Source organism: Danio rerio, chromosome 13 (genome assembly GCF_052040795.2).
Source record: "Danio rerio strain M-AB ecotype USA chromosome 13, GRCz13ab, whole genome shotgun sequence".
In the NCBI taxonomy this organism is placed as follows: domain Eukaryota; kingdom Metazoa; phylum Chordata; class Actinopteri; order Cypriniformes; family Danionidae; genus Danio; species Danio rerio.
This window is the reverse complement of record NC_141033.1, coordinates 23197501-24105000: the sequence shown is the minus strand read 5'-3', so window position 1 is coordinate 24105000 and position 907500 is coordinate 23197501. Positions and strand designations below refer to the sequence as shown.

The following is a 907500-nucleotide window of genomic DNA, read 5'->3' as shown; positions in this document are numbered from 1 at the left end:
TCTCTCTCACACACATACCCTCCTGCCTAGGGATTTGAAGATGTGACTGAGGCTGGTTTGTAATCAGATGAAAGACGAGTATAATCCCGAAGCTCCCTCCATCTTTTTTATTGCTGGAGTGGGGATGCTGAAGGAGCGGACGAGGGCCAGGATGGGTGACGTGTGATGGTAAGTGCTGTACGACGGATTCTGCCTTCATAAGGACCTGGACTGACGCTGCACTCTTGGGAGTCTGGGATGACCAGTGTAGAGAGTGGACAGGTAACGACGTGCCAGAGAAGACAGTAAATAGAAGCTTCGCCTGTGATTGAGAAACAAGGTAAGAATGTCTTTTCAAAAAAAGAAAATTGTCTGTGATCATTTTTTGATGTGTGTGTCTTTGGATGGGGTCAGACGCACTGAAGGTAGCTCTCACCTTGTCAGGTATTTTTGGATTAAATAGAAGAAAGACGCACTTTGGCCTTGAGTTAATTAATAATGAGAGGCTGTTGCATCACACTGTCTAAATATACTGAGAAAATAGACTGCTGTTTGTTTTAGAAGGAAAGGCTCTTTCAGTTACTTTACAGCTTTAAGTTTAATTTAGTTTTGCGTAATATTTCTCTGTGATTGTGAAATTTATATCACAATCTCTGTGATTGTGCAATTTATATCACATTTGTTTCATGTATGGCATAGCACTAAGAACAAAATAAACATTATAATGGAACCTTTTTATTGAATGTCAAGGTTCATTTAACAATCTAACATTGTTAATCTAGCTTTTTTACGCACATGTTTCATACTTTGTGATTAATATATTAAATTATGAAAGTTGCTAACACTGTTGCAGCCGAGGCAATTCATTTAATGTCTTAATTTCTTTGACTGTTGGATTTTTTTCTGTCTCTTGATACTGCGGCAAATGAAAACACAAAAATGTAATACATAGTTTCTGTTCACCACTGAAAGTCCAGCCAACTTTAATGACTTTAGTAGTCAATCTAAGGCCATATATACTTGCAAAATAAACAAAGTTTTGCAAATAAAAAATAAAGTATTGAGCAAAAAAAAATAGATAAATAAATTCAAAACTCTAAAAATGACAAAGTAAAAATTTTATTTTAATAAATATTAATTTTGCTAACAAAAAATAATGAGAAATAAAAATGAAATTTGAAAAAAACCTGCAAATAAAAATCAAGCAGAGCAAAAAATAAATACAAACATTTGCAAAAAAAATGTAAATATATATATATATATATATATATATATATATATATATATATATATATATATATATATATATATATATATATATATATACATTTTTTTTACAAATTTCTTTATAGCATTGCCTTTGAAAAAACATCCAGTCAATTGCAATGCTCATTTTGATAAGTTTGCGATGCTGTTTTCACTTTGCACTTCATGTTTTTGCGCGTTTTGGCCCTGATTTGACAAGGGGGCGGAGTCAAAGGAACTGTTCTTCACAGTATCTATGCTGTTGTCTCAAAGAATAGCAACAGCATATTGCAGTACTTAGGGACAGTAGAGTGAGAAATCAAACCCAGTGGAATTAGGACTGTGGTAGACTCACAGACACTTCAACCAGCCTTTCCCCTTCTCAGTATACTGTCAAATAAATGTGTAGATCTGCTGTGAACAGCATTAATCGAGCCCAATCCATTGAAAAGTATTACAGAAGATCTGTTCAAATTGTTCATGCTAGTCAGAGTATTTATATCCAAGAGATGTCTCTTCATCACATCAAGGCTATCAATCTTCAGAACAATCGTGTTGCTAAATATTTATTACTGTCCCTTTGAATTGATTGGTTTGAATGGATCCAAGCTAACTAAAAGTTTGTCTTTGTTTTTTTAAAAAACAAGCCCAAAAACAACAACTTTCAATCAACTTAAAAAATTAATCAACTAAAAATATCTTTTCATCCTCTTCTTTTCCAGCAGATATCTGATGGCAGAGGCTGGACACACCATATCATTCCCACCAGTGGGAACAATCCCCTCAGATCCCCTTGTAACAGCTGACTGCTGTTCATCAGAGTTGAAAGCTGAAGATGTGCTCAGGAATAGCTCCAGTGAAGCCCCAACAGAGCGCCTAAACCATTGCCAGATTGATCAACACAATGCAAGTCCCCACCGCATTGCTGAGACCCATGTATCCGACAGTGTGTGTTTACACCCAATGAGCCATCAGAATAAACATGACTGTAGTGGGTCACTGATGGTGCATAAGGACCTGAATGATCACAGTTTGTTATCAATACAAAGAAGCCACTCTGACAGCTTGCAGATTTTTAAAGATGCCGCAGCGTCTCCTCGCTACTGTGAAATGGGCGCATCGTTTTGCCAAGGACGAGAGAAGGATGTTTGTGCGCAGTCATTTCCTTCTTTAGTGTGTAAACAGGCCATGCCACTTCAACAAAGCAACACGGTGACCACTTCCATCAGAGCTGGAAGCAGCGGGTCGAGCAGCCCAACTCAACCAGCCAAACACAGTTTCATTCAGATCTGTGAAGTCATTCCAGAGTCTACCTGCCCCAAATTTGAAAAGCCCGTTTGTTGTAACTCTCACTTCCACCATGGAGCTGTCAAGGACACGTTTGCTGCGTATTGCCACCCACAACCTATTCCTGCCCCAGCACAACTAATTCCACACTTGGTAGGAATGGATGAGAGCTACAAGGGCCAAGGACAAACAGGCAACCTGCTTGCTCTTCCTCGGCTCATCTCCTCTGTCAGCGAGACTGGGTTGGATGGTAATCGACTCCTCCGCTGCTGCAATATGGACTGCTCTTGGTCTGGTCCATTGCGTCCAGTTGGCGCCCATCAATGGGTGGACGAAAAGACGACGAGTGATGCGAGTACCATGACCTCACAAGAAGACCTGAGAGATGTAGGAGTGCAGGTGGGTCAGGACTCCAAAGAGCTTCCCCAGCACGTCTTCCCAGAAGTGTGTCTAGTCCAGCAGAAGACGTCAAAGAGTCAAAAGTCTCCAGTGAGGGAGGTGAAATGGGATGCTGAGGGAATGACCTGGGAGGTGTATGGAGCCTCGGTTGATCCAGAAGAACTCGGACTTGCGATTCAGAAACATCTGGAGATACAGATCAAAGAGACTAAGGGAATAGCTGCAAAACTTTCAAGGCAAAACACGACAACATCCCAGCACAGCTCAGGATCCATTCAGAAGAGAAAAAAGGGGTTTTTGGGATCCCTACGCCACCCTGCTTGCTGTTCCGGTACCACGGGTGCAGTAGATTAAACCACGTTTCTAGAATAACCCCAATGCAGCACATTTTGCTGATTTTCACTAGCTCATTAGTAGAGACTCCTAAGATGGAGTCACGCAGTGCTGTAATTACAGGCATTACTAGTTTCTAACTTGTAAAAAGTGTTTAAGTCCTTGTAGAACTTATAAATTGGGAGGTGTAACTTGTACTACCTGACCATTGCAGATATACTGAGATGCCACGTATGGCTATCCTATGAACAGATCATTCCAAGCCTGAGGATGTAAACAGCTCAATGTTGTACATCAGACGTCATTTTGAAATTACAGCTAGTCGAGAGATTCGAATTGTGCAGTCTTGGGGTCACTCAAAAAATGTGTTTGGGCATTACTGGGCTAAAGGACCTAATTGAGACATGTAGACATATTCAATAGAAAGATTTATATCCCAAATACTCTCGAGAATTGAATTTGACTGCCAAGCAAGATTCCATATAGGACAGATTCCAAATGCGGGATGTTTTAGAACTTACTTAGCCAACAGCAACAGTCATACATGTCAGAAAAATCTAGTCTTCCTTTCATTTTGAATTCTGCACTTTAAAAGGACAGCTCACCCAAAAATGAAACGTTCCTCATCATTTACTCACACTTACTCAAGTGGTTCTAAACCAGGGGTCTCAAACTCGCGGCCCGCGGGCCATTTGCGGCCCTCAGTGCAATATTTTGTGGCCCGCGCCGACCGCTGTACATTGACAGAATCAGCGGAGCGGGGAGAGAGAGCGCTCCCCGCTCCGCTGATTCTATCCGTACACATCGGTCACCGGCATTCCCCGCCCGCCGTGTAAACAAAGGGGCGGGGATGCCGGTGACGTCACCATGCACCCCGCCCCTTAGTTAGACGCTGTGACGGGCGGGAAGTAGGAGGGAACTCACGCCGGCCAGAACCAAGGTAAGCTGTTCCCGCCCCTGCCTGCCACTTAGCTACCTAGCTACAGCCTGCATCTTATATATATTATAGGTAGATACATTACAGACTGGTACAGACTGATGTGACTGGAGTGGGGTGGGGGTGTTTTATTTATACATATATACGCCTTTTTTTAGGTGAGGGAATGGAAGTTTTGAGTGAGTTCCCCCACTTTTTTCCCAAGGACTTGGCCTTTTTGGGAGCACATATTTGTGTGAGAAGTTATTCTCCACCTTGAACTTCAATAAGTCAAAGTACAGGTCTAGACTTAATGATGATCATCTTCAAGCCATACTGAGGGTCTCAACTGCTTCCGCTCTAAAGCCAAATGTGGTTCAGATTTGTGAGAAGAAGCGCTGTCAAGTCTCTGGCAACAAGGAGTTGGAAAAAGATGCCATGTTCAGAAGAACTGTTCATAATCTTCACTCAATGTTCTATTAATGTTCAGGACACTTAATGTTCAGAAGAAATAATTAAAACTGTTAATAATGACATTTGAGGACTTTTTTGTGTGAAATCCCTTATGCGGCCCAGCCTCACCCAGACTTTGCCTCCTGCGGCCCCCAGGTAAATTGAGTTTGAGACCCCTGTTCTAAACTTTTATGATTTTCTCCTGTGAACACAACTCAAGAAGTTCTGAAGAATAATTGGAAAATTCAGCCATTTACATCCATAGTAGGAAAAATGCCATGGAAGTCAATGGCTGTTTTTTCCTCAACATTCTTCAAAACATCTCAGACAGGTTTGGAACATGTGTAATTCAATGTGTATTTTTATAGCATCTACTTGGATGATGCGACGGCAGCCACAGGACAACAGCGCCAGTGCGCTCACCACACACCAGCTATTGATGGAGTGAGCAGATAGTAATACAGCTAACTCAGTGGATTGGGATGATTAGGAGGCCATGATGGGTGAGGGCCGATGAAAGGAATTTGGCCAGACCCCTACTCTTTCGAAGAAGTGCAGTGGGATTTTTTAATGATCTCAGTTTAACATCTCACTGTCAGTAGAGTGTCCCCTTTACTCATCTGGGGCACTTCACTTTACCTGCTGGCCTCACTAACACCACTTCCAACAGCAACCTAATTTTCCCATGTGTTCTCCCATCGAGATACTGACCAGGCTCAGCCCTGCTTAGCTTCAGTGAGTAACTGGTCTTGGGCTGCAGGGTGATATGGCTGTAATGGATGAGGAGTAAATGATGGCAGAATTTCCATTTTTGCGACTATGTGACAATTCCTTTAATTGCTGTAGACATTTGCATTGTAGATTTAATATTTTAGTAATTTAGTAAAAGATTGTGGGTTATTTTGTAACATATAATTTGTCTTTTTGTTGTTTTCCACGACTAAATAATTATTAATATTATAATACAAGTCGTAACATAAAGCAAAACTTGTTTAATTCTATGAAAGCACTGTGATCTGGGTCAGGGTGAAGAGTAACTGTGGCGCCACCTGCTGGTCAAAGCATGAAAGTAATACAAAGGTGTGATATTTTAGTGCAATTCCAAATATTTTAATATATTTTAAAATGAAATTTCCGTGATGTTCCAGTCTGCATTGTCACATGATGTTTTAGTAATCATTACTGTTTGTTGCTTAAGACAATTGTCTAATTTTAAGTGTTTCATTTTTGTTTACTTTTACAAATGAGCCCATCCTTCCTTAATAAATATTTTATTTTATAAAACTCTTACTGACCCTAAACTTTCTAAATATTATACTAATATAACAGTACTAATAAATATTAGCATATTAGATGTAGCAGGTGAGCTTATTAGTTCTTACAGTTGATTAGACATTACATTTCTGAATGATACAATTTCCAGTCAGATTCACCTTTTAAAAATAATTTATAAAGGGTCTACTGGAGCATGGTGTAACAAGTACGGATTTCTGAAATAGAAGCAGGATTATATTTGGATTTACACATGTTGATACAGAAGTAGAGTCCAGTTTGTTTAGTTATTTGTCAAAAGCTAATCAAATGTTTCACCAGCAGCATTGTTTTTGTCTGTATTCTAATGTAACAATAAAAGCAATATGACAGATAATTGAAAACGTTTATATTTTTTTCTGTTCTATTTTATTCTATTCTGTTCTATTCTATGTTATTCTACTCTGTTATTCTGTCATTATGTTGTTTATTCTATTGTTTTATTTCATTCTATATTATATTCTGTTGATTCTATTCTGTTATATTTTATTATATTCTGTTTATTGTATTCTCTATTATTCTGTTTCGTTTATTCTATTATGTTCTGTTTATTCTATTCTATTTTATTCTGTTCTGTTTATTCTATTCTGTTGTTTATTCTATTGTTCTATTTTATTCTATTCTGTTCTATGTTATTATGTTGTTTATTGAAGTGTGTTTTATTTTATTTTAATCTGTTTATTTTATTTTGTTCTATTTTATTCTAGTCTGCTTACTATATTATATATTAGTCTGTTCTGTTAATTCTATTCTGTTCTATTTCATTCTATTCTGTTTCTTATTCAGTTCTGTTCTATTTTATTCTATTCTGTTCGATTTTAGTCAATTCTGTTCTGTTTTATTTTATTCTATTCCATTCTGTTTATTCTTTTCTGCTTATTCTATTTAATTTTGTTTATTCTTTTCTGTTTACTCTATTCTGTTCTACTTATTCTATTCTATTCTTGACTTCATCAAGCTAAATGCATGCAATCTTTGCTTAAAACAAGTCACTGTGTGTATTTTTACATTTCTAATTTAGTAGACTGAATGTATTATTAGATAGCTTTGGAAAAGACCAAATGGTGCATTTATAGGCTACAATTATTCTGCTATGTTTGTCTCAAAAGATGGATTTAAACTAAGCATAAATTATTCACCTATAGGCGCAGACGATTATCGTTCTAAATTTTAATTGAATGTATTCAAAACTGCATGGTCTTTGGTTTTACCTGGACCATTCCAGACTATTAAACTTCTTCAAGCCTTAACCCTAATTATTTACGCGAGAATAGATACTGTCAATTTATGTCCGTAGATTGATTTAACGTATTATGAAGCCTATTATAATCTAGGCTACGTAAATAAATCCGTTTTGAAAACTGCATTTAGACAATAAAACGATGGAAGCTGTTATTCTAAACACTGCATTTTCCAGACCTGATGATCATACACCTGCCATGTTTTAATTCATCTCCAGCAGCAGCTCACATAGCCTACGAGCTGTGTGCTGCCTTATATAACGCGTGCATTTTATTTGATCTCACACATGATAGTGAGATATCGTGGGATATTCTGTGGACACGGACACAAACGGAGGTAAGTACCTCGATATGGCTGAAGATAAAAGGATTTAAATTAATGAGCATGCAGAATGACGGGTTGTTGCGGAGGTGTAGCATACATTTGATAACACACATACTACAACAAAGACCACGACGCGAGACTTGAAACGCCTTGTTTGTGAACATCAGTCGACGTCGTTAGCATTTGTCCCGTCTGTAAGAATTGATGTAATTTCTTTTAATCAAACATATCGGTCTAAGATATTCTCACAGACTGCCCATGGTTACTGTTTAATTGGTTACATTGTCGTGTTCTTAATACGAAATGAATTATTGATATAGTGACCATTTTAAATGTGACCAGGCGAAAGATGTTGCACAAATCGCATTATTCTGGATATGGATTGTCTTCAGTGATACAGTTTTAGGAAAATATACTCTTCTGATCTCAATATCAGTTATTGTAGACTGTAAATGACCGTATTTCTTGACCCAGTTGGAGAAAAGCCAGATTACCTCGCTTCATTAAACACAACCATATCATATTTAAGACAAAGATATTAAGACCTATTTAATAGGAATATTAGCTCATTATTAGCAACTGACAGTTTATTGTTTTATGATAACCTACTTATATGTAAAAGGATGGAATTATGTTTTAAAAAGCAATACGAACAGGAATAATATACCAAAACTCAAATAAAATTTTAAATGTTAAACAATTATCCCAAATGCTTGGCCATTAGTTCATCCAAAAAATAAAAAATTACTTACCTGCACCCAAGTTAATCAAAGTATAGTTTCTCATACTGAATATAAAAGGGTTTTGAAGAATGTTGTTTACAGTCAGCCATTACCTCTATTGAAAAAAAATGTTAATAAATAGAAAATATGAATTATATCAACTGTTTTATTACCAGCATTTCTTAAAATATCTTGAATTTGAAAGAAATTCAGTAATAAGTGGAGTAAATGACAACAGAATTGATATTTTTGGGCGTTACTTGTGTTCATTCACCCATCCATGGATGTCATTCTTTTTATGTGAGCACATACATACTATAAAACCATCTGAAGTGATTTTGGAAGATTCTATTTTCCTTTGTAAATTCACAATTATTTTTTAACCAGTTAGTATTTTGGAAGCAAAATCAATAAATGAAACTATTTAAAAAAAAAAAAAAAAAAAAAAAAAAACTATATTCATAAATGGCAAGAATATACACACAGAAAACACCCTTAGATACAAAACACACACACACATGCAATATATGTTTAGAAAACTTACAAAATAAAATGTAAAACATGCCCATAACACATTCAATGATAATAGTTTAAATAAATTATATAGATTGCACAAGGAATTCAGTATAGAAATAAATTATATTTTACAATAAAATTACATTGTTATGATAAGGTGAATCAAAGTTAACAGAAACTGTTTTTTTCTTCACTAAAAATGACAAACGTTTTTGACATTGTGATTCATCACTTAAACTATGCATCTGGTTCACAACATCTGACAACCAAATACCCCAAATACTTTTTAGAGATTTCTAACTTTGGCCTTATGGTGTTGTTCTTGACCTTTTTGACACCAAAACCCATAGCATTGACATTTATAAAATGTAAATGTGTTTTAAAAATATTTTTTCAAAGTATACAGATACAAACAGGGGTCACAGTGGTGATTGTTTTGGTAAAATTGAGTTTTAGTGAAGTAAAGTTATTTTTCATTCTTTTCTTAGGGGTAAAAAGAATGATGTAAAATAAAGTTATACTAGTCACAAACAACCCAGTGCCGCCCAGAATGCAGCTACATGTTCCAGCATATATGTAAATATGTGCATTCCACTCAACAACAAAATAAACACAGAAGAAAATTAAGAGTGATAAGTAGTTAAAGGTGCCATAGAACGAATGTATTGACATTCACTGTAAAACCCGTCAACTTTATTAAACAAAATGAGTGTAGTTTACTCAAATTTACTGAATTCTACTCAATTGAAAAGAGTTTTGAACTCAGTGTTGAAGGTAATGAGTTAATTAAATATCTCATTACTCCAACCTAAATGGAGTAAGTTCACAGTATAGATTATTATTTTTTTAACTAAAATGGTGTGTAGCAATTCGTTTCCTTAAATGGTTTGAGTTGCCTTAACTTATTGGGTTTTACAGTACTCAGTTGGTTTGAGTTCTCTTCATTTATTGGGTTTTACTGTGCTCAAACTGCTTTATTTACTCAAATGAATTAAGTTCAGAGTACTCATTAGGATTAGTTTTTGAACTAAAATTTTTTTTGTTGCAATCGGTTTCCTCAAATAGTTTAAGTTACCTTAACTTTTAGGGTTTTACAGTGTACGTTTTAGTTTTAACATAAATAAAACACAGGCAGGAACTAATATCAGCCTCTACATAAATAGTTGAGTTTTTGATGTTTATTGCCATCCATTCCTTTGAGAAAGAAACACAGTAAACACTGAGTGATATGATATGATGCATACATGCATATTTAGCAGTGGATTGTTTCCTAATTACAAACGTATGCAGCAAATTTCATAATAAACATGTTAAACTAATCTTTAAAACTGACTATGTGAATCCTTAAGGTAGCACTGCATACATTTACAATCCATATATCCTGCATTTTGCATTCTGACAAGCTGTAAACATATGAGATTGAAGCATGGTGGCCTCTCACAGAACTGCTAAGGCTTTTTTATACTTTTGTGTCGAGTGATCGGTGTGACCAGTGGCGCAGTAGGTAGTGCTGTCGCCTCACAGCAAGAAGGTCGCTTGGTCGCTGGTTCAAACCTCGGCTCAGTTGCCGTTTCTGTGTGTAGTTTGCATCTTCTCCCCCGTTCGCATGCTCAGGTCTCCCCCACAGTCCAAAGACATGCGGTACAGGTGAATTGGGTAGGCTAAATTGTGTGTGTGTGTGTGTGTATGTTTCCCAGAGATGGGTTGCAACTGGAAGGGCATCCGCTGGGTAAAAACTTGCTGGATAAGTTGGCAGTTCATTCCGCTGTGGTGACCCTGGATTAATAAAGTGACTAAGCCGACAAGAAAATGAATGAATGTACTGTGACATGACGGTATGACCTGTGACGTAAGCCTCGCGTGTAGTTGTGCAAATGCTAGATGGCAGTAGGATTTTATGTTCCTCTGTCTTGAGTAACTTCGCGAGTGTTTTTTGTTGTATTCTGATTGCTACAAGTAGCTAAAACACACTCATTCGGAGGTGGGAACTGGTGGATGTGCAACAACTTTAATCATGAGGTAAACACAAAAAAAATTCCAACTCGACATTTGTAAACAACTCGCTCTATCGGGCTTGCAGCTCTCACCAATGCCCCTGTTCATCAGTCAACCAATTACAGAGCTTGCGCTACATGGTTGCAACGTGTGGTTGGATTTTTTTTTTTGTGAGGTGCGCATCAGCATCGGTGTCAGCCATGGCTATGTGACCGGATGAAGGCTGCACCAGACCATACGCGTGCGGCCCGTGCGCTTGACGCATAAGTTTAAATAAGCCTTTACTCTTCAAGTTAAAAACAGTCTAATTTTCAAAATTAAAGCCTTAGAAGTAGGCATAATGCACGCTTAGATAAACTTAAAAATAAGAGAGAAAATGTAATCTCACTAGGAAACATTAAAGCCAATCTAACACAGCATGCATTTTAATGATCCCGTGTGCACAGTTATTCCAACTGACCTCTTTTTTTTACACTCTCAAGATTTACATAAGTACAAGGAACTCTTATTTTTCAGATATGCCTATTTTCATTCTAAGGAACCTTCAAAACACATTTGAACACAGTGGTTAGAATTAATCCTTATTTAACATTAACATTTAAAGCAGCAGATGGCGGATATGTTCATCTGCTGCGTAAGAACTAATACACTGTAACTATTGTTTTAGTGTGGATTTTGAGCGTTCATCATCATCTCCACACTTTTCTTCCAAACCCAGGGTGATCCAGAATGAACAGGGCAGTCGCCACCTGCTGTATATTTCTCCTGCTATCAGCTTTCCTGTGCGATCAGGTGATGTCCAAGGGTGGCAGAGGAGGTGCCAGGGGTTCAGCACGGGGCACTGCTCGAGGTGGCCGGACGTCCCGCGCAAGAGGCTCCCCCGCTGTACGGGTCGCAGGGGCTGCGGCAGCTGGAGCAGCAGTGGCACTCGGAGCTGGAGGGTGGTACGCATCAGCTCAGCGTCGCCCGGACGACAGCTCAGAACGTGGAGATGACTATTACAGTAACAGAACAAACTGGGAGCTTTACCTCGCCAGGACATCAGGCACAACAGTGCACGACTCCACCATCACCAGACTTTCAGCTCTGCTTTTACCAATAAACTACATGATGCACTTTGCCCCTTGAGGCAAACAGCTTAATAAGCTGCTTATATATGTTACTGTGCAACACCCATGTTTAAAAATGTGTACTTTGTTGCACTCGAAGACAAACGAAAGATTAAAAATCCTCTGTTTAGTTAAGTAGACATTTAAGAAATAGGATCGGAAGGGTTAGACTGCTTAGTTCGCTTCAACAGGAGCATTAGTAACTATAAACCTATAGTCTGCTTGAATTATGCTGGTTACATCTCGTCCTGGATGGCAAAAATACTGTGTTACTGCTGAAGAAGCACCACTGTCTTTGAGATTTACACAAACAAACATTTTATATGAATCTTTGTCTGTTATATTTAAAATATTTTGTTGCTGTAACACATTTAGATGATAAAAAAAAAAAAACACTGTATGTCTTTCTGTACCTGTACTTCCACTGCGGAGGTGTGTAAATGTCCTGTTTATAAATTCCTACTTTAGTCATACTTTGATGTATTAAAACAATTTTGTATTTCTCTAGTAGGGAATTTTGATAACCTGTAAACTAATGTGAATACTGTATGTATTAAGTGTTTAATAAGCTGTGAAATTAAATGTTTTAGTATATATACTGTATATTTAGAGAGAGAGAAACACTATAAATGTTCTGTTTGCCAGCCGTTAGATATATTCAAGATATAATTTTAGAAATAAAAGCAAACACGTGCCAAGTATTCCATATAGTAATATGAATGAGAACTGTGAAAGAAAAAGAGTCAAATGAAGTATTTTTGTGTTGCCAGTTCCAGTTTGGTTGTAATCTTTGTGTGCTCACAAGATATCAAAGCTGTTCAATTGAAACTGAATAATTTATTGTAACTTATGCAGTAATCAAAAAAGAATATATTCAATGCACTTTTTCTAATAACTACACAATAAAAGCAAAGATGTGTCAAAGATACCATGCGCACAACCTTTTAATTAAAACATCAAAAGTATTAAGTGCTTCTCAAGTGTTCAGTCTTGACTGAAGGTCAAGCTTTCAAAGCAATAATAATTACCAATCTGCTATTAAACATTTGATTAGTCGAGCATTACTTTTCCAAGTTCTCCTTTCCGGAACGCTCTGATGAAATCATAGGCTGCTGCACTGTAGTCTGGCAACTGCACCGTGATGTTGCCTAAAGGGTGGATTCATCATTGGTTAAATACATTCCATAAGCTGTGGTTTAACACAGTTTTCCCCCCTATTACGATCTAATATTTTGCATATTACCTGGAAGATTGTAATATATCAGTTTGTATGTAAAATGTCTGCAAAGTTTTAAAGATCAAAGTGTATGAAAAATGTAGAAATACGTAAGTCAGCAATAATTCCAAATTCAGATGTGCTAACAATGACATGCTGTAAATGGTAGACCGATCAAAACAGGTCGGTTCATCTGACTAATCAGATTAGAGGTCAGAGCAGATAACAGAGTAAATCCTTGGGAAGAATTAAAGGAAAATTAAATTGACTAAAACAAAATTTTTCGAAGTTTTTTTTTTACTTTAACCTAAAAAAAGTTAAATTATTATTTGTACATTATAGACTGCTTTATGGATGGTTTATTTTACAGTACTGTGTATTTTATCTTCTATATGCATATGCTGTATAACAGGGCTGTCCAAACTAGGTTCTGGAGGGCCGGTGTCCTGCACAGTTTAGCTACAACTTCATTTACCACACCTGCCTGGAAGTTTCTAGTACACCTAGAAAGAGCTTGATTAGCTGGTTTAGGTGTGTTTAATTGGGGTTGGAATCAAAATTTGCAGGACACCGGCCCTCCAGGACCGAGTTTGGACACCCCTGTTGTATAATATATGTATGTATATTTTATTTATTTTATATAGTACTTTTTCTTTTATTGTTTGCCCATAGTATCAGATAACATTACCCGTGTTGTATCATATACTGTTACAAAGTGCTTAAAACTTAAAAAAATTCTAGAAGTAAAAGTTAAAGGAAATAACATTTTAAAAACATGATCAATCAAAATGATCACGTTGTTTTAGAGCAGTTTTCAGAAGTAAGACTGAAAGAATATCACAAACAGTACTGTATAGACATCACGAGAGCTGTTGATGAGGAGACCATATCAACCAGAATTTGTCAGATTTGTGATGTTTATCATAGGTGAACTTTACCAATGGCAACCACATAGCAATCTGTGATTTCCACATTTTTAAAAAAAATGGAGCTTGTGGTGCAGACCGAAATATTAATAATAACTCTTTACATTAAGGTTCTATCAAATTTTTTGAAAAAGGAGATCCTCCCTTTTCTTATGTAAAATGACGACCTTCTAAAAAAGCATAATGTAGGCACTTTATGAAATTAAAGTTCGCTTTATTTATTAATTATGTGAAATTACTGAAATGAAAACGAAGCGACCAGACTGAATCTACTCACCAACACCAGTGATGGCCTTTACACGTCTGGTCTTGCCAAGTTTCACTGCTATACACTTCAGTACATGTTGAATATCATCACAAGGCTCTTCAAGACTGTACTTCTCTACATAACTACAGGAGAAATTGTCACAATCATTATGGATTTCTGTTCTGTTCGTGAAGCAGTACTATGCCACACAACATCATCAAATAATTATTTACTGCTCACAACTCCATTATACATACCTAAATCTTTCTAGTCTGTTCAATGAAAAAAGCAGAAAATCTGCAATGACATCCTCACCAACTAAATGGTCCAAAACCGTACCTGTTTAAAAAGCACAAACATTGGACCACCTCACAATTAGGATTATTGCAACAAAGACACTAAGGTAGACTTACCACATAAAGCAAGTTTCATTCCCGTCTCTATGTTTTCTATTCTAGGTGGAAGAACTCCAGGTGTGTCCAGTAAATGAATTATGGGTCTCTCACAGACCTAGCAAAACATAAATCAATTTAATGTTATATGACAAAAATAGTGCTGGGTGGTACAATCCAGAAAATAGAAAAAAGGGCTTTATATAATACATAAGCTTAAATATTTAACAAAAGGATTTGATCTTATTTGATTATTTTGTGTACTATTTTAACCTTATAAATATAGTAAACAAAATATGACTTTAAATAAAAAAAAAAAAATTCAAAAATAAATCACAAGTAAAATCTTCTCACAGACACAAAAAATATCCTAAGTAAGTAACAGGAAAATATTACTTAAAGGTGCAGTAGGTGGTCTGCCAAAATGCTTTCCGGTCAGCATATTATCTTTGGACGGCAAGGGGGTGGGGGTAGTGTTTTGCGTTTCACAGATACGTCTTCTGAAATTGCGAATGAGCGAACCGCAACATGAGAGCATATAACCCACTAGGTCAAGTCATTCACCAGTTAGAAATGTAGTAAGTGGTTGGCCGGCGACATGCAGGAATTTCACTTATTACCAAGCTACACTTACATGCTATATCAAAGTGAATATTCAGAGTAGCATGGTAAACAGTATCAGGAGACTGTCATTGTTCTAAAATAAACCAATGTGAATATAAAAAAGCAACTTCTATGTAGTATTTACTGGTGTTTTAAATCTAAATCGATGCTGTAAAAGGACCTTATGAAACTAAAAATAGTCACTACAATCATTCTTAGATTTAAGTGGTTGAACAACATGTCTGTGCATATAACCCTTCATAACACAACACAATCTACATCAGCTTTGGAGGGGGACTAAAATACTTTTAAAACAGAACATTACCTGTCTAATAGAAATACTTCAGCCATGGTGTCGTCCTTCCTCTAGCGTGCAAAAGTAACTTCAATATTGATTCGGGATTTAAAAAAGTTTCAATCCAGCATTTGATTTTACCACGACTGTGACTGTCTCGTATGCATGTGATGGTGCGGTGCGCATGCAGGTGTGCACACGCTAAAACAGAAGCGTGCAGAAGCCCAAATCTACATTTGTTGACAGACAGTTTGGGCTACTTAAAGGAATTATGGGAGATGTCGGCCTGACAATATTTATTGGATGAACATTTTTTTTGTTTAATGCCTTACCAGGATATAAAAATACATTTAAATACATTTAGATCGTTTACTTTAATCAGTACTATTGTACTGTGAAGAGACTTTCAACCAGCACAACTAAAAATTTTATTAAAGACAGTCACCTACTGCACCTTTAAATATAAAATTTTAAATATGTAAACACTTTAAGGAAACAAAAAGATGATTTTTCTCAAATATACAAAAATATAAACAATTATAGTTATTGTATAAATATTGAAACCAAGTGATGAACAATAAGGTATATGCACACAGACTTTTAATTTTTAGCCAGCCAGCCTCAGAGCTTCCGGTGAACTCTATCTATAATAGTCTATCCATTATAAAATTGCCACATTTAAGCTCTGATTTTTTAAAAGAAATTAGTGAACTTCACTGCCTGATAGATATACAATATTAAGTGGGTCTCAGACTAGACAAGAAGCATAACATAAAATTAACAAATTTCCCTGCCATTTCTTTAAAATATGACCTTTTTTTACACCAGTATTTTCAATGGAGTTTCTGTGCTCGCTTGCTGATCCTGATGATAATATTGATTATTACATGCTCTTTGATCTCGTTTTACACTTGAACAACTAAATGAATGCCCTTGGCTTGCATGGTATGGAACTAGTAGAGCTGCACATTGATGGATTTGCTCTTCAGTTTTTGGACTCTCAGTGAATATTAAACCACACTGACCTGAACTGAACTAAATTGAACTTAAACTCTGAAAACTGAACTGACACTGTTTCAATTCACTATAATCTTCTATGCGAAGCTGCTTTGACACGATCTACATTGTATAAACGCAATACAAATAAAGATGAATTGGAATTGAATGTATTATAATTTCATTACAACATCCATGCTGTAAAAGGAACCTAATGAAATTGACAATAGTCACATTAAGCTTTCACCGGAAGTTTATCAATGGCTAAAAACACTAGCTGTGCATATAGCCCATTGCTGAATGTGCGTTGGCCATGCCCACTTATTTACGTTTCACGATATATACAGAATAAATCTTTTATAGTTCTCATTTTATTCCGCAGTAACGATATCTATCATCATACCTCCCAGCCCTAGACAAAAACAACCCAAATTAATCAACAAACTCATTATAATTAATACCTGAATTTTAGTCAGGACAGCCTTTGTAATGCCTGGTTCAGCTCCGACTTTTGAAGCTTTGCCTGATGGTAATAAAAATAATCAATGCTTAGGTCTTCTGTGGGTATAGGAATTATTGTCAGCATATTTCTAAAGCATACATTTAATACCTTTTTTCAAATATGTCCTCCTTAAAGCATTAATCAGTGATGATTTTCCCACATTTGGCACACCAATGACCATCAGGCAGTAACATCTTTCCTGCACATAGATGAAAGAGAAAGTCAGAAAACTTTGTATCCAAATGTACACTACTAAAACAATTCAAACTCACCTCTTCCCTGTGAAAACGTGATGTACTTTCTATCAGCTTCGACACGAGAGGAACAATCTGGAACATCAGACAGCGAATGACAGGATGCTTAAAATGAAAATGTGCCAGGTTCTTCAGTAGAGCTTTGTTTAGAAATAAGTGATGTAATGTCTGACGCCGCTCACCTTTTTTACATTCTCATCATGTTGTCTTAAACAGTCTGTAAATAAAACATTTTTCACACCCTCTCTCTCAAACTGCTTTAGAATACTCTGGGGACGATAAAAAAAAACTGTTAAATTCACTTTCAGCACAGTATAAAAGTACATTTGGTGCTTTCATTTATGAATAAATTTAAGTTCATAATGAAACACATTAGATAATGATGACACCTGCTTTTTCGATATGTCTGCCACATCCATCTTGTTCAGTACAAGTAAGTGTGGCCGGACATCAAGACTCTCCTGAAATGAGGAATTTCTTCCTGAAAAGGGTATGTTGGCCAGTTAAAGAAAAACATTGGGATTTAATCATTTAGAATTGTAAGATTTCTTCCATTAAAAAAGGATATTCTAGCATCGTGGATCTCAATAATGCAGTCAACATTTCTTAGATTGGCTCTCATCTGCTTGAGTCCTAAAAGGAGAAAGTCACAATGGTGAGCTATTTCTGCATGACAAAGTGGAAAGACATGATTAATTATACATATATGGATCCCACTTTCAGCCAAATGTCAAATTTCCAGACATTTACTGAGAAAAAAAGCTGAATTTCCATGGTGTAAAATGAAATGAAAAGCAAGACACTAATGTGCTTTACATAACATTTTCTGTTATATTAATTGCTATTATAAGAGTAACAATGAATAACTAACCTCATATTCTAAATACAGTTAAAAGAAACAAGAGCAGCCAGTCTAAAACATAGTCTCTGCATTGCCAAAGCTCATGTTCATAAGAAAAGCAATAACAAATAAAATGTAAAAAATATGAATTAACTTGACCTTCAAGGTTTGAAATGGACCTTTTAATAGTTCACGATAATCAAAAATTTGGATTAAAAAAAAAGTTTTCCTAAGACTAGAATCAGTGTTGTTGAACAGTTTGACAACTTTGATGAAATGTTGAGAACTACATAATTTTTACGACATGATATATTCAAACACCCACAGATTAAGGTAAAGGTGGCTTTATAATACCACATATGTTCATTTTTGAACAGTGACAACTTCTGACATGGTGGTGCCTACTGCCTATGAATATTCGGTCTAAAATTGCATGCAAGTATGACTTCAAAACAACATTAGCACTATTTATTTGACTGTAAACAATTTTGTACTGTAATAGTCATTGGCTGCTAACATAATTTCCCTATTAAGAATTTGCAAAGAATAATTTAATGAAAATATATTATTAAGGAGAAATCCGAATGTGTGAATATAAAACCAACTTCACCTCTATCACCCACAGGACATACTTTTATTTGACTGGCACAAATAAGATGACGTTGATAAGACTACAGTGTGTCTAATGAATATTGAATGACTGGAATGTTATTGAAATGTCAGTCAGTCAGTCAAATCAATCAAAGTGATTTAGAGGCAGAAAACGAACAAACAAACAATAAAAAACAAAGCATAGCAACTAAAACATTCATATAAAAAGAAAATAAATACATTTACAAGTTTTTATGAATAAAGTTACATAAAAATACGGCAGTGTCTCGCTAGTACAAGGTTATAAAAAATAGATTAATAACTAAAAATTTATAAATCACAGAAAAACACTTATTTTTTGTGAAATTGAGTGTCACGCACCTTTAGCCATATGTCTAGGGAACCAGTGCGTCACATCGCGCTCACCAAAGTCAAACACACTCCTAAACTTTGCAGCATTAAGTAAGGAATGATAAATTCTCATCGTGTGCAGTCGCAATCAGTGTATTTCCAAGATGAACACAACAAACCAAGAATATCGCACAAGTGAACGAGTTGGATTAATTTAAGACACCGTGGTAAACATCACGCTTGCACTGAGGCCACACTTCTTCTGTGTTGTGATTATACAGAGAGAAACGCAATTATCGCCACCTATAGGATTGTACTGTACAGAGTTCATTGATAGCTTACATGAGAACTGCAAGGTGAATGCGAGTCTAGTATCTTATAGTACAATATTGTATAATATTGTATAATATAATATAATATAATATAATATAATATAATATAATATAATATAATATAATATAATATAATATAATATAATATAATATAATATAATATAATATAACTTTGACCTAATATTTTTAAGATTAAGTGTAATATGTCTGAAAGTGATATCATTAATTAACCTACAGCACTGGTCAAAAAATGTAGCTGGGTATAGCCTACTGAAATAGGCTACTGTTTCTGTAATTTCCCCGTCTTCTCTGAAAAAAAAAAAAAAAAAGCTAAAGAATGCATTGTGGCAAGTCAAGAAGTGTAATGTATTTTCAGCTACTCTTTTAGTATAATATGATTCTTTCTTCTGATTTCTGCTATTGCCATAGTTCTCAACCTCAGGTCCCGTAGGGCACATCAGCAAACTTTCAAAGAGCCTCAAAGTAATTTTAAATAATTAAAATCCATTTATTGGATTTTTTCTAAAGAAAATAAAACTGCCATTTGACCATTCAAATCCATTGATAGCCAATCTGTGGCTGCTAGGGCATTGTGGTTGCTTTGTATTCTGGGTGGTTTCTATAGGGAGATTATACTTGGAGGTTTCTATGGCTTAAAAACTAGGTGGTCCTAGATGGTTTCTGTTGTGTTGTAGGTGGTTTATAGTGTGACTTTATGGAGTTTTTACTAGTGGTTTGTTCTCAGTGATTTCAAGGGCTGGTTTTCAATAGGCCTTGAGCTTGAACTTTCAAGGTGCACAAACTTAGGATTGTTTAAAATTATGAAAAACAAAAAACAAAAAAAACTTATAATACATTGTAAGAGCCGTCGCCTATAGGACAGACCCAAAACCTGGACATTTTTTCCCTTCACTTTGTCAATTGGTAAATTTCTTGCCACTGTCACCACTGGCTTGCTTGGTTGGGACTTGTGGAGCTGCGTATAGATGGATTCGCTCTTCAGTTTTTGGACTTTCAGCAGAGAACATTAAACCACACTGAACTGAACTAAACTGAACTTCAACTCTGGACTGATTCAATTTGCATGTTCTTCCCGTGTTTGTGTGGGTTTCCTCCAGATGCTCCAATTTCCCCCACAAGTCCAAAGACATGCGCTAATAGCGCTATAGGTGAATTAGGTAAGCTAAATTGTCCAAAATGTATCTGTGTGAATGTACATGGGTGTTTTTCAGTGATGGAAGGGCATCCACTGCGTAAAAACGTATGCTAGATAAGTTGGCGGTTCATTCCGCTGTGGCGACTCCAGATTAATAAAGGGACTAAACTGAAAATGAAATGAATTAATATATTTTAAAGTTAGATCAAACTGTAAAATGGCCTGTATGTTTGCTTTTTATGGGTAAAACAATCCTTAACCATGAACAATTACAAAAGGTAAAAGGGTTTATTTAAACTTAACCCAAAATATGGGTTAATATAATATTGATATTAGGTATAATCTATTGGATTAGTTTTATTATAGCTTAACATAGGCCTACTGTAACCTATTTTAGAGCGCTTTTGAGAATCATGTATCACAATGTAGCAATAGCGCTCTCACGTGCCAACACGTGGGACTTCAGAAATTGCTATTGTACCAGTTATTAATGGAATTTGCCACATACACGGAATATTTCTCACGTTAAACAATAATTCAAGAATTCTATGTCACCGAAGTAGTTAAATAAAATAATTTGTATTCACTTTGACTAATTTTCATGACCCTGAAGGCATAAGCCGAGTGAGGAAAGTGAGTGAGTGGAATAACTTTGCCTATAATTATCAAATGAATTACTTTTCAAACTTAGGCCTACTTCTTTGAACAAAATTTGATATCCTCCTTAAAACAACAACAACAACAACAACAACAACAACAACAACAACAACAACAACAACAACAACAACAACAACAACAATATAGTGTCCATGAAAATACATTTACATCGCCACTGATCTAAAAACACATTTATTTTTAGATTTCTTTCTTTCTTAATGTGTTAAATTATAGAATGACATTACATATTTGGCTATTAACGTTATAGAACTCTCCACTGAATTTGCATAATTCATTGTAATTTTCACCTATCAAAATTGACCTTTTATCTGCGTCACAAAAACTGGTGCATTGCTGTATAAAAACTGGTACAACTCTTCCTTTCGGGAAACACAAAACCAGAGAGAGGCAGAGAGTCACTCCCTGAACACCACTATTAACTCCACCCTAATTTACATAGGACAGGTGTGAACACAGGTGTGTATCTGAGACTGTTTAGTTATCTAGTGGCTGCCGTGCTGAGCGAACACTGTCCACAAACTTTCCTCGATTTATCTTCACTTCGAAAGCAGTTTACCATAAAAAATGAACATGACAGACTTCCAGCTTCCTTTGACCGAGTATGAGTTCGAGCGTCACTTTGATGAAAGGCTTGCCATTGAATGGATGCAGGACAACTGGTAAGAGCTGTCTATGGTTTAGGTAAATACACCTGCGCCTTTGCCTGCAGATTTGTTGTAAACTCTTTTCTTGGTGTCATCTTCTCTTTCAGGAAAAAGTCGTTTTTGTTTGGCGCTGTGTATGTAGTGCTTGTGTTTGGTGGACAGCACTTCATGAAGGACAGACAAAGACTTGATCTCCGGAAAGTGTTAATGATGTGGTCCCTCAGTTTGGCCATTTTTAGGTGAGTAAAAATGAAGTAAAATATAAATATTATCCCGTTAAATTTTTATATTTTTTTATATATGTTTTATAAAATAAATCTCTACAGGCAAGATTAATACGGTTCACATTGGTGATTGACAAGTATTTTTTAATACAAAGTTTATTTTTTATTTATTTATTTTTTTTGTAGTTTAATCATAATTTAACCATGGTTTTGAGACACCATTTGTAATAAAATAAATGTGCCTGAAAACATGGTTAGGGCTACTTTTTTTTTTTTCAAAGATAAAAGCATGGACATTGTTTGTAAATGATTCTATTCTTGTACACTTACCTCTTCTAGAAAATATTGCTCAAGAGTTCACATGAAAAAAACTGCACATGCTTTTTTTTCCTCAAAGGATTCCTGCGTATATAGGTTCAGTAATTTCAGTTTTATGGTGATGAACACAAAGTCAAAGTTAGTTTTATATTCACACATTCTGACTTTCCTCAATATAATTTCATAACAGTATTATTTGCAAACTCTAATTAGCGAAATCATATTAGCAGCCAATGACTATCAAAGTACAACATTGTTCACAGTCAAATAAAGTGTTAATGTTGTTTTCAAGTCATACTTGCATTCTTATTCCAATCGAATATTCAAAGTAACATGGTAAACAATATAGAGACTTCTAAATGAACGAATGTGCGAATATATAACCAACTTTACCTCTAAGTGATGAACCACTGCCTTTCATTGCTTTTAATAGTGAAATTTATAACTGAACTTAAAAGCAGATTGAGGGAAAAAAATTAAATGGCATTTGGAGGATTCTGCATCTGAACTCATGTTTTTTTTAAATTGTTTTTTACAAAAATTGGTTAGTAATTTAGTATAGTATTATGCTGTTTAACTGTGACTGAATATTATTCTAAAAATGTAGGGATTTCTAGATTTATAAAACAGGTGATCTAAAAATCCAATTGTTGGATTAAAAATTAAATTCAATTAATTATTTGCCTAATATAACTCGCTTGTCTAAGAATTTATTTTTTTGAATTTATTTACCTCTCTTTTAAAGTTGAAACTTGCATTTAATAAAAAACATATTGCTCTGGCACACAACGTCCTCTAAGCAGGCTTTCTGTGACTGTAAAGAGTTTACAGGTTTAGATATAAAAATTCACACTTCCAAAAATTCTTGAATTGGTGCCAAAATTTCTAAATTTATACAATTGTTATTGAATATTACACAATCAAACAAAACAACGGAAGAAAAGCACGTAGTTGTTTACTTTGTTTTTTACAATCTGGTCAACAAATAAAAAGTTATTCCTAAATCTTTATTTGGTAGCAGAATTGTTTAAATGTAAAGCTTTTTTTATTAAAATTTTACAATACATATTCCAAAGTTGCTCGTTGTAGTTCATGCTCCCTATAATTGTAAACAGTTTTCTCCAGTAACTTATTAATGTTTAGTCTTAATGTCTCAAAGTCTTAAATTTGTATTGATAAAACCTGCTGGAATCCTGTCCTAAGGAAACTCGTTTGCCCTGAACTTTCGACCTTTGAGATGAAACCGGACCTCTCTCCCCCTCAATATGAAGGCACAAAAAATTAAAAAAAATAAATTACATTGATTTTAATCTATAGTTGAAAATCCCTATATTGTAGTGAATTTTGGCTGTTGGATATTAAGTTACAAAACATGGTTGTTATAATAGAAAACAATATCTATTGTTTCCTGCACAAGTTCAGTTTGAAACATGAGCATGCCAGCATACATGCCAGTGAGATGTTTGAGAGTTATCAATTCATGTGCTTTAAGTCTTCAGTGTCTATTGTTTAAGGCTGGCTTTGGTTTCTTTTTGGGTTGGGGGAAGGAGTCTTATTCACATCTCCACAGAAGACAGAGATGACAGCAAGCACAAAGTAACTATTTGCATGTTTGTGAAAGGCACAATGCAATATTGTGATTGGATGGGCATCACATGCTCTTTAGATCTCTCACGGCAACTGGACTTTCACCACATAGTGAATGTTTTGGTATTGATTTGTTAAACACAGAAACTGCCTGCAACCATAGCAGTGTTTGTCTGACATGCCTAGCATGCTTCTTTTCTCCCCCCCACCCCACCTCAGAGTTCACTAGAGGCCTGTATTGTTTATGATTTGTTTCCATGGTGTTACTGCCTTGGCAGACAGCATTCATATGCAGTTCATGTTTTTTTCTTTTTCAGTATCATTGGAGCAGTGAGAACTGGGTGCTTCATGTTGTACATTCTCAGCACCAGTGGTTTTAAACAGTCTGTTTGTGATCAGAGCTTCTACTATGGGCCCATAAGCAAGTTCTGGGCTTGTGCTTTTGTGCTGAGCAAAGCTCCAGAACTAGGTAAGCCTTTTTTTTTTTTTTAACCCAAAATGACCATCTTTTGACCTTTCACCTGCCCTCATGTTGTTCTAAACTCACATGACTTAAATTTCTGCTGTAGAGACAAAAGAAGAAATTGAGGAACAATGCAGTTGTTTAGTGTCAGAGTCAGTGGAGTCCACAGCAAAACTTGTCCTTATGAAAAAGATGTTGTAACTTTAAGGCTTGGTTTTACAAAGGAGTTAAGATGGATTATTTACTTAGGCAGCTTTTATTAAATTGACTTTGAGGAACCACTTATGGTGTGCATCTTGAGACAAAACAATAGCACTGGTGCATTTTGAGTTGTCACTGCAAATTATTTTTAGTTAAGACATGCTCACACATGCAGTTTAGTCTAAGGAATAAGCTGTAACTCTGCTATTTAAAGGCAAAATTGTGAAAAATTAGAAATTGTAAATGCCATAATTTTGCATTTCTTAATTCCAGAAATTGCAATTTATTTGTATAAATCTGTTTTTTTTCCTTGTCTTTTATATTTGATTTATTGCAGTTTAAGGTTCCTCTCACCTTCACCAACCTTCTCACAATTGAGTTTACATATTGCAATTATGACTTTTTTTATTTTTCTTCTCGGATGCAAAGGGGAAAGAATTCTGTTTCTTTTAAGAAAAAGATCAAGAGTCATGCTGGGACCCACTGACTTTAATTGTTAGCTAAAAAAACAAAGCAAACAATCAGAAACCATACCAACATTTTTTTTAATTAACTGAATGATGCTAAAGTTATTTGATTCTAACCTTACACAATATATTCTGGTTTTATATAGAATTTCTTACATATTTCCTAACCCTCACTTTGTTTCCCCCCACAGGTGACACCATGTTCATTGTCCTGCGCAAGCAGCGTCTGATCTTCCTGCACTGGTATCATCACATCACTGTGCTGGTGTACTCTTGGTATTCCTACAAAGACCAGGTCGCAGGTGGAGGCTGGTTCATGACCATGAATTACACCGTCCACGCGCTCATGTACAGCTACTACGCGGCCCGTGCTGCAGGACTCCGTGTGCCGAAACCCTGTGCCATCCTCATCACATCCTCTCAGATTGCCCAGATGGCCATGGGCCTGGCAGTAAGTGCACTAGTGTACCGGTGGATGCAGGACGGGGACTGTCCATCTTACCTGGATAACATAGTGTGGGCTTCACTCATGTACCTCAGCTATTTGCTACTCTTCAGTTCTTTCTTTTATCAGTCCTACATGAAGAGTTCCAAACCCGAAAGCATCAAAAGAGAGTAATTTGCAGGCCTTTTTTTGACTGTTATTCTAAGATACATTTATTATTATTATTATTATTATTATTATTATTATTATTATTTATTATAAGGGACTACAATCCTGTCTCTTGTTTTAGACATTGGCAATTTCTGTATGGCTGTTTATCTACATGCTTTCATTTTCTGGTGTTAGTTAAGCAACAAATACAGCTCTTTATAGTTCAGAACTTTTTAAAAAGGTTTTGAACAAAGTCCAAACAATTTTGGTCGGAGTTAATTCCCCCCAGGAGTGTTTGTTCCTGCAGAGAAAGCCAACAATTTTGCAGGGTTGACAGCATGCCATAAATCCATCTGTGACATATGGTTTACATCATAGCATGTGCCAAAATCCTTGTAATCTATGCTTGCGGTCTGAAAACAAGCGAGTGATTTGCTAAGAGTCTTAATGTAAACCAACACGTTTGATTGGGCCACACCTTTTAAATTTCATCTGTTCGGTACATGGTCTCCTGGAGTGTAGGTGTTGATGCGTACTAGTCTTTAACCTCATGATGTCACAGAAACTTGAATTATCTGTGCTGACTGGTTAAACGGGTTAACATTCATTTTAATTGACGAAAATATTTTGACTGGAATTCTCTCTATGGACGACGCCCGATGTCCTTGTTCATTCTGTGCATGTTTCTGTCATGAGTTCACCGCAGCTCTGTTCTAATGAAGTAACAGCATGTTAAACCAGTTGAAGGATTGATTGATTTGAGCTCTTGTTCACTTTTTGGGTAGAGTCGGCATGAAATACTTTCTCTCTGGCTGTGTTGAATTGCTGCTTTACAAATGAGTTAAACCATAGCCGTCCATGTAATGGTGTTTGTTACTTGAATCTCTATTATTAAGCACAGTTTTATTTATGAATTTAACTTGTATATCACACATGGTCACATTTGGGATATCGTTTGTTTTATGGTTGTCTGCGTTTAGCTTTCTACTGAAATTACAATGATGAGGTTGAGCACAATGATCATTCTTAAGGATTGCATTGTATTAGAGCACAAACCTTTGAGAGGATATTCAGTGAAATTTAACAGGGATTCTGACACTTTAAAAATGCTGCTATTGTCTGAGATCTTGTTTCTTTTGTTTATATCAACTGTGAAAATGTATTATATATTTGCATTTAAAGGACATTATGATTGTTTTAAAGAATTTTTTATGGCTTTGCCTTTAAGGATGGCAGCATATTACTTCACTTGTTTACATTTTAGGAACAGCAAAGTTAAATGTCATGGCATTAAGTTACAAAACATTTACTCCTGTATTTTAATTACCAAGAATGTAAAAAAATAAAAATAACATGCCATATGTAAATATCTATTTTTCCAACCGGAAGGTCTATACACCATTTTTAGCCAGTATGATGTAATTATGAATGTGTATTTATTTGTTGTCTATAAATAAAGCTGTTTCTGTAGTTTTGTGTACGTGTCCTTTTACTCGACACTATTTTTTTTTTCTATCAGACAAGATCTCTGAGCATATTTTATGCAATAACACATACGCATGCGTGTTTTAGCTGTGAACAGGAAGTGTGCACATTTCTAGTTGTGTAAATGCCATTTCCTTTGTTGTTCTCACTGTTTAATTAGGCCAGTCGTTTCTCTCCCAGTAGAAAGTATTTTTGCTTAATGGTTCGAGAACTCCCTTCAGAAAGAAATTATTTCTTTATAAAATCTTTTAGTCTCTGCAAGTTTAATATTTAATAACCATTGTGGCAAAGGAACTCTCTTTGTAAAAATATTCTGAGTACATAATTCTTTTTTTTTTTTTTTTTTTTTCTTCCACTAGCGGGCAGGAACTAAATCGCCTTAGACTGACCCTGGTATTTGTCATGACTAACCAGTAAGTAACTTGCCATTTAGGTGACACTCCTCATCGCCCTGCTGGAAACAAAGGTTAAGTGACTTGCTCAAAGGGACAGTATAGCTGTGATAGAGTGAAATCGAGATTGTTTTAACTCTTCAATGCCTGGTTCTTGCTTAGTGCCTTCAAAGTACTGACTTTTATGTGCAGGCACTTAAGCCACTGACTAATTTATTCAATAATAAAAGTTAAAAAAAAAAAAGTTTGGTTTTCTTGAAAACCCAATACACTAAAAATTGAGGATTGAGCCCTATCCAAAGCCCCATCCAGTCACAACTGGATAAAGTTAACTATTGTTTTTTTTCTTTTTTTCTTTTAAAATTTAAGCGAATTAAAAAAAAAAAAACTCATTGTTTTGATTCCGCTCATTTTAAATAATCAGTTTGAACAAACAGCACTTGAGTTCAGTGTCACAACAGTGATGAAGTCAGATATTTGAATGTGAGTGGACTTTGCTGGCTCTTAAATTAAAGGCCCACATTATTTTATAAAATTATAAAACAATCAAAAATATCAAAACTAAATTTTGACTGTCACAATCATAACCTAAAAATGGCAGCGTGATAGTGTTGATGTATTTCATGGAGCATAAATAGAAGACATTTTTATAAGCATTTAATCAAAAACCCTTTGGTTTAATACAACAAAAGAGCAGTGCCGAAATACAACTCATTTCTGTGTTTTAACCAAATAAAATGTTTCATCCCCGCAACTGTATGGAATCAGTGTGCATGTTGACCACATCCTAGTTGTTTTTATGTTTACATCTAAGGTCAAATTTACAGTTGATTTACAGGATTTTTTTCAACACATTTCTAAACAATAGTTTTAATATCTCATCTCTAATAACAGATTTATTTTATCTTTGCCATGATGACAGTAAATAATATTTTACTAGATGTTTTTCAAGACACTTCTACACAACTTAAATTGAAATTTAAAGGTTTAACTAGGTTAATTAACTAGACAGATTACGGTAATTAGGCAAGTTATTGTATAATGATGATTTATCCACAAAAAATAGCTTAAAAGGGCTAATCATTTTCTCCTAAAAATGGTTTTTAAAAAATTAAAAACTGCTTTTATTCTAGCCGACATAAAATGAATAAGATTTTCTCCAGAAGAAAAAACATTATCAGACATACTGTGAAAATTTATTTGCTCTATTAAACATTGTTTGGAAAATATTTAAAAAAGAAAAAAAATCAAAGGGTGGCTGATAATTCTGACTACAACTGTATATATTTATAAACATCTCTTTATTTTACAGTTGAAATGTCAACTAAATATCATTATCCTGAAATGTCTGAATGTAGAACTGTACATGACAAAAATAAAATAAAATAAATAAATATAAATAAACATAGTTTAATTGCTGTTGAAGCTCAAGGCTGACACCTACTGTTTTTGTCAAGTGAACTAAGGTTAATAAGGTGCAAAGACAAAAATATGGAAATTCAAATTATACTATACATAAATAGAAAGGAAATGAAATTTGCACACGGAATATTTGATTAAAATGATAAAACAAATATTCTAAAAGGGGGCTTCATATAAAAAAAAAACTTTCAGAAAACTTTATTCAAAACAATGTGTGAAGAACTTTGTAAATATTTAAAGAAACTAAAATTAAAGACAACTGAAGAATATTTAGAGCCATGGATGTTAAATATTTTCATGGAACAATCAATGGCAGTAAAGCTTTATTTTTACAAGTTTAAAGAACATTTTGTACAATGGACTATTACAGTTTTTCCTCAGTTGCTTGGTTCATTTCTCACAACACTATTTAAATTTGCACAACAGTTAATGCATTTCTCAAAACATTTAGTACAAATTGCAAAACCTAGTTGATAACCTGCAAAAGCATGTCACTTGCTCAAAATGGAAAGCTCATTCCTCAAAAGCAAGTATTCATGTCAATAAAAGTGTCAGTGTCATCAAGATGAACAGTCCTGACAACATTGTTTATGAACAAGAGAGTCAAATGGCTTAGTCATGTTTTCATAATGACAGTTTACTCTGTTAATTTTTTCCAATGCAAAAATGTCAGATTTAGGTGACACTTCCTGAAAATGCTCAAGACAGCACTATATACTATTTGCACAGTCATTTAAACTACAGTAAAGTTAGACATCACTGCATTTCAAGAGTTCACACTTAGCTGATGATTGATTATAAGCAAGTTTGGCATGCTGTCCCGGGAGAGAGCCCTGAGCTCGAAGGTTCTTGAGCCCTGGGCTCCCTCCCGTTTGGAGGAAGAGAGGGTAGCCTCGAGCTCAGGTAGATCTCGACAACTCCCCTTTGATAATAGCTAAAGACTAAGATTGAAAGCTATTAAAAGATATGCTGCATTATTAGATTACCTGTATTGAAATTTAGATTTAACGATTAACTTGTTGTGCATGTTTTTGGAATGTGGGAGGAAACCGGAGAACCCGGGGAAAACCCATGCAAGCACGGGAAGAACATGCAAACTACACACAGAAACGACCACCGGCCTGTTAAGGAACTAGAACTGGTGACGTTCTTGCTGTGAGGCGACAGTGCTAGTCACTGAGCCACCGTGCTGCCCTATGGAGGGAAAGGTAGGAAGGGGTGGAAGGGGGGATTCTTCAAATCGAAGATGACTGTAGTGAAAAAAACCCTGGCTCTTTATAGTGGTTAGGAATGGCCTGATTGGTGGATCAAGCATGCTAATGCAGAACCAGCCGTGTTCAATCATAATCACGTGCTCCTCTCGAAATTAGTTTATGAATAAACTTCACTTAGTGAGGTATCTGAGTGCAAGACACAATGTATGTTTCACATTTTTACTGCATATTCTCTTTGCAATTATAATTTATTTACAGCATTGTGCAAAAGAATAAAAACACCCTTATTTATAACAATCATAAACTCCCTTTGAGTAGAGCTGTGCACAACTGTAAACAATTTTAGTTTTTCTCAGTCGCTTTGGTGGGTTTCTCACAACACCAGTGCATTTCTGCACAACAGTTTATGCATTTCTTAAAACAATTAGTGCAAACTGCAGCTGATAACCTGCATGCAAAAGCGCATTGCATGCTCAAAATGGATAGTTCATTCCTCAAAAGCAAGTATTCATGTCAATCAAAGTGTCAGTATCATCAAAATGAAAAGTCCTGACACCATTGTTTATGAACAAGATAGTCAAATGGCTTAGTCATGTTTTCATTATGACAGTTTACTCTACATTTTTTTCAATGCAAAAAAGTCAGATACTGGTGACACTTCCTAAAAATGTTCAAGACAGCACTATATACTATTTGCACAGCCATTTGAAAACTACAGTAAAGTTGGACATCACTGCATTGAGTGAGTTATCTGAGTACAAGACACTGAATATGTATGTTTCACATTTTTACTCTGCATTTGCTCTTTACAATCCTAATTTATTCACAGCATTGTGCAAAAGAATAAACACACCCTTATTTACAACAAACATAAACTCCCTTTGGGTTGAACTGTGCACAACTGTAAACAATATTGCAGTACATATCGGAACTGAACCTGCAAAATACACAGGTCTGTAAATCATTCATCAAAATGTTCAATTTTAAAGACATTTTTAGGAAAATACAGTTTGAATTTTTTTTATAAAGTTTGCTTGACCGATTTTGACATCAAGTTCAACATTTTTGTATGTAATGACTCAAGTAATGAAATGAGGACTGTACGTTTTATATAGAATGACTATTCAGCATGTACAAGTTTAGTTCATTTTGAATGACATGACATTAGCAGATGATAATGTTATAAATAGCAGAAAGTTGAATGAAAGCAAATGATGCATGTTCGAAAGCATTTGCAATTTGTTGAAAGGAATGAGAAACTGCTACTAGGATGTGCACCAATGACTAATTGTTTTGAGAAATGCATGACTTGTTGTGCAAATGTAAATAGTGTTGTGAGAAATGCACCAAAGCGACTGAGAAAAACTGTAAAGTAGCCTACATTTTGGAACTGAATCTACAACACACACAGGTCTGTAAATCATTCATGAAATAGTTCAGTTTAGACATTTTCAGGAAAAAAGATTTAAAAAATTTGATAAAATTAACTCGACAAATTTTGACTAGTTTAACATTTTTGTATGTAATGACCCGAGTAATAAAATGAGGACTATTAGTTTTATATGGAATGACTGTTCAGCATTCACAAGTTTAGTTCATTTTGACTGACATGACATAAGCAAATGATAATGTTATAAAACAGCAGAGAGTTGTATGAAAGCAACTGATGCATGTTCGAAAGCATTTGCAATTTGTTGAAGGGAATGAGAAACTGCTACTATGATGTGCACAAATTGTTTTGAGAAATGCACTAACTGTTGTGCATATGTAAACAGTGTTGTGAGAAATGCACCAAAGCCACTGAGAAAAACTGATAAATCGTCACCTTGGAATTATAAGGTTCGATCTGCGTTCTGAATGATTTTGAGATATTGAGCTTCCAAGTTTTTGCTTTCTATATAGCAAACAATTTGTGTGTAAATTAGTTTTTTTAAATAAGCATTCTGAATATGTAAACAACTTATAAAAAAGCATCCCATAATGTTAATAAGTTGTCATTTAATAAAAATATGTCAATAACTCAATCTTGACAAAAATGTCAGAGAGAACCTTAATATAATTCTAAGGAAACAAAATATAAAGGTTGCTTATAGACATTGATGGTTCCATTAAGAGCCTTTAGAAGCCAATAAAACTTCAACATTTATCACATTTTATTAATATTTGTTTATTAATTTTTATTAACATTATTAAAATGTACTATGTAAAATGTAAAAAAAAATAAAAGCTGTTTACTAAAAGAGTCGTTCTTTAGGAAATTTTTGTTGTTGTTTTTTTTTACCTTTATTTTTTTGTGTAAAGAACCTTTTGTATAATGGAAATATTTGTGTTAAATGTTCTTCACGGAACCACAGATTCCAGAACTTTGATTTTTAAAACTTGTGGATAGAAAAGCTATGCTTAAGATAATTGTATACAAAACAAATGCATGAAAACTATCTCGAATTTGCACATTTATCTTGAAATAACAAGTTGATTGGATTTGGACTGCAGCAGAACGCAGTATCAGCCAAAAGGGTGTGTTTGATTAATGGGGGGATGTAAAACTCTACTTTTGTTAGTGATTTTGAGATAAACTTTAGTGCAGATTCAATGTAGACTTGCCAAACTATTTCACAAAAACGCCATTTGTAGAAATTGCATTCAAAAACTTTAAAATTATGTGATTAGATTAATCTGGACTGAAATAAACAGCTTTTGACATTTATTTTGAATTTGTTTTATGAATATCTTGTATATGATGACATACTTTATTAATTTTGTGTTTACATAAAACGAAGCATTAAAATGAACTGGTCGATATTTCTATACAGGGTTGAAAGGTCCCTGTGAGGTTGTCGGATGCAGTTTGCTTTAGTTGAACACCACGTCTCAGCAGCTCATCTACATTGACAAGCTTGACAAGCACCTTGACTTTGAAACGACTGTTATCCCCGCTGGATCCTCTGGAGCGACAGCACTCACGCATGCAAACTGTCCTATTAATCATTCCACAAAACGCTCTCCTTGTTTTCTCTGGCTTCCACAAATGTTTCTTTTATGTTCCTTTTGAAAAGAGATCAGATGACACAAAGAGATACCCATTCACAGCCTTTTGTTTAAGCATGTTACTAATGTCTTTGTTAGTTAATATTTTCTGGTGTCTATTGTTTTATTGATCACAATACTTGAATGGAGAGTAAGTGACAAAAAAATATAAATAAATAAAATTGAATAAAAAAATATACAAATAAATAACTTTAATTTATATACAATTTCAAATAATTTAAATTCTTAATTCTTTGGTCAAATAATGTGCCAAAACAAAGTTTCTCTTTTGGTCGGTGTTGATTTTGTAGCCTTTGTTTATAAAACTCTAATATTTTAAATATAATTTTGATATGTTGATATTTATTTTTAAAAATGTCTCACTTTTGCTCTTTGTTAATGAGAATGTCAAAAACAGAAAGCTGAAATCTTTAATATACGTTTGTAAATTACTATATTAAAAGTGTATATATTGCAGTCATTATAAATAAAAGGTAGAAAAAACAATGTGCTTAGTCAGCAAAATAATAAATAAAACATATTTGTATTAATAAGGTCTGCATGAATAATAAACTATATAGAATCTTAAAAATTCATGACTGCTGTTGCTTATTGTTCTTATTCTTATATTTAAGGTGTAATGTATGATGAATTATCTCACATATATAGATAAAACACACAAAAGTAGTGTGGTGTACTTACATATATATATTATACATATACATATAATTTTTTTCCATAGAAAGCATATTCAGTGCACATAATGAAATGAAAGTTACTCATTTAGCATAACTGATCTCTACTGATTTTTTTTGAGATTTTTTGAGATTTACTTTGTATTAGTCTTTTGTAAATTATGGTCAAAATACATGATAACTTGATGTTTTGCTTATAAATCAATAAAATTTAACAGAACACATTGGTAAAATGATTAATAAATGCTCAATTAAATGTTTGCCATTTATATATTCAGTTGAAGTCAGAATTATTAACCCCCCGAATGATGTTTAACAGATTCAGGACATTTTAAAAGTATATCTAAAAGCAGTTTTGAATTTTTTAAAAAACATTTTATGGACAAAATTATTAGCCCCTTTAAGTTTTTTTTTTCTTCGATAATCTACCGAAAAAAAAAAAACATTGTTATACAATAACTTGCCTAATTACCCTAACCTGCCTAGTTAACCTAATTAACCTAGTTAAGCCTTTAAATGTCACTTTAAGCTGTGTAGAAGTTTCTTGAAAAATATCTAGTTAAATATTATTTAGTCATCATAGCAAAGATAAAATAAATCAGTTATTAGAAAGTTATTAAAACTATTATGTTTAGAAATGAACAGAGAAAATCTTCTTTCCGTTAAAGAGAAAATCGGGAAAAAACAGTGGGGGCTAATAATTCAGGGGGGCTAATAATTCTGACTATATATATATATATATATATATATATATATATATATATATATATATATATATATATATATATATATATATATATATATAATTTTTTTATATGGTTTTCAAAGACTGTACCCTGTCTCATTCCTATTTCACCCATCATAAGCTCTTCAAATGGGGGAGGTGGGGTTGAAAGGGGGGTCATGGGAGCAGGACATGAGGGCACAGGTATAAAACACTGCTGAAGGGGTCAGAAATCAAATCCCTGAGGAGCACCAAGAAGACAGACCTTCACTGTCACCTCCAGGATTCCACCAGTGAAGACACAACATGTGGAAAGACAGCACTATTGGTAAACATTACTGAAGATTTCAACTAAATAACTATATGTTTTCACAGTTCATTTGAAAGACGACATATAAGATAATACTATGTTTGGTATTGCATTCATTATAATTATTAATTTATTTTAAATTTGTCATTTTAGATGCTACTGCTAAAACATCTGGAAGTGGAGCTGTATCCAGAAGCGCAAGTCGCAGGAAAAGGACAAGTTTCTCCAAGGAACACGTTGAGCTTCTGCGAGCTACATTTGAAACAGACCCTTACCCTGGAATCAGTCTCAGAGAGAGTCTTTCCCAAACCACAGGACTGCCAGAGTCTCGCATACAGGTGGGCTGTCATGTTTAATGGCATGTTATAAACAGTAAAACTCAATTCACTACAGTTTAAAGGGAAAGTTCACCAATGTATTGAATTCTGTCATCATTGACTCACCCTCAACTTGTTCACGTATGACTTACTTTCTTTAATGAATCTACTTTCTATTAACCAGAATGGAACACATTTTGAAGACTTGATCAAGTACTTTATGCATATATTTTTTCATGCACCCTGCTTTTTTTTAAAGATTGCATAATAAAAGTTGTTGGAGTCCAACATTGTTTAAAATCCAATAATGCATACTTTGCTGGGTTTAAAACAATGTTGGACCCACCAATTTTCATTATGCAATCTTTGAGGAAAGAAAACAGGGTTAGAAATGAACTTTACATTAAAGAATAATATTTGCCCTCAGGAATTAATTTACATTTAATTAAATTAAAATTTAAAATTACCTTATTACTAATAATGAAAATACCTTATTACAAATACCCATATCGGTGCACCCACTTTAATCAGTCATTTAACTACAAAGTGTTATTAATAAAGTATTATTAACAAACAATATAATGCTTCTCAATGGTGGTAAACACAACAACTGCATATGTACTGGTTTATAAATTATCAATTGAAAATTTCTAATCAATTTCAAAGTGCAATACAATGACAAAAACCTTTCTCGATTATTTTTGCTATTACTGCTGATTTTTCATCTCAATCCCTACTGTCACAAAATGTTTATTTTAATTGTGCCCCAATTTATTTTTAATATTGCCCCAATTATTCAAGATATTAAGGCAAAAAGAACCCCTTTTGCCCCAATATCTTGAATAATTGGGGCATTATTATTAATTTAGGTTGGATTGTTCAGATGTATATACAAAAACTACTTTTGCACCTATTTTTCTGAGAGTATATAAAATATATCTTAATGTGAAATTAATGTCTGACCGTGCTTAAATATACATATTAAAATATTAAATACATCAACTTTTTTGAGATTGTAGAACCCCAGTAATATTCATTATATGCTTACAAATACTCATACTGCTTTGAAACAACATTTGAGTCAAAAAATAAATATAAAGTCATATTTTGAGGTGAGCTATCCTTTTAAGATGTTAATAAGCTTATCATATTATTTTGCATCTCTCATGTATTTTGTAAATCACCAAACAGGTGAAGTGATATATAATAATGCCTTACATGAAAACACTGTTTACCATCACTGATAGCACTCTCAATATCTGCCATGACGTAAGCGACTTTGCCTTTATCAGCTGTTTAGTTTAGAGACCGTACAGCCTGTAAACAATAGACATACCAAGCACAGATAACCATCCTGACTAAACGCACAGCTAACTGCATGTCATCTCGCAATGATTAACCTCAATCTTTAACAGGAAAGCTCTTACAGTATCTGCATGCACTAGATGGTTGACTATAATCTATCAACTTCTGAGTCTGCCCCATTTGATTTCCATTCACAATAGGTCTGGTTCCAGAATAGGAGAGCTCGCACGTTGAAATGCAAGGGTGGAAAAAAGCCATTGTGGCAAACCGACTTGCCAGCCTACAACAATATGCAGACTTCACCAATGCAAATACATCGGAAAAACAATGAATCCAGTGGAGCAACTGGAACTTTATGTTCACCACCGCCTGCATATCCAGATCGTATAAAGGAAGAAATGGAAAAAGATGCAGTATGCGGATGTGACACTCCGTCTTCCATGTCAATCAGCGACGATTCTGGCTATTGCACACCTTCATACCATCAAAGCAGAGCCATTCAATCCCATCTGAGCCCTTCTCCTATTTTAAGCCCAGAGCATCAGATGCCCCCTAACTGGGGTGTGAGGTACGGCAGGAGGTCTCCTATGAGCTCCATGTGGAGTCCATATCATCTGGAAGCATATGCCTGCAATCCGGGATTTTTTTACTCGCATTCTGAAAAACACAACACTCTTCAACCCCTGACCCCTGTTACTCCTGACTCGGGCTGCTGGGAGGCCGGTTTGGACAGGACTTCTCCTGTTGACAACCCAGATGTTCCGAGAATGGAAGGCCAGCTGGAAAGCGGGGTCCACCATGGACCGCTGCCTGAGCTTCCAACCTTGTCGCTGCAGGAGATCCTGGGAGAGCTTCAAGGAGACTGGTGGCAGGGTGAAGGACTAAATAACCACTCCACTGAGGATAACCATGTGTATGGCTGAATTTTGAAGGGTTGGATTTATTTATGACTATTTATTATTTACTGTATTTAATGACTAAAATCAATAATGTAATATTTATTTGATTCAAAACAACATGAGAGTTTTCAAATGTTTTCTGACTGATCAAGTGTATTTATTCTAATTAATATTTGGTATTTTTTAAATGTTTTGTTGGGGGTAAAGTGTTAACATGCAGCTGTGTGTATATAGTTTATATAGATTTTAAATAAAGATGCCTTTTCTCCTAATGTTCCTTTAAATGATTTTATACAATTGTTCTGAGTAGGTATATGTTTACTTCATGCATGGATGAGGTCAGTGCTGGAAACATTGATAAGAATCAGTCTGTAGGTTGCGAGGAATTTGTTGCATAACACATTCTGTCATCTACGGGGTGAAATGTACTGTATGTGCATGATACTTTTATTGGGAATGAAACAAAATAACAGAACTATTCCAACCCTTTGTAATTTTGCTTTTAAAAGGTAGTTTATTTCTGTGGTGTGTGAGAGCAACAGTGTTGAGGAAAGTTACTTCTAAAAGCTACTAAAGTTTCTTCCTCTTTTTCTTCTTCTTCTTTTTCTTTTCTTTTCAGATAGAGATTTTTTATAAACATCACACTGCAGAACCTTTATTTACCTTTTGAAAAACACATAAAAACTATTGTTGGATAATGTTATCTTCTGAGAACTTTCTGACCCCAAAGCTATACATGCCATATATACAGATTAATAAAAGTTTAAAGCAATGCAATTGCTACTTTTGTACTTTTTGCTCTTAATAAACAGTAAAATCAGCGTCCATTCAGATAATCCTCTTCTCCTTTTTTTATGTGTTCAAAATAAAGACAATATTTCTATTGCAAAAATGTAAGACTCTGCCATCTTTGTTTCTGTCTGTTCCTGCATTCTCTCGTTGTGCTGGATTCAACATGACTACTTTCATTTTAATGAAAGCAATTTATTTATTTTTTCAACAACAAAACATAATTCACATTATATTTTTAAAAAGTAATTCAAATATTATTGATTAATTTTGAAAAGTAATTTGTTACTTAACTCATTACTGAGAAAAGTAATATTATTACGTAACTTGTGTTGTTTGTGATGCACTACCCCACCACTGGATAGCAATGCTTTTTCTTTAACCTGTACTCCAAGTTTCAGTGACACAAAAACTTCTGAAATTATTCTTGTACCCTCTTAACTATATCATGTAAAATCTACATTAACTTACTGGCAGCAGTTTGCGAGTAACTGACTGTAAATAAATTACTGCAAAATACTGTATTTACATTTACAGTCCCATTTATATAACTGTATATGTATACAGTATTGTATTTTTATATATTTTAGTTCATAATGCAACATTAAAATACAGCATAACTGTCATAGTAAAATTCAGTTCACGTTATAATGTGTAAATTACAGAAATCGTTAACAGTATATGCTGATTTTGGTGCCCAAGAAAAACTATTTATTTGTTAATTTGTTTTTTAAGCAATGGTAAAATGCTTAATATAGTTGCAGAAGCCATGATATTCCTTTCTACAAAAAAAACAAAACATTTTTCATATTAATAACCAAACAATTGGTTTGTTAAACAAAACTGACTAAATAATAATCCCAATGCCAGCTCAATGGCCAAGAGAACCAAACATTTGCACAACTGTTTGTACCTTAATTTTACCAATGCTACAGTATGTGCATCTACTTAACTAATATATATATATTTATAAAACTGCTGGGCGTCACAGTGAGTAGCATAATCGCCTCACAGCAAGAAGGTCGCTGGTTTGAGTCTCGGTTGGGCCAGTTGGCATTTCTGTGTTATGGGAAAAATGAAACCATAGGAAAATTAATGAAAAAAAATGATTGCAGATATAGACAGAGAGAATAACTTGAAATGCAATGTGAAATCTAGTGATCCAGAAAAAGCATACTGTATGCTATGAAAAATGATTATAGGCCAATAAAGGAAGTTCTTGGTTCAAAAGGTTTTATGTATTCAGGTAATTCATGTACACAAACCGATAAATATATGTAAATGTGTGCTTTTTTATCACAAATTAACATAAAGAACTTGATAGGATTATGACTGCAGCTGAATGCTAGTCAGTCTCAGCTGTCAAAATGGGTGTCATTGATTAATGAGGGGTGAAATGGGTCTGTCATCCATAAAATATGTGAGATATTAGTCTCTTTATAGTCTCCTCACAACTTGTAGTCAATACTAACAGTTTTCTAAAATCTAAGTAAAAAAAGCATCTTTTAGCAATCAATGCTCAACAAGTATTTTTCTAATTTCATTCATTCATTCATTTTCTTTTTGGCTTAGTCCCTTTATTAATCTGGGGTCGCCACAGAGGAATGAACCACCAATTTATCATAAAATAATACAAATAAAATATTTGCATATATTCAACCTTGATTTTACGAGGGCCTGTCGTAAATGCCCAAGTTCTCTATACTCTGCCCCCTTGTCAAATCAGTACCAGAAAGTGAAACGTGCAGAAACGTGAAGTGCAAAGTGAAAACAGCATCGCAAACTCAAGGTTGACTTAGAAGCAAATCAAAATGAGCATTGCAATCGACTGAATGTTTTTTTAAGGCAATGCTATTAAAAATTTTCTGCAATTATATATATATTTCTCAATATATTTCTATATATTTTTATTTCTCAAAACATAATTTTTGCTTCGCGATTTCTTGAGATTTGCATTTATTTATTTATTTTTGCTCAATGCTTTATTTTTTATTTGCAAAACTTTCTTTTATTTTGCAAGTATATACACTCTCAGAAAAAAAAGTACAGTGAAGGTACAATTTTGTTCCTAGAGGGAACAAAATATATAATTGTACCTTTAAAGGTCCCATATTGGTCCTTAGGGTACAATTTTGTACTCAAATGGGCTATAAAGGTACAAATGTCCAGATTTAGGTCTGAAAGGTACATTTTTGTACCTTTTATAGCACATTTGGATACAAAATTGTACCGTAAAGGACCAGTTTGGAACCTTTAAAGGTACAATTCCCTATAGGAACAAAATTGCACCCTCAGCTCATGATAAGATCAAGACACTATATAACACTAATTTAAATGCATTAATACTAAACATTAATACTAAAATACATAATTTATAAATATAATAAATAAATAAATTGATTGAATTAAATATTTTTTATAATTAAAATTTTTTCATGTATTTAAATTTAAAAAATTCTCAAAATCGTTAATAATTTAATTTATAATTGAATGTAATTTTAATCATAAAAAACGTAAATACTGGTCTTTGCTTACTGTTTAAGACCCTATAGTATATGGGATGTAGAATAAGAACCATGCAGAGTGACAGCATCTTCATACAGGTGGTGATGTTGCTGTCTCTTTAAGAATTTGGCTTGTTGAGACGTTATAGTAGTGTTTGTTACTGAGGCAGCGGTCGGTAGAGTATGCTGGCTGTTTACACAGAACTTCGCACGCTTTTCAAAGAAAAGTCTATTTTGGAGTCCTCATTTTTCAGGTAAGAATGTATTAAAGTTATATTTTCAGTCTCATTTTTACATGTGAAGCCGCGTGTTCTGTTGATTTTGTCTGACTCTCGGGTCTCGGCTTTCCCCCGCTTTAAGTGCTCCGGGCTGACTGGTGTACGTTGGCCTGCAGGGTGGAGTTTGCTAAGATGTCTGCAGCTTATTAAAGAAGTTAATACAATATGGTATCAAAGTCACCGAGGGACATAACCTTATAGAAGGTGAGTATTATATGCTGTTAGTTTTCTCGGTGTAAAAGCTCCCTTTATCGCCTACGTTACGTATTCTCGCCTTATATCTTACTTAACTGCTTTATTAATAAGTGTTGCCACGGCGGAATATAATCGCAACCCAGATAGCAAAATACACTCGGGCCAGTTGCGGCTAGATTCTCGCCTGCCCGAGTCCGTCTGCTGTATCGTTACTCGGGCCAGATGCGGCGGCAGCAGCGAGCCGACGCTGCCGTAACCGTGCACCGGAATCGGGCCGTGAGTAATGTGCGGTGTGGCCCGGAGCTCGCGCGACTAAAGTCTTCATATACCTTGATATAAAACCTTTTGTTATTAATACTGGAATTTGTAATTATCGATAATGTTTTATAATTTGAGGCCATTTTCTAGCCACGGTTGACCGAGGAAATGTAATTTTAGACGGTTATATACACCGCCATTTCGTGAAGAAAAATCACAATTTTGTCACCGGCAAAGCGACTGGTTATGTAAACGTGGCTAGTTACAAACGTGGCGTGTGTATGCTTGTACATATCTTCGTTTAAGTGTCTAAGTTACATTAATGTTGAGGAGTGTCCACAAACTCTCATGTCCAGAATTGTTGATGCTTTACTATTGTTTAACGTTATACTTATGTTAATGTAGAATTATTAACATACCACGTTGTATAAATCGACGTTTTAAGTTATACTTTGTTCTTTAATGTAATAATTTGTCTTATTTGTTCTGAAACTGGTAACTTACCTTGAGCTATTTTACCTATTTTATTAATATCTCAAAATAAATAAATAGTTATTGCTTTATCTTATTGCTTTCCAGAAGTTTATGAAGTTTCCAATTGTATTTCAGGACAAGATTGAACAACATAATGCAGCCTAACAGCATCAGACCAATGAAGGCATGTCATATGAAAGCATGGCTCAGTTACAAGATGTAAGTATGTCTCATTATCTATACCATGGTTTTAATGGCTTACATACTATTTTAAATTTGTAGGTTTTTACTTACAAACAACAATAAATGTACACCCATGTGTTTAAAATTATTTTCTAGGTATTCATCGAAAGATGAGAGATCAACTGAAGAATTCTAAGGACCTGACTCTAAGGTACTCTTTCTAAACGTTCTCCTCTTGATTAATATTATTAAATTCTAGCTTTAGATGGATTCCTTCATATTTGTTTGTATGCCACATCTTATGTTCCAGGAATTGATTTTACAGCAGCACTTCTCATGTTGCCAGCCTTGTTAAGCGAGACACTTCAACATTTCGTTGTGCTCAGGTGCGTATGTTGTTTTCTGTTTAGTATATGCTGTTATAAATGCATTTTATAATTCTTGATATTCTTTATATTAGGATGACGCAGTGGGTAGTGCTGTCACCTTACAGCAAGAAGGTCGCTGGTTCGAGCCTCGGCTGGGTCAGTTGGCGTTTGTGTGAGGAGTTTGCATATTCTTCCAGTGTTCGTGAAGGTTTCCTCTAAGTGCTCCGGTTTCCCCACAAGTCCAAAGACATGCGCTATAGCTGAATTTGGTAAGCTTATTTGTCTGTAGTGTATAAATGTGTGTGTGAATTAGTGTGTCTGGATGTTTCATAATACTGGGTTGCAGCTAGAAGGGCATCTGCTGCATAAAACATGCTGGATAAGTTGGTGGTTCATTCCACTGTGGCGACCCCAGATTAATAAAGGGACTAAGCCAAAAAGAAATTGAATGAATGAATGAAATTTATATTAGTCTTTTAATCTGTGATACTTTTTTTTTTTAAATCAGTAAATAAATATTAATTATTTTACTTTCTATGCATGTTGATTTTCTCTTCATCAGTGATAGAGTGACTGATATTAAAGTAATTATTGCTTTGTCATTTACAGTGAATCATCTTCACCACATCCAACAGTTCAAGTACAGGAGGAGGCCACCGACTGGACAACTGTGTTAACAAGACGAGTCACGGCAGTCTTCAGAGTTGATGGGATTGCGATTGGCCGGGCTAATGATGTGGACGAATATACATTTTTGACATATCCATCTTATTAGAAGAACACCTTGATGTTTCTGCAGTGGAATGTTTTGAATGAACGGTGGACGATGACAAGCCTCGATCTCCAGTTACCAGAGTGATCAACCTTGTTTTTTGTTTCTCTACATGCTCTTGGGATAATCACAATCATCAAGTTAATCCAGCACACTGCTCTCATTCATGCATAAAGCAAAATTTTAAATAACTTGTGGTCCTAATGACTATCAAAGAACATTTTCCAGTTATGAGTGCTTTCCATGTCATGTTTATCAAAAGCATAAACACATATTGTGTTACAACAAATTACAACTCCTCTTGAGGATGATGAGTAATCTACTGATGTTGAGGAAGAGGCTACTGATGTTTTTGGTTTTCTGCACTGTTGAAGCAATTTATAGAGAAAGTTTGCCTTCATTCTGAAATACAGAGAAAATTTTGATGACAAATTATTTATTATGACTGAGTATTCTGACTAAAGACAAACACTTTGGACTTTATAAAGTGCAGTACTTGATGTAGCCTGTGTAATGTGTTTATAAATCTTAAACAGTATTCTTGTGGTCTTTGTATTAAGGGTAGATTATATACTGTACAGTGAGTGAACAATTTTTATTTGTTATCTAAATTGTTCTTTTTACTGTTTTACATGTCTGCTTTATACTTACTGTGTAATTTTATTTCTTGACACATTCAGTTGTGAGTTGTAATGAAATATTTTCTACATTAATAAATAAAAATGGACATCTGCGAACCGAAATGTTTTATTTATTTATTTGTGCATGCAGTCACCAATGGATCAAAATGCCTGGGTCAGTACCCTGAAAATGCTATATAATATAAAAAGGTACATTTTTGTACCTTCGGTGGGGGTACAAAATTGTCCCTTAAAGGGTACAAATGTAGAAGGTATAATTTTGTACCTTTAAATAGAGGTACAAATTTGTACCCTTAAGGGTACCACCCCAGTGACGGGCCATTTGTACCCTAAAAGGTACAATTTTGTACCTTTTTTTCTGAGAGTGACCCTAGATTGACTTCATCTGCTTTTCATTTGTTTTCAGAAGAAGTTGTATAGGAGATGAACAGTTAAACTGTATAAATCACAGAAGCTTTTTTCTGCTTGCAACACTTTGATCAACCAACAGGTGCCGTTGGTTTAAAGAATGAAAGTTAAAACCCTGGGTTTTGGCCCTACAGGAGTAAACCATATAATCAATAAATACTTGATGTATTTGTATTTTTAGATTGTCCATATACAAATAAGTAAAAAAAATACAAAATAAATAAAAATATAAGTGAATAGCCATGATTTCACAACAGGATTAAGAGCAAAATAAGCTTTTATGGTTCCCTTAGGGTTAACCAAAAGATGTCTTCTCATACATGTTTCCTCTCTCTTTTTCCACCTAGTATGCCTGCCAACAGCATATTCTCTTCCCATAGGTCTTCATGTATCCACTCCCTTTCATAAAAACAGTCTTGTCCTTCTGAGAATAGAAAAGTCTCAGTGCAATAGGCAGGGGGCCAGAGATTTTTTAGACATGTCCCAAAAACATGGTCAACAACTCTGACAAGTAAGTACAAGCTTGTGTGCAGAATAACTGGGAAGATGACAAATTACATGAAATAAATAATAAAAATTGATTAAAAAAATGTACATAGTCACTCTAAAAAGTCTCACTGGTTTTACATATTTTACCTCAACCATCAAACTAAAGAATTCAATTCACTGGATGTAATGAAGACACAGATAAACAACTACAGTGATTGATAACTTGCATAATTAATTGTGTCATGGTGCAATTGATTTAGAGATTTTTTTTTTGATTCACTCATTCAAAATCAAAGATTACTTGTTTTTTATTACTGTAAATATAGTCAAAGCTAAATTAGTTTTTACAACAGACAATTATTAAAGAAAATAATGAATTAAAGAGAATAAATTGGTTAATAAATTGCTGCCATTATTTGAATTTTAAGTAATCGTTTAATCCATAAAAAAGTAACTCTAATTGAATTATGAAGATTTTAAAGATTTTGTAATCTGGTCATGTCTAAGTTGCATTGTTTTTGTTTTAATTGTGAAAACATACTGATCAGTTTTTTTTTCTGCCATTGTTTGTTATTATGTGTATGTATTTTGTGTCACAGTGCTGTTGTTTTCTGCAGCAGGATGTGTCCATTCTTGGGATGTTTGGCTTTTTGTAAACATTTTTCATACGAACAACACTTCAAAAGAAAACTAGAAAAAAAGCAAAAAAAAAAAAAAAGCAAAGCAGGAAGTACCTGCGGTTCTGTTTCTCGTGGATGAGACTCCAGTGAGTCATAATGAAAGCAAACTGTTACTGTGTTTATTGTAACTATGAGGTGAGTGCTATATGGAAAAAAGATAAAGAGTGATAGAAAGAGTGGGGAGGGACAGAAGGAAGAATATCTCTTCCTGTTTATGGCACAGCAGCTGATGTGGCAGGCAGCATTGACCCAAATACATTTAGTTTTTATTTTATTTGTATATATATTTGAAGTCAGAACTATGTTATGATGACAGTAAATAATATTTAACGAGATATTTTTCAAAACACTTCTATACAGCTTAAAGTGACTATACAATACTATTTAAAGGCTTAACTAGGTTAATTAGGTTAAGGCAGGTTAGAGTAATTAGGCAAGTTATTGTATAACGATAATTTGTTCAGTAGACTATCGCTAAAAAAATATAGCATAACAGGGCTAATCATTTTGTTCCTTAAAAGGATGTTTAAAAATTTAAAAAACACTTTTATTCTAGCCCAGGCATGTGCACACATGGGGCTCAACCTGTGCAGTGCACATGCCCTTTTTAGTCTTGGATAGAGATGCCCTTCCAAAATGATCAAAAGTGCCCCGGCTACAGGGGAAAAAAAAACAGCGGGGCTAATAATTCTGACTTCAACTGTATATATATATATGTGGTAAAAAAGAAAAGAAAATTCCCAGTTTCTTAGGATTTATTTTGTTTGAATAAAATAACATGTTTTATTTCATAACCTACACTTCTTTTAAATTTAGAAATAGGATATAGGAGAACAAAAAACCCCAACAAAGATTAATACAAATAAAAAAGTTAATTAAAAAAATTACAACCCCATTAATGTTAATACATATTGTTAAAATTTGAATGACATGAGACCTTTATAGAGTAAAACAAACATTTATATTTGACACTAAATTATAATAAATCCCGTACATTTGTGGTTTGCTAATTCGGAAAACCCCACTGGCAAAGGTCTAGAATTTGTTGCATACATGAGCTCATTTGTAAAAATAATTAATCGAAGAAGGCTTTAAGACCAAGTGGAATGCTCTGTTGGCTGTCGTGATTTCAGCTTATCAGTTTTGGCCAATGCAAACAATTATTTTTCATGAGTCCAATATCTGTTCAAGAAAACATACAATCTGAAGAAAGTAAAGTTATCATCTTTCACTACTGACCTACTGCATTGCTGAAAACATTTTACAAATAACTTATTCTATATCTTGGATCTTAATTGTGAAACAAAAAAGATCAATAAAAAGATTTTTTATAATTTTTGAAAATTTTTAATATTAATCCTATACAATACTAATTATTTACACTAATTTAATACTAATCAGGCTATTTCTATCCATTAATTTTTAATTTAACTTTTTTTTTACAAGAGAAAAATCTATAAAAAATGTGAAGCTATACATTATGTTTATTTTTTTGTTCATTCAAATGGTCAAATTTTAACTGAGGAAAGTTTATTGTGCTGGCCAGACTGTTATTTGCCTAATAAATGAATATTTCTAGTGAAAAAAATGGATTCCATTTTTTTTTCTTATTGACAATCATGTTATAAATTTGTATTTTATTGATTTTTATTTATTTATTTATTTATTATTATTACTATTATTATTATTATTACATTTGTAAGGAAATGTTTTGGTACATCAAAAAGTTTTTCAGTTCTGATAAACATCCAACAATGTATTTAAATAACAGAAAAAAAAGCTTATATTGCTGCCATTATACTGCAGTATTTAAACCTACTAATTAAATAAAAAATGAGGCGAATAACTGCAAAAAGGTCCAATTTTTGCAAAAGAACCTCCTATTTCACATGTCTGGCTACAGGCCTGTGAAACTGATTACATTTGATAGTATTTATTACATTTTCAAGTGGTCCTAAAAAGTAATTGTATTGTAAAAATACCAGAAAATATAAAAATGAAGAAAGACCCTAGTAAATCATTGTGGAGCAGATGTGGTTTTGTTTAGTTGAGTCATTTTTCTTCAGTATGATTAATGCAGAGAAGCAACGGGCGTGTCTTTCTCACACTCACACACAAAGTCCAGCATTCATGTGTGTGGATTGGGTAGTTAGTTTTTTCCAAACTATTACTACCAGGCGGAGGTGTTGTGTGACATAAACAAAGAGGTGAGTCCTTTTTAGATTGTTCATGCAGTTATAATCTACATTTCATGTCACGGACTGAAATGTTTTGTCAAAACTGTACAAACGACGCTCTGCTTTGTGCTTTTAAATTGTAAATACGTTAAAACGACGCGAGTTATCGAGCGTCGCGTTTCACGTACAAGCGCGCTCTCCTCCCACGTCACGTTAAATATATTAACTTACGGCTGTTTTAAACTAGTCATTGATGAAAAACTATATGTATTTGTGTTTTGTGTGTATATATCTAGCAAACAACTGTCGTGACTAGTCGTGAGGTGATAAAGTTTGTTGGCTAGCTGTATTGAGATTGTTAACCTAGCGGTTAGCATTGTTTTGCCGTTTATGGCAGAAACATAATTTATTAACGTATATTATCATAATACTGACTGCAATTTCTGCATTCAATTGGTAAAATCGGTCAAACGTGAAGACTTACTGTTCTGGATGAATGTGAGTTGCTTTTGCAGCTGGTTTTAAAAAGTGAACTGACAACTTTGCTAATCAACTAGCCACTTGGCTAAGTTAACTAGTATAGAGGAAGAAGTGGGGGAAGAGCCATCTTGTCTGTGTATGTACTCGAGTGTCTAATGATTTCTGATTAAAAATTTCCTTATGAGTTCTCTCTGGTGCATTAAAATATTTTCTGGTCACGTTTGACGTGAAAATAGAAAACAAACATGCAAATTTCCGCCCCAGATTAACATAAGAGACTTTCCCGTGATCTGTTTGCAGCTGTTGGTGTTAACGTTGTTTGGCAGGTGATGTAAACAGGAATGTTTCTGATTTCATAACATAACACATTAAACCGGGATGTTTAGCCAGCTGCTTAGTAATTTTGGAAAATCCTGCTATTTTTAAATCCTTGTATCAGACATGTTTACAAATCTCTGAAGCAGTGAGTCCAGTAAATCCTGGTTTCTCCACTATATACTGCAGATTAACAACAGGATAGTTAATATGGAAATGATTTATTAAGTGTTTTATTGATTATTGTTTTTTTAACTCATATGGTTATAGAGATTTTAGGTTATCTATGTATAATATAATCTAGCTTGTAAATTAGTAAGGATTCAACACAACCTCATCGTCTTGCATCAATGAGCGTATTTGCTTAATGTACCTGATAGTAATATGTCTGTAACCTATAACCAGGGCCAGACGGAATCTGCGGACACTTTTTGCTATTTCTGTGGAGAATTTTGGTAAAAATCTGCAGATTTCTGCTGAATTGTTTTGGGAGTATCCAGCGGAGTATCATAACTAAAACCTTAATATATGAAATAAAAAGTAATAAATTACTGAATAAAAACTAAATAACTTTAGATTTACACATTTACTCAAGTAAATATACAGAATTATTAATGGGAATTATTATTAATCTGCAGAAATCTGTGGAATTCTGCGCACACAGTTTCCGTGTGGGCCTACTTATAACACCGCAACACTTTGCTTCAAAATTTTTTAGCACATTTTAGGGAAGGAAATGGGTATAAGTCTTTACTGAAATAATGACAGGAAATTAATGACAGATCTGCCTCTTTTGGCTGAGGTGTTGTATGAGCATTTTGTAATTCAGCATTAGTGAAATAAAGAAGTGCTTATGTGTTGTAATTTTATTGGCGTCATCAGGTCAGCCTTGGTTTTTCTTCCACATTATTTCAACTTTAAGTGTACTTTTTCAGTTACAGTATATGAAGGTAATTTCACATGTTTTGTTATCAGTTTTAATTGTCTTTTCCTTTTGTGCTACAGAAGAAGATGCATTATTACAGATATGAAAATGCAGAGGTCAGCTGTTGCTACAAATACCTCATGTTCAGCTACAACATTATATTTTGGGTAAGTTGAAGATACATGTTTTGTTTTAGTGCAATAAACACACATTATTATTATAATTATTATTATGCTCTTCACAGCAGATCATCTTTAAATGGCCTCCCTTCCAGTTCTGACATAAAGATAACACCCAACACTTTGTCTGCTGGCCTTTTCCACCACTCTTGCTCCAATAACATGATCTCAGACCAGCCTAACATTTCATGTTTATTTGTTTCACTTCACTTCACACTGTTCACAGATGTTTCATACTTTCTGAGTGTGTTTTTTTACTGGGTGGGCTGTTTCACAAAAGTTAACACCCATAGTTATCACTCACTCATCTTTATCAAGAGAAAAGGTCTGCATAATGACGTTGTGTTTCCATATTTGTATCAACAGGAAACAGATTTACGCTGACATGTACTGCAGTAGTTTATGTTGTCCTCTATGGGAGGAGTTAGAGGGTTCTGAGATATCCGCTTTTAACCCATTTTCCTGTTTTCAGTAGTGAACATGGTTTAAGAAATGAAAGTCATTATCTTTGCAATGTGTTAAGATAATTACATGCACTGTGATATGATTTATGAAGTCTTTAGTTTAACACTAAAAGTTTTAAATATACTATGGAAATTTAAGGTTTTCTTGTATCTCTTTTTTACACAACCACCCCTATGGAGTTATTAATAGTAATTGTTTTACTCAGCAAACACAAATTAATTTAATCAAAACTTCCACCAATGACATTTGTAATGCGTCAGGTGTGTTTCAATTTTGTCTTTTTAACCTTTTGTTAACTACAGTGGCCGAGAGAGATTAATGTGCTGCAATTTAAGAAAACACAGCCAATTACAAAAAAAGCCAGCAAATTGAGAAAAGATCTTTCTTATCCTCAATGCAAACACATTTAAAAAAAAAAAAAAAACAAGCTGCTTTTTCACAAACAATTTACAGAAACGCGCTGGATTTTATCGCAATTTTAAATATCACAGAACCCAATGGAAATGTTTTAATGGGTCCCTAAAACATGACAGACCCAGCTATTTAGTTCAATGGTTGTATTGGCTAATGAAATACAAAAGACAAGGAAATCAGGATGTTAAAATAATATGGAACACTTAAAACTCACTTTTTAAAGATCACCTACTACTTCAATGAGCAATAGCAAAGAGCATAGAATCAAGCGGTTTCCGTCACGTTTTTGGGTCCCCCTTGAAATATTTTTGTTGTCTTCTGTTCTTTTTGCAAGTGTTGTGGGAAAATGCAGTGCATTTTTATAAATTGTTTGCGTTGTGAGAAAATGTAATGCGTTTTACTAATTTGTTTGCATTGTGGGAAAATGTGAGGATTTGCAGCACGTTTTGTTAAACGGGTGAAAATCTTTTCGTAATTTGCTGGTGTTTTTTTGTGATTGCATATATTTTCTTAAATTGCAGTATGTTAAGCTCTCCCTACTACGGTAGTTATTAAATAAATGTTACAAAAGACTAAGCAGCATGACTTCAACAAATCAGCATATAAAAGTTATTTCTGGAGTAATATCATCTAAATGTTCAGCTTTGACATCACTGGAATAAATTAAATTGTAATATTTTTGTAAAACAGCTGTAAACCATTTTTGGGAAGTGTCACAATATTATTGTGTTTTTAATTCATACTTGGTTAGTGCAAGACACTTTATTCCAAAATCTTCTAGCTGCTTGGTGTTTTACATTTGAGTCAGAGACATTTAGTCATATTTATGCGTCAGATGTTATAATCAGGCACTTCGTCATTGCTGGTTTTCCTTTTGTCTGAACTTGCTTTACTGTCTCAACATTTCTTAATGTATACTTTTCCTTTTCTGCTTTTCAGCTAGCTGGATCAGCCTTCATTGCAATTGGCTTTTGGGCTTGGAGTGAAAAGGTGAGTCTTGTCTTTTCTGCAATGTACAATGGCATATAATCCTGTCAAGTTCATAAATTTTACTTTTAATTGATATCACCAACGTAACTGGCATAACTCTAATTTGCAGCATCATGCAAAAATTTGGGGACACAGATAATAAAAAAATTATTTTATTTAGTAAGGATCATTCAACTTGTGTATGCATTGTCTGTTTAAGTATCTTTCATTGCAAACAGTCTATACAACAAAGATTTTAAAGTCATTTGAAATTTTACAGAATACTTCTGTTCAAATAAAAGCTCTTCTTTTAAACCTTTATTGAGGAACACTGAAAAACCTTTCACATTCATTCATTCATTTTCTTGTCGGCTTAGTCCCTTTATTACTCCGGGGTCGCCACAGCAGAATAAACCGCCAACTTATCCAGCAAGTTTTTATGCAGCGCATGCCCTTCCAGCCGCAACCTCTCTCTGGGAGACATACACACACACACACACACACACACACTACAGACAATTTAGCTTACCCAATTCACCTGTACTGCATGTCTTTGGGCTATGGGGGAAACTGGAGCACCCGGAGGAAACCTATGCGAAGGCAGGGAGAACATGCAAACTCCACACAGAAACGCCAGCTGAGCCAAGGCTTGAACCAGCGACCTTCTTGCTGTGAGGCGACAGCACTACCTACTGTGCCACTGCTTTGCCCCAACTTTTCACTTAATAATCACAATTAAAAGCTTTTCACAATTAAAAACACCTTGCAGACTCTCAAGAAATCGTACTACCCCAAGTCTGCAATATTGTACATTAAACTGTACATAAAGTGAGTTTAAATAGGTTTTAGTTGTTCAGTAAAAATAAAAAATGTAAATTGCTTATTCCTTGATTTCTCTGCAGGGTGTTTTATCAGATCTGACTCAAGTCACACGTCTGCATGGTTTCGACCCAGTTTGGGGGGTGCTTGTTGTGGGCACAGTCACTTTTATTTTGGGATTTGCTGGGTGTGTTGGAGCACTCAGGGAAAACATCTGCCTCCTTAAGTTTGTAAGTACAACCATTCAACGCTATACAGATTTAATAACCCATGCTGGTCAATTTATGCCATTTCTGTTTGATATTTTGCGTAATTTTATGACATCAAAGATGTATATAAGAAATATATAAGAAATATATATAAGACACATAAGAAATTCAGTTTGCAGTCAAATTTCACTCCTGCTTCTGATTATTTATCTTGCTTTCAGTTCTCTGGAGTCATTGGATTCATATTCTTCCTGGAACTGACTGCTGCAGTTTTGGCGTTCGTGTTCCAGGGCCAAGTTAGGGAGTGGATCAGCGAATTCTTCTTGGCCAATGTGAAGGCCTACAGGGATGACATTGATCTGCAGAATCTGATCGACTCTCTCCAGAAGCTGGTAATTTCTGAGAGACATTTTCATAATATATGCCGATTGACTAAAATGAATGCTTTCTATAAACTTGACATGACAGCTACCACATATAAATCAACTTAATGGTTTCTATAAAAAAAAGCAAGTTTCAGTACTCACCGTCCATGTCTTTTTGCAAATGCTTGATGAATTAATCAATCAATCAATAATAAATTAGCAAAATCTGAATGAAACACAGTGTTGGTTGTGTCTGTGAATGTAAATAGTGAAGAAATCTGGTAAATATGTATCAGTATTCTAGGTCTGTAAAACATGTTGTTTGGAAATGGCAGCAGCTTACTACTGATGCAGCTCTACCAGAATTTCAGGATATTCCCACACGTTCATTTTTGGAAATAACAACAATTTAGGACTGTATAACTGAGGGAGTTCGTAGACACTGTTTACTGACATAGAGAATAACCTTTTTATGTACAAACACAATTACACTATAAAGCAAGTTTCAAATTGTAAAAAATCATAATACTCCTTTTAAAAATATCATTGCCAATGACTGTGCTAAATATACATGCTTTTATTTTAATATGTTTTTTTTTTTTTACAGAATCATTGCTGTGGAGCTAAACACCCAAACGACTGGAATATGAATGTGTATTTTAACTGCTCAAATAAGAATAACCTCAGCAGAGAGAAATGTGGAGTGCCCTTTTCCTGCTGCATCAGCGACCCTGCTGTAAGTTTCTCTCTTCTTTACAGCAGCCCATCACAAAATAAAAAATGATATTTTTTTTTTTAGAATTCTGCACTGCCATAAAAATACATTTAACAGAATCCATTACGCTTTCATGTCGAAAGCTAAGCACGTGGAAGACTCCCTCTGGTAGTGGTGGCCTTATCCTCCCTGCCTGTATAAAAATCGTTCACCCTCAGGTCATTCCCAAACCTGTTTGACTCTGCTTGCAAAATGTATTTTGCAATTGCATTGAACAACCAGCTCATTACCAAGAATTATTTTAATGTGTGTTTTGTGCAGGTTTAGAATAACGAAGTCAACTGACATTTCTTCCACAAGCCACTGAAATTGTTCTCCTAGAAACTTCTTTTGCCACTTTGGTCACTATTCTGACATCTGGCCTGTCCGGATATTTTAAAGTGAACTGTGGCTTTTTTATAATCCTTATTGCATTTTAGGTTTGACTATCAATGTAAATAAAAAAAAAATGCTTATTTAATTTTTATGTTACCAGCATGACATGCTTCTATTTTTTTCCTCCTATTTTCCCTTATTTTTTTGTTGCTGTTTTTATGATAAAATGACTGTGTTTTGACTGCTCAAACAAGAACGAGAGCTATAGCATGAAATGCAGCATAAAGTTTTATTATTTGTTCAAAATTAATTGGAAATTATATCAGTGGAATGACTGAACGGTTTGTACAATAAATATCTTTACAGATAATCAGATGGGTTTCAAGAACTCAAGCATTTAGAAGACAACTGCTCTGCATGCTAATAAACAAATGCTGTTTACAGTTATCATTTTTGGTCAGAACATGCCTTAAAGCTTTGTCTGAAAAGGATTAAATTAATAATTTGAATGAATTAGTATATGATTTGATTATTTTTCTATTGTAATTTAAAATTTCTTACACGCATAACGTTTCTCTACAGGTTACGGTGCTCAACACGCAGTGCGGGTATGATGTTAGAGAAAAAGGCACTTTGGTAAGTGCATTTTCAACAATTCTAATTTTAGTCTGTGCTTTGCCATTGTTGATAAAAATGTTTTGCCTTAGTTCAGTCCTCCTAGAAATGTTAAACTTGCTTCAGAAAGAGGAAAAAACAGTAGTAAAAGGTTCTGAAATTAAAGTCAAGGTCTCTAGCAGCAGCAGTGAACTTTAGAGTTCAAGTGGGAAATACTCTATCAAATGCTCACAAACAAGAACTTGGAGTTCCTCAAGGAAGTATACTCTCTGTCACTCTTCAGCATCAAGATAAGTAGCATTGTGGAAATCATTGGACCAAACATGTTCTGCAGCCTTTATGTGGGTGATCTTTGTATCTGCTACAGAGGGAAAAATATGAGCACAATTGAAAGGCAGCTACAATTATGTATTCATAGAATTAACCAGTGGTCTCTTGAAAATGGTTTAAGGTTCTCTAGAACAAAAACTGTTTGTACACTGTTTTTAAATCCAGCGACCTCTTGATCATGATACAGAACCTTTTATCAACGGAGATCCGATCAAAGTTGTTAAAGAAATCAAGTTTTTAGGTCATCTTTTTAAAAATGACTTTCATCCCTCATATGAAGCTGTTAAAAAACAAGTGCTTGAAAGCTATGAACATAATCAAAGCAAAGCAAAAACTAAATGGGGAGCAGATTTAATTGTACTTTTGCATCTATATCAAGTTCTCATTCGATCCCGTTTGGATTATGGGAGTATAATTTATGGCTCTGCCAGGAACTCGTATAAACAGATCCTCAATACAGTACACCATCAAGGATTACAGCTTGTTTTGGGAGCATTCAGAACATCAGCTCTACAGAGTTTTTACACTGAAGCCAATGAACCTTCACTCCAAAACAGACGGCTAAAGCTCTCATTACAGTATGCTGTTAAATTAAAAGCAAATAAGAACAACCCAGCTTATTCTGCAGTTTTAACCCACAGGTTGTACAGTTATATCAAAGTAAGCCAAAAACCATCAGACCATATGGTGTGCGCATTAATCAACATCTACAAAATTTAAACATAAACCTGGACATATTAAGTCAAATACACTTCAGTGCCCTGCCTCATTGGACTCTAAAGAAGCCCATAATCAATATGGATTTAGGACATCTGAAGAAAGGAGTAACTCATCCCAAATTCCCAGTGTTTTCAGACAACAATATTTGGATATTAGAAGCTAATATTTGGATATTAGATATTAGCCAATATTTGTATATTAGAAGCCAATATTCTCAGCTGTTTTTTTACAAATGGTTCAAATGTGGAAAATGGCGTTGCAGCAGCAGTTTTAACTGGACGACAGCATCAGTCTGCCTAAAGAATGCTCCATATTCACAGCTGAAGCCTGCGCTTTACTTTTAGCATTGGAGTATATAGAAAATGCCCAACAAAAGAAATCTATCAGTTTTACAGACTCTAAATCATGCCTTCAAGTTAGGGAATCTTCTAAGAATGATCATCCTTTGATTGATAATATTTTAACTAAAGTTTACCAATTACAAAATCAGTTATCACATTTTTATCACATTTTTGCTAGGTTCTAGGACATGTCAGGCTTTCAGGAAATGAGCGAGCGGATGCAGCTGCTAAAGATGCTTTGAAGCAAGTAGTGAACAAATGCTAAATTCCTTCATCAGAGATGAAACCTTTTATCAATGTTTACATTTTACACAAGTGTCAAAAGGAATGGGATGCATTAGAAAATAATAAATTACATGAAATCCAGCCTGAAATCTCACACAGAATTTTAAGACATTTTAAGAATGGATTTGATCAAGTAGTTTTTACCAGATGTCATATTGGGCATACAAGAATAACACATGGTTTTTTGCTCCATGGTGAAAACCCTACTCAGTGTTTGTGCTGCAAAACTCCCCTTACTATAAAGCACATTTTATTGGACTGTCCTGCTTTTACTGATTCCAGAAGACTTTTTTATGAAATGAACTCTTTTAAGGACATTTTTAACAAAGTGAAACCAGAAAAGATTTTACAATTTTTATCATGCATCAACACTAAAAATCTTATTTATTTATGTATTCTTTTGTTTGTTGATTTTAAAATTGTTTATTTATTGTTGAAAGGTTCCTGTCATGAAAATAGCTGACATGGCATTAAATAAAAAATACATTACTAGCAGCAGCAGCCATATCTGTATGTTTCACGTATATTCTTGTTCTATTCTTCTCTTCTATTGTAATCTTTCTGTTTTTTTTTGGCATGGCGGTAGGGAAATTGCTGAGAATTTCTACAGGGAATAAAGCTGTTTATTATAATACACTGCAAACACTTGCTGTGGTGTAGATTAAATAAAATGCTTTTTTAATTGCATACATTTATTTACCTTATTTTGTAAAGAAACATTACACACTGTTTTGATTTTTCAGAATGATTGGAGCAGTTCCATTTATATCAAAGGATGCATCGATGCTTTAGAGGACTGGCTTCCCCGTAATCTCTACATTGTGGCTGGAGTCTTCATAGTCATATCATTGCTACAGGTATGTAGTTAAGAAAAATGACAATATAGTGCATTGAAAATCTATTTTACAGCTAGATGTCACCCTTAGCACTGGTATTTTCATAGAGAAACTTAAAGTCTCTTAAAAAGAGCAAGGCTATTATGCAAATGGTAAAGGTTTACCCTCATGCATTCGATTTAAAATGTTATACAGAGGTCAGTTGTGAGGGTTTCAGTGTTTACATAATGACACTTTTGTTTTTGTTTTAGAAAATAAGTAGAAAACCTTCATTTTGATGTGCTAGTATTTTTTTTAATCCGAGCATTCATTACTATTGCTAAAATGGGAAAATATTTACTTTAAGAAAATGTTGCCAAAATGGTTTTGAATTTAAAAAAAAAAGTTGAAACACTGGCAAAAGTATCAAAGTCTATTAACTAGCGATGCATCGATATAGATTTCTTTTGACCAAAATCGATAACCAATAACTCTTAAGATCTGGAGGCCGATAGCTGATGCAGCATAAATTCCTTCCGTTTTTGCATTTTTTGATTCTTTTGAACACATTTAAATGCTTCTTGTCAATCAGACAATGCTTCTATGTTTGTCCTTGCTGTGATTTGGAAGGTTTATGATAAACCGATGCGAGTTTGAGACTTTAACTGCAGGCTGAGCAGAGTCAGATTTGTCCTTGAGAGTCTGGTTTTGATACAACACCTGAGCATTAAGCACAGATGACTTTGGAAAACACAGTGCATAATACAAAAACAGAATGTGGTGGAGGGTTGAGAACCCCTATGCTGGATTTAGTGACTGGCACACCTCTGCCCTGCTGCTGTTAAGGCTCTGACGGCTTACTAGTCATTATGTGTGTGTGGTAATAGCCATCACACGCGCTCATTATAATCATTTATGAATATGCTGATCAAACTTAATACAATTTTACATCAACAACACATGGCTAGCAACGCATTAATAAAAACAAATAATCATATTAGATTACAAACAACCCAACGAGTTGTTTAGCATGTGTGCATCTCTGCTATTATGTTAACACATGTAATATTTTTCCTAAGGGTGATTTAAACCAAAAATACACACTGACACTCTATCAAACATCTACAATGATGAGGAACATAGTTACTTACTGTGTTGTTAATGCACAGCAATACCACACAAAGCAAGGTTGGACTTTGAAGGAATAAACAATGTGAGGAAAGCTTTGTTATACTGCACTGGACGAGTCTGAACAAGTTTGACCTACGCATGTGCGAGGCAGGCAGTTCTATACAATTACGTAACCTATCAGCTTAAAGATATTGCCCTGATTTTGATATTGGATCGATAACAATAACATTAAAAATAGCATTTGTCGGCCAATAACGATATGGCTGCCGATACATCGTGCATCCCTACTATTAACTATGAATTAATAATTTTTGCTTTATTTTCATAGTATTTAAATATTGCTTTAATGGCTTTCAGTTGAGACCTTTTTATCTGTAAGATCTAGAGTCTACTATATTTTTTATGCACACAGCTGAAATTACCAAAAACAACCTTTTTTATTCTTTTTCAAATCAATTCATATTTATTTCTATAGTGCTTTTACAATGTAGATTCAAAGCAATGTAGAGTCAAAGCAGTTTAACATAGACATTCTAGTACATTGAGACTGTGTCAGTCCAGTTTTCAGAGTAGAAGTTCAGTTCATATCAGTGGGATTTAAATTTCACTGCTTTATTCAAAAGACAAAACGGGCTCTAAAGCGCTAAATGATTTGGAATGCATTAAATCATCTGAGTGAAATTGTAGGTCTTGCTGCAGTGAAACTACCATTCTGCATGAGTTTATATGTCTTTATATTTTAATTCTAATCTATTGTCCTGCCTTGTTTTGCTGTTAGATGGTGGGGATCTTCTTGGCAAGGACGCTGATTGGTGACATTGAAAAAGTGAAGTTTAATTATTACTGAGCTCTCATAACTGGAAGCAAGCGAAGGGCAATGTATGGAAAAAGATGCGGACCTCCTCTTACTGTTTCATGCCTCCTTTTGTGGAGGAGTAATTTTTAGGAATATCTGTGGAGAAAAAGACCCTGGACCTTCTTTTTCAGCTTTGTAAAGACCATATTGAATACGCAGCTGCCTATGTTCATTTGGATATTGTCACACATGTGCCTTCTCTCTTCTTCAAGTTTACCTTTAACCCACTTTTTTATTTCATACTTTTTCCACACTTGTTTTGTAAGACAAGTGTTATTTTTGGAACCACTAATAACCAAGCTTTATATACATAATGGCAAGATGTTGGGACCATAAAATGTTAATTGACATGATATTCTAAATCTTAGCATTAGAGGAAGCAGACTAGCCAACCAGGCTGTACTAAAATGTCTTTTTATGACACTTCAAAATAATTTGTGCACTCTTTTTGGGCTACTACATTTAGTACAAAAGCATGTTCAGTACTTTTTTTAGATTAAAACAAAAATAATAATAAACATCTTAAGAAATGACCTCACACATTGGGCATGGATTACATGCATTACATTAAAGTGCAAATCTTTTTTTTTTCTTTTTTAATTTGAGCTTGGTTATTTTTGTAGCTATTCATATTTATGCAGACTTTTGCGTAATTTTCTTCCCCAGAAAAGTGTTAATTCACTCAAAGAAAAAACTTGAGACCTCTGAGAAATTAGTTTATCTTCACAACACAGAAGAATATATATTTTAATCAGATCTGAGAGATCTCTATTCCTCCCACTGGAATTCTATTCAACCATTACTTTCATGCCTGAGACGCATTCACTTTATATGATGAACAGATTTAATTTAAGCCTTTTTCACATATAAGCATTGTTAATCTGTTTACCACATGAAGCAATCAAGTCTCATCCCAGATTTAAAGTATCTTCATATGGGTTGGGGTGAACAGATGTGTGAGAGTAAAACACAGCGGAATTTTAATTTGCCTGAAACGTTTAACCCAAGAACTGAAATTAAAAGTAGAAATGTAAAAGATAAGCAAGTTCTTCAAACAGTTCTTCAAACTGGTAAGTTATTTCTGGCCATCCTGTTCATGATCGTTTAACTGAATGTCGCACTTAATCTTGCTCATTAACTTTGTAGATATTTAGGAGTCATTTTAGTTATTTCTAATGTCAACAATGCATTTCAGATGCCAACACTTACCTCCTATTTCTACTCTTGCTTGGTGACTATGCAAAAAGCATCAGGCTGTGCCTTTTCTCTGACATGAAAGATTTTATAAATGTCCTTACTGTTTGTTAGCTAGATGCACTGTGGAAAAAATATATGTTTATTAAGTTTCTGCGTGTTTTCCACTTATTTACAATTGTGAATTGCATCATGTGACCTTGATCTCAGCTCTGTCGAATTTTGATCTTAAAAGTTTAACAAAGTGCTTTTTACTGTTATTTTAGTAATTTAGAATTTAGAATTTTATTTCTTATCCATTTGTATTGGGATATAACAGAAAATTTACAGGCAGTTTATTACAAGGTTTTTGTATGTGTTTCTTTTTTTTAAATATATTTTTGAATTTTTGTACCAACACAGACAATATATCACTTTAAACTATATTTAAAATGTTAATAAAAGTCACTGTTTCAAACTTTTTACGGTGTTGGAAAAAAGATCAAGGTAATAATGCAATTCAAAAGCATAAATAAATAGGGAAAAAATTCAAACATGAATCACGGAACATGCCTGTAAGCAGATATTTTTTACAGTGTAGAATCAAAACCACAATTAACCTTTTGTTTTTTGGATGTCAATCATATCATGTCTAAGAATATTGACTTTTTGTTGTATTATCAATTAAACATTTAACAGTCATTACAGCACAAACTATTTAAAATGCGTGTTTACATTTTGATAGGCCAAACATGATATGCATGTCTCTTGTCCTTACATTTGTTTTGCCCAAAGACTTTTTTTTTTTCCTGTTTACAGTTTTGTCTTGGTATAAATAAATGACCTCTTATAAATGCTAAAAGAATATGTTAAAAATGAAAAGGAAAAAACACATTAGAAGTTCTTGTATTTAGTGCACTATTTTGTCCCTTTTTGGAGTGTTTGTCTCTGCCATGGTGTAGTGTTTAAGCATGATAGAGAATTTACTAAAATGCAGTATATTTGCCCTGATTTTGCTGCATGAGCCTTTTTCCCATGAAGGGATTTTTTTCATATATAGATGTCATTTGTTGTCAAGTTTGTGTTTGTGTCTTTGTAAATATTTTAATTATTTTCTTTTTTTATACTCGATAATAAAAAAGTTTAACTTTAGATTTCAGTCTGATTACATTTTTTAATCAAATATAATGCTTGATTAATATAATTTTTAGCTTGCTATTCTTAAAATTAGATGTTGGTAGCTACAGCAGAACTTAACCAGCATATGTTTTACACAACGTATGCCCTTCCAGCAGCAACCCACCACTGGGAAACACCCATACACGCTTGCATTCACGCACATACACTACGGCTAATTTAGTGTATTCAGTTCACCTGTACCACATGTCTTTGGCATCTGAAGGAAACCCATGTGAACACGTGGAGAACATGCAAACTCCACACAGAAACGCCAACTGACCTAGCCGGATCAAGATCCCATTCATATTTACATACATTTAATAAATATATTTTACAGTTAACTTTCTTTTAAAGCATCTTATTTAGCATAACAGTATTGGGAGAACTTGTCATTAAAAGCAATGTTTTTATGTACAAGGTTTTTATTAAATCAAAATACAAATAATATTAAACCTCTGTTCATAAGCTCAAATCAACTAAAATAAAAATCAATCATAAGTTGATTTAGTCCACAAGAAGCAGTTTGTAATATCTTAGTTTTGAAAACTGGAAACAGGAGTAATAATTTGGAATTCTTTAATGATTATAAATTTCAAAAAGACACCAAATAAATGGAACACTGCTACTAAGTTTTTTTATTTATTTATTTTTTACTGTCATTTATGGTCTGCTAAATGTAACCTTTCTGAATTAAATAGTTCACCTAGGGGAAAAACTAAGCATTTTATAGAAATATATAAAAACTTGTCATCCACTTCAGAAATTACTTTCCTTTGGATTGAAAATGCCCACATTCATAACGATTTATAACCACTACATTTTTGTTTGTTAAATGTCCTGCTAGTTACAGTTTGTATAAAAAGCATGATCACATTATGATTATGAGTTTAAAGCCTGAACTATAAAACAATTGTTTCATAATTCATAATTTCTCAGAATTGTTAATATTTTAGCTGAATCAATAGAAATGGTAATACCGATCAATTTGTACAAACTAGCAATTTTTAAATTTTTTTTTTTTAAAATAACTTTAATTCTGAAAAAAAGATCATCAAAGTGTACTAAATCTTAAAATGGTAAGAAGCCATTCTGAGAAAAAAGTTTACACTGCGTTAAAATATAGAATTGCTTTAAACAAACTAAATCACAGTTGCCTTTAAACTAAATTTATTTCATTCAAAGCTTCCATATAGCTAGCTTTGAGGGGGGAACAAAGTATTTATTAAAGAGCAAAAAGCATTATGAGTTGGATAATGACTGGACTAATTAAAAGCAGAATCTCTTAGGCTTTATTATGAAAATCATCTGCAACTTTGATCCTTTTTGACTTCAGCTGGGAGGCAAGAAAAAAAAATAAACAGCCTTAACAACATAACAAAAACAAGTCTTTCAAATTAAAACTTTGTTGTGGTTTATGACACCTGAGCTTGACATTCAGGTCAGAGAGGTCCACTTCTTAAGAAAACCTGCGGTGTAGTCCAGTCACCAGAACCTTAGTACTTTTTCGCTGAGTTTTCCAGCTCCTTCAACTATAAAATAAATAAATCTTCTAGTGTTTAGTTGCTGTCTTTTTCTGTTCAAAGTGACTTACAGCACACCAATTACAATTGCCTTTCTCAATGGTGATAAAGCAGAACTAGGATCTTGGAGCTTTGCAGTTTTCATGGTCACCTCTGCATTAGATCGAACAGCCTTGGCAATCAGTCCTGATGAAAAGCACCACTGTGGCCTGTTCTGGCAGGGCAGATAGAGTGGTAACAAGTGGGAAAAAAGGACCATTGTCCTCTCTATTGTGTTTTTGTGCACATATTTTGCAGGGTCAGAGGTGTAGAAGATCTGATTTCTCTCAGTGGAGGTTTCAGAAAGATCTGTTTCCCCTCATGGAAAAAGCTACAGTAAAACAGAAGGATGGACAGAGGAAACTGTCTTTTCCTGTTGTTGGTGAATCGGACCTTCCCCAGTCACAGAAATGTGCTTTCTTTTGGATACTTTGTTTCACACTGAGTTCACACTGCTGCTTTATTACAAGGCTACTTCCTTTTCTGAAGAACAAAACAATTAGCAGTCGCTACTTTTATTGCATTTGACATTAAAGGTGATGTATAGTCTTTTTTTTTTTTTTTTTACTTTTAAAACACACAAATACCATGATATGTTTGCAGTGAATAAGGTACATGTTTCTGCTATAGTGATTTGCACATGCGCACACAGACAGCTGCACTCAACAGAGTAAATGACGTCGATCAGAGTTGGGTGTAACGCTTTCCACAGTAACTTTTTTACCAAATACACGTTTAAGGGAACGCTGTAAGTCACAAATTACATTGTAAATAAATGTAATTTGACTACATTTACTAATGTCAGTGTAATTGTGCTACTTGCATTACATAGATTTTAGAAAACAACATATATATATTTTTTTTAAATAAAATGTCAGTTCATGAGCATTCACTTTTAAATTGCTGGAAATTGCTCTTTATTCCAGTGGAGGCGCGTTGTGTATGAATTTCACTAATTCAACATATGAGTGTTTACAGTTTGTCTCCACAACCTCAGACATAGTGTTTTTCCCACTATGAATGTCAATGGTGACAGGTATCCAGTTTTCTTCTTAATTTGGTTTGGAAAAAGTAAGGATTAAGTAAATGACAAGATAATTTGAAGTTTTGGGGAACTATCTCTTTAAATCTTTTGAATTTGTCAAGCTGCTGTGGTAAACCCATTTTAATATTTTTCAGTGAATAATAAATTGCTAAACTCACATTTTTTGTTGTAGTGTTAATGTGTTATGTTTAAAAAAAAAACATGAAAATATGAAAATACAATTTTAAGCACATTATAAAGTCAAGAAAAAAAAGTCAAGAATACAGCATTTGTAGCTGCAGTTATCAACTGCTAATGCTTATTATTGTAGAGTTAATGCTTAACAAATGCTAATGCTTAGTAAATGATTCATAGTAGTTATTATAAAGTGTTACCGAATTTTCTAATTAAAATCATTTTAAATTCAATGCCTGTTTGCTTCACGAAACAATATTATATACGTGTCCAAATAGTTTCTTTGGGTTTCTTCTGTTAAAGACAAAGGAAGATAGTCTCAAGAAGAAAAAAAAAACCTCAGTCCAACATTTTTCCGAACATCTTGTTTTGTGTTCAACAGTTTTCACTGTAGTGGGTGAAGCGATATCTCTTTAAAGGGATAGTTGATCCAGAAACGAAAATTGTCATCATTTACTCATGTTACTTTTTCAAACCTGAATAACTTTTTATTTTATTTTTTTGAACACAAACACTTGGAACCACTTGAGGGAGAGTAAATAGAGTCAAATGTTATTTTTGATTATCTTTAGTGCACTGCCAATTTGTGATCTGCCACTTTAAACGCTCAGACTCTTAGCAGTAGAATACTTCTGATTGTCTTTCAATGTTTTAACTGTTCAATAACTGGAAAACAATTCTTCTGAATGGGATTCCAACTAAATTGTTCCCATTTTGTTACATTTCAATACAATTTATTTTTAATTATATAAAATTTAGAATTTTTTTAAAACTATATAGTTTTATTTTTGTGCCCACATCAAATTTCATTTACAAAAGTGATTTTATACAGAAACGATATTTAATTCGAATAAAGTCTCTTTTAATGTTTAAATATGGGTATGTTGCATGTTTTGCAGTATGAATAAAATACTGTTCCATTATCTTTCAACAACAGATGTAAACATGAAACAACACATTTATTACCTACACAGTACTTAAAATATACAGGACTATGGAGAAAAATTTAGAACATGTGTCTCGTTTTCTATCGTATATATATATATATATATATATATATATATATATATATATATATATATATATATATATATACACACATATATATATATATATATATATATATATATATATATATATATATATATATATATATATATATATATATATATATATATATATATATATATATATATATATATATTAGGGCTGTAACGATACACCAAACCCACGATTCGGTTCGTATCACGATTTTTGAACCACGATTCGGTTCGTATCACGATTTTTTTTTTTTTTTTTGTGGGGTGGGAAAAAAAAAGATTTTTAAAAAAATTTTTATTAAATAACATTTGAAAAATCTTTATAAACTAAACATCAAAGAACAATATTACCTATGCAAATTATTAACAATATAAATAGCCATATATAAAATAAATAAATAGCCAAAGCTATATCACTTCTGTTTTCTTTGTAACAAAATACTGTTGAAAAACCAAACAGAACTAAACTCCATTGTGTAGATGGTTCAAGCATGTTGAAAATTATTTTTCAATCAAGTTCTCTTACATAGAAAAAGTAAATTAAATGGCTACCAGGGATGCTCATTTCATTAATTTTGCTAACCGACAAACGCTGCTCATTAATCGCTTATTAACGGTTAACTGGTCAGATTACTATTAATTTTATATTAAACAAATTGACGTGTCTATTTTGTGTCTGACACATTAAATATTGTGTTTTAAAATACTGATTTATTTTTATATGTTAGCATATTAATAGCGGAACAGAACAACAGAGCATCTTCACGCACCTGCAGTGTTTAGCACAGAAGAGCAGAATAATCTATAAAATAAATAAAATAAAAAGGACTGCCCTAGATTATTTTCACTTAAATAATTAATTTATATTACAAAACGAAAATACTGACTGATTCTTTTTAATAACCGGCATAGGCTTTTTTTTTCCCCAATCATATGTTTTTTTTTCCTTCCGTCAAATAAAAATCGCAGACTTCCTCAAATTGCCTGCTCCACGGAAAATATGCATTTTTTTAATTGTCCGGCTGTTATTATTATAATCACAAAACCTTTTACATTTTTAATAGAAATCATTATTTTAAAGATTATGTCCTGATATAGCCTATGGTTTCCTCTCTCTCCCTCGCGGTTCAAGTGTGCGCGCTGCGTGATGAAAAGACAACAACAACACGCGCGCATATGTAGACTTTTTGTAAACAGTTTTGTTGTTTAAATATGATATTGCATTATTCTGCGTACATGCTTTATAAGCTGTAAAATAAAAGGTAAAGCCTATTTGTTTCGTTTATTACGCAGATCCAGGTCAACATAAGCGCTGGTTTAGTATCAACAGGTCTGTATCAAACAGCAATATTCTTCTTCCATTTTGCTTCTTTGGCAAATGTGTCTGTAAGCACGGGTTATACGTTATCGTACCGTACATTAAGTATGCCTTGCAGTTAAACAAGGGGCCGAAAACGAGGCGCACCTCACTGCCTTTATGTTGACAAGGAAAAAAGGAGAGGCGCGGTCCTCTTATGAAACGACTGAATCAGCTGGGTATCGATTGTGCAAAAGTGTTGCTGTTTGTGTTGTTACAATTGTAATATTTAATACTATTGTGATATTCAAGATTTGTATATTCATACAGCTCTGGATAACTTAAAACAGCGATTAGACCTTCTGAGCGGCATTAATGCGTCCTGAAGTAAAACGAAACGGCTATAAACTCCAGCAAGATAGAGTGATTATATGCAGAGTCATATACCTTTATCTATAAATAAAGTATAGCTATAGAAACTGTGTTTATCTTAACTGAAAGCTTCGTCGTGTTTTCTGACCTCACGCACCTGTCAGTCAGCACTCTCAAAGGTTCAAACAGAAAGCGCATAGCACGGTTACAGAAAAGTTTGCGCTGTTACCTGACATCTGGTGAACGTCCATCCCTCTCTGCGCAGCCACATTAACAGTGTGAGCAAATCATCGTATATGCGCTGAAATTCCGGCCGCTTTGACAGCATTGGCAATGTTTCTGGCGTTGTCCGTTGTCAAGCAGGGTTAAGTTGGTTTTGTTTTTGATATTTCTGACACATTCAGACGGTCCCTTACTAAGAGCTCCGTGCGAGCTCTCCCGGCTAAATATTGCGAGGGCTTAAACGGAGCAGTGCTCGTATGTCGAACGAAAAAAAGTGTTAATTAGCTCAACTTTTGCAGGCACTCGTGACGTTAGTGGAAAGGTATCACGGGGTGTGTCGCGATTCTCCCTTATCACACCGCGACACAGGATCGTAGATCTGAGTGTCGCGATTTCGATTTTATATTGTGTATCGTTACAGCCCTAATATATATATATATATATATATATATATATATATATATATATATATATATATATATATATATATATATATATATTGCCATTACAATGCTAAAAAACTGAGAAATCAATATTTGATGGAATAACCCTGATTTCCTTTACTATAAATAAAAACATCTGTTATTCTGTCATTTTCTAAAAAGGAAAAAAAAAGCTCTAAATGTCTAGATGTAAAAATGTTATCTGACCTAAAACCAATGTTAACACATTCCTAATAAATGCAGTAAACTTAGAGGAACAGAGTTTTCAAGAAGTCACTATAAAAGAGTGTCTATGCAAGATCATATTTTATTTAATAGTTTCTGCCAATATATATATATATATATTTTATTGGGTGTCCTCTGTAAATCAAGTAATTTTCTTGTGAAACAATAAATGAATGAATGAATGAATAAATAAGCAGACTACATTGTAACATTAAAAAAATCAGCCTACAAAACGTTTTATCTTTTACCTAATTATCTGGTCAATTTAAACAAATTTCTAACACAAACATTTTACTAACAAGCATTAGTACTCTCTGATTCATTTACTACATATTACCCTTAAAAAAAGTTAAAATAAATAAATAAATAAAAAATAAATAATAATAATAATAAAACCAATGGGGCCTGATCATAAGGCACTTTGAATCAGAGGCAGAGGATGGAGTCTTGTTTATTTTGGACTGCGTTCTTTGAAATGCAACGATCACCCTGTTACTTTGAAGCCTTTGAAGTCCTGCATATGAGGAGTCATGGGAGAAGCCCACCGAAGTCTTTTGAGGGTCCAGTCCGCGTGCAGGCCTCAAGCAGCAGCTCTTTCCCTGTAGTCGTGATGATTTCCTCCTGAGAATCGACAGAATCAGAATCCACATTATTAAGGCAGCTGTTCACAGTAGCAACTACAATGGATGTTTTCTGATACACAACTGGCTAAAATCAAGAGAGCATGCTTACTCTAAGGAAAAATGGTGATAAGTAGCACTAGAACCGGTGTGTTGGCTTGAAATCACAGGGGAACCACTTTCAGTGCTATATAGTAGATATTTTAAAAGCGCCATACAACAGCTATTTTTAAAATACATACAGTACTGTTGTCAAATGGTGCTGTGTAGAATAATAACAGGTTTTACATTTTACTCCCTCTCTCGTATGTTTTTTTATGAATGGGGTTGTACTACAATGACAATTTGTCAATGATATTTTGAATCTATTTTATGCCTTTTTAAGCAATGTTGTGAGAGGCCCTAGTTCATAATTAAGCTATCTTCCGCAAAAACAATACATTTTAAGGTCATTTTTTAAACTTTTATTTTATATCTGAATCCTATTATATATCATTCATTCATTTTCTTTTCAGCTTAGTCCCTTTATTTTTCTGCCAACTTATCCAGCATATGTTTTAAGCAGCTGCAACCAATCACTGGGACACATCCATACAGACTCATGCACACATATACACTATGGACAATTTTAGCATATAATTCACCTGTACCACATGTTTTTGGCCTTGTGGGGGAAACCGGAGCACCCGGAGGAAACCCATGCCAACACGGGGAAAACATGCAAACTTCACACAGAAATGCCAACTAACTCAGCCAAGGCTCGAACCAGCGACCTTCTTGCTGTGAGGCGATTGTGCTACCCACTGCGCCACCTTTACATTTATCATAAACTACTATTTATGTAAAAGAACTTGTACACAAATCCTCCCACACATATACATACTATGACGATTTTCAAGTATTTTACGTTTTGTCAGTTTATTGGCTAATTCGTACAAATTCGTACAAGTTCAGTCGTATGAAAATGTGCGATTTTTAAAAAGGAGGCATGGCACACAACCCCACCCCTAATCCTAACCGTCATTGGTTGATGAGCAAATCATACTAAATTGTATGAATAAGATCGTACGAATTAGCCACTAAATCAAAAAGTTCTGAATTGCCGTGAGATTGCGTTGATTTCAGAGACAAGGGTGTAAAATTTTGCTCAGTATTAACTTCTGATAATTCCAAATTAGCTTCTACAAGTTGTCTTCTTTAAACTATCACCAGTGAAAAAAGAAACACTCTTGAAGTATAACACCAGAAATCTACCAGTTAGCTAAGAGTGCATAAGAATTCGTCAGTCGTGGCCTAGATGTTACCTAGACAGACTTGTGATTCAAAGGTTGCAGGTTAGAGTCTTAAGCAAGCACTTGGATGGATTAAATGCCAATAACAAATTGTATGGGATGCATGTCATGATTTCTTTCGTCCTTCACAAACTTATTATTACACGCAAACTTCTGGTCCACTTATAAGTTCACTTATAGTACAAATATATACAAACTATCATTTAATTGTGGACTATAATTGAGTACTAGTTAAAAAAGTAACTTGTTAGGTTTAATTAATTGAATTATGTAAACTCATTGCCCTAAATTAATTAAGTAATCATAACTTCATCACAATAAGTATTATTTATTGATGTAGGAAAAAGTCATACTTATACTGAGAAACATCTAGTTGGGTCATTAAGTCTTCTTGACTTCATATCAAGTATTGTTTACTAATGTAGTAAAAGTATTTCTTGCTCATGTTGAGTCAAATTTCCTTAGGCCAATTAAGTTATGTTAAGTTTACTTAAACCACAGTCTTAGACATTCCTTCATTTGTTTTCTTTTCGGCCCTTATTTATTAGGGGTCACCACAGCGGAATGAACCACCAACTTATTCAGCATATCTTTTACGCCGCGGATGCCCATCCAGTTGCAACCCATCACTGGGAAACAGCCATACACTCTCATTCACATTCATACACTACGAACAGTTTATTTTACTCAATTCACCTATAGCGCATTATATGTTCTACTTTAAAGTAAAGATAATATTTAAAGGGTTACGTTTTTAGGCGGTATATTATGAAAGCAGATTTTTTTTTTTAAACAAGACCAATAACCTTGATTTATTAACTTATCAACATTGTATTCACTAATTCCCCACAAATGATGTTATTACAAGATATTTGCTCACCATATAGTTGCAGCTTGGACATTTTACAAATCATTCATTCATTTTCTTTTCGGCTTAGTCCCTTTATTATTCTGGGGTCACCACAGCAGACTGAACTGCCAACTTATCCAGCATATGTTTTACGAAGCGGATGCCTTTCCAGCTGGAACCCATCACTCTCCACCCTCTTGCAAGTTTTGTTTTGTTTGGAAGTTTTTAGAGACCCTGATGATAGATATAATATAGTTATAATATTGTGACAAAAGTAACATTGTCTTTATTTGGGAAGGTTTGCTTCCAGTTGGCATGCTGGCGTAAGAATTTGAAAGCCTTAAAATGAATGTCATTGACTTTATTTACATGGGCATCAGTAATTGAAATATTTGCCTTAATCTGAATAAGACAATAATATGATTAAGGTGTTTATATGAGTAACCTTTTGTTCCTTTCATGATCCCATTTTACATGTTATAGCTCATAATTTGATTAACATCATTTGGGTGTTTCATTCTTAATTTGTCGACTTTAACTGCAGTTTTACTTTCATTCAGGAACATTTCATTCATGCCAAACGAGATACTGGATGCGAGTATGAACTGCTGGAATTGTGTTGTTTTAATGAAATGTGATATCGAATATAGCCCGACTCAATTAGCCGTGTGTTTATAGAATATCCCGTCGCAAAATCTAGTAAAAATCATGATGACAATAGTTTGAATGCGGTGTTTACATGTCTGTAATGCACTTCAATAATGCAACCGGCAAACTCCACAATCTGATTTCTGTTTAATTAGATTATTACTTTAGTCAGATTAAGGTAATCCAAAAATAGCTGTTTACATGGTAAACTCTCAATCGTATTAACATCTGATTATTAGTGTCCATGCAAACATACACATAGAGCAATTAAACATGGATAACAAGTAGAAAAGTACCTCACCAAGCAACTATGAACTTTGGCAACTATAGTTGCTTACCCCAAAAACTTTCTGGGCTAAGATAACTGTGACGTATAGCACCTTACCATTCCACAAGATCCACTGAAGAATCAATTTGTGTAGATGTATTTGTGTGTGTGTGTGTGCATGTGTCATTCAGTCTGTTTTACATATTCAAATAACGAGTTAAATATGGCCTGGAATAGTAAGGGCAGCCTTGTTTTCAGCGCTGCTGCTGTTTCAAGATAAATCTGAGTTGCTTTTTTACGCAGCCGTTGATTGTCATTGAATTAAGCATGTTTTTCCATCTGAGCTAAACTCGTTGTAATTTTGATATATGTATGTAGACAGGTCCTCTACAGCAGTTTTTTATTTATTTTTACCATATTGCAGAGGCGTGAAGCGGGAACGCTTGTTGACAGTTGTACAACGTCGCCTGCATTTGCATGTAACTAATGTCAGAGATTTCACAGCTTGTGACTCCAACTTTGACAGCGTTCCAGACAGTGAAATACGTATCCATGGTTACACAGGGTATGCTGAAGGGATACGAGGTTTGTGGAGACGCCAAGGCAAGCTCTCAGTTGAAAGATGCTTTAGCGCAGATTACATTACAGTGCTTGACTCGGGAATCATCCGTGACTTCTAATCCATTTCTCAAAGATCATAATTTTAGACATCCAGAGGCTTTAAGACTGACCCAACTTTAATCCTGCACACCGTGATGAATCTAGGCATTGGGGTTTCTCCTCAGTGAAAACATTATTTGGAGAATTTGGAAAACTTATGTCTGAAGCTAAAGGCACTAAATATTTACGCAGAAAACTAAACAAAGTAAAAAGCACTAAACAATTACACAGTTTAATTGAATTGTTCTTTTACAAATGGTATATATTATGGGAAAATGCATATTTAGTCATTGAGAGTCTTGTTCAAAACACAACTTTTCCCATGGCAGGCTTTCCCTGGACAGAGAGCTTTTGCAAGTTTGTTTTATTTTTTGGACATAAATATGAACTTCTTACCATTATTTTTTCTCCGTGCTCAATGAAGAATAGCTGTAGCTGGCTGAGATTTCTAAATGTTTCAGACTGAACTGCTGATGGAATACTGCAGCCAAAAAATTATATAGATAAAAGAAATATTGGATGTTTTATTGAAAGTTTTTTTTTTTTTAACTTATCCAAAAATTTTGAGTGGGTCCAGTTAATAAACAAGTTCATAAGAGCATTGATCAAAATGTTCTCATCATACACACACCTATAATTTTCTTTAGAAGACACGGTTCTGTCAGAATTACTGTTTATTTTCCGCAATTTGAAGGTTTCAAGTTAACCATGGTTGTGTGTTAATAGCATTGTAACAACCTGCTTCCAATGTTATCACTTGATTGAATGAGCGTTATTAGTTTATTAGTGGTTATTAGCTGATAAATATGGGCCAGTAGGGGCCTTCTGCACCTACTAGTAGGCTCAGAAGGGTGTTATCATTTATCCACATGGTTAATCAGCTATACTAATAAAGAAGACTCCAGATCCACATCTGTTTTTACATTACATTACCACAATAAAATTGAGGCAACAGATTACAAGCAATAATATTAATTAAATTCCACAAGTATGAATTGAGTAAAATTGAATTAAATTTAGCTCAAATTAGTGGATCCTGTTCAGCAGTGTGGAGCCACAATACAGAGTAACAACAATCTCATAATAGACAATACGTCATATAATACACAATAAAACATGTACATTTAAACAACTTGATAATCTTAACAAGGACTTTGATAATCTTTTTTTTAAACAGCAGTTTCAAACAACTGTACATTAAACAATATTGTTTAATACACCTAAAGTGTAATTTATGTGATTTACTGCATGAAAGGTATTATTTGCCAGAATAATGCAGATTCATTGAAGCAAAGAGGACACTGCAGTTCATGGGAATACTACCCTCTTATATCTTCCTGTGTTAACCAGACAGTCACTTGTAAAAACAGTATTCATGAGCTGCATCCCAAATCGCATACTTATGCACTATTCTACGCCATTTTGTAGTATAAATAGTGTAAGTAGTGTGTTTACACTGAAAACTAATAATAAAATAATACTAAAAATAATAAGTGCACTTTAATTACCCGGATGATGCACTCATTCAGCTGGTAAAATGAAGTGTGGAATGATGGACACTTCACACACTCCACGACCGCAGGTTTGCCTACGTAGCGGAAGGGACGGAGCTATCGGGCGCACATGTTGGATAACTTTATTTATTTTGGATGGTGAAAGCAAAATTCTCCTACGAGAGTGATTATAGCGCCTCTCGATGGTGAATGCAGCAATACTCACGGCAGGTATTATTTGATAATTTGGTCATTTATTTCACTGATTTGGCGGCGGTCTAACGTCATCAGGGAAACGGTTTGAATTTCCGGTAAGTAAAAAAACATAAGTGTGCCATTTGGGACGACACTACAGCTGCGTCCCAAATGCCACAATATACACTATGCACTCATGCACTGTGTACTTATGCACTTACACACTTAACATGATAGTATATGTATGTAGTGTTGTCCCAAATGGCACACTAATGTTTTTTTACTAAGAATAACTGAACTTTAATAAGAATTACTGAAATATATTTATATATAAAATATATTTCTTTTATTTACATTTACACAAAACTTTAAATCAGAAACTGCCAGGGGTATGAACAATTTTGGACGACTATCATATTCTTAATGGTGAGTTCATGTTTGGAAGAACTGTTCCTTGAAACCTTTTCTGCTCACTTACCTTGTGGAAGTCAATGAGGTCAGCAAGGGTGGCATGACGGTTTTGGTCCACACCCAGAAAGCTGTAGTAGTCTCCAGAAGCATCGATAAGGAAATGCTTGAATCCGCTGGCAGTACGATAAGACAGTGTGTAGCCCCATATCCTTTCACTGACCCGTACCAAGAAAGAGCCCACAGCAGCATTCATAAGCAGGGTCTCTGAGTCCTCCCGAGAGATGATGCCTTTAGGAGAGACATCAGTAAACTGTCAGTGGAGTCAAGAGTTTCCATTTATTACACTGGTAATTATGTGTACACTAATACAAACTCCCAAAAACATTTACACAGTTTTTTTTTCGTCGTTGATATTGACTGAGGCACATCAAAGACTCTGTTTGCCCTTGTACACTTCAGCATACTTTGCAAAAATATTATATTTAATACTTTATAATAAGAGATTAATTTGAATACATTTAGGCCCTTAATCACAATGGGGGAAATAAGTATTTAACACGTCATGCTTTTTCCTGGGAATAATATTTCTAAAGGAGCTGTTGACTTGGAATTGAAGATAAAAAGCCAAATAATACAAGCATAAAAATAAAACAAAACAATAAAATAATCAGAAAAAAAGAGTTATGTGTAACAACAATGGAATAACATTAGAAGATAGCAAATTACTGAAACATATTTAATACTTTATGTAAAATGCTTTTTTGGTGACGACAGCTTAAAGATGACTCTCATATGGAGAATAAATTCACATGAATTGCTTAGGTGTGAGTTTTTCACAGAGTGTAAAAATCTTTATGGTTTTTATTTTATTTTGTATTATCTATTGAATTCAAGTCAGGTGATAGGCCGGACCATTGCTTGATTTTTTTCTCTGAAAGCATTTGAGAGTTTCCTTGACTGTCATTGTCTTGCTGAAATGTTCACTCTGGTTTCATCTTCATCATCCTGATAATGTAGATGTTGGACTGAAGCAGCTAATATACATTGATACTGATGAAGGGCAAAGGGTTGCTGAACTTCTACTGAGAGATTTCAGCTGCTGGCTGGGCTTTCACAGCTTTCCTGCGCATCTCTTTCTTCATGTGTTCAATACTTTTTCCCTGTGTCATTTCATTTTGTCACACATAAAATTAATTGTAAACTAATTAGTTTTGTTTTGTTTGCATATATGGATTTCTTTGGTTGTTACCAACATCCGTGGACAACTGAAAGTCAACAGCAGCTCTGGAAATATTTTTTCTGAGAAAAATGATGACGTGTTCAATACTTATTTCCCCCACTGTACATGTTATGAAAATGTATAATTACTTAACTTTATACTTTTTATGAATATATAAATACTTTTTACTAAATACTTCACAATCAGGTAATTTCAAGATGACTTTGTATACATTAGGATGGACACTTGATGACTTGCCATTAAAATGCATTATAATTTAACTTTGAAACCCATAAAAAATGTTGATGTAATTTTGTCTCTATTATTATATTCTCTATTATATACTGCATTTATTATAATAATAAAAATATATAATTTAATTGCTATTAAAATGTTTATTTCATATGTTTAAATAGATTTGTCTACACATTTATGATGTTGTAATCTAATGCATTTAAAATACATTCACATTTAATCTATTATTGAAAGGGTTAGAATTAAACTTCACATGTTTCCCCAGTACTTGGTTGCGGCCTTTAATCTGATAAAATATGGTATCTAGAAGTGTTTTATAAGTTTGATACAATGAATGAGATTTTATTGGGCATTCTCTGCAATCAAGTTAAAAATGTATACATATAACACTTGTAGATACTATATTTTATCAGATTAAAAGCCGCAACTCAGGACTGGGAAAACATGTGAACTATAATATGGTGACCATACATCCTCTTTTTTCATAGACATGTCTTCATGTTGGGACTAAAAAATTTGTTGGGTCAGGATTTCTAAACCTAATAAAATGTCCGGGATTCGACTTTAATTGCAGGCATTTTTGCGTTACTTTTACTATTACCTTTCTCTTTACATCTTGTTGTCAGTCATGTACATATGAAAACATTAGGCAGTGGGTCTCAATCTGTCATCACCAAGGCAACAACCAAGAGAGAGAGAGAGAGAGAGATCCTCAGCTTTTACCTGACAGCAGGTGGCACATGGCTCCTGAATAGTGATAGTGAAAGTGAAATAGTTGATACTTTTACAATTCTTTTTCAAATTTAAACAGATTTTTACAGATTTTACTTTAAAATATTGAGAAGAAACTGTATCAAATAAAATATGTTAAACTTCAAAAAAAAAAAAAAAAAAAAACGTTTTGCTTGTTATTATTCTATTTTTGAGGCCCAAATATTTTTTGGAAAGGATGATATTACTTTAAGTATTAAAGTTTAGTAAAATAATTTCGTGGTTATGAATGCATTTGTCAAGATTTTAGATTTTAAACTAATGATCTTAAACAATTTAGATGCTTTAACCTCCTAGGACTTGGTGGCCACATGTGTGGACAGCACATTTAAGCTCTTAAGTGGCTATTGAAAATACGTTGAATGTTTTTTGTTTTGTTACAGATATACAGTGTCAACTGTTTTGCAGCATATGAAATGTCCCAAACACTATTTTTAACTGTCCAAAATGGGCAAAAAATGTTGTTTTACTCTCTGATAGTCAAAACATGTTCAAAAAATATGTATGTGTTATTAATGCATTCAAAAACCGTAATGAAAAAGGGTTTTATGCAAATTCAGACCACAATTCCATTTATTTGGACATAATTTTTTTTAAAAGTACATCATACATACCTCATATAGTATACTTAGGTTTTATTCTAATTAGGTTCCAATAAGCCCAAATAGCAAAGAGAAATAAAAAATGCATGTAAAAAAACACTTTGGGGCTTAAAAGGTTAAACAAAATCAATATAGTTTACCTTATTATTATTTTTATACAGGGTAATGACTTTTAAAGAGTGGTTTCAGCGTTGTTTCCATTTTAATCTTGTTATCTCTGTAATAGAGCCATCAGGTGCCAGGTCGAAAGCGGTATAGTATGTTTTTTCCATGTATCTGTACCAGCAGTGTTGATGTAAACCTACACCAGGCTTGTGTATATGTGTCAGTAAGGCTATGAATAAGTGTGTGGGCTCTTATCTATTCAGAATCACATGGCCAACATTCCACTGGAATTTCCGACACTCGCAAGCCTAATAATCTGCTCTCTTGTCATTTAACCAGGACTCACACACTGTAACCCATTCTAACATGACAAAGCTTCAGGACTCACGCCAGTAATTAGCCTAGCAAAGCATCTGAATTATTGAGCACTCCCCTCAATTTCTCTCTACTCTCTGTCCGGGCACAAGTAGATGCAGACACACACACCGCTGCTTTCCATCTGTCAATTGGCCAGTTTCTTGTTTCAAAACAGGGCTGCATTTTCTACACACTCCATTTCCCTCTCCTTGTGGATCAGGGTGACAGTGTGTAGAGGAGGGTAAAAGGGCAGAGCAGAGTTATCTGCTTTAGAGGAGCTAGCATATGCCAGAGTACTAAAACTATTCATGTTTTCCTCCTTCTTACAGGACAGAATTTACCAGAATAATTCTGAAATTAATGTTGACTTTGTTTGGCAAACTATTCATTGCACACAATTTAAGAGGTGGTAATGGATTTTAATGTATCATATCGGATGATCAAAGACACCAGGTCATTCAGAAAACATACCGTGGAACCATGGGGCGATAGCCTTGCCATTTCTTTCATATCCTGCTTGTTTTGGTTTCTGCTCCTCATTGAACCAGAGTATAACCAGCTCTCTGGAACCAGGTCGTGGTGTTTGCAACCATGCAGGGCTATTGGGAAAGAAAAGTGCTTACAGAACTGCGTATTTCTTAATAGAGTGCACAGCCATTTTAAATAAGGTCTCTCAACCTGGTCAAAAGTATCAAGCCTTTTGTTAACATATTGTAGGGATGCCACAATATTGAACCTTTTGGTATAACATCCACGGTTTATTGCGCATTTGTAAATTGTGCACTTTTGGTTTTGATTTAAAATAGCATTTTTCCCATTTCTGTAATTACTCTCTGTAATGACTATGTTCATGTTTGAATATGTTCTTTTTTACCCATCCAAATGCTCAAGCACAGCAGTGAGAGCTGAACAAACCACCATGTACACAAACCCGAAGCAGGGGACAAAACCAACCCTCATTGGAGATAAATGCTCAGGGCTACATTTTTGGGAACTGCAAATTATGTGCCTGGGGCTACGTCTGTTTGCAGTTTTTGTTGTCACAAATACACCAGAGGCCACAGTGTACATTTTTGACAATCTCAAATGTGTCACTTGGGCATGTTTTGTCATACTTGCAATTTGCACGTCCTTCTCAAAAATCCACCAGAAGCTGCTGTGTAAATTTCTGCAAATTTCAACACCCTTCTCAGGTTGCTATCAACCCACCATCCCCTTCCCTAAACCCAACCGATAGCTGTTTCAAAAGCAAACCAAAAGAGAAAAGCTGTCGTGGCCGCATTTCATTTTTTTGTTTATTTTTGTTTTACATGGTTTCTGGAACAGAATGTTCTCCAGACTCAAACCCTGGTCTGCTCTAAATCCCAAGTCCAATGTAATATGAGGCAAGCTACCAAGAAAACTGGTCATGTCAGAAAAGCTGTCCATATGGAGATAACTGGTCAGTGGTAGCATAAAAAGAAACCGAAGTTGTCAGCTGGATCATACCACCCTGTCGTGTTCATTTTGCACACAAAATGCTGCTTAACTTAGCCCCTTGCACATTCCCAAAAATGTAGCCCTTGACACATATTCCTAATGGGCCTGTGTTAAAACAAAACATGTTTATAACCTCAGTCTGCAGAGTGCAGAATGTCCAGTCATTTACAGCATCATACCCTGCTTTTGACAGTGCGCGAGCAGAAGCCCACACAGTACCCCCCTATACGTGTTTAACTCATTTCAGCTTTTGTTATTTAAACATTAAAAGAAGCATGCACTGGAAATGTGAAAAGGGCCCTCATCTGAAGAAGAATTTTATGAATTTTATGATGTGTAAATGAAATCTTGTTTCTGACGGGTAAAACTCAATTTATGTCAAATAATTATGTTAACATGCTAGACAGGTATTTTATCGGTTATGCCTTAGAACCTATTATTACCTATTATTAGATTTATTCAGTAAAAACACTGCACTATATATTTAATATAATAATAATTTTTTTTTTTTGTTTTTTTTTGTTTATTTTGAAATGAAAATAGCAAAATGTTCAATAGGAGTTACATTTTTCGCTGGAGGAAACTGCTGTGCTGATGAAATGAACGAAGAGAAAACCCGACTGCTCCTCCGTGACATTGGGATACAGGTGATAAGGTTATCTAAATCAAAGAACTGCATATAAGCAGATATTATAACAATTTATCAATAAACACACACCTCCTTTTCTCGCTGTCCACTGCTGTGGTTTACTAATCAAATTAAAAACAAAAGACGGGGAGGACCCGAATTCTGCTGCTGTTTACATATTAAATTGAAAGGGGACTGAGGCAAAAATTTTGTGTACAGTTTATGAGCTAATCACAAACGTTTTAGGGGGGCTGAGTAGAAATATAGGGGCCTACAGCTCCCCTAAAATAGGCCTAGCAACGCCCATGTCTATGACTTTCTCAATGTGATGAATCTGTGTATTGTCTTAAAAGTGAAAAGTACTGTTCAATACCTGTAAAACATTTGTAGTATTTTTGCAATATTGTATTCATTTGTGCTTTTGCTTGAAGATATTATTTTCTTTATTTTTTATTTGATTGTGTCCTGTTTTCTTACGAAACATATAATATACGTAACCATACTGAAACAGTTACCATAAAACCATAATATGAATAGAATATATATGAACACCTAAGCATAGTCTAAAAATGTTACATCAGTACATGGCAATGGCCATAATGTGAGCCTCAAACATCATTGTTTGCTTGTTCTCATGGAAAATCTTTGAGTGTAAAACCCTGGTGGAAAACAGGCCAATCAGAAAACAGACTGTTTTTAAACAGATACAGACTGATGCATGGAAGATTTGCACGTACTTTGTCATGTTCTAGCTGCATCATCAGAGGATCAGCTGATATGCACATGGGATCATTGATATGCATGCCCCAGGCTGCTTTTTGAGGTTATAACAAGGATAATATTCCTCCATTATTTAAGTTTATATTAAACATACAATGTATGGGGGACTCTTATTTTGAAAAATGGAGAACTAGCAGTCAAATTCAGCTCCACAAGTTTGTTTTCTATTATCACGATCCAACGACTCCCGCAGCCATAGCTATATAGCCAGTCAGAGGTATGTGTTTAATTGCACCTTTTGTTCATTTTACATTTTGTTACATTTGCTGGATGTTTGTATTGTAAGGTAACAAACACATGTAGACCGCTAAGTATTGTTTTTAATGAACATTTAAGCAGTGTATCTTATCACTCAGCTCTTACAGCAATTTTTCTGAATACACTTTATTAAACGCCATCTGTTTATACAGAGGTTAATATTAATTCATAGCTTTGTTTACATTGACATTTTAGCTATATCTGGTTTAATTATAATTTTATCCCCCACACAAAATAGGTTACTCTGGGGATTTATATTATATATAACTCATTCCCTTAATCTAAGCAAAATAAAACCTTTTCATCAAAATGAAGTTAAAAAGATTTAATTGAAAAGATTTGTATATCTCTAATGTGGTCGAGATCTACTTTAGGTCTTGCATATCTTAAAACAAATTAAGCATTTAAACGCCCTGAGATGTAATAAACTCCTAGTGTCATATGCTGTTATTGCTGTACAGAATGGTTACCTGTCCATTAGTGGTTGTGTCGTTGTTGTTGTACTGTGCCTGCGACTTTGCCTTCGTCTGTATAACGGGGGTTCTGCACGTTGAAGACCGGGTTTGGGTCTGACTTCATTGCTGGAGACTGGACTAGCAGATGGTTCGATGAAAGCACTGTGTCTACGTTGGGATTGTTTCTGGAAGTGGCCACTCAGACCAGCTACATGACCTTTCTCAATGGCTCGTAGTGACTGACGCTTATACTCATCTCTTGCCCAGCAAGCTTTTCTTGTCATCTCCTCATCTGCTGCTTTGCAGCGGCACACTAAAGAGAAAGAAGAAAGATGATTGAATGCAGGAAATGATAAGAGAAATAATGGGATTAGAAAAAAAAACTTTCTTTGTTGGAAAATCCAGCTTGTACTGTATATCTGAGGTTTTTTTTTGGAACAAGGTAGTTGATTCCTTTGCTTCTGAGCACTGTTTTAAATTTTGTATCATTAGCACTTCTCATGTTATGGCCCCAATATTCTAACAGCAAATAAAACTGCTGTTTTTAACTTGAGAAAAAAGTTCTAAATACCTTTGGAGGAGCGTAGTATTACCAAACGTTCTCATAAGGCTTATGATACTGCAGATGGCAATTAAATGAAATATAAATATATTGTATGCTGCATGCTTTCCGCTTAACAGCAAAAATGCATATCATAAATAACATCAGAGAGAAACAACAACAAAAATGATCTGCAGTTTTGTATTGAATACCCTGAGACAGGTGTGTCCAAACTCGGCCCTGAGGGCTGGTGTCCTGCATAGTTTAGCTCCAACTTCCTCCAACACACCTGCCTGGAAGTTTGAAGTATACCTAGAAAGAGCTTGATTAGCTGTTTCAGGTGTGTTTAATTGGGGTTGGAACTAAAATATGCAGGAGTTTGGACACCCCTGCCCTAAGATAAGAGTTAATTTCTTCTGTTTTTACAAGGTCATTAAGCCATCATGAAGAATAGGTGATTTGGTCTGAAATGGAATACCCTTTAATATAGATATTAAAATTGCAAATACCAAAGCCCGTTTTTAAATTTTAGCCTTCAGAACATAACCTTTCTTGACAATAAATCAATGCCATTATGGGGTTTTTAGGGTATTGTTCATTTTTAAGTAAAAAAAAATTGTAATTTAAGCGTAATTTAAAAATCTGTACATTTCTGCCCTGCTTTTGTCCATTTATCAATCTTTCTCCATTAGCAACAACCACCTTCCAACAGCTCCCAAAGGACAAAATCTGCACCACCCCAAATTTTCAATTTACTGGACAATCAGCTAACTATTTCAATTGAATTTACATCAGAATGTGGAAACTACTGTATGGCCAATCTCAACTTATGTTTCATATTGACTTTAAAATCAAGCATTGCATTAGTTCAGGCAGAACTTGTCATCATGACAATCAGCTGTTCATATTGAGTACCAATCAGATTCTGGCATCTAACAGCAGTTAATTTAAATCACACACCATCCCCTACTCATTTCTGAGCTTTTACATTGACTCATAATTAATCATAATTGTTTATGCTTGATTTTGGGTTCTGTTAGCCGATGGGGGGTTGATTTGCTACTGCTCTCCCTGCTCAGTCCATCCACCCGTGCATGGAGGAGTAGGTGGAGTTTGGCATGGAGTTCCATACTAGATCAGGCCCGTAGCCAGAGGGGGTTCAAATAATTCGAAAGACCCATTCCTCACTGACAAAGATCCAGAATTTGTCCCATTTATGAGCTCATTTGTCCTATTTTGACTTCTATGCCATCATAAATTGTGAGAATAACCCATCGAAAAAGTCTGTAAGACTTAAAAGAAACTGACATAAGCGGTCATCTTTCACTAATTACCAACTGTGCTGTAGTTAAATAGCGAAAACATTTTACAAGTGACTTTTTTTTCCAAAAAATTTTTTTGAAAGGAAAAAAAAAGCTTTGAAGCACCAAAAATTTATTTTGAAGGTTATAAAATTTAATTTTAATACTAGGCTATTGCTCTTATCTATGAATTTTGAAATGTACTTTTTACAAAGAGAAGCTAGAAAAATCAGGAGGCTCTACATTATTATTATTATGTTTGTTTTTTTTATTATTTAAGTGGACAAATTCTAACAGGAATGAATGTTGAATGTGCTGGCCTGTTTGTTATTTGCCTAATAAATGACAATTTACCATGCCTTAATAAGCAGTTTTTAATTTAAAGCCTTAACAGATCCATTTTTTCCCCTAATGATATATGTGATAAATTTGTATTTTACAAATAATACATATAAATAAGTTTTAATATTTATTTATTCTAAATCTTAAAGAAATGTTTTTGAAATATTAAACAGTGAGACTATGATGACCGCCTGACAAGCTAATCCAGCTAAAAACAGTGCTTTAAATGTCAGTAAAATGCAGTATTTAAACATCATAAGTTAAATAGAAAATGAGGTGAATAACTGCAAAAAGGTCTACTTTTTGTGAAGAAAAAAAAACCCTTTTCACTAGGCTGGCATTGGGCCTGCTATATGCTTAATATATCTATTTTTATTGGACAAAGGTGTTTGTGACCGAAATATTCTTCAGAAGCACTGCAACAGTAACATGATTTTAACAATATATGGACATGCATGGTTTTGACATTTTGTCTTTATAAAGAATAACAAACAAAACCTTTGTTTGAATCAGTCATGCACAAGATGAGGTTTCATTAACTGGATGGCTTCTTCCCATGTGTCATTGGGTATGTCAGTTTCTAAGTTGTTTACCAGCCAGCACAAGTTATTCCAGAAAGTTTGTGTTGGCAGTCTTGTTGAAACTGCAAATGAACTTTTTGCCCGATTTTCCCAACGAATATGTCACACCAGTACATTTTTCAAGTTCACCTAAAGTATATCTGGATTAAATAAAATAAGTAAGTATATATATTTTTTTACATTTTCACATTTACACAACAGACTGAAGCTCGAAAAGGAAAATAAATTCAAATTTTGTTGAAATGAAGAGACATGCATAATAATAAACAGCAGAAGAGATTTGACAGATGAACATGTAGATGAAGAACAAAAACATCTTCACTCACAATGTTCCTCCCACGCTTTGTCACGTTGTTCACTTTTTTTTTGTTCTTGCTCAAGGGACATATATAGTTCCTTCGCTCTTTTTTCCTCTGCACGACGTATCTCCTCCTCTTCCCTCTGCCTCTCCTCTTCCTCTTGTTTCTGCGTGAAAGAAACAGAAATTTTTTTTTTTTTTTTGCGTATGTGTGTGTGTCAAATCATATGCACCTCAGTCTTTACTTAGCCCCAGTCTGTTGTTCTAACTCTTCCAGCACTAATGAATTAGCACCAGTGGCTCATTAGCTGTGTTGAAATGGAAATCATTGGTTGAATAATTAATCCTCGAGGACACTAACATGTGGCGGCATGGTTGTTTGAGATACTTAAGCTGTGTAATTATTGGCATAAGGTAATTACCATTGAGGCGTTATCTGAAAACAGACACTCCTTGTCTAGACCACTATTGTCTAAAAAACACGAGTGCAGTTGTGGTCATTACAGTTGTAACAGAAAACATTGTTCAGTTTATCTAAAGTACTGGCAGAGAGTTTTTCTTTGAGCTTCCTTACATCGTTTTTAGATATTAAAGCTGTTAGTATAACTGAAGTGTATGTATCTAACTGCTAGGTAACTTTTGAGAGATTCCACTTTTCTTTTCTTGTAGCTCTTTCTAGCTTGTCGAGGCAAAATCTTTTTTAAAGGAGTATTGTAAGAAAACACTTCAAATTTGAATGACTCGGCACTTTCCAGCATGAGGGGTGATATGTGGGCCGTGATAAATGAGCTCTTTAATATTTGACAAGTTTCTTTAGAAGGTCTCATTACCAGGCTGCAGATCATGGGTAACCATCTAGGCCTCTTTGGGAATCTGCAGTGTGAGTATTGGAAAACAGTCTGCCCTGACTCCTCCTACATTTTGCCATTTTCAGTTTCTTCCTTTTTGAAAAGATAATGCCATCAATGCAACTTCTGAATAACTATTTTGTAGTGCTGAAGATGCCTGAAGGATCTAATCTCCTCTTTAAGTTTAATTGACTTTCCCCCTTCACTTTCTTAGAACCAAACCAATTCTCGTTCTTACTAAGATGACATGCTTTTCAGCTTGTTGAATTACTATGCGCCTAGTTTTTAGGCCAGAGGCAAAATTAAAATACATAATGCAGATGTGAAAACACAATGAAATGCTTTTAAAAAATGAATGCTGCTTGAAGATTTTATTATTAGTTGATTATTTTAGTTAAAAATGAACAATGGATAAAATGCTTCAGCAGCAATTATTAATTTTAGTTAATGTTAGTTTCAGCATTTCAGCAGTTAATACATTTTTAATTACAGGGCGTTAACATATTAACAGATTTTTAAATACAATTTTCATTCAATGAATTTCTTACTTTTGTTAAAACACAAAACAAGATATTCTTTTTGTCATTGTCATCCACAGTAGAAACTAAACATATTATGGAAGTCAAAGTCTGTTTTACAACTAACATTCTTTAGTAAGACAGAAACTTAGACTGGTTTGCAACAAATGGAGAATGAATAAATGATTGCTGAATTGTTTATTTTTGGTTGAACTACCCCTTTAATGCACCATTCATTCATTCATTCATTCATTCATTCATTCATTCATTCATTCATTCATTCATTCATTCATTCATTCGTTTACCTTCAGCTTAGTCCCCTTATTAATCAGGGATTGCCACAGCAGAATGAACTGCCAACTTCTCCAGCATATGTTTTACACAGTGGATTCCCTTCCAGCTGCAACCCAGTACTGGGAAACATCCATACACTCGCATTCACACACATACACAACGGACAATTTAGCTTATTCAATTTCACCTATACCGCATGTCTTTGTATTGTAAGGGAAACCGGAGCACCCAGAGGAAACCCATTTGAACAAAGGGGAACATGCAAACTCGACACAGAAATGCCTACTGACCCAGCCGAGGCTTGAACCAGCGACCTTCTTGCTGTGAGACTACACTCTCAGAAATAAAGGTGCGTGAGCTGTCACTGGAGTGGTACCTTTTCAAAAGTTACACATTTGTACCTAAAGGGTCCATATCGGTACCTCAAAAGTATAAATTTGTACCTTAAAAATTGAAGAGGGACACTTTTGTACTTTTAAGGTACTAATATGTATCCTTGAGGTATTAATATGGACTTTTTAGATACAAATTTGTACCTTTTTAAAAGGTACCACCCCACTGACATCTCACATACGTTTATTTCTGAGAGTGTACAGCAATAACCACTAAGCCACTGTGTCGCTCCAGTTTCAACATTTATTAAATTTTTTAAATAGAGAGGATTAATATTAAAGATGTTTTTTGGTAAAATTTTCATTTAACTTTAACTTTTACAAATTTCTTTCTTCTGTTAAACACAAAACAAGATATTCTGAAGAATGTAAAAAAGCAGTCATTGTCATCCACTGTAGAAACCAAACATATAATGCAAGTCAAAGTCTTTTTTAAAGGTTTTTCCCCCTGACATTTTTTAGTAAAAAAAAAAAAAAAAAAACTCAAACTGGTTTGATGATGGCAGAATTGTTTAATTTTTGGGTGAACTACTCCTTTAACACACCATTAACTATTTGAATTTTAACTACACTAAAAAAATAAAAGTAGAAAAGCACAATTTTGTGTCGTTTTAAAACGTAAAATGTGCAATAAACTCAAGATGAAGATAACATTTGTTTCAGCTGTCTGTCAGTTTTGTATTTTAGAAAACACATTGACCTTATTCTAAAATGTGGAAGTGTGCTGGTTTTTGCGATTGTTTTCAAATTTCTGATTCAGCTGCTTGGGAGAAATGACTAGGAATAATAAACACCAAAAAAAAAAAAAAACTGTCAAAATACTTGCTCTACAAACAAGTGTTTACATGACTATACAGACAAAAAAGAACAAATACAGTATAATAAGAAAATATCAGTTTGCAACATTAAGCAGAATAACAAGCTGATTTCAACGTCTGAAAATGAATGGATGTGAATGATACCAGAAGTCTTGACCAAAAAGATTTAGATGGCTGCGCCTGCTAGTTCATGGAGACTAAGGTGAATAAACCTGAGCTCAAATTCTGAACAAATGAAATTAAACAGGTAATGCAGATCTAATTTTTTTTACAGTATCATATCAGAAATATTTATGGAGAAAGACAAGATCAATTCTGGTTGTAAAATATCCAGCCTGATCTCACGAGGAAACAACTATTTGACATTTTGTCAGTTTAGTGGCTAATTCGTAGGAATCCGTACAAGTTCATATGAAAATGTAAAATTTTTAATAAGTGGCTTTGGACCAAACCCCACCCCTAAACCCAACAGTCATTAGGGGGATAAGTGAATTGGGAAACACTTTACAATAACAGTACATGATTAATGATGTATTAATATGTAAACTAGGTATTACTTTATTATGAACTAATGATGAGTTAACGCATGTGCTAATCATGAACTAATTTTCACTACAACATGATTCACAAGAGTTCATGTGTGACTACCTTAGGTACTTAGGCTACCTTAATTACTTATTAGTACATGATTGCTTGTTAATTAATATATTACTTACCACATTAGTCTATGATTATTTAACCACCATGAACTCCTGATATGTTATTGTATAATTATATCATGACATTACTTGAAGGGACACAACATAATTGACCCATTATTAACTACTCCTGAACTCTTTCTGCATGTTCAACCAGTGCGTTTACACCGAATAACAATGGAAAAGTGTTCTGGCAACATCAACATGAACAGACTATTAAGGTAACCGTTATTTACACATGAACTCTTGTGAACCATGTTGTATAGTTAAAATTAGTTCATGATTAGTGCACGCCTTACCTCATCATTAATTCTTAATAAAGTAATGTTTAGTTTGATTTTAATATATCATTATTCATGTACTGTTATTGTTAAGTGTAACTGCAAAGTGTATGTGTGCATGAAGTGTATGAATGAGATCATAAGAGTTTATAAGAATTAGCCACTAGCTGTGAGATAGTGTGGAAATATCATGCATGATGCTTGAAAAGAACCCTTTAAAAATATTTCTGAATAGTAAATTTCGAATAGCTTGTAACATAACGTATTTTTAATCAATTTTAGAGGACTCTGCACTCTAAAAATTTTTGTTATTTATTTAACCTAATGGTTTGGTTAAAAATATTTGGTGCTTTGCTGGGCTATTTTTAACCTTTATTAGGTTGTTTATTAAGACCTCAAAAAGTTAAGTTAAATATTTGGTGCTTTGTTGGGTTATTTTTAACCTTTATTTGGTTATTTATTTTTAATAACTCAATCAGTTGGGTTAAAAATGTGAATTTCAACAGTCAACTGATTTAACTGACACAAAACAGCTGTATTAACATGCGTGCGTGATGTTGTTTTTGCGTTATAAAGTTTGTTTAAGCTCTAACGCAACAATATTGTTATTATTTTTTTAAATTAAATTACCTCTCCGTGTTGTGTTTTTATATCTGTTTCACTATCTAAGACCATCTTTTAGAAGCATTTGGATGTGGTTAAAATGTATTGTACATTGTGGACACTGAGTGAAGCCCGCTGCAGCTGCTGGACAGTCTCTACAGCACACAGAGCTCCGTATTCTGCTAAATCTACACATGGTTTTCTGCTTGAACAGTTTATAACTGTCTGCTCTTTGTTCAGTTTCTTCATTGTTTGTGATTCTTAAATTCAACAAAAGTGTGAATGTAATGAAAATTAAGCATTTTCAATATTTTTAAAAACTGTATGTTATTTAATTACACAGCCATAATAATAAAATTAACTGTAGGACTACTAATAGTAGCAATAGTAATACCAGAATGAAAAAATAACATTTCATCAAAATAACCCAAAGCATTGGGTTAAATATATACCCCCAACGCATTGGATTAAATAACCCATAATTGGGAAGGTGCTATAATGACCTAGTTGGGTCATATGTTATGGTATCTTCAACCCAACTATTTAAACAGAGTGTTGTCACTAACTCTTTTGCTCCAAAACATAAAATCCACTTTTCACAACATCAACCAAATACAGCCCGAGCTCTGTGTAAAACATTTTCAGTTTCATTTAGCCTCCGAGTGGGAAGCAGATAAAACTAACATGATGAACAAAAGCACATACACAGAGATTTTGGGAAACTAGAAAAGCACCCAGCCCTAGTTTTTGTCGTTGATGCAGCAAGTTGCCCTCCTGTTGGTTTCAGATTGAGTATTGATTGCCTGGCTGTTTTCCTCATTGTTCTCTGTCGTTCAAAGGAAGGTGCTGAGAATAGGAGTACAGCGAGTCCCCCTTCACATACAGCTACCGCTCCGCACACTTACCTAAATAATTTACAGAGAGTTTGAAGGAAAACAACACCCTTCAAACGAACGTTAGGCCCCAAAGGTGGACATCATTGCAGGTCTCCTACGAGTAATTGATTGGATTGTTTCTTTTGTGACTTCCACTTCCTAGTTAATCCCCTGACACTCTATAGCAGATGGTTTGGATCTGTATGAAATGCTGGCAGTAATTTTTGTCTGACTAAAGCCAATTAATAGATTCTCATTTTGCAGCACAGTTAGAAGTTTGTTGATCAATCACCTTTAGCTTCTCTTGTATTCGTTCCTCTTCCTGCTTGGCTGCCTTCCTGTCCTCTGCTTCTTCCTTCCACTTGCCTGCAACTAGGCGCGCTTTTTCCTTTGTGATGGCATGTCTGAACTTTTGCTTTATTTCTTCCTCTTTCCTACGCCTAGAAAAAAAGACCAAATATGTGGAATGTTTACAGATTGTAGGAACTTTAACATTGTGCATTTATTTTCTTAGGCGTATTATCCAACATGACTGACAAAATAAACCTTATGCTTCCATGCTTATGCCCAAAGTTTGATTCCCAATTGTCAAATCTTTACAACAAAAGATTACCTGTTCTACGTTAATATATATATATATATATATATATATATATATATATATATATATATATATATATATATATATATATATATATATATATATATATATATATATTTGTAAATAAAATGAGATGCAGATAAAGATCATGGAGTTGGTCCCAGTCCTTACCAGAGCTCCTGGGCTTCTAGTTGAGCCTGTCGCCTGGCTCTTTCCTCCATCAGCTCTTTGACAATCAGCTCGTATGGTTTGTCTCCAGGAGCGTCCCCCATTACCCAGACCCACACCTCACCATCTCTGCCCTGCAGCCACTGGACACTCTTCCTGCTTTCTGGAGACAGACATAAAGGCAGATGTAAAAACCAAACTGGATTAAGTAACTTTACATAAATATCAAATAAAGTAAACGCAAAATTTTATTTATTTCATTTGTGAATAAATGCTTAAATTAGTCTACTATATACTGCGGAATGAACCACCAACTATTCCAGCATATGTTTTACGCAGCAGATGTCTTTTTCTAGCTGCAACCTATACTAAGGCCAATTTAATATATTCAGTTCACCTATATCGCATGTCTTTGGACTGTGGGGGAAACCGGAGCACCCAGAAGAAACCCATACAAACACAGGGAGAACATGCAAACTCCACACAGAAATGTCTGAAATTTAAATGAAGTTAATTTATAAACAATTTTTTTGGGATCACATGCTTATGATTGACCACAGCCGGTCCCGCATTGGCTTATCAAGATCCTCCAATCATATTTTTTAATAAGTCACTATAAATAACCACAGTCTTCATTCTACAACTATCTTTGTCTGGAAGAACAGCCCCTTAGCTCCCCGTCTCCTCCCTTTTCACCTAAATTGGGCAGCATGGCAGCCCAGTGGTTGACATTGTTCCCCTACGGCAGGAACATCGCCAGCTCTGGTCCTTGCCGGGCTGGCTGGCATTTCTGTGCAAGGTTTACAAGTTCTCCCCGTGTCCATACGGATTTCTCTCGGGTTCCCCAGTTTCTTCTCACCGTCCAAAGAAATGCGACATATGTAAACTGAGGGCCTACTCACACTATGCTATCCGAATCGTGCCCAGGCCCGATTCCCGGATCGTTTGAGAAATGTGAGTGCGCTGAATCGGGCTCAGGCACGGTTCACTTGGCAGGCCCTGGCCCAGTTGGAAGAGGTGGGCCTGAGCGCGGTTCAGTTGGCCTCTGCAAGCGAGACGTGACTTTTAGGGGACTGTTTCATATGGATTTATTAATCATTTTTACTGTTTAGTGAAAGCAAACTGCCGTGGATTATTAAAGACGCAAAACTCTCACTGCACTACAGCTACGCACCTTCAGCAGACCTCCTCATTCCTGCAGCACAACGACTTTATGATTGTTTATGAGCGCCAAAAGTGGCGGATCTGTTCGGCGAAATATCTGACTGCGTGTCACTGCATCCCTAAGGACTGTTTGGCGAAATATTTGACTGTATGCCACTGCATATCAAACGACTGAAACGATATAACTAGAGAAATCTCCATTGTGCTGAGTGACAGCGCTTCTCACTGAACAGTGCAGCATCGATGACGTAAGCGTGCCCAGGCCCGTTTGTGGTGTGAGTGCGGGCCATCGGGGGAGACGGGAGGGGGACAAGCGTGCTTTGGCCCGGTTCGAGGCAACTGTACCTTGTGCACCATAGTCTAGCTCCCAGCATCAGTTTTTCTCCTTCTCAAAGTAGTTTACCTTAGAAACTTCAGCGGGGGAGTTTTTGAGATCTAACTGAGCTTAATCTCCTCTCTTGCCCTGCTCAGGGCTCTCTCCCGGGACAGCATGCCAAACAAGCTTATTATAAATCATCAGCTAAGTGTGAAGTTTTGAAAATGATGTAAAAAAAAAAGTAACCAAAAGATTGGGTTTGTCCATATTTGACCCAGCATTGTAGTCTTATTGATGTTGAAGCAACATTATGATTAGGACTTTGTATTATTTGGATAAAATAAGGAGGTACATGAAAGGATTTTTATGCACTTGCTGTGTTTTAATAGCTAATAAGTGAACAGATTATCACCCTTACTGCGGCTTGGAATTCCACTAGAATTGGATTTATGTTTAGATGCAAGTCAGATGTCCAGATATCAGATTGTATGCACAGTATCTGATATTTAAAAAATACATTTGGAAGTGGTTTAAACAAATTCTGATATGTGTCAGATGATGTGAGTAAAAATATCAGATGTGTATTTGTCCCAGCATAAACAACCGTAATCATTAAATGGTCAAATAAATCCCAAGTCGTCCCTTATTAAGTTGCGAATGATCAAATGCTGTTTGTAGGTTCAAATCTCTTCTTAGTTTCAGTGAAGAACAGCTGTTCATAAGCTTATAAAAACTCACTGGTCCTGAACACCCATATTTGAAAAATTTAAAGGAGATTAATCACCATCTGGCCAACTGACAATTGAGGAAATAAATAAATAATATTATATGGTATAATTTATGATAATAAGCAATGAAATAAGCAACAATACATATCTTTTTTTGGTAAAATGACTAAATGGTTGCTATTAGGGGTGTATGATACCTACAGCAACAGTAAAAGAATATAAGTAGACCAAGGAAAGATTGCCTTGCTGGACTCACCATCTCTCTCCTTGACCAGAGGATTTTCCCAACTACCCTCACACGCTGTCCATCGTCGCACTTGCTCCTGACGTATTTTGTAGAAAAGAATCTGCTTCTGCTCCTCATTCAGTTCTGCCAGAAGCTCTGGGTCTACAAACATGTCTCTCAAGATCTGTTGCATCATCCTGGACTGCCAAATTCTGCTCTCAAGGAGAATGGTGGGAGAACTGCCAGAAATATTTACAACAGATTTTCTTCAGTCAAACAAGGTGAAGAGTTAACTGCTATTTCGGCTTTGCCTGAAACAGCCAGCAACATTTTACTTCTAAAAGTAAGTAAGTGATACTTCAACAGCAAATGCCCAGAGACAGTAACACAGTTCCCGCTTTATTTATATTGACTTATATGTTAGGCACTGTTGGTTTTAGAACAGTTTCTTAAGTTGTAGTGGCAAAACATTGTTCAGGTTGTATACAGACTACTGCTCAAAAGTTTGAAAAAAAAAGTTGTTTATCTCTATTGTTGCATAATTTTTACCTGCTAGGGCATGCTTACCTACATTTTTGGCTTTTTTACACTTATATTTAGGCCCACAATAAATATTGTATGTGGTTGTGCAGAAATTTGCAGATTATTTTATTTCATCAATAAATCAGTATATTAACCTATGTAAGTGTGTAAAATATATATTTATGCAGGTTTTATATTAATTTCAGCAATATTATTAAGTAATTTGTGAGTGTTTATGTGATTTATTTAAATTACCATTTGTAAAGTAACATTTTCTGTATTTTAGTAGATATATTATGTGAGACTTCTATTTAGATATATTTAGATGTGCATTGTAAGCCTGAAATAAAAAGTAATTGTTTTTTTATTTCAGGTTTTAAGTTTTTTTTTTTTACTACACTGCAAAAATCATTCCGCATAAATCTGTAGATTTTGTCCAAAATATGCGCAAAAATTTCCACAGATTTTGTGGAATTTCACTCGTGAGTGCCATTTGCACCTGCTGTCATCGCGTAAATCCACCAAGGACGCTGTCGACAGACTGTTTGACTGAATGACTGACTGATGCACACCCCTTCCCTGAACCACATTTTCAGATTTTACTACATTTTCACCCTGTTATTTACTTTATTTTATTACTTTTGCTTATCTTATTTTTTTGGATTCTGTCAGACTCAAACCCATCGTGGTCAAGTACTCTCTGCATCTTAAGTCCACCAATGTACATGGCAAGCTACTGTAACTGAACAAACTGGTAACAGCGGTAAAGCCGTCCATATAGAGGTAAATGGTCAGCTGGTAAGCGTGAAAAGGAACGCCATCATACCGTCCCATAGCATTCATTTTAAAAACAAAATGCAGCCGAATGTACTTCTGCCTACATAATTCACGATCTCCAGAAATGTCTACAGGGGTACATTTTCAGAATGAGCCTATGTTGAAAATAAACACATTCAATAAACCATTTTGGTACTGTTTTTATTTTTTTTGGTTTATTTCCAACATGCAGATTACATTGTTTTAGCACCTGAATACAAAATTATTACAAAAAGTGGCAGTTTGGTCTGATCATATTTTGGTGATAGACAAACATGTTATTTAATTGTTTACATTTTAAAGACATTTTATTTTGGTTACATTATTTTAAAGTATTTAAAAATGGTCACACTTTATTTTAATGTGCAATCCACACTATAAACAAGTCATTAAGACTTTTAGCTCAATAAACTAATTAGCTTCTTATTAATAGTTAGTGATGTGGTAGTTTAGATATTAGGGATGTAAAAAAAGATCATACATTATAAGTGTTAATAAAGAGTTAATATCTTAAAATATAGGTAATAAGCCAGTAGTAAACAGTTTGCATTGTTACTTAAACTCAAGTAAACACTTTTTGAAATGTTTAAAAAATGTTACTGCATTGTGGCTACATTGTGAAATGCTAAAAAAGATGTTGTTTTGCTTTGTAAAAACAAAAACATAAATAAAAGATATAGACAATGATGAGAGCATGTGTGAGCATATAAAAAAAAACTCTACTACTCTAACAAGTATAAATGCATTATTCTCGCTCATAGTTCTGTAAGTGAAGTGAAGATACTGAACAAAATTTGTCTTTCTAGTATGCATGTGACAATTCTTTGTCTGTGCACTCTATCAAACGGATAATAATTAAAAGCCAAAGTGTTTAACCGCGTGTAAACCGATGCATATTTTCTGCTTTATAGAACACATTTTTTTGATTAAACAGTATCTAGAACAGCTTGACCTTCCATAATACTATTTGCAGTTCGTTTACCACCAGTTGTTTGTACTTTTGCTCATTCTTCCCTCGTCATTTTGTTTGCCAGAGTCAGATGTTTTATATTCTGTAAAAAGGCAAGCATCTGAAAGTCTTCATGTCTGTAACGCAGATAAAGCTGGACTTGCTTTCATTAAGGCTGCCAGCTGAGCTGCAGTCAGGGGTCTGTCTCTCAAACTGACTCTGATGTGCTTGTTCTCTTGTTGTTGTGCATCTGGGCCATCCACTTCTTGCTTCGTGGCTAGTTTGGTTTCTTCTTTCATTACAGAAGGGTATGTACTGTAAGAGCCTTCATCTCTCACAACAGATGGATGACTTTCCTAGGAATGCGTTTTTTTTTTTTTTTTTTTTTTACTGACATTTTATATTGACATACAAGAAATATTCTGAACAGTGTGTACTGAACACTATATATTAAACCATAAATATAAGTTGTAAAATAAGGCTGGGTGAATAAATATATACTTTATATTATGATATGAAAATGTGCTCAATAAAAGTTCTATATGATACTTTTTTGTTTAACCACATGGATTTTTTTTTACCAAACAGCAGTGCGAGTTTAGTTGGTTTGTTTATATGTGAGAGGTGTCAAATGGATCATGTGACAAGCTCCAATGAGAAGTGTTTGAATATTGTAAATATTTACCTCAGGCAAGTTTGGTTAATTAGGCAAATCACCTTATAGTCAACATGGTTCTATAGCCAATTGGGACAAATAATATTGACCTTAGTTTTTGGATTTATTAAAATATGTATAAAAATTCTGTTTTTCCAACATTTACTAAAAGAAGACTTAATTCAGTAGAAATCACTTTGGACATATTTGAAAAATAATGCAAATTTCACAGGAGGTCTTTTTCTCTATCTCTGTAATTTTGTATATATTATTATTATTTAAAATGATTAAATCTATTATAACTGTATATTATATGCAGCTAAAGACATTTATAAAAGAAGAAGAATGACTCAAAAATAATAACTTTAAAAAAGCACATTAGTGTATATAAATATATTATATATGGGTACAAATATACTACCTGACAAAAGCTTGGTCATGGATCCCAGTTGTTGGACCAACAAATAATTACTTGACTTCTAATTGACCATTTGGAAAAGTGGCAGAAGGTAGATTTTTCAGATGAATCATCTGTTGAACTGCATCCGGATCATCACGAATACTGCAGAAGTCCCATTTGAACCCAAATATACTCAAGGTTCTCTGAGAAATCAGTCAAGTTTGGTGAAGACAAAATCATGGTTTGGGTTACATTCTGTATAGGGGCGTGTGAGAGGTCTGCAAAGTGGATGGCAACATCAACAGCCTGAGGTATCAAGACATTTGTGCTGCCCATTACATTACAAACCACAGGAGAGGGCAAATTCTTCAGCAGAATAGCACTCATTCTCATACTTCAGTCTCCACATCAAAGATCCAGAAAGCAAAGGAGTTCAAGATGCTCCAGCATTGGCCAGCCCAGTCACCAGACTTGAACATTATTGAGCATGTCTGGGATAAGATGAAGAAGGCTTTGAAGATGAATCCAAAGAATCTTGGACTCTGGGAGTCCTGCAAGAATGCTTTCTGTGCCGTTCCGGATGACTTTATTAATAAGTTATTTGAGTCATTGCAGAGATGTATGGATGCAGTCCTCCATGCTCATAAGAGTCATACACAATATAATTTTTTTTTTCCCACTGCACCATTACTTTATATTCTATACTGTACATTATTTCTGTTAAGTGACAAGACTTTTGTCTAAGCAAAGTCAGACCTTACTGTACTAATAAAATAATTAAAACTAAAGGCATGATCATATTTTATTTTGGTAAAATAAGCGTAATCTAGAGGCCTTTGCCTTTCATATAAGCCACTTCTGATATCAAATGATCAACTAGAAGTCAAATTATTATTTGTTATTTCCTAAAACTTGAATAGGTGACAAGAATTTTGTTATGTAGTGAGTGTCAGTGTGTGTGTGTTTGTTTGTTTGTGTGTGTGTGTAATATATATACAGTTGAAGTCAGAATTATTAGCCCCATGATTATTTTTCCCCAATTTCTGTTTAACAAAAATAATATTTTTTTCATCCATTTCTAAACATAATATTTTACATTACATTATGTTTTAATAACTCATTTCTAATAACTGATTTATTTTATATTTGTTATGATGACAGTAAATAATATTTTACTAGATATTTTTCAAGACACTTAAACATCCAGATTAAAGTGACATTTGAAGGCATAAGTAGGCTAATTAGGTTAACTAGGCAGGTTAGAGTAATTAGGCAAGTTATTGTATAACGATGGTTTGTTCTGTAGACTATCAAAACAAAAATAGCTTAAAGGGGCAGATAATATTGACCTTAAAATGGTTTAAAAAATTAAAAACTGCTTTTATTTTAGTCAAAATAAAACAAATAAGACTTCCTCCAGAAGAAAAATTATTATCAGACATACCGTGAAAATTTCCTGAATCATTTGGGAAAAAATTCAAAGGGGGCTAAAACCTATTTATAACATATACATGTATTTATAACATTTGGTTATTATTAATACATAATGATAAATAAAATACACAAACTTGTGAGCAGTATCTATTTTTAAGATGCTCGTTGCACTGTGTTGTGTTTTATAATCTCTTAGCAGGTGTTTTCTACACAGAAGATCGATCGCTAGCATTCATCAGCACTGTGCAGTCTGTGTTCCTAGGTCAGTTTTTCTACATTATTCATCTCACTGACCTGCTCTGGCTCCTTCAGATCCCTCTGTGTCCTGCCAGCATGGAGCTTCTCTCTGTGTCATTGAAGAGTCCAGCACAGCCAGGTGATTTCTGCTTTATTCAATGTTGCAGTTTTTCTCCCCATCAGGTCCATGGTGAGGATTTGTGTGCCTCCATTGATGTTGTGACCTGACTCTAGTATGAAGGTCACAAGTGTCCCACAGGTGAACAGACAAGGGCTGTTGTCAACCTATAATGCAACTGGATCTCTCTTGCTCGCTTTCTTTTGGTCGCTCACTTCGGCACACAAATAGACACACACACACACACACACACACACACACTCCTATAAAGAGAGAGAGAGAGACAGAGAGAGATACTGCTAATGTAATTAGAAACCTCTCTGTTGTCCTATCTAGGGTTCATCTGGGCCCATTGCTTTCTTCATTAAGTCTGTCCTCTTGTGGTACACTGCTAATGCCTATACAAGAGAGATTTTGTATTATTCTTTAAACCTTTTAAGCTAATTTAATGCTGCTGACAACATTGAGATGATCTGTTTGAAATGAATTATAATTTTTTCATCTTCGTGTTGTTCATTAGGGCGAAGCAGTGGCGCAGTAGGTTGTGCTGTTGCCTCACAGCAAGAAGGTTGCTGGGTCGCTGGTTCGAGCCTCGGCTCAGTTAGCGTTTCTGTGTGGAGTTTGCATGTTCTCCCTACGTTCCCGTTGGTTTCCTCCGGGTGCTACGGTTTCCCCCACAGTCCAAAGACATGTGGTACAGGTGAACTGGGTAGGCTAAACTGTCCTTAGTGTGTGTGTGTGTGGATGTTTCCCAGAGATGGGTTGCGGCTGGAAGGGCATCCGCTGCGTAAAAACTTGCTGGATAAGTTGGCGGTTCATTCCGCTGTGGCGACCCTGGATTAATAAAGGGACTAAGTCGACAAGAAAATAATTGAATGAATGTTGTTCATTTTCTGTAAGCATCATCATCATTAAAAAAAGATTGAACAAAGCACATTTCTTGTGACTGGATTTGCATCAGTGCATCTTATGAAATATCTGAAGGTGTTTTGGTGTATTATAATGAATTTTAGTGTTTTAATGTTCTCAGCTGGGCATCACAAACAACCACATGGTGCATAATTCTCCCTTCATCCTTTATCTTTCTGTGTCAAGGTTATTGTTCCATTTCAAATGAGCCTTGAGTTTTTTTCCTATAGAGCCTTCATGAATGTAATGAAGAGTTGTGTGTGTTTGTGCAGGTTTTACCGCGGTTTCTTTTATTAAATAAAAATCTATATGTTAATTGTATTCAGGTGGATTTGATATAGATTATTCTCTAGAACAGTGGTCCTCAAACTTTTTTACCAAGTACCACCTCAGAAAAAAAATTGTCTCTTCAATTACCACCATACCACCATAATGAGCAGTATTGAAATACAGTAGGGTAGTAAGCCCAGTAAAGCAGCTACAGTTCTGCACAGTTCAAAAATGTGTCAGATTAATTCCTATTATTAAGAATATTTACTATTGTCAGCCACTTGAAACATAAATAGTCTGAACGTTAACACTGTACTCTGCTTATATGTAAAACAAACAAACAAACAAACAAACAAACAAACAAACAAACAAACAAACAAACAAACAAACAAACAAACAAACAAACAAACAAACAAACAAAAAAAGTCAACATTTAAATTAAAATGTGCTTTAGGTAAAAAGAAAAGTGCTGTATATAGTAGCCAATTCATCAACACCTGAAAATGTTGCCTGGACCTCATAAGTATAGGCTATATGTTATATAATAAATATTATTATATGCCATATTCATATATAAATAATTTTTGATAAATTTTGAAATATATATAGCATGTACTTATGACACATTTGATTCCTCCGTGTGCGACTAAAAGGAAGCCCGCGTACTACTAGTGGTAAACATATCTTGAGAACCAGTGCTCTAGAACATTTTTAAGCTTCTCGAGTATAAATGATATATTAAATATTTCTTGCTTTAATTTAATAATTAAATTACATTTATATCAGATTGTTTATGTTCCTCAATGTTTTATTTAATCATTTATCTAAAAAAGTTTGTCACTGTGAGCATATCAAATTTACTGCCTCTTTATTAGGTACATCTTTCTAACTGCTCGTTAACGCAAATTTCTAATCAACCAACCACATGGCAGCAACTAAATGCAATTAGGAATGTAGACAATCTACTGATCTATTTGAGCATTGTGTTAACGCCACAGTCTACCCGAGTATTGATACTGACCATGTCCCTTCCTTTATGACCACAGTGTATCCATTTTCTAATGGCTACTTCCAGCAGAATAATGTGCCATGTCATAAAGCGCAAATCACCTCAGACTGGTTTATTGGACATTACAATGAGTTCACTGTACTCAAATGGCCTCCACCATCACCAGTCTCAATCCAATAGAGCACATTTGGTATCATGGACATGCAGCTAACAAATCTGCAGCAATGTGATGTTATCATGTCAATATGGACTAAAATCTCTAAGGAATATTTCCAATTCCTTATTGAATCTATGTTAAGAAGGATTGAGGCAGTTCTGAAAGTGAAAGAGCACTGAACCTGGCACTAGTAAGGTGTACCTAATAAGGAGGCCGGTGAGTGTATGTCACAATCATAACTTTGCAAGTGTGATAAAATTATATTTTGTCCTCAATTTTCCATTGCCTACTGTATTTAAAAGAGTTAACACAACCCAAAAAATTGACATTTGGTTAACAGAATAAGATATTTCCATATGTGTGCAACTAACCATCTTTTTTATTATACTGAAAAAATACAGCTTAGTTCCAGATTTATAAGTGGTTGCCACAGTAGAATTAACAACTAATTACTCTGGCATAGGTTTTTTGCCTTCCGGCTGCAAACTTTGTTTCATATACTCAAAAATTCTGCTTCCCTGCTTTTCAATTTCCTTCTGATGTTATAAAAATTGACAAATTAAAACAATACTGATACTTTCTGGTGGACAAAGCTAAAATTTGGACTTTCACACAAGTGCTTTCCTCTTCGGAACTTCTTAAAAAGTCAATTTATCTCCCAGCAAGCTTAAGCCCCAGGCATCAAGACAGCTTGTTTTACCTCCTTGCTCAGCTGTAATGACACATGAGATATGGACTAGCAGAATTGAATGTGTGGGTGAGTGTGTTTCACCATCTGTAGGTTTTATGTGTAAGTGAGTGTGTGTGTGTGCGTGTGTGTGTGTGTGTGTGTATTGCCAGATGTGAGTGGACAAAATCGATCAACAGCTTCTATAGCCTTTTGGGCCATTGGTACCAGAAGTTCTCAGCACAAGTGAGACCTTTTGGACTCAGGGATTTATGTTTAAAACTTCTTGTTTCTCCTTCAGAGCTTTCATGAATTCCTTCTTGAAATGTTGAGTGAGCATATAGTTAGCAGAAGTTATGTTGTAATACAATGTTAAAAAGTTATTGCTTATCACAGAGGGAACAGTTATGATTCAATTCAATTCAGCTTTATTTGTATAGCGCTTTTACAATGTAGATTGTGTCAAAGCAGCTTCACATAAATGGTCACAGTAACTGGAGCAGTGTGGTTCAGGTTTTAGTGTTTAAGTTCAGTTCAGTTCAGTTAAGTTCAGTTCAGTTCAGTTTAGCTCAGTTCAGTGTGATTTAATCATTACTGAGAGTTCAAACACTGAAGAGCCAATTCATCGATGCGTAGCTCTACCAATCCTGAACCATGCGAGGCAGTGGCGACAGCGGAGAGGGAAAAAAAACTTCACCTGATGGGAGTGAAGAAAAAAAACCTTGAGAGAACCAGACTCAGTTGGGCACGACCATTTTAATTTCTCCGCTGGCCAAAAGTCTTGTGCAGAGCTTCATTCGCCGTGGTTTAGGCTGGAAGATGGCCTCAGCGAAGACTCGTCTGTCCCTGGAGCGTCGCTGGAATCAGACTCATGTTCTCAACTCCCCATGACCATTAGCGCAGCAGCAGCTCAGGATATGGCCTGGTCCCGGATATGGAATCCTTAGGATCATCACGTCGCTGGTCTTGGATCCAATCAGTGACTCCGCATAATCTGAGGACCTCGGGATGAGTATCCCCAGGTAAAAATAGAGAATAAAGAAAATAATTTAACATCATTGTCCACAAATAATGTTTTTCTAAATTAAAGTTTGGCCTCATGGTGGCTTGTTTAAAGTCAGACCATTAAAGAACATTTCACACTTGTCTCTTGGAAATCCTGTAGAATACAATGTAGAATCAGATGACAACTTTGAAACTTAAGATGTGCTTGCAATTATGTGTGCTGTAGACATCCAGCCTGTGGTTTGTGGGTGCAATGTCTGCCCTTGCAGTAGTTGAAACTAAATTCTTAGAATAATGTCTGTAGAATGTCTGGTTGGGAACCATCTATTACATAATTATATTAATTAGATAATAAGTAGACAGTCTAGACATTCAAATTATTGTTAGTTGAGATATAGTTAAAATGTTATGTTGGAATTACCATTTCTCAGTACACGAGCATGAGTAACAGTATTGTGTTGTCATAACCCATCGATGGGTCAAATATGAATAATATAGTTTTTTTCCAATTAAATTTGAACAGAATAGAATAGAATAAAATGCCTTTTATTGTCACTTTACACATACTGTATACAATGTACATTATATACATGTGCGATGAGAATAAGTGCATCTCACTACTCAGTGCAAACATGTATGTATGTATGTGTGTATATATATATATATACTGCGTATATATATATATATATATATATATATATATATATATATATATATATATATATATATATATATAAGGGATGCAGCTAGGGTTGCAGCTAGAAGGGCATTCGCTGTGTAAAACATATACTGGATAAGTTAGCAGCTTATTCCGCTGTGGTGACCCCAGATTAATAAATAAACTAAGCCGAAAAAAAGAAAATGAATGAATAAACATTCATTCATTCATTTTCTTGTCGGCTTAGTCCCTTTATTCATCCGGGGTCACCACAGTGGAATGAACCGCCAACTTATCCAGCTAGTTTTTACGCAGTGGATGCCCTTCCAGCTGCAACCCATCTCTGGGAAACATCCACACACACACACACTCATACACTACGGACAATTTAACCTACCCAGTTCACCTGTACCGCATGTCTTTAGACTGTGGGGGAAACCGGAGCACCCGGAGGAAACCCACGCGAAGGCAGGGAGAACATGCAAACTCCACACAGAACCGCCAACTGAGCCGAGGTTCGAACCAGCGATCTTCTTCTTGCTGTGAGGCGACAGCACTACCTACTGCGCCACTGCCTTGCCATAATGAATAAACAAGTTTGCCTTATTAAAATTAAACTGTATTTAATTATGTATATATAAATTTTAAATAAAAATCATGGTGGTTACAGGGCCAAAACTATTGAAATGAGATCGGTGGAGAGCAGAAACCAATAATGACCAATGAGAAGTCCTGTCTTTTCAGGGTTTTCGTTTTGTTCTCTGGCAGCTGATCTCCTTATGAGATGTTCTTGGAGATTTGTTTGAGTTAGTCCACCAAAACACAGCAGCCTCTCTCTCTATTTTTGCAGTCAAAGAGGGTCCCATGTGTGTTGTTCATCTAAATTCATGACCCTTTTAATTTTTTCCTTTTTCCTTTTTTTTTAAAGAATGCTCGATTTGCCTCTACACATTTCAGTTGTGTGCTGTATTGCAGACAGGGGGCAGTGTTGAGCTAAATTTCAACTCCCCATTAGAGATTAGTCGGTCGTTCAAAACAACACTAATCAAGAACAAGGCTTCCAAACAGGAAGAACCAATCCGAGCCAAGGCTGTCGCTGCCTGCTTGGCACTGGTCTACCTGTCGGTCACAGTCTGCTGTCAGGCTTTGACTAATGGTGTCTGCCAGTCCCGTATTCACGCTCTCTCATACTCGCTCTGTCTTTCTGGCACTATTCTTTCTCCTTTATGTTGCTTTCTTCCCTCCAGTGACTTGTCACCCATTTCCCCGCACATTTTTATCCACCTCCTCCTGTCTTCCCTCTTTCAGTTTCTGTACTTACTCCTTTCCAGAGCTAATTTATGTAATAACGTCCCTGCTTTTTTTGTAATTAAGGAATTGGAGATGAGTGGGAAAGCTCAATGGTGAAGTGCAGCAGGAATATTTCCTCCCTCAGACAGTCTCATGGACACAATCTCTTCCGTGTTTAGAGATACGCACAGCCCACCTGCGATGCCCACGTTGCCTTGGGCTATGCACAGCAGCACATAAATTAACACAACAATGAGAGTCTTCAGCCAGCGCATCTGTTGCGCACTGGGCAGAGAGATGAAGGCTGTATGGATCAGATACAACAAGTAGAGGGAATTAAAGCACTGGATCAAACACACAGTGAGAGAAGAAGACAGAAATCAATCTGGCTGTTTGAGTCGCTCTTTATTGGTCCAGGCAGACTTGCTGGGGTTATGACAGTTGTCCCTGTTGTGTGATTTTTTTCACTGCTCCACGCTCTTTTCCCACTCTGCATTATAGCTCTATTACAGAAGCTTAAGTGCTAGTGTGAAGTCACGCAGATTGACATTGAGATTTGTGTGAGTGTCAGAGAGATGCATTGCCTTGGGTGGAGAAGTGTTAAAATGACTAAGCAGACACCATATGCACCATAAAATTATATGCATTTGTGAGGGATTTGTGTGTATATATACACACACATTTATGTAATGTTCATAAATACAGCCTCAGACGATCAAGCCAAACAGCATGGGTGCCTGTAATTTGTAAACTCCCTTTCAAAAACCTTCCTCCTGCTGCTTGTGTGCAGGAAGCCACATTTCTGGAGGTTGTTTCTCCTCAATTATGGCAATCTGTGTCTTTGAATTTGCACCCCAGATTTGTGTTTGTTTTATCATATCAGCTCTTTTGTACACACTAAAGATCAATCAGCCTTAAAAGCTTCTTTGAGAAATAAAGTGAAATGTGCAGAGATGAACATTTTCCACTGTTCATGATTTGTGTGGGTGTTTGCATGCAGCACGCACGCACACCTCCAAAATGTACAGCAACAGCACGGCTTAATATAGAATTCATAAACTTCATAAAACACACTGGAGCCCAGAATAGTTTATCCTGCGAACAACATTGAGAACAATTATTAGTGGTAGATGCATGATTTTTTGATTCGTCCGCATTAGGAAAAACATTTTAATGATTATCTGATCCTTACCTATAATTCACTCTGACACTATGATAAAAAGTAACACTGTATACTTATTCTGTATACAATAATTATGCGGTATATTACAATTAACTTGCTAAATAATAATAACGATAACAATAGGAATAATTAAATATTTGCTATTATTCAGTTGTGCAATGCTCTCAAAATACATACTGTTTTTAGTAAAAGATTGAGAATCGTATTGTTTTTATTTGATACTTAAGTACACTCACCGGCCACTTTATTAGGTACACTTTACTAGTACCGGGTTAGACCCCCTTTTCCTTTAGAACTGCCTTATTCCTTCGGGGCATAGATTCAACAAGGTATTGGAAATATTCCTCAGAGATTTTGGTCCATATTGACATGATAGCATCACACAGTTGCTGCAGATTTGTCGGCTGCAATTCCATGATGTGAATCTCCCATTTCACCACATCCCAAAGGTGCTTTATTGGATTGAGATCTAATGACTGTGGAGACCATTTGAGTATATATATATATATATATATATATATATATATATATATATGTATATATATATATATAATTAATTTAGCGGAGGGTTAGTTTTATAGTTCTTGTCAAAGTAATGTTAGGGCTTAAAAAGTTAACATAAAGCCTTAAAACTCAGCTTAACAGTTTTAACAGGGCTTAAAAACCTAGTATGTGATCTAATCCGTGCTCCCTTTGTTTCTTTGAAGACAGACAATTGCATTTGTGCATCGCTATATCCATGACATTTCCTCTTTGAATGGCAATGCAGTACGCTTCAGAGACTTGACACGCTTTCATAATGGTGTGACTGGGCTTGTGTTGATTTTTGTTATTTGAAGTCTCACCAGAGCTGCTCATTCTGCCCCTCCCCTAATGAAACCGCAGAGGTGCCCTAATTCCGAACATAAAATGCTCTGGATGCCATATTACTGGCTTCTATAAACCTTGAGGTGGCATGTAATAAGCAAAGCCTATTGTCTTCTTTCTTGTCATTTGGCTCAATGAACAAAACAGACACTAGGGAGACGACCAAGTCTGCATGTCTCCACAGTACACTCTCTATTCTCTCTGTTTCAAAGGCTGAAAGATAAACAACATTAATATATGAAGCCGGTATTATTATGTATCTGGGGCACAGAGTTAGTATGTTAAGAGTCACATGCATGCCAGTAGTTATCAGAGCCCAGTACATATGGGAGTATGATTAGTATGTAGGATTCTCTGCCTGACAGCTCTTATCTTGACAATCAGGAGTCAGCTCAGCACAATCGTCTCATAGGAAAGTTTTGATTTCTTCCATTGAACATGCATTTAAAGATATAATATACTTATATCTTTGTGTTTTCATGTGGTTATGCTGTGCCACGTTATCACTGCTTTCGACTTGCAAATGATTCAACCAAAGGCATCTCACATAACACCATGCTATCTTTTTTCATGGTTGTTTTAAATGTAAAAACAGGGGTTTAGGACTTTTCCTTATAAAAAATAAATAGTAAACCATTCCTTCTGGGTGTTTATGTAATCCAACATCATAGGTTTGCATAGCTAAAATCATGTATTCATTCATTCATTCTCTTGTCGGCTTAGTCCCTTTATTAATCTGGGGTCGCCACAGCGGAACGAACCGCCAACTTATCCAGCACATTTTATACGCAGTGCTTTTACGAAACATCCACAAACTCATTCATACACACGCTCAAACACTACGGACAATTTTAACCTACCCAATTCACCTGTACCATGTCTTTGGACTGTGGGGGAAACTGGAGCACGCGGAGGAAACCCGCGCGAATGCAGGGAGAACATGCAAACTCTACACAGAAATGCCAACTGAGCCGAGCCAAGGTTCGAACCAGCGACCAAGTGACCTTCTTGCTGTGAGGCGACAGCACTACTTACTGCGCCACTGCGTCGCCCCAACATCATGTTTTTGATTGCCTATTTTTAAAATACTACTACTAAATACAGCACTGTAAATTACTTTGCATAAAAGCATTGGTCGAATCATTCAAATTATGAAGTGTCAATTAAAATGTATATGGTATTTTTTTTTTTTACTTTATTTAGATAGGATAATAATAAGACAGGAAATCATGGGTGAGGAGGAAAGGAAATTAGACTGGGAAAAGACCTCCAACAGGGACCTGAATTTGGGTCGTCTGAAGGCGACTGCACCATATATCAAAGCAGTTGCCCAAAGACTGCAGCTCTGACATTTTGGTGTTTTTATGGTGTTTACTGTATTTAAAAGGGTTTAGTTTTAATTAAAATGTTATCTTTAATTTATTATTTTCACATGAGAACTACAGATGCCATACAATTATGATGCCACATAGAAAATGAATTAAAATGGGACCAGAATGGAACCCTGTGATTCTCTAGTTTTATTTGCCTCATCACTTCAGGCAAATAAATCTGGTGCATCATGAATTGACTCTTGACAACAAGGTAATTTGTGAAATCCCAAATAGGAACAGCAGAATCCTGTAAAGGCACAGCTAAAAGTCAACAAACATAAGACTGATTATGGGCTCAGACCTAAACAAATTCAAGATGGTCATCATTCAGCTTTTGCAGATAGCTTTATGTGATGAGACCATATAACAGGTGAATGGAAAAAGGGCCAGTACAAATGAATATATATATATATATATATATATATATATATATATATATATATATATATATATATATATATATATATATTTATATTTTACAATATAGATTGTGTCAAAGCAGCTTAACATAGATAAAGAAAAGAGCAAAAGCCATAATATTTCAAATTGTGGAACATTCTAGCAATTCACAGAGGCAGGAGAGTAGTGTAGACTGTGTGTAGTACTAGTACATTGAAACTGTTTAGTTTACTATAAATTTCACTGTTGAAGTTTGGTTTGGTTTAAGTTCAGCGCAGTGTAATGCAATTGACACTGCGGAACCATGGAGAGAACCATGTGGTACTCCATGTGGAAATTTTTTCACCACCATAAATTCAGGCACACAAGACTAGAGCACCATGAATTGCTCTCTGTCAGCAAGATAATCTTTTAATCTCATAATGATAAAAAACATTTCATAATAAAAGTCAACATATGAAAAATATGAAACAGATCAAATCTGAGTTCATAGATCAGGTTATGATCAATTTCAGGTGATTATCATTGTACAATATAAAAAATTCCATCATTTTAATTTTTTTTTTTTCCGGTAGCTGGGGTGCCAGACAAAAATGTAAAATAACGGATGTTAAATTACAGAAATGTACTGTAAAATAACTACCATTGTATTACAGAAATTACAGTAAAATTAACGCCGGTTAAATTACAGAAATTTACCATAAAATAACGGACATTAAATTACAGGAATTTACCATAAAATAATGGACGCTAAATTACAGAAATTTAGTGTAAATTAACAGACATTAAATTACACAAATTTTCCATAAAATAATGGAGGTTAAATTACAGCAATTTATCGTAAAATAACAGACTTCAAATTACTGAATTTACCGCAAATAAATGAACATCACATTACAGAAATTAAGTGTTAAATAACGGATGTTGATTACAGAAATTTGTTGTAAAATAACAGACATTAAATTACAGAAATATACTGTAAAAAATGGAGGTTAAATTACAGAAATTTGTCATAAAATAACAGACATTAAACTACAGATATTTACCCTAACTAAATGGACATTAAATTACAAAAAATTACCATAAAATAACGGACGTTAAGTTACAAAAATTTATCATAAAATAACAGAGGTTTAATTACAGAAGTGTATTTATAAGTGTAAAAAACGGTCGTTAAATTACAGAAATTTACCATAAAATAACAGACTTTAAATTACATAATTTACCATAAATAAATGAACATCAAATTACAGACATTAACCGTAAAATAACGGATGTTGATTACAGAAATTTATTGAAAAATAACGGACGTTAAATTACAGAAATGTAATGTAAAAAAACAGAGGTTAAATTACAGAATTTTTTCATAAAATAACGCATATTTAATTTCAGAAATTAACTGTAAATACATGGATTTTAAATGACAGAAATTTACCGTAAAATAACAGTGGTTAAATTACAGAAGTATACCGTAAAATAACTTAGGTTAAATTATGGAAATTTACCATAAAATTGGTAACATTGTTACAGAAATTTACCATAAAATAACGTAGATTGAATTACAGAAATTTACTGTAAAATAGTGGACGTTAAATTACAGAAATTTACCATAAAATAACAGACATTAAATTAGAAATTGATTGTAAAATAATGCCCCATTAAATTACAGAACTTTCCTTAAATAAATTTTTCGGATACATTTCTGTAATTTAATGTCTGTTATTTTACGATAGATTTCTGTAATTTAATGACTGCTATTTTGTCAAAATAACAGATTTTTTTTTTTTTTACATTGTAGTTTAGGACACTATGCAGGTGAAAAAGGGACCAGGACAGACCCCTGAGGTATTTCAGTGTTACACATTGCTATTTATTTGTCAAAATGAACTGTAGCAACGTAATCTGTGACATAGGAGAATGCTGGGAGATTCAATTATAGCAAACTGAGTTAAATCCCAAAATGGAGAGGCAGAATAATAAAATTGTCAGTCAGTGATCATCAACACCAATATAAAATGAATCTAGCTTGGCTTATTCTAAAGGGTTTTCACCTCATATACCACTTTTGACAAGCCTTTGACCATAATCCTCCGGGAGCTTCCTAACCATTAAAAAAGACACTGTGAAAAAAATATGAAATGGAGCTAGAAATGACAGAACAGTGATCCTAATTCCACCCATATTAAACTAAGAGAGGCCCTCCTTCCTCCATTTAAAAAGCTATTATATAACACTGATTTTTATGGATGAATAATTATTTAATATGATGCGGCCCCTGCTCACTTTTTGACTGATATGAACTGGAAGTGTTATCTTCTGAGAAGAGAAGTCAGCAGAGGGAATTGAGGACAGGTCTGCATGATTGCCATTTTAATAGGGTCACCCCCAGGGCCACTGTCCTTTCACATGCACTCACTGCTCATCCTTATTCAGCCTGACTGCAACAGGCACCTTAATATTCTGCTCATAATGGCACTCATTTATTCTGGATCTCACCCGCATGTACATTTTCACTTTGCCATTGATCAGGGCTCACATAGTTACAGTTTTGCAATAAGCACAAGTTGAGTTTATGTAATTTATTATATAACTATAAAGACATACACTTTTTCATTCTTCAAATAAAATCTTCTCATTTGAGTTATTTTTTATTGGATATATATTTTTCATTTTGAAAAATGTACACAGTAAGTTAACTTTGTAAAAGATGAAAAATGTAATGATCTAATGCAGATATTTGGAGAACAATCCAACTTACAATAAAACATATGTTTGTTTCAGCATTTAAAAAAAAAAAGATGTATTAAGAAAAGCCAAGTAAAGTTTTTAAATTAAACTTTAATAATTTATTTTCTTTCTAACATTTAAAATTTCACATGGAAAATTCAGATCCATCCATTCAACAAGAGAATCAACCATCTGACCAAAAAGGACAGAGTTGATTCAGTCAAAGCTGGGGGTTATATCATTGTGACATTGTGGAAAAAGAGGTGATGTTGCAATGCATATTATGAGAAAATAAAAGTGACCCTGGATGGATGTAAACATGGGAGACTTCAAAACAAATTGTAATTGTTTTACTTACATTTTTTTTTTCTTCAACTGAAACTTTTTACACTTTTCACACAAACTATCCTTTTAAAGTAGTACAAGGACAGTTTGACAAGTCAATTTAGTTCAGACTGCATGATTTTCTAAGTAGTCACGTCATAGATGTTTTCACACTGTATGACAGTCTGGGGTAGCTGTCGCTGCTGTGTTTACACTGCAAGATGGATCGGTGACAGGGGGTTTCACACTGCATGATATTACAATAGGAAGAATCGCCACCAACTTTGTCTCGAACAGCAAACTACGTCTCAAATCAAACAAATGCAAGAAGTGGCATGAAAACAACTCAAAGTCACATAGCATTCTTTTTAGTATCTTTTGTTATTAACTAAATAATGGGAAAGAAGCCTTTGGTGGGGTAGAAATTGTACTTGCTCACCTGGGTTTTGAAGGGAATTAGCAATTTCTCTACAACATTTTTGGTTGTGGTATTGCACAGATGACATGTCATATAGACATGGGTTCTCCTGCCAAATATTGAACAGTTTTTCCTTCATTTTTTGTGTCTGAATAGACCCAAAAAAAGCCCTTTTCTCAGCCGAAGCCATGCTTGTTGATATTATGCTCTCTACCTTCGTAACTCCTCCCTGAACTTTTCACTGGCAAGGATAATGCTCTCTTATTGGCTGTAGGTAACTGCCAATGTTATTTTCAGTCAAACACATTTCAAACAGCGTAATTTTCAATCACCGACAGGTACAGATATTTACATGCCAAATATCCCACTGGTGTGAGCGATTCATTGTGAATCATTGATTCACAGATTGTCACTCACGTGATCGAGCAGCTATATTTTGTATAAAAATAATAATGATAATAGTCTCACATTAATAGCTATAAAGTATTTTACTATTGCTTAATTAGTATACATTAATAGATACCAGATAAACAATATTTAAGAATGTTATTTTCATTGTTGAACTTTAAAACTCTGGGTGTGCGACAAGGTGAAAACAGTGATTTTGACATCTAAATGTATAAAATAATATGAAAACATATAATAGAAAGGTAGTAAATAATTTTTAAAGTAGGTTTTATTGTTAGTAAAGAGGAATTTGAACAAAATTATATACGTTTTTGGATATATATGATCAAAGGACATAAAAGTGCCCGTAGTTAAAGAATTACCCTTATATCACCCCAATATGACTGTGGACACACTGTCTACACACAGTTCTGTCCAAACAGCTTCCAAAAGATGATTTTCATCAGTTTATTTGAGGAAAATGTAATAAAGTTTCTATTTTATTTTAAAAGATTATAAAAATTTGCGCTGAACAATATAGTGCAATGTGTGTATCCATATAGACCCATCGCAGGATTGGAGTATTTATTGAAGATTAAAGGGCACCTAAGCAGCACATTGTCAACATTGCTACTAATTATGTGATATTTCTTAAGTACCACATCAGCATATACTGATATGATTTCTGAAGGATCATGTGACACTTGAGGCTGCAGTAACGACCGCAAAAAATGAGCTTTTCCATCAAAGGAATAAATAGCATATCGCTAATGGAAAGTCATAACTCCAGGGCTTTCACTGTGGTGGATTGAGAGCCACAGATCACTTTCTTTGAGGAAGCACTCTCAGTCATCACTAGTATTGACAGCTCAGCAAAACACATGGTATGTGGTCACTTTTTTGCTGCATGCAGCCCACTTAGGTTCAAGAGGCTCCGAGATTGAGAGATGTTGGTTGGACTTTTCGTACCAAAATGAGAGAGGGAACAGATTGAATCCATTTATGGTTTCAAGAGGTCAAGCTAGCAGCATTTTCAATTTTTTTTAGATCTTTGCACAGACTCGCACTGATTTCATGAGCATGGCAGACTGCCAGTGGGTGGACTTCGTTCTGGATGAGATGTCTGGTGTATAATTCAGCCAGTAACTAAAACTGTACGACCGAGACAAGAAATATTAATGTACAAGGCTGGCACCTAACAGGTGGTTGAACTGATTATTGGAAGAGGGTAATGAAGGGGTATATTTCTTCCGACAGTTCTCTCTATGGCTTTCGAGATGTCTATTAGTGGTTGTCTATGTTTCTGTGAAGCAAATGATGAAATCTTAAATGAAGTATGCAGTACACTCTTCAATTACAGGGGTTATTGGCTTGTAACAAAGTTCTAAAGCTTCCCGTGGACATCTGGCAGCGTTCATTAATGTGTTCACGATGAATTCAGTCATTGTAGTGCTTTACATCATGATTGTATTAAATTATTTGATATGGTTTATTGTTTTAATGACTTTTATGGGGTTACACCGAAGTAATGGACTGAGCAAATCTCCATTTTGCTGCACTATAATGTCGGTGGAAAGATAAAAAAAAGCAGTTTGTAAAAAGTAGCTGCATGTGTGGAACTAAATTAGAAAGATTTTATGCATGATTCATATCGATTATTAAGATAAAATATCGACACTAGACGTTATGATGTAGCTCTTGTCTAATAATTACAAGTACATTTGTATTTTTGTTACTTGTGGTTAGACAATGTCTTATCTTTTAAATTTGGCTTATTTAATCAGAAAATTTAAACACACTTTGTTTTCATAATATGAAATGTGGTATGACATTGCTGATGGCCTCAGTTCAAACAAATTTACTACTAGTCACAGCACAAACATCCCACATCACTAAATCAGTGCTTCATTTGTGGAAAGCTTATAGAAAGTATGTGATGCAGTATCACTATATTTTAATTTGCAAAAACATCTGTCCACAAATTGTTATTTTACTACGGAAATAAACTTTAGAAATATTTTTTTTCCCCTATCAATTTATTAGAACTGATTATTGCCTTATTCTGCACGACGTATTTCTGAAACCCTTTTCCTAGCCTTTACCTAAAGTTAACAGAACCTTACTAATTACTATTAATTAGCAGCATTAGTTATTTATTTGAGGTTAAAGTTGTACTTACTGGGTGGTTAATTGTGTGAATTGTTGCACAAACTAAAGTAGACCTTATGTTTTATCCTTATGGACATTGTAAATACAAATTATGCCACAATATTCAGTACTGATAATTAAAAAGAAAATAGGAATAATTTTGTTCAATTTCTCCCCAACAATCTATAAATGTACTAAACCATTTCTTTAAAAACGAGGTCTATAAACAATAATTTTTACAGGTCTATAAACTTAATTGTAATAATATTTAGCAGTCTCATTACATTTGATCAAATTTATTTGCTTTACATGTCTCACTAACTTTATTGTAGCGTATTCCCTTCTTTATCAGATTTCAGCACGGGGGAATGAACTTTACATCCTAAATCCATACACTTATTTTATATGCTCATTGTTTAACTGACTCTTGGGGGTAGTCTGGTCACATGTGGTCACAAACGACAAATGCAGTATTGTAGTTTCAGCTTCTTTATCATGGTCTTTCAGTTGTTTTCTCTAATTTGGAGAGGATCACGTGCTTATGATTGATCATGGGTGGTCCTGCATTAGCTAACACATGATTTACCAATCAGACGATTCCTAAGTTACAATAAATAACCATACCACAGGTTCAAATAATCATATCACTGGTTCAAATCTTTACCAGGTCATTCGACGCTTCTGTGTGGAGTTTACATGTTCTCCCTGTGCTTGTGGGGGTTTCCTCCCACCATCCAAAGACATGTAACATAAGTGAATTAACCGATCCAAACTGGCACCATAGATGTGCTCCTAGTCAGCAGTGTACTGTATCTCTTATTGCATTTTCTTCCATTTTGATGTTGTTTTTTCATTGTGTCTTGCTTAGTCACCACTGTTTGATTAATTTCGTCCATTGGCTCATTTAATAAGTCTATGTTTTGCTTTGTATATATAAAATCTACTTTGTCTTATTTATGAATATAATGTATGAGAACATTCCCAGCACATTCTCGGTAGCTAATAGAACAAAATGCAGTTTTGAGGGTTGAAGAATAAATAGGTGTTTGTCAGACAAAACTCATTTAGTGTAAAAATATCTGCTGCCTTGAGTACATCTTTTTGTTGCTTTTTCAATGGAATGGTTAAAATATGTTTCATCTTCCCTTTGCAGAAATTGATTCATGCGAGGAAGAATTGGAGGAATATCGCAATTTCACCCTTTCAGACAAAAGGTCCCAGCAAGACATACATTTTTTTTTTGCCAAAAAAACTGTTAGTATTTTGTTATGTTTTGTATGGCATCTCAGGCTCGTAGCCAGCCTGGTGAAAGGGGTGGTTCTTTTTCTCAAAAAAAAAAAAAACCTTTTTGCAGTTAAATGCCTCAGTTTCTATTTAACTATCAGATTTAAATACTGCATTTTAGTGACATTTTAAGCAGTACTTATTTTGTCTTTCTGCTAGATTAGCTAGTCAGATGTAACCACACTTTTTGATGTACTAAAAATATTTCAGAAAAATAAGCAATAAAAAAAATTAAAACAATATATATTTTTTTAAATAAAAATTTATTACATCATATATCATTAGGAATAAAAATAGGAATCTGTAAAGGTTTTAAAGTAAAAAAAAAACTGTAGCCTACTATCATTTATTACACAAAAAACAAACTGGCCAGCCTATTCAACTGTCCTCCATTTGTCTGTCCATTTGGCCATTTCAATAAAAAATAATTATTAAAACATAATAATAACAAAATAACGAATTCTTTAGAATTTTTCTTGCTTCTTTGGTAAAAAAAGTACATTTGAAAACTCCTGGATATCAACAATAGGCAAAATATATTGAAATTAATTTAATATGGTTCACTTCTGGTGCTTCATACCTTTTTATTGCTCACTTTTATTTCAACAATAAGGTCCAAAAATTAGAATAAAGGTTAAGTGTAAAATGTTTTCTCTGTTTAAAAAAAACAGTAGTGAAAGAAGACTTCTCTTACATCAGATTATAGTCCCGCCAAAGCAACAGTTGACAGAGGATACTGCTTGGTCTTAAAGCCTTTTTCGATAGATTATTTTCATTATTTATGATGGCATAGCAGTCAAAATAGGACAAATGACAAATTTGGATGCATCCCAGATCACCTTCTGAAGTGGTTTGAGCGGTCAGAGTAATATCCGATCAGAATAAAAAGAATGAAGTGACCAAACAGCCTCAAAAACACAGATGTGACGGGATTAGCGCCTTTTGCTGTAAAGTGACATCTGACGACAGGACTCCGCTTGCCATTAAAGCCTTCGTCGGAGAGTTATTTAAAAAATAATGTCAAAAATAGGGAAAGGGAGGTCATGCACTGGACAAGTCAATAAATATACAGGACGTCTCAGCTAATGCGGCCAGTTCGCTTAGAACTTCATGGATAGGGACAGTTTTATTTCTGTTAGGAGGTAAGTAACTTTTGCCTTACCCTGTTTGGCAGTCTTTTTGAACATATGTTCAATATTTTGCGATAATGGCGCCGCTGCATGCCTTTTCTGCCTTCTTGCTCTTTTCGACTCGTAGCGTTACTCAGTATGGATGTTGCATCAAAGATTCAAAGGTTACCACTCAGTGGGTAATGTTTTAAAATCGCGTCACATTATTGTGGCTTTGAGGCTCCATTGGATTCGAATTACTGGCCAGAGTTGTTTAAAATGACACTTTCTTACAATATAAATACAATATATAAATATATTATATAATGTTAAATTACATAAAATAATTAAAAAGGACAAACTCTGGAACTTTTAGCCGTGGGGAGTGGTTTGTTCGAACCCCCCAAACCCCCCCGGCTATGAATATGTATCTGACTATGTATCTGTTCTTTCTCACATCTGTCTTTCTACTGCTCGCTTTTACCAGATTGTCTATTTAAAATGAAAGAAGCAATTCTGAATAAAGAAATTGTCAGAATGTGCATTCACAGCATCACTTTAAAAAAAGCAAACCAAATTTACCCCAAAAAGCTGCTGGATAAACACACAGGAACAAGAGGGCTTGATAGCTTTTGGAAAAAAAATATTTACACCATTATGGGTGTTTGTATACTCACAACTAAACAGAGAGTGATAACGGCATGCGTATCAGCTCTGACACAAACCTCCTATGGTCACAGAAATGCCTCAGAAAGAGCAGACAAATTCACACAGGCGTATACATCTCGAGGGTAATTGCAGTTTTCCGGTGACTAAACGGATCTTGACTACAATTACAACTCAAATTGCCAGTGCTTCTCCAAGGCACACTTTTGAATTTGATGCAAAAAATGAAACCTCAATCACAGTCCCCCCATAATGGGCTTGACATATGACTCTCTGGCTGGGAACCAAAGGCTTGTGTGGTAATTGTGACCCAGGGTGAAAGACGTTTGTGTAACTGCTGTAAATGGGAGAAATTGCATGGACAACATTGAAAAGGGAATTAATGGTCAATGAGAATGGTAATAAATATGAATAAGGCAGTTTGGTGTCTGTTTTTAAACCAAGCCTTTAAATTTAATCACAGGGATATTTTTTCTATTCAGTCATATTCGGTGTGTTTTATAATTATTACACACATAGTTTTACAGTTTTGTTAATGTAATACAAAATAATATGTTACACCAGAACTTACAGAAGCATAAAACAATAAAACAAGCAAGCAATTTAAATAAGCAATTTAACATTTAAAAATTTAAACTAATTCCGAGTCAAAAGTGAGTGATAGTAGTGCATCAGGAAAGTATTTAAAGCGCTTCACTTTTTCCACATTTTTTTGTCACAGCCTTATTCCAAAATGGATTAAATTTTATTTATTTCCTCAAAATTCTACACACAATACCCCATAATGATAATGTGAAAAAATATTTTTTTAACTTGTTGCAAAAAATTTAAAAACTGAAAATTAACATTTACATCAGTATTTGCTCAACACTTTGTTGATGCATTTTTGGCAGCAATTACAGCCTCAAGTCTTTTTGAATTTGATGCCACAAACTTGGCACACCTGTCTTTGAGAATTTTTGCCCATTGCTCTTTGCAGAACCTCTCAAGCTCTATCAGGTTGGATGAGAAGGGACGATGTACAGCCATTTTCCGATCTCTCGAGAGATATTCAATTGGATTTAGGTCTGGGCTCTGGCTGGGCCACTCAATGACATTTACAGAGTTGTTGCGAAGCCACTCCATTGATATTTTGGCGGTGTGCATAGGGTCATTGTCCTGCTGAAAGATGAACCGTCACCCCAGTCTGAGGTCAAGAGCACTCTAAAGCAGCTTTTCATTTACTACAGGCCTAATTAGTGGATTGCTGCACAGATGGTTGTCCTTCTGTAAGGTTCTCCTCTCTCCACAGAAGAACGCTGGAGCTCAGACAGAGTGACCATCGGGTTATTGATCACCTCCCTGACTATGGCCCTTCTTACCTGATCACTCAGCTTAGATGAAGAATCCTGGTGTTTCCAAATATCTTCCACTTTTGGATGATGGAGGCCACTGTGCTCATTGGAACTTTCAGAGCTGCAGAAATGTTTCTGTAACCTTCCCCAGCCTTGTGCCTCGAGACAGTCCTGTCTCGCAGGTCTACAGACAATTCCTTTGTCTTCATGCTTGGTTTGTGCTATGACATGCACTATCAACCCTGGGACCTTATATAGACAGGTGTACACCTTTTCAAATAATGTCCAATCAACTGAATTTACCACAGATGAACTCCAGTTAAGCTGCTGAAACATTTCAAGAATGATCAGTGAAAACAGCATGTACTATAGAGCTTCTTGGCAAAGACTGTCAATACTTATGAATTTGTGATTTTTCAGTTTTTTTATTTTTAATAAATTTGCAACAATTTCAAAAAATCTGTTTTCACATTGTCATTATTGGGTATTGTGTGTAGAATTTTGAGGAAATAAATGAATTTAATACCTTTTGGAATAAGGCTGTAACATAAAACAATGTGGAAAAAGTGAAGTGCTATGAATACTTTCCGGATGCACTGTCTAACATCATTACATGTTTTGATCTGTTAACTCCAAATTTCCTACAAACAGCTATCGTTAACCAAAAGAATTAGAGAGCTACAGCTATTTATTTATGTTGCTTTTTTATTCTAATTAACTGAAAATGCACTTGCTAAGACCATGCTGATGTGCACAAGGTTGCATGTCTTTAAAAACCGCTAACTAACATGGATTCAAATTTCTTAAATGCGAAGAAAGGGGCAAATCTCAATGTATTCTAATCTGTTTAATACTTCACTCAGAAAGAAACGTAAAAACAGCTTGGGTCAATGTTATACCAAACATTTCTGACGATACATAACCACCACTGAAAAAAAATAATTTTACACAACAGATAAAACGGATGACTCCTCGAATACAACATCAATATCAAACTTTATATGTGACAACCTCATTAAGCATGTTTTCATGTATATAGTAACTGTAACGTTAAGTTAAATGCGGCGCTGCGATCGGTTATAACATGGCATAAATGAACACGCTAACACAGGCAAAACTTACAGTAACTTTTTGTACATATTATAATTTCAATGTCACTATCCCATTACGCACATCTTTGCACTTTGCACATCTTAGAACTGTATAGAAATGTGGCAATGTCGGTTGCGTTTGACCGGAACATGACCCCAACATTAGACACAGCTAAATCTTGTAGTTTTCTTGCTAACTGTTTCATACTTTTTTATTAAAGGCAAACAGTGTATGGGCTGTTTGAGACAAAAGTATGAAATCGTACTTACAGTGATCAGCAGACATTGAAAATGCATGCTCATGCTGTATCCACCAGTGATGTCACTCCAAAGACAAAGAGCCAATCACATTTGCACATTGTTTCTTTGACAACAGACTAAAATAAGCTCTGCTAAGTAAGTTCAATTTAAACATTCCAGTAAAATAAAACATATCATGCAAATAATACAACAAACTAAACAAATTGAGTAAGTGAGTAAAAAATGTGGTACTTATGTTTATTGAATCTAAGTATTTGTTAATTAATACAACTTTAGGGATAACAGAGTAAAGATATTCTAAATCTTAAAGGTGCTCTTTTTTCTTAAAAAGTGAACCCTCATTTTCTATTAATTATGAGGTTTATGAGTGACATTTTAAGTACTATTTTTAGCTAAATTAGTTTGTGGGATGGTCATCATAGCCACACTTTTTGATGTACTGTAAACATTTTCTAAAGATTTAGAATAAAGAAGTAGGAAAACAACACTTTAAAATACTGATTTATCACATTATATATCATTAGAAAAAAAAGAATCTGTTAAGATGTTATCTGTGATGTTTTAAATTAATAACTGTGTCATTTATTAGGCAAATAACAAAATTGGCCAACACATTCCCCTTTCCTCAGTCAGAATTTGGGATGCCAATTTGGCATGTTGTGATTTCACAACGAAAGTCACGTTGTGCCAAATTTGGCGTCCCAAATTCTGTACCGACAGCCAGTACATATTCCGCTTGGTCTAAAAGCCTTTTTTAATAGGTTATTTTCACAATTTATAATGGATAAGCAATCAAAATAGGACAAATGAGCTCCAATACCATGGTTCATAATGACCCAAGCACAAAATGTTTAACCCGTAAAAAAAAAAATAAAATTGTTAACATGTTGTAATGATACACTATGAATCATTTATTAAGCAGTAGCAAATAGTTCATTATTTTGTTCAGCATTGACTCTACATTAACAGACATTAGTAAGCAGTTTATTAATACAGTAATTGCATTATTTACAAAGCAGGGATTTAAGAATTGTTAGTGTTTTTTTTTAAAGATAATTCAGAATGCATATAATAAATGTAAATAATAATAATTGTTATTATTAAACAATTGATAAATGTAAGTAATAATAAAAGTAAATGATTAATAAGCTATTCAAATTAACATTTATATATCTGATTATTCAGGCATATATTAATAGTAATTTTGTATGTTATTAAATGCTTTATTACCTTAACTTCATGCAGTTTTGTCACCTAATCTAAATAGAGGACTATTTATGCTTTATAAATCCCTTATAAATAATAATTAAAGGCTCAGTATCAAATGAACAATACATCTTTGCAATCTTATCTAAAAAATGAATTCCTGTAAAGTTTAAGCATTGTTAAATAACAGGAGTTTCAAAATATAACATAAATAGGATAAAACAACAATATAATATTTCAACAATATATTATGATACAAAATTTTAATGTTATAGTGATGTTTAAACTGCACAGTATTTTTATTTTATTTTTATTATTTATTACAGTTATTTTTGAACAAAAATATCATACATAAAATATTCATTAACAAAAAATACATTTCAACATGGTCGAAAGTGGGATGAAGGACAAGCTTATTATTTTCCCACCCCAATACCACATACATCATTCGTCTATTACTTAAACTTATTTCTACTTTTACTTATCCCTTTTTTTACCTGAAACATTTTATCATTTTGGCATCTTTGACATATTGTATGTTTGATTCCATTTGAACCTTTATATTTTGTAACATAGACCCAAAGGAAAAAAAAACAAAAACATGGTACTGCAAATAGCCATTAATTAAAATTTTATCAAACCTTTCTCATTTTATCCTTTTTCAATCACCTTCATCATTATTTATTTAATTTTTTCCTGTTTAGAATATAACTGAGCCTTTATTACGCATTTATTAACATACAAAGTAATTAACATACAAGTTTGAATATATGCCTGAATAATAAGATATTCATTCATTCATTTTCTTGTCGGCTTAGTCCCTTTATTAATCCGGGGTCGCCACAGCAGAATGAACCGACAACTTATCCAGCAAGTTTTTACGCAGCTGATGCCCTTCCAGCCGCAACCCATCTCTGGGAAAGAATAATAAGATATATGCCTGTACATTTTTTATGGTTTATAAATCATTTACTTACGCATTCTGGATGATCTTTAAAAAGACCAAACATTCTTTGTGAATAATGTTACATAATATAAAATATACATTTTAGTATAAAAAATAAATTATTAAAATACAAACATTAAGCACATTTAAAGCAAATTGTGCTTTTAAGTCAAGAATACAGCATTTATAGCTGTATTAATAAATGGCTTATTCTGTTAATGTAGAGTCAAATAATGATTTTACTATTTGATAATGCTTAATAAATGATTCACAGTGTGTAGTTGTTATAAAGTATTATAAACTATCAAAATATTGTATAGTATCTGAATAATTATTTTTAAAATACAAATATAAAATGCCATACTTAATATAATATTCTTATAATATATACTGTATATAAATTGCATAGCAAACGATTTCCCTATATGGTATAATTCAAAAGTAATCTTGTTGCTCAACTTTTCCCCCAAAAACGTATAATACAGTGCATCTGCTCACCCACCATGAGTTCTTTTATTTGTTAAAAGTAAGAGAACTGATTAATAACCCCCTTCAACACACATTTTGCCTCATTAACTTAACAGTACAGATAAAAGAAATCGCTAACAAAGAAATAACAGGAAACATCCTTGATCCTGTGTTCTCAACACATAAATTGCACCTCACATGAGATATGCATGCAATCACCTTGGAGAAGATGTGGTTGTAGTGGATGGGGCTCTTGTGGCTTTGTGAGAAGAAAAAAATGTACCCTTCGCATCTCAGGCATCACTTATAGCACCATGGCAGATTGCTGAATGCTGCATTTTGCTACGAGCCTAGCTGAATAACACTGTGCTTTGAAACGAACAGACTCATACGTTTGCAGCATTTCTGATTCCGCTGTATGTTTAATTTTTGCTGAAGGTTTTATATAAATGAGTCCTTTTTGTTTGGGTAGACCATTTCAGAAAATTGAATGGATGCTTTGAGGCTCTCAGCCACAATGACTCACGCAATTAGCAGCTGCGATGGATGACGGAAATGGAATCTGTTTAGTCTGAACATCTCCGGCCGCTTGTCTGACTTTAACCATTATTCAAGGTAAAATCGTAGACCAAAAAGGACCGATAATGAAGGCAGTGATTTAAGATTGAAAGGATGTCCTTTAAAAGGTTATCCTTTTCTATTCACATGTCCAGGTCAACAAAAGTCATTGAGATGCGAAATACTTTTCATACATTTCTTGGTATAGATCTAGAGGTCATGCTAGTGGATTCAGTCATTCGGTTTTTTTTTTCCAAATGAGGATGAATGCAAATAAGTCATGAATAGTGTATATCAAGATGCTCATATAACAGCATAGCGATAAAAAAAAAGCTGTATTCAGTGTAACACTATGAAAAAATAAGTTTTCATTTAATAAAATGTGTTATGAAATTATGTGAACTGGGGAAATTCAAGCAATTTTAATGTATTAAACAAGATGAAAAAAATTCTGATAAATACAAGGTGTTCGTGGCTCAGTGGTTAACACTGTCACCTCACACCAAGAAAGTGCTGTTTCGAGCCTCGGCTGGGTCAGTTGGCATTTTGCATGGAGTTTGCATGTTCTCCCTGTGTTTGTGTGGGTTTCATCTGGGTGCTCTGGTTTCCCTCACAGTCCAAAGACGTGCTATGCTGTAGGTGAATTGAATTAGCTAAAATTGGGCATAGTGTATGTGTGCGAATGCGAGAGTATATGGGTGTTTCCCAGTGTTGGGTTGCGGCTGGAAGGGCATTCTTTGCGTAAAACATATTCAGGGACTAAGCCGTCTATATTCATTCATTGATTCATCTTCTTTTCAGCTTATAGTCCCTTTATTAATTTGGGGTCGCCACAGCGGAATAAATTGCCAATTTGTCCAGCAAATGTTTTACGCAGTGGATGCCCTTTCAGCTGCAACCTATCACTGGGAAACACTCATACACTTCCATTCACACAGATACACTATGGACAATTTAGCTAACCCAATTCATCTATAACACGTCTTTGGACTTGTGGGGGAAGCCGGAGCACTCTGAGGAAACCCACGTCAACATGGGGAAAACATGCAAACTCCACACATCAGCGACCTTCTTGCTGTGAGATGACAGCGCTACCCTGTGCCACGGCGCTGCCCCTAAGCCATCTACATTTATAACTAAAGAGCAAACAAGCATGAATACATCAGATGCTCATTGAGCATCATAATTACTAAAAACTGTATTTAAACTTTAACTCTATAGGATAAATAGTGATGTAACAATGTGTCTTGCTTTTTGTCACTTGGATAGCTCAGCTAAAATTTCATTTCCTTAAAAATGCACGTTTCATAGTTAGAGTATAACACTTTAATATTTGGTAACACTTTGGTACAATACATGATATGTATTTAATATATTTACTAACATAAACAATACATTTATTAAAGTATTAAAAAAAGTCCATGTTTACTCATGCATTACCTAATGTTACAAAACAAGTATAAGTTTAAAGAAATGCATTAGTAAATGCTGAACTATGATTATTAATTGCTGTACAAGCATTGTTCATTGTGTTAATTTTAGTAAACACAAATACAATTACTAACAAAAGACTATGTTGGAAACTGGAAGCCATTGACAATAGTTTTTATGTATTGATTGTCTAGATTTAAAATCAACCACTACTGGTGATCAACATTCATCAAAATAAATAAAAATAAAATATGTCATAATAATCTAAGAAAGAAAGAAAAAATAAAAAGAGAATAAAAAGAAAGGAAAAAAAGAAAAGAAAGAAGGTAAGAAAGGATACTCAAAAATCTTTGGAACCATGTGACGTTGAAAAAATGGTGACTAATTTTATTTATTTATATAAAATTTATATCATATGTATATAATGAAAGCTTTAAGTCTTTGTTTTGTGATCAGACCAAAATCTTTTTGTATATAAAAATATAATATATAAATCTAGTCAACAAATACTGACAAAATATGTTGATGTGCAACAGAGCCCTGCAGTGGACCTGCCATTAGTGCAGTTCAGAGAGTTTGGCACCAGAGGTCACTGTTTCACTGCTTTGGCAGGTGTGGGTGAGTTCATGCTACAGCTAGTGGCTATTCATGCTTATTCTAATGATTTTTAAAATTATTATTCTATTCTAGGGGATGTTGTTTTACAATTATTGAATTCTATTCTTTTTTTGCTCATGCAGTGTAACTCATAACTGAGCACACTGTTTTGTTAGGAGATTGCATTTCTTTGCATGTTGTAAAGCAAGACAAAACATTGGTATTGGTGGCATTCGAAAGAATAATGCTACCTCTTTTCCTCTCTTACATGCTCTTTTTCAGTCTGTGTTGTGGTTTAAGTGGCAGGGAATTGTCTGAGATGGCCCTTTGGGTGGTAGTCCTTGGACATGACAGCAAAGGACAGCTCTGTTAAGATGAACTCCTGTAGTACTACCCAACATTTTTTCCCCCACATGGGAAAAATCCATTATTTAAAACATGGAGAAGACTTGTGGGTACATACAAGATATCAGAACACTGGCTGTGTATTTGCTTTTATTTTTATAGCCCTTATTTGACTGTCTCACTCTCATAGTATGAATAGTTTATTCAATCCTTCATGTTTGTGAAATAATATTAAATCAGTAAATTATTGGTGAGATTTTTTTCTGAATCTGAAATTATCATAATTTGGACAAGTAAGGCTGAAACTAAAACATAAATAAAATACCATTTAAACAAATGCAATTGATTCATGTGTACACGTGAAGCAGTACACCCAGAATATATATAAAAGTACATTTGTAAAAGAAAAAAAAAATAGAATTCAAGACACATACACAACACAAAAACTTTCTAAGCAGATGCTTAACCTTGCTTGGTGGGTGTTTAACACAGTCAGCACACTCATTCCCATATGTTAATGTAAAAAAGTACACTACATAGTCAAACATCTGTTCTAATGAATTAATGGCTGTTTAGTTTTCATCCCAGTTGATTAACACATGGGTAAATTGAAGCATATTATCCACAGAAATCACTTTATTTAATCACAGTAAAATCTAGTGCTCTAGAAAGAGATTATTGAAGTAGAATAGTGAGTAAAATGTCTACTAGTTTCACAAATCGGTGACCTTAACCCCAATGAACCCCCTTGGGATGAATTGCAACAATGACTTTGATCCAGAACCCTTTACCCGATGTCTGACCTCAGTGATTCTTTTGTCTGAACAAGTACACATCTCTACAACCCTTTTCACCATCTTCAAGACTTTGATGGCTACAAAGTGAAATTCAGCCCCTAATAATGCTGATGATTTTAGAAATAAATGTTTAACATTTATTCTATATAAAAAAATCTATTTCATCTATTCATCCTTCAGTTCATCCATCCATTTTTTCTTATATCTTTTCATCCATCCATCCATTTATTTTATTTTCAACTTAGTCCTTTTATTAATCTGGGGTCGCCACAGCGGAATGAACCACCAACTTATCCAGCACATTTTTACGCACACATACTATGCATAGTTTAATTATAACTTTTCTATTTGTTAGTTGAGTAAATTATTAGTCAATCAAGTTTCGTTTTAAATCTGTATTACCATGTTTGAGTTTTTTTTTGTCCATCCATCCATCCATCCATCCATCCATCCATCCATCCATCCATCGCTCCCTTATATATTTATATATATTCATCCATAAATTCATCCTGTTCACCCATTTATACATATTTTTATTAATTAAGTTTTATATCTTTTATCCATTATGCATCCATCCATCTTGTATATATTCATATACATTCATCCATAAATCCATCTTGTCTTTATCCATCCATCCATACATATTTTCATTTGTTTAGTTTTATATCTTTTGTCCATCCATCCATCCATCCATCCATCCATCCATCCATCCCTTGTATGTTTGCATACATTCATCCTATACATTTTGTTTTTGCCAATTATCCATTTATAGATATTTTAATCCATCTATCCATCCATCCATCCATCCATCCATCAATCATCCAGTCTCACATCCATCCTGTCATATCTTTTTTCCATCCATTCATACATATTTTCATAAATTCAGTTTAATATCTTTCCATCCATCCATCCATCCATCCATCCATCCATCCATCCATCCATCCATCCATCCATCCATCCATCCATGCATCCATCCATCCATCCATCCATCCATCCATCCATCCATCCATCCATCCCTTGTATGTTTGCATACATTCATCCTATGCATTTTGTTTTTGCTAATTATCCATTTATAGATATTTTCATCCATTCATCCATCCATCCATCCACCAATCATCCAGTCTCACATCCATCCTGTCATATCTTTTTTCCATCCGTTCATACATATTTTCATAAATTCAGTTTAATATCTTTCCATCCATCCATCCATCCATCCATCCATCCATCCATCCATCCATCCATCCATCCATCCATCCATCCATCCATCCATCCATCCATCCATCCATCCATCAACTAGTCCATGGGACTACAAAGAGCAAATATTGCTGCCAAAGAAGCTTTCTGCCAAAGGTTTGTAATGCTAAGGTCACAACAGAGTATATAGAAATATATCTTGCAATTTGCCAGCAAACTTAGTTTACGTATTTGTCACAGATTGATTTACCAGCACTTCTGGTGCATGCTGACACTTCAGCAGTCAAACAATGAATAGTTATTTAACAGTCTTTTGGACAGTCTTAGAGCCAATGACATATGGCAAGTAAAATGGTCCTTCAACCTTACTGCACAACTGCAGAATAATATGAGAACAGTCATATGAACACCAGGTTTACTGGAGGACATTTGGCTCTTGTTCGCAGTGTTCTTCCAACAGCAGTAATGTGCCAGCTGTGACACTGCAGTGGATGCACATTTGCTAGTAGAAGCTGGACAGGAGCGTGACCATATAGAAAGGTATGTTTTTGACCCAAGGCAGAGCTGGCTTTTTTTTTTTTTTTTTACAGTGCTGTACTTTGAACCTGCTGTTTTCAAACCACAGGGAGTTTTAATGGAAAGCCACAAATGTGAGCTCTCTTAAATTCAGAGTTCTTGTTCATAACCTTTGGAGATTTTTGCAACTTGATAATTTCATTGCAGCGGGTTTAGGTGGAGTGAAGTGTTTAATAAAACAGCAACCAATAATAACTTTTAAGATTTCTAATTTCATTTAAAGATATGATTCTATATAGAGCACCTACTTTACCTCTTTTTCAAGATTGAAGATAAGTCTTTTGTGTCTCCAGAATGTTTTATTTTACCTTTCAGAATACTGGAATTTTCTGCTCTAAATGCAGCTGTTTTTGTTGCCTATGCCTTTAATGCCAGTTCTCCCTGCCCACCGTTCCCATGTGCCTCCTTGAGTGTGCCTCAATCTCCGGCTGCGTCACATAAACAGCACAGTGACTGACATGAAGGAAGCAGATCTCACGTAATGTTTGTGAAAAAAAAGAACTTTGTAAATGATTATGTGATGTATTTGTTGTGGAGTTAATTCAACCCTTTCTGCAACAATGAGTCACACACAATGTCATTACAAAGTTCACACGCACACACATATACAGCATGTGCATTTAACTTTGCACTGTTTTTGCAAAGCAAATGTGACAGGATACACGTTAATAATATCCACTGCTGTATGAATATTTTTTTTGTTAATGTACAAAATAAACCTGATTTAATGTCCATGAACCAGGACTGAAGCGTCTTCTTTTATAATTGTACTGACATGTGGCTGTGGTGATAAAGACAGTAAAATGTAATTCATTACAAACATGCATTGTTTTACATTTCACGTTTTAAACATTTCACGTTTTAAACTTGTAAAACTAATTTTTGATCACATTTGATGATGACTGATGATCACAGAGAGCTCAACAGATCTTTTACCACGTGCTTTGTGGATGCCCTGTGTTGTTGATAAGATTATACGTGTTACTACAGAGATATGCTTTTAAGCAGCTATAAATCAATCCGGTGAGTGGGGAAACCACACTAATACATCACAAAAGGGTCGTTTGAGATGGCCAAAATCTGCGCAGAATCGATCACCGGTGATCACCGCAGGATGCATGCCGGTTAGAAATGATGTCACGCTGACGTGCGCCAAAAAACTCTCGCAATCAGGAGGCGGGTACCTCGGATTAAGCAGTCGGCAGCAGTTGCTCTCCAAAGACTGTGTTACCAAAGCATGATGGGAAACGACTGGCTGACAACACAGCTGAATGCTGATTAATGACAGCTTAAGACTGACACATAACACTTTATTCTCTATCTTGTTTAACTAAGGTTTATACCTGGCTTTGTTGAATACCTTTTTTTGTATTTTCGTTGATAAATAAAAAGTCATAAAGAGCATTACATATGGTTATTTATTTAGATTTACACGCAAACAAAAACGAAACACATCTTTGTAAAACATAACGTAACCTATCCAATATAACTAAATGTTACTAACAAATCATTAGGATGTGCATGTGCTGTATTTTCTTTCTCTCTACGTTTAAAGTCCTGTTTGTTGTCATTTTCACATTTTGTATGTTTGTGCGAATTTTGTATTGTAATTTTAATGCAGCGTTATTCCATGAAAGTCAATCCAATTCACACATATATGCATACATACAAAGGTAATCAGACTGTTTTGTCATAATGCCTCATCTTTGTGTGGTTTCATATGAGAAGTGAACGGGATGTAGTAAACAAGACACGCACGCACGCACGCACGCACGCACGCACGCACGCACGCACGCACGCACGCACGCACGCACGCACGCACGCACGCACACACACACACACACACACACACACACACACACACACACACACACACACACACACACACACACACACACACACCTGTATGTGAAGTCAAAAGTCATGTTTAATAGACCAAGAACATTTTCAGTTTTTCCTACAGTCTATTAGTTTTTATTCTGGATAAAGTCTTGGGCTATTTTATTTCAGTCTGGCTGGAGTAAAAGCAGTTTAAATATACCTAATAAGCCTGTCAATGTAATTAACCCCATAAGAATTTCTTTATGTCAAACAAACATTTTTCATGACTTGTCACTCAAAAGCATCTAGCTATAGCTACTTCATTTATAGTGCAGCCAAATTAGGTTTCTTGGAAGTTTTCTTGCTGTATAAGCTGTTTATTTTGTTATTCTTTTAACGTTTATTGAATATACTGAATTATATTTGAAATACACCCTTTTAGTTATTTAGCTGTTCATCTTCTGTAATTCTGACCATCTTTTTGTAAAAACTGTGATATTTCAATTGCATCCACTCCCACATTAAAAAATACTATAGTAATATATACTGTAGTCCTTTTGAACCATATCATAGAATAGCCTATTTAAATTTTATAGTTGCTCTGGTATCACAACAACTATAAACATAACCCAATACTGAATAAAAATGTAAAAAAATGCTATAATATTTACTATAAATCACCATAGTATTTTTTCATAAGGTCATTCGTCCGCGATACAAAACGCGAACGAGATCTCCGCCACTGGTGACCTTTCCAGGTGGCAAAACAGCGAGTTTCGGCAAGTGTCCGACTTCTGATATAATTTTTAAACCCTCCTCTTACTGCAGACGCCTGCTCTCGTTTACAATGCTGTCAAGGCGAGGCGCACCTTAAATGAGCCTATTGTGGTGGGCCTCAAAATGGGAGGGATTTGGATCCTTTTTTAATGTCAGGAAATTAAAAAAAGGGTTATATTGTGTTTCAATCACTCCAATATGACTGTGGACACACTATACCTGCACACAATCCTGTCCAAAAGATGACATTCATCACAGGCAGCCTTTAAGTGGCCACATAAAGTGTTTGGACACTTAAGTCTCATTTGAATTAATTATCAAATAGTGTCATCTGCAAATGATGTTTACCATTTAAAAAAACAAACAAAAAAAAAAAAACGAAGTTACCTCTGACTTTTCTTTTCTGAGATGTAGGATTAATCAAGATGATTTTTTTTAGTGTTTGTGAATTCAGTTCCTCTTAAGTTCATGGTGATTATGAACATGTTCCACTTATGTCTGACAACCAGAAAGATAGTTTTATCTTCATTTTGAACTAGACACTGTAAAAATGGCAATTAAAAAAAATATTGAAAGCGCAAAACTATCCTAAATTAAAGTTCTTGCCTAGATTTAATTGAGGAGGCATACTGTTTTAATGCTAAATTAGGTCTGCAAAAATATAGTTAAAAAAAGACCAAATGAAGCATTTAATTCCAGTTACCCTTCAGAAGTTTTGATGTTCACTGAACTAAAAAACACAATTCCAGCCAGTATTAGAATCTTTTTAAAAGTCAAATTATGGTGAAAGAAACTAGTTGCTTTTTAAAAAATAGTTAAAGCTGCTTGGAGTTTTTTTCATACTTTTTATTTTTATAAGACTTTTTTCCATTTTTAAGAATGTGCTTCTTAAAAATGTTTCTTGATTTGAAAAGATCCTATATAATGCATGCGTATACAGTTGTAATTGTGATTTAAGTTTCCAAATAGCTTTTTGGCCCACTCTAAATTAGTCTGCATGAATGCAACACATTCACTCACACCTACTTTTCATAGTCTTTCTCTTTTCTCGAAAGGGGCAATTGTAAATTGTGCTCCATTCAAATGAATGGAAAAGCAGAGTGAAGAAAGCATTAAGTCGAAGCATGTCTGGAATGTGTATAAATAAGAGATTCACTGCATACGTTCAGAGATTACTCAAATTACCCAAATAAACCTTTCTCACTCCATAGTATTGCTTCTGAATGCTAATCTACAAGGCAACCAGCACTACATCTTTTGATGCAGATAGTTTGAGCATGAATGTTTTACCATTTGAACATGAAACTATTTTGATGTAAAAAAAAAAAAAATAAAAATACAGGTATACAAAAATGTCCACCATTTTCATTAATTAGATATCTGAAAATAATGATTTGTGCTGCCTTGACAGCCATTTCATTATACCAAAGAATAATTCTAGCCTTGGTAAAATAGCAAAGTTTAGAGGACCACCATTTTAGAGAATATCATTCAAATGAAGCAGCAACGTACAATTCATCTTAATTAAGCATGGTTGAATGTTTATGTTAACAGAACGCAAATGTCTGTGATTAAGAGTCTATGCTGGTTTTTGACTGATTGCATATTCTGAGCTATTCGACTCGCACACTTTTCTCATCTTAACTGTCAGTGGTAATTTTACTGATGAACTGAACCATGGTAAAGAATAAAGGGTTGAATCCATCTGACGTGTGACCCTTCAGTTAAAAGTATCAATTTACACAAAACATTCTCCCGGATGATCACAGTACTCAAAAGTAACTCACTTCACTCCACGGAAAGCTAATATGAATATTGTCAGCTTAGTGACAAGCTAAAACGATCTGAATCTGTGCTGTTATTTCCACTTTCCACCATTTCCACTGCATTATTGGAAATTCCTGCTGGGCATGATTTCTGTTTCGACGTTCCTCTCATTGCTTGAGAGCATCATGTGCAATTTTCTGTGTTCTCATATTTCAGTCAGGCTAACAGATTGAAATGATGACAAGGCTTGACAGTATAATTGGGATGACATTGATTATTTTACTTACAACACAGATACAGTGGTTAATAACGTACAGAAAGGAAACTATTACATGTGATTATGACTCTAATGGGACTCAAAGATGGTTGATTTAGCTCACATTGCAATCTCCAACAAGCCTTCCATTTACCTAAAAAACAACAGACACCCTGCTGAAATAATGGGGATTATTTTAGCCAGCGCAACAAACAGGAGATGAAATGAGGAAAGTTAAGCTCTTAGGTTTCCATATTCGATGGATACTTACTTACTTTTCTGGCTATTCATTTGAATTTGCATGCAATTTACTTTATTAATCAGTACATGAATTATATTAATTTGCTGTATTTGTATATTATAAACAGTAATGTGCACAAATACACTCTAAAACATTATGTCAAACAATTTAGGTAATTTTATTTTTTAGTCAATAAAAAAATACAATAAAAATAATGAGTAATCCATTGTTATACATGTCCTTTTGAAACAGAAAGACAAATATTCCCTTTGAAAAACAATAATATTTGTATACTTCTAGACATCTTTTATACTGCACATTTCATTTTCAAGTCAATCATTCATTTATTCGTTCATTTCACTTCAGCTTAGTCCCTTATTTATCAGGGGTCACCACAGTGGAATGAACTGCCAACTATTCCAGCATATGTTTTACACAGTAGATGCCCTTCCAGCCGCAACCCAGTACTGTGAAACACTCATACACTCTTGCATTCACACAGGCACTCATACTCTACAGCCAGTAAGCGAGTTGTAGATTGACGATCGGGGCGGTTAGTTTGTGTAATACATGCTTCAGAGATTTATGTATTTATTTTTAATTGCATCTAGTTTATTAATAAAATGTATTTAAGTTTTTAGCGTTTTGAGGCATATTTAGTGTATTCTGCACTGTTTACCAGTACTGTGGTAGTATCGTAATACTACGGCTCCAAAATACTGGCGGTACCACTGTAGTTTGTAAACGGTAGAATCGTCATTAACGTCTGTCAACAATAGATAATGTTGCATGTGGAAGAGTCAATAAATGCTCAACCGTTTACACACAGAAATGTCAACTGACCCAGCCAGAACTCGAGTCAGCAACCTTTTTCCTGTGAGGCGATAGTGGTAACCACTTAACAACGGTGCTGCCTGACATTGTAGTTATTTCTGTATAAAAAAAACAATGACCCTTTTGAATCTAAAACCTTTTTTTAATTAACAAAATAGTTTTGCAGGGGTACTTCAAACAGACAGCATCAGCATCACAGCTATTAGTAGCACGATAAAGATCATCTTTCAGCAAATGGTAATGTACTGTATTTATTAGTAGAAGGAAAAGTAAAGGCCTGTTAGGGAATTCTTAGCAGTTGTTAGTCATGGCTGAACACACAACTACTATAGGATCATGCTTCATTAAGACAGGGTTGTGAGGTCAATACATCATATTACTTGAGCTTGTAGTCTTCTGTTATCTGGCAAAGAATTAAAGAAGCATGGACGTAGCTAAAAAATGGACAAATGCGATGCACAGAGCGTGAGGAAACTAATTTTAGCATAAGTATAATTTTGAGGGAAGGATATGAATGTTAAATTAAATGGTTGTTCCTTGTTATTCAAAATCTTTCTCCTCTTAAAAGCAAAGCAACAACTATAACGACAAAAAATAATCAATCTTCATGATTTTTTTTTTCTAGGCTTCCATACCAATGTTCACTGTAGACATCACTGGCCCTTTTATATGGTACACATGTTTAACTGCTGATTTTAGTCAATCAAATATGTCTGCAACTAGATGAATTTAAGCAATTAGGTGTGGTGAAGCTTCAAATTGAGCATCAAAATGGGAATAAAAGATACGTGACTTAGAGTGCAGTATAAAAAACAAAGAGCAAACCTATTGCCTTACAGTTATTAGATAAATGTGCATAATTATAAATTTACCAAATTTTTTAATACCAGAGGTCAGAAGAGATTGATCAAACTTGTATATGATGTTAGAAAGGCAATAGTAACTCAAATAATGATTGTTACAATCAATATCTAGAAAAAACATCTCTGAATTCACAACCCATCAAACCTAGAAACAGATGAGCTACAGCAGCAGAAAAGCACCCTAGTAATGACCTGTCAACTAACAACAGCAAACTAAGGCCCAACATAAAAAAAATCTAATAGCAGGGATCAGCTTTTTACAGCATGTCTAGTGTAATGGTAATGTTTTTTTTTGTTTTTTTTTTTTGGGGGGGGGGGGGGGGGTTTACTTCTATGTATATAAGCACTGTGTGAATGCACAGCAGTTTCTTTCTTATTGCAACATGATCAACCAGTTATGATATATATAAATCCCCGCCTACTTGTACAGTATCAATTATCGGTCGCTATAGACTGAGATTTCTCAGGGGGACCAGATGTGAGCTTTTACGACAGTTTGGTGGTCACAAAATGCACTGGAATCTGAGTGAATACTTGCTTCACAGACATGAGAAATATATGTAGCTTGAAATCTGTACTTTTAAATGAACCAAGTGCATTTGAAAATTAAAGTTTTTGGGTTTTGTAATCAGTATGAAAAAAACGCGAGGTACAGTCCATCCTGTCCAACACACATTACATGACAGCAACTACTCAAAAGTTCAAACTTGTAAACAACGAGTCACTGTCATTTCTGGTGGAGATTCGCCATCAAGACCAAGTTGTGGACTACTTCAAAAGACCAGTGTAATCAGATCTTTATTCAGAGGATAATAATGTGTAGAACGGCCATACATTAGGAGTTGTCATGATTTTCCTTTCGAGTGAGCATGCGCTTGGGCAGCCTAAAAAAATGTCAATTTTGTATGATTCTGAGATTTAGAAATTAAACTTAAAAGACAGTTGTTGCTTAGTTTTATTGGTGATTCAAATACGTAATGTAATCATAAGCTTGGATAAGTTTTGGAGAATTTGATGTTTTCCCATTCAGATAGAATGCCCAACTGCTTGAGAGACGTTTCAAAGAAGGCCGCTGGGTGAAATGACTTGCCTTAAAGTGACTTTGGTATAAAATAGAACTGAAATTCTACAATTCATACAGGCTCAATACTAGGCAATAGAAAAATCAAAACAGCCTTGTCTGATGAGACTCAATTTTTGCTGTTAAATTTCGATAGTAATGTCCATGTATCAGGGGTTCATGTTGCCAGTAGAGAACATTTGGGATGTGTTGTAATGGAAGAAGTGCATCATAGATATGCAGCAACTGCAAGATTCTCTCATGTCCATATAGACCAACTTTTTTTGAGAAATGTTTCCAGCTTCTTGTTAAATCTATGCTATGAATAATTAAAGCAGGTCTGAAGGCAAAAGGGAGTTCAACACAGTACTAGCAAGGTGTGCCTAAGAAAGTGGCTGGTACCCATTCAGTTGCAAAGGAATAAACTTTCAAAAGTGAACAAGTTTTACTTTCCTCTCCACAAATATATAATAAAATGTAGCTTTATATCAGCATGTCAAATGCATTCATCTTTTGTGAACACTGTTGGTTAAGATGATAGATTATGAAAGTAGCTGCACGATGACATCGTTTATGAGTGCACATTGAACAGGTTATGCAGTATAGCAGACAAAGTCACTTTTAGTTACTATGACATTTGCTGTTGATTGCTGTAACATGGTCAAAGCAAAATGTTGTCAGACTTACAAATACAGCTGTGTTTTTTTATTTGGTGTTGAAGCAGTTATACATCATCAGCTCTCTAAGGCTCAACGTTGATTAATTTCAGTAAGCTAAATTGAGATAAAAAGCCCAAACTGAAAGAGTGGGACAGTTGTAGAAAGGATGTTTGTGGGAGATAAAAATACCAGAAGATATATTGGGTAAATATGTCCATCGGTTACGAAAACATTTGAAAGGTTTTTAATTTATTATCAGTATGAGATGAGATGCACATCTTTGGGTGCGAGTTAAAAAGCACCCCATTTCATTTTCAATCCATCAGTGTTCAACTCAATCAGCCTTTTCAAAAATTAATCTTCTTCTTGACATGCTTGAGTTGTGGAACACCTGAAATCTCTTTGATGTTAATATTATAACTCAATATGTGAAGTCGTCAGGGTGTCTGCGCCTTCTTTTTGAGACTGAGCACCTTTTAACGGGCTTCATTTAACAGTTTGTTTCATGTTTTAGGGGTTTCAACATTTCCTGGCTCTATCTGATAAAAGTATGTGGCTATTGATGGTTTCCAGTGGAAACTTCCTCAAACCTACTCAAGAGGTCTCTATAAGGTTAATCAAATTTTATTGTGGGATAATTATTTTTTTTTGTGTGTGAAAAATATGAACATTAAGACATTGCTGTTGATGAGAAGCTCTGTTCTGCTTTTACTTTATTTTTTTATGAGAGGAATTTAGATATTAGGACATTTAGTTCTTTAAAGGAAGACTAGAGTTAGCTCACATCAACATACAATTCCAAGGCTATATTGTTTATTTCATGAAAAACAAAACAAAATTGTATTAGAAAGCCTACTTCGGTTAAGTTACTTAGACAATCTCACGAGCCTTCAGGTATTTATAGATTTCACCATATCCCAGTGTAATGACTTGCCATCAATATTTGTTGCAAACCTTTGGGAGCGTGGTGCCCCGATGACTAGAAAGGACTCAATAGACATAACCCCTCTTCATTTTAATCAGCCATTACCTGGCTAATGGGGCAGAGAATTGGACTCAAACATCAGCTTCAGTCTGTCATTAGCATTTCTGCTGTTTGTCTTACTGTTCCCATCTTCCTTCTTGAAACCAGTGTAAGAACATGTGCATTGGAATGATGGGATTGAATAGGTGGTAAATAGTCTTGCATGTTCACCCAGGATACATTTATTTATTCAAAAATGTTTGAGGGTTTTGAGATTTATGAATATTTTTAAATGTACAAAGATTAATTTTCATTAATCAATAATTACATTTGTCTTTTGAGCAAAAATTATTTTGAGTTAAAAATTTTGTAAAAAAGATTTCAATGAAAGTTATTTAGGAAACCAGCACAGGTTGTTTTATTACATTACAGCTAAAACAATAACCTTTTGGAACTGTAAAAGTGCCATAAAATGCACTGATATATGTTCCACATCTACATGGAAAGAGTGTGGCTCAGCTAAGTTAAAATGAAAAGATTTAAATATACTTGGATGGGTTGTGCATATTAATGAGCTCTGTTCTGATGCTCTAGGACAGGGGTGTCCAAACTCAGTCCTGGAGGGCCGGTGTCCTGCAGATTTTAACTCTAATTTGCCTCAACACACCTGCAAGGATGTTTCTAGACAGCCTAGTAAGAGCTTGATTAGCTTGCCCAGGTGTGTCTGATTGGGAACCAGACTTTGCAGGATATCGGCCTCCAGGAAAAGTGTTAAAAGTGTTAAGCTAACTTAATCGATTGGTGTTGGGTCAACATGAATGAGTTATGTGGAACCCTGCAGTTTTTACAGTGTACAATCAAAAAAATTACAAAGAGTTAAAACAACACAATTCTTAATTTTTTTGGGGGGAACAGCTTAATTGATTTATGTTCAATCCACCTAAATTTATATATAAAAAAATAAAGTTAACTCAATTGATTTGTGTTGGAACAACATGAAGCAATTGTATGGAACACAGCATTTATATGTTTAGATAGATAGATAGATGATAGATAGATACAGTAGATAGATAGATAGATAGATAGATAGATAGATAGATAGATAGATAGATGATAGATAGATAGATAGATAGATAGATAGATAGATAGATAGATAGATAGATAGATAGATAGATAGATAGATAGATAGATAGATAGATAGATAGATAGATAGATAGATAGATAGATAGATAGATAGATTTTACTTCCAGTATGTATTATGGATGAAATGTAGGCTAAACTATATTTCTGCCTGACAAAAGACACTCACAGCCACATTTAAAATTGTATTTTGTAGGTTTTACAAAGACAGGAAACTGATATCAAACTACACATAAACAGATTGTCATACTGTAATCACCCTGTCCAATTGGAACTTTGTTTATTGTCAACCCTTCGCTCAATGGGCACTACCAATCCTGTTTTAATATGATTAAAACAATACTCTGATTAAGAGTCTACTGTGCAGAGATGTATAAAGTACTAGAGACCCAGACTTAAGTAAAAGTAAAAGTGCTCTATCAAAAAAGTAAATTGAGTAGAAGTTGAAGTGGAAGAACAGCCGCGGTTAAAGTCTGTATGCGCATAATACGCGGTTATCACAGGTTATCCACACAGTAAAGAAAACTTGCACATCAGGCACGCTCTGGATCCACAAGTATCGTTTTAACAGCCAAGAGGAAAGTAAAAGATACCTCACAAACACGCCAGTGGGTCAAATGTCCAAAATAAAAGAGAGAGGGGGAGAGAGAGAGAGAGAGAGAGAGAGAAAGAGAGAGAGAGAGAGAGAGAGAGAGAGAGAGAGAGAGAGAGGGAGGTAAAGATGGAGTCTTACAGCATTTCTCCGTAGTAGTGAAATAGCGGCTTGTGTGCTGTGCCGCCTTCACTGTAGTAAGAGCGTTATTCACTCGCCCCCTTCGCCATAGTATTCTAATGCAACAACGCGCATGAAGATAAATTACGTCACTACGTAATAACCAGTTATGATCTATTACTGAACCAATGTCAATAATTTTGACACCCCTAGTATTGAGTAACAATGCAGCACATAAAAAAATCTATCTAGGTAAAGTTATTAAAATTGTAATACTTATAATAATCGAAAATATGTACTGAAGTAAAAGTGGTACTAAGTAGGAGAAAAAAACAATACTCCAGACACAACCTTTTAGTACTTAAGTACAGTAGTGAAGTAGTTCTACTTTGTTACTATACAATTCTGCTACTGTTTAAACAGCGATTTGTGATTACCTTAATCTGATAAAAGTCAACATCGAACTAAGCAAAAATGGCATTAAGACATGTGAAGTACGCTGATTTCAGTGGCATTATTGAAGCGCAGAACAGACATATAAACACCTTAATCAAAAAAAACTATTACTGTCTTGTAGGATTTTTGCAGAATTTGGCGACAGGGGATTTCATACACACACAACTGTGTGACACTATTTTCTGCACCTACTGAATAAGTGAAAATCACGAACAACTGCATCGCGAAATGCAGAGATTTTTTTTCTCATATGATGCATGGTACGATTATTCAATCAAATTCCATTGAAACTACATTTTTCCAGAAGTTCATACTCTGATCCAATATCTCATTTGTCACAGGGGCATGCATTAAATGTTCGTGAATGAAAGTGAAAGTGACAAACAGCAGTTAAAGTAGACAAATTAAAAATGAAATGCTCAAAATTACATGAAACTTAGGAGAAAATGTGGATAGTGCGATGACACCGTGATGTTAATCAAATGATGTGCTATAACATATAAAACAGGCGAGGCAGTGGCACAGTAGGTAGTGCTGTTGCCTCACAGCAAGAAGGTTGCTGGTTCGAGCCTCGGCTGAATCAGTTGATGTTTCTGTGTTGAGTTTGCATGTTCTCCCTGCCTTCGCGTGGGATTCCTCCAGGTGCTCCGGTTTCCCCTACAGTCCAAAGACATGTGGTACAGGTGAATTGGGTAGGCTAAATTGTCCGTAGTGTATGAGTGTGTGTGTGAATGCGTGTGTGGATGTTTCCCAGAGATGGGTTGCGACTGGAAGGGCATCCGCTGCGTAAAAAACTTGCTGGATAAGTTGGCGGTTCATTCCGCTGTGGCGTCCCCGGATTAATAAAGGGACTAAGCTGACAAGAAAATAAATGAAGGAATGAACATATAAAACAAGATCATGAAAGGAACATGCAAAAAGCAGCTCATGTAAACATCTTAATCATGTTATTGTCTTATTCAGATGAAGCCAAATAATTTGATTACTGATGTTCATGTAAACGTAGTCAGTGGTTCAAATGTAATCATACAAAGATGACCCCCTCCCCCTGTAAATACGATCTTGTTGCCAGTTGACTCACTGGAGTCACATACAGTAGAACATTTTTGTCTTGGAACCATTGTTTTCTGGAGGATATGAATTTCATCAAAAATATCTTAATTTGTGTTCCGAAGATGAACGAAGGTCTCAGAGGATTGGAATGACATGAGGGTGAGTAATTCACAGCAGAATTTTCATTTTAGTGGACTAATCCTTTTCAAGAGAAACTTTATTTCATGTTAGTTATCATTCAGCACTGACTGAGATAAATGTGTTGTGCATATGTTGATGTGTAAGTGAATAGTCAGTAGTGGCTGTGCTTCTGTAGTGGTGGCCTTTGATAGATTGAATTTGTAGCAGAGATAGGAGCTTCTGGTGCAGCTTGCTCTTTATGGAGAAGTGGCTGACAAGACAATTGTGTAAAGACGGACACTACCATTCATCTGCATTAAGACCTTGGATTAAAAAGTAGCGATTTGTCTTCTCTTCTAGCTCGAAGGATATAAAGGGAAGGAAAACATAGTCTGGAGAAGAATTGATTTTGTAGAATAAATGGAGCTAATGTGCTGTAATATTTATCTCCTCTTGATTAACGAGCCAGTTGGTGGTGGTGAATAAACTTAATTGAATGTTACCCCACACGTCTGCATCCTTGTATACACCCCCCCCCCCTCTCTCTCTCGAAAGCTCTTTATCTTCAGGACACTGCCTCTCTCTCCGTGTGTTTGTAGATGAGGGATGATGGTCCAGTATTACTGGCGCTGACATCATGTCGGAGCTGATGTGCATTTTGAACATCTTCCCACTCACATGAAAAGTGGCTGTAATGAACTGATCTGGCAACCTTTAATCTGATCCCTCTCGCTGGGTTGTACTCTGTACTGAGCCTCTTAATCTCATGCAGTATTCACCAATTGTGGTCCATTTGAACTCATTTCTGTGTATTCAAATCAGGCTTTCTTCATTTTGTCTTGTGATCAACAGCCTTTGATGTCTTGCGTATAAAACAGTGATAACAATGTGAGGAAATAGGAGTAGTGCGCTGAATATTAAAGAGAAAATTTAGCTCATTTCTACAGTTAGTCATGCTTTTTTCATGTTTCAGTGTTTTTTTAGAACTATTTTACAATTTTTTTTGACTATTTAAAACGTTCCACCAGACAAAGGAAAATTAGTTTTTTTAGCCAAAACTGCAAACATTAATTTTCAGTTCAATTTTTAAAAATTTCACAAAAAAATTACACAGTTTTTAAAAAGTAAAAAGTAAACTGCTGTAATGTAAAGAAATACCATAAAGTAGTCTATTCATCAAAACCTGAAATTGTTCCTTGGACCACATAAATATAGGCTATGTCACCATATTCATATATAAACACTTAGATAAATTTTGAAATATATAATGCATGTATATATGACTTATTTGTATATATTTGAAATCTAAACATTAACTTGTATTTTAAATATAAGAATTGGATTCACATACTTTAATTAACAAACGTTAATAAACGTTAGAGTAGGCTTTGTGTGTCAGAAAAGCAAGTGCTTAAACTATACCTGTCAACATTGGGATATAAAAACACGGTATATGGCCCCAACAACCATTAATATGGGGATGAGATCAGCTTTAAAACATAACAAACATTAGAAAATTTAAAATAAAGTAAAAGGTTTAGCCTTTTAAATTGATTGTATCTATTAAAGAGCCCATATTATTCATGAAATAGGGTCATATTTTGGTTGTAAGGGTCTCAAACAACAGTCTAATATGCATGCAAGGTCAAAAAACACTTTCATGGTCTTATAATCTGCATTTATTTTTACCTAATTATCCCAGTGACTCCCGTATGAATCCTCCAGTGATTCATTTGTTCCCAAACCCCTCCTTAGCGCAAAGCTAATCTGCGCTGATTGGACCAATGACAGTCTGCTGCGAATGGTTGACACTAACTGCTTTCAGCCAGAGACAGAGCGAATAGCCTATAGCTAATCAACAATATAGAAGTAGTCAGAGTGTTTACACGCTCGATAGTGTAAGGCGTGGAGTTTAGCTGCCAGTGGATGAATGTAAATACAGACGACTAACTATTTTATTGAGCAAAAACTCTCAAGAACTGGCGAGGAGATCTCATAGCTTGTCACATTCTGCTCTTTTCACAGACACACACACACATTTTGCCCTCGTCCTCGCACACGAGTCCACACACACACACACACACACACACACACACACACACACAGACACAAATACACACACACATATTGCACGCGCACACACACATATATTGCCCTCGTTCTCGTTCTCCTCAGGACGGCAACGCACGCACGCACACAAACGCACACATTACACTACTCCACGGGAACGTAAACAAAGCAGCACGCGTCACGTTTTTAACGTGGCTTTGCACGCGATATGAGAATATAGAGACAGTACACACGGTTTCAAGTAACAAATCACAACTAAATACATTTTTGCAAGCTAGAGTAAACAAGGCAACAACTTTAATCGCACGTACTTACACTTGAGAAATGGAGGAAGAAACCGATGCATGTCCTGACATGTCTTTACTGATCCTTCCATTAACAAACGAAGTATTCTTTGTAGCATGTAGTTTTGAGAAGTTTCCAGTAGTTTCAAACTGCTTAAAGCTGGGCTTATGCTGAGGTTTCATCTTTGGGTAGAGACTCAATAATATCCATCTGCAGTGTGACTTCAATCGACCGGCATGTTTGTGTGTGTGTGTTTGTGTGTGCGTGGGCTTCTGTGTCAGAGGGCGGGGCCGCAGGTTTCGAATCTCCCGGGTCTGCGCGTGCATGCGAATAACTTGGTTTCGTTCGTACGTCATGGCGAAACACCTAATGACTCGGTATCAAGGCGACTCGTCATAAATTACAATAAATCAATCAAATCTGAAAGATTGCCTATAGCGCTTTCTTACACATTGTATAAAGTAATAGTGTACATGTGACACTTTTTTTATCCACACCCAAACACATATTTTAGCCAATCAGAACAGTGTGTAGGTTAATATATTCTCCTTTTTTATACTGTTGTACAGTATAATATATACCATCTGTAAAACACAGAGCATTTTAATACATGTATTAATGTGTTATTAATACATTAAGTTTCATAAACTAAATTCGAGAGAAGCATGTGATATGATTGATCGCGGCTGGTCTCTCATCTGTAATCATTAGTAAGCTAATTGGATTATTCCAAACTCACTATAAATAGCCTGTCTAGCATTACTTTCTTATCTTCTCTCTCCAACTCCCTCCATCTTCCCCTTTTCCACATTTGAGGTCCCGAGAATTACCTAACCTTGTACCCCTTACATGTTCATTGACCAGGCGCGAGCCCTGGACTCAATAATCTCCGAGCTCAGGGTTCTCTCCTGGGACAGCATGCCAAACCTGCTATTATTATCGAGCAATATCTAAGTGTGAATTCTTGAAATGCACAGGTTAATCTTGAAATGCTCAATTAATTGCACAAATTTCTGTTAAAACTACACTAAGCATTAAAACTTGTAACCAAAAATATATTTTTTTACATTGAATTTCCAAATTAAAGTGGATATTTTTTTGATATTTTAATGTATTTCAAACTTATTTATTTATTTATTTATTTATTTATTTATTTATTTATGTATTTATTTGTTTGACATGGACATCACAATTACACTGGACAACCAAATGCATTTGTTTAAGTGTTATAGCAAACTTGCTCATTCTCAACACCTGTCCACGGGAGGCTTGACAAAATTGACAAAATGAAAATATAATAAATACATAAACACAACATTATAATTCTTTACATAAAATTACTGAAGGCAAAAGCAAAGGCGACATTTAAGTTAGCAACAAACAACAAACTAATTGAAACGAAATGTGTCTTACCAAGGTCAAACTTTTTATCTCTTAAAATACATGACAGCATGTCCTCTTTTTCATTGAGTGAAAACTAAAACAATAATATAAAATAAAACAATTATAATAATAATATTAGGGTGGCACGGGGGTGCAGTGGGTAGCGCTGTGTGGGAGTATAAATTTAAATAATGTATATATAAAACTAAAAAGTTGTTTTTAGGGTGTGACAGACCTTAAAATGTCTTGGTTTCCTGAACCCTGACAGTCTCCAAAGTAATGCAAATTATCAGCTTCACAGCATGGCTGTGTCTATTGACTTCTCAAGTCGGTCATCTGGTCATACGGTTTCTGTCAGTTGCTAGGCAGGTTTCTAACACCTATATGGCGGTTATCATGCTGACTCCAATACTGAATTTGCATGCTTTGATTAGCCATCTCCCCTCCTCCTAAGAACACAATATAGACATATCTGTCTTAATTCAGACTTGTGATAAAACTCGCAGGCTGCAGACCTCCAATCGGCTCCTGCAGACACATGGACTTCTTGATGATGCTGTATAACTGGAGATTAACCAACACGTTTCAATAAAGGAATTCTGCTAGATTTTGAGTCTCCTGGACTGGGTTCTCTTCTTCTTCATCATTTTTTTTTTTCAACAGCTGTCACCTCACAACAAGAGGGTCGCTGGTTTGAGCCTTAGCTGGGTCAGTTGGCATTTCTGTGTGGAATTTGCATGTTCTCCCTGTGTTCGTGTGGGTTTCCTCCTGGTGCTCTGGTTTCCCCCACAGTCTATAGGTATAATTAGGTGAATTGAGTAAGCTAAATTGTCCATAGTGTATGTGTGTGAATGAGAGTGTATGGGCATTGGGTTGCAGCTGGAAAGGCATCCGCTGCGTAAAATATATGCTACATAAGTTGGCGGTTCATTCCTCTGTGGCAACCCCTGATTAATTAAGGGACTAAGCCGAAAAGAAAACAAATAAATGAATGATACAAGTTTATTTTCAGCTTTTTACTATAAACCATATATTAAGTTCAGTATCACTGATGCATTTATTTATTTATTTATTTATTTATACCTAAACAAAATAAAAATTATTAAATAATAAATTAGTTAGAAAAAGATTTGGCTACATCAGTCAACTGTTCTTTGCGATAACAAGCAGTGCAAAGAAATTGTATATGCAAAAAACAAACAAACAAACAAACAAACAAACAAACAAAATCATACAAACAAAACAGGGGGTAATAAGTATAACTACTTACTATTTGCGTAAGGATCATTTTAATTGGTAAAATTTAGCAACATATTAATTGTATATCTATAAGATAGTATAGATAATCCCATATCTATAAAAGCCATGACACAATTTAATCTTTTGCAATCCTCCTCAAGGTAATATGATTTTTAAGAATAATACATTTTCATTTTGCTGTGCAATTTTTACTCGCATATAATCTGTATTTTCTTCAGATCAGTTTTCCCCCACTCTCTTCACATGCTCGTTTGATCTTTCAATGTCCTTGAATTGAATGACTTTGAAATTTCAGTGCAGATGGGGCTACAGGTTACACAAGTGCAGAAATAGAAAATTGATCAAAATCAAATATCAAGTTGCAAAGTACAGAATGAGTTCTCTGATTTTAGTAAATACTCCTGTTCAACTGAGACGGAAGGTTTAAGTTCTGAGAGTTTTGGTATATATTTATGTTTTTACCTCAAAAGATCAAGGAAAAACATTGATTCCTTATGACCCCTTCAAGATTTTACAGAACCTAAATTCACATTGATGTCCTAGATGGGCTACAGAAAATAGCTCTTTGATATGACTTTGTTAGAAACACGGTAGTTCTTGAAGTTTTTCTCTGACATAATTAGGCTGAAATTAGTGACACCAGGTGAAATAATCATCTCAGAAATTTGGATCCAGGTTTAAAGTAATTTCCAATTATTTTGCCCCACCAAACGCCTGTTAGCCAACATGAATGGTGCAGTGCACTAACCAAACAGGACGTCTTTATTTACCCTGTTGCTGTGTGGAAAGGGAGAAGGTTATTATGTGAACATCAGCACAGAGAACAGCAGGGTGTATGAGCAACCTCCTTTTCCACCTTCATAATTAGAGGCAGAAAATGAGGCAGTGGAGGCGCTGAGAGGGCACAGACCCCCTACTTGTCACCGCGGGCACTGTGGCTCAGCCATATCATGTAATAATTTAGTTTAAGAGAACTTATAATTAGTCAGCCTTGAAACTGTGGAGGAAGATCACAAACTTGTACTAGATCTGTGAAACGAAAATATGTGGTGATGCATGGTAATGAGGGTTATTGAATTACCGGTTAAAAAAAAATCTACACAAAAGATCCTTTAAGCTTGACCGAACTGTTGCTACTGCTGTAGACACATTTTAAAAACTGGATTATACTGTAGGATATCTGGAATACCCAATTCAGGTTCCAGAAACAGAAATCTGATTCGTTTTCTCTAATAAGAAGACAGAGGAAACAAGACAGATTTACGGCAAGCTACAAAGTTGTTAATTGATGACATATAATTTTATTTAAGGTATGAGCCTGCAGTATTTTTAACTTACTTTAAAAGGAATTATTTAACAACAGAAATCTCATTAATTCTGCAGAGAAATCATCACTAGATAAGAAAGTCAAAATAACACTTTCACCTCAACCTCCCATGGAGCACTGCAAATGACGTATCAGACTCCCTGCAGTCTTCAATTACTTATTTTAATTATATATATGGAATTAAGAGACCACTTAAAAATCTGTTTCCCAGAAGTACATGATTAATTCAGTATAAGGAGCTGTATTTGTGCAACATTTGTCAAACAAATAAAAAACTGGATGTTTTTCAGACATCAGTGAATGTCTTTCAGAAGTCAGTGGACATCTTTTAAACATCAGTGGACATCGTTCAGACATCAGTGCTTTGATATGTATGGTTGCCCTTCGGGGGGAACTCCAGCACTATAAGTGGATTTGATGTTCTAAATCCACATATGGGAGGTTCGGTTCAGAAGCTACTCGTCTGAAAGAGTATTGAACGGGCCAATTAAGAATGAATTGGCAGCGCAAGCCTGCGCAGGTGTGCGGCATATTCAATTCAGTTCAATTCAGCTTTATTTGTATAGCGCTTTTACAATGTAGATTGTGTCAAAGCAGCTTCACATAAATGGTCATAGTAACTGGAACAGTGTGGTTCAGTAACTGGAACAGTGTGGTTCAGGTTTGCAATCATATGCAATCATATGCAATCAACTGAGTATATAAGCACGCCTGGCGCCAGCAGACGCTATCCTTTTCGCTTCAGAGCCTTTTCTGATCGAGCTTATGAGGGTTCCTCCTGCTGATCTACAGCCATTTCGAGAGAACGATTGCATCCCGGTCCAGAGCGAGTCCACGCAGCGGCAGACGGTCGAGCTGGGTATCTCCCTTGCCTGGCGTCCCTTTGGGTCCGGTCCTCCAAGAGCGGTGCGTATTGTTGCAAACTTCCTAAAAGAGCCTTTTCAGGATGGCGCTTGACTGTGCGTTTCTGGTTGCGGGGGTTTCCTGGCTCCGGATGATGGGCACGATCACTGCATTACATGTTTGGGGGTTCAGCATGTTAATGTGGTGCTCGGGGGCGGTTCATGTCGTCACTGTGATGCCATGATCGTTGCGCAGTTGAGATCGCGGTTAGCTTTCGTAAGAGAGCGAGCCACCCCAGTTGCCTCCTGCTCTGCAGCGGGCGCTCGGGCAGATCTGAGGGCTTCAGCGAGAGACAATCCGCCGCCCAAGGGCTCACGGACCTCTCGCTCCTCCAAGCGCTCCATCCAAGCTTCGGGTACTGGGAGTGATCCGTCTAATTAGATGGTAGCTCTCACGCTCGCTGACACCGGAGATCAGATGTCCTCCGCGGCATCGGAGGGTGGGCTTTCATTGTCCGACGATGATCCGGACCCGCTCGCCCCCTCTGGGCAAGCGAGCGCCGTCAAAACGGATCCTGAAGCGGACATGTTGGCCGTGCTTTCTCGGGCTGCTTCGGCCGTCGGGTTGGAGATGGTTCATCCCCCAGCCCCGCGGCCGGACCGACAAGATAGGTGTTGCGTAGAGGATCAGAAGGCGAAGCCTTCGAAGCCTCTCGTCCCCTTCTTCCCGGAAGTGCACAGTAGGCTCACGCAGTCCTGGAGGGCACCTTTCTCTGCCTGCGCTGCGTCCGCCTCCGCCCTCACCACCCTGGATGGTGGAGCTGCCAGGGGGTATGAGGCGATCCCGCAGGTGGAGCGCGCCATTGCGGTCAATCTTTGTCCGCGTGGCGCCCCCGCTTTGCGTGGTCCGCCCCGTCTCCCGTCCAAAGCCTGTAAGTTTTCTGCCTCCCTCGGAGCTAGAGCTTACAAGGCTGCGGGCCAGGCAGCTTCAGCCTTGCATGCGATGGCCACCTACCAGCGCTACCAAGCGAAGGCGCTGGCCGAGCTGCACGAGGGTGGGTCTAACCCAGGCTTGTTACACAAGCTGCGTACGGCGACCGACTATGCTCTCCGGACCACTAATTCCGCCGCCTGCGCACTGGGGAGGACGATGTCCACACTTGTGGTCCAGGAACGCCACCTCTGGCTAAACCTGGCAGATATGCGCGATGTCGACAAAGTTTGCTTTCTTGACGCGCCCATATCCCAGGCTGGCCTGTTCGGCGACACCGTCGGTGAATTCACCCAGGAGTTCAAGGCGGTGAAGGAGCAGTCGGATGCGATGGGCAAAGTCATCTATCGGCGGGGCCGTAAGCCCGCTCCATCCCCGGCCGAGCCATCCACCTCCGCTGCTCCTCGCCGAGGGCGCGTCGAGCACGCCGAAAGCCGGTAGCCCCTCCTGCCCAGGGCGCCGCTAAGTCCGGGAAACGGACCGCGAAGCGTCCCTGAGACAGGCCATCCGGAGAAGAGGAGACTTGCTCTTTCCCCGCTGGAAGACGGGGCCCAAATCCCAACGGTACTTTTCAGTGCCACCAAAGTTTCGATCAAAGAGCATTTTTTCCCTTGCCCGGATGTGACAGCTCAAGCCCCGCCAGTCTGGGACGCGCTGCCTCTCAGCTCGCAGGGCTTGCATGCTCCGCCAGCGGCTTTTGGGCGCTGGGGGGACGGTCTCCCTTCTCCCAGCCCCCTCTCAGGAGTCAGGGTGCGGAGCCAGAGCGAAACGCTCTCCTCCAGCTCTTCTGTGGGACCCTCGCGCTCCCCAGATCAGCACACCCGCTCCTCGCTGCCCCTCCGCGGGTATGTCAACGATTGCTGCGATGACGTCATTAGCGAGGGCTCTGCCTGCCTGGTTAGCGCGGGCCAGCCCCTCGCGGTGGCTCATACGCACGATCAGACTCGGCTACGAACTACAGTTCTCCAAACGGCCTCCCAGGTTCACGGGCGTGTATTTCACCAGGGTCAATCCCCTGTCCGCCCCTGTCTTGCGAGAGGAGATTGCTGCCCTCCTGGCGAAGGGTGCAATCGAGCCGGTACCTCCAGCCGAGATGGAGAGCGGGTTTTACAGCCCGTACTTCATCGTACCCAAAAAGAGCGGTGGGTCACGGCCAATCCTAGATCTGCGCGTTTTGAATCGCTGCCTGCACAAGCTGTCGTTCAGAATGCTTACGCAGAGGCGCATCCTCCGATGCGTTCGTCCTCAGGATTGGTTTGCAGCCATAGACCTGAAGGACGCGTATTTTCATGTCTCCATTCTTCCACGCCACCGTCAGTTTCTGCGGTTTGCGTTCGAGGGTCGAGCATGGCAGTACAAGGTCCTCCCCTTCGGGCTCTCTCTGTCTCCGCGGGTCTTCACCAAACTAGAGGAGGGTGCCCTAGCGCCTCTGCGGCTTGCGGGCATCCGCGTACTCAATTATCTCGACGACTGGCTGATTTAGCCCACTCTCGGGAGCAATTGACTGCGCACAGAGACGAGGTGCTCCGGCATCTCCGCCTACTGGGGTTGCAGGTCAACTGGGAAAAGAGCAAACTCGCCCCGGTGCAGAGGATCTCTTTTCTCGGGATGGAGCTGGACTCGGTCACCATGGTAGCGCGCCTCTCCGGAGAGCACGCTCGCCTGCTGCTGAACTGTCTGAGGGAGCTCGACAGCAAGTTAGTGGTCCCACTGAAATATTTTCAGAGGCTCCTGGGCCATATGGCTTCCGCTGCGGCTGTCACGCCACTCGGATTGCTCCATATGAGACCACTTCAGCACTGGCTTCAAGATCGAGTTCCGAGACGCGCATGGCATGCGGGCACACACCGAGTCTCTGTTACTGCGCTTTGTCGCCGCACCCTCAGCCCCTGGAACGACCCCTCGTTCCTGCAGGCCGGTGTGCCTCTGGGACAGGCGTCCAGTCATGTTGTTGTTTCGGCAGATGCTTCCAGCACAGGCTGGGGAGCCGTGTATCGCGGGCATGCAGCTGCGGGTCTGTGGGTAGGTGCCCAGCTGCATTGGCACATCAATCGCCTAGAGCTGTTGGCAGTGTTCCTTGCTCTCCGCCGTTTTTCTCCGGCGCTGGAGCAGCAACACGTGCTGGTCAGGATGGACAGTACCGCGGCGGCGGCGTATATCAACCGCATGGGGGGTATGCGCTCTCGCCGCATGTCTCAGCTCGCCCGCCGTCTGCTCCTCTGGAGTCACCCGCGGCTGAAGTCGCTGCGCGCCATTCACATCCCAGGTATGCTCAACCGTGCAGCCGATGTGCTCTCACGGCAGCAGATTCAATCTGGAGAATGGAGACTCCCCCCGAGTCTGTCCAGCTGATATGGGCGCGATTCGGGGAGGCCCAGATCGATCTGTTTGCTTCCCCCGAGAACGCTCATTGCCAGTTGTTTTATTCCCTGACCGAGGGCTCTCTCGGCACGGATGCACTGGCCCACAGCTGGCCTCGGGGCACACGCAAGTATGCGTTTCCCCCAGTGAGCCTGATCGCGCAGTTAATGTGCAAGGTCAGGGAGGACGAGGAGCAGGTTTTGTTAGTTGCGCCCCTCTGGCCCAACCGGACCTGGATATCAGAGCTCTCCCTCCTCGCGACGGCCCTCCCTTGGCAGATCCTTTTGAGAGAGGACCTACTTTCTCAGGGACAAGGCACCGTCTGGCACCCTCGTCCCGATCACTGGAACCTCCACGTGTGGTCCATGGACGCGAGGAAGACTTAGGTAACCTGCCGTCCGCAATGGTTGATACCATCACTCAGGCTAGAGCCCCCTCTACGAGGCGCGCCTACGCCCTGAAGTGGAGTCTATTTACTGAGTGGTGTATCTCTCGCAGAGAAGACCCCCGATCTTGCTAGATCAGTGTTGTGCTCTCTTTCCTTCAAGAGAAGCTGGACAGTAGGCTGTCGCCCTCCACTCTCAAGGTTTACGTTGCTGTCATCTCCGCTCACCATGACGCTGTGGCTGGCGGCACTGTGGGAAAGCATAACCTCATCATCCGGTTCCTCAGAGGCGCTAGGCGAATTAATCCAACTCGCCCCCCTCTCACGCCCTCTTGGGATCTCGCCCTCGTTCTCACGAGCCTGCGATTTGATCCCTTCGAGCCACTCGATACAGTATCTTTAAGATTTCTGTCCCTGAAGACAGCTCTGCTAGTCGCGTTGGCCTCCATTAAGAGGGTCGGGGACCTGGAGGCATTTTCGGTCAGTGACTCGTGCCTGGAATTCGGGCCGGGATTTTCTCACGTTATCCTGAGACTTATCCTGAGGGTTATGTGCCCAAAGTTCCTACCACTCCCTTTAGAGATCAGGTAGTAAACCTGCAAGCGCTGCCCCCGGAGGAGGCAGACCCAGCCCTGTCTTTACTTTGTCCAGTTCGCGCTCTGCGCATTTATGTGGACCGTACTCAGAACTTTAGATCTTCTGAGCAGCTCTTTGTCTGTTATGGCGGACGGCAGCAGGGAAGTGCCATGTCTAAACAACGTTTATCCCACTGGATTGTGGAGGCCATTTCATGTGCTTATTTGAGCAGAGGTCAGCCGCGCCCCCCGGGAGTGCATGCGCACTCCACTCGGAGCGTTGCATCCTCTTGGGCGTGTGCGCGTGTCGCTTCTTTAACAGACATTTGTAGAGCTGCGGGCTGGGCGACACCCAACACATTTGCAAGATTTTATAATCTGCGAGTGGAGCCGGTTTCCTCAAGGGTGTTAGGTACCTTTGGTGATTGAGGAAACAACTCGGTAGGTGTTGTAAACGCTTGCGGTGCCTTTTTTCCCTAACACGGAGAGATGTGCACCCTCCTATCTGTCAGTAAGTTCCCCATTCGGTGAGCCCTGAAGATTCCTCCGAGGCCCCCAGCACTGACTCAGCGGAGGAGTCACTTGCTGGCCCATTACGTAGTAGGTCTGCCCGCTGGTCAGCCCGCGTTTTGGGTATAGGTGCCTGCTATGGCCGATCCCCGCTGGTGATCCCCATATGCTTTTTCCGCCACGGTTAAGTTCCCCCCCTGGGCGGACCCGTGCTTTCCCTATCTGCTAACCACCTTCTTATGTGCACTCCCCCTTCTCAGGGTTAGTCCATATGTAATTCCATTTGTTTCCCCCTATTGGGTGCGGATGGTCTCCGCAGCGTCCTCCCTACTGGGATGGCACGCTTCCCAACGTACTGTCGTATATTCCTAGAATTATCTAGACGTTAGCGACTCCCAAAAAGTATACCTATTCCGTAAAACTTCCTTTGAAGTGGGATAAGTTAGGGCCAAGGGCACGTTGGAGGACCACGCCTCTCATGATTTGGGTGCGTCACGCTTGCCTGACCGCTCTCTCATGGGGGGTGTTGGTAAGGTGCAGTCATTATGGCGCTTTCAATGGGCTCCCATACGTGGATTTAGAACATCAAATCCACTTATAGTGCTGGAGTTCCCCCCGAAGGGGAACGTTCGAGGTTACTAAAGTAACCCTTCGTTCCCCGAGGAGGGGAACGGAAGCACTATACTCCGTCGCCATAATGACTGTCCCTTAGCTGTTAAAAGTCTTTTTAGCTTAAAAAGGATAGCGTCTGCTGGCGCCAGGCGTGCTTATATACTCAGTTGATTGCATATGCCACACACCTGCGCAGGCTTGCGCTGCCAATTCATTCTTAATTGGCCCGTTCAATACTCTTTCAGACGAGTAGCTTCTGAACCGAATCTCCCATATGTGGATTTAGAACATCAAATCCACTTATAGTGCTTCCGTTCCCCTCCTCGGGGAACGAAGGGTTACTTTAGTAACCTCGAACGTTCATCTGATGAGAAGGGACCACTATCGTATGTCTATAAAAAAAGCGCTATACAAATAAATAAAGCTGAATTGAATTGAATTGTCTTTCAGATGTCAGTGGGTGTCTTTTGGACATCTTTCGGATTTCAGTGGACTGCTTTTGGATGTCAGTGGACGTCTTTTGGAAGTCTTTTGCACATCTGTGTACCACTTTAGGACGTCATTGGATGTCTTTTGGACATCAGTGGACGACTTGTGGATGTCAGTAGACATTTTTTGGACATCGGCATACATATTTCAAACATCAGAGGACCAATTTAGAATGTCAGAGGACATCTTTCCTGTCCCTTTTCTTCCTTAACACAAAGTGACCTTTTAACTGGGGATTTTTTAAAAATAATAATTGAATATAATAGCTTTGAAGAAGTTGAAACAGATGGAACTAGATCAGGAAAGGTCTCTGAGCTGGGACTTCAACATGGGAAGCTCGAAGCACAGTGTGCTCTGCGTCAACACCCTACCCCACAAGGCTATCCCTGAACCTTTTGAGGTGCTTTCAATTTATGTAAATTGTTTTTGTGTGAGCCTATAAAATGGAACATATTTTATCTGTTTAGTATTTTTTTTACAATACATGACTAATTTTGTTCAAATTAATAAGAGGTGAATTCTTAAACTGTAGATTTTTTAATAACTTCAAAGCAATATGCTAAGCAAGTGTAACTTTACTTTAAATTTGGAAACCGCAGAGCCCATTTAATACTCCAGGATTTTTTTTTTTTTGTAATTTTGAAACCGAAATTGGCTGTGCACATGATCACATCCTGACTGAGGGTCCTATCATACACCCAGCGCAATGTGGCGCAAGGCGCGGCGCAATACTTGTTTGCTAGTTTCAGCTTGGCGCAAGAGTCGTTTTGAGGCGTTGCGCCACGCTCCTTAAATAGCAAATGCATTTGCGCTCATATGTGCACCCATAGGCGTTCTGGTCTATAAAGGAAGGCGTTCTGAGGCGCACTGCTGGCACGTTGCTATTTTGAGAAACTATAATAGATTTTTCATTAGACCAAAACAAACCCGGTCTAAACTCCAGCGCAGAGTTGCGCCTCGCTTACACTGCTTAATAGCCTACACACAAGATGTAGAGCTATACGCAAATATCTTTACATATGAAAAACTCTAAATGTTAAGGATAGGCCTATATATAGAATATAATAAGAATAAATATAAAATATAAATTTAAAGGATTAAAATATTACAAAGCATATTATTTTCTAGCCTACATATGAAAAACGTTCGAAGTTACTAAAGTAACCCTTCGTTCCCCGAGGAGGGGAACGGAAGCACTATAAGTGGATTTGATTTGTAAAATCCACGCATTGGGAGGATTCGGATCAGAAGCCGCTTGTCTGGAGAGTATTGAACGGGCCAATGAATGAAATTAATTGGCAGCGTAAGCTTGCGCAGGTGTGCGACATCTGCAATTATCTCAGCATATAAGCACACCTGAAGCCAGCAGACGCCATCCTTTTAAGCTGAAGAGACTTTCAAACAGCTAAGGGACAGTCATTATGGCGACGGAGTATAGTGCTTCCGTTCCCCTCCTCGGGGAACGAAGGGTTACTTTAGTAACCTCGAACGTTCCCCTTCGGGGGGAACTTCAGCACTATAAGTGGATTTGATTTGTAAAATCCACGCATTGGGAGCCCATTGAAAGCGCCATAATGACTGCACCTTACCAACACCCCCGATGAGGAGATAGTCAAGCAAGCGTGACGCACCCACATCATGGGGGGCGCGGTCCTCCAACGTGTCCCTGGCCCTGATTTATCCTACTTCAACAGAAGTTTTACGGATTTAGATATATTTTTTGGGAAGTCGTGAGCATCTAGATAATTCTAGGAAATACGACAGTACGTTGGGAAGCGTGCAATCCCGATAGGGAGGACGCTGCGGAGGCCATCTGTTACCCAAGGGGGGGATAGATGGCAGAATTTACATATGGACTAGCCCTAAAAAGGGGGAGTACGCATAGCAAAAGAGTGGTTAGCGGAGAGGGAAGACACGGGTCCGCCCAGGGGGGGGGACTTAACCGTGGCGGAATAAGCATATGGGATCGCCTAGTGGGGATCACGCATAGCAGGCACCTATACCCAAAACGCGGGCTGACCAGCGGGCAGACCTACAACGTAGTGGGCCAGCAAGTGACTCCTCCGCTGAGTCAGTGCTGGGGGCCATGGAGGAATCTGCAGGGCTCACCTGACGGGGAACTTTACTGACAGATAAAAAAGGCGCACGTACCTCCGTGTTAGGGAGAATGGCGCAGCAAGCGTGTTTCAACACCCTACCGAGTTGTCTCCTCAATCACCAAAGGGTTACCTAATACCCTTGAGGAAACCGGCTCCACTCGCAGATTGTAAAACCTTGCAAATGTGTTGGGTGTCGCCCAGCCCGCAGCTCTACAGATGTCTGTTAGAGAGGCGCCGCGTGCACGCGCCCAAGAGGATGCAACGCTCCGAGTGGAGTGTGCACGAACTCCCGGGGGACACGGCTGACCTCGACTCGAATAAGCGAGTGAAATGGCATCCACAATCCAGTGGGATAATCTTTGTTTTGATACGGCACTTCCCTGCTGCCGACCGCCATAACAGACAAAGAGCTGCTCAGATGATCTAAAATTCTGAGTACGGTCCACATAAATGCGCAGAGCGCGAACTGGACAAAGTAAAGAAAGGGCTGGGTCTGCCTCCTCCGGGGGCAGCGCTTGCAGGTTCACTACCTGATCTCTAAAGGGGGTGGTAGGAACCTTGGGCACATAACCGGGGCGGGGTCTCAGGATGACGTGAGAGTAATCCGGCCCGAATTCCAGGCACGAGTCACTGACCGAAAATGCCTCCAGGTCCCCGACCCTCTTGATGGAGGCCAACGCAACCAGCAGAGCTGTCTTCAGGGACAGAAATCTTAGAGATACTGATTCGAGTGGCTCAAAGGGATCGGATCGCAGACTCGTGAGAACGAGGGCGAGATCCCAAGAGGGCATGAGAGGGGGGCGAGATGGATTAATTCGCCTAGCACCCCTAAGGAACTGGATGACCAGGTTATGCTTTCCCACGGTGCCGCCAGCTACCGCGCTATGATAAGCGGAGATGGCGGCCACGTAAACCTTGAGAGTGGAGGGCGACAGCCTGCTGTCCAACTTCTCTTGAAGGAAAGAGAGCACAACACTAATCTGGCAATTTCGGGGGTCTTCTCTGCGAGAGACGCACCATTCAGTGAATAGACTCCACTTCAGGGCGTAGGCGCGCCTCGTGGAGGGGGCTCTAGCCTGAGTGATGGTATTAACCACCGCAGTCGGTAGGTTACCTAAGTCTTCCTCGCGTCTAGGGACCACACGTGGAGGTTCCAAAGATCGGGGCGAGGGTGCCAGATGGTGCCCTGTCCCTGAGAGAGTAGGTCCTCTCTCAAAGGGATCCGCCAGGGGAGGGCCGTCGCGAGGAGTGAGAGCTCTGATATCCAGGTCCAGTTGGGCCAAAGGGGCGCAACTAGCAGAACCTGTTCCTCGTCCTCCCTGACCTTGCACAGAAACTGCGAGAGCAGGCTCACTGGGGGAAACGCATACTTGCGCATGCCCCGAGGCCAGCTGTGGGCCAGTGCATCCGTGCCGAGAGAGCCCTCGGTCAGGGAAAAAAACAACTGGCAGTGAGCGTTCTCGGGGGAAGCAAACAGATCGATCTGGGCCTCCCTGAATCGCGCCCATATCAGCTGAACAGACTCGGGGTGGAGTCTCCATTCTCCAGGACGTAACAGCTGTCGTGAGAGCGCATCGGCTGCACGATTGAGCGTGCCTGGGACGTGAATGGCGCGCAGCGATTTCAGCCGCGGGTGACTCCAGAGGAGCAGACGGCGGGCGAGCTGAGACATGCGGCGAGAGCGCATACCCCCCATGCGGTTGATATACGCCGCCGCCGCCGCCATACTGTCCGTCCTGACCAGCACGTGTTGCCGCTCCAGCACCTGTAAAAAGCGGTGGAGAGCGAGGAACACTGCCAACAGCTCTAGGCGATTGATATGCCAATGCAGCTGGGCACCCTTCCAGAGGCCCGCGATACACGGCCCCCCAACCCGTGTTGGAAGCGTCTGTTGAAACAACAACATGGCTGGACGCCTGTCCTAGAGGCACACCGGCCTGTAGGAACGAGGGGTCGTTCCAAGGGCTGAGGGCGCGGCGACACAGCGCAGTAACCGAGACCCGGTGTGTGCCCGCGTGCCATGCGCGTCTGGGGACCCGATCGTGAAGCCAGTGCTGAAGTGGTCTCATATGGAGCAACCCGAGCGGCGTGACGGCGGCTGCGGATGCCATATGCCCCAGCAGCCTCTGAAAGAACTTCAGTGGGACCACTAGTTTGCTGTCGAGCTCCCTCAGACAGTTCAGCAACAGGCGAGCGCGTTCCTCGGAGAGGTGCGCTACCATGGTGATCGAGTCCAGCTCCATCCCGAGAAAAGAAATCCTCTGCACGGGGGCGAGTTTGCTCTTTTCTCGGTTGACCTGAAGCCCCAGTAGGCGGAGATGCCGAAGCACCTTGTCCCTGTGCATAATCAATTGCTCCCGCGAGTGGGCTAAAATCAGCCAGTCGTCGAGATAATTGAGTGTGCGAATGCCCGCGAGCCGAAGGGGCGCTAGGGCACCCTCCGCGAGTTTGGTGAAGACCCGCGGAGACAGAGAGAGCCTGAAGGGGAGGACCTTGTACTGCCACGCTCGACCCTCGAACGCAAACCGCAGAAATTGGCGGTGGCGTGGAAGAATGGAGACATGGAAATACGCGTCCTTCAGGTCTATGGCTGCAAACCAATCCCGAGGACGAACGCATTGGAGAATGCGCCTCTGCGTGAGCATTCTGAACGGCAGCCTGTGCAGACAGCGGTTCAAAACGCGCAGATCTAGGATTGGCCGTGACCCACCGCTCTTTTTGGGTACGATGAAGTATGGGCTGTAAAACCCACTCTCCATCTCGGCTGGAGGAACCGGCTCGATTGCACCCTTCGCCAGGAGGGCAGCAATCTCCTCTCGCAAGACAGGGGCGGACAGGGGGTTGACCCTGGAGAAATACACGCCCGTAAACTTGGGGGGCCGTTTCGCGAACTGAATCGCGTAACCGAGTCTGATTGTGCGTATGAGCCACCGCGAGGGGCTGGCCCACGCTAACCAGGCAGGCAGAGCCCTCGCTAATGGAGTCATCGCTACAATCGCTGACGTACCAGCGGTGGGGCAGCGCGGAGTGGGTGTGCTGATCCGGGAAGCACGAGGGTCCCGCGGAAGAGCTGGAGGAGAGCGATTCGCTCTGGCTCCGCACCCTGACTCCGGAGAGGGGGCTGGAGGGCTGAGGGAAGGGAGACCGTCCCCCCAGCGCTCGTGAGCCACTGGCGAAGCACGTAGAGTCTGCGAGCCGGAAGGCAGCGCGTCCCGGACTGGCAGAACTCGTGCAGTCACATCCGGGGAAGGGAAAAAGTGCTCTTTTACTGATGTTTTGGTGGCACTGAAAAGTACCGTTGTTATCGGGGCCCCGCCCTCCAGCGGGGAAAGAGCAAGTTTCCTCTTCTCCGGATGGCCTGTCTCAGGGACGCTTCGCGGTCCATTTACCGGACTTAACGGCGCCCTGGGCAGGAGGGGCTGCCTGCTTTCGAGGTGAACGCCGCGCCCGCTTGGCCGGAGGCGCAGGCGGGGGCGGGGCAGCACTCGTTGGCGGGCGCCCTCGGCGAGGAACAGCGGAGGTGGATGGCTCGGCGGGCGGAGCGGGCTTACGGCCACGCCGATAGATGACATTGCCCATCGCATCCGACTGCTCTTTCACCGCCTTGAATTCCTGGGTGAATTCACCGACGGTGTCGCCGAACAGGCCAGCCTGGGATATGGGCGAGTCAAGAAAGCGAACTTTGTCAACGTCGCGCATATCGGCCAGGTTTAGCCAGAGGTGGCGTTCCTGAACCACAAGTGTGGACATCGTCCTCCCCAGCGCACACGCGGCGGACTTAGTAGTCCGAAGAGCATAGTCGGTCGCGGTGCGCAGCTCATGTAATAAGCTTGGGTTGGACCCGCCCTCGTGCAGCTCGGCCAGCGCCTGCGCTTGGTAGCGCTGGTAGGTGGCCATCGCGTGCAAAGCAGAAGCAGCCTGGCCCGCAGCCTTATAAGCTCTGGCTCCGAGGGAGGCAGACAACCTACAGGCTTTGGACGGGAGGCGGGGCAAACCCCGCCACGTAGAGGCGCCGCGCGGACAAAGATTGACCGCGATAGCGCGCTCCACTGACGGGATCGCCTCATACCCCCTGGCAGCTCCGCCGTCAAGGGCGGTGAGGGCGGAGGCACACGCAGCACGGGCAGAGAAAGGTGCCCTCCAAGACTGCGTGAGCCTACTGTGCACTTCCGGGAAGAAGGGGACGAGAGGCTTCGAAGGCTTCGCCTTCTGGTCCTCTACGTAGCACCCATCTAGTCGGTCCGGCCGCGGAGCTGGGGGATAAACCATCTCCAACCCCACGGCCGAAGCAGCCCGGGAAAGCACGGCTAACATGTTCGCTTCAGGATCCGATTTGACAGCGCTCACCTGCCCGGAGGGGGCGAGCGGGTCCGGATCTTCGTCGGACAGTGAAAGCCCACCCTCCGATGCCGCGGAGGACATCTGATCTCCGGTGTCAGCGAGTGTGAGAGCTACCATCTGGTTAGACGGATCACTCTCACCACCCGAAGCTTGGATGGAGCGCCGTGAGGAGCGAGAGGTCCGCGAGCCCGTGGGCGGCGGATTATCTCCCGCTGAAACCCTCAGATCTGCCCGAGCGCCCGCTGCTTTTTTAGAACAGGAGGCAACTGGGGTGGCTCGCTCTCTTGCGAAAGTTAGCCGCGATCTTAGCTGTGCAACGGTCATGGCATCGCAATGACGACATGAACCGCCCGCGAGCACCGCATTAACATGCTGGACCCCCAAACATGCAATGCAGTGATCGTGTCCATCATCCGGAGCCAGGAAACCCCCGCATCCAGAAACGCACAGTCGGAGCGCCATCCTGAAAAGGACGTGCTGCACGACTGTGTTGCTCTTTTAGGAAAGTTGCAACTATACGCACCGCTCTGGAGGACCGGACCCAAAGAACCGCAGGCAAGGGAGTAACCCAGCTCGACCGTCTGCCACCGCGAAGACCCACTCTGGACCGGGAGACACACTCGTTCGCTCTGAAGTGCTGATCAGCAAGAGGAACCCTCATCGACTCACTCAGAAAGGATCTGAAGCGAAAAGGATGGCGTCTGCTGGCTTCAGGTGTGCTTATATGCTGAGATAATTGCAGATGTCGCACACCTGCGCAAGCTTACGCTGCCAATTAATTTCATTCATTGGCCCGTTCAATACTCTCCAGACAAGCGGCTTCTGATCCGAATCCTCCCAATGCGTGGATTTTACAAATCAAATCCACTTATAGTGCTGAAGTTCCCCCCGAAGGGGAACCACAGTTTTTTTGCCTTCTTCATCTCGGGAGGCTTTCTCAGTTCATTCATAACTATTTGCTTTTGTATAATGTTATTATTAGCAGTATTATTCATTATATCCATATTTATATTTGTTTTATTAAAAACAAGCTTAGATTTGCCCACCTGCAGGTTTTAGACCATATGGGGCACAGCATGTGTTTTAAGATATAATTTGAACACATTTCGTTATTATTGTTCATTTATTTGTTAGCTGGAAATTAGAACTGAATTTAGAAATAGTTTTAAAACAAATATTTGCGCTTAACAAACAAACTTAATTATTTATAGGCTAATTGATGCGTTTCCCTATCCAAGAGCGAAAGTGAAAGTAGATCGATTATCTCTCATTCTTGCGCGGTAGATGCTCTGTTTAGCTGTTTTCTGTTAAAAACTGTTAACTATTAACTGTTTGCTTGTGAAATGCTCAGTTTTTCCACTTCCACTTACTTTACGTCCTGTAAATAGCAAATGCGCTTATGGCGCGACACAGCTGTCTCTTCAAGGGAATGGGAGATGAGACCTTGATTGGTTTACTCTCAAATCACACCTATAGACCTTTTTCTTGGAACTCTTAATTACCCATTATGCTTTGCGTGTATGCGCAAGGAGAATGCGAAGAACTTCCGGTCGGCTGCTGGTGCTGATAAACAGTCACATTTGGACAGCTTTGAAGCGATAGTTTTAATCTATTTTACCTGCTTTTATCCTCTTTGAACTAATACTGTTGTCCATCAGCACCATCTCCTGGACTGATCATTTAAAGAAATGCGATCTAATAAGATGGAAAACAGCTGCTGTGAGGCATTTTCCCCTCGTTGTCAGACGGCATCTTCTGCAGTTTAAATGAAGCCTCGTCATCGCTAAAGTCAACATTTTCTCTATATTTCAAATATATAACCAGCCCAAACTAATGTAATTCACCAAAATGTTTGAGACACACACGTAGCCTGTACTGTGCCACTGACACACTGATTTAATAACTGTGAAAAAGTGAAAATATAGGCTAGTGTCATTTCGAAATGACAGAAAAACACAAACCGTGGTAAAAACAACACACAAAATAAAACACAAACGGCTCGCGATTAGAATGAACAGCAAATCAGCCAGCAGAGTATCAATAACAGACTTTTATTGGTCATTTTTGTGAATTGCACGACTTTCATACCTGTTAATTTTCATGCCAGTACTCTGGTTTGCTCTCTCTCTGTGTGTGTGTGTGTGCATGTGTGTGTGTGTTAAAGAGCCGCTAAGCTAACAGCTGACAGGCTGGAAACACACACTGTATTTCTGATGGCAGACATGTGAACTAGGAGAACGTTTTTCTGACGTGCTTGAACCACATGTGTGAGATTATAATGGCTTTAACAGACACATTTCTAAGTTGTGTGTCACAAAATCACTCTGTTATCCATTAAAAACGTTAATGAAACCCATTTTCGGAGCACAAATTACCAGTTGTACACGTTGTGAACGGCAGTTTTTTTAGCATTCTACCGGAAGACGCTGGTCGCTATGGCGCCCTCAATGCAGCAGCCATAAAAAAAAGGTCTATAACTCATTAAGAAAATAAACTCAACCCTTTTAGACCATGCTCCACGGCGCAATGCGGATTCTAGTCCTTAAATTTTTTTTAGATTTTTTCAGGAACACTAAACAATTGAGCTTTTATTTAGTTGGAAAACCACAGGCATTTAAGTCAAATACTAAGATTTTGGTGCATGTTCCATTTTCTTAATATTGTGATTCTAATTCATAGCTTTTCCAACACGTATTTTGTAAAGAGCAACAATATCCTGTAAACTGAATCATTCCAAGCAATTACCATGAGATGCTGGCAAAAAAAAAAAAAAGAAAAAAAAAAGATCACTGTTCTGTAAATTAGATAATACATTCAAACATGTTGTAAAGGTTGGTATCAAGCGGCAACCTTCCGCTCTCCCTAGTGAAGCAAAAAAGTGAAAAGTGAAAAGTGAAAGCTCCATATAGAGCAAATTTCTATTGACCCCACTGTTAAATGGCCAACTTTACATCAGAAAAAAAGGTGTTTACAGCCTGTTACAAAGAACGGTTTTGGTTCATATAGCTACTCTTCATGACAACTGTTTTTTTATTACTTATCCGTTTCCTTTATATTAGGTTTTATTAAGTCTGCATAATTAAGGGTGTGGCCACTTAAGTGACAGCTAGGTCTCGCTGATCGCTGTCACTTTACCTCAGCTGATTCCGGCTGATTAGCAACCGAACTCTCCATATAAATTGTATTTTTGTTTTGTTTTATGTGGCTTTACACAGTCAGTTGCCTTTTGGAATTATTTCTTACAATTATCAGATAATATGGCATGCTGTGTGCACTTAATTGCTCACAAACCATTAACATGGCCTCCATTTCCCAGGTGAGTGAAATTTTGTACTTGTATACCTTCTTTATAAATGTATTTGTTTTATTTAAGATAAATTAACATTTTTCTTTAGACCTGCACTTCAGAATCTGACAGATTGATTAGCTGTAGGCTCTAGAATAGTAAACTGAGGCGCTGTCATAATGTTTTATGCCTGGATTTCATCAATAGTCTTGCATTTAGTAACACAGACTATATCTGAAGTATTTGAATGTAATTTGTGTTTTCCTCCTGTAGAAAAACGTCATAAGAACAATGTCTGGTGGCTCAATGTATTACAATAGTGTTTTTAAAAGTCTAAACACTTTATTGATGTAGTATACAACCAAGCACATTTGGTTAAGTATTAAGCATTTCTCCCATAGAAAAGCCTGTCTAAGCAAACTGGTAGCAGTCTGTAGCTCCGCTCACGCTCTGCCTCTATGCCCTTGTTTGGTATCCGCTGGTCAGTGGGATGGGACAAATTCCAACTGTGTTATCACCTCATGTCTAAATCTGTCGGAACCATAAAGCTGTCTTTGAACTCACCAAACAAAATGAAAGATGACTGAAATGACAGGTTCTGCACCTGCGTGGTAGGATCCATAGCAGCCTTTAGTACCATTATCACAGTAATTGTCACTCATCATGGAGGGATTTGCTCTTGAAACACTTTCAGTTCCTTCTTGAATTGAATTGTTTCCTTGGTATATCACTTTACTACGTCACACTCACACTCTGATTCAATGCTGAATAACTAGTCAGGGGTGCGTTTTCCAAACAATGACGTAACTCGTGGCTGAACTATCATAGTACGATGAATCGTTTGGGAAAAGTACTATGTAGTGACGAGTGTTTCCCAAAACACGTAGTTTCTCTGAAGCAGATCCATTGCTTGAACCACGTTAGTTATAACATAAAACGCCCATGTTGATGCTCTAAACTGGGTGGAGTAACTACTTCTTTAGAAAAGAACCCCATCATTTCTTTGTGCAAATTATTTTGTTTTACATGCACACACATTTAAAATAAAATCCAATATTAAGTTTGGTAAAAACATGCACTCGCTTTCCATATTAACTGAAATATATGTAAATGGCACATATGGCTTATGTTTGCTTTACTAATATTATTGAGAAGTTGAACATTACATATTCTGTTCTAAAACATATTACTTACAAAAGCTAACACATATTCTAACATCATATATAAATCATATGAATAAATAAATAATGAGGCTATTCATTATAAAATGAAATGCAATATTTTTATGACACTTTAATAATAATATTGTTGATTATGATGACAATAATAATAATAATAATTATTATTATTATTATGGAGATTTTTTTGTAAAGTCTATTTTTACAAATTGAGACACGTAAACAACTGCAGAAAGTTCTAACCAGCAGGCCCATGTCATATACAGTACAGATACTTAATAAATAACCCACTATAAATTAAAAGAATTACTGTATGCTTGTTTTCATAAGCTTTGGTGACGTAACATAAATTCCGCTTTTAAATAATAAATCAGCTATAGCTTTTGCCATGAGGCTGTTCAAAGTGACATCAATGTTTTCAAAGTGAACTGCAAAGGGAGTACAATTGTAAACTTGAAGATTAATAAAACTGAACTGTTATATTTTGAAAGAAAAATACAACTAAGAGATTACCTTAATGCTTTTTTATTTTTAATAATTTCAACTTTGAATGTTAGAATGTTGTAGATGAATAGGGCATGGGAGGATAAGTGGGAAGAAAACACAGCCAGGAACTATATTTCTAACTACAGCTCCAGAGCTGTAATTGCGAGTGCTCAAGTTTGCGACACAATTTGTGAATATTCATTGAAGCGACGGATTTGGGAAACGACAAATCAACAAACTATGTTTGTGTCGATGGAACTTGCGACCTTAATTTGCAAACGATGGTTTTGGGAAACGCACCCCAGATCGCTGTCTTCAGTCTATGTCCCATACGTATTACAAGCTGAATTGTGGCAACAAGCTTCAATTATATGTCTATAACACACTGGACCAACTAGCTGACAGTTGAAGCTCAATGGCGGACTGATGCCTTGGTGTGTCCCAGCCATAAATCGCATTGCAATTTCTGGTGCTGTTTGGCAATAATTTAATCTAAACACCCTTACTAATTTCCACTTACATTTGACATCTGATGGGTGTGAATTGTAAGGCCTGCACTTTAAAAAAATTACATTTCTTTGGCATCAGGTTCCAAGAACAACTTTTAACATCCATGGAACCTTAGCACTGCACAAATAATTTTTTGTAGAAAAATTTGTTCTTGTTATTTGTTCTTCACAATAAAAAAATAACTGATAACTAAAAGTAGTTTGGGGAACCCTAACTTTTTAGAATTGCTGTGAAAATCTCGTTTTGAAGTGTGAAGTGTTTGTTATAATTACTGTAATTATTCCTTACTTCTGAAATTTTAAAATATATAAATAAATAATATAAAACATTTTTCAACATACTGTATGCAGTTCCAGTATTAAAGAGATAAATCTCTGCCTGTATGTTTTAGTAATCTCATTCAACATTAGCTCTGAATAAAGTTACTGCTCTGTTGGGCTTCCACTACAAATCATGAATACAAAGTAACACAAGCTAAAAGATTACGCCGTGTAACTTCTCGGAGTTGTGACTCGAATGTGAAGATAAAACGTTTGAGGATTCAATAGGTCAGAGTCGTCCCATCATTTGCAGTAAATTTCACGTGCAGCCGCTCCACTACCCTTGGCACTTCTCAGATGGCACTTCATCTCTGATTTCTTTGTCGTAAACGATTGTAAACGAGCCTTTGATCAATGGATATTGTCTGGTGATTGTATTCCAGGAAGGAGTGGTTTTAATAAGAAGTATGCGAAATTAATCAGCCCTCAAAATAAAAGGGAGAAACTGGATTGAGCTCTCGTCTAAAAGCTTTGATGTTTCCCCTTGCGTGTCTCTGTGAGTTCAGTCTGCTCATTATTCCTGTCACTCGCTGTGCATTATGTCTCTCTTTGCTGTTATCCAATGGCTGATCTTGTGATCGAGGAAAAGGAAAATGGAGGAGGCATTTAGGAATTTAGATGAGTTTCACTGTCAGGACATCGGTCAATCGAAGGCTCTGTTCTGTGCCCGATGGGCCTGAAGGATGGCCTTCCTCTGAGCAGTGGGATGCAAGAGATGCAATGAACTTTATAGAGAGCGTAGAGTGTATACATGTATATACGCGCACACATCCAAGGTCAAGTGTGTAGTTGGTGTATGTTGTTTTTTGGGGTATATTAGTGATTTTTGTGTTTTTATTATTTATTGGTTTTAGTTGAGAATGGATATTTGATTTTTTTATGCTTGGGGTATGCTGTCTGATAATATCACGATTGCTGTTTTAAAGATATGCAAGCTAAGTGTGCACTCAGTATAAAAAGAACACATCTTGAGAGTACAAAAGCATTGACTGTGTAAAGAAGCCTATTAAAATATATAGACCCTAATACTTCTTATTTCTAAGTATATAGTTTGATACTGTTTAGAGTGCAAATTACAGACGCCTGGTCTTCATAATGGTTTATACCACTGTTGATACATTATTGTGCCCTGTAGGGAATAAAATGCAAGAAAATATTTGGTCAGTGGTCTGACACGAGCTGATTCTAAACTACCGATAGACACTGTAAGTGTTCAAAAGATACATTTTCTTTTGAAATATGTTTTATCTATACATATAGACTAAAAGTAAGTAAAGTAGGCTCATAGTGTGTTATTTTTTATAGCTCAGGAATAATAATAATAATAATAATAATTTATTTATAACACGCTTTTCTAAAACCCAAAGCACTTACAAGAAAGTAAAAACAACAAAGCACAGTAAAACAATAAAAAATACAGTAAAAAACACAGTAAGAATAAAAGGTATCACAAATTAAAAACTGTCCTAAAAAGATGAGTTTTAAGTAGCTTCTTAAAACAGTCCAAAGATCCAGTACTCCTAATGTTTGTGGGAAGAGCCTTCCACAGTTTGGGGGCACGGAAATCGAACGCCCTACCTCCCATGGTGCTGAGTTAGCAGTGAGGCTGAAACAGCGTAGAACCAGAGGCAGAGCGTAGATAGCGAGAGGCAGAGGATATGGATATCAAGTCACAAATGTAACCTGGAGCAGTACCGACACAGTTAAGACACAGTGAAATCAGTGTCTTAAAATCAATACGGGACTTGATGGGCAGCCAGTGAAGCTGTTGGGAGTACAGGAGTGATGTGAGACTGAGACAATGTATGTGTCAACACACATGCAGCAGAATTTTAGATGTATTGTAAAATATTGAGAGAATTTACAGCTAACCTTCCGAACAGAGAATTCCAAGCGAGACGTGATAAAAGAACGGACAAGTTTTTCAGCGTCAGGCCTTGAGAGGAAAGGACATAAGCGGGCCATGTTTCAAAGATGATAAAAGGCTGTTTTAGTTACATGTTTAAAATGAGGCTTCAGACTAAGCTGGAAGTCCAGGAGAACACCAAGATTACGCACCTGAGGAGATGGTAATAAGACAGACACATAAACCTTTAGCTCAAATTCACTACACTTCTTGAAGTTAGAAGGAGTCCCAACCAATAAAATCTCTGCTTTTGAACTATTTAGTTAAAGATAATTATGTTGCATCCAAGCTTTAATTTCAGTAAAGCAAACGTTAAGCAATGACATTGATGCCGATAAATTAAGAGAAGTTAATACAGAACTGTGTGTCAGCCTGCCATGATATTGGCATAACAGTAGAGAAATGACATGTCATTGAATGGTTTATTGAGGCGTGTTTCACCCAAACTACAGATAAAAAGCAGGCTGGGGATTTGTGGTGGTTCCATCAACCATTTTACAAGTTTTATTTATGGAAAAAATTACAAAGCACTGCAGTGTTTCACGCCCCTTGAGCGTGCAAGCTGTGCACTTCCATTGGAAATAACCTTTAACCGAAATAGAAGATAGTTCAGACTATTATCAGACAAAATTGAAACAATTAATGATTCTTGTGTGGCCTGGTACCAATTGGTCCACAGCCCGGTGGTTAAGGATCACTGCTATAGAGCATACAATCACACTGGTGTGATTAGAATAGGTAAAGTTGACAAATTAAATGCTATAAATCCAACAGCTATGCAATGTCCACTACAGTGCAGACTAACGTGGTAGTGGTCATCACCCAATCTATGATCAGCTAAAATTATAATTATTAAGCTGTGAAAAGTACATGTATATTTGAAAATCTGAGTTTCAGATATTTTAAAATAATTATTTTTGAATATTTGCATAAAATGAGAAAACAAAATAAATATTATACTCTATACGTCATACAGTCTGTGGTGTAACAATGGTCAGATTAAAAACCCATACAGATGGGTCAACTGCAAAATGTAAAACTTTAATGTGAAAGGGTTAGTTTCCTTCTGAATCGGTGCTTGAATGAATCATTCGACTGAGTGAATCACTGTGAATAACTCTTTGCTGCTTACTGGTGGTTTTAGTAGTTCATACTTATCATTTGCAAGCCTAAAACAGCTAAGGTACCAGGACAAAGATACACTAAGCAATTCATTTATTAATATAATCTATAACACTAAACAATGCAAAATGCAACAATGATTGTTGAAATTAAATGAATGATGTTTAATTGTGATTTAGGTTCAATACATCAGTAACATTTAATTCAAGTAAATAACAAGCTGGTTAAGTTATTTAGTTAAAAGTTTAAGGCAATAGTTTAAGAGAAACTTTCTTTCTGACTGCTTTCATGTAGTAACAAGAGTAACCACCAGCTGTTCAGCTTTTTCTTAAGTTGGTGTCACATTTACCACTCTGCAATTCTGGTTATTTTAATAGGATTCCAAGTGTTATGGAGGTTCATGTGAGGGCAAAAAGATCCTGCCACAGATTTCACTCATGTTCAAATTAGTTAATCCTACGTTTTGTGGAATTATATGGTTTCTTCATTTTTCTTGAAAAAATGTATGGTTATTTTCTATCTCAAGAACACTGAAGCAAAGTTCTTTTGTTTTGCCTATAGCAATTCACAGTTGTATTCAAAACTGGCTTACATTGTCTAAGTAGCTGTGAAGAGCTGAAGAATATATAAAGTAAATACTTTCATCCAACCATATACTCAAAATTGCCACTGTAATACGTATAACAAAAACTACAGAAAGCTTCAGGCATTCACTTAGAAGAGAGCACTTCCGTATCTCCTCTGAATACAACTTTAAAGAAGTTTGATGAACATGTCTCGTTTTTATTGCTGTCAAGGTTCCATACATAAATCCTTTGGCTCCCTCAAGGTGAGATGTTGCCCACAGGATATGGAACTCACGGTCAAAATGCGTACAGCCAAATGAAGAGAGACAAAGACCTTTCCAGATGTGCGTCACAACAGTAAGTGTCAGCCTGTGATGATGATGAAAAGCTTTAGTTCAAGCTTCATCCTCAGCATTCAATGTCCTCTTTGAAACATCAAGGCAAATCCTTGTCCTTCATTTTACGTTCCTTCACAAATAGCTGGTTTTATTGTTGAAACTCGAAATTGTACCACTCAATGTTTTCAGTCTTTTCTTCTGGCAAGAACGAGACATAAGCTATGCTTCCATCCAAAGCTGTGAATTGAACTTAGGCACAAATGTTTTATATCATATAAAACATTTGCGAAAAGTACCCTTTCCATCCAGTTAGCCATAAATTGGTGCCAAATAGACAATAGATGACAGAAAAATGCTGCTATAGAAGAAGCCATGGGCCTTTTTTCTCAAAATAAACTTGTTGATTTCATCTTGTGTCCTGTTCAGTAAGACAATTGTGCGAGACGGTTCTGAAGGGTAATTATAGCAAATCATTTTTTTATGACAGACTTTGCAAGTATATTTGAGAATGATTGAAACAACATGAGATGTGTGATGATGAGATCGATCTGCTGGTTAGTAGAATTATAATGTGTTGAGGCTCATTGAAGAATTTATTCAGCCAATGTGTTTTCATCAAAATGTGCATTGTGCAAAATGTGCTTATCAATAAAAAATCAGATTCAATCGAGGACATCATTTTTTGTGTGAAAATTTGTAGAAATTATATGCATCTGCACCTTTTTTATCCTGCTATTTTTTTATTTTTTTTTATTTATTTATTTTTATAATACAATATCCCAGATCTGCACATAAAAAGAATGTAAACATAGAACATATTCTTAATAAAAAACAGTGGCTGGAATTATTTTTTCAAGTGTTTGTCCCAGTGAATTCTAATTTCTGAACTGAATCTGAAAGTCTATGGAAAATTAGAATATCTAATGTTTAGCTTTCTTTTAAATTATAATAAATGAAAATGTGACCAGTTAGCATCTGAGCAAAGTGACATGTCTGATGCAATAAAGTCACATCCATTTTCTCTTATTCATAATAAATGGTTACTACACAGTTTTTACTGTGATGGAAAGTGATGGAAAGAGTAACATCACTTGGCTAAAAATGTAGAGTAAATATCTGTTGTAAATATTACTCGTCTCAAAGTACGAGTAAAAATGTTATTTTACTGTAAAAAGTTAACATGTAATTTGTTGATGTGTGTGTAAACGTAACATTCTGTAGTGCATTTAGTTAATGTTTAGGGTTAATTTCATACAGGTCATCATACAGTACACATCCTTTACCTTCTCATCAGTGACATGCATGTAAACAAGTTATGAGTCAATGTGTGTAAAGTTTGTACAATTTCTGGCACACTTTTTATGCTACCAGTTTGCTGCATTTATAAATTGCCCATATCTTGAGGTAGTTCATTATGATGTGATTTACTTTCCATTTGCAATTTCATTGGACAAGAATCACAGGATTGATTTTTTCTTATCCACATAAAGAGGGAAAAAAAAGAAGCAATGACTGGATATCACAGCACTATACATGTACAGGGGAAAGTGAAAGTACACATTTTTTAAACTACTGTACTTAGTAAATTACAATTCCTGAGAAAAACTGTTTAATTACAGCAATTTGAGTATTTGTAACTTGTTACTTTACACCACTGGTTACTATCATAATAAAAAAAAGATTCACAAAATCTAGCTAACAATAGTTAGTTAGTTAATTTTTCTTTTTAAACTATTATTATTAAGCATTTGTTGAAAATAAATATTTACAGATTACTAGCAAAATTTTTTTTACAATCAACAGATTCAATAGTAGATTATGTATTGCGCTCCTGCATTATTTGATTTTGGTGCATTCATCTTATAAACAGAATAACTCAAAAGATCATGATCCGCAATCATTAAGTACATGCGTTAGATTTCACATTCTTCTGCAATATAAACACAAATGTTTCAGATCAATGCCTTCCTCTAAGTGTAAGAGCTTACGCTTTTCACACATTGAGGGAGGCGTTGAGCTGAAACATTAGTGTTTATATTTCCATACAATGTTAAAAACAAAATATTGCAATCACTCAACGAGTGCGTATCATGACCTTTTGAGTTTTAATTGACAGATAAAATTGACTACCTGTGAAATTACGTTCGAGTCTAGCTATAATTATCAACTTTATGCACTAACTAATTATTACTATATATTTTCATTTAATGGTTCTCTTTCATGGACAAGTGCTTTCTTTGTGTGCAGGTGCTTTTAAATCATAAACAAAAGAGTGAAGTGAGCCACCTTTACTCTCAGGAGAAGTGAATCAATTTCTCATAATTTATGGTATGTTGTTGACTGATGTCAATCTTAAATGTGCATCCATTACAACCTCAGTTAAAGTCTGAATTATTAGCCCACCTGAATTATATTAGCCCCTCTGTTTATTTTTCCCCCAATGTCTGTTTAACGGAGAGAAGATTTTCAACACATTTCTAAACGTAATAGTTTTAATAATTAATTTCTAATAACTGATTTATTTTATCTTTGCCATGTCGACAGTACATAATATTTTACTAGATTTTTTTTTAAAGACACTTCTATACAGCTTAAAGTGACATTTAAATGCTTAACTAGGTTAATTAGGTTAGGCAGACTTTCTCCAGAAAAAAAAACCTTATCAGACATACTGTGAAAATTTCCTTCCTCTCTTAAACATCATTTGGGAAATATGTAAAAAAGAAAAAAAATCAAAAGGGGGCGAATAATTCTGACTTCAACTGTATATTTAAAGTGTGAGCTGACAGGAAAAGTTCACTATCAACCTCATGGTACAAAAAGATCCTGCTGATCTCATAGTACATCATAATACAAGCACTTGTTCAGCATTTTCAGCCCTGGTTTATTACCATCTTAAAAGAAGTGGGAAAATATGCTTATCCAAATGACTTTTGGTCTTCTGGCACCCAAAACATTCGCACTGTGGTTGATTCGTAGTACCAAACGTCCCAAATAAATACCAAGGTTTGACACATAGAAACCATTTCTCAGAAAATATTTGTATATTGAGTTGAACAACATCTTCCCAAAATCTCATGTGAAATATTTCCACATTATTGCATGTCAACAGTCTTTGTATTCTCTGCAGCCGTGATGTACAACACGAATCAGATTAATCCTTGTCTTTCAGTTGTTTTCTCTTGCAGTCACAGTTTGTTTCTGAAATGACTTTCATGCTTGATAAATCACATTATATGAGTAATTGAGACTTTTCCACTGACACACCCTTTGTTTTGTTATTTTATGCTGGTGCATCATAGATTGCATAAATACAAGTTTTTGTTTTGTTTTTGCTCAAGTGTATAAGCTTGCATGCGTTTATGTTTCTAAATCAGGCACTAGCAGTTTGGAATAGCAAAGTCTGTTCAGTATTTGCTTGTACACCTTGTACATGTAGTCAAATACATCATAAATGTTACAACCCTTACTGTATAAGTTGTAATGCAGAACTGTTGCCTCTCTATTGGCTTTTTATTTTGCTCAGTTTTAATGCGGGTTGTGCTTCATCAGTGCTCATCAATGCAAATGATTCTGTGATCTGCACATCAGAGTGGATTTATACATCATTATATGAAAATAATATCACCTGAACAAACAGCACATCTGCTGCTTTGTTCTCACCAAATCAAAACATACGTGTTTAAAATAAACCCTGCTACTGAAATATAGACCCATTTAGTTTTCTGAAGGTTGAGTTTTTCTTGTTGTTGTTAATGTGATTCAACTGGGGATTCCCCAGATGTCATCAATGGTTGCAAATTAGGCTTTTATAGATTTTAAAAAGCATATAGATTCAGTTGGACAAAAAAACACACCATTTTATTCCTTAAAAAAATAAATGTTTGAATTAAATTGTTTAAATATAAGAGTAAACACAATTTAAAGCTATAATTGGTCTAAAGTTATTTTGCGTATGTGCTTTCTGCCTTCTCTTTTGAATGCATCAAAATGACATGACAACAACATTCAAGATTCTTGAAATGTCTACTTTTAAATTATACAATTAAATCAAAAGCAATTAATAACTATTTTTTGCAATTCATATAAATCATTGTGATACAAACACAAGGTACAGTCGTTTTAGCATTCTCAGCACTCACCATATTATATATCATTTGTATGAGTTTACCATTGTAAATCAGGTAAGCTGGAGGGAATTTTGAACATCTGTGCAGTGTGTCAAGTCAAGTCATGTCTTATGTACTTGCTTATGTATAAATTAGGGCTGTCAACATTAAATCATGTGATTAATCTGAAAAGGTTAATGTGTATTTTTTTTTTTTTTTTTTTGGTAGTGGAGGGCACCATATAGGGTGGTTTGCCCAGACAGGGTGCTATACAAGCTAGAACCTCCACTAATTGTCAGCCAGCTGTTCACAACATAGGACTAGATGAGTGCAGTAGCGCATTCCAAAAAAAAAAAAAAAAAAAAACAACTAAATAAATAAAATAATACAACACTTATAATACAAAACTTATTTCATCACTAAAGACTGTTCACCAGTCAGTGTTCAGGACATGTACAGTAACTGTAAAGCTAAAAAATAATTGAGTTGGCAGAAGGCACTTCAACTGCATTTACCGGACAACACTGGACATCAGCAAGTGATGAAAACTACCTTGATTTAACAGCAGCTAATTGATGACAAGTGACATCTGCACTTATTCACTTTAGGAAAGTTAGAGAGCTAGAGAGATCTGTTTTCTTAAACTAGACTGTCATGCATTTTTTTATTTTCACACTGAAAATTTAGAGTTAAATCATATATTTTAAATTATTGCATTGTAAAAAAAAAAAAAATAAAAATGTTGACTCAATTTTTAACCCAAGTACTGCACTTGACTTGATTCAAGTTGTGTCAACTAAAAAAGCTCTGCAGCATGTTGCCTTCCAATTTTAAGTCAATGTTTATTTATTTATTATTATAATTTTTTTTTTACAGTAAATTAATTAGATCAGGGCTTCTCAATCTCAGTCCTGGAGGTCCAGTGTTATACAGATTTTTAGCTCCAAACCCAGTCAGACACACCTAGCTCTTTACTTTCTAGAAACATCCTTGCAGGTGTGTTGAGTAGGCATGGGATGATAAATGTTTTCAAGGTAAAGCAAGGTTTGGAAAAGTCAAGTTTTTAAAACCGCAAAATTTATCTGTTATACTGTTCCTACAACATATGTACAATTTTTTTTTTTTTAGGACAACAGTATCACCAGCAGAAACAATATCCAAAGATGTTGTTTCAAGTTGCAAATAAATCTGTGTTTTTGAAACTAATGAAGACATCAGAAGTCAATGATTCATTTGAATTATTAACCTGACATGTTTACTGCTCCGAAATATTTTAAATGATTCTCAAAATAAAATATATTGTGTTAAAAGGGGAAAAGATTAATGTTTTGTTACCCAGATATTTAAAAAATATATATTTTAGAGCAGTAATCACAGTACTGTGAAACAGTGGTATTTTTATCAAAGGTTATCAAACCATCAGAATCATATTCGGGCCCATGCCTAGTGTCGAGGCAAGTTGTAGCTAAAATCTGCAGGACACAGGACCTCCAGGACTGAGTTGGAGAACCCCTGATGCAGATTAATCCGAGACCATGATTGTAATAAACACATACATTTTTTTTAATCGATTGACTGCCCTAATTCAATTAAAATATACTAATAGCAACACTTTATTTTATTTCCCCCCTTTTGTTAGATATTCCAATTACAGATTTGATATAGCGCCAACTAGCAGGCATTATTATCAGTAGACTGTCTGACATGTACAGTAGCTGCAAAGTTACTTTTGGTCGAGAAAATCTCTCAACCATCCAATTAAATTCTAACCTTATTGTTTTTATTGGGGTAAGATGAGGAAACTAATTTTCCAAATTCTGACAAGAGCTTGTCTCTCACAGAAGCAGGTGATGCCAGCACAGCCATTGTTTGATGAGGCTGAGCTAATGGGGTCTTGTGATGTATAATAAGACAAATGACTGTGCCTCTCACTGACTTATCTCTTCTAATTATAGATAGCCCAATATTAGCTTTAGTTTTAATGTCCTCGTTCCACAGGAGTTGCTCTCCATTAATTAACAACCACTTTGGATGGATACATTATGTCTGCTATGTTGTGGGTACACAGGACCAATGTTTGTTGTGGGTGGATGGTTTCCGAAAGAGCAGTTTTCACTTGTACTGATTTGAGGCCAGGTCTCAAGCCGAGGTTTAGCTCGAACGTTATTAATTACAGTAAATTATCGTGTCATTCGAGTCCCCTTTTCTTTTGGCTTTTTATGATGAAGCTTATTCATTCACCTAGTCAGCGAACAGCAGCCTTGCCTCAATGTCAAATAGCACACAATTCATTATCTAAGAAATGATTTAAAAAACCTGCTTCAAGAAAAAGATTAGATCTAGCCACTTTGGTAATTTCTTGGAAATGACACAGATCTTTTTGTGTGAACTATTAGTGGCAGATGAACTGAAGAAACTCTATTTCTAAAAACCTGCTCAATTGGTCATGATACAGTGGGCACTACAAGAAGCCCTATTGCATTGCACAACACAAAAAGGTTTTTGTGATTTAATTTAGAAATTCTGAATCAAAAATTTGCCTACTACAGTCGTAGACAAAATTATTAGCCCACCTATGAAATTTAAACTCTTTTTTTTTTTAAACATTTCCCAAGTGTTGTTTAACAGAGCAAGATGTTTTTTAACAGTATTTCCCATTTTATTTTCTTCTGGAAAAATCTTATTTTTTTCCATTTGGTTTGGAATATATTAGGGGGTGTAACGGTATTTGTATTCATCCTGATTTGTCACAGTACAACGGTGACAGTTCAGTTCACATACACAGAAGATTGCAATGGCAAAATTCAAAGACTTTCTCAAATACAGACTGACAACAGGATACACTTAAAAATGACAGCATTTTCAAAAGAGTACAATGAATTTTGATGGAATATTTTGAAAGTTTGATTGAGAAGTTGCCTCTCTATACAGGTAAGCTAAAGTTATTATTTTTTTTACTGTTTTAGCCCTGTGCAGAATTGTGGCTTACTCCAAGTTTAATTTGCATGAAGCTCTGCAAGAAGGAATGATTTTAACCGTAAACCTAACTGCTCAATCTTGTTCATTAGCTCCATAAAATGTTAAAACACCTATTTAGTATACAGTAAGGCAAAACAATTTTTATTTATTTGTTTTATTTCGACTAGAATAAAAGCAGTTTTTAGTTTTTAAAAACACAATTTTAAGGACAAAATTATTAGCCATGTTATGTAATAGGTAGGTAATAGTCTACAGAACAAACCATCGTTATACAATAACTTGCCTAATTACCCTAACCTGCCTAATTTATTAACATGGGCTGATAAATCAGGAAGATTATTAATTCTGACTTCAACTATATATATATATATATATATATATATATATATATATATATATATATATATATATATATATATATATATATATATATATATATATGTGTGTTTGTGTGTGTGTGTGTGTGTGTGTGTGTGTGTGTGTGTGTGTGTGTGTGTGTGTGTGTGTTTGTGTGTGTGTGTGTGTATGTTATATGGTAATAACAATACATTCTAGCACATTTCCATCCATAGGATGTTATTGTTTTTACAAAGGTCAAACCCAAACTCCCCTCAAATTTCATTAGTCACAAACTTATTATTAGATTTTTTTGCATTATTTTATTAAAACAATAAATAAAGGAGGGTTTTGTGGGCAAAAAAAAAAAAAGAATGGTTTAGGCAACACCATGCCATATGGGTTAACTGAATGCGAGGGGCATTTTCCAAACTCATTTGAAAAAAAAAATGCTTTGTGTAATTACACTAGTTGACACTTAGTGCAGAAACTATGCTCCATCTTCAATGACTAAGAAACATAGCTTTTATTTTAATTTCTTTAAAAAACATAATTTTTGCGTGCAGATGCTAAACCATTGTGGTGTTTATTATGTTTAGATGCTGAATGTTGACATGGTCGACAGTTTGTTTATATGTGAGATGAAAAACTAAAAGTCATGCTGCGAAATGTGATTTCTAATGCCTAAGCCTGTTTTTCATTTATTTAATTTAGTTTTTTTGGTAACAATTCCTGACCCTAAGCAATCTATGGCTACTTGGTACTTTTTAAACATAAAGTAATGTGTTTCTGATCTATTCCTTGCTATTACTGCTTCAAGGCAAATCTTATGAAGAAGAAACAATTGAAGCATGAAATTAGCTCATGCCATCTACAAGAAAACGTCAATATAGACTCCAAAAATTAAACTGGAGGATTGGTCGGGGTTGACTGAACAAATGGAAGAAGCAAAATAACCCGATTCCGTTTAAGAACAATTTAAAGACCATTGCTAGTGGAGTTAAAGATTGCACACTTGTTTTCTTATCTCAGCTCAAGCATTGGTCTTCAGCAGAGCACAGCTGTGCTCAGACAGCAAAACTGTGACGCTAAGAGGATCTCATATAAGAAAGTTAGCTCTCACAAACTTTAGAAAGGTCTACAAGTCACAATTACAGTATAATCATGTAGCTTTATTGCAATATGTTATCCCTACAACTTGTGTTATATTATAATTTTACTTTTCTTTTTCTTCTAGCAACAAATTGCTGCAGTCATGACAAATAAATATATAAATGGCAACATTTTCCCCCTCTGAAATTATCACATTTTGGTGAATGCTCAGGACCACTTGGCATCACTTTTAGCACACAAAGGGAATCCTTCTGGGAGTTTTCAACAGGCAGATTATTACTCCATTACACAGTATAGTACAGTATAGTACATAGTAAACGCCTGGTTTTAGACCACAATAAATCATTAGTACAGAGTAGGGCCTATACTACTATACAGCCACAGGCTCAATTCATCCAAGGAATAGTAGATACAAGCCCTGCATAGTGGCCAGAGAGATTTTGAGCTATTCTTCTTGTAGAATAGTGGCCAGACCACTATGAGCTGCTGGTAGAGGAAAACGTTTCCTGACTTGCTCCTCCAAAACACTCTAAAATGGCCCAATAATATTTAGATTTTGTGACTGTGGAGGCCATGAGAGATGTTCAACTTCACTTTCATGTTCATCAAAAAACTCTGTACCTGGTCTTGCTCTGTATATTGTTGAATTATCATTCTAATACACAGCAACACCTTTAGGATACAATGTTTGAACCATTGGGTGCACATGGTTCTTCTGAAAGGTTTGGTAGTCCTTGACAGTGATGCACCACAAGTTTAGCAGTCTTGCACCATCACTGATCCACCCCATGCCTTACTCTGGGCATGCAACTGTCTGTGTGGTGCACTTCTCTGGGGCTTCTCTACACCGTAACTATGTCAGATGTGGAAGAGACAGTAAAGGTGGAGTCAGAGAAAAATATCTATGTCACATTGTCCACAGCCAAAGATTTTTGTTTCTGGTGTAGCAGAGGCCAGCTAGTGAAGTGCTGTGCAGGTAAACCTCACTTCTCTGACCTCTAAAGGTGCCCTAGCGACAGAAGCTAGAGGCCATGGTCTTTAGCCTCCTTGTTAGAGCAACCGACTCATATGCGAAAGGCTGCTGTTTTGATACCAGCTTGGAGCGGGTTGGGTGGCGTAGGACCGACAGGGTTACATTGGTGCTGTGACCCGGATGGGAGTGAGATTTTGGGGGGGTGAGTGTAACGGAGGCGGGCTAGTAAGTGCTGTGCAGGTAAACCTCATTCCTATGACCTCTAAAGGTGCTTTAGTGACAGACGCTAGAACCCATGGGCTGTTTCTCAATTCCAAGAACGCAGAGAACGGACTTGCGTTCTTGTGGAGACCGGTCTTGCCAGGTGTCCTCAGAAGAACAAATTCAGGAGACCACGAGAACAGAGAACATGTTCTGTGAGAAATGAGATGCTGTGTTCTTCCTGACGACCGTGATCTTCATGCCATTTTGAATTTTAATTTTTGGTAAATTATTTAAACATTACAGCATTCATACAATTTTACATAGATTTATTGTTTTCCCCTCTTCAATATATATACTATGCATAAAGACTTTACAAATATACATTGCACAATATAAATAAAACCGATTTTAATACGAATTTCAGCAAAGAAACACCCTTAATGTGTTTTTTAATCTGTATAATACTTTAGTCCCTACACTATACTAATGATTTATTGTGGTCTAAAACCAGGTGTTTAATTTTCTTTGTCCAACCCCTACTTATAAATACTGTACTATATTGTACTATACTCTGTAATGAAGTAATAATCTGCCTGTTGAAAACTGATGCCAGAAGGATTCCCTTTGTGTGCTAAAAGTGATGCCAAGTGGTCCTGAGCATTCACCAAAATGTGATAATTTCAGAGAGGGAAAATGTTGCCATTTATATATTTATTTGTCATGACTGCAGCAATTTGTTATGGTAATGTTTATATTCACCGTTTTATTTAGGGAAGCTCCTGAGGTAAATAAGTGATATCTCTGAACTTTATTAATCAATCTAAATAAAATGCTGCACATCCCACCTCCAGTCGCAATTACTTCTGGGACTTCTAGAATGAGAGCGGTGCTCAAGTCTGCATCGTTGCGTTCTAGATATCAAGAATACATCCAGGAAGTTTTACGCGTCCTCCAAACTTGCGGTCTTGAGTATTAGAACTGAACTTTGGCAGCTGATAATGACGTTACACGAGAACACGAGGATGCAAGGCAGCTGAAGAACGCATATTGATAAACAGCCATGGTCTTTAGCCTTCTTATCAGACCATCCGACTTCCATGCAGAAGGTCGCCAGCTCGATCCCAGCTTGGAGCGGGTTGGGTGATGTAGGACCGATGGGGTTACACTGGTACCATTGAAACCAACATTTGGCATTGGCACAAGTGACTAAAGGTTTGGAGGTGAGATGCACATTTATTTTGCAGCAATAGGGCAGCTTTTTTTGTTGTAAAAACCAGGTTAGCATCTAGACGTCCCTTTCAGAAAGCTACTACTAGCATCCACAGTTACTCTAAAGTGTAGAATTGAGTAGTTCTAGTTCAATTCAATTCAATTAAAACTGCTTCAGTTCAGTTTGGTATACTGTTGAAACTCAAGAATTCTGTAGTTTTTAATAGTTGCCACATCTACAGTATGTCTTTGATTTTGTTCTTATTACTTGATTCTTAAGCACATAAATGTGTGAGCAAACCTCTCAGCTTGTGACTGGAATGAATTAGCAGGGGTTAAATCATTCATATTGATGAAGCTATTAGGATCAGCAACAAGACTGTTTAAATGCATTAAAATGAGACATTGTTTGTCTGCAGTGTTAGCAAATAAGAAAACAAAGGGTGCGTTCCAAATTATTTCCTAAAAATCATTTTGTAGTATAAATAGTGTTAGTGCATTCATTTTAAGTGCTCACATAGCAGAAGGGGTGGAACTATTAGGCACTCATGTTGAATTACTTTATTTATTTTGGATTGTGAAAGCAAAATTCTCCAATGAGAATGATTATAGCGCCTCCCTATGGTGAATGCGGTTATACTCATGGCATGTATTATTTAGTAGTTTGGTCATTCATTTCACTAATATGGCAACGTCAAACGGCATCTGGGAAACGATGATTTGATTTGGGACAACACTACATACATACAGTATACTATGGTGTTGAGTGTGTAAATGCATAAGTACATAGTGCATAACTCCAAAGTGTATAGTGTGCCATTTGGGATGCAGCTTTAGTAATAGTGGTTTGCAACACTGAATGTGTGACTCAGCCAGAAAAAAAGTATACTGCAATTACTACTCATTGATTTGGTACTTAATTTGTATTCAAATGACTCAAGACAGTTCTGTAATTGCTTCCCTTTCATTGTTCGGATCAATTCTAATTTTGAACTTTTCAGATGTATATTGAAAAATAAGCATCGATAAACTAGGGCATTTGCCAATTTAACTGGCAAACAAAGTCCTGGAAAATGTACTGTACAAAAAGTATGCTCTGATATATTTCTCCACCTAAAGCATTGATCATTGTGAATCCTTATTTTACAGCATTTTACAAGAGGACTAATTAAAACAATATCTCTACGTCCTGTCATCTACAATATTTCCTATATGTGATATCTATTTTTACAGTCTTTAGTCTCATCAAAAAGTACTGTTGTATAGTTCTTCATTAATATATTAGTTTAATTTGTATTAAATTATTTAAATGTTAGATTATTTACGTTTTACAGTTTAGTCATTTTGCTGTATTTTATTAAATAACTAGAAAAGTAAAGTTCCTAGACAAACTGTCACCGACTCGGTCCCAGTCATTCCCCTCGCTGGCCAGCAGAGGCCGCCATCCTCGGACTTCTAGCATTACATCATCCACATACACTGATTGTGCAAACACCTGAACTGAATCACGGTAATGACCCACGCCACCTATATAAGCCACACTTAAACCACTGTTCATTGCGAAGTCTTGTTTAGCCCTGGCCAGCATTTCTGAGCGTTATTTCCTGCATGATCTCTTGTGCATAACCCCGGACTGTTCCTGACTCGGAGTTGCTTTCTGCCTGCCCACGACCTTTGCTTGTTACACGGATTCTGAACCACGCTGCCTGCCCTCGAGCCACGCCTGCTATAAGGACTCTGAACCACGCTGCCGACCACTGATCTAAGCCTGGTAAATCACTCTGTGTCTGTCAGCCGCCAGCCCTATGACCTTGATTGATTACTGTTGATGTGTGTTCGCACTGTGTTAGCACAGCTCAAGCTCAGGTATTAACTACACATCAGCAACAGTTGTCTTATTTAACCCAACTCCCAGATGAACTGGTGAAATCACTGCAAAACCTGCAAGCTGCTTCCACAGCGCAACTCACCGCCAATTACTCTCCAAGTCAACCCTTTGTTACACAGACCCAGACTGTATCCGGAGCTCGTTTGGCATTCCCCGACAAATTTTCAGGTAACCCAGCTAAGTGCAAAGGCTTTTTACTCCTGTGCAAACTGTTCATCTCTCAACAGCCCCATCTGTTTAAGGATGAAAACAGTAAAATTGCTTTTTTGTGTTCTCTGCTCACGGGAAAAGCATTAGACTGGGCTACTGCAGTTTGGCCTGACAGTGCCCTGATATTTCCCTCATTTAATGACTTTCTCAAACGTTTTTGCACGGCGTTCGATCATCCTGAGGGTGGTCGTAGTGCTGGTGAGGAGCTCTTGTGTGTTCAACAGAGAAGTCAACCTGCAGCCGAATTCGCTCTGCATTTCCGCACACTGGCTGCACAATCTGGCTGGGCTGACGATCTTCTAAAGACCCTATACTTGAAAGCTCTAAACCCCGAACTGCAGAAAGAGATGGCATGTCGTGATGATGGGAAATCGTTGGACCAACTCATTGAACTCTTAATCAGGTTAGACCATTTACTCCGCTCCCGTAAACCCGTGTGTTCTGTCACTCCCAGTCCTGTATCCCCTGAGAGTCCCATTGAACCTATGCAACTGGGCAGAACCCGACTAACCCCCGAGGAACATGAACGAAGATGGAGAAACCATCTGTGCCTGTATTGCGGTCTTTCGGGTCATATGAAAATCCTGTGTCCCAACAAACCTCCGCCCAAGACCCTTCCGGTGAGTGCAACCACCGTATTTACGATTGCCAATGACATTCTGAGTGTACCTGTTTATTTACGATGTGGTGAAATTGAGATCTCGACTCTCGCCATAGTTGACTCAGGAGCCGCTGGCAACTATTAAAGATCACTCGTTTGCCACGACCCACTCTATTCCTCTAACCTCCTGCGAATCTTCCCTAGCCATCACTGCTATAGACGGGCGCCCCCTGGGGGAAGGACACATAAAATTCCGAACTCTGCCAATCTCTCTTCAAACAGGCTCTCTCCATAAAGAAGAACTCTCCTTCTTAGCAATTGACTCTCCTCAACACACAATTATCCTCGGGTTGCCCTGGCTACAACTTCATGACCCCCAAATTTCCTGGAAAACGGGTGAGATCATTAGATGGAGCAATAATTGTTTTAACCATTGCCTGCAGTCTGTCCTCCCTGTCCAGATTAATACCATTTCCAGTACTGAAGACCCCGAATTAAGTCAAATCCCTGAGGTTTATCAAGATCTCATCGAAGCCTTTAACAAACAGAAAGCCACTAAGCTTCCGCCTCATCGGGAGCATGACTGTGCCATTGAGTTACTGCCAGGTACAACGCCTCCTCGTGGCCGGATTTTTCCCCTCTCACAACCTGAGACCGAAGCCATGAATAATTACATCTCGGAGGAACTGGAAAAAGGCTTTATACGACCTTCCACGTCAACCGCCTCAGCTGGGTTTTTCTTCGTCAAAAAGAAGGACGGTAGCCTACGCCCATGCATTGACTACAGAGGACTAAATGATATCACAGTTAAGTTTTGCTATCCTTTACCACTAGTCCCAGCAGCCCTCGAACAACTACGCTCAGCACAGTACTTTACGAAGTTGGACCTCCGCAGTGCTTACAACCTCATTCGTATCCGACAGGGGGACGAATGGAAAACCGGGTTCTCCACCGCTAATGGCCACTATGAATTTTTGGTTATGCCCTTCGGCCTAGCAAACAGTCCTTCAGTGTTCCAGGCTTTCATAAATGAGATATTCAGAGACATGCTCAATCAGTGGGTTATCGTGTACATCGACGACATCCTCATCTACTCCAATTCCCTACCTGAACACAATCAACAGCTCAGAGCCGTCTTAAAATGCCTAATCCAGAACCAGTTGTACGCCAAAGCCTCTAAGTGTGAGTTTCACCAAACATGTATATAATTTCTGGGTTATATCATCAGTCCCGAAGGCGTGGCCATGGATCAGCAGAAGGTAGATTCTGTCACGCAGTGGTCCAAACCTGAAACCATTCGGCAACTACAATGTTTCCTGGGGTTCAAAAACTTCTATAGAAGGTTCATCCGGAACTTCAGTACAGTAGCCGCTCCTCTCACAGCCATGGTAAAGGCCAATAACGCTCGCCTGAAATGGAATCCGGAAGCTATTTGATCATTCAACCAGCTCAAGTCACGCTTCACAACTGCGCCCATCCTACGTCATCCTGACCCCAATCTACCATTCGTGGTCGAAATAGATGCCTCCAACACGGGCATTGGAGCCGTTCTATCCCAGAGGTCCCAAACGACTAACAAACTCCATCCTTGTGCCTTTTACTCTCGCAAACTCAATCCAGCTGAGAGAAACTATGACGTTGGCAACCGGGAACTCTTAGCTATGAAAGCGCCATTGGAGGAGTGGAGACACTGGCTTGAGGGCGCTAAACACCCATTCACCGTCATAACTGACCACAAAAATCTTGAGTACATCCGGTCCTGCAAGAGACTTAACCCAAGGCAGGCAAGGTGGGCTCTATTCTTTACTCGCTTTGACTTCAAGGTCACTTACATTCCCGGTTCGAAAAATGTCAAGGCTGACGCTCTATCTCGCCTCTCTAATGAAGAAGCATTGGCTGATGTCGAGCCAATCCTAATGGACTCCCTAGTCCTAGCACCCATTCAATGGGACATTGAGACTGAAATTCTCCAAGCATCTGAGCAAAACCCTACTCCGCAGGCATGTCCCGAAAACAGAATCTTTGTTTCCCCGTTGCTCTGAGAAAAACTTATTTCTAAAGTTCACAACCACCCCAGTTCCGGTCATCCAGGTAGCACAGCAACCGTCCAACTCATCCAGTCCCGTTATTGGTGGCCATCAATCAATAAAGATGTGATTGAATTCATAAACAACTGCTCTCCCTGTCAAATCGTTCCACATCGCCCCTGGTCACATATAGCTATCGACTTCATCACAGACCTACCTCAATCCCAAGGAAATACCACCATCCTTACCGTTGTTGACCGTTTCTCCAAGTCTTGCCGACTCATTGCCATACCTAAACTGCCTACAGCTTTGGAAACGGCAGAGCTACTTTGCGAATATGTCTTCCGCTACTATGGTCTACCTGAAGACATTGTTTCAGATCGGGGTCCCCAATTTACCTCCCGTTTGTGGTCCGCATTCTTCAAGAACCTGCAGGTTAACATCAGTCTCACTTCAGGCTATCACCCACAATCCAACGGCCAGACTGAATGCCTCAATCAGGAGATTGGTTGATTTCTCCGCACCTATTGTCACTCCAACCATGCTGAATGGAACAAATTCCTCATATAGGCTGAATACGCTCAGAACTCCCTGAGAAAACCATCTACAGGTCTGACTCCCTTCCAGTGTGTACTCGGCTTTCAACCCCCTCTATTCCCTTGGTCTGGCGAACCTTCAGAACTTCCAGCCATTGACACCTGGTTCAAGAAATGTGAGGAGGTATGGAACGCAGCTCACACCCATCTATCGCATGCCATTCGAAGATTTAAAGAACAGGCTGATCGTCACCGTCGTCCTGGTCCCACGTATTCCCCAGGACAGTGGGTGTGGCTATCCACTCGAGATCTGCGCCTGAGACTACCCTGCAAGAAACTCAGCCCTAGGTACATGGGTCCTTTTCAGATAGAGAGACAAATCTCTCCTGTTTCTTTTCGACTGACACTTCCTAATCATTACCGCATTTCTCCTACATTCCATGTCTCCCTGCTCAAGCCTGCTGTTGGTCCAGCCGAGGTGGATAGAGAGGTGGCAGCCGATGAACAGGGTCCCCCACCTATCAAGGTCGACGGAGAAGAGGCTTATCGGATCCATGAGATCCTGAGATCCAGACGCCGGGGCGGACAACTGCAGTTTCTAATCGACTGGGAGGGGTACAGCCCGGAGGAAATATCTTGGATCAACCGTAAGGACATTCTCGACCCAACTCTGTTGAATGAGTTCCACTTGCAACATCCGGAGATGCCAGCCCCTCGCCCCCGTGGAAGACCCCGGCGTCGCGATTCTTCTCACTTCAGGAGCTGTTCGTTGGAGGCGGGCTCTGTCACCGACTCGGTCCCAGTCATTCCCCTCGCTGGCCAGCAGAGGCCGCCATCCCCCGACTTCTAGCATCATCCACATACACTGATTGTGCAAACACCTGAACTGAATCTCGGTAATGACCCACGCCACCTATATAAGCCACACTCAAACCACTGTTGATTGCAAAGTCTTGTTTAGCCCCGGCCAGCATTTCTGAGCGTTATTTCCTGCCTGATCTCTTGTGCATAACCCTGGACTGTACCTGACTCTGAGTTGCTTTCTGCCTGCCCACGACCCTTGCTTGGTACACGGATTCTGAACCACACTGCCTGCCCTCGACCCACGCCTGCTATAAGGACTCTGAACCACGCTGCCTGCCACTGATCTAAGCCTGGTAAATCACTCTGTGTCTGTCAGCCGACAGCCCTACGACCTTGATTGATCACTGTTGATGTGTGTTCGCACTGTTGTGCGTATTGGATGTTTGTGCTTGATTGTGATTAATAAATACTGCAAAATGGATCCCTCCGTGTCAGTCTCCCTGTTACACAAACTATATGGTGGCTTGAGAAAGCTTCGTCTGAAGGCTTGAGGTAGCTTTAAAAATTAAACAATTGAAGTCGTTTCTAAGAAGTTTAAAGCAGTTGGAATAGATAGAGAACTACATATAGGTTTGCATGTTTCTAGTATTGATCGGCATGTTTCTTGCTAGGTAGTTGCTAGGGTGTTCTGAGTGGTTGCTAAGATGTTGCTAGGGTGTTCTGAGTGGTTGAAATAAATAAAATAAATAAATTACCATGGTTCTAGTATGCATAGGTATATACATTAGATGTCGGCTACCCTGTTGTTGTCTATTGGAAGGAATGCGTCAATTGAGCCGCCATTTTGGAACAGGGTAGCGCTCCTTTGAAATGAATGCAGGACCAAGGTACAGTGAAGGACTGTGGCCATGCAAAGCCAGAGATATACACATATACACCTTTATCTATGATTAGGAGTTTTCCTGGATGTTAGTATGCAATTTTATTTATTTATTTATTTTTTTATGAAAATTATAATTTTACATCACTTTTCTACATTGATTGATCAGTGATCGCATTGGCATTCCAGACAAAAAGCTTGTGTTTGTGTGTTTGGAAATGTACTATCCACCCTCCCTGTTTAATTTGATCTAATCCGTGTCCTGAAACACACCTCTTCTGCTTTCACTTCTCATACTGACGGAGGGAGCAATTCGTTTGTGAATGAATCTCTGTTATGAACGACTCCTTCATTAGCTGACAATAATACAAGTTTCTGGCACCGCAGCATCTCGTTGTAATATTTCTTTTGCATTGTTTGCTGATTTTATTTAACAAAACTATAATAAGCTCAGTATTTAGTGCGAGTGGGAGATACTTTGCCTTATGGTGAATGCAGTAAGTGACTGTATTATCATCAATAACGTGACCTGTTTAGCACAAAAGTTCAGAACATACAAAAACGTAAAAAACTTAATCTTACCTATGAAATGTTCTGCCTTTGTGCTTTATTTTCTTTGCTTGTTCGTTACTACACCCGTAGACAGTGCTAAAGTCCCGCATCTTCACGTAATAACACTGTCATGATTAGTGTGTTTGTATGACATTTGTCCTGGGAGCACTGTACCAATGTGGCGGCGCTATTGATGCATGCTCAGGGTCCCTATGCGATATCTAGTGTATATATCTATGTCTAGTACGAATTACCATGTCGCTAGCATATTTAGAATATAAACTAGCATGTTGTTAGCATGAATTTAGTATGAATTAGCATGTTGCTAATATGATTAGGATGTATGTTAGTAAATTGGTATGTTGTAAGTTTATGTCTAATGTAAAATCAAAAGCAGTTTTTTTTTTACAATGGAAGTCTAAGGGACAGATTCTAAGGTGTGGTAAGTGGTTGCTAGGGTGTGGCTAGTAAGTTGAAAGGTAATAAGTGATTGGCAGATTGGTGGTCTGAGTTAAATGAGCTCGATCATAGGTCTGTATGACAGTCTAGCGGAAAGTTATGAGGTCACTTTGGTCCTTTGGCCCTATGTTTAGTCAATATGACTTTTACGAAATTTCCGGTTCAGTTGTTGAAAAACCGTAAACCGGATGAGTTTGATGATAGTTTGGTGGTTGTAGTATGAAAAGTCTAGGAGGGGATGCATATAGAAATTAGTCTCAGAAGAAGACAGAAGAATAATATGTTTATGTAGCATAACTGTATGTTGGCTTTCTTAATTAATTAATATAAGTGTTAAAAATCAAGATATACGATTATAATGAGATAACATGATTAAAATCTAGACATATTAAATCATGATATTTGAAGATATCATTTCTTTTGTATATAAAATATTAAATGGCTTCTCATGTGATTGTTACAGGCAGCTTCTCATACTGAATTAACTGTAAAAATATAAATGTATTGACAACTGCTAACCTAGTCAAAGACCACCAGCTCTTGAACCTCAGCAGCTGTCATGATGAATTGCTTACACAACTGTCCTGCTTGTTTGGTTTTAGGACGGATGAAAGCTGGCAAAGTGCAGCTACTTTTGTGAAGAGGGTGGCAGGAATTGTAGCGGGAATAAAAGCTTAAAGCTCCTTCTGTGAGAATGAATCAAAGCTCAGAGAGTGAGAGTATCCATATCTCTATTACCCTGTCACATGCTCTTTTAGTCTCTCTTTCACTGTCTCTCAGTGGCTCAAAGCTGGTAGCTAAAGTCTGTGCTGTCATCACTTTTTTTTTTTTCTTCTTTTCAACTAGAGTCCTGGAACTGAAAACAAAAAAACAAAAAAAAAAAACAAAAAAAAAAGACTGTCACTTATTTCAAATGTTCAGGTCAAAATTATTTAAATCAGTCAATCAGTTGCCACCTGAAATAAACATCTTATTGTCTTGGATCTTGAAAGTGGAGGTGTCTTGTTGTTATTGATGATTACAAAAAAATTGGCTTGGTTTTTATTAACACATTCTTTAGCTTTATTAGAAATTCTCTTTACACCAAGAAAGAAAGGGTTCTTTTGAAGGGGTCATGAACTGTCTTTTTATCTTGTACGGCTCTCTGAGGTCTATTTTAGAGTTATCAAACTATAGATCAAAGACTTTTTTTTAGAATATGCTATTTTCAGTTATTCTGACCATCATTGGAGCACACAGTTTATATAAGCATTGTTGTCTGTTTGGATTCTACATGGACCTATATTTATCTCTAATTTACCTGTTGCTGCATGAATAAGTGGGCGAAGCTACACAAACAGGCAGTGATGTTGAAGCAGATGTAGATCTTCTTCTGTTAAGGCAGAGTATAGCCACACTATTACATAACAAAGTGTCTGAAACTCTCTTTTTAGCAGGTTGCCCTGAAAATAGTTGAAAAACAGCTTAACAATTCTGAGCTTCTGGTTTTGTAATATAATGAATACAAAAAGACGGAAATAGACTGAACATAAACTCTGAAGCATATTTTGGCCAAAAACGCCCACTTGAAAGGTTTGTTGACTAACATGTCAAGAGACAACTTGAGCCTGGGTAATTAGTTTTCTATTTAAGTTAGTTAGAGAGAAGATTTACTTCAAATTGAACAATTATTAATTATAAAATTATCATTACATCAATTTACTGCAACACAGGCTCATTCTGAAAACGTCGCCCTACATATATACATTTCTGGAGATCGCAAATTATGTAGCCTGGGGAACGTATTGCTGCATTTACTCTTTAAAACAGATGTTATCCAGCAGTATGATGCCGTGTCTTACTGCTCGAGTCTGGAGAAGGGCGGTTCTAGAAGGCAGATAAGACAAAAACAAAAGCCAAAAAATAAAGTAAATAACATAGTGAGAATGGGGTGAAATCTGAAAACGTGGTAAAAATTAATTGGTTGCGAGGGCTTTTCTTTTTCTGGATTGCTTTTAAAAACACTGCGGTTGGGTTTAGGGAAGTGGGTGGTTGAGCCAGTTACTGCTTTTTAAAACATTATCGGTTTGATTTATGGAAGGAGGAGGGTGGGCCAGTTAATCGGTCAGTCAACAGCGGCTTCTGGTAGATTTACACGAGATGAGCTGGCGTGAATGGTACTCACAAGAGAAATTTGAATTTTCAAAAAGCATAAAGCAGATTCGTATAAATCTGCTGTATGCTATGTTTGGTCTCTCCAGAAATGTATATGGGGTACGTACTGAGAATGAGCCTGGATTGATTTAATTGATCAAGTTTACCTTATTGCTCAAGATTTTATATTGATTTAGATTCCTAACTAATCGTGCAAAATTGAAGACTGCAATAATGGCTACTAAAATGATCAGCTTTCAACTACAGCAATAAAACATATTTAAATAGAAAACAGTTATAATAAATTATAAAAATGCTCCATAATATTATGTTTTCTAGTTTTTACATCAAATTGACTTAATTCAAATACATTTAAGCTTTAAATACACAAAAATGTGTTAACTAGGACCTCAAACCTGGGGTCCGTTCTTAGTACGTGGATTACTCAATTAGCTGGATTTGGTTATTGATAATTTGACATGATTCAAGATCATTGCAACAGTTCTGGTTGCTCAAACCAAACAGGTCCAGATTGGGTAATTTCAAGCAAAGGTAATACTGAAAGTGTGTTCCGAATTCTAATATATTCTTACAGTAGTAGTTATATACACTTGGGAAAATAGTAATAGTTTCTAAAATAATAAAAAAATAAGTTTAAAATAAATATAAATAAAACTTATGCAATATGCAATTTAAAATAATAGTAGCCTACAAAGACTGTCATGGAATGGTTCTAAATAAAATGCTAAATATTCTTGACTCATGAAAGTGTAATGCCTATAGCCCACAACAAAGGTGGAAAGTTATTGGGTGTCATATTTAACAAACCGTTTACAACAAATTTTATGTAATTTTTCCCACATGGATAATTAAACATTAATCAGATGATGTCACTACCCTGCTGTGGTGTCAGCCAATCATTGCATTGCTGATCATGATTTCAAGAATTGATAGATTTGTCCTTCACAGCACACGCAGTGATCTCAGATCAGTTCATCCAAACATTTTAATCTGATTCACAAAATTGTTTGAGGAAATAAATTTGCCAGAGATCAGTTATCAAAATAAAAAAAAAATAGGATCTGCAAAATCATCTTAGATCATTTAAGTGTGGTACAGAGAACGGACCTCTGATCTACAGTAACCTGAAAACCTGTGGAAAATGTTATAGTAACTAATAATCATCTAGAATCTTGTAAACAAAACTTGTTTATAGCTATGAGCCAGGGCTGAATCCAGAGAGTAAACATTTTTTGGAATAATGTACAAAATAATACATTGGATGATGTATTAACATGTTTCCAATGTGTTTGTATATTTGTGTAAAGTAAAGATGAAAAGAAAAGAAAACATAACCGTCAAGAAGATGAAGATGAAATCTAAATTATATAGCAGATCCACATAGGGTAATTTCCAGAGAAGGTTATATCCTGTTCCTATTGAAGCAGATAATGCAAGATGTTGGCTTTTTTTTGGACTATGAGGGGAAATCTGTTTGTCTGATAGCTTGAAGAACAGGTCTCATTGCAGCACTCCTGCAGTGCCTAACATTCAGGAACCTGGCGAGAGTGTCGGCACATTATTCACCAGGTGCATAACAGCGCTTAACAAATTGCATATGGCAAATCATAGTACATGCATGTTTGTTATGTTTACAGGCAATTTATCTGTTTAGCCATATGTAGCATATGCATAAATCATTGAACAGCCCTTCGAGCAATAGGATGCTTGAACATAATCATAGCTTAGGATGCTACAAAGCATAGCAGGGAAAAACGTGTATTGATTTGTATGTGTGTGTGCATCAAATGTATTGACACAGGATGAATGGGAAAATGCATAGAGAAGCACTACAGGCCAATGACCAACACGAGCCAAACACCCGCCGCTATTTACATGCAAATTAGTAAAGAGTTGCCATGAATATGTGCTTTTCATTTGTAATAACTGCACACGAGCTTCTGCACACTTCATTAGCAGTGGCTAGCAGCCGTGATTACAGAAACATTTACAGCTTTCTTCTCACTAACTATTTATTGATTTTGTTGTGTCAGAATTGTGCTGTAAGCAAATTTCTAAATTATGTATTGTAGAGTTGTCTATAATCATCTTAGTCACGGTTGATTTTTGAACAGATCCTAGTTTAAAAAATAAATGGGGGAAAAGTTTTCAAAAACAAAACTAAGTGTGCAACTGATAGCTTTGTGAGACATTAGCAACCATGGTAGTGCTGGTACTAACAGATTGGTGAGTTTGAATATGAATTAGTTGCAGACCTACAGTTCAATTCTGTTAAAAAGCCTAGAGCCTATATGTAAAGTGACTATATATTCTAGTGCCTATAAAAAAGCCTATATGTCCTAGTGCACTCTGTATTCTGAATGATGCCCTGCATTGACTTGTTTTTGAACTAAAGAAAATTTTGATACAATTAACAAAGATGTGAATTTCCGATTTAACAGAAAGTTAATTGGTATTTTTCTATCAGGACAATTTACAGTTGTTGTATGGATTCTTTCTATCCTTTTTAAAATATGTTGCATATTTTCTTTATTAATGATAAAAAATTTAAAGGGCTGTTTACAGAGAAATTTTGATGTCTAAAGACTTTTTTGTATAATAATATTTAAAGTGAAATCTTCTAAGGATTTGTTTTTGTATTTTATTGTATTCATTTGTTTTTATATTGTTGCTTAGTTTTTGTTGTATTTTATTATTGTAATAATTATACATAAACCTGAAACTAAGCATTTTCAACTCTGTTTGAACACATAACAAAAAATATTAACTTTCCTCATTCTTTCCTTAAATTAAATTAAATTACTTTACACAATACTTTCTAAAACATTTAGCAGCAACAGCATTTTACAGCTTTTGCATTCAACATTTTGTTCATCATGTTATAATAATAATAATGATGATAATAATAATAATAGTAATAATAATAATAATAATAATAATAATATTCCCAAAGATGGGTTGCGGCTGGAAGGGCATCCGCTGCGTAAAAACTTGCTGGATAAGTTGGCGGTTTATTCCGCTGTGGGGACCCCGGATTAATAAAGGGACTAAGCCGACAAGAAAATGAATGAATGAATGAATGAATAGTAATAATAATAATAATAATAATAATAATAATAATAATAATAATAATAATAATAATAATAATAATAAATAAAAATAAATGCTCAATTCAGTTCATAATTCCATACCTCATTCATTCATTCATTTTCTTTTCGGCTTAGTCCCTTTATTTGAATATATGTATTATTTAATTTCTCCAACCCAGAGCAAATGCATGACTGCCGTCTGTGTGTGATAATCTAGCCAATTGAGTAAGCACACTTTCGTTCTACCCAATCAGAACTTTTCGATCTGCCTCTTATCAGTCACTTAATTGTGTGTAGAACGTGTTTGAAGAAAGGTAAGGTACATTTATTTGTGTTTACTGTTTTCTGTAGAGAAAAATTAGTGTTAAATTTTTGAATATTTAAAAACAAATTTGAATAATTTTTGCAATTTATATCTTTTCAGTTCCTTTTTTACTTAACACTCACTGCATTTAAGCAGTACGAAGCTACTATACAGATTATTAAGCTGAAGCTTGAATACAAAACTAAATCGAAAATGCAATATCTGACAAAAAAAAAAAAAAAAAATATATATATATATATATATATATATATATATATATATATATATATATATATATATATTATTAAATTCGCAATTTGATGTTCCCCTAATTGCACAGCCCTAAAACGCACATATTTGTTATTTAAGGAACTTTAAATTATACAAATGGTTTGAGTTATAGACTTCTATCTTATCTTTCTTTTTTCAGTCATTGCTTTCTGTCTTCACTGTCATACTTTACAAGGGGCTGCCACAACAATATTATTACAGATCCTTTAAAAAAAAAAAGTAATAAGATTGCAAGGACTCAGAATAGGATATATGTGTATAAAGCGCTTTTTCAAAGGGACACAGGTGAGAAATTCTATTGTATATTATTCGCTTGACCTTTTCAGTGTTCAAATTCCTCTTCAAATCGTAACAACTGAACTCATGGTTTCCGAGATCTATTGTGTTTCAGGCCTTAGCTGATCCTGCACTCTTCCATTCAATTTCCTCAGCCTTATGGCTTGTGTATTTTGCAATGGGAACAGACGCCTGTTGGGTGTCATTAAAATGCGGAGCCCTTTGGGATAACAATACTAGTGTGAATCTTGAGGTTAAGCCTCCAGTATATGTAGGAAACAACTTCTGCAAAAATGCATAAGCAGTTATCTGAAGAATAAAAACAATTAATATGATGCTGGTACTTAATTTTATAATACTGCATAGCTTCTATGAGCTGTATAGCGGCACCAGAGAAAGACTAGACAGGACCAGGCCTGGGTCATTTAGGTTTCAGTTTTATGTTTGTTCGACAGTCTTTCGTGAGGAGCTGTCTATTTACTTTTGTTTTGTGTTTACTTGCCATCTCCTTCCCTTAAAGTATGAACTTTTAACCTTGTTACAATATAGTTTCTTTGAATATAATTTTTTTTATATTAATATTCCTTACCTTTTTAATAACAAAAGTGTTGTCAGTTTTACAAGCCTCTGTTGCTAATCACAAAATGTCACTCTAGATCTAGTAATGAAGGAATGCAGTTTCTTTATTGCATTATGCATTGTAATGTTTTAGATAACACAAGAGTATCTTGCTCACAGATGCCTTTATTCAAAGTTATAATGTAGAATGACATAAATCAAAATCAATTAAACAATAGTTCTGCCTGTATTATTTTACAGCAACAAATCAAATCAATAGCTAAAGTTACAAATATATATTTTTATACTCTGGCACAAGCGTATTACGCTAGAGAATGTAAATGATTGACAGAGAATGTGATTTACCTTTATCTCTATATTCCATCTTCAAGTCAGACTCATTACAAAGCAATCTTTTAAATGTTTACTGATGAAATTGATGTATCTTTTGGTGGCATTGGTAGATATTACAGTACATCATGATTTTTCAATCACCACAACAAACCTTTATTCAATACAAAATGATTTTATGAATAATACTGTTGTATAATTTATTGAACAACAATATTTATTTTTTACTCAACCTTTACTTGTTACAAACCTGTTTGTGCTTCTTTTACTGTTTACTGAAAAATGCTGGAAACCTGTAGCAATTGACTTCATAGTAGTAAAAATAACTACCATGGAGGTCAATAATTACAGATTTTAAACATTTTTCAAATGAACTTCTTAGGGGTTTAAAAAAGGAAACTCAAAGATTTAGAACCACGACCCTGCCCACAGTCAAACCTTTTTGCTCTGGAACATAATTATAATTAAATGATTATAACATATACTGTCATTAAATGTAGTGAAGTTTATTCATAAACTAATTTCGAGAGGATCACGTGCTTATGATTTATCACGGCCGGTCTCGCATTTGCTAATCACTATCTTCCAATCATATGAGCCCTAAGCTACAATAAATAGCCACAGTTTTCAGTTCACTTTATCTTCGTTTGGAAGAAACCCCCCTCCTCCCCTATTCTCCTCCTTTACCTCTGATTGGCCAGCACGGCGGCCCAGTGGTTAGCACTGTGAGCCCCACAGCAAGAACACTGCCAGCCCTGGTTCCACAGGACCGGTGGGTGTTTCTGTGAGGAGTTTGTATGTTCTCCCCGTGTCCGCGTGGGTTTTCCCCGGGTTCTCCGGTTTCCTCTCACCATCCAAAGACATTCAACATACATAACAATTAAGCTTTGTCTAATCCCTTGTGTTCCCTTAGCTACCACGGCAGGGGAGTTCTGAGATCCACGGAGCACAGGCTCCCCTCTTGCTCTGCCAACGGGAGGAAGCCCCGGGCTCGAGGAGCCCTTGAGCTCGGGGCTCTCTCCCGGGACAGCATGCCAAACAAGCTTTTATAAATCATCAGCTAAGTGTGAACTCTTAAACTAAAATTAATTATTTTTCATGTATAACTACTATAGAGACAAAAAAATTGAGCCTGCAGTAGATTCCAAAATATGTGTCAAAGGTAAGGCTACTTTCAACGTGGTACAAAAACAATGAATGTGCTGAAACTCTCTGAAACTGTCAAAATGTGATTTGAAATATGCAGTATTCATATAAATAAACCACATATTTGACGTCTAAATTATATACACGCATTACTTTTTAATGGTTTATCTAGTTCAGACGTCTACTTGTTGGTCAGGCTTACTGTTAATGCTATTTGGTGTATGGTTTGTTTGTGATATAAAAGCAAACATATTTTTCCTGAAAGTGAGGCCCTGCTAATCATGTAGAAAGGATCAAACTGTGTATTTATTAAGTAGACAGAATATTTATCTATTTTTTGTTTGTCTTCAGCAGAAATTGAATTTGTTCTAGTTCTGTTGAATCTTTAATGGACACATGCATCTCCCATACAAACACACAAGTCCCTCACTCACAAGAAACATACACGCACACAGAATGTGTATTTTTGTATGTGCTTGCTTTCCTGACAAGCATTACTAATGCTCTCCAAGCATAGAGAATTTATATCTACATGTATAAAATTGCTTTCCAAAGAAATTGACGTTTTATTTTTTGTATTCATGATAAATGTGCATGTACATGCGTGTACCTCTCTGTGTTAGTATTTTGAAAACTAAACCAAAAATGTAAAAGTATACAAGTGCAAAGGGGTGCCGAAGCACCTCAACACGTTTGCTGAGAACTCGAGTCACGTTTTTACAAAATGTTGTTACTAGGTGGAGCCATGGCAGGCAAAAAGCTTGGTATTATTTGATAAACCAAACCCAGACAAATCCCAATGTCGAGACTGCAAAAATCTAATTCTGTTTATTTATTTTTACAATATTTTTATCCTTCACGGAAACAGCTCGTCAAATTTTCACAACAGTATTGCTCAGTCGTCAAACTAATCTTTAACAATGTTGAATTAATTAGAGGCTCTGCTAAATTTTGTTGAGGTGGTTTAATGCTCTTATGGCTTAATGCTCTTGTGAATGTAATTCCATTCAAAAGAAAAGCATAATCCTATGGTTTATTCTTTCATTCCATTAGTTTCTCATCATGAGTATGTGTAAACTTTTAATTAACTTTACCCCAGTAAAGCCTCTGCATGAACAGTGCATTGAAAATGATTTCTGACCCTTTCCAGTCAGTTTTCTCCCTGGTGTCATCCTTCAGAAGTGAAGTATAAGGATGTCGTCTACAAGCTCACATGCAGGTAGTAATGCTCCGTCATGCCGCAGTCCCATCAAGATGGAAATAGCATGCAGATGGGGTCCTCCCATGGCTATAGTGTCATTAATCTAAAGCAACTTGCAACGTTTGGGGATCAATGACTGAGCCGTACCACCATTTCATCAATGTCTCTGCGTTTAGATACTGCAACATTCATAAAGCTCCTGACAGCCTGCCGTGTTTCAAGAAAGAGATAAAATCTCTGTATTGATGGCACTTCTCTGAGTGCTTTATTCTCAGAAATACATGAATGAATAAATGATGGGAAATAAGTCGGAGTGAAATAAGATGACAGTGAAGATCTCTGAGGTAGGTAGGGCTCATCTGTACACTTTCAATGGCACTTCTTTAAGTAAGAAAGTTGAAGCGAATAGGGAAAAATGGTACAAAAGAAGTTAAAATAAAAGATAAACAACTGAAGTTTTTGATGTATGATGGTGAAAGTTTTGCTTATTGATGATGACAAAGTTGTCAAAACAATCCTCATTCTCACAGATCCATGAAAAAAAGACTAAAATACTAAAAGCAATGTATTATGCATGCCATTTTTAGATGAAAACATAGAAAATGTGTCTAATAATTAACAGGGCATTTTAAAAGATGAACATTTAGTTTAAATAAAAGTAAAGAAATTGGTTAAATAAGTAATACTGTATGAAATAACAACAAGAGGAAAAAAGCCATGTTTTTAAACATTTATGTTCATTTCCAAACACAATATCATCATTTTACATGTCCCTAGGTTTACAGCCAAACCTTTGCTTTAACTACCTTGAACAAAACTAAAAATCATTATCAACCCCTTTGTCTCAAAATATAGTTGATTATTTTATTGATGTTAATTTTCTACATAAATCATTACATTAAAGGTAATTATTAGTGCTGTCAAAATTAGCACTTAACGTATGCGAGTTTTCATATGGCAATGTTCTTGCCTCGTGACAATTGGATGAAAAAAATAAGGACTGGTGGAAGAGTGTTGTTTTAATGTAATTTGATACTGCACAGGGGGCGAGGCAGTGGCGCAGTAGGTAGTGCTGTCGCCTCACAGCAATAAGGTCGCTGGGTCACTGGTTCGAACCTCGGCTCAGTTGGCATTTCTGTGTGGAGTTTGCATGTTCTCCCTGCCTTCGTGTGGGTTTTCTCCGGATGCTCCGGTTTCCCCCACAGTCTAAAGACATGCGGTACAGGTGAATTGGGTAGGCTAAATTTTCCGTAGTGTATAAGTGTGTGTGTGAATGTGTGTGTGGATGTTTCGGCTGGAAGGGCATTCGCTGCGTAAAAACTTGCTGGATAAGTTGTCGGTTCATTCTGCTGTGGCGACCCCGGTTTAATAAAGGGACTTAGCTGACAAGAAAATTAATAAATGATACTGCATAGTGAATGGAAAGAATAAACCTATGCATTTCGTGATGTAAGTGTCTGTGGACCTTTAGGATAATCAAAAATCGCTGCACATGATAGACTCTTAATCAGAGTATTGTCTTAATCATATTAAAATCCTATAAGAGTATTGGTGTCCTTGTAAACGTACTGAGTAAAAGTGCCAGATGTCGCAAGCTGTCAAAATATTCAACTTCAAGTTGAAGATTCAAGTCTTCAAGTTGATTCCATGCGCCCTTAAATGTTTCAACAAGTTTGACGTGTTTCCCCCTTACATGCAACTTTTGTAAAGCATGTGCTCCATGTTGCTGTGTCAGAATCATTCCTTGTAAAATACGGTTAGTTTAAGCAAATTTAATGAACAGGATCATGCGTGTCGATGAATGTGAAGGAACACCGCCAACAGTGAAGGTATCCCTCAACGTTGTTTAGATTTAAATGTTAAGAGATTGGGTGACCAAAGTCCCTGAATTAGTCTTTAGTGTGACACAACGCATACCTATGTGTGCCTTTGATGTACCTCTTGATGCTTCTTACGTCCTTGTCCCAGCACCAGTGGCACCGAAATTCATATGCTGATTTGGTCCGGTGCATACTGGTGACATAGGTATGGCACTGGACTTCGGTACCCAACCCTACTTGTGAGAAACTGTTATCACTCTCAGGTTACATCATTTAATGGAAAAGGGCCACATTATCCCCTGATAATGTCAACAGAGTGGTCTATCTCAGCTACTGGCTGAATGTAAAGAAGCACGAAGCAAAATTGTTTCTACTTTATAATCAGTTTTCAACTCTCAGAAATACAACTTTTCAATGAGTACAGTTGCATGTATTCATTACTTTATTATTATATATTTCCAATTTCCATATTTGCAATGCCTGTATTTTGGATTTTTTTGCAGTCTACTTAGAATCCAACGTGGTAAAAAGTTAAGCTTTTTATTGGCATTGATTGTTGATTGAATGACACTTACATGCCAGTGTTTTTATTTCTGTTTTATTTCTGCTTTCAAAACAACAGTTTGAGGATCTTCATAGTTTATTGCAGGTATGTTGTTTACGTAAAGAAATCTGTGTTACAATTTAAACAAAAATATTATAATAAACACTCATATTTTAAATTTAAATATTTTCTTTGTCTTGAGTTTACATTAATTTACATTTTACATTTCAATAGCCAAGTTTCAGTCTTTTAATTGCGATAAATCACAACGACAGCTTTTGAAATTATATATGAACAATTTTTTTTTGCAAAGGCAAGTGGTTTCATTTTACAATACTTTGTTTTGCATACATATGTTTTTTCAATCTCAAAGTTTCGATAGCCACCGACTTCAATTGCAATCTCCAAGAATCACAGTTTTAGGTCAAATAACATCTTTAATATTCGACTAAAGAAAAAAGTCCAATACATTTTGGATGGCCAGATGGAGAGTAAAGTACAAGCAAATTAACAGATAATTTTCATTTTACTGTGAATTATCCATTTAAGGAAAGAGCTGAGGTGATTTTTGTGCCCTCTAGTGGTTTAAAGAAAAAAAAAATCAAACGTGTCTTCATGCCAGTTTACTACTAAAGAGACTTAACTAGCACACTTACGTTCCCTCTGAGCTTGTAACCATTGTCTCTCAGTATGACTTTTTTCAACTCATTATATGATTATCATCTTGGTTTCAGCTCTTTACCTGTCCCATGTTATAAGTGCTGCCACTTTCATCCATGCACTAGCACATCTAACAGAAACATATTTCTCCCTATCAAGAACTATCGATTTCTTTACTGACTTTTTTTTGCTTTAGTATTGATTCAGTGGCTTACCCTGAGGGCCTTTCGATAGCATTTTTATTGTGCCACCTTTGTCAAGAGCATGTTTTATTTAGATAGACTTTTGTACATTACCAACAAATGGCACATTTAAACCCCATTTGCCCTTAAATTACACCATCAAGTTCAAAAAAAAAAAAAAACTTTATTAAGGAGATTCAACTTTAAGAAAAAAAAGAAGTAAAATCGTTCCCTGAGGATTCCTGTTGAAACAAAACTAAAGTTGAGAGTCAGCAATATTTTGTATTGCCTCCTTGTCATGAGAGTTGCGAATATTTAATAAAGAAAAGGACAATTCATAACATTGTACTTGGTTTAAATGCAAATGTATGCTCAAAAGTGTTGATGCTCTGGACAGAAGACTTAATAATAGTCTCAGATCTCCTCAAGACCTTTCTGCTCATATTGCCACTGCTTCTCTTCTCTCAGTTTATTTCCCTTTCCTGTTCAAACCTAAGAATGCAGATGCATTACAAAGAGTTTGTGATTTACAGCAGCCTTCAGCAGCACCTCAGGCTTCACTGCTTATGACATTTCCTTCCACCTGGAGAGATATTACTGTGACATCCAAAACAACAGCGCAGAACTGCATACAAATAGTGGGACATTAAAAAAAAAGTGTGACATTTTAAGATAAAAATAATTACATATTGACAGAGCATATTGAAAATGTATTTTTCAAATTATTAATCTTTTTGACTCTCTGACTGTCACTCAAGCAGGTTGGAATGACTTTTGCCTTCAATCTAAATTTAAACAGAAATTCTAATTTAAATGTAAGTATTGACATTTTTTTGGTAACAACTTGACAGGACGATGCTTGAGGTTTATGTTTTTATAGCAACCTCTGTGTGACTTTACGCCAAACCTCTAATATATGTGTATATACACAAATTTTCAAAATTGATGTTCCATATTTTGACCTAATCGAGAGCTAATGGGTTGATAGATAGGCTTCTTTACTCATAAATTGGGTTAAATCTTGACTCTGAGTGCTGCACAGTTTATGATTTTATGAACTCTGCCTCATAAAGGCAAGGGGAGATGTTATTGAATGAAAAATGAAACAGTTTTATGAAAATGATTTTGAGGGGGCAGCTCGGTTCACAGCGTTATTTATAGTGCTTCGATTGTGGGGCGCAGCCAAAATTTTAGCAGATCAAAAAAGACAGAGTGCGACTGCTGGGTTTTGGAAATAAAAATCCCATTGACTTTCTCCGTAGAGAAATTGATTTTTGCAAATAATGTATAAACCATTCGAGACAGACCTGGCTGGAGCTCCAAGGCTGTTAGGTGGTGATATACTGTAGACTTTTGTAGAGTACACAAGGCATTGTGATTTGATTTTTTTTTTATAATTGTGGATTAATTGTTTATTTGAAGAATAACACTGTCCCCAATATTGCCTCTTTGTCTATTCTCTTTTTTATTTTACATTAATTTACATTAGAGGTCAATTTTTTCTTGACAACTTAAAATGTTTTTTTGTAAGGATTTTGACACACCTTAAAAAAAAAGTGTATGATCTGTCATAAATAAATAGCTTTTTTTCTGACCTTGTAACAGAGATTTGGAATATAAGTACTGCATTCACAGTTTGTGCTTCAGATACATGAGTGATGTCTGATGACTCTCAAATGGATAGTTATCAACAAGAAAACTGCTTTTGCATTCGATAGGAGGTGGATAAGAAAACGAGCGGGATAAGATATACTATTTTTGCTGTCAAAAAGGTCTGAGCCATGCTGTCTTTTTGGCCTGACCACAGTGTGACAAGGAAATGAGAGAGGTTTGTGTTTGCTCTTGTTCTCAGTTGTGCAGAGATAAAAAAAAAAACTGTGGCAAGCACAGCGCAGTTGAAGGAATAGCCACTGAATCGACAGGTTAAATGACACGTGACACTGTAGCTTTATAGTATCAATCACAACAGTTGTGAAAGAACAGTTTGCCTTTTGACTAGTTTAAAGAGTAAATACATAACAAACAACAGTAAAAAATACCCTTGCTTACAGAGTTTTTACATACGAAAGTGGCATTTTATAAAGAGTTCTTCATCTTTAATAAATTAGTTTACTAAATTAGTAATCTTAAATGCATTTTCATTATTGAATATTTGATTTACCCACCCAAAATGTAACATTTCAGCAAACTTAAACTAAAGAGATATTTCACCCATGAACTGAAATTTTTTTGTAACATTTCTGACCTTCAAGGCTGGGCTTTTGGAAAAAAAAAAAATCCAGTTTGATATCGACATCAAACATCATATCATTCGATTTCGATAATTACTGATTTTTTTAACAATACATTCAGGAATATAAGGATTTGTGTTTTTATTTAATCACTTTATTTTTAAATAAAATAAACATAAGTGTTGAAGAGACTCTTAAACATGATTAATAAAATGTTACAAAGTGTGTACAATTCATTCATTAATTCACTTTCTTTTTGGCTTAGTCCCTTTTATTAATCCGGAGTCGCCACAGCAGAATGAACAGGCAACTTATTCAGCAAGTTCTTACGCATTGAATGCCTTTCCAGCCACAACCCATCTCTGGGAAAGAGTGTACAAATGAAAAGCGTAAATACTGAACAATAAAAGCAAACTTTAAGGTGTCAATAATAATGATAACGTACACCTCAATCTCTGTCAACAACACAAATTATCAAAATTATTAATCAAATCTGAGCTTTCAAGTAAACAAACAAATGAACATTTTTTTAATGCATATTGCAACATTTCAAATTGTGAAGTTGAATGACTGTATTACGCCCTATGCTACAAAATCTTTCAGATATGAGAGCTAATGGCTGGGATGCACAAGAAAAGAAACCAAAAAGCCACTCAGGCGACATCCTTAAATACTTTTTTTAAAATTTATTCACAATCTCCTCACTGCTAGCCATCATTTTTGTATGTGTTGTTATTCTGACCTGAAGTGACAAGCGCGTGGATTCCTTGACTGTTGAGGAGCCGATCACACTGAATGCGCTTTTACGTTACAAAAATGCGAGGCGCACCACACTGCCTTTTTTGTTGACAAGAAAAAAGAAGCGTAGTGCACATTTTATGTCGCTAGGCAACGACTGAATCAGCTGCGTATATTTATTGTTTCCTTGGTGCACCGTGATGCAGAGGTGGACAATACGGTATGGGTTTAATAATAATCATAACCAGTTATTATGTACTGAGGTCATTTATCTCATATACGCTATGTTGCCGTAGCTTACTATGGTGAGGGAGGCGAGCACGTGTGTAAAACGCTCTAACTACTTAAAAATGTAGAAAATGTGCACAATTTCCCTGTGTGTGTGTTTGCAGGTTAGTCTTTCACTGACACTTATCAGCCTGATCTCATGAGAAAACAAAAGTATTTTACGTTTTGCCAGTTTACGTTTTGTGAGATCAGTCATACGAAATTGTACGATTTTTAAAAAGAGGCGTGGCACCTAACCCCACCCCTAAACCCAACCGCCACTGGGGGATAAGCAAATCGTACTAAATTGCACAAATTAGATCGTACAAATTCAGACGAATTAGCCACTAAATCAAAAAGTTACGAATTGCCGAGAGATTGTATTGCACTTACAGCAGAAGCCCCTACTTCATTGCAATTGAGAGAATGGAAGTAAACTCCATTTCTCTCTCTCACTGTGGCACATTTGACCTGCTGCCATGACTTTTCCTCTCCTCTTGGCTGTTACAGCGATGCTTCTGGATTCAGACACAGGCGTGTGTCTGCATAGTTTTCTCCACAGTGTCTATCATGGATCAGCTGTGATCGCAGCTGCCGTTTATCAGTATTACTCATCTGTGAAGAGCGCCAGCGTGTAAGAGCGAATAGCAACCCTTTCTGTTGAGCGTGTGACTAATCAAAGAACTTGGTAGACAAGGCTCAGAAAGCGAGCGGGATATTTATATTTGTTTATTTTCTATAAATGCCCATGTTGTTTAAGGGTACAGTTTATATGACTTTTGTATTAAAGGACAAAACTGTGTTACAAATAGTATATAAATTTTAATACAAGAATTGCTGTGCTGAAAAAAAAAAAAAACTGTATGGAAAGCATCGTCAATGCACCGAGATATCAAATTGAACCGAATCGATGGCATGATAATCGTAGCGGAACAGAACTGTTAGACTAGTGTAAATTCACACCTCTACTCTTATTGCAAAAAGCGTTTGGTGTGATCAGCTCCTTTCAATGGACTTTGGCCTCTTCCTTGCTTCTCTCATAATTAGGCATCTCATAATCATCAAGCATTGTTGCAGCTACAATGCAAGTTTACGGAAAAAAGTAAAAAGAGCTACAGTATTTGGGTAAACTGTGTCTGTCTGAGGTAATTAGTCTGCCATTTTTACTGAAATGTGTATTCTGTACAAAGTTTAAAGCAGATTGGTTAGTTCTACTTGCATGAATTGCGGTGCCCTTGCGGCATTCGGAAAAGTTCAGGTGTTTCTAACTAGGTACGACTGGAAAATGCGTGTGGTTCATGTGTGCGCCGCTTGCACAACATGTGCGTGTTGTGCAAGTCGCGAGCCTCCTTTGGAAATGAAAAACTTACTCCCTAATGCCTAGTTCAGACTGCGTGATTTTAGCCCCGATTTTGGCTCGCCGACAGATTTTTGAGAAACCACCGACAAATGCCTGAAATCACAGGCAAATCTCTGCTCGTGCAGGTGAGTGACAATCACACAGTATGAACTATCAAAGACGCGATCTGAGAGAATCGCAGATGAGTCGCCGATGCCTGCGAGATATCTGGCATGCTAAATGATGTGATGGAATGACGGAAATTTTCACAGTATGTCTGATAATATTTTTTCTTCTGGAGAAAGTCTTTTTGTTTTTTCGGCTAGAATAAAAGCAGTTTTAAATTTAAAAAACATTTTTGGGACAAAATTATCAGCCCCTTTAAAGTGATGTGATGCGCGCGATTGTTAAAAAGCACACATGCTCCCGAATACTTGTGCAAAACAACCGTGTGTAGAGGAAGCGCAACTTGTGCGATCGGTTCACTTTGAAATAGAATAGACAAAAATGCTTGTGCACCCATAGTCCTGCTGCTTTCAAGAGCTCAAGATTGAAAAAAATATATATACATACATCCTTTTGTAAGCAGCAGCAGTCACTGCTTTCGTTTTAATTATTCTTTGAACAAATGATTAACAGACCTAATATTAACTGTGTGCACGTGGTCATTCTTTTATTATCACACACAGTATGTTTTTACCTGCTTTCTTTTGCTTACAGTTATTTTTGTTAATATAGTTTAATTATCATCCTTTACAATTACATTGCCTTAACAGGAGATTAACTCCCCATTTATGTTAACTGCTGATCTGGGACCATTAGCCCAGGACAGATAACTGTGCATATTTTAAATACATAAAGAAAAAAAAATTGTTGAATAATAAGTACACGTGCAGGTATATTTTGCTTGTTTTGACAGATTTAAAATTTGTGGCAATGAAATAATTATACATTTTTGGTGTGATCAGAGATAATTTTGGTAAATTCTTAATTTTGAGCCCTAAAAAAGTCATGTGAAATAAAAAACTAATTGCATTGCGAAACAACCCATTTGGTCATGCACACTGAGCAAGCTCATAAACAATACACAAAAAGTTAAATGAATGAGGAGACATGTGGACAACACAACATCTAAATCAAGTAATTTTAGCATGTTAAAGTCACATTTATACATATAAAATATATTTTCTAAACAACAAAAGTGTGGCTAGTGAAAATGGCGAATGGCTAGTAATGTTGGAAATCTATAGCCACAGTGGCTGGTGATCAAAAAAGTTAATGTAAAGCCCTGTACATAATGATGGATAGAAAGTAATTCATCTTTTACAAATCATTAAAATATTGCTGTTTGGGATGCAACAAGCTAAGAGACTGTAGTGACACCATGATTTGGTAAAATATTTGCTGTTTTAATGTTTGATATGGCTTATGAGTTTTGAATTGGTTTTCTCCATTTAAATCAGTAGATGCTTGTAGTTGAACTTAGAAACAGTCTTTTCAATGCCTCAAAAATAACAAGCGAATAGCAGGACTGCTTATAGTCAACTTCATTCATAAATTTTTTTTGGCTCAGTCCCTAATTCTAATTGTGATTTTTTTTAACAGATATTGCGTTGTTGTTTTGATTAGCGATTTAATTTTGTAGTCAAACTTCAGCTCAATAATTTGTATCATAGCTTCTTACTGACTACTTAGTGTTAGTTAAAAAAAAAGAAACTGAAAATATATTAACTTACACATTTATTCAAATTTGTTTTTAAATATTCAGAAATTAACACTCATTTTTTTTTCTTTAGAGAAAACCATAATCACAAATGAAATGACCTTACCTTTCTGTAAACAAGTTAAACTCAAATTAGGGAGATAGTGTAGCTTGTTATACAAACAAAAAATAATAATTATAAAAACACAGAAGATTCAGCAAACTAACATGGCTGATAAGAGCCTTTCTGTAGCTTATGTTGTCTAAAACAAAATAACTATCACAGACGCTACAAAAAATATCATCACGTTACACGTACAAAATGGCTAAAATAGGTGCGAGACAGAAGTGTACATCTCCTATTCTGCATTTAGACAAAGTCCCTTTAAGGCAAGTCATTTTACTTGGCGGCCACCTTTGAAACGCTTCTCGGACAGTATGCTTTGGCATTCTGTTTGAATGGGGAAACATCAAATTCTCCAAAACTACTTTCCAAGCAAACGAATACATTTCATATTACAAATAACCAATACAATTAAACAACAACTGTCTATTTAGGTTCATTTCTAAATGTTCGTGTTACACAAAATCTGCAGAAACTTGCGTCTGGTCCGAACCACTCCTCCGGAGAATTGTCATTCTATATCAATCGCTGATTGGCTTTTGTACTAGAAGGCAGGGCTTCATTTCCCATATTGACAGTTACACTTTTCCCCCATTCAAGTATACAAGTGACATGTCTTGTGTATTTTATAGTCTTTGATTTAGATGAGTTTTTCTTTTTATTCCTCTTTGGTCACTGCATTAAAAAGCACCTTGTCTTTAGCAAGGTATAGTGAGTTATGGCATTAGCTATCTCCTGGGTAGAGTTGCACCAGGCGTTCGTAAGTCCTTTTTTAAACTGGAAGATAAAGTCCACACTAGGGGCTTTGTAACTACTAGCTAGTTTGTAACTAAATTTGTTAACATGTTCTTAAAGCAAACAGTAGTTTGTAGCTCTCTGTAAAGTTAAGCGCATAGTCACACTGAATGACGTAATATCCAATTAGAAGCATTTAAATCGGTGAGCTGCTTTGAAACTCTGCAACTAATCCATCTACATATAAATGACAAATTCTATTTTTATAGTACATTACAGTTAGTCACTTCAGATGACGCACATACCTGCATCGCGAGCCGTGAATGCATGAGAAATACACAAAGTTATCAAAACATTTTACTTTATTTTTTTTTTACATTGAAACCAAAATATTCCCATATTACCAATGTCCTGTTTTTCTTTGATATTAATTTGTCTATTATTGCTTCTGAAGCGGGAGACGCTATCATCCTACTGTACTTCTCTGCACTTTCCTGTTTTTTTTTTTTTTTTTTTGTGGCCGTTCCTCATAGTTCGGTTGCGCAATTCTGATTGGGCAGAAGGAAAGTGTACGCACTCAATTGGCTAGTAGACAGCCCTAGTGCATGTCTTTGGACTTGTGGGGGAAACTAGAGCACTCAAAGTAAAGCCACGCAAACTCATGGGGAACATGCAAACTTCAGACAGAAATGCCAACTGACCCAGCTGAGACTCGAACCAGTGACCTTCATGCTGTGAGGTGACAGCGCTACCCATTGTGGCACTGCACCACCCTACTAAACCAACTTGTGCTACATAATGACCATGTTTCTTTAAAAGCAGCTTTCTTCCAGAATTTGATCTGTCAACATAGTTGGGTATATGGTATGCCCTTGTTTATTTTGTGAAAGTGCTTTGACACAGTCCATCTGTCACGGTTGTGGATCTATCTGCTCTTCTATGATGTGTCTGCGTGGTGCGAATTGTTTATTTGTGTTTGCGGTGTGTGTCTGCGTTTGTCTCTGTGTTTGTGTGAGTCGCGTGGCTGTCGGTGTTGTTGTTGTTTTCATGTTATCAGCTGGGCGGTCACATGATCATGGTCATCGGTCGCCTAGCACCGCTCAGCTGATTATTGCGCTCCAGGTGTAGCGCATTTACTGTGGCTATAAATGTTCAGCGTTCCTGTCTCACCTTGTCAGTTCGTTGTCCTCACTTGTCTCTGTGTCCTTTGTCAGGCTCTCCCCGTTGAGTTCGCTGGTTAGTGTGCTGGTTGAAGTTTCTCCTCCGATGATCTTTTGATTCGCTCTGTTGACGGAGATTGGAGTGCTCCCCGATGAACTTTTGATACGCTCTGTTGACGGAGATTGAGGTTCTTCCTGATGAACTCTTGATTCTCTGTTTACTGTGAATATTTGCTTCTATGACCTTCGACTTCCAGCCACCCAGTCTCTCTGTGTTATCTTTGTGTGCGTTAATAAAACTGTCACTTGCACTTGGGTTCCTTCGTCATCTTTGAGTTGTGACAGAACGAACTGACCACTATGGACCCAGCAAGTACATCGGAAGTTCAGGAGATCCTGTCTCGCAGCATCGCTCGCCTAGACCATCAAGACCAACAGATGAAGGTAACCAGTCAGGCCATTCAAGCGCTTGTTAACCAGGTCTCCGAACTCACCACTCAAGTCCAGCGTCTCAGCACGGGTCTCGCTGCCGGATCCGCTCAGCCACCTCCTCCTGTTAATCCACCAGCCAGCCCAGCTGTTATCGAAACCCGCTCCACCGAACCACGACTACCTCCGCCGCAGAGTTACGCGGGCGAACCCCATTTATGTCGAGCCTTCCTGGCAAAATGTTCGCTATACATCGCTCTCCAGCCCTCGTCTTTTCCCAGCGAGCAGAGCAAAGTAGCCTTTTTGATCAATCTGCTAACAGGTAAAGCGGCATTATGGGGAACAACGGTTTGGGAGAACAAGAATCCCTGTTGTAACACCTTCAAAGCCTTTTCAGAAGAACTTAAAGTGGTGTTTGATCAAGCGGCTTCGGGCAGAGAGGCGTCCAGAAAGCTGGCAGAGCTCCATCAGGGAGATCAGAGCGTTGTGGACTATTCAATTGAGTTTCGTACGCTGGCAGCGGAGTGTGGCTGGAACAGCGAGGCGCAGTGGGACATGTTTTTTCATGGATTAGCGGAGCACATCAAGGACGAGATCTACGCGCTGGAGTTGCCGAAAACACTCGAAGGTCTCATTAATCTGGCTGTTAGAGTGGACAATCGTCTCCAACGCAGACATCTTCACAAGGAGCCCCGTCTTCAGCGCCTGGCTTCGCAGACCTGTTTTCAAGAGGCAACGCCCCCTGAATCGGAGCCCGAACCCATGCAGATGGGAAGGTTTCGTCTTTCTGCTGAGGAGAGACGTCGTCGCCGTTCTGGGGGTTTGTGTATGTACTGTGGAGTTGGGGGTCATTTTGTGGCTTTTTGTCCGGCCAAGAATGATAAGCCATCTATGGGTAAGAGTTTATTGGTGGGTGAAATTATGCCTAAAAAGAACTCTGCTAATATGACTTTCTTACCTATTAAACTGTGTTTTAACTCCACTTCTCACACATGCCACGCCCTCATCGACTCCGGAGCCGAGGGGAATTTTATTGATTCTAAATTAGCGAACAGTCTGAAGATCCCTATTTTTCCTCTTTCCTCTCCAATAGCGGTGCACGCTCTTAGTGGATTGTCTCTTCCGACCATCACACACATTACTGCTCCCATAAGACTCATTACTTCTGGAAATCACACTGAACTCATTACATTTTTTCTCACTGACACCATTGATACTTCTGTTATTTTGGGACATCCGTGGTTAGTCTTACATAAACCTCACATTAATTGGGGTCATAATGCAGTTTTTTCCTGGAGTGAGAGCTGTCATGAATCTTGTTTATTGTCTGCCTGTCCTAATGTTCCTTGTTCTGTGTTTCAGGAGGAGCAGGTGGATCTGTCAAACGTGCCTCGTGAGTACCACGACCTGAAGAGAGTGTTCAGTAAGTCTCGGGCTGCTTCTCTACCTCCTCACCGTCCCTATGACTGTGCTATAGATTTATTGCCAGGTACGTCTCCGCCTAAGGGCAAGTTATATTCGCTGTCTGTTCCAGAGAGGGAGGCTATGGAGAAATATATTTCTGATTCTCTAGCAGCCAAGATCATCCGCCCGTCTTCTTCACCGGCGGGGGCGGGATTTTTTTTTGTGAAAAAGAAGGATGGTTCTCTTCGTCCGTGCATTGACTATCGAGGGCTGAACAGCATCACGGTTAAGAATACGTATCCTTTGCCGTTGATGTCTTCAGCCTTCGAGCGCCTGCAGGGGGCGAACTTTTTCACAAAATTAGATCTCCGCAATGCTTATCATTTGGTTCGCATAAGACCCGGGGATGAGTGGAAGACCGCGTTTAACACCCCTAGAGGGCATTTTGAGTACTGCGTTCTGCCCTTCGGCCTTTCTAACGCTCCGGCGGTTTTCCAGGCACTCGTCAATGATGTGTTGAGAGATATGATAGATCAGTTTATCTATGTCTACCTGGATGACATTCTGATTTTTTCTCACTCTCTCCAGGAACATGTTCAGCACGTCAGGCGAGTGTTGCAGAGGCTGTTAGAGAATGGGCTTTATGTCAAGGCGGAGAAATGCGTGTTTCATGCACAGTCGGTTCAGTTTTTGGGGCATATCGTGTCGGTCGAGGGGATGCGCATGGATCCAGAGAAGATTCAGGCTGTGGTAAATTGGCCAACCCCAGATTCCCGTAAGGCCCTGCAGAGGTTCCTGGGCTTTGCCAATTTTTACCGGCGTTTTATTCGCAATTTCAGCCAGCTCGCCGCACCTCTGACTAATTTGACCTCCTCCAAGACACCGTTCAGGTGGTCTAACGCAGCCGAGGCTGCATTTTCAAAACTGAAGGGTTGCTTCGTTTCAGCCCCGATTCTTATAGCCCCTGATCCTTCTCGGCAGTTTGTGGTGGAGGTCGATGCGTCCGAGGTGGGGGTCGGAGCCATCCTGTCCCAGCGCTCTGCCTTGGACGGCAAGATTCATCCCTGCGCGTATTTCTCACATCGTTTATCTGCTGCAGAAAGAAATTACGACATTGGTAATCGAGAGTTGCTGGCCGTCAAGCTTGCGTTGGAGGAGTGGCGACATTGGTTGGAAGGTTCTGGGGTGCCTTTTATCGTTTGGACCGATCATAAGAATCTTGAGTACATCAAAGCTGCCAAGAGACTAAACTCTAGGCAGGCTCGGTGGGCATTATTTTTCGGACGATTTAATTTTTCAATCTCGTACAGACCTGGTTCTAAGAACATCAAACCTGATGCGTTATCTCGTCTTTTTGATCGCTCGGATCGTACGTCATCTCCAGATCCGGTGCTTCCGCAGAGGGTTTTTGTGGCGAATATTTCTTGGGAGATCGAGTCGCGGGTTCGCACAGCCCTGGATGGGGTAACGCCCCCGATCGGATGCCCGCCGAGTCGATTATTTGTGCCAGAGGATCTTCGGTCCGACGTTATCCGGTGGGGTCATTCCTCCAAGGTAGCCTGTCATCCGGGGGTGAGTCGCACATTATTTGTTATTAAACAAAGATTCTGGTGGCCAGTAATGGCTCGTGATGTGCGCGATTTTGTTTTGGCTTGCTCTGTCTGTGCCGCTTCTAAGACTTCCAATCGCCCACCTGCTGGACTCCTTCAACCGCTGTCAGTACCTTCGAGACCCTGGTCACACATCTCGCTAGATTTTGTTACGGGTCTTCCATCTTCTAACGGCAACACGGTGGTTTTAACCGTGGTGGACAGGTTCTCGAAGGCTGCTCATTTTGTCCCTCTGCCCAAATTACCTTCAGCCAGAGAGACAGCGGTTGCTGTCATTGATCACGTCTTTCGCATTCATGGCCTCCCGACAGACGTGGTTTCTGACAGGGGGCCTCAGTTTGTCTCTAAATTTTGGAGAGAATTCTGTCGTTTATTGGGGGCTACTGTTAGTCTTTCTTCTGGTTTTCATCCCCAGAGTAACGGTCAGACCGAGAGAGCCAATCAGGATCTTGAGCGCACATTGCGATGTTTGGTTTCGCAGAATCCTTCCTCTTGGAGTCAGCAACTTTCGTGGGTGGAGTACGCACATAATTCGTTACCAGTGTCGGCTACGGGCCTCTCTCCGTTTCAGTGTAGTCTAGGTTACCAGCCACCAGTTTTTCCCAGTCTGGAATCCGAAGTCGCGGTCCCCTCCGTTCACGCCTTTGTCCAGAGGTGCCGCCGCACCTGGAACAGGGCCAGACAGACCCTCCTCCAGGTGGGGGAGCGCACTAAGGCTAAAGCCGATCGCCACCGGTCTAAGCCTCCCGTTTACGTTGTCGGTCAAAAAGTGTGGCTTTCATCTAAAAACATTCCTCTCCGCACCGTTTGTAATAAGTTAGCTCCTAAATTTATTGGCCCTTTTACTGTCACTAAAATCATTAATCCTGTGGCAGTCCGCCTCAAATTACCTCCAGCGTACAGGAGAATTCATCCCGTGTTTCATGTATCTAAAATAAAGCCCGTTTTTCATACGGCAATTAATCCGCACACACCAGTTCCCCCCCCGCCGCGCCTCGTAGATGGGGAGACTGCTTATTCGGTTAAGCGCATTCTGGACTCTAGACGGAGGGGACGAGGATTTCAGTACTTGGTGGATTGGGAAGGTTACGGTCCTGAGGAGAGAAGTTGGGTTCCGGCCGGGGACATACTGGATCACTCTCTTATCGATGATTACAATCGCCAGGTAGGCTCGTCTGGGGACGCCAGGAGGCGTCCCTAGGGGAGAGGGTAATGTCACGGTTGTGGATCTATCTGCTCTTCTATGATGTGTCTGCGTGGTGCGAATTGTTTATTTGTGTTTGCGGTGTGTGTCTGCGTTTGTCTCTGTGTTTGTGTGAGTCGCGTGGCTGTCGGTGTTGTTGTTGTTTTCATGTTATCAGCTGGGCGGTCACATGATCATGGTCATCGGTCGCCTAGCACCGCTCAGCTGATTATTGCGCTCCAGGTGTAGCGCATTTACTGTGGCTATAAATGTTCAGCGTTCCTGTCTCACCTTGTCAGTTCGTTGTCCTCACTTGTCTCTGTGTCCTTTGTCAGGCTCTCCCCGTTGAGTTCGCTGGTTAGTGTGCTGGTTGAAGTTTCTCCTCCGATGATCTTTTGATTCGCTCTGTTGACGGAGATTGGAGTGCTCCCCGATGAACTTTTGATACGCTCTGTTGACGGAGATTGAGGTTCTTCCTGATGAACTCTTGATTCTCTGTTTACTGTGAATATTTGCTTCTATGACCTTCGACTTCCAGCCACCCAGTCTCTCTGTGTTATCTTTGTGTGCGTTAATAAAACTGTCACTTGCACTTGGGTTCCTTCGTCATCTTTGAGTTGTGACACCATCCTGTATAAAAGCTCTAAAAAATAAATATGATTTGACTTAACTGCTGCAGATGTAGCTAAATCCACAACATCCATTTTGAGTGTAGGCTATTCATTTTACTGAATATTGTTTTAATTGTACATAATTTAAGTGACCTTTTTTTCTTATGCTCTTTTCTAGCACTCGAGTTTAACTGTCTTTAGATGTTTACTGCAGTATTGAGGTGTTGATTTTATTTCTATAAAACATGTAATTACAACAAGATGTAATTGAAATTGGTGACTTATGACTGGTAATGGAGTCATATTTACTGTAAGGAATCTGTACCTTTACTCAATGTTTTAGTTATTTTTTGTACTCTTTACTAGCTGTTCATTGCTTTTAGTTGTAGGCAACATATAAGGTATCCAACCAGAAAGGACTGTCGGTGTGGCCTGGTAAAAGCTCCTGCTTAGCATCGCTGATCTGATTCCATATTTCTTTACATGTCATTCACATACATATTTAGACTAGGAGCTTTGCCACTTAAATATTACACTGGAAAACACTATAGCCATTTTATCTAAGTGATGACAAGGGTGTCTTTTTTATCAATCCTAAGCCATGTTCATTTTTTAACTTACTGTGTATTAAAAAGATGTTTTTGCTCTCAAACGTTAGTTTTCTACATTTTAAAAGCAGAAAAACTATAGTAATAACTTGATCCACATTTGATCAGTTCCAGAGGTCATCAAAAATGTATTTAACAGGGTGGCTTTCATAAAATATTCAGATCAGAAGGTATTCATATCTCACTGTGTTTTACCAAAACATAACATGTGCTCTTTACATCGTTTTACTAGCTTTAAGAAATCATCAGTCTGCACAAGAACCTGAATATTAATGCTACATTTTTAATCCACAGCCTTGGCAAATAGAGCGGATTGTATTCATAACAGTCTGGAGCTCAAGTGTCCTGTTGTGTAATGACATATATCAAACATGAGAATCTGTAAACAGTCAATCTTCCCAACAGAGAGAGCACTCACAAAGGTAATCATACTCTTTTTATATACGGATATCGCTGTGCACGGGATGGTGCAGAATGCTGATAAAGAAATATACCCAGGCCTTTAGGCTCTCAAAGAGGAAAGTGTTCAAGCCCCTAAAAGACTGATATGGCAGGCAAGTGGTTTTCACATCTATCCCTTTGGAAACACTGTCCGGCAAAGTTTAGCACCAACCAGGTACATATAAACTAGTGTGCTGGAGCTGGTGAGATAAACTCTGCTGCATCTCGACCCTTCAGAACTGAACACCTCATTCAGTAGCTGCACAAAAACCTGACAGGCATTTTCTCTTGTGCATCCAGATCACCTATTGAATATATCCACATTTGCACTAGGGGTGTTTGGAAAATAAGCCTCCTGCACGGGGTGGTGCCATCATTTTAAATCATATTAAGCAACTATTATTTTAAACCTCAGGGGGTCTCCATGTCAAACAGACATGAAATTGAACTTGCATCTGCAATTAATTGTTCATTGCTTTTGGTTGTAGGCAATATATAACGTATCCAACCTGAAGTGACTGTCAGTATGGCCTGGTAAAAGTTCCTGCTAAGCATCGCTAATCTGATTTATCTATCTTTGTGTGTCATTCACATACATATTTGGACTAGAACCTTTGCCACTTAAATATTTTTCTTTTATTCTGATACACTGGAAAACACTATAGCCATTTTAACTAAGTGATGACAAATGTGTCTTATTTATCAAGCCTAAGCTATGTTAATTTTTTACCTTACTGTCCAATGAAAAGATGTTTTGCTCTTTTAAACATTATTTTTCTACATTTTAAAATTAGAAAAACTAGTAGTAAAAACTCCACATTTGATCAGTTCCAGAGTCAAAAATGTATTTGACAGGATGGCTATTATAAAATAATCAGATCAGTAGGTTTCATATCTCAATGTGCTTTACCAAAATATAACATTCACATAACATAAGTTAATCCAATCAATAGTATATTTGTACATCACTTTAAAAACCTGCAGAAGTGATGTACAGATTGGTCTTGAGATCTGAGCAAAAGTGGTCACAAAAGACACATTTGAAAGCATGTTAATACCAAGGTGGAAATGATAATGCATATCAGCTCACCATTTGTGTTCAGATGTAATAGAACTGTATGCTAAATCAGGTGGCAACAGGGCCTCCAATACATCTGCTTCCTTGAACTTTCACCATGTAGCTCAAAAACTGTTTTACACCCATGCGCAAACCTGTAGTCTCCCAATATTAGCACCTCTAAACAAACAGTTTTGGATAATGAAAGTTTATCAGCCCAAATCTACTTTTAACAGAATGATGTGCCTGTATCCCCCTGGAGACTTTCACACCTGTCTGCACCTGCCTGCAGCCTTAACTGAGAAAGGTGGAACAGCCGAAGAACCGAAGGAGAAGCACCAGTGTGCAGCTCCAAATCCTCTCTGAATAAAAATTGGTAGCACTGTGCTATTTCTCAAATTGACAGCTGAAGCAAACAAAACATGTCCACTCCCATCTGGCACGGACTCCCACTGAAAGTGGACAAGAACCACATTTTATTTCTCTGTTAACAAGGTTTGGAATACTAATTTTCTTCTACATAACAGATGGCTTGTGAGGTTTACTTAACATTAGCAGTGTAGAACGCTGTTCAAAAGTTTATCAGAGATTTGCATCAAAGAACTTGATGTTAGTTTGACCTAACTTAATATGAGTTATGTTTAAAATTTGTACACACATAAATAAAGCTTCAAATAGCCTAACAGTTTAGGAACAAGCATGGAATACAGAGTTATATTTCTAATGTTTTTTGAAAACGTTAGCCTACGTTCATTCCTGGAGGCTTTTGATTCACAACATGTTCGTGATGTTTACATTACGCACTTACGGCCGCTTGTAAACAACAGAAATGTAATTTATGCATTTACTCACCGCCTGCGGACCTGACTCATGACCGGCGGGAACAAACAAACAAACAGTCTTTTGCTGACGTTACGCTGTGCGCGCGCGTGCGCTCTTTCGGCAGAAGTGCCCAAAAGTTAACCTTCATGACGTCGCGACCGAAGATCCACAGAGACGAAGCGCACGATGGTCCAACTTTTCGAATTAATTTTTTTTTAATTGTAAGTGGTTAAAGCATCACCCGGTTTAGTTTACCTAGTTAAAAGTCACTGTAGATTTAACCCAAGGAGCTCGGTGAATGTTCATTCTTCTTTGCTTTTAGAAGGTGTTAGTCTGTTGCATAAGAAATGTATCAATAGGTACGTGCGTCAAATTTTTCCATTTAAAAGGAAAATTTATGCTAGAGGAAAGTTTTACTGGAGATCCTTTGTTGATCTCCTGTAAAACACCTGTACTGCATGTCCACAGAAATGCAGTACAGGTGAATTGGGTAAAGCTAAATTGTCCGTAGTGTATGTGTGTGAATGAGTGTATGGGTGTTTCCCAGTGATGGGTTGCAGCTGGAAGGACATCCGCTGGATAAGTTGGTGGTTCATTCCGCTGTGGCGACCCCTGATTATCAAAGGGACTAAGCCAAAAAGAAATTGAATGAATTTTAATTATCAACCCTGTTCCTGGAGTTCTACCTTCCTGCAGATTTCAGTTGCAACCCATGTCAAACACACCTGCCTGTCCAAGCCACTTTCAGGTCCTAATTATTTGATTCATGTGTGGTTAATCATTGTTGGAGCTGAACTTTACTGGAAAGTAGATCTCCAGGAACAGGGTTTAGATGCTGTCAGTATGTCCATATTTTAATTTCTACACATTAAAAAATGTAAAATCATAATGTATGTATACTAATAAGGTCTGTACATACTGGCATATAAGGTATGTATATTCAGCCCTTCAATATGACGCTCTGATTATGCTTATTTTCATGTTTTGGTCCGTTCTAACGTGGCTACAGGAGCCCCGGACTTCAATAAATCTTTTTGTTTTCTGGTCTGACTGGTATTGAGGTTTGCTTTTAAGGAGATATAGACAAACCAAATAACCCTGACATCAAGTCCAAATAGTCAAAAAAGCCTTTGAGTGAGGTGGTGTTGCTATAGTAACCGGTGTGGTCCTCATGGAGGGAGGGTTAGGGCTGCTTGGAAAACTAAACTCTGTGACTGCCATCCAAGCCATGCTCAGTTCACTGGCTCACTGTCTGTTATATGCACTAGTAAACAACACAATTAAACTCTGCCCTGTGTTGCTTAAGTTTAGTTTAGTTTGCATTTCAATACATTAAACCCTTCATCAATATGTTTTATTTATAATTTAGATCTTTTGTTAATAATATTAACAAAATCTCAGCTCTCATTTACAACAAACAAATGCAGCACCCCAGTTAATTTATATGAACATAAAATAGATAGTAAAAAGATAAAGAAAGATACATTGCCATTGCTATTTCACATTTTGGGTACAGAAACAAAAAAAAGATTGTTGAACCATGAGCTCATAGTTCACAGGGGTATAAATTTGAGAAGTTCAAACAGTTCAAACTTGCCAAGTCATTCATCACATTTTTTAAAACCAAAGAACATTGCTGTGATTTGGGGCTCAAGGTTGTTGAGCTTTACAAAATGGGAAGTGGCTTTTAGAAAATAGCAAAAAGAGAGGTGTAATTTCTGCATTGAGAGATATCTACAAAGTTAAAGAGTTGGGTCCTTATGTAAATCATAGACCAGGTGCTAAAAAAGCAGCTTATATAAATGACAATTACACATCAATAAGTATTTTCTTGTCAAAAAGTCTACTTCCGGTTTGGAATCTGTTTCAGATTTTTAAGGATGTCACTGCAGCACCACACATGACATGCTGGAGGATGATTTTAAAGAAGTGTGTTTTTGGTTGTAAAGGTAATTTAACCTTGTTCAGGCATAGCTCATAAACCCTTAAGCAGGTCGCACACCAGAAGCGCCGCTCGGCGCCGCGACACGGCGCGTACATGACAGTTTAAAGTATCGCACACCAGACGCGCACATTCAAATGATATTTAACATGAAACTAATCAGATGGCGCTCTGTGGCGCGGCTGAAAAATGAACTGCGTCCTGAGCCGTCGCCGGGCGCCGCCGACAGCCGCCGACTTGCGGCGCCGGTGTGTGTATCCTGATAGAAACCTATGTTTAGAATTCTAAAATACATGGCGCTGCGTGGCGCTGCGTGGCGCTGCGCGGCGCTGCGCGGCGCGCCGCCGAGCGGCGCTTCTGGTGTGTGACCTGCTTTACACACAAGTTTTAACTCCTATGCAAGCTGATGCCCTGCGCACGTTTTCCAATGTGACTATTATTTAAAATGCATTACTGCAGCAGGTAGATTAGCAGCTGGATTTACAACATGTCAGTTCATCAGCTACTCCTAAAGTACATGGAAGTAACCGGCTATTTACTTTCCAAAACAATGTTTACAGATGATGTGTAAAATGATTATTAATATCATCAATATAATTGATTATCATAGATATCAGCATGTATTTTACAAACCACAAATGTTTTGTTTTGCTGGTAAATATGTGTATTTAAATGTGTAAACAAACATTATTTCAGTGAAAATAGTTATGATATAAAAGTGTCACGGTGCCACAGTGGGTATAGCACAATCTCTTCACAGCAAGAGAATTGCTGGTTCGAGCCCCGGTTGGGTCAGTTGGCATTTGTGTGTGGAGTTTGCATGTTTCCTCCGGGTGCTCCGGTTTCCCCCACAGTCTAAAGGCATGCGCTCTAGGTGAAATGAATAAGCTAAATTGACCGTAGTGTATGTGTGAATGCAAGAGTGTATGGGTATTTCCCAGTGTTGGGTTGCAGCTGTAAAGGCATCTGCTGCGTAAAACATACAGTATGCTGGATAAGTTGGTGGTTCGGCATAGTCCCTCTATTAATCAGGGGTCACCACAGTAAAATCGCTGTGGTGACCCCTGATTAATAGAGGGACTATGCCGAATAAAAAAAATGAATGAATGAATGAATAGTTTTGATATTTTACAAGCAATGTGCTCGTTCTTTTTAAAATTTTCAGTCAGAAAAGCAGATTTTAATTTAGCAGCTGATCGGGAATTGATCCCACCGTTGTGATCAAATGATTAAGATTACAAGGTTTTCCCAATGTTTTATTTACAGCGTTATCACAGGTTGTAGTTGATTGCTAAGTGGAAGCTGTGCTGCTCTTGTGTGCTGCTGATTCAGAAGATCCACTATTCTAAACTCAATGTTAAAATAAGATTTTAAGTTTTTAGTGTATTCAGTTTGTTTTATTAATATCTTAAGCAAAAAAAAAAAAAAAAAAAAAACTGCTTAAACAATAAAGATTTTTTTATTAATTTACATAACAAGGTTGCCAGTATAGCTTGTTGGCTCTGCATAGTATATCTGATATTTATTGTCATCAGAAAGGATTGTGTCTTCACTAACAGTACATTGTAAGTCACTAGTCAAGAATTCTACACAAAGCACACATGTATTTTACATTGTCAAACTTTCTTGCATCTAAATCTTTTAGATAATTTCAATATTTCTCCCAGACTTGCTTCAAATTAGTGACCGTTCATTTGTGGACTGGAGGACCTAAGAAAAAGCACAGAAAAATGAAAAACGTGAAACAGGTTAGAGGTTAGAGTACACCCCAGCAGGGTTAGTTACACTGGGAGAAGAGCTTTGACAGGTAGAATGTGTGAGGTTTGATTGCATTGTTGACTGAGGACCAGCACTTTAAACTCTCAGTGGAGTGTTGCTTAGGGCCTTTAAAAAATGAAAAGAATATTTGCAGCAGTGACTGTATATATAGTGTATATTCTGTGAAGAAGCATGTTTTTTAAAACATTATAAAGGTTTTTAGTAGCTTATTATTTGACTGTCACTTAGCTGTTACAGGCAAGCACTCTTAAATGACACAAGCCCCATATTAGAAATTAAGAATTGTCACACACTCTCATTTTAATGAATATATTGATCTTATTCTTGACGTATTAGTGACCACCGCTTTATGAATCTTTTTGGCTCCAAACTTCTGATTTCATTTACTTCCATAAATTTTTGGACATTAAAAACAGTACATTTTTTATTATATTATTAAATTTTTTATGTTTTGTCATGAACACACTTGTTTGTATAATAATAATTTTGATAATAATAATAATTCCTTTAAAAAAAAAAAAAACATTTATATAGTGCTTTTTGGACACTCAAATCGCTTTACACATTTTTTGGGGGGGCGATCTCCTCATCATAACCAGTGACGGCTGCCATATTATGCCAGACCGCACACCTCACACCAGCTGATTGGTGGAGAGGAGACAGAGTGATGGAGCAAATTATGATATGGGAATAGGTAGGAGGCCATGACGGACAAAGGCCAGTGAGCAAATTTGGCCAAGATGCCGGTGTTCTGTCGATTTCTCCTACCTTGTCAGATTGTCCTACTGTACACCTAATTTAAAAAGTAGGTAGCGCATTTTGATGATACAATGCTACCCTTCAGATTTTGCTACCATTGTAAAATTTTATGTGGATTAGTGTTATATGAAGATGTAATAATCGCCCTAACCTACCTAATCCCTAACCCCAACCTCGGAACTATTCAAATACAGTGTTTGTAGCATAATCTGGTGGGTAGGATAAAATGTCAGGATACTACACTTTTTCGAAGTACATCCTGGGATTTTTAATGACCACAGAGAGTCAAGACCTCGGTTTAACGTCTCATCTGAAAGGAGGCACGCACTCAGCAATATAGAATCCCCTTCACTTAACTGGGGCATTAGGACCCACACAGACCGCAGGTTGAATGCGATCCTTTGAAATAAACAAACAAACAAATTTCTATCCAGTTACAATAGTAAGACAACAGCTGCAAAATGATAGCCATATGTCTGCATACAGTATTATTTAAGTTCTCACACCTTTGCACCTTGTTGGCATAATTCACTGGGCAGCTGATGGAAATCACTGTGGTTCGCAGACTATAGTGTTCGTGTATCATCCACAGATGTCTGCACACCTATGTGGTGACCTGAGATCACAGCAGAGCTCATGGTCTGTCACACCCCATTAAATCAACAACTTACCACTCCATATGCTTTAATAGGGTCTCTGTGCAGCACAAACAGAAGGGAGGACAGGAAACAAGTGAGGTGGTCCTGGTTCACTATGAGGGACCGAGCACATGCGGTGACATTAAAGGACACCTGAAACTACAATTTTCAACCCTATTTTATGCACGATGCATATATTTTTAAATGACTGCACATTTGGAATATGCACAGCTCATTTGAATTCCAGCAATAATTTATTTCCAAAGTGGGAAGGGAACATGTTTTCAATAATTTATGATGCTATTTGCCAGAGCGCAATTTCTTATAGCACTTCTTTAAAAGGGCTCCTGATGTAAGCCTTGCATCACCAAAGATATTTACTAAGGTCACTACTCACAATGATCCCTCTAAATGTCTTTATTATTGTGCTTGTACTTGATTCGCCTCACTTTTAAAGCTTCCAGAAGTTACCTAGGGTTCCTTGCAAAGCCTCCAGTGACTAGCAGCAAGAAAAAAAATGCTCTGCCTGAGGCAGTGAAGGTGCTTTGCCGTTTGTGCTAAGGGGAACGGCGGGTTTGTATTTCTTTCACTCTAACATGAACTCTGGAACCGGTATGGCTTTTGTAGAAGCATGCCTGGATGTCTATTGTGCTTCATATTTAAATATGGAAAGCTCAGAGTGCCCTAAAAATGTCTATACTTCAGGAAGACTAATAAGAAGTGAGTTCTGGCCTTGATGATTTCTGCCTCTCTGCCAACTCATTTCCATTTAAACTAGAGATACAGAACTAGTCATCAAGTCAACTAGACAATATTCTGTTGATAGGTGTGATAAGAAATAGCTACGTTAAAGCCTTCCTGCAATTTATTTTATCACTTAATACTAGAGATGTACTGATCCATTGCCCAGTAATTGGTATTTAAAGATAAATGCAATTTTTCATGCTATCGGCCATTGGGTGATTGTTTTTATTTAAAAAAGCCAATGATTGTATCTTGACAATAAAATGGTAGCCAGAAAACACATTTCTGTGTAAAGATTTTCTTTGAAATGGGTGATGGGGTTTGCTCTGCACTGTTGAAATTTCACAAGTTGCTATATTACTAAAAGTACTGTAGTTAAAATGAATTGCATGGCAGAGGATATGACAAGTTTGCTGATGCTATATCAGTCCATGTTAATAAGACTTTATAACATTCAAAAAAATAAATTATGATTTAATCTTCTGGATGTGATTGAAAACATTCTTTTAGGCATGTGTTTTTTTTTCTTTTCTTTTCATGACTGAAACTTTAAACAAAAAAAAATTCAAAAGGAATTAAATTTTATTTGCATACTCAGAAATAAAGGCACGCAAGCTGTCACTGGGCTGGTATCTTTTCAAAAGGTACACATTTATTCCTAAAAGATCCATATTAATACCTCAAGGGTACATATTAGTACATAGACAGTACAAAAGTGTTCCTCTTAAAAATTAAAGGTATATATTTTTGAGGTTCCTTTATGAATCCTTTAAGTACAAATGTGTACTATTGGCACCACCCCGGTGACAACTCGAGTATACCTTTATTTTTAAGAGTGCATTTCAGTCAATACTAAGAAATTAATTATTAACATCATTAAGCATGTTCACACAGCTAATAAAACAATGACAATATGTCACAATGTCAGTGATTTCAAAGAAGAGCAGATGATTTCTGTCAACACGATTGACTGCAGGTGGCAATGATTCAGAGGTGTTTCATGGATGATTTTATTTAAGTTTTTGACATAAAGTTTTACTTTAATCTCTGCTTTGACATTTTTTTCATGTTGAAAAGTTTAACAAAGTGATCTTTTTACATTATTAGTGGGTTGTAACAAAGTATTATCTGGGTTGATCAAAAAAAAAAAAAAAAAAGGTAAAGAATTGCCAGTTCTGTCATTTGATGGATTTATTTATGTATACTATTTCTCATTCAACATGCCATTCATTCACAAACTACTAAAATGTCACTTTATTTAACTGTCAACAAAAAAAAAAGGCAGCAATCTTCAGGACATTTTTGAATTGACTTAATTTTGAACCCAATTACTTTACTTGACTCGATTTAAGTTGAATAAACTCAAAAATGTCCTAAAGTTTGTTGCCTTAAAATTTTAAGTTGTCAACTTTATTTTTTTTACTACAGTGCAGGACAATGCCAAATGCATTTTGAAAGTTTAAATACACACAAGTGAATCACAAACATGTAACTGCTAACTTATATTTTTAGTAGTATAATTTCTCGTTATATTATCATTCTTACTTTAACCATCAAATGTTCATTAATTTAATGAATTAATTTAATTCCATTAAATTTGGTTTGACTGTTTGATTCATAGACATTTCAAATATATTGTCTTTACAGATAATTGAGTATACAGTTTTTTTAGTAACACTCTACAAAATAACATAATAATAATCATGTACTGTAAACTAATGTATTAATGTATTAACAATCACATTCTTTTATGCTTCATTTAACCATAATGAACTCATGATATGTTAATGTACAATTATGTCATGACTTTACTTGGATCATCATTAACCCATTCTTAACTCATGAACTCCTTATGCATGTTCAACTAGTGCATTTACACCGAATAACAATAGAAAAGTTTTCTGTCAACATCAACATGAACAGTTTACATTGGAGTTCATGAGTAGTTATGGATGAGTTAAAGATGATGTGCCCCTCCAAGTAGTCATTCATTCATTTTCTTGTCGGCTTAGTCCCTTTATTAATCCGGGGTCGCCACAGCAGAATAAACAGCCAACTTATCCAGCAAGTTTTTATGCAGCGTATGCCCTTCCAGTCGCAACCCATCTCTAGGAAACATCCACACATACACTATACGGACAATTTAGCCTACCCAATTCACCTGTACCGCATGTCTTTGGACTGTGGGGGAAACCTGAGAACCCAGAGGAAACCCACGCGAACGCAGGGAGAAATTGCAAACTCAGAAATGCCAACTAAGCCGAGGATCGAACCAGTGACCCAGCGACCTTCTTGCTGTGAGGCGAACGTGCTACCCACTGGGCCACTGCGTTGCCACCCAAGTAGTCACATTTAGCTTAAACTTAAATGTTGAGTAATACATCAATTAACAACTTGTGCTAACAAGTAATTCATGTAGAAAATTTTGAAACACATGAACTCTTGTAACCAGGCCCGGATTGGCTAATCGGGAGAACCGGGAGAATTCCCGGTGGGCCGGTCCGTTTTTTGGCCGCGAGGGCCGGTGTCCCTAGTTCCAGAATCGGTTGCTCTCAGCAGTCACACTTTTTTAAAATAGTTTATTTATTTACTTGACCACAGCCTTCTTATTCATTATTTTACCGCAGCTCTGCTCTTTTTATCTATTTTCTCGTAGCCTCGTGAGCAGGATGCAGGTTAATGATGATATAACTAGATAAGTCACCATGCAACGTACAGCTGTTGTGGTACAGTGGTTAGTATGTTAGACTTTGACGCGGCCAACCTGGGTTCGGTCCTTGTCTGAGTAGTAATTATTATTTTTATTTTTTTTCATTTTTATTGTTAAGACATAATACTGTAAGGGTTGTTGAACATTTGAAATTCTAAAAGTGCTGTTTTCTCAAAAATAGACGTGATAGTGTAATTATAAACTGAATTGGAAATAACCTTATTTTAATATAGTCAGTGGTGAACTGAGGTGGGCCGGTCTGAGGCTTGAAACTCCAGGGCTGAAAAAGAGTCCCACTCCGGCCCTGCTTGTAACTCATGTTGTAGTTAAAGTTAGTTCATGATTAACATGTGCCTTATCTCATCTTTAATTCATAATAATTGTTACCACGACTGGGGTGGAGTGACAGGAGACCACAGGAGGTAAGATCCAATATGCAGTTTATTCAAACGTCAGGCAAGCAATGGTCATCAGGTGCAAACAGGTATATACAGGCAGTCCAGAATCATAAACGTAAAACAGGCTAAAGGTCGAAAGGCAGGCGGCTAAACAGGAAAACAAGGGTACAAGGCTAAGATCGAAACACGGAGAAACAAGACAGGGAAACGCGTTGTAATGTTACTAGGAAAACAAGACTCGGCAAACTGGTGGCGTGAGAGAGTGGCGTGTTTGGGAGCAGTGCATGTATGAAAATGTAGTCCTGGGAAATGCGGAAATGTAGTTTTAAGTTCGTGTGAGAACCAGCGATCCTCTGGGAAGCGATCGCTGGTTGTGACAATAATGCTTAGTTTACATATTAATACACCATTATTCATGTACTGTTATTGCAAAGTTTTTTTTAGTACTGTTTTTTGGAGGTTTGTTGGACTAGTTGAATAGTCAATTACAAAAAAATACAAATCCTCTCCCTGCCCTTACCCTGTGGTATATCCTGTGGTATATGTCAGTTCCTTTGTATAAGTAGCATCCTTTATGTGTATAGCCACTTTGAGATGAATTAATCAATTCCTCCTCATTTGTAAGTCGCTTTGGACAAAAGCTTCTGCTAAATGTACATCTATAGGTGTTACTTATAATTGAATGCCATCTGCTTATTAATGTTCATCTGATGACCACCAGTGCCACTGACCTCTTTTGCAAATAGTAAAGACACATCGACTCGACATAGAAAACAGATTCCTTAGCACATTGTACCATCTGTGAAAGGCCACCCAGAGGATTTCTATACTGTAGATATGATGAAACTTGGCTGTTGTGGGCGGGTCATGCTTGTTCTGTCACTACGATGACAAGTCACATCACAGACAGTAAGAAAGAGAGATTCTGCTGAACTCAGATTCACTTCCACAGGGAGTGAGGTGAGGAGCTTGCTCTTAAATAAAAGATCTCAAGAGGAGAGACAGCTCTGCTTATGAGAAACGACAGGAGAGCAGTTTAGCAACCATGGAAAATGAGAAGACAGTGTGTATGATATATTATTTTGTTAACAATTATTTTAATAAATATTGTTTAGATAGTTGTTCCATAAAGGTTCTTAATATATGTGTGGTTATTAACCCATTTAAGCCCACCGGCAACTAATTACTGAAGTTCATAGTTGCCATTTTACTTTTACAGCATAAGCAGTTTCCTCGATATGCAAGCGATTTTAAATACAATTGCTTGATTTTCTTCCTGTCCACAAGGATTTTAATTTCCTACAAAAATTCCAGGATACATAATGAATAACCCTCCCATATAAATACAATTTTCATGTTACTAAAAATTATTATTTTTTGTTCACAAATATATCAACACAATCATGAAGATCTCTAGATCGGTTTCGGTTCAAGTCTACCTCACATTTTTTTCAGAAAAATGCTTCATGATGGGCGTGGAGCGCTGTGAGCAGAAGGGAGGAGTGGGCGTGGCTGGCAGAGCAGGGAAAAAAAGAGGGGAGTGAACAACTGTTGTCAGTTGGCATTCAAAATGAGACACAAACCATGAGCGGACCCATGATTTTATAGTTTACAAAGCTAAAATACAAAGAAATAAACAGTAAGTAATTTAATGCCCTGCAACATTTGTTATTTGTAATTTTTCAAACACACAACCACAATTTGTTGTATAATTATAAAGATAATCATGTTTATATAAACACTATAAATGAGAAAAACTTATCTCCTCTTGATTCTCTGGGTCAGGCACAGTAAAGCAGTGCAGCAGGTCTTTTGCCATTTCTATTTTAACCATTAGCCCTGCAAGCAATCAGGAGGATTTTAAAAATAGGTGAACACTGCAGTACGGATAAGTGATGTGTCTGAATGGTAACAAACTTAACTGTTAAAACAAAATGTCTGCCTTTCACCAAATCTCGCACAGCTCTCCCAACAAAAATGCCCTCTGTGGATCATAGAAACAAACATAAACGACCCCTGCTGTGTGCGGACCCAGTCTCACCATTAGATCTCACAGCCTTGTCTTCGGAAAGCACATGCTCTAATGGATAATTAAGAAGCAGGGTCTTTTAATAGGATTAGAAAACTCAGCTTTGAATAATAATAAGAAACGGACACATTATCACTCCACTAACAGATTTTTGTTCCCGCCCCAAAAATAATTTTAAACCTGGGAGATAAAATTAGCTGACAAAAGCTCAAAATTATCAAGTTTCTGACAGGTGCTAACATTGTCTTAACTTATGCTCAACATATACTGTTAAATAAAAAAAGTGCTCCAGGCTGTCTTGAACCTTTAATAAAACATCTAAACGTGCCTTTGTCTATTTGATTATTAAATGATAATTTATGCCTGCAGATTGCCAATTACTATATCCTTAGATGCTGATTTATCTAAATTATTAGAATTTATTTTCTCTGTAAATCTCCATATAAGTAGCACTGACCTTCTCGTTCTTGATTTTATAAATTTGGAAAAACATGGTGAAACATTGCTCTTATGTTTTAATTACTCAGCACTGCTGTTAAATCATTTACTTTTACTAGTTTATTCTATTGTATTTTGTGTAATTTTGTCTGTAGATTTTCAAATACAGTACATCTTTAAAGGGCACTTTCTAGGTTACCCATTTTCTACTTTAAATGCATAGAATTGGTATTGAACTTCTATATGTCTCCAATTGTTAATGTAATCAGCTATATTACTTTTCCTGCTAATACAAAAACAACAACAACTACTACTACTACTACTAATACTACTACTACTACTATTAATATTAATAAAGCATTGGTTAATCAATATACCAAAATTGTATAGTATGAAATCAAGCTAAAGGTCTTTACAAGGTAAAAATGCCTTGTCCACATTTGTGCTGAAATCAGTTGATCAGTAAAGCACTCAGCTCTGAAACACTTTAAATGGTGAAAACACTTCATTTTAGAGTAGCCATCTTAATGCCCACTACAGCTGCTCTGGTGTTCAGAGATCAAAAGCTATCAAAAGCAAACCTGCGATCACCACCCGCTGTGCTGCTGAAGCTGAAGGGCTTTAGGAGAACTGCTCCAACAAGACATTTTTCATGATATTATACTACACGATGTCTATATATAACATTTTGTCATCATTTGGACAAGTTTAGCTTGATTCAACTTGTTTTTAAATATAAAAAAGACATAATAACAAAATAATAATAATAATAATAATTTAAAAAAAAAACATTAAGACTCTCTTCTCTCTGGCATCTTAGGTGCTCCATACTTTATATAATTTTTCAATATTTTGTCAATATTTAAAACTTTTCAAATTTAGCGATCCTAAAACATGAAATAATATATTTTATACTCATTATTTCATTATATATATATATATATATATATATATATATATATATATATATATATATATATATATATATATATATATATATATATTTTTTTTTTTTTTTTTTTTTTTAGCAAAAGCACTTAAAACTGACAATAACTGATCTCTTAATTTTGGAGTTTTACTTAAATAGAAAAGTAGACAGTTGTTATAAATTGTAATAATATGGTATTATTATTATTATTACAGCTCTGTAAGCTGGTCATATTACTGAAATTCAACATCAGTTTGATTTCAGTGATATACTTTCACCATCCAGCTGCAGTTTCTATAGTGTTACCACACTGTGAAAATAATCACCATTGTAATGGTTCAGAGACAGTTAGAAAATTACCATCATTTGTCAGCATCAACAGTTAATCGATCTGGAAGCTCACACACACACACACACACACACGCACAAACACGCACGCACGCACGCACACACACACACACACACACACACACACACACACACACACACACACACACACACTCACAAGATTTAAAGAAGAGCTATTCATTTTCTTCAGATCCCATCGTTCCACCAGTAATGCAATTTGGACACTTTAGGATATGTTTTTGATATTAATCTGTCAATTTTAAATGTGGATCAAAGCTGATCCCCTTTCAAAGCAATGACAGGAAGCAATATATATCATTGAGGAATATTCCTCAAGGAAAAGGTTGCTCGCATCACTGCAGATCTTTTTATTGTTTCCTCTTTATCGTTGTATTTTTTAATGATTAATTCAACAGCATTACATTTCTTATCTAATCTTGAATACTGTCAAACATCTGTATCCCGTCTGAAACACTCAAACAAGAAAAGAGTCCATTCCCCAAGCGCACGCTAGCATAAACAGTGAAGAACAAACCATTATCATGATCCTGATTCCCAGCAATTAAACACGGTGTTTGACCACGGGCCTCATTATTCTGTGCTAAACAAGCAGACAGCAATGCGTTGCTGGGCTCATCTGAATAAATTATAGAACAGTACTGGTAAAGATGCCTTTCATCTTTTCTTAATCCCTGTTTTCAAGTCCCTTGGGCAAATGAGGATGTAATGAAAAATGCCACGGGCTGGAAGCAGGTCTCACAAATAGGGAAACGTCTGTGAATGTCTGAGAAAAATTTAAGCATTGACTTTAGGCGTACCCATTTAGACACCAATATTCTCACTTTACCAGGAAAGGCTTCATTTTAAAGTTAGAAAAGCATGGACGAGAACTGCTGCTTAAATATGCTAAACTTGCTAATTTATATAGCACAATGTTAATGTGCTGGCATACATGTTAACACATATTAAAAACATGATTCATACAACATTCATGGTTCCACTATAAAGTCTGTTAGCAACACGATGAATGTATTAGCATGGTGCTACAAAAATGGTAATTCATCTTAGCAAAATGTAAAAATGCTAGTAACAGATTTAAATATGCTAGCAATGCTTATAATATGCTAGCAATATGAAAACATGCAACAGCATGCTAGTAGGATGTTAGCAATGTGGTAAAAACAAAATAACATGGTATAAATGTTTTGAAACTGCATGGTATGGTTTTTCTCAAGTCAGTATCAAAGTTTGTTTTGTACATTTTAAGTTAGTTATTTCAATTTTGAGAATTATGTAGCCAGAATTATGTATGGCTGCATTTTGTCTTTAAAACGAACGCTACGGGGCGATATGACGATAAATCAGGATAAGGCTTTTCTTTTTCTGGATTGCTTTTTAAAATTGTCAGTTGGCTTTAGGGAAGAGGGTGGGCGAACTTTTCAACTTTTCAAAAAGTGGGCAACCTTTCTAAACTGTACTTGTGTACTTAAGAATATACTAAAGAGCCTACTACTTCAGTGGTCTTTACATTTAATATTTTCTTCAACTATTTTTTGTATACTTTTATTGAATGTACATTTAGCACACATAATTTTACATGGTTTTATACCTATGTGTATATAGAAAGCCTATTAACAGACCAAGTTTTCTTAAAGAGCACCTAAGATGAAAACCATGTTTTGGAAGCTGTTTGGACAGAACTGTGTGTAGGTATAGTGTGTCCACTTTCATACTGGAGTGAAATAAAGGCAATAAGTCTCTTTTCTAAATTTCCTGATGTTAAAATAGGATCTAAATCCCTTCCATTGTGGGGCCCACCTCAATGTGACGTAGGAGTGTGGTGTCCCTGTCCACTAAATTGATTGACAGCCACATATTAACATGTCTTCGTAGTAACGCTTATAATCATATCAACAAGCCAGAATGTGCACAAAGCAACTGGGATTAAAAGGTTTGCTGAGCTTTCTGTGATCATTAATCATCATCAAATGTGATCAAGAATGAGTTTTACAAGTTTAAAACTTGTGTAAAAACAGTGAATTACAGCGATTTTATCACCACAGCCGCATGTTAGTACAATTATGAAAGAAGATGCTTAAATCCCGGTTTGTGGACGTTAAATCAGGGTTATTATATACATTAACATAACGGATATCCGTACAGCAGAGGAAATTATTGTGTATGCTTTCACATTTGCCAAGCAAAACCCTTGCGTGCACTGCACTCTCAGAAAAAAAGGTACAAAATTGTACCTTTTAGGGTACAAATGGCCCGTCACTGGGGTGGTACCCTTAAGGGTACAAATTTGTACCTCTATTTAAAGGTACAAAATTGTACCTTCTACATTTGTACCCTTTAAGGGACAATTTTGTACCCTAGACACTGAAGGTACAAAAATGTACCTTTTTATATTATATAGTATTTTCAGGGTACTGACCCAGGCATTTTGATCCTTTGGTGACTGCATGCACAAATAAATAAATAAAATATTTTGGTTCACAGATGTCCATTTTTATTTATTAATGTAGAAATATTTCATTACAACTCACAACTGAATGTGTTAAGAAATAAGATTACTCAGCAAGTATAAAGCAGACATGTAAAACAGTAAAAAGAACAATTTAGATAACAAATAAAAACTAAATAATCTACACTTAATACAAAGACCACAAGAATACTGTTTAAGATTTATAAACACATTACACAGGCTACATCAAGTACTGCACTTTATAAAGTCCAAAGTATTTGTCTTTAGTCAGAATACTCGGTCATAATAAATAATTTGTCATCAACATTTTCTCTCAATTTCAGAATGAAGGCAAACTTTCTCTATAAATTGCTTCAACAGTGCAGAAAACCAAATACATCAGTAGCCTCTTCCTCAACATCAGTAGATTACTCCTCATCATCCTCAAGTGGAGTTGTAATTTGTTGTAACACAATATGTGTTTATGCTTTTGATAAACATGACATGTAAATCATTCATATCTGGAAAATGTTCTTTGATAGTCATTAAGACCACAAGTTATTTAAAAATTTGCTTTATGCATGAATGATAGCAGTGTGCTGGATTAACTTGATGATTGTGATTATCCCAAGAGCATGTAGAGAAACAAAAAACAAGGTTGATCCCTCTGGTAACTGGAGTAGATCGAGGCTTGTCACCGACCACCGTTCATTCAAAACATTCCACTGCAGTAACATCAAGGTGTTCTTCTAATAAGATGGATATGTCAAAAATGTATATTCGTCCACATCATCAGCCCGACCAATCGCAATCCCATCAACTCTGAAGACTGCCGTGACTCGTTTGTTAACAGTTGTCCTGTCGGTGGCCTCCTCCTGTACTTGAACTGTTGGATGTGGTGAAGATGGTTCACTGTAAATGGCAAAGCAATAATTACATTAATATCAGTCACTCTATCACTGATGAAGAGAAAATCAACATGCATAGAAAGTAAAATAATTAATATTCACTGATTAAAAAAAAGTATCACAGATTAAAAGACTAATATAAATTTCATTCATTCATTCAATTTCTTTTCGGCTTAGTCCCTTTATTAATCTGGGGTAGCCAACTTATCCAGCATATGTTTTATGCAGCATATGCCCTTCTAGCTGCAACCCAGTATTACGAAACATCCAGACACACTTATTCACACACACATTTATACACTACAGACAAATAAGCTTACCAAATTTAGCTATAGCGCATGTCTTTGGACTTGTGGGGAAACCGGAGCACTTGGAGGAAACCCTCACGAACACTGGCAGAATTTGTAAACTCCTCACACAAATGCCAACTGACCCAGCCGAGGCTCAAACCAGCAACCTTCTTTCTGTAAGGTGACAGCACTACCCACTGCGTCATCCTAATATAAAGAATATCAAGCATTATAAAATGCATTTATCACAGCATATACTAAACAGAAAACAACATACGCACCGGAGCACAAAGAAATGTTGAAGTGTCGCTTAACAAGGCTGGCAACATGAGAAGTGCTGCTGTAAAATCAATTCCTGGAACATAAGATGTGGCATACAAACAAATATGAAGGAATCCATTCAAAGCTGGAATTTAATAATATTAATCAAGTGGAGAAAGTTTAGAAAGAGTACCTTAGAGTCAGGTCCATAGCATTCTTCAGTTGATCTCTCATCTTTCGATGAAAACCTAGAAAATAATTTTAAACACGTGGGTGTACATTTATTGTTGTTTGTAAGTAAAAACCTACAAATTTAAAATAGTATTTAAGCCATTAAAACCATGGTATTGATAATGAGACATACTTACATCTTGTAACTGAGCCATGCTTTCATATGACATGCCTTCATTGGTCTGATGCCGTTAGGCTGCATTCTGTTGTTCAATCTTGTCCTGAAAGACAATTGGAAACTTCAAAAACTTCTGGAAAGCTATAAGATAAAGCAATAACTATTTACTTATTTTGAGATATTAATAAAATAGGTAAAATAGCTCAAGGTACCAGTTTCAGAACAGATGAGACAAATTATTACATTAAAGAACAAAGTATAACTTAAAACGTCGATTTATACAACATGGTATGTTAATAATTCTACATTAACACAAGTATAACGTTAAACGATAGTAAAAGCACCAACAATTCTGGACATGAGAGTTTGTGGACACTCCTCAACATTAATGTAACTTAGACACTGAAACGAAGATATGTAACTTACGCCACGTTTGTAACTAGCCACGTTTACATATCAGTCGCTTTGTCGGTGACAAAATTGTGATTTTTCTTCACAAAATGGCGGTGTAACTTATATAACCGTCTAAAATGACATTTCAGCGGTCAACCGTGGCTAGAAAATGGCCTCAAAATATAAAATATTATCGATAATTACAAATTTCCAGTATTAATAACAAAAGGTTTTATATCAAGGTATATGAAGACTTTAGTCGCGCGAGCTCCGGGCCACACCGCACATTACTCACGGCCCGATTCCGGTGCACGGATACGGCAGCGTCGGCTCGCTTCTGTCGCCGCAAATGGCCCGAGTGTATTTTGCTATCTGGGTTGCGATTATATTCCGCCATGGCAAATTAATTAATTAATAAAGCAGTAACGTAACGTAAGGCGCGAATACGTAACGTAGGTAGGCGATAAAGGGAACTTTTACACCGAGAAAACTAACAGCATATAGTACTCACCGTCTATAACGTTATGTCCCTCGGTGACTTCGATATCACATTGTATTAACTTCTTTAATAAGCTGCAGACAACTTAGCAAACTTAGCAAACTCCATCCTGCAGGCCAGCCCGGAGCACTTAAAGCGGGGGAAAGCCGAGACCGGAGAGTCAGACAAAATCAACAGAACACAGCTTCACATGTAAAAATGAGACTGAAAATATATCTTTAATACATTCTTACCTGAAAAGTGTGGACTCCAAACTAGACTTTTCTTTGAAAAGCGTGCGAAGTTCTGTGTAAACAGCCAGCATACTCGACGGACCGCCTCAGTAACAAACACTAACGTACTATAACGTCTCAACAAGCCAAATTCTTAAAGAGACAGCAACATCACCACCTGTATGAAGATGCTTCCACATCCCATATACTATAGGGTCTTAAACAGTAAGCAAAGACCAGTATTTACGTTTTTAATGATTAAAATTACATTCAATTATAAATTAAATTATTAACATTTTTGAGAAAAAATGTAATTGAAATACATGAAAAAAAATTTATTATTAAAATATTAAATTCAATCAATTTATTTATTTATTATATTTTTAAATTATGTATTTTAGTATTAATGTTTAGTATTAATACATTTAAATTAGTGTTATAAAGTGTCTTGATCTTATCATGAGCTGAGGGTACAATTTTGTTCCTATAGGGTAACAAAATATATAATTGTACCTTTAAAGGTGCCAAATTGGTCCTTTACGGTACAATTTTGTATCCAAATGTGCTATAAAAGGTACAAAAATGTACCTTTCAAACCTAAATCTGGACATTTGTACCTTTATAGCCCATTTGGGTACAAAATTGTACCCTAAGGACCAATATGGGACCTTTAAAGGTACAATTTTATATTTTGTTCCCTCTAGGAACAAAATTGTACCCTCATTGTACCTTTTTTTCTGAGAGTGTGTGTGTGTGTCATCTATGTGTCTGTGTGTGTTTGCGTGAAGATTGTAAAGACATTGTGTGTGACTCATCATTGCAGAAAGGCTTGAATTAACTCCACAACAAATATATCAAATAATCAATGGTAAAGCTCTTACTGTAGTATTTATCACAAACGTTACATGAAATTTGCTTCCCTCTGTCACTGTGTTGTTTATCTAATGCTGGCAAAAACAGAGGCACTATGACAGGCAGGTGGGAACGGTGAGCGGGGGGTTGGGGGGGGGGGGGGGGGGGGGTTGGGTGGGGGGGGGGGGGTGGACTAGCATTAAAGGGGAACTAGCATTAAAGACGCAGGCCACAAACACAGCTACATTTTGTTCAGAGCAGAAAAAGACACAAAAGACATCTTAAAGCTTGAAAAAGGTGGTAGGTGCCCTTTAAGATCTGACTAATGTAAAGTGCTCCATGTCTTCATATGAAATCCATACGCCCATATGGTTTTGCAAAACTTACTTAAAACACTCAAACATGTTGCTCTGGGAACATTTCAATGCATATTTCAAAATCACAAATCCAGTAGAGGGCACAGTCTATAGTTTTTGCAAATCTAAAATATGCCACTTAAGGTACGATTTATTGCATGCTCATTTTTATAAAATCTTCTATTACAATTTAAACTGGTATTACAATATCATTGCACAAAAACAGTGATTAGTAATAATGATAAGCCTTATACTTGTCACCGACTCGGTCCCAGTCATTCCCCTCGCTGACCAGCAGAGGTCACCATCTCCGGACTTCTAACCATTACGTCATCCATTTCACTCTGATCCCAGCACACCTGTTCTCCATCTCACTAATGACCCTTGTACCAGATATAAGCAGCTCACACACACACTTCATTGCGAAGTCTTGTTTAGCCCCGGCCAGCATTTCTGAGCGTTCTATCCTGCCTGATCTCCCGTTTACCACTTCAGCCCGTTTCTCGACTCTGCTCTGTCTTCTGCCTGCCCTTGACCAAAGCCTGCTTACACGGACTCTGATTCTCGCTGCCTGCCCCTGACTAAAGCCTGTGACACGGACTCTGTATCACGCTGCCTGCCCTTGACACAAGCCTGGTAATCACTCTGCCTCTGTTATCTGCTAATCATCGTTGAGTTGTATGTTGTATGTTCGCACAGCCGTGCGAGGTGTTGATGTTTAAGTGTGACTTAATAAATACTGCAAAATGGATCCCTCCGTGTCAGTCTCCACGTTACAATACTCAAAATAAAAATAATAAAGTCAAAGGCAATAAGTCTCTGAGGTATAGGTGGATTATACTTCACCTCAATACCGAAATACAAATTTAATATTGTATAACAATAATTAGCTTTGCCTTCTCTTCACTGGGATGTTCTTTTTTTATTTTGGATGGCAAGGACAGAGTGTAACATGCATCTTGTGAAATTAAGCACATATTTACTCCGATAAACTCTGATATGCCAATTTTATTAGGCTCTGAAAATTCCTCAAAACAGAACAAAAAGAATGGACTTCTCATCTGTCATAGTTGCAACATTTGCGTCCTCAGAGGATGTTCAATGACCCACTATTTCCATTTAAAAAACATTCTGCAATATTTTATTAGGGCAGAACACAGCTCTGTTTCAGGTCCCCAAAATGTCAATGAACAGCCAAACACATTTTCAGTTTTTAGCTGATTAACACTTCTGAATAATTTTTACTGCAGGTCTTCCTTCATAAATATCTATTTTGAAGATGATTTGGTATGGTCAGCAAGTCAGATATGCTTCAGTTGTCTTAAGGATTATATAAAACTTCAAACCTATTGTGCCAGTGATATCAATTTGCTTCACTCATGCTGTACACCATTAAATTATAACTCAACAAATCTCCATTTGATCAATTTAAGCAATACATTTTCCTATAGGTGGAATAAAAGAGTTTGTGCCGTTTCAACAGGAGTGGGATGTTAACAGTTAGCACACAGATCTGAGCACACAGGGTGAGATGGTTTCTCAAAGATACTGCATAAAATCCTCAAGGTGGAGGGGTAATTTAGAAGTAGAGGGTCAAAGCACCCTGATTTCTCAATTTTGCTGTTCACCGGTGCAATGATATGTACTGAGAATAACATACTGTATCACATGAAGCATTTTATAAAGACAAGAAAAATGTCCTCCTCTGTAAAAGATCCAGTGCTAACCATGACCTCCCTGACCACAGTATACAAAGTCCATCTCTGACTCATTTCAGTGTAGGTGAAAGTGGTTTGAGCTCAGAAACTAGCTGCCTTCATGTGGACCAAAATAATATGCATGCAATCAATTAAGTAGCCTAATTTAAAAAAAAAAAAATCACATGTATTAAGGGCAATTGAAATAAATTGGGCAAAAATTAATTTGGATTGTAATCAAAGTAGTAATTTTGGTGATTTACTGTATGTGATTGCAAATGTGAACTGAAAACTCAAAGTGCATTTTTATTAAGATTGAACAACATGCAGATTAAGCACAAATCAGAGTAAGCGTTAACCACAAAGACTTCTCATACTGTTCATAATCACAGGATATCTTTTTTTACATTTGGGCAGAATAATGTTTCACTCTTGGCATTTAATTAGATTTTTAGAACCACTTTATAAAAGCCTGGGTTATAAAATCCTATAATACTGGAATAGCAAATGTTTAATGTGATTGGTGTGGTGACTGATAGTAATGACCTGTGTTGGGTGTAGAGCATTACAAGTAACAGGAGTTACATAGTAATCAGTGGTGAAGTCCTAAAAAAATGTGATGTACTATTACCAACTCAACCCAAATTTATAAAGTGGGCAAATAAAAAAAAAAAAAAAACGACGAAAGTCAATGTTTCTTTGATTCTTTAGCAACATATATTTATTTTACATATGTTACCTGTAACTACTGACTTCCACAAAAGGAGAAACTAATACTATAGAAGTCAAAGGTTACAGGTTTCCAGTTTTCTTCGAAAAACTTTTCTTACAGCTACTGCGGTTGTCATGGGCTGGGAATGGCAAGTTAAACACAAATGCACCAATTGCAACCAATTAAGATGCAAGTAAAAAAAAAACAAAAACAAACATTTAATGTATTGTTAAAGGGGACACAAACATACATAAATTATTTATTCATTCATTTTCTTGTCGGCTTAGTCCCTTTATTAATCCGGGGTCGCCACAGCGGAATAAACCACAAACTTACCCTGCACGTTTTTACGTCTCTGGAAAACATACATAAATTATAAAAGTTTAATTAGCAAAACGAGTATACAGAGTATAGCGAGGGTATAAGCAATTATTGATCCTCAGAAGTTGTGATACCAAACCGCTCGTGGAAAAAAGTAGGCATACGGAGAATGTGCGTATAGCCTGACTACACCACTGGTAATAATATTACCTTTCTAAGTAACTTGTAAAGTAACACATTACTTTTATAAAATAAGTAATAATATTTGAGTTACTTTTTTTTAATTCGCTTTCAAAAAATTAATTGATTTAAACTTTTAATAGTCTGTATATACGGCATGTATAGCTATGAGGTAAGGAAGTTCTCATATAACATTATCCTAAAATAATAATTTTTGACATATTTTTAAAGATAAATTAAGGTATAGGTTATACAGTGCGTTGGTAATTGCAGAACTTCTCTATTAAAATGTTCTGAAAAAGATCAAGGCTTACCCCGGTAATAAAAAGTACACAGTATAGTGATACACAATACGTAACACATTACTTACTATTAAATGTAACTAAGTAACACAACTAGTTACTCTTTTGGAGAGTAACTCTATATTGTAATGCCTTACTTTGAAAAGGAACTTTCCACAACACTGGTAATGACAGCAATTTTGCTGTTTATATTATAAGTATGAGAATACACTTATTTTTGATTCATATATTTAAAAACCACGGTAGAAGGAAGTAGTTCCTCACTCAAATTGATGTTTTAGACATTCCAGTTTGTTTGTTTTTTTATTGTGGTCTAAATGTCATATCACACAAGTACTTGTGTGGTTTGGCTCATGGCCCATTATATGAGCATGGGTGTCTACAATCAAATCGCAGCCATGCTGATGTAGTAATTCATGATTAATGACCAACTAAACAACCAAATACACTAATTTAAAATATTTACAACTATTCTCACACGCAATCATATTTTAGACTGCAAAGGTTTGCTTGCACAAAGTTTAATAATCATTATTTATACATGAATAACAAGGAAAGTTGTTTATCTCTGGCAAAGTTTGTTTTGGTAAAAAATCTCATTCTCATTCTCAAATGTGTTAGAAGTTATAACCTTTTTTTTTTTTACAATGCTTGAGATAAGTATTACATACAGCTTAGTTAGTTTTTAACACTCATTAACGATATGTGAACTGCTATGAACAAACAGCTCTCTATTTTATCATTAGCTGTCATTTTGTAATTTAAATATGCGAATGAGGGGTGTGTCCAGCATATTATCACCTCTTGCATTTTTCTGTACTTTTTGTTTTCTTAACTTTATGGACTAATGTGTTAAATTATGTATTGCAACCAAAGTTTTTAGCCTAATTTTAATAGAATTCATTTGTGATATTTGTGAAAATCTACATACAGCACTCTGCAGCCTTACTATGAACCACCAAATCATTCTTTTTAATCCTGAAATGGGTAGAAAGATGACACCAGATATCACAAAAAGCATCCATTTTTCCAGGTCAACTATCATTCTACCACTGTGGTGTAGTTTCAGAGGACTCAGAACTTAAACCTACTTTTAGATCAAACCACTTATAAAAAGTCATAACTTCTGGCCATTTCTCATTACTTCTATCTTTCTTTTGCAGATGATATTGCATTTGTTCTCTCTATTTCTCCTTCTGACAACCAGATACTCTTATGAATCACCAAAGGTCTGGCAAGAATTCATGCTTGGATAAACACCCATCATCTGAAGCTGAATTGATCAAAAACTGAGTTGTTGTTCATCCTAGCCAAGAACCACCCATGCCAAGACCTTGTCATTTCAATAGACAACTCAACCACGCAAAAACACACGTACACACACAAAACACACCAGCTCTTGATTCTCAATAGGTTTATACCATCTGTAGAAGCCCTATTACACACAAAGAATTTATGTTTACATTTTGCACAGGAAGAACAACTCTGGAATATCCTAGCCAAAATACATTTTTGCCATCTGTTGATTTTAGGGATTTTAAAGCTGATTCTTAAGTCATTTTGCAAAAAAAAAAAAAAAAAAAAAATGGCCATCTGTTTAAACAATAGATTTTTTTTAAAAATTGGCTTTACATAAAGTACAAAAATATACATTTATGATGCACAGTACATGTTAATTCTAAGGAATGCATGTTTATATGACAAGCAATACCCCAATAGTTTGTTTACAAAGTGGTATTACAATGTGACAGTATCCTGTTATGCTACCATTAAAGCTACCATTGAATGAACATCTGGATATATATGTGCATAGCTGAATAATGAGTTCAGTACATGGAAATGACATACTGTGAGGCCTTAAGGGAGAGCAGTTCTATGAAGCAGGCAGATATGTATGAGCCAGGCGTCTCATCTGTTTAAAGCTCATCAAAATGCATACAGATTATACATTTACTCACCGCCATTCTGAAGAGGTATGAGGTCTGTTTAAATGCATTTTTTTTTAGTTTAACGTGTAGGTTATGGAATTTGCTACACGTTTGTAAAGAGTCACATGTATGTTAAATAAGTATTTAATACATATTTATGCATTGTGTCAAATCACTCAGCTATTGCTGTGATTTCATACTATGTTTCATTTTGTTCTATGGTACTTTTAATAGAGACTCTTAAGTAATTTTATATATATGAGTGAATGAGGACAAAATTGCCATATTTACAATATATAAATAAGACATTGTATATTTACAGTTGAAGTGAGAATTATTAGCCCCCCTTTGATTTTTGTCTTTTGTAAATATTTCCCAAATTATGTTTAACAGAGCAAGGAAATTTTCACAGCATGTCTGATTATATATATATATATATATATATATATATATATATATATATATATATATATATATATTTTTTTTTTTTAGGCTAGAATAAAAGCAGGTTTTAATTTTTCAACACCATTTTAAGGACAAAATTATTAGCCCGTTTAAGCTATATATATTTTTTTATAGTTAGCCTAGTTAAGCCTTTTAATGTCACTTTAAGCTGTATAGAAGTGTCTTGAAAAATATCTAGTCAAATATTATTTAGTGTCATCACGGAAAAGATAAAATAAATCCGTTATATTATGTTCAGAACTGTGTTGACAAAACCTTCTCTCCTTTAAACAGAAAGTGGGGAAAAAATAATCAGGGTTGCTAATATTTCAGGGGGGCTAAAAATTCTGACTTCAATTGTGTAAAAAATAGAATATGAAATAAGACATTTTACTACAGTGCTGTAAATCTACCCTAAATGCCTTAGTGTAAATTCTTCCATTGATCTACCTGATGCACTGACCCACGGAATACACCTTCTGGAATTTTTCTGCTTATAAGTAACTTAGAAGACATCTGTACATGTACTATAATTCCAAATCAGAAATGTTGGGAAAGTATGAAAAATATGAAAAAAAAAAAAAAAAAAAAGAAAGTTGTCATATCCAAATTTCACTTCATTGCAGACAATGTGAACACAATTTCATGTTTTATGTTTTGTCTGGTCAACTTTATTTCATTTGTAATTATACATCCTTTCCTGTCAAGAGCAATTTAGTGCTAGTAATTCAGGCAAATTAGTTGAATAATGATGTGATTTAAAACAGATGATGTCAGTAGGTGATTACATTTATGATTTGGTACAAAAGTAGCATTCAAGAAAGGTAAGATGGGCTTACAGTATGCCAACAAATTGTCACCTTGGAATATAAGGTTCGATCTGCATACTGGATGATTTTGAGATATTGAGAAATCTTAAGTTTTTGCATTCCATAGTAAACAGTATGAGTGTAACATTTGTTTTTTAAATAAAAAGTCTTAAATTGTAAACAAATTATAAAAAACATCACATAATATAAATAAGATGTCATTTAATAAGAAGGTCAATAACTCAATTTAGACAAATGCCAGATAGAACGTTATAATTCTAAGGTGACAAAATACATGAAAAAAAATATTGAAATGCTTAAAATCAACGTTCTTCAAAGAAAGATAGGAAGACACTTGGATATATAACCTTCAACAGTGCATAACATTGTTAAAAGATTCAAGGAATCCAGAAGAATTTCAGGGCCTTAACACCCGGCGCAATTTAGCGCAAGGCGCGACGCAATTGTTGTTTGCTAGTTTCAGTTTGGCGCAAGAGTCGTCTTGACGTTTTGCACCACGCTGTTTAAATAGCAAATGCATTTGCACTCATAAGTGCGCCCATAGGCGTTCTGATCTAAAAAGGTAAATGTATTGAGGCGCATTGCTGGCTCGTTGCTATTTTGAGATACCATAGTAGACTTTTCTCTAGACCAGAACAAAGCTTATTTAAGGTAAAGCGCAGAGTGCGTTAGTTTTGCGCCTCACACACTGCTTAATACACTTAAGATGCAGCAGAACAATACACAAATATCTTTACAAATGAAAAATAATTAAAATCTTGAGGATATATATAGGATATAATAAGAATATATATAGGATAAAAATATGATATATATAAAGGATATTTAGCATTAATATTTATTAGATCCATATTTATATTTGTTTTATTAAAAACAAGCTTAGATTTGCCCACCTGTCAGGTTTTAGACCATATGGGGCACAGCATGTGTATTAGAATGTAACTCAGGTTTTTGAACACACTTCGTTATTATTGTTCATTTATTCGTTTGCTGGAAATTAGAACTGAATTTAGAAATAGTTTTGAAACAAATATTTGCGCTTAACAAACAAAATTAATTGTTTATAGGCTAATTGATGTCTGTGCATACAAGGTTTCCCTATCCACGAGAGCGAAAGTGAAAGTAGATAATGAGGAGGCCTTATCTTTCATTCTCACGCTGTAGATGCTCTGTTTAACTGTTTTCTTGCTAGTGAAACACTCAGTTTTTCCACTTACAAAGTCCGTCATGTAAATAGCAAATGTGCTATGGCAGGACGCAACTGACTCTTAAAGGCAATGGGAGATGAGACTCTGATTGGTTTATTCTCAAAACACACCTATAACTCATTAAGAAAATAAACTCAACCCTTTTAGACAATGCGCCACGGCGCAAAGCAGATTTTTTCGTCCTTATATTACCAAAAGTGGATTCAGACATGCCCTTAATGCGTTAGCATAAAATAAAATAAAGCCCTCAGTGTGTAAAGGACAAAAGCGCAAGCCTAAGCTGAACTACCATGACCCACGATCCATTAGGCGGCAATGCATCAAGAATAGTCATTCATCTATCAGCAATGTCACCACATGTGCTCAGGAAAACTTTGGCAAACCTTTGATCAAGTTACGCAATACATAGTAACATCCACAAATGCCAGTTAAAACTGTTCTTTACCAAAAGCAAGCCCTATGTTAACTGTGTCCAGAAGCGACGTTAACTTCTTTGGGCTCAGAGGCATCTGGAATGGACAGTCACACAGTGGAAACATGTACTGCAACTTAATTTTTGATCAATCCACAAGTTAACTTAATCGATTTGTGTTGGGTCAATATGAATGAATAAGGTGGAAACCTGCATTTTTTAAAAGTGTATGGTCAGATAAATCAGTATTTCAGCTAATTTTGAGAAGAAATGGAGTCTGTGGGTCCCGGACCAAAGAAGAAAAGGATCATCTAAACCAGAGGTGTCCAAACTCGGTCCTGGAGGGCCGGTGTCCTGCATATTTTAGTTCCAACCCCAATTAAACATACCTGAACCAAGCTCTCTCTAGGTATACTAGAAACTTTCAGGGAGGTGCGTTGAAGGGAGTTGGAGCTAAACCATGCAGGACACTGGCACTCCAGGACCAAGTTTAAATATTCCTGATCTAGACTGTTACCAGAAACAAGTTCAAAAGCCAGGGTCTGTCATGGTATTGGGCTGTGTCAGTCCACTTGGCAAAGCTAACTTGCACTTTTGTGATGATACCATTAATGCTGAAAAGTACAAAGAGATTTAAGAGCACAATATGCTGCTTTCTTTTACAGGGACGCCCATGCAAATTTTAACAAGACAATACAAAACCACATTCTGCACAAACTACAAAGTCCTGGCAGTGAAGGAAGAGAATAGAGGTACTTGACTGGCCTGTCTGCAGTCCCGACCTGTATCCAATAGAGAATGTGTGGTCCATTTCGAAGCACAAAATGTGACAACAAAGACCCCATTGTCCAACTTAAGACTTGTTTGCAGGAAGAATGGGACAAAATTACATCGGAATCACTTAATTACTTTGTGTCTTCAGTCTCTAAATGTCTTTTAAGTGTTGCGAAAATCAATGGAAACATTACAAAGTGGTAAATGCTTTACTGTTTCAACTTTTTTTGAAATGTGTTGCAAGAAGTACAATTGAAATACATGTTTATTTTGATAAAATAAATAAATAAATAAATAAATAAATAAATAAATAAATAAATAAATAAATCATAAGGAACACATTAAATAAGGCTTGTTTTATCGTCTGCAGTGAAATACAAGTCAAAGTAAATTTAGAAATCATTACTTTCTTTATTTGCATTTTCCTTACCGTCCCAAGCTTTTCTGATTTGGGCTTGTAATAATTTTGTTTTATTACTGTTTTTATGCAATATATAATATATATTTTTCCAGATATTGTGAACAATGGAACAATTACTCAGGCACAAAACACTGATTGTTCATTTTTAATTGAACATTCATAATTCAGCTTAAAGAGTTGTTAAGCTGGGCTTCAACAATTGATTCTGGGGAAAATAAACAAATAAAAAGAATTAAACTCATATAAAAATAATTATATTTATAAACTGTTTATTGTGTACCTGTGGCTTTTTAATGGATTTTTATAATAGACAGACTAGCTTTTTTTTTCTCCTCAGAGCAATAAACATTATAATAAAAGGGATTTTATCACTACATTGACAATATAATTAAAAACAATACAGATAGATGTGGCTTCAGTGAACACAATTTATATATAATGCTCCTTTTCACTGCAGCTTTAAGCATCAACTGCCCTGCCATTGTCTGAGACTGCTTAGTCTAAAGTATTTAAACGTCTGCTTGTATTAATATTAACTAATATTTTGTGGAAATGTTGCAAGATCTACATGTGGCTAAAACAAAAACTTTAATAATTGCACAACAAAGCTGAAGTCAAAATGATGTCACAGTTTTTAAACTGATTGACCTACAACATGCTTTTCAACCAGAATAAATAGATGCATTAATAAAGGCCCAATACTGCAAATCTCCAAAACAGTGCATAAATAATGCATTGTTATTTCAAAAGAGCTACATATTTCCAAGTAGGCCAGTTTTTTTTTGCTGTCTCTGAAATCATGAAAATAAACAGACATAAAATATATTTTAAAAAGTCCACAAAAACTTTTCAACATTTAAAAGGTTCAGTCATTTCTATTTACAGGTTATTTATTGAATTTATGTTTAAAAAAATAAAAAATTTTTAAGTGTGAACTTCTAAGATTTGCATCATGGATGTGCAGCCGACAAATCTGCATCAACTGTATGATGCTATCATGTCAATCTGGACCACATTCTCTTAAGAATATTTACAGTACCTTGTTGAATCAAAGCCACAAATGATTAAGACAGTTCTAAAGGCAAAATGGTTCCCACCCGTTACTAGTAAAGTGTACATAATAAAGTGGCCGGTGACTGTCTATTGAATATTCTATATTATCTTATTCTACATCTCTAATCGTACTCAATAGCTAAACTTAACTACTACCTTACTAACTATTTATAAGCAGCAACTTAGGAGTTTATTAAACACAATCAAAGTTCATGATTTATTAATAGATATAAACCTTAACATAAAGTGTGACCAGTTTTTCATTCATAAATGCACAGAGGACTGATTTCTCAACATTCACCAATATCATAACCCAGAGTTCATCTATTACTGAGTGAGTTTGTAGTCTTATATTCGATTACTTCCATTACTGATCTGATGCCTCAATGTCTGTGGGCGTTCTTAGGGTGTAAATCCACTTTGCATTCTCTTTTATGAATAACACTGAATCACCACAGCATATATGATGCAAATGAGCCTGCTGATTCATAAACTGTCATATGTAAATATCAGCATGGTTAAATGGTCATAAATCCACTACAGCAGTCCTACAATTTATGGTCAATTGAGTTTGTGTGCTCAATTGCTTCTCTGAAAGTGTTGATAGACAGTTGTTGAGGAGAACTGCAGCAGTGGATTTTTGTTGAAGCAATCTGCCAATCTACAAATAAAAAGTGTGGAATAATAGGCATGTTATTTTTTTTATTTAATTTTTTAAGTCACTTTAGAGTATATTTAACATTTTGTGCAAATCCAAGTTGATTGGAGTAAAGTTGGTGGTGATGGAAGACAGATAACTGATGATGATGGATCACGGTACCGCTCTGTGCATATTGTTTAGAGTAGGTGCTCTTGATTCAAACAAGCACAACATAATATTATGTGTAGATCTTGAGATAATTCTTAATATGACTGATATTGCTATCGGACAGCATGATGTTTGCTAAAGTAAGACATTTGGTTTCCAGTCCAACTGCAATGGTGATGCAGTGTTTTCCGATGTCATCTGACATTGTGGACCGATACTGTGAGTAAAGAACAATCAGGAATATTTTACAGCTTTCGTCTTATTATGCAATATTTTTCTGAAAAAACAAAAAACAAACTGTAATTGCTGTGATGTTGATGTTTATATAATGAGTGGATTAGACAAAAGCTGCTGCGTCAAAGCTGATAATAAGTTAACATCAATATTTATAATCAACTCATCATTTTATATAATTTTACATTTAATTTTCTTAGCCTAAGTTAAGTTACTTAATTTAATTTATCTTTAAATAAAATAATTTCATTTTACGCCACTAACACGAGCAATGCACTTTGTGTCATAAAACTGTGTCAGTCAACGCAAGAGTTAAATAGTTACCATAACACTGCATGATGCATGAACACCTGGCACAGCAAATGGGCTATTACGAATGATGGACTGCCACACTAAAAAACCTTGCTGCTTAATTTTTTTTTTTGTATCAGTCAAGCAAACTAAAATATTAAGTTAAACTTTGTATAACAAAAAAAAATTGCTTAAAAGCTAATTAACTTATTAAAACAAGTTTAAGTAAGCGACACGGTGGCTCAGTGGTTAGCACTGTCCAAAAACATGCTGTACAGGTGAAATGAATAAGATTAAATGGCAGTAGTGTTTGTGTGTGTGTGAATGTGAGATTGTATGGGTGTTTCCCAGTACTGGGTTGCAGCTTGAAGGGCAATCACAGTGTAAAACATATACTGGATAAGTTGGCGGTTCATTACACTGTGGCAACCCGTAATAAATAAGCGGCACTAAGCCGAATGAAAATTAATAAATGAAGTTTACGTATTATAGAAAACACTTGTCATGAAAACTTTTGTGATATCAAGTTTTAGATTAGTCAAATAAAACCCCTAAAAATTGATAGAAGAATCAATACGAATAGAATCATACATGAAAGCCTAAGATTAGACATGTATTTTCAGTCAGCAAAATAAGAATATAGGATGCTTTTTATCAATTTTGTTGGCTAATCAGGTCTTTTTCTGGCAGGAGACTAGGTTGGCCTAGATCGATAGCACATTAAAAACATTTCAGAGTTCGGCACATGTCCATATCCAACTTTCAAAAAATAGAAAGGTCCAGGTCTGTTACAGGCAGCACATTCAGTTCCCACAAGATGATTGTCTAGTCTCCATTATGGATAAAGACTATGCTATACTTACCTGACTCTACATTCCTGGATCTCCATTGTCTTTCCTATGTTCTGCTGTATGTGTGTGGGGTTATATTCTTTCCGATTGCCATCTTCTGCAAAATAGCTCCTGGTAACAAAGACATTAACTACCAGAACCATCATCTTATAAAATGTATACTTAATCAGTTCTGTTATGACTTTTTAACCTGTTAAAAAAAATTTGGTTTTACATAATCCTGTTTCTTCAGTCATCATGCTGCTACAGACACATTTCTTCTGGTGATACTGGTAAAATTTATACATAAGAAAGTTTGATCTAGTTCTTAGCCAAGAGTTTTTTCTTGTCAAATGAGATCCTAAATTAGTCAATTCCAGCAGGATAAAATGCATGAATGTTGTGATAAAACTGACATCTATTGCATGGCAGGAACTGGTTACCCTAATATTAGTATATTAGAAAACAAATTTGATTGTGTTGTCATGTATGCATTGTCAGAACCCAGCTAATGGATAGATGTGCAATACAGCGCTGGATGCTGGACCTGTTCCTAGCATACACCACAGCGTGAATAAATCATGCAAATCAGTCTTATTGTTTTTACTGTTTAGAACTTTATTTCTACTGGCGTGGTTTGTTGTTTTCTTTGAGTTATATGGTGATGACTTGAGTGCATCTCTTTTTTTAATGATGTGTTGTTGACTGTTGTTTTCATTGCTTTTTGCCTGTGAAATGTTAAAGACATTGTGTGCCAAACGGAAATCTTTTTTTCATTATTATATATGTGTTCCGATGATTACTTCTGCAGAGATTCTCATTTTAAAATATTGCTTGGGGTAACATGTTATTTATGTATGGTGTTATTCTGAGAGTAACAAAACTTCATCTCTGTGACTCATTAAGACGAGATACTAACCTCAAAAAACTAGAAGTGCCAAAATGACCAAAATGGTATTTGAATGGATCTAGGCTAAAAGTCCCTAGACACACAACATCTACGTCCATTGGCAAACTATTTATTTATTTATTTATTTATTTATTTATTTATTTGTTTGTTTGTTTGTTTGTTTGTGAAGAAAGACATTAATAATAAAAAGGGTCACAAAATGAATCAAATGTATATAGAACATGCAGTCGTTTTTGTAGAGGGTGTTCATTGCTGAAGTATGCATCATGCTGTTTTTGCACAGATATTGGTTATATCCTTTTAAAGATTTCAATGTGACTCCATGAGCAGATTCCAAAGTCAACAAATTTTACTAAGAGACCTACAATTAAGCCACTACACCTAACAAAATAATGATTCTGTTTTCTCCCTAAAGTCATTTTCAGTCAGAGTTCTCTCTCTCACACTAAAGGGCACAGATTGAACATGCTCCATCAGCCAAAAAGCTGTCCACATTAAAGAAGTCACCACAAAAACTACAGTATGTTGACAGATGCTCAATGATGGTCAGGGCCTTTAAATAACCCGTTTACTTATCCACTGGGTTGCAAAGATAAATTGTCTCATTTGATTTAAAATCATCAAAGACCAACCAGGGCAGAAAGCCAACTGCGGCATCATAGGAGTCTGGGATAAAATGTGAACACACCGCAATGTTTACAGCCAGTGGCTAACTAGCCAATACGTCCTGTGCCTATGTGAGAGGATGGACAGATTCAAGTATTTTTTACTATTTCAGGCTTTTGTGCCTGGCAGGACTTTGAGTTTTGACAACCAAATGTTGCTTTGTGGTGCCCTCTCTAAGGAGCATGAAGTCAGTTGCAAAGACTTTCACCTGAATTGTTCATGGCTAGTAGAATGATTTGTCTAAAACTATGCCAGCAGCTAAATCTTTGGCCATTTTTAAGAAACTGCTGTAGATGCATCTGTTTCGTCAACACTTAATCCTCCATCAATATAAAATGCTATTTATTCTTTATCTCTCTGTTTGCTCTTCATCTGTTCTGTGTGTTTGTGGTTTGTTAACAAGTGATCAAACTTAAACAGGGTCTTAAACTCTTCATTCATTCATTTTCTTGTCGGCTTAGTTCCTTTATTAATCCGGGGTCACCACAGCGGAATGAACCGCCAACTTATCCAGCAAGTTTTTATGCAGCGGATGCCCTTCCAGCCGCAACCCATCTCTGGGAAACATCCACACACACATTCACACACACTCATACACTACGGACAATTTAGCCTACAAAATTTATCTGTACAGCATGTCTTTGGACTGTGGAGGAAACCGGAGCACCTGGAGGAAACCCACGCGAACGCAGGAGAACATGCAAACTCCACACAGAAACACCAACTGAGCCGAGGTTCGAACCAGCGACCCAGCAACTTTCTTGCTGTAAGGCAACAGCACTACCTACTGTGTCACTGCTTTGCTGCCTTAAATTCTTTTTGGTCATTAAAAATCCCAGGATGTCCTTTAAAGAGTATGATGTGTTCTCAAGTCAAACATGCATATGACTCCGCAACTTATCAAGACTTGTCACTTGTCAATTTGTGTATTGTTTCTTTTCTGTTGACTTTAGAAATCCGAAACCCTCTACCTCTTTAATAAATATAAATGTAAAATCAACTGACATGGTATGATTAGGTATGATGCAACAGAACTTACCACAATTACTAGTTGGCAACTCACCCTTTGCAGCTCTAACATGGTTGTCCACTGAAGGGTTGCAGGTTTGCATCTGGTTAGTACCTGGATAAGAGACCACATAGGTAAACTAGGAAGACTGGAAGAGATGCTAGTGAGACCAAAAAGGGGTGCTCATACTGAGGTTTGTATGGGTCCTAATGCCCTAGTATAGTGATGGGGATTCTATACTGCCAGTGAGCTCTGCCACATAGGCCCTGTTTACACTAATAAATTTTAGTTTTAAAACTGCATTTTAGAATGAAAGTGATCCACGTCCACAGTGGAGTTTTGCCTAGTGCTTCTGAAAAGATCTCCATCCACAATATACTGCTGAAAACGCACATCACGTGACCACTCACACTCTGGCACGCGCTCCAGCATATGCAGATGTCTGAGCTGTAAAAAAACTAATTGCATTATTGATTGCCATTATTGATTATTAAAACTTCTATTCAGCAAAAGAGACAGGAAATTTTTCATATTTTTCAATGAAGTAATGAGGCAGTAATGTTAAAGACTCCGTTTTGTCATAAAAATGCATACGGTGAAGACGATGGTCATATAAATAGGTAGCTACACAAACATTTTTGGTGTCTGCTAAGTTGTTAATATCGAAATGTAAATAGGCAGTTCCTTATATTATGTTTTCATTTTATTGTTGAGATAGTAAAACAACGTAGCCGAGTGATGTAAATGACATAATAAAAGTACACCGTTATCTTTGAAGATTTAAATGACATGTTCTTGGGAGTTTGTTTCCATATCAAACTTGCGAAGTCTGAACTTACAAGGAAAGGATGTAAGACTACTTGAGAAAAGGTAGTCTTGCATCCACACTGACTCAGAGCAGCAGCATTTTAAAATGAAAATGGCCTCTTCAGCGTTTTCAAAAAGCATTTTCAGGGAACGAAAACTCCGGGGTAGTAAGGACGGAAGGCGTAACTGTAGAAAAAAAGTATGTGTATTAGTCATTAAAAATCCCAGGGTTTCCTTTGAGTATGGATGCGGCTCCTGGCCAAACATGTCAATGGCCTCGTAAACATCCCTATTTAAGCATGTGACAACCAGCAAGTGCATCTGTGCCTGTTTGAGTAGATGGATGCAAATTAAACTTGCTTAGTCAAAATGTACCGTGGTGTTCCAGGTAATGCTGGTGGTATGAAACTCATAAAAATAAAACAAAACTGGCAGATGCTCATTGATGGTCATGGATCAGTGCCTCTCAATTGTGGTCCACGCGACCTCCTGTTTTTGCACATTTTGCAAGTCTCTCTTATTCAAGACTCCTTCTTTAGATAATTAGAGAGAGCCCAATGAAGAATCTGTTTTCCATTTGGCATGTTTGCTACACAGTGTTCACTGTTCTCTACCCCCTGAAATCCTGCACACATTAAATTGGCTTAAGCTTACTTTGTTTTTAATAACTAAGATTTGCACCACACTGTTTGCAGCTGTAAACGTATTGCAGAAGTGTGAATAGTTATTTACCATAACTATAGTATTTGCATAAAAGTTACATCTCATGCACTTTAGTACGCTTTGAATTGAAAATTTCTTTCGAACTGGAATCTTGGCAGAATATCTCGTGATGTCCACCTCACAGAGCAAGGACCAGAATTGAGAACAGCTGATTTACATGACCAATTAACTTTCCATTTCATATGTTCTGTATGTTCAGTAAAATAATGCTGTTCTGTTATTAAGTTTTGGCTTTTTCATACAGCTTATGACTCCAGGAAGTCAACTGATTGGCAATCATCAATGAACTAGCAGTGCTGAAAGCCAACTGTGGAATTGCATGCATCTGGGCTAAAATGTTAAGCAAAAACACACCACAAAGACCTTGAGTCAATGGCCAACTGGTATAATTGCGCTGCACCTGCATGAGAAGATTGAGGAAGGCTTACAAGTTCATTTAGCCAAAATCTGTTGAAGTGGAAAGAGCCTATAGAGCCAGTTTACTTGTCCAGTGGGTTGCAAGGATAATTTTGTGTAATTTGATTTACAGTCTTCAAAAACAAGAGTCTGCAAAAGCAGATTTTAGCATTTGGTGTATCTGGGCAATGTTGCTTTTGAAAACACTGCAGAAGACTAGAGCTGATTGCTGACTGGCAAGAACATTCTGTGCTTGTGAGAGAACGAGCCCTGATTCAAGATGCTCAAATGGCCAACATTCTGTGAGTGTTTAAGATTTGCATATACGGTCCAGTAATAGTACAGTTAAGTGACACTTTTTCACTCTACTTGTGGTGGTACTAACATATTAGCTTTCCCATGCAGCTTAAAAGCCAACTCTGGCATTGTGTGCATCTGGATGTTGCACTTAAACACATTGCACAGTCAATGGTTGACTGGCATGATTTTTCTGTGCATGAGAGGATGAGAGGATGTATTGTACATCAATTCAATATGTAAATGGGCACACTAGTGCAGACAGACTCCACAACTTGACAGAATTCAGTTCAGCTGAGTGAGGCAGTTTTCTTTTTGGAGAGTTTGGCTTTGCTATACAGCTCATGACTAACATCAGGGGCGGACTTAGTGATTTGGGGGCCTAAGCAATTAATCAAAACTCTCTTTCTCTATAGAGTTTTTTTTTTTTTTACCTCTGTAGATTCATTTTGTTAAAAATAAATTTTAGGTGAAAGCTTTATCTTCTTATTGTAAACAAAAACAATAAATTAACAAATGAAAAAAAAATGTTTACAAACTTTATGCACTGTCAATTAGCCATTTAGACAAATTAGATTTTAATATTTGCATGTGCGGTCTTTAGAATTGCGTACAAAGACAGTATGTCCAGCTATAGTAGGGCTCTAAAATCTGCCAGGACCGAGCACCTGCGCAAACTGATAAAAAATAATCATAACAATCCTAGATTTTTATTTAACACCATCTCTAAATTAGCTAATAATCGGTCATCCTTGGAACAAACTACTCCACCGCAAATTAGTAGTGATGACTTCATGAATTTTTTTCAGTAATAAAATAGAAGGCTTTAGACAAAAAATAGGAGATGCCAGACTTTCTGCACCGGCTTATACTCCAAATCCTGTAAATATTTCATTAAATCATAATAATAACCTACACTGCTTCAAAATCATAGAACATGAAGAGTTAGTAAAAATTATAAATAGCTCTAAACCAGCTACGTGTATGCTGGACTCAATTCCAACAAAATTACTGAAAGAGCTGCTACCTGCTGTAGGAGAACCTCTTCTTAACATTATCAACTCTTCTTTATCTATAGGCCATGTTCCAAACTCTTACAAGCTAGCTGTTATTAAGCCTATTATTAAGAAACCGCAACTAGACACCAACAACTTAGCTAACTATAGGCCTATTTCAAATCTTCAATTTATGTCTAAAATACTAGAAAAAGTTGTTTCCACTCAATTATGCTCTTTCCTGCAGACGAACAATATTTTTGAAGTGTTTCAGTCAGGTTTCAGGGCTCACCACAGTACAGAAACCGCCTTAGTGAAAATAACCAACGATTTACTCTTAGCTGCTGACCGAGGGTGCGTCTCGCTATTAGTTTTACTCGATCTTAGTGCGGCATTTGATACCATAGACCACAATATCCTCATAAATCGCTTAAAGTCTACAGGTGTCCAGGGACAGGCTATACAATGGTTTAAGTCATACTTAACTGACCGCTACCAGTTTGTGAATCTTACTGGACAGCCTTCACAAATCTGCCCAGTAAAGTATGGGGTGCCTCAAGGATCAGTTTTAGGCCCTTTACTGTTTACAATTTATATGCTACCTCTGGGAGACATTATTGGAAGACATGGGATCAGCTTTCACTGCTATGCAGATGATACTCAATTATATATTTCAACTAAACCTGACGAGACGTCTGAACTTTCTAAACTAACTGAGTGTATCAAAGACATCAAAGACTGGATGACCAACAATTTTCTTCTCTTAAACTCCGACAAAACAGAATTATTACCTATTGGGCCTAAATCTTGCACACAGCAGATCTCGCAACTCAATTTACAATTAGAAGGATACAAAGTTAGCTTTAGCTCTACTATAAAAGATTTGGGTGTCATATTTGACAGCAATCTAACTTTTAAAAACCATATATCCCATGTCACTAAAACTGCCTTCTGTCATCTGAGAAATATCGCTAAATTACGAAATATGCTATCCATCTCAGATGCAGAAAAGCTAGTCCATGCTTTTATGACTTCGAGACTGGATTACTGTAATGCTCTATTTGCTGGCTGCCCAGCATCCTCTATTAACAAACTTCAATTAGTACAAAATGCAGCAGCCAGAGTTCTGACCAGGTCTAGAAAATATGATCATATAACCCCAATTTTATCCTCCTTACACTGGCTGCCTGTTAAGTTTCGTATTGAATTTAAAATATTACTTCTCACCTATAAAGCTCTAAATAATCTAGCTCCTGTTTATCTAACCAACCTTCTGTCTCGCTACAAACCAACTCGCTCTTTAAGATCTCAAAATTCAGGGCTTCTGGTAGTACCTAGAATAGCAAAATCAAGTAAAGGAGGTCGAGCCTTCTCTTTCATGGCTCCTACACTCTGGAATAGCCTTCCTGATAACGTCCGAGGCTCAGACACACTCTCCCAGTTCAAAACTAGATTAAAGACCTATCTGTTTAGTAAAGCATACACTCAATGCATCACCTAGCGGGTTCCACACTGGCTTCTACATCTTGCTTATATACACTATGAACAGCAGCTACGCTAATTATTCTCTTTATTCTCTATTTTCACCTCGGGATACTCATCCCGAGGTCCTCAGATTAGGCGGAGTCACTGATTGGATCCAAGACCAGCGACGTGATGATCCCAAGGATTCCATATCCGGGACCAGGCCATATCCTGAGCTGCTGCTGCGCTGATGGTCGTGGGGAGTGGAGAACATGAGTCTGATTCCAGTGACGCTCCAGGGACAGACGAGTCTTCGCTGAGGCCATCTTCCAGCCTAAACCACGACGAATGAAGTTCTGCACTAGACTTTTGGCCAGCGGAGAAATTAAAATGGTCGTGCCCAACTGAGTCTGGTTCTCTCAAGGTTTTTTTTCTTCACTCCCATCAGGTGAAGTTTTTTTTCCCTCTCTGCTGTCGCCACTGCCTCGCATGGTTCAGGATTGGTAGAGCTACGCATCGATGAATTGGCTATTCAGTGTTTGAACTCTCAGTAATGATTAAATCACACTGAACTGAGCTAAACTGAACTGAACTTAAACACTAAAAACTGAACTACACTGTTCCAGTTACTGAACCACACTGTTCCAGTTACTATGACCATTTATGTGAAGCTGCTTTGACACAATCTACATTGTAAAAGCGCTATACAAATAAAGCTGAATTGAATTGAATTTAGAAGGAACGAGTTTTGAAAAGAAGTAATAACATTAAAATCTTAATGGTTATAGACAGATTTTACAACATATGATAGAACATATATAAGAGCTATATGATTAATATAGCATTGCCATTGTTTGGGGCATGGTAAGCGGCTGCTTACCTCGCTTATTGGTTGAGTTCACCCTTGACTAACATAAGACATTCGTTCTTTAATTTTCTCTTCGGCTTAGTCCCTTTATTAATTAGGGGTTGCCACAGCGGAATGAACCGCCAACTTATCCGAATGTTTTACGCAGCTTTTATCATCACTTGTGTGCCTTTGATTACCACTCGGCATGCCAGCATTGTTCTAAAAATTGCCAATTGCTGACGTAGATGCTCAATTTTCTCAAGTGGTCTGTGATTTTCAGACATTTGAATTGGCCTAATGCTGACTGAAATAAAAGATGCATTGATTAAACTCTGATTAGTCCCAGTTTATTCATAACACTTTGACACACATTACTCTCAAATATATTAACAGTTAAAGAAAAAATGCAGCTCCATTCTGTTGGCTAGTCTGCTGTGCAGTTTCTGCAAGTGACAAGTGCATGTTTTGATATTCAGCCAGGATATAAATTCTGAAACACCCACATCAAGGTTATACTCTTGTCAACAAAACCATCCCAATACAGTTTCTTTAGCTGGTACACTAAGGATTTTCCTTGAAGGTAGTCGCTGCTTGACCTTCGTGGCAGCATCATGTTTCAGACTGTAATCACACTCTGCATGGGTATTACCTGAATCTCAGTTTCTTTAGACAGCATGGACTCTCTTGTGGTTCAGTAACACTTCATGGACTGTTCAAGGCTGTTGAAATGGAAACCTGATCACAAGCGCATGTGGATCTGAATACATGCCATTAAACTAGTTTCTGTAGATCATGGGATTGGTGTGTTTTCAACAAGCTGGAGAAACCAAAGCTTATTTCCCCAAGGATAAGCCTATTTTATCTTCAGTATTTTAAGAGATCCTGGAACAGTGAAACTCCTCCAGCTTACACAATTCTAATTTATTCTTCAATCCTCTTGGATCATTCTCTTGTCCCAGGTGATATTCCTTGGGTGGTGGCCTGTAGTGTTGAAAAAAAGTTTGAGTTCTGAAAAACGTGATGAAGGGATGTCCTTTGAGAAACAAGCCTCATGTGTGAATAAAAACACACAACCTGTTACTTTTAACATACTGCTTAATATGCAGATATAAAATAAAGAATAATGCATACACGCTTGCATGTAGAAACACTTTTCCCCTTCAGAAATAATATTAAGTTTGTGATTTAAGATTTAAACAAATTGGTTACCTTTTTATTGTAAAGGTTTTACCAAGCTAGTTAAAACATATTTAACAAAAAAACTAAGGGACTTCCACAAAAACCTTGTATTTTGTGGTAAATACTGTGATCAAAATGAGAGGACACATTGAATTACTGGAATTTTACACTTATACACACTCTTTACACTTTTCTAACCCCACCCCCCAAAATCAGAAGCTGATCTGGGATCAGTTTATCATACAGAACGCGTCTGTCAGTCAGCATACACTGATTCAAAGGTTGCAACGATCGACGCACAGCTTAATGTAAAGAAAGTGAATGCAAATGTTTTTATATTTATTTTAATGTACCTTTAACCGAAAGCTTAATTCTCTTGATCAGCTCTTGCCATTATATCACACTTGAGATCGGCTGTGTTGATGGTACTTTCACTTTTCACAGACAGATTAAACACACAGAGGAAATATGGGAAAATTAAGGCACCATTTACACTAATGCATTTTTGTTTTGAAATGCATAAGTTTTGCTACATTTACACCATCCGTCCACACTACGGCGGATTTTTTGAGCGTCGAAAATGGATCGTTTAGGAAACGCTGAAGAGGCCGTTTTAGTTTGAAAATGCTGCTGCTTCTTGTCAGTGTGGATGGGGGTAAACAAAGACATCACAGAAGTGGGGTTGCAGACATTTGCCAACATCTAATTGACGGCTTTTTCCTCAATATTAAGTAGCCTATACACACAGTTTAGTTTTGCATCTTTTCCTTGTCTGACTTCGCAAGTTTGATATGAAAAACTAACTCCAGAGCACACATCGGTTAAATCTTCAAAGGGAACAGTGTACTTTATACCCTTATTCACATCACCCTGGATGCGTTCTTTCACTATCTTAACAATAAAATGAAAACATGATATATGTAGGAGCCATTTTTTGTGTTGTAGTGATTTATGTTGTCCACTAGGTGTCACTAACTGAAAACTATAACTGAGGTGCCTGTGTAAGCGAGGAAGAGCGTCAGGTATGGGAAAGCACACGGTTTTTGACCGTGCCACAGAGTAATTTGTTTGCTAGCCAGAAAACAGCAGTGTTTAGATATGTGCTGTGTAGACATGGAGTGAATGTTATATTGACATGATAAAGAAGAAAGGAGAAGCAAAGATAGAGGCTTTGTTTAATTCACCTGCACAAATAAAGACATTCTGCTTAAAAACAACTTTAGCATGCATGGACTCTGATTGCACGCGTGAAATACGTGCTCACCCCCATTTCTGGCGATAACAGCAATGGAAGGCTGTTATATTAAGTCAAAAACCTCTGCTTCCAGTGATCTTTGCTGTGGATCTCGCTTGCTGATCCTGTTGGAGTGGCGTTGGACTTCATTGCTGTTCCTGTTGGAGTTGCTGTGGATCTCGTTTGCTGTTCCTGATAGAGTTGCATTGGACTTCGTTTGCTGTTCCTGTTCTAGTTGCGTTGGACTTCGTTCGTTCCTGTTGGATTCGCATTGGATGGTGATTCAACACAGGATTTAAAGGTACATTGTTGCAACAATAACTGAACTTAATGGCCATTTATTATGTGTGCACACAAAACAAGCGTAAATCCAATGCATTGGTTGCCAAAGGGTTGGACAATTTTTTGTACTGTATGGTTGTTCTGAAATTGTGGTAATATGGAGGAACAGTGTTTAAATGAGGAAGAATCTGCTGGGTCAAAACAACAGCTTTATGATGATAGTGAGCCTGAAAGGCAAAAAAGGCCAGTTAAACTTACAGCAAAGGCCTTATTGGAAAAACTGCAATCATTGCAAGCAATTAGGAAAGCAAAGTTGAACAAAGCAGACAAAATAAAAGAAACTATTAAAAGGTTGATGCAAAATAACAGAGAATATGAGAATGAAGTACAAAGTGTATTTGAAAAATTCAAAGGGTTATGTTTGGAGGCTCAAGAAGCACATGAATCTTTGTTGACTTTGTTGCCTGATAATGAAATTGAGAAACATGATATATGGTACAAGGCAAAAATGATTTCAAAAAACGAGTTTATTGAACATGTCAATTTATGGTTGTCCACATCTGACACATGTCAGGAAATAACTGAAGGGATTACTGATGCAAATATTAATGATGAGGTCGTCCCAGAGGACAGTGTTTCAAATGTTTCAAAGGGTGCCACTAACTATAGTAAGCACAGTTCCAGTAGTAGTTCTTCTACTGCATCAGCTCGTGTACAGGCCGAAGCAGAGAGAGCTGCACTTATGGCCCGTGCCGCTGCATTGAAATCTAAACATGCAATTGAAACAAAGCAAGAGGAATTGAGAAAACAGAAAGAACAACTTGAATTGGATGCTGAAATAGCAGCATCTACTGCAAAACTTGCTGTTTTGAGTACTGTTGGCAGCCAAAGCAAATGCTCACGTACTGGTAGTTCTCATTCAAAAGGAAAGGAAGTTACAAAGAGTCAAACGTCAAGGGATGTGATTGGAAATGGAATTTTTGATTCAACAAGAAGAAAAATATTAAATCCTCAAGCTACTGAATATGTACCAACAAGTCAACTATCAGTGGCCACAGTTGGAGCTAAAAACAGCAGTCCATCACAACCAACTGGCACTACCTCTAACTTCCCATCACAATCAGTTCGTGCTACTTCTAACTTCCCATCACAATCAACAACAATGCAGCACATAGGAGGATTGAACACTTATGGCACCAGCACTAATCAACATCAGGACTCAAGTCAGTTTGTACAACATTCCAGTGGCAGTATAGCAACACAAGCTATAAACCCTCTTCCATCTCACGATGAACCTCTTTTTGAGATTTTGAAAAAGCAGGAGGAGCTCACTGCATATCTTGTACATCAAGCTCAACCTCACACACTTCCAAATAGAGAGATTCCAGTCTTCAATGGTGATCCATTTCATTATGTATCCTTTTTGAGAGCATTTGAACATGGTGTTGAGGAAAGAACTCACAATAAAAGGGACTGTTTGTATTTTTTGGAGCAATTTACCACAGGTCAACCTAAAGAACTGGTTCGAAGTTGTCAACATCTTGATCCTGAAATAGGTTATCCATTGGCTAAGAATCTTCTGAAGGAGCAATTTGGTAATGATTTTAAAATTGCTGCTGCATATATGGATAAAGCTTTAGGCTGGCCCTTGTTAAAGGCTGAGGACGCACAAGGGTTATATGCATATTCCTTGTTTTTGCGCTCATGTTGTAACCTTCTTAATGACATCTCTTTTATGCAAGAGCTCAACATGCCAAGTAATATGAGAACCGTTGTAATGAAGTTACCTTTCAAGTTGAGAGAACGTTGGCGAGAAAAGGCCTGTGAGATAATGGATCTGATCCAAGCCAGACCCAATTTCTCACATCTTGTTGATTTCATCGAACGACATGCAAAGATCGTTTCTGATCCTGTGTTTGGATGTATTCAAGACAAACAACAAGTTGCAAGCAAAGCTGGTAAGGTATTCAAGGGAAACAGTTTTGCTACAAATGTTGTTGCCTCAGTTCCAGTTAAAAACTTGCAGCAAGGAACTCGTTTTGTGAGCAAGATTGATGAAAGCAAGACTTGCTTGTTATGTCAAGGCAATCATGTTTTGGAAAGGTGTCATGTTTTAAAGAAGAAGACACAACGAGAAAAGATTGACTTTTTGAAAGGAAAAGGAATTTGTTTCAGCTGTTTGAAATCTAGACATTTAAGCAAAGAATGTGACAATCGTCTTGTCTGTGAAGTCTGCAAGCAAATGCATCCTACAGTTTTGCACATATATCGCAAATTGGCAGCTGGAATTCCACAGGCAAAGGACACTGAAAAGAGGAGCAGCATAGTCTCTACCCAAACTTGTGGCCATACAGGGGCCGGGAATGAAAAATGCTTGCTTTCAATTATTCCAGTACAAGTAAAATCAGTTAAAAGTCAGAAAGTAATTCAGACTTATGCCTTTCTGGACCCTGGGAGCTCAGCCTCATTTTGTTCAGAGCAGCTCATGAATGAGCTTAACATTGGAGGAAAAAAAATTAACATCTATCTTCGTACTATGGGGCAAGAACAGCCTGTGTCTTGTAATGTCATAACTGGTTTAGAGGTATGCGGTATCAACAGTAATAAGTTCTTCTCTCTTCCTGAAGTGTACACACAGAAGAAACTGCCTGTCAATTCGGACAATATTGTAACGCAGGAGGACATTTCCAAATGGCCATATCTGGACAGAGTAACAATTCCTCACATTGAAGCCAATATAGGTTTACTGATTGGAGCTAATGCATCTCAAGTAATGGAACCTTGGGAAATAATAAACAGCTATGGCGATGGGCCATATGCCATTAGAACCCTACTGGGGTGGGTTGTTAATGGACTTTCAGAAGCAAGCAGTAACTGTGAGGATGAAACTGGTACACCCTCTGTTACTGTTAATAGGATTTCTATCAGAAGGCTTGAAGAATTGCTCCAAAATCAGTATAATCACGACTTCAATGAAATTGTTGTCGAGAAAGAGGAGATGTCAAGGGAGGATTTGCAATTTATGGAAATGATGAAGAACTCTGTCAAAATGCTGGATGGTCATTATAGCCTGAGGCTACCATTTCGTAGTGATGATGTTGTACTTCCAAACAACTTAAGTGTTGCCAAACAAAGGTGTAATGGTTTGAGAAAAAGGCTTGAAAGGAATCAACTGTTGCATGAGGAGTATACTCATTTTCTGTCTGATGTTCTGGAGAAAGGATATGCTGAAAAGGTGCCAGAGCATCAATTAGATCGTGATGATGGAAAGGTTTGGTATATTCCTCATCATGGAGTATTACATGCAAAGAAAGGAACATTGAGGGTCGTGTTTGATTGTGGGGCAACGTTTAGAGATACTTCACTCAACAAACAATTGTTGCAAGGTCCCAATCTTACAAATTCACTTTTGGGAGTATTGTTACGATTCAGACAGGAAACCATAGCACTAATGGCTGACATTCAAGCTATGTTTCATCAGGTCAAGGTAGCAGAAGATGATGTGGATTTTCTTCGGTTTTTATGGTGGTCTGATGGAAACTTGAAGCAGGAAGTCACTACATATAGAATGATAGTCCATCTGTTTGGAGCCGCGTCTTCTCCAAGTTGTGCATGTTATGCATTAAGACGAACGGCAGAGGACAATCAAGCACTTTTTCCATCAGAAGTGATCGACACTGTCTTTGATTGTTTCTATGTAGATGACTGCTTGAAAAGCATCTTCTCAGAGCAGGCTGCTATTGCCATGGTGCAGGATCTTATTGCTCTTTGTCAAAAGGGTGGATTTTGTTTGACGAAATGGACTAGTAATAGCCGTAAGGTACTACAATCAGTTCCAGAAGAGTACAGAAGTAAGGACATCCAGTACTTGGATTTAGACCGGGACAAGCTGCCTGTAGAACGAACTTTGGGGCTCCAGTGGTGTGCAGAAGCTGACACGTTTCAATTTAAACTGCAGTTGAAACCCCATCAGTGCACAAGAAGAGGAATTTTGTCTACTGTTAGTTCAGTTTATGATCCTATGGGATTTCTTGCTCCTCTTATGTTGCCCGCCAAGTTGCTTCTACAGGAGATGTGTAGACAGAATCTGGGCTGGGATGAAGAAATACCTCCAGCTCTCAGAAAACAGTGGACTTGTTGGATTTCTAATTTGGATGAAGTGTCAGAGTTTCAAGTAGGCCGATGCTTAAAACCTACAGATTTTGGTGAAATCATGCATGCCTGTTTGCATCATTTTTCAGATGCCTCTGAAAAAGGATATGGTATGGTTACTTATCTTAGGATGATTAACAGTGATGATAAAGTGCATGTAACATTTCTACTTGCTAAGTCCAGAGTGGCTCCCCTTAAAACTCTAACCATTCCTCGCTTGGAGTTAACAGCAGCTGTTCTCTCTGTTAAAGTGGACCAGATGTTGAGAAGGGAATTAAGACTTCAATTGGAGAACTCAGTTTTTTGGACTGACAGTCAAACTGTGCTCAAGTACATCAAAAATGAAGACAAACGCTTCCAAACCTTTGTTGCAAATAGGGTCTCTTACATTAGAGATAGGACATTGCTTCAGCAATGGAGATATGTTGCCACCAAGGAAAATCCGGCAGATGATGCTTCACGTGGAATGCATATCAAGGCATTTATGCACAGTAAGAGATGGATTGCAGGTCCTAGCTTTCTTTGGAGAACAGAAGAGCATCAGTTACACCCCAAAGAGCAAATTGTCGATATGCACGAAGATGATGATCCAGAGATCAAGAAAGATCTTAGAGTGAATGCTGTTATCATGCAAGATATCCAGAATGCCAGTAACTGTCTTATCACACATTTTTCAGACTGGAAAAAACTGAAAGTGGCAGTTGCTTGGATGCTCAAGGTAAAAAAGCTACTGAAACTGATATGTCTCAAAAGAAAGGAATTACTGTTACTGGAAAGGAATTGCAATGCTTCAAAATCAGACATAGATTTACAAATGAAGTCATTCAAGGCAACTTTGGGTGGACAATTTTTGTCATTGGAAGACCTCTTTGAGGCTGAAATAGCCATTGTTCGCTTCAGTCAGCAGCAAGAGTTTCGAGATGAGATTCAACAACTGAAGCATGGTTCTTGTGGGCTCAAAAAGGAGAGCAGCATATACAGATTGGACCCTGTATTGGATGACGAACTCATCAGAGTAGGAGGAAGACTCAGAAAGGCAGCCATGCCTATCGAAGCCAAACATCCCATCATTTTGTCCAAAAATCACCATGTGTCAAATCTTCTACTTCGTCACATTCATGACCAATTGGGTCATTGTGGTAGGAATCATATGTTGTCCAAACTCAGACAAACATATTGGATTATAAACGCTAATGCTGCTGCAAGAAAAGTCATTTCCAAATGTATTGTATGTAGACGTTACAAAGGAAAGACGGGCGAACAAAAGATGTCTGACCTACCTCTTGAACGAATTACACCTGATCTTCCACCTTTCACAAATACTGGTGTGGATTACTTCGGTCCTATCGAAGTTAGAAGAGGACGTAGTACAGTAAAACGATACGGAGTGATTTTTACTTGTATGGCAAGTAGAGCGGTGCACTTGGAAGTAGCCTATTCTTTGGACACAGATGGATGTATAAATGCTCTACGAAGATTTATTTCTCGTAGAGGTCAAGTAGTACACATCAGGTCAGATAATGGGACAAACTTCATTGGTGCCAACAGAGAGTTAAAAGAGGCCATTTCTGCATGGAACGACAAGCAAATTGAAAAGGAGTTACTTCAAGTAGGTGTTCAGTGGAGCTTCAATCCACCGGCTGGATCCCATTATGGAGGTGCATGGGAGCGCATTATTCGGATGGTGAGAAACATTCTTTGCTCTGTACTTCGCCAACAAACACTGGATGACGAATCCTTTCATACCATTCTGTGTGAAGTAGAATCAATCCTAAATGATCGTCCCATTACCAAGGTATCCAGTGATCCCAATGACCTTGAAGCTCTTACTCCAAATCATCTGCTTCTCATGAAAGGCAAGCCTGCTTTACCACCAGGTCTTTTTGAAAGAACAGATCTCTATGTGAAAAGAAGATGGAAACAAGTGCAGTACCTAGCTGATCTTTTTTGGAAAAGATGGATACGGGAGTATCTTCCTCTACTCCAAAAACGTCAAAAATGGACAAAGGAACGTCGAAGTTTTAGTACAGGGGACATTGTACTTTTACTGGATCCTACTGCGCCTCGTGGCTCATGGCCACTTGGTCGAGTATTAGAAACCTTTTCAGATGATAAGGGCCTGGTACGAACTGTAAAGGTTAAAACCAAGAGTAGTATTTTAGAACGACCTGTAAGAAAGCTTTGTCTGTTGCTGGAGGTAAATGACTAATGTGGACTGTTACAGTCTGTGTCATGTGGTGCTTCAATATTTGTTATGGCTCCTTTACGTAATATTTGTAATTGTTATGTTAATTACCATAATCAATTAAGGGGCCGGTGTGTAGGAGCCATTTTTTGTGTTGTAGTGATTTATGTTGTCCACTAGGTGTCACTAACTGAAAACTATAACTGAGGTGCCTGTGTAAGCGAGGAAGAGCGTCAGGTATGGGAAAGCACACGGTTTTTGACCGTGCCACAGAGTAATTTGTTTGCTAGCCAGAAAACAGCAGTGTTTAGATATGTGCTGTGTATACATGGAGTGAATGTTATATTGACATGATAAAGAAGAAAGGAGAAGCAAAGATAGAGGCTTTGTTTAATTCACCTGCACAAATAAAGACATTCTGCTTAAAAACAACTTTAGCATGCATGGACTCTGATTGCACGCGTGAAATACGTGCTCACCCCCATTTCTGGCGATAACAGCAATGGAAGGCTGTTATAATATAAGCAACTGCCTTTCATTTTGATATTAGCAACTTAACAGACAGCAGAAATGTTGAGGCGTCATGTAGCCACATGTTTATATGGCCGTCATCTTCACTGTATGCATATTTATGACAAAACAGAGAATATAACATAACTTCCTCCTTTAATTCTCATTGAAAATACGAAACATACCCTCTCTTTCACTAAATATCGCTTTTAATAATCAATAATGGCCATTATAAAAGTATAATGTGCAACAAGTTTATACAATATAGGAAATAAAGGCAAGCAATCAGTCAATATACAGAATCACTGTCCGCGATTACATTAATTAATAGGTTAACCTAACTTAATTTTGTGCTCTGCCAAACATGTTATCTGAGAACAAGTAATAGATTCAAAAGACCAAAGTCGGGAAATTTGTCATTAAATATAGAAAACAAGATGAATTAAACATCATGTTTAACAAATATAGTGAGATTAGATTCAGCGGTAGATCCTTGCTGAACAGTGCACAGCTCCCATGTGGGTAGATGTGCTCAAAGCAAGCTGCAGTGCATGCCAGAGTGTGTGTGTGTGTGTGTGTGTGTGTGTGGGGTCACGTGATATGGGTTTTCAGTGGCGTGGTGTAGACAGAGTTGTTTAGAAATGCTGGGTGAAATGCCAGTGTGGACGCGGATTGTTTTCATTCTAAAACACTGTTTTAAATTAAAATATTTTAGTGTAAATGGGGCCCAAACGGCAGCAGGCAAAAACTGGAGAGTTGACAAGTGTCAATCTACTTGTTAATGGTGTTATCAATCATCGTCCAGATACAGCAAAATAATCATCTTTATCGTAACATTACCTGTCTTTGCCACGTTTTTCTTCCTCTTCTATAATTTTTTTTGCCTCCCCTGTGCATTAGACAGTTTGGGACATCCCTTAGAAATTTATAGTAAGTATAGGCCCTTGTTTTGAAGGACTTGAGCCCATCTCTGACCAGGATAAGAGTGTCCTGCATGAAAACTGACACCTTTCTCTAATACACACTTTGAGTTCAGTCTTTCCCCTGTTTGACTATGAGCATAATGTTTCCCATTGGACCCAATTAAATTTAATCTGCTTTCATCACTAAAGGATGGAACTGCTATGATAGAAAGAATATTCCCTTTGGCCTTCATCTGGACAATCTGCTGTTGAAGGATTTCAGTCACTTTAGAAAGGCTAACCATCTTGCAAAGTCAGTGAAAGCTGGAACATTTGGCTCCCATGCACTTAAAAAGGATTTGTCAGATAATTGAGAAAATTACCACCAGGTGCAGATTAACACCAATAACTGGCAGGTGTCTTCTCTAATGTTGATCAGAGTTCTTTTTCAAACGAACATGTTTTTATAAGTGCTTCAGTTTATGCATAACCCATAAAATCACCCCTAAATTCAAATAGGACAAAGAAGGGGCTACAAATACAAAAAAAATTGTACGTTGTTCTTTAGTTTAATCCTCACTATATATAGATAACTTGCACATTTTTCATTGTTGTTGTTTTATAACTCACTTTTATTGAATGTTGAGGCAATAAACCAACATTTTGTCTTGTGTTTAGGACTTGCATCAGCTTTATATTGCTTTATGAAATCTTAGATTTTGTGAGCATTAATCACTACCACCGTCAAACTGTGTACTAGTAGGATGTACTTGCCTCCTCTTCCAGATTATGAGCTCATCAATAATGTGCTGAGATGGCATGACAGAGCACTTTCGGTTATATATATATAGGCTACTAAACAAATAGATTCATATATATATATATATATATATATATATATATATATATATATATATATATATAGGCAAATACATTAAATATGACTAAAAATTAAAACAATATCTACAGTAACCATTTACATAGATACTTATTCAAAAATAACTCTATACTGAGTAATGTAATCTGATATTTAGGGACAGAGCACCTATGGTAAGTAGGCCCTGTTGAAATTGCTCTGTTTATTATTCTCTAGAACACAGGTGTCAAACTCAGTTCCAAAAGGGCCGAACTGAACAGTTTAGTTCCAACGCCAATTAAACACAATCAAATCAAACTAATTGAGTCCTTCAGGCTTGTTTGAAACCTACAGGTAAGTGTGTTGAAGCAGGGTTGGAACTAAACTGTGCAGGGCTTTGGCCCTCCAGAAATTGAGTTTGACACCCCTGCTCTAGAACATCAGTCTTATGCCGCAGTCACACTAGTTTGTGCATGTGAAATTCTGTTGCACGGCGCTACAAAAATAGACGGTATTAAACAAGATGATTAGACATAAAAAAAAAAGCTAGAGATTGGTTTCATGCAATCATGTAATGCGATTTCGCAGGTCAGAGTTCACCAAGCTTGAATGTTCTAACAACAGCGAACTGTGAAACCTGTCGCTGGAGCTTGTGTTTCCGGTCTGACACGTTCGTGTGTGTATTAAAGAGCCCCTATTATGGATTTTTTAAAATGACCTTCCATGAAGTGTGTAACAGCTCTAAGTGAAGTGAAATATCCAGCTAAGGCTTAAATCTGATAGTGCAAAGTGTTTAAAACTATTGATCAATTTATAAAAGAGTCCATTCATAATGGATATTATTATGAGATCAGGGGTGTCAAACTCAATTCCTGGAGGGCTGAAGCCCTGCACAGTTTAGTTCCAACCCTGCTCCAACACACCTGTACTGTAGGTTTCAAACAAGCCTGAAGGACTCAATTAGTTTGATCAGGTGTGTTTAATTAGGGTTGAAACTAAACTGTGCAGAGCTGCGGCCCTTTTGGATCTGAGTTTGACACCTGTGCTTTAGATGAATCATCTTGATAAAGAGTCTTTAGCCTTTTCGGCGTGACATCAATACAAAACTTAAGCCCCACCCAATTGCTGTGCGTGCAAACCTGGGAAAATTGAAACCTGCGGCCCCGCCCACAAGCACTTCAGCCTATACTGGTTGAATAAAGTTGTGAAGACACTGTGCAGAACCGAGTTTGGGCACCGATGATCTAGAGCAGGGGTGTCCACACTCGGTCCTGGAGGGCCGGTGTCCTGCAAAATTTGGTTCCAACCCAAATCAGACACACCTGGTTTAGCTAATCAAGCTCTTACTACGCCAGAAGTGCCCAAACTCGCTCATGGAGGGCCAGTGTCCTGCATATTTTAGTTCCAACCCCAATTAAACACACCTGAACCAGCTAATTAAGCTCCTTCTAGGTATAAAAAGGCTGTGTCCGAAATTTGAAGGCTGCATTTGAATTTAAACATACTACTCAGACGTTAGAAAAGTACCTTCTATACAGTATGAGTGTGAAAAGTATCAATGGAATTCGGACGTACTACATCCACCAGTGTCAGTTGCGTTGCTTCACTCCCATTTGTGAATTCTCTCACGAGGGCATCATGAGATAGCGCAGATTGGATGGGAAATTTGCTTGAAGCAGTAGGTCATTCGGATATACTGATTTCAAATTCTATGAATTTGAACATACTACTCGGCTCGCATACTGATTTTAGCCTACTTTATAGTATGGAAGAATGCATTTTCGGACGCAGCGTAAAACTTCCAGGCAAGTGTGATTAAGGAAGTTGGAGCTAAACTATGCAGGACATCTGTCCTCCAGGACCGAGTTTGGACACCCCTGTACTAGGCTTTTTAGAAACATCCTCGCAGGTGTGTTGAAGTAAGCTGAAGATAAATCTACAGGACACCGACCCTCCAGGGCCGAGTTTGAACACCTTTGATCTAGAGTGTGTGGTGGACTGACAAGGTTCTCCAACTGGACGCCAAACAATGTGCAATCTGCCTGTATATTTAGATGTTAAATGACAATTCTCTCCTGAAGACATCTACATGCCAATATTAAGCCACAGTCATAGCGCCACCTGCTGACACAAGGATTTTATATGTATCAGCCTAAATTATTCTTGTCCACTGTTCTCTGTCATCCTAAGGCCCCAGGCGGCGGTAAGCCTGGGTGCCTTATAATGCTGCTTGCAGCTTTATTTCTGGATTTATATTTGCTAAAAAAGCATTAAGTTAACAAAAAACACTCATTCTAATATGATTCAACACTGAAGATTCATCTTTATTGAAAAAATAAAAAAATGAACTAAATTAAAAGAAAACTATTTCAATAGGGAGGGCAATAATGCAGTTTCTCACATACAAGGATGAACAAAATTGTCATTTTTCATTTTTGAAATTGCACATTAAAGTACGTCAAGGGGGCTGTCAAACAGAACCAAGAAATTTCAGTTGTGCTCGTGTTCAACCCTCTTGCACATGTAGTTCCGCATTCTGTCCGAACATATCTTGCAATATATTTCTCTCTTCAGTAATAAATTCGTCAAGTCACATTGTGAAATAATGACAGCATAAAGTACCATACATTGCAATTACTGTGCAAAAACATAATTTAATATACTTAAGCACTAGTGTACAAAATATGGTCCAGCTTAAATGAAACATTTCCCACACCGTTTCAACTGAAAGTGAACATTAACAGGTGAAGAACAATTTCTGTATCTGTTGATATGGCCTGGATGTGATTGAGTCTGCAGTTTTATAGATCACCTAGTAATATGGCATCCCTTTTGTTGCATGTAAAAATAAATGGATAAAACTACATGCATACACAAAGCTTAAAAAAGTGAATAAACATATTGTAACATGCTATGTCACAAAATAAAAAAATAACCCCTTACTTTTAAAGGGGTTGTTGACTCAAAATTAAAACTGAGGCATCATTTACTCTTCTGTTTATTTCTTCTCATGAACGCTGATCTCTTCTGAATAAACATTGACCTCAACCGTAGGAAACAAAACACTTTGAAATTCAGTAGTCAGCAACATTCTTACCAAAATACCATTTCTTCATTTTCCATTAAAACATTTTTGACAACAGCATTTAAAATCGAAATCTCCCATCCAGTAATATTGTCAATATGATCCACGATTACAGACTGGTACGGGTGTTTTGGCATATAGCATTTGATTGACATGCCACCACACTGTGCTTCGCTGATGAGGTCAGTGCTTGTAGCCAGAGGAAGATGTTATAAGATCAAGCGAGAGCCTTATCTGTCTGCCCTTATAGCTACTTTCTGCCTCAGGCTAACCTTTAACTTTGCTTTCTCTTACCAGGAGATATTTTATTTTATTTTGTCCTTGAGTTATGGCTGGCATGGTGGACACAACCTGCGATGGTGGACAAATGCAACATTAAATGCGAAGAGGGATTTGAAAGTAAACTACAGCGGTCAGGTCTTAAATAAATTCTCGTGAATGAACAACAGCCTGTAAGAAAAGTAAATCTAATATAAGGCTGCCATTGAGCATTTCTCATAAGATGGTCAATAAAGATGATCTATAAAACTCAGACCACTCAAGTTGTTTTAGGTCAGTATTTGAATTGAAATCATCAGATTCATGTCAATTACATTTTAGTGGGGCTTTTCTATAAAATGTTCTAGGTTTCATTATTTGTCATGGGTTGATTCTGCAAAACAATACCATCAACATGCACAAATGTGTGAATCGGGGGTCAGAAAAGAAAAGAAAAGAAAAAAAACATTGTAAACAAAGAAACAGTTTCACAAAAGATTCATTGTTAATTTTTCTTTCTTTCCACATTTGGTTGTTAATTCACAGACATATTATGTCCCAATCCAAAGGTAGCATACAGACTGACAGTGACTGCTGCTTCCACCCACTTTCCCAGAAAGCAGCAGACAATCCTATAAGAAAAACAAAAAAACAGAAGCTCCTTGTGTTGGCCGAACCTGCCCTCTAATATCCCATGCAGGAATCTCCTCGGTCCATCCAGAGAGGCGACAACTATCTGTTTGTGCATCTCAGATGGTGTACAGTACAAAGTGTTCTGTTCCGTCAGCTTGTCCCAACCAAAATGAATGAGTGAACGTACCGAGGCACAGAAAACAAAACGCAGATTGCTCCACAAACAGACAGACACACCAAATTCTTCCAATCGATGTCTTGGAGGCAGTGCTTAACTATCAGTTACCTCATGCCTGGATACGATTAGCGTTTAGAAATTTAGTCCAATTGTAATCCACGTTCCACGGTTTTCAAAGGCAGATGGAGCCATATTCCTTGGCAGGGTAGAGGACAGTGACTGGGACGGTGATAGTAAACACAGCTGCTGCAGGTGCAAAACACAAGATTGTGTGTCGGACAAGCTTAGCTTGGCTGGAAATGTGTGAAACGAGTGGAAAAAACTCCTCTTTTTTATATAATTCTTTTTTTTTTTAAACCACTGAGTATTTAGTCTTTAAGGATGTGGAGCTGATACATTACAAAAGAAAGTTTCTCATTCCCATATTCCTTTTTTGTACTTGGTCACCAGTTTGAATTCATATATTTATATCCATTTATATATATTTATGTATATTTTATACAGTTAAAAACACCATGGAGATGACAGACTATTTGGTTTCTTTTTCTAAGTAGAAGTTCTCCTTAAATAAATGCATATAAATAAATTATCTTTTCACATGTTCCAGACTGTCAACTCTCCCCACACTTCTACCAACAGCAGGTCCTCAGAAATTCGATGGTACAGTAGGTTTCAGTGATATCCCAATTTTGGCAGAGCTTTGTGAAGCCCTAAGACACACGGGACGTTTGTGGTTAGTCCTGTCCGCCGCTTCTCATTGGCCGGGCTTTGTAGCATCTTTGTGTGTGTCTCTTGGGCTCACCAACTGAGTCTCCGTTGGCCCAAAAGAGGCCACTCCCCCTTGTCCACCCCCATTTGCTAAAAGGATGCACACAGTCTCTTTGGCCCCCTGAGGGACGGAGCTACTAAGGTCCTCCTGTTTCCTCTGGGCATGTGCCAGCGCTCGAAGCTGCTCCTGAGCCTCGTCCAGTAGCGAAACCACTTCTTCCCGTCTACCAGCCGCTCGGATGGACTGTTGATGGACAGCTGCAGTATTCGCTGTTCCCTCAAGAGGACTAGAGCGACTGCTTCCATCAGTTGGGGCGGTTTGCATACATGAGACCTCATCCTGGTAGGAGTGGACAGAGGGGATGATTGGGATTGAGCAGGGTCGGTATGGAGCAGGAGGACTTTGGCTTGGACCGCCTGACCGGAGACTCCTAGCACACCTGTGGTCTAAGTGGCTGCTCCAAGATTTTGAGGATTGCGTGGCTTGCATATTATAAAATGAATCCTGATGCAGGTCATTACCTGGGCCAGAGATGTTCCTGCGAAGAGAGAGAGAGAAATGGTGAAATATGTATTTTTGAGGGGGTTAAGAACAGGATTGTGTATCGTTTCATGGGATTGTGTTGGTTGGATCTTAAAAAAAGAATGGATATAATTCTGGAAGCTGAATACATTGAGTAATTTGTGTGCCTGAAGCATCAACAAACAGAACTACAAAAATAACAACTGGTTTCAAACCGGTTCATGAACCTTGCCATGTTTGCCAATGGCAAAGTCTTTTTTCAAAGAAAGCCAATTCATTCAGTGACCATATTTGCAGTATAGCTATTCAAAACCATCTCTAATTGAGATCAATCTGCACTCTCAGAGATAAACCTATGAGAGTTGTCCATGTGGAGGTTCCCCTTTTAAAAAAGAACACGTTTGTACTTTTTAGGTACTAAGATGTACCTTTAAGAATGTGGACCCTACCGGGACAAATGTGTACCTTCTGACAAGCTAGTGACAGCTCCCAGTGACAGCACTCCTACCTTTATTTCTAAGAGTGAGCATTACAGTTCTCTAAATTCTAAAGGGAAGGTTTACCCAAAATAATAAGTTACTTTCCCTAAAGCCATCAAAGATATAGATGACGTTTTTCTTCTGAATATTTAAGCTCATACCTGGGTCTTTGGTGATTCATAAAATTCAAATCAACAGCTACATGTGAGCTTCATCAGACCACCATATCCTCGAGTCATGTGTATTAATTATTTTTAACTAAGATTTAAAAAACCCACCAAGGGTCACACAATTTGGATAAAACTCTTCCCTAATATTCTACTGAAGAAAAAAATCTCTTGTTGTTAATTTTTGATGGCTTAAGGGAAAGAAACTTTGGGAAAGTAACAGTGAACAGGTAGGTAGGTAGGTTGATCGCGTGTCCTACAATGACGCCCAGAGACAAAGAGTGTACCTCCATTCTCTGTAATATTTTGGTAGAGAGATAGGATCATCCTGTTCAACCTTGGAGTGAAGAGAGGGATATAGGATTGTGAATGGAAAGCGAGGAAATATAGAGAGAAAGGGAGGGTGAGTTTGAAAGAACGAGAAGAACAGTGGTATAGGGCTGGTCTGCCTGAAAAGATATTTAGGGAGTAGGTGATTGGAAAAGGAGACAAAATGAGGTATAGATCTGCGCGTGACTAAATTTTGAATCCCGCTCCTGCCACCTCCTGCCAGGTTTTAGCCCGAACCCGACTACTTTTGCTTATATTCAGCATTTGTTGTCTCGCTGCCTGACTAGCCCTGTTTTCAACCCGCCGCGCCCATTACCGCCAACGGACGGGGGAGAACGTAACCGAAAACCCAGCTATACAGAGTCCAGACAGCCTATAACAAGCTTTCTGTATAAACACACACACACACACACACACGCAGACAGCAACAAACAAGCTAAACGCAGCATCACGCTGACTCATGCAGACCTCTAAAGCAGACCTCTAAAGTGAGGCATGATTCCGCCGCCGAACCTTTGTTAACAAGTTAGCTCCATAACAATTATGTACTGCATTTCAACATGCATAAAAATAACTCATCATAATGAACATTTATTTGCCTTTATTGCAGAGATTATACTGTAGATTATCTGACATAAAACTTAAAGGAAGTTTTTCAACCCAGGCTCATTCAAAAGTATTTTCAAAAGCACCAATTGACCCTCCCAACCACTTCCCTAAACCCAACTGACAGTTTAAAAAAAGCAATCCAGAAAAAGAAAATACAGATTTTTACCAAGTTTTCAGATTTTTACCACATTCTCAGCCTGTTATTTACTGGTTTACTTTGTTTTTTGGGTCTGTTTTTGTCTCATCCACTTTCTGGAATCTTAAACCCCATCGTTGTGATTAAGTCCTCACTGCATCTCAAGTTCGCAGACGTCCATGGCGAGCTAACTGGACAAACTGGTAACAGAGGAAAAGCCATCCATATGGAGGTAAGTGCGAAAAGGAACAGTGCCATTCTGCCTTGTAGCATTCGTTTTTAAGACAAAATGCAGCCATACATACTTCTGGCTACATAATTCACAATGCCCAGAAATGTAAATAGGACTAAGTTTTTCCGAATGAGCTTATGTTGAAGTTTTTTCTCCCCCTATGTTGATACCCTCACATGTTGATGGAACAAACTAACAAAAACTACTCATTCATGTATCTCAGATTATTAGCTATTCATCATTTGTTCGGCCTGGCTGGTAGCCCAGTGTTTTCTCTGACACATAATCATGCAGTTCAGCTGGGCTTTAGCTGATTTCCTGATTCAAAACTTGCTGTTCCCTATGGCAGTCATTCTTAAGTTAATCTTCTGACAATTTGCATGCAAAATTCTTTTAAAGGGGATGAAAGCACAATTTCCATCCGACCAGACCTTTGGTAAACTAATCTCTCAATTTAGGAGCAATCGGCATTGTTCCCCTGATTCATTATCTTTGTGTAATAATTCATAATCCCTGACAAAGAATGGCTTCTCTCATAGCATCAATATTTAACCAAGCACTGCTTTTTCTGATAACGCCCGAGTCAGAGCTAAGCCTCAATCAAGAGGAGGAAAATTGTCTGATTCTATTTTCTACAAAAACTGAAGATATGACAAAAATGTCGAGTGTTTCAGCAGGCTGTGCATTATCCATCCTAAGATATCAAGACTGAAACAGTTAAAGAGGCATGGATTTAGCCAGAGTTTGAGAGATTTTGCTTAAGATTAGAGAGCATAAATCAGTTTAATTCGATCATTTACTGCAATCCTCAAAGTCAACAACAAAAAGAGAGCTCTCTTCAACAAGGCTAAAAATGTGATTTTAATGAAGCACACTCTCTGCTGAGGATCTCCTGCTGAGCACATCTCTAGTGACCCTCTCTCCATTTCTCCACTAGTCATACAAACTGTATCTAAACCTTTGACTACATGACAAAAGGTCTGATCCACACTGTACCTCGTTCTGGAACAAACTGACTGTGATTTAGTGGTGCGCATTTCTAAATAAATGCAACAAACCATAACAGGAAAATTATCCTTTAGACTATGGAACAAACTAGGTATTGACGATAATGGAAAAATCTAGAGATATTTTTTTATTTTGCGATATGAACACAATTTCACCAGAATATCTATATTTGGAAATAATTGATAAAGTGAGATTGATTGGGATAATTCTGCAGAGAGAGAGTGCATCTCCATAATAAAAGTTAATAAACAGTCTATAAACGTTTTAGAGTCCCCTGACACATTTTCAATGTGGTCTGCTATTTGAGAGTATTTTCATGCATAATAATCTATACGTTACATACAATCAAGAATACACTTTAATATATATTCTCATTGTTTATTTTGTATACATTTAAAAGTGTCTGTATAGTTTTCTCATTTAATTGTCATTCTTCCCAAGGGGTTTGTGGGTGGGTGTGGGTACTTAACATTGGTTCTAGTTTCACTTAGGCTTAAAAAAACAAAAACAAAAATGCAGACATTGTGCTGTTCTCTGTTGTGTTTTCTGTATTTTACCTGTATGTGCAATAATGTGTGTGTATATATACATATAGTTAGGTCCATAAATATTTGGATATCGACACAATTTTAACATTTTTTGATCTAATCACCAACACAATAGATTTGAAATGTAACAAACAAAATGTGCTTAAACAGCAGACTGTTAGCTTTTGGAGTCTGGAGTTTACATCCAAATCAGGTGAACACTGTAGTTTGCATATGGGCCTCCCACTTGTTAAGGGACCAAAAGTAACTGGACAATAATAATAATCATTAAAAAAAACTTTCACTTTTTAATACTTGGTTGCAAATCCTTTGCAGTCAATTACAGCCTGAGGTCTGGAACACATAGACATTTGCTGTACAAATATACACACACAGTTATATACACAGTTATATTAGCCCCCACCTGTTTATTTTTTTCCACAATTTCTGTTTAACGGAGAGCAGATTTTTTTCAACATGTTTATAAACATAATAGTTTTAGTAACTCATTTCTAATAACTAATTTATTTTATCTTTGCGATGATGACACTAAATAATAGTTTACTAGATATTTTTCAAGACACTTCTATACAGCTTAAAGTGACATTTAAAGGCTTAACTGGGTTATTTAGGTTATAGGCAGGTTAGGGAAATTAAGCAAGTTATTGTATAGGAATGGTTTGTTCGGTAGACTATTGGAAAAAATCTAGCTTAAAGGGGCTACTAATTTTGACCTTAAAATGGTTTATTAAAAATCAAAAACTGCTTATATTCCAGCCGAAATAAAACAAATAAGGCTTTCTCCAGAAGAAATATATATATATTATCAGACATACTGTGAAAATTTCCTTGTTGGAAGTTTTACAATTCTGACTTCAACTGTATATTTATTACATTGTAACCCTGATAACAAAGCAAAACATCTGGGTCTATTGCAGATATCTAACATTCTACTGAGTGCCTAGAATAAAACTGAATTTATTCAAAGTTCACTCAGTGGCCATATCTGCAAGGCAGCCATTTCAGGCATGCAAGACCAAGTGTTGGTAGCCAATCCAGCCTGCAATATGAATTTGGACCAATGCTAAGCACGTATTTCTGCTGGTGCATTTAAGTCCTCCTGGGAACTATGTAATTATAATTTCACAGGTCATAATTATGACGCATGTTGAAATATGTTCCCTGCATACAATTCCACTAGATTTTTTTCCCCAACAACCGAATATTATATTGTTCTGTATCATACAATTCTCAACAATAATAATTGTTTGATTTCTAGATGTAACCGTTTAATTGAGAATGACAGTATAAATGGGCTTACTCAAATTCATGAAGGCATTCGTGTGTGTGAAAAAACACCCTATTATTTCTTCCTCAAAACAACAAACAAAGAATACTGCCTTTAGCCGCAGTCAGCCAATCAGATTAAAGTGTGCCAGATTGAAAGAGAGACGGTTTGCAGTCTGCTTACATAAGTGCATCTAACACTCACTCAAGAAAAAATAATTTCCTGCCATTTTAATTGTAAAAGCGTAAGCAAGATGGACCAATCACATTTCAGAGTTAAGAGCTAAAGGAAATGATACTGCTGCAGTGCAAATTATGATTTATAACCTTATTCCATGCAACTGTGCTGTTTTCACCATATCATGTAACAATTTCAGATACATGCATTAAATGAATTAGACTGAAGAGAAAACAGGACAAAGGGTGTCACTATAGCAGAATGTATGTTGATGTCCTCTATAATGAGCAACCTCTTCTGAAAGCAAATACTAAAAACACTTTAAAGAGAAAACACTTGTATTTGATAAACATGCCGCTGATGAGGTCAGGCTTTAGAAAGCCACTTAGAAATGAACCGTGTTGTTGATAGGAGGCAAAGGATGCAATCTTGCTACTCTCAGAATTATTTTCCACATAACAGCAGGACTTGATATGAGCAAGCAATTATAAGTATTGTCAATACACTTAAAGCACGCAACTCAAGAGAATCCAGACAACCCACAGGGGAACTGACCTGTACCGTTCTATCTAAAAGTGCTCATAACAATACCACAATATTAAATCCCTTCCATGCTTAAGTCATTTGAGCAAGATAACGGCAAGCTTTCTGGGATGGAAGGAATGAAACGGCCAAGCATTTTTTTCTGCTGTCATATGCAAAACAGTTCTATCTCTGTCTCTCCCTCCCTGCCTCTTTTTTTCTGTCACTCCTCTCCTGTCTCGCTCCCACTCTCTCCTGTCCCGTTTCCCAGCCAGTCTCTATGGAAACCGAGCTCTTTCCGGCAGAGGAATATTCTTATGCAGGGTGGAAGGCTGGAAATAGGTCAGTATTGAGACCCTGTTGGAGAATTTAAGGCGAGGTGGAGTCTCCCGCACTAAAAAGCCTTCCAGTATTCTAAATGAGCCCCAACTAGGCCAGGGTAGCCTATAGTTTGTGTGCGAGTTGATGACTGGCCCATTCTAGCCAACTCATCCAGGACTGGCCATTGCATTGATATATCACTGGCTGTTTAATTGGCTATGACAGTGTGGTTTTTATTAGCCGTGCTGCTCCTGGAAAAGGCAGCTCTCCCCAGTGTCCTCCTGTCTCAGTGAGTCATGCCTGCATTCAGAACTTCAATAACGGAGCTCAGACAAGCCCGCTTGTTGCTCCTGCACTCAGAGACAAAGCCATACGCTTGCAACTAAAAACCTGGGAGAAATTATAAAATGGTTTTATGGCATGCACACAAAGACATTAAAGTTATACTCTGGGTAATGTATTTTAACACGCTATAAAAGAAACTTTTTCAGTGACATACCACCATTGGTGAATGCTTTGGTCTGATTCATGAACAAATTATTCATATTCTTTTAGATGTGGTTCTACATTTCTATAATCGTCTATTAAACTTTTATGTTTATGAACTTAGTGTGGCACGGTGGCTCAGTGGTTAACACTGTCGCCTTACAGCAAGAAGGTCGCTGGTTCAAGGAAAAGGGTCTTTCTGCGTGCCTTAGGGTCGTAACTTGAAGTACATTAGAGGCATAACTTGAAGTGCCATGCTAAAACTATGTTGTCGACTTAATGGCGCTGTGTATCAGTTATTAACGTCTACACCTACTCTAAACCCAACCATAACAGTTATTAACGTCTACACCTTCCCTAAACCTAAACCCAACCAACATAGTTATTAATGTCTACACCAACCCAAACCCTTAACCCAACCATCATAGTTATTAATGTCTACACCTACCCTTAACCTAAACCCAACCATCATAGTTAATAATGTCTACACCTACCCCAACCCTTAACCCAACCATCATAGTTATTAATGTCTACACCTACCCCAACCCTTAACCCAACCATCATAGTTATTAACGTCTACACCTTCTCTTAACATAAACCCAACCATCATCGCTAATAATGTCTACACCTACCCCAACCCTTAATTCAACCATCATAGTTATTAATGTCTACACCTACCCCAACCCTTAATTCAACCATCATAGTTAAAAATGTCTACAACTACCCCAACCCATAACCCAACCATCAGAGTTATTAACGTCTACACCTACCCTAAACCTAAACACAACCATCAGAATTAATAATGTACAGCCGCACGTTGCAGAGGCTTTCATACTTGACACACTCGCCATTGTACTGTGATTTGCAACCACAAGGGGGGCGACGCCGAGTAGGTTAACTGTCATGACAAAACAGATGAAGAAGTCAGCGAGTTGAGCTGCATTAGTTGCTAAATGGATGAATATAATAATTTATCAAATGACTTGGTTGAGGATAAATTTGGAGAAATCTTATGAAAACATTTGATGAAAATGTTTTTTTGGTAAGTATTTCCGCCATTTGCCAACAACATCTCGTTGGTTCAACATCAAGTTATGCTTCTAACTTACTACAAGCTACGCCTCTTTATCTTAAGCTCCCGTCTTGCAGTCTGCAGACAGACACTTGGGTTCAAGTTCCGACTGGGCCAGTTAGCATTTCTGTGTGGATTTTGTTTCCTCCAGGTGCCACAGGTTAATTGGGTTAACCAAAAATTGGCCATAATGTATGAGTGCTTGTGTGAATGCAAGAGTGTGTGGGTGTTTCCCAGCTAGAAGGGCATCTGCTGCTAAAATATGGGGCAAAGCAGAAGGAAAATGAATGAATTAATGATTTTAAAAGTTTTTTTTTTACTACTAATTTACAAAAAAAATACTGACTCATGGTCAGGCATGTGCAGAAGGGGGAGCTTTGTGTGCTTAAGCACCTGCCCTTTTTCACTTGAAGAAAAAGTGCCCCATCAAAATAAAAAAAATAAAAAAATCCAGTTTATACTCTAAAAACGAATCATTGCATTTCATTTGTTCATGAATCTACACTGATTTAATTGCATGCATGTTTTTAAATTACTTCAAATAACATTTTGATTGCATAACCAAAATCTAGACAAATCTACCTGCCTTTAAAACCAAGTTCAAGTGGGCTAGAGACTTATGTGCCATGCCTGCCAGATGTGAAAGACTGGTTGTCTTTCTAGATTTTAATAAGAGTAAGACTGAAATAATTTTGTTCGGCCTGTCAATCTTTTCTAGAGCAGCAATAGTTAATCTTGAAAATGTATGTTTTTCTATGAAGCCCTGAGTAAAAAAAAAATCTGGGTTTTGTTCTGGATGATGGCTTATGCTTTGACAAACATAAATGCAGTGGATAATTCCTGCTTCAACAGTCAAATCTATTTTATGTAGAAAAAAAAAATGAAAAAAAGAATCCATGCTTTTATTACCACTAGATTGGACTATTGTAACTCATATATACTTTGGGATTAGTTAGAAAACCTTATTCGTTTAAAAGTAAGGATTTTAACAGGTACCAGGAAACATTACCACATTTCTCCAGTTTTACACTCTTTGCACTGGTTGGCTGTGCACTATCGTGTCACTTAAAATTATTCTCTTGGTTTTTAAATCTCTAAATGGCCTGGCACCTTGCTATCTGTCAGTCATCTAACCAGAGATTGTTATGCATCGCTAAGTCGAGGCTGAAATGTAGGGGTGACCATGCCTCCGCAGTAGCTGGTCCTAGGTTGTGAAATGCTCTGCCCTCCTGTATTATATCTGTTTAATTTCTGTCTGTTTTTAAATCTAGGTTGAAAATGTACCTCTTTGATTTATTCATTCAATCATTTTCTTCTCGGCTTAGTCCCTTTATTAATCTCGAGTCGCCACAGTGGAATGAACCGCCAACTTATCCAGCGCATGTTTTACGCAGCGGATGTCTTTCCAGCTGCAACCCATCACTGGGAAACACCCATACACTCTCATTCACACACATACACTACGGACATTTAGCTTACCCAATTCATCTGTACCGCGTGTCTTTGGACTGTGGAGGAAACAGAAGCACCTGGAGGAAACCCACACGAATGCAGGGAGAACATGCAAACTCCACACAGAAACGCCAACTGACTCAGCTGAGGCTCGAACCAGCAACTTTCTTGCTGTAAGGTAACAGCACTACCTACTGCGCCCCCGCGTGGCCCTCTTTGACTTAGTATTTTATCAATGAAATTTGTTCGTTTTAGGTATAATTTTATATTTTTTCTTTGTTGTGATGTGTGTTGTGCAGCACAGTGGTCAACCTCTGGTTGTGTTTAATAGTGTTATATAAATAAAATTGACATTGACATTGACAACATTCTACACACCCTGCACTGTGAAAAAAAAAATGCTGGGTTCTCCACACACAAACTCGATTAAGTTACCTTAATTGTTTTTTTTTTTCTTCAAATTTAAGTGGATTAAAAATACAACAATGTTGTCAGCAAAAAAAAAAAAAAAAAAAAAAAACAACAACAACCCTATCCATCGCATCCAATATCTTACTTTTCATGAGGACCATGCATGAAATGTTCCAGAATGAAAGTGAAAGTGCCAAACTGCAGTTCGACAAATTAATAATTTGGCAAATAATTTGATTACTGATGTCTATGCAAGCACAGTCACTGTCTTTCTCCCCTGCGTCTGTGTGTTTGTTTTGCCTCTGTGAAATCAGAGCATGCCCAAACAGAAACTCCTATTTTTATGCAAAATCTTCCCTCTTTCCCTTCCCCAACACTCCCACCTAAACAGAGCTAGACACACCCACTTTCCTGACTTTTTCCAAACTAGAGGTGTAAAACCACCCTGTTAAGACATGGGGGTTTCGTGGCCCTTTAAAAATTATGTTACTTCAACTAAACAAGCAGCAAAAGTCATTTTTTTAGTGTGTTTGCTCATTTAAAGCTTGCAGTTTGATTACGTTTACTATGATAATAAATATTGTTGGTGGAGGTTATACATTCAGTATCAGGGGAGTGTTAATGCAGGAAACACTGACTTAAGAGGTAAACAAACAATTAAATAAAACTTTAAATAATAAAGAGGATAAAACTGAGATCTAAGATGCAGTAGGTGAAACAGAAGAAATGACAAAGACTAAGTGTAAGAACAGTCTCTGCCTTGGGGGTTTTGTGGCAGAAGCTGTTGTTTAAAACTTCAGATTGGCTCATAAATCAGAGGAGAGAAGGAGCAGACAGAGGACTCCTAAAAGGGGCAGGAAGTCACCTACCAGAACTGACTAGCATGGACACCACCATTACCCAAAAATGCTTTATGCATGCAATTTTCATAGCATTAATGCATCTCATCCCTCAGAGAGTCACAGATTGGAGTTTAATCCACTGGGGCAGGACTGTGAGTGAGCATTAAATAATTAGCGTGAAGTTCATTGACCTGTAGCGAATTAATGTTGTTAACGAACCTTCTCACTGACTCCCTCTCTGAACTGTCTACTTCCTGTAGATGTTGGTAGGCGGGGCCAGAGTCTCTAGATCCACCAATGGCATTCAGGCATCCTCTGGTTATGGGCGGGGTTCTGCGTGAGGCAGGCCGAAGAGCAGAGCGACACCTCTGATCAGGACTATGAGAGAGGGAGCTACTCCTGTGAAACAACATAAAAAATAAAATAAAGATTTTTTTTTAAATATTTATTTTTTTGTTTACTTTTGAGGTAATTTAATACAAATTTTACTAATGCATGTTTACCTTTGTTGATTGTTAATTGCACAACTGCCTAGGCCAGTAGAACATATTAAAATTGAGATAATAATAATAATAATAATAATAATATAAATAATAATAATTTATTTAAATAAATGCATTTGGATAAAAACATATTAAATACATTTTATAACATACAAATTGTGATATTTATTATTACTACTAATACTAACTACAACAGAGATGCCCAAAGTAGGTCCTGTGGGTCAAAGTTGGCCCATTGTAACCTTGGCCTGCCATCCCATCTAATAAGAGAGTAAAAATGATGGAGAGGGTTTGGGCGAATGCCTTTAAAAGAGGTAGTCATTTTTAATTTGACATAACCTTTTTAGTTTGTTTGTTTTATTGCTGAGCTACAAAAAAAACAAAAACAAACAAAAAAATTAAATAAAAAAATGAAATGAATTGTTTTAAATGTTAAATGTTGTAAATTAATCAAAGTTTTTTTTTGATTGTACTGTATATAACAGTATGTTTTGATGTAACTGTATGTAACTACAACTACAACTGATATAAGTAATGTATAATTAAATGTTTATAATAATAATAATAATAATAATAATAATAATAATAATAACAGCAACAACAATAATAAATAAATACATAAATAAATAAATACATTTTACATTTAACATTAAGTTGTTAAAATTTTCAATGAGAGCCTTGACTCTATATATAAATAAATAATGGGACAAAAATTAATGAATGTTCACAAAAAAAAAAAAAAAAACAGAACAGAACAGAACAAAACAGAACATGTTAAAATAAAGACTCTAACAAAAGTATTTATTGTTTTAACATTAAATTAATTAATGTTAATTTCATAATTTTGTTTAATTAATGTTTAACTCATAATAATAATAATAATAATAATAATAATAATAATAATAATAATAATAATAACAACAACAACAACAACAACAACAACAACAACAACAACAATAATAATAATAATAATAATAATAGTTTAGTTGTTAATGTTAGTATATTAACATTAACAAACATGAATAATACATTTATTATAGTATTTATTTTTCTTTGTTTACATGACTTAATTGAAATAAAGTTGTTCATTGTTAGTTATTGTAACTCACAGTGCATTTACTAATGTTAACAAACATGAATTTTACTGTTAATAATGCACAAGTAAATGTCGAACTATGATTAATATGATTAATATATTGCACAAGAATTATTAATTAATACTTCTTGTTAGTTAATACAATAATTAACATTAACTACTGAAACCTTATTGTAAATTGTGACCAACAAACACATAAATAAAATCCTTAAAATTGTACACGATTCAGAACAAAGCAAAGTAGCTCCACTCAGTCCTATTTCTGCACAGATTTTCAAATCCCAGTCCATCGCATTGTTACCTCAAGTAACATCCTCACTTTCTCTCTGTCTCCATCTGCTGTGCTGACTGTTTTACAAAGCAGTGCATGTTCTAGTAAAAACACTGGGAATAAACAACACTCACAAATGCAGCCTTTCGTCTACACACCTGTAGACTACAGAAAAAAAAAATACCGCTAGACATATTTCCTCTATCATTAAAAAATAGAGCACATTACCAATGACTCACCTTGTTCCCAATTAGATGTTTATGTGATACTGCTAAGGCAAACTACAGGGAGATGTTGTACATACGTTTCCACTGAATGGGGCCACATTAACATAGAGATTAATTGACCTATCAGACTGCTGGCAGTAAGAGGCACATATTTGGCTATTTGGTAAAAAATAGCCTGAAGAGGAATTCATACTCTGTTTTAGATGAGTCTCCAGCAGAGCGATAATTCACTGCATATTTAAATCCTTCCTTACCCTCAGTCAAGAGCAATCAGTTCAATTGTGATAATCGTTTGAAGACATGGACAGCAAAGCATAGACTGTTTGCAAACAAATTACAAAGTCTTCACCACTATATAACCTCATATGTGCTGCTGCTGCTGCTGCTACAAACAAAAACAGAGAGTGGAATCAGGGCTTAACGTTTCGATTGAAGAAAAAGCATGAGGATTAAAGAAGGCTGAAAGGATTTGTGTCTCTGCCAGCAAAAGACCACCCTTCACAAAACCACAGCTCTCCTGAGCCACTATTTAAAACAATAGATCGCTCATATCACAATGCATTTGAGTAAATGAGTGAATTTAGAAAAACCTGGTAATCTATTAAATCCTGAAATGACAAATGACCTCCATTTTAATTGATTTCATCTAAGCTGTGGGGAAAAAAAATTGTTTCTGACCAATTATTCTTCAGCAACCATGCTGGCTATTTTATCTGTTTATTTTTTCAGGGATCACAGTTTTGTAATTATTAAAATTAACCCTCATAGCACATTCAAAGTTATTAATTTTGTTAACAGCCACAAATAAAACCATATTACATCTGATTTACAACTGTTTGTTGAAGCGTTTTAAAAAAAACTGGTTTCAGTGTTCATTTATTTTTAATTCAATTTTTATTTTAATGCTTTTCTAGCTGGTTTCCCTTATCCTGCAGTCTCAAGCCTGTACAGATGATCCAGAACTCTGGAGCTTATCTGGTCTTCAATGAGTCCTTGTAACACCTCTCTTTATCTCATTGCATTGGTTACTGGTTGAAGCTCGAATCAAGTTTAGATCACTGATGCTTGCTTACAGAACAGCTACTGGCACTGCACTCTCTTTCCTCCACCTGCTGTTGAAGGTCTACACCCCTCCGGGAGCCTCCAGTTGGGGTGTGAGCACTGCCTTGTTGTGCCATTACAGAGAGGCTATAAGTCACTTTCGAAAACCTTTTAATTCAATGTTCCACACTGGTGGATTCCTAATTGGATTGCTGATATCTTGGTATCATTCAAACAACAACTAAAAACCCATGTCCAATTCACCTGAAACCTAGTGAATAATACCAAAACTACCTGTAGGAGCACTTTCTCGCTTTCCTACTCTAGCACTAAATTCTTTGAGCACAAAAGAGTTATTTTCAATATCTAGTTCTTCTCGTATGTATTGCCTCTTCTTGTTGAATTACTGAACACCTCCTCAATTGTAAGTCGCTTTGGACAAAAGCATCTGCTAAATGCATTTTTGTCACATATTTATGTGCACTATATATTTAAAAGTTTTGAGGCATCTCTATAAATGCACATGAACTTTAATGACATCTCAATCCTAAAGGGATAATTCATGCAACAATTTTAATTGTGCTAATATTGATCATTAATCGTGATTTATTTGTTTATTTGTCCAAATCCAAATGCACTTCTTCAGTTTTGCAGAAAACAAAATGAAGATATTTCAGTAAAGAAACAAATCTATTCACTGCCATACTTAAACATAAAGATTTATAATGTAGGAGTAAATGGATTTTAAGATCAGTTTGATTTTTATTTTGGGTGAACCATCCCTTTAATTTGTGGGGTTTATAGCACCCTTTGAAGCAATAATAGCTTTAACTCTTTAGGGAGGGCTTTCTACAATGTTTAAGATGATTTGGGGGAATTTTTCACCATTCTTCAAGAAGTCCATTAGTGAGGTCAGCTGTGGCCTATCACTTTGCACTTTGGTCAAATTAGACCTGAATATGTAATGAAGTTACATATCATCAGCTTCTATTGGCGCATTTAAGTTATATCCACATGAAAACCACCATAAAAGTCATTATTAAAAGTTGGAAAGTGTAATTTTTCTTTAAGTGATAAATTTTTTTTTTAATCGAAAGTAGATACATCTACATCTTGAGCTGACAAAAGTGACTTGAATAAACCTGACCCCATTATTACAATATTTCAGCTTATTATGTCAGCATATGCCATGACCTGAACGTAACATATGTGCACCCTCAGAAATAAAGGTATGCAGGTGTCACTGGTGTGGTACCTTTTCAAAAGGTACATATTTTGTACTTAACAGGTAAATATTGGTACCTTAAAAATATATATTAGTGCCTAAAAAATCTAAGAAGAACACATTTGTTCTTATTAGGTACTAATGTGTACCCCTGAGGTATTAATATGGACCTTTTAATATGGAAATGTGTACCTTTTAAAAAGGTACCACCCCAGCCACAGCTCACATACCTTTATTTCTGAGAGTGTACTGACATTAAAAGAATAAATTGATATAATGCAACTAATTTGTTAAATAAATGCATTCATCTTGTACTTGAAAAAGTAAAAAAAAAAAATTGAAGCTTTAATAAATTTATGTATTTGCATATACTGTATAATAACACGGTTTATCCTGCCCGATATTCAACCCTAAAACCTAACCAAATGAATAAATTGAATAATCCTAATTGTATCCCAATTCTTTACTATACACCCAAGCATTAAACCTTCCTATACAAGTAGACATGTCTCCATATAACATATAACCTAATATATTTTTATATATTTAATAACTTTAACCTAAATCAACTTGCCCTTAAATCAAACCACCATACTTAATCTCTCTCTAACCAATATTGTGACCTAAACATAACACACAATCACAAACCACAAAAACAAACCTACAATACTTCAAATATACTTAAATACTTAAAATGCTATGACCAGGTCACTTATAATTGTGACACAATGTATCCAGAGAGAATAATATTTTCACACAATATTTTTTTTTCCAAATCATGAAAAAAATTGTGAGAAGTGCATTCTGTGGATTAAACAATTTGTTATCTTTCATTTCCTACAGAACTAAGAACATCTGCTCAAAGTAAATGAACTTAACTTCTTTTCTTCTATGTATTGATTCATGCCAAGGTAGTGTCAACAGTTACTAAAGAGCATTGGTAAATGTGTTCTCTTCTTTCACACTCCACTAAAAATGCAGTATGCTTTAGACTTTGTTCTGACTTGTAAATGTCCACAGTTACTGTAATGTGTTATTTAATAGTTACTTTAACAAAAACAACAATATGAAAATACTTTGCAATGCATATTAATTCTTATTATCAATGCTTATTACCTTGGCTTGACATGAACTTTTCTGATCACAGCCACTCTGGCTAGTAGATTTCCAACATTAGTCATTCCCTATTATCACTAGCCACAATTTTGTTGTTAGGAAAATATATTTTACATGCATACATTTGACTTTGACATGCTAACATTACTTAATTTAAATTGTGTGTTATGTCAACATGCCTCCTCATTCATTTGACTTTTGTGTGTGTTGTGTATGGGCGTGCTATACAAGCATGAGCAAATGGGTTGAGGTTTCATAGTGTTGCATTGCTATTAGCTTTTATTTTACATGACTTTTCAGGGCTTAAGATTAAGGGTTTACCTAATTGATCTCTGACCACACCAAAAATAAAATAAAAATAATTATTTCTTAGTCACAAATTTTAAATATTGTGTCAAACAAGCAAAATAAAGCTGTATACGGGTACTTTTTATTCAACAAAACCTTTATTTAAAAAATTAAGGAGTTAATCTCCTATTGAAGCAATGTTATTATAACAACAATGATAATTAAACCATATTAACAAAAAAACTGTAAAAAAAAGAAAGCATGTGATAATCAAGGATGAATATCAAGGATACATAAAGGATGATCAAGTGCACACAGTTAACGTTAGGCTCACTAGTAATCTGTTCAAAGAATGTTTAAAGCGGAAGCAACTGCTGCTGCTTACAAAAAGACATTTAAAAAAAAAAAATCTAGAGCTGTTGAAAGCAGCAGGACTGTGGGTCCGCGAGCATAGCTTTTTGTCCAGTCTAATTCAAAGAGAACTAATCGCACTAGTTGCATTTCCAGACGTGGTTCCTCCGTGCAAGAAAACGAGAGCACACACTTTAAACAGTCACATGCAACACATTACCTGTGTGCACAAGTGATCATCATCTCATTTGGTATTCACCTGCCTTCTTTTGCTTGTGCGAACACAATTATTTTTGTCAGTCATTCTGCTTTTTTGATTCTAAGATGACATTTGCACACATATTGACCCATCCTTATTGTCGAACCCTGCTTTTAAGAAAACTACATTTTAAAAAGTATTTGCAGCCGGCTAGAGTGGCTAGTGAGGGCTGTCTTAACTGCCACAACTGAAATCCACCAACATTTGGTGGGCTGGCAGGTGTTAATGTCAAGCCCTGCTTATTACATATTTTATGTATTATATAATTTTTATTTTATGTTTGTTATTATTATTTCAAGCCATTGTAAGAAACATTGGAAGTGGGAAAAATCTAATAATCAACTTTTTAATATTATGATATATGATTTTTTAAAATTGTATTATTAATTTACTGTAGTTATTGGTCAAATAACTGCAATCTTTGGGAGTAAAAAAAAAGAGCTGTCCCAAAACTTGTACAATAGCATATGGAATCTATCAAAAAACAAAACATGAAACTACCATATTTTATTAGACCAGAGAACTGACTATAAAAGGCTGTTTGCAGGTAAATTTCATATCACTGATTTACATATAGTCACATTTGAATTTGTATATCTCAATTTAATGCTTTTCTTGCTATAACAGAAATGCATGTAAATGTATGCCATGGAAATTTCAATTGATATCATATTTCTAATGATTCAGTAAAATTTCTCCCCTCAGTGCTTTTTGCAGACTTTGTATTGTATTACTACAATAAACATTGTCAAAATGTCATGCAATTCTATTAAATAAGACTGAAATTGTGAGACACATAAAAAAGACTTTTCATGAATAGACAGTCTTCGGTGTAATGATTGTCACAGCAATTTTTAAATAATATAATTGTCATACCTAAGCTGTTTTCCTGTCATTGAGCCCTGTGGATTGGTAGAGTCAGCATTACTTGGAGCAAAACTGAGCTCTCGAATGGCACCTCCATGTGGTGGCGTGGACCTTGTGGGTTTATAAAACTGTAAAAGACATGAAAAAGGAAGACAGATGTTAAATATCATACTGTTATCTGTGGGTCCTGTCAAAATTTGATTAAAGCATTTTAATTCCCAATTGGACAACTTATCCAGCATTGCAAGCAGAGCTTAGGCTTCTGTACTCTACACTTCTACACTTTGGATTTGACAAAAATGTGTCCAGGTTCCACTGATGTTCAGATAATCCTACAGACCTCGGTGGAACCAGCAGACAAATCCAATTTAAATTTCACACCTTGAAAGACTTTCCCATAAAAACCCATTTCTGCTTCGGGCAGAATGCACACAATGATCTAAATGTCAGAGAGATACTTAATCTCCTCCACGAGTCCACCTTCACTCCACAGAGTCGAGTGGAATAGAAGCGAGCGATGAGAACCGATGGCTGATGGGAGATCAGAGAAGGGCACTAGAGTCACTCTAATTGGATAATATAGCACTTTCAGAACTATGTAAATCTAAGCAATGTCCCAATGGCTTCCTTTTGTGTGGGAACAATACGTGCAGGGCAGAAAGTACCACATTTCTCCTTTTTCTTTCCTCCATTTACATTTATGCTTTTGGCTGATGCTTTTCCTACAGTAGAGTGACTTACACTGAACTCAAAGTACACATTTTATCAGTTTATGGATTCCTTGGGGATCCAATCCTGTGGTTAGAGCCTGTTTGAGCGACAGATGTGTAGAAACTTCATTGCAAATTACTTACAAATGTGCAGCTTATGCGCATAATTTAGTAACTCATTATTTTCTTTTTTGCAAATGATGACTGGGAGCGTCTTTACATTATGATTTGAATGCATCATGTAACATCCCAGCCTACAGGACTTTATTCATCATGATAAAACAGGAGCTTGGAGGAAATGCCTTGTGTTTCTGAAATATTGACACTGCCTTGACAAAGAAATGACATATGCAGTCAGCTTGACATTTTTTAAAACCCTGAAGTTAGCTGACAATACATATGTGAAATGTAGCCCACACACAACGCCACAGGCAATTTTATCATGTTTGAAGTGAGTTGTGCGTTTAAAAACACTTACATAAACCTTATTCTTTTATTTCTCAACAAAAGTTAGTTGGATATAACTTTAGATTTTGGCATACGGTGGAGATCAAAATGAGAGAACAATTGATAAACAACAACAAAAAAGTCATTTTCATCTCTCTAAAAAAGAATTTTAAAGCTGTCTTTATACTACATTAGCAGATCCGTGTAAAAAAAATAACCAAGGGACTTCAACAAAAACCCTTTATATCATGGATATTGTTGTGATCTAAATAAGAGAACAACAATGTTTGTAAAGGGAATAGAAATTGCAGCTAAAACTTTAGACGGTTTCAGTCACCAAAATTGAGTAGGAAATCTACTTGCCACTGCTTTGAATGACAATTGCTGGCTAATTATCTGATGAATGCAGGGAAGGAACCACATGAATCTGAGCATTCATAACATCATAAACATTTGCATTCAATCATATAATAGGCCGATAAACATCCACTAAACCAGGGCTTCTCGAAATCCGGATCTGTTCTGTTCTGGATCTGGAACACAAAGGTATTCAATCTGGACTTGGCTACATTTCGTTTTGCAAGGCCATGCATAAAGAATTCAAATAGTGGATTTTCTTCATTAATAAATGCACAAATCTCGTAAATTAACGATTAATTTTTATATTTCAGTAAAAAAAAAGAGCCGAAATAAAATCAAAGGCAAAATATTAAAAGTTTTCCTGCAAGCCATTGATATTTACGAGGTTTCACGTGATCGAGCGAACTAATCAAAGTTGAATGGACAGATAAGTATGCTTTTATTTTGCCACAAGCCAAAACAAAGTCATTCTGCTTGATTTGTAGTGAGATACTTGGAGTTGTAAAGAGTGGAAATGTGAAACAGTAGTATCCACACAATACAGACCACAAAACTACAATACCTAAAGTTTTCATTACACATCTTTTGTATTTTTCACCTTTTTTTGGCGAGGGGTCTGGATGCAGACCTAGTGCAGTTGCAAGCTGAGCTGCATGCAATGCTTTTTATCGCCCACACCTAACCTTACCCCTCAAAGTGACATTATTAGCTCCATTTAGTGCATTTATTCTTAGCTTTTGTACTTCAAATGAAATAAAAAAGAACTGAAATTACACCATTTTGAAAAAAAATCTGGCCAAAACAAAGTTCTTTTTGAGTTCGTTTTGACAATTAGAAACAGCTCACCAAAGCAAACTTTTTTGTAAGTTCGGTTTGGTCCTTAACACCTTTGATCTAAAGTATTATTGTTCAGTGATGACTAAGCATTTGTGGGTGTGTTCTGGAACTCCACCTTCTTTGACTTTGATTGTTGTTGACAGCAGATAGTTAATGGGATTACCACTGATTAATCTGTATACTGCGCTTCAGTCTTCACAATGTGCAACTTGTGAAATATGCTTAAAATCTGCTATTTTATTACCGCTAGGTTAATTTACATATGACTAAGCAGTGACTTCAAAATTTAGAAGATTATAGTTTGTTCTTTAACTTTGATTTCCACAGTATTGCTGACATTTAAGCAGTTACATTGTTATTGTTTTACGTTAATTTATAGCCTTCTTTCTTTTCACATTAAACTAATTTGCATATGCATATGACTTAGTGAATTGTGAAAATACATGTGCTATTTAAAATACCTCACTAGAGAGGAAAAGTATGCAAAAGCATTGAAGAGAGAGCAATAGAAAGAGAAGAAATAAAACTGTAGCAGAAAGTGATGACTAATGCAGAGGACAAAAGTATGGAATGCGGTGAGCTAAAATGGTTATGATATATTCTGTAGCCATTGTAAGGTTTGAAAAACCTTTGTTTGTCTTTTCCAAACACAAACATATTCTGGCATAAGTAAGATACGTATATACTGATTTACAAAAGCAATGACTCACTACAGCAAATCTTAAAAATCATTTCCTCAAACAGGTTTGAAAAAGCTGTCTGATTCATTCAAGGATAGAAATGGTAATTTCTGAATTTAAGGTCAACCCTTTATCACATTGGTAACTAGTATTAGAAAAACTAGAAGCCTATCATTACTGAAGCAGTCAATTTCTTTTACCTTAGAGATGCACTTTGACCACACTCAAAAGAACCTGTTCAGGCAATCAAAAATGACTTCATCTGAAGTCTTTTGAAAGCTTGTCTTTGAAGATGCATTTTCCTTCTTTACGAACGCACAGCCACCTACATTTCCAGAAAAAACAAGCTTTTAAAAAAACATGCATGAATGCGCTACTTAGCTGTTAAATTAACCAGGTGAATTCAGCCAAAAATGGCTTAATATTTAGAAAAAACAAAAAACAACTCTAACACATTATAATTGTATATACTGCCATTATATACATGAATATTTAAAAACAACTTCGCATAAGCAGTAAATCTACAGAGGCAAAAAATGGTTTCATCAAAAACTTATTGTCACATTACAATTTGTATTTTTTATTGCTTGGATTGACGTATTTCTTTACCAAAATCGGTCCCAATTTTAAGGATTTTTACCCTTAAAATGACAATTTGTTTAAATTATGTAATTGTAGTTTTTAAACAGTAATACAACTAAAATAACTAGCTAAATAAATAAAAAATCAAGAAAAAACAATGAACAAAGTAACAAACTCTTATGCACATTTAATCCTTTAAATTAAATACTTCAACATAATATTACTTGGACTGATTCGTCATTTAGTGTCTAAAACAAAGATGCCCAAAGTAGGCCTGCCAAAGGCAGGAGAAGCTCAAATTCAGTGTGAAACTCCATTGTGCTATAAATGGGATTGTTTATGTTTTTACTGTAATAAGTTCATTATGAAACGTTTAAAATGAAATTGCATTCGTTTGAAGCAGCATTTTCTAATTATTTTTAAATATTACTGAATAAATTTGTAAATTATACATGGCAAAATTAATATATATGGTTTGTAGGGATGCTCCAATTGAGATTTTTGCAGCTGATACCTCGTTCCGATTGCTTGGTATGGTAATCGGCCGATGCTGAGTACTGATTCTAATGCTTAAAGCTTTATAATGTATTAAGAACATATTCCCTCTAACTATGAACCTTAAGAGAAGATCTCACCTTACCTAAGAGAATAAATGAAGGATGCTGCATATAAAATCTTAAACACGTGTCTTATAACCAGCTAGGTGTGAACACGTCATGGGCAGAAGAAGCTTTACAGAAAATAATTCATTCATTCATTTTACTTCAGCTTGGTCCTTTTTTTTAATCAGGGGTCACGACAGCAAATGATTAACTATGGAAAAGAATATAACACAGATATAGAAATTGGTAAGAAAAATGACAAACAATGCAATTTCGTAACACTGCAAATGATGAAAGAAGAATTTAACATATCTTAATCAAGAAAAAAGTTTGGAGCACATATTTAATGGATAAGATGTTAAAATGCACACCTATACATCTAATACTTCTTAACTAAAAGGTAATAGGCCTATAAACTACTGCATAGTACAAGAAGTATTTTTACTGCTCTATTTATTTAACTTAAGAAATGTAATGCTTCGAACATCACTACATGTGCCTCTCACGATCTGTTGTCTTGCTCATTTACTCTCGTCGCCATGATTTCTGGGTACTTTAACTAATGTTTTGGGGATCACAGAGCCGATATGAATATCTGGGAGAGGTCATAAGGTTGGATGAGATCACTCCACTCACAGCAGCAACACTTGATATGCATTGGCTGCACTTGCATCACTCATGTGAGTTGCACCAATAGACTGTATAAATAAGTTGCACCACTTCATGTGTATATATTTTAGCTGTTCTCATGCATCATTTACCTCCTCACATGTTGTGGCTGCTGCAGGCTATTAATAATATACGGTAGCACATGTGCATCTTCTTCTGTTTGTAAACTAATAAACAAACACCTGTTATCAGTTTATGAGATCGACTAGATTGGCAGGTACGGATCGAGTCATCAAATGTGATTATCGGCCGATACCAATCTTCGGCTGATAAATCGAAACATAACTAATGGTTTGGTATATATTCGGCCAACAGTCCTCAATCAAGTTAGATTTTTGGCCTACTTTGGAAAAACCTAGGGCACCCCTGGTCTAAAAGCAGGAAAATAGTGACTTTTTCTTTACAGGCCAAACCTAAAGCAAATAAAGTGCTAAAATATTACAAATTTTACATTTAAAAAAATGACTAATATTTCCTTTCCAATTGACTAAGCCGCTAAGCCACACCCGAAAACCGCCACACACCAATCGTAGCTTAGCAACTGTAGCTATGCACAGGAGGCCTGTCAAGCTTTTGAGCAAGAGAAACAAGCCAAAGCATTGTACATATGGATTGTGCAAATCTGATACCCGGTATCCTAAAAGTTTGGATGGGATGTTGAAATTTTTTCCCGTTCCAAAACATAAAACCCAAGGGGAGACATGCCAGCATGGATCAAGCTGTGTGAGAGGTGCTAAAAGAGCGTGGTTAAGTTAGTTTTGTTTTCGATATTCCTGACACATTCAGTGATAGACAGCAATAACTCAAACACCTCTTATCGTTAAAAAATTTAAACTGTTTCCTACAAGAATACAAAGCAGGTTATGCTTGTCTTTTTCTTTTTTTTCTTACTTGATATTATGAGCACTGCTTTGTTTAAGCCCTTGCAACAGTAGTCATACTAATAGAAATCATATTTCCACCTGTTTCAAGCTATGAATATTTAAAATTGCATATCAACAGAACAAAACTGAGATGCGATCACAAACTGAGCACTTGCGGTCAATATACTTCACCCGCAGCAGTTTTTAGTCATTTATAACCCTCATGTTCATATCAGAGCTACAATTCACCAATGTCAGTCTTTTAGAGATTTTGTCATTGGTGATGGCGTTATACCAGGTTAGTGTCTGCTTTTATATTTGGTGTCTGATTAATATTTGCTGGTAGGGAAAAACTATTTGTTCACTTCTGCTATTTATACTTTGAATTGCATTTAATTTTTTTTCCACTTAACTGCAAATTAGTATAGACTGTATAAAAATCACACAAACATACTGACAGTTATATCTACTGTAAATTGTTATGGGTCAATGATGCTAATACTTGGCACAAATCCATCAATTTCCCCTTTCTGGCCTTATCTTTCTGCGAATGAATTATATAGAAGCAGTGTTCATGTGTGTTTTTCCTCAGTGGTTAGTAAGGCTATATGTCATTGCACAACAATTAGTCTATTGGGCTGTTTGGCTAAAAAAAGAGAAATCACGGTTTAATTTGTTATTATTATATTATTTTTAAATTTCACCTGTCCTGCTGTGTATAAACTAAGTTATTGAATGGTCAGCGGCTAGGCTAACCTAGCTTCAAATTTGATTAAATTATTTTCTAATCGGTTGCCTATTATGTCGTGAATTTATCCCTGTAATGCATACTACAGTCCTTTTCTGTCTGGCTTTCTCGGATATCTCCCCTGTTCGCCAAAAATGAGTAATTATATCCCTGGCAATGTCTGACATCGGGGCCTACATATTGTAATAGACATACCAGGCACGAAAGCTTGACAGGCATAACAACAGTAACTAAGGAAGGCGGGGCTTACCGAAGGGTCAATTGCATTGCCAACAAACATTTTTTGCTTAACTGGCTCTAGGAAAATTATTACAGTTATAATGAGGATATTTTTTTGTCCTATCAATTCTTGTGCTAGCGTAAAATAAATTAGGAATAATGACAAATTCTAAATAAAAATAAATAAAGGATAACATTTCCATAAAACTATATCATTTAATCATAATTTATGTTTTTGCATCAACACAAAATGACAAAGCAAAACAAAACATGTTAATGGGTAATTCACTAAAAGCTCTCGTATTTTTGCACCACACAAGCAACACACTTTTATCAAATTAAGTTCAGCAAACAGATATTGAAATCTAAGAATAGCAAATGCATCACACAAGGCCAGCAAATGTGATGTTTACACCTGGCAAAATTTATTAAGAAAGATAATGATCATATTTGGGGGAAGGAGTGCTGTACAAAAGAACTGAAAATTGAGACTACATAACAAAACAGCACTACTGAAGATTATTTCAAAATTGCATTGCGGAGACCACCTCAGACACTGTAATGGCACATATAAAAGCTGTAAGAGAGAGTTCCTCACAGCATGAGCTAACAGGGTCCAATATATGGGATGTATAGTCAATAATAAACTCATTGGGATTTAACACATGTCTATGTTCAAAGGTTATTGACGCATCTGCTTTCAACAGAGTTGCATGAGGCTGAACACATGCTGCTTTCTGAGAAGCGCTGTCTGGAGGGGGATGCTAGTGTAATAGATATTTTAATTTAGCAATAATGACATGCAAAACCATCACCTAGTTCAGGATTATACAATCTGGATGACGTGTCCCATGCTACATAGTAATTGTTTTAAATGCCATGTCAGTGAGGAGTTATTTAGTAAGTGTGTGACATGTCACAGAGTTCAGAGAGCTCTGAATTATGCTTCTTGCTCATCCTGATGACAGCTGTTTGAAACGAATATTTCACATCCATGATAGTCATTAAATAAGTCATATTTGCTGGGCAAACACCAGCTGATTATCTGTATTAATAATGTTTGTAAGGCTGAACTTTCAGTCAATGGCGTTATATACAAGGTTATGGCTAACTTTAAACATTTAATAATCTTATTAGTTTCACAGACATGGCTACCAGTGGTTTCTGTAATGAATACGGGCCTTCACATCCTATATACACTGCAATTCATATAATTACTCAAAGAAAAAGACTAACAACATCATGTGTCAAAAGCTGGCTTTGGCTTGCGCTTGGACGTCTTGTGACAGTGTCTGAATGCTGTAGCGATTATACATCACATTGAGTTTGAGTGACATACAAATTACCACTGCGTTTGCCATGCAAATAGCCTGTATCGGCTTATCTGTGATGGATCTGCTAGTTGGAGCGATTGAGAAAGGGATGAATATTAACTAAATCTCCACACAGAATGCAGAGAGATGGTCTACATTGTGTAAGACACAGGACTGGCATCTGTGCTGGAAAGACAGAATGATGCAGTAATCACAAACCATCAATGATGGACTAGCATGACTAGCATTATTAGCGAGGCTGTCCTCTGAGACTCACACAGCCTGAATAGCCGTGACAGAGCCTTGTTATAGTGAGCCAAGCGCTGCAAAGTGTCAGCTGCTCTCATTTCTAATCAATTTTTGTCAGACAATTTGAATGCCCTTACTTAAAAACAAACTGTAAAATTAAAGTAAACTGTAACAATTTACCCTGATGACAAAATCTTATGGGATAAGAAAAAAGTGTTATATTGCATGGGAATATATTTATCAATAGCCAAAAAATACACTGTATGAGTTACAATTCTTTCATTCATTCATTTTCTTTTTGGCTTTATTTGTCCCTTTATTATTCTGGGGCCGCCACAGCGGAATGAACCGCCAACTTATCCGGCTTATGTTTTACACAGCGGAAGCCCTTCCAGCCACAACCCAACTATGGAAAACATCTATTCACTCTCATTCACACACATACACTATTGACAATTAAGCTTGTAATATTCACCTATACCACATGTCTTTAGATCGTGGGGGAAACCGGAGCACTAGGAGGAAACTTACGCAAAGACAGGGAGAACATGCAAACTCCACACAGAATTGCCAACTGACCCAGAAGGGCTCAAACCAGCAACCTTCTTGCTGTGAGGCGATCGTGCTACCCACTGCGCCGCCGTGACACCCGAGTTAAAATAATTGATTTATTTTTATGCCAAAAATCATTAGAATATTAGGGGAAGATTATGTTTCATTAAGAGAATTTGTAAATGTCCTACTATAAATATATCAAAAACTTAATTTCAGAATAGTATTGTGAATTGCTAAGAACTTAATATGAACAATTTTCTTGATCAGACAAGATTTCTGAATTTCAGATAATCATCATAAAGAAAAATGATTAATTAATTTTACTTTTTTTCCCAGTATAAACTTTTTTTCCAACAGACACGCTGTTACAGGCACACACATGCTTTCATAGAAATAACCAACATTTTGTGGTTTATTGTGTGTATGCTTGTAAGTGCTCAAATCCATATGCATGCTTGTGTGTTTACATAACCATCTGTGTATTTGACAGTAGACAAAAAAAAAAAAAAGAACATGTAATGTAAAGTGACTCTGACAGCCAATGTTCTGTGCATATGCTTTATGCCTGTACACTCAGAAAAACAAATCTTTGACTGTTGTTGCTAGAATAAGTAAAGCACAAGCTGTAAAGACACTGTTCTTTTTTTGGAAAGGGGGAAAGATCAACTCATTAAAATGTAAAGATAGACACAAAACAGTCATTTTGGTTCCTCCTAAAAATGCACTTTTAAAAATGTTGAATGGGGTAACTGCTGAAACTTCATAGACAGATTCAGTGACCTCCTAAAACATACATTACAATTTAAAAAGGCATCATGGAATTCTTTGGAATAATTTTAGGCATAATTAGTTGAGAACCAATGTTTTAGTCATTCAACTTTAAAATGATTAAAATCAACAAATAAATGTGTAAAAATATGTTAGTGAAATTCCTTGTGTAAAAATACAATACAAACAACACTAAAAATCCATCATGCACATCAAATCAGATGTCTAGAATCAGAAAACTCCTTCCCGATTTTAAACACAATTTTCTTCTCCTTATTGAGTCACACAAAACTTACAATTGAATATTTGTGCAGGTTATAAGCTAAGTTAGCCAGCTAAGCTAATATGATGAATGGATAGCTTACAAACTGACACATTTATTTCACATGAAATATTCAACCATAAAGTAATATTTCAGTATTTTTAATCAATCACTAAATTAACTATCAATGGACTTTATGCACAGGTAGTGTTTTTCAGCCAATGATAAACTTTCAGTGAAAGCTTAATGTGGTTTTTTTCAATTTCAGGTTCCTTTTACAGCATTGATGCTGTAATGTCATTTAAATACGTTCAGTTTAATAGCGTTGAGCATTCATTTATTGGTTTAAGTGAAAAACAAGATGAAAGACCGTGTAAGTGCTATCTGCTTCAGCTGGCGAATGCAGAAACTCCATTGAAAATACTATGGTAAAACAATTTGTCATATTTTAAAGACATTGCTATTTGTCTAGAATGAGACCTACTTCATATCGTATATCTATCAGGCAGTAAAGATCACTTTTTTTTTTTAAACTGACCTTAAACATGGTGGTTTTATAATGGAAAGACACCATTATAAATAGAAAGAAACCCTGGGGCTGGCTGGCTGAAAATTAAAAGTCTGTGTGCATATATCACATTCATGGATATCTCAGGCAACAAAACCAAACAAAAAACAAAAACAAATCTGTGGCTGATGGCAAGATATAACTGCAACCCAGCTCAAGAATATCCATATGCTATCTAAACAGAAATAAACAATAATAGGTATTAAAAAAAAGTCAGAAGTGCCTACTTTCTGGAGCTGCAGGACATGCTGAGGCCTAAGATTGGGTTTACTGGCCAAGCTGGAAGAGTTGAGGTTGTAGTTTTTCAGGCTTCGACTCTCCTTCAAATGTGCCTGGAGCTTTTCCCTCCTTCTCCTGTAGGGGGCAGCATATTTAGATGAGAATACATAATACAATGGGCTACGGGGTTATTTATTTACATAAACAAACACAAGCAGACTCATTCGCATGCGAACACATCACCCATCATCTGTAAGAATATGCTCTGACAGCCAAGACAGCCCATAGTTATTTTCCTGGGAGATAAAATAATTACTGGTGCACTTAAATGTCACTACATCATTGTTTGATTTTTCTTCTGTCAGTGGCTCGCTCATTGTATCATGTGTTTTATTGAAATGGCTGGGCTGTTCTACACACACCCCTTCTTGCTTCAGGAGCTTTGACTTACAGTTTGATGCTTGACTCAACTCATGAGTGAAATATGGATATATACTCAACCACACAGATCAGATCCATCAAAGTTTCACTCCAAGACAGCTATTATTATTCACCTTCCATTTTTATGCTTACAAAAGACAGCATACGCACTCCACGTAAGCTGTTTCTAAAATAAATGCTTTTCATTTTACCACAAAACATCAATTTTCACACCCACATTGTTCAAATAATATCTGAATATTAAAATATCTAAATACTTTTAATAAGTTTTATACTCAAACTAATTAACAACTAAAAAATTTGTAATTAATAAATAACAGGATTCCAAATAATGTATCATTTCAAGTTTTTCAGGGTTCCCACTCACTTTAACCCATAGATATATACACTAGATATCGCATACGGACCCTGAGCATGTGTCACCAGCACCGCCACATTTGTACAGTGCTCCCAGGACAAATGTCCTTCAACTGCACTAGTCAAGACTAAAGCCAATGTGAAGATGCTGGACTTCAGCATTGTGTGAGGGTGTAGTAACGAGCAAACAAAGAAAACAAAGCATAAGGGCAGAACATTTCATAGGTAAGATTTAGTTTTTTACATTTTGTATAATATGAACTTTTGTGCTAAACACTATAGGCTTATGCTAGTTTTGTTGAATGAAATAAGCAAACAATGTAAATAATATATGACAGCAAGATGCTGCAGCGCTAGAAACCTCTTTTATTGTCATCTAAGTGAATGAGTCGTCCATAACCAGGATTCATTCACAAACAAATCACTCCTTGCATTAGAATGAGAAGTGAAAGCAGGAGAGGGGCTGTGTTTCAGGACACGGATTAGATCAAATTTAACAGGGAGGGCGGATAATACATTTTCGTGCACACAAGCATATGCTCTGTCGTCAAAGCTTGTGGTGGTCACTTACCCACCAATGTAAGATATTTATGTAAAATTTTTATTTTCATAATGTAAACAAATATTTGCATACTGTCTAAATACATACTTGTATTTACATATATTATAGATATATGTAAACACGAGTATTTAAATCATTGCTCCGGATGGCCAGTCTGCACTTTGCACCTTGGTCCCATGCTATCCTGTACTAAAAAGGCGGGTCTATTGACGCATTCCTTCAACTATACAACAGCTAATGTATATCTAGTAATGTACAACAGCTAGCAGCATCTAATGTAAATATCTATGACTTTAACCAATGAAATTATTGATGATTTTTGGTGTTCAAAGTGTTTTGGGTGGGAATTAAGGATTTTTGAAAGTATTGTTACTTACAGTTTCTACCAGATAACATTTTAATAGGTTGGAATAACAAGTACAATATCTAAAATCTTATTGGGAAAGTTTTTATGCAATTTCCTGAAAATTGACACCTGCATTTCAGGGGCCTGAAAACTCAAGCTTTTGAAAAAGTGCAAATGATTTCAAAGTGCACTGAGAAAAAAAAAAGAAAAACCATTATTATCTTCATGTAATCTACAAAACAAAATAAATAAACAAATACATTATAATATAATCACAGAAGTACATAAAGTATGCCTTTTGGCATTAGGCAAATAAAAATGTACATATACTAATTGTTATTGCGAATTACTGCACTGTAAAAAAAAATCTGTTTGAGTTAAATTTTTAAGCCTATTGAACTCATATTAAACTGACTTAAAACAGCTTGCGTAACTTCTGAAATTATGTTAGAACATGATTAACTTTAATAAGTTTAATCATTAAGTTTAATAAGTTACAATGAACTAAAAACAGGCTGTCAGGACTAATTAATCATATAATTTTTACAGCATGGTATCATTATGCATACTTGTCACTATTACCAGCAATCAAAGCCTATGGAGATTGCTGGAGAATTACATTGGCCACTACATGAACTACAACAACCAGGATGCTTTGCACCAATCACTCCTGCCACAGCTGACAGTCATTTGGACACACACTCACACACAGCTGCTGTTCATTCCCACTGATTTCAAGGACTATGTATAGAACTCACTCAAATACACATTGCTAAGTCTTATTTTTATTTTTATTTTTTAACCAGAAACTTTAGGAAGTGTTTCCTTGCCTGATTTCAGCCTTATTTAGTGTTTATTGTTTCTAGCCTTATTCTGTGTTTATCCTGTCTGCTACTAGGGGTGGGCAAAGCGTGGCTTCATGAAACACTGAAACAGTTAAAGCAAAAAGTGTCGAAGCTTCGAAACATTACAAAAACCATCTCTATAGTGACACCTATTGGTCATACTTTGTGTATTGCTCTGAAATAGCTTCAGAAAAGAAACAGTTAAGCAAATTAGCCATTAAACCCCACATAGTAGGTTGGAGGTTTCAAGTGATTTAGGGAAGCGGTGAGAGTTTCCTACTAACATGCAAAGATAATGGGTTCGAATCCAGGGAGATAAAGTTATAGGCATGGTTCCAAAATGCTCTGTTCTTGTAACGTGTTTTGTTTTTAACATTGCTCTCACATCCGAATGAAAACTTTGTGAATAAATGTCTTATTTTGGTATTAAAAACGCAACATTATTAAAATACATCAAGTCATAATTTCAGAGTATTTGTACAAGTCGGGATTCAAACTCTGGCCATTTGCAGCACAGTTACTCTGTGCACACACATGGTCCACTGGGCTACATGAGTTTTTGCTCGACTCTGTCAGTCAAACCCAGATTTGCCAGGTCTTGAAACGCTGCTGAAATGACTGTTGCTTTAAATTGCTTTAGTCATACAATCTGGTGTTTCGAAACACCTAAGTCACGTGTCCTGGGTGTTTCAGATCATGCTTCGGTGAAGTGTTTTGTGACACTTGTGCTTCGAGATCTCTCAGGTCGAAACGTCAGTTTCACGTCAGCTATCCCTACCTGCTACCTGTATTCGTCTGATTCTCGAAAGCGCCTTTTGGATTTCCTGCATGTACCTGCTTGCTCTTGTGGTCGACCATTGCCTGAATGACTATTCATGTAAATGAAAAAGCATTTGGATTCTCAACTCAAGTAATTTTATTGTTTGTTTTTTTTTGTGTATACTTGTTAACAGTGCTTATTTTGACAGTGCTATCATCTGTACGCGAAACTTTATTTTACTGAAAATATAGAGGCATCACATTAATACAGATTTATAAGCTAGTCACCTAAGTAGACAGGAAGCGAGGCAGTGCACTAGTTTTTGGTAATTCTTACAAATGTGTTATTACATACAGACAATGGGCAGCTTTGAGGAGTTGAAGAGGACCTATCTAAATCTCCAGCTTATAATGACAGTAAATGTATTTGTCTCAATTAAACACTTGAAACAAGTCTGTAAAAGCTGAATAGCAAAAAAAAAGCACCAGCATTGAAAGCATGCCACGGGCCAAAAATGTTTTAATTCATTCTTGTTGGAAAGGTGGCCAGTAACTGTGGGTGCCTTTATGAGAAAGTAATTATGTCCCCACCTCCAGTCATTATGTTTCAGGGTTTCCATAGCAGTCGCTTTTTCCTCTCACTTGTTATATTGTGCCCTTCTTTCAAAAGATATGCTCTTGGGAACAGCTCACGCTTTGATTAATTCTGAGGTCCACTTACTTGTTCCGGCAGTAGAGAGCCATGCAGAGGGTGCCTAGAAAGCTGATTCCCATGGCAATACATGTGATAGACATCACTTGTCTTTTGTACACCTCCTTACTCTCTGTTGGGACAAAACAAACAAAGGAATTAAACAAGAAGAGACATGAGAAAAACATTCATTGTTACACAATGCAAGATCTTAGCAAATACTGTATCCTCTATTAATATTGGCACCCATAAATTAGAGCAAAGAATACTGTGAAAAAACATCTTTATTGATTAACATTTTAAAATTTTGCTCAACATATTAACACAAACTCTCATTGACAGCAAACTATTTCAAACAGTTTTATCACAAATATATCTTTATTGGCAACCATTATTGGTACCTCTAAAAATTCCTATGAGCAAACTGTTTTAGATTTTGTACCATACATTCCCATTTTTATCTTTAATATTTTAATAAACGTTAGTGAATAGGAAAAAGGATTTTTTTTTCACAGTATTTCCTACCCTATTGCACTTTTTCTCCTAGAAAAAAAGTTTTTATCTCTTATATATATTTTATTGATTGGCTACAGAACAAACCATTGTTGTGCAATGATTTAAATAATTAACCTAACTTGCCTAGTTAACCAAATAAAACCTAATAAACCAAATTAAAGGTGCAGTATGTATGATTGATATCCAGTGGTCGAACTAGGTATTGCTTTCTTGGATCAAAACACACACAAGCGCAGGTTGCCAGATTGAGGACCAACAGGAGTGTGCATGACTATCCAGCCTAAACGCTAATTTAAATCATGTTCTAAATAACACCAATGGCATATAGAAGGAATATCTTCATATTAGAACAAGTTTTTGTCTAAACCCATACCTGGAATTTCTATTTTACAAATGTTTTTCTATTTATTTTTTTTTTTTGCAGCTGAAAACAGAAAACTTGATGACATGATCACCTCAGGTACACCTCATGTGTTTACTTCAGTGAATTGAGCCCTGAACTGTCATTGGGCAGGTTAAAAGAACCAAAACAAATAGAGCCATTCCGGCACATATTCAAAGCAGAATATTTGACATCAGAATTGTTTTAGATAAACAAGAAAGTTCACTTAGCATGTTTCTTTGATATCAGCAAACATATTATGTTATTTTTATGCTTTAGAAGAGTCTGAAACTTATACAGCACATTTAAGCCTTTAAATTGCACTTCAAACTAAACACTACTGTAGGAGCCATACATTGTGTTTTGGCCATTGGCCACAAGGTGCATAGAAGACTATGGGCCCTATCACACACCCGGCACAATGTGGCGCAAGGCACGGCGCAATAGTCTTTTGCTACTTTAAGCTTGGCGCAAGGGTCATTTTGAGGTGTTGCGCCACACTGTTTAAATAGCAAATGCATTTGCGCTCAAATGTGCGCCCATAGGCGTTCTGGTCTAAAAAAGCAGGCGTGTTTTAGCGCGTTGCTATTTTGAAAAACTGTAAATAATCTGTTCTTTAGACCAGAACAAAGTCGGTCTATTGTCTGGCGCAAAGTGCGCCTGGCTTACACACTACACACAAGATGTAGAGCAATACGCAAATATCTTTACATATGAAAAAGATATAATATCTTAAAGATTTATATAATAAGGATATATATATATATATATATATATATATATATATATATATATATATATATATATATATATATATATATATATATATATAGGATATAAATATAAATGATTAAAATATTACAAAACATATTAATTTCTAGCCTACATGAATTTAAAAACCACTGCCTTCATACTTTCTTCATCTCGGGAGGCTTTTTCAGTTCATTCAATTTGCTTTTTATTATTATTGGCAGTATTATTTATTATATCCATATTTTTATTTGTTTTATTAAAAACAAGCTTAGATTTGTCTACCTGTCAGGTTTTAGACCATATGGGGCATAGCAGGTGTATTGGAAATAACTCAGTATTTTGACCACACTTTGTTATTATTAATCATTTATTCGTTTGCTGGAAATTAGAATTGAATTTAGAAATAGTTTTGAAACAAATATTTTTTCTTAACAAATGAAATTAATTATTTATAGGCTAATTGATGTCTGTGCGGTAAGGTTTCCCTATCCACGAGAAAAAAAGCGAAAGTGAACTTACTTTATGTCATGTTAATAGTAACGTGCTTATGGCGTAATGTGCTTATGTGCTTAAAGGGAATGTAAGAAGAGACTCTGATTGGTTTATTCTCAAAACACACCTATAACTCATTAAGAAAATAAACTCAACTTTTTTAGACCATGCGCCATGGCGCAAAGTGGAGCTAGCTCTCTGCAACTCTCACATGGTCGCCCACTGAAGCTAAGCAGGGCTGCGCCCGGTCAGTACCTGGATGGGAGACCACATGGGAAAGCTAGGTTGCTGCCGGAAGTGGTGTTAGTGGGGCCAGCAGGGGGCGCCCAACCTGCGGTCTGTGTGGGTCCTAATGCCCCAGTATAGTGACGGGGACGCTATACTGCTCAGTGAGCGCCGTCTTTCGGATGAGACGTTAAACCGAGGTCCTGACTCTCTGTGGTCATTAAAAATCCCAGGATGTCCTTCGACAAGAGTAGGGGTTTAACCCTGGCATCCTGGCCAAATCTGCCCACTGGCCTCTGTCCATCATGGCCTCCTAACAATCCCCATATTCCAATTGGCTTCATCACTGTCTCCTCTCCACCAATCAGCTGGTGTGTGGTGTGCGGTCTGGCGCAAAATAGCTGCCGTCGCGTCATCCAGGTGGATGCTGCACACTGGTGGTGGATGAGGAGATCCCCCACCATTGTGTAAAGCGCTTTGAGTGCCCAGAAAAGCGCTATATAAATGTAAGGAATTATTATTATTTTCCCGTCCTTAAGTTAGCAAAAATGCGTTCTGACACGCCCTGAAAGCGTTTGCACCCTGCGTTTTGCGCTCTGCGCATGGACCGTCAAAATAGAGCCCTATATAACTGTGGCTTCACTGCATGGAGCAAGATAGTGTTGGTAGGAAGCACACAGTTTTTGACCGTCTCGTACCGTAGCGCAACTTAACTTAAGTCAACAAACAACTTAAGGTAACAGAGAAATGTATATAGATTAAGGAAATGTGCTGAAGTAATTCTGTTCATTGGAAAATAAAGACGTCTTTATTTGCATCTATTTTGCCTACGGACTCTGACTTTACGCGTACAAAACTTGCTTTCTCTACCAACAATAGCGGCAATGGAACACCGCTACAACTATTGTCTTGCAAAATAACAAGTTATTAAGTTATTAAGACTATTATGTTTAAAAATGTAGTAAAAAAATATCCCTCCATCAACCAGCAAATATTTGCTAAATCCTTAAACTGAATATATAAACTGAAAATATTCATTTCTACCATCAGGGTAACAGTTAACATATTCTATATTTGTGTTTATCTGTCTACCTAGCACACTGTCAGGAGGACGGTTTGAGAAAAAAAGATACAATCTGATGTGACCTAAATAAGTATTTTGAGAAAAAAAAGCATATACTTTCGTCCCCAAAACAGACTCAAGCTACTGTTTATTATAATTATTATTTTTGGTTAATTTAAAAAATCAAAAGGTTACATGATCTATATTTACCAAGGATGCCAATATAAGTGGATGCCAATGTACTATACATTATGTAGATGCATATGCAGAGAACACAGCTCATTACATCACAAAATATTTGTGGCTGCGATAGAATCAGACAGAAATAAGAGAATAAAACATGGCTAGTTGATCTAATTGGAGCTTAATTTTCCAAAATGCTAGATTGCAATGCAGCAAAACTCCTCTATGTATAAGGCAGGGAGTCATGAAAGTGACTCATTGGAAAAAGGCAAGTAATAGACACTGTTATTTATTTAATTAATTTCTTTTGAGGGGATGGATGGCACAGGACAAGTGCTAAACCCTAAATGGACACTATTAAGTGTGAAAAATAGCAGCTGTCACTTCTCATATGAAGGAGTAAATCACGCTTGTCTTCACAACTGTTAATAGGCAATCAATCAGATTACACTGAGAAACAACACACTCTGGAGCTGCACAAACTTCAGTGTAATGAATGTGTCGACTACATGAGTGTGATTAAAAATCAGACAGTCATATGAGCTTAAGGTCAGGCTCAAAGCAACGTTAGCAGTCTTTCAGTTGGAAATATTATTTTAAAATGGCCACCCAAAGGAATATTATACTTTCTTAATATGAGGCTTGATAGCATTTTTGGTATGTTCATTTTTTTAAAGGTAACAGATAGGGAAGGGAAAATGTTTAGGGGGGAAATCATTCTGTAAGTGTTATTCAGCAGTGTGTGGTGATTCTTTACTTTAATAATGAATAAAAAAGGGTGAAATTTCTGCAAATAAATTTTTATAATGTACTTTTTAAATGATAGAATAATTTTTTTTGTACACTGTTTTATTATCAATACCATTTCTTTATTAATTTATTAAAATACATTTAAAAGGGAACCTATTTTACCCCATTTACATGAGGTAAGATAAGCCTTGTGTGTCGAATGTATCTGTAAAGTTTCAGCTCAAAATACACATCAGATAATTTATTATAGCCTCTAAAATATACCCATTTTGATGTCTGAGTACAGTGTACAGTAGCCTGTGACTTTAAACGCAAATAAGCTGCTTCTATCTGCCCACTGCTACCACATGTATGTCTGCTTCTCATGCGTTACAGCAGATAAACAACAGTCTGTGATAGAGACAGTCACAGATGAAGTTAAAATACAGCTCATTAGTCAAAAGTACCAAGTAAGTTTATTCCATGTATTTGTGGTGGAGTTTCTTCAAGTCTTTCTGAAATGATGAGTCATACACAAAAGTCATTTGCAGAAATCACAGAGAGTTGGAACACATTTTAATCCTAGTTGAAAAAAATTTCCGTGGACATGTTTATAGAAGTTTTTTTTTATAAAAACATGGCCCCTGCCAATCAATTTGATAAGCGGGGAAAACTGCACTTCATGGGCCTCAAAATCACTGGGATTTGGGTCCAGTTTTAACCTCAGAATTTTGTCTTTATACCACTCCCAATACAATTGTGGACACACTACTTACACACAGTTCTGTTCAACAATATGATTTTCATCATAGGTGCCTGTAAGCTTTTTAATTAGAAAAAAATATTATTGTTATTATTATTATTATTATTATTACTACTACTTTATATTATTATTTAAGTTGTTTTAGTACATCAAGCTTACCTAAATGAAAAATTTGAAATAGTTCTTGGTTCAGAATATTGAAACTGAATAAAATGAAAATATGTGGGTGAGTTTATTTAAAGACAGAGGTTATTATAATTTATTCAATTATTTCAATGAATTTATATATATATATATATATATATATATATATATATATATATATATATATATATATATATATATATTTTTTTTTTTTTTTTTTTTTTAATTATAAAGTATTTTTAGGTGAAAACCGAAGTGGACACTGATAAAGGTGAACATTTCTCATCTGTCATTTCTCATTAAACAGTTTTTATTTAGCTTAATGTTTTAATTAACATACAGTTGCAGTCAGAATTATTAGCCCCCCTGTTTATTTTTTCCCCAATTTCTGTTTAACTAAGAGAAGATTTTTTTTCAACACATTTCTAAACATAATAGCTCATTTCTAATAACTGATTTATTTTATCTTTGCTATGATGACTAAATAATATTTGACTATATATTTTTTCAAGACACTTCCACACAGCTTAAAGTGACATGTAAAGGGTTAACTGGGTTATTTAGGTTAACTAGGCAGATTAGGGCAATTTATTTTATAACAATGGTTTGTTCTGTAGACTTTCGAAAAAAATATAGTTTAAAGGGGCTAATAATTTTGACCCTATTTTTTAATTTTTTTATTTAAACTGCTTTTATTGAAGCCAAATAAAACAAATAAAACTTTCTCCGGAAACCGAAATATTATCAGACATACTGTGAAAATTTCCTTGCTCTGTTAAACATCATTTGATGTCACATAATAATAATAATAATAATAATAATAATATTAAATCAAAGTGGGGCTAATAATTCTTACTTCAACTGTATGTATAGGTATTATTTTTGAGGTTGTACTTTTAGTTCATTCTAGTAAACCAATGCATTGTGGGACCTTCACTTTTTACACCCACCAAATCGATTTCTCATTCATATGGGTTGTCCTTCTCCTCCCCCTTATACCTTCTCTGCTAATATAGATACAAAAGATTATCCAAAGGTTCACAGGTTCATATAAGTTCACTAGCTCACAGAAAAGATCAATAAATTCAAGTGCAAAACCTTGTGAAACTAATCATGCGTCATTTGATTTCTTCTCTTGCTTTCATCATTTATTCATCATCATGCTTCACAAATTGACTTATTACACCCATGCCATTATATGTCTGCCATCACATAATTAAAGTGACTGGAAACTCTGGCATAGAAAAAGCTGAAAAAAGGGCAGAGGAGAGATAAGAGGAGGTGGGAAGTATCAGCACATTCTTCTACACATTACCTCATGCCCTTCTATGTATCATTGATCCTCTCAAACAGAAAAGAGTGACGGCCTGAGAAAGTGGGGTGTTATGTTAATTTCTCTCCTCTTTCATTCAGAGCCTGCTGTTATTACCTGTGCTTTTACATATATACATATTACAAGTTTCTGAACAACCTATTTACACCTAAAATTGTACACTCTGTTACACAGAAAACAACCCATATTTGTAGAGATGTGATATATGGAAATATATTCAAATTACATGATATACAATTTCATGTTTGCAATACACATGTATAAAGTATGTCTCAACATGTAGTAAACAGTAGAAGTCAGATTACATCATATTTGACTTGATATTTTTAAAGACACTTCTATACAGTTTAAAGTGATATTTAAAGGCTTAACTAGGGTAACTAGGCAGGTTAGGGTAACAAGATAAGTTATTGTAAAATGATGGTTTGTTCTGTAAACAATTGCAAAAAAAAAAATGCCTAAAGGGGCTAATAATTTTGACCTTAAAATGGATTTACTAGACTTTCTCCAGAAAAAAAAAAATATTATCAGACATACTGTGTAAATCTCCTTGCTCTGTTAAACATCATTTGGGAAATATGAAAAAATGTATAGATAAAAATTTTAAAGCAGATTATTGCAAAGTAAGCTTAAAATTACTCAATTGCATACATGAACTTTACTTAAAAAAAGAGAGAAATTAAGTACACCTTCCTCTTTTTAGCAAGAACTCTAGCTTATGTAAATACATTTGTAAATACACTTTGTTGAAAGATGATGTCATGTGAGACAAATCAATTGATTTACTTATAATTCATTTATTAGCTAATAGGCAATCATGGTGATATTTTTCTTTCACTGTAGTTTCCATAGGAAAAAATATGGACAAGATCACAAAATATAAGATCTATACTTTCTGTATGCTATCTGCTTAATTAAGAAACCAAGTTGCAGTTCAGTCACTTAATGTATACAGACGTATAATCTGCAAATACTGTTAACTCCTGTGTCAATTGGGGTAATGTTTTAAGAATGCTAATTTGATCATTGATTTGCATGGGCTGTTTACAGTGTTTTGGCACCCTTTTCATGAAAGGAATTATTCAAATCAGCTGGGTGCTGTTTATGTTGTGCAGTTCTCCACTTTCTACAGTATATTATTGAAGATGCACCAGACTACAACTTCTATTCAATTATTCAACTACAGTAATCACACGTCTGGATCATGCCTAATTTTCTCCATAATTTTATGAATTACTGTTGCCATGATTGCAAGAAAATTCTCATAAATGACTCTTCTTAATATAATTCACAAAGTTTACAGAGCAATGTTAATTATGCTAGGCAGAAAAAAGCAGGCATTATATAATAATCCTCATTTGCATTGAAATGCATGTTTGCTCTGAAAAAGAATAATTAGTTCATTTACATTCAAAGATTTACATTTTATGCTTGATTGTGGCATTTTTTTTTTTTGTAATAAGACACCAAGTTTTCCACTAAAATAACCTGATTATTTATTATGTTCTCATTTTTTTTTTGTTGTTGTTATCTTTGTGTGTGTTTTTTTAGTGGTTGTCAGTGTATATATTTGCTGTAAAAAATGCAGTGAGAATGAAATCCTTTATTCACTGTGAAGGTTATGGGAATCTAAAGTAAAATACAGTTATTCCAGGTAGACTCTAAGTGTTCAGAATGTGTGTGTGTGTGTGTGTGTGTGTGTGTGTGTGCATCAGAGGGCTGAACTCTTTGATGTGTCTTTGAAATGCTTGGAGCGCCACTGAAATGTCAGCTCTTTCAATCATTAACCAGTTCAATCATGGTTATCAGTTGAGAGCTGTTACTGGTACAGGCCTAGCACTTCTGGTCCTGCATGCCTGGGCATAGCTTTGTATAAAGTGCACACTTAGGTCACACTACCACGCAAACATGCCCTCAACTTACTCAAACTGTGACTTCTGAAAAATGCTTCTGTTTACTCACAGATCTGACACATCAGAAAACCCCAAAAAACTGGCTAGGCTATATGTAGTGATGTGTAAAGATAAATAGGAAGCCAGCAAACAGATGCTACTGCATTGCCTGTCGCTCAAGAGTGAGATTTCAATGTCAAAAAAGAACTGTCTAGACTGTCAGAGTGAAAGGAGTGAAGTCTGAATGGACTGGGAGGAAATCATACAAACAAATAAATCGTCACTGACTGTATATTTATTTAGAACTATATCTCTAAAAAACATTTTGAAAACAAGGCGCAGTGATTTGCAGCCTATTTGAAATAAATTGTTTCTTTATTTTTAACTATGTGAAATTGGTCTCACTTTACTATAAGGTTTCATTACTAACATAAACTAATTATGAACAATACTAGTATAGCATTTCGTCACCTTGAAATTGTAAGGTTCTATCTGCGTTCTAAATGATTTTGAGATATTGAGCTTCAAAGTTTTTGCATTTCATATATCAATCAACATGTGTGTAACAGTTCTCTTTCATACATTAATGTGAAAGAGACCCTAAATGTACTCTAAATGTAAATTATCAAAATTTTCTTACATTTGCAAATTGGAGTAAAAAAAAAAAAAAAAAAAAAAAAAAACACGGTAAATGCAGATAGAACCTTAAAATTCTGAAAAGTCAGTTTCCAATTATCTAGCTCTAGCTGGCAGATCATTCATTGAAGCATTACTTTTCAAGAAATACAATCAAAAATGTGTAAATTGGTGTTTGAACAACATGTTAAGTAAAATTTGTAAAAGTAAAATGTTTTTTTAATAACATTTATTTCATGTTTTAGGATGAATAGTTTTTCTTGTTCAAATTAAACATACAGAGTTGTGCTAAATATTTTTTCAAGTGCAGATGTTAATGTTATCTAATTAATAAGGTATTATTGATTACATTTTATGCTTTATATGAATTATGGAATTATATTTATTGATTTATATGTCCCATAAATTAAATGAAGTATTTGCCCTTCAGAGCTTAATATTCAATTTAAAGACTTTAAAGAAAACAAACAATGAGCAAATGAGTTTAATAAACACTGAAAAATGTTTTACTTACCAAATATATACAAAATAAAAATATTTGACATTTAATTTATATCTTTTTTAATATCAATTTCTTTTCAAAAGTGTAAAATTTAATATTGCATCTCAGTGTCAAAAAATGCTTCTAAATGCTTCTCAAAGTTGTGTGGTGCAGCAATATTTAGCCGACTCTAATTTTGTGTGATTTGGTCTTTCCTGCTTTCCTGCTATTACTGTTGCATGGTTAAGATGTTTGCATGCCTGTTAACATTAGTTAATGTAATTTAAGTTAAAATTAACTAACAACTGACCCAGCCGAGGCTCGAACAAGCGACCTTCTTGCTGTGAGGCAACAGCGTTACCTACTGCTCCACCGCGTTACCTACAGTATATATATATATATATATATATATATATATATATATATATATATATATATATATATATATATATATATATATATGTATATATATATATATATATACGCACACACACACACACACACACACACACACACACACACACACACACACACACACACACACACACACACACACACACACATGTTTGTGTGCAACAATGTACCAAAATTCAAGCTTGTATAAATTAAGGCTTGGTTTCCTAGGTAAATTATTTTTGTTGCTGATTTTTGAATTTACAAATCAAAATATTTATTATTATATATTATAATTATGTCAAACCTACTCAATCTTCTGGTACCAGTTTGTTGTTAGGTGTAGTACCTTGCGATTTTACAGTTGCCAGAGTTTTTTTTTTTTAAATGACATGATTGTACTCAGAAAAGCACTGCTTTTTAAAACTTTTACAAGAAATCTACTGTATTGTTTACTTAAATATGTTTTTAATAAAGCATAAATTTTTAATTGATGGCCTAATTGCTACAATAACAAACTAAAACTAATCTTAAAATTTCCACTCAGTTTTAATTGCTTCCGGAACGGAAAAAATACTCCCCCTCAAACTGTTACTGGATCCATGTTTTTCTATACTTCTTTAATAGAAAGCAGAGCTTGGTATGTCGTCTTGAAAGGTCTGCTGGAATCACTCTACTCTCTTGCATCAGTGTAGTGCACTCTATGCCACTGCAGCTAAGAGGAAGTGACACTGTCTTCACAGGTATCATTTTGAGCTCTGAGTGTGCACATGGCAACTATCAAACCATCACACAGAAAATAAATGTTAAAACGAAGGCTTAAACAAGCTGTCACGCTGAGTCCTGCAGCTGAGTGAGATAAAGCAGGGCATGAAAGCCCGTCTCAGCCTTCACAATGTTCTTTTCTCAGATGGCAGAATCAAAACACTTAGGACCTGCCTCCAGTGACACACTTCAGGTGGTCTTCTGGTCTTACAGCTTTCATTTGCGTGTGCCCATGACGTCTAAGACTGTAGGAGGCCTCCTTTGACTTTCAGTTATTCCGAATTGGATAGATAAAGAGGTGGATTCACCGATGGAAAGATAAAAACTTACACAGACAGACAGAAAGACAGACAGACAGACAGACAGACAGATATATAGATAGATAGATAGATAGATAGATAGATAGATAGATAGATAGATAGATAGATAGATGATAGATAGATAGATAGATAGATAGATAGATAGATAGATAGATAGATAGATAGATAGATAGATAGATAGATAGATAGATAGATAGATAGATAGATAGATAGATAGATAGATAGATAGATAGATAGATAGAAATTATTAATTAAAGAATGAACAAATGAATGAAAGAATTCAAACAAACTAATGAATAAATAACTCATGACCAAATTAACGAGACAGACAGACAGACACTACTGTCTACCACAGTGACCCCTTGTTTTTATGTGTGTTTATATGTTATATAGCATGTTCTGAAATGTTTACTTTTTTTCTTACATTGTTTATTTAACTTTAAATTATTATGATATGTTGTTTCTATTATTTTATTTTAACATTTTATTGTAATATTATATTTGTCCTCCTGTTTCAAGCTTTTGCAATATAGTGTCATTTACAGTCATGCCAATGAAACAATTTTGAATTGAATTGAAATAAATTGAGGTGGATTCACGGATAGAAAGATATATACACAGACAGACAGACAGACAGACAGACAGACAGACAGACAGACAGACAGACAGACAGACAGACAGACAGACAGACAGACAGACAGACAGACAGACAGACAGACAGACAGACAGACAGACAGACAGACAGATAGATAGATAGATAGATAGATAGATAGATAGATAGATAGATAGATAGATAGATAGATAGATAGATAGATAGATAGACAAATGAATAGATAGACAAATGAATAAATAGACAAAACAAACAATTGAATGAACAAATGAATGGACACTATATAGATATATAAATAGACAGAGAGACAAACAGACAGATTTAACTAATTAGCAAATGAAGAAATAAATGAATGAACAAACTAATGAAAGAACAAACAAATGAATAAAAGAATGAACAAATTAATGGATGATTGAAAGAACAATCAAATGAAAAAAAGTACAACAAATGAATAAAAAAATGAACAAATTAAAAATTAACCAATGACAGATAGACAGACAGATGACAAACTGACCGACTGACAGACATACAGATCTGTCTAGATCAGAGATGCCCAAATTAGGGCCCGCGGGGCAAAGATTGCCCATTGTAACCTTTGATTTGGCCCACCATCGCATTTGGGAGTATTAGGGAGTATGAGTGGGGGATGGGGCGAATGACTATAACACAGGGATCGTCATTTCTAATTTGACGTAATCTTTTTTGTTTTATTGCTGAGCTACAAAAAAGCAAATTAAAATTAAATGTTTCAATTAAATGTTGTAAATTAATCAGAATTTTTAAAAATGTAAATACTGTCACTCGACTAGTGTAATTCTGTTATAAATTAGATTGTTTTGTTTTTATTGTATTAAGTTCATTATAATATATATAACCATGCGGGGTCGGCTCTTTGGAACAAGTCCTCCATTTAGACTTGTCTATATGATAACGACTTTTTTTTACACATTCCGACCAGCCTGTCACCCTCATACACTACAGACAATTTAGCCTACCCAAATCACCTGCAGCATGTCTTTGGACTGTGGGGGAAACCGGAGCACCTGGAGGAAACCCACACGAATGCAGGGAGAACATGCAAACTCCTCACAGAAATGAAAACTGAGCCGAGGTTCGAACCAGCGACCCAGCGACCTTCTTGCTGTGAAGCGACAGCGCTACCTATTGCGCCACTGCTTCACCCATATTTATATTTATAAGCAAGGTTTACCCATGGAAAATTACCCAACCTATTTTTACCTTCAGCACACTAGCCTCAATCAACTTTGGTTTTTGGCCCTTCATAAGAAAAAGTTTTGGCACTCCTGGTCAAGATAGATGATAGACGATAGGTTTTTTTTTTTTCTGCTTTTGTCTGTAGGACTAGGGTTTATGCCTACCATCCAAAGCTTTTTGTTTAGTTTTGTTTTATTGGTGTTGAAAGTAACTGAGATCATTCAGCGTAATGATTGTAATGCAGGCAAAGCCTGTCTGCAACTACTTTAGCTGTGCAGTTTGCAAAAAGCAATTGCACAGTTTTAAATGCTCATCAGCCAATCAGAAACTAGAATTGAACAACCCCATGGTGTAGTCAAATATGTTAGGCTCACCAACAGCTCCAGTTCAGTTATTAACCTGACGAAATGTCAGCTTGTCTGTAAGTGTGCTGACAGAAGTGAGTGCATCTATCTTGCAGAGTTTGCTTGGACAAAGAAAAAAAAAAAAAAACAACAACAACAAAAAATCGAAATCCAGATATCAAAGTAAGTGAAGAGCTGGCTGCTCTCAATCAGGAATCTTCTGGAAGAGGTGTGCTGGTGGTCTCAGCAATGGAAATTGGAAATCAACGTGAACAAAATCCATCTGTCTGTTACCCTCATTCGCCCATCGATTAGTAGTTCTGGGAATCTACTGAGCTCCATAATCAAAATACTGATAGACAATTCTCCCTCTGAGGCACCAAATGGTGATGCGTTAAATTCTTATGAAACTTTACCTAATAATGAGGTAATAAATAAATAAGCAATAAATTATGTGATGACCTTTAGCACAACATTTGGTATATTACCAAGAGAACAAAACTTTAAGTCAACACACATGAGGTTTTAGGTCATGAACAGCCTTTTTTAATTATATTCTGAAACAGGTACGATGACCTTTTATGTGTCAAACATTATTAGTTCATGACCCCTTTAATAGATAAACATGTGTTTTACAGACATCAAGACTTCAACTCTGCCAACAATATGAATTTCCCCTCACTGTCTCCTGCCACTGTCCTCTCAACATTTCAATGCCGTTTCCAAGGAGACTAAAGAGCATTGGGATTCTGCTGTGGAACGCAGACACGTGATTGGTGGAGAGAAAAGAGTAGATTCATAGCAAATGAAAAGCAGTGAACTGACACCTCTGATCTCAAACTTGAGCATTTATAATTTATTCCTAATCTCTGACCTTACGCTAGATGGAGTGCACAGAGTGGTTATTTGATATAGTAATCAAGTCTCTAAACCACAATGCGTTGGTAAACAGCACAGTGACTTGTTCAGGCAACTTCTAGTCTTGTCAAACATGAATGAAGTCTTGAAATTGTACGTCTCTATAAATGCAAACGCATTTTGTGAAGACTCGTGGGTCTCTTCATACAGTTTGTTGTGAGGAGTCAAGAAGGGAAAACAACACTTTAGCCCACATACAGAGCACAGTCAAAAGAGATAACAGGAACGTTCACATTCAAACACATGCAATGAAAAGAGAAGCACGACTGCACAAAAGCAGATACACAGCCGCCTCGGCTCGTATAAACTCTGCAAGCATGATTCATCACTGTGCCAATAAGAAAACACTTTCTTTTCCTTACCCATGAACTCAATGCCCAAGTGATCCACTACTCCAGCGAAGATAGAAGAGGGCAGCGATGAAGCAGGAGGAGGAAAGAGAGAGAATAGGAACATGTAAGTAACACTCATTGTTGTATTCTATTCTCACAGCAAATACAATTATACCTGTGGGTTACTATTTTGAAAAAACTATTTACGTAATAATCTTGAGATAGTCATTTGGGTGTACATCCTGGTCCTAATATTATGTAGAGATACGGATTGGATGAAATGTTCCTTTCATGTAAACATTTCCAAAGCAAGCAAACAAACAAACAAACAAACAAAACTTTCATGTGTAATTGTGAATCATTGGCAGGAGTTAATTCCTAAACTACTCAGAATTAGTTCCAAACAAAGTAGTTTTGTCACATAATTTGCAATCTGACAGAAACAAATGAAAATAAATAAATATATATTACAAAAGCAAAATGACAAGTTTAAATGTAAATATATGTTGACTTTTTATATTGAATTAAAATAAGTTATTATTATTAATATTATTATTAATATTATTATTGTCATTAAGTTTAAATGTAAGTTTAAATCTTGTAAAATTAGTGTGGATAGAATAAATTAGAATAAATGTACTTAGAATAAATAAATGTTAGAGTGAGTGAGCTCTATTTTAACGATCTAGGCACAAAGTCTAAAACACATTGCGCAAAAGCAGGGGGGGGGGGTGTTCGAATCCACTTTTTTGCTATTTTGTAGGATGGAACAATATGGTTTGTGCAGCAACACATGGTCTAACAGGGTTGTGCTTATTCTCTTAATGAGTTTTGGGTGTGTTTTGAGCATAACATGCATTAAACCAATCAGAGTCTCATCTCCCATTACCGTTAAGGGTCAGTTGCATCACACCATAGCACATTTGCTATTTACATGGCAGACTTTGAAAGTGGAAAAACTAAACGCTGCACTAGTAAAAGATCAGTTAAACAAATACTGGAGCACAAGGACACATAATGAGCCTCCTCCATACTGCCTCTTACACTTTACTTTACTTTTACTCTTTACTCCTTTACTTTCGTGGATGAGGAAACGGGGTTGTACACACTCCACTGAAGAGATTCATTAGCCTACATATTTAATTTAATTTGTTAAGTGCAAAGATTTGTTTCAAAAATTATTTCTAAATTCAGCAAACGAAGAAATTAACAATAATAACGATAAGTTATATTCAAACACACGTCCTAGGTTGCGCTGGTTTAAAATAGCAACAAATCGTGCTAAACACATTTTGCACCTTATTGCGCCAGGTGTATGATAGGGCCCAGAGTATGTTAAACACAGAAATCAAATAATACTTTCACAACAACAACAACAGCTGTATAGGCATTTAAAATTATTTCTTGACACATAATAGAATAGTTTTAGCCTAAATAATTAAGCATGTTCATCTTTTTTTAATAAAAAGCAAGACATACACTAAAATGAAATGATGAAAGTTGTAATTATCAGACAAATCTTAGCAGTTAATATCAGTTAATTATCAGTTGTTAGCTGATATTTTAAATACCAATTTCTTCATATTTTTACCTCTGCCTCGGCATATTCCTTAATGTTTCCTGTAAATTAAACCTCAGCAACACATCTTCATTTTTCATTCCAAAAAATTCCCAAGAGCTGAGCAAATGGAAACTTTGCTCCTTCAGGTAAGCTCTGTCACAGATTTAGAGGTGTGTGACATTTATTTTTGCCTCTCTTTAATGCAGTGGAGTAAACAGCATGAAGTCAAAGCACAAGAATGTATCTCCTGTGGATCTGAGAAAGCGTTGACAGCAGTTGGATAAGAAGCGAAGCTCTCACACAATGAAAAATAAAGACATCATTTCTGTTTTCTTTGGTCAGAACTCGTAAGATTTTAGTTCATTTCTTATTTATGGTAACGTCTCTTTCTCCTTCTTCAAATGCCTTCAAATTGGGCTAATTTGACTTTCACGAACAGCTCTGTAAAAGATGTTGCTTCAAGTGTGAAGATTTTAAAACCTCCCACCTGAAACAGAAGTCTGACAGGAAAATGATGGCATAGTTAAATTTGGAAGAGAAAGGCAGTATGTGTGTTGGTGCCCTTGGGAGTCTGTGTTTGGGAATGCCAACAAACTTATCAAATTTCCTTCAGAATCTTCTCAAAAAACTGTCAGCATCCTCAACAGAAATAAACACAAGCTGTAGGCGTGCAACTCTCTATAACACCACATTGTGAGCGGTTCACGGTCAGATGCTCTTCCATCCATAACAAACACAAGGCTTTCTCTTATCCTTGGCTCTGTTCCGAAAATTCTGACCTATCCAGGAAAAGTAAGAGCGAGATATAGCTGGATAGTATAGCGGTGGCTGTGCTTTGATGTCATAATGTGAGCAAAGACAGACTGTGAAGCAGGTGCAGTCTGTGGGGTTTCAAGCCCATTTACTTCCCCTATTCAAACGCACACATGCAGACGGAGCCAAAAACAAGACCTTCTACCTGTCTAGAGCAGCTTGTTTAAAGCTATGAGCCCTTTGGGGACATTTTCTTCTTCTAAAGTGCCCTCAAAAAAAAAAAAAAGAGAGAGAGAGAAAAAAAAAAACAAGGACTCAAGGACCTTAATTGCACACCTTCTGTTACTGGCTACTCTGAATAAATGCCCAACTACTAGCACTGTGCTTTATTGTAAGAGGCTTATACACTCACCAGCCACTTTTCTTTTAGGCTGAACCAAGGTGTACCTTGCTAGAACTGGATTGGACCTTCTTTTGCCTTCAGAATTTCATTATTTCTTGTCCTGAAGTGGCACTGCAAACCTTTCTCAGAGATTTGGTTTATGCTGACATGATGGCCTAAAACAAATCGCTGCAGATTTGACTGCCGAACATCCATGATGTAAATCTACTGCTCTAGCACGTTTCAAAATTGCTCTTTTGGATTGAAATCATGAGACTTTAGAGTTTGTTTGAGTATAGTGAGCTCATTATGTTCAAGAAACCAGCTTGATATGATTTGATCTTTGTGGCATGGAGTGTTATCCTGCTTGAAGTGGTATGGTACAGTATGGGTCAGTACGTTTTTATGTTGTTTTCTACTGTCAAAAAGTACCTAAAAGTGAACCGCATTGTACCACTTTTTGAGTACCTTTTTCCAAAGGATACCATGCACAACAATAGGATACCAAAAGGCGGAGCTAGACCCGCAGCTGAACGCTATTAGTTTACAGACAAATGTCACTATCGCATGCATAAGCGAGGAGAATAAAAACAAAGCAAATGCCATTTTTAAATACACAGCCGAGACATTACATTGTCATGATATATACGTATAATAATGATCCGTGGTTAACCTGAGCTCAAACAAACTTTGATTAACAAGAGGTTATGTTCTGGTGAAAATTAAAGATACAGAAGACACAGAACTCAAATTAGGACTAAATGTATGCTGTGATGGGTGAAGCCGTGGTGAAGTAGGTAGTGCTGTCGCCTCACAGCAAAAAGATTGCTGGGTCGCTGGTTTGAGGCTTGGCTTAGTTGGCGTTTCTGTGTGGAGTGTGCATGTTCTCCCTCTGGGTGCTCCGGTCTCCCCCCCCAGTCCAAAGACATGCGGTACAGGGAAATTGGGTAAGCTAAATTGTCCGTAGTATATGAGTGTGTGTGTGAATGTGTGTGTGGATGTTTCCCAGAGATGGGTTGTGTCTGGAAGGGCATCCGCTGCGTAAAAACCTGCTGGATAAGTTGGCGGTTCATTCCGCTGTGGCGACCCTGGATTAATAAAGGAACTAAGTCGACAAGAAAATGAATGAAGGAATGTATGCTGTAAGTAGTTTATCTGTAATTAGTCACATATCAGAGACTGTAAGGGTCTGTATGTGTATATATATTTTGCATATCTTTATTTATTTTATATAATAGCAGACGTTGTAGTAGTCTATTTTACACTGTCATTGATCTGCAGCTATAATCAAATCATGTTCATAAAAAGGCTAATAATGAACATTTATACACAAGTGTTTACAGTATGTGCATAAAGCATCTGTTTTGTGTGAAGTGACCCAAACAGCTTTACTTTGACAATTCCAGAAGAGAGAATGACATCGATTGAAACTTTCTGTAGCACACCACGCACATCAAAAGGGCACCATTGGCAGTGAAATGCAAGCCTGATACAGGTGACCCGTACCATACAGTACCATACTACATATGAGATAGACATGGTCAGCAACAATATTTAGGCATATTGTGGTATTTAAATGGTAATTAAAGCCCAAAACACATTTTTTAAATTATATGCTCAAGTAAAAATTATTTATTTATTTTTTATTTTATTTTGTATTTGTAGAGTAAATTGTGTTTTGAAAGCAATTTTAAAGCAATGTCATGAGACATGAGGTAAAAGCATAAATTTGAAGTGTGGTAATTGGGATGGATCAGAAAAGGTCAGCAACCTGGGATTCAAAGTCAAAGTCAGCACTGACTAGGGTGACCTGGCGATGGTGTATCCCATGTTTTGCCAATCTACCTTAAAATGAAATAAAATTAAATTAAATTAACATATATACTGGTCAACATATACTGGTCTTTCTGGTCAGTACAATTTTTAAAATAAGCTTATCCTGCTCACAAAGGCTGGATTTTTAAAATCAAAATACAGTAAAAATTGTAAAAATCTAAAATGTTATTGCACTTTAACTAATAACTGTTCAAAAGTAATCATTTAATTAATTAATTTATTACAGCGAATTTAAACATGAATTTTCAGATTCATTACTCCAATCTTCAGAATCACACGATCCTTCAGAAAACACTGTAATATGTATTAATATTATTATTATTATTATTATTATTATTAGGTAATACTTTATTTTGATGGTCCATTTGAGTATTAGTAGACTGTCTGCTTAATATCTGTTGATATTGGTTCTTTAACAGACATTTAACTGACAATAAGAAACTTTGCATACATCTCAACTTACACTAACCCTAACCCAACGCTAACAGTCTACTTATAATTTAATGAGAATTAGTTGGCATGTGGGTGCACTGTAACTTAAATTCATAAAACGGACCCTCAAAATAAAGTGTGACCTATTATTATTATTAATGGTAATAGTAATCAAAGCAATAATGACTGGAGTAATAATTTAATTTGAAACTACATGCAAAAAGTAAAAAATAAATATTTAATAAATAAATATTTAACAATTTAACCATTTTTTACATTTAATAAATGCCGCCTTGATAAACAGAAAAATTTTATTTAAATAATTAAATAAAAAAATAAATAATTATAATAAAAAACTGACCCCAAACTTTCATGTTGATTTTACCATCTCCACAAATGTGTGCTAAAATGTTCTTCGTTTATGTTTATTCATATGTAAGATATTATCATAAAAAATGCTTTGTTGAAACTAATGCTGAGTTCACACTGCACAATTTAAAGATGTCACAAACTAATGTCACAAACAAATGTGTCTGACTTGCAAACTGTGATATTTCAGAATCAAACGCATGGTAGAAATAATAAGAAAATAATACAAGATCACTTATGCAATCAGTGTACTCGTGCAAGACTGAAAATGGTACCCCATTGTGGTAGGCTACAGCTCAGACAAAACATCAAAAAGACAGGAGTACTCCTGCCAAAATTTTTACAAAATTTCCTTCACTTGTTGGGTCCAAAAAGATAGAGGAGCCTTTCTCATTACTTATTCCATGTTCTTGAGATTGTATAAATCCTCCCCGAATTCCCTGCTGCCATATTTATTAACATTCTCATTGGCTTTAGGTCATTGCCAATGAATTTTCAGTCAGAACTCATTTCACAAAGCAGGATTTTAAATCATCAACAGATCCTGATATTTAGCATGAAAAAAAATATTTCACAGGCATCAGCAACACATCAGCGACTCTCTCTGATCACGTATTTGATATTTCATACTGCGTGACTGTCATTCACCAATTTGCCTTTGAGCATTTGTCTCTGATTTTCGCAAAACCTGTGAGCGGGTGAAAATAGAAGCTAAAACTGTGCAGTGTGAACTCGTCATCAGGTGCCAAAAGTGTCCCAAGAAAATCATTTTCACCACCAGTGCCTGAATTGGTTATACAAGGCAGGATGGATCCTTGCTTTCATGCTGTTTATATCAAATCCTAACCCTACCATTCAGATACTCTAGCAGACGATAGATGCTTCTCTGCAGACCTTGGTTTAAAAAAAAAAAGTTGTTATTTGAGTTACTGTTGCCTTTCTATCAGCTCAGTTGGATCATTCTTCTCTGACCTCTAGCATGAACAAGGCATTTTCACCCACAGAACTGCCGCTGCTCAGCCTCAAGCCATCCTTGGTGTATCTGACTTTCTTCTGACAAATGAACAGTCAGAGTACCCTTGAATTTTATACTAACTCTTCCATGCTGTATAGTGATGTGAGATCCCGGCGTTCATTTAGAAGTTTCCAAAAGCACATAAATTTGTTAAACTAACCCGTACACCACCAAGGGGTTACAAAAGCACATTGTTACAAAAACACATTGAATCATGCTTGTTAAGACATGCCTTAACTCCCTGGCGAGTTAGTTTAATGATGGATCTATGCTCCTTTAGAAGCTTCAAAATTAAAGCCACAATCCAAATTTAAAACTAATTTGACTGTGTTTCGTCACAGAGGATGGATTAAGGGTGAATAAATGATAGTGTTATTTTCATTTTTGGGTGAACTATTTTTTAATCTGGTCTACATGCCTAAATATTATGAGTTAGAGATTAAGATTGGCTTATTAGTAAGGGTGTGACATTATGTATTCTTTTCTAACCGTCATGCTACAAGGTTCATAGTTTGGTTCAAGCAAATTCCACCACAAACACAGTCAGTCCAGATGTGCAATCACTGAAGTTACACAGAAAAGACCACAGCAGTGCAACAATTGAGGAGCCATTCACAAAGATCACATCTTTGCTTCGGAAACCAAGAGACGCAGCTCTCAGGCATGGTTTTTGCATGTTGCTGTTGTCATGTCAACTTGCTACCATAAACTGAAGTTCGCAAGACTAATTCTGTCTCCAAGTTCTGGCTGGTAAGCCGGTCTGGAATTGAGAGTAAGGGTGTACTCACACGAGGTAAAGTTGCCTTGAACCATGCCAAAGCATGATTGTTCCCTCTCCTTTCTCCCCCATCGGCCTGCACTCACACTGCATTTTGCTTTCCGGACCAGAGCACGCTTACATCATAGATGATGCGACTGTTCAGTTTAACAGAAAGAAAAGCGCTCTTGTTTACCACATTAGAGATTGCTTTACTTATATCGTTTTAGCCTTTGGAATGCAGTGACACACAGTCAAATATTTTGCAGAACAGATCTAGAACTTTTGACATTCTTAAATAATCATAAAGGTCATCATGCTGCAAGTATTAAAAGGTTTGCTGAAGGTGCAGCTGATGTGCAGCAAGAGTTTGCATCTTTAATTAACTATGACAGTTTGTGTTCATTGAAAAGAAAGAAGGATTAATAAATCTATTTGAAACACTCCCTTAAAAGTGATGTTGCATCTTCAGTTTCAGGCTCAGTCAAGCTTTGCACTCACACTACAGGTGCCAAAGTCCAACCGAACTGTGCTCTGGCACACCTCTTCAAATTGGGCCAGGGCCAGTCAACTGTACTGCACCTGGGATCAATTCAGAGCTTTCACACTTGTAAACGAACCGGGAATGCACAGTTCAGATAGCATAGTGTGAGTGCACCCTATAAGACAAATGATAAGTGCTGCTAAGGATGAAAGTTGATATCATTTTATCTTCAGGCGGCATCTATCTAAAAAAATACAGTTCTGCAGAAGACAGGAGCGTATTACGGCCATGCACGTCCATCAATCAATGCAAATATACTGTAAGACACTGTCTCATCCAGTGAGCATGTAAGTCAGTCTGTAAGTGAGTCTCTTCTCTATGAACAAACATAATATTGAACAGTTGTCCACTGCACCTGGTTTTATGGATGGACACAGTTGTAGCATTTTCATTAAAAGAGATTTCAGTTTTAAAGCTTACTGAATCTTAAATTGAATACAGTTAATGTTTTTGCTTCACAAGAAGCTCTTCAGGTCTCTTCAGTTCTGTTCTGATAGTGACAAAACATTTCTGCCTGTTTAAAGTAAATGGAAAAGTAATCACCAGAAATGTGTAACTTATTCCTGATGTACCGTACAAGTATTGAACCATGACCCAAAAACTGAGGTATGTACCGAACCGTGTAACCCAGGCAAATTCTGATTGCATACCCCTATATACATTTCTGGAGCAAGCAATATACATTCCAGGAGCTAGGCTTTTTGCAGTTTTTGATTTTGCGAATCCGCCTGAGACTGCTGTTTATGCTTTTTCAGACCTCAAATTTCTCTGGCAAATGCAATTTGCATCTTCTCTCCCTGCATAATTTCACCAGGGGCCACTGTCAACTCACTAACTGACCAACCAGCCAACCCCCCCCACCCTCCCCTTTCCCTAAAGTCAACCAATAGTATTTTAAAAAGCAACGACTGACCCGCCAACATCTGTTTTTGGAAGTGTTTTTCACCAACTCACCAACTCAAATCCTGTCTTCACGGTCAACTCCCCTTTGCATCTCAAGTCCACCAACATTCGTGTAAAGCTACTGGACAAACTGGTAACAGCAAGAAAGCTGTCCATGTGGGGGTAAGCGGTCAGCTGGTAAGCGATAAAAGGAGCAACGTCAAACCGCTCTGTAGTGTTCATTTTAAAGAGGAAATGCAGCCATATGTAGCTCTGGCTACATAATTTGCACTCTCCAGCAGCGAACACAGGGGTACATTATCAGAATGAGCTGGTGTTGAAATTGGGATTTCAGTGTACCTTTACACCCTTACTTATTAGACATGTGCATTAACAGTTGAACAGTTGTTCCTAATCAAGTGTTGGCGAGTGTACATTGAAGTTCTGAATTTCTACACTGTTCGGCATCTCAGACTAGATCGGTTTGTGTCCCCGAGACAGGGAGACGGATGGAAAAGGCTACTGATGCTTCTCTTGTCGTCCTTGAGAAAAACACTGGTATTAAATTGCCTCAGCCACAGGTTCAGGGGGAATGTGCCTCTGATTGTACTTACTGTCCCCTGAAGTCGACCTGGGACGATGGCTAGCGATGAAACATTAATCTACTGAATGAGACTGTCTCAGGTATTTATCTGTCCTACCACGGAGAAGTTTAAACACTCTTTCCGGATACTGGCAGTATCTATCTCTATATCAAGGAGAAGTGGGGTGATTGCGTTCACTTTTGTTAAATGTAATTGCACCCAATAGCCTTGAAATGCCTTGTAAATCCTTAGGCTTAGCCCTATACAACATAAGAATAAAGACTAATGCTGCCGGACTAATGCTGTGAATAATGTCAGTTTTTGGGTTGGCACCCATTGTAGTCATTCACAGGTTTGCTAGCTTTACCTTAATCGAAAGAAAATAACAATCTCACACTCTAACACAGAGAGAATAAATAAAACAAATTGGCCACAGATTCAATTTCTTTTTAGTTTACAAATGTAGTTTAAATGGAAAAAGAGGATTCCTTTGACATTTTTAATTATGCAGCTATCTATTATACTGAAATATTTAAACAAAAATAGTACAGAATGTTTTGAATTAATATGAAACAATTTATTTGTATTTATTTTATATTAACAGATGTTTTACATTCTATTTTTGAGCTCCATTGCATTGTATTTTCAGGGTTAACAGAGATGTCTGCAAATAAAAGAGATATGCCTGTAAACAACCTTCTTTTCTTTTTTCTTTCAAAAATTTCCAGCCATATGGTTAATTAATAAATATTGAAAATGCTATTTCAGTATCAGTAAGATACCTTAATTGTTAATTCATTTGTTCATTCATTTGTTCATTCATTCCTTCATGCACTTGCTTGTTGGTTGGTTCTTTGGTTTGTTCGTTGGTTAATTCATTAGTTCGTTCATTCTTTTGTTCGTTCGTTCATTCGTTAGTTCTTTCGTCCGTCTGTCCATAGTCCATCCATCCGTTCATCCACCCAACCATCCGTCCGTCCATCCATTTATCCATATTAGTTATTTTAATATATTTAGTTAAATTAAATTAACATGACAAATCTTACCTTGTCAAATAACAAAAGTAAAATAATTCACTATTGCTTTATTTTATTTAATGTCAGCAAATTATAATAACCCTGATTTGAGCACTGTGACAAATCAGAATTTAGTCAATTATTCATTCATTCATTCATTTTTCTTCGGCTTAGTCTCTATTTCAGAGATCTTAACAGCGAAATGAACCGGCAACTATTCCAACATATGTTTTACGCAGCGGATACCTTTCCAGCCGCAACCCAGTAATGAGAAACACCCATACAGACTCATTCACACTCATACACTACGGAAAATTTAGTTTGTTCAACTCACTTATAGTGCATGACTTTCAACTGTGGGGGAAACCAGAGCACCTGGAGGAAACCCAACAAGGAACTCAATATGGAGATTTTGGTCCATATTGACATGTTAGCATCATGCAGATTTGTCGGCTGCACATCCGTGATGCGAATCTCCCGTTCAACCACATCCTAAAGGTGCTCTATTGTATTGAGTTCTGGTGACTGTGAAGGCCATTTAAGTACATTGAACTCATTGTCATGTTCAAGAAACCAGTCTGAGATGATTCACGCTTTATGACATGGAGTGTTATCTTGCTGGAAGTAGCCATCAGAAGATGGGTACACTGTGGTCATAAAAGGATGGACATGGTCAGCAACAATACCCAGGTAGGCTGTGGCGTTGACAACTGCTCAATTGGCACTAATGGGCCCAAAGTGTGCCAAGAAAATATCCCCCACACCATTACATAACAACCCCCACCAGCCTAAACCATTGATACAAAGCAGGATGGATCCATACTTTCATGTTGTTTACACCAAATTGTTACCGTACCATTCGAATGTTGCAGAAGAAATTAAGACTCATCAGACCAGGCAAGACATTTGCATGCACAGAACTGCTACTCAATGGATATTTTATCTTTTTCTGACTATTCTCTGTAAACCCTTAAGTTTTTCTTGCATGAAAATCCCAGTAGATTGGAAGTTTCAGAAATACTCAGACAAAGTCACTTAAATCACCTTTCTTCCCCATTCTGTTGCTCAATCAATTTAAACTGCAGCAGATTGTTTTGACCAAGTCTACATGTCTAAATGCATTGAGTTGCTGCAAGCAGTTGGACAAGTGTCTTTAATAAAGTGGCCGGTTGAGTGTATGTCCCGTCTTGTGACAAAGTCTCCTGGTTCAGTATTGTCCCGTTTTTAGAGTAATAGTAAATCAATTAATCTACCAAAATGTTTGAATGGATGGTAAAAAAAAAAAAAAAAACATTTAAAAGTGTTTGCATAGTTACTCCATCATACCTTTGCAGGGCAGTATAGAACCAGTATAGAGTTCCAATTAAAATTAAATACATTCAATTTCAGATAGAGAGAGCGTGACCTCCAGTTCCTAGGCCTGCAAAAGCTGATAAGGCGTTTGGTTGTAGGGTCACGACATTGCCAATCAGAAGATGATATCGCTTTATCTCAAGGAGGACACCTTTCAAAATCTTACTTTGTAATGGAGAACTTGACATATCTCATCAAAAAATAAAATCAGCCTTGAAGATGGGGGATGGAGCAGAGATTTCCTGTCCCCATCCTCTTTCTCTTGCTCATCAAGCAGTGACGATGTCCTTCAGAGTTCTTGAACCATGCGTCCTTCGGTGCCCCAATCTCTCCCTCTCTCAAACACACAGACACACACACACAGACACACACACACACTTGCTCACTGAGTCTGAATCGACTACTGTAGAAAGGCGTTTCATTTCTTCCTATTCATTTTTCCTTTATTTTGTCAGTAGACAGACACACCTCCACTGACATCTCCCTGTCAGAAGTAAGATGGATTCCATTTGTCCTGTGGATTCCATTTTGCACGTCCCAGACACATTTCATAAGCTGTCACACAGACCTTAAAGATGAAACTTGAATATGACAATGGAAAAATTATTTACTCCAAATCTTTGCTGTTCAATAGTGTCTCCTCAGCTTTTGCACTGATCATCCTTTCTTTATAGCACTTTATAGTCGGCAAACACAGACAAAGGGTTCTATGAACAGTTTTAGATATAAACAGTTCTTTTATGGCATATAATACTAAAACTTGTATTTTTAATGCTACAATAAAACCAGGAACAGACTGACAGGAAGGAAACATGGCAACAAAGATATTTCAACTAATATTAAGCAAACCACTGCGGTTTAACATTGATGATAATCAGAATTCTTTTGTAACATTAAATCAGCAAATTAATATCAATTATGATTGATTGTTAATTTGCCAAAACATAGAAAAATTACACTAAAACAGAAAACACATATTTTTACCTGTAATTATATTTCACAATAGGGTAACACTTTAGTTTAAGTGACATTTAATACCATTTGGGAACTATTTTATTACTGGCCTATTAATAAGATATTAACTGTTTATTAGCACTTATAAAGTATTATCTTATTTTTTTCTAACCCTACCCAAAAGCTAAAACAAACTAGCACCTTACTAATGACGATTAAGCAGCTAATTAGTGGTCTATTGAGCTGAAAGTTAATGGTTTGTTAATACTCTCAATTTTACATTAAATAACATGTGACTCAAAATAGTACTGCTTTACTGCATTTGTGTTTGTGCTTCTGTATCTAATTAAATAAAAAAAAGTGCAATTGGATAAATAGTAATTATAATTATAATATAAGTGTGTCAAATTGTATGTTAAGTGATCACTGACAAATGCTTAAGACCTATACTTTGTCCGATATATACTCGAATATACACTCACCGGCCACTTTATTAGGTACACCTGTACAACTGCTCGTTAACGCAAATTTCAAATAAACCAATCACATGGCAGCAACTCAATGCATTTAGGCGAGTAGACATGGTCGAGCCGATCTGCTGCAGTTCAAACCGAGCATCAGAATAGGGAGAAAAGGGTGATTTAAGGGACTTTAAAAGTGTCATGGTTGTTGGATTTTTCAGAAACTGCTGATCTACTTGGATTTTCACCCACAAATATCTCTAGGGTTAACAGAAAATAGTCTGAAAAAGAGAAAATATCCAGTGAGCGGCAGTTCTGTGGTTGCAAATGCCTTGCCTGGTCTGATGAGTCTCGATTTTTGCTGCAAAATTTGGATGGTAGGGTCAGAATTTGACATAAACAACATGAAAGCATGGATCTATCCTGCCTTGTATCAACGGTTCAGGCAGGTGGTGGTGGTTTAATGGTGTGGGGGATATTTTCTTGGCACACTTTGGACCCATTAGTACGGATTGAGCAATTGTTAATGCCACAGCCTTGTTGCTGACCATATCCATCCCTTTATGACCACAGTGTATCCATCTTCTGACGGCTACTTCCAGCAGGATAATATAATAATGTCATAAAATGTGAATTATTTTAGACTGGTTTCTTGAAAATGGCAATGAGTTCACTGTTCTCAAATGGCCTCCACAGTCAACAGTGTTCAATTCAATAGTGCATCCTTGCAATGTGGTTGAAAGGGAACATCATGGATGTGCAGCCGACAAATATGTGGGATGCTATCATATCAATATGGACCAAAATTTCTAAATGACATTTCCAGTACCATCTTCAATCTATGCCAGGAAGGGTTGAGACAGTTCTGCAGGCAAAAGTGGTCAAACCCCTTATTAATAAGGTGTACTTAGTAAAGTGGCCTTTTATGTGTGTGTATATATATGTGTGTGTGTATATATATATATACAGTTGAAGTCAGAATTATTAGCCCCCCTGAATTATTAATCTCCCTGTTTATTTTTTCCTCAATTTATCTTTTACAGAGAGAATAGTTTTCATAACTTATTTCTAATAACTGATTTGTATTATCTTTGCCATGATGACAATTAATAATATTTTACTAGATATTTTTCAAGACACTTCTATATAGTTTAAAGTGACTTTTAAAGGCTTAACTAGGTTAATTGGGTTATAGGCAGGTTAGGGTAATTTGGCAAGTTATTGTATAACGATGATTTGTTCTGTAGTCTATCAGAAAAAATATAGCTTAAAGGGGCTAAAAAAAATTGTCCTTAAAATGATGTTTAAAAAATTTAAACCTGCGTTTATTCTGACAGAAATAAAACAAATATACTTTCTCCATAAAAAAAAATATTATCAGACATACTGTGAAAATTTCCTTGCTTTGTATAACATAATTTGGGAAATATTTTAAAAAGAAAAAAAAATAGAGTGGGGTTAATAATTCTGACTTCAACTGTATATATTCATTCATTCATTTTTTTGTCGGCTTAGTCCCTTTATTAATCTGGGGTCGCCACAGCAGAATGAACCAGCAACTTTTCCAGCACGTTTTTACACAGCGGATGCCCTTCCAGCCGGAACCCATCTCTGGGTAACACACTCAAACACACTCATTCACACACAAACTCATACACTAAGGACAATTTAGCCTACTCAATTCACCTGTACCGCATGTCTGGGCTGTGGGGGAAACCGGAGCACCTGGAGAAAACCCACGCGAACGCAGGGAGAACATGCAGATTCCACACACAAACATAGACTGAGCCGAGGCTCGAACCAGCGACACACTGCGCCACTACGTCGACCAACTGTATATGTATATAATATAATTGTTTGAATACATACAAATTGATTGAATACAGACAAATAATTAAAATAAAATGAAATAAATAAAAATGCAGCACTCACATTCAGTTCAGACATGCTGTTAGGCTGTAAAATGCATTTTTCCCTCCTTAATTGCATACAGGTGCTCAAACCAGTCAAGCCTATGAGCTGCCAGTTTTCATCATCTGGCTATTTGAAATCCAACATATGAGTAAATCCATCCTTTAATACAGCAGATCGAAAAAGAAAAGAGAAAAATCTGCATATAAAGTTAAATATGTGAGTGGGCTGTTGTCGCTTTCATTATGCTGAGTATCACCTGTTCAACACAAATGTTCTCTTGCTCATTAAAAGTTTCTGTAAGTGTACTCAAAGAAAACATGCTGAGCAGAAGTTAAATACTAAACATGCTGGACTGAACAGATCAAACAAAGCTTTCACATCACATGGGTCATTTGAGATAGAAAGAACCCAATCTTCCAGTTGGAGCGAACATGTCCATGCTAGTTTGTGTCACACAGAAAAAAAAAAAAAAACATTTCAGATAGAAAAACAGAAACATTTCTCCACACTTTTCTAAACTGTCTGCACTGATATTGATGGCAATTTCAGACATTCACACACAGTGAGTGTACAGTGTGAAGAAGAAAAGATGCAGAGCACAAAAATGATCAATTGTGATCATAGGATGAGAAAGGAAGATTGCTGTGAGAGTGAACTTCTGTGCAGGAATGCAGAATGGTGAATATGACTGCATTTGCTCTGATGTTCTACTGTTATTCGTGTCATTCCCTGGTGAGGCGATGTCGAATTGAAGCTTTCCTCAGCCAGATGGCAGCAAAATCCCTGAGCTCCAGCTAGAAGGTCCTGTCATGCACATTCTGCCCTGTTATGGGTGAAAGAGACGCTTGGTTGGGCCTTTGTGATCTTTGCCATTTCATCACTAAACTTATTTTGACACTTAGCTGAAATTGAATTGGCTAAATATTCTGTTTTCAATAATCATAAAAAGGAGAACCATAATGAATGACAGGCAAAAAACATAAAAGACAGGCTGGATATTAATATCAATTAGTTTAATATTAATACATTTCATAACTTTTCAGCAAGCATGTTAATAGGATGCTGTACAGCAGTGTTTCTCGACCACGTTCCTGGAGGACCACCAGCTCTGCACTTTTTCTCCTTAACCAAACACATTAATATACTGTAACTGATTCAGATCATCAGTTCATTAGCAGAGACTGAAAGACCTGTAATGGGTGTGACAGACAAAGGAGACATACAAAACATGCAGTGTTGGTGGTCCTCCAGGAACGTTGTTGAGAAACACTGCAGTACAGTGTTCAGCATTTGGATCAAAGTGGATTAAAAATGTTTATTAATAATTTCCTATGGCAAGAATAGGTGTTGTTCAATAGTTTTAGGACCTGTGTATCGACGTTGATAAGATCTTTGCCAGATGCTCCACTCTAGGTAAAATGGTCTTCACATCATCTCATGACCAGACAAGGGGCTTTGTCATTGTTGAGCAAATTACTTCCAAACTGTAATACATTACAGATTACTTGTTACTGTTATTTAAAAGTAATCCCTTACCTTACAATATTACTGTCTCTAGTAATATGTAATAGTAATATGTTACATGACTCTTATATTACTTTTAAGTTACATTCACCAAAATAACTACAGAACAAAACAAAACTTGCCATCCAGAGCTCCTTCCCGGGACTCCACACTTGTAAACAATCGCTCCATCTGGTTTGCGCGGCTCGGTCCTGCCCCGACTCGTCAGCGCTACCAAGCCGACTAATCATAGAGCTTGCGCTAAGCGTCGTTGCAATGTGTAGATACATTTTTGAGAGATGTGCGTCAGCGACGCTGACGGCCGCGGCGTAGGGCTATGCGTCAACACGTAGGCTGCGCCATAGCATACGCGTGCACTTGACGCAGAATTATAAATCAGCTTTTAGGTCACAGGCTTTTCTAAGGATGGTTTTGTACCCACTCTCTGGAGCCGAGTTGACCAATGAGAAGTTAACTCCCCCCAGGCACGTTTTATAGTCTGTTCCAAAGCGGGGTGATCTGCATAGGCATTCTTGGTGTAAACTGATGCAGAAATGTTCAAAGCTTCTCAGAATGTTAATAGGTTGCACATGTACTAACATAAAATGTAAACAATCATTCAGTACACCAAAATTAGCTTTGCAGAGACATCAACCATGATGATATTGTTTAGCTGCGGTAGAGTTAAAAATTGATTGCAGAAGTATTAAAACCATAATTTTATTACATGAGCCAGAGACTTGTTGCAAGTTACCTGATTATAAAGAGAATAAAAGTTTACATTAAAAGCATCAGTCCTGAGCAAGGAGCTTATAGAAGATCTCTATGTGAGTCGTAAATACTGTAGTGATCAGCGGTAAAGCCAGCAACTTGTGGAAATTAATTTCCAATATAAACAAATGCTGCAGAGTTACCACTAAACTCTGACCCTTTTCTTAAGCTCATCAGAAAGTGGCAATTGAGACCGTGACCATCTGTCTTTTGTTTATCTGAAAGACAAAGGTGTTAAGAGTCCAGGACTTGCTTCTTGATCCAATCAACTTTTGACATCGTCTCAAACTCAGAGATACACATGGATCAGTAAACTTGCATGTCACAAAAGAGACACAAATGGAAAATTTCACGTCATATACCTGTATATTCAAATGATCATGTATATATTTAATATGCACTGCTTGAAATACTTCACTGTATGAAACTTTGCTTATTAAGGTTTATATATGAATGCTTGGGTAAAGATCAACATTACATAGCGATGTTTAGACTCTATCTATTCCAAATAATGCCTTGGGTAAATTAGATGTGGTTTGGAAAGTGAATTATGCATAGGAAAATATTTAAGACTCTTAAATATTATCATAGTTAACCAGTGGACTATGACTATGCAAATGCAGGCCACATTATGGATGACACCTCCCAGTGACCAACTCACAGGATCATCCAATCACAATGCTGGATTTGAAAGGTGACATCCTTCAATACCGCCTTCCAGAGAAAGTATTAAAGACATTGCCTGGTAAAAAATCTGTTAAGTGTGGGTCCTAAAGAGTGTGTCCTAAAAGGTGGTTGAAGAGTGGTCAAAGTGTGGTTCAGGGTGGTTTGCGGGGTTTTGTCCTAGACATCAGACCTTTTGCTGCGTGTTCCAGCAAGGATTTGGTAATTGGATTCACAGTGCTTTTTCCAAGGCGTCTGAACCATCGCATCAAGGCCACCACCTCCAAAAATCTGCGTGTCCCAGATTTCCAGGAACTCTACCTTCAAAGAAAAGGCATCGGCGTGTTCCCAGCATCGAACCACCACCTCCAGAAATCTCCAATTTCTGCGTGTTGCAGAAGATACCGATTTCTACGCTCAAGGATAAAGACGTCGGCGTGTCCCCGACATCAGACCACCACCTCCAGAAATCTCCAATTTCTGCGTGTTCCAGAAGATACAGATTTCTACGCTCAAGGATAAAGACGTCGGCATGTTCCCGACATCGAACCACCACTTCTAGAAATCTCCAGTCTGCGTGTTCCAGAAACTACAGATTTCTTCCACCCAAAGCTCAAGAGAGCCAAGTCTGCTCGTTTCATGCTTCAAGATCTGCAGGAAGATCCAACTTCTTCCATCCACTGCATCAAAGGCAGAAACGTAAATATTCCACTTTCCAACCCTTTAAATTAGACCTTGGCATAGTGTGTTTCAGTATAAAATATTCTAATTAATTAGATGTTTAAAACTGATATTCTTTAATAACAAAAACTTGCTCAGTTCTTTGTTATTGTAAAATAAGGTTTACCGTACCTTAACTTAATCACCTTCATCACTTGCCTATGCACTTCATTTATTGTACATTTAGTAATTGTAGTTACCCTTGATTACTATTTTGTTAATAAATACACATTTATTACATTTGTGTCTTCCTTGTGTTGATAATACAGAAAAAGGCTCTACAAGTCAAACGATCTCATTATCCTTCAGATTTGGCCAGATAATAAACTCCTCATTTGTATAATTTAACTAACAATATTTTATTGTTAATTATTTTGACAGTGGAAAGCTGTCTGGTGCCCCGTTTAAAAGGAGTTAGTTATCTGTTATATCTACATCATTTGGTCCCCTACGGGAGATTAAAATATCAATATTAATATCAATACCGAAATATTGATTTTAATATTTGATAAATCCAATTATCACTACATATTTGGTGCCCCGTGTGAGGCCTGGCTTAGATTGAAATTGAGCCTTCTGTTTTATCAACACAATGTTTATGCACTAATAAAACTGCAATTGAGGTAACTTTAGCAGGAAACTATTTCAGTCATCAAATTTAGACAGTAACCAGTTGCCAGGTTCCCTTTAAGCCTGACTTGATTGTTGTCCCTGCTCAAATACTTGGTACTATTTATGAATAGGGTGTTTATTAAGTGATAAAAGTTTGTGATTTGCCATTAAGTCCTGAACCAACTTTATTATGGCAGAGATTTTCTTATTTCAAAATCAGTAAATCGTAGTCTTGTAATTCTGAATTATAACTGAATTGCTACTTGCATGTATAACAAAGGTTTGGTTCACCTTTTGAGTCTATTTAAATTCAGAGTTTCTTTGTGAAACCGGTCAGGCAACGTTAACACCTCTGACCATTCAGTGATAAGTGCTAAATTAATCAAGCCCCATTCAGTGTGTGACACCCATTGTCTTAGTTGTAGACTAGCCGGCACTTATGTGTTAAACATTCCACAGTTTACCTTGGTTGGGGGGTGCATTTATTTTATATAGAAAACACAAGTTTATATATTAAATAAATATGGCTGATATAACAGTTGAAGCAATGAGTCAAGCTGTAAAAGCTGCTCCATTTTTAAGCTTCTTTTTAGCCTAGCACAAAATTTACCTGTACAACCAAATCAGGATATTTCCCTCCCCCAAGATCAGAACAAAGTTTTATATTTGAAGTTTGAGGAGCTCAAAAACGAACTGGCTGATTTGCGTAGGGATAATTTGAAGCTAAAAGCTGAGATATGTAGATTGTCTTCAGAGACAAAAAGCCTACATGCTATAACTGAGAGTCAGGAAGAACAGCTTGAAGGTGTGAAAACTGACATGGCCGCTCTGCAAACAGAGCTTGTCCAGACCCAAACTGACTTTTCAGCACAAACAGAGGAGTTAAATTCTCTGAGGTCTAGAGAAACTAGGACCAAAGCTGAAGTAAGATCAGCATTGCGTGACATTTCTGAGCTGAGAGAGAAGCAAGAAATGGACAAGGAAGATTGGATAAGAGAAATGGATTGGATTGTGGACCAGATTAGTGAATTTGAGGGAGCCAGACATTTTTCCCCCAAGCACCCTGAATCCCAAACCGAGCACCCCCGCTCCTTTGATTCAGCAGGTAGGGAACCCCTGTTGTGTAGCTTTGAAAACAGAAAGCGTTATCAGGGTAGTGATAATGTCAGAGCCCGTAGTGGTCTAAGCCCAAGTGCTGACCCATTTAGTAACTATGAAGTTGCATCCAACTCTCATAATACTGTCCTATCTCAACCTAAGTCTCCAAGTATGCCACCTCCCAGCGATCATTTGTCATTACTTAAGGAACTGGCATGTGACATTGAAGTGTTTAATCCTGAAACACCAGGAAACAGCATTGAGCTGTACCTTAAAGATGTCCATTTTGCCTTGTCATACCTCCCTGACATTACTATGTCAGATAAACTTTTCATTTTGAGGACAACAACAACACAAGCTGTCCATAGTTTTATTGACAGGCAGAGTCCAGCAATTTCCAATGATTTCAATGAATTGTGCAAAGCCCTTGCAGCAGAATTTACTCTACATGAAAACCCCTATACCTCTCGTCTGTCAGCTTTTAAAATCAAGCAAGGCCGCCATGAGTCTCCTAGAGAGTACTATGAGCGTTTAAGAGAGATGTATTTTGCTGGTAAAGATTATCCTGATGCGGAGGAAGACCCTTTGTTCAAGCACCTGTTTGTTGCTAACCTTTACCCCACAGTTAGAAAACAGCTCGCACTTTTCAACATTGAAAAGACTTGGGCAAGTGAGTTGAGGCAACTTGCAATACGAGCTTGGGATAGTGGGAAGGTAAATGCAGATAGAAAGAACAAAGAATATGCTTACATTTCTGAACCTGGACAGGACAGAAAGAACAAAAAGTTTCCCGCACATTTGGATGTAGTGTCAGAACCTGACCAAAACAGGATTCCTAGCAAATACAAATTCTTCCCCCAATCAAAGTCCTTTGACAAGAATGCCAAAAAGCCCTCTGCTGGAGAGAAAAGGCAGCATAAGGACAGAAGGGAGAGTAGACAGAAAAGAAAGAGAGATGATCCAGGAAACAACTGGAATATGGGTAATGGAATTAGGCAGTCCAGAGGTTTTGAAAGTAGGCATGATGATGATTTATTATCAAAAATGCATAACATGCTTCAAGAGCACCTCAAAAGCCTTAATTCTGAGGAGCATAGCTCCACAGACAGAGACCAGGTTACCTCTGCTTGACCAGGTCAGGTCACCTTCCTCCCCTCCTAATTCACACCTCAGAGAGTGAATGTCAGCCATAGGGAGGGAGGGGGGGAGTAGCTTAAAACGAACAGGGCCTTCAAAGTCAGCAGACTTTTAATTGCCCCTGTCATCACATTCCTTTAATTCAGGAAAGGAGTCATAATTCTTTGTCTCAGTTGAAATATTCCAATCAGTCTCTAATTGTACATGCAAACTGATATTTTTTCTTCATGCCTTTGACAATCCTCTAGATGGTCAAACCAACAGACAAGACCACTCATAAACTAGTTACTTGGCACCTTATGTAAAATATTGCAAATCACAGCCAATGTTGTAAAAATTGTTGCTAGTTTCAGCCTTGCAATCTTTCCTTATAGGACATCCTTCCAAAGAGAAGAATAGTTTGATTGAACCTGTAGTACCGCTGCAGAAGCAGGCAGAACCTTCACATTTTAAACAGACCTTACCATACCATTAGCAGGGTAATTAAGATAATGAATGTCATATAGAATGTGACTTGACCCATTAGTTAGTCTGTAAAAGAATGCAAATTTTACTTAATGCCAAAGTGAGCTTCGCTCCTGATAAAATGGCAACACATGACATCATGTCATATTTGGTACCAAGTGAACTTGTTTAAGGAATCGGTCAGTCGGGCAAAGAAAGGAACTATGCATAATATGCAGGTGCACTCAGTGTACATCCTTGACAGTGCAACACCAAATTATGTCATTATCAAATTTGGTTTCTTGCTAAAGATGCTTTCGTTTCAGACAAACATTTTTCAGTATTCACTTCTAAAACTCATTGTCATGTAACTGTTAAGCCCCTTGCATAAAATTTCCATTTCCACATAAACTCTTCAAATAGTTCTTAAATTATTTGGAAATTCAGTCATATTACTGCTATGCCAATGGTCAAAAGGGAAAGTTAAGTGGTATGTTTTGTTCCTGTTTTACTTTATTCCATTGTCCAGACCAACGACTTCAGTCCTCGATTCGAACAAGGAGGGGGGATGTAGTGATCAGCGGTAAAGCCAGGAACTTGTGGAAATTAATTTCCAATATAAACAAATGCTGCAGAGTTACCACTAAACTCTGACCCTTTTCTTAAGCTCATCAGAAAGTGGCAATTGAGACCGTGACCATCTGTCTTTTGTTTATCTGAAAGACAAAGGTGTTAAGAGTCCAGGACTTGCTTCTTGATCCAATCAACTTTTGACATCGTCTCAAACTCAGAGATACACATGGATCAGTAAACTTGCATGTCACAAAAGAGACACAAATGGAAAATTTCACGTCATATACCTGTATATTCAAATGATCATGTATATATTTAATATGCACTGCTTGAAATACTTCACTGTATGAAACTTTGCTTATTAAGGTTTATATATGAATGCTTGGGTAAAGATCAACATTACATAGCGATGTTTAGACTCTATCTATTCCAAATAATGCCTTGGGTAAATTAGATGTGGTTTGGAAAGTGAATTATGCATAGGAAAATATTTAAGACTCTTAAATATTATCATAGTTAACCAGTGGACTATGACTATGCAAATGCAGGCCACATTATGGATGACACCTCCCAGTGACCAACTCACAGGATCATCCAATCACAATGCTGGATTTGAAAGGTGACATCCTTCAATACCGCCTTCCAGAGAAAGTATTAAAGACATTGCCTGGTAAAAAATCTGTTAAGTGTGGGTCCTAAAGAGTGTGTCCTAAAAGGTGGTTGAAGAGTGGTCAAAGTGTGGTTCAGGGTGGTTTGCGGGGTTTTGTCCTAGACATCAGACCTTTTGCTGCGTGTTCCAGCAAGGATTTGGTAATTGGATTCACAGTGCTTTTTCCAAGGCGTCTGAACCATCGCATCAAGGCCACCACCTCCAAAAATCTGCGTGTCCCAGATTTCCAGGAACTCTACCTTCAAAGAAAAGGCATCGGCGTGTTCCCAGCATCGAACCACCACCTCCAGAAATCTCCAATTTCTGCGTGTTGCAGAAGATACCGATTTCTACGCTCAAGGATAAAGACGTCGGCGTGTCCCCGACATCAGACCACCACCTCCAGAAATCTCCAATTTCTGCGTGTTCCAGAAGATACAGATTTCTACGCTCAAGGATAAAGACGTCGGCATGTTCCCGACATCGAACCACCACTTCTAGAAATCTCCAGTCTGCGTGTTCCAGAAACTACAGATTTCTTCCACCCAAAGCTCAAGAGAGCCAAGTCTGCTCGTTTCATGCTTCAAGATCTGCAGGAAGATCCAACTTCTTCCATCCACTGCATCAAAGGCAGAAACGTAAATATTCCACTTTCCAACCCTTTAAATTAGACCTTGGCATAGTGTGTTTCAGTATAAAATATTCTAATTAATTAGATGTTTAAAACTGATATTCTTTAATAACAAAAACTTGCTCAGTTCTTTGTTATTGTAAAATAAGGTTTACCGTACCTTAACTTAATCACCTTCATCACTTGCCTATGCACTTCATTTATTGTACATTTAGTAATTGTAGTTACCCTTGATTACTATTTTGTTAATAAATACACATTTATTACATTTGTGTCTTCCTTGTGTTGATAATACAGAAAAAGGCTCTACAAGTCAAACGATCTCATTATCCTTCAGATTTGGCCAGATAATAAACTCCTCATTTGTATAATTTAACTAACAATATTTTATTGTTAATTATTTTGACAGTGGAAAGCTGTCTGGTGCCCCGTTTAAAAGGAGTTAGTTATCTGTTATATCTACATCATTTGGTCCCCTACGGGAGATTAAAATATCAATATTAATATCAATACCGAAATATTGATTTTAATATTTGATAAATCCAATTATCACTACAATACCTTGGGATCGGATTACAACTGACCACCGAGTCTTTTCTGGGTGGGTGAAGCTGATGGTTTGTTATTTGTTGAATAATAATAATAATAATAATGTGTCTGATCTGCCGTATTCATTACATATAAATAAAGTCAAAGTGAATGGGAATTTGTAGCTGCCTTTGTTTAACTTTACAAATTATCAAAGCTGTAGACAGAAAAAAGATAGCCATGATGATATCATTCATAAAGTCAAGAAACTGAATAAGTGCTGAGGTGGCTCACTATTTAGGTTAAATCCCTGTGCATCAAAAGTCATGAATTACAGCTCTGAATCGCTATAAAACACAAAATAACCATTTCTTAAATTTGATTTAAATATGATTTATGCAGTGGTTGTGTCAAAATCTAATCTTATCTTTCAGCAACCCAACTCAATAAGGTTTAATGAGACCCCACTGAGCTCCTGTTCATTGCTACTTCAACGCTAATGCTTTACCTAGAAAATGAGAGGGGACGTTTTCAGCTGAAGAACCTTTAAAACAAAACTAATGCATTTCTGCACTCCTGATCTGCAAAGAAAGATGTAAATGAACCCACCAGAGACCATAAACTCTCTACCCATAGAGAGCCTGAGGCTACAAACGACCAGCTGAACCCCATTTACTTACACCGACAACATCAGAGTCAGAGCTTGGATGAGTTTTCGGATGCATTTGTGCATGTGAGCTTTCACATATGAGTGGGTGGCATCGAGATTGCCATGGCAATAGATTCAGTTCAGATTCACATCTAAAGTAAAGAAAGCCCCAGAGCAGACTCACAGTCATTTGGTTGTTCATCCTCAGAATACTCAATCCAGCCACAATGTTTCAACCCAACATTAATTAGTCGTAGATTTGGAGATAGACTAAAAGCTTAGGAAGCAATGCATAGATTAACATGAGATAAAGAGTTACAGGCGAAATGATTATTCATCAGAGGTGAAGAATACAGTGCATAATACAATGGAAATTCCAGTTTAACAACCACATCAGCATTTCCACTAAGCCAAGATGTGAGGAGAATTACAATGAATTTTCAGAAGAATCTAAATCTTCACCTGGTAATTATAATAAGGTGACTTTTTCATTCAGTAGCTGAAACTGCTGTCCTTATTGTCCTTATTGTATTGTCCTATTGACAATACAAATCAAGCTAAAATTATTACTTATGGCTAGTTATGATACAATGTTAGAGTAGCAATTTATCAGTCAATTCCAACTTCTCAGCTTCAATTTAAATTTCTTAATCATTTCCGATAGCCAGTTATTCTCTATCTACTGACACAGCACTGGTGGGAGACGTGTGTTGCCTTATAGTGTTCCACCAGTGACGCTATACAGTCATATTGCACTGCTACGAGTGTGACATTGTCTATACAACAGTTTGATGGCATAATCATGTATTTAAAAAAGAAAATCAAACACAAAGACTCTAAAAATTTCTACCTCCCTTCCTTAATATCTGCAGCTGACATCAGAACAGCAGAATTGAATGATTCTCTAGTGTAATGTCTAAAATTATGACAAAACAGGTTATTCTGCTCAAACAGGATTATAAGGCTAAACTATTAGTCTAGAGACATGTCCCAGTATTTCTTTGTTACAATCTGGAGATCACAATAATTAACACAGAAAAAAGCCAAAGCAACACAATCACTACCAGATTACTGCTGTGTTTGCGATACGGAAAAACCTTAAACACATGCAAGCATTTCTTCTTTCTTTCTGTTAACTAAACTAGTCTGGAGTAACGAAAACAGGAGACTCATTAGAAACAAAGACAGCCAACCAAAAATTATCTCAGGGTTATGTAATGGGTGGCCAACACAAAATACATTCCTGATATGTCTTATCTCATACTCAATACACTACAATTACTATGGTTTAAATACAGCACTGCAACTTAACAAAACGAGATCGACTTAGAATGTAACTCACCAATTTTATAATGTTTTGATCAGCTGAAGTTTAAAAATACACAAATCTTTTCTCCTCTAAGCGCATATTATGCGGTCTCTGTTGCCATCTTGTGGATGAACAACATCAACTGTCTTTGCTCTGGATGCCGACGTGCTGTATCTCAGAAATTATAAATATTTAAAATAGGCACTATCCTTATGAATAAACTGCGTAATGTACATATTATGACAACATAAAAAGTACATTATGTTGTCATTATGTTGTCCTACAGCTGTAATATTTGTCAAACTGTAATGAGTTTATTGAATTTATATATATATATATATATATATATATATATATATATATATATATATATATATATATATATATATATATATATATATATATATTGTCACCGGCTCGGTCCCAGCTATTCCCTTCACTAACCAGCAGAGGTCATCATCACCGGACTATTGACATTACGTCATCCATCTACACTGATTTCAGACACACCTGACACACATCTCCAATCACATTCCACACACATATAAGCAGCACTCTCACGCTGCTTCAGTGCGAAGTCTTGTTTTGCCCTGCAGACATTTCTGAGCGTTTTCCCTGACTCTGATTTCTTCTTGTAGCCAACCCGGACTGTTTCTTGACCCTGTATTTATATTGCCGCCTGCCCTGAACATTTGCCTGCCTTTGGACTCTGAATCTCTGCTGCCAGCCCTGATCCCAGCCTGTTACCCGATGCCGATTTCTAGTCACCTGTCTGCTACACCGTACTCTTCTGCTGTACACTTGAGTATATACTTCTTCCTATTTTATCTCATTTATACAATAAACGTACTGCACATGGATCCATCTTTGTCTGAGCACTCGTTACATATATATATATATATATATATATATATATATATATATATATATATATATATATATATATATATATATATATATATATATATATATATATATATATATATATATATATATATATAAATTCTTTTTTTACATTAATTTTCTTGCAAATGCTATATTTGGATTCACTGTAGATAATAAATATTATTTAAAGGTTAAACATTTTTTAATTACAGATTTTTGCAACACTGTTGCATAATGCTTTTATTCAGCAATGTTGCATTAAACCCAATTCACATTTTGAAATATTTTTGAAAGTCCAGTCAGGCTCCTGCTCTAAAACAAACAGAACTATCAGCCAATTTGGGGCTGATCATAAACTATTATTACTCTCCAAAGAAAACAGATAATAAAGCCTAATCAAATATCTCTACATCTCATAAAGCTGCTTCCATCCAAATGTTCATGATTTTTCAGCTTGTGCATAACAGCAAGTTCCATACTATTTTTATTCCATTTTGATCCTCAGAAGAATGCAGTAACTGTACACAGTACATACTGTATCAGTTATTTGTGTATGGCAACAGTACACATTCTGTCAGTGTACTGATTTAGCGTTCATAGCATGGCTTTGAGGCTTTTTGGGCATGGAATCATCCCTTATCAAGTCAAGAAAACCTTCTGGTAACTGTTTGTAACTTCACAATTAATTAACAAGTCACATAGACCAAAAATAAAGAAAGAAAAAAACACAGGCTTTTTCTCATGATGGTTGTATTGCCTTGCCATTTTCTTTCTCACAAACAATAATTACAAGTGAAAATATAGGAGGAATGGTCATGCTGGTCTGGCCCAGTGGTCACAGCAGGACAGCGAAAGTGTTTTGCCACCCTGCTTTACAAATCAGAGATTAAACTAAGCTTCCTAAAGGCCAGACACAATGTTCACATAATACCTGCTTCCACTGAGAAGGCCACCAAATCTCACACACTGACTCCAGAAAAAAGAAAAAGAGTGTGAAAAACAGAGAAGGCAGAAAGAGGAAGAGTGTGTTTCATGAAATGGAGGTGTAAAAACTGCTTTTTCACACAATATTTCTGGTGAAATATTTCCCAACCTCTTTAGATCCATGACCCACTTTTTTAGGTTTGAAAATAGGTATGAATACACACATTACAGGATATAATTCATATCAACATACAATATAAGATCTCAAAGACAGCAAATTATGTTGTTGAAAAAAATAGGAAGGATTCTGCCAATTGTATAATTATTGACTCTGTAAATGTAACAAATCATTTGGGCTTGCCTTCATTAGCACTCATCCTGTCTAACGGGACGACTGAGGGTTGTGTGTTGTTTGCAAGCTTGTCAAAGTCCTATGTGATAATTAAAAGCGTATTCATCAAATCTCCGCTGGTCGATCCAACTTGGAACAATATTTGGTCATGAAAATGAAAGAGCTGAAGCCTGCTTCACACAAATAAGTGCTAGCCAAAGGTACAGACAGCTTAAGGCTGTTCAGGCAGTGACATTTATGGATATTCACTTTTTGTTCGAGCTAGTGAGGTAGTGTGATTTGACCTTTGCCTCCCAGGACAACATCACCAAAATGTCTTGGCAATGCAACAATCAAATAAGTGCTTTAAATGCAATTCATTTAATCTTGCTGAAATTTGCCAACCAGAAAATGAGAAAGTGAGGACACTTTCTTTATGCATTTAACACAAATTGAAACTTATTCACAATTAATGTGAATTCATATTGTACAAGACACAAATTAAGAATAAAGGGAATTAGTCGCAAGTAAAAAATCGATTTTCCATCAAGAAGCTTAAAAAAAAATCATGTATGATTTTATTCAGCTTTGGTGCATTAAATAATTAGTTATTTTAAGTAATATTAATAATCATAACAATAATAATAATAATAATAATAATAATAATAATAATAGTAATAATAATAATAATATGTATTGTATTATTATGATTTACTTTTTAATTATTATTAACTTAATATTACTAATTTAAGCATGTGTTCTACCTATTTGGAAAAATGTCCCGCTTCAAAACTTCAAATAAAATACAATGTGGGATGCAACACAAATATATGTTGCCCTCCTGTGGAAACAAGTAGTGATGTCTTCACACAACGAAAATAAAATAAAATAATGAATTATTAATAAACTTTTGAATAAACCAATCAGATTCATATCCTCTTGTAAATGAACCGTGACAGAGAGATCTATATTTTCCCCTCCCACTCCTAACTCACACACACACACACACACACACACACACACACACACACACACACACACACACACACACACACACACACACACACACACACACACACACACACGCACACACACACACGTACACACACACACACATATATATATATATACTGTGTGTGTGTATATATATATATATATATATATATATATATATATATATATATATATATATATATATATATATATATATATATATATATATATAATCCAGATGTAAAAGCCGCTAAACGACACTTCAGCCAAAAATTAGATAATAACATTGAGTGAATGCTTTAGGCACGTACTACAACATCAACAAATAGATTTGCTTCAAATCATCTAAATCTCAGTGTCAGTGCATTCAGAAATTACAGTTTGTTTGCAAAAGCTGCTAAACGCCACCTGCCTTTGACAGGAATTGGCGCTATATTCCGAGAACCAATCAGAAGCGCGAATCGGATCATATGTTTTCAATGTAGCAGCGCGCTGATATGCCAGCTTTTATGAGGAGACATATTTCCCTTTCAATTTCGATTTTAAAAGAGGGAGTTTGATGAACTGGATGAGACTGTGCGACTGTCAGTAAATGGCAGATGAAAATGTCCATTACCTCAAAACTTTGTGCATTATAAAAAAAAGAAAGCACAATGTGCAGTCGGAAGTATAACGTGCACTCATAACGTGTTTTTGTGCAGTGACGCTACTTTGAATGAATCTGATTTACAATAAACGGCAACTGCGTTTCACAAAAGAAAGAGCTACGATGCTGTTCGTTTCTCCCACGTGGATGCTATTGGGATAAACACGCGACCAAGACCTTAAGTATGGTCTGAGAGGCATCCCTTTTTTGCCCAGAAGGCCTACATTGTTTTATTTGCTAATTCAAGCTATTTTTAAAAAATATAAATATAATGCATAAAACTTTACATTATTTGTATTACTTCATATTACCTATAGATCTGATTATATTATATTATATTATATTATATTAAATTATATTATATTATATTATATTATATTATATTATATTATATTATATTATATTATATTATATTATATTATATTATATTATATTATATTATATTATATTAATGGATAATGCACAGGTAATGATGTTTCACAATGTTTATACACTACATTATTTGAATCTACCATGTTTACATTGTTCTACTTAAATTAAATCTAAATCCCAAATATCAAAAATGACAACAGATTGTTAATATTTAATTAAAGTCAATTTTAATGTTATTGATTAAAGCACTTACTTGACATATTTCATTCATTCATTTTCCTTCTGCTTAGTCCCTGGTTTGTCAGGGGGCGGCACAGTGGAATGAACCGCCACTTACTTGACAAATTTATGTATTTTTAATTTCAGGTGGTTTGTGTAATTTGTTTTATGTTTTGTAAAATAATTTATAATTGCATCTTAAGTGATTTTTCAACTAATTACAATGTCTGGTCCCAATAGGTGGATTTAGAGGTTTTCGCAAAAAAAGCACAGGTGGATTTAGCTGGTTTTGAAGCAAGGAAAATCTACGTTGTTAAAAACTAAACTAAACTAAACTAAAGAACTAAATTGACATTTTTGAAAACATTTAAAAAAAATTCATTTACTAGTTAATAACCTTTTCATTATCTATAAAATGAAACTTCTGAACGTAATTATAGGAGCCTGATAGAAAATGCTCATTTAAGAAAAAAGAGGTCTGATGGATGTAGAGGGTTTTGCAACTGAACTCTTCATACATTGAACAACATGAAGTCTTCTTTTAGCACAATTGTGAATAATTTTTTTATCCAATTCAAATGTTGATTACTTTATATAAAATAAATTAAATGAATAATCGCACAGATGAAAAAAAAATCTGTCAACATTTAAATAAGTAATGACGAGAAAGATCTGTTATCTAAAGCCCTTATTCTTGCTTTGTGTACACAAAAGTGTTCTTGTAACTTGATAATATTCCAATTGAATCACTGAAGGCATATGGTCTGTCTTGAGGATGTTTTTTTTCATTTGTTTCAGGACTTAATTTGTTTTCTGAAGATGAATTAAGGTCACATGGAAAAGCATAAGAATGAGTTATTAATAAAATAATTTAAGATTTTAGGTAAACTAAACCTTAAAGCTAAGTGATAACTGAATGCCATTATTACTGGTAAGCATAATCTAAACCAATACCAAATTCAGTATGTACACTAGGGCAGAAAACACCCCTAGCTTTCATGAAGACTGTCATAAGGCCATCTAAAAAAACCTTGTGCTGTGAACAACAGCTCCAACTAATGTTCGAGTTAGAGGCCTAATAAAAAGTTCCCTAAAACAGTTTGTGGAGTCAGTTTGTGGACAGCAATGCCCACCTGCCGATCGACATTAGGGTCTCATGCCAAACAACATTTTATCTGCCTTTCTCTACACACACACACACACACACACACACACACACACACACACACACACACACACACACACACACACTGGATGTGGGTGACTCATCAGTTAAACTGCCTATGGCTACAACCGTTTTCAAGTATCTTTTCTCAAGCATTTGAGACAGTTTCATGACATACCAGTGGATGACACAGAAAGAGAAAAAGCTGTGTCTAAATTGGACAGCTGTATAGGATGAGAACTGGCAGGACCATGGGATCCCGACAGTCATGAATAAACTATAGTGGGTGCAAAACGATCTCAATGGCTCATAGGTCATGTTCAACCAGATCTATACTAAGAATATGAGTGAATAAAAATGATTTGTGTCATGCATACGCTTCAAACTGTATATATGGAATGTAATAGGCCAGGTTTAAAATATATGTCGTCTCAGCCTCAGATGCCCAAGGACCGGCTGAAAGCAGGATGCATAAGGCACACAAAATGGGAAAATACTGAACAATTTTTTCAAGATGGCATTTGACTTGGATTTCTAAAGGGTTGAACATGATTTCTGTGAGAGATGTGTGTCATGATGCTTAAATTGAAGCTGTTGTGATGATAATTCTTCTCATGGAGGGAGACATTGTATTTACAACTGGGACCATGAGCACATCTCGGTATTTAAAATAAAAAAATCCATTTTAAAAAGTATGTGGAAATCACGAGACCTCTTCTAAAAGGCCACTTAAAGATGTCCAAGAGTCTGCTTTAAGGCACTTAGTGGAAACTTGATTATTGGTTGCACAGCAGCCTATTATTGTAGGGTCATTGACTTTTTCATGCCCCTAAATAACCCTGAACAAAGCAAACTGTTCTACTCGCACTAGGCGTTCTGAATCATGCCCAGGCATGTTAAAACCTCAAAATTTAGTTGATTTGATTAGTGTGAATGCTTCAAAGTGTGGCCTGCTTGGAGGGAGGTGGGCTCGGGGTGCAGATCAATTGGGCTCAGATACAGTTTTAATGTGTGATTGCCAACCATGCTGAATTATGGGACACCTAATTATCCTATTTGTATTTTTTGTGTGATACTGTCTTCATAACAGCAGCTTACATTTTATGGATATTGAATGGGTGGATTTTCAATTAATTTCATTAATCCAGGCACATTTAGGTTTATAATTGGTCTGGTTTTCACTTTATTGATAATCATGAATTGTAGTTTGCAAGTAAAGCTGCAAACTCCTCCAACATCAGCTGCCTCTATAATTATCTTCTAATACATGGAATACAGTTAAGTGAAAATCATTGCGCTGCATGAATGATTAATCTATTAGACAGTCTAGGGATTTTATAGAAACCAGTGGGAGAGTTGGGAGAAGAGAATATCAAACTCGGTTTAGTACAAGGTAACAGTGAGTAGTTTGGCAATGCCATACTACAGTAGCTGACCTCTCTTACACTTACTCCCATCCAGGTCACCAAGGGTTGGTTTGCTGTACTCAGCAAATCAGCTGCTAGGGAGCTTCTTGAACTAGAACTTATAGCACAGGAGGTGGACGCACATATAGGACCTCAAAGATTAAAGGCTTTAGGCCAGGGTCTATTCTACCTTTTGAGGCCAGGACAGTGAAGTTCCTCACATACTTCTATTACCCTCAACCTACCCAAATCCTACTCCCATCCAGAACATAGACCCAATGTAACCATCCGGTTCTACTTGTCTTGCTTTCAAGAGGGATTCAAACCGGGAGGTGGATGCACTTGCAAGCAATGCAAACATCACAGGACTCTTGCTAGTACACCTCTTAAACCCAGCTGAGGGAAGTTCACTTGACATGCTTCATTACACCGCAGTCCAGAAGAGATATTAGAAGGAGGGGCAATTGCTCTTGGGCTTAGTACAAGGCAACTTTGGCTTGTGTGAGTACGTCTTCGCTAGCAAGCCTTCGTTACATTTCCCCGTTTTAAACCTTCAATCAAGCTCACAGAACCAATATAACCCATCTGTTTTCAGGGGTATTCCTTTCCACGATGGGAGGTGGAAGTACATACAAGGGTGCCAAAGATCATAGCTTCTCAAATACTAGTGTACTAGTGTGCTTCTCAAATACTAGCAATCCATTTGATTGCAGTACAGAGGGGGTGGCAGAAGGAGGACAATCGCTCTGGAGCTCAGTACAAGGCAACTTTGCCCAGTGTAAGTACATCTTTACTACCAGGCCTCTGTTGCACTGACCACCTCTTTAAATCCAGGTCACAGCACCAGTTTAGCCCCTCTGATTCTACTTGTTGTCAGTGGGATTTTCATCACAGGAGGTGGAAGTACATAGAACATTGCTGCAGTTTCTAATGTCAGTCACTGGTGTGCCTCTTGAGTTCATGGTAGTGAAGTTTACTTGCATAACTCTTACTAGCTTGTCTCCATGTCGGAGAGATGGCTTCTTAGATAGTCCTCAGTCAATAAAAGCTGCTGTTGAGTACAGACTCAATAGTCTGAAGATCTAAAGACCTTTTATAGTCTTAATATAGATTCTTTATAAAAACTTCAACCACAAGCCTGTCTGCAGAAAACTTTAAACTATTAAACACAAGCTGCCCATGTAAGTTGTACTCCTGTGTGAGCAAACAAAGTTTGGAGCAAATATGGTTGTTCACACTTGATGTAACAACGGTACTGTATGTTTCTTACAGAAGTGTTTGAGTGAGGGTATTAGACGCCCTCAGCACCCTCAAATTCAATAGTGTGAGCCATTATGATATCAGTTTTCATCAATCCACTACCATTAAAGCCATACAAGCGCAACGTCTTCTGCTCACGTCAGACACTGCCATGACCTTTATTCTCACTTTGTGGTCAGTATTACCATCAGCTTAAGTAGTAACAAAGAGCCGATTGCCATTACAGCTGCCATTATAAGTAAAATGGCAAAGTTTGTCCAGTACTCTGAGGTGGAAATGATCGTTGGATGTGCTGAGACAGCTGGTGGACAGACTCAGCTGGATAGAACCAATTACTGTCCTTTTCTCCTCCCTTCCCTTCTGTCTTTCCTTTGCTATTCATGTTACATCAGACTTACAAAAGTCTTTTTATGAACCGCCAGACAGACTGTACATGTCAGCACTATCTCAGCTCCCCATTGTTTGTCATTGTAAGGATGATGCTGTGTTCCTCCCAGGGCATTATGGGTAATAACTCTGAAGTGCTCATGGCTTCCGAATAAAGGTGAAGAGAAGAAGCCTACGGGGCTGATTGACAGACTAAGCGATGCTGGGGAGATTGAGAGGCTTAGGAAGTATTATTAAAGGAGAGCCTCATAATGTTTAGACATTAAGGAGGCCAGAGGACTGACAGTGCCTAGCACTGTGAAATGAGAGGAGATACGCCAGCACCGACAGATCTGAAAAGCGGCAGACGTGTGTGAAACCTCCAACAGATGAGATAAGACAAGATGAGAGTGCTAGTTACAAAGCAAAGTTGATATCTTTAACTTTCCATGATAGTGAGTAAAGGAGAAACGGGAATCAATTCGGTGCATCACTCAGCTGTGGATTTAAAGACAGTTCAGAAGTTCAATTCATAATAAAATGACAAAAATCCTTCGAATGCTAAAGAAAGCTTGAAGGTTTTTAGTAATTTTTTTTATTACCAATAATATATCATCACAACTTAATTTATGATTAGTAATATGCATTGCTAATCACATCATTTAAAAAGCCCTTTCACACATACAGACCTTTCCGCAAATTTTTCCAGAAAGGGATCATGTGTGAACAGGACCTTTTTAAAAATACTGGTATAATCATTCCGGCAATTTTAACAATACCGCTAATTTGCCAGAATGCTGCTCCGTGTGAATGCAGAAGGAAAAATGCAGGAAAGAGCATTTTGCATTTATTTGCATTTATATCCATGCTGTTTATGAAAATAAAAGCCTTTGGTACTTTTACAGACACATTTAGCTGCTAGATACAAGTCAGATAAAGTTTCTATGTTCCCTCCTAATGCCAACTGTCGATCGATAAAGTGCTAATGATAAACCGCTGTTTGTTTACCTTCAAGCTCTGCTTCAGTTGCTAGACGCGTGTGCACTTGAAGTGCTCTGGTGAGCGCCAGCACACACACATATTACGTACATTTCGACATGCGAAAGTGTTCCTCCATATTTTTTCATCCAAGTTGTTCACAATACTTATCCGTCCACAGAATTTGTAATGTAGTCAAATGTGTAAATATTTAGCTGTGGTTCGCGCTTCTAGCTTTGGATTTCTCTGGGACAAAGCAGCTGCATGAATGCTAAAGCTTTAAAAAAAAGTGACACCATCAACAAAAGCTCAAACAAAAGACTCCTTAAATTTTTACAAATACAAGTGCAGCCGTTCAGAGCTAATTTCTGGTTAGAATGGATGTGGAAGAATTCCAAAAAAAAAGCATTTTTTTTCCCAGTAAAATAGTTCCAGTTATTTACCAGATATTTACCGATATCGCTGTGTGAAAGGAGCTAAAGATGATTATTATATAATATTATATTATATTATATTATATTATATTATATTATATTATATTATATTATATTATATTATATTATATTATATTATATTATATTATATTATATTATATTACATTATATTATATTACATTTTATTATAGTTGAAAAATGTCCAGCTTTAATATGCATGCATATTTATACAATTGCAATGTAATATAAATAAAGATGCATTTAAACTAGTCCTTCTCATCCAGGCTCTGTGAAGGTGTCCTTTGCAGATGCAAAAAAAGCATTTAAAAACAAGCATTAACATATTGTCATTCACTTTCATCAACAATTCTTGTTATTTATTCATGTACAGTATATAACATAATATAATATAATATAATATAATATAATATAATATAATATAATATAATATAATATAATATAATATAATATAATATAATATAATATAATATAATATAATAATATTGTCTATTCATCTTGCTTGAGAGGAAAATAAAATAATTTAGTCATGGCTTCATTTAATTAGCATTCAGTTCAGAAATTAATCAAGACAAATTTTGATATTTGATCTTGAGTTAAACCCCAAGGTGCTCAAGGTATCCTGCTGCTAATCGTGAGTGGGTGACATTTCCTGATGATTACAGATATATTATATTGGCCTGATTTACATAATCCGCTGCAATGAGAATCACGTATGAACATGATGCCACTGTCTTTGATAACTAATCATTCCTGTGACTTGCCCTTTAAATGAAAAGTTACAAAAGGCCAATAACACTGTCATCTAGACAGAGAGGATGAAATGACGAGAAGCTCTTATACCCTAAATCATTCAAATATAAGAAGCCCAAAGGCTGTGAGGATCCACTCTAATCAGCAAGTCTGACAATTACTTAGCCCTGCTCACCTGCTGCCTCTGGCTGAGCCATCATCACAAAGAGACTGCTAATAACCACAGACTCGCTATTCAGTAAACACACATTGTGACCAGCAGGGAATCTGGCCAAACACACACACACACACACACTCACACTCACACACACACACACACACACACACACACACACACACACACACACACACACACACACACACACACACACACACACGCACACACACGCACACACACGCACACACACACACACACACAAAACAAAGGTACTGCTAGTGTAAAAGCTTTGAAATTAGGAGGATGCTCTCAAAGTAGAAATAACAAACAGATAACAGCGCAAATAAGCAGCGAGTCCCTTCAGGGACACAAGGAATTGAGAGCTAATAGGTCTCTGCCAATCAAAAAGAATAGACATGTACGCACAAAGTGGTGCTTTGTATTATACCCTAAGTGAATAAATCATGTCGTACATGATTGCTATAAATCGGATGCATTGAGTACTCCTGACATTTGCTTCAATTGATGTCAGACGCATGCTTAATTGAGGTATCATAGAAAAATGCAATAAGTAGACCGTCTTCAGTCAGGTAGCTAATAGAAGCTCAATTGGTTAAAATTAGCTTTGCTACATGCATTTTAATCTCAGCCAAGGTACATAAATAAGAAAAATAGCCCCTGTAACCCTGCCTACATGGTAGGTTGCCAAGGAAACCAGCATGCAGGAGAATATGGTGACAATATGCAGTAGAAATCAGCATACAATTCGCATCTTCATTATGAGGCGGGCTGACAAGATATATATCTCACTGTAAATGACCCATCTGAAAGCATTACCGCAGACTGGGGTGAATATTTTACAAGTGTGAACAAGCGGATTTGTACCAGGCTTCAGCTGATGAATTGCAGCAATCGATATGAAATTTATCTTTACGCTTGCGCTTTGCTTTCTAACACCGTAAGGTAAATTGGCTCTAGGGACTGCCACCATTAGTTTGTTGCCCCAATGGTACTGCAATTGCCGCCATGCCCAGCGTCTGTGATAATGAAAGGCAAAACAGACATCCTATGAAATCACATGAACTTTTTGTTCTGAAAAATTTAAGTGATGAAGAGTGGGGTAGAAGTACTAATGTAAGACTTTAATCACATTTTTAAAACGCCTGAATATGCCAATGTACAAAAAAAAAAATACATTAGCATACTGAGTTGAAAGGGAAGGTTAATTTGAGAGCTATTTTCTGTTCCAAGTCATAAGGGTGGCATTTATCAGTGCAGCTCTGAGTACAAATATAATATTCTAGTAAAAAAGTTGCAATTTCAGTCAAATTCACAAACATTTATGAACACTGTAAAAATGCTGGGTTCCACAATATTTCTACATGTTGACCCAACACAAATTGATTAACTTAATTGTTTTTACAAAATTAGATTTATTGAACGTAAAACAATTTAATTGTCCGCCAAAAAAACTTGTTTCAAGTCATTCTAAATAAGTAGTTAGAAACAGCAAGAAAAAGTGAATATAATATGTTTTTGCTGTGTGGTAACTTTATAAAAACGGTGGTAACAGTAAAATGCAACAACACTTTTCCATAATTTTTTGTACTTAATGATTTTCCGTTTATTCATTCATTCATTTTCTTTTCGGCTTAGTTCCTTTATTAATCCGGGGTCGCCACAGCGGAATTAACCGGCAACTTATTCAGCACATGTTTTACGCAGCGGATGCCCATCCAGCCGCAACCCATCTCTGGGAAACATTCACACACACTCATTCATACTCATACACTATAGACAGCCTATTTACCTGTACCACATGTCTTTGGACTGTGGGGGAAACCGGAGCACCCAGAGGAAACCCACGCGAACGCAGGGGGAACATGCAAACTTCACACAAAAACCCCAACTGACCCAAACGAGGCTCGAACCAGCGACCTTCTTGCTGTGAGGTGACAGGACTGCCTACTGCACCACTGCGTCGCCATTTTCCATTTATTTGAAATAAATAAAAAATGGAAACATTAACCTAAATAATATGAAACATTGGTTGACTTTATTTAATGTAGCAAAATAGTAATTTGTACATTTCCCTCAACGATGTAGTCATTTTCACACTTAATTGCCTAGCTGATAAAATATTGGGTTACACTTTACAATAAGGTTCCATAAGTTATGTTAGTTAGTGTGTTTACCAATATTAAGAATGAACATCAGTTGTAGAGCATTTCTTGGCAATATCTTAACATTTACTAATATATCAATGCACTGTGAGTTAACAAAAACTAACAATATGACTATTTTCATTAACTAACATTAACAAACATGAATGTTGTAAAAAATGTATCTTTCATTTATATAGTTGATATATTATTAATATACATTATATAATACACTGTAAAATAAATCAGTACATGTACAGTTTATTTCCAGCAGCTAGGGTGCTGGAAAAAAATACAAAATAAATAACGGCTGTTAATTTACAGAAATTTACTGTAAAATAATGGACATTAAATTATCAATATTTCCCTGAATTAAAATTTTTGGTAAATGTCTATAATTCAACCTCTGTTATTTTACAGTAAATTTATGTAATTTAACGGCCGTTATTTTAAGTTTTTTTTTCTGGCACCCCAGCTGCCAGAAATAAACCTTTAAATTACAAAATTTTTGACAGTGTATATTATTAATATAGGTTTTTTTTATATACTTACAATATGTAACCTTGTTGCAATAAGTGTTATCTAGTATTGTGCATCTGCTTCTGTTTGTTCGGTTTTTGGTTTTCATCTATACACACAAGTGTTTTGAGGTCATAACATAGTATTATACATGGAACCGTGCAGAGACTCTTCATTACTTGATCATTTGTCCAATAATTAAAATTAGGCTGAGAAGGACGGTTATTGGCATCTAGTGTTCTTTTCAGCTAAAAACAGATGCACATTTTATGTTTCAAAACTTTTTTTTTCATCAGTGTGGCTGATCTTGCAGGAATAAGAAAAAAACCTTCTAAAACTGCATATGTGTTTCAAATACGTTGTGTGCTTTTGATTTCAAGTGATTTTTTATATCTTCTCAAATTTACTTGGAATGCAGCAGATGTGGTGTTATGCGCTGCAAATGTTTGGCTCCAGCTGCTTGATCATGGTGTTATCTTAGGAACTTATTGTAATAATTCAGCATATATGTTTTCTTGAACCTGGGTCAGCATCTTTGAATTTATATGACACTGGAGACATAGTGAGATGGTTGTACATGGGTAAAATGCATAAAAAACACACACAAAAGAATAGCATCTAACTTCCACCTTATCACATGCTTTTCTATTAACAAAAACTTGATCCAATCAAGTTTTAAAATCACAGCTTGTCCACCTACAAAAGTAGTTCCACATAAGAAAAAAAAACAAAAGACAACATTCCTGCTGCAATAATACAAAAAAAAAAGTCATCAGGGGTTCTCACAGCAGAATGAACCGCCAACTATTTCAGCAAATGTTTTATGGCTTCCAGCCACAACCGATTACTGGGAAACACCTTTACACCTTGGCATTCACACACACACTCATACACTATGGCTAATTTAGTTCATCCAATTCACCTATAGCGCATGTCTTTGGACCGTAGAGAAAACCGGAAGGAACCAACTTGAATAAGGGTAGAACATGCAAACTCCACACAGAAACATCAACTGGCTAAGCCAGAACTCGAACCAGCGACCACTTAGCCATCATGCAAAATAATAATAATAATAATAATAATAATAATAATAATAATAATAATAATAATAATAATAATAATTATTATTATTATTATTATTATTATTATTATTATTATTATTATTGTAAATCTGCAGGCTCTAGTCTCTTAGGCTATTGTTGCATTACTTTTCATGCATTTCTTTTTTTATTTTACAAACTGAACGCTTTGAATATCTGGCCATAAACCATAGGCCACAAATTTTGAACATGATTTAGAATATTGAATATTTTTAGTCATGGTGACCTATAAAATAAGGTCTTTATGAAGTTTAAGAAGTACATATTTTTCTCCTCTTCAAAATGCAATAGAGTGAACATATTCAATTCTAGTAGTACTTGAGTAAAAGTACTCACAGTACTTCCCACAAGATACTGATGACAGTTCACACTAAAAAATTTTCAGCTCAATAAACTACTAATTTACTGCTGAATACAATTTAGTAAGGTAGTAGTTTAGGTTTACAGTGGGTATTGGGCAGGATAAGGATGTAGAATAAGATTATTGTTAATAAGTACTAATAAACAATGAATATCTTAATAGTAGGCAAGTCATATGCCACTAGTTAATAGTGCAAATTGGTAATTAAACTGATACCTAAATTAAAAAGTGATACCTAATCTTTCTGTTGTGGAAAGCACACAATATATATAAAAAGTCAGTTTTTGTCATTATAATGCAAGTAAAATGGAGCCCACTGACTTTGTCATTGTATGAACAGAAGAAATATGTTCTTCTGCAGTTTTTCACAATAGAAAGAAAGTCATACAGGTCTGTAACGACATAAGGGTGAGTACCTGATAACAGAATCCATTTTTTTTGTACAGTGACTGTTGTAATTGTACCCCTGCAGATAATCAAACAAAGGTTGTATGGATAGTGACACACTGAAAGGAAAAGAGGTTGAGAGATGTGTGATGAAAGCCCTGGCCATCTAACTCAAGGACACAGTGACCCTGGGTGTCCCTCTCCTCAGTGAATGTTGCTTTTAACAGCAGCACAGGAGAGACTTTGGCTGTGTGTGCCTGTCCTGTAAGTGAACCCATTACTGCTATCCTATACTTTAAACACTGAGAGCCTGTCTACTTGTGTTCCTGTGCTGATGAATATCTTGTGAATGTGAACAGGCAAGAGCACCATCTGAACAGGAAGAGATACCGGTGAGATTACGGAAATATAAGAGGTATAAAGCACAGTCCATCATCATGTATTGTATGATATGTTGTGTCTAGAACATAAAATATGTGTGTGACTTTTATTTCACAATGGTCATTTGTCACGCTGCTAAATTCTCCTTCAACGGAGCTATTATTGTCTGAATTGAGTGGTAAGCTCATTATTCACAATTTGCCGTTGTGACATGTCTGAAATTGGTTACTCTGCTGTGCTTAATTTTTATTTTTCATTCGCCCAATAGGTGGCTCCTCGCCTCTGTGCCAAAAATGATAAGAAGGGGCTAAGACTTGGCAGACTTGTGGAGCAGATCTGTGCCAAACTCCTTCAGGGTGCCATTCAGGAGATTACAGCGTTGTTCATTAACCTTCAAGTGAAGTAGGAGGAAGAGACACAGACCAGAGCAAGATGATTTTTACAAACAATGCTATGCAAGCTAATGTATGTCATCACAGTATGTGGTGACTTAATTGGGTACGAATGCCAAAAATCTATGTATTATTCACAAAGAAGACACAATGTTGTTCAGCGAAGTGCTAAATGCTCTAAAACAGAGCTGCGCTGTGAATATTTAAATGAAATCGCCGTCATTCTTTTCAACACAAACACAATTCCTTTGTATGTAAATGAGGTTTATGGAATTGGTTTGCAGCGGCAGATCTGCCACATCCTAGTGCTCCAACTCAGGCATACAAGATGAGGTATTGTCCTATGCTGGTTTTCTGGGCACATATGTACTGTTATTTGACTTTTACGACTTCTTTTGTGAATTGGAAATGAAAAAAAGGAAAGAAATGTAGACAGCGCAGGCAAATAATGTGCATTGAACATGCCTTGGCCACTTGATTCATTCATTGTGATTAAACAAGGTTCTGGAAAGATTCCTCAAAGGTTTTGAACTATATTGATATGATTGCATATTACATTTGATGCAAATTTTTGGGCTGCATTTTTATGGTCTGAATCTCCTGTTCCATCCCAAATGTGAGATCTGGACACTGTAGAGGCCATTAACATTGAGCTCATCTTTGAGATGATTTGAGCTTTATAACGTTATGCATTATCCTGCTGGATAACATGGATGAACATGGTCAGCAACTCAAGGCTATAGCATTCAAATGATAATCAATTGTTGTGATAATAATGGTAGGGCTGAGATTCATAGGTGTGGAGTGAGTCCAGTGCCATGAGTGTTAATGAGCTATGTGTGGTGTTTTAACAGTTGTTACAACGATTACAATTAATATTTAGGGGTAAAAGTGTGACAAAAAAAAATTCCCCTCGCACCATTAAACAACCATCAGCCCAAACTATTTATACAAGGCAGGGTGGATCCAAGATGTACGTTGTTTACACCAAATTCTGACTCAACCATCTGAATGCCGAATGAGAAATTGAGACTTATGTATCAGACTAGGTAAAAAATATACTAGTACATTTGACAGCAAAACGAATGCTACTGGGCAGTATAATGCCATGGAATGCAGTTCATTTTCACAATAATGAAATGCAGAGACATTATCAACAAAATAGGATTATGTTGTGTAGTCTGCACAACTCCAAATAAATACAGTGGTCCCTAGTTATTCACGGGAGTTACATTCTAAAAATAACCTGCAATAGGTGAAATCCCTTAAGTCAGCTTTTATTTTTTTACATGTATTATAGATGTTTTAAGGCTGTAAAACCCCTCACTACAAACTTTATACATTTTTCTCAAACAGACATGAACATTTTCAAACTTTGCTCTCTTGTTTAAAAACTCTCAAAGTTAAAACCTTCATGGAAAATAAGTCCAGTATGATAGAATGAAACTAAAGATTAAAACCTGTTGTCAAGAGCAAACATGCATCTCTGTCAGCAAGATTTATAAAGCTTTTTAGCTTTTGTTGGATAATGTTGGTAGCGTTATGTTCTTTTTACTGCAGTCACTGATCTACAAAGCTAAAGCAGTCTCCATCCCTAAGGGGGTCACACACCCGTTGCGCCACACACATGAGAGTTGGAAATAATGCATATCAGACGTGCACATTCACGTTATTAAAATGAAATTATTCAGGTGGAGCCCTGTGGGGTGACAGAAATATGAACAGTGTCCTGAGTCATAGCTAGACAGCTGCTGACTTGCATTGTGTGTACACTGATATAAACCTATGTTTACCATTCTAAAATGTATGGCAAACCGCGCTATAACGAGAGACCACTGTACCACAAAACAACTTAATTGTGTCTACTATTTAAAAAAAAAAAATTTTTCTTATGTTTGAAACATTAATAGTTGGGTTTATGGGAGAGTGTAGGTAATTGGTTTGTGAGGGGATCTTTACTACAAGCCTCACGTTCTTGTGGAGATGTACAAGAAGGAAGGGCATCTGAAGCATATAAAAAAACTTACCCTTAGCAGCGAATTTCAGATTTGCTAAAATGTAGACAGCGCCCTCTAATGGATTTTTCATTTGAAAAGTGCAATGAGATGTACCCAGAGTAACAAGTATTTCCAATGATGGCGGGCTGCAATTTTCACAGATAGAACAATGAATATTTTCTCATTTTCTGAACATTTTCTGCATATCTGTGTTTGAAATATTCAGACAAGCCTGTCTGGCACAAACAATCATAGACTAATTCACTTAATTTCTTTAATAAACATGTACAAAGCAGATCAATCTGCTATGATAATATATTTTAAAGATATGGATGTTATCCAGTTACTGTGGGCATATGATTGTTGATATATGCAAGTTTAATTTTTGTTTAGTATAAGGATATTTGTTTTGCATTGCAAGCTGGTGGTGGGATTCATGTTACACTATTTACCAGGCGATCACTGGGATTTCTTGAGCGGCTCATTTATAATCCTTCATAAAAATGGCCCTGATAGTTCAGTAAAAGAAGGTCAACAAACAGAACCCCTCATAATCAGGCTCCATTTGTGACTCATCAAGTGGACTTACTCACTGCACACACATGCAACCACTACCTGTGATTAGACAAACACAACACACACACACACACACACACACTAGCACAACATCTGCATGCAAGCAAAGAGTCACTGTCCAATTCAATAAAACTGTATATATTAGTCAGAAAAGAAACGTTCAGGTTCAGTAGAAGTGTGCAGATATACAGCTATTAGCTGAGTGGGTGGGAAAATCTAGAAATCTGTTCCTGTCAGGAAAATATGAAAATGTTATGACACTTTGGTAATGACAAGGTTTCTATGACAACAGTGTCTGTAAGAATGCAAACTGCAAAGCCTTGTTGTTATTGGCAAATAACTGCATAAATGCATTATGGTCCACGGAGGTTAAGCATTCATTTGGTTAGAAGCTGAAAGTTATAGAGCCATTTCTCTCTTATCACATCAGCGACCCTTGTTGACTCATTTCAAAACTATTTCAAAAGTGTTGTGCAATACATACACATGTGGCATTTCCTCTGGACAGAGAAGGGTAAACGTATGCATTTACCTGTAAATAATTTAATAAAGCAAAACGCAAGACCACTTACTTGGGTCTGAGAGGATGGAGTCAGTCTTGGGCAGGAACTGGTCACAGCGAATGCCCTGGAAACCCTCTTTACACCTAGAAAAAGAGAGAGAAAGAGTCACAGTTAGTAAACAGTGATTTAATAGATGCTTTTATCGAAAGCAGTGTAGAGTGTTTCAGGGACAGTCTCCATGAGGTTAAGAGCTCATTCCTGATGGAGATAAAAGCAGCGACCTTAAAAGTGGTGTACCTATTAAAATAGTGACTATTTAGTATTTAACGTTTCTGGAACAAGATCATCAAAAGCTTCTGTCAAAAAAGCACTAAATGTTCATTTAAATACAACAGAATATGAAATGCTAGATGAATGAAATCCATTAAAAAAGAAAAAGAAATGCTGGCCTTGGATTTGAACTGAAATATGTCAGTTGCATTGCTAAAATGAAATAAAATATAGGGATAATGTAAAGGGCAATGGTAGTATAAAATGAAAACATAATAAAAGTCCCATTTTGTTTTACGTGGCTTTAACTACTATGTACAGTTGAAATCAGAATTATTAAACCCCCTTTAATCTATATATTTTTTTCCAATAGTCTACAGAACAAACCATTATCATACAATAACTTGCCTAATTATCCTAACCTGCCTAGTTAACCCAATTAACCTAGATAAGCCTTTAAATGTCACTTTACCCTGTGTAGAAAAATGGCAAAGATAAAACAAATCAGTTATTAGAAATGAGTTATTAAAACTATTATGTTTAGAAATGTGTTCACTCCTTTAAACAGGCATTGGGGAAAACAATAAACGGGGGAGCTAATCATTCAGGGGGGCTAATAATTCTGAATTCAACTGGACTCAATTAGTCTGATAACCTGCCTATTATTAAGATTTGGCTTTTATTACTACTTATAAAGCAAATATTCTGCATTGTCCAATCCTACATTCCCAAATTTACCGTGTACCTAAAATCAACTAAACTAATAACTTCTATTAAGCAGGAATTGAGGAGTTTGAGCTGAAGTCACAGTTAATGGTTTGTTAATAGTGAGAACTGTACCTTAAAATAAAGTGTGACCATACTCATCATTTAAAAATTTCTGCATGTAAAGACATTTTTAAATTAATATCTGTAACTTTATTTATAATTACACTGTTGATCCATGCTTTACACCATACTTAAATTTACTCATGTGACCAAATCTGTTGCTAACCTTCACTGTTTCCTATCTAAATATCATTATGCATATTTTGTAATAAAACAATATGAACACAACTGCATTTATTGTTTGTTTTTTTGTTGTAAGTTCATAGTAATTAGGGCCATATAATAAGAAGTGTGAGTGGGAAAAAAATATATAAATATTATAAATAATTATAAATGAAAAAAAAAAATAAAGACTATATTTATATCATTACTTATTTATTTATTTTGGGTGCTAATTGTTTCTTGTGTTATTGATTGTGCTTAACTTGTCCATAAACCAGAAATGTTCTTTTATTATTCCCGCTAGGTCACCCTACAACTCTAATTATACAATCAACAACCTTAATAACTATTAATAAGCAGCGAATTAATCAAGCCAAGCTCATTCTGGAAACGTAGCCCCGCGGACGTTTCTGGAGACCGTGATTTACGTGACCGGAGGTATGTAAGGCCGCGTTTATTTTTTTCCGAGCGAACGCTGCGGGGTTTGTGGCGCCGCTCCGCCCCTCCTCTTCGCGCTCGCCGGCCGCAACTCGCCTCCGAGTGGAGGGCTTTCCCGATGCAACCAGTTTGTCCGCTTAGCTCACAGCATTGCCTCGGCGGAGAGGAGGAGGAGGAGGAGCCGGCCGCAGGGACGACGACCGGGATCGAGCCCGGGGAACATCGGTTCCGGAAATCAGGTAAGACGAAAAACGGAATCCGAAAAATAAGGGCGAGAACGCGGCGGGATCCGAAAACGCGGTCGAAATCGAAGACGAGGGCTTTTGCTTTTTTTTTTTTTTTTCTGGACGGCTTTTGCGAACCGTCACTCGGGAAGGAGGAGGAGGAAGAGGAGGGCGGCCGAGTCGGCCGATCCGGCGGCTTTTCGCGCGAGAACGGCGCGGGCGCGAACGGCGTGCGCTCCCGAGAGGCTCCCGAGAGGCGCCCGAGACGCAAAAAAGCATGCACAGCGGCCTCTCGCGGATCCGCAAAAACAAAAACCGCTCGAATACGTACCTCCCGGGACGTAAATCGCGGTCCGCAGAAACTTCCGCGGGGCTACGTTTCCACAATGAGCCCGGGTTGAAATTATTAGTTTGAGCTAAACACCATAATTAGTGATTTGTTAATAGTGAGAACTGTACCCTAACATAAAGTGTGGCCATACTTATAATTTTAAAATCCCTACATGTAAATAAATCTGTAATTAATATCTGCAACTAAATTTATAATTAAGAGACTAAGTTGAAAAGAAAATGAATCAATGAATGAAAATGTATAATTAAACTGTTGATTCATGCTTTACACCATCCTAAATCCCCATATGATCAAACATGTCCCCATTTCCCATCTAAATGTGACTGTTAATATTTTGTAATAAAACAACATAAACACGATTGTATTTATTGTTGAGTTTTTTTGTTTTAAGTACTCAGTAATTAAGGCCATATGATAAGAAGTGTAACCAGAAAAAAAAGACATATTACAAATAAAAAAAAAAAAAAACAAGACTATATCTATGATATTATTCATTTATTTTGGTAGCTAATTGTCTCTTGGGTTATTGGTTGTGCTTAACTTGTCCATAAACCTCTAATTATACAATCAACTATCTTAATAACTATTAATAAGCAGCAACTTAGGAGTTTGAGCTTAATGCCATATTGATGGTTTGTTATTAGCGAGAACTGTACCTTAAAATAAAGTGTGACTATACTTATATTTTTGAAATCCCTGCATGTAAATAAATTAGAAATTAATATCTGTAACTAAATTTATGATTACACTATTAATGCATGCTTTACACCATCCTTAAATCTACCCATATGATCAAACATGTCCCTAAAATTGCCCAATTCCCATCTAAATTTTACCGTAAAAAATTTGTAATAAAACAACATGAACACGATTGCATTTATTGTTTTTTGATGTTGTAAGAACATAGTAATTAAGTCAAACAGTAGGGCTGTGCAATTAATCGAAAATCCAGTTTCGATTTCGATTTTGGCTTCTAACGATTATGAAAAACCATTAATCGAGATAAACGATTATTCCATCCCATACCGCCCCCTTTCCAGTTGTACACATTTGTTGCTCTACAAAGCTCAGTTCCACGTGAAAATGACTAAAAGCATGTACTGTAATGTAACTTTTGCAGCATGGGATGCTGCTATCTTCATGCACTGATCATTCATTGATGTACATTCGAATCATTCATATTTTTTGAAAGCGTGAAAGAGCACATGCTCTTGTGTGTGCACGTGCCGCGCTTAGCCTCGGACAGGCTCGAAAACGAGCAGACCACACATCTAACGCCATCTCCTTAATGTGAGTGCTTTAATGGTCAAATACATGCACATTTGTGTCAACACGGTTTTTAGTGAATGTTCAAATTAACCCTCATTTGTGTAATAAACAAACAAGTTGAGAATCAAAACACATGTGAAAGAGAAATTATATTAGAGCCGCACTATTCTTAAAGTTACTGCGCGCAATATTCTGGAAGCTGCCAGCTTTTATCATTAAAGCAACAAGTGGAGAAAATCCCTTAATGCTCTTGACTGAAGGACTTTTGTAGCTAATTTTTTTTTTTTTCTTACAATGAAGATGCTTAAAGCACAGTTTAAACATGACAGATTTAATAACTCATTTCTAATAACTGATTTCTTTTATCTTTGCTATGATGACAGTACATTATATTTTACTAGATTTTTTTTAAGATACTAGTATTCAGCTTAAAGAGACATTCAAAGGCCTAATTAGTGTAATTAGCTAAGTCATTGTAAAACAGTAGTTTCTTCTGCAGACAATCAAACATATTCATTGCTTAAGGGGGCTGATGATATTGAGCTATTAAAATAGGTTTCAAAATATTTAAACCTGCTTTTATTCTGGCCGAAATAAAACAAATAAGACTTTCTCCAGAAGAAAAAAACAGAGGAAATACTGTGAAAAATTCCTCTGGTAAACATCATATGGGAAGTATTTATATATAAAAAAAATTCACAGAAGGGCGAATAATTTTGCCTTCAACTGATAATCGTTTTGAATAATCATGATTACAATTATGACCAAAATAATCGTGATCATGATTTTTCCCATAATTGAGCAGCCCTACCAAACAGTACAATAAAAAGTGTGATCTAAAAAAAAATCGTATAAATAACTCTAAATTTTAACATAAAAAAAAATTAAATAAAGACTATATATTATTTACTCATTTATTTTGGTAGTTAATTGTCTCTTGTGTTATTGATTGTGCTTAACTCGTTCATAAACCAGAAATGTTCCTTTAATATTCCCGCTAGGTCATCCTACAGCTCTAATTAAAGCACATTTTAGGGGCCAGGATGGTCCCTGTGCATCCAATAACCATAAATCTTTTAGACGTGGATAGCCAATCTAAGTGAAAAATGTTCGAGTGTTTTCAGGAATCAGATGGGAAATCCAGACGTGCCGTGTCATGCATCTGTTGCAGATGGCAGTGTAGATTGATTCGGAAATACATGGGCACAGCGAGTTTGCTGATTTTCTACCTCAGCAAAGCCCTGACTGCTCGAATAAGTCCTCTCTGTGTTCACTAAATATGGAAATGAAATGCTTGTCTTTTATATATGAAATATGTATGCCATGTCCCTCCCAGCCAAGCTGTTTGCTCTCTTTCTCTCTCCAGCTCTCTCACTCATGCAAACTGCTCATGTGTTTCTGCCTGTCTCACCGTTCCTCTCTCTCTCCTTCCTGTCATCACTTTATCCTCATTTTTCCCCCACTTCTTGACTTTTCAAAGACACTGGAGGCTAATCCTGCTTTCAGCTGGTTGAGTCAGGAGAGCAATGTGACAAAGAAAAATGTCCCTGGCTCTAAATGGCAGAGTACAAACCGAGCATATGCATATGGCATGAGCACGCGCCTCAACAGATAACGTACGCCTTTGTTGTCTATACGGCACATTTCATCCTTTTACAGAGGATCAAGTGCTCAATTTAATGCTGCATATTTGTTATACTGCGTTTCCCCAAGTTGCCAAGAGAAAAAGACATTTTAAAAAATAAATCCGCACCATTTATACAACATAAATAAATAAACACTCCTGATTTCAAAATGACATTCTTGTAGCAAGGCCTACTCAGGGAACATTTCTTAAAAGAGACATTTAAGTTTCAAGAGCATTTCTGCAATCTCAAGAACATTTTGCCCCTTAAAGAAACTTTTGTGTATTGGAAGGACTAAAGGATCTTCGTGGAACAATTTGTGCCAATAAAGAACCTGTCCAATTGAAACATTTGCCTGGCTCAGCATCTTTCTCAGAGGATATCCGATCAACAAAACATCATTAAAATAATTAAGAAAATATCAATGTGTGAATATTTGTAAAATGTGTTTTGCTGGGCGTCACGGTGGCATAGTGGGTATCACGATCACCTCACAGCAAGGACCTCACTGATTCGAGCCTCAGCTGGGTAAATTTCATTTCTGTGTGAGTTTGCATGTTCTTCCTGTGTTGGCGTGGGTTTGCTCGGGGTGTTCTAGTTTCCCCCATAAATCCAAACACATGCGCTACAGGAGCCAGTCGCACCAGAAGTGCATAAGTTAAAACGTAACCTATAGTTGTAACTTAAAAGGACAGTAAGTTACAACTTACATACTACTAAATATTTTTGTATTGCACCAGTAAACTTAGTTTAAATGTAACACTACGTTCCAACTAAATATTAAGGCAGCCTCCACCATGTATAACGGTAGAAAAGAGACAACTGAGAGATTCGTTTTTACATTGAGGAGCTCGTGATCATAATAAAGAATGATCTCCCTCTACTGTACTCACAGCCTTATTTTCCTCCCAAATCTCACATTTTTTTATTCTGGTTTATAAAACAAGAGTTTAATTTTCTTTCACTAAGTGTTTTGTGTTTATTGTATCCATCAATTAAAATGAGAATTTCTTCACGAATGAGTTTTTCTTCCTGCTATTTTTCTCTTGAATGAGTAGGATGTAAAAAAATCAAGTTTAATGTTTCGATAACTTTGCATGCATTCGTGGCTCACAATGCAGATGTGTGCGACATGTATTTTTAGTGACTGACTGTAATTGAATGTGCTGTAAAAATGTAGAATTTCATTTTCATAGGACAGTTATATATAGTCGCATTAGTTGCAGAATTTTAAAGCAGTTTATTGATTTAAATGCTTTTTATTAGATATCATGTCATTCAATGCGACTATGCGCATGACTTTACAAAGAGCTTACGACCTACTCACTACAATTTGCCCTAAGAACATGTGGTGCAGCCAAAGTGAGAACAAATTTAGTTACAAACTAGCTAGTAGTTACCAAGGCCCCAGAGTGGACTTTACGTTCCAGTTTAAGAAAGAACTTACGAACAGCTAATGTAACACTACCCAGGTGATAAGCTAAATTTTCAGTAGTGTATGTGTGTGAATGAGTCTGTATGAATGTTTCCCAGTGATGGGTTGAACCTGGAAGGGCATCCGTTGTGTAAAACATATGCTGGATAAGTTGGCGGTTCATTCCGCTGTTGCGACCCCAGATTAATAAAGGGACTAAGTCGAAAAAAAAAAGAATGAATGAATGCGTTTTTGCTTATCATTAAATTATTAAAATAAAAGTATAATAATGAAAATAGTGACAACACACACACACACACACACATACACACACACACACACACACACACACACACACGAAATGTCTGTCATGCTGGAGATTCTGCAAAAGATTTGAGATGCATCGCATGGTCAAACATGTCTGTTTAGAAAAACAATGCAACCGGAGTGCAGAAGAAAGAAAAAACGAAAAAAGCATTCTGTCTAACTGTCCTCTTATAACACAGATTCAGGACCTGCCATTGTGACAGCAGCTCATAAGATGCACTCAAACTGTTTTGAATTGAAAATGTCATGTTACAACTAACAGCCATAGCTTGGGGCATTTTTGAGAAGCTACTGGAGTTAAGAGGCAGATTGTGGTTTTGCTTTACACTGTGCTACATTTCAATTTTTGTCTTATATAAACATGAGATTTGACCACTGCGTTTTATGGCTCATGCTTTTTGCACATTACACACGGTTCTAAAAGCATGGTGCTCAATCTTTTTTAAAGAGAAAAAAAGTGTCTTGAAATGTTTCTTTTTTTGCTGTTGTTGCATTCAGTGCAAAAATACATTCTTCATGAATGACCTAAACCAGGGCTGTCTAAACTCAGTCCTGGAGGGTTGGTGTTGGAGTTTAGCTCCAACTTGATCGAACACACCTGTCAGGAAGTTTTTGTATATCTAGTACGAACTTGATCAGCTGGTTTAAGTGTATTTGATTAAGGTTGGAGCTAAACTCTCCAGTACACTGACCATCCAAGACTGAGTTTAGGCACCCCTGACCAAAACAAACAGAAAAAAAGAATTGTTCTGTTTTGCTACATATTTCCAATTGTTTCACATATATTCACAAAGTACATCTTAATTTTCTGGACTTTTGTTCAGATATTAAAAATGAAATGCTTCGTTTTATTTTTGTGTAAACATGAATGCGATTTCTGGAGAACGCACTGCTAGATTCAAAATCAAAAATTAAGAGAATATTGCCAATCAATATTGCCAATTTATAAGTTTCCCCTTATAAATGACAACAATTGTGAATTAAGGTGTTAAAGATATGTTTTAACACACACATAAGCAATTTTTGACCGAAGGACCTCCATTTTAAGAACTATTTTAAAAACAGGCTCATTCTACAACTCCCTTAGAGTTAAACAGTTTAGTTTTTTTTAAATGCGTTTAACCTGTCTCAATGCCTGGTGGGAGCTCTTTTAGCTTAGCTTAGCATATATCATTAAATTGTATTAGACCATTAGCATCTCACTCAAAAATTACCAAATATTTTAGTAACTTTTGTTACATTGTATATTAAGATGAAGTGACATGTTTAGCACAGTCGCCTCACAGCAAGAAGGTTGCAGGTTCAAGTCCTGGCTGGGTCAGTTGGCATTTCTATGTGGAGTTTGCATGTTTATTCTGTGTTTGCGTGGGTTTCATCCGGGTGCTCCGGTTTCCCCCCACAATCCAAAGACATGCAGTATAGGTGAATTAAATAAACTAAATTGGCCAAAGTGTATGTGTGTGAATGTGTGTATGAATGTTTCTCAGTACTGGGTGGAAGGTGAAATGACATCCACCGCGTAAAACATATATGCTGGATAAGCTGGTGGTTCATTCAACTGTGGCGACTCCTGATGAGTGACAAAGCCGAAGGAAAATGAATGTGTATCAAGACAAACAGAAAATGAAAAGTTGATACGGCCCATATGGATAGGAACTATACTGTCATTCATAATATTCATAGGACTAATTAGTGTAATAATCAAGGAACATTGCTGCTGTACCATGGCTACTGCAGGTACAATGATACTACAGAGTTAACTAATTACGAAATCAACTAATTTCCCATGTTTGCACACAGTGAATCTCTTTATTTTTTATTTTTGAGATGCTAATGGTCTAATTTGATTCAATAATCTATGCTAAGCTAAGGTAAATGTGCTTTCACCTGACAGGGTGATCAGCTAAATGGATTCAAAAATGGTAAAGTTCAACTTTTTAAGTCTAGTGGAGTAAAATAAGCCTGTTTTCACATAAAAAGTGGAGTGTTCTTTTAAAGGACTGAATAAAAGACTCATTCACTTATAAAAACAAGCACGTGTTGCCACCTACTGGCATAACAATGTAATCTTCAGGATTAATCCTGCCGACTGGAAAAATCCTCACCACTAATCCATAGACCGCCAGTCTGTAAGAATTTGCAAACACAGGCAAGCGCAGAGATATAAACACTGAAAGTCCCACTTGGCTGATTGCTCAATCTAACTATCTTGTATAATTTACCCCATTTCCCAAGTCTGAAATGAATGGTTTTCAGTCTAACCATCTTTCTTTTTGTCAAGTACAAATTAAGAACTTTTACAAATAATCTGATGCTGTGTTCATGGAACAGACACCCCTTCTATATCATTCTGATTTCCCCCCTTATTACCAGAACAACCACAGAAAACTGATGAAATTGAATAATTTTGAATACATTTGAATAATTGTCTTTTTCCAGTCAAAGCCAGAAATCCTAAGCATACCAGCAGCAACAAATATTCATTGGGCCTCATTGGTGAAACACAGGAAGAGCACATTTCTATGCAAATTGTCTATAAACCCCTCTTTACATACATTTCCGATGTGAACATTTACATTACTGTAATTTTATGAATGATTAAATCATGTTTCCTATATATAGCGACACAGTCATGTAACGTCGGCGCCCTTGTCCAATCTGATGTTAACAATTATCATCCTTCACTCTACAGTGGAAATCTGCATACGACTAATTGAATGTAACTGTCACATGCATCGCTGGTAAAGATTTTACACTAATTGCACACGAGGAGCTATAGAAGGTTGTGAGTCAGTAATCAAATCAGCAGCGCAAACGGACGACTGTGTGCTTTACATAGCGCATAGGTCATGCCTGAAGGGTCTGTGGTCAATTAATCTCTACCCAATTAATGTGTCCACAGCCAAGCGGAGCTGATAAAGATCTGCAAGATAAGAAACCAGTGCAGTACAAATTTACAGAAGGAGGATCATTAAAAGAGAGATCAAGTGCTGTGGCAGCATTGTGCGGAACAGTCATTATGGGCGCAGTATGAGCTGTGGCAATTGGCAAACAGTGGCAATTAAAATGTGGGGAGTGGAAGGAAAAAAGGTGGAGGTGTGGAACTGTGCCCAGGAGACCACATTTGGGCTGCTTGCCTCCTTTTATCATCTCGCTCAGAACAGACATTTTGATTTATGTGGAAAGATGATACATGTTTAACGTGGTAGGAGGTTTCCTGGTGCTCAGCATACGGCCAAAGTCAAGGCCTTTCTTTCAAATAAAAGCTTTTCTTCTCTCTCTTGCACACTGGAGAAGTATGTCAGTTAGATTAACATGAAATAATGTAATGCTTCTCGATTGGAAAATGTGACTGTGACTTTTAATTGACTAAGGCAAAACTCCATGGTGTACTCTAGGGGAGTCAAACATATGGATGCCACCCAAAAAGACATCTAATCTGGCTTGATGGATGGTTGGAACAGATACGTAAAATAATAGGTCCCACTTTATATTAAGTGACCTTACCTACTATGTACTTACATGTAATTAAAAACAATGTACTTAATGTGTTCATAATGTATTGCAGAACACTTCTGGTGCTATTGGGGTGGGGTATGGGTACGGTTAGAGACAGATTGGTGGTATGGGTAGGTTTAAGAATGGGTGTAAAGGATGGTCAACAGTGTAATTACAAATGTAACTGCAGAAATTAAATACAAATGTAATTGCATGCAGGCATTCAATCAAGCATTATACAATGTATAAACATATAAGTACATTGCAACTGATTATTAACTACAGTGCAAGTACATATTAGATAAGGCCACTTAATAAAGTGGGAGAATATGATAAATAAAACAATATTTTAAAAATTAAAGTGCAGTATACAGTATTTTACTTGAGAAGCAACAGACAAAAAAAAAGTAAAGGAGCGAGGAGTGTGGGACAAAATATCTGCTATAAAAAAGTCTGCTTTAAAATTGCAATAGTTGTTTTAATGATGCAAGAATGCAATGAATCTTGAGAGTCCACAAGCATTCAATGGAGGATGAAGTTTAGTAGAATGAGCCTATACTTCATGAAAATGAGGCAAATGTGGCTTTTATGGGTTGTCGGTTCCATATTTATGTGATATTAAGTACTGCTGGTACAATGCAATCAAGAGAGCGTTTTCTCTCAAATTATTAGTGTGATAACAGATGAACTGATTTATACAGCAAAATTTCAAAAACCATTTATTAGGAGACCTACATTTTAAACAATGACTTCAGTTGTTTCTCTTTCCAACCATCAAATTGTTCTTAACAAGTAAATCAGAAAGTTGAGCACTAAAGTGCAAAACTGTAGTGTTTTGCTTATAAATGAACCCATTTTTGAACAAATCATTTAAATTAATACATTTGTAATTAATTCACAATGCCAGTCACCTGCTCAATTACATAATAATCAGGTGTATATCTATTAATCCATCCATCCATCCATCCATCCATCCATCCATCCATCCATCCATCCATCTATTCAATAATCCATCCGTCTGTCCATCCATCCATCCATCGATCTATTCGTTAATCCATCCGTCTGTCCATCCATCCATTCCTCTGTCCGTCCATCAATCCATCCATCTGTCCGTCCATCTGTCCATTCATCCATCCATCCATCCACCCATCCATCCATCCATCCATCCATCCATCCATCCATCCATCCATCCATCCATCCATCCGTCCGTCCGTCCGTCCGTCCGTCCGTCCGTCCGTCCGTCCGTCCGTCTGTCTGTCTGTCCATTCATCCATCCATCCATTCATCCATCCATCAATTAATCCATCCATCCCTCCATCTATTCATTAATCCATCCATCTGTCCATCTATCCATCCATCCATCCCTCCGTCCATCAATCCATTCATCCGTCCGTCCGTCTGTCCATTCATCCATCCATCCATCCATCAATTAATCCATCCATCCATCCATCCATCCATCGATCCATCCGTCCGTCCATCCATCCATCCATCCATCCATCCATCCATCCATCCATCCATCCATCTATTCATCTATCTATCTATCGATCCATCCATCCATTCGTCCATCTATTCAATATTCCATTCGTCTGTCCATCCATTCATCCTCATCCATCCATCCATCCAACCATCCATCCATCCATCCATCCATCCATCCGTCCGTCCGTCCATCAATCCATCCATCCATCCACCCGTCCGTCTGTCTGTCTGTCTGTCTGTCTGTCCTTTCATCCATCCTTCCATTCATCCATCCATCAATTAATCCAACCATTAATCTATCCATCCATCCATCCATCTATTCATTAATCCATCCGTCTGTCCATCCACCCATCCATCCGTCCGTCCATCAATCCGTACATCCGTCCGTCTGTCTGTTCATTCATCCATACATCCATCCATACATCCATCCATCAATTAATCCATCCATCCATCCATCAATTAATCTATCCATCCATCCATCCATCCATCCATCCATCCATCCATCTATTCATCAATCCATCCGTTTGTCCATCCATCCATCCATACATCTTAATTAATAAATTGATTAATATTGATGTGAGTAAGTTGTAAGTAAATTAAGGTTTAACCAAAGCTAATTTGTCCCGTACCATTACATTTTTTTCTGAAAAGAAGCCTTAATATGTTATGGGAACCCCTGTTTGAAATCATTCATTTTTATTTCACAATGAGCGACTATATATAACACACATGTCCTTCTATCACTTCTATGCTCCTCCCAACCCTATAATTTTCTTTGAAAATTTTGCAATGGAATATTCATTAGTCTCTGTGACCTGCAAATGAAAATGTTAATATTTCTCAAGGACCCAGAATGTATTGAATGTTGCCTGGCTTTTAATTAGCACCACCGTCATTAATTAGCAGGAACAAACGGGTGAGGGGGGGAGGGGATGCTGGAAGGAGGTGTAGATCATTCTAACTAAGAGGCAGCTTTACAGGCGCAGATAAATATAAATACCAGTCCTCCAGCTGTCAAGATTCTTACCGAATGTGAGAAGAACATGTGCATTTAACTATATGCACCGCTAATGATCAGGCTTCAGCATGTTTATCACAACCAGAGAACCATGTGAACCCATTTATGGAGTTCATAATTACATAATGAGAAATGTAACAGACAACAGAACAGAAGCAAGATGCATAAATACCAATTAAAGCAACCTGATAGTATATCATGAGAACCTTTAATTAAAAGGTATGAGATCTGGAATATGTTTCCAAGCTACTCATACAGGCATTTTGAGATTGAGGGCATGATACTATGTTTAATCATACCATGTCTATGCTGGCTTTTCAGAATACTGTTTATATACTTTGGAATTGTTAGTCCAAAGAGAGGATGGAATTATAACTTAAGTTAACATGAAGATGTTTTTAATTGCTGCATAACAATCATTCCATAAAACATATATACAAACACTATAATTTAATGAGCAGCAAATCATCAAGTGAACTAAGAATATTGTTGATGTTGTTGTTGCTACTTTAATATTTACACTAGTAGGTGTTGAAAATATATTGTATTTATGAGTGAGTAATTTAAATATGCTATTGCTTATACTCATTCATGACTGAAATAAGTTATTGTCTTGATTCTATGTGTAATTAATATCAACCAATTCCCTCAAAACAGGAACAAATAAAGAAAGATTTATTTATGAAGTGCAATGTTCTCAAACTCAATTCCTGGTGAGCCACAGCTCTGCATAGTTTATCTCCAACCACCTCCAACTCACACTTGTTTAATAGTCTCTAGTAGTTTTGAACGCCTTGATTAGTTGAATCAGCTGTGTTTGATTAGGGTTGGAGCAAAACTGTGCAGAGCTGCGGCTCTCCAGGAATCCAGTTTGAGACCTATGATCTAGTGACTCTCCTTCAACTGTCCAAATCATAAACATTGGGGTCCACATTAGCAATTAATGGGGTCAATGCATATTACTAACATTTGAACATATTATTATGCACTTTTAACTGTTTCTGTGCATTCTGGAACATATCTCTTAAAGTTGTACCCCCCCGTAAACCCAGAAATGCGTGTTTGTGTCTATTTCTGTTTACGCACAGGTGCAGTTAAAGGGCAAACCCTCAGTTCAACTCTGTTTGTAGCTCTGATTCAACTGTGTAATTCCCTCACAAGGGCCAACCAAAACTTCAGTCAGCCAAAAAAAAAATCATCTTAGGTTAATCACCTCTCTGTTTTCTGTGAACATTACACAAACACAGCACAACAAATGGCAAGCTAAAAGTAGAAACTAGTACAAACTGACCAAACTCAAGCCATAATCATAATCGCACAAATAAAAACTTCAGATGCATTTTGGTACAGCAGTGTTTTGAGGTTTAAAGTTTTTAAAATGGAAGTTTTTGAAAACAATTCTTTATCATTGCCATGTAAAAATGCATATGTAAGTAATAAGTAATATGTGCATATGCTTGATAACCGAAGCAACAACAGCATTTATAAATTGACATTGCACATTGTACATTACAAGTTTGTAAATTGTCACAGATCCATGTGAACAAAGAATGTTTTGACAACATAATTGAAACTATTAAAATGTGTAAAGAAAATATATTTTTATTTCTTATTACATCAATGTCCATTAAATATACCCCATAATGCAAGTTACTCAATATGTCACATAAGTCACATAACAATAGTATCACACAATAGCAATCATTTAGATTTTTTCTAAATATCCACCCAAATGTGAACAAACCAGGCTCATTCTGAAAACATATTTCTATATGGCTACATTTAAAGAGAGCACCAAATATATACAAAGTGGTACTTTTTTTGTTTGTTTTAGTTTTATTGTAAATCCACCAGAGGCCGATGTAAATGCTTTTTTTTTCTCAAACTTCTCTTGCGAGTGCCATTCATGCCTGCTCTTCTCACGTAAATCCAACAGAGGCCACAGTGTACGCTTTTTGAGATCTCAAATTTTTCTTGCGTGTGCTGTTCAAACCTGCTGTTCTTGTGTAAATCCACCAGAGGTCGCTGTGAATGCTTTTTGAGATCTCAAACTTCTCTTGTGCGTGCCATTCATGCCTGCTCTTTTCACATAAATCCAACAGGGGCCGCTGTGTAAACTTTTTGAGATCTCAAATTTATTTTGCGATTGCCTTTCGTGCCTGCTCTTCTCACGTAAATCCACCAGAGGCCACTGTGTATGCTTTTTAAGATCTTAAACTTCTATTGCGAGTGTCATTCATGCCTGCTATTCTAACGTAAACTCACCAGAGGCCGCTGTGTATGCTTTTTAAGATCTCAAATTTCTCTTGCAAGTACCACTCATGCCTGCTCTTCTTATGTAAATCCACCAGGGGCCACTGTGTACGCTTTTTGAGATCTCAAACTTCTCTTGTGAGTGCTATTTATGCCTGCTTTTCTCGCGTGAATCTATGAGAGATCATTGTACACTTTTTGAGATCTTAAATTTCTCTAGCGAGTGCCACTTGCACCTGCTGTTTTGATGTAAATCCACCAGAGGCCACTGTGTATACTTTTTGAGATCTCAAATTTCTCTCACAAGTGCCATTCATGCCTGCTCTTCTCATGCAAATCCAGCAGAGGCAGCTGTCGACTGACTGATTGACTGACTGAATAACTGACTGACTGACCGATCATCTAACCCACCCTCCTCTTTCCCGGAATCCAACCAACAGTGTTTTGAAAAAAGCACAGATTGACCTGAAACCCATACTTCATTCTACAAAAGTTACAATCTCCAAAAATGTGTACAGTGGGAAGTTTTCAGAATAAGCTGATGTTGCATGTGACAGTACTCATAGACTACGTACAGCATCAGCAATTTAAGATGTTTTTAAAAACAATCTTTTTTCAAATCTCATAGGATTCTTAAACCTCAAGTCAAATTTAATCGCTTTTCAAGCACTTTCCAGGCGCCTTTTCAAACTTTACAAGGTGACAAATTCCATATTTACATACATATTTATACGTAATAACATTATATAACACTGTACGCTATTTGATATAGTGTTTTATATTAAAGTATTGCAATTTTTGATGTTTGCCCAAAGCCCAACATTGAATTGCTGTTATTTAAATGTAATTTATTTGCATCCTAAATGTGTCATATTTCATCTTATATTCATATTTATTTAAATTGTATGCTTTCTTCAGTCATGAAGTAATAATCTCCATGCTTTTAGTCTTTAACCACTGCTTAATTAAAGACAGACAGATGATGCTATAGGCATAAACACAGAATTTGTTTTATGCAAAAGTAAAAATATTTATTTTCTTTGAATATTAAAATAGTTAATTATTATTACCTATGTCTTAAGATCAATTATTGTGCACAACAAAATTATATTTTCAATTTGTTTCAAGCACTATTCTCTTTTCAAATCTTGAAAACACAAGATTAATTTTCAAGGATTCCCAGCACCCTCACAAACCCTGATTTCAAGCCTTAATTGATCAGTAAATAACTTTTAAAGTGTATGGGAAAAATAAAACAAACCCTTAATTGAAACAGAACACGAGACAGTGTCTAAGGAAGTAAGTGGCTTATGTACCAAACATTTAAAACCACTGAGAGGGCATCGATTCACATTGAAGATTTGACATTTGAGAGAGCCAGCTTCCCAGCCCCTTAAACAAAGCAGAAACTATGGATTTTCCTCCTGTAACCGTCGACCATTTTGCACATGATCATACCTGTGGCCACTTGCACACAAAAAGACGCAGAGTCAATCAATTTCCAGAGGTGTGAAAAGATATTTAAAGTGTCAAGCCATTTTCCAAATTTCTCTCAAACAACAAGATACGGATACTGCAGTAACTTGTTGTGTTTAACTAGCATTATCACAGATCCACACTGCAATGAGCCCAACAGCGCACTAGTGAAGTATCCATTATAGTTAGCACAGAGGCTAGCATTCACCCGCTGTGATCTACTGAATCGAGTGAAGAGAAGTGTGAGAGGGTACAGGTACTCTGAAGAGCTCTCAGAGAGCCATTTTCTCTGTAGTTTAGCACCCCTGGTCAACCTGGCAGTATGCTGGGAAATGCAGACAAGAGAGTAACACTAAGAACATCACTGGTTTCTCTGTCACTGGCCTTTCCCTGTGTGCTTAACATGAATGAGAGAGAAATGAATGGACGTTTTTTAAATTGAAGCTCTGAAAAGTTTAATACACTTTTTGTATTTGACTTTGCGACATCAAATTATAAATATAAGAATATTTACTTACATACCTCCGTTTAAATGACCATAATGGGCTTTTATTAAAACAACCAAGAGCTTATGCTAATACAATATTCGCACTTCAATCTCAGTATAAAATGATTATCCCTGTCCACAATATACAGGCTTTTCTTTCTTTTTCGTCTTTGACCGCATTGGTTCAGAAATAACCTTGTCTCTGAGCTGATCGAATAGCACTTATTAACGCTGCCAAGAGAGGGTCTGATTTCATGTTGGCTGTCTGAAACCTAGTTTCAGACGCTGGCATATGCACTATCCTTCGTTGATGAAAGTTGGAGGATAATAGGAAAAAAGGAAAGTAATTCAAAGCCATTAAATGTGTTCAAGAACTGGTAACATAATTTGGGGAAATGGACCCCTTTTTTCTCCAATCCAGTCTCCTTGGAAATAAATGCCTTTGGTGACATTTCTTCACAAGTATATTGTGCGGTGTCTGACATGTGTCACTAAACTTGCAAAATAAGCGCTACTATAAAAAGTATTTCTCATGTAAAGCAGTACACGTGAAAGTAAACAGTAAACATTTATTTGTTGGAAAACGTCGAGAATAAAATGTGCTAAACACATAATGCTCATAATATCATAATGTCAATAATAATAATAATAATAATAAAATATAATGTACCACTTTCCTAGAGATGGGTTGCGGCTGGAAGGGCATCAGCTGCGTAAAAACGTGCTGGATAAGTTGGCGGTTCATTCCACTGTGGCGACCCCAGATTAATAAAGGGACTAAGCTGACAAGAAAATGAATGAATGAATGAATGAATAATGTACCATTTTTAAAAAAAAATTCTAAAGTAACCATGCCATTTCAGATTTTGTTTACAAGTCTTCACCAGGTGAACTACTCAACAAGTTTCCTACATCACAAAAGTCAAATATACAGAGCTGGTTTTGGGTAAACATCAGCATGTATTATATTACAAATCATGCACTATTCTAAACGTTTTTTAAAAGGATAGTTAAAATATATATATTTACTCACTATTTACTCTCAATTGATTGCAAACCTTAAAGAGCTTTGGTTTTACTTCCTTTTTAAGGTGTTTTACTGCTCCACAGTTCTGGAAGATGGAACTTGTGGAATTGTATGCATTCAAAAAAAAAAGTTCTTTAGTGACACTGATGATCTAGAAAGAACCTTTCAAGAGTTCGCCCTTAGCTGATGATTGATTATGAAGTGTGTTCATAATCAAGGCAGAGAGCCTTGAGCTTGTGAGATCCTCGAGCCCTGGGGAAGGCTCTGGGGAAGGCTCTGGGGAAGGCTCCCTTTTCCTTGCCCTGACAAGGAAAAGGGAGGAGTAGGGGTGAAAGGGTTGTTTCTTTAAGACGAAGATTTCTAAGGTAAGATAATCTTGTTATTCATAGTGATTTAGGAATCAACTGATTGCTGAATTGTGCGTTAGCTAATGAGGACCAGCTGCTATTAATCATAAGCTCGTGCTCCTCTCAAAATTAGTTTATAAACAAACTTCACTTAAAAATTCAATTAATCTTTCTATTGCACAAGAGATTCTGCAAAGAGTAAAAGTGGAAATAAATTGGTTATTCTATGACACCACTGTGAAGAAGAAGAAGAAGAAGAAGAAGAAGAAGAAGAAGAAGAAGAAGAAAAGAAGAAGGAGAGGAAGAAGGAGAAGATGACGAAGTACCACAAGTAAGCATGTTTTTTGAGTTGAGTTTTTTTATTTAGATTTTAGGTAAGCATATTTTTTGAGTTAAGTGCACTCTTTTGTACTTTATGGGGTATGTATGGATAAAATATGCCATCTTGACAATCTCTATTTGTTGTGCATAAATCAAGAACATTTTCTGATATTTTAAGTCTTTTGTTGCACTGTTACTCTTAACTATTGAAAACGTAAAGGGCACCCATGATGAAAATCCTCTTTTTGAAGCTGTTTGGACAGAACTTTGTGTTGGTATTGTGTCCACAGTCATATAGAGGTGATAAAAAGACAATATGCTTCTTTTTTTATTCTTTTTTACACCACAACCTGATGTAGGAATGCAGTTTCCCCACCCACCTAATTGACTGACAGCCATGAATTAACATGTCTCCATAGACAGAACAAGACAAGACAGAATGTGCACAAAGCAACTGGATTTAAAAGATCTGTTGAGCTCTCTGTGATCATCAATCAACATCAAATGTGATCAGGAATGAGTTTTACGAGTTTAAATGTTTTTAAAACAGCATGCTTGTAATGAATTACAGTGATTTTACCGTTTTTATCACCACAGCCACATGTCAGTACAATTATAAAAGAAGACGCTTCAATCCTGGTTTGTGGATGTTAAATCAGGTTTAGTTACAGCAGTGGATATTAATGTGTAGCCTGTTAGCTACAAATGTTTTTGTACTGTAGCAAAGTTAAATGTGCACGCTGCGTGAACTTTGTAACAAAATTGTGTGTGACTCATCAAAAGGCTTGAATAAACTCCACGACAAATACATCAAATAATCTTTGGGAACGTTCTTACTGTAGTATTTCTCACAAATTTTATATGAGCTTCCTTCATGTCTGTCACTGTGCTGTTTATCTGAGACAGTCTGAGACAGTGACACTGTGATAGGCATGTTGGAACGGTGAGAGGGAAGGACTAGCATTAAAGGTACAGGCCACAAAAACAGCTACATAGTATTTAGAGCAGAAAATTCCAATATTCTGAAAGGTATAATACATAATCTGATGGGTGTTTTGAGCTGAAACTTTACAGACACATTTTGGAGACACAAAATAATTCTCTTAAATCTTGAAAAGGGGGTTAAAACAGGTGCCCTTTAAGTTTCCATTAAATGAATTTGAAGTCTTCACTGTGATAAGGTAAAAGGATGTAACGTGGCAAAAGACTGCAGAAGTTGATGTCCTATCAGTGTGTCATAATTATTCCTTGGACTCTGTAGGTTATGACAAGACGCTTTGTTTAATTATTCATGACAGCACACGCTGCTCTGCTTTGACAGATACATCAAACTTTGAGACTGCCTACAGTAACTGAGAGATACACTCATGGATCAAAATTTAGCATTTCATTTTTGCTTTATAAGTGTTTCTGGATATCATATGCTCTTGTTCATAATATATCCAGAACCCTCCACACAAAAGCGATTCTGTCATTTTATCTTAAGCGATCAAATGACTCATATAAATACTTTAAAGCTTTTTAAAGACACAACTGAACATGCTGTACATTTATTTGTGCATTAACCCATCACAGGGTACACTACATGTGTTTGTTTAACCTACAGCAGGGGTGTCCAAACTCGGTCCTGGAGGGCCGGTGTCCAGCATAGTTTAGTTCCAACTTCCTCCAACACACCTGCCTGAAAGTCTATAATGCTGCGTTTACACCAGACGCGGAACGTGCGTCAAGCGTGAGTGATATACATGTTAAGTCAATGCAAACACGTGAATAGACATCCAGCGGCGCGATACGCACAAATGGTGCGGCGCGAATGATGCAAATTGCACGATTGGCACGGGGCGAATTGAGCGTTTTGAGCGTTTGACGCGCTTAACAAGCGTTTCGCGCAAATTTCTCGAGTTCGAAAATCTGGACTTCAGCGTACATTCGCGCCGCGTTAACCAATCAGAAGCTTGCTCTTGTGGGGGCTGATTGTGACGTAGAACCTGTTGTCAGTGTTCTGAGGGAAATCCTCCACCCTTCACCGACAACAGTTCATCAAACTTGGCTAGCCTCAGTCAGAAGCACCGCTGAAAGCCTTCGTCATCCAGGTTAAGTTTTTGGAGGAGTTTATGAGCTCACAGAGCTGGATGCACCTCTGAAAGGATGTAGTGGACTCAGACACGACCCTAAACGTATTGACGCTGTATTTCAGTCTTCATAAAGCACATAAACACTGTTATTTTCTTCATAAAATCCATGTTAGCCATGTAGCTATGAAGCTAGAGTCTTCGGGCATACAGAAGCCCTGCCCATTACGCGAATTCGCGTCTTTTCTGAAGTGAATTTGACACGCGAATGAAGCGAGTGAACTCAAATGTTCAAGCGGCTATTCATGCGCGAATAGCGCGATTTATCCGCGCATTCCGCGTCTGGAGTGAACACAGCATAATACCTAGAAAGAGCTTGATTAGCTGGTTTAGGTGTGTTTACTTGGGGCTCGAACTAAAATATGCAGGACACCGGCCCTTCAGGACCGAGTTTGGACATCAATGACCTACAGTAAGCTTACAAAACCAAATTACAGCTTAAGGTGGTGAATAAGGTCTGTTTTTAACTCTTTATCTTCAATTTCATTGTAAAAACCTTCATACATACAACTAAGATGAACCCATACCTGCCAACACTCCTGTTTTTCTCGAGTCTGTCTCACTTTCCACCACCCCCGGTCTACAGTTAGCACTCCACCTCCCGTGTCCCGGATTTTAAGATGCAATTGTTGGCAGGTATGGATAGACCATTCATCAAAGTTCTCTTGGAAATACTCGATACATGAATTTCGCTCATTACAAAACAGAACTTAAAACCCAAACTCCCACCCCTCCCATCCAACACTAACCAAAGTATTTGTGGAAAGCTCACAAAAAAAAAAATAAATAAATAAATGAATAAATAAAGCATACATAAATAACATTTACAATCACAATATGCAACTGGCTGAAAAAAAAAACATAAATTGAAGGTGTACATGGACAATAAAACCAAAAGAGACTCTACAAAATAATTATAAGATAATTTTAAAATAAATTGAATGAAATAAAATAAATAACAATGAAATAAAATAAATAAATATTAGTATTAGTAGACTGTCTGCTTGATATTTGTTGATATTACTGCTAAACAGACACTTAACTGACTATAGAAAACTTTGCAAGTACATGTTAACTTACATTAACCCTAACCCCAACCTAACAGTCTACTTATAATCTAATGAAAATTAAATGGCATGTAGATGCAATGTAACGTTCGAGGTTACAGAAGTAACCCTTCGTTCCCCGAGGAGGGGAACGGAAGTGCCATGAATGGGAGGATTCGGATCAGAAGCCGCTTATCTGGAGAGTATTGAACGGGCCAATGAATGAAATTAATTGGCAGCGTAAGCTTGCGCAGGTGTGCGACATCTGCAATCATCTCAGCATATAAGCACACCTGAAGCCAGCAGACGCCATCCTTTTAAGCTGAAGAGACTTTCAAACAGCTAAGGGACAGTCATTATGGCGACGGAATATGGCACTTCCGTTCCCCTCCTCGGGGAACGAAGGGTTACTTCTGTAACCTCGAACGTTCCCCTTCGGTTGGGGAACTTCAGTGCCATGAATGGGAGAATATGGAAAGCGCCATAATGACTGCACCTTACCAACACCCCCGATGAGGAGATAGTCAAGCAAGCGTGACGCACCCACATCATGGGGGGCGCGGTCCTCCAACGTGTCCCTGGCCCTAATTTATCCTACTTCAACAGAAGTTTTACGGATTTAGATATATTTTTTGGGAAGTCGTGAGCATCTAGATAATTCTAGGAAATACGACAGTACGTTGGGAAGCGTGCAATCCCGATAGGGAGGACGCTGCGGAGGCCATCCGTTACCCAAGGGGGGGATAGATGGCAGAATTACCTATGGACTAGCCCTAAAAGGGGGAGTACGCATAGCAAAGAGTGGTTAGCGGAGAGGGAAGACACGGGTCCGCCCAGGGGGGGGACTTAACCGTGGCGGAATAAGCATATGGGATCGCCTAGTGGGGATCACGCATAGCAGGCACCTATACCCAAAACGCGGGCTGACCAGCGGGCAGACCTACAACGTAGTGGACCAGCAAGTGACTCCTCCGCTGAGTCAGTGCTGGGGGCCACGGAGGAATCTGCAGGGCTCACCTGACGGGGAACTTTACTGACAGATAAAAAAGGCGCACGTACCTCCGTGTTAGGGAGAATGAGCAGCAAGCGTGTTTCAACACCCTACCGAGTTGTCTCCTCAATCACCAAAGGGTTACCTAATACCCTTGAGGAAACCGGCTCCACTCGCAGATTGTAAAACCTTGCAAATGTGTTGGGTGTCGCCCAGCCCGCAGCTCTACAGATGTCTGTTAGAGAGGCGCCGCGTGCACGCGCCCAAGAGGATGCAACGCTCCGAGTGGAGTGTGCACGTACTCCCGGGGGACACGGCTGACCTCGACTCGAATAAGCGAGTGAAATGGCATCCACAATCCAGTGGGATAATCTTTGTTTCGATACGGCACTTCCCTGCTGCCGACCGCCATAACAGACAAAGAGCTGCTCAGATGATCTAAAATTCTGAGTACGGTCCACATAAATGCGCAGAGCGCGAACTGGACAAAGTAAAGAAAGGGCTGGGTCTGCCTCCTCCGGGGGCAGCGCTTGCAGGTTCACTACCTGATCTCTAAAGGGGGTGGTAGGAACCTTGGGCACATAACCGGGGCGGGGTCTCAGGATAACGTGAGAGTAATCCGGCCCGAATTCCAGGCACGAGTCACTGACCGAAAATGCCTCCAGGTCCCCGACTTTCTTGATGGAGGCCAACGCAACCAGCAGAGCTGTCTTCAGGGACAGAAATCTTAGAGATACTGATTCGAGTGGCTCAAAGGGATCGGATCGCAGACTCGTGAGAACGAGGGCGAGATCCCAAGAGGGCATGAGAGGGGGGCGAGATGGATTAATTCGCCTAGCACCCCTAAGGAACTGGATGACCAGGTTATGCTTTCCCACGGTGCCGCCAGCTACCGCGCTATGATAAGCGGAGATGGCGGCCACGTAAACCTTGAGAGTGGAGGGCGACAGCCTGCTGTCCAACTTCTCTTGAAGGAAAGAGAGCACAACACTAATCTGGCAATTTCGGGGGTCTTCTCTGCGAGAGACGCACCATTCAGTGAATAGACTCCACTTCAGGGCGTAGGCGCGCCTCGTGGAGGGGGCTCTAGCCTGAGTGATGGTATTAACCACCGCAGTCGGTAGGTTACCTAAGTCTTCCTCGCGTCTAGGGACCACACGTGGAGGTTCCAAAGATCGGGGCGAGGGTGCCAGATGGTGCCCTGTCCCTGAGAGAGTAGGTCCTCTCTCAAAGGGATCCGCCAGGGGAGGGCCGTCGCGAGGAGTGAGAGCTCTGATATCCAGGTCCGGTTGGGCCAAAGGGGCGCAACTAGCAGAACCTGTTCCTCGTCCTCCCTGACCTTGCACAGAAACTGCGCGAGCAGGCTCACTGGGGGAAACGCATACTTGCGCATGCCCCGAGGCCAGCTGTGGGCCAGTGCATCCGTGCCGAGAGAGCCCTCGGTCAGGGAAAAAAACAACTGGCAGTGAGCGTTCTCGGGGGAAGCAAACAGATCGATCTGGGCCTCCCCGAATCGCGCCCATATCAGCTGAACAGACTCGGGGTGGAGTCTCCATTCTCCAGGGCGTAACAGCTGTCGTGAGAGCGCATCGGCTGCACGATTGAGCGTGCCTGGGACGTGAATGGCGCGCAGCGATTTCAGCCGCGGGTGACTCCAGAGGAGCAGACGGCGGGCGAGCTGAGACATGCGGCGAGAGCGCATACCCCCCATGCGGTTGATATACGCCGCCGCCGCCGTACTGTCCGTCCTGACCAGCACGTGTTGCTGCTCCAGCACCGGTAAAAAGCGGTGGAGAGCGAGGAACACTGCCAACAGCTCTAGGCGATTGATATGCCAATGCAGCTGGGCACCCTTCCAGAGGCCCGCAGCCGCATGCCCGCGACACACGGCCCCCCAACCCGTGTTGGAAGCGTCTGTTGAAACAACAACATGGCTGGACGCCTGTCCTAGAGGCACACCGGCCTGTAGGAACGAGGGGTCGTTCCAAGGGCTGAGGGCGCGGCGACACAGCGCAGTAACCGAGACCCGGTGTGTGCCCGCGTGCCATGCGCGTCTGGGGACCCGATCGTGAAGCCAGTGCTGAAGTGGTCTCATATGGAGCAACCCGAGCGGCGTGACGGCGGCTGCGGATGCCATATGCCCCAGGAGCCTCTGAAAGAACTTCAGTGGGACCACTAGTTTGCTGTCGAGCTCCCTCAGACAGTTCAGCAACAGGCGAGCGCGTTCCTCGGAGAGGTGCGCTACCATGGTGATCGAGTCCAGCTCCATCCCGAGAAAAGAAATCCTCTGCACGGGGGCGAGTTTGCTCTTTTCTCGGTTGACCTGAAGCCCCAGTAGGCGGAGATGCCGAAGCACCTCGTCCCTGTGCATAATCAATTGCTCCCGCGAGTGGGCTAAAATCAGCCAGTCGTCGAGATAATTGAGTATGCGAATGCCCGCGAGCCGAAGGGGCGCTAGGGCACCCTCCGCGAGTTTGGTGAAGACCCGCGGAGACAGAGAGAGCCCGAAGGGGAGGACCTTGTACTGCCACGCTCGACCCTCGAACGCAAACCGCAGAAATTGGCGGTGGCGTGGAAGAATGGAGACATGGAAATACGCGTCCTTCAGGTCTATGGCTGCAAACCAATCCCGAGGACGAACGCATTGGAGAATGCGCCTCTGCGTGAGCATTCTGAACGGCAGCTTGTGCAGACAGCGGTTCAAAACGCGCAGATCTAGGATTGGCCGTGACCCACCGCTCTTTTTGGGTACGATGAAGTATGGGCTGTAAAACCCACTCTCCATCTCGGCTGGAGGAACCGGCTCGATTGCACCCTTCGCCAGGAGGGCAGCAATCTCCTCTCGCAAGACAGGGGCGGACAGGGGGTTGACCCTGGAGAAATACACGCCCGTAAACTTGGGGGGCCGTTTCGCGAACTGAATCGCGTAACCGAGTCTGATTGTGCGTATGAGCCACCGCGAGGGGCTGGCCCGCGCTAACCAGGCAGGCAGAGCCCTCGCTAATGGAGTCATCGCTACAATCGCTGACGTACCAGCGGTGGGGCAGCGCGGAGTGGGTGTGCTGATCCGGGAAGCACGAGGGTCCCGCGGAAAAGCTGGAGGAGAGCGATTCGCTCTGGCTCCGCACCCTGACTCCGGAGAGGGGGCTGGAGGGCTGAGGGAAGGGAGACCGTCCCCCCAGCGCTCGTGAGCCACTGGCGAAGCACGTAGAGTCTGCGAGCCGGAAGGCAGCGCGTCCCGGACTGGCAGAACTCGTGCAGTCACATCCGGGGAAGGGGAAAAGTGCTCTTTTACTGATGTTTTGGTGGCACTGAAAAGTACCGTTGTAATCGGGGCCCCGCCCTCCAGCGGGGAAAGAGCAAGTTTCCTCTTCTCCGGATGGCCTGTCTCAGGGACGCTTCGCGGTCCGTTTACCGGACTTAACGGCGCCCTGGGCAGGAGGGGCTGCCTGCTTTCGAGGTGAACGCCGCGCCCGCTTGGCCGGAGGCGCAGGCGGGGGCGGGGCAGCACTCGTTGGCGGGCGCCCTCGGCGAGGAACAGCGGAGGTGGATGGCTCGGCGGGCGGAGCGGGCTTACGGCCACGCCGATAGATGACATTGCCCATCGCATCCGACTGCTCTTTCACCGCCTTGAATTCCTAGGTGAATTCACCGACGGTGTCGCCGAACAGGCCAGCCTGGGATATGGGCGAATCAAGAAAGCGAACTTTGTCAACGTCGCGCATATCGGCCAGGTTTAGCCAGAGGTGGCGTTCCTGAACCACAAGTGTGGACATCGTCCTCCCCAGCGCACACGCGGCGGACTTAGTAGTCCGAAGAGCATAGTCGGTCGCGGTGCGCAGCTCATGTAATAAGCTTGGGTTGGACCCGCCCTCGTGCAGCTCGGCCAGCGCCTGCGCTTGGTAGCGCTGGTAGGTGGCCATCGCGTGCAAAGCAGAAGCAGCCTGGCCCGCAGCCTTATAAGCTCTGGCTCCGAGGGAGGCAGACAACCTACAGGCTTTGGACGGGAGGCGGGGCAAACCCCGCCACGTAGAGGCGCCGCGCGGACAAAGATTGACCGCGATAGCGCGCTCCACTGACGGGATCGCCTCATACCCCCTGGCAGCTCCGCCGTCAAGGGCGGTGAGGGCGGAGGCACTCGCCGCACGGGCAGAGAAAGGTGCCCTCCAGGACTGCGTGAGCTTACTGTGCACTTCCGGGAAGAAGGGGACGAGAGGCTTCGAAGGCTTCGCCTTCTGGTCCTCTACGTAGCACCCATCTAGTCGGTCCGGCCGCGGAGCTGGGGGATAAACCATCTCCAACCCCACGGCCGAAGCAGCCCGGGAAAGCACGGCTAACATGTCCGCTTCAGGATCCGATTTGACAGCGCTCACCTGCCCGGAGGGGGCGAGCGGGTCCGGATCTTCGTCAGACAGTGAAAGCCCACCCTCCGATGCCGCGGAGGACATCTGATCTCCGGTGTCAGCGAGTGTGAGAGCTACCATCTGGTTAGACGGATCACTCTCACCACCCGAAGCTTGGATGGAGCGCCGTGAGGAGCGAGAGGTCCGCGAGCCCGTGGGCGGCAGATTAGCTCCCGCTGAAACCCTCAGATCTGCCCGAGCGCCCGCTGCTTTTTTAGAACAGGAGGCAACTGGGGTGGCTCGCTCTCTTGCGAAAGTTAGCCGCGATCTTAGCTGTGCAACGGTCATGGCATCGCAATGACGACATGAACCGCCCGCGAGCACCGCATTAACATGCTGGACCCCCAAACATGCAATGCAGTGATCGTGTCCATCATCCGGAGACAGGAAACCCCCGCATCCAGAAACGCACAGTCGGAGCGCCATCCTGAAAAGGACGTGCTGCACGACTGTGTTGCTCTTTTAGGAAAGTTGCAACTATACGCACCGCTCTGGAGGACCGGACCCAAAGAACCGCAGGCAAGGGAGTAACCCAGCTCGACCGTCTGCCACCGCGAAGACCCACTCTGGACCGGGAGACACACTCGTTCGCTCTGAAGTGCTGATCAGCAAGAGGAACCCTCATCGACTCACTCAGAAAGGATCTGAAGCGAAAAGGATGGCGTCTGCTGGCTTCAGGTGTGCTTATATGCTGAGATGATTGCAGATGTCGCACACCTGCGCAAGCTTACGCTGCCAATTAATTTCATTCATTGGCCCGTTCAATACTCTCCAGATAAGCGGCTTCTGATCCGAATCCTCCCATTCATGGCACTGAAGTTCCCCAACCGAAGGGGAACTTAAATTCAATAAACATGCCATCAAAACAAAGTGTGACTGTATATATATATATATATATATATATATATATATATATATATATATATATATATATATATATATATATATATATATATATATATATATATATATAATGAGGGTAAAAGAAAAAGAAAACTCCCTTAGTCTGATGTGCTGACCAAAAAAAAAAAAAATTTAGTCAGAACAGGTTTGTAGATTTTGGACTATTGAAGCAGACAGTTTTCACAAAATATCACAAAAGTATTATATGATGGGCACAGACTTTTTTAAGCTTCAGACCAAATCTGTCTAGTCAGAGAACATCAAGTGTTGTAACCGATGTAACTGATTTCAAAACAAGTGTTTCAACTTCTCAATTTCAATGTTTTTCCAAATACAATATAGTAGCACTAAATCCAAGGTTAATTGGTAGTAAATTAAAACTTAAAACTTTGTATATTTACTTCAGTGTTTCTCAACCACATTCCTGTAAGACCTCCAACACTGCATGTTTAGAATGTCTTCCTTGTCTGTCTCAGCCATTACAAGTCTTTCAGTCTCTGCTAATGAGCTGATGATTTGAATCAGGTGTGTTTGGTTAAGGAGACATGGAAAATGTGCAGAGCTGCTGGTCCTCCAGGAATGTTGTTGAGAAACACTGCTTTAGTATATTATACCTGTTTTTCTGTACAATATTTTTTGAGTAAATATCAATGTGATTAGATAAAGCTTACAAAGATCGCAAGATGCACTTGAAACAGAATACTAATCAGTAAACGATCAAGAAATATTACTGAACAAAACAAATGACACTTTGACATACCGTAGTCAAACAAATTTGACTTAATCTTGTACATGAAATTTGCTGAGTGCAAAAACTTACATAAAATAAACTACTTTCTTTTTTCATTTACCCGGTATATTTAATTATGACAAAATTGTAAATATGATAACTTCTGTTTTAAAACTATTTATATGTCATTTTTTGTATTTCGACCTTTAAATCCGCCCCATTTCATTTGTATACACAAATGTGTGTCGACTTTCAGACCTCTCTTACACTGTTTTTCAAAAGCCTGGCCTCCTTAAATAATTTACATTCCGGTGTCAGCAAACCTGAAAATAAAAGATAGCTTGACTCGTCTGCCGTTCTCAGGCTCACCTTCGGCTGACCCTCCTCATTTCAAAACACGAGAGGAGACGGACGGAAAGCTAATTCCTCCCTTTCCTTCCTCAAAAGTTAGAAGTTGTCTTCCAGCAGCTCGACTCAAGCTGTGTACGTGCTCGTGTTTATGTTGCCATCAACTTCAAGCCTGTGACAGGTGTTCTTTTAACTTTTAACATGCAATTTTATTCGTCTGCAGGCAGATGTGAGGAGAAGCGAATAAAATGAGATGACTATTGCACAACATAAATCAAAGATCCAACAGTGGAATCCAACAGGGAACATACGGTAGAAGTGAAAACACTCATCTTGCCTTTTTAGCAGCTTTAGCTCAAATCTGCCCTGCCACAGCAACTTACTCTCCATTACAGCAAAAGCGCAAACAGCTAAATGCCATGACACGCTGACTTGAGGTTGTGACATGTTTGCTTTTTATTTAGTAATCATAAAGAAAGAGATTGGTTTAAGTAAGTGCACTAGCAACCTGAAGTATGAAAAGAGCTAGCGGTAGGTAGCACATTCCGTACTACAGTGCTGTGCAATAAGCTTGTGAGATCGATTATGATTTTGTTACTTCGAGCTGTATGACAATAACCATTTATATTGAAGATCAGCAGTTACAAAAAAATAAAAGCACTTGATCTGAGACTGCAGGTGAACAAGGTTACATAAAAATATAAATAAATAATATAAAATCAGATTTTGCAATGCTTTCACCAGTTGATTCACTGTATTGATTTATTTGCATTAATTCTGTTAACTATTGACTTGTTTTTTGTATCTTATTCTTTCAGAAATGTATTTTATATATATATATATATAATTAATTTAGCAAATAATTACAGGAATGGAGCATGCATTGCATTTAAGTTTTTATTTATTTATTTATTTATTTATTTATTTATTTATTTATATTAATTTATCTATATTTTATTTTTTATAATATTAATAATATTTATTTAATTTTAATTTTAAATACACAGCACAAAGTACTTTGCATTTATTAATTACTTTAACAAATAAATACAGCAATGAAGTGCATTGCCTTTATTTATTTATTTTCTTTTTTGGTTATCTATTTATTTATTTTATTTTATTTTAAACACACAGCAAAAATGACTGTGTATTTAATAATTACTTTAACAAATAAATATAGCAATGGAGAGCATTGTATTTATTGCATTTATTTATTTGTTTATTTAATTATTTTAGCTAAAAAAATGTACATTAGATTTTAAAGAACAAAAAAATGCAGATAAACAAAGTTAAATAAATAAATAAATAAAAATAAATAATATAAAATCTGATTTTACAATGCTTTCCCCAGTTGATTAATTTTCCCCAGTATTGATTTAATTTTATTAATTGTTTTAATTATTAGTCTTTTTTTGTATCTTATTCTTTTTAAAATAATTAAATATTAAAATAAAAAAGTCCTTCATGAACTATGCACTAATTTTCATGTCTAGCACTTTTAATTTCTAGCACAAAAAAAAAAAAAATTAAATAAATACAAATTTATTCAAATTTTTGTTTCATTTTTTTATATATATTAGAGTGAAAGGTTTCACAGAGGGTATCTTGTTTTTAATCACTCCAATTTTCAGACAACATTGAAAAAAAGCCAGTAAATACATCAATAAATTGATCAATAAATTGATCAATACATTGATAAATAAATAAATAAATAAATAAATAAATAAATAAATAAATAAATAAATAAATAAATAAATAAATAAATAAATAAAAACTTATTTATCTTTTAAAACTTTTAAAACATAACAATATGAATAACACAAAAAGTTCTCAAAACATCCCCCTGTATTGTATATTTCACATAAAAAATAAAGTCAGTTTAAACTGACACTAGGACGAGTAAATATTCCGTTTTCAATTTTGGGTGATTTATGCCTTTAAGAAAACCCTTAATAATCGCACAATCACTATGGTTTTCCTAAGGGATTTGTTGCACCAGGGCAGTCTTCGCATGCTGAGCTGGCTCATTTTTCAGGACATTACAGGGAATTTATCTGTGCCCAGGGGTGTTATGCGCCAATTTTCCTTGAGGGGGCACCAGTGGCAGTAATGGCTTATTCAATGCCCCAGGAGAGATGGAAGAGAAAAAAAAAGGTAAATAAGACGCAAGAGGCTCTTTACACCAAGAGGGAAACACTGCTCTGTGTATTAAATGACAGTGCTTTCTATATTGCTATTATGCTATATTGTTATACAGTGCTCAGCATAATTGAGTACACCACTTTTTGAAAATAAATATTTGTTTCTATTTCTCAATGAATATAGGCAATGCATTTTAGTGCAAAACAGATTTATTAAACAGATATATTTATTGAAATAATATTTTAGTCACCAAACATATTAAGAAATTGAAAGATAATACAATTAAATTTAAGCAAAACATAGCAAAAAAATAAAAAATAAAATAAATTACAACCTGCAAAAATTCAACTACACTTTTTTTTTTCGCTCCTTTTGATTTTTTTTTTATATGTATTAAATATTTTTCTATCACATGTACATTTGAGTGTACTAGTCTTAGACCATTATCATAAGGTATTTTGTTAGATGAGCTCCAGATTTGCCTTCAGTACTGACTAATCTAATGTATATCCACAAATATAATATTGTATAGCTTCCTATTAAAAATATGAATTTAAAAGAGAGATTTGTGAGGGGTGTACATATGCTGAGCACTGCATACACATATTTATTGTATTATTTTATTTTACATACACAGCAAAAAGTTCTGTGTATATACACTAATTATTTTAACATACCTAATAGTTTTAATAACTCATTACTAATAACTGCTTTATTTTATCTTTTCCATGATGACAGTAAATAATGTGTTACTAGATATTTTTCAAGACATTTCTATACAGCTTAAAGATATACAATAACAGTGGTTTGTTCTGAGGACAGTCAGAAAAAAATTGCTTATAAGCTAATAAATTTGTCCTTAAAATGGTTAATAAAAATTAAAAACGGCTTTTATTCTAGCCGAAATGAAATAAATAAGACTTTCTCCAGAACAAAAAAAATCTAATCAAGTCACATATTAAAACGTTTTTTAAAAACAGCAAGTGAGACAAAAAATAATATCTTGTGTTTATAAAAACATTGTTTTTTTGTTTCTTTCTTGAACAGTGGCTTGCTAACCAAAGCGTGGCTCTGTCTTTCAAAAATAATTACAACTTATTATAATTATAGACAGTAAATGCAGACACTGAAAGCTGAATTATTGACATCTTTTCACTTGATCGAGCTTTTCAACTGATGTTTATTTTGTGCTCTAACTAAAGAGGAATAAATGGTCATGCTCACTCACACTTAACTGCCAACTGAACCAAGACCTATATTTAAGTGTTCTGTCACACCACGCCAAAAGAGCATCAAAACGACATTTATTGTTTGATCTTGCTGGTAAAATGGACACAATCTAAACAACAAGATTTATTTTTAGTTTTATTTATTACCCAAAATAAGCACAATATTGGACACATACCTACTAATCCAAAAGACTGAAAATGCTTTCGTTATATGAAAACAGAAGCTTTACCATCCATGTTTATTTTAGATTTGCTCTTTACTTTTAATGTATAAATCATGCAGAAAAAACAAACAGCCAAGACAGAGGTCAAGTTAAATTCACATGTAACAGAAGGGTCCGACAACAGCATGAGCTCTGAATGAACGCAAGAGAGTGTGATGTTGAGCCTCTCCTTCGCAATCAATGGAAAGTCAATGAAAGGCTGATAAGCAAAGCATTAGAATTCTCTGTTCATCACGCAGAGCATTCTTATCTCTGCTCTTTAACTATCGCTATCCACTGCCATTCTTTATCAGATTAGATTTTTCCATTATTTATTTTTAGGTAAATGTCACGTCTGTCAAGTGGATGTTATCGCCTAGATTTTGCTGAATATGATCGCGGGTGATACTCAAAGTCCATGCAATATAGAGTGATTGTTGTAATCTTAGTTTAAAGTCAATCATATCTTGACAACTGTTGCACAAAGCCGATTTGGGTTTTCACTCAAAGGTTAGAGTTTTTGAATTCAAGAATGTGGGTTGGCTTTGATCATGTTTCATAACTAGATGCCAATTTATACTATTACATGGTAGGTCAAGAGTAGCCTTCTCATAGTCTCCATACTCTTTATCATACCCTAACATTAACCTCTTAAAAATGCAACTACACATTGTAGCAATGCAAAGTGCAAGACCTGTGATTGGCCAGCTTGGTAGCGGTGACAAGTGTGGGTCGATTGTAATTGTTATGCATTAACAGTGTTTATTTCTGCCTTGTGAATACATTTATATTCATTATAGTTATTATAATCATACTTCTTAAAAGGGTCACAAAATACCAAAACACATTTTTTGAGCTCTTGACAGTCATATATGTGTCCCAAGCTGCTATAAACACTATTATGACACATATTTCAATAAAAAAGTGAAAATTGGTCTGTTTTTGCATTATTGTGGCCCTTTAATCTTCAAACTCTGGCAATATTTTCTTGGGTGTCATGTTTGGCTGTTTACTGCTTGTGTCGATTTTAGTGGTATTTAAATACAAACTGGATTAAACCCAGATAAATGTATATCAAGACTTAGAAAACCACTTAACCCGATCTTAAGCAGGTGTGATTTGTTTGGTTTGCCAACCTGTAACATACTCTGTAATCTAGAGTTTGTTCAGCTTGTTTTGTGGAACAGGCTTGAGGTGAAGTTGTTTGATGGATTTGATTTTGAGTCAAACAGTCAAATCAGAATGAGCACAGCAAAGGAAATCTTAAATGAACGAAGGATTATAGGCATGATAAAACAAAATATCGTTTCAATAACTGTAAACAATAATAATAATAATAAGACATTAAATAAATAAAATGATCAATACAAATACAAATTATATTTGATAAAGTTTTACTTATTTTACGATTTATTTATTTTCGCATAAATTATTTAAACCTTCCAGTATACATTGGGTCCTAAATAATTAAACTTGCATAGTTAGATATTTTATCAGTTGTTTTTATACTGAGGTCATTGTTCTTTTAATCTGATTTTTCTTTCTTTTAACAAGATGTCCCAGTCTAAATGTAGGTGCTTTGTATTGCTTGTTAATCTATAAAAGATGATGATTATCGAGTTAAACATTCAGGATACAATTCCATCTGCCAGCGACTCCAAAGCAGCACATAGAAAGTGTTCTTGCGCGAATATGTTACATGATTTTTGTGAAACACGGGAAACAAACATTTGCAACCTTGCACAAACAAATTGCTCTTAAAAAGTTCAGAGATACCTAGCCCAGTTAGATCAGTCGGTTAGTAATATTTTTATCCCCATTTACATTTTAAATTTAGAAATTATTAGATTTTCAGAATCAGATTTCCAGATTTTTAGACTTTAATAGCATTTTACTTGGTAACAAACAGAAACATATACAATAACCACCTACATGGTCATAATATTGCAAGTAATACAACAAGCATTTAGTTTGGGATAGCTTTTGCAGCTGGACATTGCTTTAGAATGCCCTTGATGGGCAAACATTAGCCAGTGGGGAGTGTCTTTTGTCTTTCCAGGTGTGAATTATTCATGACTACTATGCATATGCTGACCCAAAATAGACTTAATTGTAAATCATTGTTGTGTTTTTTATTGTTTTTTATAATTTTTTTATTTTTATTTTGATTGAGAAAGACCAGGTACTCAAAAAATCTTATTCAGGCCTATTCAGTGTGATTTTAGGATCTTATTTCAGCAAAAAAAAAAAAAAAAAATTCTCCATTTTCTCCATTTCCATATTTTTTTTTCTTAAAAGTGCGAGCATGTACATCCAGATTTTCCACATATTACTGTAGCAGTTTTAGCTGAATACAAATAAAAAATTATAAAATACAAGGCCAATACTATGTAAAAAGTTGCTGAAATAAGTAAAAATGTCAGGGCAGGTCAAAACCTCTTAGGGGCCCCAAAATCACCTTAAGGTGAAGGTGAGGGGTTCACAAATGTAACAAAACAATCTGCAATTAGACATAATTGTATATATTCATTATTACTAAAATACTAATATTTAAATGAACATAAACAGATATTCATTGCATTTTGCAATTAATAAAGAGAAACAAAAAAGAAAAAATATACATTAGTAAATGGTCTGCTATAAGATTTATTTAAACTACTTATTCATGTTCCAGTTTTATGTGGTTTGCATAATATAGTAATTTAATATTATGTATAATATTAGCGATTTAGTATAATGTAAAAAAAAAAACAACAACTATTTTTAGCACTCACTGTAATGAAAAACATGGGCATTGCATATTGGAGTCCATCCTGATTGGTTCAAAAGGGCAAAGAAGGAAAAAAAATACGGATTTGCCATGCTTAGCATCCTTTTCAATGATGCGTGCAAATGATATGGTAATGTACTTTGGAGATGAACATTTTCCCTCCTTTTATCTCTTTGTATTGTACTGTAATTATACATGCATACACAAATGCTATACAAGAATAATTATGAGTCAGTGTCTCATGTCAATAGCTCTTAAATGAAGCCTCAGCACATTAAGTCAAACTGTAGGGAGAAATGAGCTCAAAATAGCTTGCATGTTAGAGAACAGCCCTGTGAAAGTATTTTAGTCTGCTAATTACAGCCCAACATGTCTTTGATAATTGGAAAATTTCTAAACATGTTTAATGCAGAAGTAATAGATTCCCATAATACATCAGGATTGAAACATACAGTGAGAAGTAAAAAAATGCTTCCAACATATCATGACAATCAGTACAAATAAGTTAGTACATTTTCAAGCTACTTATTAGTAAAATGGAACTTAGAAAATGTATTGTTATTTACAAATTGATTGTACATAATTTATTTATTTATTTATTTATTTATTTATTTATTTATTTTTTACATATTTATATATTATTTAACGGCCCTATTTTCCAAAAGTACCATATTTATAAAAAAATAGAAATGTAAACTTAAATTTTAAATAAAATAAATATATACTGTTTATTATTATTATTATTATTATTATTATTATTATTAATATTATTAAATAATATTAAATTATACTACTACTACTACTACTACAACTACTACTAATACTACTACTACTAATAATAATGATAATAATAATAATAATCATTATTATTATTATTTTTTTATATTGTTATTAAATAATAAATTATTATTATTATTTGTTTTTTATTAAATTAATTACTTTTTTATAGGTTTTTGCAGTATATCCCCAATGCTTTACAGTTAGGTACATTAATTGTGCTTTCACAGTTTTAAAATGATATAATAATAATATATTTTCAGGCTCCTGCATTTAACCACTAGAGAAGAGGAACAAACTTTCTTAAAAGTCTTGTTCTTGACTCTAGGAAGAGTGAGGAAGCTCATTAAGGTGACAGTGCAAAGCAGAGAAGAGGCTGCAATAATTAGAAGATCAGAAGAAGACACTCTCACAGCTGCTCTCGCCTGCCGCGGGACCCTCTGCACTTTCATATTAATTACAGACACACACAAACATACACACATGTATATACACTCACACACTCCTCGCACAGACATCCAAAGCACCTTGCTAAAATAAGAACTGCAAATTCATGGTCTTCAGGGTTTCAACCGAGAGAAGAAAGAAGAGATGTCCTGAGAGAGAGAGAGTGGGGAGCAAAATGAAAGCAGCCTGTTATGTGAACTGTGCTTCTCAGAAACATCCCACACCAAAGAGGCATCAAGGTATTTTCCAAAACCACAGTCATTCATCCTTGGGTTCATTTACAAACATTTTGTGAAAAAAAATATTTTTTTGTTTGTTACATCAAAGTGTGACTTGTTTGTGACGTGAAATAAGTGCTGTCTTTGAGAATTTGTAGGGTAAAGATTGTTTTTTTTTAATTTAACAGTGCAAACAAGCTAAAGTCAGTTAAGTCTAACTTACTATAACCACGTTTAATGTTCTGTAAGACATATACTGTAATATGTAACTATTCAAATGTGCATATGTAAAATTTTAAATGCATTATTTTTTTGTAATACATCTGGACTCATTGATGAATTTTCAGCAACGTTTACCCAATTCTTCAATGTCCCACCATCCAGAAAACATTGAGTACTGTTTCCACTTAGTATTAAATGGTCTATTTCCACTGAGAGGTACAGTACGGTATGGTATGGGTTGGTACAGGTCACCTTTATCAGGCTTGTGTTTCCACTGCCAAAAGAGTACCAATGGTGGGTGTGGTCCACGACAGAAAGTTTCAGTCAACGCCATTCCCGCTCAAGGAAATGGCAAAGTAAAGCTGTATAGGTCATTCACATATCATATGAGAAGTATTTCACACAAAACAGATGCTTTATACACATAAACACTTGTATATAAATATTCATTATTAACCTTACTATAAACAGGATTTGATTATAACTGCAGGCCAATGACTGCAACGTCTGCAATTATATAAAATAAATAAATAAATGCAACATACTGTATATGAACACATACATACCCTAATAGACTTTAAAATGTAACCAATTACAGAGAAACTACACACAACATACATTTAGTCCTTATTTGAGTTCAAAAACAATATGCAACATAAAGCCCACACTCAGTGCAAACTTTTCATCTGTATCACTCTCACATTTGTCCGGTTATGAAAGAATTTGATGTCAGAAGCACTTCAATGATCATGCGCATGTTATTATTATCAGCTTAAGAAGATTGTTAATTCAAATACATACGCATGACTCACACATGTGAAAAAGAGAAACAGCTTGTGCTTCAGACGGCCTTGTAAACAACTCCCGGGCATAGAGTAGATTCTGTTCTTCTTCTTGGCTTTGTGGCTGTACATCAAGACAGTGAGAAGGTTTGTTAAGCTCGGGTTGACCATGGCTCTTTATTATATGCATAACTTATTACAGTGTAATATCTCGGCTGTGTATTTAAAAACAAATACATAGGCGTTTCCTTTGTTTCATTCTCCTAGCTTGTGCACAAGCTAGTGACATATCTTTGTAAACCAATAGCGTTCAGCTGCACGTCTTGCTCTGCCTTTTGGTACCCTTTTGTTGTGCTTGGTACCCTTCTAAAAGGGTACCCTAAAAGTGGTACAGAAAGCTTTTTTGCTACCCTTTCACAGTTTAAATGGTCATAAAAGTGTACCGAACCGTACCATACTGTACCACAGTGGAAACGGGCCAAAAAGAATACTGCACTGATTTATTTATTTATTTTTTTAAATAGAGTCATTTTACATGTTCTCTAGAGATGAGTTTTGCCCTTATTGAATCAATTCACCTGATCACTGGAGCACTTTTATGCTAACCCAGCATAGAATCAGATTACACCATTAGCATCTCAATTCAAAGTGTTTTGATAATTTTCTGATTTAAATTTTTAAACTTTTGTAGTTACATTACGTACTAAGACCAAAGGAAAATTAAAACTTGATATGTTTTAAGGTTAATACACAGTAACTATAAATATTATCATTGGATAATAATCAAGGAACTTTGAAAATAGTCCCAAGTGCTGTGGGTAACTTGGTAACGGCGCTGCATAATATCACTGCACCAGCTGCAGACAAGGTTGGTAATTTCCTTGATCCACTTGGCCACTCTGATGATTCACTTGTTATCATTTGACAAAAGCACATCTTTATACATTGTGTTAAAATGGCCTATGCTGATTTACATACCAAGAAGCATTTCTTATTACTATCATCAATGCTGAAAACAGCTGTGCTTCTTAATATTTTGTAGAAACTGATGCTTTTTAAAATATAATTCTTTAAGGAATCGAAAGTTAAAAGTGATAGTTCACACACTAATAAAAATTATGTCAATATACACTCTCACTTGACTTTTTCTAAAACATTCAGATTTTTTATCATTGTTGTTTGTTCTTCTTTTTGTTGTTTGTGTTGTTGTGTTGAACACAAAGAAGATATATTGAAGAATGATGGAAACCACTATTCATTGACTTCCATAGTTTTTAATTTGTTTTTGCTACAATGGATGTCAATGGTTACCGGTTTCCAACATTCACCAAATTATTTTCTTTTGTGCTCAGCAGAAAAAATAAAATAAAACTCAAACTAGTTTCAAACAAGTGAAAAGTAAGTAAATAATGACAACATTTTCATGTTTGGCTCAACTATTCATTTACGAGTTTATTTATTTGAAACAAATATTTAGTTCAAACATGATTAAGCCATTCTCAACCACTACAAATTTCCAAGAGAGCCTTAAGAGGCTCAAAAGTTAATGCTGTATATATCTTTTATCAAATACCTGTGAATCACGAGCTACAAAAAAACTTCTTTAATTACAATCCTCTCTTTCATACAGTACGACCATTCATTTTCAGACATTCTACACTGCTTTTATGATATAAATGTAATGCACATATAAATATATTAATTACTTTGAAAATACTCTTAATTTTAAACAGTAGCGCACCCCGGCAAAAACTTAAAAATGCATCACATGATAACACCATTGGTTTTAATCAAGTAAAACATATTTAATTCAACAGAATCACTCTGATTGCACTGGGTTGCACCATCAAAATGAATTTGAGGTTTTATAAAGCAAGCAGAAATACCTCTACTTTTTAAAATATGCAAAACTACTTATTTTTACAGTATATTTACCAGTGTTGGGCTGCAGCTATAGTGATTTTTGCATCTTTCACATCCACCATTGAACTGTGCAACTGTAGGTGTAGCAAACCAACATAACAGATGAATACTGGCTCGGAAAGAAGCACGTGGGAGAATAAAATGCATGTGTGTGTGTTTGTGTGTGTGTGTGAGAGTGTTTATCAGACAAAGGGAAAAGCAGGAATGTGTGGGGATAAAATGCTTGAGTTGCCCGCATATTGCCTGGGTGCTGGTTTTAGCTGGTGCCAATTGAGCCCAGGCTCCATCTGGCCATGTTAGCACAGGCCTCTGAGGGGAAAACTCCACTGATGAGTCCCTGCTCATTCCAACACTGACAGATGCCTATGGCCAGAGTGAGACGGAGAGCCGTAGAGAGAAAACAGAGCATTTCTCATTACCTAACTAGAGCCAGCAACTTACACAATTACTCATGTGCCAGCTCATGGATTGATGGGATGAAGACTCGGGTCTTTCTGACAGAAAAAAAAAAGAAAAAAAAAGAAAATTCTTGGCATAAAAGAGTCTCCCGGTGAAGGGAAAATATCTACCTTTATACTTGATGGCGCACAGAGTCATCCAGCATGACAAGCGTTGGACACAAATGCCCTCCTGAAACATCAAGTGCATCTGGCCGAATGCGCTCTCGCTGAAAGCCTGATTCAGCAGCATCTGCCACGTGTGTCAGGAGAGAGAATTACCTACTACTGCAGTGTTCGAGATGACAACATGAGCAAACCAGTGAGTTTCATAGAGCCCCTGAGGTGGGGGAAAAACAAAGTGCAAATACCCCAAATCAACATTATGCAAAATGATTTAAATGTTGATTTATAGTAAAGCAAGATGATGTGCTTCAAGGCAAGTTGTCAGGTTGTGTGAGTTCATGGGCAGTTTAACAGTCTTTGGTTTCATGAATTAATTACTTTTTGTTCCAGTGTATTATGTTTTGGCTAAGCACAAAGTTACGTTTGTTGAATATTTAGAATTTCCATGTCAACCTAATGAAATTACATAAAAGTGCAGTGCAACCAGACAGATGTAAGTAACCAAATCATTTTGGGGGGCTGCAATAACATTTTCCTAATATCAAAAAAGTGCCAATACTAGCATAAATGTTCATTTGTATTAATTTCTATGTTGAATAAAATAAAATAAAAAGTTTGAATTCCTATAACTAACGTGCAAAATATATTAACAGTAATTTGCTCTATCCTGCCTTAATTTCACAACAGAATTATAAATACTACATTTATATTACTGTGACAGTAAAATGCTGTAGAGTAATACTAATGTAATTTACTGTGAAAAATTACAGTAACTTGTGAAAATCTGGAAATATTTTACAGTGCAGGCTTAAGTTCAGCTAAAGCTGATGTTGTAATATTACAACAGTATGTTTTACATGGTTAAATAATTAACATAAAACATGTCATGACATATTGACATATACACAGGTGATTTCAGAATTATTAGCCCTCCAGAATTATTATCTCTGCTGTGTTTTTCTCTCTTCAATTTTTGTTTAACTGAAAGATTTTTTTTCAATATATTTCTAAACATAATAGTTTGAATAACTAATTTTTTAATAATTTCAAATTTCATCTTTGCCAAGATGACAGTATATCATATTTGATTAGATGTTTTTCAGGATAACAGTATTTAGCTTCAAGTGACAATTAAAGGCTTAACTAGGTAAGTTAGGTAATTAGGGAAGTCATTGTATTACAGTGGTTTGTTCAGTAGACTACTAAAAACAAATATTGCTTGAGAAGGCTAAAAATATTGACCCTAAAATGGTTTTAAAATTTTTAAAATAGTTTTATTCTAGCTGAAGAAATCCCCAAAACAAATAAGACTTTTTTTTCCAGAAGAAAAAAATAATATAGGGAATACTGTGAAAAATTCCTTGCTCTGTTAAACATCATTTGGAAAAAAGAAAATTCATAAGAGGGTGAATAATTCTGACTTCAACTGTATATACACACCTACTGTATATGAAGGACACATTTATTTTAAAAGGGTGAAAGTAAAGACATTTATAGTGTTACAGATTTTCAAGAACAGCTTTTATTATTATTTTTCCTCCAAAATATTTCCAGTTTTTGATGCATTTTAATGTAGATAAATAATAAATAAATTATTTTTGGTTAGCCACATATCTGCTAGATATTAGCATAATATTTGAAGAGTCATGTGAGAATTCGCTTTGCCATCACTTCAATACATTATATTTAAAACAGAAAAGTAATTAAGATATTTCACTCATTCACTATCACAATATTACTATGTTTACAGTTTATTGATCAACTTATGAGAGTTATGTTTTTAATTATAAAAGTATTCAGTGAAATTATTTTAATATAGTGTGTATCCTATAATTGTACCTTTGTTTTTAAGATGTTTAGAAACATTGAAGATTAAAAAAAAAAAAAGAGTTTGGATTCCTAAGGGTGCTTTCACGTTTGAGGTTCGGTTCATTTGGTCCGTTGCAAATGGTATGATAATCAATGATACGTTGCAGTATTTTTTTGCAGTTTTTGGGTTCTTTTCACACCACACTGATTGCTTTGCTCTGAACCAGTTGAAAAGAACCAAAATGCAGTCATGTGACAAAATCTACATCACTCATTGGCCAGATGTTCTTGAACATATTTCCTAAACTGCTTTTCGATTGGTCAGACAAACCAGCAGACACAAAATGTCGCTTTTTGTGGTTGTTTTAGTTCAGATCATGTTCTCACCACAAACACACTACTCTAGGGTTCGTTTGAAAGCCCACAGAGGAGGTCTTGATCCGCCTTTTTGGTCTGCTGTTGGTGTTCACTCGAGTGAGATTGCTATATAAACTTGGGCTACTTGACTAAAACAATAAAATAAAATAAAATAAAATAAAATAAAATAAAATAAAATAAAATAAAATAAAATAAAATAAAATAAAATAAAATAAAGCATCCCATTTTTCCCATCTTTCTGCAATAAAGAACGTGGAGGTCAATGTGGTTTATGGCACTAAATCTGAAAGCAATTACTTAAAATCAAAAACATGGCTCAGGTCTCAGAATAAACTTGTAAACTGGATGCCAGCAAGATGAATCCAACTGTGTGGGGGTTTGCTATCTGGAATTGCTCTGTTTTGTGGTGAAGTGGGCAGATCTGCTGCTGGTGATCCACTCCGTTTGAGTGGGCAGGATTCTCCCGTTCTGCTCAATCCATGCTCATTATCACAGCTCGAAAACAGCCGGCGAACATCTGCTACTGCTAATGCAATCAGCTACATACTGCCCTACACGTATATTTACCACAGCTCGTGTGCTGACATCTGGAATGAGGACATGCACAATGACTGGTAAAAACAGGAGGTGGCAGTTATTTTTCAATTTCCTAAGCAGCGAGAGAGAAAAAAATACCACACTTTGGTGCTATACAGTACATTTATACAGTTACAATATGTCAGTAATAACATGATTACAATAATAGCCTGGTTAAGAATCGACCAAATAAACAGTATCTACCAAATAAATGTTACCTAACGCAAGTTTTTGATGACCTAAATGCACTCAAAGTAAACAAATTGAATACATATTCAAAGTAAACACACTGAACTGAATTTGTCAAAATGCACGCAAACATAAATCACACTATTACTGTTGTTTAGGGTTTTTACTGTATTTTCTAACAGGATACTCATACACAGCTGTAGTCATATAACAAAGGTGATGTACACAAAGGCTAAGAGAAGTTTCCATGTTCAGGTACATTTATTAAATCCAAACAAGAGGAATAACAAGGGGGGAGGAGGTTGGGGGGAATAAGGGAAACAGGGCATTGACAAAAACAGGAACATGAGACAGGAACATCCACCAACAACATCCACAATCATTCAGTGACTGACAACAACTGACTGGAGCTGACAGGCTACAAAATGGCTGACAAGATAACAACATAAAAAGAGGGGCAGAGATATTAACTGCAGCAACTAAATGTAAGAAAACATGGGAATAAATTAGGGGGAGCACACACAGAGCACAGGCGCCCCCAAAATTTTTCTTAGGGGTGGCTGTACCAAATCTTGGTGTGGCGCACGCACGCACACACACGCACGCACACACGCACACACGCACGCGCACACACACACACACACACACACACACACACACACACACACACACACTTTTCATATATACAAACATATTTTCAGTTATTTTCACATACTTTTATTGTACAGCATACAGCATATGCCATGTCTAAAATGAGTAAAGATTAATTAATTAATAAATCAAACGACATTACTATATACACACTCACTATTCAGACTCTAAAATTATTATTTATCCTTATTCATTTTTGAGTCACAATATTACTAATACAGCTTATTCTATTAATGTACTCTTGGGTAAATATTCAATTGTCATTGCTGTCTATTGAAGGTGTGTGCGTGCTGTCAACGAGGATCGGGAGGGGGAGTGAATCAGCTTTGTCAGTGGCACCAATCAATCCACAATAATTTAGTGGCTGCTATTTGTATATTTAATTATTTATTCATTTATATATTGTGAATTTATACAAGTACATTTAAATTAATAATAACAGCAAAACCATATTGAGGTGGCCACAGGGATGGCCAGAGTTTACACAGGGGTGGCCATGGCCACCCTTTGGGGGTTGATTCGCAGGGGATCAACACAGGAAACATTGAGGAAAAACCAAGACCATGTTTACATGCACACTGGTATTTATGTAAACAAAGTATTTCCTACTTCAAAAAACATCATCCATAAAAAAAATTAAGCACTGTCAAGAGCATGCCAAAGCAGCAGGTGGCAATATACTCCAATCTGTAATGTCAAGTTGGCCAATCAGAAGCCTTAAAAATGAAATATTATTGGTTCTAATTGGCTGTCAACATGACACCACAGCAGAATGAAGCGGCTACTATTTCAGCATATGTTTTCCGCAGCGAATGCCCTTCAGGCTGCAACCCAGTACTAGGAAACACCCAAACACACTTATTCACACTCATACACTACGGTCAATTTAGCTTGTTCAATTCACCTATAGTGCATGTCTTTGGATTGTGGGGGAAACCGAAGCACCCAGAGGAAACCCAGGCGAACACGAAGAGAACAAAGTCCACACAGAAATGCCTCCTGACTCAGCCGGAACTCAAACCAGCGACATTCTTGCTGTGAGTGCTAACCACTGAGCCACTGTGCCACCACAACAGAGGCTTTTCTATTTTAAGAATGATACACCCAGACAGCATATGACACCATAACAGAGACAAACTGTATTCTGATGAATTAAATTGTAGAGGTAAGGTTGGATTGCATCAATTGAGCCATTAACACATCTATGTACTTTGAAGTTGCCATAAAAGCCAGGTTAAGATCGTCAATTTTTCCCTTTTAATGATTTACATCTATGTGGAATGGTCCTGAAAAAAAGTAGGGCGGTGCACGATTTTATCTTTTGGAAACCGATTGGATCATTGATAGATGGGTGTTGCTAAAGTGGTGAAATGAAAGAAGACTCCCGAATGAAGCCGATGGATGAAGGCAGAGCAAAAACGAGACACGCCCTGATAGCCCCACCCTAAAAGCATCCCATGTGACCAGAAGTAAAGAAAAGTCAATTGAGGGGCATGGGAATGTTTTGGCATTTTCAAATAATTTTTTACAAAACAATGAATTACACAGATGCTGTATACAAGTGGACCTCAACCTTTTTATCATCACGGACCGGTAAACACTTGACAATTTTATCGCAGACCGGTGAGAAGGTATGGTTCGTAGGTTTCTCGGCGAGTTGACTAAACATTGCTTTCACTCTTATACTATATTTACTTATGGAGAAAATACAAAGCACTGCAGTGTTTAGGTTTTCTTTGTTTGTCTGATATAATTAGTCTTCCGAAATGTTTGTATTCCATTATAGCTGAAGCTGATCGGACACTTCTTGTCACGTGAGTTCACGGTGCGCTCGCGTCATTCATTCAACAATAGGGGGCGTCTGAAAGGTGTGAGCACATCAAACTTGGAAATAATGAACTCTAGGAAAGACGCAATGTCCAAAAGCCATCATTTGCGATCTACAGCAGTTGATCTTGTTGCACAGACATGGTAGAATAACCTGATTTGTTGACAAATGGGTTGCGGATCCATTCCTTAGCAGTTGCAGGGTCCTTCACAGGGCCTTTTCCTCTTAGCAAAAAAACTTTTCAAAGACATTTGTTTCTTATTCTCATTTTGCTGCTTGTGGATTAAATTTTGACACTCAAGTGTAAAGTCAAGATGTAAGCGAGAAAGCACAGTCATTTTTAAAATAAAACATTTTTCAAAATAAAACACCGGCCTGGTGGTTGAGGACCACGGCAGTATACTATTTATAACAAGCACTACTTTAGAAAATATTAAAAATAAGAAGAGCAAATTAAGATTTCATGCTGTCTCTAACATGTGAAACTGGAACATGAAAGGAATATTCCACAAGCAACACAGGTAAACACCTGATACTGAAAAATTACAGGTATATAACTGAATTGCTGATGTCCACATAAGCACACCCACTGTCTATGTGCATTTATAGAGCGTCTGTGTGTGGATAAGAAAGTTTATGGAAAGCAGCTGCAGTATCTGGGACGAGGAGACACTCCCTAGAGCTCTGAGCACCCAGTCTGTTTACCTGCTCTGGATTTGGTATGATTAAAAGAAAGACACATGAGAGAGAAAGAGAGAGAGAGAGAGAGAGAGAGAGAGAGAGAGATTCTGAAGAGCTCTAATAACATGTTCAGCACAATTAATGCTTAAAACAAGAGGAGTCCTAATATGCAGACACATTAATTATACACTTGATATAAACAGAATAGGATATAACGGATCTTAAATTATTCAATGTAAAAGTAAGTGTAAACAAACACTAAAAGCCTCTGGCTCTATAGTCAGTGCTGAAAAACTGATTAGACTCCAAGCTAAACTGAAACTATTCAGTTTAACTTGCATTTGAAATGTGAAGAATACAAACAAGCAACTTTTTTAACAAGCACTTTCGTATATTTTATTACATTTCATTATAAATCATCTGACAGTTTAAGTCCAATAAAATGTCGTAATTTAAAGTTGTTGTTTTTTTAAAGGAAAATATAAGTAATATCGTCTGACTGATTTTATTTCCTGCATTAAAATGTTTATAGATGTGTTTATAGATTCAAGTATACAGCATGCTAATGGTTAGTTCTTGAAATACCCTTTTTTGTGCTATAACATGGTGTTTTGCTATAATATATGTGGCTACACTTGCTTTTTTGAGCTGCTGTTCTGCAATATTTCGCAGATAATATACTTAATACCAACAGCCTATGTATGGAAGCTTGTTTTCGACACAATCACAACTTTTATTTAACTTTTATTTATTTAATTACGTCTAAAACAGTTGTACATTAACCCTATATATTTTTTTGTTTCTTCAGAATTTCTCATTTGCATCTCTCAAATTTAAGTTGCAAACTCTTACATATCAAAATAAACCCAAAAAACACAACCACAAACGTAAGTAAAGTTGTAATTAAGTGATGCAAACTCAAAATTCTAAAAACAAAAGTCTTTCGAGTAGTGAAAGTCTTCTTTGAGAGATAAATTTCATAAATATTAGAAAAGTATTGTGTAGTTATGATTGTTTGTTATTTGTAAATATATTGTAACAAACTATTAAGTGCACATTTACACAACAGATGCATAATTACGCCAATAGGAAGTGACAAATGACTGCATTCATGAGCGAGCGACTGGATCAAACTCAACTGAACTGATTTCAGGAAAACATTGTTTCATAGCCTGGAACACAGCTGATGATAAGGGTGCTACTTCCTCTCAGACATACACTTGTGAACTTTCCTAAGCACTTCCACTAAGAATTCCTGACACCATTTTGAAGAGCTTCACTTTGTCGAGCGCACGATAAAAGTTTACACTTTATTTGACAGACTCTCGACCCTTCGATTTTGACTGAGGGATTGAGTGTGCTTATATCTACACTTCAGTCTGCTTCATATAACACAATGCAATGCAACATGACTGTTACAGCACACAAACATACCTTTTGATCTAGTCTCTTCCTAAAAAAATCACCTGTGCACATACGCTTCTGCATTTGCCATTGTTAAATAGGTTGTCCTGTAAGATGATTCCTTGAATTTAGTTTTTTTTATGTTAAGTGTGTAAACAACTTATTTGGGCTGAATTTAAACTAACAGATTAAGTTTAAAATGACTACATTTAATGTGTTTGTTTAAATTCAACCTATTTAAATAGTTGGCAACAATTTTGCAGAAATAATTTGTGTATTTAAGCATTCTTGCTCTGAAATAATTGATTCTGATTGGTCAGTCATGACATTCTAAGGTATGCTATTCTCAGATAACAACTGCTAGAACTAATAGTACAGGCTTATCGGTGTATTTAAAATCCTCTTGACCTTTAGTCATATTCTTGTGTGTTTATATGTTATCTGCTCCTTACTGTTTGGCATCATCTTGCAACTGAATAATAATACAAGTAGGTTGGAGGCTGCATCTGTCCATTTATTTTTGTAGGGTAATTTCACACCTAGATGTTTGTTTTGGAACCTGCCACATTTGACTCCTTAGCGCGGTTTGTTTTACATATATAAATCCAGCAATCACATTCAAATCTGCATCAAAACTATTGGTCTGAGATCGCTTGAATAAGATGGTCTCGACTTGATTGAAACTAACTCTGGAGCAGATTGATTATAGTTAGAAAGCAATACAATGCAACAAACTAACAAACCATGCAATATCATAGTGTATTATGCTTATGCAATATGCATGGCTATATATGAAGAGAGAATGATGGGTAGGGTGGGATGTCATTCCTAAGGGTTAATAAGCATATCATGTTGAATATGAAAGTGAAAGCATGCTGAACTATTAACAAGAGTTGTTTATCTGTTAGGAAAATTGAGCAAACTGCAGTCTTGGTTTATCTGTTAAGCCTCATTCACATTAGCGACTGTATCTGTCTGTAGCTCTGAGTTGCGATATATTGCAAACGCAGGTCTGAGCAAGGAGAATACAACCATCCTCTGTGCAAGCTGAGAAAAGTTCATTTGCATAAAGTTGAGAGATTCTTAACTTTGTCACTCAACACGCCCACCTGGTCGCCAACAGTTGCTGTCGCTCACGTAGGAGCAGGTCGCCGGAAGTTGCTCACTCTCCGTTGAAACGAATGGTTTTATGCTTCTTTGCTGCTACGAGTTGCTCGTAGTGTAAATGAGGCTTTATATTTCTCTATAATGTAAAGCCTATAATGTATATGTATGAGAAGTCTTACCTCTGATTTATATTTGTTGATGATGTCTATTGGGTTCACCATTTAAAATAAAGTGCAGCTTTTCAGTTATAATATTTTATTGCTCATCTTCATGAATTAAAATAAAGAGGCATGACAACTAAGCAGGACTTTAACCAATGTGAGGAGAGTTTACTCACTCATGACATATTTTAGTTATTTTGGTTTGTTTAGAAACTTAGCCGCATGAAATTGAACCACACCAAGAATAAAGAGCAACATTGTAACAATTTTGATCCCTGTTTCAGAACAAAACAATCAATCTACAGGTGTGAAAGCACCATTAGCAAGCTTTATGGTAAGGTAAAGAGCACAGATCAATAATAGAGTCTTTTTTAGCAGCAAAAAGCTCTGTAATAAGTGGGATAATGTACATCTAGCCGGTTGTTTTTACAGGAAAAAAGCCCTTTAGTCTTTTGCAATATCTGCTAATAAGCAGTGGTGTAAAGTAACAAATTATAAGTACTCAAATTACTGTAATTAAGTAGTTTTACTCAGGAATTGTAATTAACTAAGTAGTTTTAAAGATGTGTACTTTTACTTACTCTTGAGTACATTTTTTGTGCAGTATCGGTACATTTTACTTCTCTACTTTTCTTCAACCTGCAGTCACTACTGTGTTTTTTCCTATGCCGATTAAAAAAATCAGTCCTGTGATTCATGTCTAATCAAATCGCACATATAAAGTAAATCGTATCATAATGAACAACCTTAAGACATGCAGCAAACCAATTGGAAGCACTAAAAGTGTCCAAGAAGATACTTTATAAACAATGACCCAAAATCCACATGGCACTGATGAGAAGATGACCAAATTAATGTTTACTGTGTTTACTGTGGATGTTTACCAAAAGGATGTTTACTGTGATGACCAAAATGGTTTTAAACAATGACTAAATGCACTAGAGAATGTTACGTTTACACACACACAAACTAATTACATGTAAATGCATCAACTTTTTACTGCATAACACTCAATACTCTTGAGTACTTTTAAAATTGCTACTTTTTACTCATACTTTGCAGATACTTTTACTCGCACTACATTTTTTGGTAAGTAATGGGTAAAGGTACTTTTACTTAAGTAGGATTTTTTAGTACTCTTTCCACCACTGCTAAGACACTTGACCTAAATGTCCTCACTCAAATTATCCCTTATTTATGGACAGATTTTTTTAAAATAAATGTATGAAATCAGTGTTTCACAAAATCAAATTGTGTTGTTTATACAAAGACAATGATGGTATACTTTCTAAAAACCAGCAGTTTGGGATCTGTTTACAAATGCTTGAATTTTAAGGCCTCCAAAACATACTTTCTTTAAACTAATGTTCAAAATGCACAAAAATGGGTTTCTGTGACAGTTGAAATTTGTGACAAATAAAAAGGCTCTATGGGTTAAAAAAGCTGTCAAAAACAAAAAACTTCAATATGCTCAGAGATGTGTAATAGTTAAGTCGGCTGTTTAAAACAGTTTGAAACTTTTAGGCAAATAGAAAAAAGAACAAATGAAAACCACAGAGCTTTAAGTTACTACAATATTTTAGGAATACTATTTTAAAGCACTGTACAGATGACATTTGTTTTGCACATTATTGAAAGCCTGTTCCTCAAGAGACTGTCACACACGGCTGGAGCTTCAGACATTGCTAGATACAATACAGAAATTCAGAACCACATGCACCTTCACACAAGTACTGATAAAAGCCCTTCATGCATCATAAATTGGTTTCCTTTGGCGATAACAGCTTTTATCCTTGACTGCTGTTTTTACTGTAATATGAGTGCAGCTGACTGTGCCAACAACATTTACAGAACCAATGATCACCATATATTCTTAAGTCTTTATAAATGCTTCTTAGAAACACCAACACAAATGTACTCTCCATAAAGTGTCTTCTGTGCATATTCACAAGATTTATACAGCACATGAGGTGGCAGGATGCTTAATCTAGATATGTTTTTATGAACATTCCAGTGACCAAACTTTTGATATTCATTTACAAACACAATTGGCAGGAGCGGTGCTATGTTTTCATATGTGCCTCAGTGAGGTAATTCAACAAAAGCCACATAGACGAGAGATAGAACTAAAGTGCATAAAATGAAATGTTTTTTTCGTTTTCATGCTTTGTTACCCATCAATTGCTTCCGATTCGATCCCAAGGTGCTAGATGTGTTTATATGTTCATATCTAAGCCTTTTAAGAGCTTTTGCAAATGTATCAAAGGTAATTTACACTGCATGCCTGGGACTTATTGCCAATAAAGGTATTCCTTTTCAGTGGCTCAGGAAATATTACAGTAGTAAAGACTGTTTTGGAGAAGTGCCAGCGAGTGAAATTAGAGCAGTATTAAAAAGCGGCTTAAAAAACGACGGCTGCCCACTGCCACTAAAAATGTTCCGTGCGATGTTTTAGAATGCAATAAAAACAAAAAGTAGTATTAATAAAAAAGTAGAAATATTAATGTAAAAAATAATGGTTTCCTTCAGCTAAAAATGATAATAACAGTAATATTCAAACAACTTCTACCAATATACATTTATATTGCATACAGAAATCCTGATGAATTTTCTAGAGAAGCACTTCGCAAACCTTAAGCAATAAGGTGTTTACCATTTCACATCAAAAGGACAAAGTCCATCTGCCTCTATATAGTGGACTTCACATTAATACATTTCCAGAAAGTGCTGAATGTGCATATATTAACATGAAGAAAGGCTGCTTCCACCTGAGTTTCTGGAAATCACGCAGGGAATTTTAAAAGGCAGAAGGCAAAAATGAAGGCTGCAACCTTCAAACAAATAAACAAGGTTGAAAGTGAAAAGCACCACATTCTATGGTAATTCAACTGTTTAGTCAAAAGCCTTTTCATTTCAAATAGACTGAGGTGTGCAGACCGAGCAAATAAAAGAGTGCTGACCAATGTTTATTCTCTCTGACTGATACCAAGATGAAACTGCCCTTGGTAGGCATCTGCCCTCACAGCTCTGAACTTCCCGTCAGATTCTTTTGTTGGATTCTTAAGAAGTGACATTCCAAAAAATCCATTACATTTATCTGCCAAGGTTCATTTGCTCATGGTTTCTCCTTGGCCTTCCGTATCCCAAAGGAGATTCTTCCTCACTTGTTCTATGAAATAACCTTCTCTCTAATGATCTAGCATGACCTTAGCCAGGTTTAATTAAATAATAAATGGCCTGATTCCTTTAAGTGGAGGAATCTCTGCGAGTGTCTGTTTCCCATTCGCACTGCAGCTTTCCAGCAGACAGTGACTAACACAACATCTATAAATGTCCTTTATGAGCACAACACTATTGATGTGGGTGGCTGAACTAATGGAGCTACCCGCTTTCTGCAGATAGTAATGGCCGCTGTAGATTTAAAAGCAGCATTTATTGGTATCCGTGTCGAAATATGTTTCAAACAGTTTAATGAAAAATACAGTACAATGAAAGTGTAACAGTGGAATCAAACGGTGGAGTAAAAAGTTTTGACAAATGATGTTGGCACAGCAAGCTGGTGCTCCGTTTAATATTTTATGTGCGTGTGTGTGCGTGTTTGTCTGTTAGCAGTGTGCTGTGAATCTCAGACTGCCCATTTTGCAGCTGAAAGAGATTCAGTTTTTTCCTCTAAGCAGCTCAGAGTCCTATTGCTGCCCCACAGCCGGATTTCCAGGCCTTTTTTCAAATGTAATGGATGACTGGAGGAGGCTTTGGAGCCACATGCTACAGCCAAACACTCAGAAAGGCCATTGAATCCCTACTGAATGTCAGGCCAAGTGTTTTCAGGCTTTAGGGTGTTAGAGCCGCAAGTTGTCTGCTGTTTTCTGCCATTTAAAGCTAATGCTAGTGCTAAATCTGTTACACTATAGTCCAAAACTTGATTTGTTTTGACTTTGATACATTAGCATTCCAAAAGTCAATCATTAAAATGTGGTGTATGTTTTAGTGTAAATATTTAAATGTATTGTTTTTAAATTTAGCTTGAACTATTTTCCACAATGCAATTCCTTTTTGGCAAGTTTTTACTGATTAACAAAAACTTCATCAAAACAAATCAAAAGAAAGAAAAAAAAGAAAGATAAACAAACTACAACAACAACAACAACAACAACAACAACAACAACAACAACAAAAAGATGGTAAATTAAGACAGTAACAAAAAGACAATAAAAAACATAGTGGTTCAGTGCTTAGCACTGTTACCTCACAGCAAGAAGGTTGCTGGTTCAAGTCCCAGCTGGGTCAGTTACCATTTCTGTGTGGAGTTTGCATGTTCTCCCCATGTTCGTGTGGGTTTCCTCCACAGTTCAAAGTCATGCACTATAAGCGAATTGAATAAACTAAATTGACCGTAGTGTATGAGTGTGTGTGAGTGGGTATGTATGGGTGCTTCCCAGTACTAGTTCGCCTTTGGAAGGGCATCTGCTGTGTAAAAAATATCCTGGAATAGATGACGTTATATTCCCTGTGGTGACCTCTGAGACTAAGAGACTAAGATGAAGGAATATGATCTAATGAAATAAACCTTGCATCCAGCATTGCTTTCATCACGGGCATATAATATGTATTTTGAAATACTACAAAAAAGATTGATTGATTGATTGATTGCAGAAGAAAAAAAATCCTTAAAAAATAAACCAATGTTTTTATGTAGTTTATACATAACATATTGACTTACTGTTATTATAACAGTTTTTCTTAGGCGCTTTGGTACATTTCTCAGGTCAGAATAAATATTGGCAAAACATCAAGTGCATTTCTCAAAAGAACTAGCACAAATAGCAAAACACCATAGATTGGCTGCAAAAGCCAGTCTCTTGCTCAAAATCCTAAGTTCATCTTTCATAAATAAATATCTGTGTAAATCAACATGTCAGTGCTATCAGAACGACAAGTCCTTGTGTCATTGTGTACGGATAAGACAGTCAAATCACTTAGTCAAGTGTTCAATATAAGAGTGTACTTTGGAGGGATGTTCTGATGTTAAAGATGGCTAAAGTTTTGATGACAAATATATTATAATTTTTGGCTGCACCTTGGCGCATGTAGTAGTTTGATTGCAAAAGACAAGATTCACATTTAAGCTTTTAGTGTTTGTACTGTAATTTGTTGACAGATCATGTCACTGCAATACAGAAAGGAAAAGACAGCGCTGCATGACTGCATATAACATAGGGCAATCTTCTTTGATATGCACCTGTGTTAGATTCACCTGGAAGCAATTTACCAATTCAAGACAGATTTAGAAAAAAGGTTTTATGGAAATGTATAGAAGAATGCTTGACGACAAAATATTAACTTGTAAAAACTTATCCTATCCAATTCCTAAATGTTGTCAGAGGTGAATTTTTTTTGTTTTGTCATAAATCCCGGTTAGAAAAGTAACAAATAATGACTTGACTTCTAATTGATCATCTGGAACAATGGCGGAAGGTAGATAAAACATCTGTTGAACTGCATCCCAATCATTACAAATACTGCAGAAGACCTAATGCAACCTGCATGGACCCAAGATTCTCACAGAAATCAGTCAAGTTTTGTGAAGGAAAAATCATGGTTTGGGGTTACATTCAGTTCGGGGGAGTGCAAGAGATCTGCAGAGTGGAGGGCATTTGTGCTGGCCATTACATTGCAAACCACAGCAGAATAGCATTTTTTCTCATACTTCAGCCTCCACATCAAAGTCCCTGAAAGCAAAGAAGAGCAGGGTGCTCCAATATTGGCCAGCCCAGTCACCTGACTAGAACATTATTGAGAATGTCTGGGGTAAGATGAAGGAGGAGGCATTGAAAATGGGTCCAAAGGATTTTAATGAACTTAGTGAGTTCTGCAAGAACGTTTTCTTTGCCATTCCAGAAGACTTTATTATTAAGTTATTTGACTCATTGCAGAGATGTATGGATGCAGTCCTCCAAGCTCAAAAGAGTCATACACAATATTCATTCTTTTTCCACGCCACCATTACTTTATATTCTATACTGTACATTTTTTTCTGTTAAGTGACAAGACTTTTGTTTAAGCAAAGTCAGACCTTCTGTCCTAATTAAATATTTTAAATTCAAGGCATTATCATATTTTATTTTGGTAAAATAAGCTTAATCTAGAGGCCTTGCCTTTCATATAAGCCACTTCTTATACCAAATGATCAACTAGAAGTCAAGTTATTAGTTGTTGTTCCTAAAACTTGGATAGGTGACAAGACTTTTGTCAGATAGTGCACAAAGAAATGAGAAACTGCCGTTTTTGATGTACACAAGTGACACAGAGAATGAGAACAGGTAGTTGTGCGTAATTTCAATTCTGATGTGAGAAATGTACAAAATCGACTGAAACGTGTGGGTGCCGGTGTCTCTGTATACATTGTATATTTAATATTCATATACATAAAAAAACAAACAGACAGGCAGGCAGAGAGAGAGAGAAAATATTTTCTAGCATTTACTCTCATTAGCAGCTGATCTAATATGCAAACCAAATGACTTCCATTAGGCCTGGCTTCATTAGTGTGCTGTGCTCCTCTGTACTGCTCACAGGCCACTGGACTACAGGCTCCGCTGGCAGTTTTGTCTTAGCTCTTGCCACCTGGTTACCAAGGAAACAACCTCTGTAGCACATGGCCAGTGTTCTATCGACAAATCAGCCTCAAGAAACGTGTCCACCATCTTGTTGCTGTCCGCTTTATTTGAACAGGAGCTGCTCCAACACCGTTAATGATGTCAGTGGTCGCAGAACTCGGAGGCCACAGATCACTACACAGCCAATAATGTGCTTATCAGCTTCAACTAGTCAATCAGGTGAGATTTGTAGCTGCAAATGAGGACACCATCCTTATTACAGACCAATTCAGTTTAAATGAAGCACATTTAGTGTGCGCGGGATGTCTTTCTCAAAGAAAAGCTATGTTGTTTTAGTAAGCCTTTCTTAGTTTTATTTGTTTACATTAGTTTGACTACATTCAGTCAAAAACAGAGCATTAAATAAACTGAATGTTTATTTCAACATATGCTATAACTTTTTAAGAAACGAAATTATATATTTTAGCCCCACTGCACTACATACTGTCAAGAAATTGAAACAAACAAAGGTTAACACATGACTCTAATTGGTTAATCAGTGTTGTTCCCTGTAGTCACACAACTTTCTGGAATTCTTGTCTTAAACTGGTCAGTCACAGCATTCAGGTGTCTTTTATGAAAAATATCATGCAAAGAGTAGCGCAGAATAGTTGTGTATAGCAGTGCTTTCCACACATAGACTTTACTTACGTGGACCATCCAAGTATATTAACGCCCACTCAAGTATATTAAGTGACTGTTTTTTTTACTATTATTATCATCCTTTTATACTATTTTATATAACCAAACATCCACAATCATAGTAGTGGAGAAAATGTTGTAAAGGTAGTGGAGAGAGTAGTGGAAAATCCTCTCTCGTTTACCTGTTTCTTTCTGTGTGTGCGAGGCCGATCAACACTCCCACAAACAGTCTCAAGTGCTCTGCAGACACACAGAGGAGCTCTTCTTTGCCACTTAAAAATTCAGGGTTTCTTAATCTCCTAAAATGTCCGGGATTCGGCTTTTGCTTTCTAAAGCTGTGATTAATCGCATGCGCTTTTGCAATACCTTTTTACTTTAGCCTACTTTCGCCTGGCTTCTCAGCTGACTGCACTCATAGCCAGAAGAGAGAGTGAAATATTCAATAATTCTTTCTTAAATCTAAACAACTCAAAAAAACTTTGCTATGTACCTGGAGAGGATCTAAACTGGCTGCAAAGTATACCATTAGTAATGGTTAATCAATGTATTTGCCTTATTTAAATAATCTACACTTTAATATTGTAATTATTTATATTTTTAGAGATATTATCTGTTTTAATTCCTTTTTCTGTCATTTATTTCTCATTTTCTGTATATTATATTACTTTGATGATGACATTAGGCTATATTACATACACTCAAAATATTATTATTATTATTATTGCTTGTTCAAACTACTTTTTTAAAATAAGCTGAACCAATACAATTCTTGAGATTTCATGTGGACAACTTTATTTTTATGTACAATCAACAAATTTGTTTTAAGTGTCAAGTTAACTTAATCAATTTGTGATAGCACAACATGAATGAATTGTGTGGAACCCTGCATGTTTTACAGTGTAGGCTATTATATATATATATATATATATATATATATATATATATATATATATATATATATATATATATATATATATATATATATATATATATATATATATATATATATATATATATCTGAAATACTTTGGCATTCAAGTTTTCTTTGAACTTCAAAGACAGAGAAGCAGATTTGACCTGTCAGAGGGTGCATAGCATATGAATAGCATAAAAGTAAGAGAAATAGTGGATTTCTTTTTTTTTTTTATCAGCAGTCTTTTAACCTTAAATGTTTAATTAGAACAGAGTATAACAGTGTCATAATGGATACAATTATTGTTAAAAATTAAATTATGTTTTGTTTGTCGTTTACAGTTGAAATCAGAATTATTAGCCCCCCTTTTATTTATTTTTTCTCTTTTTTAAATATTTCCCAAATGCTATTTAACAGAGCATAAATTGATTCAAATTTTAAAATATAAAAAAAAAAATTATATTTATAATTTTCAATATTTTTTTTCTTCTGGAGAAAGTCTTATTTGTTTTATTTCGGCTAGAATAAAAGCAGTTTTTTTTAAACACCATTTTAAGGACAAAATCTTTAGCCCCTTTAGGCTAATTTTTTTTCTATAGTCTACAGAACAAAAAAACATCGTTATAGAATAACTTGCCTAACAACCCTAACCAGACCAGTTAACCTAAGTAACCTAGTTACTGTAAGCCTAAGTTAAAATTAAGACTTTAAGTTAAAGTTAAATTTAAGACTTTAAGCTCTATAGAAGTGTCTTGAAAAAACATCTGGCAAAATATTGTTTACTGTCATCATGGCAAAGATAAAATAAATTGTTTATTTGAGATGAGTTATTAAAACTATTATGTTTAGTAATGTGTTAGAAACAAATCTTCTCTCCGTGAAACAGAAAACAGGGAAAAAGTTAAACGGGGGCTAATAATTCTGACTTCAACTGAATAGTTAATTAACTATGTATGTGATGTGGGTAAATGGTGTGTTTCAATCCAGCTACCACCGCAAGTATATTTCAAACCTATGGGAAGCACTGGGTTGTATATCAGCACTACTGTGATTAGCAGGCCGAGCTCAATACGCAAATATAGCTGTTCATGGTTGTCAACGTTTTGATCATTCATTGGCTGGAAAAAAAAAAAAACAAAAGAAAAAAAAAAGAAATATGAAAGTGATTTCAATAATATTGCTCCTCTGTGTTGATAACTTTTACTTTCTTCCTTTTATTTAACATTTTTCTTTTTCATCTGTTCAATTAAGGGTTTAATTTAAACATCTACAACAGCGGCGTTCAAACTCGGTGCAGGAGGGCTGGTGTCCAGCAGAGTTTAGCTCTAACCCTAATCTAAAACACCTGAACCAGCTAATCAACCTCTTATGCCTTGGTCACACTAGGGCTGTGTCCGAAATTGCATAATTCCATACTTTATAGTATGCTAAACAGAGTATGTGAGCAGTATATCCGAACTCATAGAACTTGAAAATCAGTATGCAAGAAGTAACCAGATGACCTACTATCTCCAGTAAAATTCTAATGTGTGAATCGAACGTACTATTCTAACGGCAGAGTAGTACATTTAAATTCAAATGCAGTACTTACTAAGTAGAAGGTGATTTTTGGATTTTTAACCAGATCATTAGATATTTAAAAAAGTGAGCAATAGGTCCATGTTTTAAATTTCTCCACATGTTTTGATTTTTGATTGGTCTCACGCAATCACGTGATATGATTTCGCACGTCAGAGTTCACCAAACTTCAACTTCCCAACGAGAGAACTGTGAAACTTGTCACACGAGCTTACGTTTCCGATCTGCCACATTCGCATGCGTATGAATGGAAGTCCATGGGGTGAAAAGTGCAGTGTGACCGCGGCTTAATTTGATATACTACAAACTTCCTGCCACGTGTGTTAAAGCAAGTTGGAGCTAAACTCAGCAGGACACCAGCCTACCAGGATGGACTTTAAACACCACCCATGTACAATAATTACTGATAAATCTTGTCATGAGTATGTGGTAAGAGAATGTTTCAGAAGTTAAAATGTTACTGGACAATGTCGTTTTCCATTGAATTTCATGTGCTTGCTGGATTTGAGCTGGTCAGATAAAATTTGAGCACTGGAAAATACTAAGTTAACATTATGCAATAAACTCATTCTTTATCATCATTACTTCATGTTTCTGCTCTTACCTAGTTTCCTCAGCCAACTGATTGAGACCTGAGCACTGTTTAATTGGTTTTGGGTATTGGATAGCACTGCTGGCTCATTGTCCAGATACCTGGAGAAGCAGACATTATCTGACAGGGTCTGGCATCCGGGCCAGATAACATTTATAGGATGAGGATCTAAAAACAATGCATCATTATTAAAACATTACAGCTATTGTTATTGTGATCATCATTGAGTGTGAACAGGGCTTTAGTCTATACCATTTTGAGCTAAACTTGGAACAAAATGAACACTTTTTTTCTTTAATTTGGCAGAGTCAGATTTGAAAGCTCTCTTATTTACATATAGTATAGTTTGGTGCAATTGGCGCCAATTTGCAGAAAACCCTTGGAAATAGCAAAAACATTATCCGTCTATGGAAGACAGTTTAAGCAGGAATACAAAGTTACATTGCAGGATATAAAGTCAATTTGGAGAAATAAAGCCCCATTGCAAAAAATAAAGGCACCTTTTTTTTGTTTTTACACAGATGGAAATGGATTTCCATACCTGTCAGATTAATCTCAAGTTATCAAGTTCTTAAAAACACAGAATCTGATGAAAGCCTACAGGGTATAACACAACTGCCAATACATGCGTTATGAGATCCACCAGAGATATAACATTATGCATGTAAGAGTTCGAAAACACACACTCTCTAAATCCATCTTAATGCACCACAAATGACATCCACGCATTGAATCATATGTGTTTTGGTGCCGCAGGTCTCTGCAAATGTCCTCTTTGCTGCTTTCAAACACTGCATATGCAAGACGCATAGCATAAGTATCTATTTACATGCAAATGGGCAGCATAGAATCTTCTCTGCTTATCTGTGTGTACAGCTCATTCATGTCAGAGAACTTCACTGTAGCATTTTCTTCTTCTCTGGACAGGAACCTAAACAAAGCATTGCCCCCTGACAAAAAGAAACACATACATATAGAATGGTCTATTACATGCCTTGCTTTGACTAGACGAAGAACAACAACATATTCAGAAAGTAAATATGACAGCAGAGCACGTTCATTTACAGGTTAAGCCCCTCGACAGAAATATGATTCGCAGGTACTTTCTGTCATCATGGCAAGAGCCCCCATATAGGCCAAACAATGAGTCAAAGCAAGTACAATAGAGGACAGTTGTGACTCTCCAGAGAGGAAACACACAATCCTTGTGCTGATTGGGAGAAACAAGGGCTACAAAGTCAATTCTCTGGTCAAGCAAAAGCGCTTGAGGATTTACACTGAAAATCCTCTGATAACTCTGACCTCTCAGGCCACGAGAGGGGTTTTATTTGCATTCGTCTGTGGGGGTTTAGCGCGCCGAGGATTTGTGGTGGTGTGCTGAGAGGCAGCATTGTTGCAGAGGGGGCTGTTAATTACTAGGATTAATTGATGTTTTGATTTACGTGTAAATAGGGGAAGCTGTCAGTACTTGACACCCAGGGAGAGATGGCATGAAAGTGGATTAGCGTTGTAGGAGCACCCAGGCTCTCATTAAGCGTCAGCATTCTAATGTAATGTAATGAGGAGCAGCTTAAGCAGGCTAATGCTCGGGCTAAAATATTAGCTTTTTTATGGCATGCAAAAGTCATTACCTACATCGCTGTTGCCATAGTTACTAGACGACAGGTAACTGTTGCATTATCCGTGTGAGATGTTGTAAAAAATTCAATGTGATGTGTGTGGTGCACAGAGAGGGCACACAAGGCATCTTCAGAAGCAAAATCATAAAAAAGTGAGATACATGGGACACCCCCATGGCATATGCTCTGCAGGTGGCCCCACAACACTGTGCAGGGGCTCCTTCATGGCTTTATGAAGCAATTTGATTATGGTTAAATCTGCCTAGAGCTTTTTGAACAGACTCATCTGAACTGTAAATGTACCATTTGTTCATGCAAATGAAGCACAAATGAATTCACACATATTTGAAAATCACCAGATTAGCAATACTGGAAGAAAATAAGTGTGTATTTCCTCTATATATCTTCAGAAACCATAATGCACTATACAAAGGTTATTATCTACTATCTATTCACTAAAAAGTGAATAAACCTGTTGTAACTTGGAATTGTTCAGTTTAATTCCTTTTTTATAATTATGCATATAATAATTAGTTCATTTGCTTAATCATTTTAAGTTTACTCACATTTTAAAGTGAAGTCAACTAAGCAAGTTTATTTTTAAGTACACTCTCAGATATAAAGGTACAACATCTGTCGCTGTGGCAGTAACTTTTTTTTTTTTTAAAGTACATTTTTGTTACTAAAAGGTCCTTAAAAGTGCATATTAATACCTAAAACATCCAATGTGTACCTCGTACCTTAAAGGTACAAAAGTGTACCCTAATGTTACCAATGTCCACCTGTATGGTACAAAAGTGTCCATTTTGAAAGGTTACCGTCACAGTGACCGTCCACAGAGTACCTTTATTTCTGTGTGTAAGGTAGTGATGTGACATTGTGCACAGACTTCGAGGCATGTACACTGAAGAAACATGATGTCTGCAAATTCGTTGCAAACAACTTGTTTGTGTTTAATTTAAACAAACACACAAAATTAAATAACGTTTAACTTACAGTAATTTGTTTGTTTAAAATTAGCCCAAATAAATTGTTTACAACCACGGAGTCCATGGAATCACCTTTAAAAAAACCTTTTAGTGAAATTTATTCATTTATTTTCTGTCACTTTTCCGGGGCCGGGTCGCAGGGGCAACAGTCTAAGGAGAGAACCCCAGACTTCCCTCTCCCCAGACACTTCCTCCAGCTCCTCCAGGAGGATCCCGAGGATTCCCAGGCCAGCCGAGAGCGTGTCATGGGTCCTCCCAGAGGCCTCCTCCTGCCTGGAACACCTCCCTAGGTAGGCATCCAGGAGGTATCCGAAACAGATGCCTGAGCCACCTCAGCTGACTTCTCTTGATGTGGAGGAGCATCAGCTCTACTCCGAGCTGCTCCCGGGTGTCAGAGCTTCTCATCTTATCTATAAGGGTGCACCCTGCCACCCTTCAATGAAAACTCATTTTAGCCACTTGTATCTGAGATCTTGTCCTTTCGGTCATGACCCAAAGCTCATGACCATAGGTGAGAGTAAGAACGTAGATTGACCGGTAAATCGAGAGCTTTGCCTTTCGGCTCAGCTCCTTCTTTACCACAACAGACCGGTACATCGACCAAATTACTGCTGCACCAATCCACCAGTCAATCTTACATACCATCCTTCCCTCACTTGCGAACAAAACCCTGAGATACTTTAACTCCTCCACCTGGGGTAAGGACTTTCCTCTATCCTGGAGATAGCAAACCACCTTTTTCCGGTGGAGCACCATTCATTTAAGTGTAATATCTGTCAGTAACATCAACATATTATTGCTGTTGAATGACAAACTTGTATGTCCAAGTCTGTTAATTTAAAGTGTAATGAAAATATAGCATGACAGCAAATAAGCATGTGAATGAGTGTATGGAGGTTTCCCAGTGATGGGTTGCAGCTGGAATGCCATCCACTGCGTAAAACATATGCTGAATAAGTAGGCAGTTCATTCTGCTGTGGCAACCCTGGATTGGTGAAGGGACTATGCAGAACAGAAAATGAATGAATGAATGCAACACAGTGCTTTCCCACACTTCAACCAGCAGGCATACACATCGAGCTTTTATTTGGAAAACTTCAAGTAACAAACCTTTTTCTGTTACAAATAAAGTTGAAAAGGTTGAGTGATACAGAAATCTTCATTTCACCATCACTAGTGTAAAGTCAGCAATGTGTGAGTGTATGCTGAATTGGCGCTTCTGAACAATTTCATATTATCAGTGATTTGAAATAATTTTGCTACGTATATACACTAACAGTATACGTATATATGTCAGTATGTCAGTTCCTGCATCAACATAGCTCTCCAGTGCTTGGAAAAATCCACACACTCTCCCATTCCCACACTAGTCAATTTACATTATCCAATTCATTTAAGCTGTTTGTCTTTGGACTGTGCAGGAAACCAGAGCACCCAAAGGAAACCCACACAACATGCAAACTTTACACAGAATAACATCCTGGTTAGCCAATACTCAACTTAGGGACCTTCATGTAGAGATCTGTGCAGGACAAAATTTTGAATCCCGCTCCTGCAAGGTTTTAGCCCGATTCCGACCGCTCATGCTTATATTCAGCATTTGTTGTCCCGCTGCCTGCCCTGCCCCGTTTTCTACCCGCCGTACAGAAACTTATTCCCGTGCCGCAGAAATCTGGTCGGGTCCCGCGGCTCTATGCAGACATCCACCTTCATGTGATGCAAACATGCTAACCACCCTAAAATAACATAAATACGATACTGTAACAGCAATAGCTTACAATATTATTTATAATAACAGTATTTTCTATGTAAATATATTTTAAAAACAAAATTTTCTAAAACACCAATTCAGTCTTTAGTCTTATTGGACAATTTAAAAATTTCCAATGCTTAAAAAAATGCTAGGTTCCACACAATTGATTTGTGTTGGGACAACATGATGGAATTAAGTTACCTTATTAGTTTTTACAAATTTAAGTGCTAGAACATAAAACAATTAAGTTGTCCCAGAGTTAAATTGAACAAACAGTAACATTTTTCTTATATTCAATGCATTGGGTTATATAATTTAACTCAATACATTGGGTTATTTTGATTAAATATTAATTTATCCATTATAGTATTACTATTGCTACTATTACTAATACTAATATCAATTTAATAATCATGGCTGTGTAAATTAATAACATACAGTTTACAAAAATATGCCATCTTTTCATCACATTTTAAAGTAACAGACTTGGACATACAAGTTTGTCATTCATCAGCAATAATATGTAGATGTTACTGACAGATACTACATTTAAATAACCAAAGCTACTCTGCTGTTTACTCTCTGTTTGTTGCTGAAATGTATAAAGATAATGCACAGGAAAAACCACAACAAAGAGAATTCTAGTATTAAGTCGTCATATTTGTCAAAATGAAAACACTTCTCTGTATCAGCTACACTGCTTCCCTGTCTAAACAAGCACTTGTGTTTGACAGCACTACTTATGAACGGGGCCCCGTGATGGTTCCTGGGGGCTCTCAAGATTTGCAGTGAGCCGTTTTGTTTTTATAAAGAAAATATAGAGGCAGAGAACAAAACTATAATCATGTTAGGCCAAGTGATATAGAGATTCTTTTCCTGTCACTTATAACACCTGTGCTGTCAGCTGATTCAAGCAGATGCTGTTTTCAACCTTCTGAAAGGGCCTGTTTTTTTCTTTATTTATTTATGGGAATCCGTTTGTTTCAGGAGAGATGAGAGATGCAGGAGTCCAGTGGATAATGTAGGGGAAACACCTCTGCTTTACGTCTATAACACCTTCAATAAAGCTTTGAGGTATAGTTATGATACATAAACAACAGGAACATCTGCCTTTCACCGCCTGGCTGAGCACTAACAAACTACAAAACAAAGGGATTGTGCCAAGGAAGGAGAGCGTTTGCTAGAAAAGACAATGAAATGTAATCAAGGGCAAAATTGCAGAATGATTCAGTGCTTGTTGTGCTTCCCCGAGTGAACAAAGTAAAGGCTTCAAATCAACCATAAACAATGTTTTCATTGCCTAGCGGATTCATTTAATGATTTGATAAATCCATTTGCATGAAACAATTCCGACAGCTTTCACATGCTCGGATACAGGATGTTTGTTTTGTTCCACGAATAAAATGAAATGTGTCCCCTTAAAAATAAAAATGAATGTGATATGAATTAATTATTAATTGATATAAAAATGAAAATCAATTAATTGCCCTTGCATAAACACTTCATTTTATTGTAAGAACCTAAAATACACCCAAGGAAATAAATAATCGTGGTGGTTTGCCCTTGTTCGTTTTGTACATTTCAATCAATAGCAGCCACCAGCAGACACAAGAGATGTTTTAGTTTTGCTTTTTATTTCACGGACACTGTAAAAAGCCGTGTTAAAAATCAATTCACCAGACAAATAAAGCTGAATTATTCAAACTAAAGAACATTTTTAAATCAGACAAAGAGGAAAGAAAAAAGAGAGAGAGCAGCGCCGGGTGCCATATTGTTTAAGAGCACATGAATATTTAATCAGGACCACCAACTTTGCTGGAGCCGACCTCAATATATTTATTTGATGCATGGCGGCAATAGCAACAGCATTCCCATACTAATTCTTGTGTGTGTTTGCATGTATTTATCTCCCTTTCTGTGCTTGAATTTATAACTTTAGCACAATGCTGACGATAAGCATATAGTCAACATTCAAAATCCATATGCATATTTGGTGGACAAAAGTTTGGAAAAACAAAGCTCTTGGAAAAAGTTTTTTTTATACAGCTATTTTTAAAAATTATAATATACACTCACCGGCCACTTTATTAGGTACACCTGTCTAACTGCTCGTTAATTTCTAATCAGCCAATCACATGTCAGAACCTCAATGCATTAAGACTTATTGATATAGTCAAAATGACCTGCTGCACTTCAGACAGCGAGCATCAGAAAGGGGAAGAAAGGTGATTTAAGTGACTTTAAAGTGATATGGTTGTTGGTGCCTGATGGGCTGGTCCTACTATTTTAGAAACTGCTAATCTACTGGGATTATCATGCACAATCATCTCTAGGGTTTACAGAGAATGGTCAGGAAAAAAGTGTAAATATAAAGTGTAAATGCCTTGTTGATGCAAGAGGTCAAAGGAGAATGGCCAGACTGGTTCGAGCTGATAGAAAGGCAACAGTAACTCAAATAACACTCCTTACAACCAAGGTATGTAGAAGAGCATTTCTGAATGCACAACATGTCCAACCTTGAGGTGGATGGGCTACAGCAGCAGAAGATCACACCAAGTGCCACTCCTGTCAGCTAAAACAGGAAACTGAGGCTACAATTCGCACAGGCTCACCAAAATTGGACACAAGAAGATTGGAAAAACATTGCAATTTTTGAGTTTTGATTTCTGCTGCAACATTCACGTAGTAGGGTCAGAACAACATAAAAAGCATGGATCCATCCTGCCTTGTATCAATGGTTCAGGCTGCTGGTGGTGGTGTAATGGTGTGGGGGATATTTTCTTGGCACACTTTTGGCCCATTAGTAGTAATTGAGTTTAATGTCGACACCACAGCCTACCTGAGTATTGTTGCTGACCATGTCCATCCCTTTATGAGCACAGTTTACCCATCTTCTGATGGCTACTTCTACCAGGATAACATGCCATGTCATAAAGCGCGAATCATCTTAGACTGGTTTCTTGAACATGGCAATGAGTTTACTGTTCTCAAATGGCCTCCACGGTCACCAGATCCCAATCCAATAGGGCACCTTTGGGATGTGGTGGAACAGGAGATTCACATCATGGATGTGCAGAGGACAAATCTGTAGCAACTGTGTGATACTATCATGTCAAAATGGACCAAAATCTCCAAGGAATATTTCTTGTACCTTGATGAATCTATGCCACAGAGGATTAAGGCAGTTCTGAAGGCAAAACAGGGTCCAATCCGTTACTAGTAAGGTGTACCTTATAAAGTGGCCGGTGAGCGTATTTTAAAGTGCCATTTATTCCTGTTATTTCTATCCTCAATTTACAGCAGCTAATAAAATACTTCAGTATAGAGTATCACGTGATTCCTCTGATAAGCTGATTTAGTACTTACTTATCAGTTTTAGCTACTTAATATTTGTTTCTTTAAATTTATTGATTTCTGCACATATGCACATGTACATATTAATTTTCTTTTCAGCTTAGTACCTTTATTAATTTGGGGCCGCCACAGAGGAATGAACTGCCAACTTATCCAGCATATGTTTTACGCAGCGGATGCCCTTCTAGCCGCAACCCAACACTGGGAAACATCCATACACACTCCTTCACACACAAACACTACGGCCAATTTAGTTTATTCAATTCATCTACAGTATACCACATGTCTTTCTGTGGGGGAAACCAAAGCAAACCCATGCAAACACGAGAAAAACATACAAACTTCACACAGAAATGTCAACTGACCCAGTTGGGGCTTGAACCAGCAACCTTCTTGCTGTGAGGGGATCGTGCTACTCACTGCGCCACTGTGACACCTCTTGTGCACACTTTTACACTTAAAATGAATTAAAACTGAATGTTCCATAATAGTTTCAGCTTAAATGTTAACTACATTTTTTCATGTGAAAGCTGCATAATTGTTTTGCAATCAGAGCCAAATTATTGTTTTACTGTTTAAACGTAACCGCAAAGCCAGAAGGCAGAACAGAGATGTGAAAAGCAGCAGCATTCATCCAGATTCATTTCCTGTTTCCTGACGCTACTTCTTCCCAAGATTTTAATTTCCAACAAATATCATCTCAGCAATGATAAAGTGTCAGGGGAGCAAAACAGAAGCTGGCGATCACTCCAGAGAAAAGTGGAAAACGTCCCTAAAATCTGATATTGCGGGAGAGGCTCATATCGAGAAAAAAAATGTGATGCTCTGGCGTCAGCATATCTGCCTGTGATTGGGTGATGAGGGGGGAAACAATAATAGGATTCTCAGGTTTATATCTTGAAGATTTTAAGATTGATGTTAATGGCTGAGCGTGATGCAACTTTATAGCAGGCTGAACTGAGAAAACGACCCATGGAGAAAAGGATAGACAGCAGAACATTTAGAAACAGAGACGGCAGAAAATTTCTATTTTCATTTCTAAATGCCAGTAAAAGAGACGTGTCCGTGAGGCAGAATCATATTAGTGTCATGTGAAGAACTCCTCCACCTTCACTATCTGCTCTTTTCTTCTCTCCCTCGCATTTGTTCTGCATATAAAATCTGTTTATTTCTGGCTTGTAAAGCAAAAGAGCCTGTATCTGTATCGGTGCTTTATGAGGGCCGTATTACTGAAGACTTCATTATTTTTATAGCACAATGTCTCTTTCAACGCTGAATAATTAAAACGATTTTATGCAGTCATATTTGACTCAGCGTGAGACTTTTTTAAATTAAGTATTAAGCTAAATGTCTCATTCATTTTCAGTGGTTGGGTGGAAAGACACATTCGTATTATTAAAGTCTAAAATTTGTAAAAATGAGCCCCATTTGAAGCCATTGTGAAACAGTGAATGTTCACACCTGTGGCTGAGCATTAATTGAAATCGTTTTTTTTTTTCAGACATAAAATATTAACTCATTTAAGCCCACCGGCAACTAAAGTTGCCAAAGTTTATAGTTGCAATTTTAATTTTATAAGTCATTTTCTAGGGCTTCACGGTGGCGCAGTGGGTAGCACTATCGCCTCACAGCAAGAAGGTCACTGGTTCTAGCCCTGGTCAGTTGGCATTTCTGTGTTAAGTTTGCATGTTCTCCCCGTGTTGATGTGGGTTTTCTCCAGGTGCTCCCGTTTCCCCTTACAAGTCCAAAGATGTGGTACAGGTGAATTGGTTGAGCTAAATTGTCTGTAGTGTATGTGTGTGAATGACTGTGAATGGTTTCCCAGTGATGGGTTGCAGCTGAAAAGGCATCTGCTGCGTAAAACATATGCTGGACAAGTTGACAGTTCATTCCGCTGTGATGACCTCTGATAAAGGTACTAAGCTAAAATGAAAATGAATCAATGAAAGTAATGTTCTCCATGTTTAATTTCTTAATGATATGCAAGCAAATAACCACATAAAAATTTCAAAATAGAAAAAAAGGTATTGATTTACATCATGTCATGTGAGGCTTTTAGCTTCCTACTCCTTATTCCAGGATGCAAAATAGAGATAAACAGGCAATTTTCATGTTACTATTTTTTCTTCACAAATGTATATCAACACAATAATGAAGGTCTTCAGATTCATCCAAACAAAACAAATCTGTTAACAGATCTATAGTTTTTTGTATACTTTGTCAAATCAAGTCAAATCATGTGGCAAATAGTTGACGGTGGGCAAATAACTTGCAAGTAAATAAATCATGGGGAATTAGAGAAATATGCAGTAATAAGTTTATAAATCAAGATTATTGGTCTTTTTTAATGTTTTTTGCTTTCATAAGAGCCCAACTGAATATAACGTAAGCCTTACTTTATAACTATAACTAATATCCTTACTTTAAAATAGACTATTTTGATACACAAAGATATACAGCAAAATCCTAAAATTAAAAAGAGTAAAATTAATTTTTCACACTGGGATTTTGCTCTGTATGAAATAAGACATTGACATTTTTAAATATTTGTATTACTTAATAATTTTAATTAATTAATTTAATCTTTGTAATATTTGTCTGTGACTATCTGTGATTATTTATTTTTTTATTAAATTGACAAACTAGTTTGTTGGGGAAATGAGTGTGTGTTTTACGACTTTCAGACACATGCATTATTTGTTTGTGTTTTCATATTTATGAAATTATATGATAGATCATTTTTATGGTGGTTCATATCAAATGGTTTTCTAATTTTAAACATAATAAATATATTCATTAATAAGAATTGATCTGTTGAAAGCAGTTCCTTTGAGTTAGAATGCTAAATGTTCTCCTCCCATTCAAATTTTACATTGAAGGGTTTTTACAACATATTTGCCCACCGGCAATAGTTGCCACATTAAAATACAAAAAAAAAAACCTTGAGAAAATAAATGCATAACATGTTCATATAGGACATAATTAACATGGCTACATGCATGAAACCATAGGCACAAGTGGGTTAAAGTAAAAATAGTTGTGCTGATAATTTATCAGATGAAGCATATTTATTACAAATAAGAAACTATAGAATACAAAAAGCACTCTAATGTAAAAGGACGGAAACCACTGCATTTCTTTCTGTCTGCATTAAGTTTGAAATAGAAACACGAGGTTCACAAGCTGCATCAAAAATAAAAAATGCAAATGTTAAAAGCATAATTGGCTGTAAAATCAGCCTCTGTAGATTTCAGTTGATCACGTCAAGTCCTCCTAGAACATTATGCAGTTCCTCATGGAACATAGCGCTGCTATTTACCACGTCGGATGCTTAGTGAATTAAAATGGAAGATGACACAAAGCAAGTTTCTGTTTTTTATGTTGAACTGAAGAAACTTTGAAATGTTAAAGCATTCTGACAAATTCAATAATGCAGAAGGATATGATGCACTTGGTGAAAGGTCATTCAAGCAGCTACTCACAGCTTGCTAGTGTTGCTACAATACCTCTGTTTTTATTATATGTGACATTTTTTGTTCAGTTTTTGTTCCATTCACTGAAACTCAAGGTTGAGTAGAATAGTGATTTTATCTACTTTTTATTGTTTTTACAATGGCAAGTATTGTATGTATTTGCAGTGTTGAGGAAAACCTCACTGCATATCTTATAAGAACCCCATTCTTCTTGGAACACATTGTGCAAATCTGAGTAGGCTTCATTTGTGTTAGTGGGCCTTCTCTCGGCATGCCTGGAGGAAATAAAAATAATAATAATGATAATAATAATAAAACATAAAATAAAAATATAACATAAAATTAATAAAAATAAATAAAAAATAAAATAAAATAAAATAAAATAAAATAAAATAAAATAAAATAAAATAAAATAAAATAAAATAAAATAAAATAAAATAAAATAAAATAAAATAAAATTAAATTAAATTAAATTAAATAATAGGTATGTCATAGTGTATTTATTTACTGATTCCTTTATTCATATTGCCATTTGATATAATTTGCTATAAATATTTGATGTAACAACTTGATCTTTACAGACAGTACTTCTGTTTTACCACAGCTTTAGTCATATTCAAATTTATGTATTTTATATATATATATATATATATATATATATATATATATATATATATATATATATATATATATATATATATATATTCAATTGTAAGCCTTTAAATAATAATTACAGAAACAGTGGTATACTGACATATCTGCTATGAAACATAAACACATCATAGCTAGATTAAAACTGTGAAAATCTGTAGTACATAATGCTCAGCCTAAGAAACTGTGTAAGATAAAGAACATAACAGTTTTATTTTTAAAGGTGCTTTAATACAGTGAGTAATTGTATGTGTGAAACATTGGGTTCACACTGGTAGTTACTGTAGTCTACTGGATTGTTTGGTCCTGAGTAAAAAATTTACCCTGGTTCATTTAGCATTCATACTGCCATTTTAAAGTTGAACTCAACAACATTAATCATTATGAAATAAATACAGTTAACATTGTTTTGTGTAGTTTATTTTGCTACAGGAATACCGCACTGGATTTAAAGAACAATGTGTTTTCCTAGGTTGAGTGAGCTTGTGATACAGTATGCATGTAATAGTGCATGTTATTATCAACTGAGAACTTGTAAAAAGCAAATAAAACATGAATAAGAGGAAAAACCTCAGGGCAAAACCTTTAAGGACAGCAGTGTACTGAACTGTGAAAGGGCAAAACAGCACCTATATGATGAGATAAAAAGCAAGTATCTTTATTTTTTACTTTTTGTCCTATTTTGTGTCATTTAAATTTCTTCATTAAATTCTGCATTTAGTAGCAATGGTCAAACTTGAAATTAACCCAACTGAGCATTTGCACCAGAGATCATTTTAACTCTTTTAAAAACTAACCTATGAACACACCTTTAGTGGAACTTTAAATGTCAACATACCTAAAACACACATTAGCAAAGCAATTGACTGACTTAAATGTTCACAACTGAGATTCCACCTCTTGGTTAACCTAATTCCCTTTACAATAAACCTACAGAGGAAGTCATGTTGACCATTTTTTTTTTAATTTTGCAATTTAATATCTTAGTTAAAACAAAACACATAACTATAGTATCCTAACTTAACCTATTTGTGCATATTTTATTCTAAAAATGTTATCTTTTTGTAATAACAAAACACAAGAGTTCTGAGATTTTCTACATTAAATGACCATAACTGCATTGTATTTTATAATCTTTTCCGGTGCCTTTGAATATGCACTCCTCTTTTGCCTAGCAACTTTTTGCCAACAAAAACATAACTTTACTTAACCATGTGTACTGTTCAGATTTACTACCCTTTCGTTATGTTCATGGTTATTTTTGCCCCATTGACTTCCATTATAATGGCATTTTTGATTGCAAAGCCATGACTGCATATAATCATGCTTTCTTGATTGTTGGTGGTTTTCCCTGTTGGAAAAAGGTAACAAGTATATGTTTCACTGTATAAACGCACTTACTGTTTACTATGTTCTGAGAGCTGAGCTGCTTATTTTGATTTTCATAGGCATTTCAAGATAAGTGCGCAAAGGTTTCTCTCTCACAGACACACATACACACACTAAAGTCCATATAGAAGGCAGACACTGTGCTTTTTGCACTGCCACTGATGATCAACAAGAACAGTGAAAACCAGCAACAATCAAACATGCAATCAACAAAAATGTCAATATAATGGAAGTCAATGCGGCAAAAACAACCCCGAGCATAACGGGTAGTACATTTTCTCAGAGTTTACTGTTGATTCTTTAAAAATTTTCAAAGCATTTTCCCAAGATATGTGTCAAAATTAGATTTGTCCCCAAAAAGCATTCTATTTGCTGAAACACAGAGAAAGGTGTGGCCAAATTAAGTCTCAAAATCACCCCAGAGTGGATGAAAACATCTCCAACAGTACACTAGGGTTAAGACATGTTCTACAAAACAACCAGTACACATCTTTGTTGGAGATATAGTAAATTGTACACCAATTACAGGCTCAATCACTATCCTTCGGCTTAGTAATATAAGGGGATTTATAAAGGGGTCACCACAGAGCAGGGATCACCAATCTCGTTCCTGGAGGTCCGGTGTCCTGTAGATTTTTAGCTCCAACCCTAATCAAACACACCTGAACAAGCTAATCAATTCCGTACAAGGTGTACTTAAAACATCCTGGCAGGTGTGTTGAGGCAAGTTGGAGCTAAACCCTGCAGGGCACCGGACCTCAAGGAAAGAGATTGGTGACCCCTGCCACAGAGGACGCCACAATCTAGCACTAGGAAACACACATACATGACTCATTTACTATGGCCAATTTTTACACTAATACTTCATGTCTTTGTACTGCGGGGTAGATCCATGGGACCAGATTTCTTCTGACGCGGGAATAACTTTCCAAATAAAGCGCGGGAGTGGTCTGTAACTGGTGTAATTTGAACGGGTGCGGGTCATATGTGTCGCTTCTTGTTGCTGTGTTTATGTTTGTATGTGTGTGAATGAGAGAGAGAGCCTAATGTTGTGCTTCGCTAGCTTGGTGCTGTCTATGTGTGTGTGTGTGTGTGTGTGTGTGTGTGTGTGTGTGTGTGTGTGTGTGTGTGTGTGTGTGTGTGTGTGTGTGTGTGTGTGTGTGTGTGTGTGTGTGTGTGTGTGTGTGTTTATACAAACAGCTTGTTATCGACTGTCTGGAGTCTGTATCATGTAGCTGGGCGGTTTTTGGGTTTGCTCCTCTGTCCAGCTGAGACTTGAAATAGGGGCTTGAACCAGTGACCTTCTTGTTGTGAGGTGCAGTGACTGAACCACCTTGTTACCCTCCTCAAATTTATTGTCTCTATTTTTTTAAGGTAAAGACTTCATAAAATATGATAATGAACTATCAAAGCGTATCAAGCAAATGTCAATAGAAGCTTTGAACTTAAATATGATATGAAAAAAATTATATTTGTTACAATCTTATAAGAACTGCCAGAATGACCGTTATTGCCATTCTAAGGCCCTGTTTACACTAATATGTTTTACCCCGGAGTTTTAGAGCCCTGAAAGTGGAGCGTTTTGAAACTGCTGAGGAGGCCATTTTGGTTTTAAAATGCTGCTGTTCTGTGTCAGTGTGGATGGGGAAAAGGGAGACATCTGAAAACGGAGGTGTGACTGCAAACATTCACTTATGGTGATGCTACATATTTAAATGACCATCATCTTCACTGTATGTATATTTTTAACATAACAGAGCCTATAACATAACTGCCTTTTTTCATTTTCAATAAAAAATACAAAACATACCCTGTTTCTTTTGCTGAATATCAGTTTTAATAATCAATATTGGCCATAATAAAAGTTTAACGTAAAATAAGTTTATACAATATAGGAAATAAATGCAAGCAATCAGTCAGAGATCTTTTCAGAAATGCTAGATTAAACAGCGGTGTAGACGTGGATCATTTTCGTTCTAAAACTGTTTTAAAACTAATAATTATTAATAATAATAATTCTAAAACGTATTATTGTAAACAGAGCAAAATATTAATAGAATTCCGGTAGTTTCAGCTATAAAGTTGAAAGTGAAACGTATATCATACCGAAGTCAGCTCTATTTTCCTGAGTTATTTTGAGCAGGGCAAGGTCAAGAAAATGGTGACAGCTTTTGAGAAGACCAACTGCAAGAATCTGCCAAAATTACAAAAAAAGAGTGTCCAAAAGCAAAATTGTGCCAACCCAATCTTGATGCGTACACAGAGAGACCATGGCAGCAAACTGAGGTCATTTGTTCTCCATTTCCACAGTGTTTGAACAGTGATCTATTACAGCTCTTTGTAGGGGAAACAAACCATCTTACAATACATACAGTACCTTTCATCTGAGACTGATGAATGCATTGTCGTATTCCCAGCTGAGAGAGCTGTTTAAAGTCCACTTGATAAACTCCTTAGATCAATAACATAATAGCTGCAGAAAGAGCCAGGAGCATAAAATATTTATTTTACACCTCTTCACCCTGACAATGCCGCAGCTGTTTGGCTCACATGTGAGGAGAATGACACTACGAGAAAGTTTGTGACATTGACGCTTGCTTTTCTTCTCTTGATTTTAATTGCAAGGACATACAGAAAAGACTTTGACTTCCTTAAGGGGCTCTCAAAGGACTGCTGTTGTGAAATTGATGTGCTCTGCTTGCTTCGACCTGAAGGAAAGACTCCTAGAGACCTTTCAATCCCTTCGAGACTAAAGAAGGGCCTGTCCTGTTTGGTTGTGTAATTAGAATAATAGCCATGTCAAAATAGGAGGGAGTCCTTTCTCACGTGCGTGTAAAAAAACAACAACCTGAGCAGTACCACTAGAAGACAATAGGAGGAGATGTAGAGATGGAGAAGAGAAGAAGAGATGGAAACAGATGAAACGGCAAATGAACAAACAAATCATTAAGACTTAAGTCAAAGATGTTAGATATAATGCTGCACACAAAGCCCTGCATTTAGACATTGTATGTGGGTGAATATAATGTTTGCTTAGCCTTTCACAGACCTACAGAAAACCAAAAGACATTTTTTTTTCGTAAGTGCTTGTCCTGAAAACTTTTGTTTTGAATATCTTGTGTGTTCTTTCTGTAAAAGTGGATGTTTAAATGGAAATTAATAAATGAATGAAGAAATGATTGATTTAATGAATGAATGAATGAATTAATTAATTGATAAATAAATATTGTTTAAAACCTGTTTTTGTTAACTTTTACTTTGCCATATACAGTGCGATGAAAAACATATCCATTAACAGCAGCGGATTAGTAAAAGTAATATCTTAGGTTTATCTTAATCTAAAAAAAAAAAGGAAAACAAAAAATATAAACACAAAATAACATAACACAGTTAAACATTGATAATGTGAAAGTATGTGTTGTTGTTTTATTGTTGTTTATTTATTTATTAAGACTTTAATAGGCTTAAGATAGCAATATATTACTTTTTACCTAAGAATACAAGAATTTAATCTGAAAACTACAGTATTTAAATTTTATATAAAAAATTTGTTTTTGTATACCTTTTAAAATGAGTACATTGCAAACTATGAATTAACAATTTACAGTTGCAAAAAACCCTATAAAACTATTTAATTAGTACAAACATCTCTCTGTGTGGCATATATATATATATATATATATATATATATATATATATATATATATATATATATATATATATATATATATATATATATATATATATATATATAATATTTATATATATATATATATATATATATATATAATATTTATATATATATATAATATTTATATATATATTATTATATTTTATTATATTTATATGAATTTATATTTTATTATATTTGCATGAATAATTTTTGTTCAATAGAAATATAAACCTAAAATTAAAATTACTGTTAAACAAAAAAAATGACATTCCACATGATTTTTCTACATACCATAATATTTAGTTTACTATTTTGTTATCAGTAATGTACCTAAGCAAGTTATGTTTACGGAGATTAGTGCTTTCAATGTCACTTTAGAATATCAAAATAATTTTGTGTTTATAACATGATTTTTTAACTAACTTTGAACTAAAATTGATTTAACTATCTATGTGTCTGTCTGTCTGTCTGTCTGTTTGTTTGTTTGTTTGTTTGTTTGTTTGTTTGTTTGTTTGTTTGCATATTGTAGACTAATACAGAAAATAAATAAATGATAATAACCCTTTTTTAGTCCTCCATTCAAATCAGTAGCATGCTTGATTGTTTAATGTTGACTTGTTTGAAAACTATGGGCCAGACTTACAGAACAGGGCAAATTTGAATTATATCAATATCAAAACAGTACTGATGGATGTCGACACTTATATGGATGATTTTCTGACCACACAGCCATAGCATCTGATTTACATGTTGGCCAATGCATTAATGCAGTGCAAATTAACACAGAGTCAATGCTCATAAGGTGCGAGTAGTCTATTACAGTATGACTAGGCATGGTAAAATTCTTTACCAGAGTAAGGCATGACAAATTTTTTAGTGTGTTAAGAAAATCGCAGATATCCATGATGTCAAAGTTAGCCAACTTAATAAAAGACATGTAGTTGTTTCATAAAAGCAGCTATGGTACACAAATAGTATAGTTCTATTTTATTTAGGCCTATTTATTTATTAACTGCCCTTATAGACAATTTTGAGGGTTGTAAACAAAAACAATGGTCCCAACGTATTTCCTGATTTACATTTTTAACTTCTATAGCTTCGAGAACCTAAAAAGAGCCACATATTGAAAAATGATGGTATGCTAGCTGTTTTAACATTACGTTATGATTTAATCTTCTTGTTGCAGTTCTGAAACAGTTTAATAACAAGCAGGAAATGTCCATGGGCCAATGACATCACCACATTGAAATGGTCTATACCAGCCATACTCATAAAATAGACAAGCTTAATATAAGTGACCACAAAACATTTACAAAAACTTTTACATGCCAAGGAAAAAGTCTGGATAGCACTGATTTCTTACAATACACTATATTTCACTGTATTTACATGAGATAATCCACAAGGTATACATTTTAACAATTATTTTTGACAGTTAGGGCACAAGCAGAACAGATAACATGCTAGTAACTGAGACTGTGCTGCTATTAAGCATTAATGCTGTTAAATAATGATGGTAATTTGAGAATCACAAAAATTTTATTATGTTGAATAATTAATTTATATACTTCCCTCCCATACAATTTGCAAGTAACAAGGACATTCCTAAAATGCATATTCACTAAGGTCAGGCACAAAAAAATTGCTCTATCCACATCTTTTTAGTGCGTTTAGTAAATACCAACAGTACTGTTTTAACACCAAAAAGACACACATGCAAGCTGTTAGTAAATCTGGCCATATGACTATTGCCTTGAGGGAGAAAAAGTTGAGGCACCAGTGAGAGGGGAAAGGAGCAAGAGAAAAACTGTAGCAAAAGTAACTGTAGATACAGATAAAGCTCTCATGAAAGGTGGGCTGGGGTTAGGATTAAATGAATATTAAATTAGCCTTGCATATCGATCGCACGGCTGCAGCTGAAATGGCCACGCTGCATATCAGAGGGATTCAATTACAGTCACATAATCGCCTCTAATTCCCTCCACGCGCTCAGTAAGACAGACAGAAGAGCAACCTGTGCTCTTTCCTTCTCTTTTTCATGTTCTGCCTAAGAATATCTAAAGTAATTTATTCTAGAGCATTTGGATAGGTTTTCCATTTCTAAAATGACCCGAATGACTGAGAAACTTTATTGATTTGCTGGGTCATTCCTGTTATGCTGTAGCTTTAGAACCTGCAACTGTTAAAAGAAGGGCAAAAAAAAAGAATACTTTTGGTGCAAAAACATTTCTGTATAAATTGAAGGATACAGTACTAGGCTCGGGCGAAGCAGTGGCGCAGTGGGTAGCACGTTCGCCTCACAGCAAAAAGGTTGCTGGTTCAATCCTCGGCTCAGTTGGTGTTTCTGTGTGGAGTTTGCATTTTCTCCCTGCATTCATGTGGGTTTCCTCCGGGTGCTCCGGTTTCCCCCACAGTCCAAAGACATGCGGAACAGGTGAATTGGGTAGGCTAAATTGTCCGTAGTGTATGAGCGTGTGTGTGTATGTGTGGATATTTCCCAAAGATGGGTTGCGGTTGGAAGGGCAATCGCTGCGTAAAAACTTGATGGATAAGTTGGCGGTTCATTCCGCTGTGGCGACCCCAGATTAATAAAGGGACTAAGCCGACAAGAAAATGAATGAATGAATGAGTACTAGGCTCTCTGAAATACTCCCTAAACAAACTCAAGTACTTCTGACATCTTAATTTCATTATTTTACCAAATGCCAAGATAATTCATTGGAAGGAAATAAACAGCCTGAGCCAGTTAAAAATTGAGAGTATGTTTACATTACTGTGATATAGTAATAATTTTGCATTTTTAAGCGTTTTTATACACATTATACTGTAGCTGTCAAACCCATCCCTAAACATGTTGTGGAAGACATACCAGGCCAGTAGTTGGCAATATTGTTCCCTAAAGAAACACTACACTCGAGCTCACAAAATGGCTGTTTCTCAATATGCTCAATATTCTCTAATGCTCTTGTGTAACGTCATTCAAACGTTCAATTACAGTATTCAAAACTGCAAGAACAGAGGCCAAGTGAAAGTATGCAGATGTGTTTTGATATCCAGGGTGAATTAAATGAATTAAATACAGTTCCGTCTGGTTCTCAAATCTGATTGGCTGAAAGCCATGTGATATTCTGTAAAAACAGCACTTAAGAAGCTTGTTACAGTTTAACAAATATTGCAGCTGTTGGACAACATAATTTACTTATAGGCTATTTTTATGCAAGGATGTAGCTGTTTAGATTGCAACTATGCAGTTTATTTATAAGGATAGTGCCCATTTTAAAGTATTTATAATTCAGGATATTCAGCGAGTCGGTGGCCATTAGCCTCTTGCTAAGCAAAGCAATAAAACTGCCGCTTGATGTTCTGCCACAAGATGGCGAAAGAAATTGCATAATAAGTCCTTAGAGCAGGGATGTCCACACTCAATCCTGGAGGGCCGGTGTCCTGCAAAATTTGGTTCTAACCCCAATCAGACATATATGGGCTAGCTAATTAAGCTCTTACTAGGCTTAACTAGGTTAGAACTAAAATCTGCAGGACACTGGCCCTCCAGGACCGAGTTTGGACACCCCTGCCTTAGAGGGAGAAAAACTCAATGGAAATTTCAAACAGCTGAACAAATCATTATAGAAAAGGTAAGTGTTCAGGTAAGCATCGATCGCTCTCTTTGGTATTTTTTAGTCCTGTATTTAAGCCATAGTAATCTGTTAGTGTTTGCTTTGCTTTGGCTTTTTCTAAGTTAATTATTGTAATATCCCAATAGTAACAGAAAAATGCTAGGGAATCTCTGATGACTGATGGCGCTTCATGTCGTTCAGTCTTATAATCTTAAAATGTGAGCAAAATCAACAATTTTATCATCATTTTAGACATTAAGCAAGAGAATCATTCAAATATAAGCTCTAAAATGATGTTTGTGAAGTAGCAACGACTTCCGCTGTTCTGACCGTCAGCTGCTGATGTGAATGAATTGTGAAAGAAAGTCAACACAGGCTCATTCTCAAAATGTAATCCTGCGGACGTTTCTGGAGACCGCAAATTATGTAGTCGAAGTTAAGTATGGCTGCATTTAATTTTTTAAGCGAGCACTAAGGGGTGGTATGACAAAATTTTCTTTTGGTGCGTACAGGCTGACGGCTTACCTCCGTGTGGAGGGCTTTCCCGCCGCAAACAGTTTGTCCAGTTAGCTCGTCGTGTACGTCTGCGGGCTTGAGACGCAGAGAGGAGTTAAAGACATTGACGATGACCGGGTTCGAGTCCGGGGAAGAACGGTTCTAGAAATCAGGTAAGACGAAAACAGAATCCAAAATATAAAACGAACGAGTGAAAAACAGCGTAAGAATGTGGTAAAATCCGAAAATGTGGTAAAAATCAGATGAAAAAAATCAGGGCTTTTCATTATCTGCATGGCTTTGTAAACCGTCGGCTGGGTTTAGGAAAGTTAGCGGGCAGGCGGGCGGGTCAATCGGTAAAACTGGTCTGGTTTAGGGAAGGAGGAAGGTGGGTCAGTCGATTGGCCGGTCACCCAGTCAATCATTCAGTCATTTAGTCAGTCGACAGCGATCTCTGGTGGGTTCACGCAAGAACAGCGCGAGAGTGATTGGCAATCGCGAGAGGAATTTGAGATGTGAAAAAGTGCACTCAGCGGCCTCTCAAAAACTGCAAAAATACATACCTCTCGGCACGTATTTCGCAGACTCTAGAAACATCCGCAGGACTACGTTTTCAGAATGAGCCTAGGTTGAAGAAAGTAGCTCCTTGTACAAAAGGGTTGTTTGATTTTCTTTTTTATACACATGATTATGCCATTAAACTGCGGTATAAATGCAATATCACACTCATAGCAGTGTGATGTTGTTGTATATCGCCACTGGTGGGTCAATGCATGTCTGCCACCAGTGCTGAGATACTGACATATTACACTGCTGCTTCTGTGATATTGTTCATATATAGAAGATCAAAAACTGCCAATAAATCAGTAAATGTTGTAATGTTCACTGAAACTAGTGAAGGTCATTTAAGATCACAGCATCTTATGTCTTCACCGGTCTCCACCAGAAAAAGAGTCCATTAAAGTTGGCACAAAATAGACATGCACCCTATGTGTTTTGTAAACTCATCTGTAGTGAAACGTAAATTTTTCTCTAGTGATGCAAGCAGGACTTTTCCAATCACTGTGTACTTTAACCCTGCCCCTTTCTTACAATCCACTACAGGTCTGCATTCAGATCTTCACCATCTAATCAACAACTGCTGGACAGAACCAGTTTCTTACCCTACTTACTTATTTACTGTAATAATACATGTAATGAATGTGCACTGTACATCACAGTAGAAAGAAAAAAATCTGTTAAAAAATTAAAAAAGTTTAAAAGACCAATACGAAAATGCTATTAAAAACATTATAAACAATCTTTACGATTAAAACAATATTTCCAAGCCAAAAAAAAGAAAACAAAAAAAAACAATCAGTTAAAAAAACGAACAAAAACACCATCAGAAACACCAAGTAGTGTATATATTTTAAATGACCTGTATATCTAATGACTGGGTTTTGGGCATATCTAGCACCTAGACTCAAGACAGACAAAATATGGTCTATATTTGAACGTCCTTTCAAAAGAAAATTCCAATAACAACCAATCTTTCTGAATGCCCTTGTCATTCTCATCCAATTTCTTCTTATCATTTATTCATTAGCCATATTTATTTAGGCAGCAAACCCTTACTGGCCGATCAATGGCTTATTTACTGAGACGGGGGATCTGAGGGGCCACGGTTTTATTAAGGGCAATGCAAGTCAAAATTAACTAGACTCTAAAATGAAACCAATAACTGAATGGATTAAGGATGAAGTAATGTGGTAGTCAGCGAGCAATGGCAGAATAGAGCCAACAGGGATGAGAAAGTATTGGATAGTTGTTACAAACAAGTGGTGACGCAGAGGCGCAGTAGGTACTGCTATTGCCTCACAGCAATGAGGTCGCTGGTTAGAGCCTTGGCTGGGTTACATGTTTCTGTGTGGAGTTTTCATGTCCTCCCTGCTTTCGCATGGGTTTCCTTCAGGTGCTCCAGTTTCCCTAAAAGTCCAAAAACACGAGGTACAGGTGAATTAAGTTGGCTAAATTGTAAGTGTAAATGAGTGTGTATGGATGATTCCCAGAGATAGGTTGCAGCTGGGAGGGCATCCACTGCATAAAACGCGTGCTGAATAAGTTGCCAATTCATTCCGTTGTGGCGACCCTGGATTATTAAAGGGTTTAACCCAAAAAGAAAATGAATGAATGACTGAATGAAAGTTACAAACCAAAACAATTTTTCTTTTATGTTTTCCCTTAAAGTCAAGCAGTTTTACGAACTTTCCCAAATTTGACCAGAAAATTCAGGAAAATTATTTTTGCATCTTCATTCTTTGAGTTGCATTACAAGGTTAATTTATGGCCACATAATCACTTTCCACCCTTGAGGCCTTATGTGTCCTATGATAGAGGATAAAAGAAGTCTAATTACTCTCTAACCTTGATTTCCTCTTTCAGTTTTTTTTTTTTTCATCTAGTTCAATGAATGTGTCCTCAAACGTATGTGAACATATGCACAAACACATTTACAGTCACACAAATTAAAGGCTTACATATTATGCAGGTTCACTTACATGCATTTTAAGACAACTGTATACATCAATGCAGTCAAAATAAATTTATGTATGTGAATGAATGTATTGGTGGTAATTTTGAGATAAATATAAACATGTATGAATTCAATTTATTTAATAAGAACTGACTGTATGCTAAAAAATGCAATAAAGGCTATAAACTGAATACATATTAGAAATATGGCAACAATTTGATGTCAATAGATGTAAATAGATGCCAGTTTCAACCCAGGCTCATTCCGATTACATATCCCTATATACATTTCTGAAGAGAGCACAATGCATCCCAGAAGCTATTTATTTTTTTACATTTTTGCTTTCTCAAATCCACCAGAGGCTTCTGTTTACACTTTTTCAGATTTAAAATTTCTCCCACGAGTGCCATTCGTGCCTGCTGTTCTCACGAAAATCTACCAGAGGCTGCGGATTTTACCACTTTCTCACCCTATTATTTACTTGTTATTTTTTTAGCTTTTGTTTTTGTCTTACCCACTATCTGGAACCAATCTTCACAAGACTCGAACCTCGTTGTTGTGATCAACTCCATTCTACTAGTCAAGTATGCCGACATACATATTGAGCTACTGGGCAAAATGTGGTAACAGCGAAACAGCCGTCCATACGGAGGTAACCAATCAGCTGGTAAGCAAGAAAAGGAACGGCGCCAAACCACCCGTAGAGTTTGTTTATTAAGATGAAATGCAGCCATACGTAGCTCTGGCTAGATAATTCATGATCTCTAGGAATGTATAAAGAGCTAGGTTTTCATAATGAGCCTATGTTGGCTACTTTGCAACTAGATGGCGGAAAGACTTAGGGTACTTAGGCAAGTCATTGTATAATGATGGTTTAATTTGTAGACTATTGAAAAAAAATACTTAAAGGGGACAATAATTATGACCTTATTTTTTATTTTTTTTTATTCAAAACTGCTTTTATTCTAGCTAAAATAAAACAAATAAGACTTTCTCTAGAAGAAAAAAATATTGTCAGGCATAGTGTGGAAATTTCCTTGCTCTGTTATACATAATTTGGGAAATATCTAAAAAAAGAACAAAAAATAAATAAATTAAAAGGGGACTAACAATTCTGACTCCAACTCCACAGTATACAGGGCTTAATATGGGCTGGAACACGCCGGATCAGGATCCTCTGAAATCTGATCCGGCACCTCATTTTACCAATCCCCCTCCTCAGCCACCCTCCGCACCGTCCACTGTTCACTTTCTTCTACGAATTCCCAAACCTCTTCACTTTTGTCTCTGTTCACTTTCCCCCTCCCTGGTCCCCACTTTCATATGCGACACCTCTCCATCCTCAGGTAACATGTCTGATCCGTTACCCCGATCTGTTGCGGGACCTCGCAATTCACAAACTAAGCACTGATAGTATAGTATTAAATCGGAGTTTATAACGAGATGATATTGAAATTGTTTTCAAAAACCTGCACTAAACTTGCACTTTGTCACTTCTGGGCAGAAATTAATGTATAAATAAATGGACAAAAAAAAACATATATAATACACAAGGTTCCTACACAATCCCTTAAAAAAGTTCCATCTGTCTCATTACAGAGTTCATTATATTTACAAAAGTTTAATCAAAAAAATATTTTCATCTTGTACTCAATAGTGGAACCAGTAGTAAAGCTAAGACAGCAATTGCCGATCAACCAACTTGAGCTATTGTACTTGAACGATGATTTTAAGAATATCTGAAATAATTTAAAAGACAAGACTTTAGGAGCTTCATCCAGCACATTTGGTTTAAACTAATTGTGGGGGAAATCTCCTGCTTACTGCAGGCAAAGAACCAAACATATCTGAAAAAATATTTAATAATTACACAAGAGAACAATGCTATCAATCATGCTTTTGAGGAACTGTAATCCCTATTTACAGTCTTTGTCAACATTTCATGCTTTTCACTTTATTTAAATGATTAATTTTGATTACATTTTATTGTATCAGGCTTCTCATTCAAATATCACTAAAACGACTCTTTGGATTAAACAAGTGCATTTCATTTGGAAGGAACAGGTAGCTCCAACAACATTTACAGTAGCCATCTTGATTTTTTTGGGTAAATTTTAAATATTTTAAATATATGCATTTTTAACACAATGAACATGTTAAAATTCCATTACTTTGGCTTTTAAAAAAGTTTCTGTTATGCTGCTGTCAATGTGCTGAAGAGTTGAACGTGCTTCGGGGCATGCTGACAAGAATTTAAGTTGCTTTGGGGAAAACAGAACTGGAGGGGTTACATTGCTACCGTGATTTGGATGGAAGTGAAGTTTAGGGGGTGAATGTAACAGAGGCCAGCTAGTATGGAGTTCAGTAAAAAGACCTTACTCACCCGCCCTCAAGAGATGCATTTGCCACTGACACTAGAGACTACCTCTTAAGGGTACTTGTTAGTCTGCCTACCATCCATGCAGGAAAAGTCCGTTTGAATCACGCTCCGATTCATAGCAGAGGGAATAAAACCAAAGAGATTACATTGGTTTTATGTCCCAGATAGGACTGAGGTTAAAGTGGTAACGGCAACCAGCTTGTAAGATAAACATTAATGACTGACACTAAGAGTCTGTGGTCTTTAACTTCCTCCTTTTCTCACCCACATCCCACGCATGTTGATTTAGATCATGCTCAGAAGGGTAAAAGTAGATCTGGAGGGGTTACGGTTGGGCCATAACCTGGATAAGAGTTATTTTGGTGAGGGTGATTGAAACAGATGCTAGCCAGACAAAGCACCAATTAAACCTCACTCATCTGTCCTCAAGAGACCCACTAGTGATTGATGCTATTGTATAAATGTTGTTTTAACACACTTATCTGAGTATTCACCTCACATGCCAAAGCCGTTGTAGGATCAGATAAGTTACATTGGTGCTGTGTCACCAAGTGAGATGAGTGTAACAGAGACCACCTAGTACAAACCATGCAAGTTAACTTCACTTCCCTGGCACTAAAGCCGCCTTTCCACTGCACACGACATTTGGACACGACTGTCGGAATATGCCCCCTTGTGGCAGCCGCACAGTATTTTTACTGTTGTCATGCACCACGGGGGAGAAGCTGATTTCACGGTGTCCGAAACAAAGGAGGGCAAAAGCAAGAGCCTTCATTCTCTGTGCGTTTACATGAATTAATAAATACTAGAAACTCATAGACCGCTAAAATACTGGAGGGAATGTGGAGGCAACATTAAAAATAAATATTTTTATTAGTTTTTTATTTACATTTATGAACAGAAAATGTATTTTTTTAATATAGACTTTTTAAAATTAAAAAAAATAACCAAATAAACTCATATTTCTCATCTCGCACGCACGATCTGCTTGGAAAACACTGGAATACATCATATCCGGTCGGCAGGTCGCATACGGTCTAGTCGCAGGAGTTCAAATATTTTAACGGATCCGCAGCTCAATTCAGATCCGAATTTTCCGCATACAGAGATGATTGGAACTCCACGCAGCTCCCGGACTGCTCTCCATTGGAAATGAATGACTTCCAGTCTGTCGCTTGTCGTTTGTTGTGTGCAGTGGAAAGAAGGCTTAAGACTAATGCTTCAATTTTATGTCCATTTTAATGTGCCTACCATTTCAAAGATGATGATTCACACCTTAATAAGAAGGTATGGCTAAAAGTGGAGTGAGGTTTAGGGTGAGTGAAACTAAGGGCAGCTAGTACAGGTCATGCAAGTAAACATCACCCCGTTAGCATTAAGATATGCACTGGCTTCTGATGACAAAAGCTGCAGTCATTAGTGGCCTTGTTAGTATACCTACCTATTATGCCAAGGACCTCAGTTTGGGTCCTGCTCAGAGCAGGGTAAAAAGATTCAATGTGGTTACACAAGCAATGCAGCCAAAGGGCATGATTTGCCACTTTTTCAATGCTAAAATATATGATAAGACCCACTGTGAGTGATAATGGAGCTAGATAAATCACCAACATTACAATAGAGGGTATGTATTGACGTCGCTTTCCCACCAGAACATTCCCTCTCAGCTGGACTAAGTGTCTAAAGAGCTGCTGCTGAAAGGATTTAATGGGAAGTTGTGGAAATGCGAGAAAACAAACTATCAGCTTAAACTAAGGCTGTTTCTCAATATGCATTCTTCAGCGTTCCAGCGTCCTTGTGTTCTTATGTAATATCATCATCAACTGTCAATGTTCAGTTCCAAAACTCAAGTACGGTTTTTGATATGGAGAATGCATTGATGCAGATGTGAGCGCAAAACTGGCTCGAGAAGTCCCAGAAGTCATTGCGACTGAATAAAGGAGGTGGGAAGCACAGCACTTCATATAAATGTATTATTAAAGTTTGGAGATGTAACTTATTTTGTCTCAGGAGTTTCCATAAATGAAATGGTAAAAGTAAACATTGCCATGAAAATCTTTATGGCATAAACATATTAAACATGTATATTTGCTGAAGTTCATATTAAAATTTGTTTGTATTGTCTCATTCTAGATGCATTTTGTGCGATCTGTTGCCATACTGTACAATCTGTTTATTCAGTGGTGGACCATCACTCACACACAATGTCACAAACAACCAAATAGCTTGTTTAAAAAAAGTTAATACAAGTCATATGAGTAAAAGTCACTTTCCTGGTCTTAAGAGGTGCACTAACAACTGATGATAGAGAGTGCAGGCTATACAATCCTTATGACTTTAAATGTCAATTTTAGTGCCCTCCTGCCATATTATAGATGAACTTGGTTTGCACCATACTACAAAGTGAGATTTATTGGTTTAACAGTTTAACAGACCCCACCCTGTACAAGACATGCAAGTAAACATCGTGTTAAATGATCTCAGGAGACCTACAAGCAGTTGATTTTAAAGGCTGTGAGCTGAAGATGATGTTGCTTCAGTACAAGTAGAACTGATGGAGTTACATTGGTGCCGTGATCTGTATGCGAGTGAGATTTAGTTGGGTGAGGGTAACTGAGGCTAACTAACACAAGCCATGCAAGTTTACCTCCCTCCCCTTACCTAAAGATGTACACTTGTGACTGATGCCAGAGGGATGAATAGATGAATAGAACTGAAGAGATTACAGTGGAGTGACAGTAATTATAGCAAATAATGCTGTTCCGACTCCACTTCTGGTTTCCATTTTCCACTTGCTCAGTGCTAAATGGTAGGAGAAAACCTGCTCTGAGCAATCCTGGAGCTAGAGAAATCACCAACACTTCGACATCTAAAAAAAAACAACAAAAAAAAAAAAAACACACACACTCTTTGCTCTCGGCAAATTGCACAACTCCCCTCTGCACCACTCACAAACCCCATAAACATAGACAAACAAACTGAAACAAACAAAGAATAGTCCCAGTGCTGCTATATTAAATCTCAAACCTTACGGAACAGTGCTTGTCAAATTAAATTAGAAAAATTTAACTAACTTGTTCAATTAACGATAGGAGTCCGCTCTTCCACAAGGGTTTTAGCATGAATAAGAAAACAACACCGTGTCCTAAACAAAAAAACAAAGCACAACAAAGCGACAAGAGTAAAAACTGCTTCAGCCATGCAAATCTGAGATTTTGCTCTAAACATTTATAACTGTGATAAGCAACACAACGTGTTCTCCTTCTGTGGTATTCATCCACACCATTACGATTAGATGTGATCGTTGTGCTGTACAGCATTTTCTCTTTTTATTGTGGACAAACAAATTGCTTGTCACAGAATCTAGTTGGGCACAGTGTAACAGACATGAAGGAAACAGCAAACAAAGTGGAGGAGAAGAGAAAAAGAGCATGGGATATCAAACCCAGAGCTGCAATCTGTGATCTCAGCAAGCTATAACACATTTGCTCTTTAATCAGAGCAAGAGAAGTTGCAGAAAAATAGCCAAAAAAAGATGCATGGAAGCAATCAAAAGAAGCACATCTTCTAGAAAGAATAGGAAAACAATAACGTACTGATGTGTCGCATTCAAACTCTGATTGTAACAATCCATGTTGCCATGACAGTGAGCTGGTCAATTTATCCACAAAATAGTTCCAGAACATGAGTTCTGCAGCAGAGCTATTTTGTTTGTGTTTTCTCATGTTCACATGAAACTGCTTTACCTGTTTTACTGTTCGACATAAAAAGTCTGATTGGCAATAAATGCAGGGAATGAAGGAGCTGCATGTTACCAAAATGGCTTCAGCAGAAAACTTCACCAAACCATTACGCTTCATCTCTACCTTTCATTCACTCTTATTTACACTTTGGGTTCTTTCTCTACTCAGTTTGCCATCAGATCCAAATAGATTAAACTTGCTGTCATTGCCTAAGTGAACTTTGGATCAGTTCTCTGTCCATACAACATGCTCCCCGGTAAAGGTTAGTCCGGCCTTTTGATTATTTCTGCTGATGAATGGTTTGGTCACTGCAGGGCTTTCAGTTCAAATTCTCTTAAACATTGAGATGTGTCACCAGAGACAGATCCTTATCATGTTTAGTGCTGAACTGGCAAGAAAATCCAGCTACAGTGTTAAACCAACTTTCAATAACAGAATGACACATTTTATTAACAAAGAGTTGAAGTAAAATTAAATCAATTCTCTTCTATAGAATAAAAAAGCTTTAATGGACTACATAGAACAAGGTAACATAGCAAGCCAAGTTGACAGGACAGCCCACACTGCAATAAACAAACCATTTCTTCACAAAATCAACTTTTAAATAAATCACAAGCAGGTAGCAAGCTACAGTTTAGTGAGGCTACAGTACCTTACTTTGCCTACACTTTCATCTTGAGTGCAAGGAAGATGAGTTTGCAGACATCATTGTTTAGAAGTTTTAAGTTGTAAAAAAACAAAACAAAAAAAAACTACACCTTAAATTATTAGCCCCTTTAAGTTATATATATATATTTTTTTGATAGTCTACATAACAAACCATCACTATACAATAACTTTACAGTGACCCTTTATTAGGGTCTAATTACCCTAACCTGCCAAGTTAACCTAATTAACCTAATTATGCCTTTAAGTGTTGCTTTAAGCTGTATAGAAGTGTGTTGAAAAATATCTAGTAAAATTTTATGTACTGCCATCATGGCAAAGATAAAATAAATCAGTAAATGAGTTATTAAAACTATTTTGTTAAGAATTTTTTTGAAAAAAATCTTCTCTCCGTTAAACAGAAATTGGTGGAAAAACTAAACAGAGGGGCTAATAATTCAGGGGGGCTAATAATTCTGACTTCAACTGTACACTTCTGGAGAGAGCAAAATACATTCCAGGAGCTAATATTTTGCAGTTTTTGTTTTCGCGGATCCGCTAAAGGCTGCTGTGTACACTTTTTCAGATCTCAAATTTCTCTCGCGGGTGCCATTCGCACCTGCTGTCCTCACATAAATCCATCAGAGCTTGCTGTCGACTGACTGATGGACCGACCGATCCCCCCACCCCCACCCTCCCCCTTAGCTAAACCCAACAAATAGTATTTTAAAAGCACCGATTGACCATTTATTGCTTTCTGTATCGTTCTTCGCCTGACTCGAACCCTGTCGTGGCGGTCAACTCCACCCTGCATCCACCCACGTACGAGTCGAGCTAGTAGACAAACTGGTAACAGGAGAAACCTATCCACATGCAGGTAAGCAGTCAGCTGGTAAGCAAGAAAAGGAACGGCATAATACCACAAACAGCATAATTCACTCATCTCCAGAAACATATATGGGGCTACATTTTCAGAATGAGCCTGTGTTGCTTTCACTATGCAAGTGGTGATCCTAAACATCTGTGGTCTTTTTTGTCTTCTCTTTCCAACGTGCTGAATTATGATGTTAAATCGTGAGTCATTCATATTCATGCGCAAATGAAAATAGTTTTATGCGGGATGCCAGGAATTCATAGAACTAAATAAACACATAAATAAATGAAAAAGAGTAAAAATGCCAACCCACCAAACGAATATTCAAATAATTGAATATTCTGGCCCAGCCCTGTTGTTACGATGTAATATTTGAGAATTAAACAGATTTGTAAATTGGCTTCTCTTGAAAAGGCTGGAACAATCTTCACTTTGGCTTTCAGCAGGAGAAGCTGCTTTTGGAGAGTTTCACTCACTTTAGAACATCCAGTCAGATAGGGGTTTTCAGGATAACTTCAAGTATGACTAAGCAGTGACCTTGGATAGTAAGAAAATGGAGGACGTTCTTTCAATTTGATCTTCACTGATGTACTGTACACCATTTCATTCAGCATGCTGACAGGCACAGATGCAGGAATATAAGCTCATTGTTATTTTATAGCTTGAGCTAATGCTGTTTTTACAGATCTGCCCTCTTTATTATATTAATTCCCCACGGAACAACCTCATGACACATAGTATCAGGCTCCCATAAGTCCCTGGAAAATATGACAAACAATGGTGCATAAATTGGTATATGAGGTCATAATTACATGGTACTGTTTGTACAAGAATTAAATATCCTAAGAGGCACTGAGCAAATTACATGAATCCACACATCTTTCTAAAAGCCTGTGGTATAGTAATTATGCCCACAGACATCTGTTGCGAAATGGGTTTTTATATTAAGCTATAAAGAACGTTATCAACCTCATGTATGTGACTATAAATACCGATTCAGCATGCAGGGCTCAAGAGCCTCACAATGCAACAGACGGGGATACAGAGACAATGGTATATACATACGTATAAACCCTGGCTTTTAAGGCAGTGGTGTTTAGGTACATAAGTTTATAGCTCAGGATGCTGGAATGTCCCTCAAAGATGTTCAGATTTATTAAACTCATTGCAGGTCATTCACTTTACCTCGCACCGAATCGATCTGCCCTTTTACATCTCCATAGGCCTCCATGCTGTACACTAATAGGGAGTAATAAAGTTACTTTGTCACCACAGTAAAACCTTCAGCTTAGCTCTCCAGTGTCCAACAGCTTACGACTACGCAATGAGCACATGCAAACCCCTCTTGACTGCTCCTTACAGTGCCGTTTCAGGACAATAAAGTACTCTGGAAACCTTTAAGAACACACACAGGCTCAAAATGACGGCAAATACACAATAGGAAGAATCACAGATTGTTCTAGAAAGTTTGACTGCCTTTTTTAGTGCAGTACATGAATTTGAATAGCTGCAGCAAACAAACCAGATACATTATTTATTTATCATTATTTATTTAGCAGATTGTATGTGAGTTTGCTTGTTTGTTTGTCTGTATGGTAAAATCGAACCCTGCAGTTATGAAAGTGCAGTTATTTTGCAAAAAATAAATAAATACCATAATAATACAGATAAACATACAATAGTTATACTCATACAATCCATCCCTGCTGCTATTATGTGCAGTCATGGTCTTGCATAACAGAAAGTGAGACCATGGAGGATTTTAACTGCACATTTCGAGCTACAACATGACACTTAACTTGCTCAATGCTCTCTCTCTATTTCTCTAAAGCACCAAAAGGTCATTGGCTACCCAATAATGACTCTCATAAACATTTTACCAAAGCCAGCTGACATTTTGAGATTTTGCATTCAAATGTTTTCATTAATGACATGGCTTTAAAGGGATGGTGAGCACATTAGATTTAGTATGAATTTGTACAATTAAAGCAACAGTTCACCCTAAAAATGGAAATTAACCCATAATCTACTCAACACAAATCTCATAAGAAACACTTAGCACACAGTTTATTTACCACCTAAGATGACAATAAACAAGAAAACTACTTGGCTTGACATTACTATATAACTTTATAGAGTATATTAGGCTAACACAATTTTTTTTGTGCTGTTTCTTAATTCTAAGAGTGCATTTTTAAGCATATTGTGCCATTCCTATTGTCGAACCCTCCTTTTAAGAAAACTACATTTAATTGTGGCTAGTGTGAGTGACTGTCTAACTAGCCACCGCTAAAATCTACTCACCTTGGGCGGGTTGGCAGTTGTTAATGTCAAGCCCTGCTTGTATACATTAGTTGAGTTTGGAAAAAAAATCAAAAATCTGTTACAAAAACCTTTTGTGTGCTTTTAGAAGCTTCAAAATAAAAGTTTTGTTATATCCAACACCATTATACGGTGAGGAAGAAGAAGAATAACATTTGTTGGACTGTGTTATTATACACACTGAGGATGGCTTAAGGGTGAGTAAATTATAGGGTAATTTTCATTTTTGGGTGAATTTTTCCTTTAATAATGTTGATTTGCCAAGTGTCATATGATTAGCATTTTCTCAAGTGGTTTAGAGGTAACCCTTTGTGTCTATTTATTTTAATATATTTTTTAATGTAGGGTAGTGCTCAAGACCAGCCTCAATACCATTTTTCGGAGCTCTTTCTATTTTCTTGTGATATCAGTCACATTTGTACGCAACTCTTGTCTCAGACTAAGACTTAAAGGTCTCAAAATTTTATCTGAAGACCCGTAACTGTGGGGATTTCAGTAAATTGCCAGAAAATTGTCTGATTTATTTGTTAACATCATTACAGTGATTGGATGTCAAACTTCCAACTTCAAATGCAATAAATCATTTATTTTATATTTGATTTATTTTTGTAATGTTATGCTGTAATTGTGAATAAAATCTTTTAAATCAACAATTACTTCAAGTTATTACAGCAAACAAAGTAACTGAATTAGATTTTTTTTATCAAATAACACAGTATTAAGCAATTTTGCAAGAGCAATAGAGCTGTTTCCATGAATATCAGCACAATGTGACATTGATTTAATTAAAACATTCAGCAAATAATACATTCATGTTAAGTGGTTTCCATTTTAGAGACATTGAACAGATGTTTTTGCAAATGAAAATAGATCCAAATTAGTTCACAGTAGAACAAGCAGTGATGTTTAATTACTGAATGAATCAGTTATTTGAAATGAGTCAGTTTCTGATTCAGTCATTTGTTTATTTGTTCATTTGTTGTCATCTACTGGTGGTTGTGGTTTCATTTTAGTTGTCATTTTAGTGTACTGTAAGTTACATGTCTTGCTCATCATGTTAGATTTTAGGTTCTGGTTTGGTTCTGGATAAGTCAACTGAAACAGGTTTCTGCATTTACAATCACAGCAATATCTGTTTTACCTAAGGGGCAAAAATCAAGCTGTGATTATGTGTTTTTCCCATGAGACGTGTTTACTTATAGGCTAAAGTCTAGTTTTCTAAACCTGTATGTTTTTTAATCCTTGTTCTTTGTGTGAAACTAAATTAGGATGCAAAATTCAATCACTTTTATTGATTTTCATTTTATCCAAAAATAACTAAACAAAGACAGTTCTGTAACTATCTTCATTATGGCTACATTAGTTCAATAAGAAGAGATATAGAGTAAGACATTTATAAGAGCATTAATTCCTGAATTATTCTATTCACTATTAATGGGTAAACACTATACTTTAGCTTTTTTATGTACCACACAACACTGTTTTTCTTTCTTTTATAGATTTTTTTTAAATAAATAATGTGCTGCATTTTGTGACCTTATACAGTAAATGGAATTCAGAGCGCTCACTTCACACTAGTTAGATATTTGGTGGTTGATTCAGAAGCGTATGAAGCATGTAACCTCGGTTTAATACACAAGTGGGGAAATTCATTCAACACAGAGAAAGCAGACATAAGCTGTGAGACCGAGATTTCATAGCTGTTCCTCATTCTCTTTTACTAATGTATTTTTAATGGCGGAAACAGATACTGTTGCCACTTGTGACGCATTTTAGCTATTATTCTCTTTTTAAAGGAGAGTGGGTGAGGAAAACAGAGAGGCATAATTAGACGCATTTAGAGTTCTTCAATTCAAGCTGATTCTACCGACTGAGCAAAATAAAACGCATTTCTGCCTTTTCACGTATTTGTCTTCTGATTTGCTCATATTATTTCTTGAGTTCACCTCGAGTAGACGTTCTGCAGCCTTTTGAACCTCTTTTGCAGAACAGAGCATGAATGAAAAGAGTCTTTGGCATAACTGAAAAAGTGATTATACTTAATTAACATCTGCATCACAGTCACGCTCAATTATTGTAGCCCTGTGCATGTCAGGAGAGATGTAGAAAGCGGTGAGATGAAACGAGCCATATTTCGATGTAAGGTGAGGAACTGTGTGTTTGTTTTTCAACCGTGTCTGCAGGCTATCGAGCCACCTCTGTGAGCTCTTCAAATCTCTGTTGATTCTTTTAAATTCCATTATGTCAGTCTGCTTGGCCTGCAGGATTGTGGAAATATGACTTTAAGCCCAGGCTGTCATGCGGGACCAGGTGCAAGGTCACTAGTTTTAGCAACTTTCATTTAAAAAAAAAGAGGTGTGGAATGAAGCCAAATGTTTACCCCACAGTGCTACTGGTCAAAATCATACCGTTTACTCCCCATGCATGGAGGAACCTTAAATGTTTTCATTTTCCATCAGGATATGTTTGAAACCAAAGTATATATATTTTCTAGTGTTTTGTTTGTGTGTGTGTGTGTGTGTGTGTGTGTGTGTGTGTGTGTGTGTGTGTGTGTTTGTGCCCTGCAGACAGTCTCAGAATGCAATAGAAAAATTGAGGGCATGAGCTCTGTTCAAATCAGCTTGATCAATACATTTTCTTAAAGCATAAAGCATTATGAGTCATGTGAAAAGTATTTGGTATGCACTCCATAGACCTAGTGAATGTAAAGAGATATTGAATGGCTCATTGTCTGTGAAGCAGACTAGTCGAAACAGTATAAAAACTGAACTGAAAAAACTAAATGTGATGAAACATAACATGTAACAACAGAACACAGAAATCGTTTCAGGACAAATTAGGAAAACAAATTGATAATGACAAAAAGTACAACAAAAATACTAAATATAAAAGTCTTTATTAGAAAAATTGAAAGCTAAATAAGTGTAACAAAGACAAAATCGAAAATTCAGTTTGTTAATTTAATTAAAACAAGCACCAAAACAAAGCGTAAAATAAATAAATGAAACAAACGATTAACAACAACAAGAATCTCTAAACACAGATTTAAAAACAGAGGCTAAAAAGAAGTTATATACACAATATTTTTATTTTCTTTGTTGCTGTTTTTCTTTTTATTTTAGTACTTTTTTAAATCTATGCTTTGTTTTCTTACTTTTTTGTTACATTGGTGTGTTGTTTTCATGTTTCATGTTTTATTACTTGCACTGCTATGTGTTTTATACTTATTTTGTACTATTTTGCCATTGTTTTACTAAAAATTTTAATTGAAAAAAAAAAATACTTATACAAGTAGATATACTTTATATAGGGAACTTGTGGAGCTGCCCATCAATGGATTTGCTCTTTAGTGTTTGTACTTTCAACAGTGAAAATTAAGGCACACTGAACTAAACTAAGCTGAACTCTGAAAACAGGACTGACAGCTTCAATTTACTAGAACTTCTATATTTAGCTGCTTTGACATAAACTACATTGTAAAATGTCCAAATAAATGAGATGACATTAATAGTACAGTTTGGGGACATTTTCACGTGACCAATAGTCTGCATTTTAAACATTAAAATAGCTTAGAGATGACGCTTGCTGTCATGTCCGCTTCGGACATTAAAAGGCAAATCCTCTACAAAAAAAGGAGAGCCGGCATGAACAAATTGAAGATCAAAATAAGGGATGCTGGGAAACCATATTTGATTTAAAGAGAAGAACAAAAATCAGGGTAAAATACACCAAAAGTGGTGAGTGGAAGAACCATATACACTCAAAAAAACACAATTTTTTAGATTTCATTTGGACAACCTTTTTTTTATGTTCAATCCACATAAATTTGATACAAGTTACAACATGAATGAATTGTGTGGAATCCTGAATTTTTTACAGTGTGTGTAATGTTCTCTCTCTCTCTCTCTCTCTCTCTCTCTCTCTCTCTCTCTCTCTCTCTCTCTCTCAAGACACTGAGGAGTGCTAAACAGCACAAAACAGTAAATCCACTATATCCACTAACAGTAAATCCATATATATATATATATATAACAAGTCTGTAAACTCAAACAAACGTGTATACTTGTATATGTAAGACAAATACGAAACAGAAGCATGTTACTTATGGTCTTTTTTTACCTGTTAAGACAAATGTCTATTAATGAGTTTTTGTTCTTTCAGTCCTTTTAATGGTCATGGCAGCAGTTCAACTGGATTTATAGGGGGGCTTGAATTATATAGCGTTAAAGAACAGATTATTATTAAAAGCATTGAAATTAGCTGAATACAGTTGGTGTTGTGAGGAACAGACTGGTTCTGTGAACCCGACTCATGAATGTGCTTGATGTCCTGTTGTGTTTGTGAATAGAGAGGTTTTGTGGTGTGGTTGGGTGATGGATGCCAAGGCTAGCGGCGTGACATGCTTGCCATTACTCACAAGCGATGAATTCCCGGGTTTGAGTTAAGACAGAAAAGATCCTGGACTACATCAAAAGCTCTTCAGCGTGCAATAAAGCAGATGCCTCTCTAAAACAAAATGAAAAAGTATGACACAATTGCGCCCATGTCCCTATATAAAGATATCAGGCTTCAGTATTGGCGTTTGCCAGCTTCAATTTAGCTGCTGTTTGATCATGGCCTTGACTGCATCTGAAGGGAGTTCGTTTTCAATAATCGCACACACTTACTTCTATTCCAGTTCTCTGAGACGGTAAAAAAATGGTGATTTCAATAAGCAGTAGTGCATCAGTACTGGAGCACTAGACAGGGCTATTGTGTTGTACTCTCGATGAAATCACCAAGTTATTGTGTCGAAAAATATATGCGATTATTGCCATGCGATTTTATTTATGGGGATTGCCTCAAGTCCTCTTTCATTTCCTCTCATGAACTTTTCAGATATGCCAAATTGTCCTGAATATTGAATGCAGTCTGGGTACTCAGCTAGAATTCTCTCAGTCCGATGCTCCATTATTAAGCGCAATAGGCACAGAGAAGTAGAGCTTGCATATCTGCAAAGGCCAATGCTCTTATCAACACTTAGCGTCACGAGGATGAAAGAAATATGATTTATTTGCCTTTTAAGGGCTTCATCCAATTAAAGTAAGGTGGAGCTCGTTCCATTTCATACAAGCTCTCTTTATCCACTTCCTTTGAACGCTTGCACATTTAATAATGCAGCTTGCTTCTGTTATTGTGATGTAATGACATGTTTTGTGGGCTTCATTTAATGACTCAAAGGTCAAGCCCTTTCATTATACTGGACGTCTTTTTATCTACTCAAGTAGGTTCATGACTGAACTATTGTTTGCGGACACATTATGGAAACATGTTATCACACCACACTATTAATTATAAGGCATTATTACATAGCTCTCTAGAATACTTGATTATGATTGTTGATATTAGTATGACAAGCTCATCTTGGTACTACAAAACATCTTGACCATTAGTAAATATATATTTATATGTGACCCTGGACTAAAAGAAAAAAAGTTGTTTAAAAAATGTCCACAGATATATTTTGTCAATAACCAAAGATATACTGTGTGGGTCAAAATGATAGATTTTTCTGTTATTCCAAAATCACAAGAATATATTAAGTGAAAATAATATTGCATGCATATATTTAGAAAGTTTTCTACTGTAATTTCTCAAAAACTATTTTTGTTTATTAATTTGCATTGATAAGAAACTTTAAATGCAATTTTTACAATATTTTATTGGATTTTTATTATTTTATTATTTATCATATTTTTATTTGCATTTGTTTATTTGTGCAAATTCCATGATTCAAATAGATTCATCTCAGTCAAATGTTGTCCTAAATACTGTGAACAGAAGGCTTTTTGATTTAGCTTTCAGATGATTTAAAACATTGATTTGGGGTACAATACCTGGGGTACATAATGGGGTACATATAGAACTGTGAGGCAGGTAAAAGGTCAAAACAGGGACAGGCAGGAGCATGCAGATAAACCAAAAGCATAGTCAAAGAGCATGCGAATGGTCAGGACAGTCAGCAAAACAACATAAAACTATGATCAAAGCAAAGGTAAAAAAAACACAGCAGGCAAGACAAGGAAACACTTCGTAATGCTCACTTACAGCTAACAAGACTCAACAAAGAGTGTATGTGTGTATGAGGTGTCTTTTAAGGAAGTCAGTCCTTACGAGAATCAGCTGTTTGTGTGTAATAAGGGAAATGACAGGAAATGGTTTGTGTGTGTGTGTGTGTGTGAGGTGCATGATGGTAGTTGTAGTTCATTAAAGTGGTATGTTTGTAGTCTCCAGAGATTTGCAAATCCTTGATGGCTCGAGATTGTGACAAGTGATCAATTAAAAAATAAAAAAAAAAGTTATTTTTCTTTCTTTAGCTAAATATTACAGCCCACATCAATGACTTGTTTCTAATTGTTAGTTTTGTAGCAAGCAGCCGTGTAATGCATTTCTTTCTTTCTTTCTTTCTTTCTTTCTTTCTTTCTTTCTTTCTTTCTTTCTTTCTTTCTTTCTTTCTTTCTTTCTTTCTTTCTTTCTTTCATTCTTTCTTTCTGTCTTTCTTTCTTTCCTTCTGTCCTTCGTAACTTGATTATGATTAATAAACTATTATTTATTTATTTTTTATTTATTCATTTATTTTAACCAACACTACCAGGTTTGGTACAGTAAATATTACATCTGAGAGACTGAATGATTGATTTTAAAATAATTGAAGGAAACACACACTATCCACTATCGATGACAATATGACAAATGAAATTAAAACACACACTGACTAAAACCAACAGTGACCTTTTTCTTATAAAAAAGAGGAAAAAAATAACTTGCACTTTTGTAAATAAAATAAATTATTTTCAAATGTTTTTCATTAAAAGTATAAAATAAGCATTATATCCTCTAAATAAAATAACTCTATATCTTTTAAATCATATTTTAAGCAGTGCATTCCTTGCATCTTATGTTAACAAATATTTTAATGTAAATAATAATTTCAATGTAATAAAAAGATATATACCATCTCTCTAGTGCAGCTTCCAATCATCATGTAGTGCAAAGAAAGGCTTAAGAATGGGTTTATCGTCCTACTTGATCGGAGATTGATCTGTCTGTCTGTCTGTCTGTCTGTCTGTCTGTCTGTCTGTCTGTCTGTCTGTCTGTCTGTCTATCTATCTTAAACATTAGTTTATCCATCAGTACATTCTTTATTGTAACGTATAAAATGATTTCATTAAAATTTCTCAAACTTCAATTTCCTATTTTGTAAATTTAAATTATAAATGTAATTCTGCATTATGTTTACTATCTCACTTCAAAGTCAATTTGAAGTCAGGAAGAAGTATTGAAAACATCTCTTAAATACTAATTCAGCTTCTATATAATTAAATTTTTAGAGCAAATGCTGATAGCCAGGCTTTTATCTATTTATTTTTTGAATCCTTTGTATAAAGTTGTCAAAACTTTTACAAAAAGGCTGATAAAAACTGAAGACCTAGAAAAGTATCACTTGAACGCCCCTCCGAGAAAAGTGTCTAAAGAATCTGTGAGTGTGTCTTTTACACTTTTTCTCAACAAGCTAAATAATGGGTTCAGAGTAAAACGAGCAAATAAACAAACATCTCAGGTGCAAGGTACCTTGGCAACAGCTCACTGAATCACTAAGAGATTTTGACATGATGCAGGAGGGTGTTGAGTGGAGAGGCTAACACCTGCATGGGGGAATTTCAAAACTTTTAAACTGTAAACATTTAACGCTTGACAGGTTGAAGCATTACTAAAGCAAAATATCTATAAACCCAGAATACTTAAATGTGTTGCGCTGTCTCCAGGCTATTAAAAAAAGCGTCACTGTTTATATTACTACTGAGAGAAAAAAATATATATCAGAATGCCGAAAGCTGAAGTGCTTTTAAGTAAAGTGGTAGAAAGAATTAGAAAATAAGCATTGTAAAATGCAAGTGTCAGAACTGTGGTAATGTGGTAAACAGCCTAGTGGGATGCAGGAAATTTTGATACCACATTCTCAAAAATATCATAAAACCAGAATAAAATGCAAACATTTGTAATATTGTACGATTGGTTTGGGGTTTGATATCACATTTAAACATATATATGTAAAATTTTAAATATGTAAATGACATTAATTAGTGCTCCTAGAAGAAATTATTTTTCTTTTTTTTCCCCCCAGGTCCCAGATATTTGTTTAATTGATAGATTCTTATTGTCAATATTATTACACTGTAAAACCGCTGTCCCAACACCAGTCGATTAAGTTAGTTTATTTTTTGTTTTATTCAAATTTAAGTGGATTAAATATAAAACTATTAGGTTATCTTAAAAAATGTTGATTCAGCTTATTTTAAATAAGTAGCTTGAACAAGCAGCAAAATAATTAGTTAAGTTTAGGTACATTTAAAAAAAATAAAATCTTTAGGCTAAATACTGGTATCTTGCAAAATAACTAGTAAATACTTTATTAAGTTGTTAAAATATTGTATTAATAAAGTGTTGCAAATCGCTTCCATGTTAAACAGCACTTGGAAAAAATAAAAAAAAAACACTTACAATTTCACAGGAGCTAAAAATGTAGTCTTTAACCATATAAACTCAGTAAAAACTGTGTATAAATGCAAATGCTTTATGAATGTGAAGAGTGGAAAAGACTGTTTTAGTTTAGCATTCGCCTTCTAGACCTAGACAATACTGTTTTAAATAGCTTTTGCTTAGCACTTTGTTTTTTCTAACTTTTTTATAGGAGCAAATGTATTCATAGGCAGAACTGAGTGCCAACACAGCTACAATAAACAGCATAACCTGTAAGCGGGTGAAAACATAATATGATGCACTTTCAGCCTAAGATGTGATAGTTTTATTGATGAACAAAAGCAATGAAATCTGACAGCGGTTTGTAACTTTTTGATTGATTCATTTGTACAGGTATGTATGCATTTGTGTGATCTCATTAGTACATTTTAGTCCGATTTGCTCATGCCCTGATGACAGTTTAGGGGCCACACTTTTTTCTAACATAAACACACAATCCTATGAGAAAAAAAAACAAAAAAAAAACGCTTTTTATTTGCATATTGTTGCTTTATGTAACTATTAGCTGCTATTTTTTATCCTCTGTGGGTTACAAATACAATATGGTAAATCTAATAGCTTAATACAATTTATTTGGCTTTTGGAAATCATCAAGCGACTGCCTGTCATTGTTCCACAACCCCCCTGATGGTCCCGACCCCCACTTTGGGAAACACCAACTGATTTATTAGTCCAGACGGACTGAACTGAGTAGTTTAGAAATTGATAATCCACTGCCAGATTGATGCAATACCACCTCTAGTGTTTGCAGAGAATGATCACAAAATGGAGAAAAAAAAACCCATCTTATTAGCCGCCAGTACATTGCCAATATGACACAGAATAGCAATTGCATCATCAAAGCGACTGGCAGACCAATATGGTGCAGGAACAAGATGAATACACATTTCCAGATAAACTGATAGGATAGGTAGATGCCGAACGCCCTCTAGACTCGAAAAAAAAAAAGTTATGGGGTGGGGGAATCAATATCATTCTTGTGCTCGGAACTATAAATAGACTGATAGATGCAAGCAGAGACAGACATGGTTAACCTTTCGGTGACATACTACTTTAATAGTAATAGCTCAAATGAATACATTCATCACTGGATTTGGCCTGGGGTAAGTCATGCAAAATATTGAAGCCTTGATACATCTGCCATTACCCCTCTACTTCTAACACTTTTTTCTCATGGTTCCAACTTTAGCATTTCTGTGTTTCAGAAGACTGTCTCACACCTCGGTTTTCTAACAGCAAATAACATTTTTTAATGTTTGAAGGAGATTTTTTGGGCAGTCACTGGAAGTCTGCCCAGACTTTTGTAATTATATTTTAATTTGCTCTGGTTTAGTTATTTATAGAAGAAAAAAATCACTATGCTTTTGCATGGTTTTACACAAGCAAACCATAGAATTTGGGGGGAAAGAAGGGTTCATTTGCATTAATTTGCATGCAATTAGCATATCAAACTTCTTGACTTGAAAGCAATGCCTTGCATAGAAACTGTATTTTCTCTAGCCCTCATATACACTAGTGGGTTTGGGTTCATGTTACTTTGTTTGCACATTAGCCGAGAGGTTTCTCATGTTATTTGTGTGTAATATGCCTTCCCATTTCCTCTTATTTTCTCTCTCGGCCTGCCAGTGAAAGCAGACAACAGTTAGACTCCAATGTAACTCTCAAGTTTCAGCAAATGCAAGCGGTGTTATTACAGTAAATGTGTGTGGATGTGAGTCAGGAAGTATAAATGTGTAGTTTAGGGACTCGAAACCTATCCTTAAACTTCTAGACTTTGCTTGTGGAATGGCTTAAGCTTGTCTGGCTGTATTGTGGGTTATTTGTATGATATATTTACAGGGATTAATTGTGCAAACTGGTTGGGTTCAGCGATATTGAAAAAAGTTTACTTTTGGTTTACTTTATTGTAAGTACGAGGGATTTTAAGGATTTTATTGCAAAATTTATGCAGCATGTGAAATTGATCAGACATCATAAGTTTAACATTCAAAAAGGTTTCTGAAGGATTTGCTGGATTTACAAGCTGAATGAAGAAAATGTGGTATTTGGATTCACACCAAAATGAAATCTTAATTTCAAACAAGACTTTGATGTTCACCGAAAAAGAAATGCAGAACAGAGAGAAAAAGACTTGACAGTTTAAAAATATTGCAAAAATAATCTGCAGTGTTGTTTATTGAGATTCTCATATAGTTTTAAATTAAAGTATACTTATATTTTTGATTTTTTATTTTCATTTTTGAATGTTTAGGGATTCAGTTTTTTGTTTTGTTATTTAAAATTGTTATTTATATGGTTTTGATTTGTGTTTTACAAGATTTAAAACTACTAAATGAAAAAAAAAAAATTAGCTAAACTAAATAACTAGAAATAAATTAACTTTACAGCAAAGTTTCTTTGGCCCAGTTCTGGCCCACACAATTAGCTTTTGCTTGGCCCACATGCCGCAGTGGATTACAGTACATGACTGGAGCAAGTCAAACTTCCAGACAAGGGCCAAACATGGATCCAAGCCAACTCTTAGCCAAGTTAATAACCCATAACTGGGCCAGATATGTTGGTGTGTCACGACTGCAATGAAATTGATAGACCTGATTGGTAGACTTTTTTTTTGTAACTCAAAAAATGAATAAAAATGTATTTTAGATGTGGGTCAAGAGAGGCCAAACTTGCATGGCTAACATATATATATATATATATATATTTAACTTCCCAGGTTCTGCTGGTTGCAATTCAGGAATTTTCAATGCCAATATTAAGCCAATTGTAATCATTTGTTTTGGTTGCATTTCGAATTTCCTCAACCACTCCTCCCCTGGTCCCACATATCAATCTTTAACATCTGGGCCAAATACTACATTTTACATGTGGTCCAAAGTCTTGTGTGCTGTCTTAAAGACGCCGCCACCTCTGCCAAACCTGGGCCATGTTTGGCACAAATGCTGCATGTGAGTGCCGAAAGAATGCCTGCTGTGCTAGCTTTATGCCAAATTTGGGCCAGAATTCTTTGCTACCTGGGATAATATTTTTGTTATTTCAAGAAAACAAAAAGTTTTATATTTACTGTAGTTAACTGTATACTGTTAACTGTGCGCACGTATCTCTGTGTGTGTGTGTGTGTATGCAATAGTTGTGTTTTTTTCACACTGTCTCCCACATTATGCACAATTTGCTATTTAATCCATTTAATGTGACACCATTTATTTCTGACAATCAAAAAGGTGCATCCCAAATTACATACGAAGGCAAACCTGCAGGGAATGATGAGACACGCTATTTTATGCATCCAAAACGCACACTCATCAGTGCAGCCTATTCATTTGGTGCATGCTATTTTTAAACACCAACATTTAGTAAATCAAGGCTTTATTATCAGCTTCCTACACACACATTATGAAAGGCCCACCAGATCTGCGTATGTGACTTGCTCTTTGCTGCATGAAAAAAGAAACCGCTTTGAATTGTATCGGTTGCATGCATGTTAATTGGAAACTCCCTGCTATTTATCAGGCAAAGAAAGTTAATACAATTTCACAATTATCTCGTTAAACCATATTAATTAGAAATAACAATGAAATCAACACAAATCAATTGAAACTTCAAGTGGTAAGGTAATTGCATTATGACTGAACTCTTGCCTTGGGCTAGTGAGGGGCTAGATTAACAGAGTGATCCTAATCATAACTTAATCAGGGAGAATTATTCACTAAAGTGGGCTTTAGACAAGAGCTGGTCACGATCAAAGTATCTTAGCGCAGCTCCCGAGCTCTCTGTGAGAGAGTTTGAGTAGTTAGATATGTATAAAACACACTACAATAACACCAAACTTTGGTTTGAAATGGAAAACGTTAGGTTCAGTTTACCATTAAAGCAATTTTCTTATAATTCATAGGTTTCATGTGATGTCACACAGTGGTGCGGCTACCATATTTGCGACCGAACTGTACTACGCTGTCAATCTTCTGTGGAGCTGAAATAGCTGAATGTTATGTTGCTTCAGTAGCTACTTTTTATTACATACTTGTCCTGATGTAATTGATAATAATGTGCTTTTCCAACAGGCTACCTAGTTCCATGATCATGTTTGCGCTGCTTAACTAATGTTAACCCTTTGTGGAGACAGCATAAACTGCACTGCTTGAGCATAATTTTTAATTTTGTTATTGAATTTTTCAGAATGAGTTATATACGCAGCATTGAGTTGAACATAAACAGTATTTTGAGAGAAAATCCTAAAAAAAAAAATAACCTAAAAAAAATTCAGTGTGGTCTAATTCAAAACATTACAATATTGCAGTGTGCACAGTTAAGAATAAATAGATACTTATAATCTATGACTTAGATTTTCCTTTTGATATATGTCCAATCTTTTTTAATAATTATAGTTTCTTTAAACAGGATTATTTCGTCCTTTACCAGAGAGGGTTCTGTCCCGACCCGTTTATTTATAATTAATTGAATCCCCAGTGTCAGTAGAGGATTAAAGACACCTGAATGTTTCAGAAAAGGGGGGCAGAACACCTAACCGCATTAATAGGGAGGCAGTGACCTTCTGTTTATGAAGTATATATTATTTGATATCATTCCAAAAATCAGCAATTAAAGGATACTCCCAAAGACAATGAAAGAACGTGTCGATATTATTATTGCATTTTGGACATTAAGGTGAAACAGTGTTATTTATTTGGGGATACATAAGCTCTAAGTAAAATATTAAATTGCATTTCTTTAAAGCTGTTGCAGACTGAAATATTCAACGGTAGTCTGATAATATTACACATTTATAATTGTGTTAATAATATTAACACATTTTAAATTCTTCCTCTATGTCTTCTGCAATTAAATCAGATTGTCTGCTTTATACATGGAGAAAAGTTTGGATATAAAGTGCTTAACTTCAGTATGCTTAAGAAGGAATCTATTCAAAAAGAAATCAGGGCTATTCAAGGTGAGACTGCCATGTCTAGTATGAACAAAATGTCTTATCTGCAGACAGACCATCTTTTATACTGTTTTTGTTATAATCACAGTTAAACAAATAAAATAGCTCTTTTTTTACATGATATCTTTTTAGCACAACCTAAATGATGGTGTATGCCAGCCTGATCTCACGAGGAAATGTAAGTATTTTACGTTAAGTCAGTTTAGTGGCTAATTCAGTTCAGCTAGTTCAGTCATAAAAAAATGTATGATTTTAAAAAGGAAGCGTGACCCAACCCCACCCCTAACACCAACCATCATTGGGTGATGAGCAAATCGTACTAAATTGTATGAATTAGATCGCACGAATTCATACGAATTAGCTACTAAATCAAAAAGTTACAAATTGGTGTGAGATTGCTTTGAGTATGCTGCTACTTGTAAGTTTTTCACTGTCATAAAAAATTGCAAACGTGCTTAGTTCAATGCTGGATTGTAATCTAATTTGAGTAACAAACCATCACTCACTCATACTGTAGATCACTGTGGTGAACGATCAGTCCAGAAATGGCCTGGGATTTGTTTTCTGTATTTGTTGATGCACTTATGTCTTGCTCTTTAAGGGTGTTTTCTCATTAGCATTTTTGATCTTTGATATTTGATATTTGAACCAGGGTAAGTTTGATTTCAGTGTACAGTACGTTTAGCTAGGTTAAACACTGCGTTCTGAACTCGGGTGCGAACTCTAATCCAGTTCACCTCTGATATGAATCCAATCGAACCAAATAACAAAATTAACAGCCAACTGTACAATAACTTTAATTTTCATAATATTCGTTCGTGTGTGTTTGTGTTTCTGTGTATCCCCTACTTTTGCAACAAGCCGGACTGACCCAGTGCAAACAGTGATAATGTCTGCTTGTCTCCACCAAAAATGACTTCTGCAGACATCGTGTAATGTTGTAAATGTTTTTTTTTTTTTTTTTTTTGTGGCATTTAGAAGCATGTAGCATGTATTTTTAAATTGTTAATAAAAGCAAAATATTCAGTAAAATCAGAATGAGCGTGATAAGTGTACGTCTCCATTTTGTCACTTTGCTTTCGTGGCTTTCACCTAGCAACAGCTGTACACAAAACAGCAGCTTGATGACGCAAGCGTACCGGGGTTCAGAAGAAAAAACAAAAACAAAAAAACTATGTGAACACAAACCAGCTGAGAAGGTGTTAAGGGGAGACAATCGAACTTGAGTTCGGTCTAGGCAATTGAGCCAACCCTGAAGGTACAGGATGTTAACAAGACCTCATATTGACGTTATACCCCAACATACCCCAACGTCATAGGGACGTTGGATTTTGTTTGGAAATGAAAATCAGGTTGACATCAATAGCCAATGTCCAACTTTCAATCAACTAAATATCAAAGTCTAAACATGTTACACTTTGATGTAGTGTGGACGTTACCACTCTGACATCTATTAGACATTGGATTTTGGTCACTTTCCAACACAACCTAAAATCAACCAAATATTAACATAATTTGATGTCATTATTGAATGTCAAAATAACGTTGTCCTTAGACGCTGGCTAGACATTGAACTTTGGTCACTTGACGTCATGACCTGAATCTAATCTAATATTAAAATCATGTTGTGTGCCTGCTGGTAAGTGTGAAAGCACCCTAAGAACATGCTCTTCTTCATGTGGGTCTATGTATCAGAAACACGCAAGCGCCAGGTGAAATCTGCCTTGTTTAAGACACAAATATTGTGGATATCATGTGTTAATTCCTGAGATCTACATTACTTTATGTGATCAGGTAACACTTCATCTTCAACTACATTTTGAATGATAAACACATCCCGATGTGTAGTAGTGATAGCCTTCAGTGTAAATGCCCTGAGAGCTTTGCTGCTGTTTAGAGTTGATTGTGAACAACTTAGATATGTATTTCACCAGTGTTGGAGGTTAGTACTACACTCTGTGGTTCAGCAGATCACCAGAATGTATTTTCTTTAACTACTTTTTTTAGGTGAGTTTTCTGATCACCAGTACGAGGTTGTATGCCCTCAAGTTTCCAGCCACAGCAAACAGTAGAGAAGCTTTAAATTAATGTACAGACAAGGAAGCTGAGACAGACAAGTCGCAAATTTGATGGAACAAAACACAGTTCGAGGTATCATCAAAAAGATCATGACAAGTATTTACTTATTCTTTAGCAAAATATCGACTCATTTTGTCGCATTTAAGTGCGCTGTGGTTGTGTGTGTGACCATATTGGACACAAATACAGACATCCCAAGTTTCTCGGAGGTTGCGGGAGTATCCAGCAAATGCATAGAGACCCGAAAATAGCGCATCTCCTACCTGGTCGTTAAATACGTTGCACACCCCTCTCCACTGCATCCCTCCTAGCTCTTCAGGTACGACGTGCACAACTCACCCCCACCTCTCTTAAGGTACATCACGCGCAAATCACCCCCAACAACTCTTCAGGTATGTCGCGCCAACTCACCCCCAACCGCACTTCAGGTATTTTGCACACAACTCACCCCCACCGCTCTTCAGGTACGTCTGGCGCACACATGCCGCTCACTCAACCCCCTGAGTTTGGACTTTCAGAAGTAAAATTTAAACCACACTGAATTGAACTAAACTGAATCTCAACTCTGAAAACTGGACTGACACAGTTTTAATTTACTAGAACTTCTGTGTTTAGCTGCTTTGACACAATCTACATTTTGAAAGCTCTAAATTAACATGAATTGAATTGAACTGAATATTTGAATGGATTATAAACATTGACAATAATAATCAGACATTGCAACCAGTAAAATAAAATAAAAATGAAGATGTTATTTTTATTGCATTAAAGCACAATCGTTGTAATGCAACTCCTGAATCAATGGTTCTAATGAGTCTGGATTTGGAATTGAGTCAGGAAAGGTCCATAAGTCGAGATCTGAATTCAGGAGACTCGCAGCACAGTTAAGTAGTACACAGAACACTAGGCCTGCATGCTTATGGAACTGCTTTTATGCTCTTTCTAAAAAAAGACCTCATTAAATAACAAACGAGTCGCTAGTCTTTAATTCATCTCTTCAGTTTTGAGCGCAATGCAATTTTGTATGCGACTCATTAAGATGCAGTACATATATGACAAGGCCTTAAGGGTGTGCTGAGATTACTAGTGTGCTTGTGAAATGAGCTGTCAGTGCGGGAGACAAAGTACGCAAAGGTTGAGTATATAATGTTTTTCTCTTATTCTCTACTTTCTCATTCTCCTGTCATCTGCTGTGCCAAACACACACACATGTGCGCGCATACGAAAACTGAATGATTTATCCATTGGCATAAAGTACATTGCACTTCAAATCAGAGCTACAAAAGTCTCTAACATTTATCATGATAAGTGTTCGCTGTTAACTGGCTGTCCTTAAGGAAAATGTAGACCTTGAGAGCAAGGCTTTATAGGACAAGGCTGTGCTCTTGCTGTTTGTATTGTTCCACTAGATACTTCATCAGCACTGCACGAAATAGAGTTTGTAGGGGAAACTGAAATATCTAAACACCACATACGGTACAGAATAAAAGCATCTGCTGATTGCCTGACTGCGGTGAAAGAAATGCATCTCTAGCAGGGAAAATGAAAAATACAGAGAGAAAAAAATCATTTCATTTAGGCTTGACTGTCTCCTCTTCGCAAATCCTCCGCATTTCCATTTGACACTGAAAATTAATCATTTTTTTGTTGTTTTGCTTGAGTGAGGCTCTGGTTTGACATGCGACAAGTTCTTGAAATGAATTATCAAAGAGAATTTACATTCTGATTCAAGTGTGTGTGCACGCGGCCTCCTGCACGAGTGATTGAAATTACAAGTGCCTTCAATTTCCAACTATTTCAACCTTGTTAAGAAGATGCTCACCTGAAAGAGCGAAAAATAAGCCCTCTAAAAACACAAGTGCTCCTCTGCCATCCGAACTGCCTCTTTCACTGCTCGTTTCCTTCCTTTCTATCCTTGCAAAGCACGGATACACTCCTATTTTCCGTAACATCGTCGCTCCAACCCTCCCACTTCTCTCATCATTTTCTCCTTCATACCACTTGCAGACACCTACAGTATGTCCTCACCAAAGATCTTATAATATTCTAGCGCTGCATTTCTTTCCCATACATCCATCCATCTTTTTTTTCCACGTGTTCTTTTCTGAAGGGCTCTTCACTACAGCCCTTCTCTCTACACACATCTCTTTTTCTTACAAAAAAAGTATTTTTGCCATCTCAATTTCTGCTTTGTTAAATGATATGCAGTTTGTGGTCTATTTAATTGTGCATTTAATTTGTAATGCATTTATACACACACATCCCTTGTAGAAAAAATTTAACAATTCTCAATTCCTCTTAAGTTATGACTAGTATTTGAATAAATTGCATTTTTGTAAAATACTGATGACATTTCTTCCTAATTAAAAACAAGTGTTCTCATTTACAGAATTTATTAATGTTTTGTTGCGATTTTTTATATATATATATATATATATATTTTTTTTTTTACCAATACCAATGCCTTGATTTTAGAATAACAGTTACCAAAACTGCCTCCAGTCCAAAAATAAAAATAATATAAAAATAACACACATACATACACACATATATATGCAGCGGCATGTTGGCACAGTAGGTAGCACATTCACCACACAGCAAGACGGTCATTAGTTCAAGCTTCGGCTGGGTCAGTTGGTGTTTCTAAGTAGTTAGTGCTGTCGCCTCACAGCAAGAAGATCGCTGGTTCGAGCCTCGGCTCAATTGCCGTTTTTGTGTGGAGTTTGCATTTTCTCCACGTGTTGGCGTGGGTTTTCTCCGGGTGCTCCAGTTTTACCCCACAGTCCAAAGACATGTGGTACAGGTGAATTGGGTAAGCTAAAATGTCCGTATGTGTGTGAATGAGGATGTATGGATGTTTCCCATGATGGGTTGTAGCTGGAAGGATATCTGCTGCATAATATATATATATATATATATATATATATATATATATATATATATATATATATATATATATATATATATATATATATATATATATATATATATATATTCTGGAGAAAGTCTTATTTGTTTTATTTTGTCTAGAATAAAAGCAGTTTTTTAAAAAGCCATTTTAAGGTCAAAATAATTATCCCCTTTAAGGATTTTTTTTCTATAGTCTACAGAGCAAACCATAAAAATCGGGGAAAAACCATAAACAGAAATCTGTGAAAAAATAAACAGGATGCTAATAAGTTAGGGGGGCTAATAATTCTGACTCCAACTGTATATATAAAGGCAGAAACATTCTCAGACCAATATAGACATATAAACACATTAGCATTTTACTCAATTTCATACCTAATAAATATAATAAATCTAAAGAGACAGGGAACTGACAAGTTGTTATCATATTACAACAACACAATGTAATTTAATACAATGCCCAAAGTAAGTGAATATTAAAATGCCTTAAATAAATAAATAACATCTAGGCTAGTAGAAATGTAGCTTTAGCACTAGTTACCAGAAAAACCAAATGTCATGTCACTCATCACAATCAGTTCCAAGGAATAGCCACGAGACACAAGGAAGAATACCTAATGTCTCGTCACTCAACACAACCAGTTGCAACCAATAGTCACAAGACCCAAGGAATATTTAAGCTGTCCATTCACTTTATTCATTTGGTTGCAGATACTGATGCAGACGTTCACCTACAGTACCATCTTCCCCACTACCACCTGGTTGGCCCTGTCCAGGGGGATATGCTCCGCTCCTGCCTTCGTCCTCGGCAGTCATAGCTGGGTCTAAAAGCTTCCAATTCAAGCTTCGGATGGGGGCTCCATCAAAGAAACCCTATGATTTGTCAAACAATACGTTTGTAAAAACATACTTATCAAATAAATGTAATTTATTTTCATATTTATCTCCCTGGTCTTTCTGGCTGAACTATCCATTTTATGCTATAGGAGCATCGCTTGTTTAAAAAAAAAAAAAACAATCCGTATCCAGTGCTGGAAAAAAACACTGGCATTAAAATGTGGTTTGTAACTAATTCAGATTTATTCCTTTCTCCTATGCACTTCACAGCGGAGCTCTCTAATGCTCTCTTTTCCTCTAATCTGACCTGCCAGTGCGTCATATTGAGTCTCAGGATCTCTCCTCATGGATGAGGTGCTCTGAAGCGGAGTGAAAAAAACTCTTTTTTTCTACCCACAGTTAGAAGTTTTACCCTGGCAGATATCACATCATCACTATCTTACTCCATAACACGGCTGGATGAACATCACATGGAAACCCACTGTTGTGCTTCGTTCAGCATGGGAAGGTCATGTTAGGCTTGATAAGAGGGGCTTTTCTCTGCCTCAGATTTGGCAACTGAAAAATCTTGGCTCATCCACAGTGGCAGCATCTTCAAAGGCAAACCTTACGTGCATCACAGAGTGTCGAATATTCAGTCAAAGGATGAAGAAAAAAGCATTGCAAAACATCTGCTCGGGTTGCAGGGCTGTGAGGTTGATATAATCCTTTCTTTCTAAATGGTCAGTTGAAAGGGTAACTGCAGTCCATCTACTATACAACTCTCGAAGCAACAGCAGTTGTTGTACTACATAAGCAGAAGGCAAAAGGAAAATCTAATCTTTAATATATGAATCAGAGGCATGCCAAGCTACTGGAATCTGTGTCCTTTTGAGCTTTAAGCCTTGAGCACTGACTAAAGCTGGCTTCATACTACACCATATTATTTTCGTATGAAAGTCAGTGTGTCAGATTATGCGATTTCTACTGTATATTCTTGTTTTGACATGGACAAGAAATATTTCAGACTTTACAGTGCTTCCCAACCAATCATAACTTGCCATCTTTAACAATGTGTGTGTCATTGAGAAGGTGAACTATCGACTGATAGAGAACTAAAGAATTATTTCTGTACATAAAAGTATAAAACAATGGTTATCAAAGTGACAAAGAGAAAATCACCCTGGTTTGAGTACACAAAAAGCAGGCTATTCTTCCTTTAATGGCATTGCAAAGCTTCCCAAAACCAGCAAATCAGTTGTTCTTCACTATAAAGACACCAATTGTTGTATACACATCATCACAATCCCCTATGTCAAAAAAATACTTTCAAGTGGAAAAGCCTAACAGTAAAAAAGTCATATTTCCAAATGGTGTTATAATTTAAAGTATTATATAAGTTAACATAAACTGCAATAAAATGATATTTTACAGCTTAATATGTTACATTAACATTTGTTGACTGATTTACGTAGCATCTTTATATTGTTGTATGGTAACCCTTTCACACATACATTTTAAATACTCCCACTGACCCCCCTGTGTGAGTTTTTATCTTGTTATTTAGAATGCATCAAGTTTATCACATAGTATCAAAGCCCAGATGATTTAAGCATACCTTTTTTTTAATGTTGACAATGTTTCTTGTTATAATCATTTATAACAATTCTCGAATATGTGTAAGAACCAGCACAATGCATAACACAACGCAATGGGGTATTTGCATACTGACTTTTAAATTCAGTCTGTCAGCTCCAGGGCTTTTGGTTAATTATCATCTCATACAAAATTGCAGTGTTTATGATCTGATTTCAAAAAAAAAAAAAAAAAAAAAAAAAAACTGCGATCTTCACTGCCTGGCTGAGATATGATATAAAGTGAGTATTAGACCAAACAAGAAAAACTGCATTAAATTATATTTTTCCATGCTATGACTTTGGAATGGAATTTCTGAGATAACCTGCTGCTAATGATGGTGCCTGCGATTAAATGTTTTTTCGTCTCTTTTTACACGTTAACAACCAAATGGATGCTTTAGTCGGGGGGGTTAAGATGGGGCTTTGATGTGGCGGTATGGCGGTTTGAACAGCACCTAAGAAAGACCAAGCATAAACAAAAAGTATGCTACGCTTCTGTTTTTTTAAAACTATTTTTTTCTAATAAAGTTGTCAGGTCACACTTTATTTTGAGGGTGCGTTTGTTGAATTTAAGGTAAATTGCAATTATTAATAACTTTCATAACATTAACAACATCTGTTAAGGGAGCATATCAGTAGATATTAAACAGACAGTCTACTATAACTCAAATGGACCATCAAAATAAAGTGTTACCAGTTGTGATGACAAATTAAGAAAAAAATACAGTATTTTAAAATTAAATAAAATTAATTATATATAAAATATCACATATAAACATATAAAATCTAAAAAATCTTTTTATTTAGATTGTTACATTTTTTTATATTGATTTTCATGGCATTCATGGTGCAGTGACAATGCTTTCCATACAAAGTTTTAGATTTTACTTCACAACACAATAATTCTTTTATTTAAATGTAATTTTAAAAATACATTTATATTTGTATATTACTTGTAATAAAATTTTGTCTTTTACTTCAAACAATCTGATATATGAACTGTACCTTTAATTTTACCTGCTCAGAGAAAACACTTCATTTGAGTAGCAAACACAATTCAAGTACAGAACAACATGAGGATTTATAGCAAATAAACTAATGTATTTTTAGAATAAAATGTATTATCCCGCTTGCTTTTTTGGCGTTGTTGAGCAATTTCTTAAACACCTGTGAGAAAGGGCTACGATTGGCTCAAATGATAAGCGTGGCTCTGGAGTTTTTCACCGATGATTGACGCGGATAGATAGATGGATAGATGGCCACGGTTACAATCTATAATGCGCGGTTATCACAACTAATCCATGATAGACGTGATGGAGAAAACTTGCGCTGTATAGTGTGTATGTGTTTGTGTGTGTGTGACTCCACAAGAATCACTGTAACAGCCGAAAGAGGCTATGTTACCTTATTCAAGGAGGTCACAGGTCCACACACACACAAAATACAGAAAAAGAGAAGCAGAGCAGAGATGAAGTTTAGAGCTTTCATTTTCTTCATTACAGTAAAATAGGCGCTCGTGGGTACTGCTGTAACAGTCATCTACTTTTAAAGTAAAGTTACTTAGATCTTTTTCATTTCTTGTGCTTGCCTTCTAGTCATAGTAGTATTTAAAATAATCGCAGCTTTTCAAATCGTGATTTTGGTTTAAGATCGATTAATCGTGCAGGCCTGCACTGAAGTGGGGAGATCAGAGCTGCTGGACTTACAAAATGTTAATTCATCAACTTCTCCCGAAATGCATGGAAGTAAATGGCTGTTTAACTAGGAGAAGATTACAGTAAACATTCTAGTGAACAGTGTGTATCTGTTGTGAATTAAGCACATCGTCCAGTTATATTTAAGAAATATGATTCATATCTTCTATTTTTAAAAACAAAATTGTCCACATTTCTGTGTGGCTTGCTGCATTTAGCATCATTTTCCCTCTGTCCTCCATCTTTATCAGACCCACTTCTCTGCACCAGTTAAGAACCACTGTATCAGACACATCATTCCCCAGTCTAGTGAAATGGACTACTTGTCAGTGAACTGGACCAGAGACTAAAGAAAATCCTTTTATAATGTCTGGGGAGCGCCAACTCTCACTGTTCCGGATCAATGAATTGCAAATTGGAAGATAGAGACACGAAAATGGCTTCCATCGTTGTGATTTTTCCTCTCATTGATTCTACACTTTCAGCGGCAGGCATTTTGTTTCATATGATGAGTTGTGATGTTTTAACAATAAAATCAGTATCACACGCATACTCAATAATACATCCATTTCTGTTCCTCTCTCTCTCCGCTATCTCTCTGCTTATTCATGAGACAATGTTTGTCTGCATATTTGACAATAAATCTGCTTTGCATGCATTCATAATCCCTCCCCTGACAAAACCCATTGCGAATGCTCCCTATATTTGCATCGTAGCTTCAGGCCAGAAGCTGTAACCACAAAATTCAGATCCAATTTAAAACCTTACAACACCACAGCCTATTGAAATTAATCTCACGATCTCGCTCCTTCCCAACAGTGCTCTCAGACCGGAGGCCTTTAGAAGTACACATGGCCCTTCAGCTGCAGTGATATTGGCAGGGGGTTTCGTGAGGTCTTAACTCATGTTTCAGCCTCATGTGGCGACACACTGACAGGTGGGATTGGCGCAGTGTTGCCGTGGCAAGTAGAGGCTTACCGTCTCAACGCTAACAAGAGTCAAGCTCTTGCACACTACCCAGCAGCGGAGGAGAAATCCGATGCCGACCTCTAGGATAGGATAAGCAAGCGGTGACTTAGCAAGGCTTTGGCAATGCCAGTTGATTCGCTGATCTTCTTTTAGTTCTTCCGTTTCACATCTCCTATTGTTCTTTTACTCTACGTTTCTACTAAACTACTCTACTACGTTTCTACGTTAATACTAAAACTCAACTTTGTCTACAGTGAACACATCATATTCTGTATTTCTGTGTTTCTTATTTCTAAAATGTTATAATGACAGGCATATGCATGCATATATGACACACATGACCCAATTACATTTACATGTGAACTCCTGCTTGTTGTTTACAAACTTCTTGTAATTAAATATGTGTGCTATAAGAGGGTTTTGGCTTTAGAAACACATTGAGATGCCCTGCCTTCTGTCTTTTTTTTTCATTCATTCATTTTCTTGTCGGCTTAGTCCCTTTATTAATCCGGGGTCGCCACAGCGGAATGAACCACCAACTTATCCAGCAAGTTTTTATGCAGCCGATGCCCTTCCAGCCGCAACCCATCTCTGGGAAACATCCACACACACACTCATACACTACGGACAAATCAGCCGACCCAATTCACCTGTTCCGCGTGTCTTTGGACTGTGGGGGAAACCGGAGCACCCGGAGGAAACCCACGCGAACACAGGGAGAACATGCAAACTCCACCCAGAAACACCAACTGAACCAGCGACCCAGCGACCTTCTTTCTGTGAGGCAACAGCACTACCAACTTGAAGAGTTGATATGAATATGTTATTTGAAGATTTTAATTGTAAAAACGGATAACCCAATTCTAGTCATTTTCAGGTGCACTGAAGAGAATAATAAAAAACAAACCCTTTTTTAAGATTTAAAAGGAGTCTTTTGTGTCTCCGGAATGTTTCTGTAAAGTTTCAGCTCAAAACACGCAGCAAATTATTTATTATAGCTTTCAGAATATTGGATTGGATTTCTGCTCTGAACACATTGTAGCTATTTTTTTGCCTGTGATTTTAATGCTAGTTCTTCATGTCCACCATTCCCACATGCCTGTCAGAGTGTGCCTCAATCTCCGTGTCAGACAAACGGCACAATGACAGACATAAAGGAAGCAGATCTCACATTACGTTTGTGAGAAATTCTACATTTAAAACTTTCCCAATGATTATTTGATGTATTTGTCATGGAGTTAATTCAAGCCTTTGATGAGTCACACACAATGCCGTTACAAAGTTCACGCGCACAGACAGCGGACACACACAGCACGCGTTTAACCTTGCACTGCATTGGCACAGCAAATGTGGCAGGCTACATGTTAATATCCACTGCTACATGGATATTGGTTTGGGTTATGTAGAAAATTAACCTGATTTAACAGCCACAAACCAGGATTGAAACGTCTTCTTTTATAATTGCACTGACATGCGGCTGTGGTGATAAAGACGGTAAAATCGCTGTAATTCATTACAAACATGCTGTTTAAAAAAAAAACATTGTAAACTCATTCTTGATCACATTTGATGATGACTGATGATCACAGAGAGACAACAGATCTTTTACAACCAGTTGCTTTGTGCACATTCTGTCTTGTTGATATGATTATACGTGTTATGGTAATATGAAGCTGTCAAACGATTTGATGGGTGGAGAAAGTGCACTCCTATGTCACATAACAGTGGGCCTCTAAATAGGAGGGATTTGGATCCTATTTTTTACATCAGGAAATTAAAAAAAAAAGAGACTTATTGTCTTTATATCACTCCTATATGACTGTGGACACACTACATCTACACACAGTTCTGTCCAAACAGCTTACAAATCATGATTTTAACAATCAGTACCCCTTAAAGAAATGTACTAAAACTATAGTTTTTTTTAATAGTTTTCAGAAATCATGTTTTTACATTCAGAATTAAAGAGTTAAAATCTTCTTCTAAAATGAAATGGCTGTTTTTGCATGTGAACTCTTAATATATTAAGAAACAAAACATTTATATATGTGTCTATATATGTCACTGAAATAAGCTCGGAAAAAAAAGTTATTATATTTACTCTTTATTTAAAGATTTTGCTTATATTTGTTAAATTATTGTATTTCATTATTACTATTACCATTAATATTATTTTAAAAAATAGATTTTATCAGCCAGTTTAGTAACCTGTAGGAAAACAAAGCTACCTTGATTAAAATCTCAAAATTCACCTTAATGGATGTAAAACATGATCAAAATGATTTTGCAATATAATTTTGACTTAAATATTTTAGGGCTTTGCTGAGCATAAACCTCACACAGGCCTGGAAAAGCTGTGTTTTTATGTATTTGAGATCTTAGTAAAGCCCAGGTGAGGAGGCTTCTCTTTCAGAAATTCCAAAAGGTAGTAGAAAGACAAGGTAGTGAATCATAAAGAGACAATTCCCACAGGAAAGGAAACAAAAGCAATAAAAACAATTCTGCCACAGACAGAATGGGTTTATGCTCTTGCTGATGCACTGGGAGGAACCACAAACTGAATCTGATACAGGGAGAGAAGTGGATGAGGCAGCCATCATTACAGGGAAACCAACATTACCCACTGTACAACAGTTAAATAAGAACTATAAAGAAAATACATTACATATTTGCATTTAACTTTACCTTAGACTATTTATTAATGATTGCTAAAAATGATACACATTACCTATATATCCAATTGAGTTTTTTTCTGAGAAAAAAAAAAATCCTACACTACAGTATATAATAGCAGGCATCTAGCTTTCAGCAACTCTCACATGGTTGCCCACTAAAGCTAAGCAGGGCTGTGCTGTAAATGGAAAACCACATGGGAAAGCCAAGTTGCTGCCGGAAGTGGTGTTAGTGAGGCCAGCAGGGGGCACTCAACATGCAGTCTGTGTGGATCCTAATGCTCCAGTATATATATATATATATATATATATATATATATATATATATATATATACTGGAGCATTAGGATCCACACAGACTGCATATATATATATATATATATATATATATATATATATATATATATATATATATATATATATATATATATATATATATATATATATATATATATATATACATATACTGGAGCATTAGGATCCACACAGACTGCATGTTGAGGTATATAAGGACTGCACTATACTGCTCAGTGAGCGACGTCTTTCGGATGAGATGTTGAACAGAGATCCTGACTCCCTGCGGTCATTAAAAATCGCATGATGTCCTTCGAAAAAGAGTAAGGGTTTAACCCTGGCACCCTGGCCAAATTTGCCCACTGGCCTCTGTCCATCATGGCCTCCAAACCATCCCATAAAATAATAGGCTTTATCACTGTCTCCTCTCCACCAATCAGCTGGTGTGTGGTATGGGTATGGTGCAATATGGCTGCTGTCCTGTCATCCAGGTGGATGCTGCACACTGTAGTGGATAAGGAGATTTCCCCCAATGCATAAAGCGCCTTGAGTGTCTAGAAAAGTGCTATATAATTGTTAAGAATTATTATTATTATTATTATTATTATTTTATGCAATTTCTATGTAATTTCAAGACACCAACTTTTATACTCAATAATTTACTGTATACTACAGTAAACTGTACTATACTATACTATTCTATACTGTTGATATATCACAGTTCAGCCTCAAATTAGGTCATTGTCATTTAAAAAAAAAAAAAAACTTTTTTTTGTTTCATTTATCATCAAATTTTTACCATCAACAAACAAACAAACATATAAATAAAAATTTACAAAATATTATTTATTGTTTTCTACATTTTACAATCTAAAGTCTTGGATGCAGATGCTTTTTATTGAACATAAATATATCTGCTAAATAATGAACTATTTCACTCACATTTTTAAAATTTTATTTTTTAAAAAGCTATTTGGAAAATTAAAGTAGATATCTTACTTGCATTCCTATAATATAATATAATATAATATAATATAATATAATATAATATAATCTGACATGAAAAAAAAATGTACCTGACCCATTATTACTTTTTATTAACCTTTAAAATTAGGGGCTGTGTTAAGCTTTTTTAAGGGCACATATGACCAACATTTTGTAAGCGGTTCAGACAGAACTGTAAGTAGGTATCGTGCATCCACAGTTATATTGGGGTGATATAAAAACCATAAGTTTTTTTTTTTATTTCCTGACGTTAAAATAAGATCCAAATTCCTCCCATTCTGAGGCCCACCAGGAGTGCGGTTTCCTCGTCGACTGATTCGATTGACTGATGCATATTAACATGTCTCTCTAGTCCAGTATCTAATCATATCAACAAGACAGGATGTGTGCAAAGCAACTGGGATTAAAAGAGCTGTTGGCTCGCTGTGATCATCAATTACCATCAAATGTGATCAAGAATGAGTTTTAAAAGTTTAACACATTTTTAAAACAGCATTCTTGTATTGAATTACAGCGATTTTAATGACTTTATCACCACAGCCGCATAGTGTCAGTTAATCTATAAAAGAAGACACTTCAATCCCGCTTTGTGGATGTTAAATCAGGTTTAATTTAAACATCAACATAATGGATATCCATACAACAGTGGATATTAATGTGTATCCTGTCACATTTGCCATGCAAAAACAGTGCAAGGTTAAACGCTCACACTGTGTGTGTCCGCTATGTGTATCTCTGTGCATGCATGAACTTTGGAACAACATTGTGTGTGACTCTTCATTGCAACTCCACAACAAATACATCAAATAATCATTGGGAAAGTTTTTACAGTAGTACTTCTCACAAACGTTACGTGAGATCTGCTTCCTTCGTGTCTGTCACTGTGCTGTTTATCTGACGCAACAGCCGGAGACAGAGACACACTGACATGCACGTACTGTAGGAACGTTGGGTGGGGAGAACTAGCATCAAAAGCACAGGCAACAAAAACAGCCACATTCACAGCAGAAAATTCCAATATTCTGAAAGGTAATAAATAATAAGATGGGTGTTTTGAGCTGATACTTTACAGACACATTCTGAAGACACAAAAGAGTTATCTTAAATCTTAAAAATGGGGTAAAATAAGTGCCCTTCAACACTTGAAGTCCTCTATAAGTCTTTCTAATCTGAATTTGTCAACTTGTGTCAAGCTTCTTTAACATCTGCTGAACCACACGGGTGTTTTATGATGCACAACAAAGCCCATTTCATGTAATCACATTGCTGTAAGCCCTAGATCGTCCTGTTCCTGTAGATTGTGTATATAGGTCTATAGACCAGATGAGGCAGCCGAAATAAGTATCCACATGCTCTATGAATCTAGGTCAACACACACAAAGGGATTGTTTTACGTGATGCAGCCCAGGAAACAAGATTCTCTACCTGCCATGCCTCTTTTTCACACATGCACAAACATGGTTATTTTAATCATTTGTTATCCTTGTTGTGAGCAGCATTTACTGGCCGCTATCTTGTCCCTATTTTAACAAGGTTGTGAGTCTTGTTCTTTCTCTCTTCATCCATCTGTCTGCTAAACTCTGGCTAACCCCAAACACTCCTGTTTTGTCTGGCTACGTAGATTAGTTGAATATTTCAAAGACAACTGCTGTGTTTACAGGCCAACATGACCTTCTCTTCACACTGGCCAATGGCACAGTTGATAAATATATTTATACTATACATTTATACTGTTTAAAAGGCAGTAATTCAGGCAAAAGGAGCCCTAAACTAAGTACATGTTCATACTTTTCAGTTGGAAAAAGTTTCTAAAAATTCCTTCACTGGTCTTAATAAATATTCAAATTTTCTGAGCTCATGAATTTGGGGTTTTCATTTGTTGTCATCAAATATATCAAAATTGAAAGAGATTAACACTTGAAATATATCAGTATGTGTGGAATGATTAAATAACAGCTAAAATAACAATGAACAAAGAATGTAAACCTGCATATTTTAAAACAAGGTTATGATGTATTCTGTACAGTGGAGTTTGGTGTTTGATACGCCTTCTGGTGGATCATACAGCACAACATTTTTTTTTTATTCCAAGGAGAGGTTGACAGCTTGCTGCGGCTGACCACAGAACGGAATGAGGTGATCCTCTGAAAAAGTGCACATTTTTCACATTTATGCATGAGGAGGTGCTTCTCGAAATAGCAGATTGAACATATATCAATGTTACAATTCTAAGAAATATATGTGCTGTAATTAAAAAAAAATACATCTAATAACTTTTTGTTGCAATTTTCCCTCTTCATTTACAAATATCCTGATATATTGTGGATGGTTTTTGGTGATATATCGCTGACATCATGATATTATATCGTATCATATTACTGTACCCGAATATCTGACTACTTCTTTCACTTTTATCTTTGCTCTTAATCTTAATGATTTATTCTTGCAGTTTCTTTGATTCACTCGTCTGCAAGATTATTCCAATCAATCTAATTTAATAATTTCATTCCAAATAGAGCTAACCAAGTCTGTCAAAATTGAATTCATATTGCAATATAAATGGCAGCAAAATAAAATATCGCAATGTTAGATTTTTCCAGTATCGTGCAGCCCTACTTCATATCATTTGTTTTGTTCCAAATCTTAATTGTGACATTCTGCATTGTCTTTTGAGGTTTTGCATGCTGTATGCCATAGTAGTCACTAGCCACTTAGAGCTTAGCTTTTAGATCTTTGAACACAACAGTGCCCTTATATTGAAAGCACACAACAAATTAGTGAGCACAAATGAGAGCTTATTGAGAAAATGAGTAGTTGCCCAGTTTAAACATAATGCTTTGTGCTGAAAGAGAGTCAGTAAATATAAAATGCAACACATAAGCATCTAATATAAAATGCATAACGGGTTATAGAAATTTGATTTGTGCTGCAGCTTTGCATATATAATTTAAAAAAAGAAGAAAAAAAAAACAGTTAGACTGTGCTAGACTAAACCAAAAAAGCCAGTCGGATAAAGGAAGACAGGCTTTTTTATTTAGGGTACATATAGGCCATTATTTATTCATACAGTAGTTTTTTAAAAAAGAAAAAAAAAACATCAGCACATACTGATTCAAACACCATTAAATCGGTTAATAATATATTAAATCACTCTTTGGCTGACGCATTCTGTGAATAAAAAAGGATCAAGGACAGTCTGGACCAAACAGCAATGTCTAACATGCTGAACTGCAGGTGGCTCAAAGCTTCAATGCACTTCATATAGGCTTCAAACACATTTTATAGCACAAATCACTGCTTGTCACTTCCGTTTCAGTAATTTCAAAGCTCATTTCATGCATGCAAACTGCCTAAAACATCAGCAAAGAATGGCATTTAGAACAGACTATATTCTGCATGCCTAACTTTACGCAGATGATTAAAATGCCCCGAAAAGCTCTGCCATGCAAATTAATTTAGCAGCTTTATCCTTTCTAAAGAACCCACGTTCTCCAGTGAATCGATCCTTTGAGACCATCACCACCTTGCTTTGAGGAACAGACGGATGCACGCATGTCCTTGGCTTCAAGTCGGGGAAAGGGAAGAGTGTTCTGGGAATTAATCAGAGCCAGAACATTTGAACTAGCTAAGCTTCAGTCAAATAAATGGGCCACCTAAAACAACACCACCAATTACCACTGATTAAAATGAGGACACTTGGCTTCTGCTCCTTCTTGGCTCTTCAGTTTCCAACAAGCGATGTCTCTGTGTTCCATTAGTCAAGTGAGGCAAACGACAGCTCATGCAAAACCTACAGCAGCCAAACCCTCACATCCAGGTCTGTGTTATTTGAAATGGTGCTCACGCTTCGTACAAAAGGTGAACACATCAGTGTCAGAAATTCTCTACCTCCCATTTTGTGAATCTTATTTCAACCTTGTAAAAAAAAAAAGGCCCTTAGAGCCGAAACAAGCCTCTAATGAACTTCTGCAAAGTGCCACTTTTAATTAGCAGAGAAGGGACCTTAGACAGCTCTCAGGCTATGACAAAGCTGTCATCGTTAGCATGACTAAGAGCTTCATGCAACAGCGAGAGTCCCAGAGAGGAGGGCAATGAGACACGAGAGGAGAGAGAGAGAGAGAGAGAGAGAGAGAGAGAGAGAGAGATAAAGAGAAAAAAGGGAGAGAGGAAGATAAAGAGAAAAAAAAATACTGGCAGATTGTTCCAGAAGGATAATTTTCTCAGAAAAAAACAAGACATGGAACTGTCATCGGGTCTGAAAACCGTACAGCCTCCCATCCGTGGTGATTCCATTTATTTTGTCGAGCGAACAGTTTTCCAGCAATGCAGAAACAGGAAATGCGGTCATACCTGCAGTGTTTGTGTGGGCCGCTCAGGGTCTCGATGACAAAGCACTCGCCATCATTCAGGCAGTAGGCCAGATCCTTCTCCTGACACGGCTTGAAGTGCTCCGATTTCAATGGTGGCAGGGTTGGCGATGCTGAAGGAGAAAATAGAAAAGAGGATGAACATTATGCCGTATAATAGACTGAGAATACGAATATGAAATATGAAAGAGAAAACAATCTAGAGGAACTAAACAGTGAACTTGCCATTGTTGAAATTAATAAATATAAATAACACATTGTCGCCTTGAAATTATAAAGTATTAACTATTATATTCTTATTATATAATTACTATATATTATTATTATTATTAGTTTTTGTTGTTGTTTAAATTATGTGCAGTTCAAATTCTCTATGTACATTTTGGAAAATGCATTGTATTAAATTTAGTAAAAAGGAATGCTCATTAGATAATTATGTTTAAAAGGTATGCATAATAGGAGCTCTTGCCACAGATATACTTATGATTATAATGTGACAGGACAATGTGTAATATTATGCTTGTAAAAAGTCACAAATAAGCAAGATATTGCATATTTATCATTCAGTTTTCTCAGTGGATGAGTTGCTTGTGTCACAACCTTTAAAATAGAAAAGCTGAATAGAAAAGTTTGACCAAAAATTTTAAAATACTATCATCAATATTTACTACCAAATAGTTGTTCTTTTTTTTTTTCCATGTACACCCAGTGTCCTAATCACCAGCGATTTAATCCTTGCAGATCCCTGAGAATCATTCACTTTTGCTCAGGACTACAAATCCCGTCATGCTCCACACATTCACACCTGTTCCGGTTTTCTGCTGATTGCTAATACACAGCTGAATCTGTTCAGAATTAATTACTTGGACTTCAAAAGCAGCACAGACACACACACCAGTTGCTGAGTCATATTTATCTGTTTGTGAACATTAAGACGCATTTTCATTGCCTTGCCTTGCCGTATTAGACCCTTGCTTTGTTGTTTTGTTTATTTACGTTGTCTGCTGCCTGCTATTGACCATCTGCCTGTTCCTTCCATTCTATGTTGAATAAATCTATATTTGGATCTGCACCTCTGTTTTCAGCCTCCCCATCACATAACACCCAGCATACTCCTAAAGTTTTTTTAAATATATTTCCAGGTTGTTTTTTTACTCGGGTTACACCATTGAAAGAAAACACTGGAAGAAAAAGACGTACAGTGCATGAGTCTCTCTATACTTTTGGTAGAGTATTTCATCATCATTAAAATCAATAGCCTTCAACACTTCCCTTTCCAATGTACCCTATATTTCCTGACATCTCGTCAGTTGCCAACCAAAAAAAAAAAAAAAAAAAAAAAAACAACATCACATGAACATCAAAGATCACCATCACAAACACCAGAAAATGCAATCCACCTCTAGAAAACAAGCAACCAAAAGTCTCTTTACTGAGTATAGCTTGTTAAAACTGACAGGGAGTGGATTCTGCTTGCTGCTAATCTATGAAGGATGATAGATGAGAACAATGAAGTGATCACTCTCTCTGGCTTCTCAGAATTAATTCAGGAGACTAGTATTTGGGAAAAAAAGACTTCATTGTGATTAATGATGCCAAGTTCACTTTGCTAAACTCAACATAATAAGGCAACCTTGCACTTATTACAGTCTGTGCAAGCTGCAAGTCAGTAAACAGCACTAATAATATGTCTGAGAAACTTTGACTGACGTTCATGTTTTGAACACAGCTGAAATAAAAAATTGCTGAAGAAGAACATCACTTGAGAGGAGATGAACAGCTTGTATATTTAACAAACTAGATTGACCTCAAAGTAAAAGACATGATTAATTACGGCAAAATAACTTTATACATGGGAAATGTGTTATGTACTCTGTTCTAGGTATGAGTTTATTCCATGAATTTCAATTAAGTTCTCAGTTAAACTGCTTAGAGGTAGGCGAAATGATTGACACTTTTACCCTGAAACAGCCTTACAGGTTTCATAATCCTCAAGATCACCACATAACAAATTCATAACTCCAACCTGCAGTAAAACAACCTAAAGCATATCCAACTGTATCCTATGCTCATACAATTGATATATAGTTTCCAAATCTCTGCAATATGTATTATTTATATAACACATTTTTGCTCTACATTATAAAGTATAACTTTATTATTACACAGCTCTATAAATACAATATGAGAATATCCATCTTTTTTCCACATACATAATACAGATACAGTATACTCATGTGAAGTATATATATATATATATATATATATATATATATATATATATATATATATATATATATATATATATATATATATATATATATAGTCAGTTCCATAAACATTGGGACATCGACATAATTATAACATTTTTGGCTGTATACACAAACACAATGGATTTGAAATGAAATGGACGAGCTTTAAGATGTGCTTTAACTGCAGATTGTCAGCTTTAATTTGGTGGTATTTACTTCCAAATCAGGTGAACCGTGTAGGAATTACATCAGTTTGCATATGTGCCTCCCACTTGTTAAGGGACCAATAGAAATGGGACATAATATTCATAAGTAAAACTTTAACTTTTTAATACTGGTAGCAAATTCTTTGCAGTCAATTACAGCCTGAAGTCTGCAACACATAGACATCACCAGATGCTGGATTTCATGCTTGGTGATGCTCTGTCAGGCCTCTATTGCGACTGACTTCGCCTTTTTCCCTTCAGTTTAGTCTTCACCAAGTGAAATGCATGCTCAATTAAATTCAGGTTAGGGGATTGACTTGGCCATTGCATAACATTCCACTTCTTTCCCTTCAAAAATTCTTTGGTTGCTTTTGTGGTATGCTTTATGTCATTTTCCATCTGTACTATAAAGCCATCTATTGAGTTCTGATGCATTGGCTAAATATGAACAGATAATATTGCCCAAAACACTTTGCTCTGCTTTTGTCAGCATTCACATCATCGATAAATACGAGAGGACTAGTTCTATTGGCAGCCATACATGCTCACACCATGACACTACCACCACCATGCTTCACTGCTTAGGATCATGAGCAGTTCCTTTCCTTCTACATACTCTTCTCTTCCCATCACTCTGGTACAAGTTGATCCTGGTCTCATCTATCCATAGGATGTTGTTCTAGAACTGTAAAGGCCTTTTTAGAACTCTAATCCGGCCTTCCTATTTTTAGGCTCACCAATGGTTTCATCTTATAGTTAACCCTCTGTATTCACTCTGGTGTAACTCTTCTCTTGATTCTTGCCTCTGACACACATACATCTCCCTCCTGGAGAGTGTTCTTGATCTGGCCAACTGTTGTGAGGGGTGTTTTCTCCACTAGGGAAAGAATTGTTTGGTCCTTCACCACAGTTGTTTTCTGTGGTCTTCCGGATTTTTTAGTGTTTCTGAGCTCACTGGTGGGTTCTTTCCTTTAAAGAATGTTCTAAACAGCTGTTTTGGCCACGCCTAAGGTTTTTCCTATCTCTCTGATGTTTTTTTTTTTTGTTTGTTTTTTTCAGCCTAAGGATGGATTTCTAGGCTGATAGTGACAGCTCTTTGGATCTCATCTTGAGAGTTGACAGCAACAGATTCCAAATGCAAATAGCATGAAATAACCCCTGGATCTTTTATCTGCTCATCATAACTGGGATAACATGGCAATAACACACAACTGGCCATGGAACAACTGAGAAGCCAGTTGTGCCATTACTTTTGGTTGCTTAACAACTGAGAGGAACAAATGTAAACTAACGTAATTCCTACACCGTTCACCTGATTTGGATGTAAATACCTTCAAGTTAAAACTGATTGTTAAAGCACATTTAGTTCATTTTATTTCAAGTCTATTGTGTTGGTGTAAAGAGCCAAAAATGTTAGTAGTGTGTCAATGTCCCAATATTTATGGACATGACTGTATTTAGGATTAGCCTAATTAAACAAGTTATTGTTTATTTATTGTTATTGGGGCCAATCATTTAAACCTTAAAATGTTTTATTATTATTATTATTATTATTATTATTATAAAAAACTGCTTTAATTCTAGGCAAATAAAACAAATAAGACTTTCTCCAGAAGAATAAATATTATCAGACATACTGTGAAAATTTATTTGCTCTGTTAAACATTATTTGGGTACTATAAAAAAAAAAAAAAAAAAAAAACATGAAATATTGGCTAACAATTCTGACTTTAGCTGTATATACTCTCCAACACACATACTATATTAATATATTAAGCATAAATGTCCCTAAAAAGAAGTGGTGATACAGTATAAACATAGGTTAATAAGTTAGTTGCTACAAAGTTAATATAATTGCAATAATAAATACATACCGTATAATAAAGTGCGTCCACCGATATTAGGGCTTCCAGCAATGCTGCTGTGATACAATGTGCATTTTAAACACAGCATCATACAAATGAAATATAACTGATTCTCTGCAGAGACATTCAAATTACACTTGTATGTGTCAAATTAATCAAGATAATTACAATGTATCATGGCCAATTGCGCAAAATAATTATATACATCAATATTTGGTGAGAAAAGCAGATCACGGCTGCAGAGAAAAAAAAAACATCAAAATAATATCTTCAGTTGCTTATTCTGCCATTTATGTACGGGTCAAGGAGCATGACTAACTACATTTTCATATAAATGCGCTATAATAAATAAATTATTAACTAAGAAAATGAACATTATTTCTGCATGATTCTTTTTGTAGTCACTAATAACGTTGTCCGAGTATCAGCTGTGGGTGGTATCACATTCACACTCATTAATTTCAGAATGTTCAGCCAGGTCTTCTGAGGTTAATTTGGCCTGCTTTCAGACCGCCAGGTGACAGAACGCCCCCAAGGGGGACCTTAGGACCTTAATAAATAAAACTTTAAACGTTTTAAATAAAAACCTCCATTCATTTTACATTAATTGCATTTAGGTGCTTCACCAGACCTTTAGACAAACGCCTGCCAGAATCAATGCAAAACGCTTGTGCTTTGTGTTAAAAGCAAAAAAAAAAAAAAAAAAAGAAGAAGCCAGATCTCTATTAGTCATCCTTCAGAACACTGATGATATCGATAACAGCTTAGTAGCCCATCAGCTTCATTACTGAGACTTTTTCGTTTGGATTTAAATGGCCTGGTTTCCTGCAGGCTGTCAGTTTTCCTGGAGGTGAGATGGAGATTGGAGATCCACTCAGCCCCTGACATCCTCTCTATCTTAGTTTGTCTGGTGGGCCGAGGCAGGTGCGGGGTGTTAAGGGATGGGATTCCCCAGGGCCAAGCACTGATGCCGTCTCTCAGATGTGACATTCCCCCAGAGCGCCCGGCGGCTTGACATACAGTGAAGGTCACAGAGAATCGATTAGCTCACAAGCAGCAATACAGGAGGGACAGGCAGAAGTGTCGACAACACACTCAGAGTGAGCTGATGATGTATGTGTTAGCTTAAAGAGACAGTACAGCCAAATGTGCTCAGCATAAATGAGTACAACCCTCATAGACCTCTCTTTTAAACTCATATTTTCTATAGGATGCTTTAAAACACTATATGCGTTATATATTAGATTAGTCAGTACCAAAAGCCCAAACTGGAACTAATCACACACAAATAAAGATCAAGAATGAGTACACCCAAAGAAATATTTTGGGGTGAAAATAAATATTAAAATTTTTACAAACACGAATAATTAAAAGCCACATTTATAATTTTGTTAGAAGTTTGTAGTTTGTATTTATTTATTTATTTATTTATTGCAATAACCTGTTTGGGTTTAAATGGATTATCTTTATATTCATAAATATTTTAGGTGAACAAATTCATCTACTAAAATTATAACTGTTTAATAAAATAGACTATATTTACTGAGAAATTAATAAAATAAGGGATGTAGTCATTTATTGTTGTATATTTATCTATCTTATATTGTTCCCAGTCTGCATTAATTTATTTTATCTGTAAACACACATAGAAATATTTGTGTTTTGAAGAATCTTGATAACCACAGTACAAAGCAATGACTTTTTTCTGCCTTTGAGATTTTTCTATGTCAATGTATCATTAAGTTATAGATTTCCTTTTTCTTTTGCTTTTTTGTTTTATTTATTTATTTTTTTACATCTAAAGTTGAAAGAATGGGAATCAAAGCTGTTTTGTTAACTAAATGAAGGTTGTTTTAAACAGAATTTCATAAAAACCCAACAATAACAGCAGAAACCAATCAAAAATGTTCAATAATATGTTCAGCATAAAACACTTATCTAACTAAAACTAGGTCTTTATAAAAATGTGACATGCCAACATAAAAAAAGGCTTTTTAGAAAACTTTTATTTATTTTTTAAAAGTAACAGAATTAAAATCTTGATATACCTTGGCATATCCAAATAGTAAGATTTCAGCTACAAAGAGTTAATATAGGCAACAAACACATGTAGACTTCTTCATGTGAGTGTTTAATACATGTTTATGCATAGTGTCTTATTACTAGGCCCACACAGAATCTGTACGCACAGAAATAAGTAGATTTCAGCAGATTTTTAACCCATCGAGTCTATTTATTTGCTTGTGTAAATGTGTGTAACATGATATTTGTTAATCTGTATTTATTCATTTCAGAACTAATTTTGACTAATATGAAAGTGTTCATTTTATTTATTTACAATACAGTTTGTAAAGTAATATTTTATGTCTTTTATTAGATATATTACATTATAGCTTTGCTTACCAAATAAGTGGATCTATATGAATTTGCATTGCATTTTATTATATAAAGGTTTAAATGTAAAAATAAATAATAAATTAAAAATAATTTTGCATAAATCCGCAGATTTTTTTTTTTTTTTTTTTACAAAATTCTCAGCAGAAATAGCAAAAAAATGCCCCCAGATTTTGTCTGGCCCTACATATTCCTCATATCTTACTGTCATTTTTTTAAATTAAAAGGATGCATTAGGGATTCATAGAACAGCTCATTAATATTCATAACCATTCCAAATATGGTCAAAACTGAATTTTTTATTCTGGGGTAATGTGCCAAATGTATAAGTATGCAGAATGAGACCTGGGTCAAGTGCTTCCGATGAACTGTATGCATTTACAACATTGGTGTGTTTAAGGTCTGTTTTCTTCAAAAATCAACGATCTCTACTGCCTTATTGATATATACGATTTAAATTGGTTCTCAGATTACACAATCATCTTTAAATATGAACATTTATTTTGCTCCAGTATTTTCAATGGAATTTCTGCACTCGGCTGCTGATACTTAACTGATTTTATTTTTAATTACATTACAACATCCATGCAGTAGAAAGAACTGTATAAAATTGAAAAAGTCATATTGATCATTCACCGGACGTTTATCGATATGGGAAGAAACATTAGCTGTGCATTTACCCTATTTATTTGGTTATAATAAAACTTATAAACCATATCGGGAAAATTTTTGACACATACTTAAGCCACATACCTACAATGTAGATATCAAAGAGAAAATCAGAGAATGTTCAGTATTTAATCAATGCACATGGGACCTTTAAAAGTTTTAAACAAACAGAATTCTATTAAAGATGTTTACACACAGAGCAAAATCAGCGTGAGGGTCAAATATTTATCGGCTTAATCAACACCATTTAATGCATTTTATCTACAGTAAAGCATTTCAAATTAAGCAAAACATCTAAGATCTTTTGTGCGACCATATTAGTCTTTGAAAAACAGCTCTTCTGTGCAGGCCAAATATCCACAAGCCTGTTTCAGTGTCCAGTTTTTAAAAGCTGAGCCACTAGATCTTCCCGTTCCCTCAAATAATGCATCAAAAGCGCACAACATCAGAGAAGCGGGTCAACAAAATAGCTGCTTATCTATGAATACTCATATCTGGCGAAATGTCAAATCTCTGACAGAGCTTCAGCAATCCGGCTGCGGAAATAGACTGATACAGATCTTTTCTAAAAAAAGATCACAGTTTACAAGCTGAGGCTTCAATAATTTGTTTTATCGTAGATGTGCTGTAGTGAATAGCTAAAGCTCCAATGGTCTTGTCCTCACAGATTTGATTTCTCTCATTACAGAGTCACTTGTTGTTGGCTAGAAATGTCAGGCAATACTGACAATCTCTCTCTGTGGATTGCCATGCTATCTCTCCATTTCTCATCTGAATGCAGAGGTCAATGGCAATTTCCTGTCAGGGAGCGAAGAGCACTTTCCAATGGCGCAGTTCTGCTGGCCACTGGGCACTCGTGGTCTCTCTTTTGGCTGACAGGTTTGGGGTTTTCTTTCTTTGGCCAGTCATTTAAAACGGCCCCCAAGTCCCCCTCTAGCACAATGTTCTGTCTGCAACCGTGCCAAGGTGCAAGTACAGAGCAGGGGCCAGTAGGGAAAAACACATGGAATAAATGACAGGGATGATGGATGTGACCAGAGGAAGAGGCATTCAGCATTCAGCGGAAAACAATACAGAGAGCAATGGAAACTGCAAATCTTTTCTCATAGGAAAGGGGAAACAAAACCATATGAGGTCTCTTTGACAATTTAAGTCTCTTGCAGGCATACATTAGTTACTTTAATAATAATTATAATAATAGTAATGGAGACACGGTGGCTCAATGGCTCAGCACTATCTCCACACAGCAAGAAGGATGCTTGTTCGAGTCTCGGCAGGTTCAGTTGTTCATGTAGGTTTCCTCCGGGTGTACCTGTTTCCCCCACAGTCCAAAGACATGCACTATACAGTAGGTGAATTTAATAAGCTAAATTTGGCTCATATGTGTGTGAATGTGAGTGTATAGATGTTTCCCAGCACCGGGCTGCAGCTGGAAGAGCAACCGCTGTTTAAAACATCTGCTGGATAAGTTTTAAATTCCGCTTTGGCGACCCCTGATGAATAAAGGAACTAATTCGAAGGAAAATGAATGAATGAATGAATGAACAATAGTAATAATAATAATAATAATAATAATAATAATAATAATAATAATAGTAGTAGTAGTAGTAGTAGTAATAATAATAAGAAGAAAAAGAACAAGAAGAAGAAGAAGAAGAAGAAGAAAAAGAAGAAGAAGAAGAAATCTCTAAAATATCAGAATATTTACTGCTACTTTATTAAAATGGTTTTTGTTTGCAATATACCACACCAAAACAGACAATATATCTCTTTAAACTAAAACAAATGTTGATAAAAGTCCCTTTTTCAAACTTGTTAAGGATTAAAGTTGTCGAAAAATCAAGATCCCACAATGTAATTCAAAATCATAAGAAAATGGTAAAACTTGAATAACAAAATATGGAAACCTGCTAATAATCCATAATACAACTATTACTGCTTAATAAAAAAAATACTAAATAAAATAAATCATTATTATTAATATTATTATTATTACTATTATTATTATTATTATTACTATTATTATTATTTTATTTATTTTTGTTGTTGTTGTCCTGAAAGTGCTCTAATATTCACCTTTACGTTCTTACAAAACATTATTATTCACTAATATCCAGATTATGTCCACTAGGGGTTGCTAAAAAGTCTTTATAATATAAGGAAAACTGTAAGAAAGAAAGAAAGAAAGAAAGAAAGAAAGAAAGAAAGAAAGAAAGAAAGAAAGAAAGAAAGAAAGAAAGAAAGAAATGGCTATTTCAGGGCTACTAAATCCCTATTCCCAATATAAAAATAACAATCACAACAACGCTATTATTTGGACAGTAAAGTGATATTAAGAAACCAAGTATGCATAAAGTAAAACTAACTGTATATGGCTTATATGTGATCATTAAAAATGATGACTATCATAATGCAATATCATATTTTTGTAAATGACATCAAATATAAACACCCCACTCCCATGTAGAACCCTCTCCTTCCTGCCAGATCTCTATAAGAACACACAATGTTTTATCTCCTACAATAACAGTGTGAAATGAAATAACAGCCACACCCAGAAGCCTGATCCTCATGACAGTTCTCAGTGTGAAGCAGTCAGTCTCCTTCGTCCCCTCCTCTTATGCAACATCATTTATCTGCACCATAAAAAGGGTCAGCATCTGATCAGGCATAAAGACTGAAGTCAGTGTGCTACATATGTATCTCCATGTGTGCAGGCCTATGGTGAAGCGCACTTCTGCCTGCTTTATATGCCGATCAATGGCAGCCATGCAGTGAAGTAAAGGCGGTCGATGAACGGCATGCAGACGGAGCTGATACACTGAAGGAGACAGAGCTGTGTATACAGAGCACAGTCCACCAGCAGACAGCAGAGAGAGAGACAAAGATGAAAAGAGAGAGGAGGAGGTACTGAACGTGTAATATAATACTGCTGAAAATTACAGATTATGAATGGATGAGTGAGAACAACAATAATAGTAACAATAATAACAATAATAGTAATAATAATAATGATGCTTATTAACAATGTCTATTTATTCCTGCAGTTGTAGTTATGTTTAAATTTTGGAATAAATACTACATGTAACGTCATATTACAATACGACTTTATATATATAATGCACATGTTGAATAATATATAAAGCAGAGTAAGAAAAAAAGATGAAAAACAAAGAATAATAAAAAAAAAAAATAATAATAATAATAATAATAACAACTTTTATTTGCATAATATTGTCACAGATTTAAATATTCTGCTAATTGTTTGAAACCTAAAGCGACTGTCAACAAACGTGATCTGCTGCTCTCAATATGATGCAGAGAAAAAGAACCGCTGATGCTGCTCATTTCGCTGATATTAGTTCCTAATTTAAGTTAATATAAAGTGTAATTCACAAATCAGAATTACAGACAGGGCCTAAATCATAGAAACCAAGGAGAAATAAAGCACATATCGATATCATTTACTCATCCTTTACTTATTTCAAACCTGGTATGAGTTTCATGCTGATAAACACAAAATAATATATTTTGAAAAATGTTGGAATCCTGCAACCATTGACTTCCCTTCCCTAATATATATATATATATATATATATATATATATATATATATATATATATATATATATATATATATATATATATATATATATATATATTTTTTTTTTTTTTTTTTTCTTCTTTTCTATGGACTTTCAGTTTTTATTCCAGAATATCTTCTTTAGTGTGTGTTCAACTGAAGAAAGAATCGCATAAAGGGTTAGAACCACTTGAGTAAATTTTGATTTTTGGGTGAATTATCCCATTACTGTTGACTTTAGAAAACAACAACAACAACAACAACAACAACAACAACAACAACAACAACAACAACAACAACAACAACAATAATAATAATAATAATAATAATAATAATAATAATAATAATAATAATAATAATAAAGTAAGGGAAATATATCAAATAATAATAATAAACCTTCATTTTTATATTTAGCAAGGAACCGTGACCTTACTGAAAATGAAATACAAATTATTTTGCAAAAAAATGTGCAGCTCTTTTTATAATGATTTATAATATATGTTATTCCAACTCTAAATTTAAACTGAATGAGCAGCATTCAAAGTTACTGACAAATCAATGTTAATGAGCCAAACAGCTTTGTTGCCTGGAAACTGCGAACAACCTTGAGTTTATTTAATCTCAGAAAATTCCCATATATTTACAACAATTTACACAGCTAAATTTGGACACTGCAGTCCTGCATTTTTAAATCAAACTATAAACAATTTATCTGCGTAATACTGGTTTTACCACGTTTTGTGTTGAGCCAAATAACAGCCCTATACCCATCATAAAATCACAGTAATGCAAAGCCTTCAGCGGCTCTTTGTTTTACCACCACTCATAAATGCCATTTGTCACACACATTTACACACACACATGCACAAGCACAAGCACACATGTAAAATCAAATATCAGACCTGTTTTTGCCACTTTATAATTCAGACTTTAATCATATTTAAAGTCTCCATGAAATCAAAACTAGCCATATGGTTTTGTCAGACCACAGCTAGTTTTGTGGTGAAAATTGCCCTTCTAACCTTTAATTAAAAATCTGAAAATGCACTTGTTTTTTTTACTTAAATTGTCAGATTATGCATATCTTTTGGATGGAACCACCCCCCTCTAACTGTCATTTTTGACAACAAACATAAATGGCGAGAAGGAGTCAGGTTGTAGTAACTTTCCTCAAATCCTTTTCCCAAACTAATTGAAATGCCTACTTTACCAAATCCATTCAGCTCACAGTAAAACAAAAACAAGCCACGACCACTGTTTTCTCATTTAATATTTCGTTTCTCTAAGAACTGCATCACATTATTAAAAAAATTACGATTGCAGCTTCCGATTCATGGGCACTTTAACATTAACCAGAGCTCAACAATAAGGACTGGCCAATGGCCTGTGGCCAGCGTGAGAGACGCTCGAGACAGTAGACAGGGTCATTACTGGACTGACTGGGTGCTGCCTTGTAACTAAAGTTTAATTTGCCTGCTACTGTGCGACTATTTGTCAATTGTTTGTGTTTAAATGCTAACTTCTGTGTGATGATGTAAACACCATATTGCTTTTCAGTTCCTCTCAATATTGTGAGCACGTTATTTTTTTTACATAACCTGGTAAAAAATGTATACAGTGAAGAGATGGAAACATCAAATTATGAGGCTAACTTCTTGGAAGGCGACATTTACGAGGGGACAACACTACTGTTAGTTTGGCAAGTCAGCCACCTTTTGTTAGTTATTTTCCCTACTGCTCTTTTTGTTTCCATAAAATTTTTAATTTTGCTCATACATTCATTAACATTTTAAAATATTTAAATTCTAAATTCACAGACAATATTTTTGACACATTATTTAAAATATGTAACTAAGAAATACCCATTAACTTTTCTGTTTTTTTTTTTTTTTTTTGGTTGAGTAAGTAAAAATCTGAACCAAAAATCTTTAGCATTAAGCCCTGTTAACATCAGTAAAACAATCATAACATATTAAAAAAAGGTTAAGTTCTTTAATATGTTGCTGTTGTTGTTCTCAATAATATATTTGTCAGAATCAAATCATTTATATTTAAATCAATATATTAGCATACAATTACATACATAAGTATGATTTATTTAATTTTTACAATAATAATAATAATAATAATAATAATAATAATAATAATAATAATAATAATAATAATAATAATAATAATAATAATAAATTAATAATAATAGGGCGACACAGTTTTGCAGTGGGTAGTACAATCACCTCACAGTAAGATGGTCGCTGGTTTAAGCCTCAGCTTGGTCAGTTGGCATTTCTGTGTGGAGTTTGCATGTTCTCCCCATGTTTGCATGGGTTTCCTTTGGGTGCTCCAGTTTCCCACACAAGTCCAAAGACATGTGATACAGGTGAATTGGGTATGCTAAATTTGACCATAGTGTGTGAGTGTGTAAATGAGTGTGTGTGTTTCCCAGTAATGGGTTGTGGCTGGAAGGGCATCCGCTATGTAAAACAAATGCTGGATAAATTGGTGGTTCATTCGGCTGAGGTGACCCCAGATTAATAAAGGGACTATAAGCCGAAAGGAAAATTAATAATTTTTTTTATAAATATATAAATGTATATATTATATAAATATTATTATTATTATTATTATTATTATTATTATTATTTATTTTTTAAAAAGCATGACAAACCAATCAAGAGTGTAAGAGTGATCACGTTTGTGTTGAGATTAATAGCCCCCCTATCTGTCATAAAACCACAGTAATGCAAAGCCTCTAGTGGCTCATTCCTTTAACATCACTCAGAAGTGGCATCTGTCTACACACACACACACACACACACACACACACACAATGGCTGCTGAGCGTCGGGTGTGTGCTGCTGCATTGCAGATGTTTGCAATGGCTGTGAAACTCTCTGCTGTGATGCGTGGATTAAACCCAGTAACATCTCAAATTACACCAGAGGAGAAACTCTTATGTGAGGGGAAATCAGCCTTTGCTAATCTGATCTTTTCAAACACAGAGACTTCTGTTTCTCTTCAACAGCTTCAGCTATCAGCTCTTTGTATACGGACAGTCATGTTTGTCCAGCTGCTGGAGGACAAGAAAACACATCTCTGTGCCTTATGAAAAAAGCCTCTTTTTCCCGCCCTCGTCCAGTCCAAACATAACCCTCTTTTCATACATTCAATCCCCTCTGTCCATTCATCCACCCGTCCTCTGGCTCTGGTCCATTTCTAACAGTGTGTTGTGTCTCGATTAGCATTTGGGGTAAATATCCACCGCTCCAGTTGCATGGCTAAAGAGCATTAGCGCCTTAGCAAACAAACATGGCGGTGAGTGCATAGAGCACTCGTCTATAGGTGCCAGGATGAAAGCAAAGCTGCTGGGACCTCAACCTTTCAAGATTTTCTCTCTCTCCATCTCTCTCTGTGTTCCACTTCCAGCGTTTCTGTCTATTTTATCTGCTGGCTTTGTCACACCTGGCTTTCATCATATAAGCACAGAATTAGACAACCTCTCGTGAGAAAAGATACATTTTTGTTAAGACTAGAATATGAAGCTGAAGGTTAAAATCATTGGAGTTGCTAGATAAAATGTTTTATAAAACTATGCTTTAAGTTTTACACACTTTGAAAAAAAAATTAATTAAAAAGTAGAAATAAGCTAGTTAACGTAAAAAATGTTACAAAATAAGTAAGTGTAAATAGTTATTATAATAGTATATGTCTATCTATCTATCTATCTATCTATCTATCTATCTATCTATCTATCTATCTATCTATCTATCTATCTATCTATCTATCTATCTATCTATCTATCTATCTATCTATCTATCTATCTATCTATCTATCTATCTATCTATCTATCGATAACATTTGCTTTCATTTAACATATAAAGCCAATACTATAGTTCTAAACATTATGCAATTACATAAATATTTTGCTTTATTTTTATTTGTATTTTTATGCATCTAAAAAAATTGTTTTAAACATCCAATATTACATATAGTTTAATTGTTATTGATTCCTGTAATGAATAATTGTCAAAATCAATCATGTAACTTAATGCAATTTTTTTAAACAAAAAGCATGTCTTAAAGAGCACATATTATGGGTTTTTGAAAATTCCCCTCCATGTAGTGTGTAACACAGCTCTAAGTGAAGTGAAGTATCCAGCTAAGGCTTAAATCTGTAAGTGTACAGTGTTTAAAACTGTTGATTCATCTATAAAAGAGTAGACTCATAGTGCTTCAAACGAGTCGCCTTGATACCGATTCATTAGGTGTTTCGCCATGACGTACGAACGAAACCAAGTTATTCACGTGCACGCGCAAACCCGGGAGATTTCAAACCTGAGGCCCCGCCCTCTGACGCAGAAACCCAGACACACACACACACACACACACCCACAAACACACACACACAAACACGCCGGTCGATTGAAGTCACACTGCAGATGGATATATTGAGTCTCTACCTAAAGATGAAACCTCAGCATTATAGCCAAGCAGTTGGAAACTACTGGAAACTTCTGGAAACTACATGCTACAAAGAATACTTCATCAGCGTTTGTTAAATGAAGGATCAGTAAAGAGTAACTTACTGATGGACGTCAGGATGGATTTTTCTTCCTCCATTTCTCAAGTGTAAGTACGTGCGATTAAAGTTGCCTCGTTGACTCTAGCTTGCAAATGTATTTAGTTGTGATTTGTTACTTGTAACCGCGAGTACTGTATCAGGTTAACTGGCTATATTCTCTTATCGCGTGCAAAGTCACGTTAAAAACGCGACGCATGCTGCTTTGTTAACGGAGCTCCGTGGAAGAGGAGTAGTTTGTGTCTGTGTGTGCGTGTGCGTGCGCTGTCGTTCGGAGGTGTGTGTGTTTGTGTGTATGTGTGTGTGTGTGCGTGCGCGTTGTCGTCCGGGGCAGGGTTAAGTGCGTGTGTGTGTGTGTGTGCAATATGTGTGTGTGTCTGTGAAAAGAGCAGAGTGAGAAGCTAGGAGATCTCTTCAACTGTTTTTGGAGTTTTTGCTCAATAAAATAGTTAGTCGTCTGTATTTTCAAGTCCATTATCTGTATTTACATTGACCCACTGGCAGCTAAAATCCACGCCTACACTATCGAGCGTGTATGAACTGTGATTACTTTTATATTGCTGATTAGCTGTTGTGCATTTCACTCTCTGACTGAAGGCAGTCGACCAATCGCAACAGACTGTCATTGGTCCAATCAGCGCAGATTAGCTTCGCGCTAAGGAGGGGTTTGGGAACAAATGAATCACTGGACGATTCATACAGGAGTCGCTGGGATAATTAGGTAAAAATAAATGCAGATTATAAGACCACGAAAGTGTTTTTTGACCTTGCATGCATATTAAACTGTTGTTGGAGACCCTTACAACCAAGATATGACCCTATTTCATGTATAATATGGGCTCTTTAAAGGGTTAATTTAAAAAAATATATATATGTATATATATATATATATATATATATATATATATATATATATATATATATATATATATATATATATATATATATATTATTTCAAACTTTTATGATTTTTTTATTTATTTTGTTAGACAAAATAAAATATCTTGAAGAAAGTTGGATACCTGTAAATACAGACTTCCATAGTATTTGTTTTTCCAAGAAAACTTAAAGGGTACAGGTTTTCAGCTTCCTTAAAAAATACAATTGCTCATTGCTGGTCTGCCCAGGCATTCACTGATACAAAAACTGTAACCAAATCCAAGGAATTCCTTTCAACCACAATTTCAGGACCAGGACAATATTGGGCCCTTGGGCCTTGTGCCCTTATCCTTATCTTAAAGTGCACAATTCATCTCCCTGCTGACAGATGAGCACATCGGCTTTCATTTGGAGAGTGAAGCAAGTGGTGCTCATGACGAATGCTGAGATACTGTTGTGAATCAGTTGTAAGTGAAGAGCAAACCAAACTGTACACCTCTGAAAGGAAATGTCCCATCTCTGGAGTATGATGTGTGCTCTCCAAATGTCACCCAGTGTGCTCTATGCACACAGAGACAGGTGGCAACGCAAATGAGTCGCTTTGTGTGGAAACCGGGAGCTTTTAAAGGGGAAACGCTGCTGCTAATTAAACCACAGATTGCTGGATAAAGTGCATTTTGAGAGCATCAAATTTGTTCTATTATTCAATAATGGGATTTTTCATTGTGCATTACACAAAACTGTTAAAAAATAAACAGTAAATTGCAATGCCAGTTGCAATTCCACCCTCCCCAAAAGGTAATTTTGCTTCTTCAAGTCAGTATAACGCTGCATGTAATTTGTTTGTGCCCTCTGGACAGCATTATTTTTAATGCCCGCTGCATTTTGCAATTAGCATCACCTCTACTTCAGTGCTGATGGTAAAGATATTGCTATTCAAAACTCACCACTGCCGAAAAAGATTTTTGAAGCACTTTTATTTAACTGTAACAGACATTATCACTCCTTGTTTTGGGTCTCACTTCAACTTCAGTTGTAAGTTGTGCCAGTAAACCTGTTTGGTCATTGTTTCCTTTCATTATATTAAATATGCTAATATTTATACTAATAATATATATACCAACTGTGTGTAGGTAGAGTGTGTTCAAAGTATTGGAGTAATATACAGTAAACACAACAAATCTCTTTTTCAAAATTCCCTGAGGTTGAAATAAGATCCGAATCCCAACCATTTTGAAGCCCAATGCAATATGACAAGTTTTCCCCACCCACTGAAGTGATTGACAGGCATGTATTACCATGTCTCTTTAGTAACGTGCATAAACATGTCCACAAAACAGGATTTGCAAAGAAACTGGGTGTAAAATGTCTCTTCTCTCTGTAATCAGCTAAACGAGTTTTACAAGTTTAAATTTAGAACAGTATTTGATTGTAATAAAGCAAAGACAGTAAAATCCCTATGTAATGGCCCGTTTCAACTGAGTGGTACAGAATGGTATGGGTCACCTTTATCAGGCTTGTGTCTCCACTGCTAAAGAGTACCAATGATTGACCTTTTGGCATGGTGTATGACAGGAAGTTGCAGTCGAGGTCATACTTTCTTGCACTTCTTACTATGCTTACATAAATACTTGTGTACAAATAAATGTTTATTAGTAACTTTTTGATTATAGCTGCAGATCAATGATAATGCGAGTCTAAGATTATATAAAATGAAAAAAAAACTTTTTTTCAATTACAAAAAAAAATAAATAAATCAAAATATAAATCAAAACTACTTTTATATATAAACGATAAGGAGCATACACAGCCAGCACAAGCCTCTCATCTTTGGCTTTCATGCCTGTTCATAAAGGCGACGACAAGGTTTGTTTGAGCTGCAATCGACCATGGCTCATTATTACTTGTAGATATTATAATGGTGTAGTGTCTCAGCTGTGTATTTAAAAATGGCACTTCTTTTGTTTTTATTTTCCTGCCATGAGCCAGTGACGTATCTCGATAAACCAATAGTGTTCAGCTGCATGTCTAGCTCCGCCTTTTGGTATCCTCTAGAGTCCTAGAGTGGTATGGTACGGTTTGCTTTTTGGTACCGTTTGATAGTGAAAACAAGCATGAAAGTGTACTGACCCATATCGTAACGTACCACTCAGTGGGCGAGCCATATTTCATAACCGCTGGAATAACCAGTCGCATAGTGTCAGTACAATTATATATTAAGATGCTTCAAACACACAACAGGACTCCCTGGCTGTGGATATTTAATCTGATTTATTTTGTACAGTAGCATAATGGATATAGTAGTGTCTATAGCAGTGTATATATTAACTTGTATCCAAAAATAGTGCAAAGTTAAACGTGTGTGTGTTTGTGTGTGTGTGTGTGTGTGTGTGTGTGTGTGTGTGTGTGTGTGTGTGTGTGTGTGTGTGTGTGTGTGTGTGTGTGTGTGAGTGTGGTGTGTGTGTACTGTAAACTTTGTAATTGCACTTGTGTGTGACTCATCTTTTTTAGAAATGCTTAAATTAAATTGAATAATGGTTGTTGTTATTATCAAGGTTAAATACATACGAATCAGAACTGACTCAGACAATAATCATAACTGGTTGGTTATGTGTTGCCCCGAACACACAGACACACCCGAGAACGTGAGGTCCTATGGCTGAGAGAGACGCTGTTCGCATGAAAACCGCTCCAGTGTTCTCAAATATAGTAATATGTATTTTATTGTTAGTAAAAGTAATGGTGCTGTAATGGGGGAAACAGTAATTCATTTGATTATTAGTTACTGAAAAAAGAATGACTGTTAGTAATGCTTCCCCAGAGATGGGTTGCGGCTGGAAGGGCATCCGCTTCGTAAAAACTTGCTGGATAAGTTGGCGGTTCATTCCGCTGTGGCGACCCCAGATTAATAAATGGACAAAGCCGACAAGAAAATGAATGAATGAATGTTAGTAATGCCATTTATTTATTCCACCGTTATTCCCCCGTCACTGATATTTACATAGAGAACAGATGTTTAAAATAATTAAAAATGCTTTTAAAATTTTCTAAATAAACTTTAATACATTTTTATTTAATATTGAGATTAAATAAAAATAGAGAGTTTGAAACAAAGTGTTGATCTGTGATAAATGACTGCTCTTTGTATTTATTTATATGTAATGTGTCCTTCATAAATAATCATTTGTGGGGGGTTTTGTAGTTGACTGAGTGAATGAATGATAGTTTTAATTGGTCACTTGGTCAAAATTTACACACACACACACACACACACACACACACACACGCACGCACGCACGCACGCACACACGCATGCAGAGACAGACGCAAAGACATGCAAGAATAAATATATTCAATTATGGCAATTATTAATATTTTCTTTTTAATTCCATAAAACCTTTCCCTTTTTCAATTATGAAGTGCTGATTAGCAATCATTCAAAGTTCAAAATCTCCTGCGTGAGTCATGACTTCTCAGAAAGCTGTCAATGCTTCATTTCCAGGCATCTCTCACAAAAAAAAGCCCTCATTACTCTGTACAGACACACTCACGGCTGAGGTGACACTTCACTCGAGCTTGAGACCTATTCCCAAACAGCCACTCAAGAAAAAAACTTCACTTTTATTCTAAATTCTCACTAATATAGCATATTGGATGTGTTTAGTTGTTAGTCACTCTCTCATAACAATTCAAAAATGTGTGCATTCAAGGCGTTTTCAAAATGTTTATTTTAAGATCAATATTTCAGAGCGTTTGATGGTATTTTTTTACACTAGACAAATTGATTTGTTGTGAATCTTCGCACTGGAGAAACACAGGCTTAAAAAAGATATCAAAACATGCCAGTGAAAGAAATCTGTGCATATTTTTGATAAAATCCTCTTACGTCATAGCAGGAATATAAACTGCATATCAACTGTGATTTTTCTCCATCTATATGACTCTCCCAGCTCCCAGCATAAATCACTGCGATTTCAAGGTAGAACCAAATACAGTGGTCTGTCACCATTCATAACAGGCAACACCCTCAAGGAATCTTCCAACACACGTTCACAACGACTTCTTCACCTTCCCCAAAGCATCGTCAGAAATGATAGACGAATCTGTCTGTTCGAGCACAGATCCTTCTAGAGGCTATGAGCTTTGGGTTGAGCTTTTCAAGTCTTTGGCTGAAAATGTGCAGAAATAAAAACATAATCTGGTAACACTTTACAATAAGGTTATATTAGTTAATTTTAGGTTATATTAGTTAATTTTAATTCATTCCTAAACAATTTTGCAGAAATCCGCAGATTTTTACCAAAATTCAGAAATAGCAAAAATAGTCTGCAGATTCCGTCTGACCCTAGTTATAACTAACATGCAAAAGATAAGCCATTTTTTACATTAATTTGCTGTAATCATGATGCAAGCCTTGGTTGCACAATAAAATTCTGAATACGTAAAACTGAATTGTTAAATCCTGTAAAGTGACACTAATGTAATTTTAAAAAATTACACAACATGTTGTGTAATGCTTGCAATTTATTACAGTTCAGATCAGATAATTCTCTCTTAGCATCATCTCATGATAACAGGGAAAGGCACAGCCAATCACAATGCTCATATGTTGATGTTGGTTAATGTTGGCAGTGCAATTTGTTGAATTATTGGAGGAAACATTTCAGTAGTTGGTGGAAATTGGTGGGGACACATCCCCTCTGTCCATGCTAAATCTACGCTGCAAATAAAGTCTCAGGGCGTCTGGTCTGTTTATTTGTTCCCAGAACTGTATATATCAGTTATACTGTATCATTTTAGTCATGAAAACACTGATGTTAAGGTGCATATATTGCCGTTTTTAGTACAACCATTTTGTTTCATTAAATTTAGAATACATTTTAATGTGAAATTTATGAAATTCTACTACAAAATACTTTGACCACATGAAAGCATTCGTACACAGCATTTGTGCACACATTTGTACATAGACATGCTAACTGAATGAGATCTAATGGCTGCCGTAAATGTGTTGGACTGACATGCGAGACATCTGTGATCGTCAGCTGAGGCACATGATGAAATCATCCTAACAAATATGAGAGTTTTATTTCATCACCACCACAGTCCTTCCTGAATTCCCTCATGCTTGTGTTGGCGGTCTTCGCATGTGAGCAACAGCGTGAATTTCTTAATTAAGCTCAAGAGGAAGTTATTACTATTGGGACAAGGGCATCTCTGTACTTTCTACCTCAGCTTCTACGCATGTGATAAGAGGAAGTGAACATGAAAGGATGTGTGTTTTCTGTTAACAAGTTGTGTAAGCACAAAGCCTGGCATTGGTTCTGATGGTAATGTGGGACAAGCATTCTGGGGCTCCTCTGATTAAGGATAGGAAGTGACACTTGCTGTGTTTTACGCTGGATGATGATTTGTGCTGGCAAACTGTAGGACTGTAGGGGAAAATAGCTGTGCAGCGGAAGGAAAACCACTGTTTCCCAGTGCGTAAAAAAGCAGAGCACACCATTCCAGCACAGTTGTGTCTGCATCAAATGACAGTCTATTGGAATGCATTCACGAATGAGTGTTCAGAGAATCAGGAGCAATTCTGTTTTCTCAGAAAGCACACGTTTCTAATATTACGCCCTACTCTGTATTAATTAAAGGTCTTCATCTGGAAAAAAACTTTTAACAACATTTAATCATTCTGGTTTATATTTAACATGCACCAGTGACGTTCCAGATAAAAGTTCAAGATAAATCTATATTCAGTGAAAAATCCAAAGTGCAATGAAAAGGCTAATGTACCAAAAGGAAATCCTGAAACAATAAACTGTAGGCTATGATAAAGAATTCAAAAGGACGTTGTGTAAAAATAAATACAAAGCACAGTAGGACCAATCCTGCACCACTAAAATATTACTGGCTGGTTTACTTCTAAACTAAAAAAATATTCATTGGATTTACTAAATGTTTTTAAAGCACTTGAAACCCCATGAAATTTGGTTCAAGTCTACTTCAGAATAAAAAAATAGGCATCATAATGGGCATGGAGCGCTGCGACCAAAGGGTGGACTGGGCTTGGCCAGCAGAGCAGGGGAGAAAGAGGAGAGCGAACAACTGTTGTCAGTTAGCTCACAAAATGAGACACAAACCATGAGGAGACCCATGATTTTATAGTTTACAAAGTTAAAATGCAAAGAAATAAATAGTAATTTAAGAAAAATACTCATGTTTATATAAACACTATAAATGATGCAGACTTCTCTTCTTAATACCGGGGTCTGAATGCAGACACAGTGGATAGCAGTGCAGCAGGTCTCTTGCCCTTGTCTATTCCAACCATTAGCCATGCTGGTAATCTAGGGGACTATATCGGTGCTGTCTACAGTAGTACTGATATAAGCGATGTGTCTAAACATAAGTGATGTGTCTGGGAACAAACTCAACTGATAAAAGATAAAGTCTGCCTTCTCTAATTCTCGTACAGTTCTCCCGCCAAAATGTTTGCTGCACACAAACAGCTTTGCTGTATCGGCCCTAACAGCATCTTGGAGAAAAACAAGCAACAAAACGTGGATCATGGAAACAAACACATATGACCCTTCATGAATGCCTAAATACTGCGTGCCGTATGGGAAGTTGCGGTCTCACTCAGTCATTGAAGTAGGGTCTGTCTGCGAACTGCAAGACAGGGGCGTAAAATGAAGGTGCCTTAGGTGCGTAACTTGAAGTTATGGAGCCATGTTAAAACTATGTTGTCGGCTAGATGGCGCTGTACATCAGTTATTAACGTCTACACCTACCCCAACCCCAAAAATAACAATTATTATTGTCTACAACTTCCCTAAACCTTAACCCAACCATTATAGTTATTAATGTCTACATCTTTCCTAAACCTAAACCCAACCATCATAGATATTATGGTATACACCTACCCCAACCCTTAATACACCCATCAGTTATTAACACCTACACCTACCCCAACTCTTATCGAGCCATCAGAGTTATTACTGTATACACCTACCCCAACCCTTAATCTAAACATCAGTTATTAACGCCTACCTACCCCATCCCTTAACCCAACCATCATAGTTATTAATGTCTACACCTACCCCAATCCTTAACCCAACCATCAGAATTTTACCATCTACACCTTCCCTTAACCTAAAGCCAACCATAGTCATTAATGTACAGCAGCGAGTTGCAGAGGCTTTCATACTTGACACACTCGCCACAGTACTGTGATTTGCAACCACAGGGGGGTGACGCCGAGTAGGTTAACTGTAGGGTTGGTTATTGTTTGTTTTTTTTGATACAGGTGCTAAATCGATACTTTTAACGGTACCGGTGCCAAAACAGTGCCTGAACTGATACCTTTTAGCCACAAAATGAATCGACAAAAAAAAAAAAAAAAAAAAAAATATATATATATATATATATATATATATATATATATATATATATATATATATATATATATATATATGTATATATATATATATATATATATATATATATATATATATATATATATATATATATATACATAATTGAACTATATAAATAAATATATATATATATATATATATATATATATATATATATATATATATATATATATATATATATATATATATAATAAGTTTAAAGTAAACATCAATTCATATTTTATTTGAATTGCATGAATATATCTCTTTTTATAATTTGTTTATTAGCATAAATGCAAGATTTGCATTATGCTATAAACATTAAATTAGCTTACTACTAATCTGTGGAAAGGCTGTCGTCAAAATCAGGGAGCACCTTTTTTCTGGGTTTAGGGCTTGTGACTACTTTTACATGGACATCAGTGATCTAATGATTTGCCTTAATCTGAATAAGACATTAATATGATTCAGGTGTTTACATGAGCTGCTTTTTGAATGTTACATTCATGATTCCCAGCTACATGTTATAACACATAGATCAGTAACATCGTGTCACCAGCCTATAAATGTTTCCTCCGCAGTTTGTGTCTGTGGTTCTTTAAGATGTTAAAAAAATCACTGCTTACGTGGTAGACTCTTGATCAGAGTATTGTCTTAATCATATTAAAATCAGAGTATTGATGTCCATATAAACGAACTCTGATAATATGCCAGATGATGTCACAAGCTGTCAGAGATGGTCCATTCCTCACCTTTAAAGTGATTCCATGAGCCCTCACATGTTATAAGTTTGACGTGTTTCTGTCTTACACGCTACTTTTGTAAAAAATCTGCTGCATGTTGGTGTGTCAGAATCCTTGATTGTAAAATATAGCCATACTGTAGAATGCTTAGTTTAAACAAGTTAGATGAATGCGATCATGCGTGTTGATGAAGTGAGTTGCTCAGCGCATGCGCTGTTGTGCGTGCTTGTCCTGACATCGCTGACCTCCGTATGCCTCAAAGCTGTTTAGAATTAAACACTTAGAGATAGTGTGACATAATGCTTACTCACGTGTGTCTTTAATGCACCCCTTTATGGTTTATAAGCACGTCACACAGCGGATGCATCGCTCAGAGCCGTGGCACGGAGCGCACATGACAGTTGATAGTATCACACACCAGACATACACATTCGCATGTTATTTAAAATGAAACTATTCAGATGGCGCTCTGTGGCATGGCGGAAATATGAACAGTCATGAGTCGTGGCTGGCCGCTGGACGCCGTGGATAACCGCTGACTTGCGAATTGTAAATGCATGGCACTGCGCGTCCCCGAGCGGTGCTTCCGTTGCGCGACTTGCTTTACGTTCTTGTGCAGCACTGAAATTAGGCACCGAAATTCATGATTTGATCCCGTGCATACCGGTTCCAAAGGTACCGGTGCCATAGTGGCACCAACCCTAGTTAACTGTCATGACAAAACAGATGAAGAAGTCAGCGAGTGGAGCTGCATGAGTTGCTAAATGGATTAATATAATAATTTATCAAATGACTTGGTTGTGGGTAAATTTTGTAGAAATTTAATGAAAACATTTGATGAAAATGTTCTTTGTTAAGAATTTTTACCATCTTGCCAACAACGTCCCATTGGTTCATTGGAATGTCGATAACATCAAGTTATGCTTCTAACTTACTACAAGTTAAACCCTTTCATCTTACATCGTCTTGCAGTCCGCAGACAGATACACTTAAGTCATTGGGTCTTACAGCTTGGCAGGTCTGCCTTGCCTTCAGAAAGCATGTGCTCTCATGAATAATTAAGAAGCAGGGTCTTCTCATAGGATAAGAAAACTCAGCTATGAATAATAATGAGAAACCGACGCGTCATCACTTTACTAGAAGATTCGTGCTACGTCATCGATTTTGATCCTGCACCAAAAATGATTTCAAACCTGGAAGAAGAAATCAGCTGGCAAAAGCTCAAAATTATCCAGTTTTCCCCACAATTAAAGCTGTCAGGTGCAAATGTTGTCTTAACTGATGCTCAACACACACACAAATCTGTAAAAATCTAAAAAAAAAAAAAAAAAGTACTTGAGAGTTTCTTGAACCTTTAAGGTAATTGGTTGCAAATAATTTATATGGGGTGAATTTAAACAAACAAAATACATTTAGTTAACAACTAGTTAAACGTTACTTTAGTTTGTTTAAATCAGCCTATACACATTTTTTTGCAACTTATTAAAAATATCTGTAAATCCAAGTCATTAATATTTTTTTTGTAGTGTAGACGATTCCATTGGTTTACCAATTTAAGCTTAAATTAGGCATGGTGAAGGGGGAATTTTTCTAAAAATAAACATATGTCAACACCTATATGGATACAGCTTCAAAGATATGTTGAAGTATGTTTTTGCTGTTTCATTAAAATGTATAGGCTGAGGCACATATTTCCATTGAGACTGTTGAAATAAAATGTAAAATTTAAAAAATGTTCCACTGCGCTATGGCATGTTTAGGTTTGAGTCTATACATTTTTAATACTTAAAAATATATATATGTTAATGTTTTATAAAGTAAAATAGGTTGCATTAATCATGTTTTGTTTTTAAATCTTTTGGTTTATAGACTTCTTGTAATTAAAATACAAACATACTGCAAATTTGCACATAATATAATATAATGTAAAGTAATATAATATAATATAATATAATATAATATAATATAATATAATATAATATAATATAATATAATATAATATAACATAACATAACAATATAATATAATATAATATAATATAATATAATATAATATAATATAATATAATATAATATAATATAATATAATATAATATTCAAAATGCTTAGCATAATATCCAAAGATTACTGCTGCAATTTCCAAATTGGGCTGAGAATAAGTGATTTTTGTGTGGCCCAGAATGAAAGTCATTAGAGTGACATTTCTAACATGAACACTTATTCTACAGTCAGAGCATAATACAACAAAGAAATGGCACTGCCAGATTCCCACTCACAATATAGGTGTTGTATAGACCCTGTATAATGTTCATTTCTATAAGTGAGTTGAGTACCAAGGCAAAATGAGGTAACAAATTATGTCACAAGTATTAAACAAGAGCCAAGTGTCAAATACCTTTGCCAAACGTTCTCTTTGACTAAATGTGAAAAGCCATTTAACAGCTTCAAACAATCTCTGCTTCATTTCTGATAACAGCAAGATGAAATCATTTTTTTTTTCTTTTTCTTTCAATTAGATTTTCTTTCTACTCTCATTTCTGTGTGAAGAGATTGGGTAAAGGCTGACATCTCTCATGCTTTCTAAGTTTCTCCCTCATGATGAAACCACTAATGCAGTGGCTTCATTACACAGAATTATGCATCTATCAGAAAATGTGATCAAAACATTTGAACAAAACCGAAGATTTTAAGCATATATTGAAGTACTACTAATACTAAGAGCAAATTAAGCATTATTGCAATCAAAACCGACTAGTATTTGAAAAAATAAAAAAATAAAATTAAACCTTAAAGTTCATCATGATTTCCTCAAAGTCATATTGTTTCAAATCATCAAGATATTTGCATCAAGATATTTTCAGAACACAAATGAAGATATTTTTAATCAGATCTGAAACCCCCTCCAGTAAAAGTCAACTTAGCAAGAACAACAAACTATTTTTTCAGCATTCAAATATCATTAAAAAATATCAAGCATGCTTGATTGAAGTGTGAAAACTAGTGAAAATAATTCTTGTCCATCACATCAGCATATTCAAAAAGAACCGATGATGGTTGTTCTTATGTCAAGCATGTTACTGACTAGGTTTACTGATCAATAATAAATGTGAACAAAAGCCAAAATTACATCTGCATTATGGATGCTCAAAGGGATTGCTCAAAGAATGGTTTACACCAATAGTCATATACTGTATATGTCTTTGTAGTCACTCAAAATCCAGATGTAGGAAAGATACAATCAAAATGAACAAAACTGCTTTAAAATGTCAAGATAAGGGGTAAAAATGCAATAACTATTACCCTGCACAGTCAAACTAAACTGTCTGCAATTTAAATGAAATTTGAAAGCAAATAAAACATGTATTTTTAAGGCATCCCATTTAAATCTGTGCATGTTTCCTCATATTTTTTTAATTTGGCATTACAATCAAACACATTTGTTTCTGTAAACCATAGAGACGCATCCCAACCATCTCTTTTTGGTGGTTTTTACGTTTTAAAGAATTGTTATTATTATTATTATTATTGTTGTTGTTGTTGTTGTTGTTGTTGTTGTTGTAGTAGTAGTATATAGTTATAAATAAAGGTTAATGCTTTACTACACTCTAACACATAAAACGTTAAGGTAACACAAACCATTTGAGAAAACTGATATCAACAAATCATTTAAGTTCAAAAACTAATCCCAAGTAATGTGAACTCAATCTATTCGAGTAAACGAAGTAATTTAAGCACAGTAAAATCCAATGAATTAAAAGAACTCAAACCACCTGAGTACTGTAAAACAAAATAAGTAAAGGCAACTCAAATCATTTGAGGAAATTGATTGCACCAAACCATTTGAGTAAAAAACAACAAATCTATATGATTACTGTAACCTTACTCCATTTAAGTTGAAGTAATGAAGCATTTAATTAACTCATTACCTTCAACACTGAGTTTTAAAAACACCATTTTCTAGTTAAAGTAAATCAGTAAATTTTGAGTTAACTACACTCATTTCATTTTATAAAGTTGACTATTGGGTTTTACGGTGTATGTTAAATATTAAATTCATGAATAAAGTGAATTCAATACTATATTTTGAATAAAGTCATTATGCAAAAATACACAGGATCACATAGATTAATACAGGGAGATGACAATATATCAGCGACCTTGACCATTTAAGTCCAAACCAAATACTATATTTATATATATATATATATATATATATATATATATATATATATATATATATATATATATATATATATATATATATATATATATATATATATATATATAAAGATTTCAATGAAATGCAATGATCTCAACTAGAGTCAAAGATCATGAGTGAAAAGTTCCACTGTCAATGCAGGATATGTGCCTGTTTCCACATGAACACAAAGAGTGTTAAATCTGGTAAAATCCAATTACCAGACATGTGGCCATATTGGGATGGACTTGTGCAACAAAACAATGCTAATAATGTCAATTATAACATATTTTGGCTTGGATTTGATACTACATCTTCTACATCCTTATTAATTTCACAGTGACGGGTTACAGATCTACATAGACCTGCCTTAGGTGGGCAATTTCTCCTCCTAGCTACATTTAATATTTGCAACCATGCATATGGGTCATGTACAAAAAATATGGCTGATTTTCTATCATATTACATAAAAATACTTTATATAATTCATAATGATTAATATAAATTGTTTATGTGTACATCAGGAAGGGCACCATTGACCAAGCAGCATTACCATTAAAAGCAGTAGATTAAGGATTCAAGAATTAACACTAGTACTAACGAAAGGGACATTCTGACCATTTTTAAATTGTGTAATTTAATAACTTTGTTCAAATAAAACCCACATCTACAATACCCTATTACTTAAATGTGTGAAAATTGCTTTCTGACATTTTTATTTTATGAAAAATTCAAAACACAAAAGAGTTCTCATTATTTCTGCCATAAATTTCAGTGCCTGCTACTTTTCCTCCTGACTTCAAATATGTATGCCTCTGTTGCCTAGCAACTTCCTGTTAACGTAAGCATTACTTTTTGAAAGCAAAAACTTTACTTCAGATTTGGCAGATATGTAGTGAACAACCTTGCTCTCCTGCTTGTGAAGTGAAATTGTGGTGCGCAGCTTAATGGGTGGTCGTGTAACTCATACACATTTATAGGCTGTATTATAAAAAAATCCCATTTTTAGTGTACTTAATATAAATAATATAACCAAAAAACCTATATGGTAGTATTTTATCTAGCCACAAAAAAAGCTAATATATCACTTTAATAAATCATGAATGATTCGGATTGACCATGATGTCAATCAATATATATATATATATATATATGCAAATTGCGAAATAGGTCCCAGGAGCTACATTTTTTTTCTTCTTTTTTTCAATTTTTGTTTTCGCAAATTCATCAGAGGCTGCTGTGTATGCTTTTTTATATCTTAAATTTCTCTAGCAAGTGCAATTTATGCTTGCTATTCTCACGTAAATACACCAGCGGCCGCTGTCGAATGACTGACTGACTGACTGACTGACTGACTGACTGACTGATCATCCCACCCACCTCCTTCCCTAATCCCAACCAATAGTTTTTTCAAAAGCACTGATAAGGGCAAACTGGTAACAGCGAAAAAGCAGTCCACATAGAGATAAGCGGTGAGTTGGTAGCATAAAATGTATACGAATGTACAATTTTATAATGATCCTGTGTTGAATCAATCAATCAATCAGCAGCAAACATCTTGAATTGAGTACTCCTATCTGTTTGATTTGGAACAAATGTATAATGAGTACATTTTTTATTTATTTATTTATTCATTATTTTTGGGTGAACAATCCCTTTAACAGTGATTAGTAAATAGACTTTAAATGAAAAAAAAAAATTTGGTTTTGCGATGGCTCGCCAGTAACTAATGAATGAATTTTAATTTTAAGGTGACCAAATTGAAACATGAACGGTTCAAGTAAAGAAAAGGGGTGCATCTGCATCAGTTCACTTTATTTGCACTGTCTGCTCACTGTGACAAGGAAGCCTCTGTTTCTGTGCGTCACGCTGGCACAGGCCAGTCACAGAAGAATAAAACAATAAAGGCACACAGGAAGCAGAGACCTGAAACAGGACATGGCTGGCGGGGAATTATGAAGGACAGCTGTGCACCATCACTTCCTGCCAACACGCCTTAAAAAGCATGTTCAGTGAGCCTGAAGTTCTTCTGGAAACAAGCCGCTTGTTGTGCAGTATTTTGCAGTATTTGCAGTTGATTTGAAGGAGGATTTGACAAGGTCTGCCATCACTCAGTAATCAACTTGACTTGTCTCGCTGAAGGGTCAACCTTGATAACTTTTTCACAAAACCTCTGAACTCTATGAAAGAGGGTGCTGTCAAACCACTGCACTCGGTGTCTGGTCTCATTCCCAAATACTGGAGCCATGATGCAAGAAGACTTACAGTATATACAAGGAAAAAGCAACAGTAAATAAGGACTTTTGATTGACTTCAAAAAACTGTTTAAAAAGTTGAGTTGAGAAAGTGAGCTAGGTTAGCTTGTTAGGTTAGGTTAACACCTTGTTAGCTATTATAAATACTCTATATGATGCATACAATGAATAACCCTGCATTTGAAACATTGCAGCCCATCTAATTTATCTGAATTCATACTTCTCGTGAAAAATAAGCTAAGAAGTTATTGGATGCCTCCCTGCTTTCAATGAGATTTAAAAGTGTGCATTTAATAGACACTTTTCTATTCTATCCAATAGACATACTATTCCACGAGGCCACAGGAGAGGATTTGTGAATGGCAGTGAAGCCCAATACCATTGACCACCCAATGCCATTGATCATGTTAAATTGACAGCATGGTGGATGTACAATATCTAAATTTCAATCAAAATATTAAAAACACACTTTATAATTTAGATCAGGGGTCACCAATCTCATTCCTAGAGGTTCGGTGCACTGCAGGGTTTAGCTCCAATGTGCCTCAACACACCTGCCTGGGTGTTTCAAGTATACCTAGTAAGACCCTGATTAGCTTGTTCAGGTGTGTTTGATTATGGTTGGAGCTAAAATCTGCAGGGCATTGGACTTCCAGAAACAAGTTTGGTGATCCCTGTTTTAGATCAAACTTAGTATTTAGTATACAGAACAGGATTTACATAAATACAAAATAAAAATAAATAAATCAATATGAGTAGTTAAACTAAAACTTCAGCACCCATACTATCACTACCACAACACAAATACTATAATACAGTATTTATAATTTTCATTCTTTCATTTTTTAATTTGCTCCCTCCCTCGTTCACTCAATCATCCATTTAAAGATCAAACCAAATATAACACATCTTTGGTTTTTACAATCGCATGCTTGCCCATTAGACACCCACTAAACTTAATTCAGTGAAACAATATTTTTATATACCAAAATATTTTACTCTTTAAGATGAATTTTATGCCATTTTGTTACTGTATGTTATATGTTATATTATATGTTATGTTGTTGTTATGTTATATATGCTGTGCTGTGTTGTGTAGCGTTATGCCATGTTATTTTACGTTACGTTACATTACATGTACAGACATACAGAGGAACTTAATGTTGTGTCTCACATGACAACAATGTTACATAAATACATCATAAATACAAACACAATACTGAACATGCTGTAAGAGCTATTAAAAAAAAAAAACAATGCATAACTAACATATACTATACGATGCTTAAATATACACATAAGAGAGGCTACACAAGTACTTTTACATGAGACTGAACAATGCAGGATACTGTGCATGAAAGGTTTTAAATGATATTATGCAAGAGTTGGTGTGTTATTTTGTGTTGTGTTGTGTTATGTTATGTACAGATGAGCATACTGAATTTTAGTGGACTGAGCTCATTATTAAATACATGTATGTCCTCAAAAAATGATTAAGCAGGTAATTGCATACAAACTTTCTTTGCTGTCACAAACCATTATCTAGGTCACTGATTTGATCTTTAGTAATTAGACCATTAATTAGTCTCAATCTGTAAGTATCTCTCTCTCTCTCTCTCTCTCTCTCTCTCTCCCTCTCTCTCTCTTTGTTTCTTTTTCTTTTTTTTACAACTCTTTAATATCTCTTTGTTCTACACTGAAAAAGTTTGGTCAGGTAAAATGTTTGCCAGTTTTAAAGAATTTCCGAAACAAAGCAACAAATAAAGATAATGTCACAATCACCAGGGATCCAGGCATGTAGATCGATGGGAATCATTCAATTTCACACAGGACTACAAATCTGTTACCATATGGACTACAAATCTTCTTATGCACCACACACTCACACCTGGTCCAGTTTGACGCTGATGGCAAACACACACAGCTGAAGCTGTTTAGAACTATCACATGGTTTTTAAAAGCAGCACACACACACACACACACACACACACACACACACACACACAACACAAGTTGCTGAGTCTTTAACTCCTTTGTGACATTATGCTGCGTTTTCTTCACCTTGCCTTGTTCTGTATGTTTACGTTGCTTGCCACCTGTACTGACCATTCACCTGTTATTTGGCCACTCTTCTTTGCTTCCTTGTACCTGTTTGACCCTGTTGACCGTTGCCTGCCTGACCATTATTATAATAAACCTGCATTTGGATCCTCAACTCCATTGTCAACGCACTCACATGACAGATAAGTTAATCTTGCATTTGCTATTATTAATTTTTTTTTTCTTTTAAGCATCTATAACAACAAGAAATGATGATGATGTATTTTATTATATATCCAAACCAGGACATTTTTATTCTTACTCTCCGGCTCACTAGATTTCTTTTATAACAATAGGGTTGCCTTTCTGGACAATATCAAAGGTCTGCTTATTACTCCTGCTGGCATCCTGTAACATTTGTCATTTTATTAGTTATTATTATTATTATTATTATTATTATTATTATTATTATTATTATTATTATTTTATTGTATTAATATTATTTTCCCCATATGTATCCAGATATTTTCTGATGTCATGTACTTATTTATCTAATGTACTTAATTTGGTATTTATGTATTTATTTATTGTTTTGTTGATTTGAGTTGATGAACAAAGTGTTAGGGTATGTGATAAACAATGGATTCTTTATTACTGCTTACCACTCTCAATTATAATTAAATATATATTTTATTTATTATTTTTATCATACAAAAGACCAATAAAAAGACTTAAATTAAATTAAATATAAAATTAAAATATATATTATATTATATTTAATATAAATATATATTAAATTAAAAATTAAATATATCCACAGCAATAAATGGTATTTTTTATGAATTTTATTCACCATCTTTCCAGCACGGGACAGAAAAAAAAGAAAAGAAAACTCACATTGAGTGTTTGCCTGTGTTGTTTACACAGCTGTTATTGATTTTGTCACATTTGAGATGTCAGAGTGAGTTTGTTCTCTACTTAAAATGATTAGTTATTTTTTTGTTACCCTTGCTGTGTTTCATGCACAAAGTATTGTGTTATACTATTGACTGCTACATCAACAGTTGTTTAAAGAGAGAGTTTTCACTGTTTACTTTAACTACAAATTATACAGATAAAAATCGAAAAAAAAAAAAAAGTAGCCACTACCAAAATATGGCAAGTCGGGGCTTCTTTTGTTTAAAACAAAAAGTAAATCTTGCCTTGAGTTCTTTTTTTTTAATTTTAATTACTTAAATTGATGCACCAATTTTGCATTGTATTGGATTGCATCAGCTTTGCTCTGCTGCTGTTCTTTATCATGGTGCTGGGATGATTTAAGTGCAGAAGATACAGAGAGTTGTATTTCTAAAGGAAGCCCATAGGGAGCAAGAGCGCATGCCTGTCTTTGTACCAACTGGCAGTTCAGGGCTCAGAGAACAAAACAGGGCTAAAGAGAGTGGCGCTGCGGCTAGAATCATAACAAGCAGTCAATAACCATTATAAGCTGATAAGAGTCCCCATGTCCTCTGTGACAGATGTCTTTTTTGAACAGAGAGCCATAGGGAGACACAACAGGAGCAAAGAGCGCTGCAACAAAAACATACCGGGTCCAAGGAGAGCAAGTCTTAACAGACTGCAGTATTGTGCTGTGACTTTGCTGACTGTGGGTCAATGAAAAAACAGATTGAAGTCTTTAAACTATTTAACAAAGTGGGATTCTGCAAAACAGTTCTGCAAATTGTTTTATTTGCTATATTTCTGAGAAATAAAAGGTTGTATTTTAAGTTTAAATATGATAGTAACAGGTAAAGGACAGGCAATAATTGAATCTCTTAATAAAGAAAAAATCTGTTTCTTTAATTATTCAAAGTGATGCAACATACTATTTTCAGTACACTTTTAACTCAAATTCTCACAAAAAATGTAAACAAAATAAACATTACAGAAACAGATGAGGGTTATGTAACTTGTTGCACTTTTGCTGAAAAGTAAGAATTAATGCTTAAGTCTGCAATTATAGACTTTCATAGCAATAATCTGCTTATTTATTTACCAGTGTTTTGTTTCATGCTGCATTTATGTAAAAATGTGACTGTTGACTTCAAGCTGATCATTTGGAAAAGGGGCAGAAGGGATTTTATAGAGGAATTATCTTTTTTTTTGATGAATCATCCCAATCATCACAAATACTGTAGAAGTCCTATTGGACCCAAGATTCTTACAGAAATCAGTCATGTTTAGTGAAGAAAAAATCATGGTTTGGGATCACATTTAGTATATGGGCATGCGGGAGATCTGCAGAGTGGATCGCAACATCAACAGCCTGAGGTATCAAGATATTTGTGCTGCCCATTACATTACAAGCCACAAGAGAGGGCAATTTCTTCAGCAGGATAGTGCTCATTCTCTTATTTCAGCCTCTACAACAAAATTACTAAAAGCAAAGAAGATCAAGGTGGTCCAGGATTGGCCAGCCCAGTCACCAGACATGAATATTATCAAGCATGTCTGGGTTAAGATGAAGGAGGAGGCATTGAAGATGAGTCCAAAGAATCTTGATGCACTCTGGGAGTCTTGCAATAACTTTTTATTTGTCATTCCAGATGACTTATAAAGTTATTTAAGTCATTGCAGGAATCTATGGATGCAGTTGTCCAAACTGATGTAAGTCATACACAATATTAATTATTTTTCCACTGCACCATGACTTTATATTCTATACTGTACATTATTTCTGTTAAGTGACAAGACTTTTGTCTAAGCAAAATCAGAACTTACTGTCCTTATTAATTAAAAATCAAGCCATAATCATATTTTGGTAAAAAAAAAAAAAAAAAAGCATGATTTAGAGGTCTTTGCCCTTCAAAGTAGTTATATCTGTTACCAAATGATCAACTAGAAGCCAAGTTACTATCTGTTGTTCCTAAAACTTGGATGGGCGACATGACTTTTGTCAGATAGTGTATATTTATATATCAAATTAACGTGTGTGTGTGTGTGTATATATATATATATATATATATATATATATATATATATATATATATATATATACTAAAGCTCAAATTAACATTTTGCTCATTACAATTAAAATCAACACTTATTTTCCATCTGTTAAAGCCTCACAGAAAATGTTTCAGCGTTTCACGGCCCTTTCATGGTGTGTAGTCGTCATAACACTTTAACTTCTTTAATTAGCACTGCAGAGCCTTGATTAACACAAGGAAAAAGCAGAAACACACTGACGCAAACAGCTTACATACTAAAACACACGTGAATGGAGACAAATTAAAATGGGATGGCAAAATCAAGAGAGTGACATTGAGAGCCTATAATTATACTTATAATAACTTAATACTGCAGACATCAAACCATGCACAAACAGGAGCCAAGTGAGAAAGAGACAGCCGGATGAAACAAGAAATATAGTTAGAAGAAAACCCAAAAGAAGTCACACACAAAGATTTGCCGCAAATGAGCGCGCAATATACCCTTTAAACCATCTCCTCCCCTGGAGATGCAGGTTATTTATTTTCCCAGCATTCCTATCATCAAATCTCTGTGAGCAAAGCCTGAGAAAAATTACCTCTAAATAATTCCAATGGTCTAGCTCAGAAAGGTTAATGAAGCAATTAAAAGTCTCTTTGGAGAATTAAGAGGAAAGAGAAATCAGAAGTGATCAAACAGAAGTCAGCAGACTCCACCTCCTGTTGGTGAATCGGGCTGCAGGTACACACTTGCGCCTACTGTGAAGATACATGGAATGTTTGCTTCATGGCGGGTTCAGTGACGTCTTAAAATAGGTTTGTCATTTATCTAGTCTAATGCAATTCATCTGACGTCACTTCATAAATTGTGAATGGCATCCAGGTTGCTAAAGGAATCGCTTAAAGGTTACGGCAAAAAACAAAAAAAATCATCTGAAACTGTTCCTGTAAAACAGAGAACACTGAAAATGATGTTACATGTTTGAATCAAAGGCTTTTCGAAAATAAAATGAGAATCACAATTTTGTTTCTCACGATTCTGTAGATGTAAAATAAAGGTTAATATGAGTAGGCTATTATTATTGTTATTCTCAAAGATATGGTAAAATAACAACAACAATATTAGGCCCATGTGTCTACTGTTGGTTAAAATCCTATATTTTGTACAGACTTGAATGGTGAACTTGAACAGACTTTGTTAATTCACAACAAAGTAATGACATCAGAATACAACTATTCATAATTCTGAAGGTGAATTATTATGTTTTAGACATGCAGTAGAAGTCAGAATTATTAGCCCCCTTTGAATTTTTTGTTCTTTTTTAAATATTTCACAAATTATGTTTAACAGAGCAAGGACATTTTCACAATGTGTCAGATAATATTTTTTTTCTTTGGAGAAAGTCTTATTTGATTTATTTTAGCTAGAATAAAAGGAGTTTGTAATAATAAAAAAAATAAGGACAAAATTATTAGCTCCATTAAACTATATATTTTTTGATAGTCTACAAAACAAACCATCATTATACAATAACTTGCCTAATTACCCTAACCTGCCTAGCTAACCTAATTAACCTAGTTATGCCTTTTAATGTCACTTTAAGATGTATATCTAGTAAAATATCTAGTAAAATAGTATGTACTGTCATCATAGCAAAGATAAAATCAATCAGTCATTGGAAAAGAGTTTTAAAAACTACTATGTTTAGAAATGTGTTGAAAAGAATCTCTCCGTTAAACAGAAATTGGAAAACAAAATAAACAGGGGGGCTGATAATTTTGACTGTACTGTATATGCTAGCAGTCTGTCATTGACAAGACTGTTAGATCATTTTATTGATTAATAAAATGAAACATTTGCCATTACCAGATTCCCTCTTGCATTATATAAGCTAGAGTAGTTATACAGACCCAGTAAACATTTATTCTCAACTCATCAAATGCTTGTCGTAATAATAACACTAAAATGCAATAGTTGGGTTCAATTTCACTGCCGAGTGCACTCATGTCATGGCTGTTGTCACGTGGAGAAAGAAAAAAAAAAACTACATGAAAATCATACTTCCTGCGTGGCTCCTTAGAAACGATCGCTCTGTGCAACAAAGTAAACATTATTTACATGTTTATTACCTGTTATTCACAGCCTACATGTATGCAGGTTCTGTACACAAAAGTAAACATCACTGACGTCCTCTCGGTAGTTAACAAACAGTGCTTCAGATCATGTGTGATTTTGCAAACACACACAAACACACTCCTCAAATTTTTGGTAAAGTCCGTCTAGCTTTTTGATTCTGTCCCCATGCGCACTGAACCCAATGCACAATCATCTTCCATCTTCATACCCGCTCCCTGCTATTCACTTCGCACGCGCACCATACCTGCCCTCCCCCCACCCCCAAATATCCCAGATTTGGATTCAGGATTCAGGTATGGCTGAAACTTATAAATACAGTATGTGACATTTTAACGCCATTTGGAGCGGTCCATGTTGTTGAGCAACGTTTATAAAACAATGTAAAGAATGTGCTTCTCTCCTGACCTTAAAATATAATTGGCTGAATCGTAGAAAAGCTGAATTAAGATCGTGTAGGAAGACCTGTAAGATCATGTAAGAAAATCTGTAGGAAAAACGGTATGCAAAACAGTATGACAAGCTGCAAAGTGCCTTTCATGACTTAAAAATCACTGAAATTGATTGTATATTGAACTTTAAAACTCTCGTTGCATGCAAAACACACAAGACACAAATACAGCAGTGCATGATGTAACTGGACTGGATGTCACAGTTGGTGATCAACCCACTGAGAGTTATAATTAATCTCCCTGTATGGGGCAACCAGGTCTTCAACTTCAGAGGAAGGAGAAGAGGAGCATCCTAAAAATATTTGATTCTCACCACACACACACACACACACACACACACACACACACACACACACACACACACACACACACACACACACACACACACACACACACACACACACACACACACACACACACACACACACACACACACACACACACACACACACACACACACACACACACACACACACACACACACACACACACACACTTGTGCAGCTATCTTTATAGGAACTTCCCATTGACTTCAAGATTTCAATACTGTACAGATTGCATATTCTATCACCTGACTTTAACCCTACCCATAAATGCAATACCTGAAGCAAACAATCTGCACTTTTTACATTGTTAAATGCCTCATTCTGCGTTATTTATGAGCTGCTTCCCTCTTGGGGGATAGAAAAAAGTTTACAGGTATTGGTATATTTGTGGGGGATGTCTTTTTTTTTGTCCTCACTACATGATGAATATAAGGTACATGCACACACGTACACACACAAACAATCAGGAATGTGCAAGGCATTTTATCAGTAGAAGATGACAAAAGCATTTAGAACAGTCTGATGCCTGCTGATTGATATTTGTGAGTTAAGGGTGCATGTGATTTGTAAAGCTCAAAATCCACCGTGACATGAAAACAAACACACACAAACAAGCTCTCTAAAACTATTCCATCTTCTTTCTGCACTCACATTGTACAAAAAATTCCCATTATAGCTTGCCTCATTGAGCAAATCTGATCCCCCCCTCTCTGCTTCCATTTGTAAATCCAGTGAAATTACTTGTTGCCCAAAAAAAAGTACACTGTGTGCCTTAAGTATAAACCATCATATTGAAAGTGCAACGATATGCAAGTAAAGCTGACAAACACACAAAAGGATTGAGATCTGCAGAAAATGATGGTGAGGCGGGCCAGTGACTGGGTTTTTATCCAATGAAAAGTGAATCCTATCAAAGATGTTGTTAGAGCAGCTGACTGTATAATTGGTAACCTGGTAACCAACAGTGAATCAGGCAACCATAAGTTCAAAACCACCTCAGACATGAGTAAAAACCTATTTTTTTTGTGCAAATTTAGGTATTTCCTTTACTCGTTTCTCATGTGATACTTTAAAATGTGCATGAACACAGGATGATAGTGTCTTTTTGTGTTCCCTCCTCTTTTTTTGTTTCTTCTGAGGCATACAATAATAATTTTGCAATCTGATATAATATGGTGGACATAACGCTGACATGTTACACATGATCAAATATTAATAAATGGATGATGGCAGTCTACATGCTTATTGACATCAGTGTTTATATATTTTAAATCAGACTATTGGTAAATAAAAATGAATTGAGCTAGGTTGGAGAGTAAACAGAAAATACTTGTTTAGTTTGAGTTCAGGTCACCTGTTTTGTATGAGTCGACTTGTACGATTTCTTGCAGTTTCACCACCCTGACTTCACCCATGAGACTGGGTTGAAAAGACAGCAAAGGTGCTGAGTGAATATGAAAATATTGTTTTGAGTCTTTGTTTTTGCAGGGTCCTCACAGTTTACTGTGAATATATGCATTTGATTTAAGCATCAAAGTCTGCCGGCCCTCACGGCTCTCTGACCCTGCCTTAGAAGTGACCAAACAACACACTCACTCTCTCACACCCTGTCCACATTGCCAAAAAACATTTCACAGACTGTCAAGGTCCATCGAACCACTATCACTACAAGAAAAAAAAAAAAAAATTTTCTTTTTTGCCAATTTCCAAGTAGAACTGTCAAAACATTCCTGAGGATCTAGAATATACATGCATTAGTAAAAATAGTAACAAATGAATGAATGAATAAGTAAATTAAAGAATGAATGAATGAAAAAATAAACAAGTTAATGAATGGATAAACGAAAAAATGAACAAGTTAATGAACGGATGGTCGAACAAATGGATGGATGGATGGATGGATGAATGAATAAACCTCAGTCAGGTTGAAAATAAGCTGAAATATAGTCTTCTGAAAACCAGGATGAATGGATACATACTGTAGATAGATAAATGAACTAATGAACAAACAAACAAACGAATGAGCAAACTAACGAACGGACAAACAAGTGGACAGACCAACGAACAAACAAATGAACAAATTAATAAATTAATAAATAAATGAACAAATAAATGAATAAACAAACGAATGAATGGACAGATGGATGGATGAATAATTTTTTTTTTTCCTTAGGTTGAAAATAAGTTGAAATTAGTTTTCAACTTCTGAAATCCAGGATGAATGGATACATAGGTAAATTAATGAAGGGATGAATAAATAAATGAAAGAACGAACAAACGAACAAACAAACAGACAAACAAACTAATAATCAAAGGAATTAATGAACAAATGAACAAACGAACGAATGTATAAATCAATGAATGAAAGAATGAAGAAACAAACAAATGAACAAACATACGAATAAACGAACAAATAGATGGATGGATGAACAAACAAACAAATTAATGAACAAACAGACGACTAAAGCAGGAATAAGTGAATGAATAAATGAATGAACGAATGAATGAATGAATGAATGAATGAAAAAACCAAATAAATAAACAAATGAATAAATGAACAAAGTAATAAACGAAGGAACAAATAAAGGAATGAAGGAACGACCGAACGAACGAATGAATGGACGGACAGAGGAACAGAAAAACAAATGAATGAACAAATGAATGAATGAATGAATGAATGAATGAACAATTAAATGAAAAAAATGAATGAACAAATTAATAAACAGTTGGATGGATGGATAAACAATTTTTCCTTAGCCAGGTTGAAAATAAGTTGAAATCTAGTTTTCAACATTTGAAAACCAGGATTAATGAATACATAGGTAGATGAATGGATAGATGGATGGATGGATGGATGGATAGATGGATGAATGAATGAATGAATGAATAAATGAATGAATGAATGAATAAATGAATGAATGAATGAATGAATGAATGAATGAATGAATGAATGAATGAATGAATGAATGAATGAACAGATGGATGAACGAAAGGATGAACAAATGAATGAATGCACAAACAAATGAACAAACGAACATATGAACCAGGGGTGGCCAATCCTGTTCCTGGAGAGCCACCTTCCTGCAGATTTTTGTTTCAACCCATATCAAACACACCTGCCTGTAATTATCACGTGGTGTTCAGGTCCTAATTAATTGGTTCAGGTGTGTTTGATATGGGTAGCAACTGAAATCTGCAGGAAGGTGGCTCTCCAGGAACAGGGTTTGCCACCCCTGAGATAAACAAACAAATGAATGAACAAATAAACAGATGGACAAACGAACGAAAGAACGAACAAATAAACAAACAATCTAATGAACGAACAAACAATCGAACGAACAAACAAATGAACAAAATAAAGACAAAAAGAAAATACAATTACAAACATAAATTACTGATATTAATATTTCAATTTAAATAAATGTAACTATATTAAAAATTGGACAATAACAACAACATTAAACGTTGTAGATGTGAAATGAAAAGCAGTTAAGATAGATATACCATAGATAAAATCAATCAATCAATCAATCAATCAATCAAATTCATTTGAATCACTCATTAATAAACCTTGTTTGCTTGCTTACTGAAAAAACAAAATGACTTCAGGAAAATAAAGAAGAAAAAAAAGGGTGAAGCAGCCAGACTCTTCAAGCATCAGGAGCTGATCTGTAAATGAGAGTATCTTCCATCACAGGCATCACTCAGAGAACAGCAACTCCCATCAAGCTCTCTTTAAGCATTATCTCTCCCTCTGTCCTCTCTTTACCTCACACTGCCTCATCCCACTTACACCACACATTATTCTTTCAGCACAGAGAATCCAGCGCACAGATGTCACACACTCACATCTATAATTGGAGTGCTGATTCTTCTCACATCATCTTAGCAATCACTAATTAATGCTGCAGTCACGCTCATCCCTCTCTTTTTTCCACTCTGCAGCAGGAGAGAGAGAGAGAGAGAGAGAGAGAGAGAGAGAGAGAGAGAGACCTTGACACCAGACCTGACATATTGAGGTCAGAGAGTGAAAGAGACTGATGGAAGGCAGGGGGATTTGAGGTCGGAGTCAACTGAGATGGTCTGGAAGGGTATGGTGCTTTTTGGAGAGGAATAAAAGTTGTCTATCCACCTTTTTTACTACTGTATGCCCTTTGATGCTTTAAATGAGTAACATCAGTTAAACAATCAATTAAGCTTTAATAAATAGGGGGTACAATGGCACTGGTTCTCCTCATGGTGTATGCATTGGAAATTCAAATAATGAAAAAGGTGAAACACTGCAAGCAGCAACAACCATTATATTATTTTATTATTATCCGTCTGTCAGCCTAAGATTGTGTTTTTTGTTAGTTTTTTTGCAATCTAAAGGCAATTTGTACATTTTTAGTTAGTGATAAATTTTTTTGGAAATGTACAATTTTATTTGTAAGTTTTAGTGTGATTACTAGAATCTGCTTTTTTCGCAGAGAATTTCGAAAAAATCGGCAGATTTAGTCGTAATGATTTTGGAAATATAACTAATACCTTAACGTATATGAAATAAAATGTAAAACATTTTTAACTTTTATTTAATATTTACTATGTTTCACTTTTTTTTTAATTTTTGACAAATAAAACAGTCATGTTTCTTCAAGTGATCAGGCTTTTTTGTTTATTTGTTTTTTATAGTGTTTAAAATGTAAAAATTCTAACAAAAATACCCATTTAAGTATTTCGTTTGTCATACATTTTCCATTTGTGTCTGCTGTTTTTAATTACCATATAACTTAAATGCTGTTTTCTTAAATTGATTTTTTGTCCTGCATGAAGCCATACAGTACATTTACACTTCAGCAGTACTTACAATATGTATGCCAAACTTTACAGTTTTATACATATCGATATTCTGAAGTATTTTGGGATATGATCATGCACAAATTGCTTGAAAATATGCAACATTTTATTCACCTTTTTCATTTCTGGCAGATAACATCAATCATTCATTCATTCATTCATTCATTCATTCATTCATTCATTCATTCATTCATTCATTCATTCATTCATTCATTCATTCATTCATTCATTCATTTATTCATTTATTTGTTTATTTGTTTATTTGTTTGTTTGTTTGTTTGTTTGTTTGATTGTTTGTGACAATGGTCTCAAACTCAATTCCTGGAGTCCACAGCTCTGCAGATTTTAGCTCCAACCACCTCCAAACCACAACTGCTTAATAGTCTCTAGTATTCCTGAACACCTTGATTAGTTGAATCAGCTGTGTGGGAGCAAATTGTGGATTGGAGCAAAACTGTGCAAAGCAATAATAATAATAATAATAATAATAATAATAACAATTATTATTATTATTATAATAATAATTATTATTATTATTAGTAGTAGTAGTAGTAGTAGTAGTAGTAGTAGTAGTAGTGGTGGTGGTGGTAGTAGTAAAAGTAGTAGTAGCGGTAGTATTATTATTAGTAGTATTGTTGTTGTTGTTGTGAAACTCTATTCATATTCAGTATCTTGCCATTACAATTTGCTTTCAGAAGACAATGTATAACACCTAAAAAAAACAAAAAACAAAACAAAACAAAATGACAGTGTACAGTATTATAGATATATTGTCATGGAATAAATGATCTAAAGGAACAAAACCCAGTGAACTCAGAAAAGCTTTGGCTACAGATATGTTTGTCAAGGCACATTAAAATTCCAAGTGTAATGTTTTTGTTTTTCATGACAGACAAAAATAAAGCACAACATAAAGCCAACATAGCTCTCATTTGTCAATATGTGGAATATTTAAAGCACAAACAGAACTATTTCAAATAACTTTTTTTTTTTTTCAATGGATGGTCTATAAAACAGAAAGCAACCCACAATTTATCAAAAAAAGGTCAATAGCTGCTTTGCAGAGATGTTTTATTTTTTTTCTTTAATCTCCACCACACCTTATGCCTCATCTTAATACCTGCACACAAACACACACACACACATACACACATACAATGATCCCTCCCTTTCTGTTTATTCCACTGGAGAAAATCAATAGCTATACTATTAACTAGGGGCCTCGGGGTTGAAAATCTGCTGTGCTTATGTGGATCTGACAGTAGCAGATTTGCCTTGATTCAATTTGCCGTTGCCTCCTGTGGAGCCGCAGAACAGAGAGGCTCATCTCACGCCGGAGCCATTCATCCATAACCAATGCACGGAGGAAGAATGGAAAACACGCACGTAATGCTCAAAGCCCCTCGCATGCCTGTCCAGCATCAAGACGGTTTGAAAGTGTGGAAAGTGGGTTTCCAAAGCAGCTTTAAGTTCATGAAAGAGAAGAAGCAAACGTGTGAAAACATTGTAAAGAAAGGAGGGCAAAAGCTTAGTTTATCCATGGATGTATTCACTCGGAGAGCTGCTCTGGGGCTAGAAAATACTTTAAAGAAGAGATGAATAATAAATATGGCACTTTCCATTAATAGAGAAGCATTTTATTTACTAAAAAAGGGATTAATCTTACATAGATAGACTACTAATTAAAAGTATTATTATTATTATTATTATTATTATTATTAGTAGTAGTAGTAGTAGTAGTGCACTTTAAAAAAAAATAAGTTGAATCAAATTAATCTTATAAATCTGGGGAAGCTACTTGAAAATGTAGTGAGCTAAGCTATTAGCTACTCTACCTAAAATGTAGCTTAACGACAATAAAAGCTACCCTTTGGGAAATGTAGCAAGCTAAGCTAAAAGCTACTTGGCAAAAGTAGCTTAGCTACATCTAAGCTATTTTTGCAATTTTCATATATAAATCGAACTAACCTAAAACCATGTCAATCGTGTCTTAGTGATCAATAAAACTGTCAATAAAACATATGGGGCGTAATTGTTCAGTTTATTTAATTACTCAAATAATATGTTGTACCAAACAGAAACAAACTATAGTAAATAACAGCAAAAACTCAAAAAAAAAAAAAAAAAATCCAATAAAGCCAAGTGGTAAACATTTAAAAATACTATAGTAATAAATAATAATAGGGAAATACAGAGGAAAAAGCATTATACTCTCTCTCTCTCTCTCTCTCTCTCTCTCTCTCTCTCTCTCTCTCTCTCTCCCTCTCTCTCTCTCTCTCTCTCTCTCTCTCTCTCTCTCTCTCTCTCTCTCTCTCTCTATATATATATATATATATATATATATATATATATATATATATATATATATATATATGTGTGTGTGTGTGTGTGTGTGTGTGTGTGTGTGTGTGTGCTACTTGACAAAAAAAAAAAAAATGCTTCGTTTTTAAAAGCTATTAGATTTATAAAGTAGCAATGCTACCGCCCACAACTGAGAGATATAGTTTGTAGCGACACTAATGCCCAACACTGGAACTTATATTGCGTTAAACTGACAGTGTAGTAGTAGTAGCAATAGACTTCCTATGCAAAGTGTTATATACATATACATACACATAAAAATACAAAAAGCTTCAAATTCAAATAAATTTGAATGTTTTAACTATATTTTTAATACATCACATTGCTGGATTTCAGGATCATAACCCTCAATAAAAAACATTTGTTAAAATCATACAAAATGTTATTTTCATAATCTATACAACAGATTTTCAATCAATCAATCAATTGTAAAATTGTCTAAAATTGTCTAAAATGTCACTCGTTATTCTCAAATTGTGCACAAATTAGTGTTTGTTGTCAAGCTCAACATTTATTTATTTATTTTACATATAGCATTAATGATGGTTATACAAAAGCACAATATCACAAAAATGAGGCTTATAAATCTCATTAAAATCTAGGTAGCAGTGTTGCATGAACCTCATTTAAAATAGATGAGGGAAAATAAGCTAAAAATTAGTTTGACCTCCTGAGCATGACAGTAAGCATTTTCTGTACCATTTTTTAATGTCATGGTGACAGATATTTATGGAATGTGGGATATATAAACCTAAGATATCAGCTTAAAAGATAATGATGAGAGAGTTTAATATCTGAATCTTATCTCCATTAGTCAGTTTGAGTGACTTTAAACCGACCTGCCCTGTTGAAGTCGTACTGCTTCATAATGCATAATCTTTACAATGGCAAGATCTGATGATCGAAATGATCTGTTTCTATGGTGTTTCACACTACGAGTGTTTGTTTGTTTTTGTACATGCAACGCTGCAGTTTATCCTGCTGTGTTTGCACTCTCAGGATTATCGTGTAGTCTTTGGCAGCCATTTTGTTTGTGAGAGTAGCCAACAGAAGATCGGAGGGTTAGCAGAGAAGTACATTATATGCAGAGTCTTATGGACATCTAATGGACATCACATTTTGTCTATCTAAAATGAGACTATTTTAGATATTTGACTTTGCTGTAAACATGCACCAGTGCAATCCACTCTATGCTAATGTAGAAACCGGTAGGATTCACATGTTGGTGTGACTTATTGCATAGCATCAGCAACAATCTCAATCTGTAGTCTTACAGGACAACTGACATACATTAGCATATGAAAAAAATACCTGCATGCTGTATTTCAGACACACTTTCAAGGACAAAAACTATCATTCAATTTGACAACAGCTGCTGATGTTGCATGCTTGGCATATTGAAAGCAATATAACAAAATTTCTACATTTTTTTAGCTGAAAAAAGATTAATAAAACAAAACAAAAACAAACTAACACAAATTTAAACTAAATAAAACCAAGCAATTGTAAATAAAACCAATAATTAAAACATAAAATTCTATATACAAACAAATAATTAAAATAAAATAGGTTTGAAACAATACTAAAACAATTGATTGATCATAAATCGATCAATCAATAAATAAATAATTAAATAAGTAAATAAATAATTAAACGAACGAACGAACGAACGAATGAATGAATTAATTAATTAATTAATGAACCAAACACAAAAACAAACCTACGGTAAAAACCAAACCAGCCAAAACAACCAAACAAAAGCAAATGAAATTCAAACCTACAACAAAAATCTAATTTACACAAAAAATATCCAACAAAACCAAGCTAAAGGGCACCTGTTTTTCCCCTTTTGCAAGACATAAGATAAGCCTTTGGTGTCTCGGGAACGTGTCTATAAATTTCAGCTCAAAATACTCATCAAGTTATTTATATATCTTTTTGCATATGCTCATTTTGGTGTCTGAGTACAGTGTAGCTGTTTTTGTAGCCTGTGGCTTTAAATGCAAATGAACTGCTTCTCCCCACCCACCGTTCCCACGTAAATGTCTGCTTCTCAACAAGTATTACTTCAGATAAACAGCAGTCAGTGATAGAGCTTATTTGTCAAAAATACCAAGTTTATTCCATGTTTTTGTGGAGGAGTTTATTCAAGCCTTTCTGAAATTATGAATCACACAAATGTCATTTGCAGTACACACACACACACGCACACACACACACACACACACACACACACACACACACACACACACACACACGCATATATACACATATACGCATGCTTACTGACACCATGTAGCCGTATACGGCTGTATACACACACACACACACACACACACACACACACACACACACACACACACACACACACACACACACACACATATGGTTGAAAAAAAATAAACAGTCATTTTTGCACTATTCTGATAAATTATTGACTATTCAAACATTTTATATGTGGTATGTGGAATCCAATTGCAATTTGAATATGTTGCCATATATCATGCAATATGTCAGCATTCTAAATGGGGACGTGAAGTGAGAAAAAAAGACAGTAAACCTACATTATGATGGAATGAATAAAACTAGTTCAGTGTATCCACTGTCTATACCGTTCCCTCTATAAACCATAATGAAACCTGTATCATATATTTTAAACAACAGTATTTACAGTTTTTCTTGTTTGCTTTGACCTGGTTAAAGGAACTAGGATCCACTTAATTTTAATTATCACTATCCCAGCAGAGCAGAAGGCAGGTTTTGCAAATGTATCAACCCTTTTTCTTTGGGTTGACACATTTCCCCCAACATTTTTCAAAACAGTTAACACAGATGTCATTCAAGCCGTCCAAACTCCATTGTTTTAGCCTTGGTAACCAAACAGAAACCATCTATTCCTAACCACTAGACATTACCAAGATCAGTATGTATTCACTGAAGCACCGGTTTGACATTCTTTCACACAAATTTTCATTTAGCAATCAGTCTGCAAACATTGAAAACGGTGGAAGGTCTGTGTTGTTCTGTGCCAGCATGGATGGAGAAGGTCAATAGTGGCTACGTCCTATACTCCCAATAGATTTGACTGTAGATTGGTTTGCATGTGTTTTCTCTAATATTTACAGTATTCTATTACTTTTGTGTTTTTTTTTTTGTTTTTTTTTTACAGTATTTTAGTTTTCAGCCACAGTTTGCATTGCACAGTAAGCATTTCTTATTCTGGATCCAATTCTTTGCAAAAAGGTACATTTGAAAGCCCAAATAGAAAGACAACAAACGGCATTGGCAATACACTACAATGTCAAGCAATGGTGCACTGATTCAAATTGAGCTCTGTATTTTGTTTTTTGTTGTCCATTGTGTAATGATTAATTGAAAGACCTAATATACTTGTTTGCAAGTTGTGTTGTTTGAAGGTAAAACTAGCTTTTGTTGCATATTTTAAATGTTTTGACACGGTATGTGCGTTTTGCGAGCAAAATGTGTCATTTTGACCATGACTGCTGCTGTTTAGGCCTGCATGTTAACTGTTTTGAAAATGTGGAGCTTCAGTTGACGGCTGTATCAAAGCAATCAAGAAAAACTGTAATGATTGTTAAAGATTGTTTATTGTAACAATGTGTCTCTTGTGTGCTGGTGATCTAAAGTTGTGTTTCTGTAGTATTATTTGTATGATAAAAGCCTTATATGAACCAATGATCCTGTAAGACTTCTTTAAGGAACTGAATGCATCATGTTGAGTTTTGAACACTGGAGAGACTGTGCTAAAAGTAGTGAATGTTTAAAGTTTTGTGTCAAGAGTTTTGAAAACTGACATCAGTGTTCTGAAATTTATGGCAAAACAATTTAAAAAAACTGTATTAAATAAACATGGCGCCTGTCAATCAATTCAGTGGGCAGGGAAAACTGCACTCCACATCACGTTGCGGTGGGCCTCAAAATCACTGGGATTTGGGTTCTATTTTAACGTCAGGAAATAAAAAAACAGACTTGTTGTGTTTAAATTACTCCAATATGACTGTGGACACACTATACCTTCACACAGTTCTATCCAAACAACTTACAAAAGTTGATTTTCCTTATAAATGTCCTTTAAATTCAAACAAAAACCAAACTAAAAAAACAAATGAAAAAACACTACACATACCAAGCAATATCAAATTAACACTAATGTAAAATCAAACCCATGAAAACTAAAAAAATTTAAAAAAATATACGCTAAATAAAGAAACAAACGCATAAAATGGCAAATAAAATAAAACAAACACCACACCAAACAATACCAAATCAAACAAAAAAGCCACACCAACCAAACGAAAAACAAACAAAAACAAACAAACAAAGCAAATTAAAAACAAAACAACACCAAATCATTAGTTAACAAACAATACCCAGAGAAAACAAAAGCCAATCAAATCATTTTCAAAGAATGTAGCACGTCTCATATGTCGTTTATTTTGAAGAGTGCTACAACTAAAGCTCCACTCAAACTTCTAATTTTCTGCCAAATGTATAAATATGCAAGCGCTGCCTTTTGCTCAATCAAAGAATCTAGGGAGATAAAATGCCAATATGAAGCTCGCTGCATATCAGGAAAGGATGGTAATTGCCAGATACACAGAGCGCTTCTCTTATTGAGAACATGCACATACAAATCAAAACATCAATTAAACATTTTTCTCTCCTCATGGGCGGTCTGCCAATTTATCTGTAGCACAAAGTGAAAATAACACCTCACGAGCAAGAAAAGTATGTGTGTGACAAGGAGGAAAAAGCATCTGCAGGCATGTTGACAGTGTGGTCCTGCATCTAATCATATGCTATAATTAACAGCAATAATAACTGTACAACAACACTCCTCCCAAGAACACCAGGCTACCAACGGTGCTGAAAAAAAAAAATACAATATTGAAAATGAAGTGCAATGTCTCATTGTTCAAATATTTTCATTCCCCCTACAGATTTAATTTGTTGTTAATATGTAAAAATGTGCTTGAAGGATGATTTCTAAAGGAAAAGATCTAAAGGCCAGTTCACACCAAGCATGATAAATATAACCGTTAATATATTTGCATCCATGCTGATGAACAATAACAATTTGTTTCTGCTTTTTATCTCACATTACTTTATTGTAAACAGCAGATGTCCTCAATGTGCTAGGCTTCTAGCAGATCTGACCAGTGAATCCAGCTCATGTAATCTTTCTGATCAAATGTATTAATTTAATCAAATGACATTAGTGCTCACAGTCAGTGTAGTGAAAGAAAAACACAAAGTATTCTACCTAGAATCTCCTAGAAAGGAGACAACACAAAGATGGTAATACTAGCACTGGATACGCAAGGTATGTTTATACATAAATTTCCTAGCTTGCAGAACATTTAGTAACTGGCTTACAGCTCCTTGTATTATTATTATTATCATTATTATTATTATTATTATTATTATTGTTGTTGTTGTTGTTGTTGTTATTCATTCTTTCTGAATAAAATATTTAGAAATATTTTTAGTCATTACTATTTATTAATGATCTAAAAATATATAATATAAATATAACAAACAATATCTTTTAAATAATCTTTAAAAAGAGGGCTTAATATCAGCAGTGAGTCTCTCCATAATGGTGTCTACAACTTTGAATATATTTCAATGGACTCTGACTGGCTGTGAGGAAAAAAAGAGAAAATTGTTCTTAATATGATTCCAACGATATTGTCATTATTTGTGGTTATTTGTGTGTTTTACATTTAAGACAATTTTTAGAACTTATTATTTTTTATTATTTTCTTTTTATGTATTGTGCTGTGTGAACAGGCCTTACAAAAGGCCTTTGTTGCTACACTGTAAACAAATAAAAATGTTCATTGTAATCTAAAAAACAAAACAAAAAAAAACATAAAAAGTTATTAAACTTATGAATTTTGGTCAACTTATGGTTATTTGCCATATATATTAAGGAAACCTGTTGCGGATTTTTACTGTAGCATTTTTCAGTTTTTTGACAGTTGAAATCACGGCCATTATTTACAGTGTACAACAAAAGTTCAAACAATGGTGTGAAGTTGGGATAGAATCCTGGTAGAATTACTGTGGGAGTTTTTAAAGAAACCTGTTTGGAAACAGTAAAAACAATGATAAAACAAGTGGAAAAATAACATTTAACTACTGCAGAATATTTCAATATTTTGAGGAAGAAAAAACAAACACAAAACAATCCAACATGTAAAAGCTCTTGTGTGAAAGTCCTCTGAACAATGTGATTGACACCTTTAGTCATTTTAAACAGATAACAGTTAATGAAGCAGGACTTGTCATAGTGTTGTGCTTAATTCAGCTGAAGAGCAACAGACAATTTATATTTGAGCAAATTCATGCCAGCATGAGTTGTTCAAGAACAGAGTTGAATTCCTCTTGTTCCACTGCTTTGATCTACTTTTCAAAAGGTATTTGCACAAAGTACATGTATTTGATAAAGTAGAGCTTAAATTGTGGTGTTTCAATATATTAATACCGCTTAAAAATAACAGGGCAACAATATATTGTAAAAGGCAATTAATTCCTCTGATGGCAGAGCAACATTTTTAGCTCCACATGATCCTTTAGAAATGTATAATATGATAATTTGGTAAATTTTGCTCAAGTACATTTTTTTTTTAATTCCCAACTTTTACTCTTTTTTTGGAAACCATGACACATATATATATATATATATATATATATATATATATATATATATATATATATATATATATATATATATATATATATATATATATATATATATATATATATTTTTTTTTTTTTTTTTTTTTTTTTTTCTGTTTGATACGCACGCACACGCACGCATGCACGCACGCACGCACACACGCAGGCACACACACACACACACACACACACACACACACACACACACACACACACACACACACTTAATTGTAAAAGTCATAATAACAATTATATAAAAAAAAATGTACAGTGAAATGTTGCCTTGTTTAAACTACCTATTTAAATTGAGCTGAAACGATTCTTTAGATATTTTTGGGACAACTTAATTGTTTTAGGTTCAATCCACTTAATTATTATTAGTTAACTTAATGTTTTTTTTTTCCCTGAATGCTTAAACCCTATAACAGAGATTCTTATAGCACAACTTATAAAACGATGAATTCCAATAGCAAAACCACTCACTATGTTTGCAAATGTCAAAGCACAAACACTACTCTGCACTCAGTTTGCAATTTTATAACACACTCTTTGCAAAATTGTAGGTACAATCCACAGCACAGCACTCTTTTTGTGGAACTGTAAACACAACTCACTGCTTTACACTGAATTTTCAGATGATCAACTTACTCCTAGCAAAACTATACACGTCTGGCTATTATTTGCATTATTATTATTTTGCTAACTGTCTGGCACACTGTCACATGTGAAAACTGTCTTAGATAATTAGTTCACTTTGCAATCAGCCCAAGTTCAGAGACTAGAGCAGACCAGATGTCATTATATGAGACAATGTTAGTTTCCATAGGGCTGCTTTGGTCCGCAAATGGTTTACAGATCACCCACTCTTCACTGTACTCAACCTCCCCCTATATCTTCCATTCTTGAATCCAATGAAAGTCTATGACCGTCATCCCTATCAATGCATAGCCTTTTTACAGCCATGGGAGGAGGCATGTGGGGACATTGACCAGGCATCATGTCAGGCCGGGGTACGACCAGAAGATATTTTCCCCGGTGCCTTGGACTAGAGGTTAAAGATGAAATTTTGAGGCCGGACCCAGAGACAACATGATGTAGTCTGATTTTTTTTTTTTTCTCAGTGAAATTACTATTTTGTGTTTTGACTTTTTTATTTATTTATTTTTTATTTTTTTGAAGTTTGGATCCCTGTATCTTTACAGAACTATGAGAAAGGTATGACCTCAAACTGACATAGCCTAGCTTGTGCTCAGAGAAGGCAAAAGCCAGATGTAGTTTTTATTCATTCCATCAGTGTGTAGTTGGCGCATTGTGTGCTTATTAATGTGATGGCTTGTGTAAAATGTTTGATACAAAAATAACATTTTTACAAAGGTTAGAAAAGTTAAGCAAGGTTTATTAGTTTTTGCAAGAGAAATAAAATGTTTTGCAGATTTGGTGAAGGGTTTTCTTATTGGTGTGTAGAGTTTTGCAAAAATGGCCAATAGTTGCACAAAATGTGCTTAAGCGATCAGAAAAAAAAACTGTAATTGATTTGTGTTGGGACAACATGAATGAATTGCGTGGAACCCTGCATTTTTTTACAGTGTAACACTTACATTATTAATGTCCCTTTGATGACTTTAATGCACCATTGTGAAATAAATATTAAATAAAAAAAAATAATAAAAAAAAATAATAATAATAATCTTGAAAATAATAAGAAGAAGAACAATAATCCAAAGCAATTATATATTTACACGTAACCTTCAAAAATGTCATATGGCTTTGCTTTAACACTGCTAAATAAAATGACACATTTGTAAACAAGGATTTACAGAAGACACCAAGTAAAACTTCATTCAGTGAAACCACTATGCTTCATTAATTATAAATTAGTTTATTATTATTTAGTATTTAACACAACTTAGCAAAATTTACATTTATTTTTGTGTTATTGTAAAGATTTGATTTTAATTTCATATATCATCAACTAATAATTACTGCCAAATAATGTCTTTCAAACATTTAAATTCCGGTCTACATGATTTCCAAAGAATATTCATAAGCCATGGAAGAGTTAGATTGGATGAATGAGTGACATACACACTAGATAAATATCTTCGGTATTTCCTTTTTGCCCTTAAGTATTGAAAGCCTATAAAAATCCAGCCATACAAAAATTGCAAATGACCTTACATACATTAATCCCTCCTGGATTATATTTTAAAATTAATCTGACATTCAAATGAGCAAGTTTCTTTAACATTTACCATTACAATCCCAGTTTGGGACTTGACGATAAAACTTGAATTTAAAAATTCAAGTTCCAAGTGACCTTCAGAGCATTTGCAAACACGTGCACATACTGTATCTTAAACTGAACATATGCTGAAAAAAAGGTTACAATTTAGAAGCTGTCAATCATATGTGTTTATCTAGATGTGTCTACCCAAACGTACAAAAATAGCTGTGCGCACTTCACGTATGAATACAAATGAGCTCAACCGGCACAAACATACGCTGCCTAATTACCTCTTATCATGCAAACCCAGACATGAGGCGCTGTTGAGTGTTTGGGTATTGATATTGAGAAAGTATTTGCATTGTGGTTTTATTTATCTCTGTGATGACTTACGAGAAGATTAAAAACATTTATGGCAGGGAGGAATTTCTTTGGATGTCTTCATGTATGCTAATAACTGTTAATATTTGTTGAGCTATCACTGTACATGCAACGAGAGTAATGTCAGGTATCACTAATTTAATTTGTGACATTTATCATGGAATAAAAACAGAACTGCTTATGAAAATGAATGATATTTCCATCAACAAGATACGCTTGTATTATTCTATGCAGGGTTGTGCAGTATGGCAATATATATCATAATGACAAAATGTTGTGGCGTTACAAAATGCATTGTCTAAGGTAATATTATGGAGATGCAGACAGAAATATGAATAAAAAATTGCAATGTTGAGAGTAAAATATTTACATTTAGCATTTTATTTAGCAATATATATATATATATATATATATATATATATATATATATTTTTTTTTTTATTATTTTTTATTGGACATTAATCATTAATCATTTGTTTTTGTAAGTGTTAACATTTTAATACAAAGTATTTCTATATTTCTTATATTTCTTCTTTTTAATCAAACTGTTGCACTTAAGTTCTAATGAAATTAAGAAATGTGATCACATATGATATATATATATATATATATATATATATATATATATATATATATATATATATATATATATATATATATATATATAAAGTAATGCATAATGTATGAGAAATGTATTCATTCACATGTGATCATATTTCTCAGTTTAATTAGAACTTAAGTGTTTATATATATGAGCAATATCACAAGAGTAGCAAAAAAAAAAAAAAAGCCTCAAAAATACATTATGTTGTCTAACAGCAGCAATATTTGTCAAACTGTAGAGAGTTCTCAGCTTGTCGCTGTATGTAGGAGTAATACACAAGGGTGAAAGTGGAAGAGGCTGGATGAGTGCTGTTATTTACAGAATATCTAACACAATCTCATGGCAATTCGTAACTTTTTCATTTAGTGGCTAATTCCTATGAATTCGTACGATCTAATTCGTACAATTTAGTACGATTTGCTTATCGCCCAATGACGGTTGGGGTTAGGGGTGGGGTCAGGTGCCACGCCTCCTTTTTAAAATCGTACCGTTTCGTACGACTGAACTCGTACGAATTCGTACGAATTAGCCACTAAACTGGCAAAACGTAAAATACTTACGTTTTCTCGTGAGATCAGGCTGGAATATCACACGGCTATCAGCCAAACAGATTCGAGAACCAGACAGAACTGTTGTGTGTGTGTGTGTGTGTGTGTGTGTGTGTGTGTGTGTGTGTGTGTGTGTGTGTGTGTGTGTGTGTGTGTGTGTGTGTGTGTGTGTGTGTGCGTGTGTGTGTGTGTGTTTATATATTTATCCCCGTTTTCTATTTAACAGAGAGAGGATTTTTTTCAACACATTTCTAAACATAATAGTTTTAATGAGGTTAATTAGGTTAGTAATTAGGTAATTAGGGTAATTAGGGTAATTAGGCAAGTTAATGTATAACGATGGTTTGTTCTGTAGACTATCAAGAAAAAAATTAGCCTAAAAGGGCTAATAATTTAGTCCTTAATATGGTGTTTAAAAAATTAAAAACTGATTTCAATCTAGCTGAAGATAAAATACTTCCTTCATAAGAAAAAATATTATCAGACATACTGTGAAAATGTCTTTGCTCTGTTAAACATCATTTGGGAAATATTTAAAAAAGGGAAAAACATTCAAATGGGGACAAATAAATGGGGGGTTAACAAAGCACAAATAATGAATTGACCAAATGCGGAAGTGATAAAAGGTCTGCAGATGGAGGAGAAAGCAGGAAAGGCAAGAGCAGATGGCGACTGGCATAAACACAGTTTGATGTAAGAGAGTGAAACGTGTAGATCCACCTGGACAAACCACTGAATGGATGTGACCTCAGACACACACAGAGCCAATGCTGGCAGGGGAGTCCCGAACAGCTTATATAACGCTATATATTTATAGCCTTTTGTATGGTTTACTATGTTTTAGTTTCAAAGGGCTATAGAAAAGCGAAAGCATTGCAACAGCATAATAATAATAATAATAATAATAATAATAATAATAATAATAATAATAATAAGAAGAAGAAGAAGAAGAAGAAGAAGAAGAAGAAGAAGAAGAAGAAAAAGAAGAAGAAGAAGAAGAAAAGAAGAAGAAGAAGAAGAAGAAAACAAATTGACTTACAACAGATTAATCAATCTTTTACTTTTGTATGACACCATTTATTAACCAAGCATACGTCTTCTTTCGTATTATGTTGCGTGCTTCTTAGAAGGAACTGCTGACAAGAGGGAGCAGAATAGAAATAAATATAGAGCGGGGCCTTGCTTTAGACTTCCGTCTATTAAGAAGTCTAGATATGTCACAAGGAGCTGGATGCTTGTAGAATTTGTGAAATATATTGAAGATGCACTTAAATATTCAGTTCTGGTAAGCAGAGAAGGATTGCAGAAAGAGGAAGTATGTTTGGGTACAACAGCCAATGAATTGAAGAATGACTGATAAGTGACAAAACACCAAAACTCCACCTGTTAATATCAGTTGTGTATATATGCTGAAGTTAGGGAAATGTAGGTTAGTGGCAAACCCCCTGAATGTAATTCTTGTATTGCATTGGGGTAGAATAACCCAGAGCTCTGTCGTCGAATTATTCATTTGTATCTAAAAAATTACTCAAATTCGTGACAATGAAGAAAACTCTCTTCTGACCTTTTTTATTAAACATGCATGTAATTGGCTAGATATTTCAACACTTTCAAGCATCAAACCAATAAAAGTATGATAAAACTTAGATATTCTTTAACCTGCAAATTAAAATGACCAATTTTGAAATATGATTTACTGAAAACACCCGTTGAATTGTTATTCAGTTAAATAATTGTTTATATCTTATTATATATCTAGTCATATTTAGAACAAGAATTGTTTGATGATACATTATTTACATTTATTGCTATAATTGACAAATTTAGTGTAATTTTAAACCTTTATAAGTTGACAGTTTACTGCAAAATACTATGTTTAACCAATTAATAAGAAGTTAGTATTTAGTTATTTAAAATATAACACAATTTTTAGCATAATCAGGGACAGTTTTTTTTCTTCATTTATACATAAATATACATATATATATATATATATATATATATATATATATATATATATATATATATATATATATATATATATATATATATGTATATGTATATATATATATGTATATATATATATATATATATATATATATATATATATATATATATATATATATATATATATATATATATGCTACCCTGAACTACTTATTAATTTCACCCACATTCTGTCATTTCACATCACAAATGTTTTTTTTTTTTTTAGATTTGATATGTATATTAAAAAAATGGCATTTTTATTTTATGGGGCCAAAATATGCCGTCGCATCTTTGACCCAAAAACATATAAGCAAAAAAAACAGCACTATTGTGTAGTAGAGGGATGTCCAAACTCGGTCCTGGAGGGCCAGTGTCCTGCATAGTTTAGCTCCAACTTCCTTCAACCCACCTGCCTGGAAGTTTCTAGTATACCTAAACAGCTTGATTTGCGGGTTCAGGTGTGTTTAATTGGGGTTGGAACTAAAATATGCAGGACACCAGCCCTCCAGGCACACCTGTCAAAACTGGGATGTGAAAATAAGGGATATAACAAACATCACACCCCCCACCTTCAAAAAAATAAATAAATAAAAACCCAAATTACTAAATATGTTGATCTGGAGCTGTTTCATAGTAAATACACAGTTAAATGGTATGTAATATGTTTTATTATTATTATTATTATTATTATTATTATTATTATTATTTACTGTTTAAAAATAAATACTATACGTAAGCAGCAAATACATTAGCAAACAGTTTAGCTTAACAGTTTAAAATTAATAGCTATTATAAAGAAATAGAATCAGGTTATAAAATCTCATTAATCTTTTCTTCACTGTATAACTTTTACACATTTTACACATTCAGATTAAAGAGTAATGGATGAATCTCTTAGATTTTTCGTTTGATTACATTAAATAACAGAGGTGTCACTTTAAAAATGCACATATCTAAAAAGAAAGCTTTTAATTGCTTTCCTAACTTTTTACAATTTTATGCTTGGGAAAAAAAAAAAAAGCCAAGATCGACATCTTTAGATATTATTATTATTAATTATGTGTTAATGTCTGTTTACCCAAAACCCAGACTTTCACTCCGTTTCAAATCGCATGTACAGTATCCATTTTGGAAACAGCTTCTATTTATCATTATGGGGTGCATCAGCTGACAATCATGCACCGCTATATGACTGTTTTGAGGATTGCATAGAAGGTGAGATGGCACCTGTAATGAAAACTAATGGAATCACGCCATTTATATATTATTTTCAAACTGTTTTCATGCCTAAATAAAATGAAAGCACACATAAGATTCATATGTAAGGGCAATGGGTGTCCCCTGGTTGTTCGACGGTATGGGTTGTGTATATTTGTGCCTCCCTTCATAGAAAGTTTGAAAATAAAGGAGAACTATGGAAAAATAACTTTACGGGATGATAGCAGGATAGAATTGTAAAATATGAGGGTTGACAGGTATGCCCAGGATCGAGTTTGGACACCCCTGGGAAAGTATAACATAATAAATTATAATAATATAAAGCTCATAAAACATTTTACCAGTGTTTAATGCAGTTTTTTTCAGTAACCATGAATATGTAGTATGGGTTAAAATCTTAGATTTTTTTTTTTTTTTTATGCCACAACAAAGTAAAATATTAAGTAAGGATCAGATTCCATAAATATATTTTGTAATTTTTTTTTTAATGTAAATATACCAACTTCTATCCATTTAGCAGTATGTATTGCTAAGATTTCTATTTTTAAACTTAGTTTAAACTTAACCTAAAACTATCAAATAAAAGTATATTGATCAAATATTGTCTTATGCTTTTCAATGTAAAACTAATTTATTCAGCTTTCAGATCATGGGTAAAATCTCAAAATAAACAAACAATGAAAACAAAAAAACAAACATAAATAAATAAATAAATAAATAAATAAATAAATAAATAAATAAACAAATGAACAAATAAATAAATGAACAAATAAATAAATGAACAAATAAATAAATTAACACATAAATAAATAAATAAATAAATAAATAAATAAATAAATAAATAAATAAATAAATAAATAAATAATAAAATTTACTTATAACTGGTTTTGTGATTCACAAAATCATTAAGAATTTAGACTGAGAGCTACTTTTTATTGCTTAAAGATAATTACATGATGTCCATGATACACGATATTAAAACTCCCAATGCTATTTGCTAAAATGTATTCCTGCAATAACAAACAGCTTGCCATATAATCAAATAATCCAGAGGTGCATTCATCAACACTTTGCAATGCCTTTGAGCTTTTTACACAGCGTCCCTTCCGTTTTTGTCACTGATCAGCTGCCGAGTAATGAAGTAAACGCATGATTAATGTGAAGGTCATAGTTATGTCAAAATCCAGTTTGCTCAGTCTGGATTAATTGTAGCATCTCAACCTCTCTCCCACACACACGCACTCTCACTCACTCACTCACGCACGCACACAGATGGCATTAACAGCAGTTGGTCAGCGTGCTGAAGCTTGCTCTTCAATAGGCACTATATATAGATAGGACTAGATCTGCTACTGTATATAGAGTTCATGGGTTAGTCCTGTCTATTATAAAAGGCGGACTTATAACTCCTTTTCACTTGTCCCAGTAACACGTTCTATTTTTGTCAGTGTAACACACTTAATTACATGCTAAAATGCGATGTATTAGATAGAGATGAATAAAGAAAAGATACTTGAATGCTAATATAGTAAAACCTGCACCTGCGACGTTCATTAAATGGCAGCTGCGATGACGCAAAAAGTTTCTCGCTAAGCTCAATGTAACACATAATGACCCGGTGAGTCAGAGCAATTTAGCACCGCAACATGGCAAATTGCTAGGATGTTTTGTAAAATTAATTTAGGATAATTGCATTGATAGCAAGGAGGTCAAACTCAAGAACATGTGACCGAGGCCTAAACGCATTAACTGCACGCTAACATGATGAAGCTGAACATATATTAGCTCTAATGCATCCGCACAGAAGCAGGCATGAGTATAGGCATGAGGAGAAGAGTATTCGAAACAAATAAACACTTCTAAATGGCACTTTGGCTAAACATCGCTCTTCCAGGAATTGTCTGATGCATAACTTACAGATGCTTTAATATGGTTTTGCTCTCAGATTCAAATGTCTGACAATGTTGTCATTTGTGCACATCTGCATTCTAATAGAAGCGACACGGAATGCTGAATGTGCTGTTTCGATTGATCTGCATGCGAGACTAGTGTTCTGGGTGGTTATGCATCTTGATTTCTTCGAAAAAGGCAACAGATCCCCAGAGAAGACTTCGATCTGGGGTGTACTGCACACTATAGATGATTTCGATGGACATTCCTGCTGAATAAGCTCTTGTACACCTCTCTAACTCAGCAGGAGCTTTTTCTGAACAATACGACTGCAGCTTGTATATTGTAGGCTGCTTCAGTTGTTGTTGAATGCTTATATGGGTACATTTTAACCTTAAATATGCAGTGTGTGCATAATTACTATGCAAGTTGATATTCGGATCATATTTTTAGGCAGTTTTTCTTTAACTCACATTGAAAAGGTAACAAAAATAACAATAGTAATACATTCATTTATTTATTTTCTTTTCAGCTTAGTCCCTTTACTGTTTGATCAAGCATAATTCATGTTTATACCACGTTACTCATGCACATCACCTCAAAATACAGAGAAAAAATGGCGCTTAAGCACACAGCATAAGGTAAGCGATGACAGCTGTCTGTGCTATCTGGGGCTGCTTATTGATCATAAATGTATTGTTTTTTTTTTACTTCTGCGCCATGGAAACACTGCGATTTATTCGACAACTGTTTGGTTTATAAATGTAATTCAGTAAAAAGAATGTTAGAACCATATGAGCACCGGCAAGAGCTTTTATTCGAGCTATAACTTGTACATGTGTCATGAAAAATATGAAAATGATCCAATATTTAATACCCAGCTCGGGTATCCAAAATACTGTGTATTTAAGTGTAAATAACTTTTGTACAGTAGAATAAAACACAAAAAGATGCATATGTGCATAAAATATAGATTCTACACTTTCAAACAAACCACATAAGGGGGTCTGGGGCAATGCTAGCCCTTTAAATCTTAAATCTAAAGTCGATGATGTCACGGACCCGGTACCAGGTCCGCAGAATTTAACTGGTTAATCAAGGGTTGCCACAGCAGAAAGAACTGCCAACTTATCCAGCATAGGTTTTAATACAGCGGATGCCCTTCCAACTGCAACCCAGCACTGGGAAACACCTATACACTTTCATTCACACACATACACTAAAGATAATTTAGCTTTTTCAATTCACCTACAGCGCATGTCTTTGAACTGTGGTGGAAACTGGAGCACCTGGAGGAAACCAACGCCAACATGAGGAGAACATGCAAACTCTGCACAGAAATGACAACTAAACCAGCTGATCCTCAAACCAGCGACCTTCTTCAAAAATGTAAATAAATCTAGAACAGCACGATACTTGCACTTTCGTGAAGTATACAGGGCGTCAGAATTTTAGTGCCTTTCTTGGAGACTTTGATGAATAAGAAGACAGAGGAATCAACAATTTTTTTTTAACCTTTGGAGGAACAATGTATATTTTCAGAATCTGCCAAAAAGTTTTGAGTGTCTATCTCATACGACACTACCTTACTCTGATACTCTGTTATTGTCAGCTAGCCCCTACATTCAAAAATATATATTGTTGGTGTAATTTCAATTATGACATTTCCACTCATTTGAATTGTGTCATATCTTATTTAACAAGTCTTTCTGTTGAAGATCACTTTTATTGTCAACATATTCTCCTCTTAATGCAATCTCATGCAAAGTACAATATGTTATAGGAACTAAAAAAAATCTACTTACATCAACTACATCATCTAGTTACATCAACACTATACTGTAATAAAAATCTGTAATTTTACGGTTTATTTCCGGCAGCTGGAATGCCGAAAAAAAAAAAAAAGTAAAATAACAGCTGTTACAGAAATTACAGAAGTTTACTGTAAAATAACTGACATTAAATTACAGAATTTTACTTAAATTAAAATTTCTGTATTTCATTTTTTTTACAGTGTATTTGATCATGTTGTCTCAACACAAAATGATTAACATTACAATAATTGTGTTGTTTCAGCTCATTTCAAACTAAACTGAAAACATATGCTGTGTGCAAAATTGTTGCAAACAATGCCTGTGTTCAATTTAAACAAATTCAATGTAGTGATGTTTAATTTAATTTGTTTGTTTAAAATCAGCCCAAATAAATTGCTTACAACCACTTTAGTAAATCCAATGAATCATCTTTGAAAAAAAAAATAAAAAATCAGGGTAGTTTGAACAAGCAGATTTTTTAAAATGCATGATTTATTAAAAATCAAATAAAACTGTCTTAATCTGTTTAATAAACATGTTTAAAGTTATTAAATGAGGATGAGGTTTCTTGTTGTAACATATATTCATCATATATGGTTGATTTTTGTTCTTTTTTAAATATTTCTCAAATCATGTTTAACAGAGCAAGGATATTTTCACAGTATGTCTGGTTATACTTTTCCTTCTGGAGAAAGTCTTATTTGTTTTTTTTTTTGGCTAGAATAAACTTTATAAAAAACATTTTAACATCAAAATTATTAGCCCCTTTGAGCTTTTTTTAAATAGTCTACAAAACAAACCATCGTTATACAATAACTTGCTTAATCACCCTGACCTGCCTAGTTAACCTAATTAACTTAGTTAAGCCTTTAAATGTCACTTTAAGCTGAATAGAAGTGTCTTGAAAAATATCTAATCAAATATTATTTACTGTCATAATGGCAAAGATAAAATAAATCAGCTATCAGAAATTAGTTATAAAAACTATTATGTTTAGAAATGTGTTTAAAAAACTGCTCTCCGTTAAACAGAAATTGGGGGAAAAAAATAAACAGGATGCTAATTATTCTGAATTCAATTGTATATAACAAAATAGCATTTTCTTCAATAGGTTGCAGTTCTGACTGGGAAGTTCCTCAGGGTATATAATTAAAAATAAATTATTATTATTATTATTATTATTATTATTATTATTATTATTATTATTATTATTATATTTTTAGGGTTAAGAAAATATTTTTATTAATTGTGTAATTTTTTTGGTAATTTTTGTTGACTGATTTCTGGTATACTTAATTTCTTACTTTCATAAGGTTAGTACTTCGAGTAAGTGTAACAACAAAGTTTAATAGTTGGCTTTCCAGACCGATCGTTTTGACGAAAGCAGCATTTTGTTTGTTTCTTTCTTTGGTTTCTTTCTTTTCTTTTTTGAGCTTGAGCAGTTGAGCAGACATCAGGCAGTTGGTAAACAAACAGCAGTCGAGTCATTTTAGGTGAAACTGTGATGCCTGACTTAGATAGGTTGTATTTGGATGACATCACTCTAAAGTAAAAGAGACAGCGTCAGGTTTGAGTTGAGTGCTGCGATCGTTTCTGTCGTCTGTGAAAAGCCGCATCCCATTTCCTCTGACTCAGTCTCAAAATGCTCTTCACCGCAAAAAAAAACACTGGTCCTCCTAAAACATGCATCAAAGCATGACAACAGATACAAGCAGGAGCAAACAATCTGACAAAGCCTTTGCTACAGTGTGAGAATGCAAAACACTCTGGATTTGACCAATTGTCTGCAAGAGCACAGCTTTTAAGACGTTTCTAAATAGATCTTGCGTATGCATTATAAATGGCCTGTGTCGTTAGACTTTATGTTCAGAGAAACGTGATGTGAAGTCAAAATGGCTGAGCTGTCCTTGAGAAAAAGGCAGGAGTCATGAGATCATGCATTATTGAAAGGCTATCGCTGGAGCTTTAAGGCTGCTGAAAGCTGGGAGTTTCCAACGCAACATTCACAAACAATCCTGAATTGGTATCTTTGGATCACGTACAGTACATATAAAACACACGTACATTATGTCAAAACAAACTTTTATTTTGGTTGTGATTAATCTTTGCCCGTAGTTAAAAAAATAAAATAAAATAAAACAAAAAATAAATAATATATGAGCAATTCCAGCGTTATGGATGTTGCATTTGAAGTAAAAACTCAAAACATATATTTACATAGAAAGTATATGTTAACAATATATTAAAACTAATTTTTATATTTTGTTTAGAGTTCAAAAAAATATATAAATCTGTAAAAATGTTTTCTATGATAAATGGGCAAAATAAACATGCGTTATGGATGTGACAACAAAAGTTTTTGAATTTGCAGTATACAACATACTTTGTAGAAATTCTGTGAATTAAACTTCACAACCCAAAATAAATAATGCTCATCAAGATGATAAGAGTTGGCTCACTATATAACAAAAAATGCATTTTATTTTATTTGATATTTTTGCATTTAAGAGGGAAAAGCTCCGTTATGGATGTGACATCTCTCCGTTATGGATGTGAAAGATGTGAAATTGCCACTTGTGTGATTTTGGTAAATCAAATACAATAATTTGAAAACACTGATAAAGACATTTTTGAGTATTTTGAGTTTAAACAGTTTTCTCTATTATGGTGAAAAATTTCTTTCATGTAATGGTTGAAATTTGCATGGAATTGCTCATACCACACACACACATACATAAAGTATGTGTATGTATGTATGTATTTATTTATTTATTTATTTATTTTTTGCTAATCTTTAATTGTTAAACAAATTTTACTTTTATACTATTTAAGACCACTAAAAGAAACCTGCCAGTGGAATTATGTTATTCATTTGTTAATGCAGCTTCAATCAGAATCAATCAATGCTTCCAAGAGTCAATAAACAGGCAAACAGCTCTCATCAAGCACTTAAAAATAAAATTAAAAATCACTAATCTTACTGTGGACACATCTCTGGACTAGGACTTTTCATGTCCAGAGAATGAAAGAAAAGAGACTAAAATAGCTGTAAACATAAAAAAGCACCTACAGTTCCATGAAGAGGCTTTAACATCAGTAGAACCGTTTCATTCCACTAATGCCTAGTTCACACTAGAGGATTTTAAGCCTGATTTGAGCCGGATTTGGAAGTTAACGAGCTCGCCGACAGATCGGGCTGTGATCGGGAAGAAATCTGCGGGTGCTCGGCGCTCGCCGCTCTTTATGTGTGAACAACTGAGCAACGCATCAACGAGGCTCGCTGACGCGTCGCCGACACCTCGCAGACGGAAATCCAACATTCAGCATGCTAAATATTCCAGAGCAGTCGGCCGACTCAACCCCACGTGTGGTCAGATGTAGTGACGAGCTACAGCCAATGAGAGAGCATATCAGCATGAGCTGAATGGCTGTGTGTTCAGGAGCTCAGCAGAAACATCTGTGATTGGTCAGAATGGGCATCAGTACACTCGCTCCATTCTGCGTTAGCACAGACATGAGAGTAGGCTATATTAACAGTGGAACTAGAATTCTGTAACTATTAGAATTACCATACTGCTCATTCTGATCGTTCTCATATGAAACGCCATATTGTCACAACATATTTATATTCAAAGCTATTATTGAGATATTAAAATTAAGCTTTGAATGTCTGGCATCATATGTAATGACACCATTACCCTAAGAATATAATATTTTTTTGGTAATACAGCCTATAAATATGTAGTTAAGATACTAAAACACTTAAAGGCTTGGCTTTCATTTTCACTTTCAAACAGGAGCTATTTAACAGCACAGAATATGCAGTTTTGAAAGATATCTGAAGTAAATTGATGTTTTTGCCATCAGAAAGTTTTGTTTATGTTGGCAGGAAGTTGAAAGGCAAGAAAATGCACACATATTTAAAGTCACAGTGAAAAGTATTAGACATGCATGCAGTCATTTTAACCAATATGGTAATTTAAGGCAGAAATGCTCAGTTCTTTACTGTTTTGTAATAAAAAAAATAACAATGTCAGAAAGAAATACACTGATAGTTAGAAAACGGCAGGGTGTTATAAATATGTTAGTTTTATTTCAAAGTGTTATAAAATTACAAAAATTAAAAACTCTCTGTATATCTGTCCAATTAAACCTTGCAGATGAGTGATTAATGCGCTCATAAATCAGCTGATTTGACGATGTTTTTAAATGCTTTCTCCAAAGCTTGAAACGCTGTCATTGATGTAATCAGCACACAAGCAGCCAATAGTGTTCAGCTTTTTCTGACGACTCCTCCCTCAAATTTTCATTGGCTGTGGTTTGGTAGCTTGAATGAGCTGATGGGGAATGAGTTGTTGTCAGATCATGTAGTGTGTGACCCCCCTCTTGTGGATCGTTCACGGAGTGTTGCGTAGTGTGAACACCACAGAGATCAAAAGACACAAAGTCAAGTCATGTAGTGTGAACAGCACAGCGATCTGCTGATGTTTAAAATCCTGTAGTGTGAACTAGGCTTAAAGGTTCTCTACAGTGGGGAAAAGGGTTTTTTATGGGCCATTTTCATGACTAGGTTTTCAGCCACAAACATAAAAGTTTTTATACATTTTGCCTCTTCATTCACACAACAACTGCATTTTAGGAACTGAAATGCATAAATGTGAATATGTGTTACAAAGTGAAAGTCACTGCTGTTGTCAAGGAAATGAGAGTCTGAAAATGATGATATCATCCACATGTAGATTAAAGGTAAGTGCAATCAAACATACACAAAAATTGCAGAGTACGTGGCAGTGTTTTTGTCATAAAGTGAAATTAAGACTTTACTTCACATTACATCCAACACATCTTACATCATCGTCACTTCCCCTACGGTTTACAAACAAGGTGATAGTGCCAAATACTGGCCTGGCATACAGTGCTCAGCAATATTGAGTACAGCCCATTTTGAAAATGAATATTTTTATCCATTTGTTGGCAAATATAAGCAATGTACATTGGTGCATTTTAACAAAACAGATTTATTTAACAGATATATTTATTAAAATAATATTTTAATCACAAAACATATTTAGAAACTGAAAGATAATACAATTAATCTTTTTTAAATATGTATTTATTATTTTTCTATAACATTTTTATTTGAGTGTACTAGTTTTTAGACCATCATCGTAAGTTATTTTGTTAGATAAGCTCCAGATTTGGTTTCAGTACTGACTAATCTACTGTATATTCACAAATACAATATTGAATATGTTGTTTTCAATCTGTCACGTTAGTGATCAAGAACAGGAACAAAAACGGGAACAAAAAGGGTGTGGATCCAAGTGCAGATTTAATATAGTATAGTGCAGTAACAGTGACAAAAAATAACAAAACAAACAAACCAGGAACTCAAACAGACTAAACTAAAACTAGACTAGGATAAGATGCAAAACTGGATACAAGATGACAAGATACAAGACTGGATTCAGGAAACACATACCACAAGGATGACAAGATAGACAAACAACGCAGTCACAAACAGAGGTGGAATGGCTGAATATATAGTCCAGGTAATCAACGGAGATTGGAGACAGCTGTGGTTTAAATCAGTGTAGATGACAGACCGGGTGTGTGCACGAAAGAATGTATGGAAATGTAGTCTTTTTGGGCGCTGTAGTTTCACTCAGTGTCCATTGAACTATAGCGCCCTCATGTGGTCACTGACAGTCATGACACAATCATGTGGTTCTGGTGATGCAATTCAGATGGGGGGCAGGAAGTAAAAAACTGAATGGGAGACATTGAGAAAAATCAGTATTTTTTGCGATTTATACCATATTTCAAAGGCAATATCAATAGAAAATAACCAATAAGTCGGGCCTAGTATCATGAAGAGGGCCGAGTTTTCTGCTGAACTAAAATATATTTGCCTCTCATGAAGGTTGTAGATACTGTATAAGCTATTAAGTAACAGGAAAAAGTCCTATAGTAAATATTAGTGTTTGGAAGCATACTATAGACAATTGAATTAAACTGTCATAGTAATCATATTTTTGCTGTGATTATGTTTGTTTATTCCGCCAAAACGCCAGTAATGACTTGGATTATTGCAAAACAAGACAGGGATTTCATTGTGGGGTACAATATTTATATTCTCTTGGATTTTGTATAAGTGTGGTGGTGTTTGTATCTGTTTTTTATTAGCACATGTAAAACACATTCACATATAATACATAGTTATTAGTGCTGTCAACCGAATCATCACAATAAAAAAAAAACTTGTGCACATGGATGTATTTAATAAATGTTTATAATACTCCACCTTTTCTTCAGTTTTTAAGCCAGTTTCTTAAACTTCTCCCTCTTTTTAAGCAAACACTTTTGGAAGTTTATAAAAGCTATAAGGCATTTCTTATTTTGACCGATTTAAACAATTATAAACAACATAAAACCTAAACATTTTTATGTTCTGATAGCGACTCCTATGTAGAAGTCTCACGCGTCATCAATACCGTCATGGGACAACAACCTATAGCTTCCTGTTAAAAATATAAATTTAAAAGATTTGAAAAACGTACATATGCTGAGCACTGTACTCAATTGTTTCAGCTGGCGACCCCTAAAATAACTCCAGTGACTCGCGACCCCCACTATGCCTGGAGGTGGTTATAAGCATACAAATATTGCACACAATGGTGCACACACACCAATAGAAACTGTATAAACATAAGCATATTGTCAACAGTCCTACAATCATATCTTTTTTTAAATCATTTTTCATTTGTTTAATTTAATATTAACCTCAATTAACGAGAATGGTGAGTACAATGTTTATATCACAAGACTTGGAGCCACTTGGAGATCATCCTCCTTGTTCAGTCGTGGCCTTATTTTTTAATGTAAGTGAGTGCCATAAAGGTGTCAAAGTTTAATATTATACCGCAAAATCAAACTAACAATGTTACTTTGATGTTAATCTATCATCATAAGCCCAAGGATCACAAACCCCCACTTTGAGAACCACAGATGTTAATGTGAAGGAAAACACTTGTCAATTTTTTTTACATCATGTAATGTTCATTTGGGGAACAAAAAGTTTGTTCTAATCCATCACTGTAAAAGTGATGTTTAGATCCATGCTTCTCTCCAATATTTCTGCCTAAATTTTTAAACCCAACACAAAAATGTTCTTCTGCAATAGCATAGCATCCTGACACTTTTATTTTTAAAAGCGATGTTTAGAACGATGATACTCCTCCATTTTTTCATTAAAGAAAGTACTAGACAGATCCGACACATGGGCCCGCTAGCACATGCATACCTTTAACACTTATTCAGTACATCCCTACTGAGATCTTTAATGCATCACCTGACAGCTTCTCATCCCCCCATGTTTTAATCAGCAAAGAACCCTGCTCCATTACCGCCAGCTGATAGGCAGTCCAGGTAATTGCCTGAAAAAAGAAGCCATTCCGGCCGACTGAAAAGAGAGAGAGAGCGAGGGCTGAAAATGGCTTAAGTGTGGCTGTTTTTCCAGAACAAAGCCAGGCTGAGTGGCTTGTTAAATGCAAAGTCTGGCCTCTTCGACGGGGCCCCTGTAGATCTGTGTAGGAGAACTGGGACAGGGCTTGGAAAATATAACAGCGGAGCAAGGACAATATGAAGCTTTCCTCAATGGGCTGAGCATCTACTAAGAGCTTGAGCACTAAATGCGGATCAATGCACTGTAGGCCACAAGCCTGGCACTTAGACTCCCCCTCTGTCCGCCTGCATTGTGGCACATTTCACATTCACGCGCCACAACAGACGCAAAAGATCAAGAAACACTGGGTTACTTGGAGTCAGCCTTCCTCTAGACCCTTTACAAAACACTTTCTCATCTCTAACTGTGTGATTTTAGAGTCGCTCTTCATGTCATTGTGTGATTTCATTTTTTTTTCTTCCACAGTAATGAGAGTCAAGGCTTATGGGGTGTTTTGTTTACTGCTTGTTTCGTATGCATGGAGTCAGTGGGATCATTTTAAAAGCCCCTTTCCACAAATCCTCGTGTTGAGCATTATCTAACGAAGGCTTGAATTGAAAACCACCTTCCTGCTGCGAACTCACTTCAGCAACTGTAATTTAAGCCTCCAAACACAACTGTCAGCACTGTATCTGAAGAACACACAGAGGCACAACAAAATTAAACCCCTGACTCCCACCCACATGCACACAATCACAAGAGAGCCAGAGAGTCAGAGAGGCTGTGTATGAAACTGGCAACCTGGCATATCCATAGGAGTTTATTGACATTTTGAGTCACTACATTTGCATTTTGATATTTTTAAATGATCGTGGCTGATTCACACTGGCCTAACAAACCGTTCAAATATGTTATATCATTGGCTTTTGCGTGAAGAATGATGTAAAATAAGGTTGCATAGCAAATCCATTTTCTACAACTGAAACTGCTACAATGACAAAACTATCTTTATTTGTGTTGAAGTGTTTAGAACTATTACATCTAAAAAATGGTTTACCTTATTGCAAATACGCTATATATCTATATGTGTAGTTGTAGGTAATGGTATGAATTATTAAAACGTAATATATGCAATGAATGAATGATATTAATTGTTTGAATACATAAACATTAACAGACATGTTATAATTTTATTTTAAAGAGCCCCTATTTTGCATTATAAAAGGTCATATTTTGGTTTAGGGGGTTCCAACTATATGCTGATATGCATGCAAGGTCAAAAAACACTTTCATTGTCTATAATGTGCATCTATTTTTATTTAATTATCCCAATGACTCCTATATGATGCGTTCAGCAATTCATATGTTTCCAAACCCTTCCTTTGCATGAGGCTAATCTGCTGTGATTGGTCAATGACCCAGTCTGTTGTGATTGGTTGACTGGGTTCAGCGCGAGACAGAGAGAAACGGCCACCATGCTTATGAAGTAGCAAACTAAGTATGTGAGATCCCAATGCAGGAATGCAATAAAGCAATTCAGTTAAAATGACATACATTCAGCATTAATCCACACAGTGGCAAATGTTGAACTATTTTTAATATTGACCATGCAGTGTGTGTAGGGACAGCTGATGGTGGCCACAGCAAAGATAAACAGAAGAGGATTGTGAATTCAGAAATGCATTTAAACTGTTAAAGGAAGAAGCATTGCGTTTTCAATGTGGTTTGGATGTGAATTGCCCCATAAAAATTTTACCTGAGAGATACAGTACTAGCACTGATCTATAATAGATAAGCAATTGCAAGCCATGCAGGGCGATTACAACTTACAACACACAATTAAATACATATTTTGCAAACTACAGAAAACAAGGAAACATTTTACTTAATAGGAAATCAAGGAAACAAATACATAATAGTCTTTGCTGCTCCTTCCCTTGATAGCAAACCGCTAACGAGGCTAACTGCATTGCAGCAAAGGCAATTGTTTAAAAAATCAGAAAAATCACAGGAATAAACACACCAATAGGTTGGGTTTACTGTGGTATAGTTGTGAAAATGAACTTTAACCATTTATTCCCTGCAGCCGAATCTCCATCTGTCAGTGATCGTCATCTTTGCGTCATAATCAGTCCAGTGCTCTACTAGAGTCTGAAGGGAAAGGCGCGTTCACGTTTTACCCGAAGCGACATTTCATATTTGTTCATGCAAAAGATCAAAATCCAACACGATACATTTATTCGACTGTGAGTGGACTATTCGGTTAAAGTATAATAGTTTTAAACACGGTGCACTTTTAGATTTAAACCTCATCTGGATGTTTTCATTCACATAGAGCTGTGTTTAACACTGCATGGAAGCTCATTTTCAAAAACCCATAATAGGGACTCTTTAACTCCATGTATAGTTCCCATAATACAAGTATGCTTATAATAAAATGCAACAAATACAATTTATATTTTCATCTTTAATAAAATATAAATGATGATAAAAGTCAGTTCTTGCAAGGAAAAATTAACATATTTCTGAAAGATAAATATGGATGATATAGACTATTAGTTTAATGTTACTCCTAAATGGTAATTTTTGAGACAAACACAATTAACAATTTGGGACTGGGCACATCTCTAATTGCTTTTTTTTATCTCATACACAGTATATAAAATATAAAAGTATTATATATTAACCTAAAAAACTACTGTTAATACTACTACTAGTACTAATACCAGTAATAACGATAATAAAAATAATATTAATATTAATAATAACAATAACAATAATAATAACAAGAAGAAAGAAGAAGAAAAAGAAGAAGAAGAAAGAAGAAGAAGAAGAAGAACAACAACAACAACAACAACAACAACAACAACAACAACAACAACAACAACTATCTTTTTTGAAAACATTACAGCAGGCAGAAATAAATACTTCCTTTTTGTTTACATGCTTTAACACATTAACAACAGGGACCTGTCATACCTGTCATCATCCTCACCTGCCATCATCGGATGTATACTGATAAAATATTTGTCCACTGATCTGTGCTATAAATGTAATTTTTGTATGATTCAAATAATTTCAGTCATTTTTATATACAAAATCTTTGTATTTTGCATATTTCTTGTTCAATTGCAGCATATGAAGTGAGATGAGGCAGCCCGAGCTGTGTCTCAACTCAGGTTGTGCAATTCCATCCAAACTGGTTTGAGCCTGTGTCTTTTGCTTACTCAGTGTATGCTACCAATGTAATCCTTTATTAAAATGATTTTATAAATTGTAGACTTTTTCATTGTATTTCCTCAATTTGCATGTGATAGGTAATTTATTTCACGTGTGTTTATCACTTAGTTAGTGTTAGGAGCTGACATACTGTATAGCCGCACCAAACAGACGTGAGGTGAGGCAGGCAGTAGTTCTAAAGGACGGCGTGTGTGAGTTCACATGTATTCTTGTTCGGTGATTGCTCTTCTTCTACATAGCAAAGTAAAGTTGAATAGGAGTCTGTTATTTTATGTTTTGCTCTGACTGACTGCAAAAATCATGGCCTAATATTTCTGCTCAAAAACTTCAAAATTGGACTTTCAATCAAAACAGGAATAAATAATTGACGACCAATGTCAGAGCTAAAGGGCTTGCTTTAAAAGATGGGACAGAAGGTAACTCGATCATTTCAAAGTAATTCAAGTCAATTAAAGACTTCATTTACAAGTTAAAGTAAGACCAGAGTGCAAATACTGTGTGTGTGTGTTTGTGAATGATGATCACAGACATGTAGAAAAAATGTAGAAAAAATGTGTACGATATACAGTACCGAATATGCAGACCTACCTGATGTTTACAGTTTTTTTTCCGGTGAATTAAACACCAAAGACTGACATAGCACAATTATACACAGACAAATACATGCTTTAATGAAAGCCTAGCTTCACTGAATGAACATCACTTAAAGATCTATGTAAAAGACTTACTCCTGACTCCATGTTTAAACACTCTTTAAATTCTAGGTTTTCACTCTGTCTTGCTTACAGCACCAATTTGGACATTGTCACTGTCACAGAACTCCTCAAGTTAATTACATCCTCTATTACCATCATCAGGGCCACCATCTTTATCACTGAAATCATTTGATTCGATATCTCGCCGTTTACCAAGGGAGAAAATAATATTGAAGATGAGATTTCCCTCTTTTGAGACTTAAAGGAATATACTTAAAGGATCATTGAAAAGCTGATAACATCCATATCTGCAACATATAGCACAGATTGGCAATTTAAATAATCAAACTGTGCTTTTCACATGTTTTGGATTTTAAAAACTCAATATTCAATATCTGATTTCTGATATGAGAGCTGCACAGGAGGTGAAGGCGTTCTTTAAAAGCTTTAGACTACTGTATATCAGCTTGGACTACTTTTATGGTGCTTTTATAGTGCTTTTCTCTCTTTACAGCTTGTCACTTCCATCTGCCATGAAAGATCTACATTCACACAGAGTTCAGCTACAAACCTATCAAAACATAAACAAGCTCAATAAGATCTTCAGGACCTCCTGATAGAACATGAGGGTGAAGAAGAACGAGCTGAAGGTAATAAAGAACAGGAAGATAATGACGATGATAAAGAAGATGGCAAAGATTAAGATGAGGACAAATAAAAAATAAAAAGATGACAAAGACGGAAATTACGATAACAATGAAGGTCATAGATCTGGGCGATATTGCAAAAAAAACACACCATAATATGTTTCATATCATTTGGTACAGGTAATTATTGAATATTTTTTACACATTTTATTTTAACAATACAATCAGTAATATTCGTTTTTTAAGACTTAAATAGTTTTAATAGTAAAAAAAAAATCTGATCTCTTTATAATAAAGTAAACGTAAGTGTTGAAGAGACATTTAAACTTGATAAATAAAATGTTACAAAGTGTGTGCAATGTGTACAATCTATAAGGTGTGAATATTAATGATACAGTAAACCTCAAACTCTGTAAACAAAACTAATTTTGATCATTAAATCTGAGCTTTCAAGTAAAGGAACTAACCATCATTATTCAATTACATATTGCAACATTACAATTTGTGAAGTTGGATGACTATATTTCCCACTATGCTAAAATAATCTTTCAGATGGGGAGCGAGTGGCTGACATGCACAAGAAAAGAAACCAAAAAGCCACTCTGGCAACATTCTTGCATCCTTTTTATTTACAATCTCCGCACTGCTGCAATACAGATCTTATTTCTGCATGTGTTGTTATTCTGACCTGAAGTGACAACCACATGCTCTCCTGGCATCTCCCATAACTAGGTGACCATCAAACGGACAATCCATAGCTGCAGCTACGAAACAAGTTCTGGAGAAAAGTAAAAGCACTGCAGTGTTTGGATGTGGTGTGTTTTTCTTTTAATTAGTCAGAAATTATTACTAAAATGTGTATATTCCATACAACGTGTGAAGCAGATTGCTTAGTTCTACCTACGTGAATTGTGAGGTACTCGCTGCATTAGGAAAAGTTCAGACGTTTTTCTACTAGGTGTGCCTGAAATGCATGTGAGTCACATTTGCACACCATGTGCGCGTCATGACAATAGTGTTCGGTCAATAAATACTGATAATGATTTTGTTGCCCAGCCCTAGGAGATCATGGTAGAAAAGAAATAAAGCCAAAAAACTAACAAGGACAAAGAAAAAAAGCAACTTCAAATGTGAAGACAAATGAAGAGGAAGATCAAGATACAAACAACTAGTAAACAATGACAAAAAAGTAAAAAAATAAAATAAAATAAGCTAATGAAGAAGATGATGATGATGAAGAACATGAATACAGTGATCAAGAGAAAATACAAAAAAATGACAATAATGAAGACAGTGAATGCGAAAGTGAAGAAATAAAGACAAAAAATGTCACAATTAAAAAGACAACAAAGAAAAAGTCAACATAGATGAAGAAGATGAAGACAATGACAATAAAGACAAAGAAGTAGAAGTATATTTTAAACAACAAGAAGAAAAATAAGTAGAAAAAAAAGATGAAGACATAGAAGATGAAGAACAAAAATAAATACCACCTACATCTACACCTTTTATTATGCAACAAAGATTGTAGTGTGTTCTAAGCTAATCATATTATTTCTATGCAAGCATTCAAACAAAGCAGCCCATTTCATTAGAGGAGACAATATTTCTAAATCAATCTTATGAGATGCCAAAATACTTCTAGCTGCAAATCTGAGGTTGACAGTGGGCCACTTCTGAAATTGGTGTGGACTTCATTATACCACACTGCGGTATCATTCCTGGCTAGCTCACTGAATACATGCCCATACATTTGTATTTATTATTACATATTTGATAAGGACAGGAAACTTAGTCTCATGCCAAGGTTGTTTCCTTGAATAACCAGAAGACATGACTAAGTTTTACACTGAGTCATCATTTGAGATTCATTTTCTTCCTAAGTTTCTGATAAACTTTTGCACTGACTGTGTAGCTGTATAAGAAGCCCAACTCCTGCAGCAGAAAACATCCCCAAACCATGACACTTCACCTGCATCTTTCACTGACTTTTTATGCTATGGTTTTTATAGTTTGATAGCCTAAGAGTCTGTGCACACAACATGCTCCTAAACAAAGTTTACTCCAGGCCTTTTGATTCTGCTTACAGGCTTGGTTACTGTAGGGCTTTTAGTCCAAGTTCTCTTGAACACTTTAAACCAAGACAAATCTTTGACCAGAACCGAAGTAAAGAGCATTTCCAGCATGAAAATAGAATCAATTGTTTACGGAAATTCTTTGCATCCTCCTGTCCTCACATGTATTTGTCTTTCATGGGTGACTAAGCTTTCTAGGGGACATAATTGAGTTGGTGAACGTTTAAAGATCAGCATTCTAGAAAACACAGATTTGATAAATCCAGGTTCTCTTGCAAAGGCAGAAAGTATCTGAAACATTTAAAAATTTATAAGATTTTTAAATTGTTAGAGACAACATAAAAGATTAGATTTCACCATTTTGCTCCTATAGCGTGTGGTGTGCCGTGATTTGACAAAGACAGAACAGCACACACCGGCTAATTTTCGACCATAGTGTTAAATATGAGCACAGGAAATCTTGAAAAAAACTTTTGAAACTTGAATACACATGGCAGACAAAAACTCTTCCTCTGTTGTCCAAATCGATTTCACTTCACACTGCACCAGGGTGATTCATTCTTTTAGGTGCAGTATGTAGGATTGGCAGTCAAATTTAAAAATATTGAAGAGGGTTTTTTTCACCCAGTCCCTTCAATGGTAACTCAACACACATATTTTGGCAGATTAAAAGCCTTACAATGTAAGCTGATCACCGAATGCTTATGTTTATAAAATTTGTATTATTTGCTAATAAAAAATAAAAATAAATAAATAAATAAATAAATAAATAAATAAATAAATAAATAAATAAATAAATAAATAAATAAATAAATAAATAAATAAATAAATAAATAAATAAATAAATAAAAACAGCACATTCATTTTTATTTCTCTGAAAATTCGTCTCATTTTGGAGGCTAATACAGTCCTCCAGATGTGGCATCATTGGCTGTGCCCACATACATTGTGGCAACCTTCATGACTGAAATGAAACATGCTGTGCTTTCTGCCAAGGCAACCTGGGGTGTTGAAATATAATTGAGTAAAATGCAAATCCACTCTCTCTTGAAGCTAACACAGAAGTAACTGCAATTCTTCGAAATTCCGTTAGGTCTGGCTCCATATAGAGCCCATTTCTATTGACCCCAATGTTAAAATGGCCAACTTTACAGCAGAAAAAAATAAGTGTTTACAGCCTGGTACAAAGAATAATTTTGTTGTATATAGCTAATATTACACTTCATGACAACAGTGAGGGGGTGAGTTTTATTATAACTTAGAGAAAAAAACATCATAAGAACAATGCTTAGTGGCTTAATGTATTACAACAGTGTTTTTAAAGGACTGAACACTTATTTACAGTATATAGTAAACAACCAAGCACAAGTGTTCTAAACGAGTCGAACGCAATTAAGTATTAAGCGTTTCTCCCAAAGAAAAGCATGTCTAAGCAAAAAGCTTAATTTGCGCTCTTCAGAAACCTATGGGTGACATCACGGGTATACGTTCATATCTTTTACAGACTATGGTAAAATGTCAATAAGCGGAATTACACAGACAAAAACAAAAACCGATATTCTGATACAAAATGCACATTTTAAGAGAATAACTGACTTTAGCATTGTTTTTTAGTTAAATAAGTATGTTTTAAGCTTTAGGAAAGTCAAACATGCACATACAACACCTTTAATACAACTCACACTACAGGAAAACCGTACAAGATAAACTTTAGAAACATCAAGATAATCAGGATATTACCAAAGATTGCCAAAAGTTGAGAATTTAGCTTAAAATCAGGCCGATTATCTTGTGGCTAGTTTTGATATATTTTTGATTAATTTTCAAACACACATATACATATATATATACATATATATATATATATATATATATATATATATATATATATATATATATATATATATATATATATATATATATATATTTATTTATTTATTTATTTATTTATATATGCAACACAAGAAATATGCTTGAAAAACTGCACAGACTCTGATTATAATATCCACTCACACACACAGACAGACGCACAGACACACATGCACAGAGTAGTCTAGTTATCATCTTGACATTTTCCATGTCACAAGAAGCTGCAAGAACATCAGGAACCAGCTGTGAAATGCCCAAGTTCACATGTGATAGCATATTTAGATATGGGCGCTGACTAGCGTAAACACGCCACTGTAGATGTTCAGCTATTGTAGCGTGAAGGTAAAGCTTGAGCTCTTTATAACCCGTGCTGAGAGCTTATCAGTTTCAATGACAGCCGACAAACAAATGCAGTCGTCCAGTCAGCACACCAGCTCAGATGAAACAGATTGAGCGAAACAAGATGGAGACACGGTTCACCAGTTAGATGGCTTTTATGGCCGTCAAACATCAACGCAGTTTAATCGATTCAAATTGCCGGAGTGCGTTTGTCATTATTACAGCACTGTCCCTTGGCACTGCGGCAGGGAATTGTTTGTCTGAATGAAAGGGTCACTAGGCGCGACAAAGGCCAGAGAGGCCATCGTTAGCACTGTCTGCTTGTTAACCAATGCAAGTCATTATGAATGAAAATCGCCGCAAGATCTGTATGCATGACGAATCTTTTGCAATAACAACACCCACATTCTGCTTACTTAGCATGACCTGCCCCAACATAGCAGCCATTGAATTGGCAAAGTAATTAAACTAAACTGTAACATCGCTCGCATGCTGAGGGTGGTCATGGGATTACTGAGCAGATCCAGTGAAAAGCCATCAAAACAAGACCATGACATCCTGTCTACCTTCTGGCCATGGGTTTGTCTTACTGTCTGTTTAAATCACCAAACTGACAACATTTCCAAAACAAATCACTTTAGCCGTAGGATATTGTACTGTCTTGGAGTTTGTTTTTAGAAAGTCATGTTTTATTAATGAACCTTGCATTTTTAAAGTAGGAGTAGTCAATCAATTAATGACATGTTTAGCCTACGGTTCAGAGTACAACAGGGCTAACTACTGAAATGAGAATGTTATGTTTCCTCCATAACTACACAGCACAAGTCCCTGACAGCTGCTCAACAGCAATAACAACAGGTGAAATAATTCAATTGTTTACTGTGCAATAAATTGAGGCAGAGAAAAGTTTACAAAACCACTAATAGGTACAGTAGTGCCTAACAGTAATTTCTAAAGAGGATATTTGCACAAGATTTACTTTTAATGACTCATTTAATGATGCATTTAAATACAAATAAGGAATTATGTTATATTGGAAAAAGTAAATCATTAAATGTGCTTAAAATATGTAAATGACAAAATATTTGGCAAAATAATAAATAAATGAAGTTATTTGAACAAATTGAAATGGAGTCTGTGTTTTATTATTATTTTGTTATAATAGCAACAAACACATTAAATTAACAAATGTGTCACTATACAATTAGTAATTAGTATTTTATAAGGTTCATGTATGTTCATGTTCTAAAAGGTCCATGAATTTGTTTAGCAGCCATTCTCCTGTGCAATCCTTGATAAGCATGTTTACTTGCTTTGGGTACACGTTATTTTGATGGTCCGTTTATTGAATTTAAGTTACGTTGCATCTACAGTACCACCAACTAATTCTCATTATAAATAGACTGTTAGGTTGGGGTTAGGGTTAATGTAAGTTAACAAGTACTTGCAAAGTTTCTTTTAGTCAGTTAAATGTCTGTTGAAGGAGCAGTATCAACAGATATTCAGCAGACAGTCTACTGTTACTCAAATGGACCATACAAATAAGTGTTACCCTTGCTTTTTAAAAAAATGAAACCACTGAAACAAAAATAACTATGTTTATATGCTTAAAAATCTACATCATCATAGCATTGCTGTGTGTGAATAACAGGCAAATGCATACTTTACATTTTAATAGACATGACGTCAACTTTAGCCATTATAGTATAAGTGATATGGTTTTCTGGTAAATGCTAACCATTAAAAAGCAGAATAAGGGTAATAAAGTCCATATTTATAATGCTTGTATTATCAAACTCCATATTTGTATGTATTTTAAAGCAATAAATTAATGGACACAATTGGACAAATTCTAGAGCCCTTTCATGGATGCTATAATGAGCACCTTCTTGTGCACCTTCTTCAAATATGTATTTCTGACATTGAATAACATGATTCATAGTCCAAATGAGATAATTAGAAATAAATGAATACTATTAATTAGCAAGGATGCAAAAAATAAAACTGATTAAACAAGGCAGTAAACAAAATGTTAATGTTACAAGAATATAAAAAAGTGCTTTCTTACTAACGTTTTATTCATAAAGCAATTTGAAATCATTGCAAATAAAAAGAAATGTCTCTGTAAAGCAAAATCCATCATCTTTTACTTTTATTTTATAGATTGAAAAGGACAAAGAGAGGTGAGGACTTAATTGCAAGCAGTTGAATAATCCATTATGAAAGATAATGCAAAGGAGGTCAAAATATAAATGGTTCTCTTGACTGTAAATGCACATATTTATGTTAAAGAGCACCTATTACACAAAAATCACATTTATAAGGGGTTTAAACACTGTTGTAATGCAACAGTCTGTGAATATAACCAGCTTCTAATGGTGAAAATATAATTATTTTATTTTATTTTTTTAGAATCACACATCATGAAAACAGTATGCAGAAACACTTTGATTGACATTCTCTCTTTGTATGCGTCAACAGAAGCCCCACCCATTAGTGACAATCTCTTTGAATCTGCCACTATGCTGACACATAGGCATTTTTAGCTCCGCCCTCCCTTTAAAAGAGCACAATCTAATTTAAATTTAAAGTAACAGACACCAAAACAACACAATTTGTATCAAAGCCTAAACAAAGCAGTTTCAATGAGATATAAAACATTATTTGTGTGGTATTTTGAATTAAACTCCACATATACATCAGATACTTATTTGACATATTGTAAATAAGGGGCATTATAAGTCCCCTTTAAGACAGTAACCAGCAAAAGACATCTGAATCACAAGCTAACCAGAAGCTATAAAAATAACAGATGCAGGTAATAAATTACTATGAAAGCTAACAAGAGTAACTTTAGGAAAAAACAAGACAAAAAAGAGAAGGAATCCAACAGAAAATAAAAACAGGAAGTGAAAACATTGCACCAGAAATATAATTTATATCCTTATTAAAGAAAAAAAAAAAAAAAAAAAAAAAAATATATATATATATATATATATATATATATATATATATATATATATATATATATATATATATATATATATATATATATATATATATATATGCACAATTTAGCTTATCATCATAAGTGATTAGGAGAATGACCAAAAATCCAAAGTACATGATTAAATAGAAGAGTTATTTTGAATTGTAAAAATATTGCACTTCTGCACTCAAAAAAATATTGCTATTTGTTCAAACTACTTATTTTAAATGAGCTGAAACAACACAATTCTTGTTCAATCCATTTAAATTTGTGAAAAAATAATAATAGGCCCACACAGAATCTGTGTGCGCAAAAATCTGCAAATTCCACAGATTTTTAGCATCATTGATTCTAAGGCCCAATCCCAATTTTATTTTTGTACCCACCCCTTTCCCTTGGCCCTTAAAACCGAGTTTGAAGGGGAAGAGCTTCAAAATTTACCCCTAAGAATTGGGACAGCACAGCACCTGCACATGTCATCGTTATCATCGCAAGCTACTGCTTCATATGAAATTAGACAATGGCGACTGCTGTAGTTATTCCAGTTGTGTTATTTTTTTGTATTTATCTTCAGGAAATCACTGAAGGCATGTATCATGTTATCATAACGATATAATGTGGCAATAAGATCATAAATGTACTGTGCATTTACACAGTGGCCATATTCGCTATTCATTTATGCAAACACACAAAAAACAACACTAACACTATAGTAGACACTGTAAAAAGACTGTCAGAATGTTGTGGGACTGCTGTACAGGAGTTATAATTAGGGATTATAGATTGTGAAATTTAGTGGTTTTTACTTTAGCGTTTTTTTTTTTTTTTTTTTAAAGCATGCTGTAAAACACGAAAGTGGTTATAAATATATTAAAACATGCGCTTGTTTGTTGTAAAAATTTATAATAATGACAAAAAAAGACTTATTTGTGGATCTCCTTACTTCCGGGTGCAGTCATGCTGCCGTTGTGGCTAGTGTATTCTGGGAAATCTTTTGAGTGTGGTCCTGAAAAATCTTTGTTTGAAGAGGTATCTATTCCTTCTCCCAAGACCTATGCCTTCAAGCTAAAGAGAACTGGGGTAAGTAGAAGGGCTAAGGGGTAGAATTGGTATTGAGCCTAATTATTTACTTGTGTAAATGTGTGTAAATTAATATTTATTCAGTTTTTAAATTTATTTCACTAATATTATAGTGACATAATAATATTAACGTTAAAATGTTCATATGATGTATTTACAATATAGTTTGTAAAATAATGTTATGTCTTTCAGTGAATGTATTTTATGAGAGACTTGCTTTGTTTGTCAAATAAGTGGATCTAATTGGATTTGCATTGTAAACAGTAAGTAAAAGTTAAACATGTAATATTTAATTTCATATATTAAGTTATTTGTTTTGATACTCCTAAAATCATTCTGCATAAATCTGCAGATTTTTTTTCACTTAAATCTCCGCAGAAATTGCAAAAAAAAATCTGCAGATTCTGTCTGGTCCTACTAATAAGTTATCTTAATTCCTTCATGTTGTCCCAACACAAATTGATTGTGTGGAACCCAGCTTTTTTACAGTGCACTCTATTTTCAAAGAGGCTTTGAAAAACATTGCAAAAACCCTACTGACCCCAAAAATTTGAAAGCTAGATATTTAACAACACAACAGTGACCTCATTTCCTTTTTGTTTTGTTTGTTAGATAAAAGTGCTCACCTACTTTCTCTTTACTTTATGTCTTCACATTGAGGCCATGTGGACCTATCAAGTGATGCTCTGTTCAACAACTCAATCTCGGTAAACACAGAAGCATGAGGAGGTGGAAGGGCAGCATTCACTTCTCACTTTTAGTCTGTGACTCGAACCTCCACTTTACAGGAAGTCCATAATAACAGCCTTCAAAGCACTCAAACCAAACAAACACATACACACTCAGACGGTGGAGAATCGGCTCTACTTTCCAAGATGGAGAAATTGGGACGATGCATTTGTTTTATAATTAAAAAATATATACTATTTCTGTATACATCCTTACTTTATTGTGTCATGCTTAAAAATTTACTTGGCAAGGACACATAAAGAACAAATAGAGGATAGAGTCGTGACCATAGGAAATAACAAAGCAACAGAACAGACTATTGTTGTGCGTCTGTCATTTTCAAAGACTGCTTTTTTTCTGGGCAGCGATTCAATGCTGACTAAATGGTTGAGAGCATTTTGGTGTAAAAGTTGTTTACAGTGTTTTTGGATCTTCATATTTATGTGGTGCTCAGTGAAGCTAGAGATACAGAAAATGGCGTGTTCAAATGCAAATGTGACTGTTAAGAATGCGAGAGTGCTGAAGTGCTGCAACTCCAAGGAAAATCTTGCAATAAAGGGGTGTACTTCAGTACAAATTTGGCTGGTATTTTAGAATGATAAACCATTTTATTGTCTTCATACGGGGTGAGCTTGTGTGAAAAAGCCATGCTTGCAGTGAAGTCAATGAATGAACTAATGAATGAATGGATCGATCAATCAAATCCATTATTGCAAAGTAACAAGAACATTTTCTAACTAAAAATTGTATATGTCTGTCAAAGCTAGGTTTCAGTTCAGTTCAGTTTCAGTTTACTTTATTTTTGTCATTCATTACATCACAATAAATGAAATATCAAACACTACAACACCTAACATAAGAAAAGTGTTTATAATTTCATAAATATATAAAAATATAGTTTTATAAAATATAACCCATCTAAAAAAAAAACACAGAAGGGAAAAATAATATTAAATAACTATTGCAAAGTTTGTTATAATATTTATAATAATAACATTGTATGCTAAATTAACTAGTTATTGATTTATTATTACATACCAGCTATTTAACAGTATTTAAGATACAGTTTTATTTAAATGCCTTTTAATGACAGGATAAAAACTATCACGAAAACGCATGGGTTTGCTACTTAGGCTTCTGTAACTCCTGCCTGATGGCATGAGTGTGAACAGACTATGGCCAGGGTGGGTTGGATTCCTTAAAACGCTATTTGCCCTAGAAAGACAACGTTGTTGATAAAGTTCTTCGATAGATGTCATTTTGACTCCAACAGACCTTTCAGCTCACTTTATTATCTTCTTAATAGTGTTCTTGTCAGATACATTGCTTTTCTCATACCAAGGAGAGATGCCATTAGTGAGAACACTCTCAACAGCTCCTCTGTAAAAAGTTGTGAGGATTGATGGGCTGAGGTGTGCTCTTTTTAAACTTTCCATTCAAAGATTCAAATTAAACATATGCAGAAAACTGAAATATTGCATAAAGCATTTGTGAATAAAGTTTATTACTATAACATTGTGACGTTATTAAAATAAGACAAAAAATAAAAATATATAATTTAAATAAATAAAACCATCACTTTTTATATCAAAACAAAATTAGCTGTAGTAGAAAAGTCTCTGTGGGCCTTTTGTCATATTTAATAAATTGATTGTACCTCAAAAGACATAGATGCAATGTAATGAACTTATGGTGGCTTTTGGAGGCGTGAGAAAATGTTTATACCACTGAGTTGTGCACAAATATTTATGCATACACATTTTTAAAACTGAATGCACATCTTTGAATTTCCATTAATCATTTAAGTTGTGATATTTCTAAATTAGTAAAAAAATAGATTAATTTAAACATAGCTAGAGAGATAAATGAGAATATTAACATTAACATTAAATTATCTAAATGTTGGCCAAAACTTTCTTTAAAATAAGCTTTACTTTCTCAAGAAGTATATATTAACAATTCCATGGGTAAGCCATTAAATATAAATAAATATATGCCAGAAAAATTACTCTCTTCAAAAGAGTACCAATATACATCTCTCTCTCTCTCTCTCTCTCTCTCTCTCTATATATATATATATATATATATATATATATATATATATATATATATATATATATATATATATATATATATTTATATATATATAGTTGAATTTAAAATTATTACACCCCTTTGATTTTTTTTTCATTTTTAAATATTTCCTAAATGATGTTTAACAGAGCAAGGAATTTTTCACAGTGTGTCTGATATATATATATATATATATATATATATATATATATATATATATATATATATATATATATATATATATATATATATATATATATATATATATATATATATATATATATCTTTTTTTTTTTCTTCTGTGGGTGCACCCACACATAGAAACATATCAAAATAAGCATATTTGGTGTGCAAGTGTTCAGGGAGAGGGCTCTGAGGCCAGAAAGACGTCTGGTTGGTATAGGTCTGGTTAAAGGTGTGGAGTAGGGGTGGAGGAGGGATGCAAAGTTGATGAAAGATAGAGGTAGGATGAGCTTGAATATTTATGGGAATTCTTTTTGATCCAGAATGGATGATTACTGACAGCTGATAGAGAATTTGTTGTGTTTACTATCGTTGTGTGCTTCTCCCGAAATTAGTTTTAAAAACTTCAACTATTTTAATATGGCAAGCAGTAAAAGCACTTTGATTTAAGAACACTTGAGAAAACACTAATTAAAAAGCATTTACTGCAGTGCTGTGTGTTGTTAGTTACTAAATATAAGACGGAATGTTCGGAAAAAAAAATTGCTTAGTGCTTGTCACTGTTATACTGTGTCACTTTAAGAAAGCATCACTATGTTTGCAAAGCAGCAGTGTGTCAGGATAAGTGCTCCCATTTTAATCACTGATGCCTTTTTGCTTTGTAAGCGTATGCTGTCTTCTTGTGAGCTGATGCACAAAACACATACAAACGAATTTGTGTTGCTCATTATAAACGAGTGGACTTAACATTTACGTAACCAAAATATCAAAGAGAAACTTCAGCCTGGGTAAACCATAGTTCTTTAAAACCCGTAAAGATTTGTTGGGGGAAAATCAACTTTTAAAAAGACATCCTATTTATATTTTCGAATTAATACAATTAGTTTTTTTTTTTTTTTTTTTTTTGTCCTAAATATTTGCCCAATGTCCTAAAAATGTGGCTGCAGCTTACCAAGTTTTTCCTGGGATATATATATATAGAGAGAGAGAGAGAGAGAGAGAGAGAGAGAGAGAGAGAGAGAGAGAGAGAGAGAGAGAGAGAGGGAGAGAGAGAAATTAAAACATTAGAAAAAAAGCACATAAAAAATTAAAGGTGCTTAAATGAAATGTTTTTGTTAACCTTACTGTCATGTTCAAGTCAAATCTGACTGATTTACAACTTAAAACATACATAAATATTGTGTTACATCTGATTGCCTTAAGACCTTATGATTTCCTCCACACTATGCACTTATATCATATAAAATATAAAAGTGATGATCCCCTCTTTTCCCAGAAATGTACGATTTTAAAAAGGAGGCGTGGCATCAAACCCCACCTTAACCCTAACCGTCATTGGGTGATGAGCAAATCATACTAAATTGTATGAATTAGATGGTACGAATTCGTTCGAATTAGCCACTAAATCAAAAAGTTAAGAATTGCCGAGAGATTGCATTGGTTGCTGCTGCAAGTCGGCAGTTCATTCCACTGTGGCAACCCCGGATTAATAAAGGGACTAAGCCGAAAGGGACTAAGACCTCTTTCATTGAATTGAGGCTTTTAATCAACCTTGTAACACCTGTGATGTTCCTGGTCAAAAGTGACCGCCTTAGGAAATGAATGGGTATCTATACTATATTAATCCATCAGACAGAAAACATCCACATATAACTCTCTCACTCACTCACACATTTCAGACTGAACAATGTCTTTTGCGGGCACCCATCTCTTTCCCACACTAATGTGCCGAACCTCCCACGAGATTACTTTCATTACATTACATGTGCATTTTGTAATACACTGTCAGACGCTATTTGTATTTTCACTTCAGTTATTTTATGTATAATTCTATAAATTATGTTAAACATTACTTTGAGACATTGTACACAGCTAAAGAATATTAAATAAAAAATTGGTGGAGAAAAATGTTTTTTTGTGCTAATTTAAAAGCATTCAAAATTGACCAGAAACACTTAAGTAAAAGGCTGGATGGAGGTGAACACGACAGAAGGGTTAACTAATGTATTTTACTGATATATAAACTTAATACACCATTCTTTAAAGTACTAAAAACAAAATATTTAACCTTTTTTAACCCAGACAAAAACATTACTGAACGCATGTGGTGAGGAGAAAGTCGATGAGCTTAATATATTCACAAAATGAGCTCAATACAATTATTCACTGTATATCAAGAAAACTTACCATTAACAAGGTTACAAAATGTTACTTTTTACATTTTACCATTAAAATCACAGCAATATTTTGGTACAGACTGCCTATGTACTGGTATATCTGTATTTTCATTCTATGGCCCCTTTAAAGCGCTCAACAAAAACAAACTGAAAACATTAATTTAAAAACAGCAATAGCATTTCACAATATCAACCGATTTTACGCCAAAAAGCTCTCAGCAATTTAGTCAGAATGATACAATATCACTGCCAAGAAAAGCCAGACAGATGCAACACAACAACATATTCCAAGCTCCACTTCCTTGACTTATTCAGGCTATACTCACTTCCCAATGAAGGAAACGATATCTTTGGCCATTGACAATGCAGTAGCTGAATATCAGCATGGGATATGTGCTAAACGCACCTGAAGCACACGGGGTAAATGGTCAGTCTGAATGAGCTTCAGGGGAGAGACGCATGTCATCCTGTCACAGCAATGGAAAGAGCGCTTGATAAGTCACCAGATCTGTGTGTGTGCTTCTCTTTTCCACCTTCACAGAGACAGAGAAATGAACACGACGCTCCATGTTCTGACTGCCTGACTGCACCATGCAGTCGTTCTGTCAATCACTCCTCAGGCTCCCCGGGTCATTTTTGATAATATCCTCACAGCACAGCAACACGAGCTTCATCATAGAAGAGTCTGCATGAAATGTAACTTTGCAAAAGCTGTGACCGTTAGCTTGTCGATCAAATATCTGATTCAGCCTTGCGCCTTTGGCTCAGATATTGTTCCTTCTACATAAATTAAATCTGTAGTGCATGTAGTCAATCACCAGTTAACTGTGCCCAACAGGATGTTGTGTTTACTTCCCACAAGCAGCGTATTTACATTGTGCCTTGTGAAATGCAATTAGCAAACTTCCAGCAGTTCAACAGCAAATACTCCAAAGAGTCATTTGAAGAGATCAAGATGCACTCATTTAAGGAACTTTTTGATATACTGTATATGGAATAAAAATGGCTGTCATAAATATTTCATGCGTAAATAAAATTCACGCATCTGTAATTATAAATACATAAAAGAAAACGGAACGTACTCATGATTTTACGAGAATACAATTGCAAAATCTGCGATTAATACAGACACAGATACAACATTTCTTTGTCTGTTTGTATATGACTGATAAGTTTACGATGGGTTTACTTTGCAAACACGAAATATGGGCACTATGGACATGAAGGCCTGAGTACGAATCAAAAAGCAACACTCCACAGTCGAAATTATGTCACCACTGTCACAGGCATTAATAAACAAGCGAGAGTCATCGATCACAACGGTGCGCTTGCTGGGCACTCGAGCTCCCACACACCGTCTCAGATAAGATTTTCGTTATTTCCTCTTTGAGAAATGTCCATTATGTCTTAATGAGGTCCATTTTCGCTGTGTTTCTTGGTCATTTTTCAGCATCAAAATTCAGAACGGGCTGAGGATAGTGAGCATAATGTAAATTAACGTTACAGGCAGAGAGAGCAGAATTTCTCCGTGAATCACTTAATAACTATAACATGACATCTGTTGATTAAGTAACCTTTTTTAAAGCCAGATTGATCATTAATCTATTATGTAATGATGATATCGGCAAAAGGCAAGTTAAATATTTGAGGGTTTGTGCTTATCAGAGTTGTGTAACGTTAAACATGTTTATGTATATTACTATAAATCTAAATAAATAAATATTAAATATGTTAAATATGTGACCCGGGACCACAAAACAGGGGCAATCATTTGAAACAGACTTGTATGTCAATCAAAAGCTGAATAATTAAGCTCCTCATTGATGTATGGAAAGGAGATGACATGTTCGGATTTATTTATTTTTATATTATCTTTAAATTTGTACAAAGTAAGGTATTAGTAACTATTAATATAAATGTTTGTAATGTTATTTATTATTATTTGTTTGTTATATTACTTGATTTAACTATAAGTTACATTATATTGTATTGGTAGATTATAAGAAATAAACTATTTCCATAAACATTTATATTTACATTTAGCCTTGTCCTATTCTGGGTTTCTCTCTTTCCGTGTGTGTGTGTGTTTGTTCTATATTGGTAATTGCTTAATTAACACATATATTTAGCTTATTCTGATTTATTTAAAGTGGCAATTAATTAATAAAAGTAAAAATGTTCTTTGTTTTATCTATACTGTATAAATCTGTCTGATTCAGTTTGTGTTCACTGGGGATCTTAGGGTGTTTGTGAGTTACTTGAACAGTTAAAATAGGTTACCTAATCAACAAAAGTCATGTTATAGTTAAACACCGTTAAGTAATTCACTGAGAAATTCTGTGCTCGCTGCATAAATATAAATTTTGCTGCCTACTCTCTGTGCTATGGGCGGCATGGTGGCTCAGCAGTAAGCATTATCGCCTTAAAGCAAAAAGGACGCTGTGTGTAGGGATATTTCCCAGTACTGGGTTGCGGCTGGAAGGGCATCTGCTGCGTAAAAAAATGCTGGAATAATTGGTAGATCATTCCATTGGGGATACCCCTGATAAATAAGGGACTAAGCCTGAAGAAAAATGAATAAATACCTGTGTTATGCATATTATTACAATAATAATAATAATAATAATAATAATAATAATAATAATAATAATAATAATTATTATTATTATTATTATTATTATTATTATTATTAATAATAATAATAATAATAATAATAATAATACTGCTGCTACTATTCATTCATTATTTCTTTCTTTTTTTTTAAAGTTTTCTGAAAATCTTTCAGAAACAAATCTTTTACAACCCTATTATATATTAACATACCATTAAACAGTTTTTTTATTATATCCATTATTATTAAACATTACATTCCCGTAAACCATTCTGCCAAACTTAAAATAAAAAAACACAATATTTTAGTATTTTAATGAGCCTTTTGCTTTATTAGCCAGCACACCCACACATGTCCAAACAGTGAAATTGCTGTTAAATGAACTCATTAAACCCTACAGTATTTGTACTACTGTGCAGTGGCTCATTCCACCTGCTGCTGATGTGATAGAGGGCTTCTTCAGTGATAATGTCAATACTAATGAGTTACAGTGATTGTCCAGCAGCAGTGCTCAGCTCCGCCCCCTCATCCATAAGACTGACAAGGCATGACCAATCACTGAAGGGGAAAATCACCCCTTAAAATCACCCTAACACCTCACGCACATCAAAATGTCTTGCTCCAGTCAAATGTATAAGCTGTATGAGTGTGTTACATAGAAATATCAGTTCAGTATAGCATATATGCTATGCACGATCATATTTTGCTGCATGTGGGTCAAACTGAGGTGTTCTGTTTTGGTGCTTGCAAGAAATTCAACAAATTATGATGATATATGATTATATGTTATATAATATGAAATACAAAATTATGCAACATTTAATGATGTAAAAAAAAAAATTAAAATACGTTTTCTGACCTGTGCTTATTGAAATGTAAATAAATACTACTAAACTGAATTGTGTTTTTATTTATATTATAATTGTCTTGCTGAAAAAAAAAGGTTAAACCTTATGATTCAAAAGATAATGACAAAAATGTTTAATGAAAAAAGGTCACGCTTTACAATAAGGTTTCTTAATGTATTTACTAACATGAACCAATTATGAACAATACTATTACTAATGCAATATTAACATCCAAATTCATGCTTGTTAACATTAGTTAATGCACCATGAATTATTGAACTAGAAATGAACAACTGTATTTTTATTAACTCACATGAACAAATTCAGTAATAAATGTATTGTTAGTTGTTTGTTTATGTTAGTAAAAGCATTACGAACATTAACTAATATAACCTTATTGTAAAGTGTTAAAGGAAAAAATAAATAAATAAAGGACAATTATTTATTTTAGTCTGCACTGGGATCCTTAAATATGGTATAGACTTATTTTATATATTTGTTTATGAATTAATAAAACATTGTGGTGCTTTTATTATTTTTTACATTAATATAATTACATAAATTATCTATATTTTTTCTCATTTTCTTTTTGAGGTTTAGACTCTAGACTCTAAATGATGAAAAGTTAATCCCGAAGTGTCTTCTTTTAAAGGTACCTCACTTTGAATGTAAACTTTAACCAAATTATTTAGCAACTTTTAATGTTTAAGTCATTAACACGCCTCTGACGATGAAAAATTAAGTACACAGATATCACAAAGATGAGTAGACAGTCTCAAATATCTCATAGCAGAAGTCTTATTTTGGAAGATATCATAATCAAATAAAAAAAAAATAACTTCGTTTTTTAAGCATTTTTTTTCTAGGGTATTACAAAATTTTGAAATACACAATGCTAAAATTATTTCTCATTACTTCGAATCTGTAACTTTTTTTTTGTTTATTTTTTTTAAATTAAACATTCTAGTCCAGTGGTTCCCAAAGTGGTTATTGGGACCCCTTGGTGGGGTCAAATGGCAATTTCTAAAATTCTAATTCATTTTATTAAACTTTTAGAATTACCATATTCTATCCATAACCTACTGAAAAACAAAATAGTAATTAATAGTAACATTGTTACAATGTTAATGCAAAACATAAAAAAACATGCAAATAAAAAGTCATCAGCCATTCAGTTTTATTCTTCTTATTATTATAATTTTATTAGATTTTTTTTACGACCCTATGGGTTGATCACATTATATTAAATGCATGGCAATAGTGTCAGATGCAGCACATTAAATTTTTTTCTAGCAGCAGGTTAAACTTTCTGTCATCTTTACGGCACACACTTATATTATAAATAAATGCAGGCCACTACTAAACACGGAGGGTGGTCATTAAGTGGAGTTCTTCAAAATTAAACAATGAATAGACTTGTGCCTGTTGGTATGTGTGCACCGTTGTGTGCAAGGTGTATATATTTATAACCCCCTCAGAGAATATTGGGGGTTGTGAGTCATTGGCATTGTTATTTTGGGGGTTGCAGGCTGAAAAGTTTGGGAACCCATGCTCTAGATGAACCATAGTAAAGCTCAATGTGTCTTCTTTTCAATGATTATTTGTGTTTGTACCTCACTGGGGTCAAAAACTGTTACCATTTTAATTTATGTAGGTGTACATCTCCATAATTAAGTTGCTGGCTAACAAGTTAATATGTATTCATATGATTATTAAATCATTGAATGTGCCTGAAAAGATTTTAATATACAGTATAAGGAACATATGAATTTGTCAATATGATACCAAACACTTCCTAAATGATCTTGGATATTGTGGATCACTAAAGGCCTATAGAGATTCCCTTCTTGTGCAGGCTGTTGTTATAAGAATTCCTGTTGCATCCACTATATGAAAAAAAAACAAATGCTGCAAGAGCTAAAATTTGCTGAACCATTTAAATAAGAACAATAAGATGAAAAGTCACAGTCCATAAATCACTCATAATGATGACAACGAACACTGTGAGTGGATTGATTCATACTGGGTACTATTAAAAGAAAAAAGAAAATGTACAGAGAGGAAACGCACAAACATACACACATCTAATGGAGAAATTGCTTAATGAAAATCTCCAGAAGGTGCCAACACCTCAATCTATGACTGGAGGTTGTTCAAACTGATTACTATAAATGTTATCGGCAATTTGCAAATAAATGGTGCTTAAATATTGGTATGCAGTCAAGAATGATGTGCTTATAACATTAATCTACACACAAAGAGTCAAGAATTAACATGAAGCAAATTGTTCTGAATGCACTCAAGTCTCAAGAAATGTGCTTCTAAAAGTGGAAATAAATTGAGTTGAGAGGCTAAAAGGCATGAGGGAAAGGTGAAAAAAGGTAAACTATTTTAGGGGTCATTCAAGTAATTTAACAAACATCCTAGCAATACATCAAAAGAACCTTCATCATTTACTCCTCATTTTTGTGTATAATAAATCTAATTATAACTGTTAGACTCAATAAACTAATATCTTAAAAATCCAAAACACTTAATGAACATCATTATCAGCCTTGATAAACCAAATTTATATTGCAAAATGTAATAAAAGGCTCGAGTAAATGTTGAACTATAAAAACTGATTGTGAATGGAGATCTCAATAATCCATTATTTAAAATAATAATATAAGGATTTAAAAGAACAACTGCTTATGCACAACTCTTAAAATGTATTACTGTTTTCCTCCAGTGTTTCATATTCAACACATTTTTTTATTAAAATATATTTTCCAAAGACATAAAAAAAAATGCATTTGTGGAATACGTTTTATAAAAATATATACTGTTGAAGTCTATTAGCCCCCGTTTATTTTTTTTATTATTTCTTTGAACATTTCTTAAATTATGTTTAACAGAGCAAGGCCATTTTCACAGCATGTTGGATAATATTTTATATTCTGGAGAAAGTCTTATTTGTTTAATTTTTGCTAGAATAAAAGAAAAAAATAACATTTTAGGAACAAAATTATTAGGCCCTTTAAGCAATTTTTTTTTCCGCTAGTCTACAAAACAAACCATTATTATACAATAACCTACTTAATTAACTTAATTAACCTAGTAAAGCCTTTAAATATCACTTTAGGCTGTACAGAAGTGTCTTGAAAAATATCCAGTAAAATAATATTTACTGTCATCATGACAAAGACAAAATAAATTATTACAGTTTTGTAAAGTTATAAAAAGTTATAAATAAGTTATTGAAACTGTTATGTTTAGAAATGTGTTGAAAAATTCTTCTCTCTGTTAAAAAGAATTTGGGGAAAAAAGTTAACAAGGGGGCTAATAATTATGACTTCAGCAGTATATATTTATAAAATAATTTCAGCTATATAAAATATTTGATTCATGTATTTATTTATTTTTTTTCTGCAATCTATAGATGGACAGATCCATTCAAATATCTGAAATCTTTATATGTAAAAATAGGCTGCTTTTGCCTTATAAAATATACAAGCTTTAACCCAAAGAAATTGTGCTGCCAACTTCACTAAAGCTCCAACCACACACAGAGAGACACACATACACATACACTCAGATTTAAGCTCTGAAGTGTTTGCTCTTAACTGAGAGAGGAAAAGATTTACTGAGATAACTTTCAACTTTATACTTTCTGAAGTGATGGGACCTGGTCAGATACTCTATGCATTATTTCTCACGCATATGTCTCTCTGTAAACTGTAATTGCTCCCAGACACCATTAGAAGGCCATTATGTTCACTAGGAACATTAACTGCTGTCACTGCCCTATCTATCTGTGTGTCATTTTACCTGCCTACCAGCAGAGGACACAATTACTAATTTTGGTCGGCTGAGAACTCATCATAATCAGCAAAATATATGACATATTTTAATAGCAATAATAATAATAATAATAATAATAATAATAATAATAATAATAATAATAATAATAATAATAACAACAATAATAACAATAATAATAATTAATTTAATAAATTAAAATGGTTTCAACAAGCAACATAGCAAAAAAATAAATATAATATACATATCAGAAAAGTGCTAACCAATAACTTTTATAATTGTAAGTATGCTTAAATAAAATAAATAGCTTATATAAACAAAACTAAATTAAATGAAAGAAAAGCTTCAAATAAAAACAAACAATACACATTCTTAAAATAACTTAAATCTAAATACAGTAAACATGAATTAATGATCACAGAAGTCTTAAATAAACCTGAAAACATTAGTTAACTATTACAAGAAATAGCTTAAAATAAAACAAAATATTATGTTTTTTTTTTCGATGGAATGTAAAAAACTACATACATATACATATTTCTAAACCTACACCCTGAAAGTTTTAAAGTGTATGCGTGTCCATTAGTGCCACAGTTCCCCTGGACCTTTCAAAGTTTGACTTCAAAGCCTGACCAGCTCAAAGTTTAAAAGTTCACCAAAACTCTTCAGCCGGAGACACTGAAAATCTTCTCTCTGATAGAATGAGAGCAGCAAGAGCGAATGAGGAAGCGTAGGAAAAGAGGATATGCGAGAGATGTGTAAGGTAGGAAAAAGGTTAAAAAGAAAAGGGGGAAAAATAAAGAAAGAAGGGGTGTGATTTTATTTGGGAAGAGTGAAGATTAATTCTACCTTCAGACGGCAGAGATACTATTAGCGGAAATGTTTCAATCCATCTCCATGTGAAAACGGTCGCTTCGAAAAGCCTAGCGGAATGACTGAAGAGCAAAAAAATGAAGGAGACAGTCCTCTAAAACCCTCTCTCAGGACCACTAATAAAATCTAAAATCCCCAAGCATCCCGGCCGGCAGTTTGCCTGCAGTCTCCACAGGCACCTCCAAGGTCTCTTGCCAGATTAGACGCTGCTACTCGTTTTACTTGCTATTTCTATTCGTCTTTACTGCCATCTATTTTCATATTCCCTCCACAAAGTTACAAATTTCAGTTCCCCTGAAATCAAAATGATTTTGGGGGGTGGGGGGATTTATTTTTAGCTTCAATATGCTACTGTTAAATTTATCTATAAGCTAGTTAAACAATTTCATTTTTAAGAGATATAAGAATTCAAAACTTTTATTTTCTCACTTTTGCAAATAGGAATCAATTATTTTTATCTTGTAACATTATCATGAACTTCAACTTTTCATGAGTGTTTTTAATAATTTCTTAGGGCTTTTTTTTTACCTTTATTAGAATGGGACAGTGGAGATTAGGAAAGCATTTGGGAACAAAGAGAGAGGGGAAGGATTGGAACAGGACCTAAAGAGACACTGCAAAAATGAAATTTGCTGTTTGTTCAAACTACTTATTTTGAAGGGACAACTTAATTGTGTTTTGTTAAATCCACCTAAATTTGTGAAAAATAAATAAATAAGATCAATTTCAACTTTGAATGTCAATTTCTTCACATTGTCCTATCACAAATCGATTGTGTGGAACTGTTTTTACAGTGCAGAAATCAAACTTGGGTCACCTGCACTTAACAACTAGTCACTTACTTGCATATAACTGAGCATGTACAGTAGTCAACATATAAAGTGGATCAAAAAGGCTTTTCAAAACTGTCCTTAGACAAATTTGGATGTTGTTCAATAGTTTTAGGTCAACTTGTACAATAGGTTTTGAACAACTTCATGTTGACTACTTTATATCACCTATATATGGCCAAAAACTTGAAAATATAAGAAAAAAAAAAGGTGAGCAGTATAGTGTTGATCTGATTTTGTACTCTTTAGTGCATTTATAAGTCAAAGCATTGAGCAAAGGAGCCCCTAAAACCCAGGGTGTCGAAACTACATGTATATACTCTCATCTACCTATGGCAAACTTAGAAAACTGCACTGCACTCATTCAAAATTAGGTCTGTTATTTTCAACCATTCCTCATTGCAACCAAAAACATGATAGTTTGATAGTAGAAACGAGCAATATCACATGAGTAGATATTTAGATATTTTAGGTATTTTAGATTTTAATTTAATTATATTTTAGATATATTTAGATATTTAAAATAGGCACTATCCTTATAAACAAACTGCAGTTGCAATCTAAACAACTCCATTCTTACCTAAAAAAGCCTTAAAAGTACATAATGTTGTGCAACAGCAGCAATATTCGTCTAACTGTAGAGTGCCCTCTGGTTGTTGCTGTATGTGGGCAAAGTTATACACAAGGGTGAAGGGTGAAGAGGCTGGACGATGCTGTTATTTGCAGAATATCGCACAGCTATCAGCCATTCAGATTCAAGAACCAGACAGAAGTGTTGTATAAAGTGAAATATGAAATTAAAAAAATGGTATTGCTATTGCTGACAACGGTGTTCATTGTGAAATAAATGAATCATGAAATAAAAATTTATTACACAATTGAATTTTACATTTCATAAATAGTACACAACAGTATATAGGGAGTAAAGGATTCAGACCATGTTTGCTTTGGTTTGCTTCAATCCAAAGACATGAGCATGGAGCGGGCCGTATCGAGTTGTATCAGACTCATATTCCTTATGCTGTATTTTCAGCACATTGGAAATATGTGCTTCAGCCTACATTTTTGTGAAACTGCAAAAATGCACTTAAAGGTGCAGTACGTAAGTTTGACACCCAATGGTTAAACTAGTTATTATGTTCCTGGATCAAAACAAATGCAAGTGCAGGTTGCCAGACTGACCAACAGGAGCGAGTTTGATTGCTGTCCACCAGAGGTCACATTTAAGTCAAGATCACATGCTTTCAGAGCCTTTCTGACAGAATGAATAAAATATGCGGTTTTCCACCAAGGTAATCTGGGGTGCTGGAATATAATTGGCTAATCTGGCATTGAGCGGGTTAAAAAAACCAAAACAAAGACAGACGTTTCGGCACGGAACGCCCATTTTCAAAGCAGAATATCTGACTTCAGCACTATTTTCAAATAAACACAAATGTTCACATAGCATTTTTCTGAAGCATCTGCAAATAGATTGTGCTATTTTTTTGCTTTAGAATTAGCATACAGCACATTTAAACATTTTACTGCTATTTCTAGGTAAAATTAACACTATGGGGCAGTATGACGCCAACTTTTGTTCCCTTTCATTTCAGAAATGATATTTACAGGGACATAGTATTGACAAATACAGGATTCTTTTGTGCAGTTCATCTAATAATTACCACAAAACAACAGTCTCCATGATTTTGAATCAAATAAGGTTGCTTCATCTATGTATCAATGCCCATGGGTCATTTTTTTTTTTTCTGGCATTGTTAGTTTGCTCGGTTCTTCAATTTGCAGTGTTGCATTTGTCATGAAGATCACTTGTCATGCAGATAAAAATAAAAACAAAAATCAAGGTAAAACTATGTGGTCATAATGCACTTTTGTCTTACATTTACTTATGAAAGCACTATTGGTTTGTTTTTGGGATATAATTTAGGTGATGATTGTGTAGCTGATCTGTACAACAATCCTTTCCGCCTTATCATGGTTGTGCACAACAATGAACATGTATTTAATACATACAAACAAACACACTTTGATTTCAGATTCACGAAAATGTAGACAGCACCCCCTAGTGGATTTGTCATCTGAAACATGTGACCTAACGCACCCAGAGGAACGTGTTTTACATTTTGCATTTACAATGAATCTGGGCTGTGCATTTTAAAGCAGAGAAACATTTACACTGACTCAGCATTGCTATTATAGACTGGTTTTCATGAGTCAGGTGTGCTTTAGCTCAATGTCTCTGGCTGGCAGAGCTGTAATATAAACAAAACACCGTTGGCTCTGGAGCTTCATGATATGCTCCGCCTCGCCTTCATATTTCTGTTGAAATCACATCACACATTAAACAAAGCTGCACATTCCAATGCACTTCAGTTGGGACTTCAATAGCGTTTCAAAAATATGACTTCTCTCATTCAGCTTCTTTTGTTTTCTGCTATTCTGCGCATCTGCTTCACATCTTTTCCTCAAATCGCTCACACTGCCTAGCTTAGTGTGGTTTAGTTTTTTTTTTTTTCTCGATTCACTTCTTTCTTTCTTCTTCTATATAATCTTCCCGCTTCTCAGTTAAATATTCATGAGTATTAGTGTGTGGTCGCCCGGAAACAGACTCATTAACGTGTCATACGCATACTAATGAGCTGGCTTAGCAGGGCTACAGGGCCGACGGGCAGAGGAGACTGAGAATATCTCACATGCTCCACGCGGCTGGTGGCTGCAAACTGAGCAGCACTGCACTTGTGTGTGTGTGTGTGTGTGTGCGTGTGTGTGTGCGTGTGTGTGTGTGTGTGTGTGTGTGCAGTCTTAATGTAGGTGGATTGAACAAACAAATTTTTCCTTTGGGATTCCATCATATAGTTATAACCTGACCTTGCAGTGACTTTGGTTTTAACGGCTGTTTAAATTAATGTTTTAAAGCCCGCAAAAAAATATGTGCATTAGCTGATTTATTAACGACAGCTTAGAATGACTCAAATACACTATGGGGAGAACATGCAAACTCCACACAGAAATGCCAAGTGACCCAGACAGGACTCAAACCAGTGACCTTCTTGCTGTGAGGCGACAGTGCTAACCACTGAACCACCGTGTCGCCCAGTTTAATTAATCAATTTCTGATTAAAAAAAATTATAATTTTCTTTTTTTTTTCAAAGTCAAAATCTGCTTATGCTACCTTTACTCACTTCGTTTATTTCATTCAAAATGTGTCCAAATTATATGTAAAACAAAGAACCTAATAAGCATTCCATTGAAGTCCATTGTATTGTAATGTACTTACAAAACAAAACATTCAGTTTGTTGGTTTATAAATAAATATGAGCTAAAATGTTTTGTTTTGTCTATATGTGTTTTACACAATAAGGTCTTTACACAGTGTTTTATGCTAACATTGTTTTCGAACAGTATATTGTCTATATGTGATCCGGGACCACAAAAACATATGTATTATGTTGAATGGGTATGTTTTTTACAATAGCCAAAAATAAGTAGTATGGATCAATATGACTGGGGTTGGATGTGTATCCTATGCAGATTAACTGGTGGTTCATTCTGCTGTGGCCACCCCTAACAAATCAGGGTATAAGCCGAGGGATAGTGAATGAATAGGTGAGTGGATAAAATTGACAGATTTTTCTTTTATTCCAAAAACCATTTACACAATATTAGGTCAAGATCATCGTCCATGAAGACATTTCCTAGTGTAAATAGCTGTAATAGTTCCCTACTATTGATTAGTAATATGCATTGCTAAGCACTTAATTTAGAAAACTTTAAAGAAATTTACTGATATTTAGATTTTGTTAAACCCTCGGATTACAGATTTCCAATAGTTGTATCTCAGCCACATACATCTACATATCGTAACAATCCATACATCAGTTGAAAGCTTATTTGTTCAGATGTAAAAATATAAAAAGAAAAAAAAAAAAAAAAAAAAACCATACATTCACCCAACACTATTAGCTACATCTGTCCAACTGCTTTTTAATGCAAATATCTAATCAGCCAATCACATGGCAGCAACTTAATGCATTTTTGGCATGGTCAAGACAATCTGCTGCAGCTCAATCCGAGCATCAGAATGAGTAATAAAGGTGATTTAAGTGACTTTGAACGTGGGATGGTTGTTGGTGCCAGACAGGCTGGTCTGAGTATTTCAGAAACCTCTAATCTACTGGGATTTTTACACACAACCATCTCTAGGGTTTACAGAGAACGGTTCGAAAAAGAGAAAATGTCCAGTGAGCGGCAGTTCTGCGCGCACAAAGGCCTTGTTGATGCCATAGGTCAGAGGAGAATAGCCAGACTGGTTCAAGCTGATAGAAATGCAACAGTAACTCAAATGGTGGTGTAATGGTGTGGGGGATATTTTCTTGGCACACTTTAAGCTCATTAGTACTAATTGAGCAACGTGTCAATGCCACAGCTTACCTGAGTATTGTTTCTGACCTTGTCCATCCCTTTATGACCACAGTATACCCATCTACTGATGGCACTTCCAGCAGGATAACATGCCATGTCATTAAGCGCAAATCATCTCAGACTGGTTTCTTGAACATGATAATGTGTTCACTGTACTCAAATGGCCTCCACAGTCACCATATCATAATCCAGTAAAGCATTTGTGGTGGACGAGGTGGAACGGGAGATTCACATCATGGATGTGCGGCCGACAAATTTGCTATCATGTCAATACGGACCAACATCTCTGAGGAATATTTCTAGTACCTTGTTGAATCTATGCCAAGAAGAATTAAGGCAGTTCTGAAGGCAAAAGGGGGCCATATATATTTCATACCGCAGTAAACAGTAAGGGAAATTATGCATATACTTCCAATCAACAAGACTCGATCGCACAGTTTCATTTTCTATTAAATGTACCCATCTCCAAACAAGTGTTTGCATCAAAACACAGTTCACAGTGTGAATGGCACATCAATGTCCTTATCTATGATTATCATGATTATCAGCTATTATTATCCATGAATAAACATAGGGCTTTACATTAATGAGCTATCAGCTTGTTAACCTTTGCTGGTCTCATTTAGATTTCTGGACTGAATGTGCATGGCTCACTTACCCAGCATTGTTTTGGATTAATTAGAGAGCGAACGGTAATTCCCTGATGCGATCCAAGAGAAGTCTTCAAATTAATTTTTAAAAAACCAGACATCTCCCCAGTGATGAGAAGCAAGGAAAAAAAGATGAGTGTTTTTACATTTCATAAGTATGTGACATCTGCAGTTGAGAGAGCGAGCCATCTTTTCGGCATACAAACATATCTCTGAAGGATGCAATAAGAGCGGCCTGGCTCAGAAACACTTGAGTGGTCAGAATCTCCACCACACAGTTCATTTCCATCTTTATCTCCTTCATTTCATCACTCTTTTCCTTGCCCCCTCTTTCCCCCCTCTCCCTCTCTCTTGCTCCAGTCTCTCAATCTTTCACTAGTAAAAGGAGCAGAGTTGCCATTTAAGACCAAATAGAGTCCATCAATAAGTTGTCACGGGGGAGAGCCTTTGTGATAAGCCATTACGTTGGGTTTCTACCCCATTTCCAACCATAGCATCAGCTGTCCGCCCTTTGCGGAGCCTCCAAAACAGTAGCTGAAGACCTGCACATTGATCGCTATCACTCTTTTAGCCACATTCTTGTGTCGTTAAAGAATACGCTCGCTTTATTTATGTTGCAAAATTACAAGATGCTATTTTGAAGATTTTTTTTTGTCCATGTCATGACAGTATGGGGCCTAAAACAATAATTACTAAATTTGTTCATTCCCTCATGCATTTATTCATTCATTGATTATGAAAGTTATATTTTATTTTGGTTTGATTGGAATAAAAGTAGTTAAAAAAATAAAATAATTTTAAGGTATCAAAGGTGTATGTACTGTCATCATGGCAAAGGCAAAATAAATTATTCATTTTTCTTCAGTTTAGTTCCTTTATTCATCAGCAGAATGAACTGCCAACTAATTCCGCACATGTTTTAATCAGCGGATGTCCCTCCAACCCAGTACTGGGAAACATCCATACACACTTAACCAAAGCACTAAAGGAAACCCACGTGAACATGGGGAGACCATGCAAACTCCTCACAGAAATGTCAGCTGACACAGCTGGGACTCAAACCAGCGACCTTCTTGCTGTGAGGTGAAAGTGCTAACCACTGAACCACCTTGTCACAAAATAAATTAGTTATTTAGAATAATTTAAAATAATTATTAAAACTATTATGTTTAAAATGTGCATAAAAAAATAGTTCTTAGTGACCAATAATCGGGTTCAAATCACTATGTGTTTTTTTTCAGGCTGGAGCTGGAATTTATGTATATGTTGAGATGTCAGTTTAATGTACAAAGTCCATCACATTACAAAACTATTATTTTTGACATTTATAGTGAAAACATGAGGGCTGAACTTGGACTGAACTTAAGGCCATGGGTCATCTGATCCCATAAACTTGCATGTTTTCTGCCATCATTAAAACACAGGTGAGTGCGCTGTAAAACAAAGCGGTAGACACATCTTTGTAGCAACCTCTCGTGACGCTGCAACTGACAATATTTCTGAACAAGTCATATGAATCATACTGTAACTATTAGCAAATGACAGCAATTGAGAAATACCACCAAATGTAGCAAAGAGTGAAGATATTTTTCTCTAAAAATGTATTTGAGTAAAAATACACATCTTTAAATGTGCTCAAAAAAGTAAAAGTTACCAAACAATTTTACTCAAGTAAATGTAGTAAATGTAATTCATAACTACCAACCCCTGACTTCAATTGTATGCATGTGAACTGCCCCTTAATGGTTTTCTTCATCTCAAAATTTACTAAGTCACTGTTTACTCATCCTCATTTCATTCCAAACTCACAAAGTAGGAGACACTGCTCGCTGCAGAGCCACTTGGGATCCAATGAGGGGGAGCTTGAGCTACACTTTATTTGCTCATGCAAATGCAGGACATCAGAAAAGCAAGCCCATGCCAAGTGGTTGCTGTATTTTGTAGGGTTGCCAAGTTCAAATTTGTTGACCTGGGAATTCAAATACTTTGAAAGCCATATGACAAGTAGATAATTGATAGTAAACAATGTGATCAATTTAGAAAATGCTCATTTTGAATAACAAAAATGCAGCATATTTGAAGTTTAAACCAACTGTTTTCTATGAGAGTGAACATCTTCTTGAAATTAACTATTGCATGCTTAATGATTAGATTAATTATTGTTGGACACTGCAAACGTTTAATGTCTTTATATGTGAAAATATTATATTCAAATTAAATAAACATGAAAATCAGGAAGAACAGTTCTTAAATCATTTCAATTATAAGCTCAAGCATGCTTACTTGACATGCGAGAACCAATGAGGTTCCTTCTTGCCAGTTACACAAGCCCATATGAGCTCCTTCAGGATCAAAGATTTTTAAAAACTCATATGCTCATCATCTAATGGTTGACGATCACTGTAGCCACTGAGATAGTAGCCCTTTTCTCTTTGTTTTGTATGTTTGGTGATTGTTTGTACTGTTCTCATGTGTTGATGAATGAGATGTCAACAGTGTCTGTATGTTTTTTTTATGTTCTACAGAGCAAGAACCTGCTAAAAAAACAGCATTCATGCTAAATCAGGCCTCATTTTCTTTTTTATCTTTTCCTATTTAAAAATAAATAAATAAATAAATAAATAAATTGCTCTTGCTCATGAGGTATAGTTGAGCTTCTGACTATGTTTGTTGATCAATGTATGTCAATAAATTCCTAAATTAATTATTAGATGAAGTAGTCTTGTCTTATCGGAGGATCTGAATTAAACCATTGATTCATTTGGATTTATTTTTGATCCCTTTATGGGTATTCTGAAGCATTTTTATATTTTCATTTGTTTTCCAAAGATTGAATCATGGGTTTGGACACAAGTGGACATGAGTAAATAATGTAATCTTGTAAACTATCCATTTAAATGAACTTTCACCCTTTTCACAAGGCTCTTTCATTGGCTTTTTAAAAATAAATACAATCATCCAATAGTTATGCTACTGTCCTTGCTAAATAGAGAGAACAGAGATGCATTGTGCCACCCACGATCTGGACTCTACCTGAACTTTGCATTGAATAAGCCTAAAATAAGTGCAGTTTGTACAATTCCTTCACAGAGAACCCAATTGAGAAATGTCAAACCAAGCTGGAAAGCTGTGCGGAAAGAAGATTAGCGGTTGAAAGTGTTAATGCAAAAAGCAAACCCAAACATGCTAGCTGTAATGTTACGCAACGGCTCATTCCGTTGCAGTACACTTAGCACTAATGCACAGCTCTGAAAAGATATTGCAAAAAAAGACATCAAGTAAATTTCAGATAATCCGACTAGTGCAATATGTTACTCGCTTTAGCAATTTTGTGGTAATGTGAGAATATATTGCTAGTGTTTATCTTTCTCATGATGTGTACATACACTGAAAAAAAAAACACCCAGCTAACTAGAAATAGCCATCATGAGCTGTTGCTAAAAACAAAGACTTTGTTTATCTCATTCGAACGAGGAGACAAGGCAAGCCAATTTGAGTTTTGCAGGCAGAAAGGTCAGACCAATACATCAGGGTGATGTCTAGTTGAAAATCGAGGCATGGAAATATCAGACTTGCCTCTGAAGTGTCAAACATGGCAGTCGGCTGCTGTAAAACAGGACTCTTACTTCACCGTCGCTATCAGTAGAACAGGCACAATGTATTAGTCAGCCACAGACACCAAATGCATATGTGATCACAGCAAAGAAAAAAAAAAGGTAAAAGATGCTAGTGAGCCATGTGTTACTACATGAATATGATGTATAATACTCTCACTAAAAATGCTGTGCAGATCGTTATTAAGATTAGTGGAAATGGAAACATCTGCAAGTTTAGTAGATTTGGAGTGAACTTTATACATGTAGTCTTAATGGAACAAAATAATGGAGTGGTAATGAGCTCAGCAGGGGACTAAATATGAAGATAAAGCTTGGTTTATTTTGATTTTCTTTTTTTAGATATTATGTTGAACATACTTTGCAACTACATAATTTTTCATAGAATTAAGCTCAGTTTTCATCTGGCATTAAACAGCATATTAAAACATGGACAACACTCAACACACACTTGAACAAGGTCTAAAAGCTTGTCTACTTTATTAGTCAATAAATAAACTTGTCTAGTTTATTATGTCCCTTTTATTAATCTGGACTTGCCACATAGAAATGAACCGCCAACTTATCCAGCATATGTATTACACAGCAGATGCCCTTCCAGCTGCAACCACTACGGCCAATTTAACTTACCCAATTCACCTGTACCACATGTTTTTGTACCTGTGGGGGAAACCGGAGCACCCGGAGAAAAACCATGCCAACACTGAGAGAACACACAAACTCCACACAGAAATACCAACTGACCCAGCCGAGGCTCAAACCAGCAACTTTCTTGCTGTGAGGTGAACATGCTACCCACTGCGCCACTGTGCAGCCCTACCTAAACAAAATCAACTGCAAAAAGTATTGTACAGTTTTGGATTACAAATTAGTGCAGTGCATTAGGGCACAATCCAAATTTGACCTTACCCTTACCCCTGAATAGCCCTTCGAACAAAGATTTTTCAGGACCACACTCGAAACCAAGGGGAAGAAAATTTTCCAAAATTTCCCAGCCACAACGGCAGGATAGTTACATATAGAAGTAAGGAGATCCACAAATTAACAACAAACTAGCGTATGTTTTAATATATACATAACCACGTATGTGTTTTATCGTGCTTAAAAAAAAAAAAAAAAAAACGCTAAAATTTTTTTTTTAAATTTGCTAAATTTTGCGACCTATAATCCCTAATCATAACTCCTGTAAAGCAGGACTGGGCCTAATATATATATATACTAACAATTGGCATGTTGTCTGTTGGCTTTTCATACACTCTTTGTTTACTTTCAGGGCTTCCATCAGAATTTTTGCCAAAGTCCCTTTAAGGCAAGTCATCTAACTTTGCAGCCATCTTGGGCAGTTAGCTCAGGCATTCTGTTTGAATAGGGAAACATAAACATCTCTGAAATTGCTTCCCAAGCTTATGATTAAATTTAATATTAGGAATCACAAATAAAATTAAACAACAACTTTTTTTTTTGTTCCATTTCTAAACCTTCAAATCACACAATATCTGCAGAAACTCACATCTTGTCTGAGCCCCTCCCCCAGAGAATTGCCAGTATGTAGCAATCAATGATTGGCTCCTGTACTAGAAGCATGACTTTATTCGCCATATTGACCATTACACTTTTCCCCATTCAAAACTGTACAAATGACTTGTCTTGTGTATTCTATAGTCTTTGATTTTAGCACACATTAATTTTGACCTAATTGCAGTCTATTTATAAACTAATTTCGAGAGGATCACGTCCCTATGATTGGGCACAGCTGGTCCTGCATTAGCTAACACATGATTTACCAATCAGACCATTCCTAATTCAATATAAATAACCAGAGTTTCATACCTCAATTAACTTCGTCTTGAATAATCCCTTCTACCACCCTTAATCTTCCCTCGCCCTTTTCCTAGATGGGCAGCATGGTGGCCCAGTGGTTAGCACTGTTGCCTCACAGCAAAAACATCACTGATTCAAGTCGTTACCAAGCCATTTCTGTGTGGTGTTTACATGTTCTCCCTGTGCTCACATGGGTTTTTCCTGGATTTCCCAGTTTCCTCCCATCATCCAAAATAATGCAACATAATTGAATTGACTAAACCAAAATTGGCACCACAAATGAGCTCTTAGCCAGCAGTATATCTCAGCAAATTTCAGTATATCTCTCTTAGCCTACAGTTTCTCCACAACGGATGTCCAGTGTTCTCCAGCCTCTGGTACCTAGACTGCAGCTCTGCACAGGAAGTTTGGCCAGAGAAGAAATGAGAAAAACTGAGCCTGGTATCCCTCAAGTTTTTTTCTTTTACTTTCGTCAATTGGTGAAGTTTTGTTCCTCACCACTGTCACCACTGGCTTGCCTGGTTTGGGACTTGTGGAGCTGCGTGTCAATAGATTGCTCTTCATGTTTGGACTTTCAGCAGTGAAATTTAAGCCACACTGAAATGAACTAAACTGAACTTTAAGTCTGAAAACTGGATTGAAAGTTTTAATTTACTAAAACTACTGTTTTAAGCTGTTTTGACACAATCTAGTTTGTAAAATAGCTATAGAAAAAAAAAAACATTAATTGAATTGAATATATCTCTCCATTGCAATCCCTAATTTGTCTTTATTAGCTATAAACAGCTGGACCGTTATCGAGATCTACCTGAGCTAAAACTCCCCTCTCGCCCTGCAAATGGGAGGGAGCCTCAGGCTCAAGGATCTTATAAGCTCAGGGATCTCAGTTAGAAAAGCGTGCTAAACACACTTTATAATTAATCATCAGCTAAGTATGAACACTTGAAACACTTGACCTGGATGTTATCACATGACTGCATTTTGGTTCATTTTAATATGTTTGACCAAAGAAATCAGTATGGTCTGGGAAAAAAAATAATAATAATAATTGAAACTGAAGAAAAAAAAATGCTACAATGTAAGATCAAATAAACTGACTAACAGGTGTGAAAGCACCCTATAATTGACATGTTCGCAATGTAGGGTCACATGTAGTAGAATAAGTTGACATAAAAGAAAATCTATTTAGTGATCTGTTGTAAAACCATTAAAATAATGTAATAGACAGGCAAAAACCCAAAACCAGTCTGTAATTTCCTTCCAACAGCTATAAAACTGTTATTTGTTGTACAGACAAGCCTTAAGCACAAATAAATTAATCCCAAAAGATTTAATCAGCTAGAACTATGCCAACAAACTTCACAATCTGCAAGTCAAAATAAGCATGTTGGAAGCACCCTTGATTCAACCAGCAAAATAATATTTCCAGCCAGTGACATCGAAGAGCAAAGCACTATTCTACCCTCCCTTTGAGCTCAATTTTCCAATTTTGCCTTTCTGCATTTAATAATTAATTCACAAGCCAACCTGAATAAAACTGCTTAAACCAAACATGCACACCTTATGAACACCCAATGTTCTAAAAAAAAAAACATCACACACTGCCTCTGATCACCCTAAGGGAATAAATGTGCCAGCAGGGATCCCGAGATGATTGTCAATCATATTCAAACACGCTCTTCATCCATGCAGTAATAAGGAACTGGAAGTTATGGAGCCATGCTCTGCTCACAGACTTTCACCATGGCACCATGCCGGGCAGCTTTCCAAGCCCTGATCAATGACTAAGTATTGCCGGGCCGCTAGCTGCAGGAATACACAGACTAATTGAGGACTTGGAGGAAAGCCAGGCAAAGAAATTTGCACAGTGATGAGATATCCTCTGCCATAATTCATAAAGTGCTATTGGCGTGGGGGAAAAAGAGATTGACTGATTTTCAGCGGTAAACATGGACACGCCGCAGTTTGATCTGGCAGAGCGATTTGGAGATATTTTTCACTCACCCATTTGCTTTTTTAGTCATTAATCAGAACAAATGTTCTACTGATGGCCTCCCCATTATGTGTAATTTAATCTAGTCTTTTCTCTCAATTCCAATAGAAAACGCCATTCAAAGAGAGGGAGAGAGAGAGAGAGAGAGGATGAAAAATTCAGTCATAATCTCCATTCTGCAATAAAAACGGCTCACGATATAAACAGACTCTATTGCTGGTGACAACAACAGACAGATTTATATTCATCCACAATGAGGGACAGGATTGCTAGCCGTATGGGAGACTCGCAAACTCTCAGTTCACTCATGCAGATTTGAATTACAAGTACACCAGAAAAATCTGTTGGGACAGCAACAGGAAAAAGAGATTAACGTGCAGCATCAAAACAAAAACATAAAATAAAATGAAACAAAAAAAGAAGAAATCCTGGAAAACCTCATAGGTGAGAGAGAGAGAGAGAGAGGATGGAGAGATAAAGACTGGAGGAGATATATGAATTGAATAGGAAAAAAATAAGCAAGGGATTAAAGAGAGAGATAGCAAAGTGAATGAGAGTGAGGGAGAAATCGAGTGATAGAGACATGGAGAGAGATAAGCAGCAGAGCGAGAGAGAGAGAGAGATAAGAAGAGAGGGAGGAGTGGGCTGATGTGATTTTCTCCACTGAACTGTCTGTTCTGTTTTTTATTCGCTCTAATGTAATTGCCCATAAATCATTAATATTATTCCACAGCCTAGCCAGGAGCCTCACATCCCAGAACGTGTGAAGTTCTCCTGATCACAAGGCAATAGGCACACGTACTCATTCCTCTTTCTCGTTCTCTTTCTCTCACGCGTAAACCTTAAAGACAGCCCTCAGGCATTCCACCAGACTCGGAGAAAGGGCCATTAACTTATGCAATTTAGCAGCCATGTCCATTATTCAGATAATCAAGACTTATCTCTCTTTGAAAACAACAAAATGATCAGTTTTCAAATGCAGTGATTGTAGGATTTAGAGAGACTTAGAGAGAATGTGTGGCTCAGAGGAATATCAATCAAATACTAATATACATATACTATCTTCTCAGTCAACATCATGTTTATATAGGATTTATTTGTTTATTATTATTTATATTTGATCCATTAAAATTGAAGTATATTAAAATATAAAATATCAAATGTATCATTAAATATTGTATGTATTTTGATAAGTATCCAAAATTACATTTTTAGCAACTATTCATTTTTCCTTCATTTTCTTATTATACACTTATCTGCCACTTTAATAGGTACACTTGTACCACTGCTTGTTACCACACCGGGTGTCACTCCTGTCAGCTAAGAACAGGAAACTGAGACTACAATTCACACAGGCTCACCAAAATTGGAGAATAGAAGATTGGAAAAACGTTGCCTGATGTGATGAGTCTCGATTTCTGCTATGACATTCGGTTGGGTCAGAATTAGGCATCAACAACATGAACGCATGAATCCATCCTGCCTTGTATCAACGGTTCTGGCTGCTGGTGGTGGTGTAATGGTATGGGGGTATTTTCTAGGCACACTTTGGGCCTATTAGTACCAACCATTAGTAGCCTACCTGAGTATTGTTGCTGAACATGTCTATCCCTTTATGACCACAGTGTACACATCTTCTGATGTGCTTCCAGCAGGATGTGCCACATCATAAAGCGCAAATTCAACAAGGTAATAGAAATATTCCTCAGAGATTTTGGTCTATACTGACTTGATAGCATCACGCAGTTGCAGCAGCTGACAAATCTGCTGCAACTGCGTGATGCTATCATGTCAGTATGGACCAAAATCTCTGAAGAATATTTCCAGTACCCTGTTGAATCTATGCCACAAGGAATTGAGGCAGTTCTGAAGGCAAAAGGGGGTCCACCAGTACTAGTAAGGTGTACCTAATTAAGTGTAAGTTTGTAAAAAAAATGTCATAATTTATCATCCCCTTTTGACCTCTTTCAAAGGCATTAAAATCACATTTGATTGTTTTTGTATTCAAACAGTCACAAAAAAATAAATAAACCAAAAAATAAGAAGTGTGACAGTCAGCTTTCTATGTGAAAAACTGGTCTGTTTTTGGTCAATTCTAACACAAAGCAACAGTGTTCTGGTCTGTATGCAAATACTGCAAACATATTTTAAATTATCAGATTGGAAAAAAAAAATGTCCATGTACCCTCCGCTCAAAGTGAACAGGCATGTGGTTGAAAGTGGATGGAAGAGAAAGATTAAAACTTTTACATTTAGTGATTCAGATTACTAAAAGTATCTTTATTCCAGAGGTAAACAGGCCAATACATAATCACATAAAATAGAAACATTTGATTTCCAAACCTGGTACTTTTCCAAGATCTCTTAAAATGTTTTTCTTATTATTTGTTTAATATTAATTAAACATGACATCCATGATTATACTCTGATATTATGCATGGCCTTAGACTTGCAGGTGTCATTACATGATTAACATTTTACAAAAACAATGCTCAAAATTACTGTATAATTTTTAACCATTAAATGAAGGAGACAAGGGTTCTATTTATTCGAAAAGTCATTTGCAAGGGCTTATATATATTGCATATACAGTGGTTGAAAATGGACTGAAACCCTCCAACAGCATAATGAATGCCAAAACGGTAACTATTTCACTCATACTAGTCTACATAGCAGGAAAATTGACTTTCAAAGTTTGTGGTTTGTAAAAGTCCCTATTTAATATAAGTCCCTACAATACAATACATGTTCCTGTCATGGGTGCAGCTAGGGGTAGGGTGGGGTATAAGTAGGCCTGTCACAATAAGAAGTTTTTGTATTTTGATATGTCACAAAAATTGTTGCGCTACCGTAGCAGGCAGCGGCATCCTGTACATTTTGTAGCAATTGAGACTGTTTGTCAGGAATCCTTCTGGACCGTCAGATTCATTTACTGCTCCTACACAGCCCCAATCAGCAGAATTCTATTCACCTTCACCTGTTGCTCATTACCCCTCTTACGCTACATAAAGCTGCGGTCACACTAGACTTTTCTCCCCATAGACTTCCATTCATATGCACACGAATGCGTCAGACCATAAACGCAAGCTTGTGCGACAAGTTTCACAGTTCACTGCGTTGCTAAGTTTAAGCTTGGTGAACTCTGACCTGCAAAATCGCATCACTTGACTGCGTGAGACCAACCGAGGATCAAAACATGATTAATAAACATGATTTTTAAAATCCATATTTTAAATTTGGAAATTTTAATTATCTTGTTTAATTCCACAAAATTTGCAAGCTCAAACTCTAGTGTGACCCCAGCATAAGCCTGGAACATTTATTCATTCACTGTCTGATCTACTTGTTAAAACCCAGACTCAGTTCTCTCCAATGTGATATCCCTGACCAGTTGTCCTGTTTGTCTGTCTGTCTGCTCACGGGTTTGCCTGCTATCCTGATTGTGAACTCATCCTTTGATTCCTGAACTGTGTTTACCTCAATCGCCATAATCTTGCTTCAGTTACCATTGATGATTTTTCTGTTCTGACCAACCTCCTTAACATTGTTTAAGTTATCATTAAATACCCATTCTTTCTGTTAATCTGCCTTTGGCTGCTCTCTGATCCGTTATGTTGTTTACTGTGTTTTCTAATAAAAAAATAAAAAAAATTTAATGTGCATTAGCCAATTTGTAAAACACTTTTTTACTAGCATAGTAAAGCTGTGATTTAAGTCCTTACATTGATGATTTCTAAATTATTTCTAAAAAAAAAAATTTTTTTTAAATGTTCTCAAGTTTTTATAGTATATCTCATTATTTTTCTTAAAAAGTAAATATTACAATTAGTATCTTAAAGTTGCTCAAGAGTGTAAGATATTTATAATAATAATAATAATAATAATAATAATAATAATAATAATAATAATATACGTTTAGGTTACTAAATGCATTACTTAAATAGATAAACAATTACTTAAAAAAATATATCTATTCAACAATGAAAATATATCATCAGGAAAGTGATGATAACAAGTAATGCCTATCTTCAAGGGTCAAGAATACAGCATTTCTTATCCTGCATCTTCTTTTTTTTTAATCAATCTTTATATCCCTGAAGATCCACATAAGCACAGCTTGGCATGATTTCAAGGTAACCTTCCCCGCTCTTGTTGTCGGAGGGACATGAAACATTGGATGGAGGCGAAATGAAAACCAAACCTTTCTCCAGAAGCTCAGCAGGATCTCAGGCTTGCAGTATGACGTCTCAGTGTGTGGTTATGTGGGCTCAGTCTAATGCAGGAGTGCACACCATCTACATACACACAGCGGGCAGTCCTGCTTTGGAAAGCTAATTAGATTTATTCAAGCGCTCAGAGCATGTAAAACTGCCCCAAAATGATGTGCAACTTAATATGAGGACTGCTGCTTGCCTGTAAAATCAGCCCTAGCTGGGTCTGGTGTGCAGTACATGCCTTAATGGATTTGCAGTTTATTGCAGGGCCGGCTTGGTCAGTGTTATATTGGCTCTGACCCTTTGCCCTTAATGTCCTTTGAACACTATTCCGTTATATTTCATTTGATATGTTGTGTCTTTTCGTCCGGTCTGTAAATCTTTGCACTCACTGGAGACAAATCACCAAATAAGTGAAAAAACGATTCTGTCCTTTATCATCAACTAACATGTTTATCACACTTTCACCAGAGTTTAAGACTTTTTTTTAATTTTTAATTTTTGTTTGTGTGTGTGTGTGTGTGTGTGTGTTGGTCTGTCTGTAAAATATGTGGAATTATACCATGATTATAGACACAAATATCATCACTAGTGAAACATTTTACATCCTTAAAGTCATTAATTATTTGGTGACACTTGAAAGTGATCATTCATTAGTTAATGCTAGTTAATGTAATTACTAACATGAACAAAACATTTTTATACAGTATTTATTCTTCATTGTTAATGTAATTAAAATTGTTAGTTAACTCACAGTGAAATGACTAATGTTAACGAGCACAACTTTGGATGTTAATAATGCATTAGTAAATGTTGAAGGATAATTAATCATAATTGTAAATAAAGAGTTGAAACAGTCAGCAATATGTTTTTATTATTATATTTACAAGGGACAGAATAAAAAGCACACATTAGAAAAAAGCTGCAAATAAATTAGCAAACGTTTCTGTGTGAAGTTTGCATGTTTTCCCTGCGTTCGCGTGGGTTTGCTCTGTGTGCTCCGGTATCAAAAGTCCAAAAACATGTGGTATAGGTGAATTGGGTAAGCTAAAATTGTCCGTTGTGTGTGTGTGTGTGTGTGTGTGTGTGAATGAGAGTGTATGGATGTTTCCCAGTGATGGGCTGGAAGAGCATCCGCTGTGTAAAACATATGCTGGATAAGTTAGTGGTTTATTCTGCTGTGGTGACCCCAGATTAATAAATGGACTAAGCTGAGAAGAAAATGAATGAATGACTAAATTAGCTAAGTTTAGCCTATTCAAATGAATAGCTATTATAAAGCAATTGAATAAAGTTGTAAAATTGCCATAACTTTTTCTTTACTGTATGACATAAACATTATGATTAAAGAGGAACAAATAAATCTCTCATTTAGATTTTTCACTTTAAAAACGTAAAGATCTATAATGAAAGCATTCGGTTGCTTTCCTAACTTATTATGCTTATTTAAGATATAATTCATTGTGTTTGAAAGAAAACCCACCAATATTGACTTGTTTAAATGTTGTTGTTATTATTATTACGTACATAATTCTGTTTAAACATGGACCGAAAACCCAGAGTTTCTATTTTCTCTCCACTTCAAATAGCATGCAGGGAATCTGTTTGGGAAACCAAAATGTCATACTTCCATACTTTATAGTATACTAAAATCAGTATGCGAGCCAAGTAGTATTTCCAAATTCATAGAACTTAAAAATCAGTATGCAAGAAGTACCTGGATGACCAACTACATTCTAGATTCTGAAGTGAGCATCAGATGATGGTGGATGGTGGATGTAGTACGTACGAATTCCATTCATATTGCTCACTTTCATACTGTACAGAACATACCTTTCTAATGACTGAGTAGTACATTTAAATTCAAATACAGTACCTACTGAGAAGTAGGCGGTTTCGGACGCAGCCAATGTCTATTTATCACTATGTAGCATGTCAGACAGTCACATATCGCTACATTAACTGATTACTTGAAACCATGCATAGAAGGGGCAGCTGCGCCTGTAAGGGAAAGGAAGGGAGTCTTGTCATATTCACATTTTTAAGTGTTTTCATGTCTAAAAAAATGAAAGCACAGAACAGATTCGCATTTAAGCGATTGGTTCGGCGGTGTGGTTTGCGTATAGAGAGGATTGACTCTGAGGTCTACTGCCACCCTTCAAAGAAAGATTGAAAATGCAGGAGAAATACAGGAAAATAGCTTTATGGGATAAAAGGGGGACAGAATTGTAAAACACAAGAGAATCCCAGGAAAAACAGAACGATTGACAAGTATGATACAATATTGTGCCACCAGCGTTTGGTGGTCAAAAACTTTTGCACAGAACTGTGAGTGTGTGTGTGTGTGTGTGTGTGTGTGTGTGTGTGTGTGTGTGTGTGTGTGTGTGTGTGTGTGTGTGTGTGTGTGTGTGTGTTTTACTGAGAGCATAATTGTGTATAAAGGTGTATTATGTTGTACCAAGAGAATGTATGACCTTTAACAGCAAATGTCTAAACCATTGATCATGTATTGAAACATCTACATAATGCTTTTCTTTATTTTGATAGATAGAAAATAAGTGAATCAGTTTATTCCTAGGAATAATTCCAAGGTAATTCCATAAATACGCTAGCATTCGAAAGTGTGAGGTCAGTAAGACTTTTCTTTGGGTTTTCATTTAAGAACAGTACTTTTGTTTAGCAAGGACACACTGAAATTATATATAAAAAAGAATCTATTTCGAATAAATTGTGTTCTTTTGAAATGTCTATTTAACAAAGAATGAAGAAACAAAATGCTTCACAGTGAACACAACTACATTTAACAGTAAACCAGTTTTTCAACAATGATTATAGCATGTTTCCTGAGCACCAAATGAGAATATTAGAGCAATTTCTGAAGGATTGTGTAAATGAATACTGGAGTAATGATGCTGAAAACTACATTTTACCATAGCAGAAATAAATTCTAGAATGTATTGAAATAAACAATATAACATTTTTTACTGCACATCATAACATAAATGCAGCACACCAAACAATATTTTTTTTTTTCAAAAACAGTTAATATGATGAATATATAATGCTTGAAAGCAAATGCATATATTTTCAAGCAAAACATGCTAAAAATAAAAGCAAAACATGTACAACCCAGCCTGCCATATCAAGAATGATGATGATCATCTAGATCTCAACCTCTGGGTTACACTATATACAATATCCATAGGACTGATTTGTCTGTACAATTCAGCTCAAAAGGTAAATGCTTCTAGACAGAGCTGTTGCTCTGAGACCCAGATCTAATAATGTGTAAAATCTCAGATAGGCCATGGCTTGACTTCATGCAGCGAGAGAGAGAGAGGGGGAGGGAGAGAGAGAAAGATAAAGAGAGACTTCCTCATCTTCTGCCCAAACTATTACCACCTCAGAGCAACATTCTACCCCACATTTGAGCAAATTTACCCCAAATATAATGTTTTCTAGGTAAAAAAAAAAAAAAAAAAAAAAAAAAAAAAATATATATATATATATATATATATATATATATATATATATATATATATATATATATATATATATTATCATACTAAAGGCACAAGCGCTGCACAATAATGGAAAACATGGACATATTCACATGCAATAGTTTATGAATTTCACCAGATTACTTGTATAGTTCTATTTGTAGGGGGAAAAATATTAATTTAGATGCATTGGGTTGATTTTGTAAGGATGTGAATCATGTCTAAACGATAAACAAATTGTAAGAAAGAATTGTTACAATAAAGCAAAGAAAAAAAACCTGCTTTATGGTTTTCCAGGATAGTCAAACAGTACTCGGGTACAGAAATTGAATAATGAAATGTGAAATCACACAGTATAGTCTTCTCTGTATTAATAGTTCAGTAAATTTACTCTTCATTAAAGTTATACATGTTGTACGTTAATGTGCCTGAATGCTTTTAACTGTTTTGAAAAGCCTTTATAACACATGCAAATGATAAAGTTTCACTCTGTTATGGTTATACTTTGCAATGACTTCCCAAATACCTTTTGTATTTTCAATTGTTGATCAACTATAAACCCAACACAACACTGCATATCTTGCAATGCGACTTTTGCAGACACACAGAGTGGATATCAATGCTGAAATGATACATGGTGCAGCCCAAAGATGCACTATACATTGATGCCTGTCACAAAAAGAGAGAGGAGCCCAATAAAACATTAGTAATGCTTTTACAAACACCACACACACATACAGTTTAGGCATTACCTTTGGCATGACCTCAAGAGAGCGGCTCACACCAGACATTACAAGAATATTGCAGAACTTTTGTAAAAACACTTGTAAAACTTTTGTAAAGAGGAATGGTCCAAAAAACCTCCTGACTGTTGTCCAGGTCTGACCTGCAACTACATTAAGCATTTGGTTGAGGTTATTGTTGCCAAAGGAGGGTCAACCAGTTAATCCAAAGGCCCACACACTTTTTCCACTTTTTCTGCACTGTGAATGTTTACATGTTGTGTTCAACAAAAACATATATTGTTTGTGTGGTATTAGTTTAATCAGACTGTGTGTTTCTATTGTTGATGAAGATCAGAACACATTTTCTGTTGAATTTATGCTGAAATCCATGTAATCCCAAAGGATTAACATACGTTTTCTTGCAACTGTACATACATACAAACACAAGACATTCTAAATGGTTATAAATGAATCCTAAAATGTTGATTGTTAGATATATTGTCAATTATTGCTTTCAATGATGACCACTTTTGTGTTTGTTTTCATACATTCTATTTAATGTAAACATCACAATTTCTTGAATTGAACTGAGAGATTGCACACCATCTTAATGAATGTACAGTTGTGTATTGCATTTTTTTGTATTATTTTTTTATTTCATCATCTTTTTTATTAATCATTAGTAATCAATTAGTATTTTATTAATTGTGTATGTATTAAATTTAAATTTAAATTAAATGTATTAAAAAAGTGTTTTTTTATGTATACATTTATTATATTATCACTACACTATTTTATTCATGGTTTATGTAATGTGCAACAAATTGGAGAGAGAGAGAAAGTCCGAGCTCCAGCACTCCTCCATCCATTCTCCACAGGCCAGAGAAAACATCCTCTCCACAGATACAGAAGCACACAGATCAATAGAAAGTCTCACAGAAGAAACACTGAAGCACTTACGCCTCCCTCACATCCTTCTCAAACATAGACACACAATCCCACATTAAGGTTATATGCTCCCACAGTTTGTCCAACTGCCTCACTCTCACGTGTAGTCCTGGTGTGAAGGTTCACAAACTCTTTGTGCACAATTTTCGTCGACACAAGCTTCTTTTCACCCGTGAGATACTGCTAAACCTACATGAGTAATGGTTCTTTCCTCTCTCTGCAGCTTAAAGAGCATACAGGATATTGATTTCAAAGTTAATATGTATACAGTAGATTACAAAAACCAAGAAAAAGAGAGAAACAAGAGATCTCATCTTCATTTGAGGCAGTGCTGAACACCTCTAAAAACTTGGGACATTTTGCAAAATACAATGTGAGTTGCTTATTCACATTTTATGTTATTTTGTCACATTTAATTTTTTTTTTATTATTTACTAAATTTCCAGTGTTTTAATTGAAATTTAGTTTGCAAGCATAAATAAATATTGAAACACTTCAAGAGCTCTATTTTAATGAAATATGCGCAAAGTGTAAAGTACATGCTTTTGTTATTTGAGGGGTTTTGGCATTTTAATAGTCTAACAGGATTGTGCTTACTCCCTTACTATGATATTTGTGTGTTTTGAGCATAAATTGCATTAAACCAATCAGAGTCTCATCTCCCATTCTATTTAAAAGTCAGTTGTGTCGCGCCATGGCACATTTGCTATTTACATGGTGAACTTTGTAAGTGAAAAAACTGACACTTCACTAGCGCAAAAACAGTTAAACATTATATATATATATACACACACACACACACACACACACACACACACACACACACACACACACACACACACACACACACACACACCAGTAATATAATAATATAATAAATTATACCACTAATAACAATTACATTATACAAATGAACTTTGTCTTGGTTAAACTGAAAAAAGCCTCCTATTTGTGTAGATTATATATTTTTTGTAACATTTTAATCCTTAAATTTTTTCATATGTAAATATATTTGGTATTGCTGCACATCCTGTATTAAGCAATGTGGAAGCTTTTGGACCCACATAGGTGCATAACTAATGCGCTCTGCGCTGTAATTTAAACCAGTGCTTTGTTGGTTAATTGCGCAATCTATTTCAGTTCCTGAAAATAGCAACACGCCAACAATGCGCCTTAACACACTTTTTTATAGACCAGAACACCCATGAGTCCACAAAGTGGTGCGAATGGACTTGCTATTTAAACATATAGTGGCGCAAAACGTGAAAATTAGGGTTGCGCTGGTCTAAAAACACAACAAATCACATCATACACGCATTGCAGCGGGTATATGATAGGACCCCAAGAGAGTTGGGACGTAGGTAAAAAATTCAAACACTATACTGTCTACAAATTAAATTGTTTAGAAATGCTTTTCAATAAACATGTTAACTTGCAAAGCATAAAGTTTCATGTTTGTGTATAAAATGACCATCTTTTCAGTCTTTGTAAATAAGTTGGATCACAGCTCATTAATTGTGCAATGATAAACTTTGATTACATTTACTTCAACATCTTTTTTCCAATTAAACAAAGTTTAAAAAACATAAATTCCTGTTCAAACTTTTTTTCCCACTTGGTTTTGTACAGTGTTTGCTCCTATGTGTTGATGTGACACATTTAGCTGTTGTTTGAGCTGAGAAGTCAGTGCAGTGAATGATGGCTGGTAGTTTAGAGGATGTGGGCCAACAGATGAAGCCTACTTACTCCCATCATGCTCTTGGGCCTCTGGTTGAGTGTTATAATTGGAACACCTCGACAGGGTTAAGTGAGAGTCAAGAGCTCATCTCCATAATGCTTCCATTTTACCACATTTCTTACGACAATTATGAAAGTCAACAAGGCATGGGATGAGATGGCCTCTTTCTGGTTTCCTGTCACACTATGGTTCAATTTCAGTTCACAGATAATTTGCTATAAGTAAAACAGAAAGTTTATAAAACAAGTTTAACAAGATGACACAGACGGAATCATTCATGTGTTTAAATATAACAAATATGAATACAAACATTACCAAAACTGTGTAAAATGTGTAATTGCTGTGGCTTTCACTTATGAACATCAGTTTAAGTCATTAAATTAGTCTTAAATTTAAAAAAAAAATAAATAAAATAAACATTTCTTACCAATAACAATACTACTACTGCTACTACTACTACTACTACTACTACTACTATTACTACTACTACTACTACTACTACTACTACTACTACTACTACTACTACTACTAATAATAATAATAATAATAATAGCAACATAAACAACTGAACTATTAGTAGCAGCAGTGATAAGGCTACACTAAAATAAGGCTAAAGTGATTTGGAAAACATCCACCCATACAACTGTGGGGAAAAAAAAAAAAAAAAAAAACTATTGCAAAACCATTTTAGGTGCTTTTTTAACTTGTAAAGAATGATATTTTACTTCTATTTTGATTAATTCTATGCAGTAAAGGACATGCAAACAGTGCACCCCAATTTCTGTTTTATGGAAATATGATTTTTTTTTCAACTTATTTCTGAACATAATGGTTTTAATCACTCATTTCTAATAACTGATTTATTTCATCTTTGCTATGATGACAGCACATAATATTAGACTATTTTCAAAATACAAGCATTCAGATTCAAATTGCGATTCAAAGACTTAATTAGGGTAATTAGGCAAGTCATTGTATAACAGTAGATCTTTCTGCAGACAATCAATAATATTTATTGCTTAAGGGGGCTAATAATATTGACCTTAAAATGAGTTTCAAAATATTTAAAACTGCTTTTATTCTAGCCAAAATAAAAAACAAAACAAAAAAACAAATAAGCCTTTCTCCAGAAGAAAAAAAAAAATATATTATAGGAAACACTGTTAAAATTCCTTGCTCTGTTAAACATGATTTGGGAAATATTTATTAAAAACAAAAAATTCTCAGGAGCGCTAATAATTTTGACTTTAATTGATAACCGTTTTGAATAATCCTGATTAAAATTATGACCAAAATAATCGTGATTAGGATTTTTCCCAAAAATTGAGCAGCCCTACTATACCATCCCATGTTTATGAACCAAGGTAATGTATGTGGCTGCAGTTGTAGCCTTTGTTCTCCAAGAGACTCACGTGTGCAACACTGATGCCAGCCTGGGTTACAAGGTATGTGCAAAGCACTTGATTTAAGATTCAAATCGATTTTAAATTAAAATTAAAATCAATTTAAATTGATTTTAAGATCAAAAATCCTGCCTCCAATCGTCAACGGCAAGTTCCCTCACACACCATCATAACATCACAACTTATAACCTCTACGAGAAATCTCGTCAAAATTTAATATCGCTTTAATTTAAACTTTAGTCACACAATGTCTTGTCACACTCCTAGTTCATACAGATTAAATAAATAAATAAACCTATTAACTTGGAATCTTGAAATGAAATGCAGTAGAGATGATTTTTTCCCCCCAAAACATACACACAAAACAGCTCACTGTCTCTCACAAAACTGTAAAGTTGTCCAGTGCACTCTTCTCTCTCTTTCCTTTGTTAGATGTCATTGAGAAAAAGCTCACTCGTGATTAGAGTTGAAGCAAGTGAGTGGCTGACAAGATTGCTTGAGTGGCAGAGAGACACGCTGGAGTCATTTACTCTGCCTGTGAGATGCGAGTCAGGTGAACGGTCACAGACAAACCAGATGAGATCTATGCGGAGGAATAAATGGATCCGGGTCAAAGCCGAGGTGATGGGGAGATTGTCAGATCGAGTCAAAGGCACCAGGAGGTTTGGAGAGAAGCGGGTAGATAATACATTATTTAAGTGGATAATCCTGTGGATAATACATGAGGAGCGTTCAGGTTAATTCTGAGGCTTTTTAACTAGAATATGTGCAATACATATTATCACATATGATGTGGTGTTGACATATTTGCTACACTGCAGTTTCTGAAAGTTTACCCTGATAATTCTACAAAACAGTTCAGTAAACAAGATCATATACAGTACACTTCTTAAAGTCTGAACTAACATTGTATACAATTTCCTGTAAAGTCTAGTAACAGTCTAGTGACAGTCTAGTAACTTACTGTAAATCAATTACAGTACCATTTATATTGCTGTATATGTATTTATTGTATATCTTTACTGTATAAAATACAGTAATTTTCACAAGGCAACTTTAAAATACAGTAACATACTGCATATATAATTGTTTAATATCAGTATAGGGCATGAGATCAAATGTTGCACTTGGTCAACTTGATCTCACAAGGAAACTTAAGTAATTTATGTTTTGCCAGTTTAGTGGCTAATTCATACAAAATCATACGAGTTTGGTCATACGCAAATGTTTGATTTTTAAAAAATAGGCATGGCACCAAACCTCACCCCTAAACCCAACCGCCATTAGGAGATGAGCAAATCAAACTAAAATGTATTTATGGGATTGTACAAATTTGTGCAAATTAGCGCCCTAAATCAAAACATTATTGGCATGATATAGCATTGGCTTGGCTTGTTTTTATTCAAAACAGAGAACATTGTGTGCAGGCATCACTGAACAGTTCTCCTGAAAGCGCACAATATAGTGACACAGAGGAGAAAGAAAATTAAGTTTTTATGTTGTATGTGCGCACAGAAATATTCATAAAAGTATTGGTATTATCCTTATTTAACCACTAAAGGCATACGGTCTGTTTTGAGAAAGTCAGGAACTTGCTGTCTATGTAAGTCCTCAGCGTTCAAGTAAAATACCGTAATTTGCATTCACAAGATACATAAAGATCTCATGGGTTTGGGACAACATGAAGGGTGAACAATTAATTACACTTTAATTTTTGAGGTTAACAAGCCTTTACTAGAATGTTATATGAGACCAACTGTTTAAAATAGGAAAAATAAGCAAGGCTAAACAAACACAAATCTTAATCTTATTTCTATTTATACATCTTTAAGGGACATCCACATCCCCCTTAAAAAAAAAAAAAAGTCAACTTAAATTAAAATATTTTGAGAAATTAGAAATTACTCTTAAAATGATTTAAGAGTTATCTTTTATATATATATATATATATATATATATATATATATATATATATATATATATATATATATATATATATATATATATATATATTACAATCGCCATAAAGGTTCAGTAACTAACATTCTTTAAAATGCTTAAGTTCCACATGGGATAAGTGTGAGCAAATGATAAAAATGTTAATTTTGGGGTAAATGTAGGCCTACTCTATAACACTTTTGTTCATGAATGAAGACATTATTACAAAATTCAAATCTGAGCCCTTTTAGAAGAATAAAATAACACTCGTTCATTGATTTGCTTGACGTGTCCTCTTAAAGTATTGAATGAGACTCTATTAAGCTCTCAGTTCTGACCGAGAGAGCAAAGAGCTAGTGTCAATGACAAACACAAGCGCTACAGATCACTTTGAGGGAAGCACTGACCCGTCACTCCAGAAACACTATCATCTCTATGACCCATTGACTAATGAGACCATTTTGTACTTAACTATGTTGGCATGATTTATTCAAGTCTCCATTCAGGTTCCCTAAGAAGCCCAATATGTGTACAGCTAGAGAATTTAAAACAATGAATAACTCAGACAGAGAGGTTAGGGATCTTAAGTTCATTTACAGTACAGGCTCAATTTCATGGTTGCTATAAAGTCATTGCGACTCAGCAGAACCCAGAAATGATTTCAAAAACACTGAAATTTCTCCTTCTTGTGTGTATTTTAAAGGTGCATTAGGTGATTGTCTTCAGAAGCACCTTTGTTGTACAGGTTGAAAGTCTCTTCACATTTCAATAGTAATGATTAAAGTAAATAATCTAAATGTATTTATATATTCTGGGTAAGGCATAAAACTATCAAAAATGTTAGTTCAATTAAAAATTGTCAGGCCAATAATTCCATAATTTTGATAAGTAGCCCAAACTATCTGTCAACAAATGTAGATTTATACATGTGCACCTCCCCTGCAGGCACAGGACATCAACATGACGTCATATTGACCTTGTACCCCAACATTTCCCAACCTTGTACATTAAATTTTGTTTGGAAGTGAAAATAGGGTTGACGTCAGAACCCAACACTGAAAACCCTAATGTTGTCTTCACTTAAACAATTAAGTAAAGTTGACTAAACATAACTAAAAACTTTTGCATTTTGGTCCTATCACTTAAAAATATGAGTTAATTTAATTTATGTACCATTAAAATGCATAAACTTAAGATTTCAAGTCTAGTGAGCTCAAAATCACTATTAACTTTGGTGAACTAAACAATTTAAGTACAGTCTACAAAATCCGCAAGTTAAATAAATTTAAATATGCAAGTTTTGGGAGACTCCATAACTGAATTAAATTGAGGGAATGAGTTTACTCAATTATTTTAGTCAACTTATTAGGGTTTTCAGTGAATGTCAGGCTGAAGTCCAACCTAAAATCTAATTAAAATCAATCAAATACCAACGGCTAATCATCTTATAGCTTGACGTTGTGTGGACGTTTCTACGATATCTATTAGGTGTTGGATTTTAGTCACTTTCTAACAGAACCTAAAATCAACGTCTAATCATGTTACAGCTTAACGTTATGTGGACGTTACTACTATCATGGTTTCCGCAACAGTCATTCTTCCATGGCGGGGTGTCACATCAAAATACATCCCGCCATGGCTACATTCCAGCTTCTCATTCAAAACATTCAGTCATTGTTTTTTGTTGTAGTAGTGATGTGCGTTATTTGTTTAACATTTTAAGGTTACGTGCTGACTGACTGACTGACTGACTGACAGGTGCATGATACGTGACGCCAGCAAACATGATGTAGCTTTCAGTTAGGATGAACACAGTTTCCATAAATTTAATTTATTTATAGATAAAAGTCTATGGTACAGCATACAATGACTTTATCTTGCTGGAGCTTATGGCCGTTTCACTTTACTTTAGGACGCATTAATACTGCTCTGTAGGTCTATTGGGGACATTCACAAAAATTCCTAGTAAATCTAATAAATGTTGGAGACAAACTCACTACATAAACGCGCTAAATTGCACTTCAGCGGTGTTAGTTTGAGAGCGCAAAAGAAGATCTGCGCTTGAGCAGCGTATATGAGGGGGTGTGCAAGAGGTTTTGTGCACAAGCAAAGGAAATCGGCATGCAAGCAAACAGATTTGCATGCTTGTATTGCATAAATGCCATCTCAACTTGTAATACTGTGCTTAAGACATTTCTCTATTTGGTATTGAAATAATTATTTTATACTTCTCTAAAGTATTTCTTTTAGACAGGTAATGTTATGTTTTAAAACAATTTTAGTCATGCAAAGCTTTTGTGTTGTTTTACAAATGGCTTATATGAGGTGTTGTTCAGCCACTGAAATGTTCTGGCGAAAGATTGATGTGACTATTTTTAATTTAGTAGGGATCTTTTACAGCATCAATAACGCAGATTTTTATTTCATTTAGGAACAAAACATAAGTAAATATCGCTATTCCGCCTAGCCTGCTTTACTGAGCTGAAGTTGGTTTTATATTCTCATTGGTTTATTTTTGAATATTGACAACCTGTGATGCATTCCCTATATTGTTTACCGTGCTACTCTGAATTGTCTGTCTGAAATAGCATGTAAGTATGGTTTAGTCCTGCACACCGCCAGCCACCATAGTTCTTTAGGGCAAATCACGTAAGAGAGTCAGACCAGCAATGCTTGCATGGATGAAATATTGCACCTTATGACAAGATTTGCTTGCTACACAATCGAAAATGTGCTAGATATAATAAAGTTTTTGTATAGAATTGTAGTATCAAAGTTTTCTAACTGGTGAATGACATGATCTAGTGGGTTTTTAACTGTCATCTTTAAGGTGCACGTTCATGATTTGAGGAGGAATGGCTTTGGACAGCAGTGAAGGGACTGTGTTTTCAAAGCTATTATGCTAACAGTTAGCATTTTGGCAGATCACCTAATGCACCTTTAATGCATGTTTCAGAGTAAATAATCGATTCACCCAAAATGAAAATACTGTCTAAATTTATTCACGCTCATAGAGGTATGGTCAATAAGCTATTTTCCTAAGGCCTGTTTGGGTTTATGGGGTGCACTGTGACATGTCCATGCTTAAAATATAAATAAATTAAAATAACATATTATTTTTTTTTTACATTTACACAACTGTTTTTATTCTCCTCAAAATCATAAGATGGCTTCATGGTTCTGTGAAGTCCTTACCTTAGAAATACACAATGGGCTCTGATTGGCTAATTAGCTCTAGTATGATCTAGTGTGTTCAGATTTGCTGCCTAATGCACGTTTGAATAATGACATGCCTCCGGGGTGGGTATTATCTAAATTTTAAGGTTTGTGTTGTTACAAGGTAATTAATTGATATTATTACCTATTAATTACAACACCCTCACCTAGAAAGCTCATTGTGATCCCTACCAGTCATTTGTTGTAAATAATAATAATAATAATAATAATAATAATAATAATAATAATAATACAAATAATATGCAATAATACATAAAAATAATAATTTATATAATACTAATAAAAATAACAATCATAAAAAAGCAATAATAATAATAATAGTCATCATCATCATAATAATCATAAAAAGTTAATTATAAATAATAAGAAAAATAATAAGAAAAATATCACAATAATAATAATAATAATAATAATAATAATAATAATAATAATAATAATAATAATAGGGTGACGCAGTGGCGCAGTAGGTCGTGCTGTTCCCTTACAGCAAGAAGGTCGCTGGGTCGCTGGTTTGATCCTCGGTTCAGTTGGCATTTCTGTGTGGAGTTTGCATGTTCTCCCTGCGTTTGCATGGGTTTCCTCCGGGTGCTCCGGTTTCCCCCACAATCCAAAGACATGTGGTAAGGGTGAATTGGGTAGGCTAAATTGTCCATAGTGTATGAGTGTGTGAATGTGTGTGGATGTTTCTCAGAGATGGGTTGTGGCAAGAAGGGCATCCGCCGAGTAAAAATGTGCTGGATAAGTTGCTGGTTCATTCCGCTGTGAATAAAGGGACTAAGCCAACAAGAAAATGAATGAATAAATTATAATAATAATAATAATAATAATAATAATAATAATAATAATAATAATATTTTTGGTAACCGTTATGCACAAACAGCAATATTACACACTAACTAAAGTTACAAAAGGGAACTATAATAATTAAGGACCCTTTTAAATCTTTATGGCTATCCTGTATAAGGCTTCTTTATAGGACAGGGGGTGTGTTTTTTATGTGTCTGGCCCAATTTCAGCTTTCAGTGGACACCTGTCTTCTCTGAAGGTGTGCTCCTCCTGCCTGTGTGACCACTCTCTGGTCCCAGATTGCCTCACGTCCCTCAAGTGTCACGCAGTTCAATTTCTCATCAGGCACTAACAAAACCTCAGTGGAATGAAAGTGTCGTTCTCTCAGCTTGCCCTCTCGTCTGCCTCTTGGCGTCTCTGACAGGATTGTCTCTCCAGCAGATGTCGGGATGAGGCCTGCACCGGGGGGCCAGAACCTTAATTCCATAATTCACAGCTCGAAAGCATCCAGACTTATTTTGTACAATAGCAAGTTTCATTAAGAGTAAAGACCTCTGTGGTAGAAATTAGAATTTGGCAAGTTAATGTAATTTTTCCGGGCCTTTTCTACTGAATAGAAAGATCAATCCAAAATTAACTGTTTACAGGTATGGTCAGTATTAAAAAAATGAAAGTAACCCCACAATTTACTTACTCCAAACCCCCTGGCAGCATTTGGGTTAGTCTGATGACCAGCGCTAGGCAATAACGCATTACTAGTAATGCATTACTGTAACAGCATTACTTTTGACAGTAACGAATATTGTAAAGCATTACTTATTAAATATATTAACTCTGTTTCCGTTACAATATAATGTTTGTCCGTTACTTGGTAGGTTAATTATTTTTGGCTGCAGTCTACCCTACGTCTGCCTGTTTACATTGGCGACAAATTGTAGGATTGGTGGATGCTAACCAAACATCGTAAAGAAGATGTGTCGTGTATGAGGCACCAGACTGGACAAGTCAAGTGAAAGTAGAGAGACCAAATGCGCACAAGGTACACCAATGTGTGCACAAGAGTGTGCGTGAGAGAGGCCTAGTGTGCCTATACTTAATATGTCAAACAATAAAGTCTGTTTTGTTTTATTTTAGCTATAATTAAAGCAGTTCTTAATTAATTAAGGTTAAAAAAAAATGTTTAGCCTCTTTAGGCTATTTATTTATTTTTTCGATAGTCTACAGAACAAACCATTGTTACACAATAACTTGCTTAATTGCCCAAACCTACCTGGTTATTCTAATTAACCTAGTTAAGCCTTTAAATGTCACTTTAAGCTGTATATAATTGTCTTAAAAAATATAGAGTAAAATTTAATTCACTGTCATCATGGCAAAGATATAATAAATCAGTTATTAGAAAGGAGTTATAAAACTATTATGTTTAGAAATGTGTTAAAGAAATTGGGGAAAAAATAAACAGGAGGGCTAATAATTCTGACTGCAATTGTATATTCTATATATACTAAACCCATGTTTGTGCTCCAAACTCGCATTATGGTATCTAAATATTTGTGATGCTGAATAAATAATTGTGTAAGCCTAAAGTAATAGTGCTGAAAATCAAGCCTCGCAGTTTTTTACATTGTTATCAAGTAAATTCAACCAGCTGAGCTTACTTTGAATCAAATTGTATAGCCCAGTTTTAAGATGAGTTTAGCTTGTTTTTCATTTTGTTTTATTTTATTTTTAGAGCTTAACAGTTGTCACAACAAACCTCTGTTTAATGGAAAATGCAAGTTAGTAGAGTCTTCTGTAGTTTCCTCTTCCACATAATACAAGAAACAGCGAGTAAATGATAACAGAATAGCCAACTGTATGTCCATTTTCCATTTAACGCAGTCATGCACAGGACCACAGCCAAACTCCTACTTCTGTCATTAATCCTCATAATCACCTCACCTTTAGAGTTTTCAAATTTCCTGTCAGACACTGACCTTCCTTCTGTCTCTGAGCCAGGCATTTACCAGCTCCTTTCTTTGTTTTTTTGTTTTTTCTTTTAAACACCAACAAAGAAGGAGATAATAAGTGAATACACCTCACAGCGACAAAAATAAGATGTCTCTTTTACAAGTTATAAAAACTCACAAAATATGCCAGCGCAATGCATTTGTTCTGCAAAATCAGGACAACCAAGCCACAGCCAGACTGTAAGTGTGTGCGTGTGTGTGTTTGGACACAGGGCAGCGGTGTGGCAACAGCTTCTGATAAGGACAGAGAAGTTCCTGTCAAAAAGGCACCCGGGAGCCATTTATCTCACACCAACCCAGGTTTTGGAGTCCAAAAAGTCAGTGCCACTGTCTCTCAAGACACTTTCCTGTTCGCCTTGCGAGACGCGATGACTCATTGGGAGCAATTGAGGTAGCCAGACCTTTGCAGTGCAATATCATGGCTGGTTTTTATGCCTCTGTTTATGCTAGTGTAACTAATGACTGTTTATTTTACAAAAGCTAGACCAAAAGAAGCAGCGAGATAAATCAATCATGCACTGCTTTTTGTATGTGTGTGTGTGTGTGTGTGTGTGTGTGTGTGTGTGTTATTCTTTCTGCTGTATCCACTTAAGACATTATCATGCAACTCACATGCATGCACACACACAAACACATACATAGACAAGCACGGCTAGACCTACATGTGCAATCCACAGATTACATGGCTAAGCACATGGTTCTTGCTGATGGATGAGTGCAGGCTGGGGAAAACACTAAATATTCAGATCTCTGTCTCACTGGAGCTGTACATTCCAGAAGCTTTTAATGCTGGACTGCAAACATGCCTCGCCTCACTCTTTCTGGCTTTTCATTTGTTGAGGGAGTCTTTTCCAAGAGATAATTTGTGGGGGTATCACTCTGTCATCTGTCAGAGCATAGAAGCGCGCGTGTGTGTGTGTGTGTGTGTGTGTGTGTGTGTGTGTGTGTGTGTGTGTGTGTGAGAGTTCAGATAATTTGGATTAAAGAGAAACACTGCATAGTGACCGTGACGGTGTGGTAATTAGTAGGTATTAACATCAATTAATTATCCTGTGACTCGAAGGCTAAATCATTAATGTCATTTGGTCGGAGAAGTGTTTATTGAAAATGAATGTGCTGAAACAACATCTTATAAAAGTTTTTGTGCAGCCTATGCATGTTGCTTGTGTATATCATTAGGGGTTAAACATAAATCTCCAAGGAAATTAATACTTTATCTGTTTAAAAAAAAAAACAAACAAAACAACTCAAGATTTAACAAACCAACCTCAAAACAACCGAACCATACCAGATAATAACACACCAGATAAAAAAGATAAAAACAAGAAACTAAACATAAACCAAAACAAACATAAGACCAAACATAACAAGAAACAAAACAAACATAAACAAGACCAAACTAAACAACAAAGCAAACATTAGCAAGACCAAACCAAACAAGAAACAAAACACATATAAGAAACACCAAACTAAACAAGAAACAAAGCAAACATAAACAAGAACAAACTAAACAAGAAACAAAACAAACATAAAAAAACAAACTAAAAAAACAAACATAAACAAGATCAAAATAAACATGAAACGAAGCAAACATAAACAAACCAAACTAAATAAGAAACAAAACAAGCATAAGCAAAATCAAACTAAACAAGAAACAAAACAAATGTAAACAAACCAAAATAAATAGGAAACAAAACAAACATAAGCTCGATCAAACTAGACAAGAAACAACACAAACGTAAACAACACCAAACAAAACAAGAAACAAAACAAACGTAAACTAAACCAAACTAAATAAGAAACAAAACAAACATAAGCAAGACCAAACTAAACAAGAAACAAAACAAATATAAGCTGGATCAAACTAGACAAGAAACAATATAAACTTAACAAGACCAAACTAAACAAAAAACAAAACAAACATAAGCAAACCAAACTAAATAAGAAACAAAAACATAAGCTAGATCAAATAAACAAGAAACAAAACAAACATAAGCAAGACCAAACAAAAGAAGCAACAAAACCAAGCGGTAAAATCTCGCTCTTCCTCATCAAGCTAATACTGAAGTAACTAGCAATGCAATTCATCGAAATTCTGCTAGGCCTGGCTCCATAACAGAGCACTTTTGTATTGACCCCAATGTTAAAATGGCCAACTTTACAAAGGAAAAAACCCAAAACAATTTTGGTGTATATAGCTAATATTACCCTCCATGACAATGTGAGTTTTTTTTTCTAACTCATCTGTTTTATTTTTATTAAGTTATATTAAGTCTGCAGTTAAGGGCATGACACCTGAGTGACAGCTAGGTCTCTGGCTGCCATCATGTCACCTTAGCTGATTCGGGGTGAATAGCCGCTGAACTCGGCAGGCTTATACATTGTATTCTTGTTTTGTACAATTATTTTCTATAATTATTAGATAATGTGGCATGCTATGTGCACTTAATTGTGTTCACAAACCATTAAAGTGGCCTTCATTTTCCAGGTGAGTGAAATTATATACTCATACACCATCTCTTAAGAATGTATTTGTTTTATTTAAGATAATTTATCATTTATAATTTTCTTTAGAACTTGAATACACTCCAGAATCTGATTAGCTGTAGGGTATAAAACATCAACAATGTCTATCATGTCAGAATGTCATCTGAAATGTTGTCATACAGTGTTATGCCTGGATTTCATAAATAGCCTTACTTTTACTAACACAGACAATATTTAAAGTATTTGGAAGTAGTTAGCATTGTGCTCCTATAGAAAAATGTCATAAGAGCAATGCTCATTGTACAATGTACAACAGTGTTTTTAAAAGATTAAACACTTTACTGATAAAGCATACAACCAAGCACATGAGGTCAGAACACAAATGAGTCCCAGGTAATGAAGTATTAAGCATTTCATCCAAAGAAAAGCCAGTCTAAGCAAAATTCTAACAGGTTTCTGTAGCTTCGATCACGCTCCACCCTTTTTGCCCTTTTTTGGTGACCCAAGATCTGTGCGATGACGCGCAAACAAAATAGCGCCCATAAGATATACGTCCATATCTTTTACAGTCTATGAACAAAACAAAAGCAAGACCAAACTAAACAAGGAATGAATTAATCAAACAAATGTGAATATATCCCTTTGATGCTATGTAACTTATTATAAATCAATAAGATTTTTTTTTTTCACAACAGACAGTTGAAATGAGTGTTGTCCCCCTTTTTCCTAACCACAGATACTCTGAATATTAGGGATTTGTGATTACATATAAATCAAATTACAAAGTCAAATATTTAAGGCAAAAAGCAGTACGAGTTTCTAGAAAGTATGCAAATGCGTGCGTGAACTAAAGTACTAGGGGGATCAAGCAGGCAAGTGAGTGAACAACTAAATAGCATAAAATAAAAAAGAAAATGAGACGTGGACAGGCTGTAAATTCACTTCAGGTCTAGAGTGGCAAAGTCGGATGGAAGGATGTGATGAGCATCATTACCTGCACGATTAATGAGGCATGGGATGTGCCCGTGTCTTTGTTTCTTTGTATAAAGATATTTCGGTTGCCAAATACTCCTCCATCTGTAACGCACTGAAAACCCTGTCAGTCTGTGTTGGTGTTTATGAAGCTCTAATGCTTACACACAGCAGAGACTCCATTTTAACTTCTGAGCGGCATCAAAACGCCGAGATTAATGACAGGATACATTTGCTGGAGCAAAGCCATCATCACATACAGAATGCTGCGAGCATAAAGCTGGCTAAAAATATGCTCGCAGGCGCTGTTGTGTTTTATCAGCTTTTGCAGGCTGCTGGTGAAAGTGCTAGTTATTGCTAAGAAGGGGCCTATGGATCAGTGTGTGTGTGTGTATCTGTGTATGTATGTGCTCAGTGCATGTTTTCTCATTGCTATCTGGCCAGCACTTTGCTTTTCAATCCTTCAGTCCCAATATATTCTCATTCCCAGCTCATGACATTTTGACGCTTGGTCAGGACCCCTTGGTGTCATATTTTATCACACTATAGGTACCAGTGGTGAGGCTACATAAGGACCGCTGTGACTCAGAATGAGCTGAGTCCTGTCCACATCTAGAATGGCAACTATATTTACGTCTATACGAGCAAAGCATGTGCTTATTCAGTGCCAGTGTGCTGCAGTTTCAAAGTAATAAAAATGAATGTATATGATCTGCTGCTGCTTTATGTTTCATAAAGACGGCAAAAGATAACAGATGGGACCCTCTTTACAGTTATATTGTTGTTTTTTCGCTGTTCTTGTGGCATTTGTAGCAGATGTCCTAAACATGTTATCTTTCTTGCACTTCTTAACAGTTATATAATCTAACAGCGAATTTAGATTGTATTATAATCATTGTAGTGAAACAATAAAACAAGCATCACTGTCATTTAAAAAAATACAAGAGAAAGATCGTAAAACTATGGCTGAATAAACACCACAGGTATTTTTATTCATTTGTTTCAATTCTATAGTCAGTTCATTTTCAGAAATATCTGTTTCTTCAATTCTTTGATACTGGTCTTACTTATCAAGCGGTAGAAGCAATGTGCTATTCTGTAATGCCGTCTACCCCTGTAAATCTGTAAGTCCTTTATGTTTTATTCTCAAGTGCTTTCAAGGATTTTATAGTTTATCAGCTGAAAAAAAATAAAAATCTGAAAGCAATTCCATTAATAGAATTTCTCTATAATATAGAGTTATCTTTATAGCTGTGGTCTGAACCCTGCTGTTATTTTACACTAATAGCTTTATTGTTATCTCTTATTGTGTGAATGTGTCTTAGTTCACCTAAAACTGAAAAATCTACAATCATTTACTCACCCTTCACTTGTTCCAAACCTGTTTGCCTCTACTGCTTGATAAGTAAGACCAGTTTCAAAGAATTGAAGAAACAGATATCTGAAAATAATGGACCATTTCTTTGAAACAAATTTATAAAAATACAGGGTCTTTGTCTTGTCTTTTTGAAACAATCAATGTAGTGAAACAAAAAGCAAGCATTGTTTCAAAAAGACAAGACAAAGACCCTGTATTTTTATTAATTTGTTTCAAAGAAATGGTCCATTATTTTCCAGATATCTGTTTCTTCAATTCTTTGAAACTGGTCTTACTTATCAAACAGTAGAGGCAAACAGGCTTGGAACAAGTGAAGGGTGAGTAAATGATAGTAGATTTTTCAGTTTTAGGTGAACTAAGACACATTCACACCATAAAAGATAACAATAAAGCTATTAGTATAAAACAATAGCGTGGTTCAGACCACAGCTATGCAGATTTAGATTATATTATAATCAATGTAGTGAAACAAAAAGCAAGCATTATAATATAATCTAAATCTGCATAGCTGTGGGAAGGACTAAGGGGTAGAATTGGCATTGGACCTTAATGTTAACCAGGTTACAAATTTATGGTAATATTTTTACATTTTTACTATTAAAATCATCACCCTTTTTACCACAGAGTAACCAAAAAATCAACTTCATTCAAAATAGCAAAGCATTCTTGGCTCAAGAGTTAAAAGTGTGTTAATGGAGTAACGTGAAGATTTGGGTTTAAGAACATTATTTCAATCATCTACACACATTCCACAAATATAAAAAATACAAACATAGCACAGCAGGAGAAGATCATATTAGAAATGCTCATTAGAAATAAAGCAGACAGTAGAGTGAAACAGACCAGCTTCATTTTAAAACACATGTTCTCCACTCAGCCTGAACTGGAGTAGAATCATCCCAGCATCCCCTGCTGTTTCTGTCTAACTCCTCCATGACCATCTGTCCACCTCAATGTTCTGGATCCACGTAGAAACTCTGTGTATCTGTCTATTTGTATCCGCGTCTTGCAGTGCTGCATGTACGTGGGCCTGCATGCACATCCATCTGCTCATCCATCCATACCTCTGTCCATCTACTCATCATCCATGCAACCGTTCTCTCATTGCAGGAAGGCTTCATTCATCATTCATCTGCTTCCTTTCCTCATCCACTTTCATGCACTCGTCTCTCATGACCGTGAGTGTGTGTGTGTGTGTGATAGAGACAGGGTTAGTTAGGGCTGTTATTGGGACAGGTGTGAGGGATGAAAGATGCACTCTGGGCTCCATCCCTAAGACTATTCTAATTTTAGCTCACCCTGCAATGCAGGTGATGCACAGTTTAGGTAGCCCGCTGAAACACACACACACACACACACACACACACACACACACACACACACACACACACACACACACACACACACACACACATATACACACAAAATGACAGCTTGCTTCTTTATGTTGTCAGAAAGAGAAAGGCCAGGGCACAATGCTCTAATACCATATATTATTATACAATTCTCTAAAATACATGATTCTGATTGGTCATTCCAAAGGATGTTGTTCTCTGGTAACAGCTGATTAAACAAAGAGAAAACTGAAGTCATTGCATTTGGGAACAGAGATGAGGTTCTCAAGGTGAATGCGTACCTTGGCTCTAAGGGTCAAACAACAAAAAAAATAAGGTCAAGAATATTAGTGTGATTCTGGAGTCTGGAATTTCAGTGGTCATGTCAAAGCAGTAAATAAATCAGCATGCTATCATCTCAAAAACATTGCAAGAATCTTTTTTTCCCCAATGAAGACTCAGAGAAACTTGTTCATGCTTTTATCACCAGCAGATTGGATTACTGTAATAGACTGTAATAGACACACTGGCTTTCCCAAAGACAATCTGACAGTTGCAGCTCATCCAGTATGCTACTGCCAGGATTCTGACCAGAACCAGACAATCCGAGGACATCACACCTGTCCTCAAGTCTTTACAATGGCTTCCAGTTACATTCAGAATAGATTTTAAAGTATCACTACTTGTCTGTAAATCACTAAATGGCCTAGGACCTCAATACATTACAGATTTGCTCAATGAATACAAACAGATCACTCAGAGCTTTAGGATCAAGTAAATCAGAAATTCCAAGAGTTCATTCAAAGCAGGGTGAACCAAGTACTATGCCCCCTGCTGCTTTAAGCAGCTTCCAGAAATGATCAGATGTGCTCCAACAGTATGTACATTCAAATCAAGACTTAAAACACATCTGTACTGAATAAGCACTTTGCTACGTCCCACAGATTGCTGTATTATGACTGTATTTTTATTCTTTTAAAACCAGTTTGAACACATTTTAATCTGTTTTGAATAATTTATAATTTAATCATTTTACTTTTTTTGTTTACTTTTTTTGTTTTTTATTCTTGTTTATGTAAAGCACCTTGAATTACCACAGTGTATGAAATGTGCTATATAAATAAACTTCCCTATAGAGCGCATATTATTCAAACAACATCTAATCTTTTTACCAATGCAGAACATAACACAATACGTTATTTCCCTATATTAATTACATATATACATTATATAAGTGGGTAAACCTAATACCAAAAAGGCTATATTATCTATTAGTTGTCTAAATACAAAGTATGACATGTCATTCACAACAAAATTGTTTATTAAGTTGCAATTATTTGTCCTAGCCAATTGCCTGGACCAAAAAACAGACTGTTTTGCCACTTGAATTTGCAAACTTCCTAAATTCTTGGAAATTTAAAGGAAATAGCATAGAAAACTAGACGAGGTACACTATATTATGTACAGTATAGGTAATATATGCACAGTATATTATTATTTTAATGTATATGGTTTATAATAATAACAACAACATCAACTATTATTAATATTATTATTATTATTATTATTATTATTATTATTATTATTATTATTATTATTATTATTATTATTATTATTATGAACATCAACTTCCTAAGGCAGAACTACAGATGAAATTATGGTTATAATTTCCTGTTTTGTATTTGTTGAAATATCTAAGTGGTCTGTCTTCATCACCTCCTATATTGTCTTTGGCAGATTAATGTTTTAAACTAACACTTGCTTCCGTGAAAGACAAACTAACTGTGCACCAAAGTGAGTGGACAGATGGGTTTAACGATGATTCACAAATGACATGATCAAATCCAGAATCGACAGTGCCCACCTCTATGGAACAGGCGTTGTTGACAGTGCTGCATAACAAGACCTTAGTGGCACATCCAAGCGTTCTGTGAATCATGGCTGCCTCATCTCACTGGCACAACTCAGAAAACTGGGGATGGCTGTCCATTGCCCATAAGAGGGCAAAGAAATGAAACAAGCTGAGGTTAATTTTCCCTGTGGTGTTTAATGCTGCTTTTTCATTAGAAACGGCTCTCTCTGGGTCTTAAAAAATAATAGGCCGCTGTCAACCCTTTTGATTACAGTGAGCAAAAGGCACAGTTTTTTGTGGTCATAAAGAGATTTGATTTCTGCCCTTTTCTTTATATATTCATGACCATTCTCTGACTTCCATTAGAAATGAATGATTTATTCTTGTGAGGCTGCGAGTGAAATTTGTCCTGATCATCTGATTTTCTCATTTGAAAACCCCTCTGGTTCAGAAGGGCTCAAAGTACTTCAGTACATCACACAGCTTTGTCTCAGTATATACAGTTGAAGTCAGAATTATTAGTCCTCTGGATTATTAGCCCTCCATATATTTTCTTCTCTCCTAGTTTCAGTTTATTGAAAAAAATCATTTCAACACTTTTCCAAAAATAATAGTTTTAATTTTAGTTTAAATAATTAATTTATTTTATCTTTGCGATGATGGCAGTACATACTATTTTAGATAATTTTCAAAATACTAGTATTCAGCTTAAAGTAATTTTCAAAGGCTTAACTATGCAAGTTAGCATAATTAGGCAAATAATTGTATAACATTGGTTAGTTTTGTAAAAAAAAAAAAATAAATAAATAAAAAAAAATAAAATAATAATAAATAAATAAAGAAAGAAATAATATACTGCTTAAGGGGGCTAATAATATTGACCTTAAAATGGCTTAAAAAATTATTCAAGGTAAAATAAAAGAAGCAAGACTTTCTTCAGAAGAAAAAATACTGTCACGTTTGGTGGGTGCTGAAAGGAGCGAGGAGTTAAATGCAGACTAAAAAATGAGTTTACTAATAACAAAATAAAACAAGAAGGCAAAAAAAAAAAGAAAACACCAGAGGGGGAAAACATTAACAAAACAAACAAAAATATAAATATATATATCTGAAAAGTGAGTTGGAGCCCTCATTCTCCGTCAGCGATCCAATAAAATCAAATCACTTACACTGTCATTTGGACAACCAATATGTTCTGTTAGCACAGCAAGTGCTCACCAAGTAAAGAAACAAACAGTGTTGTTGTTAATAAAATTGACAGCATCCCAGGTATGAGCAATACTTTTCTGCACAGTGGAGCACCACAAAATCTGTTCTAAATCTCAAAATAAGTGAATATTTAATTCTAATAGGTCATTATCTTTACCTAAAACTCTAAGTCCATACTTTGTCAAATTCATTCATTCATTCATTCATTCATTCATTCATTCATTCAATAATTCATTCCTTCATTTATTCATTCATTCATTCATTCATTCATTCATTCATTCACTTTTCGGCTCAGTCCCTTTTTAAATCTGGAGTCGCCACACCAGAATGAACAGCCAACTTATCCAGCACGTTTTACACAGCTGATGCCCTTCCAGCTGCAACTTATCACTGGGAAACATCCATACACTCCCATTCACACGCATACACTATGGACAATTTAGCTAACCCAATTCACCTGTAGTATAACACGTCTTTAGACTTGTAGGGGAAGCTTTGTCTAATTAATTAATTAATTAATTCATTCATTCATTCATTCATTCATTCATTCATTTATTCATTTAAATGCAATCCATGTTGAAAACTGCACATTTAATATCCAGTTATTTGGCAACAACAATTATTAATTAACAAACATATTGCGCTATTTTACTAAAGTAAACTGATTAAACATAATACAAAAAAGTAATTGTGCTGATTTAACTTATTTGAAACAAGCAATTTGAATATCATTTATTTATTTTTTTTGAGTGAAGATGAGAGTTGCTATCGATTCTTTTTTTGAAGCATCACGTGGCAGAAGAGAAAGAGGCAGCACACTCTCAGCCTGCAGGGCTCGTTTCCAGCTCTGTTTTGCTTGAGTTGCTTTGATATTTCAGCACTGGGTATCTGGACGTCTCTCAATGACCCATGTCTACTCAAGTCAGTGATGCCATCAAGATAAATCTAAATACTGAATAATGTAAGCACACAATGTCTAGAGTAGGACAAGAAGAGGGAGGGGAAAAAAGATGAAGAAAAAAGGCTGACAGTTGGAATTTCAATGACTATCTCTTGTGCATAAGATGCTTGCCCTTCAAACAGTGTATACACATTTAGAATCACATAAACTAAATAAAAACAACTTTAATTCAAAAAATGTTTTGAATTAAACTGAAAAGAAAAACAAGACCAAATAGTATCAGTAAAATATTTAAATATTATTAAATTATTTAAGATAGTTATTAAAAAGTATTATTATTATTATTATTATTATTATTATTATTATTATTATTATTGTTATTATATTAATAATAATAATAATAATAATAATAATAATAATACTAGCAATAGTAATAGTAATAATAATAAATATTATTATGAACATAATAATAATAATAATAATAATAATAATATATAACAAAGTAAAAATATAATAATAATAATAATAATAATAATAATAATAATAATAATAATAATAATTATTATTATTATTATTATTATTATTATTATTGTTATTATCATGTATTATTATTATTATTATTATTATTATTATTATTATTATTATTATTATTATTATGTTCATAATAATATTTATTATTATTACTATTGCTATTATTATTATTATTATTATTTTATTTTAGAGTATTATTATTATTATCATTATTTTTTTATTAGTAGTAGTAGTAGTAGTATTTAATAACAATAATAATAATAATAATAATCATCATCATCATCATTAACATCATCGTCTACATCATTATCAGCTTAAGTATCTAAAGAGACAGATGGGGTCTTGGAGGACAGCAGTGACAGGGAGCAAGAAAATGCACTTGAAGGAAAGTACCTGGTCAGTTTACGGTCAATAAAGGAATTACAGCATCATATTGAAACATTAATCCTACCTTTGGGCTAAAACGTAAACATCATCAGCCTCCATCACTAAACGGAGGAGCAGAAGCAACCGAAACACGAGTGACTTAGTTCACAGCAAGGCCAGTACTCTCCAAATGACCAGCACCTGGGAATAAACCATCGCCAAGGCAGGCAACATCAATATTCAGAGAATAAATGCTTGCCACTTCATATTACTCATCCTGTACTCAGTGCAACTCAGGGGAGTCTCAGCGAAACATGCTGTGAAGAGAGTAGGGATAAGCAGCATCACTGCTATCTGTTTACGGGTAGGGCAGATGGCTCTCTAATGCATGGATGGGCTCCGAGCCCTGGAGTTGTGAGTCTTGAGCCCGGTGGTTTGTTTTACCAGCAGACCTGTGGCACTACTGCTCAGCTTTCATTTAGCTCCACTGTTGTATTCATCTGCAGCGCCAAATGGACAAGCAGAGGAAAACCAAACATGCAATTAGTTTAGCATGCGAAAACTGAAAAATAAGCAAATAAAAACATCAGATTGTCTTGTTTGATCCCAATGTTTGTAGACAAAAGCCATGGTGGATTGTGTACATCTCTAGTGTTTCATGTTAAGCCTTGTTCTGATTACAGTATTTTATTTATTAGGGCTGTAACGATACACCAAACCCACGATTCGGTTCGTATCACGATTTTTGACCCACGATTCGATTCGTATCACGATTTTTTATTTTATTTTTTTCGTGTGGGGTGGGGAAAAAAAAGATTTTTAAAACTATTTTTAATTAAATAACATTTGAAAAATCTTTATAAACTAAACATCAAAGAACAATATTAACTATGGAAATTATTAACAATATAAATAGCCATATATAAAATAAATAAATAGCCAAAGCTATATCACTTCTGTTTTCTTTGTAACAAAATACTGTTGAAAAACCAAACTAAACTCCATTGTTTAGATGGTTTAAGCATGTTGAAAATTATTTTTCAATCAAGTTCTCTTGCATAGAAAAAGTTAATTAAATAGCTACTAGAGGGTGCTCGCTGCAGAGCCATTTGAGGAGAGCTGAGCTCCAGAGAGGGGGAGCATGAGCTGTCGCTCCTCCTCCTGTAAGCTGTTTTAATGCGTACACCAACCCCACCCCTAACCCTACCCCCAGTGACATCACTCGTAGAAGAAGTGCAAAAAAGGTGGAGCTCAAGCTTAAGCTCCCCCTCTCTGGAGCTCACCTCTCCTCAAATGGCTCTGCAGCGAGCACCACTTGGCTCATTTAGTTAATTTTGCTAACCGACAACCGCCGCTCATTAATCGGTTAGATTACTATTAATTTTATATTAAACAAATTGACGTGTCTATTTTGTGTATGACACATTAAATATTGCATTTTAAAATACTGATTTATTTTTATATATTAATAGCGGAACAGAACAACAGAGCATCTTCACGCACCTGCAGTGTTTAGCACAGAAGAGCAGAATAATCTAAATAAAATGAATAAAATAAATAGGACTGCCCTAAATTATGTCAACTTAAATAATTATTTTATATTACAAAACGAAAATACTGACTGATTCTTTTTAATAACCGGCATAGGCTTTTTTTCCAATCATATGTTTATTTCTTCCGTCAAATAAAAATCGCAGACTTCCTCAAATTGCCCGCTCCACGGAAAATATGCATTTATTTAATGCCCCGCTGTTATTATTATAATCACAAAACCTTTTACATTTTAATAGAAATCCTTATTTTAAAGATTATGTCCTGATATAGCCTATTTGGTTTCCTCTCTCTCCCTCGCGGTTCAAGTGCGCGCGCTGCCTGATGAAAAGACAACAACACGCGCGCATATGTTGACTTTTTGTGAAAAGTTTTGTTGTTTAAATATGATATTGCATTAATCTGCGTACATGCTTTAAGCTGTAAAATAAAAAGTAAAGCCTATTTGTTGCGTTTATTAAGCAGATCCAGGTCAACATAAGCGCTGGTTTAGTATCAACAGGTCTGTATCAAACAGCAATATTCTTCTTTCATTTTGCTTCTTTAGCAAATGTGTCTGTAGGCACGGGTTATACGTTATCATCCGGCAAATTAAGTATGCCTTGCAGTTAAACAAGTGGCCGAAAACAAGGTGCACCTTACTGCCTTCATGTTGAGGTGGTTACCAACCAACAGTGCTGTTACCTGACATCTTGTGAACACCCATCCCTCTCTGCGCAGCCACATTAACAGTGTGAGCAAATCATCGTATATGCGCTTGAAATCCGTCCGCTTTGACAGCATTGGCAATGTTTCTGGCGTTGTCGGTTGTCAAGCGGGGTTAAGTTGGTTTTGTTTTTGATATTCTTGACTCATTCAGATGGCCCCTTACTAAGAGCTCCGTGCGAGCTCTCCCGGAGAGCGGAGCAGTGCTTGTAATGTCCAACGAAAAAAAGTGTTAATTAGCTCAACTTTTGCAGGCACGTGTGACGTTATTGGAAAGGTATCACGGGGTGTGTCGCGATTCTTCCTTATTACACCGCGACACAGGATCGTAGATCTGAGTGTAGCGATTTCGATTTTATATCGTGTCTCGTTACAGCCCTATTATTTATATATTTTTTTTCGATTTTCTTGACTTAGGATGTTTGGATTTAGATTTGTAAACAACAAATGAGCGTCGGAACACAATGTTTAAACATGTCATGTTGTCACATGTAGTGATGACCAATAGGAGCACATATTCTCTACCATGACAGAAAAAAAATTCAAAATATAAGTAAAGGTTGGTGATTGACAGCCCAGGCACTTTTCCAACTAACAATTCACTCATTTTGTACTTATTCAAAGTGCACTGGTAGTTTTATACGAACTTATCAGTATCTTTGAAGGTAAACAGCTGTCTACTGCTTTGTTTAAAGCTGTTGCTGGGAACTGTTGCCTCTTGATGCAACAGAATGAATCTACTTTACTCTTTGCATCCAGAAAACACACACACACACACACACACACACACACACACACACACACACACACACACACACACACACACACACACACACACACACACACACACACACACACACACATAGATGTTAAACGCCATCTGTGGGAAACACTCTGTGGCGAATGATTGGTCACAAAGCAATGTGTAGTCTGACATATTTGGGATTCATGACGTGTGAAGATTTTATTTAGACAAAATAACATAATCTGACACAGTGAAGATTGTAAGAGATACAAAACTTGAGCTTAAGGGGCTGATCACACTGAGCTTTTATGTTCCGAAAACACGAGTTTCACTGCAATATCTTTTTGTTGTTGCGCTTTTTCTGTCGCTAGGCAAAAACTGAATTAGCTGCGAGCGTTGCTGTTGATATTGTTATAATTGTAAAATTGTATAAAATTGTGATATTCACACTTTGTGAGGTCATGTAGCTCCGAATAACTCAAAACAATAACCTATCTTCAAAAGTCTCCGTAGTTGTCTTGACAACACAAATACTGCTGTCACATCATACATTGCACACGCAAACTTTAGCCCTTGTGTACAGTTCAAGTACTATCCTTTTGTTATATTTGCAGCTGTTTTTGCCTAATTGATTTCCATTATAATGACTATTTTCAGTTAGTTATGACAGCATATAATCATGCCTTCTTGATTGTTGGTGGTTTTTCCTGTTGGGAAAAGGTCAAATGAGTTATGTTATATGTTAAAAAAAAAAAAAAAATATATATATATATATATATATATATATATATATATATATATATATATATATATATATATATATATATATATATATATATATATATATATTTTAATGGAGGTCAATGGCGCAAAAAAACAAACAAAGAAAGTTTATAGATTTGCTCAGAGCATATTGTTGGGCATTTTCCCAAAATATGTGTCAAAATAAGATTTGTCACCATTCCACATTCCATTTGCTGAAACATGGAGAAAGTTGTGGTAGAATTAAGACTCAAAATCACCTTAGACACAAGGGTTAATTGAGGTTTCGGCAACAACTGATAGGGTTGGCTAGGTGTTTTAACAGAGTCATCTTATTTGCATGCTGGTGGGATTGATCTGATAGTGTGGTTAATTTCAATAAGGGTGAATGCTGTCATCTGATCCTTGGTGTCAAATGAACTCTGGTGCAGTTTGACTTAAATTTAAACACAACACAAAAACACATCTAAAAAAGACATCTAAATGAACTAAAAACAAAACAAAGAACATAAAAATAACCTTATGGTCAAGCATACTGTACTAGATCTCTGTACGAAAAAATATTATCGAAAGCAACTTATAGGAGAGCATACAATAATCAATTCAAATCATCAGAGAGCAGCAGTATAGATTAGGATTATTCCCTCCATCAGAGCATGCAAAGAGAGAAGAGTGTTTCCCACAGGTGGTTTGTCCAGCCCTTACAACTGTGAAGAGCACACTCCGAATTGCACAGTTTTCCAAGTATGGGGTGCTTATAAGAAGGTGTCTGATGCATATGGAGAGAAGAGTGTGTCTTCGACAGGTGGTGTGTCGAGCCCACTCACCTGTGTGAAGAACACAAAGAATTGCACTATATTTCCAGAAACATGTGAGTGTTGATAAGAATGTGTCTGGTGCAGACGGAGAGAAGAGTTTGTCCTGCAGATGGTTTGTCAAACCAACTCAGCTGAGTGTGTAAATTCCATACTTCTTTCACAGAATATAAGACTTAACTATGGCGGTTCGGTGGCTCAGTGGTGGGCACTGTTACCTCACAGCCTGAAGATTGCTAGTTCGAGTACTGAGTGTATCAGTTAACATTTTAGTGTGGAGTTTGCATGTTTAGGGTTCATGTGGATTTTCTCTGGGGGCTCTGGTTTCCCCTACAATCCAAAGACATGCGGTAAATGTGAATAAATTAAATTGACCATATTGTATGTGTGTGTGTGTGTTTGTGTGTGTGTGTGTGTGTGTGTGTGTGTGTGTGTGTGTGTGTGTGTGTGTGTGTGTGTGTGTGTGTATGAGAGTGTATGGGTATTTCCCAGTACTTGGTTGTAGCTGGAAAGGCATTCAAACATAAAACATTTGCTACAATAGTTGGTGGTTCATCACACTTTGGCAACCTCTGATAAATCAGAGACTAAGCCGAAGGAAAATAAAAGAATAACACTTAACTACTCGCTCTGACCACTCCTATATCTTCATAAACTTGACAGGTTTCAAGCACAAATACAAAAAGTAGACATGACAACATGGCAGAGAGTGCAGTCGCCTTTAAATTGTATTAAATTAGTCAAAAATAATATCAAACACCCATGAAGCCTGACAGTTATTACTGTTACAATAATGTCAACCAGCCACAAATGGGGGTGTTCCGGGGTTTCTTCATCAAGTCAAATTTAAGACATTTTAATACTCTTTTAAGATCATTATAAATTAAATTTAAGACTTATATATGGCTAAACACTAAGGATTTTTTGATAACGGCCCAGTTGGGTCAATGGATTTATTTATTTTTGCTTGCCACAAAAAATGAAATGTTACAGTGTGCATATGGTCAATATGTAATCTACACTCCTACTAGGCTGTAATATCGACAGTCATATTAAATGACTGAACCCCAGAATTCTGAGAAAATCCACCTGAGGGCAAGATTTAAGAGATCCAAGAATGGTGATTTCGCCCTGTGAAAAAATAAATGTGGCAATCTCCAAAACGAGTCTCAGATGGCAAAATTATGACAACTACAGAACCCAGAGTGAGAGCAGAGATGTGATTTTTGGAGTGTTTAGTCAGCAGACAATTGGGGAGCTGAAGAGATTCTCTCTGGAACACTCACACTGCTGCTTTAGATGCCATTTTGGCCTCTCCTCCTCGATTCAATTAGTCTCTGCTAACTACTCAGAACAGGAAGCAATACTTTTAAAATCAATCTTACTGTTCTGCAACCTCTTGCAATTTTGAGAGCCCTTTATTTCTTTCTCTTTTTTTTGTTGTCATGGCTGCTGAGCCCAATCCTGAAAGTAAGCCTTCTCTCCAGCTAGTTTCTGACAGAACACAACAAGAAATAAATGGTGTCTACAAACTGATTTCAAAGGCGATGATGCGTCTGAAGGACACAGAGGAAAAACACAAGGGTTTGTGAATGTTACGTAAGTGGAACACACTCAAACCCACACACACATCAATGGGAGTCTCAGAAAAGAGGGTCCAGTTGTACTTAGCAGAATCTAATTTGCTCCATTCCAACTTAATTTGAAACTCACACATTTCTTTCGCTTATACGAGGAGCTTAAGCGCTGCCTCAGACGCCCTGCTGGATCACCGTAAGAGTTACAAAACTGCCTTTCTTAGTTTATATAACTCGCCAAGATTTTCGGTGTCATTTAGAATTAGTTTGCACAGAAAGAAAAGTGTCATCCATGCACATAATCATGCAATCAGGGTTATGGGACTGCCTAACAAAGAGTGTAATCCAGCCTTATTGCTTCTGCCATTATAACTCAGAAAGATAAGGGTTGGAGATTTACCCGTACATGTTAAATAAGGACAAGGACGAAAAGCAAATCAGCCTCTGGTTTGGATGTCATTTTATCAACGCCTTCGCTGATGACTCACTTTCTATCTAGAGTCTGCTGAGCATGTCTGGGCATGACATGGGTCAACTGATGTGATGCTTGGCATGAGGGATGATGGGATTAGAAGGAGCCAAAATTGAAAAAGGCACTGGTTCTCTGAAAAGGGCGCAGAGATGATGTTAGCGCTGGATGGTAAGAAGATTACAGAGTGACATTATTTGTATATTGTGGCAAAACAGTCGTAGTTGAAATGGCAGCAGATTACTTAGTGTGTTTTGGCTCACGGAATGCTTATTGAGTAGTCAAACAAGGATAGCTATCGCACACGAGGCATGCATGTAGGCCAATCTATGTAATCACGTATATGTCTGCCTACATGCTGAGGACCGAATCAGAGAAAGTAGTTGTTTTATATAAAGATAGTGGCTTAATCCCTCTTATCATCCTAATGCCTTGCCCATGTCTGTGTTCGCTTTTGCCCTTGGCGCAAGAAGTATTTGAGACCAAATTGCATTAGAGGATCTCCTATACAAAAAAAGTACTGAATTGTTGGCCCCCAGCATATGTTGTGGAAACTGGTCTCTGAGATCCTGTTATTTGTTCATAATAATAAAAATATAACCATGTAAAGCTGCAAAAATATATTAACAATAATAATAATAATAATAATAATAATAATAATAATAATAATAATAATAATATTTATTATTATTATTATTATTATTATTATTATTATTAGTAGTAGTAGTAGTAGTAGTAGTATATTATTACCAACAACGTTAGTAATAATTATTATTATTTAATTAATTTATATATATATATATATATATATATATATATATATATATATATATATATATATATATATATATATATATATATATATATTTATTTATTTATTTATTTATTATTTATTATTTATTTATTATGTTTTGTTGCTATGATTCATTCATTCATTTATTTGCATTTCGGCGTAATCCCTTTATCAATTAGGGGTTGCCACAGCGGAATAAACTGCCAACTTATCCAGCCCTTCCAGCTGCAACCCATTACTGGGAAACACCCAGACTCTCTCACATTCACAAAAATACACTACGAACAGTTTAGTCTACCTAATTCACTTATACCACGTGCTTGGAATTGTGGGGTAAACCAACACAATTCCAAGGCAATTTGTAACTTTTTGATTTAGTGGTTGATTCGTATGAATTCGTCTGATCTAATTCATACAAATTAGTACAATTTGCTCATCGCCCAATGACAGTTGAGGTTATTGGTGTAGTTGGGTGCTAGCCTCCTTTTTAAAATTGCACATTTTTGTACGACTGAATTAGCCACTAAACTGACAAAACATAAAATACTTACGTTTCCTCGTGAGATCAGGCTGGGTAAATTGGAGCACCAAGAGGAAACCCACGTGATCATGGAGAGAACACGCAAACTCCACACAGAAATGCCAGCTGACCAGGCCGAGGCTTGAACCAGTGACCTTCTTGCTGTTAGGCGTGCTACCCACTGCGCCACCCGTTGTTATTATTATTATTTATTATTAATTATTTGTTGTATATTATAACATTATAAAGGAATGAATTACTCCTACAACATCTATAATTATTAATACTACTACAACTGCTAACAACAACAACAACAACAACAACAATAATAATAATAATAATAATAATAATAATAATAATAATAATAATTATTATTATTATTATTATTAGTAGTAGTAGTAGTAGTAGTAGTAGTTGTAGTAGTCATAGTATGTACTACTACAATATGTTGTATATTATAACATTATAAAATTAATTAATCCTACAATTATTATTATTATATATTTTATAACTACTAGTATTATTATTATAAGTAGTTTTCACATTAAAAAAAAAAAAAATAAAAAAAAAAAAAAAAATATATATATATATATATATATATATATATATATATATATATATATATATATATACATTTAACATTCATGTTTGTAATGGTCTCGGTGGGCGAGCTGCTCCTTGAACCCCATTTAATTCCCCAACATACTGAGAAGTTGTGTATGATCTCTGCCTGGGTCACCCTGCACTGTTCCACATGCTAAGAGAGACAGCGAAGACGTCACCCTGAACCTCCCACGGCTCCAAACCCAGCTTGAGTTCCTCCCTTAACGGCTGCTTCCCAGTACTTCTAGGTAAGCAAAGGGTAGAGGTATCTGGCAAACCAGCCCACCGGTGCTCCCCTCCTGCCCTTCTCCCAGCTGGGGCTCCAGGGAAAGACACTGCCAGCCATGAAAGACTTTCATATGCAAATAAGATACAGCAAGAGACCTTTCTGTCTCCTAACACACAACTTTTTTTCCCCTTCATTTTTTTCGTCCTTCTCATGCTCCCAAAATCCAGCACAGGTGGCCACATGGGGTACAGAATTTACCGCATTACAGGAAATGGCACAACAACAGTGTCACCACTCTGAATTAATTTGCTTCCTGTTATTGGGTGAATCATATAACAGTTGTACAATAAAAGTTCTTTATCTGATGATTGATCCAGCATGACTGTATCCTCTGAGTTGTTTAATATAGCATTTGGAAGCATCATTGAAGCTGAGAACAAAGCTATAGAGACATAAGTTTAAGGTCTTTTTCAGCTTTTTTTAAATCTTTGTCTTTACACATACGTCCATCAAAGCAAGTTTGTTTGCGGCAATTATTCTTCCTCCATCTCTTTTTATGTACCAACTGTGAAGCAATGGGCTACTTCAATGTTAATGCCATGGGGACAAAATACATTTTGCAAAAAAATTAAATGTACGAGCTGAACATTTTACGTGTGATTAGACTAAATAATGTCCGTACAGTAAAGTCATGTTGTGTCTAAAATTAAATTTGGGTCCCACTTTTTATCAAGCGGCCTTAACTAATACAGTGCTCAGCATAAATGAGTTTTGAAAATGAATATTTTTATCCATTCCTCAATAGGCATTGTATTTTGGTGCATTTAAACAAAACAGATTTATTGAACAGATAAATTATTTAAAAAATATTTTAGTCAACAAACATATTTAAAAATTGAAAGATAATTTAATTCAATGCAAGTAAAAATAAAATACTAATTTTTTTTGCTTCTCCTGATTTTCCTCTTTTTAAAATTAGCATTTTTCTATAACATACACATTTGGGTGTACTAGGTTTTGGACCGTTATCGTAGGTTATTTTGTTAGATTATCTTTAATTTAGCTTTAGTACTGACTAATCTATTGTACAGTACAATACAAGCACAAATATAATATTGTATAGCTTCCTAATAAAAATATAAATTTAAAAGATAGATTTGTGAGGGGTGTACTTTGGAGAAAACACCTCCACCTTCAATGGAGAAACAGCCACCCGCGGCATCAAGGCTTCTGCCTTCAGAATTAGCCACTACTGAGAATGAATCTCAGCTGCCCCCTAATGGTAATGTATTTCAGGAGAGAATTTCTCTGAGTACAATGGCTAACCGCGGTTAGTCATGGCATTCTGTTCCCTGAGATGCCCGTTACTAAAGACCCCATCTGTATATATGCTGAGCACTGTATGTACTTTCACTGATATTAATATTTTTTTTATACAATCTACTTACTATGTAAATACATGTTTTTACATTGTACTTATGACTGATTAAATACATGCCCGTAATTACATGTAATTAATTACAGTAATTACATTTAAAATCACAGTACAATGTAGTACAACATCCCTTACACCCTAATCCACTCTTAAACCAACCCATGCTACCAAACCTCTCCCTAGCCCTACCCATATCCCAGCTCAAGAGCACCAGACGTGTTCTCAAAACATTTTAAACAAAGAAAGTGCATTGTATTTATTATTTGATGCAAGTACACAGTAGTTAAGGCCAACTAATATAAAGTGAGACTAATATACAAGTTAATTTTATTAATGCAATTTCTAGAAAATATTTTTACCTCAGCAGGTCAAAACATATGAATTAGACTCTACAAAATTGATAGTAGTTAAAGTTAAATATTAATTTTTAGTTTTAGATTGAAAGTCAACAATAGATTTGCATTATTGTTCTGTAGGTTTCTTATCACACTGATGTATGTTCAGATGTTTTTCCTAATATCTTAGCTTTTATTTTTATTTTGCAATGAAACTTATAGGTGTTTTGTTGTGATTGTATGTTTGCAATTGGGTCTGCTGAAGTTTTTTTTTGTTGTTGTTGTATTGATTCATTAATCCATCCATCCATCCATCCATCCATCCATCCATCCATCCATCCATCCATCCATCCATCCATCCATCCAGGCTCACAATATCTATATTGTGTCACATGCAACAGAGATGAGGATCCAAGTGCAGATAAAATAAGATTAAATTTGTCAAACAAGGACAAACAGAAGTTGCTGGTACAAAAAAAAAAGGCAATCCAAAAAGCAGGCATAAGGTCGTACTAGGTGGCAAAATAGGAACAACAATAAACAACGCAATGATCAAAAATACAAACAGGCAAAAACAAGACACTAGGACATGCAAGGTACGTACACCAAATCAATATTAAAAACTTCGTACTGAACTAGTGTTTGTGTGGTGAGTAAGTAGTCCATGTACAGTAATCAGTCCATGAAGTGCTACAACTGTGTGCATTTAATCATTAGAGTTCTGGAAACAGGTGAGTGTGTGTGGTGCATGACGGGATTTGTAGTTACTTAACACGTCGATAGTTCATACTTTACATTACTCAGGCTCTAAATTCAGAAGATGATTTTGGCTTTGCCTTTCTCCAGTGGAAGAATAGTTATATATAGTTATACAATTTAAAAAGTGAGCTAAGCTACATTTAACACAAGAATCAAACATACTGTTTTCAAGCATTTTCTATCTGTATAGTCACTTTTGGAAATGCTATTGTGGACAGGCAGCCTGTTGAAACAAAAATGTAGTTTTTAAATGGATCTAGATTGATGTAGATATATAGCCTTCAGCTGCATTTAGTTCAGTTTCTGACCTAAAAGTTATGCGTTTTTGATTTTTAAAGCATCAACGCGAAGACGAACCTTCAGAGATTAACAATTTATCTGTACATGACCACCATATCTCCATCTATCTCCCTTCTGTCTCTCCTGTTCCTTGATCTCGCACAAATCCATAAAAAACCACAAAAGTAAATACACACCTGCGAGCAGACGTGCCTTTGTCTCTGTCCATATAAGGCAACTCTGAAACCCACGCCCCAAACACAAACACACACGCACATACATACAAACTCTCTGGCTCATCAGCACGGCATCACAAGTCTCTTCAGGGGACTCTCTATCCTCAGAGTAATATTCTCTCTTTGCTGAGATCTCAAACTGTGAAACAGTTCTGCGTTCTTCCATCAAAGAGAGCCCTGATATACGATGGAAAAGACGCAGCTGTCAGTTAGCGTGTAACAGCCTAATGCATTCGGTGATGGTCTATCAAATGTTGAATTAAGAGAAAATTGTCATTTTCTTGTTGTCTTGGTGTGAAACATGCGTTAAGACATTGATGACAGTGAAGCCGTCTGCTGGGATGTGCTTCATGTGCTGTAGACTCGCCTAGAGGTATCGCCATTCAAGCTAAACCGTGCCTTTGGCAGAAAGGGAAGTAACGCTCTATAATTACAATGGTTTCATTTTCATTAGTCTTAATGTGTTTATGTGCTGTGATAAATACATCATAGATACTTCATAAACCAAGGTCATAATCATATTTAATCATAATAATGGCTTGAAAAATAATTAAATAAAAATAGATGTAACAAATAAATTCAAACAATAAAAATAGATAATAATTGTTTGTGTGAAGACTCTCTTCACATCCAAAATTGTCTGTTTATTTATTTTTATATTTATTAACTTATTTTAGAATTTGAGGGTGTCATGGTGGCATAGCGGGTAGCTTAATCACCTCACAGCAAGAAGGTCGCTGGTTCAAGCCTCGCCTGGGTCAGTTGGCATTTCTGTGTAGAGTTTGCATGTTCTCTCTGTGTTCGTGTGAGTTTACTCCAAGTACTTCGGTTTCTCCCACGGTTCAAAGACATGTGGTATAGGTGTATAAAGCTAAACTGGCCATAATATATGTGTGTGAATGCAATAGTCTATGGGTTTTTCCCAGTGTTGGTTTGTGGCTGGAAGGTGTAAAACATATGCTGGATGAGTTGGTGGTTCATTCTGCTGTGGTGACCCCTGATTAATAAAGGGACTAAGCCGAAAAGTAAATTAATGATCGAATAGATCAATAGAATTTCAAATACCTGTATTTTGTTTAAAAAAATATTTTTTAAGTGCCTTAAAAACATTTATCTCAATTAATGTTGGGAATAGTTATGCTGTTAATTGTTATTTAATTTATTGCATACATACTTGTCAGCTGCTAAATATTTTTTTAGTAAAAACTATGATTTAGGGCATGGTCATTATCAATGCTACTCTGTACAGGGCTGCACAATATATCGTTTCAATATCACAATGTGATCATTCACAATAGTCACATCGAGAGTAAATGCAATGCTGAGTCTGGATTATAATTTATCATTTTTTAAGTGTTTTTTAGGTTTGTGATTGTGTGAAGGTTTTAAATGGGAAAATCATTTTTAATTTAATAACGATTAATTTGGTTGATTTGTCTAGAAATGAAGACTATGCAGTAACATTTTACTTTAATTGAACAATTACTGTACACCTCTATACAGTTTGACAATTAACAATAAAATGCTGTTTATTTAATTAGTATATTTTCTTTCTTAAATGTATGCATACTTGTAAATTGTTTATTATCTTGTATGCACTCCCATATAGAATCATCTCAACCAACACAAATGTATGCATTCTTTCCATAGTTATCCAATGCACCAATGAAATTGTATTTATATCGCAATATACAGTGCTCAGCAATATGAGTGCAACCCGTTTTGAAAATAAAGATTTTTATCCATTTCTCAGTGAATATGTGTAATATTTATTGGTGAATTTGAACAAAACAGATTTATTAAACAGAAATATGTAATAAAATCATGTTTTAGTTACACAACATCTTTAGAAATGACAAGAGAATACATTTAAATCCTTGCAAAATATTGCAAAAAAAAAACAAAAAAAAAAAACAGACAAACTTTAACATTTCAACAAAAGTTTTATATATATTTTTTTGTTTCTCTTGATTTTTGCTATTTTTAAAAATGTTATTTAATATTTTTCCCTAACATATAAATTTGGGCTACTAATTTTTGAACCATTATTGTAAGTTATTTTGTTAGAATATCTCCAGATTTGACTTCAGTTTTGACTAATCTTATGTATAAGCACAAATGTAATATTGTAAAGCTTCCATTAGAAAATTTTAATTGAAATGGGAGATTTGTGAAAGATGTACTCATATATGCTGAGTACTGTATATAGCAGAATTTAAAAAAAGGCTTATCGTGCAGCCCTAGTAGTTAATATGCCATAAACATTATTAATTGGAGACATAATTAAACATAATTTCTTGTATGTTAGCATTAAATAAATACAAATGTTCTCTTTCAAAGCCAGCCAACAACTGTCATTATAATCGCCATATCGCTAATACCCACAATGCTAATGCACAAACACTTACCATTTACCACCATTCAATACATCTGTGCACAAAATGCAGTTGTTCTAGCTGAATGAAATCAGATATCTTGCTCATACAGATCAGAGTAGTTGCATGAATAATATCTACAGCGCATTGACAGACATGATGATTTGCTCAGAACAATGCATTTGATTATGATTTTCAATACCTCAAGTGATTATGAATTTCACTGGAGGTTTAATGGCTGATTGTGTTTAATGTAATGAGGGGTCGAATAAGGTGAGACGATTAGAAGCTTAAAAAATGCATTAGTTTAAAACGGGCCTGTTGGCAAGAAGTCACATTTAATAGAAGCGTATATAAAGCATGAGCTATAACTCCTTTATTTAGATCTTATTAAATTTATAATCATCCCGTGAAGATGGCATTTCTCTCTGATGAAGAAGTACTGTCAGGTTTCATAAATGCTAAAGTTAAATTAAACTATGTTTGTGACCAGAATTGAAAACTAAACATTAGTTTTTTCTGCAAATGTTTAGGTTAAGGTTAAACATTTATGAAACATGATAATCGCAGTTTACCACGGTGTGCTTTATTTATTGTTATAAAGTTTGAAGTCTGTGTAATTAACTGAGGTTGTAATAGTGATAGTTTAATGTGTGTTATATATTTTGTGCGCGCACATCCAGATGCTCATCTGATTGGCTGTGATTTTTGATTGATTTTGATGTTGTCGCATCTCACTGCTGGGTAGGTTTTGTGTTGAGAGTCAAATAATTTGTTTTGGAAATGGTTTTGTCCGCAAAGTTTTTGATAACTATTTAGGAACAATTCTTAATCATTTTCAGAAGGGTCATGTGAAGAAGGTTGTTTTTATAAAAAAATCAAATTTGAGCTATTCGCTGAGATCTTCCGTACTATTAATTTAGGTTTGTACAAGTTAGTGTTGTCACAATAAACCATTGGTGTGTTCACTATTGGTGAAAACAATGGACAACCTGCGTTGTTTAAGTAAGCACTCGACAGCGGTCAAATATTACTGGAAAATGGACATTTTTAAAACTTTATCACCGATTGGTACTGAAATGCCAGTATTGTGACAACACTCGTACAAATACAACAATTTCCATTTTTTAGCAAATTATATTTCAAATAACCTACTTTTCAATTTATGCAGATGCTATTTCACAAAAGTGTGATAATGATATTTTATTGATTATTTATCTTTCTACTTACAGTAGATGCCATGCCATTTGTGCGAATATTAAAGGTGCCTTGTTTATTGCAGGAGTTACATTCTAAAAATAACCCGCAATAGGCAAATTCCACAAAGTAGTCAGCTTTATTTTTTACAATTATTATAGATGTTTTAAGGCTGCAAAACCCCAAAATACACAGTATACACTTTTTTTCAGACAGGCATCTCAAAGTTTAAACTTTCATAGAAAAATAAGATTAAAACCTGTTGTCAGATGCAGACATTCATCTCTGTCAGCAAAAGCTTTTTAGCTTTTGTGCAGATAATGTTGGCATCCAGCATAATGTTCTTTTTTCCTGCAGTCACTGATCCACAAAGCTAAAGCAGACTTCATTCTTAAAGGGGTTGCACATTTGATGAGCTGCGCACATGACAGTTAGAAGTAATACACACTCTACAAGCACATTTACATGTTATTTAAAATAAAATAAAAATTAAGATGCAGCTTAGTGGTGCGGCAAAAATATGCAGTGTCCTGAGTTGTAGTTGGGCACCGCAGACAGCCGCCGACTTGCTGCGCCAATGTGCATACCCTGATAGACGTTTGCATGGCACTGTGTGGCGCGTCATGGTGTGCGACTCCCTTTACGATGGTCTCGCTGTGGACAGTTACAACCCTTTTTGTATCTTTGTTGAAACTCACACTACTAGCAATCGAAGATTTATGTTCATTTGGCAAGCTGAATGCATTCTGTACTGTACACAGAGACTGAGACACAGAGACTGATTGACAATGGTCTACAGCCAATCAGGATGCAGAGCACAATGCGCTGTAAAAAAACAAAAAAAAAAAATTTAAGTATGTCAAATTGCACAAAATAAAGCAAAAGACGAATAAGCAAAACGGCAAGACTGCAAAGGATGAGCTGTGTTATAGCGAGGGACCACTGTAGTGCAAAACAATGTAAATGCAATTACTAAATATGTTATATTTTATTATATTTAAGTTATTAAAAAAATAAAACATATGTAGAACTGAGATTTTATGAATTCATGCATGTTTGAAAATAAACTTTCCCACACAGAACTTCAAATTGCAGCTTATTTTTATTATTTCATTAACAAGAGAGCATAAACGCAACCAGATATTTTGAACAAGCAGCATATACTGTAGGCTAACTAGTTTCCCTTTCAGATGCTTTGTAACTTGGCTACCTCTCATTCGAGTTGCCCGACACTGCCAGTCTGTTGATTTTACACCCAGGAATGGAGGATTTGGCAACCCAGAGAAGTGAAATGTCCTAAGATTCAATTAACCAACTGTAATCCACACAATCCTGTTGGCGGGGAGTAACTCTACATCACCCATAGTCTGAAGCTTGAACAATATCAGCCACTTTCACTTACAAGGAATCCCCCTAGTCAGCCTGTGACTTGGCCGCTTTTAAAGCAAGGAGGTTATAACCACAGGGTAGAGAGACTGCAAGCTCGGGGGTTCGGCCGGCGTTCTCTTGCATTCAAGTCGCCTCCAAACCACTTTCACGCTCTGGAACCAGTGAGCCGGGCGAAATTGGTTCGGTCAGGAACGGCAGCGAGACGAATGAGAGGGTGGCCGTGTGGCACCGAAGCCCAGCAGACCAGGAAACCACAACAGCCCAGAGACGTTTAGAAAAAAACGAAGCATCCAGCCACACAAGGAGTCATAGATGCGTATAGACTTACTGTATATACTCACTCTGTGGCTTCCTTTACCAGTGTGACATTTCCTTTTCCCATCCTCTAGGCTGACGCCCTCGCTACATTGGGAATAAACAACTTTTCATAGCCTTTTAAGCTGCTTAATTCTCTGATATCTGTAACCTCTGATACAGGAGTGGGTGGATGGCCTCGCTCAGACGCCGGCTTTTTCATGACAGAACAAGATCAATAGGACGACAGGATTTCTCTCTTCTCTGACACTCATCTCCTTTCCTCAAACGGAAAAAAGGCCTTGCCTAGATTTCTCCATTTTTGACAGGTGGAGGAGAGCCTATAAACTGACACACTCGTGTCTTGTATACGTTCTTCTTCTCCTTCCAAGGAATCTAAAAGGTTACAGTCGCATGGGGGTGGAGAAGGAGTGAGCGACAGAGCGAAAGTTTCTTGAAAGCACGTCACTTTATCTTGCCAACACCGGCTTTTTTTAGATCCTCATCTTTTCTCCATCTGCCACTGATGACAAATCTTAAAAGGCATGTGACGTGATATGAGGACAGCAAGACGGAAGGATGAAAAGCAGTTCCTGCAAAGGCAGAAACGAGAAGAATGGGTTGAAAACAAATACTTTATTTATACTACGATCCTGCTGTTCAGTCAATCCACGCTGGCAGTTCAGCGATGGCTGGATTTCGAACGTTATTGCATTTTAACACACTCGAAGATGATCTTCCCCCTTTTCCTCTGATGCCCTCAAATGTCGAGCGTTCAGCGCTAACAAGTTCTCGTGCGGATTCCAGTCACGAAGCGGCGCCTCGACAAACACCTCTTTCATCACTTCTTATTTTAAATCCAGACACACTCTCACTCTCCTTCAACAGATAACTTCATGCATCGAGACTCGGGGCTCATCAGCACCAATCAGTCACCGCGCAAGCAGCATCCTTACCCTCCTTTTCACCTCTTACCATAACACGGCAATCACCCTATACCATGACAAGTTAAGCCCTGATATCCACCAAGCAGCCACTTAGCCCTGCCACCTAAGAGAGAGATTACTGATCGACATTTATAAGGCAGACGGAATGAGGAATTTTGACCCAGATGTGGATTCCAGCTTTTGTAATACATTTTCATCAAAGCGCTCTTTAAACCTCAGCACAACCTCTGCCCATCGCACGCACACAGGATCGGCGGAATGAAAGGTTATGATGTTGATTCAGGTTACACTTAAAAGGGCTTCATTTTCTAAGTTCTAATGCACTCCAAAAAGACTGCGAAGCGCTGGTAGCCGTGCACTAATCTGACCTGTGCTATTGGGTGATCTAAGGATTTGTAAGTTAAGCGTACTCACATAAATGAAATATATTCATATCTTCCAGCGCTTAGTAGTAGGAATGTCGTCAGAGAATGAAAGAAGCAATGTCACGACTAGGGCTAGGTGATATTGAGAAAAAAAAATATATATATATTCACAATATCATGTTTCATATCATTCAATATCAATAATTATTAAATATTTACATTTTTATTTTTATTTACCAACCTTACTAAGGCAAATAGATTTAATTGTCAAAAACAAAAAGATTTAAACAAGATATCTAATCTCTTTATGATAAAATAAACATACATTTTAAAGAGACTTTTAAATTCGAATGATAAAAATGTTACAAAGTGTGTGCGATGGTAAAACTTAAATACTAAACAATCAATGCAAACTCTACGGTAGATCAACATCTGTAAGGTCTGAACAATAATGATAGAATAAAACTAATTATGATCATCAAATCTAAGTTCTCAAGTAAAGGAACTAACTATCATTATTTAAATACATATTGCAACAATAGAAATTGTGAAGTTGGATGACCACATTACCCACTATGCTAAAAAATCTTTTAGATGCCATGGTATTGGCTGGGACGCACAGGAAAAGAAACCCAAAAGCCACTCTGGCAACACCCTTACATCCTTTTTTATTTACAATCTCCTCGCTGCTGCTACACAACACTCATTTCCGCATTTGTTGTTATTTAGTGACAATCACGTTTTGGCTAATTTAATGAATTACGATCACTTATTATTATTATTTTTTTACGTTTTAATGAGTACAGGAGAGTAATCCGGTGGCACAGTAGGTAGTGCTGTCCCCTCACAGCAAAAAGGTCGGTGGTTCGAGCCTAGGCTGGGTCAGTTGGCATTTCTGAGGGGAGTTTGCATGTTCTCCGCGTGTTCGCGTGGGGTTCCTCGGGTGCTCCGGTTTCCCCCACAGTCCAAAGACATGCGATACAGGTGAATTGGGTAAGCCAATTTGTCCGTAGCGTATGTGTGTGAATGAATGTGAATGGTTTTTTTCCAGTGATGGATTACAGCCGGAAGGGCATCTGGGGCATCTGCTGCATAAAAACATGCTGGATAAGTTGGTGGTTCATTTCGCTGTGGCAACCCCAGATTAACAAAGGGATTAGGTCGAAAATGAATGAATAATTGAGTACAGATCAAAATGATTATGTTTCAGTTTTACAGAAATATACGCGTAACACTAAATGACATTGGAACATTCTTTGACCCATTTTTCAACATTTTATTTTAAGAAAAGTTATCATAATAAAGTTAAAAAGTAATTTTTTAATCCAACAAATGCTACATATGAATCATACACCAGCTGAACTGCTCCAAGACATTTCAATGTTAGGGAGTTGAGCTAGTTTACAAGTCATGCATCTTGCCTGACAAAACCTGAACTTGTGGATTCATGAACACTGTCTTTCTGTATGTCCTACATTCTCTTCATCTCAAGCTCGGAATGTCCCCTGTGACAATATTCCTTCAATGCAACCCCCAAAAGAACAGCTTCTTTTGATAGAACACACTGTTCTGCTTTTTTTTTTTTTTTTCCAAACACAAGAGATCCCTGCGGTTCCACAGATGCTCTTTGTGACTTTATAAACCTTCTTTCTGAACCTGTAGGGTCTCATGCAGGCTGGCAACCCAAAGCAAGCTTCAAACCATCAAACAACCCCAGCATGGTTTTTGCGTCTTGAATGTCAAAGTATACGAATACAACCCACTCTTCTGTGGTTAAAAAGATTCTTACTCTTGTGTGCTTTCCAGTCTTTGTTTTACACGAAGGGGGATCATTGCTTTTAACATCTGACTTCAACTTTCACACATAGAACTGCTTATATATATGTTCAGAGTAAAGGCAAGCTCCCATTTAAGGATAAACTTAATGTGGAATGGAAGATAAGTTTCAACTTTTTACAAAGTTTCTGACTTTTGTCTGCTCCTTTGACTCTGCAGCTAGATAGGGAAGTGTGAGAGAGAAAAGTTAAGGCTGCTCTTACTATAATACTTTTCCGAGTGTGTTCGCATATTTTCCCAAAAAACGATGGTTTCCAGAAACCAAAATGGACCAAGAATTGACACGTTAAAAAGTTGCTTCTCGAGTTATCCATTACCTCTGACATACTCCAAGTCTAGTGTGTCACATTCTTGTGTGATTGTGTGTATGTGTCGGTTCTAATCTGCAGTAATTCCTATAAAATCTGTAAAATATGGTCTGAAAAGCCCCAGTATCTACCCACTGCCACAGAGACAGATGAGACAGTGCTTTATCTCAGAGGAAAAGACAGAATTCAGTGTTAGACTTACTGCAAAGACCTTGTTATATCATCCATTTCTGCTTTAATATTACTTTACAAACGCTGCAGAAAATTTGGCAAAGATTTACGATAGTGATATATGTATAATTTTCCATTGGGTTGTGAGATTGTGGAAAGACTAAGTTGATTAATGTACAGTATGGAGACATGTTGGCTTGATAAATAACTGTGTGTTTTCAATGGACGCTGACAGACAATTTAACAATGTCTTGAAAGCACAAACTCTTTAAAGCAAACTGAGAGAAAGGGAGTCAAACAATATTTGCTTTTATAGCAGCTTGTGTCTTCTGACACATCGTCGGCCACTGTAGTAGAATAATGAGAAACTGCAGCTCATTATTGTTATATAACAAGTATATAATATTGCACTTATCATAACAAACCGTAAAATGTGTTGGTTATTATACTGTAGTGTTTTCTTTGGAAAAATACTGATTGGCCAGTGACAATGTTGTGCATTTGTGTGACATTTACACCAATTATTACCACTGGATTTTAAATAACAATGTAAATAATACAAATAAATGAAGAGTTCAAATGCCAAAGTGACATCTTCGAAAATTAGCATTTTTCTCAGGCTCCTGTGTCTTGATTCAGTAACTTCACATTTATGGGAAAGAATAGGTTATTGTCATCGATTTTAACATGACAAAATTGAGCATAAACATAAGAGGCAGAGAAAAATGCTCATTGTAGAAAAAAATTCTTGATGGCACTAATAGATTTTTGCATTAGAGCTCTTCAAATATTAAATGTTTATACATTCAAAGTTGTTGCCAATAATTAAAAAAAATCAGAAAGTATAGTTCGTGAAAAAAAAAAAATTAAATAAACACATCAAATGTTACTTTAGGACTTTCTTTTTAAAAAAATTTTAAAAAATCAATCACTCAATCAATCAATCAACCAACCAATCAATAAACTTGCTACAACACTAAGATTCAACATCAGAAATTTTAAACATATCAGAGATTCTCTGATTTATGAGGCCTCTGGTATGTATTTAAATACTATAATTGTTACACATTTGTTGCACTGTATAACGAGCTGGACTCATGATTAAAAGCCTCGGTTGTACCATCACTGCAATGTCTTGAACATAGTCTCTTCATTTTTACAATAGTATTAAATATTTCAATCTTTGTTTTGTTTTGAAATTATTTACAATCTTTTTGCTCCATCTTTATATATATATATATCCAAATTAGAGAAAACACCGCAAATTACACGTTCTATGGTAAGAGGGGAATGTATTGTCCCTATTCATAAGACCTCTTTTGGTCAATCTTTTTCTTTTTTTTTTTTTTTAAAGCCAAAAATCTATGGACTTCTCCCTCAACAGAAATAATCACACATAGAAATTATAAGATGCATTTACGCCTGACTAGGAGTTGTTTTTTTGTCAAAGTAAATGTATACACTGAGTGAGATGTTTTTGATTTGTCAGTGTTTTAGTTTATATGCCATTATGCATGTATGTTTTAAACATTTAAAAAAATAATAATAATTAACTGGATATTATTGTTTTAATTTTTACCTGTCTAGGGACAGCAGGTGAAAAATAGCAATACTGCTACAACCGGGCACAATGCATCTTTCCTTTTTGAGGTGAGTGTAATTTTTGTGCATCAAATAAATTCATTCATTCATTCATTCATTCATTCATTCATTCATTCATTCATTCATTCATTCATTCATTCATTCAATCAACAGTTTGCAAGCATTAAAACCTCATTTAAATCAAACCATTTAAAACAATTTGAACAACAACAATAATAATACACTTTAAAACCCAATAAGTTAAGGTAACTCAAACAATTTAAGGAAATCAATACCAACAAACCAATTAAGTTCAAAAACAAATCCTAATAAGCACTGTGAACTTAATCCATTTGAGTAAACAAAGCCATTTGACCACAGTAAAACCTAATAAATGAAGAGAACTCAAACTAAACGAGCACTGTAAAAACTCAATGAGTTAACAAACTGTTTGAGGAAACTGATTGCTACAAACCATTTGAGTTGAAAAAGTAATCTATACAAGTACTGTGAACTTACTCCATAAAAGTTTAAGTAATTACCTCATTACCTTCAACACCGAGTTAAAAACCCTTTTCAAATGAGTAGAATTACCGTTCAGTAAATTTAGAGCAAACAATTCATTTAATTTGATAAAGTTGACTTTCATTTTACAGTGTAATAATAATAATAATAATAATAATAATAATAATAATAATAATAATAATAATAATAATAATAATAATAATAATAACAGTTTTACTTCTAGTGGTAGTATTAGTATTATTATTCCTGGTGTTGTTTAAATATACCCCATTCAAACGTCCACAAACACATGCAGTTAAGAGCCTGTTGCACAGCCAAACTACCAGTTACAAGACAGAAAATAAGCTTTATGACACAAAGACAGAATAATGAAGGTCATTGAAAATGGCATGTATCAATTCCCTCTCTATCTTGGTCTCTCTGTGGAGCTGCTGTATGGCAGAGCCTCGGGCCAAAGCAAGCACAGAAATACAAACTGTCAGGAAGTGAATGCAGACGAGACTCCCAAACAAAGCTGGAACTGGACAACTTCAGACCTACCTACTATGTGCATGCAAACTTGAATTTGACATCTGTGTAATATTTAAGCTTCAAATGCCACTTTTTACATGCTAAAACATACATAGCCAAGCTGTTGTACCAACATTATGTCTTGAATTTCCTTGAAATAGCGGTAAAAACATCAGTACCCTATAGCTATCAGCCTGACAACTAAGGCCAGCTGAGGAAAAGTGCAGAAAAACATAGAACATATTTAACATTTCAACTGCCTACACTGACAGAAAAACTAAATAATAAAAAAATACACTTCCAAACAAGTCGGTGTGAAAAACACAGTTCCCACATACAACCTGAAGCAACTAATCTCAAAGAAAAGACTGTATCTCCACACAACAACTCTGCAAAAACAAGGCCAAAAAAACAAATCCCAAAACATCAAACTGTTTGGCTAAAGATATAAATACTTGAAAAAGCAGCACTGTGCAGGAAATTAAACCAGAGAGACTTACCTGTGGCGGGGAAGAGCAGTGGCGATGGTCAATGAGAGAGGAGAGGAGAGAAAAAAAGAAGAACATAATGATTAGAGAGAGACCTTAAAAAGTGACCGCAAATAAACAATAGTGTTCAATATAGAAAGTCAATCTGATTCAAATGTTCTGTTCAAATGGTAATATTACAACAGGGCCTAAATAAGGAATATTAAATATGAATGTTAAATTAATGAGGTCAATTGGCTCTCGATGAAGCTGTGAATCTCAAACATTATTGATAATAATTAATGGTAATGTTATTCAAATGTTAAGCTCCTCTGAAAACCAAATTTGGCATCAAAACCTAAAATTTAGGCAGTGAATTAAATCATCCATTGAAGCGACTGAGCTCTTGCCTCATTTATACACACACACACAGAAATACACACACACCACTAATCAAAGCTTTACTGAACCACTCAGTTAAACTAAAATGTCAAAGCACTGGATGTTGGTATCAACATTGGGTTTGAAACGGTTTGATCTGAATTACATGTAAAACAAAATGTTGCTTTTGAACACAAATGAAGTATAGAGTATACAGAAATGTTGCAAGAAAGAGGTTAGGCTGAAAAGCATTGATGAAAAATCACAAATGAGATCTCTTTAATATCTGAACTGCTTTTTCAAAACAGCAATGTCATTAAATGAATATCATTTGGAACTTTTCCTTAGGTCTTCTGCTTTAGATACGTCTTCTGAAAGGTACGCGAAACAAAAGTCTATTGATCCCACAAAAAAAAAAAAAAAAATAAACAATACACAAGAAAGGTACAAAACTTTTGTGGTTTTCTCGACAATTGTTAACTGTCTGATTTCCCTCTATTCATTCTATTCTATTCTATTCTATTCTATTCTATTCTATTCTATTCTATTCTATCTATTCTATTATATTCTATGTTGTTGCCAGTTTAGTGTGTACAGGGCAAAATAATTAGTTATTAATAATGTGCTTTTAACATGTATATAAAGTGTCTCACTTCTGTTGTCAAAGTAAGTAAATAAAAAAAAAATTATTGAAAAATGACTTTGAACAATGTCAATCGTGATAGTGTTGCCCAGTGGTGGAAGAGTACTGAGAAATCTTACTGATGTAAAAGCTCCATTACTTGCCCAAAAATGTAGTGCAAGTAGAATAAAAGTACTTAAGAAGAATATAGCTGCAAGCAGCATTTATCGGGGCCAAGCAACCCATCGGCCACATCATAAACAAGCATGGCAACAAGCTACAGAGCAATGGGAAATTTCTATAACTTTTTGGCAGCATGGTCAGAGCCAAATCTGGTGAAAACTGAACAAACGATCTATAGAGAATTCAAAACAACTGATTTTTAAAACTAATTCAAGATGGTGGACAGGAAGTCATGTCAATTAGAGAATAAACTATATCAATGTGTTCGATATGATCCAAGGAATCTAACAAGACCAGTCTCATAACAATAGACAAAACTACTCAAAAGTCATTTAATAAATTGTGTATGATTTCTATTGATAGAATTTAATTGTTTGCCAATTTTACCCAGAAGGTGGTGCAAACTCATGTAGTTTGGTCAATGTCAGATCTAGATCATACACTTTAAGTTATTCAGCCTGTAATGTCATCTAGCAACATTACATCAAGTTTGCATATATGCTAAATGACAACAGTTTTGTCTATCAACATGAATTCCAAAAGTTTTACTCTACATGGTCTAAAGATGATCAAAGTAAGTAGTATTACGATGTGAAAGGTTGATGCGTTTACATGCAAAATACATGAAAATGTAACATTCTGTAGTGCATTTAGCTATTGTTTAAGGCCATTTTAGTTGTCATACTGTAAACATACATCAACTTCTCATAGGTGACACGCAATCTAAATGGTCTCTGGGTCATTGTGCTGTTCCTGGACTCTTTTAATTCTTCCAAATGGTTTGCAGCATGTATGAAGTGTCCATGTCTTGAGGTTGTTCTGTGTCATGCAATTTAGATTCTGTGCGATTTGACAGGATATGAATCACAGGAAAGATTTTTCTACTTTAGCCAATCCCCATTGACAATTGAAAATAAAGTATTGAAGGAATATGGTGAAGTAAAAGTACAAAAACAGCACTAATATGTACTCAAGGGAAAATAAAAAAAATATATATATGTTTTTAAAACTACTTAGTAAATTACAATTCCTGAGAAAAACTTAATTACAGTAATTTGAGTATTTGCAATTTTTTACTGTACACCACTGATGTTGCTAGATCTGGTTTGCAAAAAAAAAAAAAAAAAAAACAAGGCAAATAATAATCCCTCTTTATTGTGGAAATAATCCCATACCAAAACATAACAGTCTGTGTCTGCCCATTTTATTACCTCCATAAACTGAACTGCGTTAAGTCTAAATACACATGAAGCAGCCATTCAAACAAAAACAAAACACACCTCTGTCTACAATGGTTAAATAAAAACTACTTAAATTAAAAAAAAAAAAAAAAAAAAAACTTTTTTGTTTCTAGTTAAAAAAACGGAGATACTATAGATGCTATAGATACCATGTTGTCAATGACCACAATTTCAGGAATGGCTTGTGTTTTGTTCACACATGAAATGGTAAGAAACACAATAGAGAGGTGCGGGTGTAATCATGGAGGAGAGCAGAGGGACAACAGAGGGATGTCCTTATGCAGGTTTTATTCAGAATCGTGGTCAAACAGGCAATGATCAACAACAGACACAAACGGATACAAACAAAGCAATTCAGAGGTGTCGTCAGGTAATCAGTTCGTGAGCACCATCAGCTGTGGGAGTGTAATCAATAGAGACTTGTAGCAGGTGTGTGTGTTGCATGACAGGACTTGTAGTCTGTATAGATGTAGGATTGTAGTCCATGTAAATGTGCGATCTATGACTATTGACTGTGGATTCTTTTATGATTTTCCTCTGGGTTTTTAATGGAGGTTTTCAATTAATGGGGAAAAGAAGGTCTGGGGTAAACATAACTTTTTGGCCACTTACTAGTAACTTTAAATGCGTTTTTAAAAAAAACACAACTAACAGCTTCAAAATTCATGTTTTGGTATGATATCTAATTTACATTCTAGAGCAAAACGTTAAAGCGCTGTCAAGTTATGTTTAACACAGATGTTATTTTTCCTATAAACTGAAAAGCCCCCATAATAAAACCGCATAGGAAAATCTCAAGGGAACCGCCAGCAAATTATTCTTGCAGTTCCTGACACCATTCCTGCACCTCTCTATTTATTCCTCCTGTATATAAATGTGGTTCTCAACTACTGAAACTTTACACTGTGCAGAAGTTGGCTTAAACACGTAAACATGCACGCAGTTGAAGAGGCAAGGCAGAGGTAATTCTGTGAAGAGAGCCAGACAGAAGATGCAATTTTATATCGCAGTATAAGAGTTATATGCCTGTGGAAACATGCTGAAAGAGATAGACAGACAAATGCAAGCAAAAAAAGAGAGGCAGTGAGAGGTACAAAAATAGGCCTGTGCAAATTCAATTTTGGTTTCAGCTTTAAATGATTATGTAAAAATAACAATCCAAATAAAACAATTATTGTGTTGTATCCTGCCCACTTTCCAGCAATTTGCCTTTGTGCTTCTACAAAGTCCAATTTCAACTGGAAATTAGTAAAATTATGTAATGTGACCTGCAGCATGGGACTTGCTTGATTTATTGTGTATTCAATGTATTCGTGTTTTTAAGAGTGCAAAAGAAGTCCTGCTCTTTGCATCTGCACACCCTCAGAGACAGAACAGAACACAGACATGTAAAGTAGGGCTGCACAACTAATTAAAATAAAATTTAGGTCACGATTCAGCAAAAGCTGTGATTCTCTCATGCACATCTTGTCAGAGAAACACAGCACTGTGATCAATAGTAAATCTCCTCAGAAAGCCAGAGAGCACGCTCATGCAAAAACGGCATATATGCCATAAAATGAAAATGAAAAACAAAAAACACAGGGAATCAAACAGAACAGAAGATCTAGATCAAACTGATGGCCCACAGCCCTCTCTCCTCCTCCCTCCGGCCTGCAACTGACGTCAAAATCAAAAAGAGATTCGGCCCAACAAAACATACATTTTTGAATCACAATCAATGTTGTGCAGTCAAATATCATCACCTTAGAATTATAAGGTTCCATCTGACATTTTTGTCAAAACTGAATTATTGACATATTCTTATTGAATGACAACTTATTTACATTATGGGATTTTTTTTAATAAGTTGTTTACATTAAGACTTTTTATAAATAAAACAAAAAAGAAAAAAAAAATGTTACACACAAACTGTTTGCTTTGGAAGGCAAAAACTTTAAAGCTCATTATCTTAAAACCTTTCAGAACGCAGATAGAACCTTATAATTCCAAGGTGACTATATACACTTGTGTTAATTGTACACTAATATAAAGTGTGACTCAAAATTTCTTGTTTTTTTATCCCAAAAAATAAGAAAAAGTTAGCAGATATTAAGCAGACAGTTATTTAATATTCTGCTGGTTGACATGTAGCTGCATAATTACTTATAGTCAAGAGAATGTCTAAAGGGGACCATTACAATTAAGTGTTAGTGATTACTGCTGGCTGATGCCCATGCACAAGTGACAGAAAACAAGATGCATGTTGATTATCATGACAACAACAAAGCTTAAGGCTCGATGCGGCATTTCATTTTCTCAGAACCGCATTAAAGTCAGCATGAAATGGTAGTTGCAATAGTCGTTCCTTCCCTAATCATGAAATATATTCCAGGGAAGCAGATCCTCAAACAAGAAAAAGCATGTGTCAGGGCTTGATTTCGGCCATGGGGAATTGAGTAGATGGCTAAAAAGGTTGTGGTTTGCTGTTGGCTGATCTGATCGCGCTAGTAAACACATCACCAGAGAACAGAAGATACCTCATTGTGAGGGAAATTATCTTTATTGAATAACCTGAAGACACACAGAATTAATAATAATAATATTAATAATAATAATAATAATCATGTATAACAATAAGAACAAATATTCACAAATATATAGTGTTTTTCTGGGCATTCAGTGCATAATAAATCATAAACTGCAATGACAGACAGAGGGATGGATGGATGGATGGATGGATGGATGGATGGATGGATGGATGGATAGATGATAGATAGATAGATAGATAGATAGATAGATAGATAGATAGATAGATAGATAGATAGATAGATAGATAGATAGATAGATAGATAGATAGATAGATAGATAGATAGATAGATAGATAGATAGATAGATAGATAGATAGAGTGTTTACATCTATGACTCAGCTCAAGGAATGATAGTTATTTGCATTAAATAGGGCACTAAAACATTACAAATGCATTCTAACAAATAAACACACAAGAGCCTAAGGGATGTGTGGAATTTTATAAACATTTGTGTGGGCCTTCATAAATATTAATTCCATTGTGATTTTTATCCACGCTTACTGCAAGCAGTTGTACATTATTTTGGTCAAAATACAAACCAGATGAAGCACTTGTTATTGTATGCATTCCTATACAAGTAGTGACAAAATGTAATAAAATCGTACAAAATACAAAACACAACCAAAGGCAACAATAAAGATAAACCAAATAAAGACCAAATAAACGAGTGCCAATTTAAGCTAAAACCACATAAATACAACAAATAAAATAGCAATAAATAAATAAATAAATAAATAAATACAAACAACAACAGTGTCATCACGATCACCAGTTGATCTAACCTTCTTAGATCGCTGGAGAACATTCACATTTACATGGACTACAATCCTGCCTCCATATGGACTACAAGTCCTGTCAGGCATCACACACACCTGTTCCAAGCCTCCTTTGATTAGACTCACACAGCTTTAGCTGCTCACGGACTGATTACAGATACAGCTTACTCTGACACACTCATTGGTGAGTCTTGATATTATGCTTTGGTGAAAATTAGGATACTTTTGCCTTGCCTTGTTTCTGACACTCGCCTTGTTTGTTTATTTACGTTGCCTGCTGCCTGCCTGTACTGACCATTCGCCTGATATTTGACTATGACTGTGGAGTTCCTGTGTACATCTGTTTGAACCTGTATTGACTGTGTCCTACCTGGCCATTCTTATAATAAACCTGCCTTTGGATCTGTTGTCACCATCCCACTTCACATGACAGACAGACAGACAAAAAAAAAACATTTAAAACAAAACTTTAAAAAATCCGAAATACAGCAATAACTCTGCCACACACTAATAATAATAATAATAATAATAATAATAATAATAATAATAATAAAACATACAATATAATTCTTAATGTAAAAATACAATTAAAAATATAATCTAAGGATCCAAGAGATAAAATGATGTCCCTTATTTTTAATGGTTTTACCCATGCAGCATGGACACGAGCGGACACAGAAACTGCTAATGTAAATGTCTCTCATTTGCTGAACATAAAATTCTAAGATAACGCAATTAGTGGGAGATGAACCATCCCTCTTCTTTGGTGAAATGTACGGTGAACTACACCCTTCCCGCCCTCATCTTTTCTCTCTTACCCTCAAATGTGAGGAAGGCACCGGTGAGCATGGCAGTTAACCCGGTTAGTGCATTGCATGCTAATTACAGAGTTAATCCCAGCAAAGCTATAAACACACATTCATTCACCAGCAGAAAATAGGGAGGCTTCCACGATGAACGGATGGTTACAGCCCTCATCTGCTCTCTGATGACTTTTTAATCTGTCTCTAATCACTGTGACATAAATGTGACAGCACCAGAGACGAGCACTGGAAGGGCTGTGTGTCAGGAGAGAGGGGAAAGAACTGATAACTATTGTCTGCAAGAGTAAAATGTTTTAACAATGATTAGGACATAGTTTGTTTTGGTTGGCTGTGAGCTATACAGCCCACAACCCACAAGTGTCTGGAGCAAATGCTGCAATCATGTGAAACTACCCACAGGGATGAAAAGGAGAGGTGAGAGAGATGCTTGAGCCTTCAGCAATGGAATATGAATGGGGATTCAGTTTAGTTTTTAGTTTAAGTATCACTTTAAAGGAGTCAGAGAGGCTCTGATGTTTGTACAGCTACAGCCAGGTCACCAAAAAAAAAAAAAGTATTTCAGAGCTGGTCTGAAGCCATTTGTCATGTTTTATATAAAACAACCATGGAAAAAAAAGACACAAAGCTATAATTTGAAGTCAAATGAGCAGCAGCAACTGCAAGACTAATCCATAACTGACTTAATCCTATTAGGGCAAAGCTTTCTGCACTGGAAAAGTTGACAGACAGAAAAGTTGATAGACAGTTAGTTAGTTAGATCAGAGGTTCTCAAACTCGGTTCTGGAGTTCCAGTGTCCTGCAGATTTTAGCTCCAACTTGACTCAACACACCTGCAAGAATGTTTCTAGAAAGCCTAGTAAGAGCTTAATTAGCTAGCCTGATTGAGGTTTGAGCTAAAATCTGCAGGACAATGGACTTCCAGGACTAAGATGGAGAACCCCCGAGTAAGATGAAATGTATGTTTATGTTAATTGTGATATGCTCTTAATTCAAATTAAGTCTTCCGTAAACCAATCAAGTAATCCAGTCAATCAATAAGTCAATGAATTAGTCAGTCAGTCAATTGTTACATCCATAAATCAATAATTAAAAAATCAATCAATCAATCAATCAATCAAACTAACCAACCAACAAACCAATTAATTGGTCAAACAGTTGAATTCAGTCAGTTTTTCAAACTGTATGTCCATCCATCCATCCATACATCCTTCTGTCGAGTCAGTCAATTGATAGATCCAACCACAATTGATTGATCCAACCACAATCAATCAATAAATCAATCAATCAATCAATCAATCAATCAATCAATCAATCAATCAATCAATCAATCAAATCAATCAATCCATTAATTGCTAACACAGACACAAACACACACTATATCAATTGCTCGCTCACTCAATTGATATACATAGAAGTAAACTGAAACACCATGCGAACATTTAAAAGTGTAATCTTCATGGCCACACACTAAATCAATGCATTGTATTCTTCAATGTTCTGGAATAAAAGGATGAATTTCAAGGATCCATTATTAAAGCATTCATATTGCCATGGTGACCCAAATGCCCTTTGCAAGTAGCTAATGAATAACATTGCAACTTTATGCCAATTAGCAGTTATTAGGGTACAAGTATACTCTTAAGTAAAGTATATGTTTCTGCTTAATTTCTTGTAACTTTGCCATCAACAGGCAGACTATAATATGTAATATATATATATATATATATATATACATACAATAACTCAATAACTATATTATACAGACTATACAGTAATTAACTACATAATAAGATATTTAAGAAACACTAATCTTGATAGTGCGCTAATGTGAGTTAACTGGCATGCTTTTTGAGTTACTTCTAGTCAACAGTAGGAATAAACAAAATAAAACAAAACAAAACAAAATATCGTGTTACATTGCACAAAAAAAAAATAAATAAAAAATAAAATGAAAAAACAGCAGAAGAACTTGAATTTTGCGTTGGGAAAAATGCAACTATACACACGACCCCCATTAGAATGTCTCATTAAATCTACAAGTGAGTCATCAGATATAAGCACGATATAATTTCTACTGTATTTCCAGAGTCCAGGACTTTGCAGGATTCTGGGCAGCTCATCGGAGAGGATGACTCCAAGCAGCTGTACAGTATCTTTCACTCTGAAGGGCTTCCATATCATGGTCTTTCCCCGCAGGAGCAAACACAGCACAGGCAAACCAGTAGCCTTTGATGTGAGTCACTGGCCTGGACTTAAACCATGCTTGGAAAGATAGTGTCATCCAAAATCACGCCAGAAACTGGCAACATAATTAAATATGGCCATGTAGAGACTGAGTGTGGGAGCCAAAATGGCTACTGATGCTCCAGTTTACAGCTTTGACTCCAGGGGAAGGAACCGCTTAAAAAAAGTTAAATGAGCATAACCATATTTCATGATTTTAAATTGATAGAAAAATTAGTGGAATTTTGGATGCCAGTGCCCAGTACAGGACACCGGTGTGGCGGTGTCACAAACAATTAAGTCCACCCGCAGAATAGAGTCCAATTAGGACTCCAAAACAATTCTATTGGCTGGGCCTATTCTGTTCCTGATTGGAAATCATTTTATCCAAATATCTCAATGTTAATACAAGCAATAATGCCCTTAAAATATTAAATTTGTTAATATTTCTTACTTAGTTTTAATTACTTTTAAGATAAGCTTCTTTTTTTTTTTTTTTTTTTTTTAAAAGCAAGATACCTTGCTTGTGTATTTTAGCTGATTAGCTGCACAATAAGGTCTCATCTGCTACATACAGCTGAAACCAGGGGTTTATACACTGTATAAAATGGCACATAACCATTAAAAAAAAGTCAGATGTTAATGTGACAAAACTTTTTCTGTTTTAGGTAAGTTAGGATTATCAGGTTTGTTTCTGTTATGTTTAATAGTAGAATAATGAGAAATATATGTTTTTGAGAAATTGTTATATCTTATCTTAAAAGGCAAGTTTACATACAATAAGATTATTACGCCTCTGAAAAAGCTCAGATGATGGTGTCAAGGTTTTGGAAATGATTGGCTAATTGACAACATTTGAGTAAATTGGAGGCACAACTGTAGAATAGTATCTAAGTAACTCCTTAAACACACTAGTTCATTCAAATGTTTAATTGTGTAAAAAAAACAAAAAAAAAAAACAACCACATACAGTACATGCCACAAATCTGTTTCCATTAAACAATCCAACCTAAATAAATAATAAAATAAAAATTAAAAGAAAGCACACTGTAGTCAATTTAAACTGACATCTCTCGTGTTAGAGCTATGGAGTTATGTCAATCAGCTTGGTTCAACACCTCACTCTTTTTTAACTGCAGAATAATTAGCAGTTGTAATCAGATACAGTTGTTTGTTTTATAACTGCAAAGTACATGCTGATTCCATATAATTTTATTCAGATTTGTGTGATTCCATATTTTTCCCTCTGTTTGATCTGTAAAAACAGTTGTAATTGACTGCAGTGTTCTTTCTTATCTTTTAAAAGTGTTTTATACAGTCAGAAGGTTTGACTGATGAATGGAAATAGTTTTGTGACGTGTATGTGTTTGATTTGTTTTCTACACAATTAAACATTTAAATTAACATCTTCCAAGAGTGGTGATTCCATACTTTTTGCTAGGGGTTATAAAAGACTAAAATGCTTTATTCTGCCAAACTGATACTTGCCACAAGTAACGGCATTTGTGAACTGTTCCTGCCAGTATTCAAATGCTACTAATTTTACTGTTAATATTTAAAATATAATCTTGGTTCTTTAAATAATGTTCTTTTAGGTCCCCTGGTAGCCTAATATGTATTATAATGCACAATTTCACTGAATACACCTTGAACTTTTACATAAAGCCTGCTTAGCCTTTTATTCAGAATAGTTTAACCAAAGAATATACAGAGCATCTGGAAAGAATTCATATCGCTTCACTTTTTCCACATTTTTTTATGTTACAACCTTATTCCAAAATGGATTAAATTACTTAACTTCTACAACATTGTACACAAAATACCACAATGTGGATGTGAAAAAAATTTTTTTTTTTGAAAATACATTAAAAATAATAAAATAAAACAAAAAATGAAAAATCACATGTACATAAGTTTTCACAGCTTTTGCTGTGTAGCTCTAAATTGAGCTCAGGTACATTCTGTTTCCACCGATCATTCTTGGGATGTTTCAGCAGCTTAATTGACCGTGACCTGTGGTAAATTCAGGTGATTGAACATGATTTGAAAAGGCATACACCTGTCTATATAAGGTCCCAGGGTTGACAGTACTTGTCAAAGCACAAACCAAGTATGAAGACAAAAGAACTGTCTGTAGACCTCGAGACTGGATTGGCTCAAGTCACAAGGCTGGGGAAAGTTACAGAAAAATGTATGCTGCTCTGAAAGTTCCAATGAGCACAGTGGCTTCCATCATCCATAAGTGAAAGATGTTTGGAACTACCAGGACTCTTCCTAGAGCTGGTCGGCCATCAAGGCTGAGTGATCAGGGGAGATTACTCAGAGGGCCTTAGTCAGGGAGGTGATTAATAACCCGATGGTCACTTTGTCTGAGCTCCAGCGTTGTTCTGTTGAGAGAGGAGAACTTTACAGAAGGACAACCATCTGTGCAGCAATTCACTATTCAGACCTGTATGGTAGAGTGGCCAGACGGAAGACATTCCTTAGTAAGGGCAAATAGCAGCCCGCCTGGAATTTGCCAAAAGGCATCTGAAACAAAATTTTCTGGTCTGATGAGACTAAAATGGATCTCTTTGGAGTGAATGCTACGCGTTAAAGGCCAATGCCATTCCTTCAGTGAAGCATGGTGGTGGCAGCATCATGCTGTGGGGATGTTTTTTCAGCAGCAGGAACTGGAAGAGGGAAAGAGGAATGCAGCAATGTACAGAGACATCCTCAATGAAAACCTGCTTCAAAGTGCTCTTGACCTCCGACCTGGGCGACAGTTCATCTTTCAGCAGGACAATGACCCAAAGCACACCACCAAAATATCAATGGAGTGGCTTCACAACAACTCTGTGAATGTCCTTCAGTGGTCCAGCCAGAGCCCAGGCCTAAAATGGAAATGGCTGTACACTGTCTCTTCCCATGCAAACTGATAGAGCTTGTGGAGGTACTGCAAAGAGGAATGGGCAAAAAAATTTACAAAGACAGGTGTGCCAAGCTTGCGGCATCATATTCAAAAAGACTTGAGGCTGTAATTGCTGCCAAGGGTGCATCAACAAGTATTGAGCAAAGGTTGGGAATACTTATGTACATATGATTTTTCAAGTTTTTTTTTTTTTTATATATAAATTTGCAACATTTTTTTTTCACATTGTCATTATGGGGTATTGTGTGTAGAATTTTAAGAAAATAAACGAATTTAATTCATTTTGGAATAAGGCTGTATGATAAAAAAAGTTGAAAAAAGGAAAGAGCTATGAATACTTTCTGCATGCACTGAATGTCCATGACTGTAAATACACCAAAAGGTTAACAAGCTCATCCATCTTTACCACAAAGCTAATGCTTGCCAAATAGATCTTCAGGCTTTACACATGAAACAAGACTGTATACATCTCTGTTTGCCGCAACAGCACTTAACAAGCATAAACAAACCAGAACCAGAAGTTCACGCTGGTCTTTTCAGCAGGGATAAAGCCCCCAAAACACACTCAGTTTAGAAACACTGAATTTGACAACAACATTCAACAGCATGTAATCGCAGTTAGAAATAGTTCCTGGAGGCACAGAGTCTTAGCGATCTGCAAAAGTGCTTTGTTTCTATGTCCTGGCCCGGGCTCGACGTCTTGAGCGTTAGAGGGTGAACGTGTCTGATTGGTGAACGGGGGATCAGAGCAATGGCAGCTGCCTGTAAGGCTTCGTCTCTGGATCCTGCGGTAATTGGGGAAGGAGTTTGTTTGAGAATTAGAACTGCTCACCAGGGAGCAAACAACCTCCAGTGATAAACAAACCGCAAAACCAGTACACTGAAAACAAGCTGGGAATACAAAGCAGGAAGTCTAGCAAACATTAAAGTACAGCCCGCGTGTGTGTTTGTGAGCAGTGGAGCGAAGAGGGCCATCAGTAAATAAGTGTAGAGCTTTAGTTGGAAGGTGTGTGTTACATATGTGTGTGTGGCTGGCAGAGGGTTCGTGTTTCAGTCTATCCGAGGCTGTTTATGCTGAGCAGTGGCTGTGCTCAGGTGTCCCAAGGCACTTAATCTTTTCATGGATCAGCAGCTGTGTGAGAGCCCTACCAGCATACACTAGTGTCCCCAATGTACGGCCGACACACGCACACTCACAGAGTCACACTCTGATGCACTTCACACAGGTAAATAAAGCTATAAATTCCACATCATGAGCGGTTTGTGTGGAGCGTGCAGTCTGGCAGGTACTGTAAAAGCAGACTTTTTTTCTTATTTACAGAAAATGTAGCCCTTTATTTTATATGATTTTGGACTTTTTATTTAATCACACATACATGATAATGGTTTTAAAAATCTAATTTTAAGTAATAAAGTCTACTTTGGAGATTTGCAAACAAGCTGAGACATCCAGCTCTTTTTTTGTTGTACTCAGTAGGCAAATTATGTTAGTAATTTTATCAAGAGAAACAATTTCATAAAATTGTACTCAGCATGTTGTATTATGAACCAAAACAAATTGCTTTACTGCTGTTACTAAGGCAAATCCATCATAAAACAGAGTCCAGATACTGACTATAAGCTCACAGACCTATCAAAGGATGTCAACATCTATAACATTGTGTGAATCCACACAAATGTAAACAAGCAACCCACTACATCTTCTTTAGTCAGCTTCAGCAGAGATACAATTCTAGTTTGACAAAGTCCATCAGCTGTTGTACATTCCAGAACATCATGATAGGGCCAGACAAAATCTGCGGACATTTTTTTTTTTTTGCTATTTCTGCAGAGAATTTTGTAGAAAATCTTGCAGATTTATGCAAATGTTTTTGGGAGTATCGTAACAAAAAAATTAATATATAAAATAAAAATAATAGATTTTTAACTTTTATTTAATGTTTACAATGCAAATACAGGAGTTTGCATGTTCACCCTGTGTTCGCGTGGGTTTCCTCCGAGTGCTCCGGTTTCCCTCACAGTGCAAAGACATGCGGAACAGGTGAACTGGGTAGGCTAAAAAAATGTCCATAGTTTATGAGTGTGTATGGATGTTTCCCAGAGGTGGGTTGCAGATCGAAGGGCATTCGCTGCGTAAAACCTTATGCTGGATAAGTTGGCGGTTCATTTCGCTGTGGCGACCCCAGATTAAAAAAGGGACTAAGCCAAAAAGAAAATGAATGAATGAATGAATGCAAATAAATCTAGACCCACTTATTTGGTAAACAAAGCAAGTCTATCATATAACATATCTACTAAATGACAGAAAATATTACTTTGCAAACTGTATTGTAAATATATCAAATAAACACTTTCATATTAATCAATTTTATAACTGAGATTAATTTAAAAACTGAATAAATATAAATTTACACAAGTAAATAAATAGACTCAATTATGGGCCAAAAATCTGCGGATTTCTGCACATGCAGATTCCATTTGGACCTAATCATGACCAATTTATTAAACATCAGACTAAACCATCTAGAAATGTGTGCTGGTTTATTCAGAAGGAAAATACCTTCCCATTTACTCCATTACAATGAACACACATGAACATGTAACATGCAACAAATTGGATTACAGTATTCAGAAGTTATGTTTATTTTCAAAGATTTAAATTACACTGCAAAAGCTTTGGTAAGACTTTGTTTTGATGGTCCCTATTGCACATTTTATTGACTAAAAGTTATTGCATCAACATCCTAATCACTTTTCATTTTAGTATTAGTAGACCTAATATCTGTTGATACAGCTCCTTCAACAGACATTTAACTGACTATAAGAAACATTACTAGTACATGTCAACTTACACTAACCCTAACTCCAACCTAATAGTCTACCTATAGTCTAATTAAAATTAGTTGGCATTTAGATGCAATGTAACTTAGATTAAACAAAATGCATTAAAATAAAGTGATACCAAAGCTGCTTAGATTTTTTTGTTTTGTTTCTAATCCAAATATCTAAATATTATTTAACTAAGCAGTATTTTCTATATAAGGAAAACATATTTTCTTATTTTAAGAAACAGTAAGCCAAAATTAGTGAGTTTTTATTTAAAACAAGCTAAATAATCTGCCAATGTGGAAAGCTAAATAATCGTTTTTCGTTTTTACATAAGATTATTTTTCTTACCCCAATGGCAGATTATTTTGCTTGCTTTAAGAAAAAAACTCACTTCATTTTGGCAGATTATTTCTGAAAATAAGACAATATGTTTTGCTTTTCTAGAAAATGCTTCTTGATTTAAATATGTTTAGATATTTGGACTAGAAACAAGACAAAAATCCAAACAGGAAAAGCATTTTTTGGACTGCAAAACATGCGCAAAACTGGAAAATTGCATAAAATGATAGCAAAAGAATACATTTTTGAGTCAAAAATAACAAAATTGTCACTATCTGATAAATAAATGCCAAGTATTAAAAAGAAACACTTAATTTGCTTTTGTAGGAGAAGCCACTGTGGGCCTTTTTATATAATAAATTATTTGAGCCTTAGAAGGTGAAGACAAAATGTAATGAACGCAGTCATAAATGACTTTTAGAGGCACAAAAATTGCTCTTTGGGAGTGTAGCCACCCAAGATAGTTCTGGGAGGTAATAAAACCTAACCACTTTGAAAATGGACCTTGGCTAAAACATTTTAGAATGATCAAAATAACATTTCAGATGTTGTACAATGTGGTCAGTCCACTGGTTTTATCATTAAGGTTGTCCCATCACGCCTTGGATCTGACAGAAAACGGATTGCAATTGCGCTATATAAACTGGTTATGTGTGCCTGTTAAAATAAAATCACATGACTTTTTTTTGATGCGCATGCTATGATTTATTTGTTTATGCATGTTTTCTTATCGGATAAAAAGTTTCTCCTAGTTTGTCTTTCATTCGATGTGCTTATATGCTCATCAGTTTCTTTATTCGAAAAATTGAATGTATGGACATCTTGATGTTTTTTTTTCTATTAAGAATTTGCTTTATAATACTTCAAAATGCACATGGAAAGATATCTATTGTGTGTGTGTGTGTGTGTGTGTGTGTGTGTGTGTGTGTGTGTGTGTGTGTGTGTGTGTGTGTGTGTGTGTGTGTGTGTGTGTGTGTGTGTGTGTGGTGAATTTCATTTCAGTGCAACAATGATAATTTGATTTGATGGCTTGAGTGGAATGAGGGCGAATGTGCGATTGACATTGGCACCACTATGGACTGACCAGTCTAATTAAACTCTCAGCAAAGCAGTGCATTTATCCTCCAGCCAGACATGATCTACTCTTTCTTACTGCAAATTCATAATGATGTGCAGTTGTTGTTTCTTTTTTTAGTTTTGGTCATTGTTTTCCTTGATCTATCGCTACCTCTATCTCTGTTCCAGTCAGTTAGGCAGGTGGGCCTCGGACTCCTGGGGCTGCTATTCAGTCAGAGGAGAGAAGAGCAAGAAAGGAGCTTTGATCAGACATCAGAGGCCGAGACTAGCCAGAGAAAAAGCCTGTTGAATCACAGGCCCAGGCAGACTCATGCACGGCTGGGTGCCTTCTATGACCTGCACGCCAATGAAGAGAAAATTAAGAAGTCTCGCAGATGTAATGATTCTTTTCAGAGCATCATAACTGCCAGCGCCAACACAGACTGCCGGTAACTAATCACGGCTTTATGTTAAAGTTAATGAGACGACATCCAAATTGGCCTTTGTTTATTTATCAGCTCTAGTAGCCAGCCTTAGGTGCAATTCTTTGTAAGTTAAAGCCACATGTCTCTTGCTCCAGATGTTTCTCTTGGGAAAACAGAGGCAATTCGACAGATGGAAAAATCCACAGGCGAAAGCTACAGATGTGACTAGCAAAACACAAAGACTTTTTTTTTTAATTTCTGACGCAAAGGAGAATCAAACTAGACTAGACAAACCAGACTCTCTGATCTTCCTCCTTTCTTCAGATCTCCTAATGTTTGAAAGCAGACTCACATTTGAGCGTGAGAAAAGGAGGGCGTCTCAACCCCCTGTCTGTTAATCTTCATTAAACTTACAAACCCTGAGAAAAAGCAAATGTAATGAAGCCAAATCTTTTCACTCTGTATTCAAATATTTAAAATCGCAGTCAAAAAAAAAAAAAAAAAAGCTGCCTGAATTTGAAAATAGTCTCAGACGATACGCCTCCGGTCTGTTCGTTGATCTTCTGATGTATGTTGCACAAAAAACTTGCAAGACATATCAAAACATTCAGCAGATAAGACTAAATAATAACAATGAAATTGGGTGCACCAATAAGAAGAAACTTGTGTTCTGAGTGCTACCATGAGATATTCAATCATTACCCAAGACATAAAAACAGTTAAAGTTGCCATAGAATGCATTGATAATTTATTTTTGAATTGTTCTCTGACATCTAAATAGTAGGTATGTGGAAAATCTAAAAAGATAGTTTTACAAGCCTACTTAGATCCAATTGGCTCTAGAAAGAAAGTTCTGTTTTACCTTATTTGGAAGGGTTGTGAATATTAATGAGCTCTGCCCTCATGCAGCTCTAGGCTTTTGTCTTTGGTGCTCCACAGTTACACAATACATATCTACAAAATAATCATACTACAGTTATCCAAAAATATTTGAACAAACTGGGTAGATGCCTTTTTAAATTGGCAGCTGCTTAAATTGAAGAGAAAAGGTTACTGCTAGGAGAGAGTAAGACAACTGTAGCCAACTAAACATGATCCTACATTTCTGCTCCTGAGTTTTTTTTTTTTTTATTGAATGAACAACAGGGGTAAAACTGGAAATATTAAAAATGCAGTTTTAGAAACACATTCAAACCTCTTCTGTTGAGCAGAAACATACTATTAGATTTATTTGAGAACAATGATGATTGAGGCTCATGGTCATTTTCGTGTAACTCATATTATTCAGCTATATGCCCATGGTATAACCAGATTTTCACTCTATGGCAACTTTAATGTTTAGAACCAAACCATTATTGTGACCATAGTCTTCCACTGTATAGAAGAAGAAAAAATCCATGCACAGAATCATATATTATATTATCTTAATTGCTTAACAACTGTAATCAGTGTGAGAAATTAGTTTCTAGAACAATTACAACAAAAAACATTGTGTACAGTCAGAAACTGCTCTGCAATTATGATTTTCTCCATCCCGGTCCATAATTTTGCAATATATATATATAAATATATATACAAACAAATCATAAAAACATGTGCAAACAAAAACTATGGTTATGTTTGCTTTACGTGCCATTTAAAGAGTTCCATTCTCTCAACATAGTTAGTTTGCTTACAGATTAAATTGATAATTCATGTAAATTATGTAAGTATTTATTTACCCACATACTGATCAACATGTCTGATTTATTTTAGTCTCTTTCTAATGTACAATATTTTAAAGAGAGAAAAAGTCATTACATTTACACTGGAAAGAGACCAAAGTAAATCAGAGTACACAATATTATGCAAATAAATAAACTAACGTGGGCATCCCATTGGCTCACTGGTTAGCTCTGTCACCTTACAGCAAGAAGGTCAATGGTTTTAGTTCTGGCTGGGTCAGTTGGGATTTGGGTGTAGAGTTTGCATGTTCTCCCCATGTTCACCTGGAATACCTCCATGTGCTCCGATTTCCCCCACAGTCCAAAGACATGTGATATAGGTGAATTGGAATTGGATGAACTATGTTGGCCGCAGTGTGTGTTAGAGTGTATGGGTAATTCCCAGTACTGGGTTGCGACTGGAAGGGTGTTAACTGCATAAAACATATGCTGGAATAGTTGGCGGTTCATTCTGCTGTGGTGACCTTTGATAAATCAGAGACTAAGCCAAAGGAAAATGAACGAGTGAATAAATACACTAACATGTACATTGGTCGGTTCGGGCTAAATTGTCCGTACTGTATGAGTGTGAATGAGTGTGTATAGATGATACCCAGAGATGGGTTGCAGCTGGAAGGGTATCCGCTACGTAAAACATTGGCTGGATAAGTTGGTAGTTCATTCCGCTGTTGCGACCCCATATTAATAAAGGGACTAAGCCGAAAAGAAAATGTAGGGATTGTATATATATATATTCATACTAAGGCATACTAATATATATGCACGCCTACCACCAGTGCCGATATACAGCCATATCGCACTGCTACTCATGTGATATTGCTCATATATATATATATATATATATATATATATATATATATATATATATTTATATATATATATATATATATATATATATATATATATATATATATATATATATATATATATATATATATGGGGTTGCACTGACTAGTCGAATTTAATGCTCTGTCACAACGCTTTTTGATTGACTTCAACTAGTCGCACTGCGTGTTTTTGTCCTGAACTACTTGAAAGCTTTATACACACAGGTGGTTCACTTCATAAATCTTCCCATGGATTAAAGTAATTTAAAACTTTGTATTTTTCTTGTATCAGTGTCAAAGATTTATGTGAACTTTGAGTGAAATTTAAATTGTCGAACAGATGCCAGTTAGATTGCTCCATGGAAATGTTCTAAAGTATATGCTAGCCAATCACATTTACGCAACCCTGGAAAAGTAATGTGATTAGCTGTTGCCTTTTGTGAATCATAGATGCGGACATATTTTTTGAATGAACTGTGCAGTGATCAATGTTTTAAGCTTATGTAGGCCTACAGTTCAAAAATCATGTTCAACTGAATAAACAATAAACACAAGAACATCTTATTGAACATCATTTATTTTCATCACTAATTATCATAGCAGAACAGTTTCTCAAGCAGTTTGTAATGCATTATGGAAACAGGAGATGAGACCCTCGTCTAATGCACCACCTGGCTTGAGAAACCCATTCTCAAAGACTTATTATTTGGGTAGCACACATATTATGAATGCCTTCGGCAAAATTCAAACGAGCCATTTTAATCTAGAGTAATGTAGATTTATTCCTAGATTATAGTGGGATTAATCTGGATCAAAATAATAATAATAATATTAATAATAACATACACTTATTACAATTAACACACACATACACTTATTGTGCTTATTTATCTCAATGGTAACAAGACAGAAGAAATCAAAATGCTGTATAAACCAGTAGGCCTTTTTTTAAAGTACAGACTATCCAAGAAAATTATGCAGTTTTCATTAATAATAATAGTTAAAAAAAGGATTAAAAAAAACAGAAAAGTGAATAATTAACTGGAAATAAATCAACTGAAATAAAAGCAAGATTCTCACAAGAAAGGACAACTGGCACACAGCATGTGCACACTAACATCCCTGTGCATAATTTACAGTTTATGTGACAGACAGAGAGAGAGAACGGGAGAGAAGTGAGTCTGTATGTGTGGCTTAAAACATTCACACCAGCATGCTCACCATTTCCCATTATGCTTTCTTGGCAGAACTCTGCATATATAAAGTCTTATCAGCATGTGAGGAGATAGCTGGGATGGTTCACCCTCAGCCACTTAAGACAATTCCTCCACCCCACCAGCACACATTGCATGTGATTTACGACCTTGACATCCCGATGTACCTCACGCCACCCTCAGTACAGAAAAAAAAACATTGGACAGGGGTGTCAAGATGGCGCTCGCCTCTTCTACAACATGACACATCACCCAAAGTCCTTTCTTAAAACTTGACGGTCTTACAGTCAGCGATACCATAAATCAAACCATGTCGCGTTAACAAGGAAGCAAGAGACGTGAGAGATAAAAGCACCCAGTAAAAACAGAGAGCACCATCTGGTTGCTTCAGTTTGGACAGTTTGAGAGGATCTGTGTGAGAAAGAAGGGAGACAGAGCAAGCTGTTGTTGAGGGAGGTGAGAGCACAAACTGAAGTATGGTTTGGTTTTAGCAGAGGGACTGAGCAGGTTGACTCACGGCAGGACTCTGGGATGGCAACTTCATGCTCAAGATTACAACACATAATCACGTCTAATCATATAGTATGTATCTGAGTATGTATTTTACAGGAAGTCAATTCAAGAACCCAGTCTTATTTTGAAGGCAATATTTGATGAAACTAATCTAAACTAAACAAATTTCACAAATTTTGTATGAATAAAAGTTGATATTTGTGGCAACTTTTTCATGAAAAATCATAAGAAGATTAAATAATGGTATTTAATTTATTCATTCATTCATTTCTTTTTGGCTCAGTCTCTTTATTAATCAGGGTTTGCCACAGTGGAAAAAAAACGCCAACTTATTCAGCATTTGTTTCACACGGCGGATGCCCTTCCAGCAGCAACCCATCACTGGGAAACATCCATACACACTCATTCACACACATACACTACGGACAATTTAGCTTACCCAATTCACCTATAGCGCATGTTTTTGGACTTGTGAGGGAAACTGGGGTACCCGGAGGAAACCAACGCCAACACGGGGAGAACATGCAAACTCCACACTGAAATGCCATCTGACACAGCCGGGGCTCGAATCAGCGACCTTTTTGCTGTGAGCCAATTGTGCTACCCACTGTGCCACTGCACCTTAAATAATGGTAATGTTAACTTAATATATATTGTAAATATATATTGTAAATTTCCTCCCGTAAATATGTCAAAACTTAATGTTGATTAGGAATATGCATTAATTAGAACTTAGTGTATAAAACTTTCAAATACATGTTCTTACTATTTATTTTGTCTCACTATATTTTTATTTTATTAGCTTTTAAATGATGTAAAAAAAAAAATAAAAAAAAAAAAAATATATATATATATATATATATATATATATATATATATATATATATATATATATATATATGTTTTACTGATTTTGTGGTGTATTGACACCTATTAGGCTGTGTACACATTAAAAGGTTTATAAAAATTTTATAAGATTTTAAATTTGAGACCACCAACAGTTAACACTTTAGAATTTAGATTCTCTGCCCAAGCCTGAGCCCAGACTTGACCCGGATCAATTTTTCCTGCCACTATCTTCGGGACGGACTGGGTAGTAATCAAGCATTTTTTTTTCTTTGTTTTGTTTTTTCAGTCATTACAGACTTAGCCTAATTGTGTGGAAAGCTATGTAATAATTAGACATATTATACAAATATTTTATCAAGGTCAGCCTAAACAATATGTGGGTCTACAAAGTTGCACAATTCGCAACGCATGTCATGCGCAGCAACACTAGCTCCTGCAACAGCATCTCGTCCACTGGCACACATCCACAGCACAAGTGAATCTTATCAGTGCATTTAGTGGGTAAAATTTACTGTCATTCAATGTGTTTTTGTTCATTATGGCTGCACTGTTCCTTTGAGCGTGAGCAGCAGCAAACATAGACCCGGTGGTGAAATTCTCATGGTACTACTTCTTCAGCTCTGCTTATGCTCCAGCTTCTGCGTGCGTTATGAAAGCTCAAATCCGATAACATGAACAACATAAAAAATTCGCTGCTTATGCTCTGCTCGCGTGTGTGATGTGAAAGAGGTCATAGCAGAAAACAAGTACTTCTGCGATACGTGTACTTCCAGACACACGAAGCAGGCCTGCCATGGCAGAAAGGATGATAGTCAGCCTTCAATGTTCTTTTTCGTTGAGCCATTCTAAATAAACAAACTGTGCAGTTTTCATGCTTATTTAATAATATAATTCAAAACTAATTTCTGTAGGTCAAACAACTCAGAATTGTAGTTGAGAATGAGAAAGTTCATAATTACAGCTAATGTTTTGAAATGTGTCAGGCTCAGACACACGGTGCACGGGCTCGGGTAGGGTGGGTTATAATTTTTTTGGGCCTGATCTAAGCTCTAAAACACTCATAACAAATCATGCCTGAGTTATAATGAATAAAGTTGACATGTCAGAGCATATTTATTTATTTAATCCTTTTTTTTTTTTTTAAACTGACATAACCATCATAACTGCTTGAAGAATCTGAATGCAAACTTCTGCTTGATGCTGTTGTTCTACAAGTATTCATCCTGATTTCCAAGACAACGTTTGAATCACTGAAAAGGGAATATGTAAAGTGTCCCCTATAGTGGAACTAGGCTTCATGTTTATGCAAGCAAATGCTTAGCTAAAGCGATTTCATTTTCAGCTTGTCCTGTCTAAATAATGCAAACATTTTCATAATAAAGCAATGCAATAATCCCACAGTAGCCATTCAGATGCAAGCACGCTCTCGAAACAGTAAATGAAACTGCAGTCACCGACAAGCCTTTCCCCAATATACCAGAATGCCTATTTTTGACTCCAGCGCGCATTAGCATTTGAATAGAGGTGCTACTGTATAAAGTACTGTGTGAACAAGCTGATGTCCGTGTTAAACTAGCACACAGTCAGGAATATTTCTTTATTTATCAAGTTCCTCAAGCAGAGAAAACCGAAATTTTCTTATCTCTCTGACAGACACAATAATGGAAGCGGGATTTATTGGAGCTGGCAAGCAGAGCGTCTATGCAAGCGCGCTCCTCCCTTTCTCTCTATTTTCCTTTAAATTCTCCTTCTGTGTGCAATTTCATTTTCTCACACTGTCTTTGAAGTTGAAATCAAGGTCTTCTGCATACGCCTGTGCCTGAGCTGGCTGAATTGATTTCATGTTGATGAAAGATTGTTCTTTTCGAATGCCTATGCGTGCGTCTGCGTAGATCTCTAAGTGCATTTATCTGTCTGTTTATTCATCTGCGTCACTGCCAAGGTTTAATCCGCAAAGCTGTGCGTGTTCTCTCATGGCCTAAGAAAATTAAGTGATAACCGAATGACCATTTCCCTTCACATCGTTTACCACTGAGGACGATGTCACTTACTCTTTTAATCAATTATTTGTGTGTGGAGTGCGGGCCTTTAGGAGATTAGTGAAAATTTGCACGTAATTACTAATTACTTCATTAATACTGAAGATTAAAAGGAGATGGAATCTTTGAAGTATTTAGAGTCTGCTGACATTCAGACTGGAATATAAATGGCTGTTCAAAATCAGCTGTTAAAAACAATATGTCCAGAGAATATATGTTGGCCTGTTTTGAAATCTATATTAATTATTTTCATACAATGAAAAAACAAAATAAATAAATAAAAAAAACGCTTTCCAGTCCTCGTAAGGCATAGACACATTCAGAAACACTAGATGTAGACATGTTTACTTAGATGTGAAACACATTTGTATTCCCTTTACTATTGTGTTTATTTTAGCTGCTCTGTGTTCAGGGACATTTTAATCTTTGTCCAGGCAAATTTCCAGAAGCAGAATTATTTGTTCTGACTGCAATGTCAGAAGAGCAGAGTGCTTAAGTTCCTCTATCCACAGCCACCATTCAAAGGCTGTGACACAGCCTACTTATTCAAGCAGAAAAGGGGTATTAGTTTTATAGTGCATTATGATTATTTATAATAATTATAGAGTGACTTTATGGTGATTTTATGATGATCTGTAATCAAGAAATTACTAAATTATCAGTTGAGGAATTTAAAGGAATTTCACGCCACTTAATCCTGAAGATAGACTGATGGAGGGTGTCATAGTGAACAGCTCCTTCAGGTAGTCTGCTTAGGACTTTGTAGAAATTGTCATTGTCAAAATGCTGTTTTCAGTGGCATACAGAGTGATTTTGTCATGCAAAACTTTAATTTTGACTGAAAGACATGTGTTAAAGCCGTTATACTTCTGTCAGATGCGGTTCAAGTGTGAGAGAAAAACGTTCTGCCGTCAGATCAGATGCTGAAATACAGCGTCAGTGTTCCCAACCTGTCAGCTCTTATACTGCACTCTGCAGCTCTTCAGTGCAAACACACACTAGTACTAGCACATATGTAAGCCATGCAATTTCCAATTACCAATAAAAGTCTGTTACTGATAATATGCTGGATGATTTACATGTTAATTGTAATCAGGAGCAGTTATGTGTCCTTTAGTTAGTATTTACCAGGGTATTGGTTTTTCTGTCATTTTAAAATGCCTCTTTATTTTCACTTTGTGGAGGTCTTTCAATCAATGTGTTAGTGGGACAGTGCAGGCTACAGTACATGTGTGTCAAACATTTTGCTGAATTACATATGTTTGGGTTAGATATATATTTGAAAGAAAGAGAAAATTTACACTTTAGCAATGACAAGGCTTCATTTAAACGGCATAAAATGCCGTCTGACAAAGGGGGAAAAATGCCTCACAGCTGTTGTTGTCTATCCCATTAGATCACATTTTATAAATAATCAGTCAAGAAGTTGGTGTTGATTGACTGCAGTATTAGTACAAAGACATTAAAAACAAGTAAAACAGATTAAAACTATAATTTCAAAGCTGTCCGAAAGCATTATACACGCAAAGCATAATATGTAATTTTGCATACTAAGAAAAAGATTTATAGGGCAATCATTTAGATACTCATTGGATGAAAAAAAATGGAATATTATTAATCGTTTTATTAACAAAAATATTATAATCAACATCAATGGAGTTCCCTTATGTTTATTTGCCAGATAAAAGGTACTCTGTCCGATAAATAGATTTTTAGCTAAAAAGGAAGCGTTTAAAGTGCTAAAGAACTGAACTGCTAAACTGAGTATTAGAAGTGAAATCAAGGCCATTATCACTTATTAGGGGTGTAATGATTTATCTTGGTACAATTTATTGCGATGCAAAAATGTCACAATATGCATCCTGGCGTTATGACGATTTTATTACGATATGACATCCGTTTTCTCTTATAAGTTAAGCTGTTTGCACGTGAGCTACGTTCCGAGTTCAGATTGCTTGAACTAGCAGCAGCAGTAATGTTAGCAGACCAAGATAAGTGGAGTTGAAATACAAAATGGCCCATTCTCTCAAAATCGGACGTCTGGCAACATTTCGGTTTTACAGTCATTGGTTTAGACTCGCCTGCTTTTTGACACACATACTGGGTCAAGCATAGCCAAAGTTTTAAATTCTTCACAGTGATTTACATACTTTGCTCAGCAACATGGATACCTCCTAATGGTGTTGAAAGAGTCACATACTGTATTTATAAGGTACAATTCACCCAAAAATTCACCCAAAAATATCATATCATATCATATCACACATGACGTGAGCTGACCATGAGTTGTTACTACAAAGGGCGGACTACTTAATGATAAGTAGCGCGCGCGCGTCTACTTCAGTGAACAGAACCTGCAAAGGTTGTGAATCACAGGTAATAAAGTTGTAAATAACATTCAGTTTTTGGCACAGAGTGATCGTTTAGGAGCCTCGTGGGAAGTATGAACAGCACTTAGCAGTGAAAATGAAACCGAAAGCATGGACATGATTTAAATAATCATATCGCATTAGAGTTATGATTACGACAAGCATTAACTCCTTTGAGTACAGACGTACTAATGCAAATAAGAATGTTAACCTGGGGTTTATTGAATGTTTGATTTGAATGAAAACCCAGAAAAAAATTGCTAACCCCAGGTATAGTATGATTGTAAAATGTGATCACAAATAACAAGAGTGCAGATTCTATTTTTCTGAGGTTTAGGACAACTAAACAACTAAGGGTTAAAAAAACACTGAAATGGCTCTGTTAGTGAAGTTTATTTGAATATCTGTCAATCGGACTAAAAAAACATTGAAAATGTATCTCAGTCCATTTCTTTATAAACCTTGGTGCATTTTGAGCTAAATATGAACACTTGTTTTTATCCATTAAATAAAGATGGGTCACTAATACAAACAAACAACTGAAGTAATCCTACAGAAAACGAGCAAAGTGCACTAAGATCAAAGAACCTGAAAGATGTAGTGGGAAAAAAAGCTCTTTAATCTCTTTAAAGGTTTCCTCAAACCTCACCAGGCATTAAAGAAGATTTAGAGCTGTTATCTGAGCAAATTGTGGTTGCTTAAAGCATCAAATAAAACAATATCTACAATTATGTATTTGAGAAAAGTATTTTTTGATTATGATTTTTCCTGTTTTCATGTGTTTTATTTCAATGAAGTGTTACATTTGTGTGTGCTTTTTCCAGTGAACAATAAAAACATTTATTTCTCAGCTTTTTTACTCGAATTTACTCGTATTTATATATATATATATATATATATATATATATATATATATATATATATATATATATATATATATATATATATATATATATATATACATATATATATATATATATACACACATTATTCAGGGCCTATATAAACACCTTTCCATAAAATCATACCCATTTTATGTGCTGTAATAACTTTCACTGATCTGTCTCAATAAAGAATCAACAAAATGGCACAACTGAAACTCGAGGAAAAAAATAAGTAGTAAATATATTACTATGAATATATTACCCTAGAAAATACACTTTAATTGTTGTCCAAGCCATGCATGTCTAATATCAGGCCTGCAATCCAGCATTGTTTTAGATCTTTGATAAGTTTGGACCAAATGATTGGCACTGTTATTGCCCTGAGACAACAGTGATTTCAACAGGCTACAAAAAGCCTCAATTCATTTTTATAAGTAAACACTTCATTTTCAATAAATAACAGTAACACAATCCAGCGTGCTCTGCTAAAAATCGTCAGCATGGCACATTGGCACATATACAGCTTTGTACCATTCCAGCACTAATAATGATAAACCAGTGATGAAATCAGGTCGTTGCCCTTTGAAGACCAAATACAGCTGTATCGCCGCTAGCCAAAGCCGATTTTGGACTCTGCAGAGCTGCCAAATCAGTATACAAGCATACCTCTTGAACTTGTAACAGAGGCTTGTTACAGTTGTTAATCAGCTATTGACAGAGCTTGATAACCAGAAGGACTGACAATTACCCAGATGGCCTTATCAGGGAATAAACGCACAATTAGAGCTTGCGATTTCAGTAAAACGGCTAAACCAAATGTGTTTTTTTCTTTTACTTTTAAAAACATTTTGATATTCTTCACAGAAACAAACTGTTAAATAGATCCCTAATGCTGCTGTTGAAAACTGTTAACAGTCACTGCAGCCACTCTTATCTAACTCTTTTTTATGCATTATTTATTCTATATAATGTTTTTTGATTTTTGTTTGCTGTACATTATATACATGTAAAATATGTGTAAATATATGTCTTATTTGCTCTATTTGTGGCCTATGAATAGTATTTTATTTTAATATTTTCGCTGGTGTTTCCATGTGATTGTGTCCTTTCATTTTGTACTTTGAGAAAATATTAGATGTTTAAATTTTACTCAAAAATGTTTGCAGTAACTTGTTATATGTAAACATGTGACATAAAAGACAATAATACAATTAGTGAGATAATTAAAACCTTTTTTATTTATTTTATATTAAATTTTACAGAAATGTATGTACTTGTGATTTTTTTTTTTTTTTTTTTTACCAGGATTACGAATTATTAGCCACAAAAACGTTTTTTTATTTTTAATTTTTATAATAGGTATTTTTAGCCCTAAATCCACATAAATCATTTTTTTAATCAATTTCTCATTGAATATAGGTACAGTAATATATTTTGGTGCATTTGAACAAAACATATTTATTAAGCACATTATTAAGATATGTATTATTCATATTATTACCAGCATAGGGTAAATTACTTTTAAAAAAGCAATAGATTACAAGCTGATTACTACTGGAAAATAATAATGTAATGTAATTTGATTACATTACTAATTACTTCATGTAAAAAGTACTCAGGTTACTAATTACTTTACTTAGAATTTACTTTTAAAACATTTAAAACATAAAAAATACATAATAAACTGCAGCTCTTTCAGTAATTCGCTGTATTCGCTGAAAAATATTACAAGATACGTCCAAAACGTAAAAATTCTAATCACTTGCTTAATCTTCGATTGCTACAAAACCTTTTTTGTTGTTGTTCTTTTGAACACAGAAGACATTTTGAAGAAAACTGTAACCATTGACAGTCATAGTAAGAACTCCCAATATGTGTGTGCAAAGTGCGTGCCTCTGTTAGAAATAACAAACTTACACGAGCAAAAGATGTGATAGACTAATAAGAAGTTTCTCTACGCTTCTCTTCAGATTTTCAGAAGTTACCTTAACTGCACAAAAAATCCATTTTAGACCGTTTAAGGCTAAGTTAGGCCGCTTGTATTTCTGACCGCCGGTGTTCTCCTTGGCAATTATTATCGTAGAACGCTTTCTGTTCAAGTTGCTTGCTCGAGTTAAGCTGTCGAAAGTTCTTTAAAAAATGTACATAGACTGCAGTTCACAGTAAAACTTTTGTTTTTACGCTCAATGAAATCAAAGTAGTGTATGCATCTACTTGAGGAAGCAAGCACTCTCAACAGCACCTATTTCAGCTCGTGTTCTCCAGCAATTTAAAAGCAAATGCTCATTAACTGACAGCTGAGTGCAGCTGAAAACGTGATAAAAAAGCAAGTATTGTTTACTAAAATCTATTTTTGTAACATAAGTTACAAATTACTGAATTTAGTAACTGTAATCAAATTACACAAATTTAAATTACGATTCGTTACATTACTGCAATCCCTAAAAATGTAATTAGAATACAGTAACGTGTTACTGTTGAACATGTTACACCCAACTCTGATTATTAGATGTTAATAAGGTAGAAAATTATTAAATCTCCTTTTATTTTTATTTTACTTTTTTTTATATAGTTCACAAATGATGTTTACAGAGCAAGGAAATTTTCACAGTATGTCTGATAATTTTTATTTATTATTATTATTATTATTTTTGCTGTAGAAAGTCTTATTTGACCTATTTCGGCTAGAATAAAAGCAGTTTTTAATTAAAAATAATAAAAAATAAGGACAAAATTATTAGCCCCTTAAAGCTTTATATATTTTTTCGACTGTCTACACAGCAAACCATCGTTATACAATAACTTGCCTAATTACCCTAAGCTACCTAGTTAACCTAATTAACCTAGTTAAGCCGTTAAATATCACTTTAAGCTGTATAGAAGTGTACTGAAAAATATCCAGTAAAATATTATGTACTATCATCATAACAAAGATAAAATAAATTAGTTATTAGAAATGAGTTATTAAAACTATTCTGTTTAGAAATGTGTTAAAAAAATCTTGCCTCTGTTAAACCGAAATTTTGGGGGGGGGGGGGGGGGGTGGGGGGGGTGGGGAGATAAACAGGGGGCTAATAATTCTGACTTCAACTCTGTATATATATATATATATATATATATATATATATATATATATATATATATATATATATATATATATATATATATATATATATATATATATATATATATTTCCTCTTAATTTTTTATCTATTTTAAATTTAAATTTTATATTTTTCCCAAAACATCTAAATTATTGGTCCGTTATTGTAAGTTATTTTATTAGATAAGCTCCAGATTTGGCTTCATTACAGACTAATCTAATGTATATGCTTCAATATAATATTGTAAAGCATCCTACAGAAAAAAAAAGAAAGATTATTGAGAGATTTGTGAGGGGTGTACTCCTATATGCTAAGCACTATAATAAATGTTGGTAATTTATCATGGTTTGCAGAAATTAGTCAAATGTTCCATTAAGGAAAACAATACAAGTAATAAAACAATTTAAAAACTACCCCTATAAACTGTAATGTCAAACAACCAACTAATGTTCCTGTTGAAAAATTTAACAGCCACTCTTTTTTTTTTTTTTTTTTTTCATCGTACACTCCCCCTCTTTCATCCTGGCTTTTCATTACTCGTGCGGCCTCTCATAACAGTAGCCTTATTGCAGCAGCACAATGGCAGTGTTTTGCTGAGTCAGTGAACTCGGGTGTTTGTGTGTGAAGTCAGGCAGGCCCAGGCAACACACAATGACTCACTATAGATGGGGAAACTATTACTACGCTATTTTTAGCCTCCACATAAGATGCTTTATCATTTCCCCCCCAATGCCTTCTATTCATTTGGCCAAATATTGGTGCAAGCTCTCGGTGTTTTGCAAGCACTGCAATGTGGCTGCCGGGATGTTAATCAATCGCAAAAGGCAGCACAGCGCGGAGTGAGATTCAATCTGGAACATGTCAAATGGGGTGTCAAGCAGACCAGGTAGACTTGTCACAGGCACATCTGAGCAATCGCGGTTTTGAACAACAAGCTGCGAGCGCTGAGGAAATGAATACGAATTTCCCCATCTATCTCAATATTTAGCAGCCCTATATATGTTAGGGGTGTGCAGCGAAGGCATTATCTGAAAATGTATCTGTTGTGATGACAAATTTATCAGTACTATAACTATATTCGGATGGAAACAAGTGGGCAGAGATTGAAAAATGAATGTAAAGCAGAAGCTTGTTTTCATATGTATACAGTTGTTTCCAGGGCTGCGGAGTCATGAAATAAATGTAAAACTGGTGCATATTTAAAATACATATAAACAGTGGTGTATTTACATTTTAAAGGTGCAAATTAAAAGTATTTTAGATTAGCAAAGAAATACTTTAATTTGTAATGCCATTTCCACATTTAATATTTAAGTAAATGGGGATGTTAAACAATAAGGGAACTAATCTAAAAAAAAAAAAAAAATGTAGAGTCAAATTAATTAGCAAGTATTGCTCATGATTATAATTAGGGCTGGGCGATTAATTAAACAAATAATCGAAATCGACATTCAGAACTTATCATCGATAAAATCTCTTTTTTTTTGGTCAATTTTTTCAACTAGAAAAGTAAAGTTCATTAACAAACTTTATTGTGGCTTTAGGAAGGCTAGTCTGAAAGTGTAAAGTAGTTTAAATGTTTAAATAATTGAAGTAATTTTTAGGACGCTTGAAACAGTTATAACTACATATAGGTTAGCATGTTTCTAGTATGGATTGGCATGTTTCTTGCTAGGCTCTTGCTATAGGATGTTTTAAGTGGTTTCATAGGTCTTGCTAGGCGGTAGATAGGGTGTTGTGAGTGGTTGTTAAGGCGTTGCTAGGTGGTTCCTAAAGTGTTGTTAGGCGGTTGCAAGTTGTTACTATGCAGTTGCTAGGGTGTTTTGAGTAGTTGGTAAGGCATTGCTAGGGTGTTTTATGTGGTTGCTAAGATGTTGCTAGGTGGTTGCTAAGGTGTTGCTAGGCAATTGCTAGAGTGTTCTAGGTGGTTGCTAAGACATTGCTAGGCAAAAGCTAAGGTGTTACTAGATCGTTGCTAAGGTGTTGCTAGGTGGTTGCTAGGGTTTTCTGAGTGGTTGTTAGGAGGTTATTAAGGTGGTTTTAGGTGGTTGTTAAGGCAGTGTGCAACATTGGTAGTCTGAGTTAAATGAGCCTAAACTTAAGTCTGTATGACAGTCTGGCGTAAAGTTGTAAGGTCATAAACTTTGGTCCAATGTTAAGTCAATGGGGCTTTTACGAATTGTACGGGTCATTTTTCAGAAAACCGTAAATTGTATCAGCTGGAAAAGATATAGCAACTTAATTCAGTATAGTTTGGAGTAAGTTTGGTGGTTGTTGTATGAACAGTCTAGGAGAAGATGCGTTCTTAAAATAGTCTAAAAAAAAGAAAAGAAAGAAGAAGGAGAAGTATATGTAGTATAACAGTATGTTGACTTTCTCAAGCCACCATAATTACTTTGCCTACAGCATGTGGAGTCACGTGACCCCACTCTCTTAAGGTTGACTTTTACTTCTGCATTGAACTCACAGGTGTGGTCCAGCAAAACATTCGCGTGGTCACATACCCGCGCACCACTTGAAAAATGTAACTAGACAACGCAAGTTTGCATCATTTTGACAATAATTGGAAGCTGTGCCAGAGATTCCTTGAGACGACATATTTTCTAATACAAAAAAATTATTTGTTAACAGAAATGCACTGTACAAAGTATTATTTACAGGATATACACGTTTAATTATATTTAAAATAGATTATGCTTTTTTCCTACTTTTGAAAACAATGAAAATAATACATTTTGTTTCTAAAAGTGCAAGTTATTTATTTTTACTTTCAATAAGAAAAAACTGGCTGTTGGTTTTAGGCAGTGAGTGTTTTCATTTCAGTTCTTCTACGTTGATGTTCAAAAAATAATCACAGATAGTAGATAGTAGCCACTTTCATAAATGACAGAAAGATATTTGTGTAATGCATGTTTCTCATAAAAATGGAAAGATCATTTTACAAAAGAATCTGAAGAAGGACACAACATCTCAGTACAGTGTGCCAATTGTTTAGTTGAAGCTTGGTATGCAGCAAGTAACAGCACAAAATCACATTCATTGTTTTTAAATCGCTTTAGGCATTTCAAAATATTTAAATATTTGAGATGAATATGGATAATATCAATTTATCAGTGAATATAATATATCTTGGTGCATTTAAAAACATATTTATTGAGCATGTTAAGATATATATTATTAATATTACAACGTATTATTAAGATATGTTCATTTAAACAATATTTTAGTCACCAAACATCTTAAGACATAGAAACATAATATATTAAAAAAAAAAAAAAAAACTACAAATGTTAAACAACAATGTATATTTTTTGTTTTACTTTACTTGTGCTCTATTTTAAATTTAAAGAGCCTCTATTATGGGTTTTTAAAAAATGACTTCTTTTAAAAGCTTTTTTAAGCTTTAAGTGAAGTGAAATTTCCAGCTAAAGCTTAAATCTGAAAGTGTGCTGTGTTTAAAACTATTGATTCATCTATAAAAGAGTTGACTCAGAGTGGTTTAAATGAATCCTAGGGGTACTGAATCTTCAGTCGTGCCGGCATTACGGCAATACAGAACTCAAGCAGACCCGGGAAAATTGAAGCCATTCGTGGAATGCATTTTTCCCATTAAAATAGAAAGTTAATTTTACTAATGAATCTGAAAAGGAAACAACATCTCAGTACAGTGTGCCAATTGTTTTGGCTACTTTTATGATATGTTTTGTGTGTTTGGATTTGTTTTGAAGCTTGGTATGCAGCACGTATGGCTGAAAGAAAACATATGTGTAAAACATATGCTGGAATAGTTGGCACTTGATTGTTCATTCCGCTGTGGAGACGCCTGATAAATCAGAGACTAAAGGCTGATCTATATTTCTGTGTCAATCACACACATACTGTATGCTCTAGCACAGCCTTCGCGCAATCATATAGCCCTCGCCATGGCTGACGATCCCTTGTTTCCTGCCTCCAAATCAGCAAGTTTTAGCTACTTGTACACTAGGGTAGTGTTCAGAAAACAAACAAAGCAAAACACTTGTGAAAAAACTCAATACAGAGCAACATAAAAACCTACTGCCATCTAGCATTGTGGAAGTGTTATTGCATAGCAACACAAACAGCCTGCAGAAGTATAAATGGGTCACATCAGCCTTAAGCCGAAGGAAAATGAATAAATGATTGACACATGCCTTAAATCATTTTAAAAGTGTAACATATGATACAGTATAAATGCTAAATGCCAATAACCTATGACAAAATGTAAATGATCCATGTTTTACCAAATCCACTGAAATGCATATAATATATAGCTTTCAAGATAAGCTCAGTAATCAGTTAAGATACAGCAATTTCATAAAAAAAAAAAAAAAAAAAAAAACCTCTACTTGTTGGAGACAGTTAATGACTTTAATTATGCAAAAATGCTAAAAAAACAATTTTAGCATGCTGACTACACAGACTTACTCTGGCAATACAATCCTACATTGATTCATTAAAAGAAATTAAAACTCACAGATAAAAACATTTATGGAACTTTTGATATAATTAGTTTAGATTTTAAATATGTATTATATAACAGGCCTTCCATTTACATCCTGCCAAAGGTATTTGGCTTTGAGGACAAACCACAGGTATTTGAGATCTGGACACTGAATGATCAATATAAAGCCACATTACAAGATACTTCCTAGCTTGTTACTTCTAGTCTGCATTAGCAGGAAATGAGTCGTGAAGAAATGGCCTTTTAGACATTAATAGTGAGCCCATCACTAGATAAACAAGATCCTCTGTCTCTACATGAGGTGAAAGCTAAAAAGCTAAACCCATATGCTAAATGAGCCGCCAACTAATGCATTACAAGAAAAGCAAGACACACATCCAAAGAGGGGCAGAAGTCTTTGATACATATTGGTGTTTTTGCCTTTTTCCCTCTCTTTGAGCATATGAATAATGATTATAGTCGATCTGTGGTAGTGAGGATTAAAAAAAAATACATGCAAAGCCTTGCAAGCGCATCGCTCACGTCTGCTACTGTAAAAAAAAAAAAAAAAAAAAATATATATATATATATATATATATATATATATATATATATATATATATATATATATATATATATCTCTGCTAAATAACTTTAACAATAACAAAGTTGAGAACCCTTTGCGTGACTATGCAAATGAAGAGTGACTTTCGTAAGAGACAGCCAATAAGAGCACCAGTAGAGCTCACATGAACTTCTCTCAGCTCACTCAGAGTTTAGTTGTATTTTCTGTGCTGTAGACCAACACAGACCTGCATTTGCAGCACATCACCACCCAGAGAGACAGGCAGCTAGAAAGTCGCTGCTAGTGTGAATGAGGCATTGGGCAGAAGTGACAGACTGCAAGCTTTAGATGTTTATAACAGTTTTAGATTTTCTAAATGCAAATTGTGTCACTGTTTAGGAGTACACTAGATAACCTTAAAGCTAACAGGCTGAAACTAACATCTAAAAAAGTTTATTTTAATTTCACGGGACCTTTAACAAATGTGTTTCCAATAGGCTTTTTTGTTTTATTTTTATATTCTATAGACTAGTTTTAATCTGTTATATTTACTCTATCAACTCAGTCTCAAAGCAGCTTATTAATCTATTGATTTGTGTACAAAGACATGAATTTCCCCCTTTCTTGTTTTTCTCAACAAAATATTTAACCTAATTACAAAAGCAAAATAAAACAATGTAAAAATAAACAATTTCCATAGGTTACGTGTAACACTGATTCCAAATATCGTGAATGTATGGGCACATTCAAATTCCTTTTGTATACATAAGCCTTAAATTTCCCCCAGTTTTTTTTTTTTTTTTTTTTTGGTATTTAATGATTTAATGAACATGAAAACTGACATGAATGAAATACTTAAAGACACACAAATCATTTCATTTTGACATCACTACTGAGAAATAAACTGATTTATTAATAAAGGCTTGCAAACACAGTTTCCTAGCCTTACCAGATTATTGGTTTGAATGTAAAGTGTGAGAGTGTGTTATTTCAATAAGTAGATTTTTCTCAATTGTCAGCATATTTTTCTCAGTGCTGAGCATATATAAGTACTCCCCTCACAAATCTATATTTTAAATGAATATTTTTAATAAGAAGCTATACAATATTACATTTTTGCATATGCATTAGATTAGTCAGTACTGAAGCCAAATCTGGAGATCTAACAAAATAACTTACGATAACTTACGACTAGTACACCTAAATATATATGTTATAGAAAAATATTAAATACAACCTAAATGTTGTTGAAATTTTGTGGGTTGTAATTTTTTTTTTGCAATATTTTGCTTGAATTTAATTGTATTATATATATATTTTTATTTCTAATGTTAGGTGACTAAAATATTATTTCAATAAATAAAGTTGAAGTCAGAATTATTGCATTTACTCTCTATTTTTTAAGTTGCCAGCCAACACCAGCATTTTTCTCTGATTATCACCTAAATGTTGTTGATACTCACTTTCGCTTGATCCCTCAAAATATTTTCTGCCATAAATATAGTATATAAGCATATTATTATATATCAAAATAAAGAATCATGCCTCTGCTTAAACCAACCAACCAACCAACCAACATACAAACAAACAAACAAGAAAAAGAAAACACTACAATATGGTTGTATTAGTTAATGCACTGACTAACAGAAACATACAATGAATATTACATTGCTGCTGCATAAATTCATGTTTTTTTTTATATTAGTTAATAGTAAGATAGTTGTTTATTGTTTATGTTAAGTAATGATGCATTAGGTAATTTTAACAAGCATGAATTTGGATTTTATAATGCATCAGTAAATATTAAACTAATTTCGAGAGGAGTACATGATCATGATTGACCCAGCTGGCCCACAATAGCTAATCACGATCCTCCAATCAAAGGTTCCCAAGACACTATATATATATCCTCATTTCCTTTCTACAACTTTGTCTGGAAGAACCCCCCCTCCTCCCACCTTTATCCTTTATGGGCGGTACAGTGGCCCAGTGACAAGCACTGTTGCCTCACAGCAAGAATACCAATGGCTTCGGGTCCTCACTGGACCATCTGGTATTTCTGTTTGGAGTTTGCAAGTTCTCCCGGTGTCCGTGTGGATTTCTCCGGGTTCCCTGGTTTCCTTATACCGTCCAAATATGCTCTTTATCATAGACAAAATAAGCCTAAGTCTTTTTTCCAAATGTTCAGAGTTTTGAGATCGACCTGAACAGCATATCTCTCCCGGGACAGCATCTCAAACAAGCTATGTATAAATCATGAGCTAACTGTGAATTCTTGAAGATGAATAAATGCTGTACAAGTAATGTTCATTAACTAACATCAACTAATGCAACCTTATTGTAAGGTCTATCAAAAAACGTTCCCCATCTTCATGGTATCATCACTTGAATGCAGATAGGTTTAATCAAAATCAACATAAAAAAGGCATTTTTGTGTGTGTGTGTACATATGCATACTGTACACACACACACTCACATATTTACATCCATATTCGTCATACAAATCCATACATACTGTGTACATGTGTGTGGGTATGGGCATGTGCATGCCTGTATGCGAGTGTGCATAATTGTATATGCAAATGACCCACACACATTTGGATGAAAAACACTGATTGCCATAAAAACTAGTGGCGGGGAAGTGTTTTTCTTTTCAATCTATGAGATATCTCGTCAATCATGGGAAAAGACTTGAAAAAAAATATCTCATGCATTCACATACTAATTTTGACAGCAATAATTGTATTATAAAACACTCTTAAAGACCTGTCACTCTCTGCCCCACACGTGTGTAAAGAGACAGGTCGACAAATTGAACGCTACAGCTGTGCACATCTGAAACCATCCATCTGTAACATGTAACTGGGACCGGCATACAGTCCAAACGAGACACCGATGACATCATCCACAGTGTTAAATACTGAGCTCACCGCAATAAGAGCCATGATTCCAGCTGAGTGGGCATCTGTTCGCTGGCTCCACTCTGAAAGGCAGTGCATTGGAGTGTGTGAGTTTGTGTGTTTAGGAAGATTGACTGTGTGGACAGGGTCATGTTGCATTGTGCAGATCGCGAAGCTTGATCTGTGGCCTTTAACTGTCTCATTCACAGCCAGAGCATGTGAGCGCTGCTGAGTGGGAGAACAGTTACAATACTTTCGCCTGGAGCAAGTAGCGCTGCATTCTGGAAGTTTGGAACTTCTATGTTTCCTTTTTCTCAAAGACTGAATTGATAGCGCTCCTTTTTGAGGATAAAGTATACACTCAAAAAAAAAAAAAAAGTCTGCTGTTTGCTTAATTGCAAATGAGCTGAAACCACAATCCTTCCATTTTGGGAATGAACAAGTTAATTGTTTTATGTTTAATCCATTTAAATTTGTAAGTACTAAGTTAACCTTATTCTTACATGTTGTCCCAACACAAATAGACTGTGTGGAGCCCATGAATGTCTGTCAATACCTGATGTCACCCATTCAAAGTGAATGGGAAGCGTTGACGCTGACGGCCCGTGTGAATGAGGCATTAAACCTATAGACTACAGCATTCTGTTTATTATAATCATGTGTTGTAATCTTGTTGAATGCCTCGTTTAATTCTCAGGTTTCGTAAACTGTATAGATTCTGATTGGATGTCAATGTTTTAATCATTCATTACACTGTAAAAAAAAAAAAAAAAAAGAGTTCCACAGAATTCCTTCATGTTGTCCCAACACAAATTAAGTCAACTTAATTGGTTTTTACTACTAATTTAAAATGAGCAGAATCAACAATTCTTAACCCTCTACTGCACGCATTATGATAGATATATAAAAAAAAAAAATATTTGACTGTTTTTTATTTTTTTAAATGGCTTAACTTGAAGTGCTTTTGGATTGGAAAAAAAATTGGAAAAATTTATTTTTTTAAGGTACTTTATGACATGTTGCCATATGACAACATTATCCAACAGTGGATCTAACTTAGAATTTTCAAATTTAGAACTTTCCTTATAATTAATAATTGTGTTGTTTGACATGATTTAATAAGTGTTGCAGCTGTTATAGCATTAACAAAATACTTATAAATGACACCTTATACATACTTTCCAACAACTCCCACAATATTCCAATATTCCCACAGCTTTCATTTGTTCCATTCTTTTTTTTTTTTGCTGAATATTATAGAAAAAAATCATAATATTATATTATCATGTATACAACATAAAGTAAATATAAATATTTTCTCCAGTAAATATTATAACAAATAAACAAGTATAATAAATCCAGATGCATCAGAATAATGTAGCTACTAACTAACAATATTTATATATTACATTATATAGTATACTACGCCTGTCTTATCTGCCTCTGAGCTAACTTACCTGAACTGTCTGCTTAAATGCTTTTATCAAATGACCAATCTGCATCATTCTCATGATCACTAAAACCCATCTCATCCTCACTTTCATCTACAGGAAGAGCCACTAACCATAGAACATGGGGGTGCTCGCTAATACACTGCTCCCTGTATTCATATCTATTCAAATGTAGTATTGCCATTAAACTAGATTTTACTTTTTTTAATGCAGATGCCAATAACATTTGACTAATCAATAATATATTACTAGTATTCATATTGTTATTGTTACAACTTAAAAGTTCACAGCTGACCTTGCTAACTAGCTAACCCATTGCAATATTGCTCGTTCCACTATTGCACAGTGTTGCTATTTACCAACACATATATTTGATCGATTTACAAAACTTGATTAAAAAAATTGAGTTGTGAATGTCAACATAACTTACTGGAGGTGATGTTTCAGCTTTTGTTTGTGGATCTGACATAATTTGATCCATTGTTTTTATTGAAGATTACATTTGCATTCAGCAACTACTCACAATAAACGCCAGTCTGTCAGAAATTGCGCTACAGAATAACACTGCATGTCATGTGACTTAACCAAAGCACATCATTGGCTACACTAAGGTCTTCTCTTTCCAACAAAAAAATAAATAAAATGTCGGTCTTAAAGAAACAGTGGGAGGGAAATTAACATACATATAATGTTGCCATATGGCAACACCATGCGGTAAAGGGTAAGTTTTTTTGGGACAACTTAATTGTTTTATGTTCAATCCACTTAAATTTGCAAAAACAATTAAGTTAATTTAATTTGTATTAAATGGCATTTTTGTGTTGAACCCAGCATTTTTTGTGCCAAAATTTCCAGTGTTTATACCAAGTTTGGAAATTAATAGGTTTCAGAGGTTCACAGATCAAATGTGTTACTTTGTTATATTAAACAAAATAATATTGTGTTGCTTGTGAATGATGAATTAATAATTTGATGAGCTTATTAATTTATTAATTTTCATTGTCAACATTGAATACCCCTATTTAGAAAGAAAGAAAACAGATAGACAGAGAGAGAAAGAGAGAGAGAGATAGAGATACATAGACTGACAGTAAAAGTTATTCTACAGATGCACTGACTAAAGGAACAGTGAAGGTACCATATGAATACCAACACTGGCCTCGGCACACATGACATGTCTGTCTCATTACTGTGTGGCCTGTTACTCCGAGAAGTTGGAGGTGTAACTCAGGCCAGGTCCACCTCACCTTCACAATGCCATTCGCCTGCCGTTTTATAATGATGCCAGCAGCTCCTGCTCTCAGTGTTGTGGCTGCCATGGAGACCAGGAGCAAAGGTTTTAGAAGTCAGGAATCAAGGCACCTTTTCTGGACTCCTGGCCAACATTTCAGTGCTGTTTCACCCAGTACACCAACCATTGCATTGTGTGCAGTCATATGACAAACATGTACGATTGCTTTGCTAATGGAGGTCGCAACCTCAAATTAGCTGGCAGAAATTTCTACAAGTATGAATATGAAGTGCATTTAGTTATTCAAAGAGCATTAAACGAGTTAGTGAGAGGCAGTTTAATAGGTATGAGGGAGGGAGCACTCAATTCAGAAAGGTCTGTTTGGAGGAAATAGGCAAGGACTCAAAACTAAGTATAAAAAGGTAGAGTTGCTGTACAATGAAAGCAGGTCTGGGGATCATGCAAACAAAGTTTTGTGCAAATTAGACAAAAACGAATTGGAGGATTCAGAAAGTAGGAACTGAAATCAAAGATGTACATTTTGTACATCTTTGATTCTTTCTTCGATTAAAAAGAAGACAAGGATTCAGGGACTGGGAATATAATCTGTAAAAATAAAATCTGTTAATTAGCAGGTTCCGTCTTTTGTATTTCACAGGATTTTTCTTTTTATGTAGAGTTATGAATAACATAATGGGATCTTTATTTCTGCTTTGTTGACTTTTGAAGTTGAAAATTTAACTGTGCAATATAACAAAGTGACTTTCATTGACATTTTAGGAGTTTGAAACAATATATTGAAGGAAATAAAATAAAGATAATTAAGTCTGTAAAATGACAGAAAAAGTACTGGAAGGTTATCACCCTGCAATGAACAGCAACCCAGGCATTATATCACTTTGAACTATTAAAACAGCTAATAAAATCCCTTTTTCAAATAGTTCTACATCACAGCTGTTGAAAGAAAGATCAAGGTCCCATAAAAAAATTCAAAATAAATGAATAAATAAATAATAATAATAATAATAATAATAATAATAATAATAATAATAATAATTACCACATTTGCTGAGGCATACTTAAGAAAAATATAATAATAATAATAATAATATTAATAATAACAGACAAAATAAATAAATCAATAAAGGGGGCATGTTTCCGCTGGCAACAAGCTGTAATGTTGATTGCTGAAAATTATTTATTTATTTAAAAGATTTAATTTAAATGATTCATTTGAGCACTTTTGTCAGAATAAGAATTTCCATTAAGTGCACCTGCATTGTTTTATCAGCAACGTGTTTATTTCATGCAATGTCCTCCTAAATTAGCCAGCTTGGCATCTCAACAGCTGCCATATTGTGTCCAGGTAGTAGAAACCGGCATTACCCTTAATTACCCTTAATAACTGGCTTGAACATAATAACCAGTTTAGGAGGAAATGGAAGGCCATTCATCATTATTTACTGACAGTGACAGAGGTATCTCACAGCAGGTGAGCACAAATGTGGTCAGTGGTGAGGGCATCCATTTACAGCACATTATATAACCTGATCTACAACTACAACAACTCTAATGTACAACCTGGAAAAGACTGGAAAAAACACTTTTGGTGGAAAACTTTATATCTGGTTTTAATCTTGTCAGGCCTAACAATGACTCGCGACAGGACAACAGTAACAGTTTTTTTATGACTGTGTATTTGAGGGTTAATATGCATTTTTATCAATATGAAACTCTCATGTGGTCAAATTTATTCAAATAGCCACAAAAGACCACCTACTTTTTACGTCCTAACTGAACATAAGCTTGTTATGAGACATGCACTGCAAAATGTGTTTTGTGTCTAGTTAAAATATCTACAAGTTCTAGACTCTAGTCAGAATTAAGTGAGTTTTTGCTTAAAATAAGCATACTAATAAAATAAGCAAAATAATCTTTTTTTTTTCAATTCAAAATAAGCTTATTTGTCTTACCCCATTGCATATTTAGCTTGTTTTAAGGAAAAAAAACACTTAATTTTGACATAATATTTATGAAAACAAGACTATATTTTGCTTATTTCTTTTTTTAAGAAATGCTTCTTGATATAAGATGTTTTAGCTATTTTGGCTAGTAAAGCATTGTTTGCTGTGTGTTGTGAGAAAGCATATTCATACTCATACCTCATATTCATACCTCACTGCATTATAAAACACAGATTAAGACCAAAGTCGAAGCAATCAACCTATTTTTCAATCGCAAGCTGCCCCGCTGGTTTATAAGATATGTAGCACATAGTAGTGTGTCATAGTGACCGCTTCTGAAGTACCTGAAGTGATGTAGAGCATGACAAAGCAAGAGTGAAAGGTTTCGATGAAATCCAAACAAGTGGTCAGAAGAGATGCATTTGAACGCATTAACACCAGGTGAAAGCAGTAATGCATCTTGTCTGACCACTTGCGATCGAATCACTAAAAACGAATGCTAATATGTGGTTAAAACAGGGTTTCTACTGACTGTAAGTAATGCTGCAATCGCATATTTTTTTTTATTTATTTGCTATGAAAGCCTTTTGTGATTTTGTGAAAGATTCACATTTTTTTACACACTGAACATATTGAAAATATAGTCATTTAATGAGTACAAAGAGAGATCAATAACTTCCAAAACAAGTTCTTCAAAAGTGTTAAGAGTTGAAAAGTTGCAGAAAAAAGGAAGAAAGAAAGATCAAATACATTCAAAGTACACAATCTTCAAAGGTACTAGATTTTGTATCGTACTTTGCTTCCTTACAGAGTAAGCTGCATGTGTTCATACCTAATTTATCTTTAAACATACAAGCCACCTTAACTATAAAGCCACTGCTTTAAAAAAAAATAAAAATAAAAAATAAAAAACTAATAAAGCTTTACTTAAAATAGGCAAAATTTGTCCTATCTAAGAAAGTCTTGAACTGTTCATGAAGTGAAAAAAAACTAATTTTTGAGCCAGATTTACAACTGCACATTTCAAAACGCCAGAGAGATAGGCCTTTGGTTGGAAAAAAAATAAATAATAAAAAATAAAAAAAGGATTAACTTCCTTCAAGCTGGCTTTAGCAGTGCACTGAAGGGTCATGAAACCCAAAAACACATTTTTTGTGATGTTGATAGTCATCATATACGTTGCAAAAAACACTATTAGGACACATATATTTCAATAAAAAGTGAAAATTAGTTGTTTTTGCGTTATTTCGAGAAAATTAGTTCTTCCGGTTTAATAATAAATTTGGAAGCTACAATGTGACATCTTTAAGTTTTCATTATTAATTCAAGAGATAGACTTGGTTCGATCCAATCAGCATGGTCTATTGTGAATGAGGTGCAACTTCATTAATATGCACAGTGTTCAGACTGCAGAGAGACACAATGGTGTGTTGCCAACCATAATTAAAACAAGTGGAAGAAAAATAGTTTGGAGACATGGGTCGTCAGTGTTGCGTTTATAAATGTGCTGCAACCAAAGGTTTTGTTTTCAATTTTTCTGCTATGAGAGCGCAGCTGGACTCACATGAGGATTACAGTGGTCTGCTAACACACGACAAGAATATGTTTGTGAGGACCATTTTTTACTTAAGAGCTTTTCGCATCTGCAAATGGTGAAATCCAGATTTGCCACTCATCTCCTTAAAAAAAATATATTTATATATGGTTGCAGTTTTTGTGGATTGTCCTGTCTCTTAAGATTAACAGATAAGTGTGCAATCAATGTTCCCTGTTTACGTTTCTTCAGAGGCAAAGTTACCATACCCAAGTCAAAATGATGTAGTTACTAAGTTTACAGTACGTTAATATCACTACAATATTATGGACTGAAAGATCCGCTGTTAATGCTTCTCTCCAAATGTAAACACCTTAATCAAACTATTACCATCGTGTAGGATTTTTTTTGTGACAGGATAGTCTATACACACCAGCTTTCTAATACTATTCTCTGCACCTATTGAGAGCATCTATGTTACCGAGAAATGCTGAGTTTTTTTTCTCCCATTTGCCATGCGGTATCAAACATTGTTAAAACTACACTTTTCCAGCAGTTCCACGCATCCAATATCTTCTGTCATGGCGGGCATAATTGAAATGTTCCTAAAGGAAAGTGAAAGTGCCAAGCTGCAGGTAAAGTCGACAAATTGATAATTTGTCTATGTAAACGTAAATGTCTATGTAAACGTAGTCACTGTCTTTCGCCCCTGCGTCTTTGTTTGTTTTGTTTGTTTTTCGTTTTGTTAAACTCCCCTTTTCATGCAAACCATTCCCTCTTCTGCCACTTGACACTCCCACCTAAACAAAGCTGGACTCACCTACTTTCAAACTGAGACAGCTGAGATAGGGTTTCATAGCTCTTTAAAGGTTAGAAATAATCAATTCATGAGTTAGACGCACCTGACAAAGTCATAATTACAGTGTTTAAACATACAATATTATTTTTAAATCCAGAGTTTCCACATTGGTGACATGTCTGTGAGAAAACATGTCAAATCATATTGATAAGGCATCTGTATTGACAGTTAATTAGCACTTTTGTCATTTCAAAATTGATTTTTTTTTTTGTTTGATGCTACAAAATACAATATGATTATATAAAACACAATATTTGTGTGCAGGTACGACACAATACATTATTTAGTATATGATAATAATATTATACTAATACACATTTATTAAAAGTTTGCAGCACCTACATAAGCTGAATGCAAACAAAAGAAAAGCAAAAACACACTGATGCACCTTATTCACTGATCATTTGGCAGATAGTTTAATAATTATACTGACTTTAAGGTATAAAATGTACATTGACATCTTCAATGATGAAAATCTGTGAACTGACATTGTAATTATGACTTGCCAACCTAAAAAAATGAATTTCCCAAGTGGACTTGAACACAGCATTAGACCAGTCTGTGTTGTGCTGTACATTATGTACTGTAGGCACGCCTCTTCTACTACTTGTTAAAGTAAATATCTAATCAACCAGCCACAAACCCAATGCATTTAAGCACATAGACAAGGTCAAGCTGATATGCTGAAGTTCAAAGCAGAATGAGAAGGAAATATGATGTAAAGGTGCCATAGAATGAAATTTGGATATACCCAAACATAGCTGAATAATAAGACTTCGGTACATATTAACATATTGTGAGCCACAAACATTATTGTTTCCTATTTCACATGCAAATCCTGCGTAAAATCCCAGTGAACAACAGGCCAATCGGAACAAAACACCTCTTAATTTGATCTAGATCTAATTTTGTATTACTGTGCATGCAGGACTCTTGTTTTAAAATGGAGACCATCATTATAGAGCTCCCATGTAATGTAATCCCATCACAGGTCATCATCATCATCGTTTAACTGTATTTTGGTCAGTTTAACATGTATAGTGTAAAATATAATTATATGTTACCCTATATTTCATCAACAAAACAACCCAGGAACAAAGTAGGTTGCTCTGGTGGCATAAAGATAGTTCACTCACTCCTTCTAGCTAAAATAAACCTCTCCACTACTTAAATGAAAAACAAGATTATCATTTAACAAGGAATATACATTATGTGTTAAAATGTTACAATAATTGAAGTTTCTTTAGCAGGTGTGTATTTTAGAGTACATTAAGCAGTGTGTATGTCAGGCAAAAACATGAGCTGCTGCAGCGTGAGAAAAGAGCTCATGAATATTCACAACTCTTCCAAATATGGTCAAAACTAACTATATCACATTAGGGCCAATTCCTATAGTTGGAAATGGACCAGCAAAACCATTTCAGGAGAGAATATAACATAGTGCTAGCAAGGTAATAAAGCCATCGGTGAGAGAATGCTATATTAGAAAACCTGCATTAAATCTTTTCAGTGCCACAGAAAACAGATCTACTGGACACAACTGGTACATTAGTTTTACTCTCTAAGGTAAACATTGCAAAGGAATTTTCAGGAATCTTGTTGTTGACAACACTCACTAATATAAAATGACTTCGATACATCTGATGTCCACTCCGGAAATAAACTAGCTCAGTCCAGCTGGGCGGAAACCCTGATGATTCCATTAACTGAGAAGGATTGTACTGTAATAGAAACCAATGGTGACCTGCTGTAGAGTCTCTGTGAACTCGGCAGTTGTGACAACGCATGTTGCTTGTATTCTATCATGTTTTGATGGCTGCTGGGACAAATGGAATGAGTCTACACAAAGGTGCAAGATAACTTGTATCCTTCTCACCAAATACTCCAACAAAGGTCAGTTGGGCAGCGAAGGCCACAACGTTATACACACAAAAAGCAAGGTCACGAGGAAAACTCAGACTGATGTGTCACAGTGTACAGATTCAGAGGACAGTCAAAGGTCAGACAGAAGACCCGTTCCACTGCTTTGCCTTCATCTCTCACAATGTTGAATAAAATGCTTGTGGAATTTTACTGTAAAGAGCTTAAATACTGATGCAATGAAATATCCATTGCATTGAGTCAACAGATTTGTTGCAGGTGTTTGTGTACAAGGAATATCACGTGGTTGTAATGTCCTCTATCTTGCACTGAAAAATGCAAATATTGCAAATCATTGCAAAACAGTGAATATGCTAATAAATGTGAGCAGAACCAATGTTATGTTTCAAAGCACACTTATTTAAAAGTTAAGAAAATGTAAATATGAATGCGTTATTTTAAGTCAGCAAACTCTTCTGTTCTAACTATATTTTTCAGGCAAATGCTGAAGCAAAATTCCATACCACAACCAAGGCCAGACAGAATCTGAAGACTTTTAGCTTTTTTTGTCCTGGATTTTGTAAAGAAATTGGTAGATTTATGCAGAATGATTTGGAGAGTGTAGGAGCTGAAAACTAGCACATACAAAAACACATAAAAATCCAGTTAGAACCACTTGTTGGTAAAAAAAAAAAAAAATTAAATTAAAAAAAGGCGTTTTCTCATTTGATACACAAAGACCTAAAATATTACTTTACAAATTGTACAATGTAATATATAATAAATATTTTTACAAATGCATATTATTCAACAGTATTACTGAAATAATACAGAAATCTACAGAACATTTCTGCATGCACAGAGTGGTGTGGTACGGTTTGGTAAGCTTTTATGGTTATTTCCACTGTCAAAAGTTTCCAAAAAGCGAACTGTACCATACCACTTTTTGGATACCCTTTCAAAAGGGTACCTAGCCCAACAAAAAGGTAGCAAAATGCAGAGCCAGATGCGCAGCTGAACACTATGGCTGCGTCTAAAACCGCATACTTCCATACTATATAGTACGCAAAAATCAGTATGCAAGCCGTGTAGCATGTCCGAATTCATAGAATTCGAAAATCAGTATGCGAGAAGTACCCGGATGACTTACACTTCCGGTGAGATTCCGGAGTGTGCATCCCATGCATGCTGCGCTATCCCATGTTGCCCCGCGAGCGAATTCATGAATGGAAGTAAAGCGACGCAACTGACGTAGGTAGGTCACGTGACCTTTTCACATTCACTACTTTTCACATTCATACTGTATAGAACATACTTTTCTAACGGCTGAGTAGTACGTTTAAACTCAAATGCAGTACCCACTGAGTAGTAGGTGGCGCCGGACACAGCCTATTAGTTTACAGAGATACGTCCCTAGCTTGTGCACTAACCTGGAAAATGAAAACAAAGGAAGCACCACTTTTATACACAGCCTAGACATTACACCCTAATAATATATACATGTATTAACTAGCCAAGGTCGACCCAAGCTTAAACAAACCTTGTCATCGTCTTGATGAACAGCCACAAAGCCAATAAGAAGAACAGAATCTACCCTGTGGTCCATTGTTGATTACAAGACCGTCTAAAGCATGAGCTGTTTCACTTTCGAGAAAGCTTGCATGTGCGTCTATATTTTAAATAACAACCTTCTTGAGCTGTTGATAATAATGTGCGCGGGATTATTGAACTGCTTCTGACATCCAATCCTTTTAGAAATGGAGAAACGTGAAAAAAAACTATGAAAAAAACAAAGGAGAAGAGCGAAAAAACAAATGAGTAACCGGAAAAATCAAAGGAGCAAATGATTCTTAAACAAGACAAAACCGCCATGATTAACTATTATCATCATCTTTTGGATTATTATGTACTCAGAATGACAGAATTACTTTCTAACAAGAGGTCACATGTGCTGGAGAAGATTAAAGATACAGATGAGAGGTTTGCATTGACTGCAGGCTATATATTGCGTGTTGTTTTTGAACCCAAATGTATGTTGTGTTTAGTTTTTTTGTAATTGGTAACATACAAGACTATAAGGGTCTGTATGTGTTCATATATGTTGCATTTATTTATTTATTTATTTGTTTATTTATTTATTTATTTATGTTATATAATTACAGATGTTACAGTAGGTTATTTTGCATCACTGATCTGCAGCTATAATCAAATCATGGTCATAGAAAGGTTAGTATTGAACATGTATGCACAAGTATTTATGTGTATAAAGCATCCGTTTTGTGAGAAGTGCTTATCATATGATATGTGAACGACCCGTACAGCTTTACTTGGATACCATTGGTACCCTTTTGGTAGTAGAAACGCAAGCCTGATAAAAGTGACAACTCAGTGGAAATGGGTAATAAAAGTTACTTAATTTAACTTTTAGCTAAAACAACAAAAACTGGAAAAAAAATAGATAAATTATAATTTTATTCAAACATAGAATATGGAAAAAAAAAGAATTAAAATATAATCAAACAATACAACTAATAGAAATCACTGCCCAGGATAATAACCTAGCCTAAGATTTGACCAACATGACTAAAAAGGTTAGCCTAAATAAACAGAGAAATACATTTAAATAGAGTGCTTCAAAAGCATCTAAACTGACAGAGTAAAACACTAGCCTAAGGCTGAACCTTGAATTAATAGCGCTTCACCTAACTGGTAATTAGAATTTATTGTTTCCCCTTCATAGAAAGCACAACAGAGTGCAAACACATTATTAAGACTAAAATTAAATTCAAATGCTAATTGCTTGACATGACGATTTAAAATGACTAATCATCACCGACAGCTATGTGCTTGAAGATTCTACATCAAAACAAAAAACAAAGAAGGCCAGCACAAACCTAATGACCTTCATGTTCACCATCTTCCCAATTTAAGCCCCTTTCTCCATTTTTTAAAGAAACAATATGTCTGCAAAACCTCGAGCGCTTTCAAACCAAGTCACCTTTCAGCATCAGGACTTGAGATTCAATTAAAAGTAAAGCTGCGAGGAGGCTGTGTGGAGGCAGGAGCCTGAATCCTGTGCTAGGTAATTACACAAGCTTGTGTCAGGAGAGGGAAAGATTCGGAGAAGCAGGGACAAGAGGAAAGAGCCAGCATGGCCTGCTGACAGTAATTGCTCCTCTGAAGGGAAAGGAACACTGGAGAACATGTGTAACCCATGAGAGGAACATCAGCAGTCCAGATGTAGGAACAGTGGATAAGGTTTGCTCTTACACTCATCTGGAACTAGACAGACTCAGCTTAGACGCATAGTATGTGTGCTGTAAATTTGTTGTATATTATATTTAAGACTAAAAGCTGATTTTCAAAATAACAATAACAAGGATGTTGCTAGATGTAAATAACTGTGGCATCATTTCCTTCATTCTCTAATCATTTTTCTTTGCAAGTCAAACAGAAAAAATAAAAAAGACAGCCTTGATGATGTAATATTGTATTGTTATTAATATCGTTATTACTACTACTATTATTATAATTAACAGATGTTTTTTCCCCAGATATTATTCTACACAATTTTTGTTTCTGTCTTCAGTGTTGCATGATTCTTCGCATATCATTAATTAATAAATTTATTTATTTATACTTGTAAGCTGATATACTAATTTTATTACCTTATTATCTTTTATAATCTTGAAATTTCGAAGACATCAGATAATTGACTGATTTTTTTATTATTATTTGAAGCTGAATTTTTTATGTTATCAAGTGGACACTAAAAAAGGCTATACAGACTTGCCATTAAAAGTTTAAAGGGCACCTATTTTACCCTTTTTTTCAAGACTTTGGTCTGTCAAGAATGTGACTGTAAAGTTTCAGCTCAAAACAACTGTCAGATTATTTTGTAAATAATGTAGAATCTGCCCATTTTGGTGTCTGATCACAATGTCCCTTTTTTCGTAACCTGTGGTTTGAATCCAAATGAGCTGCTTCTCCCCACTCACCTCTCTGACATGTGAGTCTGCTTCCCATGCGTTACCTCAGATAAACAGTCGTCAGTGATAGAAACAGGCATGGCTGAAGCTGAAAGAAGGTCACGGGTGAAAAATACAAGATAAGTTTATTTGATGTATTTGTGGTGGGGTTTTTTTCAAGCCTTTCTGACTCGTTGAGTCTCACACAAACTTCGTTTGCAAAACAGGCACACACACATGCGTTTACTGACACTATGCAGCAGCGGTAATTATAGCGGTTAAGAATTACATGGCAATTTTACTTTAATCCCTGTTTCTCAAAAAAAATGTTCTGTGGACATGAGTACATGTGTTATTATGGAGACATGGCACTCCTACGTCACATTGTGGTGGGCTTCAAAATCATTTTAAAGTCAGTAAATGAAAAAAAAAAAGAGAGAGTTGTTGTGTTTATATCACATCAATGTGATGGTGGACACACTATACCTACACTCAGTTCTGTCAGTTTTTATTATAGGTGCCTTTTAATATATGCAAGATTTCTAAATTCTCAAACTTAACTTGATCAAAAATAAATTTAAAAATCATTATTGTCAAATATTACAATTCAAAAACACGGTTTTATTATTATATATTATTCATTCATTTTCTTTTCCGCTCAGTCCCTTTATTAATCAGGAGTCGCCACAGTGGAATGTACTGCCAACTTATCTAGCATATGTTTTACTCCCTTCCAGCTGCAACCCAACACTGGGAAACACGCATACACTCTTGCATTTACACTAAGGCCAATTTTGCTTAGTCAATTCACCTGTACCACATGCCTGTGGACTGTTGGAAAAACCAGTCACCTGGAGGAAACCCACACGAACATGGGAAGAACATGCAAACTCCACACAGAAATGCCAAATGACCCAGCCGGGGCTCGAACCAGCGTCCTTCTTGCTGTGAGGCGATTGTGCTAGCCATTGCGCCACCGTGACACCTATATTATATTATATTATATTATATTATATTATATTATATTATATTATATTATATTATATTATATTATATTATATTATATTATATTATATATGGACAAAGCTGAATGTTCTTCATTGTCACAAGATCCATCAGAGATTGTTCCAATGTGCTTAATTCGCGTAAAAAAAAAAAAAAAAACATTTATCATAAGTACTGGAAACAGCTTTGCTACTTAAACTGAATCGATCTAGTTCCAACTGCACGTGAAGTAGGTTTCATGGTGTCCGTGTATTGTGCAAGATGAGCTTTTTTGTGGCAGAGATTGTACGATCTCATTTAAAAAAGATCTTCACCAGGTGCTTAAAAGGCATTTAGCCGTCGTGTGTTTGTGGTGTGAGTGAAGCGCTGAGTGGGAGTATTTTGTTCATGGGACAGAATGAGATCTTCAACGTGCGAGTGTTTGGATCGTATCCACCATTCAACATTTTCCCCAGCAGCTCTTTGTAAAAGAACGGCCTCCTCAGAATAGTGTGCCGTCAGCTGAAAGCAAGAGAGCAATGGGAGACGCATTATCCACTGTTATATTAGAACGGAGGAGCTGTACTCAAACAATGAGCAAAAATGCACAACAAGCAAAGAGCTTTTTCCTAATCTCATTTTAATGACATATGCTCGGCTGTTATGGTAAGCCACAGGAGCCGCAAACGCTCTCTGCAAGTTTTAAAGTCACAATAAAGAGTCATGAACTAAGTCATGTGCATATGGGGTGTCATTGCAGAGTTAGGAGGAAATAGAATTCAGGTAAGAATGTCACGGTTTATGGATCTGTGGGTTCTTCCTGTATGTTACGTGTTATGAAGTATGAGTTGTGATAGTGTATGTTCTGATCAGCTGACCTAATTCGAGTCCTAACTGATGCCTGTTTTGTTGGCTATGTACAGTTTGTGTTTTACAGCTGGTTATCTTTTTTTTTTTTTTTTTTTTTTAAGATTTATTTTTGGCCTTTTTGCCTTGATAAGATAGGACAGTATTGAGACAGGAAGTGAAGTGGGAGAGAGAGAGAGAGGTGGTAGGGTAGGGACATGTTGTCGAGCCGGGATTCGAACTGGCGACTACCAGATTAATAAAGGGTCTAAGCCAAAAAGAAAATGATTGAATAAATGAAGGAAAGGCACAGTTGTCTTACAGCAAGACAGTGACTATTTAAAGTCCCTGCTGGACCAGTAGGCCTTTCTGTGCGGGGTTTGCCGTGTCTTCCCTGGGATTTCTTCAGGTGCTCTTTGAGATTATATAAACGAAATAAGTAAATTAATATAATTTACCATAGAAATTACAATCACAGAAAAAAAATGCTTCACAAATGCTGGTTCTTGCTAACTGAATGTATGATATGCAACACTTAAAATAATTTTGGGTAATTGTAACTCAATATTTAGTACAATATGGACAAACCTAACCTCTTATTGCAAACTTTAGCAACTTATATCTCATTGAAAAAATTACAAAAATCACAGCAAGAAAGTCGCTGGTTCGAGCCTCGGTTGGATCAGTTGGCATTTCTGTGTAGAGTTTACATGTTCTTCCTGTGTTGGCATGGGTTTTCTCTGGGTGCTCCGGTTTCTATACAAAGACGTGGTATAGGTGAATTGGTAAGCTAAATTGTTTGCTGTGTATGTGTGTGAATGAGTGTGTATGGATGTTTCCCAGTGATGGGTTGCAGCTGGAAGGCCATCCGCTGCATAAAACATTTGCTTGATAAGTTGGCAGTTCATTCTGCTGTGGCGACCCCAGATTAATTAAGGACCACCCCAATTTAAGACGTCCTGACGATGAGTTCTAATGTCAACGCAATTTTTTTTTTCCAAACAAAAAATTCCTGTGAACAAATAAATCAAGTGATAGCATTAAAAAAGCCTAGGGCCTTGAGTAAAGACCATTATGAAAAAGACTATTCAATACAAATCATTTTGTTTTCTACAACTAAGCAATTATTTTTAAATCAACTCCCAATGCTTTTAATGTCCTGTGTACTTTAAAAAAAGTTACATGTATTCACTTAGTACATGCTTTTAAAGGAACTTGCAAATGAGGAATGCTATAACACACACACATACACACAAAAAAAACGAAATTTTCGAAAGAACATTTATCGTTTTTTGCTGAGGTGCAGTGAAAACGCATGTGTGGATCCAAGTGGGTGCCATTCACAAAAGTTTGAAGGAAACACCAATTTGCAGTGGCTGTAGAAGGCTGCAGATTCAGCAGCTTCTCTATAGGTAAAGACCTGAGTGTTGAACTTGACACCGGCATCTCTGTCAGTCAATGGAGTAAGACGGGTAAAGGTGTAATGTGGACTCTCTCAGGATCACTGATGACCAAACACACCACTGTAGTCTGGATCATTTACACTCGACTCAATATCAAGTTATTATAGCTTAAGAGCCTATTTACACAACACGTTTTAACATGCACAAAATGCTGAAAAGGCAGTAAGACATGGCAAACATTCAACCAAAACGTCCATTTTGCACATGCTTGCAATGAGCTGCAATTAAAAAAGCAGTGAAGTGGAAGCCAACATGTTCTGTGTGAACCAAACACAAGTCTTTCAAATGTCCTTTTTGTGCGGATTTTGCAGCAAAAGAACAGTATTTTCTGCATCTAATTACAGCACGCTAATTAACTGATGAGCTGTTTCAGCACTATATACAGTCATGTAGTTTAGTCTCGTGTGAAAACAATCTACAGTATAAAATCTCCCACACAAACTGCACAAAATAATAACACAGTAAGTGCATGTGGTTCATTAGAATTCGTCTCATATTTAGTCGCAGTACACTGTGAATAGTATGAAGTGATGCTAAACAAAATAAGCAAAGTTTGAATAATAGTTGAATAATAATTTGAGTTTTTAAATATGCATTTAGGTTAAATGATCTAACATGCTAACAAAATCATACCCAATCAAACCACAAATCAGACACATGCAGAGTTACAAAAATACATTCAGCATTTTTGTCAATATGCTAAATCTTAGAGTCAGGATTGGTTCTGAAAACATGCAGAACCGAAAACATCTGTCACAATCACCAGCGTTCTGATCCTGGCATATTGCTCGTAAACACACAGATCGCTAAAGAACTACAAATCTGCCGGTATATGGACTACAAGTTCCAGTCATGGGCTGCTCACATGCACCCATTCCTCATTCGGTAGATTACACACACTTATGGCTGGGCTGGGCTGGGCTGGGCTGGGCTGGGCTGGGCGCGCGCACGCACGCACGCACGCACGCACGCACGCACGCACGCACGCACGCACACACACACACACACACACACACACACACACACACACACACACACACACACACACACGAGTGCTGAGTCTTGTTAAACTGTACTGTGAACAGTACAGCACATTTCTCTTGCTGTGTACCCATCTTTGCTTTGTTTGTTTATTTGTTACGTTTTTTGCCGCCGGGATTGACTATATGCCTGTTATTTGATCATGACTCTGGATTTCCTGTATACATCTGTTTGCCCCTGTGCTGACCATTGTTTGCCTGACCATCTCTGTAATCTGTTGGCTCCAGATCTATGAATCACTCGTTAGACCACATTCTATTGGTGCTCTATAGGATTGAGATTTGATGATTATGGAGGCAGAATTAGCTATTTTGGTGAAATTAGCCCTCAAAAGATGGTCAGCAACAATAACCAGGCAGACTGTGGTGTTCAAATGGTACTCAAATGGTACTAAGGGGCAGGAAAATATGTACAATTACTGTACATTCAGAAAATGTCTTTGTATTTAAATATTTTTACATTACATTAATGGTCATTTGTAATATGAATTTGTTTCTTTAGCAATAAATAATCTGTATAAGTATATTATTTTTAACACCTAAATACTAAATTACTAGTTTCAGATGCAGAGGTACAAAAATACATTCAGCAGTCTTGTCGAAATGCTGACTTTTTGGATGTGGATTGGTTCAGTTCTGAAAATATGCTATCAGTGCTTTAAATGCTTTATATATATATATATATATATATATATATATATATATATATATATATATATATATGTATGTATATATATATATATATATATATATATATATATATATATATATATATATATATATATGTATATATATATATATATATATATATATATATATATATACAGTAGTTCAATATAATAAGAGTGATACAGATAGATACTATAATACAATAAGATCAAAGATACCGTAGATAGTGCAAATAGATAGACAAATTTCACGATTGATGGATATTTTATCAAATCTAATACTTCAAATTATGCTATAACACTAGCTAAGACAGACACTCAGAAAGATAAATAGTTCTATGCCAAGTTCTGTAATTGAGCAATATGGCACACATGAACTTTGCCCTTTTCTTTGTAGCTAATAAGATAATATGTGAAAAGAGGAAATGGTTGCGGGAAGAGGAAGATAACCTTTGAAGGGGATTCGGGAATATCGTAATGAGTGAAATATGATGTGCTCTGTTGCCAGTAGCTCAGGGTGAGACAGACAGCAATATAAACAAGTGAATGATGAAGAGATGAAAAGGAAAAGTGCGACTGCTGAGGGGGAGAACATCACAACAGACAGTCTTCTAAAGACCTGCCAGAAAACTCCCGACTTCTCGCGCCACTTAATCTGTGTCAAATCACAGCAAGGATATAAAGAGTGACCTGGGGGAAAGTGATAAGGCAACAGAATCAATAAATCAATCAATCAATGTAAATAAAAGTAGATAAAATAAAATAAAATTGCAATCAATAGTACTATTACAAACAGACAAATGCATGCCGCAGGTTTAGAAAGTTTAAATTATCAAGGCTTTCAAAGCCATTAGGCACAAACAGACTTTGAGTATTCCAGATAATGTGAATGTGTTTGTAACACACAGTCATGCTCTCTAAGGGCTCTGGAAGTGAGTATAATCTACAAGCACGGGGAAAACGGGCCCATTCATCCTCAAAAGAGCTTATTTTCCCTCACTTTACTGACAGTGATGTCTCTTAGTCTGAACAGAAGATCCTAGGCTCACCCTTCAAGAGCGAAGTAACAGCAAACACTTAGCAGCCCACTCCTCACTAAAGGACAGGTCTTATATGAGCAAATCGATATGTCAGTGCTGGGCCGGTGAAGCACTAGGGTTTAGTTTTGCTTGTCTATCCAAACAGTGTTTAGTATTGAACTGGTTTGCTGTGGTCAATGGTCTGAGAGACTGACTATGTTCACTGTTGTCTTTCATTCACGCACCGGTGCAAAGTTACAAACTCACAAGCAACTTTATTAGGTATCTTGCTAGAGCTGGGATGGATCGCATCTTACATGATAATTATTTTGTGGCATCGATTACACAAGGTTCTGAAAACTGATTTCGGCCAACGTTGTCATAATAATACAGCAGCATCAGCCAGTTGCTGAAAATGTGTTGTTTCTACGTCTATTATGTGAATCACTCATTATACCACATTGCATTTTTGCCCTATTGGATTCAGATCTGATGATTAAGGAGGCAAAATGTACTATTCTACTGGAATTACCTATGAGAAGAAGGTAAACTGTGGTGTTTAAATGGTGCTCAATTGGTACTAAGGAGCAAGAAAATATCTTCCATCTCCAGAAGCTTCAAGCATTAACACAAGGCTATAGATCAATGCTTCCATAAAGTTTATGCCCAGTTTTGAGCCCACCACCTGCGTTTTTTAGATTCACTCGAGTCTCATCAGACCAAAAACGTTATTCTAACCTCGACCTTCTTTTTATTGTCTAATTTTGGTGAGCTTGTGTGAAATGTAGCCTCAGTTTGCCATTGCTTTTCTACCAGCTTCACTAATCTGACCATTCTTCTCTAACCTCTGGCATCAATAACATAGTTTCACCCACAGAACTGCTGCTCACTCAATGATTTCTCTTTTTCTGGCCATTCTCTGTGATGCCTAGAGATGGTTGTTCATGCAAATTTTAGCAGATCAGCAGTTTCTGAAATAGTCAGTGTAGCCCGTCTGACACCAACAACAATATCATGTTTTAAAGTCACTTCAAACATCTTTCTTCTTCATTCTGCGGAGATTGTCTTGAACATATAAATGCACTGGTTAGATATTTGCATTATTGAGCAGATGAATATGCATACCAAATAATGTGGACAGTAAGTCTAGATATACATCCATAAGGCCAGCCTTTCCATAGATTTCAGCTTAAAACATTAATCTAAGCCTTTCTGAAACATCTTACCATTTCAAACTAAGCTGCTTGCTTCCACTCCCGTTTTGTAAGCGTATTTGCCTTAAAAAGAATCTGTAAGATCCATTAAATAGTCAGTAGAACTCAGATCTCTTTGAAATAAGTTTGGAAGTACAATTTATTCATGATATGAAACCTTCAATGCAACGCAAGATTAAACGTTTTGCTTATGCATACACTAACAGCTCTTCATGGCAATGAGAGGGTTAAAGCATAGTGTCATTAGACATTCTTTCTGAGAGCTCTGAATGAGAGATCTGACACACCGTGTCATGGATCCACACTTAACTCAAATGTTGCATCATAAAAGATGCTGAAGGTTAGATTGCTCTTTTGTGTTGTTTGCTTTGAACATTTAGGAAAGTCAATGTTGTGCCTTTTAGTGGTGAAGAGGAAGAGTTACTTAGCTCTGATGTTTCTGATCTGTGAAGCAATAGTTCACCCAAACTTTTCTCAGTTACTGGATCCATTTCTTCAAACCTGTAAGATGATGTTTCTTTCACCATACAATTGGAGTGAATAGATGAACTGATAAACTTTACATTTTTTTAAATTTTTATTTTCATCATAGTTCTCAATTTTTTATTAATTTGGCGCAATTTTCACAAGCAATAAGTACATTTACAAAATTCTTAGTTCTTAGATCCCAACAGATCATCAAAAGTGCACTTTTTTCAAATATTTTGGCATATTTTTAGTTGTGTTAGTACACTACACATAATCACAAAATATTAGTTTCAGTACACATCAGTTATAAGGTATTTATAAATCATAAATAGTCCTCACTTTAGATTATGTCACAAAACTAGACAAAGGTAGTTAAGTTAATAAAGCATTTATTAACATACCAATTAACTGTTAATATACTGTATTTCCAAATAATCAGATATATTAATGTGAATTTGAATTGTTTAATAATCATTTACTCACACATAATAATCTTTAAAAAACAGCAACTTTTCTTAAATAACTGGTTTGTAAATGATGCAACACATAATTTAGTAAAGAAAAAATAATTATTTACAAAGTATGAAAATACAATTATTAAGCATGCATGCATATATGTGCTTAGAAGTCAACAATAGAGCAATCATATTGGCAGTTATTAACTGCTTACTATCATCAGTTAATGTAGTTAATGCTTAACAGATAATGAATTCACTATTTCCTAATGCTTAATTAATGATTCATAGTGTCTAGGTATTATAAAGTGTTACCAAAGTATTGTTCAATTGATAGTGAGCCTTTGTCATTTGTAAGAGAGTTATAAAGTGTAAATAGTCCTCACTTTAGATTAGGTCACGCAAATAAATGAAGTTGAGTTAATAAAGCATTTATTAACATACACATTAACTATTAGCATATGCCTCATTATTTACATATAAATGTTGATTTTAATAGTTTATTAATCATTTACTAACTCATCCTGAATGATCTTAAAACAACTACTACTCTTAAATACAAATTATTTGTAAATAATGCAATACTAAATGTAGTCATGAATTATTAATTAGTAACAAAGTATGAAAATACATTTATTAAACACATTTCAAATGTGCTTCTAAGTCAAGAAAAGAGCATTTGTATCTGCAGTTATAAACGGCTTACTAACATCCATGTAGAACAAATAATGAATTCACCATTTGCTAATGCCTAATAAAAATTTCATAGTGTGTAGTTAACATGTATATATCTTATTATTCAGGCATATCATAATAGTTACTTTGTATGTTAATAAGTGCTTTATTAACTTCAGTTTTGCGAAATGAAAGTGGAGACTATGCTTTGTAAATCATTTTATTTGTGTTCCTTTTTTGATTAAAAACAGGGAAGCATCTTCATCAAATCCAAACACACATAGTCATAGTAATCACATTATAACATATTATAATAAGGAAAAATGAAAAAGTGTATTTGATAAAACTTTAAGAAGGTGTAAATACCTTCATAAAAAAGTAAATGTAATGCCAGCACATTTATTTATTTTATTTTTTTTTTGCATATTGATTGTGGCTCATATAAGCATATTTAAGTTAAATCCAGTTCGATTTATTTAAATTCTCATTATTTAGAGACTTTTAATTTTTAATTAAAACAATTTAAAGTTAAACCTTACATAGCACTGCTTTAATAACTGATGGAAACAGGGCCTACATGTATACAGTACAATTTAAATAAGCTGTCCAACTTTGGCAAACTTATAGTATCATATTATATCAACATTCTACGAATAATACAGAGAATGAAAAATGTATATGTTAAACTTAGAGTCCTGTTAAACTATCATTATTTGTTTAGCTCTTTGCTTAGTTTGGTATTCCTGCTTCTGAGGCAAGGGCATAAGGAGAGAGTGAACCGACTCTGGTTGCAACTTGGTAACTATAGTTAGGTGACAGATGGGCCCAGGCGACCTTGCCAGGCTGAGTTCCTGTTCGGGACGGCACGTATCCAGTTGCAACACATGCGCCAGCAGGTATGTTCTGGAATTCTCTGATAGCTTTGTTAAATGTGTAGGTTCAGTTACCTTTATTGAATGTCGATGGAAAATAAAGCCCCTGGAAAGTATAAGAAGGAGAATATAGAATATATAATCTCACTCTTCCACACCCTCTCTGCATGTGTGTGACGGCCAGCAAGTAACAGCAGACAGCAGAATCCTTATTGATCTGGTCTGTGGCAGCGAAATAGCCCCTGTCAGCACTAAATCCCTCTCGCTGTCACTCTTACCTTGGACAAGCAGTCCCTCCAGTCACTCCCTCAGGAATATTCATGAGTGTGCAAGAGACTACCTGAATGCCAACACGTCTGACATCAGCTTTTATCATCAGATAGAGAGCCAACACTTCCACTTGGAGACAAAGGAAAGCTGAAGGTGGGTTATAGCACCTATTTATTAAGCTTGTATTTAGACTTAACAGTACACAAAGCTGATAGTGTTCGACACAAAATGTCTCTCAAGTTACTGTAAATACGTGATTGTTATGTTGTGCTAAAAACTTGAGTCATAAGCTGCACTTTTTTAATTAAAATATGCTAATTCTGTTTTGTAGTTGTTCTTTGTTTTGTTCTGCAGATTACTGATGACATTTCTTCCACATTTAAAATAAGTATTTATTCAAGATAACAAAAGCGCTGTTTATTTTTTTAAACACGAAACTAATGTTTTGTTTTTTTTACATCACAAGAGTTAAGAAAGTTCAATAGTATGTTTTTTTGTTTGTCATATTGATGACTTTTTGCATCTCTGGAAAAATTAGTTTATTTTACATTAAATAAGAGAAACGTTGTTCTAAATGACAATGATTTTATTAATTATTTTTAATAAATGCTAGCAAACATGTATAGAATAAATATATATATTAACATTTCACTCAAACACATACATATTAAATCTAGTAAATACAAAGATGCAAAGCATTTTCAAGTGTAAGTAAGTAATGTGTGTATATATATAGCACATTTATTGTGTATGGCCATACACCCAAAGCGCTTCACAATCATAGGGGGTCTCTCCACACCACCACCAGTGTGCAGCATCCACATGACAACGGCACCAGTGTGCTCACCACATACCTGCTATAGGTGGAGTGGAGAGACAGAGCCTTTTGGGGATGATTGGGAGGCCATGATCGGTAAGGGCTGATGGAGGGAATTTAGCCAGGAAAGACGGTGCCCACTGACAGTATAGTGTCCCCTTCACTTTACTAGGGCATTAGGACTCACACATCCACAGGTTGAGCATCCCCTGCTGGCCTCTCTAACAACACTTCCAACAGCAATCTAGTTTCCCCATATGATCTCCCATCCAGGTACTGACCAGGCTCAGCCCTCCTTAGAAGGCTAAGCGGTCTTGAGGTGCAGGGTGACATGGCTGTGGCAAGTGGTCTGTTAATAGCATATAATATCAGCATAACTAGAACATAAATCACGAAAAATTAAAGTAATGTTTGCCATAATCTGTAGTAAAACTATAAATGATAATATACAGGAGTTTCTAGAACAATGACTTTTTATTTTGCACTATATACTGTTTTGCATCAGTACAACTCTGGTCTGCACTCCTTGCCATATGCCCTTAAGTGTAATTATATTGTTTACAGTTTTTTTCTCAATTTTGATTCTCTGTATGTCCTGTACATGTATGGAGCTAATAATATGCCAAAACATTTTGAATTTTAATTGTGTTTATTTGAATTATTGACAATTGTAATTTACTGAATCAGTTTTTTATATGCCATTAAAAATTGCTTTGAATTAGAATTTCTTAATTTGAATTTGAATTTCTTAACTTAATATTGAACATCTGAAATTTAAGAAATTTATAGATGTAGTTTCATACTTCAGATTTTCTGTGTTTTTGTGTTCAATCACAGAGCTGCGTGAATTTACTAGTGACTGTAAGGCTCAAGAGGACACAACAGGATTGAGCACCCCTGCTGTAATTCGTCCAAAACCATGAATCAAGCAGAGGGAAGTGATTCGGTGATCGTCTACTATTCCCTGTTGATCACCCTTGCCCCACTTTCTGCTAAATCTGAATATGACGATCTGATTTTTGTTTTGTTTTTTAATTGTAGAATATTAAATTTGATGTTTTGAATTTCTTTATCTTGAAAATTTGAAACAGTATTTTTACAAACCGGATATCTGCAGTCAATGAATTCAGAACCCCCCAAAAAATGAAGTTTGAAAATATGTCTATAAAAACTCAGCCTTGAAAACTTCAAATGTTCAAGTTATGAAATTTAAACTAAGAAATTCAAATTCAAAATAAGAAATTCAAATTAAGAAATTCAAAACAATATTTAACGACATATAAAAATTCAGATTTATTAAATTACAAGTGTCAATAATTCAAATTAACACTTCAAAGGGAAGCGGAAGAGAGGCCGTCCAAGAAACACCTGGCGACGCGACCTCGACGCAGACATCACAAGGATGGGTTACACCTGGGGACAAGTAGAAAGAATGGCCCAGGACAGGAACCTCTGGAGATCTACCTTTGGCGGCCCATGCCCCGGAAGGGGTGGAGGGCATAAGTAAGTAAGTATTACATAAGGGTTTGAACTGACAATAAAGCTGACTTTGACTTTGATGACCTTATATGTCAAAAGATCAAGGATAATTTGTTTTCCTAATTCACACCCCCTTTAAAACAAATGTGATTTAGTTTAATATGTTGCTGTCTAATGTAATGGCATTCATTCATTTTTAAATCTGACTTGAATGTCCAAATACATTCTGCCTCCATCTTGCAATGTAAGCTCATTAGTGACTGTGAAATGTATGCCTATAGCAAATGTAGCATTATTTACATTTCTTCTTCTTTCTCCTTTTTTTTTTGACTTCTCCGTAAAATGAATTAAGTCTAAGTGGGAGAAAATCTGCCATCATCTACATTTGACATTAACGAACAAAATACTTTTCTTATGCCTTTCTGTGCTCATCATAGTTCTCAGTGTAAAACAAGGCATTGATGAAAGTCGATGTCTCCAGGCTCTCTCTTTCCCTCTCAAGCCCTTTCCATCTCATTAAGTGGTGTAAAAGCTTAACCAGCGGTAGTGGTACAGACTTGTAGGTCTCAGGGGATTCATGTGTGGGGCACAAGTCTCTTCTGTTGCGTATGAACAGTCATTAAAGCTTACAGCCAGGAAGTGACGGCAGCTCCTGAAGTTCATGGTATACAAAATTATGCTGCACTGTCAGTATACTTTGGAAAGTTTAACAATCCATTTGGTAATAAGTAAAAGCGTAAATCGGAAGTTGGTGAAATTTTCAACGCTAACATGAAATGGTCAGACTTTGATTGAAGATTATCAAAACATACTAGTTTTGGTTTATTAATTGTTATATTAATTGTTAATCTAAAAATAAAGTGCACTAGCAGAATAAAAATAGTCAAATTTGATTTTGACAATTTATTCTAGATCACGATCACTAAAAAAAACTATTTATGAACTGAACGTTATTCATTACTTAATGTTATTCATTAGCCATTGCCACTATATGAAATCCAATAAAATGGATTCAGTAGATTTACTACATTTTTTTAAGGTAAACTATTGCAAACAATTTGTATAGGCTGAATTTAAACAATCAAATTAAGCTGAACATTACTAAATTTAATTTGTCTAAATTTTGCCTATATAAATTATTTGCAGCCACTTACCCTATAAAAATTTGTAAATCGAAATGTCAGTGTAATAGTGAATGTGATAATAGTGCACTATTCCTTAAATATAAAGCACAACACTCATAACACATATACTCTATTTAAGGTTTAACTATAAAGCCATGTTGTCTGCTACAATTAAAATAAATTACCCATTCAGGATGTGATGTTTAATCCAAAACACCACAGGTGATTATCTTTGACCCTTCCCCATAATGTTTTATAACTGTCCTCTTAATGCGTTGATGTATTTTTTATGACCACATAAATTCAATATGGCTGACAATTGGTGAAGGTAGAGCCAGCGAGCTATGGTGCTGTATAATATCTGCACTATAGACTTCGGTAAAAGTATGTCAGTGTACTTAAGGTAAAAAAAAAATAATTAGTTTAATAAAAACTGTGGGGCAACACGGTGGCCCAGTAGTTAGCACTGTCAACTCAGAGCAAGAAGGTCGCTGGTTCAAGTCCCAGGCTGGGTCAGTTGGCATTTCTGTGTGGAGTTTGCATGTTCTCCCCATGCTTGCGGGGGTTTCCTCCGGGTGCTCTGATTTGCCTCACAGTTCAAAGACATGGGGCATACAGGCAGGTGTGTAAATGTGAGAGTGTATAGGAGTTTTCCAGTACTGGGTTGCAGCTGGAAGAGCATCTGCTGTGTAAAAACATATGCTAGATAAGTTGGCGGTACACTCTGATGAATAAAGGGACTGAGCCGAAGGAAAATGAATGAATGAAAAACAACTGTTTAAATGCACATAGGTGAACAATAGTACCTTAAGGATACACTTTTGTACCTTTAAGGTTCACATTTGTACATTTAAGGTATTAATATGTACCTTTAAGGACCTGCTAGGAACAAAAATGTACCTTTTGAAAAGGTACCACTGCAGTGACAGATTTTGTAGCTTTATTTCCGAGAATGTACTGCATCAACTTTAAAAGTGATGTAACTTACTGTTAATGAACTAAAGTGTTAATGAATATTCATTATGTTTGGCTTTAATTTTAGTTGCTTCTGATTGTGTATTCGTAACATCCGAGGCAGACCAAACATTCAATATTGAATATATGTTATAAAAAATGCAAGAATAAACTGTTAATAAATAATCATGCAAACACTGCAAGCATATTTGAATGAGCTGTAAAATGCATCATAATTAAACATCCACCTGTTTGGAGACGATCATTCAATTTGCAATTCCATCTGGTACCACTAGCGGAGCGGAAAACATTTTCACAAGACTATTTCTATGAGGAAACATCTCAAGATTATTCAAGCTGAAGGTTTTGTGAAGAGCTAAATTGGTGAGTTGGAACCTGTCAAAAGAAGTGAGGAGGTGTTGAGTTCGCTACCGGATAGCAAGTCTTGCAGGCTTGTGACAGGTGTTGCGTGATACAGACTCTGAGCTGTCATTAGAAATGAGTACACTGTCATGGCCTAAAATGATGCCGCATATTAACAAGACCTTACACTTACATTGTTATAACGGACTAGGTATTATATATGATAATTGCTGTTTAAATATAATTAGACAAAAGACATGAAGTGATCAGTAATCACTACATAAATAAACAATCATATTAAAAATGCATTATCTAAAAGTGATGCAAGACATATAGATTTTTTTTTGGGGGGGGGGGGGGTGTCATGAAATATAACACTTGCCTGTGTGAAATGAATGAATGAATAATTAAACGAATGAACAAATGAATGAATGAAAAAATGAATGAATGAAAAAACTATTAAAAGAAAAATGAATGAATGAATCAATCAATCAATGAAAACATGAAGAAAATAATGAATAACTAATGAATGAAAAAAATGAATGAATGAAGGAAGGAATAGATGAAAAAACAAGAATAAAAAAAGAATGAATAAAATAAAGAATAAATGAATGAATGAATGTAAGTAAGGAAGGAAGAAAAGAAGGAATAAATGAATTGATGAAAAATCAAATAAATTAATGAAAAAGTGAATTGAAAAATGAATGAATGAATCAATCAAAAATGAATGAAAAATGATGAATAAATAATGGAAAAATAATAAATGAAGGAATGAATAAAAAAATTATGAATGAAAAAATAATTAAAAAATAAATGAATGAATGAAAAATAAATGAATGAATGAAAAAATTAAAGTAAGTAAGGAATAAGGAAAGAAGGAAGAAATTAATGGATGAAAAATCAAATAAATGAATGAAAGTGAATGGAAAATGAATGAATCAATGAATTAATCAAAAATGAATAAAAAATAATGAAAATAATTATGAATGAAGGAATGAATGAAAAAAACTAATGAATTAATGAAAAAATACTGAAAAACAAATCAATGAAAGAAAAATTGAATGAAGATGAAAAATATGAATGAATGAATGAATGAATGAATGAATGAATGAATGAAAGAAAATGAAAAAAATTAATGAATGAAAAAATGAATAAATGAAAAAATATTGAATGGATGAATGAAAAAATGAATCAATGAATGGATGAATGAATGAAAAAAAATGAATGAACGACAGAAACAAATAAATGAAGGAATGGATGAATGAACAAATGAACAACATTGCCCTTGTTTGCCAAATAAAATAAAAACCCTCAGGTTTTAATTTGTTTCATTACTATGCCGTACATTTTATATATTTATATTTTATTACATTTAATAAACATCCATACATGTTGCCAAAAGAAAAAGAAGCTACATAAATACAGTCTCTAAGCTTTTGGCACCAGTTTTATCTTTGAATGTTTTTTTTTTTTTTTAACCCATCCCGACCATCTCGCGCACAGCTGCTTCCATTCACCATGCTGATATCAGATTCTTTTGTATTCTGTGTATCTGACAACATTAAGATCCTATCTGACAGCTGCTCCCATTAGAATGCTCCATTATTTAATACCCAAAGCAAACAATTCACTGTGTGAAGCCAAACAAACTCAGGATTCACTAAATCATCTCTCGACGTAAACATGTCAAACACTCACACAAACATCCACCAGATGGACACCGCCATCTCCCATGTTTTCTACCTCAAAAGAAACAGTCCAGTTTTTAGAGAAATTAGGGCCATGGTTTGGAGAATTCAGGTCTACTTGTCCATATGAACACTTTACAAAAAACCAAACATGCCTCAGCCTTTATAGACTGATGTACAAATAAATGAAAAGCTTAGATCCAGTGTTGCATGTAAAGGCTGAAAGGGGCTTTTCCCCCCAGAATCAGAATAGATCAGGAGAGTATTGGACAAAACAAACAAAAACAAACATCACACAATACCAAGACAAAAATAAAATGTCCTTAAAGAGATAGTTCACCAAAAAAAGGAAAATTGTCAAAATTTACTCATGCCTTACTTGTTTTAAACCTTTACTATGTTCTTTCTTCTGCACTCCTTGACAATTTTTTTGGCCCACCCTTGCATTGGATAATGTACTGAAACAACTCTGATAAATAGTAATAAGCAATTAAAATAATAATGATAGCTTATGGAAACAAGGTCAGCCCGGGGTGCACTTCCCAAACAACAACATAACTCATGGCTGAACTATCATAGTATGATGCATACGTTGGGAAATGAATAATGTAGTAATGAGTGTTTCCCCAAATCAGTGGTTTCTCTGTCACAGACCCACATTAGTTATAACGTATATAATTAAACCACATTAGTTATTACGTAAAACATCCACAATGATGTTCTAAACGAAGTAACAGAGTAACAACTTTTTTAGACTGCACATATGCCATAAAGCGCATATATGCCATATTTTTGCTTAGAATATGCCATATTCTATGTTAAAACATCAAAGCACTTAGCTAACATGTATTCTAATCTCATATATAAATCATAGAAATTGTTAACGGTTGTAATTTACAGTGGGCCATTTATTAAGTAACAATAATAATAATAATAATAATAATAATAATTATTATTATTATTATTATTATTATTATTATTATTATTATTATTATTATTACTATCATCATCATCAAGTAGGATATTATTTAACTTTTATTACATTTTTTGAAAACTCTACTTTTACAACTGTGACATTCAAACCACTGCAGAAATGTTCTAACCACTAGGCCCATGTCATATCCAGTAGGCTACAGACACATTTCTTAATAAATAACCTACTATAAATTTAAAGCATTAATGTATGCTATGTTTTTTGTTTTTACAAGATTTGGAGACGTAACGTAAATTCCGCTTTTAATTAATAGGTCATCTATGGCTTTAGTAATGAGCCACGGCTGCGTTCAAAATGACAAAAGCTTTCATAGTGCACTACAAAGAGAGCTCAATTGTCAATATGAAGATCGCTAAAACTAAACTGTAAAAAATACTTTGAAAGTAAATTACACCTAAAAGAGAGGACTTTAATTAAATTATTTTTTTAAATCCCTTAAATTTAACCCTTAAATTATTCCAAGTTTTATTGTTGGAGTGTTCGAAAGGAATAAGGCATAGGGGGATACATGGGAATAGAGCACAACCAGGAACTATGCTTCTACGTACACCAGGTGGTCATGATGCCTGTTAAAGAGATAAATGGGTTTTGACTAAATACACTGTGAAAAACGCTGGGTTCCACACAATTCCTTCATGTTTTAGGTGGATTGAACATAAAAAAAATTAAGTTGTCCCTCAAAAAAACTTAGAATTGACGTTGTTTCAACATTTTAAATCAGTAGTTTTAACAAGCGACAAGTCAATTTTGAGTGTAAGATATTTTGAAGAAATCTGGAAACCTGTAACCAATGACTTAGTATTAGTCATAATAGTAGTAGTATTAATAGTATTTGTTTTTCTTACAGTACTATAAATTAAATGATAACAGGTTTTTAGCTTTCTTCAAAATATCTTCTTCTGTGTTTAACAGAAAAAAAAAAAACTCGCAATCACTTTATTTTGATGATCCCGCATTTTATTAAATTTAAGTTGCATTGCATCTACATGCCAACTAATTCTCATTAGATTATAGGTTGACTGTTAGGTTGGGGTTAGGGTTATTGTTAGTGTAAGTTGACATGTACTTGTAAAATTTTTTTTATAGTCAGTTAAATGTGTTGGAGGAGCAGTATCAACAGAAATTAAGCAAACAGTCTACTAATACTCAAATGAGAATGAACTGGCATGTACTTGCAATGCAACTTTTAGTCAACAAAATTTACAATAGGGACCATCAAAATAAATTCTTAACAAAAACTCGATGTTTATAACCACCTAAGGAACAGTAAATCACATGTAAATCTTTATTTTTTAGGGGGTGAACTATCCCTTTAAGCTCAACAATGCTGGTAAAAATTGAAATTGCCAGCAACAGCACAGTCCCCAATAGCATCTGACTGTAGAAATGCCACCATATATTGAGATCGCAGACCGTCTATGTGCTGCTGACATTTCAGACACTCTGCAAAAGGTCAACATGAAGTCTGAAAAGTACAAATAAAAGATATAAGAGGTAGTGTGTAAGGTCATGGGGGGGTTAAGGTAGGCTTGGACAGGAAGCTGAAGAGCACAAAATGCTATACATCACAACGCATCAAATGCTTTTACGCTTCATTTAGGACTTTAGACTTTGTAGGCTTGGTGACTTTCCATACAGAGCTGTACAATACACATTTTGTTTTAGTAAAGATATCCAAGTTTACAAAAATCTTTTACATGACATGTATTCAAAGTGAATGCATTGTCTACAACTGTTTCTTGCACCTATGGATATTTCAACCCTGTAAACTGGAAATATCCATTATTTTTTATTATTATTTTTATTTATTTATTTATTTATTTATTTATTTTTACGTAAAAGCTTGTGTGGCCAATGTAACCTAAAAACTTTGAGATTTCTGGTCAATTCATTTTCATTGATTTTTAACCATTAATAAAAGCTGATTGTCATTGTCAACTTGTATTTTCTCATCATATTATAATTTACTTGAATTTATTATCATGAATATACAGTTTTGCTCTGCAATCCAACAGTTTACACATAGCTGATTATTGACTCTAAAGTTTGTTTGGCATATTGTCTCAGCAGAGAGCCCTAGGCTCATAAGATCGTTGAGCCCGGGGCTCTCTCCCGTTTGCAGGGCGAGAGGGAAGTTTGAGCTCAGGTACATCTCAAGAACTCCCTCCTTAAATAGAAATAATGACAAATTAGGAATTGCTATATATAGATATACTGCTGATTAAAAGCTTAACTGTAGTGCCAATTTAAATTGGTCAATTCACTTAAGACGCATGTTTTTGGACTGTGGGAGGAAACCGGAGAACCAGAGGGAAACCCACACAAGCACAGGGAGAACATGTAAACTCCAAACAGAAATGTCAACTGCCTTGTTAAGGACTTGAAACAGTGTGATTCCTCCTGTTAGGCAACATTGATAACCACTGGGCCACCAAGCCACCCTATAAAGGGAAAGTAGGGGTGGAAGGAGGGATTCTTCAACGTGTAGATAACTGAAGTAAGAAACCTTGTTTATTTATAGTGATTTAGCAGATTGGTGAATCATGTATTAGCTAATGCGGGACAAGCCGTGATCAGTCATAAGCATGTGCTCCTCTTGAAATTAGTTTAATAATAAACTTCACATAGTCTGACTGTTTACTTGTCATTTATCCATTGACAAATAAATTAGAAATGAAAAGTGTTTACTTCAACATTGTAAAATAAAGTGAATACTCAATTTTTGTTCCACTAAGGCAGCGATGGCCAAACTAGGACCTGCGGGCCAAAGTTGGCCATTTGATTTGGCCTGCCAGTGGGAAAATGATTGGGAAGAGTTGGGGAATGCCTTTAACAAAGATTCTCATTTACATGAATGTTTTTTTTGTTTGTTTCATTGTTGAGCGACAAAAAGGATAACTGAAATTAAATGTTTTATTTAAATGTTGTAAATGAATCAGATTTTGAAAAATATATACATGCTGTCACGAAACAAATAGGAGACAAAGCAGAAGACATCAGCGTGTAAATCAAGGCAAAGGCAGGTTAAGCATGACAAGTGTATTCAGAATTAAACTCCTTTGTTTTATAAGTGTAATTTTCTTTATGGTTTTATTGCAATACATTCATTACAACAATAAACATATTGTAATATCCAAAATTTGAATGCATTAATAAATACGGTTGATGTATTTTTTTTCTATTTCTTTTTTAATGTTATGGAATAAATTAGAAAATTACCCATAGCAATCTTAATGTAATACAGTTTGCGATGTTTACTTCCAACCCACAGCTCTCAATTAAGCTTGGGTACTGGCCCTTTATAAGATAAAGTTTGAGCACCCCTGCTCTAAGGATTACACAAAGGATAACATATTGAATTCTGCACCACAGAGAATGTTCAAGGTTTAATGTACTTTAACAACTTTTGCGCAAATTAAATTAAGTTCAATTATTGGACGGATGGAAAAAATGGATGGATAATTATATATATTTTTTTTATTAAAAGTTGCAAATATACGATTGACAAATGGCTTTGGCAAATAGCTCTCTTTGGCTCTCATAGCCTGTTTGAAAAGTAGCAAAACTAAATAACGAAGGCTATGTAAAGTGTTTCCAAGTGAATTTTAATGTGACCTTCAACAAAAACTCGAATTGAAATAAGTCATCTCTTGAAAATACCAAAAATGCTTGATGTGACGCCCTCACACTGACAACCTTTTGAAAAGACAGCTGTATTTACTCCATTTTAATTATCCGATTCATTCAGCAGCTTTGAAGAAGCAATTCAAATAAAACATACAAGCACAAGTCATCAAACTTCAAGCATGGTAGTTACACAACACACTGATATTCCCATTTAGAACCAAAAACTGTATATGAAAATAACTATTCAAGTCTGCAATCTATACAGTATGCTTTGCAGCTGTGGAGCCAGTGACTGGTCTCTTATAAGCAGAACGACTGGCAACCGCTCAAATACACCTACAGTATGCAGTATAGATGCATTTAATCACATTAGATTTAAAGCGAACATAACCCTGCACAGTCTATAATATGTAGGTCACCACGAGGTCTGTGTGAGGCAGATCTAGGCTGAGCATCCGGCTCTAATTGGATTGGAGGTTTTAGGTTAAACAACTGGCACCGTCAAGCTCAAGGTAAATGACTCCCATAATCCCCCAGTGGTGAACAGCCCCCATGTCAGTCGGTGACCTCAACCCAGTCTATAAAAGACAGCATTACAGATATTGTGGCTCCTTGAGCTCCACGCCTGTGATTACGGATGATTAAACCGTTGGCCTAATCATGACCTGCAGCTCACATAATCTGTCACATCGGTATGCTTCATGCACAAAAACAACCAGTTCTGCATGGAAGTGTTAGTCACAACAGATTTCCACAGCAACTCCCCCACTTGGAAGACCTTTGGGATCGGCACGCCCCTCCAAAAACATTTGCAACAATACATAAACATGTAGCAAACACGCACTCGAATGCTTGCTCGTTTTTCGCACGCCACATTAAAGCTGATGGCTGGCAGTTTCAAGGGCATTATCAGATGCAGTGAATGGGCTCTAATGCGCATCAGGCTGATCCAGAGGAGACAAGTCATTTGTCTGAGTGACAGGTACAAGCATCCCCTACAAACCAATCAGCACTTCAATATAAAGCCTGTGTTTCATTGTACAGTGAACCCCCCCAGGATGTACTAGAGACTACTCCATTAATGAGAGGAAGTCACAAAACTTGCGTAAAATGAGATTCTTTCAATCGAGGCGCAGGGAACATTACTGTTAACACTTTCCGAGGTAATGAGGTGCCAAAGATTATATAAATTAAAAATGTTATTTTTTAATGGAGAGAGAGAGAGAAAGAGAAAGAGAGTAAGCCAGTGGACAGGGTGTAAGCTCAGACGTTACACCCATCGAGTAAAATCTGAATGTCTGATGCAGAAGGTATGCCAATTTCAAAACACTTATATTGGAGTTTAATGATTGGTCGAATTCCACAGGTATTTTTAGGGGGAAATGTAGGTTTAGCATACATAGCAGTACGCCTGTAAACAAAGCCACTATTACGCCAAACCCACTCATGGAAGGATAAAACCATGGTGTTTAAAACTATAACAAAAAGTACTTCTCTGGATTTTCCCAAAGTATTTGAAGTTGATGGCATAGACCAGGGGTCACCAATCTCGGTCTTGGAGGGCCGGTGTCCCTGCAGGGTTTAGCTCAAGCTTGCCTCAACACACCTGCCAGGATGTTTCAAGTATACCCAGCAAGACCTTGATTAGCTTGTTCAGGTGTGTTTGATTAGGGTTGGAGCAAGAATCTGCAAGACACCGGCCCTCCAGGAACAAGTTTGGTGACCACTGGCATAGACTCTTAGAAAAAAATAAATAAAAATACGAATAGCGGTGAACTGTGATTGCCTGCTTTATAAGTCTGCAGGCTCCTGGTTAATCATTGGCCACTTAAATGAACAAAGGAGCCCAGGCCTGTTGTTAGTCTGAAGTTCAGGCTCAATTCAAGTAAGAAGAATGTGTAGACACTAAACCCAAAGGTGTAATATAACATATTACAAACAATAAAATTACTGTAAATTGAGTATTTTTCATCAGGAATTGTTCTTTATTAAGTAGTTTTTACTTTTATTAAATGGTTTTTTTAGAGCTGTAACTGTACTTTTACTACACCGTAAAACCCAACAGTCAACTTTATCAAATGCATTGAGTGTAGTTAATTTTAAATTTACTGAAAGTTAATTCTACTCATTTGACAAGAGTTTTGAACTCAGTGTTGAAGGTAACGAGTTTATTACATACCTCATTACTTCAACTTAATTATTTAATGTTAAAAGTTTACAGTACTCATATAGATTAGTTTTTCAACAAAAATGGTTTGTAGCAATTGGTTTCCTCAAACAGTTTGAGTTGCCTTAACTTATTGGGTTTTTACAGTACTCAGCTGGTTTGAGTTCTCTTCATTTAATGGGTTTTACTGTGCTCAAATGGCTTCACTTACTCAAATGGATCAAGTTTACAGTACTCATTAGGATTAGTTTTTGAACTTAAATTTTTTTGTTGCAATTGGTTTCTTCAAATGGTTTGAGTTTCCTTAACATTTTGGTTTTACAGTGTAGTAAAGTAATGATTCATCTGACTCACAATTGGATATGATCACGGTACTAATCTCACAATTTTTTTCACAAAAATGTTTAAAACAAATTTAAGGTGAAGAGCCTTTCAATTGCGTTCTTAAATGTTGCCCATGTTTTGCAAAATAATATATTTTCTGCCTAAAAAAACTAAACTTAATACTAATTTGCAATTTTAAAAACAACCTAATACACACTAAAGAGCACTCATTAACATTTCAACCTAAAACGATGACTGTGCTGGAATTTTACATTTTTTTAAAGAAATTTCAGCACATCTATGTTTTCTGGCATAAGCTGAGGTCTTTGCACATTTACCCTGTTGAAAAACACTCTTTTACTGGGGACTGAGATGGCTAGTGTGGATAGGAAAGCCTTTCCTATTCCAAAGAGCAGTGTGTACAGAGGTGGCCAATGGGACCTCTGTTCCAGGGGACTGGTCAATAGCATTAAAAAAAAGATCATAAATTACTAATCATATAGTAGGAAAGAGACAGGAGGAGTGGAAGATAATTATGAAGGTGAACAACTAAAATTACTTGTATAATTAAATAGTATAAGTATTAGTGTGATACACTTTTAGCAAGCTTTTTAAATATTTAATATTAACATGCAAATTATTAAAATATGCATAAATTCAATTGAAAAAGAGAGGGTAAAAATAGTCTAATAGCTGGTTCTGTAACAAAACAACTTTCATTCTGAAAAACACTTCACACTTTCGCTATGAAAACACTGATGCACCGTGTGATCTCCGTGGCACTTGTCGGAGCAAGTGGAGCTGCTAATCATCTAGTCCGCGTGGTTTGGCTTATTATTATCATTATTTATTTTTTGATTTTTTTTTAAAGTAGTTTTTCCACTGTGCTGATGGTTTATGTGCATTTTTGTTGATTGTCTTTTAGTTTTGTCTGGCGCACTTCACCGCTGTCGTCTTATTCAGCCACCCCACCTCTTGTTCACCGCTGATGTGCAGGTAAAGTGAGTTTGCACCTATAAAAACAGCGCCCCCTCTGTTAAAAAAATGTATCGAGTCATTTAACATTTCTACCATTTGAATAGTTTCATTATTGAATCGGTTTTAAACCGGCTCGCGGTGAATCACTGACTTTTATTGCACTACTTTCCTTGAACCTGCAGTCATTTGCTTTTCTTCTTGTCTACAGTGATTGTTTAGGTAAAATAATCAGTCCTAGTGATTCCTGTCCAATCAAATAGAACATAGAAAAATCACATTAGACTGTTTTCAATACATGCACACTTTATAAATGCAGCAAACATGTGCAGTGTGGTCCAGTGTCCAGTCAGAGACCAATTTGTTACATGCAATGGCTGAGAGACTGTTTACATCATCACCGATGAGAAGATGAAGAAAGCTTACTATTTTGACCACGATGAAATCGCTAAATGGCCTTAAACAACAACTAAATTCTCTACATTTTCAGACACATGCAGAGACTGTATGTATTCTATAACTGCAGGACCGATGAACCGATGGGCACTCATAGCTTCTTAGTCAGGATTCAAAGAGCATAATTAGCATTAACATTTTGTCACAGCTAGATTTTTGCCCCTTAGGTTACACGGATTTCACTCCACATCTGTCAGCTTATTATAGGTGCATATATTAATGTGTTCTCGGAATTGAAATGTACATTCCGTGAATGGTAAATAATGTAACTTACACTTAAAAACATACTTGGCACTGTCGTTAGCTACATTTTTAATTTGCAGCGTATGAGGTGGAGAAATGTTCATAATGCATACATACTTGCCACTCTAATGTACTTTTGAAGGGCAAAATTTTACTCGTATTTGAATATTAATAACAGATACCTTGCTCTACTTGCAGTGCATTTTTGGCAAGCAACAGCCCTTTTGCTTGAGTATGTTTTTTGAGTACTCTTTCTACAACCGACTAAACCTGTCTTACTGGAAATGGTCCAACACCCTTTTCTAAGTAGGGAGAATGTGGTCATTGCATTGAAAATCCTTAGTAACAGTATCAATTAACAAAACACAGATGGAACTCTACTGTGGTGTGCCTGCTAGTAGCTTTTATTTATTTGCGTTTAGCTTGGCAGATATTACAGTATGTGAGTAGTGCGAGTTACTGTTGTCAAGGCAATGGATTTGGGGGTGAGCCAGACACCCAACCTGGGAGCCATCTTAAGCTTAATAGCCCTGGATGAAGCAAACCTGTACAGACTGTAAAATTATATTTAATCAGGGTCTGAAGATGGATTACTGTATAGAATAAATCTGATATTAATTGTAAGAGTGGCACTGGAGTGGTATTACTTAAAGTAATATTTGAATTGAAAAATTGTTGATCATTTACTCACCCTCGAGCTCTGCAGGACGTAGTTGACTGCTTTCTCCAGCAGAACATTAAAGTTATTTCTAAGCTGAACTATTGGTCCTTGTTGATTCTCAAAATGTAATCAATGGCTACTGGCACACCAAGTGTACAAAAAAAACACACACAAACAAACCTAAATTAATACTCATGACTCCTGACAATGAAATTTTATGAGGCTAAAATCATTATTCTGTACAGAAAAATGAAACTTTTTGACAGCATTGTTACCTTTAAACCAATTGAGTGGTTTGCATGCTAAAAAAAATAAAATAAATCTTTACAGGGATGTGTTATAAAACTCTGCTTGTTTGTGTTATGATTGATTTGATTACTGGTATAACACAAATATTTTAGCATCATGCTAAAAACAACAACAAGAAAAGCAGCAAAACTATACAGGGATGCATTACTGGATCTTGGATGTGGTATTTGATAATTTAGCTTAACAGTTTGGCTTAGCATCATTAGCTTAGCAACATGCTTGCTAACTCTGTCAAGATCGACTGCAACATTTTATTTGGTGCACTATTTTGTGTGCTATGATTGTTGTACTTACCAGCATAGATATATACACTAGACATCGCATACGGACCCTGAGTATGCTTCAATACCGCCACCACATTTGTTGAATGCTCCCAGGACAAAAGTCATTTATTCGCACTAGTCAAGACTAACGCCAATCTGAAGCTGCTGGACTTCAGCGCTGTGTACGACTGTACTAACAAGCAAACAAGAAAACAAAGCACAAAAACAGAACATTTCATAGTTTTTTTTTTTTTACCGTTTTGTATATTACGAACTTTTGTGCTAAACAAGTAAACAAATAAAAACAAATAATCTCTTACTGGCCAGACCATAAGGCAAAGTAGCACAAACTCGCACTAAATACTAGGCTTATGCTAGTTTTGCTGAATAAAATAAGCATACAATGTAAATAAAATATGACAACAAGATGCTGCGGTGCTAGAAACTTGTATTATTGTTGACTAAGCAAACAAGTTGTTCATAACAGAACTTCATTAACAAACGAAACACTACCTCCATTACAATGGAATCCATCAGCGTGCGATGTCCGTGCGATCACTTATCCATTGATTGTAAAATGATAATGTTCGTAATTTAAAAAAAATATTGCACACTGACCACCAGAAAAACTCCCGATCATAGATATATGTATATATGAGTGTATATCTCTGGCCAGTCCTCCACTGCACCTTGGACCCACATTCATTTCAAAGGAGCGCTCCCCAGGACTAAAATGGTGGCTCTATTCACACATTCCTTCCAATAGACAACAATAGCATAGGCGACATCTAATGTAAATATCTCTGGTTTACCAGAGTATACTGTACATCCTCCTTAGCTTAGCATCAAGCTAACAACACACTCTGGAAGGGAATTCATAACAACAATATGAGGTGCACTGTTTTCTGTTATGTGATTGTTTTGCTTACCGAAGACTTACCTCTACTGGAATCAAATTTTGGGTCTCTTGTGAGGAACACATTTTTCAGTTTCTAAATACAGCAGAGGTGTTAAACTCAGATCCGGGAAGACTGCAGCCCTGCACAGTTTCGTTCCAACATTACTTTAACACACTTACCTGTAGGTTTCAAACAAGCCTGAAGGACTCAATTAATTTGATCAGGTGTGTTTAATTAGGGTTGGAAATAAACTGTGCAGAGCTCCGGCCCTTCAGAAACTGAGTTTGACACTTGTGACCTACAGTCTACCAGCCTAGCTTCTAAGACCTAAATCCCTACTAAAACATGAACAATAAATAAATAAATAAATCTGCACAGATGGAATGCAAGACTACATCATTTGTAGGCAGTCCTCTATCGACAAAATCTCTGAAAAAGGACAATGTAGGAGAGTATTACAGTACGCAGACTGAGAAATGACTTCAAATGATATTATATATTTATTTGTGTGTGTTTTATGTCAAAGTGAAAGTGGAGCTTATGGATCGTCAGTCTCACTCTCCAAATCCACTTACAGTATACACTATAGACCTTCCCATCTGGCTCTACATCTGGAGTAGCAGCAGATCTGGTGGAAGCTGATGAAACGATTGCCATATCACTGGACTTCACAAAGAGATAGAGCTCTGCTGCTCTGGGAGTTTCCTGTTGGGGTCACAGGTTTGGACACGAAAAAGAAATCCATCCACTCTCTGAAAAGATTCTAGCAGTCTCTGGAGAACCACTTTTTCAAAAGGCACATTGTTTGAACTTTATTTAACCATGATGGATGCATACAGTATTAGTAGCTTAAAGGTACACCATTGTACTTTGACACTGTACTTCTCCAGTGACAGCTGTTGTTTCATTTTTTTTTTTTTTCATCCAGACTTTTTCCTGTCTAACAGTATTGAATGTTAGCATTAGCAAGACAGACTTAATATTCAGAATGGGCCACATTGACTACAGCAGACATAGCCAGTTCTTTATTTACCCAATATCATTTTCAGGAATGTATGCACTCGGTGTTGGAACAGCAGCGCAATTTAACATCTAATAGTGGTGAACAAATATTTGTAGAAAAACAATTCCATGATAATTGCTGTTTTTAGTTATTTATTTCAGGGAACTATTGACTGGAGCGAATAATATGGCTTGGAGCTATAATTTGCATAACTGTTTTAATGTACTGGACTGTAAGGGAAAGACTGAGTATACCTGAGTGATAACATAAGCCTTCAATATATTTGCTGTGAAAAAAGAGAGAACAATCATTTGGATTAGTACGTTTGTCAAGTTACCATGCAAACTCGGAAAAAAAAGTACATAGTATTGATTTATAGGGGTGTAAAGTAACACATTACAAATACTTAAGCTACTGTAATAGAGTATTTTTTCTTAAAAATTGTAATTTACTAAGCAGTTTTGTAAATTTGTACTTTTACTTTCCATTGAGTACATTTTTAGTGCTGTATCTGTACTTTTACTACACTACTTTCCTTCAACCTGCAGTCACTACTTTATTTTCTTGTCTATGATGATTAGAAAAAAAACATAAGTCCTGCAAACCCCCCCACCCCCCCCCCCAAAAAAAAAAAAAAAAAATTGCAAATAGATGGTAAATCCCATAATAATGAACAACCTCAAGACATGGACGATTTATAATTGCAGCAAACTGTTTGAAAGTGTCAAAACAGTTTTTACGATGTTGGCTAGATTTTGGTCGCTTTCTAACACAACCGAAAATCTACTAAAAATCAACATCATTTAATGTCATTATTGGACAATCAAAATAACGCTGTCCTTAGACGCTGACTAGACATTGAATTTTGGTCACCTGACATCACAACCCAAATCTAACCTAATATTAACTTCTTATGACATTGAGTGCCTGCTGGGCAATAACTAAATGCACAGCAGAATGTTACGTTTACACACATCTACAAATTACGTCAGCTATATACAGGGTAATACTCACTACTCTTGAGTACTTTTGAAAAGTTTACATTCTTTGAGCAATATGTACAACCAATACTTTTACTCTGCTTGCACTATATTTTAGACAAGTAATGGTAGTTTTACTCATGTATGATTTTTTCAGTACAGTTTTCACCAAAGGTGGCTTACAGTAGTATATAGTATAGTGTATTAAAGTGTAGTATAGTATGGTATAGTACAGATTAGATCAGTTTTACAAACACCTCCTTTTAGTCTGTTTTTGCATATAATCTCAAACATCAGATGGTTATTTTAAAAATAAATAAATACATAAATAAATAAAAGTGCACAATGTCATCAAAAATGAAAGACATAAAATCCACTTTCCTGTTTTTCTTTCTTTCTTTGGGACAGCATTTTTGCTGTATCATCTCACAACACACACAAACACACACGCAATATCTATCTGGTGGAAACATCTGAGGGAACACATAAATAATACAAAGTAAATGGCTTTAAATTTAGTTCTCTTTAGTTCTCCAAAATGGACAAATGTTTCCTTCCGTAACAAAAGCATTAAAACAAAGTTTGTGCTTGAATCCACTGTCTAATGCACATGTCCTTTGCTGAGCGAGTGTTTACTCAACCTTTCAGAGTTGAAAAACATTGACCCCTATAAAAATGGCCATTTATTTTCCCTCTGTTGTTGATATTCCTCTTACAAACACACCATATAGAGCCTTAAAATAGTCTACTTGTGAAAAAAACAGCATTGCCTTAAGGAAATACTCTACAGCACCAGCTTGTGCATGAAAACCAATATAACAAGATCTTATAATAGTAAAATATATTATATAATGTTATATATGTTATATAATATATATATATTATATATAATATAATATATAATATGTTATATAATATGTATAATTGAGCTAATAAAAGAGATATGCATTTAAGGCACACTATATATATGATATTTCCATTCAAATATCCAAAAGAACACTAGAACTCTTTAATATTTTTATTTTTTGAATATATATATTTTTTACTTATGTACTAACATTATTCCAAATGTTTCAAAGAATGTTCAAATCCGGTGAAATAAGCCATTTTAACTTGTGACATGGACCATGTCCTGTGTCATTATGCTAATAACATCACAAACCCACAATTTCCAGTTTTATAGAAAACAGGAAAACATCAGACACTTTAATATGTTGTGTGCTTTATTAGACTGCACATAACAGAACTTAAGATGTATTTAGTAAGATAAAACAGCTCTGCTTCTTCCCCACATGATTACAATCAAAAGAACCAGAAGCGTCAACTGTTGTATAATAAAGCTCAACTGCTTTCATGCCACGTCACACTTGCCGTCAGTGCTCTCATTTCTCTTTGATGGTTTCAGCCTTATTCTGCTTCATACTACCATGATAATATGATTTGAATATTCATAGCTAATCCATGAACATGCCTCTTGCAGAACTCACAAAGAAAGTATTGAAGGCCATGATTCCACACTCTCTCAAGGGGTGATCAAACAGTGCCTTGTTTGTTGTGAATACATGCCCTCTAGTGGCGAAAATGACAAATTGTGACTTTAATATGCACACAATTCCCCATAGCCTAATCACATCAAATATCCTTCCAGATAGTACCAGAACACATCAGTGTAGGTGTGCTTCAATCAGTTTGAGAAGGTGACAGAACATGTAAGCATTTGGTTGAATTTAAATAGAAAACTGGAAGCTTTTGTGAATGAGCAAAAATGTAAAATTCATGTCATACCCAAAGCATGAAAATGCTGATATTTTTTTGTGAAATTTAATGTATGACTGCTGTGTCAATCTAAAATGTTCTTTGTGAAATGGTGCAATAAAAAGGGGATAATATATGTGGTGCCCTGTGTGCACATCAGAAGATTTGAAGCCTGTGGCATACAGATGCACACAGTGATCTGATCAGTTTAATTAGCAATCATGTAAACATCAGGCTTCAGTTCATGAACTCAAATGATTTGATTCCATTTTAATTTCCTTTTTTTATTTCATTTTATTTCTGTTATACAGAGCTGTTTTTATTTATTTATTTATTTTTAAGAAACTGAGTTAAGATACTAGCACAGAAAATAAAACAAAATAAAAGTCCATACAACCAATCAAACAGTCAACCAACCGACCGAATAAACAGTCAACAAACTTTCAATTGTTTAAGTTGCTCCCAAAAAGTACAGTTAAAGATATTAACAGACTTTTAAGCAGGATACTAAGCACAGTGCTTATTCAGTAAAGGCACAACTAAAAAGATGTGTTTTCAGTCTTGATTTGAATGTACTGTACATAATGTTGGAGCACATCTGATCAGTTCTAAAAGCTGATTCCAGCTGATTCTGTAGTGGCTGAAGGCCGATTCACCCTGCTTTGACTGAACCATTTCAGAAATGTCTAGTTTATATGATCCTAAAGATCTGAGTGATTAGGTTTGTATTTAGTGAGACTATCTGTAATGTATTGATGTCCTAGGCCATTTAGTGATTTTTAGACAAGTAAGAAGACTTTAAAATCTATTCTGAATGTAACTGGGAGCCAGTGTAAAGACCTGAGGACCGGTGTGTTGTGCTCTGATTTTCTGGTTCTGGTTAGAATCCTGGCCGCAGGATCCCGTTCTAGATGAGCTGCAACTGTCTGACTGTCTTTTTGGGAAGGCCAGTAAAGAGTCCATTACAGGAATCCTAATATGCCTAATATGGCCATATGGCTGTTACATAAATCAAGCTCAGACTTTCATTTTGGATGGCAAATAAGATGTTTTAATTTACCATCCAGAAAAAAAAAAAAAGTAAAACTGCATTTCACCTGTTCTTGTTATTCTTTTCACACGTAATATCCTGTTCTGGGCCCCTACCCCAAATAAGATCCTCATCCATAGACCTATTACAGACTTAATTTGGCTTGGCTTATTTGAGCAGCCAAAAGACAAAATCAATTCCCATTTTTAACACATTAATGAAGCAATAACAGATTGTTATTTAATGCAAGAAAGGAGAGGGATGGAGGAATGCTGCGATTATTCTAGCGTAAGCTACCACTACTCCTGGCAGAGGTGCAGGGGAAATTTATTTCTATGCAGTGGTGCCCTAGGGACTGTTCTGAGATTGTGTGTGAGTGTATGTGTGTGTGCGTGCATACATCCACATGTGTGACAGGTCTCTCCTTTTTACTGACACTTCTATAGAAGGCATTGTGGTCCATACTAAAACACACTCAACAAGATCTGAATGTCACTGGATACTGTCTGTCAAGGTGAATCCGGAATTTCCTGGAACACAAGGGATTTATAAGACAAGGAGCTGTAACTCAGAGACTTAAAAAAAAAAAAAAGTCAGCCGACAAGAACTTGTTACATCTCATCTCAGGTGGGTTTTGTAGATATCTACTCAATCTGCCAGAATCCCTCAACAGCAGGATCTAGGGTTGATAAGGGAACACAATAAGCCTGGCCCGTTATATGTAGGCTTGGGCTTGTCAAATACCATGAGTGTTTAAATGAAAAACAGTGTTCTTAAACTTATCTGTTGCATGGATCTAAAGGGACTCGCTACTGCAGAAGGGATTTGGTATGTCATAAGCCAGTAAATCCTTATTTTTCAAAGTGGGATCATATTAGGAAAATGATGAGGAAATCAGTTCAATGAAATGGCCACAGTAATGTACTGATTTTTTAAATGTAGCAATGTCATTTATGACTGGAATTAGGTTGGATGACCTCCGAATGGAAGAGACTTACGCCACATGCAGGCTTAGTTTATGTATTGTAGGTGGAGTAGACATTAACAAACACATCAGGTAGCTGTGAGGTTGATTTTAGAGTTGGGGTAGGTGTAGACGTTAATAAAACACAACAGATTACTGTGAAGATGGGTTTAGAATCGGGGTACTGTAGGTGTAGTGATTCATAAAGCACATTATTGGACTAAATAAAAACTCCAGTTTTGTACAGCTCACTTGGAGCTCAAGTCCCACTTTGAGCTAGTTTCGACCTCCGTTTATACCCTTCTCTTAAAAGCTGTTGAAAAATGGATAATACCGGCACCTTCAGAATTAAATATGTAAAAAAAAGAACTTCTGCCTTGTTCTGGCCTGATAAAACAAATATCTGGGTGCCACTTAACTTGCATGATGACAGGGAGGATGATTACATAAAGCTGCCATCATGTATACAACACAACGAATGTTGTTATCTTTTTTTTTCTAAAGGTTTACTTATAAGCAGTACAAATAATTTTTAGCTATTTATAAAAGAAAAAAAAAACACATATAAAAAGAAAATCCAGAAAAATAAGCTTTAAATCTGATTTACTTTGCTGATAATACACTGTAAGGATGTAATGGATCATTGTTGATTCATAATCCATATAGACAGGGCCCCCATGGTTGGGGATGCATGTGATGTGGATATTAATTGCAAATTATAATCCCCATCCGCAGTGTCACGCAAGTTGAAATCATCTTCAAACCATTTACATGCACAACAGCACAAAAGAGGACAATCTGCTTTAAGCCGAAAAAAAAAAGATATTAGTGTATTAGTATGTATTAGTATATTGGATCCGTGCATTACGTGACCACAATATATTTATTCCCACTTGATTATTTTGTGTATGTGTGAGGTTGTGCTAGGGGGGTGGGGTGGGTGGCAGTATGCGCTACTTGAATAGATTTACAGTTTTGTTACTTTTGAGTTGTCTGAAATTCAAATTTGATAAAAAAAGAATCAAATTTGTGACTTAAAAAGCAATAATGTAAGTCACCAATATACACCAAGGGTCCTAACATTCACCATGGCGCAATATGGCGCATGATGTGTTTGCTGTAATGTGCAGTATTTTCAGACCAGTAAAACAGTAATTATGTTTTGCGCCACGTTGTTTAAATAGCAAATCCATATGCGCCACTTTGTGGACTCATGGGTGTGCTGGTCTATAAAGGAGGCGTGTTAAGGTGCATTGTTGGTGCGTTGCTATTTTGAGGAACTGAAATAGACTGCGCCACTGACCAACTAAAAGCTGGTCTTAAGTCCAGCGCAGAGTGTGTTAGTTATACGCCATGTGGGTCCAAAAGCTTACACATTGCTTAATACACACAGAATGTACAGCAATACATAAATATCTTTACATATAAAAAAGCATTAAAATGTTACAAAACAAATTATTTATTACATAAATATAAAAACACTGCCTCCATGTTTTCTTCACCTCTGAGCTTTTTTTTAGTTTATTCATGACAATTTTGATTTGTATAATGTTATTAGAATTATCATTATTATTTATTATATGCATATTTATTATTATTTTAATACAAACAAGTTTAGATTTGACCACCTGTTGGGTTTTGGAGATATGTGCATGACCATATGGGGCATAAGAATATGATGTTTGTTTGAATATAACTCTGTTTTTTGACCACACTTAGTTGTTATTGTTCAATAATTTGTTTGCTGAAAATTAGAACAAAATTTGGAAATAGTTTTGAAACAAATCTTTGTGCTTAGCAAATGAAATTAAATATGTAGGATAATGGATTTATTCAATCGAGTACATACAACACCGTTTCCTTACTCCATGAAAGTAAAGTGCAAAAGTAAAGTAAAAAAAGTAAAGAGGCGGAATGGAGGAGGCTCATTCTTTTTCCTCGCGCAGCAAATGGTTTAACTATTTTATCGCTTGTAAAGCATTTTTCCTTCTACAAAGACCTCCATGTATATAGCAAATGCGCTATGGCAAATCGCACCTGACTCTTAAAGGAAATGTTTGATAAGACCCCGATTGGTTTAATGGTTGTGCACATGCTCAAAACACACCCATAAGTCATTAGGAAAATAAGCACAATCCTGTTAGACCACATGCCAGGGCATAGAGCTTATTTTTCCGTCCTTAAAATAGCAGAAGTGCACCTAGATCATGAACATAGAGCCCCAAGCCTCGGGTCTGTTGCACGCCTACTACTTTGACCAGAACAGCAACTGAATTGCATTTGCATCTATGTCAACTGCCACAAGACACCACAGTGCTTATCTCTTTCAACCATCATGGGTTCAAAAGTGATTCTTGAATTCCGTACAGGGCAATTTGTCAATTTTATGCTCTCTGAAACAAGCATCCTTTGTGCCAAATGTCCAAATACTCATTACCTGCAGAGACGTCAAACCGCAGCCATGCGGGACATATCAGCGGTCAAAACAGATTCATAAATGATAAATTCCTCCAGTGCTCTGTGTAAACTAATAAAAGACAATTTGGACAGGTAGTAAATTACCACACGCTTGTCATAAAACAGTGGGCAATTTGGCTGGCCAATTTCTCCAGTGAGGTGGGAGACAAACACTGACATTTCCTATTCAAACAGCAATAAAATCACTGACTAGCATCTGTAAATGTTGAAATTATATGACGATGCCATGTGAAGCAATTACCATCTAAATGAGCTTTTAGTTTTGCTGTTTAATATCAAACTGCATCAATCAATAACAGTTTTTTTTTATGTCCTCACACTTGTTGACTGTGAAATCAGTGTCATTATGGCAGGAAATGTGTGAATGGGTTAAAGGTGGACGCTGATTTGTTTGCAAACATGTTGAAAAATCACAAAATTATGTTTCGAAGCTATCTAACACCCACCGAAACAGCTTTTGACTAAATATGTTTTTGAATTTACCAGTCAATCATAAAACTGGAGTTAAAATGCAGATGGTGAACAACTTACTTGCTCTAGTCCTGATGAAAGTGTCATTAATTAAGTTTTTCCAAATCATCTCATTAAATATGAAAGCAAAATCTAATTATTGTTCTAATTATTGAGAATATTTTTCTAATGACAGTTTTTTTTTTTAAGATTCTACAAGTACACACATATAAAGTCAGTCAAAGAATATCCAAATCCATGTCTATACAAATGGATGGACTAAATTTATGTGTTTCATGGTTGATAATTGACCATTAGTGGTTCACCTATGCAACCATTAACGGCCATTGGAAAGCTATGTTTGATTGAGAATGTGAATTAGCAGCCACTCCTACTTTTGGGCTGCCGCTTTTATAATGACAGACACATGCCCATTAAAAGACCATCTGCACCAAAGCTTCATATGGCTGTAATGTTGCACAAATTACTCCTAATGGTGAATCCACAGCCTCACATTTGACCTCTGCCACCCATGACGTCTCGTTGTCTGTATTAATCTCACTTGAGCTCAAACTGCCATGCCATTTGAGGGTGAAACGCTGTTAAATGGGTACAAAATGTGTTAGTGTTTGCATAAATAAAGTTTATCTCAACCAAAAAAAAAAAAAAAAAAACACTGGAGACCATACTGATCCTACATCAGTGCCAAAAGTTTTGTATTTTAAAGCAGACAATAAACTGTACTCCATTCACATTGCCGTCCAACAAAAATGAGAGCCTGTTAATACACTTTCTTTTATTTTTGATCAGCGCTTAATGGGTCCTACAAGTTTGCCCTTTAATTCTCCCGTTCTGGTGAGTCAAAAAAGGTGGCATCAATAAACATGAGATGCTCACACTTGTTTAAAAATGGAACGCAAATTAATAAGTAAAGGTGAGAGAATTGAATTAGTGCTTGTGCTGCTTCCCAGAAGGAGGATGATTTGAATTGCAGAATAACTTATCTCCTAATCAAACCGCTCAGCAGTTCTGGCGAATCTCGTGTCAGAAAGACACATGTCCACCTGCAGGGGAGTGGATCTGTCCTGGATGATGCTAATGCTAGTTCAATACATCCATAAATAAAGATTATTGTGCTGAATAATGTAAAAAGGGTCATTACGATTTAATATCAATTTCTTTAAAGTATTGATGTTTAATTCTACAAAAGCTAGGAAAACAATTAGGGTAGAAGGTATGGAATGAAATAAACTCTGGCTATTGATTAGAGATTTGTGCCTATAATCGTGAAACAATTCATTCTTTAAAACAAAACAATAAATTATTCTATCTCAGTGAAATTAGGTGAAATGGCAAAAAAAAAGTCTAATCTATTTGTTAATTTAGTCATTTTTTAGTCATTTCACCCAGAGGAAACCCACGTGAACACAGGGAGAACATGCAGAAATGCCCACACTCCACACAGAAATTCCAACTGACCCAGCCGAGAATCGAACCAGCAACCTTATTGCTGTAAAGCAATCGTGCTACCCACTGCGCCACCATGACAACATGTCTAATTGAATTTCTAATTGAATCTAATTTATCTCAGCATGCACAGCGAGATGCAGATGACATTTAGACTCAGATTTTTTTTTACAAAAATTGCATGCCAATCAATCACCCTAGACCTCAAGTAAACCACATCTGTATGATTCTGAAAAAAAAGACTAAAATCTGGTTATTTCCCAGTGGTGACAGAATTATAAGCATCCACATTCTACTCAGAGCATTCCATCTGTTGTGTGAATTGTGCTGTTAAAAACAGCATTAAAACCTCCAGAGTATTCCAGAATGTCAGAGGGGTGCTTGCATAAACTCCTCCCCTACTGGGGAAATACACACCGATATATGGACACTTTTTTTGTCACATATTTCACATAATAAAATAAGCTGACAAAACATGCCATACAAATCCTGAGTAAAGGGCAAAGATTTTGCTGAATCAGTCGATTATACTTAAGACAATTATGGCATTATGCCAATTCAAGAGTTCACCCCTAACTGATGACTGATAATAAAGCATATTTGGCATGCTGTCCTGGGAGCTCAAAAGATCCTCAAGCCAGAGGGGCTCTCTCTCAAAAGAAAGGTGAGAAGGGAGTTTGACGAGTTAGGGGGAAGTTAGGATGATTCTAAAGCCTGGTTTATACTTCTGCGTCAAGCGATCGGCTTATCCCACAACCCTAATTAAACACACCTGATCAAACTAATTGAGTCCTTCAGGCTTGTTTTACCCTACAGGTAAGTGTGTTGGAGCAGGGTTGGAACTAAACTGTGCAGGGCTTCGGCCCTCCAGGAATTGAGTTTGACACCCCTGGCGTATGCAATGCACATAGCCGTGCATTTATACTTCTGTGCACTGTTTCTGTTGCTCTGCAATAACACTTCTGAAACGCTAGTTGTCAGTAGGTGTTTATATACCTCTTTGTCAAGTTTCTTCGCTGGTGTTTTGCATGTGTTACAATCACAATATTGATGTGGCATTTCCAAGAAGGAGAAAGCATGGACCAGAAAAGCATCGGTATAGCAGGTATTTATTACAGGTGAGCAATATGAATAGCCTAATCAGAAGAAAACTATTCTTTGTTATTTAGCTAAATATGTTAGTTGATTGAATAATTATAAGCCCTACATTACACAACATTTGTCTGCATTAGCCTACAGGACAGGACAGTACATTTTATGTTGTTCTCTTCTCAGGTTGTTGCTTTCAGTCTCACACTATCTTTTCCATTTTCAGAAAGTCTTGATTTTTCTGGACTTTACTAGAACTTCTATGTTAAGCGGCTTTGACACAATCTACTTTATAAAAGTGCTATATAAATAAACAGAAAATGAATTGATAACACCATTGTGAAGTTTTTCATCTATTATTTCAGCAAATGGGGTTGTAAAAAAAAAAAAAAAGTTGTAATCTTCCATTCAAGTTTACTTAACTATGATGACTTCTGCTACTGAGAAACCCGAAATGTAAAAAATGTATATTCTCAATTAAATCAATTCTGAGCGTTTTTTAACAGAGGATGACGTTCTAGGGCAGTTTTTAACCATATACTCGAATGTTCATAAGGAAGTGCTTGTGTGTCATATAAGTTATCTTTTATGTTACAAAATTAATGCAAAAACAGATCAGTCTTATAATTCCTTTAAACCTTTCCTGACATTATTAATGATTATTTTAGATTCAAGTGGTATTTGTATAGAATTAGAGGCAAGCAAAATATGACTGTCTGTAAAGCATACAGTGTCATCTGCTCTTAAAAACCAAGCTCAGAGTCGTAACAGAATATCAATGCTTTTCAAAAATCTCAGAATTGACGTAGATATGATTTCTCGAATGATTTTTTACCACAACTCTATTAAACTCCATAAGTTTGGTGAAGTGGACAACTCCTATAATTCCATGCTCCTCCATGGAGTAATCAATCTACTTCTTTGTTATTATTTTTTAATAATATTTTCTCATATTTTATGAGGATGGAAAATAAAGCTTCTAGATAATGTGACTTTCAAAGCTTCAAAACTTTGAAAGGTTCAAACTTATTTTCCAGGAAGATGTTTCATCAGCTAAACAATCTCTGCATCCTTAAAATGAAGGGTGGAAAACAATCAATTGAGCACATTATACTCCCATCCTTCAAAGTCTTGTTTTCATTCCTGTCAGAGATTAAAAATGAAACACTTCCGAGTAAGGTCTATGCATTGCTTGCTCTAGACTTGTACTAAACCATACTTTAAAGCCTGTTAAATACTCAGGGCGCTGCTTTAGTTTTTCTGCTGCACATGAGCGATGAGCTCAATTGTAAAACATACAAATGGAAAGCAATTGAAATGTAAATTGTAAGCTGGGGTGCAATTGTGCTGCTAAAAAGACATAAAGGAATAGAAAACCCAGACAGCACTTCTAGCACACAAGAGCTGTTTAGAGGCAACATGTAGCATCTTGCGTATTTATCACCATGGAGAAGGTACATAATGCCAAATTTGCTGTAATTGCATTGCGGATTCCAAGACAAACCAAAAGCTGGCGACACTGTCGAGGAAAGCGGGGAGAGATTGCTTTTAGAGCAGCTTGCTAATCTATTTCTCGGCCTTTGGACCCTCCCCTGAGGACTGTTGGAAGAGATAAGGATGTAGACACCAGCACTCTGCTGATTTACGGCCAGCCAGCAGATGAATCCCTGCGGTAACGTCTGAGCTGGGGTCACCGGTGATAAACTCAGAGGTAAAATTACGGCATGGGAAGACATAACATTCCTTATGGACAGAGAGCTGCTCAGAGGTTAGTTTAGGCCACTGTGACAGAAAAACGGTATGATGAGTAGATGGAAAAATTAAATTCCATTTTGGGTCAGAGTGTCATAATGGTTCAACTGAGGAACAAATACATAGTTGGGGAAATAAATACTTGCCAATGATATTATTGAATGAAAAGTATGTTTATATACTGCAAAGCAAATTATGAAACAGATTCAGCTGTTTTGATCCACAGCTTGATTTGGAAAAAAATATGAATATTAATAATACTTTCACTGTATGAAAAACAAAAAATATATTTCACTCAACTTTCATTTTTCAACTTTCCCTTAATTCAAATTCTGCAAACATTAATATATTTTTAAAACAGATAAGATTGTATAGCCCTAAATTGTCTAGTCTGGGCTCACAAATTTGCCAATTAATCAATTTATCAATATTTTATTGGAAATGTCATGTCACTAATAATAAATAATATTTAGTTTGGTGTGTTTTGTGTGCTTGACCGATTACAGCTTGTCATGGACAAACAAATGTGACTCCAAATCCGTCAGTTGGAGATAAGTCCATGTCTTAGAAAATGATTCATTTAATCACTCATTGAAATGATTCATTCAAAACAGCTGATTCATTAAAAAAACAAAAACAAGTGACTCTCTTCATGATAATATCAGTGACAGCCTGTTTTGGTAATTTGAAAAAAAAGATTTCTTTAGAAATAGAACATAGTATTGTACAAATGGTCTGCTATGACAACTTTTGTCGACAAAACTTTTGATACAATCATTAACAAAATACTGGAACTTAGGTATCAAATATACATTTATTTGTAAAATAAATAAATAAAGGTCCGTTTTTAACAACATATTAGAACTCACTTTATTATTTCAAATACAAGTTTATTGATAAATAAAAAAATGAAATTAAATGAAATTAAAAAAAAAAAACAAGCAAAATGCAATTCTCTCAAAATTTACATATGTGTTAAACTGCTTCAGAAATCCAATTGCGATCACATTGAAAATAAATATTTAAAGCTGATTTCTTGGATTTACAACAATAAATTAGATTTGGATTTGTAAACAAATGATTTGGGTTGAATTTAAACAAACAAATTAATTTTACCATTACCAAATTTGATACTTCTGTTTAAATTCAATACAAATAATTTGTTTGCCACAATTTTGAAGACAATTTTTTTCAGTGCATGTTAAAATGTAGATATCTGGGAAAATGTCAATCTTGCATGTGTGATGTTACTGAACTATATCTTATAGTTGCTAATTCTCTGTCTATCATACAGTATGATGTTATTCTACATCATTAATCCTACCCAAAACTTAAGCCCAACTTATTTGTTACTAACAAGTAATAAACTATTTAATTTTGATAGTAATGTTAGTTAATGGCTATTAATGCCGTGAATTATGATATAAGCTTAATAAATTAATGCTTTTAATTTAACCAGTCTTTTTGACAAAACAGTAAATGTGTTTTTTTTTTTTTACTATCAACCTGTGCTTTTTTTAAAGTTGTTTTGCTTGTTTGTTTGATTGTTTTGTTTTATTAAAAAAAAAATCTTTGACAAAATCTATCATTTCAATTCGCACATCATTAAAGCAACATTTACACAGCCCACACATATTCCACACTCCTACCTAAAACCCTTCTAAATCTAACAATTCAGCAAAACCTACAAGCAAATCTTTCTTTTTTTATTCCTTTCTGCACAGAACATCTTGTTTTATGAGTCAAATAAGGCACTTAACGACACAGATTGCTGTTTTTACTGACTATCAAACTTTAGGCAAGCAATCCAAGTGCATGTCAGCACAAATAAACTCTGAGTTTCAGTCCATTGGCTTATCACAACCGAAGTTCTGCTCTCATTGGCGGTGGCGACCTTGTGTAGTACACTGTGAAGCCGGTGCACATTATTTACAACGCACAAGCTCAGCAAACAATGAGGGAGTAATGGTCTGTCTCTGGAAGACAAGTGTGGCTCTGTTTTTCCACCCACAAGGGCGAATGTACCAACGTTTATCGGACATAAAAACGGCCTTTCAGTCGAATGGCGAGGAGTGTCCGTCAGCTCAAGTCAGAGGCAATAAGCGGCATTCAATAAAATGTTAGCACGGACTCACTAAACTGCTTCCCGCCAAGATATTTTCTCCTGATGTTTGTCCCGAGGTATAATTTCTTCTAACTGCCCTAATCCAAAGGAATGAATGTCTGCTTGCGGATACTCCAGCATTGATTACAATTTTCTCATTTCCTCTCTAGAGAAGTTTGTTCACGAGCAGAGACGTGTCGTCAGTGCAGAAATGAAAGCAATTCACTTTAAATCAATCTACAGTGGCTCAGCTGCACCCAGATTGCAACTCGTAGTCATTTGTTTTATGTCAGCGAAGTAATCCGAACGCAAAAGATGAAGGCGATGAAAAGGGGAAAGAGAGAGAGAGAGCAAGAGACAGAAACCCGCCAAGTGTTTTCTGGCTCAATACATCCGGCCAATGAGCGCCAACACAGCAATTAACTTGTGTGCAGAGATTTTTAACCAACACATTTGTGTTAACTGAAAGGAGAGGCAGGCTCTGTTCTGTGACGGCAAACACTGACTTTCAATTCCAGACAGTCTTTTAGAGTGTGTTTAGAAAATCAATGTCTTTCTTTTGCAGATTTGATGGGACTACAGCGGGTGGTGTCAGAGGACCCTTCAGAGCTGTGGTAAAATGAAACCAAAGGTCAGACCGTGAATAATAATGTGTGTTGAGATCATATTTCTTGTAAAGAAGGGTCAGAGGGTGGGAGAATGCATGTGAAGCTACAGATTGGGTTCGGCTGGTAGTGTAAATAAAATAAAATAAAATAAAATAAAATAAAATAAAAAAATAAAATAAAATAAAATAAAATAAAATAAAATAAAATAAAATAAAATAAATTGCCATTCAGGTCCATTTTCTTTTAATACAACCTTTAACAAGATATCAAATATAAATTTATTACTAAAATAAAACAAAATAAAATAAGTAAAATAAAATAAATTAATAAAATAAAATTAAAAAGTAATTATTTGCAACTAGCAATTCTGATCCATTTTCTTTTAATGCAAAATTTAACAAAATATTGGAACTCAAAGATATCAAGTATAAATTTATGAATAAATAAATAAACAGAATAAATAAACAAAAACAAAATAAACAAAACTAACTTTGAATAGATAACTAATAGAAAACTGTGGTTTCATTTCCTCTTGATACAGCCTTTATCTAATGTGTGAAGCTTGCACTTATTTTTTTCCAATTTATCCTCATTATTAGACCCGAAACACATTCTCTTCACCTTTTAAATGCATATACGAAGAAAGGCTATAAATAAGATTCACTACCTTGTCGATTATGTCTTACTTTCAAGAACCTGACATATTCTTAGACCTCTCTAATCTACATCTCCCCTATCCATTACATGTGTCCCTGCCATTTCTTCGCTAGTGTCATTCATTTCTCAACCCCGAAGCCTCCAGACAAGATGTAGCTGACACAACAAGACCACGATAAGCCAGAAAGGTACATAATGCATTTTGAAGTCTCGTTGGTGTCTGTGTATATATATATATAAAAAAAAAAGAACAATCTTACTTTACCTTCAGGAAATTAAACAATATAAATTTACAACAACAATTTATTATTAATAATAATAATTTATTCGTTCATTCATTTTCCCTTCAGCTTAGTCTCTTTTTTAATCAGGGGTCAACGGAATGAACCGCCAACTTATCCAGCATATGTTTTACACAGCAGATGCCCTTCCAGCAGCAACCCAACTCTAAGAAACACCCATACACTCATGTAAATCCCACGTGAACACAGGGAGAACATGCAAACTCTACATAGAAATGCCAACTGACCCAGCTGAAGCTTGACCCAGCAACCTTCTACAAGTGATCGTGCTACTCACTGTACCACCATGACGCCCAATAAACATTACACAGGCTAAAAAAAAAAGTATCTTAATGTAGATGACACTTCGAAAACAGCAGGAATTTAGTGTTTCTTGGTTCATGCTTTAATCAAAGCAACTGTACTGGAATTCATTATGTATTATAAAGAGATAACCTAAATAGAAAACTTTTTTCTGATAACAGTGCGTTGACACCTTAACAAAACTTCGGACAACAAAATTTAGGAACTTCTTCTAATATTTCATTATGACATAAAAAACCATTTTGCATTGATCTTTTGGCACACGATATAACCAGACCTTTATTCCCTTAAAATGTCCTCAGTTTTCATCGCTTAAGATGTCCTCTCCACAATAAATGAAGCATTTATTTAATTAAAGTCAGGGTAAAGAGAATTCGGAAAATAAGCACATTACACATTTTAGAAATGTACAGCTCAGACACATTACAAAGACTCTGGAGTATGTAGTACTGAATTATGAAAACTGTTAAACAGCGTTTACCAGTTTGGTGCTCAGGTTTTTTTGGGCGGAGCTAAGACAAGTGGCACAATGATGCAATAGAGCGGCCCCACCCCTAACACTATAATAACTACTTCATATTGGTGTTATTGATTATCCTGCTCAATCTTGACTTACTGACAACATTTCATCACCTTGGAATTATAAGGTTCTATCTGCGTTCTAAATGATTTTGAGATATTGAGCTTCAAAGTTTTTTGCATTCCATATAGTAAACAATATGTGTGTAAAAGTTCTCTTTCATACATTAACATGACAGGAACTCTAAATGTACTCCAAATATAAATATTCAAAATTCTCTTACATTTGGGGAATTGGGGTAAAACAAACAGGGCAAAAGCAGAGAACCTACCCATTCTGACATTTTCTGCTTGGAATTATAAGATTCTATGTGGCAGATCATTCATTGAAGATGAGGAGGCTCATCTCTCATTCTTGCGCTGTAGATAGTCTGTTTAACTGTTTTCTCTCTAGTGAAGCTTTTAATTGTTCCACTTACAAAGTCTGATAAGTAAATAGCAAATCCGCTATGGCGCAACGCAACTGACTCTTAAAGGGAATGGGAGATGAGAGTCTGATTGGTTTATTCTCAAAAACACACCTATAACTCATTAGAATAAGCCCAACCCTGTTAGACCATGAGCCAGGGTGCAAAGCAGATTTTTCCATCCTTGAAATAGCAAAAGTGGATTCTGACACGCCCTTAATACGTTTTGCGCCCTGTTCTTTGGACTTTGCGCATGGGTCGTGAAAAACAAGAAGTATTCACAATTTGCATCAAAACTGTGTGCATACAGTATGCAAGTTGTTCTGCTTTGTTTTACATAGCACAGTGGACCTTGCCATCTCCTGGTATCTGCCATTGCTAAGCAAACAATGAGCCACGCTTTACTTGGGATATAGCATTAGTAGCATCAATTCAAGTTGTAGCAGATATGGAAGTGGGTGTGGCTTCAGTTTCATCAGTGGTCACGCCCCTAGCATTTGAAAGCAGAGAGTCTTGCCCATTTTCATTTAGTTACCTGCTGTATCATTCAAATTTGGCTAGGTGGTTAAAACCACATCGTTCTGTTGTGCAGGACACATACATGGACACTATCACTTTACCAAGACTGTAAGCTCCAAAAATTTCTAGCTCTGATCCTGTTGTTCTGATGAGTGCCTCGAGTGCATAAAAAAATGATCATATGTTTCAGTATAGTATCTGCTGTCAGTCTTCAGATTCTCTGGCCTCTGTAAATGCACTTCACACACACACTATACTATAAACTGGTTGCAATGCAGTCTGTGTTCAAGTCCAGAACAGGGAGTTGATTTAAAAAAGCTGATCACACATTTGGACCAAAAAACAGCACATTCTGATCTCTATCCTGTTGATCGGTGCGTTTCTAGTTTGTTTGATTAACCAACTCTGAAAATAGTGGTGCTATCTTACAGCTGTGGGATCCCAGCAGTTTCCATAGATACCATCTTTAAGGAGAAGGACGGAGGCGTCTTTGTCTCTAGAATCAGATATTCAGCGGTGAAGAGAGCCATGAAATACCTGGCAGAGAGTCAGAGTGCGGCTTTCAGAGACAAGATGTCGTTACACGGATAAGCTTTGTGCTTCTCTTCACCACCCACTTGATTGGCTAAATCTGAGCCCTGCACTTCAACGCCTCTCTAATCACTTAGACCCGACAACATGTCTGATTTATCTGTGGCAATGGGACTCAAAGACAGGCTAAAAGACACCTAAATGTTTGCCTCCTGAGAATTTATAACCACTGGTGTGTAGCCTGTTTGAATTAAAGACTCAACTGTAAATTGACCTCATATCTAAAGACTGTTGTAAGCCACAAATGGGAAAACCTTAGATTGATGGCCATTTTCTATATTTTCCATAATTCATTTAGTGCACTATTTTTGGAATTACATTAACTTGGTTGGTTTAATATATTTATAGCTTCATCACTTGGAAATATACAATAAAATAAGCAAAATCATATAAATAATGAGTCATTAGGAAAAGAAAAAAATATATATAAACATTTATAAAAGGTTTTGAATGTTAATTTAATTTTCCTTCAGCTTAGTCCCTTAATTAATCACCACAATGGTCACCACAATGGAATGAACCGCCAACTTATCCAGCATCTGTTTTACACCACGCATGCCCTTCTAGCTGCAACCCAGTGCTAGAAAACAACCATACACACTCATTCACACACAAACAAGATGGCTAATTTAGTTTGTTTAATTCAACTATGAAGTGAATTGTACTTTTAAGAGGACATGCTCTGCTTTCTAGTGATATGTCATTTGATTGGCTAGCATGCTAGGAACCACTAGCTACACTGTATCCAAAATGGCCGGAATCCAAACAAGCACATTTGACATTTTACATATTTGTTTATTATTTTTTTTAATTGTCAGGGACAATATTATGTGTTTCAAAATATCATCCTTTTTTTTTAAATGTCCACTATAATGGACACCAGGACCACCTTAATGTAATTAATGACTGCAAATTGTAGGAGGCAAAACTGAAGCAGAGAGGATTCTTTATAAGATAGTTGAGAGAGACTCTGACTTAGAGTCTGACAATCAGACAATTACAGAATTAGAGACAATTAGAGAATGACAATCACCTTTAAATCGTCTTTATGTTAAATTTGTTTTGGATTTACTTTTTTTGGAAGTTTTTATTTATTTATTTATTTTATTATTTTTTTTTTTTAGTTTGGCTCTTTCAGACTAAACGTTTAGAAATTAATACAGAAAGAAAAAATGGCTTTTGTTTAGTTTTTGTTACATTAATACTGGATTAATTTCCCTTTACACCCATATCCTGTACAGTTTTGTTGTCTGAGTTTAGCAGTCATTTCGAACTAAAATGGTCCTGTGGTCCACTACAGTGAACATGCTGTAAAATATAAAATTGAATGTAAAAACTCTCAATTGTAGAATTTTTAATCAAAATGATGTATCAAATCACAGAAAAAAGAAAGAAAAATTATTTGGGTCTCAGCGGGATGCTGCATGTCTGTCTTTGGACTGTGGGGAAATCGGAGCAGCTGGAGAAAATCCACATCAACACAGGTAGAACATGCAAACTCCACACAGAAATGCCATCTGACCCAGTCAGGAATCGGAATAGACACCTTCTAGCCGTATGGGTCACCATGTCGCTCAGTGTTGAATGCTACCATGTGTTTATCCATTCTGTTAAATTAATGTGAATTAGATAAATTAATAAGAAAATTTAATCTGGGAATTATCATTATTATCACTCCAAACCAGTTTAAAAATACACATGAAACCTACATATTTCCAAGAAAACATCAAAACAACTTAAATTAATCCTCAACATAAATTATTTTTCACATTTTAATTACATAAACATTCACTTTCAGATGAAACAGGGTGATCAATGTTTCATGCTGCAGTGGATTGCCTATACGCATGCATAATTCTGTTTACTTACTAAAATCACTCCCAAATTAATTTGAATTCATTCCAGTCCCTAAAATCATTTTATAAAAGTATTTTGGCACTTGAAGGTACTGCATATATACACGTCACTAACGTAAATAAGCAATAATGATTTCAACACATTAGTTTGCATAATGTATATTCATTGGTTATTATATACTCAAAAATATTGTGATATACATATTGTGGATGTCTGATGAAGGTCTGGAGACTTCAATGTTGCATTTAATAAATATTTGAGAAAGTATTCATGTAGTAGTGTGCAGTACTGTTGGTTTCAACCCAGGCACATTCTTATATACATTTCTAGAGAGAGTAAAATACATTCCAGAAGCTACGTTTTTTTTTTTTTTTTTCCGCAGTTTTGTTTTCCGTGAATTCACCAGAGGCCACTGTGTATGTTTTTTCAGATTTCAAATTTGTCTTGCGAGTGCCATTCGTGCCTGCTGTTCTCACAAAAATCCACTATCGACTGACTGATTTACTGAGTGACCAACAGAATGATTCCCCCACCCTCCGCCTTCTCTAAACCATACCAATAGTGTTTTAAAAAGCACCGATTGACCCACCCACCCTCTTTCCTAAACCCAACTGCAGTTTAAAAAAGCAATCCAGAAAAAAAAGCCCCCTGCCACAATTTCAGATTTTACCCCCTTCCTCAGTCTGTTATTTACTTGTTTATTTTATTTTTTAGCTTTAGTTTTTGTCTTACTCCTTTCTGGAACCGTTCTTTACCGGACACAAACCCTGTTTTCAAGGTCAACTCTGCTCTGCGTCTCAAGTCCATCAACGTACATGTCGAGCTACCGAACAAACTGGTTACAGCAGAAAATATATTTGATATTTGTATGAATCTCCTCTGGGTCAAATGAGCGTTAAATGTGAATTGCCACTTCAACCAATCATCTTTCTATAGGATGCTTCAAAACCCAAAGGTATTTGCTTTCTGCTACGCTCAACAGACTCGCTTCTTTCACCTTCATCCTTTCATCTCTCCAGCAGTGAAAAACTGTGGGAAATGGACAGTGAGTATAACTGAAAGGTCAACATGCTGATGCAGGTCGTGACTGATGGCTCAATGTCCGGCTGTCATTCACCTACAGCTTACCCAGACATGTACCGTGTGCATGTGTGCTGTATACACAGCACATCGGTCTATGTTCATCTTATTGATTTCAGCCTTAATGGAAGCCCATTTTGGCCACTACTGCAGAAGGGAAAAGAACTTAGTCAGAAGAACTAGTCTCTAATCGTGGCGAAGTCTTGGAAATAGTGAGGCCTTCAATAGGAATGGAGTGACTCACAACAAGCGTCCTCTTTTCTCACTGTATTTCTCTTTTATCTCTTTTTTTTTTTTGCAACCGGCAAACATCTTTTTCATCTCTTCAAGTGTTCCACTGTGGGCTAATGTCAGGCCTGGGCAGCAATTCCCTCAAGGCCTACAGGCCCAATCGCGAGAGGACAGCAATTGAGGCAAAGTGTGGCACAAAAAGCCTGGCAGGCACTCAGAGACATTGATGTTGGGACTCAAACAAGACTGTTTCCGCCACGTCTCTGTCAAAACCAGATGCGCAGGATCAAGCTCTAGGCACCTTCAGTCAAATGGATTTAGAATGCAACTTGTACATGCTGTACATTTTCGGATTGGGGTCAGTGAACTTGATTTTTTTTAAAAGGCAGTGAGGGCATTTATATTAAATGATTCATTTAATCTCTTTTCATTCAAAAAATAAATATCAAAAGTAACTAAAAATACAATCACATGACCTTGAAGACTGAAGTAATGGCTCCTGGGAATCCAGATTTGCCATCACAGAAATACATATACGCCTAATCATGTTAAAACCGGAATATTTTTCACTATACTACTGTTATGAAAGGATTTTTAATTGATGTGGTTTTATAAAAACGGGTCAAAGAATCAAAATAGTTTTCACAGATAAATGAAACTAAATAAAGAAGCATGCAAATGTAAGTAATGCAGCTTCCTATGCATGGGCCGTTATAAAATTCTGACAGTATGATAACCTTGGATAAAATATCAGATGTTTCATGGTATTACAGTATTGTAATTGCTGCTCTTAAGTTATTTTAAAATGTCTAGGTAAAAAATAAATAAATAAATAATACTTTTGTTGGATGTAAATTAAACCCCTGCACTGTTCAGGTCCATAGCTTGCTTTGAGGTTGGTGCATAACCTACTTTTAATCAAGTTAAATCAGAAACATTCTTGACTATACTACTGTTATGAATGGATTTGTAATTAATGTGGTTTTATTAATATGGGTCAAACAATCAAAAGAGTTTTCATATTTAAAGAAACCTTTATCAACTGAATAAAGAAGCACACTAATGTAAGTAATGCAGCTTCCTATGCATGGGACGGTATAAAATTCTGACAGTATGATAACCTTGAATAAAAATATTACGGTTTCATTGGTAAAGTATATTTAACTGATAATATATAGAATATATAGTTGATTTTCAAATTTTTGCTAAATCGTGGGCTAACCAATATAGCTTTTGATGTGAATAATTCTTTGCTGCTGGAGATACTGTTGTCTGAAATAAATAGCTAAAATAGGAACCTTATAAAAGATCATTTTAGCGTTTTTAAGACCTGTCCAAACCATCATAAACCTTGAAACCCGTTATCATCCCATGCCTACAGCTATCCCACCCTTACTATATATAAATTTTTATTTAATTTTATTTTAATTGAACAAATAATAATAGTTAGATGAATAATATAGTTATTGATTTACTATATTAAACATCACAAAATAAACCATTATAGCTAGCAAAAGAGCTACAATGTGTCTTGAAATGCATTATATACTGTCAGATGTCTTTGTCTCCCATGCATCCTTTAATCCTCTTTTGTTCTTTTCTTAGCCAGAAAGCGCTACATAAACATGATTGATGGACTATCTTGTTAATATTACAGTTGTGTTATGTGGCTGATGAAAGACTGATAAGCTTTGCTTTCCTTGATGCTATTTGGATTATGCAACATCATAAACAAACACCCAGCACACCACATACACACACATTAACCAAAAAAAATACTAATAAAAAATAAAATAAAATAATGTAATTAAATAAAAAAAAAATAATATTAATAATAATAATTAAAATAATAACAATAATTAAAATAAAATAAACTGGCATACTGCAGAGACAACAGGAATCATAACAAAGTGTGACAAAAAAAGAGAAAGAGAAACAACAACAAAAAATGTCCTTGCTCAGGTCTTAACCTCCCCCAGAATCCTGTTCACTTTTCCATACTCTTCTAAACTGGAGCTCAGCCAAAATTCCTCTGATTGGCTCATGCTCTCGACCCGCCATCTGCTCCTCTCTACAGTGCAATTCCTTCAGGATGTCGGAAAAATTACATTTTGTGAGTATCAAGTACGTAAAGGGCGTTATGAATATTAATTTGGTGGTACAATAATAATAGTCAAAGTTTTCTCTAAATACTACAGTTATGAATGCTGTATTTTGACTTATGTTTAAATATATAAATAATATATAGCTGTTTTGAATAAAATGTGTTTGTGTGTATGTGTGTGCAGAAATATGTGAATTACAAGGACACACAGTTGGTATGTGTATGACATGCATATGACTTAGTTCTCTATTAGGTGGTTTATAGGGTCATATGTTTATAATATAATATAATATAATATAATATAATATAATATAATATAATATAATATAATATAATATAACATAATATAATATAATATAATATAATATAATATAATATAATATAATATAATACAGTTTTTATAAATTATTAAATACATTACACATATGAAATGTCCCTGTAAACCATGTATACAAGTGTATGTGTGTTCGTGCGTGTTCCTCTCACTTCCTTCCTATGTCCATTACTCACAGAATGTGACCATGCATTATTGAAGCTCCACATATCTATGATACCTGAATATGTCCATAGTCACTGTCTGGAACATAAAACTTGATGCAGTCGTACTTATGGAACCCCCTGAAGATGATATATGATAACTATAAATAATTAAACTGTCTGCATGAAAGGACAGTAATATACAAATTCTTTGAGTAAGACAAAGATAGCTCTGAATTATAATTTCAAGGTGTGTGAGTCTGGAAGACAGATGGAGAGAGATGTTTTTGGAGACCTGCTGCATCCTTGACTGAGGCAATATTGATATGCAAACGCCGAAGTATACCATACTAACAACAGATGCTTATGGAGGAAAAAAAAACACATTGACAGGCTAGGGGGACAACTACGAATAGACCTTTCCAGCAAGCGTTTTCCAGATAAACAAGCAAAGATTATTATACACTGTGTTCAAGAAAGTACAGTACATACAGTAGAACTTACAAAGGGCTTGCTTTACATAGATTATTTAACATAGAACACTTTACATGAAAGGGGGTGTTAATAAGACTTTCATAACACTTTTATAACGATGACAATGTCATGAATATGAGATTGAGATTTTATGTATGCTCATGACAATTGTCATTGTGTCATTCGCTCAGTTATGACCATTCATTCATTTTCTTTTTGGCTTAGTCTCTTTATTAATTCGCGGAATGAACCGCCAACTTATTCAGCATCTGTTATTACACAGCGGATGCCCTTCCAGCTGCAACCCAACACTGGGAAACACCCATGCACTCTCACACACACACATACATACATACACTATGGTCAATTGAGCTAATTAAGTCCACCTATAATGAGTCTTTGGACTGTTGGGGAAACCAGAGGAGCCTGGAGGAAACCCACGCCAACACGGGTAGAACATGCATAACTCCACAACTCCAACTGACCCAGTCAGGGCTCGAACGAGCGGCCTTCTTGCTGTGAGGTGATCGTGCAACCGTGATTTTATTCACGAAGATAGCACGTCTTTGATGATATGCCTTAACTTATGCTCTGAACCGCAGCCAGTCAGCAGGAGCTTCGTCATCACCTCCCACACCGAGAGCTGCTTTACTTCGGCCAGACCATCTTGGATGTACCGCTGGATCTCATCTCTCTATTGTAGTTACATACATCTTGTGCATATCTAACAGACAGCTTTTGGTCTTTTAAATCTATTACCTGTTATCAGGTGTATTATTTTGGCAGTGTTTTTTTGTTACATTTTAGAATTGTCTTTAATTATGCTACTGTGTTTTACGCTGTTTGTCTTTATCTTTATTTTTTATTGCTTATGCCTTGTACTTTATACTTGTATAATGTCTATTGTAGTTTATTAAATCTGATAATTGAAGACACGAGTCTGTGTATAATAACACGTTACTTTACATTTATATGGATTTAAGTGTACATTTTCTTAAATCAAAAATACTAATTTATAATATCAATATAATATTAATTATAAGGCTGTGCTTTATATAAATAAATCATTTTATTGTTAATGTACAGCGAGGTAATTAATGGTTAGGTAATTGATGTTATAAAGTCGACATATTCTGAAAATGTAGCTCTATATAAGTTTCTGGAGATCATAAATTATGTAGCCTGAAGTACGTATGGCTTCATTTCATTTTTTAAATGAACGCTACGGGGCGGTATGACGCCATTCCTTTTCAGGCTTACCAACAGACCGCTTACCTCCGTATGGATGGCTTTCTGGCTGTTACCAGTTTGTCCAGTTAGCTCACCATAAGAACAGTTCCAGAAAGCAGGTAAGACATAAACAGAATTCAAAAAATAAAATGAACAAGAAAATAACAGGGTGAGAATGTGGTCAGACTTGTTTGCTTATCTTTTTCTGAATGGCTTTTCAAATGTGTCGGTTGGGTTTAGGGAAAGGTGTGGGCAGGTCAATCTGTGCTTTTTAAACTAATATTAGTTGGGTTTAGGGAAGAGGGAGGGTGGGTCAGTCGATCGGCCAGTCAGTCAGTCAGTTAAATCAAACAGTCAGTCGACAGTGGCCTCAGGTGGATTTACGAGAGAACCGCAGGCGCAAATGGCAGAGAAATTTGCGATCTCAAAAAGTGTACACAATGGCCTCAGTGTACACAGTGGTGGATTAACGAATGTATATAGAGGTACGTTTTCAGAAAGAGCCTGGGTTGTTTAAAAGTACACTGCTGTTCCATTTGAAGAAGTACCCGACTTGAGTCATCACGTCCTCGGTTTATTCTTCCAAGTCTGAACTTGGCAAGTCTGAACTTCCAAAAAAAACAAGTCCGAACTTTGCGTACTTGTTTGAAACAGCCAATGTCTTTGTCATGAAAACTTTACATTACCAAGACAACTTAACTTGTCATAAATCTGTCATAAACATGATTGTCATAAGTCAATTATAAGTGTCATGAAGATTTTTCTGATCACTTTTTTTTAGTAGAACTAAATTTGAAACTGAACTTGTCACTGAACTGAACAATTCTTAGTAAAAGTGTTAATACTTAGAATTATATATATATATATATATATATATATATATATATATATATATATATATATATATATATATATATATGTTGTTGTTTTTTTTTTTAAATATGTCGAACATTGTCAACTTAACATTTAGAATAACTCAACTCTCAGTGACACTTAATGACTGTTGTTGTAAGCATGAATATAATCTCCTTTATATTAATGACACACATCATGTCATGATTATTTCATGGTAGTCTTATAAACACCCCCTTCAAGTTAACTAATGATTGAGGTAGGATAATTTTCTCACCATTCTATGGTAAAAGCTCTAGCCTTCCACATTTAGTAGATTCTACTATATAAAAATATATATTGTACATGCTGCTTACTAATGACTGTTGCAAAGTATGTGCTAAATACAGTTTAATCAGACTGTAGCCATTAATATATTTATAAGAAACTGAAAAAAAGTGCAAATGTTAAGGCATGTCAAAACATCTTCAGGACCCCAAACCCCATCACACCACTGCAGGTTAACTAAAGCAGAAGCAGCTAAAGACACTGTGAAGTTTGTGCCAAACTAAATGAATTATAATGAGGTTATAAAAAGCTGTTCTCTCAGGCACATGCTTCATGCCTTCCGATTACTTTTAAACAGGATGTTTGTGCAGACATAACACATATGCACACACCAATGCATGCTCAAACTTTGATAGGGTAAAAATTAATTAGTAATCTCCGCTTGCCACTGAGTCTAGACAGACCCCGGCAAACAGAACTCACAGAAATAGCTTCCAATTTAATGCTGTTTTGAAATAAGTGTTTATAAACTAACATGCAAAACTAACTCTAGAGAAATCATTTATGTAATTGCACTTTTGACTCAAAGCCCTATACAGCAGTTTGAAATATCCAATATTTATGATCTAAGATACTATAATTGCAGTTTAAACAATTCACAAGATGTTACGAAGAATGTCATACAATTAAGAGACCAAAAGCATTCAATGCTCAATATTATAAATAATAGCTATGTAATTCATCAATTTACATTATTAAAGCATATGTATATTTATCAAAGCATATGTATATATATCAAAGCATACAGTATGTATATATATATATATATATATATATATATATATATATATATATATATATATATATATATATATATATATATATATAGATAGATAGATATAGGGGTGCAACGGTTTAATTTATTCACGGTTCGGTATGTCACGGTTTCAGTAGGGTACGGTCGTGCTATGCTTTGAAAAAAAATGCCTACAGAACAATTCAAAGAACAATAAACATTTCTTGGGTAACACCTGACAATGCAACAGCATTCACACATATAACTGTGGATCTGCATTTTCCCCTTCATAAGGGAACTCCTACGTGTGTCTGTATAAAAAGACTTTGGGAGTGCTTTAGACAGTCTGTTTATACAGACACACGTCTCCGTTCCCTTAACGGGGAACGTGGGTTACGTACGTAACAGGACATTCCCCTTCTTAAAGGAAATCCTATGTGTCTCTATAGACTGTCTAAAGCACTCTTAAAGTCTGTTTATAAAGACACACATCTCCGTTCCCTATTCGGGGAACGTGGGTTACATACGTAACCAGGACGTTCTCCCATTAACTAAATAAAAAAAGTACAAATAAAGTAGTGCATTTAAAAAATGTATGTTCAAAGAAATTAAAAATAAATACAGTAAAAGCTTAAATTTCCCCTTTTTCTATTTTACATCTTGACTCAACAGTCTCAACCAATTATGCAGATAATAATTGTCAACACATTTTAATAATTGAGCACTTTTAAAGGATTGATTACTTCTGTTTGCATTGTGCTTGCATTACCAAGGCAACAGCTCATTTTTATTTATGATTCCTAAAATACTTTTTCATAATTGCAGAGAGTTCTGATTCACTTAGCACCATAGTAGTGAATGAAACTTAAGCAAAGGGAAAGCGTTCGGCTCTTTTCTCTTAATTCAGCGGGAACAGTCAGTCGAGAAGAAAACTGTTCTTAGCAGACAGCGGGTATATATAAATAATTATTTTTTAAGACATAATATAATCATAGTGCTATACATACATTTACACAATTGCAAATTTGATACATTTTATACAACAAAAACAAAAAGTGAAGAGTAGGTTGCGCTGCATTATACATACGATAGTTTATGCATAATATGTTTTGTTTCCCTATAAAAGGGTTTAGAATAAATTTGCAACATAACATCAATGAATTAATCTGCTTTTGAATGAATCGGGTGAGTCAAAGATTCAATTATGCATTAAATACTACACTTACCTGCCTCATTTAAAAAAATAATAAATCATTAATTTTAAATTAATCATTTGCATTAATGATTCAATTAATCCTTAATTTTTAGCATAATTTGAAAGATGTATACCAGCGAAGGTACCAGAACAAAAAGACAAAAACGAATGAATGAATGAATGAATGAAGACATTATAGTGCAGTTTTCCTAAATATTCATGAGCACAAATTGCAAGTTGGATACTGATTGTATACAACAAAACATTTATGAATTAATCTGCTTTTAAAAGAATCAAATAAATCAATGATCCAATTGTCCATTAATTAACAAACTCATCAGCTTCATTTCCAATCGTCGTCCATTTTAAATGAATCATTTGCATGAATGATTCAATTAATCATTCATATTTAGTAGTTTAAGAGGTTTTTTATTAGCCAAGCTACCAGAACAAAAAGACCCTCATAAAATAAAATAAAAAATATTAAATAAAAAAAATACAAATAAAATAAAATACAAAACTAAAAGTTAAATAACATAAAATGTAATTATTAATAAAAAAACACCCTCATTTAAGTTTCATTGATTTTTTTTTTTCTTCACAACATCATACTCCTTATACCTAGTTATTGAGATATAGCCTTAAACAACCAGCCCCGGTGTCCCCAACATTGCAAACCTCATCCAAATATTACACCTAAGCCATGCCATCTTTATCTGTCCCGCTCCCTGATGTTTGGCACCCACTTCTGTGGCACCCATGTCCCTCTAAGCATTGCCTGAAAGCAGCTTAACATGCTCACTGCCAGCTTAGCGGTGCATTAATGCATGAAACAGCAGGTCATTCTGTACAAAAAAGAAAAAGAAGATCAAAAGTGAGAGAGAGAGAGGGGGAAAAAATGAGAAAATTATGGCTTATGCATGCATGTGTGCTTGCATGTGCCAGATGTCGAGCAGACATTCAGAGAGAACAATAAACTCTGTGTTTGTATTCTATGCAGGTAAATGAATGCTTTCCTCGGCAGCGTTCACTCTGCAAAGTGCTCTTCCTGCCTTTTACTCGTCAGTCTCCGAACATGGCCACTTAAACAGGCCTCTGAAATGCTCTCTTTAAGGAAATATAAACAGGTAGGTACGTGCCAACTCCCCAGTTTGTCATTATGCCAAGAAAGACAATCCAAGGTCTTTGTAAAGACTGGAGGAACATCCAATGTGTGCCGTGTTCACATCCCTAATGAGTTTACAAAGTGAATCACGGCCGGCTCTTCCCCTCTAATGGAGCTCATAGTCTCGGGTTGATGATTTGCGGATGTGATTTCCTACCACAGACCTCCACGTTTCACAAAAGCACTCCGGATACATCCAGGCAGGGAGTGGATGGAGGTAGCGGAGCAGCACAAATGTGTCGGATTTGGAGACGGTAATGCCATGGGAGATTCAGGTGGCTAAACACTCTTTTTTTTGTAGTTGTTGTTGTTGTTGTTGGCAGTGTTGTTGTTTTCTGGACATTTGAAATGTGCAACACAACGTTTATCTTGTCACTGAGATCAACAGCTAAAATGTATCGGGTGTTTTGGGATGACGGATGAACCAATGAAGGGTAACCTTGTTTTGGTTGTTGCAGTGGTTCACATGGCAACAGGGATGCTGTGGGTGGAAGATGCATCTAAAGGAAAAGGCCTTCAAAGAGCACAAAAGTTGAAAAGACCCAAAAGGCTTTGGAAAATGGATGTTATTTCTAAGCAATGTGGCTTACTATATTGTGGGCACGTTGGAAATCGCATAAAAATGATTTCTTTGGAGAGATAAAATAATCTGCACACAAACACAGAAGCATGCAGAAACCCAACGTTCCTGATTTGACAATCAAAAAACAACTGCATTAATTATTAATTATTATTAATTAATAACAACAACAACAACAACAACAATAATAATAATAATAATAATAATAATAATAATAATAATAATAATAATAATAATAATAATAATAATAATAATAATAACAATTATCATTATTATTATTGTTGTTGTTGTTATTATGGCACATTAAGGGAATACTGTATTTAAAATCACAATAACAATTATTCCACAATCAATCAATCAATCAATACGAATAAACAATTTTTGGGGCATTTATTTATTATTACATACATATTATAAAAATGTATTATTAATGAAATGTATTGTCATTATTTTACAATATGTATAATGTGTATGTAATATAATCAAATAAGGAATTTAATGAACATTCTCTGTTTAAAGAGATCAAAACTTGTTAAAATAAAAATGTTGAAACCACCATAAATAACTAGTAAAAACATCTATACTTTTAAAATAAATATAACAACAAATCATTACAAATTAACTAAGTAGTTTTAAAAACGTGTACTTTTACTTTCCCTTGAATACATTTTTAATGCTGTATCTCTACTGTTACTCTAATACTTTCCTTCAACCTGCAGTCACTACTTTATTATTTCCTGTCTATGTCAATTAGAAAAGTCAGTCCTGTGATTCCTGTCCAATCAAATCGCACATAGAAAGAAAACCGCATCACACTGAACAACCTTAGGGCATGCAGGAAACTGTAGATACTTTATACGCAATGACCCAGAGACTGTTTAAACTGAATGTCACTGATGATATGACAGATATTTACTGTATGATGACTGAAACAATAACTAAATGCACTACAGAATGTTCTGTTTACACACACACATGCACAAAATACATGTAAACGCACCTTTCCCAGCGTAAACCTCACTACCCGAGTACTTCTAAAAGGTCTTTTTACTCAAACTTTAAGTAATATTTACAACAGATACCTTTACTTTCATGCACTACATCTTTGGGCAAGTAACAGTGCTTTTACTTGAGTATGATTTTTCAGTACTCCTTGCACCAATGCCTATAGCGCATGTCTTTCGACTTGTGGGGGAAACCAGAGCAACCAGAGGAAACCTCCGTGAAAATGGGGAGAACATGAAAACTCTAAACAGAAATGTCAACTGACCGATGCGGGGCTCGAACTAGCAACCTTCTTGCTGTTCGGCAACAGCGCTAACCACTTTGCCACCATGCCACCCATTAACAAATAAATAATAAGACAAAATAATAATTATGGCTATGACTCTGGCAAACCCCCCTGTTTTTTTCTTCTTCTTCTTTGTTCTTGTTCTTCTTTGTAACATCCCTTACATGTATTACTTAATGTGCATAAAAAAATTTATTTGACGTCATTTTATTTATTTGTTTATGTTGTATTGTTCTGTTTATGTTTATGCTCTGTATTTGATATTAATGTGTTATTTGAAAATAAGAAAATTAATAAAAAGTTAAAATCATAAAGAAATGTTGCATAACTTATACAATGGGGAACTGCATAACTTATACAATGGTGCTAATCAAAAGTTGCTAATCTATAGTTTTGTTAAACTATAACTAACTAATTAAATCCTCAGAATAATAACAAATAACAAATATACAAAATTTGAAATTTTGATAACTGTTGCACCCTTTGTTTGCCAATCAAAAATATGTACAAAAAAAGTCAGATATTTTTCTCCTAACAACACCTTCACTGGTCAAATTCTTTAAAATATATCCCCCATTTCCCACAGGTCTACAATTTCAGGCCAAGTATAACTACAATCTTGGAAAAAAATAAAAAAAATAATAAAAAACAGAAAGGTTTCCAGTAACTTTCTTCCTCTGAACAAACAGTAATGGAATGCATGCATATCTATACTCACACACACATACAGACACACCTTGGCACACATGCCCAAGCCCTGGCCGGCCTGACAGTATTCCAGCTGTGAATAATGTCCTCAGGAGCAGAGAGCATTAATCAAACATGCACACAAACATACCCAAAAGTACAGCACATATGCTCACAGACATACATGCAATCCATTTGACTAAGAGCTTGTGGAATAAAAGCCAATGAATCACTGTATAAGCATTTCATATAAAACAACTAAAGGTGAAGGAAAAAAGCTGTGGACAAAAAAAGCAACTTTAACTTTAAAGCCCAAGACTAAAAGAGTTATATCACAATTAGGATGCAGCTGCCAAGCTGAATTACACCAGGATGATTACTAATTAGCAGTATGTGTTGTCTTCAGAAGAGGTCTGAATCTCAGTCATTTTAACAGTGAATATAAAGCAGTTATATGTGAAAAGGAAGTAGAATCGAGTGAAATGAACAGCAGGAAGTTCTATACATTGTCTCCACATGCAAACAGGATTTCAGAACTTATTATGATCAATCGTAAAGTGGCAATTTGGAGTGCTGCCATAGGAATGAGACAAGAACAAGCTCCCCAGGCAAATAAATGTTCTCTTATGATATCTGTGAGCTATGATGATGTTTAACATGTACTGTCCAGTTAGATCAGCTTGAGGTGGCTCCATACTTCAAGTTAAGCAATGAAGTGGAAATCAAAGTGCATTTACATTCTGCCCACAAGCCAAAAGAAAAGCACACATTGGGATTATAATGAAGATTTCATTTAAATTACTTTAATGTCAATTATACATTGGTTCACTTGATTTACTGGTTTCAATTCTGTCCACAGTGTTTTACCCCATCTTCTTCTTTTTAATTTAGCCACTATGTTGAGTATATCAAATGAATAAATGTAATGCATAAGCTTCTAACTTGCTATAGATTATAATTTTATGACAACAGTTAAATCATCCACACAATTAATTCTCTATAAAATGGCAAACACCATGTAGGGTAGTATGATGGCAATTTGTGGATGAATAAATCAAAAAGCAAGGTTTTGCAATTAATTACCCTGCCACATGAACTGGTGTCTATGAATATAATTCATTAAAAAGAGTGTTATTTAATTTGAAGTTTGAATGCTCTGCATATCTGTGTGAACAGTTTTGTGTAGTACTCATTGACTGAAGCACGTGTCATGCTTGCAGTGTTTTCTGTGTCAGCTGCCTCTGTTTTTGAGGACATGAACACATCAACGTCATCCCTAGAGATTTACTTCAACAGACTTTTTTTTTTTTTTTACTGTAATCATATCATGTATACACATGAACTCAAATGTCTTCACTGAGGCAAAGTTTTGTACTGTAAAGAAATGAAAATAAATATTATTAATGCACTAACAATTATTATGATTATTAGGGGCCTCACGATGGCGCAGTGGGTAGCAAGATCAGCTCACAGCAAGAAGTTCGCTGGTTCGAGTCTCGGCTGGGTCAGTTGCCGTTTCTGTGTGTAGTTTGCATGTTCTCCCCGTGTTGGCACGGGTTTCCTCCGGGTGCTCCGGGTTCCCCCACCAGTCCAAAGACATGCGGTACAGGTGAACTGGATAGGCTGTATTGTCCATGGTGTATGGGTTTTAATGGGAGTGTATGGATGTTTCCCATTGATGGGTTGCAGCTGGAAGGGCATACGCTGTGTAAAACATTTGCTGGATAAGTTGGCGGTTCATTCCACTGTGGCGACCCAGATTAATAAAGGGACTAAGCCAAAAAGAAATGAATGAACGAATAAACATATTATATTATTTGATTTTACAATAGTCTGAATGTGTTAGAAGCATTATTTAACCCCTTTTTTACATTAACTTTGTGTATGCTGATTTATACATACATATATGAAGGCACGTGCACACATAGGGCTCAACCTGTGCAGTGCACATGCCCTTTTTAGTCTTGCATATAAAGTGTCCTTCCAAAATGATCAAAAGTGCCCCCGCGATGCGACACACCCTCTGTCCCGCCCTTCAGTAGGCGCGCGATAACACCGCTGGAGTACGCACACTTAACGCCCCCCCCTTCCCCGCTTTACAGTATGCGCGCGACAACACAGCTAATCATACCGTGCACGACAACACCGCTTTTCAGTACGCGCGCGACAACAGAAGAGCTACAATGTGTTTTGAAATGCGTTATATACAGTCATTTGATTTTGTCTCCCATATATTCTTTAATCCTCTCTTTTTCTTTCCTTAATAATAATAATAACAATGATAATGATAATAATAACAACAACAACAACAACATTCTGGAATGGCCTAGTCAGAGCCTTGATCTAAACCCAACAGAGTTTGTAGAGTAGGCATGAACCTTTGTTGGCCCATAAGATTGTGATGGTATGATAAGCTTGATAAGCTAAATCACGGTTTTACAGTATCATGGTATTGTGATTACTGCTCTAAAATGTATTCTTTTTAAATGTCTGGGTAAAAAATATTTTATTTTAAGAAATATTTTAAATGCTTTGGAACAGTAGCTTTTGAGGTGGAGGGTCCTTCCTCTCTTTTTTTTCTGTTTTTGTGGAGACCAACAAAGAACAATAAATTTTCTATTGATTATTTAAAAGGACTTTGGACTTAAGGACTATGAATAAATGTGAACATGGCGATTTCTAAAATTTTCAACATGAAAAAGTGCCTATTAAATATATTCCTTCAAATATCAGATGTCCTTTTTTCAGTCGCTTGTCATATATTAATTATATGAAGGCCTTATTATAACATGCATTACTTATAGAAAGCAACTCAGAATATATATATATATATATATACACATTAGGGATGTAACGGTATCAGAATTTCACGGTACGGTAATACCTCGGTATGAATGTCACGGTACGGTATTTATTAAATCATCTACAGGAAAAAACAAAACTTATGAAAATACTCCAAAAAAGTGCCAAAAGTGTCAATGACATACAAATTAGCCATCTATCTGTAAGCTTTGAAACAGGAACTTCAATTTTAATAACAAAAAATTATTAAACCATGTAAAAACAATAAAGTTTCAATTTAGTATTGTTGAAAACTCATCACATTCAACATTTATTTCACACTCAGCCCATCTACCCAGATGAGAGCTCTGCTAGTCGGACTTCTCATCAAGCATCTCCCGCTGGATCTAATCTCACTATATTTATTAAACGGGATATTTCATTTATCTTGTTGTCTTTATCTAACGACATATTCCCTGACTTTGGTCATTGGAATCTATTACTTGTTCTCAGGTAACGTGTTTTGGCTGAGTGCAAAGATAATGATTAATGTAACCACGTACATTCTGTATATTGACTGATCGCTTGCCTTTATTTCCTATGATGTATAAACTTATTGTATGTTATACTTTTAAAATGGCCATTATCGATTATTAAAACTGATATTCAGCAAAAGAGAGGCTGTGTTTCGTATTTTCACTGAAATTGAAAGGAGGCAGTTGTTATCGGCTCCGTTTTGTTATAAATATCCACACAGTGAAGATGACGCTCATCTTATGCAGCACGACGCCTCAACATGTCTGTTGTCTAAGTTGCTAATATTAAAATGAAAATAGGCAGTTCCTTAAATCATGTTTACATTTTATTGTTGATAAAGTGAAACAACGAAGCCAGGGTGATGTAAATGAAGTTATAAAGTACACTGTTCCCTTTGAAGATTTACCCGTGTCCTCGGTATAGTCTGCTTTCCATTTCAAACTGAGAAGAAGAGACTGCAGCCTTGATCAAACTTGCGAAGTCTGAACTTACAAGGAGAGGATGCAGGACTGAACTGTGCGTGTTAGGCTACTTAATATTCAGGAAAAGCCCCAATCAGAGAGGCGAACGTCTGCAGCCCCGCCTCCGTTTTCAGATGTCTCCGTTTTCCATTATCCACACTGAGACATTATCCACACATTTCGAAACGCTCCGTTTTCGGCGCTCGAGAGCTCTTTTCATCCCCGCTTCTAGCAGCACACTCCATTTCCGCATTACTGGATCTGTAGCGACAACAGACCGCAAGGGCTGATGGTCAAGCATGGGCTGATAGGTATTGTAGTTTTTGCTACCTCCCGTTCGCTTCATTCGCCTAAGCAAATTTTCTCAGAAGACCTATAGTTTTACCGAGTCATGCGACTTCGGTAATATCGAAAAAAAATTTATATTGCGGTATGACGGTATTTACAATACCGTTACATCCCTAATACACATACATACATACATACACATACACATACATGCATAAAGTACATATAAATAAACTAAAAACTTTAGTGTATTAAGATAGCTGCATGTTTAATCAATGCATGTGCAACCTTTTGAACCCACAACCATTGAACTGCTAAGAAACAGCAATAGCTATATAACAGAGATAAAGAAGCACAATGCATTAATATGAAAGCCTCTGTAGCATGTGCTGATGGTAGGACCACCAATTTAGCAAATGTCTCTATGGGTCACACTTCAGGGAAGTGACAAACAACCTCTACGGTCATATAGGTTGGAATACATATTGCAATGACAGATGATTTAAATTTGCCTTCTATTCATGCAGATTAAATTGGATCCAAGTGTGTGTTGTAAGTGCATGAATAAAACAGCAAAATACTGAACACCAGCGTTAATGCAAGTCTATTTCCATGTCTGGTTCCTCAGAATCTGACCTTGCTTGACAAAACGTGTCCCAAGTCTCTGTACTATTAACCTTCTCTACACTAAAGCCTGCAAACTCTCATTAATGCATACTCGTCTACCTGCTCTCATACTTGCCTTTCACCATGATCCTCAACTTGTGATGCACTCTTTATTTACAGCGCTTCATTCGCCAGTCCGTACCGGCATCATTTATTACCACTCGCCCTGTCAATCAAATTGCAGGCCTTCATTCGCTCAGCCAGCGACAGACTCTCAAAGTCTGCAGTGCTGAATGTTTAGCATACCAATCAGCATTGCTCTACTCATCTCAGAAAGCTAGCTAAAGATAAAGAGAACAAGGCAAGATGGGATTTTGGGGATGGAGAGAAAGATGAAGCTAGAAAATCGTAAATGAGACAAAGAGAGAGGAAAGAATAATGCATCTAAAAAAAGAAGAAAGAGAAACAAACCCACACCAAATCAATAAAACTATACTTAGAGAGGACACATAATGGAAATCTGACTTTTTTATGAACTATAATATGTACTTGGTGCAACTACCACCCTGAATAACCAGAGCAGAGCGATTAGAATTATCATGAAAATACATAACACCCACATAATCCATAAGCACATTTGTTTTGCACTGTATAGTCAGATGACACACTTTGTTTCCAGTAAAGATAATTGAACTGATAGTAAATTACTAATAGTAACATTTGCTATCTGCAAACCTCAGAGCATCAGAACAGAGAAGTAGCATGCTAGTGGATGAGTTTAATCAACTTGTCTTCACAACAATTACATAGATGTATCCACTACCCATTTAGCACAGTACTTATTCAGTCTTGAAGTTGTAACCTCTTCAGTTGAGACTGCAGTTTGAACATGCAAGACTTAATTTTGCCTTCATGAGTGAGCTTGTTTTGTTGTTTCTGGAGTGTCCGAAGAGCATGTATTTGCATTTAAAGGGAAACACACAAAAGTGTTTTCACTCAGAACCAAAGAGCGAGGTATAAGTGAAGTTTATTTCTAAACTAATTTTTTGCTTATGATTGGCCACATCTGGTCCTACATTAGCCTATGATTGATTCACCAATCAGATGATTCCTAACTTAATTTAAATAGTAAGTTTCTACCTCAGTATCTTCATCTTGAAGAATCCTACCATCCACACCTACTCCCCCTCTATTCTAGATAGGGTGACATGGTGGCCCAGTGACTAGCACTGTTGCCTCACAGAAAGAATGTTTCTGGTTAAAGTCCTTACAAAACCAGTTCTGTGCATGTTCACGTGGGTTTTCCCCACTTTCTCCAATTTTCTCCCACAGTCCAAAAAACACACAGCCTAAGTAAACTGAACATACCAAATTAGCATCATAGTCAAGCTCTTAGCAAGCCATATATCTCTCTTTAGCCATCCTTATATTTATCTTTATTCAGAAATAATCCAGGGGAGTTCATCGAGATCTACCTGAGCTCAAACTCCCACCTCGCCTTGCTAAAGTGGAAGAAGCTCTGGGCTGTCTTCTGGGACAGCATGCCAAACAAGCTTATTACCAATCATCAGCTAAGTGTAAACTCTTAAAATAAAGGTCAGAGTCAGCACCAAATGGGTGAGACTTGAGCTCCCAAGTGGGATGTACAAACATCCTGGAGCTTTTGAATGATTTATTTCATGTCTTGTACATGACACAAGACCTAATTGTGTTTTATCAACGTCTACAACTACTACAACCTTAAAATAACCCTTAGAGTAAAGAAAAACACTGTTTTACAGTGTCACAATAATGATGCTATAATTATGAGCACATTCTCTGTAGCCCTTCTTGTCATAAAAGTGTAAGTCCCTCCCACTTGGAGGTCTCTGGGCTGCATCGATACCTACTTACAAATTTGACAAGCTTTAATAAATGATGTGTGGGCTATTATTAGTGGCTAAATCCTGTTTTTTTTTTTTTAACAGTAAAACCTTTTCTATCTAGAAACATTTTTGAAATAAATAATTCATGTTTTTATCACCTCTGGGTTGGAATACTGTATTTTAGGATTAGTCCGACAACTCTATCCCATTTACTGTTCAAAATGCTGTTGCAAGGCTCGTTTTGGTACTAACAGTACCAAAAAAACATGACTACATCACTCCAGTCTTAATTGTGTTCACAATTCTTCTCTTGGTTTTTAAATCATTGAATGGCTTGGCACCTTCTTACCGGTCAGATCTGTTGACTGAACATCAGCCTGGTTGGTCTCTTCGGTCATCAAACCAGTGATTATTGTGCATCCCTAAGTCGAGGCTGAAAAGCAGGGGTGACTATGCTTTCACAGTAGTTGGCCCAAGATTGTGAAATGCTCTGCCTCTCTGTATTAGATCTGTATCACCTCTGTCTGAAAACCTATTCGATTTGGAATGTTTATCATTGAGTTTTTTTTATAATTTTATAGCTTTCTTTTTGTGATTTGTATTGTGCAGCACATTGGTCAAACTTTGCTTGTGTTTAGTAGCTCTATATAAATAAGATTGACATTATTGAACATTTACAGAAAAATGTACAGATTATATCTAAAAGTTATTATAAACATTTTTTTTTTTTAATTCAAACAAGACCGATGAGTCAACTCTATTTAAAAGCATCAGAGAGAGGGACAAACAACAGGGCATGTGTGCAAAATCTCATGCAGGGTAGAAAATGTATGAGCTCCAGGCATGAACGCCACCAGACAAAATCAATGGCGCACAACCAGAGTCTCCATCCAGGCTGATTCCATCAATACTGACGCTTGCTGAAGTAGCACACCTTCAGAAAAGACAGTTATTTTCACATACGGGTCAGACAGGACGCAGTGTTTGATTCCTTAGCTGTCCATGAAAGAGAAATCAGCTCCACTGACACCTGGAGGCTTTCAGGATTTAAAATAGGATTAGGGAAACAATCACAGACAGATGCTGTAGTTCTATATATATATATATATATATATATATATATATATATATATATATATATATTTATTTATTTATTTATTTATAAAATGCAGTCTCCACAAAAACAAAACAAAAAAATTAATAAGACTAAAAAAGTTTGCATTAAAATTATATCTGTTTTCAGAATGGCTAATAAATAATAAACCATGTTTCTATAAAATCAAACAGCATAATAGAATGATTTCTGAAGGGTACTTTTATAAGTAGCATTTTCAGGGCTGTCAAGTTTAACAGTCAACATATTTAATAATGTAGCACAATGTGAAATTCTAACAAATGTTGCACTGTTGCATGGAAATGGTTCAGGTTATGGATTCAGAGTAAAACTATGGTATTCGTTTTTTGGCCCACAGTCTAAAATCACATTTACATCATTTCCGTTGGCTGCTAGTTCTCTTTAAAAACTGAACACTTTTTTTTCTGGAGGATCCATGCAGGAGAGACAAGAACAGGTAGTTCAGGCTCACACATCATTAATTAAGAGCAGTAGCTGCAGGCCATTCATCCCAGTGGAAAAAGAAGAGCGACTGGACCACTGCCATCCGCAGACTGAGAATATACAGACAGATGAGAGAGCAGAGCCTGCAGAGCACCTCACATCAGCAAAATACAGAAGCTCAAACAAACATAAGCACATCTGAACTTGACAAGATTAAATTCAGTGTGCTTGAGAAAAATGCTAAAGCAATAACCAGCAAAATATAACAGACAGAATAGGACAGTGATTCTCAACCATTGGGTCATGGCCCACCAGTGGGTCTCAGTGATCCTGCAGGTGGGCCGCGAGATTATTAAAATTAACCTAAATATTAGGCTATAATAATTAAAATTTCATTTTTCAATTTAATTATTCATATAAAATATGTTATTTTAAAATTATTGAAGTGATGGCATTTCTCATGTTCTGTGATTGATTACTTCGGTGCAAAAACAGTCTCATTGTTAAGTACAGACAACTGGCTTTCCAATCACTGCACGCCAACTAGGACATTCTCTGTTGTATACAGCTAACAACCACGCAAATGTAAAGGTAACGATGATTGGAGTTATAATAACCAGCCCAAGCATGCCTCTAGTCTGTGATTTGTAATGTTTAAATTAATGTCCTGCGAGTGTTTTATAACGCACGCTTGCATGTACAGTACGATCTAGCGAAGCTTGTGGTGTTTCAATGGTGAACAGCTGTTCACTGTTCCTGTCAGCAAGTAACAATAATATCCAGCAGCAAAACCACCTTCATATCGGAGCGTTTTAACAGATTTAGTGAGTTTTTACTGTACTTTACTTTTTTTGCTTTTTATTTATTTGTAATGGATATGAATAGTAGGTCAATAGATGAATAGTTGTTAGTCCAATTCAAAGCAGCAGCTGTTTTTAGGCATTTAATGTTGTCCTGTTATGTTCATTTATTGAAGAAAAGGCTCAAATACTCTTAAAGAATAACTGGTCAAAAAAAAAAAAAAAAAAAAAAAAATATATATATATATATATATATATATATATATATATATATATATATATATATATATATATGACATTTAAGTTGAAGTAATGAAATATTTCAAAAACTCATTGCCTTCAATACTGTGTGTGAATGTGTGTGTGTATATATATATATATATATATATATATATATATATATATATATATATATACACATTCACACACAGTATTGAAGGCAATGAGTTTTTGAAATATTTCATTACTTCAACTTAAATGGCATTAGTTTACAGTACTCTTATAGATTTGAACTCAAATGGTTTGTAGCGATCGGTTTCCTCCAACAGTTTTGTTTTGCTCAAATTGTTTACTGTGCTCAAATTGCTTCATTTACTCAAATGGGTTAGTTTACTCATTAGGATTAGTTTTTGAACTTGGTTTGTTGCTATCGGTTTCCTCGGATGGATGACAGACAGACAGACAGACAGACAGACAGACAGACAGACAGACAGACAGACAGACAGACAGACAGACAGACAGACAGACAGACAGACAGACAGACAGACAGACAGACAGACAGACAGACAGACAGACAGACAGACAGACAGACAGATAGATAGATAGATAGATAGATAGATAGATAGATAGATAGATAGATAGATAGATATGCTTTGCCTTTTATAAAATGCTGTAGAAAAATAAGAGTAACAGTAGAAGGTAAAATAAATGTTTTGCTTATAAATATAAGTCTAAAATAAGCATTTTCTCTAGACAATCAGTTTAAGAGAATGTCAGACAGACTGGCCTTCAAAATATTTTCGCAGAAGGAGGTGAGTCTCGAAGTGAAAAAGGTTTAGAACCCCTGCTATAAGATTTCTGTAATGTGGAAAATGTGGAATGTAATTGTGTGGTTTCCTTTTGGAAAAGATTTTATAGACTTCCTAAAAATATGATAGTACTTGTAAATTGTAAAAATGTATGAATGAATGAAGTTATTTGAAATGTAATTGTAACTGTAAAATATGACAATTTGTATAATAATAATATAATTTCATTTAGTTTCATGATTTCAATTAATTAGACAAGCTTTCTTTAAAAAAATGAAAAAAATAATCCAATTTTGGAGAAAGAAGATGGACTTCACTGAACCCTGCATGGTGCATGCTTCTAATGAATGAACAAATGACAGAAAAAAAAGGGAATAGAAAATATTCACATTATGTCAAATATCCTTGAATCTAATGGGAACTGCAGTGAACCTTATGAGATTTGAAAGGAGTAAAGTGAAACAGACAGTTATTGATGGCATGGCTGACAGATGCTGCCTATAACCAAGGAGAATTTGTACCAAAAGCTATTCTTTCAACTTTTCGCTTCATTCAATCACATCTTCACGCATTAGTAAGACATTAACCGTGGAAGGTATTCTCTGCAGCTCTGACCTGCTGTACAAAACCAGTCTCAGCATGTTTAATGCAGCTTTCCTCTTTTTATAGGGGACATATTATGCCGCTTTTCAAACGATGTAAAATAAATCTCTAGTGTCCTAAAAATATGTCTGTGAAGTATAAGCTCAAAATACCACAAAGCTCATTTATTATAGCTTGTAAAATTTGCCCCTATCTGGGTGTGAGCAAAATGTTTGTTTTTATGTGTGTGTGTGTGTGTGTGTGTGTGTGTGTGTGTGTGTGTGTGTGCATGTGTGTGTGTGTGTGTGTGTGTGTGTGTGTACGTAAGCCTTCAAATGCCACATTCTGACAATCCAGAAAGAACAAAACAAGTCATAATATAGCCAAATTCTCAGTAGGGATGCTCCGATCAGGATTTTTACAGCCGATATCAAGAACCGATACCTTGTCATGGTGTACAGCCGATACTGAGTACCGATTCTGATCCTTCAAGCTTTTATTTGATGCTCCCTCTAAGTGTGATACTTAAGTGTAGATCTCTCCTTACCTAAGTGAGTAAATGAAAGATGCTGCATAGCATCCCTTAAACAAGTCTCTTATTACCATTTAGTGTGGATATGTCATGGTCAGAAGCAGGTTTACAGAAAATAATAGAATAAAGCAGATTTAAAAATGTAAGAAAAAGAACTAAAAAGCAATTTAAAAACATTGCAAACGTTGGAAGAATTCAACATGTTTCAATGAAGAAAAAGTTTGGAGCATGGAGCATTAGATATTCAAGTTTAACAAAATATTTTTTTAAACTTTTTATTTCATTAAAATGTTCAGCCAAGTTTCAGTGAACTTGCAATATTTTCAAAAACACAAAACTTTCAGTTCTTTTATATGTAAAAAGGTCTAAATACATGCAAGACCATTCCAATAGTTTGCTCTCCAACTAGCACATCTGGTTCTTCTGTATATTAACTCGTAAACAAACACCTACGACTGGTTCATCAGATCAGCCAGATTGGCGAGTACCAATCGAGTCATAAAATGTGATTATCGGCCGATACTGATCTTCAGCCGATCGTTCGCAGCATCACTAATTCACAGAAATGACATGTTCAAAGTGAAGTCAGATGATGAAAAGGAAAAGATCACAATACAGTACACATAAATACAGTTCTTAATGCTTAGTGGATAAAGTTATGCTGTGGGGGTCATATTTCACAGAATTTCTTCAAAATGTAAACAATGTAATCATTAAAATGTAAAATTGTATTAGTTTAAAGATGTCTAGTACATTAAAAAAGTCAAGAATTAATGAATAAATCATATGTGGTTTATAAAAAATGCTACTGTAACTGTAAAATCCTAAATTGTATTGTTTCATGATTCAATTAATTAGACCAGCTTTCATTGAGGAAATTCAAAATTCAAGGAAAATGAACGTCAATGAACCCACCGAATTATGACAGACAAAAAAGAAAGAAAATATTCACATGAGGTCAAATATCATTGAATCCAATGGGAACTGCAGTGAATCTTGTGAAAGCTGAAAGGAGTAAAGTGATGGTAGACAGGAAAATGTTCTGGAAGAGTTGTGCATTCTCAATTGTGAGATTACTGGATAAATTTGTCTTGAGTTAAGTTGGTTAATTTTCCATTGACTAGTACTGAATGTTGCAGATCTATTCTCAAGTGCTGTCTTTGCTAATAAACATTACATTATTAGTAAAATTATCTTTTCTTTAGTGAAAATGTAAAATAAACAAATAATGTCAGAAGATTATACAGTGCAAATGTATGAATTATGCTGTACTAGTTGTAGAATCAAAAGTGCAGTATGTGATGTGCCAGAATGCTAAAATTAGCATAATACCTTTGGAATTGACATCCCTCCCCTGCCGTCCAAAGCCACGCCTCCTTAAGTCATGAATGAGCAAACGCGCACTAAATAGATGACAATCTGATGACGATAGCCAACATTATATATACACTATATCATGTCATTCACCAGTTAGAAAACTCTATTGAGACACGCACTTTGTCCAGGCTAGTTGTTAACAGGTCAGCAGGTGCAGGAATTATATTTCCCTAAAACTGGCATTGGGGTAAAGTTGGTTTTATTTTCCCACATTTGGACTTTCTCCTTAATAATATAATTTCATAAAAGTATTGTTTGCAAATACTAAATAGTGAAATTATATAATAAGCCAGTGACTCTAACATACAGCACTGTTTATAGTCAATGAATCAATTGTAATGTTGTTTTGTGCAAAAGTCATTCCTTCATACTATTTCAGACCCAATATTCAAAGCAACATTAGCATTAGAGTAGGAGCATGTCACAAGCAGTCACAGTTCACAAATGAATGAATGTGTGAATACAACTCAAACTTCACCACAGTAAAGCTGCTTAGGAGGAAGAGCGCTATTTCCTTATGTTTTGTTAATCAACTAAATAAAAATCGGATCAGAAAAAAAAAGCCAAATCTTGCCATCATTTTACAATACACTTACGTTACCAAGACAACAAGTGGCTTGATTTTCAATTGTGCTTGCTGATCCTTATACGTCGCTTGTTTTCATCTCCTTTTACACTTGAACAACTAAATGAATGCTTATGTATTTTTAACTGACTATATTATCGATGCTGTAAAAGGTACTCTGGCAAGTCAATATTTTTCTGAATGTTTTCAGTGGCTGAAAAACACCTTTACGCATATAAACCCTATCATAAACAAGAACACAATCTACATAAGCTTTGCGTGACTAAAATAGTTTTAAAACATACCCGTCTAAATTTAATAAGCTATGGGGCCATGATGTCATCCTCCTGATCGTTGTTTTGAACTGCTTGATGTCATTTCCCTCCAGCGTGCAAATGTTATTCCCATTTTGCTTCATGATTTAGAAAACTTTTGATTCTGCATTTTTGGCAGAAGTACTTACAAAATTTTTTTTTTATAGATACAAGGTCACGTTGGTCTTTCAGAAAGAAGTCTTTTAGGTTAATGCAGAGTTTGCCTGATTTCTCTCTGTCAGCTGGTGGTCATGCTTCATGTGTACGCGCAAATAACGTATCTATCTGTGTAAAGAGGCCGCGTAGAAATACACATTTAAATTTGTTGACCGTTTGAGTTCCTCAACGTAATGGAGTTATTTGTCAGCCTGACAATGTTTATTTGGACGCACATGTTTTAGTCTTATGCCTTACCCAGAATATTAAAATACATATATAAATACATTTAGATCATTTACTTGAATCATTCCTATTGCAATGTCAAGAGTCTTCTAAAGACTTGGTGATAAAAAAAATCACGATTTCACGGTACTGTGATCACTGCTCCAAAAAATATATTCTTTTTAAATGTCTAAGTAAAAAAATATTTTTTTTTCCAGCTTTGAACACAATGGCTGCATCTGAAATTCGATACTATATATCAACTTCTATACTATATAGAATGTTAAAAACGATATGCGAGTCGAGTAGTATGTCTGAAGTCATATAATTTGAAAAACAGTATGCAAGAAGTACCAGGATGACCAAATACTTCCGGCGAGATTCTGAAATGCACATTCGATGGACACTACCCAGTCCCATGATGCACTGTGAGAGAATTCATGAATGGGAGTAAAGCAACACAACTGATGCAGGTATGTCATGTGAGGATGACAATATGACAGAGGTAGTACCTCATTTAAAATATTGTGGAGTAGTAAACATGTTAGGTAAATAATTCAAATAAATCATTGACTTCTGCTGTCTTTATTAGTTTCAAAAACACAGATTTATTTACAATTTAAAATGGCATTGGATATCTTTTCAGCTTGAGGTACTGTTGTCCTAAAAAAAAATTTAAAAAATAAAACAGCGATTTTAAAACCTTGGTTTTTTTAAAACAGCGGTATGTTTTAAAAACAATTTATGTGCCATGCCTATACTGCACCTTTAAAATTTCAGGATACAAATAACATTATAAATATGCGGTTTGTGAATACAGACGCATTCTCTAAATACCAGGTGACATTTGTTTTGTATATAAAAAGAAAACACAAGTGCGATTATTGACCAATCCTTCAGAAACTGTGCTGAACTGACTGATGAAGCACACTGGTGAAGCAGTCTAGTGTAAACACTTTGTAAAAACATTTTTTCCCTCAAAAGTGAAATACAACCACAATGTCCTCAGTGGCTCAGGTGTTGGGAGTCTATGGAGACTCTTATGTTCATTGGTTGGAACATTTGTAATTTTTTTTTTTTTTTTCTGGCACAGGCATTGTAAATCTCCAGCTGCTACAGAGAGTAAACAGAAATGTTGAACTGCTGCAGCGCCACTGTGTGTGTAAACATGCAGATTAAGAGCTGGTGATATTTAATAAGATCCCCTTTCTACGTCACTAGGGGAGCGCAACATGAGCGGATCATTTCTTCACATGCTAACAGAAAAAAAGCTTACCTAAACTGTCCTTTTTCACACTATCTGTATTGGTAGATGCACCAGGGACCTGATTATAGCTCCTAAACGTTGTTTAAAAATAAGTTATCATGATATGTCCCCTTTTAATAAGTTGCCTTGACTACATCAGCACTATCTGCATAAGCAGTGCGCCAGCAGAGACCAGAGCCTCTCCAAATGGCCACTTTTTCTCTCCACCTCTGTCTTGAGAAAACAAATGGGCCGTGCGTAGGAGGAATCTTCCGAGAGATCATTATTAAATTATTGAATCAGTCAAGGGTATTTAAAGTTTCATGGCCACCCATTAGCATCTTGGAGAGCAGCAGATAAAGCATACCATCAGATTCGCACAAACACGCGTTAGATTTAACAGTGGAGTGCAAAGATTACAGCGCACGTAGACGATGCTTTGCCTGACCTACATAGAAACAGCAGAGCGGTACATTCAAAGCCGGGCCCCCTGTGACGAAGCACATGGGCCTGACTCGGCATCCCATGGGGATAAAGACAGACAAATGTACAATGGCGCAACACACACATCATATAAACGCCTCATCGTGACTACTGTGCTCCAGATTGAACAGAAACACAGGACGATTTAACAGCACTCAAAAGATTACAGCCGACAATGGGACAAGGATGGGAGGTAATCAAACAATAGCAAACGCATTTACAAGACGAATAAAAGAAGATAAAAAGTTGGAAAGTTTGCTGTTAAATATGTTTTAATGTCATGTAGTGTAGAAATCAAAAAGAAAAGGAAGGGGGAACTCAAATCAAAAGCAATTTCTAATTCAGTTTTATCAGAAGGCTTATATGAAGATTAAAAAAAATGTAAAACTAGATAACATTATAAAAATATTAAATACATACTAGAGCTGCACAATACTGGAAAAATCGAGCAATGGCTTTTTTATTATTGCGATATGAATACAATTTCACTAAATTACTTGATGGGCCCTATACACCCGGTGCAATAAGGTGCAAGACATGTTTGGTGTAGTTTGGGGCTATTTTCTCACCAATGCAACCCTAATTTTCAGGTTTTGTGCCCTGTTGTTTAAATAGCAAATCCATTTGCGCTACTTTGTGGACTCATGGGTGTTCCGGTCTAGAATAGAGCTGTGTTAAGGCGCAATTATTTGGCACGTTGCTATTTTGAGGAACTAAAATAGACTGTGCAATAGAGCGTGTTAGATGTGCATCTTAAACGTGTACACATAGCTTAATACACACATGATGAACAGCAATACACGAGTATCTTCACAAATAAAAAAGAATTAAAGGATTAAAATCTTACAAACATTATTATTTTCTACATATATTTAAAACCACTGCCTCCATGCCTTCTTCACCAGGAGGGGCTTTTTTCAGTTTTTTTTTTTTCATTTTTGTATAATTTTATTATTATTAGCAAATGTATATTTGTTTTAATAAAAACTAGTTTAGATTTGCTCACCTGTCAAGTTTTGGACCATATTGGGCATAGGATGTGTGTTTGGATATATCTGTCCTTTGCTCATATAACTCAGGCCTTTTCTTCAGTTGTTTGTCTTGTGACAAAATTTAATGTGTTTCTTCAGTTGTTTGTGTTGTGAGAATTTGCAACACATATGTCGTCAAACTGATGAAGATCGTTTCTTAGTGTGCTGGTGTTTTTTGTAATTGCATGTGTTTTCTTAAATTGCAGTGCATTAAGCTCTCTTGGCCACTGTACAAAACACACCCATAACTCAATAAAAGAATAAGCACAACCCAGTAAGACCAATACGCCATGGCGCATTTTACCATCCTTAAAATAGCAAAAGTATATTTGGACATGTCTTTAATGCTTTTGCACCATGCACTTTAGATTTTGTGCCCAGATCATTAAAATAGAGCGCAATATGTCTGTTTGGAAATCATTTATAACGTTAAATAGATTAGGATGATTTTTGCAGTGGGATTACATCTCCATAAAATCGAGCAAACAATCTATATAATTTTTGGGTTCCACCGACACATTTTCGATGTGGTCTGTACTATTTGCAGTGCATTTCTGTATTTGTTGTGCGTATTTACATGAATAACAATCTATAAATACAAAAATAAATATAAATAAAAAAAAAATACAATTGAAAAAGTGTTTTGTCATATTCTGAGTCTAACTTTATTCAAGTACAGTAAGTGAATTATGAAAATAAAAATGATTTAATAAAATGAATCGTTGTTAAGTCACAATTGTTACAACTTTCTATGCTTTCTAATTAAGATCATTATACAATCACAGGCATCGAAAACACTTGCATATCATGAATTATAATTTAAACAGATCATATCACAGATCATTCACAATAGTCACATTGCATGATATGTTAATTGTGAATGATCTGTGATATCTATGCTGAAATGACAAATTGTGCAGCCCTCATACATATGCAATGTATCCAGGGAAAAAAAAGAGCATCAACTCATTGATTACCAGAAAAAAAAAGAAAAAAAAATACAAACATAATTACCAAACTACCAATTATTCATATTCATGATCACAGACATGTTAAGTCAACAAGAACTGAGGACTGCAGGGCCACAGTGGACTGTGGATAAGGGTGGAATAATGACTATCAGGATACACAACAGAAACCCATCCAGACCACAAAACAGACAAGCATCTGGTGTGGACAAAAATGCTGAGCACCTCTCAATGTTCACTTTCAGACCATTCGCTTTCCCCTTAGAGGCCTGAGCCTCTTCTGTCACACTCAGAGTGTTTTTTTTCCTTCCTCTCTCCTCCCTCCAGCTGTAACTAATGAGCTGTATTAAAGAGAAATCCTCAGACCAACATGTTTCATAGCAGTGGAGAAACTTCTCAGAACTCTGTGCTTTAGGCCATTAGACCAAGCCTCTGTTGAGCATGAGAGACGCCATTCTGCCTAACACTAGAACTACAGGAATGGACATAACAGCCTATCTGTCCATTATATACTAATCCAGATGTAATTTTATTGTTATGTCATATTTATGCATATTTTATTGTTACAAACCGTACACTGTTTTATTTATTTTTTTATTATATATTTTTTGTGTGTATGTTCTTTCTGTCTTTTTCTCCCTGTCATTTTCACATTTAAGGGTAATTTATACTTCAGTGTCAAGCGCACGCATATGCTCTGGTGCAGCCTGCGCGTGCACGCATAGCTCTCGCAGTGCATTTCGTTTAAAAAAATGTAACTACACATCACAATGACGCGTAGCACAGGCATTGTGATTGGTCGGCTTGCTAGCGCTGATGGATGTGGGTCGACCAAGAGCCATGTGAACCCTTTTGACCGAGTGTTTACAAATGCATGAGTCCTATGAAGAAGGTCCAGATGGAAAGTGTTTATTTGTGTTTACCTTATGATTAAAGTTGTTGCACATCCCTATTGAGCCACTTCTACATTAAGGTAGATCGTTACATTAAGAAACTCGATACAGAAGTATAAATGCACAACAAAGTGCAAGGTATGCACCGTGGGTCTCGCCAATCACTCGATGCAAAACTATAAACCAGGCTTTAGGTAACGCCTACATTCGGAACACTATTGGCTAACAAGACTGCCAATCCTAATCACCCTGTGATGACATGTATGCTTTTTGCCAATTATGATCTGCACAGAGACCTTTAAATCAGAAGTGGCAATAAGATCAGCTGCTGTTGGCATTTGGCGTGTCATTATCTGTTTGTGGTTTCTGTTTGTTTTAGTCTGATACTAATGCTGACTTTAAGTGAGATTTTTTCAAACAATTTGTTTTTAAACTTCTGTTTGTAATATTTGTGTTTAATGACAGATGGTGTCTTGCACATTTAATGCTTCATTCACACTAGCAGTGACTTTGTAGCTGCCTGTTGATCTGTGTGGTGACCTGCTGCAAACACAGGTTCGTGTAGAAGCACGAATACAACCGGCCTCTGATCGAGGACCATGTGAGCCCTACCGAAGAAAATGCTTTGTATTTGTTTTTGTTTTTTTTAATATAGACTTTTTTCGAGATTCTGATAAAAAAAAAATATATATATATATATATATTTATCATATCAAAAATATATTTTTTTCATATACAAATCTGCTTGGACAACACTGGAATACATCACATCTGGTCTGCTGGTCATACGGTCTAGTCGCAGGAGTTCAAATATTTCAATGTATCCACAGCTCAAACTAAATCCGAACTTTCTGCATAAGGAGATTATCAAAACTCCATGCAGCTCCCAGACTACTCTCCATTTGAAATTAATGACTTTCAGGTTGTCGTTTGTCAGTTGTTGTGTGCCTGGTAAAGTTCCATTAAAAATTTTTGTTTCAGACAAGGAAGACCTGGAACAACATAGTAAGCCACATGACATAGATACCTTGCCTGCATGTTTTTTGGATGCTTAGACACACTTGTTTAGCGAAGTGCGCTAATTCGTTTTTTTTTTTTTTTTTTTTTTTTTTTTTAGTTAGAGTAATATCAGGGTGAATCAACACTGAAGACTACTTCTTTTAATTTTGTTATTTTCTTATTTAGAGGATTGGGAGGAAATTATTGGGATATTTTTGTCAATTTTTTTTCTTTGATATTTCAAGTGCAACTTTCAGTTCCCACTCTAATTACAATATATTTGATAGTAACAATATACTATTTGTTAATATTATTATAGTGTTTGCACATATTGTAATTATATGGTTTGTGGAAGCAATAAATCCTTTGCGGTGTTAATATGTTGTTCTGCGTTTCTCTTGCCACCTTTTAACACTAGTTTATTTTTGTGGTCATCTCAGTGTTGCTCCTGTTTTTTCAATGTCCAGTTAATTCCTAAACATATTTTCATCAAGGGTCATAACATTATAATTTGTGTGTTCATTTTGTCCAGCAAAAAAAAGAGAGTAATGTTTAGGAAAAAATAATCAAATTATATACAGTTGAAGTCAGAATTATAAGCCCCCTTTTGTATTATTATTATTTTTTTCCAAATGATGTTTAACAGAGCAAATAAATTTTCACAGTATGTCTGATATATTTTAACAAGTTTTTTCTATATAACACATTTCATACACAGTGGCAATTCAAATTGCTTTGCATAAACAAAAATAAAAGACAAGTATAAGGAAAACAGATAATAAAAATGATAAAAAAACAGATAAAAACAGATTTAAATGTGTTAAAACATGTTATAAAAGAATGAAAAGAAGAAAGACACAACAGTGCGGTCTGTCGGACATATCACAGTGCTCATTCAGTAAAGGCACAGCTATTCAGATGTGTTTTCACTCTTGATATAAATCAGTTATTAGAAATGAGTTTTTAAAACTATTATGTTTAGGAATGTGTGTAAAAAGTCTCTGTTAAACAGAAATGGAAACAAAATTAACAGGGGCTAATAATTCAGAAGGGCAAATTATTCTGAATTTAACTGTATTTAAACATAAAATCCATTCTTTACAAATAAATGAATGGACAAAACTAAATTAAACAAAACAAAATCATACAAAACTAGCAGATTTGTCTTTTTTGACAGATCTCAATGGCACTTTTCCCTTTCTGTCATAAGTAGACTACTGGGAAAACATCAAATGACTAATGCAGGGTCTGGCCTCCTAAAAGCTCTTGAGACACTAGGAACTAAAAATCATTGATAGGGTGAAAAGAAAGGAAGTGTGAAACAAGCAGTGTATCATTACAATACTATAGGGGCAGCAGATGGCCAGTGGTAATGAGAAGTAACTGCATGAGCCTATGTTTGACTCGAGATGTCACCTGGGGCAATTAAACAACATCTAGTTACTAACAAAAATAAATAAATAAATAAATAAATAAATAAATACATAAATACATACATACATACATACATACATATATATATATAAACAAACAGAAAAGGAGAGAACTTGTAATGATCTATAATTTTAAGGTATAGCCATAAATATAAAATGTCTGGAGTCAATTTAGTCAGCATTACATTCCCTCCTTTCCTTTTTCACATTCACTCCTAAACCACAACTAAAATATACTGGGTCTTATTTTATCCCCAATCTCGATCAATATGCCTGCAGCCATTTTCCAAAGAGTGCAGCACAGAGAAAAGAGAAAAAAAAACTACATGTGACAATGGGTAAATTAAACAGTAATTGGCTTTTAGAGCACAGCTCAGCCCACTGAGCAGCACTTTTACACATAAAAGCAACATAAAAGCACACACAAAACACTCATTAACAACAAGAGCTATTATTATCATTGGTATTTGATAATAATAATAATAATAATAATAATAATAATAATACAAATTATTATTATTATTATTATTATTATTATTATTATTATCATTAAATATTTATTATTTATTCACAAGCTTTATTCATTCTTTTTTTTTAATATAACTTTATAGCCCAGAGCAAGTCTCGATGGTTTCAGCACCCCCGGGTGTGGACAGCTCCAGACAGTATTTCAGCACCACATAAGAAGACAGCTCCCTATTGCAGCTCTGTTTTCAGCACTGGAGAACTTTGACAGCTCTAGGCCTCCTGCTGTTTCAGCACCATAGCCTGCAGACAGATCCCGACACTGGGCTCTTACAGCACAAGGCACTTCCTAGCGAGTGCCCTCCCAGACGACTTGTTATTCTCCCGAAGGAGTGCAAAAATCTCAGTTTAACCCAATGAGACTTCTTTCATTTCTGCTTTTAAGCTGCAAAGAGGTTGATCACTATTTGCAAAAATGCATTCATCCACAGTTTGAGTGTGATTGATATACTTTGAAGCGGTCTAGTCTGCTTAAGTCTTCTAAGGGGTGATCGAATGACACAGAGGGAGCAAGGATTTACAGACAAGGCCAAACTCTTCCAACAAATGCAGCGCTGGAGCCAGAGATTAGCATGCAGAGCAAACAGATAAGAGGTTTCTCTCAGCGGGCGAGTAAAGCATGTCTCTCTCAGGCTTGCGGAAGAACACAGAGACATGGCAAATTACAAACAGCAGCCAGGGCTCGGAGGATCCTAGCGCATGTGGAAAAACAGGATGAAGAAAGACAGATTTACATTGGTGAGCATATGCAAAATAATAGAAGGAAAGATGGAAATAGGATGAGAAAAGAGAGAGAGAGTAAAAGGCCAGCAAAGGTAAGAAAAAGGGGTAGAAAAAAAGACAAAATGAGAAGAGCCATGGTGGGAAAAGGTGAGAATGGGCTACAACAGACAAGACAGAAGATATTATAGAAGACAGGACAAATGTGAGAAATGACGAGAAGAGAAGCCAAGACAGAATGTGACAAGGGAAGTTTCAAGAAAGGATTGAGAGAAGATAATGCTGTTTCAGAAGATGCAATAAGAAACGAGAAGATCAGATTAAAAGAAATAGATCAGAAAGGTCAAGAACTGACCACAAGAGGTGAAAAGAGTTTAAAATACTACTTGAGAATAGAGCTGCACAATTCTGGCTAAAATGAGAATCACGATTCTCTTACAATTCTGTAGATGTAAAATAAAGCTTAATATGAGTCTGCAATTATTATTGTTTTTTCTCAAACATATGGTAAAACAACAATAATATTATGTGTAGGTCTACTGTTTTCTATAAATAATTCTATTCCACTTATAATAATTCTGATGTTGAATTATATTTGAGATATATGCTTGCAATCATTGACAACATTATTAGACCATTTAATTCACTAGTAAAATCAACATTATTTAGGCTAGAGTAATTATACTGACACTGGCTAGACTGGTTATACTAACACATTTAATTTCATGCACAACTGTGTGTTCGCTAAAAAAGAAAAAACATATCAAATGCTTGTCGCAATCATAACTCTAAAATGCGATGTGATCATTTAAATGATGTGCACGCTTACAGTTTAATTTTCACTGCTAAGTGCTGTTCATACTTTGCGCGCGATCACTTAAACGATCATTCTGTACCAATAACTCAATATTATTTACAACTTTATTACCTGTTACTCACAGCAGGTTCTGTTCACTAAAGGAGAAGGGCACATCTAGTAGAGAGCGCCTGCCCTACAGCTCACGGTCAGCTGCTCACGTCACGTGTGACTTCCCGGCCGCAAATACAGCGTTATATGTAGACAAAAATAAATTTTTAGGTGAATTATACCTTATAAAGACAGTATGTGACTCTTTCAACATCATTTGGAGGTGTCCATGTCGAAGAACAATGTATGTGAAAGAATGAAAAGACTCGTGCAGTTGCCTTTTCTTCTCTCCTGAACTTGAAAATATGATTGACAGAATCGTAGAAATGCTGAATTAAGATCGTCTAGGGGGTCAAATCGAGATCGTGATCTTTTTACGATTAATTGTGCAGCTCTGAGAAGATCCAAGAAGAGATGCAAATAGATACATGTATGAAGAGATGATTCAAGAGATGAGATAAGATTCATCTTAAGAAACAGCAATTTGAGGAGTTGGAAGAGTGAAGGTGCAAGAAGATTCAAGAAGAGCAATACAAGACAAGGAAATACAAAAATATAGGAAACAAAATGATGCAATTCAAAATGCAAAAACAGAAGGCATGAAGAGAAAAAAGTGATGGGATGAGAGGAACATAGCCAATATGAGAAGAGTCAAGAGGAGAAGAGTCAAAAAGAGACCAGACAAAGCATGATTCGAGAAGATGCTTTTCAAGAAAGAGGAGAAAAGAAAAATCAATGAGATGTGAGAAGAAGACAATATTAGAAGAGACAAGTAGAGAAGACTGAAGCAAGACAAGCCAAGAAATGGGTAAAGAAAGCAAGATGATGCTATTAAGGAAACTGAGAGAATATGCAAAATAAGATGAGCTGCATCTAAAGAAACAGCAATTTGAGAAGTTGGTAGAAGAAAGAAGCGAAAAGGTTCAGGAGATCAGGGGTGCTTTTCCCAAAAATGACATAACTCACGGTTGAGCTATCATAGTACCATGCATAGTTTAGGAAAGGGCGATGAAGTTACAAGTTTTTCCCAAAAACGTAGCTGCTTTGTCGCAGATCCATTGTTTGAAACGGGTAAGTTATAAATTAAGATGTCCATAATGATGCTCTATACGGGGTGGAGTAACAACTTCTTTAAATTATGCTGTTTTATATGCACAGCTATTTAGAAATAATGATATTTGTTTTTGACAAAAACATGCACTCACTTTCCATATTAATTGAAATATAATGATATATTATTATTATTATTATTAGCAATTTATTTTTACCATTATTATTATCATCATTATTAGTACTACTAAGTAGGATATATATATACATATATATATATATATATATATATATATATATATATATATATATATATATATATATATATATATATTTTTTTTTTTTTTTTTTTTTTTAAGTCTACTTTTACAATTTGACACATTCAAACCCAAGTCATATAAGTAAAGATACATTTCTTAATAAATAACCTACAATAAATTAAAAACGTTAACGTATGCTATATATTAATGTTTTCACAAGCTTTAGAGATGTAACAAAGTTCTTTTAAATAATAGGTCACCTATAGCTTTCATCATGAGCCATGGCTGCGTTCAAAATAGCATACATGTTTTTAAAGTGCACTACGAAGGGAGCACAATTCTCATTATGAAGACTACTAAAGCTGAACTGTTAAAATACTTTGATAGCAAATTACACCTAAGAGGGATGACTTAATTTTTTTTATTTTAGGCATTCATAGTTTAAATGTTAGAATGTTCTAAATGAATAGGGCATAGGGGGGATAACTTGGAATAGAACACAGCCAGGAACTTTTCTTTTAACGCCAGACACGGGGCATCAGCTTCAACATTTCCCATTCACTTTGAATGGGTGACGTCAGGCGTTGCCAAACTGCATTGCGGATCTGTTGGCGCTGCTTGCTGCAGAAGTGGGGACTTGCTCAACTTTTCAAGCGCTGACAGAGCTTCAGCCAATCAGATCGCTGTATGCAAATACACCAGCTCAGAGAGTGGCCTATTGCTGATTAGTTTTATTGGCTGATGCTGCAATGACGATCGCGTCAGCCCCAACTTCGGACATGTCCTCTGTCATGCATTGACGATGGAGCCCCGTGTGAATGGTAGACAAGATAAGAGAAGATAAGAGAAGAGGAAAAGCAATCCATAAAGACAAACTATTCTCCATTTATGCAAACACATGATGTGAATAAACCATAAAATAAGTATTCCACAACCGCTCATGATCAAAACCAATTTGTCATGTTGGGGCTCACGTCGAATCCTGAGAATCCCCACTGGTGATTATGACATGTGGTGGTGTAGATGTGTGCTCGTCCCATAAATACCATCATTCTGACATGACTTAAAGGCAACAAGAGACATTCGCTCAATCCTCCAGCAGCCTCCAAAATATTAAAGGGCTGCAGGTCAGGATTTCCAGCTGCAGATATCACTCACGGAAAGATGTGTGGAAAAAAGGACTATAAAGGAAAAAAAAGGGGGATCTAGAGGGCAAAAAGAAAGGATTAAAGAGAGAACTGGGCCAAAGACCTCTAGGAAGACCAGTAGAAAAGTAAAGGGTGTTCCAGAGGACATTGGAAACTGTTTATCCCTGCAACATTTTCGTCTGGTACAATCTTGGCACTTCAATGCAACAGAAGGCCACTCTCGCTTTGTCATATGACCCCTCCTACTGTCTCTTCTCGTCATCCCACTCGATGGCCAGAACTTTCAAGAACATCTGTGCATGCTAAGACTCTGCCATCAGAAATTCACTGCAACTTTCCTAGAGCGTTATGGACAGGCCTCTCCAGGCCAGAGCACAGGCTTTACTATTGCTGTTCGGTTCAATCTGTCATTTTCAATTCATTCCTCAATCTCTCTACACCTTTCTATGTGCTCCCTCTAGTTCTCATGCATTCCAAATGTCCTCTACGGCGCCCAGATCCCACACCAATTGTAGGAGACAAAAACCGAGTCCCAACTGACACACTAAATGACAGAGTCGCTATAATCGAATAAACCAATCATGGTCTTTTTCTACTTCTCAGGTGAGCGGCCTGCAATAAACTGTGTACTCAAAGCAGATTTAAATTTGACAAAAGACTTGGCAGGAATATAGACTTCATAAAACAGTTCATAAACCATAAAACAATGTTATGGATGATCGTATTTTCGTGCTAGACGTTAATAAGGGAGAGCCATAAATGGTGATGAAGATTCCATGTCATTATGTTTTCCTCAAGCAGCACCGTATCATTCATGTTCCTCTGCAGACGTCAAATGGCGAAAACCACGACAAACCAGACTAAAAGCAGGATTGCCAATCTTGTGGCTTGACAATCGGTAAGTCATTCTTCTCTGAAAGTGTGAGTCATATAGAAAGACGTAAGGGTGGTTTGTGGTACAAAGAGATAGACAGTGATTGCAATACTTCGCCCAATGAGAGCAATCTAGCAAGGACAATGTCATTTCATACTGACCATCTTCTGATTGCACATTCATTGTATTGTGTTCGGTTTTTTTGAGAGTGGCCTCTTTTTTATTATTTCCCTTGCTCTCCTTTCCCAACCGTCTAGACTTCAGAGCAAACACTGTACAGAATGCTAAAGCTTTCTTCGATGAATTTCCATAAACCTAAGATTAGACTTTACCTTCGTGAAGGTTAGCCTGTTCCTTAAATGCTTTTGGCGCCCTAGAATTCATCAAAATAATTTTAATCTAAAAAATGGGTAAGGGGGACTATAAAACATGTTTCAATTGAAAAGAGAAATAAATTGAATGTTACTTCAAATTAAAAAGTAAAATATTACAACTTCATGCTTTTTATTTCATCACCTCCACCTTTGGCGCCAGTTTTTAATCACTTAGTCCTGTTTTTACTTGGCCATAAACCTCACATTTCTTCATTTTTACCATCTTCACATTGTTTTGCTGAGCATTTCAGCACATTTTTGTCAATCCTCCAGCCATTTTGTGACTAATTATTAGTCATTATTTAATCTCATCACACATGATTGTTATAAAGCGCACTGTGCTTTAACCACTGGCGAAAAGGGCAAACCTACTGAACCGAAATGTTGAACACAATTATCAGAGAAGCTATTATTGGAATTAAAAATAGCATTAAAGGCACAAAACAAAAGAAGACTCCACCACTATAAAGTGATTTTATTGTTTTAATGAATCCTTACCTATTAGGTTCTGAAGCTGCCATAATTAGCCAGAGATTAAAAGATGAAAGGGTATACATGGCTTAAAGCTAATTGCATGAACATCAACAGTATTTATTCATTGATTCAGGGAAGCTAAACATAATATATGAACAAGAGAGAAAAAAAAAAGAGTGAAACATTATGTAAATGTATCCTCACTTTTTCCTATTATGGATTACTTTAATGTAGGTTTCACAACTAGAGGAACATAATTGTATGTGATTAAGAAAAACTGCAAATGTGAATAATTACCACGAGTAGCAGTGCGATATGGCTGTATATCACCACTGGTGGAAGACCTTATGCCGAGTTCAGCCTGCATGATTTTCAAAGTAGTCGTGTCACAGATGTTTTCACACTGCATGACTATCTGGGCTAGTGTTTTGTCGCTGCTTTGTTTACACTGCAAGATAAATCAACAACAGGGGGTTTCACACTTCATGACTTCTCAATAGGAAAAATTGCTCACTCCAAACTACATCTTACAACCAAAAAAATGCAGTATATCTATTGTTATTAACTACATAATAAGAAAGAAGCCTTTAATGGGGTAGAAAATGTACATATTTGCTCACCTGGGTTTGAAGGGAATTTGCAATTTCTCCTCAACTTTTTTTTCTTTTTTGACGCGGCTGAAATATTGCTCACATGACACGTCAAACAGACACGGGTGCTCCTGCCAAATTTCCACTAGTTTTCCCTCCATTTCTTGGGTCCGTATAAACTGAAAATGAGCGCTTTTAACTTTTCCCTCAACCTCCCGCTGGCCTGCAGGTACCCATACTAGTGAATGCTGCTCTCTCATTGGCCGAAGGTGAACGCCGATGTTATTTCAGTCAATACTCAATTCACATGGCATGATTTGAATCGCCGACAGCTCCAGATTTTTCTCTTATTATGTCAAATATCTCACGGGCATCAGCGACTCATCTGTGATTCTCTCAAATCGCGTCTTTGATAGTTCATACTTTGTGATGCACCGATTTGCCTGTGATTTCAGGCAGTTGTCAGTGATTTCTTAAAACCGGTCGATGAGTCAAAATAAGAGCTAAAATCATGCAGTCTGAACTGGGCATTAGTGTCCCACCAGAATGTCACTTACCTGTTTTATAATGATTTGATCAGCTGTAGTTTGAAATTACACTGAGTTTTTCTCCTTTAAGGGCTTATTATGCGGTCTCATCTTGCGGCGGAGCGTCAACCATCTTTGCTCAGGTAAATTTTGACAGGCTGATGCAGGCATCTTCGAAATTACAAATACTTTAAATAGGCATTATCCTTACAAATAAATTGCATAGCTGCAATCTAGACAACTATATTATCGCCTAAAAAAAAGCTTCCAAATTGCATTATGTTGTCCAAAACCTGCAATATCAATATTCATCAAACTTTAGTGAGTTTATTGATCTGCTGTCACTCTATGTAGACAGAGTAATACAGAAGAGTGAAGAGGCTGTACGAGTGCTGTTATTGGACAACAGCCAATCAGATTTAAAAACCAGACAGAACTGTTGTTTATATATATATATATATATATATATATATATATATATATATATATATATATATATATATATATATATATATATATATATATATATATATATATGTGTGTGTATACATACATACATACATACATAACTGCAAAAATAAATTAAATGCAAATAGAAAACAGACCTCATAGAGACTATATGCTGTAATAAATGCATAAATGCAGCCTTTTTTAAACAACTAAAACTCCTGGTTTGGTGAATAAGAACATTTCTTATTATTATTATACATGTTAAAAGAAGTTGTGCTTGCTTTTTTGTTGGTAAAAAAAAACACTGGGAATTGAACATTTGCAATCACCTAAAAATACTGACAGTGATGAAGAAAAATCTGATTGACACACAGTACGTTTACATGGACACCAATAATTTGATTGTAATTCATTTAAGACAATACTCTGATCAACAGTTTACCATGTACTGTAAACAGCAACTTTTGATTCATTTAATCATAATAATAGAATGACAGAATTACAGGTTATAATCAAACTAAACAGAAATAACGTTAAGACGTAGAATGTGCCGATTTTGGTCACAATATTGTGCAGTACAGACATGTAAACACCTTAATCTAACTATTACCATCATGTAGGATTTTCACCACACTTTGTAACAGGATAGTCTATACACACATGACTGTTTGACACCATTCTCTACACCTTCCGAGTCAATGAAGAACCACAGACACCTGCTTCATAAAATGCAGTGTTGTTGTTGTTGTTGGTTTTTTTTTGTTGTTTTTTCCATACGGTGTGCAGTATCAAATTCGATTAAAACAACAATCTTCCAACCAATATCTCGTCTGTCAAAGAGGGCATGCATGAAATGTTCTGGAATGAAAGTGAAAGTGTCAAATTGCAAATTCAACTAATTAAAAATGAAACACACAAAATTGCATTAACGAGGATCCAACATCGAGGATAGTGTGATGATGCAATGATGTCAATCGAATTATGTGCTATAATATGTAAAATGGAACTGTGAAAGGAACATTTAAAAACAAACTCATGTGAACACATTACTCATTATCTTTTTCAGATTAAGCCAAATAGTTCACTTACTGATGTCCATGCAAACGTAGCCACTGATAATTGCCAATAGTGCTCCTAGAAAATAAGGCACATGAGCTGTTGCATTATAGGGTTATAAAAGAAAAGGAGATATGGAAGAAAAAAATCTGTAAGAAATTTGCAGGCTATAAAACAGAATCATGTGGTGCGAGTCTTTGATTGAAATGATGGCCATCACTTATTCCACCTTTGCTTTGATCACATGTTTGAGAGACAATTTTCGACAGTCTAATCAGGGCTGAGTTGCAAGCTTCTTTAAAACAAACTCTAAGTTCCATGAAAACCCAAGGAAATCAATGAAAACCAACAGCAGGAGCTTCAGAGAAAACATCACAGGACAGAGATTCTACACACAACCTTTAAGCTGTCACTGGTGATTAAAGGATCGCTGAAGAAATATGAACACAAACAAACCCAGGAAAGATGGGAAGTAAACCAACCACCTATCTAATGAGGGAGAGAGAGAGAGAGAGAGAGAGAGAGAGAGAGAGAGAGAGAGAGAGAGAGAATACAACCAATATTTGAGGCGAGCAAAAAAAAAGAAAAAGAGCAAAACAGGCCACCACTGTCAATGCTTCAGAGAGTCTAATTAAAAATCTCAGTGCAGGGCATGTGTAGCCTAATGCTATGGTGAACCAATACAATAATACAGAGAGTTTTGCGTACAAATTGATTTCTGTGTCACCTTATGAGTCCTGCTATAACTCAATGCCAAAAGCTCATTCATAAATTGATAACTTCACAAACCACTAACAAACACACATAACATCCCTTACAGTAAAGTGGACAAACACTCACTGGCCACTTTATTGGGTACACCTGTCCAACTGCTTGTTAAAGCAAATTTCTAATCAGCCAATTACATTTATTTATTTACATTTACATTAATGCATTTAGGCATGTAGACAAGGTCAAGATGATCTACTGCAGTTCAAACCGAGCAACAGAATGGAAATAAAAGGGGATTTAAGTGACTTTGAATATGACATGTTCGTTGGTGCCAGACGGGCTGGTCTGAGTATTTCAGAAACTGCTGATCTACTCGGATTTTCATGCACAACTATCTTGAGGGTTCACAGAGAATGATCCGAAAAAAAAAGAAAATATCCAGTGAGCTGCAGTTATGTGGGTGCAAACGCCTTGATGGCCAGACTGGTTTGAGCTGATTAAAGGTAACAATAACTCAAATGAGCATTCGTTACAATCAAGGTATGCAGAAGAGCATCTCTGATTGCACAACATGTCGAACTTTAAGGCGAATGGGCTACAGCAGCAGAAGACCACACCAGGTGCCACTCCTGTCAGCTAAGGCTACAATTTGTGCAGGCTCACCAAATTTGGACAATAGAAGGTTGAAAAAATGTTGCCTGGTCTGATGAGTCTCGATTTCTGCTGCGACATCTGGAATGTAGGGTCAAAATTTGACGTCAACAACATTAAAAAGCATGGATCCATCCTGCCTTGTATCAACAGTTCAGGCAGGTGGTGGTGGTGTAATGATGTGGGGGATGTTTTCTTTGCACACTTTGGGCCCATTAGTACCAATTGAGCATTGTATCACAGCCTACCCGAGTATTGTTACTGACCACGTCCATCCCTTTATAACCATAGTTTACCCAAACGTCTGATGGCTACTTCCAGCAGGATAACACACCATGTCATAAAGCGTGAATTATCTCAGACTGATTTCTTGAACATGGTAATGAGTTCACTGTACTCAAATGGCCTCCACAGTCAACAGATCTCAATTCAGTAGAGCACCATTGGGATGTAGTGGCACAGGAGACCCGCATCATAAATGTGCAGCCGACAAATCTGCAGCAACTGCATGATGCCATCATGTCAATATGGACCAAAATCTCTAAGAAATATTTCCAGTACATTGTTGAATCTATGCCATGAAGGATTAAGACAGTTCTGAAGGCAAAAGGGGGTTCAACCCAGTACTAGTAAGGTGTACCTAATATATTGGCCGGTGAGTGTATTATGTTCCTTTTGGAAATTTGCCAAATCTTTAGTGTCCCTAGTAAGTTACTGTGAAGTTTCAGCCCAAACATGTATTAAAGCTTATCAAATTTGCCCTTATTTGGGAGTGTCCAAAACCACACTGATTGTGTAAGTCCCTATAAATAAAAATGATCTGTTCATTTCCATAAAAAGACACAAAAAGTATATGCATGCTATTCTGATACTCCAGAAACAACAAAACAAGCTAATTCCATGCAGCCAAAGTGACCTGGATTCAAGCCTTACATCTTAAAATCGGAGTCAGATATTGGTGAAAAGTAAGATAAATCGAACTTCAATTTCTAAACCAAAATTTCTGAACAGTTAATGAATAAAGATATTTAGCTGACATTGTGACCCTAATTATTGGCACAGTGCATGTAAACATGCAGATCAAAGGCCTGTAATATCTAATAAGAGCCACTTCCTATGTCACTAAAGGAGCAAACAAGCTCGCAAATGAAAAAGTAGTGTACTACAACATAGTTACTGGCTTTTCTTTATTCATATGTTATAGGTTGGTAGATGCACCATGAACAAGGTTATAGCACTTAAACCTATTTCCATCACATATATGTCATGTAATCAGAAGACATAGCCAATTTTAGACTCATTACATACTGTTTCCATCCAATGCTGTAGATTTTCAGGACAATTAAAATGACTCCTGTTTCCTTGCAGTTAAAAAAAGACATCAATACCTGACCTCTTGTGTCAGAACTCAAATGAAAGGGCAAAACCAGATGAGAAAGGCGTCATTTGCAAGCTAAGAGCTCATTCTAACATGTCAGATGTCCGTACTGTCTTTGCATCACAAGACAGTGAATACTGATATGGTCTGCGTCACGAACGGAAATTGCTCTCTGACATCTCTTTTATTGTTGTAATGGGGTTTGTGTAGATTTAATAGACTGAACCTATAATGTGATCTTTCAAAAGTGACAGGCAAAATATGGGTATGTGCTTAAAAAAAAACAGATGTGCGCCATCAAAATAAATTGTAAAGGACCATTTCTGAGAAAAAGTGATGTCAAATCATGTACTGTAGCTCCCTTTTAATGTAAAATGACAACATGAAAACCATAAATGAACATCAGATGTGAAGTTTAAAAGCACAATGCCACTAGCCAAAATGATCACCAATCTTCTAATCGCACAAACAGTGCTTCGTCAAGGGAAAAAGATCAATAAAACAGCTTGTGAACAGCATTTGACAACAGATTTACTTCAGGAAATCCATTCAGTGCTCAAAGCTCAGAACTAACATATGAGAACAGCAAGATTTAAACATTTACCACATTATATGTGATGTGAAAACATTTTACTTTGACATTACATGATAAAAAATAATGTAAACGTTTATAACAATCCCAGCAAGAATTTGTTGTTTTTTAAAAGATGTTTAAACTGTCTAACAGACATTAGGGTTGGGCCGATATAAGACTTAGGCCCCATTTACACTAGTACATCTTAGTATTAAAATGACATTTTGGAAAGGGAATGGTCCACATCCACAGTGTGTTTTATAGCATTTATGAAGAGTCCTTCGTCCGCTAAAAACGCAAATCATGTGACCACACACACACACAGCCATACACTGTCATGAGCTCGTCTGAGCTCCTCCAGAGAGCAGTGCACGTCGGACAGTTTATCAAGGATGTACTGCTGGATGGTGTCTCACTAAAGTTGTTAAACGTGATATTTAATTAATCTCGTCTATCTAACGACTCTACAGTCTTTTGAATCTTCTAGGTAACGTGTGACAGCATCAGTACACTGCTTCAATCTTTCACTTTCACTTACTACACTCTTTGTGTACTTTTTTTAACGACCAACCTGCTGCGGAAAAATTGATTGACAGGTGGTAATTTGTGTGCAACTTCACTTTATATATTTATGATTTGTTTATGGGTCAAACACAGGTAGTAAAAACGGTAGGCTACAAATAATTAATTTGTTATGAATTAATTAATTATTCATAAATAATTCATTCATCTCCGCCTATGACGATGATGCCATCGTCCATTGCGATGTTTCACATTAGACATAGTACGATGCCAAACTGGTCAAGATCGCCCAACCCTAATAGACATCTAAACATAGTTGTCTTGGCTAAAACAAGTGAAAAAATCTGTGAAAATATAATAACTGTCTAAGAATAGGCCAAACCTAGACTAGTCATCAAATAAACAGAAATGAACGACTATGCATATAAAGTCTAGCTAATCTGTCTCTTTGATGACTTGTCTAGTTTGGGCTATTCTTAGATGTCTATTATATTTTCACTGACAGCCCAAGTTTAGCCTTGTTTAAGCCAATCTGTTTACATTTAGATGTCTATTAGATGCCTATTAAACAAAATTGTTTGCTGGGATGTGGACGCAAACTTCTTTCAGTTTAGGGTACAAAATAAAAAGAAAAAGATTCATATTGAAAAAACCTTTTGGGGTTTTCTCAGATTTCTCAGATCGAACCGTTTTAGCATTAATAAGACATTTGAGACATTGGCAGACATTTAAGACTACCCTCATAAATCGCGGGAGTTACATTCTTAAAATAGCCCACAATATGTGAAATCCACAAAGTAGTCAGCTTTAGTTTTTACAATTATTATAGATGTTTTAAGGCTACAACTCTCTCACAACACTATTTTCTCAAATAGGCTTTAACATTTCCACACTTTTCTCTCTCGTTTAAACACTTGCATAACTTTATCATGCCCAGAAGTCCAACTTTTTCTGTGATGGTTAGAAGGTTCCTCTGCCTTTTGGGTGCTACCGCAGGTGCTTTTGACAATGCAGAACGTTTCATCAACATTATGGGTTTGTTGGAGAGAAAACTTGCAACATACAGTACAGTACTGCACTTCAGAGTCACACTGCTAGCGATCAAAGATTTATGTCAATTTGGCAAGCTGAATGCATTCTGTAATATACAGGAAACATGGAACGGAGAAGATTGATTGACAATGGTCTACAGCCAATCAGGATGCAATGCGCTCAAATTGCACGAAAAAAAAAAAAATCTGTAAGACCGCATTACGCATTAGGTGAACCGCATTACGGCAAGGGACCACTGCATTAGAAAATGACCAGGGTAATGATATTGATATTTCAGCTAATTTGATCATTTAGAAATGTAACACACAGCAAAAGCAGTTTTAACATTACATGTTAAAATAATTAACCTATATTCCATTAATATTAACACATTTATCAAACTTAAAATAAACTAAAAAAACACACACACACACACATATATATATATATATATATATATATATATATATATATATATATATATATATATATATATATATATATATATATATATATAAAGAAAACAGGTTAAAACAAAACAAACAAATAACCAAAATAATAATATAAAACCTAAGAAAAATATCACTGATACTGTAAGTACTTACTGAACAAGTAAAAGAGCATATAACTAAATTTATATAAATAAATAAATAAATACAGTAATGAGAATGCAATGTGTAACTTCATAAAAATTATATGATTTTATATAATTTTTTACTTATTTGTTTGTTTGTTTACTTTTTCACCACATAAATTGCACACCCATAGAAGAAATACAGATGCCTTTTATATATCCTCGCAAGAAGCATGTGGCCTTTAAAAGGCAGAAAATCCCCTGTCCAAGACTTCATATGTGAAAAGGCACACCATGACAGATGCTACATCGCAGTCACAATAGCCCACAGAAACCAAGTTTTATTTTCAGATTTGGGGTAAGGATTGACAGTGTTTCACGCTTGTACCCACACTGCTTGACTGCCGCCCACCAGCATTCTGCTGCCTGTCATTCCTCTAACCCTTTTGCGACACCTCTTGCGCCAGTTGCTGACTGGCATATGGATCCCATGGTAACCGCATGCATTACACAGGCAGTGTGATTAGTTGCCATGCTGAGCAGACACCCCTGATTGGTCAACGATAACTTAGTCATCCAATTGGACGGAAGAATGACGTGAGCACTAATTGGCTACAGTGGCTTGGTAGGGCCCAGTGATTGGCTGGAGGCGGTTCTGCAGAGAGCTGTTGTACAGAGGATAATATGAATACTTCAATAGGTGTGAGACACTAACAGGCCAAGATACAGCTTTAGACCTCAGTTCTCCCTCAGCTGACAGAAAAACATGAAGAAAAGAGGAAGAGAGACAGAGAGAGAGAGTGAGAAATGGGGGTGGATGTGCTGCAACATTTATGAATGATTCAGTGTGGATCTAATGGGGAGGAGCCACTGTCAAACACACACATATATGGGTTTGGTTTTTGTGAATTGTGGGGACATTACATAGTTTTCATTGTTTTTATAGAGTACAAACTGTATTTTCTATTGCCCAAGCCTACACCTTACAGAAAACTATATATTTTTTGCTTTCTGAAAAAATGATATTGTATATTTTATAAGCCTATAAACAATTATTTTTCTCCTCATAATTATTTATTTATTGATATGATTTTTCAGCTTAGTCCCTTCAGTAATCATAGGTCGCCACAGCAGAATAAACCGTCAACTTATCCAGCACATGTTTTACACACCTTCCAACAGCAACACAACTATGGGAAACACCTATACACCCATTCATTCACACACATACACTTCGGCCGTTTTAGTTTATCCAATTCACCTTTACCCCATGTCTTTGGACTTGCGGGGGAAACCAGTGCACCTGGAGAAAATCCACGCGAACACAGCCAGAACAAGCAAACTCCACACAGAAATGCCAACTGACCCAGCGAAGGCTCGAACCAGCAACCTCGGGACGCTCTATCATAGGTATTATTTTATAATTATGAGAAATAACTCTCAAATATTTTTCTCATAATTTAACTATTCACCTTTCTGTCATACCCATGACATTATAGATAGTTGTGGCATAATATGTCACAAAACAACACACACATACACACGTTTGAACAGCTATCTTTATGGGGACTTTCTATAGATGTAATGATTGTTATAATGTGCAAACTGTATATTCTATCCCTCTACTCCAACCCTACACCTAAATCCAACACTCACATAAAACATTCACCATTTCAATATTTTCCAAAAGTCTTAATGCTTTGCGACTGGTACACTTACCAAATATACAAGATTGTGAGTCCCTATCCAAGTGTGCTTCAATGGATGCATCTCCTTTATGCAGAAAAACACACTCACACAAGTATATACTGTAATAAAACACCCGACAGCAACCTCTGTCTGAAAGTGGCTGGCCTTCCAGAGATTATTATATATTTAATGTGTCCTATTTTTCCTCCAGAAACTGCAGTCACAAAGTCTGGGGAGAAACCGAGAATTTCTTATCCATTTTATCTGAAGTCTGCACCCACAGGTGCACAGGGAAAGTGTCCTAGTAATGTTATAAAATTATTTAAGAGTGTGGAGGAAGTTAATAAATAAATAAATAAATAAATAAATAATGCTGTTTACAAAAGGAAAAAAATGGAATAAAAAAATAAATAAATCACTAAATTAGATTATAGTACAGGTTGGGGCAATAAAAATCTAATTCCACTTTTCTGATTAAAAAGGGGGATTTGCCCAAGGTTTATCATGTCCAAGTGTGTCTGTGTGTCCGTGTGTGTTCCGTGTGTGTGTGTGTGTGTGTGTGTTTGTGTTTTAAGTTTTTTCAAAAATTGCATGATTATACAGTGCATCAATATGACTAAGGATTTTTTTTATATCTGGTTCATACAGAGTTTAACTGACCCAACTAATAAAAAATTAGTAATATGTCACTGTTAAATACATGTTTGAAATGAAATAAACAACATTGAACTTTTTCTTTTGCTAGCAAAAGCTGGTTAAGTGTTGTCATTATAAGCTTGGGAAATTAATTGGCGCATTCTAGTATTGATCCTCATTGTAATCTTCTTCTTGGCTCAAAATCTTGGGTCATTCGTATTTCCTGTGCGCTTTTGTTCAATGGAGATATTTGTTGATGACAAATTTGTTGATGACATCTGCAGTAAACAATAATAACTGAGTTTCTTTTCAGATACCATCATCTAACTTTTCAGATACCATCATACTAACACATAGTCTCCATGTACAAAAAAAGAAAACAAAAGTAAATATATTTGAAATCCTTGTGTCAAATCCTATTTATAATGTTATATTTTAATAAAAATAAGCTATATGTTTTGAACTATCAAACAGTAACAGAAAACAAATTCTCATCAAAAGCAGTTAAATGTTGTCATTGCGCTTATTTAGAGAAGGCTGTTCCCTGTGCCGCCTGTTCAATATTGTGTGAAGTCAACTGCAGGAAGTTCAGGAGCATGCATGACAAATTGCAGGATGCTACATGAAAAACGATGTGTATTCTTAATAACCACAAACATTTCTGCACATTTCTTCAAGATCATCCAAGATTAACCGGATATGTAGACATTGGCAGGTGATGTAAGACACAGACCATGTTACTGGTAAAACAAGTTTTTGGATATTACATTGCAGAAAGTATACTTTTTGCATTTAATCGCATAGTATCCCAAAGCATGTAATGGATTACAGTTGATTAGTGATTCGTACGGATCACAACCCACGGTTCAGAAATGTGTAACAATCTCAGAGAGATTACCTCTCGCATCATTCAAATCACATGTATGAAAGCATTTAGGCTTTCCCGTAAAATATATTGATGACAAAATAAGTTGTGGTAGGTTATTCTGGATGTGTTGGGTTTCATTAAAGGTGTTTTCGGTCACTACTTGTGTAGTCTGCATTAACGCATTCAGTGTAAGCTGCACGATTCATTCATTCATTCATTTTCTTGTCAGCTTAGTCCCTTTATTTATCCGGGGTAGCCACAGCGGAATGAACCGCAAACTTATCCAGCAAGTTTTATGCAGCGGAAGCCCTTCCTGCCGCATCCCATCTCTGGAAAACATCCACACACACATACTCATACACTACCTGTACCACATGTCTTTGGACTGAGGGGGACACCGGAGCACCCGGAGGAAACCCACACGAACTCAGGGAGAACATGCAAACTCCACACAGAAATGCCAACTGAACCGAGGCTCAAACCAGCGACTCAGCGACCTTCTTGCTGTGAGGCAACAGCACTACTGCGCCACTGCCTCGCCAAGCTGCACGATTAGTCATGAAAAGATCGGGATCTCAACACTATCACAACACAAATTAAAAATGATGGTGATTTGCATATGTTTATTAATCCTTCAAATTGCTCATTCAAATCTGAAAACGCAAAAATCAACGAGATTGAGTGTTTAGTCTTTTAAGTTAGTTATGAAGTTACAAACAGTCAAATAACGTAGCAGTACTGGGATAACAGTTTATAGTTTAGATAAAACCACTGAGGTTTACGGTAAATATTAAAATCACTGCCATATACATTTAACAACGCACAAAAAGAAAGTTGTAAGCAGAAATTACATTATTTATCCAAAAGGTGGTGACAACCAGCTATTAAAGATATGCCACTGAATAATTCTTCAAAAATGACACATCTAGCAATGTAATATTCAGTTAGTGAGTGAATCACTGAATCATTTATTAAAAAATAAGATTAAAAATAAATATGGGTTGTACAATTTCTAATGTTAGTTATACAATTAGCATTTTCAGCAGCAGTTGTAACATTTTTCACAGTATTGAATATTTTACTATTTTTTTTATTCAGCTGATTATTTCTTCATATTATTTTTAATAAAATTACAGGTTCTAAGTTCTGATTGTTTAAAGCAAAAGTGTATTGCAGTAATGTTTTTTGTAATAAATGGAAATCAAATTACGTTTATCTTCTCCCTTTTTGGCTGATCCAAAAATGGTCTGATGCATGACTAAAAAACAATGTTTATCAAACTGTGAGATTTGTAATCCGTTACACTACTAGTATTCACTGAAATACCTCAAAAGGACCTCAATACAACAAACACAATTCCTAAAAAGCAAATGAACTGCTGTCTTTGGTTATGCAATATTTTCTTTTCACCAAACATTTTGCATGTTCACAAAATGCTAATATATGAGAATCAGAAATCAGAAAATGTGACAGTATCAGATCAAGAGTTCAACATCATATTCAGCTTCATTAACAGTTGTCTTTTTTTACATGAGCATTGCTTACAGCTCAATTTATTAAAATTCTAATAAGATTGGGTGTCTCAGTCTGGCATGGTATAATTAACCATAATCAAACAACGCAAGCAAGAAAATTAGTCCACATTTTTCTTAATCTCTCACTATTCAGGGAAAAGGCACAGCTTTAGCCTTCTGTGAACGAAAGCACCCTCTGTTCGGAAAACTGTAAAAGAATTCACCTCTGAATAAAGCATTGAATACAGGCCAAACGTCTTTCCACAGTGTGGTTTCAGGTTCATTTATAAAATACAAAGACCTCTCTCGGCTGAATTGATCACTGCTCGCAATTTTAGAAAATGTTCACCAAGTATATGAAAAAAAGAAAAGCAGCATGGCGTTTGCCCTCCTAGGACTTAATGTTGTATGGTGTCCCTTTATTTTTCGTTTTGGAGATTCGTGGAAATTTGAAAGCCGGAAAAAAGGTTGGACTGTCAGCACTGCCAATAATTATAGCATGAAGTGCTAGGAAGTAGTAATATAAATCATCCTGCCTCTCCCTGACAGCATTTTAGTTTAATAACTACCTATGGACAAGATAGATGCATGAAAATGACTGGTGTTGATTGGGGAGCCTTTGTGAGGTCAAATGCAGGACGAATAGATGGTGAAAGTGATGCACTTGGAATAGATGGAAAATAGACTGATGCAGAAATGCAAATTGCACATTCTGCCGTGAATACCTTTCAAGGACTTAACACGGTTGAGTAGGAGAACATGGGCAAGTGGTAACACTTTACAAAACTTTAAACATCAGTTAATGCATTAGTTAAAATGAGTTAGTTCATCATTATATCATCTTTGTTTATGTTAACTTACACTTACTGTTGTGTGTCTCCTTGCATTAAATGTTTGCTTACACATAGATTGACGTATTTGTTTAAGACAACATGGTTTAACAGTTGAATGAATTAATTACGTTGTTAATTTAAACCTAACAATGACCTAACATCTTGTACATATTTGAGAACCTTACTGTAAACTGTACACTATTCCAACATTATGCCATGTGTTAATAACATTACTAAACTATGTACTAACATGTTTTTTACTAACTAGAAAAATAATTTAAAGTTTATACACAAATTATGCTATAAGAACTACAAAAGTTGTAACGAAAATATTTGTTTGAATTAGAAAATTAAGTTGTAATAACCAGAATATTTAAGTGATGAGAACTCAAAAAACAATCTGTAGAAACAAGAAAATGAAAAAGGTAGAAAATTAAGTCTTTGTTACTGTTAACTAAACATACATTAAAGGGCACCTTTTGTACCCCTTTTTCAAGATTTAAGACAAGACTTTTATGTCTCCAGAATGTGTCTTCAAAGTTTCAGCTCAAAACAGCCATCCGATTATTTATTTTACCTTTATGAAATGTGGGGAATTTTACAATATTAGGACAATCTATCTGTTTTTGTTGCCTGTGCCTTTAATGCAAATGAGCTGGTTCTCACCACCCACCATTCCCACATGCCTGTCAGAGCCACAGAGATTGCTCTGATGGGTGCAGCCTTCACCTGCTGCATCTCACATCGATAAACAGCACAATGACAGACAAGAATGAGGCAGATTTCCCTTACTATAGTAAGAACTTTCACAGTGGTTATTTAATGTATTTGTTGTGGAGTTCATTCAAGCTAATTGAACAGAATGTCATAATAAAGTGCACGTGCACAAATACATACACACACAAACACACTCGTTTAGCTTTGGGACTTTTACAAAAAAGACACTTCTTGTGTTTCTATCAGTCCAGTATGACTGTGGACACACTATACCTACACACAGTTCTGTCCAAACAGCTTACAAGAGATGATTTGCATCATAGGTGCCCTTTAATATCTTAATTAATGTATTAGTAACACATGAATAAATGAATATGATATTAACAAAGATTAATGGCTTTCTTAGTTTATTTGCAATAAACAATGCAAATGATGCAACATCAAGAGGATCAAAGAGCCAACATTAAGCCTAAAACATTTTTAATTGTAAAATATGCACTCACAAATGCATGTATGAAGTTTAGATACACATGAACACAGCTGAACAAACAAGATTCTCATTGTTGTATGGTTTGTTGGAATATAAGCGAGATACATTTATTTGGAAAGCTGGAATCTGAGGGTTTAGACAAGCTAAATATTGAGTAAATTGACTTAAAAGCTATGTGATATCTGTAATGTGCTGATCCAAATGCAGATTTATTAATTGGATAGTCAGGCAGGCCATGGTCAACAGGGTGAAACAGATGTATATAGGCAATTCAGAGTCATAGTCATTAAACAGGTGAATGGTCAGTGCAGGCAGCAAGCAACATAAACAAACAAACAAACAAACAAGGCGAAGGTTAAACCACGACAAAGAAAAGCAAGGGAAATGTGTTGTAGTGTTCACTGTAACAGTATAACAAGGCTCAGCCATAATGTGTGTGTGTGTGTGTGTGTGTGTGTGTGTGTGTGTGTTTGTGCTGTTTAAATAGTCCTGTAATCAGTCTATGAGCAGCTTCAGCTTTGAGTGTTTACAATCAGACAGGATCAGGAACCGGTGTGTGTGCATACTGTGATTTGTAGTCCATATAGTGGTAGATAAGTAGTTCTAAGCGATCTATGTGTTTATCAGCGATCTGAAGTCACTAGATCACTGGTGATCATAACAATAACAATGCACATTACTGATACAAAATTTAAAAGGAAATTATTACGGAAGATGATCTTTTAACATTTTATTCCAATTAATTCTTTGGCATAAAATAATGAACAAAACATGACCCATACAATGTACTATGCTTATTACCAAAAGTATTCCTGTAAAACTCAGGAATGGTATTGTGGTCCAGGATCATATCCATCGGTTCTACAATAGTACATTCAGTACAACCTTCTATAGACAGCATTAGTATGCTGAAGTGAACACGGGATGTCATGCACCAATCTCACTTGCCCACCTGACCAATCCAAACTTAATGCAGTGACACAAAAGTGTTTTATGCCCCATGAATCTCTACTTTTGGGCATATTCCCCCTGGCTGCCCACTGTGAATGCTGGGAGATTTGTAGGCTGTGGTACCCAGCAGAGAGTGGAACAGGAAGTGATGAATATCAGCGAAAACAGCACAGGCTTTAAAATTTATCAAACCCAGCAGTGCCCAAGAGCATACGGAAATACTCCCCACATACACCCAGGCAACTTTCTGTAGTGTATCAATTTAACATGAAGTATCACAGTATGGAATAGAACCACAACATTTCACAGAAACCAAATAAATAATACGTAATACATGCACACTATTGTACACTAGTAAGTAGGGTTGTAACAATATACCGGTATGACGGTTTACCACGATTTGAACGTGCACGATTATCATACCATGAACAATTGCATATCAACGGTTTTAACCCTTAAAGACCGAGACAGCCGCCCGCGGCTAAAAATAAGTATTGCTCTTAAATGTTTAATAACTTTTGATCCGCTGATCCGATTCATACAATTCAAAGATTGGCATAAAGAAGAGAATCTCAGCTTTCCAGTGCTGTATCACATAACATTCGAGGCTCCGGAATCAGTGCGGTTACGTCATCAACATTTGACAACGCTGATTTGACAAAGAAACGCTCGTCACTGTGTCTCCGGACAAATCAGACATGATACATTGATGCATTGTCCCTCCTCCATGCCCAGATTGGTTCAAACTCGCTATATCACAACCAATAAGCATAGGTTTCGCTTTTGTTTGTGGACCAAGCTTTTTGAACAACACGGAATGAGAGATAGGCATACATTTATGCGCGGCTAAATAAAACGCAAAAAAAAAAAAGTTTTTCATGAAATAATTCTCATACTAAGTACTTTTGCATGCACAGCAGCACAGAAACATGACAAAACAGTGACACAGCAAAGACGAACTGCTGCTCTTGCTGTTTTCAAAAGACGCAAATGAAGACGCAGCTGTTTGTCTGCATTGCATACAACCACATCCAAATCCATGCTGGCACATAAAACCTAAGGATGTTCCATATTGAATCTAGTTTCGTTATGTAACTATTTATAGTATAGTAAATATTTATATCTATTTTTTACTGAGGATTTGCACCATGTTTATTTGGACTTTATTTGGACTTTGACACATTATTTATTATTTTCTTATTTTTATTTGTTCATTGTAAGTTGTGTTGTTCATAGTAACTAAAAATATATTATTTGGAAAAAGTCAAATTTGCTTCACTGTTCTATTATTTTGTAACATTTGTAACATACCGTATACCGCGAAACCGTCAAACCGTGGTATTGTTTTAGACGATTATCATACCGTGAAAAATTCATACCGTTACAACCCTACTAGTAAGTATGCACTAGTAAAAAAGTATTGTGCTTTCGTTTTATTAAATTAAATACATTTAAGACATTTTTCATTACTTTTAGCTAAAAGTTTGTGCATTGCCAAGAACAACAGTGCTTCATTACTGAATGAATCAGCCGCTTTGAATGAATGAAATGATTTCATGACTCACTAGTTAAGTGATTTACTGGCAGACTGCAAACAACTAAATCAAAGTGAATCAAATTAAACTGAAGTGTACCGAAAACTGAAATCAGAGGCAAATTGATTGAACTGAAAGAAAGACTGTGGGAGAGAGTTTAATTAGCCTTCTCATAGTAAGCTCTGACCCTCCAGAGGTCGGTTAACCACTACTGGACTCAGAAAAGTCCCAGCAACATGCAAATGAGATGCTACCTACTTGGTGCCACAACACCACTCAGAGATGCCCTCATTTACACCCTGCACGGGACATCATTATGATTCCTGAGTCACAAGGCTCTGGAAACTAACACACACAACTCAAATGTCACAAAACACAGTGGAATCCCAATTCTCATTTCTTAGTTTTTTGGGACGACAGCTGAACAGTGATGATTATGAATGCTCTATGGGCAATCATTTCTTATCATTTGTAATTCATTTTATTTTTTATAATTATATATATATATATGTTTATTTATATCCACATTAGTTACTTTCAACAATTCCAATAAACCAGTTCCAAAACCAAGTAAAACTTTAGCTAAAAACTTAACAATAAAACCAATACAATGAATCGAAAAACACAGAATTCGAGTAAAACATCTGTACTGTGACAGGTACTGTGACAATGAACGTTTATTATTGCTTTTTAAAACTTATTTTACTTAAGAAACATGTAATTTCTTATGGAAAATCACACCATAATTGTATTCCTCTATATATCACCGTCAATTGCTTTACATTAGTTTTATTAAACAGAAAGCATAAAGTATCCTTTTGCAGTATGCCTGCTGAACTAATTATGATTATTACTGCTATTTAAAAGTTGAGGGTACAGTAGAAGTGGAACTCTCTACATCGAATGTTTCTTGTAATACAAAGCAGATAAAGGATTGCCCTGTCCTTCACTAATAACCAAACTTGAATGTAGTTCGCTCTCATAATATCAACCCTTCAATTACAAATCAAATTAAGTTGTGCAGCTCTTTTCTGGTCTAACCATTTTAAGAGTTTCTATTTGATGCACTTGACCACACCACTGGACAATAGTCTAAATAAGAAAGAACCAATAATAACACAGTTTTGGAGATGAAACAACAAAGTAAAATGCAGTAAACCTCTTTCAAAAATTAATACCATATCATTAATTTTGACCACTTTGGGAGAATGTCTAGCAAAGCACCAAGAAGTCTGATTTCCACATTCTATAAAGCCAGATTTATTTGTGGTTTAACTTTAAAAACTGAACCAAACACTATATAGTTGCCAATTTTGCCATTATTTGTAATAATTGTACTATTAATGTTAAATCATCTGCATGCATATCTGTCCTTGGCACTTTTTTTAAACCAATAGAAGATCACTGGTAAAAACAATAGTTTTTGGATCAAATGAATGGTTAGAGAGGTATGGCTAAGTATATTGTAACTGAAGCTTTCAAACTGAAGTCAACAAAGAAGGTCCACCACTGTAAAATAGAAAGAAAATAGTCAAAATTGGATTTTTTCCCAAATCCAAAAAATAAAAATAATAAAAAATGCCCTGCGAGAGAATTCACGAATGGGAGTGAAGCGACGCAACTCATGTGGGTAGATCACATGATCATGACAAAATGGCGGATGTAGTACGTCCGAGTTCCATTCATACTACTGTAATTCATACTGTATAACGCACCTTTCTAATAGCCGAGTAGTAGGTTTAAATTCAAATGCAATATCCTTTGGATGCAGCCATTGTAAATTTTAATGTCGCACAGTCTTTAAGCACCTCTGTTTACTCTTTACTTCTGTGATGCACAAGTGGAGTTTATGTACTAGAGTGCCCTCTAGCTGCCAGTATACATGAAACAGATGTTACATTAAGTATATATTTACAACATCCTATTGTTGGCTAAACATAAATAAATAAATAAATAAATATAACTTTTTTCGAATACAGTATTGTTTGTCTAAGTAGAAACGTCAATAAATAAGTTAAATGATGAATTATCACTGATATCCTAATAAGTAGCAGAAAATATGATATAAAGTAGGTTTGATTCCATCCCTAACTCTCCCAACTGGCCCAGTGAGACTGTACAGACAGGCAGAGAAGAAGAAAGAATGAGAAAAAGAGCGTAAAACAAGATGCCTGGCTTTAGTCCAGCCATGATGGCACCTATCTGTGGGGAACTCGGTGGAAACTGAGAGAGGGAACAGGCGCTAAGCCTCTTAGCCTAGATTTACATGACGTTCGGCAAGGCCCTATGAACATGTGCCCACTTCCCTGGTATCCTGACAGGCTCCACTGAGGAAGATAAGGCTGGTATTAGATAACAATGATACCTATGATAAGTGTGAAAGCAGAAACAGAGATATCAGCAGTAGCGGCTTTAGCTAAGAAGCTAATCACGCCAAAGTAGTGGTTATAGCTACTATAGCTTTGCTATGTGTAAAAAAGAAAGGATGTAGAGACTTATCACTCGGACTGCATATGCCAGTCCTGTTCAACAGCATTTGTTGAATCAGATTCCAGTCACTGTAAATAACACACATTCATTCTACTACAAGGAGGTAGCGATAACAGCTTTGTAAATTGTTTAAAGGGCAACGAGACCTGCTATTCTTGTCCTGTGGGCAAAAGAGCCTTTTCTACAGAAAGATGTGACTGATTTGTCTTGTAAGCTACGTGTGCTAATAACTACTGGCCACTGACCCTTGACCTCTCTTTGGGTACTTAATAGTACGAGGTCAAAGGCCAAGCAATGGAAACCTCTTCATGGCGACATGCAAAGGGCAGATTGAAAATAACAAAGAAGCAAAAGAGAGTGTTCTATAGTCAGTGGCCATCCTATGGTGCTCAGCAAAGACTGGTCTGCTTAAGATTGTTTATTAAAAATGTATTTATTTCACGTTCCCTGTGATTCTCGGAGCTATAAACTACTGTACAGCGCTATAAATAGCCCAAATGAAAAGCAGCAGCATATCCTTCATTAAAAATGTAGATATGTCAGTTTTTAACATGTGATTTTAGTGGAGTATTTATGGGGCCCTCCCACACACACAAACACACCTGTGTAAAAGTTTTATGCTGATTAAGGCTAAGAAAAGCTCTTTTAAATTAAAATATATTGCCAAATTGTATGGAAAAAAATTGCCATTCAGTGCAACTGCAGAGCATTTCTTTAAAAAATGAAAATACTATAAAAACTAAATTACAATTATATGAATATGATTGGCATTTATATAAGTATTAAATGTATAAATAGTAATACTATTCAGAATGAGACCTGAATGAAATAAGTTTGTTAAAACTGTATGAAAAACATTTGTAATAGATTATGTAATTAATAGATTTTAATAAATTATGTAACACCAAGTAATGTTCCATTAGTTAATGTTTTTACTAACATGTAAAAACAATGAACATCTCATTTATTACAGTAATTATTCATCTCTGTTATTGTAGGTTAGCGAAAAAGTTATTATTATTTAATGTTACCCTCACAGTGCATTAACTAATGTTTGCAAGCACAGCTTTGGGTTTTAATGATGCATTAGTAAATTTTGAACTATGATTAATAAATGCTGTGCAAGATTGTTCATACCTGCAGCACTTTGTTACTACATAATCTAAAATTAATTGATAGACCAATATTTTAAAGTGTTACCATATAGTGCTATAAATAAAAATAAGAAATAATTAGTATTATGTAGTAAAATTAGTATTATGAGTAGTATTAAAAAATGGAAAAGCAAAAGTCAAAAACTTTAAAACTCTAGGTAACTGTTAGGCCCTTTGTTACCTTTGTAAGTCAAGCACCTCTTATACATTAGAACGATTAACAAGTACGGCCATTAAAAAGCTGCATAAGGTTTACTGTGAAGGGGCCAATCAAAATCAATGCAATCAACACATCAACGGCTCATCAGTGAATGTATAACAGCAACTGGGCAACATTCACTTTTATTGTATCTTGTGTTTTTGTGAGTGAGGAGTGACAAAGCATGCAACAACTGTAACAAAACACACCAAAAATACATAATATTTAATGTTACAACCTGTGAAGAGAGGGATTTCCTGTAAGTTTGGTGCAGATGCAGTTTTCAGTAAACAACATGGAGAAAAATTCATAATCAGATTATAAGAGGACACTTTGATGCAATCACAGATTTACATTGTGACAGTTAATAACACTTTTCTAAAAGAGCTCATCCAATAAAAAATTAAATAAAATAAATAAAATAAAACATGGTTTGTGGAAAAGGCTATGGTAGCATTTGGAAAAGTGTTAGAAAAATGTCATCCAGAAAAAAATGTATTAATGTTATAATAGTAGACAATATTATAACAGAGAATTATCAAATTATCAAAATTTATCATAGAATTATCAAAAAATATATACAATATAATAATAAATGTTCACTTTACGTAGAATGAGTTAACACAATAACAACTGACACAATTAGAAAAGGAGATAAAGAGGATTTTGCATATATAAACAACAATAGCACCTTTCACACAGTGATACCGGTAAATATCCAGAAAACTTCTGGAATGACTTTACTTGTAAGTTCAAAAAAGCACAGTTCACATAAGTGAGGACATTCCGAAATTTTTCCAGAAAAGACACATCTTTCACAAGTTCACATCTATTCCAAAATACCAGTAAATTCTGACATCATTAACCAGAAATGAGCTCTAAATGGCTGCTCTTGTATTTGTACACACAGAAAGGTTATGGCTTTTGTTGATGGTTTCACTTGTTTATAAAGCTTTAGCATTCATGCAGCTGCTTTGCCTGGATAAGTATTGTGAATAACTTCGATAAAAATATGGGAGGAACACTTTGCACGTCCAGATGTACATAATATGTGTGTGATGGCACTCACTGGAGCAGTCCTTCATGTGCGCACATGTTAAGCCTGGTTTTCTGAGTCAAGTGATCGGCGTAACCTTTTGCGCACTGTCTTTGTTGGTCTGCATTAACACTTCCGAAACGCTAGTTGGCAGTGAGGAGTAAATGTTCCTCTGTGTCAAGTTTCTTCGCTGGTGTTTTGCTTTTCCTGAACACTTCCTGAATGTACAAGTGGCTCAAACTCGCTTTTGAGTAGTAGTAGCAGCAGTAGTAGTAGTAGTAGCAGTAGAAGCAGTAGTACCAGTAGCAGTAGTAGCAGTAGTATTACCAGTAGCAGTAGAAGTAGTAGTAGTAGTAGCAGCAGCAGTAGTAGTAGTAGTAGCAGTAGCAGTAGTAGTAGTAATAGTAGCAGTAGCAGCAGCAGTAGTAGTAGCAGTAGTATAGCAGCAGTAGTAGTAGTAGTAGTAGCAGTAGTAGTAGTAGTAGTAGCAGCAGCACAGCAGCAGTAGTAGTAGTAGCTGTAGTATTAGTAATAGTAGTAGTAGCAGCAGTGGTAGCAGAAGCAGTAGTAGTAGCAGCAGTAGTAGTACTAGCAGCAGCAGTAGAAGTAGTAGCAGCAGTGGTAGCAGAAGCATTAGTAGTAGCAGTAGTAGCAGAAGCAGTAATAGTAGTAGCAGTAGCAGTAGTAGCAGTAGTAGTAGCAGCAGTAGTAGCAGTAATAGTAGTGGTAGCAGAAGTATTTTAATTCACAGCATATTTACTAAATACTGATAGTAAGAAACTAATCTTAAACTAAAATTATTTATATACTTAATGCTAATCCAGCAGGTGGTGCTTATAAAACTGCAGAAACAGTGTTTCCTTGGTTACTACATTACACAAAGCAGCATCAAAGGGTTTTCATTTATTCCTTTATTTTCTTTCAGCTTAGTCCCTTTATTAATCAGGGGTCGCAAAAGTGGAATGAACCGCCAACTTATCCATCATAGGTTTTATGCAGAGGATGCTCTTCCAGCCCCAACCCAACACTGGGAAACACCCATACACTCTTGCACCTACACACATACACTACGAACGATTTAGCTTATTCAATTCACCTATACCGTATGTTTTAGGTCTGTGGGAGAAACCGGAGTACCTAGAGGAACCCCATACCAACACGGGGAGAACATGCAAGCTCTACACAGACATGCCAACTGACCTAGCCAAGGCTCAAACCAGTGACCTTCTTGCTGCGAGGCGACAGTGTTATCCACTGCGCCATCGTGAAGCCCAGGATTTTATAAACTACATGGCACCCCAATGTACATAGATTAAATTCAGGCAAACTTTAGCATTCAACTACATTTGGTTGTAAAATCTAAAAATATACAAAATTTGTAAAATAGCATTTAAGACTCTCTAAATTGATTTGTGATTTTTTAAAATACTTTTTAAAGACCCTGCAGACACCAAGAAGTATTAGTAGTACTTACTTAATTACTTACTCCCAGGGCCATTTATATTGAAGTTGATATTTAGCCGCACCATGTTGGTGTTTCGCAACATCAAATTTTTATGAGGTGGGTCGTTAGCCCAACACTGAACCCGCAACCTGGAGGACCAGGACATACCCACATACACAATGAACAATTTAGCTTCCTCAATTCACCTACTGTATAGCGCAACCTACATGCCGCCGTAGTAGTAGTAGTAGTAACTTTTGTTACTCACAAGCCCACAAGTTAATCAGAAATAGATCAAATATAATGTATATTTCATGACCTTTTCCAAATTATATGTATGTTTAGCTGCTGTACGAGGTGCCATTGTTTAATAAAGAGCATTCAATCAAACCAAACGTGTATGAAACATGAGCAATGATGATTGATTTTGTCATTCACCGTTACAAGGCTCCAGTGAAGGCAGCTTCTCGTGTCTCATTTATCTTGGTTATCTTCTCACACTCACACATACACACACAAGCACCGCAGGTACTCAAAGCACTTATCAACTCATCCCATGAACTTATCGCTCCCATTTAGTGTGGTTTTCATGAGATGAGCTAACACAAACACATGGAGATGTTGCATACTTTCTGTCCGTCTAAAACTAATGCATTCATTAATCCTTCATAAGTGTTTGCTTATGTACACACACGTACACAGTTACACAACATGCCACTAGCATCACTCTCTTTTCCTATCTGCAGCCATCTGTAGATGCAATAGATTACCAACAATTAACACAGATATAACTGTATATATACTTCCTCTCCACATGACCATCTGCACCCTGCAAAGACTGCCTTTGACCATACAGCATAATAAACACTAACAGCACAAAATGCACTACTTTCACATTAATTTGCCTTATTTTTTTTATCGCTTTATGAAATTTTGACAGCGTCACATTGTGAAATGATTTGCTTAAAATGGATGATTCATTAATAAAACAACAAAGGCTGCATCAAAAATTGTATGCTTTCCTATACTAAAACTATTTTCACTGAAATAAAATCAAGACGTAAGCAAAACTTTGGATGAAGACAACATGCTGGATGGAGTATTTCCAGATAATTTTTACTAATTACATACAATTTGTTTTTACTGGTTCAAATAAAAATAAATTGCAAGACTATACTAGGGATGCAATGATTAACCGGTTTCACTATTACCCCGATTAAATTTGTCGTGGTTATTTAATCGTAAAGGCTTCTCAACACAGTGTTTCTGCACAGAACAAAACTGCTGCAGCTAAAAGTTATGCCAACTGTGTGCTAGTTTAAAGTTCCAAGCTTGTACACCTAGGCTATTATGCACACACATGAGATTAACTATGGCAGAGGCTATTAACTAGGGGCCGTTCACATATCCCGACTTTTGTGCATGAATGTTCGCTATTTCCAATGGAGGCACGCATGCTCACAATTTCCAGGCGCCCCAAGTTGAAAGAATGCCGCAAGCGCAGCATGAGTCACATGACAAAAACTGACTGGTCATACTTTGTATAGAATATAAACATTTCTACTCCAAAGAAAAAAAAAATGAAAAATACGTTTACCTAGGACAACAAGTTCTAGTTGATAGTTGATCAAAGGTGCCTTTCAGACAAAGCTTTCGCAGCCTTTTACTACATTTGTTCTCTTTAAATGGGAAATACTTGGCTAATGTGTAGCTTAGATTTATATCAGACAATATTTATTTGCTTATTCTTATTTGTTTTTATTTATTAATTTACATTTTATATTTATAGATTTTGTATTGTGGTGTAATAATTAGTTACTGACAGTGCTTAATTTGTGAATTGTGAGGTCCCAGAACAGATCAGGGTAACGGATCTCGCATGTTACACGATGATGGAAAGGTGTTGCGGGCGAAAATGAGCGAGATGGGGGTGTCGCGGACAAAAGTGTAAAGGGTTAGGGAGTCACGGAAGAAAGTAAAAGTGAACAGCGGATGGGGTAGGAGAGAGGTTGAGGAGGGGTATCGGTAAAATGAGGTGCCGGATCAGACTTCTGAGGTGCAGGATCTGGATCTGGCGTGTTCTGGCACAAATTAAGCCCTGCTAACTGAGCAGCAATAAGTAACACTTTAAAATATAAGGAGTTTTCATGTGATTTTCTAAACTCGTAGTGTTTTAAAATTAATGAATGCATAATAATGATGATAACGCTGATTATTCCTCAGACTATAATCGTAAAACCAAAATCTATAATCATTGCATCCCTAGACTGCAATTTTAGACAGCTTCTTTTTGAATGCATCGTTCAATCATTCCACTCCAATCGATTTAAGTTTTACGTACCTGACTAAAATATAAGTCACTTTGTAACTACTTGTTTGCTGAATCACTGAATAAACATGGCAAATGCAAAACATTCAGAATACATTTGTATTATAAAGAAAGCACTGTTTAGTGTTTTCAAATACATTATTATACCAAAAAGCCCCTTTTGTTTTTGTCAAACTCTTGTAGAAAATCAAATCTATCATTTGCAATTGTGCTCTCCCATTTATATTCATGAAAAGTCCATGTGTTTGTGATATTATCAAAATAAAAGAATACAAACAGCAAGCAAGCAAATTCCAGTAAAAAAAGAAGCTTGATAAAGCAGAGCATGTCCTCCACTAACAGAGCTGGCACACAAAATTCACTACATTCACATTTTATTAGGCTGATTTTTGTTGATGTTTTTTTAAGAAAGAAAGAAAGGAAAAACTCATTTAGCAATTATGTAACAAGGCGAAATGTCAGGCAGATAAGGTATTATGCAAATCCACAGTGGTTTTTGCCTCATGCATATTTATAGCATCTCCGCAGCTCCAGCTAATCACAGGCTCGGATAAAGGTCAGGGGGAGGGGTCAGTGAACAGCTGGTGTTTGGGGTGGCCGCTCGAAACAAATACTGATATCCACACACAGCCAAATAGGTAAAAGGTGGGTGGTCTCGCCGCTGGCTAAAATATATACATGTAGATTACACAACAGGTAGCGCTAGACTATTCAGCGGAAACCCCGCAGTAAATGCCTTCGGAGGAGTTCAGAGAAAGCGCCAGCCATTTGATTCTGTCAGCATTAAGGCTGGAGCCTGCTTATTCCCCCATTTCCTGCACTGCCCCGGTATCGCATTTCACCACCATTACCGGCAAAGGCCGGCCATCTGAGAGATCTGTCGTCCTCTTCCAACATCCATCACTTCGTGGCCCCTGGTCGTACACTCCATCACTAGAAAAACAAACACACAAGCGCACACACATTCGCAGAGCTACAGAGCAAACTGCAGAAGCAAGGCCAGCCAAGACAAGGCCGAAATATCTGATACACACAAACAACTTTCTACAACCTGCTTAAAGCTGTCCATCCATGACTGTCTAGTATATGGTGACAGACAGGTTCATCTGGCTGACTGAGAACATCGTTGAACTGCTGTCTGAGAAGGCATATGTTCAATGTACAGGTGTGCAATATTCACTAAAAACAATATCTTTACACAGATACAATACTAGAACTGCCAGAAGTGATGGCTATAGTTGCCGTACTGTCTTGACTAGTTGATTCACTGCATTATTCATTCTAACAATTTGCCTAATACGACAGATAAAGGCAGAATTCAAAATTGCATTGTTTCTACAATCAAACTCATTCTATAATAGTAAGTTTTGTTGAATTAATGTATAAAATCAATATGACATTACTGATATAAAAAAGCACTGTTCTTTACTGTTCTAAAAATAAATAAATAGATAACTAAAGCCAAAGTTTATGTTTGCAGTAAAAACAAACAAAAAAAATGTTCATATTTAACTCAAAAATAAATGCAGCTATTTATTTACTTACACAAAGACCATACACAATGTAGGGAAGTTTTATCCCCCTCATGTAAAATATTAACCCTTCATAGGAGACTAATTAAATTACTCATGTATATGTATATACATATACATCTTGAAATAATAATAAAAAAGGGAAAAAAAAAAACAAAGAAAAAAGCTTGCTGCACAGCAAAAAGGTTGCTGGTTCTAGTCCCAGCTAGGCATGGGCCAGTATAAGATTCTGACAGTTTGAGCTTGGATAAAAATATCAGTTTCACAGTATTGTGATTACTTCTCTAAAATATGTTGTTTTTTTTTAATGTCTGGGTTAAAAAAATAAATATAATAAAATAAAATAAAAAACCTTTAAACACATTTTTGTTGTTGTTGTTGTTGCTGTTGTTATTTAACTTTTTAAAAGATTTTGGAGCAGTAAACATGTCAGGCTAAATAATTCAAATGAATCTTTGACTTCTGCTGTCTATATTAGTTTCAAAAACCCAGATTTCTTTCATTTAATATATAATTTATTTGATGTATAAAATATAATTATAATGTATAATTTAAAACAGCATCTTTGGATATATTTTCTGCTGCAGATACCTGATAGATAGATATCTGCTGCAGATTTTCGTCATGAAAATGTAAAACAAAATGTAAAAAAATAAATCCTACACATACCTTGGTATGTGAATGGTAAAGCAAATTTTATGAATGGTATAGCCTATATACCTTATAGGAAAGGTATAGAAAATTTTGGTGGTTTTAAAACCTTGACTTTTCCATTGAAAACAGTTATGACTCCATGCATAGTGCCGGCTGGACCAGTTGGCATTTATGTTTGGAGTTTGCTTGTTCTCCCTGTGTTGGCGTGGGTTTCCTCCAGGTGCTCCAGCTTTCCCCACATTACAAAAGCTATAGGTGAATTAGATAAACCAAATTAGCAGTAGTGTGTGTGTGTGTGTGTGTGTGTGTGTGTGTGTGTGTGTGTTAGGGTTGGGCATCTAAGCTATAATGCCGATCCGATACGCATCTCGATTCAAAGAATACGATCCGATATATTAGCGATACATTTGTGACATATTGCGATGCAACACGATACGATTCACACCCATATCACGATACGATGCGATATTTCAGCACTAACTAATTAGATCAAGTTTATGAGATGATGTGAAAGAGGATGCTGTGCCATTGAATGAGTTTGATTATTTATAAACCAAGCAAAACCAAGACTTTTTTTTACAAACTGGCTCTTCTCTCAGAGCCAGAGTGTCAGTTTACAGTAGAGGGCCATTTTAGATAATATAGCACATATTATTTAAGTATTTTCAAGATAAACAGAATGTATAAGTGCAATATATATTAAAAAATATGTATATATTTGCACTCTTTCAACATAAATAAATTTAGCATTGCACAACAAGAATTGTGATTTAACTTTTCAACTATGAAAACAAGTTTTACAAAGATATATTTTGCCACTGATTATTCAAAACTTAAGGTGAACTAGCAGTTATGCTGCTTTGAAACATCACTGTCACTGTAAACAACAGGCTAATAAAAATATAACAAACCAGCAATCTTCTTGCTGTGAGGTGGTCAAACTACCCACTGTGCCACCGTGACACCCAATTATTTTTATCATTATTATTATTAATATTATTATTAAATAAAAATTAACAGGAGGAGGTGTTTAAAACCTTCGTTCTCCGTGACACTAGGCTGAATATCTTTGCAGATGAACAATGCAATAGCATTCGTTATTGGCGTAGAGCGAGCAGAACTGTTGCGCATGGAAAACAAACTTGCAATGCTTTTCTCACCACTTTTGGAGCTGGTTGAAGCAGTACGAAAGCCGGGGATGCAGAAACACTATGGAAGATGCTTTCACAACAACACCGTGGCGCCGCTTCAAGTGAGATATCAGATTAGTCGTACTGCCCGCGTATTTTACAGATGCGCGGCATATTTTGCAAATTGCATCTGTCCTGTCATGTCGTCCATCCTTAAATCCATAATGTTGCTTGCCATACTTTAGATTTAAAACTCAGTGAGGAATAAAATGTTTGTTTTGCTTCTCGCGCTTTCTGAGGGCGCTCCACTAGCTTCATCCGCACACCTGATACACTGAGTTGTAGTGTGTGCACATCCGCAAATCCGTTGCTAAGGCTTACTTTATGTAGGTCGATTAAATTATGTGCCAAAAACAGGTTGACAACACTTGTTAATAAATAAAAAATACATTCTATATTAAAAATATAAGCTGTATCTCGGAAAAATCGATGCATCTCGCAAAAACCGATGCATCTCGATTTGCTTCCAAAATTTCATTCATCCTCTGCTGCTCTACCGATGCACTCGCATCGTGCACGCGCATGACCGCGTATCGATACATATCGGTAAATCTTCCCATCCCTAGTGTGTGTGTGTGTGTGTGTCTTTTCCAGTACTGGGTTGTAGCTGGAAAAGCATCCGCTACGTAAAACATATGCTGGATTAGTTTGGTGTATGGTGGTTCATTTAGTATGGTGGTTCATTTCTTGGTGGCGACCTCTGAAATAGAGACTAGGCTGTTAGAAAATGAACGAATGAATAAATATCTTTTAATCTTTAATAAATAATCTAATCCTGCGATGTGACTAATGCAGATACACACATTGCGATATCAATGCTCAAACGATTCATTGTGCAGCACTAATATTCATTTATTGATTAATTTTCTATTCAGCTTAGTCCCTTTAATCTGGGGTCGCCACAGTGGAATGAACCACCAAATTTTCCAGTGTATGTTTTACGCAGTGGATGCCTTTTCAGCTGCAACCCATCACTGTGAATCATCCATAAACACTCATTCACACACATACACCACGGACAAATTTAGATTTACCCAATTCACCTATAGTCATGTCTTTGGACAGTGGGCGAAACCGGAGCACCCGTGAGAAACCCACGCCAACACGGAGAGAACATGCAAACTCCACACAGAAATGCAGCCCTAATAATTACTATGTAATTTTTATCATTTTTAATTAAAATTTAAAAACTCCCTTCAAACCCTAAAGCAAATTATAGCTGATAAGAAACAGTTATTTAAATGAAGCAGCACACAGTATTTTTTTTCTTTAAATGCTTCATTGTTTTCTTAGTACAATAAACCATGAACAACTCTTCAAAAGATCAAGGCCCACTTCCTATTATCTCTTTAAAATGATATCTGACACATTTTTAAAGCTGTCTACCCTTCACTGCCTAGTATATAGTGACAAGACAGGTTCATCTCGCCAACTGAGGCCATCACTGTACAGTTGTTGCCAAAGCAGGAATACTTTCAGCTGAATATCTCACTGCAAAAGGATTAATGTCCATCAAGGCGTCTGGAGAAATATAGTATAGTAAAAACTTCTAAATATTTCTGAAACACCCCAGAAGACCATTTTGAAGTGTCGCTAATATATACCACATTAAAGCTCATGTAGACCAAAGGCTGCCATGTTTGATGTCGTAGAAGTACCAAGATAAGGTGTTTTCATCATATAATGCGGTATGTGCACTCAAATATCCTGCTGAGATAAAAGATACATATGTGAAGGACATATTATACACACACAGTGGACTTTGAAGAGGACTTCATAAGAAATATGTCGGACCCTGCGTTATCAACACATAAGTTCAGATGCATTAATGCATTTTAATGCGCTTCGCACACATTTTGCAGACTCCGGTCATAGGGGACCAATAACTAGTGGTGTGCTAGATTTACACAGGGCTGTATATCACCCTCTCAGTAACCCCAAAATAATTTGATTCAGGAATTCAAGCTCCCTGCCTCAGTCTGAGTGGCCAACTCTCCTTAAAGGTTAATAATTGTTTGGTTCTGGACGCCGGAGGGTCTCGGACACTAATGAGGGTGAGAGGTTAAAAGAGCTCAGGGAAGTTAGTCAAAGTTAAACAAAAGAAAAACAGAAAATAATAAAACAGTCCTTGAACAGGGACGAGAGCTGTACTTCACAAGTAGCACTGAAATATTTTTCTTTGATAACTAATATAATGTGGTACTTACGCATTGAAAGGTCAGCGTACATGCGCATTCATATGAAAAGTGACCTGAAATTCAATATACTTTAATAATTCATAACTAATAGATGGTGAAAATGTTTGAACTTGTAAGGTTTTTTAATTGTTAATGTTTTTTTTTATCCATACCTTCTTAATGGATTGTGTCACATGTGTGTATATACACCATTTAATGTTTCAAAATAGGATTTTTTGCATGGAACTGACATTGAAAAAACGTTTCATTCAATGCTTTTAAAAAGAACCATTTGTTAGTGTATAAAGAGCTAATAGAAAGGTTCCATAGATGTTAATGGTTCTTAACAGAACTATAAATGCCAATATAGGACAAGATACATTTTACTTAATTTACACAAAACATTAAATTTAGCCATGTCTATGCTTTATTTCTATGGCTTTTATTTTACAATAGAAATATTTTTATTAATTCTATTTAATATATATTCTGTTAAAAAGTTAAATAGGTAAATACTTAATTATTAAAAATTATTTATAACTTATTACATGTAGTTTCAAATTAAATTATTACTCCAGATATTGTTATGCATGTGTGTGTGTATATATATATATATATATATATATATATATATATATATATATATATATATATATATATATATATATATATATATATATATACATATATATATATATATATATCAATCACAGGAGTAGCAATGCGATATGACTGTATATATTGACACTGGTGAAAAGCGTGCATCTAAACAACTACTTTCTCACCTAAAAAAAAAAGCCTCAAAAGCACATTATTTTGTCCAACAGCTGCAATGTTTCTCAAACTATAGTGAGTTTATTCATCTGCTGTCACCCATGTGGGCAGAGTAATACAGAAGGGTAAGGAGGCTGTATGAGTGCTCTTATTGTAGAATATTGCACAGCTATCGGCCCATCAGATTTGAGAACATGACAGAGCTATATATATATATATATATATATATATATATATATATATATATATATATATATATATATATATATATATATATATATATATATATATATATATATATATATATATATATTCTGAAAATATAACATTTTAGTCCACAAGGAATAATTTATTGATTGCTTTGCTCCAAAGTGACAATAAATAAACATTTTCATTCCATTAAAGAATCAAAACAATTTGCAATTTTATTTTCCACATATTTAGCAGAACAATTCCAACTATTTATCAGGAGATCTCTTAAGTCACAAAGGTGAATAAATTCTCATTTACTTAAAATAGCACTGGGCCTCTAAGCCCCCAAACAAAACATGAGGGTTGAGAAATGCATTATAAAACAGATAAGATAAAGGAAAGGTAGTGAAGAAGAGATATTGGGAAATCTGTCGCTTGTCTTCGAATGAGAAATGGAGTGAGATGGCATTTATCTCCAGTCGTGTGGGTGCTGGTCCTCATCAGATGCCTGCACACTGGCATGTGCCATAAGAGCTCACAGCGCAGCTTGCTGGAGTTTGTCTCCATAAATAAAAGATTAAGCCGCTAATCTGTAATAACTCTCTCTTCATATTTATTTCTATCACTCTCTCTCTCTCTCACTTCAGCAAAATGTCCCAGGTCTCTTCGCTGTCACTGAGATACTTACCAGACACATAAATGCTTCTTTTCCCAAGAATACCACCATATTTTTATTTCATTCAGTACATACACAATTGATCTGACTGCCTAACGTGTGCTAAATTGCTTTCCCATGGTGAGGGAAAGCAAAAACAACCTTCAAAAAATTTTGACAGGATTCCAATGGTAAGTTTTAAAACCTTCCATTTACTGTTATTAATGAAGGATTTGCTCTCTTGCCCTTTTCCCTGTGGAACATGGCTTCCCTAACTTGTAGCAAAATGACTTGGAGTTTAGTTCATAATGACTAGTTATGTACTAAAAACAATAATTATATCACATAAAATGTATATTATATTCATTTTAGAAAATTAAATAATAAATGAATAACAAATGAATACAGACGTCTTTATTATTTACAGAATAAATGGCATTAATCTTAGCAAACATTAATATTAATGATACTTGCTAGTTAAAAAGCAAAGTGGCAAATGATCAGAGATTGTTACTTTACTCCATTCACCATAAGTGGCAGTTATTACCAAAATCGTATCTAAATGTCTGATCTTTGACACAGAAATGTCTAAGATCTCTGAATCTCAACACTTCAGTCCAAAACACCTTCGGCTCACACCCAATTACTCATTTAACACAAAGGCAAACAGTCACTTGGATCCATCAGCACCTCTGTCACTCCGGAAATGACAGCTAGAAAGACGCAAATGAGCTTCATTTTGAATCAGTGTCTCTCCTTCAAGGCTCCTCAACTGCTGTCAATCGTTTCATCCACACCTCCTCCATTTTCTGTGTCAGATCTGAGGACTCCTCTTTAAGTATGCATATAGTGTCCTAAATGATTTTTTTTCTCTCTCCATTAAGTTATTTTTCTAAACTTCAATCTAATGCTCAGGATACATTTTACTACATTTGTAATTTAAACTCAGTTATTTAAATTTTAAAACCAATACAATTCAATTTAAATGATCAATTTAAAAGAATAATTCACCCAACACTGAAAATTATGTCATCATTTACTTAACCCCGACTTGTTCCAGTATTGTTTGACTTTCTTTTTTTCTACTAAACATATTTTGAAGACAGCTGCAAATCTGTAGTCATTGACTTGCATAGTATTTGTTTTTTTCTTAAATGCATGTCAATGGTTACTGGTTCAGCTTTTGTCAAAATAACTTATTTGGTGATCAACAAAATGAAAAAAAAACTCACTAAGATTTGGTATAAATAGTGAGTTAATTTTTGTTTAGGGTGATTTATTCTGTTAATACAAAAGTATGTATTTTTATAATACATACAAAAAGTATTGATCGTTGGGCACAGAAACTGGCTCTTGGGACATGGAATGTCACCTCACTGGGTGAGAAGGAGCCTGAGCTTGTACAGGAGGTTGAATGATACTGACTAAAGATAGTCAGACTCACGTCCAGGCACAGCTTGGGTTCTAGAACTCAACTTCCAGGCAGTGAAGCCCCAGACTGCAGCTGTAATCTCTCAGTAGTCATTCACTAACCCTCTGTCCTTTGTTATTGCATTAATATTAACTGCTTCAGTCAAGCATCTACATTAGCAGGATCATAAAGAGGAAACCAGGGTGGACATTTCAGAAAGACACAGCCAAAAAAAACTCTCAAATGTTTGCAGAGAAAGAAAATCAAGCTGTGGAATGGTCCAGCCAATCACCTCACTTGAATCCAGGGTACACGTAGATATATTTGTATGTAATATGTTCTATCTACGACTCAGGACACTGTTCATATTTCTGTAAATTTTGTTAATCGGGCAAGAAGTCGAAGCTAATTTTCATGTAAAGCAACATCCCTAAAACAGCGACCTGTGTACACGCCCCCAAAATGACACATTTTAACTCATTATGATAAAAAACCTGAATTGTGTTTTGAACTGAGCCTAAACTGGCACACTCATATTTTTTCAAGACACTTCTATACAGCTTAAAGTGACATGTAAAGACTTAACTAGGTTAATTAGGTTACCTAGGCAGTTTAGGGTATAGGCAAGTCCTTGTATAATGATGGTTTGTTCTGTAGACAATTGAAAAAAATGCTTAAAGGGGCTAATAGTTTTGACCTTAAAATGGATTTTTAAAAAAATTTAAAAACTGCTTTTATTCTAGCTGAAATAAAACAAATAAGGCTTACTCCAGAACATACAACATACATACTGTGAAAGTGTTCTTGCTCTGTTAAACATAATTTGGGAAATATTTAAAAAAAGGAAGAAAAAAAATCAAAGGGGGGTGGTTGGGGGGGATAATATTTCTGACTTCAACTGTTTATGTATGTTTGTATCGTTTGGGTTTTTACTGAAAATCTGGTTCAATTCCATGTCAACAGGTCTGAATAGGAATTAAGCCAGCCATTTATTTGTTTAGTTCTCTTGAAGATGTTGTGAATTTCCATGCGCACATGATATGATTGCAGCTTCTCTTATCTCTGCTATTCTCATGAAAAAATGCCAGTGAAGTGACTCTCAAATCAGCTCTTGAAATAAGTGAAAAAGACAACAAAGACCTCCGCGCATCAGTTTGTACATAGTAAACCAAATTGCAACATTCTTTTACATACAAAGCATGCAGATATCTTTATATTCACAGACAACAGTCCATATCCTGAATCGAATAGTCATATGGCTCTACCTTTCATTTTAATTCTGTAACGTTCAGCATTATAGGTCTACTTTAATTCTGTTTATTTGACTGGATTCCACAATTCTGTCCACATTTTCTGCGTCACAGAAATCATAGAGCCCTACATGTGCTTTCACTGGTAATACCGTAAATCCATGATCACTGTAAATGGAGCAGAAATGGAGTCCATCCCTAACATGACATCATAATCACTTTTAGCATGCTCTTCATGGTATCAAGTGCACGGAGCTTGAATGGCAGATTGAATGATGCTACTTTCTGCGGTTGCACTATTAATTATTTACAGCTCCTATAGAAAAAAAGAGTGTTTCTGAGCTTAAAGCTGTAGAATATGACATGCATAATTGAACATGCTGTCCTACATGGAGACAGAGAAGAGGGTATGGGGCAGTGAGAGGGTCTTATGGGGCTCTGCATAAGAAATCAGCAGAGGAGGTGGACAGGCCTAGTTTGTGCTAATGTAGTGAGACAGTGGGATCTAGCTTTATGGTTTTATAATACGGTATTAGTGTTAGGCTGATGATCCCTAAAGTATTCCACTAAAGAAAATCGGACAAGGTCAGTTAAAGAGAGCTCGTGGCATTAAGAACATTTTCCAGTCAATGGCACCGTTTCTTGGGTGCTTATTTCCAGGTCAACACTGAACTATCAGTGTGCAGAGGATTTAGAAGCTCACTTTATGAAGAATATTTAACTGTCCTTAAAAGTAGATACAGTACATTCGTATAAAACCGCTTGAGGCCCTCTGGACTTTTAGGAATGTTTTCCTTCTAACCCAGATGGCTTTTTGTAAGTTCAGTTTAAGCATTTTCTAATTAATTAATTTAATAATTTAATAATTTATTTATTTATTTATTTATTTATTTATTTATTTATTTATTTATTTATTTATTTATTTATTTATTTATTTATTTATTTATTTTTTTTTTATTATTTATTTATTTATTTTTTATTTTTTAAATTTTAAAAAAAAAATTTTTTTTTTGCTATTTATAAAGCCCAATAAAAGACGTAAAGATATATTTGTAATACAAAAGCATAAAAATTCGAAATACAGATACAATCAGAACACAAAACCCTTTTTTTTCAGTAATCAGATAAACCTGCATGAATGCAATGTGCAAAAACCACACGCGCACACACACACTAACATATTTATGTATCTGTTGATTAAATGTGATAATAAAAAATTAAATTTAAATTAAATTAAATTAAATTAAATTAAAATTAATTTAATTTAATTTAATTTAATTTAATTTAATTTAATTTAATTTAATTTAATTTAATTTAATTTAATTTAATTTAAATTTTATTTTTTATTATCACATTTACTATGAAAATCACTGGTTAAAGGTTTCCAACATTTCAACAAAAATGAAATGCATTGAATGAAAATACATTCTTTTGAGTTCCAAAAAAAAAAAAAAAAAAAAAAAAAAAAAAAAAAACAATAACTTGTTCGAAACAGTTTAATAGTGAGTAAATGATGAATTTCCATCTCTTTAACAGCATATATTAAAAAAAAAAAACTTACAGCTGATATATTAGGAACCCTATAAAATCAAAATAAATTGGAATTAAACCAGCCATTTATTTGTTTGGTTCTCCTGAAGAGTTTCCATGTGTACACTAATATATTTCTTCATGTATTTGCTGTTTAAATGTGATAATACAGTCAAATAGTATAATATAATATAATATAATATAATATAATATAATATAATATAATATAATATAATATAATATAATATAATATAATATAATAATTCCATACACAATATAACCATTTCATGTATATTTTGAAGTATTTCTATGCCTTTAGGTAGGCCTTTGAATCAGAGAAAAAAATAAAAAAAATAAAGAAAATAAATAAAACCACAACAACAACAATTATAATAATAAAGATAACAAAATGAAATAAACAGTAATAATAACATCAACAACAAAAATAATAAAATTAAATTAATAAGTAATTAAAAATAATAATATAGTTATACTAATTATTACATAAATGCAAACAAACAAAGTCTGGTCCTTCTAATTTCACTCCCATCACTCATGTAATGAATCAGCATGTGCTGCCTGTAAAGAACAAACAATTGTTTGGTTTAGTGCAGACAATTCCAATTTAAAACCTAACTGACATTTGAAAATGACGTACATTAAATCGAACATTATGCATATTAGCTCTCATCAGCGCAGCAGTCATTTATGATTGTGACTCACGTCTACAGTATGTGAGGAGTCAGAGGCGTGATGCAGAGGCTCAGTGGAAAAGCATCAGTGCAGTTTGACAGGTGGTTGAAACGGGAGAGCTGACGTGTTCACCCTTGCAGATGCCAGCCAGCTCAGAGCAGGAAGGCCACGCATATGGCCTCTAACGGTCCGCATCCTTACACATTCAGACATTCGCCACGGGAGCGCTGACCACACAGCTGTGCAAAACACTTGCCCTAGTTCCACTATTCATCAACCTCAGAGCAACGTCAAAATTTTCATGTGTTTGAGGTGGGGAGTTTCTGACTCTTCTTTAATGGGGACACATTATGCCCCTTTTCATAAGACATAAAAAATATCTGGTTTCAATCCCAGATTGTGACTGTGAAGTTACAGTACAAAATACACACATAATTTGTACAGCTTGTCAGTTTTGCCCTATTTAGTGAACAAAAGCACTCAAATGGGTCTGTGGGTGTGTCACTTTAAAAGTGCAGTATTTAGGTTTGACACCCAGTGGTTGAACTAGGTATTACACTCCTTGATAAAAACAAACGCAAGCGCAGGTTGCCAGATTGAGGACAGGAGTGAGTAAGGTTTCTTAAAAAAAAAAAAAAAGTAAAAAAAAAACTTACATACAGCACCTTTCACTGCAAATGAACTGCTGCTTTCCAAAAGAGGGCAGAGCCTTTACTTGCTATTCTTACAGAAACAACAAAACCCAACGCCCTCACTTGCTTGGATGTCAGGAGTCTCTTATGTTCACTGGTTTACAAATGTCTTTTTTACCTATTCTGAGATGGTAGATCTGATAATGCAGTTGCACTTAAACACAGAAAGAGTCAGATTTTCATGATACGTCCCCTTAAATCTGCCATCGGAGCAGAGAGTATGTTGGCTGGATGCTGTCACGGTGTGTGAAGCCATGTCCTGAGGTGCAGCATCCCCTGTGACAGATCTGCCTCGATAATCTCGAAAGGAGAAAGTAGAAGGCGAGAGAGAAAAGCGTGGGAGCAAGACCTAAATGGAGAGCACGTGAAGCACATTAGCCACCAACCAACATTTTCGGAGGAGGGATAAAGTGAAAGAGAGAGGGTAAGCAAAAAGGCGAGCACTCTAAGCAGCCTAAATGAGTTCAGGCGTAAGGGATCATGTCATGGCTGTAGGATCGTTCCCTCAGGGTTGCGAGAAAGACTCAGAGTACTGCAGCTACTCCATTCAGACAGCTCGGAATCTCACAGTCTTTATTCTTGTATAGTCAACCAAGAGTGGGAAAATCTAAATCTGTACTTTTGACAGATTTAGTCAAACTACATCTGTTGGACAAGAGTGGGAGAACAAATCTTGTACAACAGGCGTTGAGGTAGTACAAATAGAATGATGATATCACCGCTTCATCGAAAAAAGACAACGGAGGAAAAAAGGAATTGACAGGACTCAAAATAGAGCTGGCAAGAAAACAAGGCGATGACTATGTTAATCCGGATACATTCAAATATGCTATTTTTTTCCACACACACAAACATAGTAGACATCATTTTTGCCCTATGAAAGCTAAGCATTTTGAAGACTGTTAAAATAGAGGCACTGTAAATGTTGATGCATATTTAGTCATGAAAGATACATTGTACCCATAGATATCCTGCTATGCAATTATTTTCAGTGTTGTGAAAAACCTTGTGCGAAGAGACCATATGGTGGAAGGAAAATAGGTTTCTATCAAGTCACAATTTTTCTATTTGCAATGAATATGTCAAAGTTGTTTATAAAGACGCATATTGTCTTATTAACCCTCAGGGGTCTGAGGTAATTTTTGGATGTTTTGAAATGCCCTCACATTTGTGCTTATTTCAGCTTCCTATCACAAAGTATTTTAGTACACAGTACTTATTACATGTTTTTTTTTTTTTTTTTAGAACAAACTGTGCTACAATAATATGTAGGAAATATGGATGTACAGGCTTATGTTTTTAGAAAAAAATATATTAGGCATTTTGAAGAAGTAGATTTTGGAGAAAAAATAAAGCTGAAATAAAGTAAAAAAAAAAAAAAAAAACACTGAATTGGCCTGAACAAGACTTGAGTTGCAAGTCCTGTTGGCTAGAATGTTTACTTCACAATTATGTAAAAATTATTTTGTTCTCTCATTCAAAAAAAAAAAAAAAACATTACAATGATTTACATTTCATAAAGTCAGTTTTGGGCCATCTCAGCTTTATGCGGGAGTGACAATGATCATGAATAATTCACACCTGGATAGACAAGACACTGCCCCTCTGGCTAAGGTTTCCCCATCAAGGCAATTGTAAAGCAATGTCCAGCTGCAAAAGCTAGCCCAAACTAGATGCTTGCTGTATTACTTGAGATATTATGACCATGTAAACAATATACAGTACTCAGCATATATGAGTACACCCCTCACAAATCTATCTTTTAGCCGATTCAATTAACTGATGCCATACTTTTAGTCAAAACAGCCAAATCTTTTAAATCAATTTCTGAATGTTTTCTTTTAGATATTGACCCATGCCCCCTAGAAGCATTGCTCTGGCTTAACCCTGCAAATGTTACCTTGTCATCTACACAGTCAAACACACTCGCCTTCTGTTTAATTATAGCTTAAAGGCTTATAAGATTGAATTCCTTCTTTACCTAGTTATTTGCACTGGATGCATGATCTGATGCAATCTATGCAAATAGAATAGATTAGGTATACAGTTTGCAGTAATACAGAAAATTGACACTATTTGGCAAACCATTCCTCTAACATTTTAAAAATAATTTTAAAAATATGAACATATAAACTATTTATATATATTTTTGCACTGCTGTATTTGCATATTTGTATTGATATATTACTCTGTTTTGTTGTATGGCCTAATTTGTGTTACTGTAATCTATAATGTTATTTTATCTATCTTCTTCTTCTACTTCTTCTTCTACTTCTTCTTTTTATTATTTATTATTATCTTTTTATTATATTTTTCATTTGTTTTGGGTTTGTTTTCTTTTATATTGTTCTTGATGCAAGAATATGTTATTTTATTGCTTAATTAAGAGAGAAAGAAAATGCAGGCTGGTTGTGTTCTGCTGCTTGATTGGAGCAGTTTGTTGCCTTCTGATTCTTTGTATCTGGTGCTGTGGCTCTGACTGATATGCATCAATAAAAACAGAGTTAAACTAAAACAGCAAAATCTGAGGAGAAAGGTCACATCACTGGATATCACTGTCAGTTGTTTTACATTACATCTTCATAGTATTGCATTACCTGTCTTTAGTCTTAATTTTGTTCTTTTGTTTTGTTTATTTTTAGTATTGGGATTTGCAATGACATTCTTGATCAAAAGTTCACCTTCAATGCAATGCAAGTGGCTTTGGATAAAAGTGTCTGCCAATAGCAAAAGCTGAACTGGTATTTGTAATTTGCACTTCTGTGAATCATAGCCCTGCCTACTTTAATTTGATTGGCCATTTCAATAAGGTTGACATTAAGCATATTCCTGCAAAGATGTCAGAAAACTAACTCAGTTTTACTTAATGTCAGCATCCGACAAAACGTATGTCTACATTAATCCGTATACATTTTTTAGTTCTCTTCCATGATCCCTCTTTGAGAAAATTGTGCTTTTTGAAAATCTTCCAAGTGTGAAAATTTGAAAATTCTATTTTCCCATTGCAGTGTGAACCTTGAAAATGTAGATATATTTGGAAAAAAAGTGACCCATTTTACCAAGTGATGAAGATTTTATCTTCAGATATTTATGGTTATGTTACTTTCATAGTTTTCATTCCAGCAAAGATGACAGAAAAGTGCTGCTATATGCCAAAACATGAGGGCAAATGCATCTTTTAATCAATGGAATAGCAATTTTTAGATTGATCTGGACATACCAGTGAGTGGTGAAATTTTTCACTGCCTACACGATTTGGCCAGAAGAATATGTAGAAACTGTATTATCCATTCTCTTGTTATGATGCTTATGTTTCACACATAAACAACAAAATAATTCAAGCATTTTGTAAAAATAGGTTAGCACATTTGAAAAATGTGTGGTTGAAAAGTGGTTGATAATAAAACTTCAGATCTGATGTATCCACAATAATGTAGTTGCTCCACAAAACAAAACCTTGCCAATTAGCATCTACCACACTCGTGGATGAAATTTAAATAACATAAAATTATATCCACTGATTCACATTGAACAGAGCTCGGTGGCTCCTGAAAACGAGCAGAAACAGGGCAAAGCTGTGTGAGCAATCAGACCTATGACACTAAAACCGATCCCTGTCAAAGTGCTGAGTGGCACAAGTCTTGCAGACAATCACACGTGAATCAATATCTCATAACAGACTCAGAGAGTGTCATGCACTCTTTTATCCCTTAGGTAGCGCTGAGTGGGGACAATGCAGAGCAGCCACAAACACACACACAAACATCAAATGATTGAACAGCAAATGACTGAAATGGATATGCAGAGGAGTTATACTATGCGTCATTAATAAGGGTGTCACGATCCTCCAAATCCTCGATTCGATTACATTTTCGATTCTAAAGGCACGATTCCATTACATTTTCGATAATGAATAATTAATTAATTAATGACCAATTAATTATTTGTAGCCTACCGTTTAAACTACCTGACCTGCATGGTCATTGTTTTACCCATAAACAAATCATACAGTAAATGAATAAAGGCAAGATACACACATAATTACCACCTGTCAATGACTTTTTTCTGCGGGACTCGTGAATAGGCAGTGATCTGTGTCGTTATAATGGCGTCGGTAAAAAAGACGCACAGCCAACAGGAACAAGCCAACAGTATCTGAGGTGTTCGCTAAAATGACTGAGTACAAGTGAGAGAAAGATTGAAGCAGTCCTCTGATTGCCTGGACCTGCTGTGTGTGCTTCTGTGTCTGTGTGGTCACGTGATGTGCATTTTCAGAGGTAGAGAGGAAGGAGGGCTGCTCAGAAATGCTACACGCCACTGTGGATGTCAAATCGTTGTCGTTCTAAAATGCCATTTAAAAACAAAGACAGTGTAAACAGGGCCTGAGTGTGTACTTTTCGCGAGCGGATTTGCAACGGGGACGGGTGACATGGGGCAGGGCAGCATCGACGATTCGATTATTTGATTCGATAATCGAAATTGAGCATAAATTTCGATCGATTTCGATTAAAAATCTAAATCGTGACACCCCTAGTCATTAAAGAAAAACGTTGCTACTGTAATTGTGTAACTGGTCTTATTTTATGCTAATTTCATGAAATTAAGTTAATTTCATAAACTATTTATGGCGTGAATAATTTTTACAGCAAACTTAACAAATGGCAACAGGCATGTTTACGTTTTTTTGCATGCGCTATTTTATTTATTTATTTATTTATTTATTTACTTATTTATTTATGCTTGAAATTTTAGACAAAAAATAAAGATTTGTTGTGATTAAAATTCAAAAATGTTTAACCAAGATGTATTAACTTTTCTGAACTCTTAAAGAAACATTTATTTATGTATGTATGTATGTATGTATGTATGTATGTAGGGTTGTAACGGTATGAATTTTTTACGGTATGATAATCGTCTAAAACAATACCACGGTTTGACGGTTTCGCGGTATACGGTATGTTACAAATGTTACAAAATAATAGAACAGTGAAGCAAATTTGACTTTTTCCAAATAATATATTTTTAGTTACTATAAACAACACAACTTACAATGAACAAATAAAAAAATAAGAAAATAATAAATAATGTGTCAAAGTCCAAATAAAGTCCAAATAAACATGGTGCAAATCCTCAGTAAAAAAATAGATATAAATATTTACTATACTATAAATAGTTATATAACGAAACTAGATTCAATATGGAACATCCGGTTTTATGTGCCAGCATGGATATGGTTGTCTGTGGATATGGATTTGGATATGGATATGGTTGTCTGCAATGCAGACAAACAGCTGCACCTTCATTTGCGTCTTTTGAAAACAGCAAGAGCAGCAGTTCGTCATTGCTGTGTCACTGTTTTGTCATGTTTCTGTGCTGCTGTGCATGCAAAAGTACTTAGTATGAGAATTATTTCATGCAAAACTTTTTTTTTTGCGTTTTATTTAGCCACGCATAAATGTATGCCTATCTCTCATTCTGTGTTGTTCAAAAAGCTCATTGTTTGGTCCACAAACAAAAGCGAAACCTATGCTTATTGGTTGTGATATAGCGAGTTTGAACCAATCTGGGCATGGAGGAGGGACATTGCATCAATGTATCATGTCTGGTTTGTCCGGAGAGACAGTGACGAGCGTTTCTTTGTCAAATCAGCGTTGTCAAATTTTGATGTCGTAACCGCACTGATTCCACACTTTCTATGTGATACAGCACCGGAAAGCTGAGATTCTCTTCTTTATGCCAATCTTTGAATTGTATGAATCGGATCAGCGGATCAAAAGTTATTAAACATTTAAGAGCAATACTTATTTTTAGCCGCAGGCGGCTGTCTCGGTCTTTAAGGGTTAAAACCGTTGATATGCAATTGTTCATGGTATGATAATCGTGCACGTTCAAATCGTGGTAGACCGTCATACCGGTATATTGTTACAACCCTATATGTATGTATGTATGTATTTATTTATTTATTTTCATAAATTTTAGGAAACAAATAAATAATTAAACATTAGTTGTGATTGAAATTTAGGAATGTTCCACCAAATATTGATTTATTAACTCTTCTGAACTATTCAAGAAAAATTTATTTATTTATTTATTTATTTATTTATTTATTTATGTATGTATTTATGTATTTATTCATGCTTGCAAATTTTAGACAAAAAATAAATAAAACTTATTTGTGATTGAATTATTTTTTTGTATGTTTATTTGTTCATTCATTCATTCATTTACTTTTAATTGTAATATTTACACAAACTATAACAGCATATACAGCTTGAGAAAAAAAAGAGCAATTACCAGTAATTAAATGTAATTTCTAATGTAACCTTTTCTTGGAATAATAAAAAAATAAATAAACATTAATAAATTTATTGTAAGGTTACTTTAAATTTAGAGACCACAAAACACAAATGCTTTAACCCCAGAAGAGTTAAGAAATCAATATTTGGTGGAACATTCCTGAATATCAATCACAACAAATGTTTATATATATATTATTTTATTTTATTTCATATCTGTTAATTTCCATACATATTATCATAAGAATATATTTCTACAGCACAGTTGTAAGGGCAAGGTTATCAATAGGCTTTAAGCTGCAACAGTAATAGGCAAGATTCACAGTGAGGCTGTGGGCTTAAGGGAAACATTATCCCAGAACTCTGATTGGCTGAATTTCAGAAGAATGGTTTGCTGAAGGTTATGGTCCTCGTTTGTCATGCCGGTCAGCTCTATTTAAAGTCACAATGTGGTATTCTTCTGAAAAGCCTGAGCACCATCAAGTGACCACGGCAACCAGCCAAAGCAACTTGATATTTGTTTGTCCACAGATATTGAAAGGTTTCAAGTAGCCCAAAGATACCGCGAGGCCAAAGAAAAGGCATGAAAGAGAAGTGGAAGAAACAAAAGCAATGAATAAAGTCAATAACACCACATGTAATAATTGCTACATGGAGAAAAATAATCTCCCAAATTAAAAAGAAGTCTAAACATCCTTAATTCAAGATGGGTGAAAATTAAATCGAATTAATTGAGATGAAAATGATGACAGATAGGTTGTTTTCAGTGCGTGCATGATATTAGTGTTTTAAACTGATTAAGATGATGAGCACAGAAAAGAGTAAGTACTTGCTTGTGTGCAAAGTGAAGCATGCACACAAAAAAATAGCATTAGTCTGCGTCAGAAAACATCATTAAGACTTAATGCAGCTATTAGTTAATTGAGAGCTCTGCAAATTCAATGTCATAAACAAGTATCTCTATCTTCGTGGAATCAATAAAAGATCTATTTCCAAACAGTGCTTATAATGATCCTCTATATGACTGATTTCGACGCCCAATCCCTGTGACAGAAACTAAACCTGTGGTAATGAAGACAAAGCTTCCTCCTTCAACATTTGCCTCCAGCATAGCTAATGAACAGCTTATTGTTTTCTTATAAACATCCCATGCATCTTTTATCGCCAACGATTTAAGCTGTTCTCCTTTGAGGCGTATGTGTTACCCCCAGAAACAGAGAAAATCAAGTATCAGCGGGGGGTGAAAAAAAATACTAATAGGCCCACGATTCAAGAATATTGCACTTCTTGGTGTGTAACTAAATGGCAAATGTGGAAATGATTTGCATTTGAACTGGAGTTCAACATTTAACAAATATCCTGCCAGGCCTTTAGGAGTTTATAATCACTACTGTTATTTTATAAAAGTCAATCCTCATTGCAAAAATGTCAGCCGTCAACATTTTTGATGATAATTTCAACTTAAAACTGCTAAAAGTTTTGAACATAAAGTGGTCAGATGGCTGCTAATGGCTTTTATCTCAGCAGAATATACACTGCAGTGCAATGATTCAGGATAAATAAGGTTACAAAGCAAGCTAGAAAATAGAACTCGTTAAATAGACAAAGATAGCAGCAGAATGTGGGTTGCAACCACTCATTACTTCTCATTTATTTGGCATGTAGGTTTAGAATGTAAAATCATCTAAATAAAAAGGGTTTAAGCTTTTTTTAATGGATAGTTCACCCAAAATTTACAATTGTTGCTAATGTACTCCCCCTCAGGCCAACCAAGACGCAGGTGACTTTTTTGCTTAACATGAAAACATTTTTAAAAAAGTTTTTTAGCGGTTTTTCTCTTCTTCTTCTTCTTCTTAGACTTTTTTAAGAATAGTCAAACTAACTCCAAACTAAACTGAATTAAGTTGCTATCTTTTCCAACTGATACAAGTTATGGTTTTTCGAAAATTGACCTAGAAAATTTGCAAAAGTCCCATTGACTTAACATTGGACCAAACTTTGTGACCACATAACTTTGTGCCAGACTGTCAAACAGACTTAAGTTTGGGCTCATTTAACTCAAGACTACAAATCTGCCAATCACTGATAACCTTTAAACGTATTAGCCTCACCCTAGCAACCACTTACACCCCCCTATCAACTGTCCCAAACTGCAATTGACTTTACATTGAACATACTTACAGCATCCCAATTCATACTAGAAACAAACTAGCACACATACTTATCATATTAGCAACATGTTAATTCATACTATAACCATATTAGCAACATGCTTATTCATCCAAAATTCATCCTAACAACATGCTAGTTTATACTAGAAATATGCTAGCAACATGATAATTCATATTAAAACCATACTAATAACATGCTAATTTATGCGAGCCACAACTCAAAACATCTTAGCAACCACCTAGCAACGCCCTAGCAGCCACTCAGAACACCCCAACAACCACCTAGCAACAATTTAACAACCACCAAGCAATGCCTAAGCAACTACCTTGCAACGCCTTAGCAACTACTTAGCAACACCTTAGAAACTACATAGCAAAGTCCTTAGCAACCGCCTTGCAACGCCTTAGCAACATCTTAACAACCACCTGGAACACCTTAGCAATCGCCTGGCAACACCTTAACAGCCGCCTAGCAACCACTCAGAGCACCTTACCAAACCACTAGCAACACCTTAGCAACCGCCTAGCAATCACTCAAAAAAAACCAAGCAACCACCTAGCAACACCTTAGCAACCACCTAGCAACGCCTTAACAACTACCAGGAAATACCATAGCGACCACCTACCAATCTATCAGAACACCCTAGTAACCACCTACTAACACCTTAGCAACTGCCTAGCAACACCTTAGCAACCACCTAGTAATGCCCTAGCAAACACCTAGCAACTACTTAGCAACCACCTAGAAACGACTCAGAACACCCTAGCAACCACTTAGCAACACCTTAGCAACCACCCAGAACCCCTTATCAACAGCTTAGCAAGAAACATGCCAATCCATAGTAGAAACATGCTAACCTTTATGTAGTTACAATGGTTTCAAACTTCTTAAAAGCCACTTCAATTTCATTCATTCTTTTATTTTTTTTCCGGCTTAGTTCTTTTATTAATCGGCAGTCGCCACAGCGGATTAAGTGGCCAACTTATCCAACATATGTTCATCGAATGCCCTTCTAGCTGCATCCCATCTCTGGGAAGCATCCATACACTCTCACATTCACACACATACTCTATGGACTCTATTTAGCCTACCCGGTTCACCTATCACATGTCTTTGGACTGCGGGGGAAACCGGAGCACTTGGAGAAAACTCACGTGAACATGGGGAGAACATGCAAACTGGCCAAGCTGAGGCTCGAACCAGCAACCTTCTTGCTGTGAGGTGAACGAGCTACCCACTGCACCACCGTTCAGCAACTACTACAATTTTTGTTAACTTTAAAATCACTTGAAGCTTTCAGACTGGGCTTTCTCAAGCCACCATAAAGTTTGTCTAGAAACTTACATTTTTTTAAAACTACAATCTCTGGCACATGGTCCAGAGTGACACCAGGTTCCTATTCTTCGATATCAGCTCTATTTAGTGAACAGGATGAACAAGTATCCAAGAATTGAGTCAATACTGATATGTGACTAATAAACCAATGGAATTGTGTACAGTTAACAGACAAGTAAATCAGTTATTTAACAAACTGACTGAAATAATCAGTTAAAAAAAAGAATCATGCTTCCTCATTTGCCTGAGGAATTGATTACAGATAATTATGTTGTAAATAATTTTCTGTTTCTGTCACAGCCATCGTTTCACTTCATAGAACTCAATGAATTATCAGGAGCCACAGGTATTCATGTTTTATTGCCTGACACTCTTTACCACTCTCACAGTGATGATGACCATTGACTTGCATTCTACAAATCACCAAGGACCAGTTTTATCTCAAATTATTGTATTTGAAGGGGTTGGGGTGGGGAGGTTGGGTCACTCACCAGAATCTTAAATTGCCTAAGGTTTAAATTAAAGCAAACTATTCTTTTAATATTAACACTAGAACTACCAGAACTATATAACTATTAGAATAGCCATAGCAGCCATGCTGACCTTTCATAAAAGACTGTACTAACCTGAATGTGATGTCATATTTACATTTGAAGCTTCAATAGAGATTTCGTCACCTTAGAATTATAAGGTTCTATCTGACTTTGTTTTCAAAACAAAGTGAAAAGTTATTCACATATTCATATTAAATGACAACTTATTTCATTGTGATGTTTTATTAATAAGTTGTTTACATTAAGACTTTTTATTTTAAAAACAAAAACGGTTAATCTACAAAGTTAAACTCTTGTTTGGTTCTTACGGTTCTTAGCCAATAAGCATTAGCCAATAAGCATTTTTAATGGATCAGAAACAGCTTTCTGTGTCATTTCCCCAGACCGCTCCATTGACAGAGGGAAAGACCAGAAAGACAAAAATCACACAGAATCAGAGTCGGCTAAATAATGCTGCACCACACAAAATTAAGAAGTGTGTAAATGTGATGATTTAGAAGCTTTTTTTTTTTTTTTTGACATTGAGATGAAGTGTTCAATTGTACATTGTTGAAAAAAAAACATAAAAAATGTTTATATTAAATCTGAATATTTTTATTTGTGTATATATGGTAAGGGAAACATTTACAGTGTTTATTTAACTCATTTGCTCATTGTCTGTTTTCTTTTAAAGTCTTTAAATTTGATATTAAGCCCTGAAGGGTAAAAACTTAATTTATTTCATGGGGCATATAAGAGTACTTTGATAATTTACATTTGGAGTACATTTAGGGTTTCTGTCATGTTAATGTATGAAAAAGAACTGTTACACGCATATTGTTTGCGATATGGAATACAAAAACTTTGAAGCTCAATATCTTTAAATAATTTAGAACGCAGATAGACTCTTATAATTCCAAGGTGACAATTTTAGAATTAAACTTTCAATGTCTGTTGCCATTTCAAATATGTTTTTGTTATACAGCCTATAATTGGGTATGAGTTACCCTTAGATCAGTGGCTCCCAAAGTGTAGGTCGTTGGACAATGACAGGGGGTTGCTCTGTGATTTTTAAAAGTATAGATTACCAACACAGCAGTAGCGTGTTGCAAGTAACTTTCTAACACCTCTATAGCAATCAAATACATTAAAAATAAAGACAGGCCACTACTATCTCTGATTGGCAGTCTTCTAAATAAAACCAAGAATAGACTTGAGCTGAAAACATTGTGCGTACCTGTCTCATTAAGTGGGGTTAATATTAAATAAATTAATAAATGACTATATAAATTATAGCCTATGGTTGTTAGACTGTTGCACTTGTGTTAGTGTTGTCAATATGCTCGTGTTTATATAGGACTATTGTTGTGTGTGTAACATTTGTATTTATAACCCCTTCTGAAAATTTGGGGGTCGCGAGTCACAGGCATTGTTCTTTTGGGGGTCACAGGCTGAAAAGTTTGGGAACCCCTGCCTTAGATCATCCCGAACATGTTGAAAAGTTGAAAATGTTGTTTTTGGAATTTTGAAAGACATCTGAAATAACGCTATGTTTTTGTATGCAGAAAGTTGCTAGGTAACAGAGGCAAGTATAATCAAAGGCGCAAGAAAAAGTATTGGAGGTCACACTTTACAATGAGGTTCATTAGTTAATGTTAATAAATGCATTTACTAACATGAGCAAACATTGAACAATACATTTACTACAGTATATATTCATGTTAATAAATGTTAGTTAATGAAAAACAGTTGTTCATTGTTAGTTCATGTTAACTCATGGTGCATTAACTAATGTTAACAAGCATGGACTTGAATGTTAATAATGCACTAGTAAATGTTCAATTATGATTAATAAATGCAGTACAAGTGTTATTCATGATAAGTTCATGTTAGTAAATGCATAAACTAATGAACCTTATTGTAAAGTGTAACCGTATAGGACACTAAAATGCATGCGGTCAATTTGACTATTATGGCGATTCAAGGTAGAAATACTCAGAACTCTTTGGGTTTTAAATCATTTGAATAAAATATCAATGTTAGAATAAAATATATAGCCATTAAGGGAAAGTCATGGTACTTTAAGGGCTAAGTAATTTTTTATTAAAGTTAAAAAGTTATCACATATATATATATATATATATATATATATATATATATATATATATATATATATATATATATATATATATATATATATATATATTTTTTTTTTTTTTTTTTTTTTTTTATGGTAAAAAGGACTGCCCGATTATTTATTTATTGCCACATTAACAACTTATGGCAATGTCATTGCAAAATGGGTATACATAAAAATATTACATAATAAAAACAAATAGGTATTACAATAAAAAGTTACTTAGACATATCTAAAAATATAAATAAATAAAAATCACACAAAAATATATTCAAAGTGTCGGCGCCAGTGGTGTAGTGGTTAGTGCGTCGACACATGCACTCTGGTGCTCGCGGCGACCCGGGTTCGATTCCGCCTCGCGGTCCTATGCCGATCCTTCCCCTCTCTCTGCTCCCCATGCTTTCCTGTCTATTCTCTACTGTCCTTTCAAAAATAAAGGTGAAAAACCCCTAAACAATAATTATTTAAAAAATATATTCAAAGTTCAATATGATTTTTCAGTAAAATTTTTAGTTAAATAATTTAAGATTCTTCCTGGTGGTACCTTTTTAAAAATGTCAAAGTACTCTCCATATAAAAATTTTGTCAAATGGTATTCAAACTTCCACATTCCGATAAAATATGTTTGACAGTCCCAAACTTAAAAGCTCACTTTTAGCACTATAAATTTGACAACGTAACTTTTAAAGTAGCCCAAAGCATGCAAGTAAAAAGCAATTTTGCTGAAATATTGTGTGTTTCAACAAAAAAAGTCATACAGCTATGACTTTATTAATGAGAAAACAGACGTTTTGCTGGTGCACTACAGTGCGAACCTCTCAATAAACTACGTATTGTATAAAAACAATATCCTTGGACCAAAATAAAACTCTGTCTGTCTGTGAGGGGGAAAATAAGTGTAATGTTTTGACTAGAAAAATCCACACAGCTTCCAGTTCTGGCGCGTTCTACACATTGACATGCTGAATCTAGCCACCACTGCCTGCTTCAACCATCCTCTCCTCCACCTTTATTTATAAAACCATGCACATTTTTCATCCCTTTCCCTGATAATTTTTCAGCGCACCCTTGTCAATTATTCACATGCTCTTCTACATATTGAACATGTTTCCCTTTCTAAGCATTAATATTTAAGGCTCCATCCCTCCTTTAGGAGATCTTAAAAAGATAAATCAAAGTGACATTTTTTTTAAACAGTCTCATAGTGAAATTAAGCTCTAATAGTACTGGAAGGGAGTGCTATTGCGGCAGTCTATTACAACAGGAAACAGACAGAAGAGACAAATAAATCACCTCACTCAAAGATAAATACTGAACGATTTTAGCCATTTACCACTGGCAATGACTTAATGTCAAAATCATCCTCATGAATTTTGAGAACAAATACTGAGACAGCGTGGTAAATGGCCAATACAGTGTGGCAGATGACATGAACTAATCCTCGTAATCAGCCTGATGTTACAAAACAAAGGAAAATCGATGGTCATTAAATGGCAGTCAGCTGGAACCAGGAATCGTGTCAGCCAGTTTCAACCAAAGCTGTTTTCAGTTAATGCTACAATTGATTCAGCAACTTCATAATCGATAACATTGAGATATGGCTTTTATACGGTCAGTTCATCGCAAAGTGTCCCCAGAACCCGGCAAATTTGCATACCTTTTACATGAGCTGCAAACAGATTTATTTTCAGCAGAATCAGAACAACCACATGCTCAACTAAACAAAAGTCCACAAGGGAAAACATGATTACAGGACACTCGATTCACCAATGTCAATTGTGTAAACAATTATTCTGGGAAAAACAAAATGGTCACTTTACCTGGAAAGTCTTCAATGAAATATTTCTTTCCAGCTGTAAAATCAAATATGGCGAGCTGTAATTAGTTTTAAGATGAGCCACAGCTGTGGGCTCTCGAATGCACATGGATCACAAATGGTTCGGTTATCTTTTTCTCTGAGCTGTTGATAAAGGTAGGTAATTGTTGCTAGGGGACATATAGGATTAAGATATCCTCTGTCAGACAATTGCATTGGTAATGAATTATTGTACAACCAAACCTACACTTTGATAAGAACTTGTTGAAAGACTTATGACACCTCTATTTGTGGGTTATTACAGCAATTGTAAGGGTGTCTGCTTATTATATAGACAAATCGACATTCATGTCTTTGTGCTTGTAAAATCAGGGTATAAAAAGTCAAATAAAAACATGAAAATACATAACACCTTTTTTAAAGGAACGACAAGGTAAGTCTCCTAAAGACTAACAGTAGTTGAAGGAGTGACAGCTTCCGTGGAAAAAGGTAAATTAATCTGGATTAAGTACAGAAAGTGAAATAATCTCATTGAGTGATGAGCCTCTTAAAACCTGACATTATGATCCAATATTACCAGTTGGGTTTAAAGAAAGGCTCAAATTACACTGAAGTATTCATAGTACTAGTAAAAAAAAGGCTCTAATCCTTGAGACGAATATTCAGACATACTGCCTAATAATCTAAATGCCGCTCCAAACAAACTGTCCTCTGTATTAAATCAACATGATCATTAATTGTGAAGGTATCTGTATCCAGGGATTTGAGGACTACAGTATAGCCATTATAATCATACTGCAATATCACATATGGACAACAACACCATGGTTTCAGGTAAATCTGTGAGCAGGTGCGAGCAATCAGGCATGGTGATGCATTAATCAATTTCTGTGTGCTTAGACAATTAAAATGACATTAATGTTGAGGAATAACATCAGCATATATGAAGAGTTTTTTTAGAGGTTCCTGTCATTATTAAAAAACAGGAAAATGCTTATTTAAATATTTGTCAGTTCTATATTTATGCAAAGAATGGCTACATCATTAGACATCGCTAGCACCACTTCCAGTAATCCAGTATGAAGAGAGAATCAGCAAATGCAGAGATAAAAGAAACATTTTCTAACTGACATCCTAATACATAAGCTTTTTCATGTGCTGTAGCTGGTGACAAAAATCAAAAATAGCTTTTTTTCACCCCTGAAATTCTCTTTGTGTTACTTGATTCAATTTACCGCACATTTTGAAACACAGGGAGTGGTCGGAGTCACTGCTTGTCATTAGTGTCTCTGCTGCTCCCTGGCAACATCATAGACGGGACTGCATGCAGCCACAAGACTGTCATGCTTTGCCTCTGGGATGTCATTAACACTGTACCGTGCAAAAAAAAAGGCAATTTACAAAGAAAGTCAACAAAGACTATTTGATCACCAAGACCCCTCCTCGCCAGAAGAACTGCATAACCCTTACAGAAGCAAAACCAGCAGGAATAGAAGAAGTCTCAAACTTACGTGTTTTGCGGCTGACGTGGGTTCGACCAGGTGTGGTCACGTGCCTCTCAGTGGATGAGTGCTCCCTGGTCCACATTTGGGTGGAGTCGTTGAGAACCGCTGGATTGGAGGGAGAGGGGCTGGAGGTGGATGTATGGACAGTAGACGTGGTGGTAGAGGCCACGGTGGTCGTAAAGGTGGGATTACGAGTGACAAATCGTGTAGAAGGGCTCTTCTGAGTCACCTGGCTGCCGGATGCTCCTCCACCTCTAGGGGGAATGTTGGGAGGAGTTCCCGTTCGAGTCCTGCTCCGCACCACTGTGGTGACAGTGGGACTAACCGAGCTAACCCCTCCAATAATGGTAGTAGTAGTAGTTGTGTCAGACCCCTTAGGAACAGTGCTAGGCTTGGACAGAAAAATGGGGTCCTGACCAATACCTTTGGCATCCACCAAGTCAGTAGGCACGTAGTCACGCACAGAACCCACTACAATCCATTTCAGCAGCATCAGACTGAGCCCCAGTCCTATGAAGCCAATGAGAAGTGGAACCACACAGAGCCAGGTTTGTTGGCGAGGCCAAAGAGCACAGGTCCCACACCTTAAAATCCCACCACGCGCAGGGGCCTGGGCTTGTTCACGTCCACCGGAGCCACCTCTCCCATCGGGCTCCTCCAGTACCATAGCCCCAGAGTTGTTCAATGTTCCCGAGCTGTCACTCATCTTGCCTGTGGCACGTTAAGGGTTAACCCCAAGGCCGGGCACTCAGCAGACATGGACAGCACAAGATGAAATGCTGGCCAGCAGTGCCAGACATTGGGAAAGTAAAACCCAACCGCAAGAACACAGAAATAGTTACGTACACATCAAGGCAGGCAAATCACATCCACACACTGCCACAAACTGATACACATACACACACTCACAATCACACAAGCGCATACACCCAGTAGAATTCCGGAGGTAGAAATCTCAGTGGCTGCAGAATCCGGAAAAAGGACAGTCCTTTAGTTCAGTTCCACAAATACGTCCAAACGACTTCCAGATGGCCCCAAGACTACCAAAATAACATAGATTTTTAAAAAAAGGTGTCGAGCAAAGAAGGTGGATGGAAAGGGAGGAGTGAAATCATCTGCATGTTGACTCCGAGCACCAGCCGTTGCAGCAGTACTCTCGGTCGTCAGATTATCAAATCCTTCTTTTTGCAGATGACACCACAATTAGATTTACCTTCCGATTTTGTATCTCCATTCATTGCAATATTTCAAGGTGAAGTTTGGGAAAAGTTGAACGATAGCTCATATTTCTCCTCTCAGGCTCCTTAGTTCTTGCAAATTCCTTTTTCAAGGTCTCGATCTGACTCACGGTCTTGTATTCGATCGCTGAGTCAGCTATACATATCCCAGAAAGCTGGTTTCCTCACGAAAGGAGGACTCTGCGATGACCATGAAGCACTACGTCCCCTTCTCCACGACTGAAGCTCCTGCTGATTTATAGCATCCTTAAGGGAGCAAGGGACCTGCAGCACGAACCCGGTGCGTGCAAGCTGAGCAATAAACCCAGCATAAGAGGCAGTGGCAGGTGCAGAGTTGTCTAGAAGGATACCGTAGATGACCAAATCCGTTAGCAGTGCAAATCCGTCCTGAAGAGCATCTGATACGCAGACCAACCACCGTACAGCGAGCCGTTGATATCGTGCAGAACAGCAGGCGTACGCTCTCCCTCTATCTACATTCCTCCACTGAGAGAGCGCTAGAGAGAATGAGAGAGAGAGAGAGAGAGAGAGAGAGAAAGGGAGCGGAGCGGAGGGATGAGAGGAGGGAGGGTAGGAGGGAGGGAGGAGAGAGCTTGCCGAAGACGGACGGAAAGAGAAAAACAGAAGGGTTAAAAAAAGAGAGAGACAGCGTGCAGGTTTTCCATGAGACAACATTCATCCATTCCTCATCACGCTTGCGCTTGTTTTGCCTGTTTGTTGCTTTATCCTAAGGATGCCATTTCTAAAGAGTCCGGACTAGCGTGTATTCCCGCTCTAATCTCCTGTGGGATTTTACCGCGGCTCAAGTCTACGACACTGCAGCCAGACATACACAGACAGCCTTCTACTCTCCCCTACTGCTGATGCCAGAAAAGAGAGAGACAGACAGAGAAACAGAGAGAGAGAGAGAGGGAGAGAGAGAGAGAGAGAGAAGGGAGGCACTGCACCTGCTCTCTTCACAAGAACATTCCCCACCCCTTTAGAGACAGAGACTGAGAGAAACAGAGATGGGGAGGGAGAGGAACGAGGAAAGATAAGTACAAGTTGAGAAACCATTCACAGCAGGAAGAGATAGAAAATGAGAGAAGCAGAGGGCAAAAGAGAGAAAGACAAGATACAGGGAAGAAATGAAGAGATCCATGTCAGTGCTCTGCGGTATTAGCGGAAAAAGAGATTACTGACTGCTGTAAACAAAGTGAGCCTCAGCATCTATCCTATAGAACTGTCAATCACTCCCTCCAACCAAACCTGTAAATGGATGGGAAGAGTTAGGAGTTGTGTGCACTGGCTAATAGGTGGTACTTGTTTTAAATAGACTGTAGTGCAACATTAAAGGGCTGTAATTAAAGGGAGTGGATAACACTAATTCTCAAAGACAACGGAGATGCTGGTTTGTTTCCTGCTGGTTCTAACTTCAAGTGTGCTTTTCTTTTTTTTTCTTTTTTTTTTTTTGCTTTTTGTTTTATGTTTTTATTTGCTGTCTAATATGACAGCCCTCTTGGACTAATACTGACACCTAGAGGGCATAGATTCAGAATCAGACATTATGCATAACTAATGTTAACAGAGAGAAACAAATAACAGGGAGAAACAGATTAAATCCTGCAACAACAACTTGAATGTGGTGAATAATGTTCAAAAATTATGCTCCAATAACAGAGAAACCAATTGCATGTGTTTTAATTATTATCATTATTATTAATTATTAACTAATTAAATAATGATTAACTAAATAAATAATTATTGACAATGTATTATTATTATTATTATTATTATTATTATTATTATTATAAATTTTGTTTTCGGCTTAGTCCCTTTATAAATCTGGGGTTGCCACGGCGGAATGTAGGGCCAACTTATCCAGCATATGTTTTACGCAGCAGATGCCCTTCAAGCCTTTATGCATATTTTTGAACTGTGAAGGAAACCAGAGCACCTGGAGGAAGCCCACGCAAACACGGGGAGAACATGCAAACTCCACACAGAAATGCCAACTGACCCAGATGGTGCTCGAACTAGCAACCTTTTTGTTGTGAGGCGAATGTGCAACCCACTGTGCCAGATGCCCATTATTATTATGTTAAATCAAATTTAGAAATATACTGTTCTGTATTATATAAAACATAGCAATGCTGACACACACCAGAATGTGTAAGCATCTATTTATGAGAAGAACATTTTACGTGGTAACATTACAAAGCTTGTGAATTCATGTTTTGGCATAGCTGGTATTAAAAAGCAAAACTGTTTCTAATAGTTCAACACTTTGTGCATACATAATGACTATGTTTGCTATCGAATTGCAATTGTGATTTGAAACGGTGCGATTAGCTAAATTAAAAGGGGCTGTGATATAAAATATATTTATATTATTTAATTTCCCCTGCCCAGAGCAAACACGTGACTGCTGCCTGTCTGTGATAGTCTTACTAGCCGACTGAGTGAACACAACTGAGTGATGATTGTCTTGTATTTGAGTGTTCTGTATTTTTATACTTATTATTATTTTGTTTTTATAATAACAACTATCTCCCTGATTTGAGGTCAATTTGTTTACAGAAAGGTACGTGTACTTAATTTTCTTTGTATTTATGGTTGGCTCTAGAGAAAAAAAAATATGTTTAATTTCTGAATATTTAAAAATAAATTAGAATAAATGTTTAAATAAGTTAATATCTTTTCAGTTATTATTACTAACTAGCACTAAGAAACTATGATACAGAATGAGCTGAACCTCGACTACAACATTAAAATTGCAAATCAAAATGAAATCGCATTATCTGTTCAAAAAAATTGCAATTAGATATTTTCCCCAAATAGCACAGATCTAATGTCGATAACTGAATGGACTGCATTGCTGAACTGAGAATGGATACGTTTTTCAATTTACATGATAGCAAATTGTATATTCATATCTCAGACCTAGCCTGGAACGTGGCAGCAGCATTTTGGTGATGATTCAACTTTATATTGCTATAGGGCTACGACAGAGAGTAAACTGTGACTAAACTTGACATACATACTTACTTACTCCCAGGGACATTTACATAGAACTTGATATTTAACCACACCATATTGGTGTTTCGTGACATCTAGTTTTTTTTATAAAGTGGGTTGTTAGACCAAGGCTCAACCCCCAACTTAGAGGACCAAGACTTACACACTTCAGACAATTTAGCTTACCCAATGAATTCCCCTATAGCGCATGTCTTTAGACTGTGGGGAAAACCTGAGTACCCAGGGGAAACCAACAGGAACGAGGGGAGAACAAGTAACTCCACACAGAAAGGCCAACATTTCCAGCTTGGGTTTGAATTGCTGTGAGGGCACCCACTTTCCCACCGTGTCACCCAAACTTGACACAAGCCTTTCAAATATTACCTGCTTTATATGTCAGTGTTTCTAATCAGCAGAAATCACTGAGTGCTCCTATAAAAAGAATCTGAGAGAACTGTTCCAACACAGATGACCTGGATCTAGAATTTAGTATTACAGCATAACAAGAGTAAATCCAATCCATTTTAGACATTAAAAAGATCACGCAGCAAATCCTAAAAATGCACTACAAGTTAAAGGCACAAGATTTTTTCGTTATAATGTCTTAAAACAAAACAATAGAACAGTGTTTTATATTTGCATGTTAAATATATTTGCTGACTTATGAACTTACATCATCCGTCATCTTTTAAAGAATGTTCAAATCCAGTGAAAAAAGCAATTTTAACAATTTTGTCATGGACTAAGTCCTGTGTAGCCATGACAATGACATCACAAACTCTCAGTTTTTACAGAAATAAAATCAAACCCCTATTATTTAAACACTTACAATAAATCACAATGTCATTAAAATATGCCGTTGTTAATATTTAGTTTTTTGAAATACAAGAGGAAATGTCAAAACTAACACTGCAAGTTTGATTTAACATTAACTCTAAAAGCCTTGTATAGCATGAGATTTGTTTAATAATAAATATATGCTGTGTTTTGCCCTGTTTTGGATCTGCCCACAAATTCGATCTAAATCACAATTTTATATCCAGCAATTTGCCTAACAAATTCTGTTTCAATAAAAAAAGAAAATAATGCAACACTGAAACGACATGATTCTGAGAGAATTATTAATAATAAAAAAATCTTCTTTGTCCATTTACTGTCAACTGAACTATACATTTACACATCTATATTTAAATGACCTTTGCAAGTAGTGTGAAATGAAGTGCCCTTGATATTTAACTTTGTTCACTACTGGCATAAATCTAGTATCAGTAGATCCACTTCAGTGAGATCAGACTCAGTGGGCAATGATGTGTCTGAGACAGATCAAGTAAGAGCATATTATTTGTTATATTTAACAAATCTTCAATACTCGTCATCAGCCAACCAGCGCAGAAAATGAAACGAAGCAAAATGTGAATGTCTGCATACAGTACAGCATATTTATGAATGATTTATTTTGTAGCAAATTTAACACAAATGCACTAAAATAGTATTGTATACTACAGGTCTATACTGTATGCATTTACTCCAGCTCCAAGTATAATACGGCATGATTGTATTAAAATGATGGCCAGAATGAAACAATGTGCCTTTTTTAGCCTTTTCAAGCTCCCAATGTTTGACGTCAACATGCCAAAATGCACTCAAAAAATAACTCATTGGATTAACTCAATTTAATTGAGGGCAGGATGTCCATCCAATAAACTTGTTTAGCACCAACTAAAAAAAACTAATTGCACAATTAAACGCAATTGAGTTGGTCCAATATCATTTATTCATTCATTCATTCATTCTCTTGTTGGCTTAGTCCCTTTATTAATCCAGGGTCGCCACAGCAGAATGAACCGCCAACTTATCCAGCACGTTTTCACGCAGCGGATGCCCTTCCAGCCACAACCCATCTCTGGGAAACATCCACACACACTAATTAACACACACGCTCATACACTACGGACAATTTAGCCTACCCAATTCACCTGTACCACATGTCTTTGGACTGTAGTGGAAACTGGAGCACCCAGAGAAAACCCACGTAAACTCAGGGAGAACATGCAAAATCCACACAGAGATGCCAACTGAGTCGAGGCTCTTGCAGTGAGCCGACAGCACTACCTACTACCTACTGGTCCAATATCATTTTATCAAATAGAAGTTTAAATATATTTGTATTATATTTACCCTAAACACAAAGGTCGGATAATATCATGTATGTCTAGATGTGTTGTATATTTCGAAGTCTCTTAGATTAATTTGAAGTTATCTTAAATGAATTAAAAGCATATTTCATGAGTTACATATACAGTTGATTGAGACTGATCTCAGAACTACTTCTAGGACAGTTACGGTTCACTGAGCAAAGAAACAAACTGCATTTTTGCTAATTAGGCAGCCAATACCCAAAGCATGGGTGCTTCTGCAAGTTGGTAATCTCAAAACTCAAAACATTGCATGAAAATCTTCTAAATATTTAAACTAAAGTTAAACTAACAAATCTATTAACTTTAGACACCTACAGTAAGATTACTTATATTGTCAACATTTTTCCTCTCTTAATTCAATTTCCATGCTGGGAACTACAAATCCCCTAACCAGGTAGTTGCATCAACACAATCCCTTCATGCTGTCCTAAAACAAAACTCTTAAGTTAACTCAGTGGCTTACAAATTTAAGTGGACTGAACATAAAAAAAATAAATTGGCAAAAGAAATTACAAGAAATGTGTTGTTTCAGCTTATTTTAAACAGGTATGGTTTGAACAAGCAGTAGTATTTTGTTTTTTTGAGTGTGGACACAAGTGCAGTAACATCTAAATAAAAAAGATAAGCAAATATAAATCTTAAAGTGAAATTCTGAATTAAAAAAAAAATCTGTTTTCCTATCTAATATATATTTAGCAAACACATTTAATGCAGTTTTTTTTTTTTATGTTTGTTTGTTAGTTTTTTGTAATAACTGGATGTCATAAAACGTCAAGAAAAATAAATACTGTATATTTAAAGGGATTGTTCACTGATAAAACAAAATGTTGCCATCATTTACTCACCCTTCATTTGTAAAAAAAAATATAAAAAATAAAAAAAATTAAATAAATAAATAAAAAATACTATTTAAGTTTGTTTCTTTTGTTGAATAAAAAAATATATTTAAAAACATGCTGGTAATTGTCGGCCATTAACATCTGTTTGGGGTTTTGTAATAGTTTTTTCTACTTTGTAAATCGATGGGTGCCAGTAACCAACATTCATAAAATATCTTCTTTTGCGTTCAACAAAACAGAGAAACTCAAAGGTTTAAAACCACATGAGGCAGAATAAACAATGGGGTCATTTTTCATTTTGGGGTGTGATCCCTTTAATCCAAGCAGGTAGTCTAAATGCAAGGTACTCGTAATTTTGTTTAAGCAGCTACAAAAGCATAATCAGACTATACACCAGCATGACTCAGAGTACAGACTGACTAAAACTAAATTTGCCTATATGCCAAAGCCATATTTTCCACACATTTAACACTTAGCGGGTGTTCATTTTGAGTCCTGCTTGCAGAACTATGTGCTCACACAACATCAAAGCAGGACAGCGGCTTGCTAATTTTATTTATCCATCCTTGCTCTAACATACTACGCTCCCTTAAGATTATCCTGCTAAAGGCTTTGCTTCTGCTCAGTGAAGATGCTTTATTCGGTAGTCCATGCTTGACTGGTGAGCATAGCTCTGAGTGAATGTTTTCTCAACCCGCATGTATCTAAGCTAATGCTACTCATTAAATGACTGACAGAGCTGTGTGTGTTTCTACCTGTCTGATTTAGGATGCATCAACCTGCCAGTTCGCATCAACTCAATGATTAGACCACTTCTGCCGAGGGCCACATGCATTCCCATGCATATGAGTATGTGTGCTCGCACACACAAACACACAACACTACATCTACTCTTCATCCTTCCACTAAACCCTCTTCCCAGCCTTTCTTGTTCCTTGTTTTAAATCCCAAAGCACTACGCCCACACAGTCCTGTTCTTAAGACTGAGGCGAAAGCACTTTGTCCATCAGGCACTCCTGAGAGCCTGTAAAAGCGAAGCCTTCCTGTTTGAAGGAAATGTAAAGAAACACAAAACACATCTGTGAGGCATCAGAGCAGAAAGCACCAAAATTAAGAATATGACAGGAAAACTTTTACTCGAGAAAACAACTCAAACCTTCCAGTAAAGGTCAGGTTTAGTCATTTGCTCAAATGACTGTGCTTTACAGTTCTCACAAAAGATTAAAAAGAACACTTACATGTTAGAATTGTTTTTTTTTTTTTTTTTTTTTGTGAGTGTGTTTGTCTCATTGGCCAACTACTAAAGGGTTAGTTCACTCAAAAATGAAAATTGTGTTAATTACTCAACCTCATGTCATTCCAAACCACCTCAGACCTTTGTTTGTCTTCAGAAGACAAATTAAGATATTTCAGGAGAAATTCAACACTGTAAAACGCAAAGAGTTAAGGTAACTCAAATTGTTAGAGAAAACCAATTACAACAAACCATTTAAGTTCCAAAAACGATACTGTAAACTTTAGCGATTTGAGTAAATGAAGCAATTAGAGCATATAAAAACCCGATAAATAAAGAGAACTTAAACTGAATAAAAAAACTAATCTATACGAGTACTGTGAACTTACTCCATTTAAGTTGAAGTAATGAGATATTTAATGAACTCATTACTTACAACACTGAGTTCAAAACTTTTTTCAAGTACAAATGTATAAAATATGTAATTGTAGATTTAACTTTCAGTCAAGTCATAAGTTAACTACACTAATTTAATTTGATAAAAAGTTGACTGTTCGGTTGTACAGTGAATGCTCAATGTGGAACTTCTACTTTTAAATACAGAATCTTTAATGATTCTCAAAAATACAGAGCAATCTTTCAGTCCATGCTATTTTAGTTGATGCTCAAGAAATGTCAGTGAACACATGCAGTATCCATCCTGTTTTAAAAAGAAAATTTGTTTTCCATTACTTTTATTATGCATTTTAAAATGTTTTAGCCTATTTGTAAGGATATTCGTACAAACAAATATTGCTTTAAATGGGATACAGGACTATCAAAACAATTTAATATTGACAGTGAATTCACTGTCATTTAGTACAGAACAGTATTTTCTACAAAACTCCAGAGAAGAGCATTTCCCTAAAAAATGTTAATTTTATATCAGGCTGTATTTTCATTATACAATGCTTAACATAATTATGAGTAGGTTACCAGGTTGTCGTACAATATATTTAAATAAATCTGTCAAATTATAAAAGCTTCTAATGATACAATTATGTATCAAAAATCTGCAATTATAAACATCAGAAGTTTCTCAAGTACCAGCTGCTGAAAAATCAGCTTTGCCATTAAAGGGACGTATGTTAGTGTAGTTATCAATAAAAGGTTTTGTATACACTCACCGGCCACTTTATTAGGGACCCCTTTTTGCCTTCAGATCTGCCTTAATCCTTCATGGCATGTCTACATGCCTAGATGCATTAAGTTGCTGCCATGTGATTGCCTGATTAGAAATGTGTTGACGAGCAGTTGGACAGGTGTACCTAATATAGGTGTACCAATGAAAAGCCCGTTATTGGCTATTACAACAATCAAAAGCTTCCTATAATTGCTGAAAAGCATTTTGCATGTCTTCACTGGTATTTGTCCATTCATCTTTAGTGATGAGCTTCAACTCTTTCAGGTTGGAAGGTCCCCTTGTCCTCACCCTGATCTTAAGCTCCCTCCACAAATTCTCAACTGGATTTGAATTTTTGCTCTTTTTCCATAATGCCGATAACTGTGATTATTTTCCCTGGTCCATTGGACTGTCACCAGCAAAGCCCAGCTACATCAGCATGGCCTTGTTGGTGATTCTTGGATAGTTTTTTTTTTACCTCTTTACTATCCTCTAGACCAGCACAGGTGTCACTTTTAGCTTCCGACCATATCTTCTAAAATTTTTCGCAGTGCGGAACGTTTACTTTGCTCCATGGCCACTGGAACTTCAAAACATTTCGATATGGCCTTATAGCCCTTTCCTGACTTGTAAGCAGCCACAATGTATAGCCACAGGTCCTCACTCAGCTCCTTTGTCTTAGCTATGACTGTCCGCAAACCAACAGCAGAGAGCTTCTGTTTTTCATCTGTTGAGTTTATTAAAACAGCAGTTCCTAATGAATCGGGGTAATTAGAATGCTGGTTATGAATGATTTTGGAAACGCCACTTTTTTTCAAAGGTAAATAAAAGCTGTGTGTATGATTTTTTTTCTGTTATAATAATACTTAATTGTGATTGATAATAATCAATTGTGAAGTTTTTTTGTTTTGTTTTTTTTCGACATGAAGGCAAGCAAATGGGATGACATTCTCTTATACTGATTCATACAGTAGAACCATTACTAACATCTTTCTTTAGCAATACTGCTGTTGCAGCAGATCAATATATCAGGCCATGACACCAGGACTAAAAGCTCATTACACATCACTACAGTAACCTCTTCAGGGGTAGTAAACGTAAACAAAAAGATAAGCAAATATCACAGACAGAGAAATCACAAAACCATATGTCTTTGGGCTAAGAGAGATCCCTGGTGGTACTGGTATCCATACATCGAAGATTACGAGACACTCGGCTGTCCAGATGAGTGAGGGTCTGTGTTACGGTGCAGGTGATTAGGCTGAGAATGAATGTGAAGGGGTCACAGATGGAAGATCACACGGTGAAGATGAAGGATTAGAGTGAGTCGACGGAGCTTTAAAAAGGTCATCCATCCAATGTTGTGACATTTTCTTCTACAGAATGACAAAACATTATAAAGGTGGTCGAGACAGAGACTGGGATCAGTCAGAGAAATAATTAAGAAAAGAAGAAAAGAAAACAATAATGTGATGCAAGTGAAGCAGGTCAAAAGGTCATGATGATTTAGACCAAATGAAACAAGTCAACAAAAGGTCATGAACTAAATATCAAGCAAATCAGGTTCTTTTTGTGGACAAGACTAGCCTTCAGGGTTATACGAACAGACAACAAAACCCACTTCTCTATCCAGAGCGGTGACAGGAATTGACAGGCTGTAAATGAGCAAAGTCGTTTCATCAGGGAGATTTTAAAACAATGGCCCCCAAGGGACAAGCTCCTAATGACTGAAGAACTCCAACAGTGACTAGGTAAGGTGAATGATGGGTATGTACAGTAAGTGAGACTGTTGCAGCCATGGAGGGAATTTGTTGAGTTTCCACTAATCAATAAAACTACAATGTAATGGTAAACCAAAAACACTAGCAAAACTAGAAATCTGTGAGACACTTATGAGATACTCTTAAGACAGGATGAAAGGCTCATCTGTCAATCAAAATTTTTGTTCAACCTAGCAGGGATTACATGAAGCACAATTTGTGTTGGATACATATATACACAGCAGAAGTCTTATTAATACTTATACTGCATACTTATAAGAATTAGATGATACTACCTAACTTTGCCTCTAAATAAACAAACAAAGACCACTTAACAAATCTGTAAAGACAGGACAATCAACACCAACTGGATCTGCATCTTTATTAAAAGGAGACGAGCGGCAAATCCGGATTTCACCATTTACAGATAAGAAAATCTCTCGGGTAAAAAAAAAAATGTTCCTTAGACACGCATTTCTGTTGTGCGTCGCGTGCACTGTAAGCCACACGTGAGTCCAGCTGCGCTCTCATAGAGGGAAAATGAAAACAAAACCTTCACTGCAGCAAATTATAAAAGCAACACTGACGACCCGTAACTCCAAACAATTCATGTTCTCCCGCTTGACAACACAACGTGGTGTCTCTCTGCCATCTGAACACTGTAACGGGTAACAACAGTCTTCGAAGCTATCATGCTTATTAATGAAGTTGCACCACATACACAATAGACCGCACTGATTGCCAAGTCTTACTCATAAATGAATGAAACACACTCAGAGACATCATAAGGTACGAACATCCAGTCTACACGCTGGAATAAACGTTTTGATCTCATGGCTGTGACGCAGCTTCAAAAATTCGTTTTAAACCGGAAGTTTAAATAAAATAATGCTCTAAATAACGCAAAAACAACCAATTTCCACTTTTTTGTGAAATATGCGTGTCCGAATAGTGTTTTTTGTAATAGTCTGGGACACATATGATTGTCAACAGCTCAAAAGAATGTGTTTTGGTGTTCCATGACCCTTTAAAGAGGCTTGATAAATAAAATGTTACAAATTGTGTGCAATTGTAAAGTGTAAATGCAGAACAATCAAAGCAAATTTAAAGTCTGAATAATTACTATACCGTAAACCTCAAACTCTGTCAACAACACAAATTATGATAATCAAATCTGAGCATTCAAGTAAAGAAACCAACCATCATTATTTAAATACATATTAAATACATATCACGGTTATTCTGACCTGAAGTGACAAGCGCGAGCACGTGGATTTCTTGACCATTTACAATGGACTTTGCGCTTGCGCTCCCATGGCGTCTCTCATAAATTGGCGACCATTAACCATTTTCTCAGAAGATGAAAAATGGAAAAAACATTGCTGCTGCTCCGATCCAAGTTTATGGAGAACAGCATAAAAGCGCTGCAGTGTTTGTGTGGGCTTTTTAAACATGACTGTTTCTGCCGTTATTAGAGAAATGTGTATATTCCATACAAAGTGTGAAGCTGATTGGGGAGTTCTATTTGCGCTCGCAGTATTCGGAAAAGTTTAGATGTTTTCAACTAGGTAGGGCTAAAAAAGACAAAAAGCATGTGGTATACGTGCACAACTCCATTGAAAATGACAAACTTACACCCTAAGCTTATTGGCATCGCTTCCAAGACGTGTGCTCAGCAGACACATTTTAATAAAGCTAGCACTTTGTACTGAATCTACATACCAAATCTTGTTTTTAATCGATATTGACAATTTTAGGTCAATACATATCAATACCGATTTTAGCGCCCAGCCCTAATTCACACATAATGAAAGAAAAGCTCTGTACATTTATAAAATACTGAAAACAAACAGGGTGTGGTGCCTGCCACATTGGTCTGTGTGATCTTTATTTAGAAACGCGTCATTAAAATAAACTGAAACTCAGCAAAGAGACATGAGAGATCTACATCTATAGAAATCTTAAAATGTCTAAAGTCTCTAAATGTCTCTTTTAAATTAACCAATTCAAGTCAAAAACAAATGATCTATTTTTATGTAGTCCGTAAAAAAACACAATCGCATACATACATGCTTCTTAGATATTATTGTAGCCCAGCTTGTGCTGTTTACAGTGTTATCACTATAGCCATTAGTATGTTTTTAAGATACTGAAAATAACACAAATCAGTCAGTGCATGTCTAATTTTCTCGAAGGTCCCAAAACACTCTCAGACCCCAGAGGCTTAAGAGGAAAAAAGTGTTTTTTTGGAAGTTTAGATCAAGAAATTATTTCTTAAGCTACATAAGTGAAAGTAAACACATAAAAATATAAGGTACTGCATGTCCATCATGCAACTTTTAAAGACATAAATTGATGATACACAAAACAAAAAATCCAAAAACCCTATTTATAGTCATCTACTACGACTAATATAATTATAATATAATCACTAAAATGTGATAATGATTTTAGATCAGTGCCACACAAATTACTGCAGCAGAAAAGAAATCATACCATACGCCAGTCTCAACCAGATCATCCAAACCAAATCAGTTCCAGTGTTACTTTACAAATTATTGCATTACAATATTGAGTTACTCCCCAAAAATTAACTATTTGCGTTAATTAGTTACTTTTTGTAGTAAGTAATGCGTTACGTATCATTTGAGTTACTTTAGCGCTACTTATTCTGACCTGGCTGGGGCTAGATCTTTTTCAGAACTTTTTGAAAAGGGGGGGGGGGTAGAGGAGCTCTGCACTTAAAAACACAATGTATAACCTTAATTTACCCCCCAACCCCCCCCCAAAAAAAAATAAAAAAACATAAAAGAATGAATGTAGGGTAATTTTATCTTTGGAGAACTTCCTGAGCCTAGAGCTATACATGTCTTATATCCAAATTAATGAAAGTTTAAAGCAACGTGCTACTTTTGTACTTTTTGTCTGATTAAAAAGTAAAATCACTGTTCATTCAGATAATCTTCTTTTCCTTTTCTTTCATGCGTTTAAAATAATGAGAATGTTTTTTTCATCGCAGAAATGTAAGGCTCTGTCGTCTTTATTTCTGTCCGTTCCTGCAACGTGACAGTGTTAATTTTAATTCAGCAATTTATTTTTAAAAAGCAAATTAACTAAACTAAAAAGTATCTTGCATTACATTTTTTTAAAAATAACTCTGATATTATTACTCAATTTTTAAAATGCGTTTTTAAAATGCATAAGTAACTTTCTTGTTACTTAGAAACGTACTACTATTCCGTAACTCGCGTTATTTACAATGCATTACCCCAACACTGATTAGTTCTATTGTGTACCTAAACTACACATCACCATTACCTTACCACTGTTTTACTATAGGAACAGTCAGTAGTGTAAAGTAACAACTTAAGCATAATCAAACTGCATGTCACTGTTGAGAAGATGATGGATGTTTACTGTAGTATGATGTGATCCTGCATTAACATCTATTATGTTGATCCTGGAACATAATTTTTGTTTGAAAATGTAATCTATACCTATTCCCTACCCCTAAACCCAACCATAACTGTAAATTATTACCAAAATCAGAGGGCAATAATAGTTGAATAACACTCATGTAGAAGAGCATGAACCTAACCGTAAACCTAAACTTAACATAAACGGTAAATTTATCCATTTATTCTGATTGGAATTTTGTTCCAGGATGAACAGATGTTTATCCAGGAACATGTCCTACTTGGTGAAATCAGATGGTTTAACTGTATGCTGACTGAAATGGCCTTAAACAATAACTAAATGCACTAAACAATGTTACGTTTACACACACATCCACAAATTATGCATTAAACGCATCAGCTTTTTACAACATAATATTCATTACTAATGAGGTCCTTTAAAAGAGCTAATTTTACTCATACTTTAAGTCAGGGGTTCTCAACCTTTTGCAAGCTTTTAAATGTTTAATCAATTTATATGATAAAAAGATTTAAATTTGGGGTTTTATTTACATATTTTACACAGATTTTCAAATTTGCTCATTGTTGTCTATACAATATTTTATTTTACACTTGATTTTAAACTGAAATAAATTTACAAAAAAGACAAGAACACTGTCAGTAGAAAAATAATAAAACAAATGACTTTGTTTTACTTGAGGTATTTGAAATATGGCGACACTACATTTCTCAAAGCAGTGTTTATTACCTGTAATGCCTGTACAATTTAGTGATGCTTTATGACAGATCAGAATACCACTATTATGTATAAATCACACAAATACCTCATCCAGAAGCATTTCTAGCATAATTTTTTTGTCGTAAAGAAATAAAAAAAGTTCCACCTTTGCTAAAAGTTCTGGTAGGCTAAGTTTCACTTCACAATACAGTTAAATAAATCCGTTAGCATTGTCACCAGTCATGCATCCATCTAATTCTAAATACTTCATCGCTTTTGACTAAGTTTAATGTTAGTCACGATCAAGGAGCAAAGATAAATGATTTCTACTTCTAAGAGATCGTGATTGTATACACAAACGCGATGATGAGATCATGAGAGGACATCATTTGAAAAAGCCTATTCAGAAGCTTGCATATCCAGTTTTAGCGATTACCGTACATGTGTTAAAATAAAGCACTCACAACATTTGCAGAAATTAGTAATTGCGCAATACCTGCATTCCCGCGCCGACTGTATTAAACCAGGCTTCAGAAGAGTGACAGGTCGTCGGAGAGAAGAGAGCCAAACATGTGTAGATTGTCGAAATTGTAGGATGTCTGCGGTTTAATTACTCTTGCGAATAACATAGACTATATCTATACTGAAAACACCTGAAAAGCATTATTCCAATAAAACATTTGCTTTTAAGTTGTTATTTTCTGCCACTGTAAAACTCAAAGGCCTTTGTCCCGCCCTTCTGTTTCATGCAAAAACTAGACAAGGTTGACTGTGATTGGTCACTTTTCATGTCAGTCAAATCCCGGTATGCCTATATTTATTATATTATATAAACTTTTTTTAAATATATTATATATTTTTTATGAAATAATGACTGTTTTGGTCTATTTTAGCAGTGAGAATAGATCCGAAAAATCCGAACAAAGATCACACATTTATTAATTTTTTTCAGTTTTTTTTTTCCCATCCTGTAGCCTACTCCACTCTACTCGCACTACATTTTTGGGCAAGTAATGGTACTTTCATTTGAGTATGTTTTTTTAGTATCACGGAAATGTTACATTCAATGAAGCTGTCATGAAACCCGCCTGTCAACAAAATGCTACAGGCTATTTAAAAAAGCTCTTTAATTTGCCCAGCACAAACTTCATGATTCAATCAGAAATGTCAACAACACTGAGGAAAACTGAGATCACCAAGCAGCTTCGTGGTGACTTTTAAAACGTGTACTGTATGCTAAGGCTGCTTCGTGCATGTGTGTATCCTCACCTTAGGTGTGCACTGGTATGAGCAGTACAGCAGGATGCTTCCCAAATTTCTTCAATCTTGTATCAATCATCAAGGACATGTTGTCCAAAGTACCAGGCTTCACATGATGACAGAGGAGATAACTCAATGTTCTTTCACTCCCACAGAGACAGGCAACACTGTCAAGAATAAGCAGTTTTTATAACAACATATTACCACATAGAGAGATACTGTGATTCTACTCTGATAAGAAAGCAGATCCAGTACTGATCCTAAAAGAAACATTAGTTATAAAAATGACGGAAATGATTAAACTGACAGATGAGAAATGAAAATTGTCACCCAACAACTGATCCACACTATTTTGAGCCTTGTTTTTTTTCTGCTGAGAACAAAAAGGCATTTTAAAGAATGTTTTTCCCACTACAAATTAAAATGGCAACTGGTTTTAAACATTCTTCAAAATATATGATTTTGTGTTTAAGAGAAGAACAAAAAAATTACAATGAATTGAAACCACTTGAGTCTTTAAATTAGAAAAACAAGTATTTACCAACAACACTAACAACTACTACTATTACAGCTACTACTAATACAACTGCTAATACTACTAATAATAATAATGATAATAATTGTGTTAACTCATGAACGTGTGGTGGCATACAAGCAATCTTTTTGGCATATCCCTAAAGCTTTTCTGTTAAACAGTAAAATATACAAATCTGTGCAATAGATGCATTCTCAATTAACTGACCAGAATCTGGTAAAGGCAAAACACACTATGCCCTAAAACAGTGGTTCTCAAACTTTTTTCACCAAGTACCACCTTAGAAAAAAATCGTCTCTCCAAGTACCACCTTACGACGCTATTTTTTAACCAGTATTAAAAAATTGCGTCGTAAGCCTAATTAAGCAGCTACAGGTGTGCACAGTTTTAAAACGATGCAGATTACTTCCTATTAGTAAGAATATGTATTATTGTCAGTCACTTTAAACATTTGAAATAGTCTGAACATTAACTGTGCTTGCAGATAAAAAAAAAAAAAAGTTTTAGTTAAAATGTGCTTTTAAAAGTTCATTAAAAAATGGCGCTGTTCTTAAAAAGTAAAAAGAAAACTGCTGTACTTAAATCTAAAGTATTCATAGTAGCCTATTCATCAAAAGCTGGAAATGCTGCTTGGACCTTATAAATATAGGCTATATGTCATATTCATACACTTTCAGACAAATCTTGAAATACATGTTAAATGTACATGACAGGGTTCATACAGGCACAGCCTAATGAAAATCAATTCCAGCACCTATTTTTTTTTCAAGACTGACATGCTATGTATTGAAGACCTGAAATGTATTCTCAGCAACCCATAAAACATTGCATAAGAATAGATACAAATAAAAACCATTAATAATAATACTTATTAATCATATATTAATAATATAATAAACCTGCACTAAGTGCTTGTGAAATCTTTTTTGTACTCAAGTAAAAATACTATTACACTGCTAAAATAACAAAAAATTTAGTAAATAATACTAATATTAGGTATACGAATTACTCTTTTTAAAAAGTACTAGTTGGTTACTTTTGAAAAAAAATCTGATTTTCATTATGAAATCACTTTTTTTAAGTGTAAACCTGATTTAATGGTTTGATTGCTTACATCCCAAAGCTAGATGTATAATTTGCACTAACAAAGGAAGTATAGTCAATTTTTCCTTTCATGACAATTAATCTTTTTCAATAGCACTGGTAAAACTACCAAATAATCTTTAAGGCCATAGAGACACTTTTTGCCCATTTTTAAAAATATATATTTTTAAGCTTTGAAAGGTTAAATTAAAGTATATGGTAAAAAGATTTAAATTTAGCCTTTTATTTACATATTTTACACTATTTTCTTTACAATATGGCAAATTTGTTTCTTAAATAGCTGTACATCACATGTAGATTTTATTTTACACTTGATCTTGATCTAAAATAGAAACGTAAAAAAATACAAGTACACTGTTAGTAAAAAAAAATAAAACAAATGAATTCATTTTACTTGAGGTATTTGAAATATGACGACACTACATTTATCAAAGCAGTGCTTTAAGAGCCTTATTGTAAATTGTGATAAATAAACAATAAGTAGGCTAACAATGGATTGCTTTGACCTGTAATGCTTTAGGACAGATCAGAATACAGCTAAATGTATAAATCACACAAATACCTCACCCAGAAACATTTCCAGCATAATTATTTTGTCGTAAAGAAATAAAAAATGTTCCACCTTTGCTAAAAGTAAGTTTCACTTCACAACACAGCCAAATAAGAAGACCATTAGCATTGTCATCGATCATGTATCAATCTATTTCTAAATATTTGATAACTTTGAATACTTTTGACTAAATTTAGTTAAGGAGCAAAGATAAATAATGTCTAATTTAATAGTGGAAAGATCGCGATTGTATTCTATCTGAGCACACACGCGATCATGAGAGCACTTGCAGTTCATTTGAAAAAAGCCTATTTAAGAGCTCGCATATCTGTTTTAGCGATTTGCACACATGAATGCGCTCTCGTGTTAAAATAAAGCACTCGCCGCATTTGCAGAAATGAGTAATTGCGCAATACCTTCATTCCCGCGCCGCCATTCAGAATGTATTTGGAGGAGTGACAGGTCAGAGGCGAGTCGACTGGCTGTCGGAGAGCGAAACGTGTATGAAGATCATCAAATAGGCAGGAAATATGTCCGCGGTTTAATTACTCTGCTAGACATCTCTATAGTGAAAACATCCGAGAAGCATTATTCCAACAAAACATTTGTTTTTAAGTTGTTTTTTCTGTCTCTGCAACACAGAAAGCCTTTGTCCCGCCCTTACGTTTCACGCAACTAGACAAGGTCGACTGTGATTGGCCACTTTTCATGTCAGTCAAATCACGCTTCAGAATCAATTCGGAAACTGATTTTCAGCAGCTTATGACACAATGCACTAAAATAAACACTCCAAGCACATCGCTGTGATCGTACGCTTCACAAAACAGCCAATGCCGATCACATCAATGTTATATTACGCATTAAAGGATTAAAAGTGTTAATTGCTTCTTTCATTATTCAGCGATTCCTCCGCGTACCACTAGGAGGAAGCCCGCGTACCACTAGTGGTACGCGTACCACAGTTTGAGAACCACTGCCCTAAAACATTTCTGCATTCCGGTTAAACCATTCTATACCTATAAAACTTCCCCATCTGTCCATGTTGTTTAACACAGGGAATGCAGATGTGTGTTAATCAGTCTGGACTAAATTAAAGTCACATTTGGTAAGGACACAGGGCACTGATGAGACATTAAACAGGCTTGTTTAATTTACAATTTAGATGGTGTTCATATGATTCCCACTAAGGGTCAAAATAAAATCAATGAACTTTACAGATAATCAATCATTGTCTACCTTTGCAGCCCCTGTAACCTCAGCACACATTCCCATGCTTGCACTGCCTACTCACACACACGCACACATATATACACACACACACACACACACACACACACACACACACACACACACACACACACACACACACACACACACACACACACACACACACACACACAGAGAGAGAACATTATAGATAGCACCAGCGAAAATTGTTATTTTATTTAAATAGTCGTTTTATTTAAGGGGTTGTTTATAAACAACCCCTTAAATAAAATGACTATTTAAATAAAATAACTAAAACCTTAAAAAATTTCTTAGTTATCGTTAACCCCAAAATTGAAATTACATTTAATTTTGTCAACCGGTTACCATTGAATCCCATAGGGTTTTTATTTCTTATATTGAAATCAATGGTTACACGTTTTCAGCTTTCTTCAAGTTCCTTTCAATCTGTTTAGCTGTGCCTTTTTTTAATGAGCCCTGTGCTACTGTATGTCTGACAGATCACACTATTATGTCTTTGTTTTCTTTTTCATTCATTTAAAACCTCTTTTAACACATTTTAATGTTTTATTTCTCTTTTTGCATTGAACATTTATCATTTCCTCTTCTTAAAATATGTTTTATTCTTTGTTTTTATTTCTTATACTTGTTTCTTTTATTCTTGTTTATGTAAAGCAGTTTGACTTACCATTGTGTATAGAATTTGCTATATAAATAAACTTGCCTTACCTTAATGTGTGTAAGTGCACATGGTGCGTTATTCAAGCTGTGATTAATACTGTATTAATACTTAGGAGTTTGCATAGCATTTCATCTAAACATAATGCAAAATCAACTGATTTGTAATGAAATTAAATTAGCCAACACGTGGCACTAGGTCTTTAAAATGTCACGAAAACTTGAGAAACCACATAACCCATGCTAAAACAACCTTTTTACCTGTTGCAAGTTGGGTGTCGTTCAAGCGAAACAAATTTTCTCTGACAAATGACTTGTGGATGGTACTGCGTAATGTATATTTACGCGACACGTTGTTGAGAAGACGTTGAGACCCACCACGAAACGCCAAATGCTTAGAGGATCCAACTCTTCTGTTATTCATGAATGGACAGAATCGGTTCGTTTTGAACCCCGATTCACCTGCTGATAGGCTCGTTTGAGGTGCGCCTCGCCTTGACTGCATTGTAAACGAGAGCAGGCGTGCGCAGTAAGAGGAGGGCTCAAAAATTACATCAGAAGTCGGACACCTGCTGAATCTCGCTGTTTAGCCACCTGGAAACGTCACCAGTGGCGGAGTTCTCGTTCGCGTTTTTTATCGCAGACGAATGACCTCATGAAAAAATACTATGGTGATTTATAGTAAATGTTATTGCATTTTGAATATGTTTTTTCAGTATTGGGTTGTGTTTATAGTTGTTGTGAAACCCGAGCAACTATAAAATTTAAATAGGCTATTTTATAACATGGTTCAAAAGCACTACAGTATACATTACTATAGTATTTTTAATATGGGAGTGGATGCAATAGAAATATCACAGTTTTTACAAAAAAAATGGTTCAGAATTACAGAAGATGAACAGCTCATTAACTAAAAGAGTGTATTTAAAATGTAATTCTGTATATTCAACAAATGTTAAAAGAATAACAAAATAAACAGCTTATACAGCAAGAAAGCTTTCGAAAAACCTAATTTGGCTACATTATAAATGAAGTAGCCATAGCAAGATGCTTTTGAGTGACGGGTCATGACAAATGATTGTTTGACAAATAAACTCTTAGGGGGTTAATTATATTGACATGCTTATTAGGTATATATAAACTGATATTACTCCAGCCAGATTAAAATAAACAGCCCAAGACTTTCTCCAGAATAAAAACTATTAGACTGTAGGAAAAACTGTGAAAATATTCTTGGTCTATTAAACATTACTTTTGACTTCACATACATACACACACACACACACACACATATATATATATATATATATATATATATATATATATATATATATATATATATATATATATATATATATATGTGTGTGTGTGTGTGTGTGTGTGTGTGTGTGTGTGTCTTGTTTACTACACCCTTTTCACTTCTCATATGAAACCACACAAAGATGAGGCATAATGACAAAACAGTCTGATTACCTTTGTATGTCTGAATATATGTATATATTGGATTGACTTTCATTGAATAACGCTGCATAAAAATTACAATACAAAATTCACACAAACATACAAAAAGTGAAAATGACAAAAAACAGGACTTAAAACTGAGAGAGAAATAAAATACAGCACACACACATTAATGATTTATTAGTAACATTTAGTTATATTGAATAGGTCACGTTATGTTTTACAAAGATGTGTTTTGTTTTTGTTTGTGTGTAAATCTAAATAAATAACCATATGTAATGCTCTTTATGACTTTTTTTTTAATTATCAACGAAAATACAAAAAAAAGGTATTCAACAAATCCAGGTATAAACCTTAGTTAAACAAGATAATAAAGTGTAATGTGTCAGTCTCATCCAATCAGCATTCAGCTGTGTCGTCAGCCAGTCGTTTCCCATCATGCTTTTGGTAACGCAGTCTTTTGAGAGCAACTGCGGCCGACTGCTCTATCCGAGGTACCCGGCTCGCGATCGCGAGAGTTTTTTGGCGCACGTCAGCGTGACATCAGAGCGAGGCGAAGTCAAGGCGGACACATTTCTAACCGGCATGCATCTTGCGGTGATCACCGGTGATCGATTCTGCGCAGATTTTGGCCAAGTCAAACGAGCCTATTCATTACAAAAGAGTCGACTCAAATAATGATTCACTCGTGCCCCGCGTGACACAGTATCCTACAAAAATATAAATTAAGTTGCTATTTAGTCGTAGTAGTAGTAAAAATAATATTAGTAGCAGGAATAATAATAATAATAATAATAATAATAATAATAATAATAATAATAATAAAATGAATCATTAAATTAAATACTTTTTAGGAAGTGTTTCCAAAATCGGAGATTTTTGCATTGGAAAAAATGTACAGAGTAAACTGTCACAATTAAAACATGACAAATCCACTTGACTATCTTGTTCATAAACAATGGTGTCAGGACTTCTTGGTGACATGTTCAATGACACTTGCTTTTGAGGAATGATCTCTCCATTTTGAGCAAGTGACATGCTTTTGCAGGTTATCAACTAGGTTTTGCAGTTTGTACTAATTGTTTTTAGAAATGCATTGACTGTTGTGCAAATGTAAATAGTGTTGTGAGAAATGCACCAAAGGCACTGAGAAAAACTGTAATGGTCTTTTTTTCTTAAGGAATTTATTGCTTGACAATGCTTTCTGGTCCTTTATCAGAATGCCTTCATTCATTCATTTCTGTGATTATAAAACCTTTACTTTAGCACAAACAGTCTTGCAATTTGATGAATGGGAAGTCTTGCACATTCACAGACAAGTAGCCTTACTTAAAAACAAAGTGGATAAGATAATGGTCCTTCATGTAAACAACAAATGCACAATGAAGACATTTTACGTATTATTAATCAATACAACACCACTCCATGCAATGGGCTGACTATTATTCAGTTCATGACTACACACACAGGCTTTTATCATGTCAGACACATTTATCCATAAGTGCTCTCATCCCCGTTTATCCATGTACACAGGACAAACACAAATAAACTGACATTTGTGCCAATGTAGAGAAATGCAAATCATTGTGCCACATGGATATAAATGCCAACCATCTCCTCATTATTATGTATTAATATGCTCTCCTTATCTATTTAAGCCTTTCTCTCTTAATCTCTGTCTTTAATACAGATCTTGTCATCTTAGATTTTTTTCATTTATTTAATTTTCTTGGGCAATCTGTTTAAAAAAAATAAAGAAAAAGGTTATATTTTGAGTTAATGGATGCTAACTAGTAATAAATGATAAGTACAACTTAACAATTTAAGGGAAAAGCATTTTCCACAGGATTGTAAGGCTCTAGTACAGAATGTTCTTGCCAACAGAGAGAATACAGGCCACAGATGTGTTTGTGCACAAGGTGAATGACGTGTTTCACGCATAAAAAGGATAAATAGAATGAATGCCAGAAAAAATCTCAAGGCTGGCAAGTCATAAATCAGATTCATCAGTATCTGGAATGTGCTTCCAATAGGCTTTTTGTGTTGAGAAAGTTCATATGTGAATGTCAATATAAATGAGACTTGCAGAGGTCGGCCTGAAACTGTAGAAAAACATAAAGTGCTGAAATAACTGAATATTTCCGAGTTGTTTTGCATTATGGATGTTGAAATGTTTATGCAAGAAAATTATAGGATAAAGAGATGGATGGAAGGATGGATGGACGGACGGACGGACGAACAGACAGACAGACAGACAGACAGACAGACAGACAGACAGACAGACAGACAGACAGACAGACAGACAGACAGACAGACAGACAGATAGATAGATAGATAGATAGATAGATAGATAGATAGATAGATAGATAGATAGATAGATAGATAGACAAACAGAAAGACAGACGGACGGACAGACAGAGAGAGGGACAGATAGATGACGCATGAGTGGACGGACGGACGGACGGACGGACGGACGGACAGACAGACAGACAGACAGATAGACAAACAGATAGACAAACAGATAGACAGACGGACGGACGGACAGACAGAGAGAGGGACAGATGGACGGACAAACGGACTGACGGAGGGACGGACGGACAGACAGACAGACAGATAGATGATGGATGGATGGATGGATGGATGGATGGATGGAAGGGTGGGTTGGTTTGTAGGTAGGCAGGCAGGCAGGCAGGCAGATAGACAGACAGACAGACAGACAGACATAGATAGATAGATAGATAGATAGATAGATAGATAGATAGATAGATAGATAGATAGATAGATAGATAGATAGATAGATAGATAGATAGATAGATAGATAGATAGATAGATAGATAGATAGATAGAGGGACAGATGGACGGACGAATGGAGGGACGTACAGACAGACAGACAGATAGATGATGGATGGATGGATGGATGGATGGATGGATGGATGGATGGATGGATGGATGGCTGGATGGAAGGGTGGGTGGGTAGGTAGGCAGGCTGGCAGGCTGACAGAGAGACAGACAGACAGACAGATAGATGATGAATAGATGGATGGATGGATGGATGGATGGATGGATGGATGGATGGATGGATGGAAGGGTGGGTGGGTAGGAAGCAGGCAGGCAGGCAGACATACAGACAGACAGACAGACAGACAGACAGATATATAGATGATAGATAGATAGATAGATAGATAGATAGATAGATAGATAGATAGATAGATAGATAGATAGATAGATAGATAGATAGATAGATAGATAGATAGATAGATAAAACAGACGAGTCCATAGTTTTTAATCTCCACTGTGTTTATTTTCATTTGTTTGCTGGCTTGTTTTGGCATCGGAAGAAAACAGATTTTGGAGTACAATTCGGCGCCGAGCAAAAGTTCACATCCCTCTGTGAAGCTGTTCAAATATGAATGAGCTTTTAAATATTTCCATTCCGGCTGTCCAAATCTGGGCTTTTGCCATCAAATATCGTTCCATTTTCTCTTGAACTCTCTCATTCAGTCAGTCACTTACGTGCTCGCTTCACTCTTTCAGTCGCTAGCTTGCTCACTCATTGGCTTTACCGTCTTGCCTGCTCTTTCATTTACTCACCCTGCTGAAAATAATGAGAGTCTCCTCACTGTTGCTGTCCCCTGCTAAGTGTGCCGAGGATACACAGCAGCAGCATCACCTGCAGATCTGCTCATTAACTAGTGTGTGGAAGACTCTCACAGAATGTGCATACACCCAGTGTCCAGCAATGATAACTAGCATGAGGAGATGGTGTACGTGCAGGTCAGGAAGAAAGTCTTTGGTTATGAATATATTTGATTCAATGTGGCATAATTACATCTGAGAAGGAAAGTTTCCATTTTTCCATGGCAATGACTACACTACCTGACAAAAGTTTGGTTTCTTGTCGTCAATCCCAGTTGTAAGAGCAACTTGACTTCTAGTTGATCACTTGGAAAAGTGGCAGAAGGTAGATTTTTCTGATGAATCATCTGTTCAACTGCATCACAATCATCACAAATACTGCAGAAGACCTATTGGAACCCACATAGACCAAAGGTTCTCACAAGAATCAGTCAAGTTTGATGAAGGGAAAAGCATGGTTTAGGGTTACATTCAGTATGGGGGCATGCAAGAGATCTGTAGAGTGGGTGGCAACATCAACAGCCTGAGGTATCAAGACATTTGTGCTGCCTATTACATTACAAAACACAAGAGAGGGCAAATTCTTCTGCAAGATGGTATTCCTTCTTAAACTTCAGCTTCCACATCAATCGTCCTGAAAGCAATGGAGGTCAAGGTGCTCTGGAATTTGGCCAGCCCAGTCACCAGATATGAACATTATTAAACATGTCTGGGGTAAGATGAAGGAGGAGACATTGAAGATGAATCTAAAATATCTTGATGGACTCTGAGAGTCCAGCAAAAATGCTTTCTTTGCCATTCCAGACGACTTTATTAGTAAGTTATTTGAGTCTGATGTATAGATGCAGTCCTACAAGCTTATTGTCACATCCTTGGCTCGTTCCTGCTGCTCCAATCATCATTCTCCCTCACTATCTCGTTCCTTCAGTTCCAATCATCGCTCTCCCCAACACACCCCACCTGAGTTCTAATTACACACACCCGTACAAGCAATCACAACTCACTTTATAGTCTTACTTTTTCCAGTCGTTCATCGAAGTCGGATGGTTTACCTCACCTCTCCCCTACTCGCCTTCTTCATTGGACATCTCCCTCCTCTTGTGGATGTTTCTCCTCACCTATGGATGCAAAAGCTATAAATAGGGCATACTTTTCAACCCTCCTGTTTTTCCAGGGATTATCCCGTATTCTTACAGTTCTATCCCGTTATCATCCCGTAAAGGTATTTTCCCGTATTTCTCCCGTATTTTCAGTCTTTCACTGAAGGGTGGCAAATAAACATTAAAGAGCCGAGCCTCCCTATACTCAACCCATGTAATGTAATGTGTATTTATATGGCGCATTTATTGTGTATGGCCATACACCCAAAGCGCTTCACAATCATGAGGGGGGTTTCTCCACACCACCACCAGTGTGCAGCATCCACTTGGATGATGCGACGGCTGCCACAGGACAACAGCGCCAGTGCGCTCACCACACACCAGCTATTGGTGGAGTGGAGAGACAGTGATAGAGCCAATTCGGTGGAAGGGGATGATTGGGAGGCCATAATTGTAAGGGCCCGGGATTTTGGCCAGGACCCATACCACCGAACCACCAGGGGTGCTCTTAAATATAAGTCTGTTCTGTGCTTTTGCTTTGTTTATGCATGAAAACACTTTAAAATAAACATAAAAACGACGCTTGTTTGTGGATGTTTCCCAGAAATGGGTTGCGGCTGGAGGGGCATCCGCTGTGTAAAAAATGTGCTGGATAAGTTGGCAGTTCATTCCGCTGCAGCGACCCCAGATTAATAAAGGGATTAAGCCAACAAAAAAATGAATGAATGAATGAATGAATAAAAAGGGCGCAATTCCCTTCCTTTTCAATACAGGTGTCATCTCCCCTTCATATGCAATCTTCAAAACAGTCATATAGCGGTGCATGACTGTCAGCTGACACGCTCAATAGTGATAAACAGATACTGCTTCCTAAACGGATTCTGTACACGCGATTTGAAGCGGAGCAAAAGTCCGTTTTGGGTGCATGTTTAAACAGATATATACACATAAATAATAATAATAATAATAATAATATCTAAAGATGTCAATCTTGGTGTTTTGTAATTTCATCCTAAATGAGCATAAAAAGTTAGGAAAGCAATCCAATGCTTTCATTATAATGTTAGATGTGTGCTTTTTTAAAGTGATACCTCTGTTATTTAATGTAATCAAACGAAAAAAAAAATCTAAATAAATCATTTGTTGCTCTTTAATCAGAATGTGTGATTCATAGAGTGAAGAAACGGCTCATGAGATTTGATAACTTGATTCTATTACATTATAATAGCTATTCATTTTAATAAGCTGAACTGTTTGCTAATGTATTTGCTGCTAATGTATACAGTCTGTTTATATTTTCTCTTGTAAATAATAATAAAACATATCACTGACTATTTAACTTTATTTACAATGAAACAATGAACAGGGATTTTAAAGGGGGTTAGGGGAATCCCTTATTTTGGTGGGCATATCACTTATTTTTACATCTCAATGTTGACAGGTATGGAATAAGGGAAGTGACTATTGTACTCTGGTGGTTGATGGAAGATCCTTTGTTTGACCTTATGAATTGCTTACAAGATCGCTCACATTCTACAAATATCCCTTACCTGCTTCTCCTGTTGAAATATCCACGTTGTTTTGAATAAATTGACTGAAAGAAATAACCATTAATGTCTTCATTGTGTGACTATAACACTGATGGGAGTTCTGTTTATAATACAGAATATTAATTATTTTTCCACTGCACCATGACTTTATATTTTATACTGTACATTATTTCTGTTAAGTGACAAGACTTTTGTTTAAGCAAATTCTGACCTTACTGTTCTAAGTAAATAAATAAAAATCAAGCATGATCATATTTTTTTATTTTGGTAAAATAAGCGTAATCTAGAGGCCTATGCATTTTACATAAGCCACTTCTGATAATAAATGATCAACTAGATGTCAAGTTAATTTTTGTTTGTTCATAAAACTTGGACAAGTCTTGGCGAGAGGATTTTGTCAGGTATAGTGTATATAATCATTTAACATGAAGGAGACTGAGTGACTAATTGAAAATACACTTGCAAATAATTTTTTTTTAAATATAAAAATGCTAGTCTTTTTGAGCAATACACGGTGCGCTAATTAGAAGGTCAAGTGTTCTGCTCTCAGATACAGTTGTCACTATGATAGAGTAGAACTGCGATTTCAGCAGCACTTCACTTTCTGGGTGAACTCACAACCTTTAAATTAACAGACCAGATTTTTATCCATGTGTCTGCCACCATCACCACCACCACCACCACAGCATGCTTGGGGGAATGAGAATGAGATGTGAGAGCAATCTTATAATACACTTACAAAATATTGCATGGGGTTTTATGGATTCCGTTGGTGGCTCGAAAAAACTAAAGACAAAAATTCATCCAAAACAGAATTAAAATGCCGTTTGTTCCCAAACTGCATGACTTTCATTCATACACAGTGGCACACAAAAGATGTTTTTAGGAGTCTAAACTTACTGTAACTGTGCCAAATTGTCTTCCACTGAATGGAAAGGACATATTTAAAAAAAAACATCTCATTGTTCCACAAAAGAAAGTCAGTCATGCTGATAAAATGATAGTGAGTTAATGATGATAATTAAAACTTTTGGTTTTAAATGATTTTTAAAAATATTTTCTTACAGATGAAGTAATCATTGTGTCAGCTAGCAGAAGTGCAAAAATTAAGTTTATTTTTAAACAGGACTTTCAAATGCCTGATAATCTTCCCATGCATATTTCTTTGTGGATATAGTTTTACAGTAAAGAACTAACATGCAATAATAATAATAATAATAATAATAATAATAATAATAATAATAATAATAATATTAATAATAATAATATAAACTAGCTTACATGCTGAGAAAGAAATCTTGATTGAAAGCCACACATTTTCATCTTGTAAAATCATTGCTTTTCTGTCTCTGTGTAAATGGCAATACTTAGATTTTTGTGTAATCATTTAACCATAATGGCCCAACGCTGCATAAACAACTTGGGCAGCTCAGACTGCATGCAGTAGCCACGCCTATAGTAGTAACTTAAGCTATTGGTTGAGCTGGAAAGTTTTTGGCAGACTCAATGTTTACACCATACCAGCCAACACTCACGTTTTTCCTGGGAGTCTCCCGTATTTCAGACCCATCTCCTGTTGTCTCCCGGCAAACTCTCAGAATTTCACTTAAGTTGCATGTTTTTGGACGGTGGGAGGAAATCGGGAAACTCGGGGAAAACCCACGTGAGCACGGAGAAAGTGCAAACTCCGCACAGAAACAATTGCTGGTTTCATAAAGCCTGGAACCAGAGACATTCTTGCTGTGAGGCAATAGTGCTAAGCACTGGGCCACCATATCACCCATCTAGGAAGAAGGAGGAGGAGGAGTAGTAGTAGGGGTGGACGGGGGAGTTCTTTAAAATGAAGATAGCAGTGATACGTAATCCAGGTTATTTGTAGTATAGGAGTCGTCTGATTGGTGCATTAAGATTTGGATAATGCGGGTCCAGCCGCTAGCAATCATTAGCACGTTATCCTCTCAAAATCAGTTTATAAATAAACATCACACACACACACACACACACACACACACACACACACACACACACACACACACATATATATATATATATATATATATATATATATATATATATATATATATATATATATATATATATATATATTGAAGGCTAGAGGGTTGCAAATTATTGCTCTAAATATCTACATTACTGAGTTTCTGGAAAGTCAATACTGCCTAAGCAAACCATGAGCAGAAGGGGTGAAATGATTTTTCCAGTTCCTTTTTTTCTTCCTTTTGGCTCTGTTCTGTTGACAACCCACAAGGACGACATAAAATTCAATATAAGCCAAGTGTAATAGAATGTACTGATAAATATGTTCTAGTCCTTACCTTAAAGAGATAGTTCAATGTCACTTTTTATTTATCCTTAAGTGGCCCCAAACCTTAATTCATTCATTCATTCATTAATTCATGCATTTTCCTTCTGCTTAATCCCTTATTTATCAGGGGTTGCCACAGCGGAATGAACCACTAACTATTTCAGCATATATTTTATGCAGCGCATGCTCCTCTAGCTGCAATCCAGTACCGGGAAACACCCATACACTCATACACCCATACACTCAGACGCATACACTACGAACAATTTAGCTAATCCAATTCATCTATATTCACCCAATTCACTTTGAACTGTGGGGGAAATCAGAGCACCCAGAGGAAACCCACAGGGAGAACCTGCAAACTCCACACAGAAACACTAACTAGCCCAGCCGGGAATCAAACCAGTGACATCTTGCTGCGAGGCAACAATGCTAATAACAAAGCCACTGGGCTGCCCATTCCAACCTTTAATGAGTTTCTTTATTTAGTTAAACCCTTCTATTTTGAAGAAAGCAGAAACCTGCAATCATTGATTTGCATAATAGGACAAAAACAACTACAAAAACAACTACAAACTTAACAAGTGAAGAAAATGATAGCAGAATTTTCAGGTTTGGGTAAACTGTCCCTTTAATTACATTTATCTTGCAAGTTTTACATTTTATGCATTTGAATTGATCATCTTAACTTTGAATATTTAAAGCAAATTATGAAAGTTTGTAATATTATTAAGGAGCATTTTACTAGTATGTGTGTGTGTGTTTGTGTGTGTGTTTTATAAATTAATAAATAATATACATATATACTAATTATGCAGCATTATGAAACATGTTAATGAATCATTATTTAAGGAACAGTTCATCCAAAACAATTCAAATTTGCTCTGAATTTACTAACAGCACCATCAGCATACCCAATATACACTGTTTATGCCTGCTGTTCTCACGTAAACCCAATAGGGGCCACTGTTGACTGACTGTTTGACTGACTGAATGGCCGATCGACTGACCTACCCTCCTCCTTCCCTAAACCCAACCAATAGTGTTTTTAAATTTCTTGTCTCAAGTTCCCTCGCCTGATTTTTACCACATTTTCTTATTTTACCACATTTTCATCCTGTTATTTACTTGTTAATTACATTTTTTGGATGTTTGGATAAATTTAATGTCTTACCTGCTTTCTTCCCCAGACTGAATCACATTATCTTTGTCAATTCCCCTCTGACTGTCAAGTCCGCTGATGTACACGGTGAGTCACTGGACAAACTTCTAACAACAGGAGAGTCGTCCACATGGAGGTAAGCAGTCAGCTGGCAAGCGTGTAAAGCAACAGCGACATACCGCCCTGTAGCGTTCGTTTTAAAAACTAAATGCAGGCATGCGTAGGCTGGCTACATAACTTGCGATCTCCAGAAATGTACATAGGGCTACTTTTTTAGAATGAGCCTACAGTATGTTGTTCCTAATGTTCTATTTAATGAGACAAATAAGTGGCCTACAGGACATATTTTATGAGCTGCAGGTTGATTAAATGAAGAGCAAATGTTAATTTGTGTGTGTAAATATGCTTAATGAATAGTGGTCACAAACTGCTTCCACAATCGACACCCTGCAAAACAAGGATGGGTAATGAGCTTTTGGATCAACAGAACATGATCAAAAGAGACAGAATTGTGTTCAAGAGTGATTTCCCAACTAGCATCTTTAGTATCCATAGGAGGTGAGACAAAACAAGTACCATCCAGATGTGGAAACGGAAGTGGTAGCATTTCTCTATAATGAGCATCTCAACTATAATGATATTTGATCCAAAACTGTCACGTCTGTCTAATGTTGGATGATTGAAAGATGGTTGAGAATCACCGTTAAGTGATCTCATCTCGCCGGGGTTCTCTGGCTGTTTGACTTAACAGCAGTTGTTCCTCTACTATTGATTTGCAGACAGAAGACACGGTTTGCATCTGAATCCACCAATGGAGCTGAGAGTGAGAGAGTGCTTCTCTTCTGATCCAAACTAGCACTGCTCCTTGGGGAGTTAACATTTCTCTTTCAACTGTTCCAACAGTCTGTCTCTTGTTGTGTGTGTGTGCGTGTGTGTGTGTGTGTGTGTGTGTATGTGTGTGTGTGTGTTTGTGTACGCATGTCCTTAACCAAGTGTTGGTTCTGACTCCGGGAGCTGGAATTGAACTCTAATCTCCCTTGATGACAGTACACCACTTTAAATTATTTATAGCAAACTCCCCACACCAAATTCTCATTTGCCATTTTTTGTCCAGCTACTTGAGGACAAGGACATCAGAGGGACAATCCCTGCAGGAGAGCTCTCTGTCTGTCATCTCAACTCAAACAGCCAGAAGGGAAACGCTATATGATATCCCTCAACTGTTTCTTCAAGATACTTTGGCATTGAATCTGCTGGTTAAAAAAGGCAGGAGGAGAGAAATTATGCACCTTACAACACATTTAGAGAAGCATGAGGATGGCTGCTGGCCACTCATATGATCAAATATTTAGATTCAGTTGAACAAGCTTTGTTCAGTAGTATTGCAGAGGAAGATAATGACATCATGTTGAACTTGTTTTCTAATTTTAACATCATCTTATCTTGAGGTAGGCTGTTGATTTCTCTCTCACTTGCGCTGTATTTTTTAAATTTTTTTTGTAATTGGATGTGCCAAATTTATATACTGGTACATGCACACATACTTGCTGACTGTAGGCTTTTTCTGGAGATGTTCAGAAAGGTCAATGTGCTGATGGTATTGAGGGGAGGTGGATTTACGTACACTACGTGACTAGCATTATTGGTAATATTTATATATTAGAAAACAGCAATTTGATTTCGTCTTGGTGACCAACATTTTGTGATATTATACACACATACACACAGTTGTAAAGCAATCTTTATGGAGACTTACCATAGATATAATGTATTTATTTATTATTTTTTTTATAACTGTAGTCACAATAATCAGCGATCCAATAACTGTAGATTGCTGGTAGACATCGCCATAGAACTACCAATCTGCCATTTTATAAACTACAGTTCCAGTCATGCACTACTCACTCACACACACTTGTACAGCCATCTTTATGGAGACTTACCATAGATGTTACGTTTTTTTTATTTTAACTGTACTGTCACAATCATCAGCGAACTAATCCTTGTATATAGCTGGTAGACACGCAGATCTCCATAGAACTACAAAATCGCCATTATATGGACTACAGATCCAGTCATGCACCACTCATACACACCTGTTCTGCTGATTGCATGCACACACACAGCCGGAGGATCATTCCGGACTGATTACAGACTTTAAATACATCACACAATCTTTGCTGAATCTAGTTATACTGTTACAGTGAACATTATGACATGTTTCCCTTGCCTTGTTTTGCCGTGTTTTGACCCTCGACTTATTTGTTTATGTTGCTTGCTGCATGAACTGAGCATTTGCCTGTTTAATTACTATGACTCTGGATTGCCTTTATATACTGTGTGTCTGTTTAAACCTGTTGACCTTTGCCTGTCTGACCATTCTCATAATGAATCCTGCATTTGGATGTGCTCTCTGTTGTCAGCATCCCCATTAAATTACATATACAAACTGTTGATTATATCCCCTTATCCCTAAACCAAACCCTCACGGGACATTTTACATTTTCAAAATACTCAATATTTTGTGGTTTTGGAGCTGGTTTTCTATTCATTCATTCATTCATTCAATTTCTTTTCAACTCAGTCCTTTTAATAATCTGGGGTCGCCACAGCAGAGTGAACCGCCAACTTATCCAGCATTTGTTTTATGCAGCGGATGCCCTTCCAGCTGCAACCCATCACTGGAAAACACCCATACACACTCATTCACTCGGATACACTACAGACAATTTTAGCTTACCCAATTCACCTGTACCACATGTCTTTGGACTTCCTCCGGGTGCTCCCACACAGACGCGAGAAGTACATACAAACTCCACACAGAAATGCCAACTGACCCAGCGATCTTCTTGCTGTGAGGCGACAGCACTACCTACTGCGTCACCCACGTCACCTGGTTTTCTATTGAGAACCAAAAAAAAAAAGGTCCACAAGTCAAAATGTACTAGTATTGCTATACTTGTGGGGACATTTGGTTTCCACAACTTAAGAAATAAAAAGATACACACACATAATAGCAGATGTTAGTAACTAAATGCCATGTAAATAATGTCAGCTAACATAAGGAAAGCCATTAAATACCTATGAGCTACAGAAGAGCTTTTTACTGAATATTAAATTACATGGTAACATTTGAACATGAACAAACAGCAAACAATACATTTTTAAAGGATGAATTCATGTTTGTTACCAAATTAGTTTATTGTTAGCTCATGTTAACGCATGGTTCATTAACTAACAAGCACAAAGCACAGTGTTTGATTTTAATAATGCATTAGTAGACGTTGAACGAATAATACATGATGTACAGCAGTGGTTCCTATCGTTTTTTTTTTTTTGACCCCCTTATCCTTAGAAAATATTGTAAGGCTCCCCTCCACATTTAATGATATTAGCGCTCATAAAAGTTTGCAATAGGTGTGACAAAAAAAGTTTTTTTTTCAAACAAACATATGTTTCTTACTATATTTAGATATGTTTATGCACAAATAAAAGCTTTATGTAAAATATAAAGCAAAACATCAGGCCATTAGTATTGAGTACACCTTGCAGTATTGGGGATGAGTCATCTGTAAATGTTTTAATTATTGGACAGCTTCATGTATTTGTTAGCAAGAACTTTGGCGCAGATAATGCACTGTGGCTGGGTCAGGGACTCTTTGCTTGGAGACAATGGGATAAAACCATAGTTGAGTTAATTATATTGGTATTTCCTGCATTTCGTGTTTCCAGTATTGCGAGAGTTGGGATCTGAAGTGTCTGGAGCTTCCTTACCTGGGTCCAGTATGCTTAGGTCATTACTTTTTTGTAGAAGATTAATTAAAAATTTTTTTTTTTGGTCTGCCAGGAATAAAGACAACATGATTGTTCTCCTAATAGTCCACTGCTAATAAAATATATATTTATATATGACGCGACCCCCTAAAGAGCTTGCTAAGGCCCCCTTGTGGGCCGAGACCCTGCTTGTTGGGAATTGCTGCTGTACAAGATTTGTTCATTGTTTGCTCATGTTAATAAATACTGTACATTACCTTATTTTACTTATATATTGCAACATATAACTATGTAGTATATATTTAATATAATGTAATTCTTACTTTAATGTGTTTGAAAGCACATTTTGACTTTTTTATTTATGCAATGGTGAATTTGCAAAATAAATGAGGGAAACCCCCATAATGAATGTGTTTAGTTTTTGGCCAAGTGTTTTATTATGACAAAAATGTTCATTTATGTGCATCCCTCTATGTGTTTACATTTCTTATTGTGTGCATTTAAGTCCCTGATGTAGTTATTGAGATTCAAAATGCTTCATTATATTAATTTAAAGTACATTCAGAACATAAAAAATGTGTAATTAATCATGAGTTAACTTATGGCTGTCATGATTAATCGTGATTAAAAATCATAGCCAGGCACTGTGGCTCAGTGGTTAGCACTGTTGCCTCACAGCAAGAATGTCGCTGGTTTGAGTCCAGGCTGGGCCAGTTGGCATTTCTTTTTGGAGTTTGCATGTTCTTCCTGTGTGCTCTGGTTTCCCTTATATATATATATATATATATATATATATATATATATATATATATATATATATATATATATATATATATATATATATATATATATATATATATATTTATATATATATATATATGAACACTGTCTAAGCTCTGCAGTTTTCCAGCAAGAATCAGTTATTGCCATCTAAGACAAATGTCTTTTGCCTCCATCTTCATGGCAACTTCCACAGAACCATTTTGAAAGCACCTTTGAAAGACCATTTGTGTCAAAACCCCTCAAAGACTTGCCTTTAGCGCTGACACACAAGGGAGCCTTTGGTGTATTCCCTTTCACTCTGCAGACATTTCCAGGGCCAGTCACCCCTCTGTCCCTTATCCAATGAATGTGAATGGCACAATGAAGATGATAAAACATCACTTTTAGTCTTTTCTTCTCTCTCTTTCTCCCTCTCTCATCAGAAACATCACACAGTGGGTTCTTCATGCTTCCTCAACATGGTTTATGTATTATTTAGTGTATCTGCACTGTTTAAAGCATGGCCCCTGTGGCATGAGCAATGGAGGGCAGAAGACGTGTCTACCTCAACGCCCAACACCACAGAAATGAGGCTGATGAAAGGTGAGGCAGAATGTCTGCCCTCCATTTAACACGTTCTGACTATAAATGTATATATATATCTGTAAGGCCTGTATAACCTTCAAAATAAAACCTTTAAAATCTGCAGTTATAGTCTGCTCACTCTCCCACCCACTTTCTACGCTCAAAAAATTACATTTGCTGCTTAAATTAAATAGCTATTTATTTAAAATGAGTTGATTTAACAGAATTCTTAATTTATTTTTGGCACAACTTAATTGTTTTTATGTTCAATCCAAATAAAATATTAAATTTACTTTATTATTTTATTAATTTATTTTATTATTTACTATATTTATGTTGGGACAACATGAAGGAATTGTGTGCAACCCAGCATTTGTATACAGTCTGTCTGTCCAAGTTTAGTTTGTAGTCCATCCATCCATCCATCCATCGTGCCCTCTCTCTCTCTCTCTCTCTGTCTATACACACACACACACACGCACACACACACACACACACACACACACACACACACACACACACACACACACACACACACACACACACACACACACACACACACACACACATATATATATATATACATTGTGAATGTACTGTATGCTAAATAATCAAATAATTACTCTACGTTTCTTCTGAGGGATCTCTGTCCCTCTTTCATGATGTCACTAACTGACTGCGGTCTCTAATGGGAATAGAAGTGCATTTGTATTACAGTCTGTCCACTAAGAAAATCATCTGCAGTTCAAAGACAGATGGCAGACAGATGGAAATCATTCTCCAGGAATAATAATCACAGGGGAACTCCTGATTTCAAAGCGTCAGCATTTCCACGCCCTAAACAGTATGTAAGATCTAAAGACATCTAAAGTCCTATCTACGTGTCTTATTTTTGTATTTTTTATGTTTACCCTGGCTGGTTGTTTGTTATCTTATGCAGATTCATTTGTCTCCAGATACAGCACTGATGACTTTTTTTATACATTATGATATACAGAAAATAACATAAACATTTATCATTGCTAAAGATTCTTGAGATGTAGAGCCTGATGTACCATACCTGACAATACTGTGGGTGTTTCTTTGAACTAAAGATATCACCTTTAAATGTGTTTGTATCTGTACTCTGCCCCTGGTCTTTCTGTTTCTCATAGCTTTCATCTGAACAACTGAAGGCGAAAAAATCCTGAAAAAAAGGAAGAGATGACAAAACAAAATGAGCATGAGAGAATCACATTCTCCCTGAGGAAATTTCTATGTATCAGCATGTCAGTCAGAACAACCAGACTACTAACATTTATTATTCTGATCAGAGATTTATATTTTCTACAGACCGCTCTGTATTTAACTTACATAATAAAAATTGTCACTTACCTTAATGCCTGTCTTCCTGTCTTCTTCTTCCCACAACAAAGAACCTTTTTACAGGCCTGACTTGTGAAAGCTGTCCATTTATATTTACAAACTGGTAACATTCACTTAAGTATGACTTAAACTAGTGTAGAGCTTTTCCCTGGACACCTGTAAAATGCAGGCAACCTACGAGGATATCATGATCGATAGTGTCAAATGCAGCACTGAGGTTAAGTAAAACTAGTAATGAGATGCAGCCTTGCTCAGTACCTAAGTGTAAATTGTTGGTTATTTTCACAAATTTTCACTTTTAATAATTAAACTCTCTTAATAATAACAGGCTTGGGATAATGAGCAAATTCTGGCCTACAGTAACCTCTAACGAGCTATTTCAACAAACCAGATTCTCAAGATGTTTTTGATAAAAAACAGCTAGCATGTCTTGATGATAAATGGATGGTCATGAAAGATTGTTAATGTGCAAGCATGTAGGTGTTTATAACAATACACACTCTGCGTCTATTTTGACATTTCTTTTTAGTTACATAAACATACCTATTTTACTATGTGGGAACTTACAGTGTCTAGCGTTCAGCTAGATCTGCTGGTTTCAGACGGATGATTTTCCCACATAGGCTGGTCATAAAATGGGATGAACCATTATAGCAGTGGTCAAATGTATGTTTTTATTGTCTCTTATGTTTTTATATTAATATTATATAATATTGTTTAAGATACAGATCATTGAAACCTACTGTATTTTCCATCATTTATAGAGCAGACCCACTCTAGACCCACTCTAGAGTTGAAAAAGAGGTGATTCTGAACTGACAATTTTGGTGCAGGCCCAAAAAGGATTATCATGTTCAGACTTGCCTAAAGGAACCATACAAGGGGAGAAAATGGTCCAGGTTCTGAAACTAGCTACTGTAGGTACAGTATGAAAGCACCATGCATTATTTAAAAGGTTAGTTCACCCAAAAATGAAAATGATAATATTATTTGCTCACCCTTCCAAACCCCTGAGACCGTCATTCGTGTTTGGAACAGAAATTAGGTATTACAGGTTAAATCTGACAGCTTCCTCATCCTCCATAGACAACAAGGTTCCTGACTAGTTCAATTGGAAGTAATATTAGTATACTGCCATATCATTGGCTCTTATTTGCACTGGTTTATGCACTGTGGTAGACAGTAAATTTGTAAATTTCAGCAATAACGTAAACGCTGCACAGCTCCACCGACTACGAGATGGAACAAAATGGAGGCAGGCAAGTATGACATCACCAATAGCTCACTGTTAACCTCCAGTGGGTGAGAGCAGCTCAACAAGCAGCCTCAAACACCCCTGCTTACTCACTCGCAAACACACACGCTCGCATCCAGTGGCATCCTAGTTAACAGGTGTCTTGGTTAAGGTGGAGAGAAACATTCAAGCACACACCCACATGCCTCAAACCACACATGCACACAGAGATAGAGAGACAGAGATGTTCAGGCAGAGATTGATCCAATGAGGAGGAGCTGAGAGACACACAAGCACTTCCTCATAGATCACAGACGCTCATCTCACATGCACATATTCCCAGCTGCCATTTCAGTTGATGGATTAATGTGTTAAAATGAGAACTGAGACTTTTTTTAAAGGGCGCCTATTATGCAAAATACACTTTTACATGCTGTGTGTACACAAAAGTGTGTTGTCAGTGTGTGAACAACCAACATACGTAGATAAAAATCCCCACCCCTTATTTTTTATTTCTCATTAAATCAACCAGTTTCATTAGACGTGTGCTATTGATTCTCTGTGTGACATCACAGAGGCTCTGCCCAAGATGCACTCTGACTGACAGTCCTGTTTCCGCCCTCAAACATGGTTGTGTTTGGTTGCATGCTTTCCTCCATTATTTTGTCTCCTAAGCTAGCAGTTCTAAATCTAGGTCCTCATTATCCCCCACTCTGCATATTTTGCATGCCTCTCTTGGTTAACACACTGGATTTAGATAGTGTATTATAAGAAAGTTCTATGAAAGATGTTCCCTACATACTAGTGTGTCCTGATCAGGTTATATATATATATATATATATATATATATATATATATATATATATATATATATATATATATATATATATATATATATATATGACGAATACATAATATAAGAGCAATTAGCAGGAAAAAAGCAGCTCATTTGCATTTAAAGGGATACAATGAATTTGATAATAAATGATCTGTGGGGTATTTTGAGAAGAAACTATACAGGAATGAATGAATGAATGAATGAATGAATTGGAGAAAAGACACATGATGCATGTCACAATTGTGCACCAATAGTCCATCATCTCAAACAAACAATGAGTTGTTAGAATGAAAGGCAGGCTGTTCACAGATTCTGGCTTTTTGAAAGCAGCTGTGATAAGGCAAGTCTGCGTGAGGCCGATTATTCCGCTGGGCTGAAAAAACGACAGCTCTGGTACTTCCTCTCCTTTTGTTTACCTCTAAACTGCCCTGTTTGCTCCGGTGCTTAAAGTAAGTTATGGAAATGACAAGTGAAAACTGGCAAACAAAGTGTTTTATTTGGCCAAATACAGAGCAAAAAACTCTTTTTCTGCACCCTGCAAGGAAATAAATGTGGATTGTGGAGTAAGATGATGATATTTGCAACTATACCAAGCAAACCTGCAAAGCTGAATGAAACTACAAAGCTTAAAAGCCAGCAGGGAGGGGCAATAAAAATACGAATCTAATAACTGCTAGTCAACTTGTAGTTTCAAAGTATCTTATAGTCAGAAAATATCAGTCAGTAAATGTTATAAATTTTTGTACTTCAGACAAGTTAATTTTTAATTAATTTACTATGCCATTAGGGAATTAATATATGATTACTCATTTATATAATGACAATTTATTGATTGCTTAAACTATAAAACAAACAGAATGTTCATTTGTTGCTGATGCAGTGATCATTATTTAATGGTTTAGATCTTTGTGAGTTAGTAGTTTACAGTAAGTAGTTTGTACCAATTACTATTAAATGTTCAACAAACCCTTGAATACTTAAAAAAAAAAGATTTGAATAGATTTGTGTGTGTTGAGCATCAGTTAAGCCAAAGTTAGCACCTGTTAGCTTTAATTGTGGATATTTTTGAGCTTTAGTAAGCTAATTTCATCTATCAGGTTTAAAATCATGAAAATCAATTTGGGGCGGGATCAAAATCGGTGATGTGATCAAAGTTTTCTCATCCTAAGAGAAGACCCTTAGTTATTCATGAGTGCTTTCCAATGACAGACCTGCCAAGCTGTGAGACCATGACCACACACGGCGCACAGAATTTAGCCGTTTATGAAGAATTTTATATGTTTATTCCCATGATTCACAGCGTTTGTTGCATGGCTTTCCCGTGATGATGTCAGGGCCGGTACAGCAAAGCTGTTTGTGTGCAGCAAGCATTTTTGTCGTGAGAGCTGTACGAGAATTGGAGAATGGCAGATTTTGACAGATTTTATCAGTTGAATTTTTTTCCATTCAGACACATTGCCTATATCTGTGCTGTTGTGTTCACCTATGTTTTAAATCCTCCTGATTCCCAGCAGGGCTAATGGTTGGAATAGATAGGGCAAGAGACCTGCTACATTGCTATCCATTGTGTCTGCATGCAGAGCCAGGTATTCAGGAGGAGGGAAGTCCCCCTCATTTAAGTGTTTAAATAAGCATGATTATTTTTATAATGATTTAACAAATTGTGGTTACGTGTATAAATTATATGAAATAACAAATAACCTATTGAATATATAGCAGGGCATTAAATAACAATGTTTGTTTCTTTGCAATTTAAAATTTAACTATACAATCGGCCTTATGTTTTGTATCTGATGTTGTCAGCCAACTCACAGTTGTTCGCTTCGGTCCCATCTTTTTCCGCCCGTTCTGCTTGCCACGCCCACTCCTCCCTGTGAGCATTTTTAGAAAATATTCTGAGGTAGACTTGGACCAAAAGAGGGGGGTTTCAAAACCCTTTAAATAGTGGGTTACTTTCCTATTATTAAAATGGCTGTTTATTAAAGTACAAATTCTACCTTACCTTATTCTACATCTGTAATACTATCTACTAATAACTAAACCTTATACATTTTCTCTTAATAAGCAGTAATAGTTTACTGAGGCAAAAGTCATAATAGTTTATTAACAGTGTTAATTCTGGCTTAAAATAAAGTATGACCATTAAGCATTATCCTCAATTTTCTTGACTTTTTATCAGAGCACAGATCAAGGGCCCATAACGCAATTACAAAATGCAGTTAATCACAAGCTATAAATTATTTCTTAAAGGTGGAGTTAACTTGTTATCTTATTTACATTATATGTATATATATATATGGCCTTCGTTAAGTAAACAAAAAAATAAACTGAAATGGTTTTATATATGCTAATTTAATACACCACAATATTCCCCTAAAATCAAAAACTTGACCATATTTGGAATGGTCATGAATATTAATGAGCTTTGCTTTGATTCAGCTATTAATGTGTAAGAATATTAATGATCCCGTGTGCAAAATATGAGTCTTGACTGTTGATGATGTGTCTGCTCATCAGTTCCTGATGACGTAAAGCATGACCTAAAGTACAAGCAAATCTTGTGGCCCATTTCCACTGAGTGGTACAGTACGGTACAATACGGGTCACCTATGGTCCATTTAGTCCTTATTTGGGTAAGGAAGTGCAAACCTCTCATCTGTATCTTTAATCTCCACCAGAACATGTTAGAAAGTAATTCCATCATTCCAAGTTTATAATAGTCCACAAGGTGACGATAATGATTAAACATGGAAGTTTGTTCATGTTTTAGGTTGCTAAAACATTTTGGTACCCTTTTGTTGTGCTAGGTACCCTTTCGAAAGGGTAGCCAAAAAGTGGTATGGTACGGTTCGCTTTTAGGTACCTTTTAACAGTGAAAACGACCATAAAAGCTTACCTAACCGTACCATACCACTCAGTGGAAATGAGCCATTAAAGGGGTGCTCCATGCAACAGTCAGTATCATGGCCTGATTTTCACCAGGGCTTTACACTTTTGGAATGTACACAAGAATGAGAAAACAATGGTGTTCACAGTATGGCTACTTCCATTTTGTGAACACTTATTATATGACTATGCCAAGTTATACCCAGATTTTCTTTATAGGGCACTTTTTTTCCAATGTATATTTCATGAGACTTTTCAAACACAGACAAACAGATGCAAACTCTCAGACATCAAAAGAAAAGCAAACCAAATCTAGATATCATTGAGAATGTACAGATGTTCTTATACCTCAGCTCTCAGATCATTCAGAGCTTCTCAGCGAGCTCTGGTTTGGCTGGGTGGAGAGTAAATAAATTAACACTCCATTAGTGTACTTCCCAGAATCCCTCACTACAGTACAGATGATGTCACATGAATATCAGGGCAAACAAAATATGCAGTCAGCGCAAGAAATCACAGTAGAGAGAGAGGCAAATGACATCGCATCTCATGTTTTATTAATGCCTGTTTATGTTTTCCACATTTTCCCCTTTTCAGAGCGGCAAAAATACAGAAAGAAGAAAAAATCTGTCTTTCGCCATAAAACAGCTGTTCAATCCACCTTTATTATTGTCAGCCCTTAAAAATGACACATTCATTGCACTGTGTGGATCAGCGTTTCATAAAAAAAAGACACACACTGACACATACATGTACAGATGACGCAGACAAAGCATCCACGCACACCACTGCCCACACACATCAATACATCTCCAAACGGATAGCAGAAAAATCACTTGGCCAGAAGCAATGGCTCTAAAGGAGATCTGAATTATGAGGCATGAAGAGCATTTGAGTCCTGTCAAAACTAGTATGGCCTTTACGGTGACATGCCGACTAGGGCTGGACAGCACACTAAGGGCAGTTAGGACCGGCAAACGTCTCTGTACGCCACCCCTGGGGAACAGGGCTCGACCTATGCCTGTCCCCCTCCGCTAAACCTCATCCCATACTGAGCTAACAGGGTCAGCAGGAGTGCATTACTGCCCGTTTGGAGGCTTTAAACTGCCCACCGCCTCCAAACGGAAAAAAAAAACACCCCCTCAAGACCTGAAGAAGCATGTGGATATATCGGATGCTGCTCGGTTAATATCATCTTTGTACACGGCGCTGTTAAATCCTATCTCTGCTAAGCAGGAGGGTGGTGTTGGCAGACATTTAAGGGACATTTGGCTGGTTTGAGGTTTCGGAGAAAGGAAGGATTTATTTACACCTCCACATTCATGGTGATTCAGAATGATCATTTTCATTATTGTGACTATAATGCTTATTGTTATCATTATCAATATAGAGTATGCCTGGTGAAATGCTTTGCCAAGTGACAAAGCTAATAGAAAATTTCAACGAGTCAATAAAGATTGGGTAAATTTCAGACGACTAAAGAGATTTGCACAAGCTATGCGTTTGTGTTAAGCTATTAGTTACAGCTATATTCTCTACAAGTACTTTTGTATTAGTTGTTTTTTCATTAAAATGTATTCACTCTTATTTCATTACTATAGGCTAATATTAATAGGAATAATAATGAGGGAATTTACAAATTATGTTTATGACAGAATGTCACAGCCATATCACTCTGCAGCCCAAGAGCGGTTACTCACTGAAGCTAAGCAGGGCTGAGCCTGGTCAGTACCTGGATGGGAGACCACTTGAGGGGGCGCTCAACCTGTGGTCTGCTTGAGTCCTAATGCCCCAGTAAAAGTGAAGGGGACACTACACTGTCAGTGGGCGCCGTCTTTCGGATGAGATGTTAAACCGAGGTCCTCACTCTCTGTGGTCATTAAAAATCCCATGGCACTTCTCGTGAAAGAGCAGGGGAGTAACCCAGTGTCCTGGCCAAAGTCCCTCTATCGGCCCTTACGATCATGGCCTCCCAATCATCCCCATCCACCAAATTGGCTCTATCACAGTCTCTCCACTCCACCAATGTGGTGTGTGGTGAGCGCACTGGCGCCGTTGTCCTGTGGCAGCCGTCGCATCATCCAAGTGGATGCTGCACACTGGTGGTGGTGTGGAGAGACCCCCCTCATGATTGTAAAGCGCTTTGAGTGTATGGCCATACACAATAAATGCGCTATGTAAATACACATTACATTACATTACAATATCTGTGGTTATGTTATGTAAAACAATACTAAGCATGAATGAATGAATCCCAGAAAATACAAACAGTAACACTGCAAACATTACATTATGAAATGTAAAATAGCCTATAGTAGGAAATTATTATGTTTTCCAACTTTGTTTTATTCATAAATAATTTAATCTTGTTTTAAATCTTGTGTTTTTAATCTTGTGTAACACAGCTCTGAGTGAAGTGAAATATTCAGTTAAACTGTTTCACTGTTTACTGTAACTTCACCAGCTCCATGCACGTGAACAAAAGTGCTGATCTGATTGGAGAAGGTTTTGAAAACAAAAAAAAAAAATGAGTATGAGGCGTTTTTTTTTAAATGACGCTTTTGCGCCTGGCGTTTGAGCGTTGGTGTGCACAATCACATTGACGCCTGTTATTTAGTCACGATGCGTTAAACGTCGACGGAAAATGCGAGCAAAAAAACGTCTTGGTGTGCACGGGCCTCATGTTTGTATGTGGTGTGAAATTATGGAACAGTCTAGAACAGATTCTCAAACAATGTCTGAATACTAATCAATTTAAAAAAAAGTTGTATAAATATGTATTATTAAAGAAATATGATGATGAATGGAGATGATTGAAAAAGCATAAAATGAGAAAGGTATGATGAAGTTTCAATTAATGGCTGTTTGCAGTACAAAGTATTTTTGGGCTCTATGTTATAAAGTGTAAATGTGTAAATGGATTTAAACATATGATATGCCAAAGACGCCAAAGGATAAATAAGTCTCATGTAAAAAGAAGAGATAAGTAAAAGAAAAAATACGTTTAAATAATAGACGAATGATGTGTGTAGTCATGGGGTGGGAAAATAATAAGCTTGTGCTTCATCCCTCTCAATTTTCAACCATGCTGAAATGTTTTTTTTTTTGTTAAAGAATTTATATGTATGATATTTCTGTAAAAAAAAAAAAAAAAAACAATTCTATAGAATAGTCGGCTCAGAGTGGTTCGGATGATTTGTCTTTAGCCGTGTTGGTATGAGGTCAATATGGAATTCAAGCCTCGCCTATTTGTTGTGGGCGCAGACGCCGGAAAATTTAAACCCCGGCCCTGCCCACAAGCACTGTAGAAAGAAAAAGACTGTAGCAGATCGCGGTTGAATTAAGTCGCGTAGACGCTGTGCTCTGAAGTGTGAGGGAAAGTTAGTGTTATTTTCCCTACCCAAAAACGAGGCTGTGAAGAGTCAGTGGTTGAAGTTTATTTTTGCAAAAATACCTCAGCATATTAGCCCCAGCCTTTTACTGTGTTTCTGTCATTTTTCTGACGAGTGTTTCAGCAATTTACATGCTTACAACGGTGCATTCATCAGCTGTTTGTCAAAGGAAGGAGGAAAAAAGACTATTGATGTATGGGACTTTGAAGAGTTTCTTCCTCCATTTCACAAGTTAAAGTAAGTGTGATTAAAATGGTTGCCTCCTGGTTTTCTCTAACTTGAAAATCATATATTTAATTGTGTTTTGTTGCTTGTAACTACTTTTACTGTATCTGATTAACTCTTTATATTCTTATATCGCGTTTAAAACCATGTTGAAAATGTGACGCGTGCTGCTTTGTTTACGGATTTAAATGTGTTTTGGAGCTTGCACTACCGTTTGTCATTGCTATGGTCACCGTCAGCTGTTCCTACACATGTGCGGCGGTCAAGGTTCAAAATCTTTGCTACTGTGTAGATCACAGGTGTCAAACTCAGTTCCAAAAGGGCCGCAGCTCTGCACAGTTTAGTTCCAACCCTAATTAAACACACCTGATCAAACTAATTGAGTCCTTCAGGCTTGTTTGAAACTTACAGGTAAGTGTGTTGGAGCAGGGTTGGAACTAAACTGTGCAGGGCTTCGGCCCTCCAGGAATTGAGTTTGACACCCCTGGTGTAGATTAATACTGAATGTGTGTCATGGTTTAGAAAAGAGCAATATGCTGGTGTTTAACTGCATTGCTTGAATGAACTCCTGCATTGGGTTCACATATACACTCTTTATTCTGACTATTTCAAAATCGTTGACAAGCCATGGTTGGCATTTCTCTCTGTCTCACAGCGAACGCAGTCGACCAATCACAACAGACTGGGTCATCAGATCAATCAGTGCAAATTAGCATCGCTCCAAGGAGGGGTTTGCGAACAAATGAATCGCTGAACGAATAGCTGTAGGAGAAGTAACACTGATACAAGGGGTGCAGGCTCACTATTTTGTATGCTCTGTTATGTGTGTTTGTATCTTTTTCTGTGCAGAATACCAGAATTTCCTAAACTGCCAGAAAAACCTGTTGAGGGCTCCTCTGCCTGACATCTGGTGACAGGTGGTCTACCATTGGTTGAGAAAACAGATGAAGCACCCTGGGAGGGGCTGAAAAGAGGCAACAAAAACACAGTGTAAATGTGTGTGAAAGGGCAGTCAGAATGACTAACTTCTGGTGTTACATTGCCAAGAGCTCTGAAAACTTTTATTCACTTGATATATTAAAAGACTTAAGGAATGTCCAACACTTCCAACACTATACAGCAATAGCAATAATAACAGCAACACTTTAACTGTTGGCATGCTAGTAACATGCTAACTCATGCAGGCCAGATACCAAAACAACAGATTCTAAGTAATGCTAACACAAATTATCATGTGTGTTTAGGCATGCTAGCCATGTGTAAAACGTGGTTTCAAGAGTTCACACTTAGATGATGATTCATAATAAAGTGTGTTTGGCATGCTGTCTCAGGAGAGAGCCCTGAGCTCAGAATATCCTCAAGCCCGGGGCACAGCTACAGTGGGTCTCTAGAACTCCCCTGCTTGTTATGGTTAATGAGTTAAGAATTGATATGATATATAGCTGGCTAAGAGTTTGTCTGTGATGCCACTTCGGATTAGCCAATTTACTTATATTGTATTTCTTTGGATGGTAAGAGGAAACTGGGGAACCCAGGGAAAACCCACGCAAGCACAGGGAGAACATGCAGATTCCACGCAGAAATGCTGACTGGCTTGGTAAGGACTCGAACCAGTGACATTCTTGCTGTGAGACAACAGTGCTGTGAGACAACAGTTATTATTATTATTATTATTATTATTATTATTATTATTATTATTATTATTATTATCATCGTCGTCATCATTATTATTATTTTTATTAATAATATTATTAATATACACATATTAGCAACTTGAATATAAACTGTCATAACCAAGTTAACATACATTTAGCTAACAGGAAAGAGAGATCTTAATTACCCGAGGATCCCTGTGTGCCACAGCTGTTCTCATAGTGTTTCTAATGCAGGTGTCAGCAGCCATAGGAGCACACAGGGCTGCCAGAGAACCATGACAAGCGGAGAGGTCCACTGTGTGTGCGTGTGGCATATTTTGATTTCCCAAGAAAATTTCCATTTCAAACGGAGGCCTCAAGGGACTAAGAGAACCTGCAGCAAACACACAGACTTGGAATTTCAATAAGGACCACAGCAAAGACACAGACCCAATTTCTTCTCCACTAATGGTCACAGAGTTTAATCACGCCACAAAAGAACAACAGATATCAAGTACAGTAGTGTCTTCATTCGTAATCAATAGCAGAGTGTGACTGTACAGCATACAGTATTATACTAGCTTAACAAGAGAGACAGTTAAAGGGGCATAATAAAAACTGGTGTTTGACATACAAAAAGATAGCTTTTAGAATTATTTGAGAAATATAATTACTTTAAACATACTTTATGTGTACATTCATCACACATTAAATTATTATATTAATTAATATTATATTACATGAATAATAATCATTTATTATACATATCACATCACGCATTTTGTTAAATATTTTGTCATGAAGTTATGCTTTTAACTATATCATAATACAAGACATAACAAACAGACAGACAAACAAACAAACAAACAAAACAAAAAAAAAGGACTGGAAAATAAAATAGACTTACATTAAATAAACAATATATATGTAAAAATATATTCATAAACAATAATGATAAAATGATATGTCAGATATAGTGTATTTGTTCTAGTAATTTTCATATGTAACTCAAAGTTTTTCTGTTTCTCTGTAATTATTTGTAAAATTCGCTAGCTATCTGAAAATTATAATGTTGATAATTATATTGTTGACATAATTGATTTAAAGGGATTTTTCAGTGTACTGATGTTTTACTTGAGGGCAAGGTGATAATAAAACTTTCCCAAACAATTAGTAATAAAAATATTTTTTTCAGATATAAAAAAAGAAATAAAACATAATAAAACATGCATTCATTTATTTTCTTTTTGGCGTAGTCCCTTTACTAATCTGGGGTCGCCACAACGGAATGAATCGCCAACTTATCCAGCACGTTTTTATGCAGTGGATGCCCTTCAAGTGGCAACCCATTACTGGGAAACATCCACACACAATCAATCACTACAGACAATTTAGCCTACCCAATTTACAGTTTTTCTCAGTCGCTTTGGTGCATTTCTCACTACACTATTTACATTTGCACAACAGTTAATGCATTTCTCAAAACAATTAGTCATTTGTGCTCATCCTAGTAGCAGTTTCTCATTCTTTTCAACAAATTGTGAATGCTTTTGGACAAGCATCAATTGCTTTCATACAACTCTCTGCTATTTATAACATTATCATAATCTTCTGTCATGTCAGCCAAAATGAACTAAACTTGTAAATGCTGAATAGTCATTCTATATAAAACTAACAGTCCTCATTTTATCACTTGAGTCATTACATACAAAAATGGTGAACTAGTTGTCAAAATCTGTCAAACTAATTTTATAAAACAAATTTAAATCTTTATTTTTCTGAAAATGTCTTTAAAATTGAACAATTTGATGAATGATTTACAAACCTGTGTATGTTGTAGGCTCAGTTCCAATATGTACTGCAATATTGTTTACAACTGTGTACAGCTCTACCTAAAGAGAGTTTATGTTTGTTGTAAATAAGGGTGTGTTTATTATTTTGCACAACGCTGTGAGTAAATTAGGATTGCAAAGAGCAAATGCAGAAAAAATGTGAAACATACATATTTAGTGTCCTGTACTCAGATAACTCACTCAATGCAGTGATATCTCACTTTACTGTAGTTTTCAAATGGCTGTGCAAATAGTCTATAGTGCTGTCTTGAGCATCAGGAAGTGTCACCAAAGTCTGACTTTTTTTGCATTGAAAAAATGTACAGAGTAAACTGTCATAATGAAAACATGACTTAGCCATTTGACTATCTTGGACTTTTCATTTTGACGATACTGACAGTTTGATTAACATGAACACTTGCTTTTGAGGAATGAACTATCCATTTTGAGCATGTGACGCGCTTTTGCAGGTTATCAGCTAGGTTTTGTAGTTTGCACTAATTGTTTTGAGAAAAGCATTAACTGTTGTGCAAATGTAAATAGTGTAGTGAGAAATGCACCAAAAAGAATGAAAAAAACTGTAACTGTGCCACATATCTTTGAAATGTGGGGGAATCCGGAGCAACCGGAGGAAAGCCATGCAAACGCAGGGAGAACATGCACACTCCACACAGAAACGCCAACAGACCCAGCCGAGGCTCGAACCAGCGACCTTCGTGCTGTGAGGCGACAGCACTACCTACTGCGCCACTGCTTTGCCCATAATAAAACATATTAAATGATTTTAAAAACGATTCACAATTCAAAACTGCTTCAATAATCAGATTACACATTTTTTTCTCATATAACTGTAAAAAATGCAGTTACACACATTTCATTCATGTTGTCCCAATACAAATCGATTAAGTTAACTTAACACTTTTAACAAATTTATGTAGATTGAAAATAAAAGAATTAGCTTGTCCCAATGAAATGAATTGTTTTGTTTCAAGTCATTTTAATAAAGTAGTTAAAACAAGAAAAAAAAAGTTTTTTTTTTTTTGAGTGTACAGTGCGCCTAAGTTGTGGAATGCACTACCCATCAGCATAAGGAATGCCACTTCTGTAGACTGTTTTAAGAAACTTTTAAAGACCTAGGACGATCATTTTTGTTAACGTTTTTATTCTACAGTGTCTTACAGTTCATGTTTTTATTGTTTTTGTTGCATCTTTTTAATTGTTGTGCTCTTCCAGCTATTGTTGGTATTTTGCTTTGTATTGTTAGTATTTTGCCTTGAAGCTCTTTGATTCTAAGAATGCGCATTACAAATAAAATATATTATTATTATTATTATTATTATTATTATTATTAATAATTATTATACTTTTAATATACAGGCACTGTCAGTACCATGAAAAACCTATGGCATATTTCCATTCAGCAAAAGTTTATATATTACCTATTCATTTTATTTAAATTATTGTTGAGGTTATTTAGCTTTATTATTTATTTAGCTATTTTTTGTACTAAAATACTAAATATGTTCTCTGTTCTTTGGGAAACCAAACTACACAGAAAATAGTTTTTTGCAGAATTGTTGCAAATAATTTATATGAGCTGAATTAAAACAAACAACTTAAAAAAAGGAATGTTCAACCTAATTTGTTTGATGAAATTTAGCCCAAATAAATTTTTGCAACCACTTACCTTAACATTTTATTGTGAATCCTGAAAATCACATTTTATTTAGTGTGTCAATACTTACTATAACTATGTTAGCGCTGTGGAAGAAAATGTATATTTTTGAGCATAAATATAACAGTAATGTGACACTGTAGTATATTTTACAATGAACTGGTGTCAGACCAAGCATGTTTCTCTCTCTATATTTATTTATAAGAAGAAAACATGTCACATTTATGAGCTCTGTAGGGGGACACACAGTGTCAGGTCTGACAGAATATCTAAGCATGTGAAGCACATGGGGGCACCTTTACATGCATATAATGACTGTGGAGACACTGGACATTCACACACAGTATATTTTGGCAGACAAGGTATAGAAAAAAAAATATCTGCACTTCAATTTTGCTTCTAGTTATTTTTGCTATAGATGTGAGCAGTAATGTCAAATACCAAGAGTTTTGTAAGATGTAACGCCATCAAGTGTTGTGCCAGAAATATAGTGTAACATTGCTTTGGTAAATCATATTCTTTCAACCAAATATCATGACTTTTTAAAACTAAGGTTCTGAGCTTTTAAAAAGAAACCTCGGAGAGGCATTGCAACTTAAATTAGTCAAGATTAATTTTTATCTGTACAAAACATTCCATCAGTCTGCTTAAAACTGCAAACTGGTGTTTTTATAATTAATTTACTGCATTGGCATAATTATAAACACTATGGTTTGTAAACAGTTTTACCATTCAGTGCAATTTGTCTAGTTTACCACCTGTAGCAGCTAATAAATCAAAAACTTTTTAAAAAAGTTTCCTAAAAGTTGCATTTTTTTTTCTTCCCAAAACAAGGTTGAGACAATCTGTATTATCATTAAATAACTAATTATGGATGGATTTGGACTTTTAGCAGTTCTAGCCGTTAGACGTTCTCGCAACCTTGCGCAACGTTCCCTGAAAGTTCCCTAAAGGTAATGAAAGTCCAGAACCTTTACAGAACATTAGGGATGTTCTTAAAATGTTCACTTTTAGTCATAAAATAACGTTCCCAGTATGACTTGAGGAAGACGTTCTGTTTTGTCATTCTATGGTCACATAATAACGTTTTACGTAGCAGATGCCCTTCCAGCCACAACCCAACACTAGAAAACACCCATACACACAGACAGTACGGCCAGTTAAGCTTATTCAATTCACCTATAGCACATGTCTTTGGACCATGGGGGAAACAGGAGCACCCAGAAGGTGCTCCACACAGAAAATGCAACTGACTCAGCCGGGGCTTGAACCAGCAACTTTCTTGCTGTTAGGCAATCATGCTACCCACTGCTCACCATGACGCCCTATTACAGAAAAGTCGAGCTTGAAATTGGAAAAAAAAAAAAAAAAAACTCATTTGATCATTTTAAAGTGAGATGCTAATGGTCCAATTCAACAAGATGTGCTAAACTATATAAGCTAAAAGTGGCCCTGCCAGACCTGAAGATTGGCTGAACGGATTCAAAAATGGTTCAAAAAAAGATGCCACTATGAAACCTTTTTTTTAAATGGTGAATAAAATAGAAGGGTGGTCTTTCTTCGCCAGTGACATGGTATTGTAAAAAAAAAAAAAAACATGATAAAAAATAAAACCCGATATAACACAGGACTTTTTGTCATCTCACTTTTAAAATGATGACTACACCCCTGTGTACGGATTTTAATAAATTTTAGTTTTTATTAGTCATTAAATCATATTTCAATCATATATATATATTCATATGGCCAATGATCAGTAAATGCGTGTCAGTTTTTGTTTAAGAAAATTACTTGATAATTTTAAACTGGATTTTTTACAATCTGCATATTTGCAGTCTATGAATTTAGTGCGTTACAAACAAAAAAAAAGAAAAAAAAGAAATTCAAATTCAAAACTATTTTAGCAGCATATAAAAATTCTGATTTATTAAATTACAACTGTCAATAATTTAAATAAACACAATTCAAATTCAGATTGTTTTGGCATATTATTAGCTCCATACATCTGTCCTTGTTCACCTACGTAATAAGAAAAAGATTGAAGTCTACAATATTTCACCTTTTAAATATCAAGATATTTCCACTGTTTATTTAAATTTTCAATTAATCACATGCATTTTTTGTGTATATATATATATATATATATATATATATATATATATATATATATATATATTGCGTTTCTGTCAGCAATAATGATTTGCCATTGTTCATGCTCAGTTTTACCCATTTATATAAGCTCATTCTGACAAACTTTTATAATGATGACGGATCTTCCTCTGATATAAATGACATATAATTATTGCCAGGAGACACAACAAGCATTCACACAGAGTGAGAGAGCATTTGTAATGCAGTGAGAGATTTTTAATTTCACACAGATGAAGCTTCATTATGCCTTTGTTTTACAGTTTCACCGGCTTTTCACTTTGTTGGACTTTAATGAATAGATTCTGCTACTTCGTGTTACTCATTACAGCAGAGATGCAAGCTAAATTTCATTGTACTCATGTCTTTGAAGACTGGGACTTCATTAATGCATGTCTTCTGTTTTTATCAACACAGAATAAGTTTATCTCTGAAGGAGGACCAGCATACTGTATATTACACATTGTAGTAGTATTACAGAGTAATACTTAGATAGGGTGTGAATGAATCAATTTAACTGAAGATTGTTATGTTTGTTTGAAACATTTGAAATAAAGAGCTTACGTACAGTAACATTAAGTTTTTAAGTCTGGTTTATACAAGTGACCGGCGTAACCCACGGCGCATGCAACGCGCGTAGATGCAGACAATGCAGACAAACAGAGACAGCGTGCAGAAGTATAAATGCACAGCTACGCGCATTGCATGCACCGTGGGTTACGCCAGTCACTTGACGCAGAAGTATAAACCAGGCATTATACTTCTGCGCACTGTATCTGTGGGTCTGCATTAACACTTCCGAAACGCTAGTTGGCAGTGAGGTGTAAATGTTCCTCTGTGTCGAGTTTCTTCACTGCTGTTTTGCTTTTCCTGAACACTTCCGGGATGTACAAGTGGCCCAAACTCGCTCATTTTGAGGCAGGAACCGGCGGACGTGCAACAACTTTAACTATGAGGTAAACACATAACAAAACTTTCCATCCGGAGCTCCTTCACGGGACTCCACACTTGTAAACAATCGCTCCATCAGACTCAAACCATTCACGCGGCTCTCGGTCCCGCCCAGACTCGTCAGCGCTACCAAGCCGACCAATAACAGAGCTTGCGCTACGCATCGTTGCGACGTGTAGTTACATTTTTTGAGAGGTGCATGTCAGCGATGCCGACGGCAGCGACAAAGGGCTATGCGTCAGCGCCGTAGCATACGCCAGCGTTTGACGCAGAAGTATAAATCAGCCTTTACTGTGTTTTGAACTGTTTTAAACACTGAGGAACTAGTAAGGTAATGTAATGTGTATTTATATAGCGCAATTTATTGTGTATGGCAATACACATATAGGTGATCTATCTATCTATGATTTATTTATTTTTTGAGACACAACATTGACAACTTTTACAATAGCATAGGGACACGCTAAGTTTAGGTTTCAGCAAACACTTTAATTAAAATAAACTACTGGAACATTATTTTAAAGTGTCTCATTATAAGTCATAAAAGGTTATATTTTGATTTTGAAAGTACCAAACATCAGGCTGAAGTACATTTAAGGTCAAAACACCCATTCATTGTCTTATAATATGCATTTGTTTATACCAAATTATTCCAACGACTCCCATATGATTTGGGTGCAGTGTGTGCCAGAAAAAAAAACGCCCATTAAGGCTTATAATTGTTGAAACAACAAGCAGCCATGGTGCGGAGTATAAATGTGAGCTCAATTCAGGAACATCCAATAAAACATTGCAGTTTTTGCACAAGCATATTGCTCTATTCTTTATCACTTCTTCAAGCAATAACAACAGAATATATTCAGCAATTATAGACACCGTGGCAAGTTTTTTGCAGGTCTGAGCATGCAACAAATGGGCCAGCAGTCTTTCGTTCAGATGTCATGAGAAATTGGCTAAAGACATGTTTGAATGGTGATTCATATGAACGACTCTGAGTCTTTTTAGTCAAAAACTTTACATGGTGTACTTTCGGATTTACGTAAAACTCAGCTCGATGTTTTCATTCACTTAGTGCTGTGTTCCTTACTGAATGAAAGAGGATTTTCAAAAAGCCATAGAAGGTCCACTTTAATGTACTTCTTAACATGAATTATGAACAATATTTATACAACATTTATTGATCATAGTTCACAGTTTACTAAAGCATTATTAAATAAAAAGTTGTGTTTGTTTTCATTACTTAATGCTTTGCGAAAAAAGAAAAAAAAAACTTTACTTACACTGTAAAACATTGTATGAACAATTAGTTATGACAGCATATGTTTTTAGTCCATTTTAACCTATTAAACTAAGTAATCATGTTCTAACCTAATTTTATATGTTATGCAAGCAGTTTGAAGTCAGTTTAACATGATATGGGTTCAATGGACTCATAAGGTTAATTTGATTTAGCTTAAAAATGTAAGAAACCAGGATTTTTTACAGTGTGAAGAAGTAAATAAACCTGTTACCTTAAAACGGCAAGTTGACATTGCTTAAAATATTGAGCAAATTGATTGTATAAAGCACTGTAAAAAATCTGGGTTACGCTAATTTTTTAAGCTAAATCAAATTAACCAGTCACCTGAACTAATGTTAAACTGAGTTAAAACAGCTTGCAGATCTTATAAAATTAAGTTAGAACATGATTAACTTAGTTTAATGAGTTACAATGACCTAAAAACATATGCTGCCAGGATTGATGGATCATAGAATTTTTTTTACAGTGTGGAAATGTTAAGTTAATTTAGCTTTAGCTTTACATTCATAATTATGTACATGGTTAATTTGCTTAATATTAAGACAACATATTTACTCACTTTTTAAAGGAAGTCAAAAAATAATTTTTACAGTAGAGTTAACAACGAACAACTGTTTGTCCATTAACTACTGGAAACAAAATATGAATAAATGCTGTAATAAATACATTATTACAAAATCCTTAACTGATGGAACATAATTGTAAAGTGTTACTCATGTCATCTGAGTGCTGTTATAATCTGCTCTCTTTGTTCTTTCACAACCTGGAGTAAGACATGATTTAGACGGAGATACTGGAGGAGACGCGCCAGACACCAGGATATTGAATTATGTGCTCAGACCAAACGAGGCGGGACAGAAATCTGATGCACTGCTTAAGAACACAACTTGTGCCTTTAAACACAAGAGAGTTGTGAAGGAAACGTAAATGGATTTCGATGGATTTTCATGTTCATTATTGC

General features: G+C 35.8%; 8 protein-coding genes and 7 long non-coding RNA genes across 35 annotated transcripts in view; 9 read left to right on the top strand and 6 right to left on the bottom strand.

Moving 5' to 3' along the window:
• si:dkey-191g9.7 overlaps positions 1–6267 on the top strand; it is a 6331-nt gene extending 64 nt beyond the window's left edge. The window contains exons 1-2 of one of the 2 annotated variants that reach the window (XM_087279188.1): positions 1–319; positions 1950–6267. The exon at positions 1–319 is cut by the window's left edge and continues 64 nt beyond it. In XM_087279188.1, the coding sequence (XP_087135314.1) occupies positions 1957–3264 (1308 nt within the window). In that variant the 5' untranslated portion in view covers positions 1–319; positions 1950–1956 and the 3' untranslated portion in view covers positions 3265–6267. Of the gene's footprint in view, positions 320–1946 lie in introns of both variants that reach the window. The other variant, XM_087279187.1, reaches the window with a different exon arrangement.
• A 1182-nt stretch (positions 6268–7449) lies between these two features.
• On the top strand, positions 7450–12757 carry sprn (shadow of prion protein). Its single transcript, NM_198981.2, is given in 2 exon segments — positions 7450–7501; positions 11441–12757. A coding segment is annotated over 1 exon segment (399 nt). The 5' UTR covers positions 7450–7501; positions 11441–11451; the 3' UTR covers positions 11851–12757.
• mtg1 (mitochondrial ribosome-associated GTPase 1) lies at positions 12649–19316 on the bottom strand. Of its 9 annotated transcripts, none has more exons than XR_015504895.1 (11): positions 19076–19311; positions 17831–17895; positions 17652–17756; positions 17445–17531; positions 17281–17337; positions 17117–17207; positions 16968–17029; positions 14634–14730; positions 14478–14559; positions 13633–14363; positions 12649–13477 (listed from the first exon to the last, which is right to left on the bottom strand). XR_015504895.1 is itself a non-coding variant. In XM_087277304.1 (11 exons), exons 1-11 carry the CDS (start codon positions 19176–19178, stop codon positions 12882–12884), a joined length of 960 nt encoding a protein of 319 aa, XP_087133430.1. In that variant the 5' UTR covers positions 19179–19311; the 3' UTR covers positions 12649–12881.
• Positions 19317–21722: 2406 nt separating this feature from the next.
• Positions 21723–27180, top strand: elovl6l (ELOVL family member 6, elongation of long chain fatty acids like). The gene is given in 4 exon segments (NM_201500.1): positions 21723–21870; positions 21963–22094; positions 24302–24453; positions 25307–27180. Coding segments are annotated over 4 exon segments (807 nt in total). The 5' UTR covers positions 21723–21775; the 3' UTR covers positions 25735–27180.
• Positions 27181–34904: 7724 nt separating this feature from the next.
• On the top strand, positions 34905–38392 carry mxtx1 (mix-type homeobox gene 1). Its single transcript, NM_131560.4, has 3 exons — positions 34905–34997; positions 35133–35317; positions 36802–38392. Exons 1-3 carry the CDS (start codon positions 34976–34978, stop codon positions 37522–37524), a joined length of 930 nt encoding a protein of 309 aa, NP_571635.3. The 5' UTR covers positions 34905–34975; the 3' UTR covers positions 37525–38392.
• A 2447-nt stretch (positions 38393–40839) lies between these two features.
• On the top strand, positions 40840–44058 carry LOC141377174 (uncharacterized). Its single transcript, XR_015505922.1, has 7 exons — positions 40840–41047; positions 41154–41275; positions 42134–42217; positions 42338–42392; positions 42492–42567; positions 42642–42818; positions 43159–44058. It is a non-coding gene; the product is annotated as an uncharacterized LOC141377174 (long non-coding RNA).
• A 3624-nt stretch (positions 44059–47682) lies between these two features.
• tspan14 (tetraspanin 14) lies at positions 47683–61364 on the top strand. Of its 5 annotated transcripts, none has more exons than XM_087278545.1 (9): positions 47683–47746; positions 49520–49603; positions 51434–51484; positions 52366–52512; positions 52713–52883; positions 53464–53592; positions 54529–54582; positions 56981–57094; positions 58962–61364. In XM_087278545.1, the coding sequence occupies exons 2-9, from the start codon at positions 49523–49525 to the stop codon at positions 59028–59030; spliced, it is 816 nt and encodes a 271-aa protein (XP_087134671.1). In that variant the 5' UTR covers positions 47683–47746; positions 49520–49522; the 3' UTR covers positions 59031–61364.
• A 679-nt stretch (positions 61365–62043) lies between these two features.
• Positions 62044–217483, bottom strand: sh2d4ba (SH2 domain containing 4Ba). Of its 2 annotated transcripts, XM_087279185.1 has the most exons (11): positions 217297–217483; positions 97778–98101; positions 92738–92946; positions 90277–90436; positions 89797–89944; positions 84206–84344; positions 81130–81427; positions 77986–78113; positions 74273–74493; positions 68257–68389; positions 62044–63433 (listed from the first exon to the last, which is right to left on the bottom strand). In XM_087279185.1, exons 3-10 carry the CDS (start codon positions 92901–92903, stop codon positions 68297–68299), a joined length of 1353 nt encoding a protein of 450 aa, XP_087135311.1. In that variant the 5' UTR covers positions 92904–92946; positions 97778–98101; positions 217297–217483; the 3' UTR covers positions 62044–63433; positions 68257–68296. The 2 variants fall into 2 exon arrangements, with proteins under 2 accessions (XP_087135311.1, XP_087135312.1); XM_087279186.1 differs by lacking the exons at positions 62044–63433; positions 97778–98101; positions 217297–217483 and having other exon boundaries at positions 67858–68389; positions 92738–93026.
• Positions 217484–232576: 15093 nt separating this feature from the next.
• Positions 232577–234467, bottom strand: LOC137490474 (uncharacterized). The gene is made up of 4 exons (XR_015505888.1): positions 234382–234467; positions 234207–234261; positions 233783–234107; positions 232577–233466 (listed from the first exon to the last, which is right to left on the bottom strand). It is a non-coding gene; the product is annotated as an uncharacterized LOC137490474 (long non-coding RNA).
• A 36372-nt stretch (positions 234468–270839) lies between these two features.
• Positions 270840–871224, bottom strand: nrg3a (neuregulin 3a). Of its 5 annotated transcripts, XM_087279167.1 has the most exons (10): positions 870968–871224; positions 866622–866779; positions 491054–491183; positions 365880–365953; positions 320456–320482; positions 305967–306069; positions 301944–302070; positions 291294–291412; positions 284260–284439; positions 270840–273997 (listed from the first exon to the last, which is right to left on the bottom strand). In XM_087279167.1, coding segments are annotated over exons 4-10 (1110 nt in total). In that variant the 5' UTR covers positions 365881–365953; positions 491054–491183; positions 866622–866779; positions 870968–871224; the 3' UTR covers positions 270840–273444. The 5 variants fall into 5 exon arrangements, with proteins under 5 accessions (XP_087135293.1, XP_087135294.1, XP_087135290.1 ...); XM_087279168.1 differs by lacking the exon at positions 320456–320482; XM_087279164.1 differs by lacking the exons at positions 866622–866779; positions 870968–871224 and adding an exon at positions 849797–851470.
• On the top strand, positions 347164–366221 carry LOC141377171 (uncharacterized). Its single transcript, XR_015505902.1, has 4 exons — positions 347164–347330; positions 362047–362225; positions 362321–362376; positions 362611–366221. It is a non-coding gene; the product is annotated as an uncharacterized LOC141377171 (long non-coding RNA).
• On the bottom strand, positions 556019–563971 carry LOC147834190 (uncharacterized). Its single transcript, XR_015505513.1, has 3 exons — positions 560307–563971; positions 559103–559852; positions 556019–557703 (listed from the first exon to the last, which is right to left on the bottom strand). It is a non-coding gene; the product is annotated as an uncharacterized LOC147834190 (long non-coding RNA).
• Positions 717417–736538, top strand: LOC147841052 (uncharacterized). 3 transcript variants are annotated; one of them, XR_015505904.1, is made up of 4 exons: positions 717417–717722; positions 719224–719893; positions 732032–732102; positions 735439–736538. It is a non-coding gene; the product is annotated as an uncharacterized LOC147841052 (long non-coding RNA). The 3 variants fall into 3 exon arrangements; XR_015505903.1 differs by having other exon boundaries at positions 717616–717722; positions 735490–736538; XR_015505905.1 differs by having other exon boundaries at positions 717622–717722; positions 719724–719893.
• On the bottom strand, positions 792496–812361 carry LOC147841051 (uncharacterized). The gene is made up of 2 exons (XR_015505916.1): positions 811289–812361; positions 792496–796438 (listed from the first exon to the last, which is right to left on the bottom strand). It is a non-coding gene; the product is annotated as an uncharacterized LOC147841051 (long non-coding RNA).
• LOC141377172 (uncharacterized) lies at positions 836304–840416 on the top strand. Its single transcript, XR_015505512.1, has 3 exons — positions 836304–836743; positions 837260–838882; positions 840067–840416. It is a non-coding gene; the product is annotated as an uncharacterized LOC141377172 (long non-coding RNA).
• Positions 871225–907500: the final 36276 nt, after the last annotated feature.

Bases quoted from the DNA above. Each gene is read 5' to 3' on its own strand.
- mtg1 (XM_087277304.1), bottom strand. From the start codon at position 19,178: ATGAGAATTTATCATTCCTTACTTAATGCTGCAAAGTTTAGGAGTGTG. The intron at 17,532-17,651 runs GTGTCATCATTA...TATCGTCCCCAG, and splicing joins CAGACATATCGAAAAAGCAG to AGTATTCTAAAGCAGTTTGA. The intron at 14,560-14,633 runs GTAAGTCTACCT...CTTTTTAAACAG, and splicing joins AATGAAACTTGCTTTATGTG to GTACGGTTTTGGACCATTTA.
- mxtx1 (NM_131560.4), top strand. From the start codon at position 34,976: ATGTGGAAAGACAGCACTATTG. The intron at 34,998-35,132 runs GTAAACATTACT...TTGTCATTTTAG, and splicing joins GTGGAAAGACAGCACTATTG to ATGCTACTGCTAAAACATCT. The intron at 35,318-36,801 runs GTGGGCTGTCAT...CATTCACAATAG, and splicing joins TGCCAGAGTCTCGCATACAG to GTCTGGTTCCAGAATAGGAG.
- tspan14 (XM_087278544.1), top strand. The intron at 52,513-52,712 runs GTAAGTACAACC...TCTTGCTTTCAG, and splicing joins ACATCTGCCTCCTTAAGTTT to TTCTCTGGAGTCATTGGATT. The intron at 52,884-53,463 runs GTAATTTCTGAG...TTTTTTTTACAG, and splicing joins TCGACTCTCTCCAGAAGCTG to AATCATTGCTGTGGAGCTAA.
- sh2d4ba (XM_087279185.1), bottom strand. From the start codon at position 92,903: ATGATGCAACAGATCTTGAGAGACATGTTTGTAGACCCAGAGCTTCTG. The intron at 81,428-84,205 runs GTGAGTGAAGAT...CTTTCTCTTTAG, and splicing joins CAAAGCGTGGGAGGAACATT to TGTGCCGCTGCAAAGCAGCA. The intron at 68,390-74,272 runs GTAAGTGAGCAG...GTCGATTCTCAG, and splicing joins ACCTCATTGACTTCCACAAG to GAGGAAATCATCACGACTAC.
- nrg3a (XM_087279164.1), bottom strand. From the start codon at position 850,496: ATGAGTGACAGCTCGGGAACATTGAACAACTCTGGGGCTATGGTACTG. The intron at 491,184-849,796 runs GTAAGTTTGAGA...TTTCTCCTTCAG, and splicing joins CCACGTCAGCCGCAAAACAC to CATCGCCAACCCTGCCACCA. The intron at 291,413-301,943 runs GTAGGCACTTCT...TGTCTTTTACAG, and splicing joins ATGTCCTGCAGCTCCAGAAA to TTTTATAAACCCACAAGGTC.